This window comes from Lissotriton helveticus, chromosome 4_1, assembly GCF_964261635.1.
Source record: "Lissotriton helveticus chromosome 4_1, aLisHel1.1, whole genome shotgun sequence".
Lineage (NCBI taxonomy): Eukaryota > Metazoa > Chordata > Amphibia > Caudata > Salamandridae > Lissotriton > Lissotriton helveticus.
This window is the reverse complement of record NC_136063.1, coordinates 1,360,504,765-1,361,658,197: the sequence shown is the minus strand read 5'-3', so window position 1 is coordinate 1,361,658,197 and position 1,153,433 is coordinate 1,360,504,765. Positions and strand designations below refer to the sequence as shown.

General features: G+C 45.2%; 2 protein-coding genes and 1 long non-coding RNA gene across 3 annotated transcripts; all 3 read right to left on the bottom strand.

Moving 5' to 3' along the window:
* Positions 1 to 409,932: 409,932 nt before the first annotated feature.
* Positions 409,933 to 995,148, bottom strand: LOC144829109 (pyrimidine-specific ribonucleoside hydrolase RihA-like). The gene is made up of 6 exons (XM_078687916.1): positions 995,132 to 995,148; positions 570,787 to 571,021; positions 511,934 to 512,113; positions 479,458 to 479,569; positions 426,178 to 426,314; positions 409,933 to 410,693 (listed from the first exon to the last, which is right to left on the bottom strand). Exons 2-6 carry the CDS (start codon positions 570,979 to 570,981, stop codon positions 410,346 to 410,348), a joined length of 972 nt encoding a protein of 323 aa, XP_078544042.1. The 5' UTR covers positions 570,982 to 571,021; positions 995,132 to 995,148; the 3' UTR covers positions 409,933 to 410,345.
* On the bottom strand, positions 628,831 to 646,744 carry LOC144827516 (uncharacterized). The gene is made up of 3 exons (XR_013610227.1): positions 646,371 to 646,744; positions 630,933 to 631,003; positions 628,831 to 630,070 (listed from the first exon to the last, which is right to left on the bottom strand). It is a non-coding gene; the product is annotated as an uncharacterized LOC144827516 (long non-coding RNA).
* On the bottom strand, positions 892,017 to 995,161 carry LOC144829108 (pyrimidine-specific ribonucleoside hydrolase RihA-like). The gene is made up of 5 exons (XM_078687915.1): positions 994,898 to 995,161; positions 947,680 to 947,859; positions 921,596 to 921,707; positions 913,847 to 913,983; positions 892,017 to 892,815 (listed from the first exon to the last, which is right to left on the bottom strand). The coding sequence occupies exons 1-5, from the start codon at positions 995,117 to 995,119 to the stop codon at positions 892,468 to 892,470; spliced, it is 999 nt and encodes a 332-aa protein (XP_078544041.1). The 5' UTR covers positions 995,120 to 995,161; the 3' UTR covers positions 892,017 to 892,467.
* Positions 995,162 to 1,153,433: the final 158,272 nt, after the last annotated feature.

The window sequence follows — 1,153,433 nt, the reverse complement described above, 5'->3', positions numbered from 1 at the left end:
TTGTAAATGTGTAATTAAATTTAGGTTTGTGTTGTGGTGTTTATAAGTGTATATGGTGTGAAATCTGTCAATTAATTAATTAATTAATTAAAACATTTTTAAATTATCATTAATTAATTAGTAAATATTAAATGTAAATGTGTAATTATTTTTAGGTGTGTGGTGGATATTATAGTGTTAAATAATGTGTAAATATATATTTTTTTATTATCTTTGTTAATAATAAATTATTTAAATATATATATTAAGTATGTTTGTATTGGAAAATAAATGTAATAAAAAATTTGATAGTTTTTTTTTTATTGTTTTGGGTTCCAGCGCTTTCCCTACTGTTGTACCCTGTGGAGTGGGAATAGTAATTGTCACCCCTACGCTATCCAACGCTTTCCCTACTGTTGCACTCTCTGGAGTGGGAATAGTAATTTTTACCCCTAAGCTATCCAACGCTTTCCCTACTGTTGCACTCACTGGAGTGGGAATAGTAATTTTTACCCCTACGCTATCCAATGCTTTCCCTACTGTTTCACTCTTTGGAGTGGGAATAGTAATTTTTACCCCTACGGTATCCAACGCTTTCCCTACTGTTGCACCCTCTAGAGTGGAAATAGTAATTTTTACCTCTACGCTATCCAGCGCTTTCCCTACTGTTGCATTCACTGGAGTTGGAATAGTAATTTTTACCCCTACGCTATCCAACGCTTTCCCTACTGTTGCACCCTCTGGAGTGGGAATAGTAATTTTTACCCCTACGCTATCCAACGCTTTCCCTACTGTTGCACCCTTTGGAGTGGGAATAGTAATTTTTACCCCTACGCTATCCAACGCTTTCCCTACTGTTGCACCCTCTGGAGTGGGAATAGTAATTTTTAGCTCTACGCTATCCAGCGCTTTCCCTACTATTGCACTCACTGGAGTTGGAATAGTAATTTTTACCCCTATGCTATTCAACGCTTTCCCTACTGTTGCACCCTCTGGAGTGGGAATAGTAATTTTTACCCCTACGCTATCCAACGCTTTCCCTACTGTTGCACCCATTGGAGTGGGAATAGTAATTTTTACCCCTACGCTATCCAACGCTTTCCCTACTGTTGCATTCTTTGGAGTGGGAATTGAAATTTTTACCCCTACGCTATCCAACGCTTTCCCTACTGTTGCACTCTCTGGAGTGGGATTAGTAATTTTTACACCTACGCTATCCAATGCTTTCCCTACTGTTGCACGCTGTGGTGTGGGAATAGTAATTTTTACTCCTACGCTATCCAACGCTTTCCCTACTGTAGCACCCTCTGGAGTGGGAATAGTGATTTTTACCTCTACGCTATCCAGCGCTTTCCCTACTGTTGCACTCACTGGAGTGGGAATAGTACTTTTTACCCCTACGCTATCCAATGCTTTTTATACTGTTTCACTCTTTGGAGTGGGAATAATAATTTTTACCCCTAGGCTTTCCCTACTGTTGCACCCTCTGGAGTGGGAATAGTAATTTTTACCCCTACGCTATCCAGTGCTTTCCTTACTGTTGCACCCTTTGGAGTGGGAATAGTAATTTTTACCTCTACGCTATCCAGCGCTTTCCCTACTGTTGCACCCTCTGGTGTGGGAATAGTAATTTTTACCCCTACGCTATCCAACGCTTTTCCTACTGTTGCACCCTTTGGAGTGGGAATAGTAATTTTTACCCCTTCGCTATCAAATGTTTTAACTACTAATGTTTTAATTGTGTTATTAAATGTATGTATTATTATTTTTAAATACTTTTATGTGTTAATTAAATATAGAAAATGTTATTGTATTCAAAATGTTTTATATAAGTTTTTTATATATATTTATTAAAGTGTATTAATTAAATAAAGATAATAATAAAATGTATTTAAGAACATATATGTATATGTACACATTTATTAAGTTTATAATGATTAAATTAAGTTTATTTGTTATAAATAGTTAAAATATAAATGTAATGTAATTTTTTTTAAATAATATTAATAATATTTAATTATTTAAATTAAGTTATAATATTTTTAAAAGTCGATATTTTTACATCTATATTTTTCTACATCTATATTTTTGAGTCGATATTAATGTACTTACCTGTTTAAGTATAGGGAGTCGATATTTTTGTAATCGATATTTTTACATCTATATTTTTGTTAACTATATTTTTGTAATCGATATTTAAACATGGAACCCAAAGGGACAGCGTTTACAAACTTTTAATGGAATGAATTTACCAGAAATTAGTGCTTACTCTTTATGTTAAACACTGCAGATGCAAATCCAAAATATTTTACGGAAAATACAAAACTTTTTAACTTTTGTAACACAGAATATTTTATTAATGTGATAAAAAAAGAATATTTTATACACTGCACTTTATGGTTATGAAAAAAACAGATAAAGGACTTTTTTATTGACTGACTGACTTGGTGCTACATACAATTTACAATATAACCAAGCCTAATTGTAATTAATATATTTTTCATAATTTTAAATTGTATTTCTTGTGCACTAGCCTTTTGCATAAATGAATTTATGCTGAATAGGATATATATCATTTGTCTGGAAAAGCTCTTGTGGCCTCATGAAAGCGAGATTACCAGTCTGGAGGGCTTGAAAATATGCAAACAGTTTACGTTTCAACCTACCGTGCGGTGCAACAAATGGATAAGTATAATCATGCCAAATAACTCCAATGGAATAAGAACAAAAGAGTTTAATCAACAAAATACAAGCACAAGAGATAAGAATTTCACAAATACTGCCCCTTCACCAAAGCCATTTTAATTGCACAACTGTCAAACAAAACTTCCAGAAACCCTGTACATTCAACCCACAACACTCCATAATGCACCAAAGAGGTATCAGCCCACCCTATCCATGCCTTTGCAAACTCATATCCCAGAGGCCATATGCTCCTATAGACACATTGTGGCCAGGTGGATTTCTAGATAAAGCAAATCAGAACTACAAATCCAATGTAAACTTGCGAAATGCTTCAGTTTATCTTTCCTGAAGGATAGAGAAGAATTGGACATAAGATAGCAGGCCTTATATCCGAGCTCATCTGGAAAGGCCAACCAATGAGAAAAGAATAGCTCCAATCACATTTCCAATCGCCTGTCAGCTCTCATAGAACACACTGAAGAACAAGGCACACCAGCTACAAAACTGATGACTGCAATGAAATCAGAAAGAAGCAAAAACGGACCTTTCCCAGACAAGCCACTTTCAGGAAGGATAGTTTCCCCTTCTCCACAAAAAAAAGTTAAAGGCAGCCGAATGAACCAAGTTGCTAAAAAGTTCTTGAAAATAAAACTTGAGGGGAGGAAGAAATGAACTGGAATCCTTTATCAGTAATCAAAACTTGTGGAACACAATGTAAATGAAACATGTTGCAAATAAATCTGTTCTATCTCTTTAGCCATGGGCAAGCCATACAGTGATATAAAATACCCATCTTAGTCAAATGGTTTACAACCACTAGAATCATTGTAACAACCTTTACTCTTAGTAACTATAATAAAATCCCTCTACACCATTTACCAAGGTCTAGAAGGAACACGTGAACGTGTCAACAACTCAACTGTTTTACTTTGTGAATTCTTGATTTGAGCTCAACTTGAACAAGCTTGTATCTGTATTTTAACATTAGAACACACAATTGACTACCAAATGTACCTTTGTACTGCTGTTAGTGTCTTAGCAATTCTTGGATGCCCTTCCACCTTTGAATCATAAAGGCAATGAACAGCACTTTCCCCGATACAAGAATCTATCTTTTTATGGTGATTTCATCTTTCTATTTTTCTGTAAGTATGTTGGTCAAAAATTAATACACGTTGATTATTGCAATGGAATGATCACACACATTCTTTGGAGATACAATTAAAGATGGACCTTCAGCCACTTGGTTTTCACTTGTCAACAGATGTGAAAAGGCACCGACCTTCCAACTTATTACAAAATGGTGAAGAAAAACAGAGTACTTCTGATTTGCCTAGGGATAAGTGCTGCAACTGATTTCAAGAACTGCACATTTCAGAAGACACTTTTAAAGTGCATTTGGCTCTAAGCAAATAGTGTCTCCCTTTGTCAAAAGATCTCCTCTTGTCAAAAGCAGCACATTTATAATGCGTTCAGAGGAGCTGCCATAGCAACAGCTCCTCTGAAGGCTCTGCTAGGCCAATGTTTTGATTAGATAGATGTTACTTAGTTTAACGCACCTCAGTGTATGCCCTGAATAAGTCTACATAACCTTTGTATTGATGGGGCTCACAGGACAGTTCAATCCATTTATGATCATTATCAGAATATTTTGTTATAAAAAGCCTTACAAAATTCTTGGTAGCCTTTGGGGCATAGAACTAGTACACCCAACTGCTGGCAAAATACACACTTTTGCAAATTGCTTAGAATAACAATTTTCTTTTGATGGACATGAACTCATAAAACTATTCTGGCTGTAATCATAATTTGATTTCACTGTACTGGTGGCATTTCTATGACTTCTTGTCCATCAAGTTTCTTATCATCTGTGGGTAAGGGTACTTGACTTGTCTCGCTCTTCTCTGCCTTCAACAAATTTACCAATAAATGAATTGTATTTAGTTCCACGTGAAGGCTATAATTCTCTGATATAACAAACTGACGTACTGTATTATTTAGTTATGACTTCCAAAATCTGAGACAGAGTAGTGTCAGAATCCATTGTTTAGATTGAATGATAATATGAGCTAGATAATGTGTCAGGTTGCGCTAACTGAACAAACAGGTGCAATTCCCTTTCCATCTTTTACCTTCCCTAACAATGACCACAGATGCAAGGATATTAATGTCAATGGAAAAAGTAGAGAAAGTGAAACAGGATAGAAGAGAAACAGAAATAGAGGACTCCACACTCTGCCTCGTCACATTCCGGGTCTAGGAGGTCTGTGGGTGGTGGGCTGTAGGGAATCCCTGCAAAATAAAGAATGATATTAGGTAACTTGGTATTCAGAATAGTAAGTATAATTGTAATGATGATTTGATCCTAGCATCTGTGTAACCAACTCTGTACTTTGAAACTGAAAATTCTTGAAACCTAAACAGATGTATAAATAAATATCTCAAAACATTGCACATTCACCTCTCTCTATGTTTTGAATATCAACCTTAAGCTTCATCACTATAGACTCTTTTGAGAAAGAAGAGTATGGTTTATACTTGATTTCTTTAGGATTAAAAATTATTTAATACTATTAACATCTTGTTGTTTTCTACACTTAGCGATAGTTAAACAGACTGGAAATCTAATAACCTGTACACAACATCCATAAATATATACACATGTGCAATTGTCCTCTTAAGAATATTTCTCGTTTCCTTTACAGGAACTTTTAGCAGAACACACAATGTAAGTCTTAAGTGTTCAGCTCATTTTAACCTAGTCTTATGGGTTCAAATAAATGTTCAATTAATAGATCAAATGTTTGCTTTCAACAACACATCTTCAGGGTACTTCTCTGTAAACCGGAATGTTAATTGAGGAACCTTTTAGAACATAACAGGGCTTGGCAAATTACATCAGAGTTTCTTGCAGCGAGGTCACTGGCTGCAGCGACAATCTCACATGTTTATACAGCGAGGTCACTGGCTGCAGCGACAATCTAACATGTTTATACAGCGAGGTCACTGCCTGCAGCGACAATCTAACATGTTTATATAGCAAAGGACGTCATGAAGCATGAGAAGAGTTATACCTGATGATCCAAGATGGCTACTGTGTCTCTAGATACGTTATTGATGTGGTGAATGTGCTGCTTATAGTTGCTGGCAGTACCGTGCTGGCTATACCATCCCACACATTGCATGTTCAATGAAAAGCCACAGACAGTGCTAGCAGTTTGAGAGAGCGCAAGTTAAGAAAAACTGTAGAAGTGCACCATATTTACAAGCACGTCATATTAGTCTAGTAAACACGTTATAAGAGTGTCGATTTAAGAGAGTGAAAATACATAAGAGTGTTTAACTAAATGTAGAATGCATATATCTGTGTGAGAACTAATGTAGAATTGTGTAGAAATACTAGGATGATGTTGGAATCCTACGTTATGTGGCTGTTGTAAGGGAAAATGTAATTCTGCTAAACGTAGAAATGTGTAGGCCATATGGCAGTTCACATAGAGTACAGGATGCTGTTACATTTTCTTGTGAGATAGTGGATTTCATTGTTATTGTAATTCAAAGTAGTATTGATCATGGAACTGAAATATATTTTATAGAAGTGTTTTCCATATAATTAGAGTGTGTAGTAAGTTAGATTTCTGTTTGACAAAGAAATTTAATGTTTTACAGAGTGCATAGGCCCGTCTCATGGAGTCCTAACAGGCCTGAATAGATAAAGTCATTTCTTTTGATCTGCATGTGCTCGTTAGAGAAAAGTCGTGTTAGGCACAAACTGTAGAGCCTGTTCAAATGGTTTACGACTTCAAGATATGGTGGAGGCCGGAATTTGGGGCCCACAGAGAAAGTGTCTTTTGCAGGTGCGAGGGGGTCTAATCAGGAAAGTGATGAATAGACTTTTGTTCAAGAGAGCCTGGCACAGGCCTGGAGGAGTCTTCAGGAATTTCCTGGGGGTACCGTCCTGCCGGAGAGAAGCCTGGGAAGCAAGGTCAACGTTAACGATGGGCCTAGAAGGAGTACCAGCATGGAAGTTGCCGCCAGAACCAACACCACGTGAGGGGCGTCTCTAGGGGCATCTCTAGGGGCGTTTCTAATGTAAATGTGATTTTATATTAGGGACAGCACCCCTGGGTGGAGACAAGGCAGATGATCTGAGGAACCTAAGAGAGCGGATGGGTGGGCAGATAGGGAACTGCGAGACATCGACTTTGAAACAAAGACTAAGGGAAGTGTGTGATCTTCTTTGGAAGTCACCACTGCTGACACCTTTTTAGGTTAAGATCTTGCTAAGTAGGGATGTCACTTAGTCTAGAGTAGGGACAGACTAATCTGATTTTCTTCTTTTCTGTAAATGACTCATAAGCTACAGCTTGTGTTCATCCTCGTAACTTTGCTAATTCTAGAATTGGTTTTGGTGATATTCTTCTGCCGACTAAGAACATTTAGAAAATTCATGTTTGTATTGATACCCGTATATCTTTTGAATCTTATTTTGAGATGTTTGTATCTCCAGTTAAGTTTGGCTTTGTAATAAACTTTTAAAACTTTTAAGCTTCAGTGGTTCTTTAGAGTGGAGTAAGTCATAAACTGATTAACCTAGTAGTGGATTGCCTTTTACTCAATGACAGGTACCAACGGTTCAGTCGACCTGAGTTGGGATCTAGATCTATAACTATAGCTCAGAAATCCCGCGTTAACAGTTGGTAGCAGAGTGAGGATGGTTACCTTCTTGAGGAAGGTGATCTAGACTAGGTTAGTTTACCCCAAGGTCCCTAGAGCTCGAGAGGTGGCCTGCCGAAGAAGGTGCTGACGGCGCGAGAGAAAAGCAGCAGTATCGGACGAGAGTGAGTATAACAAGGGTCATGCGTGGATAGATTGCGGTGTTTTGTGTTGTATTTGTATTGTAATGTCATGCGGAGTTGAATGCCTGTAGTGTGATTGTGAGAAGGTTGTGAGCGCGCGCAACCTGGTAAAATCTTAAGTTCGGGGTAGAGCTTAAGTGGTTCGGGTGTATCGAACATCCAGAGTAATTGTCAAGGAGGTCATGAGGTACCATTGACCCCTGCAGGACCGAGATAGGGGGAATGCAAGAGTGCGTATGTGGGTAACGGACGCAGGTCGTAAGTTACCGTGTGCAAGTAACCTATCAGAGAAGGCGATTGTCTGGACGTACAAGAAAAGACATTTCGTCAGTCAAGGTGACAATTACAGTTAGACTGTGGACGTACAGTCAGAGAAAGGTGATTGCTTGGTCGGAAGTAATCATTTTTCAGAGTATGAATGGGACGCATGCATGACCGGGAGACGAGCGGAGAAAGGAGGAGAACTGCTGCAAAGGGGGACGAGTGACGTCAGCGAGAGCCGCGCTGAGATAGGTCGGTCAGTGTGAAGCTGCGCTGGGACGAGAAACGACGGCTAGAGCCGCGCAGTGATAGGGCGGTTGGTGTGACGTCAGCGAAGAGCCGCGCTGTGATAGGCCAGTTAGCGAAAACCGCGCTGAGATTGGTGGATTGTCATCAGGAAGTAAACGAACGCGGAGAAAATAGAAATTTGTAGATTTTGAACATGAAGTGTTTTAATTGTTTGAGAGGGATTTTTAAGAGAAAAAGAAGGGAATCTTATTGTGGGGAAGAGGCACCGCCAGAGGGTACACCAGCTTACTATATGGCAGCAAACGTTGGGTTGCATACTATACTGTGGCTCGATACTTGGAGTAAGATTACAGAAGGGAATGAGGAATTGACCTTTCCGAAATACGGAACTTTTAGGCTAGAAGTGTTACATCAGCTGAAAGCAGTCATGTCCTCACTGAGACCTTTGCCTAGACCAACACAGTTTGAGGCCCTTAATGCGTGGATTAGGGTGGCGTACGACAGGAATCAGAACAGACGCCAAGAGAGGGTAAGGCGATCAGTAAGGGCAGTACAAGATGCTAAATGGGATGAGGAAGCCAAGAAATGGAGGGTACGGACGATTGAAGTAGACAAGTTGTACCCCTTAAGAGAGGTTACAGGTGGAAAGAAACCCATGGAGGAAGATGATGAGAGCGAGTCGGAGGACGGCCTCATAAATAGGTTGTTGATAGATAGACCACCTCCAGACAATGGGGAGACAGAAGGTACGGGGCTCCCAAAAGAAGACAGGGTTGGCATAGAAGGGTATAGGTCACTCCCTATAGCGGATTCGGTACCTACCAAAGGTGAGGAGACACCTCAACAGGGTCCTGTACAGAGTGTGGTCGGAAGGTTTGTGGTGCAGAAGGTGCCAGAAACAGAGAGGGTTGAGTCTCATGGATTGCCAGATGCTCTTCAAGTACCTGTTACTAAGCATGAGCGCTAAATCCGCTCCGATCGCGGATTTTGCGAATTTTCGGTAAATTCGCGATCCGCGAACTCTCGCGAATTTGCCGAAAATTCGCAATCCGCGAGCGGCGGATTCCGGGGGCAAAAGTTCAACCATTCCTGGCCTGTTGTAACTAATTTACGATGGCGCCGGCAAGCTGCCAGCGCCATCCTAAGATAGTTACTAAATTAGCTTCAACAGGAAGCTCTAATAGATAAGATAAAGCAGGTCATCGAGCGCCTGCTTTATTTAATCTATTAGAGCTTCCTGTTGAAGCTAATTTTGTAACTATTTTAGGATGGCGCTGGCAGCTTGCCGGCGCCATCGTAAATTAGTTACAACAGACCAGGAATGGAATAATACCGATTAAGCATGTGCCCTAGTTGAAGCTTAAATTCAGTGACTCATTCAGCTGCCCAAAAACAATCGTGAGCGTTGTGGAGGCTGGCCAGGTGTGCCTTCTTCCCAAATATACCGGCGAAAATCAGCTGTGACGCTGGACAAAGGCCTTTGCATCTTTGACCTTCACGAGCGCAATCCCCGTGCTGTTATGTGACCAGGAGCTTCTGTCTCTACATCTGCTGCTCTGATCAGTCTCTGACCTTTTATACACACAAGAGCCATGTGCACTCGCATGGAAGCGCCGTCCGTTTGGCCCCGCCCACACACTTGCGGTGTGCACCGTCTTCCCGCCATTTACCCACTATGATGGGCAGATCACTCAAGGGACCACTGCGCCCTTCGGCGCAATTGCATAGTAACACACACCTGGTCGCTGTAGACAACTCTCTGGCACTTTAAGCAGCTGTAGTGTAGTAAAAGCACTATACATTTACCCAACGAGGTAGCACTTACTGATTATCCAGTAGAAAGTACTCCAGTTGAGTAGAGGTATGGCACAAAACGGTGGCTTCTTCTTGAATAAATATGAAGGGCAGGGTTCATTCTGGCACGATGGTCCTGGCACAAAAATTAAACCTCAACAGAAAGCACTTACAGATATCAATACAGCACGTGCCCTAGTTGAAGCTTAAATTCAGTGACTCATTCATCAGCCCAAAAACAATCGTGAGCGTTGTGGAGGCTGGGCAGGTGTGCCTTCTTCCCAAATATACCGGCGAAAATCAGCTGTGACGCTGGACAAAGGCCTTTGCATCTTTGACCTTCACGAGCGCAATCCCCGTGCTGTTATGTGACCAGGAGCTTCTGTCTCTACATCTGCTGCTCTGATCAGTCTCTGACCTTTTATACACACAAGAGCCATGTGCACTCGCATGGAAGCGCCGTCCGTTTGGCCCCGCCCACACACTCGCGGTGTGCACCGTCTTCCCGCCATTTACCCACTATGATGGGCAGATCACTCAAGGGACCCCTGCGCCCTTCGGCGCAATTGCATAGTAACACACACCTGGTCGCTGTAGACAACTCTCTGGCACTTTAGGCAGCTGTAGTGTAGTAAAAGCACTATACATCTACCCAGAGGACTGTATCTTTCATCTGCTGCTCTGATCGGTCTCTGACCTTTTATACACACAAGAGCCATGTGCACTCGCATGGAAGCCCCGCCCCAAATCCGCGGGTACGCAAATACGCAAAATCCGCGGATTTTGCGGATCCACGATCCGTGAATACGCAAATCCGCGAATCGTGGATCCGCAAAATCCGCCCATGCCTACCTGTTACCATAGGTCCTATACGGTCGATTTATAACCCAGAGAAAGGGAGAGAGGAAAACCAGGTACAGATAGACAGAGAAAGAGTTGAGATGGAACGAAGGAATAACGCGACCAATGCCTGGAGGCAATTGCCAGGACCAGTAACTTGGAGCACCCCATTGGATTCAGCAGTGGGTCCCGTGGTAGAACAGGGGGGTCAGAGAGGACCGATGGATCTGAGGGGACCACGGCCGAAATCTTACAAAGAGCTGAGGGCTGACTTGCGAGAATGGGATGCGTCGACAGAAGCACAGAGCAACAGGCCAAGAGCAGAAGCAGAATGGGGAAGTCGAGGCAATGGAACATTGTCTCACTGCGGGGCTAGCGCAAGCAGTCAGGAGTGGGATGGTAAAAGTCAGGAGAGTAGAGGAGTCATACGTCATACAGACAGAGGAAATGAGCAGGAGCAAAGAGGCAGAAGTATGGAGTGTGGGGAAACATCTTGTTTCATTCAAAGTGAGGGAGACCGAAGGACACAAGAATACAGGGATAGGTTTAGGTGCACTCACCATGCACCTAATGAAAAAATACAGCACTGGAGTCGTGGGAGCATAGGGAACAGTGAAGGATCTTGCCATGGGTCGAGAGATCAAAGACCACCGGCAAATGATGAAGAAATGGGGAATAACGGAATGTCTTACCATGCATCTAGGGAACCCATGCAGGATGGGACTTGTGGGACTATGAGAAATGGGAAAGTGTTTCACCATACACCCAGAGAGGATGGAACTGCATGGGACCTGGAGAGATGGGAACATGGGAGGACTCCCCACAACTCGCCTGAGCCTAGACGTAGGACTCAGAGCTGTGATGGGAGAGATGTAAATAGACTCTCTAGAGATGGCGTACTAAAAGCTGTGATAAAGGCCAAAAGACTTGACGTGTCCAGTTTAAGATCTGATCTGGAAGATATAATAGATGGTACATTGGCTTTAGAAAGGATTGAGATGTACGAACAGGATGAGTTGTTGTTTATAGCAAAGGACATCACCCGAAAGGCTAGAGCAACTCATGAGAAACTGTCCGAACTGGCAGACAAGTATATGGTAGATTTGTCCAGAACCAAGTCATTACAGGGTAACCACAGGTTGCAGTATTCAGATCAGGACTTAGATGAGAGGAGGACAACTGGATTAAAAACACACATAAGGGAACTGATCACAGGAATAAGAGCATGGAGAGATCTGGACAAATGGGAAGAGAGGTGGTCCAAAAAGGGAACTGTTAGGCGGAGTACGAATGTGATGTCCCCGGAGGGAAGGCTAATGCAGATGGAGGCATTCCCATTGCGGGAAATATCGAATGGGAATTATGTACATGTGCCCTGGAGTAGGGGAGATTTGGCTGCATTTACCAACTCATTTCCGAAATTAAGGGAGAACCCAGTTGAGTGGTACAAGCAGGTAGAGAGGTTTGTGAAGATCTCGAAAGTATTGTGGATTGATTTGAACACCTTGTTTGACATTGTGGTCCCAGGGGACTTGTGGATGACATGCAAGGTTAGTGTCGAGTGGCCAAATGCAGAACCAGAAAGGAATCCTCGTACTAATGGACCGTCAGAAACAGTAATGTTAAAATACGATAGGGTAATGACATGGCTGAAGGAAAAGGTGCCACCACAAGACATAGATTGGGTAAAAATAGACCGAACAAGACAAGAACCAAAGGAGACAGTCCATGAGTATTATGAGCGATTGCTGAAAGCATTCAAACAATACAGTGGACTAGATGTAATGGACCCCAAGGATATAGGACAATTTGTATCAAAGTTTGTTTTGGGGTTGAGACCTGATATTTGTCTGATGATTCAGCAGCATTTAATTTGTTGGCAAAACAAACCCTTGGATGAGATTTTGAGATACGCAAGATACTGTAGTGATGAGATAGAGTCCAAAGCAAAGAAATTAAAGGAAAAATTGATGGTAGTGCAGATGCAGTCAGCTGGAAAGGGTGGACAGCGCCAACAGGGAACAGGGACAATGGGACGAAAACCAAACGGACAGAATAGAGACAGCGAGGAAAACCCGAGACCTAGAATAGACCTTGCTACATTGAAGAAAACGACAAAGTGTCATCAGTGTCACCAGGTGGGACATTGGAGACGCGAGTGTCCCTATAACCCTGAAAATGGAGAAATAGAAGTAGAGGAGGAAGTTCAGGAAGTTCCAGTTCAAAGGGTGACAGTGTCAAGAAGTAGCGTGGCCAAACGGGGGACTTCGGCTCCACGAGCTCAGTTCCCTCAGCCACCAAAGATTACGACAGGAGGAAAGGTCTATAGACAATGCCTTTGTTCACAAGTAAAGAAGAGTGTTACTACGTTGATCCATTGACGGGACGACGTGTAAGTAGAGAGGAGGACTGCACCCTCGGGGCAGTTCTAGAAGTGGATCAAAGAGGACCGTTCGTTGAGGCAGAAGTGGCAGGGTGTCCTACAACATTTTTGGTGGATACTGGAGCTACTCGATCAACTTTGAGATCGGGAGTGGTTCCAGGTCTACCAATGTCGGGGGAAACGATTCAGGTGGTAGGAGTTGCAAATAAGAGAATGAATAGCCCTTTGACGGAACCAGTGTCAGTGAAAATAGGAAACTACTCGGATGAACATCAATTTGTGGTATGTGATTCTAGTCCTGTGTGTCTGTTAGGAAGGGACTTATTGTGCAAACTGAACTGCACCATATACTGCACACCTCAGGGAGTAGAGGTAGAGACGACAAATGATGACGCTACCTTCAAAGTTGTAAATTCGAGAACATGTATAGAACTGTATCCTACACTGACAGTGGAGGAGCTCCCATGGGATTTACGAGGTGCAGTGTCATCCGAGGTATGGGATTTTACTGGGGAAGAGATAGGACTGATCAAAGGAGTAGAGCCAGTGAAGATTATGGTTAAACCTAATGCGGAATATCCAAGAACGCCCCAATACAAACTGACCCCAGAGACGATTGCAGGAATAAAACCCGTAATCGACTCTATGATTCAACAGGGAATACTGAAGGAAATCGTGGGAAGTCAGTGCAACTCCCCGATTATGGGTTTGCAGAAACCTAGTGGGAAATTTAGAATAGTGCAGGATCTTCGAAAAATTAACAACATAGTTGTTTCGTGTTGTCCAGTGGTACCGAATCCATCAGTGATATTGTTTCAGATACCATTCCAAGCTGAGTGGTTCACAGTGATAGATCTTTGTCAGGCTTTCTTTTCCATCCCATTGGATGAAGAGAGCCAGTACCTTTTTGCTTTTAAAATGGAGAATCGCGTTTTAACATGGTGTCGTATCCCCCAAGGGTTTACAGACAGCCCATCAATATTCAACCAGCTGTTGAAGAAAAATCTTGAAAGTCTGGTACTGCCCCAGAACTCAGTTCTGGTCCAGTACATAGACGACCTACTTGTTGCGTCAGAAACAGAAGAGGCTTGTAAGACAGATACCATTGCCTTGCTGAACCATTTAGCTGAAAATGGACACAAGGTATCTCCGAGCAAATTGCAGTACTGTCTGACAGAAGTACAGTACTTGGGGCACCGGATAGAAAAAGGAAAGCGCAAAGTGTCACCAGATAGGATAGAGGCGATAATGAAAATGAACGCGCCTACGACACAGAGAGAAGTCAGGATGTTCCTAGGAATGGTTGGTTATTGCCGACAGTGGATAGCTAACTTTTCACTGAAAGCAAAACTCTTACAAAAACTGACGCACAAGGAGGTGAGTGATCCGGTACCATGGGACAATGATTGTTTGATGGCGTTCCTCCAGCTGAGAGAAGACTTGTGTCGTGCTCCGGCTTTGGGAATGCCAGATTATGAGAAACCATTTGCACTTTTCTGCTGTGAGAGGGAGGGTTGTGCTTTATCAGTTTTAGTGCAAATTCATGGAAATGCCCGTAGACCAGTTGCATATTTCTCGGCTACCTTAGATCCAGTAGCCGCAGCGTTGCCCGGATGTCTCAAATCCGTTGCTGCAACAGGTGTCAGCATTGAACAGTGTGAAAATATCGTAATGGGACACCAGTTAGTGGTGTATGTACCGCATTCTGTAGAATTGTTGATGACCAGGACCAAGACACAGCACATGACCAACAGTAGGCTCACGCGCTACGAGCAAGTGATTCTTGCTGCGGAGAACGTGACCCTTAAGAGGTGTTCTGTTTTGAATCCTGCTACTCTGATGCCACTTCCTAACGATATAGAAGGCGATGAATGTGAAGATCATGATTGCCTTGATGTGACTGAACTATGCACGAAACCAAGACCAGATATCGTGGATGAGCCATTGATCGACCCCGATGAAATTTTCTTTGTAGATGGCTCATGTTTAAGAGACGATACTGGTCGGTTGAGAGCAGCTTATGCTGTTTGCACCATTACTGGAGTTGTGGAAGCCGCTTGCCTGGAAGGAGTACACTCCGCTCAGGTAGCAGAAATCATTGCATTGACACGTGCCTGTATAGCAGGAAACAAAATTAGAGTCACCATCTATACGGATAGCCAATATGGTTTCGGTGTAGTTCATGATTTTGGGCAGTTGTGGTCTCAGAGAGGTTACATGACCTCCTCTGGTTCGCCTATTCGGAATGGAGAATTTGTGCGATTACTGTTAGAAGCATTACAAGGTCCAGCTGAAATCGCAATAGTTAAATGTGTAGCCCACACTAAGAATACTGATTTTGTGTCACAAGGTAATAGATATGCAGATGAAGTTGCCCGCTATTGTGCGGAGCAAGGATATTCTTTCACGGAGGTGGAAGTAGGTGGGGTTCAGGAAAAGACCGAATTAAACATGATGCTAGAAACAGTGGATACTTGGGAGGATTTGAAAAACATGCAAGAAAATGCACCTGATTCTGAGAAAAAGGCATGGGAAACAGCAGGATGTGTGAAAAGTGAAATGGATTTCTGGGTTTCAGCAGATGGAAGAGCAGTGTTACCTGAGGAATTAGTGAGTCCAATGGCACGACAGATACATGGTCCAGTACACCTAGGAAGAGATGCCATGCTGAGGGTATTCAGGCAGATTTGGTATTGCCCTAAGTTTAGGATTACAGCAGAAGCAGTGTGTAGGAGATGTGTCACATGTCAGCAACTGAACGTAGGGAAAAGAACACCGGTTACAATGAGTCACATTGGGAGGTCTGGGGGGCCTTTCAACAGAATGCAATTAGATTTTATTGAAATGCCAAAAAGCAACCACCTCAGGTATGTTCTGGTGGTTGTATGCATATTTTCCAGATGGGTCGAAGCATACCCTACACGCAGGTGCGACACACTCACAGTTGCAAAGTTGTTGCTTAGAGAGTTGATCCTGCGCTACGGGGTGCCAAACTCCCTGGAATCAATCAATCAATCAATCAGTACATTTATAGAGCGCACTACTCACCCGTAGGGTCTCAAGGCGCTAGGGGGGGGGTGCCGCTACTGCTCGAACAGCCAGGTCTTGAGCTTCTTCCTGAAGGAGAGGTGGTCTTGGGTCAGGCGCAGGTCGGTCGGGATGGAGTTCCAGGTCTTGGCGGCCAGGTAGGAGAAGGACCTTCCTCCTGTTGTCGCTCTTCGGATGCGTGGGACGGCGGCGAGGGCGTGGCTGGTTGATCTGAGGTGGCGCTTGGGAGCGTAGAAGTTGATTCTGTTGTTGAGGTAGCTCGGGCCTTGGTCGTGTAGGGCTTTGTGTGCGTGGGTGAGGAGACAGAAGGTGATTCTTTTGTTGACGGGGAGCCAGTGCAGGTCTCTCAGATGTCCGGAGATGTGGCTGTTTCGTGGGATGTCGAGGATGAGTCTGGCTGAGGCGTTCTGGATCCGCTGGAGTCTCTTCTGGAGCTTGGCGGTGGTTCCGGCGTAGAGGGCGTTGCCGTAGTCCAGTCGGCTGGTGACGAGGGCCTGGGTGACAGTCTTCCTGGTCTCGGTGGGGATCCACCAGAAGATCTTCCGTAGCATGCGTAGGATGTTGAAGCATGACGAGGAGACGGCGTTGACTTGTCTGGTCATGGAGATGGAGGAGTCCAGGATAAAGCCCAGGTTGCGTGCGTGGTCCGTCGGTTTGGGTGCGGTGCCCAGGGCGGGGGGCCACCAGGAGTCGTCCCAGGCGGAGGGCGAGGAGCCCAGGATGAGGACCTCCGTCTTGTCTGAGTTCAGTTTCAGGCGGCTGGTCGTCATCCACTCGGCTACATCTCTCATCCCTTCGTGCAGGCTGGCTCTGGCGGCGGCGGGGTCGTTGGTCAGGGAGAGGATCAGCTGGGTGTCGTCGGCGTAGGAGATTATGTTGAGGTTGTGTTGGCGTGCGATGGCAGTGAGGGGGCTCATGTAGACGTTGAAGAGGGTGGGACTCAACGAGGATCCTTGAGGTACGCCGCAGATGACTTCGGTGGCCTCTGATTTGTACGGTGGTAGGCGGACTCTCTGTGTTCTTCCGTCGAGGAAGGAGGTGATCCATTCCAGTGCCTTCTCCTGGATTCCGATGTTGCCGAGGTGCTGCACTAGGGTGCGGTGGCAGACAGTGTCGAATGCCGCGGAGAGGTCCAGGAGGATGAGGGCCGCTGTTTCTCCGTTGTCCATCAGGGTTCGGATATCATCGGTGGCAGCGATGAGGGCGGTCTCGGTGCTGTGGTTGGCTCGGAAGCCAGACTGTGAGGGGTCGAGGGATCCATTCGTCTCGAGGAAGGCGGCCAGCTGTTTGTTGACGGTCTTTTCGATGACTTTGGCCGGGAACGGGAGGAGCGAGATGGGACGGTAATTCTTGAGTTCGGTGGGGTCCGCTGTAGGTTTCTTGAGTAGAGCGCTGAGTTCTGCGTGCTTCCAGCTCTCCGGGAAGGTGGCGGTGTCGAAGGAGGTGTTGATAATGTCCTGCAGGTGGGGTGCGATGACAGCGTCGGCCTTGTTGAAGACGTGGTGAGGGCAGGGGTCGGTCGGAGATCCGGAGTGGACGGAGTTCATAGTGCGGATGGTTTCTTCGGTGCTGATTGGAGTCCAGGCGCGGAGGGTGGTGGTGGGTGGTGTTGCTGTGGTTGTGGCGTGCGTCGGTTGGATGCTGAAGCTGTTGTGTATGTCCGCGATCTTGTTGTGGAAGTAGGAGGCGAGGGAGTTGCAGAGGTCTTGCGACGGGGTGATGTCGTTGTTTCCGGCGTTGGGGTTGGAGAGCTCTTTCACGATGTTGAAGAGTTCCTTGCAGTTGTGTGCGTTGTTGTCCAGCCGGTCCTTGAATGCATTTTTCTTGGTGGCGCGGATCAGTTGGTGGTGTTTCCGGGTGGCGAGCTTGAGGGTGGTCATGTTGTCCATTGTAGGTTCCCTTCTCCATACTTTCTCGAGGGCTAAGCAGTTCTTCTTGGCGCTCTTGAGTTCGTCGGTGAACCATGGGGTTTTCCTGCTGCCGGGTCTGCTGGGCGGGGCCCTCAGAGGGGCGAGTTCGTCCGCGGAGTTGCTGATCCACTTCGTGAGGTTGTCGGCGGCCTGGCTGGGGTTCGCTGAGCCGGCAGGAGGGTGTTGGCTCAGGGAGGCGGTGAGCTGGTCGGCTGTGATCTTGTTCCAGCTTCTTCGGGCAACCTGTTGCTGGTGGTGGTGGATCGTCGTTCTTTTGAAGGTGAAGTGGACGCAGCTGTGGTCCGTCCAGTGGAGTCCTGTTGCGTGGCTGAAGGCGATGTCTTTGCTGGATGAGAAGACGGCGTCGAGTGTGTGTCCGGCGAGGTGGGTGGGGGTGGACACCAGCTGCTTGAGTCCGAGGTTGGCGAGGTTGTCGAGCAGGGTGATGGTGTTGTGGTCGCTGTTGTTCTCCAGGTGGAAGTTGAGGTCCCCCAGGAGGATGTAGTCGGCGGAGGGGAGGGCATGCGGGCTGATGAAGTCGGCGATGTCCTCGCTGAATCGTGTGCGTGGTCCCGGGGGTCGGTAGATCAGGGTGCCTCTGAGGGTGGTCTTCGGGTCGGTGTGGATCTGGAAGTGCAGGTGTTCGGCGGTTGTTAGGGTGTCGTCGGTGTTGGTCGTGATGCGGATGGTGTCTCTGTGGATGATGGCGATGCCTCCTCCCTTCTGGTTGGCGGTGCGGTCCCTCCGGGTGATCTTGTAGCCCTCTGGGATGGCGATGGCGATGTCGGGCGCTGAGGAGGCGTTCATCCAGGTCTCCGTGAGGAAGGCGATGTCAGGGGCTGTGGTGTCGAGGAGGTTCCAGAGTTCGATGGCGTGTCTGTGGACGGAGCGGGTGTTGAGCAGGATGCACTTGAGGTGGTTGCTGCTGGTGTTCGGCTTGGCGGGTGCTGGTGCAGGGTAGGTCCGGGTGCAGGTGAACTTGCAGGCGTGGCAGCTGAAGGGTCCGTGGGTGTGCTTCGGGGTGGCTCGGTGACATCCCGGGATGCCGCCGGCGTTGAGTGCGATGAGATCGGCGGCGTTGTAGGTTCGTCGGGTCGGCTTCCGTCGGTGGGGGCCAGGGGTCCTGGCACTGGGCGCGGTCCAGGCGCGGACGGGCGCAGACGGGCTTACCTTTGGCGCGCCTTCGGCGCACAATCGGCGCGCCCGGGGCGCGTTCGCACGGTCGCCATATATGGCCAAGTGCGCGGGGGGGCGGAGCAGCTGGGAGGCGGGAGCGGGGAGGGTACAGAAGGCAAAAGGGGTGGGGTTAGCGGCGGAGGCGGGAAGCGGGGAGGGAGGACGCGGGGCAGCTAAGCAACGGCAATACAAACAGGAAAATACACTAGACAGAAGAAACAGGCAATATAGAATGACAAAATAAGTTAAAAAAACGGCAAAGACAACAGGGGCCGGTCAGGCGAGCACGGACCACGCCGCTCGAAGGCAGGGGGCGTGGTCATGCGGCGGTAGCGAGGCAGGCAGGCAGGGTGGGCACACGCACCAGCTGGTGGCCGTGCGGCGCGGGGGTGTCCTAGAACTAGGTCACACTCACCTGCGTCGCACGGTCGCCATATATGGCCAAGTGCGCGGGGGGGCGGAGCAGCTGGGAGGCGGGAGCGGGGAGGGTACAGAAGGCAAAAGGGGCGGGGTTAGCGGCGAAGGCGGGAAGCGGGGAGGGAGGACGCGGGGCAGCTAAGCAACGGCAATACAAACAGGAAAATACACTAGACAGAAGAAACAGGCAATATAGAATGACAAAATAAGTTAAAAAAACAGCAAAGACAACAGGGGCCGGTCAGGCGAGCACGGACCACGCCGCTCGAAGGCAGGGGGCGTGGTCATGCGGCGGTAGCGAGGCAGGCAGGCAGGGTGGGCACACGCACCAGCTGGTGGCCGTGCGGCGCGGGGGTGTCCTAGAACTAGGTCACACTCACCTGCGTCGCACGGTCGCCATATATGGCCAAGTGCGCGGGGGGCGGAGCAGCTGGGAGGCGGGAGCGGGGAGGGTACAGAAGGCAAAAGGGGCGGGGTTAGCGGCGGAGGCGGGAAGCGGGGAGGGAGGACGCGGGGCAGCTAAGCAACGGCAATACAAACAGGAAAATACACTAGACAGAAAAAACAGGCAATATAGAATGACAAAATAAGTTAAAAAAACGGCAAAGACAACAGGGGCCGGTCAGGCGAGCACGGACCACGCCGCTCGAAGGCAGGGGGCGTGGTCACGCGGCGGTAGCGAGGCAGGCAGGCAGGGTGGGCACATGCACCAGCTGGTGGCCGTGCGGCGCGGGGGTGTCCCAGAACTAGGTCACCGAATCAGATCGAGGAACTCATTTTAACAGCGAAGTTGTGAAGATGCTTTGCTCTGCATTGAACATTGATCAGAAGTTGCACTGTAGCTATCGACCAGAGGCTTCAGGTATCGTGGAGCAGATTAACGGCACGTTGAAATCCCGAATAGCCAAAGTATGCTCATCGACTTCCTTAAGTTGGCCTGATGCTCTGCCCTTGGTACTCATGAGTATGCGTAGCACACCAGACAGGAGGACAGGCCTCTCTCCGCATGAGATCCTGACGGGGAGGGCAATGAGACTTCCAACTGTCCCAACCACTGCTTTGTTGAACATTACAGATGACCTAATCCTGGATTACTGCAAGGGACTGTCTGACGCCATTCATTCTGTGTCCCTCCAGGTGCAGGCTGCTGAGGTTCCATCTTCCAGAGACCTGTGTCATGATCTGTGCCCAGGAGATTGGGTGCTGTTGAAGAAGCATGTCCGGAAGAACTGCCTATACGTGCGCTGGAAGGGGCCCTACCAGGTCATCCTCACCATGAATACCGCTGTGAAGTGCGGAGGGCTGCCAAACTGGATCCATGCTTCCCATACTCAAAGAGTTCCAGCACCCCTAGAAGAAACAGCTCCTCTCACAGATGAAGATTCAGCTGTGGACGGTGAGCCACTAGAGAGGATCAGTCAAGCTGTGGGGGTGTCTGAGGAAGTTGGGAGCGCTACAGAACCAGAAGAAGAAGGACAGAACGGCAGTGAAACTGAAGTTGCCACAGAAGGAGAAAGCTGCTGTGAAAACAACTCAGACACAGAACAAGTCCAGAGTGATCAAGAACAGAGTGAATGGACAAGAAATAGGAGGACAAGGCGTGGAGCAGCTACTTGGCCTGAAAGAAAAAAGAGGTCAAGCTTGAAGCCAGCTCGAGAGGAAACTCTTGCTCCTATATCTGAAGACTCGGACCTGGACGAAGGTGTACAAGGTCAGGAACAGGAAGGTCCAGGGAGATCAAGGAGGGTGCGAGTGCCTTGCAGAAGATACTCTACTCCTGAGTGGACCTACCTCGCTACAGATGTCCGAAGCACGCAGAACTGGGAGGGTGAGGCAAGTGACCCTGACCAGAGTTGACCCCTCATAACAGTGGAAATAGAGTTGCTGATACCAGGATTGGAGGTTGAAGGATTGCTGACTCTCAATATTGTCTATCCTCCTCTCCTGAGTGGAATAAGAGACTTGGTCTTAAACACAGTAGAATTTCCGGTTTGTTGTTCAAGGAGTCCAATACTCGAGGAGCTCCTTCTTCATTTAGAAATATTAGAAGGAGTAATGAGAGTCGTTGGAACACGTATAATTCCAGATTGCTAAAGACTTTGTAAATAAATTAATGAAGAGATAACCTAGCGCCAAGTGAAAGAAGAAACTAGGGAACTTCCATTTAGTGGACGGAGAAGGGCTAGGGTTGTCTGTTACTATAGAAAACAAAGACTGATCTTGCGGAGAAGATTCCCAGCTTCCAGTTGTGGTTCGAAAAGAGACATTGTGCAAGGAAAGAGACCTTGTGCTGTGAACGAAAACCAGAATTGCACTGTTTTGAGATCATGGAGTCTGGCAACCCGAACCGCAGGGCCAAATGTATAATAGGCACACTTTTAGTGGGAGTGATTTTTCTTATAGCTTTAGTGGTTACAATATCATATGTAGTGGGACATGAAAATGAAGAGAAAGCAACAACAAAGACAAAAATTATATCGACACAGAAACCTATTATTGCTAGTAAAAAGGTGGACAATGTAGAGAAAGATAAAGCCTTACTAGCAGCAGAGACTCGTAGGTTACATATAGATGAATCGCAAGGGAACTTTAAATCGAATGCATATGCTAAATTGCTATACGAATATGTTGATGCTATGGAGGCCAAAAATTGCTACGTCTGTATGAGACTGCCAGCCTCTGTAGACAAAGGTATCAGATATCATCATTTTCCATTGACTTATGGAATCACATGTAGTTTGCTGCTGAGCATATTTTATGAAAGGGATGGGTTCAAATTCTATTTTTCGAACTTTGACTCAGTGTTACCAGAAGTTCCAAATTACAAACATTTAAATAAATGGGATTATTATAAGAGTGAGGACAGATTACAGAAATGTTTCCTTCCATGGAAAACTTTAGATACTTCACATGCCCGAAGAAATAATTTGACTTGTAAAGTGTCAGAAATTGAGAAAAAGTTTGTAGGGCAGGTGGATGATCGATACAGGAGACAAAAGATTTTAAAATCTTCAGGTCAATGGAAAACGGATTGGACCGAAGAAGAAAGGGCACATCAAAGAAAGGGTAGCAATGGTCCAATAGCTCTAGATAGAGAGAAAAGGGGGAAACTGTGCATACACAGAAGTGAAACTTATTACGAGAATGTGTTTGTGGGAAAAGTAAGTTGTGAACATGCTTTCCAATTAGAGTACTATTCTAAAGATTTTTTGAAGGAAATGCAGGTGATGCCAAATGTATATTTTGTCTGTGGGAGAAATGCATACGTGAAACTACCAGATAATTGGTATGGATCATGTTATTTGGCAATTGTCTTTCCCAAAATATACCATGCTGAGGATTTGAAATCATAGAGGGAGAAACACCAGTTAGAGGAAGAAGGGATGTAAGCGCTGAGGAGGTAGTTGGGGACGTATTTGGTGCTATGTTTCCTATTTTAGGGATAGCACTAAATGATGTCAAGATTAGAAGATTGGCAACAGTCGTAGATAGGTTGTCCGCCAGTACTGCTAGATCACTAATGCTGGTGGAAGGAGAGATGCAATCGATAAGGGCAATGGTTCTTCAGAACCGACTTGCTCTAGATGTCCTGTTAGCTAAAGAGGGAGGAGTCTGTAAGGCTTTGAAGGTCCAGGAATGTTGCACTTACATTCCAGACAATTCAAAACCGTTAGAGAAGTACATTCGAAACATTACTGAAATACACCATGAAATAGAGGATTTGACAAAGGTAACAGTGTGGGAAAAAGTAGGTCAAGGAATGGGTAAAGTTGGAGGTTGGTTTGCCAACCTAGGAAAGAATATCATTTGGTACATATTGAAATCCATCATCATAATAGTGATCTGTATAATCACTTTGTGGGGATTGGTGCGGTTGTATCAATGGTATAAATCAAACAGGTTGCAAAGAACCATGAGAAGGCAAGAGAGGAGATTGACTGCGATGCAGGATAATCAATACCGGAGTCTAAAGGCTCTAGAGACGATGAAACGAGGGGGAACTGAAACGACTTCAGTCTGACTCAGTCCATACCTCAGGGATGGTGTTTTGAGGGTGATGACTACTGAAAGTCATCAAAGGGGGATTGAGAGAGCGCAAGTTAAGAAAAACTGTAGAAGTGCACCATATTTACAAGCACGTCATATTAGTCTAGTAAACACGTTATAAGAGTGTCGATTTAAGAGAGTGAAAATACATAAGAGTGTTTAACTAAATGTAGAATGCATATATCTGTGTGAGAACTAATGTAGAATTGTGTAGAAATACTAAGATGATGTTGGAATCCTACGTTATGTGGCTGTTGTAAGGGAAAATGTAATTCTGCTAAACGTAGAAATGTGTAGGCCATATGGCAGTTCACATAGAGTACAGGATGCTGTTACATTTTCTTGTGAGATAGTGGATTTCATTGTTATTGTAATTCAAAGTAGTATTGATCATGGAACTGAAATATATTTTATAGAAGTGTTTTCCATATAATTAGAGTGTGTAGTAAGTTAGATTTCTGTTTGACAAAGAAATTTAATGTTTTACAGAGTGCATAGGCCCGTCTCATGGAGTCCTAACAGGCCTGAATAGATAAAGTCATTTCTTTTGATCTGCATGTGCTCGTTAGAGAAAAGTTGTGTTAGGCACAAACTGTAGAGCCTGTTCAAATGATTTACGACTTCAAGATATGGTGGAGGCCGGAATTTGGGGCCCACAGAGAAAGTGTCTTTTGCAGGTGCGAGGGGGTCTAATCAGGAAAGTGATGAATAGACTTTTGTTCAAGAGAGCCTGGCACAGGCCTGGAGGAGTCTTCAGGAATTTCCTGGGGGTACCGTCCTGCCGGAGAGAAGCCTGGGAAGCAAGGTCAACGCTAACGATGGGCCTAGAAGGAGTACCAGCATGGAAGTTGCCGCCAGAACCAACACCACGTGAGGGGCGTCTCTAGGGGCGTTTCTAATGTAAATGTGATTTTGTATTAGGGACAGCACCCCTGGGTGGAGACAAGGCAGATGATCTGAGGAACCTAAGAGAGCGGATGGGTGGGCAGATAGGGAACTGCGAGACATCGACTTTGAAACAAAGACTAAGGGAAGTGTGTGATCTTCTTTGGAAGTCACCACTGCTGACACCTTTCTAGGTTAAGATCTTGCTAAGTAGGCATGTCACTTAGTCTAGAGTAGGGACAGACTAATCTGATTTTCTTCTTTTCTGTAAATGACTCATAAGCTACAGCTTGTGTTCATCCTCGTAACTTTGCTAATTCTAGAATTGGTTTTGGTGATATTCTTCTGCCGACTAAGAACATTTAGAAAATTCATGTTTGTATTGATACCCGTATATCTTTTGAATCTTATTTTGAGATGTTTGTATCTCCAGTTAAGTTTGGCTTTGTAATAAACTTTTAAAACTTTTAAGCTTCAGTGGTTCTTTAGAGTGGAGTAAGTCATAAACTGATTAACCTAGTAGTAGATTGCATTTTACTCAATGACAGGTACCAACGGTTCAGTCGACCTGAGTTGGGATCTAGATCTATAACTATAGATCAGAAATCCCGCGTTAACAGTTTAAACATTAACTCTCCTGCTCCCCTTCTTGTAACACTTTTCCGTCTAAAATGAGACACATGATAATATGGTAATTATGTGGTTTTTTTTGCTTGACACACCACAGATTCTCACAACAGTGCTAGCAGCACAACTCTTTAAAGAGTACTATCATACTCTTAAAGATCTGCAAATGCCCACCATCCTCAAAAAAAGGATGCACCCCCTAAATGCAGTGTTAAATGTAATGCTGATGAATGTGATCAATATAGCCTTTGCAGTACAATTCCACAAGCAGGCGAGTTACTGCCACCCTCCAGTAACTATGACACTTCCTCCAAGAAGTAGTGGTTGAATTGTAGTGCAGGCTTATGTGACTAATGTAGCGTTTGGTGGAGAAATCCACATTTATGCCATCATCTTTTTCAAATGTCACTCACATTTTGTTTTCACCCACCACAGCATACAGTAAGAGTGAAATCCTCCACTCACTAATTCATTGGTTCTCTTACTCTGTGAGTGGTGGCATTTAGCAAGATCACATATGCAAAGTTGCAGAAAAGAGGCGCACTGCAGTGATGTGGCTGGTGTGCATGGGATGTTAAGCCATATCTTCTTTTTTATGTTTGTTCTATATTTGCCATATGTTGTACATGAGTCACACCTTTGTGAAAAAATGTGCGCTTGCAAGGGTTGGACCTATTGGTTTTGTCGGTGCTAGCTCTTCTTTGTAAGCAGGCATCAGGCCAGGTACCTGTTCTAGCTCAAGGTTTTAAAATTAACAATTTGAGCACCACATCATAATTTTGATATGCCTCAGCAGGCTGTCTGCATTACTACATATTACATTTGACATAAGAGTGGGTTCAATGCTTATTTTGTGTGCATGGTTGCCACTGCTCGACACCAGCACTTATTTCTAAATATACTGGTAACAGTTAATGTAAACCATCCAGAGTCCAACACTTTCCCTGCTTTTTCTTACATTGGAGTGGGAATAGAAAACGTAACCCCTCCAAAGTCCAAACTTTCCCTAGTGTTACTCAGATTGGATTTGTACTAGTGAATCTAACACCTCCAAAGTTAAATACATTCTCATATTTTACTTTTGTTGGAGTAGAAATATTAAAATTCACCGGTCCAATGTGCAACACGTTTCCTACTGTTGCTTAGAGGGGAGAGGGAGTAGTAAATCTAACCCCTTTAAAGTCCAACACTTTCCCTACTGTTGCTTAGATTGGAGTGGTGATGGCAAATGTAAACCCTCCAAAGTCCAACGTTTTCCCTGCTTTTGCTTACATTGGAGCATGGGGAGTTTGTGAAATCCCTCCAAAGGCCAACACTTTCCCAACCATTGTTCAGATTGGAGTTGGAATAGAAAATCTGACTACTTCAACGTCCAACACTTTCTCCAGTGTTGATTATTTTGGATTTTTTTTTATTGTTTTAATTGTTTTTTTGTTTTGTTAATTTTTAGACTATAAAATTTTTACTTTTTATGTAAATGTTATTTTTTTGGTTTTTATATTATTTTGTGTATTTAAATAACTTTGACATATGTTTTTGTTCGATATATGTTTGTTAATTTTACTTTTTTAAGGCATTGCTAATTTGTTTACATATTTGTAAAAAAAATGACTTGTTTTCTATTTCTAAATCTATATATATATTACATTCATATTTAAAAATATTAATTTTTAATTACCTTCATATTTTGTGGTTTAACGTTTTAAATAAATTACATATAATGTGATATATGTACATATGTATTTAAATATACTTACTTTTTGGACAATACTTTTGATACAATATTTAGCAAGTTTACATTCAAAGTATGTAAACTGGATATTTTAGTTGAGGATTTATTTTTGACATAGTATTTTTGCGGCACAATATTTTTCCCTGGGATATTCTTCATAGAAACACCAACAGTCCACCAGCACACTACACCAGCACATTTATGAGGATCTCAGTGTCATCAGCATACATGAAACTAATAGCTCCCAGCTAAATGAACTTGCCAGTAGGGCACAGTTTCAAATGTAAAAGGCTCAGGAGAGAGAAGATGGAAGGAGCATTCAGTATTGCAGAATTCTGAAGATAAAGGAAGAAGTGACACTGCATGAAACCGAATTGGCATATACTATTAATTCTAAAAGAGGACCCCAGTACCAATCAACAATGCCTATTTTTGACCTGCATTCTATCACAAATACACAAAACAGACCCTGGTGAAGATTTGTATCTATCTTAAAAATCACACATGCAGGCAGCCAATTAGGGCCTTTTTTGACCTAATTGCATTCATGACTTCGAGTTCAAATTATAAAACCAAACGTTCATAACGGTTTGGTTTTGAAGGTGTCAGTAATAGTTGCAGTAATCAGTGCCCCACTTTCCACGTCCTTCTTCCCAGAATCTCTGGCTTCTCCCGACTGTATGCATCAAAATGGGTCAAAATGGCGCCCATGTGATATCCCCTGATTTGAGTAACAAGGAGTAAAATAAAATGGATCCCACTTGGTGATGTGAATCGAGGAGCGAACATTAGCTAACCCCTTCAGACGTTGGTCCCCACTAATGAGGTCAGGCCTCAGTGGTTGTCCCATGGAACATCCTATATGCCCTGCAGCCATCTATAAATGCAAATCTATTCCACGACTGCGAATTTAAGGACATCTGACCTCAGTCCTGCTACTTGTGACACGCAGGCCTGTCATATGCAGGGCTGGTAAGATAAAGCATAACACTTTTAATTATCGACAAATGCACTAAGGACCTCGACCAAGATAAGCTAATGCAAGGATGTGGACTGAGATGTGATCTAATTGCGAGGATGCAGGCCATCTCCCGGGCAGATCCTACACGCTGCCCTGCAGAGAGGGTGTCACCACTGACAAGATTTATGTTAATGTCATTCTGGAAGTATTCAAATGGCTACCTGTAATGGAATGGCTGCTGAGAGAATTAGCATACTTGTCGTGTCAAGGAGCCTTTATCCTTCACGGTGAAGGGTCACTGAATAAAATATGTGCCGCTATCCACCTCCTCTACTGGCAGGTAGTAACTTTTTGCCTGGGTTACATTATGAAACAAAAACATCCCGTTTACATTTATAAAATATTTTTAAATTATTCATAGTTTAGTATTTGGCAAAAAGGGCATAAATTCTCCTGGAAATCTTACTCAACATTTGAACCTATGGTTGCATTCTTTTCGGATTACCAAATTGTGCAGAGATTGTCGGAGGCGTAACTTAATGGGGGGGTATTTAGCAGAAAATATATGTATTTTCTGCTAAATAGTTGGGTGCAGGTGCTCTCATTCGGGTATGGTGAGGTGTCAATCGGATTTCACCAGCTATTTTTACATACACAAGGAGAAAAATGCACACACATTCTAACTGGTTTGTTAATCCTCAAACATGTTGGTTATTTTACAAAATATTGTGTTTTATTTTAGTACTCCTACTAATCCGCATTCTTATCTCTTTCCTGCCTCTTAGGCCCCTCTCATGCCCTCTGATTGCCATATAATGTTATTAACCATTATATGCCAGCGTGATTGTTGGGCAATCTGAAGCGCACAACTCCCTCCCACCCAATCTTACTAACAAAGCTCCGCCCCTGACGATTGTCCACGCAATTAGGAGTTTTCTGGTTTAGGGCTTTCACCCAGAATGTACTCTGTTTCCTCTCACATATTCCACCTGCTGAAAGAAAGAGCTGGTGCGATTTGTCAGAGGAAACGAGAGCAGAATGTGGGAAAAGGATGAGGAAAGGGAGTGGTGCTGTGGAGCCGTTTTTAATTCCCCATTCTAGGTCTGAAATATGCCCTGCGAATGCAAGGAAAGGGAACCTCCTCTGGGAGGATTATTCAGGCCAGGGAGAAAGAGGGGAAACAACCATAAATACAATAAACAATAAAGCTCCCTCGCAACCAATATCTCTTTGTAAAATAGACTAAATCTAGTGATTATTATATGTAACTGCCAGTGCCGGACTGGCCGTAGTGGGCACCGGGTGTTTCCCCAGTGGGCTGCTAGGGTCGGGCCGGCTTTAGACCCCTGGGGGCCGTTTTGTTACAGGGGGGAATGGTTTTGCAGCGAAGCTACAATATCGGCCCCCTGCAACAAAAGCGAAAAGCGGCACAAAGCTTTCCACCAGCACCCTCCCCGCCCTCCTCCAGCCAATATATTTGCCAGGGCCGGTGGTGGTTCCCTGCCCGGCCCTGGTAACTGCTGAGAGAGCGCAAACTGACTTAAATGTATGAGTACATCACACTTATCTGTAGTAAGCACAAATCATGAGGAGAAATGCCATGAGTGCTAATAGTATCTGCAAATATATTCTAAATGTATAGCTAATATAGAGATTTGAGTAGAAGTGGAACTAATACAGAAATGTGTGACATTATATGATTTTAGTAGATGTGATCATTTCTGAATCCATGTCGTGTAGCTGTTAAAACATAAGATGGTATGCAGTTAAACGCAGAATGTGGTAGGCCTCAGGGCCAGAGCTGGAGCTAAAAGGGAAGGTGTTTCTTTTCACGACACAGATTGTATTAATGTTTGGTCATCGCATTAAATGGGCCATGATTTATAGAGATGTTTACTAAATAATAGAATAAGAGTATTAACATGCTTTAATTAATGAAGAAGTTGAATGCTATAATCATTATGAGAAATATTGTAGGCCTGAAATGTTTTAACGTTGATTTACACGTACATGTCTGGGCTGAGAAATGTTGCAAGCCTTTTTAGAAGTCTATGAGAGTTGGGTTCTTGGCTGCAGATATCTGTCTGCACAGGAAAAGGGGGGATCCAATTATAAATGAATGAATAGAGGTCTGTTCAGTAGACGGCCCAGACATGGAGGAGGGTTCTGGAATGTTTGAGGGGTATCAGCGGGCCGGAGAAGAGTCTGAGAAGCAAGGTCAACTCTAACGTATGAGGCCCAATGCAAAGCATCATGGAAAAAGCCAGAAGCTACACCACGTGAGGGGCGTCTCGCAAGGGGCGTCTCAAATGTTGTTGACTGTTTTGTATTAGGGACAGCACCCCTGGGTGGAGTTAGAGCAGATACCTGAGGACCCTTTAGAGAGCGGATGGGTAGGCAGAGAGGGGTCATGACTGGAGAACTATAGGTTTCACCAAGAGACTTAGAGTGGGTGACTTCCCTTGGGGGTCATTCACTGCTGACACCTTTGTTAGGTTGGGACTTGGTTAAGTAGGGATACCATCTAGAGCAGGGTAGGGACAGCCTAACCTGTGCGTTTTCCTCCAACCTAAATGAAGGAGAGATATGCGTCTATGCTGATAGCTTTATTATTCTTAGAACTTGTGTTAGTGATTTCCGTTGCTCGTTTGAGGGCTTTCCGAGAGCACATGTATGTAATTGGACCTGTGTATCTCGTGAATCTCATTCTGAGATGCCTGTATTTGCAGCTTATCATATCTTTACAATAAACTTTTGAAAGCTAGAAGTTGTTTGTGATCTTTGGGAGCAGAGTCCTTTATTGGGTGAACTAATTTGGAAATAGGTGCACTTTCTTTCCTCACAGACAGGCAACAAAGGTTCAGTCGACCAGAACGAGGTTTGGATCAATAGATATAAGGTATCGATCAAAATCTCGCCCTTTCAGTTGGTAGCTATAGAGGATGGTTGCCTTCTTGAGGACGGTGACCTAGGCCAGGTTAGCTTACCCCAAGGCCCCTAGAGATCGATGATCGGAAGAACAGCCCGCCGAAGAAGATCCGGATGACGTGAGACAGAAACAGCAGCAGTATCGGTCGAGAGTGAGTATAAAGGGTTATGCGTGTTAGATTGCGGTGTTTTGTATTGTATCTATGTTGTAATGTCTGGCGGAGTTGAATGTCTGTAGAGTGACTGTGGAACAGGTTGTGAGCGCGCGCAACCGGTGGAAATCTTAAGTTCAAGGAGAGCTTAAGTGGTTCGGGTGTATCGGACACCCAGAGTAATTGTCAACTAGTGTGAAGGGGGTCATGAGGTACCATTGATCACCCGAAGGACCGAGATAGGGGGACCGTAAGAGTGAGTGCGTGAGTAACGGACGCTGGTCGGAAGTTACTGTGTGTGTAAGCAACCTATCAAAGAGACGATAGACATTTCGTCAGTTGTGTTGACAATTACAGATAGACTGTGGACGTACAGTCGAGAGAAGTGACCGCTTGGTCGGAAGTAGTCATTTTTCGGTGTATGAATGGGACGCATGCATAACCGGGAGACGAGTTGAGAAAGGAGGGGTGCTGCTGCGAAGCGGAGAAAAGTGACGTCAGAAAGTGTCGCGACGTGATTGGCCGACCGGAGAAAGACCGCGCTGTGATAGGCCAGCTAGCAAAGACGTCAGACAGGGTCGCGACGTGATTGGCCGACCGGAGAAAGACCGCGCTGCGATAGGCCAAGCTAGCAAAGCCGCGACAGGATTGGTGGATTGTCATCAGGAAGTAAACAGAGTAGCGAGGCTGGATATTGTGCGCATAATTATGAAGTGTTTTAAATGGCTGAAAGCGGTGTTTAAAAAAGAGAAGCGGGGATCGTATGAAGGGGAAGAAGCCCCGCCGGAGGGTACGCCAGCTCGTTATATGGCAGTGAATGTTGGGCTGCATACGATCCTTTGGATATCAGAGTGGAGTAAGATTACTGAAGGAAATGAGGAACTGACGTTCCCGAAGTACGGGACGTTCAGATTAGAGGTGTTACATCGATTAAAATCAGTCATGACCTCAATGAGACCCTTGCCTAGACCAACCCAGTTTGAAGCTCTTGATGCATGGATTAGGGCAGCGCATGAAAAGAATATGAACAGACGACAAGAAAGGGTGAAACGATCGGTAAGGGCAGTACAGGATGCCAGGTGGGATGCGGATGCTAAAAGATGGAGAGTGCATAACATGGAAATAAATAAACTGTACCCAGTGTTAGAGGTGCCCGTAAATAAAAGTCCCCTGGAAGAAGATGATGAGAGCGAAACAGAGGACAGCCTGATAAACAGATTATTGACAGACAGGCCACCCCCGTATAATAGAGCAGGGGGAGAGGTCGAGCATACAGAAGGAGAAAAGGGGAGCAATGCAGGAGAGCATAGACCGCTTCCCAGTTCAGAGTGGGATCCTGAGGCAAAGAAAGAGCTGTCCCAGCCTAGTCAGGTGCAACAGGTAGTCGGGAGGTTTGTGGTACAAAGAGCGCCGGAAACGGAAAGCGCCACATCCTACCCATTACCAGATGCACTACAGGTACCTGTTACCATAGGTCCTATAATATCGATATATGACCAAGAGAGAGCAAGAGGGGAAGAACGGGTACGGAAGGACAGAGAAAGAGCAGAGAAGGCAAGAAGGAACGATACGACCAATTCCCCAAGTCAGATGCCGATACCCAGAGAGTGGAGCACCCCGATGCACACAGCAGGGGACCCAGGAGGAGATCCTGGGGGCCCTAGATGGCCAATGGATCTGAGGGGATCGGGACGAAAATCCTTTCAAGAGCTAAATGAGTACATGAAGCAGTGGGATGAGGCAGTGAAGGCTCAAAAGTGCATCATAGCTGCAGAAGCTGACAGGGAAAGTCAGGACAGCCGAGCTCGGACTCACTGCGGGGCTGGGGAGAGCAGCCCGGAGTGGGACTGTAGAGAGAGAGAGAGTAGGGGAGTCACCCATTGGGCCCGGAGAGGAGATAGAACAGACCTGGAAAACGGGGGCCCCGGGAGTGGAGGGGTGGCGCGCCCAATACTCAGCGAAGGGGAGAGGAGAGCGCAAGAGTACAGAAACAGCTTTAAGTGTCCACACTGTGTGCCCGGCACCAGAGAACAGAATGGGAGTTGTGAGAGGTCGCACCATAGTCCCTGTGATGACGGAAATGAGCGCAGCCCAGGGAATATGGGGAACCAGGAAGGATCGTATCAGATACTGAGCGATACTAGGCAAAGAGAGAGTAGAGAGCAGAGGGAAAATAATAGAGAGGTGTGCGGTGATAGGAGAGAAGAAGAAGAGAGTGGGCAGAGAAAGAGTGGGGGTAACAGGCCCGTGTTCCATCACCTTCCAAGATCGGATGGCCGAGCATGGGACCTGGAGAGATGGGAGCAAGGGAGGGCACCCATTAACTCTCCCGAGCCCAAACGTAGAGCTCGAAGTTGGGATGGTAGGGAGACCAGTGAGCCCCCTTCGAAAGACATATTGCGAGCTGAGATAAAAGCCAAGAGACTCGATGTCGCCAGTTTAAGGTCAGATCTGGATGACATGGTAGATGGTACCCTGCCTTTAGAAAGAATGGAAATGTATGAGCAGGATGAAATACTGTATATGGCAAAGGACATCACTCGAAAGGCGAGAGCAGTCCATGAGAAGTTAGTCGAACTAGCAGGCAAATATATGGTGGATCTGTCAAGAACTAAAGCATTACAGGGTAACCACAGGTTGCATTACACAGATCGAGACCTAGATGAGAGGAGAACGATTGGGCTGAAAACGCACATAAGGGAACTGATCGCTGGAATAAGGACATGGAGAGCACTAGATAAGTGGGAAGAGAGGTGGTCCAAGAAAGGGACCGGCAGGAGAAGCACGCTTGGTATGACACCAGGACTGCAGGGAATAGAAGCATACCCTTTGCGGGAAGTCGCAAATGGGAACTATGTGCATGTCCCTTGGAGTAGGGGAGATTTAGCTGCTTTTACCACCTCCTTCCCCAAATTGCGGGAAAACCCCGTGGAGTGGTACAAGCAAGTCGAGAGGTTTGTAAAAATCTCAAAGGTCCTATGGATTGATCTGAACACGCTGTTTGACATTGTAGTACCAGGAGATCTGTGGACAGCATGCAAGGTTAGCGCTGAATGGCCCACAACGGAGCCAGAGAGAGATGCTAAGACTAATGGGCCGTCCGAGATTGTGATGGCAAAATTCGAGAGAGTGATGACTTGGCTGAAAGAGAAAGTGCCAATGCAAGACATAGATTGGGTCAGAATAGACCGAACCAGACAAGAACCCAAAGAGACAGTCCACGAATATTATGAGAGATTGCTGAAGGCGTTTAAACAGTATAGCGGCTTGGATGTAATGGATCCAAAAGACATAGGGCAATTTGTGTCCAAGTTCGTCCTGGGACTGAGACCGGATATTAGTTTAATGATTCAGCAACACTCGATTTGTTGGCAAAGTAAACCCCTAGACGAAATACTGAGATATGCCAGGTATTGCTGTGATGAGATAGACTCTAAGGCTAAGAAACTAAAAGAAAAGTTGATGGTGGTACAGATGCAGGCAGCAGGAAAGGGGGGACCGCAGCAACAGCAGCAAGGAACAGGTACAGGAGGAAAGAAGCAGTACAGTCAGAACAAGGGCAATGAGGAGAGTTCTACCTTTAGACCCAGAATAGACATAGCTGCCTTGAAGAAAACGACTAGGTGCCACCAGTGTAACGAGGTGGGGCATTGGAAACGCGAGTGCCCCTACAATGTAGAGATAGGAGAGCAAGAGATAGAGGAGGAAGAGGTCCAGAGCGTGCCTACAAGAGGGGGAACGCCATACCAAGGAAAGGTGCTCAAAGGGGGGGGGGCTCCTCCCCGAGCCCAGTTCCCGCAACCTCCTCGAGTAGGGAGTATGGGTAAGACCTATAGACAAATGCCCCTGTTTGTGGAAGGGGAAGAGTGCTATTATGTGGACCCATTAACCGGACAGAGAGTGGAAAGAGAAGACTGCACCCTCGGGGCAGCCTTGGAGGTGGACCAGAGGGGACCCTATGTTGAAGCAGAAGTAGCAGGGTGCCCTACGACATTTCTGGTGGACACAGGAGCCACTAGATCCACGATCAGATCAGCTGCAGTTCCAGACCTGCCCATGTCTGGAGAGACCATACAGGTGGTAGGGGTCGCAAACAGGAGAATAACCAGCCAATTGACAGAACCGGTACAGGTGAAAATAGGGAAGTACAGCGATGAGCACCAGTTTGTGGTTTGCGATTCAAGTCCTGTGTGTCTGCTAGGGAGAGACCTGTTGTGTAAATTGAATTGTACTATATATTGTACACCTCAGGGAGTGGAGGTATTGACCAATGATGATGACGCCGATTTCAAAGTTGCAAACTCAAGAATATGCGTGGAGCTGTACCCTACTTTAACAGTAGATGAGCTCCCCTGGGACTTGAGAGAGACAGTGGCACCAGAAGTATGGGATTTCACTGGGGAAGAGATTGGATTGGTCAAAGGGGTGGACCCAGTGAAAATTGTAGTGAAACCGCATGCTGAGTTCCCAAGAACACCCCAATATAAATTGACTCCAGAAACGATTGCAGGCATAAAACCCGTGATCGAGTCCATGATTAAACAGGGAATACTGAAAGAAATCGTGGGTAGTCCATGCAACTCCCCGATTATGGGTCTCCAGAAACCAAATGGGAAATTTCGGATAGTGCAGGACCTTCGAAAGATTAATAACATAGTCGTTTCGTGTTGTCCAGTGGTACCGAATCCATCAGTGATACTGTTTCAGATTCCATTCCAAGCTGAGTGGTTCACTGTGATCGATCTTTGCCAGGCTTTCTTTTCGATCCCTCTGGACGAAGAAAGCCATTTTCTTTTCGCATTTAAGCTGGAAAATCGCGTCCTAACATGGTGTCGTATCCCTCAGGGGTATACAGAGAGCCCATCGATCTTTAATCAGCTTTTGAAGAAAAATCTTGAAAGTCTAGTGCTGCCCCAGAAGTCAGTTCTGGTCCAGTACATAGACGACCTCCTTGTGGCGTCAGAAACAGAAGAAGCTTGCAGGGAGGACTCCATTGCTTTGTTAAATCACCTAGCTGCCAATGGGCACAAGGTGTCCCCGGGAAAATTGCAGTACTGCTTGACAGAGGTGCAGTACTTGGGACACAGAATAGAGAAAGGCAAACGAAAGGTGTCACCAGACAGGATAGAGGCGATCATGAAAATGAATGCGCCTAAAACACAGAGAGAGGTCAGGATGTTCCTAGGGATGGTGGGTTATTGCCGACAGTGGATCGTGAACTTTTCACTGAAAGCAAAGCCCTTGCAAAAACTGACGCACAAAGAGGTGAGCGATCCGGTACCATGGGACAAAGACTGTTTGATGGCGTTCTTACAGCTGCGAGAGGACCTGTGTCGTGCTCCGGCATTGGGAATGCCTGATTACAATAAACAATTTTTTCTTTACTGTTGTGAGAGAGAAGGGTGCGCGTTGTCTGTGTTAGTCCAAATCCATGGGAATGCCCGTAGACCAGTTGCTTATTTCTCGGCTACTCTAGACCCAGTAGCCGCAGCGTTGCCCGGATGTCTCAAATCCGTTGCTGCAACGGGTGTCAGCATTGAGAGATGTGAAAATATCGTCATGGGGCACCCGTTAGAGGTGTGCGTGCCCCATTCTGTTGAACTGTTGATGACCAGGACCAAAACACAGCATCTGACCAACAGCAGGCTCACGCGCTATGAGCAAGTTATTCTTGCTGCAGAGAATGTGACCCTCAAGAGATGCTCTGTTTTGAACCCTGCCACCTTGATGCCACTTCCAAATGATATTGAAGATGATGATGAATGTACAGACCATGACTGTCTCGATGTGACTGAACTATGCACCAAACCCAGACCCGACATCGTAGATGAGCCACTGACTGACCCAGACGAAATTTTCTTTGTCGATGGTTCATGTGTAAGAGACGAAGTTGGGCAGTTGAGAGCAGCTTATGCTGTTTGTACAATTACTGGAGTTGTGGAAGCTGGGTGCCTGGAAGGAGTACACTCCGCTCAGGTAGCCGAGATTATTGCCCTGACACGTGCTTGCTTGGCAAGCAATCAAATTCGAGTCACCATATACACCGACAGCCAATATGGGTATGGGGTAGTTCATGATTACGGGCAGTTATGGTCTCAAAGAGGCTTCATGACCTCTTCAGGCTCTCCCATTCGCAATGGAGAGTTTGTGCGCCTGTTGTTAGAGGCATTGCAATGCCCAGCAAGTATCGCAGTTGTAAAGTGCACCGCACATACCAGAAATGAGGACTTTGTTTCGAAAGGCAATAGATATGCTGATGAAGTTGCGCGGTATTGCGCGGAACAAGGTTACTCTTTCACAGAGGTGGAAGTGGGTGGAATAAATGTAAGAACTGAATTAGCCATGATACTGGAAACTGTTGATACTTGGGATGAACTGTCAACCATGCAAGAAAACGCTCCTGATTCTGAAAAAGAAACATGGGAAAAGGCAGGATGTGTAATGGGTGAGACCCATTTTTGGGTCTCAGCAGACGGCAGAGCAGTGTTGCCCAATGAGATGGTGAGTCCAATGGCTAGACTCATACATGGTCCCGTACACTTAGGGAGAGATGCTATGCTGAGAGTGTTTAGACAAACTTGGTACAATCCTAAGTTTAGAATAGCAGCAGAAGCAGTGTGCCAGCGTTGTGTGACCTGCCAGCAGCTGAACGTAGGGAAAAGAACACCAGTTGCACTAAGTCACATAGGAAGGTCTGGAGGTCCATTCAATCGAATGCAGATAGATTTCATTGAAATGCCAAGGTGCAACCGCCTCCGCTATGTCCTGGTGGTTGTTTGTGTGTTCTCCAGATGGGTTGAGGCATACCCTACACGTAGGTGCGACACCCTCACAGTGGCCAAGTTACTGCTTAGGGAAATCATTCCGCGCTTCGGGGTGCCGGCCTTTTTGGAATCAGATAGGGGAACACATTTTAACAGCGAGCTTGTGAAGATGGTTTGTGTAGCGCTAAATATTGACCAGAAGTTGCATTGCAGTTACCGACCAGAAGCCTCAGGAATTGTGGAGCAGATCAATGGCACGATCAAGGCCAGAATAGCCAAAGTTTGTTCCTCAACGACCCTGAGTTGGCCTGACGCCCTGCCATTGGTTCTCATGAGCCTTCGTAGTACCCCAGACAGAAGGACAGGGTTGTCACCACATGAGGTGTTAATGGGGAGAGCAATGAGGCTGCCATCCGTCCCAGCTACTGCACTGTTAAATATCACAGATGATATGATCCTGGACTATTGTAAGGGGCTGTCTGACGCCATTCGTTCTGTGTCCCTTCAGGTGCAGGCTGCCGAGGTTCCAGCGTGCCAGGGCCCGTGCCATGACCTGTACCCTGGGGACTGGGTCCTGGTGAAAAAACATGTGAGAAGAAGCTGCTTGGATATTCGTTGGCGTGGGCCCTTCCAGATCATCCTGATCACGAACACAGCTGTGAAGGTGGGAGGCCTGCCCAATTGGATCCACGCGTCACATACGCGAAGGGTTCCAGCACCTCTGGAAGAAACAGCTCCTCTCTCGGATAGACGTCCAGCAGAGGACCGAGAAGCCATAGAGGGGGCTAGCCAAGCTGTAGAGGTGCCAGCGGAAGCAGGGAACGAGTCTGACCAAGCTGAGGACGGTCAGTACAACAGCGAAACAGAAGACGCTACAGAAGGAGAAAGTAGCTGGGAGTACGAGTCAGACCCTGACAGGTCTGAGAGAGAGCGAGAACAGACAAGAAGGAGAAGGAGTAGAAGGGCACGTGGAGAAGCTAATTGGCCGCAAAGAAGGAGCTCTAGCCTGAGGTCAACTCCAGAGTTAACCCTTCCTCCGATATCCGAAGACTCAGACCCAGAAGAAGGTGCTCAGGGCGCTGAAGCACCGGACCGAAGAAGGTCAAGAAGAGTGCGTGTGCCTAACAGAAGATACTCCACTCCTGAGTGGACATATCTGGCGACAAATGTCTGTGAAACCGGAGACAGGGAGGATCCGAGCGGTGGTGGTGTCCAGTTCTGAGCCCATTATCACCGTGGAAATACGACTGTTGGTACCCGGTGTCGAACAAGAAGGGTCACTAACATTCATGCTCCCCAGACCTCCCCGCCTCAGCAAGTTAAAACACATGTTCCTTTCAGAATTGCAATTCCCCGACTTTGGTACAACGATAACAGCACATGAAGAGCACAATCTTCGTTTGGAAATACTGAACTATGCTATTGAAGCTGCAACCACAAACCTGATAGTAGACTGTTAAAGGACTTTGTAAATAGAGCAAGCAGAGAAAGAAGATTACCTAGCGCCCAGGAAGCAGAGAATTTTAGGGAACTTCCCTTGAGTTGATGGAGAAGGGCTAGGGTTGTCTTTTTTGAACTGTTAAAGGACTTTTGCGAAGAAGGTTGTCAGCCTCCAGTTGTGTGGATTCGAAAGACAAAAGGATTAAAAGAGACTGTAAAGGAACGAGAGGAAAAGAACTTTTTGCTAAGATAAGAGAGAGCCATATTGTCTGACGAAATGGAGGCCGGCACCCAGAACCGCAGAGCTAAATGTATGATAGGTACACTAATAGTAGGAGTGATAATATTAATAGCTTTAGTGGTAACAATTTCTTATGTAAAGGGACATGAGGAAGAGGCAAAGGTAACTGATGTGAATTCTGTAGAAACGCTTACACCTACGGTTGCTGGTGAGAAAAGGGAAAACACTCAAGAGAAAGCGTTATTGGCTGCAGAAGCCCGCAGGTTACACGTAGATGAGTCCCAAGGAGACTTTAGGTCAAATGCTTATGCTAAACTCTTATATGAATACGTGGATGCCATGGAGGTTAAGGATTGTTATGTCTGCATGCAGTTGCCGGCATCTGTAGATGAAGGAATTCGATATCATCACCTCCCGCTGACATATGGCATTACATGTAGCTTATTGCTTAGTATATTTTATGAGAGAGATAGTTTTGAATACTATTTCTCCAATTATGATTCAGTGTTGCCAGAAGTCCCAAATTATAAGCAGATGAACAAATGGGACTACTGGAAGAGTGAAGACAGATTGGCCAAGTTCTTCATTCCTTGGATTACCTTAGATACTTCACATGCCCGTAGAAATAACCTGACATGTAAGGTGTCAGAAGTCGAGAAGAAGTTCATAGGGCAGGTGGATGATCGTTACAGGAGACACAAGATTTTGAAAAAATCAGGACAATGGAAAACAGATTGGACCGAGGAAGAGAAGGCACACAAGAGAAAGGGTAGTAGTGGTCCAATAGCTTTAGATAAGACGCAGAGAGGAAAGCTATGTCTTCACCGAGCCAAAACGTATTATGAAAATGTATACGTGGGTGAAGTTGACTGTGAACATGCTTTCAATCTAGAGTACTATACTAAGGATTTCCTAAAGGGAATGCAAGTGATTCCAAATGTGTATTTTGTATGTGGAAGAAATGCTTACGTGAGACTACCTGACAACTGGTATGGATCATGTTACCTAGCAATTGTCTTCCCCAAAATATATCATGCACAAGACTTAGTGATCATTGAGGGCAAGACATCTTCGAGGGGAAGGAGAGATGTAGGAGATGCAGAAATGGTTGGAGATGTCTTTGGAGCTATGTTCCCTCTTTTGGGAGTAATCCTTAATGATGTTAAAATTAGACGACTGGCAACAGTTGTCGACAGGTTGTCTGCCAGCACTGCTCAGTCCTTAATGCTGGTAGAAGGAGAGATGCAATCGATAAGGGCTATGGTTCTTCAAAACCGTCTTGCGTTAGATGTCCTATTAGCAAAAGAGGGCGGAGTCTGTAAGGCTTTGAAGGTCCAGGAATGCTGCACTTACATTCCAGACAATTCGAAGCCCCTTGAGAAAGTTATTAGGAACATAACTAATATTCACAAGGAGATCGAAGACTTGAGTAGAGAAAATGTCTGGGAAAAGGTGGGCCACGGAATGAGTACAGTTGGAGGGTGGTTTTCCACCTTGGGCAAAAGCTTTGTTTGGTATATCCTAAAGCCTATCATCATAGTATTGATCTGTGGGATTATATTGTGGGGATTGGTGAGGGTATTCAAATGGTACAGAGCAAGAAGGTCAGAAAGGGCCCAAAGAGAGCAGCTGCAGAGATTGGCTGCCATACAAGATAATCAGTACCGGAGCCTGAGGGCTCTGGAAGCGCAGAGAATGCCAGCAATAACTGCAGTCTAAATGTTAGTGATGACCCCGAGAGGTCATCAAAGGGGGGAACTGAGAGAGCGCAAACTGACTTAAATGTATGAGTACATCACACTTATCTGTAGTAAGCACAAATCATGAGGAGAAATGCCATGAGTGCTAATAGTATCTGCAAATATATTCTAAATGTATAGCTAATATAGAGATTTGAGTAGAAGTGGAACTAATACAGAAATGTGTGACATTATATGATTTTAGTAGATGTGATCATTTCTGAATCCATGTCGTGTAGCTGTTAAAACATAAGATGGTATGCGGTTAAACGCAGAATGTGGTAGGCCTCAGGGCCAGAGCTGGAGCTAAAAGGGAAGGTGTTTCTTTTCACGACACAGATTGTATTAATGTTTGGTCATCGCATTAAATGGGCCATGATTTATAGAGATGTTTACTAAATAATAGAATAAGAGTATTAACATGCTTTAATTAATGAAGAAGTTGAATGCTATAATCATTATGAGAAATATTGTAGGCCTGAAATGTTTTAACGTTGATTTACACGTACATGTCTGGGCTGAGAAATGTTGCAAGCCTTTTTAGAAGTCTATGAGAGTTGGGTTCTTGGCTGCAGATATCTGTCTGCACAGGAAAAGGGGGGATCCAATTATAAATGAATGAATAGAGGTCTGTTCAGTAGACGGCCCAGACATGGAGGAGGGTTCTGGAATGTTTGAGGGGTATCAGCGGGCCGGAGAAGAGTCTGAGAAGCAAGGTCAACTCTAACGTATGAGGCCCAATGCAAAGCATCATGGAAAAAGCCAGAAGCTACACCACGTGAGGGGCGTCTCGCAAGGGGCGTCTCAAATGTTGTTGACTGTTTTGTATTAGGGACAGCACCCCTGGGTGGAGTTAGAGCAGATACCTGAGGACCCTTTAGAGAGCGGATGGGTAGGCAGAGAGGGGTCATGACTGGAGAACTATAGGTTTCACCAAGAGACTTAGAGTGGGTGACTTCCCTTGGGGGTCATTCACTGCTGACACCTTTGTTAGGTTGGGACTTGGTTAAGTAGGGATACCATCTAGAGCAGGGTAGGGACAGCCTAACCTGTGCGTTTTCCTCCAACCTAAATGAAGGAGAGATATGCGTCTATGCTGATAGCTTTATTATTCTTAGAACTTGTGTTAGTGATTTCCGTTGCTCGTTTGAGGGCTTTCCGAGAGCACATGTATGTAATTGGACCTGTGTATCTCGTGAATCTCATTCTGAGATGCCTGTATTTGCAGCTTATCATATCTTTACAATAAACTTTTGAAAGCTAGAAGTTGTTTGTGATCTTTGGGAGCAGAGTCCTTTATTGGGTGAACTAATTTGGAAATAGGTGCACTTTCTTTCCTCACAGACAGGCAACAAAGGTTCAGTCGACCAGAACGAGGTTTGGATCAATAGATATAAGGTATCGATCAAAATCTCGCCCTTTCACTGCCCTGTACAGGGGCGAGAATACTGAAAAGAAATGGCAGTTCCAGGTCTCTTTACGGGGCAACTCGGAGTCAAGTGGTAATGGGGGAAACGAAAACTGCCCCTCAAAGTTACAACGTGATCCACAAGAAACAGTGGGCCTCATTTATGAAAAGTGACGTATCGCTGCGTGAAAACAGCGATGCGTCACTTTTCACTGCGCACTCCTCGTGACACAAATGATGCGTCATATTTACAGTATGACGCATCATGGCGCAAGGAGTTACAGATACGTCAGTATTTCTGACGTATCTGTATGGCGCAAACGTGACGCATTGCTGGAGTGTGTCACAAAAGTGACGCAACTCCAGCAATGTGTACTTTCACATGGGGCAAGCCCCATGTGAAAGAACCTGCGTGAGTCTTACGCCTGCTGTGAGGCAGGTGTAAGAAATTGACGCATTTGTGTCCTAGAAGTGGCGCAGTGAAATCTTATAGATTTCACTGCGTCACTTCTATGACCCTTTCTTGCGCCAGAACGCCCCCCCCTGCATACATTATACCTGGCGCAGGTATAATGTGGCGCAAGGGTTTACAAAGTGACGCATCTGCCTAGATGCGTCACTTTGTAAATATGGCGCAACAAGGCACATTTTTTACGCCACTGGTGCGTCACAAAAAGTGTCGCACCAGCGGCGTAGAAGTGACGCACAGCCTTATAAATGAGGCCCAGTGCTTTTTGGCACCTTCACTCATGTGTGGCAGTGCAAACAAAGAGAACTGCAAAAGCAATATCAGTAAATAAACGCATAGTTACTGCAAACTTAAAATAAATTGTGCGCAACTGACCCCAAACATCTACGCTGCACTCCCTAACCTGAATCACCCCCAGATCAGCTGTTTCACACTGGTGCCAAGTCATTGATGAAGGGCTTGGTGGGGATGTGGGGCAAACGGAGAAGGGGGAGAATGAAGGGGGTTGAGGGAGTGCAATACACGGGCGTCTGTATTGTAAGAAAAATCAATAGATTAAAAACAGATGAACTAGAACGCTGGAGCCGGTGGGGGGTGGGGGGAGACTGCTGCGTGCATGTCCTTAATGCAGGAAGCTTGGCGCTCCCCCTCAAGGTCAGCACACTAGACGTGCTCTGAGTCTCCCATACCGAAGGCTAGCCCTGCTTACAGAGATTTCATTCAGTAATTGAAAATCAAGGCAAAAACACCAAGGGGCTCCCCTAACCTGTTCCTTTCCCGCCATATCGTACTACTTAAATGCCATCATCACCCACCACCTTTGCCCTCATCCCTCTTCTCTCCACTCCTTTATAGAATCATATACTTTTTAGAAATTCTGCTCAAAGTTGTCCAAATCTTTTACTTTTCTCCATTCTCTTGCAGCATTACATTCACTGTTGTCAGATATAAGCCCATTGTGTACATTTCGACTCAGTACGGCGTCATCTTCCTTTTAAATGGTCCCCTTAGGGATGCCTTCACAGAGTTCATGCCCAGTTGGGGGAAATACTCTATCCTGTAAATGTGATGACTGGTGAAAGGATTGGTCGTCATCCAATTGCCCATAGGAAAGGCCATGAGTCCTGTCTCCCACTATTCCAGGGTTTAGCACGTAAAGCAATTGTGCCATCCTCACTCAGATCTTTGTGCTGTGGAGGTCACTGTTGCCTATTTCAGATAGCTCGTAAAGTGCCTCTGTACTGCCAGATAGTGGGTATTAATTTGTAACCAAAGGATGGGCGTCATAAAACATGCAGTTGGGGCCTGATTTAAAGTTCAATGGTACTGAATAAACCTGAAAAGGTTAGTATGAAAATATTAAATGCAGAAGAAATTGACAATTCTATTGACTGTATAATTAATTAAAATCGTTACAGTAAAGTCAGCAATGAAACAATTTCTTGTATATATAAAAAAATAGATAGTTAAAAAACTGAGTTTAAAAGCTAGTGCTAAAATCAGAACTGTAATTAGTTACATCTGTGATGTATTCCTATAGGTACTGTATCGATTCCCCTATTCCTGACCCTGATTTGGTTAATAATTAACTAGCAGCCATCCAACGGTGCAAAAACCGTTATCTGATTAAGCCACACCACGGCACAGAAGCACGTTATCTGATTAGGTCATAACGCATGCCATCTAATTAGACAAGCGATATTCCTCCAGCCCCTGATAAGGCATACGGAGTTCTCAAAACAAATCAAACCTACAGTGACCTGGGAAATTCCCATAGCCATTGTTTTGATTTCACCGAGAACTTCAGCAAAAGAATGTGCGAACGAGCCCGTTCATATGACATCCTTATTGACGTATATATGTCCATCCTTACGTCAATCTCGGCACCTTTCAGGTATAAATATTACCGACATTGCCTTAAGCAAACACATGCGGTGGTGACGAGATCGGAGCAGCGAGACGTGCTGAGGAGCCCAGCAGAGAGCAAAGCCCACAGACGCTGCCCCGCCTTCCTGACGCGCTGAGAACGAGACGCTGCCTTTCTCCTGCCGAGAAATCCAGCTCCGGCGCTTCCAAGCAGCCCTCGCAGGCAGCTGGAATATCAAGACCTGGGATAAGAGATACCAGCCCTCCATCATTCTAGATCTCAGGTACAGAACTGAATAACCCCTTGCAGAGAATTCTCGAATCAGTCCCTTGGCAAAACAAACTTAACTTAAACTGCTACTTATCTACTCCCGCCCACGTATTAGGCTTAGGTCAGGTACACTGGGGTAGGCGTGGTTAGAAGCACCAGTTGAGTATGATTAGTCAAATGTATATATGTATGTATCTATTTTATCCATTTTAAAGTATCATATGGCTCAGAAACCATATCAATGCTTTTACAGTATTATTTTATAATTCTGTCTCTACTGTATGCACTTTACTTAACTACAAGTATTGCAATAATAGCGATTCATTTCTCTTGTATGAGAAAAGAGACTGATCAATAAATAACATCTTTTATTGAACCACGCCCATCTCTTATTTCTCTACAAACTGGTGAAACTAAGAATGCACGTACTGACTGAGTAAAATAAGTTGTCTATTGTTTTCACACGACTCTAGAGATACACTCTTGATTAGGGGAGAGCAAAGTTGTCATGTTCTATGGTTGTCAGAAACTAAATCCCTTCTTGTCTATCCAGGGAGGTTAAAATCCTCCTTGCCTATTCGAGAAAGTTTCTAGTGAACTCTGAGCTAGCTGGCAAACACAAAACTTTAAGTCTAATATCGTCGGTAGAAGACCTAGTTAACCTCTGCCCTAGGTCTATACTATTGAAGATATTATTCCAATGCGCAGAGCCTATTGGGATAATAGGAACTACACTACACATCATTTACTAGCATTAAGTATTTTATTCGAATGACTGAGACCCACATGATTGTCCGTTCCCCAACTTATGTGCCTCGGAGTTAGCCTGTTGCAGGTGAGCGTATAAGCTACTATCGATGGTGCATTGAGTTTCTTACTAGGTGCGTTGTTTTCTTGGAAGGGGACGTGCAAATGGGACACTGACAATGGAGCTGCGTGAATGGATCCCGTCCGCTGTGGCCCACAGCTTTTAGGGCCAGCCTGATTTGGTGGATGAATTTCGCCAGTCTTGCCAGGATCATTGTGCTGGTATTAGACAGACATAGTGCTGATGCTTCACTACAAGACTTAATATTCATGCTGAGGCAAATTGGGCGCAGCAGTCGCTGTTGAGGTTTGGGCAGCAACAGAGAAGGTGCAGCCAGGATTCCTTCTTGTAGGTACACAATCTGCACGTTATGGATTCCCCATTTCGGGCCCAAACGGGATTGAAATCAGCTCTCCCCAGCATGGTCAGCCTCATGTATAAAATTATGCTTCAGGTCTGAATTGTGAGGGACTCACTTAGGTAGGGTTGTGCTGTTCCTGCCCTTTATGAGTCATTTAGTGGGGCCAAATGCGGGCTTCGGCGAAGTGATTTGTGGTCAAGGTCGAAGGAAGTTTCACGCACTTGTCTATTAATGGCTTTCCTCCATGCGCTCAGGGGGATGTCCTGCCTCGGCATGCTTTCTTCCTCGATCTTCAAGACTCGTATTGCCTTTCCCAGCCATGTGTGCCATTCCGAACCTGGCCGCTCGAAGATAGATCTCAGATGATATTTTAAAGAGTTGGACGGAGCCCTTAATATTCGTAAATATTGCTTTATAGTCTCACCCTGACATATCAGGTCTGGTCTTGCAAGGCCGAGCTCCAGTCTTAGCCTGGTTTTTCTTGCCAGCTTTGGAATTTGTAGCACCGATTTATATGCCTTGGCCTGAGCAAGATTGAGAAGAGTATCCAGTTTCCCGGGGAAGGCTAGGTGGCCATAGCTGATTGCTGGAAGAAGTTTTGCTCTAAGGGCTATCAGAATAGGGCTGGCGGAAGGGCTAGTCAGGTTCTGGCTGAGTTGTCTTAATGCGTGGATGACCTTATTGGCTTTAGAGCTCTGCTGGTTTATATGAATGTTCGCCTTGGCCCGTTCAGTGAGCCAGACCCCTAAGTAGTTATATGAGGCCACCAAACTAATTAGATCGTTCCCCAATTGCCACTGTGCTTTCTTTTTCCGTTGGTAGGGCCCAAAGAGAATGACCTTGGTTTTCCCTTGGTTAACTGTCAAGTTGTTTGCTATGTTGAAGCTGTTTAGAGCGTGTAATGCTCTTTGTAGTCCCACCTTCGTATGGTCCAGTATGACTGTATCATCGGCGTACTGGAGAACAGGAAGCCTCACGGTTCCTAATCTTGGAGCTATTAGGCTGGCGCATTTTAGTACCTCTCCCAGGTCCGCCGTATATAAGTTGAAGAGGGTGGGGGCCAGCACGCACCCTTGCTTCAGCCCGTTCTATATGCTTATTTTGGGGGAGACTGTACGGGCACTTGTTTTTACCCTCACCCAGGTGTCCTCATGTAATGACCTTATTGCCTTCAAAAGATTTGGAGGGATGCCCCACTTTTCTAGTTTCCACCATAGTCGTTTTCTGACTACTTTGTCGAAGGCGGTGCTGTAGTCCACGAAGCAGCAAAAGAGTGGGAGGTGGTTCTTCAATGTTGCCTGGGCTGAAATGTGTGCAAGCGCCATGACATTGTCCATTGTTGATGCCTGGTGCCTAAAGCCTGTCTGGTACATGGGTATTATGTTTCTCTCTTCTACCCATTTTTCTAGATCGTTCAATAGTAGGCAAGCGTAAGCCTTAGCTTCCAGATCTAACAGGGCGATGAGCCTGTAGTTTGTCGGCTTTAGGCAATCTCCTTTTTTGAAGATTGGGACTAGTATGGAGCCCCTCCAGGACTCAGGGATTGTTGCTATCGAAAAGGAGTAGTTGATGAGCGGAGTCAGGAGTTTGGCCCAGAATTCCGGTGCCTGTTTGAAGACCGGAGCTGGAATCCCGTTGGGCCCCGGGGCCCCGTCGTTCCTCATGCTCTTGATGGTTTTGATGACCTGTTGGGTGTTTACCCAAGTTGGTAGAGTATCATCTACGATGTCCGGGGATCTATTTCCCACCGGGGCCATGTCTGGGCACGGAATTGGATCTCCTGGTTTTGTGCCGCTCAGTTGCGCCGGCTCTGCAGACTCCGCTTTATCGCTTGGTGTGGAGGCCGTTACATATAGCTGCTTCACATGTTGTGTCCAGACCCTTTCTGCAATCCCATTTTCTCGTGATGGGCCTCAGTTGCTCAGCTGATTTATATATCTCCAGAGTTGTGCTGAGTTCTTTTGTTTAAGCAGGGAGAAGACCTTGAGCCACTTGCTTTCCGTGTCAGCTTTTTTGTGTTCCCAAACCTTCTTCCTGTGTGAAGTCCTCAGTGAGGCAATCGATGCTCCCTCGGTTTGGGGGCGTCCTCTTTTCTTGTCTGCAAGTGCTTTGCGCAACTGTCTTTTATGGTCACGTATGTCCTGTGGGAGGGTACTTCCTGGTCTGTGTGGCCGGTCTATTCTAGGGGTTTGGGGTTTGGGGTTCACAAGCTTGGATTGTAGATCCTCTATTATATTATCCCATCCTTTTATGAGTGAGGGCTCTCTCAATAAGCTACCTTCCTGTGCCTGGTCCAGCCAAATTTGAAGTGTACTGTTGATCTTTTCTGACCACTTGATCCTCCGCAGGACGGTGTGTTTCTCCTCCCCACTTGAGTTCCCGATGGATTGGTAGACGATGGCGGGCGGTACATCCAGCTGGAATGCTGCTCTTAGTGGCCGCTTTCCTTCCTGTCTTCCACTTCGAATTCATCCATTCTGGCCGCCAGCTCTTCGCTGATCATGATGTAGTCTATTCTTGAGACGTCCCGGAATGTGGGCATGGGCTGCAATCCGGTCGAGCGGGCTCTCTTCAGTTCGTTGGTGGATATCAGCTTGTGATTGTTTAGAAAATCGTGCAGGGAGGCTGCCCTGCCCAAGCCCCCAGGAGATGTTTCGGTTTTGTCCAGATTTTTCAAGTTGAAGTCCCCAGCGAGGATGACCTGAAAAGTTTTGTGCTTGTTTAGCAGATCTTCAAGTTTCTGTGCCAGAGCCTCCAATTGGACTTTCATTAAGGTCTGTGCAGGGTTGATGTAACAGTTTATTACCAGTAGGCTCATCGGCTGTTTATTGAGACTCAAGCCTCTTATCTGCACAGCTTGCAAACCGGGGAAGTTCAAGTTGATAGAGGTGACTGTGAGTGCACACTCATGTTTTGTAAAGACGGATAGACCGCCGGCTGGACGACCGAAGATATTCCTTTTTACGGCTGGTATTTGATGTTCGTAGTACCCTGCCAGAGGAGTGGTAGACAAGGCCCACGTTTCTTGGAAACAGATTATGTCTCCGCTTTCCAGAAACTGTTTCAGGTTTTTGTTTTTACCGATTTTGCTGATCCCTGCTATGTTCCAGGATATTATAGTTAAATTCGGCTTTAACGTTGATCTGGGCTCGGCGTCTCCTCTGACGGGCTGGCTTTTGTCCAGGTTAGGAATGCTGTGTACTCCTTCTTGCGTGTCCCATTTGGTCAGGGGGGGGGATATGGTGCAGATGACCCGTTGGTTGTTTTGGCAGGAAATTCTAATGCCCAATTGATCCCTTTTATCCGTCTGGTTTCTGTCTTTAGGGCCCGGACTGTTTATCCCATGCAGTGCCGACCAAGTGGCCTTTCTCCCTCTTTCGGGGGCCAGTACGTGTGGATATTTTGGATTCGGCAAGATCCAAACTTCAATGCCCCATTCCGCGAATTGGGTGGTGTTGTTCACTACAGCTTGTTGTATTGCTTTGTTCTTCAGGCCCATCACTGAGGAGTCACCATGAGTGTCCCCCTTCATGCTCTCGAATTTCACCCATTCTATGGCGCCAGTGCCCATCTTGTCTAGGGTGTCCAGATGTTTAAACAGGCGTAGGATGTTTCTCCGGTTCATGATGTCGTGGTTTCCCGTGCTCGGGAATCTAGGTGGGAAAACCACCTCGTAGACAACTTCGAGCGGAGCTGGCGTTTGTGCTCTTTCTTCCTTTTCTATAGCAGGCGCTGCTGAAGTTGGCTCTTTGTTTACACTTCCTTGATGGCTTGAGGGGGAGCTTCCTTGAGGCCTTACGTTTTGACCGCTGTTCATCCAGGTAGCAAGCTGGATCTGCATGTTTGGAATTAATTGGTTTAAGGTGATCCCTTGCTGCTTCTTTGTTGCCAGAGTTATCTGGGATGGCGGTTCTATAGTAAGTGGATGTTTTCCGACCGTTGAGTGGATATCAGTGAGATGGTTTTGCCTCTCTGGTGACTTTTGACCATTCGCTTTGGAGCTCCTTAAGGGGGTTGTTAATTTGAGTTGGGCTTCCGTTATCGAGGCGGCCGGGTAGGCCCTGTTACCCCAGTTTTTTTCTGTAAATATTGGATACAGCTGGGTTGCTTTTGTGCCCGGTTTTGGGGGCGGTTGATTGATTTTCAATAGCTGGGTTTGTCTCACTTTTAGCTTTGTTTTTTTCTGTGGTGCTTTAGCTTCTTTTTTGCTCTCCTTGATAGTGATATTTCTTGCGTATCTGTTGCACGTAAGCTATGCTCCTGCTGGACTGTTCCGGAAACATCACCGTCCCCGAAATTTGGGCTTTGTAGGTTTTTAGATGCTTTTAGGCTACTTTCTAGTATGTTATTTGTAGGCTCTTCGCTTTTGCCGTTGTCGGCGGTGTTCTGCTGTCCGAGTGGGACCACAGGGTGCTGTGTTTCCCTGCAGATGGAACTATTGTGCTTCTCCTCTTCTTCTTGCTTGTTATGGGTTGGAACCGCCTTGCTTCCTTTCACTATTTCCACTATATCTGCTAGCACCTCAGGAAGGCAGGCCCATTTCTCGATGAGCGTAGAGCAGGTTCAGGAGCAATCGCTCCGGTGGAAGGACGCAAGTTCGGAGATCCTGTCGTCAAGGGCCTCCACCTTGGAGCTTATGTCTGCTATGCGGCCTGCAATAGCTTGTAGGAGATCTATTTGCACTTCCATCTTCGTTGATTGCCATAGAAGAGCTTTATTGGTGGCACTATTAGTCTCCGTCAAGAATGATTTCTCTGGAGTCAAATCCGCACTGCTATTACAGGCGAGATAGAGCGATTTTGTGTTAGGGGCCCATGGGGATGTCAAAGGCCATGACAAGTTTGGGGTTAGGTCGAGGGTTTGTTCGATCTTTTGTTCCAGACTATGGAGAAGTGAAATTGTAGGATCGCCTGCCGCTACGGCCGAGCCGTCAGGCTGGGGGGACGTTGATTTAGAATGTTTGGGTTCATCTAGCGGTTCGCTTTTTCCCGTGGACTGAAGGTGAGGGCCGAAGTCATTGGTCTGGTGGATTTGAGCTGTTGTCCATACTGTGTGGCCTCCTGTGGGTGTTGCTGTTTTGATGGTTTTGCGGTTTGTAATGTTTGGCCCGTTGTCTTTGGGCGGAGATAGAGTTCCACCCCTGGGTTGATTTACAGATTGCGTTGGGTAGGGCTGTTCTTGGACTTCACTGGCCGTTTCCTGGTTAGTCCTATGTATTTCACCTGTGACAGTCTCGTCCTTAGATTTGCTGGAAGAGGGAGACAAAAGTCTACTGTTGTGGTTAGTGCCGTTTTCTCGGGCTGGGCGTGGAACATCAGGGGAAGCGCCCTGGTTAGTATTTTGGTTGCTGCTTAGGGGATCTATTTTCATGAGGAATTTTCTGATCGAACCCCTTTGATCTACCTCTTGCGGTTTTTCGTTTAGGCTGTCGGTAAGTGATTTGCTCCTTGTGACTCTGGTTGGTGGCGGATTGGTCGGCGGTTGCATCTTGGGGCTTTTTTCCGGGGTCATAAGTGATCGCCCCTTATTTTTGAGGCCCATGTGGCCAGGGACCTTCGGGGGTTTCGCTTCCCTCTGGCTGGCAGCAGCACTGAGTCAAGGACCCAGCCTCTGCTGTCCTCCGTAGACTGTTACTTTGTTGTCGGGCTCCCCGCTCTGTCCCTGTCCACTCTCTCCCCTCTTGCTTTGTGGCGGAAGAGGGGCCTATCAATTTTCCCTGTCCGTCGCTCTCACCAAGGTCGCAGCCTATGCACCCCTCGTGGCTGTTATCGCGTTTAGCGTCGCTCTCACCTGGGTCAGTTGGATGGCAGATCTACTTGGGGGTGGTGAGGGTGAGCGTGGCTCATGATACAAGGCACTGTTAGCACCCCGCCCTGACAATCCGGGCTTAGGCTGCCTCTTGCTGCTGGTTGCTTGTTGCTGTAGGCGCTGTGCTTGCTGCCAGAGCACCACTCGCGGCTGCTGCCTCGTCCTGCAAGGCTCTCCCAAAGCGCCACTCGCGTCCTGTAGGGGCTCGCGGCACCGGCCGCACCCAATGCGCCACTCGCGGCTGCTGCCGCGTCCAGCTCGCGGCTCCGGCCGCACCCAAAACGCCACTCGCGGCTGCTACCATGTCCGGCGGACGCTCGCGGCTCCGGCCATGGCCTGAGCACCCCTCGCGGCTGTTAACGCGTTTCAGCCGCGCCCGGAACACAGCTCAGGCTCCCACCGTGCCCGCGATGTTTTTCGGCAGGGGGATTGCCTCGGGGGGATTGCCTCAGCGTCTCGGTCCGGGCGCTTTGGTCGGCGTCCTCCTTTGCGTCTTCCTCATCTCCAGAAGAAATTACAACAGCAGAATTCCTCTACCATAGTCGCCCAGCCGCTGATTGTGTTGAATGTTCGCTGCTGAAACATGCAGTGATCAGCAGGTCATGAACCCCAATCTAAGCCATTCATTATTCAGAGTTCCGTGAATGGGTGCCATTTTATTTGGTTATGATAGCACATGCAATTTACTATTCTAAAAAAAAACCAGCAGAGGTCTGTTCTGAGGGCTGCGCAAAAAATAAGTTAATGCACACGTTATTATACCGTGCATACCAGATAGATTAGTGGTAATGAAGGTGACAAAAAATGGCAGCTATTACATATATTTGGCGGTGGGCGGAAGTGGCAATTTTACTCTGCTGGATTCCACAGTGTTACATGGAAAATCCACAAGATTCTGCGGAGTTCCACGAGCAGTGGAATTTTTGCATGTTGCACTGCTCGCATGGATATTTTGTGCCGGCAGTTTGTTCTGCGCTGTAAAAACATCACGAATGCCACCATGCGCCATGCCAGAGGGCGCTGCTTCCTTCTGCAGCTCGCAGCAGCTTTCTCAATTCAAACAGCAGCGACCTGCTGCGACCGCCGGCATCGAAAAGTTGCACTGGGACTCACCGTTGTGCTTGATTATCTAGCTTGAGCATGCCAACTTAAAGCTGGTGAGCTGCGTGGGAGAGAAAACTCTGCTGTGCGGTGGTTCGCTGAAGTTTTCAGGAACTCCATGCTCTGGGCAGAGTGGGCAAAACTCTGCCAATTCTGCCGGTGGAGCAGAGTTTACCATCCACTCCTACATAGAATCTAGGCAACAGACATTGACTCATGTTTCACATCATACATTAAGGGGTAAATTCACAAGAATGTGTAATAACTACCGCAAGAGTAGTGTAACGCAACTTTCAACATCGCAGCCGATCTCGGGAAAATAACCCTGCGTCAGCGTGGAATTCACAACAAGGCGGTAGAATGTGATGGACACCAGATAATGCGGCAAATGCCCACATGAAAATCAACACCACGCCGCAAAAATGCAATACGCGAACGCAAAAAAACATGCTTGAGGCCAACTGCGGGACAAAAAGTAGCGAAACCCAGCCACAGGCCTGCTAATCCCATGTGTCTGGGGGGACAATGCACCATAAAAACCTCATGAAAAATAGACCAGAAACAAGCCAAAGCACATAGCAACATGGGTGCACCCTAAGCCAGCTCAGAGACCTACTTGAACGCCACAACCCCCACAGACCACCAGCAAGGAACAACGGGGCCGGGGGAGGCCAAGGAGAAGATGGAGAGGAAGACGGGGTGCAGACCGCAGGAAAACAAGACCAGCGTCATGGAGGTGATAGAACACTACCAGGAACTGACCCGCAAGCAGACCACCTGGAATGCAGTTGGAGTATCGAGGAGGCCAAACCAGGAGGCCAATAGGCAACGGCATGACGTGACACCCTAAACCAGGCACCAACCTGCTGCCAACAGGAAGGCAGCAACGGTGACAGGAGGTGGCAGTCCAGTGCCACTGGAGGAGCTGGAGGAAACCCAGCCTGCAGTCATCAGTGTGGGAACGGTGCAATAAATAGGGAGTACGGACACAGTTTGAGAGGACCAGACACAACTCCAACAGGGAGTGCAACAAACAGGGCCTGGGGGGATGGGGAGAAATGGGCACAATGGCACACATGCACAATGAGGCGTAGCACACTGCACACCCACAAACACCCAGGATCATGTCCCAGATCCCCTTGGCACACTGCAGTAGACACACATAGCACGAATAGCACACCCACATTGATGACAACGTGGAACTACCCCCATTGCCGACACTGCAGAACAGTGGACACAACTGACTCCGCACAGACACAGAAACACGCCCACTACAGTGGCCAGAGTCGGTAACAGTAAAATGGTAATGTACGTGTACGACCTCACATTCGTCATGTAGTCCAAATGTACACATACCGGCAGACAAATCCAGCACCCCCAAACAGTCACAATGTACACTGCCATACAGTCCCCGATTTGGGGTCACTGCAATTCAGGAGCCAGGACACAGTCTAACATATGGGACCCCCTGGGCCACAGAGGTCACCAGTACAAATGCATAATGTGGGCCAGCGTCGGGGGGACAGCGGTGGTCTGAAAGGCTGGCTGGGTCACAGGCCTCGGTTTGGAGCTTACACTGGCACATGGTGGGCCCTCCATGACACATACCGGTGTTGGATGCTGATTAGTGTGGCCTGCCTGCGTAGGGTCAGGCCTGACGGGTTTGTGGTCCAGCGGGCCGGGGTATGGCAGGCGCACAGGATCTCAGGCAACTCCACTAACGAGGACGGCATCGGGCTTGTGGCGGGGTGGGAGGCACCGCCATGGCAGAGACATTGGGCTTTCCGGAAGAGGACAAAGCCCAGTGCTATGTGCTTTTTATTCAGACCCCTATACTGGCCTGGAGTACGCCGGCCCATCCCACTCTGCTTACACTTACGGGTGGGTCGTAACAGGCAACATTTCCGCAAGGACACCCCCTGGCTGGGGGGACATGTTTGCGTCCACTGTCCACTACACTCAATTCATCAGAGGTGTATGTCGCCGTGGATATGGGTGTGTTCTGCATACTGCGGTTGGTTCAGCACTTCACCGCCACTCTTGGCATTGTGTACTTTCCCAATCATGGTTCTACTGCATCCTTCACATATGCCTGGTTGCAGTGCTTAATTTGTGTCGGTGCTTTCCGGTGCTGAGCACCAGCACTTATTTCTTAGGGCCGGGTCTACACTCCATATTGCCTCACTTAAATTCACATGGGTCTTCCCGGTGAACGCCATAAAATATTTAAAATTCGATGCTGCTTGGGCGCATGCCTTATTATGAGGCACATTCCATCACTCTGGGAGCAAACAGCTGAGCAGTGCCTGCCAATGTTCCTGCCTAAGGCTGATGATGGAAAATACATTGTTTTCCGCGGCTGTTATCACGTCCCTGTCCCGCCTGCTTGAAAAGCTGCGCAGCCCCCAGAACAAGTCAGCCTTCTCGAAAAGGCACCTCCCCCACTCTCTAACTTCTGCCCGCCTCTCTGCTTCTGCTTCCTGCCCCTACAGTAATCCTGACGTCACTCTGATAGCCGAAAAAGGCGGACATTTCCCTTTCTAGAGGCAGCATTTGAAAATAAATAATTCAGTGACTCCCAGCATGCTCTTCTAGTCCTGAACCCTGTCTTCCACGGTGCCACCAGACTGCCCTTAGAAGCCCTGGGAGCAACCACTGTAAGAGGAGGGGCAAATGCAAGGTGCAGCAGCTTCTATATCATGTTTCATGTTTCAAGACTTGGCTGTAGCCGCCGGCACTCCTTCTATCACACAGGGTTGAGGGCTCCTGTGATCCGAGAATAGTGGGAGGCTGAGCAGTTGGCTGCTTCTCTGGGTGGCTTAGGGGCTCCTGGGCTCCCTCTGTGTGTCACTGTCTCCGTCACTGAGAGCAGCATGGCCCGCCACGAAGCACTCCACATTGCTGGTCGCTGCTCTTCCTGGCACTGGTGGGCCTCCAAGCTGAACATTCCCAAGGTACTGCTTCCCTACTCTGCCGTCTGTGGTACGAGAATGAGCTTCACGCTGAAGGTCATTGAGGGGTACTACTGATGGTGAGTGCTGAGGTTTCAGGGCAGGTGGGCACATGGTGAGGTAACAGAAAGTAGAGCATGCCTGCACTATGAAGCAGGAGCAACGGGTTTATCAAACTGATTCTAAATTTTCTTACATTATCTGTGAGATCAAGATGTTTATCAACTTTTGTAGCAGAAAACAACAAAATGGTAAAGTCGCCTATAAATTGTTTGATTTAAGCATGATTTTGAAGGTGATTTAAACGTGGTCAGCATGTTGCTAATGGTCTGCATCGGAGCTCTTAAAGGTTGGAACACAGATGAGCAAGAGGAAATACGAAATGTGACAATAGATGCTCGTACTATGTATGCTGTAAAAGGCACTCTGCATAGGCCAGGGAGAATAGAGGGGTCTTCAGGGCATTCCTTCTTTTAAAACACTTCTCCTAAAGAAGGCAACATTACACCCCTTGACTCAGCTGACCCATGAGGGTCTGTCCCTTACCATGGCAGTGTGCTTGATACTTTCTCGCTCCATGTCTCTCGTTGTTTGCAGTGATATTACTTAATTATTGTGCCCAGTAAGCACTGGACAACAGCACCGCGTTTTTCATCTTCAGTCGTGAAAATTATAGTGCCAGCCAGACATGCTGCACAGATGCCAAACAAGTTAATAGAGTAGACAGTCAGGGAGTAGTGGGGGTTAAAAACAACAGATCGGTTTGGTATGAGACAAACACAGAACATCTTGGGTAGCTTAGAAAAATGTCAGAATGTATGCAAGATCTGTGGGGTGTTGGAATGGTCCGGTAACTCCTGGGCGAAACTTATTGCAGAGCATATCTGGCTCCCTTGTTGAATTTTCCTCTCCTTCTCCTCACCACCCTACAAGGCTGGTTGCTTATATGTGTCATTTACTTAATTGTTTAACACTGTTTAAAAATTAAACCTTATGAGGTAACGGAGCCCTTTGTTCCACTGTCTGCTACCCTTTGACACTGCTAGTTCTAGCTGACTTTAAATCAGGTATTCTTAAAATATTGCGTGTGCAGTCCAAATATAGGAGTCTGCCTTGAGAAACCACATCAACTTTTCAGACAAGGTCAGGTGGTACAGAATCTTTCTGGAGAGAAATCATGTCAGCAGACATTTTTAAAAGCTTAACATCTGCAGAAGCTCATGCAGCAAAAATATCTTTAATAACCCTGAAAAGTTGGAGCTGCTTTATCGCCTGCATCGGCCTTAGGATTGCAATACGTGACTGGCCTAAAATTTGCCCACGAAAACACTAATTAATGTTGTGATAGGAAACACAAAAAATTACAAAATTAAACTAGGCAAGCTGTAAGAAACCTTTTGTTTGTGACATGGTATTTGCACAAGTGTATCTCTAATTAACTGTCTGGACTCCATCAAGGACCAGTGTCCCGTCTATGTCTAATAGTGGCTGAGAGGCATTTTTCACCCACTTCTGTTTTAGTTATGCAGTTCTGATACATTATATGGTATTTGTGGATTCAGGTGTGCAATTGTTATAGCCTAACAACACTGTCCGGTGTGGTAATTGCAGAATAGTCTGGTTAGTGGATTTCAGTAGCTTCTTATAAAATGGAGAGAGAGAAGTGCACCTGAGAAGGGCTAGGGGACATCCAGTCAGAAGCTGGGAATAGCTTGAGATTAAAAAGGAGAATGCTTTGTAATGTACACTGTGGTAGTGCTCAGGACAGAAAGGCGCATTGCTGATTTCATGTCAAGGGAAGAGGTTGTGGCATAATGGCCACTTTGGAACGGAGGAACCAGATCCAGCTTCGACCATCATGTAATCCACCCTTGCATAACAAACAAATGACTGTGGCCCAGTGTAACGTAACTGGTGCTCATGTAAACTGCTATAATAATCTGAAGAAAAAAGGGTGAAGACGAGATGGAGAGTAAAGATGCAGTGAGTATCCTGGGCCTCCCGTACCCTAATCCAGAGGAGAACATTACCTCCCAAGTAGTCAGCAGTGCCAGTTGAGGATGTGGTTGGAGCAACTAGAGTAAGTGGGTGGAACCACAGGTGGAAGTGGGTGTGGCCTCCCCCAAAAATGTGAGCACCTGCACTTCATATTTTACAAATTAATGCACTGCCTGGTTGACTCCTTTCCTAACATTCGTCTATTGTGTGGCTGAGGTGCCATGCCATAGATTGGTCATGTTCACGGCTTGCCCAGGTTACCATTGTGAGCTGTTCTATCGTGTCTGGTGGGTGGGCACGTTTGTTGTGGACTTGTGACGTGTGCTTTGCCAGAGTTGTGGATTGCATGGTTGTGGAGTTGAGGTGAGTGGGAAGTTGCCAAGGGGCTGTGCATTTCCCTTGGTGCCATACTGGGATGGCTGGTTGCTGTTGGACTGCTGGAGGGTGAAGGGATCACCCACACTGGCTGTTTATTTGGAGGCGACATTGGTGAAGGTCCCACGGTGTTTGGATGTTGCCTGCACATTGATGTGTGAAGTGTACTTCCTGTTGCGCCGATTGTGTGCTGTGTCACCGGGGGCACAGGTGGGACATGTGGGCAGTGGATTACCCTCTACACGTGCATGCATTCGGCTATGGCATATGGTCCCTGCTTGGCCTCCAGCGGTTCCTGTGCATTGTGTTAGCCGTACAGGGACTGGGGTGCCAGGATGATGGTGATGTCTAGGACAGGTGTGGGGGTCTTGGATGTGGATGGGCTGAGACTCCGCCGACTCTGGCGGGTGTTGTTTGTGGTGTGCCAGGGGCAAACAGGTGGTGCACAGCCAGCAGCTTGGTGTGGGGTGGGATGTTGGTTGTCCACTGTGTTGGTGCAGTTGGCCTGTTGGGCGATGACGGCCAGGAAGCATAGGATGGTTGTCCCTTTCAGCCTGTAGTGGACAGTGACATTGTCAGATGTTGGGCCTGTGCGGCAGGTGCGTTTCCTGGGGGGGGGATGTCTTTGTCTGCGCTGCCTCTGTGCTGGCCCGGGGGGGACGGTGTGCCGGGTGGGTGTTGTGGCCCTCTTGGGTGTCTGTGCTGCATGATGAGTGGCTGCATGGCATCTGTTGCCCTTCCGATGACGCCCAGGGCAGGGTTCCCTTTTGTGGTGCAGGCTGCCGTCCGACTTTACACCAGGTCAGAGCCGGTGGAAAATTACTCCTGCTAACGTGCCTTATCGTGTGTTTTGTGTTCTTATCGCCGATCTGTCTGGTCATTGTGAATGTTGCGGTGTGGTGTTGTCACTGCTTTTTACACGGGAACGCCTACTCTGCATCTCATTAGCGATAGTTGCAAGGGTCCTCTGTGGCGATGTTTTTTGCAAAACCAAATGGGATGATGGACAGAGTTTTGAGCATTGCAAGCACTCACCCCCAGTCAACTTATCTGGGTTTAATCCATCATCATTCTTTAGCTCACTCCGCCACCCCAGTTCAGACATGGCCATATGCAAATCAGTCTGACCCTGTGCCTCATGGGAACAGTCCACCCACACTGCCAAGCCATGTTTTCCCTGGACCGGAAACAAGCATCCTGGGACCGGTTTCTGGCTAATCACCCGTCAGCAGCCAGGCTAGCTTGAATCCAGTGGCAAAGTGAGCAAGGGACCCACGTCTGGACATACCCTGCCAACTTAGGGCGAACAAAGCAAAACCAAAGGGGATGATGGACAGAGTGTTGAACATTGCAAGCACTCACCCCCAGTCAACTGATCTGGGTTTAATCCATCATCATTATTTAGCTCACTCCGCCACCTCAATTCAGACAAGGCCATATGCAAATCAGTCTGACCCTATGCCTCATGGGAACAGTCCAGCCCGAACTGCCAAGCCATATCTTCCCTGGACCGGAAACAAGCATCCTGGGACCGGTTTCTGGCTAATCAGCTATCATCAGCCAGGCTAGCTTGAATCCAGTGGCAAAGTGAGCAAGGGACCCACGTCTGGGCATATCCTGCCAACTTAGGGAGAACAAAGCAAAACCAAAGGGGATGATGCACGGAGTGTTGAACATTGCAAGCACTCACCCCCAGTCAACTGATCTGGGTTTACTCTATCATCATTCTTTAGCTCACTCCGCCACCTCAATTCAGACAAGGCCATATGCAAATCAGTCTGACCGTAAGCCTCATGGGAACAGTCCAGCCGAACTGCCAAGCCATGTCTTCCCTGAAGCGGAAACAAGCATACCAGGAGCAGTTTCTGGCTAATCAGCCGTCATCAGGCAGGCTAACTTGAATCCAGTGGCAAAGTAAGCAAGGGACCTACGTCTGGGCATACCCTGCTAACTTAGGGCGAACAAAGCAAAACCATAGGGGATGATGGATGCAGTGTTGAACATTGCAAGCACTCACCCCCAGTCAACTGATCTGGGTTTAATCCATCATAATTCTTTAGCTCACTCCGCCACGCCAGTTCAGTTTTTTGCAGCTGCTATTGCGGGAAAACTGGTGCTGTGGGCTTGTGAATGGTGGGGTAAATTTATCACGACTTTGGCTGTGATAAAGTGCTGTTAAATTCGGCAATAGCTCCTTGTGAATATGCCCCTCAGTATTCCCACCACAATAAGATAATCTACAGTTGGCTCAGTTCCAAACTCATGTCTATACATGGAAACTGGGCTTTCACAGTCCAAGCAAGGACCTAGTTATCAGTAGTGCTGCAAGTGAAAAGAAGTGTAAGTGCCTCACTGAGCTCCAAACATGTCTTTACTACCCAACTTGGAGTCAAGGTGGCATGTTCCCTGTTTGCTTTAAAGCCCATAGTACACCTGGCCATGCCACTGGATCAAACGTCAGCAACTTCGTTAATAAACCACAGCCCCTCCCATGATTCGAAGCACTATGCAGAAATGCAAAATGTCAGTATTTTTTTAGGGGTATTTATTAAGCATGATGTCCACTCTCTAGGCATCACTTGCCACTTCCCCCATGGGAAAATATCTGAGCCTACCGAAGTTTCTGGGGATGTCCTCATCATCCTAAGGACTTAGGCTCCCACCATGTTCCCCTACACCGCATGGAGAAAAACTTTTGATTTCACTAAAATGATATGCTATGCTTGCTGATAGAGGCTGTCAGCCAGTCCTCTTCATCCACTAGTCTGTTGTCTCATTCAAATGTTTCTTCTTTCCACTGCAACATACAGAATGGGGCAGTGGGTCAGCCCACTTCAGCCACTGGATCACTTCACTGTGAGTAACGCATTCTTCTCTTTCTGAAGGAGCAGCTTCACACACAGAGTAGATCGCTTCAGTGCCAGGGACTGTCCTACCAATTTGTACCTTGGAGACCCGCAAATTATTTTTGCTTCTAACAAATGGTTTTTTTTCAGAATGGTAGGCATCTAACAGCTCCCCCTCCCATAATAACATGTTGCAAAAACTGTGAAAACAAGCATTGTCAACGTCAAAAGGCTGCCACCCAATACCAGTACTATTAGTTTTGCCAATTATGTTTTTCTCTTTTAGATGGAGAAAGGACCAATAAATATGACTGCAGCCTTTGTAATCTGTGAGATAACATCCGGGAAAAACGAATTATGCTGACTACTTGCTAAAGCGTGTACCGGGATCATGATTGTATAAGCACCTGAAAATGTGTTAGTTTCTCAATTGCCATTTTATAAACCCTGACAACCTGCGGGACTAAGGCAAACATTTGATGGAGGCAAAACGTTTACAATAGAATACAATTCTTGAATCAAGATGGATAAATGAATCTCCCTTGCAACAGGAAGTTTCCAAACCTCCATGAAGGCCTCTTGACTGCTCCATATTGTTCCATATGCTTCATGTATCGTATTCTATTTTTGTATTTATAAATTGTATATTTCATATTACTGTTTTCAATTTTCTGAATAGTTTATAGGTATACTTTTTTTTAATGCTTCTCAGTCATGCTTACAGTCTACTGCGCACCTCCAGTCGTTTTTCCTTTATTTCCCCCTTTTTTCTTTATGACTTCTACCAAACTTTATGTTTTTTTGCCATCAATGACATTATTGTATTTTCTTTCTTTTTATTTTTTTACTGTATTAGTGCTCGATCTTATGTAACATTTTTATTGGTTTATTGTGTTCATTTTGTCTGCAATTACTTTAATAAAAATTTTCTTGAACTGAAAAAAAAATATGGATAAATGAATAATTAAATTTAAATCACATTTGACGTAGCTGACTGGACTACAGCAACGTCTTTGTAAGGCAGCAGTCAGGCCTGCGCGTCCAAATAATCAGATAATATATGCTGTGAAAGCTGATAGAGGGGCATTGTTATCTGGGTAATAAATAACACGGCCTGTGAATTCTCTGCGAGACTCTGTTAACAATGTGCTCGTCTTCCAAGGAGCCTGACCACATCATGAAAGGTAAGACAATGTTTGGAAACGGCACATTATGCATCCTGGGAACGGGCCTCGGGCGTACTAAGCTCTCAATTTGAGACTGATTTACGGTGAATCAGCTCTATGTGAACTCGTGGAATTTTAATTCCCCGACCGCACCTGACATTTATATTGTCCGCCAGAAGCAAAAACAAACGGCGTTCGTTTTTTTAGGTTATGAAAAGGATTAGAATTTTGAGTCATAGATATGATGGGTACGGGTGTGACAGAAACGTGCAGTCGTTCCTTTTTTAAAGTCTTATATAGCGCTAACTGGACCCGAAGGTCATCAGAGTGCTTTACATGAGCACCAGTTAGTTGCGTTTCTGACAGATATACATATATTTTGTTAAGCACGAGGAGATAAGGTGATTTGCCCAGAATCACAGGATGTTGAGTGTCACTGACGAGCCTCGAACCCGGTTCTCCAGCTTCGAGGTCGACCGCTTCTCTAGCCTTTATTGAATGGAGATAACATGACCCGAGTCACAGAGACCATGTCCTGACCAAATCATACTTGTTTATTTCTTTGGAATGTATGCTAAGCAATGGACTTTGGAAAACAATCTAGGGGCCTCATTTATTAGGCTGTGCGTCACTTTTACGCCACCGGTGCGTCACTTTTTGTGACGCATCAGTGGCGTAAAAAATGCGCCTTGTTGCGCCATATTTACAAAGTGACGCATCTAGGTAGATGCGTCACTTTGTAAACCCCTGCGCCACATTATACCTGCACCAGATATAATGTATGCAAGGGGGGCGTTTTGACGCAAGAAAGGGTCATGGAAGTGACGCAGTGAAATCTATAGGATTTCACTGCGCCACTTCTAGGACACAAATGCGTCAATTTCTTACGTCTACCTCACAGCAGGCGTAAGAGTGACGTAGGCCCTTTCACATGGGACTTGCCCCATGTGAAAGGACACATTGCTGGAGTTGCGTCACTTTTGTGACACACTCCAGCAATGCGTCACTTTTGCGCCATACAGATACGTCAGAAATACTGACGTATCTGTAACTCCTTGCACCATGATGCGTCATACTGTAAATATGAAGCATCATTGGTCTCGCAAGGAGGGCAAGTGAAAAGTGACGCATTGCTGTTTTCACGCAGCGATGCGTCCCTTTTCATAAATGAGGCCCTAGGTGCTCAGTGAAACAGTATGAAGTTTGCACGCACCAGCATGTGGAAAAGTAATGTGGGGGAGGAGCACGAATTACTAAAATTGCCGATTTGCCCTATTACTTTATCGGGTGCTTAGTCCAGGTCTGCGACACCCTAGCCCTTGTTAGGTGCGTCACGCACACATGGGTACAATGCACCCAATTATGAAAAAAATTGTTTTCCCCAGTGCAAGAACAAACTCACCGCTGCACTGCAGACAGTGGCAAAGTCAGTGCTTCGTTTGTATGGTAGGGTGATCTACTGGCATAAGTGCAAATTCAGGGTGGTCAGTGTAAACATTCAGGAAAAAGGGTCAAAATTCAGGACAAAAATTCAGGACAGAAGGTCAAAATTCAGGACACAAAATTGGGACACAACATAGTTTTACAGACATATCAGAGGAGGTCGCACAATAGTATGTATGTAAGTAAATAGACAACCAAAATAAGAACAAGTCAAAATAAGTTTATATAAGGTTGAGACAATCGTGCACTTCACAGTTTTTCAGTATGCCTGCATCATTGCAAAGCGACATCAGGCCCTTTCTGCAATCAAGATTTGTGAAAATGTAACAATAAACATTAAATAGTATTTTTGTATTTGTATGTTTCAATCTTACTTTTAAATGTAAAGTGAAAACGCCTTTCGGGTTCCATGACATTAAGAAGCACTGCGCCGAATAGGCTATTGTATTCATTTTTACTCAGAATTCATTTACCCTGCACCTTATATTTATTAAGGGATAATATTTTCAGGGATATCAGAAACTGAACTGAATTCTATTTTAAAAGTGGTTATCACTTCTACCCTTCACAAATATCCACCTTGACAATGTGGTAAATGACCTATAGATGGAGGTTTTGCACAAATGATTGCTCTTCCTCCGACAGTTATTTTATTTGTATTTTCTCCAGCATGGAGCCAAGACAAAAGCAGAATGCCTTGCCCTAGTCTGATGCTGGAGAAGGCACACCACATGCTGTCACTACAATAGGGCCCATTGCCATTCTATATGTGATAATTAGCTGCAGTCTCAAAATGACAATGGGCCAGTCCACAGTCTGTGCGAGGTTCGGGAGGGGCTGTGCGAGAAGCCCCCTGTGAAAACTTTTAAACTCATGGGGCCTCTCGCAGGGGAACAGCATACCTTCTTGGAATTCCCCAATTTGTTTTTAGTATGATGTCTGTAAGGCGTCCGTAATTTGGGGACCCCAAATTACAGACGCCTTACAGACATCATACTAAAATAATGGATATTCCATGAAATTTACAGACGATTGGTCGCCCTATTGTATGGAGCTACCACACCCCAGCAAATGAGGAAACGCCCCTTCATATTTCGCTGTTGAAAAACGTGCACATGCACAATAGCCACTGTTCATAAAGGTACATTTCCTTTGTATACCTCCTCACATGCAGACCTACAACCGCACCTAGAACTAAATCTCCTCATGGGCCGAATTCATCATTGCCAATCGTAGAGTCACACCTAGATCTATGCTTTCAAGTCTCCAGTCTCTCAAATGAGCGAATGGAGACTCCTACAACCAAATTTGTGACTGAAAAGTTAATATTAGTTACTTTCCGCCTGTTTTGCGGAGATCACCGACTCTGGGTCGAGGATCACAGAAAATTTGTAGAAAATTAATTTTTATTAAAAAAATTAAAGATTCTGAATTCATTAAAAGAACTATCGAAATACATGTCGCTGTCTTCAATTTATCTTGGACTATTGCAGTATCAGACCTTTGCTAAAATTAACCGGTTCTTCAATTTTAACATAATTCTCTCTTTTCTCATATCAAATTAATCTATATTACGTTAAATTACATGTACATTTTTTCTTCCCTACCCTTACAATATCATTTGTGTTGAATGACTCACAATCTTTTTATTATTTTATTTGTGCTTTCATTAAAAAAAATAGCACACACAATATATTTTATGTACATGTTATCATGTACATTAAAAACATTAGCGTTCATTTTCGAATTACAAAAAGTATTTAATAATAAACCTAAAATAATTTAAAGTTTAAATTGAAATTTATTTAATTCAGTTGATATTATAGGTTTCCTTTTGTGGTAAAGGAGGTGTGTAGCTACCAGTGATGCAGCCGCAGCAGTGGTGCTTGGGCCCAGATAGCCAAGGCTCCCAACCTGCCCTGTGACAGCTGTTGTTTACCTAACTGGCTGAAAGCACAGTTTTTTCCCTTTACTTGCCTGCGGACAGGTTCTTTATTTATTCTATGGCAGGGAGATGGGCGCCATACCATAGGTACAGAAAGAGGAGAGAATGAAGCGATACAATGGGAGAAAATAAAGATAGATGATAAAATACAGAGATTATGGGGACACTGGACAGATAAAGGGGGGACAGACAATGAAGAATGGGGTGTTGCAGGGGAGAAAGGAAAGAGGAGGGTGGTGTGATAGAAGGGTGGAGAGATGTATGCACGATCTGAGATGCACAAAGATAAATAGATACAGGCAAGAGTGGTGAAGTGCAGGGGAGAGTGTAAAGAATTACAAATGAGAAGACAGAAGAGAGCAAAGAGATGAAAGGGAGAATAGAGAGATAGAGCAGAGAACAAATGAAAGGGAGGAGAAATACCGACAGTAAGCAAAAGAGAGCAGAGTTTAGAGATACAACGGAAAATGGTAAAGTACATGGGAGAGATTGATAGGGTAGGAAACTAAAGCTGGAGTGAGGTGATATGGTGAAAAAAGGATAAGGAAAAATGATTGAATAGAAAGAGAGAGGAGAGAATGTTAATAAGGGAAGAAGAGCGGAGCTATATCACATAGCATAGAAGGAGGGCAAACGGTGGAAAGTAGTAAGGTAAAATATGTGCACTACAAAGACTATCCTTTGATGTATGCCTACTTCAAATGCAGAAAGGATTATAAGAAATGGACCTGTAACCCCACATTTTTAGAACACTTCTGGATCAAGAGGAGAATGCCAAGAGGAAGAGCTGGAGAGCTGTCAGGAGAAGTACTGCCCCTTTGCTGTGTTGCTTTGCTGAATTGGCCTTCAATTGTCACTTCTGTCTTAGAGAGACTAAAGTACTGGTCTTTGGCTTTGGTTTCCTGCTTGATTCTCTGAAGGGCTTGTGTGTTCTTGCCTCCTGATAAGAAGTCTCAGGGGCATCAAAGACTTCACATGTAGCCCTTGAACTCCTCTGCTGGGAGTTCTGACCTAACAAATGGTGCCAATTCCAGTTCTGGGTGGCTTTGGCAGCAAGAAGAGCTGAAAATCCACGCATTGCACTTCAGCAGGATTTTCCTGCAGCAAGCTTTTAGTGCGTTTGAAAATCCAATGCATTGCCGCGGTGTGGCAGAAAAGATCGACGCAGCGCCTGTTTGTGGGCAGAAGAACCACTGCAGCCCGAACTAAGAGCACCGTGTCTCCGGTGTCCAAGACCACCACTCAGACTCCGATGCAGGTGCTGCTGGGCGGCTGAAGGATTCGATGCATCACCTGTTCGTAGCTGGAAGAATTGATGCGGCGGCTGTTTCGCTGCCGCATCAACTTCAGCACGTCAGGATTTTCCATGCATCACACCTGTGCACCAAGTCTACATCGACACTGGGCTTCAGAAAGTAACTGAGGCTGCGTGTCTAGAGGAATGATGCATCACCTCCCCGCGCAGTAAGAAACTGACTCATCACCTCCTCCCACAGTAAGGAACTGACGCATCACCTCCCCTGTGTAGAAGTAAGGAACCAACACTTCACTTCCTCTTGGAGCAAGGAACTGATGCACCTTCACTGCGTGTAAGGATCTGATGAATCAGTTTGCTTTCCTGCACTTCACCTCCCCTGCTCCTGGTTTCGTCTTGTGATTTTGACACTTCCCAGGTACTTTGTGCTGGATGTGATGCATCCATAGTTTTATATGGGCTGAACTGTTTTGAACCTTTTAAAAGTGATATTTTGATTTATGTATGTTGGATAATTGTTATTTTGGTCTTCTTTGGTTTAGAAGAAGATTGGTTATTTTCTAAACTGGTGTGGTGTCCTCTTGTAATGTTTTCACTGTTTTACTGTGTGTGTACAATGCTTTGCACATTGCCTCTAAGATAAGCCTGACAGCTCGTTCCAAGCTACCAAGGGGTGAGCATGGGTTATCTTGGGTGTGTATCTCCCTTACCCTGACTAGAAGGAAGGGTCCCTACTTCAACAGGGTGCACACCACTGTCAACTAGAGACCCCCTTTCTAACAGTGAGGGAGAGCTAAAGATGCAAAGCAGCTACGTAAAGATGGATGTCGAGATACAGGAAAAAGTGGATGAGAGTTACAGTTGCAGAACAGCTAGATTCTGATGGATACTGAGATACAGGGGATAGAAGAGGAGAGCGAAAGGGGGAAACAAGCTAGATAGGAGATAGAGAGGAGGGCCACAGATGTAAAGCAGCTAGACTCAGATGGGTTGAGACTGCAGCAGAGATTGGAGTGCGAAAAGTATAAAGTAGCTATACACAGATCGATGAAAAGATACAGGGGAGAGTGGAGGAAAGCAAAAGGTGTAAAACAGATAGATACAGGTGGATATAACATAGAGGGGCCAGTAGGGAAGAGTGAATGGTGTGAAGCAGCTAGGTACAGATGGATATCATGGTACAAGAGTGAGTGGAGGAGAGCAAAAGGTGTAAAGTAGCTAGATATTGATCGATATCAAGATACAAGTGAGAAGAGGGGAGTGGCTAACCACCGAAGATGGCGGATGCATAGGCTCCAGACCTGAGGCCCAATATCCCCTCCACATTGGCCTACTGCATGAGGCATCGACCTAGGCCCATAGAGCAGAGGGCTTATGCTATCACGAGAAGCCCACAACTTGATGTTCGTGACGATATTCGTCTAAAAAATGAAGAGTGCAACAGACATACAGCCTTGGCAAAATGACAAACCTCTACCAACACAGAGGTGACTGACAACTGAAGCAATGTATGATTACACTTGACTTCCACCCCGGATGCTAGAGCTCTCCCTCCACTGCCACTGCATAGGCTGGGACTCATAGACATCACAGAAATAAACTACGTTGCTTTGGATTGGTGGAGGGAAGGCCCGAAACAGCGCTCATTGGGCCGCAACACCCTGAAGTAGGGAGGCTGTGGCCTACTTAGGCCACAGCCGGCGCTTTCATCCGAAGTCCTCTACACATCAACATCAGTGCCCGCGATATAAGGGGCAAGCTTACCTGTACAAGGGAATCAGCTCATCACACCAAAGATGAACATCGGGAGGCCTCAATCTAAGACAGCGTTCTTGAATGACGGCCCTCTCTGCCCGTGCATGGGCGTATGACAGCTCCGGTGAGTCCGTGGTCTCTGAGCTGCAGCAAGAGAGGCAAAATAATTGGGCGGGAGGGCAACCGCTGCCTGGTAAGTTAGGTCCGGAACATAGCTCCCTCCAGAGCCATAGCTCATCCTCAGAGCTGAATGCTCGGGCCTTCTGAAGTACGGCTGTGTTTGCTGTCTCCGCCGCCCCGACAGGTGTATACTCCCCACACAAGCCGGAATGAGCCCGCCATGAAGAGGGGATTGTGTACTAGGCCTGGAGTCTGGCACCCAATTACAATGCATGCAGCGTCCAAGGGGCATGCCCGGGCAGTTTGTGAGGTGGGCTGTTTGTAACCCAAATCCCTCCTTGACGTATAATCTGGAGGCCGTATTTCCTGTTGTGAGGAACCCAACTGCCTCATCGAATATCCGTGGGGCTAGAAAGACTGTCATGGAGATTATTGATGACGTGTGTCCCCTGTACAGGCACAATTCACTTGCAGCATTTAGGGGACACAAGCAAAACTCCCCATATACCAGCACCAAAGGGAGTTTGGTTGGACCAGACAGTTATATGGGCTCTACCAAGCCCCTGCATACCACCAGACTGTGCTCCTGCCCTTCATCAAGAGTAGAATTAACCACAGCTCCACACAAATTACCCCTACCGGGCAACAGGGTGGTGAACAGTGACCACCCTGATCCATTGTGCCTGTTAGTGGATTGAGCTCAGCAAGCTACTGCCCATGCACCATCCTGGAAAGAAAGTGCACCCCTACACATTCAATACCCCCAAGACGATAAACCACAAGGGCAATCTTACTGACAAATTACAGATCCGTTTCAAGTAGAGCCACTAATTTCCAAAGAGACTATCATTGCAACATCTTATCAGATTAGAGGGCACATACTTCTGCTTTTCATCAGATCCAGGAAAGTGAAGCCGCAGAACAATGGGATGGACAAAAGGAAAGCAGCAAGACTCCGAAGGAATAACAAACATTGACATTAATGCACCTCCTGCAAGTGCAATAACAGATATGGCACACCCACTGCTAGCAGTGCACAGTCGGACAAATTGGATCTCATCCTGCAAGAAATAAGAGAATCTCGCACAGTAATGGAACAGCAACTTGGCTAGCTTGCTACCGAGGTCACCCTAATTAGAGCAGACAACAAGAAACGCACAGCAAAGTAAATACTAACACAGCCACATTACAAGACTTAGCCCCATGGCGGAAAGAACACTCTGGAATAGTGGAACATCTTCTGCACCAGGTCACAATACTACAAGAAAGGATGGAAGATGCAGAAGGGCATTCCCGCCGCAACAACATACACATAGTAGTTCTACTGGAGAACAGCGAAGGCCAAAATGGAACACTATTCATAGAGTCTTGGCTGCGAACAATAATGCCACCAGGAGGATTATCCGAAACTTTCTGTGTGGAAAGAGCTCACAGAGTCCCTACCAGGAGACGAGCACCCGGGATGCCACCTCAACGGAGACCGTGACCAGATCCTACATGTGGCACGTGAAAAAGCACCCATCCAACGCGACAATGAATGCATTTGAATCTTCGCAGACTCCACTCTACAGGTTCAGAAGAAGCGTGCATCATAACGCGGCACAAAGCAACACCTTCAATTACTAAATCTGAAATATGCCCTCCTCTATCCAGCTAACCTCAAGCTCATCCATGACCATAAAAGCAATTTCTTTACACTCCAGCTGAAGCTTGGGAGTGGATCAAGCACACCTATGCCGAGGTGCCCATACATGTGGCTCTACAACAGAATATGGCACTCAAAACCAGAAGATGCCAACCTCAGAGTCGGTGCCTGAAAGTACAGAGACAAGAAGAGGACCTGGACCCACACTGGCGCAAATGCTGGAGGGACAACGCTCAGCTCTACTATCCGCAGCCACATTCAGTGAAACAAGAACAATCACAGATGATGAATCCTTCAGTGGCGACACAGTCCAATTGGAATCGGACAACAGTCAGCCACTCTTCCCATCCATGATGCCACAGACCGCAAACAAACTTTTGAAGTGAGAATCAGTGCCACTGAAATATCACCATCACACAGATCAACTCAAGAATCAGCACCCTCACTCCTTCATGGGAACTAATCAACAACATAGGGGACATGCTAACACCACATGGTTTAAAGGACATTCAGGAGCAAGGTGAGAAGTCCAGAATAGAGTACCATATGAGGCGTTCACTGCTGATCGCCTAGGGTTCCCTTGGTAGGCAAAATAACTGTGAACCGTAACATGCTCCCTCCACCACGGAAGCCCACATAGACTAGGGGCTATGTAAGTCTATCACAGAGGGGCGTCTACTAGATGCTTACAGATGTTATTTTTTAATGCTATGTTGGGGGCAGGCTAGGCCCCGGGGTGGGAAGTCAGACCCCTTAAAGGAGACATACCTAGGAACGCCGCTATGACCCCTTTTGCAGCTGCTTGTTCTGCAACCAGTTGGTTAATTAGAATTGTACAAAATGTTTAGTCGAACAAAGTTCCACAGTTGGACCTAGTATTGGGTTGTTTAAGGGGAATACTGATGGGTGCTAGAACTTTTCCACCTAGAACTGACCGACACAGAGACACACCTACAGTATTATGCAAGAGAATCAAACATGGAGTCAAAACAGCATTATAACTGCATTACCTGGAACATACGAGGCATGGGCTCACCACACAAAAGGCACAGAATACATGCACAATTGCCAGGCATAAAGCACATATAGTGTTACTGCAAGAGACCCACCTAACGACAACAGAGGTCACTAAATTACAGAGAAAGTGGAGGGGACAATTGTATGCTACAACATACTCCACATTTGCACGAGGTGCTGCGATATGGATATGGTCAGCAATTCCTTTTATTGTAAAGGAGAAGCGTATTGATAAAGAAGGCAGGTATGTTTTGGTTCGTGGTACACTAGATGGTAGCCCAGTAGTGATAGGGAGCCTATACGCCCGCAATGTAGACCCGGACACATTTTAAGCTCAGGTTTGAAAGGTCCTCGTAGACTGGACCCTGTTCCCCTGGCTACTAGGGGGCGACTATAATGCAGTTTTAAATACCTCATGGACCGAGCCCATCCCCCTCTCCCTGGAGTGGCCTCTGTACGCCAAGCTAAGTCATTACAGAGCTGGTCACTAGGATGGTCCCTGAGGGAAATATGGCATAGCTACAATGAGGGTTTGCAAGAATACTCACCCACACATGAGCTACATACTCAAATAGATCACATATTTTGCAGTTCATTGCTCTTAATGCAAATCACCCACACAACATACATTGGTAAAACCATATCGGACCACAGTGGTTTAGAGACCACTATCTACTAGGGAGGCTAGACCCTCACATCCTGGAAGATGGGGCTTTCCGGGACACTATGGCATTCACCATTGCAAATTATTTCACTGAAAACTCTGGCACGGCCTCCTTGACAGGGGTGGAGTTGGAAGAGCTCAAGGTGGTGGTGTGCGGAACCGCAATTGGGTCTGCCATGGGTGCTCGCCAAACCATCAACACAGAATTTAAGCAGGCAGAAGACACCTTAGGCAGACTTGAACGCGAAGCAGTCCAAAACCCTGATGCCAAAATTGATCTTCAGGAAGCTCAAATAAAATAGCAGAACTGCTGGAGCAACTGTGAGTTATAGATTATCGTACATATACGCAAAAAGTTCATACATAAGCAGACAGACCAGGCACATTATTAGCACGTCTCGTTAGGAATGCGCCCCCTCCATGCCGTTAATAGAAATAATTACACCACAACAGACCTGTGCAACCACACAAGATGTAGTAAACAAAGCCTTCTACAATCACTACAATACACTGTACACCGCCCCACGGAAAGTAAACCCGCAAGAACTTAATACCTTCTTGGCCTCAGTTAGCCTACCTCAAATTACAATAGAGTCATGAAAGATACTAGCTGCCCCAATTATAACAGCTGCAATATGCAAAGCAATTAAATATCGCCCTAAAAATAAAACTCCTGGCATGGACGGCGTATCAGTGGAATTATACGCCACGCAAGCCCAACAGTTGCCCCCCGACTTAAGAAACTCTACCAAGAGGCGTAAAAAAATGGATCCTTACCCCCACTACAGTACAGGCCTTAATAATGTCACTGCCTAAGCCTGGTAGGGATCACACTAATATGACCGCTCTCTTTGTTGAATACAGAATACAAAATACTCATTACAATTTTAGCCATGGGGTCTTCAACCCCTTTTACCATGATTAATACATACTGACCAATGTAGATTCATACCAGCATGGAACACATCCCTCAATATACTTAGACTATGCAACAGTATGTTTGCCTGCACCGCTGAGATGCTCAAAGCGGGTTGTATATCACTTGACATCTGCCAAGCCTTTGATACTCTAAGCTGGGACTATATGCTAACCGCACTACAGAGATTTGGGGTTCCCCCAAATGTATACAATGGCTATATATACTCTACGATTCCTCAACAGCCAGGGTACGTACGGGGTTGCTCATATCACAAATATGTCAAATACAAACGGGCACGAGACAGGGATGTCCCTTCTCTCCCATGTTATTTGTGCTTGCACTTGAATCACAGGCCCACAGAGTGTGAGAGGTTTCCAATAGCTGGGGTATTACAATTAATCATACACTCCACGCAATATCCCTATTTGCAGATGATATTATACTGTATTCCAAAAACCTACAGGTCAGTCTACATGAGGTAGCACAAATCTTTACCCAGTTCGAATCCATAGCAGGCCTTGCCATCAATTACGAGAAATCGCATGCGTTCCCCTTTGGAAATGAGATCAACATGCAAACTATTCCCTAAGGAGGCTGAAACATAATGGTTGCCTCCACTACCTTCCGGTACCTAGGGGTACAAATATACAGAAACCCACAGGACCTCATCAAAGGGAATTTACAAAAAGCAATAGGCTCCTTGCGGGCTTAGATAACCTTCTGGACATCCCTACCCCTTTCAATCGCTGGTCGTCTGGCGATATCCAAAATGGTGATGCTCTTTATTACTTCACCAACCCGCCAGTGGTGATTCACAAAACCATCTTCAAAACACTGAACACGTTACTGACTGATTTAATATGGGGCACTAGTCACAGACGTATTAGTCTGGCGAAGTTGCAACTCCAGTCGGATGCCGGCGTCTGATTTTTATGCTTACTACTTAGCATGCCGAAATTTGCATGAAATAGCCTACACGATTCAGATGATTGCTCAGGGTACATTACAAACTTTGCTTTGCCCAGGTAGCACTGTCCCATCTTTAGCTTCAATGTTGCTCAGGAATGCACTCACTTACTGGAAGCAGGCACTAAAATACACAGCAATCTCTCCAGTGTATGCTCCTAATATACCACTTCTAGGTATTTCAACTGCTATGGACAAACCGTAGCCTATCCCCGTGGACACTGGCAGGAGTATCTGCAATAGGAGACCTGTTTGGTGACGGGATGCTATTGTCACATTCAGACTTCATAAACTAACAGGGTACTACGGGAGCACTATTTCTAATACATGCCACCTTGGTACGCTACGTTAAACGGCATTGGGCAACTCATTGGGCAACTCAAGGATCAGAACGTGCCACAAACAAACTGGTTCACCTAACATAGCTTATGGGAACGGGGAGACACATCATCCGGTGGTTTTATCGAGGGATCCGCACGGATCAACCATCCCCCTTGACTCAGTATGCCTCCAGTGGGAACTAGACATTGCTAGACCACTCTCAGATAAAGATTTTTATAAATTTTTTACACCAATTTTTCTGAAATGGCTGAACAGAATTAGAACAGATCACAAAAAGCAAATTTTCTGGATAAATACCCAGCCTTCTGCAAAATTTGGTGTAATTCTGTTCAGCTGTTTGTTTGCCAGTGTTTTCTGTACTGTTGCCTACTTCTTCCTATGGAAATTGAACGGGTAAAAAGCTATTTTCGGATCCCTCTTTCTCTCAGCCCCTCTTAGCGGATCACCCAAAACTCCAGGAAGCAGTTGAGGCGGAAGACCTTTTTTGGAAAGTTTCTTTCTAAGGGCGAGCACGTTATTAGCAAAGCAAAACACACTTTCTATGGGAACTCTGGCTCACAAACAACTACGCATTGGCAGTATTCTTAATTTCACAATATTTTGAGTGTCAATATTTTAGCTATGATATTGTTGTAGCACAATATTTGAAATAAGACAGTCTGGGCTGAGTCTGGTGATATATCTATTAGTGATAGACAGGAAGAGATCAACTTTCACCCAGTTGTGGCGCCACAGAAAAATCGATAGCTCTCTGTTCAGGAAAAGGAAACAATGCCAATGTGTATATGTTGTACTTGTGCGCAGTTTTCAAGAAACAAACCCTACTGTATCACCTTTAAATGACGTAACAAGAGCACTGAAGTATTTTATAGATTATGGCTGTTTTGGTCATACATCTGGGTTAATAGGTTGACACAGAGAACGTGGCTCACGTGACTTTGCAGCCAGTTTGTCAAAGAATGCTTCAAAGACTATGCACATTAATTTTAAGTGATATTATCTGAATCTGTTGCTCCTTGCCATCCACGGCATGTACCAGACGCATTTGACCATGTTTTATGCGCGCGAACTCCATTTGATCTTTTGATGGTTCATTATTTTCATGAAGATATTATCCTCCAGAGACATACTGATCATCCGTGCAGGGGCTGGCTCGCTGCGAGAAGAGACACTAAGTTTTATGGACACTGGAATCCAGTCTCTTACTCAGCAATCAATGACTTCTATATCAACATTTTGATTAGCCAGATTAAGACTTTATGAGAGTGAATGATGTAAATCACATGCACGAAAAATTTACTGATTTTCACATTTAATGCACTACAGCATCCAAATGAACACACAACTGCACAGACTCAGCAAATAGAATAAAACATGAATCCAAGATGTTGATCTTGGTAATTTTCATCACGCCACGTGCTCAGTTAGACACAATGTACAGCAGCAGGTTCAGCTCCTATGCTGTGGTGCTGAAAGAACACCTGCAGTGAATTAATACCACTATACCATGCACGTGGTATTGGCCTATACAATAATAATGCATCCATTATATTGATCTTACCACTAAGTTGCAAGGTAATTCCAAATAAATGGATGTGGATGTGAGAAAAACAATTATATACTTACCCTGACCATGTACTGGTAGGGGCTGTTGTTAATGCGATACTCGATGGAGGTTCAGGGACCTAAACCCATGTCTTAAGTATTATAATTAGCTGACTGAAGCTGGAAACCTTCTGTTGCAGCTGCCATTTCGTGGCATGGTACTTGGTGCACATGTTGTATTAAAACAAAAAAGAGATTACGGCAGGCATCCCTGAACGCTGAAACAAAACGATCGGGGGTCCGAGGGCTAGTTCAACGACCTCCACAAGGTACATGCCCCAATCCATGTAACTTATAACACCAAGAGTACCTGAAAGTCAAAATATATCTGTCACTCAACTGTTAGTCCGACACCAACACCCTACATGTGATAGTATAGTGGGCACAAACAAAATGATATAGCTAGGTGAAAGAAAAAGCCCAAGAGCAGAGGGAAATATTCCCATCAGAGGCCACACTGTACCGCCCTATTTAGCATCATTTGGGTGCCCCTTTGCTCACGAGGCAGAAAAAGTAGTCTCAGTAGTATCACTGTGACCAAATGTAAATGTGCTCAAGGTGCAGTACGAAGGAAAGTTATCAAAAATAAGTGTGCCTACTGAAAAAGCAGTGTAAAAGTATATGAGAAGTGAAAAAAACTAAAATTGAATAAACTGAGTAGATATCAGTAATTTATTATTATCTCCCAGTTTCCCAAGTCTAAAAACAAAGTGAAAGGCACAGATTTAACATAATATCTGTGGTTAGTAGTGGTCAACATGTTTCAGCATATCGGCGAAAAAATTTTCAATGCATTCTTCAGGACCCGACAGTTCGGATGACTGTTAGGAGACACCGACGGACAGAGCGGTGCTCCCCTTAGACCTGAGCTGCAGCCAGGTGGGGTGAGGCGCAATAACCACAACTAATGGTGTGTGGTTGAACGGACAACCTGACCTTTGCAGGTGATATCTTTTAATTCTCACATTGAAAAGCAGTAGTCAAATAACATCGGGTCCTGAAGAATGCATTGAAATTTTTTTCGCCGCTATGCCTCTGCTCTTGGGCTTTTTCTTTTACCTAGCTATATCATTTTGTTTGTGCCCACTATACTATCACATGTAGGGTGTTGGTGTCGGACTAACAGTTGAGTGACAGATATCCCTGAACGCTGGCCAATGAGGGTGGATGGGGAAAAAGGGACCAAAAAGTCCCAAAATGTATAAAAATACTAAATTTCATGCAGACTTTGTGGGCCTTACAGTGGGTTGGAGGACGCTGGCCTGATGCCAAAAATATATCACAAAAAACACGAGGACATAGGCCAGGCTCTGCAACTGTATGGGGAGTAGGGCAACCAACTCCAAATGAAGGTGACTAAGAGGCTGTCTACATGGGTGGGTGGGTACATAAACTGGCTAACCCGTCTGACCCTTCAGTCAGCTCCCATTGAATGTTGGAAAAGACCAGGTGCTGTGAGGTGTTGATATCCTGGCGAGCAGAGGGAGAAAGACCTGGCCAAAGGCCAAGCATTGCAGCCAACACCACAGTGCACACCCGCCCACCCTACACACTGCCAGCGGGGCACAGAAGAATTTGTCTGGGTTGATTTCACAGTTGTGCATAGGGCATGGTCGAAGGTCAAGACCTATTGCCAAATGCCACTCTGCATGCAAAAGGCCCTGCTTATTGGGGTTGGGCATCCAAATTCCTGGTGATGAAAAGTCATGTGCAGAGGGAGTTGGTGGCCCAGATGGCTGGGCTTGGCTGTAGACTAGGCCCTTTACTACCCCGCACTGTGCATGGCCAAATGCCATGTGCTGGAGGGCTTCCTTGTAAGGGCAGTTGATGCACAGGGCATGAATGTGGCCAACCCCCTTTGGGCATCCATGGGGAGGGGGGTCGACCACCAGTCTGGTTAGGTGACAAGGCCTGGTCAAAAACAAATGTCACTATTAACTGATTTGGGCAGTGATTTGAGAGCATATGCTGTAGTGTCTAGCTGAAAACTATGATCAAAGTATGTAATGACACATTATGATTCTGGTTTCTGTGGTAAACGCCATAGTAAATAAGTAATAAATAAACAGCAGTTGGGTGCATTGCCCTTTATAATTAGAAAAACGGAAACAAAACATACAGAAAGGATATTTTTGATCATTGGAGGGAGGAGAGAAACACATGAATAATTGAGAGTGGAGCTAGAGAACTTTGGGTAGACACAAAAATCAATGTGATACTTGCACTGCCTGTTGCGATGTCAAATTGTTGGATAATAAGATACTGTGGTTGTTAAAACTGGGGTTTTTGGTTGGCAAGGGTATGTTCCTAAGCCAAGCAGAACCCACCACTCTTGTCAGGGCAAGTCAGTTAAACACCAGAGATAATATGTGCTCTCCCTCTGGTAGCTTGGTGCAGAGCAGGCAGGTTTATCATCAGAGGCAATGTGTAAAGCGATCTCGCAACATACTCACACAGCAACACAATAAATACACCAAAAAAGAAACTCCACACAGAATTATATAAAATATATAATATATTATACAAAAAACAGACCAAAACAACAAGAATCATAAATACTTGGCACACTATGCAGTTATCCAGATAGTACTCGTTGTCCTGAACAAGGCAAGACTAAAGAAATCGACAATCATCATATCATTAGTGCATGTAATGCAAGTTAAGCTACAGAAAGCACATTTATATCACTATAAAACCATAGGGCACAGGGCGCCTGCACTCCTATTGAACTTTAGATGGTAATCAAGTGCAAAACGTAGGGCACAGAATTACCAACGTACCTATTACCTTTAATATGGTAACCCAAAGTTTTCTTAGGTCAAGCAAGTTCCTAGCAGATGTTCCACCACGTAATGCCCACAACCAATCCAGTGCCTCCAAGGTATGTCCCGAAGGAAGGAAGGCACAAACTGAAAATTGCATGGGGAGATCTCGCCTGGTTCCCCTTGTTCAGTGTACCCAAATGCAGCTGCCCAAAACTGAGCCATCAGTAAAGGAGTGTAGGAAGGATCCATAGGACCTTGGAGGTCTGATCACCCGCGCCCTGCACTCACACGCAGGGCATTGCAGATCCTCTGGTAATAGAGCCGCCCGCGAAGGAGCATGGGACATCGGTACCTCCCCGGTGACCCCCTCAGTACCCGCTCCCCTGTAAGTAGAGCCTGCTGCCACTGAGGAGAGCCTCTCACAGAGGCAGAGCCCCATGGCAGAGGTGCTCAGGACACAATCTTTAATGGCCCTGATATTTCAGTAACAGGGGACAAGCCAACAAGCCTTTGAGGAACACTTGGTGCACAAAGCGAGTAGCAGGCAAGTCAGCACATAAAGTTACTTTTGAGAGTGGTAGTCCCTCCAGCAGCCCAGCAGGCCAGCACATCAGAGCAAGTTGTCCAAATGGCAGTTCCTCCTAGTAGCACAGCAATCCTCTGGCAACGTGAAGTTTGTAGAGCCAGAAGCACATGGGTACAAGTCCCACGCAGTGTCTAAATACATGGGGTCAGAGCCCCAGCACTAATACTCTAGAATGTCTTTGATGAAGGGGTAACTTCAAAGGAACCATTAGATGTCTGCAACAATCCTGTTCAACCCAGCCCTGGCTCCAGACGATCAGTAGAGCGTAAATCAGCCCTTTGTGTGAAATCCGGAAGCCACCTTTTCAAATGTAAGTGTAAACCACCTCTCCATCTCCCATCCCAAGAAGATTATCAGTATGCAGATGAATGCTGATGTATCCCCTGTCACACCCAGCCCTTCCTGTGTTGTGACTGTCTAGAAAATATGCTCGAAGTGTAGCTATCACCTAGCGTGGACATGTATTGGAGTCAGGCTGCAAAGCACAAAGAGTCAGAACCACAGAGTAAGGCCCACTTTCTAAAATTGGCATTTCTAAAATAGTAATGTAAAATCCAATTACACCAGTAGGTAAGATTTATCACTACTATTCGAAACATACCAGGCATGGCAATGCCGCTCCTTTCTGATTAAGAATTACCACTTTAAAGCATATCAGGTAATCATACCTTGTTTAGAGGAGAAAGCACATGCACTTTAGCACTGATCAGCAGTGGTAAAGTGCCCAGATTCCTAAAGCTAGCAAAGAGAAGGTCAGAAAACCAGGTGGGGAAAGGAAAACAGTTTGGAGATAACCCTGCAAAAAGGTCCAGGTCCAACAGTGGTGCTCTCCCTTTCAAATGTAAGTTATGAAATGCCTGCAGTACCTTCTTAGATCCTGGAAGAGATGGTTAAGATACTGCTCTTCATTAGAGCTCGCACTAGCAGTCACCTCATCTTCCACAGATGTTACCTATTGTAGCAGTGATATAGACGTGGATAAAAACCTTTTTTTTCATGGGATCTTTTCCGATTTTCATCCTGAAAAGCAGTCTTGTGCTTGGTGTTGAGGGGCAGGCTCAATGAGAAAGTGGCAAACTGTACTTACTTACAGAGCCTCTACTGAGAGTTTGGTAACATAATAACCACATAACAAATCAGGCATTCAGTTTATACTCACTTTCCTGAATTGGAAATAAAATTCCATACACTGTATTCAAAGATATTTTTCAGTCTTCTCTTTTAATCCATTCTCCGTCATCCTTCTCAATAGAGTTAGGTTTCTCAGTGTCCAGTGGTGGGTGCTGCCATCTGAAATGGCCGTAGAATGTCTGTCGGCAAAATCTGATAGAAAAATTGAAAATGACTTGATCAAGTAATGTGGGATCCTCGCGCACTGAAACAGTAATGAGGTTTGCAATTGTGTGCAAAGAGAACAAGGACATTATTTAATAAACCAATGTAAAACTTCGCTTGATTATTTAAGGTTTCCGCAGCCTATTCCGGGGCTCACAAGAATGCAGAGGCAGAGAATGGCCTTCTTATTTTACAGGTACGCAGTTTTCCTGTTCCAGGCCTGTGAACACTAATCATAAAAATAACTATTTTTTTTAAACAAATCCATGGTTTAATATATTTGATGGGTAGCTGATGTCTAAAGTTATGTTGATGGTTTCACAGTATATTTATAGTGAATTTTTTTAAAAGTGCACTAAGCTTGCAGGCTTAAAACAGAAAACCTGTAAGTTTCAAATAATAAATCCCACTTTAAAGCATCATCTGCGACTTTGGAATGTCCTGATTAGGCCTGCAGATTTTCTCTTTCCAGGCCCAGCAAATTCCTGTTCCAGGCACCTGGAAAAGCTCTGAAAACCACAAGGGATCTCTTGTGTTAAATATATAAATGTTCTTCCATCCATAAATCAGTTCCTGTTTCATGGACAAAGATCCTCTCTTTTCTAAGGTGCTGACATTATTGTTTCCCCCTTTCCCGCCCAGTGGACCGATCTTGCCGCCACTGTCGTGCCCTTGTCCTCGAGTGGCGCTGTGAGGTTGACCGCCCCGTGCTTTAGTTATGGTGGACCAGATCGTTGCCTTGCAGAAGGCGACAGACTATTCCAGCTCCATCATGTTTTTTGGAATGGGCTGTGTGTAGTGTAACGCACCCTGCTGTAGGCTCGCCGCTATACTGACGCACGACATCCTACCACACCACATATAGATCAGATACCGCACATGTTGAAGGTTAATAAAAATGTAAAACGCAAGACGAATTGCCTTGTTCATGTTGAATATGCATACTGTCATTATGTTCAGATAACGATTACGAACCAATGTACGTAAAGTTTTCGTTTGCATTGCACCATCCTGATGATTGTACAGATAGCGGCCGGCCTCAGGGTTGTAGGCATGACGCTGTGTACCTTTGACAGTATTTAATAAACGTCTTGGGAAAAAAAAAAAAAAAAAAAAGATCCTCTCTTTGCAGTTGGACAATTATTCACCTGTGAAAAGGGAAATCTGCAATACCATATTGAAAAGAAAAAGAAGACTGTAGTGTGCCACCTGGCCTCTGCTATACATTGTTGCAACTGGCACCCTGAGGGCCGAGCTCAGCATGATGGTTATAAATAAATGGGCTAATAGTCTCTTGTTGCTACTGCTAATATATTTTTAGAGTGTATGTGCCACTTAATACAGCACATGTGTAGAGATCGGGAAACAACATTTTCAACACAACTTTTACAACGCACTACCATTACAACGAAACTTTTACAATGCAACATCCATTACATCGCATGCAATTACAACGAAACCATTACAACGCATGACACTACAATGCATAACACCACAACGCATGTCATTACAACGCATCCCATTACAACGCATAACATTACAATGCATAGTACCCTTACACTTTCCAACACTTACCCTACTGTTGCACCCCCTGGAGTTAGAATAGTAATTTATACCCCTACACTATCCAACACTTACCCTACTGTTGCACCCCCCTGGAGTTAGATACTTACTATACATGCAATGTAATGTTATGCGTTGTAATGGTATGCATTGTAAAGGTAGAATGCGTTGTAATGAAATGCGTTGTAAAGGTAGTTTCTAAAAAATCGTTGTAATGGCATGCGTTGTAATGGAATGCGTTAATGGATGTTGCGTTGTAAAAAATGCGTTGTAAAGGTATGCGTTGTAAAAGTATGCGTTGTAACGTCATACATCCGTAGAGATCTCCTGAAGACCTGCATCACACAGTGCTCAATGTAGGCGGCCCAGCTGGAGTGTGCCTGCCTACGACCTGGGTGAGCCCTGCTCGTGACCATGGGGTCGCTCTGAGCTGCCCCTCTTCAAGTGGTGGTGCACTGGAAAAGACTACCTGGCTGTTTGTGGTGGCGGCACGGTGAAGTCTGGGCCACACGGTGAAGTGCAGTTGCAGTGCCACCTACAACCGTACATCTTCACCCCCCCTCGTGGCTGGGGAACAGGTTGTGTGTACACGGTGGTGCAGCCTGCTGTGAAGGAGGAGACTGTCATAGGGGAGATGGCCCACATTATTAAAAGGGTGGCACTGAAAAAAAGAGATACTGGAATTTTGATGAGTAGAAAAGAGAGTAAACACCTGCCCGTGTATTTAAGGTATACCAGGAGAGTCTATTGAAGGCAAAAAAGAAAGAAACGATACAGTGAGATAAAGCCCATGAGTGCCGGGTATAGTGTATGAGGATCATTGGAGACATATAAGAATAGTGTGTTTTAAAACCTAGGAGTAACTTGCAGAGCGTGTGATAGTAATTGCAATAGCGCCACTGAGTTGGCCAAATCAAGTAGAAGTTAAGGGCAAGGTACAGGCCCAGAGTATCCAGGAGGGGAGTGAGTCATGTCCATTCGCTACTAGCGCCGGTCACGTGATGGATCAACTACCATCCGAAGCACTGCGGGCTCCAGCCCCATGTGCTCAGTCCTCAGTTGCAGCCCTGCCACCATTTAGTGAACTAGCTGAACCAGCCACGTCTGCACCCAGATGGCGCTCTTGGATCAGATGCCTACAACACAATTTTCGTGCCACCAGCTAAACTGATGGCGCAGCGAAGAGGTTTTTGCTGATACATTTTGGTGAGACAGAGATATAAGACTAATTTGATAACTTGCCTAACACGGGGAGACAATGATTTAGACAATGCCATAGTGACCCTGAACAGAAACTTTGACCCCCATCTCAACCCTGATTATGAGCATTTCAAACTATGCCTAGCCCAGCAGGCGGAAGAAGAATCTGTCAACTTGTTCTATGCAAGGCTCCGAAGACTGGCATGCATGTGCGTGAACATCAACCAACCTAAATAAATCCTTGCCCAGATAATCCAGGGCTCAGACACCTTAGGTTGAGGCAGCTAGGCATCTACCTGGACGACCTCCTTGTCCTAGCCCGTGTACATGAGCTGTCAAACAGTAGGGCAGATGGTATGGAGCTAGCCTTATGGAGGAGTTCTGGCTCAGGAGGGGCACCGAAAATGGGAAAGGTGAAGGAGGTAAGGGTTGATGCGATCCTGAGACACTAGCAGCCTTCCCACTTGCAAGGCAAGTTGAAGCAAGGAAATCACTGTGGCAGCTGCGGTCTGGAGCATTGGACACCAAAAGTCTGCCCTGCAAGAGGGCGAGCCTGCTCCAACTGCGGAAAAATTAATAATTTTGCCAAGGTATGTAGAGGCGAACGGCAAGGGACCCCAGGATGATCCCCGAGCAGGACATCCACAACTCTGCATGAACTGTCTTTTGATGAGAGGGGGGCAGAAGATACACACGATGTGGGTGCCCCATGGGGTCCCGTGGATGAGGAAGAGGACAATGACGTGTTTGTGGTGTCGTTCCCTGGGAAGGAGAGCAACAGAAAATGGCCCCGTCCCATGTGTACTGTGGAGATTGAGGCACTAAGAAACCAATCGACCACCAACCGAAGAAACACTTAGTGGTGAATCTGACAGATCAAGATTTGACAGCGGCACAAACCCGCATCTTGGGAAAAAGTTTGGGTTTTGTACCATCTGAAAAAACTTCACAAATTCAAACTTTGCAAGGAAATAAAAGAATTTATGTGGCAACTAAAACTCAGAGCCTTTTTCAGAACAGAGCGGAGGATGACACAGGCCTCAGAGTTAAATTATCTTCACACCACCAAATACTATCTTACCCGTAGAGCTACTCACTTTGAAAAAGCTGTGATGCAAGAAATAGGTAACATTGACCATGACACCAACCATATTTTTCATAACACGACAAGAGAGGAAAAACAAGCCATCAGAGAACTGGCTAATAACAACAATCTGATCAGAAAGCCAGTGGATAAAGGGGGTGCAATTGTGATCCAGACCTCAAAGGCATACGATCAGGACTGCCAATGACTATTGTGAATTAAAAATGTCTAAAAGCTGTACCACACAAAAGTTTTATTCAATGGTCAGCCAGACATGATTAAAAATATATGTGTCGGGAAATCTACCAAACAATGTTTTGGATATTCCCACTTAGAGTGGGGTTCACATTCTTTTCACACTATTGCCATGAAAAACCAGCTCCACACACCAGGGAGGCATTCGGCATCTCCTGGTGGGCCCGATGATGAAGCATGTCACCACCCAGGGTGGTGAGTGAGGGCTTCCTAAAGAAATCCCTAATGACTTCCAATGTGAATCAATTAGGTTTATTCTTCCTCCTCTGTTACTGTGCTTAAAACATTTGTTTCTCACAACACTCTTCTGTTGTTTGACATACAGGTCCTGATGAGAAGCCAGGGGGATGGCTTCGAAAAATGTAGACTAAGGAGGTAGTAGCCCATCATAGCACACATTCTCCGCTCCCCATTTTTAACAATACCAGCAAGTAGGAGTATTATATTTTAGTTTCCACATTAGCAAAGTATTTTTTAATCCCTTTTCATCTCACTGTGACCCCTCCACTCTCACATTACACATAGTATCACTCATTTCTAAGTGAGCCCACATCCCGGTCGGTTGTAGCACCCCCACCCCGCAACGGGGCGGAAGGAACCCGATGATAAAGCATGCCACCAAGGGACCTTTTGGTGTGTGAGGGTTATTTTGAAAAAAACATTGAAAAACATTGTGTTCCCCCATATATCCTTAGGGGACACGTAGTTTCCTACAAGTGTAGAACAGACCTAGGAAGGATAATTTGATTCTGTAAAACTACTGTGGATAATTTTTGGTTACTTAGGATACACAGAGGAGGGTGAGTCCACCACTTTCTGACCTCTTCACTCCCTCTCTTGTTGATAATTACGAGATTGGGGGTACTTCATAACTGCCTTAATAGACACTAATGCATCTGTAAACCTAATGGACTCTAGCTGCCACCAAGGCATGAATCTGCGCCTACGGGGCCACTGAGCCACTCACTCTGTAAGAAACCACGGTGGTTCACACTGTGAGCGAAGGCTGCTCCACCAGAGCACAGTTTCACTTCACGTAGGGAAACCATGTTGGGGTGCCACACTGCGGAAGACCTAGGACTGGAGTTCTGTGCAAAACAGGTGCACGGATCACATGCCTCGGATGTGATGTGAGTCTTTCCCCAACTAATCAGAGGCCTTGGTTAGCTCAAAAGCACCGATATCCACCTGCACATTTATGAAGCAATTCGACCCATAGCACCACAACATCAAAGGGTCCCATTTAACTTGAGGCAGCTGGTGGAAAAGGAACTCTGGGAACTGGAGCAAAAGATGGTCATTGAGAAAAGTCATAAGCCCCTCGCCCTGGGTGTCCCTGTTAGTCATTGAGCCTGCCTAATCAACTCAGAGCCATCAGACTTTGTGCTGATATGAGGCTCCAGAACCAAGCCATCCAGTGGTAGGCACACATTACGCTGACCATGGACAACATTGTTGCGGACCTGAATGACGCAATGGTTTTTGATTCTCGATTTAAATGTGGGCTATCACCAGCTGGAGTTGTAGCCTGCTAGCAGCTATATCACCATTGTTTCCATCCACATACGCCTCAGGAGGTAGTGGAGGCTCATTATCAGCATCTTGTCAGCCACAGAAATGCTCCAAAACACCATCCGGGAGGGGAAACATCCTTTACAACGCAACTTTTACCACGCAGTGCCTTTACGACGCAACTTTTACAACGCAAACCATTACAACGCATTGCGCTGGGGGGCGCTCTAGGATAGGGAATAAGTTTAATTTACTATCCAACACCTTCCCTAGTGTCCACGGGGACTGGAGTTGGAATAGTAAATTAAACTATTCACTATCCAGCAACCCAAAGCGCTATGCGTTGTAAAGGTTTGCGTTGTAAAAACTGCGTTGTAAAGGCATGCGATGTAAAAGCATGCGTTGTAATGTCATCCATCCATCAGGGAGACCCTCTCAGGGCTGGTTGGGGTGGTAAACATACGTGATGACATTCTGATCTTCTTTGAGAGCCTGGAATATCACCATGTGCGACTTCATGCTACGTTGCAGTGCTTGCAGAGTGTGGACCGACACTGCACCAGAAGAAGTGCTCATTCTACCTAAACTCCATCAAGTTCTTTAGTTACATCTTTTCAAGGGATGGCCTGAGAGTGGACCCGAGGAAGGTTGAGTTCATTTGGAATGCGGCCATTCCGCAGAATGTAACAGAAGTCAGGAGTTTTGTAGGCATGGCAATGTACTGCAGCAGGTTCTTCCCAAACCTGTCCACCCTATCAGAGCCACTGAAGGTCCTAACATGAGCAGACTCCCAGTGTGGATAGGGACAATAAGTGGACACATTCTTTAGGTATGTGAAAGAGGCAGTGCTTAAAGATGCCACAATGGTGTATTTTGATCCCCAGTGAAAAAGTGAGCGTGTGGTTGACGCAAGCGCAATTGGGCTGACAGCAGTGCTCCTACAAGAGAAAGCAGAAGGCTCATGGGCCCCCATCACCTACGCAAGCAGGAAGCTATCTGACACAGAGACACAATATGCCCAAATTGAGTGGGATGGGTTGGCTATCCGATGGCCATGTCGCCACTTCCACTTGTACCTGTGTGGGCATCAATTCAGAGTGGTCACAAACCACAAACCGTTGATCCTGTTGTTTGAGGCATTTCCCGGCTGGTGCCCCCTAGGATTGAGCAATGGGCTGTACAGCTCTATCCATACTCTTTTGAAGTGATCTAACGCCCAGGGGCAAACAGTCCCACAGATTACTTGTCCAGGCACCCATCTGCGCCAGAGGACCGAGAACAAGCAGATGATGATGAGGGTGCTGAGGACTTTGAGCAGATGGTAGTACACAAAGTATTCCCCAAAAATCTGTCCATACAGGAGATAGAGGAAGCAATAGCAATGGATTGGAGCCTCGAAATAGTGAAAAAGGCGCTTTCCAGGAAGCAATGGAAACACTTTCTCGAAAAAGCCAAAGCGCTTATGCAAGCTGAGCAGGAACCACCTTTGGCAAGTGCGGGATGAGCTAAGTACCAGTGAAGATGGCCTGCTTCTCCAGGGCCGGCAGATCATGAAGCCACAGAGCCTATGGGCCTGAGTGATCGACATAGGACACCAAGGTCACCAAGGTGTGGTCAAGACAAAGGCACGGGTGAGGGACAAGGTGTGATATCCCAGGATGGACACCCAAGTGGAAGAGAGGGTGCAAACTACCACTCCTATGTCATAACCAATTGGGACCCACTGCCGACTCCTGTGATTACAGAAGAACCATGCCTGAAGACATGGTGGAAGGTGAGCATGGACTTTGCACATTTTCCCGGAAGCCCGCCTAACAGCTGTGTTCATTGTCTCACATTCAAAATTCTGCATTTTCCAGAGTCACATCAATGTTGGAGAAAGTATTCACTCTGGTCGGTCTGTCAGAAGAGCTGAAAATGGACAATGGGCCCCTGCTTCAGGGACAAGAGTTCCAAAAGTATCTGGCCTCCCTAGCGATCTGACACTGGAAAGGGATGCCACAGTAGCCCCAAGTAAATGGAAAAGTCGAACAGTATATGAAGACCTTGAACTGGGTCCTCATGATTTGGGTAGAAGAAGGAGAAGATGCCAATTGTTGCGTGCATCAGTTCCTGAGGGCCTACAGGCAGACTCTGCATTGTCCCGCCAACTGCGTGCCAGATCCAGAGACCCCTAAGAGACAGGGTCCTGACGGGCCCAGAATGGCAACCTTCCATCTTGGCCATCCAGGCGATGCTGGAAAATAGGAGAGCAATTAACAAGAGTCTGGACAGAGGTGCCGGCATCCTGCAATCCCAAGTGGGGATCATGTCATCATGAACGACTGTCACCCAGGATGGAAATTCCAGACCCCAATTGAGACCAAAACATGGCAAGTAGTGAAGCTTTGCAGTACCATGGTCACAGTTTAGTGAGAACATCACACCACTGTCAGGAACATATCATGGTTCAAAAACATGACAAACCTGTCAATGGGTTTTGACAGGGAAGATGAGAATGGTTATGATGACAGTGTCAAACATTCATTTATGTCTCGTTCACCAGGGCGGGGTGTACCAACATGGTCCCAGAAAACAATCTCCTCCCCTTGCAGCTGGAGCTCAACACTCTTAATGGCTGATGCTCAAGTCTCAGTCCTGACTCAAGCAAACCTGGGCACCCTTGTTCAAGCCAATGGGAGTGAAGGAAGGGCAAGAAGTCAGAGGTACGTTCTTGGCCCTAACCTGGCACCCAGCTAGCAGCTGAGAGACTATGTCTGCCATGTTACGATGGGCAAGTGGCCAGGAATATCTCAGTAAACGCTGAAAGGGATGTAGAGTGCCATTCCTCTACTATACATTGTTGCAACCTGCCCCCAGAGGGCCGGGCTCGGCCTGAAGGTTATAAATATTATAAATAAACGGGATAGTGGTCACTTGTGGCCACTGCTGACATATTTTCAGCTTTTCACTTATTACTGCTTGGTGTCTGCGACTTAGGCCTTGACTTATGTCCGAGAGCCCGTGGACACGACAAAGACTATGGCTGAAGTTAATCAAGCTGAGGAGGATGAGGCAGAACAGGAGAATGCAAGCACAATTGAGGCCTCAATACCACAGCCACCTATTTCTGATGATCGTAACATTGAGGACAGTACAGAGAAAGATCAAGAGACAAAGGAGTCATATACATGAGAGTGTTTTACTATACCCACATCAAAAAAACTGAATGCTTACAAGAGTACATGCAAACTTGGGGGCTAATCCTGAGTTGGAGTAATTCTTGTCAGAGACTGCACTTAAAGAGGGTCTCTCTAGTTTCCTTTTTGATTGCCCGGGTGAATAATGACAACTCCAAGTACCCAGAGGGGCACCCTCCTTATGAAATATGCCATAGATATTCTTAAGAGGGTCCTATTACAGAGGAAATAGCCAAAAGTGCTTCAATGTCAGCACCATTGACAGTCTTAGTTGGTCTTAATAGTAGTTGCTAGGCATGGCAAAGGTTGATAAGCAAACATCAGACCATTCTGAATCAAACTTGGCTTCTCAGTTGTGAACAGAGAATCCATGTCCTCTTTTCCTAACTAGAGTGTGACCATAGGATGGCACCCAGCGCCAGATACACATGACCTTCAGAAAACCCAGAAATAGGGTAAGAAGTAAGAATGTGAGCTCATCTACTGATTAATGCATGCACAATAGACATCCCCTTATTTCCATTTTGTCATGTAACTGTGCAGGTGATCCTCCATCTTTTTGTAATATAATGGGTTTCCCATGCCTTTTGCTTCAGACAATTGCTAAAGAGCACTCTTCGCTCACGTGTAAAACAGATTTTAGGATGTAATTTTACACTGTATCTTGGAAGGCACACACAAATTTAAAATGAACAGCATACAACACTGAACCTGTGTGGTGAGGGTGCAATGCTGAACAAAAGGTGCATTAGTCATATTGTGGAGACTGAAGATAGACCATGGGTGTATGGACACAAAATGATTTTATGTCCCTTTTAATATGCCTATAGTTTTTTTTCCATAGGCATCTTCCACTGACAAAGTTTTGACCCAGGTGAGAGCACCAGGCCTCATATATATGCATGGAAAGCATGTGTAGTTAAGCAGGAATACACACACAGCCCTAAACAAGGTCCCAGATCCGATTGGACTCTTTGGGTAGGCCGAACATTTTGGCACTGAAAACAAGGGTGAAATGAGCAGTTACATTTCAATCAAAACCCTGTAATATATTTTAATCACACCCCCGGTACCCTACTAATAAATAATCTTTTTGGGTATACTGTGAGGTATTTTGTATCTCTTTTTCTATTTTCATCTAGATCCCTGCATTATCCATTCAGATATTATCTAAGAAGTAACACCTTCCTTTTGGTTGAGTCTACCCTAGTGGTATCACCCTACGATGGTGTGGATAGGCGCTGATGATGAAGAATTTCCTGATTAAGTGAGTGAGGCATCTACTCCTATATCTTTAGATACCCCAGTGGGACAGTGAAGTAGTGCCCTCATTTGACCCTGCCCCTTCTCCCCTTCTTTCGCCCAGTTGCTGGTATGTGAGATAGCACTTACCATGTACCTCATTTGAACAAAACTGTTCCAGTTAGCCAACTTTTTACATATTATTCTTACTTTGTAATATATATATGCTTCACCATAAGTTAGAATGTGCCTACAGCAGGAAGTGTAAGAACAGAGGTAAGATATGTCTGTCACTTAAGAAAAAAGCTTGGTCTAAGCAGGCAGTGGTAGTTTACAGAGGACGGCTTGTCCAGGTCCTTTTAGTAAAAGTGAAATGCTGAATCTCTTCTTATTTGTCCAAGGAATGGGTTGGCGCCGCATAACCATTACCATTGAAAGTGTTAGGTCAGTGCAGCTACTGATAGCACGAGGAGTGGACTCAGTCACAGCACTGTCCATTCAATAAGTGAACGTAACCAGGCATATACTCAGAGAGTCAACTCTACTCATGTAAGCATTATTAGTGCGAAGGAAGAATCATCCATACGCCATTACAAAGGAGAGGTAGGGGGCTCACACAAGTGCTGACAGGGTGTGGTGCATGCTCTGTCGGGGACAGTTAAGAATAGGGTGTGGCTCCGCCACTCATTGTGAGTCAGTTCATCAGAGGAAAGTGGGAGGAAGAGAAGCTTTACCACTCACTGAAAGTGTAGGGCAGGACAGGGGGTTCAGCTAGTCACCGAGTGTGTCAGATTAGTTATGGGAAAAAGGGGTAGTTACAGGTTCTGCCAGTAGGAGGATTTTGACTCAGGAGGGGAAAAGCCACTTCTATCCATATTCACAGGGGTGGAGCTATCAACTCCTCTGCTGCGCCTCTTTCATTAGTGCCCCTTCCGGAAGTGTAGGTTCAGTGGTGTGTTTGGGGTGTTACTCTCCCCCCATAAATGTCATTTCAAATGACTAGTTGGGTACAGGTGCTTTCAGTTGGGTATGGTGAGGTGTCTGTCGGATTTCACCTGGGATTTTTGCATACACATGCTGACAAAAACACATACACACACACTCTCTCATATCTGTTATTGAAATCTCTAAAAATGTTTATTTTACTAAGTATTGTGTTTCTCTCATCTAGTACTCCTATTAATGTGGATTCCTCTCTTTTTCCACTCCCTCTTAATCCTCTCTCATGCGCCCTGCTTGTCATATAATGTATTTTAACATTATGTGCCAGCACAATGGTCGGGAAATCTGATGCTCACACTGCCCCCCAATCCTACTGACCAAGCTACGCCCCTGCTATCTCTAGATGTGCAGGCTCCTTCCTAAGCATGCGTAGGCCAAAAACCCAGAGCCAATGCACCTCAACAGTAGCATAGCTACCACTGACAGAAGAGTCAGATCATTGTAATGTAATGGGAACCTGGGAGATGGTGTTTACAAGTGCATGTTTGGTATGAGGACACTTAGTAAATAGACATTTTAGGATTGTTCTGGTCATATACAGTAAAACCCAGTAACCAAAGCTGATGTGAAATGAAAGATTCCCCATAACATGATCAACAGCCAGTCTTTTTTAAAACATGTTTGGCTATTGCTATGTTTAAAATTGTCATTTTAGAGTACATATAACATGGTTATGTTAAAATAAGGGAATTCTACTGTAGTTATGCTGCGCTTAAGCAACTTTGCTCTTTGCGTTTTGAAGTGTACAGCGGGGCTAATATACAAGCTCCTTGCGCCGCTGGTATCTCACTTTTTCCCAAAATTTTTATATTTTGCGTAGCAGCACTACAGTGAGTAGACTGCCTGCGCAGTACCTGGTCTGTTTGCAAGGGAAGTTTGTATTTCATTTGCTTTATCTGTTGAAGCTTCCACTGATGCTGCTTCTGCTGCAATTGTGCTGTTTTTATAGGCGCCTACAGCAGTTCTGCCTGCGCTGCACTGTTGTCCTGTTTGAGGGGACGGATTGCGCTACTGAAGCCTGCATTGTTCCCCTTGTGTTTTTTCTGGAAATCTTACACTGATGCAGCCTGCCATGTATGTGGGCCTGATTCACAAAGGTAAACTTAGACTTTTGTGTAAGTTTAAATTTTTTAGTATTCACAAACAATGAGTTAATAGTAACTTTACAACCGCGGAGATTCTGCAGTAGGGGCGGTGAACTCCGTACATAAAAAGAAAGGAGAGGTCTATCTTTTTATGTACAGAGTTCTCAGCCCGTCTGAGGAGTCCCCGCAGTTGTAAACATATTATTAACTTGTAGTTTGCGAAAACCAAAAAAAGTAAACTTACACAAAAGTCTAAGTTTACATTTCTGAATGACGTCCATGTATCTAAATGTGTTTTGAGGCAATCTTGCATCACTGCTGGCTGTGTTGTATCTATCCTCCTCCAAATAGATGCATGTCCCTCTGCCTGCCTTGCAGTTAGCTTGCTTTTGAGAGGGTGCTGCTCTGCAGTTTGTGTTGTTCCTGCCTTTGTTTGTGAGAGAAGCCTGCATGGTGGCTTCTTTTCTTTCTGTGCCTGTTCTGCGTGGGAGCGAAGTTTGATTATCTGTTGCCCATGCAATGTCTATCTCATTGAGATTAAAATACATTTTCACCACTCAAAAGAACATACTATTCGCTTTACCAATGCTTCTTTTAAAAGAGATTGGGATCGCTGATTTATTATTCCAGCTGTGGTCTACATTTCAGAAACCGACAGCCTGGATGAAAATTGTGAGTGTGGTCTTTGTTCTGAAGAAAAAATGCACTAGATAGCATTTCTGTTCTTATCTCCGGCTATCAGAGCTGGGAGTCAGAGGTCATTCTGAGGCATTGATCACGTCACGTTCCTCAGCTGATGTGCTTTGCCTCACATTAAACTAAGAATAGGGTTCTGAACAGAAACTGGCTCTCTTTGTGTACTGTGCTGCACAACATGTGTGACTGATTAACTGTGTACACCATCTTTGTTATTCTTGATGGCAGTTGCTTGCTGTTATTGATCATAACATTACAAAGTACTGATAAGGACCGAGTGCAGAGGTCATGAACCTCAAAATGCACTAACTCCAGAGACGTGCTCTGTGGAAAGGGGTTCCCGCAGATGCATCAATGTTCGAACACATCCCAGACTTGTGCTAATTCCACCACTTGTATCAGTTTGACAAGTCAAATGTTTATTGGCTTTTCACGTACCATTTGTTTCCGGTTCAAAGGGCCATACCCTGAGAGGATTCGTGTCAGCACCAGGTGTTTGTTTATACGCCATTCATCACGACCATATCTATAGCTCATTTACTCAGTACGGACCTTTGCTGGATAACCTGTATTTGCTAGCTAGTTAAAACACTCCGAGCATAATGCAGCTTTAGAGGGAAAAATTAGAGAACAAAGTAATGTTTATATCTATCCTAATCTAGGCACAATCTTAAAAGAAAAAAAAATGGTCCAGGTGCTCTTCTAGAGAGGTTCTTGACGAATAACTCTTCCTTGTACTTCTGCACATGCTCAGTAAGAAAATAGGGAGTGTTTATGCCGATGAAGGGTTGAGATTTGAGAAATCTAAGGGAGCACAGTCTGTCAGCAGCAGAAGGACTCCACGGATGTGGGTGTGAGTCTTTTTATGGCCAGACTGGTTTATTTATTTATTTATTTTTATTTATTTATGCGTTTTTATATAGGGCGGACTTTACCCGAAGGTGTCAGAGCGCTTCACAAAAGGAACAGAACTGATACATGAGAACATTACAAGTGAGCAAAAAACAAAAGCAAACGTTACATTAAATGAAGCAAAAATGACAATCGTGAGCCAGCAAAATACAAGAGGTAGCAAACCGTGCAATGCAAAAGTGACAATCGTGAGCCAACAAAATACAAGAGGTAGCAAACGGTGCATTGCAGGAGGAAAAAGTGACGTGTGCAGGTTACAAAAGCATACAAAATAAACAGAGGTATAATACTGCAATATATGGAGGACACTCAAGCACAAGAACAAACGTTACATAGGCACTGGTGGCACTTGTGCAGGTATCGAAAAAACAAACAAAAGTAAGAGGTAGAAAACAGTGTGTTACAAGAGAAAGTGACGGGTGCATGTTACGCAAGAGTCCCAAACACAGGTAGAAGGATAATACTGCAATAAATGGCAGACTCTCAAACCACAAGAACACAATGGGAAGACACTTCCATAGACATGCAAAGTAGATTTTTCAATAATTGAAGGGCTCCTTCAGATAATAGAAAGGGCATGGATTACATTTGGAAGTGTCTTTGAAGGAGGAGAACTTTGAGGTCAGTTTTGAAGGCCTGGGAGGAGGTGGTGGTCCGGAGCTGAGGCGGAAGTGAGTTCCAGATTCCCACTGCGCTGCCTGAAAAGGATTGGGCCATCGATCTTTCCTTCTTGAAAGTGGGAGGTTCAAGCAGTAGATTTTCCGCATTTCGTGATGGTCTAGAGCCTCCAGACAGTTTCAGTTTATTCGCCAGGTAGCGCGGAGAGGAGAAGTGCAAGGCTTTGTGGGTGATGCAGGCAGTCTTGTAGATAGCTCTAGCCTCGATGGGAAGCCAGCGAAGGGAGGATAACATGGGAGTGATGTGGTCGCTTCTTTTGGCGCCATAAATGAAACGAGCTGCTGAATGTAGAACAGACTTAAGGGGGGATAGGTGGTAATTAGGGAGGCCAGTCAGAAGAGAATTGCAGTAGTCCAGTCTGGAGAGGGCCAGGGTTTTAAGGTCATGCTCCGGGAAGAAGCAACGAATCCCCCAAAGAAGGCGCAGTTGGTATCGGGCAGACTTTGCAATTGAGCTAATGTGGGAGAGTAGATTGAGTTTTGTGTCGAGTATGACACCAAGGGATTTTGCGCTGTCGACAGTGATGGGTTTATTGTTCAGCAGATTCATCTGGTCCATCCATGATTGAACCGGGGGAGGAGAAAGTGAGGAGGAGAGGAGTCGGAATTCAGTTTTGGAGGGGTTCAGAATCAGTTGATGTGTTGACATCCAGTTATGAATGGAGTCGAGGGTAGAGCTTAGGACAGAGAGATCGTGAGTGGAGGCTACCTTAAGGTAGATTTGAGTGTCGTCTGCGTAGAGATGATAGTTGACCCCAGATTCACTTAGGAGATTTCCCAGAGGTTCCAAATAGAGATTAAACAATGTGGGTGCAAGAATAGAGCCTTGGGGAACACCTTGACCCACCCCCAAAGGCGATGAAAGACTGTCCGCTATTTTGATCATTTGGGATCTATCAGAAAGGAAAGAAGCAAACCATTTAAGCACAGTGCCCTCAATGCCCAATCTCTGTTGAAGAGTGTTAAGGAGGGTGTTGAGATTAACAGTGTCAAAGGCTGCCGAAAGGTCAAGGAGAATTAGAAGACAAGACCCCCCCGAGTCTAGTATTCGCAGCGCGTCATCGATCACTTGCAGCAGGGCAGTTTCAGTGCTGCAGTTTTGGAGGAAGCCGGACTGAAAATTGTCAAGAAGATCATTGGTTTATCACAGCTGGCCTAATTTAAGTGTCACTTGAGCTGATTTACTCTAAAGCATTTTGCCATTTTCGATATATGCTAATCTTAGCTTTCATAAATTTCCCTTCCTTGCTCATGCCACATAAAAAGTTAGGGCCTCATTTACAAACTTTTGACGCAAGGCAGCGCAGCAGGTCTTCCTGCTGCACTGCCGTGCGTCAAAAGGAAAAGCAGGAATGTGCTGTATCTACAAGATACTGCCATTCCTGTCCTTCTCCCCTGCACAGGTGCACAAACAGCAGCCTTGTGCGAATGCAGACACCCTTGTGTCATGTTGCAAGGGTGCCTGCATTGTGGGGATTATTGTTTTTGTGCAGGAAGGGGCACCTTCTTGCACAAAAATAATAATTTATGGCATTTTCCTCTTTCTCAGTGTGCTGCAGAATGCATCACGCATAGAAAGAGGAAATAACGAGGAGAAGCAAAAGTATTTTTCCTCATTGCATCACTCCTACGCCTCCCTTGGGGAGGCGGAGGATTTTTACACATTCTCAGGTTTACAATTCCTTGTAAATCTGGGAATGCTTCAAATTCCATGGGTGTTGAGTGAGAACACCCATAGCAACACCCATAGAACAACAATTTCCTGCAGTGTTCTGCGTGATAGAGGCACATATTTAGAAGGCCATGAAAAGCCAAATGAAGTTGCTTTGTGTGGTCTTGTAAATATGCTGCAGCATAATGCACCACCAGAGCGTAAAAAAAGTGATGCTTCGGCTGTGCAAAAGTGCCGCTAGGGCCTCAAAAATGAGGCCCTTAGTATGGGGAAAACAGAGTCATAAGCTGCTGCAGCAGTCACATACCCCTGACAGAAAAGCAGTCATACACTCCTGACAGCTCTATCACAGGCCATCAGTCCACCACTCATACTCACTCACATTCTAGGCACACCACTGAGTTCACTCTCATGCCTCTCACACAGAAACAGTCACTCTACAGAAAGCACCATGACAATCTTCGTTCACTAGAAGTCTCACACTAACAGAACCCTCACAAACCTCCTCTTATACTAGCATTTCACAATAACAACGTCACTATCATACATCTCCTATTCTAACAATCTCACACTAACAACTGCACTCTCATTCACCTCCTATAACTAAAGTCTAACTCTACCGACATCGTTCTTACAAGCCTCCCATACTAGCAGTCTCTCTAACTGCAGCACCCGTCACTCCTCACAGACTAGCTGTCTCATTTTACCAACAGTACTCTCACATATTTCAAAGACAACCAGTAGCACTCTACAGAAAGGACTCTCACACCCTTAACAAAGTAGTAGTCGCACACTGCCGGAAGCACTCCTACTCCCCTAACTGACTAGTAGTCTGCCAACAGCACATTCATACCCAATAGAGTAGCACTAACACACTACAATAAGTACTCTTGCACCCATGATAGACTAGCAATTATGCAATACCATCAGCACTCTTACACCATCACAGACTAACACGAACACAATATCAGAACCACCCTTAGCTCACAGAGTAATAGGCACACAGTACTAAATTCATTCTTGCTCCCCTCACAGACTAGTGGACTCACACTACTGACTACGCTCTGATAGCTATCAGAGACCAGTGGTCACACACTACCGACAGTACTCTCACACCCTCACAAAATAGAAGTCTCACACTATCAATAGCAGTTTTACACCCCTCACAGACTATCAGTAACACTCCAACAACAGCCCTTGCACTTCCTTCATTATATAGGAGTCTCACATTACCAACAGCAATCTCACACTAAAATAAATACTGCTCCACCAGTCACAGACTAGCAGTCTAATTTTCCCACCAGCAGTCGGCAATAATCACAAAATAGGAGCCACACTATCAAAACCATATGAATACCTGTCACCTAATAACAATCACATCACACACTCACTCTCACACCTTTCAAAGAATAGAACGTTCACTCTATGGGCAACTCTCATACCCCTCACAGTATAGTAATCACAAAACAGACAATGCTCTCACAGCCCACACAAACTAACAATCACAATCCTAATGGGTCTATCCTTTTTGGAGAAAATAAGCTTGTGAAAGTACTTCTAATAGCATGCAACTACCTCTCTTTGGGCCTGATTCACAAAGGTAAACATATACCTTTGTGTAAGTTTACTCTTTTTCGGTATTCACAAACTATGATTTACTTCTAACTTTATGACTGCCGAGGCTCGTCGGGATGGAGAACTCCACAAATAAAAAGACAGGAAAGACATTTGAATAACTTTGAACCCTCCTGAGGCACAGCCGGGAGTAGCAAGAAAGACTGAGCATTCTTTTTGATTTAAAACTGTAAAATTTCACTTTGCTTTTAAAATCACTCACCTTCCCTGTCACACGATTACAGTGTGCAGGCACCCTTTCCTGCTGAAAAACGAGCGCTGGTAAGGGCGAAATCGCCGTTTTCCCGCCAACTCCATTCCCCTCGCCCTGACTGGGACACGCCCACTTCGAGGCCACGCCCCCTCTTCAAAGTTATAAAAGACGCGCTGAGTTACTAGTGCTTAGATAACTTTGAACCCTCCTGAGGCACAGCCGGGAGTAGCAAGAAAGACTGAGCATTCTTTTTGTTTTAAAACTGTAAAATTTCACTTTGCTTTTAAAATCACTCACCTTCCCTGTCACACGATTACAGTGTGCAGGCACCCTTTCCTGCTGAAAAACGAGCGCTGGTAAGGGCGAAATCGCCGTTTTCCCGCCAACTCCATTCCCCTCGCCCTGACTGGGACACGCCCACTTCGAGGCCACGCCCCCCTCTTCAAACTTATAAAAGACGCGCTGAGTTACTAGTGCTTAGATAACTTTGAACCCTCCTGAGGCACAGCCGGGAGTAGCAAGAAAGACTGAGCATTCTTCTTGTTTTGAAACTGTAAAATTTCACTTTGCTTTTAAAATCACTCACCTTCCCTGTCACACGATTACAGTGTGCAGGCACCCTTTCCTGCTGAAAAACGAGCGCTGGTAAGGGAGAAATCGCCGTTTTCCCGCCAACTTCATTCCCCTCGCCCTGACTGGGACACGCCCACTTCGAGGCCACGCCCCCCTCTTCAAAGTTATAAAAGACGCGCTGAGTTACTAGTGCTTAGATAACTTTGAACCCTCCTGAGGCACAGCCGGGAGTAGCAAGAAAGACTGAGCATTCTTTTTGTTTTAAAACTGTAAAATTTCACTTTGCTTTTAAAATCACTCACCTTCCCTGTCACACGATTCCAGTGTGCAGGCACCCTTTCCTGCTGAAGAACGAGCGCTGGTAAGGGCAAAATCGCCGTTTTCCCCGCCAACTCCATTCCCCTCGCCCTGACTGGGACACGCCCACTTCGAGGACACACCCCCCTCTTCAAAGTTATAAAAGACGCGCTGAGTTACTAGTGCTTAGATAACTTTGAACCCTCCTGAGGCACAGCCGGGAGTAGCAAGAAAGACTGAGCATTCTTCTTGTTTTAAAACTGTAAAATTTCACTTTGCTTTTAAAATCACTCACCTTCCCTGTCACACGATTACAGTGTGCAGGCACCCTTTCCTGCTGAAAAACGAGCGCTGGTAAGGGCGAAATCGCCGTTTTCCCGCCAACTCTATTCCCCTCGCCCTGACTGGGACACGACCACTTCGAGGCCACGCCCCCCTCTTCAAAGTTATAAAAGACGCGCTGAGTTACTAGTGCTTAGATAACTTTGAACCCTCCTGAGGCACAGCCGGGAGTAGCAAGAAAGACTGAGCATTCTATTTGTTTTAATACTGTAAAATTTCACTTTGCTTTTAAAATCACTCACCTTCCCTGTCACACGATTACAGTGTGCAGGCACCCTTTCCTGCTGAAAAACGAGGGCTGGTAAGGGCGAAATCGCCGTTTTCCCGCCAACTCCATTCCCCTCGCCCTGACTGGGACACGCCCACTTCGAGGCCACGCCCCCCTCTTCAAAGTTATAAAAGACGCGCTGAGTTACTAGTGCTTAGATAACTTTGAACCCTCCTGAGGCACAGCCGGGAGTAGCAAAAAAGACTGAGCATTCTTCTTGTTTTAAAACTGTAAAATTTCACCTTGCTTTTAAAATCACTCACCTTCCCTGTCACACGATTCCAGTGTGCAGGCCCCCTTTCCTGCTGAAAACGAGCGCTGGTAAGGGCGAAATCGCCGTTTTCCCGCCAACTCCATTCCCCTCGCCCTGACTGGGACACGCCCACTTCGAGGCCCCGCCCCCCTCTTCAAAGTTATAAAAGGCGCGCTGAGTTACTAGTGCTTAGATAACTTTGAACCCTCCAGAGGCACAGCCGGGAGTAGCAAGAAAGACTGAGCATTCTTTTTGTTTTAAAACTGTAAAATTTCACTTTGCTTTTAAAATCACTCACCTTCCCTGTCACACGATTACAGTGTGCAGGCACTCTTTCCTGCTGAAAAACGATTACTGGTAAGGGCGAAATCGCAGTTTTCCCACCAACTCCATTCCCTTTGCCCTGACTGGGACACGCCCACTTCGAGGCCACGCCCCCCTCTTCAAAGTTATAAAAGACGCGCTGAGTTACTAGTGCTGAGATAACTTTGAACCCTCCTGAGGCACAGCCGGGAGTAGCAAGAAAGACTGAGCATTCTTCTTGTTTTAAAACTGTAAAATTTCACTTTGCTTTTAAAATCACTCACCTTCCCTGTCACACGATTACAGTGTGCAGGCACCCTTTCCTGCTGAAAAACGAGCGCTGGTAAGGGCGAAATCGCCGTTTTCCCGCCAACTCCATTCCCCTCGCCCTGACTGGGACACGCCCACTTCGAGGCCACGCCCCCCTCTTCAAAGTTATAAAAGACGCGCTGAGTTACTAGTGCTGAGATAACTTTGAACCCTCCTGAGGCAAAGCCGGGAGTAGCAAGAAAGATTGAGCATTCTTCTTGTTTTAAAACTGTAAAATTTCACTTTGCTTTTAAAATCACTCACCTTCCCTGTCACACGATTACAGTGTGCAGGCACCCTTTCCTGCTGAAAAACAAGCGCTGGTAAGGGCGAACTCGCCATTTTACCGCCAACTCCATTCCCCTCGCCCTGACTGGGACACGCCCACTTCGAGGCCACCCCCCCCTCTTCAAAGTTATAAAAGACGCGCTGAGTTACTAGTGCTGAGATAACTTTGAACCCTCCTGAGGCACAGCCGGGAGTAGCAAGAAAGACTGAGTATTCTTCTTGTTTAAAAACTGTAAAATTTCACTTTGCTTTTAAAATCACTCACCTTCCCTGTCACACGATTACAGTGTGCAGGCACCCTTTCCTGCTGAAAAACGAGCGCTGGTAAGGGCGAAATCGCCGTTTTCCCGCCAACTCCATTCTCCTCGCCCTGACTGGGACACGCCCACTTCGAGGCCACGCCCCCCTCTTCAAAGTTATAAAAGACGCGCTGAGTTACTAGTGCTGAGATAACTTTGAACCCTCCTGAGGCACAGCCGGGAGTAGCAAGAAAGACTGAGCATTCTTCTTGTTTTAAAACTGTAAAATTTCACTTTGCTTTTAAAATCACTCACCTTCCCTGTCACACGATTACAGTGTGCAGGCACCCTTTCCTGCTGAAAAACGAGCGCTGGTAAGGGCGAAATCGCCGTTTTCCCGCCAACTCCATTCCCCTCGCCCTGACTGGGACACGCCCACTTCGAGGCCACGCCCCCTCTTCAAAGTTATAAAAGACGCGCTGAGTTACTAGTGCTGAGATAACTTTGAACCCTCCTGAGGCACAGCCGGGAGTAGCAAGAAAGACTGAGCATTCTTCTTGTTTTAAAACTGTAAAATTTCACTTTGCTTTTAAAATCACTCACCTTCCCTGTCACACGATTACAGTGTGCAGGCACCCTTTCCTGCTGAAAAACGAGCGCTGGTAAGGGCGAAATCGCCGTTTTCCCGCCAACTCCATTCCCCTCGCCCTGACTGTGACACGCCCACTTCGAGGCCACGCCCCTTACATTGTCCCCTCCCTATAAAAATGTGCATGTTCCGGAAGCGCAGCGGACGAGCGCAGCGGGCGCGACGATTGCGTGCCGAAGGCGCGCATAAGGCAAGCTCGTCTGCGCTCGTCCGCGCCGAGTCCCGGCCCTGGGCCACCTCCCCTGCATCTCAGCCATTAGAGCACAGATGCTACAACATGGAAACCCTCTATGGCCTTAGGCCTTCTGCCAGCCTTTGCACTCTGCATATTTTTCAAGCCGATGCTCTGCCACAAATCTGCCCCAACTGCCTTCTCCCCCTTAAGCCCAAACCTAGCTCTGAACCCACACACGACTTTCGCATGTTCCTACTTAACTGTCGCTCCCTGCCAAAGCACAGTGCTGAAATGGCACTTTTATTAGAGGAACACACTCCTGACATATTGTTCCTGACAGAAACCTGGCTTACCTCTGAGTCCGATCCTGCTGTAGTAGATGCTCTCCCGTCAGGTTTCCAAATCACACGGCAAGACCGACCTAAAGGGAGAGGAGGAGGCCTGGCCATCATTTATAAGGAACAATATCACTGCCGAGTCGCCTCTGAAACCATCCCGGACTGTGAGAGCCTTGGCTTTAACATCGAACTCTCGCCCAACAGTTGCTTCTCAGGTACTCTTATTTACCGCCCTCCCGGCCCCTCGAAGCAGTTCCATGAAAAACTACCCTCAAGTGTGGCCGATAGAGTCAGCACCACCTCTAATTTTACTCTGCTAGGCGACTTTATTCTTCATTTTGACTCCCCTTCTGACCACACAGCCGCCACCTTGGCAGACGATCTAGCAGCCCTGCAACTCACCCAGCGTGTCACTACCCCTACTCATGTTAAAGGCCACCTGCTGGACCCTGTCTTCAGCAACTGTCCCGATCTCGTAGCCGGCCCATTAATCCCTCTGCCTTGGACAGACCACTTCCTGGTCCCTATCAGCTGGACATCGCTCAAACCAGTGTCATCCGCCCCTACTTCTAGGCTCAGGCGAGCCTGGTCCCGTCTCGAGATTGATAACTGGTCTATGAAACTTGCCAGCTCTCAACCCCGTGATCAGGAGGATCCTGTCCTAGCAAATCAGGCCTATGTCAACTGGGTCACTCAAACCCTTGACGCAATTCTCCCAATGAGCAAGACTACGCTGAAGCGCTCCCACAAAACTGCCCCTTGGTACACGCAGGCTCTCAGGGACAAGAAACGTCTATGTAGAAGGTCGGAAAGACGCTGGCGTTTAGATGACTCGGCAGACAATAAAACCCGCTACCGAGAATCTGTCGTCGAGTACAAAGCTCAAATAAAAGCAGCCCAGGCCACCTATTTCTCCAATAGAATATTGCGGGCCAAGTCTAAACCTAAGGAGATTTTCCAGATCGTCAAAAAGCTAACGAATTCCCCCCCTGCGCTGCATGCCGAAAAATCCGTCACTCACTGCAATAACGTTGCTGAGTTCTTCTATCAGAAAGTAAACACCATTTACTCTGCCTTCCCCCCTAAAAAGATCAACTCCTCAATCCAACCGAACAACCCCCCGGCTCCCCCCCTATCTACCTCAACCCACCCTGACCCATTTTCCCCCACTAGATCCCACTACCCTTGAATCACTAGCGCACAGTGTCAAATCCGGCTCACCGGACGATCCTGCTCCACCTGACGTAATAATGGCTGCCTCCCAGATCACCTTGCCTATTATTAGGGAGGTACTAAATGCATCCATTAACTCCAGCACTGTTCCGACCGTCTGGAAACAGGCTATGGTCAGGTCGTTACTCAAGAAACCCAATTTAGACCCGTCTGACTTGGGTAACTACCGCCCCATCTCCCTACTCCCATGGGTGAGCAACGTCTTAGAAAAACATATCAATCAACAGCTAGTGAACTTCCTGGAAAATAATCACTTACTAGACCCCACCCAGACGGGCTTCAGACCGAGACACGGGACTGAGACCGCTCTCCTCATGGTCACCGAGGAAGCTAGAAAAATCCTGGATCAAGGAGGATCAGTGGCAGTGATCCTCCTTGACCTAAGCGCGGCATTTGACACGGTCAGTCATGACACCCTACTGGACCGTCTGTCCTGCGCCGGGATTATGGACAAATCCTGGTTGTGGTTTAAGTCCTTTCTGGAGGACAGATCCTTTAGAGTCTTTGAGGGTGAGTCCGTGTCCTCTAGCAGACCTTTAAAGTGCGGAGTTCCGCAGGGCTCCTCTCTGAGCCCCGCACTCTTCAACCTGTATATGAGGCCACTGGCTGAGGTCGTCCGCCCATTCGGGGTTAAGATCATCTCTTATGCAGACGACACGCAGCTGGTGGTCTCACTGGCGCAGGAGGCAAGCCGGCCTGCGCCAGGGGGGCTTAGAGAATGCCTAGAGGAGGTGAAGACTTGGATGTCCTCATCATCCCTCAAGTTGAATGGGGACAAAACGGAGCTGATGCTCCTAGGCCCCGCAGATCTTGGCCTCCCCCCTTCCTTGTGGCCTCCGTGCCTGGGTCCCCCTCCAGCCCCCAAAAACAATATCAAAAGCCTTGGAGTGTGGCTGGACAGATCTCTGTCCTTCAACGTTCAGGCCACAAATCTATCTGCCACCTGTTTTGGCATCATGAGGATGTAAAATAAAATCTTTCCCCTCCTTCCCATGGAAGCCAAACAGGTAGCTTTACAAGGTCTTATACACTCACGCCTTGATTTTAACAATGTGCTCTATCTCGGTGCCCCAGAGTACACCGTGCGCAGACTGCAGATAGTGCAGAACTGCGCAGCGCGTTTACTGCTCAAGATCCCTCGTAGACAATCAGTGAGGGCCGGACTGGTTAGCCTTCACTGGCTACCGGTTCGGCAGAGAGTTCTTTTTAAGGCAATGTGCATAGCCCACCAAGCTTTCTGGGACACAGGCCCCAGCATTACCCGCGACCTAGTTACTCACTACATTCCCAACAGAAGCCTTCGCTCCAGCCAGACCTTTCTAGCAGTGGCTCCGAGAATAAAAAGATCCAGATCAGGCGGCAGGACGTTCGCCCACAATGCGTCCAGAACTTGGAACATCCTGCCACTACATCTCAGAGCCAATCCCAACCTTTCTGTGTTTCGTAAACAATTAAAGACCTTCCTTTTCAATTCCCCCCTTTAACCCTAGGTTCCTCCGCCTCTGTTCTCTGGTAGGTTCTGGTTACTCTAGCGCTTGGACGCCTCCGGGCAGCAAATCGCGCTCTACAAATTTACAAATTTACAATTTATTTACATTTCTTTTTATAAGCGGAGTTCTCTGCCCTGACTTCAGAATCTCGGCAGTCATAAAGTTACTATTAAATCATAGTTTGTGAATACCGAAAAAGAGTACACTTACACAATAGTAGATTAGTATATATGTTTTACACCAATAAATGAATTGGAATACACTTACACTCACTGGATAATGTCATCAGTAATGTCATTTGAGATGTCATCAGTGATGTCACTGAACATGTCATGAGTGACTTAATATTTGAGGTCATAAGCAATGCAGTGCGGGGGCATAAGTTATGGTAAGGTGAGGTAAATATAACTGCTGAATTTCTATGGCTTTGTATGAGTGAAATCTGAGCCTAACTAACATCCCTGTAACCTTTGTTTTTCCAATGAATATGTGTGTCTTAGTGTGTGGTTGGGGTGTGTGTGTGGGTGTGTGTGCATGTGTATGTGCATGTGTTTTTTTTATTTTTATGGTTTAAGGTAAGGGGCTTGAATACAGTTTAAAGGACTACAAGAGCTAGACCAAAGTTAATTAGTTATTGAAAGAGAGTAGGCTTGAAGTTCACCTAATTTCCATTTAGAATTAGTTGCAGACGGTGAGTGCTAATAAATTAATCACCTAGAGCCATCTAGATGATTATACAAATGAATATTCAAATCACCTAATTAATGCTAATTATGTTTCACATTCTAAAATAGTACAATTTCACCTTTATTATCTCCCGTGTGGTTTATTGTTGCAGACAAAAAGATTGTAAGCAAAGTAGGATTCTAATGAAATTGTTCTCCACAGTAGCCTACTGGTGCGGTAGAGATAGAACTGCAGAGGCCTGCTGGTGACGCCTGCCTTTGGGACTCTTATATCAAAGCTCAGTGCTTAATAGTACAGCAGTCCCATGGCGTACATTTATTATCAGCTCCTACGAACTAGCCATCACACCCCTAATCGCCTGAACTGCGCAAAGAAGATACAAAAAAATCTAAATGAAGACGTAGGAAGCGACAGTAATTTGAATAGAATTAAATATGTTGTTTTCATATGCGCAAGGGAGACGATAATGAGGTGTTTCTATAACCCAGCCACATTAATCAAATCATCTCGCTGGCTGTGCTCCAATTAATCACCTTGTTGTAAATTATGACGGATTCAAAGCAGGACTTAACTCAGCATGGAGCCCATAATTTAGAGCTGTGGCATTTGACAAACAGACCCGACTGACATGTAAATAGGAAACCGACTCGTAGGAGAAGAGCAGACAAAGGCCTGCACGTGAAGTTCTTGGTATTGAAGGAAAGAAAGAGCGTCCCCTGTGACGCAAGCACGCCTAACTTCTGTACGGTCTGACAGCATTACACCTTCCAAACCGCAACTATAACGAATTTGCGTCCACTCTTGCTGACTTATTAAATATGGCACTAGTCTTTGCCCACAAAGTACTGGCGACCTTTAATGCTGTAACTGTGGTCTCCATAAATTTGCATATTTTTTATAGAAATTCTGAACTGCACGAATAGCGCAATGTAAACTAAAAGTAACTCTTCTTCCACACCGGACTCACTGACATACTTTATTCTTAACTCGATATGTCTAAATATGGCGAACGTTTGAAATTATGAACAGAGATGTGAGAGCAGCACGCTTTCTGGCACTCATTTGTTGTCGTCACAGAGCCAAGTCAAAATATGATCAGTTATCCCACGTGAGGAGTCAAATCAATGTTCTAGCATAACGTATTCCAGTGGAAAATGAAGCCATCGCTCATATTCAAATATAAAACTATCCTCAAGATAGTTGAAATGTTTACACCCTCCACAACATGTTTACACCCTCCACAACGCTGTGTTACAATGAAACCTGCACCATATTTGGATCATGTATTTGAACCACGTGCACCCCTACCAACATCTCTCATATAGAACATACTACATACAACATCGTGCTCATCACACTCCGAAAGTGCACCCAGGAATCCAATGTCAGTTGGAGAGAGCGCTTTGTGGCTTCATCAGCGGTATGGACTAGGCGTAGGCGTGACCTCCGCAGAGTTAGCAGAGTTTTCCGCACTCTGCACTCCGCTACGTGGAGGCAATTTTTTTTTCCTCGCTTGCGCTCGCCAACGTCAAGTTGGGTAGCATGAGTGACGAAAATTCAGCTCCCGGCAAGATATCTCAACACGGGCGGTGAGATTTCTCAAAGCAGACGGTCGCAGATGGTCGTGACCGCTGCCATTGAGAAACCTTCAGCTCCCATTGAGAAAGCTGCCGCTCGCGTAGAAAATCTACTCGAGCTGCAAGAAAATTAGCAGCACCCTCTTGTGCTGCGCATGGTGCCGTTCACGCTGATTTTACAGTCAGCGCTGAAAATCAATGCGAACGGCATGACCAAACCAAACACACTCCGCCGCTTGTGGAACTCCGCATATCGTGGCGGAGTGTTTTGGTCACTTACTCTGCGAACTCCGCCCAGGCCTAGTATGGACCTCCACACTGCACAGCAATATACAGATAGAAAGCTTCAATTAAACTATCTTTTCTATAGATGTTTACAACGTGCACATTATGTCTAAGCAATTGCGCAGACACAGAAAATGAATGGTAATGCACCAAGGAGTTTTTGTACTTTGCAAAAGTTAGAGCTATTGGCATTGTAAATGATAAAATCTTTATGTATGTGTTGGTTTTGAAAACAGATAAATAAATGACATTGTCATTTACAATGCCAATAGCTAAATCTCTCGCAAATGCGAGACCTATTGCAATTGCACCCACACACACACACACACAGACAGAGCCACACACACACACAGAGCCATACACACAGAGCCACACACACACAGAGCCACACACAGAGCCACACACAGAGCCATACACACACACAGAGCCACACACACACACACACACACACACACAGAGCCACACACACACACACGCAGAGCCACACACACACACACACACACACAGAGCCACACACACAAACACACACACAGAGCCACACACACACAGCCACACAGAGCCACACACACAGAGCCACACACACAATCACAGGGACTCCCCGGGACGTGGCACAGCTGAGGCTCTGGCGCAAGCAGCACATCTGCTTGTAGGATTTATACTATGGTGTAAAGTGGTGGCAAACGCTTGCGATATTTTGTAAGTTGCAAGAGGATGGGGGCGAGAATGATGTGATCTGGGTCAACAGCAGATACTGAAAACAAGATATTTTATTTTTTTGGTGCATACACTTAATGAAGCAGGTGTGGCTCTAAAGCCATGGCATACTTTTTCAATTCACCCTCCAAGCCCCAAAACGATGGTGATGGCCCTCTGATTGTTATTAATGCAATCACCGCCATCAAACCTCCACTCCCACCCATGACACAAAACAAGCAGCTGGTACTGAAGGAGGACCAATACTTCAGAGTTACCTCCCCACCACGCAGGTACCACAAACACTCATCTATTGTGGAGATGAAGGTGATGTTGAAGGCATCGTCGGAGAAGCAGAATAGCACGCAGGTCTGCCGTGAATGGGCTGGAGTGGAGGGAGGGCGGGGGAGCAGAGGAGCCTGAGTGCTGGGCAGCGGGGATGGGCAGTGCTGCTAATCCGCCGGGACCTCTCCCGGGACTGGCCGATTAGCTTTCATTGAGAAACCAATTAGAGCTGCCCTCGCCCCCCGGGGAGACAGTGAGATATTCCGGGAAGAGTCCACTGGAGCATGGAGCTGCCAGGCTGGGTCAGGGCAGCCCCCCACTTCCAACACGGGGCGCACGGGAGAGCTTTGTGACACTTTCAAACAATTAATACTGGAAATAGAAGCAATCAGCATGTGATCCCGGGCCAATTATGGTTATCCCAATTCATACAGTCATCTTTACACAGGAAGCATTCGCGCTGTGGCACTGATTAGCAGTGGCACAGCGCCCAGCGCATCTAAATCCAGCCAACATAAAAGATAGGAAGTGAAAAGAGGAAGGGAGGCCCACGCCAATGATGCCAGGCCTAAAACAATGTCTACCAAAATCCAGTTGTGGCATCAAATATTGGTATTAGCTTTGCCAAACATACCTTTCCTATTGCCCTATCGGCCCCTAATTTGCTGGTATTAGTGAACTTTAATGTCGGATTTTATGACTCATCCCTTGCAGCTTTCACCCTTTCTTCAGGAGAACATCCATGCAGTGTCCAGCCCCCATTCAAGCCCCTCTTGTGTGGTGTCCCAAATAGTTTGTTGCTCAGCCTCACCATTTTCAGTATTTATGTGACATCCCTAGCTCTACTTATCATGATACTCATATTATCATGCATCTTCATAAGGATGTCCCCATAGATACATAATGGCTGTGTCCTCTTGGAAGAATTCCAACAGCCTGGAACATAATTTGAATTTCACATTTGATAACAAGCTGCACTGCTCTTTTCAAATTGCAAAGACATATCTGACCTTTTTCTATCACCTAAAGATTCTTTAAAAAAAAACTTCCACTCTTACCTACAAGTGCTTCCTTTCCTGTCGTCGGAACTATCATTGACTCTTGTATTGATCACTGTAATGCTCTCTTCTAGGGCCTTCACCTCTTTCAATTCAAAAGACTCCAGCTTATCTAAAACAAGTTGGTGACACCCAGTGTATGACCATCATAAACTATTTAACAAGAAACACTGCATGTCCACCCTTTCAGACCAATTTTAAGTGGTGACTGGAGCACAAGGTATATTTTATTTATGCTAATCCTCTTATTCCTTTTATTATCAGTTTTCATTGGTTGGGATTTTAAGCTTACATTTAGGGCATCTTATTATCAGAGCAAACACAAGGAGATGATGGACAGAGTGCTGAAACTTTTCAGACACTCACCCCCAGTCACAGAGCCGGGTTGAATCCATCATCGTTCTTTACCTCACTTTGCCACCCCAGTTCTGACACTGCTATATGCAAATCAGTCTTGACCCTGTGCCTCATGGGAACAGTCCACTCCGAACTGCCAAGCCATGTCTTCCCTGGACCGGAAACAAGCATCTGGGACCGGTTTCGGGCTAACAGCCCTCATCGGCCAGGCTAGCTTGAATCCAGTGGCGAAGTGAGCAAGGGTCCCACGTCTGAGCATACCCTGCCAACTTAGGGCGAACAAAGAAAACACAAGGAGATGATGGACGGAGTGCTGAAACTTTCCAGACACTCACCCCCAGTCTTATTATCAATTCAGAATTTTGAGTTGGCCATTTAAAGGAGGGTTACCTACTCTTGTATTGCTATTTGGCCTACAATCACATAGGTTCTTGGTGAATGTGTGGAAAGAGCGTTACAGAGTGTACAGCAATTGAATTTGGGTGCAATTCTGGAGCTTAGCACTCTAGATCTTTGGTACTTCACTGAGCTTGTGCAATCCCTACATAAACTATTTAAAAGGAAATACTCCGCGTCTGTCAGAGGACTCTTGCAGCAGGTGGGCTGATGATGCAGAAAAGGAAAGCCAAAGGCAAGCTCCTCTATACCTGCCCACGTTACGTTCATGAGATTGGCACAGTATGTTGACCCTCTACTGTCAAGCATTTGAGAGGGTGAGCTAATTTATTCAAGTAATTCTTCATTGCCCTTTAACTGCAATAAATAAGAAGGAATATCCCTTTTTATACCATTATTTGGGAACTTGGGACAAATATCAGCAATAATGAGGGTACCTATGAGGCACAGCTCCCATACATATGGATCAAGAACCCAAAGCCGATGATACAGGAATCAGAGCAGCTTTATTAAAGGTCTGTTCTGTCCCAGAGATTTTGGTTCAGATTTTTGATCGGAAACATGGTTAAATGAGTCCTTGTGCCCTCACTTGCTGTTAGTGATTCGTGAAGGCTTTAAAATCTTGCAGGTAGATGAAGCAAGCTGTACAGGTGGTGGGGCAGCTTTTATTGTTAGATAAAATTTAAATAGCACTTTCATTGTTTCAGAACTGAGGGAGATTTTGAAATACTAGTTTGCAGATGTTTTTGGTCAGCAGAGCTCTCCTTATATTTTGTAATGCTTTATAATCCACCTAAATTAGAAGACTGTTCTTGGAATACAATCTTCAACATGATTGGTAATTTAGCACTCGTCTATCACAAAGTGATGGGAGACCTAAATATACATTTTGAATACTAAACGATCACAGAATACATCAGTTCTGAGAAATAGGTGCTATGTATGGAATATCTCAATATATCTTGTTTGCTGTTGACCTAAAGGATCTCTTCTTTATCACATTTGGGAATGCATTGGTCTTATCCACATCAATTCAAATTCCACCTTGCCATGAATGGCCAACGATCTGATTATTTTTTAATTTGGGGGATTTTTACCAGCCATCCTGCAGGCCTAGTCCAGAAAGATATGCCTGAGCTTAATGTAGGTTTAGTATCTGCAAAAATAGAAAATACATTAAGAGATGTCCTGAACTGCGAATCTGTTATGGAAGCATAGCTGGGATTATATGAGGAGGCCATAAATATTTAGAGAGAGAGTTAACTAAACAAGTGGTTAAAAATAGAGTCTCAGAAACGGTATTCTGATTCCTTAAGTCAGTCTACAGTCCATGTTAAACAAGCTGAGAGGGAATGGAGGATGACCTAATTATACAGTGTTAAAAGTTTATTTAAAAGATGCCTACTCAGTAAAACCTAATTACTGGTTTAATCCTGTTTTAGGGTCCCAAAATACTACTAGAGAACTGTTTTATACCCAAAAGTAATTTATTCAACCAAGCTGTACTACTGTAATTGCAGCACCTTCTGAGAAGTTTTGTAATGGTCTAGCCCACCATTTTTGGAGGGAAATCAAAATGATCTACAACAAGTATTGTGCTAAAAATCATAGTATGGTACTTTTTCCACCCACTCAAATTAATTGAGCTATTTTTAAACAGGTCGAGGAAGAAGGAATTTAAAGTGTTATTTTAAAGGTTAAGTCTGGTTCTACTGATGATTTAAATCCAGTGGCGTTTAAAAAAGATAAGTGCACACCAGCATTGGCTGCTTTTATTGCAATGATTGTTGGTCTTTCGTTCTGGACAGGATCACTTCCTCGCTATTGGAAGAAATGTATATTGAAACCTCTTTTGGTAAAAAGAAAAAAACAATTGAGATTTCTTTATTGTGGATGATTATAGACCCATAGGTTTACTAACTTTAATGAGTAAATCAACAAAAGATGTGTTGCTAAACAGCAGACCTCTCAATTAGAGGATAACAACTGGCTTGATGCTTGATTTTTGCCTGGGAAGAGGGGTGGAGAGTGTCCTAGCCCTTACCCTAGATGAACTGAAGAAGACTATGGGCACGGGCAATGTTGCTGCCCTGATTGTTTTGTTTTATCAGTCTTTCAAACAGTAGATCATGATATTCTAATTGAAAGCTGGTTAGTTTCATTTTTAAAACTCCTATTCTACTTAGTGATGTTTTCTCTGTATACTTTAATCAACAGGAAACGATGTGTTGGGTATTACAATGATCTTCCATGTCACCCATATCTACGTAGGACCTATATTCCTACTTGTCATAACATCTGGGTGTTCTGTTGTCTCTTATGCTGACAACACAGAACAGATTTTAAGATGATTGGACCAAACACTTCCTGTCTCTGTAGGCAAAATGAGTGAGTGATGATACAGCAGTACATTCGTGGGTGGCATAGAATTTTCAGCAGCTCAATTTCAGTAAGACTCAGCTCCTATTAGTGGGAAAAATGTGACCAGATAGAATAATGCCATCTTGTCTAGCTACCTACGTCCTGCTCCTAAGCCCCTGAGTAAAGTTAACTCTTTAGGGGTCCTTTGGAATGATCATCTCCAAATGACTTACCAGATTAAAGCTGTCTCATTAGCCTGCTTCTTCCAAATGAAGATACTTAGACAGATTCTCTCTTCGTACCAAAACATTTGCATTCACAAGTTTTCTCTGCAACTGTTAGGTCTAAAGTAGAGCATTGTAACCTATTTTATTTAGGTTTGCCGCAATTAATCAATCAATCAACAAATCTTTATTTGTATAAAAAATGTCCCTGAAAGAGCCACAAAGATAGAATTATACAACGATCATAATAAAACATTCACATTTAAAAATGGAAGAATAAAATTCATACAAGATGGTCTAAGGACATAGACAGATTTACTATACAAAACACAACACCATACACAGAGCTAGGAATCAACTCAGTAGCCAATGAGTGAGAAGCATCAGATAGAGGATAGTCAATTGACATATATTATCACTGTTAAGAGTATAATATCCTTGGCTACTCATTTTCATATCTTAAAACATACAGGTAAAGGAGCTGTTTCATTCCATTCTTTGGATGGCATAAGAAACATAAACAGAAACTCTATAGCATAAATTCATATTATCAAGGTTACTGATGAAATTAAAAGCATCTTTATGAGAATTATTTTTTTCTTTTAAAATCAATGGCCATAATATTTGTTTCCTCAGATCCCAAAATAAATTACAAAAAGGAATAAAATGCATTGTGTACTGATTGCACTTGCCATTGTATGGCCATTTGGGTAACATTTGGGAACAAAAGTCCATCTTTGAAGTCCATCTTTGCATAATCAACAAGACAGTGCACTGTGCCTATTCGCAGTCTAGTTAGGCAAGACCTATGTTGGATGTTTGGTACTAGGATAAAGTAGCTCTGGGAACTTGGTTGTATAGGACCTGAGAGGTACATTGACACAGTCGGTTTAAAACACTCTCTGTTTTCCCTTATCAACCATCTTTTTCCCAATCAGAATTATTTTGAACTCTTTCTTACTAAATTGTAACACTCCAAATGGATCCTCAATGCTCAATTTACCAACCATCTCCTTTAGGAGGCTGTTTACGTACACCAGTCATGTATTCTTGCTCTATGTTCCAAAGTCAGACAATCTGTTATCATCTGAATTTAGTGCCATCTTTACTTTGTATATTATACCGAAGTGTGGTGGGACTTGTCTGCAAGCTTCCCTCTAAATAGGGGACAGCTTATTCCTTGTGAGCAATATAAAAGGAGGTTGAACAGGGCACTTCTAATAATCTACATAGAAAAAGGTTTTCCTGGGTCTACAGTAATTTACAGTTTGTCAGGCCCACTGAGAGACTCCATAATTGACATTTTTGTATTTGGTCAGCAGCTCTCTAATGGGCTTGTTTCCAATTTTAAATGCAATACTGAAAAGGGCTTCTGAGGATCTTATGAATTTCAATGTTGCTGCTTCCACGTGTGTCCCCCATTGGCCATTGTGAGATAGATTTACACCGAAGTATGTAAAACAATTTGTTGAAGCAAGTGCTTCTCCTTTGATATGATGGGTTTTCTTTTTAACACTCCCTTTCCAGCATGTCATGGTGAATGATTTCTTTAAATTGATTATCATGTCCTTGTCCTACATATATATAGTGAAATCATTGAACAAAAGATGGAGGTCATTACCTGTTCTAATAATTTAGACCACATCATCTGCATATTGGAGGATCAGAGTTAGACATTGACCAACTTTTGGAGCGTCTGCATTGATCTTCTGCAAGAACTCATCTTCCCCATTAATACATAACAAAAATAAAAGAGGGACATGGATGCTGCCATAATCAATTCCTCAGATGATTTTAAAATATAGGGTGAACTCTCCTCTTGACCCATAGCATACCCTTGATGATAGCTGTGGATATAGTTGTGACAGATTAGTCACAATCTCAATGGGGGCACCTCAGCTTTGAGTGATTAACCAGATTAAATGCACTGATCAAATTAGCAAAACATAGGTAGATGTGACCCTCTTTTGACAGGGTATATTTCCTGATGAGCAGATGGAGATTGATACATTGTTCCATAATGCCCACATCCCTTCTTAAACCATAATAGGCATCTTTAAAAATCTGATTATCTACCATCCAGGATTCCAACCTCTCCAGTAGGACTCTGCCCATTAATTTAGCTGACGGGTCCAGGGGGGATATTGGGCGATAACACCTTGCCTCACCCCTGTCCCCTTTTTTAAAAAATCGGGACTATGATGCTTTCTGTCCAAGCTGCCACGTTGCACACCTGTGTCAGTATGGAGGCCCTTAGGTTAATGCATGATTTAAATGTGTCAACTGGGACCCCATCAGGGCCTGTTGCCTTCGCAGCAGCAAACTTTTCTATGGAGGTAGTAACTTGGGTTTAGATTTGATGGTCCTACATAGCATATTGCCCCATGGGTAATGCCCAGGCCATGATTTACTGGGTTAAAATTTCCTTCATAGTGGCTCAACTAATCAGCCTGTTGGACTCGCGCCTCTACCCTGGGGGCTGATGAATCTTTTAAAAAGGGCTGGTTAATTGTTTTCCAAAAAAGAGTAATGTCCCTTGTTTCGGCTGCCTGTTGCAAATGTGCCCATGCTTCCTCCTGCAGATCCGCCCTTCTTTTCCTTAGAGCTTGCTTATAAGCAAGTCTCAGGGTTGAAATCTCCTCACTATTTCCGACGAGGGTCTGGAGAGCTTTCTTTAGATTCTGGTTTGCACTCGAACAATCCCAGTTAAAACACCTAATGGGTTTATTATCGCACCTCCTGTTGGTTGATTTCATGTTACGAGCAATAGCTATTAATATGTTGCTGAAAGTGTCTATAATTTGGTGGGGCTTTAAATTTTGGTTGGTGCAAGTGGAAAATTCAATGGGTAGTCCTTAATAACTTTTTCTAGAAGGGCAATTCCATTGACGTCTGTCCATTTAAGACTAATACCATTTGTGCCTTGGGTTTCTATATGTTCAGCAAGTTGTGGTCCCTTGGTCCACTGTGATTTAATACTGAGTGACATCAGCAATGGGTGATGAATGCTAAGCATTCAGTAGAACCGGCCTTAAGAGGAGGGACGTTTTCCAGCACTACAACATAAGGGGCTGTTTTGGATGGCAGGTTAGGTATAAAAGTGTTTGACAAATGAAAACGTGTCACCCATCTGTAGAAAATTGGGTTGCCCCAGGATGAGCTGGATCCACGAAGGTGAAGCTTCAAAGGCCTGCTTCCTTTGTAAGATGTCCCTGCCTTTTGCTGCCCCCAGCAACTGACTCCCACCGGATCGGACCCCCACTTTGGGTGGAAGAATCGGCGGGAAAACCAAGTGTGAGGAAAGGTGTTTCCACCTTCTCCAACCACACCCCTAGCCCTACCGCCTGTCTGTAGTTTTCAGAGATCCTGCACCAAAGGTCAACTTGTCCTGCAGCCAGTGACCTCCAGAACCCCTGGGACGACTGACTGCCTTCTACAAAGACCGGATCTCCTGTGAACAGCAGCTCTGTTCAGAAGAAAACTCCAAAGACAAACTCTGAGCCTGCTGAGGACGAAGAAACTCAACACCTGGAACCACCACCTGCACCTGTCACCTACAGACTGAGTCCAGGTGTTCCACCGGTCCCAGAGAGGTCCCCCAGGGCTCTAGAGTCCGAGTCCACTGAGGGTTGATTCCTCCAGGACTTCCCGACGTCACTTGCAGCCTCTGCATGGAGACCCCCCAACCGTGAGTGGCCCAGTATGGTGAAATCCAACCTCAAAGGCACCCCTGCATCTGCCCCCCTGCACCCCGTAGAAGAGGGCCTGAGGTGCACCTACATCCCTGAGCCCTTCTACTTACCAGCCCAGCTGTTGGTTCCTCCCGGAAGACTTCCTGGACCGAGTCTGCAGCCAAAATCCAAAACGGGCAACCTCTATAGGATTGCATTCGGCTCCCATCCCCTCCTAAGCACCCTGTACCCGGCTGCCCCTGCCCTGCTGGTGTTGTGGACTTGGTGCAAACTTGGGACCACCTTTGCCCTGACCTTAACTCTAGGAGCTTGGCTCCAAGACCGAGGAGCCTGCCCATGAGCAGCCCCCAACCGAAGTGCCCCCTAGCCCCATTGACCAACATTGGGTCTCTGCACTGTTCACCCAGCCGCCCCAGTGTCGCTGGTGGTGCAATTTGAGTGCCTATCTAGACCTTGGGGAACCCTGGTCCTAAGCCCCAAAAACTATTCCTGTAGGTTGTTTACTTACCTGCAAACTGATAATCTTATTTTTGTCTGTAGAAACCACTGTTATGATTTTTGTTCCAAAAATGTGTTGACCAGACTTTTTGTATGAAATCCAAAGTAATCATCTTTGAACTAAAAACTGTCATACTTACCTGTATTTTGCAAGACCCACAGTGGGATATCTAGGCATATCATCCAAGTAGTAAAAGTAACTAAAAAGTAATCTAAAAGTACTCTGAAGTAATTTCTAAGTATTCTAAACTGTTTTAAAAGCAGATACAAACCTGCAACAATTCCAATTTCAACCACAACTGCATTTCCTTGTAAAGTTTTGCATTTGACAGCATATCCTACTTACCTGTGCCAAGGCCTGCTTGGTTCTAGAAATAAAACCTAAGTGTACCTTTTTTATCCTACCTAATTGGCCTGGATCCTGTCTCTGAGTGTGTGTAATCAGTCCTAGTTTGAGTGAATACAATAAATGCTTAACACACCCTCCTGATAAGCCTAACTGCTGGACCACACTACCACAAAAAGAGCTGTTACAGATTATCTAATTTAGCCTCTGCTATACCTATGGGGATCCCCTGGACTCTGTGCACACTATACCCTACTTTAGTGTCGTATATACAGAGCCAGCTTCCTACACCATCTAACACGCATAGTAGTTTGGGCCGCTTCTGACAGACCTTAAAGGGAGATATGTGACTGATTACAACCCCCAAGGTTCACCCCTGCCCCACAGCAGCAACAATAACAGTGTCTAAGGCTGGTGGGGGAATTGGGCAATCAAGCGCCATGAAGCACTGCAGAGCCGCTAGTGTAGTGCAGCAAACAGCAACCATGGTTATCCACTCACCTCTTCTCCCTGCTCTTGAGAGTCAGCCACCTCCACCACACACCCCAAGACCATGGGTTGTAGGGCAGAAGATGGCCCCGTAGTGGCATAAGTGACTGTAGCAGCTGAAAATGTAAAGGTCACTGACCCAGCACTAATAGCGTGTTTGTTCATAGCAAACGGCTGATTTGATTGGGCTTGGGGGTTGGGGCTGGCCTATCTGCTCTACCAACAGCCAATACTAAGGCCCCTCTGCAAGAAGAAGTGCAACAAGAAGATGCCGCAGTGAGCCCAAAGAGTACAGGGCAGCCCCATGCCATCACCATGCATTTGCAGCCGCTGCTCACACCTTGCCGTATGTTGTGTTTATGTATTTGTCTTGTGCATGACCTCACGGGATTCCAGTTCTTAGATCCTTGAACTGTGGTATCCTGTGGATGAGTCGTGTACAGGCAATGCTAGAAGAGGAGTTTCAAGCTGTCCTCCTCACTTAATTCTGGGTTCAAGATTAAACTACAACTTGGATTTACTCTACATGGCACAGTGTATATTTATTTAACACTGGCGACGAGCTTGAACGCAGCGAACCCACGTGTCTAGAGTCCTGTAAGGGATTTACAGTTGGTATCCAGCCTTTTAGCATCAGGGTTCCAGATTTTGCTGTATGAAAGAACCTACTTTGCCATCGGACCGCTTCTATGAAATTGCGTTTTTCTCCGAATTAAGGTCAGTTTCAGGCCTAAATTCTAGACTGGCGGTTGAGTGCACGTGCGGTTTGAAACTTACTGTGTTCTTCACCGTGGGACACTCCTGCCTCGCTCTCTTCCACGCGACACATCTTCTACAGCAACCTAGCAACAAGTGCATAACATGGCTTTAACGCACTTACGTTTTTTTTCAATGTGAAGTCTTCTCACAGTCTACGGAGGGCATTATTACCTACTACGGCGTCTGGGATCTTCCAGAACGACGCTGCTTCAGGCATACTTCCTTTCTGGTTTCCTCGCAACGTATTGGGCTACGTTATTATAGAGTCTGGAATCTTCCTGATCAACGCGATCGTAGCTATCTTCCACTTTCAACAAGTTCTTCGTTATTACAGGCATACAAGTTGTGGAAGTGCTCTACTCTTCGTTCCAGTTCCTATCTTCAGTTCTACGGTGACACACACACCATGGGGCCGATTCCGATTCGGGAAAAAACGCTCCGAATAGCCGTTCGGAGCGTTTTTCCTGTACGAATCGTACCCTGCAACGTCCCCTGTACGTACGACGAAGTACGATTCGTACCAGGAGCCGTACTCCGTACGAGTCGTACAGAGACCGTACGGCTCTAATCTCCGTACGATTCTCCCTCGGAACCTGCTGTACGCGACATCTGTACGGTTCGCGGCTGGTTTTTACGACCCAGCAAGTACGATACGTGTCGGGGACGCACCGTACGACCCTTTTTCTACCGGAGCTGAAAACAGCCGTAAAAGCAGAGTTCCCGCCGAAACAGGTACGGAACGGCCCCCCCGGGTACGGTGCATACCCCCCATGATCTCAGGGGTACGGTGCGCACCCCTGCGATCATGGGGTGTACGCACCGTACCCCATGTACAAGGGGTATACGCACCGTACCCCATGTACGATGGGTGTACGCACCGTACCCCATGTACGATGGGTACACCTATCGTACATGGGGTACGGTGCGTACACCCATCGTACATGGGGTACGGTGCGTACACCCATCATACATGGGGTACGGTGCGTACACCCATCGTACATGGGGTACTGTGCGTACACCCCATGATCGCAGGGGTACGCACTGTACCCCTGCGATCATGGGGGGTACGGACCGTACAGTGTGTATGTGTTTGTGTGCTTTTCCGTACGACTCACCCTTACCTGACGTGGACCGTACGAATCGCGTCCTCATACCCCGGTCCGGATCGTACTCGTCGGGTCGTACGGCTGTGTACGAGTCGTACGGCATGTGTACGAGTCGTACAGTTCACGGTTTCAGCCTTGCAATACGTACGGATGGACGGATTCACGGAATACGGATCGTACTACGCGACTCGGACGGACGGGTACGATTTGTACGGAGAGGGCTCCGGATACAAATCGTACGGACGTTTTTTTTCCCGAATCGGAATCGACCCCGTGTGCCAGCAAACTGGTGAATTTTTTTTCTTTTCTTTTCCTTTTTTTTTCTTTGACTATAACAATCTACATACTGAACAATTAGTCAATTGTTTTTATAATTGTTCATATTCTACCACGCTCTAGGTGTGCACCATATTATTTTACAATTATTTTGAACATGGCCACAATGAACATACCGGCACTTCAACCTTTTATGGTCAAGGATGGTCAAGTTTTCAGTTTACAGTGGGAGGAGTGGAAACATTATTTAATTAACTATTTGGATGCCTTTGAGAGTGAAGAGTTTTCTCCTATATAAAATACTATTACATTGTTTAGGCTCAGGAGGTTTACGTATTTACAACAGCATAGAAAAAATAAACAAGAGCTGGTGATGAAGGTGATGTTTTTTCACATGCTTTAGCAGACCTTGATGTATATTTTGCTCCTAATGTGTGTAAAGCTTTACATCGTTTTAATTGTTATCATCGCAAACAGGGTGCAGATAAAAAAGTTGGGGATTACATTGCTGCATTAAAAAATGTAGCTATTCCTTCTAAATTTGGGGTCATTGAAGAGTAATTGATTTGTGACCAATTAGTTATGCATTGTAACGATACACATTTACAGGACAACTTGTGGATTAAAGGGGACGCTAGTCTCAGAGAAATTACTGCCATTAACTCTAAAGCTGAGCTTACATCTAGATGTGCTAAAACTGTGGTTTCTTCATCTAAATGTGTTCAATGTGAAGAGGTTATTAAGATTGTAAGATCTCGTGTTCGTCCTGATGAACATGGAAAAAAAAGAATTGAGAGAGACATAAGTAAGGAGAAAATTTTTTTTAAGACTTTTCAGAATGACAGATTTACTGAATTGAGAGGTAAATGTTACAGATGCTGTAGTTCATCGCATTTTGCTCATGATAAAAGGTGTCCTGCATTGGGAAACAAATGTGCCAATTGCAAGGTTTTCGGGCACTATGCTAGTGTTTGTCAGAAAAAATCTAAATATGTCAAATGTGTAGTGGATGAACTTCGTGAAGAAGATTGCTCAGATTCTGAAACTGTAGAATCGAAAATCCTGTGTATAAATGAAGAATCATACGGGGATCGCAGTAAGATTAGAAAAAAAACCAGTTTGTAATATTATGACTGAATCAGGTTCCCCTTATTCCATCGTAAATCAGAATACATGGAGTGAAATATTTGAGGGAAAATGAAGAAGTTTTTTAGAAACTCCTGATATTCATCCAGTAAGTTATACAGAAGAACCCATTGATTTACTTGGGTTTCGGAAACTACCTTTTGAATTTAAGGGAATATAAGCTTTACATATCCAAATCAAGTCCTTGTGTTCTTGGGTGGTGGGATCAAGGTGAGTTATGGATTCTACTTGATCCTAATAGTTCAGATCCAGTTTTAAGCATCTCTGAAACCAAAGGCAATGAGTATAATATGATTATATCAAAATTTCCTAAAGTATTTTCAGGTTGTGTTGGGGAATTACAAAGTTTACCACATAAAATTATTCTGAAAAAATATGCTTGCCCCTGCATTCACATGGTTAGGAACATCCCTATGAGTGTCAAGGAAGAAGTTATCAAGGAATTACATAGGTTAGTGGACAATGGACTAATTGAACGGGTTGAATCATCTGATTGGGTTGCCCCCTTGGTGGTCGCTCATAAGGCCTACGGCCGTATCCGTCTCTGTGTAGAATTGCGAGAGCTCAACAAGAACTTCTTTGTAGACATCTTTCCTCTCCCAAGAACTTCAAAATTACTTTCAGCTACTAGGAATAAACATTGGTTTTCCACCATTGACTTAACCTCGGCTTACCACCAGGTTCCTCTTCATGTTTTTAGCAGACATCTTACAGCCTTTGTCACTCCAATTGGTCTTTTTCAATTAAAAAAAATTGGATTGGCATCGGTGGCAGCCATGTTGCAGAGGCTCATGCATCTTATTTTCAAAGATACTGAAAACATGGTGTTTTTTCAAGATGATATACTTGTTATGAGATCTGATAAAGCAGGGCATGATGAAACCTTGATTAAACTTCTTAAAGTCTTGGAGCAAAATGGTCTCACAGCTGAGGAATCGAAATGCAGGTTAGCAAGAAATAGCGTTACGTATCTGGGGCACAAAATTAATTCTGCTGGCAATTGTCCCAAATCTGAACTTGTCGATGCTATTAGGAAGGCACCTGTCCCTCAAAACAAGGATGAAGTCAGATCCTTTCTAGGGTTGGATGAGTTCTACACAAAATTTGTGCGCAACTTCTCGAGCAAAATGTACTTCATTAGACATGTTCTGCTCCTGCACTTAAAGGCTTTTCCTCACATCTTAAGAGCATCATCACCACCGATGCTAGAGTTAAAGGCCTTGGTGCTGTATTATCTCAAATTCAATAAGAAGGTAATGAATATGTAGTTGCATTTGCCTCCAGAGCTCTTACCAATACTGAGGAGAAATAGTCAGTAATTGAATGTGAAGCTCTAGGCTGTGTCTGGGCTCTTAAATATTTCAGGCAATACATATGGAGCACATGTGTTACTGTGAGGACTGATCATAAGCCCCTGACCAAAGTAATTACTTCCACAGGTCTCAGCAATGTTTCACCTAGAATTTCACGTATGTCTGATCAGCTAGGGGCGTGGCCTAACAAGATGGCCGGCTAGATGTGTTCGTGCTCAGCTCCTGCCCCAATGGTGAAATAATCCTACTTTATCCTGGCGTAGTGGTGTTGCCGTGCTCGATTCTGTGGTGGGCCCCCCCAACCCCCGTGGTCCTGGAGCTGTGATAGCGACACTGCCCGCAACCAGAGTACAACGTGCAGCCCCTGATGGACCCGCCGAAACCCGGACGTAGAAAATGGCGGCCTCCACGATGAGGAGCGGGTGAGGCGCGCCGCAGAGCCTGAAGCAGCATCGGAGCTGCTGTGAGCTGCTCCTACGGCGGACGTGACGTGGTGCGGGCCCCGCGGGGGAGTGCTGGTGATTTCAGGCGGCGGAGCACGGCCGGCTGGATGCCCGCTGTGGAACCAGTGGGAGGGTCCACGCGAGGCCGGTGCTGAGAGGCCTGCTCGTGCCCCGGTCACTGCTCCCAGAGGGCGGCGTGGAGGCCCGTTTTTTGAACAGTGCCAGTGGGGACCGGGCGGCCTGGGTGCTCTGGGCCCCCCCGCTGGAGGACGATGGTGCCCTTCAGCTCCTGGAGCTGCTGGAGGTGAGCCTGGGCGGGCCTCCTCTTGAGATCCTGGTGACGGGGGTACAGCTCGATTTCATCCCGGCGGTGGCTGCCTGGAGGCGCCGCAGGGGCCGGCGACCTAAACTTCTGGAGATACGCGACCTGCCAGACTGCCTGAAAATTCCCCCCTTCAGAGAACTGGTGTGCCTGGGCAGTCCCCGAGTCCATAGCGGGGTGGAGTGGTGGTGCACTGACGTGTGGTGGCCCAGTGGCTGAGATCCTGAGGCCTGGTGAAGAGGTCCACGCAGAGCAGGGGTGTTGCGGCCTACCATCGCTCCGGTGGTATCAGCCTGACAGTGACTTGAGGACCCACGGGGTGTCCCGTGCTCGGGGCAGCCTGGCTGAGGGGCTGCTGGTGTGTGGTGGCGCATAAGCATGGGCGTAAAATCCGTTCCGCTCGCGGATTTTGCGGATTTTCGGTAAATTCGCAATCCGCGAACTCCCGCGAACTTGCCGAAAATTCGTAAAATCCGTGCGAAGCGGATTTTTTGCTTGGTCGCACTTGCCAACTAGAATACTATACAATTTCGCGGGAGTAAACACTTGCGAACACGTAGATGCGGCGGGCAGCGACAATCTCGCAATTGCGAGATTGCAAAATTTGCAATTTCGCACAAGAAATCCACCAGCAGGCAGCATAAACCTTGAAAATTATGATTTTTATCAGAATAACTCCTCAGGTTGACATTTGCCTGCACTTTTTCTTTGCAAGGAGTCCATTTTGGGGGGTGGGGGTGGGAGGAAGGAAGTGCCCCACAGTCTCCAAATTCCTGTTCCTGTCCACCAGGCTCCTCCCAGTGCTTTCTTCATGTGCTGGTCACTTTGATTTGGATCTTGACCTGGAAGGATTACTTTTTGTGGATGCTGCTGGATATTTGGATTTTTGCAAAAATGAAAGCACTCAGCAGGTGCAAAAGTTCAATCTTATCATTAGTAACCATTCCCTGTAGTGCTTCCTGAGGGGCCCCTTCAGAGGTCATTTGCCTACTTGCAACTATTCTATGACCCTGCTCTGACCCTCACAGCAGGCTCAGAGAATAGCTACAAGTATACAACAAAGGTCCTGTTAAAAAAATTACACTGCAACAGAAAGCAAATACAGACCAAACTGAAAGCACTCAGCAGGTGCAAAAGTTCAATCTTATCATTAGTAACCATTCCCTGTAGTGCTTCCTGAGGGGCCCCTTCAGAGTTCAGTTGCCTACTTGCAACTATAGGCCACAAAGGTCCTGTGAAAAAAAAGTGCACTGCAACAGAAAGCAATTTACAGATAAGGAAGCAGGTGCCAGCCAGACTGGAAGTTTAAATTCAGTGACACATTAATCAACCCCAAATTAATTCATGTCAGTTGAAGCAGGGCAGGTGTGCTTGCTTTTTTTCACCCCCATAATCTACAGTGATAAACCAACCAGAGGGTGGCAGTGATGTACCTGAGGGTGGCATGGGTGTACCAGAGGGTGGCAGTGGTGAAACAGAGGGTGCTGTGAACCTGTGATGATGAACCAGATGTAGAAACAACATAGTCGCGGCCGTTGCGAGCCGACAAGTAAGTTCGCAATTGCGAACTGGTACAGAACCCTCGCGAACTGGTAGAAATCCTTGCGAACACAAAAAAAAAAAATCCGCTAATTCGCGAGAGTTCGCGGATTTTGCGGATTGCGAATCCGTAAATACGCAAGTTCGCGGATTGCCAATTCGCAAAATCCGCCCATGCTTAGTGGCGCAGCGGGGCCTGAAGAGACCCAGAGGTGGCATATGGATCGGCCTGGGCTCCACTGAAGAGACAGAGACATCATCACAGAGGCCGTAGCGCGTCTGACAGGGTCGTCCCGGCCTTGTTTTGGATTGGATGACAGTTGACCAGGTCGCGAAGGACGCCTAGGAGACCCGTGGGGTGGACGTTACACCCGGAACTCCCCCACCTACCGACAGCGCAATCCCCTGAAAAACTACCCTGGGACAACCGCGCTGGATATGGGGAAAGACCGGCCCACAAGAAGAGCCCAGTCAAATAAAATCATGCAATTTACTGTCCCAGGCCCGATGGCGGCGGAGCGCCTCGGAACTGATCGGGAGTTGGGGACCCGCCAGGATGCAGCAGCCCGGGACAAAGCCGATCTCTTGGATGGGATCCAGGACTCTAGGGTGGCGCTAGAAACCAAAATGGACGGGATGGCAATGGACATCAATCATTTGCGCCTGGACCTCAGGAAGGTGGTGGACAGGGTTACCACCATAGAGGGGGACCTGGGCGCACTGAACTCCGAGGTTCGCCAGTTGAAAGACACGGTGGCGGCGGGTGTAGAGGGTGGGTGGAGCTTTAGGGCGGGGTTCTGAGTCCTCTGGCCAGGATCGGGTTAGGAGAATGCAGTACTACCACCTGTGGGTGGGGGTTTTTGGGGTTTCTTGGGGTTTCTTGTTCTGGTTTTGTTTGGGTTGCTGCCGGGTCTCACTGTAGGTATATTACGAGACACACAAGATGTTTGCTTTTGCGGGGGTCACACTGCCTGGTTCTGGGGGGTCCCTTGTGTGATAGAAGGGTGCTGCAGTACCACCAACTACTAACAAATGGCGGGTGATACACAAAGGTATAAGTTGATAACATGGAACGTCAGGGGGCTCAATAATATGATTACGCGGATTAGGGTGGCCACTTACCTCAGGCGCTATGGGGTTAGCATAGCCTTGTTACAGGAGACACACCTTTGGGGAGACTGACTCAAATATGTCCAACGTAGATGGCGGGGGCAATTTTTTGCTACATCTTACTCGGGGTTTGCCCGAGGTGCACTGATTTGGGTGGCACCGGGAGTCCCCTTCAAGGCCATACACACTAAGCAGGATCCGGACGGGCGGTTTGTGATGGTGACGGGGACTCTGGATTGGCGTAGTTTATGCCTGGTAAATATTTATGTTCCGAGTTTAATTACGCATACATCTCCTTTACATCCCATTGTTGTTCCTCATATGTGCTGGGAAAGGATTGGTATTGATGTTTTTGGCCCAGTAAAAAACTCTCTAGGTACGTTGAAATACATTTTGGTTCTGGTGGATCACTTCTCAAAGTGGCCTGAATGCAAGATAGTTGATAAATCTGATTCAGAATCTGTTCATTTTTTTTTTTACGTGTTTGGACGTGAAGGTTTGCCTAAAGACATTATTTCTGAAAATGGAGGACAGTTTGTTAGTGAGGTTTTCAAGAAATGTATTAAAGAGTCTGGTATTAACCATAAAACAACTTCTGTGTACCACCCCGAGGGTAATGGTTGCGTGGAAGGCTTCAAAAGAGTAATCAAAGGCGTTATTGAACTTTCCTTTAGCAAATGTTTAGATTGGGAGGATTAATTAAGGAAAACTATTTGTGCATATAGAGTTACACAATGTGCATCATCAGGACATTCTCCTTTTGAGTTAATGAGGGGAAAGTCCCCCCGCACCAAGGATAATATGGGATGGTTATAAAGTACTAATCCTGTATCATGGTCTGCCAAAGAGGTTAGGGATTTTTAGAAGCTGGACAACTTAGGTACAAGGACAAATTTGATCAATCCCTTAACACAAAAAGTACATCTATGTGTAGGTGATACAGTCAAAGTTAAAAAAAGGTAGAATTACACGGAAAGGAGAAAGTAGGTTTTCAGTTCCCCTCAAAATTGTAAAAGTTATGTGTAATTCTGCTTTACTAAGTGATTGAAAGGTGTGGCATGCTAGTAGAATTGCCAAATTTTGAGGTGGAATTTTACCAAATTCCTTGGAAAAACGTCATGATTCTTGTTTTGGTTTTCACCCAATCAAATATGATTGGATACAAGATTGTTGCAATAATTTTTCTAATGTCACAGAAGGGGAAGGCGGTGATAGCAACAATGTTGATATTTTCAATTTTAATGTGAATGATCATAACAGAACCAGTGCAGGTAATTCTAAAACTTGCAATCCTAGTGCAGTTTATGTACCTAAGGAGGGCACAGTTTCAAATTGTTACGATTTAACCAGAGCTGGCAGAGTGTGTGTCAAACCTCTATATTTGAAAGATTATGTTACACGTTTGCCGCTCTTAATTTGTACCTGTGTTAGTTTCCGCATATATAAGTTATAGTTTTTGTTGTAACTATTTTTTATTTATTCTCTGCATATTTATACTTTTGTGGGAAAGAGGAAGATTTGTGTTTATGTATTTGTCTTGTGCATGACCTCACAGGATTCCAGTTCTTAGATCCTTGAACTGTGGAATTCTATGGATGAGTCGTGTACAGGCACCGCTGGAAGAGGAGTGACCAGGCTGTCCTCCTCACTTCATTCTGGGTTTAAGTTTAAACTACAACTTGGATTTACTCTACATGGCACAGTGTATATTTATTTAACACCATACACCAGTACCACTACCTACCCGCCTCCAGGAGCATGCCGGGTACAGTGATTGCAGCGGGAACAGCAGCAACGGCGTCGCCAGTTGGCAGTTGCTGTGTAAAGTGCTCACAGTAAGGGGCTCAGTTAATGGCTATCGCTTAAGACAAGATTCAGGGGGCAAGAATAAGCAAGCGGAGCATACCGCCAGCATGCACCCCCCTCAGTATGCATGCACAAGGAGAGCTCAGACCGTTCGTTAAGCTTCTTCAGAGCATAGCTATCCCTCCTGGCCCTCTCTCTGAAGACGTGCATGGTTTGTGGAGGGCACGAGCACAGCATCAGGGGGAGGGGCAATCATCTTTAACAGCTTTGTAGAGAATCTAGGACATGACGTTCAGACTGTTATGTGGGTCAACAAAATTGATTTGGCTTCCCGTTAAACCGAGGATTCAATTAAATTTGTTTAAAACTATTTGTTTAATGTTTAAAGTTTTCAATGGTCTGGGAAAATCTCCCTAAGCGGATCATTTTCAGCCCTATCACCCACAGAGAGATCTCAATTACTACCTGAGAGAGCGCAAATCAAGGAAAATTAGAAGTGCACCATATTTACAAGCACGTTGCATCCGCTTAGTAAAGATTTCATGAGAGTGTCGAATTTATAGAGTGAAAATATATAAGAGTGTTTAATTTAAATAGAATGCATGTATCAGTGTGAAAAGCTAATGTAGAAGTGTGCAGAGATGTTAGAATGATGTTGAAGTCCCATGTTATGTGGCTGTTGTAAAGGAGAATGTAATGCTGCTAAAAGTAGAAATGTGTAGGCCACGAGGCAGTTCACAGAGAATGAAAGGTGTTGTTACGCTCTCACATGATATGGATTTTTAATGTTGTTATAATTCAAAGTATTATTGATCATAAGACTGAAATATATATTTTATAGAAGTGTTTCATATAAACATTGTGTGTAATAAGTTAGAATACTGTTTAGACTAAGAAATTAAAGGTTTACAGAGTGCACAGGCCCGTTTCATGTAATTCTAATAGGCCTGAAAAGATAAGTTCGTTTCTTTTGATTTGCATGTGTTAGTTAGAGGAAGGTCATGTTAAGCATAAATTGCAGAGACTGTTCGATGGTTTACGACTTAGAAGATACGGTGGAGGCCGGAATTTGGGGCCCACTGTACAAGTGTCTGTTTGCAGGTGCGAGGAGGTTCCAATCAAGAGAGTGATGAATAGAGTTTTTTGTTCAGGGAGCCAGGCACAGGCTTGGAGGAGGCTTCAGGAATTTCCTGGGGGGTACCGTCCTGCCGGAGAAGAGCCTGAGAAGCAAGGTCAACGCTAACGATGGGCCCAGAGGAGTATCAGCATGGAAAATGCCAGAACCAACACCACGTGAGGGGCGTCTCTAAAGGGCGTTTCTATTGTACATGTGATTTTTGTATTAGGGACAGCACCCCTGGGTGGAGTTAGGGCAGATGGTCTGAGGAACCTAAGAGAGCGGATGGGTAGGCAGATAGGATAACTGCGAGACATCGATTTACAACGAAGACTAAGGGAAGTGAGTGATCTTCTTTGGAAGTCACCACGGCTGACACCTTTTTAGGTTAAGATTTCACTAAGTAGGGATGTCACTTAGTCTAGTGTAGGGACAGTCTAATCTGTATTTTCTTCCTTTCTGTAAATGACTCACAAGCTACAGCTTGTGTCTATTCTTGCAACTCTGATGAGTTTGGAATTGGTTTTGGTGATATTCTTCTGCCGACTAAGAGCATTTAGAAAATGTATGTTTGTATTGATACCAGTATATCTTTTGAACCTTATTTTGAGATGTTTGTATCTCCAGTTAACTTTGGCTTTGTAATAAACTTTTAAACTTATTCGTAGTAAGTGGTTCTTTAGAGTGGTGTAAGTCCTTATTGATTGACCTAGTAGTGAATTGCCTTTTACTCTATGACAGGTATCAACGGTTCAGTCGACCTGAGTTGGGATCTAGATCTATAGCAATAGATCCGAAATCCCGCCGTAACAGTTGGTAGCAGAGAAGGATGGTTACCTTCTAGAGGAAGGTGATCTAGACTAGGTTAAGATTACCCCAAGGTCCCTAGAGATCGAGAGATGAGCAGCGGAAGAATCGCCTGCCGAAGAAGGTGCTGACGGTGCGAGAGAAAAGCAGCAGGGTCGGACGAGAGTGAGTATAACAAGGGTCATGCATTGACAGATTGCGGTGTTTTGTGTTGTATCTGTATTGTAATGTCATGCAGAGTTGAATGCCTGTAGTGTGATTGAGAGAGGGTTGTGAGCGCGCGCAACCTGGCAAACTGTGAAAATCTTAAGTTCGGAGAAGAGCTTAAGTGGTTCGGGTGTATCGAACATCCAGAGTAGTTGTCGACCAGAGTAAAGGGGGTCATGAGGTACCATTGATCGCCCGCAGGACCGAGATAGGGGGAACGCAAGAGTGAGTGTGTGGGTAACGGACGCAGGTCGAAAGTTACCGTGTGTAAGTAACCTATCAGTTAAGGCGATTGTCTGGACGTACACGGAAAGACATTTCGTCAGCTAAGGTGACAATTACAGTTAGACTGTGGGCGTACAGTCAAGGAAAGTGATCGCTTGGTCGGAAGTAATCATTTTTCAGAGTATGAATGGGACGCATGCATGACCGGGAGACGAGCTGAGAAAGGAGGGGAACTGCTGCGAAGGGGAGACGAGTGACGTCAGCGAGAGCCGCGCTGTGATAGGCCGGTTGGTGTGAAGCCGCGCTGTGATAGGCCGGTTGGTGTGACGTCAGCGAGAGCCGCGCTGTGATAGGCCGGTTAGCGAGAACCGCGCTGAGATTGGTGGATTGTCATCAGGAAGTAAACGAACGCGGAAAAAATAGAAATTTTGTAGATTTTGAAAATGAAGTGTTTTAAATGTTTGAGAGCGATCTTTAAGAGAAAAAGAAGAGAATCTTATTACGGGGAAGAGGCACCGCCAGAGGGTACACCAGCTCACTATATGGCAACGAATGTTGGGTTGCATACTATACTGTGGCTTGATACTTGGATTAAGATTACAGAAGGGAATGAGGAACTGACTTTTCCGAAATACGGAACGTTTAGACTAGAAGTGTTGCATCAGCTGAAAGCAGTTATGTCCTCATTGAGACTTTTGCCTAGACCAACACAGTTTGAGGCCCTTAATGCGTGGATTAGGGCGGCGCACGACAGGAATCAGAACAGACGCCAGGAAAGGGTAAGGCGATCAGTAAGGGCAGTGCAAGATGCCAAATTGGATGCGGAAGCCAAGAAATGGAGGGTACAGACGATTGAAGTGGATAAGTTGTACCCAGTGAGAGAGGTTACAGGAGAAAAGAGACCCATAGAAGAGGATGACGAGAGCGAGTCGGAGGATGGCCTAATAAATAGGTTGTTGATAGATAGACCGCCTCTGGACAATAGGGAGATAGAAGGTACTGAGCTCCCAAGGGAAGATAGGGTTGACATAGAAGGGAATAGGCCACTCCCTATAACGAATTGGGTACCTACTAAAGGTGAGGAGACACCTCAACATAGTCCTGTACAGAGAGTAGTCGGAAGGGTTGTGGTGCAGAAGATGCCAGCAACAGAGAGGGTTGAGTCTTATGGATTGCCAGATGCTCTTCAAGTACCCGTTACCATAGGTCCTATAGTGTCGGTTTATCATCCAGAGAAAGGGAGAGAGGAAGAACAAGTACGGCTAGACAGAGAAAGAGTTGAGATAGAAAGAAGGAATAACACGACAAATGCCTGGAGGCAATTGCCAGGACCGATAACGTGGAGCACCCCATTGGATTCAGCAGTGGATCCCGTAACAGAACAGGGGGGTCAGAGAGGACCGATGGACCTGAGGGGACCAATGCCGAAATCCTATAAAGAGTTGAGGGCTGACTTGAAGGAATGGGATAGGTCCACAGAAACACCGAGCAACAGGTCAAGAGCAGAAGCTGAATGGGGAAGTCGAGGCAACGGGATATTATCTCACTGCGGGGCTAGCAAAAGGAGTCAGGAGTGGGACGGTAAAAGTCAGGAGAATAGAGGAGTTACACATCATATTGACGGCGGAAATGGGCAGGAGCAAAAAGACAGAAGTACGGAGCGTGGAGAGACGTCTCGTCTCATTCAAAGTGAGGGAGACCAAAGGACACAAGAGTACAGGGATAGGTTTAAGTGCACTCTCCACGCACCTGATGATAACGTACAACACTGGAATCGTGGGAACATGGGGAACCGCGAAGGATCTTGCCATGCGTCGAGTGATCAGAGATCACAGGCAAACTGCGAAGGCATGGGGAATAATGGAATGTCTTATCATGCACCTAGAGAAACAAGGCAGAATGGGAAATGTGGGACTATGGGAAATAGAGAAGTGTTTCACTATACACCCAGAGAGGATGGAACTGCATGGGACCTGGAGAGATGGGAGCATGGGAGGACTCCCCATAACACGCCTGAGCCCAGACGTAGGACTCAGAGCTGTGATGGGAGAGATGTAAATGGACTCTCTAGAGATAGCATACTGAAAGCTGTGATAAAAGCCAAAAGACTCGATGTGACCAGCTTAAAATCTGACCTGGACGATATAATAGATGGTGTGTTGCCTTTAGAAAGGGTTGACATGTATGAACAAGATGAGCTGCTGTTTATAGCAAAGGATATTACTCGAAAGGCAAGAGCAACTCATGAGAAACTGTCTGAACTGGCAGACAAGTATATGGTAGATTTGTCCAGAACAAAGGCATTGCAGGGTAACCATAGGTTGCATTATTCAGATCAGGACTTAGATGAGAGAAGGACAACTGGATTAAAAACACACATAAGGGAACTGATCACAGGAATAAGAGCATGGAGAGATCTGGACAAATGGGAAGAGAGGTGGTCCAAAAAGGGAACTGTTAGGCGGAGCGCGAATGTGATGTCTCCGGAGGGAAGGCTACTGCAGATGGAGGCATTCCCTTTGCGAGAAATAGCGAATGGGAGTTATGTACACGTGCCCTGGAGTAGGGGAGATTTGGCTGCATTTACCAACTCATTTCCGAAGTTAAGGGAAAATCCCGTAGAGTGGTACAAGCAGGTAGAGAGGTTTGTCAAGATTTCAAAAGTATTGTGGATCGATTTGAACACCTTATTCGACATTGTGGTCCCAGGAGACTTGTGGATAGCATGCAAAGTTAGTGTCGAATGGCCAACTGCAGAACCAGAAAGGGATGCTCGTACTAATGGACCGTCAGAAATAGTAATGTTAAAATATGAAAGGGTGATGACATGGTTGAAGGAGAAGGTGCCAGCACAAGATATAGATTGGGTAAAAATAGACCGAACAAGACAGGAACCCAAGGAGACAGTTCATGAGTTTTATGAGCGATTGCTGAAAACGTTCAAACAATACAGTGGATTAGATGTAATGGATCCCAAGGAGATAGGACAGTTTGTATCAAAGTTCGTTTTGGGGTTGAGACCTGATATTTGTTTGATGATTCAGCAACATTTAATTTGTTGGCAAAACAAACCATTGGATGAAATTTTGAGATACGCAAGGTATTGCAGTGATGAAATAGATTCCAAAGCAAAGAAACTAAAGGAGAAACTGATGATGGTGCAGATGCAGTCGGCTGGAAAGGGTGGACAGCAGCAACAGGGAACAGGGACAATGGGACGGAAATCAAATAGTCAGAATAAGGACAGCGAGGAAAACTCGAGACCTAGAATAGACATTGCTACATTGAAAAAAACGACAAAGTGTCACCAGTGTCACCGGGTGGGACATTGGAAACGCGCGTGTCCCTATAACCATGAAAACGGAAATGAAAATGAAGTAGAGGAGGAGGAAGTTCAAGAAGTTCCAGTTCAGGGGGTGACAGTGCCAAAGAGTAAGGTGGCCAAAGGGGGGACTTCGGCTCCACGAGCTCAGTTCCCGCAGCCACCAAAGATTACGACAGGGGAAAAGATCTATAGACAAATGCCTCTTTTTTTAGACGAAGAAGAGTGTTACTACGTTGATCCATTGACGGGACGACGTGTAAGTAGAGAGGAGGACTGTACCCTCGGGGCAGTTCTAGAGGTGGATCAAAGAGGACCGTTTGTTGAGGCTGAAGTGGCAGGGTGTCCTACAACATTCTTAGTAGATACCGGAGCTACTTGATCAACTTTGAGATCGTCAGTGGTTCCAGATCTACCAATGTCGGGGGAAACAATTCAAGTGGTAGGAGTCGCAAATAGGAGAATGACTAACCCTTTGACGGAACCAGTGCTAGTGAGAATAGGAAACTACACCGATGAACATCAGTTTGTAGTATGTGATTCTAGTCCTGTGTGTCTGTTAGGAAGAGACTTATTGTGCAAACTGAACTGCACAATATACTGCACACCTCAGGGAGTGGAGGTACAGACTACAGACGATGATGCTACCTTTAAAGTTGCAAACTCGAGAGTATGCGTAGAACTGTATCCTACCCTGACTGTGGAGGAGCTTCCTTGGGACTTACGAGATACAGTGTCATCAGAGGTATGGGATTTTACTGGAGAAGAGATAGGATTGATCAAAGGAGTAGAACCAGTGAAGATCATGGTAAAGCCAAATGTTGAATATCCAAGAACGCCTCAATACAAATTGACCCCGGAGACGATTGCAGGAATAAAACCCGTAATCGACTCTCTGATTCAACAGGGAATACTGAAGGAAATCGTGGGTAGTCCATGCAACTCCCCGATTATGGGTTTGCAGAAACCTAGTGGGAAATTTAGAATAGTACAGGATCTTCGAAAGATTAATAACATAGTTGTTTCATGTTGTACAGTGGTACCGAATCCATCAGTGATATTGTTTCAGATACCATTCCAAGCTGAGTGGTTCACAGTGATAGATCTTTGTCAAGCTTTCTTCTCAATTCCATTAGATGAGGAGAGCCAGTATCTTTTCGCTTTTAAGCTGGAAAATCGTGTCTTAACATGGTGTCGTATCCCACAGGGGTATACAGAAAGTCCATCAATTTTCAACCAGCTATTGAAGAAAAATCTTGAAAGTCTAGTACTGCCACAGAACTCGGTTCTGGTCCAGTACATAGACGACCTACTTGTTGCGTCAGGAACGGAAGAAGCTTGTAAGATAGATACCATCGCCTTGCTGAACCATTTAGCTGAAAATGGGCATAAGGTATCTCTGAGCAAATTGCAGTACTGTCTGACAGAAGTACAGTACTTGGGTCACCGGATAGAAAAAGGAAAGCGCAAGGTGTCACCAGATAGGATAGAGGCGATAATGAAGATGAACGCGCCTACGACACAGAGAGAAGTCAGGATGTTCCTAGGAATGGTTGGTTATTGCCGACAGTGGATAGCTAACTTTTCCCTGAAAGCAAAACCCTTACAAAAACTGACGCACAAGGAGGTGAGTGATCCGGTACCATGGGACAAGGATTGTTTGATGTCGTTCCTACAGCTGAGAGAGGACTTGTGCCGTGCTCCAGCTTTGGGGATGCCTGATTACGAAAAACCATTTTCACTTTACTGCTGCGAAAGAGAGGGTTGTGCTTTGTCAGTTTTAGTACAAACTCATGGAAATGCCCGTAGACCAGTTGCATATTTTTCGGCTACTTTAGATCCGGTAGCCGCAGCGTTGCCCGGATGTCTCAAATCCGTTGCTGCAACAGGTGTCAGCATTGAAAGGTGTGAAAATGTAGTCATGGAACACCAATTAGTGGTGTATGTACCTCATTCTGTAGAACTGTTAATGACCAGGACCAAGACACAGCACTTAACCAATAATAGGCTCACGCGCTACGAACAAGTTATTCTTGCTGCGGAGAACGTGACCCTTAAGAGGTGCTCTGTTTTGAATCCTGCTACATTGATGCCACTCCCTAATGATATAGAAGGCGAAGAATGTGAAGATCACGATTGCCTTGATGTGACTGAACTATGCACCAAGCCAAGGCCAGATATTGTGGATGAGCCGTTGACTGACCCTGATGAAATTTTCTTTGTTGATGGCTCATGTTTAAGAGAAAATACTGGTCGGTTGAGAGCAGCTTATGCTGTTTGCACCATTACTGGAGTTGTGGAAGCCGCTTGCCTGGAAGGAGTACACTCCGCTCAGGTAGCCGAGATCATTGCATTGACACGTGCCTGTTTAGCAGGTAGCAAAATTAGAGTCACCATTTATACCGATAGCCGAAATGGTTTCGGTGTAGTTCATGATTTTGGGCAATTGTGGTCTCAGAGAGGTTACATGACCTCCTCTGGTTCGCCTATTCGAAATGGGGAATTTGTGCGACTGTTGTTAGAAGCAATACAAGGTCCAGCAGCAATTGCGATTGTTAAATGTGTAGCCCACACCAAAAATACAGATTTTGTGTCGCAAGGTAATCGATATGCAGATGAAGTTGCGCGCTATTGCGCGGAGCAAGGATATTCTTTCACGGAAGTGGAAGTAGGTGGGACTCAGGAAAAGACAGAGTTAAACATGATGCTAGAAACAGTTGATACTTGGGAGGATTTAAAAGACATGCAAGAGAACGCACCTGATTCTGAGAAAAAGGCATGGGAAACAGCAGGTTGTGTGAAAAGTGAAATGGATTTGTGGGTTTCTGCAGATGGAAGGGCAGTATTACCTGATGAATTAGTGAGTCCAATGGCACGACAGATACATGGTCCAGTACACTTAGGAAGAGATGCCATGCTGAGGTTATTTAGGCAGACTTGGTACAATCCTAAATTTAGGATTGCAGCAGAAGCAGTGTGTCGAAGATGTGTCACATGTCAGCAATTGAATGTAGGGAAAAGAACACCAGTTACAATGAGTCACATTGGGAGGTCTGGGGGGCCTTTCAACCGAATGCAATTAGATTTTATTGAGATGCCAAAAATCAACCGCCTCAGGTATGTTCTGGTGGTTGTATGCATATTTTCAAGATGGGTCGAAGCATACCCTACACGCAGGTGCGACACACTCACAGTAGCAAAGTTGTTGCTTAGAGAGTTGATCCCGCGCTTTGGGGTGCCGACCTCCTTGGAATCAGATAGAGGAACTCATTTCAACAGTGAAGTTGTGAAGATGCTTTGCTCTGCATTAAACATTGATCAGAAGTTGCACTGTAGCTATCGACCAGAGGCTTCAGGTATCGTGGAGCAGATAAATGGAACTCTAAAGTCCCGAATAGCCAAAGTATGTTCATCGATGTCCTTAAGCTGGCCTGATGCTCTGCCCTTGGTACTCATGAGTATGCGTAGCACACCAGACAGGAGGACAGGTCTCTCTCCACATGAGGTTTTAATGGGAAGGGCAATGAGACTTCCGTCTGTTCCAACTACAGCTTTGTTGAATATTACAGATGACCTGATCCTGGATTGTTGCAAAGGACTTTCTGACGTCATTCATTCTGTGTCTCTTCAGGTGCAGGCTGCTGAAGTTCCATCTTCAAGAGACCTATGTCACGACTTGTGCCCTGGAGATTGGGTGCTTATTAAAAAACACGTCCGGAAGAACTGCCTAGATGTGCGTTGGAAGGGGCCCTACCAGATAATCCTGACAACGAACACTGCTGTAAAGTGTGGAGGGCCGCCAAACTGCATCCACGCTTCCCATACTCGAAGAGTTCCAGCACCCTTAGAAGAAACAGCTCCTCTCACAGATGAAAATCCAGCTGTGGACGGCGAACCACTAGAGGGGATCAGTCAAGCTGTGGGGGTGTCAGAAGAAGTTGGGAGTGCTACAGATCCAGAAGAAGAAAGACAGGACGACAGTGAAACTGAAGTTGCCACCGAAGGAGAAAGTTGCTGTGAATACGGCTCAGACACAGATCAAGACAAGAGTGATCAAGAACCGAGTGTGAGGACAAGAAATAGGAGAACAAGGCGTGGAGAAGCTAGTTGGCCTGAAAGAAAGAAAAGGCCGAGCTTGAAGACAACTCCAGAGAAAACTCTTGCTTCTATATCTGAAGACTCGGATCTGGACAAAGGTGCACAAAGACAGGAACAGGAAGGTCCGCGAAGAACGAGGAGGGTGCGAGTGCCCTGCAGAAGATACGCTACTCCTGAGTGGACCTACCTAGCAGCAGATGTCCAGTACAGAGAGATCCGGGAGGGTGAGGGAAGTGACATTGACCAGTACTGACCCAATCATAACATTGGAAGTAGTGTTGCTGATACCCGGAGTGGAGGTCGAAGGGTTGCTGACACTCACTATCCCTAATCCTCCTTATCTGAGCAGGATAAGAGAACTGGTTTTAAACAGAATAGAATTTCCGACTTTTTGTTCAATGAGGCCGACACATGAGGAGATCATTCTTCGTTTGGAAATATTAGAATATGTGATTAGAGCCGCTGGAACACATATCATTCCAGATTGCTAAAGACTTTGTAAATAAACAGATTGAAAGATAACCTAGCGCCAAGTGGAAGAAGAAGAAATTTAGGGATTTCCCATTTAGTGGACGGAGAAGGGCTAGGGTTGTCTGTTGCTATAGAACTCAAAGACTGATCTTGCAGAAGGGATTATCAGCTTCCAGGTGTGGTTCGGAAAGACTGAATAAGCAAAGAAAAGAGACTTTGTGTTGTGAAAGAAAACCAGAACTACACTGTCTTGAGATCATGGAGGCCGGCAACCCAAACCGCAGGACAAAATGCATAGTAGGCACACTTTTAGTGGGAGTAATTTTTCTTATAGTTTTAGCAGTTACTATATCATATGTAGTGGGACATGAAAATGAAGGGAAGGCAACAAAGGAAGAAAAAATTGTATCGATACAGAAACCTACTACTGCTGGTCAAAGGGGGACAATACAGAGAAAGATAAAGCTTTACTAGCAGCAGAGACTCGTAGGTTGCATGTGGATGAATCACAGGGAAATTTCAAATCAAATGCATATGCTAAATTGCTTTATGAATATATTGATGCTATGGAGGTAAAGAATTGCTATGTGTGCATGCAAATGCCAGCCTCTGTAGACGAAGGTATTAGATATCATCATCTTCCATTGACTTATGGAATCACATGTAGTTTGTTGCTTAGTATATTTTATGAACGTGATGGTTTTGAGTATTATTTTTCAAATTTTGATGCTGTTTTACCAGAAGTTCCAAACTACAAGCACATGAACAAGTGGGATTATTATAAGAGTGAAGATAGATTAAAGACATTTTTCATTCCTTGGAAAACGTTAGATACTTCACATGCCCGAAGAAATAATTTGACTTGTAAAGTGTGAGAAATTGAGAAAAGGTTTGTAGGACAGGTGGATGATCGGTACAGGAGACAGAATATCTTAAAGGCTTCAGGCCAATGGAAAACAGATTGGACGGAGGAAGAAAGGTCACACCAAAGAAAGGGTAGTAATGGTCCAATAGCTTTAGATCGAGAGAAAAAGGGGAAACTGTGTATATATAGGGGTAAAACCTATTATGAGAATGTGTTTGTGGGAGAAGTAAATTGTGAACATGCTTTCCAATTAGAATATTATACAAGGGATTTCTTGAAGGGAATGCAGGTGATCCCGAATGTATATTTTGTTTGTGGAAGAAATGCATACGTGAAACTACCGGATAATTGGTATGGATCATGTTATTTAGCAATTGTCTTCCCCAAAATATACCATGCTAAGGATCTGGAAATTATAGAGAGAGGAACTCAAGCTAGAGGAAGAAGGGATGTAAACTATGAGGAGGTAGTTGGAGACGTATTTGGTGCTATGTTTCCTCTTTTAGGGATAACACTGAATGATGTCAAGATTAGAAGATTGGCAACAGTTGTAGATAGGTTGTCCGCCAGTACTGCTAGATCATTAATGCTGGTGGAGGGAGAGATGCAATCGATAAGGGCAATGGTTCTTCAGAACCGACTTGCTCTAGACGTTCTGTTAGCCAAAGAGGGAGGAGTCTGTAAGGCTTTGAAGGTTCAGGAATGTTGTACTTACATTCCAGACAATTCAAAACCTCTAGAAAGGTATATACGGAACATCACTGAAATTCATCATGAGATTGAGGATTTGACACAGGTAAATGTGTGGGAAAAAGTAGGTCATGGAATGGGTAAAGTTGGAGATTGGTTTGCCAACCTAGGAAAGGGTTTCATTTGGTACATATTGAAACCTATCATTATAATAGTGATTTGTATAATCACCTTGTGGGGATTGGTGCAGCTGTACCAATGGTATAGATCAAATAGGTTGCAGAGATCCATTAAAGAGAAGGAGAGGAGATTAGCTATGATGCAGGACAATCAGTACAGGAGTCTGAGGGCTCTAGAGATGATGAAACGAGGGAGTACTGCAGCGAGTTCTGCTTGATTCAGTTCATACCTCAGGGATGGTTTTGTGATGGTGATGACTACTAAAAGTCATCAAAGGGGGGAACTGAGAGAGCGCAAATCAAGAAAAATTAGAAGTGCACCATATTTACAAGCACGTTGCATCAGCTTAGTAAAGATTTCATAAGAGTGTCGAATTTATAGAGTGAAAATATATAAGAGTGTTTAATTTAAATAGAATGCATATATCAGTGTGAAAAGCTAATGTAGAAGTGTGTAGAGATGTTAGAATGATGTTGAAGTCCCATGTTATGTGGCTGTTGTAAAGGAGAATGTAATGCTGCTAAACGTAGAAATGTGTAGGCCACATGGCAGTTCACAGAGAATGAAAGGTGTTGTTACGCTCTCACATGATATGGATTTTTAATGTTGTTATAATTCAAAGTATTATTGATCATAAGACTGAAATATATATTTTATAGAAGTGTTTCATATAAACATTGTGTGTAATAAGTTAGAATACTGTTTAGACTAAGAAATTAAAGGTTTACAGAGTGCACAGGCCCGTTTCATGTAATTCTAATAGGCCTGAATAGATAAGTTTGTTTCTTTTGATCTGCATGTGTTAGTTAGAGGAAGGTCATGTTAAGAATAAATTGCAGAGACTGTTCGATGGTTTACGACTTAGAAGATACGGTGGAGGCCGGAATTTGGGGCCCACTGTACAAGTGTCTGTTTGGAGGTGCGAGGAGGTTCCAATCAAGAGAGTGATGAATAGAGTTTTTTGTTCAGGGAGCCAGGCACAGGCCTGGAGGAGGCTTCAGGAATTTCCTGGGGGGTACCGTCCTGCCGGAGAAGAGCCTGAGAAGCAAGGTCAACGCTAACGATGGGCCCAGAGGAGTATCAGCATGGAAAATGCCAGAACCAACACCACGTGAGGGGCATCTCTAAAGGGCGTTTCTATTGTAAATGTGATTTTTGTATTAGGGGCAGCACCCCTGGGTGGAGTTAGGGCAGATGGTCTGAGGAACCTAAGAGAGCGGATGGGTAGGCAGATAGGATAACTGCGAGACATCGATTTACAACGAAGACTAAGGGAAGTGAGTGATCTTCTTTGGAAGTCACCACGGCTGACACCTTTTTAGGTTAAGATTTCACTAAGTAGGGATGTCACTTAGTCTAGTGTAGGGACAGTCTAATCTGTATTTTCTTCCTTTCTGTAAATGACTCACAAGCTACAGCTTGTGTCTATTCTTGCAACTCTGATGAGTTTGGAATTGGTTTTGGTGATATTCTTCTGCCGACTAAGAGCATTTAGAAAATTTATGTTTGTATTGATACCAGTATATCTTTTGAACCTTATTTTGAGAAGTTTGTATCTCCAGTTAACTTTGGCTTTGTAATAAACTTTTAAACTTATTCGTAGTAAGTGGTTCTTTAGAGTGGTGTAAGTCCTTATTGATTGACCTAGTAGTGGATTGCCTTTTACTCTATGACAGGTATCAATGGTTCAGTCGACCTGAGTTGGGATCTAGATCTATAGCAATAGATCCGAAATCCCGCCGTAACACTACCTATGGTACCAAGGATTAGAAAGACAGAAATGGGAGGCGGTGTTCTCCCCTACTTGGGACCTTTAATGTGCAATGAATTGTTAATCGGAATTAAAGCAACAGCTATTTTGAAAGTCCTTAAAAACATAGATCTTTACGTGGGCAAGGTAGTCTTTCCTGTGTATCCTCTTTCCTAGCTTCTATTGGTCTTTAGTATTTGATTTAAATGTTTGCATTCTATAAATGTTCCTCTATTCTATTCTATTCTATTCTATTCTATTCTATTCTATTCTATTCCACCATGATTCACTGTTCTCCCTTCTCAAAAGGCTGCATTGGCACTCAGTGGCTAAACACAGTCTATATCAACACCTGTGTCTCTGTCACAAAGCCATATATGGCCGTGTCACTGAGTTCATAATTAACAAATAAGAAAAACTCAGGCAACTAGTGATTCATGTCACTGGTCTTGAGGGACATACTAGGACAGTCAGTGAGACAGAAAATACATCAAATAGAAAAACATATTCTTATTTATTATTGTGATAAAACATGAAGATAACTATATATCTATAATATATTATTTGTGTACAGATACATACATATTGTTATTGATTACACAAACAACCCTTCATTCAGAAATCATAATTTCTCCACCTCACTTAGTCCTTTTGTAACACATCTCTCTTACACACTAGTGGGAACAACAATCATTGTAAATATATATTGTAAACCACACTGATTATTAAAGTAATTCTTACATAGTAGTGGCCTGACTTATATATTGTTCATTATTCACTGAGTCCAACATAATCCTTCCTTGTCAGCTGACATGGACCCTCCATTCGGTATCATCCATGTTGCTTGTGATTCCCAAGATTAAGAGCCTTTGCTTTGGAGGCCATGCCCACTCTTTGAATGTTGCCAAGTATCAGAATTCTCTTCCCCTAGAATGTCATCTCCATTCCTAACAATCAGGCTTTTAGGAAATGCCTAAAAACCTGGGGGCATATTACCAAGCAATAGCGATAATTATCGCTATTGCTTGGTTAGCGATAAAAATGTATCGCCGAGCTGCGACGATTTTTATCGCAGATAAACCTTGCTATTAGCAAGGTTTATCTCTGAAACGATAAAAATCGGCCGGAATGCATGAATATCGCTGTAAAGTCAGCGATATTCATGCATTACTGAGCGAATGCTCTTAGCCATGTTATCCACCTCCCATTGGATAACATGGCTAAGAACTGCTCAGGGCAGGTGTTAGCTTTTGGAGATATTCGCGCTTAGCGCGAATATCTCCAAAAGTTGGTAATAGGAGATAGCGATGTTAGCGACTGTTTCCAGTCGCTAACATCTTGGCACGCCCACTTTGCATGTCATTAGTGATAAATTTCTCTGACATGCAAAGCGGGGCCCAAGATGGTCGCTATCTCCTACTAGCTGTCGCTAACTGGTGTTGGCGACAGCTAGGTAATAGGGAGATCATTTTATCTCTGCTTTCTTGGCTTTTAAAGCCAAAAAAGCAGAGATAAATCCCTTGATAATATGCCCCTCGTTCTTCTATTGCTAGACTCATCCTCAGTTTCCTAGCTCTTCAACCATTTTACAGTGCCAAAATTCGCTCACTCATAATTGCACGCACTGAAAAATAAAAAATATATTCATACATAGATAGGGGCTATAGGCCAGTCCTGCACATTGATTGACCTGTTCAACAGTCATTTACATTTTGCTTACACACACCTTAGCAGAAAGCCTAGCGCAATGGTTCAGCTCTTCAGTCAGTGGTCCTCTTGCAGTGTGAGTGACAGCATTTTGCCCCATCACGTGCAAATCTGCCTCAAAAGAAATGTGCTAAAGGGCTAGGGCTGGATACTACTTTATTTTGCCAAAGCATTTTTCTTTCCATGCTTTAGCATTCTTTTAGTCATCTTTGTGTGTTTAAACTATATCTTCAGTTTATAGTAATTGATAAAACAATAGTGCCTTTTCTTTCTGTCATTGAAAATCATATTTCCCGGTAACATGGTTTAGATTTAAGTACACCTGCCTGCTCGAAAAAATGTAATGTCATTGTTATATATTTTCATCTAAAATTCATAGTGCATGCGCGTTTTCTGTTTATTAACTGTTTATTATAGTGGCAAATCTCTCGTGCTGTCATTTAGAGCTGTCCATGACCTAGGCCCCGGCTACCTGAGGAAGCGCTTCTCCTTCTACACTCCTTCTCGCTGTCTCAGGTCAGCCTCGATGGCCAAACTGACTCTTCCCCGCTATAAGCGGGCTAGGCTGGGCCGCCAATCTATTTCTGTGGTAACTGCGAAGGCTTGGAATGCTCTCCCTCTTCATTTGCGTACCGCCCAGTGTCTATCCAAGTTTAAAAAGGATCTCAAGACCCATCTGTTTGTTTGTCAGGCCTAGGTTGTCTCTCTGTGTTATGTCTGGTTACCTCCACAACGCGCCAGGATACTCTCCAGTAGCAGAGCGCGCTACAAGACTACCTATAACATAACATTATGCTTGAAAATGAAAATTAAAAAATAACCATCACACCAGCTTGCCAAAGTCAGACATATTGACTTTGCCTAAGCTTGTTCTTTGTTGGTTGTCTTTCAACAAGTATATGTAGTTGTTTTTGCAACTTTTCGTGCACATTTGTTTCTGCGTGGTTGCATTTACTGGACATGGCCTGCGCTAGAGTTTAGTTCTTTTCGAAAAAATGCCCAGGTATACACCATCAGGCTTCCCCCTGCCCTGAATAAGCGCACAGACACAGATACACTAATTTGCGTCTTCTTTTCATCATTATGCCCTCCTCTCTCCATGTTTCCTGCTGCTCTTCCGCCACTTTTCCTTGCATCATCACTCCACCCTGTTTCCTCTCTTCAGTCCTCCAATTTTTGTTAGTCCGGATTTCTCTTACACATCCTTTTTCTGGGTCGCAGAAAAAATCAAATACCCCCAAACACAGCAAAGTCATTTGAAAAATAATTTAAGTAAAAATAGAGTAACAAACGTTTGTGAGAACAGAAATGTTGAAAAAAGGTTTTATTAGCAGCCGTTTAAACTTGCGCTAAATGTCTAGAGCACCTTTTCTAATGCCAAAGATGCCCCTGGAGGGCTGAAACAGGCACACACACATTTAGCTTTCACATATCACCCTTACTAACATGGCCCGTGACATCAGTGATTAATCTGAGCCGGTGGATGGAGGTGAGGCCCACCGGCGTCTATTTTGCCTCATGATCCTTTGACTCAGAACAAGAGAGAGCCAAACACAAAAGGGGGAAAGAAAGGCGGAAACATAGTAACACGGGGAAAAGCAGGGACGAAAAAGAAAGCACAGGCCCGAGTTTGAGGAGCAGGGAAGTGCCTAGTCATGTAAAAGATGCATGAGGAGGAAGAAAGGCAAGGGGTATTGCACACCAGGGGCCTCATTTATGAAAAGTGACGCATCGCTGCGTGAAAACAGTGATGCGTCACTTTTCATTGCGCCCTCCTTGCGACACCAATGATGCGTCATATTTACAGTATGACGCATCATTGCGCAAGGAGTTACAGATACGTCAGTATTTCTGACGTATCTGTGTGGCGCAAAAGTGACGCATTACTGGAGTGTGTCACAAAAGTGACGCAACTCCAGCAATGCGTCATTTCACATGGGGCAAGCCCCATGTGAAAGGGCCTGTGTCAGTCTTACACCTGCTGTGAGGCAGGCGTAATGTTTTGACGCATTTGCATCCTAGAAGTGGCGCAGTGAAATCTTATAGATTTCACTGCGTCACTTCTACGACCCTTTCTTGCGTCAATACGCCCCCCTTGCATACATTATACCTGGCGCAGGTATAATGTGGCGCAGGGGTTTACAAAGAGACGCATCTATCTAGATGCGTCACTTTGTAAATATGGCGCAACAAGGCGCATTTTTACGCCACTGGTGCGTCACAAAAAGTGACGCAACGGCGGCTTAAAAGTGACTCATAAATGAGGCCCCACGAATTTATGCAAAGCCAGCGGCAAATTTTGAACAAAAGGTTTGGGCACCGCCTCTTGTTATGTTTCAAATTAAGCACTGCCTGCATGTGTTATATTTTACAGTTAAAGGATCAGAATAACATAATATAAAATCCAATAATGGTTCAGTACTCCCCATTAACCTGAATTTGGTATACGGTGCATAATAATTTATTTTGCATAGCCTTTGATTATAAAGCGGCATTAGGTAGGCTGCTGAACAGTGGCCAAGTCACTTCACAGGGCTGTGTTTGCACAGCATTTGAGTGTGATCTGATCAGTTCTTTGCGGTGTGTTATATACATATATATATATGTCAATTAGCCACATGAATAGAGTCTAACGGTATGATCAAACCTGCCTCAATAGTCATGTGACAGAATTCCTTCTATGAAATTCTCGTGACAAAATGAGAATGCAGAGATGGCAGCCTCCAAAGGACAGCAGACCTCCATCACTACAGTCAGAAGTGAAAACTGCTGGTATTGCAACCCTTGTCCTTGGTGGCGGGCAAAAAAGTGGTACAATGTTAAAGGGACATTGTGGCATCATTCAGTTGTACATGGGACCAGTATCTGCTCCCAAAAGATGCCCCCGCCGTCACTGCCACAGAGTTCGGTATACAGTCTTTACCAGTGGCTTGACAATTGCCCCCGCAACCCCTGTGGTGCGGGGGCCCCCCAAGCACCAGGAGATCCCCTCTGGCACTACAAGCAGGACACTGGCTTGGAAGCTCCTGACTGGGCCTGGAGCGTGGGGGCCCCCCTTCACGTACTTTGTAGCGGTGACCCCTCAAGTTTCATTACGCCACTGTTGTTTAAATTTGCAATTTTCCTGCCTTGCTCTTAGCATACACGCTTACTTTAGCATTTTGAGCGAGACACACCACAATGTTATTCTGTTTCCTTGGTATATAATCTCTGGGGGAACGGCAATACGAGTGTTTATTTAACCTTTAAGAAAGGTGTCAATTGGTTTCTATATCCCATGAGAAAAGTATTAACGGTTGAACAGGCTGGAGCGACAGCGCTCTCTAAATGGGTTCTAAGAACACCACCCCTCCCCCCCCCCCCTTTTTTTGCCGCATGTACGCTGAGGCGTGTGGGGCTTGTGATGATGGGGACATGCACACTAAGACAAACATGTTTTCTCTGTTTTACATGTTTTATAGAGCGGTGCTTCACTCTGCTCCTGAGCCACTGCCAGGTGGGGTGAGGCTTTCACGTCTCGCAGACTATGGTAAGATGTGATTTCTTTCCTTTCGGCATATAAATCTTATATCCTGATATTGATTATTTAACTATACCACTTTGGGGTATACCTTAGTCATTATGCTTGACTTGTCCTAAGGCTTAGACTATGATTACCTAGTACTTGTGTGAGTCATGGTGGGCACTAATCCGGTCGAATTTTTGACCCTTGTTTATTCTGACTTTACAGTGAAAGACACGAGCTGTGAGCTAGGACAAGACTTTTTTGCCTGGAGACTGCAGGTGATTTTAAGTATTTGTCCTTTTATATTCACTTTTGATTTATTCTTTGCAGTAGCAATTTATTGTTAAGAGGTCCTGAAGAAAGCAAGGATACTATGTCCATAAATTGCTGAAACATGTTGACCTGATTCCACCTCCAGACAGCGCATTTTTCAAACTGTCTCTACACAATAATTTTTAAACCTGGAAAGCGAACATCATCCTAATAAAATTTGTTATATGTTCCCTTATCCAATTTTAGACACCTTTTTCTAATTATTTCTCACGTTAATTTTGGTTTTTGCACTGCACTCCCTCAGTCATACCACACCTTCACCACTTATCAGTCTCAATAAGTGGTAAAACCATACTATTGCTACTCAGAAAGGGAGAACTATTAACCATCTAGTCTCCCTGTGCCTGTGCATTACCAACTTGCATTGATGGTTTCACAAAAAATCCCAAATGATGAAGGGCGATCTCGAGTGGTGACTGATGGGTACTTTTTGACCATCCACTGAGTTGTCATTGCGTACCCTTTAGTAGTCAGTCCATGGTCTTTTGTTTGATTAATCTCTGCTCACCGCTGACTCACTTCTTTTTCTCTCTAGACCCTCTGGAACCCTGTAGTTTGCTATATATTCTTGGGGACTGTTCACAGAGGTGGTCTTTGAACATTCCCCAGGGTCCTATCTCACCGTAGTGTTTATGTAGCCTCCAAAGGACAGCAGACCTCCATCACTACAGTCAGAAGTGAAAACTGCTGGTATTGCAACCCTTGTCCTTGGTGGCGGGCAAAAAAGTGGTACAATGTTAAAGGGACATTGTGGCATCATTCAGTTGTACATGGGACCAGTATCTGCTCCCAAAAGATGCCCCCGCCGTCACTGCCACAGAGTTCGGTATACAGTCTTTACCAGTGGCTTGACAATTGCCCCCGCAACCCCTGTGGTGCGGGGGCCCCCCAAGCACCAGGAGATCCCCTCTGGCACTACAAGCAGAACACTGGCTTGGAAGCTCCTGACTGGGCCTGGAGCGTGGGTGCCCCCCTTCACGTACTTTGTAGCGGTGACCCCTCAAGTTTCATTACGCCACTGTTGTTTAAATTTGCAATTGTTACTGATTGATAAGAAAAGTCGATAATCTTTCAGTACTTTTTGATCTTCAGATCAGATATTAGAATTAGGCCAAACTGTTCGTTCAAGAGCATATTGGGTGCTATAAACGTCCAGGCTAATGTGGCCATCCTGTGTTGTAATCATCAACCAAATATATAATACATAAAACAAATCCACATCAAATATGAAAAGGAAGAAAGGAAACAAGTGATGCATAGACAAGAAGGGATATAGGTTTCTGTAAGTTGAGCTAAAGCATCTATATTGCGGGACAAGGTCCAAGAATACAGAAAATCAAATCTCAGCAAGTAAAAACACGAACATTTCAATTGAAGTTTCACCAATGCTGTCATCAAATAATCTAATCCTGTTTTTACAGTGTGTTGAATCATTCACTCTTTTACTACAGTTACTTGTCTTTGATGTCAGGTTCAGATTTTGAGTAGTCGAGTAAATGCACAGCCCATAAGAAAAAAGCTGCAGCCCTTTGGCAGTGGATTTGGACCTCATGGCCACCAATATTAGCAGTAATATTTGGAAATGTTTTACTATCATCCTTCAACTTTATGAGGTTATACATTTGGGAATAAAAGAGTGGAAGCAAGCTTAGCCCATAGCACTATTGGCTGCCATTACAACAGTACTGAATAAAGTACTGAATTCCTTTGCTCAGCAAGGAGCGGCTAGTAGACGTCTGACGGGCACCACAGTAGGTCAAATCAGTTTAAGATCCAAATGAACTAAAAGCTGTATTGTCCAGGAGCGAATTCCCTGAAATCAATAGACCTATTTTTTAAAAGATACTCCATTTCTACCTTCCTTTCTAACATTTGTTTCATTATTTCCATTTGAAACACCACATCCTGACTGAACTCCTCATGAAACCATTTGCAGACCCAAATACAGTCTAGTTCTATGATGTACTGTTAAAATGTATCCCATCCCCCAACTTGCCCTGGTGCAAGTTTTTTTTATTTTTGCCCCTGTTATGCCAAAGAGGGAAGGTGTGTTTACTTTCATACCCATGGCCAAGGGTGGGTGGTGTATTTTTCTATTTTCCCAACCTTATCCAACGGCAAGGGTAGTGCATGTCTGGTCCCCCACCTTACCCAAGACGAGGGTTAAATTTAATTTACCTCCTAGTCCTAGGGCATGGGGACTTGTTTTCTAAATACTACTGTCTTAACCAAAGGAAGTGAAATTGTGTACCCCGTTTCCTGATCTTGCCCAAGGGATGAGGGTATATTTATTGTCTCCACTTTGCTGACAGCCTTGCCCAAAGGCAGGGACAGTGTCTACCATCTTCCCTCTGACATGCCCATTTGTAAGACTTTATTAAGAATTTCCCCACCTTGAATTTGGGCAGGTGTAGTGTGTGCAGTAAGGGATACTTTTGAAGGATAAAGTCAGTTGAAAATGTGAGAAATAGTAGCAATTATGGTTAAAGAAGGTAGAGATTGCCTATACTATAGGACAGGATTATTGCATTTTCCTCTGCTACAGGGGTGCCTACGGCTGGTCCACAAAAGACTAATGCATTCAAAATGTACACTAAATGCCCAAATGATGCATTTCCTTGACTACTGGATTAGAACTTAAAAGTCCAGCCTTATACTATTTCATAGAGATAATTTGCATCTTCCTTTCCATCTCTACATATATAGATCTATTTGTAGCATATAAACTGTTGGACTTGGCTCTTCTGGCAGGTTCACCCCTAATCTTTTTGCTTTTAATATGTGAACAGTGTTAGTGATTTTTGGGTCTCTGCGCACTTTTTACCTGTGTCCCAGGGTAAAGTGCGTGCGTGTAGTATGGCTGGCCTTCCCTCCCCTAGGAATGCATGGGGAATGTGTGTGTCCATGTTAGTTCCTGATGTGTGGGGAGTGCAGGCTCGAGTTTGGTATGTGCGAACTCGTGAGAGGGAATGCTGCGCAATGGTATGTGCGGCTTGTATGTGTCTAGTAGGAAAGTGCCACTTCTAGACATTGATGTGTGTGTGCAGTGAGGGTGCTGGAGCGTGATTGGCTGGAGCTGGCTGGCAAGCCTGGCTCCAGGAAGTCTGGATGGGTCTGCCCAGGAGTGAGTGGAGAGATCAGCATGAGTGATGTGTGGGAGGGCTGCACCTGGTTCCTGATGGGGCTGGGCTTTCCCCACACAATGCTGGCTCCGGCCCCTGTGGTGCGTCTAACGACCCTAGCCTCCCCAGTGAATGAAAGGGGTGGTTGGGCCATCAAGGGTGCTCCAAAACCAGCTGCAACTGGTTTCTCCCCCACCCTGCACCCTGAAACAAAGGATTTAGTAGTATAAGAAGGGGCTGTGTCCCCTTACAATTTGTTCTCTGTTCTGTTCCAGGATCCTGAGGGGGCTGCTGCTGTTGCTGGGGCCAGGAGGACCGCCACTTGGATTGTCTCCCTGCCTGGAGACCCAGTGAGCTGGCTCTGGGCCCAGCCTTGCCCCCCTGCCTGCCTAAAAGGACTTTGCTGAAGCCCTACTTGCTGATAGCGCCTGGGAGCGCCTTATTTTGCCTTCTAGCGCTGGAGGGCGCTTTTTCTTGACCTTCGGTGCTGGGAGCGCTTTATTTGCCCTAGCGCTCCAAGCGCTTTATTTTGACTCTAGCGGCTGCCCACGCCGCATTTGCCCGCTTTTCTTGCCAGTTAGTCCCCTGGCAGGTGCCCACCCCGCCAGGGACCTCGCTGCTATCTTTGTGGCCCACCCGGCATTTGCTTCTTTGTTTTCCCCCGCCGGGCCGCCGCGCTGCCTGCGACGACCCGGAAGTGTTGGGCTGGCCGGCCAATTGCGGCGCGGCCCCGAGACCAGCTGCAGGCCGGAAGTCCCGCCCTGCCGCCACAGAGCGAGAAGGAGCCCAGCGTCTGATCTTAGGCGAGGCTCTCACGAGGGAGAGAGCCCCGCCCGCTGTCCAGCAGTCGGAGAAGCCCAGCAGAGAATAGCCGATGCCACGAGGAGACGCCACCTCCCGAAGTATCTGGTGAGTGCGGGCGTGCCCCGGGTCGCGTCTCTGTCGGGGGCATCTTGTGCTCGAGTCCCCCGAGCGGGACTCCACCGTAACGGCCGAATTTCTGAAGAGCCCGGAGGCTCTTGGGGGGCATTTGTAGTTGTTCCTGAGTCCCCAGCAGCGGGACTCCAACGTCGCCCCGTAGGTGCTTGAGGCTCACAGCGCCCAGTATTTGCAGAGCCCCGAGAGGCTCAAAGCCCCGCATTTGTTGTCGAGCCCCGAGAGGCTCCAAGCCCCCAGTTGTATTTAGAGCCCAGAGAGGCTCTGGGGGCATTTCATTGTTTGAGAGCGCTGAAGCTCTTAAGGGCCATTTCCTTGCTTCATGAGCCCTGAGAGGCTCTTGGGGGGACACAGGTCGTTGGTCAGAGCCCTGTGGCTCCCACGCTGTGTTGCCCTCACCATTGTTCTTGAGCCCACAAGGCTCCAACATTGGCCATCAGTATTTACAACTGCCCAGCACTTTGTGGGCAGTTGCCACGTTTAGGCTTGTGTTCTGTGCTGCCTGCGCAGCTCGCCCTGACATTTTGGACTAAGGGCATTTCAGCCCTTGCGAGGCCAGTTGGCCTGGGGGACATTTCTAGTGTTGTGCCATGTGCACTTTGCGCAAATTATGGTTTACTTGATAATATGATTCCTGCACAAATGTTCTACCAGCACCTCTGAATGTGTTTTAATGCCTCATGTGCAATTGTTTATGTTTTATCCCCTTTGCTAAAAGTGACCTGCTTAGAGGATTGTTTATGTCCCATTACCTTTGCTAAATGTGACTTGCTTAGGTGATTATTTTATGTTCTTCCCCTTTGCTAGAAGTGACCTGCTTAGAGGATTGTTTATGTCCCATTACCTTTGCTAAATGTGACTTGCTTAGGTGATTATTTTATGTTCTTCCCCTTTGCTAAAAGTGACCTGCTTAGAGGATTGTTGATGTCCCATTACCTTTGCTAAATGTGACTTGATTAGGTGATTGTTTATGTCCTATAGGTCCTGATAATAAGGTTCTAGTTCCCTGTGTGATTTTCCTACAGTGTTTAGGGTTGCGTAGGAGGTATTTACCCTTTACCAGTAATTACTGGTTGTGTGCTACATTTACTATTTTTAATGATACAGTCATTATATGTTTATGTGCTAAATGTTATACCTACAAGTATTCTTTCTAAAAAGTGCATACCCCTGACAGCAGTCCAGGTGGCCCTGTCCTGTACATAATCCCTTGTAAATTCTGCCCGTGCCTGTTGGCACATTGTAAAATGTGTGGTGTTATCTACTGTGTTTTATTATAATACAAAGGCTATTTTTGATATAACCTTGTGTGGAGTTTCCTTTGTGGTGGGCCTTCGGTGTTGTTGCTGGGGGTGCGTGCGCAAACGCTTTACACATCGCCTCAGAGATTAGCCTTGCTGCTCGCGTCACGTTACCTAGAGGGTGAGCAGGGGTTATCTTGGTGTGTAACTCCCTTGCCCTGACCTTAGAAATGGTGATCCCTGACTGACTTTGGCGTGAGCCTTGGCCGGCCGGGGGTCCCGTTTCTAACATAAACCATTCTTAAATTATGGAGAATGTGACAGAAGCCAATGGTAGAAATCTGTCTGGATGACCCAACTAATCTAGCATTCATAGATGTGACACTACACTATCCTAGTCAAATTTAAAAGTTTGATGCTATTTAGAATTTCTTTGAGGAGTATTAAGCGTGGGCATCTGTTTTTAAGCTGACACTTCCTCTGTTATGTTCTAAGCAAAATTGGACCCTTTCCTTTTCTTTTGCACCCCTATGGCTATTATAGATTTAGGAGGGAAAGGACTAGTTCTGTTTGGAAATGTAAATTAAACTTTTGCAATATTTGGCTAACGTGAGAGTTATAATAATATCAGGGCTATTATTTGGTTTATTAGGTTAATTAGGTACTTAACTGGTTGCATTGGATTACAGACAATTGGCTCACTTTTAAATCTAAGTAATGTGCTTATAGTGAATTTCCTTTGCATTCCTCTTTTGCGTCAAATACAATTCATAAATTAAAAAAATACTGTATCTCTAAAATGATTCTAAATGGGAATCATCTATATAGTCAGTGTTTATCCTTAAACCCTGGCATCTATCAGGACTCAATTGACCAACGGTGAACAGCCCTGCTCTATATGCAGCTCACCTATGCATCCATCTCAAGTGTATAAAGGATGCCAAACATTGGTGCCCACCTGATAGCAAAACTAGAGCTGTTAAATTATGTAACTCCTTTACTAAGATCCTTCCACGTCCAATCCAGAAATCAAGTGAAGTCAATGTTATTGTTTTAATGGAGCAATACCTGGCAGTTCAGACAATGACATATTTAAAGACCAACATCAGTTCTCATGACTCCAATTGTGACTTTTGCTCGTTTACACAGGCTTTAACTATTGTCCTTAAAACATTATCTATGGACGGTTGGACATTAATGTTGCCAGACCACAATTGTTGAATGCCTTGCAACTGCACCTGTACTCTATCCCAGGTTTGGAAAAAGGCTCAAATTCCACTTTTTTGAGTGCCTATCCCAAAAGATTGCCATTGCAAATGTTTAAGCCAGGCAAAAAGACAAATTAGAGGTTTTTGAATTTGCAACTCTGTATGAAACATCAGTTCAAGACAAATCTGTCAGACATCATAATGCTTCAAAAATGTTAAAGAATATGAGCTAGAGCTTGAATTGCATTGCAGCAGAATGTATTACATAATTGTGGTTTCAGAGTCACCGGGCGAGGCATTGCCAACAAACCTAGCAGGCAAGCCTTATAATCCCCTGACGCCTCTGTTTCACAATGTTTTTTTACCGCATCTGAATGAGAGTGTTTGCCTGAGGTGTGCATTTTAAAATGGTTTCAAAAGAAAGCAAAAGTATTCACACATAATCCCTACTATCCCAGTAACTTGACAAGATTCCCACCTGTCCCTCCAAGGACTAAGAAATCCCCAAAGGTACCCTGTCAGCATAAAAAGGTGCTATTTCCTTCGTTCAGTTTCGAAAAGTGTAGAATTCCCTGATGTCGATTCAAACTTCTGATTTAAACTTTTCTGTAGGTTTACAATGAAATAATCAATTTGCCATGTACTAAAATGTCTTTATGCAGCACACAGAGTGTGTTGCCTTTTATTTACAATTACAACACTCAGAAATTCTTGCAAACAACCATATAAAAATAAATAAATAATTATTTAAGGTGGTATGCCAATTTAACATTTATTGTTTTTGTACATATTGGAACAAGCTGCTTCTTCAACAAACAAGAATTCCTCAAGTGTTCATCGCCGACATACATTTGATAATCCTCCAATGTAGAGTGATCTGAGAGCAGGTGGCTGTGTGAGTGCCATATTGTATGAAAAAGACAGAGCGACCATTTCCAATTTCTGACCCGGGGAAACCAGGCTTTATTAACTCCTTTGTTGCTTGGTTATTTTTGTACCCGGTGCCCAGACACTTTCCCAATGATTTATTGATTTTGTGTAAACAAGTCTGCATTGTATTCAATTATTACTTCTACCGATATTACTTTAACTGCCTGTTACTGACCCTGATAAGCTGTACTATAACCAGTGAGGCATGGGAAGCCCATTTCTCCATGATTTATGCAGCCCCAGTACAAGATGAAGATCTCTTAGAGCATAGGGCCGCCACTGGGATATTAATATCTGAAGTTGAGGAAGCCATCCAACAGAGCCTGGGTAACAAAGCCCCAGGTACCAATGGGTTACCCATTAATCTTATTAAGCACAAGCCTGATTTTTGACCACCACTTCTGTTAAATGTTTTTAATAATTTAACTAATGCTCCGCTACCAAACTCGTGGTCAACAAGTATTATTGTCCCGATTTATAAAAAGGGTGATCACTCCCAACCCAGCTGCTATTGACCGATCTCCTTGATAGATAACACCTTGAAAGTCTTAGGCAGAGTTTTATCTAGTAAGATTAAAACATGGACTGAGGAAAATCGCATTTTAGAATCATGTCAACTGGGGTTTAGGAGCAAAATAGGCACAAACGACCAATGCCTAAATCTTAATTTAATCATTGGGAAATATACCATAGCACAGCGAACCCTAATATACCTAGCCTTCATGGACCTGACCTCAGCTTTTGATTTTGTTAACTGGTCATGATTATGGTCCATTCTGTTAGAATACGGTTTAGATGAGGTCCTAGTACTTTTTTTGGCCTATTTACGTAAAGACCTGAAAGCTCAGGTTAGGATCAACAATGGTGGTGAGGTTTCCGACAACATCAAAGTTTGTAGAGGGGTGAGGCAAGGATGCCTCTTGGCCCCTCTCCTTTTTATCATAAATATTAATAATTTGCATAAATCATTGACCATGCTCACCAATGATGTTCCTAGAGTTAATGGCAATACATTCCCTGTGTTAATATACGCTGATGATGCGGTCTTAATGAGCCGCACACACAATGCTTTACACATCCTAGTGCGGGGTTTTGTTAATTTTACGGCCAGTCTAGACTTTTGCACTAATTAAAAAAAATCTTTTAGAATGTCTTGTGGGCAGAGAAAACATAATTCCTTAAACTGTATATCAGTGGGCCACCAAACGTTACAATGCACTAGCACTTTTCCCTATCTAGGGCTGGTCTTTGCTGCAAACAGCACCTGGTCTGATCATGTGGTGTTTTGTAAGAATAAGTTCATAAAGGCTAGTAATTCGATCCACAGTCTCTCGCGGCCTAAGAGGACAGGGGCCATTTTAGCAATTATTATTTTTTTTAAAATCTCAGTGCATACCTACAACTACTTATGGCGCAGAGGTCTGGGGCATCTCAAAAAGCTACAGCATCCAGTGCGAGGAAAACAGATTTTGCAGGAAACTATTGGGTGTACCGATCTCCACCTCTCATTATGTTTGCCATAGTAAATTGAAATGACACTACATTGAAGATTTTATAAAGGCGTGCCCTGCTCTATTTTGGTTAGCTATTTGGAAAAACAGAGCAGCGTCCCTGACAAGAGAGATAATAGGAGACTGCCTCAATTGTAAAAAGGGATGGATATTCCATGGTTTGCCGCGGTGAGCCAGAGTTTAAGTAGTGTTAATTATGGTTTGCTTTTTTCAAACCCAAACAAAATGCATACTGTACACAAAAAAGCCCTTAGGACGGTATTATACACACTTTATAGCAGGCAAGACTTGATAGTGAGTCTAGGAAACCTACTGTTGCAAATTTTATGACCACTGAGCACATCTCTTACTTGCCGCCTAGTTATCTAAAAAAAAACATATGTCGTTGGGAGCGGGGACTCCTCTTCCTTTTAAGGGCTGGTCCAGTAAAATTCTTGCTCTGCTTTCATCTTGGTACAACGCCAACCTAGACTCCTTGCCATGCCTGTGCGATGGTCAGAGTGGCCAAATGATATTACGCTTTTTATTCTTCTGTAAGTATGATATAAAATATGCAAAATGGCTTGCACTGGTTTTTAAATGGTTATTATGAACTGTAGGGGCTCCTTCTTGAAATTAGCTGTAAGCCTTTCTAAATATATTTTACACTTGTGACTAATGTTTTATTGAATTCGTTTTATCCTTGGCATGAAGTTGTGTATTTTTTATCTTTTGTAATATGATTGTGCTTTCATGGATATGGTCCTATCCGAATAAAGTAATTTGAACTTGAACTGCCTGTTACCTCCACCATGATCGTTACATCAACCTCGAGATGGCTCTAATTTTCCAATGATTAGCAGTATAGTTAAACATGTGCATCAGTCCAGCCTCAACAGTAACAGTTGTCTCTGCAATGACCAAGGTTTGGTAAGCTGAAGTAAAGGACAGAAGTAATAATCAAGTGGTGACATGTATCCTCTAGGACACTTACTTTTTAGGTTTCGCCTGCACATCGCTCACTGTGCTTGTGAAATATGTTGTATTTAATATACATTTTAAAAGGGGCTTACATCACACCATTACTTTTAATTTGTTCACGTGTTTGCCACTTACTTTTCCGCCATTTATATTGGTTGTAGCATACTTTTTCTGTTGCTCCTAATGTGCTCTTTCTGACCAGTGTCCCTTAGCCCAAGTACTCCTTTGTGGAACTTTTTGTTAATGGTTTTGCCTGCATCTTTTGTTTGTACTCTGCCCTTTACTTAATCTCCCTGTGGCTGCACGCATTTTAAGCATGGTTGTTGAGTTCAGTAGTTGTGGAAGGTATTCATCAATACCGTCGTGTCTCTCCAGAAGCTTCTTTTTTAGTGCTACATGTGGCTGCCTAGAGCCTTGCTAAATTGGCCGGTAAGCTTCTCTCAAAGCTCTTTCTGAGACCCGGACACATAAAACAGGACCTGGGCTAGAAAGGCAAGTTGCAGTGAAAGCAGTAGCCGGACCTGCGTACCTCCTGCCCTTTCCTCACTTGGGAGCCCATAAGGATGGCGGGTGGATCGCCACCGCCCGCCATTCTCCACCACCCGCCTAACAGTTACCGCCACTATAATACGATGGCGGTGGGGAGCCTGGCAGACGGAAAGATTGCCTACTGGGCAGAAAAGGCCAGCAATATGGCAGCGGTGCATTGCAGGCACCGCCATTCATATTAGGATGATGGCGGTGAATCGCCTTTCCATGGCGGAGAGTCCGCCATGGAAAGGCATGCGATCTTTTCTTTGGGGATGCCTTGTGGGCCCCCAGTGGGTTGGGGCGTGGGTGGCTGCACTTGGGGGCTACTCATGGTATCCCCTGACCTTTGCAAGAACAGCGAGGCAGGCACCGCGCAGTGCCTGTCACCTAAAGAACGGTGATGGATTAAACCCAGATCTTTTGACTGGGTGTGAGTGTTTGATTGATTCAGATGCTCCGTCCATCACCACCCCCTTTTGTACCGCTTTTGGCCGCCATAAGTGTGGCAGGGTATGCTCAGACGTGAGTCCCTTGCTCACTTTGCCACTGGATTCAAGCAAGCCGGGCTGAAGACGGCTGGAATGCCAGAAACCGGTCCTCGGAAGCTTGTTTCCGGTCCAGGGAAGACATGGCTTGGCAGTTCGGGCTGGATTGTTCCCATGAGGCACAGGGTCAGACTGATTTGCATATAGCCATGTCTGAACTGGGGTGGCAGAGTGGGCTAAAGAACGGTGATGGATTAAACCCAGATCTTTTGACTGGGTGTGAGTGTTTTATTGATTCAGATGCTCCGTCCATCACCACCCCCTTTTGTACCGCTTTTGGCTGCCATAAGTGTGGCAGGGTATGCTCAGACGTGAGTCCCTTGCTCACTTTGCCACTGGATTCAAGCAAGCCGGGTTGAAGACGGCTGGAATGCCAGAATCCGGTCCTCGGAAGCTTGTTTCCGGTCCAGGGAAGACATGGCTTGGCAGTTCGGGCTGGATTGTTCCATGAGGCACAGGGTCAGACTGATTTGCATATAGCCATGTCTGAACTGGGGTGGCAGAGTGGGCTAAAGAACGGTGATGGATTAAACCCAGATCTTTTGACTGGGTGTGAGTGTTTTATTGATTCAGATGCTCCGTCCATTACCACCCCCTTTTGTACCGCTTTTGGCTGCCATAAGTGTGGCAGGGTATGCTCAGACATGAGTCCCTTGCTCACTTTGCCACTGGATTCAAGCAAGCCGGGCTGAAGACAGCTGGAATGCCAGAAACCAGTCCTCGGAAGCTTGTTTCCGGTCCAGGGAAGACATGGCTTGGCAGTTCGGGCTGGATTGTTCCCATGAGGCACAGGGTGAGACTGATTTGCATATAGCCATGTCTGAACTGGGGTGGCAGAGTGGGCTAAAGAACGGTGATGGATTAAACCCAGATCTTTTGACTGGGTGTGAGTGTTTGATTGATTCAGATGCTCCGTCCATCACCACCCCCTTTTGTACCGTGCCTGTCACCTTGTGCATGAAAATGCACAAAGTGCATTCCCAGCATTGTTGCGGGCGGTGCTGTGTGCACTGCCCTCCACAATGCTGGGAATGGGGGATGCCACAGTGGCATCCTAATTGCAGGTTTGGGACCCCTGCCCCCCTGGCAGACGGTCCCGATTACCGTTACGGTAGCAGGCGGACTATGTCTGCCTGCCATCGTAATAGGACCCACTGTCTTTACAAGCTTCCAGTGAAGCTTATTAGAAACCAAGTTTCTTTCTCTTCCCGCTTCTTGCCACATCCTACTTCATCCGCTTCAGACCACCTGCTTTGCTTGTTTACATCCCAACCAGAGGCAACGAAAGTAAGTCCAATTTATTAGCTGGCATTTATTAGCCTTAAAACCCAGCTCCTTAAATGTTTGTAAGGCCCTTCTTATGCCTAGAACGATAAATTAATGTGACCTTGTTTTATTTGTAGTCTCGCTCTCCATCAGAGTACATGTGCTTGCAGGCCCTCGCTACCACTCCCTGTATCTCCAATGCTTTCCTGGGTTTATCTTTACACTTTTTTTTAGTGAGTATTAGTGCAGCATAAGTCATAGTGCTGTAGAACGAGAGTGGCCTGCTACAAGCATTTTTTCTTCCAGATAATGTTTTTATAGATGTTTTGAAAGCCTAGAAATATTCCATTAAACAAGGCAAGGTTTTTTGTACCTAAAAGCCCAATGACTCCGCCGTTGCGGGCTGTTATTCCATTTACGAAATCAAGAATTGCATTTTCCCAGCGGCAAGGCCAGCAGCAACCTTATCCCCCAATCTGGTGAGTTTTTGTTGCACTTTTTTATAGTAGCAATGGCCCTACAAAAATCTATGATTAATTCAGAAAATATGTATTCTGCTGTGTCTTGAGCGTATGTTTTATTAGATACGGCACATTAGTTTATAGGGAGTTGGACTTTGCAAAAATGCACTATTACAATTTCATATGCCTTGGAGGGGAAATCTACCTTTTTACTGTTTTCTTGACAAAAGTTGAGTCACCTGTTACTTGCCGTGATCTTTCGTGCTGGGAGATGATGTCTTATGACTGCTGGTGGAATTCACAGTATATTGTCAAATGTGTCATGGAGCCCCTCAGCCTTCACTTATGTGCTGCATGCTCGTTCATGCTAAGGAGCTGCTCTGAAAGATACTGAACTGGGCATTTTGAATAGCAGTGCTGTAAAGAGATTAAGCTGTAGACAGCCGTGATGAGATGTATGATGTGGCACTCAAAACATGGCCTAGAACATAGCATTTCTTACAGAGGAGCCTGGATGGGGGAGAGGATGTGGTGTTACACAGGGCACAAGTCCTAAAAAAAGAAGTGGGGGGACGCTGTCCCTGGAAGTGACGTCACGACAGAAAGTGACGTCACGAAAGGTGGCTTGCATCATGACAATAACATTCTGCCCCCACCCCAGGAAAAATTTCTGCCGACGCCAATGACTGCAGGATCAATATATAAAGGAGACGCAGGGTGAAGTGAGTGCCTGGACTGCAGGAACAATATATAAAGAAGAAGCCGCCGAGCTCCGCAGACTACACTGGATGCAGTGCTCTGGAAGGGTGTGGGGGGGGGGGGCTGTGAACGCCTCGGCGTATTTTTTACTCGCAGCGCAGTGTGGGTGGAAGAAACCTCCAATTTTAATTTGGATACTGCTTTGTGCACACTTCGAAAATGTTCCATGGTAGCAGCACTCTGCCCCCCACGAGAGTTTTTTACCCCAGACGGTCCGGCACAGATCTGAGTCCGCATTTCATTCACTCAGTAAAATGACTGATTTTTCCTGGCAGTGCAGCTGCAGTAACCAGGGGGCCACGGGGGCTTTAGTCCGTCTCACTGTCGTCCCAGAGAGGCCAAAGAGTGAAGTCCAGCTGTTAGGCATGGGGAACGGCGTCCACCCGGTAAAATAAGTGGGGGGACGCCGTCCACCCGCGTGGTACCCCGACTCGAGCCCTGGTGTTACAGCCAAGTCTGTCAACTTTGGTGCTGGGGAACCATGTTTCAGTGTTGGATCAACATTCTGTGATGCTGGGAACATCACTTAGGGCCAGATGTAGGTAGCCAAATACCGGTCGGTAACGGCCGAATTCGGCCGTTACCGACCGGTATTTGGCTATTGAGATGTAGGGGCACGGAAACAGGGCAAATCGGTAATTTTACCGATTCAGTAAATATACCGGTCGGTAAATTTACCGACCGGTATATTTACCGATTCGGTAAAATTGATATGTAGGTGGGACTCTTCTGAGTCCCACAAGGCCTACAAAATCGGTATTTTACCATCAAATTCAATTTGATGGTAAAATACCGATTCAGGTGTGCATGCACATGTGTGCATGCACACCTGTGCCATATGACAGGCAGACCTGCCCTTAGGGCAGGTATGCCTGCCACATGGCCCCCGAACCTTTTTTGGGGGTGCTAGAGGGTGTCAAAGTGACACCCCCTGCACCCTTGTCAAAATCGGTATTTACCGAATCGGTAAATACCGACCGGTAATGCCCCATTCATTCCTATGGGCTTCAGGAATGAATGGAGCTTTACCGGTCGGTATTTACCGATTCGGTAAATACCGATATTTACCGAATCGGTAAAAAACACATCTGGATGGACCTACATGTCCACCCTTCATATTTACCGATTCTTAATTACCGAATCGGTAAAATTCGGTAATTAAGAATCTGGAAATATGTTTTACCTACATCTGGCCCCTAGTCTCTCCAGTGCCTATTAAAAATGAATGTGTCCTTGTGTAATGTAACTGGTGCTCATGTAAAGCGCTCCAATATCTTCAAACTGAGTTTGTGCTACATAAAACTGCAAAAAAAGTCAAGCCCATATATCACTGCCATGTATGAAGTTAGTGCAGGTCTCCGAAGCACTGGAGCTCAGGCATGGGGAGGTACGTTGAGATTCTGCTTCTTAATTATAGAACTTCTTTAATTTCTGAGTGATTTAAATGTGCACACATACTATTACCAATGTGCCTTTACAACTTGCTTAACCCCTTGGCTGCTGGGGTCATTCCCCTGCCGTGCGGGGGGAGGGGGGCGCGCACAGCGCCCCGGTGTTCTGAGCCATGGTTCTCGTGTGCTCATGACGAGCTGAGCTTGTCATGAGCACACCCGTTTCATTAGAACACTCGCACAGCAGGGGAATTTGGCCAGCGTGCAAGCGTTCTAACGGTCATGACGAGCTCAGCTCGTCATGAGCACACGAGAACCGTGGCTCATGACGAGCTGAGCTCGTCATGAGCGTGGGAGGGGTTAAAAAAATAATTAAAATTAATGTATGTCTGCTTCTAACAAGATGGAGGATCACTATACAAGAGAAGGTCGCAATTAAAATAGTAACATAATTATACCACTTAAATTTATGTTTAGCCATGTTTTTAAAGATACAATTCAAGTTTTTAGATGCATATTTTCAAATTAATTTAGGTTTGACCTCACATATAATAATAAATATACAGACGTCCACTATTGTGTAAACAGTGTGCCATTATCCACTGAAGTGACTTCCCACAGAGTACCCACAGTTGAGCAAACAGCAGCATCTATCTGATTGACTTCGTGTTCCCAGGACCACCTATCTAAAAAACTGTTCCGCAGACTGAGACATTGATCCTCATCTGTGAAGGAAATAATGAAAACCAGTTCAAGTAATAAAGTAAGTTACATTTAAAATATTGATATAATATTTCAAAAGCTCAGTATTTTTTTAAACAAAGTAATATTTTTTCTTAAAAAAAGGTTGATTATGTTACTACAAGAACACAAGAAGGTGCTGGACACTGACTGAGACAGATTAACTATTCTCAACTCCGCCATGTGCCAACTCGAGGAAGGTAATGGACACTGGCTGGGGGCAGATTTACCATTCTCAACTCTATTGTGAATTAGTTCCCGGAAGGTGCTGGACTCTGGTGGGGGGCTGATTTACAATTCCCTACTCCGTCCTGTGCCAACTAGGGGAAGGAGCTGGATATTGGCTTGCGGGCAGATTAACTATTCCTTACTCCACCATATTCCGACTTGGTGAAGGTGCTGGACACTGGCTGGGAGCAGGTTTACTATTCCCAACCCAGCCCTCTGCCAAATCGGGAAAGGTGCTGGACACTGGATGGGAGGGGTGGGGCAGATTTATTATTCCCAACACCGCCCTGTGCAAATGTTTTGTGAAATGTGCTTGACACTGGACTGAGGGGGCAGATTTACTATTCCCAACTCCAGGCTTTTTCAACTAGGAGAAGGTGTTGTGAACTGGACTACATAAACTCATTTAGTAATTGCATTTGAAAAATATTAAGTTTTCTTTTTTAAATTATAAATCTATATCAAACCATCCAAAAAACACAGACAACTCAAGTTTTTAAAATAAACCAACCTGCACATCAAATTGCCAAACCATTAGGTCAAACAGTTCCAAAAAAGTTCAGCCACCTTTTGTTTGTACCAAATCATTATAGGTGGAAAACACTAAGAATTACTATCTAAAAGCAGAATAAAAAACTAAACATAAACTTCTCTGTTAAGAATTAACAATTATTTTCAGCCACACAACCAGATCTTCAATAACCATTTTTAACTCCCTTTTAAACAATAAACCTTAGCATGATAAACATATTCTAAACGTTGCAACCCTTCATAACAGAGTTACTCTAGAAAACAGTAACATTTTTACGATGGACAACACCTTTAAATAAACACCCCATCCCTTCACCCAATTTTACACATTACTTGCTAACATTAATCCCACTACTGCCACTAACTAATGGTTGACTCCCTGACAAGAAAACCTCGACCTAGAGTTGTCAAATCAAAAAATATAACTAAAAGTCCAAGGAAAATAATAAGTGATTTGAATTAAATCATTGTTAAACTGTACTCAAATCTCCAAATTAAAACATCTATTTTTATTTTCGCCAGACATATTGGAAACAAATTCAGAAAACATTCTTAGCGGAAGATTACGTGTCAAAAAGTAAATTACAATTCGAACTAAGAAAATTAACTGCTTTGTGATTTTTCACTTCCTGACTGAGTGGATGACTTCTACACATAAGAGTTTTTCCACAAAATGAGGAGAAATTGCCCTCACTTCCTTTTAAATTAATTTGAAGATACATGATTGGCCATCTAAGCAAGTCGGGTCATAGGAGGAAACCATGCTTTACAAATGAATCATGGAACCACTACTCGACCTGTTTAGAGGGAGGTGCAAAAACAAATAATGCCATTGGGGTTTGGCATAATTCCTTAAACAGTTGCATTGGGAAACAGCACCCAACACATATAATTTCCTGGGAATTTAAACAAAGGACCATATTTTTAAGGAAATGAGACAGGCACAATCTTTAGCAGGTAGTCTGAATCCTCAAGTATCTAAAAAAATGAAAGAAATATCTGAACGACTATTGGCCAATGAACAACAATTTTCTTTGTTGGGAGATTGAGACTACCTGGAAAACATTGCTTTCATCCTACACTATTGATCTTACTAACTACATCCTACACTATTGAGCTTACTAACTTTTAAAGTGCATTACTCTCCTGTTGTACACAATATTTTAATTAAGTTGGCTTTTGAAATTGTTCGAAAATGACATTTTTTAAAATGTTTTACTGCTGTAAGTTTTGTTTTTTAAACTCAGTGATATTTTTAACAAATCCTCACCGACAGTCTTTGGTAATTGCATAGAATAGAAATTCAAACCAAAACCATGAAACAAATGTAAATCTGAAATATCAGAAAACTACTTTTATTAATTCTTCATTTTTCCCCCGAAAAAACTGCCACTAAAATCAATTTAAACCCAATTATTATTTTTCAGAAGTGGTCTTTTAAAAGGCAAAGAAAATCCAAATTTCTAAAATGTTACCGATTCCTTTATCTTGATTGTTGTCCTCCTCGTCAAAATACTAATAAAAAGACACAACGTCAGAAATTCAAAAACAGTTTTTTATTATCTCTAAATTAATGACCCTTCTTTTTTGGTCTAAAATTAAAAAAAATAATGAGCATCCCAATGTGTGCATATGAACACAACCTGTAAGGAGATATAAAACTGGTAAAAAGTAACATTATATAAACATAAATAAAGTGCCTAAACTGTATTTGATTTTTTTTAATGAAAGGTCAGTCTTTCCTGACCACAGCACCTCCATGCATCTGATATTGACAGTGATGCTGAACTCTCTATAGAGACAGATGCACAAGCAAGAACCCCAGCCTCAAAAACAAAACGTATAAAGGATAATTTCTCCCATTTAAATCAATGTAGAACTGTGGGAAAAAATGTAATAAATGTTTTCTAAAAGTTCTATTATATATTTGCAATTTCTAATTTAATAAATACATTTGTTTTATAAAAAAAACATTTTATTTGTTTTTATTCGTTATTCTACTTTTAATAAAAATATTTTAATTACCTAAATAGTGTTTTTTATTCTAGTTTGAAGCATTTCTATAACTGTTTTATTTAATCATATAATTTGCTTTTAACATTGTTTTATATGTTTACATTATTTTGAGATTTTTTTTAAAGATTTCCGTATCAAAATGTATTTCATTTTAAATATTACTATTGGGGGCGGGCCAAGATGCCGGCAGCATAGCAGCTTGATTCTGGAGCTCTGCCGAGCGAAGCCCTTAACGGCGATGAATCCAGCTTCCCCAGTGCTGTAGCTGCTCTGGAAAAGCCTGTGAGATGTGCTGACTAATGGGGTCGACTGCTGGGTTAAGATTGTTGTGGTGTGAGGCTGCTGCAGGGATCACCGCAGCCCTGAGTGGAGGGCGCCTGATGGCGGATCGCAACCCGGCCTGAAGGGGAAGACGGCGGCTGGACTTGCTGAGCAGACCCCTGGTTCGGTGATGGATCATGGGCGTAGTGCAGAACCCTTGGAGCAGCAGATGAATGGGAGCGCAGAGGGTCTGCCCCCGCTGAGACCAACATTGCCCCCAGTGTGACCACTGAGCCTGGACTGGTGAGATGCATAGAGGCCGCTTCGGGGCCTCGAAAAAGAGGAGGCATTTCCCGGTGTGCGGTCGGTGGTGACTGGGAGCTCCAGTGAATTGGGGCAATGGCAAGCGGACAGTGAGGCCGCCCTGGAGACTTGATCCAAGTCAGAGTGACAAAGTCAGTCTTCCGAGCAGGTGAGGGACTTTGAAGGTGCACTGGGCCACCCAGGGATCCTGGAGTAATATGAATGCAAGAAGGTGTGCTTTTTGGAGCTGTCAGGGCCTCTCATGCCCATTTGTGAGACCTGGCCTGGGGAATTGTCAGGCGGGCCCAAGCAGAAGTGGAAAGGTCTGCTTTGGTGTGTGGCAGCCCGGGCAGAGGAGATCAATTGCGGAGAACATCCCGTGGCTCCGACTCACATGGACTCTATGTTCACCACTCTGAGCAGGTGAAGCGGTGCTCTGGTGGGGATCTCAACTGGCAGGCCTTGAACGCTTACTGTATGTTGTGTGCTGAGGTGAGGGTCCATGTTATGACCTGAAGCATGTGGGGCAAGCGTTTTCCCCCGGTACTGGTCGCAGCTGCCAGCCACTGACACCAATTGCCTTTGAATTAGTCACACGTAGGTAGTCTCTAGGACTTGTGCCAGCGACTGCCCCAGTTCTTCTCGGACCCCCCACACAATGGCCTTGGGTTGGGCGAAGAAGGATGCATCCACACAGGAGCTCTTGGGCAAATCCAGCATCATGTAAAATGAAGTATGTACTGACTCTCCACCTAGAGCATCTGCTAGTGCTCTGACCCCAAACTGCAGATATAGCTAATGCGGAGGAACCGCTAACTCACCAGTTTTTGGAACAGCTGTTTGGCACTCTGCGGGATAATTTCATGGCCCTGCGCCTGGAAGTTGCCATTGACATTAGAACCCTAAAAAAGGGTTTGTCTGAGCTGGGGGATAGGGTGGATGCCCTTGAAAGAATGGGGATGGCAGAGAGGGAGAACTCCAGGATCATGCTCATGAACTACTGGAGCTGAGGGACAGGAACAAGGAGCTGTGCTCCCGTCTGGAGGATTTGGAAAAAAGATCCAGATGCTCCAACATCCGAATCAAGCGGGTTCCACTTCAGGCAAATGCGGGGAGACTGGAGGACCTAGTGGTGTGGCTTGTTGAGCAGGTGGCACCAGAGTTACGAGATAAAGAATTCCCTCCAAACAGCACTCACAGGGCTGGGCATCCATCTGCAGGGCCGGAACGGCAACAGGACATTCGCAACTGTCTACATTCCTTCTCACCAAAGGAGAAGATCATGGCGGCGACACAAGACATGTCTGCTATATGCTTGAAGGCATGCAAGTTGGAATCTTCCAGGACCTCTCTTCACTTACACTCAAAAGATGCAGGGCTTTGAGGCTGGCCACTACCTTTCTGAGGGAGAATGGAGTTCACTATAAGTGGGGCCACTCTTTTTGGCTGACCTTCATATGGAATCAAGAAAAACATGTGGTCCACATTTTGGAGGAAGCGCAGTCTCTCTTGGGTTCCGACATAGCATCAGATGGTGAGTCCGACTGCACACAAAGGACACAGATAGCTCGGGCTGGGAGCAGAGGAGCAGATCACAACATCGGCGACAGACAGGCAAGGATCTTATGATGAACCCAATGGAGTCTGAAAGTACCAAGGAAAGGGAAGCGGTCCTACGGCAACTCCAGAAACGTGAGGAAGTGTCGAAGTTTGGGGGATCGTAGGCCCATGTTAGAACTTGTCTAGTGACTTTTTCCTCACTTCACCAGGGAGGGAAGTTGGAGGTCTCCATCTCTGTTGGCTTTGCCTGGCGGGGCCTCCATCTTTACCTCGAGCTCGAAACATGAAGTGGGCTGGACGCCGGGCTGAAGGACCCACCTTATCTGGTGATATCTTTTCTCAGTTATGGGCTTATTGTTATAAAAGTGGTTTATTTGTTAATGTTCTCCTTTATTTGGCTTCTTACTTCCTCCCCATCCAGCCTTTTGGAAGAACCGTTTCTGTATTCCTGGGGGGGCTATGATACAACGCTACAATACAGGCCTCCCACTGTTTGTAATGGTGGATGCAGAAGTGCACTCTATGGGAGTAATCTACCCAAACCAGGTTTCACTAACTTGCCCTTCTGTAGGATGGGAGTGTTCATCAGCGGGATTGGAGTTTGGTGTGCTCCCTCCACATAGGTTTCTGTTGGAGGCCCTTGCTTCTTTTTCAACTGCACCCACTGTGGATTGTGCTGTTAATTGGGTCGAAGTAGACCTTTTTTCCTTTGTTGACTCGATGGCCCCTTTCTTCTCTCATTAGGGTGCTCTTGCAGCCACACATTCAAGCTCTCTGCTCTGGGAGCATTTATTGCTCTACACACAGGCTACTCCTACTATATACATGCACGAACACCGTCTTAAGATATTGAGCCTCAATGCTAGAGGCCATAATGCCCCAGCAAAGTGGTTGGCCTTGCTTACATTTCTCAAGGAAACTAAATGCATCTACTGCACTCTGCCTGGAAGCACCTTAGATCACAGAGGTTTTTGTTTTTTGTTTTAACATTTTTATTGAAATCAAACTTGTCACTTTCAGAAGTATAGTTGCATATGTTTTGTTACAGATAAGGCATTTATACATCAACATTTATCACACACAGTATTTTAGGTCATCTGTACATGTTCACGGTCCCCCCTTTTTGGCATTTCCAATTCCACCGTTGGTGAAACACAAAAGTCCCTCTGAAATGCATTCCATCTGCCCCATTTTTGTCCCATTTTTTAGGACAGCCCCAGGACTTATAAACATCTTTTTCAGCAATCATACATTTGTCAATTTCTGCCACCCAGTCTATTGTCAATGGTCGATCTGCTGCCCCCTATTTCATAACGATTGCTCTCTTCACCAGTGTGTAGCCTAGGGTGGCTACTTGCTGCTCTATTTCTGTTAAGTCTGTGGCCTCCAAACTATTTAAAATCACCATTCGTGATGTTAGGATAATTTGTTTCCCCAACGTGTCCTGCAGCTTCTCCGTGGCTCTCTCCCTCAGGAGTCATATCTGGGGGCATTCCCATAGGATATGGTAAAATGTTGCCTCTTTGTTACATTGACGTAGACGGAGTGCGTCCTGCCTTGATCCTGATAATACCCGGTCCTCTAATGGAGATGACTCGGGCTGTGTTGTAAGTATGGGAGTGCTGTCCTGGCTGGAAGGGAAAATAGAGGTCTGGTCTAGACTTCCTGTCTCCCTGGCAGACCGCATCGCCATAGCTAAGATGATTGTGCTTCCTAAATTCTTATACCTCTTCATTAACATACCTCTACAGCTCACATAATCATTCTTGAAAACATTAAGTTCCTTGATGATCTCCCTCATTTGGGCCGGAAGGAAGCCTCGCATCTCGTGGGAAATACTTTCATTGCCATTAGCACAGAGCGGACTCGGAGCCCCAGATCTGGCGCTATACGCATATTGCACACAAGCGCAATTCCTACACTATTGGATGTTTCCCACCCCATTTCAACCACACACAGCTGTAGAGGCCAATATAGTTGCCCCATTACCACTGACAGTTGCCCTATATCAACCCCACAAACGATGCCAACTATTATACACAGGCCCGACACGCTCCGGTGGGCATTGAACCAACTCCAAATCCGAGTACATCAGTCAGTTCTATATGCTCCGTCAGTCCTATTGGCACAAAATCCACAGATTCCCAAAATGGAAGATAAAGGCAGCTCTGCTCATGCACGGGCCTTGGGTTGGGAAACACTGGGTGACCTATATCCAGGAGACTCTTTTTTGACTCCACCTACACCTTCGCCAGGCGGCACTACTAACTTCTCCAATATGCTATTATATTATTCAATAAGGGGCACATGCCGTACATGACACATTCCCAAACCCACCCACCCGGCTTCCAGCTCTAGAACTCATAATGACTAACACATCCCCGAACAAACTGATTACCAAACTTTACAGTAGTATGCAACATTCCTCACCAATCACACAGCCACACGCTTGGGCACGGTGGAATGATGATCTAGTTGACAGTTCACAGGTGATTTCCTGATTCCAGTATACAGTCATGTACACAACCGTCCAATGTATTGCTTCCTCCTGTATATTCGTAATGTTCGCAATTAGCTAGATGCCTCTGTCTTGGATTGTTGTGTTATTTAAATGTCATTGTTTATGCTATATTTCTGAGCCATCCTGATTTATACTTGTATAGTCTTTTTCAAAATACCAATTAACAAATTAATTTAAAAGAGTCTGGGAGTGCTGTCTTAAGAGCATGACTATCTCCAGATACCAAAATATCTCACACTGCGCTAGTTCGTATTATGTTTGTAGTTATTTGAATGTGAGAATCTGACCCTTATGTGAAAAGTCCAATGGTGTTCCATTTGTCAAAACCTCTATGGTAACAAAGCTACCCCAGCCGCTGAGAAGACCACAAGGGTGTGGCTTTCTTCATTACTCCTGTTCAGCTCAGACGCTTAGTTGCCTTGTGCCAAAGGGTGATTGTTTTAGCCATAGGGCCTCGATATCTCCCTTTCTGGTCCTTGGTGTAGAGGGCCCCAAGATACCCTTCACGTCCTGTCTGATATCTTTCTAGTCTGTATGTTAGGTTCGTAGCCATTGATTAATTGCCACCAGTTGTGATGACCAATAATAGAGCTGTATGTCGGGGAGTGTGATTCCTACGTCGTACCACCCGTTTGTTAATTTCCCCAGAGCTATTGTGGTGTACCTCCATCCCACAATGAAGTACGGACCTCCACCTCCATGCTATTAAAATATGAGTTGGGAACTCGGTAGGGGCAATTCTGAAGCAGATAAAGAAATTGCGGCAGAGCCAGCATTTTGAATAGGGCTGCTCGACCTAATAACGACAATGGCAACAACCTCCAATGTTTGACATCTTCACAAAATCTTTTTAAGGGGTCTGCTGAATTATTGTCCAAAAATATTTGAGGGTCAGGTGTAATGAAGATCCCTAGATATTGGAATCCTTCATAGGTCACTTCGAGGTCACATCCCCGGTGTAATATGGGTGTGGGGCCATGCAGAACAAATAACACTGACTCAGTCCAATTAATAGCGTATCCGGAATATTTGCCAAAATTTGTGAATATATTTAGCAATCTGTGTATGGGGGTGGCTTGGGATGCTAAGTAGATCAGGATGTCATCTGCATACTGTGAGATTCTGTCCTCATTATCCTCTTTCCAGTTAAGCTCCCGAAGAGCCACGTCTCGTCTCACCCAAGATGCCAGTGGCTATAGTACTAAGGTGAAAAGCAGGGGGGACAGGGGACAGCCCTGCCTAGTCCCTCAACCCAGCTGGAACGTTCGGGACGTGCCGTTGTTCACCCTAACCTGACCCGCAGCTCAGTGTAAAGCAGTCTTATGCACTGTAGAAATCACGGGCCAAACCCTAGACAAACCAGGACCTCAAAGAGATAGGGGCATTTTATAGAATCGAATGCCATAGAGGCATCTAGTGACAGTATAACGGCATCTTCTTCTATATATCGGCGAATATTTAATGCTGTGTTCCAAGGTTTTCGGATTACCACTATAGAGGCTAGTCTCTGGTCTTTGGTCAGAATTCCCTTCTCCAAGCTTTCTGCATACATATGTTTGAGATGGGGCACTACCCGCAAGACCATCGATTTGAGGAACTCAATAGGGGTCCCATTGGGCCCATTGCCTTCCCTGATTGTATGTTGAATATGGCTTTACAGATCTCGTCATCTGTTATATCTGCCTCCAGTTCGGCCCTTTCCGTATCTGACAGTGAGGGCAAAATCATGTCAGTCAACAGTTGACGGGAGTCTTCAGATGTGTACGTGGTGGAGGAGGAATACCCTGCCTCTAGATAATCCGCAAAGCCTCTGCTATCTCTTGGGGGTCAGAGATCCTAGTATTCTCGTTTTTGGATAGTTCATGCACTACCGTTCCCCTTGTTCCCTCTGTTCCAGCCATGCAAGCATTTTCCACACTCTATCTCCCAATTCGATAACCCTATGACTTGTGTGAAGTAGTTTCGCTCGGGTTTTGCCCCGCACCATATTTTTATATTCAAGTTATTTAATGGTTAAACGGTGTGTGGTGGCCTCGTTAAGTGAGGAGTTATTACTTGCCTCAACTATTTGCTGGTTATGCTGTCGCATATAGCCTGTAATGCCAGAGCATGCCCCTTCAGCACCACTTTATAAGCTTCCCAAATGGTTTGTGCTCAGTCCACTGAACCGAAATTTTCAGTGAAGTAGAAATCTGCCTGCTTAGTAAGATCCTCCTTTATGTCTGGAACCGTTAGGAGACATGGATTACTAATTATGGAGCTACGCTGTCTCGGTTGGTTAAAGGTGAGTTCAAGCCATACCGGGGAATTATTTGAAATACCCCTTGGGAGTCCACGAGGGTTTTGAAAGTGGCCAAGGTCTACTAGGTGCGTAAGGAAGAAATCAATACGGGACATACTGTTATGTGCGTTAGAGTAGTGAATGTAATACATCATGTTTGGTTGCAGTGAGCGTCATATTTCAGTCAGTCGCATGGCTTAAGTAAATTCCTCTATTTGGGTGCTATGCCTTGTTGGGGGTCATCGGGGGTATCCATCTAGTGCATAGTCCATGGTTATGTTAAATTCACCTCCATGGATTAATGTACCTTAGGAAAGATCAATCAGGATTTTGCCTAAATCACTAAGTGCTTCTTTCCCCAGCGCAGTTGGGAGATACACCGACAGCACATTTATCGGTTTTCCCTCCCAACTAGCCTCCATCACCGCGAATCTGCACTAGATCATGGTGGTTTTGTCATCAATACTTTCCATCCACGCTGGGGAAACAGGCAGGGGTGGCCATTCTGCTTGCAACACACTTTCCAGGGAGAGTTCTTTTGACTCAAGCTGAAGTCCCAAGCCAATTGCTATCCTTGCGAGTGGAGGTTGGGAATCAAACGTATACTATGGTTTCCATATATGCACCTAATGACTCACAAGAAACTTTCCTTAGGAATGCTCTGGGTGAGGTCTTGCCTCCCTGGATGATGAGTAATAGGTGGGGACTATAAGAAAGTACATGATCCTCAGATGGATCAATCGGCATCAAGTGTGGGAAGGACTTGGGCTTTCTTGGAATTCATGCAGAACTGGTTGACGGAAGTGGGACTGGTGGATATATGGTGCTTGCGTAATCCTTCTGCCAGAGAATACACATTTTCTCAGCAGTACACCAGATTTATGCTGGCTTAAACCTATTTCTGACATCCCCTTGCATCTCCCAGGCCACGGTAGCAGCAGAGATAGGAGTGGCGGCATAGTCAGACCACTCCCCTCTCACCCTCTCATTGAGATTGCCGAGAGCCCCGGCTCCTCAAAGGGGGTGGCAACTGAACCACAGGCTACTCACATACGACCCCAATGTTGTGGAGATACGGAAATCCATTCAGGATTTCCTGGAAATAAATGATGATGGCTCTACACCAGTTACATTATTATGGGATACATTAAAGGCAGTCCTCTGAGGGCAGTTACTGGCTATCGCAGCTGGACTAAACAAAGAAAAGAGGGCCAAGCAGGAACAACTAGAAGGTACGATTATAGAACTAGAGGATTTCTTCAATGCACAGGCTCTACTCAGGCAAGGCGTTAGCTTATGGTGGCCCGGACACAATTGAAGGCACTGGACATTTACCAGGCAGAATTTACTCTCCTGCGTACTAGACAAAAGTACTACAAAGGAGGAAATAAGGCAGGTAGATTGCTGGCACACAAACTGCAAGCATAGGTGGAGCAAAGTCGGATGGTGGAGGCCGGGGGTCTGGAGGAGAGAGGATTGCAGACTGATGACCTTATAACGGGTGGATTCGAATGCTTCTACTCTGCACTTCACACTGGGGAGACACTGGACAAGGTGGCGACCTTGAACTATGTTACGGGGGCCCCTGTGGCTCAACTCCCAGAACTAGAAGTGGTTAAAATCGTCGTCGATATTAGCCCCAAAGAGGTACTCCGGACCATCTGGAATCTTCCTACGAGCAAAGCTCCTAGAAAAGATGGCTTTACCACTGAATTTAATCAATTATTATGGCTTGCCCTTGCCCCTCTCCATTGCTTGCATCTACAACTCATTCAGTGAGACCGGGTGTCTTATGATGTCTATGCAGATGGCCTCCATTGTAGGTGTCCCGAAGCCGGGCAAGGCTCTGTGGAGATGTGCCTCTTACAGGACTTACTAAACGTTGACTTAACATTTTGTACCAGTGTGTTGGCTGCACACTTGCCAACTTATTGCACGGTCTCATTGACCCAGATCAGTCCAGGTTCATCACGGAGAGGGGTTGTAGTGTTGGAACCCAGAGACTTTGCCGCAACCTTGATAAATCACAGTACTCCCAGGTGCTAGCCTTGCTCCTGGTGGTGGAAGCTGAAAAAAGCCTTTGACAGGGTACACTGGCCCTATTTGCAGTCAGTACTTGCTACATTTTGGCTTGGGGAGAGATTTGAATGCTAGGTTAACTGCAACTATGCTTTCCCTGCGGCCAAGGGCAGAGTGAACGGAACCTTTACTGCCCCTTTAAGATTTCCCGGGGAACTCAACAAGGGTATCCTCTGACCGCTTTATTATTTACACTCTACATGGAGCCATTTGAAGAGTGTATTCACCACCATGCTGGTATCACTGGGATACACAGGGAACACAAAATATTGCTTAATGCAGACAATGTGCTATTAATCCTCGTGCAACCATTCACATCCCTGTCATTCCCCTTTTACAGGAAATGGCAGACTTTGGCAGAGTGTCAGGCTTTAAAGCTAACCTGCAGATAACGCAGGCCCTTAGCATGATGAACCTCAGGACAGACTGGTTAAGACCGTCGGACATGTTTCCCTTTGAGAGGGCCCCTGATAAGGTGTTATTCTTGGGCTTTCGGATCGTATCCACACCTGAGCGTACAGCACGAGAAATCTATGCTACTCTTCTTAACATGACGAAATCAGAACTCTCGAACTGGAATGCTGACACATTGTCCTGGCTCGGCGGCAGTTAAAATTATATACTCCCCCGGATTTTATATGTCATGCAGACTCTGCCCTTACAATCCAATCCCCCCCCCCCCCCGTCGGTGTTATTCAAATTAAAACATTTTATAAGCGATTCCATGTGGGATGGGAAGAAAGCTCGCCTGGCCCATAGTCTGACGTATCTTAAACAAAAATAAAGGGGGGTTGTGTTTTCCTCACTTGGAAAGATATTATCAGGCGGCCCAGCTCTGCTAAATGATAGAATGGTAAAGAACAACATCCGAGAAACATTGGTGTTTCATCGACCACTCGGTTGCTGGGATTCATATGTGGTAGGTGCCATTGCTTCCAAAGAAATTCTGACATATTGGAGTATATATCTCGCCCATAACTAGGCCTACAGTGGGGGCTTGGGATAAGGTGCAAGAAAAAAAACCTCTCCACACCGTCATCTCCTCGGACCCCTTTTATAGGTCAACCAGAATTCCCTCCGGTAGCGACTGTGGATGGCTGTATCAAGTGGCAAGAAGCCAACAACGAGAGAGCAGGAGACCTTTTTGATGAGAAGGGGGTGATGGACCTTAAAGAGCTTCGCTTCGGGTATGGACTACCCCCTGATACCCACTGGCAATACATCGCCCTGGGACATTGGGTTACACAGCCCCACATATGTCCATATGCTAGCCACCCACTGACAGAGTTTGAAAAATGGTTTGTCACCCACCATGCCGATAAACGACTGCCTTCAGATATATACTCCTTTCTCACTACACCCTCACACCACGCTAAATCACCAGTTCAGAGTAGGTGGCAGAATGAATGTGAGAGTGAATTCTCTATTAAGGAATGGCAGGACATTATACATAGAGCAAGGGCGTCCTCATGTAGTACTGCTGGTAAAGAAATGTTTCTCACAATTTCCCATTATTGGTATTATACCCTGGAGAGAGCTGCGCCATGGAGGACTGGCGGGGATACATAATGCTGAAGACAATGTGGGCAGGAAGGCACTTTAACACATTTATTGTGGGGTTGCTTGCAAATCCAACAGTTTTGGTCAGCTGTCCTATCGGACATTGATAATATTTATGAGACCGAGCTGCCTAGATTTCCAAGCTACATATATTTGGGTTTACCCAACGCTTTGACCTCCCCTATGGTCCTGCCATGGAAGAGCTTATGCTCTGGCTCTGAGAGCAGCCAAGCAGATTCTTCTGTCTATGTGGGACACAAGGGCAGTTCCGACCCACTTGGACTGGCTGCATAAAATGTGGGAACTTTTGTGTATGTAAAAGTTGACGAGAGGAGTCATGTGCATGCTCCCACCCTTTGATAGAACATGGGGCTCAACCATTAGATTACTAGCGAGTGAGTTTATCAAACTGACGTGTCCAGCATATCTACGCATGCTCCGCCTTACACAGGTGGTTCACTCGGAGGAGTGATTTGCTTAACTATGTTGAGTAGGACACAGTTGCAGATGTAATGCACACAAGTGGGGCGATTCCTATCTTTGGCTTTTGAGCTCTTTCTTTCCCTTTCCTGTCTTATGATTTGTCCCTCTTCTCTTATTCCCCTCTCTCACCTTTGAAACAGTTATTATACTCCACTGGCCTATGGATGTAGGTGATTCTCTGTTCTAAAAAATCAATTAAAAGATTTATACCATAAATATTATTATTAGACACAAATTAATACCCAAATATTAATAGTTTATTTCTGAGCAATAATAAACTTCCCCACCCAATATCTCTTGGACTCCACCCCTAAAACTATTTATGCATATTTTAAAATGTAATTATTACTTTTATGTATAATTTTATTTTTATTAATTAATGCCCAAGTATTAATCTGTAATACCACAGTATTAATACACTTCTCTGCCCAATACCTCTATATACTTTGCATCCCATCCCTAAAAAAAGTATATTTTAAAATGTTTTATAGATTAATCAACAATGTAATGACAGTTAACCGTTAATACCTGAGATGAATGCGCTTCCCCACCAATGTCCCTATATCCTTTGCATCCTGTCCCTAAAACCTATTATGCATATTTTACAATTTATGCAATTTTTACTTTTATTTATAATTTTATTTTTAGAAAGAAATGCCCAACTATTATTAGTTAATGTCTGATTAATAAAAAACTTCTGCACCCAATATTCAAGTATTATTAGTTAATGCCTGAGTATTAATACACTTCCCCACCTAATGCCCTATATCCCTTGCACCCTATCCCTAAATTGTAATATTCATATTTAAAAAATATGTAAACATATCTCATAATAAATATTCAATATATTTTCAAAATCCTAATTAATTATTCCTTAAGTTACTAGAATACCTTACCTATACTTATCAATAAGTGTGGTAAAGCAATATGTGGTAAAGGCATGCATGGTAAACACACATAGGTAGTAAAGGCTATATGCTAATGGCCTCTCATGGTAAAGGCTGTATCCCATTAGTGGAACCCCAGAATATGTCCCTGCACTAAGAAAAAATGTCAAAACACAAATGTGCATGTAGGCACGTTGAGAAACGACCAGGCATCTCCATACCTGTCCTCACATATTGGCTCTGGATGGCTTGCTAGTCTGAGCAGGAGAGCATTAGAGTTTGTGCAAGTTTAGAACTCCCACTTTTCCATTGTACCGTTAACATGAAGAAACAGATGTGAAGCAAACTGTGTTCTTCCCTGCTGAAGAATACATACATTGCATATATATTATGTCACTTACCATAAAATGCCTGTAATTGTTTTTTGTCTAACAGATCTATCAATACTTGAAGCTGTACTCAGTGCTTAATTTGAGCAGGGGGATGCCGGTGTTGGGCACCAGCACATATTTCTGGGGGCAGAGGCTTCTTTTCCATCATCAAACTTTCACCGAGAGACAAAATAAAAAAAGCAAAAAATGGAACAAATGAAAAATAGGAGACATTGAGAAATGGAATTAGCATTGGAAAAGCCAGGGGGTCTGGCCTAAACTGTGTCTTTTATATGGCAATTGTGTATATTTATAGAGATCATGTGTAATGGTGCTCGCACCAGTATTAGGTTTGACATGTAATGGTGCTTGCACCAATAACCAAACAATTGTATTCAATACATACTCTATACCAGTAGAAAGGTGCTTCAGGTCAGCCTTCTTCGGCTATTGGCAAAAGACATTTGTAAACACATCTTGGATAATCCCACAGTAGTATTTTATTCTGATGTCATTCTATCACCTTGAATATGTCTTTTTACTTTTTGTGGCATGCATGAGGAACTATTTTATATTTGAAAAGAACACTCTGTCATCCCAAATATAATTCTTTATGTTATTCGTGGATTGTTTATACAGAGCAACTTTTTGTTTTGCATTGCAGCAGAATTTTATTTTTGCTTTTTGCATTGGTGGACTAGGCAACATTGGTCTCTTCACAACCTAAAGATATAAAAGGCTGGTCCTCCTTTTTCCTGGAGGGCTATGAGGTTTCTACTGGCAATCAAGAAAGGACAATGAAAGCTGCAGATCTACTCACAGAAGAGTGCAATGGAGATGAAAAGCTGCAGTTGCACTAACAAATCACAGATGAGTACAATATAGATGGAAAACTTATACACCACTACTTGTCATGCCGAGGGCCACTCACCTGAATTCCCAGGACTTCTGCAGAAGCAACAATCTTCCACCACTTCCTCTTGAGGTTAATCCTTAGTTTCAGAAGAGATGACTGACACCGGTGAATAACCCTAAGGGGGAGGAGGGGTTGGAAAGAGAGAGAGCAATGATTCTAGTGTACCTTGGAGCTCCATGAAAAAGATAGCGAGGGGTGTTAATCCTTTTAATCAGGATGCCTCAAGTTCTAGTCGCAAGGTGCACCCTTTCAGTCATTATAGGTACTCTGCAACAGAAACACTTCATTTTAGATAACCCTTCTTGAAAGCTTTATATTCATCCTCAGATGTAAGTCCTTAATTAAATATACCAGGCAAGAATTACTACAAGTAATTCAAGTCCATATGAAAGGCACATGAGAAAACACTCCTACACTGAATCATGACAGTGTATCTTTAGCTTCTGCTCAGAAAAATCAGAAATCTTTAACTGTCCTTAATGCTGTGTTACGCCACACAATTAGTCCTTTTCGTTTAGCCAAGGCTTTCTTAATCAAACTCAAATTGCCAGGGTGAACTTGAAGATAAAAGGGTAAACCAGAAACTAGAAGCTCCTGGTTAGTGAAAAGATGGTCGTAGTAAAGGCCATGGGGGCTTGGCGGTGCTGGCTGATCGACCAGGTTCCAGGGTTTAACATTGTTGGAAGCTGTCTCGAAGGGACATAGTTATAAGAGATGTTATTTCTAGACAAAGATGTCCAGTTTATGCTTGTCTCCGGGTGGCAGGGCTCAGAAAACAAAGTCGGCACCAATGGGAGACACAGCTCTCTCTCAAGGCAAATCGACAAAGCCAAGCAGGTGATTGTGTTTGAGAGCTGCATTTATAGCCTGTCCTGCAAATATTTATCTGGAGCCTTCTAGATGATTACTGAGTGCTTTCTGTCAATTAGAAGGCTATCTCCAGTGAAAGACCAGGGCAGGGAATTGAATGTTGAGTAGACAAACACATTAAGCAGGGTAGTCTTCCGGAAGATTATTGATTTTTTTACTGTCAATTAGAAGGCAGTATCTGGCGGGAAACTTCGGCAGAGATTGGATGCCTATTATTAGATGGTATGGCAGCTCAACAAATAAACAATAGGCAAGCATACCAGATGACCTTGAAGTAGGCAGGAAGCAGAGGTGTTTAGCTAATTTGCTCCACCTGTTTGAACTAGCACTTAGGCAAATAGATCTTTAAACTTTACACTCAAACTAAAGTACATAGCATGCCTAAATAAAGTAGCAGAATACATGGCACTGGCCCACCTAGAAAACAACACCTGCCTTGCTAGAAAACAGTGAAAGTGCACAGCAGAAACTAGAAACTAGAAAACAGTGACAACAATGGAGACCAAACATCACAGACAGACAAAGTATGAAAATAGCAACAAAGGTCCTCACATAAGAGCACACTGGAGAATTAGTTGATAAGCTGCACTTGTGCTATACAGCTAACAGAGGTCCTCAAAGAAGAATGTAATGAAGGTAAAAATCTGCACTTACACAATACTACCAACAGAATAATACAATGTAGACGGAAAACATGTTGAACTCTGATAGAGGTCATCACAGAATAGTACAATGGAGATGAAAGCTGCAGTTGAACAATAGTAGCAACAGAGGTCCTCACGGAAAAGTGCAATGGGGATGGAAAGCTTTTTTTTAAAAGTATATTTTTATCAGATTTGCAAAATTATCAGCATTTTACATTATATTCACCACCATGCATCGGCAAGTAACATGCGTTACATCAGGTATGATTTAAGGATTACAGAATCACATCAGTATACATAGTAGGTGTTACTTAAATGTGATATGTAGTATTTATTCATGGTATACTGTCTTACCCTCGTGAGCGTAAGCAGACCACCTTTGACTGTGACGTTGTTGCATTATTTGTGATGCATAATGTCCAGAGGCATTTTGAGTGGGTATAGCTGATGAGCTTAGCTAGGACCTTGGAAACAAAGTAAAAAGGCGGGAACATTAAACAAACCCAGAGCACCTCACCCACCTCCCTATACAGATCTTGTTTATTTATCTTGTATCCATTGCCTGCACACTCATTCCCTGCGGTATCGTGTACATATGTATGTATGTACCCCTTGTGCGGTTACTTACCAAGTGTTACGGTTAATCTGGAACAGCGGTGTGTGCATGGACTTCTAGTCTACTGGGTTAGTCCTCAGGGGGTATCTCCTCCTGTTTCCCCTGTTCCCTGCTGCAGTTCCGCTAGGATTACATTCCAGCTTGTGGCAATGGGAACTTTTCATAGGCCTACTGTGTCTTCCCATCTAATAGCAATGCTTTCGGCTTTGGCCCACACGAGCATAGAGCAGCGCCATGCCCCTACATGCGGAGGGTCTGGTACTTTCCATCTCTTGGTGATTAACCTCTTGGCTGTCACTAGACCTAGATCTAGGAACCTGGAAGTTACTTTAGTGCTACGGGTTCTACAAAATTTGTGCAGGATGTCTACCGCCCATTCGAAGGGTATCACACATTCAGTAAAGGCAAACAGCACATCCGCCACCTCTCTCCAAAATGTGCCAAGGTGTGTACAGCTCCAGAGCATGTTTATCAGGTCAGTATCTGTGGTGGCACATCTTCGGTCGGCCAAGTCCATGTGATTAAAATATCTATTCATTTTGGCAGGTGTGAGATATGCTCAATGAGTGATATAATGTTGTATTTACCGATACCGCATGTTTCTGGGGATATGCACTGGGCTTTCAAGCACCTGAGCCCACTCTGCATCTGTAAATTGGCGGTTTACATCCTGCTCCCAGTTGCGCCTAAGCAGGTCTAAGCTAGTAGCTGCGTGTAATCTGAGCGAGGCCACGAACCACCGCGTGAGATGTCTCCCCCTGTCCCGTTACATGCAAGTATTGCATGGTGAGGTGTGTTTTAGGTTCAGTCGCAAAGTTGCCCCACTTAGCTGCGAGTGTAGCTACTAGTGATCGGTGTAGAAGGAATTGGCCCCGGGAGCCCTTCGCCCTCCACCAATGACATATACGGTATGAGCATCCCATCTCGGTACAGGTCTCCGAGGGATGCAATGCTCACCTCGTGCCAATCCAGAAGTTCTGCAACTGTGAGTACTGACTGGCCTCTGGGGGATCCCTTGTGGGGCATCACTGGTGCATAGGGTGTAATATGTTGAGTTATGTAGAGGTTCCAATGGAAGCATTTATATGCCACTCCAAGCATCAGGGGCTCTGTAGGCCTCGCCCTGGCCCCTGGATGAAAGAGCCCGATGAGCCATGATAAGGAGTAGGGCGGCCGTGCGGTTGCCGTGTCTTCACACGGTTGATCAGTCATCCACATAGCTATCCACTGCAATTGTACAGCCAATTAATAGTGCTCAAAGCATGGAGCTGCTAGAACCCCCTGATCCGTAGGCAAGTATAACTACTATAGTGCTACTCTGTGAAAGGCACTGCCCCATATGAAATTCCTGACCAATCTCTCCAGCATTGCAACTAGGGAAGCTGGAATATACAACGGTAGGTTCTTGACATAGTACAGAAGCCTTGGTGGACTACCATTTTTGTGAGCGCCACTCTACCTGTTATGGTGAGTGGAAGCGTGCTCCAGAACTGCATGTGGGACCTGTTGGCCGTTAATGCTCTGCCCAGATTTCTGTCTAATAGGTCCTTGGGCTGACGGTATATCCTCATACCCAAGTAACGGAATGTGTCTGCCTTCCACTGTACCCTTCCACCATTAAAGATGTGGCCCCGGTCACGGTTCCCCTCACCAAATGAGTATATGCAAGATTTATTTGCATTTACCCACAACCCGAGAGTGCTGCAGTGTCACGTAGGATATGCACCAATTGCCAAGACACATTTTCAATGTCTCTAAGCTATACTAAGAGGTCATCTGCATAGAGTGATACCCTGTGTGTGCCATCCCCCAGTAGGATACCATCACCCAGCTGAGTGTGTATTGTCTTCGCCAGTGGTTCAATTGCCAGCGCGAAAAGAAGGGGGGACAGAGGACATGCCTGCCTCGTCCCTCTCCGCACAGGGATTGCATCCGATTTGTAGGAGCCCAGTTTGACTCTGACGACCGGCTCAGTGTAGAGCCGGTGGGTCAGCTGCATGAAAGTGGGACCTTTGTTGTATTTCTCAAGCGCCGCAAACAGATAGTCCCACTCCAGGGAATCAAAAGCTTTTTCGAGATCTAATATGAGACAACCGGCCATCGGTCAGGCGTGCACAGAGTTTGTCACTATCCTGAAGAAACAGTGTAGGTTAAGTGAGGTATTGAGAGATGGCACACAGCCATTCTGATCCGTATAAATCAGCGTGGGGGCCACCTGGGCTAATCTATCTGCCAGAACCTTTGCTAGTATCTTGTACGAGCCTACTTCCATAGGGTCTTTATCTGGCTTTAGTAGTGACACCAATTGTGCCTCCTGTAAGGAGGAAGAGAGTTGTCGCCCTTCAGCTGCGGCCATATATAGGGCATGCAGTTACTGCGTGAGTGACCCCTGGTATGCCTTATAATATACTGTTGGAAGCCCTTCTGGTCCCGGTCTCTTTCCTGTGGCTAGAGACGCAATGGCCTCTTTGATCTCTTCTGATGAGATCTGCTCATTGAGTGTTTCCCTATGCGCTGTTGTTGCTGAGGGTAATTGTATAAGACTTAAAAACAGCTCCAGGCTCTCTTCGCTGTGTTGCAGCTGAGACTGGTACAGCTGAGTATAGTGCTGAGTCATGGCTGCATGAATTTCGTGTTGTGTATATAGTATGTGGCCTATGTCTGCACGTAATGCACCTATTGGCTCGTGGGTGTACTCTTGTCTTATTAACCAGAGGAGCATCCGTCCTGCCCGGTCTGCGGTGGCGTGTGTTTGTGCTGTGTGCGCTGCATAGTTATGGCATCGGAGGCATTCCAGCTTCTCTGCGTGCTCTGTGCGCAGGGCCTCCAGGCGCTGCGTGTCCTTGCCTGCCCCCTCCCCACTTTGTTTGTGCCGCCGCAGTTGCGCATCTGTCTTTTAAGGGAGTCTGACAGCAGCTTGCGTACATTCCAGGTGGCTCCAGGGCAATGCCCCCTCATCGTAACTCTTAACGCTTCCTATTCCACTAATGCATCACCTGTCGTGCCTTCATTAACTTCAAAGTATTTGAGGCTCACCGTCCCTAGGGATAAGCGGAATGGCCGACCTAGTTATTCTATCTTCCGCACCTGGGGGAGCAGAGCTTGCGAGCCCACCATATGGTCAAGTCTCACATGAAGTCCATGCACCACGGAATAGTGCGAGTAGACCCGCGCATCTGGGTTGAGGGTGCGCCATATGTCCAATAGGGACCAGTGAGCGAGCCAGTCCATCAGGGCCTGCGCATTAAAAGTAGACGTAGTTCTGGTGAGGAGTGGGAATCATCTGTCTTGGTCAATGTTCAGCACTGAGTTAAAGTCCCTCCCCCCCAGCAACCATGGGACCCCACTCCACTGGGTGAGCACCCCTATTAGGCTATTTAGAAAAGAGACGTGGTCCACATTTGGGGCATAAATGGAACCTACCTGCAACATCTGACCATTCAGCTCCCCTCTCACAAATGCATACCTGCCCTCAGCATCAACCGCTTCCTCCTCACTTATAAACGGGACTCCTGCCCTTATCCACATTAAGGCGCCACGCACGTGGGCCGAGTTGGAGGTGACATAAGCTTGGCCTCTCCATCTCCTACACAAGCGTCCCAGTTCAGGACATGCCATATGTGTTTCTTGCAGAAGAGCTATACCTGCAGACCTGTGCTGTAGATGAGAGTATATTGAGTATCTACGCGTCGGCATATGCATTTCGCATACATTCCATGTGACTATGTTTACTTGTGTCATGTCTGGGTGTTGCGCCGTGCAGGATGGCCTGGGCCAAAGGGTGCGTGGCAGTTCATGCGGTTCATGAGTGTGCTCCGGGATATACAGTGCTAAAAAACAAAGCATGTGTTTGAACAGTAACATGCATAACTATTAGGGGTGAATTCAATAGTGACATTCGTCCAAACTGGTATGCCCAACTGCTGCAACAACTATGCCAGTATAATGTCTAGTATGGGTGTGTGGCTAGTTAGGGTTTGGGAATCCCTCTGCATAGTAGTATTACTGTAGGCCTCCTCAGCCATCATGTGTTTGCCGGTATGTGTGAAGCTCACATGTCTCAGATAATGATGCTATACGCATACTACTCTTGCCAGTATTTAGGGTGTCCATATTGTTCATCATGTGTGCGAGCAACTAGGTGTCCTAGCAAAGTGCACCAGTGTAGCTGCTACTTGCATGTTTGTTTCCCCTCTCAGTTCTGCAGGCCCATTCTCAGTCGTATGATGTCATCAGCCATCTGTGGCGTGACATCTGGTAGCTGTGGATCATCAAGTTCATCTAACCCGGAGGTTGCCGAATCACTGGCTATCGTTGAGCCAGGGGGACTAGGGTCATGGTCTCCTCGGTGCTCCTTTGTTCACAGTCGGGAGCCGCAGAAACCGAGGCGGCCCCTTTGGGGCTGCCACACCTGCCTCAACATCGACCCCTCCTGCCTTGTGTCCTTGGAGCATCCTCTGTGTGTGGTCTGGGCCCTGTCCACAGTCCTGACTCCTCTAGCCAATCCCAGACCTCAGAAGAAGAGTCAAAGAAGCGGTCCACACCTTTCGCCACCATCCTTAGTCTGGCTGGGAATAGCAAGGAGCAACTCAGTTCTAGGTCGCAGAGATGACGCTTCACTGTGGTGTAAGTGCTCCTAAGGGGCTGCACCTGTGACATGTAGTCTCGACAAACCATAACCTGGTTACCATGGACTTTAATCTCTGCAAGCTTGCGAGGTTCACGTTACACCACATCTCTGTCCCTGTAGTTGAGTAATTTAAATAGAAATGGGCATGGGCGAACACCTGGGGGAGGGTTATGAGCTGGTACTCGGTGTGCCCTCTCAACTACAAAGTACAGTGACAGCACTCCAGCTGGCAGGAGATCTTTGAGCCAGCGCTCGACGTACTCCTCTGGATTGCGTCCCTTTTCTCCTTTCGGGAGACCCACCACCCAGACATTATTACGACGAGAGCATCCTTCCACGTCCTTGACTCTGTCTTCTAGAGCATTCATACTGTCCAGCAGGTCTTCTAGGGCTGCAGTGTGGCTTTTTGTAATGGGCTTCACCTCCGTGACAGATTGATCTTGCTGAGTGCACCTTTTCTGCCAGTTTATGGTGGTCGGCGAGTAGCAGGGTGAAGTCAGAGGTAACTTTACCGATTTTAGATTCCAGTGAGGACCTCGTCTAGTCTAGTGTGGCTCCGACCTTTTCCACTGCCGCCAGTCCCGAGTCTAGCTTAGTGGAGAGAGCTGCGTGTGGCAATACTCCGGCTTTGTCTCTCTCCATAGGTACTGAGTCTGAGCTGCCAGTGCGCGTGTTAGACTGTTGCGTGTTGGTGTGTAACCGGCCCATAACTAACTGTTGTGCTGAAGGTCTTCCCTGTAATTGTCTAATGGTCTCTCGAGCCACAGGGCAGTGTGTCGGTACTGCCTCTAGGTCCAGAAGGGCCTCAACTAATGACTGGCGAGGGCTCAGCTAGGTGTAACCAGGCTTTGGCATGCTGCGTGTGCTTTGTGTTGTGGCCCCACTAATCAATAAAGGGGTCTTCGGGGGTTCGATTGGTGTGCCAAGCACAAAATCACCATATTCCTCCTTAGTGATGGTTTTTGGGTGCTAGATGTCTGTCAACCACCAGTTCATGTTTGGCATGACCAGGGCACATCGCGGTCAGGGCTATCCCAGGGGTGCAATGTTTGTGGGGCTCACCAACCGTGACCCAACACCTCTCACAGTTATCATTCTTGTTACGCCCCTATCTCCTCATGTAAATATGGCTCTGTGATAAGGCCCCGAGAAGGATTTCTGGCTCCTGACTTGTTCTTGCAATGCCTTAAGATGTCGCCTTTGTGCACAGCTACCGTGGTCTGGGTCCGATCTGACCTGGAGACTCACAGAGCCGTGTCTCAGGCGGGAGCGGGAGCTGTGGCCGCTATTTGAATTTCCCACCGGCGTACCACTATGCACGTGTCTCACAGGCATGACACTAACCTGTCTTGTGGACCCACTTGCCCACTCAGTGCGGCGCAGCCCCCTGCAGGGCCCTTGCCGATCTCTTCCTCCGCTGCCATGACACTAGCGTCGCCTGGATTGTAATTCTGCCACTCCATGCTCCAGCAGCCCAGTTCAGGAGTCCCCTGTTGTCAGGTATGACTCGCTCTATCCACTCATGTGTCGCGTCAGGCCTGCACACCTTGTGCTCCACCGAGTCTTTGCCGGTCCAGCCGACAACAGCAGCGCTGGGTCCCTCTGCTCTGTGTGTGAGAGAGGCGCCTCCTTTTTGTCCTCCCCGTCGCCGCAGGGCCTATGCTTATGTTGCCTCCGTCCTCAGCAGGGGGGCAAGTTCTCACCCGCTCGTCTTCTCACCTAGCAGTGGCCTCGCGCTGCCTTATGGAGCTCTCCATCCCGCCTGAGGTTCAGGTTGCAGGAATCAGCGCATGTGTCCAGCCGATGCACAGGCCGAACCTTTTCACAGGGGGGGTTTCCAAGGGCAGCACGGCACGTCCGCGCCGGTCTCCAGGCCATTCCGTGCTTTCCCCCGGCAGGTGCTCCTTTCAGCTATGCGTCCCCCACTTGTGTACATGCTGAGGAGGCCTCAGGCTTCCATTCCACCTGTAATCCATGTTTTGACGGGCTCTTTGGGACATGATTAGCAGCTGCAGTTGTTCACCAGCCTGCTTCCTAAATTTATGTGCTGAGATGGCACGTGATTGCAGGAACTAGCAGCTCGTGTCCGCCATGTTGGCTTGCTATCCACGCCCCCCAAAGGAGATGGAAAGCTTGTTGCACTAAACTACCAACAGAGGTCTTCACTTAGGAGGAGCGCAGTATGCAAATGGCACCCAACGATGACATTTTGCCAGATCGTATTTGCCGTAGGCTGACTTGCATAGTTACACTTTTCCTTTCTTTTACGAACTAGATGGTACCTCCAAATGGAGAATGGCAACTGCACTATGATGACTTGATGACTCTAACATCCTAGTTTTGTTTTAGACAGTGGTAATGCCAAATCTCTCAATTTTGTAAAGGGGTAAAGGCATGACATACCGGGATACTGCAGGATTTTAAAAAATACCTGAATACTTGACGATAAGTCCTCTAATACTGTGTATCTCGTTTTCTTGGAAAATGTAGCTCTTTGCAGAAAAAACTGTAATCCAACTGACTATCCCCAATCGTAAAATTTAGCAGGAAATAATCATAAACTGTACTCGCTGCTACTAATTGGACCATAACATTAGCTAATGTGGCCTGATATTATGTCTGAAAATGCATCTAAAATGCAGGAATGCTAGCACCCCACCCTACCCCCCGAGGTTGTGTTGAGTTGTAGAGTAGACGTTTTTACCATGGGTTGTTTGTTGGATCTTATAAAACTTATAATGATTGTGTCTAATTCTTTCAAATAAACACTAGGGGCCAGATGTAGGTAATTTTAATTTACCACCTCTTAAATACCGATTCATACCGAATCGGTATTTAAGAGGTGGTAAAATTGAGGGGGGGAGATGTAGGTATTTCAGAATCGGTAAATACCGAATCGTTAAGATTCGGTATTTACCGATTCTGTAAATACCGATTCGGTATTGCCCATTGATTCCTATGGGCCTTGCAGCCCATAGGAATCAATGGGCAATACCGATTCTGTAATTACAGAATCGGTAAATACCGATTTTAGCAAGGGTGCAGGGGGTGTCACTTTGACACCCTCTGGCACCCCAAAAATAGGCATGTGCGCCATGTGGCACACAAGCATGCCCTAAGGGCATGTCTGTGTGTCACATGGCACAGGTGTGCATGCACACATGTGCATGCACACCTGGATTCGGTATTTTACCACCCAATTGGATTGGGTGATAAAATACCGATTCTTAAAGCCCTGTGGCACTCTGACTTGTGCCAGCTACATCTGCATTTACAGAATCGGTATTTTACCGAGCCTGTATTTACCGATTCGGTAATTTTACCGAATCGGTAAATACAGAATCGGTAAAATACCGATTCTGTAAATGCATGCCCTACATCTCAAAATCCAATTACCGGTCGGTAACGGCCGAATTCGGCCGTTACCGACCGGTAATTGGCCACCTACATCTGGCCCTAGGTATTTTTTAAAAACTATTAAATAAGAGAAAAAAAAACAAAGGAAGAATAGATATTTTGACTATAACAACCCTACCAATAAAAGACAAAGGTTAAGGGTTCATATTTCTAGCAGTTTCTTTTCTTGGTGAGCATTGCTGCATAATTTAGCAGAAATAATTGTGAAAAATTATTTAAGGCATGAATACCTAAGCAACTAATGGGCATTGCGCAATCAGCTGTAAACAGGTGGGAAGCTCAGAGCACAATGAATTAAACAGTAGGAATAATAATAATAATCTTTATTCAGCATATATAAAAAAATATGACCATAAAAGATACACATCCATCAGCACAGCAATACAGTATAATGATCATCATGGGCAACCAGGGCACAGCATCAGCATAAGAAGCAATACTCAAAAACATCTTAAGACATCATAAAAACATTAAAAAACGTTAAAAGGTGTACCACACACTATCCCCAGTAATGCACCAGGTGCTTGAAGGGCTCCTCCGTTTATGTTCCCCTCGTATTTCTTAACTTTACTGCAGATCTTAAAAAATGTGTGGCACGAAATAACGTAAAAACATCAGGGGACAGTTTCAAAAAAAGTAGGGCCACCCGGGCCTGCTTAAAATTATGTTTCCTTAAAAGCCCCTTAAGATGCACTCTTCTCGGGAATGAGTAATACAAACACAGGAGCACAAATGAAGGGTGTCCTGTGGAGATCTATTGTCGCAGCCACAGGGCCCTTTTTGTTCTGAGGGTGCTGTATACCCCGCCGGTACAGCCAGTAAGTGGTGTAACAAGTTCAGTCTAAACTGTGTGATTACAAATCTGTCATGGGCACTGGTAAGAATAGTTAAATAAGGTTCTATGCTTTGAGTCGACCTAACTAAAGTATGATTTCTGACCGAGGGCCTTTTCAGTTCTTTTTTTTGGCCCGATTAATTTAAAAAACTGATCTTTAATAAATGCTTTATCCCATGGGCTGACCATATCTGGGTGAGAGAACAACTCTGCCCTACTCAGTGTGGTAAAGGAATCCTTTACATATTTTAACCATGGGATTTATAAGACATGATCCAGGGAGAGACAGTCTTTAATTACTTTCCTATTAAAACCTGTCTCCTCATTGGACCACATGCTCACCCAGCACAGGAGGGGTTTCACCGCCACCACGTCAGAAATGTACTTAGACCCCAGCTCCTCATGAACAATAAATGAGGGGGTACTTTGGGAGACTCTCAGCAACCGCCTGAAGTACCTGTTTTCTTCACTCTGTATTTCTCTTGTCCCGGTAAAACCCCACACCTCACTTCCGTATAGAGTTTTGAGCTACAGTTTTAGGATTGTCCCCGTGACCACTTGCCTAACCTGTGAGCAAAAGATGTAATTGCTCCTGTGGTCTTTACCATACCTAGACAGTTACTCTCCACTAACTGTTTAACACTCAATTTTTCATCGAACAGGATGCCTAGGTATGAAAAGGCCGGCACCATTCCCAGTGTGTGTGTGCCAACTACATAAGAGTTTGCCTTCCTGCTCCTTTTCCCTAGTACCATTTGTAGGAAGTTGGGTGTCAAATCCAAATCATTCATAAATCCCAAAAACCCGTCTAGTAGAGTCTGCAAAGCCTTCAGTGTACGAGAAAGGAGGACTGCGTGGTCCGCGTAAAGTAAAACAGGGACCGGTCTTAAACATACTTTGGGGGAGTCAACTTGTAATGCGGTTAATGCCAGGTCACGACTATTAATATATAATGTAAATAAAAAAGGAGCTAAAATACATCCCTGTCTGACCCCACTTGAACATGTAAGAAACTGTGTAGTCTTCCCCTCTTGCGTGTATCTTACTGCAGAGGAGGTATTATAGGGTAGAGCCATGAGTACATTAATTAAGGCCGGTTCCACCCCCATTGATCCCATGAGCTTCCACTGTTTTGTATGATTTACACAGCCGAATGCTGCAGTGAGGTCCATAAATGCAAGATAGAGCCCCCGTCTTTGGCTACAGTATACTTCGCCTGGATCAGGTAGAGATTTAAACATTGTGCAACCGTGGATTTGCCCGTCCGGAACCCATATTGGACATCCGGTATTATTCCATGGGCCTCTGCCCACTTGGACAACCTATTCAGCACCACTCTGCCCAAAACCTTAGCGGTTACATCTATAAGGGATATTGGGTGGTAACAATGTGGGCTATTCCTATCCCCTTTCTTGTATATAGGGACAATGGTTGCCGTGGACCATGAGGGGGGCATTGCTGTTGCAACTGACGTGCTTATTACCCTCACCAATATTGGTGCCCATACCTCTGGATTGTTACAAAATAGGTCTGGGGGAATTCCGTCTGGTCCCGGGGCTTTATTGCACATGAGACAATCTATTCCTAATCTCACCTCATCTAGGGTAATAGAAATAACACCAGTTCTCTGGGCCTCGATCTGTAGCTGTGGCTCGTCTCCTCTCAGGGGCTGCCTATACAGACCCTCATAATGAGCCGACCATTGCTCAGGTAAAATATTATGGGTCATACATGTATTGTTTCAATCTTTAAAACAGGGGTTATTTATAACCTTCCAAATTCGTGTGGAATCCTTCAGCTTAGCGGCCTCTTTTAGATCTTCCCAAGCCTTCAGTTGTAGTTGGCATTTGTGTGTCCTAACGGCCTGTTTGTACATTTTGCTGCAGGTCGTAATCTACCCTTTATCCTCGGTGATTGTTTAAGTGCCGTCTTTAAAACTCTGAGGGCTTTTGAGCACTGCCCATAAAACCATCTTGGCATGTCCCTGAGGTGTGTAGGTGCAGGTGCTTTTAAAAGGCTTATGCGCGATAGCTGTATATGGCTGAATTAAATCCTATATCTGTGTAGCTAGGTCTAGACAGTTCTGTATGTCCTGCTGACCTCTCCTAAAAGGGGATTTATTAAAAGCAGCCGTATCAACCTGCGCCCAGCGCAGCCGTCTTCCTTGATCCGTTAGGGTAATAAACCCCCCCTTCAGACTGTGCGGGACCAGAGACTGTCATGGAGCAACAAGTGACACCGTTACTGGATTATGGTCACTGAATATACTATACCTAATATTAAAACTAGTAATAAATCTCCTCTCTGTATAAGAGACAAAAATTAAATCAATAAATGATGCACAGCCTCTACCCTTATACGTGGAGGCACAGGTGTATCTGGGTGCCCGGCAATCAAATCCATTGTGTGGGTCAGTCCAAAGGTATTTAAAAGCATGCTCAGCTCCCTTCCTGACTTAGTGTGCTCCATGTGAGGCACTTTGCTTAGTATACATGTCTGCCAATCACATTCAATCACCCTCAAGTTAGGACACAGGTGGCAAGTAAAGTCTCCCACTACTAATAGATGGGCTTGGGCACGTCCTTCTGCTTGTAGTTTCCCTAAGCAAAGGCTTAGTTCCTCAAAGGGTTTTGAGCCTTGCAAGTTTGGCTGAACGTTATAATAATTAAGTAATGCTAAATGGTCGTTTTTGCTCACAAATGTTAGACCCTGTACTACTTCTGACTCCCATGGGATCGAGTTCCACTTCCCCAGTATCTTTATATCTACAAACATTATCCGACCCCCGCAGGCTCTTCCTGCACTAGACCTTCTTGCTGGGCAAAAGAACGTTTTGTACCCTGCTGAAAAGAAATGTATTTACTGGTTCCCAAGTTTCCTGGATAGCTATTACGTCAAACTTTCTGATATAATGGAGCCACTGTTCGTCCTGAAACATACTCGCCAAACCTGCCACGTTCCACCAGATAAGTTTTAAATCATCCCGATTTCGCCTAACCTGGTGACCTGAGGCATCGCTCTCATCCCCATCTATGCTGGGAGACCTGCATTCCCTAAGGTCCCTATATCCTTCAACATGGGTGTCAGTAAGTCCCCCAACGTCATCAGCCACCTCACTCCCCCTTGGGCCTTGGTATGTGTTGCCTCTTTACCTTTCAGTCTTGTCGCACTCACTCCCTCTACAAGTCAATCTATATCGTTCAGTTCACTCAATGGAGCGAATGCATTCCTTAGCTGCAATGGACCCCCTCTCCAACTCGCACCCGCTTCCTGTGTAGCCACACCGTGGGGGAATAAAGATTTAGGTGGGGGTTTATAAAAGAATCCCAATGGTACTGGTTTAATCCCGGAGTCTAGCATAAATGTTTGAAAGGACGAGAACAAAATCTTCTGGGCCATTGAAGGGTACCTCAGCGTGACAATCACGCAATCCCCTTCGAATATTTTCTTGAGCCTGCCAATCCACACAACCCTTCTTACCATCAGGACATGTCTGTGGTCTGAGCTATTAAAGCCAAAAAATTTCTTAGCCAGTAGGTAGCCTTATTTATCAACTGGTGACTAGACTCTTCCTGTGAGCTATCAAGTCCTGGTACCCCCATTAATACCACCGTGTGCGGGAAAAAAACAGGTGGGAGATCTATTACTGGCAAATTCCGTGTGTTGTGGGCTAGTTGAGCAGCACCACTAGCTCGCTGCCCCCGGTGGTGAGCACCCTCCTGATTACCTCTTTCATTCGGATCCCTGCTGTGTTGGATCGGCTGGCCCGCCCACAACAAACCCCCTGTTCCCCTGTCCCTCATTCCCTGTTTTATCTGTGGCCACTGACGGGATCTGGGGCTCAGAGCCTATCTCTGCGTGTGGCATAACATTCAAGCCTATTTGTTGCTGGGAGGTGTGAGTAGACACATCATCCTGCCTGGGCTCAACAGCCGGTGGCAACACTTTCTCAATATTCAACAGAGATACCTTAATGTCGGTGACCGTGTTTGATAGTTTACTTAAGAAATCCTTAAAGAGGCCAGTCACCAATGACACTATTTTTCCCCTGAGAGACCCCCAAAGTTCTTCTACATTGTTGCCCAACCCCATTCCACTAGCGTCCAAGTCTTTAAGATTATCCTTTGCCGCCTTGGGCGCAAATTTCCTCTGCACCTTGCACTGTCTCTTGGGGCTGGCGGACCACTCTGCTCCATACATCGACTAGCGGAGAGTGCGGCCCTGCTCCGTTTGATCTGCTCCACTACTTGGGTATTCAAGCTGCTACTGGTACTAGGCCTCTCATTTGCATTGCAGGTCTCTTCACCTTCCTCTCTCTACCTCTGGCTGAGGGTAGTACCTGCTCCATCTCAATCCATGTATCCAGCTACTAGTGCCGGGTCCTCTTCTAATGTCAGCACTGATGAACCAGTCCTACCCAGCGAGAGCTGTCTCTCTGCTTTTTCAATTTCTTTAGTGATTGCACCCACTGCCTTTATTAGGAAGGAATCAATAGTGCCCTTGGGTGTGTTCGGGGATAAACCCATAGGGGGTCCTTCCTCTTCCCCATAACCTGCTCAAAAGTTCTCCCAAGCGAACCTCACACAACAACTGCTAGCGCAGCACAGGACACAGGGCACAGAGCAGTTGCAGGGTCTTGATGCCACTACACAGCACTTCAAGCACTACTGATAGCAATTACCGGCTCAATCCCGCCCGGGCTATGCAGGAGAAGACCGGCGTTTTTCAGCGCACCACAGCAGCAGCAGCGCGCTCCTCCCTCCAGGGAGAGCATGAAGACCTGGGACCTGGAGTCTCCTTGAGGCTGGACAGGCTGGTTAAACAGTAGGAGCTCTGTTTTTGCTTATGTTTGTAGCCCCCTATTCGTGTGAAGCCATTATTTTCATCAAGGGCATTCTGGATGTTTGAACTATTTGCCCTCAAATTTAAAATCGTATTGTCAATAAATAACTTAATTTTTGCCATCTTTTCTATGGGTGCCACAATCAATGGATTATTGCGGATCTTGGTGGCTAGAGGTTCAATATGAAAAGTAAAAAGAATCGGGGATAGAGGGCATCCTTGATGAGTGCATTGGTTTATCTTTACAGTCCAAGCCTCCTGTGAATTAATAATAATCCTAGTCTCAGCCCCATTGTAGAACTTCTTGAAACTGTTTATTATTAGGGACAGAAAGTCAAATTTATCCAAACTAAAAAATACAACGCTTTCCAGTTAACAAGGTTGAATGCCTTTTCTGTGTCCATCATTAAATTGCCTCCTTGTTAACTGTAAAATCCATCAATGGCTTGGATCAGAAAATAGGTCTCAGAAGCCATCGATCTTTTGTGCAAAAACCCAGTCTGATCCTGATGGATCAGTGATTGATCATGCAGTGCAATCCAATCCACCCAGATTTTCATAAATAATTTATAATCAACATTTAATAAACGTATTGGGTGTGATGAATTAGGACCTCTAGTGTCTTTATATTTTTGGAGGAAACTCACTATCACAGATTGTTTGAAGTTTTTGGGAATTTCCTCCCAATCCTTGATATAATTAAAAAGGACTATATCAAAAGGAAGAAGCTCATTTAAGAAAGCTTTATAGCTGTATATACTTCAATAGGGATCCCTTCATTCCCACTGGCTTTAGCATTTGCCATATTTTTTAGGTCAGTAGCTACATCAAGGGGCTCTATTTTCCGAATCAATGCTTTTTTTTGGGCAGAAGAAATTTTCAGTAGCTACAATGTAGCAAACTACTGTTCTAACTCTTGCTTCATGGCCAAAACTCAGTTTCTTAATGCATATGCCTAAAGTGGTGATAAAAAACCTCAGCTACCCCCTTGCTTTTGACCTCAATTGCCCCTCTGGCAGAATTTCTGATTTTCTTAATTAACTATCTATACCTCTAAGTTTTAGTCAACCGGGCCAACAATTTCCCTACCTACTGACTCTCCTCGTGGAGCTTCTGCTGAAAGGCTCTACTACTTGCAATTTCTTCTAGCAGAAAGAAACCTCTGAGCTCCTGTTTTGCCCTTCCTATCTGGTTCTGTATTTACTGATGGTCTTTTAAGGAAAAAGGGCCTCCCATTCACCCTGTGAGTGGGCTCCTAGCACTATCTACGGCTGCTTGAAGATTCTGAATTCTGCTAGAGCGGCCCTAGTTAACTTAGTTTTATAAGATATCACCTACCCCCTAAAAGAAGCCTTGAACCCTTCTCATATTATAAACAGGGGAGCAGTGTTAGTATGCATCTAAAAAACTCCTGGATAAAGTGCCTCATTTCATTTAGCCAAATTTGATCTGTAAGTAAAGATTTGTCAAACTGCCATCTTGGTCTCTTTCTCTGTATCACTTCTAAAATCAACACCAGAGAAACTATTGAGAGATCTGAGAAGGGGTTAGCCATCATCTTGATTGTGCCTCTCTTTAATACATTCGTCATGAGAAAAAATCTAATCGTGAAGCTGACCCAAAACAAGGAGAATAATATGTGTATCATTTAAAATTGGGATAGTCTAGGCACCAAGATTCCACCAGGGTAAGATCTTGCTGAATTATTTTTAAAAACTTAGCTGTTTTTGGCTTTACTTGCCTCCTGACCCTATTGGAAGTATGAAGACTCAGATCTTGTATAAAATTAAAATCCCCCTATCACTAGTGATCCGTCTTCCTATCTTGCAATATTATAAACTTGCTCAAAATTCTCTGTTTCATCTAGTTGCGCGCAATAATAATTTGGAAAATGTGAAACATTGACTTCTATGCAGACCTTTATTCAAATCCACCTGCCCTTGCTATCCCTTAGTACCCACTTTAGTTGCCCATCCAAAGAGTTAGATTGTGACTTCCCCCGCATCCCTTCCGCTGCCAAGGCTAAGTATGTCTGTAAATATTTCCCCGGGATACACATTTTGGGGGTATTGCTCTTAAGGTGAGTTTCCTAGAGGAAAATCGCCTCAGGTTTAAATGATGCTAACCTCTTCAGCAAGGCACCACACTTTTGCTTATTTATCAAACAATTCGCATTACAGGTAATAACGTTTATATGCTGAACCATTATCAACAAAATGATATAAGGTTCCTCACGTCAAGGCCCATATACATCAACCTCGCTATTGCATAATTCCCCTTAAACACCCAGGGAGAGCTCAAAGTAACCTCCTGCTGCATTTCAGTCATGATTTTCGTTAGACAGAAACTTAAAAAGAACTTACTTTCTTCTTTCACCCTGCTCATTTTTACTGCACATGACCCCTCCATAACGCCTACCAAACCCACTCCTAGCCTGCCCTCAATCCGTGGACTGTCCACCTTCCCCCCGTGAGCCACCCCTTCGACAGAGAGTGCCTTGACCAAGCACCCGGTGTCCCTCATGCGACTCCTCGATTTGCAATTGAGCAAGAAAAAATAGCCAACCGAGGGAAAACCCACCCCAGATCAAGAAAGAAACCCTTTACCTAACCCTAGTGGCCAAACAGAGCTGCTCCCTTCCTCTTACACTTTTCACATCCGTGATAAAATAGAGCATCAATGAGGACCTTCAGTTTAAACTGTTGTGCCAGAGAGGCTTGACCCTCCATGAGGTTTTTTCTCTTCTGGTTTGCCCAGTGAAGATGTAGTGCTTATATACACAAAAGGTACCCTCAGGATTCCTACCTAGAAGTGTACTCTGGGCATGTCGGACAAGAATGACGATAGAGGGGGCCCTTATACAGAGTTATTATGCAGAAGAGTGCAATCTTGCTGTGATACTGGGAATCCTCATGCATAATACATGAGGCTAGTTTAAGAAGAAAGCCATACAACAGTCATGTAGCACCTAACTAGATGAAAGGTCAGCGTCAATCCTGTTATGTAGAATAATGGTAGGACAGATGTAGGTAAAAGATCGTGTAATTGCCTAGGCCTATATTGAGGTACATTGGGGTTCATAACACTGCCAATTTTTAATGATGCTGCTGCAGACTGCTGAGCCTCATGTACACCCTGCCAGGTCCCTCGGGCAGAGCTCCCTCCCAAGACTCTGCACAACTGGCGCTCTCCTACCTTGTGACCCCCGACTAAGCCATCCACTTCTGAACCGCTTCCTGCACCTTCTAGCCTCCGGCATCTTAGCCTATTCCTTCCCCATACACGACTGCTTCACTCTCAGACTGCATATTTTCTGGATACGGTATTAAGCACGTGGTTAAGCGCCCATGTCGCCTAGAGCACACTGGCATCTCCAGACTCATTGCCCCTAGGTCTCCTGAAGAGCTGGTCCACAACTAACTTAGTCCACCAGGCATAAAGGGCAGTACTCAGACGGTGAATTCAGCGGTTGGCAAAAAATGTCAAACTCAGGGTTCTTCTTCATGTAGGAAATGTACACCATGAGTTTCAGGAAAAGGTGGTTGCTGTGCTACAGTGCCTGACAATTAGTAAACTTGCCTTTTCTTAGTTAGGAAATTAATAAGACTGCTGAAAAGATATAAATTGTTCAAGGCTCACCATTACCTTCTCCATTGCAAGTCACAGTTAGGGAGGAGATTTGTGATCTTTTGATATTGCTGACATTGTTGCCTTTCCCAATTATTCTGTATTTTCTTTCCTTGGTATACAAGAGCACTATATTTGCCATCACAGTTTGATCATATTATAAACCTCGAAGGTTATCAATCACAGAGTGAAGAGATAAAGGATTTTACATCAAATTTTAGATAGCTAATATTTAATTATGCATTTTCTCAAGTTTTTCCTAAGCTTAACCTTTGTCCAGTTCATCATGGGGAATATGTTTACACTGTACCACTCAACTCTGGCACTATTGGTTCTTTTGGATATGTTTAAGCCTTAACTTAGAAAGAGAAGGGGATACTGAGGGATTATTTACAAGAGAATCCTTATCGCCTTTGTTTTTCGTACCGTAGAAAGGAGAAGCTCTGTGATCTTTTATTGATTATAGAGGTTTAAACGAGATTATGATCAACAATAATACCATGACCACTACTATTACTACTACTACTACCACCGCTACTACCACCACTACTACTACTACTACTACTACTAATACTACTACTACTACTACTACGACTACTCTACTACTACATGTATCACTCATGTTTGCATCTATTATTTGGAACTGCTACTGGATCTATTTCTGTATTCTCTTGCTAGGTGTTTTCTGTTTTCTGATGTTAAGGGGTTTGGAGTCTTTCTAATAACTTCAGAATTATTCTTCACCTTGAATTGAAAGCTACAAGATTACCAAGGAGGAATTCAACCCTTTGTGCCTTTTTTCTTCAATTTGGCACCTTCCTAAGGAGACAATGGACACAATTCACATGTATTATTCAGTGCAGGGTGGCATCATGACTATTGGGAGAAGGCACCCTCAACAGACCTTCTCAGTCTCCAGTCTTCTACACCAGCCAAATGGAACCGTCATTCTTATGATACAGCCAAAACTGATGAGCACATTGGTATATTTCCCTCAATTAAATTTAGTAAAAGAAGCAGTACATAGCATCTAGACTTTCAATTATTTTTTTACATCTGCTGGATGCAACAGATGTTGGTAAATTTATAATTGAGAAGAAAACGGGCAGATTATTATGAAAACTGTAATTAATTTGGTTCCATACTTCAAACAGATTTGATGCGTCTGTGGTCAGGAAAAGAGAATATGAAAGAGATCCGCTGAGGGCGACTTACACAACCAACAATCAGGAGAAATGGTGGAATCAATTTTGTTTAAAGACATAGGTGTCAAGAGAAGTCTACTATGGATAAAAAATATTAGAATAGTATTTGCTGCTCTAGGTGATTTAAGAATTTTTGTCAAAATTGTATTCCATAGGTGTGTTGACCATGAAATATTAAAAATAAATTCCATTGGAGTTCAAATTTAGTCTTATCTCTTGAACCATTGGATGCATTGAGGGCTCGGCAAATAATGGATACAGAGGATGAGGATGTTATGAGGTGTGTAGAAGAAGCATCCGACCTACCTGTGGGAGTGGAGGTCAGTAATACTTTTGAAATGACCTCTGTTAAGATGGAATATTTCTTAGCATAAGAATCTGGTAAATGAAAGCAAGATTGGGCCTGTTGAAAGGAACTATAATGACCATTACTGACAAATTGTTTAGATGCACATGAGTCCCTTAGCTCCCCAAGAGTTTCAAAAACTGGCTTCACCCTAATTTTAATCAGTGTAATATACCACAAAGGCACAAAATATTGCGTCTGGTATTCATGACTAGACGCAATATTTCCTGAGAGGCTTTAAGAAAAGGGTGAATAGACAGGGTGGTTTAGAAGAAAAAGTAAAAAAAAACTTCAAGTGGAAAAATGGTGTAATGTTTGAGAGTTTGAGTTCTGTTCACAAAGCAGGAAGAGCTCTAATGTTTCCTGTAATCAAATATTTGGATTTATTTAGAAAAAAGTGATGTGATACAATAGACAATTTGGAAAATGTACACCACCTAACTCTTTCAGCAGTCTAGAAAGAAACATCAGAGGTTTCTTGTTACTTCATAAAAAGTTTAAGAGACTATATATGGATTTAAAATAATGTACAGTTTGAGGTACTTCTCCTAAAAAACCCAGAGGTGTTATTTTTCTTTTTTTGGATTATACTGATCTTCCCAAAATTCTCAAGGCTGCCAAAAGTAAAGGTCAGGTCGATTTGTCTGTAAACAATGTATAGTTTTCTAAGGATGTAGCTAAATCAACAGCAGATCAAAGGAAGAGAATCCTAGCAATGTGGTATACTTCACGCTCCATAGACACTAGATTTGGACACATTCATCCGTGTTTGTGTAAAGTAACGTATAAAAATAAAACCACAACTTATGAAGATCCTGACCTACGACAGAAATTAATTCTTAGACACTTGCAAAGAAGAACGGATAGCTACATCAAGACTTTCTTCTTCTTGAAGTGGTCTCTCTTTAACTCATACAACAGTGTTGTGTTTGACTTATTAACATGCTCGATATTTTATGTTTTCAATTATAGCTTGTAATATAAATATTTTAGAGACATAACCAAACCTTAACCATATTCTCTTTTTCTTCCCTTAGGTTGTTCCATGTTCTATTGATGTCATTTGCGTCCTTCTCATTGACACATCCCCCTTCTCTGACCTGCCTTGGACTCTGAGCGTGTCCTCTTCTCCTTATTGATCCTTCGCCCCTGCATATTTGTTTGTCAATATGTATGTCTTGTTTGTTTCTTTGGTTTTTGCATTTTTATTGTTTCATTGTACCTTATTATTCTGTTTCTCTTTTCATATTATCTTCTCTTTTTTTCTTATCTCTTCATGTCAATATTCTTCTATTTTTTTATATATTTCTTTTTATTAAAACAAGGCATCAAAAAGAAATACAAGACATGGAGAAGGTACTCCCCCCTATCACACACCATCACAGAAGGGGAGGGGGAATGAGGGAACATGATACATAATTATAAAACAATCACGGAGAGGCGGGAATATCAATGGGAGAATCAACAGGTGGCACACAGATGTCTCCTCTATAGCTGTTCCATAGCCCCCACACAGATGCCCACTTACGGGGGCGGCCTCTAGCCGTATAAACAGTATTTTTGCGGAACATACACCAATCCATGTTCTATTTCCATTCTTCGATGGTCGGTAGCCACTCGGATCCCCACCGCTGTGCTATATTCCGTTTCGCTATCATATCACCTAGAATTACCCATTTGGTCTGTGGGGTATTAAGATCAGTGGGTTCCCATATATTTAAGAGGCATCTCCTCGCCTCCGGTAACACAGCCATAACCTCCTGCATGACGACATCGATCCCACTCCAATACTCGGCTACAAAGCGACACTCCCAAATGATATGGAGGAATGTACCCATCAGACCACACCCCCGTCTGCACAAATCCGAGTCTGACAACCCCATCCCGACCAGGCGAGGTCCCGTGACATAAACTCTGTGCAGCACCTTCAACTGAACAAGCCTCAACCGCGCTGGGATCGCAACTACCTTCGGCGAAGATACAGCAGACTGCCAGTCCTCATCATCTAATTCAATTCCATTATGCGACCATTTTTCCCTCAATTCAACCAGTAGATCAGCCCTATTATTAACCAATTTTTTGTAAATCAGGGAAATAGTTTTTTCGGGTAAATGGCCATCTAAGATTCTGTCTTCAAGAGGTGACGCCTCGGGCGGGTCCGCCACCGCAGGCAGCGCTGCCATCAACGCATGCCCAACGTTTTAATCCTCCCCTTAACCCTAACGTCGCCAATAGTCGAAATCCCAATCAGGTCCCATTTGTCGAAACCTTTCGTATTCAAAAGCTTGCCCAACTTTTCGGAATCGAACAGTGGGGTAACCAGGGTCGGCCCGTCAAATTTTTCCCGGCTGACCTAGCATATAGTGCCCTATTGTAGTTGCCTCCAGAAAGAAGCCGCCTGTCCATCGCATATTCAGGATCAGAGGGGGGCCCACAAGTACCGAGGTTGATAGCAGCCAATTGAGAGGCCCAATAATATCGCCTGATATCGGGAAGTGGGATCCCGCCGACATACCATCGGAGCGTCAGTTTGGCCAATGCAATCCGGGGTCTACCATCCCATAACAGACTACATTGTAACCCTTCAACCTCACGAAAGTAACTAGCTGGCACAACTTCTAATGTATTTTGAAGGGCATAAAGAAAACGAGGTAAAGACATCATTTTAAAAAGTGTTTCACGCCCCAGCAGGGAGAGAGGGAGCCTCTTTCATCCGGCCACATCACTTCTAAGTCTGACCAAGGGGGGAAGGAGATTCCTAGCATAACGGACTGTGGGGTCCAATGAAACAAATATCCCCAAATACTTAAATCCGTCTTCAGCTATTTGAATCGGGCAATTTCGCGGGAGAAGCGGAGTTTCCCCAGTAAGAAGGAATAAGAGCGATTTCCCCCAATTTATAGATAACCCTGAGTTTCTACCAAAGGAAGCCAACACATCACAAACAGCATCCAGGGATTTCGTAGGCGAGGCCAAATAAAGTAACATTTCATCCGCATACAGAGAGATCCTGTCCTCCCACTGTGGTGACCACCTGAGACCCCGAATAGAGGGCTCCCAGCGGATGCAGGCAGCCAGCGGTTCCATAGCCAATGAGAACAAAAGGGAGAAAGTGGGCAACCCTGTCGGGTGCCCCGTCCAAAACAAAATGGCGACGAGACCCGGCCATTCACCACTACCTGGGCAAGGGGTTCAGTATATACGGATAAAATCTGAGCCAAAGCCGAATTTAGCCAGGACGGCCCACAAATAAGGCCATTCTACCGTATCAAAGGCCATCGTCGCATCAAGCGATGCTATTACGGTGGGCTCCAAAAAGCACAGTTGATGGACAGAATGTAGAACAATGTCATACATTCACCCCAGTACAAGGATCTGGGCCTAAATCCATTGTTTTTTTGCACTCCACACCACCCTGGGTTAGACACTGGCTATATGCAAATCAGCTCTGACCCTGTGCCTCATGGGAACAGTCCAGTCCGAACTACCAAGCCATGTCTTTCCCAGACCGGAATCAAGCATCCAAGGACCGGTTTCTGGCTATCAGCCTTCATTCAGCCTGGATAGCTTGACTCCAGTGGTGTGGAGAGCCTGGGACTCACGTCTGAGCATACCCAGCCCACTCGGGGTGAAAATTGCAAAAAACACAGTTGATGGGCAGAATGTAGAACAATGTCATACATTCACCCCAGTACAAGGATCTGGGCCTAAATCCATCGTTTTTTTGCACTCCACACCACCCTGGGTTAGACACTGGCTATATGCAAATCACCTCCTTCTTTCAGGAAAAGATTTCCAAACTTATAGAAAGTATGGAGGACGCCCCGCCCCCCTCCATAGTGCAGCATCAAAGCAGCATGGAGAATGAAAAGAGGGATGAGGAAATGGAAGAACGCATGAAACCAGGGGCTATCCTGGATACATTCGATACCCCCGCAGAACAAGAGTTCGCGCAATTAGCCCTTAAGGTAACATCTGGATCCCCATTGGATCCTCTACCCCATAAAATAGCAAAAGAATTGGGGGCTGAATTCTTTCCTGTACTGCGCCAGCTATGTGCCCAATCCTTCGGCACAGGTACTGTGCCGAGGGAGTGGAAGCAGGCAGTGGTCACACCCCTGTTAAAGAAATCCAATCTGGACCCCAATTGCCATAAAAACTACCGGCCTATTTCTCTCCTGCCGTACCCAGTTAAGATCATGGAACGGATGGTCAGTAGGTCTCTGTCCCTCTTCCTGGAAACTAATAACATCCTTGAGGAGGAGCAATTTGGGTTCAGACCAGCCCATGGAACCGAGTCAGCATTACTGATGGTCCTGGATGACCTAAGAATGAGGGCGGACATGGGAGAGTCAGCAATTTTGATTCTGCTTGACCTGTCCGCCGCATTCGACACGGTGAGCCACGACATCTTGCTGACTAGGTTGAAAACCACTGGAGTAGAGGGTACGGCACTTGAGTGGCTCCGCTCGTACCTGTCAGATAGATGGCAGGCAGTGGCATTGCCCCCGTATCAGTCTGAGTTTGCTATGGTCCCACATGGGGTTCCTCAGGGGTCTGCGATCAGCCCGATCCTTTTTAACGTCTATATGCAGCCCCTGATGGCCATCATCAAGGCTCACGGCATTAGCGTGATCAACTATGCGGATGACACGCAGCTGATGATTTCCCTTGATGGTGCCCATGCAGAATCTCTTGAGACCTTCCACACCTGCATAATGAAAATGGCAACCTGGCTAAAAAAAAATTCACTACAGTTTAATAGCAGCAAAACTGAGATAATGCAATGCAAAGTGGGAAGAATAGCCAGAAACCTGCCTGTTGGCCCCTGGACTCATGTGAGCCATTGGCACCAGTAAAAACAGTGCGGAATTTGGGGGTCAGTCTCAATGACAAACTGAGTCTTGAGTCCAACGTCAACAGACAGGTGAGCAGCTGCTTCGCTCTAATGCGGGGCCTTCGAAAACTGCTGCCCTTACTTCCGGCATACACCAGAGCAACCGTGGTCAGAAGTACCATCCTCAGCCGCCTGGATTACTGCAATGCTCTGTTACTGGAATCTCCTGCTTATCTGATTTCCAGACTCCAGAGCATCCAGGCGCAGCTGCAAAGATGGTGCTTTCTCGAGGACGTCGGTCTTCTACCGCCCTTGCTCTGGCTGAGTTGCATTGGCTGCCCGTTCATCAGAGGATCTGGTTCAAATCCCTGTGTACCGTTTTTAGGGCTCGGCTGAAACGCGCGGAAGCGCGTCTCCGCCGAGAACTTATTGTGGCCGTGTCTCCTTTCCAGGAGACATTCCTGGGCGCGCGCATCGCCTTGGAGGCGATTCGAAATGAGCACGCGCACGCGAACGCGCTAGCTGCATTCTTTTAGAATCACACACAAGCGCCCATGCACGCACATACAGGCCCCCCCACGCTGCATTCTCTCACACACACACAAGCGCCCATGCACGCACATACAGGCCCCCCCCACACACATACACACGCGCACGCACACAGACACACGAGTGCCCACATCGCAGCGTTTTATTTTTTCAAAGGATTCTCTGCGCCGCATGTAGTCTGGTAGCCGGAAAGAAGCAACAAGTCTTTTCCCTGGAGCATTGTGTAATTGCCTGTACCGGTTTATTGTCCCATGACTGTAGATCTTTTGTTCAGCTCAAAGTGCTGGCCGCGGTTTAAAAGTCCAGTTTTGGAAACATGCCCCGTTTTCATACATTGTATTGGCATCGAGGTAAAGGGACACCCCCCAGGTGATCTCCCCGTTCCTGAGCACTTCTGGAGAAATCCATGTTGTGGTCAAGCACATCACCCCAAACTAGTATGAAGAAGCGTGCTTACCAAACTGGGTAGCGCCCAATTCAACTGACCTTATGTACTGTGTGCGCACACGGTAATTAACAAGCCTATCCTGTGTTTTTTTTTTTTTTATTTATTTTTTTTATTTGTCCTGCCTTGCCCCGGGCGATCCGATGTAGGCGTTTGCGCAAACTCTAACTTCCTACTCCGGTGTTAACATTTAAAGACGTGCTTCTTATTCAACTGTTGTCTACCTGTGAGTTTCACTCTAGGTTCTCTTAACACACGTCTTTAACAGACATTTTTTTTTTGTCACCCCCGCCCATACACCTAGGAAACTGAAAACCAGAATGCGCTTTATAACAAGTCTCCCGTGGAACATTTACTTCTTGTTAATGAGCTTGATTTCATAGCCCAACTCCCGCTTATCCATTGACTTGGACTCGGTTCTCTTGCTCTTGACGTCCAGTTAATTGTTAACACCTGCGATATTGGACTTTCCTTACTCTCGGATTTAACTCCCCGGATTGTAGCTTCCCTAGATCCCTTGTTTCAGGGATTTAGTGATGTGCGTTAGCAAGATCTTTTTGATTTTACTCCAGCATACAATTACACACACTTATAGGGACTTGACGCCATTGGCGTTTTCTTCTGTCCACTACAGCGAGCAGCCTGGGGAGGTGGATCAGCCCACATTAGTCATTGGTTCACATCACTCTGCGAGCATCTAGTTCTTTCAAAAGACACACAACGTGCACAGTGCTGTGGACTACAATTTTAACCCAGATGTTGCTTCTAGCCACTTGTTTTTGGTCTAGCGTTAACCAAGTCTCTTGATTATATTAAAATGAGATATAAAATAACGTAATTAATTAGTTGTACATGCATAGTCACTTGGAAATCAGTCTCTTAAAAAGGCCGTGGCAATATCCTGGACCTCTATCCAGGGCTGTGGTGTCCGAGACATTACTTTTTTCCTGTGTATTTGTCTAGCCAGCTTAAATTCAAAGGATTCCTTTCCAGCAATGCCATTTCCACGTGTATCCAATATATGAGTATCTCCGTAAACATTACAAGAATATTCTAAATTGAGTAGGGTGTTAATTTTAGAGATCTGTAAGCCCTATCCTCGATATGAACAGTGGCACCAAGCATTACATGTCTCCTGATTTCTTAAACTAGCTCAGGATAGTCCAGGCCGTGTAGGTTTTGCAATGTAGACAGAATATTTCCAGATAACTAACATCGCAAAATTTTAAAATGATTTGAAACCATTTTACTATTGTGCACATTATCTTTTTTTTTATTTCAAAATATTTGTATTCAATTTTTCAGGGAAGTACATAAGCTTTACAGTTACGGGGCACCAGCCAAGCTTGGTTGGTGATGCCTCTTTCCTTAATCTGTCCTAATCTTCTAGCAAGACATTGTAAAGGGATGCAGTCAAACATGTGCACAGCATTATCAATTTTTAGGGCTCGGCTAGAAACGCGCGAAGCGTGTTATCGCCAGAGAACTATAGCGATCGTTTCAGCTGAGAAACTCTGACAAAACGAGACAAGAGCTGTGCACTCGCGCAGCGTTGTGAATGGGAGAGGAAGCGACAAGAGCTGGCCACGCACAGATTTGGTCGGGCGCACACTCACGGCGCCAGCGTTTCCGCCGCGCGCCAATAACTGCTCTCTTCCTGGCCGGCTTCACGGAAGGCAGCATGGCGTGCGGTGCCACTCTGAAGCGGCCCATGGAGTTCGAGGCCCTGCTTAGCCCCCAGTCCCCTAAGCGCAGGAGGTGCGCCCCGCTGCCTGGGTCCCCTGGGGAAATTCCCGCAGCGGTGCGGTCTGATGTCTCACGACGAGGAACAGCCTCATGGAACACCACCGCCTCTGCCTTTTGTTGGGGAGCGACGCCTCACCCCAGGTAACTGCAGAGGAGGCTCAGGCCGGGTGGCACAGGGAAAGCGACGACATGTGATATCCGGGGACAGCGATCTGGTCAACGTGATTGATGGTGGTCTATCAAACTGGGAGTAGAAAACAAGGTCAATAGTAATTTATAGAAATTACCATCAACGCAGAAGAAGCTCGAAATTCAATGTGTCTGTCTTCTAAATGAGCAATGCTGTTTTGTGGGGTGTGAGTGCAGGGCTTCACTGTTGGTTAATAATTTGGTGTGGGTAGGTGCACAGTTACGTTTCTGGGTGTAAGTTTCGGCTGCAGTCGCTCGGCACGGGGCTGACGCAGTTATTCACACAGCTCTGATGCACCTAGGTCACGGGGCTGATGCAATTATTCACACAGCTCTGAGGATGCACCTCGGGCACGGGGCTGATGCAGTTATTCACACAGCTCTGATGATGCACCTCGGGCACGGGGCTGACGCAGTTATTCACACAGCTCTGAGGATGCACCTCGGGCACGGGGGCTGACGCAGTTATTCACACAGCGCTGATGATGCACCTCGGGCACAGGGCTGACGTAGTTGTTCACACAGCTCTGATGATGCACCTCGGGCACGGGGCTGACTTAGTTATTCACACAGGTCTGATGATGCGGCTCGGGCTGACGCAGTTATTCACACAGCTCTGATGATGCACCTCGGGCACGGGGCTGACGTAGTTATTCACACAGCTCTGATGCGGCACGGGGATGACTCAGTTATTCACACAGATCTGATGATGCACCTCGGGCACGGGGCTGACGCAGTTATTCACACAGCTCTGATGATGCACCTCGGGCACGGGGCTGACGCAGTTATTCATACAGCTCTGATGATGCACCTCAGGCACGGGCTCACAGCTGTTATTCACACAGCTCTGTTGCGTGCTCTAATACTCTTTACTAATAACTCTTCTACTCACTATCGACTTCTCACTCTACTACTTACTGTGTGTGGTTGCTAATGCCATAGGTCTCGCATATGCACTTGAAGCTATTGGCAATGTGAATGACAATGCAATTTATTTATGATTTTAAAAAAAAGAGCAATGCCAATAGCTCTACCTTAATGCTGCCGAGACCATTGCATTGTAAATGCTTGTTAAGGCAGCACATGGTTTAGGTCCTAAACCCCTTCAGGCCAAATTCAAGTGGTATGAACCTACACGGACCCTCCGCTCCTCATCCACTAATCTCCTTAGTATACCTAGGATTAGGAAAGATACTCATGGTGGCAGAGCTTTTAGCATAGCGGCAGCCCACCTCTGGAATAGCCTTCCTTTGGCAATTAGGAAAACCAACGAACTGCTGCTCTTCCGCAAAAGGATAAAGACTTGGCTTTTCCCTAACATCACACCTCCCTAGAGCTTTTCCACTCACTTGCCCTTTACTGTTCAGCTCTTTAGTTGCACTTTCCAGCGCCAGGATGCCCGTAGGGTTGCAGCGCGCTTTAGAAATGATATAAATAAATAAAATAAATAAGCTCTGACCCTGTGCCTCATGGGAACAGTCCAGTCCGAACTACCAAGCCATGTCTTTCCCAGACCGGAATCAAGCATCCAAGGACCGGTTTCTGGCTATCAGCCTTCATTCAGCCTGGATAGCTTGACTCCAGTGGTGTGGAGAGCCTGGGACTCACGTCTGAGCATACCCAGCCCACTCAGGGTGAAAATTGCAAAAAACACAGTTGATGGACAGAATGTAGAACAATGTCATACATTCACCCCAGTACAAGGATCTGGGCCTAAATCCATCGTGTTTTTGCACTCCACACCACCCTGGGTTAGACACTGGCTATATGCAAATCAGCTCTGACCCTGTGCCTCATGGGAACAGTCCAGTCCGAACTACCAAGCCATGTCTTTCCCAGACCGGAATCAAGCATCCAAGGACCGGTTTCTGGCTATCAGCCTTCATTCAGCCTGGATAGCTTGACTCCAGTGGTGTGGAGAGCCTGGGACTCACGTCTGAGCATACCCAGCCCACTCGGGGTGAAAATTGCAAAAAACACAGTTGATGGACAGAATGTAGAACAATGTCATACATTCACCCCAGTACAAGGATCTGGGCCTAAATCCATCGTTTTTTTGCACTCCACACCACCCTGGGTTAGACACTGGCTATATGCAAATCAGCTCTGACCCTGTGCCTCATGGGAACAGTCCAGTCCGAACTACCAAGCCATTTCTTTCCCAGACCGGAATCAAGCATCCAAGGACCTGTTTCTGGCTATCAGCCTTCATTCAGCCTGGATAGCTTGACTCCAGTGGTGTGGAGAGCCTGGGACTCACGTCTGAGCATACCCAGCCCACTCGGGGTGAAAATTGCAAAAAACACAGTTGATGGACAGAATGTGTTTCTGGGAAAGACATGGCTTGGTAGTTCGGACTGGACTGTTCCAATGAGGCACAGGGTCAGAGCTGATTTGCATATAGCCAGTGTCTAACCCAGGGTGGTGTGGAGTGCAAAAAAACGATGGATTTAGGCCCAGATCCTTGTACTGGGTGAATGTATGACATTGTTCTACATTCTGTCCATCAACTGTGTTTTTTGCAATTTTCTCCCCGAGTGGGCTGGGTATGCTCAGACGTGAGTCCCAGGCTTTCCACACCAAAGGAGTCAAGCTATCCAGGCTGATGAAGGCTGATAGCCAGAAACCGGTCCTTGGATGCTTGATTCCGGTCTGGGAAAGACATGGCTTGGTAGTTCGGACTGGACTGTTCCAATGAGGCACAGGGTCAGAGCTGATTTGCATATAGCCAGTGTCTAACCCAGGGTGGTGTGGAGTGCAAAAAAACGATGGATTTAGTCCCTCATCCTTGTACTGGGTGAATGTATGACATTGTTCTACATTCTGTCCATCAACTGTGTTTTTTGCAATTACGGTGGGCTCCAGCAGGGTGTGGGCCCTAGCAATCACACCATGCAACCTACGCAGATTGAGAGCCGTATTCCTATGAGGGATAAAACCCGATTGATCGGGGTGTATCAATCCGCTGATCACCTTAAGCAATCTAGTGGAAAGGATCTTAGCAAGGATCTTGGGCTCAGCGTTTACTAACGAGAAAGGCCTATATGAGGCACAAGTAGATTTGGGCGTGCCCTCGTTATGAATAACCACTATAGAAGCTACTCTATGATTAAAGGGCAGTATCCCCCTCTCCCTGGCTTCCATGAACATACGTCTCAGGTAGGGAGCAATCTTATCAGGTTGAAGCTTGTACAGCTCAATTAGGATCCCATTGGGCCCCAAACGCCTTACCCGAATTCAATGAGCGCACCACCTGGGCTACCTCATCTACTGTGAGGGCACTGTCCATAAACTCACGGTCCTCCCTGGTCAAACACGGGAGCTGCAAGTCTCGCAGCATCAACCGGGAGTCCTCCTCCGGGAGGTCCGAGACTGAAGTGTATACAGTGTGAAAGTAACCCGCAAAGCTATCTACAATATTCTGGGGGTCTGTGAGGTGCAGTCCGCTCTCCGTCACAATCTCTGGGACAACCCGATCCGCCCTGTCCTTCTTGTCCAACCAAGCGATAAGCTTTCCTGCTTTATCCCCGACGTCATACAGCCGTCCCTGCTGCTCTCTACTCAAGTCTTTAGCACTATCTGTGACTAGCGATCTATACTCATGCTGTTTAAGATTAAGGACATGTAGCTTAGCACAAGTCACCTTCCGCTCCAATTCCGCCTCCAGGTCCCCTATCTCAGCCTCCACATCAACAATTTCCTTATTGCGATCTCTCTCAGCTCCTGCAATCAACGAGAGAGCCTGACCCCTAATAACAGTCTTAAATGCTTCCCAGAGTGTGATTCACGAGGACACCGACCCTTCATTTTCTGAGAAATAGTGATCTAGCGCCTTGATCAGGTCCCCTCTAATTTTGGGATTACGCACATGCCAGGGATTGATGGGGGCCACCCTACCCCCAGACCGCAAGACAACACCGAAATGGAACCAGAGCAGCAAATGGTCAGAGATACCCCTAGCGAGATGTGTCGCCTCCACTACATAAGACGTGTGAGCTGCAGGCACAAGACAGTAGTCTAACCTAGACAGACTACCATGAGCCCCCGAATGGAAGGTGTACTGTTTTTGGTCCTGATGGAGCAGTCTCCAGCCATCAATCAAACCCATGGCTTCAAAGAAGTCAGGCAACCATCTTTGAACCTGTCCCATATCCCGCGGAGGGTGCCTATCCATAACTACAGAGACCACCGCGTTAAAGTCACCTCCCAAAATCAATAGGCCACGCGGGAGATCTAGTAGAGCCTTACCCAATTCGGCGAAAGTGAGAGCTTGCATACCCGGAGGCACATAAACCGACAACAAAGAGAGAACATGTCCCTCCCAGCGACCTGTCACTACAACATACCTGCCCCTGTCATCCTCGGAGACAGAGTCAACTACAAAAGGAAGCGCCTTGCGTGCAAGGATTCCCACCCCCCTGGAGCCTGAAGTAAAGCCTGCATGCGCCACCAATCTGTATCCCATTCTATGCATCGACTTACACGTATTCCCAACCAGATGAGTTTCCTGTAACAAAGCAACATCAGGAGCATATCGTCTAAGATACTGAAGAACCACACTACGTTTGATTTTGTCACCCAACCCATTGACATTCCAACTCAAGACCTTTAGTTCCCTACCCCCATCGTCAAAGATGCAGAAGAAGCGGCTGTCCCCAACCATTGACCACTCTCCAATTCGATGCCTTGATATACAATAAAAATCAATACAAAAAAACAACAAAATACACCACCCCAATCAAACCCCACACACCACACCCCTCCCTGCACCCCTACTCACGGTATTCATCCACCCCCAACTCGCAGTGTGCCTGTCGCTTCATAATCTAACTACTGAACTGTCAAAAAGTAACTCGTGAGGAGGAGTACGACCCCCGATTCCCCGCTTAACCCCAAAATTACTATCAGACCTGTATAAGCCATTTCTACAGCTGACTTAAATGCGTATTCTGTTCAGCCAGACCCCACCCCCAACCCGGCCCAACACCACCCGCAGCAATGCTAGTTCTTATTCTTGCTCTTGCGCGCCTTCATCTTCATCTCCGCTCCGTCGCCGCTGCTCATCCCGAGAGAAGAGAGTCTCCAACCAGTCCGAGGCAATTTCGGGATTGTCAAAGAAAAACGCCTTGCCCGCATGTTCGACTCGCAACTTGGCAGGATACATCATAGCGTACTTCAGCCCTTTATCCCGAAGTTTCCTTTTGACACCCATGAAGGTTTGCCATTGTCTCTGCACCACCTGCGTAAAGTCCGGAAAAAAACTTAGAGTAGAGTTTACATACTGCAGAGGACCCCCGGTTCTAGAGGCCTGCAGAATAGCGTCTCTGTCCCTGAAGTTAAGCACCCTCGCAATCATCGGCCGGGGTGGTGCCCCTGTACGCGGTCTCTCTCCCGGTATCCTGTGCGCTCTTTCCACTGTAAAAAAAATTCCCAGGCCTCTGGGTTTCAAATGATTGAGAATGATGTCCTCAACAAAAAGGTCAGAGGCCTGTCCCTCAGCCTTTTCAGGCACACCAATAATACGCACATTGTTTCTACGGGCCCTCCCTTCATATTCGTCCGACTTGCGACATCACTGGCGGTTTCAAGATCACAAACTTCTTGTTGCAACAAAGCCACATCATCAGTGAGACTGGGCGTTTTGATATCTAGTGACTTTACCTTTTCACTAGTCTTGGTGAGGTCCGCACGGATTAAGTTAACCTCAATCGTGACCGTGTCAAGCTTATGATCTAAAGACTCCATCTTCTTACCAAGGGAAGTTTTCACCCCATCGATCGCTGCCATCACATCCTGCAGCGTAGGCTCTGTTGTACGGCCGACGCCTCCGTGTTAGGGCCTGTGCACAGCAAAGGGCTTGTCCTCTCTCATTGAAGTAATGTCTCCTTTAAATGCTCATTATGTGCTTTGCTTTGTACCCTAACATTGATATATGCCCACTATATTCATTATGTTAACTATTGCCAGGAATACTAGAACTTGCTTTTGCCAAGGCTTCTTGTTTTCTTTTCTTTCTTTTGGCCACGTGTTGTTTCCTATCGTTATGCCGCGTGTTTAACATTTACATATAAACAGAAGCGATGCACGTCTTTCATGAGACACGTGCAGCGCTGGTGAACCACACCCAGTACTGGCTATAAAAGGAAGCCCTGAGCGCTATTGTGTGCTTGTGCTCGTCTTTCCTCCCGCTAACCTGATGTCCTGATCCTCGACTCCGCCTTCCTGCATACCTGAAGAACCGTATCTTCTTCTCCACGTCCCCTCGGTTTCCAGCACTGACAGTCCTCTCTCTTCTTCGGAGCTGCATCCTCTTGGAGGGGCTGTACTGGCTTCGATTCCCTTCTTCCTGTTTCCGGCACATCTTGATTCCGGTCCCCCAGCAAAGCGTACTCGACCTGCAGTAAAGAGAAAAAGGACAAGGTTAGACAAATACATTAACCCCTGCCTGGCAAGTAAGTGCATCGAGATGCCTAACTCTCCCAAGTCTTGTTTTTTTTGCTTATGCTCCAAGAATCTTGTTACAGACTTTAGAGAGAAAGAATCGAACATTGTTTACAAGAATTCATTGTTGGAACATTGTGATTCAAACTAAAAAACCTGCAAGACTTGTATGTAAACAGAGTCACATACAAACAGAGACCCTTACAAATTACACCTGCTATGTTTTGACGAAAGAATACAGCACAGGAGCCATAAAGACTTTGTGGGCAAGTGAAAGTGAATTATAAACAAGCATTGAAAATGCAATAGGTCTCGCAATAGAAGAGTTTGAAATTTTTCATTTTGCAAATGGATGAGTGGCGTTGCGTGGATGAGTGGCGTTGCGTGGATGAGTGGCGTTGCGTGGATGAGTGGCGTTGCGTGGATGAGTGGCGTGTGTGAGTGGCGTTGCGTGTGTGAGTGGTGTTGCGTGTGTGAGTGGTGTTGCGTGTGTGAGTGGCGTTGCGTGTGTGAGTGGCGTTGCGTGTGTGAGTGGCGTGCGTGTGTGAGTGGCGTTGCGTGTGTGAGTGGTGTTGCGTGTGTGAGTGGCGTTGCGTGTGTGAGTGGCGTTGCGTGTGTGAGTGGCGTTGCGTGTGTGAGTGGCGTTGCGTGTGTGAGTGGCGTTGCGTGTGTGAGTGGCGTTGCGTGTGTGAGTGGCGTTGCGTGTGTGAGTGGCGTTGCGTGGATGAGTGGGGTTGGAATGCAATAGGTCTCGCATTAGAAAAGTTGTAGTTATTGGTCTTGTAAATGACATAATTTATTTATTTTTTCGTTGTTAAAATTGCTAAATTGATGGCTTTGTCATTTACAATGCCAATAGTTATAACTTTCGCGAATGTGACACCTATAGCATTTGGAATGCAACATGTTTTGTATTTACGTGACTTATATGGCAGCTCTGGTCGTTATGCTACATCTCTAGATAGTTTTATCTTTCGCAAATGTGACACCTATTGTAACACAATATGTGTTGTGAGGGTGAGTGAGGGTGAGGGGTTGAGGGTGAGGGGTTGAGGGTGAGTGAGGGTGAGTGAGGGTGAGTGAGAGTGAGGGTGAGTGAGGGGTTGAGGGTGAGGGGTTGAGGGTGAGTGAGGGTGAGTGAGGGTGAGTGAGAGTGAGGGTGAGTGAGGGGTTGAGGGTGAGGGGTTGAGGGTGAGTGAGGGTGAGGGTGAGGGGTTGATGGTGAGTGAGAGTGAGGGGTTGAGGGTGAGTGAGGGTGAGGGTGGGTGAGGGTGAGTGAGGGTGAGTGAGGGTGAGGGGTTGAGGGTGAGTGAGGGTGAGTGAGGGTGAGTGAGGGTGAGGGGTTGAGGGTGAGTGAGGGTGAGGGGTTGAGGGTGAGTGAGGGTGAGGGGTTGAGGGTGAGTGAGGGTGAGTGAGGGTGAGTGAGGGTGAGGGGTTGAGGGTGAGTGAGGGTGAGGGGTTGAGGGTGAGTGAGGGTGAGGGTGAGGGGTTGAGGGTGAGTGAGGGTGAGGGTGAGGGTGGGTGAGGGTGGGTGAGGGGTTGAGCGTGAGTGAGGGTGAGGGTGAGTGAGGGTGAGGGTGAGGGGTTGAGGGTGAGTGAGGGGTTGAGGGTGAGTGAGGGTGAGTGAGGGTGAGTGAGGGTGAGTGAGGGTGAGGGTGAGTGAGAGTGAGTGAGGGTGAGTGAGGGTGAGTGAGGGTGAGTGAGGGTGAGTGAGGGTGAGTGAGGGTGAGGGTGAGTGAGGGTGAGTGAGGGTGAGTGAGGGTGAGTGAGGGTGAGGGGTTGAGGGTGAGTGAGGGTGAGGGTGAGTGAGGGTGAGGGTGAGTGAGGGTGAGGGTGAGTGAGGGTGAGGGGTTGAGGGTGAGTGAGGGTGAGGGGTTGAGGGTGAGTGAGGGTGAGTGAGGGTGAGGGGTTGAGGGTGAGTGAGGGTGAGGGGTTTAGCAATGGCAGCTGTTTTAGATGTTGCTAATTTGTTGTAGTAAATAAGTATGCAAAACAATGTATAATTTGTATATTAAATTTTAATGTTTAATACAGCATTTTTGAAAAAGTTGTTCTTTGTATGTAATAAAGTATTGTGAGAGTACTTGGTGCTTGGTGATGTGAGAGTGCTTAAAGGGTGGTGAACTGAGAGTGCTTGGAACATGAGTATGTGACAGTGCTTGAAGGCTGGTAATGTGAGAGTGCTACGAGAGGGCAAAAAGTTTTTTTTTTTATTGGGGGTTGTGCGCCTCTCGAAAGAGGTGCAGTAACCCTATGTTTCTGCAAAGTTATTTTGGTGAATGCTCCTTTTAAAGCGTTGTTGTTTTAAATGTAATGCATGAGAAGTAAAGGGGGTAGCAAGTACATGAGCTACAGCTTCATTATAGTGGTATGCTTTTCCACGTAAAATGGGATGTACTTAAAAGTTGAAGTTTTTTTTCATATTTTTCTTTTGTATTTTTTGGCAGTAGGGAATGTGAGAATGCGTGGACGCTGTGAATGTGAGACTAATTTAATATTGGTGATGTCAGAGTGCTTGTAGCCTGGTGATGTGAAAGTGGAAAAAGTGTGGAAGCGGACAGTGGTTAGAGTAAGGCGATATGATAGTGCATGAAGCATGGTGATGTGGCATTGTTTGGAGGCTGGTGATGTGAGACAGGTTGGAGCCTGTTGATGTAAGAGTGCTGTCCGCATATTTGCTATTTGGAAAAGCATGTTGCAAAACGCAAGGGGTGTTAGACGCCTGTCGACAAAGAGGGGTTTCCGGATTTTTTTAACCGATTTCATTGAAGTAAAAAGCAATTTCTGGGGCCGGCGAGATGCCACTTTACATCAGCTTGGAGCAAACGTATTTGGCATGCACCTCTTATTGAAAAAAGCGATTACATTCACTCCGCATGCACGCCCTTGAATTGTTTAAACGTAGAGTGCAAAAAACGACACGGGAGGCCTAAAAGTCTTTGTTGTATTGGGGAATGTGGCCCTCTGGAGAAAGAGGTGCAGTAAACCGGGCAAAAGCGAGACGGCAGTTTACCGACAGTCAGACGCCACTTCATTGCAGGTCACGGCGGGAGTGCTAAGGGAGACTGATTACTTTGAAAAATAAAGACGTGTGCACGGCCTGGGCCTACTTGTGACTATCTTTGCGTAAAAGCAATTTCTGGAGCCGGCGAGATGCCACTTTACATCAGCTTGTAGCAAACGTATTTAGCATGCAAAAGGCGATTACATTCACTCGCATGCACGCTTTAGAAATGTTTAAACGTCTTATTGTAACAAGCTTCTGTGATCTGCGACACGGCGGGCAGGGGAGGGGGTGGAGCGGGGAGAGGGGAGAGGTGCGACACGGCAGGCAGGGGAGGAGAGTAGGAGGAGGAGGGGGGAGGAGAGTAGGGGAGGCACGGCCTCGCGGCCGTGCGCTTCAAAGTAGATAAACAAGCTTATGTGATCTGCGACACGGCGGGCAGGGGAGGGGGCGGAGCGGGGAGAGGGTGTGAAAACAGCAGGGGCCTGGAGTGCGGCTGAGGGAACTGATGTGCACGCGCTTTTAAGCTCAATGCACATGCGCATTGAGCTTAAAAGTCACGGGCACTGCAAGGAATCGCCACGATTCCTTGCAAGTTAGTTAAAGAGTGGTTAAGCCGCAATAGTCTCGCAAGCTCGATGCGCATGCGCATCGACAGGCGAGACCTAAAAAGCAAAAGTGATTTTACTGTTTATTTATGAACAATTGTAAACTTGACTGTGGTTTATTTTATCATCCTAGTACAGCATCAAGCCTTGTAGAGAATTACACCATTGTAGAAAGCCCAGCCTGGAAGCAGAAGACCAGGAACAGAGAGGTACTTAGTAGAGTTAAGACATCTGATGGTTGGTTAAAGAAGTCAGGTACTAGTGTAGGGATAGATTGTACTTACCTGTTCTTTGTTTATGTTTTATTAGGTAAGAGCGCTCACATCCAACCTGACTGAACCACAGTTTACAGCTAATCAACAGTCGTGGGTGAACACAGGAGCAGTGTTATCTCTCTTTTATTATTTTATCCACTTCCCTCTTCCCTGGAGCTTCTTATCTTTGCACATTGTATACAATTAGTGTGCTGGAACAAGAGGTTTCAGGGTGGGTACGAACTGTCTTCTGAATCCAACAGAACTGTCGAGACTCAGGTGAGTCGGAGTGTGACATCCGTAAAACCCATCTTGTGATTTCCCGAGCCCTGTCGGGGACCCTCTGGGTTGCGTGTAATGGTCACAACTTGTTGGCTTGAGTGTATCTGGCCCCTCAAGCCATCTTAGCTTGTTGTTTTTCCGAGTCAGGTCTCGTTGCCATTTTGAAAACCGCTGAGAGTGGCTCAAGCAGCCGCAGCGATCCCACGACAAAGCGCTAGACACTGGTCACAGCTGCATGGGCTATACTGTATTTGCTCCTGTTCAGATAGCGCTGTCTATCATCCGCTGCATGAACCCAAGTTCCAGGGGGATAGGAATCGCCCAAGCCGCACCCGTCACCCAATATACAGCGCCGACATGCAGTACCCAGCGCAATGGCCAGGCAGCAGAATGCACTCTCCTGACCCGGCTTCTGTGGTTGATTCTGGCCCTGGTCCAGCCCCCGGCCCGGCCTCTGCTGTTGATCCCGGCCCCTGCTCGGGCCCTGACCCGGCCCCTGCTGTCAATTCCGGCACCGGTATGGGCCCTGACCTGACTTCTGCTGTCGACGCTGGCCCCAGATTGGGCACTGATCTGGCCTCCGCTGCTGATCCCTGCCCGGCGTCTGTTGCTGGTTTTGTCCAGGACGCTGACCGAGGCTCTGACCTGGGGTCTGTGTCGTCTTGTGGTGCTGCTGAGTCTGCGCCTGATTCTGATCGCCTTTCTGTTGACTTTGGCCTTGATTTGGACCCCCTTTTTTCTGCTGGGTTTGGTTCATTCTGACCAGGCCTCTACAGGTGCCGGCCCGGCCCCCGCGGCCACCGGCTCTGTCCTGGCTAATTTTGCCGTGAAGCGGTAGGAGTCTGAGCGGTGTTTCCCTGCAGCACACTAGGAGATCAGGTCGGCCTCGCCCCCCCGTCCGACCGGGGACAGGGCATGCCCGCCCGGCTGAGATGCAGGAGATTGAACTGGCTTGCCCGGCTGAGCGGCAGTAGAGTGGGCAGACCTTGGAGGTTTGTGGTGTTGTTCGGCGACCGTCCAGGCTTTCCAGGTGTCCGACCTGGTATATTTGCAGCTTATTCTGTAGTAGGAGTCTGGCCCGACTTCTGCGCACCACCAGGGGTTGATGCTGTGGCTGGGTCCTGAGGAGTGGACGCCGCTGATCCCAGGGTGCCTGGCCCAGCAGCGGCGTTACTCGATTTTGTCGCGGCAGAAGTGGCCACAATGGTGTGATCAGCAGACTTAACGGGGGTGGTATCGGCCGCAGAACCCACAAGGGTAATTGAAGCCTGTGATGGCTTAGCTGGGGCCGCAGCGGGTAACGGCTTAGGAGGATTAGGTGCCGGCTTGTTGGCGATCAGCGATATCTGTGGCCTCGGAGGGGCTTACCCAACCCCGTTAGCTGCGGCTTGGGCTCCGGTCCATATAGGGGCTGCGCCTATCCCCACGCCTATCCCCACGCCACCACGGTGCTCGCGTGCCGCTATCCCTGCGCCCAATCTCGAAATACCGTGGGGGGCAGTGAGGAGGAGGCAGTCCAACAGGTGCAGGGAACGAGGCCGGGACTTCCACGGGGCCGAGCCGGGGACTTCCGAATTCGGTCCCCATGTTGACGAACTGCGGCCGGGGCTCGATTACAACTTGAGGCCCCGGCTTCTGGGCACGCAGGCCTCAATCTTCTCCGACCCCTTCCTCCGGAGCTCGGCGGCCGATTGGGACGTAAATTGCAGCACCCGGCACCGCTTTCCCATGCAACCAAATCTCACGGTCTAGGACAGGATGAATGACAGGATACGCCCCAGGGCAGCGGGGGTCTCTGGAGCCCTAAGCTCACGTGGCCATTTTGGACGCGCTCATAGCTCCTCCTCCCATGTCAATATTCTTTATTTACATAGCATGTTTAATATTAAACAGTTACAGGGTGGTGCTACATATTGTTCCTTAAGACACTCTTTTACCTATTAGTGTTCTGTAAGACAATGTTTTGTCTACTATTGTTCTGATAGATATAATATTATTACCATTATTGTGAATGTATGTTAATGGTTTTACAAGTAACATCTTGGAAAGTTGAGGGGCTAGGTTGACCTATCAAAAGGCAAGAGTTTTATCTCATTTGGCTACATTAGCTACGGATATGACCAGAGAATTTTGAGTAGATGGTCTTTAAGGGCCTTCTAGGAAATTGTACAATAAGTATCTAGTTTAACATTAGCATTTCATATAAGACCTGTCCTTGAAAAAAATATTAGAGGATACCTCTCTTTCTGAAATGAGGAACCTCAACTTCAGCAGTGTTTTTTTCTGTCCAATAACAGCTCAGAGTTAATTGCCAAACCCTTCTTATTCCGCAGTTATCTCAATAAGGCAATACTTATTTTAGCCAGGCTGTCCTGTAGCTTAAATCAAAAACATGGTCTGTTCCATAAACCAAATCCCAGGCAGAAGGGCGTTATGCAGGAAAAGAGAACCACTGTAGTTCAAAAGGCAGAAGTAAAATAGAGAAAAAGTTGCTAAATTGTCTGGGCTTATGTAGAGTTGAAGGAGAAAGGACTGGGGTAGACAGAGCAGGGGCATCACCATTCTACGAGATCCTCAGTTGCATTGGCTAAGCCTTTAGGTTTGATAATAGAAACAGTGAGGGTCAGGGGCTGGTAATCTGGGTTTTGGGCAGGAGAGAGGGATGGAGCGGAGCATAGAGTATTAAAAGAATAAAGAGATGTTTGGGAACCTACGGACCTTGGTGCGTATGGGAAGCAGTGGGTGACCCTGGCATGTATGATTGCTAAGTGTAACATTGCTCAGCTATGGGGAGCCAGTCAGGCGCCCCGGATTGAGAGGTGGATGGAGGACCTGGACTGGTGCATGTACAGAGAGAGGTCGGTATATGTTGCTAGGGGCTGCCCCGCGAAGTGGGGGAAGGTTTGGGGAGCCTGGAATGTTTACAGGGGAGACATATGTGTCCCTCTAGTTGTTCGAGATGTAACTGTAGCGTTGGAATCCCCATGATCTCTAAATGTTATTCTATTTTTATCATCTTGTAGTACGAAATGTATAAATGGCAAATGTGGAAGCTCTGTATTGCACCTGATGCTTTTTCCTTTGATTTTGTTAATAAAAAGATATTTTTTTTAAAAAAGAATAAAGAGAAAGTCGGCATCTAGCTAAAAAGTAATTATTTCTATGAAATTGTGCTCTGTTCCTACATAAGGGTTTGTTTTTATGAGTTCTTGTACTGTATTATTTATTATTTTGTTGTTTTCTATTTGGAGATAAAACAGAGGTATGGATAATAAAAGGGTGTCATAGTCGCAAAAAAATAATACTTGGGGCAAAAGTGCCTTTAGTGAGTACACACTGATGTTGTATGCATAGGTAATAATGTGCGTGATGTACAATGACTAGTAGATTTCCTGAAAGTCTAATGTAAAAAAAGTATGGGTCACCCCTACAATGGCTTACTGTTACTTTTTGTGCTGTTTATAGACCCAGTGAGGAAACCCAATCAATCAGTCTGGAAAGGTGATTGAAATTACTCACCTTCCACTGCCATATATCATGGAGGAGACATTAGTGTCTCTTTAAATCTGAAGGTTAATAAGGCTTTCATGGCCGAATGAAAGAATATAATACTCACAGTCAATTTTATCATCATACACTAGTAGTTCGTATGAACACCTTTTGCCTTTATAATGTTTGGTGAGAGGCTAATCCTCAAAAAATAATATTTATCTTCTACTCCATCTTTCACCCAACTTTTTTTTTATGGATTTCCTTTAACTCTACATCAACATTGGGTCACTGTCACAGTAATATCCACCCATATCTGGTATCAGATATGGCAAAATCGTTTACTAATATCTTGTCTTTCAGTGTTTTACTACTGTTCCAACGTGATATTTTACTTTAAGTAAAGGTATATAGCTAGGTCAGTAAAACAATTGACATAAGCAGTTCTAGTTCTAGTGGTAACATGTGACACCCCACCAGGTTAGCAAAACTCGTCACCCATAGACCAAAATTATCACACATGAATATTAGAAACTATTTTCATTTTATTAATTAATGTCTTTTTGGGTTATAGGTTTGTTGTGGGTCATATATCACTATTTCAACCTCACAATGTACATTTCAGTGCAAAATTGATATCAAAAATAGTATTCGTGTTCACATTCATATATACATTTCAAAAATATTTTTCATATTAAAAACAACACAAATAACCATAGACAAATGTTGATGGAGGCAATGCGGTAGATGGGAACTACGCGCGTTTCGGCATTGTGGCCTTCATCAGGTAACCGTCTATTGCACTGAAACTGGTTGGAGATATAGCTGATCCAAATGGGTTGTCCTAATGTAATGGCAGTTGTAGACACACAGAAGAGAATGGGCCACCGGGAGGAATAGATGGTCCACTAATTGCGAGAAGGTCTCATCATAGGAGGTAGAAGGTTTCCCAAGGGCGATGGAATTATATAAAATATTGAGCAGAAAATGTCTTAAAAATTCGCATGGACGTGAGTGGCAATAGCCTGGTTAGACGAAGATCCAAGAAGTCTGATAAATTAACAAGATAGCGAGGGGTTGATGCCCTGAACAAGGAAAAACAACCTTTCCACATATGGTTATGCTCAGCATATACCGTGGCCGCCAAGATTAGCCGCGCCACTTTGTCAGGAGAATGAGGGATGAGATACCTGAGTGATGAAAAAGCAGTACAGTCACTGGGGATTCTGATACACGCCTGCCTTATGCGTGTTATCGGGTGACCGCCAAAGTGATATTTTAGCCAGAAATGTTTGACTTAATTGTGTTTTAAGGATATGAATAGTTCTGAAATAGAAACTTATTTTTAGAGTACTGCTATAACAGTGTTTTGGGCTTAATTCAAACAAGTGGTGAGAGAACTGTGTAGGTTTTACAATTGGCAAAGCCAGGCAGCCAGGAAAAAGGTGGTAAAGTTTGGGTACTATTTAACAATGCTTCAGAATCTGCATGCTCAGAGGGTTGTCAATGGTCACAGCTAAGAGAAAAATGTACTTGAGCAATTCAACTACCAAATGAAACCAACAACCAATTAGTGTAGAATATGTTCTACGATGTTTGAAAATAGACAGTTTTCGAGAAAAAAAAGATTTGTAACTTTTCAAACTTAAGAAGCAGCAGTTCAGAAAAATATATTAAAGAGAAAATGTCATTGGGGGAGCACTTGTGAAGGAGCAATTAACATTAGCCAGGTATTTGTTCAGGTGTACAAGCCCCTCTTTACTGATGAACTGAGATGTTCAATTTCCGAAAAATAGACCTCTCTTTATCAGTTTAACTTTGTTTGTGTTGCTGAAGACCAAAAATCTACATCTACACATGTTCTCCCTTCAGGAACTAATAGATCTTAATATGAATCTGTTAGTGAAATGAATATGGGGAATATTGAATTCTTATTGAATTATATAATTGAATGTTTTTAAATGACTTAAGCCAGCGTTTCTTGACATTAATATCACAATGTTTAAAGCTCTAAATGGTCCCTCCCTTTGTTGTCAGGCAAAGCTAACATTACAGTTTTCTTTTAGAAAGAGAAAATACCAAATCATCTGTCTCAGTATAGAATGCAGATTGGAAGATTTGTTCAGAATTTATGATGTACCAAGTTGCCCCACTTGTTACCTTACCAGTTGTAATTGAGCATCATAACTTTATACAGGCCAAAATACAATTGAAGAACAATTTGTTGTTTGTTGCTCTTACTGACGTAAATCAGTATTTTATCACAGATAAGGCTTTCAAAGGCAAATGTTGGCAATGTCTATTAGTGGCGATCTTAACACCTTCCATGCTGGTGACGGAACCGTTCCATCACCAGCCTCGGTCGCGCTGTGCTAGTGTCGGAGCAGTTCCGTCACGGCCCGCTTGCTCCGTCACGAGCATGGGAGCGCCGCGCGATCCCCCCTCCCCTCTAGCGCTGCGGCGGAATTACCGCCGCAGCAAAGGTGTTAAAGCTTGGATTTCTTATTGAAATGCTATTCGCTGCCCAAATATTCTTCAACAAGCATGTTGCATTGCTTTGTGTCAATCAGGGCTATTCCTGGTTCAGAGAAGTACTACTCCAGGAGTGCTTACATTGTCCTGCTTTATCAGCCTTATACATGGAACCCTTGATAGCAATAATTCAATACTCACTTGAGGTTATACCTTTTCAACTTTAAGAACAGGATTTTGAGGCATGTTTTCGTTGATGACATCATGATTATTACAGAAAATCAATTTTGAATTCTGTCTACTGCATCTTGTTTAACAGACCAATTTCATTTCTAATTTTGTTATTCTCTTATTAAAGATAAATGAACTGTGCAGACGTTAACTTATCTAACATTACATCAGACTATTTACATAAGAAAAAACCTGCTTCCACACTGTCTCTTCGTGTTCCACTGTGACAAAGTCTTGTATATGATATTATGATTAAGAATGCAGTCACTTGCTGGATGTAATAGGTATTAATGCTTCTTGTATACTGAGCAACAGTTTAATAAAAATATCTTCTTTTTTTAGAGAAAGCTACCTAGATGATGAACTTCATTAAAATTGTCATGAGACAAGGCATATCAATTCTGAACCACTTCTACTCAGCACCATTTCGAAATTAAAGAAATGGCATCTATTTTCATTATGATTAGCAGAATAGCCATGATTAACCTTTTGAATGCTATGGGGATTTTTCCCCTGTGCTGGAAATTCATGAACCCCATTATTCATGACGAGCTGGGCTCGTCATGAGCGTAGCAGGAGGCTACTGCATGACGAGCCCAGCTCGTCATGAGCGTCGAAGGGGTTAAAAGGATCTTTGCCCCTTATCTTCTATATTTCTCTCCTGCCGTTCCATGCTACAAACCTATCTATTTGATCAATACACTGCAATGCACCAGTTAAGGGTTCATTTGGAAGACAGAACCAGCTGAGAGAGCCAGTACATTATTAAGATCTAAACCTATCCAGGGTGGGCTTTTCATTCCAGAATTTTTTGTCATTATTGGTCATTAATTGGTTTTTGTGTAGTGCATAAAATGACCTCTGATGAAATTGATTATTTACCTAATTCGATTAGGCCGGTGTTTTAAGATATCACATTTTGTCACAATTTTCAGTTTTAATTTAGGAAACTGTCATCCTATTAGCAGGCACAATGTAAGACTATCTTCAGTCTTGAATTGCTAATGGGATTGTAAGCTTTCAACGCTTCAAATGGGAATAATAATTTGTTCAGTGAGCCTGTAAATGTTGTTAGTCAATATTGAGAGAGGCAGAGAATTTGTATAACATACCACTCTGGTAAAAATCATACTACCACAAAGTTTGAGACTGTTGAGAGGCGACCAAATACCCCAAGACTTAGTATTTCAAAATATCGATAGTGTGTGTGTGGCAAAATTGATAGAGTCTTAGTTATCTTTGTCCATCATCAGGATTACAAGTTCTGGACAGGGTGAACTATTGATAGGAATTAGTAAAGCAGCAGGAAAGCATCCTGTAATAATCCAGCATGATTTCATAGCTGGTGTCTATTATTATTAAGAATACTCTGAAAACAGAGTTTTTATTATCTGAAAAAGATCCATTATCTGCCAACTTCAGCAACATCGGCTAATACAAAAGCTCAAGCTTGCATCGAAAAATGTATTTATAAATAACAGCTCACTGGTACATTTTCTGAGATGTGGTGAAGCAAATGTCAATCTGGTTCATGATATGCTATCCTCCCAACATTTAATTGGATGTTTCATGTAAAATCAAGGATATCTGCTAGTCTGATATCTCTCTCACCAATAGGTCATTCTACTGGGGATACTGAATGAAACAGAGATGACTAAGAAAGAAGGAATTTTTGTTTCTCAACTCTTAGCAAAGGATGGTTAGGGAACACTCATGCTCTGCTTTAGTGCTAGAAGAGGCAATGTGGGCAGGCTGGAACAGAAGTAAATGCACAAATGTTTATCTCTAAGTGAGTCATTAACTTCTATTGGCACTTGAGTAGATCTGTTGTTTGCCTATTAATGAAATTATTTATATCATGTTTTGTTATCCCAATTTATAAGCTATCACTTATCAAATAAAATAAAAGTGTAAAATAACTAGATAATAGAACATGATGCATACATAATTTGAATTTAATATCATTATATTTTACATAATTTGCCTGTCTTTGTCACATCATTTTTCTGTCCTTGTCTCATAATTCAGTGAACCCTGACTCATAAATAGGCACTCCACTGTTGCATACTTTCAGAGGCCTACAATAAGTGTTTATAAACAATCAAAAGGCTATGAATAATTGCCACTACTCTGCGCCTTTGTGTTTGCCCAGAGGGAAGATCCTCAACGTTTTGGTGGTGCATCTTAAAATGAAGCATGTAACCTCACTAGAAGCCTCATATGGAGTTGAAACGTTGGTTTGCTTGCTGGTGATACGACTGGCTGGATTAAATATGTAACTTCTGCACTATCTAGATGGAAATTCAAAAAACAAGAAACAGGGTTTTATTAATATACAGGATTTAAGGTTCTTCTGGGCCTGACTAAGACATATGCTTAGCATCTAGAACCTGAAACAGTCTTGTGATAAAGTTAACTGTTAGACTTAATTAACTTGATTGCTAATATGAATTTGTGCAGCCTAGAAACAAATAATTCTCTTTAGTGATATTAATATATAGGCAAGTAAGCAACATCTGAAGACTGAATGGTTTGCTAAGGCGTAATTGGTGTATTTAACAACAAGGGGTGGTGATGGACAGAGTTTCTGAATTAAGCAGAATACTCTCACCCAGTCAAGAGATCAGGGCTAGATCCAACACCGTTTTTAGCTCACTGCACCATCCCAGTTCAGACCTGGCTATATGCAAATTAGTCTGTTCCTGTCCCAGTGCATGATGGGAACAGGGCAAACCAAACTACCAAGCCAATTCTTACACTGGGAAGGAAACAAGCTTCCGGGGACCGGTTTCTGGCATTTCAGCCGTTGTCGGCCCGGCTTGCTTGAATCCTGATGGTGCAATGAGCAAGGGACTCACATCTGAGTATACCCTTCCACGCTTAGGGTGGACAAAATATTTAACAACAAGGGGTGGTGATGGACAGAGTTTCTGAATTAAGCAGAATACTCTCACCCAGTCAAGAGATCAGGGCTAGATCCAACACCGTTTTTTAGCTCACTGCACCATCCCAGTTCAGAACCTGGCTATATGCAAATTAGTCTGTTCCTGTCCCAGTGCATGATGGGAACAGGGCAAACCAAACTACCAAGCCAATTCTTACACTGGGAAGGAAACAAGCTTCCGGGGACCGGTTTCTGGCATTTCAGCCGTCGTCGGCCCGGCTTGCTTGAATCCTGATGGTGCAATGAGCAAGGGACTCACATCTGAGTATACCCTTCCACGCTTAGGGTGGACAAAATATTTAACAACAAGGGGTGGTGATGGACAGAGTTTCTGAATTAAGCAGAATACTCTCACCCAGTCAAGAGATCAGGGCTAGATCCAACACCGTTTTTTAGCTCACTGCACCATCCCAGTTCAGAACCTGGCTATATGCAAATCAGTCTGTTCCTGTCCCAGTGCATGATGGGAACAGGGCAAACCAAACTACCAAGCCAATTCTTACACTGGGAAGGAAACAAGCTTCCGGGGACCGGTTTCTGGCATTTCAGCCGTCGTCGGCCCGGCTTGCTTGAATCCTGATGGTGCAATGAGCAAGGGACTCACATCTGAGTATACCCTTCCACGCTTAGGGTGGACAAAATATTTAACAACAAGGGGTGGTGATGGACAAAGTTTCTGAATTAAGCAGAATACTCTCACCCAGTCAAGAGATCAGGGCTAGATCCAACACCGTTTTTTTTGTTTTTTTTTTATTGGTGGCAAAATTCATTGAGCTCTATGCACAAAGATTTAACAACAAAAAAGTGTGATTTGCTTGATGGTTATTCCTGGCTTACTCAAACATTCTGCGAGTATTTGTCAAATACTCATGCCTTGTTCCTGCAATTTAGGGAAAAGGCAGAATTACTACAAGAGTAAACTACTCCTACTCAAACCAAACTTTTTGTGAATCGGACCCATAGTGTTGAACTGGAGCAGACAGTGAGACAAACGGGGGTATAGGTGTTGGCAGGATAGGTAATCTCTAACTTGAAGCCTTCCAATATTGCACATCACAAAGCCTCAGCTTTAACGCACTAACAAAGAGTTGGACACTAGTCTTTTGTGCTCCCAGACAAGCTGGGTCGAGGGGCAGGGTGGGCTTGAAATTTGAAACATCTCTGTGGGTGGAAACCTCCAGAACCTACTCTTACTTCAAAGCTGGCTCCAGGTATATATGTTGGACCCTCAGACCTAACTCTTCAGTACACCTCTGGACCTTTGGGAGACTCAGAAGGACCGATGTGATGTTTGTCTACAAGACGAACAACTACTCTGCTGCTCTGCCGCCCTATTGCTTGAGTGAAAAGGACTGGACCTGCTTCTTGATTCCGGACCCCAAGAGTAACTCCAAGGACTAGTTGGTTGGCATCCTGATCAGTGCCTCAGGGACAGAAAAGTCTCCAACATCCTTGAAGCGATCCACTGGACTCTATCTAATGTGAGTCTTGCCTCCCAAGTGGTGCCACCCAGTCCAGGAACCTTGGAAGTGGGCCTGAAGCTGTTCTGCCAGTCCAGCGGTGGTCCAAGCACAACTAACGCAGTTAACGCAGTAGTAGTGTTAAATAGTGAAAGAATAGTGAAAGTGGCAAAAATAAGCCATGTGTATCTTTTTGCAGCACACACGGTAAGGTGTGCTGTGCTTGCAGTGGTTAGACTGTACTTACAGGCCCACTGCTAGGATAAAACTCTTGCTACGTGATTCTCGTAGCTATTCAAATCCTGAGAGGAGCGTACACCTTTAGTCACACATTCGTCAAGGTAGAGTGCCCGCTGCCACACCTACTCCGGTCTCCCTGAAGAAAACCTCCACAATTTTTACACAGGCTGAAACATGGCGACCAGTAAGATAATGAAGACCAATTATTAATTCTCTTTTATATCCCTGTCTTTTTTAATATATCCTGGGCCGCTGGGAATAAAAAAATTGGTCAGTAGGAATCCCAGAGATATTTTTAATGTCACCACTTCACAACACACCACCAAAAATATCTTGCTCTGCTGTAATCAGGCATTGTAGCACAGCTGGGTAGCTTTCGGCTACCCAGTTGGGAACCCGAAGATGAAGCATGCCACCAACTAGGTTGGTGGGCGACGGTTCTTCTTACAAAGCTAAGTGTTGCCCGGCACTATAGGTGTTACAGAGTCGTCTGCAGTGGGTTCGTCCACGTTGTTCATAAAATAAGCATTCAGGGATAAGGACGTTCCCAGTATCTGGTCCTTGCTTTCTCTTGTGTTTTCTACATACGATTTCTGCTTCTAGACATTATTTTTTTACCTAAATGTTTAAAGATGCATATCTTCGGTCTACTAATTGGATTTTTGCCGTTTTGATGTCAAATAATTTATTAAACTTTTTTTCTGTTTTCTTAAACTGGTGTGGAATTATTTCTTGTGTAGTGTTTTCACATTATAACTGTTAGAAGTGCTGCATAAATACTTTTCACATTGTCTCTAAATTAAGCCTGACTGCTTTTGTGCCAAGCTACGAGAGAGTTAAGCAAGCACAGATTAATTTGGGGTTGCTTGAGACTTCACCCTGGCACGATTTGTGGTTGTTACTTGAGTAGGGTTTCACCCCTTCTGTCAGCCAGGGACCCAATTTCCTACAATCTGTATCTTGAGTTTTAATGAAAAAGTAAGTAACGTGTACAAAAGAAAACAAAAACAAATCAATTTCCAAAGCTGATGGCAATACCTGTGCAACCATAAAAAAAAAAAATTACTTTGGTTACTGTATTTCAAGGACAGAACTCTTCCTTTCTCAGGCAGAGACGCTGTCCTTTGTGCTGCAGTCAACTGATAAAATGTCGTGGGAAATGTAGATAATGTTTAGTAATTATGGGCTTTATAACAAAGTGTTTCGAACAATGCAATCAAAGAGGAGTGGACACAAAGAACTTGCACCAGGACGCACTGCTAGATTTAGAAAAACTAATAACACGAAGGAAACTGCTTCTTTCCTACTATGTAATTAACAAAACGGACTCCCTCCATTTTATGCTTAAACTGCACATTGAAGTTCAGTGCACTAAGATGGGGGCAGTCCTGCAATCAAATTAGCCGATTCACCGGGCCACTTCCCATAGCTTCAGCGAGGCCTTTTCTCGCCCTCTGATAGCGTAAAAAGTGGGCGGGCCGACTCAGTCAATGCGATAATTACATATCGTGCGTGCGAGGGCACGAGGATAACAAATGAAGACTAGAGAATCGTTTTGTGCTTTAATTCATCCTCTCTGTTGCTGCCGAAAAGAATGGATGAGCCCTGGCGGTGCATTTTCCTGTCTGACAAGCGATATGTAACAAATTGGAACTGCTTTCTAATTAAGATATTGTTTAATCTCTTTAGTTGGCGGATTTCAACATGCTAATTACAAAGCTTAAGCAATCATTGTTCATCTAATAAACAATTAGGGTGATTTGCGATGTAGTTTTGAGAACCCGGAGCAAATCCCACAGCTGACTGTCTGAATTTCCCCCAGGCGTTTTACAGTAAGGCACAACATCTGTGAATGCAGATAGGTTCAGGGGCGTGAGTGAGAATTGGTAAAGAAAAACACAGAATGCCTCTACTGATAGCAGCTAGCTACCAGAGACATGGTCTACATACATTCACCAGCGTACATGAAGTCAATGGTGGCTGTATTAAAGGCAATCAAATATTGAATTATTAATATGAACTAAAGCCGGCTCAATTTCCGTTGCATTATTCATCAAAAACCCATCTCATATAAAGCTTGCTATGCAAAAAGTGGCACAAAGCCCCTGAAATGCATTTGACCATCAAGTTAACCAATAAAACGAGAGCACTTAGGGCCATATGTATGAACACATTTTCCCAAAGAGACAGAATGGGTAAAACCCTTTGATACATCTGGCCCTTAGCATTTTGTTATCCACATCTTCACTGTGCATCGACGCCCTAGTGAGCAAAAAAACAGAAGGTGGAAAGAAGACAGACTTTGTGCTGTTTTTTCTTGAAATTTTAAACATGCTTTTTTCTCTACCCATGACTGCTTAATTTTACCTCCTGGTTTGTGTGTTTTGTGCTTTAAAACAGCTTTTTTACCTGCCCATGACTGCTTAAATTTACATCTTGGTTTGTGGCCTTTGTACTTTAAAACTGCTGTTTTACCAGCCAGTGACTGCTTAAATTTACCTCTTTGTTTGTGAGCTTTGCACTTTAAAACTGATGGTTTTTACCGGTCTGTGATTGCTTGAATTTCTCTCCTAGTTTTCCCATGTACTGTGCTAAGGCATGTTTGAAGGCAAGTGACCTCCAGCTCCCATTTGTCTTATCAAGGGAAAATGCCAAATACACCTCAGAGGCTAAGCAAAGGGTACTTTGAGACTGCTTAAATCTGCTCTTAGGGATTAAACTGTTTTTGGAAAGTTTATGTAGCACTCATTTTTCGCTCGAATAGTGAGTTGTTGATTAACTGTGCGAAAAGCAGTATTGTTAGTGACATAATTTGACCCTTACTTGCAGAGATTTCAAGGGTAGTTACCTGTGGGGGCCTCGGGCCAGAAATACTGTGGATTTTTCCATTCACCTTCAACAACTATAACCCAGCCACATCCACAAACATATTAAAACACTCACATTAAATGCACTCTGCTCATTTACTACAAACAAACCCTAACCACTTTTCATTGTCTCAACAACCAATACAATACACCACAAACCACATGTATGCACCCTTCTACCCCATCTACCACACAATGGCAACATCACTTTCACACAAAACACCACTCTGACCTATACCACACATCACCAACACCACACAAAGCCATACTACAGTTAACTTTAATCCATCCAAACACACACTTCCTGTTCATACCTCCGCCAAACCTATTCTCAGCCCTTCATCATTTCATCCATCCTCCTCTTTTGACCAAAAAACACAACCAAACAACAGCCGCGGCCCGTGGAGGGTGTTTCGGTGGGCCAGAGAGGCGGGGTGGGGGAGGGACAGGGTGGGGGGGGGGGCTAAAACCGCTCTGCTCATTTACTACAAACAAACCCTAACCACTTTTCATTGTCTCAACAACCAATACAATACACCACAAACCACATGTATGCACCCTTCTACCCCATCTACCACACAATGGCAACATCACTTTCACACAAAACACCACTCTGACCTATACCACACATCACCAACACCACACAAAGCCATACTACAGTTAACTTTAATCCATCCAAACACACACTTCCTGTTCATACCTCCGCCAAACCTATTCTCAGCCCTTCATCATTTCATCCATCCTCCTCTTTTGACCAAAAAACACAACCAAACAACAGCCGCGGCCCGTGGAGGGTGTTTCGGTGGGCCAGAGAGGCGGGGTAAGGGAGGGGCAGGGTGGGGGGGGGCTAAAAACCGGAGTATGGATAATTGAAGGTAAGTAAACAATGTAATTAATAAAACGAATTTTGTAGTGCACCCTGCATCACATTTTGCGATGGAGGGAGCGCTACGAAATTAGTTTTATTAATTAAATTGTTTACTTACCTTCAATTATCCATACTCCGGCTTTTAGCACCCCCCACCCTGCCCCTCCCCCGACCCGCCTTTCCGACCCACCGAAACTCCCTCCACGGGCCGTGGCTGCCAAACAATCCATACACTACACTACACCACACATATTACCTCTTCCAGCTATCAAATCTCACACAAACACTCATAACTCGTGTCGTTTCCTCTCACACTCTGCCTACGCTCTTTTCCAAAACACATTACCATCTCTTTTAACATTCAACTTTTACTCACCAACAGTACCTTACATACAAATCCTTCTCAGAAATCCACTACATCATTGTCTCCTCTCACTACTCCTCAAAAACAAAACATAACACACACACTAGCGCACTGAAATCTCACACACTAGTTCATAATGCACTCCATCACAAAAAATACACATACTCCCACCCTCCTGACTACAGAAATAATATACATCCTAAACCACCTAACACAAATACACCAACACAACGCCGCTCATTCAAACGCCTCTCATCCATTGCACAACATAACCCACATGCTGCACCATCACCCCTAACTCATACACCTTCCACCATAAACAGACACAAACAAAATAAACAACATTCCACTCTTCACAAATTCGCATCTCCATGTCTATTAATCAACAAGGCTACTCTACAAAAACAACACAGCTCACCAACTCACTCTCAACCACCATCTCTAAACATACCAACCTATCAAATGCTTTCCAGGCCTGCTGAATGAGGAATACAATATAGAAAAGCAGCACTTTTGCTCTCCACATACAGATAATACCAGCCCTAATGACAAACCTGCTACAAGTGAAAGAAATACTGCTCACTCTTCTACAAAACAAAGTCACAGTGAAGACAGCTGGCTCTCTATATAGTGTACTGAAATGAAGTATACTCTCCAGAGAGTCCAGTGGGTTCCAGATTGGTATAGAGAGGCAAAAGTAGATAATACTAATGTCCTAGATGTGGTAGTGTGGGCGCGCAGTTAAGCTTATCAGAGGGTAGTGCTACTCATTTGTTGTACTCACAGAGGCAATACATGAGACAAATACTCAAGAATAAAGCTGAGACTAATTTACAATAATAACACAGAGTTTTATACAATTTTCTAGACCAAGAATTTTGTTCACAGGTAAATAATTTTTAAGTTATGAAATTTCAAAGTTTGCAAAATACCTCACAGTTGTGGCAATAACGCACAATGGATGTGTATGGAGAAAAGTAGAAAATTGTACAGTTGGTTCTCTGGGATCACCTTCGCGATTGAGGGAAATAGCAAGGCCAGGTCTAAGGTTCCACCAGAGGATCATTGGGAGCATCCCGTATTTGGCCGGAAATAGAGTGCTGAGTTCATTGGTAACTGGTGTGCTAAGAAAAAGGGGGCCACCTACAAACATGCTGCACAGTAGGAGTTACAGGTAAGTCCAGGTGGCCCCAAATGAGGGAGCAGGCTGCAAGGGCCTCAGGACCACAGGAGCACAGCTGGTTCATCAGAACCAGGATCAAATAAAAAAAAGGAGGGGGAGTAGAAGAAGCAATGCTCCATTCAGCTTCCTGTCAGTCATTCATAATCAATAGGGAATGGATCAATTGTACCTGCTACCAGGGTCCAGATAGCTCTGTCCGTTAGGACTTGTGAAGTACTTAAAAAACCCTCATTCACGTATACAAGTCGGTTGTTGCATGTACGGTCCCAAGAATGGTCCCATTGGTGGTGGTCCGGCATTGTATGGGTTCATCCATCTATGATAGTTCGGTGTAAAGGGTTGGAAGGGGGGCGGGTGTTGGTCACCATATTGTGGATTACGCCAGGTGTTTGGTCTGCGGCGTTGTTGACGTCTGTTCATCCCTCATTTCTCCTTGGTTGTCTAGTCTCTTCATAGCTCCAGTCTGAGTTGTCCGTTGAGTTGCCACGGGTATCATTGTCTGTTAGGTTATCTGGGGCTTCGTAGTCATCCTTACTGTATGGGTGCATCTTTTCGATTGAAAGGTGTTTCAGATCTTTACCTATTATCTGTATTTTGTTTTGGGTTATGTATTCTTTTGTTTCATTCATATCTTTATTTCTACTAGTCTTTTTTTGTAGGCTGATATGTGTACCATATTTTTCAGTTTTGCCTCACTCAGTTGTATCTTTATTGTTAGTGCCTCAGTGAGTCTCGTTGCTGTCTTTATAATGAGAACTAGGTAGTCTCTGGTGCATTTCCAGAAGATAGCTGACCAGTCTTTCCGGAAGGCTAAGTCTTTGAGAAAGATTTGTGGTGCATTATGTACCCAGAGACCCCTGGGTGCTGCATTCGCGCGGAGATACTCGGTCATGATTACACCATGAATAGCAGTTCTAACTTGTTCTCTTTTGGTTTCAGACAGGTCTTCCCAGTCGGTATTCTGTTTAAGTGTTTGGGATAGATCACTATCCTGTAGTAGTGATGGTAGGGAAAGAATTGCATTTATCTCATCTGTTGAATAACGCAGACCTAGGTTCTCTGCCATTGTTGAACCTCTTCTCTGTCAGTCCTGATTTGGTGGCTTGTCTGGTAGTATTACCAGTTGAAGTATCAGGATTCCAATTTAGGAAAAAGGCTCCCACAGCTGTACGCTGCTAATAATGATCAAATAAAACAAGCACTGGCGTTGCCAATAGGTCTCGCAGTAGGAAAGTTGGAGCTATTGGTTTTCTAAATGACATTTTATTTTTTTGTTTTGTGATTTACAATGCCAATACTTTTAACTTTAGCATATGTGACACTTTTAGTATTTATAATGTCACATGTTTTGTATTGACTTGACTTAGATGTATTGATATTACAATTAACATTGGCTTTTAATTTTTCTAAATAATTAATACTTAAATAAAAGTGATTGTAATTCTTAATGGCAATAGCTTAAACTTTTGTAAATAACTGTTGTGAAGATTATGTTCAGTGACTAAAATCCAAGAACAGAAGTGAAATATGAACATTGTTTTGTGACATTTGCATTAAAGCTTCAAACATTGAGAGAACATATTTAAACTAGTGATGCTGTGGTGGTGCTGAGTGATGCGGTGGTTGCACTGAGTGATGCTGTGGTTGCGCTAAGTGATGCAGTGGTTGCGCTGAGTGATGTTGTGGTTGCGCTGAGTGATGCTGTCGCTGAGCTGAGTGGTGCTGTGGTGGTGCTGAGTGATGCTGTGTTGGTGCTGAGGGATGCTGTGTTGGTGCTGATTGATGCTGTGGTGGTGCTGAGTGATGCTGTGGTGGTGTTGAGTGATGCTGTGGTGGTGATGAGTGATGCTTGGTGGTGCTGAATGAAGCTGTGGTGGTGCTGAGTGATGCTGTGGTGGTGCTGAGTGATGCTGTGGTGGTGCTGAGTGATGCTGTGGTGGTGTTGAGTGATGCTGTGGTGGTGCTGAATGAAGCTGTGGTGGTGCTGAGTGATGCTGTGGGGGTGCTGAGTGATGTTGTGGTGGTGCTGAGTGATGCTGTGTTGGTGCTGAGTGGTGCTGTGGTGGTGCTGAGTGGTGCTGTGGTGGTGCTGAGTGGTGCTGTGGTGGTGCTGAGTGGTGGTGTGGTGGTGTTGAGTGGTGCTGTTGAGTGGTGGTGTGGTGGTGTTGAATGGTGCTGTGGCGGTGCAGAGTGGTGCTGTGGTGGCGCCGAGTTTTTTTTTGCGACAAGTGATGCAGTGGCGTTCAGTGTTGCTGTTGTAGCGCATAGTGATGTTGTTGTGCCCCTGAGTGATGCTGTGGTGGTGCTGAGTGATGATATGGTGATTGAATAGATAGAGTGAGTGAGATAGATAGATAGAGGGAGGGTGAATCATAGAGGGAGGGCGATAGAGGGTGAGCAATAGAGGGAGGGCGATAGAGGGAGGGCGATAGAGGGAGGGAGTGCGATAGATGGATTGAGGGGGATCGAGTGATGGAGGGCGGTAGAGTGATGTTGTGCGTTAGAGTGATGTAGGGCGATAGAGTGAGGGAGTACGATAGAGTGAGGGAGGGCGATAGAGTGTGTGAGGGCGGTAGAGTGATTTAGGGCGTTAGAGTGATGGAGGGCAGTAGAGTGATGGAGGCCGATAGAGTGATGTAGGGCGATAGAGTGAGTATGGGTGATAGAGTAATTGAGGGCGATAGAGTGTGTGAGTGCGATTGAGTTATTGAGGGCGCTACAGTGAGTGAGGGCGGCAGAGTGTTTGAGGGCGTTAGAGTGAGGGCGGTAGAATGATGGTGTTAGAGTGAGGTTTGTAGAGTGAGTGCGTATGAGTGAGTGCGGTTGAGTGAGGGCGGTAGCGTGTTAGGATGAGGGCGGTAGAGTGGTAGAGTGAGTGCGGTAGAGTGAGTGCGTTCGAGTGGTAGGGTGATGGTGGTTGAGTGTCAGAGTGAAGGCGGTAGAGTGAGGGTGGTAGAGTGTTAGAGCGAGGGTCGTAGAGTGGTAGAGTGAGGGTGTCATAGTTGTAGAGTGAGGGCAGTAGAGTGTTAGAGTTAGGAAGGTAGAGTGAAGGCGTGAGGGTGGTAGAGTGATTGCGTTAGAGTTGTAGAGTGATGTAAGTAGAGTGTGCGCCTGATTTTTTTTTTTTTCCGAGTATTATCTCTCCCGTACATTGAACTACAAGTTAGTGTTATTTTTTCCCATATATCTGTATAAATATATATATTTTGCAAACATGCGGGTGAATATTCATTCCTGTTTGTCCGCCTAGTGTAATAATAAAATACATTTAGTGTGCGTCTTTTATAAGTACAAAGTGATGTTGTGATTTGTGCCGATTTTTTTTTTTTCTTATTTAAGCATTATTATTGTTGAGTGTTGCAAGTGTTGTGCTGAGCGATGCAAGTGTTGTGCATAGTTTTGTGTTGTGTTGAGTGTTGCATGTGTTGAGATGAGTGTTGCATGTGTTGGGATGAATGATGTTGTTGTTGTACTTAGTGATGCATGTGTTGTGTGTTTTGATGCTGTGGTGTTGTAGATTTGTGTGTTGTTGGAGCCTTTGATGTATAGTGATGCTGTATTTTTGTTGAGTGGTATTTATTTATTTTTTTTAAAACCTTTATTGACATCAAAAGGAGAGACAAATCAAGGCCTACAACCAAGCCGGCCGGCCGCTATGTGCAAAACAATCAGGAGTCGCAAGGCAAATATTACATAATCAAGCAATACAAAGCAGAGGCCGTACAATCGTAAAAGGGGGAAGAGATACAGGCATCAAAGGGCTGAAACACAGGAGTAAATAAGGCTTAATTTTATAATATGGGAAGAAGACACATGACAGGCTCACTTTCAATACGGAGGCATCCGACATCCCGTAACCAACCTCAACATTAATAAGGGGGCATGGGGCCAAAATATCGGGGGGACAATACAATGTATGCAAGAAAATCAGGATATGTGAGACACAATCGGCCCCTGAGAATTAACTTCGTAACACGTCCGCCACCCAAATCACAACCGAACCAGAACAGAGGGATCGGAAAGACAATGCATCAAAACCAGCCCGTCATAGTAACCTCTGGGACACAGGGAGGAAAAAGGGGGGGGGGGGAACGAATAGGGAAGGGGAAGAGGAAAGGAAAGGAAAAAGGAGGGAAGACAAAATAAAACAATAAAAAGGGATTGAGGAAATGTGAAAAACGAAAGGGAGAAGACACGCCGACACAGGCCCCGCGTGGCGGGAAGACAGGAGACAAAAGGAATAGCGGCCCAAGTGGGGTTATGGCGATCGGGGAGAAAGACAGCCAAAACATAGCAGGAGGATTAATGACGCCACACTCCCCACCCGTAACACACCAGAGGAGGTCGGGACAGACGCGGCCTCACGAAAAAGAGATACAAAAGGGCCATAGAACTAGAAGACAAACAAAAAGTAGAACCCAAACCACCCGTCCCACCCTGCACCCCTGTAGAAGGCTATGGCCTACCCTTCAAACAGCGTGCCTGTCGCCCTAAACCAGAACCCGAAATATAGCGAGAAGTAAGAAAGAGAACGAGACAAAAAAGACAAAAAAAGAAGACAGGAGGGAGGAGAAGAATAACTATAATCAAAACGGTCGGCCGCAGCCCTCCGCCCAACCAGACAAGCACAGTCAAAAACAGACCAGGACGACACCCCATCACGAGCCACAAAACATTATGAGAAGGGGACCTCCCACCTTTCCACGATTAGAAACAAGTGTGCTACTAAATCGTATACCGGGAATCAAACATAAGTCGTACAGTTCACCCCCAACCCTTTCGAGCGACAAACCCCACCCACCACATGGCAATGTATAACCACATACTAAATACGAGATCAGCATATAATCGAGTGGAATGGTGACTAGCATAGCTACGTGGGGGGTAGACAGATCCGCAAGGGAGCCGAAGCTCAAACGGAAAGTAGAGATGCATCAACAATCGCAGCACGAGCAATGAAAAACAGGAGTTCAGGTGCGCCACTGGAGCGGACGAGGTGGTCCCGAATATAGACACGTACAAAGTCATCGAAGCAGGCACAGGAGGCAGTCCACCAATAGTTCCAGGCAACAATGTCAAACAGGATTGTGGTACAGCATCCAAGTCCCCGGGGTCCGAACTTTGAAAAGCAGGGCGCCCCAAAGTCACCGGCACACTACACGATCTTCGATCAGTGGTGGAGACACTCAAGTCAATCGAGGGGGGCGAGGCAATGGATTCATCGAAACAAGAGGGCGACAAGAGGAAATGGCCGCCCAAAATGGCGGCAGATCGTGGCGGACCCACCGAGACGCTCAGGGCCAGGGATGCGTGCAGGGATCTCAGGGCTTCCAGGATATCTCTGACCGTCGGCCCACGCTCACCATACCCGATCCCCACACAATTAGGCAACACGGGCCCGCCGCCACAGGGTGATTCTCGTTCCAGAGGGCCGGCCGCCATTTCGTGAATCAGCCCAATCGCCGCCCACCAAGACCCCCGGAAAGAACAGTTCACAAATGTAGGACTTTACAAGCTCCGGGGGTCCCAGCAAGGGCGGCCTCGATGCCAAAAGGATATCCGCCCAAGACGGGTCTCCGCCAGCACCAGCACCGGTGCCCCAAACACGCGGAGTCCGGGCACCGAGGGCCAGGGCCGCCGGACAAAGCAGCGGCGGGGGGAGACCCCTTCACAGAGTCAGGTCCCGGGGCCTCTCACCCACATCGGCCGCGCGGCCACCAGGGCAGGCCCGGGTCAGGATCGCCGGGATCTTCGCACATCGGCTCCCAACACTGGTTCTCGCTCTCGGCCGGGGCCGAGAGCCGTCGGATCCCACCGGCCAGGTCCCGGTCCAAGTCTCGCAGAGGCCCCGATCTCTCGAAGGACAGAACTCCGGAGCCGCTGCACACCGAGACCCCGGGGTCAGATGGTAAGTACAAACAAGCCGTTATGTTTCCAATTCCCCAAAAATGTGTCGTCCCCGGACAGGATAGAAGACAGGATAGGCAATCAGGACGGAGGGCTGCGGGAGCCGAGCTAAAGGGCGACCATTACGGCCGCGAGCTAGGCTCCTCCCCCTTGTTGAGTGGTATTGTGTTGTTGTTTAGTTGTGTTGTGGTGTTTGTTATTGATGCTTTGCTGGTGCTGTATGAGTGTATTTTAGTGTTGCTATGTTTAGTGTGTGATGTGTATATTTGTAGATGTGATGTTGTGTAAGTGTTTTTTAGCATTATGTAATAAATGTAATGTGTATATAACTTTTTTTGTATTTTTTGTGTTTATTAAGATGTTGACTGCCTTTTTTGATGCTTATGTATGTATTTAAAAAAAAAAATGGCGGACGCATTGCGTCCCCTTGACGCAACCTACGTTTAGTAGGTCAGCGGTCTAGTTTTTTTTTGTTTTCCTCTTGCAAGTGTACCATTTTTGATTGACGTTTTATTTCAGCCAATCGGAGCGCTACGTTTTTGACGTTGCGTTTCGATTGGCATGCGTCAACGGTGGAATTCCCCAGAAGATCGAGAATCGCGGGGCGCGGAAGGCGTGTTCTCGTTCCTGTGCTGTTGTTGCATCGTTTGACAGGTAAGACTTTATTTCTAACTGTTTTATTTATTTAATAGAATGTACTATTGATAGTATGTATAAATTAAGTAAAGAATATGATTTTTTTGTATAAAAATTTAAATCTTTTGTTCCCGACTGTATTACTTTTTTGTTATTTACTTAAAATATAGTTAATTAACTGTTTATAAAGTTGATATATAATGTCTGTTTGTGACAATTTTAATGTATTTATTGGTTGTCTTCGTATTTTTACGTACATGATCTGTATTTTAACTTAGAAGGGGTATGTACTTAGACTCTATTTATGTAATAATTGGATGTGCTAAGTTTTAATGATTTAAATTGTTTATCTTTACAATGACAATGTTTGAAAATTATAGGAGGCACAGTGTTTAATTGAATGTGTGTAAATGTATACTTTTGCGAATGTCATTTATGTTTTTAATCTTTATTAACGAAATATGCGAATAATGTAAGGCAACTGCAAATGTGGATGTTTCTTTGTGTTTTAATTTGCAAATGTATGTTGACGTTATTTCCATTAATCCTTCTTTTATCTGTGTTGATTGTTTAGCTTTTCAATTTTTAGTTTTGTGAGTGTTACCTAAAGGTGTTAATAATGTACATATTATGCTGCGTTAGTTATGTGATTGTTAGCTAGTGTCGTTTTTATTTACTTGGTGCGTAACAGATCTTGTGCATTTTTTTGTTATTTAGAATTTTTTTTTTTGCATTTTCGTTTTGTTGTTTGGCCTTAGTTTTGTAGTTGTTTGTCTAGGTCTAAAAAGGATAGCGTAGATTCTTTTTTTTTAAGTAGTTGATGCGAAACTTTAATAATAGTGTGTAAAAAACTTGCTGTATAGTACTCGAAGAAAAAGAGCAAGCTAGTTTAATAATGAGCTGAATTTTCTAAACGCCGGAAGTTGTCTGTAGGTGTTAATTGGAGGTGAAGATAGTTCCAGACAATGGACCCTTCAGAGTGAAGGTATCTTCTTTTAGCAAAACATTATTGGTAGGTTGATAAGTTGGCAGAAACCTTTTAGATGTTTCCTATTTGTGGGTAAGCTGACATTTTCAGAAGGTTCTGAATCCATGATCTGCGGGACTCCTGTGTAGTGCCTTGTGGACGATGCAACGATCCACAGTCTGAGCATGTGGTCTAAAGGGTGCTACCTGTAGCTTGGTTGTTTGATGATGAACAAGTTGTGTGTGATAGTAATGTCATAATCCAGTCTAGGAAGGTTCACCGCAGGAGCAGGGTGCCTCTGTGGGGGAGAACAAGAATTTTCAAGAGTCCCCAAAGTAAGCTTAGGTGATAAAAGACACAATTGATTACGTCCTTGACATTAGGAATGAAAGTGAAGCATAATATTAGAATGTTTATATTCAAAGCTGAAGTTATTGTGTGTGCCACGTTGAAACATGTGGTGAAAGCGTGCACTGACGGCCGGTGGTGTGTATGCCTGGTGAAAGCGTGCACTGATGGCTGTTGGTGTGTGTGTATGCCTGGTGAAAGCGTGCACTGATGGCTGTTGGTGTGTGTGTATGCCTGGTGAAAGCGTGCAGTGATGGCTGTTGGTGTGTGTGCCTGGTGAAAGCGTGCACTGATGGCTGGTGGTGTGTTTGTGTGCCTGGTGAAATGTATTGTAAAACTGTGCACTGAGTTCACTTGACACACCACTATAAATGGTGCAATGCTGCTGACTGTATTCTGTATTGTAGGGAAGCTTGCAATGGTGTTGTGTGCACTCTATATACGAAAGAAGCTTGCAATAGTGCTGAGTTTTTCTGTGTAATTTTAGACTGGTGGTGAGTGGTGCCTATTGTCAATATGTCGCTTGTGAATGATGTTGTGTTGGTGCAAAGTGATGCTGTGGTGGTGTTGTTGAGTGGTGCTTGTGGTGGTGCAGAGTGCTGCTGTGTCGGTGCAGAGTGATATTGTGGTGGTGCTGAATGATGCTGTTGTGGTGGTGTGGAGTGATGCTGGTGTGTTGCAGAGTGATGTTAGTGTGGTGCTGAGTAATGCTGTTGTGGTGATGAGTGGTGCTGTGGTGGTGATGAGTGCTGCTGTGTTGGTGTCCACTGATTACCACCACAGCATAACTCAGCACCACAACAGTAGCACTTATCACAAAAACTGCATCACTGAGCCCCACCAATGCACCACGCAGCAACACCACAGTATCACTCAGCACCCCCACGGTACCACTGAGCACCAACACAGCATCACTGTGCACCACCACAGCCGTACTTAGCACAACAACAGCCTCATTCATCAACACTACTGCACTACTCAACAGCAACAATGTTGTTGACGTGTGCGTGTTGCCGTGCGTGAATGGGAGAGAGTTTGTGCCGTGCGTGAATGGGAGAGAGAGAGTCTGTGGGCTGTTTGTGTTTGGCGCGCGTGAATGGGAGGGAGAGAGTCTGTGGGCTGTTTGTGTTTGGTGTGCGTGTTGCCATGCGTGAATGGTAGAGAGAGAGTCCGTGGGCTGTTTGTGTTTGGCATGCGTGTTGCCGTGCCACTACTCAACAGCAACAAAGCATGCTTTTATACCTGTTATTGTGTGTGCCACGTTGAAACATGTTGTGAAAGCGTGCACTTACGGCCAGTGGTGTGTATGCCTGGTGAAAGCGTGCACTGATGGCTGTTGGTGTGTGTGTATGCCTGGTGAAAGCGTGCACTGATGGCTGTTGGTGTGTGTGTATGCCTGGTGAAAGCGTGCAGTGATGGCTGTTGGTGTGTGTGCCTGGTGAAAGCGTGCACTGATGGCTGGTGGTGTGTGTGTGCCTGGTGAAATGTATTGTAAAACTGTGCACTGAGCTCACTTGACACACCACTCTAAATGGTGCAATGCTGCTGACTGTATTCTGTATTGTAGGGAAGCTTGCAATGGTGTTGTGTGCCCTCTATATACGAAAGAACCTTGCAATAGTGCTGAGTTGTTCTGTGTAATTTTTGACTGGTGGTGAGTGGTGCCTATTGTCAATATGTCGCTTGTGAATGATGTTGTGTTGGTGCAAAGTGATGCTGTGGTGGTGTTGTTGAGTGGTGCTTGTGGTGGTGCAGAGTGCTGCTGTGTCGGTGCAGAGTGATATTGTGGTGGTGCTGAATGATGCTGTTGTGGTGGTGTGGAGTGATGCTGGTGTGTTGCCGAGTGATGTTAGTGTGGTGCTGAGTAATGCTGTTGTGGTGATGAGTGGTGCTGTGGTGGTGATGAGTGCTGCTGTGTTGGTGTTCACTGATTACCACCACAGCATAACTCTGCACCACAACAGTAGCATTTATCACAACAACTGCATCACTGAGCCACACCAATGCACCATGCAGCAACACCACAGTATCACTCAGCACCCCCACAGTACCACTGAGTACCAACACAGCATAACTCTGCACCACCACAGCCGTACTTAGCACAACAACAGCCTCATTCATCAACACTACTGCACTACTCAACAGCAACAAAGCATGCTTTTATACCTGTCATTGTGTGTGCCACGTTGAAACATGTGGTGAAAGCGTGCACTGACGGCCGGTGGTGTGTAGGCCTGGTGAAAGCGTGCACTGATGGCTGTTGGTGTGTGTGTATGCCTGGTGAAAGCGTGCACTGATGGCTGTTGGTGTGTGTGTATGCCTGGTGAAAGCGTGCAGTGATGGCTGTTGGTGTGTGTGCCTGGTGAAAGCGTGCACTGATGGCTGGTGGTGTGTGTGTGTGTGCCTGGTGAAATGTATTGTAAAACTGTGCACTGAGCTCACTTGACACACCACTATAAATGGTGCAATGCTGCTGACTGTATTCTGTATTGTAGGGAAGCTTGCAATGGTGTTGTGTGCACTCTATATACGAAAGAAGCTTGCAATAGTGCTGAGTTTTTCTGTGTAATTTTAGACTGGTGGTGAGTGGTGCCTATTGTCAATATGTCGCTTGTGAATGATGTTGTGTTGGTGCAAAGTGATGCTGTGGTGGTGTTGTTGAGTGGTGCTTGTGGTGGTGCAGAGTGCTGCTGTGTCGGTGCAGATTGATATTGTGGTGGTGCTGAATGATGCTGTTGTGGTGGTGTGGAGTGATGCTGGTGTGTTGCAGAGTGATGTTAGTGTGGTGCTGAGTAATGCTGTTGTGGTGATGAGTGGTGCTGTGTTGGTGATGAGTGCTGCTGTGTTGGTGTTCACTGATTACCACCACAGCATAACTCTGCACCACAACAGTAGCATTTATCACAACAACTGCATCACTGAGCCCCACCAATGCACCACGCAGCAACACCACAGTATCACTCAGCACCCCCACAGTACCACTGAGCACCAACACAGCATCACTCTGCACCACCACAGCCGTACTTAGCACAACAACAGCCTCATTCATCAACACTACTGCACTACTCAACAGCAACAATGTTGTTGACGTGTGCGTGTTGCCGTGCGTGAATGGGAGAGAGAGTTTGTGCCGTGCGTGAATGGGAGAGAGAGAGTCTGTGGGCTGTTTGTGTTTGGCGCGCGTGAATGGGAGAGAGAGAGTCTGTGGGCTGTTTGTGTTTGGTGTGCGTGTTGCCGTGCGTGAATGGTAGAGAGAGAGTCTGTGGGCTGTTTGTGTTTGGTGTGCGTGTTGCCGTGCGTGAATGGGAGAGAGTTTGTGCCGTGCGTGAATGGGAGAGAGAGAGTCTGTGGGCTGTTTGTGTTTGGTGTGAGTGTTGCTTTGCGTGAATGGAAGAGAGAGAGCACTGATTGAGGGCTGTGTGCACTGTGAGTTAGGGCTGTGTGCACTGAGTGTGTGCTGTATGCACTGAGTGAGGCCTGTGTGCAGTGTGAGTGAGGCCTGTGTGCAGTGTGAGTGAGGCCTTTGTGCAGTGTGAGTGAGGCCTGTGTGCAGTGTGAGTGCTGTGTGCACTGTGAGTTAGGGCAGTGTGCACTGAGTGTGTGCAGTATGCACTGAGTGCAGACTGTATGCAGTGTGATTGAGGGCTGTGTGCACTGAGTGAGGCCTGTGTGCAGTCTGAGTGAAGCCTGTGTGCAGTGTGAGTTAGGGCTGTGTGCACTGAGTGACGGCTGTATGCAGTGCGATCAAAGACTTTGTGCAGTGTGAGTGAGGCCTGTGTGCAGTGTGAGCAAGGCCTGTGTGCAGTGTGAGTGAGGCCTGTGTGCAGTGTGAGTGAGGCCTGTGTGCAGTGTGAGTGATGTCTGTGTGCAGTGTGAGTGAGGGCTGTATGCACTGTGAGTGAGGCCTGTGTGCAGTGTGAGTGAGGCCTGTGTGCAGTGTGAGTGAGGCCTGTGTGCAGTGTGAGTGAGGGCTGTGTGCACTGTGAGTGCGGCCTGTATGCAGTGTGAGTGAGGGCTGTGTGCACTGAGTGAGGGTTGTTTGCACTGAGTAACGCCTGTGTGCAGTGTGAGTGATCCCTGTGTGCAGTGTGAGTGATCCCTGTGTGCAGTGCGAGTGAGAGCTGTGTGCACTGAGTGAGTGCTGTGTGCACTGAGTGAGTGCTGTGTGCACTGTGAGTTAGGGCACTGTGCACTGAGTGTGTGCCGTATGCACTGAGTGCGGACTGTATGCAGTGTGATTGAAGGCTGAGTGCACTGAGTGAGGCCTGTGTTGCAGTGTGAGTGAAGCCTGTGTGCAGTGTGAGTTAGAGATGTGTGCACTGAGTGACGGCTGTATGCACTGAGTGAGGCCTGTATGCAGTGTGAGTGAGGGCTGAATGCACTGTGAGTGAGGCCTGTGTGGAGTGTTGAGGGAGGCCTGTGTGCAGTGTGAGTGAGGCCTGTGTGCAGTGTGAGTGAGGGCTGTGTGCACTGTGAGTGCGGCCTGTATGCAGTGTGAGTCAGGGCTGTGTGCACTAAGTGAGGGCTGTTTGCACTGAGTTACGCTTGTGTGCAGTGTGAGTGATCCCTGTGTGCAGTGCGAGTGAGAGCTGTGTGCACTGAGTGAGAGCTGTGTGCACTGAGTGAGTGCTGTGTGCACTGAGTGAGTGCTGTGTGCACTGTGAGTTAGGGCAGTGTGCACGGAGTGTGTGCAGTATGCACTGAGTGCGGACTGTATGCAGTGTGATTGAAGGCTGAGTGCACTGAGTGAGGCCTGTGTGCAGTGTGAGTGAAGCCTGTGTGCAGTGTGGGTTAGGGATGTGTGCACTGAGTGAGGGCTGTATGCACTGAGTGAGGCCTGTATGCAGTGCGATCGAAGACTTTGTGCAGTGGGAGTGAGGGCTGTGTATAGTTCCACAATATTTGCACTTTGTGTTCACGATTGAGGTTTGCAAAACATGGCGATAAAAACTGTGAGCAAGTGTTAAAGCAGCACTCGCAACACAATTATACAAATACAAAAGTGTTTCGCGTAATCCTAGTACTCATTACGTAAAATGTCTCGGCATTTGCAGTGTTGATGTGTGTGCATGGCCTAAGCAGGCACTTACGACTGGTGCTATGCGTGTTTGGTGTGTAACTTTGCACTAACAAACGTAAGAATAACAAAATACCATTTTACCTGTATGTAATAGTATGTGTAAAACAACGTGGTGCTTTCCACAGTGTTTCTAAAGTTGCTTCCCTTGTATTTTATGGTATTCGGTGAGAAGGCGAGTTTCGCTCCCTTTAGTTTATATGTGCATTTCTCAGCGGATGGCCGACAACAGATTAGAATCTTTACGACTGTGATTAAAGCACTCCAGTCTCCTGGGGTGGTTAGGCCCCAGACGTTTTGCTCTCGCCCCCTCCCCACCTTAAAGAGGGTAGAAGGAAGAAGCAGATGGTGTGCGTGAATGTGAAAGAGTCTGGGGACTGTTGGTTGTGTTTTAAAATGTTTTGAGAGAAAAGCGGGCATAAAAGTAGAAGGGGGGGTGGGAGAACGTGCAGATGAATGAGAGAGAAGCTATGGTGTGCGTGTTGCCGTGCGTGAATGGGAGAGCGTCTGGGAGGGGGGGGAAACGTGCAGATGAATGAGAGAGAAGCTATGGTGTTTTTGTGCGTGTTGCCGTGCGTGAATGGGAGAGAGACTGAGAGTGTGGGGGGGTGGGAAAGAGAGTCTGTGGGCTGATTGTGTTTGGTGTGCGTATTTCCACGAGTGAAAGGCAGGAACGTGCAGATGCTAAGGCAGGGGGGGTATGCTTGGAAAGAGTGCACGTCTGAATGTTGTCGACGTGTGCGTGTTGCCGTGCGTGAATGGGAGAGAGTCTGTGTTCTGTGTGAGCTGTTTGTGTTTTTGTGCGTGTTGCCGTGCGTGAATGGGAGAGAGTTTGTGCCGTGCGTGAATGGGAGAGAGAGAGAGTCTGTGGGCTGTTTGTGTTTGGTGTGCGTGTTGCCGTGACTTTGGTGTGCGTGTTGCCGTGCACGAATGGGAGAGAGTTTGTGCCGTGCGTGAATGGGAGAGAGAGAGAGTCTGTGGGCTGTTTGTGTTTGGTGTGCGTGTTGCCGTGCGTGAATGAGAGAGAGAGAGAGTCTGTGGGCTGTTTGTGTTTGGTGTGCGTGGTGCCGTGCGTGAATGGGAGAGAGAGAGAGTCTGTGGGCTGTTTGTGTTTGGTCTGCGTGTTGCCGCGCGTGAATGGGAGAGAGAGAGAGTCTGTGGGCTGTTTGTGTTTGGTGTGCGTGTTGCCGTGCGTGAATGGGGGAGAGAGAGAGTCTGTGGGCTGTTTGTTTATGGTGTGCGTGTTGCCGTGCGTGAATGGGAGAGAGAGAGAGTCTGTGGGCTGTGCGTGTTTCCGCAAGTGAAAGGCAGGGTGGTATGCTTGGAAAGAGTGCACGTCTGAATGTTGTCAAGCTACGGTGAGATAAGCAAGAGGCGCGCGCAGGACAGAGAGAAGGTGGGCGGAGGGAGCAGCTTCAATGAGGCGTGGACAAAGTGAAGAGCCAATGAAAAACAACAAAAGCTTGTGAAAAAAAAGTTTATGGCACAAAAGCGCGTGCCTGTGGCCACGTGAACTCGAAGAAAACCGCACAGAAAAAAGCCTTAGTTTGACGAGTATTTTGAGCACTAGAATTCTCTCCATTTTCCATTCCTGCGGAATGGAAAAGGCGAGACCTAAAAAAGAGGGGGGGAGTTAGAAGAAGCGATAATCCATTCAGCTTCCTGTCAGTCATTCATAATCAATAGGGAATGGATCACTTGTACCTGCTACAAGGGTCCAGATCGTTCTGTCCGTCAGTACTTGTGAAGCACTTAAAAAACCCTCATTCACGTATACAGGTGGTGTGGCGGTATATTTTGATTTTCCGCCTGTTATCTCATACGTGACAGCATCATCATTGGGTCGCTTTTTGGTATGCTTCCTCCACCAGGAGGGAACCACTGGTTTATACAGTAGTGACCAGTTATAGGTGACACGTGAAAAAGTGCTCAAGTGAAGTTAAAAATGAATCCTCATACTGCCTAGGAATAAACTTCATTCTGTTAGGTGTATTGGGAGGCTATTAAAATGGTGAAGGTGTGCAGAGTGGGACCAGTTATGAGTCCACTGCACCTTAGTGCTCTGGTTTGGTGGTCGACATGTTTCAGCCCTTTTTGTTGCCCCTAGGGGGTCATGGGGCTTTCTTCAGGACCTAGAATAGGGCAAGAACAATTAGGTCTTGTCCCTGGTGAGTGACTAAGTGTTGTGCACTCCTATTTGAGGTCAGCAGTACCTGAAAGTAAAAGACAGAGACAAACAAAAAGTGCTAGTTGTAAAACAGTGCAGGTGAGAATAAAAACAACTTAATAAGACCAAGCTTAGGTCTTATGATGATGTGTACCATTGTTCAACTTGAACACGAGATAAGTGACAATGAAAAAATGGCGATTCTTTTGAACTGTTACATCTGGGTGAAACTCGTTCTCTACCATCTAGTTCTTAGTTTCCTGCAAGCCCACTACAATGAAGAAAACCCCTAAACAGGGTGCGCAGGTGTGTGAGATCATGCCTCAGTGCGTTTTGAAATCTTTAGCATCTTTTATGTCCTTAGTGCCCGTGACTGAAAAAAAGTTCCCGCGTGGAACATGTAATAATAAGGTTATATTTGTACTCTTTTATATAGCAGGCGTATTTAAGGTGGTTGCGTCTGAGCGTATAAAGTATCTACGGAGGCCTATACTCAGAGCGTGCTGGGTGCAGGGTGTCGAGCCTCATACCGCTCTCAACCATGGTATTCGCGCTCGTATGTGCATACCTCGTTAAACCCTAATGAGGGCTTGAGCGGGCGTCTGGCAGCGCAGAGTCATGCTGTAAAGTAAAGCAATATTAGTCATACATCGTTCAAATGTACGTTACGTGTCTTGCAAGTGCGCAACCAGCGGCGGTCGTACCTTGTCTGCAGGTAGCACGGCTAGTGCTGGCACTGTGTGTACTGGGGATGCTCAGACGTGAGTCCCAGGCACTCCACACCACTGGAGTCAAGCTAGCCGGGCTGATGAGAGGTGTTACCTCGAAACCGGGCCGGTCCTCGGATGCTTGATTCCGTTCTGGGAAGGACATGGCTTTTGTAGTTCGGACTGGACTGTTCCCATGGGGCACAGGGTCAGCGCTGATTTGCATATCGCCATTGTCTAACCCAGGGTGGTGTGGAGTGGAAAAACGATGGATTTGGGCCCAGATCTTTGGACTGGGGTGAATGTGTGACATTGATCCACATTCTGTCCATCACTGTTGTGTTTGCAATTACCGCTCTAAGTGTACTGGGGATGCTCAGACGTGAGTCCCAGGCACTCCACACCACTGGAGTCAAGCTAGCCGGGCTGATGAGAGGTGTTACCTCGAAACCGGGCCGGTCCTCGGATGCTTGATTCCGTTCTGGGAAGGACATGGCTTTTGTAGTTCGGACTGGACTGTTCCCATGGGGCACAGGGTCAGCGCTGATTTGCATATCGCCATTGTCTAACCCAGGGTGGTGTGGAGTGGAAAAACGATGGATTTGGGCCCAGATCTTTGGACTGGGGTGAATGTGTGACATTGATCCACATTCTGTCCATCACTGTTGTGTTTGCAATTACCGCTCTAAGTGTACTGGGGATGCTCAGACGTGAGTCCCAGGCACTCCACACCACTGGAGTCAAGCTAGCCGGGCTGATGAGAGATGTTACCTCGAAACCGGGCCGGTCCTCGGATGCTTGATTCCGTTCTGGGAAGGACATGGCTTTTGTAGTTCGGACTGGACTGTTCCCATGGGGCACAGGGTCAGCGCTGATTTGCATATCGCCATTGTCTAACCCAGGGTGGTGTGGAGTGGAAAAACGATGGATTTGGGCCCAGATCTTTGGACTGGGGTGAATGTGTGACATTGATCCACATTCTGTCCATCACTGTTGTGTTTGCAATTACCGCTCTAAGTGTACTGGGGATGCTCAGACGTGAGTCCCAGGCACTCCACACCACTGGAGTCAAGCTAGCCGGGCTGATGAGAGGTGTTACCTCGAAACCGGGCCGGTCCTCGGATGCTTGATTCCGTTCTGGGAAGGACATGGCTTTTGTAGTTCGGACTGGACTGTTCCCATGGGGCATAGGGTCAGCACTGATTTGCATATCGCCATTGTCTAACCCAGGGTGGTGTGGAGTGGAAAAACGATGGATTTGGGCCCAGATCTTTGGACTGGGGTGAATGTGTGACATTGATCCACATTCTGTCCATCACTGTTGTGTTTGCAATTACCGCTCTAAGTGTACTGGGGATGCTCAGACGTGAGTCCCAGGCACTCCACACCACTGGAGTCAAGCTAGCCGGGCTGATGAGAGGTGTTACCTCGAAACCGGGCCGGTCCTCGGATGCTTTATTCCGTTCTGGGAAGGACATGGCTTTTGTAGTTCGGGCTGGACTGTTCCCATGGGGCACAGGGTCAGCGCTGATTTGCATATCGCCATTGTCTAACCCAGGGTGGTGTGGAGTGGAAAAACGATGGATTTGGGCCCAGATCTTTGGACTGGGGTGAATGTGTGACATTGATCCACATTCTGTCCATCACTGTTGTGTTTGCAATTACGGCACTGTCTCCAGGGTCCCGGTTGGAGGGCGAGCTCCTGGGAGGGCATGATATGGAACTTCCTTGTTGCAAGTGAAGAAAGACCATGGCGCGGACATAAAGAGAGCCTGTCATGTTTTTAGGGAGATATGTCAATCGGTCTGAGATGGCATTATCTATGTGTAAAAAAGCCAGTATGATGTTAAGAGATATAAATCTCTTATTATTTTGGGCACAAATGACAGATGATAAGGGGGGAACCTCCCCTCTTAGTCAGTCGTTAAGGTATACCTGTCTTGGTTTTAGGAGCAATATTCACAAGACCAAACAGAAAGGTCACCATTGTTCCTTATAGTCTGAATGGTAGGATGAGTAGGGAATTGTCCATATCTCTGGAGTCGAAAACAGGGATAGGAATGTATTAGGTCAAAGTGCTGCTATTTGATACTGAGCCAAGGAATGCTATCATTCACACCTGATGATTCTGGTTTTAGACAGTGTACCCACCTCTGTTCCTTTTCAAAGAGGATCTTCTCTGCATTTAGGGGGGACCCTGTTAATGTCTCAAGGATCACCCACCTTAGAACATTGGTAGAATGTTTTTGTTCAATGTAGTGTCTGCTCATTTTTGTTGTTTCACGTTTGCATTTGACAATACTTTTGTGCTTACTGATCATCTGCTTTATCTTGCGGCAAGTCATTCCGATGTACCTGAGTTGGCAGGGACAGGTGATCATGTAAATGACATGTGTAGAGTTACAGTTAGTGTGTTCTCCTATTGTCCAAACTCAGTTCTGGTGTTAGTTGAATTGTCTTGGTGGCGGTGGTTAATATGCAAACTGAGCACTACCCACATGGATAATGGCCTGTTACTGGTTGCATATTCCAAAAGGTATTGGTAATCTTGTTCGCTTGTTGTTTCTGTGGTCGTGTATGCACAAGGATGTCTTTAATATTCGTCGTCCTTCTATTTGCAAACCTAGGTTTTGGCCATTTTAGAGATCCCGATGTTACTATGCGCAAGTTCTTATTCATGATGTTTTTCACTGCATTGCTGGCTATGCTGTAGGTGGTCACACATGTCAGGGTGTTCTCTTCTGAGGTGTTTATGTCTCTTCAAGAAGGCTTTCTCATGGTTGATTCATGGCTCTCTTTTGGCATCTGGCTATTGTTCTTGCTGGGTAGTCTCTCCTCTGAACTTTGCTGCACAGATCTTTGGCTTGTGTCTTGTACTCTGTTAGCTCACTACAGTTCCTTTTGAGGCGTAAAAATTGACTGTAGGGTAGATTGTCTCTGAGTGGGCGTGGGTGGAAGCTGTTGTAAGATAAAAGACTGTTTTTCGCGGTTGGTTTGAAGAAGGTCTTTGTTTTGATTACTTTGTCTTCAGCATAGACTGTCAGGTCCAGGAAATCCAGTTGTTATAGGCAGTGTAGGTCCAGAACTAGGGCCAAACTGGCTACCGGGCGTTTTGGAATGCTGCCGAGCTATGGGGGCTGATTTCTTGATGGGGACCTGCATGTGCAGAACGAAATTAGTTTTGCTTTGTTTATTTTGAAGCACACGCAGGCCTCCATCAATGAAATTAGCCCCCACCGCAGTGACATCAGTCCCCAGCTCGGCAGCATGCCAAACGCCCCGTAGCCAGTCCGGCCATGATCAGAACCACGAGCGGGCGGGCTGGGTGCAGAGCAGATAGGTCAGCCGGATCTGTGCTTCAAGATGATCTTCGCGGTCAAGGGCAGGCAGGTTGCAGGGACGATTTCGGGACAGCTGGGCCACTCACAAAGTGGGACCCAGGGTTCTTGATGTCCTTCGATATGTGCTTGCTTCTTGGGCAGTTGGAGCCCAGATTGGATTCTCTGTTTCAGTGTCAGTTGCAGGAGGTTCAGCACCTCAGGTATTGCTTCGACACAGCTCCAATACATCCTGGTATCCTCTCACTCGATGGGGGGGGACAGATATGACCCTCTGGAACTGGTGTACCTCTTCTTGCTTGGGTGCTGCATCGAAGTTGCCGGGGTGCAGCAAGTTGGTAAACCGGACTCTGCGCAATCAGTGCCTGCGGACTGGATGGGAGTAGTTCTACTTCTCCAAAGGAGTTCTCTGGTAATTGGTGAAGGGCTGGATCTATTCCAGGGTTCTTGGAGGCCTCACAGAAGCGGGACAAGACAGCATACCTTGATGGTCGAGTCCCTGAGGCAGCAGACAGGGTTTTACTCCATTATTTCTGCAGCAGGTACTCTGTTCTCTGGTCAGCAGCTCTTCTTTGTCCGTTGTCTTCTTAGGCCCCTTGAATCTCAAAATCAGGGTCAAGGGTTGTCACCTAAATACTAAATTTAGGGGCGTTACAGGGGGAGACAAGAAGTAGCCAATGGGCTACCTATCTTTAGGGTGCCTACACCCTCTATGTGACCACTTCCTTTAGTGAGTGGGCACATCTAATTGGCTAGTTACCTCTCAAATAGGATGGAGGAAACTGAAAGTTGGGGTCCACACCATCTGGTGGTACTTGCTGAATGTGGATCCACCACCTAATCTAATTCCTTTTCCCACATGTCCTACTGCCAAATGTGGAGCAGGACCAGAGGGTTGGCATCCTGCAATATCTGGAGATGCCTGTGTTGCATTATAAAGGCGGCATCGGCTTTGAAGATTCCCACCTTGAGATGCCATTCTGGCCTGGAGGAGGTGTGAAGCACCTCCGCTCAAAGCAGGCAATGTTTCTGGCCTCTGAGAGCAAAGGCTCACACCTCATGAAGTCAGATGTCTGGTGGTAGCAGGCTGGCTAAGACTAGTCAGAGACCACACCAGTCTTTGGTAGGTTTTAGGGGACCCTCTAAGGTGTCCCCTGTGTGCATTTATTAATAAATCAAACACTCCCATCATTGTGAATTTATTAAGACAACTCGTATTGATGGGCTTCCAGCCCATGTACTCTATGGCTTCCACGTGCACTTGCAATATTCAAGAATGGCTTTAGATATTGTAGGGTTATATCTGCTCATGCAGATATGTCCACATATGGGATATAGTGCGCCCTGCCTTGGGGCTGTAAGGCCTGCAGTAGAGGTGACTTACCTAAACCTCATGCGGTGTCTGTGAGTGCAAAAACAACAGTTGGGAACTGGGGTGTTGGAGTGAGCTAAAGAATGATTATGGATTAAACCCAGATCAGTTGACTGGGGGTGAGTGTTTGATTTTCTCCAACGCTCCGTCCATCATCCCCTTTGATATCGCTTTGTTCGCCCTAAGTTGGCAGGGTACGCCCAGACGTGGGTCCCTTGCTCACTTTGCCACTGGATTCAAGCTAGCCTAGCTGATGACGGCTGATTAGCCAGAAACCGGTCCCAGGATGCTTGTTTCCGGTCCGGGGAAGACATGGATTGGCAGTTCGGGCTGGACTGTTCCCATGAGGCACAGGATCAGACTGATTTGCATATGGCAATGTCTGAACTGGGGTGGTGGAGTGAGCTAAAGAATGATGACGGATTAAACCCAGATCAGTTGACTGGGGGTGAGTGTTTGATTTGCTCCAACGCTCCGTCCATCATCGCCTTTGGTATCGCTTTGTTCACCCTAAGTTGGCAGGGTATGCCCAGACATAAGTCTCTTGCTCACTTTGCCACTGGATTCAAGCTAGCCTGGCTGATGATGGCTGAAAAGCCAGAAACCGGTCCCAGGATGCTTGTTTCGGGTCCCGGGAAGACGTGGCTTGACAGTTCGGGCTGGACTGTTCCCATGAGGCACAGGGTCAGACTGATTTGCATATGGCCATGTCTGAACTGGGGTGGTGGAGTGAGCTAAAGAATGATGATGGATTAAACCCAGATCAGTTGACTGGGGGTGAGTGTTTGATTTGCTCCAACGCTCCGTCCGTCATCCCATTTGGTATCGCTTTGTTTGCCCTAAGTTTGCAAGGTATGCCCAGACGTGGGTCCCTTGCTCACTTTGCCACTGGATTCAAGCTAGCCTGGCTGATGACGGCTGATTAGCCAAAAACCGGTCCCAGGATGCTTGTTTCCGGTCCAGGAAAGACATGGCTTGACAGTTCGGGCTGGACTGTTCCCATGAGGCACAGGGTCACACTGATTTGCAAATGGTCATGTCTGAACTGGGGTGGTGGAGTGAGCTAAAGAATGGTGATGGATTAAACCCAGATCATGTTGACGGGGGCTGAGTGTTTATTTTGCTCCAACGCTCTGTCCATCATCCCCTTTGGTATCGCTGTGTCTGTGAGCATGGCACACGTACATACCCAAGTGGCTTAACGCCGTCTTGTGAATAAGGCGAGGCCCATATTGCTACAAAAATGTCTAAAAATGTGACGTTCCTGTGGAGATAGGGGGATGTAAATATGCCCCTAAGTGTCCTTAGTTATTGTTGGTATTAAGGACTAGTCGTGTGCACTCAATTAAAGAATTCCATCCATTCACTCAAGTTTTTTTGTGGTAGATTTAATTAATAGGAGGTAAGTGTGATCTTTATGTTTGATCAAAACATAACTATGACATTCAACTCTAAAATAGAAGTCTAATTGGTGCTATAGGCGAATGTCCACTGCTAGACTTATCATTTAATGACAGGAGGAAGGGAGCGAGAGAGAGTGAATAAAACGTGCATGGGTACATGTTAGTTATTTATACATTGTGTATATATATATATGTATATATATATATATATATATATATATATATATATATATATATATATATCCACAGAATCCTCTCGTTCCAAACAAGGATGACAAGCCACACCATCAGGTACTTTGAAAGTTGTTTATTTGGGCATAAACAAACGACGCGTTTCGAGCTCACGGGCTCTTGGTCACATATATATATATTCACTGAAAAAACCATGGGTTATAGACCATATATAGTTAGGAATTAGCATTTACAAAACCTTATTTTACTCACACAAAACCATTGAAATTCCATATATAGTTAGTTGCACTAACTATATATCGCGCACCCGCAATCCACTGCTGATGATGTCACATATTACATCATTCATGACATGGTCAGTGACATCACTGATGACATCACTGATGACATCTCAAATGACATCACTGATGACATCACTGATGACATCTCAAATGACATCACTGATGACATCACTGATGACATCTCAAATGACATCACTGATAACATCTCAAATGGTTTAGAACTATTGTTTTTCCCAAATGATGAAAGCCCCCTTCCTTTTTTCTCACTCTGACTTTCAACTTTGTGAGAGGAAGACCTATTTTACTTAATAAGAAATGGCTTCATTAGTAGCTGCAGCTGGTGCACCCCCACCACCACCACCACCACCTCCTAGGAAGAGAGGACCACCTCCTCAGGTGGTGGTTGAGCAAGAGGTGGAAGAAGAGGAACAAGAGGAAGAGGAAGAAGAGAGGCCCTTTTTGCCAGAAGAGCCTAGGAGGTCCCGAGTGAAAGAGAATTTTATTTGGCAATTTTTAAAATATCCCCGGGGCCAAAAAAAAGTGAATGCCCGCTACGTAACTTGCCTGATATGTAAAAATGATCTGTCCAGAGGGACAGATAAAAAATATAGCTATGGAAATTATACGATGCATCGCCATATGGAGAGGAAGCACCCTATCAACTACAGTGCTGCGCAAGTACGTGACCTACACGATAACCCTCCTCCTGTGGCCAGAAGATCAAATGTACAGGCAGTGACGGGACCAGAGGCGAGGGAGACGGTCCCAAATATACAGATGAACTTTGGGGAAATAAAGCAAGTGTGTGTATATTGCGGCCAAATAATTTGCTACAGAGAAAGTAGCATTAATTTAATCAATTTAGCTATTGGGAATCATAATTGTTCAAAACGTCCCAGAAATTAAATTATCTTTTTTTTTGTTGCTCCTGTTGAGCCCTTTACAATGAATCATTTTCGTTTCTCCCACCCCCCAAAAAAAACAAAAAAAATATAAAACCGTTCAAAAAATACAAAAAAAGTAAAAAAATGTTCAGAAAAAAAATAAAAAAAATATAAAACAACAAAAACAATTTAAAAACATGTTCTTTTCAGAACTACCTCCCATTTGTAAAAATTGCTAGAATGTTTAGCACTCTTGCAACCTCTATTTCTTTTGGTTCGCTTCCCGGTTCGCTCGCCGGTACGCGAACCGGAAGCGAACTAAAACATTTTTTTTTAAAAAGGAGTAAGTATAAGGGAAGGAAACAGAGAGTAATGTTAAAAGAAAGACAGCTATAGGGAGTAACACAGAGATACTGTTTAATAGATCTATTTACCAAAGAAAAGATGGAAGAGCGTATAATTGTGAAAAACAAAATAGATAAGGAAGTGAAAGAAAAAAAGGAGAGTAGAAGAATAATAAACAAGAGTTTCTTAGAGAATGTGAGTGAATGTTCAAAATAAGATTAAAACATGTGGAATAACAGAGAAAATAACAGAAAGCAGAAAAGAAGAAGTAACAGAAAAGGAATGATTGAAACAGCAAAGAAATGTAAATAACATAGGGGCATATTATCAACATAGGCGATAAAATTATCGCTGCTTTTATCGGCAGAAATCTGCCGCTAAAGCTGCTTTTGCGGCAGTTTTCTGCCGATAAAAGCAGCGATAATTTTATTGCCTGTGTTGATAATATGCCCCTTAGTATGCTTGAACTACAGGGAGAAAGCATAATGAACAAGTAGTGAAAGAGTGATCAGTCAGAGACAGTGAGAGTAATAGAGACGGAGTGAGTGAACAAGAGTGAGTAACTATGAGAACAGAGGGACTGAGAAAAGGAGTGGAAGGAGTAGAGTAAGTAAGTAATAGAAAAATGAATGAGGTAAGTAGCAAAGGCAGAAAACTGAGGGTTAAAGAAATGAAGCAGTGGAACTAATAGAAGTTAAATGTGATAGAAACGTAACGAAAAGAGTACAAAACATTTACCTTATAATTGTCGTTAACTTAGTCACTTGTTATTTTTATACTTTCAATCTGTGAAAGAAAGAACAAAAATTTGAAAAATATTAAAACGTATTTAAAAATTAGAAAAGAGAAGGGAAACGATTGACAATCATCCAATTTTACAAAGAAATAAAGTTAGAGGCCTCCGCTTCTCCATGCCCCCTACACAGTCCTAAATATATACATTTTAAACTGACGGTATCTTGTTGAAGATGAAGTGAGGCCTATCTTGCAACATGGTGCATCTTTTGCACTGCTGCTGCGTCACAAAAGTTTCTAGATGCTGATAAGGTGTGGCCTATCCACAGATTTGTTTCAGGTGAGTCCAACTCAGAGTTACAGATGAAATGTAAGTTATTGAAGAGTACAGAGGAGATAATACATGAGCAGGCCTACCAACGAAGTGAGTCATGTCCACTGCACTCTTGAACAAACGTCAGACCGCCTCTATCTCCTTGAACAGGCCTAAATCTCATCTACACAATGTGATTCGTAATGTTATGAAACACAGGTAATGTAATTGAAAAACGTGCAATTTTTTTTGCTCATTCCACAATCACATCACTTGTGTTTTTCCTTTGCTTAGGTATCTCATTGTACAGATGTAGTCTAGCATATGAAAGACTACGCAAAAGGTGAGCACTCTATGCAACAACTTTGACACTTACAGAAGCCTCAGCTTCTCCATGCCCCCTACACAGTCCTAAATATATACATTTTAAACTGACGGTATCTTGTTGCAGATGAAGTGAAGCCCATGTTGCAACATGGTGCATCTTTTGCACTGCTGCTACGTCACAAAAGTGACGCAACGGTGGCGCAAAAGAGGCGCACGGCCATCATAAATCTGCTCCTAACATTTTAAATGATTGATTCAGGATGATGATAAGGTGTGGCTTATCCAGAAGTTTTTTTGAGGTGAGGCCTACTCAGGGTTGCAGATGAAATTTAGGCGTGTTGAAGAGTACAGAGGAGATAATACATGTGCAGACCTACCAATGAAGTGAGTCATGTCCACTGCACTCTTGAACAAAGGCCAGACCTCTTCTGTGTCCCTGAACACGCCTAAACCTCATCTGCACAATGTGATTCGTAATGTTAGGAAACACAGGTGATATAATTGAAAAACAATTATATACCTACATTCATGGGGAAGTGACTTAAAATGCCCTAACACACATGAAAGCTTTTTTTTAAGGCCCTTGCACCTTTTTTTCCATCACTTTTAACATGGCTATATAACTCAAAGAATCAAAATATAAATTAGCCAAGCACACATGGGGGCGTATTTACAAGGACCTTGCACCACGGGGAAATGTCTAAAATTAAAATGGGAAAAATAACATCAAAGGGACTCAAAGACCTTGTAAATATACCCCAAGCAACCTATCAAACTCTAGCAGTACATATCAAGAAACCTAATTGATTTTAAAAAACGTTTTTAAACCTATCATATAAAACAATTATATACCTACATTCATGGGGACATGACTTAAAATGCCCTAACACACAAGAAAGCGTTTTTTTAAGGCCCTTGCACCTTTTTTTCCATCACTTTTAACATGGCTATGTAACTCAAACAATCAAAATCTAAATTTGCCAAGCACACATGGGGGCGTTTTTACAAGGACCTTGCACCACGGGGAAATGTCTAAAATTAAAATGGGAAAAATAACATCAAAGGGACTCAAAGACCTTATAAATATGCCCCAAGCAACCTATCAAACTCTAGCAGTACATATCAAGAAACCTAATTGATTTTAAAAAACGTTTTTAAACCTATCATGTAAAACAATTATATACCTACATTCATTGGGACGTGACTTAAAATGCCCTAACACACAAGAAAGCGTTTTTTTAAGGCCCTTGCACCTTTTTTCCATCACTTTTAACATGGCTATGTAACTCAAACAATCAAAATCTAAATTTGCCAAGCACACATGGGGGCGTATTTACAAGGACCTAGCACCACGGGGAAATGTCTAAAATTAAAATGGGAAAAATAACATCAAAGGGACTCAAAGACCTTGTAAATATGCCCCAAGCAACCTATCAAACTCTAGCAGTACATATCAAGAAACCTAATTGATTTCAAAAAACGTTTTTAAACACATCAAGTAAATCACTTATTTACCCACATTCATGGGGAAGTGACTTAAAATGCCCTAACACACGAAAGCGTTCTTTTAAGGCCCTTGCACCTTTTTTTACATCACTTTTAACATGGCTATGTAACTCAAAGAATCAAAATCTATTTGTAAAACACTTAGCAAAGCAACATTTTAAATACACAACTTTCTTCTTAATTTTCTCCCTAAAGCATACTATTCTCTATTTAAATTAAATGAATCTTTTCTCACCTTAGCAAATACTTTTTGAGTTTCAAAACAGTCTCAGACACACACCAATTTGTCTTCAGCAGAACAAAGGGTATGCACTCCAGAGGCTGCAGCCAAAAAAGCACAGAAATGCTGTAATTCATCACACATATCTCTCATGTCACCCAATCAAAACTCTTCCCTCAATTTTTTCAAATCAACACCCTTCCCCCTCTGCCCTTTCTGCCTTTTTTGCATAGCAACCACCTCCTGAAAGACCTCTCATGTTTGCAACTTCACACAACAATGTTTCAATTGAACTCTGAACTCTGAGTGCACCTGCGTATCCTGTGCAATCTTTCATAAAATGATTTTTTCTTAACCATTCAAATTACATCTTTCAAAGAACTCATCCATGCACCCTAACTTTCTGTTTTCAGCAATCAAAATCCACCAATCACTGCTACTGATTAATTACCACAGAAACTCCACAGTTTTGTTCATTACAAACTCCTACTGTTTGAACTGCCATTTCATTACCACACTTCATCTGACTGCAGCAGAACCTCCTCTCACCATGTTTTCTGTCTGGATTGTTGGACATAGTTACATTCACTGGGCTCAAAGGTATGCTGATAACAGAAATTTACCTAACCTCAATTTACAAAACGTGGAAATCAAGTGGATTGGCCACAGAGGATTAAGATGTCACCAATTGATACCATTGGTGAAAACCTTTTTGCATTTGCCAAAACCTAACCTGTTAATTGTGCACTGTGGAGGAAATGACTTGGGCACTTTGACTGGGGTAGGTCTGGAAATGCTTTTAAAGGACACCTTTGAGCAATTGATGGCACTTTTTCCTCAAACTGCCTTGGTATATTCCAATATATGCCAAAGACAGAAATGGAAGTGGTCCAACGAATTTTGTCCACAAATTGAGAAATCGAGGAAGCATGTAAATAAGTCTGTTTCAGCTTACATGAGAGACCATGGAATGGGCTGCATCTACAACAATAACTTGCGTTACTACATGCAAGATATCTACAGAGGAGATGGAGTTCACTTCTCAGATGAGGGGAACAGAGTTTTCATCCTGAATTTAAGACTATGTATTGGTACCTACTTATAAGTACCTAAATGTACCACAGACCCAAAAGCTCTTCTCAGAGCTACCCTAACTATTATCGCTATAAACAAATTTTAAATGTAACTTTTTTTTACTAATTTTCACAATTTACGCTTTCCGGAGCGCTACCCGGTACGCGCACCGGACGCAAACCGCGCGAAAATTTGTAAAACAATGTTTTTTTTCGCACACATGGGCCTCCTCAGCCACCCTCAGAAAACCTAGGGGGTCAGGATACGTCTACCGTGCCCCCTTCTACCCATTTTGAACATTATTTGCCGTCCATCTTGTATCTCAATTCTACCGAAACACAAAATGGAGGACTCCCGTAACGCTGCCCGTTCGCGTACCGGGGCACGCACTGGGAAGCGCCCGCTCAAAAAAGGTGGGAAAGTAATTTACAGAAAAACGACTGGAGACACTTTCACCAAATAAAGATTAGCTCATACTACATACCAATCCCTACCATTTTCACAAATTTGGTTGGAATTCCATTTAGCCATTTAGCCTGTAGACCTCTCTAAATACCCTGAGGTAAATTACTTCACAAAACACATCTGAAGTGTTGGAATTGACAACCAATTAAAATGTTACTTTCATTTTCTTTTTTTTTTACCTGACATTTGATTGGTTATGTACCTGAATATATATAAAGAAAGAGAGGGAAACACAGCCATTTTCACTACTACTTCCTGAAGTACATTTCAAGAGCATTTTCACCTCTCTGTAAAGTAAATTGATAATTTGTAAGGGGCACTTTAAATTAATTTGTAAAAACGTTTTTTGATAATTATTTACTGTCCCCCTGCTATAGTTATAGATACAGATAGGCTCCTCTGTTATATTTATTGATTGACTTAGGCTTCTCTGCTATAATTATGAATTTACTTACTTTAACTTCACTGTTAAAAAAACAGAACTACCTGTCTGAACTTAAACCCAACAGTGCCCTAACTCTTCTGATATAATTATTTTTTTTATGCAATTTACAGCAAAAAATGGAAGGGGAGCACGAAAATATCAATGTTTCCTTCGACATTACATCTGAGGAGATTTTAAATGAAGAATTTCTAGATGAAGATTTTATGGATCAGTCTTTTGATGAACAATTTATTGGGAGATTCCAGATGATGTAATGCTGGAAGTTTTATTGAACTATGAAAATTCTGACCAATAAATTTTTATTTAATAATTAAAAATTGTTTGAGACATTATTCATTTTTATATCTAATTCATGAAGTACAACCAAAATAAATAAATAAATTAAAAAACCCCCAAAAAAAACAACAAAACGAACAATCAATAAACATACAATATTAGAAAAGTCTATCATTCTTTTTTCCTCATAGTACGCTCCCCGGACCGCTTTCCGGTGCGCGTACCGGGCGCACCCCACGCAAAAAAATGAATTTTTTTTTATTTTATTTTTGCCCCACGGGGCCCTTTTAAAGCCTCCACATCAAACCTAGGGGGTCAGGGAGGATCTACTATGCCCCCTTATGGTCATTTCCCCCTTTGTTTTGGCCTCCTCTTGTCTCTCGATCCTACCGAGAGACAAGATGGTGGCCGCTCCGCACTGTTTAGAATGTTGACAGACACCGGAGAGCCCATCAGCTTCGCTTCGCGAAGTTCCGTTAAGCGTCAGGTACGCGAACCGGAGCGCTACCCGGAGCTGGTTTTTTTTAAACGTTAATTTATCAAAATCCACTGGAGCACATATATTGAGACCTAGCAAAGGCACATCGGGCTACCAGTCCCTACAATTTTGCCAAGTTTCGTGCAAATCCATTCAGTCGTTCGGGCTAAAAGTGAGGCCAACCGCCCTATGGAAATTAACATGGGAAAAACGCGTTTTGGGACCCCCCTTTTTTCTCGGCCCCCCTTGACAAACCCCCCCCCCCAAATTTTCAGGGGCTGCTCAGAAACAAAATGTTCCATTTTCCTGAAAATTTCAGCCAATTCCGTCCACAAACGCCAAAGTTATTAGACATAGAATTTTCAAAAATCCCATAGAGAAAAAATCCTAACTATATATACCTACTGGCGACCGCCAGTAGGTAATATATATATATATATATATATATATATATATATATTCACTGAAAAAAACGTAGGTTTCACACACGTTATAGTTAGGAATTAGCATTTAAAAAACCTTAGAAATTCACTGAAAAAACCATAGGTTTTACACACGTTATAGTTAGCTGGACATTTCACTCTTACAAAACCTTTGAAATTCCACCGTTATAGTTAGTTCAGCTAACTATAACTTGCGCAACCGCAATGCACTGCTGATGACGTCACATATTACATCACTCATGACATGGTCAGTGACATCACTCATGACATCACCCATGACATCTCAAATGACATCACTGATGACATCACTGATGACATCATCCAGTGAATGTGTGTCTTTCTGAAAATTAAATATATTTTTATATGTATATCTAAAGGTCGATTGAAGAATGAATGGGTATATAGGTATCTAAATGGATGTTTTTTTGGTAAAATTGATGGTATAACTGACTTATTAGGTGTATCTTAGTGAATACATGTATTAGCGAGTAATCTGTAAATATTTAAATATCTGTATCAGTGTCTCACATTATGTATAAGTGGCTGCATGGGTTGGTGAGTAGCTACATGAGTTTGTATATGGGTTCTTAGTTGGTTTTTTGAGTATCAGTATGTGTGTCTGTATGGTTCGGTGGGGGATATTAGTTAGCGCATAGATGCATGAATGAGTGAGTCACTGTTTGTATGTGTTTTGAAGACAGCATGTGTGCAGGACTGTATGAGTGAATGAGTGTGTGTATGGGTGTGTTCGTGAGTGAATGACTGTCTCAATAGTGTCTTTATGAGTAAGTTTGTTTTAAACTAGTATATGTGAGTATTGATGTATATAAGTAAGTATATGTGAGAGTGAGAGATTGGAAGAGTACCTGTATAAATTAGTGTGTGTTTTTATAATTGATTGTTTAAGAGAGTAAGTATGTGTACGTTTCTGTAGAAGTAAGTGTAGTGGTGTGTGTATAGCTGTATATACAAACAAATGGATGTTTGATAGTTTATTTGCATGTGTGAATATGTATGTGAGTAACTATATGGATGAGTATTAGTGTGTAACAGGATGTATAGGTGTAAGAGTGCATATAATCAGTGAGTACATGTATGAGTGACTATATAGAACTGTTGGTGAATGAGTGGATCTGTATGTAGATGTTAGAATTACCTAATAGGTTGTTGTAAGTGGTATTGGTATCTCTATTTTTTTTTAAATTGTAGTTTCCATTTTTGAACGTGTGTATCTAAGATTATATTAGGGTGAGAGGAAGTCTGCCACTCTTTCACAAGGATGATGTCATCAGAGATGTCATTTGAGATGTCATCAGTGATGTCATAAGTGATGTCACTGACCATGTCATGAGTGATGTAATATGTGACGTCATCAGCAGTGCATTGCGGTAGCGCGAGTTATAGTTAGCTGAACTAACTATAACGGTGGAATTTCAAAGGTTTTGTATGAGTGAAATGTCCAGCTAACTATAACGTGTGTAAAACCTATGGTTTTTTCAGTGAATTTCTAAGGTTTTTTAACTGCTAATTCCTAACTATAACGTGTGTGAAACCTATGGTTTTTTCAGTGAATTTGGAAGGTTTTTTAAATGCTAATTCCTAACTAAATGCTAAATCCCCACTACGGCCCCTCGCGGCGGGATGCCTGGCTTTCACCTTGTGGATACCCTGCCGGGGTATCTCACAGGGGAATACCAGGACGGGTTCCCTAAGCAAGCGCCTTGATACCTTCGGGTGATACGTGCGCTATATAAGTCGCAATATATATAACGTGGGTGAAACCTATGTTTTTTTTCAGTGAATTTGCAAGGTTTTTTAAACGCTAATTTCTAACTATATCTGGTCTGAAACATATGGTTTTTCGATAAATTTCAAAAGTTTTTAACATGCTCATTATTGTATCAATTTTTATATTTTTTATATATTTATTTTTCACAAACTGCCTTTGTATATTTTAATGGATTGACTGTATCCAGTAATATGCAATGGCACAGCACATTTTTATGTTTTGGTTAAAGTTGAACAGTATAGTCTACATCTTCAATCAACAATAACTACTCAAATTTGTTATTTACATTTTTTTGTGATTTTATTCACCGTGCGCGCACCTGCAATTTTTTATTTGAAAAAAAATGTTTTTTTTGCTCTTTGGGGTCCTTCAGGGACCCCCTGAGAAAGCCTAGGGGGTCAGGGAGTCTCTTCCCTGCCTTCTTTTTACGTTTTGAAACTTTTTCGAAAATCGGGCAAAAACGCCATTTTGAAGCGACGTTCGCGCACCGTGCGCGCACCTGTGCGAGCACCCGTGCGCGCGCGTCAAGTCATGTGACTCAAAAACAACACTTTTGATTGGTTTATAGTAGTTACTGTTCCAGAATCTTCAAAAACCCCACCCACTTCCCTCACTATCTGTTTCACTCTCTTGGGGGAAGGACCTTTCCAGCTATCTTCAAGGATTGTTCCAGAGATTTCAAAAGATGGTAGAAAGAATGGATTCCTCTTCGGAATCAGATGTCCAGGAACATCAGACAGCTGCAAAGAAGACCAAACAATCATTCATTTGGCAATTTTTTATATTTCCACAGGGGCAGAAAAAAGGAAATGCCCCAAAGATGACATGCACCATTTGTGGATCTGTTCTCTCGAGGGGAAACCCTCAAAAGAAGTATTCCTTCTCATTTTATACTATGATAAGGCACGTGAGGAATGTGCCCCCTGCACAGTACGCACAGGCTTCAACCAGAGCCTCCGCGTCTCAACTACCATCTGCTGTGCCCAGCACATCAACAGGAGCACCTTATGCCTTACCATCTACATCAGCATTGGATAAACGCCCGTTCCTGAGCAGAGTGAACATGAGGTGCAATATGTGCAATGAGATACTCTGCTAAGGGGAGCAGAGCCTCAACTTAATCGAAATTAAAATTGTGCAGCCAAAGAGTGACTGAACCAAGGGGACTGAGGGTAGGGGAGTGAGGTAAGGTGAGTGAAAGAGTAAGGGAATGGCAGTAAGGAAAGGCAAGTGAGGTAGGGGGAGTGAGAAAAGGGGAGCAGGGGACGTACACAGGGTAGGGGAGTAAGAGACAGATAGGGAGAAGTAGACCAGGGTAAAGGGAGTGAAGGTAAGAGAAGTGGAGTGATGGTGGTAGAAGGGGTATAAGGATGAGAAAAGTGGGGTAAGTGAAAGTGAGAGGTAGAGAATGAGGAGAGAGAAGTGGAGTGAGGGGATGAAGGGAGTTAGGAAAGCAGAGTGAGGGAAGGGGAGTCAGGATTTCAATGAGGAATGGAGAGTGAAGGCGAGTGAGGGTAAGAGACTGGAAAAGACGATGGGTGTGAGATACAGACAGGAGGTAGTGTAGTTGGGTAAAGGGAGTGACGGTGAGTGAAGGACAGTGACACTTATGGAAGGTGTATGAGGGTGAGGGAAGGGAAATGAGAGAGAAGGAAGGAGAATAAAAGAGAGGAAAGGGGAGTGAGAGATGAAGTAGGAGTGAAGGAAAAAGAAAGGGAGAGACAGGAAGGGTGAGGGAGAGAAAGAGAGAGAGAGTAAGAGAGAAAGAGAGGGAGAAGAAGTGACTGACAGGGAATAAGGTGGTTACACTGAGTGAGAGAGAGGAACAGAGAGAGAGAGAAATGGAGTAAAGGAGAGTGGGGAACTAAAGGAACTTCATCATCTGACTCAAATGTGCAGTTTTTTGAAGAGCAGCCACGTGGTAATAAGACCCAGGAGTTCTTTATCTGGAAGTTTTTCACCTTTTCAGAGGGGCACAAGGAAGTAAATGCACCAAAGTTCACCTGCAAAATGTGTGGTAGGGAGCTATCTAGAGCATACCGAAAGAAACACTTGTCTTTTAGTATACATACATTGATTAGACACATAAAACATGTATAAATGTACATTCTAACAACTATGCAAGGGCATCTACCCAAACCCTTGCAGCAAACCCTCCAGTTGCTGTTCCCAGCACTTCATCTGCAGGAGCATCTCCTTCATCGACTGCTCTGAATATCTGACCACTTTTCGCCAATGTCAACCTCCGATGTTACTTCTGCAATGAGATTCTTTGTTATCTCTTAACTGAATAGGAGTAAAGCAGAGTGAGTGAGATAGAGGTAGAGAGGGAGAGAAACAAGGATAAAAAAAAGAGTGAGGGAGTAAACAAAGGGGAATAAGTAAGATGGAGTGAGGGTGTGATGAAAGAGGAATAAAGAAAGGAAACTGAGGGAAGGGGAGTGACAGAAGCAGAGTGAGGGGGACTGAGGAAGAAGGAGTGGGAAAAGTGAAGTGGTGAAAAATACAGATAGGATGAAGTGCAGACGGAGAAAGTGAATGATAGTGAGTGAACAACAGTGATAGTTAGGGAAGTAGTAAGTGGAAAGATGAGTGAGGGAGAAGGAACAAAATTAAGACACAGGGAAAGTGAGTGAGGAATAGAAGAGGAGTGATAGAAAGAGAGAGAATAGGAGTTTAATGGTAAAGGAAAGAGAAGATTTTAACACAGCAACAACAATAGCGCAGACTACAGATTGGGACACTCTCACTGAGAAAAAGCGAAACAGGATACGCACTATTTTGCATGGCGTTATCCTCGCACAATACCTGAGGACCAACACAGCGCCTAAAGGCTTACTGGTCACCAACGCTCCCAGAATATTCCTTGATGATGTCACCTTTAGGAAAGACTGGGCTCAGATAGCCTGGCACTGCACCAGGGACTGGCTCATCTTGATAATAAAAACTGCCAAACGCCTTTCAGACGCAGTTATAATAGAGATCCAGGCAACTGAGACCCACTTCAAAACCACTCTGACAGGATACAAAAAGAAATTGGAAGATCAAAATCGGGAGATGAACGATTACAAAGAATACCTAACCCAAACCAAGATAAAGAAATTCGAGAAGGATCTAAAAAACTTCAGCTATCTAAAAACTTATCCCTATGCTGACGACACGTATACTGCACCCACAAGAGGCCAGAACACGGACAGCTCAGGAGATACTAGTTCCATTTCCAGTGGCTCCAGTAATGGATCCCACAAAGCCAGAGGGAGAGGCCGTGGAGGGAAACAACAAGCACAACCTTGGCAAGGCCCCCCGCAATTCCAGAACTTCGGCCCTCCTCCATTTGGCCCAATGCCTCCTTATTATGGATATCCACCTTTATATCCGCCTGGCCAGGTACCATACTACCAGAACAACCCAAATCAACGATATCCTTTTTTAGGCCAAGGCCGCAGACCCCGTGGCAAGAGAAGGAATCCACCACAGCAAGTGCAGTGGGCGCCTCAACCAGCACAGTGGTCCACAGAAGAGGATCCGGTCAGTGCCAACACGAGGAACAAAGCCAAAGAGCAAGCGGGCCCCAGCAAATAGCTGAACCAACCAATACCGGCACCCTGGTATTCAACCTCTCCGACGTACCCCTCACCAATGAAGAAACCAATGTCCTGAACAAAGGACTGTCATTTGTCCCGACCATCAGACTAGATACTTTCAAACTCCATGTCGAACTGGCCGAGTTTTTTAGAAAACTCAAGCTAAAAGCGTTTTTCGAAAACAAGGAGAAACCTCTTGACTCAGAAACCACTAATGAGACTGGGTTGAAACTCAAATCCAACTTCACTCCACCACCTGCCACCGTGCCAGTGGAGATCAGTACCTTCGAGTTGGCAGTATACTCAGAAGTCGAGAAATTGCAACCCCAAAACCATTTCAACAATCTGTCTTTTCAAGATAGGGAGATCATCAAAAAACTCCAAAATGACCCTACCCGCATCATCAAACCAGCAGATAAAGGTGGAGGGATAGTCATCATGAACAAAATCGACTACGACACCGAATGCCGCAGACTATTAAGCGACACTCGTAACTATAGAAAATTACTGAGAGACCCATCCAAAGATCTACAAAAAAAGATCACAGAACTAGTACAGGAGGCTTCTGACGCAGAATACATCTCAAAGCAAGAAGCTGAGTATCTCAACACACGTGATGCAAAAGTACCCTACTTTTACATCATGCCCAAGGTGCATAAAGGGGTCACCCCACCACCGGGCAGACCCATAGTGTCAGGGATAAAGTCCCTCCTAGAACCGTTATCACGGTTCTGCGATCACTACCTCAACCCATTGGTTCAGAAAACTCCATCCTACGTCAAAGACACGAAGCACCTCCTTAACATCATCAAGGATGTCAGTTTCGATAGAGACAAACACCTCCTGGTGGGATTGGACGTGGAGAGCCTATATACGAGCCTCCCTCAGGATGCCACACTGAAGGTACTCCATGATGTCTTGATGGAGATTGACTGGCAACATCGTACACCCCGTCACTTCATCTTGGATTGCGCCACGCTGGCATTAAAAGAGAACTATTTCCAATACGAAGATACATTCTTCTTACAAACGAATGGTACCTCGATGGGCAGTGTCTTTGCGCCGAGCGTGGCGGGGCTATATGTCCACCACTTTGAGCAGACAAATATCGAAGCCCCCACGAACCCCTACTCAGCAAATATAACAATTTGGCGTCGATATATTGACGATATCCTCATTGTCTGGGAAGGCAATGAGGAGACATTGAAAGATTTTCTCACCTGGATCAATAGCCTTGATCCCTTTCTAAAGTTCACCTGCACTAGCAGTTCTACTGAACTGGCGTTTCTGGACCTCAACATAAAAGCTGATCAGGGGGGTCTGACCACAACGACTCATTACAAACCGACTTCCAGGAACTCGTTGTTGCGCTTTGATAGTTTCCACCCCAGACCTTTGAGAGAGAACCTGCCATTTGGACAGTTCCTGCGCATTCGCCGGAACTGCAGCAACCTCCATGACTTCAAACACCAGTCCAAAGCCTTGGTCCACAAGTTGGGAGACCGTGGCTACCCATCCAGAATCATCACAAAATCCTGTAAACGAGCACGCAACCAAAACAGGGAGGCCCTTCTTGAGACCGTGGTCAGACCACCAGAAACACCCATCATGACGTGTGTCACCACCTATAACACCGCCTCCAATCAGGTCTCCAGCATAATTCGCAAAAATTGGAAGATCATCAATTCAGGCGCGAGGAACTGGGACCTCCCCCGCTTTGCTTACAAAAGAGCACAAAATCTGAAGGATCAGCTGGTAACCACGAGACCCAGAAAAACACAGCAAACCGGCCATACAATTTTAAACACTTGGGGCCTACCAGAACTAACAGGCCACCAACCATGTTACAACTGTAGCGTCTGCCACCTGACTACCCCTTCCAAAACATTGTCGTTGGAAGATGGTAAAACCTGGACACAACGACAATTCACGAACTGTAATTCATCTAACCTAGTATACCTAATCACCTGTCGCTGTGGCTTGAGATACATAGGCATGACGACCAGGAAGGTTAGAACCAGGATGACTGAACACAGGAGCACCATGCGCTGTGGTAAAAACATCAGCAAACTGACCCAGCACTTCATCGTGCAAAATCACACCCCGAATGATTTCACCTGGACGGTCATCGAACAATTCGCACTTTCAGCTTGTGATGAGAAGACTCTGCTCACCAAAGAGCAACGCTGGATTTATCGCCTTTCTACCCATATAGAGGGGCTCAATGATTCCATCCCGTGGAATGCTCTGGCGAGATAAACACTCCTATGTAAAGTATTGGTCAGTATCCCTGTCTGCGCTCAGACTCGTGATCTGTCCCTACTCTGTAATTGCCTTCTTTGCCTATATACCTTGCAATCGCTGTTGTTGCTTTTTAAACCTTAAAAGACCCACACGGGCTTCTTTTCCTTTTTTTGCCCCAGTTGCGCACGCACTCGCGCGCACATGCCACTACCAATGCTAACCTAGTCCTGGTACCATGGCGCATGCGCGAATGGATAGCGCTCGCACACACCTCTACCACGCATGCGCTGGAAACCTCACATCGCGCATGCGCAACGCGCAGACCGCTAGCTCCCAGCGCCCGCGCTCTAAAAAGGAAACGCGACCGCGCCCTCTCCCCTCTCCAGGTGATAACAATCAAACCGGCTATTTAAGCCCATACCTGACTCTGGCAAAGCTCATTCGGGACACTGGAGCAGGACGATAGGTCGCAGGAACCGCTGATCGGAAATACCGTGAGTAAGCTTGATCTCTGCACAACGCTCTGGGTAAGCAACAATTTCTCTCCACAGGTACTATCCTAACTGTAATCCTCTACAAACATTTAGGATCTTCTTTCCCTCCCTGCCAAGTGACCCATGAGGCTTTAACAGCAAGTAGCAAGTGTGAGGAATTATGTACCATACTTACCTGTACCTCACGCTATGCCTGTTTCGCTGTGTAGCCCACCACTGCCACTGCGTTTAATATTTAACCGCCATAGTTCACCTTAGCCATGGCACACTCATGGCATTGTTACTTGCCGCTCTAGGTCGCTCACGCACACCAGAAGCCGGCTATTTGTTGTGTTTTGGTTAATACCATTCTCAATGACTCTTTTTGTATGTCTGTACTGTCTTTGTGTTTTATGTACAGTAAAGCAGAGGGAATCCCCCTCTTACACGTACGGCACCTTAGCGAGTGCAACACTTTTTTACCACACACTTTCACTTAATATAGTTTATTTTCACCCACACATACTCATTTGGTCCTGAGGAAAGCCAGTTTTAATCAAAAGGCCTGGCTGAAACATGTAGACCACAAGGACGTAGGAGCCCCTAATATACTCCACATCGTCCACAGCCTTTTTATCTTGCTAACAGGGGCCCAGGTATTAAATTTACCTCTTACCCTCGGGAACTGGGACCACCTGTATAGCTTTTAAAACCTTTCATCTTCATTCTCACCAACACTGCACACTCAGTAAGAATACCAGCTCCTCAGTAATCTGGAGTCGCAGCACACCCGGGACACATTCGGTGTCACTGTGGTGGGCCCGATGATGAAGCATGACACCAACTAGGTTGGTGTGTGAGGGCTTCATGACCAAACCTAAGGGTTTGCCTACAGATATACCTTCTGAGTTTCCTCTAACACAACATAGCTAGTCCTATATTGATATCTCTACATATAACCAGGGGACCCGGACTGGCTTACCTAGTCCTCTCTCTCCCTTTTGATTTGCTGATAATTGGCAGCGCGCAGCTGCGAGAGACACCTGACTGATACAAGATGGCACAAAACACAGGCCTAACATTCACCGAGGATGACGTCACTGAAATCCTCGATGACCCCACACTCTTGGCAGATTTTAACACAGCAACAACAATAGCGCAGACTACAGATTGGGACACTCTCACTGAGAAAAAGCGAAACAGGATACGCACTATTTTGCATGGCGTTATCCTCGCACAATACCTGAGGACCAACACAGCGCCTAAAGGCTTACTGGTCACCAACGCTCCCAGAATATTCCTTGATGATGTCACCTTTAGGAAAGACTGGGCTCAGATAGCCTGGCACTGCACCAGGGACTGGCTCATCTTGATAATAAAAACTGCCAAACGCCTTTCAGACGCAGTTATAATAGAGATCCAGGCAACTGAGACCCACTTCAAAACCACTCTGACAGGATACAAAAAGAAATTGGAAGATCAAAATCGGGAGATGAACGATTACAAAGAATACCTAACCCAAACCAAGATAAAGAAATTCGAGAAGGATCTAAAAAACTTCAGCTATCTAAAAACTTATCCCTATGCTGACGACACGTATACTGCACCCACAAGAGGCCAGAACACGGACAGCTCAGGAGATACTAGTTCCATTTCCAGTGGCTCCAGTAATGGATCCCACAAAGCCAGAGGGAGAGGCCGTGGAGGGAAACAACAAGCACAACCTTGGCAAGGCCCCCCGCAATTCCAGAACTTCGGCCCTCCTCCATTTGGCCCAATGCCTCCTTATTATGGATATCCACCTTTATATCCGCCTGGCCAGGTACCATACTACCAGAACAACCCAAATCAACGATATCCTTTTTTAGGCCAAGGCCGCAGACCCCGTGGCAAGAGAAGGAATCCACCACAGCAAGTGCAGTGGGCGCCTCAACCAGCACAGTGGTCCACAGAAGAGGATCCGGTCAGTGCCAACACGAGGAACAAAGCCAAAGAGCAAGCGGGCCCCAGCAAATAGCTGAACCAACCAATACCGGCACCCTGGTATTCAACCTCTCCGACGTACCCCTCACCAATGAAGAAACCAATGTCCTGAACAAAGGACTGTCATTTGTCCCGACCATCAGACTAGATACTTTCAAACTCCATGTCGAACTGGCCGAGTTTTTTAGAAAACTCAAGCTAAAAGCGTTTTTCGAAAACAAGGAGAAACCTCTTGACTCAGAAACCACTAATGAGACTGGGTTGAAACTCAAATCCAACTTCACTCCACCACCTGCCACCGTGCCAGTGGAGATCAGTACCTTCGAGTTGGCAGTATACTCAGAAGTCGAGAAATTGCAACCCCAAAACCATTTCAACAATCTGTCTTTTCAAGATAGGGAGATCATCAAAAAACTCCAAAATGACCCTACCCGCATCATCAAACCAGCAGATAAAGGTGGAGGGATAGTCATCATGAACAAAATCGACTACGACACCGAATGCCGCAGACTATTAAGCGACACTCGTAACTATAGAAAATTACTGAGAGACCCATCCAAAGATCTACAAAAAAAGATCACAGAACTAGTACAGGAGGCTTCTGACGCAGAATACATCTCAAAGCAAGAAGCTGAGTATCTCAACACACGTGATGCAAAAGTACCCTACTTTTACATCATGCCCAAGGTGCATAAAGGGGTCACCCCACCACCGGGCAGACCCATAGTGTCAGGGATAAAGTCCCTCCTAGAACCGTTATCACGGTTCTGCGATCACTACCTCAACCCATTGGTTCAGAAAACTCCATCCTACGTCAAAGACACGAAGCACCTCCTTAACATCATCAAGGATGTCAGTTTCGATAGAGACAAACACCTCCTGGTGGGATTGGACGTGGAGAGCCTATATACGAGCCTCCCTCAGGATGCCACACTGAAGGTACTCCATGATGTCTTGATGGAGATTGACTGGCAACATCGTACACCCCGTCACTTCATCTTGGATTGCGCCACGCTGGCATTAAAAGAGAACTATTTCCAATACGAAGATACATTCTTCTTACAAACGAATGGTACCTCGATGGGCAGTGTCTTTGCGCCGAGCGTGGCGGGGCTATATGTCCACCACTTTGAGCAGACAAATATCGAAGCCCCCACGAACCCCTACTCAGCAAATATAACAATTTGGCGTCGATATATTGACGATATCCTCATTGTCTGGGAAGGCAATGAGGAGACATTGAAAGATTTTCTCACCTGGATCAATAGCCTTGATCCCTTTCTAAAGTTCACCTGCACTAGCAGTTCTACTGAACTGGCGTTTCTGGACCTCAACATAAAAGCTGATCAGGGGGGTCTGACCACAACGACTCATTACAAACCGACTTCCAGGAACTCGTTGTTGCGCTTTGATAGTTTCCACCCCAGACCTTTGAGAGAGAACCTGCCATTTGGACAGTTCCTGCGCATTCGCCGGAACTGCAGCAACCTCCATGACTTCAAACACCAGTCCAAAGCCTTGGTCCACAAGTTGGGAGACCGTGGCTACCCATCCAGAATCATCACAAAATCCTGTAAACGAGCACGCAACCAAAACAGGGAGGCCCTTCTTGAGACCGTGGTCAGACCACCAGAAACACCCATCATGACGTGTGTCACCACCTATAACACCGCCTCCAATCAGGTCTCCAGCATAATTCGCAAAAATTGGAAGATCATCAATTCAGGCGCGAGGAACTGGGACCTCCCCCGCTTTGCTTACAAAAGAGCACAAAATCTGAAGGATCAGCTGGTAACCACGAGACCCAGAAAAACACAGCAAACCGGCCATACAATTTTAAACACTTGGGGCCTACCAGAACTAACAGGCCACCAACCATGTTACAACTGTAGCGTCTGCCACCTGACTACCCCTTCCAAAACATTGTCGTTGGAAGATGGTAAAACCTGGACACAACGACAATTCACGAACTGTAATTCATCTAACCTAGTATACCTAATCACCTGTCGCTGTGGCTTGAGATACATAGGCATGACGACCAGGAAGGTTAGAACCAGGATGACTGAACACAGGAGCACCATGCGCTGTGGTAAAAACATCAGCAAACTGACCCAGCACTTCATCGTGCAAAATCACACCCCGAATGATTTCACCTGGACGGTCATCGAACAATTCGCACTTTCAGCTTGTGATGAGAAGACTCTGCTCACCAAAGAGCAACGCTGGATTTATCGCCTTTCTACCCATATAGAGGGGCTCAATGATTCCATCCCGTGGAATGCTCTGGCGAGATAAACACTCCTATGTAAAGTATTGGTCAGTATCCCTGTCTGCGCTCAGACTCGTGATCTGTCCCTACTCTGTAATTGCCTTCTTTGCCTATATACCTTGCAATCGCTGTTGTTGCTTTTTAAACCTTAAAAGACCCACACGGGCTTCTTTTCCTTTTTTTGCCCCAGTTGCGCACGCACTCGCGCGCACATGCCACTACCAATGCTAACCTAGTCCTGGTACCATGGCGCATGCGCGAATGGATAGCGCTCGCACACACCTCTACCACGCATGCGCTGGAAACCTCACATCGCGCATGCGCAACGCGCAGACCGCTAGCTCCCAGCGCCCGCGCTCTAAAAAGGAAACGCGACCGCGCCCTCTCCCCTCTCCAGGTGATAACAATCAAACCGGCTATTTAAGCCCATACCTGACTCTGGCAAAGCTCATTCGGGACACTGGAGCAGGACGATAGGTCGCAGGAACCGCTGATCGGAAATACCGTGAGTAAGCTTGATCTCTGCACAACGCTCTGGGTAAGCAACAATTTCTCTCCACAGGTACTATCCTAACTGTAATCCTCTACAAACATTTAGGATCTTCTTTCCCTCCCTGCCAAGTGACCCATGAGGCTTTAACAGCAAGTAGCAAGTGTGAGGAATTATGTACCATACTTACCTGTACCTCACGCTATGCCTGTTTCGCTGTGTAGCCCACCACTGCCACTGCGTTTAATATTTAACCGCCATAGTTCACCTTAGCCATGGCACACTCATGGCATTGTTACTTGCCGCTCTAGGTCGCTCACGCACACCAGAAGCCGGCTATTTGTTGTGTTTTGGTTAATACCATTCTCAATGACTCTTTTTGTATGTCTGTACTGTCTTTGTGTTTTATGTACAGTAAAGCAGAGGGAATCCCCCTCTTACACGTACGGCACCTTAGCGAGTGCAACACTTTTTTACCACACACTTTCACTTAATATAGTTTATTTTCACCCACACATACTCATTTGGTCCTGAGGAAAGCCAGTTTTAATCAAAAGGCCTGGCTGAAACATGTAGACCACAAGGACGTAGGAGCCCCTAATATACTCCACATCGTCCACAGCCTTTTTATCTTGCTAACAGGGGCCCAGGTATTAAATTTACCTCTTACCCTCGGGAACTGGGACCACCTGTATAGCTTTTAAAACCTTTCATCTTCATTCTCACCAACACTGCACACTCAGTAAGAATACCAGCTCCTCAGTAATCTGGAGTCGCAGCACACCCGGGACACATTCGGTGTCACTGTGGTGGGCCCGATGATGAAGCATGACACCAACTAGGTTGGTGTGTGAGGGCTTCATGACCAAACCTAAGGGTTTGCCTACAGATATACCTTCTGAGTTTCCTCTAACACAACATAGCTAGTCCTATATTGATATCTCTAAAGGAAAGAGAAGGACAGAGTGAGAGACAGGGAGAGGGAGAGCAAAGAACTGAGAAGCAGTGAGCCAGTGAGACTGAGTGACACAAACGGAAACAGGGAGAGAAAAATGGATGAAAAAAAAGTGAGGGAAGGAATAAGTAAAGGGGAGTAAGTAAGATGGAGAGAGGGAGTGAGGAAAGGGGAGGGAGGGAAAGTGACTGAGAGAAAAGTACTAAGGGTGAGTGAAAGGCATTAACACTGAGAAAAGTGGTATTAGGAATACGAAAGGGAATGAGAAAGAACAAAGGAGATTAAAGGAGAGGAAAGAGGACTGAGGGAAAAAGTAGAAGTCAAGGAAACAGAAAGAGAAAAACAGAAAGAGTGAGGGAGAGAGAGAGAGAGAGAGGGAGAGAAAAAGAGAGGGAGAGTAAGTGACTGAGATGGAGTAAAGTGGTTACACTCAGTGAGACAGAAAAAGAGACGGAGAGAGAAATGGAGTGAAGGAGAGTGGGGGAGTAAAGAAACTTCATCATCTGACTCAGATGTGGAGTTTGTTGAAGAGCAGACACGTAGTAAGAAGACCAAGGTGTCCTTTATCTGGAAGTTTTTCTCCTTTCCACAGGGACACAAGAAAGTATATGCAACAAAGTTCACCTGCAAAATCTGTGGTAGTGTGCTATCTAGAGCACACCAAAAGAAACACTAGTCTTTTAGCATACACACATTGATTACACACGTAAAAAATGTAAAAATGTACATTCTAACTATTATGCAAGGGCATCTACCCAAACCCTTGCAGTGAACCCTCCAGTTGCTGTTCCCAGCACTTCATCTGCAGGAGCATCTCCTTCATCGACTGCTCTAAATATCGGGCCACTTTTCACCAATAGGTAGAGTCGTGCTTGAGCATCTCCAGTCGTGGGCCGAGGACGGGCAGGTCCTCTCTGACCTCCAATTCGGTTTTAGGGAGGACTTTGGCACAATAGAACAGGCTTTAAACCTTTCCATGATGCTGGAGAAATATGTTCAGGCAAAGCAGGGCAAGCTATATATGGTTTATGTAGACTTGTCCGCCGCGTTTGACTGTGTCTCCCACGCAAGGATTTGGACTGTCCTGGGACAAATAGGAGTAGATGCTCCCCTCGTAGATTTTCTGAGGGAGCTATATTCCAAGGCCTCCGCAAGGGTACGTTTCGGCACAAAGGGCGAGCTATCGGCGTCGTTTGGAGTGGAGCATGGCGTTCGTCAAGGGTGTGTCCTGGCCCCCTTTTTGTTCTCCCTCGATACAAATGGCCTAGAGGCGGAGATGCTGAGGGGGGCTCAGGACCTACCCCAAGTGCGAAAGCCCCCGATCCCTGCTCTGCTATATGCAGACGACGCCGTGATACTGGCTCGTACCCCACACAAACTGCAGAAGGCCTTGGATAGGTACGAACACTTTATGGGGACCCTTGATTTACACATAAATACAAAAAAGACATATGTAATGACAGCAGGAACAGGGGAAAAACGGGTGAAAGACATTTTCCTCAGCAATCAGAAACTTGCATCAACGGCCCATTACCCCAACTTGGGCATTTTAATAGACCAGAAATTGAATTGGAAAGCCGCAGTTGAGGCAAGGAAACATCTTTTTATGAGAGCTAACACCGCTCTCATAAATTTCTCACAAAGGTTGGGAAAAAGGCCTCCCGTGGAACTACTAAAAATCTATTCTGCTAAATGCCAGTCAATAGCCCTATAGGGGGCTGGAGTGTGGGGGCACGTCAACATTAGCTCCTTACAGGTGGCAGAAAACACTTTTTTAAGGTTTCTTTTAGCGGCACCCAAACGTATCTCCACATTAGCGTGTCACTTGAAATTAGGGATACCATACTTGGGGGATTTGGTAAAAATCCAGCCACTTTTACTTTGGCGGCGAATATGGATTTCTGAAAATAACCTAATAACAAAGGAAATTATGGCAGATTGCATGGAATTAGATTACTCACTGAATATTAGTTGGCTGTTCTATGTGAAAAACTTTCTTACTGACTTAGGGCTCGAGTCTTATTATATAACACCTGAGAAGATTTGTGACATCTCGAAAAAGGACCTGAAAGCAAGGGCACTGAGTCATCTGGAAGGCCTAAGGCTTGCTAGTGAAGCAATGAAACCTTCTGCCCAACATGTAATTGCTGTTCAGATTACCCTGTCTATTCAGCCCTATCTAACACATGAGTTTAAAGTATTTGAGCGACTTCTTTTGACGAGATTTAGACTAAATCTCTTCAACCGTTTAGTTACATTCCCAACTAGAAATAGCTGGGACTCAATTCTTATGCCCTGCCCCTGCGATGATACATCAGAGCAGACGACGATACACACTGTTCTGTTCTTCAAATTTTATCATGTTCATCGGAGACTTTGGTTGTTACCTTTGTTAAAACAGTGGGGTTTTTGGCAATGTCGCCCAGCGATGTTGCGATTACAGTTTTTAGAGTCTGAATGTATTTGTTATTACGTCATCAACTTTCTGAAATGTATTTTTAAACACAGAATTAACCTATAGAGTATTTTTACAATTTATGAACTGGATAACCTTTATCAATCTCCAAATAATGATTTTCAATGCTAGTGTGGAACGATTACCTTTTAAATTGTAATGATTGTGTATTAATTGTTAAAAAAAATTCTTTTTTATCTGATTACAACACTGCTTTTATGGTTTTCTATTTTGTAAAACCGAATAAAGAAATATTTACTTACTTTTCACCAATGTCCACCTCCAATGCAACTTCTGAGATGATATTCTTTGTTATCTGTAAACTAAGAAGCAGTAAAGCAGTTACAGTAAGTAAGACAGAGGTAGACAGAGAGAAAAAAAAAGAATAAAAAAAGTGAGTGAGGGAGTAAACGAAGGTGAGTTAGTGAGATAGAGGGAGGGTGTGATGAAAGAGGAGTAAAGGAAGAAAAGTGAGGGAAGGGGAGTGAGAGAAGCAGAGTGAGGGGGAGTGACAAAAAAGAAGCTGGGTAGTAAAGTGGTGAAAAATACAGATAGGATGAAGTGCAGAGAGAGAAAGTGAATGATAGTGAGTGAACAACAGTGATAGTTAGGGAAGTAGTATTAGGAAGAGATAAGATGAGTGAGGGAGAAGGAACAAAATTAAGAGACAGGGAAAGTGAGTGAAGAATAGAAGAACAGTGATAGAAAGAGAGAGGAGAAGAGTTTAAGGGTGAAGGAGAGAGAAGGACAGAGTGAGAGAGAGGGAGAGCTAAGAACTGAGAAGGAATGAGCCAGTGAGACTGAATGACACAGAGACAAACAGGGAGAGAAAAATGGATGAAAGAAAAAGTGAGGGAAGGAATAAGTGAAGGGGAGTAAGTAAGATTGAGTGAGGGAGTGAGGAAAGGGGAGTGAAGCAAGGTGACTGAGGGAGAAGTACTGAGGGTGAGTGAAAGGCAGTAGCACTGAGGAAAGGGGTATGATGGTGATGAAAGAGAATGAGAGAGAAGGAACAAGACTAAGAGAGAGGAAAGAGGACTGAGGGATAAAGTAGGAGTGAAGGAAACAGAAACAGAACGACAGGAAGGATGAGAGAGAGAAAGAGAGAGAGAGTAAGATAGAAAGAGAGGGAGAGCAAGTAACTGAGAGGGAGTAAGGCGGTTAGACTGAGTGAGATACAGGGAGAGAGGGAGAGAGAAAAGGACTGAAAGAAAGTGTGGGACTAAAGGAATGGGAGTAAGCAAAAGTGAATGAGGAAAGAGGAGTAAGAGAAAGGGACTGACAGACAGTGAGGTAAAGAAAGTGAGGGGAGTGCGAAAAGTGGAGTGAATGGAAGAGACTGAGGCATGATATGAAGAAGAATCAGTAAGGAGAGGGAACAAATAAAGGAAGAGAATTGAGCAAAAGGGAGTGAGGGAGTGAGAGAAATGGAGTGAGTGAAGGTCAGTGAGGGTTAATGTTATGGAAAGAGAGTAAGGAGGTAGTGAGAAGAGACTAAATGATACAGTAACACAAAGGTAGTGATGTAGGAACACGGGAAAGAGAAGTGAGAGACAGACATGGAAAAGAGGGAGTTGGACAAGGTGAGTGACGGAAAAGAGAGAGTACTGATAGTCACAGAAAGACTATAAAAGTGAATGAAGGGCAATAATGAGAATAAGAAAAGGAGAGTAAAATGAGTAGAGGAAGAAGAGTAAGGAGAGATTAAAGAATATGAAAGAAAGAAACACAAGTAAGAGAGTGAAGAAAAAGTATTTTCTGTTTGTCATACTTTCCTTTTTTTTTACGTTTTATTTTTTTATTGCAAGCAAGTCAGATACAGAATTCATGCATTATAGAAAATAGACAGAAAACCAAAACAGAAAAAAGAGGAACAGGTCATTGTAGGTGCTCATAGCATAACACAGAATCTTATTAGTACACGTTTGATGTATATCATCATCTAACCCCCCAATTTTCCCTGGATCCATTGCTGGATTGGAGCCCATATTTTTCGGCCCGCTAATCTTCTAGCACGACCTTTTACAGCATAGATAGCATGTTCTAAATTAAACTTAGCTAACAGCCGAGCCCTCCAAGAGTGAAATAATGGCAGATCTGGGCTTATCCATTCCTGAGTAACACAGTCAGGAAAAACAGACATACATATAAATATCAACTTTTTTTTATCCTCAGAATGTTATCGGAGGTTGTACCTAACAAAACCATCTCTGCTGTTATGGTAACAGTGCAGCCAAGCATTGATGTAAAAAAAGTCTGTATTTCAGTAAGTACTATTGATAAATGCGGACATAGAAAAAACATGTGGATTGCATCCGCAGCTTCTAGCAAACATCTCTTACAAGTGGTGTCTGAAAATGAACCCCATTTAGAATTTTTCCCCGGAGTATGATGAAGATCAAAAAGGACCATATAGTGCTGAGTACGAGATCGACCCGTTAATAAAATGGAGTTAGCCATTGAAATAGAATCTTCTATCAATACATTTGCCTTCCCCAACTTTGTTACCCATCGCTCTTGTACTAATGATAGATCATCTGACTAAGACGAAATCAATAAATTATAGAAAAAAACAATCCTTCTTTTAAAATATAGAGATTCAATCAAAGGTACTTTCAAGAGCCCTAAACGTTGATCAGGTGATAAAGTATTAAAATAACTATGTAATTGGAAATATTTAAAATAATCCAAAGTTGAGATATTAAACTTAGTCTGAAGAGACTGAAAAGAGATAATTTCATCATTACTCCATAAATCACCAATACAGTTAATTCCTTGTTTACTCCATGTTATCACAGTATGGTCCCTACAAATAGCAGGGAGAATGTACTTAGATGACAGGGGGGTATATCTCAAACTTTTTGGAATCCTCATATGTCGTTTGATAATCTTCCATGCTCGATATGCTGCAATTACAATCTTAAATTTAATTTTCTTGTAATAGCTCGGTTCTATATTTTTTTAGAAAACATCCACGAGCCTCTACCCCTTAAGAAAATTCATGAATGGAGGGGGAATGTGCTTCATAAATTGGGGCTTTGATACCAATAATTAAAGGATTGATAAACTGCAGTATTGATGCTAAGTAATAAAGCAAAAAATGTGGTGTACTCCATCCTCCTCTATCCTTTGGGAGAGTCAGCTTTTTGAAAGCTCTGCAGTGGCGTTTGTATCCCCATAAAAAATGTCCAGCCCTTCTCTCAAGTTGTTTAAAAAATTCTAGTGGGAATTCAAGTTGTATGGTACGAAAAAGATACAGAAATCGCGGAACTATAAGCATTTTTAGTACATTATTTCTACAGTATAAAGACAAATGTAAGTGGTTAATGTGTTCCAAAGTAGAGTTTGCTTTCTTAAGTATAGGGATAAAATTAAGTTTGGGAATATCAGAAATCGGGGTTGTAATCTTGATTCCCAAATATGTTGCTGTAGAGACTATATTCAGATGTGTGGGTGGGTTTTGACCTACAAATTGGATTTGAGTTTTTGAAGAGTTTAATTTATAACCTGAGAAGGCACCAAACTCCTCCGCTACCCCTTCAATCTTTGGCATTGCCCTTGTAATATCTGTGGTGACAACCACCACATCTCAGCGTACGCCAATGCCCTATATGGAACCCCCGCAAGCTCCACCGGGTTTATTTCCTCCTCTCGATTTAGTTGATTTAGATAAATATCTATATATATAGAGAAGAGAAGTGGAGATGACGGGTACCCCGAAAGATAGAAAACGGACTAGAGTTGCTGTATCCAAGTTTGACACATGACGTTGGTGATTGATATAAAGCTTTCAGTGCAACAATCATTTTTGGTCCAAAGCCTTTCAAAGCCAAGACATCCCAAAGATAAGGCCATGCCACCCTGTCGAATGCCTTCTCGGCATCCAACAGGGTGATTCCAATGGATGTATTAGTAGCCTGCGCCCAATCCATCATAGCAATAACTCTTCGGACATGATCCACAGTGTCCCTGTTAGGTATAAACCCGTGTTGCCATCGTGAGACGATAGAGGATATTACTGTTGACATGCGGGTAGCAAGTATTTTTGAAAAGCCCTTACTATCAGCATTTATCAAGGATATTGGTCTGAATGACGCCGGATTTAGAGGGGGCTTATCCTTTTTAAGAAACGCCATCAGTATAGATTGACTCCAAGATACTGGTGGGAACCCTCTCTGAGCTTCCTGGAATGTGATTAGTAAGTCTTCTTTCATAACATTTCTAAAAATCCTGAAAAGAGAGGGATACCATCAGGACCCATGGCTTTCCCCGTAGCCAGTGAAAGCAAAGCTGATTCAATCTCCTCCCAAGTAATATCAGCTTCCAGGGAATATGATTGTAAATCATTCAGTTTTGTAAAATTATTTTCTCCAACGAAGTTTAACAGCATATCCGAAGAATAAGCCTCGTTATCATTTTTATAAAGCTGGGAATAGAATTGCCGAAATACCTCAAAAATTTGGTTTGGCTGACTGTGGACCTGACCTGCCTCATCTTGTATCTCATTTATAGAGTTTAGAGTTTCTTTCTCTCTAGTTCTTTTTGCTAATATCTTTCCTGAATTTTCTCCCATTTCATAGAACTCAGATCTATATGTCGCAAGTTGTTCCGCTAGTTTAACTGCAAATGTCTCATAGAGCTTAGCCTTGTGGATATCCAATGTAGTCTTGATTTGTTCAGTATCTTGATGTTTAGAGGTAGCTGTAGCTAATTTTTCCTCCCATTCTCGTACTAAATTAAAATTATGATCTGTTTTTTCTTTAATATTTTTTTGTTTCTTAATTGAGTAGGAAAGTGTTTCCCCCGGATCCTAGCTTTAAAAGCATCCCACACACTTTGAATGGATGTAGTACTTCTATTAAAGAGAAAAACTCTTTAATTCATTTCTTCATGGTTTCTATATACAGAGGGTCTGCTAGTAATTTCCGATCAAATGACTAGGTTCTTAGCAATGGGGCAGAGCCGTTTTCTGTCGCTACCTCTATTACTATTGGGTTGTGGTCAGAGATTATACGGGGAAAGATATCAAATACGATAATGTTAATTAATCCGGAATTCACAAAAAAATAATCTAGTCGTACAAATTTCTGATGGGGATTTGAAAAAAAAGTAAAACCGGGTAAAAGAGGGTTTTTTGCATACCCCACATCTCTTAAACCATATTCAGTTACTAAACCTTTAACTGCATTGTATGTCTTCTTTTTTAAACCTGGATATATAGTGTCACTGGATATATCTATTCCCCCTTCAAGATGCATGTTCAGATCTCCACAGAGAACAACAGAGGACGGCCAATCCGCTAATTCTAAACTTAAGTAATTCATAATCTCTGGGTCATCTGAGTTTGGAGCATAGACTGCACATATTGTCCATAGCTTAGCATCTATCTGAAGCTCAATTATTGCCCATCTTCCATATTGATCAACCTTAGTGCGTTTTAAACATCCCCATCCATGACTCATAAGAATAGCCACACCTTTTGTGGTGGTACCTTGTCGAGTACAGGCTAATAACTGCAAACCTAGGGGCATATTATCAAGGGGGTTTATCTCCGCTTTTTTGGCTTTAAAAGCCAAGAAAGCGGAGATAAAATTATCTCCCTATTACCAAGCTGTCGCTAACACCAGTTAGTGACAGCTAATAGGAGATAGCGACCATCTTGGGCCCCGCTTTGCATGTCAGTGATATTTATCACTAATGACATGCAAAGTGGGCGTGCCAAGATGTTAGCGACTGGAAACAGTCGCTAACATCGCTATCTCCTATTACCAACTTTTGGAGATATTCGCGCTAAGCGCGAATATCTCCAAAAGCTAACACCTGCCCTGAGCAGTTCTTCACCATGTTATCCAATGGGAGGTGGATAACATGGCTAAGAGCATTTGCTCGATAATGCATGAATATCGCTGACTTTTCAGCGATATTCATGCATTGCGGCCGTTTTTTATCGCATTTGCGATAAACCTTGCTAATAGCAAGGTTTATCTGCGATAAAAATCGCCGATGTGCGGCGATAATTTTTGTCTCTAAACAAGTTAGAGACAAAAATTATCGCTAGTTGTTGGTAATATGCCCCCTAGATCTTTAAACATCTGTCTATCGCTCCATCTGATATGTGTTTCTTGAAGACACACAATATCTAATTTCATACTCTGCATAATCTGGTTACAGATCCCCCTTTTTTTTCTGTTATTTAAACCACAGACGTTCCAAGAGCAGATTCGGAGTTTACCCATCATCAATAATTATACAGTTTCTCCATCTATCCACATTCATACATCCTTGATAATTAGCACATTTGATATTTACATAAAAAATCATAATTCCATTTTCGTCCCTTTTAGTCAGGAAAGCCAAAAACTTTAATAGAGCACCAATCAAACAATTGTTCATTTTTTTCTGATTTTGCTTGCACCCCCACCCACCCTTGTGACCCCCCCACCTCCCCTCCCCCTTCCCCTTGACCCCAACCCTGGTCGGGCATAAGGACTGGTAGTCCCTAGTATGGATGACATGAGAAGCATCTGGTGTCTCACTGCCTTCTCCCTCCATAATTGGTCTGTTGCCAAGCAACCACTATGAATCCTCTTTTAAGTCTAGTTCAGGTAAGCAAAGCAAATTTGTTTTAATCATCAGGTACCAGATCTCACCAAATCTTAATAAACCATTTGTACCCCGATAACACGTGAAGGGAAGAGCTATCAGAATGAGGCCAAGAGCTCTTTAGCTGCAGCCTCTAAAAGTCAGAAAATACGATTTCTCTCTAAAGATTACTTTAAGTTTAGAGGGGTTCAGGAGAAAGGCCTGAGCTCCTTTAGCCTGAAAAGCAGGGATAAGCTGTTGAAACTGCCAGCGTTGCTCCACTGTGGCGTGACAGTAGTCAGGCCGAACGAAGAATTCCACGCCTTTCCCCCTTCTTTTCCGATCTGGCCTAGCCAGATCATAAAGAGCCTCTCTTGCCAGAAAATTGTTTAGACAAATTAAGATTGCCCTAGGTTTAACAATAGTATTCTGTGTGGTGTTTTTTTGAAATGGGAATCTGTGTACCCGTTGAAGTTCCATATCCCATTTCCAATGCACGAGCTCTGGAAAGGCTTCCGAGAAAAGTTCGATTACAAATTGTCTTATATTCCCGCCTTCACTACCCTCTGGAATACCTAAAATTCGTAAGTTATTCCGGCGAGACCTGTTCTCCAAGTCCACCAGTTTCCAATTTATCTCATCTCGCAGCCCTACAAGTGATGATATTCGGGTTTGTTGGTTTGTCACTGTATCTTCGATCGCTGAAATTCGACCCTCAGCCTCTGTCACTCTGGCGGACGTTTCATTACAAGATTTAGCAACCTTTCTGAGGTTATTTTGAAGCCGGCGAATTGCTCCATGCGTGCGAAGATTTTCTACCCTTGTCTCCTCCCGATGCTGAATCATGAGCTGACAGAGTGTATCTAGGGTAGTGGCAGTTGGTTGCATATTGTCCTGAGTCCGTGGTTCCTGTGGTGTACCTGAGATTGACAAATTAAGGAGAGTATCTCCAGATAATGTAAGTACTGTATTATCCTCAGCACCACGTTCCGAACTATGTTGAGGGACATCCTCGTCCTCCTCCTCGTCCTCCTCATCCTCCTCCTGTCCCCCTGAGCCAAGCAATTCATGTTGTGAGCCTAGGCTCTTGCTGCTTAGGTCGTCTCTCCATCCCCCGTCAGCCTCGAGAGTTTCAGAGTCTAGAGCCGCCGATAGGTCAGTCATGGAGCAAAAGTTACCCGCAGAATCAATTGACTCAGCATCCTCCAGAATTAATAATGTCTCTGGTGCTTCCTGTATGTCATACTTTCCTTATAAATAATGACAACTTAATATAATTCTTTTGTTATAAATATAGTATCTGTTGAAGACAAAAAAAAAATGAGTTACAATATATTTTTCATAATACATAAGAAAGTAGAAGTGAAAAAAAACAGAAAGGGAAAGAAAGGAAGGGTGAGGGAGAAACACAGAGGAAGAGAGCAACTGAGTAATGGACTGAAAGGAGTAAGAGACTAAAGGAATGAGAGTTACTAAAACGGATTGAGGAAACAAGATTAATGGAAGGGAATTGATGGAATAGGTGCTGGAGAAATGGAATGAGAGTTATACTGACTGATACTGAAGAACAGACTTAGACACAAATGGAGAAAAGGGCATTCAGCGAAAGGGAGTGAGGAAGTAAAAGAAGTGGAGTGAGTGAAGGTCACTCAGTGATCATATGAAGGAAAGAGAGTAAGGGGGCAGTGACAAGAGACTGATCGATACAGCAAGACAAGGGTAGTGATGGAGGAAGATAGGAAAGAGAAGTAAGGAACAGACAGAGGAAAGAGGGGGTTGGACAAGATGAGTGAGGGTGAAGGAAGAGTACTAATGGTGAGAGAAGCAGAGTAAAGGTGAATGAAGGGGAGTAAGTAGAATGAGGGAAGAGGAGTAAGATGAGGGAAAGTAAAAAAGTAAGAGAGACAGTAAAGAAAGGATAGAGAGAAATAGAAGTAAGAAAGTAATGAAAAAGTATTTTTGTTTGTTGTACTTACCTAAGTATAATATCTGTGGAAGAGAAGAAACAATTGAGTTATAATATATTTTTCCCAATACAAAATACAAAATAATTTGTACAATATATTATATATTTTATTTTGCTGTTCTCAGAATATATTGAATTTCACTAAAAACAGTGAGTTCAATACAACTCAGGTTCAGGTTTTAATGTCTTTATTTAGATGATAAAATCATAAAAGACAGAGTTAAAAAACATTGCATTACAATACAACTCATCATATGACAGCGGGCAAAAAAAAACACAATCAAAAAGATTTTGTTTAAAAAAACCATTCAACATTTTCATTGACAATGTAACAATTAGATAAAAACATATCTTAAATGTCTTTTTCAAACAGCAATTTCTGACGTAAGTAAAGAATGTGAAAAACATTCACAAAGTAAAAAAACAATACTACTTCTTTCTTATACACTCTAAATAAAGTAATGTCCAAACATATGCTAATAACATTTACTCGAAATAGTCATTTGTTTTTGATACTATTCCTCATGGCCAAATAGTGTCTGCAAAATCCTTAGTTTGGAAGTTACTTAATAGTACTCTTAAGCATCCGTATCCCGACCTTCTGAAACAAAAGCACCCATATCTTTTGGACCATCTAACAATGGTTACACCTCCACCGGATAGTATTTATCATGAACATAGAACCCTAAACAAATAGCATGCTATCAAAACCTCAACATCATCTGGTATGCCGATGACACTTTGTTCATCCTTTATTTCACCAAGGAGCTGTATACCACAAAAAGAAACCTCTACAAGGGAATAAAAAATGTCACCAACATCTCCAACCACTACAACAAATCTAAAACACCACTGCCTCACTCATGATCAACATTTCCTGTAATACTCATATCACTCACTATATGATACACTTACACTACCTCTATGACAAGTTTAAGTTTTTTTTTATCTTGATCACCCTGACTAACAAAGTAATTCTCAGCAGCAGATTAACCTTTTTTTACAGCACTAATCTTCCTAGGCCAATTGTTTTCCCTAAAATTTGGGTTCTAAAAACACTAGGTAAGAATTTGGTAAGTCAAAAGGCAAACGTTGTTTAAAAGTTAATTGAGTGTCATTACAATGAGTCCAGCCTTTTGCACATTTTAAGTAATCTGTATAATGTCCTGATGTTGTAGAAGAACCATCATGGAAAATAATTGCTACAGTTACAAAAGTTCTTCCTGAAATTGATATTTGAGAAGCCACAAACTTTTTAATTAAAGTTGTCAATTTTGTTCCATCAGGTCTGCATCGTTGGAGCATTAAAATTATACACTGTCGATATCTTTGTATAAATAATGTTGATAACATTTCTGAGTTACATTGGGTACAAACCATGTTTTGATTTGCTTCTCTAACTAGATTATTAAAAGTCACTGATTTGCAGTCTGGTAATGTCAAATATATAAATCTTTCTGTGTCAATTTGAGTACTACTTGAAAACGAACAATTATCACAGTCATGTTGCCATTTATAAGATACACCGAATATATTTTCAATATCTATATCTTCATCTTGCAATAGAACAATCATATACATAAGAAATTCCTGACACTCTTGCTGAATATTCTGTGAACATTGATTTACTCCAGAACATATGTCTAAAACATTTCGAATATCAGAAACACTTTCTATTTTTGTTTTATCACTGCTACATTTCCCAAAGACAGAATTCAACAAACAAAATCTTTGATCCTGATTATCAACAATCTGTTGCTGTAAAGTTTGAAGAAAAAAAACAACATTAACCACTACATTAGCATAGCAGTTGACACCAGTACTCTTTTCAAACTGAAATCCAAGAACCTCTTCAATACTATCCTTTTTCTTTTTCCTTGCAATTACTGGTTCGTCTAGTTTTTTTCTTTTCTCTACAACCTCACTACAATTTTTCTCCAATCTTCTTTTTCGACGTACCACAACCTTTTCAAATAAAAGATATTGAGGTAAATTTGGAGCATATTCTCTTCTTAACCTATTATACTCTTTCACACAATTCAGATCTGCACTAATCTTTGTCTCATCAAAATCAATCAAGTATAATCCAGATAAAGTTCTGACTCGAGATAAAGCAACATATGCCATACCCTCTTTGAAGTGAAGAATTTGAGAAGTCCCAAAACATTCAACTATTAAGATACCCTTTAGTGTATTGCCCTAGTAACTCACAATGCCGACTTAATAGAAAAGTATACAAAATTACTCAGTTTTTAACGTATAGTGAAAACATCAAAATACCAAAGATCATAAAAAAACATGTGTATTGTATTAAAAAAGCTATTTATTACAAATCAATGGAATCAATGTTATATAACATCAGTACAGTGCCATACAAACAAATTAAAATACAGTTTTTGTTAAAAAAGTGTTGCCGTTACAATTTCAAAGATAAAAATCACATAAAAATCACAGTTGTTAGGGTTGTCGACGCAGCGTTTCGGTGTGTAACGATACCACCTTCATCAGGACAAACAATTCTGTGAGAAATTATTATTCCTCTCTTGTTAATTGGAGATAGTTAGATCGATGTCCCTCAACTGATAGAGGATCTGGTGTATTATTTCCAGTGTGACATTGTTCTTTCAATATCAGGAACTCAAAGATGAAGAGGATATCGCTGGAGGGGGGCCACCGTGTTATTTAAAGAATATCACCTTAAAGCAGGGTTATGTGGCCCTCAGTGCAGCGTCACTGGATTCTTTTAAATCTGCTACCAGCGCTGGGTATCTTTACACAGTGTCTATTTTCAATTTGACCTTGTGTTTACAAATCGGCCTCCCTGCTCCCCTCACAGCTCCTCTCGTTCTCGATCCGGATTGTTTGTATGGCACTGTACTGATGTTATATAACATTGATTCTAATGATTTGTAATAAATTGCTTTTTTAATACAATACACATTTTTTTTAATGATTTTTGGTATTTTGATGTTTTCACTATACGTTCAAAACTGAGTAATTTTGTATACTTTTCTATTAAGTCGGCATTGTTAGTTACTACGGCAATACACTAAAGGGTATCTTAATAGTTGAATTTTTTGGGACTTCTCAAATTCTTCACTTCTATTCTCCTTGTCCCGATTGAATTAGAAAGGGGACCTCCCTTACTTTTTACTTATTTATACCCTCTTTGAACACAGTGCTTCTAATATTCACCAAAGCACTATCTACACTCAAACCTTGTGATTTATGAATTGTCACCGCATATGCCAAACAAACAGGAAACTGTTTTCGGTGGACATATAAATCTTTTACTAGCAAAAATCGAGTCGAACAACGACTCAATTGTTGTACTTCTTCAATATCATCAAATTTGATTTTCAAAAATTCAATCTCATTTCTATTTGGGTAATTCACAAAACCAACAACATGTCCCATTGCTCCATTTACTAAACCTCTTTCCACATGTAAATTACGTCGTAAAATTATCCGACAATTTAAACATACATATAGATTATTTTCTAAACCAGCTGTTTTAGATATTGATTTGTCTAAAGAATCCAATTTTGACTTTAACTTTTCTGACAAAATAATAGTAGCTCCTTCATGCTCTATTCTATCAATAGCTTCCAATTTTATAATTTCTTCATTTTCTAACTTCAACATTTTTTCATTGAAGATTGCACATTCTTGCAGAGTTGGCATTAAGCATATCACTGATTTATTTTCAGCAATTTTTCTATATATATTCTCTGCACCAACATTTTCCTTTGGAAACAAATTTGAAAGTAATCGTGCCTGTAAAGCTTCTTTGCCATGTTCACTCACTTTTCCAATTCTGATATCTTCAAGAATACTTGTATAATCAGCATCCTTTGCCTGTCGCATATTTTGAGTTAGTTCTGTATATTTGAAATATAACCATATATTAACATTTCCAATGCTTCCCAGGCACTTTCTGGTATCTTCATGTGTAACGGTTTTAAACACTGGTTGTCCTTTTACAGGAGTTAGCTGTAGTAGATCTCCAAAAACGATGATATGTTTGCCTCCAAATAACACATCATACTCTGTTTTAAGAATTTGTTGCATTCTTGAATGCACAAAGGCAAGCATTAAATTTGATACCATGCTTACCTCATCAATAATGAGAAGTTTCATTTTTTTCAATACTCTGGAAACTTCACAACAAGCGTTTCCAGATAGCTTGTGGTATTCTAATTTATTTTCGTGCTCTACTGGCAGCATCAATAAACGATGTAAAGTAATCCCTTTAATGTTATGTGCTGCCAACCCAGTTGGAGCGGTAACAACACAAGACAGTGACGATTCAGTTCTTTTTTGTAGATAAGTTGTAATTACTTTAATTAGAAAACTTTTTTCAGTTCCTGCTTCTCCACTCACGTACAGTCGGACAGGTTTAAATAACGTACATGAGCACTCTTTTCAATCATGACATAAACCATGCTCAATCTGCTCTGTCACTTCATTGTATATTTGTTTTTGCTCAACATTTAATTGTTTTTCCAATTCTTCTAAGTTTATTACATCCACCTGAGCTTGTTCCATTGCTCTTTCCACCTCATCCATGGCAGTGGCTGCTTCATTTTGGATAATTGGTCCTCCTAGTGGATCCTGACTCAACGAAGCTTAACTTTGACTGTCTTGAGAACTGTCTCTAGCAATCTCTGCTGCAATTGTAGCTTCTTGCTGTATTTCCTCGTTCAACATTTGGAGATAATTAGTAAAAACAGGACATTCTATAGTATTTTTGATTGCGTTGAATGAATCTTCATAACTGAGAAAATCTCCAAGTAGTTCCTCTTCCGTACGCCATGGCTTAAAGAGTTGCAAAAGAGCTAAATAGTAAAATTCCCTTTTGTCAGGAGTTTCGCAACTCAGTTTTTGATGATTAATCAAATGTCCTTTTCTTTGTTTCACCAGATATACTTCAGATCCAATCACAGCATATACTCCTTTATTGATATCTTCTGTAATGTTCTTCTTAAGAGTATAGCTTTGCAGTACTTCATAGAGACAAACATTCTCAAGATGATTACTTCTAATTGGATAGTATGTATCCAACATATTTGTCTTCAAAATATCTGTACTTTTTGGTCCTCTCTCTGCTAAATACTCAGTTTCTTGTACAGATTTCAAAACTCGATTTCATGTTCTTGCAAGACCTAAACTCACTCAAATGATTGTTCTAGATTTGGCATATAGACTTGCAGATGATAAGCGATCTGAACATTCATATGCTCCGATTTCTCGATGAGACAACATCTTCAAACTGTAGCTGTACAATTTCTTGCTTAGGCTCTTTTCACGAGAAATTTCTTCCCACATTTCCTTTAGTTCTGTCTTTTCAGATTTCGTAATGTAAGAAGTTACATATCGAGCCACAGCAATGGAGTTGTCTGCAACATGTTGAATATCCATGTTTGCATTCCATATGGACAAAATGACTGGGTTATAGTCATTTATATATTTTGACTCTTCATTTCTTCTTAAGTTATAGGTATTTTTCAGTGATTTTCGTGTCACAGTATGTCGCAAAGATGACATAAAATTGTTCACTCTTCCTTTTGATGTTACTGGTCGTGGAACTCCAAAACGACATTTTGTGTAGAACTTGTCCTTTGATTTGTACTTTTGACGACAGAATTTTCCACAACGATGGGTTTGAAACCGCAAGACTTGATGTTTTAAATTCTTTTGTTCTGTGTTTTTAGGAACAGCTCATGTAGAATACTGTTCAATAAAACTCATCACTGTGTCATCCGAATCTGTTTCAAATTTGGGGGCATCTTTGATCCATAGCAGCATATGTATGCGAGGAGCACCTCTTGCTTGATACTCCTTTCTCCAAAAGAAATCCAGAACCTCTCCAAGAGGAGGATTTTTTTTACATCATAGCTTCAAATCTATGATTAAAACACCTGCATACATTAACTGGATCCAAAGAGCACAATTCTCCAGGTGTCTTGTATTCTATATTTTCTATGTTTGCATTTGCCTCTCGAAGAAATTGAAGTAAATCATCCCAAGCATACTCAGCACAGCTTAGAGTAAGGAACCATGTAGGAGTTCCTAAGTTTCTTAGCATACATTTCAATTCCCCATGACGACGGTACCAATACTCGTTAGTACCACGCTGACATGCCATGAGATTAATTAGCTGAGATTCCAAAACAGTGTCATTCTGTTGGACTTTATTCATAAAGGCCCTTCCAAAAACATTCTGCAGATGTACTCCACTTTTTAGTATGTGGTTCACTGCATAAGAAAGTCCAGACAAGTCACTCTCAAACAGAAGATGAAACAAATATGGAATACATTGACGAAACCTTGGATCTTCTGCATATAATCTTGATGTCCGGTATTCAGATGCTGGTATCTGCACAGGTCGCTCATCATATCGTCCACCTTGACCTGTTGGAAATAACTGAGGAAAACAACGAGCTTCCAAGCTTTCTTCCCATACACTAATGGGACTTCCTTTTGCTTCTTTCATTTGAAATAACTCAATAGCATTCCCTATTACTTCTTTGGAATGCAATGGATGAACACTGTAATGTTCGTATATTTGTTCACTTCTGGACACATCCACTTTTGCAATTTATCCAGCTGACAAACCACTGTCCTCTTCTACAGTTATTTCCTCTTCTCCTACATATACATTTTTGCAGTATTGATTGTTGTTTTACCAAATACAACGTTGCCTTTCTCACTTTCCTAACATCCACTAATTCTTGCCAGATTTTCTTGCTCTTCGTAGGTACTCCATTAACTAGAATAACTAGAGGTTCCTCTTCCACATTTTCAACACCAATTGTTTCAATATTTTTCTTTAAATCTAGAGGCAACTCTTCCCTTTAATCCTCTCTGTAAATCAGAAGGAGGCAATTTCCCTGTCTTAGGCTCCATACGAACAATAGCCTGAAATGGATGCACACATTGAATCAGAATAGACTCATAAATATTTAAATCCATCAGTTCAGAAAGAATATTTACCAACTCTATATAATTATGTACAGCTCTAGCTGGCATTTTGTTTTCATTTAATTTATTATAACAATATTTACAAACACGTTGATCAGAACCCAAATCAAAACAATTCTCTACCAACAAATGAGTAGCAAATTCCTCCCACTCATTATTATTCTCCTTTTCACTTAATAAATATAGATCAAATAACCTGGTCTGATTTTTATAATGAATTCTTCTACAACAAATACAAGAAAAATTGGGCCTTTCTCCTGAAATGACCTTAAACCTTGTAATTTCTTGGTCAAAATTTTCTGTACTAAAACTTTGTACATTTTCTTCCATATTTCCTTCTATTACTGTATCAGCTTATGCACTGCCCTCTTTTTCACAAAAGTAACTAACCTCAATTTCTTCACAAATGTTCTTTACATCTAATACAGATCCATGTAAAAGAGCCCTTTTTAACTGTTTTAGCTTAAGTGCTGGACTTTTTGCATAATACATCCTTCTGACTAATTTCCTCACTTCAGTATGATGCAAAACACTCTGGCATACATTTCATTAAACTTTATTCGGCTTCAAAAAATGAAAACCATAAAAGTTACATTTTCACAAATGAACAAGCATATTTAAAAAAGGGCATCACAAATCAGGTTACAAAGGGTCGAATAGGGTCATTACACATTAAATAAAAATATAAAAGGCAGAATGTGGCATACTTTTTTAGAAAGACAAGCCAGAGAATGACCTTGCAAACCGGTTTTTTCTCTCACTTGGCAGGGGTCTAATTCTTGCAACTTCTTAATCTTCTGTTTAATACTTTTCTTAGAATACTTACGTAAGAAATTGCGGAAAAAATCAATTGAATCCTGCCGTACACTACAAATACTACTACAATTCCAAGTGTACACTGGAGCCTTAGAACGTCTCCCTAAAACTTCATCAGATAACACCTCTTCTGCATTTCTTGGGACAATTTTCTCTTTTTCAATCACACAACCGTCCTTCACCTCATATGCTCGACCACTAGTGTCAACTGCATGCAACAAATCATTAGTCTGAAAGTAAGTCTCTTCATTAAAAAATGGCTCAGAGCTTGAACTATGCTTCCATTCTCCAGAATAAACATTACAAAAATTAGTTCTATTAATTAGTCTTTTCCACTTACTTTTCGCTTTCAAAAGATAAATTGCCTTGTCTAGTGTACGAAGTCTATTGATTACTAAAATATATAATTTCTTTTTTAATTCAAACGCTTCATCCAGGGTACCTTAAATTTTTTTTTTTGCTTATAAAAAGCTGTTTTCCTTTTAGAAGTCTTTCCAGTTTTCAACAAATTTAATACAATTCTGTTTTAAATCATTCTCTTGCGAATTTCAACAAACATATTTTTTCTTCTATTACTGTAGATACTTTGATCGCCACACATTTTTCCAAATTTTTTTTTAACTCCTTTTTTTTGTTCTTAGAGATGATTTTCTGATCTTTTCCACATTATCCATATTTTTTATTCATTCAGTTAATTTCCTTATAAAATCCTTTGTTGTCTTACCAGAAGCAATCTTCTCTTTCTCTGTACAATGTTGTTTAGATACATCTTGTAATTGTGTTGTCTTGGAAAAGTAAGCCTGTTAATATTTTCTTCTTTTAAAATCCTTAGTAGGCTTCTTGATGTTCTTTCTGTAGATAATAACAATCTATTGTGAAGAAAAGAAAACATGTTATACACCACTACTAACATACTGCATAGCAATTTCAACAACTACATGATGTAAACACTGATTCACTTCATGAGTAAGTTGAAGGTACAGCAACAGTGTCTGAGCAGAGAAGGAAATCATACAGTCACTGCTGTTCTCAGTTTATGGAAGTGCAGTGGTGTTTCAACATTATAGGGGAATTTCCTTAGAATGGGGTTTCAAGGTTCTGAACAGTGCAGTGGTGTTTAGACAGTGTAGGAAGTCATGGCGAGATTCATATTTCTGACTTTAGAGCAATACAATTGTGCTTGGGCAGTGTATAGTATCATGCAAGGGCTAGGAGTATAAAGCACTGCATGTCTTAAACTCTAACTCACTCCATGAGTACATGCATTCCCATGTCTTAAAACACATACACAGAGGAAGAGAAATTATTACTACATGCTACAGAGAGACTTGCTATGGCATTTCTACAGCACGGCCAGGATCTTCAGTACACAGCATGGAGACTATTTCCAAATTAAGAGGCCTGACACACATACTGCATAGCAGTTTCTAGTACTACATACCCTAAACCCTAACACACTTCATCAGAACATGTATTCCCATATTTTTTAAACACATCAACAGACTAAATGATTACAATACTACAAAAAGACTCACTCGAATAATTTTTAATTATAAATTATAAATGTATTCATCAAACATTTCTTATTCCCCTAAAACCTCCAACATCACTTCGTCCGGTAATTCATTTTGATTTTCCTCAAATTCAAAATTTTGATCTTCAAATTCAAAATCTTCCACCGCTTCCAGTAATTCACTGTCCAAAGTCTCATCAAAGAAATCTGCATTTTCTTTATTAATTTCCTCTGCAAAAGGTCCATCTATTAGGTCCTCTATTAGTTTGTCTGACATGTCAAAATTTAAAGCAAAGTTCTCCTGATGCTCTTCCATTGCACCAATATGATAATGTTGTTGCACCTTGCAAAAAAATATAAACACTCAATTATATCATTTTCTCTAATAGATAATAAAAAACTACCTTTATCAATTTTATAAGTACATGTATTCCCGTATTTTTAAACACACTAACTACGCAAATTATTCTGCCACCTTCCTCTTAAATGAAAACAGACTCTCACTGTGATCTTACACACATAACACTATCCTTCCAATTCAGTAAAATAATTACTACAATCAAAGGGAGTCTTCCTGGGAATATTCTTTCAGGCTTTACAAAACTGCAGTTGTGTTGCAAGAGTTTTGAATATTTTTCTAGGAATGGAGTTTCAGGGTTCAGGACAATGAAGTAAACTTAAAGCAGTGTATTGTCTCCCTGTCTACAGCCTTCCACCATCTATCCTCTGTGTGTACCATGTCTGTGTCTGCTTGCACTATCTGTGTCTCCGCTTGAACCATCTCACCCTCTATCTCCACCATCTTTTCTGTGACTGCATAATCTGTCCCTCTGCCTACAGCCCTACACCATCTATCCTCTGTATGTACCATGTCTGTGTCTGCTTGCACCATCTGTCCCTCTGCCTACAGCCCTCCACCATCTATCCACTGTGTGTACCATATCTGTGTCTGCTTGCACTGTCTGTGTCTCTGCTTAACCCATCTCACCCTCCCTCTGCACCATCTGTCCCTCTGCCTGCAGCCCTACACCATCTATCCTCTGTGTGTACCATGTCTGTGTCTGCTTGCACTATCTGTGTCTCTGCCTACAGCCCTCCACCATCTATCCTCTGTGTGTACCATGTTTGTGTCTGTGAGCACTATCTGTGTCTCTGCTTGAACTATCTCACCCTCTCTCTGCACCATCTCTTCTGTGACTGCACCATCTGTCCCTCTGCCTGCAGCCCTACACCATCTATCCTCTGATGGTACCATGTCTGTGTCTGCATGCACTATCTGTGTCTCTGCTTGAACCATCTCACCCTCTCTCTGCATCATCTTTTCTGTGACTGCACCATCTGTCCCTCTGCCTGCAGCCCTACACCATCTATCCTCTGTGTGTACCATGTCTGTGTCTGCTTGCACTATCCGTCCCTCTGCCTATAGCCCTCCACCATGTATCCTCTGTGTGTACCATGTCTGTGTCTGCTTGCACTATCTGTGTCTCTGCTTGAACCATTTCACCCTCTCTATGCACCATCTTTTCTGTGACTGCACCATCTGTCCCTCTGCCTGCAGCCCTACACCATCTATCCTCTGTGTGTACCATGTCTGTGTCTGCTTGCACTATCTGTGTCTCCGCTTGAACCATCTCACCCTCCCTCTGCACCATCTTTTCGGTGACTGCACCATATGTCCCTCTACCTACAGCCCTACACCATCTATCCTCTGTGTGTACCATGTCTGTGTCTGCTTCCACTATCTATATCTTTGCTTGAACCATCTCACCCTCTCTCTGCACCATCTTTTCTGTGACTACACCATCTGTCCCTCTGCCTGCAGCCCTACACCATCTATACTCTGTATGTACCATGTCTGTGTCTGCTTGCACTATCTATCCCTCTGCCTACAGCCCTCCACCATCTATCCTCTGTGTGTACCATATCTGTGTCTGCTTGCACTGTCTGTGTCTCTGCTTGAACCATCTCACCCTCTCTCTGCACCATCTTTTCTGTGACTGCACCATCTGTCCCTGTGCCTGCAGCCCTACACCATCTATCCTCTGTGTGTACCATGTCTGTGTCTGCTTGCACTATATGTGTCTCTGCTTGAACCATCTCACCCTCTCTCTGCACCATCTTTTCTGTGACTGCACCATCTGTCCCTCTGCCTGTATCCCTACACCATCTATCCTCTGTGTGTACCATGGCTGTGTCTGCTTGCACTATTTGTCCCTCTGCCTACAGCCCTCCACCATCTATCCTCTGTGTGTACCATGTCTACGTCTGCTTGCACTATCTGTGTCTCCGCTTGAACCATCTCGCCCTGTCTCTGCACCATCTTTTCTGTGTCTGCACCATCTGTCCCTCTGCCTGTATCCCTACACCATCTATCCTCTGTGTGTACCATGTCTGTGTCTGCTTGCACTATTTGTCCCTCTGCCTGCAGCCCTACACCATCTATCCTCTGTATGTACCATGTCTCTGTCTGCTTGCACTATCTGTCCCCCTGCCTACAGCCCTCCACCATCTATCCTCTGTGTGTACCATACCTGTGTCTGCTTGCACTGTCTGTGTCTCTGCTTGAACCATCTCACCCTCTCTCTGCACCATCTTTACTGTGACTGTACCATCTGTCCCTCTGCCTGCAGCCCTACACCATCTATCCTCTGTGTGTATCATGTCTGTGTCTGCGTGCACTATCTGTGTCTCTGCTTGAACCATCTCACCCTCTCTCTGCACCATCTTTTCCAATTTTCAGCACTATTTCTATACCAGCATTTAATCAAAACACTACAGTTGTGTTGCAAGAGTTTTCTATATTTTTCTAGGAATGGAGTTTCAGGGTTTAGGACAATGAAGTGAACTTAAACCAGTGTAGTGAGTTAAGGTGGGACTGAGAATGTACAAATCAAATTCACTGAAATGATTACTACATGCTACAGACACAGTTGCTTTAGCATTTCAACAGCACATCCAGCATCTAAATTGCACAGCATAAACACAATTTGAAAATGAAGAGGCCTGAAACACATACTGCATAGGACTTTCTACAACTACATCACCTAAACCATGACTCAGGTCATGATTTAGGTGATTTAGCACACAGAGGGAGACAAATTAGAAACAGAGACAAAATGGTACACACAGAGGGTGCGAGACTACAGGCAGAGAAGGAAAAGATTTAACATGTAAGGCTGTCTATCACACACCAGCAGCCATATCATAATAGGCCTTTGCAGATGCACATGAAAGGGTGCAGGCAGGGGGAGAGGGTTGGTGCAGACAGAAAATGAGATACTGCAGGCAGAGAGTAAACTGGTACAATCAGAGGATAGATGATGCAGGGCTACAGGCAGAGGAAGAGATGGTGCAGTCAGAGAAAAGGTGGTGCAGAGAAAGGGTGAGATTGTTCAAGCAGAAACACAGATAGTGCAAGCAGACACAGACATGGTACACACAGAGGATAAAATGGTACAACCGAGAAGAAATACTGGAAACAGTGAAAGAAATGTTACATGCAGAGACTAATTGGAGCACAGAGAGGGGGAGATAGTGAAGACAGAGATAAAATGATACACACAGAGGGTGCGAGACTACAGGCAGAGAAGGAAAAGATTTAAAATGTAAGCGCTGTCTAACACACACCAGCAGCCATATCATAATAGGCCTCTGCAGATGCACATCAGAGGATGAAGGCAGTGGGAGAGGGTTGGTGCAGACAGAAAATGAGATAAGCAGAGAGAGGTAGACTGTGAGGAGAGAGAGGGGAGATTATAGAAAAAGGTGCAAATATAATTCTTTAATTTACACAGACACTCAGTGTGATCTTAGTCCAAAATGTTAAAACCATAGATTTCACCAAAACGCATATACCACAGAAAAACCTTTAGGAGACAGAACACTATTCCTTCCAATTCAGTAAAATGAGTACTACAATGAAAGGGAGTCTTACTGGGAATATTCTTTTAGGATTTACAACTCTGCAGTTGTGTTGCAAGAGTTTAGAATATTTTTCTAGGAATGGAGTTTCAGGATTTAGGACAATGAAGTGAACTTAAACCAGTGTGGTGAGTTAAGGTGGGACTGAGAACGTACAAATCAAATTCAATGAAATGATTACTACATGCTACCGACACAGTTGCTTTAGCATTTCAACAACACACCCAGCATCTAAACTGTACAGCATAAACACAATTTGAAAATTAAGAGTCCTGAAACATATACTGCATAGGACTTTCTACAACTACATCACTTAAACCATGACTCAGTTCATGATTTAGGTGATTTAGCACACAGAGGGAGACAAAGTACAAACATAGACAAAATGGTACACACAGAGGGTGCGAGACTACAGGCAGAGAAGGAAAAGATTTAACATGTAAGCGCTGTCTAACACACATCAGCAGCCATACCATAATAGGCCTCTGCAGATGCACATGAAAGGGTGCAGGCAGTGGGAGAGGGTTGGTGCAGACACAAAATTAGATACTACAGGCAAAGAGTAAACTGGTACAATCAGAGGATAGATGATGCAGGGCTACAGGCAGAGGAGGAGATGCTGCAGTCAGAGAAAAGGTGGTACAGAGAAAGGGTGAGATGGTTCAAGCAGAAACACAGATAGTGCAAGCAGACACAGACATGGTACACACAGAGGATAAAATAGTACAACAGAGAAAAAATACTGGAAACAGTGAGATAAATGTTACATGCAGAGACTAATTGGAGCACAGAGAGGGAGAGATAGTGAAGACAGAGATAAAATGATACACACAGAGAGTGCAAGACTACAGGGAGAGAAGGAACAGATTTAACATGTAAGCGCTGTCTAACACACACCAGTAGCCAGATCATAATAGGCCTCTGCAGATGCACATAAGAGAATGCAGGCAGTGGAAGATGGTTGGTACAGACAGAAAATGAGATAAGCAGAGAGAGGTAGACTGTGAGGAGAGACACTGGAGATTATAGAAAAGGTGCAAATATAATTCTTTATTTTACACAGACACTCAGTGTGATCCTGGACAAAAAGTTTAAAACCATACATTTTACCAAAACACATTTACTACACGAAAAAGTTTAAGAGACAGAAAACAACCTATTTATTTCAGAACTACAATACAGTGCAGAAACCTGAGTCATTTTCAAAATACATTTCCAATTTACAGCATTACTTTTTTGCCAACATTACATCCAAACATGAGGCACAATATCAGAAGAAAGAACACAGTATAAGCAGAGAGAGGTACACTGTGAGGAGAGACAGAGGAGATTATACAAAAAGGTGCAAATATATTTCTTTAATTTACACAGACACTCAGTGTGATCCAGGACAAAAACTTTAAAACCACACATTTTACCAAAACACATATACCACACTAAAACGATTAAGAGACTACATTACAATGCAGAAACCTGAGTCATTTTCAAAATACATTTCCAATTTGCAGCATTAGTTTTTTTCCAGCATTACATCCAAACATGAGACTCACACTGAGACCTTAGACACATAACAGAAATCCTAGCAATTCAGTCAAATGATTACTACAGTGAAAGGGGTGGAAGAGGGGACCTTGCTAGTAGTGATGTATAAAGAGAGCAAGCGTAAGGGAAGCAGAAAGAGAGAGAAAATGAGAGTGAAAAAAGAAACAAAAAAAAATCAGAAGGAGAGAGGGAGTTAGAAAACAGGAGTGAAGAAAAGGAATAATGACAGTGAGGAAAAAGATATGAGGGTAAGAAAAGGAGAGTGGGAGAAAAAAGCCATATTAAGAAAAAGGAAAAAGGTGTAAGGAAAGCAGAAGGATTTATAGAGAAACTGAAGAAGGAAAAAGAACAGGGTTGGAGAGAAAGGAAGACAGTGAGGGAGAGTGAAATAGAGAGACAATGAGGAACATCCGCATTGCAACTCATTTTTATTATTAACTTAAAATGCACAACATATATCCCCTCACAAATTAATAACTCACCTTTAAAAATGCTTTTGAAGATTTCTAACAGTGTCAATCACACACCAGATTTTCTTAAGCAGAATCTCTGAAATGTACCTCAGACACTGAAACCACAAATGGCCCTTATTCCCTCTCATTTTTCACACATATTCCAGTACATAACCAATGAAATTTCTTCCCACACGAATTCAAAACCAAACTAACATTTTAATTAGTTGTACATTTCAACACTTTCAAACTCACATAATGTTTAACCTTCCCCCACTGCTCTCTCTGCCTGTTACCATAGTAACTCTCTATAGAACACCTAACCACACTCAAAAGGTGAAAAGTTCATCTCTCAATGTTGCAAACCAAAGCAGCAAGTGTGTTTGACTTCTCAATATTCCAGCTTATCCTGTGCAATGTTCTTTTCAATGACTTTTTCTAAACCAATAGTATTATTCCTTTTAAAAAACAGTAGTATGCACCCTAGTTTTCAATGTTAAATTATCAGAAACCACCAATCATTTCTTGTTTTTCAAATGCACTGACTCAACAACATTTTTTTCCAAACTCCAAGTTTTCAAACTGCCATTTCATTTCCAGAGACTATCTGAGTACAACCAGATCTGCCTTCAAGATGCTTAGAGTCTGGATTGTAGGACATAGCTATATTTTCTGGAGTGAAAGGTATGCAGCAAATAGATGTTTTCTCAACCTTGATTTACCAAATGTGGATATTACATGGATTGGCCAGAGAGAATTGAGATGTCACCAATTGATGCCATTGGTAAAATCCTTTATGCATCTCCCACACCCTGACCTCATAATTGTGCACTGTGGTGGCAATGACCTGTGCACTTTGACTGGGGTAGATCTGGAAATGCTTTTAAAGGACACCTTTGGCCAATTGACGTCACTTTTTCCACAAACTGCCTTTGTATATTCTAATATATGCCAAAGGCAAAAATGGAACTGGTCCAACCAATATTGTCCACATATTGAGAAAGCAAGGAAACATGTGAATAAGTCTGTTTCTGCTTTCCTCTGAGACAATGGTATGGGTTCTATATACCACAACAACTTGCGTTACAACATGCAAGGCATCTATAGGAGAGATGGTGTACATTTTACAGATGAGGGGAATAGAGTCTTCCTTTTAAACTTTAGACTCTGCATCGGTACTTACTTGTAGGTACAAAAAACACTTAATGAACACAACGGCTCTTTTTAGAGCCAACCAACATCTAAACACTCTAACTTGTTATTTAACTGTATTTTTTTTAGGGTTTTTTTCTGACGTGCGCGCACCGTGCGAGCACCGTAAGCACACGTTAAGATCTTTGTGCGCTTACCCCCGAAAGTTTTATAATCTTACAAACTTAATATCTACGTATTTATTCTAAATTTTAAAGGTAGACATTATCTTGGATAATGAAGAAAATGTTTTTTAAACTTTTATGAACCGTATATTACTTTTAAAAGTAATTTCAACTCTCGCGAGGGTACGTCACAAGTAAACGCACCGTGAGAGCACTGTAAGCACACCGTAAAACCTTTGTGCGCTTACCCCCGTAAGTTTTATAATCTTAAATACGTTATATCTACGGATTTATTATAGATTTTAAAGGTAGACATTATTTGGGCTAATGAAGATATACTTTTTAAAAACCTTTTAAGAACCGTATATTACTTTTTTATGTAATTACGAATCTCGCGAGGGTACATCGCACGTAAATGCAGCGTAAGCGCATCGTAAGAATACGTAAGCGCTCCGTAAGCGCTCCGTAAGCGCACCGTAAGATTACCTCCAACCATGTGACTTTAAAACAAGAGATTCTATTGGTTTATAATACTTCCTACTCCAATTGCTGAAAGACCCCTCCCATTTTAATCATTCTTCTTTGACTTTCACAGAAGAACCATCTTTTTTCTTCAGCTCCTGAGCTTTAGATAAAGACTTTAAAATGGCTGGACTTCCAGAAGAACCTTCTGATCATTCTTCATCTGAAGAATTTGTGGAAGAAGACCCACGGCCCAAAAAAAAGAAAGAAGCCATTGTATGGAAATTTTTTACCTTCCTTGAAGGTGAAAAAAAAGTTAACGCCCCACTAGTCACATGCAAAATATGTGACACTGTTTTATCAAGGGGTAATGCCAATAACAAATATTCTTTTGGCACAGCAAGCATGGAACGCCATGTTAAAAACCTTCATCCTAACAATTGGGCAAGAGCAGTTGTCAGAAGATCAGAGGAGGAGCAGGGCTCTGCTCCAAGCACTTCAAGGGCACCACCACCACCAACACCATCAAGTATGATTCCTTCTTTGCAGCCAGAGTTCTTTGTTCCTGTTGAACACTTGTTTCATTTACAAAGTTCATTTTTCCTCCTTTTTTGAAGCAAAAACAAAAAAAGTTCTTTTCAGAACTACCTCTACCAGTCAAACAAAAAGAACTATATTTGTATGTTTGTATGGTTTAGTTTGTCATAGTGAATGTCTAGTTCATAAATGAATGAATGAATATGAAAGTGCAAAACTATAAGGATGTGGTACAGTATAAATCTATAGGGTGTTTACCTATAGTATACTGTAGTACTTCCAGAACACTAAAATGTAACATATGTATATAAATATGTTACAACTCTATGCTTCAATTTGCACTATTAATAAAAATGTGCGGATGAATTTATATGTATTAAGGGCAGTTTTATAATCCCCTTGTGTCACTTTTTTTTGCCAACGCACACGCACCGTCCTCGTACGGGTGCGTGCACCGTGCGCGCACCTCGCGATTTTTTCAACAAGAAAAATTGTTTTTTTTGGCCTTTGGGGTTCTTCGGGGACCCCCTGAGAAGGCCTAGGGAGTCAGGGGGTCTCTACCATGCCCCCTTTTCGTGTTTTCCACTTTTGTTTTGGGCTCTCCTGTGCCTCAGTTCTCCCGAGAGACAAGATGGCGGCCAACACTTCCTGGTTTGGACAGTTTGGAATGTTGACAGACGACTGACAGCCAATCACAATTTCGCTCGTGCACTCCAGGGTCCGCGTACGGTGCGAGGACCGTGCGCGTACGGTGCGCGGCTCTAGATATATACATTTTTAAAAACTTGATTTTCTTAACAACTACTGGACGAATTACACCATTTAAACAAAAGGGCGATCTGCGAATAAGACTCATTTTGCCAAATTTCATGTAATTCCATTCAGCCGTTCGGGCTGTAGCCGTGTCTAATCTTCCTATGCAAAATTGCATGGGGAAAACACGTTTTGGGACCCCCCTTTTTTCTCAGCCCCCACTTGACGAATCCCCCCAAAACTTTCAGGGAAGGAGCGGAGCGGAGCAGGCCATCTTCTTTGAGGAATTCGCGAAGATTCATCAACCGGCACTAAAGTTATTCCCAATAGAATGTTGCGGGTTTCCTATGGAAACTAGGTCCTAACTATAACTACCTACTGGCGACCGCCAGTAGGTAATAAATATATAAATAAATATATATATATATATATATATATATATATATATATATATATATATTCATTCACGTACAAAACCATAGGTTTCAGAGACGTTATACTTAGAAATTAGCATTTAAAAAACCTTAGAAATTCACAGAAAAAAACATAGGTTTCAGGGGTGTTATGGTTAGCTGGACATTTCACTCGTACAAAACCAAAGAAATGCCTCCGTTATAGTTAGTTCTGCTAACTATAACTCTCGCACCCGCAATGCACTGCTGATGTCTCATATTACATCATTCATGACACGGTCAGTGACATCGCTGATGACATCTCAAATTATATCACTGATGGCATCACTGATGACATCATCCAGTGAATGTGGTTTAGTTTGAAATTTAAATATGTATTATATATATATATACACCAATCTGTATTGAAGATTGAATGGAAATATAACTGTCTAGATGGAGAATTTAGTAGCTGTCTGACTGTCTGTTTAAGTGAGTAGTTCAAAGTGGCTCATTTAATACATGGATTAATAACTAAACTATGTGAACGTGTGCATCACTGTTTCTGTTGTTGTATAACATGCTGCATCAGTTGGTCACTAACTACATGAATGTGTATATTAGTAATTGATTAGTTGGGTGACGTGCGCGGGCCAAAGGCGGCCCGTCCTTGCCCGTCACAGCCCGGAAGAGGCTGGGCTGGGCCCTGTCCCTTGGCTTCCTGCTTCCCGACTTTCTCCTGCCCGATTGCTGGGACTGCACATATTGATTGGTAAAAAGTCATTATACGATAAATAAAACTGGCTGCCTGTGCAGAGATTAAGTATATATGTTTTTAAGATCACAACTTAGTATCAATGGGAAAGAGGAAATTAAATAGGCCGGATCCGGGCCGACTGACAAATAAGTCAAAAACTGAATCCATGTCATTAATGAATTATCTGACAGGGGTGGTAGGGGCTATCAAAAAACAAATTTCTTGCTTTGAAGACGCTTTGAGTAAGGACAAGGAGGCAATAAATTTTGCGGAATTGAGTGGGACTTTTAACTGCCCTGGTGTGCCACCCACTGGGATAAATAATACAACTAACACTTGTAAAAAGTCCACTGAATTATCAAATGGCTGTATCATTATAGGAGGTGACGACATTTCACTGGACGAATTAGATTCGGCTACTCCCCCACCTTCCAAGAGATCCTGCAATAAGAAAAAGAGTGTGCCGCCTATTAGTTTGCCTTCCTTGATACATAAGACTGCCGCTTCACTTAAAACCCCCACCCCTGCCCCAACTTCTAGAATGACTAAGGAATCCATAGGGCCAAATAAAGTTAAAAAACGGGCAAACCATGTGATGAATAGTATTAACAATAAGGGCAACCATACAAGGTATTTAAATAATGCCCTCGCAGAAATTAAGTGCTCTGTTACTGAATTAATCTTGACTTTAAAGTCGTTTTTTGGCCCATTAGAAACCCGGTTGAAACAGATTGAAGCTGGACAAGCATTAATTATGGAAAAACTGAGTAAAAAAACTACAGGACCCCAAGTGTTAAATGAGAACGAGAGTAGGGAAAAAAACGACTCACAGAACCCTGCTCAGAAGGCTAATGGAGGAAATGATTCCAGTAATATGCTAATAACTGCTAGAAAGTGGGTGATAGATAACCAGGGGCAGCTACTCCACACCAAGGCCGATCAACAGCAGAAGTGCCCGGGTATTGTTGGGGAAGAGGTCCTTACTGATCCTATTACTTTAAATCTCCCGCCCGCAGCAGCCCCATACACCATTATCCAGGCAAATGTCCCACCTTCATCTGAGAGGGAGGAACGAAACTGGGTAAAGTTGCAAAATAAGACAATCCACCATAGTATTAGGACAGGCTTGACGAAAGAGATGTTCGACGCATTTAAGATGGTGCGACGCGTCTCTTGGGTTGGCAACTGTAAGAGGGTTTTGGTGGGAGACTGTGTGGTTTTAACTCTTGGTTCTCCGGCTCTAGTCCGAAAAATTCTTACTCGTGCGGGGTCTGAAAAACTAAGGGAAGAAGGAATAAACATCCTCCCTTTGGGCTTCTTCTACCGCCCGGAAGGAGATCGACCCCCATTCTTTGGCCTTCATCGTCCTATTAACAAGTTGTCCCACAGAGTAGAATTAAAAAACAGGTGTGACTCGCTACAGTACCTCAAGGATGTAGATTGACAGAAGGATATTTACCTCAATAAGGGGTCGTCAGCGAAAGAATGGAACACAGTAAATTTAAATATAGATCATACTAATGACCAGCTGCGACAGAATCTTGAAAAGGTTTATGGCGAGATTTCGCAAATCGAGCGTAGCCCCTTATTACAGACGGGGAACATCTCCATTCATAAAGATCAAGGCTATGAGTTTCCCCCTCAAATTACACCAAGTCCCGGGGTAGTGAGGATCGTCTCGTGGAATATCTGCAGCCTTGAGTCTAAAGTTACGAACAAAGTATGGGTCGAGTTTATACGCGACCACAACATTCTGTGTCTCCAAGAAATGTGGCTATTAAATGCGATACATCTGGATGGCTTTAAAACCTTCCATACCCCAGCAGTTCATTCAACTCATGGGAGACATAAAGGGGGACTATGTGTATATATATCTAATATAATGAGGGTTACGGAAATCAAGATGTCAACAAGTACAGAACACTATCAAATGGTATCTATATCTTTGTCTTCACCGGTAAAATTGTTGGTTGTCAACTTTTATAACAATATTGATAAAGCTAAAGTGCTTGAAGTGTTAACAACCCTCGAAGGGGATCTGAAGGGTCAAAACATTGCTAAAAGAAAGGATGTAATATTGTTATGGGTTGGGGACTTTAATACAAGTGTTTGTGGCTCGAATGTGTGTGGCCTTGAGGAAAACTATCAGGATGATTATGGACACTCGGATCATTTTGTACATTCAGTCAGTGGGGATAAGCTTAATGAAATCATGGCCACGCTCGATCTTGGGTTTGCCAATATATTGTCCATCCCAATAGTGTATTTTGATCCAACTTTTATAGGCAGAGGATTTAAGTCCGTGATTGATTTTATCATGATCCCCTCCCGTTATGCTGACCGGGTGGAAAAATTCACGATTCTCCCTAATGGTTTGAGTGACCATTTGCCACTATCTATACACTTAATGGTGTCCGATAATAGTGTTCTTTCAACCGTAGGGAGTTTGGCATGGTCCCAGGAGATTACATTGGTCCGTCAGAACATTTATGCACTAAGGTGAGGGAAAAAAGATCCAATCAGAATGAGCAAGGATATTATATCAAGGGCGTTAACCCCGATCTTAGCCTGTTTAAATGAAGACATTGATCATGTGGACCTCTTACATGCTTTTACGCAGATCACCCAAGTTATTCAATCTACTCTATCCACTTCTAATAAAAAGTGCATAAATAGGAGCAAAGGGTGGTTTGACAGTCAGTGCACCAAAGCGTACTCACTCCTTAAGGCCGCCCTTTCTAATCCTACGAAAGATGCTGAGAATATTAGAGCCTGTAGGAAGGGTTACACTATAGCTAGGAACAACCGAAAAAAGGAAATAAAGGATCAGGCGTGGGAGAATCTCTATGATGCGTCACAACTCAGAGATTCATATTCATTTTGGAAAGCGGTCAAGGCTTCTTTTTTGCCAACAGAGAGGCGGCGAGGATAGAAGTAGCAATTGACGAGAAAACCTGGATAAACTTTTTTTCCACGGTATATAGCAGCGAGGACTATGAACCAGCAGGCCATCTAGAGACTAGTGAAGTAGTTGGGGGTCAATCAGCTCATTTACCTATTATCCTCGAGTTTTCTCTCGAGGAAGTTCTGATGGCCATCAATAAAAGTAAAGGAAATAATCCCCAGGTCCTGATGGGATACCCATCAATTTAAATAAACTGACCACTGACCTTTGGGCTCCACTCCTGAAACGAGTTCTAGAAGCATGCTGCTCAACGGGGTTCATAAAAACGTGGTCTGAATCCGTTATAATACCTGTTTACAAGAAAGGGGATCGGGATAACCCTTCTAGTTACAGACCAATATCGCTGCTGGATTCATTCTGGGCTGAGGACAATAACATACTGAGCCCGGTCCAGTATGGTTTCAGGGAGGGGATGGGCACTACCGAGCAGGTTTAAAATTTTGTTTTACTCCAAGGGAAATACACCCAAGCTAAAACAGGGCATTTTTATGCAATATTCGCTGATTTCAGCCGCCTTTGACTGTGTGGACCACAGTAAGCTTTGGGAAACACTGGTGGATTTGAAAGTAGAACCCCCACTAGTACAGTTTTTACGTCAACTGTATGCAGGTGCCACAGCAAGGGTGAGACATGGCCTTAAAGGGGAATGCACTAAGTCATTCCGTGTGGAGAGGGGAGTCAGGCAAGGCTGCGTCTTGGCCCCGTTCCTCTTCTCCATTTATACCAACACTTTGGAGAGGGAACTGGGGGCAAGCGTAAGTGACCCGCCGACATATAACAACAATTGGATTGTCTCCCTTCTCTACGCGGATGACGCGGTGCTAATGGCCAGAACTAAGATGGGCCTACAGAGAGCATTATCCACATATACGGAGTTCATGGCCGATAGGGGTCTAAAATTAACGCAAAGAAAACGTTTGTGATGACGTGTGGAAATGGGAGGTCTAGACTTAAGCACTTAGCTGCAGGTGGGACCAAAATTGATAACACCAGAACATTTTCCTACCTTGGGGTACTTCTTAGCGACACAGGTTCTGGTGACCCAGCAGTTAAAAGTAGGACTCTCCTATTTAAACGCTCTATTATGGCCCTAATGAATTTTGCACTAAAACTTGGTAAAAGACCACCAGAGATCTTATTGAAAATTTATACTGCGAAATGTAGAAGTATAGCATTGTACGGGCGGGCATTTGGGGCTTTTACAACGTATCCTCCATTCAAAAAGTAGAAAATGCATTTCTTAGGTACCTTTTAGCTGTTCCGCAGAGTACTTCAGTTTTTAATTGCCACGCCGAGTTAGGCATTGAGTTTATCACTGACCTTATGAGAATGCAACCGATTCTGTTGTGGCACAGAGTCTGGTCTGAGTCTGCATTGGTCTTAAATCGAGAAATTATTAAGGACACAATGTCTCTGGATTACGCCAGCAAGATTCCATGGTTAAAATATGTTAGAAACTTTATGAAGGATTTAATTAGACCAGAATTTTACAACAGGCCGGAAATGATAGTCTCTGTATCTAAAAAAGAATTGAAGACATTGTGTATGAATCATTTGGAATAACTCAGATTGTCGCGGAAAATTATAAAAACCTCTGAGTATCATCACCAAATGATCCTGACCTGTTATACCATCCAGCCTTATCTGCGTATCTGTCTAAAAGGCTTTGATAGATACGTTCTGACCAGGTTCAGGCTTGAGACCTTTCACCGGCTGGTATATTTCCCAAATAAAAATGACTGGTCAAGGAAGTTAATACTCTGTCCCTGTGACAATTTGGCTTTACAATCTACTATTCACGTGGTTTTATTTTGTAAATATTACACTGGAGAACGTGCAAGATGGATTAAGCTGTATTTGAAGCAGGACGACTGGCGGCAATGCCGACCAGCCTTCTTATTTTTACAATTACTGAATGATTAATACTGTGTTGGAATCATGACTGGCCTTTTAAAAAGTATTTTAAAGAAGCGGAACAGTATAATGGGATAGATACTTTGTGTCAATGCACTACTTCTTCATGAAATAACTGTTTTTTAATTATGAAATTGTATGAACTTGATTATTTATTGTAATTTTTATTGTTGCTTTTATGATTTTATTCTTTGCTAAAATCGAATAAAGCATTATATTGATTGATAGTTGGGTGAGGATTTGTATGGGACACTGAGTTTTTGTGTGGTTGGATGGGGTGTGTGTAACTCTATGCATAGATGTGTGAATGGTTGATTGACTATGTGTATAGGTTTAAGAGTGCATGTGGAAACAGTTGTTTGGGTGACTGAGTGTATTTATTTGTGTGTTGGTGAGAGAATATATGTTTTAGTTGTACATCTTCAAAAAAGTAAAAAAATAAAAGGCATTTTTTGTGAGAGTTGGTGTATATAAATAAGTATATGTAAGAGTCAGTGATTGTCAGAGTAACTATATGAATGAGTGTATAAATGTAATGGGGATTTCTTAACATATTAACTTTGAGTTACTATGTGTTTGAATAAAGGAGGTGTTGTGTGTATAATTGTGGAAGTGAGTAAATGTAAGTGTGATTAATTTTTTTCATGAGTGAGTAGGATGACTGCATAACCGACTCAGATGGATGCTGATGTGTCAAGTCTATATATGTGTATAAGTGCATTTGATAGTGTTCTATTAATTAGTGACTTCATGTATAAGTGATTCTGTTTTTGAATGGGTAGTTGTGCGTGTAGACTTAGGAATCATTGAGTGGGTATGTAGTAACTGGTATTGGTGTGTCAATGGTTTCAAATATGGTACTCTGTATTTTACAGTGAGTGATGAAAGGTTATACTAGTGTATGATGAGGTGTATCAGATTGTCACGTGGATGATGTCACCAGTGATGTCATTTGAGATGTCATCAGTGATGTTATCAGTGATGTCACTGACCATGTCATGAATGATGTAATATGTGACATCATCAGTAGTACAATGCGGGTGCGCGAGTTATAGTTAGCAGAACTAACTATAACAGAGGAATTTCTATGGTTTTGTATGTGTGAAATGTCCAGCTAACTATAACACCCCTGAAACCTATGATTTTTTCTGTGAATTTCTAAGGTTTTCTAAAATGCAAATTTTTAACTATAACGTCTCTGAAACCTATGGTTTTTTCAGTGAATTTCAAAGGTTTTTTAAATGCAAATTTTTAAGTGCAATAGTAGTTATACCTATTTTTTTTACTGATTTGCTACAGTTTTTTAACTGTTTATTTATAAATATTTTATTCATTATATATTTTTCAGAAAATTGCAAAAAAAAGATTATTTTAAAATTCAAACTGAAATATTGTTGAATTTTTCTATTTTTTTTATTTTAATATTTGTATATAATTTTCCAATTTTTTTTTCGGAGTCGCACAACCAAAGCGTACACATCACGGTGGGTGCGCGGATTCTAGCCGCCATTTTAGAAAAGTCGTGAAGGTTCCGCATACTGTGTACGACAGCTGAGTTTTTCAGTTACATCATATACATTTAATATTACGTGATGTGCGCAATTGGTATGCGACCAGTCAGAGACCCCCTCTACCGCGCATTCGCGACAAATGCGCATTACGGTATGCGACGCATGCGTGGTGGCGGGTCATCGTGATGTCATATACGTGCTGGGGCGCGCGACTCTCGCAAAAAAGTTTTATGTTCTAAAATGATATGTATGTGTCTTTAATATTCACATTAAGGCAAGAGATTATCTAAGATATTAATAAAAATAATATATTTGTACTTAAAATAAAAGTATAATATTTTTAAATACATTTTCGCGAAGTCGATTTAGTTGCATGCTTCATGAGCGCAGAGTGCACAGATCCCATGTGACCTAAAAAAAAGAGATTTCTTTGGTTTATGACATTTCCCACTGTAACTATTGAAGGACCACACCCATTTTAATCATTCTTGTTGGAGCATCTTTTGAGAGATATCTCTTTTCCTACAAGAACCCTATTTGCTTCCTTTTTTGATGTTTTTCAACAAATATCAAACAACATGGCATCTGGACAGCAGCAGCAGCAGGAGGAAGTATCTTCTGAAGAAGAATTCTTGCATAAGGCACCACGTCCACAGAGGCCCGGAATCTGTCGCGTGGAAATTCTTCACTTTTCCACTTGGAGAGAAGAAAGTAAATGCGAGAAAGTTTGTGACCGAGTTCTGTCAAGAGGCAGTGAAAAAAGAATACTCTTGTGGCACTGCTTCTATGTACAACCATCTGCGGACCACACATCCTCTCTATCTTGCTAAGGAGGAAATGAGGCGAGCTGCTTTGAACCCCTCACCTGCTGTGGCAAGTACGTCTGGAGCGTCCTTAGGAACACCTGCAATGGACATTAGGCCAGAATTCGCCTTTCTCGAGCAACACTGCATGAAGTGTAAGAAACGTATATGCTTCGGTGAGCAGTCTGTGAATGCAGTTTGTGCTGTGCAACACAACCATCATTGTTAATTTTTTGTTGTTGTTGTTTTTGGAATGATAAGTAATTCCAAAAGTTGGGGGCGGAGCTTGCTCGCGACCAAGATGGCCACTTGAGCCCTGAGCTCCTTTTCGTTGTTCATTTATACTGCAATTATCGGACAGTATCATAATAATTATATGCCTCCCGCCTGAGAATCGGACATCGGAAAGCGAGAGCGAGCAGCAGCCCTGAATTTTACCGGCATCCACCCAGCCACGCCGGAGTAATCGCTGTGGGAGGCAGAGTGACACGTAGGCCGGCAATCCCGGGCTCGAGTGAAGAGAGGTCTTCCACGGTCCTGCGGTCACTGGGGACGACCGTGCTCCCAGTAGGGATCATCATTTGCTGCAAATTCTATGGCCCGGGTGCTGCGCAGGAAAGAACGTCACTGCGGAGAACGGGAGAGGTGGTGAGGCAATGGAGGAGGCCCCGCCGGAGAGACCGGACATTGCAAACACCACCGGCTGTGCAAAATACTGGCACAGTTGGCGGCATTGCGGGGCACGCGGACACTGCAGAGGTTGCAGTGCTGGACAAAGCAAATATAAGTGAGTCTGCCCACAACTGTACTCTTGGTGATTGGACGCGTGATGCATTTTGAAAGACCTCAAATGAGGAACCGCCATTTTAATGCTGGGAGGCTGGGAGAGCGGAACTGCCTGTATGGAATGATTGATGCTGCAGCGGCTAGAGGCGAGTGTCGATATCCTGCCCGGAGATAAAGCGGCGGTGTGTCTCTCATGGTGAGCAGCCATACCTGATTAGGCTGATCACCCAGGAAGCTCAGGGACTGTAGCAGTGACCATGAGGCAAGTGAATGGGCCGACTTGAATCCCCTGAGAAGACCTCAGTCACTCACGTGGTAACATCTGGTGCCAACGCGGTGGTGAGTTCACTGGAGAGCGTTAACCCCACATTCCCCCTGAGTGCTGGGGGTACATGAGAGCATGGAGGAGCTGTTCCTGTGACTGGGGTGGACGCTGTAAATACCTGCAAGGCTGAGGAGACAAGAAACCTGCGAGAGGTGCGAGGCAGCAGCCCCTCCCCTAGAGACCTTTAAAACTCAGATCGGGCCAACGCGTCGCGTGACGCTGTAAATACCTGCAAGGCTGAGGAGACAAGAAACCTGCTGTGCCCTGGATTGATCTGCTGCCTGTTGCTCTTTCCGTTGCTGGGGGACTGTTTGCCTGCCGAGGGTGCTCAACTGCCAAAACCCGCCTCAAACCATCCGCGGACCGCGCGCTGCCTGACTACAACGTCCAGCAGGCAGCGCGGTCTCGCGAGAGGTGCGAGGCAGCAGCCCCTGCCCTAGGGACCTTTAAAACTCAGATCGGGCCAAGGCATTGCGGGACGCGCGCGGGCTCGCCCAGTGCGGGCCCGTCCTTGCCCGTCAGTGGCCGGAGGAGGCCGGGCCGGGCCCAGTCTATTGGTCCTGTCTCCTTTTATAGATATCATTACTAACATAAACTAGGTTTAAAAAACTGGTCTGAACTCTACTGCGACTAACGGAGAGGGTAAGTCCTTTGCTGCTACCATCACCCAGCCATCCTCCACTGTGAAGAATGGGAAAAAGAAAACTATCTAGCCCCAAGGGCATAAGATCACTGACAGAAAAACAGCAAACCCTATTAAGTTATTTAACTGGGGCGGTGGACGTCTTGGACAAACAGATTCTCTCAGTGGAGGAATCGATTGCCGGTTCCTCATCTAGTATAAGTCATGTACCACCCCTGAGTGATGAATTTGTCAAAACGAATCCAGGGAAAGAGAATACTATTCCAGCAAATGGTTGTATTCAAACATCTATTGATGAGATTCCCTCAGTAGGTAGTGACTCGCCAACCCAACCCCCACAGAAAAAGCAACGCAAACCGAGACCAAGAGCCTCCAATTCTTGTATCTCTCAAAAAGCTTCCGATCTAATTACAGTCCACCCGGTCCAGTTGATACAAGAACTCAACTAAACTCCTCACCTTTAAGGAAACACGTAGTTTCTACTAAACAACACATTAAACAAAAAACGAGTAGGCAGGATAATTTATTTGGTCAATCACGTTCAGACATTCAGAAGCTGACAGCACTAGTGGAACGACTTGACTCATTCCTTAGAGTCAGGCTCGATCAATTAACTACCAGGGTAACCAGCATTGAAACTTTTTTACACACTAAACCCAGCGTATCGAGGATGGTGCAGGTACAGCAGTTACACCATAAGACCAATAGGGTCCTTGAAACATGGAGCATGGTGCAGTTACACCATATGACCAAAAGATGTTCCTGTTGCATGGAGCATGGTGCAGTTTCACCTTGCCAGAATAGATGTCCCCATAGCTCAGGGCATTGTGCAGTTACAGAATAAGAGCAATAGATATACCAGTAGCACGGAGCATGGTGTAATTTCACTATATGACCCACAGATGTCCTCTGGGAATGGAGAATGGTGAAGTTACACCATGCCAGCAATAGATGTCCCAATAGCACGGCGCATAATGCAGTTACATATTTAAGCCAACAGATGTCACTGTTACACTGAGGATGATGCAGTTACATCATATGACCAATAGATGTCCCCGTAGCAAGAAGCATGGTGCAGTTACACCAAGTGATCAATAGATGTCCCAGGAGCACAGTGCATCATGCAGCTACACCATATGACCAATATATTTCCAGGTAGGATGGAGCAAGGTGCACTTACACTATATGATCAATAGATGTCCCCATAGCATGGATAAATGTGCAGTTACACCATATGATTAAGAGATATCCCCGTAGCAGGGAGCATGGTTCATGTACACCATATGATGAATTGATGTTCTCACAGCACAGATTATGATGGTGCAGTTACACAATATGACCAAGAGAGGCCTGGGCATGGTTTGCGGAGTTTTGCTACGCGGAACTCCGCGAAGTTACAAAAAAAATCAGCGAAGTTCCGCGAGTGGCAGAGTGCAGTGCAAACTGCCGTTTGTGCTGGTATTCCTTGAGCTCGGGTAGAAATTCTACCCAAGCAGCAGCTTGCGATCGCAAACTTACCTTTCACGATTGCGAGCGGGGAAAAAACTCTGCTGCACATTACGAAGCGGAGTTGTCTGCACTCCGCGAGCTCCGAGTAGTGCACCAAGCTCGCAAACTCTGTGAACCAAGTGAAGTTCACCGCCCAGGCCTAAAGTCCCCATGGCATTGATGTAGCATGGTGCAGTTTCATCTTGCCAAAAGTAGATGTTCTCATAGAATGGAGCATTGTGCAGTTACACTTTGCCACCAAAAGATGTAACTGTACCACAGAGCATGGTGCAGTAACACCTTAACACTAATAGATGTCCCTGTCACATGCAGCACGGTGCAGTTACACATTTACACCTAAGTATGTCCATGTAGCACAGAGCATGGCACAATTCCGCCATCAGACTAATTGATGTCCCTGTTGCGCAGAGCATAGTGCATCACCGCCACATTACCAAAAAAGGTCTCCACAGAACAGAGTCTGGCACAGGCAAACGATGCATGGTGCAGTTACACCAAGTGTTCAATAGATGTTCCCGGAGCATGGTGCATCTGCAGTTACAATTCAATAACACAAATAGAAGGAGTGTTCCCAGGACAGGAGGTCCTAGCACAGAGAACGAGGATTGTGAAAAAAGAAAGTTCTTTCTTTTTAAGCAAACCCCTCACTCACCGACCTGGTCGGTGACATGCTTCATCATCGGGGTCCACCTGAGTGACCGAGTGCCACTCAGGTGTGCTTTGATGCTGCAACTGCAGCGGAGCTGGTTTTTTGTGAAATGAGTGAAGTGGTGAAGATTAAAAAGTGTGCTACGTGTCCTCCCTATAAACTTTATTGTGGAGTCAGTATGACACTAATAAAAACAGGTGGGATACTACTGTTGGTGTAATTTGACCAAGAAGTATCAAACTTTGAGTGAAAAGATGGTCAACATGTTTCAACCGTGTGTGAATTGTCGGTTTTCGTCAGGACCAAAGAGAAATGAGCCGGGGGGTCTGAATGCGCTAAGGTACACCCGTCCCTGAGTCACCAATGTGCTAGACCGTGTACTTACCGTTTAGCTTTATTACAAACTTCCGTGTAAGCGTAATCTGAAACAATAAAACAAAGCATAGTGATGGTGCAAAGGTATACAAATGTGGTACAGTTTTGCTCCATGCTGTATGCTCAACGTCTCCGTGATGTTTCAATGTTTCATGCAAAAAATATACTCAAATATGCATGTTATGTCACACCTTTTCTTGATGTGCCACGTTGTGACCCAGCTGGGTGTTTGTCTTGAGTTTACGTATATACCCCACTGTGGATTCACATTCAATCAGTGGGTGTCTAGCGTACAACGTAGTGATTTTTGCGGACGCTTATCTGACTGTATTCAGTCAAAGTGCGCATAAAGTCAACAGACATATATACACTCAATCTTGCAAAATAGGGCGAGGTGGCCGAGGTATCTTTCACTAATGTATTTTCAAGTGTGGTTTTAGAGTACACTCAACGGCGGACTTACTAGTTACTATTAGTAAAGGAACCCCATGGATGTCAGTCGGGGGCCGCCTATGGGCGTTCTGTGGACAGAAAGACAAAGTAATCATGCGTTTTAGGTAGGCGTGGTCATAAAAGCCCTTGAGCGTTATTTATGCATGGTCATGACAGCATTCTCAGATCTCGGTGCCTGGGCAGAGTTTACCCGGCATCTCCCCCCGAAACTTACTTGTCAAAAGGCAGTGGCCCGTCATATACCTATCCATACCGTACGACATCACGAGGATAGTGCAAGCTGCACTTCCGTGTGTTTTAAAGGGTGTCATGCTATTTGATCAGCGCTGGCCAATCAGAGCGCGTAGTTCTTAGTCAGGTGATCGTGACTCAGATGGCGTGTGCGCAGCGTTTCTTAGGGATCGAGCCTCAACTAACTGGTTGTTTTTAACAGCAAGGGGATCTCTAGAAAGTGTAGTACACAGCGTTTCTTAGGGATCGAGTCTCAATTAACTGGTTGTTTTTAACAGTAAGGGGATCTGTAGAAAGTGTAGTCACATTTCAAACTTTATTGATCGATCTTTTTAGGTGACGTGGTATTAATCCTTGTGTAGCAGCCTAGGTACGAGCTAATATACATTGTAAAGCAGAGGGACCAGGCATGATTACCCCATCTCTGACAGCGAAAAAAATATATATTCCAGATGTTTTCAGAGATTTTCGGAATGCCAGAAGATTGGGCTGTGCATGAATATCGGGAGGGAGAGAGTTCCACAATTTAGAGGCGTTGTAGGAGAAACGCCGACCTCCCGACCAGCCCCCCCAGCCTTCTTGCACAACTATCTTTTCAGGTGAGAGCTCCAATGCTTTCTGCCCTCACTGCCCATTTAAATTCACTTCAGTAATGAAAAGTCAAGCCCCCCGGACAATCATTAAGATGGCCTTGTTAAATTGCAGATCCCTGCCCAAACAAAGTCATGAAATCCATATGCTTCTGGAAGAAGAGCAATATGAGATCCTGTTTCTCACTGAGACATGGCTCACCCCAGATTCAGACTATGATGTGGTTCAGGCGCTACCTCAGGGCTACCTCGTGCAACACCTGGACCGAGTGAAGGGAAAGGGAGGAGGGATAGCTATTATCCATAAGGAACAACTTTCATGCAGATTTCATGACAGTCCCTTATTGGACTGCGAAAATGTACATTTTAGCATCCAACTGTCCCCATGTAACTCACTCTCAGGAGTCCTCATCTACCGCCCACCAGGAGCTACGGGTCAATTCTGTAGCTCCCTCATGGAATTTTCCACCGCCATCACGAGTACTCTGCCTAATTTACTAATCTTAGGGGACCTTAATATCCATTTCGATAATAGGGACGATAATATCGCTTCTGAGTTGCTCCTATACCTTGCTACCCATCATCTTCATCTTCAGAGCGACCAACCCACGCACAATCTTGGACACTTACTCGATCCTATTCTTTGTAACATCGGTGCCCTGAAAACTAATGCCCCGATCCCTCTACCTTGGTCAGACCATATGCTTATCCCCTTCAGATGGGAGATTCCGACCACTTCTCCTCCCATCCAACCTCCTGGTAGACCGGCTCGTCCTTGGGCAAAACTAGATTCCAAAAAATGGGAGCAGGTCTTGGACTCCTCCAAGCCTAGCCATACAACTGACCCCATAATAGCGGACACGGATCGAAAGCTCCCTTAACACCATCCTCCCCAAAAAAACGTATCGGACATCCCGTAAAAAAAACTTCCTCCCCATGGTTTACCCAGGAAACCCGCCTTCTGAAAAAGTTATGTAAAAGGGCTGAAAGAACGTGGCAGAAAGACTTCAATCCTAATAGCAAGAAGGATTATAGGTTGGCCATTCTCAACTATAAAAAAGCCTTGAAAAATACCCAAACTGTCTTTTTCCAGGAGAAAATTAATGCGGCATCTTGCTCGTCTAGGGAGACATTCCAAATTGTAAAACTACTTTTGAAAACCCCAGAGCCCACACGTTCGACTAACCCCGCAGATAACCACTGTGATAAGCTGGCCATGTTTTTTGATCAAAAGATTCAAAACATCATCCAGCAACTCCCGTCAATCACCTCTTTGGATTCACCATCTACGCCTCTAGCGCAGGCCCAGAACCTTAACACGAGACTTGAGACATTCACTCCCATAAGTAGGGATACCTTGTCCCCCATCTTCCAATCTCTTAAAAGTGGCTCACCGTCTGACCCTGCCCCAGTTAAAATCTTAAAGCTGGCAGCACCCACTATCCTTGCACCTATAGTAAATTTAATCAATGCCTCCTTAGCAGACGGAGTGGTGCCCCCTAGCTGGAAGAAGGTGAAGGTTAGAGCCCTACTTAAAAAACCTAACCTAGACCCCCTTAATCTAGCCAACTTCAGGCCCATATCTCTCCTCCCCTGCATCAGTAAGATGACAGAAAAATTTATAAATGCCCAGCTGTCAAATTATCTCGAAACTAATGAATTACTCAAACCCTCACAGACAGGTTTTCGCCCTGGCCAGGGCACTGAAACAGCGATGGTGACGGTGGTCGAGGAGCCCAGGAAGATCATGGACGCAGGAGGATCAGTGGCAGTGATCCTCCTGGACCTGAGCGCGGCCTTCGACACGGTCAAGCACCAAATCCTGGTCCAGCGACTCAGAGATCTTGGAATTACAGATACTGCCCTGGCCTGGTTGAAATCGTTTCTCCATGACCGTTCATTTCAGGTGATTGAGGGTAGTTGCACATCCAGGGAGACCCCTATACGTTGCGGAGTGCCACAGGGCTCTTCTTTGAGCCCCACGCTCTTCAACGTATATATGTCTCCTCTGGAAAAAATAGTTACCCCTCATGGCATCAAACTGCTAATGTATGCAGACGACACCCAGGTGGTTGTCTCTCTCTCTCAGGAGGAAAATCCTACCATCGATCTTTGCTCCTGCTTGAGAGACATAGTCAGCTGGATGGACAGATCTCACTTGAAGCTCAATAGCGACAAGATGGAGATACTAGTAATGGGCAATCAGTCTTACTTTCGTCCGGACTCTCTATGGCCCCCATGTATGGGTAAGTCCCCAACCCCCAAATCCGAGATTAAAAGCCTCGGACTATGGCTGGACCAAAATCTTACCATGCACACCCAAGCTAGGAAAACGGCCGGAGTCTGCTGTGGGCTCTTGCGATCCGCCCGGAAAATTCTACCACTGCTCCCTTTTACATCAAGAAAACTCCTGATCCAGAGCCTCATTCTGTCATGGCTGGATTATGGAAACGCACTGTTTCTGGGCGCCCCGCGGAAAGTAACCACTAAACTATAGGTGGTGCAGAACGCGGCCGCACGGATCCTTACCAATACCAAAAGTCGGTGCTCGGCAAAACCAGCCATTAGAGCGCTTCATTGGCTGCCCATGGTGGAAAGAGTGCAATTTAAGGCGCTCTGTCTAACGCACAAAATTCTCAACGGGAAAGCCCCTCCCATCTTCAGAGACCTGGTAACTCCTTATACCACCGCCAGACCTCTCCGATCCTCTAACGCCCACTTAACTTTGCCACCTAAGATCAAGAGAACACGATTGGGAGGTGACACATGTGAGAGGTGGCTGTTTGACCTCAAACAGCCACCTCTCACATGTGTCACCACTTTTAACACATTATCAAACAAAATGACGATATGCATCAAAAAAATGGGAAAATACTGAACACTGGGAATCTTCACTGGGAAAAACCATTGTTCTCATTCAAACGAGCAAGAAGTATAAGAGACACACTTGTACACACCCGTCGTTACCAGGTAGGGCAATTAAGGAAACCACAGTACTCACCGCTTGGGGCCTACCTAAAGTCACTGGGTATTACCCATGTGGCAATTGCAGTGTGTGTCACTTGACCACTGCCACAAAAACCCTACAATTAGAAACAGGTAAAGTCTGGACACAGCGGACCCATACCAATTGCAATAGTCAAAATGCGGCCTACCTAGTGACCTGCCCTTGTGGCCTACGATATGTGGGCATGACAGGGAGAAAAGTGAAACAACGCATCTGTGAACATAGGAGCACAATCAGGTGCAAAAAGGCGACCACCAAATTAACAGAACACTTCCTGGCGATGAACCACACCACGAATGACATGAGGTGGACCATAATTGAACTTGTCCAACCAGGCGGAAACACCACAGAGCGTCTGTTCGAAAAAGAACAAAGATGGATCTATGGACTTTCCACCAACACATCTGGTTTGAACGATAATATACCCTGGAACGCGGTTAGACAGAGATGATCCATCCATTGGCCAGTATGTATAATCTTGGGACTAAAGAACACAGTATGTGGCCTCTTACACCATGCCCTTCCAAGTAATACACATCTGTATGAATCCCATAGGCATAGAATATTACCCAGAACATTGAACAGCAATTATTCGCCCCCAACAATATCCGCCCGTGAGAAATCCCATGGAGAGACCATTTGCACCTGGGACATCTGGAATATATATTTTTTTCGCGGTCAGAGATGGGGTAATCATGCCTGGTCCCTCTGCTTTACAATGTATATTAGCTCGTACCTAGGCTGCCACACAAGGATTAATACTACGTCACCTAAAAAGATCGATCAACAAAGTATGAAATGTGACTAACACTACACTTTTTACAGATCCCCTTACTGTTAAAAACAACCAGTTATTTGAGACTCGATCCCTAAGAAACGCTGTGCACACGCCATCTGAGTCGCGGTCACCTCACTAAGAACTACACGCTCTGATTGGCCAGTGCTGATCAAATAGCATGACACCCTTTAAAACACACGGAAGTACAGCTTGCACTATCCTTGGGATGTCGTACGGTATGGATAGGTATCTGACGGGCCACTGCCTTTTGACAAGTACGTTTCGGGGGGAGATGCCGGGGAAACTAGGCCCAGGCACCGAGATCTGAGAATGCTGTCATGACCACGCATACATAACACTCGAGTGCTTTTATGACCACGCATACCTAAAACGCATGATTACTTTGTCTTTCTGTCCACAGAACGCCCATAGGCGGCCCCCGACTGACATCCATGGGGTTCCTTCACTAATAGTAACTAGTAAGTCCGCCGTTGAGTGTACTAAAAAAACCACACTTGAAATTACATTAGTGATAGATACCTCGGCCACCTCGCCCTATTTTGCATGATTGTGTGTATATATGCCTTTTGACTTTATGCGCACTTTGACTGAATGCAGTCAGATAAGCGTCCGCAAAAATCACTACGTTGTACGCTAGACACCCACTGATTGAATGTGAATGCACAGTGGGGTATATACGTAAACTCAAGACAAACACCCAGCTGGGTCACAACGTGGCACATGAAGAAAAGGTGTGACATAGCATGCAAATTTGAGTATATTTTTTGCATGAAAAATTGAAACATCATGGAGACGTTGAGCATACATCATGGAGTAAAACTGTACCACAATTGTTTTCCTTTGCACCATCACTATGCTTTGTTTTATTGTTTCAGATTACGCTTACACGGATGTTCGTAATAAAGCTAAACCGTAAGTACACAGTCTAGCACATTGGTGAGTCAGGGACGGGTGCACCTTAGTGCATGCAGACCCCCGGCTCATTTCTCTTGGTCCTGACGAAAACTGACAATTCACACACGGTTGAAACATGTTGACCATCTTTTCACTCAAAGTTTGATACTCCTAGGTCAAATTACACCAACAGTAGTATCCCACCTGTTTTTATTAGTGTCATACTGACTCCACAATAAAGTTTATAGGGAGGACACGTAGCACACTTTTTAATCTTCACCACTTCACTCATTTCACAAAAAAACAGCTCCGCTGCATTTGCAGGCCTCGAAGCACACCTGAGTGGCACTCGGTCACTCGGGTCGACCCCGATGATGAAGCATGTCACCGACCAGGTTGGTGAGTGAGGGGTTTACTAAAAAAGAAAGAACTTTCTTTTTTCACAATCCTCGTTCTCCGTGCTAGGACCTCCTGTCCTGGGAACACTTCTTCTATTTGATGTTATTGAATTGATTCTAGGGAATAAGGAGTGGAACCCCTTTACAAAAAACCCTCACTGTCTCTTTGTTTATCTCGCATCTGCAGTTACACCAGATGACCAATAGATGTCCAAGTAGGAGGGAGCATGGTGCACTTACACTATATGACCAATAGATGTCCCCATAGCATGGATAATGGTGCAGTTACAGCATATGATTAAGGGATGTCCCTGTAGCAAGGACCACGGTGCATGTACACCCTATGGCCAATTGATGTTCCTGCAGCACAGAGCATGGTACAGTTATACAATATGACCAACAGATGTCCCCGTAGCATTGCTGTAGGGAAGGAGAAGTGTGGCTCACTGGTTAGAGGAGGCAGATCCTGAAGCAGAGGTCAGACCCGGGACCAGGGTTCAATTCCCGACGCGGCAGGGTCTTGAGCCCAAATATGCACGGACTCGATAATTCTCGTTTCGGTGCCTACTCGAATCATGGGTTCACACTCTGCAGCTCTGGGCATTAGCCTGCTTAATCTCCACTACGGCCCCCCCGCGGCGGGATGCCTGGCTTTCACCTTGGGGGAAGCCAGGACGGGTTCCCAAAGCAAGCGCCAAGATGCCTACGGGTAATCGAGCGCTATATAAGAACGCATAATAATAATTGCTGTAGCATGGTGCAGTTTCATCTTGCATAAAGTAGATGTTCTCATAGATTGGAGCATGGTGCAGTTACACCACAACACCAATAGATGTCCCTGTCACATGCAGCATGGCGCAGATACACCTTGCCACCTAGAGCAGAGTATGTAGCACAGAGCATGGCACAATTCAGCCAGTTGACTAATAGATGTCCCTGTAGCAAAAAGCATGATGCAGGACCACCGAATGACTACAAATTGTCCCTACAGAACAGAGTATGGTGCAATTCCACCATATGACCAATAGATGCACCATGCTAAGTGCTACATGAACACAGATTGGTGGCAAGGTGTCACTGCACCATGCTATGTGATACAGGGACATCTATTCGTAACATGGTGTAACTGTACCATGCTATGCGCTGAATAAATTTCCAGTGGTGGCTAGGTGTAACTGCTCCATGATATGTGGATATCTATTGCTCATCTGGCATATCTGCACCATGCTTTGTGCTACAAGATCGTCTATTTGTCATAATGTGTAACTGCACTATGGTTTGTGCTGCAGGAACATCTATTAGTGGCAAGTTGTAACTGCACCAAGCTATCTTCTGCAGGAACAACTATTGGTTATATGGTGTAGGTGCATCATGCTAAAGTGCTAAAGGGACATCCATTGGTCACATAGTGTAACTGAAGCATGCTAAGTGCTACAGGAAAATCTATTAGGGGTAAGGTGTAACTGTGCCATGCACTGTGGACAAAGCATGGCACAGTTACACCTTACCCCTAATAGATTTTCCTGTAGCAGGGAGATTAAGTGATTTGCCCAGAATCACAGGAGGTTTTGGCGTCGTTACCGAGACTCGAACCCAGATCCCCAGGTCTGAGGTCGAGCGCCCTAGCCGTTAGGCCAACTCCTTGTATCCATGATTCATATACAACTGGTAAGATATGTGTACACAGCAAAAAAACTTTTCAAAAAAGCTCTCTAAGCAGAAGGGGTGTGTCTCATCAAACGCTGTAGAGAGAATGACTAAAATGGGTGGGGTCCTCCAACTGTTACAATGGGAAATGTTGTGAATGTAATCAAATGCTTTTTTTTAAGGTCACATGGCAATCGCGCATCGAGTGCGCAAGGAGGCCGCACCCAACGCGATTTTGAGTAAATATATTTTTCATAATATAAGTTTATTACAGTTAGAAATATATAAATGTTTAACATATTTTAGATTATCGCTTGCTCTCATATACACTTTAAAGTTATTGAGATATAGTTTAGAGACATAAAAAAAAATGAGGGAATGGCGTACCCGGCGCGACGCCATACGTCTATGATGTAGCACAGGGCCTGTCAGCGTGCACTCGTCACATACGCAACACGAAGCGGGCGCGTCCTCATACGTACATGACGTAATGCTTGGCTTTGTACTGCATACCAGTCGGATACCAAAGTAGCAGCTGGCGCGACTTCATACGTATATGATGTTACGCGGGACTCGGTGCCACAAACCCGTCAGATACAAAACGCGCATCATTTACGCGTTTAGCAATATGGCGGATAGGATTCATGTGGTGATGGAGCTTGGTACACTACTGGTGCGGGACTGCAGTTTTCTCAACAAAAAAAAATATATATATTTTTGGGGGGAAGATATAAAACATTACAGAATTTTTAAAGTAAAAAAAAAAGGATAATAGAGTTCCAAAATATTACAAAAAAAATTAGAAAACATAGGTTTTATAAATATGAAAATATGAAATTAACATTTAAAAAACCTTCGAAATTCACTGAAAAAAACATAGGTTTTACAGACATTATTGTTAGTAATTAGCATTTAAAAAACCTTTGAAATTCACTAAAAAAACATAGGTTTCAGGGATGTTATAGTTAGTTGGACATTTGATTCATAGAAAACCAGAGAAATTCGCCTGTTATAGATAGTTGAGGTAACTATAACTTGCGCGCCCGCAATGCACTGCTAATGATGGCACCTATTACATCACTCATGACATGGTCAGTGACATCACTGATGACATCTCAAATTACATCACTGATGACATCACTGATGGCATCATCCACGGGATAATCTGATGCACATACTGATGCCCTATTATATACTTTGATATACCCATTCTAAAATGCAGACTACTATTTTTAAAAACAATACACACAACAATGCCATATACTACATACCACTCACTATTTCCAGGGTCTACACACACATCTGGTCACTTATACATGTAGTTACGCATCAATACAGAACTATAATATGCACTCATACATCTATACATGCAGTCACACTCCACCACTCATCCATAGAGTTACTCACACACCTAGTCAGTAATGCAAATAATCAATCACATACCCATTTACTCACGTATACAGTTATACACACCAACTCCGTTATTTATAGCCACATCACTTATTTATACAGATACTAACACATATTTACTGTCATACAATTACTGATAGACGTAGACACTCATTTATACACCCACTCTTCAAATAACTTACTCTCACTTATAGTCATTTATATATCCCAACACTCACATATAGTGCCTTAAAACATATTTAGATAGTCACAGATATACCACTGAGACATTCATTCACTCACCAACACACCCATACACACACTAACTCACCCATACAGCCCTTCCCAGATGTACTTTTGAATCCGTACAACCAGTGAATCGCCCACTTAGACATCTATGCACAGAGTCATACACCCCTCCCACCCTCCCACACAGACACTCAGGTACCCATACAGATACTCAGACAACAAATCAATAACCAATATAGACACTCATGTAGCTATTCACCAACCCATGCAGTTGCTTTCACACCAACTAAGAGACTAATACAGACTTTCACACAGTTTAGTCACTAACCAATGCATTCAGTAAGACATGTTCAATCACTCACTTATCTAGTCAGTCACGCACCTACTAAATAATCCTTACAGGCACTTGTAAATCCAATATACCTTGGCATAGATATATATGAAAAATATTGAAACTTTACAGAAACACACATTCACTGGATGATGTCATCTGTGATGTCATCAGTGATGTCATTTGAGATGTCATCAGTGATGTCATTAGTGATGTCACTGACCAGGTCTAGAGAGAGGTAATATGTGACATCATCAGCAGTGCATTGTGGGCGCACGAGTTATAGTTAGCTCAACTAACTATAACAGGCGAATTTCTCTGGTTTTTTATGAGTCAAATGTCCAACTAACTATAACGTCCCTGAAACCTTTGTTTTTTTTAGTGAATTTCAAAGGTTTTTTAAATGTTAATTCCTAGCTATAATGTCTGTAAAACCTATGTTTTTGTTAGTGAATATATATACGCGTCAGGCGGAGGAATTGACTGTCATAAGTAAGCGGAGAACAGAAGTCCCTCCATACCCGGATTAAAGGCTTACCACCTTATGTTTGTGGCCGTGTGCTGACTCACCGAGTGGGAACTGGTAGTTTGGAGCATAGAATATTGGGCGGCTACCCAGCCGCCGAGTCGCGCACTGCCCCAGAACAGGAGGGACACACAGCCAGGAATATTCCATGCTGAAATGTGGGCCACAGACAAGGGATTGAGGAGAGACACTGCTCGCCGCGGCCCATCCGCGGGCTTGAAAGGAAGACAGGAATTAGTGCTACCATCGAGGGATGCAAATGCCGGGACCTCAGTTCCCATAATGCAGCAGTAAATAGACTGGCCAATTGAGGGCGTAATTATAGCATTAAAGGGGCTGTAACCGGATGCACGCATTCAATTCTGAGAAGCCTCTGAAGAAGAAAGAGTGGACTTTCGAAACGCGTCAGGCGGAGGAATTGACTGTCATAAGTAAGCGGAGTGGAGTTCTGGACTTTTTGGTTCCGTCCAGAGGTGTCAGGGATAACACCCGAAGACCCCGGAGTTCCACCTGTCTCGGTGCACAAAACAAACAGAAACACGGGCTTCTCGATGGTGGCGTCAAAGACCAAAGGTTTATTACTGCAGGGACACAGAAGTCACAGAAACTACACATGGGCAGTATCTAGGAGCCTGTTCAATTTGTACAAAGAGGGTTGCTCCTTATATACTAAATATTGGGCTTCAGGCAAATTCTTTACATGTTACCACAGTTCTAAACATTCGTGTCTTAAACAATAAATATTTGGCGTTGCACAGGAATCGTCAACAGTATCTGATGTCAAAACATTACGAATGAGGGGTTCCCACTAGTCCATCATAATCCCATGCCAATTCTTCATTCAAGACCCGGACCGCCTCATCGTAAATTTCGTTACCTCCCCCTAATAAAGGCCCAGAAGGAAAGGAGCAGAGCCAGGTGCAGAAGATAGAAAGACAGGATAAGAAATGTTTGTGGGTCGTAAATGGGCACGGTTACCAGCTTCGGCCGCCTAATCATGATCAGGCCAACGAACACAAGAACCAGTATAGCAGGACTGGCCTCAGGCTGGGGAGGCAGTTCTTGCCGAGTCATGCTGCCACAGCGTTGCTGGCCTAAGGTGCATGTGTCACTAGCAAGGTGAATCGCCGGTTAAGGCCTACGTGTCCTTAAATAAGAAGAAGTCATTGCGTGTCCATTGACTATGTGAGGGCAAGGAATACAAAATGGCTTCCGTGTTCTAAGATGGATGCCATGGGTAAATCACAAATGTGTTGGTAACAGGAGTGCTCTTGCTCGTAGCATAGCGAAAACACCAGGATATACTAAATGGATCATTTGCGGTTCACTGATACCAAAATTATGTATTTACGACAATGTTAAAAACACGAATAAAATCGTCACGGAACCTCAGACCCTCCTTTTGCCCTTACATAGGCAATTACTCAGTCTATATCAGAGTCAGAGTCTAATTCTATGCTCATTAGGTCAGTGACATGTTGTTGTATCATCATCCTGTCTCGTGCCTTTTCTCCTAATGCAGGTGGTTTTCTGAAACAGGTTGCAGCACAGAGGCTACACAGAGCGGGACCGCATTGGATAATAAGACAGCACGAGAACAGAAATACTAGGATGACACCAATAACCATCAGAACCTTCCATCCCCACGCTGATACCAGAGTCCAAAACCACTCCATGAAGGACCAGTTTCCCTTATCTACGTGTATAGAGTCGGAAATCTTATGTAGCTTAGAGATTGCTTCATAGACTGTTGGAGCATTATTTGGAATAAAGACACAGCAGCTCGATTGGATCATTCTGCATACCCCACCTCGATCTGCAAGTATTACGTCTAGAACCATACGGTTCTGCAACGTCATGAGACGATCCGCCTGAAGCTCAGCTGTTAAGTTACTAAGGGCACCTGCAGTTTCTGTAATAGTAGATTCAACTACCCGTGTTAGTTGACGAAGATTTCTACTATTGGCCATAGGCCCCCAAAACGGAAGGAAACCTTTGAAAAAGTCTCCAGCTTCTTGACCAGCGGTATCTTCCTTGCTGAAGACACCTCTTGCTACTCTGGTTTTGTGATAATCTGAAGAAGCAGTGTATGTCGGGGGTAACAATCGAGCAATATAACATGAACCTGAAAAGTCAGCAGGCAGCCATGTATATGCTCTGTCCTGACAAATGAAGTAGGTACCCCTAGCAGTCAGAAAGGCAGGGGAGGAGTTAGACGGAAATACGTAAGTCTCAACGCACTCACTCCTCCCTAGCTGAGCTCTCGGATTTCTCCCATTTCCTTGCAAACAGACCTGCCCTTGGTGAGGCACGACCCAAACTGAAGTGGAGCTTTTACGCTTGCTTTCTCCCAAACTAAGGCGATACTCTGTAGAGTTCCAACTCAAATACACCAGTAATTCATCTCTAGGATAAGATGGAGTATTATTGACGTCTTTAATCATGTCAATAATTCCCTGGACTAAAGCTTTGTTGGCTGAGTTGTATTTAGTGGACCGTGGTGGACGCGGAGGATAGGTTTCAAGGGCATATGAAAAAATGGTCTGAAAGGCCTGAAATGATCCATTATAGCTGAAAGGCAAGACTAGATAGGGAATGCCTTTATCCATAGTGTGGGGTATCAAGCCACACACCCAGCAGTCTGTAGTATTAACTATCAGTTGGTGTTGATGCAAGAGCTGTACAAATGTATTGTTAATAAATTCTGAGCGTCGAGCTTGTTCGTGTTCAGGAAATGAGTGAAAAGAATGCATAGAAGAAACCGTAGAAGTAGTAGGATCAAGGGGAGGTACTGTAGTTACTGGCATAAAAATCAAATGTACACCAAAGATGATTCCACCCACCAACGTTATCAAAACAATTAAAAATGTAACTGCACATTGCATTAGAAAGCATCTGCTGTGGAGTATTCTGTACAGTCTATTTCTGCGAACATAAATTACATTTTCTCGTTGTAGCTCAGGAAGCTCCATCTTCTACGACCGTTCGCGACCACTGATGATGTGTACGTAGATGAAAATGCCTCTATCAGCCCTGGGAGTTCCCAGAACTAACAGAAAGATCGACCTTGTGTCTGACCCCCGCAGATTCAACTAGGCACACAGCCACGACCCTACGGCTACCCAGACGGCAAGGCAATTTTAAAACAAAAAGAAACAATACAAAGTATTAGCAAACTTCCTGGCTGGAGGCAATGTATAGCAAATTCAAATCTGAAAATAGGCAGTTTCCTGCTTTATTTGTCCATATTGCGAGAACGTAAGTTGTATCTCAGTTTTGCAGGAGCTGTCTGATCTGGAAACAATGTATTTTCAGCTGACGTTGCAATGTTCACGTTCGCCGATGGCAAATGTTCTTTTGGTGCAGATGGCAAATGTTCATTGGGTGTGGATGACAAATGTTCAGGGTTCAAAAGAGCAGTTTCAGGAGGAGAGTCAGAATTTGGTGAATTCGTGATTAGTTCTGCATCGCTGAAAGGTATGAACCTGGGGACTTGTTCCGTTTCAGAGGCACCGATTCCTTTCTTTACCCAGTTGTCGTAAGGAAGTGGCAGAGGCACACGTTTAGCATGTGTCGTATGGATCCAATTTTTCCTTCCGGCCACACGAATAGCAGTTCTCGTTGCTAGCAGGACTTGGAAAGGGCCAATGAATCTGGGCTGAAGATTTTTTGTTCTTGCAAAATTTCTGATGACCACCTGATCACCCGGTTTCAGCTGATGGCCTGGACTCTCCGGTGGCTTTGGCAATGCATCGAAAACCTGTTGGTGAATAAGACTCAATTTAGCAGTCAAGTCGAAAAGGTAATCAATTAACATTGGGTATTCCAGCTGCTTAAATTCTTTCGGTCTAGGTACCCCCCAAACATTTGCAGGACGACCAAAAACTATTTCATAAGGACTAAGCCCTACTCTAGAATGTACAGTTGCTCTTGTTGATAGCAAAGCCAAAGGCAATGCGTCTGGCCAGGACAAACCCGTGGATGCTTGTATCTTAGCAAGTTTCAGTTTAAGGGTACCATTGTAACCCTCGACTAAACCCGCGGACTGGGGATGATTCGCACTATGAAACTTCTGTCTAATCCCTAGGCCGGCACACACACTCTGCATAACTTTCCCTACGAACTCACTTCCGTTGTCTGACCATACAATCCGTGGCATTCCGTATCTGGGGAAGTATTCTTTAAGAAGAATTTTGGCAGTGGATAAGGCAGTATTGTCCTTCAGTGGGTATGCTTCGATCCATCTGGAGAAAGCACAAACTACCACTAGGACGTATTTCAGATTATTGCAACGATCCATGTGAATGAAGTCTAGCTGGATCACCTCAAAGGGGCAGGAAGGAGGAGCGAAGTGACCTGCAGGTGTGGGGATTCCCTTGCCAGGATTATGCATCAAGCATACCATACAATTCCTCACCACTCTCTCTGCACACTTACTAATCCCGTCATTCTTCCAGACCGGAGCCAACATCTTACAAATCCCTTTTGAACTGATGTGCGCTGTTCCATGTGCCATCGTCACTACTGCAAGCACATACGCATCAGGCAACATCCAACGCTGTTGTTCCGACAAATCAATCCAACACCCACTCGAGTCCAATTTACCCGTGCTCTCTCTCCATGCAAGTTTTTCCTCCTCAGTCGCCTCTTTCTGAATTTCCTTCACGCTTTCCACTGTGTTCTCACACATTCCAGACTCAGAAATCCATCTTGCAGACGTTGCAACATACATTCTACTCATCATATTTCTAGCTGTCTGTTTTGCAATCTCATCAGCAAAAGCATTCCCACGACCAACATCATCCGTGATTGCTTTATGAGCACTGCATTTCACAATCGCAACTTCAGTCGGCCAGGTTAGAGATTCCAACAGGTCATTAACTAGTTGACCATGTTGAATCTTAGTCCCATGGGACGTAATGAAACCTCTTTCTTTCCACAAACGGCCAAAACTATGGGCCACGCCGAACGCGTACTGACTATCTGTGAACACATTCACTCTCTTTCCCTTAGCTAAAACGCACGCTCTTGTTAGCGCGATCAATTCTGCAGCCTGGGCAGAATTCTGACTCACTCTTGCAGTCTCCACAATCGTACTCAAAGTTGTTACTGCATAAGCAGCAGTCACATCACCATTCTCCAATTTGAAGCAAGACCCATCAACATACAACGTGCCATCTGGATCTGATAACGGAGTGTCTTTTAGATCGATTCGTCCTTTTGTTTCTTCCTCAGTTTTGAAACAACAGTCGTGTGGTTCGGAATCACTCGACTCTTGGCTAGTCGGCAACAATGTTGCTGGATTCAATACATTGCATCTTTTGATCTGAATATGACTAGCTAACAGTGTCAGTTCATAACCTGATAATCTAGCACTGGTAAGGTGTTGCGTCTTGGTTCGGTTCATGAGTGTATCCACAGCATGAGGAACCATAACTACTAGCATGTTGTTCATTACTAAACCAGCAGATTGTCGAATGGAAGCTGCAGCTGCGGCTGTAGCTCTCAAGCAACTAGGCAACGCTCTAGCTACTGGATCTAATGTTGATGAAAAATACGCACAAGGGCGTTGTTTATCACCAAATTTCTGCGTCAAAACACTCAATGCACAACCTTCTCTCTCGTGGACATAGAGCGTGAATGGCTTACTGTAGTCGGGTGTACCCAATACAGGTGCTGAACACAGTGCATTTCGTAACTCAGAAAAACTCTGCTGACATTCAGCAGACCATGGTACCGGACTCGGAACACCTTTCCCAGTCAAGGCTACCAATGGTTTTGCTAGAAGAGAAAAATTTGGGATCCATTGCCTACAATATGAGGTAATACCTAAAAAGGCACGTACTTCTCTCTGCGTGCTAGGAACATTCATCTGTGTAATTGCTTTTATTCTCTCTGGGGTCAACTTCCTTCCCTCCTTTGACAAGAGATGACCTAGGTAGGTCACTTCTTGGCAGCAGTATTGCATTTTTGAAGGTGACACCTTGTGATTCAAATCTGACAAGTGATGCAATAAAGAAATCGTAGCTGTTTTGCAAGTTTCCTTGTCATCGGCAGCCACTAGAAGATCATCGACATACTGTACTAAAGCAGAACCACGAGGAAGTACGAAGGAATCTAACTGGCTTTTTAATGCTTGACTGTAAATGGATGCGCTTTCACAATAACCTTGTGGAGCGCGTTTAAATCTGAAACTTCGTCCTCCTAGAGAGAAACCGAAGATATCTCTGCTTTCCTCGGCTATCGGAATGCTGAAAAAGGCATTTTTCAAGTCGACAACTGAAAACCATGCTGCTGTAGCAGGAATCAACGTTAACAATGCAGTAATGTCTGGTACCACAGGAAACTGTGGGATCACAATTTTATTAACCTCTCTAAGATCAATTACGAACCTATATACTGGAGGCTTTGTTGGGTCAGTTCGTTTCAAAATAGGCAGTACAGGACTATTACAGACATTACCTCTAGTTTCTTCTATAACGTCTTTCTTGATCAGGTCTTGTACTATCAGTAGGAGCGCACGCTCACCTTCACTAGAGATTCTGTATTGAGGAATTCGTGGAAGTTTGACATTTGCTTTCAAAGTTACTACATAGGGTGGAATTTTTAATAGACCTACATCATTAGGACCAGTCGCCCAAAGAGTATCAGGGAGTGAACGCAGCTCTGGTGGGAGCGCATCCATCGACAAGTACATCGGGGAGATTATTCTTTTACCCAACGTAAGCTGTACTCCTGCTGGAGAACAGTACAATGTCGCGTACAGGCGTTTTAACAAGTCTAAACCAAGCAGATTTTTGTTACAACCTGTCGTCAAAATCAGGGGTGCTTTCAATTGACGGGGTCCAACAGAAATAGACAAAGGACCAGAAACAGGGTTGTGAACAGGGGCGCCCGAAAAACCTACTGAAACGTTTGTTGAGCCAGACAAAGGTGCGCCAGGGAGTTTCGCATGTATGATAGAACTTTTTGCTGCACCAGTATCCAACAGAAACGGTTCGACTATACCTGACGTTGCTACTGCGACATAAGGCCCACTCTGATCTACTGGTACTGATACTACTCCCTCTCTTTGTCCATGGCTGTCCTAGTATTCACTTTGCTGAACTTCCTCACTAGTTTCATAATAGTCTTCGACATGATACTGTGGAGACCTATTCTGTTGGGCAGATTGTCCATTTCGCTGGTCGAAATAATTAGTGGGGCGATCACTTGTCTGTGGAGGCATAGCACCTCGTCCTCGACCTCTAGAGTTTTGCATAGAACTACCACGACCTCTCTGAGCTGCCGCAGCATTATTTTGCGTTCGAACTGGACACTCACTTTTGTAATGACCTTCCTTTTTGCAATAAGCACATTGATTCCATTGGTATTGTGGCCTTTGAAAATTATAATCCGTTCTTTGATATGACCCTTGCTGCATATTAGTTTGATTCATGCGAGGCGGATAAGCTTGTTGTAAAAGTACTTTAGTTTTTAAATCTTTCGTCTTTTTATCTGATTTTTCCTTCTCTTCTTTATCCCTATTTTCATAGTACTGAGCAGTCGCAAGTATTTGCGCAGTCGTAGAGACAGCCCACGCACTTTCAGAATTCTTTAATTTACTACTAAGTTCTGGCAACAGATTGTGCACAAATTTATCAACAAATAATCTCTGGCCTCCTTCTGTGCTCATATCCTGACCACTATGATCCACGAAAGTCTCCTCGAATCTTGTGAAAAAGTCGGAGACGCTTTCGTCTTTCTTTTGTTTGCACGCGGACAATTTGTCCCAGTTAACGCGCAATGCTGGCATCAAGGTTTTCATTAAATCGATTATTCTACCAGGCAAGTTAGCAATTAAAGGTTCAGGTTTGGAACCACCTATTTGTTGACCATCCGCTGCAATTATAGCTGCCCAGTCACCACCTAGGGCAACTGGATGATTCTCTTTACGAATTTTAGCCCAAATTGGTTGCGGTACTACATTACCAAATAGCAGATCTATGTCAGCCAAATTCAATACACAAGCGTCAACTGTCTGAGCCAACTCTTTGTAGTACCCTGCAGGATTTTTACGCGGATCTGGCAAGGCCTGTTTTACTGCTAACACTTCAGCTCGCTTCCATGGAATATGTATCCATACTCTCTGGAATTGGGCCGGAGCGGCTGCAATACCAAGGTTTACATTAGCTTGCACAGCTTCACGCCAAATTGGTGGAACCTCTCTCATTGGATATTGACGATTTTGTTTCGTACTACGTTTCTCTAATTCTCTTGGTGAACGAAGGGCTGGGTCATTCCTATAACTTAAAATCAGTTCCATCACTTCTTTTATATTTTGTCCAACTATCATACCTGCAGCAAACTCTTTCTGAACATTAATTAATTCTCCTAGATTTGATTCAGGGTCATCCTCTTCCAATTCCTCACGTAGAAGGAAACACATTTCATCGAACACATATCGTTGTGTCGGTTCGTTCCATTGCATAAATGTATCTAATACATCTTGTACATTATATCTTCCAACTTTCGAAACCCATCTAAGAGCAGTGGAATCTAATATTCCTCTTTCTTCAGTACTGGGAAGCTGACTACGTCTCTGCACAGAGTCAGAGGTAGGAGTCTTAATCAGAGTTTTATAGAAGGGAGATAGAATATTAGAGACAGAATCAGTGATTCTTCGACGAACAGAAAGCGGAGTCATAATATTAGCAGAGGCAGTGAATAGAGTAGCAGTTGGAACAGATAGATCAGGAACAGTAGGAGTAGCAGGCAAAATAGCTTGTGAAGTAGCAGGTGTGAGCGACACAGGCATAGGTAAAGAAGCCGGCAACCCTAGAAGAGGGGTTGTCGAAGGAACATTAATATTGACTACAGGAGGTACAGGAACTTGATTCAGGGGAGCGGGAACAGGGACACCAGGTTGTCCAGCAACCGGTAATTGAACATTCGGTATAGGTGGAGCCGTAGCACCCTGTGCATACGGTGGGGGTGATCGTAACAAGTAAGACAACAGGGGATCCTTTTCAGGGTCCTCTACTATCTTAGCCGTACTCGATGGCAAAGCAGGATAGCACTTGTCTATCGCTAAATTACGCTCTCTATCGGCCACCTCCATCGCTTTCTCAGACTCGTTGAGTTGCAGCTGCCTAGCAGACTGTTCTAAAGTCAACTCTTGCTCTTTCTGTTCTTTCTTCAACTTTTTAATTTCTCTCTGTTTAGATTCTTTTCGCCAATAACGGAAAGAATCAAACATTGCCGGCCGGGCTTTCTTCTTAAACAACCTTCTTTCTAGATTATCGAGAACTTCAGGTTCAAAACTACCATGTAGTGGCCAACTAAGGACACCATCTTTCTCTGTGTAGTGGATCCATATCTCGTTATAAGAGATAGGGCCCACACCAAACTTGCAATAAAGATCATAAAGGGGAGTTCCAATCGGAGGAACCAAACACGAGTCCTCCAACTGGGAATCACTGTTGCAACTAAAACAAGACAACATACAATTTTTCCGACTTACCATTTTATAATCCGGAACACAAAACAAACAAGACACAAACAGAAAAGATGCGCACTCGAACCAAGAACTTAGGCCTACCAGAGCTGACAAATGTACTCCGCCACCTTCCCTGAGAGCTGGAAGCACGCCGAAATCAGCGCTCTCCTCAAGAAACCCACAGCAGACCCCACCGACCTCAAGAACTACCGTCCCATCTCGCTCCTCCCGTTCCCGGCCAAAGTCATCGAGAAGACCGTCAACAAACAGCTGGCCGCCTTCCTCGAGACGAATGGATCCCTCGACCCCTCACAGTCTGGCTTCCGAGCGAACCACAGCACCGAGACCGCTCTCATCGCCGCCACCGACGACCTTCGAACTCTGATGGACAACGGAGAAACAGCGGCCCTCATCCTCCTGGACCTCTCCGCGGCCTTCGACACTGTCTGCCACCGCACCCTAGCACAGCGCCTCAGCAACATCGGAATCCAGGAGAAGGCACTGGAATGGATCACCTCCTTCCTCGACGGAAGAACACAAAGAGTCCGCCTACCACCGTACAAGTCAGAGGCCACCAAAGTCATCTGCGGCGTACCCCAAGGATCCTCGCTGAGCCCAACCCTCTTCAACGTCTACATGAGCCCCCTCGCGGCCATCGCACGCCAACACAACCTGAACATCATCTCCTACGCCGACGACACCCAGCTGATCCTCTCCCTGACCAACGACCCCGCCACCGCCAGAGCCAACCTGCACGAAGGGATGAGAGACGTAGCCGAATGGATGACGACCAGCCGCCTGAAACTGAACTCAGACAAGACGGAGGTCCTCATCCTGGGATCCACGCCCTCCGCCTGGGACGACTCCTGGTGGCCCCCCGCCCTGGGCACCGCACCCAAACCGACGGACCACGCACGCAACCTGGGCTTCATCCTGGACTCCTCCCTCTCCATGACCAGACAAGTCAACGCCGTCTCCTCGTCATGCTTCAACATCCTGCGCATGCTACGTAAGATCTTCCGGTGGATCCCCACCGAGACGAGGAAGACGGTCACCCAAGCCCTCGTCACCAGCCGACTGGACTACGGCAACGCCCTCTACGCCGGAACCACGGCCAAACTCCAGAAGAGACTCCAGCGGATCCAGAACGCCTCGGCGAGACTCATCCTCGACATCCCCCGACGCAGCCACATCACCGGACACCTGAGAGATCTGCACTGGCTCCCGGTCAACAAAAGAATCACCTTCCGGCTCCTCACCCACGCGCACAAAGCCCTACACGACCAAGGCCCGAGCTACCTCAACAACCGGATCAACTTCTACACTCCCAAGCGCCTCCTCAGATCAACCAACCACGCCCTCGCCGCCGTCCCCCGCATCCGAAGAGCGACAACAGGAGGAAGATCCTTCTCCTACCTGGCCGCCAAGACCTGGAACTCACTTCCGACCAATCTGCGCCTGACCCAAGACCACCTCTCCTTCAGGAAGAAGCTCAAGACCTGGCTGTTCGAGCAGTAGCGGCACCCCCCCCTCCCAGCGCCTTGAGACCCTACGGGTGAGTAGTGCGCTCTACAAATGACCTGATTGATTGATTGATTGATGTATCGATACCTGAACTGAACAGAATGATTATCGTAACCAGAATAACCAGTGATAACCTTACAGAACTGAACTGAACTGAGAACTAAAAGGATTATCCAAATAGGAGCAACCCTTACAAAATAACCAACTAGCAACCACTGAATACTTAACTGAGGCACTGAAGACGTCACCAAAGAGAAACCCGTCACGTTTCGCCGTACTGAGGACTGCACCTCGGGTCCAAGACAGGGCGACGGTCAAGGCAACGGACCACTGCAGCCGTCTGAACGGGAACCCTCGTGGAAGAGAACGTCGGGGCCACTTTTGCGATATGCCGGGATTGATGAAGTGGGGCGCCTCCCTCTGAAATCTTCACACGAAGCTCCTCGAACTCTTCAGGCTTTTGGACCGGTACCGAATGACGTCGCCCCACGTTGGGCGCCAATTGGAGTTCTGGACTTTTTGGTTCCGTCCAGAGGTGTCAGGGATAACACCCGAAGACCCCGGAGTTCCACCTGTCTCGGTGCACAAAACAAACAGAAACACGGGCTTCTCGATGGTGGCGTCAAAGACCAAAGGTTTATTACTGCAGGGACACAGAAGTCACAGAAACTACACATGGGCAGTATCTAGGAGCCTGTTCAATTTGTACAAAGAGGGTTGCTCCTTATATACTAAATATTGGGCTTCAGGCAAATTCTTTACATGTTACCACAGTTCTAAACATTCGTGTCTTAAACAATAAATATTTGGCGTTGCACAGGAATCGTCAACAGTATCTGATGTCAAAACATTACGAATGAGGGGTTCCCACTAGTCCATCATAATCCCATGTCAATTCTTCATTCAAGACCCGGACCGCCTCATCGTAAATTTCGTTACCTCCCCCTAATAAAGGCCCAGAAGGAAAGGAGCAGAGCCAGGTGCAGAAGATAGAAAGACAGGATAAGAAATGTTTGTGGGTCGTAAATGGGCACGGTTACCAGCTTCGGCCGCCTAATCATGATCAGGCCAACGAACACAAGAACCAGTATAGCAGGACTGGCCTCAGGCTGGGGAGGCAGTTCTTGCCGAGTCATGCTGCCACAGCGTTGCTGGCCTAAGGTGCATGTGTCACTAGCAAGGTGAATCGCCGGTTAAGGCCTACGTGTCCTTAAATAAGAAGAAGTCATTGCGTGTCCATTGACTATGTGAGGGCAAGGAATACAAAATGGCTTCCGTGTTCTAAGATGGATGCCATGGGTAAATCACAAATGTGTTGGTAACAGGAGTGCTCTTGCTCGTAGCATAGCGAAAACACCAGGATATACTAAATGGATCATTTGCGGTTCACTGATACCAAAATTATGTATTTACGACAATGTTAAAAACACGAATAAAATCGTCACGGAACCTCAGGAGAACAGAAGTCCCTCCATACCCGGATTAAAGGCTTACCACCTTATGTTTGTGGCCGTGTGCTGACTCACCGAGTGGGAACTGGTAGTTGGGAGCATAGAATATTGGGCGGCTGCCCAGCCGCCGAGTCGCGCACTGCCCCAGAACAGGAGGGACACACAGCCAGGAATATTCCATGCTGAAATGTGGGCCACAGACAAGGGATTGAGGAGAGACACTGCTCGCCGCGGCCCATCCGCGGGCTTGAAAGGAAGACAGGAATTAGTGCTACCATCGAGGGATGCAAATGCCGGGACCTCAGTTCCCATAATGCAGCAGTAAATAGACTGGCCAATTGAGGGCGTAATTATAGCATTAAAGGGGCTGTAACCGGATGCACGCATTCAATTCTGAGAAGCCTCTGAAGAAGAAAGAGTGGACTTTCGAAACGCGTCAGGCAGAGGAATTGACTGTCATAAGTAAGCAGAGAACAGAAGTCCCTCCATACCCGGATTAAAGGCTTACCACCTTATGTTTGTGGCCGTGTGCTGACTCACCGAGTGGGAACTGGTAGTTTGGAGCATAGAATATTGGGCGGCTGCCCAGCCGCCGAGTCGCGCACTGCCCCGGAACAGGAGGGACACACAGCCAGGAATATTCCATGCTGAAATGTGGGCCACAGACAAGGGATTGAGGAGAGACACTGCTCGCCGCGGCCCATCCGCGGGCTTGAAAGGAAGACAGGAATTAGTGCTACCATCGAGGGATGCAAATGCCGGGACCTCAGTTCCCATAATGCAGCAGTAAATAGACTGGCCAATTGAGGGCGTAATTATAGCATTAAAGGGGCTGTAACCGGATGCACGCATTCAATTCTGAGAAGCCTCTGAAGAAGAAAGAGTGGACTTTCGAAACGGGTCAGGCGGAGGAATTGACTGTCATAAGTAAGCGGAGAACAGAAGTCCCACCATACCCGGATTAAAGGCTTACCACCTTATGTTTGTGGCCGTGTGCTGACTCACCGAGTGGGAACTGGTAGTTTGGAGCATAGAATATTGGGCGGCTGCCCAGCCGCCGAGTCGCGCACTGCCCCGGAACAGGAGGGACACACAGCCAGGAATATTCCATGCTGAAATGTGGGCCACAGACAAGGGATTGAGGAGAGACACTGCTCGCCGCGGCCCATCCGCGGGCTTGAAAGGAAGACAGGAATTAGTGCTACCATCGAGGGATGCAAATGCCGGGACCTCAGTTCCCATAATGCAGCAGTAAATAGACTGGCCAATTGAGGGCGTAATTATAGCATTAAAGGGGCTGTAACCGGATGCACGCATTCAATTCTGAGAAGCCTCTGAAGAAGAAAGAGTGGACTTTCGAAACGGGTCAGGCGGAGGAATTGACTGTCATAAGTAAGCGGAGAACAGAAGTCCCACCATACCCGGATTAAAGGCTTACCACCTTATGTTTGTGGCCGTGTGCTGACTCACCGAGTGGGAACTGGTAGTTTGGAGCATAGAATATTGGGCGGCTGCCCAGCCGCCGAGTCGCGCACTGCCCCAGAACAGGAGGGACACACAGCCAGGAATATTCCATGCTGAAAGGTGGGCCACAGACAAGGGATTGAGGAGAGACACTGCTCGCCGCGGCCCATCCGCGGGCTTGAAAGGAAGACAGGAATTAGTGCTACCATCGAGGGATGCAAATGCCGGGACCTCAGTTCCCATAATGCAGCAGTAAATAGACTGGCCAATTGAGGGCGTAATTATAGCATTAAAGGGGCTGTAACCGGATGCACGCATTCAATTCTGAGAAGCCTCTGAAGAAGAAAGAGTGGACTTTCGAAACGCGTCAGGCGGAGGAATTGACTGTCATAAGTAAGCGGAGAACAGAAGTCCCTCCATACCCGGATTAAAGGCTTACCACCTTATGTTTGTAGCCGTGTGCTGACTCACCGAGTGGGAACTGGTAGTTTGGAGCATAGAATATTGGGCGGCTACCCAGCCGCCGAGTCGCGCACTGCCCCAGAACAGGAGGGACACACAGCCAGGAATATTCCATGCTGAAATGTGGGCCACAGACAAGGGATTGAGGAGAGACACTGCTCGCCGCGGCCCATCCGCGGGCTTGAAAGGAAGACAGGAATTAGTGCTACCATCGAGGGATGCAAATGCCGGGACCTCAGTTCCCATAATGCAGCAGTAAATAGACTGGCCAATTGAGGGCGTAATTATAGCATTAAAGGGGCTGTAACCGGATGCACGCATTCAATTCTGAGAAGCCTCTGAAGAAGAAAGAGTGGACTTTCGAAACGCGTCAGGCGGAGGAATTGACTGTCATAAGTAAGCGGAGAACAGAAGTCCCTCCATACCCGGATTAAAGGCTTACCACCTTATGTTTGTGGCCGTGTGCTGACTCACCGAGTGGGAACTGGTAGTTGGGAGCATAGAATATTGGGCGGCTGCCCAGCCGCCGAGTCGCGCACTGCCCCAGAACAGGAGGGACACACAGCCAGGAATATTCCATGCTGAAATGTGGGCCACAGACAAGGGATTGAGGAGAGACACTGCTCGCCGCGGCCCATCCGCGGGCTTGAAAGGAAGACAGGAATTAGTGCTACCATCGAGGGATGCAAATGCCGGGACCTCAGTTCCCATAATGCAGCAGTAAATAGACTGGCCAATTGAGGGCGTAATTATAGCATTAAAGGGGCTGTAACCGGATGCACGCATTCAATTCTGAGAAGCCTCTGAAGAAGAAAGAGTGGACTTTCGAAACGCGTCAGGCGGAGGAATTGACTGTCATAAGTAAGCGGAGAACAGAAGTCCCTCCATACCCGGATTAAAGGCTTACCACCTTATGTTTGTGGCCGTGTTCTGACTCACCGAGTGGGAACTGGTAGTTTGGAGCATCGAATATTGGGCAGCTGCCCAGCCGCCGAGTCGCGCACTGCCCCAGAACAGGAGGGACACACAGCCAGGAACATTCCATGCTGAAATGTGGGCCACAGACAAGGGATTGAGGAGAGACACTGCTCGCCGCGGCCCATCCGCGGGCTTGAAAGGAAGACAGGAATTAGTGCTACCATCGAGGGATGCAAATGCCGGGACCTCAGTTCTCATAATGCAGCAGTAAATAGACTGGCCAATTGAGGGCGTAATTATAGCATTAAAGGGGCTGTAACCGGATGCACGCATTCAATTCTGAGAAGCCTCTGAAGAAGAAAGAGTGGACTTTCGAAACGCGTCAGGCAGAGGAATTGACTGTCATAAGTAAGCAGAGAACAGAAGTCCCTCCATACCCGGATTAAAGGCTTACCACCTTATGTTTGTGGCCGTGTGCTGACTCACCGAGTGGGAACTGGTAGTTTGGAGCATAGAATATTGGGCGGCTGCCCAGCCGCCGAGTCGCGCACTGCCCCGGAACAGGAGGGACACACAGCCAGGAATATTCCATGCTGAAATGTGGGCCACAGACAAGGGATTGAGGAGAGACACTGCTCGCCGCGGCCCATCCGCGGGCTTGAAAGGAAGACAGGAATTAGTGCTACCATCGAGGGATGCAAATGCCGGGACCTCAGTTCCCATAATGCAGCAGTAAATAGACTGGCCAATTGAGGGCGTAAATATAGCATTAAAGGGGCTGTAACCGGATGCACGCATTCAATTCTGAGAAGCCTCTGAAGAAGAAAGAGTGGACTTTCGAAACGCGTCAGGCGGAGGAATTGACTGTCATAAGTAAGCGGAGAACAGAAGTCCCACCATACCCGGATTAAAGGCTTACCACCTTATGTTTGTGGCCGTGTGCTGACTCACCGAGTGGGAACTGGTAGTTTGGAGCATAGAATATTGGGCGGCTGCCCAGCCGCCGAGTCGCGCACTGCCCCAGAACAGGAGGGACACACAGCCAGGAATATTCCATGCTGAAATGTGGGCCACAGACAAGGGATTGAGGAGAGACACTGCTCGCCGCGGCCCATCCGCGGGCTTGAAAGGAAGACAGGAATTAGTGCTACCATCGAGGGATGCAAATGCCGGGACCTCAGTTCCCATAATGCAGCAGTAAATAGACTGGCCAATTGAGGGCGTAATTATAGCATTAAAGGGGCTGTAACCGGATGCACGCATTCAATTCTGAGAAGCCTCTGAAGAAGAAAGAGTGGACTTTCGAAACGCGTCAGGCGGAGTAATTGACTGTCATAAGTAAGCAGAGAACAGAAGTCCCTCCATACCCGGATTAAAGGCTTACCACCTTATGTTTGTGGCCGTGTGCTGACTCACCGAGTGGGAACTGGTAGTTTGGAGCATAGAATATTGGGCGGCTGCCCAGCCGCCGAGTCGCGCACTGCCCCAGAACACGAGGGACACACAGCCAGGAATATTCCATGCTGAAATGTGGTCCACAGACAAGGGATTGAGGAGAGACACTGCTCGCCGCGGCCCATCCGCGGGCTTGAAAGGAAGACAGGAATTAGTGCTACCATCGAGGGATGCAAATGCCGGGACCTCAGTTCCCATAATGCAGCAGTAAATAGACTGGCCAATTGAGGGCGTAATTATAGCATTAAAGGGGCTGTAACCGGATGCACGCATTGAATTCTGAGAAGCCTCTGAAGAAGAAAGAGTGGACTTTCGAAACGCGTCAGGCGGAGGAATTGACTGTCATAAGTAAGCGGAGAACAGAAGTCCCTCCATACCCGGATTAAAGGCTTACCACCTTATGTTTGTGGCCGTGTGCTGACTCACCGAGTGGGAACTGGTAGTTTGGAGCATAGAATATTGGGCGGCTGCCCAGCCGCCAAGTCGCGCACTGCCCCAGAACAGGAGGGACACACAGCCAGGAATATTCCATGCTGAAATGTGGGCCACAGACAAGGGATTGAGGAGAGACACTGCTCGCCGCGGCCCATCCGCGGGCTTGAAAGGAAGACAGGAATTAGTGCTACCATCGAGGGATGCAAATGCCGGGACCTCAGTTCCCATAATGCAGCAGTAAATAGACTGGCCAATTGAGGGCGTAATTATAGCATTAAAGGGGCTGTAACCGGATGCACGCATTCAATTCTGAGAAGCCTCTGAAGAAGAAAGAGTGGACTTTCGAAACGCGTCAGGCGGAGGAATTGACTGTCATAAGTAAGCGGAGAACAGAAGTCCCTCCATACCCGGATTAAAGGCTTACCACCTTATGTTTGTGGCCGTGTGCTGACTCACCGAGTGGGAACTGGTAGTTTGGAGCATAGAATATTGGGCGGTTGCCCAGCCGCCGAGTCGCGCACGGCCCCAGAACAGGAGGGACACACAGCCAGGAATATTCCATGCTGAAATGTGGGCCACAGACAAGGGATTGAGGAGAGACACTGCTCGCCGCGGCTCATCCGCGGGCTTGAAAGGAAGACAGGAATTAGTGCTACCATCGAGGGATGCAAATGCCGGGACCTCAGTTCCCATAATGCAGCAGTAAATAGACTGGCCAATTGAGGGCGTAATTATAGCAATAAAGGGGCTGTAACCGGATGCACGCATTCAATTCTGAGAAGCCTCTGAAGAAGAAAGAGTGGACTTTCGAAACGCGTCAGGCGGAGGAATTGACTGTCATAAGTAAGCGGAGAACAGAAGTCCCTCCATACCCGGATTAAAGGCTTGCCACCTTATGTTTGTGGCCGTGTGCTGACTCACCGAGTGGGAACTGGTAGTTTGGAGCATAGAATATTGGGCGGCTGCCCAGCCGCCGAGTCGCGCACTGCCCCAGAACAGGAGGGACACACAGCCAGGAATATTCCATGCTGAAATGTGGGCCACAGACAAGGGATTGAGGAGAGACACTGCTCGCAGCGGCCCATCCGCGGGCTTGAAAGGAAGAGAGGAATTAGTGCTACCATCGAGGGATGCAAATGCCGGGACCTCAGTTCCCATAATGCAGCAGTAAATAGACTGGCCAATTGAGAGCGTAATTATAGCATTAAAGGGGCTGTAACCGGATGCACGCATTCAATTCTGAGAAGCCTCTGAAGAAGAAAGAGTGGACTTTCGAAACGCGTCAGGCGGAGGAATTGACTGTCATAAGTAAGCGGAGAACAGAAGTCCCTCCATACCCGGATTAAAGGCTTACCACCTTATGTTTGTGGCCGTGTGCTGACTCACCGAGTGGGAACTGGTAGTTTGGAGCATAGAATATTGGGCGGCTGCCCAGCCGCCGAGTCGCGCACTGCCCCTGAACAGGAGGGACACACAGCCAGGAATATTCCATGCTGAAATGTGGGCCACAGACAAGGGATTGAGGAGAGACAATGCTCGCCGCGGCCCATCCGCGGGCTTGAAAGGAAGACAGGAATTAGTGCTACCATCGAGGGATGCAAATGCCGGGACCTCAGTTCCCATAATGCAGCAGTAAATAGACTGGCCAATTGAGGGCGTAATTATAGCATTAAAGGGACTGTAACCGGATGCACGCATTCAATTCTGAGAAGCCTCTGAAGAAGAAAGAGTGGACTTTCGAAACGCGTCAGGCGGAGGAATTGACTGTCATAAGTAAGCGGAGAACAGAAGTCCCTCCATACCCGGATTAAAGGCTTACCACCTTATGTTTGTGGCCGTTTGCTGACTCACCGAGTGGGAACGGGTAGTTTGGAGCATAGAATATTGGGCGGCTGCCCAGCCGCCGAGTCGCGCACTGCCCCAGAACAGGAGGGACACACAGCCAGGAATATTCCATGCTGAAATGTGGGCCACAGACAAGGGATTGAGGAGAGACACTGCTCGCCGCGGCCCATCCGCGGGCTTGAAAGGAAGACAGGAATTAGTGCTACCATCGAGGGATGCAAATGCCGGGACCTCAGTTCCCATAATGCAGCAGTAAATAGACTGGCCAATTGAGGGCGTAATTATAGCATTAAAGGGGCTGTAACCGGATGCACGCATTCAATTCTGAAAAGCCTCTGAAGAAGAAAGAGTGGACTTTCGAAACGCGTCAGGCGGAGGAATTGACTGTCATAAGTAAGCGGAGAACAGAAGTCCCTCCATACCCGGATTAAAGGCTTGCCACCTTATGTTTGTGGCCGTGTGCTGACTCACCGAGTGGGAACTGGTAGTTTGGAGCATAGAATATTGGGCGGCTGCCCAGCCGCCGAGTCGCGCACTGCCCCAGAACAGGAGGGACACACAGCCAGGAATATTCCATGCGGAAATGTGGGCCACAGACAAGGGATTGAGGAGAGACACTGCTCGCCGCGGCCCATCCGCGGGCTTGAAAGGAAGACAGGAATTAGTGCTACCATCGAGGGATGCAAATGCCGGGACCTCAGTTCCCATAATGCAGCAGTAAATAGACTGGCCAATTGAGAGCGTAATTATAGCATTAAAGGGGCTGTAACCGGATGCACGCATTCAATTCTGAGAAGTCTCTGAAGAAGAAAGAGTGGACTTTCGAAACGCGTCAGGCGGAGGAATTGACTGTCATAAGTAAGCGGAGAACAGAAGTCCCTCCATACCCGGATTAAAGGCTTACCACCTTATGTTTGTGGCCGTGTGCTGACTCACCGAGTGGGAACTGGTAGTTTGGAGCATAGAATATTGGGCGGCTGCCCAGCCGCCGAGTCGCGCACTGCCCCAGAACAGGAGGGACACACAGCCAGGAATATTCCATGCTGAAATGTGGGCCACAGACAAGGGATTGAGGAGAGACACTGCTCGCCGCGGCCCATCCGCGGGCTTGAAAGGAAGACAGGAATTAGTGCTACCATCGAGGGATGCAAATGCCGGGACCTCAGTTCCCATAATGCAGCAGTAAATAGACTGGCCAATTGAGGGCGTAATTATAGCATTAAAGGGGCTGTAACCGGATGCACGCATTCAATTCTGAGAAGCCTCTGAAGAAGAAAGAGTGGACTTTCGAAACGCGTCAGGCGGAGGAATTGACTGTCATAAGTAAGCGGAGAACAGAAGTCCCTCCATACCCGGATTAAAGGCTTACCACCTTATGTTTGTGGCCGTTTGCTGACTCACCGAGTGGGAACTGGTAGTTTGGAGCATAGAATATTGGGCGGCTGCCCAGCCGCCGAGTCGCGCACTGCCCCAGAACAGGAGGGACACACAGCCAGGAATATTCCATGCTGAAATGTGGGCCACAGACAAGGGATTGAGGAGAGACACTGCTCGCCGCGGCCCATCCGCGGGCTTGAAAGGAAGACAGGAATTAGTGCTACCATCGAGGGATGCAAATGCCGGGACCTCAGTTCCCATAATGCAGCAGTAAATAGACTGGCCAATTGAGGGCGTAATTATAGCATTAAAGGGGCTGTAACCGGATGCACGCATTCAATTCTGAGAAGCCTCTGAAGAAGAAAGAGTGGACTTTCGAAACGCGTCAGGCGGAGGAATTGACTGTCATAAGTAAGCGGAGAACAGAAGTCCCTCCATACCCGGATTAAAGGCTTACCACCTTATGTTTGTGGCCGTGTGCTGACTCACCGAGTGGGAACTGGTAGTTTGGAGCATAGAATATTGGGCGGCTGCCCAGCCGCCGAGTCGCGCACTGCCCCAGAACAGGAGGGACACACAGCCAGGAATATTCCATGCTGAAATGTGGGCCACAGACAAGGGATTGAGGAGAGACACTGCTCGCCGCGGCCCATCCGCGGGCTTGAAAGGAAAACAGAAATTAGTGCTACCATCGAGGGATGCAAATGCCGGGACCTCAGTTCCCATAATGCAGCAGTAAATAGACTGGCCAATTGAGGGCGTAATTATAGCATTAAAGGGGCTGTAACCGGATGCACGCATTCAATTCTGAGAAGCCTCTGAAGAAGAAAGAGTGGACTTTCGAAACGCGTCAGGCGGAGGAATTGACTGTCATAAGTAAGCGGAGAACAGAAGTCCCTCCATACCCGGATTAAAGGCTTACCACCTTATGTTTGTGGCCGTGTGCTGACTCACCGAGTGGGAACTGGTAGTTTGGAGCATAGAATATTGGGCGGCTGCCCAGCCGCCGAGTCGCGCACTGCCCCAGAACAGGAGGGACACACAGCCAGGAATATTCCATGCTGAAATGTGGGCCACAGACAAGGGATTGAGGAGAGACACTGCTCGCCGCGGCCCATCCGCGGGCTTGAAAGGAAGACAGGAATTAGTGCTACCATCGAGGGATGCAAATGCCGGGACCTCAGTTCCCATAATGCAGCAGTAAATAGACTGGCCAATTGAGGGCGTAATTATAGCATTAAAGGGGCTGTAACCGGATGCACGCATTCAATTCTGAGAAGCCTCTGAAGAAGAAAGAGTGGACTTTCGAAACGCGTCAGGCGGAGGAATTGACTGTCATAAGTAAGCAGAGAACAGAAGTCCCTCCATACCCGGATTAAAGGCTTACCACCTTATGTTTGTGGCCGTGTGCTGACTCACCGAGTGGGAACTGGTAGTTTGGAGCATAGAATATTTGGCGGCTGCCCAGCCGCCGAGTCGCGCACTGCCCCGGAACAGGAGGGACACACAGCCAGGAATATTCCATGCTGAAATGTGGGCCACAGACAAGGGATTGAGGAGAGACACTGCTCGCCGCGGCCCATCCGCGGGCTTGAAAGGAAGACAGGAATTAGTGCTACCATCGAGGGACGCAAATGCCGGGACCTCAGTTCCCATAATGCAGCAGTAAATAGACTGGCCAATTGAGGGCGTAATTATAGCATTAAAGGGGCTGTAACCGGATGCACGCATTCAATTCTGAGAAGCCTCTGAAGAAGAAAGAGTGCACTTTCGAAATGCGTCAGGCGGAGGAATTGACTGTCATAAGTAAGCGGAGAACAGAAGTCCCTCCATACCCGGATTAAAGGCTTACCACCTTATGTTTGTGGCCGTGTGCTGACTCACCGAGTGGGAACTGGTAGTTTGGAGCATAGCATATTGGGCGGCTGCCCAGCCGACGAGTCGCGCACTGCCCCAGAACAGGCGGGACACACAGCCAGGAATATTCCATGCTGAAATGTGGGCCACAGACAAGGGATTGAGGAGAGACACTGCTCGCCGCGGCCCATCGGCGGGCTTGAAAGGAAGACAGGAATTAGTGCTACCATCGAGGGATGCAAATGCCGGGACCTCAGTTCCCATAATGCAGCAGTAAATAGACTGGCCAATTGAGGGCGTAATTATAGCATTAAAGGGGCTGTAACCGGATGCACGCATTCAATTCTGAGAAGCCTCTGAAGAAGAAAGAGTGGACTTTCGAAACGCGTCAGGCGGAGGAATTGACTGTCATAAGTAAGCGGAGAACAGAAGTCCCTCCATACCCGGATTAAAGGCTTACCACCTTATGTTTGTGGCCGTGTGCTGACTCACCGAGTGGGAACTGGTAGTTTGGAGCATAGAATATTGGGCGGCAGCCCAGCCGCCGAGTCGCGCACTGCCCCAGAACAGGAGGGACACACAGCCAGGAATATTCCATGCTGAAATGTGGGCCACAGACAAGGGATTGAGGAGAGACACTGCTCGCCGCGGCCCATCCGCGGGCTTGAAAGGAAGACAGGAATTAGTGCTACCATCGAGGGATGCAAATGCCGGGACCTCAGTTCCCATAATGCAGCAGTAAATAGACTGGCAAATTGAGGGCGTAATTATAGCATTAAAGGGGCTGTAACCGGATGCACGCATTCAATTCTGAGAAGTCTCTGAAGAAGAAAGAGTGGACTTTCGAAACGCGTCAGGCGGAGTAATTGACTGTCATAAGTAAGCAGAGAACAGAAGTCCCTCCATACCCGGATTAAAGGCTTACCACCTTATGTTTGTGGCCGTGTGCTGACTCACCGAGTGGGAACTGGTAGTTTGGAGCATAGAATATTGGGCGGCTGCCCAGCCGCCGAGCCGCGCACTGCCCCAGAACAGGAGGGACACACAGCCAGGAATATTCCATGCTGAAATGTGGGCCACAGACAAGGGATTGAGGAGAGACACTGCTCGCCGCGGCCCATCCGCGGGCTTGAAAGGAAGACAGGAATTAGTGCTACCATCGAGGGATGCAAATGCCGGGACCTCAGTTCCCATAATGCAGCAGTAAATAGACTGGCCAATTGAGGGCGTAATTATAGCATTAAAGGGTCTGTAACCGGATGCACGCATTCAATTCTGAGAAGCCTCTGAAGAAGAAAGAGTGGACTTTCGAAACGCGTCAGGCGGAGGAATTGACTGTCATAAGTAAGCGGAGAACAGAAGTCCCTCCATACCCGGATTAAAGGCTTGCCACCTTATGTTTGTGGCCGTGTGCTGACTCACCGAGTGGGAACTGGTAGTTTGGAGCATAGAATATTGGGCGGCTGCCCAGCCGCCGAGCCGCGCACTGCCCCAGAACAGGAGGGACACACAGCCAGGAATATTCCATGCTGAAATGTGGGCCACAGACAAGGGATTGAGGAGAGACACTGCTCGCCGCGGCCCATCCGCGGGCTTGAAAGGAAGACAGGAATTAGTGCTACCATCGAGGGATGCAAATGCCGGGACCTCAGTTCCCATAATGCAGCAGTAAATAGACTGGCCAATTGAGAGCGTAATTATAGCATTAAAGGGGCTGTAACCGGATGCACGCATTCAATTCTGAGAAGCCTCTGAAGAAGAAAGAGTGGACTTTCGAAACGCGTCAGGCGGAGGAATTGACTGTCATAAGTAAGCGGAGAACAGAAGTCCCTCCATACCCGGATTAAAGGCTTACCACCTTATGTTTGTGGCCGTGTGCTGACTCACCGAGTGGGAACTGGTAGTTTGGAGCATAGAATATTGGGCGGCTGCCCAGCCGCCGAGTCGCGCACTGCCCCTGAACAGGAGGGACACACAGCCAGGAATATTCCATGCTGAAATGTGGGCCACAGACAAGGGATTGAGGAGAGACAATGCTCGCCGCGGCCCATCCGCGGGCTTGAAAGGAAGACAGGAATTAGTGCTACCATCGAGGGATGCAAATGCCGGGACCTCAGTTCCCATAATGCAGCAGTAAATAGACTGGCCAATTGAGGGCGTAATTATAGCATTAAAGGGACTGTAACCGGATGCACGCATTCAATTCTGAGAAGCCTCTGAAGAAGAAAGAGTGGACTTTCGAAACGCGTCAGGCGGAGGAATTGACTGTCATAAGTAAGCGGAGAACAGAAGTCCCTCCATACCCGGATTAAAGGCTTACCACCTTATGTTTGTGGCCGTTTGCTGACTCACCGAGTGGGAACGGGTAGTTTGGAGCATAGAATATTGGGCGGCTGCCCAGCCGCCGAGTCGCGCACTGCCCCAGAACAGGAGGGACACACAGCCAGGAATATTCCATGCTGAAATGTGGGCCACAGACAAGGGATTGAGGAGAGACACTGCTCGCCGCGGCCCATCCGCGGGCTTGAAAGGAAGACAGGAATTAGTGCTACCATCGAGGGATGCAAATGCCGGGACCTCAGTTCCCATAATGCAGCAGTAAATAGACTGGCCAATTGAGGGCGTAATTATAGCATTAAAGGGGCTGTAACCGGATGCACGCATTCAATTCTGAAAAGCCTCTGAAGAAGAAAGAGTGGACTTTCGAAACGCGTCAGGCGGAGGAATTGACTGTCATAAGTAAGCGGAGAACAGAAGTCCCTCCATACCCGGATTAAAGGCTTGCCACCTTATGTTTGTGGCCGTGTGCTGACTCACCGAGTGGGAACTGGTAGTTTGGAGCATAGAATATTGGGCGGCTGCCCAGCCGCCGAGTCGCGCACTGCCCCAGAACAGGAGGGACACACAGCCAGGAATATTCCATGCGGAAATGTGGGCCACAGACAAGGGATTGAGGAGAGACACTGCTCGCCGCGGCCCATCCGCGGGCTTGAAAGGAAGACAGGAATTAGTGCTACCATCGAGGGATGCAAATGCCGGGACCTCAGTTCCCATAATGCAGCAGTAAATAGACTGGCCAATTGAGAGCGTAATTATAGCATTAAAGGGGCTGTAACCGGATGCACGCATTCAATTCTGAGAAGTCTCTGAAGAAGAAAGAGTGGACTTTCGAAACGCGTCAGGCGGAGGAATTGACTGTCATAAGTAAGCGGAGAACAGAAGTCCCTCCATACCCGGATTAAAGGCTTACCACCTTATGTTTGTGGCCGTGTGCTGACTCACCGAGTGGGAACTGGTAGTTTGGAGCATAGAATATTGGGCGGCTGCCCAGCCGCCGAGTCGCGCACTGCCCCAGAACAGGAGGGACACACAGCCAGGAATATTCCATGCTGAAATGTGGGCCACAGACAAGGGATTGAGGAGAGACACTGCTCGCCGCGGCCCATCCGCGGGCTTGAAAGGAAGACAGGAATTAGTGCTACCATCGAGGGATGCAAATGCCGGGACCTCAGTTCCCATAATGCAGCAGTAAATAGACTGGCCAATTGAGGGCGTAATTATAGCATTAAAGGGGCTGTAACCGGATGCACGCATTCAATTCTGAGAAGCCTCTGAAGAAGAAAGAGTGGACTTTCGAAACGCGTCAGGCGGAGGAATTGACTGTCATAAGTAAGCGGAGAACAGAAGTCCCTCCATACCCGGATTAAAGGCTTACCACCTTATGTTTGTGGCCGTTTGCTGACTCACCGAGTGGGAACTGGTAGTTTGGAGCATAGAATATTGGGCGGCTGCCCAGCCGCCGAGTCGCGCACTGCCCCAGAACAGGAGGGACACACAGCCAGGAATATTCCATGCTGAAATGTGGACCACAGACAAGGGATTGAGGAGAGACACTGCTCGCCGCGGCCCATCCGCGGGCTTGAAAGGAAGACAGGAATTAGTGCTACCATCGAGGGATGCAAATGCCGGGACCTCAGTTCCCATAATGCAGCAGTAAATAGACTGGCCAATTGAGGGCGTAATTATAGCATTAAAGGGGCTGTAACCGGATGCACGCATTCAATTCTGAGAAGCCTCTGAAGAAGAAAGAGTGGACTTTCGAAACGCGTCAGGCGGAGGAATTGACTGTCATAAGTAAGCGGAGAACAGAAGTCCCTCCATACCCGGATTAAAGGCTTACCACCTTATGTTTGTGGCCGTGTGCTGACTCACCGAGTGGGAACTGGTAGTTTGGAGCATAGAATATTGGGCGGCTGCCCAGCCGCCGAGTCGCGCACTGCCCCAGAACAGGAGGGACACACAGCCAGGAATATTCCATGCTGAAATGTGGGCCACAGACAAGGGATTGAGGAGAGACACTGCTCGCCGCGGCCCATCCGCGGGCTTGAAAGGAAAACAGGAATTAGTGCTACCATCGAGGGATGCAAATGCCGGGACCTCAGTTCCCATAATGCAGCAGTAAATAGACTGGCCAATTGAGGGCGTAATTATAGCATTAAAGGGGCTGTAACCGGATGCACGCATTCAATTCTGAGAAGCCTCTGAAGAAGAAAGAGTGGACTTTCGAAACGCGTCAGGCGGAGGAATTGACTGTCATAAGTAAGCGGAGAACAGAAGTCCCTCCATACCCGGATTAAAGGCTTACCACCTTATGTTTGTGGCCGTGTGCTGACTCACCGAGTGGGAACTGGTAGTTTGGAGCATAGAATATTGGGCGGCTGCCCAGCCGCCGAGTCGCGCACTGCCCCAGAACAGGAGGGACACACAGCCAGGAATATTCCATGCTGAAAGGTGGGCCACAGACAAGGGATTGAGGAGAGACACTGCTCGCCGCGGCCCATCCGCGGGCTTGAAAGGAAGACAGGAATTAGTGCTACCATCGAGGGATGCAAATGCCGGGACCTCAGTTCCCATAATGCAGCAGTAAATAGACTGGCCAATTGAGGGCGTAATTATAGCATTAAAGGGGCTGTAACCGGATGCACGCATTCAATTCTGAGAAGCCTCTGAAGAAGAAAGAGTGGACTTTCGAAACGCGTCAGGCGGAGGAATTGACTGTCATAAGTAAGCGGAGAACAGAAGTCCCTCCATACCCGGATTAAAGGCTTACCACCTTATGTTTGTGGCCGTGTGCTGACTCACCGAGTGGGAACTGGTAGTTTGGAGCATAGAATATTGGGCGGCTGCCCAGCCGCCGAGTCGCGCACTGCCCCAGAACAGGAGGGACACACAGCCAGGAATATTCCATGCTGAAATGTGGGCCACAGACAAGGGATTGAGGAGAGACACTGCTCGCCGCGGCCCATCCGCGGGCTTGAAAGGAAGACAGGAATTAGTGCTACCATCGAGGGATGCAAATGCCGGGACCTCAGTTCCCATAATGCAGCAGTAAATAGACTGGCCAATTGAGGGCGTAATTATAGCATTAAAGGGGCTGTAACCGGATGCACGCATTCAATTCTGAGAAGCCTCTGAAGAAGAAAGAGTGGACTTTCGAAACGCGTCAGGCGGAGGAATTGACTGTCATAAGTAAGCAGAGAACAGAAGTCCCTCCATACCCGGATTAAAGGCTTACCACCTTATGTTTGTGGCCGTGTGCTGACTCACCGAGTGGGAACTGGTAGTTTGGAGCATAGAATATTTGGCGGCTGCCCAGCCGCCGAGTCGCGCACTGCCCCGGAACAGGAGGGACACACAGCCAGGAATATTCCATGCTGAAATGTGGGCCACAGACAAGGGATTGAGGAGAGACACTGCTCGCCGCGGCCCATCCGCGGGCTTGAAAGGAAGACAGGAATTAGTGCTACCATCGAGGGACGCAAATGCCGGGACCTCAGTTCCCATAATGCAGCAGTAAATAGACTGGCCAATTGAGGGCGTAATTATAGCATTAAAGGGGCTGTAACCGGATGCACGCATTCAATTCTGAGAAGCCTCTGAAGAAGAAAGAGTGCACTTTCGAAATGCGTCAGGCGGAGGAATTGACTGTCATAAGTAAGCGGAGAACAGAAGTCCCTCCATACCCGGATTAAAGGCTTACCACCTTATGTTTGTGGCCGTGTGCTGACTCACCGAGTGGGAACTGGTAGTTTGGAGCATAGCATATTGGGCGGCTGCCCAGCCGACGAGTCGCGCACTGCCCCAGAACAGGCGGGACACACAGCCAGGAATATTCCATGCTGAAATGTGGGCCACAGACAAGGGATTGAGGAGAGACACTGCTCGCCGCGGCCCATCGGCGGGCTTGAAAGGAAGACAGGAATTAGTGCTACCATCGAGGGATGCAAATGCCGGGACCTCAGTTCCCATAATGCAGCAGTAAATAGACTGGCCAATTGAGGGCGTAATTATAGCATTAAAGGGGCTGTAACCGGATGCACGCATTCAATTCTGAGAAGCCTCTGAAGAAGAAAGAGTGGACTTTCGAAACGCGTCAGGCGGAGGAATTGACTGTCATAAGTAAGCGGAGAACAGAAGTCCCTCCATACCCGGATTAAAGGCTTACCACCTTATGTTTGTGGCCGTGTGCTGACTCACCGAGTGGGAACTGGTAGTTTGGAGCATAGAATATTGGGCGGCAGCCCAGCCGCCGAGTCGCGCACTGCCCCAGAACAGGAGGGACACACAGCCAGGAATATTCCATGCTGAAATGTGGGCCACAGACAAGGGATTGAGGAGAGACACTGCTCGCCGCGGCCCATCCGCGGGCTTGAAAGGAAGACAGGAATTAGTGCTACCATCGAGGGATGCAAATGCCGGGACCTCAGTTCCCATAATGCAGCAGTAAATAGACTGGCAAATTGAGGGCGTAATTATAGCATTAAAGGGGCTGTAACCGGATGCACGCATTCAATTCTGAGAAGTCTCTGAAGAAGAAAGAGTGGACTTTCGAAACGCGTCAGGCGGAGTAATTGACTGTCATAAGTAAGCAGAGAACAGAAGTCCCTCCATACCCGGATTAAAGGCTTACCACCTTATGTTTGTGGCCGTGTGCTGACTCACCGAGTGGGAACTGGTAGTTTGGAGCATAGAATATTGGGCGGCTGCCCAGCCGCCGAGCCGCGCACTGCCCCAGAACAGGAGGGACACACAGCCAGGAATATTCCATGCTGAAATGTGGGCCACAGACAAGGGATTGAGGAGAGACACTGCTCGCCGCGGCCCATCCGCGGGCTTGAAAGGAAGACAGGAATTAGTGCTACCATCGAGGGATGCAAATGCCGGGACCTCAGTTCCCATAATGCAGCAGTAAATAGACTGGCCAATTGAGGGCGTAATTATAGCATTAAAGGGTCTGTAACCGGATGCACGCATTCAATTCTGAGAAGCCTCTGAAGAAGAAAGAGTGGACTTTCGAAACGCGTCAGGCGGAGGAATTGACTGTCATAAGTAAGCGGAGAACAGAAGTCCCTCCATACCCGGATTAAAGGCTTGCCACCTTATGTTTGTGGCCGTGTGCTGACTCACCGAGTGGGAACTGGTAGTTTGGAGCATAGAATATTGGGCGGCTGCCCAGCCGCCGAGCCGCGCACTGCCCCAGAACAGGAGGGACACACAGCCAGGAATATTCCATGCTGAAATGTGGGCCACAGACAAGGGATTGAGGAGAGACACTGCTCGCCGCGGCCCATCCGCGGGCTTGAAAGGAAGACAGGAATTAGTGCTACCATCGAGGGATGCAAATGCCGGGACCTCAGTTCCCATAATGCAGCAGTAAATAGACTGGCAAATTGAGGGCGTAATTATAGCATTAAAGGGGCTGTAACCGGATGCACGCATTCAATTCTGAGAAGTCTCTGAAGAAGAAAGAGTGGACTTTCGAAACGCGTCAGGCGGAGTAATTGACTGTCATAAGTAAGCAGAGAACAGAAGTCCCTCCATACCCGGATTAAAGGCTTACCACCTTATGTTTGTGGCCGTGTGCTGACTCACCGAGTGGGAACTGGTAGTTTGGAGCATAGAATATTGGGCGGCTGCCCAGCCGCCGAGCCGCGCACTGCCCCAGAACAGGAGGGACACACAGCCAGGAATATTCCATGCTGAAATGTGGGCCACAGACAAGGGATTGAGGAGAGACACTGCTCGCCGCGGCCCATCCGCGGGCTTGAAAGGAAGACAGGAATTAGTGCTACCATCGAGGGATGCAAATGCCGGGACCTCAGTTCCCATAATGCAGCAGTAAATAGACTGGCCAATTGAGGGCGTAATTATAGCATTAAAGGGTCTGTAACCGGATGCACGCATTCAATTCTGAGAAGCCTCTGAAGAAGAAAGAGTGGACTTTCGAAACGCGTCAGGCGGAGGAATTGACTGTCATAAGTAAGCGGAGAACAGAAGTCCCTCCATACCCGGATTAAAGGCTTGCCACCTTATGTTTGTGGCCGTGTGCTGACTCACCGAGTGGGAACTGGTAGTTTGGAGCATAGAATATTGGGCGGCTGCCCAGCCGCCGAGTCGCGCACTGCCCCAGAACAGGAGGGACACACAGCCAGGAATATTCCATGCTGAAATGTGGGCCACAGACAAGGGATTGAGGAGAGACACTGCTCGCCGCGGCCCATCTGCGGGCTTGAAAGGAAGACAGGAATTAGTGCTACCATCGAGGGATGCAAATGCCGGGACCTCAGTTCCCATAATGCAGCAGTAAATAGACTGGCCAATTGAGGGCGTAATTATTGCATTAAAGGGGCTGTAACCGGATGCACGCATTCAATTCTGAGAAGCCTCTGAAGAAGAAAGAGTGGACTTTCGAAACGCGTCAGGCGGAGGAATTGACTGTCATAAGTAAGCGGAGAACAGAAGTCCCTCCATACCCGGATTAAAGGCTTACCACCTTATGTTTGTGGCCGTGTGCTGACTCACCGAGTGGGAACTGGTAGTTTGGAGCATAGAATATTGGGCGGCTGCCCAGCCGCCGAGTCGCGCACTGCCCCAGAACAGGAGGGACACACAGCCAGGAATATTCCATGCTGAAATGTGGGCCACAGACAAGGGATTGAGGAGAGACACTGCTCGCCGCGGCCCATCCGCGGGCTTGAAAGGAAGACAGGAATTAGTGCTACCATCGAGGGATGCAAATGCCGGGACCTCAGTTCCCATAATGCAGCAGTAAATAGACTGGCCAATTGAGGGCGTAATTATAGCATTAAAGGGGCTGTAACCGGATGCACGCATTCAATTCTGAGAAGCCTCTGAAGAAGAAAGAGTGGATTTTCGAAACGCGTCAGGCGGAGGAATTGACTGTCATAAGTAAGCGGAGAACAGAAGTCCCTTCATACCCGGATTAAAGGCTTACCACCTTATGTTTGTGGCCGTGTGCTGACTCACCGAGTGGGAACTGGTAGTTTGGAGCATAGAATATTGGGCGGCTGCCCAGCCGCCGAGTCGCGCACTGCCCCAGAACAGGAGGGACACACAGCCAGGAATATTCCATGCTGAAATGTGGGCCACAGACAAGGGATTGAGGAGAGACACTGCTCACCGCGGCCCATCCGCGGGCTTGAAAGGAAGACAGGAATTAGTGCTACCATCGAGGGATGCAAATGCCAGGACCTCAGTTCCCATAATGCAGCAGTAAATAGACTGGCCAATTGAGGGCGTAATTATAGCATTAAAGGGGCTGTAACCGGATGCACGCATTGTATTCTGAGAAGCCTCTGAAGAAGAAAGAGTGGACTTTCGAAACGCGTCAGGCGGAGGAATTGACTGTCATAAGTAAGCGGAGAACAGAAGTCCCTCCATACCCGGATTAAAGGCTTACCACCTTATGTTTGTGGCCGTGTGCTGACTCACCGAGTGGGAACTGGTAGTTTGGAGCATAGAATATTGGGCGGCTGCCCAGCCGCCGAGTCGCGCACTGCCCCAGAACAGGAGGGACACACAGCCAGGAATATTCCATGCTGAAATGTGGGCCACAGACAAGGGATTGAGGAGAGACACGGCTCGCCGCGGCCCATCCACGGGCTTGAAAGGAAGACAGGAATTAGTGCTACCATCGAGGGATGCAAATGCCGGGACCTCAGTTCCCATAATGCAGCAGTAAATAGACTGGCCAATTGAGGGCGTAATTATAGCATTAAAGGGGCTGTAACCGGATGCACGCATTCAATTCTGAGAAGCCTCTGAAGAAGAAAGAGTGGACTTTCGAAACGCGTCAGGCGGAGGAATTGACTGTCATAAGTAAGCGGAGAACAGAAGTCCCTCCATACCCGGATTAAAGGCTTACCACCTTATGTTTGTGGCCGTGTGCTGACTCACCGAGTGGGAACTGGTAGTTTGGAGCATAGAATATTGGGCGGCTGCCCAGCCGCCGAGTCGCGCACTGCCCTAGAACAGGAGGGACACACAGCCAGGAATATTCCATGCTGAAATGTGGGCCACAGACAAGGGATTGAGGAGAGACACTGCTAGCCGCGGCCCATCCGCGGGCTTGAAAGGAAGACAGGAATTAGTGCTACCATCGAGGGATGCAAATGCCGGGACCTCAGTTCCCATAATGCAGCAGTAAATAGACTGGCCAATTGAGGGCGTAATTATAGCATTAAAGGGGCTGTAACCGGATGCACGCATTCAATTCTGAGAAGCCTCTGAAGAAGAAAGAGTGGACTTTCGAAACGCGTCAGGCGGAGGAATTGACTGTCATAAGTAAGCGGAGAACAGAAGTCCCTCCATACCCGGATTAAAGGCTTACCACCTTATGTTTGTGGCCGTGTGCTGACTCACCGAGTGGGAACTGGTAGTTTGGAGCATAGAATATTGGGCGGCTGCCCAGCCGCCGAGTCGCGCACTGCCCCAGAACAGGAGGGACACACAGCCAGGAATATTCCATGCTGAAATGTGGGCCACAGACAAGGGATTGAGGAGAGACACTGCTCGCCGCGGCCCATCCGCGGGCTTGAAAGGAAGACAGGAATTAGTGCTACCATCGAGGGATGCAAATGCCGGGACCTCAGTTCCCATAATGCAGCAGTAAATAGACTGGCCAATTGAGGGCGTAATTATAGCATTAAAGGGGCTGTAACCGGATGCACGCATTCAATTCTGAGAAGCCTCTGAAGAAGAAAGAGTGGACTTTCGAAACGCGTCAGGCGGAGGAATTGACTGTCATAAGTAAGCGGAGAACAGAAGTCCCTCCATACCCGGATTAAAGGCTTACCACCTTATGTTTGTGGCCGTGTGCTTTCTCACCGAGTGGGAACTGGTAGTTTGGAGCATAGAATATTGGGCGGCTGCCCAGCCGCCGAGTCGCGCACTGCCCCAGAACAGGAGGGAAACACAGCCAGGAATATTCCATGCTGAAATGTGGGCCACAGACAAGGGATTGAGGAGAGACACTGCTCGCCGCGGCCCATCCGCAGGCTTGAAAGGAAGACAGGAATTAGTGCTACCATCGAGGGATGCAAATGCCGGGACCTCAGTTCCCATAATGCAGCAGTAAATAGACTGGCCAATTGAGGGCGTAATTATAGCATTAAAGGGGCTGTAACCGGATGCACGCATTCAATTCTGAGAAGCCTCTGAAGAAGAAAGAGTGGACTTTCCAAACGCGTCAGGCGGAGGAATTGACTGTCATAAGTAAGCGGAGAACAGAAGTCCCTCCATACCCGGATTAAAGGCTTACCACCTTATGTTTGTGGCCATGTGCTGACTCACCGAGTGGGAACTGGTAGTTTGGAGCATAGAATATTGGGCGGCTGCCCAGCCGCCGAGTCGCGCACTGCCCCAGAACAGGAGGGACACACAGCCAGGAATATTCCATGCTGAAATGTGGGCCACAGACAAGGGATTGAGGAGAGACACTGCTCGCCGCGGCCCATCCGCGGGCATGAAAGGAAGACAGGAATTAGTGCTTCCATCGAGGGATGCAAATGCCGGGACCTCAGTTCCCATAATGCAGCAGTAAATAGACTGGCCAATTGAGGGCGTAATTATAGCATTAAAGGGGCTGTAACCGGATGCACGCATTCAATTCTGAGAAGCCTCTGAAGAAGAAAGAGTGGACTTTCGAAACACGTCAGGCGGAGGAATTGACTGTCATAAGTAAGCGGGAGAACAGAAGTCCCTCCATACCCGGATTAAAGGCTTACCACCTTATGTTTGTGGCCGTGTGCTTTCTCACCGAGTGGGAACTGGTAGTTTGGAGCATAGAATATTGGGCGGCTGCCCAGCCGCCGAGTCGCGCACTGCCCCAGAACAGGAGGGACACACAGCCAGGAATATTCCATGCTGAAATGTGGGCCACAGACAAGGGATTGAGGAGAGACACTGCTCGCCGCGGCCCATCCGCGGGCTTGAAAGGAAGACAGGAATTAGTGCTACCATCGAGGGATGCAAATGCCGGGACCTCAGTTCCCATAATGCAGCAGTAAATAGACTGGCCAATTGACGGCGTAATTATAGCATTAAAGGGGCTGTAACCGGATGCACGCATTCAATTCTGAGAAGCCTCTGAAGAAGAAAGAGTGGACTTTCGAAACGCGTCAGGCGGAGGAATTGACTGTCATAAGTAAGCGGAGAACAGAAGTCCCTCCATACCCGGATTAAAGGCTTACCACCTTAAGTTTGTGGCCGTGTGCTGACTCACCGAGTGGGAACTGGTAGTTTGGAGCATAGAATATTGGGCGGCTGCCCAGCCACCGAGTCGCGCACTGCCCCAGAACAGGAGGGACACACAGCCAGGAATATTCCATGCTGAAATGTGGGCCACAGACAAGGGATTGAGGAGAGACACTGCTCGCCGCGGCCCATCCGCGGGCTTGAAAGGAAGACAGGATTTAGTGCTACCATCGAGGGATGCAAATGCCGGGACCTCAGTTCCCATAATGCAGCAGTAAATAGACTGGCCAATTGAGGGCGTAATTATAGCATTAAAGGGGCTGTAACCGGATGCCCGCATTCAATTCTGAGAAGCCTCTGAAGAAGAAAGAGTGGACTTTCGAAACGTGTCAGGCGGAGGAATTGACTGTCATAAGTAAGCGGAGAACAGAAGTCCCTCCATACCCGGATTAAAGGCTTACCACCTTATGTTTGTGGCCGTGTGCTGACTCACCGAGTGGGAACTGGTAGTTTGGAGCATAGAATATTGGGCGGCTGCCCAGCCGCCGAGTCGCGCACTGCCCCAGAACAGGAGGGACACACAGCCAGGAATATTCCATGCTGAAATGTGGGCCACAGACAAGGGATTGAGGAGAGACACTGCTCGCCGCGGCCCATCCACGGGCTTGAAAGGAAGACAGGAATTAGTGCTACCATCGAGGGATGCAAATGCCGGGACCTCAGTTCCCATAATGCAGCAGTAAATAGACTGGCCAATTGAGGGCGTAATTATAGCATTAAAGGGGCTGTAACCGGATGCACGCATTCAATTCTGAGAAGCCTCTGAAGAAGAAAGAGTGGACTTTCGAAACACGTCAGGCGGAGGAATTGACTGTCATAAGTAAGCGGAGAACAGAAGTCCCTCCATACCCGGATTAAAGGCTTACCACCTTATGTTTGTGGCCGTGTGCTGACTCACCGAGTGGGATTTGGTAGTTTGGAGCATAGAATATTGGGCGGCTGCCCAGCCGCCGAGTCGCGCACTGCCCCAGAACAGGAGGGACACACAGCCAGGAATATTCCATGCTGAAATGTGGGCCACAGACAAGGGATTGAGGAGAGACACTGCTCGCCGCGGCCCATCCGCGGGCTTGAAAGGAAGACAGGAATTAGTGCTACCATCGAGGGATGCAAATGCCGGGGTTCTCAGTTCCCATAATGCAGCAGTAAATAGACTGGCCAATTGAGGGCGTAATTATAGCATTAAAGGGGCTGTAACCGGATGCACGCATTCAATTCTGAGAAGCCTCTGAAGAAGAAAGAGTGGACTTTCGAAATGAGTCAGGCGGAGGAATTGACTGTCATAAGTAAGCGGAGAACAGAAGTACCTCCATACCCGGATTAAAGGCTTACCACCTTATGTTTGTGGCCGTGTGCTGACTCACCGAGTGGGAACTGGTAGTTTGGAGCATAGAATATTGGGCGGCTGCCCAGCCGCCGAGTCGCGCACTGCCCCAGAACAGGAGGGACACACAGCCAGGAATATTCCATGCTGAAATGTGGGCCACAGACAAGGGATTGAGGAGAGACACTGCTCGCCGCGGCCCATCCGCGGGCTTGAAAGGAAGACAGGAATTAGTGCTACCATCGAGGGATGCAAATGCCGGGACCTCAGTTCCCATAATGCAGCAGTAAATAGACTTGCCAATTGAGGGCGTAATTATAGCATTAATGGGGCTGTAACCGGCTGCACGCATTCAATTCTGAGAAGCCTCTGAAGAAGAAAGAGTGGACTTTCGAAACGCGTCAGGCGGAGGAATTGACTGTCATAAGTAAGCGGAGAACAGAAGTCCCTCCATACCCGGATTAAAGGCTTTCCACCTTATGTTTTTGGCCGTGTGCTGACTCACCGAGTGGGAACTGGTAGTTTGGAGCATAGAATATTGGGCGGCTGCCCAGCCGCCGAGTCGCGCACTGCCCCAGAACAGGAGGGACACACAGCCAGGAATATTCCATGCTGAAATGTGGGCCACAGACAAGGGATTGAGGAGAGACACTGCTCGCCGCGGCCCATCCACGGGCTTGAAAGGAAGACAGGAATTAGTGCTACCATCGAGGGATGCAAATGCCGGGACCTCAGTTCCCATAATGCAGCAGTAAATAGACTGGCCAATTGAGGGCATAATTATAGCATTAAAGGGGCTGTAACCGGATGCACGCATTCAATTCTGAGAAGCCTCTGAAGAAGAAAGAGTGGACTTTCGAAACACGTCAGGCGGAGGAATTGACTGTCATAAGTAAGCGGAGAACAGAAGTCCCTCCATACCCGGATTAAAGGCTTACCACCTTATGTTTGTGGCCGTGTGCTGACTCACCGAGTGGGATTTGGTAGTTTGGAGCATAGAATATTGGGCGGCTGCCCAGCCGCCGAGTCGCGCACTGCCCCAGAACAGGAGGGACACACAGCCAGGAATATTCCATGCTGAAATGTGGGCCACAGACAAGGGATTGAGGAGAGACACTGCTCGCCGCGGCCCATCCGCGGGCTTGAAAGGAAGACAGGAATTAGTGCTACCATCGAGGGATGCAAATGCCGGGGTCCTCAGTTCCCATAATGCAGCAGTAAATAGACTGGCCAATTGAGGGCGTAATTATAGCATTAAAGGGGCTGTAACCGGATGCACGCATTCAATTCTGAGAAGCCTCTGAAGAAGAAAGAGTGGACTTTCGAAATGAGTCAGGCGGAGGAATTGACTGTCATAAGTAAGCGGAGAACAGAAGTACCTCCATACCCGGATTAAAGGCTTACCACCTTATGTTTGTGGCCGTGTGCTGACTCACCGAGTGGGAACTGGTAGTTTGGAGCATAGAATATTGGGCGGCTGCCCAGCCGCCGAGTCGCGCACTGCCCCAGAACAGGAGGGACACACAGCCAGGAATATTCCATGCTGAAATGTGGGCCACAGACAAGGGATTGAGGAGAGACACTGCTCGCCGCGGCCCATCCGCGGGCTTGAAAGGAAGACAGGAATTAGTGCTACCATCGAGGGATGCAAATGCCGGGACCTCAGTTCCCATAATGCAGCAGTAAATAGACTTGCCAATTGAGGGCGTAATTATAGCATTAATGGGGCTGTAACCGGCTGCACGCATTCAATTCTGAGAAGCCTCTGAAGAAGAAAGAGTGGACTTTCGAAACGCGTCAGGCGGAGGAATTGACTGTCATAAGTAAGCGGAGAACAGAAGTCCCTCCATACCCGGATTAAAGGCTTTCCACCTTATGTTTGTGGCCGTGTGCTGACTCACCGAGTGGGAACTGGTAGTTTGGAGCATAGAATATTGGGCGGCTGCCCAGCCGCCGAGTCGCGCACTGCCCCAGAACAGGAGGGACACACAGCCAGGAATATTCCATGCTGAAATGTGGGCCACAGACAAGGGATTGAGGAGAGACACTGCTCGCCGCGGCCCATCCGCGGGCTTGAAAGGAAGACAGGAATTAGTGCTACCATCGAGGGATGCAAATGCCGGGACCTCAGTTCCCATAATGCAGCAGTAAATAGACTGGCCAATTGAGGGCGTAATTATAGCATTAAAGGGGCTGTAACCGGATGCACGCATTCAATTCTGAGAAGCCTCTGAAGAAGAAAGAGTGGACTTTCGAAACGCGTCAGGCGGAGGGATTGACTGTCATAAGTAAGCGGAGAACAGAAGTCCCTCCATACCCGGATTAAAGGCTTACCACCTTATGTTTGTGGCCGTGTGCTGACTCACCGAGTGGGAACTGGTAGTTTGGAGCATAGAATATTGGGCGGCTGCCCAGCCGCCGAGTCGCGCACTGCCCCAGAACAGGAGGGACACACAGCCAGGAATATTCCATGCTGAAATGTGGGCCACAGACAAGGGATTGAGGAGAGACACTGCTCGCCGCGGCCCATCCGCGGGCTTGAAAGGAAGACAGGAATTAGTGCTACCATCGAGGGATGCAAATGCCGGGACCTCAGTTCCCTTAATGCAGCAGTAGATAGACTGGCCAATTGAGGGCGTAATTATAGCATTAAAGGGGCTGTAACCGGATGCACGCATTCAATTCTGAGAAGCCTCTGAAGAAGAAAGAGTGGACTTTCGAAACGCGTCAGGCGGAGGAATTGACTGTCATAAGTAAGCGGAGAACAGAAGTCCCTCCATACCCGGATTAAAGGCTTACCACCTTATGTTTGTGGCCATGTGCTTTCTCACCGAGTGGGAACTGGTAGTTTGGAGCATAGAATATTGGGCGGCTGCCCAGCCGCCGAGTCGCGCACTGCCCCAGAACAGGAGGGACACACAGCCAGGAATATTCCATGCTGAAATGTGGGCCACAGACAAGGGATTGAGGAGAGACACTGCTCGCCGCGGCCCATCCGCGGGCTTGAAAGGAAGACAGGAATTAGTGCTACCATCGAGGGATGCAAATGCCGGGACCTCAGTTCCCATAATGCAGCAGTAAATAGACTGGCCAATTGAGGGCGTAATTATAGCATTAAAGGGGCTGTAACCGGATGCACGCATTCAATTCTGAGAAGCCTCTGAAGAAGAAAGAGTGGACTTTCGAAACGCGTCAGGCGGAGGAATTGACTGTCATAAGTAAGCGGAGAACAGAAGTCCCTCCATCCCCCGGATTAAAGGCTTACCACCTTATGTTTGTGGCCGTGTGCTGACTCACCGAGTGGGAACTGGTAGTTTGGAGCATAGAATATTGGGCGGCTGCCCAGCCGCCGAGTCGCGCACTGCCCCAGAACAGGAGGGACACACAGCCAGGAATATTCCATGCTGAAATGTGGGCCACAGACAAGGGATTGAGGAGAGACACTGCTCGCCGCGGCCCATCCGCGGGCTTGAAAGGAAGACAGGAATTAGGGCTACCATCGAGGGATGCAAATGCCGGGACCTCAGTTCCCATAATGCAGCAGTAAATAGACTGGCCAATTGAGGGCGTAATTATAGCATTAAAGGGGCTGTAACCGGATGCACGCATTCAATTCTGAGAAGCCTCTGAAGAAGAAAGAGTGGACTTTCGAAACGCGTCAGGCGGAGGAATTGACTGTCATAAGTAAGCGGAGAACAGAAGTCCCTCCATACCCGGATTAAAGGCTTACCACCTTATGTTTGTGGCCGTGTGCTGACTCACCGAGTGGGAACTGGTAGTTTGGAGCATAGAATATTGGGCGGCTGCCCAGCCGCCGAGTCGCGCACTGCCCCAGAACAGGAGGGACACACAGCCAGAAATATTCCATGCTGAAATGTGGGCCACAGACAAGGGATTGAGGAGAGACACTGCTCGCCGCGGCCCATCCGCGGGCTTGAAAGGAAGACAGGAATTAGTGCTACCATCGAGGGATGCAAATGCCGGGACCTCAGTTCCCATAATGCAGCAGTAAATAGACTGGCCAATTGAGGGCGTAATTATAGCATTAAAGGGGCTGTAACCGGATGCACGCATTCAATTCTGAGAAGCCTCTGAAGAAGAAAGAGTGGACTTTCGAAACGCGTCAGGCGGAGGAATTGACTGTCATAAGTAAGCGGAGAACAGAAGTCCCTCCATACCCGGATTAAAGGCTTACCACCTTATGTTTGTGGCCGTGTGCTGACTCACCGAGTGGGAACTGGTAGTTTGGAGCATAGAATATTGGGCGGCTGCCCAGCCGCCGAGTCGCGCACTGCCCCAGAACAGGAGGGACACACAGCCAGGAATATTCCATGCTGAAATGTGGGCCACAGACAAGGGATTGAGGAGAGACACTGCTCGCCACGGCCCATCCGCGGGCTTGAAAGGAAGACAGGAATTAGTGCTACCATCGAGGGATGCAAATGCCGGGACCTCAGTTCCCATAATGCAGCAGTAAATAGACTGGCCAATTGAGGGCGTAATTATAGCATTAAAGGGGCTGTAACCGGATGCACGCATTCAATTCTGAGAAGCCTCTGAAGAAGAAAGGGTGGACTTTCGAAACGCGTCAGGCGGAGGAATTGACTGTCATAAGTAAGCGGAGAACAGAAGTCCCTCCATACCCGGATTAAAGGCTTACCACCTTATGTTTGTGGCCGTGTGCTGACTCACCGAGTGGGAACTGGTAGTTTGGAGCATAGAATATTGGGCGGCTGCCCAGCCGCCGAGTCGCGCACTGCCCCAGAACAGGAGGGACATACAGCCAGGAATATTCCATGCTGAAATGTGGGCCACAGACAAGGGATTGAGGAGAGATACTGCTCGCCGCGGCCAATCCGCGGGCTTGAAAGGAAGACAGGAATTTGTGCTACCATCGAGGGATGCAAATGCCGGGACCTCAGTTCCCATAATGCAGCAGTAAATAGACTTGCCAATTGAGGGCGTAATTATAGCATTAAAGGGGCTGTAACCGGATGCACGCATTCAATTCTGAGAAGCCTCTGAAGAAGAAAGAGTGGACTTTCGAAACGTGTCAGGCGGAGGAATTGACTGTCATAAGTAAGCGGAGAACAGAAGTCCCTCCATACCCGGATTAAAGGCTTACCACCTTATGTTTGTGGCCGTGTGCTGACTCACCGAGTGGGAACTGGTAGTTTGGAGCATAGAATATTGGGCGGCTGCCCAGCCGCCGAGTCGCGCACTGCCCCAGAACAGGAGGGACACACAGCCAGGAATATTCCATGCTGAAATGTGGGCCACAGACAAGGGATTGAGGAGAGACACTGCTCGCCGCGGCCCATCCGCGGGCTTGAAAGGAAGACAGGAATTAGTGCTACCATCGAGGGATGCAAATGCCGGGACCTCAGTTCCCATAATGCAGCAGTAAATAGACTGGCCCATTGAGGGCGTAATTATAGCATTAAAGGGGCTGTAACCGGATGCACGCATTCAATTCTGAGAAGCCTCTGAAGAAGAAAGAGTGGACTTTCGAAACGCGTCAGGCGGAGGAATTGACTGTCATAAGTAAGCGGAGAACAGAAGTCCCTCCATACCCGGATTAAAGGCTTACCACCTTATGTTTGTGGCCGTGTGCTGACTCACCGAGTGGGAACTGGTAGTTTGGAGCATAGAATATTGGGCGGCTGCCCAGCCGCCGAGTCGCGCACTGCCCCAGAACAGGAGGGACACACAGCCAGGAATATTCCATGCTGAAATGTGGGCCACAGACAAGGGATTGAGGAGAGACACTGCTCGCCGCGGCCCATCCGCGGGCTTGAAAGGAAGACAGGAATTAGTGCTACCATCGAGGGATGCAAATGCCGGGACCTCAGTTCCCATAATGCAGCAGTAAATAGACTGGCCAATTGAGGGCGTAATTATAGCATTAAAGGGGCTGTAACCGGATGCACGCATTCAATTCTGAGAAGCCTCTGAAGAAGAAAGAGTGGACTTTCGAAACGCGTCAGGCGGAGGAATTGACTGTCATAAGTAAGCGGAGAACAGAAGTCCCTCCATACCCGGATTAAAGGCTTACCACCTTATGTTTGTGGCCGTGTGCTGACTCACCGAGTGGGAACTGGTAGTTTGGAGCATAGAATATTGGGCGGCTGCCCAGCCGCCGAGTCGCGCACTGCCCCAGAACAGGAGGGACACACAGCCAGGAATATTCCATGCTGAAAGGTGGGCCACAGACAAGGGATTGAGGAGAGACACTGCTCGCCGCGGCCCATCCGCGGGCTTGAAAGGAAGACAGGAATTAGTGCTACCATCGAGGGATGCAAATGCCGGGACCTCAGTTCCCATAATGCAGCAGTAAATAGACTGGCCAATTGAGGGCGTAATTATAGCATTAAAGGGGCTGTAACCGGATGCACGCATTCAATTCTGAGAAGCCTCTGAAGAAGAAAGAGTGGACTTTCGAAACGCGTCAGGCGGAGGAATTGACTGTCATAAGTAAGCGGAGAACAGAAGTCCCTCCATACCCGGATTAAAGGCTTACCACCTTATGTTTGTGGCCGTGTGCTGACTCACCGAGTGGGAACAGGTAGTTTGGAGCATAGAATATTGGGCGGCTGCCCAGCCGCCGAGTCGCGCACTGCCCCAGAACAGGAGGGACACACAGCCAGGAATATTCCATGCTGAAATGTGGGCCACAGACAAGGGATTGAGGAGAGACACTGCTCGCCGCGGCCCATCCGCGGGCTTGAAAGGAAGACAGGAATTAGTGCTACCATCGAGGGATGCAAATGCCGGGACCTCAGTTCCCATAATGCAGCAGTAAATAGACTGGCCAATTGAGGGCGTAATTATAGCATTAAAGGGGCTGTAACCGGATGCACGCATTCAATTCTGAGAAGCCTCTGAAGAAGAAAGAGTGGACTTTCGAAACGCGTCAGGCGGAGGAATTGACTGTCATAAGTAAGCGGAGAACAGAAGTCCCTTCATACCCGGATTAAAGGCTTACCACCTTATGTTTGTGGCCGTGTGCTGACTCACCGAGTGGGAACTGGTAGTTTGGAGCATAGAATATTGGGCGGCTGCCCAGCCGCCGAGTCGCGCACTGCCCCAGAACAGGAGGGACACACAGCCAGGAATATTCCATGCTGAAATGTGGGCCACAGACAAGGGATTGAGGAGAGACACTGCTCGCCGCGGCCCATCCGCGGGCTTGAAAGGAAGACAGGAATTAGTGCTACCATCGAGGGATGCAAATGCCGGGACCTCAGTTCCCATAATGCAGCAGTAAATAGACTGGCCAATTGAGGGCGTAATTATAGCATTAAAGGGGCTGTGACCGGATGCACGCATTCAATTCTGAGAAGCCTCTGAAGAAGAAAGAGTGGACTTTCGAAACGCGTCAGGCGGAGGAATTGACTGTCATAAGTAAGCAGAGAACAGAAGTCCCTCCATACCCGGATTAAAGGCTTACCACCTTATGTTTGTGGCCGTGTGCTGACTCACCGAGTGGGAACTGGTAGTTTGGAGCATAGAATATTGGGCGGCTGCCCAGCCGCTGAGTCGCGCACTGCCCCGCAACAGGAGGGACACACAGCCAGGAATATTCCATGCTGAAATGTGGGCCACAGACAAGGGATTGAGGAGAGACACTGCTCGCCGCGGCCCATCCGCGGGCTTGAAAGGAAGACAGGAATTAGTGCTACCATCGAGGGACGCAAATGCCGGGACCTCAGTTCCCATAATGCAGCAGTAAATAGACTGGCCAATTGAGGGCGTAATTATAGCATTAAAGGGGCTGTAACCGGATGCACGCATTCAATTCTGAGAAGCCTCTGAAGAAGAAAGAGTGGACTTTCGAAACGCGTCAGGCGGAGGAATTGACTGTCATAAGTAAGCGGAGAACAGAAGTCCCTCCATACCCGGATTAAAGGCTTACCACCTTATGTTTGTGGCCGTGTGCTGACTCACCGAGTGGGAACTGGTAGTTTGGAGCATAGCATATTGGGCGGCTGCCCAGCCGCCGAGTCGCGCACTGCCCCAGAACAGGCGGGACACACAGCCAGGAATATTCCATGCTGAAATGTGGGCCACAGACAAGGGATTGAGGAGAGACACTGCTCGCCGCGGCCCATCCGCGGGCTTGAAAGGAAGACAGGAATTAGTGCTACCATCGAGGGATGCAAATGCCGGGACCTCAGTTCCCATAATGCAGCAGTAAATAGACTGGCCAATTGAGGGCGTAATTATAGCATTAAAGGGGCTGTAACCGGATGCACGCATTCAATTCTGAGAAGCCTCTGAAGAAGAAAGAGTGGACTTTCGAAACGCGTCAGGCGGAGGAATTGACTGTCATAAGTAAGCGGAGAACAGAAGTCCCTCCATACCCGGATTAAAGGCTTACCACCTTATGTTTGTGGCCGTGTGCTGACTCACCGAGTGGCTACTGGTAGTTTGGAGCATAGAATATTGGGCGGCTGCCCAGCCGCCGAGTCGCGCACTGCCCCAGAACAGGAGGGACACACAGCCAGGAATATTCCATGCTGAAATGTGGGCCACAGACAAGGGATTGAGGAGAGACACTGCTCGCCGCGGCCCATCCGCGGGCTTGAAAGGAAGACAGGAATTAGTGCAACCATCGAGGGATGCAAATGCCGGGACCTCAGTTCCCATAATGCAGCAGTAAATAGACTGGCCAATTGAGGGCGTAATTATAGCATTAAAGGGGCTGTAACCGGATGCACGCATTCAATTCTGAGAAGCCTCTGAAGAAGAAAGAGTGGACTTTCGAAACGCGTCAGGCGGAGTAATTGACTGTCATAAGTAAGCAGAGAACAGAAGTCCCTCCATACCTGGATTAAAGGCTTACCACCTTATGTTTGTGGCCGTGTGCTGACTCACCGAGTGGGAACTGGTAGTTTGGAGCATAGAATATTGGGCGGCTGCCCAGCCGCCAAGTCGCGCACTGCCCCAGAACAGGAGGGACACACAGCCAGGAATATTCCATGCTGAAATGTGGGCCACAGACAAGGGATTGAGGAGAGACACTGCTCGCCGCGGCCCATCCGCGGGCTTGAAAGGAAGACAGGAATTAGTGCTACCATCGAGGGATGCAAATGCCGGGACCTCAGTTCCCATAATGAAGCAGTAAATAGACTGGCCAATTGAGGGCGTAATTATAGCATTAAAGGGGCTGTAACCGGATGCACGCATTCAATTCTGAGAAGCCTCTGAAGAAGAAAGAGTGGACTTTCGAAACGCGTCAGGCGGAGGAATTGACTGTCATAAGTAAGCGGAGAACAGAAGTCCCTCCATACCCGGATTAAAGGCTTACCACCTTATGTTTGTGGCCGTGTGCTGACTCACCGAGTGGGAACTGGTAGTTTGGAGCATAGAATATTGGGCGGCTGCCCAGCCGCCGAGTCGCGCACTGCCCCAGAACAGGAGGGACACACAGCCAGGAATATTCCATGCTGAAATGTGGGCCACAGACAAGGGATTGAGGAGAGACACTGCTCGCCGCGGCCCATCCGCGGGCTTGAAAGGAAGACAGGAATTAGTGCTACCATCGAGGGATGCAAATGCCGGGACCTCAGTTCCCATAATGAAGCAGTAAATAGACTGGCCAATTGAGGGCGTAATTATAGCATTAAAGGGGCTGTAACCGGATGCACGCATTCAATTCTGAGAAGCCTCTGAAGAAGAAAGAGTGGACTTTCGAAACGCGTCAGGCGGAGGAATTGACTGTCATAAGTAAGCGGAGAACAGAAGTCCCTCCATACCCGGATTAAAGGCTTACCACCTTATGTTTGTGGCCGTGTGCTGACTCACCGAGTGGGAACTGGTAGTTTGGAGCATAGAATATTGGGCGGCTGCCCAGCCGCCGAGTCGCGCACTGCCCCAGAACAGGAGGGACACACAGCCAGGAATATTCCATGCTGAAATGTGGGCCACAGACAAGGGATTGAGGAGAGACACTGCTCGCCGCGGCCCATCCGCGGGCTTGAAAGGAAGACAGGAATTAGTGCTACCATCGAGGGATGCAAATGCCGGGACCTCAGTTCCCATAATGCAGCAGTAAATAGACTGGCCAATTGAGGGCGTAATTATAGCATTAAAGGGGCTGTAACCGGATGCACGCATTCAATTCTGAGAAGCCTCTGAAGAAGAAAGAGTGGACTTTCGAAACGCGTCAGGCGGAGGAATTGACTGTCATAAGTAAGCAGAGAACAGAAGTCCCTCCATACCCGGATTAAAGGCTTACCACCTTATGTTTGTGGCCGTGTGCTGACTCACCGAGTGGGAACTGGTAGTTTGGAGCATAGAATATTGGGCGGCTGCCCAGCCGCTGAGTCGCGCACTGCCCCGTAACAGGAGGGACACACAGCCAGGAATATTCCATGCTGAAATGTGGGCCACAGACAAGGGATTGAGGAGAGACACTGCTCGCCGCGGCCCTTCCGCGGGCTTGAAAGGAAGACAGGAATTAGTGCTACCATCGAGGGACGCAAATGCCGGGACCTCAGTTCCCATAATGCAGCAGTAAATAGACTGGCCAATTGAGGGCGTAATTATAGCATTAAAGGGGCTGTAACCGGATGCACGCATTCAATTCTGAGAAGCCTCTGAAGAAGAAAGAGTGGACTTTCGAAACGCGTCAGGCGGAGGAATTGACTGTCATAAGTAAGCGGAGAACAGAAGTCCCTCCATACCCGGATTAAAGGCTTACCACCTTATGTTTGTGGCCGTGTGCTGACTCACCGAGTGGGAACTGGTAGTTTGGAGCATAGCATATTGGGCGGCTGCCCAGCCGCTGAGTCGCGCACTGCCCCAGAACAGGCGGGACACACAGCCAGGAATATTCCATGCTGAAATGTGGGCCACAGACAAGGGATTGAGGAGAGACACTGCTCGCCGCGGCCCATCCGCGGGCTTGAAAGGAAGACAGGAATTAGTGCTACCATCGAGGGATGCAAATGCCGGGACCTCAGTTCCCATAATGCAGCAGTAAATAGACTGGCCAATTGAGGGCGTAATTATAGCATTAAAGGGGCTGTAACCGGATGCACGCATTCAATTCTGAGAAGCCTCTGAAGAAGAAAGAGTGGACTTTCGAAACGCGTCAGGCGGAGGAATTGACTGTCATAAGTAAGCGGAGAACAGAAGTCCCTCCATACCCGGATTAAAGGCTTACCACCTTATGTTTGTGGCCGTGTGCTGACTCACCGAGTGGCTACTGGTAGTTTGGAGCATAGAATATTGGGCGGCTGCCCAGCCGCCGAGTCGCGCACTGCCCCAGAACAGGAGGGACACACAGCCAGGAATATTCCATGCTGAAATGTGGGCCACAGACAAGGGATTGAGGAGAGACACTGCTCGCCGCGGCCCATCCGCGGGCTTGAAAGGAAGACAGGAATTAGTGCTACCATCGAGGGATGCAAATGCCGGGACCTCAGTTCCCATAATGCAGCAGTAAATAGACTGGCCAATTGAGGGCGTAATTATAGCATTAAAGGGGCTGTAACCGGATGCACGCATTCAATTCTGAGAAGCCTCTGAAGAAGAAAGAGTGGACTTTCGAAACGCGTCAGGCGGAGGAATTGACTGTCATAAGTAAGCGGAGAACAGAAGTCCCTCCATACCCGGATTAAAGGCTTACCACCTTATGTTTGTGGCCGTGTGCTGACTCACCGAGTGGGAACTGGTAGTTTGGAGCATAGAATATTGGGCGGCTGCCCAGCCGCCGAGTCGCGCACTGCCCCAGAACAGGAGGAACACACAGCCAGGAATATTCCATGCTGAAATGTGGGCCACAGACAAGGGATTGAGGAGAGACACTGCTCGCCGCGGCCCATCCGCGGGCTTGAAAGGAAGACAGGAATTAGTGCTACCATCGAGGGATGCAAATGCCGGGACCTCAGTTCCCATAATGCAGCAGTAAATAGACTGGCCAATTGAGGGCGTAATTATAGCATTAAAGGGGCTGTAACCGGATGCACGCATTCAATTCTGAGAAGCCTCTGAAGAAGAAAGAGTGGACTTTCGAAACGCGTCAGGCGGAGGAATTGACTGTCATAAGTAAGCGGAGAACAGAAGTCCCTCCATACCCGGATTAAAGGCTTACCACCTTATGTTTTTGGCCGTGTGCTGACTCACCGAGTGGGAACTGGTAGTTTGGAGCATAGAATATTGGGCGGCTGCCCAGCCGCCGAGTCGCGCACTGCCCCAGAACAGGAGGGACACACAGCCAGGAATATTCCATGCTGAAATGTGGGCCACAGACAAGGGATTGAGGAGAGACACGGCTCGCCGCGGCCCATCCACGGGCTTGAAAGGAAGACAGGAATTAGTGCTACCATCGAGGGATGCAAATGCCGGGACCTCAGTTCCCATAATGCAGCAGTAAATAGACTGGCCAATTGAGGGCGTAATTATAGCATTAAAGGGGCTGTAACCGGATGCACGCATTCAATTCTGAGAAGCCTCTGAAGAAGAAAGAGTGGACTTTCGAAACGCGTCAGGCGGAGGAATTGACTGTCATAAGTAAGCGGAGAACAGAAGTCCCTCCATACCCGGATTAAAGGCTTACCACCTTATGTTTGTGGCCGTGTGCTGACTCACCGAGTGGGAACTGGTAGTTTGGAGCATAGAATATTGGGCGGCTGCCCAGCCGCCGAGTCACGCACTGCCCTAGAACAGGAGGGACACACAGCCAGGAATATTCCATGCTGAAATGTGGGCCACAGACAAGGGATTGAGGAGAGACACTGCTAGCCGCGGCCCATCCGCGGGCTTGAAAGGAAGACAGGAATTAGTGCTACCATCGAGGGATGCAAATGCCGGGACCTCAGTTCCCATAATGCAGCAGTAAATAGACTGGCCAATTGAGGGCGTAATTATAGCATTAAAGGGGCTGTAACCGGATGCACGCATTCAATTCTGAGAAGCCTCTGAAGAAGAAAGAGTGGACTTTCGAAACGCGTCAGGCGGAGGAATTGACTGTCATAAGTAAGCGGAGAACAGAAGTCCCTCCATACCCTGATTAAAGGCTTACCACCTTATGTTTGTGGCCGTGTGCTGACTCACCGAGTGGGAACTGGTAGTTTGGAGCATAGAATATTGGGCGGCTGCCCAGCCGCCGAGTCGCGCACTGCCCCAGAACAGGAGGGACACACAGCCAGGAATATTCCATGCTGAAATGTGGGCCACAGACAAGGGATTGAGGAGAGACACTGCTCGCCGCGGCCCATCCGCGGGATTTGAAAGGAAGACAGGAATTAGTGCTACCATCGAGGGATGCAAATGCCGGGACCTCAGTTCCCATAATGCAGCAGTAAATAGACTGGCCAATTGAGGGCGTAATTATAGCATTAAAGGGGCTGTAACCGGATGCACGCATTCAATTCTGAGAAGCCTCTGAAGAGGAAAGAGTGGACTTTCGAAACGCGTCAGGCGGAGGAATTGACTGTCATAAGTAAGCGGAGAACAGAAGTCCCTCCATACCCTGATTAAAGGCTTACCACCTTATGTTTGTGGCCGTGTGCTGACTCACCGAGTGGGAACTGGTAGTTTGGAGCATAGAATATTGGGCGGCTGCCCAGCCGCCGAGTCGCGCACTGCCCCAGAACAGGAGGGACACACAGCCAGGAATATTCCATGCTGAAATGTGGGCCACAGACAAGGGATTGAGGAGAGACACTGCTCGCCGCGGCCCATCCGCGGGCTTGAAAGGAAGACAGGAATTAGTGCTACCATCGAGGGATGCAAATGCCGGGACCTCAGTTCCCATAATGCAGCAGTAAATAGACTGGCCAATTGAGGGCGTAATTATAGCATTAAAGGGGCTGTAACCGGATGCACGCATTCAATTCTGAGAAGCCTCTGAAGAAGAAAGAGTGGACTTTCGAAACGCGCCAGGCGGAGGAATTGACTGTCATAAGTAAGCGGAGAACAGAAGTCCCTCCATACCCGGATTAAAGGCTTACCACCTTATGTTTGTGGCCGTGTGCTTTATCACCGAGTGGGAACTGGTAGTTTGGAGCATAGAATATTGGGCGGCTGCCCAGCCGCCGAGTCGCGCACTGCCCCAGAACAGGAGGGAAACACAGCCAGGAATATTCCATGCTGAAATGTGGGCCACAGACAAGGGATTGAGGAGAGACACTGCTCGCCGCGGCCCATCCGCAGGCTTGAAAGGAAGACAGGAATTAGTGCTACCATCGAGGGATGCAAATGCCGGGACCTCAGTTCCCATAATGCAGCAGTAAATAGACTGGCCAATTGAGGGCGTAATTATAGCATTAAAGGGGCTGTAACCGGATGCACGCATTCAATTCTGAGAAGCCTCTGAAGAAGAAAGAGTGGACTTTCGAAACGCGTCAGGCGGAGGAATTGACTGTCATAAGTAAGCGGAGAACAGAAGTCCCTCCATACCCGGATTAAAGGCTTACCACCTTATGTTTGTGGCCGTGTGCTGACTCACCGAGTGGGAACTGGTAGTTTGGAGCATAGAATATTGGGCGGCTGCCCAGCCGCCGAGTCGCGCACTGCCCCAGAACAGGAGGGACACACAGCCAGGAATATTCCATGCTGAAATGTGGGCCACAGACAAGGGATTGAGGAGAGACACTACTCGCCGCGGCCCATCCGCGGGCATGAAAGGAAGACAGGAATTAGTGCTACCATCGAGGGATGCAAATGCCGGGACCTCAGTTCCCATAATGCAGCAGTAAATAGACTGGCCAATTGAGGGCGTAATTATAGCATTAAAGGGGCTGTAACCGGATGCACGCATTCAATTCTGAGAAGCCTCTGAAGAAGAAAGAGTGGACTTTCGAAACGCGTCAGGCGGAGGAATTGACTGTCATAAGTAAGCGGGAGAACAGAAGTCCCTCCATACCCGGATTAAAGGCTTACCACCTTATGTTTGTGGCCGTGTGCTTTCTCACCGAGTGGGAACTGGTAGTTTGGAGCATAGAATATTGGGCGGCTGCCCAGCCGCCGAGTCGCGCACTGCCCCAGAACAGGAGGGACACACAGCCAGGAATATTCCATGCTGAAATGTGGGCCACAGACAAGGGATTGAGGAGAGACACTGCTCGCCGCGGCCCATCCGCGGGCTTGAAAGGAAGACAGGAATTAGTGCTACCATCGATGGATGCAAATGCCGGGACCTCAGTTCCCATAATGCAGCAGTAAATAGACTGGCCAATTGACGGCGTAATTATAGCATTAAAGGGGCTGTAACCGGATGCACGCATTCAATTCTGAGAAGCCTCTGAAGAAGAAAGAGTGGACTTTCGAAACGCGTCAGGCGGAGGAATTGACTGTCATAAGTAAGCGGAGAACAGAAGTCCCTCCATACCCGGATTAAAGGCTTACCACCTTAAGTTTGTGGCCGTGTGCTGACTCACCGAGTGGGAACTGGTAGTTTGGAGCATAGAATATTGGGCGGCTGCCCAGCCGCCGAGTCGCGCACTGCCCCAGAACAGGAGGGACACACAGCCAGGAATATTCCATGCTGAAATGTGGGCCACAGACAAGGGATTGAGGAGAGACACTGCTCGCCGCGGCCCATCCGCGGGCTTGAAAGGAAGACAGGAATTAGTGCTACCATCGAGGGATGCAAATGCCGGGACCTCAGTTCCCATAATGCAGCAGTAAATAGACTGGCCAATTGAGGGCGTAATTATAGCATTAAAGGGGCTGTAACCGGATGCCCGCATTCAATTCTGAGAAGCCTCTGAAGAAGAAAGAGTGGACTTTCGAAACGCGTCAGGCGGAGGAATTGACTGTCATAAGTAAGCGGAGAACAGAAGTCCCTCCATACCCGGATTAAAGGCTTACCACCTTATGTTTGTGGCCGTGTGCTGACTCACCGAGTGGGAACTGGTAGTTTGGAGCATAGAATATTGGGCGGCTACCCAGCCACCGAGTCGCGCACTGCCCCAGAACAGGAGGGACACACAGCCAGGAATATTCCATGCTGAAATGTGGGCCACAGACAAGGGATTGAGGAGAGACACTGCTCGCCGCGGCCCATCCGCGGGCTTGAAAGGAAGACAGGAATTAGTGCTACCATCGAGGGATGCAAATGCCGGGGTCCTCAGTTCCCATAATGCAGCAGTAAATAGACTGGCCAATTGAGGGCGTAATTATAGCATTAAAGGGGCTGTAACCGGATACACGCATTCAATTCTGAGAAGCCTCTGAAGAAGAAAGAGTGGACTTTCGAAATGCGTCAGGCGGAGGAATTGACTGTCATAAGTAAGCGGAGAACAGAAGTCCCTCCATACCCGGATTAAAGGCTTACCACCTTATGTTTGTGGCCGTGTGCTGACTCACCGAGTGGGAACTGGTAGTTTGGAGCATAGAATATTGGGCGGCTGCCCAGCCGCCGAGTCGCGCACTGCCCCAGAACAGGAGGGACACACAGCCAGGAATATTCCATGCTGAAATGTGGGCCACAGACAAGGGATTGAGGAGAGACACTGCTCGCCGCGGCCCATCCGCGGGCTTGAAAGGAAGACAGGAATTAGTGCTACCATCGAGGGATGCAAATGCCGGGACCTCAGTTCCCATAATGCAGCAGTAAATAGACTTGCCAATTGAGGGCGTAATTATAGCATTAAAGGGGCTGTAACCGGCTGCACGCATTCAATTCTGAGAAGCCTCTGAAGAAGAAAGAGTGGACTTTCGAAACGCGTCAGGCGGAGGAATTGACTGTCATAAGTAAGCGGAGAACAGAAGTCCCTCCATACCCGGATTAAAGGCTTACCACCTTATGTTTGTGGCCGTGTGCTGACTCACCGAGTGGGAACTGGTAGTTTGGAGCATAGAATATTGGGCGGCTGCCCAGCCGCCGAGTCGCGCACTGCCCCAGAACAGGAGGGACACACAGCCAGGAATATTCCATGCTGAAATGTGGGCCACAGACAAGGGATTGAGGAGAGACACTGCTCGCCGCGGCCCATCCGCGGGATTTGAAAGGAAGACAGGAATTAGTGCTACCATCGAGGGATGCAAATGCCGGGACCTCAGTTCCCATAATGCAGCAGTAAATAGACTGGCCAATTGAGGGCGTAATTATAGCATTAAAGGGGCTGTAACCGGATGCACGCATTCAATTCTGAGAAGCCTCTGAAGAGGAAAGAGTGGACTTTCGAAACGCGTCAGGCGGAGGAATTGACTGTCATAAGTAAGCGGAGAACAGAAGTCCCTCCATACCCTGATTAAAGGCTTACCACCTTATGTTTGTGGCCGTGTGCTGACTCACCGAGTGGGAACTGGTAGTTTGGAGCATAGAATATTGGGCGGCTGCCCAGCCGCCGAGTCGCGCACTGCCCCAGAACAGGAGGGACACACAGCCAGGAATATTCCATGCTGAAATGTGGGCCACAGACAAGGGATTGAGGAGAGACACTGCTCGCCGCGGCCCATCCGCGGGCTTGAAAGGAAGACAGGAATTAGTGCTACCATCGAGGGATGCAAATGCCGGGACCTCAGTTCCCATAATGCAGCAGTAAATAGACTGGCCAATTGAGGGCGTAATTATAGCATTAAAGGGGCTGTAACCGGATGCACGCATTCAATTCTGAGAAGCCTCTGAAGAAGAAAGAGTGGACTTTCGAAACGCGCCAGGCGGAGGAATTGACTGTCATAAGTAAGCGGAGAACAGAAGTCCCTCCATACCCGGATTAAAGGCTTACCACCTTATGTTTGTGGCCGTGTGCTTTATCACCGAGTGGGAACTGGTAGTTTGGAGCATAGAATATTGGGCGGCTGCCCAGCCGCCGAGTCGCGCACTGCCCCAGAACAGGAGGGAAACACAGCCAGGAATATTCCATGCTGAAATGTGGGCCACAGACAAGGGATTGAGGAGAGACACTGCTCGCCGCGGCCCATCCGCAGGCTTGAAAGGAAGACAGGAATTAGTGCTACCATCGAGGGATGCAAATGCCGGGACCTCAGTTCCCATAATGCAGCAGTAAATAGACTGGCCAATTGAGGGCGTAATTATAGCATTAAAGGGGCTGTAACCGGATGCACGCATTCAATTCTGAGAAGCCTCTGAAGAAGAAAGAGTGGACTTTCGAAACGCGTCAGGCGGAGGAATTGACTGTCATAAGTAAGCGGAGAACAGAAGTCCCTCCATACCCGGATTAAAGGCTTACCACCTTATGTTTGTGGCCGTGTGCTGACTCACCGAGTGGGAACTGGTAGTTTGGAGCATAGAATATTGGGCGGCTGCCCAGCCGCTGAGTCGCGCACTGCCCCAGAACAGGAGGGACACACAGCCAGGAATATTCCATGCTGAAATGTGGGCCACAGACAAGGGATTGAGGAGAGACACTACTCGCCGCGGCCCATCCGCGGGCATGAAAGGAAGACAGGAATTAGTGCTACCATCGAGGGATGCAAATGCCGGGACCTCAGTTCCCATAATGCAGCAGTAAATAGACTGGCCAATTGAGGGCGTAATTATAGCATTAAAGGGGCTGTAACCGGATGCACGCATTCAATTCTGAGAAGCCTCTGAAGAAGAAAGAGTGGACTTTCGAAACGCGTCAGGCGGAGGAATTGACTGTCATAAGTAAGCGGGAGAACAGAAGTCCCTCCATACCCGGATTAAAGGCTTACCACCTTATGTTTGTGGCCGTGTGCTTTCTCACCGAGTGGGAACTGGTAGTTTGGAGCATAGAATATTGGGCGGCTGCCCAGCCGCCGAGTCGCGCACTGCCCCAGAACAGGAGGGACACACAGCCAGGAATATTCCATGCTGAAATGTGGGCCACAGACAAGGGATTGAGGAGAGACACTGCTCGCCGCGGCCCATCCGCGGGCTTGAAAGGAAGACAGGAATTAGTGCTACCATCGATGGATGCAAATGCCGGGACCTCAGTTCCCATAATGCAGCAGTAAATAGACTGGCCAATTGACGGCGTAATTATAGCATTAAAGGGGCTGTAACCGGATGCACGCATTCAATTCTGAGAAGCCTCTGAAGAAGAAAGAGTGGACTTTCGAAACGCGTCAGGCGGAGGAATTGACTGTCATAAGTAAGCGGAGAACAGAAGTCCCTCCATACCCGGATTAAAGGCTTACCACCTTAAGTTTGTGGCCGTGTGCTGACTCACCGAGTGGGAACTGGTAGTTTGGAGCATAGAATATTGGGCGGCTGCCCAGCCGCCGAGTCGCGCACTGCCCCAGAACAGGAGGGACACACAGCCAGGAATATTCCATGCTGAAATGTGGGCCACAGACAAGGGATTGAGGAGAGACACTGCTCGCCGCGGCCCATCCGCGGGCTTGAAAGGAAGACAGGAATTAGTGCTACCATCGAGGGATGCAAATGCCGGGACCTCAGTTCCCATAATGCAGCAGTAAATAGACTGGCCAATTGAGGGCGTAATTATAGCATTAAAGGGGCTGTAACCGGATGCCCGCATTCAATTCTGAGAAGCCTCTGAAGAAGAAAGAGTGGACTTTCGAAACGCGTCAGGCGGAGGAATTGACTGTCATAAGTAAGCGGAGAACAGAAGTCCCTCCATACCCGGATTAAAGGCTTACCACCTTATGTTTGTGGCCGTGTGCTGACTCACCGAGTGGGAACTGGTAGTTTGGAGCATAGAATATTGGGCGGCTACCCAGCCACCGAGTCGCGCACTGCCCCAGAACAGGAGGGACACACAGCCAGGAATATTCCATGCTGAAATGTGGGCCACAGACAAGGGATTGAGGAGAGACACTGCTCGCCGCGGCCCATCCGCGGGCTTGAAAGGAAGACAGGAATTAGTGCTACCATCGAGGGATGCAAATGCTGGGGTCCTCAGTTCCCATAATGCAGCAGTAAATAGACTGGCCAATTGAGGGCGTAATTATAGCATTAAAGGGGCTGTAACCGGATACACGCATTCAATTCTGAGAAGCCTCTGAAGAAGAAAGAGTGGACTTTCGAAATGCGTCAGGCGGAGGAATTGACTGTCATAAGTAAGCGGAGAACAGAAGTCCCTCCATACCCGGATTAAAGGCTTACCACCTTATGTTTGTGGCCGTGTGCTGACTCACCGAGTGGGAACTGGTAGTTTGGAGCATAGAATATTGGGCGGCTGCCCAGCCGCCGAGTCGCGCACTGCCCCAGAACAGGAGGGACACACAGCCAGGAATATTCCATGCTGAAATGTGGGCCACAGACAAGGGATTGAGGAGAGACACTGCTCGCCGCGGCCCATCCGCGGGCTTGAAAGGAAGACAGGAATTAGTGCTACCATCGAGGGATGCAAATGCCGGGACCTCAGTTCCCATAATGCAGCAGTAAATAGACTTGCCAATTGAGGGCGTAATTATAGCATTAAAGGGGCTGTAACCGGCTGCACGCATTCAATTCTGAGAAGCCTCTGAAGAAGAAAGAGTGGACTTTCGAAACGCGTCAGGCGGAGGAATTGACTGTCATAAGTAAGCGGAGAACAGAAGTCCCTCCATACCCGGATTAAAGGCTTACCACCTTATGTTTGTGGCCGTGTGCTGACTCACCGAGTGGGAACTGGTAGTTTGGAGCATAGAATATTGGGCGGCTGCCCAGCCGCCGAGTCGCGCACTGCCCCAGAACAGGAGGGACACACAGCCAGGAATATTCCATGCTGAAATGTGGGCCACAGACAAGGGATTGAGGAGAGACACTGCTCGCCGCGGCCCATCCGCGGGCTTGAAAGGAAGACAGGAATTAGTGCTACCATCGAGGGATGCAAATGCCGGGACCTCAGTTCCCATAATGCAGCAGTAAATAGACTGGCCAATTGAGGGCGTAATTATAGCATTAAAGGGGCTGTAACCGGATGCACGCATTCAATTCTGAGAAGCCTCTGAAGAAGAAAGAGTGGACTTTCGAAACGCGTCAGGCGGAGGGATTGACTGTCATAAGTAAGCGGAGAACAGAAGTCCCTCCATACCCGGATTAAAGGCTTACCACCTTATGTTTGTGGCCGTGTGCTGACTCACCGAGTGGGAACTGGTAGTTTGGAGCATAGAATATTGGGCGGCTGCCCAGCCGCCGAGTCGCGCACTGCCCCAGAACAGGAGGGACACACAGCCAGGAATATTCCATGCTGAAATGTGGGCCACAGACAAGGGATTGAGGAGAGACACTGCTCGCCGCGGCCCATCCGCGGGCTTGAAAGGAAGACAGGAATTAGTGCTACCATCGAGGGATGCAAATGCCGGGACCTCAGTTCCCATAATGCAGCAGTAAATAGACTGGCCAATTGAGGGCGTAATTATAGCATTAAAGGGGCTGTAACCGGATGCACGCATTCAATTCTGAGAAGCCTCTGAAGAAGAAAGAGTGGACTTTCGAAACGCGTCAGGCGGAGGAATTGACTGTCATAAGTAAGCGGAGAACAGAAGTCCCTTCATACCCGGATTAAAGGCTTACCACCTTATGTTTGTGGCCGTGTGCTTTCTCCCCGAGTGGGAACTGGTAGTTTGGAGCATAGAATATTGGGCGGCTGCCCAGCCGCCGAGTCGCGCACTGCCCCAGAACAGGAGGGACACACAGCCAGGAATATTCCATGCTGAAATGTGGGCCACAGACAAGGGATTGAGGAGAGACACTGCTCGCCGCGGCCCATCCGCGGGCTTGAAAGGAAGACAGGAATTAGTGCTACCATCGAGGGATGCAAATGCCGGGACCTCAGTTCCCATAATGCAGCAGTAAATAGACTGGCCAATTGAGGGCGTAATTATAGCATTAAAGGGGCTGTAACCGGATGCACGCATTCAATTCTGAGAAGCCTCTGAAGAAGAAAGAGTGGACTTTCGAAACGCGTCAGGCGGAGGAATTGACTGTCATAAGTAAGCAGAGAATAGAAGTCCCTCCATACCCGGATTAAAGGCTTACCACCTTATGTTTGTGGCCGTGTGCTGACTCACCGAGTGGGAACTGGTAGTTTGGAGCATAGAATATTGGGCGGCTGCCCAGCCGCCGAGTCGCGCACTGCCCCAGAACAGGAGGGACACACAGCCAGAAATATTCCATGCTGAAATGTGGGCCACAGACAAGGGATTGAGGAGAGACACTGCTCGCCGCGGCCCATCCGCGGGCTTGAAAGGAAGACAGGAATTAGTGCTACCATCGAGGGATGCAAATGCCGGGACCTCAGTTCCCATAATGCAGCAGTAAATAGACTTGCCAATTGAGGGCGTAATTATAGCATTAAAGGGGCTGTAACCGGATGCACGCATTCAATTCTGAGAAGCCTCTGAAGAAGAAAGAGTGGACTTTCGAAACGCGTCAGGCGGAGGAATTGACTGTCATAAGTAAGCGGAGAACAGAAGTCCCTCCATACCCGGATTAAAGGCTTACCACCTTATGTTTGTGGCCGTGTGCTGACTCACCGAGTGGGAACTGGTAGTTTGGAGCATAGAATATTGGGCGGCTGCCCAGCCGCCGAGTCGCGCACTGCCCCAGAACAGGAGGGACACACAGCCAGGAATATTCCATGCTGAAATGTGGGCCACAGACAAGGGATTGAGGAGAGACACTGCTCGCCGCGGCCCATCAGCGGGCTTGAAAGGAAGACAGGAATTTGTGCTACCATCGAGGGATGCAAATGCCGGGACCTCAGTTCCCATAATCCAGCAGTAAATAGACTTGCCAATTGAGGGCATAATTATAGCATTAAAGGGGCTGTAACCGGATGCACGCATTCAATTCTGAGAAGCCTCTGAAGAAGAAAGAGTGGACTTTCGAAACGCGTCAGGCGGAGGAATTGACTGTCATAAGTAAGCGGAGAACAGAAGTCCCTCCATACCCGGATTAAAGGCTTACCACCTTATGTTTGTGGCCGTGTGCTGACTCACCGAGTGGGAACTGGTAGTTTGGAGCATAGAATATTGGGCGGCTGCCCAGCCGCCGAGTCGCGCACTGCCCCAGAACAGGAGGGACACACAGCCAGGAATATTCCATGCTGAAATGTGGGCCACAGACAAGGGATTGAGGAGAGACACTGCTCGCCGCGGCCCATCCGCGGGCTTGAAAGGAAGACAGGAATTAGTGCTACCATCGAGGGATGCAAATGCCGGGACCTCAGTTCCCATAATGCAGCAGTGAATAGACTGGCCAATTGAGGGCGTAATTATAGCATTAAAGGGGCTGTAACCGGATGCACGCATTCAATTCTGAGAAGCCTCTGAAGAAGAAAGAGTGGACTTTCGAAACGCGTCAGGCGGAGGAATTGACTGTCATAAGTAAGCGGAGAACAGAAGTCCCTCCATACCCGGATTAAAGGCTTACCACCTTATGTTTGTGGCCGTGTGCTGACTCACCGAGTGGGAACTGGTAGTTTGGAGCATAGAATATTGGGCGGCTGCCCAGCCGCCGAGTCGCGCACTGCCCCAGAACAGGAGGGACACACAGCCAGGAATATTCCATGCTGAAATGTGGGCCACAGACAAGGGATTGAGGAGAGACACTGCTCGCCACGGCCCATCCGCGGGCTTGAAAGGAAGACAGGAATTAGTGCTACCATCGAGGGATGCAAATGCCGGGACCTCAGTTCCCATAATGCAGCAGTAAATAGACTGGCCAATTGAGGGCGTAATTATAGCATTAAAGGGGCTGTAACCGGATGCACGCATTCAATTCTGAGAAGCCTCTGAAGAAGAAAGAGGGGACTTTCGAAACGTGTCAGGCGGAGGAATTGACTGTCATAAGTAAGCGGAGAACAGAAGTCCCTCCATACCCGGATTAAAGGCTTACCACCTTATGTTTGTGGCCGTGTGCTGACTCACCGAGTGGGAACTGGTAGTTTGGAGCATAGAATATATATATATATATATATATATATATATATATATATATATATATATATAGATATATATATAGATATAAATATAAATATATTCCTCCAACCGCTAAGCAAAACTAAGCGTGGCGCACACTCTCTGGATGTATTCAAATTATTTTATTCTGCTCCCATCGGCAGACAAACACATTTCGGCCATGCTGGCGTTCGTAACAAAAAAAAAATATATATATATATATATATATATATATTACCTACTGGCGGTCGCCAGTAGGTAGTTATAGTTAGGACCTAGTTTCCATAGGAAATGCGCAACATTCTATTGGGAATAACTTTGGCGTTGATGGACGGAATTGGCTGAATTTCTCCAAGAAAATGGCCAGCTCCGCTCCGCCCCTTCTCTGAAAGTTTGGGGGGGATTCGTCATGCGGGGGCCGAGATAAAAGGGGGGTCCCAAAACGTGTTTTCCCAATGTTAATTTTCATAGGGGGGTTGGACTCACTTTTAGCCAGAACGGCTGAATGGATTTCCACCAAACTTGGCAAAATTGTAGGGAATGGTAGCCCGATGTGCTTTTGCTATGTCTCAAGATATGTGCTCCAGTGGATTTTGAGTAATTTAGGTTCAAAAAAATATATATATCTATAAGCGCGCCCCGGTACGCGCACCGGGCGCGTACCAGCACGCTACGCGAGTATGCGAGCGGAAAGATGATTGGCTCTCGGGTGTTTGTCAACATTCTAAACAGTCCGGAGCGGCCGCCATCTTGTGTGTCGGTAGGATCGAGACACAAGAGGTGGCAAAAACAAAGGGGGAAATGACTAAAAGGGGGCAGGGTAGACCCCCCCTGACCCCATAGGTTTGATGTGGGGGCCATAAAAGTGCTTCGCGGGGCAACATTTTATTTTTTATTTTTTCCAGTTTTTGGCGGGGGAGCGCCCGGTACGCGCACCGGGGAGCGTACCATGGAGAAAAAAGGATGACAGAGTTTCCAAAAAATGTAGCATTTTTTTATAAATTAGAGGTAGTTCAGAAAAGAACTGTTTTTTTTATTCTTTTTGTTGTTTTATATTTTTTTAATAGTTTTTTTTAACATTTTTTACTTTTTTTGGCTTTTCTGAACAGTTTTATATTTTTTTTGTATTTTTTATGGGGAGAAACAAAAAACAGGGAATTGTAAATGGCTCAACTGGACCAAAAAAAAAACAGGAAAAAATTAATGTTTCTTCGGGCACTTGTGGTGATCCCAAGCACGGGTGATAAGTGTAATGCTTTGCTCACCATAGCATATTGTCACTCCACAAAATATGCAAACGATTTTAAAATTGGAAAATTTGGATTGAATGCAAGGGATCATATCCCTTGCCTCTGGACCCGATGGGGTGGGTTGATTACTTTGGGAGGTGCTGGCAGAAAATTGGGCAGGGTTTTTGGCCAGTTCCCTGACCTCTGCCCTTGCATAGTTATTAGGGTGCCGGTGTTGCATGTGCCGAATCATGATGTTGTTGCCAAAAGAGTATTTTTTGTTAGGGTTCCCCCTTGAAAGTTGAAAGCCACAGATTAAACAAGTCACCTTTGGCGCATTAACTTTCTTCTTGTCCTTTGGGATGGAAAAAAACTGCAAGATAAAGTGCTCCTTTGGCTTATATGGGGTAGTATCTTCTGATAGGAAACTCCCCTCGTCCTCCTCCTCCTCCTGCTCCTCCTCTTCTTGTTCTCCACCACTGTGGTGTTGTGGTGGTCCTTGTGGTGGTGGTGGTGGTGGTGGTGGTGGTGGTGGTGGTGCAGATGCTCCTGCAGCTGCTCCTACTGTAGCCATTTTTCAGACAAATAGGTACAGAGAGGTCTTTCAGCAGGTCTTCCTCACTCAAAGTACAAAGTGAGAATGAGGAAAATAGGTGGGGGCTTTCATCATTTGGAAAACAAAACTGTCCTGAACCAATGAAAAGTGTTACTTTCAGGTCACATGACTGTGGCCTTCATCATTTGGAAACCATAATTGATCTGAACCAATAATAAGTGTTATTTTCAGGTCACATGACCCGACGCGCTTACGCTACGCGCCCCGGGGCGCGCCCGGGGGCGCGTAGCGTAAGCGAGTCAGGACGCGCCCGGCGGCGCTTACGTTGCGCGATCGTATACGTTCAGGCGCTTCCGGGTGCGTTTACGGCGTGCGTCATAAGACGCATCACGCGGCTACGCGATACGTCACGATGATGTTTTCGTTCGCTGCAATAGCGCTAACGGGACGCTCCCCAGTACGCGCACCGGGCGCGCCGTAACACTGCACTCACCGGTGAGCGCATCGGTACGTGCCCCGGGAGCGCTCCAGGGCAAAAAAAAAAAACATAAAAAAATTGTATTACATTATACAATATAAAATTCATTATAAAAAATATTACATTTCATACCTATAGAGATTTGCTATTAAAAAAACCTATGAAATTCACTGAAAAAACCATAGGTTTCACACCAGTTATAGTTAGCTGGAAATTTTACTCACATAAAACCATTGAAATTCCCACGTTATAGTTAGTTGGACTCACTATAACTTGCGCCTGCAATGCACTGCTGATGACGTCACATATTGCATCACTCATGACATCACTGATGACACCATCCTTTTGACAGAGTGAAAGACCTCCTTTCACTGTAATGTAACCCTTGAAACACATATTCAATAATAGAAACTAAAATTTTCAAAAAAATTGAGATACCCATACCAGTTACAACAACCAATTCAATAATTCCACCAGCTATATACACATCCACTCATTCACCAACAGTTCTATATAGTCCACTCATACATATACTCACTCATCATATGTAGTGATACACCTATGCATCCTGTTACACACCGACAGTCATCTAAAAGATACTCTGACACATACTCACACATGCAAATAAACTATTAAACATCAATTTATTTGCATATACAGCTATACACACACTAGCAATTTACTTCTAAAGAAACATACACATACTTACTCTCTTAAACAATCACCTATAGAAACACATACTAATTTAAACAGGAACTCTTACAATCTCTTACCCTCACATATACTCATATACATCAATATTCACATATACTAGATTAAAACATATGTAGTTACTGATAAAGACACTAGTGAGACAGTCATTCACTCACTAACACACACATATACACACTCATCCACCCATACAGTCCTGCACATATGCTGTCTTTAAAACACATACAAAGAGAGAGTGCTAGGTAATACCCCCACCAAACCATACAAACACTCATACTGATTCTAAGAAAAACATCTAATAACCCATATACATACACATGTAGCTACTCACCAACCCATGCAGCCACTTATACACAAAGTGAAACACTAATACATATATTTAAATATTTAAACATTACTCACTTATATATGTATTCACTAAGATACACTTAATAAGCCAGTTAACTAATCATTTTTTTATTAAATCCATGTAAACACTTATTTAAACATTTATTCTTCCATCAACTTTTACATATACATATATATCACACATTTATTTTTCAGAAAGACACACATTCACTGGATGGTGTCATCAGTGATGTCATGAGTGATGTCACTGAGCATGTCATGAGTGATGTAATATGTGACGTCATCAGCAGTGCATTGCACGCGCAAGTTATAGTGAGTCCAACTAACTATAACGTGGGAATTTCAATGGTTTTATGCGAGTAAAATTTCCAGCTAACTATAACTGGTGTGAAACCTATGTTTTTTTCAGTGAATATATATATATATATATATATATATATATATATGCCATGGTGTATTGAAGAATGAGTGGGTGTCTAAGTGTCTGAATGGATGGTTGGTAGGAATCTGCTGGCTCACTATGGATAGTTGGAGATGTGTTTGTCTATACATGAGGATACGTATTGTTCATTGACTTCAGATGAGGGGGTGGCACTGACACTCTACAGGCATGCTACAACACTCATAATCACCACCAACTTGGTTGTGCATGATGTTGATGTTAATTATCTGACACCTAGACAAGAGAATCTTACAATTGCCAATGTGGGTAGATGTAATTGTTTCCATTTGTAATGTAAGTTTTGGGTTGATAGTAATATGTTATTGATTTATTTTGATACAGAGGTCCCTGAGGAAGGGACCAATGCCACAAAACGCATAGGGCAATCCAAGAACAAAGTGGAATCCACAGGTCAAGAATCATTGTATTTTATTTGTTTTGATATTAATCAAGGTTGTTAATAACTTGTGTTCTGATTTTGAATATGCACCTAAACTTTGAACATTATAACTTATGAAGAATATTTTTGAAAAGCCATTCAAGGTGTATGTGTATACATTGTCAAAAACTGATTGTTAATTCCTACCCAATTATTTCACCCAAGGTGCAACTTAGTTGTGCATGATGCTGATGTTAATTAGCTGATTCAGAAAAGGGGGTGGTGATGAACAGAGTGCCTGAATTAAGCAGACCACTCTTACCCAGTCCAAAGATCAGGGCTTGATCCATCACCGTTTTTTAGCTCACTGCACCATCCCAGCTCAGAACTTGGCTATATGCAAATTAGTCTGTTCCTGTCCCAGTGCATGATGGGAACAGGGCAAACCAAACTACCAAGCCAATTCTTATACTGGGAAGGAAACAAGCTTCCGGGGACCGGTTTCTGCCATTTCAGGCGTCGTCGGCCCGGCTTGCTTGAATCCTGATGGTGCAATGAGCAAGGGACTCACATCTGAGTATACCCTTCCACGCTTATGGTGGACAAAATGATTCAGAAAAGGGGGTGGTGATGAACAGAGTGCCTGAATTAAGCAGACCACTCTTACCCAGTCCAAAGATCAGGGCTTGATCCATCACCGTTTTTTAGCTCACTGCACCATCCCAGCTCAGAACTTGGCTATATGCAAATTAGTTTGTTCCTGTCCCAGTGCATGATGGGAACAGGGCAAACCAAACTACCAAGCCAATTCTTATACTGGGAAGGAAACAAGCTTCCGGGGACCGGTTTCTGCCATTTCAGGCGTCGTCGGCCCGGCTTGCTTGAATCCTGATGGTGCAATGAGCAAGGGACTCACATCTGACTTCAGGCGGTTGCTGAGAGACTCCCAAAGTACCCCCTTGTTTATTGTTCATGAGGAGTTGGGGTCTAAGTACATTTTTGACATGGTGGCGGTGAAACCCCTCCTGTGCTGGGTGAGCATGTGGTCCAATGAGGAGACAGATTTTAATAGGAAAATAATTAAAGACTGTCTCTCCCTGGATCATGCCTTATAAATCCCATGGTTAAAATATGTAAAGGATTCCTTTACCACACTGAGTAAGGAAGAGTTGTTCTCTCACCCAGATAAGGTCAGCCCATGGGATAAAGCTCTTATTAAAGATCAGTTTTTTAAATTGATTGGGGCCTAATTTGCATACAGCCAGGTTCTGAAACTGGGATGGTGCAATGAGCTAAAAAACGGTGTTGGATCTAGCCCAGATCTCTTGACTGGGTGAGAGTATTCTGCTTAATTCAGAGACTCTGTCCCTCACCACCCCTTGTTGTAAAGATGTTAATTAGCTGACACCTGGACAAGAGAATCATACAATTGCAAGTGCTTGCGTTGAGAAATCTGATTGTCCGCGTTGAGAAATCTCACCAGTAGGTAGATTTTTTTCATTCGCGCTCGTCAACTTGACGTTGGCGATTAAGAAAAAAACTCTGCTCCACTATGTGGAGCTGAGTTATTCAGAATTTTGCGTTTTGCGCAGAGCTCAGGGTGTGGAAAACTCTGCAAACTCCACAAACTGAGTGTAGTTCACCGCCCAGGCAGAGTATAAAGGAGATTCTCCTCCCATTTCCATTCTCCCTTTGCCCCCTGGCTTTGTGTGATTTCTGCAATGCTGGGTCCCAGTCAGATAAGATAGGTGGGTCTACATAGTGGGTCTTTGCACTCTTTTGGTGGATTTTTCTGTCATACCCACACTCCCCCAGACGTGCCTGCTCTTTAACTGTGGGGTTTTGGATGCTTGTCAGGACAGGTTCTCCTCTCTGTTTATTCAACAAGGGAGGCCGCTTGAGTGCCACACCATGTCTCCCAGTTCAATCCCCTAGACTGTCTACTTCTTATTGGTCCCTGTATCCCCTCTGGTTTGGGCAGATATTCATTGTGCACCTGCTCTCTATGGTATTGACTGTTCATTGTTCTGTTATAACGAATTGTATTTTATTGATACACGTTACACTCATTCATGATCGACATGCTTACACCAATGCAGGAATCCATTCTTAGGGCCATCCATGCATTGACACCCTCAGACACCGCACAATAGCAACCAAAAACATAATTACTTGGAATGTGAGAGGTATCCACACACCATCTCGTACATACACAGTGTACTCCTACTTGCACCGCAGACAAACGCACATTGCCTACTTGCAAGAGTCCCACATTACAAATCTGAAGGGGTTGCAACTACAGAAAAAATGGCAAAAAGGTGTTCTCCACCAGTTACTCAGCCTATGCCTGAGGGGTCCTAATTTGGATCAGGGCAGGAATCCCTTTTGCTGCTAAACAAATGATAGTAGATCTGGAAGGTTGATACATGTTTGTAGAAGGCTATTTACATGGTAAGAGTCTGCTCCTTGAAGCGATATAAGCAACTAATGTAGACCAGGCCCCTTTTCTTCACTTCCACTCCACTACTCTGGCCCACTGCAGTGATATCCCCAGGGTTTTTGGAGGGGATTTCAATAGTGTCCTAGACATTGGGTTGGATTACTCCTTCCTTCCACTCCCTCATACTGTGGCTACTACTAACGTGCATAAGCCTAACACATGACTTATTAATAGGGGATTGATAGAAGTGTGGTCCCACCATAACACCCGTAACAAAGTGTATTTCCATTACTCACATGCACACAACCTACACAGCTGTATCAACAGGTTTGCCTGCACCTGTGATGTTGCTCTGCATATTACATACACAGTCTACCTTGGTCACACACACTCTGATCACAATTCACTCTAATTACAACTTAGCTGGGAACACGTCCATCTGCCTATAGCCCCTTTGGCGACTACAGGTAACCACAATGGAAGACTCCCCATTTCGTGCTTCCATTGATGACAATATCACAGAGAATTGTGATGCGAATTCAGGCTCAACCTCCTCTCCATTAGTAGAGTGTGATCCCTTTAAATTGACCATTTGGGGACACTGTATGGGCAACACACTTAGGATGCATCGTCACCTCTCTGCTGATATTTCTCTATTGGAGGGTAGACTTTTGGGCCTAGAGGAACTAGTTCAGGATTCCAGCACCAATTGTGAACACTTACACCGATTCTGACAGGAACATCTTACCCAATTGGAAAGGCTGTGCTGCCTTAATTATGCAGAACACACTAAACGTACGCATAGTAATGATGACCTGGCAAGGTACACTATGGGTGTGGTTGATACGTCAGGACATAGACCAGCACCGTATTCTGTCGCTTCGTACTGATGGGGGACACTTACTCCAGACACAGAGGGATATACACTCTGCCTTTACGCATCACCATTCACAGCTGTGTGCCTCAGTATCTACCACACCTTTAGTCATTGTGGGTGACTTTCTGGCTAAAGTAATCTCACCACAGATCTCACCAGAAGATAGAAAGACCTCTTTAAAGAGATATCTCAGCTGTGAGATATTAGAGGCGATCTGTGCCCTTGCCAACAGCAAATCCAAGGGCCCGGCTGGCCTACCAGCTGAGTTCTAAAATATGTATGCAACATTGCTAGCGCCTCACCTCAAAGCAATATATGATGCCTCACTCACCACAGTATCGTTATCACCAACCTTGAAGGATACCCTACTCATTTCCTTGCCCAAACTGGGTAGGGACATGCTTGATCCAGAATCCTAGGGACCTTTTGCGGTATTAAACACAGACTATAAGATCTTGGCTAAAATCCTGTTGCCTGGTCCCCCCTGATACCACAACTCATCCACTCAGACCAAAACTGTTTTATGCCAGCCAGAATTAAGTACCTCATTGAACCTTCAGCGTTGTTTCCGTATATTATTGCATGCCCCGATACGTTATCCTCACTCAAGTTGCTTAGTGTTAGATCTTCATAAAGCCTTTGACTCCCTTGAGGGGTCCTTTTAGCTTGAAGTACTTCAACGGTACGATTTGGGACCCTTTTCCTTTCGCCTGGTCAAAATATTGTACACCGACCCCACAGCTAGAGTCAAAATTAGTTGTCATATTTCATACCCTTTTGCAATACAGTGGGGCACCCGCCAGCGCTGCCCACTGTCTCACCTGTTGGTTTCTCTGGCACTGGAACCATTGATGTATAATCTATGTTTTCATGGCCTGCACTGGGGGGATCTCCTAGGAAGATGATACACACTTGGTATCAACTCTATGCCGCCTACAATCACAGATCTTGTGACCAAATTGCCACCATATCCGACCTTCAAGTTAGCTGGCACAAGTTGTGCCTCTTCTCTTTTAATATTGATACACTAGACCCACTGAATATGGTGAACGACGTCACCCTTACGTGGTAACCGCCCACTATTCGTTACTCCGGTATACACATTTTTATTGCACCCATAGATCTTCTGGAGGGCAATTTAGTCTGTGCTGACACAGCACTATGGGAAAAAGTGTCTTTTTGGCAGACTTTACCACTGTTGAAAGCAGGGAGAGTAGTGCTTACAAAAATGGCGGTTTTACTTTGGTTATTGTACTATTTCACCAACCTCCCTCTATTTTTGAACTATCCCTTTTTCTGTACCCTAGAGCACATGTAAGGAGATCCTATCTGGCAAAATACACATCGAAGAGTAGCGCTACTGAAGCTTTGCCTCACCACAGATCGCGGTGGACTCAGTGTTCCCAACTTCTAACAATATTATCTGGCCCCCTAGCTCCAATGTGTGTCACCTTGGTGTACAGGCACCAACCTGGTGGATACTGTTATGTTTCTGCCTTCTTGGGACTAGGAGATCGTTCTTGCCTTGTACCACCCTCTTGCCAGGGATCCAACACTGTACATCCACCTGCTTCTAACCGTTTTTCGATGTTATCATATGCCCCAACACGGTACATCCACCTCCTCAAACTTGCCCTATGCCTCAGCCCTGCTGCTACTTTGGAGGCCACGTGGGAGTGTGCGGTGACACGCAGCAGGCTAACACTCCTTAGGCATCCAAATCAAGTTGGGACACTCCTCTCCATAGAGGCTTTACTGGCTGGCTCGGAACTCCTGCCTGATCAATTCCACCTACATGCGTCCTTTCTTGGGGTACTAAACCAATCCTGGGGAGTGATACATCAGGGACCCCCACAACATCTTGTCATCCAATAGCTACATGTCTTGGGCAAGGGGTACATTAGACCAGTTGGTTGGCTGATGCCATGCACGTGCACTGACAGTGAATGGTGACTCCTGCTGCCTATACCTCGTTAGTGTCCATAAACACCCTTTTCAAATTAATTCCATTTTACACCCTGTGCGTTGCTTTCCTAACCCCATAAAATAAATTGTTATTGAAAGCACAATGATGCTGCATTCCCCTATTTCTTGACGCATGAAGTGGAACTGGTGCACGTGCATTGGTCTTGCGCATTGCTTGCTGGCTAATGGGACATCATCTGCACAGGATCTGTTCTAACAAATGCTTGGGAGATGTGCATCCTGCGACTCTACCATAGCATTAAAAAGTACAGGGTGGTAGCACTGTTTGCAGACCTCACCCTTTTATTAGCGAAAAAAATGATTAGCCACAAGTGGAGAGTAGCAAGCCCTCTGCCGTCCTCCGTGAGGGTCCTTTCCATGCTAGTGTGGGCTTAGGCAGAGAGTGCGTTACTGCACAAGGTAAATGTCCAATCTCAGATATGTGGAATGCCCTTGCAAACTTCGCAAGAGAGCTCCAGAGCTCCCGCACTTCACCCAATGATTCCTGTGGCACTCACCCTTTCTACTCCCCCTCTTTATCTTCCCCTGTCCCTGTATTGACTGCGATGCAGGAGTCTTAATTGTTATTTGCCATTATTATGCTCATCCCCATCTGTCCCTCTTGGATTAATTATTTCTGTGTTATATTACATTGTACTTACAAGCGAGTGTAGTTCCTATTTGAATTCTTCATATGTTTGTTGCTTACTTGCTTATTCAAATTATTCTTAGAATTGGTTTCCATACATTGCTTGCAATTTATTAGAATGTTGACGTCTTTACCTTCCAGCAGGCCCCATCTATATGAACTTTGTATCATTGTTTGATACTTTACTTGCTGCTACTTCTGTAGCTTAGCTGGAAGCCTATGCATGAATTACTACTCTGTGTTTTTAGTATTGCTGCATATTGTTGTGCTATATGCACCTGTTCTTTTTGACATGTCACTCATCTGCACATTTTGCTGTAACTTGACATGTGTTCTGTCCTGGAACTGTGTTGGTGTGCAAATACGAGAAATTAAAAACTCCACATAAATATTTGTGAACACATTAGTGTTGCAGCACTCATGTGCTAGACAATCATATTCAATGCACGAGCTTTCTTTTAGCATACATTACGTTCAAACTCAAATGAGGATCTCATTCATAGTATGGAATATGTGGATTGAAGGTGAGACAAAGATATAAAAGTTCATCCATATATCAATATCAATTGAAAAATCACACAGCTGTAGTCTCCTACTATGTATTGACTTGTGAGCACTGCACCCAAGAGTGCATCTTGGCAGAACACATGCACTCATTACAAATTAGTATGCCTATCATTGTGTCTAGTTTGTGACAACTGCCCTTGTGAATTGATTGCAAGTAATCTGTTTCAATACAAGGAAGGAAAACAGTATGTTTAATTCTACTTGTAAAACCCTACAAGTTTCAATCATGATCAAAGATGCTAACCACTTGGGGCCTCATTTAACTGAAATGACGCATCGCTGCGTGAAAGCAGCGATGCGTCCCTTCTCAGTGCACACTCCTTGCAACATTCCTGATGCGTCATATTTAATGTATGACGCATCATGTCACAAGGAGTTACAGATACGTCAGTATTTCTGACGTATCTGTAAGCGCAAAAGTGACTCATTGCTGTAGTGTGTCACAAAAGGGACACAACTCCAGCAATGCGTCCTTTCACATTGGGCAAGCCCCATGTGAAAGAGCCTGTGTCAGTCTTACGCCTGCTGTGAGGCAGGCACAAGATTGTGACGCAACGGCGTTCTAAAAGTGACTCAGTGAAATCTCATAGATTTCACTGCGTCACTTCTACGACCCTTCCTTGCATCAATACACCCCCCTTGCATACATTACACCTGGTGCAGGTATAATGTGGCGCAGAGGTTTACAAAGTGACGCATCTACCTAGATACTTCACTTTGTAAATATGGCGCAACGAGGCACATTTTTTACACCACTGGTGAGTCACAAAAAGTGACGCACCAGCGGTGTAAAACTGGCACACAGCCTCATAAATGAGGCCCTTGGTTTTGTTGGCATACTTGACTTACCGCAACTCTGACATAACAAGGAGCCTTAACAAATTGAGCATTCTGTTTCAGGACAACTTGAGTTGAGTTCACACGTCACATGACCGCTGTTGCATAACACGTGAGATGGTTAAACAGGAACGGACTGAAAACTCTGGTAATCTACAATTTGCAGGTGGGTACCCATGATGAAGTAAATTGGTGAGACAATTGGCTTTTGCTCTTGAATTTCGAGACATGAACGAACTGGTAACTTTAACTAATGCCCTAGCTATGCACTGCCAATTACCTTACATCTTACATCACTCATGACTTTCTCTATGACATAATTGATAAAAGCACTGCAATATTTGAAATCACATCATTGATGACAACACTGTGCATGGTGGAGGCACGAGACATAGTTAGTTTAGGGCTTGCGCTATAGTTACTTGAGATAACTATAAGTGGTGTATAAGTGGTTTAGTTTGTTCAAAACATTATGGGGGATATTCTCAAGAACATGCGATAATCATCGGCAAAATCGGTTAACGCAATCTTTCATATCGCCGTCTATCGTGGGAAAATAACTGTGTCAACGTCGTATTCTCAACACGGTGGTAACATGCGAATAATATCTTGTCAACGCATCAAATAAAAGCTATAAAAGTCCCTGGACGGCGATAAAAATCTGAACCCCACAACGTGAAAAAACCTGCGATGGGCACAACTGCAATAAAAGTCCAGCGAGCAGCAGCACCAGCCTGCAAGTCAGGCGGCCAAAATCACACTGATAGAGGCAACCAAAAACACAAACAAGACCCAAACAACTGCGAAGCACCACGGAGGTAGCCGGAGCAAGTACAGAGTACAACCAGAACCCCACAAGCCCCACGGAGGACCAGCATGGGCCCATCATTGGGGAGACGGTGGCAGGAGTTGTGGGACCGGACACTGCACAACATGACCTGAGCCAACAGCAACAGGGTGAGTAACGAGCAGGGACTGGGAGTACGGGGGAGATGGGCACATTGGCACACATGCACAAGTAAGTATAGCATATCTCCAGACAAACCATGTCCGAGAGTCACAACTCCGACCAAGAGTCCAATTTACTCAAGTCTGCAACATCTCAGCACTCTATAAGCACAGAAGTGAAAGGCACACCGCATGAAAGGGATAAGAAGCAGCCAAATCAGAGCCGAAGGGGCAACTCAGCCACAATGCGGCACACACACACAAGATGTAGAGAACCCCAGCATTGACAACAATGTGGTACAAACTGCAACACTTTCATAACAGAACAGAGGACACAACTGCTGCCGCTTGTGTGTAGAAAATGGCCATTCGCATTTGGCATAGCAGGAAACTGTGAGATAACAATGTGCAAGTACAACCTCACATCCCTGAAGGTGTAGAAATGTCAAGTGTCCCGCTTCAAATAAGAGTCTCCTCATAAACTGTCACAATGTACATTGCCATGCAGTCTGACAGTAAACTTGAACAATGTGTGAACATACATGTGAACACAATGTAAATCTGCATTTCCCCTTCACATTACAGAGGGAGAATGAACACCTCCTGCAGAGCAGACCCAACAACACAGCACTGATGATGAAGAGGACCTCCCCAACATCTACACCGACGCACTCCAACAGCTCAGGGACAGCTCCAGCACACCACCTCCAGGACCAGGTCAGCCCAGCTGCATCCATGAGACCACACCCCATGCACAGACCACACAGCAGGAAGCACCCACCACCAAGGCGGTCTCCCAGGACCCCCAAGACCAACACATGGCCTTCCAACGCCGTGTGCTAGGGTGCCAGGAGGAGATGTATAACCAGCTGCGGGTGGGGTTCAACCTCAAGGCAGCCAAACTAGATGACCTTTGTGGATGTCTAAGTCCCATCAGGGACCACTCACAGTGCCTAAAGGGCACCCACTGTCCACTCCTTACTCTACAACAAGCCATGTCTGACATCACTGGAGTCATGACTCTGTGCCAAGAACAACTGCCTAGTCAGAGTGGCCCCAGCGATGCCACCCGGGAGTTGGGACACATGCAGAGGATCATGGAGCGGATGCAGGTGGAAAGAATGTTTGCCACAGCTACACACCAGTGATATGTAGCTGTGATCTTCCATTCCCTGCAGATCCTCGTCATGGTATTGCCACCACAAGACCTGGTGCGGATGGATGCTGATACTACTACTACATCCGCATCTCCTCTCCCTGAAGTGTCAGTTCCACACAGCGCAGCAGACATTCCACCTACGGACCCTGATGTGTCACTGCCATACAGGGATGTCGACAAAAACCACCACCTGCATGTGAGGCACCTGACACATCAGAGGACCAAGATAATGATGAATCTGGCTTTGTGGTAAGAATGAAGTGGTAGCATTCATCTCTGCCATATGGCCGGGTTCAGCTTAGTTCTGCCCTCTGCATCATGCCCTGGAATAACACCTCCCACTGTCCCCCTGTACACTGAGCGACACTTACCTTGGACCTCGACATGGACTGCCATATTTGGTTTGGTTACCAATGACACAGCAATCACACTGTGGACTGTAGTCTTCCACTCCCTATGAACTTGTCAATCCCGAAAGGACTCTGGCTGGCCCTCCATGGGCTAACAATGTAAAGTGGGGTTTGCATGGCCCTGTACTGGTCCAGCTTCAACACTCCAATGAATGTGAATAAAACTTTCCAAATCACACAGATGTGTCATGGCCATGATCAATCAAGAATGAAAGTATGGGTGAATGTAGGGACAGTGATTCCACAAGAAGGTACTCCCTGGGTAATGCTATCAATGCGCATGTATGGCCGTGACCCAGATAGGCATTGAGACACACATTGTCATTCAAATCAACACTCATCACAGTTGAATACAAGTGAAGGTGCGTAGACTTTATTAGCATATGCATGTCAGTATGGGCAAGATAAGTGCCGCAACATGCAGACCAATGCAGCAGTATGTCAGAATGAGGAACATTGCCAAGTGCCGCTGTCCACTTTGGGGGAGTGCCTCACCTTTCACAGGTGTGTGTTAAGCCACGTTGTTGTCCAGGCGAATGCGGCCATGTCCACTGTTGTCGTGGGATATATGACCAGATCTCCAAGATGCAACAAGGTGTCGGCAGGTACATAGTTACTCGTCCATGAAAGCTATTGCAGCTTTGTAGGCTAATATTTCCAACATGAGGTCGTTGTCGACTTCACCAAACAGGACGGTGAGTCCATCCATTAGCAGGTCCGGACAGATGGGCTGCGTCCATCCCCTTTCACCAATTTGCACTACAGCCCAATAGGGGAGCAGTTCGATGTGGTCACTGCACACAATGATTTGTGCAATCTCCCAGGCCCAGCTGTCAGCATGTATGCCAAGTATCAAGGCATCCCATAAATGGGTATCACAGTGACTCCTGGTCGTGGGCCAACAGGGGGCTCACACACATTTCCAGTTGAGCTACCGTCCTGTTGGATAGGCATACATCCATGCACCACTCGAATATGCACAATCGACAATGCAACGCAGGCTGAACGCAGGTGACGTTGGCAAGGCGGAAGCTCAGCCGGTAAGTGATCCGCATCACTGCCAATGGTAGTGCCGCCAGTAAATGCAGCATACGTGCAAGGTACAGTTCCACGTGACAGGGGTTGTGCATATGTCCGGGATGTTCTGCCATTGCGTCAGTGGCACTGGTTGAAGCGGCACTATTCTGACCTGCGCCAGTTCTGTAGATGAAATGCCACATCTCGGATCAATGAGTTGTTTTAGTGTGCAACGGTTGTGCGCCTGGGATTGTGTGGAAGTGTGAAGGCCATTCCATGCAAGAAAACTTTGAGCAAGGACTTCTGTCTGTCGGGTGTTAATACGTTGTTCTTTCGTCAGGCTGTGCGTAGTGTGAGAGTCGTCATCAGCTGCTATCTGTGAGGGGGTGCAGGGCACATGCAATTCCGAGGTGCAGATGTACTTCTGCCTGATAGTTCAAACAAAAAAGCTTTCATCCCTAATGTTAGTTTGTCATTTGCTTGCATTCAGGAAATGTAATGTGGCTTGTTGGGGGTAGGGTTTTGGATGTGGGCAACTTTGGGATTCATGTTTGACATGTCTTGGATGTGGCAGAGGAGCAGCATCACTGTGTGTTACGTTGCTTCACAGCTGCTCCTCCCTCCCCCGAACCCATTTACTTATGTGCGCTGCACAATTGCATCACTTGCACTCCTAAAGGCACAATTTTGTCATGCCTGTCGGCATATGTCCACATGCCTGACAAAAACAGTGATGTTGGCCGTTGAAGGTGGTGAGCCACGTGAGTATAGGCCTATGGTAAGGATAGGGCAGGCACAGATGTAGAGTACATGCCGGGCTGAAATGGCGCTGCTAATGTGGCTAGGCATTTAGCTAATGCTGCGGCAACACAGATACACACAACACTTGGCATGTATGATCCTGGACAGCGAGCGGTCTTGCGCTCCTTCATTACTCTGTTCGTGCGAGCCAGCCCTCCGGGTGCATGCTACATTGCAACATTGTTGCTTACAGGGGGGACGACTTAGCTACATGTCCAAGCTCTTACCCACTGCCTGTGGTGACATGGTTGCATCTGCTGTCCACAGCACAATGTAATGTGGTAGTGCCCGGGGCCATCATTCATACATAATGACCCCACGGACACACTTGAATAGGTAGTGGAACTGGCTACGGGCACATGCGTCGTGGCCCCTCTTTATTACCAGGATCACATATCCAGTGATGCCTGTGCTGGATGGGTGTGTGGTGAGTGTGAGCCAGCCCTCAGGGAGTGGTTGGTGTGGGCGACAACTTGAACAGTGATCACTATTAAAGCAGAAATAGAAAACACCAGCATAACACAAACAACTGCGAAGCACCATGAAGGTAGTCAGTGCAAGTACGGAGGTCACCCAATATTCAATCAGAAGGGGCCATGACTTGTGGTGCACTGAGGTAGGGGCACCATAGCTGAACGTGCTCATGTGAAGAAATTGTCAAGGATTTTGTCCCTTTGGGATATTCCTGCTGCAGCTGCAGTGGGGTGTGTTACACCTGCCTCATATTCCTCATCATCATCCCAGGTCTTCCACACTGCTTGAGGTGACATTGTTGCATTCGCAGTACGTAACTAAATCATAAAGGGTCCATGGTTTGTGGTGCACAGAGTTAGTGGCACCTTAAGTGCTCAGGGGGTGCGCAGCCAGCGATGATGCGTATTCCGTGAAGGTCAGGAATGGATTGGATGTGTGTGATCCCTGCTGACCACAGTGTAGGCTGGAGGCAGAGGTCAGCACGTCCCACAGCCAAGTGGCGTTGACTTGTTGTGCACAGAGTTAGTGGCACCTGAAGCGCTCAGGGGGTGCAGCCAGCGATAATGCATCGTCCGGGCGGGTCGTACTGGTAGCAATGTCTGTTGCCTACTGGACTGCGTCATCTACAATTGCGACTCAATCTGAATTGTGAGCCCTGTTGACTGCAGTGTAGGTCGAAGGCAGTAGTCAGCACAGACATACCTCTGCAGTGCTGTGCCGCTGGGTTCGCTGGGGACCTGTGTTGAGGAGGCTGGCGGTCACGGTGGCGGCCTCATGGCAGGGTGCGGGGCGATGCCCTGGCAGATGCATTGGCCATCCCGAACGTGACCCATGCCCAGGGCCCGGCCTATTTATTCACACTCCTATGCTGGACTGGCGTTTGCTGGACCAGCCCACTCCGCTTATGTTTACAGGGGACGACGACACAGCTACAAGACCGAGGTCTTCCCCACTGCCTGAGGTAACATGGTTGCATCCACTGTCCACAACAGTACCAGCACCAGCAGTATATGTTTTTGGATCGCATCGCAGATCTGGCTGGTCGTTGAGAAAATCGCAAAGTGGTATTTTCATATGTTTTTGCACAGGAATGCCTACTCTGCATATCATTAGTTGTCACTCTCATCAGTGGCAATGTTTTTTGAGGAAGCTATCGCTGGAAAACTGGCAATATCTGCAGTTTGCACCAGCTTGAGAATGGGACAATAATTCTTTCGCCACTTTCCTGCACTAAAGTGCCGATAACTCGGCGATAAGTCCTTGAGAATATGCCCCTATGTTTTAACTGACATTTTCATTGAACTGTAACTACTGTCTTTTTCCGTGAATTTCTTAGGTTGTTTTAATGTAAACTAAAAAATGTATTTCAATTCCTAACTATGTCAATTTAGCCTTAGTTTTGAAGAGACCATGTATGTATATACACTGAAAAAACAATTGTTAAAGAGGAGTTATAGGTAGGTCTTCCAATAATAAAAAAAAACTGCCATTATAAATCAAAAAACTACAGAAATGTAATAGTTATATCTAACTGACAAAAGTATAACTTGCACCACCATAGATTTCAGATCTCATCAATGACGTTATGGGAGGTCATAAGCAGTGCATTTTTGTGGTATACGTTATATTTATATCAGTTAGGTATAACTGGTGAAATTCAGTGTTTATTTGGTTTTAAAACAGTAGTTTTTATTTATTGTTAGAAGACCTATGTATAACTTCACTTTAACTGTTGGATTTTTCTGTGAATGTCTAAGGTTTTGTTATGTAAGTTTAAATCTTACTACCTTACTTGCATATAGCTTCTCTTCAACCTTTGTTTTTTTCAGTGAATTTCTTTGTGTTTTATAATGTAAAGTGAAATCTTATTTTGATGTCTGCAGCCAATCCTCCTCCGTGCATTGGCCTTCAGCCTGTGGCCAGGCCCTGTTACCAAGCCTGCTGATGGCCAACCACAGGGCCACAACATTTTTCATCAGCTTGTGGCTAGCTAATCACATTGCTCACTCCCACCAATCAGAATGCTTTACTCGTTGTTATTCCTGTGGGAGTTCTGCAGGAGTCTTGTTGCAACAGATATTGCTATTTATTTAAAACTTTAATACCACTGGAACGTCTGAAAAATTGCACATCAAATCACAAATCATGCAGATTCGGAGTAAAGATCCTAATTTCTGCCAAAATTGGTGTACTTCTAATTAGCTATTTTCTCTGCATCGCTGTTGAATTTTCCCTATGGAAATTGCATGTGGAAAAACAGTGTTTTGGAAAGCCCCTTTTTCCCAACCCTTTAACAGATCACCCCGAAACTTTCCATGAAGGTGATGAACTTAACAATATATTCTTACCTTGTAAATATTTTTGTCCTTCATATTTTGTCAATAATAATACAGTAACACGATATTCTGTAAACAAAGTTTTGTGAAGTACCGGGAAGAGCCAGTTGTAGTGTGCAGTCAATGTATATTTTTTGTTATTTAGTGTCCATTAAATCTGCCTGAAAACATGTAACTGTTGTGCTAAATTTGCTGAATATTGTGCTGTAAAAAGTATCTTATGACCGTTTATTTTCACCTACGTAGAGTTACACTCACATTTTTGCTTGCTCTGGGCCATCAGGAATAGGGTTCAAAGTTTTTGCTGTTTTTATTGTATATTTCATGTTTAACCGATTCTGTAAGTTTTCTTCTAGAAAACTTGCTATTGTGAAAAAGTGATATGTTTGAGTTCATCATGGCAGTTAGCATCCTTTCGAGATTGTGATTTCTGCACAAATGTAACTACACATCGTATATTTTTTATAGTACGCTTTTTATTGTATACTATTGTAATCTTCTGTTATACTTTAAATGACATTTTAAAACTTGTATGTTTTTCTGTATTTTTCCAGATATTTACATGATTACAAATATTTAGCACCTGCTTCAGGTTTACTTGGAATTTATTATGAACCATGCATTCCATTGGAAAACCAACGTTGAAATGTATCTCACATTAGCATTGTTATAACTAAAGATCACTTGACTTTGCATTATTTCAAGCATTGGAAAAACTGTTTAACATGTCATAAAAGAATATAACTCTTACAGAAAATATTTTTAATATCAGTATAAACATTTTCTACAGTTAAAGTAAGGGTAATTTAACTGAAAAGTTGCATTTCACTAAAGGAACAAGTCTTCATGTGAACACAGTAGGGAATTGTTTATTTGACAGAATTTTCCATAAGAACCTTAAATTTTTCCAGATCACATCCGTTCATGACAAAAGCTTTGTTAGGTCTTTTAAGCTCGTCGATCAGATCCAGCACCATCATCCCTCTTGTAAATTTACCATTGAGCTCCACTGTTACCACAGTTTCTATGGACGATGTCATTGTGCTCTTATCTATGGCAGCTGCCATAGCATATGCATCGCAGGACACAAATCCAGCTCCATCCACCATTTCTTTGACCTCTTTTTCACTCCTGGACGTCTTCATGCTGACAGCATATATATTCTTAATGAAAGAAGCTTTTGCAGTGCCCATGTTCACCCATTGATCATACCATTCCTGCAAGCAAACAACAAAAAACATTACAGAAACAAGAGATAGAGGGACGATAGCCAACCACAAATTCTATTCTTTCACTTTTGTTTCTGCTGTTAGTTTTCAAAATAAGTGCTACCCTGGGTAACTGCAAAGACTTCAGAACCAGAAGTGGGTGGCAGGGATAGAGTTAGCACAAACTCCACTAAAAGTGTTCATGTTAGCCTTATAAAGTACAAGCTCAAAGGAAAGGCAGCCACACCAATGTCCTCCACACCCAGTAAACCCCTAAATGACAGTCGTTATCCTTGAATGCACACTGAAGAACACAAAGGGTCTTATTTACAAGGCCTTATGCCGCCGTTGCAATGCCCTACACTGCGCCATATTTACAAAGTGACACATTTAGGCAGATGCATCACTTTGTAAACCTCTGCGCTATATTATTCCTGTGTCAGGTATATTGTATGCGTGTGCCGCTGGGTGCCTGCCTTTAAGCTCCGTCCCAGGATTATTGTGAATGCACGCCACGGACCACTACAGCTGGGAGCTGTGGCCGCTGCGAGTCCGCCTGTGATACCGCGGCTTCCTTGTGAGGCTGTGTGCCATCCCCCTTTAAATCTCAGGTACATTGTGCACCACCGGGTCGCATGGACCCCGGCCTCAAACTAAGTCCGTTCCACACCCTTTTCATGTGCCAAGCCGTGTTTTCATTCACAGCTGCCCAGCAAGTAGGGGGCAACTGCAACGTTTAGGGTATCATTCCTTTAGGGGCATTGTGAGAGATAGGAGTGAGATGCACTCATCTGCCCCAGCGCACTGGCGATCTTTGGATTCTGCTGCATTGGCAGCGCGCCCTGACATTTTGGACACAGGGCATTTAAGCCCCTGGGAGAAGGCCAATTCTCCAGGGGGACTGTTAGGTTTATAGGGCGCCAGGCCCTAATGTGATTTATGTGGTGCTAGGAAATGTGATGCATGTATTATAATTTATGCACCCTGATTTATGCCTCTAATGTGGTTGTATGGTTATGAGGTTAGCGCAGAATGTATTTCATGCCTAAATGTGAAAATGTGCATAATATGGTTTGTGTTACAGGATGAGGCTGAGTACAGTGTTAGCCAATAATTACTGGTTGTGTTCTACGTCTATTACAGGTTCTACATTTACTATTTTTACTAAGTGATGGTTCATACAGTGGCCCAAGTTTTCACCGTGGTATTGTGCAAACGCAAGTCCTATCCTCACCGCTGACCACCAATGTTAGAAATAGGATTTCTGGTTGGCTAAGTCTTGCGCAAAGCCAGGCAGAAACCACCACTCTAGTCAGGGCACGGGAGTTACACACCAAATATAACCCCTGCTTACCCCCTCGGTAGCTTGGCACGAGCAGTCAGGCTTATCCCGGAGGCAATGTGTAAAGCATTCATGTCATGTGTATATAATCCCCTTAAAATATTGCCCAGTACCAGGTGACACAGTGTATATTGTGTGATTATTGTTCTAATGTGTTTTATGATAATACAAAGGCTATTTTTGATATAACCTTGTGAAGAGTTCCTTTTGCGGTGTGCCTAGTATGTTGTGCAAATGCTTTACACAAGGACCAATGACATCTGGATGGCCTAGGGCCTGGTCCTGGCCAACTAGGGAGTACCTGTGGGGTAGCCTAGTTGGGCCTGAGACTCTCTTTTTTTTCCCCAGAGGGAACCACGTGGGTTCAGAGTGGTGTAGAACCAGAAGGTGTCCCTGCTGTGCGGGCCGGCGTCTGTGTTCTATCGCCCGAAGCAGGGAAGCCCATCAAGGTAGTGATTGGTCAACCCTGTGTTTTGGCTGGAAGGGGGTTGTGCTGCACTTGGCCTTGTTTTGCAGGTTCACCCCTAAACTTTTTTGCATTTCTCCCAGCCTTTTTCTCTGTGTAGTGTTAGTGCGTTTAGGCCTTTGGGCACTTTAGCACTGTGGTTCAGTGTAAAGTGTTTGCGCTCTATGTTACATTTAGTGAGAGTGGCCTGCCCTCCCATAGGCATGCATGGGGGATTCCCTGCTCAGAGTGTGTCAGTGGTAATTCCGGTTATGAGAGGAGCAGTATGGTAAAGTCTGGTATGTATGAAATTGTGAGGAGAAGTGCTGCGCAATGATGTGTGCAGATTTATTATGACTATGTGGGAAATGCCACTTTTAGAAGTTGGCATTTCTGTGTGCCATGTGTCTGCCTGCCTGATGTGTATTGGCGGTCTGATTTTGGAGGGACAGTACAGGCTGAGCATGACCTGGAGTGAATAGGGAGATCTGCAGTTGGAGTATGAGGAGGGGTGACCCTTTGATCTGAGCAGGGCTGTGCCTGGCAAAGTAAAGGATGGCTCCACCTCCCACTGTGCGTCTGATGGCAAATCCCCTCTTCCTGAAAGGCAGGATGCAGCCTTGTAAACAAAGTGCTCCAGGACGACACCAAACTGGTTCTGCCTGGGGTCAGTGACTTGTGACTTTTGAGAACAAAGACTTTTGTTGATATAAATATAGGGGCTGTGACCCCATGAGGTTGTTCATTTTTTGGGCAAGAATCCTGCCAGGGCGTGCTGCTGTTGGGGCCCAGGGGGGCTGCCATGAGGGCTTGCCTCCCTGGGCCCTGCATTGTCCCTTCCTCTCTAAAGGCTTTTTGGGACCTTTTACTTTGCATGTGTTACTTCTGGATGTCAAGACGAACCTCTGTCCATGTAACTAGAGGGAAAGGACTCTGAAACGGTCATCCTTCTTGCTGAAGCAACTACCCAAGGGCCTGATTTAAGCTTGCCTCCTGCCAAAGTCTCAGGGACATTAGACTTCACCCATCAGCCGTCCGGATTTCTGTTTGAGGGGGATTCTCCTTGCAGGTGAGGCCTCTGTTGAGAATTCCAGAGCCTAAGGTTCTACTGCAGGGAACACTGGCTGAAAGTCATCGCATCCCTATTGTGGGCCGCTGCAGCTGAGGAGCTGTGACCGTTGAGTGCCCGCATTTGCCTGTGCTACCAAAGTCATCGTTATCACTATTGTGGGCCACTGCAGCTGAGGAGCTGTGCCCGCTGAGTGCCCGCATTTGCTTGTACTTCCAAAGTAATTGTTATCGCTATTGTGGGGCACTGCAGCTGAGGAGCTGCGGTGCTGAGTGCCCGTATTTGCCATCCTATGAGAATCATCGCTATCGCTATTGTGGGCTGCAGCAGCTGAGGAGCTGCGCTGGTGAGTGCCCGCATTTGTCACCACTTCGAGAATCTTGTTATCACCTGCGTGTGCCGCTGGGTGCCTGCCTTTAAACCCGGTCCCAGGAATATTGTGAGTGCATGCCACGGACCGCTACAGCTGGGAGCTGTGGCCGCTGAGAGTCTGCCTGGGATACCGCAGCTTCCTTGTGAGGCTGCGTGCCGTCCCCCTTTAAATCTCAGGTACATTGTGCACCACCGGGTCGCAGGGACCCCGGCCTTAAACTAAGTCCGTTCCACACCCTTTTCGTGTGCCAAGCCTTGTTTTCATTCACAGCAAGTAGGGGGCAGCTGCAACGTTTAGGCCATCATTCCTTTGGGGGTATTGTGAGAGATAGGAGTGAGATAAACTCCTCTGCCCCAGAGCACTGGCGCACTTTGGATTCTGCTGCATTGGCAGCGCGCCCTGACATTTTGGACACAGGGCATTTGAGCCCCTGTGAGAAGGCCAGTTGTCCAGGGGGACTGTTAGGTTTATAGGGCGCCAGGCCCTAATGTGATTTATGTGGTGCTAGGAAATGTGATGTATATATTATGATCTACGCACCCTGATTTATGCTTCTAATCTGGTTTTATGGTTATGAGGTTGGCGCAGAATGTATTTCATGCCTAAATGTGATACTGTGCATAATATGGTTTGTGTTACAGGATGATGCTAAGTACAGTGTTTGCCAATAATTACTGGTTGTGTTCAACGTCTATTATATGTTCTACATTTACTATCTTTACTAAGTAATGGTTCAGACAGTGGCCCAAGTGGCCCTGTCATGTGTATATCATCCCCTGTAAATATTGCCCAGTGCCAGGTGGCACGGTGTATATTGTGTGATTACTATTCTATTGTGTTTTATGATAATACAAAGGCTATGTGTGATATAACCTTGTGAAGAGTGTTTTTTGTAGTGTGCCTAGTATGTTGTTGCTGTGTGTTGCGCAAACGCTTTACACATTGCCTCCGGGATAAGCCTTACTGCTCGTGCCAAGCTACCAAGGGGGTGAGAGGGTTATCTTTGGTGTGTAACTCCCTTGCCCTGACTAGAGTTGTGGTTTCTGCCTAGCTTTGGCGTAATACTTAGCCAACCAGAAATCCCATTTCTAACATTTGTGGTCAGCAGGGAGGATAGGACTTGCGTTTGCGCAATACCACAGTGACAACGGGTTGCACTACAAGCTCTGCATTTAGATAGTAACATGTTTGGGATTATTGTTTCTGATTTTGTTTAAGTATCATTCCTTTGAAATCTGTTTTCTTGTTGCACTAGGAGTTGGGTCCTGCCAAGGACAGAAACCAGAGAATCTGGAGGAGTGACTGCCCTTGTGCCGACTGCTATTTTCTAGGGTTGGCCTACAGTGGTAACTTAATTGGCATGGAGTAACTGACTCGCGAGGGTAGATTATGCCCTAAGTGCAGTTTTAGTTTTCTGGTTTTCCCAGTAGGGTGGGATCCATTGGTTGCAGCAATATGTAGTTCAGTGCAGGAAGTCTCATTCCCAGTTCCCAGAGTATGGTACCTCGTTCCGGGTTAAGAGGGGAACAGGTTGAGATACAGGGGCAGTAAGATGCTGTCTCACCAGACTTGTGGCTGGAGTGTGAATGAGTGTTGTGATGCACTGGACGTTTGAGTGATTGGTTAGCACGGTAAATGGTGTTAAAGGGCTGTTCAAAAAGTTGTCAGACCGAACATGCCCCGTAATTGTTTTCCGGAGAGGCGCCAACACCTGTTGGAGTGTGTAAGTTCTTTGGTTAATAGGGAACTTGCATTGGGGAGGGATACTAGAAGAATTGTGCAGGTGTCGTCCAACCCAGAGTGGTGGAAGTGGTTCAGAGTAGCCCAATTGGTGACCTTGTAATGAGGAGGTTGCAAGACCTTACATCCGGTCTCGCAGGGGAAGGTGTGAGACTGGGCCGTATTCCGAACCTCAACCTCAGTCTCCAGTACTGGTTGGTTCTTGGAGGGAACACTAGTTAGGGAGCCTAGTCTGTCCTGTGGCCTGTTCTTCGAGGTGGATCTCCCTTGTTAGGTGAGCTGGGAGTGTCTGTAATCAGTCCTCCATCCGATTCGGTGTCTGGCAGTGCCACTCTTTAGTGGAGGGTGCAGAAGTCCAGATTGAGGGGTGAGAGGGGGAAAGAGTCCTCAGTGGAAGAACCATTGGGTCAGGGGCCAGCCAGAATTGCTGAGCCACCAATGAAATATATATATATATATTCACAGAAAAAACCATAGGTTATAGACCATATATAGTTAGGAATTAGCATTTACAAAACCTTGAAAATTCACTGAAAAAACCATAGGTTATAGACCATATATAGTTAGGAATTAGCATTTAGAAAAACTTATTTTACTCACACAAAACCATTGAAATTCCATATATAGTTAGTTGCACTAACTATATATCGCGCACCCGCAATCCACTGCTGATGATGTCACATATTACATCATTCATGACATGGTCAGTGACATCACTGATGACATCACTGATGACATCTCAAATGACATCACTGATGACATCACTGATGACATCTCAAATGACATCACTGATGACATCATGACACACCAATACCAGTTACTACATACGCACTCACTGATTCCTACGTCTACACACACACACATTCACTCATTCACCCATACAATCACTCATACATACAGTCACTCATTATTACAACACTATCATATGCACTCATACACCTATGCAGACAGTCACACACTGCCACTCATCCATGGAGTTACTCACACACCAAGTCAGTCCTGTAAAGAATCAATCACACTTCCATTTCTTCATCTATACAGTTAAACACAGAACACCATACTTCAGTGACATCACTGATGACATCACTAATGACATCTGAAATGACATCACTGATGACATCTCAAATGACATCACTGATGACATCATGACACACCAATACCAGTTACTACATACGCACTCACTGATTCGTACGTCTACACACACATTCACTCATTCACCCATACAATTACTCATACATACAGTCAGTTATTATTAGAACACTATCATATGCACTCATACACCTAGTCAGTCCTGTGAAGAATCAATCACACTTCGATTTCCTCATCTATAGTTAAACACAGAACACCATACTTTTCACACATATACTAACACATACTTACTCTCTTATACAATCACTGATACAAGTACACATTGATATGCACAGAGTCACACACCTCCCAGCCAGCCACACACACACACTCAGTCTTCCATACATCCACTCATTCTTCAATATGTAAAACGTATTTAAACTTTACAAAAACACACAGACACTAGATGATGTCATCAGTGATGTCATTTGAGATGTCATCAGTGATGTCATCAGTGATGTCACTGACCAAGTCATGAATGATGTAATATGTGACATCATCAGCAGTGGATTGCGGGTGCGCGATATATAGTTAGTGCAACTAACTATATATGGAATTTCAATGGTTTTGTGTGAGTAAAATAAGGTTTTCTAAATGCTAATTCCTAACTATATATGGTCTATAACCTATGGTTTTTTCAGTGAATTTTCAAGGTTTTGTAAATGCTAATTCCTAACTATATATGGTCTATAACCTATGGTTTTTTCTGTGAATTTCATTGGTTTTTTAACAGCTAATATCTGTAGCTGTAAAATGTATTCTTCTTTAAATCCAAAAATATATTTTATATGTTTATGAATAATTTATTTTTTAAATATTTTTTTTTCTTCGTTCCCGCTTCGCGAATCGGGAAGCTTCCCGTTAGCTGACCTTGATGCCGCGAAATAGACCGCGAGCCGGTAAACGTTTCTTTACCGCAAGTGCCGCGTTAGAAAACATCGTGACGCCTCCCGTCCGCATGACGTTTCACGTTCTCGCGTGATACGTCATATGACGTGCTACGTTAGCGAACTGGTACGCGAAGCGAGTCGCAAAGCGCAGGTTTCTGGAAGCAAACCGGGAGGCCCTGCAAAGCGCTTAACGTAAACACAGCAAGTCATGTGACTTGGTAATAACACTTTTCATTGGTTCATTTCACTTTTGGTTTCCTAATGATGTAAGACTAGGTCATATAATCTAAAATGAACACTTTTGATTGGTTGAGAACTCTTGTTTTTCCCAAATGATGAAAATCCCTCCTTCTTTCCTCACTCTGACTTTCATCATTGTGAGAGAAAGACCCTTTGTGATCACTGAGCAATGGCTTCTTTAGTAGCTTCAGCTGGTGCTTCCCCACCACCTCCACCACATCCAAGGAAGAGTGGACCACCTGCTCAAGTTATAATTCAACAAGAAGAGGAAGAAGAGGAACAGGACGACGAGCACGAAGAGAGGCAGTTTTTGCCTGAGCAGCCCAGGACGTCTCACCGGAAAGAAAACTTCATTTGGCAATTTTTTAAAATTCCCAAAGGTCAGAAAAAAGTAAATGCAAGATACGTAACTTGCCTTATATGTCAAGATAGACTGTCCAGAGGAACCGAGAAAAAATACAGTTTCGGAAACTACACAATGCATCGCCATATGACTAGGTGGCATCCTAACAACTACAGTGCTGCACAGTTTCGGAACGACCTAGATAATCTCCCTATTATGGCCAGAAGATCTGTTGTACCGGAAGTAACGGGACCAGAGGGCAGGGAGATGGTGCCAAATATACAAATGAAATTTGGTGAAGTAAAACACATCTGCGTATTTTGCGATGGATTCATTTCCTACGGAGAAAGAAGCATCACTCTGATCAACAGAGCTATTGACTATCATATGCAAGTTTGTACGAAACGCCCAAAATAATAAATACTTCTTTTTTTGTTTTGTTGCTCCTGTTGAGCCCTTTACAATGAATCGTTTTCATTGCCCCCTCCAAGAAAAACCCAAAAAAATATAAAACTGTTCAGAAAAATTCAAAAAAAGTAAAAAAATGTTCCGAAAAATAAAAAAAATATAAAACAACAAAAACAATAAAAAAAAAAGTTCTTTTCAGAACTACCTCCCCGTTATTAAAAAATTGGTACAATATTTGGAACTGTGCCAACCTCTATTTCTCTTAGTTCGCTTCCCAGTTCGCTCGCCGGTACGCGAACCGGAAGCGAACCAAAAACAGTAAGTATAAGGGAAGGAAACAGACACTTATGTTAAAAGAAAGACAGCTATAGGGGAGTAAACTAGAGATACTATTACCCGTAATCCACTGCTGATGATGTCACATATTACATCATTCATGACATGCTCAGTGACATCATCAGCAGAGGATTGCGGGTTTTTTGGCAACATGCCTTATCCACGGTTTAATAACGCTGCCTTTTGCTTTATATAAGTTTTCAAATTGTATGAAATATATACCAATAGGTCGTTATGAACCTTTAGGTAGTGCTTTTCTTCATGAGGTCTGGTCGCTTCCATACACATACAGATGTTTCAAAGATGATCAAGAAGTTTATCTGAATGGAGAGGAATGCACTGAGACGCCAGATCATTCACTAATGTGTAGGCACATACAGTTACACGGTTCATGCAACAAACACCGACCAAATATGGCTTGCGTGTTGCAAGGCACGCTAGTTCCTGCTATCATCCCCACGTTCAAGTTGTTGGAAAATGGTAGTTATTTGATGCTCAATAATGAAGATTGTTCTGAGTTAATTAAAAGTATTCCTTTTATCGTAACAGTAAGTGAACGGGTTATTTGCTGCAGAAATGTTCTATTTCCTCCCACACATGAACATAGGGAGTTTTCAATCTGGCCACAAATACCAACCTTGGGACAGATTTCAACGGCATGGCAAGAATAAGAGCTCTTTTGTCTCAGAGAGAGGTGGCCTTGAGTTCGGCCCGTGAAACTTTCGTGCTTCACATAGCGAACACCCGTACACAGGTGCAGACCCTTTTCAATTCAGATTTGCCTTTCAATTTCAGCAAGATGGTTCCGACTATCTTTAACGCATCCTCCACAAAGGCCCTGGCGCACTTTTTTAAAGTTGTTACCAGTGGTCTCGTGACTTCATTTGAGAAAATCTTTGGAGTCATCCCTGCTTCCTTTCATTCTATTTTCTCCACTCTGGTTCGTGGATTGGCATTTTTACTTGCATTACCAGCGGACGCTCTTGTGCTTTTTTACATTTTTAAATATGGATGTCCCTCCTATGCAACCTCCCACCCTGCAGCTGCTGACACTGTTCCGCAATCGCATGCTAGAATATTATGGCACAATGCCGTTGGCGATATTAAGCACGGCATATGGATTATCTTTTCGATTCTCCTACTTCACCTGTGTCCAGCCTGTATTTCACTGCCTGACCTGTGATTTCGATTGGGCCATTGATTTGTGTCTCTGCGGACCGGTTTCTCCTGACGTCGACTTTAATCAGCTGATGACTCCTATCATTACTCACGAGTTGGTTTGTCCTGGCGAAAGGATTATGGCTGTGGCATTGATGCATGGACTACTTGGTCCCTGGAATTTACTGGCGGCAGCACAGTCTTTCTTGGAACAGAGCTTTCTTGAAAACCCACCGAGCTGTCCTCTGATGGTGATAGAGGATCCGGTGCTGGGAGAGCACTTATGTTCTTTTCCGCTTTTAAATTGGATGGCTGAACTCTTTTCGGATGAAGACGGTGACTTCCTATTGGAGGCTGTTGCAGCTTATTTTGCATACACAGTTATGTCATAGACCTTTTTCATGTTTGATATGCTGAGTACTAGCATTTCATTGACAATTCATTGACTTATTTGTCAAGTTTTTATTATTTACCTTGCCTATTGGCTTAAGACTCGATAAAGTACTTGGCTGTTTTATTTTTCTTTAGCATTAAATTTTCCTAGTTTTTAATGCTTTACCTTGCGGACCGTCCACATATAAACTTGCAATCTGCTCTCATGAGATGGCACTTCTATTATCTTATTCAGTTCGTTTCCGGATCATGGGGAGGTGTCATCTAGGTCCTGGATATCTTTACACCGTGTTAAGTTAGCATGGGCTCATTACCGGTTTAAACGCCATTTTTCCTTTTTTGCAACTTCTGCACACAACACTTAGTTGTTGCTTTAGCTTTCCACCTAGTAGTTCATCGTGGTTTACATGAGAATAATATGTTATTGCTCTACTATCTGCTTTGCTTGTTAAACTATATCTGTACAGCGAGTGCTAAAGTTTCAAGAACAACACGATACAGAATTGTTATGAGGTCTGATCTCCACGACTTCATACTCATAACATAAGTGCAACTTCTGCCAATTCTGGGCATGAGGCGGGTTTTATATTGCTTTGCCGAACACACATACACAACAGTTGATGCGGTTCACATGAAGAGAGAGCTGGTGTATGCTGATGTGATTCCTTCAAATCTAAGACACTAAAGTATGGGCACGCCCTAAACCAACACAAAGAGACCTTCTTAGCAAATAATATAATATGTGTATTAGGGAGGGTGAGATATAAGCAGCCGCGGGCCGTGGAGGGAGTTACGGTGAGGCAGGGAGGCGGGGAGGGGGAGAAGCAGGGTGGAGCCCTCTCTACCTTGCCCCTCCCCCTCCCCGCCTCCCTGCCCCACCGTAACTCCCTCCACGGCCCGCGGCTGCTTATAAGTGTTGCTAACTCTTATTCATTTACAGCATGTTAACATACTGTCACCATTCGCTTTTTATGTACTAGTAACTATGCTGGTAATTTTGCTACTGATAATATGTGTACTTGTATTCTCCACCCTGCTTCTCCCCCTCCCCGCCTCCCTGCCTCACCGTAACTCCCTCCACGGCCCGCGGCTGCTTATAAGTGTTGCTAACTCTTATTCATTTACAGCATGTTAACATACTATCACCATTCGCTTTTTATGTACTAGTAACTATGCTGGTAATTTTGCTACTGATAATATCTGTACTTGTATTATCTAAGATACTACGCCTGAGAAGACGGCATTAGTAAATAAACATTTCAAATACACATGTGTTCTTCTTAACTCCATGTTCTGGTTTCTAAGAAATATATAACGACCGACTGTTCATGAGTTCCACGTATCCTGAGGTACTATAAGTTCATATTCTGGATTGTCTAAACATTGAGAGTTTGTTATATCCAATGTGACACTGTACCTAGCTTGCTAAGGAGTTTTTGATTACTAACGTGAGTTTTGGGACACCCTAATTCGCCGAGGTTCCAATCCTCTGTCCACAGTTCTGTGTGAGAACAGAAACCCTGCGACAGGGGCACCCCCGACCCTTGCTGGAGCTTCATCACACTTGCGATACAACTCCAGCAATGCGCCACCTTTACGGCACAGATACATCACGCATCTGTGCTGTTTTTGCCCCATGATGCGCCGCATTGTAAATGCAGCACACCATAGGTGACGGAACAGCGGCACAGAATGACTAACACATCCCTGGTGATGCGCCAGTCATCATAAATGTATCCCTATGCTTCTTATCTTGTTAGAGATGAACCGCCATATGTATCATCAAAGTTTTTTGCATTTCCTAAATAGCGAACTTTAAGGAATAAATAGCGATTCTTTACCATTCCTAGTTTGCGATTAGCTATTTGCTAATTACAAATTACCCATTCATTTCCTTCATTTCCATAGGGCGGTTGGACTCACTTTTAGCTCGAACGGCTGAATGGATTTCCACGAAACTTGGCAAAATTGTAGGGACTGGTAGCCCGATGTGCCTTTGCTATGTCTCAAGATACATGCTCCAGTGGTTTTTACGAAAATTAACTTTGAAAAATATATATTGGGCTACATTGGCCTATATATATGTTGGAGCCCAAATGTAGCCCAATGTAGCCCAATGAAGCCCAATGTAGCCCAATGTAGCCCAAAGATGGCCGCCAGACACACAAAAAAACAAATGTAGCCCAAATATCAGCCAGATGTAGCCCAACTATAGCCCAGTGACAGAATGACCAATCAGCTTCGCAAACCTCCGTTACGCGAAGCGGAGCGCTGTTACAGATATATATCTTTTTTTGAACGTTAATTTCTCAAAATCCACTGGAGCACATATATTGAGACCTAGCAAAGGCACATCGGGCTACCAGTCCCTAATATTTTGCCAAGTTTCGTGCAAATCCATTCAGCCGTTCGATTATTATTATTATTTTTTTTTGCCCCGCGGGGCCCTTTTAAAACCTCCACATCAAACCTAGGGGGTCAGCGAGGATCTACTATGCCCCCTTATAGTTATTTCCCCCTTTGTTTTGACCTCCTCTTGTCTCTCGATCCTACCGAGAGACAAGATGGCGGCCGCTACGGACTTTTTGGAATGTTGACAGACGCCGGAGAACCAATCAGCTTCGCTTCACAAAGCTCCGTTGCGCGAAAAGTACGCGTCCTGGGACGCTGCCAGGTCCGCTGTTACAGATATATATCTTTTTTTAAACGTTAATTTCTCAAAATCCACTGGAGCACATATATTGAGACCTACAAAAGGCACATCGGGCTACCAGTCCCTAGAATTTTGCCAAGTTTCGTGCAAATCCATTCAGCCGTTCGGGCTAAAAGTGAGGCCAACCGCCCTATGGAAAACTCAATGTTAAAAACACGTTTTGGGACCCCCCTTTTTTCTCGGCCCCCCCCTTGACGAACCCCCCCCCAAATTTTCAAGGGCTGCTCAGAAACAAAATGTGCAATTTTCCTGAACATTTCAGCCAATTCCGTCCACAAACGCCAAAGTTATTAGACATAGAATTTTCAAAAATCCCATAGAGAAAAAATCCTAACTATATATACCTACTGGCGACCGCCAGTAGGTAATATATATATATATATTTGTTGTCAATGAGCACATTTGTGGAGTTAGGCATAGAAAATCTATACTTACGTACCTTTCAATATTTTGTCCATGATATGCAGTACCATCGAGATTTCTACCTCGATATTCTGGGGGCACATCCCTGTGGGCGGGTTTTTTCAATAGGCTCCGACACTATGTGAACTCATATTTGGCAGTAGTGGGTCAGTATTTTCACATCAGCTATCAATCAGAGCACATACGTTTGATGAAATGCATAGTTCAGTCAGTTCTCATGTGCAGACCACACGTGAAAATAAATAAAAACAGTGACAATATAGGACTACGCTAAATACAATGCCGGTTGAATAAAGACACATATTCCTGGGCACTAACGTTCGTTCTTAAAAGCCACACATTATAAATGTACTGACAATAGTGCAGGTAAATGATGAAGGCATGTTAAATACAGACATTTTGGAAGGACATAGAGCCTCATTTCCAATATTTTGACGCGAAGCAAGCCTTCCTGCTGCATTGCCATGCGTAAAAATAAAAGTGCAGGAATACACCGTATCTGCAAGATATTGCGCATTCCTGTCCTTCTCCCCAGCGCTGGCGCACAAATAGCAGCCGTGTACCAGAACATACACCACTGTTTAGGGCAGGATGGGACACCTTCCTGCATAAAAACAATCATGAAAGGCATTTCCCTCTTTCTATGCATCCTGCAGAATGATCGTGAGGTTCCGCCACGACTCGCAAGGACCCCCATTGAGGACCTGCGCCCATCTCATACCCGCACATCACCGACATCATAACTTTGGAACTACTGTGCCTTGGATATTGCAAGTCGCCATTGTGCATTTTGCAAATGCAGAGCTTATATGGATTCCTCCGGTGTGGGTCTTAGATATATAAACGTCCATTAGGTAATCCATTGTTGTCCTGAGGATGAACCTTGTATTATAAATGGGTTCGAAACGTCGACCTGAATACACTAAATGCATCACTACTTTGCGATTTCATGCTTGCATATGTGTATAATGTGTACTGTCTGTGTATGATTAATGATATTCAGACCACCACAACTTGCCTAAAATCCCCCTGTTCGTCTTCCCGTGAGCGTGTTAGTCGGGCATCGGCTGGTGTCCCACTTGTATCACACTGATCCTTACCTGTACCCTATCCATTGGAAATTAAAACTGTCCGGCTGGACATAAGATATAGAACTATCTAGTCTATATTTATTTGATTCCATTGCTTTTCTGTTTAGGGACCACTGTCTCTGTTAAAACGTAACTACCCAAGGTCCCTAGCTTACAGCACCTTTGGGTTCCCTTGTGCTGTATATATGATCCTGCAGAATGCAGCACACATAAAGAGATGGGAAAACGAGGAGAAATACAAGTATTTCTCCTTGTTGTGCTTTCTTAAGCCTCTCCTGGAGAGGGGTGAGATACGGATGCATTCCCAGGTTTACAAAATGCGTCAAGTTCCATGGATGTTGCGTGGGAGAAGCCACAGCAACATCCATTGACACCCCTATCATGCAGAGTTATGCGTGAATGGGAAACATATTTACAAGGCCATGAAAAGTCACGCAGGTTGACTTTACATAGCCTTGTATATATGGGCAAGCCCATTGTGCTGCCGTGTGCCTATAAAAGTGACGCATCGACGGTGCAATGGGCTTGTAAATAATCCCATATATCGGTTTTGCACAGCGCAAGTACACCCATTTTAAATAGATTCTTCAGATGATAAAGTATAGAAAACAGCGGGCCTTGATCAGCATTCAGTTGTAAATGTGCTTCTTTGAGAAATGATTAAAAAGAATGACACTTTTTGATTTTGGGTAAACTCACCACATAAAGGCAGACTTATTGATGTTGGCAGGTGTGTTTAGAGGTTGAGCACTTGAACACGGATGTGTAAAAAAACCTCACAAAGGTAGTATATATGCTTGCACATCTTTTAATGTCCAGATAAGCTATAAAATACGCAGACATTTATTTTGTGAAATAGAGCACGTGGGATTGTGTTAAAGAGAAAATGCCTTCCTTCTAGAGAAACGAAGGTGTTGTGATACTCTTCAGGTCGATCAATTCTAAAATGTGGAAATTGCGCTTTTTGCAAGAATTCCATTTTGGCTGTTTGCTTCTCCTAAGAAAGGTTTGGGAAAGAAGTTGCTCACTTGCTCAATACACTAACAGTTGGCATTGTGGGCTGTGTTTACCATGTCTATTTAGCTCAGATGTATTTTGGCTTATTGTCTGCTAAGTGATTATACCATGACTAAGCACTCTTTTTAAAACTTCAGTTTATCTTCAAACATTTGTTTAGTTTGACCATTGCCCAAAATAGTCGACTGTGCATCTTTTATTCATTTGTCAACGTCAAGTTCCCATATTGTGTTGGCTTAGGCTTTGCTAGTTTGGGCCCACCATGTTATCGTGAACAACCAGGACCTTTACACTTCCTCAAGAAGATGCCTACTCACCAGATGGTTAGCAGTGCAAAGGAGAAGCTTGCCCTGCCAGATATTGACCACACTAGGCAGTACTTACCCATGATAATTTGCTCCGGCATGAATGCTCCCATGTTGCAATATATGTAGGACAAGTGAAATCTCTCAGCACCATGTATGCTGCTTCTGGATCAGCCACAAAGTTGAACTCTCCACATACAGTTGTGTTGCCTCTTGCTAAAAAAATACAAAGGAAATATTGCATTTTATAAATCACAAAATTAAGAGCAGAGTTGAATATTTTTTTTAAACAACTAAGCTACTTTTCACCTACACAAATTGCAAGGTTTTTATACCACATTTACGTTTTTTGCTCTATCCTTTATGAAGAAATGGTAGGTGTTTCAGTACCTAAGGGAATGCATTTACCAGTTTTGTGTGAGACGTTCCTTCGAATCAGCAGAACTCCATGCCTTCCTCCTGTCCACTCCCTTCCAAAATCACCACTGTTGCCGTGATATCTGGAACATAGGCTCTCTATGCCCTGCAGAGGAGGCGGTAAGTGGATGGAATGCAGACAGGATCCCACTGGAGTCAACCCAGACTAGAACACAGAGTGCAAAACAATAATGCATGAACTCTTCCTGAGGCTCCTGCCCAGAGGCAGGCAGCTGCAAAATGGCAGGCTATTGCTAACCCATTCTGTCCAGCCACTTCTGAGAGAGATGATATGCAATGGGACCCTGGGACTGCCAGGCACCTGCTGAAGCCATTGGGCAGGAACGATCCTCAAGTCACTTTGCAAAGAGGTAGACGTCAATACTAGGTGACCAATTCCTGTTCCCTAGAATTTCAGGATCTTGATATAAATAAGCGTTTGCCATAATTTTTAAATATTTAAAATTATTCAGCCTTTTGCTAAGTATCATTGCCACTAGCTTCTTTATTCTTTGTATTTGTTACTATACCTACTATGTACACTAAGATATGATTTTAGTTTTCATAAATGTTGCAAATATACTCCTGCTTTCCAAGCTTTTTTGAGTGTGCCTATTCGTGATGAAAGAGGGTTAGGTACCACTAACTATTCTTGTGAGAGCTCACAGGATTGATTGTTTCCTACAACGCACCTTACTCAAGTATGCTCAATGAGTTGTGGAGTGGTTCCAGTCCGCTGTTTTTTCTGTCTCAGGGTAGCATATTGACTACATTCTTATTGCCAGTGTGTCAGGAAAACTCATTTCCAGGCTGTGTTTAGGAAAGTAATCCAGAAAGCATGTAAAGATGCCAGCCATTAATGATTTCCTTATCCAGGAATATCAGCCTTCTTCCACATCACCCACTGCACTGTAGTAAACCAGCTGTGACTCAATGCATTCATCTTGCAGCCAGATGCTAACATACAAGACTGCAAAAATGATTCTGTCCTTTTTGTCCCCAGTCTGTAACGCTCCCTTCATGCCAAAGCTAGGACTGTCAGAGGGTTAAGTAAGGAATTGGCTTCCCCCCTGAGATGTCTAAGGATTATTTTATCAGTTGTTGACGATAGGTACCACATAAATACAAAAGCTTTAATTTTCTAATAAGGAGTTTTTGTTTTTTTAAACCTGCAGATTAATTTTGGTTTAAACGTGTCTTACCTCAATAAATTTAAAAGTGAAGACTTGATTTCGCAGCCCCTTAGGAATATTTTAACATTACTTCGTTGTGGGCCAAATGTATGACGCGCAAAATAGCGCCTTGCAAATTTCAAATCTTTTGCAACTCGCATTTTGCGAGGTGCTATTTTGCGTGTACAACAGTGTGTTTAACACTGTTTGTGATTCCCAATGGGGTCTCAAATTGCGAGGCTCATGAATATCAATGAGCCTCTCGTAATTTGCGAGTCTATTGGGAATGGCAGGCTCTCCCAGGTATGGGGGCCTGCTGGGCTTAGCAGACCACCATGTCTGGGACTGCTTTTAAGCACAGCAGTTTTTTTTTGTTTTTTTTGGAATGCTGCCAGTTTTCCTTAAAAGAAAACGGGATACATGTAAACAAAAAAATGAAACTTTTTCGTTTCATTTTTTAAGGGCAGGTAGTGGTCCCTGGGACCACTGCCTGCCCTTAAAAATATTTTCAGAGCCTGTCACAAAGGGGAAGGTGTCCCCTGCAGACCCCTTTCCGTTTGCGACTCCATTGCCACCCTCTTGAAGAGGGTGGTAATTTCTGAGTATTTTGCAACCGCAATTGCGGTTGCAAACCATTCGTAAATGGGTCACAGTCTCTATTTGGCATTCCAATTTTAGCATACGCAAACAGGTCGCTAAACTGTTTGCGCATGCTAAAATTGGTCGTACATCTGGCCCTTAATGTTTTGTTTACATTTTGAAAACATTTAGCTTTTGAACACTCAGCCATTTCTCACCTTTTAATCTATCCTTAAAGGTAAGGCATTGTTGTCTCAGAGCTGTTCCGTTCATCACTTCAGTATCTAATGGCTTTTGAACTCTGTACTCTGAGGCTTTGCTCTCCAGGCCTCACTGTATGTGTTCTGACCCATGGTAAAATTGGCTAACTGTTGATTGGCCTTATTAACTTCTTAGGAAGGCCATGGTATATGGTGCATGAAATACACTGATGACATAGAAAAGGTTAGCATCACCTGTGGACTGCAAAACATGTTGTGCCATCCACTAGACTCACACATGAAACATAGTTCCAGGTCTACCTCGGTAGCCTGAGTCTTGAAGCTTTTAAACCTGCAAGCGAACCTGAAAAAATAACCCTTTTTTGACAGTAAGAACCCTAATAATAAATATTACATAAGTCACCCTGTTATAATTATCTTTTTTATTCCTTTACGGTATCCCTATTTTTTAATTACAAATGTCAGATTTTTTCATATAATTGATATATATGAAATTCAAATGTATTCATGTCACTACTCATTGCTGAGAGATAATCAAGTCTGCATGAATGTATTCATGTTATTCTATCAGAATGGAGTTGTGTGTTCCATTAATTGTTTTGAAATTATGAATGACGTTTCCTTTTTTTTATAATTGAACAGAATTACGGATCAATTATATGTAAAAAAACATGCCATACCAATATTGTACATGAGATCACGTGATATTAACGAGATCATATAAAATTAAAGGGACCATCACATAGTTTAGGTATATCGATGAATTAAAAACAGTAATGCTAAGATGTATTGTAGCAAACACAGTGACTGCATGCCTATTTACATCTCCGTCTCTAAAATTGCTTTGTTCGTCTGATGATATAAATAATTGTACAATACATCAATGCCCGCAGCCATCAATAAAGTGCCATTGAGCTACGTTAAACCCCCACCTCCTTTATAAATACTTCGGGCATATTATCAAGAACGGAGTTAAGACTATCGCCGCTGTAGCGGCAGGAAACTACCGCTAAAGCGGCGATATTGGGATTGATAATATGCCGTTGAGAATTCCAATAGAAGCCCAGGTTAACACCAGAACATTGGCTTCTATGGGAATTCACAAGGGCATATTATCAAGCCCATTATCGCCGCTTTAGCAGCAGTTTCCTGCTGCTAAAGTGGCAATAATTTTAACACAGTTTCTTGATAAAATGACCAGTCATCCCTTCAACAGTAAACACAAAGGGGCATATTATCAAGGACCGATGTTGAAATTATCGCCGTTTTATCGGCAGGAAATTGCTGATAAAACGGCGATAATGGGCTTGATAGTACGCCCTTGTTAATTCCCATAGAAGCCCATGTTAACACAAGAACATGTGCTTCTATGGAAATTAACAAGGACGTATTATCAAGTCCATTATCGACCTTTTATCGGCAGTTTCCTGCCGATAAAACGGCGATAATTTTAACACCGGTCCTAGATAATATGCCCCAAAGTGTATATTATAGTCGCACTAATGGAAATCAGCACAAAAAAGCAAGCTGCACAGGCCATCTAGATCCTAAATATCCCTGTTGTGAGCAAACAAACATCCTTACCTCTTATGGCACATCCTTAAACCAGTAATCCAAATAACACACCTGACATATGTACGAGAATTGAAAATCTCCAATATATTCAGGTAGCCCTCATGGAGCAAACAGTGGCACAGCTACTACGTTGAGGCCCAACTCTTCTAGCGTATCCATAAACTGCCATGAGGCATTAAATAGTTTTGACACCCCCCACATGGCTCGCATACACCTCCTCAAATCTTTTCATCCTAAGCATTTCATTAAACCGCTCTTGATGTACTGGAACCCTAGGTGAATTTCAGTTTAAGGTCAATGAGCAGGCACTTGAAAAGGCAATCGATACAACACCTGTCCCCACTTGCCAATAATAGAGCACTGATTCTGCCTAACAAAGCCAAACAGTGCCACACCCGCCTCTGGATCTAAATATATTTGCACATGGGCTAATGCCAATCCCCCTGAATAATATATAAGAGGAGTAAAGACACTTTTACCCTAGAAGCCTTCTTGTTCCACACAAAGTGCCTGAAAAGTACTTCCACCTCCATAAAATGGCTTTTATTGAATTTTATAGGGTCATTTAAAAAAAGAAACAGCAGCAGATCTAGAACAGACATTTTGATAAGAGCTACACTACCCACTAATGAAAGGGGAAGGAGTGCTCATCTATCCAACAATACTTTGATCTTCTTGAGCATAACCAGATAGTTCAATTGAAAAAGCTGGGAGTAGTTATTCTTTATTAAGCTCCCCAGATATTGACTCAGCTTTTGCAAGCAGGCCTACTGCTGGAAGCAAGGAGGGAGATCGCTAGCTAAAGCAATCAAAAAGAAGCAATTCAATTTTAATCTGATTAATTTTATACCCCCAATCCTTTTAAACTGCTCAAACTCGTTCTGCATCCCTTGGATAATCTATTTCTCGGGGCTGAGACATAAAATATTATCAACTGCAAACATGTTCTACTTATGCATCCCAGGGGGCCTTAAGTCCCTCATTCTCCCTAATCCTAGCTGCCACGGGCTCTATGAAAAAAGTGAATACAATTGGGGACAGAACACACCCCTGGCACGTTTCCCTATTTATATTTACTATACCAGCAAGATTAGAATTTACAAAAACCTTCACTTTTGCCCCTTGATACAGATTCTCCAGCATTGAAATAAATAGGGCTAGAAAGCCAAATCTCACCAGGTCATAAAAAAGCGCATCCCCGTTAATCAGGTCAAATGCTTTGTCTGCATCAACCATTATTACAGCTGCACAAGTCTGGTTGACAGTAAAGTATTCCAGAGCATGTATTAAGAAACCAGTGTTTGGAGACTTAACTAGACCCGCTACAAACCCTGTTGGATCATTATTATGTATTAAAACCTGGGCTTCTGGGGTAATAGGAATGCCAATATTTTCATTAAAAGCTCACGACCCGTGTCCAATAATTGGTTAGTAGAAATTAACATCCTTTGGATTCTTATCCTTCTTCAAAAAGCTAACAACCATGAACTCCATAGAAGACAAGGGAACTTCCCCACCGTCTTTCACAAAATTGAACAACTCCCTCAAAAAGAGTATAAGTTCACTTGCAAATATTTAAAAACCTCAAGCGGAAATCCATAATTGGCACAAGCCTGCAAACTAGGCATTGTGGCAATAGCTGCCTGGACCTCTACCACAGATATATTAGCGGCATTCGTTCACCCTGGGAAATTGCCAGCTACAGAAGCCTGATGGACTGAAAATATTCAGATATATTGGCCTGCGAGATTGTATATTTACTTCAGGACCTTATAATTTAACTTGGGACACTCATACCATATCAAGGACCAGCTACCCAGTATCTGTCTTCTGTATCTGGCTAACATATGCAGCATCACGCTTAACACACATTGACCATGACTGAAATTTCCCAATCATCTGGCTTTCCTTACATAATCGCTGTTGAAAGTGCCACAAGCTTTTGATTTTCTCCATAATTACAAACTCCCCCAATCCAAGCTTTGCTTTGCCCAGATGGCCCTCTATGTGGGATTGTCGGTCCTGAGACCTATTCTTCACCTGAAGAGCAGTATTTACTGTGGATTGAAGCTCAGCTATGTGGTCTGCCAGCAATTTCAAATGCTGTGCCTTATGAGCAATACTATGCCCCTGAACTGTAGGCTTAAAGACTTCCCTAATTGAGAACAATTATGCCGTACCTGAATTCAGAGTAAAAGAAATCTTGAATGAAAGTTCTCATATCTTTCTGCCACTCTTGATTACTAAGAAGGTTTCCGGAAAGCTAATGATGTATCTTCTTGTTTATAATTATTAAACTATGCACATGGTTTCACTGAATAAATGTAAGTGAGAGGTAGCCAAAACCTTATCTGCAAATTTCTTATTTTAAAAATTAAACAAAAATTATCAGATACTTTACAAAAGCTATGAACAGAGCATTAAAGGTAGAAAGAAATTTCATGCCAGAGGCCAGATACTGATATTATACTGAACACTGCGTCTTTGTTTGGAGAAAGTAAGTGTGTACCATTATTGAAACTCGAATTAGGTAGAGGTGGGCGGAAGTCATGGAGTTTCACTCCACGACATTCCACGGAGTTACAGAAAAGCTCAGTAAGATTCTGCGGTGGGTGGAAAATATGAAGCTCATCCTGCAATTTAGCACAGGTAGCGTAAGCAGCACAGAAAATCAGCACGAACGGCGCCAAGCGTTGCACAAGAGCGCATGACCATTTGAGTTGATTTTGCTGCCCCTTGAGTAGAAAATCGGCTCAAGCAGCAGCAAATCTACTCAAACGGCAGCCCTCTGACCACAACCCCTTATGAACACTGGTGATCACCCACATTAGAAAATCACGCCTGGGGATGCCAAATCACACTCACAATAGCTAGCTTGCATATTTCAGAGCCTCACAGGAGAAATATTTTATCATGTTGGGATTGGCAGAATTTAGCCAAAAGTCTGTGTTAAACAGTAATGCAGAGTGGCCAGAATTACATCAGTTCCGTGGGCAGAATGAAAAATTCAGCCCACTCCTATAAGTAGGCCTTTACTTTTGTGCTGAGAGCAGTTTAGTTAGCCAACAACATGAGGATGGGATAGTAAATATTGACATAAAGAAAATCGTTATGATTTTAACAGTATCTTACAGTAATATTTATTTTATACTTCTAGTGAATTTTATTGATGCTATATTGTTTATGTTCATAATAGATATGATTTATATTGTGTACACTAGGATAGGGTTTTGGTCATTTTAAAAATAAATGTTTTAAATGTACCCATTTTTTTCTAGTGCTCTAGTGTGTCTTTCCATAATGAACAAGAGTTTGAGTTCCAATATTTATCCCTGTGAAATCTCATAGGATTGATCAGTATCTGAAATGTATCTCACTTAGATGTTGCTCAGAGCGTTGCGCAGTGGTTGCAGACCAGCTAACTTTCTGCCTCGTTTTGGCACTTTGACAAAGTCCTTAGTGCCATTGGGTCTAGAAAGCCTTTTTTGGGGTCTTATTCTAGAATATTGACCAAGTATCAACCCTACGTAGTCTGTGTATTCCACAAGGTAGGTAGTTTACCAAGTTTTGCCTAGTCCCTGTTAGGCTTGTAGTGCATAATTCCGGCAAAACTCCTCCAGCAGTGGCATGGTTGTTTCGACTGTTCATAGTGAGAAAGCTGCTGCTTGAGTAGAAAATCGACTAGAGTAACAGCAAATTCAGTTTGAGAATCCGTGCCCTCTGGCACACCATGTTCGCTGATTTTTCAGCGTGTCACAAGCTCCCAGCACTAAACATCTGCTCAATGTGCTGATTTCTGCCCGTTTGCATAACTCAGTACATTCTCAAAGATTTTTCATGTTCTTCCGCAGAATTCCAAGGAGTCAAACTCCGTGAGTTCCACCCAGCGCCAAAGGTAGGGTGCCAAATGCTTAAACGTGGTGCATTCAGGAATTTAATTATGACATGCACCTGCAGCTTGAAAGCAATTTTCACTGTAAAAGGCTGTAGTTGACCTATGAAAAAATGTAAAGCTCACAATAAAATCATAAGTCTGCTTACTTTAGATTGGGATAAACTATAGAGGCAATGTACAACGATTTTTAATATTGGTAAAAATCTGATTAAAGAAGTCTGGTTTTTAGAAAATTAAAATAGTGACTTTAAAAAAGTTCAACTTTACCTGCCTGAGCATCCAGTTGGCTAATTAGCATTATTCTGCTGGACGATGGCCCTGCTATTGCTCCCCCTAATGAGGTGTATAAACTGCTCCCGGAGTACGAACAATGGCTTGGGCCTTTTCACATGAAGACCTGGGCATGGGGTACGTGGCCGATAGTAGCCTAGGTCAGCTGGAAAGGTCCAGGATCTTTATTAACTTGAAGGGACAAGGGTGAAGAAAGGTGTCAGATTTTGAAGTGACTATGCTGTGTATGCTGAAAAACACGAGGTAGGGGAGGGTCAAAGAGGGCAATAATTTAATGACCCAGGCTACTAAAGCCCTAACAATAGCAAAACAAAGAAAAGAAGCCTGGTCAAAATCACTGTGAGTGTGCCATGTACAGTCTGAGACCATGAGTCCATTAATGACACTGTAGTGATATCACTGGGCTATAAAAATTCCCATCAGCCCACCCATCTGGTGGAGTATCGTCACGTGGGAGATGTATCATAAATCCAAATCTTCAAGCAACTGTGACTGCTGCAAAGAAGGATTTTGAGGATTTCAAAAGACCACAGTGATTCACTAGTGATGTCTAATGGGGTGCAGTGCGCGTGAAAAGGTGAAAAGTGTGTAGTAAAATTGACTCAAAAGGACCAAAAAATTCACTTTATTCAGTATGGTACTCTTGGTCAAAACTAAAAACAGTACCTCAATAGTTTTAAATAATAACTAGCCCGAGGCATAGTGCATGGTGGTCGACATGTTTCAGCTAGATGGACAAATGGTCCTAGCTTTCTTCAGGACCTAGTGAAATACTGCGACTGCAAATTTACATATTAAATACAATATCAAAAGTGTTGAATTTGTACAACAATAATGGATTAATCCTACCAGTTGTTCTGAGCCCAGATGTCTACTGGTGGCAATCCAAACATAGCGTCTATCCTACAGCAAGATAGAAAGTTGTACAACTCAATTAGCGTAAAAAATAGTCTCAAGGACCAACAGACACACAACAGACAAACTCACAGTGCGGTGGAGAACTTCCCGCCGCGACACAGTAGTTATTTAAAGTCCTACTGGAAAGGTGTAAAACAATCACCATGAATTAGTAAAATAACTGAAACTCACCCAGCATTATGTGGAATGACACCTCACCTCACCCGGTCACCCACTCGGGAAAAGGGAGGCCCCGCTCTGTCAGAGAGGAAAAATCAAGAAACCTCAGAAAAATATCAGGGGTACTTGTGTGCAAATAGTCACTATTCACCTATATTCTACTGACAAAACCTAGTCATTAAAAAAGGGATTCAACCCCAACAAAACCTGGCAGTGGCTATGCAGGGCGGTTATGATGAACTCAAAGAGATAATGGATCTCTAGCGCAGTTCAAAAACAGAATAATATTATTGCATGAAAAAGTTCTGCTGGCAAAGTCAGAGCTAACCCAAGGAAAAAGGTTAATTCATCAACAGGGGCGTCTCTGACCTAGTACAAGTACAATACCATAGTGTAGAATTGCTATTTCTATTAAAAAGAAGAAGTATTTGTATTTAAAAAGGATACTTCTGGTCAAAAAGTCTAGAATGACCCCAAAAACTGATATTGATGGTGCAAATACAATGCCATAGCATAGAGTAACTGGCTAGAGTCCTACCCCAAGCAACTGACCTGTCCGTCGGTACCTAAGTGTAGGCTTCCGAGAGGGAGTGGAGGGAAAAGACTGACAGGCAGGCTCGTCTATAAATAGCAGCGTTAATTGAAATCAGCTGAATTAAGCGTGCTAGACCTCGCGTTATTAGGATGCACTACACACCCTGCACATGCGCGGTGTATCATAGGCATGCGCGCTACATACTGTGCCCATGCGCAGTTGGAGAAACATTCAACTACTGGCCTCGCGTATGGCGCCTGCGCAATGCGGAGACACTACTCCGCAACGCATGCGCAATAGTCACTACACTCCTGGTCTCAGGCGTGATTGGCGCTTCGCGCATGCGCAATGCAGAGACACAACTCTGCAGCGCATGCGCGGGCCAACTCTGTGTGTTTGTGACCCGAGTTCAGACACCACACATGCGCAGAGGATAGCGCAAGGGTGTTGCATATACCGGGCTTACCTAAAGGTAGAAGACAAGCATCTGGCAAGTAGTGACAAGTCGTCATACACATATTTTGTCATACACATATTATGCTGATGGTCAAATGGAAATGTATGTTGTACCAATACAGTCTTCTACTCGTGCTAATAAATCTGATGATGGAGGAACAGTGTCTATATCCTGAGATACATAAGATTGTTCACCCAAAGAGATGTATACATGAATCAACCAATGTGATTGGGCAACATAATTGCTTAAACAGAGGTCCTACACAGAGTCACTTTAGGAGCTCGTACAAACCTATCAAATGTTCAATAGACTGTTAATGCACTACAGTGAACAGAAAAATGAACATGTTCTCACTCACAATTAGATGATATAGTTATCAGATGGACACAGACAGATATCCGAACATAGATAGTTATAATGATGTCCACGGAATATAAAGTGACTCTGTGTAGGACCTCTGTTTAAGCAATTATGTTGCCCAATCACATTGGTTGATTCATCTGAATATATTGTTAAATAACACTACCCCTCCCCCCTGCCCAAATGTAGTGACTATTGCGCATGCGTTGCGGAGTAGTGTCTCCGCATTGCGCAGGCGCCATACGCGAGGCCAGTAGTTGAATGTTTCTCCAACTGCGCATGGGCACAGTATGTAGCGCGCATGCCTATGATACACCGCGCATGTGCAGGGTGTGTAGTGCATCCTAATAACGCGAGGTCTAGCACGCTTAATTCAGCTGATTTCAATTAACGCTGCTATTTATAGACGAGCCTGCCTGTCAGTCTTTTCCCTCCACTCCCTCTCGGAAGCCTACACTGAGGTACCGACGGACAGGTCAGTTGCTTGGGGTAGGACTCTAGCCAGTTACTCTATGCTATGGCATTGTATTTGCACCATCAATATCAGTTTTTGGGGTCATTCTAGACTTTTTGACCAGAAGTATCCTTTTTAAATACAAATACTTCTTCTTTTTAATAGAAATAGCAATTCTACACTATGGTATTGTACTTGTACTAGGTCAGAGACGCCCCTGTTGATGAATTAACCTTTTTCCTTGGGTTAGCTCTGACTTTGCCAGCAGAACTTTTTCATGCAATAATATTATTCTGTTTTTGAACTGCGCTAGAGATCCATTATCTCTTTGAGTTCATCATAACCGCCCTGCATAGCCACTGCCAGGTTTTGTTGGGGTTGAATCCCTTTTTTAATGACTAGGTTTTGTCAGTAGAATATAGGTGAATAGTGACTATTTGCACACAAGTACCCCTGATATTTTTCTGAGGTTTCTTGATTTTTCCTCTCTGACAGAGCGGGGCCTCCCTTTTCCCCGAGTGGGTGACCGGGTGAGGTGAGGTGTCATTCCACATAATGCTGGGTGAGTTTCAGTTATTTTAATAATTCATGGTGATTGTTTTACACCTTTCCAGTAGGACTTTAAATAACTACTGTGTCGCGGCGGGAAGTTCTCCACCGCACTGTGAGTTTGTCTGTTGTGTGTCTGTTGGTCCTTGAGACTATTTTTTACACTAATTGAGTTGTACAACTTTCTATCTTGCTGTAGGATAGACGCTATGTTTGGATTGCCACCAGTAGACATCTGGGCTCAGAACAACTGGTAGGATTAATCCATTATTGTTGTACAAATTCAACACTTTTGATATTGTATTTAATATGTAAATTTGCAGTCGCAGTATTTCACTAGGTCCTGAAGAAAGCTAGGACCATTTGTCCATTTAGCTGAAACATGTCGACCACCATGCACTATGCCTCGGGCTAGTTATTATTTAAAACTATTGAGGTACTGTTTTTAGTTTTGACCAAGAGTACCATACTGAATAAAGTGAATTTTTTGGTCCTTTTGAGTCAATTTTACTACACACTTTTCACCTTTTCACGCGCACTGCACCCCATTAGACATCACTAGTGAATCACTGTGGTCTTTTGAAATCCTCAAAATCCTTCTTTGCAGCAGTCACAGTTGCTTGAAGATTTGGATTTATGATACATCTCCCACGTGACGATACTCCACCAGATGGGTGGGCTGATGGGAATTTTTATAGCCCAGTGATATCACTACAGTGTCATTAATGGACTCATGGTCTCAGACTGTACATGGCACACTCACAGTGATTTTGACCAGGCTTCTTTTCTTTGTTTTGCTATGCTGTGTATGCTTCAGTCTTGCCTCACTGGAGGATGTTGAGCTCTTTTAAAAGGTCTAAGTCCAAAGGTATGAATGGGATTTCTGGTTGGCTTGGGCATGTGCCTAAGCCAGACAGAAACCACCACTTTAGTGGGAGTTACAAGGGAGTTACAGACTAAAGATAACCCGTGCTCACCCCATTGGTAGCTTGGCAGAGCAGCCAGGCTTATTCCAGAGGCAATGTGTAAAGCATTTGTGCAACACACTCACACAGCAGCGACACACTAGGCACACCACAAAAGAAACTGCACACAAGGTTATATAAAAATAGCCTTTGTATTATCCATAACATCACGTTTATACACTGACACCTACCACTTTTCATGACTTTACAGGGATTATATAAATCATTAGGCCAATCAGGCCACGGTCATAAACATTTAGCGTCATCAGTAAATACTGGCAGGATTTCACTTAGTTCAACCTTATGCATAAGCATCCACAACAGTGCACCAAAGTAACCACTTGCAGTACACAAATCATGAGTACCTCTTAGGCATAAACATAACAACAGTACTTAGTATAGCCCAATATGTGTACAATCATCAGTGCACCTTAATGCACTTTCAGCTGGGCACACATGATAAATACATCACCAGCATGCGCATTAGCACATTACTTTGCACCAAATTGCCCCCACTAGCGAGAGACAGCTGACCACCACTTGTGATGCAGCTGCCATGGCAACTGAGGAGGGGGACCATTCTGGACTTACCCCGTGATGCCCACAGGAACAAAAAGAGACCCCTAACAGGGCACCCAACTGGCAGCTGTCACAACTCTCCAAGGCGCAGATGCTGGTGCCACATATGCTGGAGACCTCTCCCGGTCTGGTGTCTAAGGTCGGGGTAATCCCCACAATGCCACCAACAGGCAGCGCAATGCCCCCGAGGGGGGGGGGGGGCAGGGGGAGACCTCACTTGGTTACCCCCCACCTCCTGCGAAGACAACAAAATGGCTAAAGTGGCCACCCGCTACACTGTGGTGCGGCTGCCCTTGTGTAAAATGAGGGTTGGTGATTTCCCTTGGGCCGGCTCTTCCCTGAGGTACTCACCTCCCCGCCAGGCTCTTGCAGGAGGCGTTGCTTCTTACCGGCCGAGCGCCGGCACACAATCTTTTTGGGCAGTAAGTCTCTGGGAGGTCAAGGCCATCCGCCTTGACTCTCAGAATGGTGTCAGCCCACTCCTATGCTGTATAGCTGCTCTGCTGCGGGGTCACAAAGGGGCAGGACATGGGGCGAAGGCTCTGTCCGCACCGGTGTCTCCTGCTTCCGCTTTGAGCGTGGACCCACCCACAACCAGGCTTGGCCTCTGCCTGGCTTCTGGCGGCTCTCCCATTGCTACGGCAACCGGAAGAGGAGAGGAAATAGAAGCTGTGTCTCACCAGAGCTTCCCCAGCATTTTTCCATCCACCACTGAGGAAAGAGACATGGCGCTCTTTCAGCTCTTCGTGTCATCAGGGGGACAGAACCCAAAGTACTCCTGGCTGTGAAGCTCTCACCACGCACTATGGCAACACGAGCCCATGCCAGTGGCTCAAGCACACAGGGCAAAGAAATCCTGCAGCACTGAAAGCCCAGGTCCAGAGCTACAGGACGAGTACAACATTAAGTGCTCAGCCTGTCTCCCATGTCAAGACACAACCAGGGAGCAGGCAGTGCTCCTCTCCAGGAATCCACAAGGCAGAGCTGGGCACAGGCGGCCAGCATGCAGGACCTCCCAGCAGGTGGTACCTGATTCCCACTGTGGTTCCTCCTGGCAGAGTGTTCCTCAGATCCATTTCCCAAGTAAGCTCAGTTCCAAAGACATGGGGTCCCAGCCCCATTACTTTTAGCACTACAGTCTTTGTTCCCCCCCCCCCCCAGTCCAAACCAGTTCTGGGCGGCACTTTGCAGGTGCCCAACAACCTCCACTGAAGGTGTAAAGCTTGGCTCCAGACACACCGCAGGGGGGCAAAGCAATCATTGTGGAAGGCAGGCACAGCCCTATTCAGGTGCAGGTGCTACACCTCTCACCACTCCAAATGCAGACCAGGCCTATTCAGCCTAGTGCGGACACATCCTGACTCTCTCGAGCCACTCACCACCCCAGACCCTGTCAGTCAAAAGCCAGATAGACAATACGCAACTTTATATGCAGCAGTAAACAGCCCGCGCAGGCCTTGCAGTGGCAGAGGCCTAAGACAGGTTCGAAAGGCTTCTTTGGTGTGTGGCGCAAGTAGCACTGCAAGCCCAATATTAGCATTTAATTTACTGGCCCTGGGTATATGTGATACCACTGTACAACGTCCTGACAGGTACATTAAATATGCCAAACAGGTGTAGACCAATCTTGCCAAGTTTACCATAGAGAGAACATGCACTTTAGCACTGAACAGCACTGATAAAGTGACCAGAGTCCTAAAACCACCAACAACATGTTACAACAAATACAGGAGGATGGCAAAGAATTATGGGATAACCCTGCAAATAGGGCCAAGTCAAACAATTCTTGATCGGGCAAACGTTTGAAAAGTATCCTAACACGAGAAAATCAACCTCCTGGTCAAAGGTGGCCATCTGTGATAGCTCGTGGCTGCAGCTATTATATGCCAGGCATCCTTGACATATGATTTAGGCACAAGGGCATGCACAACAGATTCTGTTCTTGTGGGCCAGTAAATCATTTCAGTACTTGAGAAAAACGGCAAACTGGTATTTCAGGAACCAAACCTGTGGATCTATAAATGGCAATCTGTTGTTTGAGTAACAGCAATTACATTTTGAGATATAAAACCTTTTGTTGTAGAGAATTGAATGTATTTGGCCAAAACAAAATGCTTCTATCAGATTTCAATATTTTTTCTTTCCCTTATATATCCAGCTAAAGCGCTTGGATTTCCTATTGGGTTATTAGCCTCACTTTATATATCTTGATTGAATGTCTAGGTACAAAAATATTCTCTATTGTATAGCCCACTATATGATTTGTAGAGGCTAGCACTACTTTCCATTCTGCTTTTATAATGGGCATTTTCACCATATGGAGAGACGTGCACCCTCTCCATCCAGCATCTCCAAAAACGTACTGATGACCCTTGGAAACACTTTGTTAAATATGTTAGGAGTGAGGTGCCACCTGTCTGCACATCTCTCCAAAATTGTTTCCGAGTATTCCTTATCACCTTCGTACCCAAATCGTGTTCCCACCTAAATGTATATTTCCATACCTCTTTCCCTGGGGTAGAAGTAAAGAATTTGTAATGGTCAGTTCCCCATTACTCTGTATTTTAATAAGACATGAGCAATAGTTTAACCTGTGTCAGTGGCCATCAATAAAACCTTTTATGACATGATCAAGTGAACTGCGATGTGAAGCCAGGGCCTGCTAGGTTTGTGTAATCGTAGAGATAGATCTGCTGTCTGAGCCCAAAATGTATTTATTACTTAAGTAGTGACATTGTTTTCTGGGCCTGGTGATCTGTCTAATGTCAGGATAGCCTTGTTATCCTCTGAGTCATCCTAGCTGTTCAGCATCACCAACTGCAGCCTCCAAGATAGTACTTGGTTGAATATTTACTTGAACGCGACAAGGAGGGAAAATGGAAGGAGATGGGAGGCAGAAATGGATGAAAAATGGTATAGGTCCATCTAAACAAAATTCAAAGGCAATGTGAAATGAAATACCAGATCTTTTTAGCTATGACATTGTAAGAGACCTTTTGGGAAATTGGACTTAAACCTGCTCCATGTTGCTGACGTGTTATTTTGGATAATGGTGCCAACATAAAATCCTCTGGACTGGATGATACCTGTTTGGCCCGCCATACAAGTATTTTCAAATTTCATGAGCCCTTTTCAGAATTGCCTGCAAACTCATTGAAATTGTTAACCAACAAATTAAAAGATTCTGCTGCAAAATTGACAATGTACACCGTTTTTCCAACATGTTATTTGATGGAATAACTTCATAAATTTCTTTAGGGGCATACAGGAACCTATAGGTGTTTTATTTCATGGGTTTCTATGCAGAACTTCCTGGAAATCTTTTAGATTCATAGATATTTTCCTGGCAAATTTAGAAGCGAAACACACTATTTGGCCCAATTGGTCCAAAGGTTTGCTCTGGGGCATAACCAAACATTGCTGTGGAGTATTGCACTACCTCTTTTACTCAGTTGGTAGGTGCCATTCCAGACATGGTTGAAGTTAGGGAAATTTTACTTGAGTGACTACTCCCTGGAGGAGGAACAGCTCTGGAGTGTCTCATCAGAAAAACATCGGTCAGAAGCAGTTCAAATGTATAAAATAGGTACAGTATCCGCAGCAGGTGTAGAAGTTCCTCTACTGAATGATGAAAGTGTTCAAGCAAACAGAGCACCATAGGTGTGCTTGAATATGCTTCTTCATCAAAAGATCACATATATGCTTCTGAATCTTCTTGCAAAAAGGTTATTAAATGCAGGAAAAGTTAAATAAACCACGGCTGAATGAACATATTCAGGAAGCTCTTGTGTGTGTGGATCCCACTTTCATAATGTTAACATTTTCATTCTGTGCCAGTCTCATTCCGAGTAACTCAGGAATACAGATGCAGTATTCCCATACCTGGAATCACCAATATGATTTTATTCCAGAATGGAGTCATTCTTTAATATGTGTTGTACGTCTTGCATGTCGACCTCATTTTCTGTAAACGTCTGTAGACACCAGATGCACTCTACCATGTGCCATTAGAGAGGATTACATTGACTCCTCCTTTGTTCTTCTTGTTTTCTCTTATCTACTCCTAGGTTGCAACAGGAGCGGCCATTCAATAAAGTCATTGCCACCTTGTAGTTGCACACAGGTTGGATCGCTCTGATTTATTAGAGTTCTAGACCCAACCACTTCCACTCGCTTTTTTATTCAAGCTATTTGGTCCTGAAGAAGCGCCAGGGATCGTTCTGACCACCTAGATAGCACAAAACATGTCGACCTCTAATTACTAAGGCACATTACGCCCTATCAGTAACTCACGACCTACAGGTTTTTTAACCTGACAAGGGAACTTATACATTAAATTTTACTCACTCTGGTATCCCCTAGCCAGTTTTACCATTCACTCACCCACTCACTGTTCACTTAGAACCCTTCTTACTCACACCCACACGCATCATACGGCTGTACAAACAACAGATCTCTGCTAAAGGGATCATTCGGGGCACCCATAGTCCATTGCAGTGCTGGCTGACGAGGAGCAAATGCCCGATGATGAAGCATGAACATCCCTCGGGTGTGTGATGGGCATCAAGAGATAAAACTTGCGCTTGCTTCTAGTATGTGAGATTTAGACCTAGGATCTTACTCTCTTCCTCCTTTCCCTTCCTTCCCTTGTTTGTGGGTGACTATTTGCGCCCATACCTGAAACACTTACTCTTTGTTTAGTTTGTGATTAGCATAGGGAGCACAGGTACTAGACTACAACAAGCTACTAGTCCCCCCTCTTGTTTTTGGTGCAAAACCTGGTCTTAAACAGGTGAAACGAAGAGACATGCTGTATTCCTCCTTGTTTATGCTGTTTCCATGTGTGCTGCGTTATGCAGCACCCTTAGAAACAGCACATTTCCTATGATTGTTTATTTGCAGGAAGGGCCTCTTTCTGCACACAAATAATAATTTTAAAAAAAATGATGTTTTGCATCTTCTATGCGTGCTGCAAGCAGCACACATAGAAGTGAAAAAATTGCATTTAAAGATTTTTTAGGTGCAGGAAGGGAGACATTCCTGCACATAAACAATCTTCCCCTCAACACAGGCACCCTTGCACTATGGTGCAAGGAAGCCTGCATTGGCGCTAGGCAGCTAAAGTTAGCACCAGCGCAAAGGGAAATGCAGGGCTGCATTATATTCTAGTAATATGGTGGAGCCCTGGGTTTCGAAAGTGACGAAGCGTGTCAGCCTTCTTGGCTTAATGACATGCTTCACCACTTTATTGTAAATATGCCCTTTTGAGTGATAGTAAATGTACATTTCATAGTAATTCGCAAACATTGCTAATCTCTGCTCTTTTCTGTGTTATGTGGAAATTTATTATTCAGTGTCTAGAGAGTGTTTCAGTGCAAGTATAGTAACACATGGTTTTATATATTCAATATTCAGCTATAAAGCTATTCGCTCACAGTGTCATTGCCATTGATGTTCTGTGCATTATTGTTAGGTCCTGTGAAGCGACGCAGTCCAGCCAGCGGTGTTAAATCTAAGATGATAATTGTTGTAGAAAATAAGAACAGCATGTAAAATGTCTGAAGCCGGCTCAGGAGATCAGCACCAACTGACTCAAGAGTTGTCTCTTCAGATTCTAATCATCACATTGTGTGCATTCTAAACTACACCCTATAATACAAGCGTAACAATATTCTCCTAGTATAAGCCGTCCTACCTTCATTCTGAATATGAATGCCAAACACCACACATCTCTCCCCTTTACACAACCAAAAAAAAGCACATAATAAAATACACATATTATGAGTTGCACCTATTATGACATGCAATATTAATCATACATGCATGGTATTTTTTAATCTTCTACTTTTCCATAACATCTATTTGTTTTGGTCTCCCAAGTGTTCATCCCCATTTAATCCGCTGTTGTTTTCGCTTATTTTTTTTACCAAACAAGCCATGTTCCACCACTGCTCATTGTTGGCTTCCAATGCCGGTCCTTTTATTTCAATGATACAAGTTGGCTACCTACATTTGGATTTTCCTTTTTTCTAACAACTATGGATTTTTGACACGAACAAACTCACCCACTGCAAAATTCACAAAACGTTTCTTTCTTTGCAACTTCATTTTTTCACATCTCTCCTTACTGAACTTATAACTGGTACTCTTGGGCCTGTATGCCTCACTCAATACACCAGTCCCACTGCACAGGTTATAAGATTTTCAGAATGGGTTCAATGTAACTCAAATGATCGCTCCAGTAACCAAGCGTGCCAGTCGCTGTTGACAGGTAAAACCCAATACGCTTAAAATGTCACTTCTTAGCAGGTCTTGTCTTTAGAAAAAATTGAGCTCTTTGAATTTTGAATACCGTGCCAATCACTGTCTACCCGTGAACAAGGGATACAACCTTAAAATTATCCAAGCATGTCCATTGCTGTTGACACATGTAAGTAGCAGTAACGCAGTTAGCCACCAGGGGCCCTCCTAGAAACATCCATGAGAAAGAGAAACTTGAAATTATTTCGGTGGATTTATGCAGCAGAACGGAGGCGCAGGTAAGCCAAAGTTCTAATTTCAACTTTATATTTTAAGTTTAACCAAATTCTTGCTGTTCAAGGAGCGTTAGTATTTTCCAATTGTTGCAACAGCTCCAAAACATTAGAGTGCGATTCTCTCACTCGCTGCACACATACGAGTACATTAACCAAGGCACACCACCCTGTTATCACTAGTAATAAAAATCAAGCTCCTTTCTGCGTCACCCCCCTAGGTGCATTTTATCAAAAACGGTGTTAAAAATTATCGCCAGTTTAGCGGCAGAAAACTGCCCTTGAGAATTCCAATAGAAGTCCATGTTGTGGTGTGAACATGGGCTTCTATTGGAATTCTCCAGGGCATATTATCAAGCCCATTATCGCCGCTTTAGATTTCTGCCGCTAAACCGGCGATAATTTTAACGCCGTCCTTGATAATATGCCCCAGAGTGTCAAAAGACTCCAAAGCTATGGTGCGCAGTGACTGAATATAGTGGTGTGCCACAGGCGCTAACACTTCGCGCGCCAGGAGAAAGCTGTTCTGCGATTTCAAAAGAGGCGCCATGACTGAATATAGGGGAATGTCAATCACGCATTAACATTTTGCACAGCAGGACAATTCTACTTCGCCATTGACCTGAATCGAATGCGAGCCCTCTCCAAAATAGAATATTATTCATGAAAATGTGCCAGAAAAAAGCTGTGACATATTCCTCCACTACAAATGATCTCTGGGCCCCAAATAAAGCTAAAACAGTACCTTTCAAAGTTCATAGACAAAATCCACATCTAAAGATTTCCCAGTGAAAAAATGAATACATTTCTAGAGTAAAATCTCATGCCATATTTTGTAGAGTGGCAAAGTCCAGCCAGCAATGTTAAATCAAAGAAGATATTTATTGTAGAAAATAAGAACAGCATGTAATATTTCTGAAGGGTGCAGGAGATCAGCTCCAACTGAATCAAGGGATGTATCTCCACATCATCAGATTCTAATCATCGCACCATGTACATTCTAAAGTACATCTTATAAGATAACAATATTCTCCTAGTACGTACCTTTCTTCATGCTTACTATAAATGCTAAAACATTACAGGTCCTCAGACCATATTGACTATTTTGAGTCTAGAAAACTAACATGGTCAGACCATCAAATTTAGTGAGGACTGTCTGCCCAATGATCATCTCTATACATTGAAGAAAACAGCCATCATGGAGGTTCCCGATCGATGTACTAAAAGTTTGGTGGGTGGCCGCTGTCAGTTTTGACTGCTGTTCACCAACTTTTTACATTGCTGTTTTTCAAAAACAAACTCCCAAAGAAGGTGTTTAATGCAACAGTGACGAAACAAAGCATTTCCACAATAATGATTATGGAAAAGCCTTGAATTCCCTGAGTTTTTAGGTTGATTTTCTACTTTTAAGGAATAGCTGTGAGGATATTAATGATGTGACACCCGTTGCTTTACTGGCAGAAATGCACATACAGCCATTGATCATGTTCTGCTCTCTGCATCTGCAAGTGATTTGGTCTGCACTATTAACCCCTTTAGTGCTGCAAACGTTCAGCGGACGTCGCGTGCACTACCTCGGTAGTGCTGCGCACGTCCGCTGAACGTCGCGGCCCCGCCCGCTTAATAGAACGTCCTGCACTGGGGCGGAACGTTCGGCGCAGCCTAGGGGTTAATGTCATACCGACTGCTGTGAGTGATCACAATTCAGCAGTTTGAACTTTAGCAATCCAGGCCCACAGCACTAAAAGCATTGCATGTATCTCTAATATCACCCCTATCAAGCCTATTAGCGTTAGGATTAAATGGGCTGGGACCATGTGAGGTACTACGGGTTTTACTAATAATGACCCCCGATGAATTTAGTTATTGTTTGGACAACGAGGTAGATCATGAGGGGCTCTAAAATGCCTTGGTAAAATCGCCAGATCCCTCAATTCATTACTGTTAAGACCTCTTAGATCTGGTATTCCAGGGAAACGAGGGTTGTTTTATCATTCGTGCGCCCAAGCAGCTAAACTCTTAAGGGACACCTTTCATAGTCTCTCCAGGGATTTTCCATAAAGTAAGCAATTGTGCAAGAACTATAAGCATGTTTTTGCAGCCGGGAAAAGGGTTTTACAAGAGGAAGCATAGGCAAACCTAGCAAAGGAAACAGACAAAGGATTTTGTCCTTTTTTTAGAATATAACGAACGCCCTTTTTTTAAAAGATGACTCAATACCTGAAATTGACTTCCTAGTCCCCTGTGAAGCATGGGTATTTTGGATTCATCTATGATGGGGTCACCTCTAGAAAGTGGCAGGGGAAAACTTAAATCTGAGCTTCACCTGCCCATTACTTTAGAGGAGGTTCTCCTTGCTATTGATACGAGTGCAGGGGGAAAAGCACCAGGCCCAGATGGAGTGCCAGAAGACGCATTTAGAGCTATGAGGGAGTAACGAGGCCTCATTTTGACCAAGGAACTGAATGCAGCTGTTGAGGGCACATCTCCCCTGTCTTGGGTCATGTCAATCATAATCCCTATTACTCATTGGAAAATATATTAAAGCTAAGCTAGGATGCCTTTATCTCTGTTTTGCTGACCTCAAGTGTGCATTTGATTTGGTTGACCACACATTACTCTGGACCATATTGATCATTAAGGGTGCCCCAAGGAAGTTACTTAGCTTTTTAGCACAGGTACAGAGAAATCTATTTGGTATAGGGAGGTGTGGCCCCGATGGGGAATGTCCCCCCTCATTTAAAATCAAGAGGGGTATCAGACAGGGGTGCGTACTAGCGACCTGTTTATTAATGGAGTGGAAGGCTCCCTGCAGACCGTGCAGTCTAATGCCCCGGTCGTTGGTAGGCGTCCAGTGCCAATTCTATTGTATGCCAGCAATGCGGTCCTATTATCTAGTACACCTGTTGGCTTACAAAAAATAATGGAGTCTTTTGGGCGCTTCGTGGATTGCAGAAAAATTAAAATTAATAAGGCAAAAACCTTAACAATGGTGTGTGGGAAAGTACAAACATGTATGACTTTTTACATAGAGGGAGCCACCATTGTTAATGTTAATTCCTTTTGCTATCTACAGGTTTTATTTATAAGCAGTGGATCTTGGGCACAGCATGTTCCAAGTACACAGCTGAAATTTATACGGGGGAGTGTTGAGATTTTCTCATAAGATTGGCAGTCGCCCAATCAAGACAATGGTTGAAATTTATAAAGGAAAGTGTCTTACAACTGCTTCTTTTGTGGTAGGCCTGTGGTGGTAATGCTTACAGTCACCACCATCAGGTGGAACAGACCCGCTTCCTTAAATGCTGGTTATGTGCATCCAGATCTGCATCATCCTTTATAGTATAGGAGGCTGGGTTACACTTTCTAGAGGATACATTAGCTTTAAAACCCCTATTGCTTTAGCAGTCTGTATAGACAAAACAAGAAACACATTTCACCAAGTCAATTATATCTGACTGCCTACCTCACAACCATATTCTTGAAAATACCTTGGTTCTTAAATAAATGTTTTTTTTTTTAATTGCTGTTTAATTCACCCATCTTGATCAACCCCTCAAGTTGCTCTTCTTTGGAGAAAAGCGTAATTTTGGGTACCTTTTTGAATCACAGAACATAGTTTAGAATGCTTGAAAAATCTAAGAAGCACATTATTGTTTATTATATATGCAAAGATCAGTTGAAGGGTTGTCAACATTACCTAATTTGGGTGACTCACGTGCAGCATCACTTTGTGTTAACTAGATTATCACTTGGTATTGTCCACCACCTTGTCGCTTTTCCTGGAATTAAAAAGCACCCTCCAGCCACTATACTCTGTCCTTGTGATGGTGTGTTAGTCCAGAGCACACAGCACTTTATTTTATTCTGCAGTTTTTATGAGGGTTTGAGGAGATATTACTCAAAACCACTTTTCCTTGATGGCAATAATAGGGACTATAGAGATGCTTCAAAATGTATATTTGCACTAGAGAATCCCTTGGTTTGCGTTAGAACTGCACTCTATATATGGGTTGCTATACATTTGAGGGAAAGTATTGTATTGTAATGTATTTTCATGGGGGGGGGGGTAATTTTTTTTTATTTTTATCATTGTTTTTTAATACTAGTGTATTTATTACGTTTAGCTCCAAACATCAAAAATAACGCTAGTTCTCTCTGGACCTTTAGTCTATGACAGTACAGTTAAAAAAAGTTAGAACAAGTCTGGTGGAAAAACTATTACAAAGCCGATAAACGGAAATATTTGAATCTAATGTGTAAATATAAATATGTGATTACAGCCAAACAAAATTGTCTAGTCTCTGAAAAGTTTAAAGGTAGAAATTTATAACATTATTTTGGAACTGGCAAACCAGGAAGAATCTAAGGCAGAGATATCTCAGTCACAATAATTAGTTGATGAATAATCATCTGTCTCAGAAAAGATCTAAAAGAGAATAGCCAATTTATCCAACATGCTAGCATTAGGTTAAGAGATTAACTACAGAGAGGCTACATTGGGGGAAAAAAAAAAAAGGAATTTGGTTTTCTCTTTGCCTGGGCAAAATCTAAATTATATTGGAATAATTAGTGCAATTTCAGGAATTTCATGTTACACTTACTAGCCAAAATGTCCAAAATTACACCATTAAGCCACTTCACATAATTGTGTCCTATTCACTGTAAACTTTTGCTACAAAATCTGGCAATCAAAAGAAACATGTATTGCAAATATACAGAAACAGCATAATGCAAGCTGATGTTGTTTGCGATGCTTTTTTTTAAATGCGTTCTCATAGCATAAATTGATGTGAGGTGGCATTTCACTCTGTAATACAGAACAAAATTATAGATTTGTATTTTGCGTAATTATTCAGGATTTCTTGTAATTTTGTGAAATGTCACATTATTGTGCAAAAGCAAACTAAGCGGATTTCATACACTCCCTTTTTTCCCCGTTTCTATCGAAACCTACAAAGTAGCATAGTCAAGTCAAGCTTTCATGGTCTCCCATTTTTAATTCTGCAACTCAGTCTATCTTGGGTTCCGTAAGAGGGGCACACAGAAGTTACAATTGATCCAAAATGCCTCCATAAGACTAACTTTCAAAATAAAAAAGTTCGATAGGTATTTATTCCATCTGAACTAATTACACTAGCTAATGAGTCAATTACTTACCGGTAATCTTCATTACTCTGAATACCCTTCTTCCCGTACCAACACTTACTATATGAGGTGTTTTAGTCTCTCCCAGGCATCACATGATGTAGATAAAGCCAATCTATCTGAAAGATATCTAGTAAAGAAACAGGTTTCTCCAAATACCCCTCCTACCATAATGGTAATAAAAGGGGACGAAGCCCACAACACTTCCTGCAAATCCCCAAGCTAAATGAAGCGAAACAGGTTGTGAATGAGAATGGAAGGGAGGGTCGTAAGTATTGGTGCGAGAAAAAGGGTATTTGGAGTAAACGAGATTAACGGTACGTAGTTGAAACATTACCTCAACCATCTTCTCGTACCACTATATGAGAATATACCAGAGCTATCAGCACAACCTAATTACCGGATATACCACAAGTACTTCTAAGTGATGCAACCCAAACATTTGATGCAAACTTAGGAGACACAATTCTTTAGAGAATAGCCGCTTCCAAAACCCTAGTACCAAAATTCATAGATTCAGACTCTGAACATCCAGTCTATAAGGAAAAATAAAAGTAGATGGTGGAGCCCAGGTAGCAGCCCTGCAGATTTCCAAAACAGAAGCCCTACCCTCCTCAGCCCACCCCTGGGACCTATCCACCTGCTCAAAGTTTGGGTAGAAGTCTTTGTCCCTGATGGAAACCAGTAAAGTTCACAAACAAATTAGCTATATAGCTGGGATCTAGACAAATACATGTTTACAATTGTTAACACATCCAAACTATGTAAGGCTTTTTCTTCTGGAGTCGAAGGAGCTGAAAAGAAAGAAACCAAAATTATCTCCTCATCCTGATGAAAGGGAGGCAAAACACTGGACTCAACTTAAAGAACAACCGGTCAGAAAATATTCTCAAATAAGGGGGCCTGATGGACAATGGACCCAACTCCCGCAGCCCAGATGCAGCTGTAATAGCCACTAAAACACACTTTAAAAAGACAAATGTTTCAAACTCACTTCTTCCAGAGGTTTAAATGGAGGAAGTGCTCTGATGACTAAAGGAAGATCACAAGAAGGGTGAAAGATTTTAACATTTGGTTTCATTAATGAAAACCCCTTAAGCTTGCTTCAATAGAATCCATTTTGGGAACACCTCAAGGACCTTTGACTGCCATGCCCTTCAACAGCCATACCATTTGGCGCATTCTCTTGTATGCGTTTAGGGACAGGAGGGGAGAACAAAGAGAAGTCTGATCCAGCTGAATGACCTACTCCGGAGCTATTGCCATTAATTGCAACAATGGGAATCACCCCATCCTTGGTCAAAAAGCGACCAGGTATACATTTTTCGTCCACAGTCTAACAAGTAGTTTGAGTATCAATAGAAATGGGGAAAGGCGTAACATAGAACCTGATGCCATTGACAGATCCGTTAGACCTATCCCCCTACAACCTTCTTCTCGGAACCGGGACAGAAAGGAAGGAAGAAGGACATTGCCTATGGTGGCAAAGAGGTCTAGCTGTGGAGGATCACACCCAGTAGCAGCTCCTGGAGGGAGTGCTGCGGGGCGGTGGGTGGAGCGTGGGAGAAGCAGGGTGGAGGGTAGTAAACTCCGGCATAAGGATGAACGGAGGTAAGTACATAAATAAATAAATTAAATGAATTACATTGTGCACGCTGCACAGTGGAATTAGTTTTATTTATTTATGTACTTACTTCTGTTCATCCGTATGCCGAAGTTTACTAACCCCCACCCTGCCTCTCCCCCACCCCACAGCACTCCCTCCAGGAGCCGCTAATGATCACACCTTTGGCACAATTGCTCGAAAACACGTGGAGCTAGACAAAAGTCATGGGAGGAAGGGAATACCCTGCTGAACTTATCTGATAGAAATTGTACTTCCCTCAAATGTAGGTTGATGTGAGAGACAATAGATGGGTCTCAGCCCAGCACCCTTTCTGAAATTGCCAGGCCTGCTGAACTGTGTGATTCCCGTCCCAGACTGTTTGGTTATATAAGATTTCGAAACTGTATAGTCTGTCCTGACCGTAACTACCTGATTTTGTAACTTGGGGAAAAATGGAAGAGAAAGTGAAATACAGCCCTCATTTCTTTCCAGTTGGAAGAATGGCATTCCTCCTCCAAAAACCACTTCCTCTGAATTGACTGACTGCTGAGTGTAGCTCCCCAACCTAACCCGCTTGCACCTCTTGTTAGAATACATGGTAGTGGGCTGGACAAGGCAATCTCCTTGAGGAGGTGTGCCGGATCCAACCACCACTGCATTTGCACCCAAACATCACGTGGCACAGGTACCATTTGGTCAAGGCTGAATGACTCTGGATTCCAGTGTGCCAGGAGATGATAAACCAATGGTCCCAGAAGAAGGCACGCCCACAGAACAACAAAGACACATGCTGCCTAAGAGAAAAATGAAAAGATAGACATGAATATCCTGAAACACATGAACATCAACGTTGAAAATAGCTCTTAATAACCAATACCTTGCCATGTGACCCTGGAGGCGCAGCCACTCTATTGCAGACATCTCTGACCGATGTCCCACGAAATGGATAAGACCCTAGATAATTAGGGCTCCAGTCAGAGGCAGATTGACAATTCCCAGGTTGGTCTGAAAATGTGCACCAATGAACTCCAGATCCTGAGTTGGAGAGAGCTGAGATTTATCCACCTATATCAGAAGACAAAAGTCACTCAAAATCTCGCATACTAACTTGATATGATCCTGAAGAACTGTCTTTGATGGAGAATGGACCACCAATCGTCCAGATACGGGTGAACCAGAACTCCCTGGCTGTGAAGATTGTTCACAATGGGTGCCAGAACCTTTGTGAAGACTCGTATGGATGACATCAGCCAAAAGGAAGGACTTTGAACTACCAGTGCTGACCCCCCACACAGATTCTGAGGTATTTCTGGTGAGGAGGAAAAATAGGGATGTGGAGATAAGCATCCCTCAAGTTTAGGGCTGCCAACCACTACCTTTTGGACACCAGAGGAATTATCCTCTGCAGAGTTTCCATTTTTACACGTGTTTTACTTAGAAAAAAGTAACATTTTCATAAGTTGATAATCAGTTTGCATTTTCCAAAGATATCTGCAGAATAAAAAAAAATCCTTGTTGATTGTACAGGAAGAAACATTTTGCATTTTTTAAAACATGTTCTGTCATCTCCTTAATCAAGGTCAACAACTTGTCCAGATTTCTTGACCCTGAAATCTGGACCAAGCCTGTGTCTGCGGGAAAGTTTACGAATTCCAGCATATAACCCTTTTCCACAATCTGTTAAATCAGGAATGCTTTCTGGCCTGTGGAGGAGGAATTAGGGGTTTTGAGGTTTGAATCTGCCCAGAATAAGGTTGCGTTGACCTGTAAATGTTGATAGGAAAATTAAAGCGAAAACCTTTTTGCCGTCTTCCTCTCATAGGTCTTTTAAAAAGATCAGGCTTAATCTGGACTCTAAACTGAGCATGTGCCGCTTTTTTTAAAGCCCTTTTTAGGCAGTCCTCCAATTGATCTCCAAACATCTTGTTGCCTAAAAGAGGTATATATGTTACAGTCAAAGTGTGAAATCTCACATTCTATAGAATGCCTAGGTAATGTATAGAATGCCTGAAAATCGAACGTCAAAGTATGAAATGATTGATATTTTATACATTGCCTAGGCATTGTATACTTTGCCGGATTCTCTGCCGGCAAAGTATATAATCCGCCTAATCCCGTCATTTTATTCCTGCCTGGCAATGTGTGAAATCCAGCATTCTATAGAATGGCTAGGTAATGTATAGAATGCCTGAAAATCGAACGTCAAAGTATGAAATGATTGATATTTTATACATTGCCTAGGCATTGTGTACTTTGCCTGATTGTCTGCCAGCAAAGTATATAATACACTTAATCCCAGAGATCTCAGTCCACAGGAAGCGGCCAAGGATTCGTCAGGTGTATGTGCAAGACGAAATGCCAAAATATGAGGTGCCATTGTGTGAAAAAGAAAATTAAGTGCAATTCAAAATGTCACTCTAGCCTTCCCTGCTGCAACAAATAGGTCATGCCAGTTCTTCTTTGTGTTTTACCTGTAAAAATATTCTGTTTGCATTCTTCTTTAAGTCGTGAAATGTATGTACAAAAACAGAAGGTGTTTTTGTGCTGCAACAAGTAGGTCATGCCAGTTCTGCTTTGTGTTTTACCAGTAAGAATATTCTGTTTGCATTCTGTAGGTCATGCCAGTTCTGCTTTGTGTTTTACCGGTAACAATATTCTGTTCGCATTCTTCTTTAAGTCGTGAAATGTATGTACTAGATCAAAGTGCCAAAATATAAGGTGTTTTTGTGTGAAGAATAAAAGTGAGTACAATTCCACGTATTACTCCGGCCTTTTAGTGTAACAAGCACTTCAATCTCAGTTCTGCTTTCTTTGTTTTCCGGTAAGAATATCCTGTGCTTTATTTCGTAGTTTTGTTCTTTCAGTTTCAAATGCGTATTAGTTAATAAAGGCTTCTCATCGTGTGCCCTTTTAACACTTTGCATAAATGGTACTGGTCATTCTGTATAATGCCTAGGAATTGTATAGAATGCCTAGGAAAAGTATGTATCATTTTCACAAAAAAACGTATATTTCATAGTTTGCCAAAAACCATCAGGCATTCTATATATTACCTAGGCATTCTATACAATACCGGGATTTCACACTTTGACTGTAACATCTACATTAAACCAACCTTCTGTGCACCATCTGCCTTCGTATCCCTTAAGTATATCTGCCATCTACCAGCAACATTTGAAGCAATAGATTAATCAGAAACCTTAAGAATATCATGAGAAACGTTTGTAAGAAATGTTGCCTGCAGTAGCGGCCAGCATTGCTCTAGGGTTGGGGGGCCGGGCGCGAGGGGCCGTTGGGTGTCGCAGGGGGAATCGCGGGAGTGTCACAAGGAAATAAAAAAATAAAAGAAATAAAATGACTTACCTTTTCGCCGGGTCCCGCATCTTCTCTGCTCCTGCTCTCCTGCCTCCGACAGGAACAGGCAGCTAGGCTCCTTCCCCTAAGCCAAACATTACGTCATAATGCAATGATGTGATTTTTCGGGATGGCGCCCAGCCAGGGGCTAGTGGGATGTGCATCTTCTCCAGGCAGGCACAGCCTGCCTGGAGAAGGGCAGAGTGCGAATTACTGTTTTGGGCGGGCTGAGAGGGCAGACCAAACAGTCTTTACGTACTCAGGGGTGTGCAAACCACTCCTCTCTTGCCCTTCTCAAAGAGCAGATCTGCCCACTCGTCTGTCCGCAATGCACAAAGCAAACATAAAATGGCAATAACTTAAAGTTATTACCATTTTATGTTTTGGCTTTCATGCACTGAGAGAAAGCAGTGGGGCGACTCCTCTGCCCTAGTGGAGAAGGCGCCCCTGGGTCACTTGCCTGTAATTCCATGCTGGAGAATAAATCTTTACAATCCACCCTCCTTGAATGGCCGTAGTGATGGATTGAAAATCGTTAACCAAAGGCTGAAAGTCAGACTGTATAGATCGCAGCCCTCAAGGACAAACTAAGACCCGAAAAAGCATTTTTTTTTTTACAAAGGCTCCAGAAAAAGGCACAGAAGGAGGACTGTCCTGTATATGTCTTTCCCCATGGCCGTCATCACCCTTTTCCCTTATCCCTGAGCAGTGATGGCGAATGCAAGAGTGTTTTCTATACTCCATTATAAAGGACACCAAACTGAACAAGAGTATATAAGGGACCTGAAGGACCCACTGTGGCTAAATGAATGCCTACCTGAGAGAACAAACATTTTATTCAATAGAAAAAAGACAAATTAATAACCGAAAACTAGGAGCGCAATGAATTATTATCCTTTAATAAGAATAATGGTGTCAATGAAATTCCTATTTTCGACACAAGAGGGCAGAATTGTTAAACTTATTGTCAAATAAAGGACTAGCAAACTTCTCACATACAGAATGGATCGAATTTAAAGCATACAGAACCAATGAAACTTCAAGAATCAAATCAAAATGTTTCCGTAGTAAAATACCAAGATTAGAACCGCTGAACTTCCGAAAACGCAAACCGCCACGGCTTGAAGTGGGAGATAAAAACAGGCACCAAAGCTGTAAAAAAAAACAAAAAACAGCAACATATTCAGCCAGGCTCCAAAACCACAGAGGAATGGTGTAGATGGCAAGCTTCTCCATAAAGCCAGACGCTGCTGGGCGCTGAAGAAAATCCTAAACATAGCAGGAGAAGAACAAGCATTGGCAAAGCCAATAGGATTCACCTTTGCCAGACCTATTGGCATTGTCAAATTCAATAGGGTGACCAACCCTCCGTAAATTTCACGGACAGTCGGTTAAATGGAAGTCACGTACGTTGTCCGTGATGATCCCTCTTACTGGTGTCTTTGTCCATAATTTAGGGTGGTTGCAGCGACATGCACTCTTGACCTTTGAGATCCTTCAGTCTTCTGAGAACTCCTTGCTGGGGCCGTCTCGCACTCCTCTGTGCTCAAGGGCAGCCCCTCCCCAGCCTCTCACAGACTGTGATGGACACATTGTCATTCTGTATGCTGGTTGATTGTCCATACGGAATGTCAATGGGCCAGTCTGCTCAGTTCAGGCATGTGGTGGGCCGCAAGGAAGAAACAAATGTAACAGTAGATGGAAGTAACATTGTCTAGTTACTTTTAAATACCATGTTTTGTATTTTTTTAATTTGAAGTGGTGTTATTATATTGTCATTTGTATGACCTCGCCGCACTGGAGAACCAGAAAATGGGAAATAGTTATGAGGGAGGGGAGACAAGAGTAACATGCGGTGTGAAAAAAAAGTAACAACATCCTAGAAAAAGCAAACCCTTATAGGGAATGCAAGATTAAGTAAAGCATGGGGAATGTTAGCAGAGCAATGTGAACATCTTTATAATTATTATTTAGAAATTGATGAGGGGGCGTGGCTTGGACGGCAATGTGGACGGTCGTCTGAGTCCGTCGGCTCCGCAACCCTGAGGACAAACCAACCCGCCAAACGAGCCAAAACAGCCTGTTCCCACCTCAAAAGCACAGAAACAGGTGGGGGAAGACCCGGGCAACAAGAAACAAGACGAGCAAGAGAGGGGAGGAGCCGCAACACGGAGATATCGGCCCCACCGTCAGTCGCTGACCAGCAGCAACAGGGAAACAAGATGGCGCCCTGAGACCCTGGGGGCCTTGGAGACCCTAGGAGCGATCCGGAACAGAGAGTGAACCAAGACGCACCACCTTTCGTGCTCCGCCTGGTGTTGGAAGGCGGTGGCCGGAACAAAACTGCACCAAGCGACGAGTCACCCAACAACCCAGGAAAGGGATGCGGTAGAGCGGACTACCCAGGCGAACGGGCGGATCTACAGCGAGCACAGCGAGCGACAGGCAGCGACAGGAAGAGCCGCTCAGCCGCAAGCCTACCGAAAGGAAGACCCGCCAACCGAGTAAGAGGAAACCGGAAGTTGCCGCTGGGAAGAACGCCATTACCGGAAGTCTTCACCGACCCAAGCGGAAGTGACGGACCGGAAGCAGAAGGACGTGGCCACCGCAAGCTCCGCCAGAGGAGCTCCACCGAGAAGTAAGCAACGGAGCCAGAAGCGTGGGCCGTACTCCCGACCCAGACGAGGCACAAGAAGCAATAGCGGAGGAGAAGCCCGGCCCGAACAGCATCCCACCCGACTGTCTTCAGAGAGGCAGGGGGCCTGCGAGGCACACCACGCACAGATACCAAAAGGAACAGCGCGGAGAGGGGGGGGGCCAAACCGCCCGCATAAGCCGCGGTGCAACCAGAGATAGCCGATCACACTGAGAGCCGGCACCAGACCCTGCCCTACGAAGGTCAAAGCCCACACAAGATGGCACGGTCTCCGAGAGGGGGATGTGAGGAGACACAATCAGGAAAAGGAAGCTAATAGCCCAATCGTGCTACTCGGCCCGCAAGGCGCACTACGCACGCTCAGCAAACCGGCCCACGAGAATCCCCCACTGCCACCACGGAGAGCCGCGGTCCCGCCAGCGGAAATGAACCAGCCCTAAGGAGCCGCAAAAAACACATTAAGCACCGCAGATGAAAGTAAAGGGAAAGAAGCGGAATTAAGGGGCAAAAGCACTAACAGAAGGCACGGGATCACAAAGTAAGCGTTAACGCAGTGCAAGGGCGAGGGGGAAACACTGGGGTGCGGAGCGCCAGCGGAAAAGGCAAGGCGAGCACAGAGCTCCAGGCAAGAGGCGCACCGAAAAGAGAGCCTAACACACCAACCAGTGCTCGTTAAGACCCCCACCTAATCATGCCAAAACACCCCATCAAAGTGAGACGCAGAACAAAGAGCGTCGAAGAACGCAGGCGGCCGAACAGCCGCGAACGAGACAAAACACACGCTGGCAGGGCCAAAGGCAAGGACCAGAACAAGGCACATCAGAGAGCCCAGCAGATATAGAGGCCAAGGCACTCATACACCGGCGTCAAAAGAAACAAACCCACCAAAGGTGGCCCAAGCAGAGGGGCGGCTAGGCAACATCCTATCTAGAAGGGGCATCGGGACAATGTCAGGAAACGAAGGGAAGACGGTGGGCGACCAGAAAAAGCCCAAAATGGACAATCAAGCATCCCCACTAAAAAACAGAGGCGAAACAGTCACCCTTGAGACCATCCTAAGGAAAATAAACAAAGGCAATGAAGTGGCGAAGGAGACGAAACAAAGTGGAGAACATGCAGCTCGAGCTGGCAGCTATAAGAGCGGACCTCCACAACACAAACACAAGAATGGAGGCAGCAGAGAGCCGAATAGGCTCAGTGGAGGACGATACAAGTGGAAACACCAAGGCCATAGCAGAGCTGCAGAAAGCCACTAAGAACATACAAAAACAGCTAGCTGAGAAGGACGATAGGGCAAGAAGAGGCAACGTAAGGATCCTGGGCGTACCAGAAGGGGCAGAAGACAAAGCGGGCTCATGTGCGGCCATGCTAGAGGAGATGATCCCCCTGCTCACAGGCATTACTTTTGAGAGAGGTTTCGAAGTGCAAAAAGCCTACAGAGTACCAGCAGGAAAACCAACGACAGGCAAGGGGCCAAGGGCAATAATATGCAACCCGCTCAGACTAAGCCAAACAGATGCCATCTTTGCCTTTGCCAGGAAAAACCAAAACCTTACGTGGGCAGGGAGAAAGATCGTGCTGACCCAGGACTACTCAAAGCCAACTGTAGAGTTAAGAAAAGTATTTCTGGCCCTCAGAGAAGCCCTGCGCAGAAGAGGCGCCGCCTTCAGCTTCGTTGCACCCACCAGGTTTAAAGTAACAGACAAATGGAAAACAATGTTTTTCGAGTGTCCAGGAGACCTAAGGAACTACCTGCAAGGACCACTGGTAGAAGAGATGGAGCAAACAAAGAACCCTGGAGCGGCGAAAAGAAGTGCCTCACCAGACGTGAACGGCCATTTGGAGTAAGGCGCATTATGGACCAAAATTACAAGACAACGTAAATACCTCACCAGGCCTCTACACCACCACACGAAAAAACCATTGGTGATACAACAGAGACAGATGATGACTGTTTTTTTATTCTCAACTACCTCAAATGCTACACCCAAGAAGAACAAACTCTACCTCAGGGATGATGCGGGGCAGAGGAACTTTGTCGTCGCACACCCAATCAGCAATATATGGGAGGGAGGGGGGAGGGAAGGGAGGGTGGGGAGGGGGGTGAGGGAGCAGGGGGTGCGGGGTGCATGTACATGGGTCTACTTACTATCACTTTCTCTTTTTTCATTACCTTTCTCTCTATACACTCACATCCTGGAGCAGCAAATGCGAACGCAAGCGTAGGGACACAGATCCACACACAACACGTAACCGAGAAGCGCACAGAGAAGGGACACACAAGCCGCGAAACACAGAGATGCAGAAATGACAAACAACAACAACGAGAGCAGCATCACGGCTGACATTAAGATAGTGTCCCTAAACGTCAAAGGTCTCAACAGCCCAGTGAAAAGGAGGAAGGTACTCGAACACCTTAGGAAACAAAAAAGCGACATATATGTGCTCCAAGAAACGAGACTAGAAGCAGCAGACATCAGGCACATAAGTGCAAACTGGATAGGTGAGGTAGTGGGATCACCTGCGCAGAATAAGAAGAATGGGGTGGTAACAATCATCAGCAGAAACTCCAACATAGCAGTGGTAGACTCACAGGCAGATACCCAAGGAAGAACACTTGTGACCACACTTAGAAGAGCAGGAGAGACATTCCATGTAGCAAACATATACGGCCCCAACTGCGAGGACAAACCATTTTGGGAAGGGGTAGGTGCACAACTACACTCCCTACCGTTAGACGATCTGCTGATCGTTGCAGGAGATATGAACCAAGTTCTCGATCCATCGATCGACAAACACCCGCACAGACCCAGCCAATCAACAAACAACCCTAACATCCTAAAGAATCTGTATGCCAAATTAAGACTGAGAGACCCATGGCGACTAAGCAACCCGGATGCCAGAGAATACACGTTCTTTTCCAACCCACACAACTCATACAGCCGGATAGACTATATCCTAATGTCAGGAACACACACCCACCTCATAGACCACACGGAGATAGGCCCCAGATCAGTATCAGATCACTCGCACATAAGCCTAACCCTATCAGGCAAGCACAACGAAAAGCCAACCCGCAGATGGCGTTTCGATGATAGCCTTCTCCAACACACCTCAGCGAAGACGGAGATAGAGGAGGCAATAAAGGAATACCTGCTAATAAATGACACACCAGAGACACACAGGGAAGTACTATGGGACGCCCTAAAAGCCACCATCAGGGGTACTGTAATGACCATTAAGGGCAGGATGAACAGAGGAAGAAACAAGAGAATTGAAGACCTAGAGAAAGAGATCAAAGAGCTGGAGAGCAGCCACATAGCCAGAATGGAAGATAGCAACACACTCACGAACCTCACCAGACGGAAGTACGAACTTAACAGGATACTGAGTGAGAGAGCAGGGACCTGGATTAACAAATACAAGTCGATCAACCTCTGTACTGCAAACAAAGCGGGCAAAAACCTAGCGTCCTACCTAAAAGGGAAACAGAAACAGCACACGATAGAAGCAATCAAAGACAAACACAGCAAGTCCCAGACTGCAAACAAAGACATCCTGGAGGTCTTCAGAGACTTCTATGAGGGACTGTACACCAAAGATGACACACTCAAGAAGGACGGGGGTAAGGAGCTGCTAGGCAACATAACCACACCTACACTATCAGACCAAGAACGCGACATCTTAGAGCTGCCCATAACAGAGGATGAGATAGAGAAAGCCACGGCAAGCCTCAAGGACAATAAAGCACCGGGGCCGGATGGCTTCACAGCCGCCTTTTACAAGCAATACACGCTCACCCTCAAACAGACACTGAAACAAGTATTCACGGAATGTGTCCAGACTGGACACATGACACCCTCAATGGCCGAAGCAAACATAATCGTTATACCTAAAGAAGGGAGGGACACAAATGAGGCGAAGAATTTCAGACCGATCTCCCTAATAAATGTGGACGGCAAGATCTACGCAAAGATACTAGCCAATAGACTCAATGCGTACCTACCCAAACTGATACACAACTCTCAAGTGGGCTACATCAAAAACCGTATGTGCCATGACAACACGAGGCTACTATGCCATATAATCAGCCACTCCTCCAGAAGCAGCAACGCAGCCGTCATGATAGCCCTGGACGCTGAGAAAGCGTTCGACAGGGTTTCATGGCCCTTTTTAGACCAATGCATGGGGAAATTCGGGCTAGGGCCAAACTACAGTAGGATGGTGATGGCTCTATACAACAACCCCAAAGCACGGGTGGTGGTCAACGGAGGCACATCAGACATACTACACCTAGGCAGGGGAACAAGACAAGGCTGCCCACTCTCACCAGCCCTCTTTCTGTTAGCCATAGAACCGCTCCTCACAATGATCAGAACGAATGAGGACATAGCGGGGATACCAATAGGAGGAGAAACATTCAAGCTAGCAGCATACGCTGATGACGTACTAATAGTCACAGAAGATCCAGAAAGATCCATCAAAGCACTGACTGACACCATCGGGATATACGCGCAAGTATCAGGGTACAAACTCAATACAGACAAATCGGAGTGCAAACCTTTAAACATCCACACGACGAGAACAGTACTAGGAACGTCCGGACTAACCTGGCAACAGTGGCCCATAAAATACTTAGGCATCCTCTTTGAGAGAGACCTAAGAACTACACTGGAACATAATGAACAAGCAACAATCCAGAACATCAAGGATAAAGTAGAAGGGTGGTCCCCCAGATTCACAACATGGTGGGGAAGGGTAGAAGCGATAAAAATGATGCTCACACCGATGGTCAACTACATGCTAACCATGCTCCCACTTACCAGCACAGAAGACTTCCACAAGAGACTAGACAAAATACTGAACAACTTCTTGTGGAGAGGGAAGAAACCTAGAGTAAGCCTACACAAGCTTAGACTCTCAAAAGATCAGGGTGGGCTAAACATAGCTAATTTCAAACGATTCCAGGTAGCCTGCATAGCCAGACAGGGGCTACACTGGCTAGACCCAAGACAGGAATACACCCCAGCTTGGCTCATACTCGAGCGAGGACTACTAAAAGGCATGAACCCCATCGCCCTCCTCACCGCCACCCGACACCCAGCAACCAAAGACAACCCAGTCCTAAAGAACACGAAATTAGCTCTCCTAAGTGTTGACAAACTCCTGACAACAAGCATCAAGGGAGGCCAATTAGAATCCATCTGGTACAACCCCAAGCTAAGATACAGGGATAGGGTTCTAGACATGCACGAATGGTACAAACACAGCATCTCCACTGCCCACGACCTTCAAAAGCAGGGCGAATACACAACATTTGACACCCTCAAGGAAGATCACAATTTACAAAGCATAGAGCTCTACAACTTCCTGAAAATCAAAGTGGCAATCAGGAAGGCGAACCTCAACAACCGGTCACCCTCACTCATACAACTTGCAGCCAGTCTCAACACACTAGGACACCAAGTAGCACACCTGTACAAAACACTCCGCCCCAAAAAGACCAAACTCAACGATAAGGTCACAAATTTCTGGGGAGGTGTAGCAGGAAAGGAACTAAGTGAGACCGAGAAAGCAGAACTGTGGAGATCGACTTCTAGGAAAAAAATAACTGCAACGCTAAACCAGACCAAATACTGGCTAGTACACAAGGCGTACTGGACACCAGCCCGCCTGGCCTCCTTGGGGATCCGAGAAAGTGATGCATGCTGGAACTGTGACAGAGAGAAGGGAGACTTAGAACACCTGCTTCTCAGCTGCCCTAAGATCAGGGGATTCTGGGACAGAATTGGGACACTTATCAAAGAGATCACGGGAATAGCCATACACATAGATTTCCCAAGTCTAGTCCTAGGTTTTGCATCCCCGGCCATCACAACGAAAGAGGAACGCGACCTCATTGACCTACTGCTGACGGCTGCAGTCAAAATAGTCCTAAGTAACTGGAAGGACACCTCAAAGGCTGCGCCCAAGGCATGGCTAAACTGGGTCACGTTCCTAAGGGGGGCAGACAACATTACAGCGAAACACACGCCGAAAACTCATAGGCAGTCGAACATGTGGGAACCCCTTGACCTCTACCTATCCTCGCAGAAACCCCCATAGGCACAGATTCTAGACCATCGCAGAGGGTCGCACCCTGCGGATCCACGCGCCAACAAGAGGAAACCAATACGAAAGGCTCCTCCACTCTTTCTTTCTCGACTTCTATTCTCTGCTATCCTCGCTCTCGTCCGGGGCGTGGGTCAAGGACACCAACCGAGCCATGCAAAGGGGGCTGCAGAAGATGATAAGCTGGACTTTGAAACGGACACTCGAACAAAGCCACGGGAACGACGGTGGCCGACACCCCCCCTCTTACCCCCCCCCCGGCGCCTCTCTCTTTCTCTTGTCTTTTTCTTTTCCTCCCTTTTTCCTCCACTCATGTATATTCCGTGCTCCATGTAAATATATATTTTTTTTACACAATAAAAAATTACAGAAATAAAAAAAAAGAAATTGATGAGTGGTTTTGCCTCAAAAGTTAAGTACATGACTACAGGGCCGGAGAAGAGAGTATAGGGACCAGCTTGCAACTCTAAAAGCCAACAAAAGCTAATCATGCCTATAACGAGAAGTGAGTGTGAGAAAAGCAACAAATGAGATGAAACCTATGCAATGATACCTCTGGCTACACTACTTTACTTTAAAACTTTAAAAGAAACAAACATAGTAGACAAGCGAGGCATCAAATCTTGCCATACCCTGACTGTGTTTCCTGTCCTTTCATCTCGATGCCGGCTCTGTACTCCGAAACCAGGCTCACCTGATGAAAAAAGGTGTGTTTCTAAAATTTACATTAATGGCAATCAGTTTGCCACCCTCGAAAGGATGAAAGCGCGAGTTGGCCCTACTTGTGCCCTGCAGATCACAGTAGTTGTGAGCATTGAGCATTTAATGCCTGTAGACCTCTTGCATGTGATAGAGACTAGAGTTAAGATCTGTTTCCACCTCTCCTGTGGACAGTTTCACTGGCTATTTACATGGCGACTGGAGACTGGGTGTAGGAGGTGGCAGTGGTGTAGTTCCCATACAAGATCTGTGTAAACTTGTGCCAGATTGGAATATTTCCTACATGTATCATTAGGGTCCTTTAAAAAATCCAACAATTTTCACCCAACATATTTAGAACATTTTGCTGCACAATAAAAAGTTGACCCCGTTAAAAAAAATATCTTGGTGGTGTAGGTTCCACCTTCTGTCCCAAACCCTTTCATGATGGGCCAAGCTTGCTTATAAGCTCTGTACAATATGGGGCTTGTTCCAGCACAACCTTTGGCTGCTTTTCGCACTTTGATAAGGTGGCCTGAAGCTCAAACACGGTAGAAGAACTACAATATCTATTCCTCATCTGTTGCTGATTAAAGGCCAGAGTATGGAATGGTGCAAGATGGTTTTTGCGTTCCAAGCAAAATAGGATTCTGCTTTGGCGTGCTCACTCTGCTGAAAAAATAAGGCTGTTTTCAGGCCTTTAATTGTTTTCGGTGTAACGCAGTGGCAGTGTTTAAAGGATCCGGTCTTACCTAGCTTATGAAGTGCTGGCCCTGCCTCCTGGGTCCATATTTCCATTCCTGGTCTTTTAATTTGCAAACCATTGATATCTGTTGTGTTAGTCTAAATAGGTCAATGTAAACAATAGTTATTAGTAAAAGCAATCCCAAACCAACATGTGTTTTAAAACCTTAGTTTCTATATTTCGCCAGGCCACACACTCTTAAAATATAATACCTATCAATATGGATGACATTTGACTCTTACACCTTGTAGCCCTCATTGCCTTAAGTAACATTTCCTATACATCCAAAAAGGCACGAAGCACACATGTTACAGTTACTATCATCCAAAGATTGTCTCTATAATCACGCAAATATCTTGTTGCTAATTAAAGTCCCAACAAATGACAGTACAAATATCTTGTTAATGGCAGGAACACTTCTGAATGGTCATACATGCAGCAGCCGACACATGTTTCGTCCACCTGGACTTTTTTAAGGCTGATCAAAGTCACCAAAACACAATCACTTTTAAGTCTCTGATAAGCAAAACACCCACCATTCTAGAATGATGTTCCCATAGAACATAGTAGCACCCTAATAGGGTATAGTGAAGCTTTTCTTTAACTTATGTAGTGGTTTGGCAAGTGTCCACTTAATCCGACTTCTTGTATGCCCAGAATACAGAAAAGTTCAAAGTCACAGGGCCTTGATAAGTCTGTGATAACCCTGGAGACACCATCCAACACATGAAGTTTCAAAGTACCTATCAATACGGATGACATCTGGCTCTTACACCTTGTAACCCTCATTGTCTAAAGTAACATTTCCTGTACACTGACTTACACATTTATATGAGTTATTGTCTCTATATAATATGTGTGATTTAACTCACCCCAACAACCTGCCCTACATACTTGGCATGAATAGCACTATAAAAGAAATTAAATACGCATGAGAGAGGGTCTAGGTGAAGGTGAGGGACACTATTGGCGGATGAACCATACCAGGCATCAGGATTTTCCCCGGGAGTCTGGAAAGGTAGGGGACTGGGGGGGATATTCTCAAGAATGTGTGATAACTACCTCAAAATTAGCTTAACGCAACTCTTCACATCACAGTCTATTGCGGGAAAATAATGCAGTGTTAACGTGTTATTCCCAACACAGCGGTACCATGCAATAGTCTCACGATAACGCGTCAAATGAACGTGTTAAAATCAACACGATGCCGCAAATACGTGAAACAACCGTGCAAATAGTAGCATTGACGCCAATCTCGATACAAAAATCACCGTAAACCAGCCACTGGCCTGCAATTCCCACGCGTCATGCGGGAAAATGCACTATAAAAGTAGAAAAAAAAATAAAAACAAAAGCCAAAAAACAGCAAAGCAAAATGGAGGTAGCCAGAGCAAGTAAAGAGGACAACCAGAACCCCACAAGCCGTGTGGAGGACCAGCCTGGGACCTCGGGGTCAGGGAAAGGGAAGGACAAGAAGAGTAGGAAGAAGCGGTTCAGTCCTCAGGAAAACAGGATGCTCATAACGGAGGTCGTGGAACACCATCAACTACTGTTCATCACCTCCACTGTGTCACTGCCAGCTAAAAACGAATATGGCAGACCATCGTGGACAAGGTGAATGCAGTCGGAGTGCTGAAGAGGACAATGGTGCTGGAATTATGTGAAGCGCAAAACCAAGCAGAAACTCGCAAACAACTGGAAGGCAGCACTGCAGATTGGAGGTGGGAGTCCAGCACCACAGGAGGAGCAGGACGAGATGGAGGAAATGGTGTCCACAGTCATCAGTGGTGAGACAGTGGCAGGAGTTGGGGGCCCGGACACTGCTCAACATGACGGAAATAACAGCAATAGGGTGAGTATTGACCAGGGCCTGGAGGGATGTGAGGAGATTGGCACAATGGCACACATGCACAATTAAGCATAGGACATCTGCGGACAAACCATGCCCCAGACCCCTAACCCCCACCAAGATACGAATGCACCCAAGTATGCACCATCTCAGCACTGTATGAGCACAGAAGCCAGAGGCACACCGCATGTAAGGGATAAGGGGCAGCTAAATCAGAGCTGCAGGGGTGACTCCCGCAAAATGCGGCAAACACAATTCATGCAGAGCACATCAATATTGACAACGATGTGGTACAAACCACAACACGTCCACAACAGAACAGAGGACACAACTGGTGCCACATGTGCATAGAAACTGGCCAATCACATTTGACATTGCAGGGTGAGTGGACAGTGTACAAGTACAAACAAACATCTGTGATGTTGTTGTAATGTCCACTGTACCGCATCAAATAGGCAACTCCCCCAAACAGTCACAATGTACATTGTCATGCAGTCTGAATGTAAACATGTACAATGTGTCAACATACATTTGAACACAATATTAAACTGCATCTCCCCATCACATTGCAGGGGGAAATCCAACACCTCCTGCAGAGCAGGCCGAATCTCTCTTCTCTGATGACAAAGAGGACCAACACACCTTCGACTACGACACCCTCCAACAGCTTGTGGAGAGCCTCCGCAGCCCACTTCCAGGAGCAGGGCAGCCCAGCTACTATGAGGAGAACCCACCCCCTACACAGGACACACAGCAGGCAGCACCCACCACCACAGCTGCCTTCCAGGACCCCCACGATGAACACATGGCCTTCCAACGCCGTGTGTTGGGGTGCCGGGAGAAGCTGGCTGAACAGGTACAGGTGGGGGTCGCATAGCAGCCAAACTAGATGCCATACATGGGTGTCTAAGCCCCATCACGGACCACTCACAGTCCCTAACAGACACCCACAGTCCGCTCCATGCTCTCCAACGAACCATGGCTGACATCGTTAGAGTCCTGACTCTGCAACAAGAAAGACTGTCTAGTCAGAATGCCTCCAGCGATCTCGCCCGGGAGGTGGGACACATGCAGAGGATCATGGAGCGGCCTCAGGCGAAGAGCGGCTGCACACGAGCGAGAGGTAGCTGGGTCCCTCAAACACCCTAAAGACCCTCCTCATGGCATTGCTGCCACAAGCCCTGGCCCTGATGCATGCTCCTTCTACCACCCCATCCACATCTCCGGGCCCTGATGTATCAGTGCGACACAGTGTGGTATACATACCACCTCCGGCCCCTGAGGTGTCACTGCCACACAGTGCTGGAGACAGAACACCACCACCCACATGTGAGGCACATGCAACAGCAGAGGACGAAGATGCAGATTAATCTGCCTTTGTGGTCAGAAGAACGCAGAAACATTCATCTCCGCCATGTGGCCTGTTTCTGCTTGGTTCTGCCCTCTGCATCATCACCTTTCACTGTCCCCAATGCACTTTGCAACACTCACTTTGGACCTCGACATGGACTGCCATATTCTGTTTGGTCACAGCTATCAGACTGCAGACTGAACTCCTCCTCTTTTAATGTACTTGTCATTCCCTGAAGGACTCTGGCTGGCCCTCAACAGGCCAACAATGTAAAGTGGGGATTGCATGGCCCTGTACTGCTCCAGCTGCAACACTTAACTGAATGTGCAATAAACATTCATATTCACACAGATGTGTCACGTCTATGATCTTAAGTGTGGAAGTATAGATAAATGTAGGGTCAGTGATTCCCCCTTATGTCCATGTTGCTCATGTTGTGGGTCTTGGCCGATTGCGATCCGGGTGGTGCCGACACTACTATGGAGACACATTCATTAGTTACTTCCTTGTCCAGCCCCGGACGGAACCACGCCCAGAGCCCCAGGGTCATTGTTCACACCCTTACACTGAACTGGCATACGCCAGGCCATCCCACTCTGTTTACGCTCACAGGGGGGGCGGGGGAGGGGGGACACTACAACGCTACATGTTGCAGGTCTTCCCTGCAGGGATCAGCTGCTCACAGGTCTAGTTGTCAGCATGCCACAGCCACTCTCTCACGGCTGGTTTACACCCACACCACACCCATCCAGCACAGGCGTCACCGGACATGTGACCCTGCCAATAAAAAGGGCCTGGTGCACGTGCTGGACGCCATTTCCACTCTCTAACTGGGTGTCTCCGTGTGGTTATCATTTATGCATGAGGGCCTATGGCCCTGCCACCTCACATTGCCCAGTGCTGGGGTTGACATGATGGCGTCTGCACCACAGGACTCAATCATAAAGGGTCCATGGCTAGCGGTGCACAGACTTGGTGGCACCGGATACACCGTGGCAGGCACAGGCACACACCACGGGACGGTGTCTTGCGGTGCACTGAGGTAGGGGCTCCTAAAGTGCTGAGCGGGTGTACAGCCTGCGATGATGCACCGTTCTGGCAGTCGGGACAGGCAAGGATCAGTGTGAGCCCTGCTGGACCACAGTGTAGGCCTGAGCCGCGGGCAGTGCGGGCCTCCCGCCACGTGGCGTTGCCTCGCGGTTCACAGAGTTATGGCACCTCAAGAGCTGAGCGTGTGTGCAGCCTGCGATGATGCCATGTGCACTGATACGGTCTCTGCCATTCCTAAGTCAAGACCCAGAATCAAGTGTGTAACCTGGTGGCCCGTGGTGCGGGGCTGCATGGTGTGGAGGGTCATGGTCGAGGGCCCCGGGCTTGGAGCTCCCACCGGCACGTGGTGGGCCCTCTTGGAGAAACGCCGGTGTGGAAGGTGAGCAGTGAGTCTTGGTTGCGCAGGGGCAGGAAATCACCGCTGTGCGGCGGGAGGGGATGAGGTGCTGCAGCCTGTGTGCGCAGGGGCAGGCAAGTGCTGATAGCATGTGCAACTGTATGGACTCTTGTCATTCATGTCTCTGGAAACTGTTTCAGATAAGGGACCTGGGGGACTGCAGTGTATACTGGCACATGATTGGAAACACACCGGTGGCAGCAGGTGAGCAGTGAGGCCTGGGTCTGCAGTGTCGGCACTCTCTCTCCCTCTTACTCTCTCTCTCTCTCTCTCTCTCTCTCCCCATCTCCCTTTTTCTCTCTTTCTCTCTCTCTCTCTCTCACTCTCTCTCTCTCTCTCTCACTCTCTCTCTCTCTCTCCCTTTCTCTCCCTCTCTTTCTCTCCTTATCTCTATCTCTCTCTCTCTTTCGCTCTCTCTCCCTCTCTCTCTCTCTCCTTATCGCTATCTCTCTTTCGCTGTCTCTCTCTCCCTTTCTCTCCCGCTCTCTCTCCTTATCTCTATCTCTCTCTCTTTCAATCTCTCTCTCTATACATTGATGAGCGCATGACACAACCCTCTTATATAGATTTCTGTCTTGCAGGCTGTGACTTACAGAATCTGCCGCCATGACTCTTCAGAAGTGTTATTTTGAGTGTATTCTGTAATAAACATATTATTTGGATATTATGAGATGAATGTATGATTATCCTTTTTCTGACCACACATGTATGTTAGGTGTTGTGACTTCAGGCCAAATGTTTGGTTCTTGATTTCGTAGAGTTGATGTGCAATATCTTTGTCCAAGGGGGGGGGTGTCCGGGGTAGGGCGCGGGGAGGTGGGAGGTGGGAGGGGGGGTCCTGGGGGTGGTGGTGGATGTTGTTGCACTGTTGTGGCTCCAGACTGCATGATCAGTTGCTCTAGGGCATCTATTGTTCTTCATGTGTGGCTACGGGCTGTGCTGTCTTGTCTGGTGCCGGTTGTCGTCCAACTTTACACCAGGTAAGAGCAGGTGTTAAAATCCTGCTACTAACATGCCTTATCGCATGTTTTGTGATCTTATCGCCAATCTGGCTGGTCGTTGAGAATGCTGAGGAGTGGTGTTGTCATGGCGTTTTGCATGGGAACGCCTACTCTGCATATCATTAGCGTTAGTTGCCGGAGACATCGGTGGCGATGTTTTTTGCGACTGCTATCGCAGGTAAACTGGTAATATGGGCTGTTAGCACCAGCTTGTAAATGGGACGATACATTAATTGCGACTTTGGCTGCGATAAAGTGCTGATAATTCAGTGATAGATCTTTGAGAATATGCCCCTGGATGTGTTTCTGAGGGCCTGTTTTGTGGCAGTGCAGCAGTTTTAAAAGCACTGCAAAGTTCCTTGTATAGCCAGCAGTTTCGTACAACAATAAAAGTGTCACAATAACTCTGGTGAGTAATGTACCTGCTTACGAGAGATGGGAGTTTTGTCTAGTGGCAGTTTTGATTGATCTATAGTAGTGCAGAGGGTTAATATGCCTGCTGCAAAGAATGTTTCCCATGCATATCAAAGAACAGTATTTCATGTACACAGCTCAGTGAGTTACTGCTTTTGTCACAGAGATTTTTTTGTTACTTTGCAGTTCATAAATTGCAATCATAATCTAGCACAGTGAGCTATGAACTGCCATCAAAGAGCTGAATGCACGCTACATGGTACAGGTTAGAAAGTTATGTCTTCTTCCCAGTCTTTCTTTTGCATGATGTTGCTAAAAAAAGTGTATGTTTGTGTAGAAGTAAATTTGTTTAAATAAAGTCAACCCTACCCAGGGTGTTCTGTTCTGGATCCTGAATTTGTGCTTCTTTAGGGCAAAAACTCTGAAAAAATGCCTAACGGTATGGGTGACGTGCATCCTACACCTTCTAGTCCCTTTTGCCTTATGTAACATTTTATATTCACTGATTTCCACATGTATGATTCATTGTCTATGTGTGTGTGATGTAAAGTGCTCCAACACCTTATACTGGTATGAGAAGGGCCATAAAGCAAATGATATACATGTCAGAGAGGGACTACGAAGAGTTGAGAGGAACTGTTGGTAATAGGGAGGGATTCGTCGAAGAGCCCCAGCAAAGATTGTCATATCCTGGTCTACAGTAAGGTTATCATTTACTCTATAGAGTCTTTAATGTAAAGGTTTTCTTTCTTTGAGTTGATTGATTGTTTTCTATCTTTTGGAAACAATATTTAAGAAAGCTTGATTGTAATTTTCTTTCAAGATCAAATCAATATTAATTTGATCAGTTGTCGCCTAAACCTTAAAAGGAATGAGGCCCACAGGCCGGTGCCTAATTTGCCTATTTGGTAATCTGGAACTGCTGCCCATTTTGCACATCATCTCTTCTCAATGAAGAACGCCATTCCTCTCAAGGAAATTGTTAGTGAAGAAGACGAGCATGGAGTGCAAAGCAAAGCCACATCTCAGACAGTTTAAACTTATATTGTTCAGTACTTTTCCTGCATCAAGTGTGAAAGGAAAAAAAAACATTGTTTGTACAAATATGTTACTGACACTTGGGCGTTGCCTTTCCTGTAAATATGAGAATTTGGTAGCTGGGAGCAAAGTGAGGGAGGAGTGTGGCGGTTGGGAAACAAAGCACCATGGGGGAAAAACGAACTAAGACCACAAGCGAAAGGGGATACCCCTAATTGAATGAACGGTGGTTCAATGGAAAAGAAAGCCCAGTTATCTTCACTAAAAATCAGGCCACATGCACAAGGTATTTTTTTAAGTTCATAAAAGCCGCATGCATGTCTTGCACAGGAGTGCCTTGCAGTTACTGCTTGAATTTGCACAGATATCAAATTAATAAAGCAGACAATTATTGTATATTTTCTATTTTACAGTTTCATATAGCACAAACACGAACCAATGGCTGGCACTGGAGCACTTAACATGAGCAAAAATTAATTTACACAAGGACATATTCATTTTCTGTTATAAGCAATGGAAAATGACGTGATGTGTAGGGAATCACAGGTCCCCCCAGTTCTAAAGTCAGTGGCTATGCCTATTATGCTACATTGTCTCCTCTCAATTAATTCTGCCATTCCTCTCAGGTAAATTGTTTGTCAAGAAGATGAAGACGGAGTGTAAAGCAACGCTATATCTCTGACGGTTTTCATTTATATTGTGTGGTTCATTTCCTGCATCAAGTGTGAACTGGAAAGGGAGTGGGTTGTGAACAGCGGGGAATAACAGACAGCAAACACAATTGAAAGGGAGCAGGATCAATGAGAGGAGGGTGGTGGTGAAGGAGAGGGTCTCATTCAAAAAGAAAAGCAGATCTACGCAAATAACATGCATTCACCAAACACGCTTGCTCACAAAGGAAAAAGTAGGTCAAAGAAAGTGGATGAAAAGAAGTACTTGGGCCAAACTCCACTGTTTAGAAAAGAATCAGAAATAGCATGCTACAACCGGCAGAAACTGAAGAAAACAAAGTGCGAAGCAGATGAACTAATGAAAGTAAGGATGTGCTGTAAGCCCCTTTTAAGATGTATATTGATTACAAGAGATTTAACAAACACAGCGCAAGCTCTGTGCAGGCAAAACCTGAAAATGTGCAAAACCGTACGTCTTTTGTACACATAATAATAAACACAGTATTTTACCGAGGGCAAGGCCCCCAGAGTGACTGCATATGGCAAAGCCAGATCAACTTTCACGGCCAACATATACAAAGCCCAGCATTGCATCACTTACCAAGGAATGGAAAGAAAAAATGTCTGGAACGTATCCCCAGAAGTCCCAACCTCCCAGGGCATACCTTAAATGTTACTATAGGCACCTTCTACTTCTGTGGTGTTGAAGAGCAGACAAAAAAACAGGAAGGGTTGTGGACTCCGTTCCCTTTTATTTCCAATATGGTTGGAGGGGTATATTTTTTGCTGGATATCTTTTTGGTTGGCTTTAGCTCAATGTGATGCCTGGGGAGGCTAAAACACCTAGGGCCAGATGTAGGTAAATACTATTTACCTATTCTTAAATACCGAATCATACCGATTCGGTATAGTATGTAGGTCATTTTTCGGTAAATTTTACAGAATCTGTAAAATTTGGTATTTACCGAAGGTATTTACCGATTCGGTAATTGCCATTTATTCCTATGGGCCGGGAGGCCCTTAGGAATGAATGTCAATTACCGAATCTGTAAATACTGATTCGGTAAAAGGGGGAAAACATTGAAGGGTGGCAGGGTGTCCCTGTTGCACCCCTCAATTGTGTATGGGTGCACATGTTGCAGACATACATGCCCTTTCTGCAACATGGCACTTTTGGAAAAGCAAAAAAAAAAAATGCTTTTTCAAAGGTTTTCATTATTTACCACCAACTTGTAGTTGGTGATAAATGACGAATCCTTAACTGAGGAATGCACTAACTTGAGTGCTCCCTACATCCTGGATCCGGTAATTTACCGAATCGGTATGTTAAGAATTCGGTATTTTACCGAATCCTTAAATTACTGATTCGGTAAAATACCGAATCCAACAAAAATGCCACCTACATCTAAAAAGCCCAATACCGGTCGGTAACGGCCGCAATTTGGTAATTTCGGGCGCTACCGACCAGTATTGGGCGACCTACATCTGGCCCCTAATCTTGTAAGTATTGATATGAGAGAAGGGTTGAGGAGGTAATGTTAAATAAACTAATTCTGTGTACATATGCTTGTATTGCTTACAGAAGTTTCTAAAAATACAGACTCACCTTAGAATCAATAACAGTGCCTTTGTGTGCTATTTCATAATATAAAGTAAATTGAACAAAAGGCAGCACTTTAAAGATACTGGTATCTGAGTTACGGTACAAAACTCCTCTCTTTATCTTACAGGAGTCAACAATTCACAATTTCGGAAAGAAACTAAATATGTGGCTCTCTTTAGTTTTGCAAAGTAGCATTGTTCCCCCTGTGGCCTAACTTGAGCTAACAGATATCCAGTGGCACATTTATCATAAAGACACACTAAGCAACAGAGCAAGACAACTTGCTGCGCTGCACTGTGTGACAGGGAGAGAGCAGGAATTCACCATATTTACTAAGATATGATACATTCTTGCTCTTTCCATTGGCTGATGCACTGAATGCTGCCTAACACCACTGCAGGCCACCTTGTGCAATGGTCATGGTTGCCTTGGTTACAGGCAGGATTGTTTTGTGAAGGTAAGGACACCTTCTTGCAGAAAAACAATCTTTTGAGACATTTTACTTGTTCTACGTGTGCTGCAGAATGCTGCACATGTAGAAAGAGGAAGTAATGAAGAGAGATAAAGATATTTGTATTCATTATGCCTCTCTTAGATTTTGACGCTTTATCAGGTTTACTAGTCTTTGTAAATCTGGGATGCACCAAAATCCATGGGTAGATATAAGGGGATGCCCATGCTCCAACCATGACATGCCTTCCAAATGCAAAGTAACGCAAGGCTGCCATTTGCACTACCTTGCATTGCTCTGGATGTACTTAGCCACTCAGAACCATTCATGGTGTCTTTGAGTGGCTTAGTAAATCTCAATAAAGATGTTGCATTGCCTTGCATTACTTTTTGTGAATCACGGGCAATGCAAGGGCTTTGTCAATCTGGCCCCCTGTATTTAGCACCGTGGCTCCTTAAGAGTGTACATTGCGCTTTATAAAAACAATTACCATAACATAACATTGTCTTCCCCAACATATAACTTGGTTTTATTTAGCACTTCAAACTCCATTTATAAAAATTTCTGAGCACTGTAAAAACCATCGGTTACTATCATCTCATTTTATATTACTCAAAGAAAGCATGTCATTTTACATTGCTGATCACTGGATATATTTTTGAGAACATGGCAAAACGTAAAAAAAAAAAAAACATTTTCTGGGTGCCTTTGGTAATATAGTTCAACCCTCAAAATATTCTGTCATTCCGCTTAACAAGGCAATAGCATTCTACAAACTGAGGGTCTTATTTCCAAGCACCTTGTCCCGCTTGGGTATTACTTTTTATATGATAAAAAGTGATGCACCAGTTGTGCAAGGGGCTTGTAAATAGGCCCTCTAGTGCCTGATTCACAAAGTTAAACTTACACTTTAGTGAAGTCTTCTTGCTGCCCTGCGCCAATGTAAAGAGGCAGGAAGACACCGTATTTATGAAATATGGTGCATTCCTTTCCTTTCCCCCTGCACTGGTGCACAAATTGGTGCCTAGCGCAAATATAGGCACCCTTGCACAATCATGCCCGGGTGCCTCCATTGCAGGTAGGATTGCTTTTGTGCCTGAAGGGGTAACTTCCAGCACAAAAACAATCCTGGGAGGTGTTTTCCTCTTTCTATGTGTGCTACGGAATACGGCACTCATGGAAAGAGGAAAAAACAAGGAGAAATACAAATATTTGTCCTCAATTCGCCAGCTCTGGGGAGGCGTAAGGATTTAGCGCTGCCCCAGGTTTACATGATTAAGTAAATCTGGGGCAGCATCAAAATCCATGGGTATAGTGTGGGAGAACCTACTGCAACACCCATGGAATGCCGCTTTGGCCCAGAATAAGGCAACACAGTGACTTGCTCTGCTTTGTCTTACTTGACATCTATGAGGCCGTGCACAGCCATGCACAGTGGCTTTGGGTAGCCTCATAGGCATGATTAATAGGCTTGCGCCACCGGAGCATCAAAAAAAGTGATGCACCGGTGACGCAAGCCTCTCATAAATAAATAAACCCCTAGGATTTCGTTATTGTTGGTGAGATGGTCTGTTTCTGCATTGGTAAGTATTGTGAAAGGATGTACCTTAGGGAGTATAAAGTGATTTGGAAAAGACAAATCGTAGGAGATAGATTTAGCCATATTTGCTTGTTGTAGCCTTAGGGTGTGTGAAGTGAATAGGAAAATGCACATCATAACGGTCAGATCTACAGTATATGTGAATGATTATGGAGAAGTACATACATATTCTATAATGGGGTTGCATGAACAAACAAGCCAGGTTTGCAAGTGTTGGTTTGGAACGTCTGGCAAAGAGCTGCTATTGGAGTACATTAGTGTTACAAAGCCGTCATGATGGAAAGCTTTTAGAATGTGAAGCGTTTATTACGCGAAAATAGGATATATTATTGTCAGTTTAAATAATATCTCTAATGTTTTGAATTACATACCATGTGAGGCATCAGTTTTTTGTATGAAGAATGGATTTGGAAGGATAGGTGTGGTTTAAGATTGTGGTTCAGTGGATTTGGAGAACTATAATGCATATATCATTGTGTTACTCACCACTAAGTTGGTACTTATTTAAGATTGATTTAGGTAACTGACTTGAAATAAATAATCATCTTACAATAATAAAGCTACAAACTGAGCAGGCCTACTGTAAGTTGGATTCAATTAACTTAGTAGCTGAAAAGAAAAAAAAACATATTGATAATAGAGGAATGATAAATTTAGTGGATATAACCAAGAGGAAAATATGGCTATACCATGATGAGATTTACATTAATTATCATCATGAACGATTTAAATGAATTGCAGAATTGGGAAGCACGGAATTGTCAGAACAAGGGGAATGTGCTTACATGTTTGTTGATTTGAATTATACCTTTTTGAACGCTAAGAGCTATTGAAATTGTATGTTTTCTTGTCTAATTACCAGACTAATACCTCAATACCTCAACTGTGAACAAAAGGAGCATTTAACATGGAAAATCCTATGATGTTGTCCTTTATGGTGTCCATATGATTGACAGACAAATTTGACATCATGAAATGTACAAGCATATCTAATTTTGAAATCTATTAGGAATGCAGAATTATCTAATATTTGGGGTTTTAACTAGATGGTATTTTAAATAGTTTTTTGACTTGTGCTTGGGAATGTATGGGACGGAATGACTAGAAAAGCCTGTTCTACCGTCATTGGGCGCAGATACGAATAGAGGATAGAGAACTATATTATGAATCAATGGTTGCTATTAGTTGGATGATTATGATTTCTATTTAACAAAAAGTGTAGGTGCAATTTTGAAGTTACCAAATATTTATTTTATTTATGTTTGAACTTGCTTTTTACCCAGGGAAAGCAGCAAGTGTTGCAAAACATCTGTTGGCAAATGGCAATTATTATATTTGAATATATACAGAACATGAAATATAAATACAATAACTGAATCATCCTTATATATGTTTATGACATGGACATTTTTAAGAAAATGTTTCCAAGAATGGAATTATAAGAAGTGAAGTATTTGGATTTTGTAACGCAATGATGAACTTTAACGAAATTTGAATTCAACTACACGAGGAAACCGGTTTTAAATTCATCGCTGAAAGCTATACGATTGAGATCAATTTGGAGGTTCCCCGATTAAAAGAAATGTGAAACTCTTGTGAGCATGTGTACACATGTGTGGCGAGGAAGAGGATACAGAAGGCTGTTGAGTTACAGGTATGGTTTGCGTGTATACATAAACAAAACTTAATAGCTATGCATCTTTACTGCTTTACCATCCATGTGGAAAGGGAAACTTCAGCAGTTTGAAGTTCTATTGATATCACATTTACTATACAAATATTTCAAAACATAAAAATAACTTGAAGGATGTTCCGAGTCGAAAGCAGAATTAGCAATATTGGTAACCAAGTACACAGATTCTAAGAAATTGGGGGAGACCTGGTCATGTTGGCATTAGTGAGCGTCACCTCTGACCACTTACAATAGAGTTACGTACAGTTATCAAAGGTACTTACATTCCATATTTCCTCCCATAATATATAAATCTTTAAGTTTGCTTGGAAAGGATGGATCCATTCTCACTGCCATAGCCAGATTAGTCAATGGCCCAGTAGCAATCAGAGTCAGCTGTACAAAACAATAACAACCAGTCATTAATACTTTTGTGCATGAATAATGTATTTGCAACAAGGGCAAATTACATGGAATTCTAGAATTTTCACATAGTTAAAAGAATTTCCAGTGTACATTAAAATCCAATAGAAAGGCGCTCAATTTGCCATAATGCACAGTTCTGCAACACTTGCTGTTTAAGTAGTTCTAAATGGCACACTTCACTCTTTACTTATTACTCAGCATGGTGTTAATTATTGAAATTAACAAACATCACAAAGGCACATGTGTGTGATGGCTACTCAGACTTTATACATGTAATATGGAGATTTGTATGTTGACCTTTTCATTGACCAGATAAAAAACATCATTATGGAACCAACAGTTATTAGTAACAGTTCAATTTTCTCATTGATTACGGGTGATCTTTGATCCAAATAATTCAGGGGTGCCCAACATGGATTCAGGTAGTCCAGATCCATGCCAGATGTGTTTGATATATACACACTCGCTGATGTCTCATAATTATTAGGCTATAAAGTCAACTGGGACAAGAGTCAGGGACTGTCCCATGTCACAAAGAAATCCAGCATTGTGGATTATAGGATGCAGTGGAAATCTTAGTACTTAAGTACCCAGGGGTTTACATAACCAGACGCCTTAAAAGAATGATATGGGAAAATCTGGACTCACTCCTATTCAGAACTAATGTGGATTATGCAAAATGATCACAGTTGAATCTATCATTATAGGGCAGAATAAGATGGTGGTGGTGCCTTCATTTAACTATGTGCTATGTATGTTGCTACTACCAGTCAAAATGTCACTCTTGCGATCCAATTATAAGGGAATTAAGGACGTTGTATGGGGTAACATGAAACCAAAGCTGATAGTCTTGTGAAAGATAGCACATACGAAATGTGGAGGACTGAGCATGCCTTATGTGGTCACCGTTCATTGGCACCAACCCATAAGGTATACAGGGAAAACTCATAGATTTGGGGCTTTTATAAATGACAGGCCTCTCAGCACATCAGCCACCCTGCTAACTTGATCAAGATCATGAGCCATTTCCATCGGCTAATTCTATTGTCCCTACCTCCTTTTCCCATCTTTATGCCGCCCTCATTTCAGAAAAGAATATTATACTGGTGAGATATTGCACTCTAACTAGAGACAGGTATTTGTTTGGACTGAACATATCTCTCCTCCTCATCCCTCCCCTCTTCTTCCTTCATTTCCAGCTCACTAGGTCATGTTTCAATTGGCAATGTCAAAGTATCTTTAGCCATGTTTTTGTGACTATAAATTCACCTTTTTACATATATCATTTTTTGTATCTATTCGAAATCTATTTATGAAATGTATATTTTTACTGAATTGTATTGCGATACATAACAAACATCAAATATATACTACGATAACCTATGTTGTATCGTTAATGAATGTTTAAACCAGATTCCAAATAAAGATCAAAATAAAAATATATTTTTGAATAAAATATCTTTTGATGATATGTTCCTTCACACCTTCTATTGCTTAACCACAGTCAGTAACTTTTGTTGTCAGTAACTTTTGTCGTCAGTCCTTTTTATTTAAAACCCTTGTTCCTAAATAATCGTTCTTTCAAACATTCAGTTATCCCAATTTAGGATCTCTAGTTGGGGATACCTCCTTTTCTCACACCCATGTTTCAATTGGCAACATAGCACATTCTTATATTCCGGGACTTTTCTGACAGCACCCTTTTCTGTAATCAGCATGGCTTAACATACCCAGTCAAGTGCCATATTACTTACTGTTTGTATCTTGATAATGATTTTTCCGTTGGCTGGAAACTATGGTGACACAAGATATGCCAAGGCATAATGGCAACCATTTCATCCTTTTGTGCACGGATATGTTTTTTTGATGGAGCACATAATACATATGGTTTGTAATGTTCTGTAATATTTTGTAGCAACATGACAAAGGATACTATATCTTCTTTGTTGATTGTCCATAAATCGTAAATGTATAAAAAATGAATTTGTTAAATGATCTTGTAAAGTACACGTAAGTCTTGACATTGATTTCCCATCATCCATCTGCACAGGAAGTGACATCACTAGATATCCCATCATCTATGTTCACATATACCCCCCTCTAAGGACCTTTGCATCAAGTATTTTTCAGAAGCAGGATCTCCAGCATCTATGACAACTTCATGCCAAATTATACCATTCCACTCTTGCAGTCCTAGTGCCCATCTCAACCAACACTTAGAGGACCACCTGGCCAACCATTACCAAACAAGAAACTAAAAATGACCATGCAGTCCATACACTCTAGAGAACCTTCAGACCCCAGCCATCACCAGGTCTTCTTTAATGGACTGGACCTGATCAGCATGGCCCTCACCCTGTTTGCGAATGACTTACAGCCACCTACCCAGACACCTGAAAACATGTCACAGTACTCCTCCATCACAAGAGACCCTCAGCTGATTGAAAGACACTAGCCAACTATAGGCCTATCTCCCTGCTACCCTACCCGTCACATTTCATGGAAAAAATGATAAACAGTAACATAGCCACCCACCTCATTGACAGCCACCTCTTCAAGACCACACAATCCGGATTGAAGCCCAACCACATGCTGAATCTTGGTGAAATTTGCAAAACCAGTTCAGCGCTTACTTCAGCTGCTGTCTGGAAAGTGTCAGGTGATACGTCAAGTGGGGGCCGAGAAAAAGGAGGGATCCCAAAACTAGTTTTCCCTATGTCAATTTCCATAGGAAATTGTGAAACAAGGCTATAGCCCGAACTGCTGATCAAATTTACACCTAATTTGGCAGAAAGGTAGCTGTTGATGCATTTTTTCAAATGGTGTAAATACGATCAGTAGTTATTTAAAGAAATTTCCAGTAGTATATATAGGGAGGGGATGAATCCGCGACACCTCCCGATCTCATGCTGAGATCTGATTGGCTGCAGCACTTCAAACCAGGAACTGTTGACAGCCATCTTGTGACTCGGTTAAACTAATAACTGATCTAAATACGAACCAGTTGGTGAGGCTGGAATTCTTCCACAGAAATGGAGAAGATTATCATTGTGGTATTGAGTGGTGTTGACCCCTGAACCGAGACCAGGCAAACTCATTGCCATAGAAACATCACTGTTATCGTCCTTGATGACCATTGAATGGTGATAGACAAGGGAGATTCATCGGCATTAGGACAACTTGACTTGTCTGCTGCACTAGACATTGTCTCACATACGATCCTTTCATCCAGACTGTCAGAGGCTGGGATCTGTCGGTCAATATGCCATGATGTGATATTATCTGAAGAGTAGATGAGGCAGTTTACCTCCCTCCTTTTATCAGAATTCAAGGCACGGAACCATGGAGTGCCTCAGGGGTCGGCATAGAGTCCCACTCTTCTCAACATCTACATCTATTTATAGGTGAAATCATTACATTTTAATTGTATGTATTATATGGATAATACATAGCTAATTATAGCCATGGACAGGTCAGCATTGGACCTCCTTGAGACTTTTCACCCGTGCATGTCAGCTGTTGCTACCTGAATGAAATATAACGCCCTGAAACTTAATTTCAACAAAACGTATGAGTAATGGTTAACCATACTCAATCTATTTGACTTTTCCCTTCCATCTTTTGACCCCGGATGGACGGACCCTCTCAGCCCTAGTAAGATGGTGAAAACTCTGGGCTTTCATTTAGGCTTCTTTTGCTTTGAGTTCTGAGGGAAATTTACCACACCTTCCACCCTCGGTCTGTCGGGTGGTGGTCAATGCTACCATTCTGAGTCACCAGGACTATTGTATTCATCCTGTTCGATTTGGCCCTTTTGGCAGGTTCACCCCGAAACGTTTTGCATTCTCCTAGCCTTTTTCTATAACCTGGAATTGGTGATTTTAGGCCTTTGAGCACTTTAGCACTGTGGTCCAGTGTTACATTGGTAAGGCTGGCCTGCCCTCCCATAGGAATGCATGGGGGATTCCCTGATAAGGTGTGTCAATGGTAATCCCCGTTATGAGAGTAGCAGTGTGGTCAAGTCTAGTATGTATGAAATGGTGAGAATAAATGCTGTGCAATGGTGTGCACAGATTTATTATAACTATGGGAGAAATGCCACTTTTAGAAGTTGGCATTTCTGTGTGCTATGTGTCTGCCTGCCTGATGTGAATTGCATGTCTGGCTTGTGAGTGACCGGGGAGGTGTGTTTGGCTTCAGGAGGGGCAGGGTGAGTGAGCACTAGGTTGAATGGAACATCTGTGCTGGGAGTAGTGGGAGGGGTAATCCCCTGACTCTGAATAGGATTTTGCCTGCCTTTTACAATCCTGGCTCCGCCCCCTGTGGTGTGTCTGATCCTCTAGCCCCCCACCTGACAAAGGGGAGGAGGAGCTTGCAAAACAAAGTGCTCCAAATCCCCCCTGAACCAGATGCATCTGGTTCCCCCATGCCCTGCACTACAGACAAAGGATTAGGTGGTATAAGTAGAGGGGCTGTGACCCCATGAATGTGTTCAGTTCTGTGATGGTGTGCTGTTCCTAACTTGGGGCTTGCTGCTGCTGGGGCCCAGGAGGAACCGCCCTGGGGGGCTACCTCCCTGGGCCCAGCTATGCCCCTTGAACTTGGGAGAATTTTCTGCAGGACCCAGGACCTTTGCTGCACTTTGCGCCCTGTGAGCGCTGTACTGGTTTTCTTTTTATTTGCCAGGAAGAGGAGCGGAGCATGCATGCTATGTAGTGCTGGGCTGCCAGAGCATCTGGAGGGAATCCCAGCAATGGGATTCGCCTACACAGCGTGGGAATCAAGCGGGAACCTACCCTGCGTTTTACTGAACTAAGCAGGTGCTCACCCCGCTTTTTGGGTGCTCTAGCGGGTGCCCACCAAGCATTTATGCCGATTTGGGTGGCGGGAGCCCACCCCTCATATAGACGGTGAAAGCAGGTGCCCACCCCGCTATTGTGGTTATCTTTGATGCGGGTGCCCCCCCCTGCGTTGCTGCCCTAGAGGGAGCTCACGCCACATTCTACTTTCAAGAAAATAACCGCCGCTGGCCCGAGCAGGACGTCGGGCCGCGTGATGCCTGATGTGGGGCAGGACTGCCGCCTCCCTGAGGGAAGCCCCGCGCCCACAGAGTCGCTGGAGAAAATGAGAAGTGCTGCAGCAGTTCGGTGGGGCTCCCGTGGCGAAGGGAGAGCCCCGCATGGTGCCACGCTGACCAGAGGAGCTTGCAGCCCGTGGTGATGGAGGTGGAGGGGGCTCGAGGCACATTGTCAGTGCCTGCGCCCACCTCAAGAGTGAAATCCCCGCACATCTGGCTGGAGGAAGCCTCCCCCGAGAGGAGCAGAGCCCTGAGCAGCCCCGGTGAGTGGGGCGTTACTTACATATTGTGGGTGCCTCCTCCCCCTTGCTAAAGGGAGCACCCGAATGACCGGTGCAGAAGGAGATTAGACGCCCAGAGAGACTCTCGGTGATTGGGGGCTCCAGCTGCGCCTTGGTGTTGCCATTCTGAGGCACATTGTCAGTTCCTGGGCGGTCCCGCCAGATAGCGGGCCGCTGCAATGGGGGGGGGGGGGGGGGGACACATTGTTGGCTGAGGGCCAAGAGGGGCCTGTGGTCTCCCCGATTTGGCCAGTTTACAGCTGCCCCTCTTGCTAGAGGGGAGTTGCACTGATGGGGCAATGTGTTTAGAGATCCAGAGAGGGGCTCAGGTGGTACATTGGTGCCAGGGCTAATTTGTACACAGCTGCCCCACTGGACAGTTGGCAGCTGCCACGTTTGACGCATATCTGAATCAGAGTCCCTGAGTGGGACAGGACAGGGCACAGTGGTGCCCAGGCCTACAATTCATCCCAGCTGCACAGCAATTAGTGGGCAGCTGCAACGTTTAGGCCAGAGTGTATTGAGGAGTCCCAGAGGGGGACCCAGGATGTACAGTGGTGCCAGCGCATTGCACACTTTTTGCTTTAGCTGCAAGTGGCAGCTTAGCACCCTGGCATTCTGGACAGAGGGCATTTGAGCCCTGGAGAAGGGCAGTTGGTCTGGGGGGTAATTTCAGTGTTTAGGATCCTGAGGGTTAGGATAATGTGTTTATGCCTAATGCGATATTGTGTAATGTGTTTATGCTAAGGAGGTTTGGGGCCTAACGTGTTACTGCCTAATGTCATGTTATGATGTTTGGGGGAGTACCAATTTGCGTAAGGTGTTTATGCTTATGAGGTTATTGCATAAGGTGTTTATGCTGGTGAGGCCCATTGCGTAATGTGTTTATGCTGATGAGGTTTGGGCCTAATGTGGGTTTATATCTAGGGCTAATAGGATAATGCTTAGGTACCGGTAGTTACTGGTTGTGTTTTATATTTGCATTTACTTACTTGCTCTGATGGTTCTGACCGTGGCCCAATTGGCCTGGTCCTGTATATAATCCCCTGTGAATATTGCCCATGCCAGTTGGCACAGTGTAAATGTGTGATTGTGTTTCTAATGTGTTTATGACAATACAAAGGCTATTATTTATATAACCTTGTGTGGAGTTTCTTTTGTGGTGTACCTAGTTTGTGGCTGCTGTGTGTGTGTGTGTGTGTTGAGCATACTCTTTACACATTGCCTCCGGGATAAGCCTGACTGCTCGTGCCAAGCTACCAAGGGGGTGAACAGGGCTCATCTTTGGCGTGTAACTCCCTTGCCCTGACTAGAGTGGTGGTCTCTGCCTGGCTTTGGCGCAAGCCTTAGCCAACCAGAGATCCCATTTCTAACACCTCTCTTCCTGAGAGCCTCTTTAGAGCGGTTGTAAAGGCAACTACACATTTAAAATGATGCAGCAAAACTGGCACTTTGCTTACATAGATATGCATAGCATCTGCCTCATTGAATAAACTTAATTGGCTCCAAGTATTTTAAAGGATTACATTTAAATCCCTTTGCCATGATCACAGAACTCTATATCACACTGGGCCTCCCCAACCTTGGAAAATAGTTCACTCAGTGTGTTCCCACACATATTCTTCACTCAATTAATAAACCCCTACTGGCATAGCAAGGTTTAATCGGGTTCATAACAGAGGTAGATCCTTTTTGATATAAGTTGCCAAATTGTGGAATACTCTTCCAGGCATGTAAACTACTGCACCTTTGATAGGCCTTGAAAACCAGGTTAATTGGGCAATAGAGTTCAATCTGCTCCTTCTGATTTCAGTTTTATATTCCCCTCAGCACCACTACACCAATGTAGGTGTTAGCATGAATATTAAAACTAATAACATTAACATCAACCGAGCCATTGTCTTCGTTGCCGTGGTGCTGAGGCAGGGATGGAGACTATGTCCGTGTGTATGAGTGAGTGGCAGTGTGCAAACACATCTATGTGCAACTCTGACTAAGGGCCTGATCTCGGGGGTTGGGTTACCTTGTCACAACAGCGACAGATATCCCATCCACTGAAATATAAATCCCATAGGATATAATGGGATTTATCTTTCAGCAGACAGGATATTCGTCACCAATGTGACAGAGTAACCCGTCCGCCAGGATCTAAATCAAGCCCTACGTCACAGTGCCTTTGACTTAATTTGTATATCACTGAGTCAATAACATTGAGCATATTCAGATCCCTTATTGAACCCCTGATTGTGTGCCTAACGGTAGAGTTGTCAGTCATGTCTGTATTGAGACATTTCGCAAAATGAAGTGGGCTTCGGCTACATTAAATGTTGACTCCTTGAGACAGTCCCATTTGGGAAAATATAAAAATGTGCCTAACAGAAGTCTAAATGCCAGAGATCTACAAAAGTATCAACCATTTCAAGTGCGTTTGGCAGCTTTTTAAAAACGTAGTATCTCTTAATCTACTGGACAGATTTACATTGAACCACGCTTTCTGAGAAAAGTGCTACTATCATGCCAGGTTTGGTGTTACTCTAATTAGCGGTTTGAGATGTGAGCGAAATTTCCTATGGTGCTAAAATTACCTTCTTTTTTGACTTCCTTTAAGTTTTTTATTCATGCAAAGAACTGCATGTAAATTGGCATGCCAGACCTTAAGCTAAATGATTTTTCAAACTTAAATCAGATTCATCTACATTTTCAAAGTTATTGATTGATTGATTGATGCTTTATTTCGATATGCACATATCATAAAAGCAGTACAAAAAGATAAAAACAGCATGTCGAAATAAGTAAGACTGTACAAATAGAATGGTAATTAAAACACAATATGTCAGAATAAATTAGCTAAAAAAGAATTAAATTGATATGGACAGTCTTCTAAGTCTTATCAACCAAGCCCATTTTAAAAATTTTGCAACAGCACAGACAATAGGAGGGGCTGTGTTCGTTAAAAGAATCCGAAGGGCAACAGAGTGCTGACGAGTCCCCAGTTCTCTGCAAATGGGGGCAAGCCAACGTGATCTGGGGCGACCATAGTCCGGGCATTCGAAAAGGAAGTGTGGCACCGTCTCTGATTTGTCCGGACAAAAAGCACAAAAGCGTGATGTGTGCTGGGCTTTATTCCACCTTGAACAGAGATCCGCTAAGGGCAAGGTTCCTAGCCAAAATTTTATATACAAGGACCTATCCATGGCAACTGTTATAATATCCATATATGGCTCATACAGGGCAACGTCTTTAAACAACAGGAAAGCTGCGGTGGTTTTACAATGCTGCTGGCTACTAGAGCGCTTCACGTCAACCCACTCCCAGAAGAGTTTTTTTAAAATCCTCTTTGGTGGAGCGGAGTGACTATGCCAGCAGGAGGCCAGACCCAGTTCCCCTAGAAGATGTTTTGTGTCCTTCAGCCATTTGATGCTACTCCAACCATCGGCATGCATCACTTCTGCCAGCCCATTGGCGTAAGATTGTAGCTCCGGGACCCTCCACAAGCGTGCCCAGAGCAGAAGCGGACGAAGCCGAGCCTGGTCCCTTATGGCTTTACAGCCAGTGTCCAAAAGCATTGGGATGGTCGGGCTGCTCGATGGGATAGCAAGAAGGTCCTTGATGAATTTATTTTCGGCCTTACTCAGTGCATCGACCTTGCCCAAGCCCCACAGTTCCGATCCATATAGAGAAGCAGGGACTGCACGGGCCTTATAAATCTCAAGTATGGGTGCAACACAATGTTTTGAGGAGTTGTTGTATTCCTTCAGAAGGGCGCCCCCCACCCTTTTGTGAGCCAGAGTCATTTTATCAATATGGGCAGTCCAACTCATTGCATCATTCAGACGGATCCCCAGATAATCAAATTCCGCCACTCTTTCTAGGGGTATAGAGTTCAGAATTGGAGGGCGACCAAGTTTGCGGGGTGGGTGCATGACTAGGTACTTGGTCTTATCTATGTTTATGACGAGGCCTTTAGTGGTACAGAAATCCTGGAAGCGGTTCAGTAAAGACTGTAGACCTTGGGGGGTTTTGGAGATGAGGAGGGTGTCGTCGGCGAACAACAGAGTTGGAATTTTTACTCCACCCAGGCTAGGAGCGTCTGATGGTTCGCCCAATAGATGATCTACCACCCCGTTAATATAGAGGGAGAATAAGGTGGGGGCCAAGACACAGCCCTGCCTTACTCCCCTCTCGACCCTGATTTTATCGGTCTTTTCCCCATTCAACCCCCATCTAACCTGGGCATAGGTGTTAGTGTGCAGGTTAATGAGGAGGTTCAGTAGGTACGGGGGCATCCCTAAACCATCAAGCACCCTCCAAAGTTCCTCCCTAGGTACCAGGTCAAAGGCAGTCTTAAGGTCGATAAAGGCCAGATAGAGACTGCCTTTGCCCAGCACCACCACCTTCCAGTGTAACAACAAGAGCCTAAAGGCCTGTTCAATAGTTCCTGTACCCGAACGGAACCCAGCCTGCATGTCAGACAGAATGTGATTGTCGTCCACCCATTGAGTAATTCTCCCCAAGATGGTTTTCCCGGCCAATTTCTGACTGGAATCTATTAGGCTTATAGGCCTATAGTTCCCTGGTGAGTCCCGACTGCCCTTTTTGAAAATGGGCACCACCTCCGCGCCTCTCCAGGAGTCAGGCACAAGCCCTCCCCCCATGATTGCATTGAGGAGTGCACAGATTAAAGCCCCCCATTCTTCCGGATAGGCACGGAGAATGTCCCCCGGTAGGCCGTCCGGGCCAGCTGCTTTCAAGGGGACCAAGGTTTTGATTTGCTTTATTACATCGAGGGGGGAAAACAATTCCAGGTCTCGGTCTAGATTAAAGGATGGAATTTTAAAGGGATCATTAAGTGGGCCTTCAACAACAGAGTAAAGATTTTGGAAATGGGAAAACCAAGTCTGGGCATTAATCGCGCAAGTCCTCCGGGAATCGTCAGGACGATTCCTTTTGCCCACCATGTCCCAAAAACCTTTAGCATCTTTCCCACAACTGGCAGCCAGGAGGTCCTGCCAGAAATTATCCTCCCATTCCATCCTTGCATTTTTCTGACAGAGTGTGTAGTGTCTCCTGGCCTCCCTAGTCCTGAGCGGTAATTTGGACTTGACTTCCTCGATAAGAAGTGACTTCGCCTCCCTACACTTTTGGTTGTACCAGCCTTGACCCGGTCGTAGGTTGGGTTTCCTTCCGCTCGGGTGGGCTGGGACTACAAAGAGATCACCAATGGCCTTAATTATGGCACAAAACCTAGGTGCCACCTCCATCTGCCCTTCCTCTTGGCAGTCAAGATTGGCCAGGGCTGAAACCAGAAGCTGCCTAATCGCAGAGGTTTTCTCCTCCGAAAGAGCTAGCTTCGCCCACTTTAGCCTACGCCCACAATTCGTGACCACTAACAGGTCTGGAGCGGGGTTACAAGAAGACCCACTCACGGTACTGTTGACGCACCTGTGGGACAGGGTGAGGGACAGTAGATTGTGGTCACTCTCCACAGAAGGTAAAACTACCATGTCCTCCACCATGCCCCACAGATGTATGTCAAGGAGGAAATAATCGATCCGTGACGTGTGTCCTGGCCTATTGTAGGTGTGCGCCCCTACTTTATCGGACCTGGTCCTGCCATTGGCAGCTCTAAGCCCAAACTCCATAACTATGGAGTTAATCTGGAGGGCCACTTCTGTCCACTTTTTGACAGGGCCAAGCTCCAGGGGAGGAATCCCCCACCCATTATCAAGATCCTCTTGATCAGCTAGGATGTCCAGATCAAGAGGCTCGAAAGTGCAATTCAGGTCACCTGCCAACAGTGTGCAAGACCTGTATGGAGATGAGCGGAGTTGCGCTTCCAAGCAAGCTATAACTGGGGATTCTCTTCCCCCCTTAGTGCCGCGGGCATAGATGTTAAAAATGTTTAAGATGACTCTGCCCTGGGAATTTCTAAGCAAAATATTTAGGAGGTCAGGGCAGTTAGTGTCCTTCTCCTCCACCCTACAGTTAAGTTCGGTGGCTACCCAGATTAACAGACCGCCAGAGGGGCGGCCCCTACCAGTTGCACTTTCTGCTGCCGGCAAAAAATGGGTGGAATACCCCGCCTTATGGAGGGGCACCCGGCTCCATGTTTCCTGGAACAGGCATATGGAGTATTGCTCCACACGCTCGTTCCAGTCCGGCAACGCCAACTTCCTCTCGAGGCCCGCAACATTCCAGCTGAAAACCCTAATCGGGGGGTCCGTCACAGCTGCAATGCTACAATCCTCGACAGGGGGTGACAAGTCCGCAAAACCCTCATCAGGGGGACCAGGCGGAGAAATATGGGGAGCCCCGGTCTCCCCCTTCCCCTCTACAGACTCGACCGTAGCCAGAGTCTGCAGTGGGGAGGAGGAGCCAATGGATTTGGGGTATGACGTTGACTCAGCGACAGAGCCTGGGGCCACAACGTCCTCCCCCGGATCATAACTGAGTCAACAACTCCCAGGTCCCCAATTTGGTGTCACTGAAGCTGGGCATGGCTGCTGGGAAGGAACTCCCGGGGTCAAAAGGCCGTGGGCAGTGTTTTCCACCAAAAATTGGCCCCCCAGGCTGCCAATGAAGGAGGGTTGACCAAGATGGATGGAGGGGGTGGTCGAGGTAGACCGTGGATAAAAGAATGTCAAATCGACTATGTCGATACCCGAACCAGCCGTGGGTTGACCTTGAGAGCATATAAATTGGGCAACCCTAGCATCTTGGAAATTTACAACCACACAATCCCCTTCAAGCGATTTTTTCCCGTGTCCAATCCAACCCACCCTGCGTACACCAAGAATAATTCCATCCACTCCCGCGGGCAAGGGCCTGTTGGCTTTCAGCCAGTGGATGACCTTATTCTTTAGTGCCTGATGGTTTTCACGCTGGGTACTCCCAAGAGGGGGGACTTTCGAAAGGATAACGACATACGGGTGGCACTCAGGGGGGAGGTTGACTGGGGGGCACTTGCGTCTACTGATCTGAGGAGAACCCAAAGGGGGCCGATTCGTGGGTGGGACGGGAATAGATACAACCTTAGGAGTTGGAACAACACCACCAGTTGCATCAGATACGGCAACCCCAGGTTGCGAAATAGGGCCCGTCCCTCCCTTCTTGTGTTGCCTTGGGGCCTGGATAGCCACCGGGGATATTAATGCTGGGGGAAGGGTAGCATGCGCGTGGGCAACACAAGTAGGAACCTTCGATTTTGTCTGTCCAGGACCACCCTTAGGAGCAGCCAAAATCGTATTCCCAGGTGCAGGGTACTTGGGCGGCTGCATCAACTGGTCTCCCAGGGGGGGTCTCACTGGGGCCTCTATCCTATTGGACTCCTCTAACCTATCTGTCCTAACCTCACTGGGCTTGGGCTGGTGCTTGAGAAGGGTCTTCAGGGCATAAAAATTGTCCCTAGTAGCCTGCTCAAAACAGTCAAGCCTTTCCCCCAACCTCTTGACCTGGTCTATAAGTGGCAACACAAGAGACTTGACCATCTTCTCAAACGCCTCCATAGAGTAACCCACGTTATCCTGAACAGGCGTTGGTGGGGCCGATAAGAAAGGTGGCACTATGTCAGTAACAGCTGGAGCGCAAATGGCTGACCCTGAGGATACCGGTCCTACAGTGCTCTGGGGGGAAGGACCCCTCAAGGGCGGGTACCTGAGATGGTTAGTAGTCTTGGATGGGCAACCCTTCCGAGTGTGATTTGCCCTTTTCCCCTTCCTTTTAATAGGCTCCTGGACGGGTTGCTTCTTGTACGGGGCTTGTGGGGCGAGAGCAGGAACCTCAGGGCAGTATAGGGACTGAGTGCCAGGTGAGCCTACTAAGGAGAGCTCATTGCAAGGATCTGTGAGCACGGCACATGGGCTGGTACCGTGGACACCAATCGATGCGCTTAACCCCTCTAAACCACCCATTGGAGGTGCAATAAGGGAATCCCCAGGTAAATCTCCAAGCAAGAGTGCAGGGGAAGTAGGATTTGAAGGGGACACCACTATTGCTGGCGATGGACTCTTAACAGGAGGGAAATCAAGTGAAAGGCGCCGTTCAGATATGGCAAGTTCATTGTCTATGACGGCCGCCACCCTTGTCAGGAATTTGTCCATTGAGCCAAACATAGCACCGCTGGGGGCACTCTCCCCGCAACCCCTCAAGGCCTTACCGGAGCGTGTTGACATGCTGAGATGCGGCACCTCAAGTTGAAACCGGTACAGTAGAAGGAAATGGGGTGGCCCTGCCCTGCCTCCTCCTGCCCCGGACGGCCACAGACGGTCCCGCCCTTGTCCCGGGCTTCTCCCGGCGCGCTCCCGCGCGCGACTCGCGGGGCGAGGGGGGTGTCAGCGTTTTGCTGGCGCCTCCTGGCGCTTCTGGCGCGTCACGGGCGCGCTGGCGCCCCAGGGGCTGCTGGGAGGTGTGGTCCGGTGGCTCCGGTTTCCCGCTACCGCCGTTTCCCTCACGGCTTGGCCCGTTGGCCTGGCGAGGCTGTTCACAAGTCCCCCAGTAAGTGCTCAGGTGTTCCCCCAGGTCTCGCGGGGGTCAGCGTTTTGCTGGCGCCTCCTGGCGCTTCTGGCGCGTCACGGGCGCGCTGGCGCCCCAGGGGCTGCTGGGAGGTGTGGTCCGGTGGCTCCGGTTTCCCGCTACCGCCGTTTCCCTCACGGCTTGGCCCGTTGGCCTGGCGAGGCTGTTCACAAGTCCCCCAGTAAGTGCTCAGGTGTTCCCCCAGGTCTCGCGGGGGTCAGCGTTTTGCTGGCGCCTCCTGGCGCTTCTGGCGCGTCACGGGCGCGCTGGCGCCCCAGGGGCTGCTGGGAGGTGTGGTCCGGTGGCTCCGGTTTCCCGCTACCGCCGTTTCCCTCACGGCTTGGCCCGTTGGCCTGGCGAGGCTGTTCACAAGTCCCCCAGTAAGTGCTCAGGTGTTCCCCCAGGTCTCGCGGGGGTCAGCGTTTTGCTGGCGCCTCCTGGCGCTTCTGGCGCGTCACGGGCGCGCTGGCGCCCCAGGGGCTGCTGGGAGGTGTGGTCCGGTGGCTCCGGTTTCCTGCTACCGCCGTTTCCCTCACGGCTTGGCCCGTTGGCCTGGCGAGGCTGTCCCCCAGTAAGTGAGACAGTCCCATTTGGGAAAATATAAAAATGTGCCTAACAGAAGTCTAAATGCCAGAGATCTACAAAAGTATCAACCATTTCAAGTGCGTTTGGCAGCTTTTTAAAAACGTAGTATCTCTTAATCTACTGGACAGATTTACATTGAACCACGCTTTCTGAGAAAAGTGCTACTATCATGCCAGGTTTGGTGTTACTCTAATTAGCGGTTTGAGATGTGAGCGAAATTTCCTATGGTGCTAAAATTACCTTCTTTTTTGACTTCCTTTAAGTTTTTTATTCATGCAAAGAACTGCATGTAAATTGGCATGCCAGACCTTAAGCTAAATGATTTTTCAAACTTAAATCAGATTCATCTACATTTTCAAAGTTATTAGCAAATCAAAAATGCATTGTCCATGAAAATGTGACTGAAAAATAACTATAAAGTGGTGACGGTTACGTATTTTTTTTTTTAATATCAAATGTTTATCTTTTTTCAAAGTGTAGCTAACAGACACTTTAATGGAAGTATACTGTGTGTGATAAAGAAAACCTTAGGGCCTGAAGTTCCACTTTATTGCCTATTTATTCTCACAGAATTTTATAGGTCGCCAATTTTAGTGGTTGAGATTTCGTTGGTGTAGCACCTTATTTACATCTGAAAGTCATCAGGGAATGCTGAACTGTTCAACAGCTGTTGAAATATCAACCAATACAATTTATGACTTCTGAGCTTGTATTAATCCGTGATGTCATCAATGCTGTAATTGAACATGCATGAATGATGTAATATGGGAGGCCATAATGAGTGCTAGTCATGATTAAAATGTCATGGTCACCTAACTATAACATACATTTAACCTTTCATAGAATGTCTGAGTTTAACATAAATTGCGATATTATTACTATACCTAACTCATTTCAATCTTTATTTCGGTCACTTGGACCCTTAAAGATATACATCAAAATATTTAAAACATCACAGTGCTACATGATTAAAATTCAAGATCTTAAAAACATTTCTAGTTAACAATGTACTAAAAGTGCTAGTGCAAAGTGCAAATTAGACAATTAGATAACAGAAAAGACACAGTCTGCGTACTTAATGATCTTAGTTGCAGTCCATTCGAATATCTGATTGACAATGCAGTAGATTTTTAGAATACCTGTGCCAACTCGTTGTCAGGGTTCGCGATGTAGCGGGAGCACTTATGCCACATCGCAGTCAGGAATTTGGCTACCGCAAATACAATCAGAGGAGATAAGTCCTTCTTGAGTAATCTGAAGGCTGAGCTACATCGCCTACAGCCTAGATTTTTTAAAAGGGGGACAAGCCAATACTTTCTGGGTTTATGGTACGCATTGCAAAAAAAACAGGACATGTATATCATTTTCCAGTTGGTAGGAGCATGCAGGGCATTGCTTGTTGCAGGGGGACTGTGACCAGGCACTTGTAAATGCTCTTAGAGGGAGGGTGCCATACCTCCACTGCAAGAACAACTTCCTGGTCAGAGTGGGGCAAATTCCGTCTAAGACCTGTTCCAGATAGTAAGCGTCTTTAAATTGGGTAAAGGAGTTATTTAGGGACCCCATGCGTTCATTCCCTAACAATATGTTTAGTTTATAGGTGTAATAATCCTTTGTTAAGTCTTTGCGTGAGATCTTGCAGCATGCATTTTCTGGGTCTGACCATAAATCGGATTTTCCTAGACTTGCAAATGACTTTTTATATAGTTGAGCCAGGGGATTTTCCCGGAATTTGGTAGACTTAAAATCTCTAACAGTTCCAACCTATAACTCCTAAGCTCTGGGGTGGTCCAGAGTCGGCGCCAGAATGTGAATGGTTTTAAACCCAGTTCTTCACCAATCGATCTGAGGCCCAGGTCGAGTCTGAGGGGTAAAAGCGGGGTGCTAGGAGGCAAAGCTACCATTTGTCTAATAAACCTATTTTCTGTAATTACTAGGTTATGGGCAGCAGTGTGTCCCCACAGTTCCCCACCATATGTAACTGCCCCCCTCGCTTGCATTTTATAGAATTTGAGCAGGGGCGCTAGGGGTTTGAGGGTTGACCTTTTTATTACCCTGGAGATACCACCCGTTAACTGAACCAATTTAAGATTGGCCTTCATCTGGTGTGAATCCCAGGTCATTTTCTGATTAAATGTCACCCCCAAATCCTCGAATGTGAAAACCCTCTCAAGGCTCAATGGACCTATTGTTGGGTTCGGGCGCGTCATGGGTGGGGGGCTGAATATCATGAATTTGGTCTTAAGAGCATTGATCTCCAGCCCCCTTTTCCCACAAAACGCCACAAAGCCATCCAGCACACCTTGTATCCCCATGGGAGATTTAGATAGCAGCAGGGTGTCATCTGCAAACATGATTGCTGGCACCCTGCTGCCGTTGAGCTTTGGGGCATCTATGTCCTTGATTTTAGTCAGGTGATCGATTACCCCGTTGACAAAGAGACAAAACAGGGTCGGCGCAAGCACGCAGCCCTGTCTTACCCCTCTGGCAACGGGGAATCTTGCCGTAAGAAGCCCATTCTTTCCGCATCTGACGCGTGCAAAATTGTCGTGGTAGAGTCTCATCAGTATATTTAGAAGGTCAGATGGAATGCCCAGCTCTCCTAGCACGGTCCACAACTTGTCTCGGGGTACCAAATCGAAGGCGGCACGCAAGTCCACGAAGACCGTGTATAGACTTCTGCCCTCGATTGTTACGGTTTTCCAGAAAAGTAGATTAAAACAGAGAATCTGGTCCGTTGTAGAGGTCTTCCTTCTGAAGCCCGCCTGGTAAGGGCTCAGGATGGAGAACGCCTCAATCCAATCCTGGAGGCGGTCCAGGATCAGCCTCCCGAATAGCTTTTGCGCCACATCGATTAGGCCGATTGGCCGGTAGTTGGCTGGGAGCAGAGGTGAACCCTTCTTGAATATGGGGACAATCTCTGCGCCCAGCCAAGTACCGGAAACCTCCATGCCCCTCAAGACGGCATTAAAGATCGTCAGAAGATACGGGGCCCACACGTCTGGCTCTTGCTTGTAAAGATCGCCCGGGAGGCCATCCAGTCCTGGGGCCTTGCCCGAAGCCAGCCTGGATATAGCGACCCGCACCTCTTCCTCAGTAAAAAGGTCCCCTTCTGTCTGTATGGATATTTCTGAGAATGAATCAACCCCCCCCGCCCTTGTCCGGAGTGACTGCCGAATATAGAGCCTGAAAGTGTTCTTCCCAAACCTCGGCTGAGATATTTGGTTCAGTAGCCGGTAGAGACTCTTCAGAGCCCGTGTTTACAATTTTCCAGAATTTGCGGGGGTCCCTGACTGCCAATGCAGTGCCAAGTCTTTCCCATTTGTCTTGTTCCCATTCCCTCTTCGCATGGATTCTCAGCTGCTTGTAATCCCTTCTCCTCGCCTTTATGATGGCTATACCATCGCCTTGCTTTATAGATGTGAACAAGTCTGCTTTAGCCTTTCGACAGGCTGCATTATACCATGACGGACAATGGTTCGGGGTAGCCTTAACTTTCCCTGTATCAATAGGACTTCAGCCGCAGTCTTGATGAGGTCCTCATGAATGGACCCAAGGTTAGTATACATGTCGGGTGCCTGGGGATGCTCCACTAATGCGCTAACTTTTTCCAGTGTGGGGATGACAGAGTAATATAACTTAGAAACCAAATCCGGATTAGTAACTAATTTCTCCCACCTCACTCTACGTCTGTTATTGGCTAATATCAGCCTTGAGCCGGGAACATCCGTGCCAGCCCCATTTTTGTTAACCGGAGCCGGCAGCAGATATTCCAGTTCCAGCGCATTGTGGTCGCTATAAACCCTATCTATCACCCTAAAGTCCTTGATGTTGGACCAAGATGACATTTGGACTAATATGTAGTCTAGTCTAGACTCTCTCCCCAGAGTGTTGAATGTGCACTTAGGTGGAATGTCAGAATTCCAGCAGCCATTGCATACCCTAATGGCATGATTGAGAGTTGGTGCTGTAATCTGCACTGCCAGCGGTGTCCAGGCTCTAGGGGGAGGAACCGCCGTGGGAGGTACCGACCACCTCAAGTCCTCATCAGTTGTTATTTCATCTAGCAGTCCTATGAGTGGCTCAAAGTGGCAGTTCAAGTCGCCCCCGACCACGAAGGGTGTACATTTGTCGATAACATCGAGGAAGGAGGAGAGTTTAGTCGATGGTATTAGATTCCCTGGTTATATTCACTGGCCTAGAGTATACATTTACCACTGCCAATTTGGTCGAGTTAGGCCACTCCAGCAGAACGCATTGGACGTCCTCGGATTCAGTGGTTTGGGATGTGGCTTTGCAGCCCAAGTGGGCTGCGACCCATATTGCTAAGCCTCCAGATGGACGCCCTTTGCCCCCCCACCGAGCGGGGATAGAAAATGTTGCAAAACCTGGGCGGATGATCACCTCCCTCGCCCAGGTTTCCTGGAACATACAGATTTCTTGGGAGTCTATAAAAGAAGACCAGTCTGGACAGTCAAGCTTGTTGTCCAGACCAGTCAGGTTCCAAGACAAGATCTTTAATAGGGCTGGCTTAGATTTAGAGACAGTGCTTGGTGTAGCCCCCTGGTCTGCTAGGCTATCCGGCAATGTTATATTAGTATTCTGGTCTCTATGTGTACCTATAGATGATGCGATTATAGATGGGAGTCCAACTGTGCCCTGATAACATTCCTTGTCGCAGTCTAGCACTGCACATGACGGAGGCCCGGGTATGTCACCAGTGCCACGGGCTGCAGAAACGCAGGGTTCAACTTGCCCGCCCCTGGTCCGGTCGTGGGCCTACCACCTTTTCGGCAGGAAATGTCAATCATTCATTTCCAGCCCACTAAACATGTTATGTGTCGTAAGATAAATACAGCGATAGTCAGTAGGACGATGGGAGACCCCTCTCTCCCTACTTCCCCAGCCTCTCCCTCGGATGGGCACTCTATCCAACCCTCCTCCTCCTGTCTCGTGCACCTAGGCGGGTAGAAAAATGACAGTGGTAGGGACTGGATGGAAGTCCCTTGATCATGGTACGGCCACCCGCATATGTGGGCATTAGTCCTGAGATCCCTAAAATTAATCAGGACACAATCGCCACTAATCGACTTTCTTGTTGGTCCTATCCATGGTACTCTTCTAACCGTGAGAACCTCGCTCACTATTCTCACAGGGAGGGGTCTAAATCGTGTGAGCCAATCCACCACCTTATTTTTTTAAGGAGGCTTCAGATTCCTTGCTTTGTGGATTAAGCTCTGGTATGCCCGTTAGGATAACTACATAGGGGCTAGCCTCGGGAGGGAGGTGTGCTGGCAGGATCTTAGTTATTCTATCTCCCTTTCCCTGGTTATGATTGATGTTAGGATCGGGGAGAATATTGACAGCTACCCCTTGATTGGGACGTGGAACTGCTGGCCCGGTAATGGGTCGCTGCGGTGGTGTAGTAATTGGGAGTGTTCTTGCATTATTAGTAGTTGATGCATTATTGCCCCTCTTGTTAATGTTAGTGTTGGGTTTCACCCCTCCCCCTCCACCACTGCCCTTATTGTCCACTTTGCCGCCATTATTTGATTGGGCCTGTGATTTTTCGATGCGTGACAATCTGGCTTCTATCTTATCTAGGCGGACTTCTATAGGGCTAAGCAGTGAGCTCATGAGTGCTCCGATTTTGTCCAAAGTGATACCACCTCCCTCCTGTACCATGGGGCTGGGATTTGCCTGGTCCATAGGTCGGACTGGGGAGGTAGCTAAAGGTGTTAATATCTGATCAGTGGGGGTGCAAGTGGGGTGAAACTAGGTGCAGATTTATTGGCCTCCACTAGGGTGTTGTGCTTAGGTATTTTTGCCTTGCGTCCCCCTGCTTTCTGGGGCCCTCTTTTCCTTTTGGGTACTGCTCCTTCCCTAACTCCTCGTTTTTGGCGAATAGCTCTGGTGCTAGGAGTTTCGCTGATGGAGTGAGTTACAGATAGGGATGGTGAGCTACATAATGTTAGGACCGAGGTGAGGGCAAAAACTGTGATTCCGCGCCTGAGACATCATTTTCTCTGCAGTGGGGAGATACATTGGAGAAGTTAGGGAGAACCATCGCATCACTGTCCCGTGAGTCAGACTCAGTAGTAGCCAGTCCTTTGGCGGGGCTTCTGACGTGTGCTAAAGTTCCCAAAGAGGACCTTTTTACCCATTCTATTTCTTGGGAGATTCGCCTCTCCAAATTCGTAATTTCATCAATTAGGAGGGAGCCAGCTTTCACAAAGTAATTGTCCAGAGTACCTGGTTTTTGGCCTCCTCCCAGCGTTGATTTGCTCCTGGTTTCTCTTGCAGCCATGATCCCCTCGTCCGAGATAGGTGGTTTTGGTGATGCTGGGAATGTAAAGCCAAATGGGGTGGTCCGGTCCGGTCTCACCTGTGCTCAAACGGGCTCAAACGGGCCCGGGCTTCGCCCGTCGGCCGCCCGCACGCGTCCCGCGTGCGGAGTTAAATAGTAGGAGGCGGGGCGGGAAGAGGCTCCAGCTGCGGCTAGTGGCAGGCCGCTCGGGCTGCTGGGTCTCGCAGTCCTGCACCCGTCCTCTCCCTCTGCAAACAGGTCCCAGTTGTGGCAAGTAGATAGGAAGTCTAGTGCACCGGTCAGGATCCTCCTCGAAGAGCACGGCTAGCGAGCGGCTCCCGCGGAGCGGGGGCCGCGGCCGTAATGAGCTGTTGGGAGGCGGAGCAGGAAGAGGCTCCAGCTGCGGCTAGGGGCAGGCTGCTCGGGCGGCTAGGTCTCGCTGTCCCGCATCCGTCCTCTCCCTCTGCAAACAGGTCACAGTTGTGGCAAGTAGATAGGAAGTCTAGTGCACCGGTCAGGATCCTCCTCGAAGAGCACGGCTAGCGAGCGGTACCTAACTATAATATGAGTTTGTCCTTTAGGTTTAAGTGAATTACTAAGGTTGTTAGGTGAAGTAAAACCCAATTTTCAAGGTTAACCATAATGTTAATTATGCCTTTAGAATTTATGGTGAGTTTTCAATAAGATGCGTTAATGTTAAAAATATGTAACTAACTGTAATATTTTCCCCCACTTTCCATGGTTTTGCGGTACTCCTGAGGTACTCCCATGGGCCCTGTACAACCAATGGGACTGTGGGTTTAACTTCCTGTTCCGGATCCCTCAACAGGTTTTTTTTTTAAAGTTTGAGCCTAAAGCTTTTTTAACTGGGTAAGTTAATAACTAGCCCTTAAGTGTTTTTGGGAATTTGGCTCATTTTTGGGTATTGTGGTCCAGCAGGAGTATCACAGGAGTACCAACGCAGCTATGACACACACTCTAAAAGGCATCTAATTGGTGAATTCACTGTATTTATATGGAGACACGCCAGTGCTTAATTTGTGCTGGTGGTTTCCGGTGCTCGGCACCAGCACTAAATTGTCAGCACGGGCTCTAGTGATAGTCCCACCACATGGTGGGACTGTTTGAGATGAGCACAATATAGGTTCTTAAGACAATATACATTGTATATGAACGATACCAGCCTCTCACGACATTATTATAGCTTTGTGTGACCTAAAATAGTCTGAATTGTTGTACTAGTAGGAGTGAGATAGTTAGCTGTTATGTTGGTAATGTCATTGGCAGTGCTGGCAGGGGCAATGTGTGGTGCAGCTGCAGTGGTCTTACAAATTAAGCCCTGGAGACACCTCTGTTTCATCCTCTTTCAGGAGTAGTACTTCGGCGTACTAACATCTTGTGTTGGGCTCTTTAGCTTTCATTGCAATTTTCTGGTGGGTTCAAGGATGGTTTCAGGTATAGAGAGAGAGAGAGAGAGGATGATGTATGGAAGCAGGATTGGAGGCTCCTAATGCTACCAAGGTGTCTTTGGTATCAATTTTATGAAATACCAGCAGGGGTAAAGATAGTGTTCTCAAAATGTGTTGTGTGCAAGTTCTGCAGCAAGCAGTTCTTCCGTGGGACTTCCAAAAATGTTCACATGGAACTTCAAACATGTGTAAGCACATGTCATCCAAGCAACCCACTCGGCTGGTGAGAGTTGAGCACCAGATGAATGTACAGGAGGTGTCCAATTCAACATTGGGACCCTTCATTGAACCTGATGGTTGAGTGCCACACCGAGGCAGGGGCAGTCAGAATACAATTCTGCTTAGCAGGAGACAGCTACTCATTGCTGCAGTAGGTGTAAGTGGGAATATTTCTGCAGGAGAGCAGATCAGTAATAGAAAAGTGGGTGTCGAAAGACCAGTGTCCGAAGGACAAAAACATTTTTCAAGTTCTTAAGCCCTGTTTTTGCTTTTGAGTTCAACCCCACAAAAATACAAAGAAATATAACAGCTCTTTTTTTTAATGTTCAGAACCAATTTTTCTGTACAGAAAAACCATTTACATGACAAACTTTTTAAAAATATTTTTTGGTAGCACTGTAGAGTACCTGCTAAATAAGTTCTTTTTACAGTATTTAAGCGGTGCCACAGGAGTGCCAGTTAAATGCAGTAAAAAGGCTACAAATATCGTAAAAAAATACGTTTGCATGTAAAATATATATAAATATCTATATATTATCTACTGGCCATAGCCAGTAGGTATATATATTAACTTAACCCAGTCCTGAGGCGGAAGCCGGGGCTGGCGGTACTTTTAACTATTTGGGCACGATTTTTTTATATTGCATTTTCTCTTGTGTGGTGTCACGTACTGTGTTTTTAAACACGGCTGGCATCTCCTCGGAAACTCTCACCTGTAGTGCACAGCAGATTGACAAGCTGTCGCGCTTTCTTCACTCCCCTAAAGCGGCCGCCATCAGAGCAGGCGTGCGCGCTGACCACGCCCCCGTTCAGGCCACGCCCCCTCCGCTGACTACATAACCGCTGATTAAGAGCGGTGGACAGATTAACTTAACCCAGTCCTGAGGCGGAAGCCGGGGCTGGCGGTACTTTTAACTATTTGGGCACGATTTTTTTATATTGCATTTTCTCTTGTGTGGTGTCACGTACTGTGTTTTTAAACACGGCTGGCATCTCCTCGGAAACTCTCACCTGTAGTGCACAGCAGATTGACAAGCTGTCGCGCTTTCTTCACTCCCCTAAAGCGGCCGCCATCAGAGCAGGCGTGCGCGCTGACCACGCCCCCGTTCAGGCCACGCCCCCTCCGCTGACTACATAACCGCTGATTAAGAGCGGTGGACAGATTAACTTAACCCAGTCCTGAGGCGGAAGCCGGGGCTGGCGGTACTTTTAACTATTTGGGCACGATTTTTTTATATTGCATTTTCTCTTGTGTGGTGTCACGTACTGTGTTTTTAAAACACGGCTGGCATCTCCTCGGAAACTCTCACCTGTAGTGCACAGCAGATTGACAAGCTGTCGCGCTTTCTTCACTCCCCTAAAGCGGCCGCCATCAGAGCAGGCGTGCGCGCTGACCACGCCCCCGTTCAGGCCACACCCCCTTACTCTACCATAAATGTGCATCTGGAGGAAGCGCAGCGGGAGCGCCGTTTGCGCGCCGAAGGCGCGCCTAAGGCAAGCCCGTCTGCGCCCGTTATCGCCAAGACATCGCCTCTCGCCAGACCCCCTGCACAAAATCCCCAGCCTAGAGTCTGTTATGACAGAGACCATCTTTTCGCACTAAATACCAGCATCAGATGCGACAGGCTTGGAGGTTGTATCGGACAAACAGCACTTCACTGTGAGTCCTGTAAATTTACTACACCTAAACCTAGCCTAGCTAACGACCTAGTGACGACATCTCAACTTTCCCCCCTCCGGGTTCTTCAATTAAATGTCAGGTCTCTCATGAAGCACCATGCGGAGGTCCACACCCTTATACTCGACGAAAACCCTGACATCCTGTTTATATGCGAAACCTGGCTTCATGACGACCAGACTAGCATTTTAAACCTCACATTGCCTAACGGGTTTTCCATTAAACTGGTTAACAGAGACTCTAGGGGCGGGGGTATAGCCGTTATATATCGAACTATATATAACTGCTCCTTCACGAAGGAAGACATATGGGGCTGCGAATGTGCTCGATTTAAGATCTCCATTTGCCCCCAATTCTCCCTCTCTGGTCTGTACATCTACCGACCACCTGGCCCATCTGCCAGATTCATTGACGAACTTCTTGAAACATCCCACACGTTGGCAGTCTCCTCCCCCAATTTCACCATATTGGGAGATCTTAATCTCCACTTTGACTCCGTGACTGAAACGACCATTAAAAATCTGTTGGCCGACCTTACGGCCCTGCAACTAAACTCCCTGGTCCATTCCCCCACTCACACTGCTGGGCACATACTACATCCCATTTTTTCCAACATTTTGGAAGCTAGTGCCGAGTCCCCTGAACCTATGGGTTGGACCGATCATTTTCTCGTCAAACTTATCATTATGGCAAAAAAACTGTCCACCAAAGTTGCAGCTAATCCCTGCCACAAACGACCATGGCACAAACTTTCTTCTGTAGACCTCATTAAAAAGCTAGGAGATTTCCATCCCCCTGACGACAACAGAGACATTAATACAGCTTACGCTGCTTTTCAGGACTGGATTGTTACAGGGCTTGATGCCTTAATCCCGGCCAAGTGGACTAAAACTCGCAGCTCCCCCACCAATCCGTGGTACAATGAAACGCTCAAAACCTTACGGAAGGATTGCAAGAAAGCTGAGCGCAAATGGAGAAAAAACTACCTAGACAGTGACAAAGCCCTTTACTTGTCTAAACTCCGCACATATCACAGGGCAATACGTACCACCCGTGCCTCCTTTTATGCAAAGGAAATTAAACTAAGCACCAACCCCACCAAAACGATCTTTAAATTAGTTCAAAACCTACAAAAGGCCTCCAACCCGGTCTCCTGTATTACCTCCTCGAAACAGTGCGATGACCTTGCCACCTTTTTCACTGAGAAAGTGAGGAAAATTTATACGTCCTTCCCCCAAGATGAGCCTGTGCCCATTAACACTTCCAAATCTGTGACGTACACGTCGAAACTGTCAAAAATACCTGACATACCCCTCGACGACCTTGCTAAACTTTGCAGGCAGGTTAAGTCTGGTTCCCCCATTGACCCCATGAGACCAGCTAAATTCTTGGATGCACTGGACTTTTTCCTTCCCTCGCTTTCTAACCTACTCAATCTCTCCTTTTCCACAGCTGTGGTCCCCACCTGCTGGAAATCAGCTTGGGTTTCCCCCATTATTAAAAAACCCACACTAGATCCCACTAAACCAGAAAATTACAGACCCATCTCGCTGCTCCCCTGGACGTCCAAATTGGCTGAAGCCCACGTTAACAAAGTGCTATCCCACCACATGTTGTTAAATCACGTCCTGGACCCCTCTCAAAATGGCTTCAGGCCAGGACACAGCACTGAGTCAGCCCTGCTGACCACCACGGAACACCTTCGAGGCATCCTGGACGCTGGTCAAAGTGCCGCGCTGATCCTGCTGGATCTCAGCGCGGCCTTTGACACGGTCTCACACAACATCTTGCTGAATCGACTTGAGGCCATAGGGATTAACGAACTCGCCCTTGACTGGTTCCGGTCCTTTCTTAAGGACAGATCCTTTCAAGTTTCAGCCCCTCCCCACATCTCCCAACCCCATCCCATCGACCAAGGAGTCCCTCAGGGATCGGCGCTTAGCCCATCTCTTTTTAATCTGTACGTCCAGCCTCTTGCTGCAGTGGCTAGAGAGTGGGACCTTACGCTTGTGTCGTACGCCGACGACACACAGCTGGTCATCTCACTCACTGAAGGCCCTTCTACCTCGGCCACCAAATTCAGGAATGGGCTAGCGGCAGTTGCACAGTGGATGACACGCAACTGCCTGCAGCTGAACGCCGGGAAAACGGAGGTGCTTTTCCTTGGCAAGAATACCAGCTACTGGAGCGATCACTGGTGGCCCTCCTCGCTTGGCCCTACCCCTGTGCCAAAAGAGGTCGTGAAGAACCTAGGTGTCTGGCTTGACTCTTCTCTCAACTATCAGTCCCACACAAAGAAATTGGCAGCAACGTGTGTGGGTCTAATGAGGAGTCTTAACCCGATACTCGGGTTCTTCGACCCCAGTACCCGCCAACTCATTATCCAAGCCATGATACTTGCCCGGCTGGACTATGCCAATGTGCTATTCCTGGGGGCAAATAAAGCAGAATTAGCGCGGCTGCAACGCATTCAGAACTCGGCCGCCAGAGCGGTGGTTGGCCTCCCACGAAGGTGCTCTGCCAGAGCTACCATCCGTAACCTGCATTGGCTCCCAATTGAATCTCGAATTCACTTTAAAACTCTTACCACCGCATTTAAAATTCTGAATTCTGACTGCCCTGAACTCCTACGCCCGCTCCTTGTACCCTACACCCCTCAGCGTAACTTACGCTCACTGGGACAACACCTCGTGTCGATCCCACGATTCAAGCTCTGTAGAATGGGTGGTCGTTCCTTCAAAGTCTTGGGGGCTAGACTTTGGAACTCATTACCCCTACATATCCGCACTTTAACCAACTTGACTGCCTTTCGGAAATCACTAAAAACTCATCTCTTTTCCCTCATCTAGTTCTCTGTGGCCATCCCCCTCTCCCCTCAGGTACTGGTTAGGTCAGCGCCGGGACGCTCCGTTGCTGGGGCAGCTGTTTGCGCTTTAACAATCATATAACATAACATAACATATAGTTAGGACCTAGTTACCATAGGAAATGGCGAACATTCTATTGGGAATAACTTTGGCGCCGATTGAGGGATCTGCCTGTAATTGTCCTCCAACTTGCCTCGCTGCGCTCTGCTCCTTCCCTGAAAGTTTCGGGGGGATTCGTCAAGTGGGGGCCGAGATAAAAGGGGGTCCCAAAACGTGTTTTCCCCATGTTAATTTCCATAGGGACATTCTGACAAGGCTACAGTTCGAACGGCTGAACGGAATTACACAAAACATGGCAAAATTGCAAAAGAAAAAAGCGAACAGGGATAGAGAAAAAGAACAATAAACGACTTGAAGAAAGAAATAAATGTCAAATAGGGAAAAAACATGTAAAACAAATAAAGCAATGCAATACATATACATCATAAACGTGAGAAAGAGGAGAATGAAGAGAGGAAATGAAGAATGCGCTCCTTCAGTAAGAATTGAACAGAATATAAAAAGAAAAAAAGGAACAAAGAGAAGGAAGAGGATTAGAGGGGAAAACGTTTATTTTTTTTTATTATTATTATTATTTATTGCCTTAACTTTTATTGCCTCTATGATTTTCTTTTTCTCTCTTTCTTTCTCCACTTTGCTTTCTCCCCCTTTCTCTCTTTCTTCTCCCACTCTTTCCCTTTAAAATTACATAAAGTGCTTTCTTGTGCTATGAGTTTGACATTAGGAATGTTATGCTTTTTACTTTCCCATATATTTTGTATCTCCCTTCCTTTTGTCAGTTGTTACCTTTTATTATATTAATAAAGCTCTTCAAACATAAAAAAACATGGCAAAATGGTAGAGCCTGGTATGGAGCAGTGCCTTTTGTATGTTTGGTGTAAATTCATTCAGTAGTTTGAGAAAATTGAATGTGAAATCGAGTCCTATGCAATTTTGCATTGGACCTTTAGACACAGCTACAACCCGAACGGCTGAATGGAATTACTGCAAACTCGGTAAAATTGTAAAGACTGATATGCAATAATTTATTTTGTATATTTGGTAAAAATCCCTCCAGTAATTATTGAGAAAATCGACTTTTTTCAAATTATATATCTATAGGCGGGACACGGTGCGCACACGGGCGCGCACCGTCCTTGCACATGCGCGGAACTTAGCGTGCGCGGAATTCTGATTGGCTGTGGACGTCTGTCAACATTCCAAAACAGAAATTGTTGGCAGCCATCTTGTGCCTCGGTAGACTGAAGCACAGGAAAGCAGAAAAACAAACATGTAGAACCCAAAAAGGGGGCAGGGTAGAACCACCCTGACCCCCTAGGCCTGCTCAGGGGGTCCCACAAGGCCCCCCCCCCCCCCCAGGCCCAAAAACAAAATATTTTGTTTTCGGAAAATCGCGGGGGTACAGAGTACAGTAAGCTTACAGTAAGCTTACTGTACTCTGTACGGTGCGCGTACCTTCGCCATTTTTCGAAAATAAATGTTGTTTTTTGGCCTGGGGGGTCCTTGTGGGGCCCCCTGAGCAGGCCTAGGGGGTCAGGGTGCTTCTACCCTGCCCACTTTGCGTGTTTTGCACCTTTGTTTCACTGCTTTCTTGTGTCTTGGTTCTACCGAGGCACAAGATGGCTGCCAACACTTCCTGGTTTGGAGTGGGTGACAGACAGTGGCAGCCAATCAGCATGCATTTCACAGGAAAGCAGCATGCTCATTGGCTGTCAACACTTCTAACCAGGAAGTGTTGGCATTCATCTTGTGCTAGGTAGACCGAGACACAAAAGAAGCAGAGCTCTCACAGCCCACACAGCCCACACAGCTCTGGCAAAGACAATACCGGCAGCAAACAAACACTGGCAAAGACAATAACGGCAGCAAAGAAACACTGGCAAAGACCATAACGGCAGCAAAGAAACTCAGGCAAAGGCAATACCAGCATCGAACAAACACTGGCAAAGATAATACAATCAGGGGGGCAGGGGCACGAAAAACGGCACAATCAGGGGACAGAAGGCCCGACAAACGGCACAATCAGGGGGCAGAAGGCAAGAAAAAACGGCACAATTAGTGGGCAGAAGGCAAGAAATACGGCACAATCAGGGAGCAGAAGGCAAGAAATACGGCACAATTAGGGTGCAGAAGCAAGAAATAAGGCGCAATCAGGGGGCAGAAGGCAAGAAATACGGCACAATCAGAGAGCATCTTGCTCCGGTCCAAAAATTGGATCCCTAGGGCTGCTCAGGTGGTCCCACAAGGATATTAACATATTTAAACGTTATCCGCTAATAGAATTAGCATTAAAAAAAATGGATTTTTCAGTGAATTTGCAATTTTGCAAAATTCACTGAAAAATCCATAGGTTTCAGGCCTTATATAGTTAGGAATTAGCATTTAAAAAACCATTGAAATTGCTCCTATATAGTTAGTTATACTAACTATATTTCGCGCACCCGCAATCCACTGCTGATATGATGTCACATATTACATCATTCATGACATGGTCAGTGACATCACTGATGACATCACTGATGACATCATCCAGTGACTGTGTGTTTCTGTAAAGTTTAAATATGTTTTACATATTGAAGAATGAGTGGATGTATTAGTGTCTGGATGAAAGATTTAGTAGGTACATGACTGAATGTATGAGTGGGTGATTAAATGTGTCTTACTGAATGCATGTGTTAGTGACTAAATTGTCTGAATGTGTGCATCAGTATGTCTGTTGTGTAAGCAACTGCATGTGTTGATCAGTAGCTATATGAGTGGATATATGTGTTATTGATTGTTTGCCCAAGTATTTGTATGGGAGACTGAGTGTGTGTGTGTGTGTGGGTAGCTGGCATATATAAATGACTCTACATAAGAGCCACTGATTGTGCGAGTGGCTGTTTGGATCATTGTGTACTTGTATCAGTAATTGTATAACAAAGTAAGTATGTGTTAGTATATGTTTGAATAAGTAAGGTGTTGTGTGTATAACTGTATAGTTAAGGAAATGAAAGTGTGATTGATTCTTTGCATGACTGACTAGATGTGTGAGTAACTCCATGGATGAGTGGCAGAGTGTGAGTGTCTGTATAGGTGTTTGAGTGCAGATGATAGTGTTGTATTGATGAGTGACTGTATGTATGAGTGATTCTATGGGTAAATGATTGGATGTATGTATAGACCTAGCAATCAGTGTGTGCGTATGTAGTAACTGGTATTGGTGTGTCAATGGTTTCAAGAATGGTAGTCTGTGTTTAACACTGGGTGTATCAAAGGTTATAGTAGAGTGTGAAGAAGTGCATCGTATTATCACATGAATGATATCATCAGTGATGTCATTTGAGATGTCAGTGATGTCACTGACCATGTCATGAATGATGTAAAATGGGACATCATCAGCAGTGGATTGCGGGTGCGTGAAATATAGTTAGTACAACTAACTATATAGGAGCAATTTCAATGGTTTTTTAAATGCTAATTCCTAACTATATATGACCTGAAACCTATGGTTTTTTCAGTGAATATATATATATATATTGCACAACAACCGGTAAGCTTCAGCCAACTTCACTGTCTATAGAGATTGGCCTGCCCGTAGCATAAGTAGTTATGGACGGAGCAAAACCTAAGCAGTTGCTTCCCACTCAAATTTGATTGATTGCCCACAAAAGATTGGCTACTCGCAAAGTGTTCAAGGCTGTGCGGAATTGGAGCATGGCCACCTAAAGGGTGTCTGGATAGAGTGGACTCTCCATGAAGAATTCTAAATAAGGCAAAAAGTGTCTATTGTAGGGTCTTGCGCACTTAATGGGCTTGAGTGTCTGTAGGGTGTGGGCTTGCCCTCATTTTCGCCCACAAGTGTTCCTTTTTTTTTTTTTTACTCATTGACGAATCAACCTTAAACTTTCCAGGAAGGAGCTGAGGTGAATTAACTTTTTTGAGGATTTCGTGAAGTTTCGTAAACATCCTTCAAAGGGCACCAAAGTTATTAGCGAAACAAAAAACGCTCTTCCTATGGAACGTCTGACCTATCTATAAGTCTATCTATCTGTTTGGCTGTCTGTCTATCTATCTCCATATCTACACACACAGACACACATCCAATCACTTACACACAAACAATCACACATACACATCATAAATCCATTTGCATCATCACACCCTAACAAAAAGAATAGTATGTAGCGGTTTAGCTCCAAGGAGCTTAGTCATAAAATTCAATTGGTTCAAAACATTGCAATGTCTTGTGAAAGGAGTAGGGAGACCTGATCATCTCTCATCAGCCCAATGGAATCTACATTAGCCCATGATGCACCAAATGATCAGTTTGAGGTTCTGTGTCGAGCCGACTGAGCTTTAAACTAGGAAGGACCTTCATTCTTCTCTGAAAATTGATACCTTGTGTCTTAAAAAATACACTAGCACAAAGGTGAGATCCTCTTTCTAGAACTGATTCACTTTATTAAAAATTGAGCACATGGCCAAATCTTCTCCCTATAGTTGCTCACACTGTGGATCTACTCGCCGGAAATCGTTCATTGTGGTTTAGATAACCCATTAAGAATTGGCTTTTCCATGAATTAAAGTTTTTTGTCACAATGTAATGCATTAATCCCTACTGCCACGATGTATAATGGAAATTGTTCACTTGAGAAAAGGACATATAAAAATAAAAACAATCCATAACGCCTAGCTGATGAAAAGCCCTGGTAATGAGTAGAAGAGTAGTTGCTGGAGAAGCAAATGGGAGCATTTAGTGAATGACACTGGCTTCCATATTCCTGTGCTAATGCCAATATTGAGATTGTATATGTTAATAAAACTTTTAAAGTCTCCAATAATTCCTAATGTTATGTTTCTTTGGCTTTCTGATGATTATCAATAACTAGTTCAATGTTTAAAACATGACAATGCATGAGGTTGCTTGTATCGTAATCTGTGGCTTCCAGTGCAAGCTCCCAGCTTATGCTGACACAGCAGAATACTGTCTGGGGGGCTTTTGAGGGAAAGAGGCAGTAATACCACTTTGACATTCATGCAATAGTAAATGTCAAATACTATCTTTAGGTGACCTTATTTGGTCTTGGCACAATGATTTTGCTGAAGATTGATAAGGTTTTTTTGATTCTGATCATCTCTACAGTCCATAATGTTTAAACAGCAGCAGTTTTGTCATGTAGTGTTCAATTCCTATCTGCATACATTTGAAGATCCATTACTCAGACACCACGACTGACCAACTAACCAACTAACAGAATAGATTTAAAAAAACGAAATACCAATGATTTCATGAGTTACCTGTCCAGCGTGTTTGGTGGCCAGTTTGAGCATGATATCTACTGCATGTTCTTTCTGGATGTTTTCAATTCCAGGGGCATCTGGATCTGGAACGTCACCCAGGCCATCCTTTCCATGGAAATAAGATGCATGGATACGATCTCCAAGTATCGGTGTGTCCGCTCCCCGATACACAGGAATCTGTAAAATACAGTTTGGGAAAGTCAACATATTGATCCTAAATTTGTCTATAGGAGATCACTACATTTTCCAGTTTATTTATACACACACTTATTTCTAATTACAATCAGTAAAAATTGAAGTTTCAACTATTAGCATTTATAAAGTGAAAATGTATCAGCTTCTTGATCCTGAAGTCTGTTAGAACACTCAAGTGGGCCTCTTAGTAACTGGTGAATTTTTATTGATGCGCGGTGTGTAACAGGAGGAGATTTAGGGGGAAGAGACATTTTTCTATTTTTCCAGAAAGCAAAATGATCTTAGATGCCATGGAGGGAGAGATGGATCTGAAGAATAGAAATCTCCTGGAGGATTTGTTGAAACAGAGTACTGTGAGCATGGCTACTACTTTTGATCAAGAGCACAAAAAAGATAATATTTACTTAACTCTCTGTTGCTGACAGAAGCAATTCCTGACTACAGAAAATTGCTTCATGGTATTTCATTCAGGTCTACACAGATTGTTTTGGAAGTTTTGGGGGAGATTCTTATACTGTTGGTCAGGTGATAAACAATGTTGCAGTGGGGCATTTTTTTCACTTTGATCCAGGAGAGTTTAAAGTGATTGAGCCACCTCCTGAGGTTTATCCCTGTAATGCACCTGCCCCAGATATGTGATAGATTTCGTGGGTGTTCCTAATCTTCAGTTTAACTTGAGTGTTGTCGGCATAAGGCACCCTATTGCATATTGATGGTTTTATACTTCTGCACCTTGGAAAATGGCGAAAGGCGGTTGTTGTTCTGTGATTGTTTAAATATCTAGTTTTGGATTCTTGTGAATTAGGATTTGGGAGTATTTCAAAGGTAAATTTGGTGTGATAAATGTTGTTGGTGGTTGGTATTGTGGTAAATCTTGGGAGAGGGAGCAAAATACTTAGATTACTGGGGTAACCATGTTGTCAGACGGCAGCCTGGTTTGGAATATTCCTAAAATATGTAGGATGGACTACATGGGTTTGGCTGAAGGGTGTCTTGGTGAGAGACTTGTGAGTTCACTTGAGGTTGCATCTCGTTGTTGGCTAAAAATATATATTTAGAATAAAGTAGGTGTGGTGTCATATTATCATTAGTGTGAAGTTTCAGATATAAACTCCTAGAGCTGGAAAAGGGCAGCCTTGAGGTGTTCTGCTTTTGGGTCTAAAATGGTTTAGGGTAGGTGTGTGTGTCTCGTGGAGGTGGATGTATGAACTGAGATAGAGGTATTAGACAGGATTGCAGTTTGGCTTTGGAAGATGACAACAAAAAGCAAGAAAGGAAGGGATTGGTTTAAAGGGAAACAAAACTGCTTCTTGGGCAGTAAAAGGAAATGTATTACTGCTATGACCCTTCACGGGAAACCAGTAGAGAGCATGTACTCAAGGTCTGGCACAAGCAAATCTGAGTTACTCACCACATGGAGTTTTATTAATTGAAAGGTTTTAAGTAGTTGCCCAGTAGGAGATGATTTTAACAACTGACACAGTCTACGTCTGAGCCAACATGTTGTTCTCAAGTTGCGTATACAAAACATGCTTATGGAAACTGAGCAACTGTGGAAACTTGAGCAGATAGACTAAAACCTGGCTTTAATTGAATTCTCAAGGAACACAGAGACTTGACTATTGAATGGTAGAGGCAACTTAATTAGGCCAAAAGATGACAATTGATGGAAGAGGAGAAGTCTTGACTTGCAGGAATTCAGTTTTACTGTCATTTAAATTTGTTCAGGGGCTGCTATTCACTCCCGGGCCTAGCTGAGGCACAATTTGAAAGCATTAGCTTAAGACTCATTGGTATTCAGATTGGTCATAAATTGAGTGTTCTCAGAATACATAAAATGCAGATGAGTGGATTACATCAGCCGCATATAAATCTTGAATAAATATGGAGACCGGCAGATCCTTGGGACAGTATGTGTAGGTTGGCAGGGTTCAGAAATTAAGGAGAAAAGCACCCATGATTGTGAGTAGTTTGGTATAAAATAACTGAACCGATTCCAGGATACATCAGCCACCCAGATGGCCAACAGCTGCCCAAGGATGAGGGGACCATTGAAGGCACTGAAAGCATTGAACATCTCTGCTAAGCCTATAAGAATCAAGTTGAGCAATACCTACATCACCATACGCTTTGAGGTCACAACACAGCCAAAAGATATAATTCACTTCCATGGTACTGCATGTCGCTGTAAGAAATTGGATTCAAAACAACAATCTCGCTGTATTTCAATCACCTGCCTCTCTAGAAGCTTGGAAAGAGTATTGCTCAGTGTGGGATGTTGGAGATCAACTAAAGAGTGAACAGTGAAACTTACTCTCTAGCTAGGTACTTGAAACATGATCCAGTTGACGCAAACAGGTTAGGTGAAGGCTCATTATTAATTACAAAATCTATTTTTTTTAAAAGGTGGTGTTGTTCAATCCATTGGGTGGATTTCAAGGTCATCTAGAAGAATCACAGTGGACCTAGCATAACCAACCAATTATCCCCAGAATTGAGGTGGGTCACTAATCTAATTTGTCATATCCAGGACAGAGCAATATAAAATGATGATTGGGTGATTAACAGAAGTCAGACAGACAATTCAAGAAGGTTTTCAATAAATGAAGTCAGAGGACCAGGTGGACCCTAGAGTATATATATATCAATAGAGAATAAACAGGAGGCGAGTGCTTCATAAGTTAAAGCTCAGAATAGAACAGAGTAATCTTATGGACCAAGACGTGCAAATAATCAGCACCACACCATCACAGGATAGAAGACAGGATATGCAGTGGCTACAAGTGCTCAAGTAATGTACCAGAAAAAGGGAAATTAAGATTTCTGAGAAAGTGTTTATCACTCCTTTCTCCTGGTGTAGTGGTTATGAGAGTTTAGGTGTGTGAAGAGGCTTTGGGAAGGTAAGGTGGGTGCGAGCAATTGCAAGGGTGAGAGAGTAATATAGGTTGTTTGCAGTTTGTGCTGAGATTCTCACCATGACGTGGGAAGGATAGAAGGAAAGTTTAAGGATTCATTGTGCCGGTTTGCCGAGGATATAGGGAAGTGGCCAGATGGGTGCAGATAGGGATGTCTTTGATGTAATTTAAATAGAAACTTACAGAAAAGAACCCCTTTTTGTCATTAATAGTAGATAATTACTGTACAATTAAACACAGCCTGATCGTGGTTCTGATGGTGAATTATTTACACAATAAACAATTGTAAAGAAATAAATTAACAAGACAGAGGGCCTCATTCACAAAGGTAAACTTAGACCAAATGTCTACAGTCAGGCCAAAAGTCTAACTTTCCTACTTTTCGGTATTCCCAATGGTAAGTTTCGAGTATCATCTTCCAACACTCAGGTGGAGTTTCTGGTGTGGAATCTCCGCCTTTCCTCCCCGAGGATGGAAATCGCCACATTTCTGCCCTGAGTGTGAAGATTCTGCCTGAGTGCAGGAACTCCACCCCAGTGTAGAAATTCCACATTCGTAAGGATACTACTTGTAACTTACCTATGTGAACACCCAAAAGTAGTAAAGTTAGACTGTTGGTCTAACTTTACCTTTCTTGAATCGGGCCCAAAGTGTGTTTTGTACTATATTTTGATACATGTGAGCATGATAGCATTATATTTTGGTTTTAAAACAAAATTGTATGCACAGTAATAAAATTAATCTTGAATACAAATTGAATTCACTATCCTTTACCATGAGAATAAAGGAGTACAAGTTAGTGCACACAAGTTGCAAAAGTAAAAATGCTGCGATAATTAGAAAACTGGTTTTAATTGTTGTTGGGACGGAAAAGTCCAATGCATGGCAATGAATATGCACCCCTTCGCTCTGAATGCCCAAGCTGCAGCGATCTCTGGATCCTTGGTACCGATTTTATTGTCATTGGCAAACAAAGATCATGTGTGTCTCATGGACTATTGTATTGGTAGACCATTCAAAGAATCACCTTTGTAATGGTAAAGGGCACTACTCTTACCTAGAGTTATGTAGCATGAGTATGGTGGTAGCAGTATACTGTTTTTTAAGACCGTGAACAATAAAGTGGACAGACCTTTTTACCAGTGTCGCTCTAATAAGGCCTACTTGCTCACCCAAGTAAAGTTCTGCTACTGTGTAGATACCCTTGGCCTACATCATGTTAGTATGTAGCAATGTACAGCGTGTGTTTGATTGTGTTTGCATTTTCTGATGTATGTGTGCCTGTGTATTGTACAGTACATGGAGGCTTGTGGGTTCTATATTGGAAGCCTAGCGCCTCAGAGCCATGAGGAGTTGGAAGAGCCATGCCAGACGGCAGCCGCGGCCGGCAGTGGGAGTACCTGCAGGGCGGTGACGTGGGGGATGGGGAGGGGCAGGGTGGGGGGTAGTAATGTATGGATTACGGAGTTTTATAGGTAAGTAAACATTTAAATAAATAAAACGAATTTCGTTGTGCGCACTGCATCGCATTTTGTCTTGCAATGCACTCAACGAAATTCGTTTTATTTATTTAAATGTTTACTTACCTGGGAAGCTCTGTAATCCATACATTACTACCCCCCCACCCTGCCCCTCCTCCTCCCCACATCACTGCCCTGCAGGTACTCCCACTGCCGGCCGTGGCTGCCAGACAGACTTGAAGATTGCCTGCATTCCCGAGAGCTGGGTGGAGCAAACACTTGAGAACGGACAGTCTGGCTCTCTTGAGCACTTCAAAATTGTTCTTTGGTCCTGTAAAGGCCTTTTGTCAGCAGGGCCAGGGTACATCCCAGGAAGGAGATGTTTCTGATAACAGAATCATAAAGAATAGAGCTGGGTGTCTGGGTAACTTTAATAGGCATACATCAGTGGGGTTGACATCCAGATGGGATCTTCTAGCAACATTTAAGGCCTCTTTGTAGGGCTATCAAATCTGGAATCTCTCCTGCTGTGAGAGCACATCCTGGATAAACGACAGGACAGAAGAATGGGTATTTCAGAGGGGCGCCCCCCACATCATAAACTTCAAAGACTTAGCATCTGTGTCTGGAAATGAATTATAAAATGGGAGTTTGAGCTTCCCAAAATTGTTAAACTGGACTGTACATCAGCATGGAAAAGCTAAGAAAGGCATCTTGTTGTGACCAGGACTGTGGACTGAGATATGCCAATCTCCCATCTGGGTGAGGGGGGACATTGCCCAGCAGAATCAGGGCCACTTGCAAGCACCAGCATTTGCCTACCTGCTCAGGCCCTGTGAGGTGCGGGAGAGAGGGTGGAATGAGAGTGGTCCAGTGGGGATCCTGTTGAGTGGATCCCAAAGCAGAGTATGAGATTCAGGGTGCTATTTGACAACCATTGCACTGATTGGGCCGCCTGCCTGAGGGCTGCTGTATGCGGCCCCCATTGACAGGCGGAGGCTATGGTGAATCTATGGGTCATCGCCCTGGTGCAGTGCTGTGGCAAATAGTGAATCACAGCTCATGCAGTGAGCTGAGGGGGCAAAAGTCCAGAATGCACTACTTGGGACCCCCATATGCCAGGTAGGGGCTGAGGTTAAGATAAGGGTTGCCACATGGTACAGCTCTGTGACAAGGAAGAGGACTATCGCCCATGTGCATTGTTGTGATACGAAGGGGCCATCACTTGGTATCTGCGCATTTAAGCTACCCTTGTTGATATGATGGGGCCATAATGAAGAAAGGGGCTGTCGCACTAGACCAGCACACGCCAGAGCAGCATAGTAGGTTGTGATCTGCAAGAGAGGTGCATCAACTCCAACTCCTAAACACAGAACCATTCAAGACTCAGGAAGACTTACCTAATGATCGGAGGAGTGTCGTGGGTGCCGGTCGCCTCGCTGCAGCATTGTGACTACTGCTTACTGCCAGGTAGCTGATGCACGCCTGAGCCTGCTGAACCAGAACTCCAAGTAAGAACAGGTAAGACTAATTGCCGGGCCTTTGAGGGAACTTGCTCTGATTAAAAAAATGTACTGTGCAGGAACACTTTGAGTTGTAAGAAACCATTGTGGGACTTCTAAGACTTGTACTATCTAGTGGGGCCTAATGTAAATAATCTCCTCACATGAATAGGGAATAACCACCGTCCTTAGTTAAGTGAGTGGGACTCCGGGACATACCCAAATAACGCTAGAGGACTGGCCTCACGATTACTGTGTTCATTATTTGTTGTGTGCTGTATTTGAATTTGTGTTCGTATATAAATATAACTCTTTGCATAAAAGAAATTTTCTGTCTGGGCATTAATGTATTGGGGTTGCTGAGCATGTTTTAAGTGGGTGGTCTGTCTACACCTTGCACACACCTCTTCCTGGAGAAGTCTTGGACTGCTCGACCTGTACTTCCGCTGAGAGTCAAGTGCTCAAGCGGTATACTTGGCCCAGTTACTCAGGACTCATAGTATTTCGGGCCCCGGGACATCAGGAGTAAAAGGCAACAACCTCAAAGGTTGGGCCCAGTAACTCCTACTTGCCCTGTAGCCCTCTGAAAGCGGTTCTGACAGCTATGAAAAGGGGACAACGGATTATTTGATTAAAATGGATGAAATCATAGTACAGGTCTACTTGCTTGAAGGTCACCATTTGCTTCAAGGTCACTTAAGGGTTACTGTCCATATCTCGTAGTTTCTGCTCCCCACGTCCAGTTGGTGTCATACTTCTGTACTGTATGAGGGGCCAATAGTGATCCGCGTACATGAACAGGTAGTGAGTTCCAGATGCGTACCTGGGAATGCCTTCCTTTGGTTTCCATTAGGTGAGGCATTGTTCGTGGTCTGAACCTACAGTCGTTCTCAATGAATGACTATGTGTGATGTCAGAGTTAAAGCAGCTGATGGGAGGTGCAGAGCGCTTAGGAGTCTGGCATACATTCTCAATTAAGCGGCTTTGACTGCACTGGTAGATTCCTTGTGTGAGACTGCTATGTGTGGGTTGCTGCGCGCAGTGCTTAATTTGAGCCGGTGCTTTACACCGGCACTTAATTGGTTTCTGGTGCTCGGCACCGGCACCTAATTGTCAACAACTCGCCTTTGGCAGCCTGCCACAAGGTGGTGCTGCTCATGTAATTTAGAGATAAGCAGTATAACAGTTGTTCAGGAAAACAATATACATTTAAAAATTGCTAATACCCGTCTACCCAGCCATTTTTTAGCTTTGGGGACATGGAATAATCTGAACTGTCGCATTCACATGCGAGAGAGATGGTTAGTAGTTGTTTTGAAAGCAATGACAAGGGCGATGAGTGGTGCAAGCTGCAGTGGCCTCCTGGTCAGAGCCCTGGCACTTAATATTTTACAAATTAAGCACTGGCTGCACCTAAAGTGTGTTCATATGCAGTAATAATAATGTCAGTGTCTTTGGCTATCTTTCCTTGAAGACAGGGGACTGGTGACTGCAGATTGTCATATTTAGTAGACAATATTGCCTATTTCTTCCACTTTATAGAGATTGTGTTGGTATACTGAGTGTCAAAATCTGTGTTGCTTCTAATTGGAGGAGACGTCTTTCCATATCACCTGCTCTGCGACTGGCTTTTGGTTGTTCTAACATGGGGAATCTTATATCTCGTACTGTATTTTTTTTAGTTTTAAAATGGTCAACTAATGGTGCATTTAGAGTTTTACCCTGTATCCTGGATTTGGGATGCATTATTCTATTTTTGAATTTTGGATGTGTTTTTCCAATTCATGCCGGGTTACACACACATTTGATGACATAAGGCAGAGGCTGTGTGTTACAGTTGGTAAATTCTTTATGTATGTGCAGCTTCCATCTTCAATTGCCTGATATTGTCTGATAGCATAGCCTATACAATCCGCATTTTTGGAGACCTGTGATTGGTGGTAAGCACCAAATGGCTGGCAGAATCGTTTCATTTTTAGGTCGAGCCTGCAAGAGCACGCACTAGCGCACGTGCTCTCGCTTGCGAGACTCGTGTCTATTAATGGGCTTGAAACCCACAGCTTACCATTCACTGGATTCATTTTCGCTCTTTTTTGCTGCCTTTTCATTGGGCAGTGCTTGTCACGCGTCACTTCCTTCTCTTTACATGGCACGGCCAAGTACAGATTAATTAGCTTTATTAGTGTCCCTCCGCTGGTCATCCACTGCTCGCACTGTGATTGAGGTATTATTTCCCCTTTTTCTCATACAATTCGTTATGCCATGTTCAAACCTCTGCAGTCGCATTTTTAAGCCTATTACATACCCGTATTTTGATTTCATCATCGGTTAATCTTTCGACACTACTGCCTATTTAATAACTCAGTTTTTGACTTGGTTCAAATGTGCATTTCTTTTCAGGTATGCACATTACATTTTTTTCCCCAACATCTTTTTGTTTTGATGTCGATCACCAATTTCCATCATTTTAATGTACAAATAGTCGGGTTCTACTTTGCCACTGCTGTATGCGGGCCTTGTCCCAGACTTTGCAATACACAGACACACAGGAATAGCATGGAATTATTTTGCTTCTCACACGTTTCCTGTTTTTTTTTTGTTACAACTGCCTATTAATTCATATTTTGTTTGGAGTTTTGTTGTTTCAGTGCATGTTGACTCCTTTGATTTCCTTGGTGTGGCCTATAATCAAAAGCTGTGTTATTTTGCTGTCCTTTTGTGCAAGGCTGATGATAATCAAAGCCTGCCGAGCGGCCCAGCCCCAAACAAAACGCAGCACAGTAGAATTTCAGAACAAAGGTGTGGGGGCAGATTCCAGGCCTCTCCCCAACGACCCGCTCTCGTCTAAAATGTCAAATATGCCACACTTCAAAATACGCCTGAGACTGCACGGATTCACCAGACAGTCGGATATCATTGCCCATTCCGTGCTCGATTCTCCATCAAGGCCAAGCGGACTACAGCGTGGTCATTTCATTTTCGGCGAAATGGGCTAAATGTTCTCTCTAGCACAAGTCTGCAGATAGTTCGGTGATCTATTTAAAGAGGAATTCCTTTATTATGGGATTTCATTTATATTTTCCCCTAGCTCTAAATTAAAATCACTTTTATGTTTATTTTTGCATCTTAAGCAAAACTATTAAAATCGGAAATGTTTCTGGAAATTTAAGATCTCAGAGAAATTTTAATTTTGAAAACGTTGAAACCGCTTGAATTCAGTGTGATGAGTGAGGTGCATGGGATTTTTACCCTGCAGGGCTTGCTACATTATCGACCGATCGGCGCCATCTTGGTCTGTATTTAGCAAACTTATGTTTCTGTTGTTGCAACTCTTCGAGGTAGATTCTTGGGCGTCTGAAGGGCAACAAATAAGCAAACAGCAAAATAGCAACGCAAACTGTGGGCCTCATTTCTGAGGAATTGGCATAGGGCATATTTCTTCTTGCTGCACTACCCTACGCCAATGTGAAAGGACAGAATGCACCGTATTTATGAAATACAGTGCATTCCTCTCCTTTACCCCTGAGCTTGTACACAATTTGCTGCCTCGAGCCATCTTAGGCACCCTTGGACCATGGTGCAAAGGTGCCTCCGTTGAGGGCAAGATTGTTTTTGTGCAGCAAGGGGCATCTTCCTGCACAAAAACAATCCTGAGAGGCATTTTCCTCTTTACGTGTGCACCAGAATGCAGCACACATGAAAAGAGGAAAAAACGAAAAATAAAAATATTTCTCCTTTTTACGTCTGCTCTGGGGAGATGTAAGGTTTTGGTGCTGCCCCAGGTTTACGTGATTGAGTTAATTTGAGGCAGCATCAAAATCCATGGGTGGTGCGTTGGAAAACCCACCGCAATGCCCATGGAAAGCTTCCTTGACGCAAAGCAAGGCAAGGCAGCAACTTGCTCTGCTTTGTCTTACTCCATATCTATCAGGCCTTGTAAAGCCAGGGAATGTGGCTTTGCGTTGCCTCATACATAGGATTAGGAGGCTTGCATCATAAAAGCATCAAAAAAGTGACGCTCCTGCAGCAGAAGCCTCTCATAATTAAGTCCCTTAATAATTAAGACCTTGTTCCACAGGCTCTAGGTCACATTTGCAATATTAATGAATGTCATTTGTTTAATATTGTTTTTATATAGTGCTTGTTACACTTATATTGTATTTGGATGCAGAAAATAACAACAGGTATTACTATGACCCAATTTATTTTTTATCAATTTGCCCACCTCAGGATGGAAGGACATCCTTGCAGTCACACACTAGTGAAATTCACACAGACTTTAGACCCCTCATAACCCGCCTACCGTCAGAGACTACATTTTGATGCAGATAATTAATAACATACACAACAAGCATTTGCAATGCAATAGGTCTCGCATTAGGAAAGTTTGAGCTATTGGTATTGTAAATTAATTTTTTTTTATTCATGTTTTGTTTTTGAAAATAGCTAAATTAATATCTGTCATTTACAATGCCAACAGTTATAACTTTCGCAAATGTGACACCTATAGCATTTGTAATGCAATATGTGTTGTATTTACGTGACTTACATGTATTGTAGTGTAGTTCCTATCTTCCCAATAGGCTCTGCGCATTGGAATAATACCTACAGCAGTAAAGGCCTAGGCCAGACGTTAACTAGGTCTACTACTGTCGATACTAGACTTAAAGTTTTGGGTTTGCCAGCTTAGCTCAGAGTTCACTAGAAACTTTCTCGAATGTTCAAGGAGGAATTAACTTCCCTGATTAGACAAGAAGGGATTTAGTTTCTGACAACCATAGAACATGACAACTTTGCTCTCCCCTAATCATGAGTCAATCTCGAGAGTCGTGTGAACAAAAGGCAAATTATTTTACTCAGTCAGTACGTGCATTCTTAGTCTCATCAGAATGTAGAGAAAAGGAAGAGACGGGCGTGTTCAATAAAAAGGTGTTATTTATTGATCAGTCTCTTTTCTCATACAAGAGAAATGGATCGATATTATTGCAATACTTATAGTTAAGTAAAGTGCATACATTAAAAGCAATAGTATAAAATAATACTGTAAAAACATTGATATGGTTTCTAAGCCATAAGATGTTTTAAAATGAATAAAATATATTACATACACATATACATTTGACTAAACGTACTCAACTGGTGTTTCTAGATACGCCTACCCCGTGTACCTGACCTAAGTCTAATACGTGGGCGGGAATAGATAGTTACAGTTTAAGTTAAGTTTGTTTTTGCCAAGTGAATAACTAAAGAATTCTCTGTGAGGGGTTATTCAGTTCTGTACCTGGAAGTTAGGATGAATGAGGAATGGTATCTCTCTCTCTGGTCTCGATATTCCAGGCTGCCTGCGAGGGCTGCCCAGAAACGCCGGTGCTGGATTCTCGGCAGGAGAAAGCAGCGCGCCTCTCAGCGCGTCAGAAAGGCGGGGCTGCTGCCAGCGGGGTCTGCTCTGCTCTTCGCTTCGGCAAGTATGGCTGCTCCGTCTCGTCACCACGCGTGTGTTTGCATATGGCAAGATCGGTAATATTTATACCTTTAAGGTGCTGAGATTGACGTAAGGATGGACATAGATACGTCAATAAAGATGTCATACGACTTGCTCGTTAGCACATTCTTTTACTAAAGTTCTCGGTGAAATCAAAACAATGGCCGCAGGGTTTTGCCCAGGTTGTCATAGGTTTGATTTGTTATGAGAACTCCGTATGCCTTATCAGGGGCTGGAGGAATATCGCTTGTCTAATTAGATCGCAAGCGTTATGACCTAATCAGATAACACGTTCCTGTGCCGTAGTGTGACTGCGTCAGATAACGGTATCTGCATCATGGGGGTTTTCTGCCTCATGGGCTGACTGCTAGTTAACTTGTTGGTTTGTTTAACTAGAATAGGGTCAGGAATAGGGGGATCGATTCAGAACCTATAGGAATACATGACACCCACTCCACGCTAACTATGGACATATTTACTAATCTAGGCATAGTATAACATAGTACAACATACTATAGAGTAGTGTGTATACCTTACCACCCCAAAATACATAAATGCATTTTGAAATTTTCAAATATACTGAAAAATTGCAGACATATATATGGTATGCACTCAAGCTGTAGAAAAATGCCAAAGTAATCGCATTTGTATACATTGCTTATTTGGTATATGAGAATTACACATGAAATGGTTTCTTAAATACAGAAAAAAGTTTCGAGACCATTCCATCACAGAATAAAATATCTATGAACATGCCAGCGGGCAGCTAATGTCTATAAGTTATCTAAAATTTAGAAACCTTAGTTCTCTAAGAATAGTTCTTACTTTAAGCAGAAGATAGTGTCCCGAAAAATATGCAAAAATATTTGGGGCTGCTGGAAAAACTGCTGTCCGTGAACTGGAGCGAAAATGTTCATGTGACTTTATTTTTAAAGTTGAAGGCCGAATTCAGGGAACGCCGTGTGCGGGCTTGTTCAAAAGTCTCTATTTCTGTTCGGGTGAGAACATCATATCATTTAGGCTTTCGAAGAAACTGTCAACAGCTTCCTGGGAAAGTTCCACTAACTCGGAAATAGGTGTAATCATGCATTCTTGCGCATGATTGTCTCCATTGACATTCTGATTTGCATTACTGACAGAAGGTCGTACCTGTTCGATGCTGCTTTCATCTTGAACTTCACTACCCATCAATCGTAGTGGTGAAGCTTCCACGAATGCCGTCATTAGGATTGGTAGCCTTTGAGGGCAGCACAAAGCATGAACCTTGATCGGGCTCAACAATGTTTCTGCATCCATCAGCGCATCAGATTGTAGCGTCAGACAGGTGTCTAACACGCATTCTTCTCCGCATAGCAGACACCTCAATACAGGTAAAACACATCTTTGCCACATTGGTCGAAATGATAGAAACCAAGTCATGTTCAGGTCTCTAAGCCGGGAGAGTCCCAGGATTTTTGATATCCGGTCCCGGTATCCAATGGCTAGGATTGTTTCTTCCCTTGTCGCAAGAGTTTTGTCTGTGACATGGGTTGCCATAACGAAAAATAAGGACTAAGAATAGGATTCCTGCAATTAGTCCCAGGATCAGGGGAAGTCCGCCAAAAATCGAATGGACGAAATCTGGAAAAATACCCAGTATGGCTTTGAATGGTGTTAATGCCATCGAAAATACTGTCTTAAATACCTTTGAGACCCCATTGGTATCAGAAATATTTAAGATTTCATTCAGGATTTCCGCGAAATGTACGGGGGAATTAGTTGATAATAATGTATGTATCTCTGCAGTCGTCCTTGCGACTTGTAGATCATACGTTTCTTTTGATGACGAGAGCCTGGTAGGCGTCTGAAGAAGGACTGTTTTCATTCTGCTTAAAGTATCTATTCGAATAGAAGTAATTTTCAAATCGGGCCATGCCCTTGCCTCCCTGTCTGGGAAGGAGCTGGGGAACAATGAGCGTCCACAGCACTTGACCTTCGCAGTCGTAGTTACTAGATAAGGAGTCCCGGGCATAAGACTACAACATCTGCGGTCTACAATAAGAATGTAACTCCCATTATAGAGTCTTTGAAAGAATGTTTCTATTTCTGTTGCAGGTGCGCCTTGCTGGTGACATGAAAGGTTGTATGAATTCCCTTCACAGGCTCCATGCAAACTAATTCCGTTACACAGAAGTGTGCCACTTAGTGACATCGCACAATTGTTGCCACTAAGAAACACTTTCTGTCCTTTATTACTGACACATGCATGTGAATAGGGCAGGTTCCATGTTGTTTTAAGGTACCCCTTTCCCAATTTCTCGTACATGCCAGCCTGTATATATTTTTGGCAGTATTGAAACCTGAAGGTTGAGATTGGAATATTTATTATCCCATGTATTATCCATTCACTGACAGGTCGTTCTGACATTGTCATTGGTAATCTTTCTAGTTTTTCAATGCTCAAGATTGTATAATCAGCACCCTTTTGCGCCATACTGATTTGTCTATCAGTAAGGTTAAAGATTTGGAATAGTGACGTTGTGTTGATTAAACGCCAAGGCACATAGCCTGAACGCAGATTTTGCAACGTCCAGCCAAGCTGTACAATAGAACGCAATTGTGACTGACCGTGTTGTAATAACAGTAAGTCTTGCGATAATATATCGATTGCTGACGACACAATGCTGTCCAAAGAAAAAATTCTGGAGGACAGAGTCATTAACCCATTGTCCACTACAGAAAGTGATTTTTCCAAATTAATACGGTCAATTTCCCGTATTCTCTCTGCTGTTTCAATTTGAGTAACCTTCCAGGCCTCATTGTATGCTGCATATACAGAGGCTGCTATGAAACGCTTTTGATGCTGTTTGCGTGGTCCCAAAGTGAAATCACGCAAGTCAGCACCATCAGTAAGTAAAGTTAGGTGTTGCTTAATTTCTGCCAGTGTGGAAGTTTGTAGCCATTGAAGGCATAATTTGCCCACACTGTAGGTTGTTATTATCCCTGGGTGATGTCTTTGAGGATATCTAGGGTCTGGCCTGGTCATTTTGAACCCCTGTGTTTTGTTCAGGAATCTGTCTTGACAGTTATTAGTATCTGTGGGCCAGATCAACCACTGTTTCCAATCAGGATGTGTTCTGTTTTGGTTTAATATATGGTTTACGTCTATCTCTTCATCTGTATCAGAGTTATTGCTAAACATTGTTGGCTTTGGAATAGACGGTTTATTTAAATCTTTGATTTTGGCTAGGCCAAGACAGGTGGATTGTTGAACAGTGTCATTTAAAAATATCATTTGTTCTGGGATCATGCAGGCTCTAAACAAAGCTTCTATACCCTGTACTTGCCATTCTTTTGTACCCCAAACACTTTTCAATTCAACATTTTTGTCCCAATAATCAAATCCAAAAGTATTCATTTGTTCAAAAAATTAGTCTGAATATAACAATTTTGTGTTGGTTATCATGGTCTTGGTCCCTGTTTTGTTTGACAATTTAAAATAAAATGTTTCAGCATTACTTGTGTTAAAACCTGAAAAATATGAATATTTGTCGTAAACGGTTCTTGAGCTCCCTTTTGGAGGTGTTGCACAATGTTCCCATTGATTATAATTTAAAACATTTCTAGGTTGTGCAGATCTATGTGAGGTTCCGTGACAATTTTAAGTGATGTTTTCGACTCGCACGAATATGGTCGAGTCTGGTATCTAAGAACCGCAAATGACGAGTTTAGTAAGTGTGCGCAGTTTCGCCGTGCTAACTTAAACCGTTCATTTGATATGTGAGTTTTTCATCTGTACCCACGGGTTCCATCTTAGATACGGCATCCATTTTGTCTCTTGCCCTCAAGTAGCCAGCGAACGGACACTGTCCGCTTGGTCACCCTGGGACTCTCAGGATATTTGTGGAAGACACATGTACTTTGTAAATATCTTTTACGATGAGGGGGATGATACTGTAAGGCAGATGGCCCCGCTCGAGGCTCATCTTGCCGTCCGGTTTATTGTCTCAGCCGTGCATCTCATTAGGCACGTCCCTTTGATGCCTGTATCTCGTGTTTCCCGATACCTCCCCTTTTACACCCTTTTCGATTTCCCCACTGTCTCCATCTCCCTCTGCACCTGTCTTTGTCCCTATTTCGATCTGTTTTTACTGCCGATTGGAATTCACTAATGTTGGGAAGATGGGTTTTTACAGTTGGGAACCGCCAAATGTTTCCGCACTTATGTTCCGGACCTTATGTGTACCAAAGTGACCAAAGCGACCCCTCTGGGGGATAATTATGGGAACCAGGTTGTAAACTTTTGTGTACCATGTTGTCCTATGAGTTAATTTTGTATAAAAGGAGCGATCCACAGAACCAATTTGAAGCAGTCTCCCCAAGTTGCACGTGTTGTACTTGTCGTGACTTCTGTGTTCCCTGCAGTAATAAACCTTGAATCTCTGACGCCGAAGGAAGTGTCCCGTGTCTCTGTAGTTTGTGCGCCGAAACAGGTATCCCATGAAGGTTATAGGTGTTGTTCCCTGGCACCGCTGGTACTGTTAAAAAGTCCAGTCCTTCAGTTGGCGCCCAACGTGGGGCGACTTCAGCGGTACCGGTTCGGTCCAAAGCCTGATGATCGTGAGGAACTTCGTGTGAAATCTCCGAGGGAAGGTGCACCCCGCTTCATCGATCCTGTTGTCGAAATAAGTGGCCCGAAGTTTTTCCCTGCGAAGATTCCCGCCTCCTGACGGCTGCGACGGACCGATGCCCTGACTGTCGACCTGTCTTCGACGCCCGGCGTAGACCTTATGTACAAGCGAGACGATAGACGGGCCTTCCTGGTGACGCCATTGAAGTTCTGAGTTAAGTATTTGTGGGTCGCTCCCAGTCCTTAGTGGTTGTTCTAGCTTTTTGAAAGCTTTGTGGTTAGTCTTTAAGGCTTTGTGGTAATAGCTCTCCGAGCTTTGTAATAGCCTTAAGGCTTTGTTGTATTGCATGGTTCCATTGCATTTGTGGTTCTTAGTATTGGTTCTTAGTATTATTTGACAGTTGCAATTGCCAAAAACCGAGGGTTTTGACTTACACGAGGTTTTATTGCTTCGGTAATCCTTGAAGTTTGATACTAGGTTAGTGTGCACGATGCCTAGCCATAGTGGTTTGTTTCGTATTTTCAAATGTTGCGCAATGGATTCCCGGTTGGAGGACTCATGTCCGATACCTCCAGTTGGAACTCCTATTCATGATCTTTATAGTCGACACGGTGTGGGTCCCATAATCTATAATGATTACTGGATCCGCTATACAAGGAAAGACGGTGACCTTAGATGGCCACCACACGGAACTTTTGAACTTTCGATTTTAGATAATCTTGAGGCTAAATTATTTTTAAAGAAAGCTAGGCCAGCTATGTTTGATTCCTTTCGGATATGGCGTAAAGAGGCCAAACAGAAAGAAATCAAACAACTTAAAAAGGATAAAAAGCAAGAGTTTGTTCCGATAATGCAAGCTATAAAAGAATGTAGACAAGACAAAGAAGAAAAAGATATGGAAATCGCTACTAGATTGCATCACATGAAAATAGATAAATGTTACCCAGTCTTACCGAATAATCTAGAAAAGAAAGAAGAAGATTTAAAGGAGGATTCCTTGCTATCATACTTGATGAAATCACCACCTCCTTATGTACAGGGTGCTACTGCTCCTGTAGCTCCTCCTATAGCTCCTCCTGTTGTTCCTCTTGTTGCTCCAGCGGCTGCGGGCCAGCCCGCTGTTAACCCTACGTTTGTTCCACCACCTGTCCTCGTTCCTACTGCTCCTGTACCTGTACCTTTGCAGACTGTTGTTTCTGCTACTCCGACTATCTTGTCCGTTCCTACTATGCCTTCCTTCACCTCTAGTGTTGTTGCTCCTGTTTTTCTTTCCCCATCTGTTCGTAAGCGTGTACCTAACTCTGTTGCTACCCTTTATTCACCTCTTCCTGGTCCGTTATTTTCGTCGGATTCATCTGATACTCCTCAGAGACGGAGTCAGATCCCTAGTGGTAGGGAGAAAGAGACGTTAGTAACAATGGCACATAGGTGGATAAGACATCCTGCTAATTACACTTCGCGTGTAGTATTTGATACGTTTTCTCAGTTTAATGAGCCAACGCAGAGATTCGTATTTGAGGAGATGTGTAACTTTTTGAGAGAAGAATGGTACAATAATGATGTAGATGATGTACCGTCCGACATAATTGAACTCCAGAGTCACTTTTCGAACGGTATGATTATAGGAGACGATGTACGACGTGCTGTGGAACGCTTATTAGCATTCAGACCCACAGCACATTCTCGGGTGTCATCAGATGATACCACTGAGAATTGGAAAGCGGTTCCTGGTCAGTATCCTATGAGAGAGGTTCCGCCGCTATGGGTACCTGGTGACCCCGGTGCAAACCCTCCGGTTTTACCACATTTTCGAAGGGTGTGGATACATCTTCCATGGAAACGATCGGAAGTGTTGCAAGTGAAGCAATCCTTACCCGATCCGCGTAAAAATCCGGCTGGTTATTATAAGGAGTTATCACAACTGATAGAAGCTTCTATTATGAATATTGCCGACATCGACATGTTGTTTGGCAATGTTGTACCGCAACCAGTTTGGGCTAAAATTCGTCAAGCCAATCACGCAGCTGAATTAGGGGGTGATTGGGCTGCACTGCTAGCAGCTGATGCATTACAAGTTGGTGGGGCTAAACCTGAACAGTTGATCTTGGATTTGCCTCAGAAAATCATTACGCTCATGAAAACTCTCATGCCAGCGATGAAGGTGAACTGGGATAAGTTATCAGCTTGTAAGCAAAAGAAAGACGAGAGTGTCTCAGATTTCTTTACTAGGTTTGAGGAAGCGTTTGTTGACCACAGCGGCCAGGACATGGGCGCTGAGGGAGGTCAGCGGTTATTCGTTGACAAATTTGTGTCAAATTTGCTGCCTGAGCTATGCAACAAATTAAAGAATTCAGAAAGTGCGTGGGCAGTTTCAACCCCTGCGCAAATATTAGCAACGGCTCAGTATTATGAGAATAGGGAAAAGGAAGAAAGTGATCGTGTAGAAAAGAAAACTAAGGAGCTCAAAACGAAGGTTTTGTTGCAGCAAGCATACCCTCCACGATCAAACCAAAATGATGCACAACAGCAGTATCGACCACGAGCACAGCTTGATAGAACACAGCCGCGCTCTGACAACTTTGATCCCAGATCTTCACTTGGGTATAATCAGTGCGCATATTGTAGGAAAGAGGGACACCTAAAATATGATTGTCTTGCTTTACGGGACCGTCTGAATGGTGTGTCGACACGAGGAAATCGTGGCGGTGGTCCTCAGCAGGCACCACGTGGTAGAGGTCGTGGTTCATCCCACAATCAGATTGATCGTCATCAAAATCAATCGGATGCAAATAATTATTTCGACCAGCGAAATGCGGGGTCAATTCGATCTGCACAGTATAATGTTGATGACTATTATATAGACCACGAGACTGTTGTAAATGACCACTACTAGGACAGCCAACGACAAAGAGAGGGAGTAGTGTCAGTTCCGGTCGATCAGAGTGGGCCTTACGTTGCAGTGACTACATCGGGTGTAGTTGAGCCTTTTCTGTTAGACACTGGTGCGACGAAAAGTTCCATCATGCATTCAAAACTCCCTGGCGCACCTTTGTCTGGCTTAACGAATGTTTCCGTTGGATTCTCTGGCGCCCCTGTTAGTAACCCAGTCTCTAACCCTTTGCCTCTTATGATTGGACCACGTGAGCTAACGGCTCCACTGATTCTATCTACAGGTTGTGGTGAAAATCTTTTGGGCCTGGATTTGTTGAAACGATTATATGCAACATTGTATTGTTCCCCCGAAGGAGTGGAGCTTACATTGGGAAGGAGAGTGATCTCTCCCATGTATTTATCGGTTGATAAATTCCCACCGGAATTGAATTCCCTCCCTGCGTCCTTATGGGCCACAGGTCCCAATGACGTGGGCCTGTTAGACATTCCACCCTATGTGATTCAATTGAAACCAAATGCGCGATTACCGCGTTTACCTCAATATCGTATTTCTCTTGAGGGCGAACGAGCGCTGTTAGAAATCGTTCACGATCTCATTGGAAAAGGTGTTGTTGAAGAAACTCGTGGAAACGTGTGCAATAGCCCTGTATTGCCAATTCTGAAACGAACTGACCCAACTAAATCTCCTGTGTATCGTTTTGTTATAGATTTGAGAGAGGTAAACAAAATAGTGGTTCCGCAATTTCCTGTGGTCCCTGACATTACGGCTTTGTTAACAATGATTCCGGCATCTGCCTCCTGGTTCACAGTGATCGATCTAAAGAATGCTTTCTTTAGCATTCCGATTGCAGAGGAAAGCAGAGACCTGTTCGGATTCTCATTAGGAGGTCGCAGTTTTAGGCTAAAACGCGCTCCACAGGGTTACTGTGAGAGTCCATCAATCTACAGCCAAGCACTTAAAGGTCAGCTTGATGCCTTTGTATTGCCTAAAGGTGCAGCTTTGATTCAATACGTTGACGATCTTTTAGTGGCAGCTGATACAGAAGCTATTTGCAAAACGGCTACAGTATCATTATTGCACTATCTACATGACTTGCACCACAAGGTATCACCTTCAAAGCTACAGTATTGTTGCCAAGAAGTTACCTATTTAGGTCACTTATTGTCAAGAGAAGGGAGAAGGTTGACCCCAGAGAGAATTGCAGCGATTTCCCGAATGACTGTGCCAAAAACCCAGAGAGATGTTCGTGCCTTTTTAGGTATTACGTCCTACTGCAGACAATGGATTCCAAATTTTTCATTGTTGGCGAAACCATTGATAGCCCTTACGTGCAAGGATGTTTCATCCCCAGTACCTTGGTCTGAAGAATGTCAGAAAAGTTTTTCTGAATTGCGTGATGCGCTGTGTTCGGCTCCTGTGTTGGGTACCCCTGACTACAGTAAGCCGTTTACACTATACGTTCACGAGAGGGATGGTTGCGCGTTGAGTGTTTTGACACAATCTTTTGGTGGTAAGCAACGCCCATGTGCCTACTTTTCTTCTGAGGTTCCGTGACAATTTTAAGTGATGTTTTCGACTCGCACGAATATGGTCGAGTCTGGTATCTAAGAACCGCAAATGACGAGTTTAGTAAGTGTGCGCAGTTTCGCCGTGCTAACTTAAACCGTTCATTTGATATGTGAGTTTTTCATCTGTACCCACGGGTTCCATCTTAGATACGGCATCCATTTTGTCTCTTGCCCTCAAGTAGCCAGCGAACGGACACTGTCCGCTTGGTCACCCTGGGACTCTCAGGATATTTGTGGAAGACACATGTACTTTGTAAATATCTTTTACGATGAGGGGGATGATACTGTAAGGCAGATGGCCCCGCTCGAGGCTCATCTTGCCGTCCGGTTTATTGTCTCAGCCGTGCATCTCATTAGGCACGTCCCTTTGATGCCTGTATCTCGTGTTTCCCGATACCTCCCCTTTTACACCCTTTTCGATTTCCCCACTGTCTCCATCTCCCTCTGCACCTGTCTTTGTCCCTATTTCGATCTGTTTTTACTGCCGATTGGAATTCACTAATGTTGGGAAGATGGGTTTTTACAGTTGGGAACCGCCAAATGTTTCCGCACTTATGTTCCGGACCTTATGTGTACCAAAGTGACCAAAGCGACCCCTCTGGGGGATAATTATGGGAACCAGGTTGTAAACTTTTGTGTACCATGTTGTCCTATGAGTTAATTTTGTATAAAAGGAGCGATCCACAGAACCAATTTGAAGCAGTCTCCCCAAGTTGCACGTGTTGTACTTGTCGTGACTTCTGTGTTCCCTGCAGTAATAAACCTTGAATCTCTGACGCCGAAGGAAGTGTCCCGTGTCTCTGTAGTTTGTGCGCCGAAACAGGTATCCCATGAAGGTTATAGGTGTTGTTCCCTGGCACCGCTGGTACTGTTAAAAAGTCCAGTCCTTCATATGTAAAAAATGGTTACCATAGTGGTTATAACAGTACATACTATCATAATTTGTAGAACCCTGCAAATAATCATGTTTGGTAAATTTAGCAGACATTACCAAGTCAGACATCATATTATTAATGCTTTCGAAGTCCCAATCATCAGCAAATGAGTTTGGTTTTGCAAAGTCACTCAATGAGATCTTAATTTGGTGTGGATATTTCAGGATCTCGACCGGACCATAAATTTCATAGTCAGTGTTGTCCCAGGCTACCCCACCAGGTATCGGATTGGCTGTGAAGTTGGCTGAAGAAAGTTCTCTTTTCTCGACGTGTGAAGATGTGTGTGGTTTGAGGATCAAGTTGATTTTCTGACTTGCTGTGTCCATTTTAGCATATTTTCCCTCAATGAAGCGTCCCAAAGTAAGTACCATGATGAGCCAAAGTATGAGAATAAATGCACCAAAACCCACCCAAAATTCAATCCATGGGGAAATCAGATATGTTTCTTTCAGTTGTCTCAAAAGTTCCTTAGCTTTGTCTTTAAAGGTTTTTGATGATGGCTGTGTCTTTGATTCGCTGAAGCCCTCAGAGGAATCATCGAAGTTAATGAAGTAGCCGGATGCAGTTCTGTCAATTGTTCCAATTGGTTCAGGATTTCTGTTTCTTGCATTTTCACTTGGTACTTCATTATAGATTGGTGTATCTCTGCTAAATGTTTTTATTTGGGTTTTCAGAGGTCTTAGTTCTATTGCATTGTTGCATAGTCCTTGTTGTTCTTCTGTAGGCGTTTCGAATGTGATGAGCCTCTTCGTTAGGACCTATGTACTGGTAGCAAACCTTGGTGTTCTGCTACTTATTGGGAGTCCACTTGGCCTACTGTTTGTTATCGGCCACATGTTGTGGTTTTACCAGGTCGATTGATACAACTCGGTTCTCCTTTTTTCCAGCAAGTGGCGGTAGTACAACTGATCTTGTCCCGTTGACAGACAAGACAGGAACTGCTTTTCTGTAAGAAGGCCCAAATTCCTTCTTTACCGCGATCTTTTCCCTGACTAGATCCCCGACTTTTGGAATCCAGACAGGTCTTGCTGGGACAGGTGGTGGTTCTTCAGTGGTTGTTGGCTGTTGTTTCAACTTTGTTGCTCAGGTCTTTTCTTGTTTTGTTTAAGTCCTGCAAAATAGCCAAACGGTCTTTGATATCAAAGGTTTTTTCTTTCACCACTGAAGTCTGACTATCAATGTCAGCGATCATCATCCTAGTTCCAAATAATAATTCGTACGCACTGAATCCCTCCAGAGAATTTCTTGGCAAGTTATTGAGACTACGTTGGACACTTATTAGATGTTTGACCCACCCAGCTCCCGAACCTAATATCCTTTCCGTTATAGATTGCTTTATGCCTTGGTTTTTTCTTTACACCGTCCCGTACCCTCAGGAAGGAAGTGAGAAGATTCCCGCTGGACTATGCTCATTTGGCCATGTTTCCCCCCAGGCTTGAGGGCTAGAGTGGAGACAATGGTCAAACATAGCATGCTCTTAGCGTATATGCCATTTAGACCCGCAAATCTTTGTATAACAGTCCGAACGTCAGCCGAGTGCTGGTGATCTACATTATAAGTGGAACTAGCCTGTATAAGTTAATCGCAACCCTTCCTTTTTACTCCTGATTTTTTCTGGAGTAGAACGACGAGGTATTAAACTGTTTCTCTCCCCACTGCGATCTCTGTTGCAGTTTGGGCAGTTTTTTTACAAACATGGTGTGACGCAGGCTCATGCCTGGCCACCAGTACCGTGATTGTAATTCTTCCAGAGAATCTTTTAGTTTAAGGTGTCTGAGACCCTCACCCATATGTGCGTCTGCGATTAACAAGTTTCTCCCGTCCATGTTTGGAATCACCCTATCCCCCACTCCAGGGATTCGAGCAAAAGGGACGGAGTTTGCATCGATTATGTATGTATAATTGAGTGGATAGTTGATCGGTACCGCTGAGCAGTCGCCTTTTGATGACGTTTTCACTGCCAGCACTGTTTCACCGTCAATGTATTTTAATGTACGCTTTTTTTGAACTACGGGAGGCGATTTAGTGGCTGCCGCTGTGGCTGTTTCGGCCAATGAATTCCCTGCAACGTGAACGCCATCACGCTGATGACTCAGTGAGTGTGTCACGTGAGTCTTTGGTAGCTCTTTCTGTAAAAGAGCTATTTGTTCCCAGAGCAGTTTTTGCTTTATTGGTGCATCTGTATCATCTTTGTAACCGTTTTGAATCCATGTCTGCAAATCGCTGTTATATGATTTGACGCAGTAATATGAATCTGACACTATAAGTGTCGGGAATTCGCGATCCGCATTATCTAGCGCCATTTTCAAAGCTAATATTTCAGTTTGTTTTTCTGAATTAGTTTCTACTGAGTGTGATTTTGTTAATAGAGGTTTTAGTTTACCTCCGCGCCACACTTCTTTTGTAATCTCACATGTGGGGTTGTATGCTTGTTCTCCCCAAACGGACGGTTGAGCATGTCCGTCTGTATAGATTACACAGGCGTAATGTCGTAAAGGCAGAATGTCGATTGGCAGAGGATATGTTTCTTCATATTCTAGATTTTTTAATTCTTCTAGTTCTGGATCAAAGTAGTAGTACACTTTGTCCGTTGTGATTTAATTCACCCATTGTATCCATTCCGGATTCAATGCTGTTGTTGGTAAATTACACGGTGTTGTTAGTGCCTCAAAGGCTGATTTTGCTGTTCTGACTGTGATATGTCTACCGTCCGCTTGATCTTTTTCTCTAGCTATTGCGGTTTGAACTGCATGAACAATTTTTTCTTTGTTGCTGAATTTCTGTTCAGCTTCTGTGTACAAGTGTGATTTGAATGCAATTGGTACCTTTTCCCCCTCATTAGAGGTCAGGTATGTGAATGCGCATCTCCCTGGGATGACTCGAATCACAAGATTGCGTGTGTTATCACGTGTTTCTAATTTTGTTTTAATTAGCATGTCTGTTTGTAAGGATCTCAAAATTTCTGTGTGTATTTGAGTCCAATTGGATCTTTTAAATCTGGTTTAATTAGATCATAAAGGGGTTTGACCCTTTCTGCGTAATTTGCAATGTATGTTCTTCCGAAATTTAGGAAGCCTAGAATCGACTGTAGGTTTTTTAGTGTTCTAGGTGCTTGGAGTACGGCACATTTCTCTAGGAAATTGTCAGCCAGGCTTTTGCCTTCGCTTGATAATTCATATCCTAAGAACAGGACTGTCAGATGGGCAATTCTGGATTTTTTAAAGTTGAATTTGTAACCCTCTGCAGCGAACCCAAGTATTATGGTGTTCACTCTTTTCAAGTGAGTCTCCAAGTCATCATCTGTTAAGTAAATGTCATCGACATAAGATAATGCTTCATCATATAGTTGAAGTAATTCTGTTACTCTCGCTGAGAATACCCCCGGGCTGTTCTTGTACCCCTGGGCTAACCGACAGAATTGTTTTTGAGTGCCATTTACTGAGAATGCAGTTAAATATCTGCTCTCTGGTGCTATATTTTGACAAAAGAATCCATTAGAGATGTCTAAGGTTGTTTTGTATTTTTTGCGCACTATGTTATTCATTAGTGCAGCACTGTGTGAGTTTTGCACTGCAAAAGTTTTGCAACATGTGTTAAGGTGTCGGTAATCCAAAACTAGACGATATGAATTGTCTGGTTTGGAGACCGGAAACAAAGGATTGTTCATTTGTGAGGTGCAAGTTTCAATCACCCCCTGGTATTCTAGCTGATCTAGTATTTCATTTACCTGTTTTTTAGCTTCTTGCTTAATTGGGTACTGCCTTTGTGCAGTAGGTTGTGATTTTAACTGGATTTTGTGAGGAGGAGAATCCTCATCCCATCCCACGTGATTTTTATATAAAGCAGGTGCTAGAGCCACTGCCCACTTTCTAGCAAGTGTGTATTTTTTATGAATTGGAATTTGATTTGAGAAGGCAGGCATAATTACTTCTTCGCCATGAGGGCACTCCCTGACAAACTCTGGTGGCCAGTCTTTTTCAGCTAGAAGGATGTCATAGCCCTTGGAGAGATTATCCCAAAATAGTCCCCTTATTTTCCTAGTCTTATCCCCCTCTATACGCAATGTTATTTCGTATATTTTGTGAGGTTTGCTAACTCTGGTGTCCGCAGTTTCCACTTGAAGATATTCATTCGTGTCCACTGTCTCCAGATGATTCATAAGGACTTTGCGAGCTATGCTCACTTCTGCTGCGCTGTCTAGCATTGTCTGAGCCCACTCTCCGTTTTTCAGTTGTGTCCTCAGTATTCTCGGCATTGTTAACTACCTTGATACTGGCTACCTTCTTTTTTGGAAATTGTAATTTCTTTTTTAGTTGAGCAGGTTCCTTGTCTTTGGACTTGGCGTGCTCTGCTCTTTGTTCTGATCGTCCTCTTCTTTCCGATTTCTGCGAGGAAGTCTGAAAAGATTGAGAGGGACGCGTATCAATGTCTTGATATCTATCAGTTTTTTTTATATTATCCCTATTTCTAAGGTTATATCTTTTCCCAGAGGGGTCACTTTGAGGTGACCTGTGTCTTTGGTTCGGAGATTTTTCTCTTCGCCTAGGAGACCTTCCTCGGGACTGGAATTTCTTTTCTTTGGGATTGGATTGTTTGTTTCCATCCCAGTTCTTTTTTGGTGAATTATTATTAAAAAAAAAATTTTCTGGACTTTCAGTCAGTTGTGGTTTTACTGGTATTCCACCTAAACTGTCTCTACCTAGTTCCTCATAGGATTTTTCTATGATTCTGGCAATTTCAGCTGGTTGGTCTGCTATATCTGTCTCTTTTAACCTCTGGCGGATCGCCAAGTTTGCTGCTTCACCTTTTATGTTGGCTAATAATATAGCCGAGACCTGCTTGAAGTCTTTCAGTAATTTCATACCAAGAGTTAAAGCGGGTTCAGGACCATATTCATCTTGAATTTGTTTTAGCACATCTGGTATTACCGAAATGGATGGAACACCGTGCGTTTTTGTGTAGATGGAAGCAAAGACTGTACCCCAAGTGTCACAGTCCTCTATGTGTGGTGCGATTCCCATTGGGAGACAGATAGTCAGAATCCTGTGCTTTTCTAGCGGGGTGGTGTCAGGAAACACCGCCTCAATTTGGGTAATTTTCTGTGCCAACCAGAATGGTATTTGTTCCCGTTTAGCCGGTACTTTACCTAGGCAGGATTGGATGTTCTGTGGTGTAATTTTATTTGTGTTCCCCTGATGAGGGGTCAGCTGTGGAAGTTTAATCGCTGGCTGAATTGTTGAAGTCCGCATCACATACTGAACTAATTGTCTATGAATTTTTATTAATTGTTTTAGCTGTGTTAACAGCTCTGCTGCAGACATCCCATTGATGTCTGGATGTGGTGTGTATCCGGCTAGGACCGGCCACGTTGCTCCTGGTCTACCTAAAGGACCGAGCCTGGTGATGTGATTATTATGTTTTAGGGCGCCATCAAATAAGAGCAAATGCTCTTGGAATTTGAGTGGTACTTCCACCTCCTCGAAAGGAGTGTACTCATTAGGAGGTTCCTCTATTTTGTAATAGTGGAAGTACTTTGTTACAGCATTTGCTGCTGGAAAATGTATCCATGAATAGTATACCTCTGTCTGCCGACATTCGTGTGCCTCAATTACGAATATGACTGTGCCACCTCTAGGTGTCAGTCCATTTTCTATAAGTTTAAGGGTTATAGATCTCCTTTTGATGACTGGGATGAGTATTATATCCCCGTCTGCATCTAGTGCTGCAGCATCAGCCGCTGCGAGTTCAGCTGCTAATCTAACTGCCTCTCTTTCTTCTTCATTTTCTGACATTTTACTGTCCTGAAGGTTATTTTGTTTGTTTGCAGATCAGGTTTCTTATGGAAACAAAGATTAGATGCACAATATTTTGGAACTGTTTATCCTTCAACGTTGACTATACCAAGAACCATACATAGGAGTTCCCTCCTGCGAGGTCTGGCGGATATAACCTTTCACCCACTCCAGACGTCTTTGGAGTATTTGGGAAAAGGGCTCTGAGTGAGAAAGCACGACTGAGTTACTCTAAATGTCTTACGTTAGTTTTATCGCCCTTTCCAAACGCGTTGGGCGCCATGTAGTGTAGTTCCTATCTTCCCAATAGGCTCTGCGCATAGGAATAATACCTACAGCAGTAAAGGCCTAGGCCAGACGTTAACTAGGTCTACTACTGTCGATACTAGACTTAAAGTTTTGGGTTTGCCAGCTTAGCTCAGAGTTCACTAGAAACTTTCTCGAATGTTCAAGGAGGAATTAACTTCCCTGATTAGACAAGAAGGGATTTAGTTTCTGACAACCATAGAACATGACAACTTTGCTCTCCCCTAATCAAGAGTCAATCTCGAGAGTCGTGTGAACAAAAGGCAAATTATTTTACTCAGTCAGTACGTGCATTCTTAGTCTCATCAGAATGTAGAGAAAAGGAAGAGACGGGCGTGTTCAATAAAAAGGTGTTATTTATTGATCAGTCTCGTTTCTCATACAAGAGAAATGGATAGATATTATTGCAATACTTATAGTTAAGTAAAGTGCATACATTAAAAGCAATAGTATAAAATAATACTGTAAAAACATTGATATGGTTTCTAAGCCATAAGATGTTTTAAAATGAATAAAATATATTACATACACATATACATTTGACTAAACGTACTCAACTGGTGTTTCTAGATACGCCTACCCCGTGTACCTGACCTAAGTCTAATACGTGGGCGGGAATAGATAGTTACAGTTTAAGTTAAGTTTGTTTTTGCCAAGTGAATAACTAAAGAATTCTCTGTGAGGGGTTATTCAGTTCTGTACCTGGAAGTTAGGATGAATGAGGAATGGTATCTCTCTCTGGTCTCGATATTCCAGGCTGCCTGCGAGGGCTGCCCAGAAACGCCGGTGCTGGATTCTCGGCAGGAGAAAGCAGCGCGTCTCTCAGCGCGTCAGAAAGGCGGGGCTGCTGCCAGCGGGGTCTGCTCTGCTCTTCGCTTCGGCAAGTATGGCTGCTCCGTCTCGTCACCACGCGTGTGTTTGCATATGGCAAGATCGGTAATATTTATACCTTTAAGGTGCCGAGATTGACGTAAGGATGGACATAGATATGTCAATAAAGATGTCATACGACTTGCTCGTTAGCACATTCTTTTACTAAAGTTCTCGGTGAAATCAAAACAATGGCCGCAGGGTTTTGCCCAGGTTGTCATAGGTTTGATTTGTTATGAGAACTCCGTATGCCTTATCAGGGGCTGGAGGAATATCGCTTGTCTAATTAGATCGCAAGCGTTATGACCTAATCAGATAACACGTTCCTGTGCCGTAGTGTGACTGCGTCAGATAACGGTATCTGCATCATGGGGGTTTTCTGCCTCATGGGCTGACTGCTAGTTAACTTGTTGGTTTGTTTAACTAGAATAGGGTCAGGAATAGGGGGATCGATTCAGAACCTATAGGAATACATGACAGTATTGATATTACAAATAATAATGGCTTTTAATTTGTTGTTTATTAATACTTAAATAAAGGTTATTGTAATTTATAATGGCAATAGCTTAAACTTTTGTAAATAACTTTTGTGAAGATTATGTTCAGTGTATTTTATTGTGACGAAAATCCAAGAACAGAAGTAAAATATTAACATCTTTTTGTTACATTTGTAATAAAGCTTGAAACATTGAGAAAACATATTTGAACCAGGTGTTGTTGAATGGTCGAACAGATTGATGCTGTGGTGGCGCTGAGTGATGTTGTGATGGCGAACGAGTGATGCTGTGGCGTTCAGTGATGCTGTGGTAGCGCATAGTGATGTTGTGTTGCCCCTGAGTGATGCTGTGGTGCTGAGTGAAGCTGTATGCTATGCTATGTTTTGTTTTGCTATCCTATGCTTTCATTTGCTACGCTATGTTATGTTTTGTTTTGCTATGCTATGTTTTGTTGTGTTTGGTATGCTATGTTTTGCTATGCTATTATATGTTTTGTTTCGCTATCCTATGCTTTGTTTTGCTATGCTTAGTTTTCCTATCCTATGCTTTGTTTTGTTATGCTATGCTATGCTATGTTGTGTTGTGTTTTGCTATGCTATGTTATGCTATACTATGTTTTGTTATGTTATGCTATGTTTTGTTGTGTTTGGTATGCTATGTTTTGCTATGCTATTATATGTTTTGTTTCGCTATCCTATGCTTTGTTTTGTTATGCTATGCTTAGTTTTCCTATCCTATGCTGTGTTTTGCTATGCTATGCTTTGTTATGCTAAGCTATGTTTTGTTATGCTAAGCTATGTTTTGTTACGCTAAGCTATGTTTTGTTATGCTAAGCTATGTTTTGTTATGCTAAGCTATGTTTTGTTATGCTAAGCTTTGTTATGCTATGTTTTTTATGCTTTGCTATGTTGTCTTTTGTTATGCTTTGCTATGTTTTGTTGTGTTTTGTTATGCTATGCTATGTTTTGCTATGTTTTGTTATGCTATGTTATGTTTTGTTATACTATGCTATGTTTTGTTTTGGTATGCTTTGGTATGTTATGTTATGCTATGCTTTGTTATGCTATGCTTTGTTATGCTATGTTTTGTTTTGCTATGCTATGTTGTGTTTTGCTATGCTATGTTTTGTTGTGCTATGTTTTGTTTTGCTATCCTGTTTTATTTTGCTATCCTATGCTTTGTTTTTTATGCTATGCTATGTTTTGCTATCCTATGCTTTCATTGTTTTGCTATGCTGTGTTTTGTTATGCTATGTTATGCTTTGCTGGTGAGGGTGTGTGATGGTGAGGGTGTGAGGGAGGGGTGTGAGGTTGTGAGGGGTGTGAGGTTGTGAGGGGGTGTGAGGTTGTGAGGGGGTGTGAGGTTGTGAGGGGGTGTGAGGTTGTGAGGTTGTGAGGGGGTGTGAGGGGGTGTGAGGTTGTGAGGGGGGTGAAGGTGAGGGGGGTGAAGGTGAGGGGTGTAAGGGTGAGGGGGTGTAAGGGTGAGGGGGTGTAAGGGTGAGGGGGTGTAAGGGTGAGGGGGTGTAAGGGTGTAAGGGTGAGGGGGTGTAAGGGTGAGGGTGAGGGTGTGTGAGAGGGTGAGGGGGTGTGTGAGGGTGAGGGGGTGTGTGAGGGTGAGGGGGTGTGTGTGAGGGTGAGGGGGTGTGTGTGAGGGGGTGTGTGTGAGGGTGAGGGGGTGTGAGGGTGTGGGGTTGTGAGGGTGTGGGGTTGTGAGGGGGGTGAAGGTGAGGGGGGTGAAGGTGAGGGGTGTAAGGGTGAGGGGGTGTAAGGGTGAGGGGGTGTAAGGGTGAGGGGGTGTAAGGGTGAGGGGGTGTAAGGGTGAGGGTGAGGGTGTGTGAGAGGGTGAGGGGGTGTGTGAGGGTGAGGGGGTGTGTGAGGGTGAGGGGGTGTGTGAGGGTGAGGGGGTGTGTGTGAGGGTGAGGGGGTGTGTGTGAGGGTGTGGGGTTGTGAGGGTGTGGGGTTGTGAGGGTGTGGGGTTGTGCGGGTAAGGGTGTGGGGTTGTGCGGGTAAGGGGGTGTGAGGGTGTGAGGGTGAGAGGGTGAGGGGATGTGAGGGTGGGGGTGTGCAAGGGTGAGGGGGTGTGAGGGTGAGGAGATGTGGGGTGTGAGTGAGTGAGGGGATGTAAGGGTGAGGAGGTGTGTGAGGGTGAGGGTGGGTGAGGGTGTGTGACAGTGAGGGTGTGAGGGTTATTGAGGGAGGGTGAGGGGTGAGGTTGTGAGGGGGTGTGAGGGTGAGGGGGTGTGAGGGTGAGGGGGTGTAAGGGTGAGGGGGTGTAAGGGTGAGGGGGTGTAAGGGTGAGGGGGTGTAAGGGTGAGGGTGTGTGTGAGGGTGAGGGTGTGTGTGAGGGTGAGGGTGTGTGTGAGGGTGAGGGTGAGGGTGTGTGTGAGGGTGTGGGGTTGGGGTTGTGAGGGTGAGGGGTGAGGGTGTGGGGATGTGAGGGTGAAGGGGTGTGAGGGTGAGGAGGTGTGTGAGGGTGTGTGAGGGTGTGTGAGGGTGAGGGTGTGTGAGGGTGAGGGTTATTGAGGGAGGGTGAGGGGTGTGAGGGTGTGAGGTTGTGAGGGGGTGAGGGGGCGGTATTGTTGGGGTTGTGAGGGTGAGGGTGGGGATGTGAGGGTGAGGGGGTGAGGGGGTGAGGGGGTGAGGGGGTGAGGGGGTGAGGGGGTGAGAGGTTGTGAGGTTGTGAGGGTGAGGGTTGTGAGGGTGTGGGGGTGTGGGGGTGTAAGGGTGAGGGTGTGGGTGAGGGGGTGTAGAGTTGTTGGGGTTGTGAGGGTGTGGGGATGTGAGGGTGTGGGTGTGAGGGTGAGGGGGTGAGGGTGAGGGGGTGAGAGGGTAGGGGGTGTGCGAAGGTGAGGGTGTGTGAGGGTGAGGGGATGTGGGGGTGTGAGTGGGTGAGGGGGTGTGAGGGAGTGTGAAGGTGAGCCGGCGAGACCTAAAATCAACAAGTATTCAGAAAAACAACAAATTATCTACATGTGGACAGACACACCTTTGCAGGAAGCAGTGAAGGCAGGTCTAGTTACAAAGAATGCGTGTGCATACAGTGCGCTGCCAAATGGGATTCAAGCCATATGATGCAGGAAAAAATGCACACTACTTCCACACTGCATCTCCTCTCATATCTGAGCTGCGCACCTTTACACACACACTTCTTTTAGATGATCCCTAGCTCAGCAAGACAAAGAGCTTTGTGCGACACCAGCCCAAACAGCTTCCCACCCCCAGTTTCATCTCTGGGTTTGATGTGGGGTGATGTCTCATGGCCACAGAGTAAGCCACGGACGCGCACGGTGTGTCATGGAACAGGTAACCTTGCTCCTGGTCCCTAGCACAGCAAGCCAAAGGCGTCCACTGCCACAGAGCTGCAATCTGCACCAGGGACGGCATGATAAAAAAGTCTGCTGTAGTGTGACTTTCTGTGACACTCCAAACACTTGAGAAACAAACCAGCCCAGGCAAATTGATGGTAAACAAGGCAACTGAGAAAGATAAGAATCTATTCCTCTGCAGCATCTGTGTGATGCAAATTAATCACAGCAGGATACTAAAGTCATTAAGGCAACAAAGGTGAACGCTAAAAAAAAACTAGACATGGCAACCTGCCTGCTGACTTGCACGGTCTAGGGGCAGAGCTATGGGAGGGAATAAACGGTGTTTGAATGCCCTGCACATCTCCTGCAAAGTCAGACAACACCTCTGCAAGGATGGCTGCCAGCAAAAGTTATCGGGCTGCTGGCGGCTGCAAATTTCGCAGACGCTGACATACTTAATATGGGCACCAGATAATCTTACGAGCAATTTTACAGCGCGCAGGCTTTTCTACTAGTAAAACGAGACCCCTCTTCTTTTCCAGAGTAAGGTAGAATGCTTTGATGCCGAAATACCTCATTAAAGCAATCCGTAATTTGTAAATGCTTAATGCTTGTAAACACCACTCTCTGGGCCAGATGTACAAAGACACTGTTTGGAAGAAGTGATTGGAAATTTCCCATTGACTTTTGCAACGTGTATCAGATTTCTCACACACCTATGCATTATTACGATTTGCAAAATCATAATTCGCAAGAAGTCACAGAGCAACCTGCTTAATGAACAGCAGATTCCAAATGGAAAACATTTTTTGAAAGCACTACATGTGCCTTACAAGAACCGGTGCTGCTGTAAAAAAAACAAAAAAAAACAGCACGATCCCTGCCCCATGCCTCGGAGCGAAAGGAAAAAATCTGGTGCAGGAAGCAATAAACTGTGGGGTGAAGTGTGCACTGATACAGCACGTTTGTGTGAATCTGGCGTATCCACTTAGGTGAACCTATGTCCAAATGAAAAATGGGAACTCGGATGCGCTCTCACAAAGGCACTGAGACGCGCAAGGATAAGGAGCACATACACAGATTCTGGCCCCTCAAAAATACATAAGTTCACTTGATGCACACCCAGAACACGCTAATAGAGTCAACAAAAACTGACATATACACAAAGCACACGGACGGGGTCTGACGGGCAGATATGTCACAGTGCGTCCGCAGTGGCAGCTACTGATACACATGTGGAGCAAACGCACGCACTCAGAGTGCTTTGAAGAATGTGCTTTATGTATATGGATTTTTTTTAAACTCCCTCATAGCGCTGTACAAAACCTTTAAGTTACCCTAATCACCAAAACACCACAACACGTCACACAACATATAGAAGGCAGGGCATCTCTACCAGGCTGTGTGTTGCACGGGGATAGCAGCCAGCCTGCAGACATCGAATGTAGAAATATCAAGGGACAGCCGGTGACCGGGATGAGGAGCTACGATGACGCCAGGAGGAGCCTCGAGCAGCCGAGTATAGTGGAGATGAGCTAACCCATATGGGACTGGCGGCCCGGGGGGTGATTAAAACTGAGGAGCGCAGTATCTTCCCCATGTCCCACTCATAAAGCTCTGCGGTGAGGGAGCAGTTGCTCGCTTCCTTCAGCAGCAATAAAAACAAGTACGTAAATGAAATAAATAAAACTGTGGAGCACGCAGTTGAGGTTGTTGTTTTCCTGTATTTGGCGCACGTCGGCCTGGAGCGCAGAAGAGACGCGAGAGGGCAGGAGCGTGACGCCGTGAGCGTGCACGTTGGCATTCCCTGAGGCTCGTGACAGTGGCGGCGCCTGCAGTCTTCGCCCACTGTACTTGAGGAGTGCTGTGAGGCTGTGGGACGGGGAAGAGTATAGCAGACCCGGTGAGGGGGGGCCTCGGGGCACATTGACGGTGCCCGCCCCCCCCCCCAGTGATGGAAGCCCTGCGTGTGCCCGGTGAGCGGGGTTGGGAGTGTGTGTGTGTGCGCGTTTGTGTGTGTATGTAAGCGGGGGCAGCGGGTGCACTTGTAGGTGCCTGCGTGTGTTGTACCTGTGTGTGTGCCTGCCTGTGTGTACGTGTGCCTGTGTGCAGGGGTGTGGGGGCTGGCTTTGTGCGCACAGGAATGTAAGGCACAAGAGGGGCACGGCGCCGTGCGCGCTCACGAGGTCAAATCTGAGCAAATCTGCGCTCGTGCACCCTCTCGTGTCCACATTCCCAAATACGGGTAACCTTAGTTGTCTTGCTGACAGCATTCAATGCTTTTGCATTGAATGCTAGGTCAGCTCGACCTAAAAATAGTAAGTGGGGGAAGAGTTAAATAAAAATAAACTACAAATGTTTACTAAGAGGCTCTACAACATAAGTGAGTGCCTCTATTTAGCCGTATTTATCTATATAAATACCATAGGTCCGGAATTGCAGGCAGGATTGTAGTCATGCAGGAAGAGGCACCTTCCTGCACAAACAAAAACGATTTAAAGAGGCTTTTTCCTCTGTGTGTGCTGCACAATGTAGCACATATAGAAATAGGAGAAATACAAATATTTCTCCTATTACACTTGCTCTGGGGAGGCTGAGGTTTTGGTGCTGCCCCATGTTTACATGATTAAGTCAATCTGGGGCAGTATTAAAATCCATGGGTATTGCATGGGAAAACCCACTGCAATGCCCATGGAATACCTCCTTGACGCAGAGTAATGCGAGGCAGCGACTTGTGCTGCTTTGTCTCGACTTCGTATCTAAAAGGCCATGCAAAGCCACACAGAGTGGCTTTGGGTGACCTCATAGATATAATTGAGCAGCTTGTGGTAGGGGAACCACCATCAAAGTGGTGCCAGATTCCCTGCCGTACAGTTGGTGGTCTGCCAGCCAAAGTAACAATGTTGGAGGTCTGTTGAAGGGTAGACCGCTGGAGTACCGCTGACACCGCCAGTCATTCGTAGACCGCTGCAACAGCAGGAGAGGGAAAGCGCTGTCAGAGGGCAGTACAGACAAATTCACTTTTATATGAATTATGAGCGGTCTTTCTGTCAAGCCACTGTGGCAGGAAGAGTGCCTGCTTCGAAGTCGGCGTAATCAAAGGAATTGGGGAGCATACTCACTCATTTCCTTTTCATCCCTTTAGTCTGCCATGGGGAGCCCTTCCTCCAGGGCACCCCTTCACAGCAGCATCATGACCCTGAAAAAAAACAGCCCTGTTTGTGCCGAAATCCAGGTAGGTCCATTTTGCACAATTTACTCATTGACTAGCCTGGGCACAGACGGTGTAGACTCCAGCAATAAGTACTCGCAGCAGGTAATTTTTCACGTGTCATGCATATGTGAACATTTAACACGTATGCAGTCAAAATATACACACCTGCATCAAAACATATGAAAAAATATTCCCCATCAAAAAAACTGCCGCCGGACCAACAGTGACATTGTAATATGGCAGACTGGTGACCACGGCCACCACTGTCTTCTTAGGACTGCCCCTGCAGCAGTATAGGGGTAAGACCACCAAACTCATAATCAGACCTTAAGACATTGTTCCACAGGCTCTGCATCTCATTTGTTTACGTTTGCCATAATAATGAATGTTATTTATTTACTAATGTTTTAGATAGTGCTTGTTACACTTCTATTGTATTTGGTTGCAACATTAGGAGGGTTTACTGAGCTTGCAAATTTATGAGGCATGGCAGTCGGATCTTTATGGACAGCCATCAAACGTATACGCTAGGGTCAATGTATTTACGAGGTGGGGGAATTGAGCTACAAATGTACTAACCACACCTTTCGCAAAAGATAACGCCCATCATGTGTGGATTGATATCTTTGAAAAAGATTTCCATTTTAATAGAATTGTTTTTAGAGCAATCAAGAGATAGGGAATAGTTCTTAGTGAATAGTTGTTAGTCTGATAACTGTAGTTCGTTCAGCTCATCAATCACAGAAGCCCACAGACATAAATACGCCAGGTTAACTGAGGCACTCACTTGTAGTCTTTTTTTTTTACAATATTTTTTTATGGCAAACCAGTAGTCTTGCAGCAAAGTCCCTATACTGAAAGTCAAATTCCAGAGGAGAGCAATCGTGAACTTGAATGTGGGGGCCCATCTTTGAACTCTAGTATATCAAGGCATTTACTCAGGGGAATCAAGCTTCACAAAGGCCATTTTTGTTTGCTGGCATCTCACTCAGTTTGAAAACTAAATTGTACTAGGATAATCTCTGTAAAAATCCTCTTCGTGGTATCAGCTGAATTTCTTCAGTCAAACTGATTTTTGTTGGGAGTGCTGTCTCACGACTGATTTGATTAAGCTAACAGAATGTTTTTGCCTCCAGAGTTGCAATCTGTTTTTTCTAAAATGGTGAACTATCTACTGGTTTGTTTTTTGGAACGTATAAACAGCATTGAACATCATTCAATGTTATTCACAGTAGGGGAGGCATTCTTTTCTGCATGCATAAATCATCACACTTCAGACTACATTTCATAATATATGTTGCTGGTGAACCATTTGTATCCATAAGAATATTTAGCTGCACAGTGTTACATAACTCTAAAAAGCATTTCATACTCCATATGATGGATAGCGTGTAAAAGTTCTTTTCAGAAGACATACGGATAAAAAAAGCCACCCTGCATGGCTTTTCCTGTCCTTGTAAATATGGCCCCTTTACACGCAGCACTTGCGTGAAAGGGGTGTTCCATGGGTGTTGCTGTGGTTGTTCCCACACAACACCCATAGAACCGGACACTTTTCCAGATTTATGAGGAATCAGAAACCTGGGGTGGCGTAGCCAGGCGCAACTAGGAGAAATGTTTTTATGTGTGAGGGTGAGGGTGTGTGTGAGGGTGTGGGGTTGGGGTTGTGAGGGTGAGGGGTGAGGGTGTGGGGATGTGAGGGTGAAGGGGTGTGAGGGTGAGGAGGTGTGTGAGGGTGTGTGAGGGTGAGGGTGTGTGAGGGTGTGTGAGGGTGAGGGTGTGTGAGGGTGAGGGTTATTGAGGGAGGGTGAGGGTGTGAGGGTGTGAGGTTGTGAGGGGGTGGTATTGTTGGGGTTGTGAGGGTGAGGTGTGGGGATGTGAGGGTGAGGGGGTGAGGGGGTGAGGGGGTGAGGGGGTGAGGGGGTAAGAGGGTGAGAGGGTGAGAGGTTGTGAGGGTGAGGGTTGTGAGGGTGAGGGTTGTGAGGGTGTGGGGGTGTAAGGGTGAGGGTGTGTGTGAGGGTGAGGGGGTGTGAGGGTGCAGAGTTGTTGGGGTTGTGAGGGTGTGGGGATGTGAGGGTGTGGGTGTGAGGGTGAGGGGGTGAGAGGGTGAGGGGATGCGAGGGTAGGGGGTGTGCGAAGGTGAGGGTGTGTGAGGGTGAGGGGATGTGGGGGTGTGAGTGGGTGAGGGGGTGTGAGGGTGAGGGAGTGTGAAGGTGAGCCGGCGAGACCTAAAATCAACAAGTATTCAGAAAAACAACAAATTATCTACATGTGGACAGACACACCTTTGCAGGAAGCAGTGAAGGCAGGTCTAGTTACAAAGAATGCGTGTGCATACAGTGCGCTGCCAAATGGGATTCAAGCCATATGATGCAGGAAAAAATGCACACTACTTCCACACTGCATCTCCTCTCATATCTGAGCTGCGCACCTTTACACACACACTTCTTTTAGATGATCCCTAGCTCAGCAAGACAAAGAGCTTTGTGCGACACCAGCCCAAACAGCTTCCCACCCCCAGTTTCATCTCTGGGTTTGATGTGGGGTGATGTCTCATGGCCACAGAGTAAGCCACGGACGCGCGCGGTGTGTCATGAAACAGGTAACCTTGCTCCTGGTCCTTAGCACAGCAAGCCAAAGGCGTCCACTGCCACAGAGCTGCAATCTGCACCAGGGACCGCATGATAAAAAAGTCTGCTGTAGTGTGACTTTCTGTGACACTCCAAACACTTGAGAAACAAACCAGCCCAGGCAAATTGATGGTAAACAAGGCAACTGAGAAAGATAAGAATCTATTCCTCTGCAGCATCTGTGTGATGCAAATTAATCACAGCAGGATACTAAAGTCATTAAGGCAACAAAGGTGAACGCTAAAAAAAACTAGACATGGCAACCTGCCTGCTGACTTGCACGGTCTAGGGGCAGAGCTATGGGAGGGAATAAACGGTGTTTGAATGCCCTGCACATCTCCTGCAAAGTCAGACAACACCTCTGCAAGGATGGCTGCCAGCAAAAGTTATCGGGCTGCTGGCGGCTGCAAATTTCGCAGACGCTGACATACTTAATATGGGCACCAGATAATCTTACGAGCAATTTTACAGCGCGCAGGCTTTTCTACTAGTAAAACGAGACCCCTCTTCTTTTCCAGAGTAAGGTAGAATGCTTTGATGCCGAAATACCTCATTAAAGCAATCCGTAATTTGTAAATGCTTAATGCTTGTAAACACCACTCTCTGGGCCAGATGTACAAAGACACTGTTTGGAAGAAGTGATTGGAAATTTCCCATTGACTTTTGCAACGTGTATCAGATTTCTCACACACCTATGCATTATTACGATTTGCAAAATCATAATTCGCAGGAAGTCACAGAGCAACCTGCTTAATGAACAGCAGATTCCAAATGGAAAACATTTTTTGAAAGCACTACATGTGCCTTACAAGAACCGGTGCTGCTGTAAAAAAAACAAAAAAAAACAGCACGATCCCTGCCCCATGCCTCGGAGCGAAAGGAAAAAATCTGGTGCAGGAAGCAATAAACTGTGGGGTGAAGTGTGCACTGATACAGCACGTTTGTGTGAATCTGGCATATCCACTTAGGTGAACCTATGTCCAAATGAAAAATGGGAACTCGGATGCGCTCTCACAAAGGCACTGAGACGCGCAAGGATAAGGAGCACATACACAGATTCTGGCCCCTCAAAAATACATAAGTTCACTTGATGCACACCCAGAACACGCTAATAGAGTCAACAAAAACTGACATATACACAAAGCACACGGACGGGGTCTGACGGGCAGATATGTCACAGTGCGTCCGCAGTGGCAGCTACTGATACACATGTGGAGCAAACGCACGCACTCAGAGTGCTTTGAAGAATGTGCTTTATGTATATGGATTTTTTTTAAACTCCCTCATAGCGCTGTACAAAACCTTTAAGTTACCCTGATCACCAAAACACCACAACACGTCACACAACATATAGAAGGCAGGGCATCTCTACCAGGCTGTGTGTTGCACGGGGATAGCAGCCAGCCTGCAGACATCGAATGTAGAAATATCAAGGGACAGCCGGTGACCGGGATGAGGAGCTACGATGACGCCAGGAGGAGCCTCGAGCAGCCGAGTATAGTGGAGATGAGCTAACCCATATGGGACTGGCGGCCCGGGGGGTGATTAAAACTGAGGAGCGCAGTATCTTCCCCATGTCCCACTCATAAAGCTCTGCGGTGAGGGAGCAGTTGCTCGCTTCCTTCAGCAGCAATAAAAACAAGTACGTAAATGAAATAAATAAAACTGTGGAGCACGCAGTTGAGGTTGTTGTTTTCCTGTATTTGGCGCACATCGGCCTGGAGCGCAGAAGAGACGCGAGAGGGCAGGAGCGTGACGCCGTGAGCGTGCACGTTGGCATTCCCTGAGGCTCGTGACAGTGGCGGCGCCTGCAGTCTTCGCCCACTGTACTTGAGGAGTGCTGTGAGGCTGTGGGACGGGGAAGAGTATAGCAGACCCGGTGAGGGGGGCCTCGGGGCACATTGACGGTGCCCGCCCCCCCCCCAGTGATGGAAGCCCTGCGTGTGCCCGGTGAGCGGGGTTGGGAGTGTGTGTGTGTGCGCGTTTGTGTGTGTATGTAAGCGGGGGCGGCGGGTGCACTTGTAGGTGCCTGCGTGTGTTGTACCTGTGTGTGTGCCTGCCTGTGTGTACTTGTGCCTGTGTGCAGGGGTGTGGGGGCTGGCTTTGTGCGCACAGGAATGTAAGGCACAAGAGCGGCACGGCGCCGTGCGCGCTCACGAGGTCAAATCTGAGCAAATCTGCGCTCGTGCACCCTCTCGTGTCCACATTCCCAAATACGGGTAACCTTAGTTGTCTTGCTGACAGCATTCAATGCTTTTGCATTGAATGCTAGGTCAGCTCGACCTAAAAATAGTAAGTGGGGGAAGAGTTAAATAAAAATAAACTACAAATGTTTACTAAGAGGCTCTACAACATAAGTGAGTGCCTCTATTTAGCCGTATTTATCTATATAAATACCATAGGTCCGGAATTGCAGGCAGGATTGTAGTCATGCAGGAAGAGGCACCTTCCTGCACAAACAAAAACGATTTAAAGAGGCTTTTTCCTCTGTGTGTGCTGCACAATGTAGCACATATAGAAATAGGAGAAATACAAATATTTCTCCTATTACACTTGCTCTGGGGAGGCTGAGGTTTTGGTGCTGCCCCATGTTTACATGATTAAGTCAATCTGGGGCAGTATTAAAATCCATGGGTATTGCATGGGAAAACCCACTGCAATGCCCATGGAATACCTCCTTGACGCAGAGTAATGCGAGGCAGCGACTTGTGCTGCTTTGTCTCGACTTCGTATCTAAAAGGCCATGCAAAGCCACACAGAGTGGCTTTGGGTGACCTCATAGATATAATTGAGCAGCTTGTGGTAGGGGAACCACCATCAAAGTGGTGCCAGATTCCCTGCCGTACAGTTGGTGGTCTGCCAGCCAAAGTAACAATGTTGGAGGTCTGTTGAAGGGTAGACCGCTGGAGTACCGCTGACACCGCCAGTCATTCGTAGACCGCTGCAACAGCAGGAGAGGGAAAGCGCTGTCAGAGGGCAGTACAGACAAATTCACTTTTATATGAATTATGAGCGGTCTTTCTGTCAAGCCACTGTGGCAGGAAGAGTGCCTGCTTCGAAGTCGGCGTAATCGAAGGAATTGGGGAGCATACTCACTCATTTCCTTTTCATCCCTTTAGTCTGCCATGGGGAGCCCTTCCTCCAGGGCACCCCTTCACAGCAGCATCATGACCCTGAAAAAAAACAGCCCGGTTTGTGCCGAAATCCAGGTAGGTCCATTTTGCACAATTTACTCATTGACTAGCCTGGGCACAGACGGTGTAGACTCCAGCAATAAGTACTCGCAGCAGGTAATTTTTCACGTGTCATGCATATGTGAACATTTAACACGTATGCAGTCAAAATATACACACCTGCATCAAAACATATGAAAAAATATTCCCCGTCATCAAAAAAACTGCCGCCGGACCAACAGTGACATTGTAATATGGCAGACTGGTGACCACGGCCACCACTGTCTTCTTAGGACTGCCCCTGCAGCAGTATAGGGGTAAGACCACCAAACTCATAATCAGACCTTAAGACATTGTTCCACAGGCTCTGCATCTCATTTGTTTACGTTTGCCATAATAATGAATGTTATTTATTTACTAATGTTTTAGATAGTGCTTGTTACACTTCTATTGTATTTGGTTGCAACATTAGGAGGGTTTACTGAGCTTGCAAATTTATGAGGCATGGCAGTCGGATCTTTATGGACAGCCATCAAACGTATACGCTAGGGTCAATGTATTTACGAGGTGGGGGAATTGAGCTACAAATGTACTAACCACACCTTTCGCAAAAGATAACAACGCCCATCATGTGTGGATTGATATCTTTGAAAAAGATTTCCATTTTAATAGAATTGTTTTTAGAGCAATCAAGAGATAGGGAATAGTTCTTAGTGAATAGTTGTTAGTCTGATAACTGTAGTTCGTTCAGCTCATCAATCACAGAAGCCCACAGACATAAATACGCCAGGTTAACTGAGGCACTCACTTGTAGTCTTTTTTTTTTACAATATTTTTTTATGGCAAACCAGTAGTCTTGCAGCAAAGTCCCTATACTGAAAGTCAAATTCCAGAGGAGAGCAATCGTGAACTTGAATGTGGGGGCCCATCTTTGAACTCTAGTATATCAAGGCATTTACTCAGGGGAATCAAGCTTCACAAAGGCCATTTTTGTTTGCTGGCATCTCACTCAGTTTGAAAACTGAATTGTACTAGGATAATCTCTGTAAAAATCCTCTTCGTGGTATCAGCTGAATTTCTTCAGTCAAACTGATTTTTGTTGGGAGTGCTGTCTCACGACTGATTTGATTAAGCTAACAGAATGTTTTTGCCTCCAGAGTTGCAATCTGTTTTTTCTAAAATGGTGAACTATCTACTGGTTTGTTTTTTGGAACGTATAAACAGCATTGAACATCATTCAATGTTATTCACAGTAGGGGAGGCATTCTTTTCTGCATGCATAAATCATCACACTTCAGACTACATTTCATAATATATGTTGCTGGTGAACCATTTGTATCCATAAGAATATTTAGCTGCACAGTGTTACATAACTCTAAAAAGCATTTCATACTCCATATGATGGATAGCGTGTAAAAGTTCTTTTCAGAAGACATACGGATAAAAAAAGCCACCCTGCATGGCTTTTCCTGTCCTTGTAAATATGGCCCCTTTACACGCAGCACTTGCGTGAAAGGGGTGTTCCATGGGTGTTGCTGTGGTTGTTCCCACGCAACACCCATAGAACCGGACACTTTTCCAGATTTATGAGGAATCAGAAACCTGGGGTGGCGTAGCCAGGCGCAACTAGGAGAAATATTTTTATTTTCTCCTTGTTTTGTCCTCCTTCAATGCGTGCTGCATTCTACAGCACACCTCGAGTAGTGGTCTGACTTTGCCATGTTTCCAGCCATCTGGAAATGTTGCGGTGGTGATAGAGGTCTTGAGCAGGGTGGTAAATTCATGGCCAATCCTTTGGTTTTTGAGGTTGAAGGCTACAGGAAATAAATGTCAAACATGAAGGGATTACCTGTTCCCATTTGGAACATACACTTAAAAAAATGTAATAAGGCAACTTCCCTGATGTCCTATGGGAGACGTAGGAAGTGCAGTACTGAAAAATGAATTTTAGAGTTTTTCACTAAAGGAACTTGTAAAACTTAAATGTCCATAACCACATTTTTAAATGCACTGCACCCTGCACTCTGGGTTGTCCAGAATCTACCCTAAGGGGGCTTAAATGTAATTAAACGGATGGTTTGGGCCTATCAAAGAGTTTATTTTGCTAGGTCAACATGGCAGTTTAAAACTGCACGCACAGGCTCTGGCAAGCCTGAGATATATTTCAAGTGCTCCTTAAGTGGGTGGCACAATCAGTGCCACAGACCCACTAATAGCATTTAAATTACAGGCCCTGGGCACGTGTGGTGCCTCTTTACTAGGGACATACAAGTAAGTTAAGTATGCCAATTGGGTATAAACCAATATTACCATGTTATAAGAAAAGAGCACAAGACCTTTAGTCCTGATTAGCAGTGGTAAATTACACAGAGTATTAAGGCCAACAAAAACTAATTCTGCAAAAAAGAAATGGGAGGAGTGAAGGCAAAATGTTTGGGGATGACCCTGCAGAAAGGACGAAGTTCAACACTGATGAGTATCAGTTTTATTGTTTTAAAACAATAGTTTTTATAATATTACTAAACCTAGCTAAAGCATCACATAAACCTTTGTCTTTTTTAGTGAATTTCTAAGATTTTTTAACATAACTTTAGATATTATTACTTACATAGCTATAAAGTCACTTTTGTGCTTTTCAGTAAATATAGATATACATAAACACACATACCAATTTTTTCTATGTTTGCTTAACATATTTAAATGATTCTGTGTAAATATTATAACTATGTATATTAGTTAGAAACATATAGACACAAACATTCAAAATTATATTTACACAATTTAAGTAAATATGCAGGCTCATGTATTCCCTCAAACAATAGCTGTAATGCTGAAAGATAGCTAGGCATATATTAATGTGTGTCCCAGCATGCAGTGTTTGGTTTCTGTGCCAGAAGCAAAAAGGGGTTTATGACTTAAGTTTACATTAATTAATTATAAGAGCATATCTGTGCATCCATCTACATTTCATATTATTTTATAGATCTCTGATGTAAAAATTAAAACAACAAGCATTTGCAATGCAATAGGTCTCGCATTAATTAAGTTTGAGGGAAACAGGAGTATAACCCATAGACCAAAGCAGGACTGGGTAGTTAAGGTATAATTGTCAAACAGTGTCCTGTAAGGTAAAAGTTAGTAGGCAATTTTCAGTAGCATGTACATAGCATTACTAGGGTGGGCAGGAAGGAGATTACTCAATTGTTTCAAATGAGAAAATAGTTATTCATTTTTATGTTGTAACGTTCATTTCATGGTTGGACATATACAGTTAGGTACAGCACTGCATAATTTGTGAGGACAACCACATAGGACTTGGTGCAGCAAACGTGAATAAATAGTGCAAGTGGCGACGCAAGTGAGGGAGAACAGCGTGAGCGGCGCACTGTGAGCAAGGTGCAACTTATATACAGTGAGTGGCTAGAGGCGGTATATGTGACATAATATATTCACAATAAGCACAGTTAATTAGTTAAATTAGGAGCCACTGGAGAACATGCGCCTATTGGTTAGGCTGTTGGGTCGACGGCGTTTCGATCCTAATAATTTCGGATCATCTTCAGGGCTGGTTGTCAATTTTGGAAAGGTGCTGCGAAAAAGAGGGGAAGGGTTATTTACAAGGGGAAGTGAAAGAGGGGAAAAGGGAAAGGGCGGATGCAGGTTGTGGGTTACCTGGATGGATCCATTGGTTTGGAGTCATTCTGACCAACCGGGGTCCCGCAGGGATTGTCAATGGAGTCTTGAGGAATCTGGTAGCTCAATGAAGTAGCTGGTAGCTAAAGGGGGAGGGCGTGAGAGGGTGAGTGGCAGGACATTAAAGAAGTGCCTGGTTAAAGCGCTAGCCCGAGGCTACACGCGTACCTTGATGAAAGAATTAAACAGTATGTCGGGATATGGAGGGCCCGTAAAGGGTGCCTTCGTATTTGGGCCGGCCACGTCAATCTGCCATGCTCGAAGGGTGCTAAAAATTAAAGCAGGGCAAGTTGTACGTTAAAAGTACTCCTGTATGGGTCAAGGTAGCGCATTGGTACTACAGGGGAGTTGGCAAACAAGGAGTATTTACCTGATTGAATCGGCGCGTCCGTCTCTCAATGGTAGACGAGGGTTGTGCTGCCGGTGTTGTCGAAGGACGGGATTATGCTTCCGCCTTGGGGCGGAGCCAAGGGCGGTCCGAGACCGAGCGTCAGCGGGGGTGTGTGAGGAGTTAGCGCTGGGATAGGAAGGCTGGTCTGACGCTTGGGCGAGTTCCGTAGCTGTAGCAACCGGACTCGTCGGGTCTTTGACAGATTGGAAATTAAAAAAGGGGAGGGCTAGTGAACATCAATGAAGGTCTATCTCGCCTGAAAAGTGCCGGTGATAGTGGGGTTGACGGAGACTTAGGAACGTGGGAGGGGGAATGAAAGGGGGGGGGTTTCGGGCGGGCGTCTGGTTGGGGGGGGGTTTACCAGATGAGTGGTAATTTGGGGGTACGTGAGAGGGAGGGCGAGGGAAGCAGGGAACCAGAAAGGCACCGGCAAGTACGGTGTACAGTTGAAATGGATTGAAATCCTTGGTGCATCATACAGTCACTTTGATATGTATATGTAAAGCCCAATCAGGATAACATACATTTCTGTTCTCAGTTAAGGGGTATCACCCTAGGCAGAGGGGCTCCTATACAATGCATGAAAGTCAATCAAAATATATGTCGCTATTACATCAGAAAGTAATTATAGTTTAGTGCACACTGTCTGGTCTGGCCTGTGCATCAGGAGAAATGTATGTTCAACAAGCACTGGTAGTGTCACATCCAGTTACAGGAGCCGAAGAGGGGATGCGGGGGGGGGGGGAAGGGGGAAAGGAGGGACAGGGGGGTAAGGTAAACTGGAGGGAAAATAGCGCAGCTATCTGAACAGTATTGTAGGAGAGTCAAGATGGAATCAGATAGTGACAGTACTGTTCCATTAATCAATGGAGTTGAGGCCATTGTGGCAGAAACCGGTCCTGGGAAGCTTGATTCCGGTCCAGGGAAGACATGGCTTGGCAGTTCGGGCTGGACTGTTCCCATGAGGCACAGGGTCAGACTGATTTGCATATGGCCATGTCTGAACTGGGGTGGCGGAGTGAGCTAAAGAACGGTGATGGATTAAACCCAGATCAGTTGACTGGGGGTGAGTGTATTGTCAACGCTCCGTTCATCACCACCTTTGGTTTTTCTTCGCCATTGTGGACGGAGTCACAGATCGTCATCCATTTGCATTCTGCCCTGTTGAGGAGGGTTTTTATATCCCCCCCACGGATGGGCAGTGTGGGTTTTTCAATCACTTGCCATTGTATGTCTACATCCAGGTGGTTATTCTGTAGGAAATGTGAGACCAATGGGGCTGACACAGTTTTGCAATTGATGCGACTCTTGTGCTGGATGATGCGTTGTTTGATCATTTGTGTTGTTTGTCCAATGTAGATCAAATTACATGGGCATCGGATGGCGTAGATTTCATTCTGTGATCTGCAGTTCGTATGTTTTTTGAGGTTGTAGGTTTGACCGTTGGCAATGAATTCCTTGGTGTTGATGATTAGACAGCACACACTGCAGGATTGGCATTTGTAATGTCCTATTACAGGGTCGAGACCCCAGGCAGCTGTGATAGTGTTTCTGTCTTGTTGGGTTTGTGGCCAGGTTATGGCATGTACCAAATGGTTGGCGAGATTGTTGCCCCGTTGGTATGAGAATAACGGTTCTTCCTTGAATTGTTCTTGTGATCGTAGCAGAGACCAATTCTTTCTGATAATTTTGTTTATTTTATTGCTGTGAGGGTTGAATTTTGAAACAAAGGGGATCCTTGACATTGGTTTCTTAGGTTGGGTGGTGAGGAGATGGTCCCTATGGCAGAACCATGCTCTTTTTTTGGCTCTGGTGACCAAACGTTTGGGATAGCCACGATGTAGTAGTTTTTCGGTGAGGACTTCCGCTTCCCTGAAATAATCTCTCTTCCATTTACAGTTGCTGCGGATTCTGAGGAACTGTCCATAGGGTAAGTCATCCCGCAGTACCCTTGGATGATAGCTTGAATACAGTAGCAGCGTGTTCTTTTCTGTTGGCTTACGGTATAGAGAGGTGCCTAAAACCCCTTCTTCAGCATGGATGGTGACATCCAAGAAGGGCAGGTCATTCTGCTTGCACTCGCTGGTGAATTTGAGGTGTTCCTGGGCACAGTTTAGCCATTCAATAAAGGGCTGCAATGTGTCAGTCGTTCCTGTCCATAGTAATAGAACATCGTCTATATACCTGCGCCACAGGTTGATGTTATTGAAGAATGGGTTAACTGGCGTTAAGATCAATGTTTTTTCTAGTTCATGGACGAACAGGATGGCAAAATTTGGGGCAAAACATGCGCCCATGGAAACTCCTTTTATTTGTAAAAAGAAAGTGTCCCGATACAAAAAGTAATTGTTCTTTAGAGCAATCCGTAAGAGGTCCATGATAAATTCTGTTGGAATGCGTGTGGGCTGTGGTCTTGAAATGAGTATGTTATGTTATCTTTATTTGTTATGCGCACAGCTGCCCCAGCTAAGGAGCGTCCTGGCGCAGTGACAAGGTAGGACAATAACACAACAGGAACAGAAAAAGGCATTTAAAATAACTGGATTTAAAACAAAAAGGTTTTAATAGCTCTCCTAATAAGCATCAGGTCCTCCATCAGGCGGATATCTGCCGGAAGAGAGTTCCAGATGGAAGCCACTTTGACGCGGAAGGAGCGCCCTCCCGAATGACTAAGCCTGAATCTGGGGACCACAGCGAGAGCCTGACCTTGGGAACGGAGGGCACGCGTGGGTACATAAAAGGATAGAAAGCTGGACATAATTTGGGGGCCAATACCTTTCAGAATTTTAAAGGTTAAGCAGAGAACCTTAAAATGAATTCGCTTCCTCATTGGAAGCCAGTGAAGGGCAGAGAACCTTAAAATGAATTCGCTTCCTCATTGGAAGCCAGTGAAGGGAGCGAAGGACATTAGACACAGAGCAAAATCTGGGCAAGCCAACAATCGCTCTAGCTGCAGCATTTTGTACACGTTGTAGATGGGTAATTTCCGCCTGATTAGCTCCAACCAGGAGAGAACTGGCATAATCCAGGCGCGAGATGACAGTGGCCTGGATCACCAGCTGCCTGGTAGGGGCGTCAAAGTATTTGAGGACGGGTCGTAATCCTCGCAACAGGCCGAAACAGCAGGCGGCTGTTTTTTTGGTGTGGCCAACAAAGGTGAGGCCGGCATCCAACCAGACTCCCAGGTTTTTCAGTTCAGACACCGGGGTCGGAGTTGGTCCCAGTTCCGGCGGCCACCATTGGTCACCCCATAAGTCCACTCTCTTCCCGACAACCATAACCTCTGTCTTGGTGGCATTAAGCTGGAGACAGTTAGCTGTCAACCAGCTGGCCACCGCCTTCAGTCCGTTCTGAAACCTGGGTGCATCTTGCTCCGCATCCCCGCTGAGAGTAACCGCCAGCTGAGTGTCGTCGGCATAGGAGACCAAAGTCAGGCCCCACTGCCTGGCGACCTCAGCCAGCGGTCTCACGTATAGATTGAATAACGTGGGACTCAGCGAGGATTCCTGCGGAACCCCCATGGCCAGCGGCTGGAAATTGGACTTAAAGGAGGAATGGCCAAACAGAAGGAGCGGTCGTCAAGGAAGGAGCGGAACCACTGCAGAGCCTGGCCGCCAACGCCAATCTCCTCGAGCCGGTGCAAGAGGATATATGGGAGACCGTGTCGAAGGCGGCGCTGAGATCTAATAATATCAGCGCCGCCGTCTGACCGGCATCCAGCACCGCTCGAAGATGCTCTACCATCACAAGAAGGGCGGTCTCCGTGCTGTGTCCAGCACGGAAGCCATTTTGTGTGGGATCAAGGACATTGGTCCGGGCGAGATGTTCCGACAAGGCGAGTAGGTTGTGAATCACTCGTAAGCCTTCATCATGGGGGATATTGGTGTAAAGGGACTCGATGTCTAAGCCCGCCATCACTTGTCGGTTGGTGTCAAAAGGTAAATCATCAATAGTGTTGATGAGGTCCATCATGTCTCTGATGTAGGTATCTGTTTCGGGAACAAAGGGTTTGATGATAGAGTCTATATATTTCCCAAGGGGCTCCAGGATTGAGCCCTCCATATCCCGACATACTGTTTAATTCTTTCATCAAGGTACGTGTGTAGCCTCGGGCTAGCGCTTTAACCAGGCACTTCTTTAATGTCCTGCCACTCACCCTCTCACGCCCTCCCCCTTTAGCTACCAGCTACTTCATTGAGCTACCAGATTCCTCAAGACTCCATTGACAATCCCTGCGGGACCCCGGTTGGTCAGAATGACTCCAAACTAATGGATCCATCCAGGTAACCCACAACCTGTATCCACCCTTTCCCTTTTCCCCTCTTTCACTTCCCCTTGTAAATAACCCTTCCCCTCTTTTTCACAGCACCTTTCCAAAATTGACAACCAGTCCTGAAGATGATCCGAAATTATTAGGATCGAAACGCCGTCGACCCAACAGCCTAACCAATAGGCGCATGTTCTCCAGTGGCTCCTAATTTAACTAATTAACTGTGCTTATTGTGAATATATTATGTCACATATACCGCCTCTAGCCACTCACTGTATATAAGTTGCACCTTGCTCACAGTGCGCCGCTCACGCTGTTCTCCCTCACTTGCGTCGCCACTTGCACTATTTATTCACGTTTGCTGCACCAAGTCCTATGTGGTTGTCCTCACAAATTATGCAGTGCTGTACCTAACTGTATATGTCCAACCATGAAATGAACGTTACAACGTAAAAATGAATAACTATTTTCTCATTTGAAACAATTGAGTAATCTCCTTCCTGCCCACCCTAGTAATGCTATGTACATGCTACTGAAAATTGCCTACTAACTTTTACCTTACAGGACACTGTTTGACAATTATAACAATTGATGTGGGCACTGATGGCTGGTGGTGTGTGTGCCTGTAGAAATTGTGCACTGATGGCTGGTGGTGTGTGTGCCTGGTGGAAGTGTGCACTGCAGGCTGGTGGTGTGTGTGCCTGGTGGAAGCGTACACTGACAGCTGGTGGTGTGTGTGCCTGGTGGAAGCGTGCACTGATGGCTGGTGGTGTGTGCCTGGTGAAAGCGTGCACTGGACACACTTTACCGGACCACCTGGTTGCCACCCCAAAAGAACTCCGGTGGGTTACTGAACACCAAACCTACAACAAGACAACAGCAACAACCCACCCCATATCAGAAACGAAAATATGTGTGGACCCCAACGCTCCCACCGCCCTTACTCCCGTCCTGCCCCCGGGACCGACCACGTGAGGGCAGCTATCCAACCAGTCCCTAAAGAAGAGGCTTGACCACGCTGCCAGGTCCATACACCACTACAACACACCTAGCCCCAATAGAACAAGCCCCACCTCCAAGTCAGACAGAATGCCTTCTACCACGCCAACCCACGCCAACTCCCTCACACCGAACTATTTAAAACCGCATGTCTCCAACTCCTTCGATACGTTTCCCCTCAACCTCTCACCCAAAGCGAAAAAGAACCTCAAACACAAACTGTTCAGACAATACCCAGAATCACTATTTGCTGACATGTATTACTGCTCTTCCAAACGCCAAGTAAAACTAGATCTATTTTTTCACACGGAAAGACCCGAAAAGTGGAATTCCGTCCTCAGACCACATCTCAACATTACCAAAACTAACAATACTCCCCACAGTTGCAAACTATCATTCTCTATCCCCAACCACATGACGCGGAGATGGAACACCTCTGTGACCATCTACTCCAACGGCACAGTCCTGATACAAGCTAACAACAACTTTGAGGTATTTGACTCCCTCTTCCCCTCACTTCAGACTGCCTCCTCTCACTCACATCTCCCCCGCCCAACCCACCCCTTCCTCCCGGTCAACCGGACCCCCCAGCTGAGCACACACACCATTCCTGCACCCTCTATCATAAACTCCTACCCCCTCCAAGAGACACCACCCGCACCGCTGGCACCAAGAAAATGCGCACAACCTCCCCCAAAGAACACCAATTGACCATAATACACAGTCTAAGACCTCCAACCACCATACTACGCCCACCTGCAAAAGAACGCAGATGACGCAACATGACCCTCCGCACCCCACCTCCCACCCCTCCCACCCGAAAGCCCTCACAGACAACACAATAACTACTAGACGACAACACAACAGCATCAGGTCTTCTCCCCCTCGGGAGGACCCCGCTCAGAACCCACCCACCCCAACCCCGGAAGAGACAGGGCAACATCTTTCCCTGCTTGAAAGCAAACTAGCTACTATAATACAGGGTTTTAACGAAATCCTAACCAACCCTGCTACACTTCGCAAGCCCCTTAAAACCCCATCTGTACTCCCGTCGCCTCCAACCCCCCACGCCAAAGGCTCGCCAAGACCACACGACACAGTTGGATCCCATTCCCCCTCTCGAGTCACACTATGAGACCCAATAGAACCACGGAGGCTATGTCTGCGGATGAAGCTGCAGAGCTAGCCTCCTCGTACGAAACCCCCTCTATGGGTATCCCTCAATCCATGATCAGGTGATCACCGGACTCAAAAGAGACCACGCCACTCCGAAACCCCGTAGACCCTCTACCTCCCTCACCAACATCCCCATGGCCCCCCTAAGTATGAAACCTAAAAAAGAAACACCCCCTACCAACTGCATGTTCATAAACTGCAGATCAGCCACCAAACGTGCCAAAGAGATAGCAGAATCCATCCTAGCCCATAGCATAGACATAGTCTTCTTCACCGAGACTAGGCCTGGGAGGTAAATTCCGTTCTGCTCGCGGAAATTGAGTGAATTTTGCATTCCGTGGAGAACGTGAAATTGCCCAAAATTCTGCGTTCCGCGGCTTCGCCAATTTTTTTGCTTGTTTGCGTTCTCAAATGCGTGTTTTTGCGAGATATTTTCCCCAAGCACGTAAACAGCAATTGCAAACAGTAAAAAAGCATCGCGAACAAGCAATTCAGTGTGTTCGCGGACTTTCCACGTGTTTGTGGAGATTTTTTACTGTTTCGCGGAGATTTGCGTAAGGCGATTACCCAAATTCCGCCCACCCCTAACCGAGACGTGGCTAAACGACTGCTCACCTCCAATCATGGATACTCTCGTACCCCCAGGCTTTACAATCCTTAACAAAGACCCGTAAAGACCAAGGAGACAGGGGCTTAGCGATCATTCACAACAACAACATATAAGTGACAGAAATAGATACCTTCAACTATGACACCTTTGAATGCCTAACCGCCAACATTAACTCAAGCGACAACAAGACACTACACTGCCACCTCTTATAGCATCCCCCAGGCAGCACCACCACTTTCACGGAGCACCTGCCAGACCTGGTTGCTCACTCCGAGACACTGACAACCTAATTCTGGGTGACCTCAACCTACACTGGAACGTAATACACAGCTCACTAATTCAAAACCTAAATGAGCTATTACACAGCAACAACCTCACAAAGCACTGCTCAGAAGAAACCCATAACAAAGGATCAATCCTGGATGCCATCATCACCCAACACAACGCAATCACAATAGATCATATCATACCGGTGGACTGGTCAGACCACCACCTAATCCTATACCACATCACGCAACGGATCATGTACCAACCTCACATCCAAGACCCCCCACATGGACAATAAACCTAACACAGATCAACATGGGCGACTTAGAAGAAAAGATAAACACGCTCCTGCCCATCTCCTCAGATGGTTTCTCTGCAACAGATCTCATGTCCCACTACAACACAACTATGGTGTCCATCCTAGACCAACTAGCCCCCTTGAAACTAAAAAAACCCAGAAGCACCCCTTCCAGATCCTGGTTCAACACAGACATTGACGATGAAATGAGGTAGCTTAGAGCTACAGAGCCTCTATGGATGAACAATCCCTCTATGAGCCTTCACGATCAACTCACAGCAGCACGAAGGAAATACAAAAAGCACATCATTAACGAAAAACCCACCTTTTTCTGCACTGTTCTGGAGAACGCAAAAAACAGACCCAAGGAACTCTTTAACATCATCAAGCAACTAACTTCCGAAACATCCGCAGCCCCAATCCAGGCCTCCAAAGACCTGTTTGACAAATTCATCAACTTCTTCAACGAAAAAGTCACCGAGATTGAGCTATCACGAGACATCAACATCTATCCCTCCTGCAAAAACCCAATGGCAACAATCAAAACCAACTCACACAAGCTCCCCACGGAAGCCTGGAAATCCTTCGACCCCGTACATGGAGATGAGATTCTCAAACTGATCTCTTCCTCCAAGTCTGCATCCCACGTTCTCGTTCCTGCTCCCACCCAACTGACCAAAGAGATGAAACTCTCATTCGCCCCTCTCTGGTGCAAAATCATAAACAGCTCCTTGAAAACCGAAGTCATACCAGACTGCCTCAAAGTCCGCCAAGTCACACCTCTATTGAAAAAGCCAGGCCTAGACCCCAACGATCTAAACAACTTCAGACCGGTTTACAATCTCCCCTTTCTATCCAAAATCCTTGAAAATGCGTTCTTGATCAACTGACCCAACACATGGACAACATCAACCTGCTAGATCCCCACCAATCGGGCTAAAAGGCTGCAGCACCGAAACCGCAATCCATAACATCGTGGATTACATCCACAAGTCCCTAGACACCAACCAAAGTTGCCTACTCATCCTCCTGGACCTATCGGCAGCCTTTGACATGGTTGACCAAAATCTACCCATCAAGGTTCTCCGAAATAGAGTAGGTGCGGATGGGGTGGTCCTAAAATGGTTCTCCTCCTTCTTACACAACCACTCCCAAAGAGTAAAAATCAAAACCTTTACATCCGACCTACACCCCATCAGCAGAGGTATCCCCCAAGGCACAGTGCTCTCCACTCAACTGTTCAACGTAAACAAGGAACCCCTCACCACCCTTCTCAAAAAAGCCAACATTCCCTTCCATCTATATGCAGATGACACCCATATCTACTTGGAAAGCTCCTTCATTAACGACTTTCTAAGCCTAAATAACACCCTTTGAGAAATTCAACACTGGCTATCAACAAACCACCTTAAACTCAATCAAGACAAACCGAAATTCCTCCTCATCTCAAAGAAAGAAGAAAACCCACAAATCGTAGAGTGACTTAAAGCAATTGATGCCCTCAACGGTAATCTCACTCTGGCTAAATCAGTTAAATCTCTAGGAATCACCATAGACCCTAAACTGAACATGAACAATCACATTAAGATCTCCACGAAGAGTGCCTTCTTCAATCTGAAGCTCCTCAACAAAATCAAGCCCTTCATTCTGCCCAAGGACCCCAAACAAGCCACCCAATCACTGGTGCTATCCAGACTCGACTACGGGAACACAATCCTCACCGGTACAGCTCGATCCCACCTAGCCACCCTCAAAACAACTCTCAATGCAGCTGCCAGAATGGTCACCGGAGTTAAGAAATATGACCACCTATCACCCGCACTCAGAGAACTAAAATGGATCGCGGTCGAAATGAGGGCCAGATTTCGGTCTGCATGCCTCACACAAAAAACCTTGCACACAGGGAAACCGGAATACCTGACTTCCAAACTCAAGAAAGCCGGCCAGACAAGAAACCTCAGGAGCTCCAATACCATGCTACTCATCCCCATGAAAACACGCAAACAAAACTGCTGCACGATCTTTTGCGGGAAACGCATCAAAAATCTTAAACTTCATCTCAGCCGATATCAGGACTATCACTTCCTTTATAACATTCAAAAGACTCCTAAAAGACCTCTACCTCAACCGTGCCTTCCCAAACCAAGAGCCGCCGCGGAAACGCACAAGCTCGCACTCCGCAGCCCCATGACAATGTTCCACTACTACCTACCTCTTCCTACAATCTGCAGCCACTCAATGCTCCACCTCAACCTACCTCTTCAGGCATCTTACAGCCCCTCGACAATGCTCCACCTCTACCTACCTCTTCCACCCTCCCCGATCCCCCCCTCGTTACCTCCTCCTGTAATGAGGTTGAGCCCAGGTCAATGTGCGCTCATCGAGGCTATCTCAGGACTTCCTCACATCAATGACGCTCAGCTTCAGATTCATTTCTGTTGTAAAGCGCTACAATACCCTCGGGTCTGGCCAGCGCTATATAAAACTTCTAAATAAATAGACGTGTTGTGCTGAGGAGACACTGAAATTAGTGTTTGGGTCGAAATGTCAACATAGTGTAAAAAGGTAGGGCCAAATTCGACCAAGAACCCTTCAGTATTTGCCCGGCGTTAGCTGCCTCTCATACCATTCGAGATTACCAAACTAAGAGGCAGGCGCTGGAGACAGAAGGCAGGAAACAGGAGTTTATTCCGACGGAGCAGAACACGTCAAATCAGACAACAGGGTATCTTCTCGAGGTGCTCTAACCGCATCTCTGGGGCCTGGCCTCTTATACACAAGTTTATGGCTTTATTACATTTATGACATCAGTAATGTTTCTTTGAAGGACAGAAAAGACATCCTCGGAATCCCCGGGCCAGGCCCGTTCCCACACATATCTACAGTAGAGTTCCCACCCCGATCTCAGCATGTGGTGGTTATCGCGCAGCTGGACATTCCGCTGGGAACGGGGATGTGTGTGATCAGTCGGATCTTCGGGGTGCGAAAGCATTGATTAATCCCCGCTCCTTTGATGCGAGGCGAAGTCCTACTGTAGGGGGCAATAAACTGCATCTGTTGGGCTAGGTGATGGCCTGGGATCAGGCCGGACAATTGGGCAGGGAGGAAGAGGTTATCAAAAGGGCCTGTTCTTTGAATGAGATGAAAGAGTGAGGGGGTTCAGCACGGGATGTGGCTCGGAGACAGGGTTGCGTTAGAGGTGCGCTTATGGCCCATGCAGGAGAGACCGGGGGCTGTCGGGGCGCGGGGGAATGTTTGCGAGGCCGGGGAGTGAGGGGGGAGAGACGCGCAGGCTGTTGGCAGTGGGCAAAGAGGCCACGACACACAAAATGGCAGCCACTTACGCGCATGATGGGGCCTAAAAGGGACAAGATGGCGTGGCCACTGTTTCACGATTCTCACTTTACTTTCAACAGTGGCTGTGGTGAACATGAATGAACGCCGCTTATATATACCTAATTTTGGTCATTTTCCACAATAGTTTCAGGGATTGTCCATGATTGACTAAATCTACACACGAGGAACTGAAAAATATGTTGGACTGTGTATACTGGAGAAATAGGGGACATCCCACTTGATTGTATATATACACATCATATTTTATTGTTCATACAACTGCTCCTGTGAGCACTGCGCCACCTGCTCCATTGTATGTTACACCATTAACCAAAACGATTTAAATGAATACAATATTTTCTTCCTGAAAGGCTGTGTTTATTTTCTGTCCCTAATACGAATATTAATCACGTGTTCATTGACTGGATTAGACCTGCACTGCTGTATAAGTAAGACCCATGGTTAATGGTCTGTGGTGGCGGAAGCATAATTAAAAGAGATGACTGAAGGACATAAGTAGTGCACAGCTGACACAGGGCACCCTGTCCTGCTGCACAAACAGTAACTTTTGAAATGATGACTGAAAGCATTCGCCGATTATGTACAGGGGCTGTATCATGGAAAGTGCCCCGGGGGCACAGAGGGTGTTTGCATCTGCTTTGCTCGTCCCTGGTGCATTTTGATATTACAGAAGGGGCCACAGACACTTGTGCAACCCCTCCTGTAATACCGATAGCGCTGGCGGACTAAAAGCGCCAGCGCTATCTGCAGGGGGCGTTCCCTCATTTGCTTGGGGTCATGCTCCATGCAAATGAGGGCATCCCTTTGCCTCTGCACCCACGCCTTATTACAGACGTGGGCACAGAGGCAAAGAAGCCCTTAGGAGGCGCACTGATAGTGTGCCACCTCAAAGATGGCACACTGTCAGTGCCCCCCCCTGATGGCAGCCCACTGGAGGGGGGAAAGGGGGTCCCATGAACCCCTCACACATCCCACTGCAGGTGGGTGCAGTCAGTGACTGCACATACCTGCAAGGGGATCTCTAATCTCCTTCAAAAGTGCAGGCAAGTTGCCACCTGCACTGTGAAACACGGAGCAGCAATAAAGCAGCTTTTCCATTTTACACCTAATGCGTTGCCTTGGGGGCAGCATCATAATAGGGCGCATTTTCATTATTTACGCCAAGCATTCCATTTTAAAGATGCGCCTGGTGTTAGCAATGATAATTCGCTTGTTGAGTAATATGGCCCCAGGTGTGTAAGTGGCTCGTAAACTCTGAAAATGTTTTTTGCAATCTAAAAATTGTATAAATTATAAATACAGCGTTCTTACATTATCTGCTCATGCAGAATCGGAAACACTGCATAAACTAATAATGTGATGAAAAGATGAGGCCAACTTATCAAATTTAAATATGGTGTCAGTAGTTATGGTAAGGGTAAGTGACTAGCAGAGGTTCGTCACAGAATCTGAGTGTAAGATTCATCCCTTCCATAGCCAGGAATGTTTCTTTTTTATCTTTTTGCACTTTAATGCTCTCCCAGGTTTGTCTTCCATCCTCACCTTCAGGTAGTGCAAGAAAATAGCTATTCATATCCCTGGTATGTCACTTATTATTGAGCCTGATCCAGGACAGCTGCAGTGAATATCCTGAATCTTTCCCGGTGCAAATTGCCAGAAGATGGGCACATTAGGCTGTACCGTTTGTTGCCTGTCTGGTTTCTGTTTGAAGCAGCAACCAGCAGATGGCATAGGCGGTTTCTTATGTTCACCTCCAACTTGACTCAACACAAAGGCCTCACATAAAAGTCACCCGCCCTCCTGTTGCTGGAGTCTCATCCCGGCTGAAAGCTATCTGGGGCCCCATTATGTAAAGGGGCACTTTCCCTGTTTGAGCACGGTGCACCTTAAACCCTGTGTGCCAGGTACTAACAGGGAAAATGCGCCCCATTACATGATTACAGGAGCACCCGTGGACCCGTGGATTAAGGAGCGCCCGTGGACTGTCGAAATTGCCCACCAGTGGGCCCATCCCACTTACCGGGGACATGACGGTTAAGTGAAAGTCCTGCCCTGTATGCTTCCATACATTAATGAACCTCGTTTTAGCATCCCTGCAGGTTAAAAAAAGCGAAATTGAGATGGATTCGTATTTAACCTGCAAATTGCATCTATACTTTCTGCAGCAGGTGTATTGACTGTTGTAAGCAGGACAGAGTGATACGTGTGCACATTGTATTATCAAATTAGTGTGTATATAGCGCATATATGCCTAAACACTACTAGTCTCTCAAAACATCAGTCGCTATTTTATCGAGTTAATCTGAAAGATGGAAGGCTGAGCTGGCCCTACCTGCTTTATGCCACTCATAAATTCTCACAGTCGTACAGGTTGGAAGTGGTGAGACTGAACTAAATATAACAGCCCCACCTCCCCGTCTAACGGAAGCTCTGTACTCACGTCAGATCTATTGCAGACTTTCAGCACCCGCAGCACGTTCTTACAGACGTTGTCCAGCGGGGTGTTGCCCCCGACACATGTGACGGCCAGCACCTTCACATGAGGGGCCGCCAGGGCCATCATGATAGCCTGGGCATCGTCCGTCCCGCAGTCCACGTCGATGAGGAACTTTTGCTTCTTCGGGGCGTGGGACATCGTGCAGGCGGGGGACGAGGAAGCTTATTGAACAGGAAGAGACAAGAGCAGAGTGAGGCCAGGGTCTGGGCTCGCGGGGTATTTATTGAGACGAGCTGCAGCCTGGGGACAAGAGAACCCCGCCCCTCACATGATGTTATCGAGACAGACACGCAGGTCAGCGCCTCAGCCTGAAGGCAAGAGCGCAGAGTATCTCAGCTGGAACCCATCCCCTACCCAGACGAAACCCACAGAACCGGTTCTAAAGAAGCACGCACGCCGCTTCTACAGCCCCTTCCCTCTGCCGCACCCTTCACACAAACTATGTATTTTTGCACGTTTACAAAAGGTGCTGAATTTTCTCAGACCCTAATACAGGAACGACGGACAGCGCTAGTGTAATCAGCACACATATTTGTTTTTTTATTTTAAGGGTATGTATAATATTTTTTTTACGAAGATGTTCCTAACACAAACGGAATTCGATGTATTTTGTTCATCTATTTTGGGTAATCGTACAGATTATTTTTTTAAACTTATTTTGTAAAGCATTATATTTGCCGGTTATTAAGCCAGCATAAGCGAGCGACTCGTGATGTAACAATACTCGACCACAGAGACCTTCACTCTGCATGAAGGAAGTTGGGGCTTGTAGGCCCAAGCAGTGTGGTGTTTATGTGTGGAAGCAGTTTTCAAAACATCTCTTGCTTCACAGAGGCCGTGTTTCCGTGCTTGGGGCGTGTCCCAACTTCCCTTATGGCTTCTGGGAAGGAATGCATGTTATTTATGCCACCTTAATGTTATGGGGCATTTGTACAAACGCGGGCTACTCCAAGGAGTGTCCCGCGCTAAGGAAAAAAGAAAAGAGACCCTGGAAAGAGCACCACCAATAATTCACGCTCCTACCCAGATCCCATTATTGCTGAAACCGCCAGGTCTTAATTTGGCGTCTGAAGCTCAAGAGCTCAGTTTCTTTTCTCAAGGGTAAAGGTAGCGAGTTCAATAGGCTACTCACTACCACCTGGAAGGAGCACCCCCCCTTCCTTACCCTACAGAATTTAGGTATTAACAACAAATGTTGGGTAGATGACCTCAAGATCCTAGCTGGAATGTAAGGAATAATTATTTTTCTGATGTACTGTGCCCCACTGTTGTGGAACGCCTTAAAAGCTAACACCAGATATTTGAACTCAACTCTGTGTTTTACTGATAGCCAGTGAAGTGATCTCAAGTGGCTCGTCATGTGTGTTCTAGGCCCGACCATAGAAATTGCTCTGGCGGCCGAATTCTGGACAACCTGAAGTCGGTTCAATAAGTACTTTGGGATTCCTAAATAAAGCACATTCCTGTAGTCCAGCGTCGACATTATCAAGGCTTGGACCACGGTCTTTCTATGGGCCAGTGGCAGTAATGGGAGGAAATTTCTCATCATTTTTAACAGCCTGAAGCATGTACCAGCCACAGCCTGCACCTGTGACTTCATAGAAAGATCAGAATCTAGCATAACTCCAAGATTTTTAACAGTAGTGACAGGGCTGGAAGGGGCTGGTTGGTCCTGAAGCCACCACTTCCGCCATTCATCATCCAGGCTATGTCCGAAAAACATAATTTTGGTCTTGGCGGAGTTGCAAGATAATTGATTCTGCCAAAACCAGTCAAACACAGTCCTCAGACATAAATATATCTGGCCTTCATTAAACGGCACATCTTTTTCGTAAGTAAACCTTAGACGAATGCCAGGAGATGGGCATCTAAGAAACACAAGCATCAGCAAAGCCAATAGATCTCACCCATGCAAGAGCTATTGGCTTTGCCAATATGTTTTAGCCATGATGTACACCAGCTTGGCTGCTATTCAGCATGGCCACAAGTTAGTGGGGTACAGTAGAGTGGCGTGGATTTGTAGAGTAGAGTGGCACAGAGAGGAATACATTGTTGTAGAGTGGAGTGGCATAGAGTGAAGTGGTGTAGAGTAGAATCGGGTAGTTTGTCGTAGAATAGAGTGGAGTAAAATGGCATGGAGTGACAGAAGCCTCGTTGAGAGGAGAAGAATTGGAGAGTGGCAGAGAGCGGTGTAGAGTACAGTAGAGCTGAGTGGCATAGAGGGGAGTAGACTAGAGTTTAATGGAGTGGAGCATAATAGAGTTATGTATTGTAGTGTCGTAGAGTGGCCTGGAGTGAAGTGGCGTTAAGTAGAGTGGTGTAGAATAGCATAGAGTGCAGGGGCGTAGAGTGCATTGGTCTTAAGTAAAGTGATGCAGAGTGAATGACATAGAGAGGTAGAGTGCAGTTGCTTAGAATAGATTGGTTCAGAGTAGATTGCAGTGGCAGAGTGTAGATTCTTTCAGGGTAGAGTTAAGTGGTGTAGAGTGGAGCGGTGCGAAGTAAAGTGCAGCGGTGTGATGTAGAATTGTACATAGCGCAGGAGTAAAGTGATGCAGAATAGAGTAGAGTGGCTTGCAGTGTAGCGGCAAAGAGTGCATTGGCAGAGACTTCAGTAGAGTGACATAGAGTTGAGTGAAGCAGAGAGGAGTGCAGTGGCATACAGTGCCGTGGCATAGAGTAGAGTGGCGTAGAGTATAGTTGTGCAGAGTAGAATAGAGAGGCATAGAGTGCAGTGATGTAGAGCACAATGATGTGGAGTGGCACAGTGTGCAGTGGCATAGAATGCAGTGGTGCAGAGTAGAGTGGCATTGAGTTTAATAGCGAGAGTGGCAGAGTAGAGTGGCATTGAGTGTAGTGACTGGGAGTGCAGTGGCTGAGAGTGCAGTGGCACAGTGTAGAGTGGTGCAGCTAGCAGTGACCTAGAGTACAGTGGTGCAGAGTAGAGCAGTGGTGGCTCCTCTACTAATGCGCATTTGTTTTGATCGTATTAATATATTTGTTTCCACCACACTTCAGAATTACCACAAACTGTGCTTCATTTGTGCTTTTCAAATTCTGATATATTATGAAATATCTGCACAGTTCATTTACATACATTAAAATGTTGTGTGCTAGATATAAGAGTAACATCATATAACCTTACTCAAGCACACCCCCAGATGCCAGCATGATTGTCACATGAATCCTCTCAAGTTGAAGTCAGAGAAGGAAAAGTAAACACCAAGCTCCCTGGAAGACTGAGCCTGAAACTTGACCTCTGTCTCTGAATCCATAGCAAATGTGACAAGATAAGAACAAGATTTAAAGGCATGTTTATGGAAATCCAGTGCTGGTAAAATAATACATTAAATATTGTTTTGGCATCTGAATGGACAAACTCAAGCTAGACAGCCTAAACAAATAAACACAGCAAATAGAAAGCAAGCAAATGTGAGTTACAAACCACAAAAACAATGGTAATCAAAGGGTGGAATGCCATCCCAGGTGTTCGGTTTTAGGACATGCAGTGGGATTAGGGTTCTTTTCCTTCCCATTTTCCCTCCATTGGCCACATACCTGATCGGGTGCACTTACGAGTGTTAAGCTGTCCGGCGGCGGGTATTTAAGTTCCTGCCTTATTGACGACGTGCTTGCTTTCGCTTCCGGTTCTGTTCACCGGAAGGTCTACGCCGGCTGTTCTCCTGGGACGCCCTTGAATTCCTTGGATGTTCCCCTTGCCATGGATTCGTGCCACGGGAATTGGACTCGTTTTTTCCCTTGGACCCGTGCTGGGAAACTCTTTGTGCCCTCTTCTCCCTTCCTTATTTTTGAGTTTTGTCGGGCTTCGCTAGAGAGGGGACTGTATGGGTGAAGTAACGCGGCTGCGTTCCTGTCTACCCTTCATTTCCTGTATTTTTGTAAACTGCTACATATTGTTATGGGCAATTTGGACATTTTCACTGAACAGTTCTAGTCGGCAGTCAATGGACTCTCCTTTTTTATTTAATCCTCGTTTTATATTTTTTGGGCTCATGTTGCCTTTTTCCCCCTTTTTGGTTTATTTTTGAATTGGAGTCGGTGTTGTTTTGGGGGTTCGGGGAGATTGGACAGTTCTCAAATTGAATGCTTTTTTTTCTTGTGGAATTCTTGCACAGCTTCCCTAATATTTGAATAACGAGTTGAAATTGGTCCCACATGGATTCTCTCTCACCATTTGACCATCAGGATGGGGTAAGAGAATAACGCTTGAACCAGCATTGAAGTGCACCTGGTCATGTATGTTTGCTAATTGTGCATTGCACACTGTTACATTATATGTCTTCTTTTCTCTCTTCACTAGGCTGACTGTTCATTTATTCTCATTCCATCACTGGTCGTGCAGAAACAGAGGGAAGTTCTGCCTGATTGTTTGTTTTTTCTTCTCCCTGTTTTCCCCCACCATCTCCCGGTGCCGTTGTTAGCAGTCACCTATGTATATATCTTACGTGTGGCAGCGACTACCCATGGCGTGGGTAGCGAATTGGGATATTCTTCACTCCTGTAGGTTTGGGCATTTAGCAAAGTGGTGACGGAACACCAGGGAAGCTTTCCCAATGTCCCAAAGTTGTCATCAGCAAACCAGACAGCCATGCTGTCTGTTAGACTTCGACCAAAAAATTAACAAAAAGTGCTGCAACAACAGAATTATCTCCAGCGCCATATGAACCTTGTTGAACAGTCTTTGTCCCCATGTTTGTACTCTCAAGATGTCTCAAATGTTTCTAGAGCTTTTAAACTCCTCCACCCAAGATGTAGAATATGAAAATCACATCTTATATAAAGACCTTGTTTTTTTTCCCTACGACACATTGATTGAGTCTTAAATACCTTCTGACGTTAGAGCGGTAACAACTCGAGCATGTGTGCAATTGGGTATTAAAAACGAAGGGTCCCAGAACTAGTGTTAGAGTCTTTTACTATAACACAGCAAGAAGTGTTGATGGGTGTGAAGTTGGGCAGTGGAGGCAGATGGCCTGTGTGTGTTGGTCATTTTGGATAGCTTGGTGTGCAAGGCTGTGTGCATACATACTCTAGTGCTGAGACCGAGACACATTAGTAATGTGGAGTGGTTTATCTAAGGAAATGGTGCATCTGAAGGCAACTGCGCGGGAGGAAAACTGGGGAAGGGCTGCATGTTGAGGGGATCTTGATAGAATGTGTAGAGATTGGGGTACTCTTCATTGGAGATATGCCTATTTCCTGTTGGTAGGAAGTCTCTTACAGAGGTACAGCATGGTGGAACTAGGAGCTGCGTCTGGAGGTGGTCCGAAGACAGGATTTCAGGGGTGACACTTCTTGTTGTTGAGGTATCTATTTTTATGAGTTTGCATCTTACAGTGGTACAATGCAGTGGTACCAGGGGGCTGTGTGTGGAGATGGTATGGAGACAGACTATGAAGCCTGCCTAGTTTGCGAGGTACCCATTCCTACGTTGGAAGGGAGTCTCTTAAAAATGTAGAATAGGGTGGTACTTAAGGCTGTGGAGGTGGTCTAGAGAGGGCGTGGGAACACTTCTACCTGATGAGATCTTTTACCTATGTTGGTAATGAACCCCTTAGAGACATAGAGTGAGGTGATGAGGGTCACTTAGTGATGTAGGTCATGGGTATGGCAAGGGGTTGGGTGTGGGGGTGTTCTGTGTGTACGAGGGGTCACGGAGAACTCCTACCTACGTGTGACATTGACACAGTGACGTTGCCTGCCTTGGGCTCATTTTAAATGATCAGATCAGTGGTGTTCCTACAGGTAGCATTGAAGACCTTTTCCTTAAAAGTACAGCCCCCTCAGGCCACCAGCACAATCCACAATGCGACAACGCCCTCCTCTCCTTTCCCTGGGTGATATGGCCAGGCAGTGGCCTCCGGCACATAAAACTCCTTGTCTGCAGCGCAGCCCTCCAGGGCCTCGGGGGCACCCCACAATGGTCCTCGTGAAATACTGGAGCCTGACCAGGCTTGAGTGAAGGGAAGCAGCAAGCAGAGTACAAGGTAGCCAATCGTGGGAGGAAAAATGTGTTTAGCTCTGACATGCATGCACCTATTAGCCAGTTGTAAAATAAAACCGCACAAGCTGTAGTACACAAACACACCATGCTCTCTGTAGTAAAACGTTTTGGGGCATATTAGCAAGAACCTCATTAAAATTATCGTTGTTTTAGCGGCAGGAAACTGCCGCTAAAACGGCGATAATGGGCTTGCTAATATTCATTAGAGAATTCCAATAGAAGCCCAGGTTAGATGTCCTGCACATCTAACCCGGGCTTCTATTGGAATTCTATAACACATATTAGCAAGCCCAATATCGCCGTTTTAGCAGCAGTTTCCTGCCTCTAAAACGGCGATAATTTTAATGAGGTTCTTGCTAATATGCCCCTTGATTTGTCCAATCTTCGCAGCTCTGAACTGTATTTTTAAGTGGCTGTTGCCAGCTATACATTACATATTTGAAGAAACAGATAAAAAAAGACAGGTGAGTTAAATGTATTGAATGTAACATTAAAGGAAACTAAACAGAGACATCTACATGGAGAATGAGATAGAAATGAAAGTGTAAAATACGTGTGAAAGGAACATGAGAGCAATTAACTTGAAACTACTAAAGAATGAGGGACTGAAATTGGGTAACTCACTTAAGCAGCAATAACATACTTGACATATTGGTAATACTTAAAAAGACTACTATTAGCCAAATAAAGGAAGTGGGCACAGAATGCGACTACTTAGTACAATTGCTATGTCCCTTGGAAACAAGCCTGAGACATGCTTGCATTGCCAGTAGCCCAAAACAAAACCAACACCACATACAGCAAATAAGTTGTTAAAAAATATACACTGGACGGATGGAAGAGATCAAAACCAGTCGAGCACAACAGGTGCAGGTAAAAACATGCACATTCAGCTTTAAAGTACAAATTAAAACAAGCTGGGGCCATGCAGACAAAAAGTAAGGTGCACGGTTTCCCGAAGCAGCCACCGTGCTGAAAGATAAAGCACGGTGGATGTGAAGCAGGTGTTGCGCTGATCAGGAAAAATGAAAACGCTTGTGTGAAGTGCTCTTTCAGAATTAATAAAATAGTTTCTGAGCCAGTAACTAAAATAGGACAAGTAGACTGCTACAAGTAATGCTACTCTGTGGCAGTGAATATTTGATGAAAAGGAGGGACAAATAGGAAAGTTTAACCACTTGGAAGCATGAATTTTTAAAGGACACTGAAATAAACAAATGAAAAGCAATGGGCGGGATGCAAGCCCTCAAAATACTTATAACATGCCTTTAAGAGACTCAACCTAAAAAATCATTTCTTTCATGGGTGAAAGCTAAAGGATTTTTTTGCTTGTTTCACTACCTTTCATGTGTGAAAGTAATGGGTTTTATGATGGGCCAGCTCTGCTAACTTCCAGAGATTAGGATGCTTGTTTCCGGTCCAGGGAAGACTTGGCCTGGTAGTTCGGGCTGGACTGTTCCCATGAGGAACAGGGAAATGTTGGGATCGTTTTTTGATAACATGCATTATTGGCCTAATATATTGAATATAATCTCGTGATTATGATAATCAGGTATTTAGAGTTCATTATGGTCACTTATAGACCGACGATTCACTTTTTCTTTATTTGCCCTATTGGTATAGCCAGAGCCATTTTGTTTTGTTTCTCTATGTGCAAACGCTGTTTCCCAGAAATCACGTGATTATGCCTTCTGCTCGAAACCACGGTGGCAGCCAAAACTGCCTACGATAGTTGTTAGCTGGTAGCTCAAGGAAAACTCAAGGTCACACCTGCCCTTCTTGTGGGATGCGCACATTCTAGCAGAGCCCGTTCCTGTACTCCCCGGGCTCCAGATAGACAGGGAGGCACCTTACTGACCTGCCCCCGGAATAGCTTAGGCCTAGGCTACTAGCAAATCAATTGTGCCTTATATGGGTATTCCTCTTGGCTTACTGACAAGTTGTGTTTTTCCTTGTAGGGTGTCATCTTGAACACATGAAACGTATATATGCTTTGTATTTTGAACATGTAATCAGTCTCCTCTGTGCACCTCCGAGGGTCGTGTAGACTGAGGCTCCCCTGTCAGGGCTTGCATTTACAGAATAAATGATTGAACCTTCTCCATTGCCGGCTGAATTATTATAATGTGTATTGGTATATGGGCTATTGGTAAGTATAGCCTGATAGATTTATTTTGAATCCTTCAGTTGGCGACTCCGCGATAGGGTCGTCCCCTCCTGTAAACAGGGGTAACGGGACAAGGAGGAGTTGTGGCCGAGTGGGTGGACAGAAAGAGGATCCTGATTTGAGACACCCGTTTGTGGTATGAAAACAAGCCGTTCCACTCTCGAACCCAGTATCCCTCTGTTAGACCTGTCTGCTTCTGGGAAGACTCTAACCATCATGATTTATTTTTGTCCCCCTTAGCCTCCCAGAGTTTCTATTTTTATTTTTACATATGTCCATCAGGAATTTTTTAATGCTGTCAGGGGGCTAGGTGTTCCTTGGCGATGACGCCATTTTTCCCTCATAACCTGTGAGGCCTAGTCAGCCCCCTTGAAAATCTAGGAATCTCCAGAAACCTAAGATGGTGTCCACCAACTGCCATAACAGACACAACTGGAGGACAGGTCCATAGGATAACATTAGGGAACTTTCTGGAATTGACTAGAGACTTCTGCAGGTCTCAGGCCACCCTATATAAGGCCAGTGACCAGCAGCCATTTTGTGCTGACCCCAGAGTAGAGGAGTGAGGCAGTGGTGAGAGGAGGTGGACACACTGAGAGCAGCTAGTTTGTCTCTAAGGCTGACAGTTACTTCAGAGGATTGTTCCCCCTTCAGCCCTTGACCGATCCCTCTCTCCAGACAACAACTACTGATAAAGAAATCGAGCTATTTGAGAAGAAAGACCCTTCTAAGACTTGCCCCCATTGATCCCTAGTGGAACGCTCTGCTAGGAGACCTAACTTTCCTGGATAAGACTTCCACCTACCAGCGCTGAGTAGGGAGTGGATTCCAGTCAGGTGTGGACTCTGTGGTGCTCCTGAGGCTTGGTGGAGGAGGCAGGCGGCAGCGGAGCCTGTTGGGACCCTGAAGATAGAGTGTCCCGCTCTGTGCAGCGTTTTTCCTTGGAGCCAAGTGAGGGGAGGATCAGTGGCCAAAAGAGTGGTGACAGCGCGGCGCCAAGCGGGAACACTGGTCCCTCGCACCCGCGCTGCCTTAATCGGTCTCTGTGAGGCGAAGTGAGTCGGCCCCTGAAGAGACGCTTCCAGCGTCGGGCTCGCGCATGCCCCGTGAGCTGTGGATGTCCCCGGAAGGAGGGGCAATAAGGTGAGCAGGCCCAGAGCAGTGCGCGTCGCTGAGGAGGCGGGAGCGGAGGCGGAGTCGTCGAGGAGCGCTTCCGCGCATGACCGGAGGTTCAGCGCGACGGTCGGAGTGACTGAAGAGGCGCCGGAAGGATTCCCGGAGCGCCGTGTCAGTTACCTCGATCCCCCCACGCTCGAGCGCTAGCTGAAGGAGCCAGCGCGAGCGAGGGAAAAGAAGGCCCAGGCGTGTTGCTCCGTTTTGCCTTCCCCGCTCGAGTGTCAAAGTGTGAAGCAGACACGAGCAGGGAGGGGAGAGTTGGGGACCCCAATCGATTCAACGCCAGACCCCCCAGTCCGGCAGGCGCCCTGAGGCAACAGTGACGCGTGGGGACTGGGACATCATCGTCCCCACGCTAAAGTAAGGAGCAGGGAAGAGGGGCCACTAAAGAGTCTGATAGCTGGGAACTGCTAGTGAAAATCCTAAGTTGTGAATAGAAGAAATAATAGTTCATGGTAGAAACCAGGGTTGATCAAAGCTGGGAGTTAGCTTGATACACCAGAGTAATTATAGAATTGGTTACCGGGTAGTGATACTAGGGTCTTGAAAATTACTACTGAAGCAGGCCAATAACCCTGAAGAGCACTCTGAAACTGTTAGGAAATGTACATGCCAGTTAGGTGATGTAAGTGTGTAACCCTGCATAGTGTAAATCTAACAGGTTTCTTGTAATTTCAAAAGAGTGTCACTTCCTCATTACTGAACTCTTGCCAAGTGAATGTGTTTTACTGCCCTTTTTCCACAGCAGGAAGAGTGAAAAGTAATTTCTCAAAGCAAAAGTGTAATGTTTACTCCTGAAAGAAATTGATGTTGTATCCTGTATGATTTGAATCTAAAGAGACATATTATTTTTATAAAAGGTAACGGTATTTTTCCAAACAGTGGTGTTGTGTCTTTATTTTAGTGGTTCAACACTGAGTTACTGTGAGTGAGACTTGTAAGTACTTAGCCAACGCCTTGAGTTAGCTGTAGACCACTACTGTGCCAAGCTACCATATGTAGGCTTGGGTAATCTAGGTCCAACATAATTGGTGTTTCAGCGGTGGGATCACGGATTTGTACTTACACTCACTTATTAGTAACGCAGTGCCAACCACAAGACCTCACCTGGAGTTTTCTCCCTGCGGCCCTCCTAATTTACATTTTTGATTTTTCTAAATTTACTTCTGGTGGTGGGTGGAGGTTAACCTCAGGTCACTTCGTGGTTTTCTCCTGTGAGTAATTTTATACCATGGCAAAGCTGGAGGTGAATCTTAAAGAGCTGGAAGCCAATACTGTGGCCCAACTCAGGGATTGGTGTCAGCAGAACGGGGTATTTTTTAATAAAGGTGCCAAGAAAGGAGAGTTGCTGACAAGCATAAGGGCATGGTTAGAAGCTCGTCTAAGGGAGGAACCAGAAACGGAAGTGGGTGATGGGGACACTGTTACTGAGGCTGTATTGCTGAACCAAATGGGGAGAGGGAATCTTCTGACAGGTCCCAGGATACCTTCAAGGGCAAGCAGCAGCGTTTCAGACAGGGGCTTAACCGAAGCCGAGCTGGAAGATAGGAGGGAGGAGAGGAGGTTGAAAATAGAACTAGCCAGGATGGACATGGAAAGGGAGGATAGGAGGTTGGCGCATGAGCGAACTATCAAAGAGATGGATTTACAAGCCCTAAACCGAGGATCCCCCAAATCAGAGAATGGTGGCAGCGATATCCAGACCAACACCAGGGAACCTAGACCGTACCTACCAAAAGATATTATGGCTTGTTATGTACCCAGTGACGACATTGCTAAGTGGCTAGCCGCCTACGAGGTCTCGCTAAGGGCCCATGGGATTCTGGAAGTCCACTGGGGAGGTGGGTTATACAAATACATGCCCCCCACTGGCAGGGATACTTTGTTGGCTCTTGACCAGAGTGAACAGACCTACTATCCGGCTATGAAATCAGCGCTGCTCAAGAAGTTTGGGTTGACCCCTGAGAAATATAGGCAAAAGTTCCGGGGCAGCTACAAGCTGGGCACGCAAAACTGGGTAGATTTCTTGGACTACTCCAGGAAGGCCCTGGAGGGTTGGGAAGAGGCAGCGAAGTAGGAGACTATGAGGGACTATATGACCTCATACTCAAGGAACACCTACTCGAGAAGTGTCTTCCCGAACTAAGACAGCATCTGGTGGACAGCAAGCTGACCAGCCCCAGGAAGCTTGCTGAGGAGGCGGACATCTGGGTTAGTACCCGGGTGTCGACTAAGGGGACTGGAGGGAATTCCCAGAAGCAAGGACAGGGCGCCCCCCAGAGGAAAGAGGGAGGGGAAACTAAGAGGGAGTTCTCAAAAGGGCCACAAAATACTTCGCAAGGAAGGGGCAGAGGATTCATCCCCAAGAGTAACCCCCCTCGCAACCCTACCCCTGGCCAAAGCCAGCAGCCAAGGGTTGTTCATTGTTTTGAGTGTGGTGGTGTGGGACACTATAAAGGAGATGTGAGATGCCCAAAAAGACCACCCCCTCCCACTGGAGGAAAAGCCCCGGGAATCACTAGTGTAGTGCTCGGGGAGGAGATGCCTTTGGTTAATGGAGGGGAGCGGGCGGGTGTCACCTTAGTGTCCCTGGGAGATAAGGAGATGGTTCCCAAGACCCAGCTGCCCTCTAATACTACTAAGTATGAGCAGTGGGTCACCATCAATGGCCGTAGAGGGGAGGCTCTGAGAGACACAGGAGCCAGCATGACTATGGTAAGGAGTCAGCTGGTGTCTCCAGAGCAGGTCATCCCAGATGTACTCCATCCCGCCGTAATGGCTGACGGCAGATTGGGCCACTACCCTGTGGCTGAGGTTCCCTTTGAGTGGGGAGGGGTTGCAGGTCCACTTCGAGTTGCCGTAAGCCCTGCCGTGCCTGTTGACTGCCTGTTAGGGAATGATATGGAGCACAATGCTTGGAGGAGGGTGGAGTACCAGACTCACTCTGAGATGCTGGGACCCCCTGACTGGACTTGTGTCAGCACAAGGTCCGCGACTGCCCGAAGGGGGAGTTCACTGACGCTGGAGCCTGGAACAATGGCCCAGCCGGCTGCCAGAGAGGAGAAGGACAGGAGGCCGGAGGACCCTGCCTCGACATCTCCACCTCGTGAGACAGCTGGACCACCTGCGGAGGTGGATCTGGAGTCCACCGGGGAGAATGTTGCTTCCCTGGAAAACCTACCCATCCCAACTGAATGGCATGTGGAGGGAGGTCCTTCCCGGGAAGAGTTCTGCAAAGCTCAGAAAGAGTGTCCTACTCTCGAGGGGCTGCGGCAACAGGCCAACGCCCAGGCAGCGGGAAACATTGAAGGGAGCTACCGGATTTACTGGGAGGATGGACTCCTCTACAGTGAGCCCAAGACACCTGGCCACGGTTCAGCCAGAGCCTTGGTGGTCCCTCAATGCTTTAGAGCCTTTCTACTGGAACTGGCTCATGAGATACCATTGGCAGGACATCTAGGACAGGACAAGACCTTTGCCCGGCTTGTCCCCCACTTCTACTGGCCTCGAATGAAAGTGGCGTCGGATACATATTGTCGGACGTGTGTGTCTTGCCAAGCCAGTGGGAAAACTGGGGTGAAGCTAAAAGCTCCCCTGGAACCACTACCTGTCGTTAGCACCCCCTTTGAGAGGGTGGGCATCGACATTGTAGGGCCATTGGATCCACCAACTTCAGCTGGACACCGGTTCATACTGGTTTTGGTGGATCATGCCACACGGTACCCAGAGGCAATACCTCTGAGGACCATCACTGCACCTGCAGTGGCAAGGGCCCTGATGGGGATCTTCACCAGAGTGGGTTTCCCCAAGGAGGTCGTTTCCGACAGGGGGACTAACTTCCTTTCAGCATACATGCGGGCTATGTGGAAAGAGTGCGGCGTTACCTATCGGTTTACCACTCCCTATCACCCACAAACCAATGGTCTTGTGGAAAGGTTTAACAAAACCTTGAAAGGTATGATCCGGAGTCTACCTGAGAGCCTACGGAGGAAATGGGACATCCTCCTACCCTGTCTCTTGTTTTCCTACAGGGAAGTGCCACAGAAGGGAGTGGGCTTCAGCCCCTTCGAACTTTTGTATGGGCACCCTGTAAGGGGACCTCTCAGCCTGGTGAAAGACGGATGGGAACAGACTCCCAGGAAGCTTCCCCAGGACGTGGTGAGCTACATGCTGGCCTTCCGGAGCCAAATGGCTAAGTTGTGGAAGCAGGCTTCAGACAACTTGGAGGCCAGCCAAGCAGTTATGAAAGAGTGGTATGACCACAACGCTCACCCAGTGGAACTGGAGCCTGGACAGAAAGTGTGGGTAATGGAACCTGGAGAGCTAAATGCCCTCCAGGACCGTTGGACAGGCCCCTTTGAGGTTTTGGAGAAAAAGGGGAAGTCCACCTATTTGGTGGATCTTAAGACCCCGAGGCAGCCCCTCAGGGTGCTGCATGCCAATCGTCTCAAGCCACATCATGAGAGGCCCGAGGTTGTCTTAATGCTGGTAACCGATGGAGCAGAGGAAGAAGAAAGTGAACCTCTCCCTGATCTTCTCTCGTACAAAGAAAAAGATGGGTCAGTGGAGGGAGTGATTTTCTCGCCATCCCTGACTTCTGAACAGCAAAGTGATTGCCGTCAGATCCTGGAACAATTTTCTCCCCTGTTCTCCCTTGTCCCAGGTAGGACCCACCTGTGTACCCATGACGTGGACACAGGAGACAGCCCACCTGTGAAATCTAAAATCTACCGGCTGTCGGACAAGGTGAAGGCCAACATCAAAAGTGAAGTCGCCAAGATGCTGGAGTTGGGGGTGATTGAACCTTCTGGTAGCCCTTGGTCTAGCCCGGTGGTTTTGGTACCAAAAGCTGCCCCACCAGGCACCACACCTGAATTGAGATTCTGTGTGGACTACCGAGGCTTGAATTCAGTAACCAAAACTGATGCACATCCTATCCCACGGGCGGATGAGCTTATTGACCGGCTGGGAGCTGCTCAATACTTAAGTACCTTTGACCTAACTTCAGGGTACTGGCAGATTTCCCTTACCGAGGAGGCGAAGGAAAGGTCAGCCTTCTCTACACCTGAGGGACACTACCAATTTCGTGTGATGCCCTTTGGGCTCAAGAATGCCCCTGCCACTTTTCAGCGGCTGGTGAACAGGGTCCTTTCGGGAATGGAAGCTTTTTCTGCTGCATACCTGGACGACATTGCTGTCTTCAGTAGCAGCTGGGAGGACCATTTGCAGCACCTGCAAGCTGTTCTTCATGCCCTGCAACAGGCTGGCTTGACCATCAAGGCCAGCAAGTGTCAGATCGGACAGGGGTCGGTGGTGTACCTAGGTCACTTGGTGGGCAGAGGGACGGTGCAGCCCCTCCAGGCAAAGATTGAGACCATCATCGCCTGGGAGCCCCCCAAGACTCAAACAGAGGTCCGAGCCTTCCTGGGCCTCACTGGATACTACCGTCGCTTCGTGAAGGGGTATGGCACTATTGTGGCACCCCTCACTGAACTTACTTCCAAGAAGCAACCCCGACGGGTAGTCTGGACGGAGGCTTGCCAGCGAGCCTTCATGACCTTGAAACAAGCATTGTGTTCCACTCCCATTCTCAAGGCCCCTGATTTTGCTAGAGAATTCATTGTCCAAACAGATGCGTCAGAACATGGCATTGGGGCAGTGTTATCGCAGCTAAATGATGAGGGCTTGGATCAACCCGTGGTCTTCCTGTCCAGGAGACTACTCCCCAGGGAAAGGAGGTGGAGTACAATTGAGAGAGAAGCCTTTGCGGTGGTTTGGGCTCTGAAGAAGCTGCGACCATACCTGTTTGGTTCGCACTTCCTAGTTCAGACTGACCATCGCCCCCTTCGTTGGCTGATGCAAATGAAGGGGGAGAATCCCAAGTTACTAAGGTGGTCCATCTCCCTACAGGGAATGGACTTTAGGGTGGAACACCGACCTGGGGCGGACCATGCCAACGCAGACGGTCTATCCAGGTATTTCCGCCTTAGTGATGAGGACTCCCAAGGGGTTGGGTAGTTCTCCCCACTTTCAGCTGGGGGGGACGCGTGTTAGACCTGTCTGCTTCTGGGAAGACTCTAACCATCATGATTTATTTTTGTCCCCCTTAGCCTCCCAGAGTTTCTATTTTTATTTTTACATATGTCCATCAGGAATTTTTTAATGCTGTCAGGGGGCTAGGTGTTCCTTGGCGATGACGCCATTTTTCCCTCATAACCTGTGAGGCCTAGTCAGCCCCCTTGAAAATCTAGGAATCTCCAGAAACCTAAGATGGTGTCCACCAACTGCCATAACGGACACAACTGGAGGACAGGTCCATAGGATAACATTAGGGAACTTTCTGGAATTGACTAGAGACTTCTGCAGGTCTCAGGCCACCCTATATAAGGCCAGTGACCAGCAGCCATTTTGTGCTGACCCCAGAGTAGAGGAGTGAGGCAGTGGTGAGAGGAGGTGGACACACTGAGAGCAGCTAGTTTGTCTCTGAGGCTGACAGTTACTTCAGAGGATTGTTCCCCCTTCAGCCCTTGACCGATCCCTCTCTCCAGACAACAACTACTGATAAAGAAATCGAGCTATTTGAGAAGAAAGACCCTTCTAAGACTTGCCCCCATTGATCCCTAGTGGAACGCTCTGCTAGGAGACCTAACTTTCCTGGATAAGACTTCCACCTACCAGCGCTGAGTAGGGAGTGGATTCCAGTCAGGTGTGGACTCTGTGGTGCTCCTGAGGCTTGGTGGAGGAGGCAGGCGGCAGCGGAGCCTGTTGGGACCCTGAAGATAGAGCGTCCCGCTCTGTGCAGCGTTTTTCCTTGGAGCCAAGTGAGGGGAGGATCAGTGGCCAAAAGAGTGGTGACAGCGCGGCGCCAAGCGGGAACACTGGTCCCTCGCACCCGCGCTGCCTTAATCGGTCTCTGTGAGGCGAAGTGAGTCGGCCCCTGAAGAGACGCTTCCAGCGTCGGGCTCGCGCATGCCCCGTGAGCTGTGGATGTCCCCGGAAGGAGGGGCAATAAGGTGAGCAGGCCCAGAGCAATGCGCGTCGCTGAGGAGGCGGGAGCGGAGGCGGAGTCGTCGAGGAGCGCTTCCGCGCATGACCGGAGGTTCAGCGCGACGGTCGGAGTGACTGAAGAGGCGCCGGAAGGATTCCCGGAGCGCCGTGTCAGTTACCTCGATCCCCCCACGCTCGAGCGCTAGCTGAAGAAGCCAGCGCGAGCGAGGGAAAAGAAGGCCCAGGCGTGTTGCTCCGTTTTGCCTTCCCCGCTCGAGTGTCAAAGCGTGAAGCAGACACGAGCAGGGAGGGGAGAGTTGGGGACCCCAATCGATTCACCGCCAGACCCCCCAGTCCGGCAGGCGCCCTGAGGCAACAGTGACGCGTGGGGACTGGGACATCATCGTCCCCACGCTAAAGTAAGGAGCAGGGAAGAGGGGCCACTAAAGAGTCTGATAGCTGGGAACTGCTAGTGAAAATCCTAAGTTGTGAATAGAAGAAATAATAGTTCATGGTAGAAACCAGGGTTGATCAAAGCTGGGAGTTAGCTTGATACACCAGAGTAATTATAGAATTGGTTACCGGGTAGTGATACTAGGGTCTTGAAAATTACTACTGAAGCAGGCCAATAACCCTGAAGAGCACTCTGAAACTGTTAGGAAATGTACATGCCAGTTAGGTGATGTAAGTGTGTAACCCTGCATAGTGTAAATCTAACAGGTTTCTTGTAATTTCAAAAGAGTGTCACTTCCTCATTACTGAACTCTTGCCAAGTGAATGTGTTTTACTGCCCTTTTTCCACAGCAGGAAGAGTGAAAAGTAATTTCTCAAAGCAAAAGTGTAATGTTTACTCCTGAAAGAAATTGATGTTGTATCCTGTATGATTTGAATCTAAAGAGACATATTATTTTTATAAAAGGTAACGGTATTTTTCCAAACAGTGGTGTTGTGTCTTTATTTTAGTGGTTCAACACTGAGTTACTGTGAGTGAGACTTGTAAGTACTTAGCCAACGCCTTGAGTTAGCTGTAGACCACTACTGTGCCAAGCTACCATATGTAGGCTTGGGTAATCTAGGTCCAACACCCTCCCAGCTATTGAAGACCCTACGCCGGAGTCCTATGGGCCTAGCCCGAGAGAAGAACAGACTGTGCCTGTCTGTTTAGCTGTCAGCAGTGGAGAACTCGCAATCGACCTGAGTGCACCAGGTGAGTGATATTTGTGATTGAATTGGATAAGGATCACTCAGAGGGAGTGTTTCCCCTTTTTTGAATAACAGTTAACTGTCTTTGTTTGAAGGTGGCCGGAGAAGCCGGACCACGAGGGAATCTGGGGATCTACCGTTGCGGCGAAGGGACTGCCCGAGTAGAGACCCCACGGACTTGTTTGGTGAATAATTGAGGGGACATCTGATGCCTTAGCAGAGTACGGCATTGCTTGCTCGGCCGAATTATCTCCGGGAAAGCCCTGGGAGCAACTGGGTAAGCTAGGGTTCTGGAGGTACGCGCCCAGACGCCCGGCCCAACCAGAACAGGACCATGGGATGTCCTGTGAGAGAGTTCGTGGTTCATCTATCAGGTGTTCCTAGAACAGTCTGACGACTGTTCCCTTTTGATGAAATTTTGTTGGTCTGGAATTCTTGTGAATCGGTTCCCCGAATTTATTTATTTATTTATTTTATTTTATTTATTTTATATTCTTCTATAGCGCAAGAATAAACCCCCGGAGGGGTATCTCCGCGCTTTGCCAGTGAATAAGTTCTCAGATGTTAATTAGGGAGGACAATGGAGCATATAGAGAGAGAGATCAGTTACTGGGAAATAGATATGTTTTCAAGATCTTACGAAAGGTCAGATGATTGGTTAGAGTCCTTATCTCAAAAGGCAGAGAATTCCAGAGCTTTGGTCCCAGGTGGGCCAGGGCTCGCCCCCCTTGTCTGGCCTTTTTTATTCTGGGCACCTGCAGAAGCTGTTGGTTCACTGAGCGCAAAATGCGCCCAGGGGCATAAGGTAGGAAGATGTTGGCCAGATATTTAGGGCCTTTACCTATCACACTCTTGTAAATTGTGCATAGGGTCTTGAAGTGCACTCGTTTCTTTACTGGTAACCAATGAAGTTTGGTTAGCAGGGGAAGGGAGGGAGTCCTGGGAGGGGCGTTGAGGACTATCCTAGCTGCCGTATTTTGGATTACTTGCAGTTTTTTTAACTGCCCTTCATTTGCTCCCAAAAGAAGGCCGTTGCAGTAATCTACTCTGCTGATAATTAATGCCTGCACTAGAGTTTTTCTATGGCAGTCTGGCAGGTAGGGAAACACTCTCCTTAGCATGCCGATGGCTCGAAAACAGGTGCTTGCCACCTGGTTAACGTGGTCCTTGTAGGTAAGTGTTTGATCTATTAACACTCCTAAGTTTCTCACTGTGTTTTTGGGGCTAGGAACGGGGCCTAGTTCCAGGGGCCACCAGTCCGGTGTCCAGTGCGTTATTGCTTGCCCAAACAACATGACCTCCGTTTTTCCTATATTGCATTGGAGGCAATTTGCTGACATCCAAGCAGATATTGCTCTCATTCCCTCTGCGAAAGATTTTTTTATCGCAGGTGTCAGATCTTTAAAGGGGAAGAGGAGTTGGGTGTCGTCAGCGTACGACACTGGTGTAAACCCAAATGATCTTGCTAGGTTGGCTAGGGGAGCCACATACACGTTGAAAAGTGTAGGGCTTAAACAAGAGCCCTGTGGCACTCCCTTATTGAGCTCCCTATGGATGGATTTGTGGGAGCCCAGCCTAACCTCTTGAGAGCGTCCTGACAGAAAGCTTTCCATCCATGCCAATGCCGTACCCTCCAAACCTACGTCTTTTAGTCGCTCAAGAAGCACTTTGTGAGACACCGTATCAAAAGCGGCGGAGAGATCCAACAGCACCAGAATCATGGAATTGCCCCCATCCAGTGCCATTCTGATGTTATTGGTCACTGTTAGGAGGGCAGATTCGGTGCTGTGGTTTGGCCTGTACCCAGATTGAGAATAGTCCAGGCCCTCCGTCGCTTCTAGATGTTGTGACAGATAGGTGTTCACATGCTTCTCAGCTATCTTACTGATGTATGGCAAGAGTGAAATGGGACGCAGGTTGGAAAGGTCGGTCCATGGGGAAGCAGCTTTCTTGCGTATTGGGTTTACTACCGCCCTCTTCCACTCTGCTGGGACTTGTCCTTTCGTAAGAGATGTATTAATGACAACCTGTATAAAGGGGCCCAGGAGAGGGAGCAGGGGAGGAACCATCTTAGCTGGGAGAAGGTCATTTGGAGACCCTGATTTGATGTGGGTGATGAGATGAGAGAGATCTGCACTTTCAATAAAGGGGAAGTGTGATATAAAACTTCCACTGTCTTTATCTTTGGGCGGGTCTAGAGGTATAGTCCTGCTAGCTACATTCGTACTGTTATTGGCAGCCACTATTTTCTCGTATATAATATCAATTTTACTCTCAAAGAAGGACGATATATCGTCACATAAAGTCTGTGAGAACTCCTCTGAGCTTTCACATGCGGCAGGGTTTACAAAGTTTTGGAGAATTTTGAAAAGCTCCTTGGGACAGTTTGTGGCTTCTTCTAATTGTTGCAGAAGACGATTTTTCCTAGCCTGTCTGATGTTTTTATAGTACTGGGATTGAACATGATGAAAGACCGCTCTTGTTTCCTCGGTCTTATGTTTCCTCCATTTTTTTTCGGCTTGCCTACATTTTTGTTTTTCCTCCCTTAACTCCTTAGTGTACCAACTTTCTTGTTTGGAGGCAGGGTGTTCTTTATATAGTTTTAAGGGGGCCAAGGTGTCGATGGCTTGTTTGATTGAGCCTGTAAGCTTAGCCAATGCTGCATCTACTGTATCTTCTACTGATATGGTGGGTATTACCCACGTTTCCTGTAGATTGCTTAGGGAAATTTTGTGCCATTGACGGCGCCAGGAGGGAAGGGAGGGTCCTTTATTTGTCGGTCTTTTGGGAGTTGAGAGTATAAATTCTAGAAGAAAGTGATCTGTCCATAATATCTCTCTGGCTGGAAAACAGATGACCTTAGGACCATTAGAGAGAACAAGGTCTAATGTGTGGCCACCATTATGCGTGGGTCCAGTGTTTTTGATCTCTAGACCTACGTTTAGCAAATCAGTAGTTAGGGTATGAGATTCAGGTAAATTTGGTAAGTCTACATGAATGTTGAAGTCTCCAAGAAGAATGAAGTCTTCATTTGATTTAAGTTGGGGGGCTAATAGTTCTTGGAGAAGGAGAGAAAAATCAGGGTTTGGTCCTGGTGGGCGGTAAACAAGGGCTCCTTTCCAAAAAGTGTGGCTAGGAAGAGCAATTTTAAAAAACATAACTTCTAATTGCAGACTTTGATATTGTGAGAGTATAGTGACCTTTAAATCATCCTTATGTATGATTGCTAGGCCACCGCCTGTCTTCCCTTCTCTGTCTAGGTGTTTCAATTTGTATCCGGTTGGGATCCCTATTGTTACAGCTGTGATGGTGTGGGGTTTCATCCAAGTTTCAGTGAGGAAACATATGTCTGGTTGGATAGAGTTAACCAGGTCCCATACCTCATGCTGGTGTTTAGGCAGGGATCTTACATTTAGGAGAAAAGCCTTCAGCCCGGTAACAAGGGCTCCTACCTTGGGCGGGGCGTTGTTACCAAGTAATCGATGATGACATTGGAAACATGAGAATGCTCCCACTACGGTGTGCCATGGTATTTTAGAACTACATGCTGTGTATGGTTTTAAATCTAGTAGAGCCTGAGTAGTATAGGTAATACGATGTGGACACATACCTGAACATAAAAAGATGATGAGGGCAGTGTCCCGAACAGGAGTCGACGGGCTCTGTTCGTATTTGAAGACGTCATTTGCATTGAATAGGTTCTGAGAAGTATTTGCCTTGCACTGTTTTACAGCACTTTACTGTGACAATTGAATGACGAACGTATGAGTGACTGGTGAGAAAGGACGCGTCCGAATGGGTGTGTGTGTGTTGTGATTTTGTATCGATAGAATGAGTAAAACAAAAAGCATAATGTCTTGTTTTAGTAAAATATGTTTTGGGTGCTGCTGTCGGCGAGGTACACGGCTTGAAGAAAGACAGCCGGCCCCTCCTGAGGGCAGCCCCAGTTACGATATGTATGTCAAACATGGTCTAGAACTGATTTTGTTCAATACCCTTTGGAACAAGTATACAAAGAATAATGCGAGTTTACAATGGCCTCTTACGGGGTCTTTTGATGAGCAGAAGATTATTTATATACAGAATAAATTATTTATGAAGAAAAGCTTTAAGTCAATGTTTGATTCCTTGAACCTATGGTTGAAGGAGGCAAAGAGACGACGGATCAGAGAAGAGAAGTTGGGAAGGCTGAAGAGTGGGTAGACGATTACTCAGAAAGCAGTGGCATACGATAAGGGAAAGGTGGAAGAGAACATTGAAAGAATGGATAGACAGTTTCGATTAGAGACAAATAAAAGCTATGTGGCTAGACCAGAGACAGGAGATGAATTAGAAGAATTACTGGAAGCCCGTCCACCTCCCCCTATGCCCCACAAGGCTTGTATCCAGCCGTGCCTGTGTTACGAGCTGACCAGACTAGAGCCGTTCCGGCCGCCAAACCACAGACTGGGGTGGTCGCCACGGCCCCCGCTGGCGGATCGGGACTTGATGCCCAGGTCTCCCCTCCTTCTCTTCGATTAACTACCTCACCTCTAATATCCCTTCGGCCGGACGTGGCTGTCCCTGCTCCCTTGCACCCTGTGTTCATCTCCCCTCCGACTCAGACTACCTCAGATCTCCGGAATACAATTAGTCCAGGTACTACGCCCAAACGACTGATGTCAGACTTGAGTGATCAGCGAGCTTTCACTCGGTCGCTGTTGGGACAGGAGGAGAGGAGAGCTAATATAGTTCAGGCATCCCAGTGGATGCGGAATCCTATTTATACTTTAGAAGATATTTGGAGTACTATGAAGGATTTTGAACCTGTTGCACTGTGGTTCTGAAAATTCTGGACTTGTGTAATCATTCTGGACTCGAGAATAAAAACTTCATCATAACATGACGAATTTAGTATCAAAAGACCGAGAATGACGAGTACACCATGTACAAGCATTTTCAGCATATTCGAGTGACGATTTCACCTCAAAATCGTCAATATCGTTCAGAACCCTCGGCTTCCATTTTAAGTATGGAAGCCATTTTGTAAGTTGCCCTTTACATAGGCTTATAATCCAGCTGAATTTGATTCCACAAGGACACGTACACCTTAATCGACTTTCCTATGACCTGTGCAAGTTGGAACCATTGCCCCAGGCCGAACTCGTTAGGTCAGTTCCCCTCCCAGTGGCCGAACAAGATAGCATCAAGGCTCAACAAGCCATAAAACCATTCCAGCGCACCCACACCTGCCGTATCTTGCTCGCATCTGTCTCTGCTCTTTTTGCTTCACTTGCTTTATGGTGGGGAGGTGCCCGTTTTTATTGGGGGTCCACCGATATCTGATGAAATGTTGGGCCTTGCCGGGTGATTTGTTGTAGGCAGCACGAAGTGAAATATGGACATGTCATCATGACTCTGCTTTTTCTTTGTATTGAAAATATGTCAATGATCTACTGTAAAACCAAGAATGTTTGCCTGAAGCTTAAAAATCTGTATAAGAAGAGAAGCCTGACTTTGTAAATTCGAGCAGTCTCCTGAGAATATACTTCCCGTGTGTTGTACTTCTAGGACACTTGTTACCTTGGTTGCAGCCAATAAAATCGATCCTTGACTTCACCTAGAAGACTCTGAGTTTCTGTGGTCTGAATCAGGAAGGACTCGAGGTCTCTGGGTGTACCCTGACACCGCTGGGTTGCCGGTTCTGTGCCGGTTCTTAAAAACCCAGTACCTCAGTTGGCGCCCAACGTTTGGGGCGATTCCAGCGGTACCAGCCCAGCCAGAGGTTCGTGAGGAGCTTCGTGTGAAAATTCCGGAGGACGGCCAACCACTTCATCGACCCCTGCATGTCGACGTGGTCCGAAGGTCTTTGCTGCGAGGTTCCCCGCTTCCCGATGGCTACGAAGGACTGCTGCCCTGGCTATCGCCCTGATTTGGACCCCTGAAGTTTGGTAGAGCGAAACACTAAGACGAGTCTTCTGGTGACGTCATCGATATTTCAGTTAAGTATAAGTGGAGCGTCTCCCAGTCCTTAGTTGGCTTTGATTTGGAGCTTGCAAGCGCCAAAGCCGAAGGACTTGTGTATTCACGAGAAATATCGTAATCGATAATCCTTTGAAGTTTGGAGCTAGACTAGAGAGCGAAGATGCCTGGTCTTAGACTTGGAAATTTGTTTTGTCTTGGTTGTAATATTAGGGACTCCCGATTGGAGGACTCATGTCCGGTTGCTCCGGTTGGAACTCCAACCTACGAGTTATATGTCAAACACGGAGTAGGGCCCATCACATACAATGAAGTGTGAATCAAATACACCAGAAAAGATGGTGTTTTAAAATGGCCCCAATACGGTAGCTTTGATACCGAAATCCTAGATAACCTCGAAGTTAAACTTTTCAAAAAGAAAGCCCGGCCGGCGATGTTCGACTCTTTTCGCCTATGGCGTAAAGAGGCCAAACAGTAGGAAATTAAATTAGAGAAGAAAAATAAGAGAGAAAGGGGTATTTCAGTAATGCAAGCTGCTATGCAGTTTAAAGACAATGAAGAAGAGCAGATGAGTGAGCAGTTGCACAGGCAACGTAAAATGGCAATAGATAAATGCTATCCAGTTTTGCCGTCTCTTCAGCAAGAGGCAGCAAAAGAGCGTGAAAAAGATCCGTTAATGTCGCATTTATTAAACTCGCCACCCCCCTATGCGCAAAATGCCACGGCACCTCCGCAACCTTTAGTTGTGCAACCTGTGCCTCATGTTCCTCCACCACACCCACCAGCTGTTCTTCAGCTGGCTCCTGTTCCTATGGTGCAGCCTCCTCAAGGCCCACCGATCACATCTGTTTCACCTGTGCTTTCTACGACTTTGCCTAGTACACCTTCTATTTCTCCTGATGCTTCCTCTGCTATTGTCTCTGCCCCAGCCTTATCTTACCCCGTTTTTCCACCCGTTCTTCCTTCAGTTTCACCTTCCGTTCGGCAGAAAATGGCCAACACTGTTACTAACCTTCTCTCACCTCTTTTCGGGTCGCCTACTACGACCCCTAACACAGGACGAAGACAGTTGAGAAGTCGACTGCCTGACTATCAAGAGAGAGATTTATTGAATCGTTTAGCGCGTAAATGGGTTATGGATACTGTAAAGTATGATGTAGAGTCTGTCATGGAAGTCTTCCGTCAATGGGAAGCACTGACGCAGAGATATGTTTTTGAACAAATGTGTGTTTTCCTTTGTGAGGATTTGGAAGACAATGATCTGGAATGCAACCCGCAAGAGTTGTGTCGTGTACGGTTCAAGTTTGGAGAGGGCATGATCGTAGGTCCCGGTGTCGAGAAAGCAGTTGAGATATTGTTATCATATCGGAGTAAGGGGAGCAGTTCTGGGTCACAATCTGAGCCTGGTACATCTAGTAGGAAAAAGGCGCAACAATACCCCATGAGAGAAGTTCCCCCACAATGGAGAGAGGGCGACACAACTGTTGACCCCCCTATTCTGCCACACTTTCAGTGCGTATGGGTACATGTCCCATGGAAGCGAGGTGAAGTTTTAGCCCTCAAACAGACATTACCTGATCCCCGTAAAAATCCTGCAGGGTATTACAAAGAGTTGTCACAAACTGCTGGATCATGTATAATCAATTTAGCCGATATCGACATGTTATTTGGGAATGTTGTTCCACAGCCTTTATGGGGTAAGATTCGTCATACAGATCACGATCAGGAATGAGGTGACTCATGGGCTAATATTGCTGCTGCAGATGCCCGACAAGTTGGTGGTGCTAAAGCTGAGCCTTTAATAGCAGAGCTTCCTGGTAAAATAGTTGATTACATGAAAACGATAATGCCCGCAGTACGTGTAAATTGGGATAAGTTGTCTGCATGTAAGTGGAAGAAAGATGAGACGGTCTCAGATTTCTTCACCAGGTTTGAAGAAACATTTGTCGACCACAGCGGTCAAGATATGACCACAGAAGGTGGTCAGAGATTGTTCGTCGATAAATTTGTGCACAATCTGCTTCCAGAATTGTGTAAAAAGTTAAAGGATTCGGAAAGTACTTGGGCAGTTTCGTCTTCAGCACAGATATTAGCTACAGCACAATATTACGAAAATAGGGACAAAGACGAGAAAGATAGAGCAGAAAAGAAAACTAAGGAGTTGAAAACGAAGGTTTTGTTACAGCAAGCATATCCGCCACGTGGTGGTGGCAGCCAGAATAATGGTGGCCAAAATAACTATCAGAATAATTTTCAGCAGCCTCAACAGTATCAGAGGAACTCGCAAAGAGTCGAGTACACTCAGCCACGTGTCCCTGTAGGCCCCAACCAATGTTCATATTGCAAGGAAGAGGGTCATTTCAAGTATAATTGCCCTATTTTGTTGCAGCGCGCGAATAGTCGTTCAAACACAAGAGGTCGTGGTGTTCAGCAAGCGCCTAGAGGTAGAGGACGTGGAAACGTCCCCCAGAACGCACGTCCCCTTCCACCTCAAAATTCTATGAATAGGTTCGACCAGCAGAACAACACATCTGACAGAACCGCTCAATACTATGTTGATGATTATTATACAGAAGATGAGTATTTGGGAGGTAATGATTGCTAGGACAGCCATAGACAAAGAGAGGGAGTTGTTTCAGTTCCAGTAGATCAGAGTGGACCATACGTTGAGGTGATTACATCAGGTGTGTCAGAACCTTTTCTGTTGGATACTGGTGCTACAAAGAGTTCTATTATGCACTCCAAACTCCCTGGCGCACCTTTGTCTGGCGAAATGAACGTTTCTGTAGGTTTTTCTGGCGCCCCAGTTAGGAATCCGATTTCTGACCCTTTGTCTCTTTCTGTTGGTCCTTGCGAATTCGAAGCACCCCTTATTCTGACAACAGGTTGTGGTGAAAACTTGCTAGGATTGGATTTGTTAAAAAGATTGTATGCGACTTTGTACTGTTCTCCTTCAGGAGTACAACTTACTTTAGGTAAGAAAGTGGTTTCTCCCATGTATCTGTCAAGAGATAAACTTCCAGCAGAATTGTCGCTTCTTCCAGATATTGTTTGGGCTGCTGGTCCTAATGATGTGGGTCTTTTAGAAATACCACCATATGTTGTAACATTGAAAGCCAATGTTCAAATGCCACGAATTCCCCAATATAGAATTTCTAGTGAAGGTGAAAAAGCCTTGCTTGCGATCGTTTACGAGCTAATTGCAAAAGATGTGATTGAAGAAACACGAGGCAACGTGTGCAATAGTCCTGTTCTGCCTGTTTTAAAACGAACTGATCCCTCTCAGCCACCTGTGTACAGATTTGTGATTGATCTTAGAGAGGTCAATAAAATAGTTGTGCCACAATTTCCAGTTGTCCCCGACATTACTACATTATTGACTATGATCCCAGCTTCTGCCACTTGGTTTTCGGTGATTGACCTGAAGAATACTTTCTTCAGCATCCCGATTGCTGAGGAAAGCAGGGATATTTTTGCCTTCAGTTTAGGAGGTCGCAGCTCCGCTTTAAACGCGCTCCTCAGGGCTACTGTGAAAGTCCATCAATATATAGTCAAGCTCTAAAAACACAGCTTGATATGATTGTTTTACCTGAAGGTGCTACTCTTGTACAGTACGTTGACGATTTGCTCATTGCTGCAGATACTGAGGAAATATGTAAGAAAGCAACTTTTGTCATTGTTGCGTCATTTGTGCGATTTCCATCATAAGGTGTCACTTTCCAAATTACAATACTGCAGACAAGAGGTGACCTAAGTAGGTCACCTCTTGTCGGCACCTGGAAGAAGTGTGGCTCACTGGTTAGAGGCGGCAGATCCGTAAGCAGAGAACGGCCCGGGACCAGGGTTCGATTCCCGACGCGGCAGGGTCGTGGACCAGGGTCAGCGGACTCGATAATTCTCGCCTCGGTGCCTACTCTAGTCAGAAACCACACTCGGCAACTCTGGGCATCAGCTTGCCTCATCTTCACAACGGCCCCCCCAGACCGCCGGGGATGCTTGGTCGCACCTTAGAGATACCCATCAGGGACCATCTCTCAGGGTGAGCCAGGACGGGTTCCCCAGCGGTTGAAGCGTGGAGATACTCCTCCGGGAGTCGATTCCTAGCGCTATATAAACCCACAATTAATTATCGAAGGAGGGAAGGAAACTGACCCCAGAAAGAATTCAGGCAATAGCGAAATTGAGTGTGCCAGAAAAACAAAGAGAAGTGCGTGCTTTCTTGGGCATTACATCGTACTGTAGACAGTGGATTCCAAATTTTTCGTTATTAGCCAAACCTTTGGTGGCATTAACGTGTAAAGATACACCCAATCCTATTCCTTGGTCTGAAGAGTGTCAGAAAAGTTTTTCTGAATTGCGCACAGCATTATGTTCGACTCCTGTGTTAGGTACCCCCAACTACAGTAAGCCCTTTACATTATATGTTCATGAAAAGGAAGGTTGTGCATTGTCAGTTCTGACTCAGTTATTTGGGGACAAACGGCGTCCATGTGCATATTTTTCGTCGACTTTGGATCCAGTGGCTAGAGCGTTGCCAAGTTGTTTAAGAGCCACAGCGGCAGCAGCTGTTTCTATTCGACAGTCTGCTGGTCTAGTAATGAATAATACACTAGTCGTGATGGTCCCACATGCAGTAGACACGTTGTTAAATAGAACCAAGACACAGCACTTAACTAGTGCTCGATTGTCAGGTTACGAATTAACATTGTTAGCGAGTCATGTGCACATAAAAAGGTGCAGTACTCTAAACCTAGCTACGTTGTTGCCAATTGTAGAGGAATCAGATGCTTCAGAACAGCATGATTGTTTTCTTAGAACAGAGGAAGAGACGAAAGGAAGAGTTGATCTTTACGACACTCCTCTTGCTGAATGTGATGGTACATTATGGGTGGATGGTTCCTGCTTCAAGCTCCCGAATGGTGACACGACTGCAGCATATGCTGTTACGACTTTGCATACAATTGTTGAAGCTGCACGTGTCCCACATAATTTAGCTCAGGCAGCAGAATTAATTGCACTTACGAGAGCATGCGTGTTGTCAAAAGGAATGAAAGTGAGTGTCTATACCGACAGTCAGTATGCATTTGGAGTGGCTCACAGTTTTGGACGATTGTGGAGAGAACGTGGGTTTCTGACTTCACATGGAGCTAAGATTCAGCATGGTCAGTTGGTGAATGAGCTTCTTGAATCGCTGACCATGCCTCTGCAAGTGGCGATTGTGAAATGTAGTGCTCACAAGAAGGTGACTGATGATGTTGGTCGTGGAAATGCATTCGCTGACAAAATCGCGAAAGAAACTGCAAGGAATGTGGTGAGCCAAATGTATGTTGCAAGCCCTGCAAGGGGGACTGGTGATGTTGGGATGTGTGAAGACACTATAGAGAGTGTGAAGTCCATCCAAGCTGAGGCCACAGAGAAAGAGTTGAGCACGTGGAGAGAAAGTACGGGTAGAATGGATGCAAATGGTTGCTGGATTGAATTGTCAGAGCATCAGAGATGGTTGTTACCCGACGCATACGTGCTTGCAGTGGTTACAATGGCTCATGGAATGGCTCATATCAGCGGGAAAGGGATTTGCGAGTTGTTGGCTCCAGTATGGCAAAATTCAGGAATTCCCAAGTGTGCAGAGAATGTCATCAAGAATTGCATGGTGTGTCTGAAACACAATCCTGGTAGGGGAACCCCAACTCCAGCTGGTCATTTTGCACGTCCTACGTATCCGTTCGAGGTTTTGCAGCTAGATTTCATTCACATGGAGAGGTGCAACAATTTAAAATACGTACTCGTTGTTGTTTGTGCCTTCTCAAGATGGGTAGAAGCCTATCCCCTGAAAGACAACACTGCCTTATCCACAGCAAAAGCCCTTGTGAAAGAGTACTTCCCCAGGTTTGGAATGCCTAGAATGGTCTGGTCTGATAATGGAAGTGAATTTGTGGGTCGTGTGATGAAGAGAGTGTGTGAAGGGCTAGGTATTCGGCAGAACTTCCACGCTGCAAATCACCCCCAATCAGCTGGATTAGTAGAATGCTACAACAGCACTTTAAAACTTAAACTGGCCAAAATCCAAGCGAGCACAGGTCTTAAATGGCCTGATGCTCTACCCCTAGCACTCCTGTCCACCAGAATGACTGTGCATTCACGAGTGAAACTTAGCCCCTATGAAATCGTTTTCGGCCGTCCGGCCAACATATGGGGAGTGCCTAGACCCACTAAGTTCAGCAAGCTTGAACACCCTGTTTTGCTTGATTATCTGTATGAATTGACGGCTAAATTGCGTGTTTTGCATCAACAGGTTCACGACACCCTGACTCCGGTCTCTGAGACTCCAGGTCACTCCATCGACCCTGGCTCCTGGGTCCTTGTTAAGAATTTCCAGAGAACGAAAAACGACCAGCCCAGGTGGACCGGACCGCACCTCGTCCTTCTTTCCACAAGATCGGCTGTTCGAGTGGAGGGGAAGGCCAACTGGATCCACGCGGTCCACTGCAAAAGAATCCCTTCACCTCTGCCATATGACCAGTGGGTCCAGAAGGGTGTCGCTGACCCAGAACCTAAAACCGTGCCACGTGTCATACCTTTCAGTGATGCACGTGTAAAAGGAACTAACTTTGAACGTGAAAACGAGGACATTTTGCACGAGGCTGTGCCACCATCCAAGCGATTGAACACTACAGAGCCTGAACTCTTGTTCCAGGATCAAACAGTACCCGGAAGAGAACGTTACAATTTGAGGCCGAGACCTATGGACAAATAAAAGATATTTCTTTTTCCCTTCCAAGTACTATTTTTTTTAGTGCAGCTCTCCCATCTGAAGAAAACTTGCTTATTTTTGTTTTTCGAACCGCCATCCGGGTTCCGCTGCTAGGGCCGCGATTGCTTAAAGTCTTTGGAGTGCAGCTGACGATGTTAGGTCGGTAGTTCTGGTTGGTCCAAGGGAGTTGCCCTAGATTGACAGAAGCATTTCTTAGCAGAATCAACCTCCCGTCGCGGGCAGCACTTTAGAGAGGATGGAGTTTTCCGAGATGGAGAGACCTGCCAAACCAACGAACTTCAAACACAAATTATGTAAAGTGATGACAAAGAAAAGTTTTTTAATATTGTGCATTTGTATGTTATTCAGTATGATGATATTTTTAATAAGTTACGTTTTATTCTCTTTTCGTGTAAAATTTGCACCCACTGCATCACCCATACCTCCTCCTACTGTTTCCTCTCATTCTTTCCACCCTCTTCCTGACCATGAATCCAATAGGAGATTGGAGTTCATTAATAACTCCTTTGTTCAGCTGTTGCACCAACACCAACTTGTAATGAACGCGACTAACTGTTGGGTGTGTGGTCTTATGCCTCACACAACAGATAAAGGTATCCCTTATCTGGTCTGCCATTCAGCCACAATGGTTCTGTGTGGGCATACAGAACAATGTTCATATACGCACGTGAAGTCCAACCCCTATGTTCTGTAAAAGACAACCCCAAGACTAGCGCCCTAGTCAAAGGTATAGTTGACATGATTAAGGGAGGAATCTCTTATGAAAATACCCCGGACGATGAGATATTTGCATATATAAATTGGAACTGGACCGGATATGAAGCTACTCTGAGTGAGAAACAGCAAGCTAAGAGATCCTCCCCGATTTGGATTGTACCCCATCAGGGTCACCTGTGTCTGCAAGGTACTGGCAAGAATCCCAGAGCTCAGTTAGGGAAGAGTGTCTGTACTGAAACGTATGTTTTTGGGTCTCAGACTTCCCCTGCGTTTTTAGCAGCTAAGGGTACTTATTTCATCTGCCATGATAGAGCCTATACATGGTTGCCCCCTGACTTTTCGGGCTCATGTTTTGTTTCATTCCTGTTGCCTCCCACCTACACAGCAGCGGCAGATTACCACAGGACAAGGATAGTTAGAGGTGTCTTGAGTAAAGAAGACACTGCAGGTCAAGAATTTGGGGACTTTGCAAAGGGTTTTCTGCCGTTCTGGGGATCCATGGCTAACAGCAGGAACATAAGGCAATTGACAAGGGTAGTTGAATCCACCGTGATTGAAACTGCTGGTGCCCTTAGTAACTTGACTGCTGAGCTCCAGTCGGATCGACTTATGACCCTTCAGAACAGGGTTGCGTTAGATGTCATACTTGCAGACCGAGGTGGGGTATGTAGATTGATCCAATCGAGTTGCTGTGTTTTCATCCCAGATAACGCTCCAACAGTGTACCAGGCCATCTCCAAACTACATAAGATTTCCGAATCTATTCATGTGGATAAAGGAGATTGGTTGTTGATGGGATGGTTCTGGGAACTGATATCCGCCTGGGGATGGAAAATTCTGATGGTCATTGGGATGGTCTTAGCCATTCTTTTCCTGTTCTGTCTATGCATACAGTGTGCTCCTGCAAAATGTGGCCTGTGTGTCACATCATGTGTAAGGAAGCCTGTATCAAGAGATGACCTAAGTACTAGAATGATGTTACAGCAACATCTCAATGACTTTAGGAATATAGATCTGGACTCAGATTAGCATGAGGATAGATTAATTGCCTATGTAAGGGCAAAAGGAGGGTTTGTGGTTCTGAAAATTCTGGACTTGTGTAATCATTCCGGACTCGAGAATAAAAACTTCATCATAACATGACGAATTTAGTATCAAAAGACCAAGAATGACGAGTACACCATGTACAAGCATTTTCATCATATTCGAGTGACGATTTCACCTCGAAATCGTCAATATCGTTCAGAACCCTTGGCTTCCATTTTAAGTATGGAAGCCATTTTGTAAGTTGCCCTTTACATAGGCTTATAATCCAGTCGAATTCGATTCCACAAGGACACGTACACCTTAATCGACTTTCCTATGACCTGTGCAAGTTGGAACCATTGCCCCTGGCCGAACTCGTTAGGTCAGTTCCCCTCCCAGTGGCCGAACAAGATAGCATCAAGGCTCAACAAGCCATAAAACCATTTCAGCGCACCCACACCTGCCGTATCTTGCTCGCATCTGTCTCTGCTCTTTTTGCTTCACTTGCTTTATGGTGGGGAGGTGCCCATTTTTATTGGGGGTCCACCGATATCTGATGAAATGTTGGGCCTTGCCGGGTGATTTGTTGTAGGCAGCACGAAGTGAAATATGGACATGTCATCATGACTCTGCTTTTTCTTTGTATTGAAAATATGTCAATGATCTACTGTAAAACCAAGAATGTTTGCCTGAAGCTTAAAAATCTGTATAAGAAGAGAAGCCTGACTTTGTAAATTCGAGCAGTCTCCTGAGAATATACTTCCCGTGTGTTGTACTTCTAGGACACTTGTTACCTTGGTTGCAGCCAATAAAATCGATCCTTGACTCCACCTAGAAGACTCTGAGTTTCTGTGGTCTGAATCAGGAAGGACTCGAGGTCTCTGGGTGTACCCTGACACCGCTGGGTTGCCGGTTCTGTGCCGGTTCTTAAAAACCCAGTACCTCAGCACAACAGCTGGCTTTAGAAAGCATGGCAATTCGGATGATTTCCTTATGGGAACAGCATTTTGAGGAAGGACTTCCGCCGCAAATATTGCGTGATATACGGGACCATGCTCATAAATTCCATCTCGCAATTGAGGAGGTCTATCAGAATGTGACAACGCTGTTGAATTATCGGGAAAGGGTGCACCGAAAGAGTGCCGAATGGGGAGCTCAACACCCCATGAGAGAGGTGCATCCTCTCTTTTTCCCGGAAGTTCCCGAGATAAGAGACAATGGGGGGCTGTCACTAGAGCACGTGTGGACGCTAGGCTTCAGGAACAATGGGTTTACACCCCTTGGAAATGAAGCGAGGTCCTTACGCTAAAAGCCCAGCTCCCTGACCCCCGTAAAAATCCTACAGCTTATTACAAAGAATTGACCAAAGCAGCCAATTCCGCCAACATGACTATAGCTGATATCGAGCTATTTTTGGTCTCCTGATTCCAGTGGATATCTGGAGACAGATACATGATACGGACCATGCACCCGAATTAGGAGGAACCTGGGACCAACTAAAGAATTGGGATAAGGAACGAAAGCCAGGAGAAAAACCCCGGGATGAAATATTAGCAGTACCGGATAAAATTGTTACATACATGAAGACCCTTCTCCCTCCGCGGAAAGTAGACTGGGATAAATTAACAGCGTGTAAACAGAAAAAGGAAGAAAGTGTGTCTGATTTCTTCACTCGGTTTGAGAAAGTTTTCAGAGATTTTAGTGGCCAAGATCTCTCTACAGAGGGAGGAATTCGATTATTTGTGAATAGATTTGTCACAAATTTGCTCCCGGAGGTTATGTCCCGTCTCCAATCGGCTGAGAGCACATGGACTACGGCTGCGCCGTCTGTCATCCTTAGTATGGCTCAATATTATGAACACCGTGAGAATGAGAGTAAGGAGAGATCAGAGAAAAAGACTAAGGACCTAAAGACCACAGTACTACTACAGCAAGTCAGTAGAGGGCAAAATTCAGGACGGGGAGTGCGAGGTTCGTTCCAAAGAGGTCTAGACGACAGGGAGAGGCAGAGGAGGCCCTCCGAATATTGGGATAAACCAATGTTCCTATTTTAAGGAGGAAGGACATTGGAGGGTGGATTGCCCTCTGTTGCAAGGAAGGAACGGACCCAGTAGAGGACGAGGAAGGGGTCGAGGAAACATAGATCGAAATAGAATAAGAAGGGAGCAATCACAGCATTAGGGTTCTCGTAAGAATCCTTTTGATGACCCTCAGAATAGACAATACTACAATGAGACTTATCAGGAGGACAGGTATGATGAACGAGATTATACATGAGACAGCCAAGGACAGAGCGGGGGCCATATTACAGTACCAGTTGACCAAGAGGGACCTTATGTAAAAGGAGAACTGTTGGGTACATCGGGAAAGTTTTTAATGGATACTGGGGCGATGAGTAGTTCAGTCGCCCATACACTGGTCCCAGGGACAGCTCTGTCTGGCCAAAATAATGTATCAGTAGGATTCTCTGGAATACCGGTAGTGAGCCCCGTTTCAAAACCTCTGCCTTTTACGATCGGTCCCATCTCCATGCACACACCCTTCCTTCTCACTTCTAATTGTGGTGAAAACCTGTTAGGGTTGGATATCTTGAAAAGATTACATGCGCAAATTTATTGTTCCCCTGATGGTGTTTTTCTAACAATGCAGAAGCCACCTGTAGAAATGTCCCAATATTTCGCTAAGAATGAGACCTTGCCTCCCGAATTCTCTACTATTCCTCAGACGTTATGGGCGACAGGGGACACCGATGTTGGTCTGTTAAGAATAGCCACTGTGTCAATAACTGTGAAACCAAATGCACAGATGCCCCGCATTCCACAGTATAAAATTTCACCAGAAGGTGAACAAGCCTTGTTTCATATCATTCGTGACCTAATTGACAAGGGGGTAGTGGAAGAAACAGCTGCTAATGTCTGTGATAGTCCAATTTGATTATAAGTCCGCATATCGTTTTGTGATTGACCTTCGAGCGGTCAATAAAATAGTAATCCCTCAATACCCAGTGGTACCAGATATTACGGCAATTCTTACAATGATTCCCCCTACTGCACAATATTTTTCTGTAATAGATTTAAAGAACGCCTTCTTTAGCATCCCAATTCACCCTGATAGCAGACATATCTTCAGATTCTCATTAGGAGGCCGAAGCTTTAGATTTACGCGTGCACCCCAAGGCTATACAGAAAGTCCTAGCATATATAGCCAGGCTTTGAAGGCAGTCCTGGATGAATTAATTTTGCCTGCCGGTAAGCGATCATTCAATATGTGGATGATATTTTGGTGGCCTCCGATACAGAGGAAGGCTGCAAGGAAGCGACTGTGAAATTGTTACATCATTTGGCTGATAAAGGAAATAAAGTCTCCCTCTCCAAATGTCTTTTGGAATTTTGTTTATTGTACAGTTAATAAAAACTCACAATATTACACAATATTACACAATAGGTAAAAAGTCATTGACTGTTTAAAAAAGGTTTTACAAAAAGGTGTTACACATTGTTAAAATCACAGGGGGTCCATAGTAAATTAATGAGTCTTTCCTATTAGTCTTGGCCTTAATAATTGTTGTTCTTTTGGTTGTAAGGCCGTAGCTTCACCCAGCTGTCTTTTCTATTAGTTTTGTGAGTGATTTCATATTTTATTCTGATTGCTGTGGCTTAATTACTTATGGCTCTTTTACTTTTAAGGCCGTTAAGGGACTCTACTGTTCTCCTGGTGCGGTAGGGTTGTCCCGCCCAAGTGTAATTTCATTTAGTTTTTTGGCCACTAGATCAAAGTATTTGACTGTTCTACAGTTTAACTGAGTCTCTTCGGGGTTGAAGCAGAGCATCACTGCTTGCCTGCAGGTTTTTACGCCCTTCTGATTCCATAGAGGCCGAAGCATGGAGCGCCTTATATCCATAAGAGCTTTACAAATACAAATGATGTGTATAAGATCCTCCTTCGCAGATTGGCAAAGGCGACAGGCATTTGATGGATTTGGCCTTTTCCATGGTGCCAGATGACGTGCTATGGGTATGTTGCCTAAGCGCATGTTTAGGAACTTATTTTTTGTTTTTTGTGTGAGGCCCGTTGATAGGTATTCTTGTGGCTTTGTGGTTCTGTACCCTTCAAGCACTACCCATCCGTGCGCTCTCTTGGTTAGGGTGGCTCTGTCCTCAAGTGGGGAGACCAGTTTGACGATTTTCGACACTGCTTTTTTAAAGGTCCCAAAATCCGTTCTTGTTTCCCAAAGCGTTTTTAGACCTAGGCTCTCCAATGAGTTTGTTAGGTAGGCCCTTGCAGGTGAGTTTTCTTTGGCGTTGAGCTCAATCCATAGGTTGGCGTTTAGCGATCCTTCCTCAGCGTCTTTAATTTTGCGCCAGCTCTTTATATATTGGCCTTTCCTCTCCACAGTTTGTTTCTGCAGTCCAAATTCGAGACGAATTTGAGCGGGCGAGGAGTTTTTAGGGAGGTGGAAAATTGCCCTATATGCGCGACTGATAGTATTGTCCAAAGTGCTTGCATCTTTGCCTCGCATTGATTCGCTGCCGTAGGAGAGCATAGGCTGTAGGCGGGCTTTTATTACCTGTAGAAGTGGCGCTAATGTCCTGTAAGGGAGAGCTTTCTGCAGGGGCCTTGTTGATAATTGGAAAGTCATGCCCTTCCGGCGAATGGCCTCTAGTTGTTGTTTGAAGGAGCCGTTGCCCTCCTGTATGACTCCTAGATATTTATATGAGGTCACCAGTTCTAATCTTTGGTTGTCCAGGTACCATGCGGGTTTCCGTTTTTTGTTGTGGTTCATTGGCATGACTTTGGTTTTGTTCAAATTGATTGTTAGGGAATTTGCTTTCGAAAAAGCATTAGTTCTATCCAGAAGGTTTTGGAGGCCAATAGGAGACTGGCTAATGAGGACCAGATCATCTGCATAAAGCAGATTTGAGAGCGTGATGTTTCCTAACCGAGGTGCGTGTGATGTAACTGTCTTTAGCTCTTCGGGCAGGTCTGCGAGGAAGAGATTGAACAGCGTTGGGGCTAGGACACAGCCCTGTTTTAGTCCTTTGCTGGTCTTTATTTTTCTCGATAGGTGTGTGCCAGATCCCAGTTTTATTTGGACCCAGGTATCGGTATGTAACATAACCAGCTGCTGTAGCAGGGGGCCAGGGATTCCCCATGAGCTCAGCTTCCGCCATAGTTTGCGCTGATCTACGTGGTCGAATGCGGCGCTGTAATCGATGAAGCACACGAACAGGGAACTTTTTGCTGTTTTTGCTGCGTCGAACAATAGGGTTAACGCCATGATGTTTGTTAGGGTACCCTGGCCCTTCCGGAAGCCCGTCTGTGTAGCTGGGATGATGTTCTTTTTTGTTGCCCATGTTGTTAGGTCCTTCAAGATGAGGCCTGCATAGTACTTTGCCTCTACGTCTATCAGGGCAATCAGACGGTAGCTGCTTGGATCGATCCTCGCACCTTTTTTGTATATTAGGCTTAGTATTGAGCCGCTCCAAGATGTTGGTATTATTCCTGTTTCCCTTACTTCATTGAATACTGGGGTCAAAATAGTGCTCCAAAAAGCTGGATCCTGTCTGTATAATATTGGGGGGATCCCGTTTGGTCCTGGAGCCCCCTAAAGTTTTCCCTTAGAAATTTCTTTAAGAATAATATCTGTTGTTTCCTGAGTTGATAATTCCTTTTCGCTTTTTCTAGGCTCAACTATCATTGGACTAGCTTCTGCCTTTGTTGGACTGTGGGGCCCGGTTATTTTCTTCTTGAGCGCTTGGTTTGCTATTTTGGTGTGTGTAACAGGTTTGTCCAATTGTTGGAGAGCTCCCTCTTCCAAATCAACCCCTACGGCTTCCTTCATTGCAGGGTCACTTGTATTAAAGTGAATTGTTAAATAGTTGGCCCAGACGGATTCCGGTATTTCTGAGTTGATACCGTTGTGTTCTGGCCGTTGAAGCCTATGGATGGTCTTCCAAAAGCTAGAGCTATTCTTCTGCTTTGAATTATGTAGAATTTTAGCCCAGAGTTCTTCATTCAATTGCCTTTTCCTTTCCCAAGTTTTCTTTTGTAGCAATGCTTTTGACCTCCGAAGCTGTAATTGAATTTCCATGTTGTTTGGATCTTGGCGGAGTTGCCTGAGGGTCTTTTTTTACTTCAACCTTGATGTTTTTTGTTTCTGCTGTTGTTACTTTGCCAAGCGTGAACCTTGTGGTATTCCCTTTTTGAGTTTTCTTCGCTATGGCATGTTTTACTCCTAGTGCCGCTGTAAAATCTTCCCAGAGGACAAGGGGGTTGTTGGTTCTATAGGATAATTGCTGTATTGTTGTTTTTGCACTGATTGCTAGTGTTTCCATATCCGTGACCTTACATCTTAATCGCTTGTAGTTAGCGGTATGTTCTGTACACATACTTCTTGTTTCTGTTGCTTCGGTCTTACAGGTCAGAGCTAGGTGAGCTTCTAGTGGCAAATGGTCGCTCTGAGCTCTATCTCCTATCTTAAATGATTGTAGTTTGTCGTACAACGGGAGTGTAACTAGCATGAAATCTAGGTAGGATGAGGCAATTGACGAGTGTATGTTGGTGCTGGAGGAATATCCTCTTTAAATCGTCCATTAAGAACGCGCAGGTTCAGTTGCTCTAGAGCTTTTACTAGCTGTGAAGCGGTAATGCTATGTTTGTATCTGGAGGGGGTTGATTGTGTTGGTATTTTCCATACTGTGTCCATTTCCTGTGTCATGTCGTCAGTTGCCGGGTCACCAAATAGATGGAGATTGAAGTCGCCGGCCAGTAGTATGTTGTCCGTTTCCTCATCCTCTATGAGTCTTGTTAATTCTTGAACTAGTTCATTTGACCCAGTCAGCTTATTCTTTGGATGGATGTATGTATTTACTACAAGTAACTGATGACTTCCTTGGTTATTATCGGTTATGAGTGATATTGCCTGTATTGCGTTCGGTGGGGTGATGTTTATGCTTGTCGGTTTGATTTCTCCTATAACTGATATTGACGCAAAGATTACCAGGCCACCGGAGCAGCGGCCGTACTGTGATTCTTTACGGGCCGGATGTGTCCAAGCTGTATATCCTTGTAGGGCTATGTCGTTGGGCTCCCATGTTTCCTGGAGGAGAATCACGTCAAAGGTTTGCAAGTAGCTCAGTGTTTCGGGGTCCTCTAATTTGTCGGCTAGTCCGTTGATATTCCAACTACAAATACTGAGTTTGTTTTTGTTATTGAAGGAAGCCACAGTTTTGGTGGCTGAAGTTGACTTTGTTTGTCAGTTGGTGTCGCTCCCTGTTATTGTACGAGTTATTATTTCTTTACTATGGGCTGTTTGTTGAAAGTGGGCGTCGCTCCCTGTTATTGTACGAGTTATTATTTCTTTACAAGGGGCTGTGTGTTGAAACATTGGGTTTTGCGGTTTTGCCAGGTGTTTATCCCGTCCTGGGGAATAGCTTCGTGCCCCTTTGAGTATTGACTTAACCGGTGGGGGTCGTTCTTCCTTCCGTCCTTCGAGTAGCGGGGTAGGGTAAGCTGGATTTATTTCTGGTTCGAGCTGGATTCCCCACTGGGAGAAACTGGAAGCATTCTCCATGATTGATTTTGCTACCTCCCTGGTTTTCCATGTGGCCCTTGTTATCTCGTTCCCTTGTGGGTGTGTTGCTGGGTGGAATTCAATTAAAAGCAAGTCCGAGGTATTTATGGATTTTAGGTTGTCTATTAAGTTGATTAACTTTAGTATATTGCCCCTGTTTAAGATGTCTACTCTTCCCTACGATTTGTATTCGGGAATGAAGAAGATTGTTTCTGTATCTATTTCCCTTAGGGGCAACGTTTTCTGATGGGGCTGTTCCTTAGTTTCGTGTGTTCCCTCTGAGAGTTTGGTGTTATGGTCGTATGCTTTGCGCTCTGAAATAACCCACTGAGATTGTTCGCTAGAATGCTTGTCTCCTGTGATTTCAAGGCATGGAGTCTGAAGATTTGCTTTGCTAGATGTCATCATCATCTTCTTGCAGGTACTCCATGTTGTAGAATTATTCAGTGTCAAGTTGTCTTTGGTGTGTTTTGGGTCATCTCTATCTTCTGTTTCTTCCTCCGAGTTTTTGTTCTTTGCCCTTGAGTGGCCGTCCGATTGCCCAAGTGCCGGCTCTGTTCGGAGTTGGCCAGTTGACTCATTTCTGCTTACTGTCTGTTTTCTCTCTGGTTGGTTTATTGGACCCGCGCTGGAGGTAAGGGTTCCTAGTCCATCTATATGCGGTCCCGTTGAGGGCAATGGGGTTTCTGGTTTCAGTGGAAGGAGATTGTCATTTCTTTGAAGCTCACCAGTTGCTGGTGGCCTCATGCCTTCCGGTGTTGTGGGTTTCCAGTTTTCTCCTTTGCAGCCCTCGTTGACCTTTCTGTTTCGCCCCTTCCTTTTTTGCTTTCGACGAGCCCGTGCGTTCTGTGGGCTCCCTAGTTCATTGGTTTGTCCTGTTGTGAGAGTGTTTTGGGTGGTCTTTTCTGCTGTGGGGGTGACATTCTGGTTTTGACCCCCTGGCTAATTGAGTTTTTGCATATTGACAATTTTTTCTAGAGGTCCTGCCTTTGTTGGAGATGGCTGCTCCACGTTTGATTTTAGGTCGGGCCTCTCCAACCTGACTTCCGCTTGGGGGAGTTTTATGATGTTTAGTTTTACTTCATCCAAAAGTTACTCAGCATCGTGGGTAATGATGATAACTTATCGATTATTAACGAGCAGGTACAGCTAGTTCTGTCGATTTTGATTAGTTTGACTGACTCTTGTCCTATGTCTATGTCTATGTATTTGTTTTTGTATAGCGCATAATTCACCGTTCGGTCTCAGAGCGCTAGCGAAAGACTGAGCTATAGAGGGCTGGCGTGGGATTTAATATCAGTTGAAAAGCCAAGTTTTAAGGTTTTTACGAAAAGTTTTGTGGTTTGGGTCCATTCTAAGAAGTAAAGGAAGGGTGTTCCAGGTGGAAGGGCCTATTTTAGAAAAACTTCTGTCCCCATTTCTGACTGTCCTAACCTTAGGGACCTTTAAATAGCGTTTGTTTGAGGAACGCAAGGTTCTCCCTGGGCAGTAGTCTTGGAGCTTTCTCTGCAGGTATTTAGGTCCGAGGCCATTGATGGACTTGTGCACCAAAAACATATTTTGAATGAGATTCGTTTTCTTATTGGGAGCCAGTGAAGAGCCTTCAGGCATGGAGCTGAGGGGGTGCGAGGTGGAAGATCAAGTGTAAGCCTTGCAGCAGAATTTTGTAAGGTCTGGAGTTTAGTTAGAGCGCTATCGTTAACATCAGCCAATAGCGCATTACCATAATCCAGGCGGCTGATTATGAGACCCTGAATGAGAGGTTTGCGGGAGGCAAGTGGGAGCCACTTGAAGATCTTCCTAAGGCTTCTCATTAGCCCTATACTGGAGTGGACAACCTTATTTATGTGTGGGGACAGAGATAGTTTGTCATCAATGATGACTCCCAGATTTCTGACTGAGTTTTTTGGGGTTGGGCATAAGCCTAGAGATATTGGCCACCATTCATCTGTCCAGATTTTATTTGCCATGCCAAACAGCATGATTTCCGTCTTTTCTGCATTTAACATTAAATAATTGTTAGTCATCCAATCTTGGATAGCAATCATGCACTGTTGGAATCTCAGTTTGGCATCGGCTGGATTGGGGCCTAGAGTTATCAGAATCTGGGTGTCGTCGGCGTAGGATATCGTATCAAAGCCATATGTTTTGATCACCTTCGCCAGTGGGGATAAGTATATATTAAATAATGTGGGGCTCAATATAGAGCCCTGTGGGACACCTTTGTCGTTATCCACATAGGAAGAGGAGAATGCTCCAATCTTGACCTGTGACCGTCTCCCTGATAGGTAGCTTTGAATCCATCTGTGTGGAAAAGTCCTCTTTTTATGAGTCCATTCAGGTCTGCCAATTTCCTGTCTATCCCCATTGTGGCCTCTGCTAAGCTTTGCAGGACAGTTAGTTGTAGGTCCATCTTATCAGATTGATACTGTAGAGCCGTTGAAGATAGCTGTATTGTATTAAGAAGAGTAATCCAAAAAGTATTGACTGGGTCCGTGATCCTCTCTGGAGGCGGATGTGAACTTTCTTCACTGGTATTATTTGTGGGTTGTCTGCCGTTATAGGCTGTCTCTAGGTCAATCCATTCTTCCGAGGTCAGGAAAGTCATATCCTTAGTTGGTGAGGAAGTCGATATGGAAATTTCATGATCTGGTTTTTGCTCTAGGAAGTCGGAAGTCCTTTTGTTGCTGTGAAACTTTGATTCTATAGTTACGTGGGTGTTTTGTACTTGGTGGTCTTCGATTTCTCGGATTTTTTCCTCCTCTGGTACTGCATCTTGAATGGGTAGGGAGTGGGTTGTTGTTGCAAACTGGTGATGCGGGTTGCTTCTTGGAGACCCTAAGTTCCCGTCCTCCCCTTTTGCTTGGTTGTTCGATATGTCGGGTGACTGTAGTGAACTTGTTAGTCGAATTTCCTCTGGGCATCCCGCTTGTGGGAGTGCCTGGCTAGTGCCGTCTTCTTTTGACAGTGTTCTAGTGTGTTGCTGTGCTAGGTGGCCCCTGTTGTCTGCTCCATGTTCGGTTTTATTCGTTGGTTCTTTTGGCATTGGTGCAGTGTGAATTTCCGCTGTAGTGTGGCTTGTAGTTGCGGGGCAGGCGTTGGGCTCGCTGGCCGGTTGCAGAGGGGATTTGAGGCCAGTAATGGAATCATTTGAAGAGTAGTTTGCATTCCCTGGGTTTTTTAGGAAATTGAACTTGGTATAGATTTTTGGCTGAAAGTTGTATTTTGTATCACTTTGGTGTCCTGGCAGTTTAATTAATTTTTGATTACTTTTCCTTTTGTGACTTCTGCGCCTCCCTTGTTTTGGGGATGGGTTATTTTTTATTTTATTGTCTCCGGTCTTTTCAGGTGTTGAGGCGGGAGTGTCCTCTGTTCCTAGTTTTAGTCCTTCTGCTTGATCATCAAGTTGGCTGGTGTTGGGTCCTTTGTCGGTTCCATCCAGCAAGCTTTCGTACCCTATTGTATTTTCGGGTACCTTTGTTCCGCAGGGGGTCAGCTTGGTCAGCTTGGTCGTGCCGGGTGGCGCTGGGCTTGTGGATGTACTTGTGTTATTCCGTTTCCGTTTGTTAGGCTGTGTCACTGGAGGTTTTCTCTCCCTTCCAGACCTCATGGCGGACCGCTTGCGCCCCGTTCCCTCCGCCGTCAGCTTTCCGGCGGGCCGACACCGACCCTTCGCTAGCCTCACAAGATGGAACTGGTGAGGAGATGCTCCGCCGGCAGGCTGGCAAGGCTGGCAGGGCTGGCAAGGCAGATAGTACACCTCCTGCACTCAGCGGTCTCACCACGTCACCTCTCAACCGCTCTTCAGATTGATGAGGTGTTAGTATTAGTGTTAGGGTTGGTGGCTCCTGCCGCGTCGGTGCTCACGTGCACTCACCAAGGGTGTGGATGAATATTGGCAGTTCCCAGCGGGATGGCGGAATGGCAGAATGGCAGCACAGGCGGTACAGGCGGTACAGGCAGCTCTGGCAGCGCTGGTGGCACCCGCCGACGTGCTAGCTAGGATGCCGAGCTTCTGTGACCCCCCGCTGCAAACGCTAAGACTACTGGGATGCAGCTAGACGCTGCTGCTGCAGGAGAATGCAGGAGATGGCTACCGTGGGGGGGGAGCGAGGAGCAGGTTTGTCCGTGGTGCGTGGTGCGGCAGCGGGGGTGGCGGGAGCGGGAGCTAGCGGCCGCAGCGGCAGAAGAGGGGCTCGAATTGCAGCCCTCTGTAGGACGCCGCCCTTTTGCCGTCCTTACCGCATCACTTGCTTGCTTGCCGCTCTTCACGGTAACTACCGCCGGCCCATTTGCACCGTGTTTCCGCCTTTCCGCAGCTCCCCCCGCTGCTCTCCCCGACACTTCAGCGTTCAGCCCCTCGGGCTCGAAAAACTGCAAAACCTCGGTCTGCCGACCTCTGTGTCCGCCCGCCCGCCTGGAAAGATTGGGGCGGACTGGAAATGCCGGCGTCTTCGTCTACGTCTCACAAGCGCCACCTGGAGCCAAAACAACAGGGAAACCATTCAGGAAGACACTTGTCGACAGGAAGTGACCTATCTTGGCCACTTACTGTCGAACGCGGGGAGACGACTAACTCCAGAACGAATATCTGTAATTACTAACATGTCTGTACCTCATACTCAACGTGATGTCCGTGCTTTTCATGACATAACCTCTTACTGTCGCCAATGGATTCCTAACTATTCACTCCTCTCTAAACCCTTGTTGTACTTGACTACCAAAGATGTGCATGAACCCCTACCCTGGACGGATGAATGTCAAGAAGCCTTTGACTCTTTGAAATCTGCTTTGTGTTCTGCACCTGTCTTAGGTACCCCGGATTACCGGAAGCCTTTTTCACTTTATGTGCACGAGGTGGACGGTTGTTCCCTTTCAGTGTTAACACAGGGTTTTGGCGGAAAACAGAGACTCTGTGCCTTCTTTTCAACAGTGTTAGACATGGTCGCACAAGCCCTTCCCAGTTGTCTGAGGGCCACGGCGGCGGTAGCGGTGGCCATCCGACAATGAGAAGGTATAGTTTTGAATACAGATCTCACAGTAATGCGGTACGCATGCTGTGGATATTCTGTTAAATAGAACTAAGACCCAGCACCTTACGAGTGCTCGATTAACAGGATACGAACTGACATTGTTTGCACCCCACATTACGATTAAAAGATGTGCTACATTGAATCCAGCAACACTTTTGCCTCTCCCTTCCAATGATAAAACGGACGATATCCATGATTGCATATTTAGAACTGAAGAGGAAACAAAAGGGCGTGTAGATCTTACCGACACCCCTTTACCAGAACCCCAAGGAGAGTTGTATGTTGATGGTTCCTGCTTTAAATTACCAGACGGAACTGCAACAGCTGCATATGCTATTACGACCCTAAAAACGGTGATGGAAACTGCCAGGATTTCACATCACTCAGCCCAGGCAGCTGAACTAATAGCTTTGTTACGAGCATGTGAAATCAGTAAAGGCCTTAGAGTAAATATTTATACAGACAGCCAGTACGCCTTCGGCGTTGCCCATAGTTTTGGGAGGCTGTGGAGGGAAAGGGGTTTCTTTACCACACATGGCCCTTTAATTGACCGATTGTTACTTGCCCTGACACTACCAGATAAAGTTGCCATCATCAAATGCAGTGCTCATAAGAAAGTCATTGATTCCACAGGAAAGGGAAATGCATATGCTGACTCAGTAGCCAAGGAAACAGCACAAACTAAAATGACTCCTATGTTTCCTAGTGCTTCAGCCCGGTGGGTGGCGGAAACATCTGTGTTCGACAGTACCATTGACAGTGTAAAAGAGTTACAGAAAGAAGCTACCATAGACGAAGCACAAAGATGGGAACAGGAAGTGGGACAGTTGGATAAGAATGAATGTTGGATAGATCGAACTGAGAAGCAGCGTTGGTTACTTCCTAATGCATTGGTATATGCTGTAGTGACCATGGCTCATGGTCCAGCACACATAGGAGCAAAAGGTATTTGTGCAGTGTTAGACCCAGTCTGGAATAACCCAAATATTCCCAAAACTGCAGTACATGTGGTCAAATATTGTCCTGTGTGTTTGCGTTATAACTCAGGGGGTAGAGAATCTGTCCTGAGTGGAAATTTTGCTCCTCCATCTTTGCCATTTGAAGTTAAACAAATCGATTATATACAAATGGAGAGAGTGAACAACTTGAAATACGTCTTGGTGGTGGTTTGTGCTTTCAGTAAATGGGTTGAAGCCTACCCCACCAAGGAAGCCACTGCAGTTGCAACTGCCAAAGCTTTGGTGAAGGAATATTTCCCCAGATATTGTGTGCCCGGGATTATCTGGTCTGATAACAGGACGCATTTCAATTCCTTATTGGTTCGGAGTGTTTGTGATGGTTTACAAATTAGGCAGAAATTTCATGCAGCCAGACATCCCCAGTCAGTTGGTCTAGTGGAAAAATATAATGGTATATTAAAACTAAAGATGACCAAGATTTGTGCTAGTACAGGATTAAAATGGCCCGATGCCCTCCCTTTAGCATTATTGTCTCTAAGAACGACACCACACACAAGAACGGGGTTGTCGCCTTATGAGGTGATTTTTGGTCGTCCTGCTAATGTCCCTAGGCCCACGTCCTTTAGAGATATTGATTATCCTTTGATGACAGACTACTTGTATGCCTTGACTAAAGATCTGCGTTCTATTCATCAACAGGTATCCGAAACATTGCAGCCGCTACCAGAGGGTCCTGGACATCGACTGGAACCAGGCCAGTGGGTTTTGGTGAAGAACTATCAACGGAAATCGAGTTTGGAACCGAAGTGGTCTGAACCCTACCAGATCATACTAGCCATAAGGTCGGCCGTGAAGGTGCATGGGCGCAAACATTGGATCCATGCGAGCCATCTGAAGCGCCTCCCGCTCCCTTTGCCCTTTGATTTGCAAAACCACGAAGGAATTCCAAGCCAAGAAGGAAAGTCGCTTCAGAGCTTTGTACCTTTTTCCGAAGCCCGAGAATAGGGGCAGACAAGTGAAGCGGTGCCCCCAGTTGACAGGTCGTCGGCTCAATCAGCGGAGGCCAGTGTTTCTGGTGCATCACAGGGTTCGAATGCACCTGATGCCCGTGCAACTGAGTTATTTTCTGATCAAGAGCGACCTGGTCGCTGTAACTACGACCTGCGGCCCCGAAAACAGCGCGGTACCACATATTCTCATGGTAGGAATTAGGGAAAGACTTTAGTTGAGAAACATCGGATAGACGCACTGGGGTACTGAGCGAGACACTGGACTGAACCCGTTGAGAGCTTGGAACACTTTGCTAAATAGCTCTGTTCAGAAAGAAAGATTGAGGTGGGGGCTGCGGTTGTACCACGGGACGGAGAAAGTTGTGTGCCGTCTCTTTTCTCTTTGATGGATGACAAGAGTCTGCCTGTGAGGCTCTTAACAGACACAGGAAGAAGAACCCCTCTGGTGGCGCGCGTGCTTTGTGGATACAAAGATAGTTTTTTGGACTTATAGAGAGGGACCGAGTTAGACCTGGACTTATAGAGAGCATGTTTCCTTTTGCTCTATTTGCTATGGAGGATGAAAGGCCACTAGCACCTCGGCGATATGTGGATAGTATGCATTTATTTTCCGGATGGTCCACCAGAGTGAAGGTGGCATTCGTTGCTTTTATCGTTATTATTACAATGATTATGATGTGTGTATTTGTATACTTAGAGTTTCAGCATCCTGTACAGAAGCTGTTAGGAACTACTGTTGCCCCGGAAGAGCATATCTTCTATTCTTTGCCCCCTCACAAAGCAAGACATCGGGAAACGTATATGAAAAATGCTTTTATTGAAATGTTGCATCAGACTCACAGCACCACAAACAAAACAAATTGTTGGATATGTGGGTTACTTCCCTCGGTCATGCATCAGCATGAGCTGTTCATTTCTCTGCCAATGTCTTATTTAGCTAGCTGTGAAGCCTGGTTCCAATTATTGTCTCTGATATATTCACATTATGTAGCCGAACCAAAAATGTATACTGAAAGGGATTATGAGGCCATTTCAAAATATATAGAACAACATCAAGGATTTGACGCAGCAGGAAATGGTGGAGAGGGCTCTTTGGACCCCAATGCCTGCATGAATGTATATACAGATTATAAGAATATTACATGGTTGATGGAGGAAATGCAGGATTTTGAACTTTTTAATGACACATTGTATTTCCAGCATTTTAAAGACCGAAATGTTACAAATGACAAAGCGCTGCCAATCCCCATTATCAATACTACCTCTCCTTTCTGTATACAGGGACGAGGCCATGTTAAGGTAGGAAAGAGCAGATGTAATTATACCTACACTCTACAGGTATATAGTACCCCACCTATGATTACTCAACCGGATGTATATTTCGTCTGTGGTGAGAATGCATATACGTGGCTCCCACGGGGTTGGGCAGGAAGCTGCTATCTCTCATTCCTCTACCCTCCTGTGTATATTGCTCCACCCGATTATCATCGAACTCATCAGCTAGTTCAGAAAGGGGCTGTGGTTAGCAGAAATATTAGGAGCTTTGACACCGATAGTACTGATCAGACAGACACTTCCCTGCAGCAGTTCGAGGATTTTGCCAAAGGTCTCACCCCCTTTTGGGGACCTATATTCAATAGCCGCAGTATACGACGCTTGTCCCGAATAGTTGAGAACGTGGTTCAGACTACCACTGGGATCTTAACTAACATTACCGTAGAGCTTCAGGCGACAAGGCTTGTTTCGCTTCAGAACTGGATGGTTCTTGACGTCATCCTCGCCGATAGGGGAGGAGCCTGTCATGTGATCGGCAGCTCTTGCTGCGTGTTTATTCCTGACTCAGCCCCTACCATTCACCTGGCCATTCAAAAACTACATAGATTAGCCAGCGAAGCACATGTAGATAACGGCACCTGGTCCCTTAGCAGTTGGTTTTGGGGTCTTTTAGCTACTTGGGGTTGGAAGATATTTTTGGTACTAGCTGGAGCTTTTGGAGTAATATTTACTTGTTGTCTGTGTCTCCAATGTGGCCCAGCCTGCTGCTCATTCTGTGCAGCAAGGATCACATCTGCTTTGAATTTTTCTCGTCAAGCAAAGGCCGAGAAGCAGATGATTCAAAAGGAGGTGTCAGACCTCATGCAGATCGATGAAGGGGTTTTCGTAGAATAATTTTAGTTATATTGGCTATAGTAGGCCAAAAGGGCCGTCTGTTGGGATCGAATTTTGATAACATGCATTATTGGCCTAATATATTCAATATAATCTCGTGATTATGATAATCAGGTATTTAGAGTTCATTATGGTCACTTATAGACCGACGATTCACTTTTTCTTTATTTGCCCTATTGGTATAGCCAGAGCCATTTTGTTTCGTTTCTCTATGTGCAAACGCTGTTTCCCAGAAATCACGTGATTATGCCTTCTGCTCGAAACCACGGTGGCAGCCAAAACTGCCTATGATAGTTGTTAGCTGGTAGCTCAAGGAAAACTCAAGGTCACACCTGCCCTTCTTGTGGGATGCGCACATTCTAGCAGAGCCCGTTCCTGTACTCCCCGGGCTCCAGATAGACAGGGAGGCACCTTACTGACCTGCCCCCGGAATAGCTTAGGCCTAGGCTACTAGCAAATCAATTGTGCCTTATATGGGTATTCCTCTTGGCTTACTGACAAGTTGTGTTTTTCCTTGTAGGGTGTCATCTTGAACACATGAAAAGTATATATGCTTTGTATTTTGAACATGTAATCAGTCTCCTCTGCGCACCTCCGAGGGTCGTGTAGACTGAGGCTCCCCTGTCAGGGCTTGCATTTACAGAATAAATGATTGAGCCTTCTCCATTGCTGGCTGAATTATTATAATGTGTATTGGTATATGGGCTATTGGTAAGTATAGCCCAATAGATTTATTTTGAATCCTTCAGACAAGACTGATTTGCATGAGGCTGGGTCACAATGGGGTGGCATAGTGAGTAAAACAACAATGAATCTGTCAGTGGGGGTGTTTTATTGAAATGTTTTAGCACTCCGTTCATCATCTTATGTTTGATATAGAATCAGCCACCTCATCCTCCATGAACACCACTGACAAAAGGTACGAGGAAAGTGTTTATTTGCGTGGGTGTGGCCCCCCAGGTTTATCATGCAGAGGGAGGCATAATCTGTAGAAAATCAATTCATAATATACACCAGCAGATTCCCAGATGAGTCGCGGATTGTGTGGGTTTCTCCCTGATTTAGTTGGGTGGCCAAAAGTTTACCCATATTTTTCCCATGCTCATTCTGCTGCTGTCACACCCTAACTAGAGTCTTCTCTGCTGCATTGGAAAAGTACAAATTCTGTTCTGTCTCAGCAAGCTCCATTTTCTTCTAGAGTGTTGGCTAAGGGGCTACCAAGTATTGTGCTTCTGAGTATGAACACTGGTTTATAGAAGATGGTGAAATCAACTGGTTCTTGCATTTGGCCTGCACTGAATCAGCCATCATATTGTCTCATAAAGTTGCCTTACTGGCTGTCCGTAACACACTAAGCAAATCTACCTATCCTGCATTATCAGCATACTAAGACTGAATGTGGGTACACATCTGATCTTTGCTCTTGTGCTGCTGGTAGACAAATGCTTTCATTCGCAACTGGCAGGGGGTGGTGCCGCTTGCCCTACGCCAATGCCCAGTAGAACTGGGCTGTAGTCATCAAGTCCTATTTCTAGAATTTTACAATGGGTGACGTGGGGTATTTGTTGTTCATGGAACAGGTAGTAGTCTATTTGAGATTGTGTCTCATGGTGTAGAGTAGAAAGTGTTATTTTTGTTGCTAGCTGGAGTAGGCCCCAGACTTTCACCAATGCATTTTTCACCAGATCACAGAGCTGGGCCTTGTCATTTTGATTATTCTGCATCCACATGCCCAATCATGTCTAGGATCGGGTTGGGTGCCAAAGTTCTAGTACCAGCTCAACAGCACAGGCGTCTTGCTAAGGTGAGACAAGAGTCTGGAAAGTCACGCCAGAAAGCACGTTTTGTCAGCGGTGGGTGCATATTTGGAGCCCACAATGCAAGTTTTGTCCCGGGATCCAGAGCTTGGCCAGTAACCAGTGGCCCCCCTCAGGAGGCCTTTCCCTATAATGATCTCCACTCTGCATTTTTACGAGCAACTGGTCGAGGGGAAGACCTTACCTTGGTCGCTAACAAATCTGCTACTGCTGAATACTGTTCCCATCCACTCCTATCTGAGCTTTGACAACTGGACCTGCTACAGGTGGGTCTCCTACGGTTGTACGGCATTACAACGCGGGCTTTTATCCCGCATGCCATTACAACACAGTTTTAACAACGCAAGTCATTACAACGACTTGCGTTGGGGGGAACTGGATAGTGGAATAGTTTAATTTTCTATTCCAACTCCAGCCCACGTTGACAGTAGGGAAGGTGTTGGATAGAAAATTAAACTATTTCCTATCCTACAGCGCCCTCCTGCGCAAGTCGTTGTAACGACTTGCGTTGTAATAGCAGCGTTGTAATAGCAGTGCGGGGTAATGCCCGCGTTGTTATGGATGTTTCCCATCTTCTACAGCAAGGCTATATCAATATGACTGATGCCGAGGTACTGTAGGATCTTCTTGCATTAGAAGGAGTGGGATATGCCTCTGATGTTAATTGAGACTAGTGGTGTGAACGACATGTGAAATTGTGCTGCAAATCTGGTATCTGGATACAGGACGGTTGAGGCAGAGGGGACAGGGCACACATTGGGGATCAGAGGGGGAGAGGACACTTAGTCAGATTACGATGTTGTTCATTCTTTAGTCCGTCCGACATCGTTTAGGAACTGGGACCGAATGCCCGCCTGTTGTTGGTCCAAACCCAGCAATTAGGATGCGACTGAACACTGTTCAGTCGCATTCCTATTCTTTACAATGAGAGCATGCATTCCAACCTGAGGTGCAGTTTATCCCTGCACTCCATGGCAGGCACCTCAAGGACCCTGCCACCGGGTGCAGGGATCAACAGGGGGGCACCATAGGTGCGCCCTGGGCCACCATCATGAGGCCTTGCACCCATGGGGGCCCTGCTGCGGGCCCCCAAAGTCAGCTTACTACAGCCTTCCTGTGTCGTAAAGACCAGCACAGAAAGGCTGCTGGAATCTGCCATTGTAAACCCTTGGGTGGAAAGAGCCACCTGAGGGCTTTCTGAATGGCATACGGGCTCTCCGAGACGGTAGGAGGCCATTCGATATATTCGGTCCGGATTCCTTTCCGACCGACCCCATCAAAATGGGTCGGCCGGATAGGTATCAGAATGGGACATTTTGATGCGGTCGGAAAGGCTCCGACCTCGGTGAATAAATGAGTGAATGACAAAGTGAATGGATAATATTGGATATTGCGTGCATTGATGTATGGACGAATGATTCAATGTGTAATTGAGTGAGCAGGTGCAGGGTTTCTTGCAGACATGTTATATCAATCGTACAGACTAAGGGCTCAGAAAACAATTGTGATGTTATTATTAAGACAGCCCTGATTTACCAGTATTATGCAAGCTTTTAACAGGGCAGGGCCCAAACGCCCCTAGGATGGTGATGGGTAAGGGGTCATGTGTCCACCAATTACATAATTTGGCCTTTGTTGGTGACACTTTCTATTTACCCATGGCATAATAGTGGCCCATCTTTCTGCCCTGGATTGCATCCTTCATACCTGGCCTGGGGTGACTGGCATGTTCATGCTTACTATAACATGGAGTGGTATGGATGTGTGGATGAGATACTTAGCCAGTATAACTAACAGATTGCATTATCTAACAATTTCGCTGAAGAGAGATTGAGCTGTATTTGTGAATGCTCCGCTATTTGGCTAAGATATGAGAAGTGTCAGAGGTGATACAAACAGGTGAACAAAGAGCCAAATTAGAAAATAAAAAAATGCCATGTAAATAAACTATCTCCTCAGAAAGAAAGAGCTTGTGAGATGGTACAGGGAGAGTGCCTAAGATGCTAATATGTACAATGCATACCTGTATAAATAGATTCCCACCAGGAACCAGAGGCCATCATTTGCCTTGACTCAAAGATAAAGAGATGCCAGAAAGTGCTCAGGATGTGAAACGATCGCCACCTAGGCAGGCGCAAAAGTAATGCTCTAACTCTAGGTCTAAAATACATTCCCTTTGGGATAATTGAGTTGAATACCATTACAATATCATACCACACAATACAATCCACTATCACCGGGTTAATATGACAGTCCCCAAGAAATCCAATATGAAAATCTGTATTTATTTGATTGAAAACTGTCTTCTTTGTTGTTGATTTTGTTTGTGAGAATATTTTTACATTCCAACTGGATTCACAATCTAAAAACATGTATATAGAAAAATATACAAAGCAATAAAATCAAAAATTAAAAAACAATCATGAACAGCAATTCAACATTTTAAAGAAAGAACTAGAATACATTTGTTACCATAGATATAAATCAATGAAAGAATGCTTAACAAGGGCAAAACAAGCCAGGCACAAACTCTTGAGCAGAAGCAACATCTTGAACCTCACGTATGTCATTCCAGACCACGAAGGGTATGGACTGGGTGGAATTCCTACCCAACTGTGTCATCTTAAGGATGTTTGTGGCCCTAGGCGAGACACATTTTGACACCCCCTGTTCGTAACAACTTCGAATTTTATGAATCATTATCTGCTAATTGAAGTCCGCATGATGCCAAAAAAGCTTTCAGAAGAGGGGTTCACACAAAAACAGCTAATATATGTCTTTCCAGGAGACCCACAACTCGTCAACATCATACTGGACAGAGAGAGATAGAGTTACAGGTAGAGGGAAGGTAGGCTGAGAGAAGGGAAGAGGATGAGTTATATAAATAGACCAAGCAAAGGAAAGATTGCTTTCCCGGGGGACCCTTGGAAGATGGGGGCCTTGGGCAATTGCCCACTTTGCCCTAACCTTATAATATCTCTGCTACTGAAGAAGCACGGACATCTGTAGGACTTGTCTCTACAACATAGATCAAGATAGCACTAGTACTAACTGTACTTGGACAAGCAGTTACCTTCCAATATTTGGGGGTAAGGATTTCAATGCAGGAAATGTATCCAGAAATCTTGTCTCTAAGTGCTGAACGCCCCCTGGCACAGAGCAGAACTCCGAGCATAATAGCATATAAGTTATTGTGGGGACCCAGCTCAAATCATGCTGAAAATACTGCAAACATACAAGGGAAGTTTGATCGCATAGGGTCAATGGCGCATATGTTGACATCAAAGCATGTGGACAAAGCCTCCCACAAAAAAAATCATTGGTATGGGTTTTTGCAACAGTAACAAGCAAATGTAACAAAATCAAATAGTATGTGCAAAGTAAGGCTATTCTATCTCTATAAATCAACCTCTAATGTAGACGGCTGGCGCCAAATAATGAGTTCTAATACCTCTGGCATGCATTACAAGTCACATGAGGAGTACGGGTTAGGATATGTAAACTCAATTGTTAGCTAAAGGTATTATAGAAGTGCATGGGGATTACCTGAGGCAGACATTTCCCTGAAGTGTACAACTAGAAGTTGGAAGCAGCAATCAATAATGGGTGCTGGGTGCTGCAATAAGTCTGTGAGCACTTAATGTCTGTACAGGATCTGATTCACCAGCTTGATCTATATATAGGTCCAGCAACAGTTCTACTAGTATTGCTTACATAGTCATAAATATGGAAGTCTGGTAAGCAGCGTATGACAAGAAAGTGGAACTAAGCATTGACAGTGGCCATGTCTCTGATAACCCTCATGCAATGTCACAACTAAGCAGGTAGACAAATATGTTGGGCTGCCTTCTAGCAATAGGCAACATCATTGTTTCCGAGCAAAAGAAACAACAGAACCCTGCCGACGCTAGATCAGAATAGGTCCCATAAAGGGATCCTTTAATTTTTAGAGGGCAACAATAAGCAGTTTCAAAGCCAAAACAACACTAGGTAGTCTTGAAATTTAATGTTGATTTATCATTTCATTCATGTTTTTTTGATATAATATAGCATTCCATGATTTTCGAAGTTTTGTGAAAGACATTACACATTTTAAAATCTATAAAAAATTCAGATAAATACACCTAATAAGGTCCCACACATTCCACGCACATCACTCACTCAAAACCACAATCATATCCATTGAATTATCTATCATTCACACAATCTTTCATATCATCATACAAAAACAGATACATCAGTGCCTCTACGTGAAGTTAAGATGGTCAACAATTCATAAACAAAGAGGGGTGCTGGGCAGATGGAAGATTGGATACAAACTTACTTTGGAAGGTCTTGCAGCAGACAAGAATGCCAGATTGGATGATTGAGGTACTGCGAGCTCATCATGAAAGTACAACTGAAAGGGCTAGGTTCGGAAGAGCTGGCAAATGTACAAATTGAGCTTTTAGTATTTACTGGGATTTGGGGTGACCGGAACTTGCGGAAAATTACTCAGTGGAATTCCTTGGAGTTACCTAAAAACTCAGTGAGATTCTGCGGAGTTCCACAAACTGCAGAATTCCGGTCTGTTGCCTGCTTGCGCTATTCTTTATTGCTGGGAGATTGTCCCACACTGTAAAATTAGCATGATTGACACCGTGTGGTGCCATAGAGGGCGCTGCTTCTTTCTACTACTCAAGAAGATTTTCTACTCGAGTGGCAACTTTCTCAACATAAGCAGCAGTGACCTGCTGCGAAACGGCCGCATTGAGAAATCTCGCCGTGAGGTGGTCTACCAGTCTTTTTTCTTGCTCGTACTCAGCAATTTAACATTGGCGAACTGTGTACAAGATAAATCTTCACCACATGGAAGTTGGCAGAATTTTTGTTGAACACCGCCTTCCAAGTGTAGCGCAAAATGGGTAAAACTATGCGAATTCCGCAAGCAGAGCGGAGTTTAACGCCTACTCCAAACTGGGAAACCTGACGTCAGTGATGTGTAATAGCAACCCTATTGTGCATATACATAAGTTGCCTGGGAACGTACCAAGCTGGATTCAATTTAAATTCACCCAAAACAGGAGGTGATAAGAGAGCAGCCCTTGTGTTTGCTGATGATGCTGTACTTTCAACACTAACAGAAATCACTATGCATTGCCTATTGAGATGCTTTAAGTGTTACTTTTACTATAAAAATGCAGCTTGAGCATTCTGTCAGAATGCATGAGCTGTTGACAATGAAAGTAAAGATTACCCCATAAAGGCTGTTGCAGAGGCTGCTCGTGGAGCAGAATTGTGTGGTCTCAGCATTGCCAGAAATTGAGAACTGGCTGTTGAGAGCGATACTGCGGCAAAGCCTAGGAACCCCGCTAACCCAATTAGGAAAGGAATTGGGTCTAACTAGTTGTCTACTTTAGGCTTAGTTTGTATAGTAATGCCTGTAGGGATACCAATGCTAGTGTATTTACAGATCACTGCACGAAGTTATGACTAAGGACAACCTCAAATAGTGCCCAAGGCTAGGGCATGTGGCGACCATATTAGAAACAAGCATTTGCAATGCAATAGGTCTTGCATTTACAAGAGTTTGATCTATTGGCAATGCAATAGCCTAAACTCTCGGAAATGCAAGACCTAATGCAAATATTTGTTTACTAGCGCCGATGTGGCACTTTCACATTACTACAGAAATGACCTGGGGGCATAATATCAAGGACCGGTGTTAAAATTATCGCCGTTTTATCATCAGAAACTGCAGATAAAACATCGATAATAAGCTTGATAATACGCTCTTGTTAATTCCCATAGAAGCCCATGTTAACACCAGAACATGGGCTTCTATGGGAATTAACAAGAGCGTATTATCAAGCCCATTATCGCCGTTTTATCGGCAGTTTCCTGACGATAAAACGGCGTCAATTTTAACACCGGTCCTTGATAATATGCCCCTAGGCTTTCTTAATAAAGGAGGCCAGCGCTTAAATAGTTCCTAATCCCCTTCCAGGGAGAAGCCCTGTTTGGAAAGATGATTTTACTGTGCAGCCCTGAGGGGAGTTGCTGTGGAAACCTGTCCAATTGAGGGAAAGAGCAAACGCTGCTGCTTCATTTCTCTTTAAATTTGACAGCACATGGAGCTGCAGAGTGCAGACCATGGAGGAGGTGAGTGGTGGTAACAGACAGTTTCCCAGCACCCAAGAAAAGCGCGGGAAGGGGGTGAGAGTTGTGAAGTCAGTCTGGAACAAAGTCCAGACAAAAGGAGAGATTAAACGTGTCTTCGGTCAGAGCCTCACAATTAATTGAAGGCACACAACCACTTCTGGCTCCACACCTTCTCACCAACCCTTATCAGTGTCAAGGCCTTTAGGAAACAGCACCCAAGTAAAATTAGCCGGCAGAAGCACCCAGTCCAAACAGGGTGGAAATACACATTTTGTGAAGCGTTCTTGTTTCCCGAACAAGTGAGGTATGTTTGTTTCTAAAGAGGGAAGGGCATTCAAACTCATCAAGAGTAAATGCCAAGTAGTGGCTTGTGCGAACGAAGCATAAATGTCTACAGGCATAGCAGCCATCGGATTTTACAGGCATAGCAGCCATTGGAATTATGCAGTAAGGCACGCAGGGAAATCTTTAATCAACAACACTGTACTGCACATACATGCTTTCATGCAATACTAGACGTGGAAAAAATACTCTGGGATCGCACAAACTGGGAGCAGCAGGCATGGGTGTCACAAAGTGCGAAGCACGGCGAAGTCCTGCACTCATTGAGGGATCAAAGTGCACTTAAAAATAAAAAAATTAATGAAAAGCAGCGGGCGGAATGGGTAACTTAACAAAAACTTCCCCTGCCAAATGATAACAAACTGAGAGGCGGGAGGTAATGGCAGCATGCACATTATTAAATGCTCTCACCCAATGTGGAGAAACCAGGAACACATCAGGGCCAGGATGTTGCTGCCGCCTGCAGGGTGCTGATACTTAATGGGAGTAGGAGGAGGCCACGTGACCGGAGCAGCTGGTGTCTGCAACAGTGGCGGCTGGTGACATTTGAAAGTGGTGAGCCGTAAATTATTTGCCGTACTGCACTGTGGCGAGCGAGCGCAGCTAGTGAGCCCGAACAACCTACGGGGGTTCTCCCCCGAGAATTTCTTTTTAAAAGAGCGGACAAATGGTGCATTTTTAAGCAAATTTGAGGTTACAGAAACCCCTCTTGACTAATTTACAAATGTCCACTTTCACCTAGCCAATGTTAATACCAATGAGTGGCTGAACAAAGTGCTGCGCCTGGCCTGCACAATGACACGGTCAGACTAGGCACCCTTTCTTCCGTGGTTTTACTGCCCCCATAAGAACAACATTTCAAGTGCTCAATGACAAAGGCCTGCCAGAAATGCTCCATCTTCTTCAGATGGGTGTCTCATAAAGTAATCAGACAAACTCCACCTTGTGACTATCATAACTGAACATGTTGGTATTGTTACTAATTGCAATCGAACCACACAGTCCAGTGTTTCACAAGCTGTTTTCAATAAACATTATTCTGCGGAAGACACGTACTTTATTAAAGCACCTGAAATAAACGTGTATTATAACAAATACAAAAAGCTGTCTTTGTGTACTTTGTCACCAGAACCCCTACCGTGATGGAGCATACATATCACTGAAAAAATATTATTTTATCTCTCCACACTCTCTCTCTCACACACGCAAACACACACACCACACGCGCGCACACACACCATAAATAATACAATAATTTGTTCTATTGAGGCCGGTATTTCTCTTCCTTTTGTGGTTCAAGCCCACTGTACTAGAAGCGTACCCACTTCTTGGGCAGCTTTCAAAGAAGCTACCTTAGAGGACATTTGCGCAGCTGCAACCTGGGCCTCTTCAACTACCTTTATTACTCATTATAAGCTATGACTACAGTTTTAACTTCTGTTCAAAATTCCTAATTCTTTTTTATTTCACCGAATTCTATAGTTTTTGTTATCAATGAATCACACCGTGGTGTAGCATTTCAAAAATGACATTTTTACTCTGTGTTATTATTTTTTTAACTTTTTGCTTGTGTATATGCTCATTTGTAAGGGCTGTGATGAGTAGGCAGATGATGAGGTAATGCCAGAATTATTTAACAATAATCTTCATCACTCAGAGTCATAGTCCTCCTTGTTGTATGTCTACCTTTCCTGCCTTATGCCTCAAAGTTCAGAGAAGAGCGAAAGGAAAAAAAAGATAGTATGTTAATATTTGTTGAGACTAATGACATGATGAGGAAAAGTGCTAGTGCGCACAGTGAGATATTACAAATAGTATCAACACTCAATATGGCAACCAACTTCCCTGGCGCTGCACTTCTTGCTGTCCACCGTTAAGGCACTAAAACTAAAATTTAAACCAAAGTAGAAGGAGCGACAAAGAAAAAAATAATATCTAGCATGTTAAAGTACTGCAGTCCATAAAGAATCAAAGTTCCACGCAAGCCTCCTTGTAACTCGTATTCCGTTCTTTTATTGTAGTAAGGTGATATTTTCATTCAACCAGTCTTTCTTGATGAAAATATTCAAAACGAAGATATTCAAAACAATTGTACAAATATAACACTCCACAGCCTACGTGTTTCGTCCCATAAAGGACATCATCAGGGCTGTAAAGAGAAAAAACATAACAATCTATATTGATGATTCAAACTGTACAACAACATTTCTTCCTACCATGGAAGCCTGCCTATATACCATTCTACACAAGAACCTATGGAATTCACAAACCTGCCCATATAACAATCTGAATATTATAAAATTTAAATTGAAGATAATTTGGACAATGGTGGTCAAGGAATCATGAACATAATTGATCTCCAAGTATCAAAGTTTTACTAGGCATCCCACCAAATTATCGACATTATGAACCTCACAGTCTCAAAATGTTACTAAGCATCCCCCTAAGAAGGATTTGACAGCAATGACCCTATTTATTATCTCTTGATACCCTCCCACTCTTTAGAATCCTGAGAGTACCCTATAGACCTGTTTAGTAATGATTTGCTAATGTTTTAATTACAATTAAGGCAGGGGGGACTCACTATTATCCCCCATCATTCTTGCCTGATGTAACAAATAAAACCCTCTCATCTCTATTTTGATCATCGTAGTGATCTAATGGGCAATGTTGCTCCTTGGCTCTTAGTACTATCTTAATCCATGTACATGTTATCAATGCCTAGTATATATGAAAAAAGCCTGAATTTAGTGATTTTACCCCTTATTGCCAGTCGGAATATTGCATGATTCTCAAATAATTTAAATTGACTCACCTACTGTCTGGCTATAAATCATATTCCGCCATGTGAGGTTCTTAAAACTTCCACACATTCTCAATTCCAAGGTTTTATAAAAAAAGGTCTCCTATTTTCAAAAAGAGGAACCAACTGTCAAACCTAATCCTGATCCTAAATCCGCAATGTGCCCATTATTTATATTAAAATCCCACTCACAATATAGTTCTCTCACCTCCTATTTCTCCTGATCAACAAAGACCCATCATCGGTCTTCCAATGTCCCAGTATAACTGCAGTGATTGCCTGAAATCAACAAAGAAACATCTATTCAGGTCCTCTTCCACATATAACTTAAGTAACATTACATTCTTTTAATTCCTATAGCCCAAAGAAACACGGTGTTCCACTAAAACCCCTGGATTCCTCCACTTCAACTATCCTACAATGCTCAAGATCTCACCTTATTTCTCATTAACTCCTGCTGGACATCTTAACTCCGCGACAGCTAGGCCAGATAAATCCCACCGTGAATTGCCAGTCGAAAACAGAGCTATTTAAACTCCCTGGTGACCAATCCACTATCGCCAATATGAGGTTCTAATTAACACTAAAGCTCCACCCTTGTTCTCAATGCAGACCGCACCTCCTGTTTTCCTACACCCGAACACTCAACACCGAAAAACTATACTCATATCTGGTTTGAGTGTATGGCCAATCACCACTAGGCCTGGTCCACTCCGCTTTGCGGTCCCTTTCTAAGTATTACAAACACTTCGCATCTGCGGCCGGAAAGAAATCAAAGATATCCGGTCTGTACTTTTTAACAGGAAAAGAAAGTGTGCCATGTTGGGGGTGTTGAATCAGGTGGCTTTCAGTTTTGAGCTCGGAGAGGTCTGTGCCTTTGTCTGTCTCAGGTTCACTTCTAAGGGCTGCAACGAGGAGGACAGGGACTTGTAGTGATAAAGATTTCCACAGTAAGTAGCCGCACCTGTTATGCCAATGAATGTACAATTGGCCTGCTACACTTATTCTTGCAGACGTTATAGAGAGCGGAAAACATTCAAGGTTTCGAAATTAAGACTTTTCATAATTGCAAGTAACGTAACAAGGACAAGCCAAAAGCCGCAGCCAGGCTGTGTTTTGAAGGTGGCGGTAGGATCAGTCACGTGCAGCTGAGATATGCACAAGGAACGGGCAAACGGATGCACCTTGTAAAGTAAACATCATCCCTCCATTATCCTTAGGCATCTCCAAGGTCATACCCTCTCGCCTTTGACCTAAAGTGAGGCTCTTGAAACTCTACACCTAGATTTATTGACCCGGAGCAGCGAGTGCGATCAGAGAGCACACTGCTACAAGGGTGCACCCATGGTCTGTGACCTCACAGCGGCTATCGAAGGGCAGTCGGACCTGGTCCAAATGGTCCTGCCTGCTGGGGATTGCTGCCTACCTAACTCCTAGGCCTGCAAGAGACGTGCTCAAAGGGGAGGCCAAGAACGGATTGAGATATGTGTCGATGCCTGCTGAGGCGAACAGTGCTTGAGATGAGCACGGTCCCAAAACTACAAGAAAGTGCATCCCGGGCCTTGGAGCCTGTAATTGATAGTCTGGCACCAGCTGGAGTTCGGCGGTACTGGACGGGGTCCTGATCTGTTAAGCCTGTGCAGCTTGGACGCACATGAGCTCCACAAAGCACTTAGCATAAACTCTGCCCCATTGGACAATTGAAGGTCCTTACCTGGTAAAAAGCCTGCCGACTCCTTCACATACGGGGTCTTGCTCACAAGCTGGCAGCACTGCAGTAAATCATTCTTGTATCCGACTGTGTGAACACTACAGACACACACGTACTACTGGTAAAATGGCGTCCAACTCCACAATGAACAAGCTTGTGCAGGAAGCACACAAGTCGTATATGCGCAGACTCGATTTTTGGTCTTCCCGCCGGCCACACCTTTACCAACTCGTCACAGGGTGTGGTCCCACCCACACCCTGTGACGAGTTAGGGGAGGGAGGGGTGACAATGCTCTCTATTTCCTGAATGACATGGAGGCTAAGCGAAACCAGGCTTGTTTATAAATCGCCCGGGGCCAACTTTACCTGCACGTCATCGGGCTGTGGAGACTGGACCTTAATGCTCGGTCTTTGCCGAGCTGATGACCTCACAGGCCTCAGGGCTGAGAGATCGTCAGCCCGGCAAATACCTGCCTGCCCAGGGGATCAAGTAGTTAAAGGGCTGAGCCTGTCACCTGTCCGCATTGTTGTGGAGCACAGCAACAACGCCGATGTCTGTGAGCAGGGCAGACAGTGCCCCCCATTCTAGAAACATACATGAAAAACGTATTTTAACCATTGCTTTGATTACTTCACTTGTCCGTGAATGTAAAGGGGGTAAGAACAAACTCGATGTAAATTTTTTTAATAAATGAAAAGAAGCATGATGGCAAAATTAGATAAAACTGGTGTCCAGCAGCATGGCGTACATTGAAAGAAAAGTACTGTAGAACAAAAGATGAAGAAATTGAGCGTAAGGAGACTGTGCTTGGACGGTGCTCCTTAGCTTTGACCGGAAGTGATGGATCGCTGTGTGGACAACTTAGGAGGCAGGAAAGAAGAAAGACGAAGGAGGGAACAAATGGTAAGTGGCGGGTGGGAATAAAGTGGTTTTATTTACACAACAGGTCTTGCAGACAGCACATGTGCTCTGACGCGCAACCAAAAAATAGGGCCCAGGGTTGGACTGGCTACCGGCTACCGGGCGTTTTGACATGCTGCCGAGCTGAGGGCTGATATCACTGCGGTGGGGGCTAGTTTTGTTGATGGAGACCTGCATGTGCTTCGAAATAAACAAAGCAAAACGAATTTCGTTCAGCACACGCAGGTCCCCATCAGCGAAATCAGCCCCCAGCTGGGCAGTATGCCAAAATGCCCGGCAGCCAGTCCGGCCCTGATAGGACCCCCCTATTTCTGGACCAATCCTGCGCAAATTAATGAGTCAGAAAACAGGCTTATCATGAAAAAATGCTGGCAACACAACACAGATTTGACTAATGTTAGGCAAGAAATCCTATCAGCCAGCTAGCCATTGAACCAGTTGCAACACTGTCGGCCTTCAAGGGGCAGCACTTGCTCTATGTGTTGCACTTCTTCAGCGCAGGGCACTTCACAGAAGTACCATCAACATCGTAACAGGTTCAACACTGAGGATGTATTCACGAATAGCAGCAAGAGGACAAGTCTAACTGCTGTTTCTCACATTGTTCTGTTAAATGACCTCTTTTGTAGGTTTTCTAAGTAGTGTTAATGTTAACCCATGACTATTTAGATGCTGGCATTGCATTTGGAGAGGCTATCTCTGCCTGTCCACCCACTAGGCTGTTTAACCTCTGATTGCCTGCAGGAAAAGAAGTGGAAAGACAGGAACTACATTTTCTTTTGCATCTTAAAACTCTGCATTTTGGTGCTAAACATATGAGAACACCTTCTGCTTTTTTTGTTCATTCAACATTTTGCATTGTGGGGCCTGTAGTATTCATCATGGACTCAGTCATCATGGACTCAGAACCCGGCATACAATGCACTGTTGGCTAAAATGCCAGAACAGACCACTTGACAGCTATTTTTTAAAATTTTACAAAGTTGTTTTGTGAGCTATGTCTTAAATGTGAATCATTATTATCTAATGTGTAGTGAAAGTTTTATTATACCGAGGTTCACAAGACAATAAAGATGCAACTTTTTTTGATGTAGCACAACCTTCTGTAAGACAAGTAATAGTCAGTCAGTCAGTCAAAATATCTTACAGCCATGAAAGAAAACATTTAAAACATGAGTTAAGCTGGAGGCTAAGATGGCTTCCGGCTGTCCGGCCGAGTAAGCGCTTCATCCACTCCTCCCAGCTTGATTACAAACACAAGATGCATAGCCAGAGACAGAAAATGCATTTCTACAAAAAATAAGGAACCTTAAACAAAGACAGAGTCAAGTGAATACTCACATCGTTCTGGAGCATTTTTTTTTAATGCTGTGGAGGTCGTGGCAGTGGTTATGGGGAGTTCCACTCCCGAGCCGTTTGGCGTCTCGATTGTGCGTCCCAACAGCAGTCTTTCTCTGTGGCGCCCCAGCCGCGGTGCACCTTTGATGGTACGGAGGAGATGCCACCGAAGACTGGTAACAGAGGAATCCGGGGGCGCGGAGGACAGAATGGCTCCGAGAATGTAGGAGACATAATGAAGAGCGCCTCTGCTCCAGTCAGTTCCATGGATGCAGGATTAGACGGTCGGCATGGAGGAGAAGAACGCGATGTTGGCGAACAGCAAAAAAAACAGAAGAATGGAGCTGCTACACAGGGTAAGTGTAATGTCTGCTGTCTAGTCTTTTCCCCACACGCACCCCTACATCCGCAGGCTAGGCGTGGCCTGCGGGGAGTAAATAAAAGGAAGGCGAACGCTCGGGTCGTCACTTCCGACAGGGCATCTAGTGTCGACCCCGTCCTTTCAGCGCTGCGCATGCCTGCCCCAGCGCAATAGTGTCGGACTGGCCTACCACGGCCTAAGCAGTCCCGACGCCACACTGGCGACGAGGGTGGGGGCCCAACCCTCGCCCGTGCACCGCTGTGCTCCTGTGTGCACCCACATTAGGAACGCGGTTGCACCGCGATCAACACCCGTCTGTTTCCTTCCCACCGGCACCGCCGCAGACCCGCGGTAATTTGATGTGGCCCCTGCAACGCTGCTAACACGGCGTCTGGTCGAGCCGGCTGCTGCCTCCAGAGAGCGTGTGGAGCTCCTACAATGTCGCGCCTCGTGTGTGAGGCACCCAGAAGGCCTGCGAGTCGGCCGTGTCTCTCCACTGCCTCCCGCGCAAAGGGGGAAGGGAAGGTGCCTCATCTGAAGTGCCAGAACTCCAGCATCACACAGCCTGGCTGCCCTCTGTTTGCTGCTGAGCTGAGGAGCATCGCCCCAGGTGTCACTCCCTCAGCACTGCCTTTGGACTGTAGTGTGACTGTGCACCGGCCACCCTGAGCTGTTTGGACATAGAAAAAAAACTAAGCACTGGCAAAAAGAAGGGAATAACGACAGAAGTGAGCCGGAGAAAAGCCCGCGAGAGGCACGACGCAAAGGAAAGAGGCCCATCAAGTGCACAGTAAGAAGTGGGGAAGAGAGAGGAAAAGACCTACTCGCCACGGGGTAGCCCAAGGGCAAAGAAAAACGCCGCCACAACACCATAAATGTCACATGGCACAAGGCCTATCCCCAAAGACTGTCCTGCCAGTTTTGACGTGCCCCAGCCAGGCAACATGGGAGATGACGACGCCGAGGCCGCGCTCATCCGCATCCCATTCCAGCACGCGGCATCAGGGGTCCTACCCCCATTCAGCAAATTGGAAGACCCAGCGACTTCCTCCCCAGATGGAAGATATGGATTAAACGCCTAGACAACTACTTTTCGCCACCCGAGAAACCGACAAGGCAGTTAAAAGGTCCCTGCTACTCCACTATGCCGGAGACGAGATATTCAAGTTGTTCAAGCATCTACCTAACACCGGGGCGGTAGACGATTACGACGCGGCCATGTCTGCGCTCAACAGCCATTTTGACCCTCAGCTGAACCCGGATTTCGAGGTCTTCAAGCTAGGACAAGCACGCCAGAGGGATGGAGAGTCCATGGACTTGTCCTAAGTCCGCATCTGAGAACTAGCCAGCACCTGCACGGACAAAGATCAACCCAAAGCAATCCGGAGACAACTCATTTAAGGGTGCCGCGACAAGACGCTGCGTGGCCTCAAACTGCGGAAGCCAGGGATCACGTTGGAGGATATCCTGATACTAGCCAGGTCGCATGACCTGTCCGTAGCGAGAGCAACGGCGATGGATCAGGCACTGACCAAGTCCCAAGGGAACGTGGAAGCCGCCAAGACAGAGCGGGCAGATGCAGTACGAACGAAACCAAGAGGAGACCAACCCAGAGGACCCCGAGGAGATGCACCCAGAACGAGGTGTGGGTACTGTGGACACGAACCCCATGCCGCCAAGGACTGTCCGGCTCAAGGGAAGACCTGCACCAACTGTGGCATCCCCATTCCTTTTGCATCCGTCTGCAGACGACGCAGCAATACCCGGAACTCCCAAGGGCAGAGACCTCCAATGAGAGCAGTCCGACAGCTGTCGGTAACTGACACAGCACGACCTGACCATGCCCAGAAGAAGCCTGCGAGACATCTACCAACCATGGAAGACTCGTCAGACGGCGAAGACGAAGAAGCATACATAGTGTCGTTCGCAAAAGAACTAAAACAGCGTCGCAGACCTCAACCCACGTTCGTAGTCCAAGTGGCAGGGACAGATGTCAAAGCGGTCATCGACACGGGAGCTAAAGTCAACGTCATGTGCTTACAGCAATACCGCAAGTTGCGTTCTCGTCCTCCTGTAGTTCCCTCCAAGACCCGGATATATGCGTATGGGTGTGACACACCCCTGCCGTTAAAAGGGAAAATGCTAGTGCCGATTAAAGCGGATGGCCTCGAGGTAACAGCCACAATCGATGTTATCGATAGAGAAGCAGCCCCCTCCTGAGCAGCCACACCGCCGAGGATCTGAAATTGATCGCATTTGCCAAGACGATCCCGACGCACCAGGTAGAAGAACTCCTGGCACAGTTCCCTGAGCTGTTCGAAGGCCTCGGATGCATCAAATGCAAGCCCATCTAGTTGCACATCGATAAATCGGTGGCCCCAGCTGTCCTGCGGCATCGACAGGTTCCTTTCCACCTGGAACCACTTGTAGAGCGGGAGTTAGAAAAGTTGGAAGAGCAAGGGGTCATCGAGAAGGTGTCCGACCGACCCGGTGGGTGTCCCCGATGGTCATCGCGGAGAAACCCAAGCAGCCAGGAGCCATCCATCTATGCATCGACATGCGCCTGCCTAACAAGTCGATAAAGAGGGAACGCCACATAACAGGGTCGAAGTGGTTTTCGAAGATTGACCTGAACGCGGGGTATCACCAACTACCCCTGGTGGAGGAGAGTCGTTTCATCACAACTTTCAGCACTCACCTAGGGCTCCGGAGGTACAAACGATTAAACTTCAGAATATCATCGGCGGCTGAAGTGTTCCAGAACACCATAAGGGAACTACTGTCGGGATTACCAGGAGTGTTAAACGTGAGTGAAACATCCTCATCCACTCCACAACAGCCGCGGATCACCACAAACACCTCAGTGAAACCCTGAAATGCCTTAGCGCCCATGGAGCAACCCTCCATCGAGAAAAATGCCAGTTCTTCCAACCTTCACTGGAGTTCAAGACGGCATTCAAGTAGACCCGAGAAAATCACAGGCCATCAAGAACACCCCCGCCCCGACCACACCGACAGAAGTGAGGAGCTTCCTGGGTATGGCCACTTACTGTGGGCGTTTCATACCAGGCCTTGCCACCAGAAGCAAACCTCTACGAGCCCTCACCAAGGGGGATACAGACTGGCACAGGGGTCTGAAAGAAGAAGAAGCATTCCAGGGGATCAAGGACGCTCTCCTAGGTGAGGCCACGTTGAAATACTTCGACCCTACAAAACCGACAGAAGTATTGGTGGACGCGAGCCCCGTCGGGCTCGGAGCTGTACTAGCTCAGGAACGTGCACCAGGTCAGTGGGCTGCCCTAGCGTTCGCCAGCAAGGCCCTCACCCTAACAGAAGCCAGGTACGCGCAGATCGAGCGTGATGCGCTCGCCATCAAGTGGTCCTGCAACCATTTCCACCTCAATCTTCGAGGGCAACCGTTCACCCTAGTGACCGACCATCAACCGCTGGTCCCCCTTTTCAAAGGAACTGCGCCCCGTCCGCCGCCACAAATTGAACGATGGGCCGTCCAACTACAACCCTACGAGATGGAAGTCGTATACCGCCCGGTATCCAAAAACGCTGCCGACTTTCTCTCTAGACACCCCGCGCATGGGGACCAGCCCAAAGAGGATGACGACAGCGAAGAATTCGCCCACTGGGTGGCCCTCACGTCGTGCCCCCAGAGCATGTCACTGGAGGAGGTAAAAGAAGCAGCAATCACCGATGCAGTATACACCAAGACCCTGGGAGCGGTACAAGAGGGTTCCTGGACTGACTATCTGCGTCAAGCTAACTCCTGGACCCCAGAAGACCAGGAGCTTCTCACGAAGATGTGGCGAGTCCGCCACGAACTAAGTGCCACTGGAGATGGCGTCCTGATGCGAGGGCCCCGGCTAGTCATTCCCCAGAGCCTCAAGCACCGGGCTGTCCAGCTGGCCCATGGAGGGCACCAAGGTATCACCAAAATGAAGTCGCGGATGAGGGAAAAAGTATGGTTCCCGGAGCTCGAAGATATGGTAGAGGAGTATGTCAGGCGATGCGCATCATGCTAGCTGACGTGTGACCCGGAGAAGCCCCTCCCGGTTATCACCGAAGATGCCTGCACGGTACCATGGTCCAAGATAAGCGTGGATTTCGGAAGTTTCCCAGGAGGACGACACACACTGGTCATCGTGGATGCTTACTCGAAATACCCCGTCGTCGAGCTGGTTGGGTTAACGGCGTTCAGTCATGTAGGACCTGTCCTGGAAAAGGTCTTCGCGATGTTCGGCTTCCCGCAGGAGGTTCGCAGCTGAGTTTGCCACTTTCCTTCAACAACGCGGATCACCCCACGTAGAGCGTTTCATGCGCACGCTGAATAAAGTGTTTCACACATCCGTTGTAGAACAGGCAGACCACGAGTTCCTGATAGAATATCGGAGCACCCCGCACTGCACGACCCAGCGGAGCCCGTGGGCCCTCATGCTTCAAGGACCCCGGAGAGACCTCCTACCAACTTCCCCAGGATGGTCATCACCTCCCCTGGATATGGAAGAGACGCAAGACAAAATCAGGAAGCCAGTGTTCGTCGCTGAGCCACCCCCAGGAGGCTCCGACAAGGGGCGACAGTCATCCTGCGAAACCGACGTCAAGGAGGAAAATTCCAGACGCGATACAAACCTGGCACCTGGACAGTCACGGCAAATCATGGCACGATGGTCACGGCCCGCCAAGGAACGGAAGAAGTGTCCCAGAATGCTTTGTGGTTCAAAGAGATCCCACCGGAACACCACAGAGAGGCCTCAAGTGACCGGCCAAGCCTCCGGGCCACCGCCGCAGCCAAAGATGATGCCGGGGAACCAGCCAGTAGCCAGCCCGGCGAGGCCCCGGAAGTCCTGCCCTCCCCTCCCCGGGAGGTAGACTCCGGAAGCCCCAGTCCAAACAGCAGAGGAGGGCGCCCTGGTTCCCAACGGTACAGTCTGCGGCCAAATCCACCCCCGAGCCAGAGGTTGAGAGACTACGCCTGTCCATAAGATCTAAGGTACATTTGGTAACTTTGGAGATGTAGGAACAAGAAAGGACAAAACAAAGGACAAAGTTGGATAGGGATGCAATGTCTGCTGTCTAGTCTTTTTTTTCCCACACGCGCCTCTACATCCGCAGGCCAGGCGTGGCCTGCGGGGAGTAAATAAAAAGAAGGCGGCCGCTCTGGGTCGTCACTTCTGACAGGGCATCTAGTGTCGACCCCGTCCTTTCCGCGCTGCGCACGCCTGCCCCAGCGCACTAGTGTCGTACCGGCTTACCACGGCCTAAGCAGTCCCGACGCCACAGTAAGCAGTCGGTGCCCGCAATGTTTAAGACACAAGTGCCAAAAAATAAAGCAGTCTCTAACCCCACTGGCAACAAGGTCATAACGCCCCCAGCTACAAAAAAAATCTCTTGTTCCTCGGGGGACAAGGGTGGAGTGTCCTCTGAGAAAATAAGAGCTTCAGGGACTAAACCGGATGGAGATATTGAATCTGCAGCTGAGGGGGCCTTTGCAGGGTCTGATTCAAGTGGGGAAAACGTAACGAAAAGCAGCTTGGTGGCAAATGAAATCTCAGACATAGTGGCAGGGAACTTTTCCTTTAATGGCAATGCAGTAAGCCCAAGTTCTCTGCCAAAAGACGGTTCCACAATTTTGCCAGAGCTTCCCCATTGCATTGTGGGAGATGGAGGCTCAATCCTTGAGAATCTTGCTGGTAAACTTGCTACTACATGTAAGGAAACCTGGGGTAACCCTGCTAGTCTGGATAGTGACAAGGAATCTATACTACTATTATAAAGAGAGAACTCTCACCGTTGAGCCAGGTAAACTCGGGAACCAAAGCGCCAATCTACACACCCGATACATCCTTGAAAATGTCAGGGTGTGTAGATGGACATAGGCTACATAAAATTTTAAAAAAACGTAAATTAAAAAAAATTAACTTTAAAAACAAAGTAGTCCCCTGAAAGAAGCACCGGCCGCGATGTAGCGCTGGCCGCGATGCACTGCCCGCGATGTGTGTGATGACGGGACATGGAGCGGCGGTGATGTGAGGAGCAGCGGATCAGGTAAGGCATTTACAAACACGGAAAATGTTGGGGCGGGAGCAGGGGCGGGAGGGGGGCGGGAGGGGGGCGGGAGGTGGTCCGTGTCCGTGATTGTGTCCGTGAACGTGTCCGTGTTCTGACGGCAAGAAGGAGAAGGAGGAGTCCCGTCAGCTGCAGCAATTCGAGCATAGGGGAGCGGAGCAGAGCTGACCGGCTGAGGGCTGAGGGCGGCCGAGAACGGAGCGGAGCAGGGTGGAGGAGCAATCTGCCAGCGCAGGGGGTCGGGGCTGCGCGGGTCGTGAGGTACATCACACCTACCTCTGCTCGCTCCACCTCATGCTGCCCCCAGCCCCCTTCTGCCTCGGCCAAAAAATGCAGCCCCCAGCCCCCTTCTGCCCCAGGCAACGCTGGGGCGGGCTGCTAGTATAATCATAGAGAAGAAGAAAGTGCAGACAGATTTTTTGCCCTTTCAGACCACTCTAATTCATCTGAGGACGAATCGCAAGATAAAGACTGGGGTGGAGATGGGAGTTACACAAGCTGCCTTCATTGGGAGGAGGAGGGTGATCAGCTCGTTCTTCAGTTTGGCCCTGTGAAAAAGGTTCCCTCTCTTCCTGCTTTTGTCAATGATACTGAGACGGCCCCTGGCAGTATGACCTGGGACTATTCTCTCTCGCCTAGTCTAGAGGAGAACAGTAACACTGCGGTGAAAAGTGGTAATCTGGGCGAGCCACTTATAGGCACCGATGGTACCGAAGAATTTACTCTCTCAATGATCTACCAAGTAATTATGGCACATCGCGCTGAAACATGGGCAGAGAGCTCTCGTACACAGGGGGCGTGCAGAAAGTTACAAAATACGGTGAGGAAAGTTTCTAAAACCTGTGCTGATTTCGCTACCAGGATTGGAGAAGGGGAGGTCAGAATCTCCCAGCTTGAGGATGAATTCAGTGCGCAGAGGAAAAAGACAGAGGCAGTGCAAGCAATGAGGGACGACACCTCCATGGAGCTAACTGATTTGGAAAATCGCGCAAGACGCAATAACCTGCGTATTCTAGGTGTGCCGGAGGGGAAGGATCTGATATCCGGCAGTTTGTAATTGATCTCTTCGGGCAAGGCTTTCCTGACCTACCTCAATGGGACTGGAATACCCAGATCCAACGTGCTCATCGCTTCCCCTTCAACAAGCGGAAAACTGGGGGGCAATCGGATAATCGACCTCGTGCCATATTGATATCATTAAATAACTTTCTGGCAAGGGAATCTCTGTACGACCTGGCCGGACCAGATAAGAAAAGAAAGATCAGGGAAGGGCTGTGAGTTTTTTGTCCGTCCAGACTTTTGCCAAAAGACAGTAGAACAACGGTGACTCCTTCGGCAATTGATCTCTGGTTTCCAATCCAAAGGAGCTCAGGCCTATCTTATCAACTCAGCTAAGTTGAAGGTGGTTTATCAAGGTCGTACACAGTACTGTCAATCAGAGGTCCAGGCCAAAGAGTATCTGTCAGCACTGAACCAAATCTAAATTTCTGGATCTCGGTTACTCCTCACTTTCTGAGACGATAAGGGGTAGGGGCAGAAAAAAGAGGGGAAGAGAAGCCCTTTCTCTGATCCAGCGAGGGGCTAAAAAAAAAAATCAAAAAAGTGTATGTGAAGGGCCTAATTTCTTATATATGCAGTAATGTATTCTGTATATTTTCTTGTTGTGAGTGTCCACATTTGGTTCTGTATCAGCAGCCGGTAGTTGCGACCAAGCACGCAGGAGGGGTGGTGGGTTATCATCATTGCCAGGGACAGATGGTCCCTATGCCTTGGTTGATGGGTGGCAGGGGGCTAGGGAAGGGTGGGGGGATCAGGATTGAGTGGGGTTTGGGGTGGGTGGGGGGTTGCGAGGGGTGGTCACACTAGCAATGATTTGTCTTTATAGTTATGACAAAAATATCAAATCTACGGCAGCTCAAAAGTCTGTAAATTATTTCTTTTTCTGGAAGGTTTGGTGAGATCTTATTATGGTACTGGGTCGAAGTAACCAACCACTGTCATGCTAGAGTAGAGTGAATATGTTAAAATATGTTCTATAAATTGCTGTGGCCTAAATGATAAGAAAAAGAGGCACATTTTTCCTAGCTTATTAGACATATGAAAATTCATGTGCTCTGTCTTCAGGAAACACATATCTGCTGGAATAATAGGGGATGGCTGAAGGATCTTGGGTTAGATATTTTAGCATGCACTTGTCAGGCTACTAACACTCGGGGGGTAGCAATTATGGCTAAACACGGCTTAATTAGCTGTAACCGGATCAAGGAAAACAAGCTAGGTCGGTGGGTGATCCTACAAGCGGTTATTAGTGGAGCTCTATATACTATTTGCTCCTTCTATGGATCAAATTTGGACGATCCCGCTAGTATTGATTTTTTAAATATCGAGCTTGCATTGTGACTCCCCCGGTTAATCTTGTGTGGGGATTTTAACATTCATTTAAATGCTAATTTCAGCCTGCTTAATAATACCCCCTATCTTGGTAGGAAGGTTAAGGTTTTTAGGTCCTTGCAGGGCTATGTTTGGAACACGGTTTGATTGACACTTGGTAGATTCAGAGGTCGATTGATGATGGATATACATTTTACTCTGCACCTCATAGACGACATGCATGGCTGGACTATTTCTTTGTGTCCAATTCAATAACTGAGGTAATCAATTGCGAGCTTTCACCTAGAATAATTTCGGATCATAGACCTCTGTCAATTATACTCCAAATCGGAAACTTGCCTCAAACGCTGGCAACGTGGTCATTTGACAGGAAACTGTTGCTTGATTCGGAATATTGCACATTTATGTCAAATTGGATCAGGGAGTTCTTTGGGAAGAACAAGGATACGGCTTCAGAGATAATTGTCTGGGATGCTTTTAAAGCAGCAGTAAAGGGGGAGACCCTCAGTTTTTCACTATACCAGCAAACGAAAGTGAACGATATGATCAATAATTGGGTGGAACAACTCCGGGGGGCAGAGGAAGAGCTTATTCATGTGGTTGGCGATTCACAGAAAAGAGAGGAATGTCAAAAGAAGATCGCTATAATTAGAACAAAGATATATCAGCATTTTGTAGATGGATTGGCCATTAAAATTAAATACCAGCAACATCAGGAAGATACTTATGAATTTGGGGAGGATACAGGCAGATTGCTTGCTAAGAGGGTGCAGCAGAAGGCGGTTATGAATCGAATCCACTGAATAGAAGATCAAAGGGTACAGATCCAAGATCTTCCCAGCAAGGTTTTAGAAGTTTTTCAGGAGTGTTATCAAGGGTTGTATTCTTCTGAACAGGTTGGGGCAATGACATCCGGGGAGGATTTCCTTTCGGATTATGTAACATCTCAGATAACCGTTGAGCAGAGGGAGTTATTATCAAACCCAATCTCGCCGGAAGAAATTGAGTCCGCCATAATTTCTCTAGCACCTAGCAAGGCAGCTGGCCCAGATGGGATCCCGCTGGAATTCTTTCGCACCTTAAGACATATTCTAAGAGGAGAGCTGGAGTCCTTATTTTTGGGAGCACAAAAGGGGCAGACTCTTCCTTCATGGCATAAAACCACTATTGTGGTATTAAAAAAAAAAAAGATAAGCCGGAACTTATACCGTCTTCTTATCGCCCTATTTCTTTAATTTGTGCGTATAGCAAAATCTATTCTAAGATAATAGCTCTAAGACTCGGAAAGATAATCCCCCCATTAGTATCAATCCGCCAACCCGGCTTTATTCCGGGGCGCGATACAACCGACTATGGGGCCTATTAGGATGGCGGACGGACCTGCATCCGTCCGCCACTCCAGAGGTGGAGGGACCGTCCGCAGGGGCAGCGGCGGTCCCTCCGTGCGAATTAGGATGTGACCGCCACCCTGGCGGTCACATCCTGTATTTTTAACATTGCGGCGGGTGCTTCTTGAAGCAGCACCCGCCGCAATGTTAAAACTGCATGCAGTGCATTTGCATGCACAAAGCGGCAGGCACCGCGCGGTGCCTGCCGCTATGTACATGCAAATGCACCCACACCCCCCTTCACCCTGGGGGCCCGCAACGGGCCCCCAAAGAAAAGACCGTATGCCTTTTTGTGGCGGCATTGCCGCCGCGGAAAAGCATATCCCAAGGTTAATCCTAATATGGCTGGCGGTGTCTGATAGACACCGCCACCATATTAGAGCTTTTCCGCCGCGATCTGAAGGCGACTGCGGCGGAAAAGCGGCGGACGGTCTCCCCGTCCATCGATGACCCCCCAGCCATCATAATATGGCGGGGGGTCTTTACAAACGCCGCAGCGGTGAATCCGCATCCGCCGGGCCGACGGTGGCTTCCGCCGGCCCGGACCAAAAATAACATACTCATCATCAAACATGACAAGTTTATCAGAAATTTGATTCCAAAACATATTATCAGCAGCAAACGGTGCAACCCGTGCATAAACATTAAACAGTACTGAGGATATTTGATCAATAAGTAATTTAACAGTCACCCAGCGACCTTCAAGATCATTCTCCTGATGAGTGATTGAAAATTGGTGTTTTTATGACATAGTATGGATAAGCCATTTTTCTTTCCTAAGGTGGGGGAAGAAAAAACGTGTCCAATCCAACCTCTTTTTAGTTGCTTGAATAAAAGCAATATCAACATTCAATCTAGCTAAATGTGTTAACACGCGTTGTCTTTTTATAGGGTTATTAACTCCTTTCACATTCCAAGTTAAAACTCTAAATGAAAATTATTTAAAAGGAACATGCACAGTTATTACAAAAGTGTCAAAGTGGTAACTGTCAAGTAGAACACGAAAAATGTTCATAAGAAAACGAACAGTATAAAAATTCAAAGATCTATTGTTATCAAGAAAATGTAAAATTCTAATAAAAACAATTAAAAAGAAACTGTCAAGTATAAGGTAAATAACGAACATGCAAGCAACATCATTTCGCGAAATCACATTACTTAGGAGAAAGAAAAAAGAAGAAGAGAGTCAAAGAGATTCAGGATTAAGAAAAAAGATAAGAAATGGGTAAAAGGTTAATGACAAATAGAGCATTATAAGATGAAGATAGAGAGGAATAGTAAGAGGGAAAGGGGAAGGACAAAAGAGAAAGGAAAAGGAACAGAGGGAGAAGGAAGAGAAGACGAGATTAGAAAATGGAAACAGAGAAAAAAGGACAGGAATGAAAAGAGCACAAAACAAAGATATACAATATAACAAACAACATATGATAATGCATAAAAAAGTCTAAAAGACATACCACCAAAGGACAATGTAAGTGGGGATGGAGGAACCACATAAGGAAAACAGCACACTGAACGGAGTACTCCAAGAGGACGCAGCAAAGGGAGAACAACCTCCAGGCATAAGACGAAAGGGTCATAAATCAAAGGGATCATAGAATCGCACCTGATAAAAAATTTTAAAAAGGAAAGAAAAGACGTTAGGAGGGCATTTCAGGATATACACACTACACCAAAAGGGAAAATAAATACAAGTCAAGTCAAGTCAAAAACCACTTTATTCGATTTAGTTAAAAATCATAAAAGCATACTACAGTCAATAGAAAAGGACAATTTGATATCATAAAAATTACATATAGAATTATCATTTATGTACACGGTTTAAAACAATTTAAAAACAGCTAAAAAGAGAAGGTAATTTTTAGCCAAAATTGCAGATACAAGGAACATATTTCATCTTCCAAAGAATACCCCCAAGTTACATTCTCAATCGCCTCCTCCTAGTCCTAACTGCAGCAACAAGATAGCTTGCCACGCTAAACATGACCAAAGGTGAATCCAACAGTTGGAGATATAGGAGGGCTGGTTTTGCCTGGAGAAAAGCTTTATCCTTCAATAAGGGTACCAGGTACTTCTGTCTGGGCGTGTTATAAAAATAGCAAAACAGCATTAGATGCATGTTATCCTGCCGCGAAAAATTATCACAATTACATACAGGTGCATCTTCCTGCTTAAACCAACCGTGACTGTCGCACAGAACCATGTAAATCTGGTTGAACCGAAATTTTACTAGAAGCCACCTATGAAAAGGGGTATTCACTGTAGCAAGGTACGGCTGCATATCTAAGCAGGTGATAGTTAGGTAATGAGCTCTAACCATGGGCTTAATGAGTTGCTGATCCTCTCTCCCCAGGGTCTTCAATTTCAAGAAATTGAGTTTGACCCAATTTAAATCAGATTTCTTCAGACCCGTGGGAGCAGTAAATATCTCTGGGCGTCCTAATTCCAAAGAACACCTATGGATATATGACAGCCAAGCAATGTTATTGGATTTCTCCAATTTTAGACAGTCCAACAGTATTTTATGGTTTAAGCCTAGGTTATTATTAATCCAGGTCCTAATCCATAGGAGAATAGGTGCCATTAAAAGGATGTCGGTGATATACCCTAAACCTAACTCCTGGTGAACTGAAAATGTAGCTGTCGATTGAGGGAGTCCTAATAAGGCCCGAAGGAACTTATTTTCCTCCCTTTGAATGATTTCGGTATTCACATAGCCCCACAAACCTGCGCCATACCTGGCTATTGCCAGAGTTTTTGCCCTATACAAGCTTAGTAAAGCACCGCTCGGCTTTCCTCCCAGTCTCCTAGAAAAACTTAAAATAGCATTTGTCGAACTCCTCACCGCTTTGGTCTTGGCTGTAATTTGAGGTAACCAACTACCCTTTGTATCGAAAATCACACCAAGATAAGTAAAAATTTTGACATTAGTGATCGCTTCACCATTACAATAAAACGATTTGGAATTGTTTTTAACAGCCCCGAAAGCCATAACATGGGATTTTGAATTGTTTACCACTAAGTCAAGTGAGGACATGAACTCACTAAATGCATTTAAAAGTCTCTGCAGGCCTAAATGTGTCCGAGCTATTAGTGCAGCATCGTCTGCGTACAGGAGAACGGGGATGCGAGTATCCCCTGCACGCGGTGTATCCAAGGTAGCAGTTAAAAGGTTTTTCTCCAATGAGTTTATATATAGAGTGAACAACATGGGGGCAAGGATGCAGCCCTGCCATACACCCCTGCTCGATTTGAACCAGCCTGTGCGATTACCTTCTTGGTCCATTCTGATCGATGCCTTTAGGTCTTTGTGAAGTTCAGGCAGAAAATGTACAAGAGGGGGATCAAGGCCCAATTTCAACAGCATAGTCCACAGCCGCGCTCTGTTCACTAAATCAAAGGCCGTGGACAGGTCCATAAATGCAACAAAAATTGACCCCTTTGATACCGTAGAAAATGTAGAAATTATCAGATGGAGATTTAAGCACTGGTCCTCTATGCCTCTTCCTGAGCGGAACCCATACTGGGCATCCGATAAGATGTCATTTTTCAGAGACCAATTGTTGATTCTTGCCAATAAAACTTTGCCCAGAACCTTCATAGAAGAATCCAACAAGGATATGGGTCGGTAGCATTTGGGATCGCTTCTTTGACCTTTTTTAAAAATAGGGACAATGATTGAACAAGCCCAAGTTTTTTGCAAACCCCCCTCAAGTACACATTTGCTAGTAGCTCTGCCCACATAGCTGGGTTTAGCTTATAAAGATCCAGAGGAACCCCATCTGGGCCGGGGGCTTTGTTTGCAGCTGAACCCTTTAAAGCAACCTCCACTTCAGTTTTAGTGAAACATAGCTTTGGAGGAGAAGTTGAGAAACAAGACATACTAAATGTCTCGACCATTTCATTTGACCCATAGATATTAGAAAATTGTTTGAGCCACTCTGCTTCAGCTATGTTTACTTCTATATCTGAATTGTTTGATTGAGCAAATAAAGGGTTATTGATTATAGACCAAAATTTGGAGCTTTGCCTAAGGATAGCAGAATCCATCAAGGAATCCCAGGCTTCCTCTTTAATAGCCTTTTTTCTGATCTTTATTGCCACTGCATATTTCTTCCTCAAATGTGCCACCAATGACCTATCTCTAGGGGATTGTTTAAGCGCTTCCAACAGAGCAGAATGTGCCTTGGAGCAAGTATGGTCAAACCAACCAAAAGCTGGGATAGGTCCCCTCTTTGGTCTAGCTATAAGCTCTTTTTCTACTCTAGCGCAAATATCCTCAAAAGCGCAAACTACCCCCCTCACCCCCATATCTGAATCCCTGCATATCCCAAATTCCGCTGCCATATTTTGCTCAATTACGGCAAGGAAATCCTCAGGGCAAACTTTGCACCATTTAAGGCGCCTTCCCTGGTCTATGCTCCTCACATCCTTCACAGCGGTGGACCTCAAAGCCCCTTTGCGTAGACCAATGGAAGCATCTAAGACTAGCGACACTGGGTTATGGTCACTGAACCCACTTACTATGGCATTATAAAACAATACATAGCGGAGCAAACCTGGGGACATGAAAATATAGTCGATAATCGATTCACTTCCCCTCGCGTTGTATGTAGCCACACGCTCCTTTAAGTCTAAGAACCCTGGTTCAAATAAATCATTAGAGGAAAGCAAATCCTCCATTGCCATACCCTTCAGGCTATGCTCAAAATGTGGCAGAGTCGTATATTCTGGGCCAGTATCAACCTCAATCTGGCAATGTAGCCCACACAAATGAACATTAAAATCTCCCATCAGTATGAGTTGAACAAAAGTGGTTTGTTTTGACATGTAATTGATTAAAAAAGAAGACAACTCTTCTAAAACAAAATTAAGAGGACCCCCCTGCACAGAGTTATAACAGTTTATTACCACTATCTTGTTATTGTCTTTTTGCAGAATTTCCACCAGCTGAAAATAATATGAGGAGCTGGGGATTTCCTTAATAGTGCCTGTTACGTTAACTGAGACTAAAAGCAACACGCCCCCCCTATCCCTTCCCGCCGTGGAACTCTGTGCTTTGACAAAAAAAGATGTATAACCATCCACCCTCAAAGCATTTTCTCGTGCCCAAGTTTCCTGTAAGGCCACTATGTCGTGTTCTTTTATCTTATTTAGCCAAATCGGGTCATCCTGCTTAGAACGTAATCCCGCAATATTCCAGGAAAGTAGCCTGATGTTCCCCCTACCCAAAGCTAATGGGTCATTTACGGCAGTGATTGTGTTACATGACAAATCAATAGAAACGTTTTCATTACAAGAGACATTCAGACTATTATGACTATGCTCTAGTCAATCAATATCTAAATTATTTGCCAGAGCCGAGAATCTATTCGACAATAATAAGTCATTGGTTGGTCACCCATCGGTTCGCTTGTAAAGGTGGAATAGGTTTGTCTTCAACCCATACATTGTTAATAAGATGTGACATAGTGTTCTCTCCACCACCTAACCTACTAACTGGGGGATAAAAAAAGCCAAGGGGCATCGCCTGAACACCTTTGCCTACTGAATCCAGTGGGGAAGCATCCCAAAAGAGACGGCTGGAGACGTTTCTTGATTTAAAATTTACAATTACGCAGTCTCCAGCTACACTTTTCCTAGTTGTGCCCACCCAGTCAACCCTTCTTCCTGTCAAGATATTATCTGCGATGTTACTTGCACCCGTGCAATTCGCATTGCACCAATTTTTAGTATGCTTCAAAAGTGTTTCATGGTGTTCAACCTCCCCCACAGCAAGTTTCGGTACGTTAACCAGTATAGCTACAAATGGTGTTGCATCAGGAGGTAAATTAACTGGGGGTACCATACTCCCCCGGCCCCCCTGTGTAGCTCTAGGCCTTACTATTGGGGTTTCACTAGATGCGACTTCTAACAAAGGTGCAGATAAACCCTTTTTAACCTCCCCTTTGTTTTGAGCAGGGTTCTCAGGAGTCACTTTAGTAGCCACACTAGCAACAGTAGTGGATGGGCCACCAGGCTTGGGTGCAGGAACCTGTACCGCTGTTGAGCAAGGCGCCTCTTGTATAGTAGTTGAAAGAGCCCGTGTGTTTAAGATGTCATTGATGCGCTCGCATTTCACCAGAAGCTCCTTGACACAATCCTTCAATGTTTCAGTGATGTCAGTGGCAATCTGGATAAGGGCGGATTCCAGCCTATCCGAGAAGAGTTTTTCAAGTAGAGCTGAGATACCCTCTTCAGTAACACACAATGCGCGCTGAGCCCCAGGCTGGCTACAAGCTATGCTTCCTGAATCATATGTAGACGCCGTAATAGATGGTCTCACTATTTCCGGCAGTACCGGGGTCGGGAGAACCGTGGGAGATTGTGGCTGAGTTGGCCTACATGACTCAATAATAACCCTGGGTTCCAACGGGATATAGTTAATGGTGGAGGTGTTTAATGAGTCCGCGCCTACCGTAGTAGTTTCCAACCCCAATTCACGCTCTGTCTCTGCAATCTGGGTTGATAGTTCAGACACTTTCGTAGTCAAATACGTGATGATGCTAGTGGTGCACTTAGGGACCTTAGCTTTGGCCTCGCCAACTGGCGCTGTCAAGAGTTTGCGCTTACCCATGATGTTAGAGATGTGGCCCGTCCCGTCCCTGTTCGTCCTCGGACGGCCTTAGACGGCCCGCCCTCTGCCCGGGCGCGTCCCGCGACGCGGAGGGAGCGTCTGCTCTATGTAGCGCCTCCGGGCGCGAAGAGTGCGGGAGGCAGGAAGTGCCCGCAAAGCTCGCTGGGAGCTGTAGTCTCCAGCCGCGGTGTTGTTGCTGTGGCGGCGAGACTACAGCGTTCCCCACCCAGGAGCTGGCACTGGAGCTGCTTGCGGTGTGGAGGTGTGCTGTCCGGTAAGCTCCTCGCTGGAAAATACAAATAACAGCAAACAGACATCTAATAGAACAATCAAGAATCCAATAAAACAATTATAATCAGGGATTGTCTATGGAGTCATCTCTGCAGGAATTGAGGAATTGTTGAAGTAGTGCAGGGTCTTCATAATTTGTTGTTTTATTATTGTAAGTCACTTTGAAGAGAAAAGGATGAAACAATCCATAATGTGCATTCAGGGAACGGAGAGCAGGTCTCATGTCCAAAAACTATTTGCGACGATCTGTGGTAGCTTTAGCGTAGTCTTGGGCAAAGAAAAGATTGGCGCCATTCCAGATGAGTTTCCCCTTCTGTTTAGCAGTCTGAATAACGTTATTCAAATCTGTATACTCTAGAAAGTATAAGATAACTCCTCTAGGTTTCGTTGGAGAGGATGCAAAATTGGTTGAGATAGTGGACCTAATCGGTGTGCATGCTGAATATTTAATGGAGGAGAAGTTGGAAGACCAAGAAGTGTTGGCAGGAAGGATTGAAAGAAATATATAGAATTGGGACCTTCAAGACCTTCCGCAAGACCATAAATATGTATTACGTCTGTTGCGGTTTTCCACATTTTCAATCTGTTGCTTAAGTGATTGTATTTCTCCATGCATTCCTGGGACCTTGTCAGAGATTGCCTGGACAGAGGACATTTTCCCTCTCAAGATCTGCAACTTGTTGCTCAGTATGTGACTAATTATCCTCAAGGCTCTTAGGGAAAGGATGGTTTTTAGGTTGTCAGAGAGCGGGCGCTCAGCCAGGGTAGAAGCACTATAGAACCAATGTAGTGTGGTGCAACTGGGTGAGTGGATAACCATATAACCACCCAAGGAGAAGCGAGCAAGCTCACTAATCCACAGTAACATAAAATGGCGAACCCTATGCACACACTTGACAAGTAGAAAGCGGATACAATGTCCTAATGTAAGAATTTCAAAACGCAGAGAAACAACAGTGATATGCAACTTAAAAGTATGAGGAATTCAATATCAATACAAAAAGTCTTGGTCTCCTTGTTTATTCCAACACAGCATGTGAACAACCAGCCGACACGTGTTTCATCGCATCTTGCGAATCTTCAGGGCTGGAAATAATACAGAAAACAAGGAGCTATACTTGGGGATATATACATTTGTATGTGTGATCCTGAATAACACTTCAGGTCAGCCCGTGAGACAAGCATCATTTTGGATTTTCTCATGCATAAGTTTCTGCCCCTGAGATGGTTGTTGGAAAGCATCCTTAAGTGTGCTATTGTGCTCAATATATGCTCATGCATACCATGCAATTGGGGTAAAACGTTGTGCACTTCGGCACCCTGATCGACGGAGTGAATTCACACATGTGTATCATCTATTGTGGTAACCAAAGTTGTGCATGGTGCCGTGCTGCACTACTGTCTATATCAAGTGTAAGGTATCATGCGTGTATTGTGTGCTCGGTGACATAGAAAAATAAAATTACGACACATACCTCCATTGGTTGTGAATTAGACCATAAGGCCTATCATGATCGATAAATACGAGTGGATTTTAAGAAACAAGAGAGGGAAGACAACGGGAAAGAAGGGGGGATAGAAAGAAAGAGAGGTCGAAAAGTTAGATCTATGGAGATATCCATTATTGAAGACTGCTCACTCGACTAAGCACTTATTGAGATTAGTTCTAGTGGCTCACTCTATCGTTATGTTATATCCGCGTTTATCCCAATTTCAGGATGTGCATTTAGTAGTGACAACATAAAATTTATATTAAGAAAACGGAAAGCTCACCGCTCTTCCGGTGATACTTCCGACCCGGAAGGGCCCAAGACCATCCAAACGCGGTTGCAGATTGTGGTATAGTTACTGTAATAAAGTTAGAGAATATGAGATTATATATGTCCTCTTATTTAGAGAGGGGAGTTATAAAAGATGAATATGATTCTCGTTAAGGCTAGTGACTTGTTAGGTACTATGTTTGTCTGGCTGCCCTCTAAACCGAGGAACAAAACCGTACCAATATTATTCCTGTTAAACAACATTGTAACTTCTCCTGACGTGTTGATATGTCAGTACCCTGATCACCATAAGTTAATGCTACTGACAAATTTAAAATGCTTTTACTGTGGCTTCACGTAGTATATTTCAACTTGCTTAGAGTTCTGTGTCTGTCGACTCCTGCTAATATTATAAAGACGATCAAAATACATAAGGCATATTTAAATTACCTTATAAGCGAAGTGCGCTTGTTCTGGGTTGCCCGGGGGAAGATGTATTACTCGATCGATTTGGGTCTGAAAAGTGATACACATATAGGGTATTAAACTGACTTGAAGGTGATTCAGCACCAAGCCTGTTACTCGACATTCTATTCGAGTTCTGATTCAGACAGCCTACCTGAAAAGACGGGGTGTCTTGATTATTGCGGGTAATTTTGAAGCCTGTTCCGGACTTGGTGTCTGTAAGACAAATAATCCGGACAGGCAGGTTAGGAAACCTCCAAGCTGTCATACTTGGTAAGACATACTTCGCAAGACATAACATCTCGCCGGCTAGAAGCCATACGGTGGCATTACCTGTAAGCGTCTTGCCGCTTCTCTCTTCTCTCCCGGGTCTCCTTGTTCGAAGTGCGAACACGTGACCCGGAAGTGAACTCGGATTAAATACCGTCCCGCCCACTGATGGCGAAACGTCATCCGTGTTAGTTTCATTTAAAGTGATAGACGTCGCAAGAGGGAAACTGCTAAGAATCAGACTTTCGCATTTGCTTGGAAATTAAATAAAGTTCTCCATATAGAGAAAAGAAAAAGAATTGGGTGTCAATCCGCAATTTGTCGTAGGTGATATTTATCCGATATATAGTGCTGGTGAATAACATGCTCAGTGCACTAATCAATAGCGGTTGCTCCAAAATTTTGTGAACACGGTTGTGAAGATGTTACAACTACATCGCATGTACTCGCAGCGGTGGTAGAGAAACGTGAGATGTTCTCCTCTCAACCTCTCTTACAATCTACAAGTGTCACTAGTATTTATGATTGTAAGTGTTATATCATCCAAATGCATCTTATGGAATATACAGTGGTTATGCCTATTGTTTACATATTTGTATAATGCATAGAAAAAACCTGTGTTGAACTAGAAACCTAGTCGATACTACTATGACAAACAGCAAATTATGTTAATACAGTAGAATAATCCATCTGTTATTATCTGAAATATTATGATACGTGGTAAATTCACTATGACAATGACACATCCAGTATGAGTACAATAGCTCCATATGTTTCATCCATTGTGTCATAGTTATTGCATTACGTAAATTAACAATTCCTCTGTTTTACCTTATATCACGTTAGGAATTCAGTCCCCTAAGAAGAATTGAAGCTCTGAATCATAGTTTAGGCCTAAGCCGACTGCGTACATTTTCATGATCCACATGGCCTCTGTACGTCGTAGTTTTAGTTCCCTGTTGCCTCCTCTGATCCCTAGGTTTACTACATCAATACCAAAGAAGGAGACACACTTCTCATTCTCAGAGTTCTGGCAACTAGCCACGTGCAATGCTACAGGGTATCTGGGATCTTGTTTAATTATGGCCCTCATATGTTCCGAGATCCTGTCTTTGAGGGCACGTATGGTGCTTCCAACGTACTGTTTACCACATTTACATTGTATTATGTACACCACATATTCAGTTAGACAGTTGATGTTGGTGTTTATGGAGAAACATTCACCTTTGGGATTAAAGAATTGTGTTGTCTTATGTTTGGCCCACCTACACATGGCACAGAATCCACATTTGTAAAAACCCTTATTTTTGGAGGAGAGCCAATCTGTTGCCTGTAGACCATGGGGTACAGTGGGACTCAATCTATTTCTGAGGGTGTTACCTCTCCTGTAGCAAATCTGGGGCCTATCTGTGATGAATGGGATTAGGGAGTTCTCATTCTTGAGTATATCCCAGTGTTTCGTCATGCTTTTTCTCAAAGTGTGGTGGAGAGAATTAAATTCAGTGATCAACCTGATTGAGTTGTTTGTGAGCTGAGGTTGTGTTCTAGGTTGTAGCAAGTCTTTTCTTACGGTTTTGTTGATTCTCCTTTCTGCTTGTCGGATCACATTATTAGTGTAACCTCTTTTGGAGAACCTGTTTTTCATGTCGTCTACGCAGTCTTTGAATTGGGATTCTTCACTGCAGAGCCTTCTGGCTCTAAGGAATTCACCATACGGTATAGACTTTACCTGGTGCGGAGGATGAGAACTGTCAGCATGTAATATAGAGTTACATGAGGTGGATTTTCTAAAGAGCTTACTGTGTAGGGTGTTGTCTACCACATATAGTTCTATATCTAAAAATTCAATTCTAGTTTGACTATGTGTCATGGTGAATTTGATTTCCCAAGTGTTGTTATTCAAGTAATTGAAGAATTCCATAAGTAGTACTTCTGTGCCTGACCATAGGAGAATGCAGTCATCTATGTAGCGTCCCCAGAAAATTATGAAGTCAATGTATTGGGAGCCCTTGTCACCCCAGATAAGATCCGATTCCAGGTTGCCCATGAAAAGGTTAGCAAACGATGGGGAAAATTTCGATCCCATCGCTACTCCCTTCTTTTGGCGATACCATTTCTTATCAAACATGAAAAAGTTATTATTCAACACAAGTTCCATCATTTCTGATAGCATCGCAGTATGTTGGTACAGTGAAGCTGGTCTGTTCCCCAAACATCTATTCAAAGCCAGTAGCCCCAAATCAATATTAATGCTCGTGTAAAGGGACACAACGTCCATAGTTACAAGAAATGTGTCCGGTTGCCACTGGATATCTGACAGAATGCTCAGAATGTGTCTGGAATCTTGTATATATGAAGGCAGATTGTGTACTAGGGGTCCTAGAAAGAGATCAATGTATTCTGCCATCCTCTCGGTAGGACCCCCTATGCCCGAGACTATTGGTCTACCCGGAGGGAAGGGCTGGTTCTTATGTACCTTGGGGAGTGTGTAAAGCCATGGGTATGTTGGTCGGAAAATTTTTAGATAAAGGTATTCCTGATCATTTAGTAGACCCGATTGTTTCCATAGCAATAGTTTCTCGTTAATCTTAATTGTCAAGGGACCTATTGGATTAGATGATATTGATTCATAGCAAGTGGCGTCCGCTAGTTGACTATGAATTTCTCCCTCGTAATCTGCTTTATCCATTATTACAACGTTACCGCCTTTATCGGCCTCTTTGATAACAATATGTGCATTGCTACTAAGAGAAGTTAAGGCGGCTCGTTCTCCGATAGTCAGGTTGTCTAGATACTTGAATGATTTTGCTGCATTGCAGGTGTTAATTCGTTCAATGTCCTCTAGTACTCTTTTGTGAAACTGATCTATTACATTGCCCCCTGAAAGTGTAGGTACCCATCTGGATTTGCTTTTCAAGCCACTCGATACACTATAATCTGGGTCTATGTCGAGCTCCATTAAAAGTCTATCCATGTCGTATGGTGAATCCTCCATATCAGTAATAGACAAGAGTAAGTGTGTAGCTTGTACATCCTTTATTGACAAAAATTCTTCTGTATTGGCAAGGACAGGAATATTCTTTTTACCCACATCAGTATTGGTTTTGTCAGAAAAATGTTTCTTTAACTTAAGGTTTCTAATAAACTTAAATAAATCTATTTTAAGTTTACAGAGATCGCCAGTGGCAAAAGGATTAAAACTCAAACCTTTGCTTAACAGTGATATCATGTTGGGTGTCAGTTCTAGTGAGGAGAGGTTGATTACTTGTACTTCTGTATGACTATTTGTGTTTAGTTCCTGTTCGTGCCTGATCTTAACTTGTCTCTGTACCCTGTCCTTTGATCTCCTGCCCCTACGGGTTTTGGATCGGGTGGATCTCTCTGGACTGGGAACCGGTTGCCTCTCCTGATTCTCTGGACCTCCTGGGAAAAAGTCGCCACACTGCCTGCGGCTACGGTTTCTGGTTCCTCACTGCTAAGTCCCGCACTGCTGATAGAGGCATTGCTGGACGAGACTGAACTAGCTCCAGTTGTGGATGGAATGTTCACATTTCTGGTCTGATTGTTGGGAATAAGTGGATCATATTTACTGGCGTAGGTGAATACCCTGCCCTGTTGGTAGTCATTTTCATCTCGTGGCTAGTTGCCAGAACTCTGAGAATGAGAAGTGTGTCTCCTTCTTTGGTATTGATGTAGTAAACCTAGGGATCAGAGGAGGCAACAGGGAACTAAAACTACGACGTACAGAGGCCATGTGGATCATGAAAATGTACGCAGTCGGCTTAGGCCTAAACTATGATTCAGAGCTTCAATTCTTCTTAGGGGACTGAATTCCTAACGTGATATAAGGTAAAACAGAGGAATTGTTAATTTACGTAATGCAATAACTATGACACAATGGATGAAACATATGGAGCTATTGTACTCATACTGGATGTGTCATTGTCATAGTGAATTTACCACGTATCATAATATTTCAGATAATAACAGATGGATTATTCTACTGTATTAACATAATTTGCTGTTTGTCATAGTAGTATCGACTAGGTTTCTAGTTCAACACAGGTTTTTTCTATGCATTATACAAATATGTAAACAATAGGCATAACCACTGTATATTCCATAAGATGCATTTGGATGATATAACACTTACAATCATAAATACTAGTGACACTTGTAGATTGTAAGAGAGGTTGAGAGGAGAACATCTCACGTTTCTCTACCACCGCTGCGAGTACATGCGATGTAGTTGTAACATCTTCACAACCGTGTTCACAAAATTTTGGAGCAACCGCTATTGATTAGTGCACTGAGCATGTTATTCACCAGCACTATATATCGGATAAATATCACCTACGACAAATTGCGGATTGACACCCAATTCTTTTTCTTTTCTCTATATGGAGAACTTTATTTAATTTCCAAGCAAATGCGAAAGTCTGATTCTTAGCAGTTTCCCTCTTGCGACGTCTATCACTTTAAATGAAACTAACACGGATGACGTTTCGCCATCAGTGGGCGGGACGGTATTTAATCCGAGTTCACTTCCGGGTCACGTGTTCGCACTTCGAACAAGGAGACCCGGGAGAGAAGAGAGAAGCGGCAAGACGCTTACAGGTAATGCCACCGTATGGCTTCTAGCCGGCGAGATGTTATGTCTTGCGAAGTATGTCTTACCAAGTATGACAGCTTGGAGGTTTCCTAACCTGCCTGTCCGGATTATTTGTCTTACAGACACCAAGTCCGGAACAGGCTTCAAAATTACCCGCAATAATCAAGACACCCCGTCTTTTCAGGTAGGCTGTCTGAATCAGAACTCGAATAGAATGTCGAGTAACAGGCTTGGTGCTGAATCACCTTCAAGTCAGTTTAATACCCTATATGTGTATCACTTTTCAGACCCAAATCGATCGAGTAATACATCTTCCCCCGGGCAACCCAGAACAAGCGCACTTCGCTTATAAGGTAATTTAAATATGCCTTATGTATTTTGATCGTCTTTATAATATTAGCAGGAGTCGACAGACACAGAACTCTAAGCAAGTTGAAATATACTACGTGAAGCCACAGTAAAAGCATTTTAAATTTGTCAGTAGCATTAACTTATGGTGATCAGGGTACTGACATATCAACACGTCAGGAGAAGTTACAATGTTGTTTAACAGGAATAATATTGGTACGGTTTTGTTCCTCGGTTTAGAGGGCAGCCAGACAAACATAGTACCTAACAAGTCACTAGCCTTAACGAGAATCATATTCATCTTTTATAACTCCCCTCTCTAAATAAGAGGACATATATAATCTCATATTCTCTAACTTTATTACAGTAACTATACCACAATCTGCAACCGCGTTTGGATGGTCTTGGGCCCTTCCGGGTCGGAAGTATCACCGGAAGAGCGGTGAGCTTTCCGTTTTCTTAATATAAATTTTATGTTGTCACTACTAAATGCACATCCTGAAATTGGGATAAACGCGGATATAACATAACGATAGAGTGAGCCACTAGAACTAATCTCAATAAGTGCTTAGTCGAGTGAGCAGTCTTCAATAATGGATATCTCCATAGATCTAACTTTTCGACCTCTCTTTCTTTCTATCCCCCCTTCTTTCCCGTTGTCTTCCCTCTCTTGTTTCTTAAAATCCACTCGTATTTATCGATCATGATAGGCCTTATGGTCTAATTCACAACCAATGGAGGTATGTGTCGTAATTTTATTTTTCTATGTCACCGAGCACACAATACACGCATGATACCTTACACTTGATATAGACAGTAGTGCAGCACGGCACCATGCACAACTTTGGTTACCACAATAGATGATACACATGTGTGAATTCACTCCGTCGATCAGGGTGCCGAAGTGCACAACGTTTTACCCCAATTGCATGGTATGCATGAGCATATATTGAGCACAATAGCACACTTAAGGATGCTTTCCAACAACCATCTCAGGGGCAGAAACTTATGCATGAGAAAATCCAAAATGATGCTTGTCTCACGGGCTGACCTGAAGTGTTATTCAGGATCACACATACAAATGTATATATCCCCAAGTATAGCTCCTTGTTTTCTGTATTATTTCCAGCCCTGAAGATTCGCAAGATGCGATGAAACACGTGTCGGCTGGTTGTTCACATGCTGTGTTGGAATAAACAAGGAGACCAAGACTTTTTGTATTGATATTGAATTCCTCATACTTTTAAGTTGCATATCACTGTTGTTTCTCTGCGTTTTGAAATTCTTACATTAGGACATTGTATCCGCTTTCTACTTGTCAAGTGTGTGCATAGGGTTCGCCATTTTATGTTACTGTGGATTAGTGAGCTTGCTCGCTTCTCCTTGGGTGGTTATATGGTTATCCACTCACCCAGTTGCACCACACTACATTGGTTCTATAGTGCTTCTACCCTGGCTGAGCGCCCGCTCTCTGACAACCTAAAAACCATCCTTTCCTTAAAGTCATTAGTCAGTTTAGGGTTGCCGCCTAGCACTCTTAAACAACAACACCAGAGTTGTTTACCTTTAGTAGATCCATAATTGATTCAGCTCACATGGATCGCAGCAAAGCTGCAGAGGAACTTTTCGATAATCTAGCCAAAGGCATGTCCACTACAACTGCCACCACCAGTACGAACCCTCCGCGGAAGGAAGGCCTTAGAGACAAGTTTATAAAACTTGAACGTCTTAAGAAACAGGAGAATGCGAAGTGGTGGGACGGCACCACTCTCAAACAATACTTGAGATTAAAAAGAATACCCAGGGGCCTCAGAGGTCAAATCTTTCCCACTTATGACAACTTAGATGCAGACCTGATGTCCAAGTGGGAAGACTCGCTCACAGCAAACTCAATGACCCTTATAGATATTTTAATAGAAAGTTCGGACCGCAAAGTCACTAAGTTACAAGCAGATATTGCTGTGGTCGAACAAGAAATCAAGGACTTAAATATCCCTGAAGCAACAATAAAGAACTATGATATCCTGGATGATATTCTTCTCAAACAGCAAAATGACATCAAAAATAGGAAAGCTAGACAGATTAAACGAGATGAAAATGACTACCAACAGGGCAGGGTATTCACCTACGCCAGTAAATATGATCCACTTATTCCCAACAATCAGACCAGAAATGTGAACATTCCATCCACAACTGGAGCTAGTTCAGTCTCGTCCAGCAATGCCTCTATCAGCAGTGCGGGACTTAGCAGTGAGGAACCAGAAACCGTAGCCGCAGGCAGTGTGGCGACTTTTTCCCAGGAGGTCCAGAGAATCAGGAGAGGCAACCGGTTCCCAGTCCAGAGAGATCCACCCGATCCAAAACCCGTAGGGGCAGGAGATCAAAGGACAGGGTACAGAGACAAGTTAAGATCAGGCACGAACAGGAACTAAACACAAATAGTCATACAGAAGTACAAGTAATCAACCTCTCCTCACTAGAACTGACACCCAACATGATATCACTGTTAAGCAAAGGTTTGAGTTTTAATCCTTTTGCCACTGGCGATCTCTGTAAACTTAAAATAGATTTATTTAAGTTTATTAGAAACCTTAAGTTAAAGAAACATTTTTCTGACAAAACCAATACTGATGTGGGTAAAAAGAATATTCCTGTCCTTGCCAATACAGAAGAATTTTTGTCAATAAAGGATGTACAAGCTACACACTTACTCTTGTCTATTACTGATATGGAGGATTCACCATACGACATGGATAGACTTTTAATGGAGCTCGACATAGACCCAGATTATAGTGTATCGAGTGGCTTGAAAAGCAAATCCAGATGGGTACCTACACTTTCAGGGGGCAATGTAATAGATCAGTTTCACAAAAGAGTACTAGAGGACATTGAACGAATTAACACCTGCAATGCAGCAAAATCATTCAAGTATCTAGACAACCTGACTATCGGAGAACGAGCCGCCTTAACTTCTCTTAGTAGCAATGCACATATTGTTATCAAAGAGGCCGATAAAGGCGGTAACGTTGTAATAATGGATAAAGCAGATTACGAGGGAGAAATTCATAGTCAACTAGCGGACGCCACTTGCTATGAATCAATATCATCTAATCCAATAGGTCCCTTGACAATTAAGATTAACGAGAAACTATTGCTATGGAAACAATCGGGTCTACTAAATGATCAGGAATACCTTTATCTAAAAATTTTCCGACCAACATACCCATGGCTTTACACACTCCCCAAGGTACATAAGAACCAGCCCTTCCCTCCGGGTAGACCAATAGTCTCGGGCATAGGGGGTCCTACCGAGAGGATGGCAGAATACATTGATCTCTTTCTAGGACCCCTAGTACACAATCTGCCTTCATATATACAAGATTCCAGACACATTCTGAGCATTCTGTCAGATATCCAGTGGCAACCGGACACATTTCTTGTAACTATGGACGTTGTGTCCCTTTACACGAGCATTAATATTGATTTGGGGCTACTGGCTTTGAATAGATGTTTGGGGAACAGACCAGCTTCACTGTACCAACATACTGCGATGCTATCAGAAATGATGGAACTTGTGTTGAATAATAACTTTTTCATGTTTGATAAGAAATGGTATCGCCAAAAGAAGGGAGTAGCGATGGGATCGAAATTTTCCCCATCGTTTGCTAACCTTTTCATGGGCAACCTGGAATCGGATCTTATCTGGGGTGACAAGGGCTCCCAATACATTGACTTCATAATTTTCTGGGGACGCTACATAGATGACTGCATTCTCCTATGGTCAGGCACAGAAGTACTACTTATGGAATTCTTCAATTACTTGAATAACAACACTTGGGAAATCAAATTCACCATGACACATAGTCAAACTAGAATTGAATTTTTAGATATAGAACTATATGTGGTAGACAACACCCTACACAGTAAGCTCTTTAGAAAATCCACCTCATGTAACTCTATATTACATGCTGACAGTTCTCATCCTCCGCACCAGGTAAAGTCTATACCGTATGGTGAATTCCTTAGAGCCAGAAGGCTCTGCAGTGAAGAATCCCAATTCAAAGACTGCGTAGACGACATGAAAAACAGGTTCTCCAAAAGAGGTTACACTAATAATGTGATCCGACAAGCAGAAAGGAGAATCAACAAAACCGTAAGAAAAGACTTGCTACAACCTAGAACACAACCTCAGCTCACAAACAACTCAATCAGGTTGATCACTGAATTTAATTCTCTCCACCACACTTTGAGAAAAAGCATGACGAAACACTGGGATATACTCAAGAATGAGAACTCCCTAATCCCATTCATCACAGATAGGCCCCAGATTTGCTACAGGAGAGGTAACACCCTCAGAAATAGATTGAGTCCCACTGTACCCCATGGTCTACAGGCAACAGATTGGCTCTCCTCCAAAAATAAGGGTTTTTACAAATGTGGATTCTGTGCCATGTGTAGGTGGGCCAAACATAAGACAACACAATTCTTTAATCCCAAAGGTGAATGTTTCTCCATAAACACCAACATCAACTGTCTAACTAAATATGTGGTGTACATAATACAATGTAAATGTGGTAAACAGTACGTTGGAAGCACCATACGTGCCCTCAAAGACAGGATCTCGGAACATATGAGGGCCATAATTAAACAAGATCCCAGATACCCTGTAGCATTGCACGTGGCTAGTTGCCAGAACTCTGAGAATGAGAAGTGTGTCTCCTTCTTTGGTATTGATGTAGTAAACCTAGGGATCAGAGGAGGCAACAGGGAACTAAAACTACGACGTACAGAGGCCATGTGGATCATGAAAATGTACGCAGTCGGCTTAGGCCTAAACTATGATTCAGAGCTTCAATTCTTCTTAGGGGACTGAATTCCTAACGTGATATAAGGTAAAACAGAGGAATTGTTAATTTACGTAATGCAATAACTATGACACAATGGATGAAACATATGGAGCTATTGTACTCATACTGGATGTGTCATTGTCATAGTGAATTTACCACGTATCATAATATTTCAGATAATAACAGATGGATTATTCTACTGTATTAACATAATTTGCTGTTTGTCATAGTAGTATCGACTAGGTTTCTAGTTCAACACAGGTTTTTTCTATGCATTATACAAATATGTAAACAATAGGCATAACCACTGTATATTCCATAAGATGCATTTGGATGATATAACACTTACAATCATAAATACTAGTGACACTTGTAGATTGTAAGAGAGGTTGAGAGGAGAACATCTCACGTTTCTCTACCACCGCTGCGAGTACATGCGATGTAGTTGTAACATCTTCACAACCGTGTTCACAAAATTTTGGAGCAACCGCTATTGATTAGTGCACTGAGCATGTTATTCACCAGCACTATATATCGGATAAATATCACCTACGACAAATTGCGGATTGACACCCAATTCTTTTTCTTTTCTCTATATGGAGAACTTTATTTAATTTCCAAGCAAATGCGAAAGTCTGATTCTTAGCAGTTTCCCTCTTGCGACGTCTATCACTTTAAATGAAACTAACACGGATGACGTTTCGCCATCAGTGGGCGGGACGGTATTTAATCCGAGTTCACTTCCGGGTCACGTGTTCGCACTTCGAACAAGGAGACCCGGGAGAGAAGAGAGAAGCGGCAAGACGCTTACAGGTAATGCCACCGTATGGCTTCTAGCCGGCGAGATGTTATGTCTTGCGAAGTATGTCTTACCAAGTATGACAGCTTGGAGGTTTCCTAACCTGCCTGTCCGGATTATTTGTCTTACAGACACCAAGTCCGGAACAGGCTTCAAAATTACCCGCAATAATCAAGACACCCCGTCTTTTCAGGTAGGCTGTCTGAATCAGAACTCGAATAGAATGTCGAGTAACAGGCTTGGTGCTGAATCACCTTCAAGTCAGTTTAATACCCTATATGTGTATCACTTTTCAGACCCAAATCGATCGAGTAATACATCTTCCCCCGGGCAACCCAGAACAAGCGCACTTCGCTTATAAGGTAATTTAAATATGCCTTATGTATTTTGATCGTCTTTATAATATTAGCAGGAGTCGACAGACACAGAACTCTAAGCAAGTTGAAATATACTACGTGAAGCCACAGTAAAAGCATTTTAAATTTGTCAGTAGCATTAACTTATGGTGATCAGGGTACTGACATATCAACACGTCAGGAGAAGTTACAATGTTGTTTAACAGGAATAATATTGGTACGGTTTTGTTCCTCGGTTTAGAGGGCAGCCAGACAAACATAGTACCTAACAAGTCACTAGCCTTAACGAGAATCATATTCATCTTTTATAACTCCCCTCTCTAAATAAGAGGACATATATAATCTCATATTCTCTAACTTTATTACAGTAACTATACCACAATCTGCAACCGCGTTTGGATGGTCTTGGGCCCTTCCGGGTCGGAAGTATCACCGGAAGAGCGGTGAGCTTTCCGTTTTCTTAATATAAATTTTATGTTGTCACTACTAAATGCACATCCTGAAATTGGGATAAACGCGGATATAACATAACGATAGAGTGAGCCACTAGAACTAATCTCAATAAGTGCTTAGTCGAGTGAGCAGTCTTCAATAATGGATATCTCCATAGATCTAACTTTTCGACCTCTCTTTCTTTCTATCCCCCCTTCTTTCCCGTTGTCTTCCCTCTCTTGTTTCTTAAAATCCACTCGTATTTATCGATCATGATAGGCCTTATGGTCTAATTCACAACCAATGGAGGTATGTGTCGTAATTTTATTTTTCTATGTCACCGAGCACACAATACACGCATGATACCTTACACTTGATATAGACAGTAGTGCAGCACGGCACCATGCACAACTTTGGTTACCACAATAGATGATACACATGTGTGAATTCACTCCGTCGATCAGGGTGCCGAAGTGCACAACGTTTTATCCTCAAGGCTCTGAAGGCGAACATTCGTTTCAGCCATGTACGGTTTAAGTTAGCCTATTTCTTCGAGAAGAAGCTCCATGGAGATGGAAGTAGATGTGTTTGTGGGAGCAGTGGGATTTGCCTTCACTTGTTTTCCTGTTGCAGAAGGTAGTTTAGAGTTGGTTTTAGCGCCTGGTCGAGAACAATTAAAAGAAGAGGGGCCCTTGGAACCAATAGAATCGGAAGTTGTATCATCCATGTTATTTTGCAACACGCTGAATGGATTATTATCCTCTAGCGGCACGCAGGAAATGTTAGTATGTTGAGCGTTATTACGATTAGAACGGGCCATTGTGGAGTGAAGAAAATAATAGGAGAATAATCACAAGGATCTACAATGGCGTGGCAGAGATTATTTGGAAGTATTGAGAAAAAGGCGAAACTTCAGTTAATACATGTGTAGATAAAGCATTCAACCATAAAAACATACATTAAGACAAGTAAGGAAGCACCTTGTTGTATGTTAGCGAGCACAGAAAAGGGCAACCAAATGTTGAATCCAAAAATGACGTCCAGGAAAGTAATTATCACTGCTGTGAAGAGAAGAAAAAACTGACCCCAGTCGTCAAAAGTAAATCAGATGCCATGGAAATTGATAGGTGATGTGATGGTCAGTCAGAGAACATCCCAAAACATGTGAAGGAAAAGCAGAATTTCAGCCAGCATATGTTGAATCAAAGCTTTATCCACATGAAAAGCCACAAAGTCTTCCAGGGAGAAAACAAGGAACCACATCAAGTTCAACTTCATTCCATAGAGCAGAGTAGAGAATGAAAGGCTATCATGCTCAAAATCAAAATGGTGGCTAGGAAACAATATTACTGCTGAAGAGAGAGCAAAAAATTGACTCTAGTCACCAAGAATGGCCCAAATGCAATGAAAAGCAATATGAGGTGTAGAATAAGTAATGATTTCTGGTTAAAGCCCTTCAAAATGTTGGCAGAGTAAGTGCAGGACGTGACATCCTAGGAAACAGCATTGCGGGACGCACAGGGAGCCGCAAGTACACAAAATGGCGGCCACAACTCAGGAGCGAGCCGCGGTCGGCACACAGCGCCGGGGAAACAGCTCGCAAGCTCACCCCGCGTCTCCGCATTCGCGTCCAGACATGCAGAAGGCACTACGCCATCAGAAAACACGGCTACACGATCCGCCAGAAGTCAGGTGAGCGCCCGGTGGAAACTCGGACCTCTACGGTCTTCCGGAGCCTCCAAGAGTGGCGTCCATTCCCCTCGGCGCCTAAGCCACGCCATAAAAAGCTATTTTAAAAGTTCACACTTAGAAACTTTTCAACAGAAACCTGGCAATGTTATCCAAAGGTGAAAATTCAGGTTGCAGGTAAAGTACGATCTTGTTACTTTTGTAATCCAGTACTGGGCTCCTGGGGCCAGCACTGGGGTCTCAACTTAAAACAGGTAAGTAATTACGTTTCAGTATTTCGTATGATTTTTAAAGAATATTTCTAATTTTCAAAAGTAGACACTTAGAAGAAATTTCATAGAAAAGCAGACAATGGATTCCTAAGGAGAAAATAAAAGTTACTAGAAAACCCGCTAGGTATTACTTTTGCGGTTCAGTACTGGGCTACACGGTACAGTACTGGCACCTCTCCTGATCACAGGTGAGTATTTCGGAATTCGGATGATTTTATATGAATAGTTTACGTTTTCAAAAGTAGACAAACCAGTCAATATTATTCAATGGCAGGTAAGTGAGTGCTCCTGGTGAGTACTCAACTGGTGAAGCTGTGGTTCTGGGCATAGACTCAGGGGTCCCCCCAGTGTCAGGTAGGTACAGTTGGTTCACTCTCAGCAGCGCAGGTGCGGCTGGGTGCAGAGGTAGTTAGCACAATGTTATCATCCAATGGGGGACAGGGGGCCTCCGGTTGGTGGCTGCTGGCTAGCAGGCCACGCGGCTGTGGGAGCTGGGCTCCTGGTCACTTGCTTAGGACAAAAGGGGGAATCAGGATAGGACAAAGGTGGCACAGTCAGCGGCACTCGGGCGGCTGGGTGCAGGGTGCTTTTGAGCCGTCGGGCGCTCAATGTTATCCAATGGAAAAGGTAAAGAAGGAACAAAGGCTGCAGGCTCAGGGGCGGAGACTCTCCAGGGGCGACCAGCATGTCGAGAGGTAAGTTGGAATCTTGGAGCACAGGTAGGTACCCCAAAGGGAGGCACAGGGGGCTGTAGGGCGCCGGGAACAGGGGTGTTTTTGGGTGTCGGAAAAGCTTACCCTCAGCTGGTTGCGGTTGGGGGGGCCCCTGGTTCTGAGTCTGCAGGCGTCGTCTGGTTCGTCGAGGAGGCTCTTTGGGCACTGGACTTTGGGTCCCAGCCGCCGGGAGATGTCCTCGTGGTCTTGGATCACTCGGGCATGGGCCGGGCTCGGCGGGTGCAAAGTAGGCTGGTCCGGAGCTTCCTGGCTCGCACCAGGGGGGGGGGGTGTTGCAGCAGAGCCTCTGCTGATGGGAGTCCCAGTCTTTAAGAGGGTCAAGGCAGGCAGGTCCTCTGGGTGTCCCAAGGTTGCTGTCCGCAGGAGTCACGGGATTTAGACAGGAGCAGGTTCCAGGATCGACAGGCCGGTAGGGCTGGGGACAACTCAGTTGTTGTCGTCCTGTTGTTAGCAGCTACTCGGCGGGTCTTCTTCTTCTTGATCTTCTTTCTTCTTTTGGTATTGGGATCTGAGGAGGGAAGGTTCAGTGAGCCCCTAAATACTGAATTTAGGGGCGTTACAGGTAGGGCAACGGCAGGGACCAATAGGTCCCTGTCCTGGGGTGGGTACACCACCTAGCCTGCTCCTCTCCTGTGGGTGGGGGGCAGGAACCTAGCTGTGATTGGGCAGGGCTCCCCATCTTCAAGATGGCCGGAGCCCAGGGCCGTGCTTCACCTCGTCTCCCCCACCTGAGGGATGGGGTTGGCATAGGCTAACACCCGCCCATCCTGACATAGTTTTTTCCGCCAGTCTTCCCGCCAGAGTGAACTGATGGGGGCCAGTTGTTGGGTACAGCAAGTGGTCTGGAGAAGCTCACAGAGGTGGCATGGCTTTGAAGCTTCCCCCTGCCCATCCTGGGGGAGGAGACGAGCTCCTCGCCCAGGATGTGCATTGTTGCAGGCCCAGGAGAACGGGGGTCTCCACCCAGGGGTCCAGCAACATGTCTGCTGTGTGGCAGCCTCTGCAGCCTCTCAGCCCAGGTGTGGATTGTAGGTTAGGTTTTCAGGGGGCATCTCTAAGAAGCCCTCTGGTACGGTTTACATTAAATCCCACACTGGTATCAGTGCAGGTTTAATGTGCTGAGAAGTTTGGTACCAAATTTGTCAGTCTTCAGTGTAGGCATTATGGTGCTGTGGAGTTCGTAAAGACAACCTCCCAACACCATATACCTTCAATGGCATCACTGCACTTACAGTGTCCAGGAATGGCCCTGGGTACTGTAGGGGCATAGGGCTCATGCACCTATGCCCATATCTCTGGCATAGGGCAACCAGCTAGAGGGGTGACTGAAGTATGCCAGGGCAGTGGGTTCTGTGGGCATGGCACACAGGGATGTGTGCCATGTCGCCTCTTTGTTTAGTTCTGTACTTCGACACTCAGCCTGCAAAGGCAGTGTGTGGGTGTCAAGGTGCAGGGCCCCTGAGGGTGGCACAATAAGTGCTGCAGTCCTCAGGGGTCTTCTTTTGTCACCATGCCCTGGGTACCTAGGGTACCATTTACTAGGGGCTGATAGGTGGCCAGAGATGCCAATTGGGTATTAGTTTCAAGACAGTTTTAGGGAAGGAACACAGGCCCTGGGTACCTGGTTGGCAGGAACCCAGGGCACACTGAGTCAAAGCACATCAGCAGTTCAGAAAAAAGTGGGGGCATACCAAGGCAAGAAAGATGTCACTTTCTTACACAACTCCACCCCCCAAACGAAAGGTGATGAGACTAACCTTGTCCCAGGGAGTCTTCGTTGTCTTAGAGGAAGAACCTTGAAAGTCCATCTGTATTGGCATGGGCGGTCCCTGGTCGGTGTTCCACTTCAAAGTCCATACCCTGTAGGGAGATGGACCTTCTCAATAGTTTTGGATTTTCCCCTTTCATCTGCATTAGCCATCTGAGAGGTCTGTGGTCAGTTCGAACCAGGAAGTGAGTTCCAAACAAGTAGGGCCTCAGCTTCTTCAGGACCAAACCACAGCAAAGGCCTCCCTCTCAATGGCACTCCAACGCTGCTCTCTGGGGAGTATCCTCCTGCTTATAAAAGCAACAGGTTGGTCTTGCCCTTCCTCATTGATCTGGGAGAGGACTGCTCCTATCCCCAGCTCTGAGGTATCAGTCTGTACTATGAACTGCTTGGGGTAGTCTGGTGCTTTTAGAATGGGTGCAGAGCACATTGCTTTTGCTTCTTTCACGGTGTCGAAAGCCTTTTGGCAGCTAACCGTCCAGTTTACTTTCTTGGGCATTTTATTGGATGTGAGTTTCGTGAGGGGAGTCACAATGGACCCATATCCTTTCACAAACTTCCTGTAGTATCCAGTCAAGCCAAGGAATGTCCTGACTTGGGTCTGGGTGGTTGGAGCTGCCCAGTCCAGGATGCTCTGGATCTTGGCCTGTAAAGGTTGGACCTGGCCTCCACCAACAAGGTGGTCCAAGTACACCACAGTGCCCTGCCCTATCTGGCATTTGGATGCCTTGATAGTCAGTCTTCAGATTGCAGGGCTTGTAGAACCTTCCCAAGGTGGATCAGGTGATCCTGCAAGGTGGAGTTAAAGACAGCAATATCATCAAGATAAGCTGTACTAAAGGACTCCAATCCAGTCAGGACTTGGTTCACAAACCTCTGGAAGGTGGCAGGGGCATTCTTTAACCCAAAAGGCATTACAGTGAACTGATAGTGTGTTATGGTCTCGCGCTCTGCGCTCCCTGCGCGAGGACAATGATCTGTGTTAGCCTCGCGCCGCCTGTGTGCGTGCGACAGGCGTAATGAGTGTCCATTAGGTTTGACAGTTAGAATCCCCATCTTGATGCTGTGTGAGGCTTCGGCTCAGCTCCAGTGGGAACTTAATAAACAATTACTATATAACTTTGCTGGTATTCATCTCGAGTTATTACACTCGATATTGGCGACAAGCACCTGAGTTCCCACAAAGAACCCACGAATAACCACAAACTGAGGAAAGATATCAAACGAAAATGAAAGATAATCGGAACACTCACAGATTCGGAGTGTCGGAGAAAGAAGTCTGTTGTGCCGGGGACAAGTGCGTAGCCACGCTGGAGGTCAGTGGGATTCCGTGTAGTGGTGGGGCGGCGCTGTTCCGCTGTTTACCTGTGCTGTGAGGAGATCTCCCCGCCCCCTTCTGACGAGAGCTTAGTGGGCTGGATTCCGAGCTGGAAGGAACCGCCCCTGCCTGTCATCTTGTCTCAAGGCTTAACCCTTAGTGGTAAACAAGAAACGAATTCCATGAGAAGTCGATTTATATTTATGGGGAATTGTACAGGAGTGAGAGCTTTTGTTTGAAAAAAAAAACAACACAGCTTAAAATAACAAGGTGATTATCCTTACTCAGCACAGTCTGTGGTGGGTCAAGGGAAACACGGTGACACGCACACCTTGGAATAAATATATTTAAAACGTGTTTTCATAGCAGAGTTAATAAAAACTTTAGTAGAGGGAAAAACTTCAATGTAAACTCTGAGTGACATTATAGCTATTGAGATAATCAAAAACAACATTGTCCAGTGTCACTATACTGAGAATCTGCTGGTTATCTGTTGTTTAATATCATTTTCTCCTTATCAACATGCAATCTGTCCATCCTCCACCCCCCTTTCTAGACACGCCAGGAGAACCACCGATAGTGTGGAAAAAATTGTTTGATGCATTCGAGAACTACTTTGGGGCAATTGGAGCACATAGATTCAGACCACAACGGAAAAAGTTTCTATTGCTACACTCCCTAGGGTTCGAAGGAAGAGACACCCTCAAACATCTCCCAGAAGCAGAAAATGAGGAACTAGATGAATACCAAAAAACAGTGAAAAAATTAGAGAAAAGATATGACAAACAGCCCATTGTAGTAGTGCTGAGACACAATTTTTTTAAAAGAGCACAAAAAATGGAGAAGGATGTTGACACATATATAACGGTGTTCAGTAAAATGGTAGCTGAGTGTGAATTTGAGAACTTCAGTGAACAACTGGTTCGTGATCAGTTTATAAGCTGATGTAGTGACAAATCTATTAGACAAAAGCTACTTTCTCTTGAAAATCCTTCTCTGGATGAATCCATTCGTATTGCTAAGAGCATAGAAACTTCGCAGTCATCCATCAAAGAGCTAGAAAGTAAAAATACAGAACTGGTCACACCCGTACGTCTTTCAAATCTAAAGAAAAAGAAAGATTTTCACCCAAACAATTTCTTCAAAAGAACCGATATATGCTTCAGGTGTGGTTATCCTTTTCATACTAAAAATGGAAAACCTTGTCCTGCAAGAAATGCAGTATGTCGCTCTTGTGGCAAAGCTGGGAATTTTGACAAAGTGTGTCAGACACAGAAAAAAGGGAATGTTTGTGTTGGGTGTGTAAAAGACTCAAGCGACAGTGATGATGATAACACTCTTGATGAATTGAAGGACATGGTGCTTGTGGTGAACGACCGAGATGTCAAAAGAGAAGATCCCAGTGAATGTGTTGATCCATATGTTGTGATTGAGGTTGGTGACAAAAGTTTGAGGCTCCTAGTGGACTCTGGTGCACGAATTACTATGATTACAGAATCTCTATTTAGGAAGATGTGGGGGGAAAGACCCCTTCAACCACCGGATCGTGAACCAGTATCTTACGAAGGACGCACAATTGACTTGTTAGGATACTTTGAGGAAGTCATGGCATTTAAAAATAGGCACATACATGGCAAAATATATGTGGCAGTACATGGCCTTAACAGATTGGGCTGGTTTTATCAAGGTCTGTTTAGCATGATGTCATGTCCTTGTGCCAGAGAACAAGTCTTAGCGGTACGTGATCACGACCATGTGGAAGACTTACTCAATAAATATCCTAAAGTATTCTCAGGTGAACTGGGAAAAATCAAAGGATTCAGACACAAAATAAAAGTAAGAGATGATGCTGTGCCAGTTAAACACATAATCAGGAGTGTGCCCTTCAGTGTAAGGGAAGGTTTGGAAAAAGAACTTATGTCCATGCAAAGAAGAGGTGTCATCGAACCAATAGGGTCCTCGGATTGGGCTTCATCTTTAGTGGTCAAAAGAAAGAAAAATAACGAATTGAGAATCTCATTGACCTGCGCAGTCTTAACAAGGTGTTTTGGGTGGACTCGCACCCCTTACCTAATATTACTGAAATGCTGGGAGTTGTAGCAGGGGCAAAAGTTTTCACTAAGTTAGACTTAGCCTCTGCGTACCACCAAATAGAGCTGGATAAGGAATCACGTCATCTTACTGCCTAAAACTCACCTGCAGGTATGTTCCAATTCTGTCGTATGCCATTTGGCTTGGCTTCGGCAGCCTCTGTTTTCCAAAGAGTCATGGTCAACTTACTCAAAGGCATAGAAAATGTAGCGATCTTTCAGGATGATGTGCTAATGTTTGCTAAAGATCAAACTGAACATGATGTGATCTTGAGTAAAATACTCTCCCTCTTACAAGAGCACGGTGTTGTCCTCAAACGTGAAAAATGTGTGTTCTCTAAAGACAAAGTGGAATACTTGGGTCATACCATCTCCATTGCGGGTGTCACACCAAAGCCTAGTATGGTACAAGCCATCCTGGAAGCTTCTGCTCCAAAAGACAATGTTGGTGTCAAATCCTTGCTCGGTGTGACGGAGTACTATGCCCGCTTCATTCAGGATTATGCCACAAGAGTACGGCCCATCTCTAAATTGCTGAAGGAAAGTAATGAGTTCATGTGGGACAGTGACTGTGAACAAGCTTTTGCAAGGCTTAAAGAACAACTTAGTTCTGAACCCGTTTGAACCTTCAATTCCATGCACGTTGACTGTGGATGCTAGTAGCTATGGGCTGGGGATGTATGTCGTTACAACGCATGCTTTTTCCACGCATGCCTTTACATCGCAGGTTTTACAACGCAAGTCGTTACAACGACTTGCGTTGGGGGGCGCTGGATAGTGAATAGTCTAGTTTACTATTCCAACTCCCGTCCCCGTGGATAGTAGGGAAGGTTTTGGATAGTAATTAAACTATTCCCTATCCTCCAGCGCCCTCCAGCGCAAGTCATTGTAACGACTTGCGTTGTAATTCCTGCGTTGTTAAGGTACTGCATGGAAAAAGTTTTGTTGTAAAGGATGTTTAATATGGGTTGGGCAGTCTTGACACAGGATATGGGAAATCTGGAACATACAATTGGTTTTGCATCGAGGGTTCTGAGGGACCCTGAAACACATTACTCGGTCATTGAAAAAGAACTTTTAGCATGATGGTGGGGCATTTAAAAATTCAAGAACTACCTGTGGGGAAAGAAATTCACGTTACAAACTGACCATAAACCATTGGCTGCCATTTTGGGCAACACCAACAATCGCAATGCTACACCACGTATTGCTCGTCTTGCGTCAAAACTGTTACAATACAATTTTAATATCATTCACATTGCAGGAGGGAAAAATGTCTGGGCAGATGCTCTGTCACGCTTACTTCCAGCATCTAGAGATTCAACACATTGTGATGATGACATTTAGTTTGATGAAAAAGAAGATTGCATAATAGCATGTATAGAGTTAAAGAATGTGTGTTCTGTGGTGGAAGAAAGTTGGTTTGCAGCCATGGACAATGATGTAATCTTGAAAGATGTTGTGAAATACATAAGTCTGGGTTGGCATAAAGAAAGGATTGTTGATGTGGAGTTACAACCGTTTGTAAAGATCAGTGAAGAACTTTCATTAGAAGATGGTCTAGTCTTTAGATTAGACAAATTGATACCCCCGGCAAGCATCAGAAACATTATCCTTACTAAAGCTCATGAGGGACACTTGGGAGCCACACTCACCAAACGTAGAGTGCGGGAATATTTTTGGTGGCCACAAATGGATAGGGACGTTGATACCCTTGTGCTGGAATGCCCCATTTGTGCCGGTAGCGATAAGTGCCTGCACACGTCAGTTCCTCCTCTCTCTCCCATACCTCTTCCTGATGCCCCATGGGAGAAAATAGGCATTGATATTTTAGGACCGTTCAATAGCTTACCCCATCAATGCAAATTTGCTATTGTAATGATGGATTACTACACGAATTGCCCTGAAGTTGGGTTTGTTTCTAAAGTTGAATCTAAAGAGATTGTTGACTTTTTGAAAGAGATTTTCATGAGAGAGGGCTTCCCTAAGTCTATTGTTTCTGATAATGGGGTGCAATTTGTGTCTTCTGAGGTTGAAGAATTCCTTAAAGAATCTTCTATCAACCATCTCAGATGTTCCCTTTATCATCCCCAAACTAATGGGCTGGTTGAAAGACTTAATAGAGTCATGGGAGATTGTGTAAAATGGGCCATTGAACATCATAAGGAGGTACCCCCTACGGTAAGAACCATGTTATGGTTCTACAGCACAACACCACACTCATCTACAGGTATTTCTCCTTTTGAACTATTGAGAGGCAGGAAACCATGCACGGAATTTAGACCTGCATGGATGTCCAAATGGTTTAAATCCAACAGCACTCCTCAAGAAATGGACAAATGAGGGCAGACGCAAAGTTGGTGAAGTTCAGCTAAAGCAAAAAGAATACTTTGATGAAAGGAAGAGGGTCTCAAGAAGGGAGGTCGCTGTGGGTGACTTTGTTAAAATTAAGAAACATGGCTTTGTGAAAAAGGGTGAGTCAAAGTTCAGCAAACCTGTTGTAGTAGACAAAGTATGTGGCAGTGCTGTTCGTGTCAATGGACGCAATTGGTGGAACATGAATAAGATTGTAAAAACCAAAGTTATTGACTCACAAACTGTAAGAGGCGATTCTGATGTTTCATTCAACTCTGTTCCTAGTGAGGGAATGGGTGTAGATTCAGGTAATCCTCAAGTTGTTCAAAGGAGGAGCGCTAGAATGGTCCGCATGCCGGCCATATACAGATGTTAGAGTATTTCTGTTCTTTCGTTCTTGCTGTGTCCCTACTTCTCATCTCCTGGTTCTTCTTGCCCTTGCTTCTCCTCTTTTCCATCTTTCCTGTCTCCTTTCCTCTCTTCTAGGAAAAGGAGATATGTTATGGTCTCGCGCTCTGCGCTCCCTGCGCGAGGACAATGATCTGTGTTAGCCTTGCTCCGCCTGTGTGCGTGCGACAGGCGTAATGAGTGCCCGTTAGGTTTGACAGTTAGAATCCCCATCTTGATGCTGTGTGAGGCTTCGGCTAGGCTCCAGTGGGAACTTAATAAACAATTACTATATAACTTTGCTGGTATTCGTCTCGAGGTATTACATAGTGCCCATCAGGGGTGGAGTGTGGAAAAGTAAATTTTGCCATGTTCTGTGTCCCTACGAGTCCTCCATCATATGTTATCTGTGCATGATTAATATGCATATGTTATTCCCCATGTTTGATTACAGACGCAATTATAGTTGTGTCCACCTTTAGTATGTCAGTTTCCAGTTCTCGTGAATACTACGAATATCAGGCCTATGTAAAGCTACGTTGCCACGTTTCTCAGTGTGCACGTTATTCCATTGTAAAGTCCCCGTTTCTAGGCCTCAAAAGGGCCCGGACACCAGTTTTCAGCTCCTGTCTCCTGAGCCCTCGCTGAGGAGCGATACAGCCCCCACCTGTATCCTCGACCCTTCACTTACTTCCTGCCTCGCAGTGCCCGGCTCAGCTTGGCTCTGCCTCTGAGTCTGCCAAGAGTATGTTATGATTCTAGTTATCAGTACAGCCCTCCTTCTCTGCATTCCTAAAGCTACTGAATCGCATCAATAGTTTCCGTCATTGTCTAGCCTTCACGTCTCCACGTTAGAGAAATACTGTATTAATGATCATTTAATATTCTTCATCACGCACTACATGTAGAATAATGCATGCTCCAGTCTTAGAGTCTGTTCGCCTTTATTCCAATAACATTTGGATTCTATCAACATGTTCTCTAAACATCAGATACTAGATACTGCTTAGGTACATGTCGCCCTGACTCTCCAGACTTCAGTCTCTGCTCCTAGCACAGAGTTCGAAGCCCCCAGCTTCTCCTAGTAACACGTCATTGCCAGTTTGCGCGCACCATTAGGTTAGAGGTCCCGGCTCCTTAGGTAGCCCCCTCCATGTTTCCGCCCCATTTATGACATAATCTGTTACGTTTGCATCACATGTCTATGTATACGCCCTGTTACACCTCTTTTCACCCTTATCTTTCGCGACTGCTACGCGTCACGCCTATTGCTCCACCCACTGCTACGCCTATCGTATGTATTGTAATGCAACTGTTTTAGTATATATAATCGTGTATTGTTATTAAATGATTAGCGCGCTCATCCCAGATCCAGCCCCAGCAGCTGCTGGGCCCTGCCATCCTATTCCTATGCAGGTTGTCCTGTTCCTGTCCTTTATGCTGTAATTAACCTGCAAAACTCCTACTACCTCGAATCTTGACTCTTATTTATTGAGCTATCTGTTATTCATTTATTCATTCAAAAATAGATCCGGTATTATTTATTTATATACCACATAATGGCGCCCGAACAGGGACTTGCCCTTTCCCCACGCGCCGGTGAAGCCACGCCGGCCCCCTGACCCTCTGCAGCCGTGACGGAACCATACCGTGCACGTGCAGATATTTCTGCTTCAAGTATCCCTCAGGCTCACGGAGGAGACGGAGGAGGCGGTCCAGCATCCAGACGAGGCGGTGGAGGAACGCGGCGAGTCCCGACCAGAGCCCAAGCTGAGAGTCCAAGGTCCGAGGTATCCGGAGGTCCACCCGTAACTGAAGTCCGAAGTTCGTCGTCCGTCGTCGAAGCAGTCCAGTCTAGTCTGAGGCCTTCCGTTCTTACTGCCCGGTGAGTACCATTACTGGGGTAGTATCTAGACAGGGTCAATCTAATTGACTCTGGTCCGTGGGTTGGTGGTACACAAGCCCACAAACGAAGTGTCCACTTCGGTGGATGCGGGTCCTGACGTGTCTCTTTATGAGACCGGTAAGTTTCGTACTGTTTCAGCAGTGCATCTAGTTCCTGTTCTAGTCAGTTCTGTTCTCGAGAGAATTCATGTATTCTGTTTTCCGTATTCCAGGTAGTATTCTGTTCGAACTGTTATTCTGAATGTTCTTCATGTATCTTGATGTCGTGGAATGAGTGTGAAGTAGTTATCGTGTTTATTGTGTATCGTATTGTGTCCAGATTATAGTTCAGTCATGCCGCTCTTTTCAAAACTGCGTCAGTTGAGAACTAGAAAAGGTCTGCTGGAAGCAGCAGTTCCTGTCCCGCCTAGGGACAGTCCAGGTCATTTTATGTATCAGAAGCATGGCATAAGCGCCATATTGTATCTAGACTTATGGGTCGAGTATACCAAACAGTTAGAGGAAAAGTATAGATGGCCTGTATCAGGCACATGGGATGCCGAGTGCATCATGCGAGTAGAAGAAGCATTATGGAAAAAGAAAGCCAGACAGTCACAGAAAGATGCCATCGAGTTATGGCGCAAAGAATCTCATAAAAGAACCGAAAAAGAAATCAGAAAGTCAGAATTAAGTAGAGAATCCTTAGAACGAGCACAAGAAAAGGAATTAATCGAGATTGGTGAACGAGTTAAAACCGAACAGTCAGACAGACAGAGGCATGCCCTTATTAAGGGTATGTATCCTCTTCTTGCCGAGGGCGTGCCAAAAGCGACCCCAGAGGCATCCTGTAATTTCCCGCCACCATTAGTTCCGACCAAGCTACGTCACAAACAGACCGCAGCTGATATTTTCATTTCGTCCTATTTGGACGACACAGTCCCAGAATATGCAAATCCTGTTCGCGCTCCGCCAATCCCTGTAAATCAGGCACTTCCCGCTCCTCCAGACACCGGAGTACCTGTTACGGTACCCCCGGTCCAGCCCGCCATACAAGTCCAGCCTGCATTTCCATTTCCCACTCTGCCAGGACGAAGAGGATCAGTCGATGATTCTAGTTTAGGGGCCGCAGGAGGAGGTCCTCCTCAGACCCCGCCGCCACATAAGCGTTTAACGTCAGCCGAATTACATGCACAAGCGTCACAGCGTACGCCCAGACATCAGTCTGTAGCAGAAATAAGAAAAGCCCTTAATGAATGCGGCTATGATCCAGTCCCAGGCGAGGATAATATGGTTTTATATTCATTACGTGTAAGAAAGGTGGCCGAGTATCTAGTCACCCTACCGAATATGAAAGAAGATCTAGACAGAATATATCGGTTCATCCGTACAGGGGATGATCCAGAAAGCATTGGCGAAGTCATGTCTCAAAGAAAAGCCGAGATCCAGCTCATGATACTAAAGTTTTTGATTAATTGTTTAATAAGAGAACAAGATTACCCGTCCAAAGATCAAGCCGAAATGAGAACCCTGACAAAGTGGAGTGATAATATAGCCGAGGGTAAGCACAGGACCATCAGTGCTATGTAAAGTATGTACAAGAAAATCCGTAAAGAAATAATAAGGTTACACGATCAACGTAAAGCAGCACAAGTAAGCGAGAAAGAAAATGACTCTTCTACAGAAGAGGTAGAGGACGAGAATCCCGACAGAATAGCGTATGTAGGAAAATCTAGATTTCCAGATCGCCATTTACGCCTAGAACACAAGTCAACTTTCCATCATCCAGCACCAGAACAAGGTTCTCTAGAACAAGTGTTTCAAGCTACCGATCACATTCTGAAATCACGAATCGGTTATAGTGAGTTAAGTACTATGCATGAACAAGAACTAGCCCGATCAGCAGTCCGATGGACTACTGACTCTACCACTTTTCCAGACGAAATAGTGGCACAAATGTTTCTGAAAATGCCCCCAGCCGAGCAACGACTGGCGGGTATGTATATGATTCAGCACCTCATTACATTGTATGAGGGTCAGCACTCTGATCCAGGCCCGTTACATGATATCCTGAACGAGTTACTCCAGTATAGATGGAAAGGTTTAGGTACCGATTTAATTAGTGTCATTCTAGAACAGCGTCATAAATATAGAACGTTTTTGAACCCGCATTTTGTTCATGTCTCACCCCCAGAAAGTAAACCAGTTTACATGGAGAGACAGAATCCGTTACGAGAAGTCCACCCAGTTAGAGGAACGGGTGGCGAACTAGAACGAGTGTTTGTTTACACCCCGATCACAAAGATGGAACTCTTAGAGATGAAAAAATTAATCCCCTGTCATGATAAAGATCCAGCAGGGTTCCATCGAGAATTAAAAGACATGCTCCGTATGGGAGAATACACGTATCCAGATATAATTAAAATGTTAAAGGTTCTGCTGCCCGCAGGGGTGTATGAAAAGCTCAAGGAAAAAGATTGGGAGGTGGGAGAGAAAAAGATCGATTGGGCAGTTCTAGAAGCTGAAGACAAGGCACGAGTACCAGGTACCGGCCTTGGAGCGAAATGTAAAGAATTACCTGAATTATTGATTCAAGTTTTACCCAGATTATTGACAACTAGAAAAGAAGACTGGGATGCAATCTCAGCCTGTAAACAGAAACAAGACGAAGACATTAGTGATTTTTATTCTAGATTTGAGAAATGTTTTAGCATCAATAGTGGCCTCAAGACAAGTAGTGAGTCATACCCTCATCTTTTTGTTACTAAATTAGTCGAGAATTCAAGTCCACAAATTAAAAATCGAGTGTTGAAAGTCGAAAGTACCTGGCAAGCTAATACCCCGTCCCAGATGTTACAGATGCTCCAATACCACCAGAATAGAATTAGAGAAGAGCAAGAACACGAGAGAAAACGTATGAAAGACACGAAAATGAAAGTACTAGTTGCACAATCTGTTCCTCAAGACAGTCAGAAGAGGGGTCCAAATCAAGCCAGTCATCCCGCAGCTCCCGTTAAAGGGAACTGCAATTATTGTAAACAGCCAGGTCATTTTATAAACGAGTGTGCAATTCTGAAACACAACATAGCTACTGGTAAGACTAAAGAAAGACCACGTCCGCCTAGACAAGAACAAGTTTCACAGATTCCTCAGCCACAGAATGCACCACAGACAGTTACAGCACCGCAGCCCATCGCTGCAACACAGCACGTTACACAGCAGATGTACCAGTATGCACAGTCTGAGTATCCAGAGTATCAGCCATATTCATGAAACAGCCTAGAGAGGGAGGTAGGCTTGCCTCTCATCGAGATACCTGTAGATCAAGAAGGTCCCTATGTTCACAGTCAAGTACTAGGGAAAGATAGAAAGTTTCTGATTGATACAGGGGCAAGTAGGACCACTATAAGTCACGCCGAAGTTCCAGGGGCTCCGCTCTCAGGCTCAAGAAATGTTTCCCTTGGATTTTCAGGAAAACCCATTGTAAATGAAAAATCAAAGCCAGTTACTCTAGAAGTAGGTCCATTGTCCCGCACTACTGATCTGTTACTTACTAAGTCATGTCCAGAAAATCTATTAGGTATTAAAACACTGAAAGAGTTAGGCGCAGTTATATGCTGTTCCCCAGAGGGAATACGATTGTTCCTGCGTGACTTTAAGGGTCACTATGTATTACGAGATTTTGATCCCAGATTGTCCAATGTCCCGCAGCATCTATGGGCGCAAGGTCCAACTGATGTTGGTTATATGCAAATCACACCCCATCGTGTGACTCTCAAGCCAGGTGTAGTGTTACCACGAATCAGACAGTACAGATTGCCACCTGAGGCTGTAGCAGCCTTATCCAAAATTATTGACGAGCTCATGGCTCAAGGAGTAGTTGTAGAAACTGACTCCAATGTATGCAATTCTCCGATCATTCCAGTCATGAAACGTACTGATCCAAATGCACCCCCAGTATATCGATTAGTGATTGATCTCCGAGAGCTTAATAAATGTATTATTCCCCAGTATCCAGTTGTCCCAGATATCTCTTCCCTATTAACAGCCATTGATTCCGAAGCTTCATTTTTCACTGTCATAGACCTCAAGAATGCATTTTTCAGTGTCCCCATTCATCCAGACAGCCAGTTCCTTTTCGGATTTTGTTTAAATGGAAGGAGCTATATGTTCACACGAGCTCCTCAAGGTTTCACAGAAAGTCCTAGTATTTACAGTCAAGCACTTAAGAGACAACTAGACAACATTCACATGCCAACTGACACTGCCCTGCTCCAGTATGTCGATGACCTCCTGATCACAGCCCGTTCTGAACGTGCTTGCGAGCGAGCATCACTCACAGTTCTGTATTTCCTAGCCGAGATGGGACACAAGGTGTCCCCTTCGAAGCTTCAATTCTGTGTCCAGCAAGTGGTCTACTTAGGACACTTACTGTCCAAGAGGGGTAGGCAGTTGACACCAGACCGTATCCAGTTAATAGCGAGTCTTCCTCAGCCCAAGACCCAGAAGGAGGTACGTGCTTTTATCGGCCTTACTTCTTATTGCCGACAATGGATTCCTCAGTATGCATTTCTAGCCAAACCACTGATACAGTTAACGACACAGGAGGCAGCCGTATCGACTGTCCTCCCTTGGTCATCTGAACATACACTCAGTTTCAATGAGTTAAAGAAAGCCCTATGTCAAGCTCCAGTTCTAGCTACACCGAACTACAGTAAGCCTTTTACACTTTTCGTCACAGAACGTGAAGGTACGGCATTATCTGTTCTCACACAAGATCAAGCAGGACAGTACAAGCCTTGTGCTTATTTTTCGAGCACATTAGATCCTGTAGCCCAGGCGCTGCCTGCGTGCCTCAAGTCAGTTGCAGCCACAGCACTAGCTATCAGACAAAGTGATTCCATAGTATTAGGACACTCCCTGACAGTACAAGTTCCACACTCTGTGGAAGTTCTTTTAAACCGAACACAAACTCAGCACTTGACAATTGCACGTTTGACAGGTTATGAATTGACACTGTTTCAGCCACACATAGAAATCAGACGCTGCAACATCCTGAACCCTGCTACACTGTTACCGTCAGTTACTTTAAGTCCGGACACACACGACTGTGTGGAAGTAGTTAATATTACGACAAAGCCAAGACAAGATCTGACAGATATTCCGTTACCAGATCCTGACCTAACACTTTATGTGGATGGTTCATGTATGAGAACAAATACAGGAGAACTAGTCGCCGCGTATGCAGTGACTACCGACACCGAAGTTATTGAAACACACCGTATTGACACCCTGTCCGCTCAAGCAGCAGAGCTAGTTGCTCTGACTCAAGCCTGCATACACGCCAAGAACCTGAAAGTTAATGTTTACACAGATTCGCGCTACGCATTTGGAGTCGTACACGACTTTGGAGTGCTATGGCAGGAGAGAGGTTTCATGACTTCTCATGGAACCAAGATTCAGCATGGTCTCCTTATTCAAGCTCTGTTAGATGCAATACATTTACCGACATCCATTGCTATCATGAAATGCAAAGCACACACGAAAGTTACTGACATTATTTCCCAGGGTAACGATCTAGCAGATCGCACAGCCAAGCTTACAGCACAGACTCCAGACATTCCAGTTAACATGACACACCCTCCAGATCCGACTACATGTATGACAGTTAAGGACCCGACTCAAGATGTCATAGATATCCAGTTACATGCTACTCCCGAAGAAATCAAGAAATGGTCCGAACAAGGAGGGGTCCAGACAGATCAAGGATGGTTAACGAAAGGAAAAGCCACTTGGTTTCTCCCCGACTCTATGGTTCAAGTCATTATCAATACCGCACATAGTCCAGCACATTTAGGAGAAAAAGCTATGTTAGACAGTATCCAGAACATTTGGTTCAACAAGCATTTACGAGCTGCAGCCAAACAGAAAGTCCGTACCTGTATGATATGTTGCCAGTTTAATCCAGGTAAAAGTGTCCCGGTGGAACAAGGGGGATTCCAACCTCCTGACCACCCTTTTGAAGTCCTCCAGATGGATTATATTCAGATGGAGCGATGTCGAGGTTTCAAGTATGTCCTTGTAGTTGTATGCGCTTTGTCCAGGTGGACAGAAGCATATCCAGTCCCAGATTACACAGCCGCGACCACTGCCAAGCAGTTGGTTCGTGAGTTCTTCCCCCGTTATGGACTCCCTAGAGTCGTATATTCTGATAACGGCCAGCCATTCTCCTCAGAGTTAATGAAGCATGTTTCCCTTTTGTTAGGGTACCAGTGGAAGTTCCATTGTGTACGCCATCCTGAAGCAGCCGGTCTCGTAGAGAGACATAACCAGACTTTGAAAATCCGTATCGCAAAAGTTTGTCAAGAGAAAGGTGTAGACTGGCTAGTAGCTCTGCCAGTTGCTCTGTTCTACATGCGCATGGTCGCACATTCCAGATCAGGTCTGTCCCCGTATGAGGTCGTTTTCGGCCGCCCCCCTAACATGTGGGGTACACCCAGACCCCGAAGTATTACCGATGTCTCAAGTAATATGCTGACAGATTACCTAGCTTCCTTGATGTCTGCCCTCAACTCTTGTCGTTCACAGGTTGCCGCCGCATTTCCAGACAACACCGAGGTGGCACCGCATGAAATCGTTCCAGGATCCATGGTCCTTGTCCGGAATTTTGACCGCTCAAGTCCGCTGGAGCCTCGCTGGAAGGAGCCCCGACAGGTCCTCCTCGCCACCCGTACAGCCGTGAAGTTGGAGGGACGCAAAGGCTGGGTGCACCTTTCACATATAAAGAAGTTTTATGGACTGAAACCAGTCTCAAAGAACATTTCCCAGGATTCAAAGGACTGCCAAAGTACTATTTTTAAGGACTGTCCCGCAAAAGACATTGCTACGAACCCTTCCCAGTTAGAGAAAACTCCGCAACAGGAGTATAAACTCAAACTCCGGTCTAGTAAAATAAGTCAGCCAGTTTGATTGTCTAAGTCCTCCCCTAGGTGAAACGGTTAGACTGTTTCTGACATGTATAAAATAGACCCCCATAGTGAGAGAGTTAGTCAAAACTCAATCCGATGTATCGTTTTTCTATGTTTCATATTATTTCTCAGTATTATGATTTCCTGCACCAGTTATGCGTTTTACCTGTATTTTCCAGTTTCTCATGTAAATACGTCTTCTAATGTTACGGTAGAACACACGTTTAGTGATCTGCCTCCTCATGAACTCTCTTACCGCCTCGCTATGCGAAATAATTCTTTCATCCGCATGCTACATTATTCACACCAGACCAGCAATGCCACTAATTGTTGGGTGTGTGGTCGACTCCCCCCTTTCCAGACACCGAAGGGAGTTCTGCCACTTTTTCCTTATCCTTTTTCACATAATGGTTCGTGTGGAGCATGGTCCACGTTAACGTCATCCTCAACAGATATGTCTTTTCTTAACAGTACGTGTTTTCCAGACAAGCAAGGTCTCCCCCACAGAACCGGGTTAGATCTAGAAAATGAAGTGTATAATTTAGGTAATTATTCTTCGAATTTCATGGTCCTGAATGTTCAGTCTGATTCCACTCCAGATTTACCTGCTATTACAGTACTACCAGTCAAAGGCGAATTATGTGTCCGAAATAATGGTTCCGTACATGTAGGACATAGTGATTGTACTACTATTGTCAAGTATAGTGACAGTGGGAAATCTATTTTCAAAGCTTCACGTCATTCTTATTTTATTTGTGGTCAGACCGCATATGTTCGTCTGCCCCTCGATTGGGAGGGAACCTGTTACATTGCCTTCCTACTGCCACCAGTTTTCCTAGCCCCACCTGATTATCATAGAAACACACATCTAGTACACATTAGACATAGAAGGGAGATCGAGTCCCCAATTGTCGATTATACTGAAACTGCTCTAGAACAGTATACAGATTTCAATAGAGGTTTCTTCTTCTTTATAGGACCTATCCAGAATAGTAAGCTAATCCGTAGGTTAACAAGAACCCTTGAAGTAGTTGTCAATGAGACTGCCTCTGCTCTAGGTAACTTAACCGAAGAGCAATCTGCTATGAGATTTGTCGTTTTACAGAATCGTCTCGTCCTTGACGTCATATTGGCCGATAGGGGCGGGGCCTGTAGAGTCATCGGATCTAGTTGCTGCATTTTCATTCCAAATAACGCGCCGTCTGTTTATTTAGCTATAACCAGACTCCATTAAATTGCCCATCTGTTACACCAAAATCCAGGCACCTGGACATGGTCCGGTTGGTTCTGGGATATAATTTCCGCTTGGGGATGGAAAGTCTTGTCCTTTCTAGGTATTGCAATAGCGATCATATTTAGCTGCTGCCTCTGTATACAATGTGGCCCTGCGATTTGCGGCATTTGTGCTACATCTTGTATTCCTAGTCCCAAGCCCCGTTCTAAAACACGTTCCCAGAAAATTCGTGATGAGCAAATGATACTGTATGAAATGATAGATGGTATCATGAATATTGATGTTTCCTGAAGGAAACGTAGTGACAAGGAGGGAATGTGGAAAAGTAAATTTTGCCATGTTCTGTGTCCCTACGAGTCCTCCATCATATGTTATCTGTGCATGATTAATATGCATATGTTATTCCCCATGTTTGATTACAGACGCAATTATAGTTGTGTCCACCTTTAGTATGTCAGTTTCCAGTTCTCGTGAATACTACGAATATCAGGCCTATGTAAAGCTACGTTGCCACGTTTCTCAGTGTGCACGTTATTCCATTGTAAAGTCCCCGTTTCTAGGCCTCAAAAGGGCCCGGACACCAGTTTTCAGCTCCTGTCTCCTGAGCCCTCGCTGAGGAGCGATACAGCCCCCACCTGTATCCTCGACCCTTCACTTACTTCCTGCCTCGCAGTGCCCGGCTCAGCTTGGCTCTGCCTCTGAGTCTGCCAAGAGTATGTTATGATTCTAGTTATCAGTACAGCCCTCCTTCTCTGCATTCCTAAAGCTACTGAATCGCATCAATAGTTTCCGTCATTGTCTAGCCTTCACGTCTCCACGTTAGAGAAATACTGTATTAATGATCATTTAATATTCTTCATCACGCACTACATGTAGAATAATGCATGCTCCAGTCTTAGAGTCTGTTCGCCTTTATTCCAATAACATTTGGATTCTATCAACATGTTCTCTAAACATCAGATACTAGATACTGCTTAGGTACATGTCGCCCTGACTCTCCAGACTTCAGTCTCTGCTCCTAGCACAGAGTTCGAAGCCCCCAGCTTCTCCTAGTAACACGTCATTGCCAGTTTGCGCGCACCATTAGGTTAGAGGTCCCGGCTCCTTAGGTAGCCCCCTCCATGTTTCCGCCCCATTTATGACATAATCTGTTACGTTTGCATCACATGTCTATGTATACGCCCTGTTACACCTCTTTTCACCCTTATCTTTCGCGACTGCTACGCGTCACGCCTATTGCTCCACCCACTGCTACGCCTATCGTATGTATTGTAATGCAACTGTTTTAGTATATATAATCGTGTATTGTTATTAAATGATTAGCGCGCTCATCCCAGATCCAGCCCCAGCAGCTGCTGGGCCCTGCCATCCTATTCCTATGCAGGTTGTCCTGTTCCTGTCCTTTATGCTGTAATAAACCTGCAAAACTCCTACTACCTCGAATCTTGACTCTTATTTATTGAGCTATCTGTTATTCATTTATTCATTCAAAAATAGATCCGGTATTATTTATTTATATACCACAGGAGAATGCAGCCTTTTCTTTGGCTCCTGGGGCCATGCCAATCTGCCAGTACCCTGCAGTTAAGTCAAAGGTATTAAGGAATTTGGCTTCCCCTAGCTTGTCTATAAACTCAACTGCTCCTGGAATGGGGTGAGCATCTGTCTTGGTGACAGAGTTGAGCCCTCTATAGTCCACACAGAACCTCAGCTCTCTCTTTCCACCCTGTTGATGAGGTTTGGGGACCAGAACTACTGGGCTAACCCAGGGGCTCTCAGAGGGTTCAATCACCCCTAGCTCCAGCATCTTGCTGACTTCAGCTTCGATGCTTTCCTTGACTTGGTCTGATTGTCGATAGATTTTGTTTTTGACAGGGTTACTGTCACCAGTGTCCAAATCATGGGTACACCAGCTGGTCAGAGCAGGGGTCAAGGAAAAGATGCTAGCAAAATTTTGCAAGACTTGCTTGCAGTCAGTCTGCTGTTGGGGAGAGAGGGTATCTGAAAAGACCACTCCATCCACTGACCCATCTTTTGGGCTGGAAGAGAGGAGGTCAGGAAGAGGTTCACTCTCTGCTTCCTGTTCCTCATCAGTCACCATCAGCATGGTGAGGTCAGCCCTGTCATTGTAGAGTTTGCTCGGAGACACCACTGATGAACTATGGTTCCAAGAATACTCCTGAAATGAAGTTGTGACTGCTCCCAAGGATGATGAAAGCAAAAAGGATGTAAAAATCCACTGTGAAAGAAGAATTACTTCGAGAAGGCGGAATCCCAAGCCCCCAAAAAACAGCCTTGGCTAACTCCAATCGATATTAAGGATACAAGGTGGCAGTCAATGGAACAGACGTGTAACGATCCGAGTATATCACCCTCACAGAAGAAGAAATAATAACCAAAAAGTGAACGAAGCAAACCAAAGAACGTAAGATTACACCGTGGTCTAAGCCCTGATGATAATCCACTAAGGCAGAGGGGGATTGGAAACACGTCGGCACGTCCATATTCACCTGCGAGGGACCTACATCTATTGGGACATATAGAATGGACAAAATTTCGAATAGACAGAATATAGACAACAAAAATATAGAATGGACAGAATATAGACAACAAAAATATCGAATTTGAGGTAAGTAAGTTAATATTTATTTTTTAATAATATGTAAGTGTTTTTTATGTTAGTATATGTGTTAAAAGTGTATTTTTATTTTATAATCTATTTTAAATAATTAATGTTATGGTATTTAATTTTTGAGTAATATAATTCCGGAGCGGGTTGTGGGTTTATAGGGAAATATGGTGAGAAGTAATTTAAATATAATTAATTAAATATTTTAATTTATTTATTGGTATTTATTTGAATTAATTGTTAATTAATGTTTAATTGGTAATTAATTAAAATATCATTGGTAATTAATTTTAATTAATTGATTATTTGATAATTATGTTAATTTTATTAATTTATTTTCTGTAGTGGGTTGTGGGTTCATAGGGGAATAGGGTGGGAAGTAATTTAATTATAATTAATTACATGTTTTAATTTATTGACTGGTATTTATTTAGAATTAATTGGTAATTAATTTTTAATTGGTAATTAATTGAAATATAATTGGTAATTCATTTGAATTAATTGATTAATTGATAATTATGTTAATTTTAATAATTTATTTTCTGTTTTGGGTTGTGGGTTTATAGGGGAATAGGGTGGGAAGTAATTTAATTGTAATTAATTAAGTATTTTAATTTGTTTATTGGTTTTTTGTTGTAATTTTTTATTTATTTTTTATTATTTTTTAATTGTTAATAATTACTTTTTAATTGGAAAATAATTTGAATTAATAGGTAACACTTTTTAATAATTAATTTTTATTTGTATTTTTAATTGATTAATTATTATATTATATAAAATTGTTATTTACTTTTAATTAATTTGTAATTGATATTAATATATACTTTTTTTTATTCATCTATGAGTATTTACTTTCCCTACTGTTGCACTCTTTGGATTGTGAATAGTAATTTTTACCCTCCCGCTATCCAACGCTTTCCCTACTGTTGCACTCATTTGAGTGGGAATAGTAATTTTTACCCCTATGCTATCCAACGCTTTCCCTACTGTTGCACTCTCTGGAGTGGGAATAGTAATTTTCACCCCTACGCTATCCAATGTTTTTCCTACTGTTGCACTCTCTGGAGTGGGAATAGTAATTTCTACCCTCTTGCTATCCAACGCCTTCCCTACTGTTGCACTCTCTGGAGTGGGAATAGTAATTTTTACCCCTACGCTATCTAACGCTTTCCCTACTGTTGCACTCATTGGAGTGGGAATAGTAATTTTTACCCCTACGCTATCCAACGCTTTCTCTACTGTTGCACTCTCTGGAGTGGGAATAGTAATTTTTACCCCTACGCTATCTAACGCTTTCCCTACTGTTGCACTCTTTAGAGTGGGAATAGTAATTTTTACCCCTATGCTATCCAACGCTTTCCCTACTGTTGCACTCACTGGAGTGGGAATAGTAATTTTTACCCTTTTGCTATCCAACGCCTTCTCTACTGTTGCATTCTCTGGAGTGGGAATAGTCATTTTTACCCCTACGCGAACCAACGCTTTCCCTACTGTTGCACTCTCTGGAGTGGGAATAGTAATGTTTACCCCTATACTATCCAACGCTTTCCCTACTGTTGCACTCTCTGGAGTGGGAATAGTTATTTTTACCCCTACGCTATCCAACGCTTTCCCTACTGTTGCACTCACTGGAGTGGGAATAGTAATTTTTACCCTTTTGCTATCCAACGCCTTCCCTACTGTTGCACTCTCTGGGGTGGGAATAGTAATTTTTACCCCTACACTATCCAACGCTTTCCCTACTGTTGCACTCTCTGGAGTGGGAATAGTTATTTTTACCCCTACGCTATCCAACGCTTTCCCTACTGTTGCACTCACTGGAGTGGGAATAATAATTTTTACCCTTTTGCTATGCAACGCCTTCCCTACTGTTGCACTCTCTGGGGTGGGAATAGTAATTTTTACCCCTACGCTATCCAACGCTTTCCTTACCTTTGCACTCTCTGGAGTGGGAATAGTAATTTTGACCTCTACGCTATCCAACGCTTTCCCTACTGTTGCACTCTCTGGAGTAGGAATAGTAATTTTTACCCCCTACGCTATCCAACGCTTTCCCTACTGTTGTACTTACTGGAGTGGCAATAGTAATTTTTACCCGTCTGATATCCAAAGCCTTCCCTACTGTTGCACTGTCTGGAGTGGGAATAGTAATTTTTAACCCTATGCTATCCAACGCTTTCCCTACTGTTGCACTCGCTGGAGTGGGAATAGTAATTTTTCCCCTATGCTATCCAACGCTTTCTCTATTGTTGCACTCTCTGGAGTGGGCATAGTACTTTTTACCCCTACGCTAGCCAATGCTTTCCCTACTGTTGCACTTACTGGAGTGGGAATAGTAATTTTTACCCCTACGCTATCCAATGCTTTCCCTACTGTTGCACTTTCTGGAGTGGGAATAGTAATTGTTACCTGCCCGCTATCCAACGCTTTCCCTACTGTTGCAATAACTGGAGTGGGAATAGTAATTTTTACCCCTACGCTATCCAACACTTACCCTATTGTTGCACTTCCTGGAGTGGGAATAGTAATTCTTACCCCTACGCTATCCAACGCTTTCCCTACTGTTGCACTCTCTGGAGTGGGAACAGTAATTTTTCCCCCTACGCTATCCAACGCTTTCCCTACTGTTGCACTTTCTGGAGTGGGAATAGTAATTTTTACCCCTACGCTATCCAACGCTTTCTCTACTGTTACACTCTCTGGAGTGGGAATAGTAATTTTTTATTTTCCCCTATCCAACGCTTTCCCTACTGTTGCATTCACTGGTGTGAGAATAGTAATTTTTATCCCTACGCTATCCACCGCTTTCCCTACTGTTGCACTCTTTGGAGTGGGAATAGTAATTTTTACCTTCCCGGTATCCAACGCTTTCCCTAGTGTTGCACTCACTGGAGTGGGAATAGTAATTTTTACACCTACGCTATCTAACGCTTTCTCTACTGTTGCACTCAGTGGAGTGGTAATAGTAAATTTTACTCTCCTGCTAACCTACGGTAAAAATATTGTATATTTTTCATTAATATTATGTTTATATATATATATGTACGTATTTAAAAATGAAATTGTATGTTTATTTATTTTTAACTCAAATTAATTATTTATTAATTTGAAGGTTATTTAAGTATTTTAAGTATGTTTAAGTTAATTATATTTATTATTTTATTATTTTTTAATTAATTTTAATACATTTAAAAAATTCGATATTTTGACTATCTATATTTTTGCACTTACCTGTTTGGTGATAGGAGTTCGATATTTTTGTATTCTATATTTTTAGGAAACCCTACCCTGGTGATGACACCCAGGAGGGCCTTCGCTACTGCATGAGCTGTAGTAACCCTAAGGGCAATTGCTTCAGGTTACCTAGTAGCATGATCCACTACTACTAGAATTAATTTGTTCCCTGAGGCTGTGGTAGGCTCAAGTAGACCCACAATGTCCACACCTACCCTTTCAAAGGGTACCCCCACCACTGGTAGTGTTATCAGGGGGGCTTTTGGTTTGCCATCTGTCTTGCCACTGGCCTGACAGGTAACACAGGAGCTCACAAACTCCTTCACTTTTTGGTTCATCTGGGGCCAATAGAAGTGGCTAACTAGCCTTTCCCAGGTTTTGATCTGCCCCAGATGTCCAGCTAGGGGGATGTCATGAGCTAACGTTAGGAGGAACTCCCTGTACTTCTGTGGCACTACCCCCTCCTGGTGGCTCCAGGCTTGGGGTCTCTTGCCTCTACATACAGTAATCCCTCTTCCCAATAAGCTCTGTGGGTACCACTGACATCTCCCTGTGCTTCTGAAACAGCTTACGGCATCAGGCTTTCAAGAGTGGGGCAGGCTCGCTGACCCTGGCACAGCTCTTTCCTAGTGGGTCCCCCTGGACCCAGGAGTCCAACCTGGTAAGGTTCAAGCACCATGGGCTCAGTTCCCTCTAGAGGTTCCAAGTCCTCTCCCTGAGGAGAGGGGTCCTGAGAGGCTTGCTGTGTAGAAGCTGGCTCCCCAGTCTTCTTACTTTTTCTCTTGGTTGGTTGGGCCATACTTTCAGGCTCCAAACCTACTTGTTCACCCTTCTTTTTGCTCTGTGCTCTGGTTTGCACACACACCAATTTAGGGATACCCGGCATGGCTGCATGGGTTACTTGCTCAACCTCAGCCCAGGCTGAGGTTTCCAGGTCATTTCCAAGCAGACAGTCAGCTGGCAGTTGTGGAGAGACCACTACTAGTTTCAGGCCAGTAATATCCCCCCAACCTAATGTCACCATAGCCAGAGGGCGTTGGGTGGTAATGCTGTCAGCATTGGTGACTGGGTAAGTTTTCCCAACTAAGTATTGCTCTGGGGAAACCAGCCTTTCCTTTACCATAGTGATGCTGGCACCTGTATCCCTCAGGGTTGCTACTCTAGTTTCATTAATGGAGGGGTATTGCAGATACTTGTTACAGTTGGGTGGCCAACCAGCTACATTGGCAACCTCCATTTCCCCCAAGGAGACTAGACTAGCTTGAGTGTATTGTCAGATTTGCTCTGGGCACTCCTCTGATCTCATCTGTAGATTTACTGTCCCTGGAGTAGCTGTATTGGGTGCCTTAGGGGCTTTATTGTAGGGGCAGTTTTTGTCTACAGTTGAATGTCCCAACTTTTTACAGTTGTTACAATAGGCCTTGTTAGGATCAAAGTTCTTCTCCCTATAGGGCTGAGGCACATAGGGAGTAGTTTGGGACCCACCCACCTGGACAGGTTTTTGGGGCCCTTGGGAAGACTCAGACTTTTTATCTTGGAGATTCTCACCACCTTATCCCTGGGGAGGTTTTGTAACAACCTTCTTTTGATAACCCCCAGTGGCTGTCCTTGTCACCCTAGTCTTGACCCAATGGTCTGCCTTCTTTCCATATTCTTGGGGAGAAATTAGACCTAGGTCTACTAAATGCCGATGTAACTTTTCATTTGTGCAATTACTCAAAATGTGTTCCTTCATAAACAAATTATAAATTCCAGTAAAATCAAGCACATTGTGTCCAGTTAACCAACCATCCAGTGTCTTTACTGAGTAGTCTACAAAATCTATCCACGATTGGGTCTGGGTTTTGTGAGCCCCCATGAACCAAATTCTGTACTCCTCAGTAGTGAGTCCAAATCCCTCAATCAGAGTTTTCTTCATGAGTTTATAAGACCCTGCATCTGGCCCGGAGAGGGTCAGTAGCCTGTCTCTGCAGTTACCAACGAATAGTTCCCACAGGAGTGCCCCCCATAGATGTTTCTTCACTCTTCTCATATCACAAGCCCTCTCAAAGGCTGTGAACCACTTGGTGATATCATCACCTTCCTCAAATTTAGGGACAATCCCTTTGGGGATTTTAGGATCATAAGATTCCTCTCTATCCTTGTTATTGGTATTGCTGCCACCAGAGATAGGGGCTAAGCCCATTTCTTTCCTTTCTTTTTCTAGAGCCAGGAGCCTGGACTCTAGATCTAATCTCTTGGCCAACTTGGCTAACAAGCTGTCCTCTTCACTGGAACTATTCCCAATGTTTGCTCTGGGCCCTGGCCCACCTGTGTCGGTCCTAGGGTCTCAGAGGGTGATTCTTGGAGTTAAGGGTACAGGGCCCCTCCTCTCCCTACAGATGAATGGGGGTGGAAAAGTATCCTCCTCCTCTAACACCTCTTCTTCCTCTGACTTGTCATCACCCTGTTCAGAGGGGTGGCCTTTAGCATACTCAGCCAGGAGCTCCTGGAGCCCTACTTTGGTTGGATGCAGGCCCACTGGTATATTTTTCAGTTTGCATAAGGACCTTACTTCTCTGAAATTTAAGTGTAAGTAAGGTGTGAGGTTGAGCTCCTCCACCAGGTCCTGTGCAATATTATCCTCACTAATAGTTGGGGGTTGTTGAGACATTCTAACCTGATCGTTCTAACCCTCTAACCTGACTATAGTGACTTTTATTTTTCTAAAATTTGAAAGGGACTTAAGCAAGGCCCTGACAAGACTTTTAGTATTTTGGAAAGCCCAATTTCAGAATTCTATAGGCACTTTATGAGTTCTGTCTTGTGATCAGATGGTAACCAAGTAGTCCAACAAATGCAAGTTTGTATCCCACCGCTGATCCACCAATGTGAAAAAGTGGCTCTATATACACTGGACCAGAATAAGGTACAGTGTGTATAGAGACCACGGAGCACCACAGGGAAGGATCGAGGCAAATACTCTGCAGCGGTAACTGACCGCATGAAAACCTTTTGATGCTGGCTCATGGGGCACGCTAGATTTCGCATGCCAAGACCATAATAGGTCATCCATTTTTTGCTTTTCAACAAGGGCCGACTCAAGCCCTGGAGCAAAATAAAGTAGCCTATTTATGCTGCTTCATTTTAGGACAATAGGCATACTATTTAGAGAGGTATTTGAGTATAAACAGTAGGGACCAACAGAGGTCCTGAGGAGTAAGCAGTAGGGGACTGCTTATGAAACATGTCGAACTGGTAGAACATATCAAAGCTCTACTATAACCCCTTTTTTAATGTTCCCAGCCAGAGAAGCCAATAAATCATTTTTTTCTACTAGCCAGGGAATTTTTAATTTTTAATTAACAGTCACATATTTAGGTCCCTACACTTCACCTTCACTGCTTTCACACCACACATAGCCTATTGTCACACAACAAAGTGCTCCTGCGTAGCTCGTAGCACGCCCCGCCCCGTAGAGGGATGGGAAGACCCCCATGATGAAGCATGACACTAAGGGATTCTTTTTTTTTTTTTTTTTTGAAAACCTTTATTAATGTAAGCAAGCCTACAACCACAGGGGCCGGCCGCAAAATCAGGAGATCAAAAACAGCGCAGGGTAGACGTGTACGATAAAATCAAAGTACATTAGAGCCATAAGATGTGGTCGTAGCACAGGAAGGCACAAGGATAAAAGAGGTTTAATTTTATAATATTAAGAGGAGGCAGTGGCTATATCAACAAAGGCGTCATACAACACAATCAGGTAAAAGGAGACGGGAGGGGTATATCCCTCCATACATTCAGAAAGCAATAATAAGTAACGGGGCCAAATACACCCTACGCCCGCCAAAGGTGGGCCAAAGGTAAAGGTCAAACAATAGCAAGCAAATCAACAGGATGTCGTGTAGAAAGCCCACCCGTACCAGACAGTAAGAAAGGCAAGTGCAGACACCGGCTAAATAAAGGAGAGAAAAGGAAGACATAGCGAACCCCCTAGAAAAGGGAGAAAAAGGGACCATAGAACAAAACAAAGTAAAATAACAAACCCCCCCAACACCCGCCACCCTACATCACCGTAATGGCTATGGCCTACCCCACTAACAGCGTGTCTGTCGCCCCAGAGTCACCCGAAAATAAGGAAATAAAAGAAAAGAAGAGAAATGTAACGAAAAGGAGAGTGAGGAGAGGAGCCGGCGATGTAAACACCCGCCCCCCCCATCCCCGCAGCTAAAAGCTTAAAGATCGAGGCCCGAAAAATACAGAGCAAAGCCCAACGCACAGGATGCAATCAATAACAGTCCACAAGACGTGTCCCAGAGTCACCATTAACTAAGAGGAAGTCCTGCCGGGACCTAAGCAAGGTCACCCCTGGCCACTTCTATGAATAGTAGAACTGCCAAACATCCGTGCAGCCAGGAGACAGTACGATACAAAAAGTCCATACCAGGCAGGTGAGGCAGGCAGCATCTTCGCACAACACTGTCCCAGCCACCAAGAAGTAGCTGACGACACACGGCGGGAGCCAGAATGCAACCGCACGCCCATCATCAACGCAACCAAGTCCAAAAACAGGTCTGCCCAACACGGGTCGGAGAACACAAGATGCGGAAAACAGTGCAGCACAGGCGCCGGATCCACTTGGTCCCTCAAAATCGTAGATTCATCCGGGGACCTCGGCTCAGCAACCGGAGGAGAGTTAACGGCACCAACTCGGGGGGAAGGCACTACGCCACAAAATGGCGGGTCAACAATGGCAGCGATCCGTAACTCCAAGTCCCAGGACTTCCTGAGTAGATCGGTCTGCAGAGTAACCAGAGCAAACAGCACATTACTACGCGTAAGCGCCGCCTCATGTAACCGCGGCCCGGGGGTCTCAAATGCAACCGTGTCTCCGTCTCCGGGAGGGATACACTTCAGGGGGTCATCCGCCATCTTGAGCACTTCGTTCTCCGCCATTATCCCCTCCACCTCCAAGTCCATGACGACCGCCCGAGGCAACAGGACTCACAGCCGATCAGCGGCGGTCGGCGCTCGGCGAAGAAAGGAGAGTCACCAGAAGACCGGGTGTGCTCCCAGCAGCTCTCCGGGAGCCAGGCACCGGTTCCCGGACGGGGATAGTAACATGAGCGGGCGCCAAACCCAAGGGGACCACGGCTACTCTCCGGCTCACCAACAGTTCGGGCATACGGGGTGACCCACTATTGGGAGTGGGTCAGCTCCATCTCTCCCGGCTCGCGGCTCCCAAGCTCCCACCAACAGGCTTCTCATCCGGACCAGGGCCACCAACACTCCGAACACCGCCGGGCAGGCGCTGCACTCGAGGCCCCGGCGTCAGGGCTGGGAAGGCCAGCAAGCAGACAAGGGCAGATCGCAGGAACCACTGCACGTTGGAGCCCCAAAATCAAACGGTAAGTGTGCGATTTTCTCTAACAGCTGAAATCGGAAGGCCTCGATCAGGATTGTCGACAGGATAGGCAAGCGGGGAGGAAGGGACCTCAGAGCGAAGCGTTCATGCGACTGTTCCGATCGCCATCTTGGCTCCTCCGGCCCACTAAGAGATTCTTAGTGTGTGAGGGGTATTTTAAAAACACATAGTGCTTGCCTTTGCTACCAGCAAAGGGAGCCGTCCTCACAACTCCAGATAAATATTACAAAATCAAAATAAAAACTATTTCCTAGTGCACATTGATAGAATCCTTTTGTTTATGTATAGAGTCCACAAACCCCAGAGGTATAACAAAGGTTAAAGCCAGGTATGACTTTTACTCTCTAAAGTGGTAGCTTGGTCGAGCATTAAGGCAGTACCAGAGGACAGTGTAAAGCATTTGTTGCACACACTCAGTCAGCTAAAGGTTTCACACATTCAAAGATTGAACTTCAGGCCAGTTGTTTTTATATCAAGAGATATAGTTGTTTTATTTCTAGAACCAACAGATATCAAAATGTACTGTTCTCCATATGAGAGGTCTCAGATGAGTACTTTGCAGAAAGGCTATTAACTTTGTAAATACAATAGGTACAGGGGTTGCAGTAGGCAACACAATTCTACACACAAGTTAGCATTGAGCTCAATGGATTTCCTTATATAACCACAGTTGATTACTTTGTAGATTACTTTGGTAATTCCAGGACTGGCTCCTAGGTTCAGTCCTGGGGTCTAAGCTGAAAACAGTTTAGCAAAAACGTTTTAGGTATTGTAGTGATTTTTCAGGAATAAAAAGCTATTTTAAAAGTTCACACTTAGAAACATTTCAACAGAAACCTGGCAATGTTATCCAATGGGAGAAAATTCAGGTTGCAGGTAAAGTACGATCACGTTACTTTTGTAATCCAGTACTGGGCTCCTGGGGCCAGCACTGGGGTCTCAACTCAAAACAGGTAAGTAATTACATTTCAGTATTTCATATGATTTTTAAAGAATATTCCTAGTTTTCAAAAGTAGAGAGAAGAAATTTCATAGAAAAGCAGACAATGGATTTCTATGGAGAAAATACAAGTTACTAGTAAACCCGCTAGGGATTACTTTTGCAGTACAGTACTGGGCTACAGGGTACAGTTCTGACACCTCTCCTGATCACAGATGGGTATTTCAGAATTCAGGATTCGGATGATTTTATATGAATATTTTACGTTTTCAAAAGTAGACAGAAGATTTTTCGAGTCAAACCAGTCAATGTTATTCAATGGCAGGTAAGTGAAGTACCGGTTTCCTGGTGAGTACTCGACTGGTAAAGTTGTGGTTCTGGGCATCGACTCAGGGGTCCCCCAGTGTCAAGTAGGTACAGTTGGTTCACCCTCAGCGGCGCAGGAGCGGCCGGGTGCAGAGGTAGTTAGGCCAATGTTGTCCAAAGGGGGACAGGGGGCCTCCGGTTGGTGGCTGCTGGCTAGCAGGCCACGCGGCTGTGGGAGCTGGGCTACTGGTCACTTGCTTAGAACAAAGGGGTAAGCAGGATAGGACAAAGGTGGCACAGCCAGCAGCACTCAGGCGGCTGGGCGCAGGGTGCTTCTGAGCCGTTGGGCGCTCAATGTTACCCAATGGAAAAGGTAAAGAAGGAACAAAGGCTGCAGGCTCAGGGGCGGAGACTCTCCAGGGGCTACCAGCACGTTGACAGGTAAGTTAGTTGGGATCTTGGAGCACAAAGGGAGGCACAAGGGGCAGTAGGGCGCCGGGTGCAGGGGTGTCTTTGGGTGTCGGTGGCCAGAGATGCCAATTGGGGTTTAGTTTCAACACAGTTTTAGGGAAGGAACACAGGCCCTGGGTTCCTGGTTGGCAGGAACCCAGGGCGCACTCAGTCAAAGCACATCAGCAGTTCAGAAAAAAGTGGGTGCACAGCAAGGCAAGAAAGATGGCACTTTCTCACAGAGAAATAATGCACTGCGTACAGCTACAATCATGTACTGCACAATGAAGGAATAATGCAATGTGTCAAACCCCAATCCCATACTTTGCAAAGAAGAAATCATGCAATGCATGCTGCTACAATCATGTACTTTGTAATTAAGGAATAATGCACTGCGTAGCTACAATCATGTACTTTGCAATGAAGAAATAAGGCAATGGGGGCCGCTGCAATCCTGTACTTTTCAAGGGAGAAATAATGCAATGCGTAGCGCTACAATCCTGTAATGGGTAGGCAGAAAAAATGTCATGCGTTATAAGACCATCCAGCAGTTCGTTAGCAGCAATATTGGCAAAATGTATCACAACAATCAGCCACGTATCCACAATGACATAAAGTTCCGCTTTTCACTGGCCCCAGTACTGCCACTCCTTTGGTTAGTACGGGCCCCAATTTGAGCTGAATCAAAGGCTCACGTCGCCAGAAGGACTGAGAGGCTGAGAGAATGTCCCTCAGAGCCCACACCTCGCCCAGGTAGTGATCCATGTTACCTGGGGGGCGCGACCCCACTCTCCTCTCATCCTCCGTGGCTCAGGGTCCGGGCTGCGACTGTTAGGAAGGTCTCAGGCGGCCGCAGGGCACACGTACCCCATGCCCTTGAGATTACGTTACTCAGGGTGCACGTTCACCACAGCACCCTCCGGGTCTCTTCTCGCACGAAGCCACACACACAACGCTTATGGAATTTCACGTCGACTCCGAGTGCACGTTCACAAGGCACTCCTTCCTGAGGTCTCAGTTGGCACCAAGACCCGCATACCACGCTGCAGAGACGCACAGTTTTTCCGGTGCACATGATGATCAGTCGATCACCTCCACAGTCCCAGGTTGCACCAAAGCACACATACTGTTTCACTGAGACTTACTCCTTCCAGTGCCCTGACATCCAAGCGCTCTTCACTAGCACCTTCGGCTGTTCAGGCTCACAGTGTCCAAGCCTCACTTCTCCTCTGGTGCACTCGATGACCAGGGCTCTTCACCAACGCCTACGGTGCACCTCGACACACACCCTGCACGTCCGAAATTCACTCCATTTCCGATCCACACGTTGACCAGGCGCTCCTCACCAACACCTCCTGTGCACCACGACACGTGCCTTGCGCGTCCAAGACTCTCTTCACAGCTGATGCAAACGCCGACCAGGCATTCCTCACCTGCGCCTGCGGTGCACCACGGCACGCACCCTGCATGTCCGAGTCTCACTTCACCTTCAATGCACACGCTGACCAGGTGCTCTTCACCAACACCTGAGGTGCACCACGACACGGTGCCAGCTCATCCAAGACTTGCTTCACCTTCGATGCACATGTTGACCAGGCGCTCTTCACCAATGTCTCCTGTGCACCACGACACGCTCTCAGCGCGTCCGAGTCTCACTTCTCCTCTGTGTGTCCAAGATCACAGGGCACACCTTCCGAGGGTCTCAAGCTGCCACAACATGCGCCCACCGCATTGCATGAAACTTCTCCGGAAACTTTTATGTCCCTGTGTTTCCAAACAGGGAGCCAGCTCACCTCGGGCCCTTGGGTTACAAGACACAGCACAAAGCTCAGTCTTCTTCAAGCAGGGGGACGCAGCGGACACAGCACAGTCCTAACAGCCTCTTCCTTGGTTAATACTGCAAACTGAATACCAGCCCCAGATCACTAAGCAATGGTCAGTCCTTCCCAGCAGTCTCTTTAGTTGTTCTTTACTTAGCAGATGTTCCTCTTGACCACAAAATGGGTCTAAGACTTTTCAGTCTCAATCCATTTCTATTCCAAAGTTCAGGGGCCTCGGCTCTCATAGTTATTATACCCTTAAATGTCTTTGAAGTACATTGTGCTCAGGGGTCCCTGACCCCTGCCTAAATCAGTTCTGTGTGTCTCCCTCCCAGTGTCACCTTTCTCCCTTTGATTCTGGGGGTCTGGATCCTAAATCACTCATCAGGAGATGGGTCAATTGGTTTATAGCACCAGCCCAGGCCTTTACACCTCCCAGGCTTCTCCTCCCCCTACTCTCCAGATGCAGGGCAGCCTGGTGCATTTAAACCCCTCCCTTGGTCAAGATCTCTCCCAGCTTCTCTCACCTCTCAGATCCAGACAGTCAATCCACATTCAGCAGAGACACACAGAAATGCTTAAAGAACAAAACTCAGCCACTCTCTAAAAGAGTGGTTTCTGAACACACAGTGACAAAACCACTTTCATAGAAAGATGTGTTGTGACAGAGTTTATACATACTAAACTTGACCTCTCCATTTTAATCTAATGGGAAACTAGGCTAACAAACACAACACCTAGCCTCCCCCATTCTGTCCTATGGGCAGGGTGGCCTTTCAGCAGTGAAACATGAAATGGAGTGTTTTTCACTGTCAGGACATAACACACACCTGAGTATATGTCCTGCCTTTACTTACATTGCACCCTGCCCAGGGGTTACCCGGGACCTACCATAGGGGTGCCCACGGTGTACGCAAAAGGGAAAGTAAGACCTGACAAGTGGTTGCATTTCTCAGGACAACATGCTAACTTATCAAACTGCACGCAGGCCCTACACTGCAGGCCTGAGTTACCTTCTACGCGCACCTTTGCATTACTAGCTCTGGCATACACAGTGCCCATCACTAGGGACTTTACCAGTAAGGTAAACATATCAATCATGGCCAACCAATTACGATTACACTTTACACAGGGAACACTTGTACTTTAACACTGATCAGCATTGGCAAAGTACCCAAAGCATCTAAATTGGCAACTCTATGTCAGGAAAACGGTCTGGGTGAAAGCAAAATGTTTAGGGAACTTTAGCCAAAAAAGCCAAGTCCTACAGGATATATTAAGAATAATTCAATAAATAATATTTCTATGAAATAGCAGCATAAACTAAAAACAGTGTGGAATAAACTTCATGAGGAACGTCTGTCCCCTACGGCGTAAAATCCAGAAATAAATCATTCAGACAGGATAAAGAAGATCATTTCCGAACAACATTTTGTAAACGAATAGCTGCAGAAATGTATCTATAAATCTTAAACAAATAAATTAATCAAATAAAAGCTGAAGATGATATAAAGCTAACCAGCACTTCCTAATATTTAAAAACTTTAGAAGAGGAATGATAAAATCATGCCTTGGCATGATATAGAGTTGGTAGAAGAACAAAAAATGAAGCGTACTCTGTGTGGACTTGGAGTCACAAGGGCACAGACCCACTTTAGCATCACAATAGGCTTTACGGGGATAAGATAAAACAATTTAGTGTGGCTGAAGTAAAAAGAGAGCTACGGCTCAACACCTGGAGAACACACTAGGAGCGAGTGTTCTAAGACTCTCTTTTTTACCATCTCTAGGTGCTCACTGGATACTTTAGACAAGTCAGGTGATCCTTTTTCAATTTAGTTTTTGGGGTCTTAGCAATATTAGCTGGATTATAAAAACTGTCCACCAGCCCCAAAGTCTCTAACTGTTTTTTTATGTAGTCGAACCATGGTATCTTCAACAAATAGCCAAGTCTAAAACAGTCTAAAATAATGGCGCGGTTAAAAGCTGGCTCTTCCTTCGCCCAAATTGAGTGCCACAGTAAAATTGGTGAGGAAAAAGGGGGGGTTGGGCCCAGTGGGAAAGAGGGTAGGTCGGGCCTCAATGAACAATGTAACTGGGGAGTTTACCTATGCCTCTATTGTAGATTAAACAATAAATGTTTCTTGAGGACAAACTTTTTTTATTTATATGTTTATCCTGGCATTAAATTCTGCCCATTTCTTTCAAATGAATTTTTGATTTTTTATACATACGTAGACTAGACAAAAAATGTCATCAACTTCATGTGTTACCATATACCAACATTTTGCACAATTGAAAAAATCAAAAATATTTACAATGAAAAGACCACATTAGTGAACATATAATACAATAGACAATTACTGTGTGCTCACAATTTCAATAAAACATGGAACTTATTATTCATTATTGGAATCTCAGTACTTGATACAAAACCAACAGTTAGAGAGTAATCTTGAACAATGTATCAATCCGATACAATATCAATCTGCTTATTTGCAGGTCACAATAATGTAAGCTAATGAGTCGCTGGCATTAAATGTCATTGATAAGAAAATGCCGACGCGTTTCGAGTCCTGTTCTATGGTTGCAAAGGACTCTCATCAGGGCAGTATAAGTCTGGTCCATGGAGACTATTTACAAAAAAAAAAAAAAAAAGAACAAAAGAGGAATTTTTACTTAAGGGTCCTCAATCCATTTTGCTATTTACAATAATTGCATCATGGTGTAGCCTACCTGGTTACTTCATGTCCAAGGCTGCACTTGTTATTAAATGCGATCTCTGCCGTGGGGGCACGCTGCAATAGAGTGACTGGTTTTAGAAAATTGTTCTAGGAGCTTGTTCTGAGAACAAGTGCTCATAGAAGGGGTCTTTACCTTTAATCGTTTTGTTCCAGCGGCGTGTTTGCCGTCGCGCTGGAGATTTATTATCACTTGTCTGGGATCACATTTCTACAAAAAAACATGTGGACATGTATTGAGGATGTTGTTTGTTTGAATTCGACAATAATTCTGCAGTAAGTTAAGGGCTTAATAACTCACTCATTTCTCGGGCCTTGAAGTGCGGAAATAACCGCCGCTCCTTCTCTTTCTTGAATGTTTTTTTTTTTGAGAGATCTGCAGAAACAGGAATGGAAGCGTGTAAAAACCATTTCACATTTCTTGTGGTGATCAGTTACTTAAATCTGTCCTTCATGTATCTGGGCATACCTGAGTTTTCACAATTGGACGCGTGTCTCACTCCTACACGGACGCGGAGGGTATCTGCTTGCGATGATTCCGATCGTCACAGCGAGTTTGAAAGACGATCATGTGATATTCATGTAGCCTATCAGGGCAGTGGGGACCAGAGAACCCTAGTGGTGTCTTGTGGGACTGGTAGTTGTTATGCTCTGTTAATTTCACTTAGACAGTTGAGACCTTTATTCACACTGTCAAATTTCATGATTAGGTAAGCCTCCTTTTGAAGTAGAGCTGTTTCCACATTGGTATAATGTTTTGGGTCAATCCAAAACAATACAGTCCATTTGAAATCATTTTCATTATGATTGCTGGTCACGAAATGTTCCACCATTGGTGCAGTTAAAACCCTTTTCTTTATCCGTGAACGGTGTTGTGTGATTCTGGTATTGACAGCTTGAGTCGTCTTTCCAATGTACACTCTATTGCATTTGCATACCACAGCGTAGACCACATTTTTAGTTCGGCAATTTGTAAATACATCATGTTTCCATATTACATCATCATGGGAAAACACATTTCCTTCCAAAGTCGCTGCACAAGAAACACAATTACCGCATTTGTGGTGCCCACATATGGGTTTTAAATTCCACTGTGTAATGAGATCACTTTTCTGCTTTGGAATATAGCTATCTGCTTTTATGAGCTGTTGTCCTATACTTGTATTTTTTCGCATGGCGAAAATTGGTTTTTGAAAAGGAGGTTCTATGGTTTCCAACAAATGCCAATTACTAAGGATGATCCTCTTAAATTGGTTTGTGTGCTGACCAAAGGTCGTCACACAGACCAATTTTTCAAGTTTTTCCTTCCTTTTCACTTGTAAAAGAGTCTCCCTAGGGATGAATCTAACTCTTTTTTTGGAGTGAGATAGCAATTTTTTTGGGTAACCTCTTTTGCCCATTTCCTTGCAGAATGATGTGGCCTGAATCTCAAAATCAGAAGTATTCGTGCAGTTGCGCCTTATCCTTAACAGTTGCCCGTAAGGCAAATTTTCTTTTAGAGATTGTGGATGTGAGCTCGTGTAATGCAGAATTGTGTTCCTGTCTGTTTCTTTTTTATGTATAGTTGTGGATAGCATTCCACCACTACTGTCTACTGTGACGTCTAGAAAAGTCATTTTCTGTGGGCTGGAATTCAAAGTGAATTTTATATCATTGTGACGGGAATTTAACCATGCATAAAATTGATTGAGCTCCGTCTGGCTCCCCTGCCACAGGAGCCAGACGTCGTCGATGTATCGTAACCATTGGTTTATGTGGCCAGAAAATGGATTATTTTTGTAGATGAATCGTTCTTCATATTGGGCCATGTAGAGCACTGCCAGCTCCGGCGCATAAGGACAGCCCATGGCCGTCCCCTTGATTTGTATGAAGAAATCGTTTTCAAATTTGAAATAATTGCTCCGTAAAGTAATTTCTGCTAATGACACAATAAATGAAGTCGGTACCTGTTGGGGTCTGTCACGTTGATCGAGGTATACTTCTATAACCTCAAGTGCCTCATCCTGAGGAATTTGGGTATATAATGAGGCGACATCCAATGTCACCATCAGTTGTGTTTCTTTGTTAAATGTTTGCCCCTCTGACGGAATGGGATTCCCAGGTACAAGAAAGTTGGGACATAGGATAACTTTTCATTTTTGATTCATCATGATTTTAAAATGGTGGGGGATTTACCAACCACCACGGTGAAAGATTTCGCTATGTTAGTCCCTAAACCCAGTTCGTTCATAAGATCATTAAACCTGGTCACTAACTTTTATAGGCCCACACTGGTTCTAGACATTAGGACACAGACATCGGCATAAAGTAATGCCGGAAGATTTCTGGTTCCTATCTTGGGGAATCCACATTCCCATGGTTAATATAGCTTTCTAAATCATTGATATACAGACAAACTGAAAAGGGGGCAAGGACATAGCCTTGACGCACCCCACAATTCTTTTTGATGGGAGCAGAGAGTTCCCCACCCACATCGCCCAGTCACATCTTGATGCATTTTGGCTAAGATGTGGACTAATGATGGTTCAATGCCCAGATACAGCATTTTTCCCATAATCCCCCTCTCTGCAACCAGTCAAAAGCTGAAGAAAGGCCCATAAACCCGAGATAAAGAGATCTGGGTTTGGCTATTGTGTACTTGATTATGACCAGGTGCAGTTTAAGCCATTGTTCAATGGTTCCCAGGCCCCTCCTGAAACCATATTGTACATCTGAGAACTTCCTGCTTTCGGATACCCAGGCCTCCAACCGTTCTAATATACCCCTACTCATTAATTTACAAGTACAGTCAATTAATGAGCTTGAGAAGGTAACGGCTGCTATTAGGGGGCTTCTTTATGCCATTTTGCACCTTGCACAGTATTTAAGAGCTTCGCTCATTTTATAGCGGACCTGCAGCTTGTTTTTAAGTTGCTTGTCAAATCTTTTTTTTAATCTGTGGGCTTACCTACTGTTTGTGTGTTCCGCTCCGCCCTGTTCCACCGCAGCTCTTCTGGGCTGTTTGAGTGGAGGGTGGACCAGCTAGGTTCAAGCGCTCTCCCGCCTGGCCATTCATAGCAGCCACTTCAGGGGGTGGACGCTCTAGTTGCTCAAACCGGCGCTCCTCCCCTTTCGCATTTAATCAGGTGATGGCGCTGACATGCAGCGGACGCGCGCAGCGGACAAGCGCAGGGGACGCTGGCGCACTGCTGGCACCGAAGGCGTGCCTAGGGCATGCACCAACTTTCCCATTGTAGTGGAGGAACCATGTTCGGTTTCCTGGTCCGACCACTTTATAACACATTTCACTTGGAAAGTCACTAATTGTGAAACAATAGTACGCACTTATGTTAAGCCAGCCTTTGGTAAAATCAACCCTCTAGAGCTGAGCCAAGCCCTGGAAGTCTTTAGGCCCTCCCTCACGGGAAATCTCCAGGGTCGACTTGCGGATTTCACTAACTGGGTTTGCAGAGCTGTGGATTTGCTTGCTCCGCCACCTTGTCCTAGACTTTCCAGGGACTCTCCATCTAAGCCCTGGTTCACCCCAGATCTTAAAGTGTTGAAACACAAGTGTAAAATTCAGGAGCGGGCTTGGCGCCACAGTAAATACTGTTTGAGGAACAAGAAGAGGCTTCGCTCTCAACAAAAAATCTATTTTGATGCAATAAACCAGGCAAAAAGGGAATTCTCCACCTCTCGCATTGAATTAGCAAAAAACAACGCTAAAGAAATATTTTCCATTGTACAGAGCTTTACATCCCCTGCTGCTCTTTCTAGGGAGTCCAAGTCTATGGACACTTGGTGTGAGAGCCTTTCTAATTTCTCTTAGGAATAAAATCTTTACTATCCAGGCGGCGTTTGCCCCCTGCAATATGGACACCAGGACAATGTTGGTGTCACTACCAGCTGATCCAGAGTATTCTCTGTACACCTTCAGGCCCGTGGTCCTTTCTGAGTTCCTTAAAATTCTCAAGGGCCGGAAGTCAGGCTCCCCTCCGGATCCCTGCCCGGCCGGATTGCTAGCAGCTGCTGCCGAGACCATTAATAACAAGAACAATGGCATTATCAATCTATCTCTTGTGGATGCCTGCGTACCAGAGGCCTGGAAGCAGGCCAATATTCTGCCCCTTTTAAAAAAGTCTTCCCATGATCCCCTCATCCTAACGAACTACCGACCCATCTCCCTGCTACATGGCTTAGCCAAGGTATGCCAAAAGGTGGTGAATAGACAACTCACGGAGTTTGTGGAGAGAGAGGGTCTGCTACACCCAGCCAAGTCAGGGTTTAGAGCCTCCCACAGCACTGAGTCTGCCCTGGTGGAGGTTGTGGAGTCAATTAGGGAGTGTTTGGATGCCGGAGGGAAAGCAGCGCTGGTTCTGTTTGACCTGTCGGCGGCGTTCGACACTGTCCCTCACTCCCTCACTGGTGCTTGTAATCTACGCCTACCCCGGTGTACCTGACCTAAGCCTAATACGTGGGAAGGAGTAAGTAAGTTGCAGTTTAAGTTAAGTTGGTTTTGCCAAGGATCTGAATCAAGAATTCTCCTAAGGGTTTAGTCAGCTCCGTACCTTGGTAATAGAATGAAGGAGGTCTTGTATCTCTCTCTCAGGACTCAATATCCCAGCAACCCGCAAGGTTGACTGGAAACACCGGAGCTGGATTTTCTCGGCTGGAGAAAAAGACAGCGTCTTTCTCAGTGCGTCAAAAGGGAGGGGCGGCTCCCTTCGGCTCCTCGCATCAGCTGGGCTTCCGGGCAAGTAGATAGCCGCTCTGCTCCAAACCACTGTGTCTTTGCTTAAGGCAACGTTGGTATATTTATACCTGAAAGGTGCCGGGTTTGACGTAAGGTTGGACATAAGACGTCACCAAGAACTAACAGTTCTTTCTGACTCTAGGAGTTCTTGTGCAAATGGTTTGTTTAAAGAATGCTTTGTACTTTCTAGGAGTCTAGGGGAGTAGCCCAGTGGCGGACCGTCCATTGGGGGCGTTGGGGCGTTGCCCCCCCACCCGCACCCGCAGCTCCGTCCCTCGGAGTCTTTGAACTGAAGTAAACTTAAGTTCAAAGACGCCGAGGGACAATGCCTGTCAGTCAGCATGATGCAGGACCGCCCCCCCCCCCTTCAGAGTCTGAAGGGGGTGGGCGGTCATGTGTCATGTTGACTGATAGGCATAAGGCATTGTCTGGGGAAGGCAGCAGCACACAGGTGCGCATGAGTGGGGACGGAGGCACATTTTTCAGCCTTGCCCACGCATGCGCACTTGTGCCTGCGCATGCCCATTAGAAGAGCGCAACCTCGCTCTCCTAATGGGCAGGCGGGCAGAAAGCAACCATGCCCTGTGTCAATCCTGGCGCTGCTCCAGCGCCAGGATTGGCTGAGGATGGAGGGCGGGGTTTCCGCTCCAGTGAAGGCGCCAAGGACAGGTCCCGGAACATGCGGCGCTGACCAGCGGTCAGGTAAGTTTTCTTAAATTCTTCTCTTCCTTCTTTATTTTAATTCCCCGGCGGTACAGTGTGTATTGGGGGGGGGGGGGGTCTCACGCTTCGTATCACTGGCCTGGTTCGTAGAGATGCTGGCCTGTAAGCAGAGGGGTGGTGGTCTCAAGAGTGTTTCCTTTTCTTGATGCTCTCGGGGAGTCTCCGGCTGGTTATCACTCGCCACTTATGTGATCCCCGGCTCCTCTTGGCGCAGCGGCATCGTGAGGCGTGGAGGAGGGTAAACTCAGTCCAGCTACCGGTGACAAGGGATAGGCCGCTGCAGGCTAGATGTAAAGATGGATGAGGTGATAGCGCTGGGATGTGTCTGTGGTCACAAAGCTGGCAGAGAGCACAGCAGCTCTAGGAGCCACTGACAGCGGTGCGGTCGCGATAATAAAGTGGTTTATTGCTACAACTGAGCATCCCACTGGAACGGGCTACAGAAGCCTGAGGGTCTTTAGGAGAGATACAAATAAGGGTCTTTAAATTGAACCAGATATATCGTAGAGGAATCCGATTGCGCTGCATTTTCTTTTACTTCGCGTTTCTTATAGTTAAGCAGCTGAGTACTTAATTAATATACTTAACTAATTGTCTCATAAGTGACAATTTGAAGTTGTGCATTGACGATAGTCTATCCTTTGAGCACGTTCTGCACGTGAGAAACTCCACTCCCTTCACAATAAAATGCAGAGCTGTCAGTCGTGCCCTGCTTTGAACACCCATCCACAACCTGTTGTCACGCAGACACCTAGAGGCCACTCCTGCGCAATTAAGATCGACTGTTGCGTGAAAAACAGTGCTATGGAAACGCACTCTGGGAAAAGGAAATAAGCAACATGCTCATCGCTTGGTAAAATTTGTTTTATATATTGCACTTTTGCCATCTCCCGAGTGTGTGAGGGATTTGTCTCCTCAGTGCGCCTAGGGCTGTCACAGTGGCCCCTTTTGTTAGTGTGCATGGGGTCAGTCAGTGACTGTCCTTACTGTATGTGTTGCTCAGCTGTAGGTGGACGATTAAGGCTGGATTGTACAGACTCAGAGGTATGTGAATGTGTGTTTATGAATAGGTGTGATTTATGTATAAGTGAGTGTGTTTATGAATACGTGTGAGTTAGCTTGGTCGGGTGTGTGCATGTGACTTTTATTAATTGGTTGTGTGTAGGCATGTGCATGATTGTTTTATGACTCGGAGGGTATGTGGGACTGGTGGGAGATTATCAGCAAGACAGTGAAACCTTCTTAAAGCTATCTGTGGGAAAATACACATATGTGCAAGTTGTCTAATTAGGTTCGAGGGTGTTTACAGGTGCTTTGTGACAAGTGAAGGGACCATGGTATCAGTGGAAACAAAGCCAGCAAGTAGAGAATTGGGTGATGTTTACTCATGTTATGCATGAGGCAGGCCTTAAATGTGATAACTGCTAATGGAGGCCTGGGTAACTCAAATGTGTTGTAAAATGCACCAACTGGCACTTATTTTGAAATTTGCGTTTCCTCAAAAGCGAGAACACTCCTGGATCCTCTGAAAGTAAGGTGACTTGCACTTTTGCTCGGTCTAATTTGAGGAAGAAAATTACGCCTCACCTCTTTCAAAGTTCAGCAGCCGCCACTGGAGTAGCCATGCCGTATTTGGACTGCATGGGTTATTACTAAATATGGATATGATTCTTATGCCTTTATAAGGATATTATTTATTATAGCCATATAAGGGCATAAATCGGGAATATCGAATTAGGGTCCTAGATAGAAACACAACAGTTGTAAGTCTACTAGGTCTGGATTCTCCAGTTTGGTGCAGCTATGTCACTTATTTCAACATTTATGTTCTGCCTTTGTTAACATGTCAGACCTACATTCAAATGTATGTGGATGAGCTACAAGGTGGTTTACTGGTCTTTCCCAATCACAGGTTTATAGACAGGAGGGCCGAGCAACAAACCCTATCTATCTTTTATATTAACATGCTTTGGTGCTTGAATATTTCCCCTATGGGTTCAGGCGTCTACCCTAGGAATATAGGTATCTCACATCAAATGCTCTGAAACAGTCCCTGCTTCATAGGGCATTTCATCAGCCTCTAATGGGGGGAAGCCACTGGTTTGATTGGCCAAAATTCCTCCGACTCTACTACTTGAAGAGGTCTTGCAACATGCGTTTGGCAAAGCTGTCAGCATATGCAGCATGTTTTACAGCATGAGTCACTGTAATCATAGCCTGCGCTATAAAACAAGCCATGCCCTCACTGGGAAGTCATACCTGCAGCTGACTGGGTGTGGGAAGCGAGAGTTCATAAGTCTCGAGATTGTGAACCACACACCTAACACCAAAGCATCAATTGCTTACTTACCAGTGCCAATAGGGCAGTTGTAGAGACGCAGTGATGGCTGGGTCTCATAATTCTGAGTAGATCTGTGTTTGTTGCATCCTGCCTGGAAAAGCAACATGGTGGAGATTGGAGAGAACAGCTCCTGGCTCATCCAGACCTACTGCCCTACTGCAAGTGTCGCTGACTGCCACTTTATTTACAGCGGGGGTACAAACCTGCATTGTTTTACTTTAGCACCTTAGATTATATCACTGAACTCAGTAAACGGTATTAGAATTAGTTAACGAAAAATCGCGCTGCTGTGATGGTTGTATTGAGTGAAAAGACAGGTCATCATTTGTCTTTTTTCTCACGTATATTACTTTATTTTTAAAGATGGAACAACATTATGGTCTTTTACACCATGAACAACAGAGATTGTTTTACAGCGTTCATTATGAAGTGCATTTTTGAAGGTGCTCTCAGATGTGTTGACCATGGGAACGGACTGGACTGTTCCCATGGGGCACAGGGTCAGCGCTGATTTGCATATCGCCATTGTCTAACCCAGGGTGGTGTGGAGTGGAAAAACGATGGATTTGGGCCCAGATCTTTGGACTGGGGTGAATGTGTGACATTGATCCACATTCTGTCCATCACTGTTGTGTTTGCAACGACCATGGGAACGGAAGCACAGGGTGCAAGATAAATGGCCAAGGTTCACATTGGGAAGCAGTGATTGAAACCAGGGTCTCTGGATCAGGGCCCATCAGTGGTGTTTGGCCTTGGTCCTGGTCATGTTATGCCTTTGCATTCAAAATATCCATTGTATTTTTATTTGATGGGGTAACAGAATTGGAAACACCCCTCTTCTTAGAACAGGTACATCTTGAGCGCATGTTTCCCAACTTCAAAGGACAGATACAGCTAAGGCAGGATCAGCACATGCCTTTCACATCACAGCACAGGTACAAACCAGAAAGCAGCAGTGCAAGTTTTACTTCCTTACAGAACCAGGACAATATGACAGTAGCAAAGCAATCTTCCCTCTCTCACAGAAGGCAATACATGCATTCCTCCATTTCCCACTGAACAGATCTGACAGGGCAGACTAATGCTAGCTCTCACTTCTCACATAAAATGTCCATTTGAGGCACAAGTGACATGGAGGTTGCAGACAGACCTCTGAAGTGGGTAATGTATTAACTGTGGTGAATGTATAGGTGGATGAGTTAGTTAATATGTGAGTTCTGACACCATTCTTGATTAGTGATATCTCAAGTCAATTTCCTGAAAGTCCTGTTTTTGTCATTTGGAGATCTGCTGTTTGTGTTCTTTGGTGTTCTAAGTATTAAGAAGTACCCGTCACCTAGTGGGTCCTTGTTATTTGGAGCCACAGCGTAACTAACTGTGCTGTAGAGAGGCAGACAGGTTCCAACCTCTACAAAAAGGTTTGGAGTGCACGCACATCAGGCGCTCTGCCATCCCAGGCTCGGTGCTGCACCTGTGCAAAATGTTGAGGGCGGCCAGTGAGGAGCAATAAGGGTTTGAAACATACCTCAAAAAATATGGCGAGACTTGTGTGAGGTATGTTGCGTTTCGGCTTGGGAAACTTCTTGTACAAGCCCATACTGCAAAGTGGTACCAACATGTTTTTTTTTATTTAAAAAGGTTTTATATAGCGCTGGCTAGACCCGGATGTATCATGTATCAGAGCGCTTTACATGGGTATCAGAACAATAAATTGCAGGTTACAGCTTTACAAAGGTTACCCAGTTATTAGAGCAAAGGAGGGGAAGTGTTGCCTTTGCGGTTATGCATTTGATGAAATTGAAACTTTTACTTCACATAGTGCTTAATGCTTATATGGTCTGTCCTATTGGGACATGTGTTTGTGGGTGCTTCAAACTGCTTTGGTTGGGCTTTATTTCACACCCAGCATGCTGGCTTGGAATACTTACTCACAGAGGCAATCTCTACAACGGATGTGCATCAACCCGTACAGCAATGCCAAGAATTTGTCATAATTACAGATGGGCCTATAATTGCAAGTTGGTTCGCATTTCTCACCGGTTTCTAAATGTAAACTGTTTCCTGTTCGTGCACGTTTGTACTCCCATGGGCACTCCTCTTTGATTAAGTTGACAAGACATTATATTGTTGTAAAGAAAATAGCGTATTTTAGTATTGTAGAGAACTGCTTAGTTAAGTTAAAGGAGATACAAGTCGCAAGTGTAGTTTTAAATAGCAATCCGCCTTTCACACTGTAACAGTCTTTCAGGCAGAGCTGTCCAGCTTGTCTCACTGTTTGAAACCCGAACTCAGGAGCCAAAAAATGTGTCCATGTTGGGCACTCGCCCAGTAACTCAGGGCTCTCAGAACACTCGGGTGAACTGCCAGTCTTAGAGTTAGAGGACTTAGCCTCATTTTTCCTTTTCCTTTTCTTTTTTACTCACCTTTATAATGCGTGCAAGAATGGCAGGGTTGGAGTTTGGAGCCTAAACCTCCTGTGCAGCTTCTGTTCCTAGTTCCCCGCTCGCAGATATACCAGGTGACTCTAAAGGGCACAGGGAAGCCAGTTCCTCTTTCCAGTATGTCACCAAATTGCACGTCGTTGAAGGGTTTTTTGTGCGTAGGGCTCTCTTTTCCAGTACTTACATGCCTATAATGCAACTTAAATAAGAAGGGGAAACGTGCTCAGGTGCAATGGCATGAATAGCAAGAAACAACAGGGTAGAGGGGCAACTGGTAGAGATTCTTTACCATCTTCAAAAAATAAATTGTGCTACATGTGAATAGGTCCAACACACACCAGTAATTAGAAGGTAGTATACTGCCTGTGAGGAAGAGAGGATGTAGTATGAATATTGTAAATTGATGACAAGCCAATCCGATGGCCCGCCTATCTCTACCCTCTCTTTCACTCTACCCGCTTTCTCTGACCTCTCTATGCAAAAAATAAATATAGATAAGTAGACAGGAATGGCCCAAAAATTAGATGCCAAGAAACCTTGAGGCCTACTCCTCCTTCACAACAAGTAAGCAACAAGACGCTTCATTCATATTAGTAGACATACAACTGTGTGTTATTGTAGACCTGGCTTTTCGCACTGCCCTAATCCAACTCCGCTCTCCCCGCCCTACAGCGCCAAGACGACTCGGCATAAGAGCGCTCTAAAAATAATACAGTCAGTCATTGTCTTTTACTGCCAAATGAACAGAGGAATTCAGATCATAAGACTTAGACACATGTTGGTTGATGAGATAATTAATATTTCCATCTGATAATAGTTCAAAATCTTGTGATCTAACAGAAGAGTACAACTGATCCTCTGTTGGATTATATTTTGATTTTTGCTCCGCATTGAAGCATATGTGAAACGAACACTTGGGTCCCGATTCACGTTTTGCAGTATATAAACTAGTACTACATTATTACAATATTATTTAATTCATAAACCTACATCCGGACAACTACGCCTCTCCTATCTATCTTTACTGAGATCTCCACAACAGTCACAGATTTCATTCTATACATTGCTAAGCGGTTCTATTACAATGTGGGAGGGACCTGGGGTAGTCATGAAAAATGAGAAACAATTACTACAAAAGGAGTGATTTTTTGGAAATTTCTGGAGAGGTTTGGGTGGTGAATGACAACACGAAAAACACACCCACGAAAGAGTATGACCTTTGCATTTCCCTAGTTACTGTAGCCCTGAAAGTTTCAAAACAGGTTCACATGTGTACCCCAAGCAAGTCTCAAAGCACCACTCATGGCCATCCACTGATACTGCAACACAATCTCATAGAAAACAATGGAGGTAGGGTATTAAAATAACACCCCATAACAACTAATGTTAAATTAATTTCATTATTGCGTCTTTTAAATTATGGGCAACATTGCATAGTGGAAACAGGACCGCCCAACAAGGAGTCGGCGGTCCGCTGCCCGCTGCCCTTATTAAAATGGGACCACCTTCACGGCGTTCACAAAGTGTATATATACTGCGGGTTGCAGCACAAGCCGCAATAGAAAATGTACCCTTTAAAAGCATCCCTCCATCGTGTGGTAGGTACCATACAGTGCCTGCCACACAGTGCAGGGATATTTAAGGGAGCAGGATAGGTGCCCCTCAGGCCACATTGCGGAGGGGCAGGGGGAAAGTGGGCCCTGCTAGGGGCCTCCAATATCACTTTGTGACAGCCTTTCCAAGTCAGAAAGGCCAACATGGAATGGTGGTCGCCAACCAACTTATTATTCTGAAATCTGTGATGATTAATAAATAGGTTTTTTATGATATTAATTATGAGCTGAAATAACTGTATTTTTAAATTAAATATTTGATAAATCAAATTATTGACACGTTACAATATTCCCATTGAATTTGAAATGTCATTGGTTCAGCATGCATATTACAGTGGCTGAAGACAGACCACCAAACACAGGAACACAGTTGTCTGTCTTTGTTCATCTGTGTGTATGTGTTTTTCCCCATGGTTAAGCAGCATATTGTTAACTTGAAAAATGCTTATACCCGAAGTGTCACCAATAAAATAAGAATTAGTTCCATCTATGTGACCTACAAGTCTTTCTAAACCTGAATTCAGACTATGCAAAATGTTCATAGTAATACGAATTCGAGCTTGGGAGATCTAAACCTCCATCCTCCATGTCTCTATGTAAAGTACTTCGTGCTGGTTTCGAGCTTCAATCGTGCCATAAAAAGGATGCAATCATCAAATCAAAATATTAAAAAAATACAAGTCTACTATACATGGCACAGCTGGAAAAAAAAGAATACCAGAATGAAGGATATCACAATGAAAACACTGCATAGAGAGGGGCAGAAGGACAGGCTAGAGGTGACGTGGGGTGTAGGATAAGTTTGAAGTGGGTGACTGCGGCGATGTCGGAGGTAGTAGAAGGGATTGAGGCACTGGAAAATTACAGACAACAATCCAGCTTTAGGGTTTTGGGATTTTATGCTGGAGGGTCTGTGATAGAAATGATAGCAACAATTTTTTCTGAGTAAATTTTCCTCCCTGTGTACTCTGATCAAGAAAGTGTACAGACTCCCCTCTGGGTGAGGGGCTTCCCCTAAGAAAGTGGTGGCAGCTCTGTCATTGTGTTCCATTGTGACCTGGACGTTCATGATTTTTTATTAAAAAGGTGTTGCTTCTGATTAATGCTTTGCAAATGGAAGGTCCAAGATGTCAGCTAGGCGCTAAATGCCAATACAAAGGAACTCCAGACTATGACACTTAACTGCTTGCTTAGGGGTCACATGCTTCTTAATGTGAGTGGGAAGAATGAGGTTTATTAACAAAGACAGAGAACATCGAGAAAAGTACTGGAGTGGTGAACTCAGGCTCCTATTTTGCAGTAGAGGTCCTGCTATTGAGTTAGACAATGCCACGTTATTTACCGTATGTGCATATGAGGCTAATAGGGGAGGGATGTGGGTTCATGGCACTGATAAATTGGTAATACATTGATGTGGTTTCTCCGTCCTTTTACACTCCCTGAATGACCAATCCTTATATTCCTTCTTTTCAGCATTTTCCCCTATTCTCTTGGATTTTATGTTCTCTCTTCCTCCCTTTTCTTGCCTTTTGTTCCCGTTCCAGCATGTCTTGGTGGGCATTTTGGTAATGGGGTCGCCACGTTGAACACTATGCAATTATTCACCTGCTTTAGTGCTGGGTTTGTTAAAAACTGAACTGCTGTGCCAGGCTACGTGACAGGTATATCTGGGGCACACGTTAGTGATTGCTGTATATTGTCTTGTTGTATTCTAACTTCAAATAAAAATTCCTTGACACTAAAAATCTTTGCTGCAGTGCTTCACCTCTCCTTCGAGTTGGCTTGACACTGTATATAATGCATAACATAAAAGATAGAGCTTGAATTTCAAGATAGTCAAATCTATGCAGCGTGTCCATTAACCCCCCAAATGCCATTTATGTTATTGTAATCTATGACCTGTACATTAGTTACAGATTACACAGCAGCAGACCTCCTAAACGTCTTCATTGAGACAGGTGTTTGTATAGTTAATGTGAAGGTTTCCAAGGAATTTGTTAGACATTTATTGAAAAGATGCATTTCTCTCTTTTTGCAACACAGTGACTTCTTTAGACAGATACAAAAGGGCTTCCACAATGTTTTTGTTAAAAAAGAAAAGTTTCATAGTTTCTTCCTGCCACTCACTGATAGCACCCCACCCCTCACCCTCCAAACCATTCCTTTCCCGCAAAAACAGCTCCTCGTGCACCATACAGACTATTGGTTGCATTATACAACAATGCTAGTTTAGAATTATTCTTGCATTTGCATTTTCCCTCAAGTGTAACTGACTCACATTCTCATTACTTTCTGTGAGCGTTCTGTCCAGAGATCACAATTAGGAGAGGCTACAGCCCAACTTTATTCCGACTTCCATAAATTACTGCTGCCATGGTCAAGAAAAATAAGATAATAAGACAACCCAACTAGCACTAGCACAGCGCTCCACAGCTTCACTGTGCCTCTGCCTTCTCCCTGTACTTTTGAGGGAGGCGAGGACTGTGAGCTGAATGCAACTAGCACAGAGCCCAGATGAACAGAGCTCCTCACCCTTATTGCCTGAGGGATGGCGTGGCGCCATGGTGTCTGGCAGTCATTGCAACATTATAGCAATGGACACCACAGGCAGGAATCGCTCTCTAGAAAGAAAGATGAAATTTAAGCAGCAAACATGCACCTATTTAAATCCCATAAAGACTTATTCAACACCATTCTGGCCTCAGATTTTGGGGGCTGGGCAGAAATATAGGGGCGCTGGGACCCCTGGGGGCCCAGTGGCTACGGCCCTGGAAGCAGCTGTTCTTTGTTCAGGTTATCATTTAATCTAAATAAAACAAGCATTGGAAAAGCAATAGGTCACGCATTTTTTTGAGTAAGAACTATTGGCATTGTAAATGGCAATGTCTTTTACCTATGCCTTATGGAGTGTATGTATGTATGTGGCGTGTAGTGGAATTATGTGTGTTAAATTGAATTAGCTGTGTAATTGTGTGGTGTGGAGTGGATTTGTGTAGTGGAATTATGTGGCATGGTGTGCTGTTTAATTTTATGGATAGCTAATATGTGGTATTGAGTGCACTGGAATTATGTGGAGTGGGATTGTGTGTAATGGAGTGTAATTAAGTGGAATGTTATTTTGTCTTGTGGAGTGGTATGAAGTGGAGTTTAATCATTATGTTGTGTGTTGTTGAATTTTGTAGCATGATGTGGAAATGTGTGGTGTGGATTGGATTTATGTGGTGTGTTGTGTAATTGTGTTATTGAGTTATTGAGTTGTAGTATGTGATTTAGTGTTGAAGTAAGTGGTGTGGCCTGCATGTGGAGTTGAATTGTGTGGTGTGAAACTCTGCTTAGCTTAGCCTTTTTCTTCATGAAAAATAACTAATAAGTAGGTGCTAAGCTCCAGATGTGTGTGTTTGGTTGTTAGAAAAAGAGTTAGAGCTATTGGTGTTGTAAATGTAAATGTCTCTTACGTATGTGCTGTGGAGTGGATGTATGTGGTGTGTAGTGGAATTATGTTGGTTGGATTGGAATTGTTAGCTGTGGCATTGAACTGTGTGGTGTTTTGTGGATTTTGTGGGGGAATTATGTGGTATGGTGTGCAGTGGTGTTATGTGGATAGTAATTATGTGTTTTCAGTGTATTGCACAGTACTGACAGATAAACAGGCCATTGATAGTTTTGGCATGTCACCGGTAAACAAGTCTGTCCTGCCACTATAATCAGCCAAGTAAGTTCACAGTAGTGATATTCTGTAAAAGAGGGTGCATGTGGTTTCCCTCTAAAGACCACAGAGAGCCATATATTGCATTTCATGTCACAGTGTGCACTTGAGCATACAAGCATGACTGTTGTGCAAGCGGAAGTCAAATGTGTAAAAAACATCAGAACTTTCATGGGGAAAGGCAGTCAAGTATATATTTAAGATCTTGTATTACATAATTGAATGGAGTTTACCACCACAGTTGTCTGGCATCGTTCTTGGGAGGCAGGTGTAGTAACTACATGTTAAAACGAAGAACTACTTATAAACTATTCTTCTGATTTTGCTCTGTTGAAACAACCAGTATTTGCATTCTTACCTTTGCCCCTGCAGCAAACTGCACATAGACTGTCAAGTATAAAATGGCGATGTTGCGAACACTTGCAAGCAAACGAAATGCTTGGGTATTGCTGGTAGATTATTTTTGCCAATGTTTACCTTATTAATGCAAGCGCAAGTCTAGATCTGAGGTTCAATTACAGGCTAACTTAGGATATACACTCACATTATTCTGTTGATGCCTTAAACGTATCAAAGTTATACTGCAAATTTTATAAATCACAGTCCTGAACTTACTGTTCAAAGTTGAGGTGTGAATAGGCTCTAACTGATCAAAGGTATATTTAAAGTTATAAAAATAGTAGACATGCAGTGACAGGGATCTTTATGGTTTCAAGACAACTCTCATAGCCGAACTAAAGGAGGAGCCCACGGACAGCGTCACAGGTGTGTAGTAGAGCACTAACACTTTGTGCCTGCATCACAGGGGTATCTCTTTTGATTGACAGGCCTTAACAGACCTGTCAAAGCACCAGAACCAGTTTTAACGATTCCTTTGCTCTTCAGTCGTGCACCTAATGGCATGAAATAAATGTGGATTTTCTAACCCTAGTAGACTGGATTTAAAGCTTGGAAGCAGAATCTACATAATGAATATTATAAATAGGTAAAAAGACGTGATACTTACTATAATATCTCCTGTCATAACAGTCATGCTCCTTTTTTACCTGTTATGGGGCAGTAACTTCTTTTTACTTTGTGTGGGAGTATAAAGTGGAAGTATACTTTGAAGGCATACCTCTGTTGATCAGAGTTTGAGTGAAAAGTTAATATTGAAGCAACACAAGGGCTTTTACATGTAGAGTTAAAAGGCAAAAACACAGAGTATATTAGAAAGTTAAACAAACAAGCAGAGCTCAAGAGTCCTTGCAATGACACACAGAAACCATTAGACTGGCGGCATAACACAAATGATGGAATGTCACTGCAAAATGTGATAAGGGCACCATATCCTTCCATATCTCACTGACATACGTTGGTTTTAGAGTAAATGGGGCCAGCGAACCCGGAAGGGCAGACCGCCCTTGTGCTACAGAGGGTGCCGAGTCCTGCATTATGCCCCTGCATGAGACAAGCAGCATTAGCTACAGGCTTCATTTAAAATGCTGATGGAGAAACCTTAAAAGTGAATTCTAGATAAAGGCACTTGATAAGCGATGTTGTGCATTGGTACTAAGGTGATAAAGGTACTAGGTGAAAGTGCAAGACGCAATAGCAGGACGACATTTGGGCCTGGGGGAAATGAGACTAATAGGTCTGGTTGGGAAATTACTGGCTGAATCAACTCGGCGGAGTTACAGGCTGGCTTTGTCCGAGTTTGGAGAGCTTTTGGGTCCTTGAGTGGCGTCACAGAATATCACTCGTCAAGAGGCGGAACAGGGAGTCCTGAGTTTTGTGTTACGTTGCATTGATAGGGTGCTTTCGCAGACGACCATAGCTGGGAAGCTGGCAGGGATATCCTTCTACAGTATAATTGCATCTGGGTTTTGATCCTGCAAAAGATGAAACGCTGAGCAGGATGTTTAAAGGTTGGGGGCGGGAGCGGGTGATTGTGAGGGGAGCCATTACTTTTGAGTTCTTGAGGGTGTAGTTGGGGGTCTTACTGGTTTGCTGTTATGATGCAGTTGATGTGCACATATTCAGGATGTGCATGATCTGGAGGTTTTTCTGAGCTTTACGAGTGTCAGAACTGTTGGGTTCACCACGGCGGGCTGGTTTGTCGCATGGCGAGGTAAACCTGGATCACGGGAACCTGAGAATTTGGTTGAGGCAATCAAAAACGGATCAGTCAGGGAGGGATAGATGGGTCTGGTTGAGGGAAAGTGGATGCAGCGAAGCGCACCCGGTGCGTGAATGGCAGGGTTACGAATTGAAGGGAAAACGAGATGGGGCAGAGATAATCTGCCTTGTCTCTGGGGAAAGAGTCCCAGCTTTTCAATTAATGGCAGTGTTACGCAGGACCCTTTGAAGGGTGGGTTGGGAGCCGGATGATTATGGGACACATTCCTTCAGAATAGGCGTGGATACATCAGCCGCACGCCTGGGGTGGTCATGCGGTCAGATTCGCCAGATAGGACGTTGGCGCTCACGTTGTTGTGAGAGATATGTGAGGAAGAAAGTAGGGTTGCGAGGGTAGCCACACGGGGGAAGAAAAGGGGGGTCTGAAGAAAGGCTGGTCTCCAGAGGATAATTCTAATTTCTTTATGTCACAGGCTGTGTGAAAGGACCGGGGACCAAGACGGTCAACTGGACCGTGTTACACTCGTTATTTCACTGGACACTCGAGTATTCGGACCAGCAGCTATACGGACAAAATCAGGGCATGAGGAGCTGTCATCATGAAGTTAGCTATTGGGGTAAAGTGCGCTGCTGCCTTGGCTAACTAAGATGGTAACTCAGAGGGGCTGCCAAGATATGTTAGTCTGCACCTGGGGGAGCACAACTTGATGTGAATGTCAGGCCTGGCATTGCTGCAGGACATGCAAAGGGACTTGGAGGTTCTGAAGAAAAATCTGGCGGGGACATGTCCAGTATGGACCGAACTAGTGCAGAGGAGGATTTGGCGGGGAGCTGCCAATCATGCAGCTATTGATACTGCTCGAATGAAATTGAATAGATAAATGAGAGTTTATTGCCAGCCAAGTCACATTAAGTTTCATTGCTCACGGGGGTGTGAGGATGGAAGAGCCTGTCTTATTCAGGGATGATGGGGTGCACCTTTTGAGAATGGGTAATGCATATTATGTGATGAGGTGGGGACACCATCAGCAAATTCTGGAATGGGACCATCTGGTGCCACAGGGGTGAGTGGGGTGCGAAAGGTGCACAATGCAGATTGGGGCAGGTAACCGCCTAAGGGGGTTCCCTGGGTGGTGTAACTTTGGAGGAGTGTTGAGTCACGGACCAGTAGAGCCACCCCTTGGGGGGGAGGTACACAGGTGAATGAGGGCAGAGCGCAGGATACAAGGTGCAGCAGAAGAAAGGCAATAGAGGATGTTTAAGAGGGCTGTGGAGGTGAGAAGGGATGTATGGAGAAGTTTAGAGCAGGAATGGGGAGGAGTGAAAATGGTGAGACGGTTGAAGAATGGATGAGGGGTATGGGTTGTTTGTTGTTGAATAAAGTTATAGAGTCGAAATGTTATGCTTTAATCAATGTTGGGAGTTATGATAACCTTGTTCTAATAAATGGCCTTTTACGCTTCAAGCCAGCGTGGAGTGGAGTTATTGCGCTATGTGGGCCCCCGGGGGAAGCAGGGTCGCAGATCAGTCTTCTTCCCCCGGGGAGCTTCACACTGCCCGGAAGGACAAGGTGGGGGGAGCTCACTGGGGTGGGTTTATGGGCAGGCCGGTGGTGCCTTTAATGGTATTGGGGAGGGGGGTGCCGGCCTCTTTCCTAACACCTCTCACCACCAGCTTAGGGAGGTTTGTAAATTGATCCACCCACCCACCCTGCAGTTAAAGGGAGAGTTATGATTGCCAGTTTAGGATGGGTTACACGACTCCAGGGTTGCAGAACTTTGGAGGGGTGGTGAGTCACGGACGGGCGGAGCTACCCCTCGGGGGGAAGGTACACAGGTGAATGAGAGTGGAGAGCAGGATGCAAGGTGCAGCAGAAGAAAGGCAAGAGAGGATGTTTAAGAGGGCTGTGAAGGTGTGAAGAGGTGAATGGAGAAGTTTACAGCAAGAGTGGGGAGGAGTGAAAATGGTGTGATGGTTGGAGAATGGATGAGGGGTATGGGTTGTTTATTGTTGAATAAAGTTATAGAGTTGAAGTCTTATGTTTTAATAAATGTTGGGAGTTATGATAACCTTGTCCTAATAAATGGCCTATTATGCTTCAAGCCAGCATATATAGAGTATAGTTATTGCGTGAAGAGCAGAGGCAGGCAAGAGAGTGCACGCCAGCCGTTGTAGTGTAGTTCCTATTATCCCAATAGGCTCTGCGCATTGGAATAATACCTTCAGCAGTAAAGGCCCAGACCAGACGTTAACTAGGTCTACTACTGTCGATATTAGACTTAAAGTTTTGGGTTTTGCCAGCTAGCTCAGAGTTCACTAGAAACTTTCTCGAATGTTCAGGAAGGACTTAACTTCCCTGATTAGACAAGAAGGGATTTAGTTTCTGACAACCATAGAACATGACAACTTTGCTCTCCCCTAATCAAGAGTATATCTCGAGAGTCGTGTGAACAAAAGGCAATTTATTTTACTCAGTCAGTACGTGCATTCTTAGTCTCATCAGATTGTAGAGAAAAGGAAGAGACGGGCGTGTTCAATAAAAAGGTGTTATTTATTGATCAGTCTCTTTTCTCATACAAGAGAAATGGATCGATATTATTGCGATACTTATAGCTAAGTAAAGTGCATACATTAAAAGCAATAGTATAAAGTAATACTGTAAAAACATTGATATGGTTTCTAAGCCATAAGATGTTTTAAAATGAATAAAATATATTACATACACATATACATTTGACTAAACGTACTCAACTGGTGTTTCTAAATACGCCTACCCCGTGTACCTGACCTAAGTCTAATACGTGGGCGGGAATAGAAAGTTACAGTTTAAGTTAAGTTTGTTTTTGCCAAGTGAATAACTAAGGAATTCTCTGTGAGGGGTTATTCAGTTCTGTACCTGGAATCTAGGTTGAATGAGGGATGGTATCTCTCGTCTCTGGTCTCGATATTCCAGGCTGCCTGCGAGGGCTACCCAGAAACGCCGGTGCTGGATTTCTCGGCAGGAGAAAGCAGCTTCTCTCAGCGCGTCAGGAAGGCGGGGCTGCGCCAGCGGGGTCTGCTCTGCTCTTCGCTTCGGCAAGTATGGCTGCTCCGTCTCGTCACCACCGCGTGTGTTTGCATAGGGCAATATCGGTAATATTTATACCTTTAAGGTGCCGAGATTGACGTAAGGATGGACATAGATACGTCAATAAGGATGTCATACGACTTGCTCGTTAGCACATTCTTTTGCTGAAGTTCTCGGTGAAATCAAAACAATGGCCGCAGGGTTTTGCCCAGGTTGTCATAGGTTTGATTTGTTATGAGAACTCCGTATGCCTTATCAGGGGCTGGAGGAATATCGCTTGTCTAATTAGATCGCAAGCGTTATGACCTAATCAGATAACACGTTCCTGTACCGTAGTGTGACTGCGTCCGATAACGGTATCTGCATCATGGGGGTTTTATGCCTCATGGGCTGACTGCTAGTTAACTTGTTGGTTTGTTTAACCAGAATAGGGTCAGGAATAGGGGGATCGATTCAGAACCTATAGGAATACATCACACCCACTCCACGCTAACTATGGTCATATTTACTAATCTATGCATAGTAAAACATAGTACAACATACTATAGAGTATTGTGTATACCTTACCACCCCAAAATACATAAATGCATTTTGAAATTTTTCAAATATACTGAAAAATGGCAGACATGTGTATTGTATGCACTCAAGCTGTAGAATAATGCCAAAGTAATCGCATTAGTATACATTATTGCTATTTGGTATATGAGAATTACACATGAAATGGCTCTTGATACAGAAAAAAAGTTTGAGACCATTTCATCACAGAATATAATAACAATGAACATACCAGCGGGCAGCTAATGACTATAAGCTATTTAATTTTTAGAAACCTTAGTTCTCTAAGAATAGTTCTTACTTTAAGCAGAAGATAGTGTCCCGAAAAATATGCAAAAATATTTTGGGGCTGCTGAAAAATTGCTGTCCGTGAACTGGAGGGAAAATTGTTCATGTGACTTTATTTTTAAAGTTGAAGGCCGAATTCAGGGAACGCCGTGTGCGAGTTTGCTCAAAAGTTGCTATTTCTGCTCTGGTGAGAACATCATATCATTTAGGCTTTCGAAAAAACTGTCAACAGCTTCCTGGGAAAGTTCCACTAACTCGGAAATAGGTGTAACCATGCATTCGTGCGCATGATTGTCTCCATTGACATTCTGATTCGCATTGCTGACAGAAGGTCGTACCTGATCGATGCTGCTTTCATCTTGAACTTCACTACCCATCAATCGTAGTGGTGAAGCTTCCACGAATGCCGTCATCAGGATTGGTAGCCTTTGAGGGCAGTACAAAGCGTGAACCTTGATCGGGCTCAACAATGTTTCTGCATCCATTGGCGCATCCGATTGTAGCGTCAGACAGGTGTCTAACACGCATTCTTCTCCGCATAGCAGACACCTTAATACAGGTAAAAAACATCTTTGCCACATTGGTCGAAATGATAGAAACCAAGTCATGTTCAGGTCTCTAAGCCGGGAGAGTCCCAGGATTTTTGATATCCGGTCCCGGTATCCAATGGCTAGGATTGTTTCTTCCCTTGTCGCAAGAGTTTTGTCTGTGACATGGGTTGCCATAACGAAAAATAAGGACTAAGAATAGGATTCCTGCAATTAGTCCCAAGATCAGGGGAAGTCCGCCAAAAATCGAATGGACGAAATCTGGAAAAATGCCCAGTATGGCTTTGAATGGTGTTAATGCCATCGAAAATACTGTCTTAAATACCTTTGAGACCCCATTGGTATCAGAAATATTTAAGATTTCATTCAGGATTTCTGCGAAATGTATGGGGGAATTAGTTGATAACAATGAATGTATCTCTGCAGTCGTCCTTGCGACTTGTAGATCATACGTTTCTTTTGATGACGTGAGCCTTGTAGGCGTCTGAAGAAGCACTGTTTTCATTCTGCTTAAAGTATCTATTCGAATAGAAGTAATTTTCAAATTGGGCCATGCCCTTGCCTCCCTGTCTGGAAAGGAGCTGGGGAACAATGAGCGTCCACAGCACTTGACCTTCGCAGTCGTAGTTACTAGATAAGGAGTCCCGGGCATAAGACTACAACATCTGCGGTCTACAATTAGAATGTAACTCCCATTATAGAATCTTTGAAAGAATGGTTCTATTTCTGTTGCAGGTGCGCCTTGCTGGTGACATGAAAGGTTGTATGAATTCCCTTCACAGGCTCCATGCAAACTAATTCCGTTACACAGAAGCGTGCCGCTTAGTGATATTGCACAATTATTGCCACTAAGAAACACTTTCTGTCCTTTATTACTGACACATGCATGTGAATAGGGCAGGTTCCATGTTGTTTTAATGTACCCCTTTCCCAATTTCTCGTACATGCCAGCCTGTATATATTTTTGGCAGTATTGAAACCTGAAGGTTGAGATTGGAATATTTATTATCCCATGTATTATCCATTCACTGACAGGTCGTTCTGACATTGTCACTGGTAATCTTTCGAGTTTTTCAATGCTCAAGATTGTATAATCAGCACCCTTTTGTGCCATACTGATTTGTCTATCAGTAAGGTTAAAGATTTGGAATAGTGACGTTGTGTTGATTAAACGCCAAGGCACATAGCCTGAACGCAGATTTTGTAACGTCCAGCCAAGCTGTACAATAGAACGCAATTGTGACTGACCGTGTTGTAACAATAGTAAGTCTTGCGATAATATGTCGATTGCTGAAGACACAATGCTGTCCAAAGAAATAATTCTGGAGGACAGAGTCATTAACCCATTGTCCACTACAGAAAGTGATTTTTCCAAATTAATACGGTCAATTTCCCGTATTCTCTCTGCTGTTTCAATTTGAGTAACCTTCCAGGCCTCATTGTATGCTGCATATACAGAGGCTGCTATGAAACGTTTTTGACGCTGTTTGCGTGGTCCCATAGTGAAATCACGCAAGTCAGCACCATCAGTAAGTAAAGTTAGGTGTTGCTTAATTTCTGCCAGTGTGGAAGTTTGTAGCCATTGAAGGCATCATTTGCCCACACTGTAGGTGGTTATTATCCCTGGGTGATGTCTTTGAGGATATCTAGGGTCTGGCCTGGTCATTTTGAACCCCTGTGTTTTGTTCAGGAATCTGTCTTGACAGTTATTAGTATCTGTGGGCCAGATCAACCACTGTTTCCAATCAGGATGTGTTCTGTTTTGGTTTAATACATAATTTACGTCTTTCTCTTCATCTGTAGAGCTATTGCTGAACATTGTTGGCTTTGGAATAGACGGTTTATTTAAGTCTTTGATTTTGGCTAGGCCAAGACAGGTAGTTTGTTGAACAGTGTCATTTAAAAATATCATTTGTTCTGGGATCATGCAGGCTCTAAACAAAGATTCTATACCCTGCACTTGCCATTCTTTTGTACCCCAAACACTTTTCAATTCAACATTTTTGTCCCAATAATCAAAACCAAAAGTATTCATTTGTTCAAAAAATGAGTCTGAATATATCAATTTTGTGTTGGTTATCATGGTCTTAGTTCCTGTCTTGTTTGACAATTTAAAATAAAATGCTTCAGCATTACTTGTGTTAAAACCTGAAAAGTATGAATATTTGTCATAGAAGGTTCTTGAGCTTCCTTTTGGAGGGGTTGCACAATGTTCCCATTGATTATAATTTAAAACATTTCTAGGTTGTGCAGATCTATGTAAAAAATGGTTACCATAGTGGTTATAACAGTACATACTATCATAATTTGTAGAACCCTGCAAATAATCATGTTTGGTAAATTTAGCAGACATTGCTAAGTCAGACATCATATTATTAATGCTTTCGAAGTCCCAATCATCAGCAAATGAGCTTGGTTTTGCAAAGTCACTCAATGAGATCTTAATTTGGTGTGGATATTTCAGGATTTCGACCGGACCATAAATTTCATAGTCAGTGTTGTCCCATGCTACCCCACCCGGTATAGGATTGGCTGTGAAGTTGGCTGAAGAAAGTTCTCTTTTCTCGACGTGTGAAGATGTGTGTGGTTTGAGGATCAAGTTGATTTTCTGACTTGCTGTGTCCATTTTAGCATATTTTCCCTCAATGAAGCGTCCCAAAGTTAGTACCATGATGAGCCAAAGTATGAGGATAAATGCACCAAAACCCACCCAAAATTCGATCCATGGAGAAATCAGATATGTTTCTTTTAGTTGTTTCAAAAGTTCTTTAGCTTTTTCTTTAAAGGTTTTTGATGATGGCTGTGTCTTTGATTCACTGAAGCCTTCAGAGGAATCATCGAAGTTTATGAAGTAGCCGGATGTAGTTCTGTCAATTGTTCCAATTGCTTCAGGATTTCTGTTTCTTGCATTTTCACTTGGTACTTCATTATAGATTGGTGTGTCTCTGCTAAATGTTTTTATTTGGGTTTTCAGAGGTCTGAGTTCTATTGCATTGTTGCATAGTCCTTGTTGTTCTTCTGTAGGCGTTTCGAATGTGATGAGCCTCTTCGTTAGGACCTCTGTACTGGTAGCAAACCTTGGTGTTCTGCTACTTATTGGGAGTCCACTTGGCCTACTGTTTGTTATCGGCCACATGATTGTGGTTTTACCAGGTCGATGGATACAACTCGGTTCTCCTTTTTACCAGCAAGTGGCGGTAGTACAACTGATCTTGTCCCGTTGACAGACAAGACAGGAACTGCTTTTCTGTAAGAAGGCCCAAATTCCTTCTTTACCGCAATCTTTTCCCTGACTAGATCCCCGACTTTTGGAATCCAGACAGGTCTTGCTGGGACAGGTGGTGGTTCTTCAGTGGTTGTTGGCTGTTGTTTCAACTTTATGTTGCTCAGGTCTTTTCTTGTTTTGTTTAAGACCTGCAAAATAGCCAAACGGTCTTTGATATCAAAGCTTTTTTCTTTCACCACTGAAGTCTGACTTTCAATGTCAGAGATCAACATCCTAGTTCCAAATAATAATTCGTACGCACTGAATCCCTTCAGAGAATTTCTTGGCAAGTTATTTAGACTACGTTGGACACTTATTAGATGTTTGACCCACCCAGCTCCCGAACCTAATACCTTTGCCATTATAGATTGCTTTATGTCACGGTTTTTTCTTTCAACAATTCCGTTACCCTCAGGGTGAAATGGACAAGAGTACTGCAATGCCACGCCCATGCTGACCATGGCCTCCTTATAAGCTCTAGAGCTAAAAGCAGGACCGTGGTCCGAATGCAGCATGCCAATTGCGTATGTGCCGATAAAGACTCGCAAATCTTTTATAACAGTTCTGGCGTCAGCCGTTCGCTGGGGCCACATCCATATGAATCTCGTGCATGAATCCACTGCGACCAAGATATATTTATAGTTACCGTCCCTTTGTAAGGGACCGCAGTGATCTAGATAAACACAGGCTAATGGTTTATCCGAGATTAGAAGGGGCGTCTGAGCTGGACGTCTCACCGTTGATACTTTCATTTTTTGACATATTTCACATTCTAGAACATAGTTCCTTGTTTGTCTTCTCATTTGTGGCCACCAGTATCTCTGTTTTAATAATCATACTGTGGCTGAGACGCCAGCATGGATAGAAGCCAGCCCTTCGTGTGCCGCTATTATTAGTCCTAACCTATGTTCCATGTTTGGAATTGCCCTATCCCCCACTCCAGGGATTCGAGCAAAAGGAACATTGTTTGCATCAGTTATGTATGAGTATTTTACTGGAAAGCCTTTCTGGAGTGTTTCTATCGAATCCTTTTCTGAAGCGCTGACAGCTTGTAATATTTCGCTGTCTATTTTTGTTTTTGACCGGGTGATGGCAGCTACGGAAGCCGTTTGCACAGCTGCCTTCGCGGCCTTATCAGCCAATGAATTCCCTGCAACGTGAACGCCATCACGTTGATGACTCAGCGTATGTATCACGTGAGTCTTTGGTAGTTCTTTTTGTAAAAGAACTACTTGTTCCCAGAGCATTTTATGCTTGATTGTGCCACCTTTCGCATCCTTGAAACCATTTTGAAGCCAGATCTGCAAGTATTCATTGTAAGACTGAACGCAATAATACGAATCGCACACTATGAGTGTGGGGAATTCTCGATCGGTATTTTCAAGCGCCATCTTGAACGCCAGTAGTTCAGCTCGCTGAGCTGTACAATCTCCTAAAGATTGTGTTTTAGTGATTGCTGGTTTAAATTTTCCTTCGTGCCAGCGACCTTTAACGATCACGCACGCAGCACTGTAAGCTTGCTTACCCCCCACTGCGGGTTGTGCTGATCCGTCTGTATATATTATACAGCCGTAGTGTTCTAGAGGTAGAATTTCGGTCGGCGGAGGACATTCAAATTCATATTGGAGAAATTCTTGAGTTTTTAAGTAAGGATCAAATTCGTACGCCACGTCTGTTGCAGCAAGAGAATTAGCCCATTGTATCCATCTCGGATGGAGCGCTTTAGCATTTGGAATGCTTGCTTTTGTTACAGCCTCTAGGGCTGGTATCGGTGTCACGATTATTATTCGTTTACCTTGAGCCAGGGCTCGTTCTTTTGCTATAGCAGTCTGTGTTGCAGTAAGAATTTTCTCCGTTGGGCTGAATTTCATTTCAGCCTTAGTGTACAAGTGTGATTTGAATGCAATTGGTACCTTTTCTCCCTCATTAGAGGTCAGGTATGTGAATCCGCATCTTCCTGGGATGACTCGAATCACAAGATTGCGTGTGTTATCACGTGTTTCTAATTTTGTTTTAATTAGCATGTCTGTTTGTAGGGATCTCAAAATTTCTGTGTGTATTTGAGTCCAATTGGATCTTTTAAAATCTGGTTTTATCAGATCATAAAGGGGTTTGACCCTTTCTGCGTAATTTGCAATGTATGTTCTTCAGAAATTTAGGAAGCCTAGAATTGACTGTAGGTTTTTTAGTGTTCTAGGTTGTAATAAGATGATCTGTAGCCGAGTGGTATTGATAGATGATAGTTTATTGTTGTATTTCAAGGTTAGATCATATAATCATTTAAGTATCATTCAAGTCTCTTCTAAACTTCTTCAAAGCCTCTTCTAAGCTCCACCAGGAGTAGCTCTCTTGCCACTCAGCCCTCTTTTCCAACTGTCATACATCCACACACCACATTCTATATTTCCTCATTCACTCAACATTCTACCATTCACTCAGATAGGGCTGAGCAGCAAGATAGGATAATAATAAAGGTGGTGGTTTCTAAACTAGTATACTACATCACCTTCCTTCTTATAAATGAATAAACAAAAGAATAGCGTAAAGTATAAGAATGGTCATTCTAAAATTGGATCTTATATTGTAGAATAGGAATTATGAATAAATACATAAAATTTTCTATAACGACCACCCCTTCCCCTTTACACATAAAACAGGAATAGATTGATAATATATATTTTCGCATTGAATTTCACAAGATGTAAGTGAAATTAATTTTTCGTAACCCACACAACATGCCAGTTGGCCAGACCAGCAAAGTGAAAGAAACGGAAAATCAACAATTAATATATGCGAACGAGTAAATCACCAAAAAGTGCTTAATTAAATTATATTTCTATAAAGTGACGTGTGCACAACGTACACTAAATAGGAATATGTAGGTTTTAAACATTAAAGTCATATGTAATGTATGTAATTTCTATAAAATAATTATATAGTAGTTACGTGCATAGGATAGAAATAATTACAAACTTGTATGAACACATTTTTGACAGTCATGACCATATATGCTAACGTGTAGCATTTAACTATAAATATTATACATGTGTATAGTATTTAACTTACTATACAAAACAGCAAATTAACTTCAGAATGCTATTTTTTTTTTTAATTCATGTAATAATATTCTAGAATAGCAAATTAACTTTAGTATGCTATATTTATAACTTTCTAGGATAGCAAATTAACTTTAGTATGCTATATTTATAACTTCTGGAATAGCAAATTAACTTTAGTATGCTATTCTTTAAACTCATGAAAATAACCTACAGTGGAACACAGGCTAGTACTTGAATATATATTAGCAAATCAATTACCTATCAACTGCTACTCTCTTACTCCTTATAAATTGTTAATCACATGACTAATTTGGTATAAAAACATTTAGCTACTTAATGCTGTAGATATATAGAAGAGTCCAAATACAGACCCTTTATAAAAATTAAGCTAAAAATAAAGTAGATACCATTGTCGTGATGAAGGACTGAGAAAACAGGAGACAATTCAATTCCATGTAAATAATGTAGGTTATTAAATTGAGGTGGAACTTATCCATAACTGTGGAATCACTAACTAGAAGATGTTGCTCACCGTATACCAGATGGAGGAAATCGGGTAACTACAACCTCGAGCAGCCTAAAAATTAATGTATACAACTAGTTGGAATCTTGACGCGCTGAAATGAAGAGAGTTATAATTAATTGATTATAGAATAGCGTGCGCGTCGCTGAAGTAAAACGCGCTGTATTTAAATAATCAATAATCAGCGTGTGCGTTGTTGTATTGTGATGTACCACATCAGAAAGTAGATTGTGAGAAATTAACAAGTTTTTCCCACGTCGGAAAGTGAAGGTTAGTTCTTTAAACAAGATAGAACCTGCATGTCTCACCCTTCCGTGTTAGTTCCTCTGTACATGTTAAAAAAATTGTTCTTAATCTTCTTCATGCTTGGGAGTTACTTCAGAACCATGGCGTATAAATCCTCCTTCTGCCAGTGTCAGATGACAATACCTCACGCTGTATGGCTCAATGACAGCATGACATTCCCAAAATGGAGGCACGTAGGGTGACGCCGCGCCGGATGGCTCTCGGCGTCACCAAGCTGAAATGCAAGAGGGAGCAAAAGGATACGCACGTAAGGGTGCGTGTGATGAAATCAGCTTGTGACAAAGGCGGAAAAGAAGAGGCAGGTAACGACCAACTGTCACCACTTTTAACTAAATAAACTGCCAATGTAATGAAAAATTCCTGAATTGTCCCAATACAATGTACAAAAAGTGTCAGCCGAAAACGAGTACAAAATCATGTTTCCTTTTAAATCTTTCTTCACGAAGATGTAGACAACAAAAGTCAAATAATCACCCACCAGGTGGCAGTACATAACCACTAGTTTCCGTGAAGGTTTGATCTCCGGTTTCACTAAAATAGAAATGAATGAACTGGAAAACAATCCTTTTATCGCTTTCAATTTCCTTCTCCTGTTTTTACTCAGTAACGTTTGAAGGAAGATAGCAAAGGCGGGGTAGAGATAGCAAAAGACTTTGATGTTCTGTGCAGTAGGGCTGGTATACTTAAATCGTATGAAAGTGAGGCAAGGCTGGTACTGAGAATAAGCAGGACTGTAAGAATCAGTTGCCCTCGACATTCTTGAACATAGGCACACTAAATTCAGATGCGGGTAGTGACTGAGACAGTAAGGTGGTAATGTCCAAAAACATGAAGATGAGACCCAAATAAAGTTAAAAGAGTCCTGAGGTTGCGTCTACTTCACACGCATGTGCTGTAAATATGAAGGTTTGAAAAATGAAGTCTGGTACACTTAAATTGTATACTGGTAAAAACTGGCACATGAATTTTGATAGTCCCTGATGCTCTTCTGAATTAACCAAGAAATGCTCACAATTAACAAGTAGGAGCTGGCAAGAAGAAGCGTTGTACAGGGGATGGTACACTTAAATTGTATGCTGGCAGTAACTGGGCAAAGCAGAAATAATGAAAGTCCTTGACGCTCTTCTGTATTAACCAGGCTGCGTTCTCAATAACAAATAGGAGCAGACAAGAAGAAGTGTTGTACTGGGACTGGCACACTTGAGTTGTATGTAGGCTTAGACTGGCACATCCAATTTGGAGGGCGACCGGTGGTAGGTCACTGGTGGGGCTAACTAAGGGGTGCCAGTAAAGTTCAATTAGCTTTAAATAAATTATTTTCTCTTACTTGATGCTTTAAATCTTTGTTTCTTGATGATCCTTGAAGTTGCAAGTCGTGTAGGTAAGTCCAAACGTCGCCAGATGTTTACATACTACATCACCTTCCCCCTTTTGAACGGAAACAAAAAATGATGCAAGTACAATAATAATACGAATACATAGTAAGTCTGAAAATTGATAACATTGCATCTGAAGGGGAAAAGCCAAGTTAAAATTTATAAAAATATTGTAAGGCAATTCTGATCCTCATTAACCAAGCAAATGAAAGAGAGAAAGCAAAAGATGGAAAAAAGAGAAGAACAGAAGAAATCATTCATAAGAAATGTGAAAAGCATCTGAAAGGGGAAAAGACAAGTTAAAATTCATAGGAAACAATGCAAGGCAATTTTGATCCTTATTAATCAAGCAAATGAAAGAGAAAAAGTTAAAGATGGAAAAAGAGAAGAACAGGAGAAACCACTCATAAGAAATGAGAATAGAGTGTAATAAATAGATTAAGATAGGTGAAGATTGTATCTTGTTAAACTTTAAAATAATTCCAACATTTCATAAACAGATTGCAGATTCAACACGTTGAATAAAATTCCAGTAACGTAAATTAACAGAAGAAGTAGACATCTAAATTGTGATATCTGTGTATCCTAGAGGATATCATGAAGTCAGAAGACTTATAACTGTCCACGTAAATGTGAAAACCATCATATCATGAATAAAATAACCCTTTTTAAGAAAAACGATGAACCATGCACATCAATAGATGAGAATTCCACTTGTCGGTGGAAGACCCATAGCCGAAGCCTATTTCAGTCCTAATCTGAAGAAGAATTGAGTGAATAGTGTATTTAAATATGAAGGTTGTAGAACCTAAGAATTTTATACTAAATGGGTACTTTATTATGATGGTTACTCAGCCCCTTGTGCATCTCTTAAAATAAATATGGATACACTGACCAAAATGAAGGGTACTTAGCTCATTGCGCATTTTTAAAAACAAATATGGGTAAACTGTCCCCAAGAAAATGGGTATTTAACCCGATGCGCTAAAATTAAAGTGGGTACATTGCCCTATGTGCAATAAAATTAGTATACATTTTATTTTGCACATGACCAGTTAAAATATGTAAAAACGCTCTATTGTCCATTAAATCTTTTGTACTTAAAACCAAAACGCAGCCCATTGTGCATTAATCAATTTGTAATTTAAAATAAAGATGGACTACATATCATTGAGCATTTCTTAAAAAGTATGGTTACACAGGCCTCTTAATTTATTAAAATGAGGTCATTGCGTCAAATCCATATATATTACTATACATTGTGAAATTAAACTTCAAGCAAACCACCATCCATATAGCTAAACAAAGTAAGACTAGGATGTTAATGCTAGACACAAAATAAACCAAGAAGGGTAGAATCAGTGTATAGGGTGTGCACTACCCACACTGTAGATTACCAGAATGTGAAGAGACCGGCTCCAACACAAAAATACCCTAAATGAATCAAATAATGCCTAGAACCCTCAGTAACGGGAATCTAAACTAATAAATAAAAATTTTCGTTATGTGGTTGTAATATGAGTAATTTCGCCAGGTAAGTATGTAATAGTATGTATAACATTTACTCAATGTACTAAACAGATCGAATAAAAGCTGTAAAATGTGAGTAAAAGCAGTAAAGTACTCTAACTTAAATCGACTGAACTCAGTAATGCAGATAAAGTAATGTCATATGATTTCCAATGAAACATATAACTACATTAAAATATGGTAAAATATCGAAGTAATGTGAAACTAAAATTCCTTAACCAAGTAATGTTTTTCATGGTGATCGGTGTCTCACCCGATCTCGAACAGAGTTAGAGAATTTCCAAAATGAATCTTGTGAGCACTTTTAGTTCATATGAAGATACGAACCAAAGTTGGAGGACTCAATCTGCCAATAGAAACCAGAGTCTGTGGAAGATTATTTCTACCGAGCAGGAAACTTGAAAGTTGGCAGCAAAATGTAACTTGAAGCGGTAAAGTACTGTGTATGGCTCGAGAATAAATCCAAAATGGTGGTACGCTTGCTGACGGCATGCCGGGTGGCTCGCTGTACGCCAGAGCAGCAAAACGTCCTATTGGCAGCACCTGTAACGTCACTAAGGAGTAAGAAGAACGTATCCTCGGAACAGAGGTGAGTGCGTGCCTGAGTTTGTGGCGTATTTTCAAAACCAAAATTGGCAGTTGACAATAAATGTGCGCAACAGGTTCTAAGGTTAAAACCACATTTTTGGAGAAAAATTAAAAGAAGTCTTACTTGAATTAGTCTTTCGGTACGAAGCATACACAGAGAGCCAAAACTGATTAAAATATTGGGAATTGGTCGAGTATGGTTAGTTTCCCTCACAAGACCAACTTATTCAGCAGATTGTACTCTCTCCACTGTACACCCATCAGGAAATCGGTGGTTGTTGCGCAGCAAAATTAGTTTTTCTCCAATGGAACGAAATTGTGCAGACTCCTCGAGCAAAAGAAATTGAGTAGTTTTACTGCTCGAATTAGTTTAAAGCACAAATAAAAATTCCTTTTTCATCCAGAAGGTGGCAGCAACCTTTCATTCATTCCCACTTTACGAATAATTTATCCAACTCTGACCTGAATGTTGAGATCGATCTCGATCGAGTCAGATTTCTTTACCGGTCACTTAAACTCTCGTTAATATTCCGTTGTTCTCCGGACTTTTTTTTTTTTTTCAGAAATGATCCTCTCAGGTCTTTGTAGGAAATTCGACAGGTAATCTTTCAACTGAAGAAAATTAGACCAATGTCTTTTCTTTTTAAAAATCAATAAACAGCGAACTGTCACATGGAAATCCCCGAGTCCTGACACTCCAGCGGGCGACAGATGAAGGTCACTGGTGGGGTCTCGGTGTCAGGGTCTTGAAGACGATTACGTTTCATGAAGGAGCTTTACCTTAATTAATTCTGTTTTCCGTTTGACCATCTTTTAAGGCAGCTGTAAGGCAGGTTCTTCCGGATCGTCGCCAAATGTTATATGATGATTTTATGAAGAATTGGAAGATGACGAGGTGTAGAGGTTGTAGGTCTCTTTATTGAGTAGATGGTAAGTATATAGATGAGAACCCCACCAGGAGCAGCCCACTTGCTGCTCAGCCCGCTCACAACTGAAGCTCACGCTCACACACTCAAACACAGCATTCTAATAGTTTATTGTTGTATTTCAAGGTTAGATCATATAATCATTTAAGTATCATTCAAGTCTCTTCTAAACTTCTTCAAAGCCTCTTCTAAGCTCCACCAGGAGTAGCTCTCTTGCCACTCAGCCCTCTTTTCCAACTGTCATACATCCACACACCACATTCTATATTTCCTCATTCACTCAACATTCTACCATTCACTCAGATAGGGCTGAGCAGCAAGATAGGATAATAATAAAGGTGGTCGTTTCTAAACTAGTATACTACATAGGTGCTTGGAGTACGGCACATTTCTCTAGGAAATTGTCAGCCAGGCTTTTGCCTTCACTTGATAATTCATATCCTAAGAACAGGACTGTCAGATGGGCAATTCTGGACTTTTTAAAGTTGAATTTGTAACCCTCTGCTGCGAACCCAAGTATTATGGTGTTCACTCTTTTCAAGTGAGTATCCAAGTCATCATCTGTTAAGTAAATGTCGTCGACATAAGATAATGCTTCATCATCATATATTTGTAGTAATTCTGTTACTCTCGCTGAGAATACTCCCGGGCTGTTCTTGTACCCCTGGGCTAACCGACAGAATTGTTTTTGTATGCCATTTATTGAGAACGCAGACAAATATCTGCTCTCTGGTGCTATGTTTTGACAAAAGAATCCATTAGAGATGTCTAATGTTGTTTTGTATTTTTTGCGCACTATGTTATTCATTAGTGCAGCACTATGTGAGTTTTGCACTGCAAAAGTTTTGCAACATGTGTTAAGGTGTCGGTAATCCAAAACTAGACGATATGAATTGTCTGGTTTGGAGACCGGAAACAAAGGGTTGTTCATTTGTGAGGTGCAAGTTTCAATCACCCCCTGGTATTCTAGCTGATCTAGTATTTCATTTACCTGTTTTTTAGCTTATTGCTTAATTGGGTACTGCCTTTGTGCAGTAGGTTGTGATTTTAACTGGATTTTGTGAGGAGGAGAGTCCTCATCCCATCCCACGTGATTTTTATATAAAGCAGGAGCTAGAGCCACTGCCCACTTTCTAGCAAGTGTGTATTTTTTATGAATTGGAATTTGATTTGAGAAGGCAGGCATAATTATTTCTTCGCCATGAGGGCAATCCCTGACAAACTCTGGTGGCCAGTCTTTTTCAGCTAGAAGGATATCATAGCCCTTGGAGAGATTATCCCAAAATAGTCCCCTTATTTTTCTAGTCTTATCCCCCTCTATACGTAATGTTATTTCGTATATTTTGTGAGGTTTGCTAACTATATTGTCCGCAGTTTCCACTTGAAGATATTCATTCGTGTCCACTGTCTCCAGATGATTCATAAGGACTTTGCGAGCTATGCTCACTTCTGCTGCGCTGTCTAGCATTGTCTGAGCCCATTCTCCGTTTTTCAGTTGTGTCCTCAGTATTCTCGGCATTGTTAACTATTTTAATGCTGGCTACCTTCTTCTTTGGAAATTGTAATTTCTTTTTTAGCTGAGCAGGTTCCTTGTCTTTGGACTTGGCGTGCTCTTCTCTTTGTTCTGATCGTCTTCTTCTTTCCGATTTCTGCGAGGAAGTCTGAAAAGATTGAGAGGGACGTGTATCAATGTCTTGATATCTATCAGTTTTTTTTATATTATCCCTATTTCTAAGGTTATATCTTTTCCCAGAGGGGTCACTCTGAGGAGACCTGTGTCTTTGGTTCGGAGATTTCTCTCTTCGCCTAGGAGACCTTCCTCGGGACTGGAATTTCTTTTCTTTAGGATTGGATTGTTTGTTTCCATCCCAGTTCTTTTTTGGTGATGTAGAATTATTATTAAAAAATATTTTTTCAGGAATTTCAATTAGTTGCGGTTTTACTGGTATTCCACCTAAACTATCTCTACCTAGTTCCTCATAGGATTTTTCTATGATTCTGGCAATTTCAGCTGGTTGGTCTGCTATATCTGTCTCTTTTAACCTCTGGCGGATCGCCACGTTCGCTGCTTCACCTTTTATGTTGGCTAATAATATAGCCGAGACCTGCTTGAAGTCTTTTAGTAATTTCATACCAAGAGTTAAAGCGGGTTCTGGACCGTATTCGTCTTGAATTTGTTTTAGCACATCTGGTATTACCGAAATGGATGGAACACCGTGCGTTTTTGTGTAGATGGAAGCAAAGACTGTACCCCAAGTGTCACAGTCCTCAATGTGTGGTGCGATTCCCATTGGAAGACAGATAGTCAGAATCCTGTGCTTTTCTAGCGGGGTGGTGTCTGGAAACACCGCCTCTATTTGGGTGATTTTCTGCGCTAGCCAGAATGGTATTTGTTCCCGTTTAGCCGGTACTTTACCTAGGCAGGACTGGATGTTCTGTGGTGTAATTTTATTTGTGTTCCCCTGGTGAGGGGTCAGCTGTGGGAGTTTAATCGCTGGCTGAATTGTTGAAGTCCGCATCACATACTGGACTAATTGTCTATGTATTTTTATTAATTGTTTTAGCTGTGTTAACAGGTGTGGTGCAGACATCCCATCGATGTCTGGATGTGGTGTGTATCCGGCTAGGACCGGCCACGTTGCTCCTGGTCTACCTAAAGGACTGAGCCTGGTGATGTGATTATTGTGTATTAGGGCGCCATTAAATAAGAGCAAATGCTCTTGAAATTTAAGTGGTACTTCCACTTCCTCGAAAGGAGTGTACATTTCAGGAGGTTCCTCTATTTTGTAATAGTGGAAGTACTTTGTTACAGGATTTGCTGCTGGAAAATTTATCCATGAATAGTATACCTCTGTCTGCCGATATTCGTGTGCCTCAATTACGAATATGACTGTACCACCTCTAGGTGTCAGTCCATTTTCTATAAGTTTTATGGTTATAGATTTCCTTTTGATGACCGGAATGAGTATTATATTCGGGTCTGCTTCCTGCATGGTAGCATCAGCTTCTGCGAGTTCAGTTGCTAATCTAACTGCCTCTCTTTCTTCATCACTGTCTACCATTTTACCGACAGGATGGTTATTTTGTTTGTTTGCAGATCAGGTTTCTTATGGAAACAAAGATTAGATGTACAATATTTTGGAACGGTTTATCCTTCAACGTTGACTATACCAAGTACCATACATAGGAGTTCCCTCCTGCGAGGTCTGGCGGATATTTACCTTTCACCCACTCCAGACGTCTTTGGAGTATTATGGGGAAAAAGGGGTCTGAGTGAGAAAGCACGACTGAGTTACTCTAAATGTCTTATGTTAGTTTTATCGCCCTTTCCAAACGCGTTGGGCGCCATGTAGTGTAGTTCCTATTATCCCAATAGGCTCTGCGCATTGGAAGAATACCTTCAGCAGTAAAGGCCCAGACCAGACGTTAACTAGGTCTACTACTGTCGATATTAGACTTAAAGTTTTGGGTTTTGCCAGCTAGCTCAGAGTTCACTAGAAACTTTCTCGAATGTTCAGGAAGGACTTAACTTCCCTGATTAGAAAAGAAGGGATTTAGTTTCTGACAACCATAGAACATGACAACTTTGCTCTCCCCTAATCAAGAGTATATCTCGAGAGTCGTGTGAACAAAAGGCAATTTATTTTACTCAGTCAGTACGTGCATTCTTAGTCTCATCAGATTGTAGAGAAAAGGAAGAGACGGGCGTGTTCAATAAAAAGGTGTTATTTATTGATCAGTCTCTTTTCTCATACAAGAGAAATGGATCGATATTATTGCAATACTTATAGCTAAGTAAAGTGCATACATTAAAAGCAATAGTATAAAGTAATACTGTAAAAACATTGATATGGTTTCTAAGCCATAAGATGTTTTAAAATGAATAAAATATATTACCTACACATATACATTTGACTAAACGTACTCAACTGGTGTTTCTAAATACGCCTACCCCGTGTACCTGACCTAAGTCTAATACGTGGGCGGGAATAGAAAGTTACAGTTTAAGTTAAGTTTGTTTTTGCCAAGTGAATAACTAAGGAATTCTCTGTGAGGGGTTATTCAGTTCTGTACCTGGAATCTAGGTTGAATGAGGGATGGTATCTCTCATCTCTGGTCTCGATATTCCAGGCTGCCTGCGAGGGCTACCCAGAAACGCCGGTGCTGGATTTCTCGGCAGGAGAAAGCAGCTTCTCTCAGCGCGTCAGGAAGGCGGGGCTGCGCCAGCGGGGTCTGCTCTGCTCTTCGCTTCGGCAAGTATGGCTGCTCCGTCTCGTCACCACCGCGTGTGTTTGCATAGGGCAATATCGGTAATATTTATACCTTTAAGGTGCCGAGATTGACGTAAGGATGGACATAGATACGTCAATAAGGATGTCATACGACTTGCTCGTTAGCACATTCTTTTGCTGAAGTTCTCGGTGAAATCAAAACAATGGCCGCAGGGTTTTTGCCCAGGTTGTCATAGGTTTGATTTGTTATGAGAACTCCGTATGCCTTATCAGGGGCTGGAGGAATATCGCTTGTCTAATTAGATCGCAAGCGTTATGACCTAATCAGATAACACGTTCCTGTGCCGTAGTGTGACTGCGTCAGATAACGGTATCTGCATCATGGGGGTTTTCCGCCTCATGGGCTGACTGCTAGTTAACTTGTTGGTTTGTTTAACCAGAATAGGGTCAGGAATAGGGGGATCGATTCAGAACCTATAGGAATACATCACACCGTGAGGGAGCAGAGAGACCGAAACCTCTATTTCAGTGGATGGGTTTGATTGAAGAGAGCGCCATCCACGGAAAGTGACATTTGTGGAAAGGCGGGATTGTCCAAATTGGAAGGAAGCGATCCATTGTCTGTGGCAAATGAAACATAAAGAACCACAATATCCGCTCTGCGAGCGACTTTGTTGCACAAAAGACGGCCGAGCTGTCCAGCCGTGCCAGCAGTGAAAATACAAACACACATAGCCGAAACCTGAAGAAAGCAATACAAAAGTGCATTTACCGTTTGCAGGAAAGGGAGGGGAAAGTAACAACATTAATGTAGTCCCCAAAGGAACACAAAGCCACCTACAGCGCAAAGAAACTGTAGCTGGCCGGTGCTTCTGATGGAAAAAACTGAAGTGATTTATGGGAATGCCAACCAATCAGTAGCCAGCAAAGACGAGCAATGGACGAGTCAGCCTATGGTAAGAAGCAGGCAGGATTTCACCACTCATAATAATTGCAGCAGGTTTTGCAGACATCGCATGCGCTGACTCTTGACCTAATAAAATGTGAACGAGGACCAAGACAAGTTTGCAATTGAGAACAGGACACTGGGTCAATGCTGAGCAGCTATTGTCGTCCTTGTCCTACAAAATGTTGTGGCATGAATCACCTTATGTAATTCCATTTTCAAACATGGCTCAAAGACAGTTGATATCTATCCTTTCACCATCATTCTCTCAGGGAGAGCCAGGACAGATTACAACTGTCCTGGTGCCTTGTTCCCAGATTAGAATATTATTGTGGCAGCTAGAAGCAGCACTGAGTTCTACCCAGGAAAATCAATAACCTTGGCATTGGGCAAGAAATGAGGGGGTGGGGGAATGCAAGCAACCCACCCACCCATTGGAAAAGACTGACAAGGGTGCATGATATCTGTGTACGGATGATTGACATTATTGCAGACTTTAAATATATCATTAACAAATGATGGAAAATAATTTGTGAAATGTTTAGGGGGTTCAACTACTCAACGAGCAATTGCATTTTCAAGTACTAAAATAAATGGTTTGAAATATGTATTTATTTGTGTACTGAGCTACCCCACTTTTGCAAACGCCAGTGTAGTTTGGCACAGGTTAAAAAATGCAAACTAAACTCATTTTCTTTGAGTGCTTGTGCATCTATGGCTCTGAGTCTGAGGGAATTCCCATAAAATAATTCTGAAAACGTCTTTATCAGTATTTCTTTACAGACTACTTTGCTAGGGCACACTGCAGGTAAATGCACTGCACCACTGCTGGGATGATCTATCATCCTGACTTCTCCACTCACTTTGTCCAAGGGTGGAAGGGAGAAGTTTTAGATTTTTACCTGATGTACTGCGACTGTTTCGCTACATCACGTGCCAAAGTGCTGGATGATGACGGGTTCACCTGAGTGCTAGCCAATGCTCTCTGCATTCCATCATTCAGCAAGATAACTTCATGACCCGCCAAACAAGTTAGGGCGCTACATATGTTCCTCCAAAAACAAATTATTACACAATACACATTACCCTTGAGGGACGCAATGGCAGACTATGGGTTCCATTAAACTGCTCATAAAGGAGGGGCTTCTCGCACCATAGCAGACGCAGGGATAGGGAAAATGACTTCTTACAATATTTCAGACTCTGTGGTGGGGGAATACTGCTGCACTATGGAAGATCCAGAAAGTGGCATGAACTCCTCAAACATAATGACAGCTATCGGGTGGTACATCCTTATGTAGGGGTGTTAACCCAAAGAGGGCGGGCTTACTCTAAATGTTGTTGGGCATCCGCCATAAAATGTCTGCCCATCAATCAAAATAGATATAGGATTATTCTATTGATGAAGTTTCTATTCGTTCTCCTGAGCCATTAGTGAAGATGGTAAATCAGTTTCCTGGAAAAACGAATCAGAAACAAGCATATTAATCTTTCGAGCAATTTAATCTACATTGTGAGCTCATGGAGTTATAAAGCCTGTTTAACAACTTGTAAAATGGAAATGGTATAGGCACAGCCAGAATCAGTCCTTTAAAATGTTTGGCAAATTATAATTGGACTAGTAGTTGGCGGTTCCATCCGACCAGTTTGGATGGGACCTCCCATGAGGCGGTCGTAAACATCCATTTTTCTAATGCGGCTTGTGCAGCAGGCGGAAAAGGTCTGCGACCCGCATTAGGGAAATGGATGTTTACAAACATCCATTCACAATGAGCCAGGCACCATGTGGATCCATGTTTGGGGTGGCGGCACCACAGGTAACATCCAGGCCGAGGAGAGACAGGGCCCTTAAAGTCCGTGTCCATTAGCCTTTCAATAGCGATCGGACCGCCATTGAAAGTCTGCCTGAAACGTTCATCATAATCCCTATCAGCAGGCACTACCTCATTGTAGTTGATTATGTTCTGCCCGCCGTCCCGACGGGCTCCTTGAGCCCTTCGGCTAGGTATGGTCAGTCCCTCCTCCCCCTGCCTCTGATCGCCGCATAATAATGTGGCAGTCGGACTGCATGTAAAGACATTGGTTGGATCACAAAGGACAGGCTGCCGGTTGCGATCTGGCCAACATCGTAATCAGCCCATAAGTACTCATACCTTTTGACATGGAGGGGAAGTAGATGAGAGCTTCCTATTGAAAAAATAAAGGAAAAATAAAAAAGTTTAATAATTATTTAAAAAATTGAAAATAAATATTATTAACATGCAAGAAAGGAAAGAAAATGTTGCAAGATATTAACACATTAAACTAATGTTTACTAAATAATGAAATAAACAAAACATATTAATTGAAAGTAAACATATTATTATTTAAAAAAGGTATTACAAATGTACCCTCAGTAGTCTCGTTATATTCAAATATCATTTAGTAAATATTCACTGAAAATAACATAGGTTTCAGGGTTATCAGTTAGAAATTAGCATTTAGAAACCTTAGAAATTCACTTAAAAAACCACAGGTTTCAGGGACGTTAATAGTTAGTTGGACATTTCACTGATACAAAACCAGAGAAATTCGGCCGTTTTAGTTAGTTGAGCTAACTATAACTCTCGCCCCCGAAATGCATTGCTGATGACGTCACATATTACATGACTCATGACATGGTTAATGACATCACTCATGACATCTCAAATGACATCACTCATGACATCATCCAGTGACTGTGTGTTTCTGTAAAGTTTAAATATGTTTTTTATGTATATAAGCAAGGTTGTATTGAAGAATGAGTGGGTGTGTGACTGTCTGAATGGATGATTTAGTAGCTGCGTGACTGACTGTATAAGTGAGTGAGTAAACGTGTCTTACTGAATGCATGGGTTAATGACTGAACTGTGTGAATGTCTGTATCAAACACCAAGAGATGATGGACGGAGCGCTGAAACTTTTCAGATACTCACCCCCAGTCACAGATCTGAGTTGAATCCATCATCCTTCTGTAGCTCACTTCGCCACCTCAGTTCAGACCCAGCTATATGCAAATCAGCCTTGACCCTGTGCCTCATGGGAACAGTCCAGCCTGCATTGCCAAGCCACGTCTTCCCTGAACTGGAAACAAGCCCCCTGGGACTGGTTTCTGGGTAACACCCTTCATCAGCCAGGCTCGCTTGAATCCAGTGGCAAAGTGAGCCAGTGTCCCCCGTTTGGGCATACCCTGCCAACCTAGGGTGAACAAGGCAAACACAATGAGATGATGGGCGGTTGCATCAGTCTATCAATTGGTGTGTAAGCGGCTGGATGAGTTGGTGAGTAGCTACATGAGTGTCTATATGGGTTATTGATTGGTTGTCTGAGTATCTGTATGTGGGCCTGGGTATCTGTGTGGTTGGGTGTGACTTGCATAGATGTGTGAGTGGGTTATTCACTGGGTGTATGGGTTCAAGAGTGCTTCTGTGAATGGCTGTATGGGTGGGAGACTGTGTGTATGGGTGTGTTGATGAGTGAATGGATGTCTCAGTGGTACATGTGTGAGTAGCTACATATGTGAAAGGAAGCATATGTGTGTGTTGGCCTATATACATGACTATATGTGAGAGTGAGTGATTGTGAGAATGGCTGTATGGATGAGTGTGTGCTTTTTTAAGTGATTGTATAAGAGAGTAAGTATGTTTTAGTATCTGTATGAATAAGTGAGGTGGTGTGTGTATAACTGTATAGGTGAGTAAGTGGGAGTCTGATTGATTATTTGCATGACTGACTAGGTGTGTGAGTAACTCCATGGGTGAGTGGTGGTGTGTGGCTCTCTGTATAGGTGTATGAGTGTATATATCAGTGGATATATTGATGAGTGACTAAGTATATGAGTGACTGTATGGGTGAGTAGATATGTGTGTAGACATAGTAATCAGTGAGTGGGCATTTGCTAACTGGTATAGGTGTGTCTATGGTTTTGAGAATGGTAGTCTGTATTTTGGAGGGATTGTATCAAAGGTTATATTAGGGTGTGAGGAGGAGTATCAGATGGTCACGTGGATGATGTCATCAGTGATATCATTTGAGATGTCATCAGTGATGTCATCAGTGATCTCACTGACCATGTCATAAGTGATGTAATATGTGACATCATCGCCAGTACATTGCGTGGGCGCGAGTTATAGTTGGCTCAACTAAATATAACAGCCAAATTTCTCTGGTTTTGTACGAGTGAAATGTCCAACTAACTATAACGTAACTGAAACCTGTGGTTTTTTTAGTGAATTTCTAAGGTGTTTTAAATGCTAATTTCTAACTATAACATCCTTGAAACCTTTGGTTTGTTAGTGAATTTCAAAGTTTTTTAAAATGCTAATTTCTAACTATAAAATCCTCGAAACCTATGGTTTTTTCAGTGAATTTCTACGATTTTTTACATGCTAATTTCTAACTATGCCTACAGATGTAGGGCATGTGCAGAAAGAGGAAGAAAGGCACAGACAGAAGCAAGAGAAATGCAGAAAGAGCTAACAGAAGTCCAGAAAGAGGAAGAAAGGTGCAGAAAGAACCAACAGAGGTGCAGAAAGAGGACTTGTTGCAAAGTCATCCTGTGCCTTGGGAACCCCTCAACTTTTTGCTGACTGGTACTGGTGGTAACTGTCTCTGTCTCTGACTGACCCTGGGCTCTGCCAAACCAGGCCTGAAGCCAGTACTATGCTGAAAGACACTTAGAATACAGTGAGAACACCTACACACACTAGGGTACACTATGGGTTGGGGTACCTCTATTGGCATGACCTCCCTGTAAGGCCCTAGTACACAATGGGTTTAGAAAAAACAATGGTTCAGAAGGGGCCCTAAGGGTCCATGAATGTACTTGGTGCTCCCAAAGGGGGGACACTATCGGGAAAAACTTTTTCAATGATATTTAATCACGTAGGGAATATCTAATGATGTACTGGGGCAGAAATGTCTTGTAAGGTAAGGTATTTATTACCAAAATACAGTTCAAAATACTTAAATAATATTAAGGTGCTCACATATAAGTGGAAAAAGCGTGAAGTTACAAAGTGAGGGTGAGTTAAAATCTTGACTTCACATTGACAACAAGAAAAATGGAACTCCACACAATTTAACAAAATGTAACAAATTCCTGTTGTATGGGGTTGACGCCGTTTGTCAATGCGATGTCAAGATTTTAACTCACCTTCACTTTGTCACTTCTTGCTTTTTCACTTATATGTGAGCACCTGAATACTATTTACGTTCACATATCGGGGTACCCTTGTTTTCCATACCCCTAGTACATAATAGGGCAGGGGGATTAAAACTACCTCTAAGGGCATGGCGGTTTAGAAGCCAGAAGCCTTTTCCTGCACTTGCATTTGTGCACTGCTGAGCCTAAGGTCAGTTTAAAAGTAGCCCTGTGTGTGCAGAAAGAGGCAAGAGAGGTGCAGAAAGAGAGAAGGAGGGTGTAGAAAGAGGCAAGAGAGGTGTAGAAAGAAGCAAGAGAGGTGCAGAAAGAAGCAAGAGAAGTACAGAATGAAGCAACAGAGTTGCAGAAAGAGGGAAGAGAAGTGCAGAAAGACGCAAGAGAGGTGCAGAAAATGGCAAGAGAACTGCAGAAAGAGGCAAGAGGGATGCAAAAAAGGGAAGAGAGATGCAGAAAGAAGCAAGAGAAATACAGAAAGAAGCAAGAGAGGAGCAGAAAGAGGGAAGATGAGCGCAGAGACAACAGGGGTGCAGAAAGAAGCAAGAGAGGTGCAGAAAGAGGCAAAAGAAGTGCAGAAAAAAGCAACAGGGGTGCAGAGGCAGCAAGAGAACTGTAGAAAGAGGCACGAAAGTTGCAGAAACAGGCAAAAGAGGTGCAGAAATAGGGAACAGGGATGCAGACAGAGGCAAGAGAGGTGCAGAAAGTAGCAAGAAGGGTGCAGAAAGTGGGAAGAGGGGTGCAGAAAGAGGCAAGAGGGATGCAGAAATTTGCAAGAGAGGTGTCGAAAGAAGCAAGAGCAGAGTGCAAAGTGGTGGAGAAAGGGGGGCATGGCCTCCGAAGACCTCTTAGCAATCCCACTGTATGGGACTTACTGGAGGAAACAGGAGAGGTAGTTGGCTCCCCAGGGCAACCATGGGGGCAAACTACCCCATCTATTACCTCCAGTAAGTCCCACACAGCAGCATTGTTAAATTCTCATAGCAGGTCACTGCCCCTTTGCCCACCAGTCTGAAAATGCACTCCCTTGCGTGCTCTTTCATGGGGATTAAAGTCCCCTTATTTGCTGGGGGTGGTTAGGGGCCAACTAGCCTACCTGTTACCTCCAGTAAGCCCCACAAAGTGGGATTGCTGAGAGGTGGACAAAGGCCACGCCCCCTTTGTCCACCACTCTGCAAACACACGTCCTGGCACACTCTTGGTTGGGGGATGAAGTCCCCTTGCCTCCTGAGGGTCCCTGGGGGCCAACTAGCGAACCTGTTACCTCCAGTAAGCCCCACACAGCTGGATGTTGAGAGTGGTATAAGGCCATGCCCCCTTTTTACACCACTCTGCAAACACACCGCCTGGTGCACTGCTGCTCGGGGGACGAAGTCAACTTCAGTCCTGAGATCTTCAGGACACAAGAGAACCACATCACCCCAGCAGCAGTGCTCCAAAAGGAGCATTTGCTGAGTGGTGTAAAAAGGGCCATGGCCTTGGACCACCTCTAGGCAATCCCACTGTGTGGGGCTTGCTGGAGGTACCTGGTGGGCTAGTTGGCTTAATTCCCCAATCCAGAACGTGCATAGTGGTGTAGGGAGGGGGCAAGGCTTCCAGCGAGATGCCGGCTTCTAATTGTTTTTTCTTTATTAGAAGGGGGGCTGTGCGGCCCCCATCTCTTAATACTTTGCGGGCCCTGGGGACCCCATCCCCCAGGGCCTGACCCATTTTTAACCCCTTCCATGCTCATGACGAGCTCAGCTCGTCATGCAGTACACTGCTCGTGTGCTCATGACGAGCTGAGCTCGTCGTGAACAATGGGAAAAAATGAGAGCCAGCGCTCAGGGAAAATTGCTGTAGCATTGATGGTGTTAAACAAAAATAAAAATCGGGAAGGAGATCTTTTTTAGCCCGGGGACCCCATCCCCTGGGGCTGTGTCTCGTTTTTTAAAATGTTATTACAGGAGGGGGCCGTGTGGCCCCCCTCCTCTGGCCAATTTTGGCACCAGGGACCCCATCCCCCTGGTCCTGGCTTTATTGTTTATTAAAAACATATTTAATTAATAGAGGAAGGGGGACTGCGTGGCCCCGATGCCCCCATGGTCCCAACCGGCTCCCTGCCTCCTGCGGGAGCCGGCATTGCTTTTGGACGAGGGGAGCTGCAAACATGCTCCTGTCATTGCAAACTGCAATGTCCCAGGAGTGGGCACCCCGGGACATTGCAGAAGCCGGCCCTGGGTGGGTGGCGGTACCCAGGGCTGTAGAGGGTTCCACAAGAGGGGTCGCGCGGACTCCCTCCCATCATATGCACAGCCCCAAGAAGGTGGTGGTCCCCGGGGGTCCGCAATGGACTCCTGTATTTAAACAATTTGTGCCCTGGAAGGGGGTGGTCCCCAAGGAAGAGTGGGGGGCTCAAACACCCCCATACTCACTATTTCTTATAGCCCCGGGTACGTGGTGGTCCCTGGGGCTTGTGGGGGCACGCAAACCCCCCCCAATTTCTGAATGCCCCACGGAGGAGGCAGTGTGGGGAGGTAGGATTCCCCCCATGCATTTTATTAAAAGCCCCGGGGAGGTGGCGGTCCCCAGGGCTGCCGGGGGGCTGTGTGCCCCATTCATTATCAGAAATTCCCCAGGAAGGCGGCTGTCCCCGGGGCTGCGGGGCTCCCATGGGCCCCCACACAACAATAAAACATTGTCCTGGGACCTGACCCACCCGGGGCATTATAGAAACTGAAGCGCGATTCCCCGGACGTAAATTCTTTTTCCAGCCGGTTTCACACACCCAGCACACAATTGGACGATTTAAAAAAGAAAATGCTTTTTGAGGCCCTGGGGGTCCCTGTGGGACACACTGAGCAGGCCCAGGGGGTCAGGGGGGTTCTACCCTGTCCCCTTTTCTTGTTTTTTAATGTTTTGTCTCCTTTTTCTTGTGACTCAGTTACCGAGTCACAAGATGGCTGCTACCACATTCTGGTTTGGAGCTTGACAGCCAATCAAAATGAAGCTCGTTCTCGGGGAGGGTTTGCAAACCCTCCTCGGCCCGCAGATATATACATTTTATTTTTTTTAATTTCTCAGCAACTACTGAACAGATTTACAACATTTAATAAAAAGGTCGCTTTTTGAACCAAGAGCTACCTTTATGCCAAATTAGGTGTAATTCCATTCAGCAGTTCGGGCTGTACCCGTGTGTAAAGTTCCTATAGAAATTAACATGGGGAAAATGCGTTTTGGGACCCCCTTTATTCTCGATTCCTGCTTGACGAATCACCCCGAAACGTTCAAGAAAGGAGCTGACCTGAGTGAACCTTTAGTTTTTAAAATTTCGCAAAGATTCCTCAAATGGCGCCAAAGATATTGCCAGAAGAGAAACGCTTTTTGAATAGAAACAAGGTCCTAACTATAACTACCTACTGGCGACTGCCAGTTGGTAATATATAACATTATTTATAATTAAGTATTATTATATTTCTTTGCCTCTGTTGTGTTCTATGGGAGTATGTTGCAGTACCCGTGAGATGCTATCTGTTATTCTTGGCTTCCTCCAAGTTGTGCTTGAGTATATGTCCTATTTTCAGGTCATTTTGTTTTCTGTTGTAACTTTAGAAGTGCAGTTTGTGAATAGCAATGGACATACTTTTTTTGGGTATATGTTTGTTTTTGCATGTCCCTATCTAAACCATTCCTTACTCCTACTTAAGCTTCTCCTTACCCCAACCCAATTCCTTCCCATTTAGTAGTAAGTATTCCCTATTTTCCATATTCCCCCAGGCTCCTTCCACATATACCACTAACATATATATCTATATATCTAGGTTTATGGAGAGCTCTGCAAATGGTACTGAAACCTCTGCACAGAAATATATATGGGGCAGTGCTCTAAGCGTAGGTTTGTGAATAGCATTATATAATTGAATCATAGTATTGCAATACTACTAGGCCTGGGCGGAGAACTTTGCTCTGTTCGCAGTGTTTGCGGAGTTTTCTGCACTCTGCGGAGCTCACGAAGTACAGAAAACTCAGCTTCGCGATATGCAGCAGAGTTTTTCCCCCCTCGCAATTGCGAACGATATGTTTGCGATTGCAAAGGGTAAGTTCGTGAGCGTGAACTGCCGCTCATGTAGAATTTCTACCCGAGTGGCAGGAATACCAGCACAAACTGCAGTTCGCACTGCACTCCACCACTCGCTGAACTTCGCAGAGTTTTTTTGTAACATCGCGAAGTTCCGCGTAGCAAAACTCCAAGAACTACCCCCAGGCCTGAATACTATTAAACTTTCTACAAAGTTCCGTTTGTGACTAGGCCCCAAGGTGTACACGTTTGCTCTTTAACCAGACACCATTTGCATAATCATTTTCTATAAAAAAAGCAATATGAAAGGCCTGAAAGCCCATGAGGGAAACCTGTTGGAGTGCAATCCGATCAAATTTTAAGTGCTACTAATTCATCATAAAAGCTGGAATTGTGAAACAAGTGTATTAAGCAGCCTTTCACACACCTATACCCTGACACGAAGAGCTATATAAATACAAAATAAAATAGCAAGTTCGGTAGCGGGCAAGGGTTCAGCTACAAATACCAATTAACAAAAAAACATTTTAAAATTGTAAACAATAGCTCCAGTGTTACCTGCTGGATAATTTCAAATTAAATGAGTGAAGGATGGAAATAATCCTTTGTTTATAAAATTCAAATCTATCACACATTTCACAGGCACATGATTTAGCACTACTGATCCTGGTTTCCTGTTTTACAGATTTTTACAGATGAATGCAAACAGAAATATAACTCATCGCCTGTGTTTATAAAGACAAAATTCTGCGGCAATAAAACAGAGAAAGGATTTCCCAATGAAGCTGAAACTGCTACAGAAGTAAGTATTTTTGTGCTACAGTGACAGGCTTTCATGTTATTGTGCAAATCTATATGGTACTTGCTGGAAATCTGGTTGTGCACAGTTCTGCACAGCTAGAGTAGGAGGCTGTGGGAGGGCTGCACGCTTGTGCACCCATGTGTCGACTGAGCAAATGGGGTTACCATCCATCTCAGCATAGGTAACAAGGTTAGGTAGCCTGCACAGAAGGGGCCCTTAGAGGACTGGTGCTGACATGTGCATGCCTTATAATGTGAGTGGAAATTCATAGTCTAAGTTAGTAATGCTTCACACAACAGGGTTATGATTTCCTGAATTGTTCAATATGGGTGAAATCTGCACCAAAGTAGAATTTTTACATAGTTCAGCCTAGAGACCTGCTTAGTGCACCACTGTTGTCTGGGCCCGGACGGGTTCCCATTGACCTGTATAAAGCTGAATTATCTTTATGGTCGCCCTTATTAACCATTGTTTTAAACTGTGCAAACTCTTCTGGTTTTCTTTCTACTTGGCCGGAAGCGGTTGTTGTACCTATTTTTAAAAAGGGGAACAGGAATAACCCTGTCTGTTTTCGACCCATATCGCTTTTAGATGCCTTAATGAAAGTGGCGGGTAGAATTGTTCTTAATAGATTAGAGGTTTGGGCTGAGGATAACAACATTATTTCCAATTTCCAATATGGATTCCGCAGCAGAAAAGGTACAATAGAACAGGTCCTAAACTTGGCACTGTTGTCTGCCAAGTATACACAAGCCAAACGGGAAAAACTTTGTATTACATTCGTGGACCTTATTTCCGCGTTTGACTGTGTGGACCATTCTATGCTATGGAAAACGCTTGAAGACATGGGTGTAGAGCAGGAGCTTCTTTCATTTATTAAAGAATTATATAGGGATGCGGGGGCCAGAGTACGCTACGGGAGAGGGGGGGCATGTTCCAATAAATTTGGAGTTTGGACCAGTTTGAGAATTCTGAGGTGACTTTCCAATTATTGAGGCGATATTATCTCTGACAATGCTAGTGAGTCTAGTGTTTGGGTACACACCAATATATTTAAGACAGCTGGTTTGCAAGGCAAACTGTGAAGTTCCTAAGGATGCCTTGGTTGTCCTACTAGCCAGTGGCATGGCTTCGCATTTGTACCAATTTATCTTGTAGCCTATAGAATTAACAGAAAGACTATATAATGTTCCTGAGAGCTGGCATAAAGTTTGATGGGTCAGACATTGTAACCAAGATGTCATCTGCATAATAAAAGGTTTTTTGATCCCCTGCTGCAGTTAACACCCCATGTATAGCGTGCATGTTTCATATTACTACTGCCAGTGGTTTCAGTGCTAACAGGAATAATAGGTGGGACAGAGGACATGCCTGTTTCATCTCATGACCTATTTCAAAGAAATGGGAGAAGAAGCCTTTACATGTGACTGAGGTGGTGAGGGAGAAGTACAACCTTTGGGCTTTTTGAATAAATGGAGTTCCCAGGCCTACATGCTCCATGACTCTAAATCAACATGGCCACTCCATGCAGTAGAATGCCTTTTGGGCGTCATGTGAGATGAGAATCTTTTCATCCCTGTCATGTCTGACTTGTCAGAAGATGTGGGAGAGCAACCCCTGGTGATTTTCTGATTTGTGACCAGGCACAAACTCAACCTATGAGGGGTGCATTAAGGGAAATGTAGGATGTGAGCTGTGCGGCCAAGACTTTTGCCAGGATCTTCATATCTGAATTTATTAGAGACATGGGCCTGCAGTTGGTGCATCAGAGTGGGTCTTTGCCAGGCTTAGGTATCAATGAGATCCTATATCTGTTAAATGTGGGTAAAGGTGTAGTGTCAGCTGAAAGTTCCCAGAATAATTTGCCCAAAAGCAGCACTACTAATGATATGGTAATTTTGTAAAATTTGGTGGGGAACCCGTTGACTCCTGGCTCCTTCATTGTTGCCATTGCATCGATGACTTGGGCTATTTCATCATTTCTAATATCACACCCAAGGGTGACTGCATGTTCTCGAGTAAGCGCTGGGAGTTTAAGTTTGCTCAGGAACTCCACTACAGCTTTAGAGGTGTCATGCATGAATCACCCATAAAAATTAGTGAACTCCCGAAATATGTCATGAGGGTCGGTGAGGAGCACATTCTGGATTGTTTTAATAACAGGGATGGTACAGTGTGAGTAAGCCTTTTTGAATTGTGACTCCCAGCCTTTTCCCTCCTCTCATAGGGCCCGATGTAGGTAGGCATTTACCGGTCGGTAACGATCGAATTCGGCCGTTACCGACCGGTAAATGCCTTTTCCAATGTAGGGGGCATGTATTTACAGATTCGGTATTTGTACCGAATCTGTATTTACCGAATCGGTAAAATTACCGAATTGGTAAATACAGACTCGGTAAAAATACCGAATCTGTAAATGCAGATGTAGGTGGCGCTTTAAACAGTGCCACAGGCCCCTCAGAATTCGTTATTTACCATGTAATACTATTGCATGGTAAATAACGAATTCAGGTGTACATGCACATCTGTGCATGTACACCTATGCCATGTGACACACAGATATGCCCTTAGGGCATGTATGTGTGTCACATGGCACACAAGCCTGACATTGGGGTGCTACAGGGTGTCAAAGTGACACCCCGTTCCCCCTGGCAGGATTCGGTATTTACCGATTTGGTAATTACCGAATCGGTATTTGCCATTGATTCCTATGGGCTTCAAGGCCCATAGGAATCAATGGCAAATACTGATTCGGTATTTACCGAATCGGTAAATACCGAATCATACAGATTCGGTAATTTAAAAAGAAAATTTAATCGGTATGATTCGGTATTTAAGAGTAGGTAAATCGAAATTACCTACATCGGGTCCATAGTGTCTTTGTTTGAGCCTGAAAAGTGCTGATTCCGCCTGTAAAGTGTATATGGTATTTGAGTCATATTTCACCCTGAAGAGTTATCGAAGAAGTGACAATGCTACATTCGAGTTCTATGCCATAATAAGCCACAGTGTAAAAGTTGTCAGTCTATGGTGGTCGGCCTCACAACACTTCTTGGAGTCTGCAGAATCTCCCATCAAGTTGCCCCATAAGCAGGCATTCCCAGCTGCCCGCAGAGTCTGAGCCAAAGAGACCATATCCATGTTCTCATCTAAGGCCTTCAAAACTGACCTCAAAGTTCTCCTCCTTCAAAGACACTTCCACATATAATTCTCGCCCTTTCTATTATCTGAATGAAGACCTTCCATTATAGGAAATTCTATTCTCCATGACTATTGAAGTGCCTTCCCAGTGTGTTCTTGTGGTTTGAGTGGTGTTGAGTGGTCTGCCATTTATTGAAGTATTATCCTCCTACCTGTGTCTGGTACTCTTTTGTAACATGCAGACGTCACTTTTCTCTTATAACACACTGTTTGCTACCTCCTTCATTTTGTTTGCTTTAGATACTTGCACAAGTGCCACCATTGCCTACGTAACGTTTGTTCTTGTGTTTGAGTGTCTGCTATTTATTGAAGTATTATCCTTCTACCTGTGTTTGGTACTCCTTTGTAACATGAACACGTCACTTTTCTCTTGTAACACACTGTTTGCTACCTCCTTCATTTTGTTTGCTTTAGAAACTTGCACAAGGGCCACCATTGCCTACGTAAAGTTTGTTCTTGTGTTTGAGTGTCTGCCATTTATTGCAGTATTATACCTCTACCTTTACTCTGTACGCCGTTTTAACTTGCACACATGTCACTTTTTTCCTCCTGTTAAGTACCGTTTGCTACCTCTTGTATTTTGTTTGCTCACAATTGTCACTTTTATCTCATGTAACTTAACGTTTGCTTTTGTAATTTGTTCACTTGAAATGTTCTCCTCATGTATCATTAACGTTCCTATTGTGAAGCGCTCTGACACCTTCGGGTAAAGCCCGCGCTATATATAAACGCATAAAATAAGTAAATAAAAATAAAAAGTTTTGACGCAGGTAGGAATGGGGGGACTATCCGCTGGGCCTCTAGAATGGGATACATTCATGCGCAGCATGCCATGGGGGGTTTCAATAGGTTACGGTCCAGTTTAATCATGTCATGGTCGGATGTACTATTCGGAATTATAGCGGTTACACCGGGATGCAGGATAGCACCGCCGAAATCAAGAAGAAGTCTGTGGTAGTTGGCATCATGTACACAAGGCCTGAAAGTGCAGTCCTTATCTCGAGCGTGAATCAGGCACCTTAGTTGCTCCATGGCGTGCTCGTGGATGATATCTGAGCATATGAATCTATTTCAGGGTTGTCGAACATCGGGGTTCCCAGATTTATCTAGCTGAGGATCAAGCGGCAAGTTCCAGACGCCCACCATTACAAGTTTGTTTTTTCCAAATGAGTGGAGGACCCTGGATAAGGTGCTAAGAAGGTGAGATCTCTCACCTACCGGTGCATATATCGAGCCAATGCTCATTGTCTCATGGTATACTTTAAGTTTAGCAAAGACATATCGGCCGGGTGGTTCTTTCCATGTCCAAAGTGAGTTAGCAGCTAGGGATTTATGAAGGAGAATAGCGACACCGCCCTTCCTATGGCTAGGGGGCTGGTGGGATGCAAGATGTCATACACCTGTATGCTAGCATGTATCACTGTGCCCACATATTCCCTTCTGAGCGTGGTGTGTTCTATATCTATCAAGTGTGTTTCCGGGACGAATGCCACATCATGGAGGTGCGATACACTTTCGGGTAAAGTCCGCGCTATATAAAAACCGCATAAAATAAAATAAATAAATAAAAGGGAGAAACAGGGAGGATCCCTGACAAATGGCAGTTACTAAAACAGTTAGGGCCTCATTTATGAAAAGTGACGCATCGCTGCGTGAAAACAGCGATGCGTCACTTTTCAATGCGCCCTCCTTGCGACACCAATGATGCGTCATATTTACAGTATGACGCATCATTGCGCAAGGAAATACAGATACGTCAGTATTTCTGATGTATCTGTATGGCGCAAAAGTGACGCATTGCTGGAGTGTGTCACAAAAGTGACGCAACTCCAGCAATGTGTCCTTTCACATGGGATAGGGCCTGCATCAGTCTGACGCCTGCTGTGAGGCAGGCGTAAGAAATTGACGCATTTGCGTCCTAGAAGTGGCGCAGTGAAATCTTATAGATTTCACTGCGTCACTTCTATGACCCTTTCTTGTGCCAGAACGCCCCTCTGCATACATTACACCTGGCGCAGGCATAATGTAGCGGCGAGGTTTACAAAGTGACGTATCTACCTAGATGCGTCACTTTGTAAATATGGTGCAACAAGGCACATTTTTTACGCTGCTGGTGCGTCACAAAAAGTGACGCACTGGCGGCATAAAAGTGACGCAAGGGCTCATAAATGAGGCCCTTAGAGAGTGAATGTTTGGATAAAGAACAAAACCTCTGCGGGTCTGGAGTCAGCGTATGGAATTAACTGACTCCTTCCCAGCTCAGAAGAGAAGGGAAAACTATCTGTAGAACTAGGGCGAGAGCTAGTCCGCCTATCTCTGTCCGGGTCCCCAGCCATTTGTTACCTACATGATAATTATAGCCCGTAAAGTGCTGAACTATGTTCCTTCAGTGACCGCAAGGCTTTTTGGTAAATGTGAATCTTGGCAAGCAGCAAATGACGAACTATGTACTCAGTAAGTCATAACTTGTAAAACAAAAAATATGGAAAAATAAGTTACAAATGCAGGAGTTGGCAACGTCTTCCGTCCAAGTGTCCAGGAGGACAGTTCTCGGCCCTGTACGTGTAGATCACAGTGGGGGGAGAAGTGCTCATAAGCAATTATTCAGAGGCAAAAGCTGCAGCGAGTCCATCTCAAGTAGTTAGTATGGGATAGGAGGGCCAGCCGCAGGAGTGTTCAAGCTTCCCATCGAGGTTTCAGAGGGGAACAAGATTTGTCCCTCTGTGTTCCTTGTCCTTTTGTGGCATGTATCCTCCTCTCATTGCCCCATTTATCCTGGCCATCGGTTGGCCAGTCCAATGTCAGCCGTTCTGCAGTCACTCTGGACATCTCATGAGCGGTACAGAAATCGTGAGTGTCCATGCCTGATTTGTCTAAAGAATCCAAAACTTTTTCCAATCCCCCAGCTCCTGCTATAGTATTGACAGTTAAGCATCACAGCCGGCTCTATAAGACCATGGCATATATCCCATTTCTGGAGACAGAGACAGAAACTATTTCCATGTATGGTTCATGTCCTAACAGAAGTCTACTAACAGGAAGATTTGGTGGTTATTAAGTTGGTAGGGGTCAGGTCCCTTGCGTCTAAGATAATCGGTCTTGCCTGTTGATGCCATGGGAGGCATGCGCAAGATAGGTTGGGGTGCCTGAGAGGTGAAGCAGGCACGAGATTTGACCCTGTGGGCTCTCAATATCTCCAGCTGTGAGACAAATGTCAGTTCCAAGAATCGCGGTAGGAAAGTACTTAGGAATGTAATAATGCTGGTCCCTTCTATTCTTCCTGGAACACAAGTGATATGGATAAAGTCTCACCTACCATTGAACTCTAAATCTGTTACTTGCATTTCAGGGCCCATATCTCTGGTGACCATCCTGGTAATATATCCAGATGGGAATCCATGTCTCTCAGCTTCGTTTCAGTATCTTCCAGTCTGTGGTGGAAGGAAAGGATGTCAGACCATAAAGATTGCACCTGCAAAGCTGTTATTGAACCCATGAAAGTTTAGCTGTCTGGTAATCTACGGAGCAGTGTGTCCATGGCTGTAGAAGAGATGGGTGGTGCTTTTTTTGCTGTGTCTTCCTGGAGCTGGAGACAGCTTCAGAGAAGAGCAACTAATGTGTGTCCTCAAGTTTAGGCATGTGCGAAGGACTGTCACTGAAATGGAATACTGGCAAGTTGTGGAGGTGGTGGTCTGTGCATGTAACAAGCCCTACAAGGACGGACACCCCAGTTGTTCCGCTCAGCACATTTGAGGTTGGTACTGAGATAGTTGGAGAAGGCAAGAGGTTAAAGAACCTTCCAGGGAGGGTCCATTACCATACAAATGGACACCAGTCAGAAAGGTGTTCCTGTCCTGGGAGGACCTGGCTTGGCAGTTCGGGCTGGACTGTTCCCATGAGGCACAGGGTCAAGACTGATTTGCATATGGCCAGGTCTAAACTGGGATGGCATGGTGAGTAAAAGAATGATGGATTTAACCCTGATCTCTTGACTGGGGTGAATGTTTTGATTTGTTCTGCATTCCGTCCATCAATTGTGTGTCTTTTGCTTTCTCGCCCTAAGTGCGCCAGGTATGCCAAGAAGTGGTTCCTGGGATCACTGTGCCACTGGAATCACGCTATTCTCCTTGAAGAGGGGTGAAACCCCGAAACCGGGCCTAGGATGCTTGTTTCCGGTCCAGGGAGGACCTGGCTTGGTATTTCGGGCTGGACTGTTCCCATGAGGCACAAGGTCAAGACTGATTTGCATATGGCCAGGTATAAACTGGGGTGGCATGGTGAGTAAAAGAATGATGGATTTAACCCTGATCTCTTGACTGGGGTGAATGTTTTGATTTGTTCTGCATTCCGTCCATCAATTGTGTGTCTTTTGCTTTCTCGCCCTAAGCGCGCCAGGTATGCCCAGAAGTGGGTCCTGGTCTCACTGTGCCACTGGAATCAAGCTATCCCGGCTGAAGATGGGTGAAACCCCGAAACCGGTCCTAAGATGCTTGTTTCCGGTCCAGGGAGGTCCTGGCTTGGCAGTTCGGGCTGGACTGTTCCCATGAGACACAGGGTCAAGACTGATTTGCTTATGGGCAGGTCTAAACTGGGGTGGCATGGTGAGCAAAAGAATGATGGATTTAATCCAGATCTCTTGACTGGGGGTGAATGTTTTGATTTGTTATTTGTTCTGCATTCTGTCCATCAGTTGTGTGTCTTTTACTGTCTTCAACCCAGCCATGAAACTCGGGTTGGAGACAACTCAATGCGCATGTCGGTTTGGATTGTCGTAAGACGGATGTCTGAACCAACATGCGCACTTGCAGCATGTGCCCACCATGCCTTCTTCTTGGCTGTCATCACATCCCCCCCCCTCCCCAAGACTGGGCCCTCTGAAGAAAAATAAAATGATTATAAACTTGTTTTATTTTCATTTTATTTTGCTAGTTTTGCATCTGCATGCGGGGTGGAGAGGTGACGCTCCTCCACCATAACAGAGGAGCCGCCGCTGGAATAGGAACCTTTTTTATTAAAGCTTTAGGGCTGCTTTGCAGCATGTGTCAAAGTAGGAAAAATATTTATGCACATGGTGTATCGAAATGCTTTATTGACAATGATAAAGTTAGGAGTAAACTATTACATGTATTTGTGATTGTCAAAAAAAGAATAACAATTCTGAGTGATTTTAATGCTATTGCATTGGATTATTATGCATACTTCTGCTCTTGTTAATGTGGTGAAATCCTGTCAGCCTGACAGCTGATGAATACCCCACATTATATTATGTCAAGCATATGTGGGAGGATATTGTGGTTTTAGGATTCAGGGCTTTCTAGGCATGTGAACTGTTTAGAGGGTGTCACTATATGTATTTTCATTTGTAATCTTGTATATATCCGTGAATTAGTTCATTATAGTGACAAGCTTGTGCACAGTAAAGTATTCCTTTTTATTGGTAAAAGCACTGATTGGACAATGATATATTGGGTGTTCTTTGTTGTGTGCCGGTGGACTCTGGTACTAGTCCATACCACTTCTCCTGAGAAGGCCTTGGACTGTTCTGCCTCTATACCCTAAGAGAGTCAAGTGCTAAAATGGGGTACTAGGGGCCAGATGTAGGAGCCAAAATACCGGTCGGTAACGGCCGATTTCGACCGTTACCGACCGGTATTTAAGAATTGGCATGTAGGGGCATAATTTTACAGAATCAGTAAATTTACCGATTCGGTAAATTTACCGATTCTGTAAAATACCGAATCGGTATTGTTACCAATTCGGTAAATCCCAGATGTAGGTGGGACTCTTCTGAGTCCCAAAGGCCCTACAAATTCGGTATTTTACCACCCAATCCAATTGGGTGTTAAAATACCGAATCCAGGTGTGCATGCACATGTGTGCATGCACACCTAGCCATGTGACAGACAGACATGCCCTTAGGGCATGTCTGTGTGCCACATGGCGCACATGCCTATTTTTGGGGTGCCAGAGGGTGTCAAAGTGACACCCCCTGCACCCTTACTGGAATCGATATTTACCGATTCGGTAATTACCGAATCGGTATTTCCCATTGATTCCTATGGGCTTCATAGCCCATAGGAATCAATAGGAAATACCGATTCGGTATTTACCGAATCGGTAAATACCGAATATTAACGATTCGGTATTTCAACATCTGGAAATACCTACATCTCCCCCCTTCATATTTACCGATTCATAAATACCGAATCGGTAAAATTCGGTATTTATGAATCGGTAAACAACATTTACCTACATCTAGCCCTTGGTCTCCTGTGCACAGAAGGTTGAAAACTAAAAACTTGGGATGGACTCTCATCCTCCCAAACTAATAAATCATTAGGCATTGCAGTATAAGTGTACATTTATAACTTAAAATATCTGGAAACATACTAGTGACGTATCCATTTTTATTTGCAAAATCCAAAATAAATATGGGCAAGCACACACAAATATAAGTAAAACATAAATATGGAGAAATACAGACATGAATCGCAAAAAATAAATATCTAAACTTGAGCCCTACTTATCTTCCACAAGTTAGTAAAAAGAAGCTTCTTTTTTATATTAGTGATATTCACACATTAGTAGTGATATTATATTATATCATATAGTAGACGCACTGCTGTGTGTTATTTAAGGGTGGGCGTAATGGGCGTAGTGGGGCTTCGTGAAGCTACGCAAAGTGGGCAAAACACTACGCCCACCCACGCACTTCGCGTAGCCCCACTACGCGCCACCCGCCTCCCTCCCGCCCTCCCTAAATGCTTACAATAATTTATGAAATAATTATAAAACCACTTACCTTGTCCTGCCGCGTCCCCGGGGCTCCCGCTCGTCATTGCGCCGCCGGCGCGCGCGTCCTGGATGCTAATGCGCATGCGCGGCCACCCGCGCATGCGCATTAGCATCCAGGACGCGCGCGCCGGCGGCGCAATGACGAGCGGGAGCCCCGGGGACGCGGCAGGACAAGGTAAGTGGTTTTATAGTTATTTCATAAATTATTGTAAGCATTTAGGGAGGGCGAGAGGGAGGCGGGTGGCGGGCAACTTCGCTACGCCCACAAAGTGGGCATAGTGTTGCCTGCTTCGCCTACTTTGCAAAGGGCGAAGTAGGCAACACTACGCCCACTTTGTGGGCGTAGCAAAGTTGCCCGCCCACCCTTAGTGTTATTGTCTTCTACTACCAAATGAACTGAGTCATTCACATAATAAGACTTAGACACATGCTGGGTGATGAGATAATGAACATTTCCAACTGATTATAATGTATGAATCTTATGACCCTGAGAAAACCGTACAATTGGTTTTCTGTCAGATTACATTTTAATCTCTGCTCTGCATTGAAGCGTATCTGAAATTGAACTCAAATAGCCTGATTCACAAACTGCATTTTGTAGCATGTACATTAGTACCACATTAGTACTACTTACGTACTACAAAATGAAATTCACAAGCCTGCAACTGAAGACCTCTGCCTCTTCTATTTTTTTGTACTGAAGTCTCCACAACAGTTGTGAGATCTCCCTACCCATAGCTATACAATTCTGCTTTAATGTGGAGGGACCAGGAGGGAGTGATGGGAAAATGAGGAATAATTACTTCAAAATTAGAGTGATTTAGTCCAATTTAAAAAGGGGTTTGGGTGGGTCATGCTAATATGAAACACACATCCACAAAAGAGAAAGACCATTGCATTTCCATGGGTACTGTAGCTCTGAAAGTTTTAAAACAGGCTCACGTGTGTACCAGTTTACACCACAGATAACCAAGTAAAATGGGGTTCTGTTGACAACACAAACCTTGAGGCAGAATGGTTTGTAAATGTCACTGGTGCACCAAGATGTCATTAGAGGACTATATTACATTTATTACTTGTTATGTATTTTTATACTGCATGTTAATTTTGGGCTAATCACCTTGGAAATTGCAACTATCAATGGGCACAGATTCGAATTAGAATATTTAGCTTTACCTTTAATGAATACATTGTTGATAAAAATAATTTAAGGTACTGAGGGCTAGAGGAGATAAGCATTTGTGTATAATATGCAGCCCCACAAACAGTCTGAAAATTAAATTGCATAGGTCGAAATTCTATACTTAGGCAGCCATCATTGCAAATATTAGATGTGCGTCAATGTAGAGGATCAGTTTAATCCTAATACGTACTTTAGGGCCACATAGTATCGAACCGGAAGATAAATGCACTCTATGTGGGTTTGATTTCTGAAAAATTTACTTTTTTAATTAGAGTTTTAAAAGCATTTATTTATTGTATTTATTCCATGGATTTATAAAGCGCGCAGCAACCCAACAGGGTTTCTCGTCACTGAAAGCTGGACAAACAAGAGTGGAGCTCAGTTGGCATTAGGCCTGACTAAACAGAAAGGTCTTTAACTTTTTTTGGAAAGCGAGGATATATTGACAATTCCTGAGATCTAGCGGAAGGGAAAATGAGCGGCCTCCCATGCGAGTCAGACTTACTCTGGGGTCTGGGAAAAGAGAGAGTTTGGCCAATCTTAGGTTGCTAGAGGGTCGATAAGGCTTGACAAGATTGAGTATGTGCACGGGGCCAGGCCGGGCTGAGCTCTAAACATGTAGCAGAGGGCCTTAAACTCGATATACTTACTGATCATGAGCCAGTGAATTTGATGGAACAGAGGGTAAGCGGAGGCGTATCGAGGCAACCTAAAAAGTAGGTGGGCTGCTGCATTCTGAATGAGCTGGAGACGATGTACAGAGGTCTTGTCCGCACCCAGATACAGTACATTACCGTAATCAAGCCTGGAGATTACCAGGGCCTGCAGGACAGTCCTCTGAGCAGCTGGTGGAATTAACCAAATAATTTTCTTTAACCACCTGAGGACCGCAAAGCTGGCCGAGGTGACTCCTGAGATCTAGGCAGGGAGAGAAAACTTGCTATCGATGGAAAAACCCAGGTTCTTAACCCAAAGAGACAGGCCAATGGCTGGCTCCCCATTTAATAGGACTGCCATGAAGTATTTCATATCAATTCTACTTACAGATAACAGGCATCGGGGGATGGTATCAGAGTCCAAGCGATATATGCATGTTTTCTACAGGGCTGTAATATATGATAAATACATAGTTGTTTTATGATGTTTATAATGGGGAGGAGATAAATGAGTTTAGAACACAAATAATTGATACATAAAATTATTGATGGGGCCAGAGGAACTTGTGCAGTTTCACTCCCTGGATTTCTAAAGAGGTACCTAAAATCGCTGAGAAATTCTACGAAGTTCTGCGAGTGGTGGAGTTCGGGTAGGTCAGGCTGATTGATTTTTAAAGCCCTGAGCTTGTCTTGTGCTGTAAAATCAGTGGGAACTGCACTACGTGGTGACCAGAGGGCGCTGTTTCTTTCTGCTGCTTGAGCAGTGTTGGATTCATTTAAAAACAAGCATTTGCAATGCAATAGGTCTCGCATTATGAAAGTTTGAGCTATTGGTCTTGTAAATGACAATTTTTTTATTTAGGTGTTGATTTTGAAAATAGCTAAATTAATAGCTTTGTCATTTTCAATGCCAATAGTTATAACTTTCGCACATGTGACAACTATAGCATTTGTAATGCAACATGTTTTGTATTTACGTGACTTAGATGTATTGATATTACAAATAGCAACGGCTTTTAATTTTTTAAAATAATTAATACTTAAATAAAAGTGATTGTAATTTATATTGGCAATAGCTTAAACTTTTGTAAATAACGTTTGTGAAGATTATGTTCAGTGTATTTAATTGTGATGAAAATCCAAGAACAGAAGTGAAATAACATCTTTTTGTGACATTTGTAATAAAGCTTGAAACATTGAGAGAACATAATTGAACCAGTTGTTGTTGAATGGTTGCACAGATTGATGCTGTGATGTCGCGGAGTGATGCTGTGGTGCTGCTGAGTGATGCTGGGATTGCGCTGAGTGGTGCTGTGGTGGTGCTGAGTGATGCTGGGATTGTGCTGTGTGGTGCTGTGGTGGTGCTGAGTGATGCTGTGGTGGTGCTGAGTGATGCTGTGGTGGTGCTGAGTGATGCTGTGGTGGTGCTGAGTGATGCTGTGGTGGTGCTGAGTGATGCTGTGGTGCTGCTGAGTGATGCTGTGGTGCTGCTGAGTGATGCTGTGGTGGTGCTGCTGAGTTCTCTCTGCAACTGCACTCTGCAACTGCACTCTGAATCTGCACTCTGCACTCTGAATCTGCACTCTGAATCTGCACTCTGAATCTGCACTCTGCACTCTGCACTCTGCACTCTGAATCTGCACTCTGAATCTGCACTCTGAATCTGCACTCTGCACTCTGCACTCTGAATCTGCACTCTGAATCTGCACTCTGAATCTGCACTCTGCACTCTGCACTCTGCACTCTGAATCTGCACTCTGAATCTGCACTCTGAATCTGCACTCTGCACTCTGCCCTCTGAATCTGCACTCTGCACTCTGAATCTGCACTCTGAATCTGCACTCTGCACTCTGAATCTGCACTCTGAATCTGCACTCTGCACTCTGAATCTGCACTCTGCACTCTGAATCTGCACTCTGAATCTGCACTCTGCACTCTGAATCTGCACTCTGCACTCTGAATCTGCACTCTGCACTCTGAATCTGCACTCTGAATCTGCACTCTGCACTCTGAATCAGCACTCCGCACTCTGCACTCTGAATCTGCACTCTGCACTCTGCACTCTGAATCTGCACTCTGCACTCTGAATCTGCACTCTGCACTCTGAATCTGCACTCTGAATCTGCACTCTGCACTCTGAATCTGCACTCTGCACTCTGCACTCTGAATCTGCACTCTGCACTCTGCACTCTGAATCTGCACTCTGCACTCTGAATCTGCACTCTGCACTCTGAATCTGCACTCTGCATTCTGAATCTGCACTCTGAATCTGCACTCTGCACTCTGAATCTGCACTCTGCACTCTGAATCTGCACTCTGAATCTGCACTCTGAATCTGCACTCTGCACTCTGCACTCTGCACTCTGAATCTGCACTCTGAATCTGCACTCTGAATCTGCACTCTGCACTCTGAATCTGCACTCTGCACTCACACTCTGCACTCACACTCTGCACTCTCACTCTGCACTCACACTCTGCACTCACACTCTGCACTCTGAATCTGCACTCTGAATCTGCACTCACAATCTGCACTCTGAATCTGCACTCTGAATCTGCACTCTGAATCTGCACTCTGCACTCTGAATCTGCACTCTGAATCTGCACTCTGCACTCTGAATCTGCACTCTGCACTCTGAATCTTCACTCTGAATCTGCACTCTGAATCTTCACTCTGCACTCTGAATCTGCACTCTGCACTCTGCACTCTGAATCTGCACTCTGCACTCTGAATCTGCACTCTGAATCTGCACTCTGCACTCTGAATCTGCACTCTGAATCTGCACTCTGCACTCTGAATCTGCACTCTGCACTCTGAATCTGCACTCTGAATCTGCACTCTGAATCTGCACTCTGCACTCTGCACTCTGAATCTGCACTCTGAATCTGCACTCTGCACTCTGAATCAGCACTCCGCACTCTGCACTCTGAATCTGCACTCTGCACTCTGAATCTGCACTCTGCACTCTGAATCTGCACTCTGAATCTGCACTCTGCACTCTGAATCTGCACTCTGCACTCTGCACTCTGAATCTGCACTCTGCACTCTGCACTCTGAATCTGCACTCTGCACTCTGAATCTGCACTCTGCACTCTGAATCTGCACTCTGCACTCTGAATCTGCACTCTGAATCTGCACTCTGCACTCTGAATCTGCACTCTGAATATGCACTCTGCACTCTGAATCTGCACTCTGCACTCTGAAACTGCACTCTGAATCTGCACTCTGCACTCTGAATCTGCACTCTGCACTCTGAATCTGCACTCTGCACTCTGAATCTGCACTCTGCACTCTGAATCTGCACTCTGAATCTGCACTCTGCACTCTGAATCTGCACTCTGCACTCTGAATCTGCACTCTGCACTCTGAATCTGCACTCTGCACTCTGAATCTGCACTCTGAATCTGCACTCTGCACTCTGAAACTGCACTCTGCACTCTGAATCTGCACTCTGAATCTGCACTCTGCACTCTGAATCTGCACTCTGCACTCTGAATCTGCACTCTGAATCTGCACTCTGAATCTGCACTCTGCACTCTGAATCTGCACTCTGCACTCTGAATCTGCACTCTGCACTCTGAATCTGCACTCTGAATCTGCACTCTGCACTCTGAATCTGCACTCTGCACTCTGAATCTGCACTCTGCACTCTGAATCTGCACTCTGCACTCTGAATCCGAATCTGCACTCTACACTCTGAATCTGCACTCTGCACTCTGAATTTGCACTCTGCACTCTGAATCTGCACTCTGCACTCTGAATCTGCACTCTGAATCTGCACTCTGCACTCTGAATCAGCACTCCGCACTCTGCACTCTGAATCTGCACTCTGCACTCTGCACTCTGAATCTGCACTCTGCACTCTGAATCTGCACTCTGCACTCTGAATCTGCACTCTGAATCTGCACTCTGCACTCTGAATCTGGACTCTGCACTCTGCACTCTGAATCTGCACTCTGCACTCTGCACTCTGAATATGCACTCTGCACTCTGAATCTGCACTCTGCACTCTGAATCTGCACTCTGCATTCTGAATCTGCACTCTGAATCTGCACTCTGCACTCTGAATCTGCACTCTGAATCTGCACTCTGCACTCTGAATCTGCACTCTGAATCTGCACTCTGAATCTGCACTCTGCACTCTGCACTCTGCACTCTGCACTCTGAATCTGCACTCTGAATCTGCACTCTGAATCTGCACTCTGCACTCTGCACTCTGAATCTGCACTCTGCACTCACACTCTGCACTCACACTCTGCACTCTCACTCTGCACTCACACTCTGCACTCACACTCTGCACTCTGAATCTGCACTCTGAATCTGCACTCTGAATCTGCACTCACAATCTGCACTCTGAATCTGCACTCTGAATCTGCATCTGAATCTGCACTCTGCACTCTGAATCTGCACTCTGCACTCTGAATCTGCACTCTGAATCTGCACTCTGCACTCTGAATCTGCACTCTGCACTCTGCACTCTGCACTCTGCACTCTGAATCTGCACTCTGAATCTTCACTCTGCACTCTGAATCTGCACTCTGCACTCTGCACTCTGAATCTGCACTCTGCACTCTGAATCTGCACTCTGAATCTGCACTCTGCACTCTGAATCTGCACTCTGAATCTGCACTCTGCACTCTGAATCTGCACTCTGCACTCTGAATCTGCACTCTGAATCTGCACTCTGCACTCTGAATCTGCACTCTGCACTCTGAATCTGCACTCTGAATCTGCACTCTGCACTCTGAATCAGCACTCCGCACTCTGCACTCTGAATCAGCACTCTGCACTCTGCACTCTGAATCTGCACTCTGCACTCTGAATCTGCACTCTGCACTCTGAATCTGCACTCTGAATCTGCACTCTGCACTCTGAATCTGCACTCTGCACTCTGCACTCTGAATCTGCACTCTGCACTCTGCACTCTGAATCTGCACTCTGCACTCTGAATCTGCACTCTGCACTCTGAATCTGCACTCTGCACTCTGAATCTGCACTCTGAATCTGCACTCTGCACTCTGAATCTGCACTCTGAATATGCACTCTGCACTCTGAATCTGCACTCTGCACTCTGAAACTGCACTCTGAATCTGCACTCTGCACTCTGAATCTGCACTCTGCACTCTGAATCTGCACTCTGCACTCTGAATCTGCACTCTGAATCTGCACTCTGCACTCTGAATCTGCACTCTGCACTCTGAATCTGCACTCTGCACTCTGAATCTGCACTCTGAATCTGCACTCTGCACTCTGAAACTGCACTCTGCACTCTGAATATGCACTCTGAATCTGCACTCTGCACTCTGAATCTGCACTCTGCACTCTGAATCTGCACTCTGAATCTGCACTCTGAATCTGCACTCTGCACTCTGAATCTGCACTCTGCACTCTGAATCTGCACTCTGCACTCTGAATCTGCACTCTGAATCTGCACTCTGCACTCTGAATCTGCACTCTGCACTCTGAATCTGCACTCTGAATCTGCACTCTGCACTCTGAATCTGCACTCTGCACTCTGAATCTGCACTCTGCACTCTGAATCTGCACTCTGCACTCTGAATCCGAATCTGCACTCTGCACTCTGAATCTGCACTCTGCACTCTGAATTTGCACTCTGCACTCTGAATCGGCACTCTGCACTCTGAATCTGCACTCTGAATCTGCACTCTGAATCTGCACTCTGAATCTGCACTCTGCACTCTGCAGTCTGCACTCTGAATCTGTACTCTGAATCCTGAATCTGCACTCTGCACTCTGAATCCTGAATCTGCACTCTAAACTCTGAATCCTGAATCTGCACTCTGCACTCTGAATCTGCACTCTGAATCTGCACTCTGAATCTGCACTCTGAATCTGCACTCTGAATCTGCACTCTGAATCTGCACTCTGCACTCTGCACTCTGAATCTGCACTCTGAATCTGCACTCTGAATCCTGAATCCTGAATCCTGAATCTGCACTCTGAATCTGCACTCTGAATCTGCACTCTGAATCTGCACTCTGAATCTGCCCTCTGAATCTGCACTCTGAATCTGCACTCTGCACTCACAACCTGCACTCACAACCTGCACTCACAACCTGCACTCACATCCTGCACTCACAACCTGCACTCTGAATCTGCACTCACAACCTGCACTCTGAATCTGCTCTCTGAATCTGCACTCTGAATCTGCACTCTGAACTCTGAATCTGCACTCTGAATCTGCACTCTGAATCTGCACTCTGAATCTGCACTCACAACCTGCACTCACAACCTGCACTCACAACCTGCACTCTGAATCTGCACTCTGAATCTGCACTCTGAATCTGTACTCTGAATCTGCACTCTGAATCTGCACTCTGCACTCTGAATCTGCACTCTGAATCTGCACTCTCCACTCTGAATCTGCACTCTGCACTCTGCACTCTGAATCTGCACTCTGAATCTGCACTCTGCACTCTGCACTCACAACCGGCACTCACAACCTGCACTCACAACCTGCACTCACAACCTGCACTCTGAATCTGCACTCTGAATCTGCACTCTGAATCTGCACTCTGCACTCTGAATCTGCACTCTGAATCTGCACTCTGCACTCTGAATCTGCACTCTGAATCTGCACTCTGCACTCTGAATCTGCACTCTGAATCTGCACTCTGCACTCTGCACTCTGAATCTGCACTCTGCACTCTGAATCTGCACTCTGAATCTGCACTCTGAATCTGCACTCTGAAACTGCACTCTGCACTCTGAATCTGCACTCTGAATCTGCACTCTGCACTCTGAATCTGCACTCTGCACTCTGCACTCTGCACTCTGAATCTGCACTCTGCACTCTGAATCTGCACTCTGCACTCTGAATCTGCACTCTGCACCTGCACTCTGAATCTGCACTCTGCACTCTGAATCTGCACTCTGAATCCTGAATCTGCACTCTGCACTCTGAATCTGCACTCTGAATCCTGAATCTGCACTCTGAATCCCGAATCTGCACTCTGCACTCTGAATCTGCACTCTGAATCCTGAATCTGCACTCTGCACTCTGAATCTACACTCTGAATCCTGAATCTGCACTCTGAATCTGCACTCTGAACCTGCACTCTGAATCCTGAATCTGCACTCTGCACTCTGAATCTGCACTCTGAATCTGCACTCTGCACTCTGAATCTGCACTCTGAATCTGCAATCTGCACTCTGAATTTGCACTCTGCACTCTGAATCTGCACTCTGCACTCTGAATCTGCACTCTGCACTCTGAATCTGCACTCTGAATCTGCACTCTGCACTCTGAATCTGCACTCTGCACTCTGCACTCTGAATCTGCACTCTGCACTCTGCACTCTGAATCTGCACTCTGCACTCTGAATCTGCACTCTGCACTCTGAATCTGCACTCTGCACTCTGAATCTGCACTCTGAATCTGCACTCTGCACTCTGAATCTGCACTCTGAATATGCACTCTGCACTCTGAATCTGCACTCTGCACTCTGAAACTGCACTCTGAATCTGCACTCTGCACTCTGAATCTGCACTCTGCACTCTGAATCTGCACTCTGCACTCTGAATCTGCACTCTGCACTCTGAATCTGCACTCTGCACTCTGAACCTGCACTCTGAATCTGCACTCTGCACTCTGAAACTGCACTCTGCACTCTGAATCTGCACTCTGAATCTGCACTCTGCACTCTGAATCTGCACTCTGCACTCTGAATCTGCACTCTGAATCTGCACTCTGAATCTGCACTCTGCACTCTGAATCTGCACTCTGCACTCTGAATCTGCACTCTGCACTCTGAATCTGCACTCTGCACTCTGAATCTGCACTCTGAATCTGCACTCTGCACTCTGAATCTGCACTCTGCACTCTGAATCTGCACTCTGCACTCTGAAACTGCACTCTGCACTCTGAATCCGAATCTGCACTCTGCACTCTGAATCTGCACTCTGCACTCTGAATTTGCACTCTGCACTCTGAATCTGCACTCTGCACTCTGAATCTGCACTCTGAATCTGCACTCTGAATCTGCACTCTGCACTCTGCAGTCTGCACTCTGAATCTGTACTCTGAATCCTGAATCTGCACTCTGCACTCTGAATCCTGAATCTGCACTCTAAACTCTGAATCCTGAATCTGCACTCTGCACTCTGAATCTGCACTCTGAATCTGCACTCTGAATCTGCACTCTGAATCTGCACTCTGCACTCTGCACTCTGAATCTGCACTCTGAATCTGCATTCTGAATCCTGAATCCTGAATCCTGAATCTGCACTCTGAATCTGCACTCTGAATCTGCACTCTGAATCTGCACTCTGAATCTGCCCTCTGAATCTGCACTCTGAATCTGCACTCTGCACTCACAACCTGCACTCACAACCTGCACTCACAACCTGCACTCACATCCTGCACTCACAACCTGCACTCTGAATCTGCACTCACAACCTGCACTCTGAATCTGCACTCTGAATCTGCACTCTGAATCTGCACTCTGAACTCTGAATTTGCACTCTGCACTCTGAATCTGCACTCTGCACTCTGAATCTGCACTCTGAATCTGCACTCACAACCTGCACTCACAACCTGCACTCACAACCTGCACTCTGAATCTGCACTCTGAATCTGCACTCTGAATCTGTACTCTGAATCTGCACTCTGAATCTGCACTCTGCACTCTGAATCTGCACTCTGAATCTGCACTCTCCACTCTGAATCTGCACTCTGAATCTGCACTCTGCACTCTGAATCTGCACTCTGAATCTGCACTCTGAATCTGCACTCTGCACTCACAACCGGCACTCACAACCTGCACTCACAACCTGCACTCACAACCTGCACTCTGAATCTGCACTCTGAATCTGCACTCTGAATCTGCACTCTGCACTCTGAATCTGCACTCTGAATCTGCACTCTGCACTCTGAATCTGCACTCTGAATCTGCACTCTGCACTCTGCACTCTGAATCTGCACTCTGCACTCTGAATCTGCACTCTGAACTCTGAATCTGCACTCTGCACTCTGCACTCTGCACTCTGAATCTGCACTCTGCACTCTGCACTCTGCACTCTGAATCTGCACTCTGCACTCTGAATCTGCACTCTGCACTCTGAATCTGCACTCTGCACCTGCACTCTGAATCTGCACTCTGCACTCTGAATCTGCACTCTGAATCCTGAATCTGCACTCTGCACTCTGAATCTGCACTCGGAATCCTGAATATGCACTCTGAATCCTGAATCTGCACTCTGCACTCTGAATCTGCACTCTGAATCCTGAATCTGCACTCTGCACTCTGAATCTACACTCTGAATCCTCAATCTGCACTCTGCACTCTGAATCTGCACTCTGAATCTGCACTCTGAATCCTGAATCTGCACTCTGCACTCTGAATCTGCACTCTGAATCTGCACTCTGAATCCTGAATCTGCACTCTGCACTCTGAATCCGCACTCTGAATCTGCACTCTGCACTCTGAATCTGCACTCTGCACTCTGAATCCGCACTCTGAATCTGCACTCTGCACTCTGAATCTGCACTCTGCACTCTGAATCTGCACTCTGCACTCTGAATCTGCACTCTGAATCTGCACTCTGAATCTGCACTCTGCACTCACAACCTGCACTCACAACCTGCACTCTGAATCTGCACTCTGAATCAGCACTCTGAATCCTGAATCTGCACTCTGCACTCTGAATCTGCACTCTGAATCTGCACTCTGCACTCTGAATCTGCACTCTGAATCCTGAATCTGCACTCTGCACTCTGAATCTGCACTCTGAATCTGCACTCTGAATCTGCACTCTGAATCTGCACTCTGCACTCTGAATCTGCACTCTGAATCTGCACTCTGCACTCTGAATCTGCACTCTGCACTCTGAATCTGCACTCTGAATCTGCACTCTGAATCTGCACTCTGAATCCTGCATCTGCACTCTGAATCTGCACTCTGAATCCTGAATCTGCACTCTGCACTCTGAATCTGCACTCTGAATCTGCACTCTGAATCCTGAATCTGCACTCTGCACTCTGAATCTGCACTCTGCACTCTGAATCTCCACTCTGAATCTGCACTCTGCACTCTGAATCTGCACTCTGCACTCTGAATCTGCACTCTGCACTCTGAATCTGCACTCTGAATCTGCACTCTGAATCCTGAATCTGCACTCTGAATCTGCACTCTGAATCCTGAATCTGCACTCTGCACTCTGAATCTGCACTCTGAATTCTGAATCTGCACTCTGCACTCTGAATCTGCACTCTGAATCTGCACTCTGCACTCTGAATCTGCACTCTGAATCTGCACTCTGCACTCTGAATCTGCACTCTGCACTCTGAATCTGCACTCTGCACTCTGAATCTGCACTCTGAATCTGCACTCTGAATCTGCACTCTGCACTCTGAATCTGCACTCTGCACTCTGAATCTGCACTCTGAATCCTGAATCTGCACTCTGCACTCTGAATCTGCACTCTGAATGCTGAATCTGCACTTTGCACTCTGAATCTGCACTCTGCACTCTGAATCTGCATTCTGAATCTGCACTCTGAACTCTGAATCTGCACTCTGAATCTGCACTCTGAATCTGCACTCTGAATCCTGAATCTGCACTCTGCACTCTGGATCTGCACTCTCAATCTGCACTCTGAATCCTGAATCTGCACTCTGAATCTGCACTCTGAATCCTGAATCTGCACTCTGCACTCTGAATCTGCACTCTGAATCCTGAATCTGCACTCTGCACTCTGAATCTGCACTCTGAATCCTGAATCTGCACTCTGAATCTGCACTCTGAACCTGCACTCTGAATCCTGAATCTGCACTCTGCACTCTGAATCTGCACTCTGAATCTGCACTCTGCACTCTGAATCTGCACTCTGAATCTGCAATCTGCACTCTGAATTTGCACTCTGCACTCTGAATCTGCACTCTGCACTCTGAATCTGCACTCTGCACTCTGAATCTGCACTCTGCACTCTGAATCTGCACTCTGAATCTGCACTCTGCACTCTGAATCTGCACTCTGAATCTGCACTCTGAATCCTGAATCTGCACTCTGCACTCTGAATCTGCACTCTGAATCCTGAATCTGCACTCTGAATCCTGAATCTGCACTCTGCACTCTGAATCCTGAATCTGCACTCTGCACTCTGAATCTGCACTCTGAATCTGCACTCTGAATCCTGAATCTGCACTCTGCACTATGAATCTGCACTCTGAATCTGCAGTCTGAATCCTGAATCTGCACTCTGAATCTGCACTCTGAATCTGCACCCTGAATCTGCACTCTACACTCACAACCTGCACTCACAACCTGCACTCACAACCTGCACTCTGAATCTGCACTCTGAATCTGCACTCTGAATCTGCACTCTGAATCTGCACTCTGCACTCTGAATCTGCACTCTGAATCTGCACTCTGCACTCTGCACTCTGCACTCTGCACTCTGAATCCTGAATCTGCACTCTGAATCCTGAATCTGCACTCTGCACTCTGAATCTGCACTCTGAATCTGCACGCTGAATCCTGAATCTGCACTCTGCCCTCTGAATCTGCACTCTGCACTCTGAATCTGCACTCTGAATCTGCACTCTGAATCTTCACTCTGAATCTGCACTCTGAATCTGCACTCTAAATCTGCACTCTGCACTCTGAATCTGCACTCTGCACTCTGAATCTGCACTCTGAATCTGCACTCTGAATCTGCACTCTGAATCTGCACTCTGAATCTGCACTCTGAATCCTGAATCTGCACTCTGCACTCTGAATCTGCACTCTGAATCCTGAATCTGCACTCTGAATCCTGAATCTGCACTCTGCACTCTGAATCCTGAATCTGCACTCTGCACTCTGAATCTGCACTCTGAATCTGCACTCTGAATCCTGAATCTGCACTCTGCACTATGAATCTGCACTCTGAATCTGCAGTCTGAATCCTGAATCTGCACTCTGAATCTGCACTCTGAATCTGCACTCTGAATCTGTACTCTGCACTCACAACCTGCACTCACAACCTGCACTCACAACCTGCACTCTGAATCTGCACTCTGAATCTGCACTCTGAATCTGCACTCTGAATCTGCACTCTGCACTCTGCACTCTGCACTCTGAATCTGCACTCTGAATCTGCACTCTGAATCTGCACTCTGCACTCTGAATCTGCACTCTGCACTCTGAATCTGCACTCTGAATCTGCACTCTGCACTCTGAATCAGCACTCCGCACTCTGCACTCTGAATCTGCACTCTGCACTCTGAATCTGCACTCTGCACTCTGAATCTGCACTCTGAATCTGCACTCTGCACTCTGAATCTGCACTCTGCACTCTGCACTCTGAATCTGCACTCTGCACTCTGCACTCTGAATCTGCACTCTGCACTCTGAATCTGCACTCTGCACTCTGAATCTGCACTCTGCACTCTGAATCTGCACTCTGAATCTGCACTCTGCACTCTGAATCTGCACTCTGAATATGCACTCTGCACTCTGAATCTGCACTCTGCACTCTGAAACTGCACTCTGAATCTGCACTCTGCACTCTGAATCTGCACTCTGCACTCTGAATCTGCACTCTGCACTCTGAATCTGCACTCTGCACTCTGAATCTGCACTCTGAATCTGCACTCTGCACTCTGAATCTGCACTCTGCACTCTGAATCTGCACTCTGCACTCTGAATCTGCACTCTGCACTCTGAATCTGCACTCTGAATCTGCACTCTGCACTCTGAAACTGCACTCTGCACTCTGAATCTGCACTCTGAATCTGCACTCTGCACTCTGAATCTGCACTCTGCACTCTGAATCTGCACTCTGAATCTGCACTCTGAATCTGCACTCTGCACTCTGAATCTGCACTCTGCACTCTGAATCTGCACTCTGCACTCTGAATCTGCACTCTGAATCTGCACTCTGCACTCTGAATCTGCACTCTGCACTCTGAATCTGCACTCTGCACTCTGAATCTGCACTCTGCACTCTGAATCCGAATCTGCACTCTGCACTCTGAATCTGCACTCTGCACTCTGAATTTGCACTCTGCACTCTGAATCTGCACTCTGCACTCTGCACTCTGCACTCTGAATCTGCACTCTGAATCTGCACTCTGCACTCTGAATCTGCACTCGGAATCCTGAATCTGCACTCTGAATCCTGAATCTGCACTCTGCACTCTGAATCCTGAATCTGCACTCTGCACTCTGAATCTGCACTCTGAATCCTGAATCTGCACTCTGCACTATGAATCTGCACTCTGAATCTGCAGTCTGAATCCTGAATCTGCACTCTGAATCTGCACTCTGAATCTGCACTCTGAATCTGCACTCTGAATCTGCACTCCAAATCTGCACTCTGAATCTGCACTCTGAACTCTGCACTCTGCACTCACAACCTGCACTCACAACCTGCACTCTGAATCTGCACTCTGAATCTGCACTCCAAATCTGCACTCTGAATCTGCACTCTGCACTCTGCACTCTGCACTCTGAATCTGCACTCTGAATCTGCACTCTGCACTCTGCACTCTGCACTCTGCACTCTGCACTCTGAATCCTGAATCTGCACTCTGAATCCTGAATCTGCACTCTGCACTCTGAATCTGCACTCTGAATCTGCACTCTGAATCCTGAATCTGCACTCTGCCCTCTGAATCTGCACTCTGCACTCTGAATCTGCACTCTGAATCTGCACTCTGAATCTTCACTCTGAATCTGCACTCTGAATCTGCACTCTGAATCTGCACTCTGCACTCTGAATCTGCACTCTGCACTCTGAATCTGCACTCTGAATCTGCACTCTGAATCTGCACTCTGAATCTGCACCCTGCACTCTGAATCTGCACTCTGCACTCTGAATCTGCTGAATCTGCACTCTGCACTCTGAATCTGCACTCTGCACTCTGAATCTGCACTCTGCACTCTGAATCTGCACTCTGAATCTGCACTCTGCACTCTGAATCTGCACTCTGCACTCTGAATCTGCACTCTGAATCTGCACTCTGAATCTGCACTCTGAATCTGCACTCTGCACTCTGAATCTGCACTCTGCACTCTGAATCTGCACTCTGAATCTGCACTCTGCACTCTGAATCTGCACTCTGAATCTGCACTCTGAATCTGCACTCTGAATCTGCACTCTGCACTCTGAATCTGCACTCTGCACTCTGAATCTGCTGAATCTGCACTCTGCACTCTGAATCTGCACTCTGCACTCTGAATCTGCACTCTGCACTCTGCACTCTGAATCTGCACTCTGCACTCTGAATCTGCACTCTGCACTCTGAATCTGCACTCTGAATCTGCACTCTGAATCTGCACTCTGCACTCTGAATCTGCACTCTGCACTCTGAATCTGCACTCTGCACTCTGAATCTGCACTCTGAATCTGCACTCTGAATCTGCACTCTGAATCTGCACTCTGAATCCTGAATCTGCACTCTGCACTCTGAATCTGCACTCTGAATGCTGAATCTGCACTTTGCACTCTGAATCTGCACTCTGCACTCTGAATCTGCACTCTGAATCTGCAATCTGAACTCTGAATCTGCACTCTGAATCTGCACTCTGAATCTGCACTCTGAATCCTGAATCTGCACTCTGCACTCTGGATCTGCACTCTGAATCTGCACTCTGAATCCTGAATCTGCACTCTGAATCTGCACTCTGAATCCTGAATCTGCACTCTGCACTCTGAATCTGCACTCTGAATCTGCACTCTGAATCCTGAATCTGCACTCTGCACTCTGAATCTGCACTCTGAATCCTGAATCTGCACTCAGAATCTGCACTCTGAACCTGCACTCTGAATCCTGAATCTGCACTCTGCTGCACTCTGCACTCTGAATCTGCACTCTGAATCTGCAATCTGCACTCTGAATTTGCACTCTGCACTCTGAATCTGCACTCTGCACTCTGAATCTGCACTCTGCACTCTGAATCTGCACTCTGCACTCTGAATCTGCACTCTGAATCTGCACTCTGCACTCTGAATCTGCACTCTGAATCCTGAATCTGCACTCTGCACTCTGAATCTGCACTCTGAATCCTGAATCTGCACTCTGAATCCTGAATCTGCACTCTGCACTCTGCACTCTGAATCCTGAATCTGCACTCTGCACTCTGAATCTGCACTCTGAATCTGCACTCTGCACTCTGCACTCTGCACTCTGAATCCTGAATCTGCACTCTGAATCCTGAATCTGCACTCTGCACTCTGAATCTGCACTCTGAATCCTGAATCTGAACTCTGCCCTCTGAATCTGCACTCTGCACTCTGAATCTGCACTCTGAATCTGCACTCTGAATCTTCACTCTGAATCTGCACTCTGAATCTGCACTCTGAATCTGCACTCTGCACTCTGAATCTGCACTCTGCACTCTGAATCTGCACTCTGAATCTGCACTCTGAATCTGCACTCTGAATCTGCACTCTGAATCTGCACTCTGCACTCTGAATCTGCACTCTGAATCTGCACTCTGAATCTGCTGAATCTGCACTCTGCACTCTGAATCTGCACTCTGCACTCTGAATCTGCACTCTGCACTCTGAATCTGCACTCTGAATCTGCACTCTGCACTCTGAATCTGCACTCTGCACTCTGAATCTGCACTCTGAATCTGAACTCTGAATCTGCACTCTGAATCCTGAATCTGCACTCTGAATCTGCACTCTGAATCCTGAATCTGCACTCTGCACTCTGAATCTGCACTCTGAATGCTGAATCTGCACTTTGCACTCTGAATCTGCACTCTGCACTCTGAATCTGCACTCTGAATCTGCACTCTGAACTCTGAATCTGCACTCTGAATCTGCACTCTGAATCTGCACTCTGAATCCTGAATCTGCACTCTGCACTCTGGATCTGCACTCTGAATCTGCACTCTGAATCCTGAATCTGCACTCTGAATCTGCACTCTGAATCCTGAATCTGCACTCTGCACTCTGAATCTGCACTCTGAATCTGCACTCTGAATCCTGAATCTGCACTCTGCACTCTGAATCTGCACTCTGAATCCTGAATCTGCACTCTGAATCTGCACTCTGAACCTGCACTCTGAATCCTGAATCTGCACTCTGCACTCTGAATCTGCACTCTGAATCTGCACTCTGAATCTGCACTCTGAATCTGCAATCTGCACTCTGAATTTGCACTCTGCACTCTGAATCTGCACTGTGCACTCTGAATCTGCACTCTGCACTCTGAATGTGCACTCTGCACTCTGAATCTGCACTCTGAATCTGCACTCTGCACTCTGAATCTGCACTCTGAATCTGCACTCTGAATCCTGAATCTGCACTCTGCACTCTGAATCTGCACTCTGCATTCTGAATCTGCACTCTGAATCTGCACTCTGCACTCTGAATCTGCACTCTGAATCTGCACTCTGCACTCTGAATCTGCACTCTGAATCTGCACTCTGAATCTGCACTCTGCACTCTGCACTCTGCACTCTGAATCTGCACTCTGAATCTGCACTCTGAATCTGCACTCTGCACTCTGAATCTGCACTCTGCACTCACACTCTGCACTCACACTCTGCACTCTCACTCTGCACTCACACTCTGCACTCACACTCTGCACTCTGAATCTGCACTCTGAATCTGCACTCACAATCTGCACTCTGAATCTGCACTCTGAATCTGCACTCTGAATCTGCACTCTGCACTCTGAATCTGCACTCTGAATCTGCACTCTGCACTCTGAATCTGCACTCTGCACTCTGAATCTTCACTCTGAATCTGCACTCTGAATCTTCACTCTGCACTCTGAATCTGCACTCTGCACTCTGCACTCTGAATCTGCACTCTGCACTCTGAATCTGCACTCTGAATCTGCACTCTGCACTCTGAATCTGCACTCTGAATCTGCACTCTGCACTCTGAATCTGCACTCCGCACTCTGAATCTGCACTCTGAATCTGCACTCTGCACTCTGAATCTGCACTCTGCACTCTGAATCTGCACTCTGAATCTGCACTCTGCACTCTGAATCTGCACTCTGCACTCTGAATCTGCACTCTGCACTCTGAATCTGCACTCTGAATCTGCACTCTGCACTCTGAATCTGCACTCTGCACTCTGAATCTGCACTCTGCACTCTGCACTCTGAATCTGCACTCTGCACTCTGAATCTGCACTTTGCACTCTGAATCTGCACTCTGCACTCTGAATCTGCACTCTGAATCTGCACTCTGCACTCTGAATCTGCACTCTGAATATGCACTCTGCACTCTGAATCTGCACTCTGCACTCTGAAACTGCACTCTGAATCTGCACTCTGCACTCTGAATCTGCACTCTGCACTCTGAATCTGCACTCTGCACTCTGAATCTGCACTCTGCACTCTGAATCTGCACTCTGAATCTGCACTCTGCACTCTGAATCTGCACTCTGCACTCTGAATCTGCACTCTGCACTCTGAATCTGCACTCTGCACTCTGAATCTGCACTCTGAATCTGCACTCTGCACTCTGAAACTGCACTCTGCACTCTGAATCTGCACTCTGAATCTGCACTCTGCACTCTGAATCTGCACTCTGCACTCTGAATCTGCACTCTGAATCTGCACTCTGAATCTGCACTCTGCACTCTGAATCTGCACTCTGCACTCTGAATCTGCACTCTGCACTCTGAATCTGCACTCTGAATCTGAACTCTGCACTCTGAATCTGCACTCTGCACTCTGAATCTGCACTCTGCACTCTGAATCTGCACTCTGCACTCTGAATCCGAATCTGCACTCTGCACTCTGAATCTGCACTCTGCACTCTGAATTTGCACTCTGCACTCTGAATCTGCACTCTGCACTCTGCACTCTGCACTCTGAATCTGCACTCTGAATCTGCACTCTGCACTCTGAATCAGCACTCCGCACTCTGCACTCTGAATCTGCACTCTGCACTCTGCACTCTGAATCTGCACTCTGCACTCTGAATCTGCACTCTGCACTCTGAATCTGCACTCTGAATCTGCACTCTGCACTCTGAATCTGCACTCTGCACTCTGCACTCTGAATCTGCACTCTGCACTCTGCACTCTGAATCTGCACTCTGCACTCTGAATCTGCACTCTGCACTCTGAATCTGCACTCTGCATTCTGAATCTGCACTCTGAATCTGCACTCTGCACTCTGAATCTGCACTCTGAATCTGCACTCTGCACTCTGAATCTGCACTCTGAATCTGCACTCTGAATCTGCACTCTGCACTCTGAATCTGCACTCTGAATCTGCACTCTGCACTCTGAATCTGCACTCTGAATCCTGAATCTGCACTCTGCACTCTGAATCTGCACTCTGAATCCTGAATCTGCACTCTGAATCCTGAATCTGCACTCTGCACTCTGCACTCTGAATCCTGAATCTGCACTCTGCACTCTGAATCTGCACTCTGAATCTGCACTCTGCACTCTGCACTCTGCACTCTGAATCCTGAATCTGCACTCTGAATCCTGAATCTGCACTCTGCACTCTGAATCTGCACTCTGAATCCTGAATCTGAACTCTGCCCTCTGAATCTGCACTCTGCACTCTGAATCTGCACTCTGAATCTGCACTCTGAATCTTCACTCTGAATCTGCACTCTGAATCTGCACTCTGAATCTGCACTCTGCACTCTGAATCTGCACTCTGCACTCTGAATCTGCACTCTGAATCTGCACTCTGAATCTGCACTCTGAATCTGCACTCTGAATCTGCACTCTGCACTCTGAATCTGCACTCTGAATCTGCACTCTGAATCTGCTGAATCTGCACTCTGCACTCTGAATCTGCACTCTGCACTCTGAATCTGCACTCTGCACTCTGAATCTGCACTCTGAATCTGCACTCTGCACTCTGAATCTGCACTCTGCACTCTGAATCTGCACTCTGAATCTGAACTCTGAATCTGCACTCTGAATCCTGAATCTGCACTCTGAATCTGCACTCTGAATCCTGAATCTGCACTCTGCACTCTGAATCTGCACTCTGAATGCTGAATCTGCACTTTGCACTCTGAATCTGCACTCTGCACTCTGAATCTGCACTCTGAATCTGCACTCTGAACTCTGAATCTGCACTCTGAATCTGCACTCTGAATCTGCACTCTGAATCCTGAATCTGCACTCTGCACTCTGGATCTGCACTCTGAATCTGCACTCTGAATCCTGAATCTGCACTCTGAATCTGCACTCTGAATCCTGAATCTGCACTCTGCACTCTGAATCTGCACTCTGAATCTGCACTCTGAATCCTGAATCTGCACTCTGCACTCTGAATCTGCACTCTGAATCCTGAATCTGCACTCTGAATCTGCACTCTGAACCTGCACTCTGAATCCTGAATCTGCACTCTGCACTCTGAATCTGCACTCTGAATCTGCACTCTGAATCTGCACTCTGAATCTGCAATCTGCACTCTGAATTTGCACTCTGCACTCTGAATCTGCACTGTGCACTCTGAATCTGCACTCTGCACTCTGAATGTGCACTCTGCACTCTGAATCTGCACTCTGAATCTGCACTCTGCACTCTGAATCTGCACTCTGAATCTGCACTCTGAATCCTGAATCTGCACTCTGCACTCTGAATCTGCACTCTGCATTCTGAATCTGCACTCTGAATCTGCACTCTGCACTCTGAATCTGCACTCTGAATCTGCACTCTGCACTCTGAATCTGCACTCTGAATCTGCACTCTGAATCTGCACTCTGCACTCTGCACTCTGCACTCTGAATCTGCACTCTGAATCTGCACTCTGAATCTGCACTCTGCACTCTGAATCTGCACTCTGCACTCACACTCTGCACTCACACTCTGCACTCTCACTCTGCACTCACACTCTGCACTCACACTCTGCACTCTGAATCTGCACTCTGAATCTGCACTCACAATCTGCACTCTGAATCTGCACTCTGAATCTGCACTCTGAATCTGCACTCTGCACTCTGAATCTGCACTCTGAATCTGCACTCTGCACTCTGAATCTGCACTCTGCACTCTGAATCTTCACTCTGAATCTGCACTCTGAATCTTCACTCTGCACTCTGAATCTGCACTCTGCACTCTGCACTCTGAATCTGCACTCTGCACTCTGAATCTGCACTCTGAATCTGCACTCTGCACTCTGAATCTGCACTCTGAATCTGCACTCTGCACTCTGAATCTGCACTCCGCACTCTGAATCTGCACTCTGAATCTGCACTCTGCACTCTGAATCTGCACTCTGCACTCTGAATCTGCACTCTGAATCTGCACTCTGCACTCTGAATCAGCACTCCGCACTCTGCACTCTGAATCTGCACTCTGCACTCTGAATCTGCACTCTGCACTCTGAATCTGCACTCTGAATCTGCACTCTGCACTCTGAATCTGCACTCTGCACTCTGCACTCTGAATCTGCACTCTGCACTCTGCACTCTGAATCTGCACTCTGCACTCTGAATCTGCACTCTGCACTCTGAATCTGCACTCTGCACTCTGAATCTGCACTCTGAATCTGCACTCTGCACTCTGAATCTGCACTCTGAATATGCACTCTGCACTCTGAATCTGCACTCTGCACTCTGAAACTGCACTCTGAATCTGCACTCTGCACTCTGAATCTGCACTCTGCACTCTGAATCTGCACTCTGCACTCTGAATCTGCACTCTGCACTCTGAATCTGCACTCTGAATCTGCACTCTGCACTCTGAATCTGCACTCTGCACTCTGAATCTGCACTCTGCACTCTGAATCTGCACTCTGCACTCTGAATCTGCACTCTGAATCTGCACTCTGCACTCTGAAACTGCACTCTGCACTCTGAATCTGCACTCTGAATCTGCACTCTGCACTCTGAATCTGCACTCTGCACTCTGAATCTGCACTCTGAATCTGCACTCTGAATCTGCACTCTGCACTCTGAATCTGCACTCTGCACTCTGAATCTGCACTCTGAATCTGCACTCTGAATCTGCACTCTGCACTCTGAATCTGCACTCTGCACTCTGAATCTGCACTCTGCACTCTGAATCTGCACTCTGCACTCTGAATCCGAATCTGCACTCTGCACTCTGAATCTGCACTCTGCACTCTGAATTTGCACTCTGCACTCTGAATCTGCACTCTGCACTCTGCACTCTGCACTCTGAATCTGCACTCTGAATCTGCACTCTGCACTCTGAATCAGCACTCCGCACTCTGCACTCTGAATCTGCACTCTGCACTCTGCACTCTGAATCTGCACTCTGCACTCTGAATCTGCACTCTGCACTCTGAATCTGCACTCTGAATCTGCACTCTGCACTCTGAATCTGCACTCTGCACTCTGCACTCTGAATCTGCACTCTGCACTCTGCACTCTGAATCTGCACTCTGCACTCTGAATCTGCACTCTGCACTCTGAATCTGCACTCTGCATTCTGAATCTGCACTCTGAATCTGCACTCTGCACTCTGAATCTGCACTCTGAATCTGCACTCTGCACTCTGAATCTGCACTCTGAATCTGCACTCTGAATCTGCACTCTGCACTCTGCACTCTGCACTCTGAATCTGCACTCTGAATCTGCACTCTGAATCTGCACTCTGCACTCTGAATCTGCACTCTGCACTCACACTCTGCACTCACACTCTGCACTCTCACTCTGCACTCACACTCTGCACTCACACTCTGCACTCTGAATCTGCACTCTGAATCTGCACTCTGAATCTGCACTCACAATCTGCACTCTGAATCTGCACTCTGAATCTGCACTCTGAATCTGCACTCTGCACTCTGAATCTGCACTCTGCACTCTGAATCTGCACTCTGAATCTGCACTCTGCACTCTGAATCTGCACTCTGCACTCTGCACTCTGCACTCTGAATCTTCACTCTGAATCTGCACTCTGAATCTTCACTCTGCACTCTGAATCTGCACTCTGCACTCTGCACTCTGAATCTGCACTCTGCACTCTGAATCTGCACTCTGAATCTGCACTCTGCACTCTGAATCTGCACTCTGCACTCTGAATCTGCACTCTGAATCTGCACTCTGCACTCTGAATCTGCACTCTGCACTCTGAATCTGCACTCTGAATCTGCACTCTGCACTCTGAATCAGCACTCCGCACTCTGCACTCTGAATCTGCACTCTGCACTCTGAATCTGCACTCTGCACTCTGAATCTGCACTCTGCACTCTGAATCTGCACTCTGAATCTGCACTCTGCACTCTGAATCTGCACTCTGCACTCTGCACTCTGAATCTGCACTCTGCACTCTGCACTCTGAATCTGCACTCTGCACTCTGAATCTGCACTCTGCACTCTGAATCTGCACTCTGCACTCTGAATCTGCACTCTGAATCTGCACTCTGCACTCTGAATCTGCACTCTGAATATGCACTCTGCACTCTGAATCTGCACTCTGCACTCTGAAACTGCACTCTGAATCTGCACTCTGCACTCTGAATCTGCACTCTGCACTCTGAATCTGCACTCTGCACTCTGAATCTGCACTCTGAATCTGCACTCTGCACTCTGAATCTGCACTCTGCACTCTGAATCTGCACTCTGCACTCTGAATCTGCACTCTGAATCTGCACTCTGCACTCTGAAACTGCACTCTGCACTCTGAATCTGCACTCTGAATCTGCACTCTGCACTCTGAATCTGCACTCTGCACTCTGAATCTGCACTCTGAATCTGCACTCTGAATCTGCACTCTGCACTCTGAATCTGCACTCTGCACTCTGAATCTGCACTCTGCACTCTGAATCTGCACTCTGAATCTGCACTCTGCACTCTGAATCTGCACTCTGCACTCTGAATCTGCACTCTGAATCTGCACTCTGCACTCTGAATCTGCACTCTGCACTCTGAATCTGCACTCTGCACTCTGAATCTGCACTCTGCACTCTGAATCCGAATCTGCACTCTGCACTCTGAATCTGCACTCTGCACTCTGAATTTGCACTCTGCACTCTGAATCTGCACTCTGCACTCTGAATCTGCACTCTGAATCTGCACTCTGAATCTGCACTCTGAATCTGCACTCTGCACTCTGCAGTCTGCACTCTGAATCTGTACTCTGAATCCTGAATCTGCACTCTGCACTCTGAATCCTGAATCTGCACTCTAAACTCTGAATCCTGAATCTGCACTCTGCACTCTGAATCTGCACTCTGAATCTGCACTCTGAATCTGCACTCTGAATCTGCACTCTGAATCTGCACTCTGAATCTGCACTCTGCACTCTGAATCTGCACTCTGAATCCTGAATCCTGAATCCTGAATCTGCACTCTGAATCTGCACTCTGAATCTGCACTCTGAATCTGCACTCTGAATCTGCCCTCTGAATCTGCACTCTGAATCTGCACTCTGCACTCACAACCTGCACTCACAACCTGCACTCACAACCTGCACTCACATCCTGCACTCACAACCTGCACTCTGAATCTGCACTCACAACCTGCACTCTGAATCTGCACTCTGAATCTGCACTCTGAATCTGCACTCTGAACTCTGAATCTGCACTCTGAATCTGCACTCTGAATCTGCACTCTGAATCTGCACTCACAACCTGCACTCACAACCTGCACTCACAACCTGCACTCTGAATCTGCACTCTGAATCTGCACTCTGAATCTGTACTCTGAATCTGCACTCTGAATCTGCACTCTGCACTCTGAATCTGCACTCTGAATCTGCACTCTCCACTCTGAATCTGCACTCTGAATCTGCACTCTGCACTCTGAATCTGCACTCTGAATCTGCACTCTGAATCTGCACTCTGCACTCACAACCGGCACTCACAACCTGCACTCACAACCTGCACTCACAACCTGCACTCTGAATCTGCACTCTGAATCTGCACTCTGAATCTGCACTCTGCACTCTGAATCTGCACTCTGAATCTGCACTCTGCACTCTGAATCTGCACTCTGAATCTGCACTCTGCACTCTGAATCTGCACTCTGAATCTGCACTCTGCACTCTGCACTCTGAATCTGCACTCTGCACTCTGAATCTGCACTCTGAATCTGCACTCTGAAACTGCACTCTGCACTCTGAATCTGCACTCTGAATCTGCACTCTGCACTCTGAATCTGCACTCTGCACTCTGCACTCTGCACTCTGAATCTGCACTCTGCACTCTGAATCTGCACTCTGCACTCTGAATCTGCACTCTGCACCTGCACTCTGAATCTGCACTCTGCACTCTGAATCTGCACTCTGAATCCTGAATCTGCACTCTGCACTCTGAATCTGCACTCTGAATCCTGAATCTGCACTCTGAATCCCGAATCTGCACTCTGCACTCTGAATCTGCACTCTGAATCCTGAATCTGCACTCTGCACTCTGAATCTACACTCTGAATCCTGAATCTGCACTCTGAATCTGCACTCTGAACCTGCACTCTGAATCCTGAATCTGCACTCTGCACTCTGAATCTGCACTCTGAATCTGCACTCTGCACTCTGAATCTGCACTCTGAATCTGCAATCTGCACTCTGAATTTGCACTCTGCACTCTGAATCTGCACTCTGCACTCTGAATCTGCACTCTGCACTCTGAATCTGCACTCTGAATCTGCACTCTGCACTCTGAATCTGCACTCTGCACTCTTCACTCTGAATCTGCACTCTGCACTCTGCACTCTGAATCTGCACTCTGCACTCTGAATCTGCACTCTGCACTCTGAATCTGCACTCTGCACTCTGAATCTGCACTCTGAATCTGCACTCTGCACTCTGAATCTGCACTCTGAATATGCACTCTGCACTCTGAATCTGCACTCTGCACTCTGAAACTGCACTCTGAATCTGCACTCTGCACTCTGAATCTGCACTCTGCACTCTGAATCTGCACTCTGCACTCTGAATCTGCACTCTGCACTCTGAACCTGCACTCTGAATCTGCACTCTGCACTCTGAAACTGCACTCTGCACTCTGAATCTGCACTCTGAATCTGCACTCTGCACTCTGAATCTGCACTCTGCACTCTGAATCTGCACTCTGAATCTGCACTCTGAATCTGCACTCTGCACTCTGAATCTGCACTCTGCACTCTGAATCTGCACTCTGCACTCTGAATCTGCACTCTGCACTCTGAATCTGCACTCTGAATCTGCACTCTGCACTCTGAATCTGCACTCTGCACTCTGAATCTGCACTCTGCACTCTGAATCTGCACTCTGCACTCTGAATCCGAATCTGCACTCTGCACTCTGAATCTGCACTCTGCACTCTGAATTTGCACTCTGCACTCTGAATCTGCACTCTGCACTCTGAATCTGCACTCTGAATCTGCACTCTGAATCTGCACTCTGCACTCTGCAGTCTGCACTCTGAATCTGTACTCTGAATCCTGAATCTGCACTCTGCACTCTGAATCCTGAATCTGCACTCTAAACTCTGAATCCTGAATCTGCACTCTGCACTCTGAATCTGCACTCTGAATCTGCACTCTGAATCTGCACTCTGAATCTGCACTCTGCACTCTGAATCTGCACTCTGAATCTGCATTCTGAATCCTGAATCCTGAATCCTGAATCTGCACTCTGAATCTGCACTCTGAATCTGCACTCTGAATCTGCACTCTGAATCTGCCCTCTGAATCTGCACTCTGAATCTGCACTCTGCACTCACAACCTGCACTCACAACCTGCACTCACAACCTGCACTCACATCCTGCACTCACAACCTGCACTCTGAATCTGCACTCACAACCTGCACTCTGAATCTGCACTCTGAATCTGCACTCTGAATCTGCACTCTGAACTCTGAATCTGCACTCTGCACTCTGAATCTGCACTCTGCACTCTGAATCTGCACTCTGAATCTGCACTCTGAATCTGCACTCTGAATCTGCACTCACAACCTGCACTCACAACCTGCACTCACAACCTGCACTCTGAATCTGCACTCTGAATCTGCACTCTGAATCTGTACTCTGAATCTGCACTCTGAATCTGCACTCTGAATCTGCACTCTGAATCTGCACTCTCCACTCTGAATCTGCACTCTGCACTCTGAATCTGCACTCTGCACTCTGAATCTGCACTCTGAATCTGCACTCTGCACTCTGAATCTGCACTCTGAATATGCACTCTGCACTCTGAATCTGCACTCTGCACTCTGAAACTGCACTCTGAATCTGCACTCTGCACTCTGAATCTGCACTCTGCACTCTGAATCTGCACTCTGCACTCTGAATCTGCACTCTGCACTCTGAATCTGCACTCTGCACTCTGAACCTGCACTCTGAATCTGCACTCTGCACTCTGAAACTGCACTCTGCACTCTGAATCTGCACTCTGAATCTGCACTCTGCACTCTGAATCTGCACTCTGCACTCTGAATCTGCACTCTGAATCTGCACTCTGAATCTGCACTCTGCACTCTGAATCTGCACTCTGCACTCTGAATCTGCACTCTGCACTCTGAATCTGCACTCTGCACTCTGAATCTGCACTCTGAATCTGCACTCTGCACTCTGAATCTGCACTCTGCACTCTGAATCTGCACTCTGCACTCTGAATCTGCACTCTGCACTCTGAATCCGAATCTGCACTCTGCACTCTGAATCTGCACTCTGCACTCTGAATTTGCACTCTGCACTCTGAATCTGCACTCTGCACTCTGAATCTGCACTCTGAATCTGCACTCTGAATCTGCACTCTGCACTCTGCAGTCTGCACTCTGAATCTGTACTCTGAATCCTGAATCTGCACTCTGCACTCTGAATCCTGAATCTGCACTCTAAACTCTGAATCCTGAATCTGCACTCTGCACTCTGAATCTGCACTCTGAATCTGCACTCTGAATCTGCACTCTGAATCTGCACTCTGCACTCTGAATCTGCACTCTGAATCTGCATTCTGAATCCTGAATCCTGAATCCTGAATCTGCACTCTGAATCTGCACTCTGAATCTGCACTCTGAATCTGCACTCTGAATCTGCCCTCTGAATCTGCACTCTGAATCTGCACTCTGCACTCACAACCTGCACTCACAACCTGCACTCACAACCTGCACTCACATCCTGCACTCACAACCTGCACTCTGAATCTGCACTCACAACCTGCACTCTGAATCTGCACTCTGAATCTGCACTCTGAATCTGCACTCTGAACTCTGAATCTGCACTCTGCACTCTGAATCTGCACTCTGCACTCTGAATCTGCACTCTGAATCTGCACTCTGAATCTGCACTCTGAATCTGCACTCACAACCTGCACTCACAACCTGCACTCACAACCTGCACTCTGAATCTGCACTCTGAATCTGCACTCTGAATCTGTACTCTGAATCTGCACTCTGAATCTGCACTCTGAATCTGCACTCTGAATCTGCACTCTCCACTCTGAATCTGCACTCTGAATCTGCACTCTGCACTCTGAATCTGCACTCTGAATCTGCACCCTGAATCTGCACTCTGCACTCACAACCGGCACTCACAACCTGCACTCACAACCTGCACTCACAACCTGCACTCTGAATCTGCACTCTGAATCTGCACTCTGCACTCTGAATCTGCACTCTGAATCTGCACTCTGCACTCTGAATCTGCACTCTGAATCTGCACTCTGCACTCTGAATCTGCACTCTGAATCTGCACTCTGCACTCTGCACTCTGAATCTGCACTCTGCACTCTGAATCTGCACTCTGAACTCTGAATCTGCACTCTGAAACTGCACTCTGCACTCTGAATCTGCACTCTGAATCTGCACTCTGCACTCTGAATCTGCACTCTGCACTCTGCACTCTGCACTCTGAATCTGCACTCTGCACTCTGAATCTGCACTCTGCACTCTGAATCTGCACTCTGCACCTGCACTCTGAATCTGCACTCTGCACTCTGAATCTGCACTCTGAATCCTGAATCTGCACTCTGCACTCTGAATCTGCACTCTGAATCCTGAATATGCACTCTGAATCCTGAATCTGCACTCTGCACTCTGAATCTGCACTCTGAATCCTGAATCTGCACTCTGCACTCTGAATCTACACTCTGAATCCTCAATCTGCACTCTGCACTCTGAATCTGCACTCTGAATCTGCACTCTGAATCCTGAATCTGCACTCTGCACTCTGAATCTGCACTCTGAATCTGCACTCTGAATCCTGAATCTGCACTCTGCACTCTGAATCCGCACTCTGAATCTGCACTCTGCACTCTGAATCTGCACTCTGCACTCTGAATCCGCACTCTGAATCTGCACTCTGCACTCTGAATCTGCACTCTGCACTCTGAATCTGCACTCTGCACTCTGAATCTGCACTCTGAATCTGCACTCTGAATCTGCACTCTGCACTCACAACCTGCACTCACAACCTGCACTCTGAATCTGCACTCTGAATCAGCACTCTGAATCCTGAATCTGCACTCTGCACTCTGAATCTGCACTCTGAATCTGCACTCTGCACTCTGAATCTGCACTCTGAATCTGCACTCTGAATCCTGAATCTGCACTCTGCACTCTGAATCTGCACTCTGAATCTGCACTCTGAATCTGCACTCTGAATCTGCACTCTGCACTCTGAATCTGCACTCTGAATCTGCACTCTGCACTCTGAATCTGCACTCTGCACTCTGAATCTGCACTCTGCACTCTGAATCTGCACTCTGAATCTGCACTCTGAATCTGCACTCTGAATCCTGCATCTGCACTCTGAATCTGCACTCTGAATCCTGAATCTGCACTCTGCACTCTGAATCTGCACTCTGAATCTGCACTCTGAATCCTGAATCTGCACTCTGCACTCTGAATCTGCACTCTGCACTCTGAATCTCCACTCTGAATCTGCACTCTGCACTCTGAATCTGCACTCTGCACTCTGAATCTGCACTCTGCACTCTGAATCTGCACTCTGAATCTGCACTCTGAATCTGCACTCTGAATCCTGAATCTGCACTCTGAATCTGCACTCTGAATCCTGAATCTGCACTCTGCACTCTGAATCTGCACTCTGAATTCTGAATCTGCACTCTGCACTCTGAATCTGCACTCTGAATCTGCACTCTGCACTCTGAATCTGCACTCTGAATCTGCACTCTGCACTCTGAATCTGCACTCTGCACTCTGAATCTGCACTCTGCACTCTGAATCTGCACTCTGAATCTGCACTCTGAATCTGCACTCTGCACTCTGAATCTGCACTCTGCACTCTGAATCTTCACTCTGCACTCTGAATCTGCACTCTGCACTCTGAATCTGCACTCTGAATCCTGAATCTGCACTCTGCACTCTGAATCTGCACTCTGAATGCTGAATCTGCACTTTGCACTCTGAATCTGCACTCTGCACTCTGAATCTGCATTCTGAATCTGCACTCTGAACTCTGAATCTGCACTCTGAATCTGCACTCTGAATCTGCACTCTGAATCCTGAATCTGCACTCTGCACTCTGAATCTGCACTCTGAATCTGCACTCTGAATCTGCCCTCTGAATCTGCACTCTGAATCTGCACTCTGCACTCACAACCTGCACTCACAACCTGCACTCACAACCTGCACTCACATCCTGCACTCACAACCTGCACTCTGAATCTGCACTCACAACCTGCACTCTGAATCTGCACTCTGAATCTGCACTCTGAACTCTGAATCTGCACTCTGAATCTGCACTCTGAATCTGCACTCTGAATCTGCACTCACAACCTGCACTCACAACCTGCACTCACAACCTGCACTCTGAATCTGCACTCTGAATCTGCACTCTGAATCTGTACTCTGAATCTGCACTCTGAATCTGCACTCTGCACTCTGAATCTGCACTCTGAATCTGCACTCTCCACTCTGAATCTGCACTCTGAATCTGCACTCTGCACTCTGAATCTGCACTCTGAATCTGCACTCTGCACTCACAACCGGCACTCACAACCTGCACTCACAACCTGCACTCACAACCTGCACTCTGAATCTGCACTCTGAATCTGCACTCTGAATCTGCACTCTGCACTCTGAATCTGCACTCTGAATCTGCACTCTGCACTCTGAATCTGCACTCTGAATCTGCACTCTGCACTCTGAATCTGCACTCTGAATCTGCACTCTGCACTCTGCACTCTGAATCTGCACTCTGCACTCTGAATCTGCACTCTGAATCTGCACTCTGAATCTGCACTCTGAAACTGCACTCTGCACTCTGAATCTGCACTCTGAATCTGCACTCTGCACTCTGAATCTGCACTCTGCACTCTGCACTCTGCACTCTGAATCTGCACTCTGCACTCTGAATCTGCACTCTGCACTCTGAATCTGCACTCTGCACCTGCACTCTGAATCTGCACTCTGCACTCTGAATCTGCACTCTGAATCCTGAATCTGCACTCTGCACTCTGAATCTGCACTCTGAATCCTGAATCTGCACTCTGAATCCCGAATCTGCACTCTGCACTCTGAATCTGCACTCTGAATCCTGAATCTGCACTCTGCACTCTGAATCTACACTCTGAATCCTGAATCTGCACTCTGAATCTGCACTCTGAACCTGCACTCTGAATCCTGAATCTGCACTCTGCACTCTGAATCTGCACTCTGAATCTGCACTCTGCACTCTGAATCTGCACTCTGAATCTGCAATCTGCACTCTGAATTTGCACTCTGCACTCTGAATCTGCACTCTGCACTCTGAATCTGCACTCTGCACTCTGAATCTGCACTCTGAATCTGCACTCTGCACTCTGAATCTGCACTCTGCACTCTGCACTCTGAATCTGCACTCTGCACTCTGCACTCTGAATCTGCACTCTGCACTCTGAATCTGCACTCTGCACTCTGAATCTGCACTCTGCACTCTGAATCTGCACTCTGAATCTGCACTCTGCACTCTGAATCTGCACTCTGAATATGCACTCTGCACTCTGAATCTGCACTCTGCACTCTGAAACTGCACTCTGAATCTGCACTCTGCACTCTGAATCTGCACTCTGCACTCTGAATCTGCACTCTGCACTCTGAATCTGCACTCTGCACTCTGAATCTGCACTCTGCACTCTGAACCTGCACTCTGAATCTGCACTCTGCACTCTGAAACTGCACTCTGCACTCTGAATCTGCACTCTGAATCTGCACTCTGCACTCTGAATCTGCACTCTGCACTCTGAATCTGCACTCTGAATCTGCACTCTGAATCTGCACTCTGCACTCTGAATCTGCACTCTGCACTCTGAATCTGCACTCTGCACTCTGAATCTGCACTCTGAATCTGCACTCTGCACTCTGAATCTGCACTCTGCACTCTGAATCTGCACTCTGCACTCTGAATCTTCACTCTGCACTCTGAATCCGAATCTGCACTCTGCACTCTGAATCTGCACTCTGCACTCTGAATTTGCACTCTGCACTCTGAATCTGCACTCTGCACTCTGAATCTGCACTCTGAATCTGCACTCTGAATCTGCACTCTGCACTCTGCAGTCTGCACTCTGAATCTGTACTCTGAATCCTGAATCTGCACTCTGCACTCTGAATCCTGAATCTGCACTCTAAACTCTGAATCCTGAATCTGCACTCTGCACTCTGAATCTGCACTCTGAATCTGCACTCTGAATCTGCACTCTGAATCTGCACTCTGCACTCTGAATCTGCACTCTGAATCTGCATTCTGAATCCTGAATCCTGAATCCTGAATCTGCACTCTGAATCTGCACTCTGAATCTGCACTCTGAATCTGCACTCTGAATCTGCCCTCTGAATCTGCACTCTGAATCTGCACTCTGCACTCACAACCTGCACTCACAACCTGCACTCACAACCTGCACTCACATCCTGCACTCACAACCTGCACTCTGAATCTGCACTCACAACCTGCACTCTGAATCTGCACTCTGAATCTGCACTCTGAATCTGCACTCTGAACTCTGAATCTGCACTCTGCACTCTGAATCTGCACTCTGCACTCTGAATCTGCACTCTGAATCTGCACTCTGAATCTGCACTCTGAATCTGCACTCACAACCTGCACTCACAACCTGCACTCACAACCTGCACTCTGAATCTGCACTCTGAATCTGCACTCTGAATCTGTACTCTGAATCTGCACTCTGAATCTGCACTCTGAATCTGCACTCTGAATCTGCACTCTCCACTCTGAATCTGCACTCTGAATCTGCACTCTGCACTCTGAATCTGCACTCTGAATCTGCACCCTGAATCTGCACTCTGCACTCACAACCGGCACTCACAACCTGCACTCACAACCTGCACTCACAACCTGCACTCTGAATCTGCACTCTGAATCTGCACTCTGCACTCTGAATCTGCACTCTGAATCTGCACTCTGCACTCTGAATCTGCACTCTGAATCTGCACTCTGCACTCTGAATCTGCACTCTGAATCTGCACTCTGCACTCTGCACTCTGAATCTGCACTCTGCACTCTGAATCTGCACTCTGAACTCTGAATCTGCACTCTGAAACTGCACTCTGCACTCTGAATCTGCACTCTGAATCTGCACTCTGCACTCTGAATCTGCACTCTGCACTCTGCACTCTGCACTCTGAATCTGCACTCTGCACTCTGAATCTGCACTCTGCACTCTGAATCTGCACTCTGCACCTGCACTCTGAATCTGCACTCTGCACTCTGAATCTGCACTCTGAATCCTGAATCTGCACTCTGCACTCTGAATCTGCACTCTGAATCCTGAATATGCACTCTGAATCCTGAATCTGCACTCTGCACTCTGAATCTGCACTCTGAATCCTGAATCTGCACTCTGCACTCTGAATCTACACTCTGAATCCTCAATCTGCACTCTGCACTCTGAATCTGCACTCTGAATCTGCACTCTGAATCCTGAATCTGCACTCTGCACTCTGAATCTGCACTCTGAATCTGCACTCTGAATCCTGAATCTGCACTCTGCACTCTGAATCCGCACTCTGAATCTGCACTCTGCACTCTGAATCTGCACTCTGCACTCTGAATCCGCACTCTGAATCTGCACTCTGCACTCTGAATCTGCACTCTGCACTCTGAATCTGCACTCTGCACTCTGAATCTGCACTCTGAATCTGCACTCTGAATCTGCACTCTGCACTCACAACCTGCACTCACAACCTGCACTCTGAATCTGCACTCTGAATCAGCACTCTGAATCCTGAATCTGCACTCTGCACTCTGAATCTGCACTCTGAATCTGCACTCTGCACTCTGAATCTGCACTCTGAATCTGCACTCTGAATCCTGAATCTGCACTCTGCACTCTGAATCTGCACTCTGAATCTGCACTCTGAATCTGCACTCTGAATCTGCACTCTGCACTCTGAATCTGCACTCTGAATCTGCACTCTGCACTCTGAATCTGCACTCTGCACTCTGAATCTGCACTCTGCACTCTGAATCTGCACTCTGAATCTGCACTCTGAATCTGCACTCTGAATCCTGCATCTGCACTCTGAATCTGCACTCTGAATCCTGAATCTGCACTCTGCACTCTGAATCTGCACTCTGAATCTGCACTCTGAATCCTGAATCTGCACTCTGCACTCTGAATCTGCACTCTGCACTCTGAATCTCCACTCTGAATCTGCACTCTGCACTCTGAATCTGCACTCTGCACTCTGAATCTGCACTCTGCACTCTGAATCTGCACTCTGAATCTGCACTCTGAATCTGCACTCTGAATCCTGAATCTGCACTCTGAATCTGCACTCTGAATCCTGAATCTGCACTCTGCACTCTGAATCTGCACTCTGAATTCTGAATCTGCACTCTGCACTCTGAATCTGCACTCTGAATCTGCACTCTGCACTCTGAATCTGCACTCTGAATCTGCACTCTGCACTCTGAATCTGCACTCTGCACTCTGAATCTGCACTCTGCACTCTGAATCTGCACTCTGAATCTGCACTCTGAATCTGCACTCTGCACTCTGAATCTGCACTCTGCACTCTGAATCTTCACTCTGCACTCTGAATCTGCACTCTGCACTCTGAATCTGCACTCTGAATCCTGAATCTGCACTCTGCACTCTGAATCTGCACTCTGAATGCTGAATCTGCACTTTGCACTCTGAATCTGCACTCTGCACTCTGAATCTGCATTCTGAATCTGCACTCTGAACTCTGAATCTGCACTCTGAATCTGCACTCTGAATCTGCACTCTGAATCCTGAATCTGCACTCTGCACTCTGGATCTGCACTCTCAATCTGCACTCTGAATCCTGAATCTGCACTCTGAATCTGCACTCTGAATCCTGAATCTGCACTCTGCACTCTGAATCTGCACTCTGAATCCTGAATCTGCACTCTGCACTCTGAATCTGCACTCTGAATCCTGAATCTGCACTCTGAATCTGCACTCTGAACCTGCACTCTGCACTCTGAATCTGCACTCTGCACTCTGAATCTGCACTCTGCACTCTGAATCTGCACTCTGCACCTGCACTCTGAATCTGCACTCTGCACTCTGAATCTGCACTCTGAATCCTGAATCTGCACTCTGCACTCTGAATCTGCACTCTGAATCCTGAATATGCACTCTGAATCCTGAATCTGCACTCTGCACTCTGAATCTGCACTCTGAATCCTGAATCTGCACTCTGCACTCTGAATCTACACTCTGAATCCTCAATCTGCACTCTGCACTCTGAATCTGCACTCTGAATCTGCACTCTGAATCCTGAATCTGCACTCTGCACTCTGAATCTGCACTCTGAATCTGCACTCTGAATCCTGAATCTGCACTCTGCACTCTGAATCCGCACTCTGAATCTGCACTCTGCACTCTGAATCTGCACTCTGCACTCTGAATCCGCACTCTGAATCTGCACTCTGCACTCTGAATCTGCACTCTGCACTCTGAATCTGCACTCTGCACTCTGAATCTGCACTCTGAATCTGCACTCTGAATCTGCACTCTGCACTCACAACCTGCACTCACAACCTGCACTCTGAATCTGCACTCTGAATCAGCACTCTGAATCCTGAATCTGCACTCTGCACTCTGAATCTGCACTCTGAATCTGCACTCTGCACTCTGAATCTGCACTCTGAATCCTGAATCTGCACTCTGCACTCTGAATCTGCACTCTGAATCTGCACTCTGAATCTGCACTCTGAATCTGCACTCTGCACTCTGAATCTGCACTCTGAATCTGCACTCTGCACTCTGAATCTGCACTCTGCACTCTGAATCTGCACTCTGCACTCTGAATCTGCACTCTGAATCTGCACTCTGAATCTGCACTCTGAATCCTGCATCTGCACTCTGAATCTGCACTCTGAATCCTGAATCTGCACTCTGCACTCTGAATCTGCACTCTGAATCTGCACTCTGAATCCTGAATCTGCACTCTGCACTCTGAATCTGCACTCTGCACTCTGAATCTCCACTCTGAATCTGCACTCTGCACTCTGAATCTGCACTCTGCACTCTGAATCTGCACTCTGCACTCTGAATCTGCACTCTGAATCTGCACTCTGAATCTGCACTCTGAATCCTGAATCTGCACTCTGAATCTGCACTCTGAATCCTGAATCTGCACTCTGCACTCTGAATCTGCACTCTGAATTCTGAATCTGCACTCTGCACTCTGAATCTGCACTCTGAATCTGCACTCTGCACTCTGAATCTGCACTCTGAATCTGCACTCTGCACTCTGAATCTGCACTCTGCACTCTGAATCTGCACTCTGAATCTGCACTCTGAATCCTGAATCTGCACTCTGCACTCTGAATCTGCACTCTGCACTCTGAATCTCCACTCTGAATCTGCACTCTGCACTCTGAATCTGCACTCTGCACTCTGAATCTGCACTCTGCACTCTGAATCTGCACTCTGAATCTGCACTCTGAATCTGCACTCTGAATCCTGAATCTGCACTCTGAATCTGCACTCTGAATCCTGAATCTGCACTCTGCACTCTGAATCTGCACTCTGAATTCTGAATCTGCACTCTGCACTCTGAATCTGCACTCTGAATCTGCACTCTGCACTCTGAATCTGCACTCTGAATCTGCACTCTGCACTCTGAATCTGCACTCTGCACTCTGAATCTGCACTCTGCACTCTGAATCTGCACTCTGAATCTGCACTCTGAATCTGCACTCTGCACTCTGAATCTGCACTCTGCACTCTGAATCTTCACTCTGCACTCTGAATCTGCACTCTGCACTCTGAATCTGCACTCTGAATCCTGAATCTGCACTCTGCACTCTGAATCTGCACTCTGAATGCTGAATCTGCACTTTGCACTCTGAATCTGCACTCTGCACTCTGAATCTGCATTCTGAATCTGCACTCTGAACTCTGAATCTGCACTCTGAATCTGCACTCTGAATCTGCACTCTGAATCCTGAATCTGCACTCTGCACTCTGGATCTGCACTCTCAATCTGCACTCTGAATCCTGAATCTGCACTCTGAATCTGCACTCTGAATCCTGAATCTGCACTCTGCACTCTGAATCTGCACTCTGAATCCTGAATCTGCACTCTGCACTCTGAATCTGCACTCTGAATCCTGAATCTGCACTCTGAATCTGCACTCTGAACCTGCACTCTGCACTCTGAATCTGCACTCTGCACTCTGAATCTGCACTCTGCACTCTGAATCTGCACTCTGCACCTGCACTCTGAATCTGCACTCTGCACTCTGAATCTGCACTCTGAATCCTGAATCTGCACTCTGCGCTCTGAATCTGCACTCTGAATCCTGAATATGCACTCTGAATCCTGAATCTGCACTCTGCACTCTGAATCTGCACTCTGAATCCTGAATCTGCACTCTGCACTCTGAATCTACACTCTGAATCCTCAATCTGCACTCTGCACTCTGAATCTGCACTCTGAATCTGCACTCTGAATCCTGAATCTGCACTCTGCACTCTGAATCTGCACTCTGAATCTGCACTCTGAATCCTGAATCTGCACTCTGCACTCTGAATCCGCACTCTGAATCTGCACTCTGCACTCTGAATCTGCACTCTGCACTCTGAATCCGCACTCTGAATCTGCACTCTGCACTCTGAATCTGCACTCTGCACTCTGAATCTGCACTCTGCACTCTGAATCTGCACTCTGAATCTGCACTCTGAATCTGCACTCTGCACTCACAACCTGCACTCACAACCTGCACTCTGAATCTGCACTCTGAATCAGCACTCTGAATCCTGAATCTGCACTCTGCACTCTGAATCTGCACTCTGAATCTGCACTCTGCACTCTGAATCTGCACTCTGAATCTGCACTCTGAATCCTGAATCTGCACTCTGCACTCTGAATCTGCACTCTGAATCTGCACTCTGAATCTGCACTCTGAATCTGCACTCTGCACTCTGAATCTGCACTCTGAATCTGCACTCTGCACTCTGAATCTGCACTCTGCACTCTGAATCTGCACTCTGCACTCTGAATCTGCACTCTGAATCTGCACTCTGAATCTGCACTCTGAATCCTGCATCTGCACTCTGAATCTGCACTCTGAATCCTGAATCTGCACTCTGCACTCTGAATCTGCACTCTGAATCTGCACTCTGAATCCTGAATCTGCACTCTGCACTCTGAATCTGCACTCTGCACTCTGAATCTCCACTCTGAATCTGCACTCTGCACTCTGAATCTGCACTCTGCACTCTGAATCTGCACTCTGCACTCTGAATCTGCACTCTGAATCTGCACTCTGAATCTGCACTCTGAATCCTGAATCTGCACTCTGAATCTGAACTCTGAATCCTGAATCTGCACTCTGCACTCTGAATCTGCACTCTGAATTCTGAATCTGCACTCTGCACTCTGAATCTGCACTCTGAATCTGCACTCTGCACTCTGAATCTGCACTCTGAATCTGCACTCTGCACTCTGAATCTGCACTCTGCACTCTGAATCTGCACTCTGCACTCTGAATCTGCACTCTGAATCTGCACTCTGCACTCTGAATCTGCACTCTGCACTCTGAATCTTCACTCTGCACTCTGAATCTGCACTCTGCACTCTGAATCTGCACTCTGAATCCTGAATCTGCACTCTGCACTCTGAATCTGCACTCTGAATGCTGAATCTGCACTTTGCACTCTGAATCTGCACTCTGCACTCTGAATCTGCATTCTGAATCTGCACTCTGAACTCTGAATCTGCACTCTGAATCTGCACTCTGAATCTGCACTCTGAATCCTGAATCTGCACTCTGCACTCTGGATCTGCACTCTCAATCTGCACTCTGAATCCTGAATCTGCACTCTGAATCTGCACTCTGAATCCTGAATCTGCACTCTGCACTCTGAATCTGCACTCTGAATCCTGAATCTGCACTCTGCACTCTGAATCTGCACTCTGAATCCTGAATCTGCACTCTGAATCTGCACTCTGAACCTGCACTCTGAATCCTGAATCTGCACTCTGCACTCTGAATCTGCACTCTGAATCTGCACTCTGCACTCTGAATCTGCACTCTGAATCTGCAATCTGCACTCTGAATTTGCACTCTGCACTCTGAATCTGCACTCTGCACTCTGAATCTGCACTCTGCACTCTGAATCTGCACTCTGCACTCTGAATCTGCACTCTGAATCTGCACTCTGCACTCTGAATCTGCACTCTGAATCTGCACTCTGAATCCTGAATCTGCACTCTGCACTCTGAATCTGCACTCTGAATCTGCACTCTGAATCCTGAATCTGCACTCTGCACTATGAATCTGCACTCTGAATCTGCAGTCTGAATCCTGAATCTGCACTCTGAATCTGCACTCTGAATCTGCACCCTGAATCTGCACTCTACACTCACAACCTGCACTCACAACCTGCACTCACAACCTGCACTCTGAATCTGCACTCTGAATCTGCACTCTGAATCTGCACTCTGAATCTGCACTCTGCACTCTGAATCTGCACTCTGAATCTGCACTCTGCACTCTGCACTCTGCACTCTGCACTCTGAATCCTGAATCTGCACTCTGAATCCTGAATCTGCACTCTGCACTCTGAATCTGCACTCTGAATCTGCACGCTGAATCCTGAATCTGCACTCTGCCCTCTGAATCTGCACTCTGCACTCTGAATCTGCACTCTGAATCTGCACTCTGAATCTTCACTCTGAATCTGCACTCTGAATCTGCACTCTAAATCTGCACTCTGCACTCTGAATCTGCACTCTGCACTCTGAATCTGCACTCTGAATCTGCACTCTGAATCTGCACTCTGAATCTGCACTCTGAATCCTGAATCTGCACTCTGCACTCTGAATCTGCACTCTGAATCCTGAATCTGCACTCTGAATCCTGAATCTGCACTCTGCACTCTGAATCCTGAATCTGCACTCTGCACTCTGAATCTGCACTCTGAATCTGCACTCTGAATCCTGAATCTGCACTCTGCACTATGAATCTGCACTCTGAATCTGCAGTCTGAATCCTGAATCTGCACTCTGAATCTGCACTCTGAATCTGCACTCTGAATCTGTACTCTGCACTCACAACCTGCACTCACAACCTGCACTCACAACCTGCACTCTGAATCTGCACTCTGAATCTGCACTCTGAATCTGCACTCTGAATCTGCACTCTGCACTCTGCACTCTGAATCTGCACTCTGAATCTGCACTCTGCACTCTGCACTCTGCACTCTGCACTCTGAATCCTGAATCTGCACTCTGAATCCTGAATCTGCACTCTGCACTCTGAATCTGCACTCTGAATCTGCACGCTGAATCCTGAATCTGCACTCTGCCCTCTGAATCTGCACTCTGCACTCTGAATCTGCACTCTGAATCTGCTGAATCTGCACTCTGCACTCTGAATCTGCACTCTGCACTCTGAATCTGCACTCTGCACTCTGAATCTGCACTCTGAATCTGCACTCTGAATCTGCACTCTGCACTCTGAATCTGCACTCTGCACTCTGAATCTGCACTCTGCACTCTGAATCTGCACTCTGAATCTGCACTCTGAATCCTGAACCTGCACTCTGCACTCTGAATCTGCACTCTGAATGCTGAATCTGCACTTTGCACTCTGAATCTGCACTCTGCACTCTGAATCTGCACTCTGAATCTGCAATCTGAACTCTGAATCTGCACTCTGAATCTGCACTCTGAATCTGCACTCTGAATCCTGAATCTGCACTCTGCACTCTGGATCTGCACTCTGAATCCTGAATCTGCACTCTGCTGCACTCTGCACTCTGAATCTGCACTCTGAATCTGCAATCTGCACTCTGAATCTGCACTCTGAACCTGCACTCTGAATCCTGAATCTGCACTCTGCTGCACTCTGCACTCTGAATCTGCAATCTGAATCTGCAATCTGCACTCTGAATTTGCACTCTGCACTCTGAATCTGCACTCTGCACTCTGAATCTGCACTCTGCACTCTGAATCTGCACTCTGAATCTGCACTCTGCACTCTGAATCTGCACTCTGAATCCTGAATCTGCACTCTGCACTCTGAATCTGCACTCTGAATCCTGAATCTGCACTCTGAATCCTGAATCTGCACTCTGCACTCTGAATCTTGAATCTGCACTCTGCACTCTGAATCTGCACTCTGAATCTGCACTCTGAATCCTGAATCTGCACTCTGCACTATGAATCTGCACTCTGAATCTGCAGTCTGAATCCTGAATCTGCACTCTGAATCTGCACTCTGAATCTGCACTCTGAATCTGTACTTTGCACTCACAACCTGCACTCACAACCTGCACTCACAACCTGCACTCTGAATCTGCACTCTGAATCTGCACTCTGAATCTGCACTCTGAATCTGCACTCTGCACTCTGAATCTGCACTCTGAATCTGCACTCTGCACTCTGCACTCTGCACTCTGAATCCTGAATCTGCACTCTGAATCTGCACTCTGAATCTGCACGCTGAATCCTGAATCTGCACTCTGCCCTCTGAATCTGCACTCTGCACTCTGAATCTGCACTCTGAATCTGCACTCTGAATCTTCACTCTGAATCTGCACTCTGAATCTGCACTCTAAATCTGCACTCTGCACTCTGAATCTGCACTCTGCACTCTGAATCTGCACTCTGAATCTGCACTCTGAATCTGCACTCTGCACTCTGAATCTGCACTCTGCACTCTGAATCTGCACTCTGAATCTGCTGAATCTGCACTCTGCACTCTGAATCTGCACTCTGCACTCTGAATCTGCACTCTGAATCTGCACTCTGAATCTGCACTCTGAATCCTGAATCTGCACTCTGAATCTGCACTCTGAATCCTGAATCTGCACTCTGCACTCTGAATCTGCACTCTGAATGCTGAATCTGCACTTTGCACTCTGGATCTGCACTCTGAATCCTGAATCTGCAATCTGAACTCTGAATCTGCACTCTGAATCTGCACTCTGAATCCTGAATCTGCACTCTGCACTCTGGATCTGCACTCTGAATCTGCACTCTGAATCCTGAATCTGCACTCTGAATCTGCACTCTGAATCCTGAATCTGCACTCTGCACTCTGAATCTGCACTCTGAATCCTGAATCTGCACTCTGAATCTGCACTCTGAACCTGCACTCTGAATCCTGAATCTGCACTCTGCTGCACTCTGCACTCTGAATCTGCACTCTGAATCTTTAATCTGCACTCTGAATTTGCACTCTGCACTCTGAATCTGCACTCTGCACTCTGAATCTGCACTCTGCACTCTGAATCTGCACTCTGCACTCTGAATCTGCACTCTGAATCTGCACTCTGCACTCTGAATCTGCACTCTGAATCCTGAATCTGCACTCTGCACTCTGAATCTGCACTCTGAATCCTGAATCTGCACTCTGAATCCTGAATCTGCACTCTGCACTCTGAATCCTGAATCTGCACTCTGCACTCTGAATCTGCACTCTGAATCTGCACTCTGCACTCTGCACTCTGCACTCTGAATCCTGAATCTGCACTCTGAATCCTGAATCTGCACTCTGCACTCTGAATCTGCACTCTGAATCTGCACTCTGAATCCTGAATCTGCACTCTGCCCTCTGAATCTGCACTCTGCACTCTGAATCTGCACTCTGAATCTGCACTCTGAATCTTCACTCTGAATCTGCACTCTGAATCTGCACTCTGAATCTGCACTCTGCACTCTGAATCTGCACTCTGCACTCTGAATCTGCACTCTGAATCTGCACTCTGAATCTGCACTCTGAATCTGCACTCTGCACTCTGAATCTGCACTCTGCACTCTGAATCTGCACTCTGAATCTGCTGAATCTGCACTCTGCACTCTGAATCTGCACTCTGCACTCTGAATCTGCACTCTGCACTCTGAATCTGCACTCTGAATCTGCACTCTGAATCTGCACTCTGCACTCTGAATCTGCACTCTGCACTCTGAATCTGCACTCTGCACTCTGAATCTGCACTCTGAATCTGCACTCTGAATCTGCACTCTGAATCCTGAATCTGCACTCTGAATCTGCACTCTGAATCCTGAATCTGCACTCTGCATTCTGAATCTGCACTCTGCACTCTGAATCCTGAATCTGCACTCTGCACTCTGAATCTGCACTCTGCACTCTGCACTCTGAATCTGCACTCTGCACTCTGCACTCTGAATCTGCACTCTGCACTCTGAATCTGCACTCTGCACTCTGAATCTGCACTCCGCACTCTGAATCTGCACTCTGAATCTGCACTCTGCACTCTGAATCTGCACTCTGAATATGCACTCTGCACTCTGAATCTGCACTCTGCACTCTGAAACTGCACTCTGAATCTGCACTCTGCACTCTGAATCTGCACTCTGCACTCTGAATCTGCACTCTGCACTCTGAATCTGCACTCTGAATCTGCACTCTGAATCTGCACTCTGCACTCTGAATCTGCACTCTGCACTCTGAATCTGCACTCTGCACTCTGAATCTGCACTCTGCACTCTGAATCTGCACTCTGAATCTGCACTCTGCACTCTGAAACTGCACTCTGCACTCTGAATCTGCACTCTGAATCTGCACTCTGCACTCTGAATCTGCACTCTGCACTCTGAATCTGCACTCTGAATCTGCACTCTGAATCTGCACTCTGCACTCTGAATCTGCACTCTGCACTCTGAATCTGCACTCTGCACTCTGAATCTGCACTCTGAATCTGCACTCTGCACTCTGAATCTGCACTCTGCACTCTGAATCTGCACTCTGCACTCTGAATCTGCACTCTGCACTCTGAATCCGAATCTGCACTCTGCACTCTGAATCTGCACTCTGCACTCTGAATTTGCACTCTGCACTCTGAATCTGCACTCTGCACTCTGCACTCTGCACTCTGAATCTGCACTCTGAATCTGCACTCTGCACTCTGAATCTGCACTCGGAATCCTGAATCTGCACTCTGAATCCTGAATCTGCACTCTGCACTCTGAATCCTGAATCTGCACTCTGCACTCTGAATCTGCACTCTGAATCCTGAATCTGCACTCTGCACTATGAATCTGCACTCTGAATCTGCAGTCTGAATCCTGAATCTGCACTCTGAATCTGCACTCTGAATCTGCACTCTGAATCTGCACTCTGAATCTGCACTCCAAATCTGCACTCTGAATCTGCACTCTGCACTCTGCACTCTGCACTCACAACCTGCACTCACAACCTGCACTCACAACCTGCACTCTGAATCTGCACTCTGAATCTGCACTCCAAATCTGCACTCTGAATCTGCACTCTGCACTCTGCACTCTGCACTCTGAATCTGCACTCTGAATCTGCACTCTGCACTCTGCACTCTGCACTCTGCACTCTGCACTCTGAATCCTGAATCTGCACTCTGAATCCTGAATCTGCACTCTGCACTCTGAATCTGCACTCTGAATCTGCACTCTGAATCCTGAATCTGCACTCTGCCCTCTGAATCTGCACTCTGCACTCTGAATCTGCACTCTGAATCTGCACTCTGAATCTTCACTCTGAATCTGCACTCTGAATCTGCACTCTGAATCTGCACTCTGCACTCTGAATCTGCACTCTGCACTCTGAATCTGCACTCTGAATCTGCACTCTGAATCTGCACTCTGAATCTGCACCCTGCACTCTGAATCTGCACTCTGCACTCTGAATCTGCTGAATCTGCACTCTGCACTCTGAATCTGCACTCTGCACTCTGAATCTGCACTCTGCACTCTGAATCTGCACTCTGAATCTGCACTCTGCACTCTGAATCTGCACTCTGCACTCTGAATCTGCACTCTGAATCTGCACTCTGAATCTGCACTCTGAATCTGCACTCTGCACTCTGAATCTGCACTCTGCACTCTGAATCTGCACTCTGAATCTGCACTCTGCACTCTGAATCTGCACTCTGAATCTGCACTCTGAATCTGCACTCTGAATCTGCACTCTGCACTCTGAATCTGCACTCTGCACTCTGAATCTGCTGAATCTGCACTCTGCACTCTGAATCTGCACTCTGCACTCTGAATCTGCACTCTGCACTCTGCACTCTGAATCTGCACTCTGCACTCTGAATCTGCACTCTGCACTCTGAATCTGCACTCTGAATCTGCACTCTGAATCTGCACTCTGCACTCTGAATCTGCACTCTGCACTCTGAATCTGCACTCTGCACTCTGAATCTGCACTCTGAATCTGCACTCTGAATCTGCACTCTGAATCCTGAATCTGCACTCTGAATCTGCACTCTGAATCCTGAATCTGCACTCTGCACTCTGAATCTGCACTCTGAATGCTGAATCTGCACTTTGCACTCTGAATCTGCACTCTGCACTCTGAATCTGCACTCTGAATCTGCAATCTGAACTCTGAATCTGCACTCTGAATCTGCACTCTGAATCCTGAATCTGCACTCTGCACTCTGGATCTGCACTCTGAATCTGCACTCTGAATCCTGAATCTGCACTCTGAATCTGCACTCTGAATCCTGAATCTGCACTCTGCACTCTGAATCTGCACTCTGAATCTGCACTCTGAATCCTGAATCTGCACTCTGCACTCTGAATCTGCACTCTGAATCCTGAATCTGCACTCAGAATCTGCACTCTGAACCTGCACTCTGAATCCTGAATCTGCACTCTGCTGCACTCTGCACTCTGAATCTGCACTCTGAATCTGCAATCTGCACTCTGAATTTGCACTCTGCACTCTGAATCTGCACTCTGCACTCTGAATCTGCACTCTGCACTCTGAATCTGCACTCTGCACTCTGAATCTGCACTCTGAATCTGCACTCTGCACTCTGAATCTGCACTCTGAATCCTGAATCTGCACTCTGCACTCTGAATCTGCACTCTGAATCCTGAATCTGCACTCTGAATCCTGAATCTGCACTCTGCACTCTGCACTCTGAATCCTGAATCTGCACTCTGCACTCTGAATCTGCACTCTGAATCTGCACTCTGCACTCTGCACTCTGCACTCTGAATCCTGAATCTGCACTCTGAATCCTGAATCTGCACTCTGCACTCTGAATCTGCACTCTGAATCTGCACTCTGAATCCTGAATCTGCATTCTGCCCTCTGAATCTGCACTCTGCACTCTGAATCTGCACTCTGAATCTGCACTCTGAATCTTCACTCTGAATCTGCACTCTGAATCTGCACTCTGAATCTGCACTCTGCACTCTGAATCTGCACTCTGCACTCTGAATCTGCACTCTGAATCTGCACTCTGAATCTGCACTCTGAATCTGCACTCTGCACTCTGAATCTGCACTCTGAATCTGCACTCTGAATCTGCTGAATCTGCACTCTGCACTCTGAATCTGCACTCTGCACTCTGAATCTGCACTCTGCACTCTGAATCTGCACTCTGAATCTGCACTCTGCACTCTGAATCTGCACTCTGCACTCTGAATCTGCACTCTGAATCTGCACTCTGAATCTGCACTCTGAATCCTGAATCTGCACTCTGAATCTGCACTCTGAATCCTGAATCTGCACTCTGCACTCTGAATCTGCACTCTGAATGCTGAATCTGCACTTTGCACTCTGAATCTGCACTCTGCACTCTGAATCTGCACTCTGAATCTGCACTCTGAACTCTGAATCTGCACTCTGAATCTGCACTCTGAATCTGCACTCTGAATCCTGAATCTGCACTCTGCACTCTGGATCTGCACTCTGAATCTGCACTCTGAATCCTGAATCTGCACTCTGAATCTGCACTCTGAATCCTGAATCTGCACTCTGCACTCTGAATCTGCACTCTGAATCTGCACTCTGAATCCTGAATCTGCACTCTGCACTCTGAATCTGCACTCTGAATCCTGAATCTGCACTCTGAATCTGCACTCTGAACCTGCACTCTGAATCCTGAATCTGCACTCTGCACTCTGAATCTGCACTCTGAATCTGCACTCTGCACTCTGAATCTGCACTCTGAATCTGCAATCTGCACTCTGAATTTGCACTCTGCACTCTGAATCTGCACTGTGCACTCTGAATCTGCACTCTGCACTCTGAATGTGCACTCTGCACTCTGAATCTGCACTCTGAATCTGCACTCTGCACTCTGAATCTGCACTCTGAATCTGCACTCTGAATCCTGAATCTGCACTCTGCACTCTGAATCTGCACTCTGCATTCTGAATCTGCACTCTGAATCTGCACTCTGCACTCTGAATCTGCACTCTGAATCTGCACTCTGCACTCTGAATCTGCACTCTGAATCTGCACTCTGAATCTGCACTCTGCACTCTGCACTCTGCACTCTGAATCTGCACTCTGAATCTGCACTCTGAATCTGCACTCTGCACTCTGAATCTGCACTCTGCACTCACACTCTGCACTCACACTCTGCACTCTCACTCTGCACTCACACTCTGCACTCACACTCTGCACTCTGAATCTGCACTCTGAATCTGCACTCACAATCTGCACTCTGAATCTGCACTCTGAATCTGCACTCTGAATCTGCACTCTGCACTCTGAATCTGCACTCTGAATCTGCACTCTGCACTCTGAATCTGCACTCTGCACTCTGCACTCTGAATCTGCACTCTGAATCTTCACTCTGCACTCTGAATCTGCACTCTGCACTCTGCACTCTGAATCTGCACTCTGCACTCTGAATCTGCACTCTGAATCTGCACTCTGCACTCTGAATCTGCACTCTGAATCTGCACTCTGCACTCTGAATCTGCACTCTGCACTCTGAATCTGCACTCTGAATCTGCACTCTGCACTCTGAATCTGCACTCTGCACTCTGAATCTGCACTCTGAATCTGCACTCTGCACTCTGAATCAGCACTCCGCACTCTGCACTCTGAATCTGCACTCTGCACTCTGAATCTGCACTCTGCACTCTGAATCTGCACTCTGAATCTGCACTCTGCACTCTGAATCTGCACTCTGCACTCTGCACTCTGAATCTGCACTCTGCACTCTGCACTCTGAATCTGCACTCTGCACTCTGAATCTGCACTCTGCACTCTGAATCTGCACTCTGCACTCTGAATCTGCACTCTGAATCTGCACTCTGCACTCTGAATCTGCACTCTGAATATGCACTCTGCACTCTGAATCTGCACTCTGCACTCTGAAACTGCACTCTGAATCTGCACTCTGCACTCTGAATCTGCACTCTGCACTCTGAATCTGCACTCTGCACTCTGAATCTGCACTCTGCACTCTGAATCTGCACTCTGAATCTGCACTCTGCACTCTGAATCTGCACTCTGCACTCTGAATCTGCACTCTGCACTCTGAATCTGCACTCTGAATCTGCACTCTGCACTCTGAAACTGCACTCTGCACTCTGAATCTGCACTCTGAATCTGCACTCTGCACTCTGAATCTGCACTCTGCACTCTGAATCTGCACTCTGAATCTGCACTCTGAATCTGCACTCTGCACTCTGAATCTGCACTCTGCACTCTGAATCTGCACTCTGCACTCTGAATCTGCACTCTGAATCTGCACTCTGCACTCTGCACTCTGCACTCTGAATCTGCACTCTGCACTCTGAATCTGCACTCTGCACTCTGAATCCGAATCTGCACTCTGCACTCTGAATCTGCACTCTGCACTCTGAATTTGCACTCTGCACTCTGAATCTGCACTCTGCACTCTGCACTCTGCACTCTGAATCTGCACTCTGAATCTGCACTCTGCACTCTGAATCAGCACTCCGCACTCTGCACTCTGAATCTGCACTCTGCACTCTGCACTCTGAATCTGCACTCTGCACTCTGAATCTGCACTCTGCACTCTGCACTCTGAATCTGCACTCTGAATCTGCACTCTGCACTCTGAATCTGCACTCTGCACTCTGCACTCTGAATCTGCACTCTGCACTCTGCACTCTGAATCTGCACTCTGCACTCTGAATCTGCACTCTGCACTCTGAATCTGCACTCTGCATTCTGAATCTGCACTCTGAATCTGCACTCTGCACTCTGAATCTGCACTCTGAATCTGCACTCTGCACTCTGAATCTGCACTCTGAATCTGCACTCTGAATCTGCACTCTGCACTCTGAATCTGCACTCTGAATCTGCACTCTGAATCTGCACTCTGCACTCTGCACTCTGAATCTGCACTCTGAATCTGCACTCTGCACTCTGAATCTGCACTCTGAATCTGCACTCTGCACTCTGAATCTGCACTCTGCACTCTGAATCTGCACTCTGCACTCTGAATCTGCACTCTGAATCTGCACTCTGAATCTGCACTCTGCACTCTGAATCTGCACTCTGCACTCTGAATCTTCACTCTGCACTCTGAATCTGCACTCTGCACTCTGAATCTGCACTCTGAATCCTGAATCTGCACTCTGCACTCTGAATCTGCACTCTGAATGCTGAATCTGCACTTTGCACTCTGAATCTGCACTCTGCACTCTGAATCTGCATTCTGAATCTGCACTCTGAACTCTGAATCTGCACTCTGAATCTGCACTCTGAATCTGCACTCTGAATCCTGAATCTGCACTCTGAATCTGCACTCTGAATCCTGAATCTGCACTCTGCACTCTGAATCTGCACTCTGAATCCTGAATCTGCACTCTGCACTCTGAATCTGCACTCTGAATCCTGAATCTGCACTCTGAATCTGCACTCTGAACCTGCACTCTGAATCCTGAATCTGCACTCTGCACTCTGAATCTGCACTCTGAATCTGCACTCTGCACTCTGAATCTGCACTCTGAATCTGCAATCTGCACTCTGAATTTGCACTCTGCACTCTGAATCTGCACTCTGCACTCTGAATCTGCACTCTGCACTCTGAATCTGCACTCTGCACTCTGAATCTGCACTCTGAATCTGCACTCTGCACTCTGAATCTGCACTCTGAATCTGCACTCTGAATCCTGAATCTGCACTCTGCACTCTGAATCTGCACTCTGAATCTGCACTCTGAATCCTGAATCTGCACTCTGCACTATGAATCTGCACTCTGAATCTGCAGTCTGAATCCTGAATCTGCACTCTGAATCTGCACTCTGAATCTGCACCCTGAATCTGCACTCTACACTCACAACCTGCACTCACAACCTGCACTCACAACCTGCACTCTGAATCTGCACTCTGAATCTGCACTCTGAATCTGCACTCTGAATCTGCACTCTGCACTCTGAATCTGCACTCTGAATCTGCACTCTGCACTCTGCACTCTGCACTCTGCACTCTGAATCCTGAATCTGCACTCTGAATCCTGAATCTGCACTCTGCACTCTGAATCTGCACTCTGAATCTGCACGCTGAATCCTGAATCTGCACTCTGCCCTCTGAATCTGCACTCTGCACTCTGAATCTGCACTCTGAATCTGCACTCTGAATCTTCACTCTGAATCTGCACTCTGAATCTGCACTCTAAATCTGCACTCTGCACTCTGAATCTGCACTCTGCACTCTGAATCTGCACTCTGAATCTGCACTCTGAATCTGCACTCTGAATCTGCACTCTGAATCCTGAATCTGCACTCTGCACTCTGAATCTGCACTCTGAATCCTGAATCTGCACTCTGAATCCTGAATCTGCACTCTGCACTCTGAATCCTGAATCTGCACTCTGCACTCTGAATCTGCACTCTGAATCTGCACTCTGAATCCTGAATCTGCACTCTGCACTATGAATCTGCACTCTGAATCTGCAGTCTGAATCCTGAATCTGCACTCTGAATCTGCACTCTGAATCTGCACTCTGAATCTGTACTCTGCACTCACAACCTGCACTCACAACCTGCACTCACAACCTGCACTCTGAATCTGCACTCTGAATCTGCACTCTGAATCTGCACTCTGAATCTGCACTCTGCACTCTGCACTCTGAATCTGCACTCTGAATCTGCACTCTGCACTCTGCACTCTGCACTCTGCACTCTGAATCCTGAATCTGCACTCTGAATCCTGAATCTGCACTCTGCACTCTGAATCTGCACTCTGAATCTGCACGCTGAATCCTGAATCTGCACTCTGCCCTCTGAATCTGCACTCTGCACTCTGAATCTGCACTCTGAATCTGCTGAATCTGCACTCTGCACTCTGAATCTGCACTCTGCACTCTGAATCTGCACTCTGCACTCTGAATCTGCACTCTGAATCTGCACTCTGAATCTGCACTCTGCACTCTGAATCTGCACTCTGCACTCTGAATCTGCACTCTGCACTCTGAATCTGCACTCTGAATCTGCACTCTGAATCCTGAACCTGCACTCTGCACTCTGAATCTGCACTCTGAATGCTGAATCTGCACTTTGCACTCTGAATCTGCACTCTGCACTCTGAATCTGCACTCTGAATCTGCAATCTGAACTCTGAATCTGCACTCTGAATCTGCACTCTGAATCTGCACTCTGAATCCTGAATCTGCACTCTGCACTCTGGATCTGCACTCTGAATCCTGAATCTGCACTCTGCTGCACTCTGCACTCTGAATCTGCACTCTGAATCTGCAATCTGCACTCTGAATCTGCACTCTGAACCTGCACTCTGAATCCTGAATCTGCACTCTGCTGCACTCTGCACTCTGAATCTGCAATCTGAATCTGCAATCTGCACTCTGAATTTGCACTCTGCACTCTGAATCTGCACTCTGCACTCTGAATCTGCACTCTGCACTCTGAATCTGCACTCTGAATCTGCACTCTGCACTCTGAATCTGCACTCTGAATCCTGAATCTGCACTCTGCACTCTGAATCTGCACTCTGAATCCTGAATCTGCACTCTGAATCCTGAATCTGCACTCTGCACTCTGAATCTTGAATCTGCACTCTGCACTCTGAATCTGCACTCTGAATCTGCACTCTGAATCCTGAATCTGCACTCTGCACTATGAATCTGCACTCTGAATCTGCAGTCTGAATCCTGAATCTGCACTCTGAATCTGCACTCTGAATCTGCACTCTGAATCTGTACTTTGCACTCACAACCTGCACTCACAACCTGCACTCACAACCTGCACTCTGAATCTGCACTCTGAATCTGCACTCTGAATCTGCACTCTGAATCTGCACTCTGCACTCTGAATCTGCACTCTGAATCTGCACTCTGCACTCTGCACTCTGCACTCTGAATCCTGAATCTGCACTCTGAATCCTGAATCTGCACTCTGAATCTGCACTCTGAATCTGCACGCTGAATCCTGAATCTGCACTCTGCCCTCTGAATCTGCACTCTGCACTCTGAATCTGCACTCTGAATCTGCACTCTGAATCTTCACTCTGAATCTGCACTCTGAATCTGCACTCTAAATCTGCACTCTGCACTCTGAATCTGCACTCTGCACTCTGAATCTGCACTCTGAATCTGCACTCTGAATCTGCACTCTGCACTCTGAATCTGCACTCTGAATCTGCTGAATCTGCACTCTGCACTCTGAATCTGCACTCTGCACTCTGAATCTGCACTCTGAATCTGCACTCTGAATCTGCACTCTGAATCCTGAATCTGCACTCTGAATCTGCACTCTGAATCCTGAATCTGCACTCTGCACTCTGAATCTGCACTCTGAATGCTGAATCTGCACTTTGCACTCTGGATCTGCACTCTGAATCCTGAATCTGCAATCTGAACTCTGAATCTGCACTCTGAATCTGCACTCTGAATCCTGAATCTGCACTCTGCACTCTGGATCTGCACTCTGAATCTGCACTCTGAATCCTGAATCTGCACTCTGAATCTGCACTCTGAATCCTGAATCTGCACTCTGCACTCTGAATCTGCACTCTGAATCCTGAATCTGCACTCTGAATCTGCACTCTGAACCTGCACTCTGAATCCTGAATCTGCACTCTGCTGCACTCTGCACTCTGAATCTGCACTCTGAATCTTTAATCTGCACTCTGAATTTGCACTCTGCACTCTGAATCTGCACTCTGCACTCTGAATCTGCACTCTGCACTCTGAATCTGCACTCTGCACTCTGAATCTGCACTCTGAATCTGCACTCTGCACTCTGAATCTGCACTCTGAATCCTGAATCTGCACTCTGCACTCTGAATCTGCACTCTGAATCCTGAATCTGCACTCTGAATCCTGAATCTGCACTCTGCACTCTGAATCCTGAATCTGCACTCTGCACTCTGAATCTGCACTCTGAATCTGCACTCTGCACTCTGCACTCTGCACTCTGAATCCTGAATCTGCACTCTGAATCCTGAATCTGCACTCTGCACTCTGAATCTGCACTCTGAATCTGCACTCTGAATCCTGAATCTGCACTCTGCCCTCTGAATCTGCACTCTGCTCTCTGAATCTGCACTCTGAATCTGCACTCTGAATCTTCACTCTTAATCTGCACTCTGAATCTGCACTCTGAATCTGCACTCTGCACTCTGAATCTGCACTCTGCACTCTGAATCTGCACTCTGAATCTGCACTCTGAATCTGCACTCTGAATCTGCACTCTGCACTCTGAATCTGCACTCTGCACTCTGAATCTGCACTCTGAATCTGCTGAATCTGCACTCTGCACTCTGAATCTGCACTCTGCACTCTGAATCTGCACTCTGCACTCTGAATCTGCACTCTGAATCTGCACTCTGAATCTGCACTCTGCACTCTGAATCTGCACTCTGCACTCTGAATCTGCACTCTGAATCTGCACTCTGAATCTGCACTCTGAATCCTGAATCTGCACTCTGAATCTGCACTCTGAATCCTGAATCTGCACTCTGCATTCTGAATCTGCACTCTGCACTCTGAATCCTGAATCTGCACTCTGCACTCTGAATCTGCACTCTGCACTCTGCACTCTGAATCTGCACTCTGCACTCTGCACTCTGAATCTGCACTCTGCACTCTGAATCTGCACTCTGCACTCTGAATCTGCACTCCGCACTCTGAATCTGCACTCTGAATCTGCACTCTGCACTCTGAATCTGCACTCTGAATATGCACTCTGCACTCTGAATCTGCACTCTGCACTCTGAAACTGCACTCTGAATCTGCACTCTGCACTCTGAATCTGCACTCTGCACTCTGAATCTGCACTCTGCACTCTGAATCTGCACTCTGCACTCTGAATCTGCACTCTGAATCTGCACTCTGCACTCTGAATCTGCACTCTGCACTCTGAATCTGCACTCTGCACTCTGAATCTGCACTCTGCACTCTGAATCTGCACTCTGAATCTGCACTCTGCACTCTGAAACTGCACTCTGCACTCTGAATCTGCACTCTGAATCTGCACTCTGCACTCTGAATCTGCACTCTGCACTCTGAATCTGCACTCTGAATCTGCACTCTGAATCTGCACTCTGCACTCTGAATCTGCACTCTGCACTCTGAATCTGCACTCTGCACTCTGAATCTGCACTCTGAATCTGCACTCTGCACTCTGAATCTGCACTCTGCACTCTGAATCTGCACTCTGCACTCTGAATCTGCACTCTGCACTCTGAATCCGAATCTGCACTCTGCACTCTGAATCTGCACTCTGCACTCTGAATTTGCACTCTGCACTCTGAATCTGCACTCTGCACTCTGCACTCTGCACTCTGAATCTGCACTCTGAATCTGCACTCTGCACTCTGAATCTGCACTCGGAATCCTGAATCTGCACTCTGAATCCTGAATCTGCACTCTGCACTCTGAATCCTGAATCTGCACTCTGCACTCTGAATCTGCACTCTGAATCCTGAATCTGCACTCTGCACTATGAATCTGCACTCTGAATCTGCAGTCTGAATCCTGAATCTGCACTCTGAATCTGCACTCTGAATCTGCACTCTGAATCTGCACTCTGAATCTGCACTCCAAATCTGCACTCTGAATCTGCACTCTGCACTCTGCACTCTGCACTCACAACCTGCACTCACAACCTGCACTCACAACCTGCACTCTGAATCTGCACTCTGAATCTGCACTCCAAATCTGCACTCTGAATCTGCACTCTGCACTCTGCACTCTGCACTCTGAATCTGCACTCTGAATCTGCACTCTGCACTCTGCACTCTGCACTCTGCACTCTGAATCCTGAATCTGCACTCTGAATCCTGAATCTGCACTCTGCACTCTGAATCTGCACTCTGAATCTGCACTCTGAATCCTGAATCTGCACTCTGCCCTCTGAATCTGCACTCTGCACTCTGAATCTGCACTCTGAATCTGCACTCTGAATCTTCACTCTGAATCTGCACTCTGAATCTGCACTCTGAATCTGCACTCTGCACTCTGAATCTGCACTCTGCACTCTGAATCTGCACTCTGAATCTGCACTCTGAATCTGCACTCTGAATCTGCACCCTGCACTCTGAATCTGCACTCTGCACTCTGAATCTGCTGAATCTGCACTCTGCACTCTGAATCTGCACTCTGCACTCTGAATCTGCACTCTGCACTCTGAATCTGCACTCTGAATCTGCACTCTGCACTCTGAATCTGCACTCTGCACTCTGAATCTGCACTCTGAATCTGCACTCTGAATCTGCACTCTGAATCTGCACTCTGCACTCTGAATCTGCACTCTGCACTCTGAATCTGCCCTCTGAATCTGCACTCTGCACTCTGAATCTGCACTCTGAATCTGCACTCTGAATCTTCACTCTGAATCTGCACTCTGAATCTGCACTCTAAATCTGCACTCTGCACTCTGAATCTGCACTCTGCACTCTGAATCTGCACTCTGAATCTGCACTCTGAATCTGCACTCTGAATCTGCACTCTGAATCCTGAATCTGCACTCTGCACTCTGAATCTGCACTCTGAATCCTGAATCTGCACTCTGAATCCTGAATCTGCACTCTGCACTCTGAATCCTGAATCTGCACTCTGCACTCTGAATCTGCACTCTGAATCTGCACTCTGAATCCTGAATCTGCACTCTGCACTATGAATCTGCACTCTGAATCTGCAGTCTGAATCCTGAATCTGCACTCTGAATCTGCACTCTGAATCTGCACTCTGAATCTGTACTCTGCACTCACAACCTGCACTCACAACCTGCACTCACAACCTGCACTCTGAATCTGCACTCTGAATCTGCACTCTGAATCTGCACTCTGAATCTGCACTCTGCACTCTGCACTCTGAATCTGCACTCTGAATCTGCACTCTGCACTCTGCACTCTGCACTCTGCACTCTGAATCCTGAATCTGCACTCTGAATCCTGAATCTGCACTCTGCACTCTGAATCTGCACTCTGAATCTGCACGCTGAATCCTGAATCTGCACTCTGCCCTCTGAATCTGCACTCTGCACTCTGAATCTGCACTCTGAATCTGCTGAATCTGCACTCTGCACTCTGAATCTGCACTCTGCACTCTGAATCTGCACTCTGCACTCTGAATCTGCACTCTGAATCTGCACTCTGAATCTGCACTCTGCACTCTGAATCTGCACTCTGCACTCTGAATCTGCACTCTGCACTCTGAATCTGCACTCTGAATCTGCACTCTGAATCCTGAACCTGCACTCTGCACTCTGAATCTGCACTCTGAATGCTGAATCTGCACTTTGCACTCTGAATCTGCACTCTGCACTCTGAATCTGCACTCTGAATCTGCAATCTGAACTCTGAATCTGCACTCTGAATCTGCACTCTGAATCTGCACTCTGAATCCTGAATCTGCACTCTGCACTCTGGATCTGCACTCTGAATCCTGAATCTGCACTCTGCTGCACTCTGCACTCTGAATCTGCACTCTGAATCTGCAATCTGCACTCTGAATCTGCACTCTGAACCTGCACTCTGAATCCTGAATCTGCACTCTGCTGCACTCTGCACTCTGAATCTGCAATCTGAATCTGCAATCTGCACTCTGAATTTGCACTCTGCACTCTGAATCTGCACTCTGCACTCTGAATCTGCACTCTGCACTCTGAATCTGCACTCTGAATCTGCACTCTGCACTCTGAATCTGCACTCTGAATCCTGAATCTGCACTCTGCACTCTGAATCTGCACTCTGAATCCTGAATCTGCACTCTGAATCCTGAATCTGCACTCTGCACTCTGAATCTTGAATCTGCACTCTGCACTCTGAATCTGCACTCTGAATCTGCACTCTGAATCCTGAATCTGCACTCTGCACTATGAATCTGCACTCTGAATCTGCAGTCTGAATCCTGAATCTGCACTCTGAATCTGCACTCTGAATCTGCACTCTGAATCTGTACTTTGCACTCACAACCTGCACTCACAACCTGCACTCACAACCTGCACTCTGAATCTGCACTCTGAATCTGCACTCTGAATCTGCACTCTGAATCTGCACTCTGCACTCTGAATCTGCACTCTGAATCTGCACTCTGCACTCTGCACTCTGCACTCTGAATCCTGAATCTGCACTCTGAATCCTGAATCTGCACTCTGAATCTGCACTCTGAATCTGCACGCTGAATCCTGAATCTGCACTCTGCCCTCTGAATCTGCACTCTGCACTCTGAATCTGCACTCTGAATCTGCACTCTGAATCTTCACTCTGAATCTGCACTCTGAATCTGCACTCTAAATCTGCACTCTGCACTCTGAATCTGCACTCTGCACTCTGAATCTGCACTCTGAATCTGCACTCTGAATCTGCACTCTGCACTCTGAATCTGCACTCTGAATCTGCTGAATCTGCACTCTGCACTCTGAATCTGCACTCTGCACTCTGAATCTGCACTCTGAATCTGCACTCTGAATCTGCACTCTGAATCCTGAATCTGCACTCTGAATCTGCACTCTGAATCCTGAATCTGCACTCTGCACTCTGAATCTGCACTCTGAATGCTGAATCTGCACTTTGCACTCTGGATCTGCACTCTGAATCCTGAATCTGCAATCTGAACTCTGAATCTGCACTCTGAATCTGCACTCTGAATCCTGAATCTGCACTCTGCACTCTGGATCTGCACTCTGAATCTGCACTCTGAATCCTGAATCTGCACTCTGAATCTGCACTCTGAATCCTGAATCTGCACTCTGCACTCTGAATCTGCACTCTGAATCCTGAATCTGCACTCTGAATCTGCACTCTGAACCTGCACCCTGAATCCTGAATCTGCACTCTGCTGCACTCTGCACTCTGAATCTGCACTCTGAATCTTTAATCTGCACTCTGAATTTGCACTCTGCACTCTGAATCTGCACTCTGCACTCTGAATCTGCACTCTGCACTCTGAATCTGCACTCTGCACTCTGAATCTGCACTCTGAATCTGCACTCTGCACTCTGAATCTGCACTCTGAATCCTGAATCTGCACTCTGCACTCTGAATCTGCACTCTGAATCCTGAATCTGCACTCTGAATCCTGAATCTGCACTCTGCACTCTGAATCCTGAATCTGCACTCTGCACTCTGAATCTGCACTCTGAATCTGCACTCTGCACTCTGCACTCTGCACTCTGAATCCTGAATCTGCACTCTGAATCCTGAATCTGCACTCTGCACTCTGAATCTGCACTCTGAATCTGCACTCTGAATCCTGAATCTGCACTCTGCCCTCTGAATCTGCACTCTGCACTCTGAATCTGCACTCTGAATCTGCACTCTGAATCTTCACTCTGAATCTGCACTCTGAATCTGCACTCTGAATCTGCACTCTGCACTCTGAATCTGCACTCTGCACTCTGAATCTGCACTCTGAATCTGCACTCTGAATCTGCACTCTGAATCTGCACTCTGCACTCTGAATCTGCACTCTGCACTCTGAATCTGCACTCTGAATCTGCTGAATCTGCACTCTGCACTCTGAATCTGCACTCTGCACTCTGAATCTGCACTCTGCACTCTGAATCTGCACTCTGAATCTGCACTCTGAATCTGCACTCTGCACTCTGAATCTGCACTCTGCACTCTGAATCTGCACTCTGCACTCTGAATCTGCACTCTGAATCTGCACTCTGAATCTGCACTCTGAATCCTGAATCTGCACTCTGAATCTGCACTCTGAATCCTGAATCTGCACTCTGCATTCTGAATCTGCACTCTGCACTCTGAATCCTGAATCTGCACTCTGCACTCTGAATCTGCACTCTGCACTCTGCACTCTGAATCTGCACTCTGCACTCTGCACTCTGAATCTGCACTCTGCACTCTGAATCTGCACTCTGCACTCTGAATCTGCACTCCGCACTCTGAATCTGCACTCTGAATCTGCACTCTGCACTCTGAATCTGCACTCTGAATATGCACTCTGCACTCTGAATCTGCACTCTGCACTCTGAAACTGCACTCTGAATCTGCACTCTGCACTCTGAATCTGCACTCTGCACTCTGAATCTGCACTCTGCACTCTGAATCTGCACTCTGCACTCTGAATCTGCACTCTGAATCTGCACTCTGCACTCTGAATCTGCACTCTGCACTCTGAATCTGCACTCTGCACTCTGAATCTGCACTCTGCACTCTGAATCTGCACTCTGAATCTGCACTCTGCACTCTGAAACTGCACTCTGCACTCTGAATCTGCACTCTGAATCTGCACTCTGCACTCTGAATCTGCACTCTGCACTCTGAATCTGCACTCTGAATCTGCACTCTGAATCTGCACTCTGCACTCTGAATCTGCACTCTGCACTCTGAATCTGCACTCTGCACTCTGAATCTGCACTCTGAATCTGCACTCTGCACTCTGAATCTGCACTCTGCACTCTGAATCTGCACTCTGCACTCTGAATCTGCACTCTGCACTCTGAATCCGAATCTGCACTCTGCACTCTGAATCTGCACTCTGCACTCTGAATTTGCACTCTGCACTCTGAATCTGCACTCTGCACTCTGCACTCTGCACTCTGAATCTGCACTCTGAATCTGCACTCTGCACTCTGAATCTGCACTCGGAATCCTGAATCTGCACTCTGAATCCTGAATCTGCACTCTGCACTCTGAATCCTGAATCTGCACTCTGCACTCTGAATCTGCACTCTGAATCCTGAATCTGCACTCTGCACTATGAATCTGCACTCTGAATCTGCAGTCTGAATCCTGAATCTGCACTCTGAATCTGCACTCTGAATCTGCACTCTGAATCTGCACTCTGAATCTGCACTCCAAATCTGCACTCTGAATCTGCACTCTGCACTCTGCACTCTGCACTCACAACCTGCACTCACAACCTGCACTCACAACCTGCACTCTGAATCTGCACTCTGAATCTGCACTCCAAATCTGCACTCTGAATCTGCACTCTGCACTCTGCACTCTGCACTCTGAATCTGCACTCTGAATCTGCACTCTGCACTCTGCACTCTGCACTCTGCACTCTGAATCCTGAATCTGCACTCTGAATCCTGAATCTGCACTCTGCACTCTGAATCTGCACTCTGAATCTGCACTCTGAATCCTGAATCTGCACTCTGCCCTCTGAATCTGCACTCTGCACTCTGAATCTGCACTCTGAATCTGCACTCTGAATCTTCACTCTGAATCTGCACTCTGAATCTGCACTCTGAATCTGCACTCTGCACTCTGAATCTGCACTCTGCACTCTGAATCTGCACTCTGAATCTGCACTCTGAATCTGCACTCTGAATCTGCACCCTGCACTCTGAATCTGCACTCTGCACTCTGAATCTGCTGAATCTGCACTCTGCACTCTGAATCTGCACTCTGCACTCTGAATCTGCACTCTGCACTCTGAATCTGCACTCTGAATCTGCACTCTGCACTCTGAATCTGCACTCTGCACTCTGAATCTGCACTCTGAATCTGCACTCTGAATCTGCACTCTGAATCTGCACTCTGCACTCTGAATCTGCACTCTGCACTCTGAATCTGCACTCTGAATCTGCACTCTGCACTCTGAATCTGCACTCTGAATCTGCACTCTGAATCTGCACTCTGAATCTGCACTCTGCACTCTGAATCTGCACTCTGCACTCTGAATCTGCTGAATCTGCACTCTGCACTCTGAATCTGCACTCTGCACTCTGAATCTGCACTCTGCACTCTGCACTCTGAATCTGCACTCTGCACTCTGAATCTGCACTCTGCACTCTGAATCTGCACTCTGAATCTGCACTCTGAATCTGCACTCTGCACTCTGAATCTGCACTCTGCACTCTGAATCTGCACTCTGCACTCTGAATCTGCACTCTGAATCTGCACTCTGAATCTGCACTCTGAATCCTGAATCTGCACTCTGAATCTGCACTCTGAATCCTGAATCTGCACTCTGCACTCTGAATCTGCACTCTGAATGCTGAATCTGCACTTTGCACTCTGAATCTGCACTCTGCACTCTGAATCTGCACTCTGAATCTGCAATCTGAACTCTGAATCTGCACTCTGAATCTGCACTCTGAATCCTGAATCTGCACTCTGCACTCTGGATCTGCACTCTGAATCTGCACTCTGAATCCTGAATCTGCACTCTGAATCTGCACTCTGAATCCTGAATCTGCACTCTGCACTCTGAATCTGCACTCTGAATCTGCACTCTGAATCCTGAATCTGCACTCTGCACTCTGAATCTGCACTCTGAATCCTGAATCTGCACTCAGAATCTGCACTCTGAACCTGCACTCTGAATCCTGAATCTGCACTCTGCTGCACTCTGCACTCTGAATCTGCACTCTGAATCTGCAATCTGCACTCTGAATTTGCACTCTGCACTCTGAATCTGCACTCTGCACTCTGAATCTGCACTCTGCACTCTGAATCTGCACTCTGCACTCTGAATCTGCACTCTGAATCTGCACTCTGCACTCTGAATCTGCACTCTGAATCCTGAATCTGCACTCTGCACTCTGAATCTGCACTCTGAATCCTGAATCTGCACTCTGAATCCTGAATCTGCACTCTGCACTCTGCACTCTGAATCCTGAATCTGCACTCTGCACTCTGAATCTGCACTCTGAATCTGCACTCTGCACTCTGCACTCTGCACTCTGAATCCTGAATCTGCACTCTGAATCCTGAATCTGCACTCTGCACTCTGAATCTGCACTCTGAATCTGCACTCTGAATCCTGAATCTGCATTCTGCCCTCTGAATCTGCACTCTGCACTCTGAATCTGCACTCTGAATCTGCACTCTGAATCTTCACTCTGAATCTGCACTCTGAATCTGCACTCTGAATCTGCACTCTGCACTCTGAATCTGCACTCTGCACTCTGAATCTGCACTCTGAATCTGCACTCTGAATCTGCACTCTGAATCTGCACTCTGCACTCTGAATCTGCACTCTGAATCTGCACTCTGAATCTGCTGAATCTGCACTCTGCACTCTGAATCTGCACTCTGCACTCTGAATCTGCACTCTGCACTCTGAATCTGCACTCTGAATCTGCACTCTGCACTCTGAATCTGCACTCTGCACTCTGAATCTGCACTCTGAATCTGCACTCTGAATCTGCACTCTGAATCCTGAATCTGCACTCTGAATCTGCACTCTGAATCCTGAATCTGCACTCTGCACTCTGAATCTGCACTCTGAATGCTGAATCTGCACTTTGCACTCTGAATCTGCACTCTGCACTCTGAATCTGCACTCTGAATCTGCACTCTGAACTCTGAATCTGCACTCTGAATCTGCACTCTGAATCTGCACTCTGAATCCTGAATCTGCACTCTGCACTCTGGATCTGCACTCTGAATCTGCACTCTGAATCCTGAATCTGCACTCTGAATCTGCACTCTGAATCCTGAATCTGCACTCTGCACTCTGAATCTGCACTCTGAATCTGCACTCTGAATCCTGAATCTGCACTCTGCACTCTGAATCTGCACTCTGAATCCTGAATCTGCACTCTGAATCTGCACTCTGAACCTGCACTCTGAATCCTGAATCTGCACTCTGCACTCTGAATCTGCACTCTGAATCTGCACTCTGCACTCTGAATCTGCACTCTGAATCTGCAATCTGCACTCTGAATTTGCACTCTGCACTCTGAATCTGCACTGTGCACTCTGAATCTGCACTCTGCACTCTGAATGTGCACTCTGCACTCTGAATCTGCACTCTGAATCTGCACTCTGCACTCTGAATCTGCACTCTGAATCTGCACTCTGAATCCTGAATCTGCACTCTGCACTCTGAATCTGCACTCTGCATTCTGAATCTGCACTCTGAATCTGCACTCTGCACTCTGAATCTGCACTCTGAATCTGCACTCTGCACTCTGAATCTGCACTCTGAATCTGCACTCTGAATCTGCACTCTGCACTCTGCACTCTGCACTCTGAATCTGCACTCTGAATCTGCACTCTGAATCTGCACTCTGCACTCTGAATCTGCACTCTGCACTCACACTCTGCACTCACACTCTGCACTCTCACTCTGCACTCACACTCTGCACTCACACTCTGCACTCTGAATCTGCACTCTGAATCTGCACTCACAATCTGCACTCTGAATCTGCACTCTGAATCTGCACTCTGAATCTGCACTCTGCACTCTGAATCTGCACTCTGAATCTGCACTCTGCACTCTGAATCTGCACTCTGCACTCTGCACTCTGAATCTGCACTCTGAATCTTCACTCTGCACTCTGAATCTGCACTCTGCACTCTGCACTCTGAATCTGCACTCTGCACTCTGAATCTGCACTCTGAATCTGCACTCTGCACTCTGAATCTGCACTCTGAATCTGCACTCTGCACTCTGAATCTGCACTCTGCACTCTGAATCTGCACTCTGAATCTGCACTCTGCACTCTGAATCTGCACTCTGCACTCTGAATCTGCACTCTGAATCTGCACTCTGCACTCTGAATCAGCACTCCGCACTCTGCACTCTGAATCTGCACTCTGCACTCTGAATCTGCACTCTGCACTCTGAATCTGCACTCTGAATATGCACTCTGCACTCTGAATCTGCACTCTGCACTCTGCACTCTGAATCTGCACTCTGCACTCTGCACTCTGAATCTGCACTCTGCACTCTGAATCTGCACTCTGCACTCTGAATCTGCACTCTGCACTCTGAATCTGCACTCTGAATCTGCACTCTGCACTCTGAATCTGCACTCTGAATATGCACTCTGCACTCTGAATCTGCACTCTGCACTCTGAAACTGCACTCTGAATCTGCACTCTGCACTCTGAATCTGCACTCTGCACTCTGAATCTGCACTCTGCACTCTGAATCTGCACTCTGCACTCTGAATCTGCACTCTGAATCTGCACTCTGCACTCTGAATCTGCACTCTGCACTCTGAATCTGCACTCTGCACTCTGAATCTGCACTCTGAATCTGCACTCTGCACTCTGAAACTGCACTCTGCACTCTGAATCTGCACTCTGAATCTGCACTCTGCACTCTGAATCTGCACTCTGCACTCTGAATCTGCACTCTGAATCTGCACTCTGAATCTGCACTCTGCACTCTGAATCTGCACTCTGCACTCTGAATCTGCACTCTGCACTCTGAATCTGCACTCTGAATCTGCACTCTGCACTCTGCACTCTGCACTCTGAATCTGCACTCTGCACTCTGAATCTGCACTCTGCACTCTGAATCCGAATCTGCACTCTGCACTCTGAATCTGCACTCTGCACTCTGAATTTGCACTCTGCACTCTGAATCTGCACTCTGCACTCTGCACTCTGCACTCTGAATCTGCACTCTGCACTCTGAATCAGCACTCCGCACTCTGCACTCTGAATCTGCACTCTGCACTCTGCACTCTGAATCTGCACTCTGCACTCTGAATCTGCACTCTGCACTCTGAATCTGCACTCTGAATCTGCACTCTGCACTCTGAATCTGCACTCTGCACTCTGCACTCTGAATCTGCACTCTGCACTCTGCACTCTGAATCTGCACTCTGCACTCTGAATCTGCACTCTGCACTCTGAATCTGCACTCTGCATTCTGAATCTGCACTCTGAATCTGCACTCTGCACTCTGAATCTGCACTCTGAATCTGCACTCTGCACTCTGAATCTGCACTCTGAATCTGCACTCTGAATCTGCACTCTGCACTCTGAATCTGCACTCTGAATCTGCACTCTGAATCTGCACTCTGCACTCTGCACTCTGAATCTGCACTCTGCACTCACACTCTGCACTCACACTCTGCACTCTCACTCTGCACTCACACTCTGCACTCACACTCTGCACTCTGAATCTGCACTCTGAATCTGCACTCTGAATCTGCACTCACAATCTGCACTCTGAATCTGCACTCTGAATCTGCACTCTGAATCTGCACTCTGCACTCTGAATCTGCACTCTGCACTCTGAATCTGCACTCTGAATCTGCACTCTGCACTCTGAATCTGCACTCTGCACTCTGCACTCTGCACTCTGAATCTTCACTCTGAATCTGCACTCTGAATCTTCACTCTGCACTCTGAATCTGCACTCTGCACTCTGCACTCTGAATCTGCACTCTGCACTCTGAATCTGCACTCTGAATCTGCACTCTGCACTCTGAATCTGCACTCTGAATCTGCACTCTGCACTCTGAATCTGCACTCTGCACTCTGAATCTGCACTCTGAATCTGCACTCTGCACTCTGAATCTGCACTCTGCACTCTGAATCTGCACTCTGAATCTGCACTCTGCACTCTGAATCAGCACTCCGCACTCTGCACTCTGAATCTGCACTCTGCACTCTGAATCTGCACTCTGCACTCTGAATCTGCACTCTGCACTCTGAATCTGCACTCTGAATCTGCACTCTGCACTCTGAATCTGCACTCTGCACTCTGCACTCTGAATCTGCACTCTGCACTCTGCACTCTGAATCTGCACTCTGCACTCTGAATCTGCACTCTGAATCTGCACTCTGCACTCTGAATCTGCACTCTGAATATGCACTCTGCACTCTGAATCTGCACTCTGCACTCTGAAACTGCACTCTGAATCTGCACTCTGCACTCTGAATCTGCACTCTGCACTCTGAATCTGCACTCTGCACTCTGAATCTGCACTCTGAATCTGCACTCTGCACTCTGAATCTGCACTCTGCACTCTGAATCTGCACTCTGCACTCTGAATCTGCACTCTGAATCTGCACTCTGCACTCTGAAACTGCACTCTGCACTCTGAATCTGCACTCTGAATCTGCACTCTGCACTCTGAATCTGCACTCTGCACTCTGAATCTGCACTCTGAATCTGCACTCTGAATCTGCACTCTGCACTCTGAATCTGCACTCTGCACTCTGAATCTGCACTCTGCACTCTGAATCTGCACTCTGAATCTGCACTCTGCACTCTGAATCTGCACTCTGCACTCTGAATCTGCACTCTGAATCTGCACTCTGCACTCTGAATCTGCACTCTGCACTCTGAATCTGCACTCTGCACTCTGAATCTGCACTCTGCACTCTGAATCCGAATCTGCACTCTGCACTCTGAATCTGCACTCTGCACTCTGAATCTGCACTCTGAATCTGCACTCTGAATCTGCACTCTGAATCTGCACTCTGCACTCTGCAGTCTGCACTCTGAATCTGTACTCTGAATCCTGAATCTGCACTCTGCACTCTGAATCCTGAATCTGCACTCTAAACTCTGAATCCTGAATCTGCACTCTGCACTCTGAATCTGCACTCTGAATCTGCACTCTGAATCTGCACTCTGAATCTGCACTCTGAATCTGCACTCTGAATCTGCACTCTGCACTCTGAATCTGCACTCTGAATCTGCACTCTGAATCCTGAATCCTGAATCCTGAATCTGCACTCTGAATCTGCACTCTGAATCTGCACTCTGAATCTGCACTCTGAATCTGCCCTCTGAATCTGCACTCTGAATCTGCACTCTGCACTCACAACCTGCACTCAAAACCTGCACTCACAACCTGCACTCACATCCTGCACTCACAACCTGCACTCTGAATCTGCACTCACAACCTGCACTCTGAATCTGCACTCTGAATCTGCACTCTGAATCTGCACTCTGAACTCTGAATCTGCACTCTGAATCTGCACTCTGAATCTGCACTCTGAATCTGCACTCACAACCTGCACTCACAACCTGCACTCACAACCTGCACTCTGAATCTGCACTCTGAATCTGCACTCTGAATCTGTACTCTGAATCTGCACTCTGAATCTGCACTCTGCACTCTGAATCTGCACTCTGAATCTGCACTCTCCACTCTGAATCTGCACTCTGAATCTGCACTCTGCACTCTGAATCTGCACTCTGAATCTGCACTCTGAATCTGCACTCTGCACTCACAACCGGCACTCACAACCTGCACTCACAACCTGCACTCACAACCTGCACTCTGAATCTGCACTCTGAATCTGCACTCTGAATCTGCACTCTGCACTCTGAATCTGCACTCTGAATCTGCACTCTGCACTCTGAATCTGCACTCTGAATCTGCACTCTGCACTCTGAATCTGCACTCTGAATCTGCACTCTGCACTCTGCACTCTGAATCTGCACTCTGCACTCTGAATCTGCACTCTGAATCTGCACTCTGAATCTGCACTCTGAAACTGCACTCTGCACTCTGAATCTGCACTCTGAATCTGCACTCTGCACTCTGAATCTGCACTCTGCACTCTGCACTCTGCACTCTGAATCTGCACTCTGCACTCTGAATCTGCACTCTGCACTCTGAATCTGCACTCTGCACCTGCACTCTGAATCTGCACTCTGCACTCTGAATCTGCACTCTGAATCCTGAATCTGCACTCTGCACTCTGAATCTGCACTCTGAATCCTGAATCTGCACTCTGAATCCCGAATCTGCACTCTGCACTCTGAATCTGCACTCTGAATCCTGAATCTGCACTCTGCACTCTGAATCTACACTCTGAATCCTGAATCTGCACTCTGAATCTGCACTCTGAACCTGCACTCTGAATCCTGAATCTGCACTCTGCACTCTGAATCTGCACTCTGAATCTGCACTCTGCACTCTGAATCTGCACTCTGAATCTGCAATCTGCACTCTGAATTTGCACTCTGCACTCTGAATCTGCACTCTGCACTCTGAATCTGCACTCTGCACTCTGAATCTGCACTCTGAATCTGCACTCTGCACTCTGAATCTGCACTCTGCACTCTGCACTCTGAATCTGCACTCTGCACTCTGCACTCTGAATCTGCACTCTGCACTCTGAATCTGCACTCTGCACTCTGCACTCTAAACTCTGAATCCTGAATCTGCACTCTGCACTCTGAATCTGCACTCTGAATCTGCACTCTGCACTCTGAATCTGCACTCTGCACTCTGCACTCTGAATCTGCACTCTGCACTCTGCACTCTGAATCTGCACTCTGCACTCTGAATCTGCACTCTGCACTCTGCACTCTAAACTCTGAATCCTGAATCTGCACTCTGCACTCTGAATCTGCACTCTGAATCTGCACTCTGAATCTGCACTCTGAATCTGCACTCTGCACTCTGAATCTGCACTCTGAATATGCACTCTGCAATCTGAATCTGCACTCTGCACTCTGAAACTGCACTCTGAATCTGCACTCTGCACTCTGAATCTGCACTCTGCACTCTGAATCTGCACTCTGCACTCTGAATCTGCACTCTGCACTCTGAATCTGCACTCTGCACTCTGAACCTGCACTCTGAATCTGCACTCTGCACTCTGAAACTGCACTCTGCACTCTGAATCTGCACTCTGAATCTGCACTCTGCACTCTGAATCTGCACTCTGCACTCTGAATCTGCACTCTGAATCTGCACTCTGAATCTGCACTCTGCACTCTGAATCTGCACTCTGCACTCTGAATCTGCACTCTGCACTCTGAATCTGCACTCTGAATCTGCACTCTGCACTCTGAATCTGCACTCTGCACTCTGAATCTGCACTCTGCACTCTGAATCTGCACTCTGCACTCTGAATCCGAATCTGCACTCTGCACTCTGAATCTGCACTCTGCACTCTGAATTTGCACTCTGCACTCTGAATCTGCACTCTGCACTCTGAATCTGCACTCTGAATCTGCACTCTGAATCTGCACTCTGCACTCTGCAGTCTGCACTCTGAATCTGTACTCTGAATCCTGAATCTGCACTCTGCACTCTGAATCCTGAATCTGCACTCTAAACTCTGAATCCTGAATCTGCACTCTGCACTCTGAATCTGCACTCTGAATCTGCACTCTGAATCTGCACTCTGAATCTGCACTCTGCACTCTGCACTCTGAATCTGCACTCTGAATCTGCATTCTGAATCCTGAATCCTGAATCCTGAATCTGCACTCTGAATCTGCACTCTGAATCTGCACTCTGAATCTGCACTCTGAATCTGCCCTCTGAATCTGCACTCTGAATCTGCACTCTGCACTCACAACCTGCACTCACAACCTGCACTCACAACCTGCACTCACATCCTGCACTCACAACCTGCACTCTGAATCTGCACTCACAACCTGCACTCTGAATCTGCACTCTGAATCTGCACTCTGAATCTGCACTCTGAACTCTGAATCTGCACTCTGCACTCTGAATCTGCACTCTGCACTCTGAATCTGCACTCTGAATCTGCATTCTGAATCTGCACTCTGAATCTGCACTCACAACCTGCACTCACAACCTGCACTCACAACCTGCACTCTGAATCTGCACTCTGAATCTGCACTCTGAATCTGTACTCTGAATCTGCACTCTGAATCTGCACTCTGCACTCTGAATCTGCACTCTGAATCTGCACTCTCCACTCTGAATCTGCACTCTGAATCTGCACTCTGCACTCTGAATCTGCACTCTGAATCTGCACTCTGAATCTGCACTCTGCACTCACAACCGGCACTCACAACCTGCACTCACAACCTGCACTCACAACCTGCACTCTGAATCTGCACTCTGAATCTGCACTCTGAATCTGCACTCTGCACTCTGAATCTGCACTCTGAATCTGCACTCTGCACTCTGAATCTGCACTCTGAATCTGCACTCTGCACTCTGAATCTGCACTCTGAATCTGCACTCTGCACTCTGCACTCTGAATCTGCACTCTGCACTCTGAATCTGCACTCTGAACTCTGAATCTGCACTCTGAAACTGCACTCTGCACTCTGAATCTGCACTCTGAATCTGCACTCTGCACTCTGAATCTGCACTCTGCACTCTGCACTCTGCACTCTGAATCTGCACTCTGCACTCTGAATCTGCACTCTGCACTCTGAATCTGCACTCTGCACCTGCACTCTGAATCTGCACTCTGCACTCTGAATCTGCACTCTGAATCCTGAATCTGCACTCTGCACTCTGAATCTGCACTCTGAATCCTGAATATGCACTCTGAATCCTGAATCTGCACTCTGCACTCTGAATCTGCACTCTGAATCCTGAATCTGCACTCTGCACTCTGAATCTACACTCTGAATCCTCAATCTGCACTCTGCACTCTGAATCTGCACTCTGAATCTGCACTCTGAATCCTGAATCTGCACTCTGCACTCTGAATCTGCACTCTGAATCTGCACTCTGAATCCTGAATCTGCACTCTGCACTCTGAATCCGCACTCTGAATCTGCACTCTGCACTCTGAATCTGCACTCTGCACTCTGAATCCGCACTCTGAATCTGCACTCTGCACTCTGAAACTGCACTCTGCACTCTGAATCTGCACTCTGCACTCTGAATCTGCACTCTGAATCTGCACTCTGAATCTGCACTCTGCACTCACAACCTGCACTCACAACCTGCACTCTGAATCTGCACTCTGAATCAGCACTCTGAATCCTGAATCTGCACTCTGCACTCTGAATCTGCACTCTGAATCTGCACTCTGCACTCTGAATCTGCACTCTGAATCTGCACTCTGAATCCTGAATCTGCACTCTGCACTCTGAATCTGCACTCTGAATCTGCACTCTGAATCTGCACTCTGAATCTGCACTCTGCACTCTGAATCTGCACTCTGAATCTGCACTCTGCACTCTGAATCTGCACTCTGCACTCTGAATCTGCACTCTGCACTCTGAATCTGCACTCTGAATCTGCACTCTGAATCTGCACTCTGAATCCTGCATCTGCACTCTGAATCTGCACTCTGAATCCTGAATCTGCACTCTGCACTCTGAATCTGCACTCTGAATCTGCACTCTGAATCCTGAATCTGCACTCTGCACTCTGAATCTGCACTCTGCACTCTGAATCTCCACTCTGAATCTGCACTCTGCACTCTGAATCTGCACTCTGCACTCTGAATCTGCACTCTGCACTCTGAATCTGCACTCTGAATCTGCACTCTGAATCTGCACTCTGAATCCTGAATCTGCACTCTGAATCTGCACTCTGAATCCTGAATCTGCACTCTGCACTCTGAATCTGCACTCTGAATTCTGAATCTGCACTCTGCACTCTGAATCTGCACTCTGAATCTGCACTCTGCACTCTGAATCTGCACTCTGAATCTGCACTCTGCACTCTGAATCTGCACTCTGCACTCTGAATCTGCACTCTGCACTCTGAATCTGCACTCTGAATCTGCACTCTGAATCTGCACTCTGCACTCTGAATCTGCACTCTGCACTCTGAATCTTCACTCTGCACTCTGAATCTGCACTCTGCACTCTGAATCTGCACTCTGAATCCTGAATCTGCACTCTGCATCTGCACTCTGAATGCTGAATCTGCACTTTGCACTCTGAATCTGCACTCTGCACTCTGAATCTGCATTCTGAATCTGCACTCTGAACTCTGAATCTGCACTCTGAATCTGCACTCTGAATCTGCACTCTGAATCCTGAATCTGCACTCTGCACTCTGAATCTGCACTCTGAATCCTGAATCTGCACTCTGCACTCTGAATCTGCACTCTGAATCCTGAATCTGCACTCTGAATCTGCACTCTGAACCTGCACTCTGAATCCTGAATCTGCACTCTGCACTCTGAATCTGCACTCTGAATCTGCACTCTGCACTCTGAATCTGCACTCTGAATCTGCAATCTGCACTCTGAATTTGCACTCTGCACTCTGAATCTGCACTCTGCACTCTGAATCTGCACTCTGCACTCTGAATCTGCACTCTGAATCTGCACTCTGAATCTGCACTCTGCACTCTGAATCTGCACTCTGAATCTGCACTCTGAATCCTGAATCTGCACTCTGCACTCTGAATCTGCACTCCGAATCCTGAATCTGCACTCTGAATCCTGAATCTGCACTCTGCACTCTGAATCCTGAATCTGCACTCTGCACTCTGAATCTGCACTCTGAATCTGCACTCTGAATCCTGAATCTGCACTCTGCACTATGAATCTGCACTCTGAATCTGCAGTCTGAATCCTGAATCTGCACTCTGAATCTGCACTCTGAATCTGCACCCTGAATCTGCACTCTACACTCACAACCTGCACTCACAACCTGCACTCACAACCTGCACTCTGAATCTGCACTCTGAATCTGCACTCTGAATCTGCACTCTGAATCTGCACTCTGCACTCTGAATCTGCACTCTGAATCTGCACTCTGCACTCTGCACTCTGCACTCTGCACTCTGAATCCTGAATCTGCACTCTGAATCCTGAATCTGCACTCTGCACTCTGAATCTGCACTCTGAATCTGCACGCTGAATCCTGAATCTGCACTCTGCCCTCTGAATCTGCACTCTGCACTCTGAATCTGCACTCTGAATCTGCACTCTGAATCTTCACTCTGAATCTGCACTCTGAATCTGCACTCTAAATCTGCACTCTGCACTCTGAATCTGCACTCTGCACTCTGAATCTGCACTCTGAATCTGCACTCTGAATCTGCACTCTGAATCTGCACTCTGAATCCTGAATCTGCACTCTGCACTCTGAATCTGCACTCTGAATCCTGAATCTGCACTCTGAATCCTGAATCTGCACTCTGCACTCTGAATCCTGAATCTGCACTCTGCACTCTGAATCTGCACTCTGAATCTGCACTCTGAATCCTGAATCTGCACTCTGCACTCTGCACTATGAATCTGCACTCTGAATCTGCAGTCTGAATCCTGAATCTGCACTCTGAATCTGCACTCTGAATCTGCACTCTGAATCTGTACTCTGCACTCACAACCTGCACTCACAACCTGCACTCACAACCTGCACTCTGAATCTGCACTCTGAATCTGCACTCTGAATCTGCACTCTGAATCTGCACTCTGCACTCTGCACTCTGAATCTGCACTCTGAATCTGCACTCTGCACTCTGCACTCTGCACTCTGCACTCTGAATCCTGAATCTGCACTCTGAATCCTGAATCTGCACTCTGCACTCTGAATCTGCACTCTGAATCTGCACGCTGAATCCTGAATCTGCACTCTGCCCTCTGAATCTGCACTCTGCACTCTGAATCTGCACTCTGAATCTGCTGAATCTGCACTCTGCACTCTGAATCTGCACTCTGCACTCTGAATCTGCACTCTGCACTCTGAATCTGCACTCTGAATCTGCACTCTGAATCTGCACTCTGCACTCTGAATCTGCACTCTGCACTCTGAATCTGCACTCTGCACTCTGAATCTGCACTCTGAATCTGCACTCTGAATCCTGAACCTGCACTCTGCACTCTGAATCTGCACTCTGAATGCTGAATCTGCACTTTGCACTCTGAATCTGCACTCTGCACTCTGAATCTGCACTCTGAATCTGCAATCTGAACTCTGAATCTGCACTCTGAATCTGCACTCTGAATCTGCACTCTGAATCCTGAATCTGCACTCTGCACTCTGGATCTGCACTCTGAATCCTGAATCTGCACTCTGCTGCACTCTGCACTCTGAATCTGCACTCTGAATCTGCAATCTGCACTCTGAATCTGCACTCTGAACCTGCACTCTGAATCCTGAATCTGCACTCTGCTGCACTCTGCACTCTGAATCTGCACTCTGAATCTGCAATCTGCACTCTGAATTTGCACTCTGCACTCTGAATCTGCACCCTGCACTCTGAATCTGCACTCTGCACTCTGAATCTGCACTCTGAATCTGCACTCTGCACTCTGAATCTGCACTCTGAATCCTGAATCTGCACTCTGCACTCTGAATCTGCACTCTGAATCCTGAATCTGCACTCTGAATCCTGAATCTGCACTCTGCACTCTGAATCTTGAATCTGCACTCTGCACTCTGAATCTGCACTCTGAATCTGCACTCTGAATCCTGAATCTGCACTCTGCACTATGAATCTGCACTCTGAATCTGCAGTCTGAATCCTGAATCTGCACTCTGAATCTGCACTCTGAATCTGCACTCTGAATCTGTACTCTGCACTCACAACCTGCACTCACAACCTGCACTCACAACCTGCACTCTGAATCTGCACTCTGAATCTGCACTCTGAATCTGCACTCTGAATCTGCACTCTGCACTCTGAATCTGCACTCTGAATCTGCACTCTGCACTCTGCACTCTGCACTCTGAATCCTGAATCTGCACTCTGAATCCTGAATCTGCACTCTGAATCTGCACTCTGAATCTGCACGCTGAATCCTGAATCTGCACTCTGCCCTCTGAATCTGCACTCTGCACTCTGAATCTGCACTCTGAATCTGCACTCTGAATCTTCACTCTGAATCTGCACTCTGAATCTGCACTCTAAATCTGCACTCTGCACTCTGAATCTGCACTCTGCACTCTGAATCTGCACTCTGAATCTGCACTCTGAATCTGCACTCTGCACTCTGAATCTGCACTCTGCACTCTGAATCTGCACTCTGAATCTGCTGAATCTGCACTCTGCACTCTGAATCTGCACTCTGCACTCTGAATCTGCACTCTGAATCTGCACTCTGAATCTGCACTCTGAATCCTGAATCTGCACTCTGAATCTGCACTCTGAATCCTGAATCTGCACTCTGCACTCTGAATCTGCACTCTGAATGCTGAATCTGCACTTTGCACTCTGGATCTGCACTCTGAATCCTGAATCTGCAATCTGAACTCTGAATCTGCACTCTGAATCTGCACTCTGAATCCTGAATCTGCACTCTGCACTCTGGATCTGCACTCTGAATCTGCACTCTGAATCCTGAATCTGCACTCTGAATCTGCACTCTGAATCCTGAATCTGCACTCTGCACTCTGAATCTGCACTCTGAATCTGCACTCTGAATCCTGAATCTGCACTCTGCACTCTGAATCTGCAGTCTGAATCCTGAATCTGCACTCTGAATCTGCACTCTGAACCTGCACTCTGAATCCTGAATCTGCACTCTGCTGCACTCTGCACTCTGAATCTGCACTCTGAATCTTTAATCTGCACTCTGAATTTGCACTCTGCACTCTGAATCTGCACTCTGCACTCTGAATCTGCACTCTGCACTCTGAATCTGCACTCTGCACTCTGAATCTGCACTCTGAATCTGCACTCTGCACTCTGAATCTGCACTCTGAATCCTGAATCTGCACTCTGCACTCTGAATCTGCACTCTGAATCCTGAATCTGCACTCTGAATCCTGAATCTGCACTCTGCACTCTGAATCCTGAATCTGCACTCTGCACTCTGAATCTGCACTCTGAATCTGCACTCTGCACTCTGCACTCTGAATCCTGAATCTGCACTCTGAATCCTGAATCTGCACTCTGCACTCTGAATCTGCACTCTGAATCTGCACTCTGAATCCTGAATCTGCACTCTGCCCTCTGAATCTGCACTCTGCACTCTGAATCTGCACTCTGAATCTGCACTCTGAATCTTCACTCTGAATCTGCACTCTGAATCTGCACTCTGAATCTGCACTCTGCACTCTGAATCTGCACTCTGCACTCTGAATCTGCACTCTGAATCTGCACTCTGAATCTGCACTCTGAATCTGCACTCTGCACTCTGAATCTGCACTCTGCACTCTGAATCTGCACTCTGAATCTGCTGAATCTGCACTCTGCACTCTGAATCTGCACTCTGCACTCTGAATCTGCACTCTGCACTCTGAATCTGCACTCTGAATCTGCACTCTGAATCTGCACTCTGCACTCTGAATCTGCACTCTGCACTCTGAATCTGCACTCTGCACTCTGAATCTGCACTCTGAATCTGCACTCTGAATCTGCACTCTGAATCCTGAATCTGCACTCTGAATCTGCACTCTGAATCCTGAATCTGCACTCTGCATTCTGAATCTGCACTCTGAATGCTGAATCTGCACTTTGCACTCTGAATCTGCACTCTGCACTCTGAATCTGCACTCTGAATCTGCACTCTGAACTCTGAATCTGCACTCTGAATCTGCACTCTGAATCCTGAATCTGCACTCTGCACTCTGGATCTGCACTCTGAATCTGCACTCTGAATCCTGAATCTGCACTCTGAATCTGCACTTTGAATCCTGAATCTGCACTCTGCACTCTGAATCTGCACTCTGAATCTGCACTCTGAATCCTGAATCTGCACTCTGCACTCTGAATCTGCACTCTGAATCCTGAATCTGCACTCTGAATCTGCACTCTGAACCTGCACTCTGAATCCTGAATCTGCACTCTGCACTCTGAATCTGCACTCTGAATCTGCACTCTGCACTCTGAATCTGCACTCTGAATCTGCAATCTGCACTCTGAATTTGCACTCTGCACTCTGAATCTGCACTGTGCACTCTGAATCTGCACTCTGCACTCTGAATCTGCACTCTGCACTCTGAATCTGCACTCTGAATCTGCACTCTGCACTCTGAATCTGCACTCTGAATCTGCACTCTGAATCCTGAATCTGCACTCTGCACTCTGAATCTGCACTCGGAATCCTGAATCTGCACTCTGAATCCTGAATCTGCACTCTGCACTCTGAATCCTGAATCTGCACTCTGCACTCTGAATCTGCACTCTGAATCCTGAATCTGCACTCTGCACTATGAATCTGCACTCTGAATCTGCAGTCTGAATCCTGAATCTGCACTCTGAATCTGCACTCTGAATCTGCACTCTGAATCTGCACTCTGAATCTGCACTCCAAATCTGCACTCTGAATCTGCACTCTGCACTCTGCACTCTGCACTCACAACCTGCACTCACAACCTGCACTCACAACCTGCACTCTGAATCTGCACTCTGAATCTGCACTCCAAATCTGCACTCTGAATCTGCACTCTGCACTCTGCACTCTGCACTCTGAATCTGCACTCTGAATCTGCACTCTGCACTCTGCACTCTGCACTCTGCACTCTGAATCCTGAATCTGCACTCTGAATCCTGAATCTGCACTCTGCACTCTGAATCTGCACTCTGAATCTGCACTCTGAATCCTGAATCTGCACTCTGCCCTCTGAATCTGCACTCTGCACTCTGAATCTGCACTCTGAATCTGCACTCTGAATCTTCACTCTGAATCTGCACTCTGAATCTGCACTCTGAATCTGCACTCTGCACTCTGAATCTGCACTCTGCACTCTGAATCTGCACTCTGAATCTGCACTCTGAATCTGCACTCTGAATCTGCACCCTGCACTCTGAATCTGCACTCTGCACTCTGAATCTGCTGAATCTGCACTCTGCACTCTGAATCTGCACTCTGCACTCTGAATCTGCACTCTGAATCTGCACTCTGAATCTTCACTCTGAATCTGCACTCTGAATCTGCACTCTAAATCTGCACTCTGCACTCTGAATCTGCACTCTGCACTCTGAATCTGCACTCTGAATCTGCACTCTGAATCTGCACTCTGCACTCTGAATCTGCACTCTGCACTCTGAATCTGCACTCTGAATCTGCTGAATCTGCACTCTGCACTCTGAATCTGCACTCTGCACTCTGAATCTGCACTCTGAATCTGCACTCTGAATCTGCACTCTGAATCCTGAATCTGCACTCTGAATCTGCACTCTGAATCCTGAATCTGCACTCTGCACTCTGAATCTGCACTCTGAATGCTGAATCTGCACTTTGCACTCTGGATCTGCACTCTGAATCCTGAATCTGCAATCTGAACTCTGAATCTGCACTCTGAATCTGCACTCTGAATCCTGAATCTGCACTCTGCACTCTGGATCTGCACTCTGAATCTGCACTCTGAATCCTGAATCTGCACTCTGAATCTGCACTCTGAATCCTGAATCTGCACTCTGCACTCTGAATCTGCACTCTGAATCTGCACTCTGAATCCTGAATCTGCACTCTGCACTCTGAATCTGCACTCTGAATCCTGAATCTGCACTCTGAATCTGCACTCTGAACCTGCACTCTGAATCCTGAATCTGCACTCTGCTGCACTCTGCACTCTGAATCTGCACTCTGAATCTTTAATCTGCACTCTGAATTTGCACTCTGCACTCTGAATCTGCACTCTGCACTCTGAATCTGCACTCTGCACTCTGAATCTGCACTCTGCACTCTGAATCTGCACTCTGAATCTGCACTCTGCACTCTGAATCTGCACTCTGAATCCTGAATCTGCACTCTGCACTCTGAATCTGCACTCTGAATCCTGAATCTGCACTCTGAATCCTGAATCTGCACTCTGCACTCTGAATCCTGAATCTGCACTCTGCACTCTGAATCTGCACTCTGAATCTGCACTCTGCACTCTGCACTCTGCACTCTGAATCCTGAATCTGCACTCTGAATCCTGAATCTGCACTCTGCACTCTGAATCTGCACTCTGAATCTGCACTCTGAATCCTGAATCTGCACTCTGCCCTCTGAATCTGCACTCTGCACTCTGAATCTGCACTCTGAATCTGCACTCTGAATCTTCACTCTGAATCTGCACTCTGAATCTGCACTCTGAATCTGCACTCTGCACTCTGAATCTGCACTCTGCACTCTGAATCTGCACTCTGAATCTGCACTCTGAATCTGCACTCTGAATCTGCACTCTGCACTCTGAATCTGCACTCTGCACTCTGAATCTGCACTCTGAATCTGCTGAATCTGCACTCTGCACTCTGAATCTGCACTCTGCACTCTGAATCTGCACTCTGCACTCTGAATCTGCACTCTGAATCTGCACTCTGAATCTGCACTCTGCACTCTGAATCTGCACTCTGCACTCTGAATCTGCACTCTGCACTCTGAATCTGCACTCTGAATCTGCACTCTGAATCTGCACTCTGAATCCTGAATCTGCACTCTGAATCTGCACTCTGAATCCTGAATCTGCACTCTGCATTCTGAATCTGCACTCTGAATGCTGAATCTGCACTTTGCACTCTGAATCTGCACTCTGCACTCTGAATCTGCACTCTGAATCTGCACTCTGAACTCTGAATCTGCACTCTGAATCTGCACTCTGAATCCTGAATCTGCACTCTGCACTCTGGATCTGCACTCTGAATCTGCACTCTGAATCCTGAATCTGCACTCTGAATCTGCACTTTGAATCCTGAATCTGCACTCTGCACTCTGAATCTGCACTCTGAATCTGCACTCTGAATCCTGAATCTGCACTCTGCACTCTGAATCTGCACTCTGAATCCTGAATCTGCACTCTGAATCTGCACTCTGAACCTGCACTCTGAATCCTGAATCTGCACTCTGCACTCTGAATCTGCACTCTGAATCTGCACTCCGCACTCTGAATCTGCACTCTGAATCTGCAATCTGCACTCTGAATTTGCACTCTGCACTCTGAATCTGCACTGTGCACTCTGAATCTGCACTCTGCACTCTGAATCTGCACTCTGCACTCTGAATCTGCACTCTGAATCTGCACTCTGCACTCTGAATCTGCACTCTGAATCTGCACTCTGAATCCTGAATCTGCACTCTGCACTCTGAATCTGCACTCGGAATCCTGAATCTGCACTCTGAATCCTGAATCTGCACTCTGCACTCTGAATCCTGAATCTGCACTCTGCACTCTGAATCTGCACTCTTAATCCTGAATCTGCACTCTGCACTATGAATCTGCACTCTGAATCTGCAGTCTGAATCCTGAATCTGCACTCTGAATCTGCACTCTGAATCTGCACTCTGAATCTGCACTCTGAATCTGCACTCCAAATCTGCACTCTGAATCTGCACTCTGCACTCTGCACTCTGCACTCACAACCTGCACTCACAACCTGCACTCACAACCTGCACTCTGAATCTGCACTCTGAATCTGCACTCCAAATCTGCACTCTGAATCTGCACTCTGCACTCTGCACTCTGCACTCCGAATCTGCACTCTGAATCTGCACTCTGCACTCTGCACTCTGCACTCTGCACTCTGCACTCTGAATCCTGAATCTGCACTCTGAATCCTGAATCTGCACTCTGCACTCTGAATCTGCACTCTGAATCTGCACTCTGAATCCTGAATCTGCACTCTGCCCTCTGAATCTGCACTCTGCACTCTGAATCTGCACTCTGAATCTGCACTCTGAATCTTCACTCTGAATCTGCACTCTGAATCTGCACTCTGAATCTGCACTCTGCACTCTGAATCTGCACTCTGCACTCTGAATCTGCACTCTGAATCTGCACTCTGAATCTGCACTCTGAATCTGCACCCTGCACTCTGAATCTGCACTCTGCACTCTGAATCTGCTGAATCTGCACTCTGCACTCTGAATCTGCACTCTGCACTCTGAATCTGCACTCTGCATTCTGAATCTGCACTCTGAATCTGCACTCTGCACTCTGAATCTGCACTCTGCACTCTGAATCTGCACTCTGAATCTGCACTCTGAATCTGCACTCTGAATCTGCACTCTGCACTCTGAATCTGCACTCTGCACTCTGAATCTGCACTCTGAATCTGCACTCTGCACTCTGAATCTGCACTCTGAATCTGCACTCTGAATCTGCACTCTGAATCTGCACTCTGCACTCTGAATCTGCACTCTGCACTCTGAATCTGCTGAATCTGCACTCTGCACTCTGAATCTGCACTCTGCACTCTGAATCTGCACTCTGCACTCTGAATCTGCACTCTGCACTCTGAATCTGCACTCTGCACTCTGAATCTGCACTCTGAATCTGCACTCTGAATCTGCACTCTGCACTCTGAATCTGCACTCTGCACTCTGAATCTGCACTCTGCACTCTGAATCTGCACTCTGAATCTGCACTCTGAATCTGCACTCTGAATCCTGAATCTGCACTCTGAATCTGCACTCTGAATCCTGAATCTGCACTCTGCACTCTGAATCTGCACTCTGAATGCTGAATCTGCACTTTGCACTCTGAATCTGCACTCTGCACTCTGAATCTGCACTCTGAATCTGCAATCTGAACTCTGAATCTGCACTCTGAATCTGCACTCTGAATCTGCACTCTGAATCCTGAATCTGCACTCTGCACTCTGGATCTGCACTCTGAATCTGCACTCTGAATCCTGAATCTGCACTCTGAATCTGCACTCTGAATCCTGAATCTGCACTCTGCACTCTGAATCTGCACTCTGAATCTGCACTCTGAATCCTGAATCTGCACTCTGCACTCTGAATCTGCACTCTGAATCCTGAATCTGCACTCAGATTCTGCACTCTGAACCTGCACTCTGAATCCTGAATCTGCACTCTGCTGCACTCTGCACTCTGAATCTGCACTCTGAATCTGCAATCTGCACTCTGAATTTGCATTCTGCACTCTGAATCTGCACTCTGCACTCTGAATCTGCACTCTGCACTCTGAATCTGCACTCTGCACTCTGAATCTGCACTCTGAATCTGCACTCTGCACTCTGAATCTGCACTCTGAATCCTGAATCTGCACTCTGCACTCTGAATCTGCACTCTGAATCCTGAATCTGCACTCTGAATCCTGAATCTGCACTCTGCACTCTGCACTCTGAATCCTGAATCTGCACTCTGCACTCTGAATCTGCACTCTGAATCTGCACTCTGCACTCTGCACTCTGCACTCTGAATCCTGAATCTGCACTCTGAATCCTGAATCTGCACTCTGCACTCTGAATCTGCACTCTGAATCTGCACTCTGAATCCTGAATCTGCACTCTGCCCTCTGAATCTGCACTCTGCACTCTGAATCTGCACTCTGAATCTGCACTCTGAATCTTCACTCTGAATCTGCACTCTGAATCTGCACTCTGAATCTGCACTCTGCACTCTGAATCTGCACTCTGCACTCTGAATCTGCACTCTGAATCTGCACTCTGAATCTGCACTCTGAATCTGCACTCTGCACTCTGAATCTGCACTCTGAATCTGCACTCTGAATCTGCTGAATCTGCACTCTGCACTCTGAATCTGCACTCTGCACTCTGAATCTGCACTCTGCACTCTGAATCTGCACTCTGAATCTGCACTCTGCACTCTGAATCTGCACTCTGCACTCTGAATCTGCACTCTGAATCTGCACTCTGAATCCTGAATCTGCACTCTGAATCTGCACTCTGAATCCTGAATCTGCACTCTGCACTCTGAATCTGCACTCTGAATGCTGAATCTGCACTTTGCACTCTGAATCTGCACTCTGCACTCTGAATCTGCACTCTGAATCTGCACTCTGAACTCTGAATCTGCACTCTGAATCTGCACTCTGAATCTGCACTCTGAATCCTGAATCTGCACTCTGCACTCTGGATCTGCACTCTGAATCTGCACTCTGAATCCTGAATCTGCACTCTGAATCTGCACTCTGAATCCTGAATCTGCACTCTGCACTCTGAATCTGCACTCTGAATCTGCACTCTGAATCCTGAATCTGCACTCTGCACTCTGAATCTGCACTCTGAATCCTGAATCTGCACTCTGAATCTGCACTCTGAACCTGCACTCTGAATCCTGAATCTGCACTCTGCACTCTGAATCTGCACTCTGAATCTGCACTCTGCACTCTGAATCTGCACTCTGAATCTGCAATCTGCACTCTGAATTTGCACTCTGCACTCTGAATCTGCACTGTGCACTCTGAATCTGCACTCTGCACTCTGAATCTGCACTCTGCACTCTGAATCTGCACTCTGAATCTGCACTCTGCACTCTGAATCTGCACTCTGAATCTGCACTCTGAATCCTGAATCTGCACTCTGCACTCTGAATCTGCACTCTGAATCCTGAATCTGCACTCTGAATCCTGAATCTGCACTCTGCACTCTGAATCCTGAATCTGCACTCTGCACTCTGAATCTGCACTCTGAATCCTGAATCTGCACTCTGCACTATGAATCTGCACTCTGAATCTGCAGTCTGAATCCTGAATCTGCACTCTGAATCTGCACTCTGAATCTGCACTCTGAATCTGCACTCTGCACTCACAACCTGCACTCACAACCTGCACTCACAACCTGCACTCTGAATCTGCACTCTGAATCTGCACTCCAAATCTGCACTCTGAATCTGCACTCTGCACTCTGCACTCTGCACTCTGAATCTGCACTCTGAATCTGCACTCTGCACTCTGCACTCTGCACTCTGCACTCTGCACTCTGAATCCTGAATCTGCACTCTGAATCCTGAATCTGCACTCTGCACTCTGAATCTGCACTCTGAATCTGCACTCTGAATCCTGAATCTGCACTCTGCCCTCTGAATCTGCACTCTGCACTCTGAATCTGCACTCTGAATCTGCACTCTGAATCTTCACTCTGAATCTGCACTCTGAATCTGCACTCTGAATCTGCACTCTGCACTCTGAATCTGCACTCTGCACTCTGAATCTGCACTCTGAATCTGCACTCTGAATCTGCACTCTGAATCTGCACCCTGCACTCTGAATCTGCACTCTGCACTCTGAATCTGCTGAATCTGCACTCTGCACTCTGAATCTGCACTCTGCACTCTGAATCTGCACTCTGCACTCTGAATCTGCACTCTGAATCTGCACTCTGCACTCTGAATCTACACTCTGCACTCTGAATCTGCACTCTGAATCTGCACTCTGAATCTGCACTCTGAATCTGCACTCTGCACTCTGAATCTGCACTCTGCACTCTGAATCTGCACTCTGAATCTGCACTCTGCACTCTGAATCTGCACTCTGAATCTGCACTCTGAATCTGCACTCTGCACTCTGAATCTGCACTCTGAATCTGCACTCTGCACTCTGCACTATGAATCTGCACTCTGCACTCTGAATCTGCACTCTGCACTCTGAATCTGCACTCTGCACTCTGAATCTGCACTCTGAATCTGCACTCTGCACTCTGAATCTGCACTCTGAATCTGCACTCTGAATCTGCACTCTGAATCTGCACTCTGAATCTGCACTCTGCACTCTGAATCTGCACTCTGAATCTGCACTCTGAATCTGCACTCTGAATCTGCACTCTGAATCTGCACTCTGCACTCTGAATCTGCACTCTGCACTCTGAATCTGCACTCTGCACTCTGCACTCTGCACTCTGAATCTGCACTCTGCACTCTGAATCTGCACTCTGCACTCTGAATCTGCACTCTGAATCTGCACTCTGCACTCTGAATCTGCACTCTGAATCTGCACTCTGCACTCTGAATCTGCACTCTGAACTCTGAATCTGCACTCTGAACTCTGAATCTGCACTCTGAACTCTGAATCTGCACTCTGCACTCACAACCTGCACTCTGCACTCACAATCTGCACTCTGCACTCACAATCTGCACTCACAATCTGCACTCTGCACTCACAATCTGCACTCTGCACTCACAATCTGCACTCTAAATCTGCACTCTAAATCTGCACTCTGCACTCTGAATCTGCACTCACAATCTGCACTCACAATCTGCACTCACAATCTGCACTCTGCACACTGCACTCTGAATCTGCACTCTGCACTCTACATATGGTATGTTATGCTTACATACGTTCCATATATTATCCATGTATATAGAATATATGTTCTGTTTAGTTACATTACTTTGTTTGTATACCCTTTTATGCTGCTCTAAAGTTATTTCAATGGGTGAAATGCGGAGCCTGGGTAGCAGGAAGGAGAAGATAAGAGAGTGCATCGAGTGCGGACTTGCGAGCAAGCGCCTTAAGCCATCAGGATGCTACTTCAAGGCACGTAGACAGGGTCGTAATACCCAATGATACTCGTAAAGGTAGCTACAAAAAATGGCGTTAGGTTGTGCACACACCCTGCAAAGATGCGTGTAGCGCCTGAAGTCACAAGTTGAACCTGGTGTTGTTCGCTACAATAGACGATAGTTATCAGTGAGGTTTGTTCCACCATGAAACGAAAGTTGGCTGCTGAGAGTAACAAGGCAGTGCTGGGAGGGGGGCTGCGCACCAACTGAAGTGCTCTGGTTGCACGGCCTGCGGCCGTGTGAAGTGATAAGCCTTAAACGGCCTGCGGACGCGTGAAGTGATAAGCCTTTGAAGTATGGGAGTGTGGGAGGAGTGCTGCTACGGCCTGGGGGAAGCTGGCTGGGGAGGGGGAGGAGAAATGAATGTAAGGCTGTGGGGAACAGAGTTTATGGCCCAAAAGCGCGTGCCTGTGGCCACGTGAACTTCAAGAAAACTGCAAGGAACAAAGCCCTTGGTTTGACGAGGATTTCGAGCACTTGAATTCTCGATCCCTCAATGCGCTTGTGCGCATTGTAGGTCACGAGACCTAAAGAACACAGAGGGAACCTTAGAGGTGCCCCCAGAAAACCTACTGAGCACTTCTGTGATCTCTGACTAGTCTTAGACAGCCGGCCACCATCAGACATGGGTCTGACCTCCTTCGGTGAGAGCCTTCACTCTCCAGGCCAGAAACAATGCCTGCTGTGGGCGGAGGTGCTTCACACAGACCCCAGGCCAGAATAGCATTCTAAGGCAGGAAGCTTCAAAGGCAATGACGCCTTTGAAATGCAACCAAGGTATCTCCATCTAGTGGAAGATGCCAACCACCCTGTTTTGCTCCACTTAGATTAGTAGGTGGGCCCACATCCAGCCAGCACCACCCCTTAGGTGGGGCAGGCAAAGTGGACCCCACTTTTCCAACTCCGCAATCTTGTCTTGTAGAGAATTAGTCAATCAGGGACAGGGTTATACAACTGAAATGGTCATACAAGGGTTTAGTCACCCTAAAGTTAGGTAGCTCATTGGCTACTGCCTGGCACTCCCTCTGACATCCCTAAATTCAGTATTTAGGTGGCACCCCTGTCTCAGATCTTTAGATCCTGCCGACCTGGTAGACAAAGGACATCGAAGAGCTGCAAAGAGCAAGTACAAAAGGACTTGTGACTGACCTAGCCCCAAACCTGCTGGCCTGCCTGAGGACTCCTATCCCTGCACCAAAGTCATCTCGTCCTGCAGCTGTTCACCAAGAACTCGGGAGGCCTGCTTGCCTTTGACAAAGAACCAAGAACTCCCTTTGATTTGAAGTTCTGAGCGAAACACTGCACTCCCGACGACCTCCAGCTCATGAGGTCCATTTGTTCGAACTTTGACACAACCAAGGATTGTTGGCAGCCAGTCTGGCCACTGACCCCTCCAGTCTTCATTTCAGTTCAGTATTAGAGCACGCTTTACAGAAACACACATTCACCGGATGATATCATCAGTGATGTCACTGAGCATGTCATGAGTGATGTAATATGTGACGTCATCAACAGTGCATTGCGGGGACGTGAGTTATAGTTAGGTATACTAACTATAATGGACGAATTTCTTTGGTTTTGTACGAGTAAAATCTTCAACTACCTATAACGTCCCTGAAACCTATGGTTTTTTCAGTGAATTTCCAAGGTTTTTTAAATGCTAATTTCTAACTATAACGTCACTGAAACCTATGGTTTTTTCCAGTGAATTTGGAAGGTTTTTTAAATGTTAATTTCTAACTATAACATCCCTGAATCCTATGGTTTTTTTCAGTGAATTTGTAAGGTTTTTTAAATATTAATTTCTACCTATGCATACAAAGGTAGGACATGTGAAGAAAAGCGCAGAGAGAAGCAGGACAAATGCAGAAAGAGGCAACAGAAGTCCAGAAAGATGAAGAAAAGTGCAGGAAGAAGAAGAGATGTGAAGAAAGAACCAACAGAGGAGCAAAAAGTCCTCCTGTGCCCCCAACATTTTGCTGATGGGTACTGGTGGAACAAACAAGCCTAGAGCCAGTGCTATGCTAAAAGACACTTAGAATACAGTGAAAACACTTACATACAATAGGGAACACTATGCGTTGGGGTACTCCTGTGATTAGCATGACCTCCTCTGTATTTGCCATGAGTTAATGCCTGGGTCATTGCATGAGTACATGAATAGTGACTGGATGATTAGAGTGCTACAAGGAGAGTGAATGGTGATTTTATAAGTGCTTGGGTTTTGGCCCAGTGAGTGGGTAAGCACATAGGATAGTCTGGGTGATTGGAGGACTGCATAGATAGTACCAGGGAGATTACTGGACTGCATAGGTAGTCCTCAAGATATTGCAGCAGTGCATGTGTTAGTGACTGGGTCATTGCATGAGTACGTGGGTACTGAGTGGATAATTAGAGTACTGCAAGGAGAGTGTGTGGTGAATTTATAAGTGCTTGGGTATTGGAGGAATGTTTCATTAGTACATGGTAGTGGCTGGGTGGCTGGAGGAGTGCACAGGGAGTGACAGTGTGATTGTGGGACTGCATGGGTACTACCTGGCGAATCGAAGGAGCAAATGAAAAGTGTGTAAGTGGGTCGAGGACAGCATGGTTGGGGCATATGGGATTGTAACAGTGATCAGTTAGTGCCTGGATCATTGCATGAGTACAGAGCTACTGATTGAAAGACTAGAATTCTGCATAGAGAGTGCCTAAGTGAATTTATAAGTGCTTGGGTATTGGCAGAGTGTTTGGATTAGTACTTAGTAGTGGCTGAGTGACATGAGGAGTGCACGAGGAGTGATAGGGTGATTGCTGGACTGCATGGGTACTACCAGGGAAATTAAAGGAGCGAATGAGAAGTGTGTAAGTGGTTAGAGGACTGCATGGGTAGTACACAGGGATTGTAGCAGTGCATGTGCTAGTGCATGGATCATTGCATGACTACATGGGTTGTGACTGGATGATTAGAGTACTGCGAGGAGAGTGCATGGTGAAATTATAAGTGCTTGGGTTTTGGCACAGTGATTGGATAAGGACATAGGACTGGCTGGGTGAGTGGAGGACTGCATAGGTAGTACCAGGTAGATTACTGGACTGCATAGGTAGTCCTCAATGGATTGCAGCAATGCATGTGTTAGTGACTGGGTCATTGCATGACTACATGGTTGTTGACTGGATGATTAGAGTGCTGCAAGGACAGTGCATGGTGATGTTATAACTGCTTGGGGTTTGGCAGAGTGATTGGATAAGTACATAGTGCTGGCTGGCTGATTGGAGGAGTGCATGGGTAGTGACAGAGGGATTTCTGGAATGCATGGGTTCTACCTGGGTAATTGGAGGAGTGAATCAGTAGTGTGTAGGTGATTAGAGATCTGCATTGGAAGTGCTTAGGGTATTGTAGCAGTGCATGTGTTAGTGCCTGGGCCATCCCATGAGTACATGGGTACTGACTGGAAGATTAGAGTACTGCAAGGAGAGTGCATGGTGAATTTATAAGTGCTTTGGTTTTGGTGGAGTGATTGGATAAGTAGACACGTCACATCAGTCCCGCCCCCTCCCCTCACCACTGTGCAAACGCGCCCCCTGGCAGGTTTTAAGTTGGGGGATTAATTCCCCTTGAATCCTGAGGGTCCCTGAGGGCCAACTAGCCCACCAGGTACGTCCAATAAGTGCCACAGAGTTGCTTTTCAGAGGGGTGTAAAAAGGGGCGTGGTCTCAGACCACTTCTCTACAACGCAGCTCTGTGGTGCTTACTGGAGGTAAGTCTTTCTGGACTTCTGTTGCCTCTTTCTGCATTTGTCTTGCTTCTCGATGCACTTTTCTTCCTCTTTCTTCACATGTCCTAACTTTGTAGGCATAGTTAGAAATTAGCATTTAAAAAACCATTGAAATTCACTGAAAAACCAAAGGTTTCAGGCACATTATAGTTATAAATTAGCATTTAAAAAACCTTAGAAATTCACTGAAAAACCCATAGGTTTCAGGGACGTTAGAGTTAGTTGGACATTTCACTCGTACAAAAAAACATGGAAATTCCCCCGTTATAGTTAGTTCAGCTAACTATGACTCGCGCCCCCTCAATGCACTGCTGATAATGTCACATATTACATCATTCAGGATATGGTCAGTGATATCACTGATGACATCTCAAATAACATTCCTGATGACATCACGGACGACATCATCCACGTCAAAATCTGATGCACCTCCTCACACTCTAATATAATTTGATACACCCACTCTAAAATACAGACTACCATTTTTGAAACTATCGACACACCAATGCCAGTTACTACATACACACTGACTGATTCCTAGGTATACACACACATCCATTCATTCACCCATAGTCACTCATACATGCAGTCGCTCATCAATACAGCACTATCATATGCACTCATACACCTATACAGACACTCACACACTGCCACTCATCCATAGAGTTATTCACACACTTAGCCAGTCATGTAAAGAATGGATAACACTGCCATTTACTCATCTATACAGTTATACATACACTACCCCACCTATTCATACAGATACTAACATATACTTACTCTCTTATACAATCACTGACACAAGCACACACTCATTCATACAGCCACTCTCACAATCACTCACTCTGACATATAGTCATTTATATACTCCTACACACACATAAACTGCCTTTTACATATGTAGTTATTCACACATATACCACTGAGACACATCCATTCACTCACCAACACACCCATACACACACTCATCCACCCATACAGCTATTTCCACATGCACTCTTGAACGCATACATCCAGTGAATCACCCACTTATACATCTATGCATAACATCACACCCCCAACCACCCACACAAACACTCAGGCCCCCATGCAGACACTCATGCAACCAATAAATAACCCATATAGCTACTCACCAACCCATGCAGCTTATATTAGGGTGTGAGGAGGTGCATAAAATTATCACATGGATGATGTCATCAGTGATGTCATTTGAGATGTCATCAGTGATGTCACTGACCATGTCATGAGTGATGTAATAATATGTGACATCATGAGCAGTGCATTGCGGAGGTGTGAGTGATAGTTAGCTTCATTAACTATAACAGCCACATTTCTATACTCCTACCTTCCTAGTTTACCAACCACCAATCATCCACTCCCCTACTCCCATATCCCTGTTATCCTAGGGACCAATAGAATCACTCCTCCCCCACTTCCCCCAGACCACCGCCCAACTCACGTTGATCCATTCTTGCCCACCCACCATTCGCAACCCCATACCACTTACATGTATGCTTGTCAACTGTCACTCTGCAGTCCAACATGCCACTGAAATTTCGGAAACTATCCTGAGTGAATCCATTGACATTGCATTCCTCACAGAAATCTGTCTCAATGACCACTCAACGAGCATACTTTACATACTCCTCCCCCTGGATACTCTATTCTTAGAAAAGATAGACCTGACAGAGTTGGGGGTGGTCTAGCCATCATCTTTAAAAATTAACTTCAAGTATCCCTTGTCAATAACTCTGGCTACTGCTCCTGCGAATACCTGGAAGCTGAATTGACAACTCAAAATTCCCACACAATTCGTCTACACAACATCTATCTCCCACCGGGAGCCAGTCAGCCCTTAATCAAGGACTTATCTGAGCTCCTGACACAATCCTCATTATCCAAGTCAAAAAATCTCTTTCTTGGTGATCTAAACCTCCATTGGAACGATACCGATCAACCCACTATCTCCCACCTCACTAATCTACTTGAGATCAATGAACTCAAATAACTATGCCTGTCCCCGACACACACCAAAGGAGCTATCCTTGACGCCATTTTTCCAACGAAGATCTGGCCTCCGTGACCAATATCGTCCCTATTGACTGGTCTGACCATCACCCTATACTGTTCACCATTGCTACCACTGCAAGTCTCCCCAATTAACAGACCTAAGAAAATGACCAGAAATCTAAAATGTATCTCCCAGAATGTTCTTGAGTCTGAACTCCAAACTCAACTTCTAATTCCCCCTCACAAAATGCTAATGAGCTCACTGAACACTTTAACAATACTGTCACCAGTATTCTTGACCAATTGGCCCTGCCTAAACTCAAAAACCAAAGAAACACCCCCTCAAATTCTTGGTTTAGGACCAAGCTTAATAACGAAAGACGGTCACTCAGACTGTCGGAAAGAACCTGGAGACACCATCCCTCTCCCTCCCATCTTGTACTCCTCAGACGTGCTAGATTGACGTAAAATAAACACATCTTCAAGGAAAAGGCATCCTTCTTCCGCACTCAACTTGATCGTGCCAAAAACAGACCTGGCGAACTCTTAAAATCATTTGAAACCAAACTTCCCCCGCACCTCCAAATCTGTGCCTCCTCAGCCAGATGTGAAGAAATTTCCCACTTCTTCTCTGAAAAAATTGCCAAAATTGATCAATCCTTCCTGCCCACACAGCTCCCCTCCAACTCCCAATGCAAACCAGTCCTCACCTCTAATGCCTACTCCACATCCCCTTGACCAGTTGACCCCCTCTCTCTTCCGCCCACTATCGTACCGCTCCCCAGCGACTCTCCTCTCCCACCTATTTCCTCACCCCACCAACCCCTCCCCACACCTATCCCCTACCACATCTCCGGAAACCAACTCCCCTAACTCACAATTAAAGAACAATGCCTCCTTGCTCAACTTCCTCCACGTGACTGTGCTAGAAGTCCTTAAAATAATTGGTAATCTTAAACCGTCCTTTCACACAAAAGAACCCATACCCTCTAACCTTGTCCCTGCCCTTAAACACATCATCACCCCATACTGGACCACAATCAACACCTCTCTCTCCACTGGCGGTGTCCCCACCTCCCTTCAACTTAGACAAATCTCTCCCATAATCAAAAATCCCAATGCTGACCCCAATTACCTAAACAATCTCTGCCCCATCACTACCCTCCCCTTCTCTCAAGGTCCTTGAAAAATGTGTCCTACTACAACTAGACAAACACATTAAAAACTTCAACCTACTCGACTCCTTTCAATCAGGTTTCAGAAAAGGCTGTAGCACCTAAACGGCAATGCTCAATGTCATCAATGACATCCACCACTCACTTGATAATGGTGAGACATGCCTTCTTAGCCTCCTTGATCTCTCCGCAGCGTTTGATACATTCAACCATTCAGCCCTACTTAATGTGCTTAGGACCCGTTTCGGCCTTAATGGTACTGCCTACAAATGGTTTGTCACCTACCTACAACACCGAACTCAGCAAATCAAAATTCAAAACTGTCTTTCTAACCCCCCTCCTGTCTTCCTTGGAGTCCCCCAAGGATCTATTCTCTCTCCCTCCCCCTTTAACCTCTTTATGGAACTCCTCACACTCATGCTGACATCTTACACCTGAACAACACCCTCACCAAGATCCAAACCTGGTTCCATTCCAATCATCTCAAACTTAACCCTAATAAAACCGAAATCATTCTCTTCTCCCCTAAAAAAGACCCTCTCCCCGTTCAATCCTGGATCTCTGACCTTAACGCGCTCAGCTGCTCACTCCCCCTGTCCAACTCCGTCAAATCTCTTGGTATTTCTATTGACAATTCCATAACCCACAGCTTTCTAAACTTTTCATGTTGGTGACACACTTTTTGGAGATGCATCATTCTGGGACACAGTAAGGCAGTGTAGCGAGCGAGGTTCATGGGGGTTCTCACTCACTCTGTTAGTCTCCCTACCTCTCTCTCCCTCTGTCTCCCTCCCTCTGTCTCCCTCTGTCTGTCTCCGTCTGTCTCCCTTTGTCTGTCTACCTCCCTCTGTCTCTCTCTGTCTGTCTCGCTCCCTCTGTCTCCCTTCCTCTGTCGCCCTCCTCCCTCTGTCTGTCTCCCTCTGTCTATCTCTGTCTGTCTCCATCCCTCTGTCTGTCTCCCTCTGTCTGTCGCCCTCTGTCTCCCGCTCTCTGTCTCCCTCTGTTTCTGTCCCTCTGTCTCCCTCCCTCTGTCTCCATTCCTCTGTCTCCCTCCCTCTGTCACTCTCCCTCTCCCTCTCCCTCTCTCTCTCCCTCTGTCTCCCTCTCCCTCTGTCTCCCTCTCCCTCTGTCTCCCTCTTTCTGTCTCCCTCCCTCTCTGTCTGTCTCCCTCCCTCTGTCTGTCTCCCTCTCCTTTCCTCTGTCTCCCCCTGACTGTCTCCCTCTGCCTCCCTCCCTCTGTCACCCTCTGTCACCCTCTGTCTCCCTCTCTCTCTCCCTCTGTCTCCCTCTCCTTCTCCGTCTCCCTCTCTGCCTCTCTGTCTCTGTCTGTCTCAGTCTCTGCCTCTGTCTGTCCCTGTCTCTGCCTCTATATGTCTGTCCGTCCCTGTCTGTCCCTGTCTCCCTCTCTCTGTCTCCCTCTCCGTCTCTGTCTGTCTGTCTGCTCCTGTCTCTGCCTCTATTTGTCTCTGTTTGTCCCTGGCTCTGTCTGTCTCTATCTCTATCTCTGTCTGTCTCTGTCTCCCTCCCTCTGTCTCTCTCTCTGTCTCCCTCCCTATCTCTCTGTCTCCCTCTCTCTGTCTCCCTCCCTCTGTCTCCCTCCCTCTCTCTCCCTCTGTCTGTCTCCATCTGTCTCCCTCTGTCTGTCTCCCTCCCACTGTCTGTCTCCCTCTGTCTGTCACCCTCTGTCTCCCTCTGTTTCCGTCCCTCTGCCTCCCTCCCCCTGTCTCCCTCCCTCTCACCAGAGCTTAATTTGAGCAGGTGCTTTCAGGTGCTCAGCACCGGCACTTCTTTCATAGGGACGGGGCTACAATTTCTGACCCTGCAGGTGGTGGTCTCAATATTAATTGTTCAAATTCAAAATAAAAAAGAATAACATACATTGCATGGTGACTGGCTGGTAAATGTTCATAGACAGGCCAGCATAAGCCTGTCCAGGCAGGCATGATTGTGTATCACCACGCCGATTACAAATCCAAGAAGTCATCGACAAACTATGTCTTACATTCTATTCCCAGCGTCTGCTGCACCCTGCCACTTTTTGGGTAAGACAAGCGGTACACGATTTCACATAGGAGCGTCGAACCACACAAACCCTAATTATCAAAGGGGACTAGAATCAGGATATTCGATTTCGAAAGGGATAGAGATCATCAATAATCATCCGCTTTTGCTTAGTAAGGATACACGTCTGGCCATTTTCAGAATCAGTGAGTTGGCCAGCAACATTGTGCTCCACGAATGATAGAGTGAGTGACGCCCTCTTTAATTAGCAGCCCTAACCAGAAGAATCTATCTTCACCTTACATCACCAGGCCGAAGGATCCTTTTAGATTCAGCTAAGCATCCTCCTGCTTGTACAATGATGCAGAGTATACAACACAATCCCAGTAAAGGAATGGGAAGCTTTTGATCCCAACTGCCCGAGAAGCATACGCTCAGGGTCATATTAGTACACAACGTTGCCATAGAAAGGTTTCCAATTTATTACATGTGTATTATTTTCTTATCTTATACAATTTGTTTTGAGTCTACAAAATTCTTTGTCTTGATAAAGATGACGATATAGGAGTCCATCGAAACGCGTCAACGCTTTACTGAAAAGGACACAATCTGTCAGGTGGCTAGACCAAAGAGTATTTTATTAATTGGACAATACCTGGCACTAGCCCTGCAAAGTCTTTTCTTACGGATGTGTACGCCACTGATGACATAGGGTAGTGTGTCTTGTGATATGTACTCTCCTTTTTGTTTTATTTTTTATTATTGGTTTTTATAAGATGTAATTAGGCCTGTCTTAATATTTTGACACAGTTGGATGTTAGATATAGATGATTGGATGCATAATTGTCTTTTAGACTATATGTATATTTTAACAAATTTGTGTCAATAAATGGATTTTGTACTTTTCTACATCTGATGTTGTTAGGATTATCTATTAGGAATATATGGACTCACTTCCAATGAATGCAGATGATATGAGTGACTAAGAATGAGTGGAACAGATTGATTGAATAGGTGATATTTTCTCCAAAGGAAATAACTTTTTGTGATACCTTGATATATTACCCTATTCATTTGAAGTTGAGGCAAGGAAGCTGCAAGAGCGCATTTGGAACTTGGGAGTGAGGGCTCTTGAGGAAGAATAAACAAAAATAAGTGTGGACTTTTCACTTGCTGTGTAGCCAGAGTAGCATATCCTGCAGCCCTGCATTGCTGCTATCCTCAACGTGCTCAATGAGGCTGTGGCCCAACACAACTTTTGTGTGCCATGGCGTCACCTGTAGAATCTGTGCGCTGCACCCCAACATGGTAATTGCTGAGCGTGCGTAAGTCAAGTATGCACCACAGCCATACTTACCGGCATTGGCAGCATTAGGGTCCCTTTTCATGCCTTAAATGCGGATTTCAGGCTATGGACTCTCATATTATTGCTGGACGGCCCACTTACAACATAGGCCCCCAGGGAGGCCTGAAAAGTTTTCTGTTGAATCTCAGATCTCTCCCTAAACATCATACACAACTATGGGATACTATCCATAGCACTCAACCAGAGATCTGCTTCCTAACGGAAACTTGGTTGAAACCTCATACTACCCCTACTATCACTCTGGGGATACCCACAGGATACAAAATTCTCCGTCTTAATCGACCTGTGAAAGTAGGAGGTGGAATTGCCATCATATACAGGGACACTCTGAATATCAGAGTCTTAGATCAAGTGATGCTACCTACCATGGAAGTGTTAATTTTTCATCTCACAATCAGCCCCAAGGTATACTGGCGAGGAGCACTAGTTTACCGTCCGCCTGGGTCTAATGCTGGGTTCTCTCTTGCCCTCACTGAACTGTTAGCTCCACATATGAAAGCTAATGGAGATTTTATCCTATTAGGAGATTTTAACTTTCATTTTGATATTAATGATCACCCGGATACTAAAGTCTTTCTCACGGACCTTGCTCTTTTAGGTCTACATCCAAGAAATAGTGAACCCACTCATTCAGGTGGTCACATCTTGGATTTGATTCTCACTTCCCATCCGAATGTTCACTGCTATTCCCCTAAGCACATTTTTTGGTCTGACCACAAACTGATAAACTTCTCTTTTACCCATTTAACTAATCCCTTGAACCGCCCGCACACTCAGCACATCAAACGCAGACCTTGGCATAAAATAACTTCTGCTAAGCTCAGGCAAACATGGGAACAGCCAATACTCTCCAACTCTGACAACATCGACACTGCTCTCTCCAAGTTTAACTCCACTCTGATGATAGCTATTGACACTCTTGCCCCTCAGAAAAATTAAAAAAACCTACCATGGCCAAAAGGGAAGCCTGGTACACCGAGGCCCTAAACACTGAAAAGCAGGGATGCAGAAAATTAGAGAAACTTTGGAGACGAACAGGTAAGGAGGAAGATAAGACTCGTTATCTGGAAGTAATGACCTCCTATTATAAAAATATAAAAAAGGCTAGGAAAGTAGGCCTTACAACCCAAATTGAAGAGGCAGGCAACTCTACAAGAGAGCTTTTTAAAATCATTCAGACCTTCACTAACCCTGAGGTGTGTGAGAGCCCAGACACTTTTACCCAGGTTTTGTGTGACGATATATCTCAGTTTTTTGAGGACAAAATAGAGGGGATATATAAAAAAATCACTGCAGTCTCAGATCCTTTGGGAAACGAGGTCCCTGAAATGTCCCCTATGCTGACCTCTGTAACGACTCTTCAGGTAATCCCAGAAATAACTATTGAGGACCTGACCATACTTATTAACCAAGTAAAGACTGGCTCCCCCACTGACTTGCTACCTGCCAAATTCATTTCCCCTCTAATTGACATAGTAGGACCTCCCATCCAGAAACTGCTTAATCTCTCCTATGCTGAGGGTTTGCTCCCATCAGCCTGGAAGGAAGCGGTGGTGAATCCCATACGCAAAAATTCCACCTTGCCCTGGTCTGAACTCTCCAACCTCCGTCCGATTTCACTCCTTCCTTACATCAGCAAACTGGCAGAGAAGCACGTAAACACCACTCTTTCCAGCTTTATCGAAGCGACAGGGGGCCTGGACCAATCACAATCTGGGTTCAGGCCCAACCACAGCACTGAATCAGCCCTTCTTTCTGTGACGGATCAGATCAAAATGTCACAGGATAGAGGTGGCTCCATGATTCTAGTGCTGCTGGACCTGTCTGCAGCCTTCGATACCGTGGCCCACAACATCCTTCTCAGCCGTTTGCAAGGAGTAGGAATCGGAGGTCTAGCACTATCATGGTTGGAGAGTTTCCTCTCCGGGAGATCACAATCTGTCAGCCTGGGCCCCTTCTGTTCCACCTCTAGGGGGCTCACGAAGGGGGTGCCACAGGGCTCATGTCTTAGCCCTACATTGTTCAATGTATATGTGGCCCCCTTGCTGAGATTGTGCGGAAGTATGGGTTCACACCGATCTCCTACGCTGATGACACCCAGCTCCTCTACCCTTTTAATTCCCTTGACACTAAAGTCAAAGAGAACTTCGCTGAGGGTATGAGGGCGGTGTCACGTTGGATGGCGACGAACTGCCTCCAATGCAATGTCACAAAAACTGAGGTCATGCTCTTTGGCAAAGCAAGTATTCTTTGGTCCCCTGATTGGGGGCCAATAGATCTCGGCCCTGCACCTACATCTAAACATCATGTAAAGAATCTTGGGGTGAAGTTGGACCAAAAGCTAACCCTGAAGGAACACACCAACTACATCGCAGGATTGTGCTTTCATACTATTGGCCTACTTAGACGTGTCTTTCCGTATCTTCCTGCCACCTACAGAAAGACACTTGTGCAGGCACTAGTGACCAGTCGTCTGGACTACTGCAACGGCCTGTTGACATTAGCAAATGCTGATGCAGTAGGTCGTTTGCAGGTGGTCCAGAACACGGCAGCAAGACTGGTCATGGGTGCACCAGCTAAGACCCCTTCTAAACCCTTACTGAGGGAATTACATTGGCTCCCTGTACGACAGCGCATCGATTTTAAGATCTGCTGCACGGTCCATAGATGCATTTATGGTGTAGGTCCTAAATACCTGTCTCAATCCCTGGTGCTATATCAGCCCAGTAGGTCCCTTCGTTCAAGCAATCAAGCCCTTTTAAAACCCCCGGCCACAAAGAAATCCAGACAAGGAGACCGGGCCTTCTCCTCAGTTGGACCTGCCTTATGGAACAAATTGCCCCCTGATGTTAGAACTACCACTAACTACCTATCTTTTAGGAAAATATTAAAAACCCTCCTTTATCAAGAAGCATTCCTGCCCACTTAATCCCCCTAGATGCACTGACTGAGAATCCTATAACTGGCTCAGCGCGGAGATACCCTTACGGGATTAATTCCAGCGCTATAGAAGAAATTAAAATAAAATAAAAATAAATAGGGCTGGGGACAATGCCTGTGCTGTAGCAGGTAGGGTCACAGCAAGCTGAGCTGTGGATGCCGAAGCCATCGCCATCCCTGGACCTACTAATTACAGGCAGCACTAGCAGTGACATCACATGCTGTGCTCGTGCAGCGACCTGTTCTGCAAATAAACCAGTTATACTGCACTGATTAATATATGCAAAAAAAACCATTTTCATTTGGTGTACATTTTGTTTTTGCACTCGGTGTAGGTAAGAAAGTAAAACATGTAATCAAGGTTTTGCTATCACAGGGTGGAAGCCATGCTCCCACCCTGTCATAGCAAACAGCAGTGTCCCGGGGGTGGACACCCAGGGACATTGCAGGACCAGGCCCTGGGGGGTGACGGTCCCCAGGGCCATCAAGTGCTCCAGGAGGGGGCCTGCACGTCCCCCCTCCCTCTATTTTCAAAGTTCCGGAGTGATGGTGGACCCGGGGCTGCGAGAGGGCCGTGTGCCCTCCCACACCTAAATTACGTAGCCCGATGAGGCGGCGGTATAATAATACAATTGTCCCTGGGACCTGGTCCACCTGGGACCTCATTTAAATGAAGTGGGGAACCCCCACTTCATTAAAAAAACAAAATGTTGTCCGGATTTGCGCACTCAGCGCGCATTGATACGTTAAAATAAAAATTTGGGGGGTCCTTGTGGGACCCCCTGAGCAGGCCTAGGGGGTTAGGGTGTTTCTACCCTGCCCCCTTTTCTTCATTTTTCTACCGAGTCAATAGATGGCTGCCAACACTTCCTGGTTTGGAATGTTGGCAGCCAATTAGAATGAAGCTCGTGGTCAGGAGGGTTCGCGAATCCACCGCGCCCCTTGATATTCATATTTTGATTTTTTTATTTTCACAGCAACTACAGAACGGATTTGACCCATTTTAAAAACGGTCGCTTTCTGAACCAAAAACGACCTTTTTGGCAACTTTGGTGTAATTCCGTTCAGCAGTTCGGGCTGAATCCTTGGCTAAATTTTACTATGGAAAATTTTACTTTTATTTTTAGAATTTCTTAGCAACTACTGAACGGATTTACACCATTTAAAAAAAAAAGGTTGCTTCATTTAAATGAGGTCCCCAGGTGTGCCAGGTCCCAGGGGCATTGTCAAATAAATATTTGCGGTGGCCCACTGGGGCTCCCGCAGCCGCGGGGACCACCACCTCCCCGGGGCTGTAAAAAAAAAAGCATGGGGGTCTCAATTCCCCCCACACTGCACCGCGGACCGTCACCCGACTCGAGGCCCACCCACACCCCCGGGCACCGCCACCTCCCAGGGGCTCCCAGGGGCTCCTTTTTTATTTAAAAAAATGGTGTTGGGGGCTCTAGGCCCCTCACATGTCCCGGGACCACCACCTCCCCGGGGCTTTTCAAATGTTGGTAGATGTCATCAGTGATGTCATCAGTTATGTCACTGACCATGTCATGAATGATGTAGTATGTGACGTCATCAGCAGTGCATTGCGGGGGCGCGAGTTATAGTTAGCTGAACTAACTATAGCGGCGGAATTTCTATGGTTTTGTAAGAGTGAAATGTCCAACAATCTATATATAGCTATATTACCTATTGGCGGTCGCCAGTAGGTAGTTATAGTTAGGACCTAGTTTCCATAGGAAATTCATTTTTTGTATTCCCAATAACTTTAGCGCCGGCTGACGAATCTTCGCAAAAATGTAAAAACTTGTGAGGTGCTCAGGTCAGCTCCTATCTTGAAAGTTTCAGGGTACTTCGGCAAGCGGGGTCCAAGAAAAAAGGCGGGTCCCAAAATGTGTTTTCTCCATGTTAATTCCCGTAGGAAACTTTAGACACGCTACAGCCCGAATGCTGAACAGAATTACACCACATTTGGCAAAAAGGTAGCCCTTGGTTCAGAAAGAGACCTTTTTTTTTAAATGGTGTAACCCCGTTCAGTAGTTCCTGAGAAATTGGCCAGGGAGGGGGACCACGCAGCCCCTCTCCCCATAATAAAATTAATTAATAAAAAAAACACGCAAAGGCCGGCTCCGGGGGATGAGGTCCCTGCGGCCATAAATGACCTGAGGAGGGGAGCCACACAGCCCCCCTCCAAATAAATTTGAAAAAAACACTGGCCATGCCATGGAGGATGGGGTCTCCGGGGCTGAATATGGACTCCGGAGGGGGGGCCGCGCGGCCCCCTTCCATTTAAAAATAAATAGGGGTCAGGCCCTGGAGGATGGAGTCCCCAGGGACCATAAAATAGAAAAGGAAGGGGGCTACACAGCTCCCTTTCTTAAAAATAAAAATAAATAAAAAAAGACCGTCATGGCAGAGGCCCCGCCCCCTCGCAGCAACACTCTGCAAATGCGTCCTGTGGCGCGTTTTAAGTAGGGGAATAATTCCACTTCAACACTGAGGGTCCCTGGGTGCCAACTAGCCCTCCAAGTACCTCCAGTAAGTGCCACAGGGCTGTGTTGCAGAGAGGTGGTCCAGGCCACGCTCCTTTTTACACCTCTCTGCAACACAGCTTTGTGGCGCTTACTGGAGGTACCTGGTGGGCTAGTGGGACCCCAGGGACCCTCAGGATTCAAGGGGACTTTATCCCCAATTTAAAATGCTCCACAGGGCACGTTTGCACAGCGGTGAAGGGCGGGGGCGGGGCCTGAGATGACATGTGTGCAAACACCCCTGTGGCACGTTTTAAGTTGGGGAATTAATTCCCCTTCAATCCTGAGGGCCCCTGGGGGTCAACTAGCCCACCAGATATCTCCAGTAAGCCCTACAGTCCTGCCGTGCAGAGAGGTGGTCCAGGCCACACCCCTTTGTACACCTCTCTGCATCGCAGCTCTGTGGCGCTTACTGGAGGTACCTGGTGGTCTAGTTGGACCCCAGGGACCCTTAGGATTCAAGGGGACTTAATGCCCCAACTTACAACGCCCCAGGGGGCGCATTTGCAGAGTGATGGAGAAAGGAGGCATGGCCTTTGTCTACCTCTCACCCATCCCACTGCGAGGGGCTTACGGGAGGTAAAAGGTAGGTTAGTTGGCCCCTAAATGACCCCAGCAGTGAAGGGGACTTCAATACCTAGGCGAAGTGGGCATGGCCTGGTACGAGTACTTACCAGTGCTGCTGTGTGGGACTGACTGGAGGTAATAGTTTGGGTAGTTGGCCTCCAAGGATGTCCTTGGGGGCCAACTACCCCTTTTGTTACCTCCAGTAAGTCCCACACAGTGGGATTGCTAAGAGGTTTTCGGAGGCCATGGCCCCCTTTCTCTACCACTCTGCAAACGTGTCTCGTGGCAGACTACAGGATGGGGATGGAGTTCAATTTAGTCCTGAGGGAGTTTTGGGGTCAAGAATCCCTTCTAGTACCTCCTATCAGTCCTACGCAGCCTGAGCGTTGGTTGGATGCCCAGCACCCTTTCTCTACCACTCTGCAAACACGACTAATAGTTAAAGTAGCATATTTCTGCACCTCTGACTTAGAGGTAGTTTTAACCCCCCGGCCCAATTATGTACTAGGGTCTTACAGAGGAGGTCATGCTAATCACAGGGGTACCCCAATGGATAGTGTTCCCTAGTGTATGTAGGTGTTTTCACTGTATTCTAAGTGTCTTTTAGCATAGCACTGGCTCTAGGCCTTGTTAGTCAGAGTCAGTTACCACCAGTACCAGTCTGAAAAAGTTGTGGGCACAGGATGATTTTGCAACAAGGCCTCTTTCTGTGAGTTTTTTCTTCTTTCCTCACATGTCCTACCTCTGTAGGTGTTGTTAGAAACTAGCATTTAAAACACCTTTGAAATTTATTTAAAAATCCATAGGTTTCAGGCACGTTATAGTTAGAAATTAGTATTTAAAAAACCTTTGAAATTCACTGAAAAAAATGTAGGTTTTAGGGAAAGTTGTAGTTAGTTGGAAATTTCACTCATACTAAACCATAGAAATTCCCCCATTATAGTTAGTTCAGCTAACTATAAATCACGCCCCCGCAATGCACTGCTGAGAATGGCAGTTTGTAATTTAGAGTGGTTGTATCGCAGGTTATATTAGGGTGTGAGAAGATGCATCAATTTATCACATGGATGATGTCCTCAGTGATGTCATTTGAGATGTCATCAGTGATGTCATCAGTGATGTCAAAGACCATGTCATGAGTGATGTAATATGTGACATCATCAGCAGTGCATTGCGGGCGCGCGAGTTATAGTTAGCTGAACTAACTATAATGGGGGAATTTCTATGGTTTTATACGAGTGAAATTTCCAACTTACTATAACTTTCCCTAAAACCCATGGGTTTTTTTTAGTGAAAAAAAAAAATATATATATATGCAAATCCAACCATCCAGATATAAATATATTTTGAACTTTCATTTCTCAAAAACTACTGAACAAGTTTTTACCCCATCAAAAACACGATTTCTAGGTTAAGATCTAGCTTTCTGCCAAAGTTGATGCTATTCTGTTCAGCAATGTGAGCTGTAGCACTGTTCAATGATCCCTAAAGTAATTGCAGGGGAAAACTGCATCTAGGTAACCCCCTTTTTTCCACTCCCGCCAAAGTGATCAAGGCTTTTCCCCGAAACTCATCAGGTCAGTCTGATGCTGATTTCTATATAGTAAACTTAGTGGCATCTATATAGGCTCAGGAGTTCGTTGCTCTAACGCTGTCATGCATTGAATTACAGAGCCTTACACTCTATGATGCACTTCTAATGATAAGGGCGGGAGCCAGTGTAGTCAGAGTTTCCATAGGAAGATCGTTTTTTTTGTTTTGCTGATAGCTTTAGTGCCGATTGATGAATCTTCACTAAACTAAAAAAAAAAAAAATCATCTAACTCAGCTCTTCCTGTAAAGTTGCAGGGTTACTCGTCAAATGGGGCAAAGTAAAATAAGGTTGTTAAACTCGCCTAATTTTCTTAGCATCATTTTCATCGAAAAGCATGCAAAATGCTACATATTTATGAGAAATTCATCTCTCAACTTGAAAATGCATTTTAGAGTTGATTTCCAGTTGCTCGTGTTCAAAACACTGCTGTTTGCCTTCGTTTTTGTATTTTTGTGCTTAGAAATTACTCAAACAGTCCACTTGGGTAAAATATGTACCTAAAAAATGTGTTGACCGCCCACATTAAGGGAACTGTCCTTCACATTCAAATCACTGCTGTTTAAATTTGTAGTTTCATGATCAAACATTATTCAGACTGTCTGCTCGGGTACAAAAACTACCTAAAATTCTGCTTGTGTAAAAAAGTATCCTGAACTCTAAGCCTCATGTTGAAACTTCCCCCGAATTGATGCAATGTGGCATAAAGGCAAAATCTGTGTAATTTTACTTACATGTGTTAACAAAAATACAGCAATTATGTAGGAGTAATTAAAATGTCTTCAAGGCCTACTCAAAACACGTTTTCCCATTCAATTTCCCATGGGACTTTCTGAAGCGATTCAGAAAAAAATGCTAAACATTATTACAGCTAATTTGGCAGTAAGCTGGATCTTTACTCAGAAAGCAAGCTCTGTTCAGTTGTTTTGAGTAATTAAGCTTCAAAATATAGTGATACTTGGATGGTTGGCAGTGTGGCAGCGCCGTGGTACTCCTGAAGTACCACTAATTCAAAGAAATAGGTGATTGGCTGAGAGGACTTGTGTTCTAATCTGCTCCTTCTGCACCACAGGAGTCTGATTGGCTTGCCCTAACATCAACAGACATGTTGCAGCTGCCATTTTTCGGACTCTAGAACTTATTCTCCCTGCCCTGAGTTTAAGAAAAAAAGATACAATGGTGCAGGGTAGGGAAAACCCGACCCCTGGATCTTGTGGAGGTACGCCCTCAAGGGACTCCCTCTTCGGACAAAATTTACAAAATGGTGTTGCAGGTGAAGTGGTATTTCTGTGGGACACGCAAGGACTCCAGTGAGGACCTACTAGGGTACTGTGGGATTCACCATGTCCCCCATGACTATGCAAGCTTTGAAAGGTGAAGCTTGCATTGTTCAACCATAACTTGCCACTTGTGCAAGCGCACTACGGTAGTACCTCAGTAATGAGATAAAAACAATTTAATAAGTGGAAAATGTTGGGTGGGTGTACGTAGAGCGTGGAGTGACTAGGATGTTGGCCAGGAATGGTGGGGTTGGCGGCCTGCTGGGGGTTGAGTGCAGGGCCTAGCCACAGTGCAGGGCCTACATCCAACCTTTACTGCACAAGGATAAAAGCTATACTAAGTTAATAAGTTGGATGGATATGATAAAAAAACATGAAATACAATGAAAAATAAAAAAGTTAATTGACGGTATAGTTAGGTAAGGAACTAAGGGGCATAATACCAACAACTAGCGATAATTATCGCTATGTTGGTTTAGCGGCAACATCAATATCGCCGAGCTCAGCCGATTTTGATCGCTTAGGAGCCTTGCTATTATCAAGGTTTATCTCCTAAGCGATAAAAATCGGCCGAAATGCATGAATATCGCTGTAAAGTCAGCGATATTCATGCATTACCGAGCAAATGCTCTTAGCCATGTAATCCACCTACCATTGGATTACATGGCTAAGAACAGCTCTGGGCAGGCTTTTGGAGATAATCGCGCTTAGCGCGATTATTTTCAAAAGTTGGTAATAGGAGATAGAGATATTAGCGACTGTTTCTAGTCGCTAACATCTTGGCACGCCCACTTTGCATGTCATTAGCAATAATTATCGCTGACATGCAAAGTGGGCACCTAAATGCCTGCTATCTCCTACTAGCTGTCGCTAACTGGTGTTAGCGACAGCTAGGTAATAGGGCGATACAATTATCGCAGCTTTAGCGGGAAAAAGTCCCGGTAAAGCGGCGATAATGCCCTTGGTAATATGCCCCTAAGATTTTAGCTTAGATCAAGATACCCCCTGAAATTCACTGAAAAAGCATACAACCTTAGAGCCATGCTTTCAACAACAATGAGAGATAAAACATCTCCAAATGGGATACCCCTACATTCTACAATATTGTCCTCACTACATACAATTTGACTATACCACTGTATTACAACTATTTAATATGGGCACATGCCTAAAGATCCACTGGTGGATAAGCTATTGTGAACACACATTGTTTGGGAACCGGCTTTGTCCTTAAGCTTTAATTCTTTTTGCAAACATACCTCCGTAACCCACATTAGTTGCACTCAGCCTTTATCATGTTTATGAGGGAGTAATACTTGCACCCCGAACTTAAATGATTTGTAAATGGTACACCACATAACTTTCAACATGCACAGTTTTACTTGCCTCTAGGTCTTACCCTGTTTCCATGCTATGATTCTTAACATGTACACTCAATACCTCTATGCTGTATATAACTATCGTGTTGTCAGCCATGTCATCAATGAGATTTCATCATTATTGACTTCAATTATGTTGTTTAATATGTCATGAGTGCCGTACTAAGTGAGGTCATAAGCAATGCATGGCAAGGGCGCTAGTTATAGTTAACTCAGTACATTATAACTGGTGGATTTCAGAAGTTTGTTTGTTTTAACAAATTCTTTTTTTCTTATTTTTAGGGGTGGGTGCGGTGGGCTCCACTCCTCCAGTGGAGTTCGCAAAGTTTTGCTCACGCAGCACTCCACGTATGGCGCGGAGTTCTGAAAAAATTCTGCGAAGCAGCACAATCTAAGTTTTTTCTCTTGCACGGCTCAACAACGTGAAGTTGGAGGGCGTAAGTTAGGAAAATCATACGCTAGACCACCTCCCTGGAGAGATTTCTCAACGTGAAAGGTCGCGGCGGGCCCCTATCGGTCACATTTAGAAACCTGCTGCTCGTATTGAGAAAGCTGCCTGTCTAGTAGAACATCTACTTGAGCAGCAGAAAGAAGCAGAGCCCTGAAGAACATGGTGCCATTTGTGCTGAGTTTACAGTGCAGGACATGCTCCCGGTGCTAAAAATCAGTGCGAGCAGTATGACTTAACAAAATTGCACTGCTTGCGGAACTCCGCAGAGGGCGGCAAAGTTATTTCGGCACTTCATGGAGTTCTGCATAGCAGAACTCTGCGAACTCTGCCCAGGCCCACTTATTTCAATACCTAATTATAACGTCACATTAAAATGTATTTTTTAAGTGAATTGTCAAGGTTTTTTTTTAATGTAAACTAAAATCTTATTACCCTCCACAACTATAACTTAACTTTAATCTTTAGTTTGTTTAGTGTGAAGTAAGATCTCATTACCATATCTAACTTTAATGCGATTTCTGCGTTTTTCATCATAGTCACCCAACTCCTCTACTGAGTACTAGGCCTGGGCAGAGTTTTAAGTAAACAAGCTGAATTGGAGAATGTTAGTGACTGTGCACTACTCTTGTAATGTGGAGTTCCTGACAAAATCGCTGTGTGGCTGAATTCTTTTGCCATGCAAGCAACATGATGACACCTTGAACAGCATGAACCTTCAGAATGTGAGGGTGAGCGAGATTTGATGCCCCATAGGGCGATTTCCATTTGCTAGGAGGACTTACAGCGAGATTTTGGAAAACAAGCAGTTGCGGTTTGAGGGCTGCTTCCTGAGTGGATTTTCTACTTGATCCGCAGCAAAATCAACTCAAAATTAGAGCGGTGCTGTTTGCACTTATTATTCAATGCAAAACGTTCTACCAGTGCTAAAATCGGAGTACGAGCAGTGGGATGTGCATTTTCTGCCTATCAGCAGAACTCAGTTGAATCTCACACAATTTTTAAATAACTCTGTGAAATTCTGCAGAGTGAATTTCAATGAGTTTTGGCCAGGCCTACTAAGTACAGCTTTTGGCCTTGTGCAGTGGAGAGTTTATGGATAGGCTCTCCTCCCAATTCGCCCTGAGCAGCCAACCACCAACTATGACTAAAGCCAGGCCTGTGACCAAACCCCTGTGGTCAGCCAACCCTCACCATGCATGGGCTTTGGCCATGAGTGACATGGGTTTGGACACAGGGCCAGGCTTAGAGTCAGGTCCTTCACTCAACCCCTGGCGGGTGGCCAATCCCCTGCCATTAATTTTGGCAATGTTATGCGTGGGGTTTGCAGTCCTTGTGTCCATCCCCACATGAGTGGACAACCCCCTTGACACGTGATCTATGGCAGTGCATGGCAGGGGTAGGCTGCAGGCCCAGGCCTCATCCAACCCCCTGCAGGCAGCTGAGTCACTGCCTTCAGCCATGAAGAGCATGGGGCTGGCCACAGGACCTGGCTAGGCTCTGTACCCAAGCCCACCTTGACAGCCAACAATCCATGGGTTGCCAACCTCTCACAGATCGCCAACCCCTGTCAAAACCACCCACATGTTTGCCATTTTGTAAAAAAATGTTTGGACTGCCACAGTACTTTTGAAGTACCGTGACCAAACATTGCCTCCATGGAACAGCTGGACCATGAAAGCTTCATCCAGTCCTACTGTGCAACCCCTGTGGGAGTACCATGGCACTACAGGAGAACATTGTTCTTGTTCCTACGGGAGCTAGAGGTATAAACATTTTTTTATTTTATTTTGGCCATAGGGTTGTTCCTCCTAGAAAAACCACCACGCAATATTTAGACAGTCAGAGTATCCTTACCCTGTACTCTTAGATTTTATTTTTTAAATACACTCATGACACAGAACCAATGTCCCTGAGTCCTTAGTGGGAGCCACAACCATTTTCTGTAGGTTGTGACCAGCCAATCAGATTGCTTGGTCCCACGGGACGAGGACTTAAAATATAGAGGGGAAAAAAGATCTCTTAACCAATTAGAACACTCATTTTTTAACATTGTGGTAGCTCAGGAGTCCTGCAGGACCAACAGGTCAGATATACTTCTTTATTTGTCCCCCTTCGTGAACAACCCATGCACCTCTTTAAATGCAAATTTCTCATAAATTGGCTGAATGGATGTACACAAAATAATGAAAAGCACACTTTGTGAGTAGATTTCTAATTTTCTGTCAAATTTGGTGTAATTCCGTTCAGCTGTTTTTTTCTGTTTTCACAAAATTTCCTTAGAAAATTAACATGTAAAAATGATGTTTTGGGACCCCGCTTTTTATCAGCCCCCGCTTGACGAATAACCCAGAAACTTTCCTGAAAGGAGCTTATGTGGGCGAACTTCAGTTTTATAACGTTTTTCAGAGCGCACCAAAGGTATTGGCAAAAGAAAGATGCCTTTTCTATAGAAACTCTGACCTTAATTTAACTATTCAGTGTAGTTGGCTGCATTTGCTGGCCTGTGATATCAGGCTCTAAACCCAAACCCCTCAGGCAGTCAACCCCTCACCACACATGGGCTTCTGCCTTGAGCAGTATGGGGTCAGCCGCAGGACCTGTCCAATGTGCCCTCAGTGGCAGTCCACAATGTGTACTCATAATTAGGTCAGTTTCTATACAAAGATCTTTTTTGTTTCAATAATAACTTTTCTGCCGTATGACAAATCTTCACAAATCTTTCGTAAAAAATCAAATAAAAAAAGTTCATCCACCTCAGATCCTTCTAGAAAAGTTTTGGGGTGGTGCATCAAGTGGGCACTGAGAAAAAAGGGGACCCCAAAACACATTTTCCCCATGCAAATTCTCATAGGAATTTTAAGAAGCTGTACAGGAAAAAAGAGATTAACAGAATTGCACCAAATCTGACAGAAAGCTAGCTCTTTACCCAGAAAGTATACTTTTTGTGAATTGGTGTAAATCTGTTTTTGAGAAATTAAGTTAAAAAAACATGGTGATATCTTAACAGGTGGTCACACAGGAGTCCAGCTGGAAGGTAATTTAAGAAAATGAGCCTTCTGATTGCCCCCCAAGAGCATATTTTCCTTTGGGCTTTTTGGTACGATGTGATCAAAAGAGGTCCCATTGCACCGATAGATTTGATTGGCTAACTTCATATTTTCTCAGAATGCTGTGGCAGCCCTTACAATCCTTCTGGACTTGATCCCCAAGTCCTGAATTGTTTTTGTAAAATTTCCTCAAGGGAGCACCGTGGTGAGTACACCCTGACTCACAGGGCCATGCAGAGAGGTCCTAAAGGAACCACCTCACTAGATTAGAAAGGTTAAAAACAAATAGATTAATGTTGGGTACCGCAATACCGTATATCAGTTAAAAAAAGTAATTTTCATACCTTCTGACAAGCAAGAAAATTATTTTATTAGCATTCTCCTAACCCCATTTGACAGCCATTTATGCTTTGAAGCAGATGGAGTTCCAGGTGAGCTCTTTAAGGACCTGAGAAACATGCTGACCCCACTTGGAAGAAGGATAAAGGCCTGAAGCTCTGAGAATGTCTTCCCATCTTGACCCTTGGAGGCTTAAAATGAAGACAAGAGATGCCTGTACGATGCAACACACCCAATGCCTTATGCCAGATTGAAAGTGTAAATCTCTTATTCCATGGCAGGTCTATGTTTAACGCTTGAAAAACATAAGGAGAGTGATTTTTTAAGTGCCGCACAAAGGAGCAGGTTATTTCTTGCAAATACAATTGAGCTACTGCTAAGTGATTCCACTTTTTGCTAATCTTTGCATTAGTTGATAGAATGAACCAAAAGATAATATGGCTCTGAATGTGTCCCCGGAGGAGCTAAGAAACCTAGGGGCATATCATCAAGGCGGGGAGATAAAATTATCGCTGATTTTGCATCCGTTTTCGGGCAAAAAGCGGCGATAATTTTATCTCACGATCAGCAAGATCGCGCTATTGTGTGAATCGACGCCTCAGCGCCTGTTTCCTTAACTTCCAGCATCTCAACGCTAATGAGATGCATAGTAGGTGTTCCTCACTAAAATTACGCAAGAAGTGTTGCTAACACGACTTTCTCGTATCATCAATGTAGCCGCTAACCCGCATAGCGATAATAAAAGTAGCGCTAACCGCGCTTATCGCAGGTTTCTTTATGCTGGTTTTGAATCTGACTTAGACATTATGGGCTAGATGTAGGTAATTTGTATTTACCGATTCATAGATACCGAATTTTACCGATTCGGTATTTATGAATCGGTAAATATGAAGGGGGAGATGTAGGTATTTCTAGAAATTGAAATACCGAATCTTTAATATTCGGTATTTACCGATTCGGTAAATACCGAATCGGTATTTCCCATTGATTCCTATGGGCTGTGAAGCCCATAGGAATCAATGGGAAATACTGATTCGGTAATTACCGAATCGGTAAATACCGATTCCTGCCAGGGTGCAGGGGGTGTCACTTTGACACCCTCTAGCACCCCAAATACAGGCATGTGTGCCATGTGGCACACAGACATGCCTTAAGGGCATGTCTGTCTGTCACATGGCATAGGTGTGCATGCACACATGTGCATGCACACCTTGATTCGGTATTTTACCACCCAATTGAATTGGGTGGTAAAATACCGAATCTGTAAGGCCTTTGGGACTCAGAGTCCCACCTACATTTGGAGTTACCGAATCGGTAAAATTACCGATTCGGTATTTTACAGAATCGGTAAATTTACCGATTCGGTAAATGTACCGATTCTGTAAAATAAATGCCCCTACATGCCAATTCTTAAATACCGGTCGGTAACAGTCGAAATCGGCCGTTACCGACCGGTATTTCGGCTCCTACATCCGGCCCTAGATCCTATAGAAGGTGGATTGTATGGCTAAGTCCAACCTGTCCTATCATCAAGGATTCGCCTATCGCTGTGCGATTATTGCTGGATTTCCAGTGATAATTGCACATTTAGCTGCTATCGCTGGATTTTATATCGTATTAGAGATAAGCGTTGATGCTAATGCATTATCTCTGCGATAAAATCCAGCGATAGCCGGCGATGATTATTCTCGTGCTAAGAGCGCATAGCGATAATTATCGCTGGCTGTTGCTGATATGCTCCTTAGTCTCTTCCCTTTGGCATTTCGGGTGAGTTGTACGTTCCTATTGCACTCCATAGCTTCATTGGTTGCCTGGGTAGGGGCAGAGCGCAAAGGGAATATAGTAGAGTGTGGAGTGTGGGACGGCCTCTTTTGCCGATTTGCAGATATTTAACTGCAAGCTAAACAATGACTTACTCATGACACCTGTGTTTGTCCTGCTTTCTTTTTTAAAGGGGGATGGCACCCATACCCCTGCTCCCCTTCCTAACCTGTTGACAAGCATTTCCTCACCTACAACTACAGTAGGGTTCAATTAGCTGCACCAGTACAGGGGCTGAAATCTCCGTTGGCAGGAACAACATGGCTTGAAGTCTGCATACCTTTTTGACCATCAGCACATCTTGGGGTAGGGTAGCTTTTTTGCGCACCACAATTTATTTATTTTCTATTTGTAAGGACTCATCCCCCTCTCACAAATACACCGTTTTTTCTTTCTCTTTCAGGGTAGTTTATGTTGGATCATTTTTGGTTGGTTTTGTTTTTTGAGCACGTACAATTGGGTATTACCTTTCAAGGTTTGTTTTAATGGGGCTGGTCTGTAATTTGTCTGTAATTTGTCATTTTTCTGCTGGTAGACAGGTTTAGTTTAGGTTAGATGGTGTCAACCGGACAATGGTTGTTATAGGGAGCTTACTGGGTGGGTGAGAACAGCTCAGTGAGGTTGGGGTTATGGTCAGAGAACAAGGGAATGGATTAGACAAAGGTGACAAAGGAGCGAAAGGCGAGTCTGACATCAGGCGGCGCATGCATAGTATGACAGGTTTGGGTATGTGAAGGGTAAAAGCTTAGAGGGAGGAGGGCACTAAGATTTTATGAACGGTGAGTTAATGGAGGAATTCATAAGGTGTTAGTGAGGTTAATATTAGCTTGCAAGACACTTTACCTAGGTAATTGGTTATTGTGTAGTTTTCAGACCTCTTATGTCACAGCAGTTTTTTATCCTTAAGTAGACATGAAGTGTCTTTTATTTGTGCCATCTTTCCCAAACGTGTTTCTATGGGTAATTACGGGCTTTGTATTTAATTACAAAGAGTTGGACCTGGCCCTTTTTACAGGGTCTCCCTCAGATGTTTGCCTTTTGTTGCTGAACCCGTTTTTGTTGGCATTAGAACTTTGTGCACTTTTTCCCAGCTAACCAGTGGTAAAATACTCCTCTTTCCTCCCCAAAACATAATATGATTGGCATACACCTGATTAGTACATTTACTTTACTTGTGTGTTCCTAATAAATGGTACTAATTGTACTCAAGGCCTGTAAGTTAAATGCTATTAGTGGGCTTGCAGCACTCATTGTGCCACCCCCTAAAGTAGCCTTTCTAAACTATGTCTCAGGCTTGCCATTGAAGCCTGTAGTGCAGTTTTAAACTGCTATTGTGACCTGAAAAAATAAAATAAACTTTTTGGCAGGTCTAATCCTTCCATTTTCATACAATTAAGACACCTCTTACTTCAGACCCTAAAGGCCAACAGGACAGGGTGCATTGTACTGAAAAAGTAGAACATGTGTTGTAAAGTTTTACATGTCCTGGTAGTCAAAAACTCCTAAATATTTTTTTCAGGTTTTGCCTGCACAATGCTTTTGCCGTGCTTGTGAAATTGATCATATTTAATAAAAATCTTAAAAGGGGCTTACATTTTCCCCTACTTTTCATTGGTTTGTGCGCTTGCCACTTACTTTTGCTCCATTTCTATTTCCTGTTGTTCGTCTGTGTTTCTCTTATCAGTGTCCCGTGACCCAAGTAATGTTTTCATCCACTTTTCTGGAACTGCTTTTAAGGGTGTCAGCATTTCTGCATGCTTTGTGGGAAGCCAAATCTCCGATCGCAACTTGCACTCACTAGTCCCCCAGGGACCCACTCTAGTACTCTGCATAGCTCTCTTAAGCAATATACTTTTCTCTTGTTCAGCTGTTTGCAACACACACTCACCAGTCCAGCGGCTACCAAGAGATGGTATTTTTATTCAGGGCATTTTATGTTTGTATCGCATGTGGGTGTGTAGATGTGGAGCACATGACTATTGGTTTGTCTGTCATTGAGGTGCTTGTAGGAGTTTTTGTTCGGAATATTTGCACTTAACCAAATACTCTGTTTTTGCTGTGAAAAGTGCCTTCTGTTGCTGCATCTCCATTTGTCATGCGCTTTCCTCATTTGGTGCTAGTCAAAAGTGGCATATTTGCCTTGGGGATGTGAAGTGAAGTATTAACCATGAATTAGGTATGATTTAGATGTGTGCTTTCTTGCAGTTCATGTGATTCAGATATTATTGCGTGTGAATGACAACATTTATTTTCTCCCTTGTCTTGTTTACCTTGTGGGAGCGGACATGGTCATGCAGAACTGCTTGACTTTGACTCCGAGCTGTATGTTCAATCAATGATCACCTTTCCATGCATGTTTGCTTGAAGTGATCTTGACACAGATTTCATATGCCACTTTATAACTGACTATTACAGACCCAATTATAGGGGCAGAGGTAAACACAGCAGCAAATATTTTGTGGCTGGCCCAACTTGCCTGGCTCATTTTGCACTTGTGGTAACACCGGACAATAATGAAAAATATGCAGGAAAATGCAAACGAGGCATGGAAACGTGTTTTATAATACAATTTCCCAGAAAAAGTGTAAACCGGAAGTAAAAACTTGGCGATCACCATGCACAAATGCAGTTGGCCCTGAGGAGTTTGCACACCTGAACTTACCACTTAAATCTAAACGAAAGCCTTGGTGTTACAAATACTCGAACAGATCTTGTCTTCATGTGTTTAGCTATACCTTTACATTTCCTGTTGATGTCAAGTGATGTATTTTGATGGATCTTTTTATGTTTTTTATGTTTGAGTTTACAAAATGTATATGTGATAGAAGGTTTCTATCTTGAAAGTGGTGAGATTTGTTTATATTTATTAAGGGGGTTCTCCTTCGAGTCACCATCCTCTCGATGTCACCTAAAAGTATGCTTCAAAACCATTTTTAAGAGGTTATAGTTTTTTAGATGTATCCATTGCAAAAATTGAGTTCTGTTCGTCATTCCACTGAGCATCAATGCTTAATTTGTGAAAGAATAAGCACAGGGCCCAAAGATTTGCTCAGATGCCTATGGCCAGCTCTATCAAAGGTCATGATGCATACCTCCAAGGCTGCGTAGTCTTGCTTCCACACCATGCCTCTTCCACTCATCACCTGACAGCACCTGTTTCTTTATCTCATTTTTACAGGTTTTTTCTCATCCCTGCTTTTTATCTTTCTCAAATTTTTTTCCGTTATTCACCTCGTTCTTTCCCCTTTTTTTGTCTTTCTTTCTCTTGATCTGGGTCACTCACCAGTTCCCCCGGACCGAATCACGGACCCACTCTAGCACTCTGCATGACTCTCTTAAGCAATATACTTCACTCTTGTTCAGCTGTTTGCATCGCGCACTCATCAGTCCCCCAGGACCTCAGCAGGGACCCACTCTAGTGCTATGCATGACTCTCTCAAGCAATATACTTTACTCTTATCTTAAATCCTTACTTATCTTCTAGCTTCCTTCCTCAGTCCATCCTTCCCTTGTACTTCCCTTAGTTGATTTTCTCCATTATTTACCCTTTTCTCTCTCCTCGTAACATAGTGACTTCTTTCCCTATTTCTCTTGTATTACACACACTCTGTTTTCCTGTCTTTTCCACTTGTTTATCTCCATCGTACTCTCTCCCCCTCTGCCCTGTCCTTCCTCCTAACACTCACTCACTTCCCATCTTCCCCCTACTTTTGTCTCATCATTCTCTCTATTTTCATTGTGCTAACCGGATATTCTCCTACAGTGTCCCACAGAGAATAAGGTATTATTATTTTCATTATATCTATTGGTAAGCATGTACATCTTTTTCATGTCATTCAGGTACCCCCTTTCAAATATTAGTTTACCATATCAGTTTTACACCTGATCACCAAGCTAACACTAACAACAAAACATGATTAATAATCACAGAAAACGAAACCTATTGTATTTAGCAATGCTTGGTTCTATTGTAATACCTATCCCTACCTTTGAATAACATTGTCTCACCTTATTTCATTTAATAAGTGCTAACTTTGGATTGGGCGTAGATAAGGATATCATGTTTGGACTCAAATGAAAAGTAATTTAAAATCCTCCTAAATGGTAAGGTGAGATTTTAATTCATGATTCTGAAAATTTCACTTTCACAGAGTTTGCATTTTCTCATCCTAACCATTTGGTCAATTCTGCCAGTGTGCTGAGTCACAAGGCAGAAAATGTCTCTGATGGTAGGGTTTGTGTATGCCTCCCAGACAATGACACATAACGGATTAGGTTTGGACTGAATGGGCCGGCCTGCCAGAGTGTCTGGGGGTGGAGGTGTTTCCTGCTCCACTTAAACGTCAAAGAGCTACCCTCCAGCACACAAAAAGAACCTACACTAGTCTTTTTCACCCCAGACTTCTTGGAGCATTCACAGGGGAAGGGAACAACTTTATAAAACTAGATGTGCGGGTAACATAGGGAATACCCCATTTCAAATGCTGATACCAGGTATAAATATTGGACCCAGAGAACACATTTTCAGTACTCTCCTGGACCTGTGGAAGACTTCAGAAAGACTGCCTGGACCCTGTGGACTGCCCTGCTACTACCAGAGCACTGCCCTGCTGCTTGAAGGCCTGCATTGCTGCTTGAAGGAGAACTTTATCCTCTCCTTAAATCCAAGACCAACAAAATTGACTCAAAGGCTAGTTGACTGGCCTCTTGTGTTCGCTACAAGGACATACCAAGTTCCAAAGATCTTGAACTCTGCACCTGGCTCCTGTTGGACTGAGTCTTTAATCCCACTCCCCAAGTGGTGTCTGCCAGGTCCTGGACTCTAGGAAGTGATGTTAGAGGTGCTGCTCCTACCTAACCTTAACATTTGGGACTTATAAACATATTCACCACAAAGTGTCTGGAGAATTGACAAAATACCAGGACCTACCTTCTAGTTGATCTGCGCAAGGTGCATTGGCAGTCGGCCTGATGTCTTGGTAGTTCCTGCTATGTTTACTCTGCAGAGGCAAATCCATTGAGCTCTCAGCGACAGGGTTCAACCTCTTTGAGCTCTCTTTGGGTACAGCCAGCAGGTTCTTCTCATTGGAGGATTTCAATTTCTAAAAAGTTGTCTACAGCAGAAGGTAAAACTCTTCACAGGCCTGAACAGAGTCCGGCTCAATACTAATGACCTCCTTAGCCTGGAAATGCAGGTATTCCCGCTCTGAACTGTTTCCCATCATCATTGGCAGCTTGGACTTTGTCCAGTGGCTCACTTAGCTTTCTGGTGAAGACTGTCCCTTGGACACAGCCAGCTGCCATCTGAAATTTACCTTCTCCTTCACATTTCTTCAAGAAAATATCTATGTCTGAAAGTAAGCTGAGACCAGGCCCAATACTACACTTATTTATGACCCACGCTCAATTGCAGTCAGCCTTTCCTTTTGACTTTGCCAAGGTCTTGCACGACAAGATACCAGCGGTTGGAGATTTAGATGCTATATTACTTTAAAGAAATCTTAACTCCGCTACTTCCGATAGGATTTAATTTGTTTTGGCCACCTTTTATTTATTAAAATGTTGTATTTGTTTCAAAATTGGTTTGGGATTTTTCTTGTGTTGTATTTTCTCTTTATTACTGTTTGACTGCTGCATAAATACTTTAGACAGCGCCTATAAGTAAGCCTGTCTCCTTTTGTGCCAAGCTACAAGATGGTAAAGCAAAGGTTGAATAAGTGACTTTTGTATTTCACCATGCCAAGGATTGTGGTTGTTGCTTGAGTAGGGTTTTCAGCTCCTCAAACAATAACCCAGTTTCTTAAACATACCTCTCATTGTCACTAGATATTTGAGGGAATGCACACTGCACATTAATAGTAAAATGCACTAATGCATAGCTCTTCCATTAGCATCACCTTTTAAATGCAGCCCACTGACAATATTAATATCACAAGTTAAATATCTTCATGTATATTTAGTGAGTATAAATAAATAATACCAACACTATTGTTCAAGAGATATATCAAGTAAAATAATGGCTGAAAATATATCATATCATCTGAATCAGTCATCAAATAGTTACATGTCATGTGTTTCTGTTAATAGTGCAGCTAAAATCCTGAATATATTTAACCCGTTCCGTGCTGCCATCGGCCATTGGCCAACGGCAGCACTACCTCCCCAGTGCTGCCGTCGGCCAATGGCCGACGCGGCCCGCCCATTTTGCGGAAGTGCCGCACTTCCGCAAAATCGCAGCCGTTGTTAAGGCGTTAAAGTCTGATATTTTCAGCAGTTTCTTTTTTAAATGTTTGCATATTTCTTTCCCACACTTTTATATTAAATTCTAGATCGATACTATGGATATATATGCTTTTTAAATACACCTTAACTGTTTATCTTATCACCATCCATATTCATCGGTTAATATATATATATATATTTTCTTTTTAAACCTTAAAATTATTTTCTTGGGGCACCTCTTATAAAAAGTTAGTAAAATTGGACAGCAGCAGAGAAGCAAAACACCTGAGAATATAGAAAGTATTTTTCTATTTAAACGTTGCCATGGGGTAGTACAACAGATTTCATTGTTTCCACAAATTTCTACTTTTTTGTTTGGGGCGAGGGTTCTGTTGAACAAACATATGCAGTAGCTAGGGTTTTTAATAGTTTTAAAAGTACTTTTTTGAGAAATGGTCCTGCAAAATAAACACATTTGGCTTTTAAAAACAAATATTGAGCGTAAACCAACCAAGCAAAACATACACCTTTAATTGTACTATTTCATCTTTCATAACCAGATTAGGGTTTGATTTAGAGTTAACCGACAGGCTACTTGCTCCAAACGTGACGGATTTCCCGTCCCCTGTATTACAAGTGCATTATAGCCAATGGCACTTGTAAAGCAGCGGAGGGTATTTCCACCATGTTTGTGAGGAGTAATTTGCCTGCCGAACTCTAAATCAGGTCCTTAGTTTTAATACTGTAACAGGTAGCAAGGAAGGAGTTAACTAAGTCTGTTATCTTAATTAGAATTTAAAGAAATGGATGTGTCTAGATGTCTACGGACTTAAAAAAAATACATTGGTTGATTTTGGACAGAAGTATATTGGTGTGAAATGTTCCATACAATCACTTCAAAAGATTAACATTTGCGGATATTTTCTCTCCAAAGGTCAAAGCAACGGAAAACGAAAAAATAGGACAACAGGTACAGGATCATCTTGACACCCAAACAGTTGCAAATACTAGAAGGGGAGTTTGAAGACAACCACTACATCATCATCATGAAGCAGAGGAGGTAAACCCTTAACCAAAAAACTCAACATGAATCGGTTGCAGATCCAGAACTGGTTACAGAACAAAAAGTCACTTAATAATAATGTGATGTGCCGTGTGGTTTTGCACCTACACTAAAGTCAAAACAGAAAAAGCTTATATTGCCCTGAATGTCATACCTAAGTAATTAGGGCTATCCTTTTCAGAAAGCACTGACCCTTACCTTCAGAGGTGGCATGCTTCAGCATCAGGTTGTGCTCCAATGTTGGGTGGCTGGTGCAATACCCAATGAGCCCCTCAGAGGAGGCTATTAAATGGATATCCTTTTTGACCTTATTTAGATGGAATAAGAATGTGGTGGTAGATAGGGCATTGTGGGTATATTGATTTTGCCTACAGGTAACTCCAAAGGAGAACTTTTTATTCTTGGGTTTTATCTTTATGGCAAGATTAACAATAGAGGTGGACCATTATAACATTAGTTATTTATTGATCCAGTTAGCAGTTGACATATTTCATGCATCTGTGTGTGGGGAGCGGGGGTAGATGACATTTCTTTAGAACCTATTAATAGAAACCCTAACATACACTTAAAGATGCTATCTAAGATGCATTACTTGTAGTTTACGTCTACTTAGGGGCTGATTCCGATCTCGCTCGGAAGGGCTCCGAACGTAATCCGGACGGAAAAAGTACAAGCTGTACGCATGTTCTTTGCCCAACTCGTACAGCTGTACGAGCGAGCAAGTACAATGCGAGCAAAGCGAAATTCAGCGACCAAATCATTTCTGGGTCCGAACGGCTCTGTATGTCTCGTCCGTAACAAAACCGTGCCGTGTAATGGACACGAGTTTCCGACCTAGCACGCGTTGGACAGCCGGATCGAGACGAATTTTACAGCTCGCAAAATGTCCGGGAAGCTGCATTTGGAGGTCTGCGTCGGACCCCGGCACCCGCAGCCTTAAGGCTCTGACACAGGGGAAGACCCAAGGGTCTCCCCTACAGAGGCATGTACGGTGCGGATAGCACCGACGGGTACCCACTGTAGGGGGCGCCCTTGTGCGAGTTGTACACGTTCAGTCAATGAGAGCCCATGTACGCGTCGTACAACCGGCTCCCATTGACATCTATGGGAGTCTGACCGAACCGAGTCCGGCAGCATGCGTCCGCATCGTACTCGCTCGGTCGGACTGCAGGAGTCCGGCTCGGTCGGAGAGCTTTCCGACCCAGATCGGAATCGGCCCCTTAGTGGTGAACAACACAGTCACTTACGTAAGTTAAGAATAAGTACGTAGGTAACTCGCTTATTATTTTGTGGATAAGAACCAAAGTTTAACCTTTGCATAGTTTGTCAGGGCTCTGTCGGATGTGAAGACGTGGGACCAGTTAGACCCAAGATTTCTTACCACATGTGCAAGTCTGTATGCCTACCTGTATGCCAATTAGGAGAACTGTATGCCTACCAATTCTCCTAATTGGCACATTTAACTTACCAATAGTCCCCAATAAATGGTACAAAGTGTACAGAGGGTCTTTTAGACATCATTAGTGGACTGGAGCACACATTGTTCGGCCACTATAGTGAAAGTGAAAAACATGACTGCAGGCCAGCCATCAGTAAACTGGTGGTGCAGGTTTAAACTGTAAATTTGGCCTGCCAAACTATTCTCTTTTGACATGCCTACAACCCTCCTTTTAAATATAAATGTTACCCTTCAGTAGGCTCTAATCCCCTATAAGGCGGAGTGTTTAAAAGTTGGACATGATAAAGTTTAGTGTAAACCATGTTACATTTATAGTTACAAGTCTCTGAAGGCTATTTTCACTGTTGACGGGGCTTAGCTGATCCATAGGAAAGCATTGGAAGTCTATATTAACATTTAGTATTGTTATCTCTGCCAAGAAAACTGCTGAAAAGTTCAATATTGGCTTTAAAAATATTTATTACAAATCCAATTCATTGGTCAGATCCGCACTAATATATTTTTAAAAAGGTACCTTTAAAAAGCCACTTCTTGCCTGCTTACAGCCTCTAGAAGGTGCAGAGCAGGAATATCGACGTAGAAGTATCGAGGGAGATAAATATCACTGCAAAAATATTGTGGAGAAGGAATATCGACAACCGAAATATCGTGGACAAGAACATCGACTGACAGGTAATTAATATTGCTACAAAAATATTGATGCATTAAATATCGTTTACAAAAATATAGTTAACAGAAATATTGGATCATTAATAATGTTATGTATTTTTGTGGTTTTAATAAGGATTTTTGTAGTTTTATTATATGTTTTCGAATTTTAGTAGTTATTAATTTATTTTAAGTTTCATTTAGCATTTTTAGTTCCTTAGAGGGTTGTGGGTTTATAGGGGAATAGGGTGGGAAGTAATTTAATTATATACCATTTATTGAATAATTAATCTGTTAATTAATTAATTATTAATAGTTTAATAAGTAGATGTTAATTTATTTCAATTAATCAATTAATAAATAAATATGTTAATTGTGTAATTAATTTTAGGTGTGTGTTGTGGTGTGTATATATGTAAATGCTGTGAAGGGTGGTGGGTATTTAATTGTTATTGATTAATTATTAAATATATATACATTAATTTTTATTAATTAATTAGTAATTATTAATTGTAATTGTGTAATTAATTTTTGTGTGGGTTGTAATAATATAGTGTTAATTAACGTATAATTAATGATTTTTTATTATCTTTTTTAATAATATATTTAATTTGATATATTTATCATGTTATTATTGGAAATTAAATGTAATAAAATGTTGTTTTTGATTTTTATTGATGTGGGATCCAGCACTTTCCCTACTGTTGCACTCACTGGAGTGGGAATAGTAATTTTTACCCCTACGCTATCCAACGTTTTCCCTACTGTTGCACTCACTAGAGTGGGAATAGTAATTTTTACCCCTTCGCTATCCAGCGCTTTCCCTACTGTTGCACTTACTGGAGTGGGAATAGTATGTTTTACCCCTATAAACGTAACTTACCTCTGAGTGTGAGCAGCATCGAATTTTTTTTAGCATTGTACAAGACTAACACAGCAGATAATTATTATACTCACCGAGCCCCTTAATTTGGATGCCTAGCAGATTGAGCAGCTCCTGATCACGGTCCAGAATGTCTGCCCAGCAGTTTGTCAGCTTTTGGGCAGTGGGCTGAACCTGGCTGGTGCGTTGTACGCATTGGCACACTATCCCACAGTGCCACCGAAGCTCCTGCAGGGGGTATCCGCTGCCTGCCCTGCCACCTGCTGCCAGCATAGAGGGGAAGTGGCGCTGCACGAAAGAAAACTAGTGCTGCCACCTACTCCTCTCCATAGATCGCCTGGGCTGCACACCTGGGCGGCAGAATGCCCCGCAAGGAAGTTGTCCCTCTGCCATTGTGCTGGGTGGGGTAGAAAGAAGAAGGAAAAGGAAAGGAAAGAAATAACGAAGTAAGGGAAATAAAGTCAAAAAGTCCCAAAAAACATGAAAATGTTTACCTAAAAAAATATAAACAAACAAACATAAAGACACACACTATTATAAAAAATTTAAATTAGGGGTAGATAAGTAATAAAGGAGGATTAGAGAGATAAAAGATAGATTAAGATTTACGGTCAGCATCAAAACAGAGAGCAGAAAAACAAGATGGCCGCACCCATGCGGACCATGTGGTGCCGTTTGCGCACAATTTAGAACACTATAACAAACTTGAGAACCGCATAATGCCATTCACATGTGATTTGGCATGCAAAGGCACCCTCCGCATTCCCATAGCCACTCAAACAGGCATGCCAGCAAACTCCGCCTGCTAGCAAAACGGCACATAGCACGACAGAGTTTTTTTTCATCCTGGTGCCAATATGTGACTGGTCTGGAAAGATTAGGCCCCATCTATACAAACATTGTATTTTTGTTTGATACTCTGCTTGTTGCTACTTCTGTAGCCTAGCTGGAGGCCTATGCATGGATGACTGCCCTGTGTTTTTAGTATTGTTGTATATTGTTGTCTATATACATCTATTCTTTTGGACATGTCACTCATCTGCACACTTGGCTGTGACTTGAAATATGTTCTGTCCTGGAACTGCAATGGTATGCAAATGAGAAAAATTCAATAAAAACCATTGAAAAACATAAATATTTGCGAACAAATTAGTGTTGCTGCACTCATGTGCTAGACAATCATATTCAGTATATGAGATTTATTTTAGCTTGCATTATGTTCAAACTCAAATGAGAAACTCCCTCATATTATGGTATCTGTGGGTCAAGAACTTCCGGCCCATCTCCCTGCTCCCGTTCCCGGCGAAAGTGACAGAGAAGATTGTCAACAAACAGCTCGACATACTCGACTCCACCCTCTCCATGACCAGGCAAGTCAACGCCGTCTCTGCATCCTGCTTCAACACCCTCCGAATGCTCCGCAGGATCTTCAAGTGGATCCCTCCCGACACGGGAAAAACCGTCACCCAGGCCCTCGTCACCAGCAGACTTGACTACGGCAACGCCCTCTACTCAGGAACAACAACCAAGCTCCTGAGATGACTACAACGAATCCAGAATGCCTCGGCACGTCTGATCCTCGACCTCCCCGACGCAGCCACATCACACCCCACCTGAGAGGCCTACACTGGCTCCCGTCAACAAGAGGATCACCTTCAAACTCCTCATCCATGCACACAAAGCACTGCACAACACCGGACCCACATACCTCAACAACCGTCTCAGCTTCCACATCCCCACCCGAAGCCTTCGCTCAGCCAACCTTGCCCTCGCCACAGTTCCCCATATCCGAAAAACCACCGCCGGCGGCAGATCCTTCTCCTACCTCGCCACCAAGACCTGGAACGCTCTTCCTACCAGCATACGACAGACTCAGGACCTGCTGGCCTTCAGAAGACTTCTCAAGACCTGGCTCTTCGATCAGTAGTGCCCCCCCCCCCCCCCAGCACATTGAGACCCTCACGGGTATGTAGCGCACTTTAGAAATGCAATGATTGATTGATTGAAGTTATGAAAGTTAATTCTTACATATATATCAATGCATAATTACTGCTGGGATCCCACACTATGTATTGGCTTGTGAGCACTGCACCTGAGAGTGTACATGTACATGCATTCATTCCAAATTATTAGTATGGCTATCATTGTGTCTGGTCTGTGAAGACCACCCGCGTGAACCAATTGCATGAAATCTTTAGCCTGCGTTTTCTTACATGTAAGGAAAACATTCGTATTTTTAATCCTACTTCTAAAATCCTACAAGTTTCAATCATGATCAAAGATTCTAACCACTTAGTTTTGTTTGTAACCCTGACTTACAGCAACTGTGACATAAACAACAAGGAGCGTTATCAAATTGAGCATTTTGTTGCTGGACTACATGACCTTGCGTCACACGACGGCTGTTGCTTAGAGCGTTTACAGACCGCGAGATGCTTAAACAGGAACGGACCAAAAACCTCTGCTCATATATCTAAGCTTAGAGACAATGAGTAGGTGAATTGCAGATGGAAGCCCTTCATGAAGTAAATTAGTTGGGCAATTGGCTTTTGCTCTTGTATTTCAAGACATGATGCGCCTTAATTAATTGCATGTCACTCAAGAAGCACAGCGCGGGAATGCATGACCTTCTGGTGGATAGTAAGATGGATATTCTGTTTATTACCGGCCCCCGAAATATTGGATGCTCTTCCTTCTGGATACGGGATATGCAGGGTGGATAGATCATGCGGAAGGGGGGGAGGGATCGCGGTGATACATAAAGACAATGTTAAATGCACTATGGAGCCACTTACTATATCTGATAGTGAAGCTGGTGCTTTCACCATAACAGTTTTGAATAATTATATAATTAAAGGCCTCCTCGTGTATAGACCTCCTGGTGGCAGCAAACAATTTTCTGCTAGCCTCATACATAATTTATTGTCTCCTGCCTTGCGATATGAGAAATTTATTTTGTTAGGGAATTTTCATTTGCACTTCAACGATGCCTCTAATACCATGGCCCAAGAGGTTCGTCAAGATTGGCTTACCCTGCAATTAGTACTAAAATCTGAGCAACCTACTCACTGGTTAGGACATTTGCTGGACCCTATCTTCTGCAATTGGGAAGCCCTTAAAATTGATTCCCCGAGCCGATGGTTTGGACGGACCATTTACTGGGGCCAGTCCTAATTAAGTTTACCACGGTAAGTACTCCTGGGAAAGTGGGAGGCATTAGGAAAAGGCAGAGAAAATGGGCGAAGTTCTCCTCGGAAAACTTCTGTACCAGTCTAGTGCAGGGTGGTCCACCAGAAGGGTTAGGCACAGCAATGGATGAGGCGTGTGAGGCCCTGGATCATCGTATTCAGCTTGCCTTGGATAAATACGCCCCCTGGTCTAGCATGGGACCCACGCGGCGAACAAAATCCGCGATGTGGTTTAATGCTGAACTAAGAGAGGCTAAGACAGCTTGCAAGCGTCTTGAAAGAATCTGGAAAAATGGTTATCTGCCGGACCCGGAGAGGGCGTACAAAATGAGCCTCAGAGGGTATCACGCCTTGATAAGAAAAACTCACTCGGCTTATTACACTGAGCGGATTGACAAGGCGGACTGCTCCACTAAGGAACTTTTTGTGGTTTATAAGGAGCTATCTTCATTGGCCTCTATTGGAGGACAGGAGGAGGGTTCCGCGCAATCCTGTAATCAGATAGCTGAATTCTTCTATAATAAAGTGAAGGATATTTATTCTACTTTCCCTAATGAGGCTAGGGCCTGCTCCGGTAGTAAGGAGCTACTGGTGGAGGGACCCTTAAGAGAGGATTGCCTGAGGGCGTTCATGGTCCCTGACGAGGATCGGTTGATTAAAGTAGCGAGAGGTGTGAAATCTGGTTCACCTAGAGACCCGGCTCCAGCCAAAATCTTAAGAGAAAATATTGACATGTTGGCACCGTACATTAGTCATCTGTTAACACTGTCATTTTGAATCAGGCAGGGTGCCGTCAATTTGGAAGCAAGCCGTGGTACTTCCACTTAAGAAAAAACCCCAGATTGGTATAACCCAATTGAGCAATCAGCGGCCCATTTCACTCCTTCCCTATTATGCAAAGATAGCTGAAAAATTGGTTAACCAACAACTTTCTACCCATATTGAAGCTCATAGGCTCCTTCATCCCTCCCAGGCTGGTTTTCGCGCCTGCCACTCTACGGAGTCTGCTTTACTCTTCTCCACGGAGACATGTGGACGAGGGTCAGACAGCGGCACTGATTCTTCTCGATCTCAGTGCTGCGTTCAACACTGTGGAGGCAGGCGTGCATTGTCTGAGAAAGGGCGGAGTGGTAGGGAAGGCAAGGCAATAGCTGGAATCTTTTCTCCGAGAGCGTAGCTTTCGTGTTGAGCAGGGACCCTACAGATCGGCGGCTTTTAACCTGAATCAAGGGGTTCCCTAGGGTTCCAGTCTTAGCCCTACCCTTTTCAATCTATATATGGCACCTGTGGCATTAATATCGGAGCAACATGGGGTGGAAGTTGTGACATATGCTGACAATACGCAGCGGGTTGTGGCTTTGACACAACCAGCTGAGCACGCAGCTAGTAGGTTTGCATCCTGTCTTCAAGACCTGGCTGGCTGGATGTCTGATAATTGTCTCAGATTAAACGGAGACAAAACAGAGGTGCTGGTCGTGGGCAAGTCTCCATCTGTCTTAGCTTCTGCCTGGTGGCCTAATATACTGGGCCCCGTACCTGTGCCTAAGGATCAGGTTAAGAACCTCGGCATCTGGATTGATTCGAAAATCTCTTATGAGTATCACACCAGTCGTGTGGCGGGTACTTGCTTTGGCATTCTACGTAATCTCAGAAAGAAGCTTGATCTGCTCCCTGTGTCAGCTAGGAGGGCCCTGGTCCATGTCTTGGTGACTTACAGGCTGGACCATGGGAATGTCCCCTATTTGGGAGCAAATGTGAGGTGTGTTCAGAGATTACAGCATATTCAGAATGCTGCCGCACGCCTGGTGTTGATGCTACCCATGAGAGCTCCTTCAAAAAAAGCCTTGGAGACTTTACACTGGCTGCCGATCAGGGAGCGCATTCAGTTAAAAGCTCTCTGTGTCAGCCATAGGATCGTGCAGGGGAAAGGCCCTCGCTTTCTGCTCAACTTGCTTACTCCGTATACCCCTACTCGGCTGTTGCGATCTCATGGTGCTGGTCTGTTGTACATACCTAAGACAAGAAGTGCCAGAATGGGAGGTAGATCCTTCCGCTTGCTGGCGGCCCGCAGATGAAATACTCTACCCCTAGGACTCCGTTTGGAGACTTCGGAGGTGGTTTTCCGGAAGAAATTAAAAACTTTTCTGTTCCCTAGGGATTAGCTCTGAGGTTGGGACCAGGATTGATGCGTTGGGGGGATGCTGATGCCACTAAAAGCGCGGGGACACACTGGTTAGTGTAACCAGGCGCTGTATAAGCTCAGAAATAATAATAAATAATAATAATAATAATGTATATACACTGAAAAAGGAATTGCTAAAGAGGAGATATATGTATACATAGGTCTTCCAATAATAAAAGAAACTGCCATTTTAAAACTGAAAATCTACTGAAATGCACCAGTTATATGTAACTGACAAAAGTATAACTTGTACCTGCATAGATTTCAGATCTCATCAATGATGTTATGTGAGGTTATAAACAGTGCATCATAATGGAGAAAGGTATATTTATAGCAGTTAGGTGAAACTGGTGAATTTCCGTGTCAATTTGGTTTTAAAACAGTATTTCTTTTATTGTTAGAAGGCTTCTGTATAAGTCCACTAAAACCTTTAGCTTTTCTGTGAATGTCTAAGGTTTTCTTATGCATATTTAAATCTTACTAACTTAACTTGTGTAGAACTCCACTTTAACCTTTGATTTTCTCAGTGAATTTCTTTGTTTTTTATAATGTAAAGTAAAATCTTATTGAGATGTCTGGAGCCAACCCTCTGCCACGCATTGGCCTTCGGCCTGTGGCCAGGCACTGTGACCAACCCCTGTCGGTGGCCAACCGACCCATTCACAACTTTTTTCTTTATTTTGTGGCCAGTCAATCAAATTGCTAAGTCCCACAGTTGTCTCATGTGTCTAGCCAATCAGAATGATTTGTTTGTTGTTTTCCTGCGGGAGTCCTGCAGGAGTCCAACTGTAACAGATATTGCTATTTTTTACCTTTCAACATCTCTGGAACGGCTGAAAAATCAAATCACAAAGCACACAGAATCTGAGAAAAATCTTAATTTTGCCAAATTAGATGACAGTCTAATTTGCAATTTTCTCTGTATTGCTGTTGAATTTTCCCTATGAAATTGCATGTGGAAAAAAGTGCTTTGGAATGCCCTTTTTTTTCAGCCCCTGTTTGACAGATCACCCCAAAACTTTCCAAGAAGGCGATGATGTGGATGAAATTACATATATATGGTTACCTTGTAAATATTTTTGTCCTTCATATTTTGACCATAATAATACAGTTCAACGATATTCTGTAAACAACATTTTGGTGAAATACTGGGAAGAGCCAATAGTGATGGGCAGCCAATATATTTTTATATTATATACTGTCCATTAAATCTACCTGAAACTTGTAACTATTGTGCTAGGTCTGCTGAATATAGTGCAATAAAATGCCCTGGATGACCCTTTATTTTCACCTAGGTATAGTTGCACTCTCTCACATAATTTGGTTGCTCTGTGCCATTAAGACTCAGGTTCAGAGATTTCGCTGTTTTTATAGTATATCTAATGTTTGATTGCTTCTGTCTGCTTTCTTCGACATAACTTGCTAATGTGAAAAGTGATCTGGTTTGAGCTCTTCAGCATGGTATTTAGCATCCTTCAGATGTTGTGATTTCTGCATAAATGTAACTACACATCGTGTATTTTGTATAGTGTACTTTTTATTGTATACTTCTGTCATCTCTGTTATACTTTAAATGACATTTTAAAAATTGTGCGCCTTTATGTATTTTTCCGGATCTTCACATAATTACAAACATTTAGCAATTACTTCAGGATTACATGGAAGATTTTACAAATCATGCATTCCTTAGGAAGACCAGCGCAGTAATTGCAACGATTTTAAGTGAGAAATAACATTAACATATACCTCACATTAGCATTATTATAAGTAAAGATCACCTAACTTTGCTTTATTTCAAGTATTGCAAATATTTTTTTAACATGTCATGAGAGGATATCATTCTTACACAAAATAACTATTTTATTATCAGTTTCAAAAAATTTCTACAGTTAAAGTAAGGGTGATTTAACTGAAAACTTGCATGTCACTAAAAGAAGAAATCGTCATCTGAAAACAGTAGGGAATGATTTATTTGACAGAATTTTCCATGAGAACCGTAAATTTCTTCAGATCACATCCGTTTATCACGAAAGCTTTGTTAGGTCTTTTAAGTTCGTCGATCAGATCCAGCACCATCATCCCTCTTGTAAATTTACCATTGAGCTCCACTGTTACTACAGTTTCTATGGACGATGTTATTGTGCTCTTATCTATGGCAGCTGCCATTGCATAAGCATCGCAGGACACAAATCCAGCTCCAGCCACCATTTCTTTTACATCTTTTTCACTTCTGGACGTCTTCATGCTGAGAGCATAGATTTTCTTAATGAAGGAAGCTTTTGCAGTGCCCATGTTCACCCATTGATCATACCATTCCTGTAAGCAAACAACAATAACTATAAAACATCACAGGAACAAGACATAGAGGGACAGAGAGTATTTACTTTTAAATAATGTATACTTTTTTTTGTAATTAGGAGCAGATGGATGATAGTCAACTACCAATGAGATTCTGTTACATTTGTTTCTGTTGTTAGTTTTCAAAATAAAGTGCACCCTGGGTAATTGCAAATACTTAGAAATCAGAAGTGGGTGGCAGGGATAGCGTTAGACCAAACTCTACCAAAAATGTACCAGTGTTCATGTTAGCCTTAAAAAGTGAAAGCTCATGGGAAGGGAAGCTCCACCAATTCCCTCCAAACCCTTGAAACTCGTAAATTACAGTTGTTATGCTTGAATGCACACTGAAGAACACAAAGTATCTTTGGCCAGATTCTTCTTTTAGTCTTGCATATAGTTCTTCTTCATACATTCCTAGCCAACACGTGTTTTTCCTGGCCTCTTCACCAGGACTTCATCAAGCTTAAAAAAAACAGAGGCAAAGCACCACATTTACTTAAGTCAAATATACATCAGGTGATCTTCTATCACCAAAGGGAGCAAGACCCCAGCCCTTGTAAAACCAAATAAGAAATAGTATGAGTGAACACACAAGAACATAGCCAAGAGAATGGGATTATATAAACAACCTATTGTCATTACCTGCTTCGATACAGAACCGATATATTAGCATTCATATTGTAACAAATCTTTACTATAAAATGAGTAATAACATACAAAATGCAAAAGAACAGCATGCTCATAATTTCACATATACAATCCATGACATTTATTACAAAGTCATGTGTATAAATCCGCATGTACAAATTCAGTGAGGCAAGACATGAGAAGTGAGTTACCCAGGTGAAGTAATATTAACAAATATATGTGAAAATCCCACCTTCGAAAACTGACATTGTAATCTTATATATTAATGTAAGGTGAATATAGAAAATAAGTCTCAGTCTGTAAGAAAAAGAGAGAACCGGAGACTCTTTCAAAATCATGGAGTACCCTAAGGGCTTGTTTCACAAAAGGCTTCCAACCTTGCGTTGGAGGCCCCTCATTCATTGGGAGTCTCCGCTTTTGAGGTGGAATCTCGACAATGAGAATCATTTTGGAGATTCCACCCAGAGTGCGCAGACTCCCCTCATGACTGCGTTCCTGCACCTTGAGTGCCGAGGCCAATTGGGAATTAGCCATTAATTGTGCAATCAGACTCACCAGGTAGTAGGGAACTGTTTATCCCACTATAAAAATGTTGTATAATCAAACTTAAAACATACTCATTCAACTCAAGCTAAGTCTCAGAAGTCAAAAAGAGTCATAAAAAGAGTAAAGAATGTTGTGTAAAATGTCACCATACACACAACGGAGTGTGAGAAATCATTTAGAATCAATACCACTAATGTAAATAGTATCAACCCACAAGACGTATGGTGAAAAATAGAGAACAACCTCAATTCTAGCCAAATAATGTCAAATTGACTATTAATTGACAAATACTAACATGAAATATGTGGACTAAATTTACTCCACGGTGAGCCAAAACTCACTAATCTCTCAGTCTCAAGTCTAATTGTCCAAAAGTCAATGTCAAATATAAACAATTAGGCGTTTGGTACACATCACAATAATTTACAGTTTATAACAACAGTATCCATCCACTTATTAAATTCACCAGTAGCAAAACTGAACAGAAAGTCCACCTCCTTTTTCTTGCTGTGCTACTCACCATTTATGAACAGAAAATTGTAACTGAACTGAACCACAAGCCTACAGATGCTCATTTGTATCTAAATTGGACTTTATGTCATCCACACCACTCTAACTTCAGCATCATCTACAGCAGTACACTCAGAATAAGACACATGTGTAGCAAAGAGGACATTTCTAAAGAACATCTACGGGAGCTTGCTAAATTATTTAAAATTTGAGGCTATTCTCTACATTTCAAACAGTAACAAATTGACAAGTCTTTGCAGTTGTCCATGAAAGCACGTATTTGGAATACCAACAGCAGAAACAAAAGTGACATAATCTTATTAATGGTTAACTATCATCCATTAGCTCCTAACTACAAAAACATAATGAGAAATACATTTCTCTTAATATTTACCTGTGAAAAATTGCATAAGGTTTTTTCAAAACCGCCTGTCATTGCTTAGCACAGAGCTCCCAAATTACAAGTTCTTACTGTGAGTGATGTCCTCAGCAAGCTACAACAAATAAGGGGTCTTTGCTGTGATTTTAAATGGTGCATCTCATATAAGCAACTTTCACAAGCATCATCAGTAACAAGTTCTGTTACAAAAGAACCTATGGCATAAGACAGCAATTTACATGTGGATCACCATGCATTACTTATGTGACTCAATGCCAACATCATAGATGTAAAAAAAATATGTAGGCCATACACTGAATGACCATCATACATAATTCAAGAATCAACAATAAATTAATAAGGACATTGACAATCCTTTAGCTAATCACTTTAAACTTGTGGACCATTTGCTATCAGATTTCATGATTTTCTTTTTGGAATATGTTTTAAAGGAAGAACGTCTGGACTCCAGAGAAAACTTGTGGATGTAAGTTTAAAATCATTACATCCTGATAGACTGAACATCACTGACAATAATACCTGATTAAATCATATCTCAAGAGATCTCATGACTGCACCGATTCCACATTCCTAATGGAATCTTAATTCGAGATACTTTGTGAAATTCCAGCAGAGTCAGCTGTGCGGCCAATGAGAAAACAATCCTGTACTACCTGGCAAAGGTGAAGCCAAAACGTTGTAGTGGAATATTTTTGTTCTTTGGTGAGTTCATCTGTTTGAGCCACTTCTTTGTTAGCCATATTCAAACTTTTGGTTTTGCCTGAATGTCCACTCATACATGGATGTACAAAATAAATTGTTAATGGATTCAGTACATAATCCTGACAAAAAGCATCTCTCTGGCCAGAGAGTTAGTTGGTTGCCTTTTTCCAGAAGTGTTTTGCTATACGTCATTGGTTACATAGTACATTAATATCTTCTCCCTGAGCTGTAACTTTAGTTTTGTTGACTGCTACATCAATAACTTTACTATCCCTTGCTCCTACTTAAAGATAGTTTGCAGTCTGTTTGAGCATGGAACAGTCTTCTGACTCAAATTGTTGTAGTCTCTGCTGTGAAATCCACATTAGATATCTCAGAGCCATAATTACTAGGGCCCAATAAAAAGAACATTTTAACTGCATCGTATAGTCTGAGATATCAGAGACTACTCGTGTCCTGGGTCTAAGCAGTGGTTTTCATATTCACATAATTTAATTAGTCTGGCCAACCAATTGCTAGAGAACAATATGCCAATTTAGTAGATGTTTGTTTGTGTTTCTATAAATCACTTTTTTAATTAAGATGCAGCAGCCCAATTTTCTAGTGAAGACTCATAAATCAAATCCATATTAGCCTCATCATCGAAGTCAAAAGTTACGGAATGTAAGCATGGGAAATTTTTAGTGACCTCTATACTTTTGGGGAAAACATCCCACTCTATCTATAAAAATAGATTATGGGTGAGATGCACGAATATGTTTGAGATGTTGCTAAAACAGTGATAGCACATTTTAGCAAACAGCAAAGGCTAGTGCTTTGAGATCCAGAATCAGAAGATTAGGTTGTAAAATAGCCATTCAACCAGAATAACCTGTAGTTCTAAGGAATCGCTAATTTGTGGTTCTGTACAAATTGCTATTTTGGTTCAGTTGCAGACATTTTTGTTAACTTTGGCTAGCATGTGGTCTTTGATGTGTGCAAAAGACAGAAGAATGGGTCAGAAATTGATAAGTGCTATAGCAAAATATTCATGATTTTGTACTGAAGAAATCATGTCAACTCATTTGAAGACTTCGGCCCACATTTACAGAACTTAGAAATTGTGATTTTCTAATTGTGATACTTTACGAATCGTAATTAGGAAGTCAGAATTCCTAATGAGCAAAAAGTATGCAAGTTGTAAATAGCGATTCCTAATGGGGTTGCAATAGAACTACCTCATGAATATTAATGAGGTCGGCCGCAATGTCTAACCCATTAGTAATTACAGCCATCATAGGGATGGTAGCCTTCTGAGGTTTGCAGACCACCATGTCTGTGATTGCTTTTTAATAAAGCAATCTTTCCTTTTTTGAAATGCAGCCTGTTTTCCATACAGGACCACTGCTTGCTCTTAATAAATATTTTTCTCACTGTTAACAAAGGGGAAGGCGCCCCATGGGGACCCCTTGACATTTGCGAATGTTCACCACCACCCTTGAGGTGTCGATAAAAAATACATGTTTTTCAACTGTAATTCGATTGCAAATCATTCATACATTGCACTGCAATTCTGTATTTGGAACAGACGTCCTAAACAGATCCCTTCCGAATACCGGAACACTAAACACACATTGCGATTCAGTAACATGTTACCAAATCGCAATTTGTGCTGTGTGCATATATTAAATCATTTTACTAGTCGGAAAGGACCTGATTCTGCAAATTGGCCATTTCCAACTGCAAAAATTATTTTGTACATATGGCCCTTCAATCAGCACGCACATAATGAGTAAGTTATTCTCCTAGCTGCCCTGGGAAGGATCATTTCTGAGGCTGGTCAACCACAGCACTAATAGTTGACATTAACTGTTAATGCTCTAGTAAGTTATTAGTTCATGAATTTGTAAAATCTTGGCAATTCAGCGCTAAAGGTTTTTCGTTTCCTTATAATGTTCAGCATTGTCGTACAGCTTGTACCTCATCAGTAAAACTGTGCGTTTGTCAGACAACATGAATGTCAGGATTGTGCCAGACTGATTCTGTGCACACTCACTGAGTATGTTGGCTTGTATCCCTGCTAGCCCACATGCACCATCTGCACCCCTAACTTTACAGGGTTGCAAATGTGTGTGCAACCTAAGAATGTGACAACCCTGATCTCCAAAGGAAGTTGTGGTAACAGATCTAGAATCTTTTTATTTGGACTCTTATCCATACCCAAAGAAATACACAAGAAATACTCAGCAAGGCGTTTCAACATTTATTGAAGCATTATGATTCTTGTATAAAATACGTGTGCTGCGATAAGCAATAGAATGGAACACATTAGCGTAATTAGCATTACCAGAATAGTGAAAAAGATGAACATTTCCACCATTGTGCTAAGACAGCGTATATATGCCGGCATATAAGTGCTGTACAGAGTGTACACCTCCCTAGCGCTCCCTAACCTGGCCTTGCCTAGGGTGGGTGAGGTGCTAAATCCCTGTACAGGCTGTCTAACTCCCCATTACCTGCAGGCAAGTGTGATCAGGCTGTCCGTCTTGGTGTAGAGCAAAACATCCCTCGTGTTGCTACACAGGAATCAGCTGAGCTGGAATTCCGGCATGTAGTGACCTCTCAGAGTCAACTGAGTGATCCTCTCCCTAAACAAGGAAGTTGTTCTGTGTATATATTAACAGCTCCCATGTGGCTATGTTGCAATCCCTTTCAGGCCACAATTGTTTATTCTAGTTGAAATGTAAGCAACGCAGATTCGGAGAATTTTATCCTTCATGCATGCAAATGTATGTCAAAAGCTATTGGTGGCCTACACTGACCCCGTGACAGCAGCTGGTATCGTTCAGTAAGTTGAATCACCTTTTACAGTGGACTGTGAAAAGCCTGCTGTTTGCAGGATTAGATCCAGAAACACATTAGGAAAAGCTCAGATGAGTGACTGCAAGTGAAGAGTTGGAGGCCGTTGGTGTCTGTGAGACCAGATTTACATGAAATGAGGTACTGTGGTATTTAAATATAAAACAGCAGCAGCATTGCACTGCGTGTGATTTATGAATGCAATATCAGGCCTATATTCTCCACTTCTTAACTCTTTTCACATTAATAATTCCGATTCTCATTCACCTCTTCTCACCTTTACTGTCCTTTCAAATTCATGGGCCTGAAAAGGATGATCACAGCACAACGTTTTGCATAGCGTTGTGACCGGCTTTCCCTTTGTGGTCTGAGGAATGCCTAAAGCCTTAACACTCCATCTGGAATAATAACGAGACAGGAGTAGGAATGCAACTCATTCAAAAACGTGTGAATACTAGGATAGAGGCCAGCACGGGACATCATAACTATTACCAAGGTGGGGAGTTCTTGCAAACAGTACTTCTGCACGTCGAGGACTTTAAGCAATGTTTACACTGGAAATGCGTAGGGTGGTCACACAGCAATGCAAAATATTGGATGACACATTTATGCTGAGATCCCACTAACATGTGTCACAACATATAACTCATTGTCCAATGCGGTTAGTAGGAGTATCTCCAAACACTGGAAGATTATAACCAGTAACAGACACAAGTGGGAGAAACCACTCTTTTCATATAAAAGAGCCACAAGCTTGAAAGACTCTTTAGTCCACACGCGCCCCAGGGACCTGACAACAAGTAAGCCAGCCGCCACTGTGTTGAATGCTTGGGGCCTACCAGCTGTCACTGGCCATTTCCCCTGTGGGAATTGCAACATATGTCACCTTACCACCCACACTAAATCATTGAATCTGACTAACGGGCAACGTTGGGACCAGCGTTGCCACACGAATTGTAACACGGCCAATGTTATTTATCTAATAACATGCCCCTGTGGTCTACAGTATATTGGCATGACGTCCAGGCGCATCAAATTGAGAATAGGAGAACATCGCAGCAATATTCGCTGCCGGAAATCGACAACCAAGATGACTGCCCACTTTGTGGAAAAACATCATAACCCGAACGACATGCGTTGGACAATTTTAGAACATCTGGCAACTGGACTTGAAGCGAAGTTGTTTGAAAAAGAGCAACGGTGGATTTATCATCTGTCCACCAATAAAATCGGACTTAATGATGATATCCCGTGGGGTTCAGTGTTGAGGCGCTGATGATACCAGCTGACATCACTACTACTAGTGAGTCTGTCCCTGCGGGTCCTGTTGTTCTAAATAGTATTCGGGTTATGACACTTTGATTTGCATCAATTGATCCACTTGGCCGAATATACTACTCCAGCACTTATTAAGGGCACTGAGATACCGGCTGTCTATCTAACTGTTTCAGTAAACACAACATAGCCTCCCATTAGTCAGACATCCCCATTCCAAGTAATATACTCGTCTAGGTTACTGATCAATGTTCTGGTTCATAATTTTAGACTCCTTCACTGGGATTCATTATATTAAGCTCCGGGTTGGCTTGTTTTCCCTTTTATGAGTTTTCACATCATCGAGGCGGAACGGGGTCTCGAACCGTTTCTCCGTCGGGGTCACATTAGGAGCTTTGTCTCTTTAAGGATTCACCTCCTGCTCCGAGCCTCGCATGGTGCCACGCCCCCTCACGTCCGGGCACGCTGGGGTCACAAGGCCGGAACAGTCCTGGTGATTAATAGAGCTCGCCTGGTGTTTTCCTTTACCTCCGGGCGGACGGCGGTCCTGAAGTGTAGGTCTTGGGCGGGGAGCCGCGAGTGAGAAAGTAAGTTCCTGAACCGCTTTTCCACCGTGCGGTTTTCTTTGGCTCCAAAGAACGTTTTGACTATGGAGGGAATGGTAACTTCTTGCTTTCCTCCTTGCATACTAGATTTCGCACCGCGTGAACAGTGCCCGCGCCGTCCTGACCCAGGAAGTAAATTTCCTTTCTTCTATCTGTAAGTGCGTTCAACCGCCTGCTGAGGCGCAAAACGATTCTTGTTTTTTCTAAAAGCATGTTGTCACCCGGGGATCCACATAGTGAGGCCCCCATTGCCGTTCATAAGTCTCTGCATTATTCTTCAAATAAACTTTTGTTTCCATACCCGGCTTAAGTACAAATTATGGAGGGGTAAGGAATTCTCAGCCTCTCTCTAAAGTTAAGCCTGGGATACGCTGATTTAAATAAATCTACTGCGTTCCAGGAACCTTGTTTCTTTGGTTCCACTATTCTAAAATGAACAGTCTTGTTTTGTACTCTGAAATAAGACAACCCTTTGTATTTAATTCCTAATCATAAAGGGACTATATCCCACCACTGCATCAGGGTGCTAAGGATACAGAGGCGATGCGATATCTCTCTCGTCGCCTCGCCACATGTTGCACAAATGGATTACATGTTGGTATGTATGTTTATGTGTCAGTGTGTTCCTTTCCTTCCTCTAAGGTAACTTTGGCTGCTGTGATCCACAGCGGGCCGGCATGGGCAATATCCGTGAGTAATTTCACTATATATATATTTTTTTCTCATTTTTCACACTAAGTGCCTCACGGTAGGGTGTGCCTTAGCGCGTACATACCACCGGAGTGCAATTTGTCTGTGGTCCTGACGAATGCTGTGCGATCCTGCATTTTCACAGCAGAAACATGTTGACCTTATATCTTAATTAAGGACACAGGTCTCCTAATTCAGAACCTAGTTTTGTCCGCCTTCCACGTTTTTAACCTCAATACAGGGTGGCCCACATTAAATATTTTGTTTGGGTATCAACCGTGTATTTTTTAATTCTGCACTCACTTATTCTGCACATTTTCTGAGTTATACCACTGTTACACTCACCACCAACCCGCTCCGCTGTAAATCAGGCATTGTAGCATGCTGGGGGGGCATTCGGCCACCCCAGCGGGGACCCAATGATGAAGCATGTCACCAACTAGTGGTGAGTGAGGGTCCTTTTAACATAGAGGTTTACTTGCCCTTCCCAGTTAGGCGTAATCACCCCAATTCTCTGGGTTGCTACCTCCTGGTTATTAAGATTGCAATTTCCGAAATCTTGTAGTTACCTTAATCGGGTAGGGGCCTCTGCATAACCTGACACACACATATATTTCTTTTTTGTTACACGTATTTTTATGTTCCACTGAGTCACTCCTTGGTTGTTTATGACACATTTATGACACAGGTTTGTGTCGCTCAAACCTTAAATCATTCTTTGGAAGCCACGCAAAGACTCTTTGCTTGGCTTTGAATGAATTCAAAAATATGGAGTAAGCAATGCAGCTCAAATTGCTGCGTTGCGTTACAGGGCCCTGTGAAGGCTTTCCATGGGCATTGCATGGGTGCTCGCAAGCAACTCCCATGCTCTTTGATGCATGCCCAGATTTACAAGGCGTTGTAAACCTGGCAATGCGCCAAAAAGACACGCCTCCTCAGGGGTAGTGCCACAAGGAACGATTATTTTATTTCGCCTCGCTTTTTCCTCTTTCTAAGTGTGCTGCATTGTGCAGAACACATATTGAGAAGAAAAAAGCTTCTCAGGATTGTTTTTGTGCAGAAAGGTGCGCCCTTCCTGCACAAAAATAATCCTGATTAGAATACAGGCACCCTTGCACCATAGTGCAAGGGTGCCTTAATTGGCTCTAGGTTGACAAAACGGCGCCAGCACAATGGAAAAGGAAAGGAATGGGCCATATTGGACCGCGCTATATGTCGCATGAATCTGATGCAGTGTAATTAGCCTTTCTAAGCCTTAATTTTTCGGTAATGTTCAATCCCGCTAACCTTTCCAGCAGTACATTGATTTCTTCTTTGACATTTGTTTTGTGATTTGATACCAGAAATCGATTGGACAAGTTTATTTTTTTTTAAACATTACATTTATTTCAGCAACCCATGTATGCTTTAACAGGAACTTAGCGCACATGGATAATTAATGCAGTTATATTTAGGCCCTTGTGAAATCTGAATAATGCTGTCATAATATAACATCATTTTAACAATTTCATGTTACGCTTGTACCACAAAATGCTTTTATGCTATGATGCGTAGTTAAGCGCAATTCAGAGCAAACATGCACAGCAATTACACAGGAAACACCCAAATGACCACAACGTGAGCGGATGCTGTGTAATGCTCTTGTGTTTTTTACTCTATTTTTAATGGGAAATGCATGGGAAATGCATTCTCATGTTCAACAAACATTGGCAATGCCAATAGGTCTAGCTTTAAAGGACTGTTGTATGGTAATGTGAAGCATTACAAGTAAATAGCATGGGAATCTGTATGTATTTGTGGGGGAGCAAAGAACAGTTGAATAACATTAGTGTAGGTTAGAAGGTCGGGCGACAGTTGCACTGTCAAGCCAGACCTAAAAATCCATGCTACTGCCAGAGAAAAACACTACAAAATTATATCGTTATCTAAGACACTTTAATAGCATTCTAGTGTCATATGTGTGACCATAAACATAAGGCAGATGTATAAATAAACAAAATAATCACAGCAGAGGAGTGCAAGCATTTTTTTGTGGAAGCACACAATGACTGCCAAATCAAAACATCTACTCCTGGCTCCCAACATCTGGGCAGAGTAAAAGACCCTCTATCGTGATGATCATATAAATGTATAGCCGAAGTAAGGGCCTAATTCACAAAGGTAAACTTATGTGTTTGTATAAGTTTAAGCTTTTTCACTATTCATAAAAGTGCACTTTAATAGTAAGTTTACAAGTGTGGAGACTCCGCGATCGGGGCGGAGTACTCTGCACAGAAAAAGATAGGCCTGTCCTATCTTTTAAGAGCGAAATTCTCAGCCCTGGCTGCGGAGTCTCAGCACTCATAAACCTATTATTTAAATGCAGTTTTGTAAATACTGAAAAAGCGTAAACTTACACAAACAAGAAAGCTTACCTTTGTTAATCAGGTCCTAAGTGTTTTATGCAATAGGGATCTAGCCATCCTCCTTTTAATTCCTTAACCTCGGCGAGGCATCTGAAGTCTGTCCACGCACACACTCTCTTATAACTTTCCTATATGTCATCTGTGGTCCCCATGTGTTGTTGTGCTTCTTAAGACACCCTTCACACACCAATGTTGTTACTTGCATACACAAGTCCATGTTAGAATGCCACCTTGCCAGTATTTGGCATTCAGAGGTACCCAAGGTACTCACTTTGCCTCTACGGGAAACCATCAACCCTAAATTGTATAATATGCAGTTAATTCATGTCAGGAAGCACAACATCCTAGAATCATGCCAACAACATTCATTTAGCTTCTGAGGTACATTCTGTTCAATGTTGAATGAGATAACCATTTACAATGTTTCAGAATGTCTTTATTTGATGGTAAAGCCACGTTGTATGAAAGAAGATGTCCACCTAGCCACATAATCTAAGGTAGGGCTCTATGTCTGATCTAAACATTACCTTTGACCTAGAGCACGTATGGTACATTCTGTGTAGGATGTAGATTTACGCTTCTTTAAAGCTCATTTACTTGACTATATCTAGAGGATGTTAATGCCTTTTCCCATTCTATGCCTTCTATTTCTCCCGATCTGCTGCTGTCCATTTGGATGTTTGACTACCAATGTGCCCAGGGTAGGGTGGATTAAAGTAGGGTTAGGTTTGTTAGCGAGCCCTCCTTACTTGACACGTCCTCCAACAGCGCTATGCTCCGGCAGGACACGGCGGGGGACGTGAGCGTAATGTTTGATTTAAACTCTTAACCATTTGCATGGTGAAGGTGAGAACCAGACTTTGTGAAAGGGACTAACGGTTGCCTGGGTTATACTGTGCAGGGATTGGTTTAGGAAAACGAAATGTAGTTTTTAGTTACTGCAAGCATACAGAGCTGTTTTAAACACATTCGCTTCACATCGGAACTCTTAGTGCACCCCCGCCCACCTCAGATGGCGGATGTGATCCGGTCAAGATCTGGACCCACGAGGGTGAAACATCCTGACAATCGCCTAAAAAGCATTGGGAATATCCCCAGACACCAATGTGAACTACCCGGACAACCCGACGCAGAGTGCAGCGGAGTCCGACCTGGAAAACAGCTGAATCAGACAGGACCAGGGGACCGCAAGCGGCCGCGGCTTATCTGAGCCGCGCACCAGAGACTGGGTTTCCTGCTGCTACATGAGGATCGGCGTTCCTGGACCCCGTGGAGCGGATCCCCACGGGCTGGTGACTGGTTGCGGCCTCCGGACACAGAGGGGCTGGAAATATCCAGGTGGACTCCGTGGGAAGACGAGACTGCAGAGCCCTGCGGCCTTGAGGTGAGTGCGGGGGCAGGCGCGGGGCCTGCGCAAGAGGGGGCCAATCCCTCCTTGCCCCTAGTGCCGCTGCGGTGATGCTTATTCACCCACCCTCCTGCTGAGGATATAGGTGCAGCGAGGGGCTAAATTACTGAGCCCTTGCAGCAGAGGCAACGCATTCCACCCGACCTGGAGACCTACTGGCAGACACGAACTCCCCCCACCTGGCACCGGCGGCGGCGCTGCCTCTGGTGCCGGAGCACACAGTCACTCTGAGCCCCAGGCTGTAGTACAGGCTCAGTACAGCGGGAGGCCTTGTACATCTAGTTAGTAACTGCCACCACAGCTCTCAGAGTCCCCTGTAATTACAGCGGAAGTGCGAGGAATACAGGCAGTGACTTGGGGCTTCACAGTTGTGTACCCAAAAATACTGAGTGAGAATAAAACCAAGAGGAGTATGGTCAGATCAGGACCAAAGGGAGATACCAAATGAGGCTAAAAACACCATGTAGCTAAACCCCACCACTCTGCCTGGTGCATGTACCCCTACATTCACCTTTCATTACCCATGGTACCTGGCCAGCACCCTCTCTCTTCTGCCCATTCCTGTGGCCTTCCTTTGACCTCCCTGTACCGCCCCTTCGCCTCTCATCTTACCGTATACATGGCTTTCCCATAACCCCCCTCCCCTCCCCCTCCACCTCTCGCCCTCCATTTCTACTTCTTAATTTTCTCCTCCTACGTATGATCTCTATTCTTCACCTCTGCTCAACACCAGTAAAAATATCACTGTAACTCCATCCTCTCCTTTCTACCACCATCTTTCCCCTCTCTGACCCTTGCATCACATCACTCTCCCCAGTCCCCCACAGCCCCCAGTCCTCCTTCGCCTACTTCACTTCCTCCCCCACCTCTGACCCTCGCACCCCAACACTCTCCCCGCTCCCCCACATCCCCCTGTCTTCCTTCGCCTAGTCCACTCCCTCCCTTAACCATTGAGCCACCCTTCATTCCGTGCTCAGCCCACCTCTCCATGGAAACTAAACTTGATTCTCTCATCTCTTCCATTTCCCAGCTTGAAGTGTCCATTTCACTCTTAAGTGCTAAGATATCCCCCTCCCCGAATAACCTCCAGAGGAGTTCCTTGCTCCCGCGCCCAAATAAAGCCAACCACAGTCTGCCCTCCACAGACATCACCAACTTACTAGCTAGCTACAAGACTACCAACATCAATTTACCTCCACTCTCCTCTCCTAACAATTCTACTCAATTCGCCATTCAGACCATCTCTTCCATCAAAACTTATCAGCCTCCCCCTCAAGGGGCACCCTCATTCAAGAATCTAATCCCTATCTCCCCTATCAGTCCAGACACTCACATATCCAAAACAGTTGCGTCTGAGCTACATTGTATGCTCCATAACTGCAGATCTGCAACCAAACACAAACTGGAAATCTCTGACACTATCACCCACCACAATCTCGACATGCTCTTTCTCACTGAGACCTGGTTTAATGACTCCTCTCACACTTTATTTGATCTTTTGATACCTACTGCCTACTCCTCTATCCTCAGAAATGACAGAACAGACAAGATCAGGGGAGCTGTTGCGATTATCTTCAGAAACTCCCTTCAAATCAAAGCCTTTCCCACCATCCTCTTCCGCACATTTGAATGCCTTTCCCTAGAACTCCAAGTTCATCACGGCTCACCCTTCAGGTTCCATGCCATCTACCACCCTCCCGTTAATTGCTCTTCCTTCATGGAGGAACTCATCGACTTCATTAGGACCAATATTCACAAAGCGACAAGTAGATCTTTCTAGGTGGTTTCAATCTAGACTGGGGCTCAGTGGAAGACTCGGCTTCCAACAAGCTTGCAACCTTTCTCTCAGCTAACAATCTTGTCCAACACTGCTCGGAAATTACACACGCCAAGGGCTCAATTCTGGACCTTGTTATTTCTAAATCAGACCAGCTTACCATTGCTCCCCCTATCCATGTAGACTGGTCAGACCATTTCCTCATTCCCTTCCATTTTCACCTCTCTCACATTATAACTTCGGCCAACCTAAAAGGGACTCTACTTGGTTACGCAACACAAAAACCATTGACCTGGAGACTCTATGTGATTCTGCTATGCGTTCACTTCCTAGTCTAGCCCCCTGTATGGATGTCAATGATCACACTCCCCATTGCCTTTCAATCCTTGCAGTCGAAATCGACAAGGTTGCTCCACACCAAAGCAAAAGGAAAAGATCCACCCCCTCAGCTCCTTGGGTCAATAAAGCTCTCTATGACGAAAGGAAAAACCTTAAAATCTTGGAGACACATTGGAGACAATCTCCATCCACCTCCAACCTCTCTCTTTTACGTTCAGCAAGATCCAAATACCACAAGCACATCTTCCAGGAAAAAACATCACATTTCAGACCCCTCCTTGATTCAGCTAAAAACAGACCCAAAAAACTTTTCGACCTCATCAAAAACCTAAACTGTTCTCCCCAAACCATCAATCCTGAGGATGCTTCAAAGAAAGCAACTGAGTTTGCTATATTCTTCGATCAAAAGGTGAAATCACTGGTGGAACAGGTCACCCACCCCACCCCCATTGAGGAGCGAAAATCCTTAGTCACTTGGCGGAACTTTGCTGCCATCTCGGAAGATGATCTCCTCAAATGCATCCTCGAAACCAAACCCTCCAACCATTCTTCTGACCCCATACCCAGTGTCATTGCCATTGATTTCTATACCAATACTCTCTCCTACTGGACCAGGCTAGTTAATCTCTTCCTTAGTCAAGGATCCCTCCCAGTTGTCCTCAAAACAGGACAGGTTACCCCCCTTCTAAAAAAACTCTCTGCAGATGCGAGCGACCTCAATAACTTCCGCCCTATCATCAATCTCCCTTTTCTTTCAAAGATCACAGAAAAATGTGTTGCAAAACCACTTTCCCAACACATTATGGACAATAATCTCCTTGACATGTTCCAGTCTGGCTTTATTCAAAATTGCAGGACCGAAACAGCCCTGCTGCGAGTGATCGATGATGCGCTGCATATACTCGATTCAGGGGAATCGTGCCTTCTGATTCTTGTTGACCTCTCTGCAACCTTTGACACTGTTAATCACAACACCCTCCTTAATATTCTTCAACAGAGAATGGGCGTGGAAGGCACAGTACTTAAATGGTTTGCCTCATTCCTCTCGGACAGATCCCAAATGATCAAGATTGCGAACAGTCTCACGTCTCCACTGGTGGTTGGTCAAGGCGTCCCTCAAGGTTCTATCCTTGCTCCCACTCTGTTTAATCTCTCTCTGGAACCATTAGGGAATCTCCTAAGCAAATCTGGAATCCTCTACCATCTCTATGCGGATGACACCCAAATCTACCTCAAGGAGTCTTCCTCTCGAGACCTCTCACTACTCAACTCTACTCTCAACTCTATTCACAACTGGATGTTAGTTCACCAACTCATTCTCAATCCCTCCAAAACTGAATTCCTCCTCCTATGTAGCTCTCTCTCCCCGCCTCCTGTTCACTCCTGGATGGAACAGTTGAATTTACTCAACAGAAAACCCATCATTGTCAACTGCGCTAAATCCCTAGGTGTCATCCTTGACAAAAGACTCAACCTAATCTCACACATCAACTCCACTGCCAAGAGCGCACGCTATCATCAGTGCCTTCTATGGGGGATTCATCGGTCCTTCCCGGAGAAAGACCTAAAAACCTTGGTCCAATCGCTAGTTCTCTCTAGACTGGATTATTGTAATTCTCTTCTGACTGACCTTCCCAAATCTCACCTCTCCCCCCTCAAATCCGTCCTCCATTCAGCAGCTCGCTTCATTTCAAGGTCCAAACAAAGTGACCCCAACACTCCTATCCTGTCAGCTCTAGCCTCGATGGGAAGCCATCGGAGAGAAATTTACAAAACGGCGTGCATCACCCACAAAGCTTTGCACTCTTCCTCCCCTCGCTATCTGGCGAACAAACTGAAATTGTCTGGAGGCTCAAAACCATCTCGGAATGCCGAAAAGTTCCTGCTTGAGCCCCCCTCCTTCAAAAGGGAAAAATTGATGGGTCAATGGTTCTCAGGTAATGCGGTGAGAATCTGGAACTCGCTTCCTCCTTTGCTCCGTGCCATCACCTCCATCCAGGTCTTCAAAGCGGACCTCAAATCTCTTCTATTCCAAAGACACTTTCAAAACTAATTCCTTCCTTCCCAGACCTCACCAGGAAGTTCTTTAGTCATTGTAAATTTGTTATATTTAATTTATATTTTTTTTCTGTACATTCTTTGCTTGCTGTATCTGATATTGTGTTCCTTTTGCCTGCGGTGTTTTGATTCTGTGGCCTGCTATTTTTGCATGTTCCATTTCTCTCATGTAACGTAACTGGTTCTATTGTACAGTGCTCTGACACCTTCGGGTAAAGTCAGCGCGTTATACAAATGCATTAAATAAATACAAAATTAAAAAATACAACCCCCAGACGGCTCTAAGTCCCGGTTCGTCTCCCAGAAGAAACCACGGGGCACATTATAGGACAGACCACATAGTCTCAACTTTGCTTTGTTTTAATAGCATAGGTGCTGAGGAGTAAAAGTAGGACAGTTTTATAGCCAAAACAACCATGCTCGAGTTCCTACGGTGAAGGGGCAACGAACAAGCCATTTAATGTTAGTTTTATCCTGTCACATTTGCTGTACATTTAATGACAGAAGTGAAATGTCAGGCTACTTCTGACACTGTAATGTTTATTCTTTGAACATGCAGTTTTACGTTTACTTTTCTTTGACGGCAAAGAGAGAGAATTTTGAAAAGTGAATGCATTTGGCAATCTTGCTGGTGTGAAAGGCTGTAGGTTTTTTTTCAGAAACACAACAAAATGTAAATACCTATACATGAACGTGTACATATGTTTAACATGTATTAGCAGTCATGAATCCACAAAACAGTCTGTTTTTACTTTAATTCCAAGTGTGATGCAAATAATGATTTTAATAGGATCAGCACAAATCGTCAATGACTTGGTGTTGCGCAAATGACAAATATTTGCTGTAACCCAATTCCAACGATTAGCATTTGTTCCCTATATAGTTTTATCAGTGAAATGTCTGCACGAATAAGCACCCATTTAAAAGGAGAAGTGCTGTCTATAAATGACAGTGTGCTGCAACACATTGCTTTAATAATATATGTGTAATAGTGTGATCCTAAACACACATCAAGTTACATAGTTGACCCATAACACTTTCTAGCTGAATAGACATGGCTCATTTTCTACACTTGGACTTTGTGTGACCAATGAATTGTTCACAATCTGCACGAGTTTAGTGATGTAATATTGATGGCAGCACCCCACTCTGAAAATTGTTCCAGCACCAATGTTTTAAAGTAGTTGTGTTTAACAGGAGAGCGAGCAAGACCATGGATGCCTTTTTTCTCCCATTACTCCTTTAATGATGTACATCAGCTGGAGTGTTTTGTCCATGTGGAAGATTGACCTACATACTTCAAACCTATTTCCTTTAGGATCCAATTATATTTCTGCTCTTTTTAAGCACTAAAAGTATACTTATGTAATTAATAAGTTGAAAATGAGAACAAAGAATAAAACCAAAAACTTCTTTCACTACCAGGTTTTTTGGACTGTAGAAACTGTCACTCACTTTTTTTGTAACACCAGAAATGCATATATCTCACTGTAGAAAGTGTTGGGACTTCATTTTTACCTCTCTAGACAGTTTCATATTTAATATTTATATTACTATTCTCCTTTATGGAGGAAAAATACCAAACATGCCATGGTTTCATCTTTTGTTTGATCAACTGCATTACTTTCCAGTCCAAATGTGTAAACATATGGCACAAATCAGAGGTAACACACTAGCCAAAACATGTTTATTGTTATTTCAGCTGTCCAGAAGGGAGGGGAGAGGGTAAGAGATTAAGGAAAGAAGAAGGATGAGAGGGAAAAACAGACAGGGCCAAATGGGGGAGTGTGATGGAGAAAAAGAGACAAATTGGAAGAGGCTTTACAGGTGAGAAAGGGGAACAGAAAAATGGAATAGAAAAGATGAATGGGAGATGAGGAGAGAGACAAATGTGTTATTGGAAGTGAGAGATTGGGCAAGACAAGCAGTGGAAGATTAGAGGAGAAGGGGTACTAGTAAATAGGAAGGGGATAAGCAGGAGAGAAGTAAAAAGAAAGGGAGGTTAAGAAAAGGAGGAGGGAAGAAGTACAAATGAAAGAGGCAAGTGAGAGAGAGAGAGAGAGGAGACAGGAAAGGGAGAGGAGAGGAGAGATGAAAAGGGGGATTAGAGGAAGGGATGCCAGACGAAGGGAGTGCAAAGAGAAAAGGTAGAAAATATGAAAGGATAACCCTTTTTTTTTCTTATTTCTTATTTTTTATTGAAATTTTGTCACATATAGCACAGCACAGCATATAATGTAAAAAGAATACACACATTGTTTAGTTATCCATACAAAATACATTATTTCCCCAAAAAAAGAAGATGATTTAGCATAATCAGTCATATACTCTATAAAGGAAAACATTTGCTCGCATATTCAAGTAGCACAACAAACGGGATCTACACGCATAACATTACTGGCACCCCTCCACTAAACCTCCACCCTATCCCCTTCCCACAGCATCAATGGTTTCCAAATCTTCTTCCCTAATGCCCTCCCCCTTTTACCTTTCCTTCCATATATCACTTTTTCAAGATTGTAGACCGCCAAAAGAGTTGCAAGCCAATGCTGCATAGCTGGGGGAGTCTTAGCCAGCCATGTCCTGGCGAGCATCAATCTTAAAACAGCCATAGCTAAGAATAGAAATTCTTTGTACATACTATTATATTCTGTTGCCACACCTAACAACATTAACTCTGTGGTAAGGATGATGTTGTCCCCTGTGACCTGTGATAAAAATTGCTCAATGCCTTTAACCAGCGTATACAGTTGCGGGCACGTAGAAAGGATATGTAGGATAACCCTTTTAGGGAGAAACTGGCTCACTTGCAGTACTTTTTGATGCGGATCCAAGTGAGGGGTATTTATTTTTTCTAGCTACTTCACTGTTCTGCTGGTCTCCTTTCTAAAACTTGTCTGCAAAATGGACAAAGGGTTTTATCCCACTTGGATTCCACATGTTCCAAAATATGAGATCCCAATCATATCCCAGCTATGAACCAACCAAACAATTGCAATACTGAATATCGAGGCTAGGAAAATTGTGATACACTAATATTATACACTGAATATGCAGTGACAAAATATCAAAAGATAAGCACATATAGAGGAAGTATAGATGTACTATTCTTAATTCCACATATGTGTGCCTTGAAAATATATCAATATGTTGTCAAGGTACACATACATGGAGTTACATATAGAAAATGTACACATAGGTAAATGTTGGTATTTTGCCCATATTGAGTCTACGTTATTTAGTGCCATTGAGATTCCTACCTTGATGTTCCGGGGGTACATTCTCGTGCGCGAATTTCTTTAATAGCCTCTCCCACTGTGGGAACTCATAGTTGGCAGTTTTGAGCCAGTATTTTGACCTCAGCTATCAATCAGAGCACACATTTTTGATGAAACGGATTGTTCTGTCAGTTTTGCTCGGTAAACATTGTTTACAACGAATGCAATACAATGCATTCCATTACAACGCAGTCATTACAACAACAGCATTGTTACATTGCATACCATTACAACTCAAGCCGTTACAACAACTTGCTGTAGGGGACAGAAGGTATTGGATTTGAAATTCAACTCCTTTCCTACTCTGAAGACTGTAGTTGGAATATTAAATTATACTTTTCCAAACTCCGGCGCCCCCTACAACAAGTCATTGTAACGACTTGTGTTTTAATGGTATGCGATGTAACAACACAATTGTTGTAATGACCACTTTGTAATGGCATGCTTTGTAAATGCATGCATTGTAACATGGCCTATTTGTTTTGCTCATGTACAACAGACAACATGAGGAAATAAAAAAAACTGCAAAACTTTACCTGTTGAATAAAGATACACGTTTCTAGGCACTAGCCTTTGATCTTGAAAGCTGCACATCATAAATGTAAGGACAATAGTGAAGGTAAATTAAGAAAGCATGTTAAACACTGTCTAGATATTTTGGCGGTGCATATATTGGTTTGGCACAGCAAAAGTAGATAGATTTTGTCACATGATAAAGTAAACAGAGGGCCTTGCTCAGCATTGAGTTGTAAATGTGCTCTTTGAGAAACTGATTCAAAAAATTTTACTTTTTGATTTTGGCAAAAGCTCATTTGATGAAAGCAGACTTAAAGTTGATGTTGACAGGTTTGCAAGGATATATAAAATAAACTCACAAATGTGCAAAGGGCATATATTTACTTCCTCATCTTTTAATGTCCAGATAACCTGTTAAACATGCGGAAATATTTAGTTTTTGTGAACCAAAGCACGTGTTATTGTGTTAGAGATACAATGTCTTCTTTTCAGATAAACAAATCGGTGTTGTGATATTCTTCACTTCAAATGCAAATTGCAAGTCGGATCAATTCTAAAACATGGAAATTATGCTTGATGCAAGAATTCCATTTTGACTACTTGCTTTTCTTAAGGAGGGTTTGGGTAAGAAGTTGATCACTTGCACAATATACTAACAGTTGGCATTATGTTTGTGTTGACCATATCTATTCAGCTCACATGTATTTTGGCTTCCTATCTACTAAGTGAGTATACCATGACTAAGCACTCTTTTTAAAAGTTCAATTAATCGTCAAACATTTGTTAAATATGATCATTTCCCAATATAGTCGGCTGTGCATGTCTTCTTCACTTGTGAAAGTCAAGTTCCCATTTGTTGTTGGCTCAGGCTATGCTAGTTTGGGCCCACCATGTTATTATGCACCATTCAGGACCTTCAGACTTCTTCAAGAAGATGCCTACTCACCAGTTGATTAGCAGTGCGAAGGAGAAGCTTGACCTACCGGATATTAACCACAATAGCAGTACTTACCCATGATAATTTGCTCCTGCATGTATATTCCCATGTGGCAATATATGTAGGACAAGTGAAATCTCTCAGCACCATGTATGCTGCTTCTGGATCAGCCACAAAGTTGAACTCTCCACATGCAGTTGTGTTGCCTCTTGCTACAAAAATGCAAAGGAAATATTGTCTTTTATAAATCAACAAACTAAAATCATAGTTGAGTATTTTAGTTTAAACAAATCAGTCACTTTTCAACTAACACAAAATGCAAGTTTTTTTTTGCCACATTTCCATTTTTTGTCTACAATTTAAGAAGAAATTGAAGATGTTTCAGTATATCAATGGATGTGTTTATAATTATGTGTGAGACTTCCCTTAGAATCAGCAGAGCTCCATGCCTTCCTCCTGTCTGTTCCCTTCCAAAATCACCACTGATGACGCCATATATGAAAAATAGGCTCTCTATGCCCTGTGGAGGATTAGATAAGTGGTTGTAATGCAGACAGGATCCCACTGGAATCAACCCAGACAAGAACAAAGAGTGCAGAACAATAATGCATAAACTCCTGTGGCTCCTGCGAAATGGCAAGCTATTGCTAACCCCTTCGGTCCAGCCACTTCTGAGAGAGATGGCATGCAATGGGACCCTGGGACAGCCATCCACCTGCTGAAGCCATAGAGAGGGAATGATCCTCGAGTCAATTTGCAAAGAGGTAAAAGACAATACTATGTGGCCAATTCCTGTTCCATGAATTTGCAGGATCTTGATATAAAGAAACTTTTACCATCATTTTATGATATTTTCAATGATTCAGCCTTTTGCTAAGTATTATTGCTAGTATCATCTTCATTTTTGTAGTTGTTACTCTTCGTACTATGTGCACTAAAATAGGATTTCAGTTTTAATAAATGTTGCAAATATGTTCCCGATGTCCAGGCTTTTTTGAGTGTGCCTATTCATGATGAACGAGGATTAAGTTCCACTAAGTATCACTGTGACATCCCATAGGATTGATTGTTACCTAGAATGCACCTTACTCAGGTATGCTCAGTGGATTCTGGAGTGGTTCTAATCCACAGTTTTTTCTGTCTCAGTTTGGCATATTGCCAACATTCTTATGGTCACTGTGTGTAGAAAACTAGTTTCTGGGCTGTGTTCTGTGAAGTAATCCAAAAAGCAAGTCAAGATTCCAGTTGTTTATGATTTTCTTATCCTGGATTGTTAGAGCTGGCACCTTGGCGTGGGTCTTCCTTCCATTTTTTTGCTGTTGCCTCATGTGTTTTTGCTGGTTATAGATGCTTTGGGCACTGTGCCACTGCTGTCCAGTGCCACAGTGCAAGTGCTCCCTATGGTAAATTGATGTATGGATTAGTGATTCAATGATTAGGTGGTTTGGCTTACTTGTCAGACCCTAGTACAGTGCACTGAGTGTGCCCAGGGCTTGTAAACCAAATGCTGCTGGTAGGCTTGCAGCACTGGTTGTGCCACCCAAAGAAGCAGCCTGTAAAAGGGTGTCTCAGGTCTGCCATTACAGAGCCTGTGTGCAGTCTGGTTCTGCCATGTTGACTGGGCAAGTGCACCCACTTGCCAGTCCCTAATCGTTCCCTTTTCTGCATCTTTTAGTGAAGTTGGTTTTAACATTCTGTGTTTGAAAATACCACTTTTAGAAAGTATGTTTTTTCTTGTCTAACCATGCAAGTCTGCCTCTGCTAGGTTGTGTATTCTTTGTCTGGAGTTTGAGTGACAGGGAATAGGGGATTCCAGGAGACAGGGTGAGTCAGCACAGGGCTGAATAGAGAGATCTGCATGCAGATGGGAGGGAGGAGTTGCACCTGGGACCTGAATAGCTCAGTGCCTTCCCTCCACAATGCTGGCTCCACCTCTTGTGGTTCGTCTGATGTCCCTGCCCTGCACTGTGAAAGGAAAGAAGGAGTCATGTAAACAGAGTGCTCCAGGACTGACCAGAACTGGTTTGGACTAGGCAAAGGCCTCTCTGCCTTCAGAGAACATAGTGAAACTGTGTATAAAAAGGGGGACCCAGACCCCAGAACTTTAGATCACTTTTGGGAAACAAAAGGAAACCTTTGCTGAGGAGAGGAACCAGGGGAACTGAGGAGGAGACTATTGCATCGTTGCCGAGCGCCTCGCATCACCGGAGAAGAGGATCAATGTCGCATCAGATGCCGCTGCATCCCCATGGCACAGCTCGGCGTTCATCTGCTGCCCGCCAGCCATCGCTACTGCCTCCCCATGCTAAATGCCCCCGAGAATGTGCTCAAGAGAACTACAAGACCTCCTCCAGGTATGAAAGTGCCTGTGCCACAACCAAAGGCTTGCCGTTACCGATGCCCCAGTGGTCCCGAAGCTACACGCCCGTCTCCATTCCACCCGCCTTTGTGACCGGTGAACCCTTTTTCTTGGTTGTGGGTACGGGTGAAACGACCAGCGGACTGCCTTTTATTGATGCCCCAGTGGTCCAGAGCCTGCACGCCTCTTATACCTTTCACCCACTTCTGTTTTTGGAACTGTGTCCCCCCCATTTTGTGACTTTGACTTTCCCTGCTCTTTCATCCTGCTCCCTGACTTTGCATACACAGACTGTTTAACTCTTTGAATTTTGCTTTGCCCGCCATTTTGTTACTGGCCCCCGTCGTTTCCCAGGACCCTGACCCACCATCTTGTTTTTGACCTCTGTCCTCTCCCCTTTGCCTCAATTCTCCCCCTGACGATCCTCTATCGTTTTTTCTCCCGCCTTCGAGTGACTGAATCATTATCTCTTTTCACCCGACTGCCTTTACTCATTCCCCCCTCAGATTCCCTTCTCCCCCACCTATTCTTTTAATCCTATTTCTGACCCCTTTCCCTCTTTGTCTCTTATGAGTTGTCACTTCCGTTATATTTTCTGTGAAAAATATTTATTTATTATTTGTGTTACTCGCGGTTGCTCTGTTTTCATTGACATCCTTGATGCCTTTTCTGTTTGGTTTCCCTCTCTCCTCCCTGCCCTTACCTGCTTCCCTCTCCCTTTCCTCTCTACGCTCCCCCTCTTTCTTCCCCTGCCCTCAGGCTGTGTCTTGCCGCCGCTTAAACCTATACTTTACTGTTATTCCTCTTGTTGCCTCTTCATCAGTCTTTTTTTTGCCATCCTCAAGTATTCCCAATTCCTTAACACATCCTTAATATTGTGTAAAGTTTTGTAACTTTGTCGTTCTGATATTCTGTAAAGCGCTCTGATACCTCCGGGTCTAGCCAGCGCTATATGAAACTCTTAATACATAAATAAATAAATCACCGGGAAGCGTGTCACAGGGTCTGTCGCAGCTCAGAAGAATCGTTGAGTCGCCGCACGGCCATCAGGTGTGCACGCATCGTGTCGAATCTAAGAGGAGACGCCATCTTTGTTTCATTGCACCGGATCTTCATCACATCACGGCGTTGCGGGCCGCATCGCCGCGGAAGCGCAGTAAGAAACCAACGCATCACCTCCCCTCGCAGAGAAGAACCGACGCATCTCCTACGCATGAGTAGGGACCCGACGCATCACCGTTCTTGCGTGTAAGGAACCTACGCAACACCTTCCCTGCAACATTTTCGTTGTATAGCATTACGCATCCTAAGGTACATTGAACTCAAAGTGTCGCATTTTACATCTTAAAAAAACTAAGCTAATTCTACCATTTTTGAGTTACAGTATTGTGGATTTTTTGTTGTTTGTGGTCTTGTGTTAAGTCTATATAAAAATACTTATTTTTATACTACAACTTGTGTGGTGTCCATCTGTAGTGTTGTCACTGGGTTACTGTATGTGTTCACAAATGCTTTACACACTGCCTCTTAGATAAGCCTGTCTGCTTGTGCCAAGCTACCAAGGTGGTGAGAAGGGGTTATTTTTAGGAGTGCACCCCCTTACATTGTCTAGACGCAAGGGTCCCTATTTGGTCAAAGGTACCTACCTCTGCCAACTAGAGACACCCAAATCAAACATGGATCCGATATCAGTCTTTTTCCACATCACCCACTGCACTGTAATAAACCAGTTGTTATTCAATGCATTCATTTTGCAGCCAGATGCCAACTTAAAAAACTAAAAGAATGATTCTGCATTTATTTGTCCACAGTCTATAACACTCCCTTCATGCCAAAGCTAGTACTCTCAGAGGGTTAAGCAAGGGATTGGCAATCCACCCTGAGATGTCTAACGGATTGTTTAGTGGGCTGTTGGGCTGTCAGGCTACCGTAGGTACATCGTGAATACAAAAGCTTTATTTGCCTATGAAGTAGATTTTTATAACTTTCAGATGGTTTTGAGTTAAACTTGTCTTTCCTCAATATGTCTAAAAGTGAAGATGTGATTTCCCAAACCCTAAGGAACATTTTAACATCACTTAGTTTAAAGTTTATATTTTGGCAACATTTGTCTTTTGGGCACTTAGTCATCCCTCATCTCGCAGACTTCCCTTATGCTAGCAACTTTGAACCATCGCTTTAGTATACAATGGATTTTGAACTGTGCACACTGAGGCGCTGCTGTCCAGGCCTCAGTGTATGTGTTCTGACCCACAAATCATGGTGAAATTGGCTTACTCCTAATTGGCCTAATTGACTTCTCAGTAGGGCCATAGTATATGGTGCAGGAAATACACTAATGGCATGGAAAAGGTAAGCATCACATGTGGACTGCAGAACATGGTGTGCCATTCACTAGACTCACAAAGGAAACATAGCTACAGGCTTACCTGTGTAGCCTGAGTACTGCAGCTTTTAAACCTGCAAGCAAACCTGCCAAAATAACCCTTTAAAACAGAAAGAACCCTACTAATAAATATTAAATAATTCACCCTGTTATAATTATATTTTGTATTCCTTTCAGGTATCCCCTTTATTTCTTACTTGTTAGGTATTTGCAGTGGCGGTTCACACAGGTAAAAGCGGTAGGACGGTGAGGCGGGGCAGGGTGGGGGGTGGTGGAAGTCAACAGGCGACGGGATAAGTAATATTAAATAAATAAATGAAACCACTTACCTTGTGCTCACCGAATCGCTGACTCAGGGATGATTACAAGAGGCTTTTTCCTCTTTTCATGTGTGTTTCAGATAATTCTACTTGTTGTGACTCCCTTACGCCTCCCCTGGGGAGGCATATATTTTTGGCACTGCCTCGGAGTTACAATTTCTTGTAAATCTGGAGCAATATCAAAAAGCTATGGATGTTGCTGTGAATGCCCATAGCAACACCCATTGCATGCCCCTTTAATGCAGAAAACTGCATTAAAGGGAACAATAGTTACAAGACAACATTATGCCAAAAAATTGGCTTAGTGCTGCCTGGTGAATATGCAGCAGGCTCCTCCACCACTGGAGCGTCACGAAAAGTGACGCACCGACGGCTCAAGGGGCTTATAAATAAGTCCCATAGTCTGCTACCAACAGAGTTACTTGCAGCTGTGATTCCACTTTGAAGGACCATGTGATCTAGTTTTTGAAAGAAGATTACTATTAATATGGCAGGAGAACACGTATGGCTAGATGGAGTGGAGACTCAGATTTTGCCTAGTTGAAGCATCTATTAAACAGCTAACTCTTAGGGGGACTGATGTTATCAATCCATCATGAATGTAGGCGCTCATTATACATTGTGCTTAACACACTAGGATTTTATTGTTGTTAGTTAGACGGCCCTATTCCGCTGAGTTACTTATCGTGTAAGGTTGCCTCTTATGGAGTATAAAGTGATTTTGAAAAGACACATGGTAGGCATATTTGCATGTTGTGGTCTTAGGGTGTCTGATGAGAATAGGAAAAGCATATCACAACCGTCAGATCTGCAGAATATCTGAATGATTATGAAGAAGTACATAAATATACTATCATGTGTTTACATGAACAAATAAGTGCAGGTTTGGAGCACCTGGCACAGAGCTGCTCTTGGAATACATTGGTGCTACAAAGCTGTCATGATGGAAAGCTTTCAGAATGTAAAGCGTTTAGTACGCTACAATGGGATATATTATTGTCAGTTGAAATGATGTCTCTAATTTGTTGAATTACCCTCCATGTGAGGCATCGATTTTAACTATCATGACATCTATTTAACAATAAATCTAGGTATAATGTTGAAGTTACCAAATATGTATTCTATGTTATTTATGTTTGTGCTTGGTTTAAGACTTGTGAAAGCAACAAGTGTTGCAAAACATGTTTTGGCAAGGGGTAATTATTATATTTTAATATAGCTACAAAATGAAATATAAATACAATATATTGAATACATTTAAGACATGGACATGTTTAAGAAAACGATTCCAAAAAGCCTGAATGGAATTATGAGGAGTGAAGTATATGGATTTTGTAACGCAAAGACAAACTTTAATAAAAGTTTAATTCAAACTACACAAGGAAACAGGTTTTTAATTTATTGCTAAAAGCTATATAATTAATATCAATTTCAAGGTTCTCCGATTGAGAGAATTCCGAAGCTCTTTTGAGAATGTGTGTGGTGAGGAATAGGTTTCAGTGGGCTGTTGGGATACAGGTATGAATGGATGCTCAGTATGCAGTTCTGCAGTTTTTGTGTATGCATAATATATAGTGGGAATTGTGTCTGATGTGTGTGGGGGTAGGCATATTGTCTTAGCTTAGTTGCGGTACCCTAATGTCATGGTTATGAGCTTACAGAGATAGTCACTGCCTTCATCTGCCCTTTCCTCAGAACATGTGGTGTAGATAGGGAAGCTTTCCCACTGAGGCAGGCAATACAGCTGGACTTTCTAGTTTATTTCAAGGTAGTGTTGGGAGGAAAATGTCTCTGAGCTTTGATTGGTTGCTACTGTTGTGAGCAATTAGTAATTAGAAGTGTTTACTATTTTAGAGGCTCGTTACAATATGATATATTTTGTACATCAAGGAAATTGAAGAGTTAGCCTGGAGAAAGATGTCCCTTAAAAAGCTCAGAGTAGACTGTAGGGTGAAAGGCCTCAAGGCAACTGATGTTGCAAAGACAAGTTCACTAAAGATAGCTCACACATATCATGTATAGCAGCATCCCTGGTTGGAGTACAGAGATCTCATTGGATCCGAAACTTTATAGGATATTAAAGCTTTCTGCAGATGTCTCTACCTGCACATCACATTTCTTTCTACAGAGCTAGTCATAAAGCAAATCAAACAGAACTGGATTTTGCTGATGTTAGCCTTTTTCTATCAGCATTGGTCCGTCACCTTCAATTTTCAATTACATCATACTCTTGCTGATCACTTGTTGATTTTCAAAGAGCTAGTCATCTTCCATTCCCTACATCAGATGTTCTTAATGTCATATCTTTCTAACATTGTGTTCTGTAGAATTGTGCTTGATTTTAAGCATGGTTCACAAACCATACTTAGTCATGCATCTTTATTACTGTATCATCACTGTGGAAAGGGATCTTCAGCACTTTGAAGTCCTAAATATATCATATTTACTATACAAATAATTCAAAACATAAAAAGAACTTGAAGGATTTTCTGCGAAGAAAGCAGAATTTAACAGTATTGCTAACTAAGTAGTCAGATTCTTGGAAATTGAGGAGGACTTGGTCTTATTGACATTAGTGAGCGTCACCTCTGATCACTTACAATAGAGTTACAAAAAGTATGAATGGTACTTACATTCCATTTTCCTCCCATGATGTACACATCTTTAGGTTTGCTTGGAAATGATGGATCCATTCTCATTGCCATCTATCATTTCCGATCATTTAGAGCAGAATTTGGTAAAACATAAATGTTACTTACATTCCATATTTCCTCCCATGATGTATAAATCTTTAAGTTTGCTTGGAAAGGATGGATCCATTCTCACTGCCATAGCCAGATTAGTCAGTGGCCCAGTAGCAATCAGAGTCAGCTGGACAAAACAATAACAACCAGTCATCAACACTGTTGTGCATTGCTGTGGTATTTGCAACAAGAACAAATTACATATAATTTTAGAATGGTTTAACCTAGTTTAAAAGAATTTCCAATGTACAAAAAAATTCAATACAAAAGTGGCTAATGTGCCACAATGCACAGGTCTGCTACACTTGCTATATAAGTAGTACTAAATAGCACACTTCTCTCTTTACTTATCATTCAGCACTATTCTTGTGTATTTATAGAAATTAGCAAACATCACAAATGTGCATACGTGTGATGGCTACCCAGACTTTAGACATGTAATATGGAGACTTGTATGTTGACCTTATCATTTAATAGATATAACAAACATAATTATGAAAGCAACAGTTATTGGTAACAGTTCAATTGATTAATTATGGATGATCTTTGATCAGTATAGCACACTATCACTTTCGGGCGTATCCTGGAAGTGATTTCAAAAAGGGGGTGGTGATGGACAAAGTATCTGAGTTAATCAGAACACTCCTACCCAGTCAACAGATCAGGGCTTGATCCATCACCGTTTTTTAGCTCACTGCACCATCCCAGTTCAGAACCTGGCTACATGCAAATTAGTCTGTCCCTGGCCCAGTGCATCATGGGAACAGGGCAGACCAAACTACCAAGCCAATTCTTTACTGGAAAGGAAACAAGCTGACCGGTTTCTGGCATTACAGCCGTCTTCGGCCCGGCTTGCTTGAATCCTGATGGTGCAGTGAGCAAGGGACTCACATCTGAGCATACCCTTCCACACTTATGGTGGCCAAAATAATTTCAAAAAGGGGGTGGTGATGGACAAAGTATCTGAGTTAATCAGAACACTCCTACCCAGTCAACAGATCAGGGCTTGATCCATCACCGTTTTTTAGCTCACTGCACCATCCCAGTTCAGAACCTGGCTACATGCAAATTAGTCTGTCCCTGGCCCAGTGCATCATGGGAACAGGGCAGACCAAACTACCAAGCCAATTCTTTACTGGAAAGGAAACAAGCTTCCGGGGACCGGTTTCTGGCATTACAGCCGTCTTCGGCCCGGCTTGCTTGAATCCTGATGGTGCAGTGAGCAAGGGACTCACATCTGAGCATACCCTTCCACACTTATGGTGGCCAAAATAATTTCAAAAAGGGGGTGGTGATGGACAAAGTATCTGAGTTAATCAGAACACTCCTACCCAGTCAACAGATCAGGGCTTGATCCATCACCGTTTTTTAGCTCACTGCACCATCCCAGTTCAGAACCTGGCTACATGCAAATTAGTCTGTCCCTGGCCCAGTGCATCATGGGAACAGGGCAGACCAAACTACCAAGCCAATTCTTTACTGGAAAGGAAACAAGCTGACCGGTTTCTGGCATTACAGCCGTCTTCGGCCCGGCTTGCTTGAATCCTGATGGTGCAGTGAGCAAGGGACTCACATCTGAGCATACCCTTCCACACTTATGGTGGCCAAAATAATTTCAAAAAGGGGGTGGTGATGGACAAAGTATCTGAGTTAATCAGAACACTCCTACCCAGTCAACAGATCAGGGCTTGATCCATCACCGTTTTTTAGCTCACTGCACCATCCCAGTTCAGAACCTGGCTACATGCAAATTAGTCTGTCCCTGGCCCAGTGCATCATGGGAACAGGGCAGACCAAACTACCAAGCCAATTCTTTACTGGAAAGGAAACAAGCTTCCGGGGACCGGTTTCTGGCATTACAGCCGTCTTCGGCCCGGCTTGCTTGAATCCTGATGGTGCAGTGAGCAAGGGACTCACATCTGAGCATACCCTTCCACACTTATGGTGGCCAAAATAATTTCAAAAAGGGGGTGGTGATGGACAAAGTATCTGAGTTAATCAGAACACTCCTACCCTGTGGTAAATAAATAAATAATACCTCTATTTTTGACTGGATATACAATAACAGATAGCTCAATAAATAAGAGTCAAGATTCGAGGTAGCTGGAGTTTGCAGGTTTAATACAGCATAAAGGACAGGAACAGGACAACCTGCACGGGAATAGGATGGCAGCGCTGCACGGGGGCAGGATCGGGACAACAGCAGCTAACAGCTAGCTTTTTAATAACAGTGCACAAATATATATAGTTAAACAAAATACATGATGTTCAATACAATAGGCGTAGCAGTGGGCAGGGCCTGTAGCAGTCGCGAAAGATAAGGCAGAAAGTAGGTGTAACAAGAGGCGTGAACAGGGCGTATACATAGACATGTGATGTAAACGTAACGGAATATGTCATAAATGGGGCGGAAACATGCAGGGGGCTACCGAAGGAGCCGGGACCTCTAACCTAGTGGTGCGCGCAAGCTGGCAATGACGTGTTACTAGGGAGAAGCTGGGGGCTATGACTTCTGAGCTAGAAGGAGAGACGAAAGTCTGGAGAGTCAGAGCGACATGTACCTAAACACTATCTAGTATCTGATGTTTAGAGAACATGTTGATAGAATCCAAAAGTTATCAGGGCAAAGGCTAACAGACACTAAGACTGGTGCATGCATTATTCTACATGTAGTGTGTGTTGAGGAATATTAAATGACCATAAATACAGTATTTCTCTTACATGGAGACGTAAAGGCTAGACGATGACTGAAACTATTGATGCGATTCAGTAGCTTAGGAATGCAGAGAAGGAGAGCTGGACTGATAACTAGAATCATAACATACTCTTGGCAGACTGGCAGGCAGAGCCAGGCCGAGCCGGGCACTGTGAGGCAGGAAGTAAGTGAAGGGTCAGGGATACAGGTGGGGGCTGTATCGCTCCTCAGCGAGGGTTCAGGAGACAGGAGCTGAATCTGGTGTCCGGGCCCTTTTGAGGCCTAGAAACGGAGACTTTTCAATGAATTAACGTGCACACTGTAAAACGTGGCAACATAACTTTACATAGGCCTAGTACTCGTAGCTTTAACGAGAACTGAAAACTGGCATACTAGAGATGGACACAACTGTAATTGCGTCTTTAATCGATCATGGGGAATACATATTGCATATTAATCATGCACACATAACATAAGATGGGGAACACGTAGGGACACAGAACATGGCAAAATTTACTTTTCCACATTCCCTCCTTGTCACTACGTTTCCATCAGGAAACATCAATATTCATGATACCATCTATCATTTCATACAGTATCATTTGCTCGTCTCGAAATTTCTTGGAACGGGATCTAGGACGGGACTTGGGACTAGGAATACAAGAGGTAGCACAAATGCCGCAAATCGCAGGGCCACATTGTATACAGAGGCAGCAACTGAATATGATCGCTACTGCAATACCTAGAAATGACAATACTTTCCATCCCCAGGCAGAAATTATACTCCAGAGCCAACCGGACCATGTCCAGGTGCCTGGATTCTGGTGTAACTGATGGGCAATTTTATGAAGTCTGGTTATAGCTGAATAAACAGACGGCGCGTTATTAGGAATGAAAATGCAGCAACTAGATCCGATGACTCTACATGCTCCTCCTCTATCGGCCAGTATGACGTCAAGAACGAGACGATTTTGGAGCACGTCAAATCTCATAGCAGATTGCTCTTCGGTTAAGTTACCTAGGGCAGAGGCAGTCTCATTCACTACTGCTTCAAGGGTTCTGGTTAACCTACGGATTAACTTACTATTCTGGATAGGTCCTATAAAGAAGAAGAAACCTTTATTGAAGTCTGTATACTGTTCTAGAGCAGTTTCAGTTTGATCGACAATCGGGGACTCAATCTCCCTTCTATGTCTAATGTGTACTAGATGTGTGTTTCTGTGATAATCAGATGGGGCTAGAAAAACTGGTGGCAGTAGGAAGGCAATGTAACATGTTCCATCCCAATCGAGGGGCAGACGAACATATGCGGTCTGACCACAAACAAAATAAGAATGACGTGAGGCTTTGAAAATAGATTTCCCACTGCCACTATACTTGACAATAGTAGTACAATCACTATGTCCTACATGTGCGGAACCATTTTTTCGGACACATAATTCGCCTTTGACTGGTAGTACTGAAATAGCAGGTAAGTCTGGAGTGTCATCAGACTGAACATTCAGAACCATGAAATTCGAAGAATAATTACCCAAATTATAAACTTCATTTTCTAGATCTAACCCTGTTCTGTGGGGAAGACCTTGCTTGTCTGGAAAACATGTACTGTTCAGAAGGGACATATCATTTGAAGATGACGTTAACGTGGACCAGGCTCCACACGAACCATTATGTGAAAACGGATAAGGAAACAGTGGCAGAACTCCCTTCGGTGTCTGGAAAGGGGGGAGTCGACCACACACCCAACAATTAGTGGCATTGCTGGTCTGGTGTGAATAATGTAACATACGGATAAATGTATTGTTGCGCATAGCAAGACGATAGGATAGTTCGTGAGGAGGCAGATCACTAAACGTGTGCTCTACTGTAGCATTAGAAAACTTATTTACATGAGAAATTGGAAAACATAAATAAAAGGCATAACTCGTGCAGGTAACCATCAAAGTTAAAAACAATATAAAACTTAGAAAAACGATACATCGGATAGAGTTTTGACTAACTCTCTCACTATGGAGGTCTATCTCATACATGTCAGATACCTGTCTAACCGTTTCACCCAGGGGGACTTAGACAATTAAACTGGCTGGCTTATTTTACTAGACCGAAGCTTCTGTTTATACTCCTGTTGCGGAGTTCTCTCTAACAGGGGAGGATTTGAGACAAAGTCATTAGCGGGACAGTCCTTGATAATAGTATCTTGGCAGTCTTTAAAATCTTGACAATCCTTGGAAATGTTCTTGGAAACAGTTTTTAGTCGGAGTCCGTGAAATTTCTTGACATGCGACAGGTGCACCCACCCCTTCCTGCCTTCCAACTTGACGGCAGTACGGGTGGTCAGAAGGACTAACTTCGGTTCCTTCCAGCGAGGCTCCAGCGGACTTGAACGATCGAAATTCCGGATTAAAACCAGGGAGCCAGGAAGGACCTCGTGTGGCTTGACTTCAGTATTGTCGGGAAATGCGGCGGCAACCTGTGAACGACAAGAGTGTAGGGCAGACATCAAGGAAGCTAGGTAATCTGTCAGCATATTACTGGAAACATCTGTAATACTTCGGGGTCTGGGTGTACCCCACATATTCGGGGGGCGGCCGAATACGACCTCATAAGGGGACAGACCTGATCTGGAGTGTGCGACCATGCGCATATAGAATAGAGCGACTGGCAAGGCAACTAACCAGTCTACACCTTTTTCTTGACAGACTTTCGCAATACGGATTTTCAATGTCTGATTATGTCTCTCTACGAGACCTGCTGCTTCAGGATGGCGTACACAATGAAACTTCCACTGGTACCCTAGTAAAAGGGAAACGTGCTTCATAAGTTCGGATGAGAATGGCTGGCCGTTATCTGAGTACACGACCCTAGGGAGTCCATAACGGGGGAAGAATTCACGAACCAGCTGCTTGGCAGTGGTCGCGGCTGTATAATCTGGGACTGGATATGCTTCTGTCCACCTGGACAAAGCGCATACAACTACAAGGACATACTTGAAACCTCGACATCGCTCCATCTGAATATAATCCATCTGGAGGACTTCAAAAGGGTGGTCAGGGGGTTGGAATCCCCCTTGTTCCACCGGGACACTTTTACCTGGATTGAACTGGCAACATATCATACAAGTACGGACTTTCTGCTTGGCTGCAGCTCGTAAATGCTTGTTAAACCAAATGTTCTGGATACTGTCTAACATGGCTTTTTCTCCTAAATGTGCAGGACTATGTGCGGTATTGATAATGACTTGAACCATAGAGTCGGGGAGAAACCATGTGGCCTTTCCCTTCGTCACCCATCCCTGATCTGTCTGGACCCCTCCGTGTTCGGACCATTTCTTAATTTCCTCGGGAGTAGCATGTAACTGGATATCTATGACATCTTGGGTAGGGTCCTTAACTGTCATACAAGTAGTCTGTTCTAGAGTGGATGTCGGTGTCTTGCTAACTGGAATGTCCGGAGTCTGGGCTGTAAACTTGGCTGTTCGATCTGCTAGATCGTTACCTTGGGAAATAATGTCAGTGACTTTCGTATGTGCTTTGCATTTCATGATGGCGATAGATGTCGGTAAATGTATTGCATCTAACAGAGCTTGAATAAGGAACCCATGCTGAATCTTGGTTCCATGAGAAGTCATGAAACCTCTCTCTTGCCAGAGCACTCCAAAGTCGTGTACGACTCCAAATGCGTAGCGTGAATCTGTGTAGATATTAGCTTTCAGGTTCTTGGCATGTATGCAGGCTTGAGTCAGAGCGACTAGCTCTGCTGCTTGAGCAGACAGGGTGTCAATACGGTGTGTTTCAATAACTTCAGTCTCAGTAGTCACTGCATACGCGGCTACTAGTTCTCCTGTACTTGTTCTCATACATGAACCATCCACATAAAGTGTCAGGTCTGGATCTGGTAATGGAATATCTGTCAGATCTTGTCTTGGCTTTGTCATAGTGTTAACAACTTCCACACAGTCATGTGTGGCAGGATTTGAAGTAACTGACGGTAACAGTGTAGCAGGATTTAGAACATTGCAGCGTCTGATTTCTATGTGTGGCTGGAATAGTGTCAATTCATAACCTGTTAAACGTGCAATTGTCAAGTGCTGAGTCTGTGTTCGGTTTAAAAGAACTTCCACGGAGTGTGGAACTTGTACTGTCAGGGAATGTCCTAATACTATGGAATCACTTTGTCTGATAGCTAGTGCTGTGGCTGCAACTGACTTGAGGCACGCAGGCAGGGCCTGGGCTACTGGATCTAGTGTGCTCGAAAAATAAGCACAAGGCTTGTATTGTCCTGCTTGATCTTGTGTGAGAACAGATAATGCTGTACCTTCACGTTCTGTGACAAAAAGTGTAAAAGGCTTACTGTAGTTCGGTGTAGCTAGAACAGGTGCTTGGCATAAAGCTTTCTTCAATTCATTAAAACTAAGTGTATGTTCAGATGTCCAAAGGAGGACAGTCGATACGGCTGCCTCCTGTGTCGTTAACTGTATCAGTGGCTTGGCTAGAAATGCATACTGAGGAATCCATTGTCAGCAATAAGAAGTGAGGCCGATAAAAGCACGTACCTCCTTCTGTGTCTTGGGCTGAGGAAGACTCGCTATTAACTGGATACGGTCAGGTGTCAACTGCCTACCCCACTTGGACAGTAAGTGGCCTAAGTAGATCACTTGCTGGACACAGAATTGAAGCTTCGAAGGGGACACCTTGTGCCCCATCTCGGCTAGGAAATACAGAACTGTAAGTGACGCTCGCTCGCAGTCACGTTCAGAACGGGCTGTGATCAGTAGATCATCGACATACTGGAGCAGGGCAGTGTCAGTTGGCATGTGAATATTGTCTAGTTGTCTCTTAAGTGCTTGACTGTAAATACTAGGACTTTCTGTGAAACCTTGAGGAGCTCGTGTGAATTTATAGCTCCTTCCATTTAAACAAAAACCGAAAAGGTACTGACTGTCTGGATGAATTGGAACACTGAAAAATGCATTCTTGAGGTCGATTACGGTGAAAAATGTAGCCTCAGAATCAATGGCTGTCAATAGGGAAGAAATATCTGGGACAACTGGGTACTGGGGAATGATACATTTATTAAGTTAAGGTCAATCACTAATCGATATACTGGAGGTGCATTTGGATCAGTACGTTTCATGACTGGAATGATATGAGAATTACATACATTGGAGTCAGTTTCTACAACTACTCCTTGAGCAATGAGCTCGTCAATAATTTTGGATAAGGCTGCTACAGCCTCAGGTGGCAATCTGTACTGTCTGATTCGTGGTAACACTACACCTGGTTTGAGAGTCACAGGATGGGGTGTGATTTGCATAAAACCAACATCAGTTGGACCTTGCGCCCATAGATGCTGCGGAACATTAGACAATCTTGGATCAAAATCTCGTAAAACATAGTGACCCTTAAAGTCACGCAAAAACAAACGTATTCCCTCTGGGGAACAACATATGACTGCACCTAATTCTTTCAATGTCTTAATGCCTAACAAATTTTCTGGACATGACTTCGTAAGTAATAGATCAGTAGTTCGGGACAATGGACCAACTTCTAGAGTAACTGGCTTTGATATCTCGTTTACAATTGGCTTTCCTGAAAATCCAAGGGAAACATTTCTAGAGCCTGAGAGCGGAGCCCCTGGAACCTCGTCATGACTAATAGTCGTCCTACTTGCCCCTGTATCAATCAAAAACTTTCTGTCTTTCCCTAATACTCGACTGTGAACATAGGGACCCTCTTGATCTACAGGAATCTCGATGAGAGGCAAGCCTACCTCCCTCTCTAGGCTGTTTCATGAATACGCTTGATACTCTGGATACTCTGTCTGTGCATACTGGTACATCTGCTGTGTAACATGCTGTGTTGCAGCAATAGGCTGCGGTGCTGTAACTGTCTGTTGTGCATTCTGTGGCTGAGAAGTCTGTGAAACTTGTTCTTGTCTAGGCGGACGTGGTCTTTCTTTAGTTTTACCAGTGGCTATATTGTGTTTCAGAACTGCACACTCGTTTATAAAATGGCCTGGCTGTTTACAATAATTGCATGTCCCTTTAACGGGAGCTGCAGGATGACTGGCTTGATTCGGACCCCTCTTCTGACTGTCTTGAGGAACAGATTGTGCAACTAGTACTTTCATTTTCGTGTCTTTCATACGTCTTCTCTCGTGTTCTTGCTCTTCTCTGATTCTATTCTGGTGTTACTGGAGCATCTGTAACATCTGGGACGGAGTACTAGCTTGCCATGTACTTTCGACTTTCAAAACTCGATTCTTAACTTGTGGACTTGAATTCTCGACTAATTTAGTAACAAAAAGATGAGGGTATGACTCACTACTCGTCTTCAAACCACTGTTTATGATAAAACATTTCTCAAATCTAGAATAAAAATCACTAGTGTCTTCGTCTTGTTTCTGTTTACAGGCTGAGATTGCATCCCAGTCTTCCTTTTTAGTGGCTAATAATCTAGGCAAAACTTGTATTAACAGTTCAGGTAATTCTTTACATTTATCTCCAAGACCGGTACCTGGTACTCGTATCTTATCTTCAGCTTCTAGAGCTGTCCAATCAATCTTTTTCTCTCCCACCTCCCAATCCTTTTCCTTGAGTTTTTCATATATGCCCGCAGGCAACAGGACTTTTAGCATTTTAATAATATCTGGATACGTGTATTCTCCCATACGGAGCATGTCTTTTAATTCTCGGTGGAACCCTGCTGGATCTTTGTCGTGACAGGGAATTAATTTCTTCATTTCTAAGAGTTCCATCTTGGTAACTGGGGTGTAAACAAATACTCGTTGCATTTCACCACCCGCTGTCCTAACTGGGTGTACTTCTCGTAGTGGATGCTGTCTATCTATGTAAAACGGTTTACTTTCTGGAGGTGAGACATGAACAAAATGCGGATTCAAAAACGTTCTATATTTGTGGCGCTGTTCTAGAATGACACTAATTAAATCGGTACCTAAACCTTTCCATCTATACTGGAGTAACTCGTTCAGGATATCATGTAACGGACCTGGATCAGAATGCTGACCCTCATACAATGTAATGAGGTGCTGGATCATATACATACCCACCAGTCGCTGCTCGGCTGGGGGCAGTTTCAGAAACATTTGTGCCACTATTTCGTCTGGAAAAGTGGTAGAATCAGTAATCCATCGGACTGCTGATCGGACTAGTTCTTGTTCATGCATGGTACTTAATTCACTATAACCGATTCGTGATTTCAGGATTTGATCGGTAGCTTGAAATACTTGTTCTAGAGAGCCTTGTTCTGGTGCTGGAAGATGAAAGACTTTCTTGTGTTCTAGGCGTGACTGTCGGTCTGGAAATCTAGATTTACCTACATACGCTATTCTGGCGGTATTCTCGTCTTCCACCTCTTCAGTAGAAGAGTCATTTTCTTTCTCGCTTCCTAGAGCTTCTTTGCGTTGTTCGTGTAACCTTATTATTTCTTTACGTATTTTCTTGTACATACTCTCTATACTATTGAGTGTCTTGTGCTTACCCTCGGCTATATTATCACTCCACCTTGTCAGAACTTTCATTTCGGTCGGATCTTTAGTCGGGGAATCTTGTTCCCGTATTAAACAATTGATCAGAAACTTTAATAACATGAACTGGATCTCAGCTTTCCTGAGAGACATGACTTCACCAATACTTTCTGGATCTTGTCCTGTACGGATGAAACGATACATTCTGTCTAGATCTTCTTTCATATTCGGTAGGGTGACCAAATACTCGGACACCTGCCTTATACGTACGGAATATATGACCATACTATCCTCGCCTGGGACTGGATCATAACAGCATTCAGTAAGAGCTCGCCTGATTTCTGCAATGGACTGATATTTAGGCGTACGCTGTAACGCACGTTCATGTAACTCGACTGCCCCTAGACGTCTATTTGGCGGCGGGGTACCAGGAGGACCTCCTCCCGCGGCCCCTGAACTGGAATCGTCGACTGATACTCTTCGTGCTGGCAGAGTGACTGATGTAGCGGGAACTTGTACTACGGGCTGGACTGGGGGTACCGTAACAGGTGCTGTAACAGGTGCCCCGGTGGCTGGAAGAACAGGAACTACATTATTTACAGGAGCTGGCGGAGCGGGATTTGCATATTCTGGAACTGTGTCGTCCAAATAGGACGAGAGAAAAATATCAGCTGCGGTCGGTTTGTGACGTCAGTGCGGTCGGTTCGGAACTAATGGCGGCGGGAAATTACATGGTGCTTCCGGGGTTGCCTTTGGCAAGCTCTCGGCAAGAAGAGGATACATACCCTTAATGAGGGCATTTCTCTGTCTGTCTGATTGTTCGGTTTTAACTCGTTCACCTATTTCGATTAGTTCCCTTTCTTGGGCTCTTTCTGAGGATTCTCTACTTAATTCTGACTTTCTGATTTCTTTTTCGGTTCTTTTATGAGATTCTTTGCGCCATAACTCGATGGCATCTTTCTGTGACTGTCTGGCTTTCTTTTTCCATAATGCTTCTTCTACTCGCATGATGCACTCGGCATCCCATGTACCCGATACGGGCCATCTATACTTTTCTTCTAACTGTTTGGTGTACTCCACCCACAAATCTAGATACAATATGGCACTTATGCCATGCTTTTGATACATAAAATGACCTGGACTGTCCCTAGGCGGGACAGGAACTGCTTCTTCTAACAGACCTTTTCTAGTTTTTAACTGACGCAATTTGGAAAACAATGGCATGACTGGGCTGGAGTCTAGACACAATACAATACACAATGAACACGATAATTACTGAAGAAACACCACTTTCATACCACGACATTGAAATACATGAATGACATTTAGGACAAAATACTACCTGGAATACTGAAAACAGAATACATGAATTTCTCGAGAACAGAACGGACTAGAACAGAAACTAGATGCACTGCTAAAACAGTACGAAACTTACCGGTCTCATAAAGAGACACGTCAGGACCCGCATCCACCTAAGTGGACACTTCGTGTTGGATCTGTGTACCCAAACCCACGGACCAGAGACAATGCAATTGACCCTGTCTAGATACTACCCCAGCAACGGTACTCACCGGGCAGCAAGAACGGAAGGCCTCGGACTGGACTGGACTGCTACGACGACGGACGGACGGACAAACTTCGGACTTCAGTTACGGGTGGGCCTCCGGATACCTCGGACCTTGGACTCTCGGCTTGGGCTCTGGTCGGGACTCACCGCGTTCCTCCACCGCCTCGTCTGAACGCTGGACCGCAACCTCCGTCTCCTCCGTGGGCCTGAGGGATACTTGAAGCAGAAATATCTGCACGTGCACGGTATGGTTCCGTCACGGCTGCAGAGGATCAGGGGGCTTGCGTGGCTTCACCGGCGCGTGGGGAAAGGGCAAGTCCCTATTCGGGCGCCATTTATGTGGTAAATAAATAAATAATACCTCTATTTTTGACTGGATATACAATAATAGATAGCTCAATAAATAAGAGTCAAGATTCGAGGTAGCTGGAGTTTGCAGGTTTAATACAGCATAAAGGACAGGAACAGGACAACCTGCACGGGAATAGGATGGCAGCGCTGCACGGGGGCAGGATCGGGACAACAGCAGCTAACAGCTAGCTTTTTAATAACAGTGCACAAATATATATAGTTAAACAAAATACATGATGTTCAATACAATAGGCGTAGCAGTGGGCAGGGCCTGTAGCAGTCGCGAAAGATAAGGCAGAAAGTAGGTGTAACAAGAGGCGTGAACAGGGCGTATACATAGACATGTGACGTAAACGTAACGGAATATGTCATAAATGGGGCGGAAACATGGAGGGGGCTACCGAAGGAGCCGGGACCTCTAACCTAGTGGTGCGCGCAAGCTGGCAATGACGTGTTACTAGGGAGAAGCTGGGGGCTATGACTTCTGAGCTAGAAGGAGAGACGAAAGTCTGGAGAGTCAGAGCGACATGTACCTAAACACTATCTAGTATCTGATGTTTAGAGAACATGTTGATAGAATCCAAAAGTTATCAGGGCAAAGGCTAACAGACACTAAGACTGGTGCATGCATTATTCTACATGTAGTGTGTGTTGAGGAATATTAAATGACCATAAATACAGTATTTCTCTTACATGGAGACGTAAAGGCTAGACGATGACTGAAACTATTGATGCGATTCAGTAGCTTAGGAATGCAGAGAAGGAGAGCTGGACTGATAACTAGAATCATAACATACTCTTGGCAGACTGGCAGGCAGAGCCAGGCCGAGCCGGGCACTGTGAGGCAGGAAGTAAGTGAAGGGTCAGGGATACAGGTGGGGGCTGTATCGCTCCTCAGCGAGGGTTCAGGAGACAGGAGCTGAATCTGGTGTCCGGGCCCTTTTGAGGCCTAGAAACGGAGACTTTTCAATGAATTAACGTGCACACTGTAAAACGTGGCAACATAACTTTACATAGGCCTAGTACTCGTAGCTTTAACGAGAACTGAAAACTGGCATACTAGAGATGGACACAACTGTAATTGCGTCTTTAATTGATCATGGGGAATACATATTGCATATTAATCATGCACACATAACATAAGATGGGGAACACGTAGGGACACAGAACATGGCAAAATTTACTTTTCCACAACCCAGTCAACAGATCAGGGCTTGATCCATCACCGTTTTTTAGCTCACTGCACCATCCCAGTTCAGAACCTGGCTACATGCAAATTAGTCTGTCCCTGGCCCAGTGCATCATGGGAACAGGGCAGACCAAACTACCAAGCCAATTCTTTACTGGAAAGGAAACAAGCTTCCGGGGACCGGTTTCTGGCATTACAGCCGTCTTCGGCCCGGCTTGCTTGAATCCTGATGGTGCAGTGAGCAAGGGACTCACATCTGAGCATACCCTTCCACACTTATGGTGGCCAAAATAATTTCAAAAAGGGGGTGGTGATGGACAAAGTATCTGAGTTAATCAGAACACTCCTACCCAGTCAACAGATCAGGGCTTGATCCATCACCGTTTTTTTAGCTCACTGCACCATCCCAGTTCAGAACCTGGCTACATGCAAATTAGTCTGTCCCTGGCCCAGTGCATCATGGGAACAGGGCAGACCAAACTACCAAGCCAATTCTTTACTGGAAAGGAAACAAGCTTCCGGGGACCGGTTTCTGGCATTACAGCCGTCTTCGGCCCGGCTTGCTTGAATCCTGATGGTGCAGTGAGCAAGGGACTCACATCTGAGCATACCCTTCCACACTTATGGTGGCCAAAATAATTTCAAAAAGGGGGTGGTGATGGACAAAGTATCTGAGTTAATCAGAACACTCCTACCCAGTCAACAGATCAGGGCTTGATCCATCACTGTTTTTTAGCTCACTGCACCATCCCAGTTCAGAACCTGGCTACATGCAAATTAGTCTGTCCCTGGCCCAGTGCATCATGGGAACAGGGCAGACCAAACTACCAAGCCAATTCTTTACTGGAAAGGAAACAAGCTTCCGGGGACCGGTTTCTGGCATTACAGCCGTCTTCGGCCCGGCTTGCTTGAATCCTGATGGTGCAGTGAGCAAGGGACTCACATCTGAGCATACCCTTCCACACTTATGGTGGCCAAAATAATTTCAAAAAGGGGGTGGTGATGGACAAAGTATCTGAGTTAATCAGAACACTCCTACCCAGTCAACAGATCAGGGCTTGATCCATCACCGTTTTTTAGCTCACTGCACCATCCCAGTTCAGAACCTGGCTACATGCAAATTAGTCTGTCCCTGGCCCAGTGCATCATGGGAACAGGGCAGACCAAACTACCAAGCCAATTCTTTACTGGAAAGGAAACAAGCTTCCGGGGACCGGTTTCTGGCATTACAGCCGTCTTCGGCCCGGCTTGCTTGAATCCTGATGGTGCAGTGAGCAAGGGACTCACATCTGAGCATACCCTTCCACACTTATGGTGGCCAAAATAATTTCAAAAAGGGGGTGGTGATGGACAAAGTATCTGAGTTAATCAGAACACTCCTACCCAGTCAACAGATCAGGGCTTGATCCATCACCGTTTTTTAGCTCACTGCGCCATCCCAGTTCAGAACCTGGCTACATGCAAATTAGTCTGTCCCTGGCCCAGTGCATCATGGGAACAGGGCAGACCAAACTACCAAGCCAATTCTTTACTGGAAAGGAAACAAGCTTCCGGGGACCGGTTTCTGGCATTACAGCCGTCTTCGGCCCGGCTTGCTTGAATCCTGATGGTGCAGTGAGCAAGGGACTCATCCTGGAAGTGAGCAGGTGTGTGTGCCAGGCCTGCTGCTCTGTGCAGCAACAATCCTTGAAAAACATGTTCATCATTTGATTTCTGATTTTTTAGAACAACACTAGATCCTGGAACCTGTATAGTTTGGGTTTTGAACAGCACTCAGAATGGAAACATCACTGTTATCGGTCCTTGATGACCTTAGAATCCTGGTAGACAAGGGGGATTCAGTGACATTAGTGCTACACAACTTGCCTGGCATATTCAATATTGTCTCATGTACCATTCTCAAATCCAGGCTGTCAGAGGCCGGGACTTGTGGGTCAACATGCCATGATGTGATATTATCTGAAACATAGATGTAAGGCAGTTTACCTCCTTCCTTTTTTTTCTGAATTTAAGGCACTGAACCAGGGAGTGCCTCAGGGGTCGGCATTGAGTCCGACTCTTTTTAACATCTACACCCATCCATTGGTGAAATTGGTGAAATCATTCAATCTTAATTTTATGTATTATTTGGATGCTACATAACTAATTATAGCCGTGGACAGGTCAGAGTTGGACCTCCTTGAGACGTTTTACCCGTGCATGTCAGCTGTAACCTAGCAATGTAATTTCAACAAAACTACGGTATAATGGTTAACCATACTCAATCTATGTGCCTTTCCCCTTCCATCTTATGACCCCGATTTGGTCTGACCCTCCCAGCCCTAGTAAGATGGTGAAAAATCTGGTCTTTTATTTGGGCTTGTTCTGCTTTGAGTTTTGAGGGAAACTCTCGGTCCATCGGGTGATTGTCCAGGCTACCATTCTGAGTCACCAGGACTATTGTGATTATTTCTTTCTGAGGCCTCTTTAGAGTTGTTGAAAAGGTAACTATGCATTTAAAATGCTGCAGCTAAACTGGCCCTTTGCTTCAGCCTCTGCTCAATTGAATGCACTTAATTGGCTCCCGGTGGCTAAAAGGATTACATTTAAATCCCCTTTGTAATTTTCACAGAGCTCTTCATCACACTGGGCCTCTGCACTTTAGGAAATTGTTCGCTCAGTATGCTCCCATGCGTACCCTACACTCCATTGATGTGCATCCACTGGTAATAGCAAAGTTTAATTGCATAAGCAATAGAGGTAGTACCATTTTAGTATAAGCTGCAAAATTGAGGACTGCACTCCCAGTGACATTCCACAGGATGTGTGAACTATTGCATTTTTTAAAGGCCTTGTTTAATGGTAAATAGAGTTTACTTTGCTACTTCCAAATCAAGTTGTATGTTTCCCTCAACACCAGTACACCTACATAGGTGTATCCATGAGTATTAATACTATTAGCCTTAACATTAACTGCACCATTGCCTTCATTGGTGTGTCACTGAGGCAGTGATGGTGACCATGTTCAGGCCCTCACTCTGCATGGCAGTGTGCGACCACATATCTCTGTGGGCAATACTGACGAAGTCACTGTGCCTTTGACTCCATTCATATATCACTGAGACAATAACATTAAGTATATTCAGATCTCTCATTGAACCCCAATTGTATGTCTAACTGCAAAACTGTCAGTTATATCTGAATTGGGACTCTTCACAAATGAAGTGGACTTATGCTACATGAAATGTTGGCTCTTCAAGCCAATCACATTTAAGAAAAAATGAAACTGTGAGTAACAGAAGTCTAAATGCCAGAGACATTCATACTTATTGTTGGCCCTGGCCCTTTTTTCAGGGTTATCCCTAAACCTTTTGCCTTATTCTTCCTATTTTTCTGACCAGTTGTTTGCGCTTTAGGACTCTGGGCACTTTACCACTGCTGATCAGTGCTAAAGTGCATATGCTCTCTGTCTTAATTGTGATTGTGATTGGTTATCCTTCATTGCATATTTGATATACTGGTAAGTCCCTAGTAAAGTGCACAGTGTGTGCCCAGGGCCTGTAATTCAAATGCTACTAGTGGGCCTGCAGCACTCCTTGTGCCACCCACATGAGTAGCCCTGCAACCATGTTTCAGACCTGCCACTGCAGTGTCTGTGGGAGCAGGTTTAAACTGCCATATCGTCCTGGCAAGTGCACCCACTTGCCAGGCCCAAACCTTCCTTTTTACTACATGTAAGGCACCCCCTGGGTAGGCCCAAGTTAGCCCCATGTGCAGGGTGCAGTATATTTAGAAGGCAGGACATGTACTGCTGTGTTTCACATGTCATAATAGTGAAATACTGCCAATTTTGTTCATCACTATTGCAAGGGCTATCCTTCCCATAGGTTATCGCTGGAGCTGCCTTGTAACCTCTTACAGGTTTAACTTTCAGTTAGGGAGAGTTAGAAATTTGGATTTTGGGGTCCCTGAACCCATAATTTAAAAATGCATCTTTTAGTTAAGTTGTTTTTTAAGTTGCGTGTTTGACCCTCGTGATGCCACTCCTTGTCATTGGGATCTTGATGCTCTGTCAAATGAATAGTCAATGTAAAAGGTGGCTACAAGGGAATTCATTCAATTTTCAATTTTCAATTTGTATATAGCGTCTTAGAGGTTCATTAAACAATTAAACCCTGTGTATCCATAGGATAACTCAAACTGATAATCAAAATATTTCTTTATGAGACAAACATTTGAATGTAAACGAGAAGAAGAAGCACACAGCAGTAAAGGTTCTGATATAAATCAATTGTATTGGTATAAATCACAACATGAATCAATGGGGACAAATAATAGAACAAAACTAATAAAAAGTCATGAAAAGCGATATGTTAACATCCCATCGACAATTCATCACATTTACATCAGCTCCATAAATTTGTAAGGAAAAACAGAATCATAAATGAATCCTGGTATCCTTCTGTACACAGAATAGCAGTGGAGTTGATGCTTTATGTCGACGTTTCGGTCTTGTAAGTTGTCATCCGTAAGACCATCATCAGGACTAAGTTTTCATCAGATAAAAACCCCTTGGGTATACACAAAGTGTAAGACCAATCTTGGTGATGGACACTTTATAAAGATGGATCTCCAGTGGGATCTGGTTGGGTTTCTCTGCTCAATCAGGACTTATATAGTGACACAATAAATGAGGTTGTTTTTAAATGTCGAACAAGCGGGAAACAGTTGAAGTACTTTGAAATGATCTGTATGGGAATCGCGCTCCGGTATTACTCGGTCAAGCCGTCTCAGGTTGCATGATTGGGTTTCCCCACGTCTTTTGATATTGCTCTGTCAAATGGGCAGGGGTTGAAATACCAGTGCTAGGCAGACTCTCACGCAACACATGAAGAATATGGGTAGGGATACTCCTCTGGAAGTCCTGGCTTGCCCGACACAGGCTCAGCCTGATGGTACAGACCTTGGGTTGGGAAGCAGTTGCAGGATAGCACCCCTGAACGGGTGGCAGCATTGTGTAGGATGGCTGACACAAGTGCCCTGACCGTTCTAGAGTCTGGGGATACCTCTCCTCAGTGGAAGATGCAGGACCCCAGAGGGGAGGATAGGGTATGGGGGAGCCTACCCCTGTCTCTTATCCAGCCTAAGGGTACAGACTCTGGGCTTGAGTACCAGTCTCAGGATACCACTCCTGAACTGATGGGAGGGAGTAGGCACTTTATCATAACTGATCAGCGCTAAATTGCATATGCTCTCTGTCTAAATTGTGATTGTGATTGGTTATCCATGATTGGCATATTTGATTTATTTGTAAGTCCCTAGTAAAGTGCACTGTGTGCGCGCAGGGCCTGTAATTAAAATGTTTCTAATAGGCCTGCAGCATTGATTGTGCCACACACATGGTTAGCACTGCAACCATGTCTCAAACCAGCCACTGCATTGTCTCTGTGGGCAGTTTTAAACTGCCATGTTAACCTGGTAAGTACACCCACTTGAAAGGCCCAAACCCTCCCTTTTAGTACATGTAAGGGACCCCTCAATTAGGCCCTAAGTAGCCCTGTGGGCAGGGTGCAGGGTATTCAAAAGAAAGGATATGTACTGGTGTGTTTCACAAGTCCTAATAGTGAAATACTGCCAATTTCATTTTTCACTGTTGCAAGGGCTATCTCTCCCATAGGATATCATTGGAGTTGCCTTGTAACCTCTTACGAGTGTAACTTCCAGTTGGGACGAGATAGTAATTTGGAGTTTGGGGCCATGAGCTCACAATCGAAAAATATATATTTGAGTAAAGTTGGGTTTTAACCGCATCGCTGCGGCGGCTTTTCCCGCTGTGCGCGGCACTTTTAAAATTACCATTTTACATGACAAGCTCAGCTCGTCATCAGCGTATGGCAGGTTACGCTTATGACGAGCTGAGCTAGTCATCAGCGTGGAAGGTGTTAAATTGTGTGTTTGAAAATGCCACTTTTAGCAAGACAAGAGAACAATTTGCAGCGTATCCATGAACAATTGGCCTTCTTTTTATGTATTGTTTACGTTTAAATTAATTTTTGTAGGTACGATATACGGAATAATGGGGAAAGGGTTTAAGTGGTGATAATGTGGCATCACAGTATTATCACGTTGTTTTCCGCAATTATATTGATGATTTAGCTTACACTTGCAAAGTACAGAGAAGGGAGGCAGAGATGGGGGACTTATTATTTTGACTGAGGGTATTTCAGTATTATGTGGCATCGGAGGGTGCATTGTGGGGCTAGTAGTTTGGGAGTAATTTTAGAATATCCTTGCGTAGCGCATGCGAACTGGTAACATGGTTAACAAGGGCGTTAGGATTGGGTGGAAGTAGATGACGAGGCGGATAAAATCTAACAGTTTGAACGGGCTATTTGACATAATGGGGAAGGTGGAGGAGGAGGTCAGGCCGCCTGCTGCGATTCCATCAAGGTATTCCACTATTATTCCACATGATGGGGAACCGAAATGTGGGGAGTGGGAGGGAGTCACAATGGGGGAGTAATCTAATTGTTTAAAAGTGGGTTCTGTTCATAGAAAATTGGGAATGACATTTCAGTTTTATTTGTTTGCTTTAGGCAGTTCAGTGAGAGAGGGCACGAATAGTTGGAAAGGCAAGGGAGGGGACTGTTTGTTGTTTGACCAGTCGGGTCGGTTATTGAGGGAATCACCGGATGCAGAAATGAATGGGAGGTAGTAGGTATGGGCACATAGCGTGCATTATGATTGCTTTTTATGATCTTGATTTAATAGTGAAGGTCAGCGGAGAACAACTAGCTGAATTGTCTTTTGTCTCCTTTAGAAACCCCTGACGAAGAGCCCATGAGGCTCGAAATGCATTGGGAACATAACGGGGTGAGCCTACTCTGTTTTTTTCACCTTTGATGTATAGAGTTGCTGTGAAAAGGCCTGGATGGGCACTCAGTAAACTTTTTAAGACGCTAAAATAAAGATTGTAGGTGAAAGGGCGCTGTCTCAGCTGCGTTTTGAAGACTGCAAAGTGTTTAAAAGCAATGATTAAGATGGATGTCTCAAGATGACATTGGATTACATTGGAAAACGTTTAAGAAATGGACACAAAAACAGGGGGAAGGTACCCCACGTGTGCAGTGTGGCAGGTGGGCGCACATTAGCGCCCCTGGATATGTTGGTTATAACTTTTAGCAAGTGGGCATTTTCTTGCTTTACCATTCTGTGTCTCTGCCTGCCTGTGAAATCCACGTCTGGCTTAGACTGACAGTTGAGCTGTTTCTGCATTCACTCTAGACAGTCACACAAAGGGGGCTGAGGTGTGCCCTGCATATCCTGATGGCCCATCACCAGACTGACAGTTCTTCCTGAAGTAGAGTGGTGGAAGGAGTTGTCACTGACACCTGAATAGGGATGTGCCTGTTCTCACACAAAGCTGCCTCCAGCCCCTGTAGTGTGTCTATAGCTGGGTCAGAGAAAGGCAGGGTCTTGTGCACTACAAAATTACTTTCCTCTGAAATTTGCCTACTTCAAACTCAGGAACTGGTATAAGTACTGAAGGTGTGACACCATAACTGTGGAACACTTCTTGACTAAGAGGACATTCTCCTATGAAGAAGAGCTGGAGAAGATATCAGGAGGGACTACCTCTTTGCTGTGTTCTTTGCTGTGATGGCCTGCTGCTTGCTGCTTCTTTCATAGGCAGTGAGGACTGGACTTTGCTTTCGACATCCTGCATGCTAATGTTCTCCAAGGACTTGTGTGTACTTGCCTCCTGTTAAGTAGTCTCAGGGCCATCAAAGACTTTATCTGCAGCCCCTGACCTCCCCTGCTAAGGGACTGACCTGCCAAGTGATGCCAATTCAGTTCTGAGCCCTTGGAGGTGGTTTGGCTGCTAATGAACCAAGAAAATCCATGTATCAACTAGCAGCACCTGTCTTTCGGACACAGAACTGCTGTGTGGTTGGCAAATCAACGCATTACCACGGTGCAGAAGAAGAATCAACGCTGTGGCCGAGTCCAGAGAGTTAGCACTACCAACGTCCGAGGTGCACGCTCCAAATCCGACATGGGCCCTCTTGTGCGGCAGAAGCAATCGAAGCATCACCTGCTTTGGGGCCCGGGAAATCGACGCAGTGCCAGTTATGCCGCCACCACATCAACACTGCATGTCCGGATTTTGGACGCATCGACCCTGTGCGCCAAGTTTTTCATCGATGTGGCCCAGCAGTAAAGAACCAAGGCAGTGTTTCCAGAAATCAATGCATTTCGCCTTACAGTAAAGAACAAATGCATCACCCCCCCCCCCCCCCCCCTGCACTGCAATGAGGAGCCGACGCATCACCTCCCCTGGCAGCAAGGAACTGATGCATCACCTCTCCTGGAAGTAAGGAACCGACTCAGTGCTTTTCTATTCTGGCTACTCCATCCCCTGTGCATATTTCCATCTTTGTTTTTTACGCATCCCTGGTACTATGTGATAAAAGTGATTTATCCATTGTTTGCTATAGACTGTACTGTTCTGAACCTTTTCAAAGTGATATCTTTACTTACGTATGTTGGATTTTTGTCGTTTTGGTCTTGTTTTATGCAGATAAATATTGGTTATTTTTCTAAAGTGGTGTGGTTTTCTTTTGTAGTGTTTTCACTGTGTTATTGTGTTTGTACAAATGATTAAACCATTGCCTTTGAGATAAGCCAGGCTGCTTGTGCCAAGCTACCAAAGGAGTGAGCAGAGGTTATCTTGAGTGTGTAACTCTCTTGCCCTGACTAGAATTAGGGTTTCCTAGTTGGACAGGGTGCAAACCACTGTCAACTAAAGACCCTCATTTCGAACAAGTATGAAACATTTCAAGGGTGTTTGGCAGCTTTTTAAACCCCTAATACCTCTTAAGCTACTGCACAGATTTACATCGGGCCATGCTTTCTGAGAAAAGTGCTACTATCATGCCAGGTTTTGTGTCACTCCATTTAGCAGTTTGAGATGTGAGTGTAATTTCCTATGGAGATAAAATTGGAAATAACTTCTTTCGACCTTCTGGAACTTTTTTTATCATGCAAAGATCTGCATGTAAATAAATTGGCATATCAGACCTTACCTAACTAAGCTAGTGAGTTTTCAAATTTCTGCCAAATTCTTCCACAGGTTTAAAAGTTATTAGCAAATCAAAAAATGCATTTTCAAAAGAAAATGTAACTGTTAAGTATTTTCTATATCACATGTTTATTTTCTTCAAAGTGCAGCTAGCAAGAGACACTACAAAGGAAGTATAGTGTTTGTGATAAAGAAAATGCTAGGGACCGAGGTTCCACAATATTGCCTACTTATGCTCATAGAATTGTATAGGTCATCAATTTTATTGGTTGAGATTTCTGTGTTCTCGCCCCTTATTTACAACTCAAAGTCCTCAGGGAATGTCCAACAGCTGTCTAAATGTCAACCAATACACAATTTATGACTTATGGAATTGTATTGATCAGTGATGTCATTGAACATGTCAAGAGTGATGTAATATGTGAGGTCATAATCAGTGCATGGTAGGGGTGCACATTATAGTTAGCTCACAGAACTATAACTGGCAAATTTCAGTGATTGCTTATATAGGTATGTATGTCATTGTCACCTAAGTATAACATCCCTTTAACCTTTCGTTTGTTTCAGAGAATTTCTGAGGTTTTTTGAAACGTTAAGTAAAATATTATCACTATACCTAACTATAGTGTGACTTTATCCTTTGTTTTTTAAGTGAATTACTAGGGTTTTTCAAGAAAAGAAAAACGTAATTTTCAACGTTAACCATTATGTTTGATGTTTTACATTGTTTTACTCTTTTAATAAAGCATTTTAAACTTTTAAAAAAACAGTAAAAATGTTCCTCTTCTTTCTTTCCTTTTTTCCTCTTCTTTCTTTCCTCCTTTTTCTTTCTTTCTTCTTTTTCTTTTATTCTCTTTTCTTTCTTCCTTTCTCTTCTTTTCTTCTTTATCAAAAATACCCTTTAAAATGCACTTGTATTAAGTATGGTTTTATTTCATAGGATTACTTTTCTCCCATTGTTCTTCATCATATTTTTAGTTGTCATAGTTTCCTACTGATATTGAACCTGTACTGATGCTTTACATTGTTTTACTCTTTTAATAAAGCATTTTAAACTTTAAAAGAAAAAACATTATGTTAATTTGTATAATTTTGTTCCCACTTTCCCTGATCTTGCCGTTCTCCTGAAGTACTCCCATGGGACCTGTACAACCAAGGACTAACCCTTATGGTAGTTTTGTGTAAGTTTTACTTTCTGTTTTGGGTCTGTCTGGAGTGTTGCCGTTTTTGTTAAGTTTGAGCCTAAAGCTTTACTAACTGGTTCAGTTAATGAGTAGCCCATGAGTGTTTTATGATTTTGGCTTTTAATTGGGTGTTGTTGCCCGGCAGGAGTAGCGACCAAGCTATGACACATACACTAAAAGGTAACTGATTGGTTGAACTCACTATCTTGCTGTATTTACATGGAGAACCTGCCATTTTTTTCTTGTTCGAGAGTAGTACTTAGGTGTACTAACATCATATGATGGGCGCTCAAGCTTTCATTGCAATTCTTGTAATTGTCCTATATTTTCAAGGATGGTTTCAGGTTCAGGGAGAGGAAGATTTATAAGATCAGGGATTTGAGAGTCCTAATGTCACCAAGGTGTCTTTGGTGTGACAATTGTTTTGAAATATCAGCAGGGATAAAGAAAGTGTCCTCAAAATATGTTGTTTGCAAGTTCTGCAACTAGCAGCTCTTCGAACTTCAACTATGTGTAAGCACTCCATTGGACTTGGTGATTGTGTGCCCGCTGAGGCAGGGGCAATCAGATGACAATCTGTTTACCAGGTTATGGTTACTTACTGCTGCAGCAGGTGCCATAAGAATATTTTTGCAGGAGAGCAGAGCAGATCTGTAAGGGATAAGTGGGTGTCGAAAGACTGGTGGCCCAAGGACAATTCATAGTTTTTCTTGAGTTTTTTCAAGCTCTAAAGCCCTGTGTTTGCTTTTGAATTCAACACCACAAAAACAAAAATACAAATAAATGTAAAAGCGCAATTAAAAAAAAAATCTTTGTAGTACCACCTTTTCTGGTAAAAATAAATATTTTTAAAACTACCTTTTCTGCTTTAAAAATAGAAAAACCCTTTACTTTTTTTGATTTTTTTTTTTAGCGCTGTAGAGTACCAGCTAAATAATCACATTTTACTGTATTTAGCTGGTTCCACTGTAGTACTGTGGGGCCAATTGAACATTTAAAAAATATATATATTGCACCACTACCTTTGCTTCAAAAGGACATATGAGAAACGATCAGGGCAAGGCATAGTGAGGGGTTCAATCCTAAAGGAGCTTCAGTAAGCTTCAGGAAGCTTTACTGTCTAAAGAGATTGGCCTGCCCATTAGGGGTATGTACAGAGCAAAATCTAAGCAGTGTCTTCCCACTCATGTCTGATTGATTGCCCACAAAAGATTGGCTACTCACAAAGTGTTCAGTGCAGCTCAAAGACTGAGCAGAATATGAGCTTGACCATCTAATGGGGCTTAGGTGTTTGAACAGAGTGGACTCTCCATGAAGACTTCTCTACAAGGCAACGTTTGTGTTTGTTGGGTCTTGCCCAACTAATGAACTTGAGTATCTGTAGGGAATGGGATCACCCTCATTTCTGCCCACATGAGTTAATTATTTTTAATTTATTGACGGATTTACCTGAAATATTCCAGGAAGGAGCTGTTTTTGAATTCGCTTTTTTTTGATTTTGTAAAGTTTCATAAACATTCTTCAAAGGGGGCCAAAGGTATTAGTGAAAAAAACATTCTTCCTAGGGAAAGTCTAACCTAACTATACGTGCAGCTACCTATTGATAGATAGATAGATATATAGATAGATGGATAGTTAGATAGATAGATAGATAGATAGATAGATAGATAGATAGATAGATAGATAGATAGATAGACAGATAGATAGACAGATAGATAGATTGTGTGAGGAGTAGGGTGGCATGATCATGTATCATCAGCCCAATGGAATCTACATTAGCCCATGATGCACCAAATGATCTGTGTAGAGCTGACTGAGCTTCGAACTAGAAAGGTCCTTCATTCCTCTCTGAAATTTGATTCCCTACAACATGAAAAATGCAGTTGCCCAAAACTGAGATCCTTTTTCTAGAACTGTCACACTGTATGAAAAAACTGAGCGCATGGCAAGGTCTTCCACATAAATTTACTAACACTGTGAATCTACTTGCTGGTAATCGCTTAAGAATCATCAGGGTTTAGAAGACTGCTAAAAACTGGCTTTTCAAAAAGTTTTTTGTCACACTTTAATGCCTTAATCCGTACTGCCAAGATGTCCCATGGAAATAGTTCACTTGAGAAAAGGAAATCTAAAAATAAAAATTCCCATAACTAGTTCAATGTTTAAAACATGAGAACATATGGGGTTGCTTGCACTGTAGTCTGTGGTTTCTTTTACAGGCTCCCAGCTGATGATGTCCCACAACAGAAAACTGATGAAGACTTTTGAGGGAGAGAGGCAGTAATATCACTTTAACATTCATGCAATAGTAAGTGTCAATTACTATCTTTATGTGCCCTTACCTGGTCTTGGGAGAATGAGTAAGCTGAAAACTGATAATGTTTGCTTGATACTAATCATCTTTACAGTCAATAATGTATAAACAGCATGAGTTTTGTCATTTAATGTTCAACTCCCATATACAGACATTTGAAGAACCATTTTACAGACAGCATGACTGATCAACTAACCAACTAACAGAATAGATTAAAAAAAGCTAAATACCAAGGATTTCATGTGTTACCTACCTGTCCAGCATGTTTGGTGGCCAGTTTGAGCATGATATCTACTGCATGCTCTTTCTGGATGTTTTCAATTCCAGGGGCATCTGGATCCGGGACGTCACCCAGACCATCCTTTCCATGGAAATCAGATGCATTGATTCGATCTCCAAGTATTGGCATGCCCAGTCCCCGATACACAGGAATCTGTAAAATACAGTTGGGTAAAGTCATTCATATTAATCCTAAATGTGTCTTTAGGAGATCACTTAATTTTCCAGTTTATTTACACTCCCACTCATTTTTATTTAAAATTAGCAAAAAAAACATTTCAAACTATGTTATGGTATTTAATATTTGTAAATGAAAAATATGTCATTTTAATAGCTTCTTTATCCTGAAGTCTGTTGGAAGACTCAAGTGGGCCTCTCAGTAACTGGCGAATTTCAGGATAAAATGCCTTGAGATGGGCTGTGTGTAATGAGAGGAGACTTAGGGGGAGGAGATAATCATTTTCATTTTACCAGAAAGGAAAATCATTTTAGGTGACATGGAGGCAGAGTAGGATCGAAAGAATTGCAATCTTCTGGAGCATGTGTTGAAAGGGAATACTGTGAGCATGGCTAGTACCTTTGATCCAAAGCACTAAAAACTGAATTTCTCCCTAACTCTCTGTTGCCTACAAATGCAGGTCTTGACCACAAACAATTGCTTCATGGTATTGCTTTCTTGTGTACACATTTTTTGTATGTTCTGGGGGAGGTTCTTCTAATGGTGGTCAGGTGATGGACAATGTTGCAATGTGGAATTATTTTCACTTTCATCCAGGAGAGCTTTAAGTGGTGAGCGGCATTCTGAGGTTTACCCCTGTAAACAACTGCCCAAGCTATGTGATAGATTTCTTGAGTGTTCCTAATCTTCAATTTAACTTGAGTGTTCTCAGCATAGTGCACCCTAGTGAACATTTATGGTTTTATACTTCTGCATCTTTAAAAATGATAAAAAGTAGTTATTGTTCTGTGATTGCTTAAATATCTTGTTTTGGCCTTTTGTCGGAAGAAGGATTTGGGAGTTTTTTAAGGGAGAATTTAGTATGATAAATGTTGGTGGTTGTTGGTGTTGTGGTAGATATTGGGAGAGGGAGCAGAACCTGTACATTACTTAGGTAACCATGTTGTCAGATGGCAGCCTGGTATGGATGCACAGTGTCTTGGAGAGGGTACTGTGAATATACCTGGGGTTGCATCTCGGTGTTGGCTAAACATTGCTTGAGTAAAATAGTTGTGGCGTCATATTACCATCAGTGTGAAGTTTCAGGTATAGACTCCGAATGCTGGAAAAGGGCAGCCTTGAGTTGTTTTGCTTTTGGCTCTAAACCGGTTAAGGTGTAGGTGGGTGTATTAAGTGGACGTGGAGGTATGAATTGAGATAGAGGTACTAGGCAGGGCTGGAGTTTGTCTTTGGCAGTCCAGTGATGTTAATGTTAATTCTAAAAAGCTCTGATAAAGCTCACATGTGCCCTGTATTTTCATAACACTACCAGTAAAGAGAGGAACAAAAAAGTGCAGACTCAATTAAAAGTAAACTACAAAAAAGCAGGATTTAAGGTGACAATGAAGAACAAGAAAGGAAGTGATCAGTTTAACGGGCAGCAGAGCAATATTACACAAAATGTAAGGCAAATTGGGGCACACATGGAATAATGTCTGCTAGCAATTTAAGATATTTTGGTCCACATAGCTGCTAACTATCAAAGGGTCTGACAGGAAATATCAGAACGTGGAAGCCATTTAATTAAAATAAAATAATTTCCATTTACTGCGTGTTTGGGAGGCAAGGAACTTTAACACTGCTGTGACCCTTTGAAGGAAATCAGTGGAGAGCAAGCCCTCAAGGTCTGGCACAAGCAAATCTGATAGAGTTACTCACCACAAGGTTTTTTATTTGTTGAAAGGTTTTAAGTAGATGTCCAGCAGGAGTTGATATTAACAACTGGAACAATCTACTTAGCCAACACATTTTTCTCAAGTTGCCATACAGAACACGCACATGGAAACTGTGCATCTGTGGAAACTTGTGCAGATAGACTAAGACCTGAGTTTAATTGAATTCTCAAGGTACACACAGACTTGACTGGTAGGAGCAATTTCCTTAGGCAAGAAGATGACAATCGATGGAAGAGTAGTCCTGACTTACAGGACTTTGTTTTCACTGTCAGTGAGTTTTAGTCAGGGGCTGCTCTCCACTCACAGACCAAGTTGAAGCATAATTTCAAAGCAATGGCTGAAGGCACATTGGCATTGAAGTTGATGATAAATTGAGTGTCCTTAGACTACATAAAATGCTGATAAGTGGATTAGATCAGCCTCATATAAATGCTGAATAAATATGGAGACTGGCTGATCCATGGGACAGTACATGTACATGGGCAGAATTCAGAAATTAAGGATGAGGTGACGATTGAAGGGGAAACATCCTTTACAACGCAACTTTTACCACGCAGTGCTTTTACATCGCAACTTTTACAACGCAAACCATTACAACGCATTGCGCTGGGGGGCGCTCTAGGATAGGGAATAGATTTAATTTACTATCCAACACCTTCCCTACTATCAACGGGGACTGGAGTTGGAATAGTAAATTAAACTATTCACTATCCAGCACCCCAAAGCGCTATGCGTTGTAACAGCATGCGTTGTAAAAACTGCGATGTAAAAGCATGCGATGTAAAAGCATGCGTTGTAATGTCATACATCCCGATTGAAGGCACGGAAGGCATTGAACATCTCTGTTAAGCCTACAAGAATCGGGTTGAGCACTACCAAGATCACCATCAGCTCTGAAGTCATTCAAACCGGGCAAAAGATCTAATTCACGTCCATGGTACTATCTAAACTAACTTCATGTGGGTGTAAGATATTGATTTCCAAACAAACATTACTCTGTATTTCAATCCCCTGCCCCTCTAGGAGCTTGGAAAAAGAGTATTGTTCAGTGTGAGATAGTGAAGACCAACCAAAGGGTGAACAGTGAGACTTACTATCTAGCTATGTAATAGAATCGTCCAGTTGACACAAACATATTAGATGAATGCTAAGAAGAAGGAGTCTCATTCTTAATTGCAAAACTAACAAAAAAAGTGTATCATATGCTATGTGCATTTTGTGCTGAAGTTCTCAACCTGAACTGGGAAGTATAGAAGGAAAGTTTGAGGATTTCTTATGCATGTATATAGAGGATAAAGGGAAGTGGCCAGATGGGTGCGGATAGGGATTTCTGTGATGTCATTTAAATAGTAACCTACAGGGAAAAAACATTTCTGCCATTCATTGTAGATAATTACTGTACAGGTAAATACAGCCTAATCATGGGTCTGATGGTGAAATATTTACACAATAATTGACAATTACAAAGAAAAAAATAACAAGAGTGCTTCTTGTACAATGGATTGATACATGAGATCATAATAGCTTATTATTTTTGTCATAAAACAAGGTTCTATGCACAGTAATAAAATTAATCTTGAATATAAATTGGAACTGCCACAATCCTCCACCATGAAAATAAAAGAGCACAAGTTAGTGAGCATAAGTTGCACAAGAAAACATTTGCTTGATCGGTATACATACATGTGGTTAAGATTGGTTTCTAGGCCTAGAGGGCATTGTGGGGTTGGAGTTGATGATTGTAATGGAATTTGCTAAGGGGCTACTGGACAAGGGGAACTTTTGTTGATAATGTCCTATCAGGTGATCCAAGGAGGGCACAGGGGTTATATATGTGATTGTCTATGATCCTCTTTTATGGCACTCAAGCATTCTTGAGCTAAAATGGATACTCCTGGGTAGAGAAGTCACCCATGGGGTGTATCCCAACCCTTGGGACTTCCATGGATATTCATAGGGCATGGTTCTAGAGTGTTATATGAATGCTTTCATCTCAGGTGAGTGGAAATGATGGGTGGAATAGCCTTGTAGTGACTGGTGACAAAAAGGATGGATAAATCACACACTCATTTCTGCTGTCACGTGTTGGGCACCTGTGGTGCAATAATAGAGCTTAGTCTGGTGCCATGGTACAAGTTTTATCAGGGGGTTGCAGCCTGGTCCCTAATAACCCTAATAACCCCTTGGGATCAGCCATATTCTAGGGAGCTCTTTAGATATGTTCATAATACTAACAGGGATTACAAATACTGAAATAAAAAATACCTAGGGGTCTCCCCGGTTTTCCTTTATTTTGGGTGCCACCTGTATGATTAAAATCAGTGTTAACTGGTGTGGTGAATTTAAGGGGAGGGTTACTACCCCGATAGTCTAATACTACAGCGACATGTTTCAGCCATTCTTCACAGCCCCAACGGGGTCGTGGGCTTTCGTCAGGACTGTTCTTTAGTAAACCCTGTTTTTTAGAAGCGGTAATGTCACTATTCAGTCTGCTGTGTAGGTCTGTCAGTTATCACATTAACAGACACAAAACAGACATTAGAAGGTGAGGCTGGCCTACTTGACTGTGCTCCGGATGGAGAGGCATGCCTTAGTGCCCATTTTTATCAAAACCATAAGGTGCAGGAAGACAAAAGAACATAAAAGAAATGAAATAGATAATCATTTGTTTCAATTCCCTATCTTAGAGGAAATGCACAGATTGTGTAACTATAGCCTGTTGTAATGGAGCATGCACTCACATATGTGTTGTCTAGCGGTTCTTTCCAGCAGAGTTGCGTGGTCCAAGAGAAATTTTCCCATGGGGGGCATTAGAAAAAGTTGTCCCCAATGGTTGTCTGCTATCCACAGGTGGTTCACATTGGTGGTGGCCGAGGTAAGGGTATGATTCCTCAGATGGAAGCTGTGGTGGTAGCCCTTGAGGACATAGAGGGGATAGATGGACAATGAGTGCCCTAATCCCCCAAGTGGCTATTGACTGACACTGAGGACATATGAGAGGGAGTAAAGGACTTCCTAGGTTCCCGGGAGGGGTTAGTGGTTGACTTTGATGGCAGCGCATAGTTGCTGACTGTCCGGGATAGTGAAGGATGTCATACTAGCAACTGTTTGATGACATCTAGGGTGGTGGTGGGAGTAACTTATGTAATTTGCTGTAGCATAATTAGGCAAAAATTCCTGCAGAATTACATTAGATTATACAGAATTACGTGAGGAGTAAAACCCAGTATTTAGCATTTTTTTATCACAAAATCCCCCTGTGCATCCAAAATGGAACAGAAGATGCATTTTGCGGTAAGAGAATAGTGCTAAATGTGGCTGAATAAGAACGTCAGTAGGCAGCAGCTGCTTGCCCTAAGTTCATTGTTCCTGTGCTTCTGTGGTAGGATTTTTATGCCAAATTACTCATAATAATGCAAACGGATGTAGTTGCGTAATTTTCTACATTTCAACGTTAAAAGAGTAACGCAAATCCCAAAATTACTCCGATTACTATAGCCTACTTAAAATTTTGCCCAAGCTTAATCCTTAGGTGGAGGATGTGATGATACCCAGCCTAGTGTCACCTCAGATAGGTCCTGGCGGATCAGACCTTATGGACAAGGAACGAAGGCCCATGACACAGTGAAGGTGCAGTAGGAGGGTGAGAGTGCAGTGATGGTGCCAGCTCCAGATGTGGAGGACTCTGCACATCAGTCTAGTGGGAGGAAACTTATTCTGTAGGGGATTGTCACCCTGAGCTGTCAGGTGGATGGGCTGTGGGGAACGCTGGTTTTAGCAGGCTGTACTTTTTGAGGAAAGTCAATCATTCTACAGTGTTGATTGTAGCTATAGATCCTAGTCTATATGCTGTAGGTAAGGGTTCAAGGTCCCTTGGGATGCCTGCATCTGCATTCTTAGGGTATAGTGATCTGGATGAGTGACGTTATTAGGGTTCTGCATTCTTCAGATGAAGAACAGTAGCGAGACAAGTGAGAGGTGATACCTGTAAGGTATGAAGGTATCAGTGCTAAGTCCTGGACCTTTGCCAAGAAGAGTGTAGTGGCCACAAGGTTGTGTGGCTCATGGCAAGTGTATGCCTAGACCTGCTCAGGCCATGTAGGCACGTCATGTCCTGGTGGCATCCAACCTAGAACTAGGAGGGTTCTTAGTGCAATCTAGGTTCCCTGTGAGGAGAGGTGTCCTAATAGTTGCATAAGGTGGTTGGTCTTTTGTGTAGGAAGGTCAGCTTAAGATATCTGTGGTGGTGGACAACAGCAAATGGTGTGTCTGGACAGAATGCATTGCCACTTGTTGTTTGGACTGGGAAACAGTAACCAGAGGCAATCTTTAGCTTTTACCCTAGTTTCAGCTGGCAGGGGTATATGTTGGAAAATGGTTCCGCTCATTTAATCCCTCTGGATTTTTCACTTCTGGACTACCTGGGTTTAAACATTTACTGTGTTTGAGATACACCAAAAAAGTCTCACTCACTGTAAATTCAGAGAAAATGGTCTGAGACAACTAGTGTCTGTCCTTCAAAATAAGACTTCTGCTGCCCAACTAGGGTAACAGGCTTTCATCTGATTACACATAAATACATGTGCATACGCACATGTGCGTTATGTATGTGTGAGAATACCTTCTTGTGCAGCCCTGTATCTGTGCATAGATAACCTGTTACAGAAGGAACTTTTGAAGGATTGGTGCTGAACTGAGTTAGTGTTTATAATGTGAGCGGGCATTCATAGTGTAGGCTTATAGTACTTTCTGAAAGTCTGTGGTGCTAAATTGAATTATACAATATAGGCAAAATCTTCACCAAAGTACAGTTTCACTCCACTGAGGCCTACAGGGTCCAATTAGGTATCAATATCAGGGTTAATTTGAATCCCCAGTACAGACACACAATCACTTTCCTCATATCGAGACTCCTTTAAGAATTGTCATATTTTCTTGGCTCAGCCATAATCAGGTTTGAGGACTTTATCCTCTCTACTGGGCAAAATTAATAAGTCGGCTGGCCAGCAGAAGGATGAAAGGCCTGCCTTAATATAGAGCCATTGCTTGACCCGGTTTCTGGCAAAGGACAAGGTGGTCAGGAAATATGCATCTATTAATTAACTTAACATCCTGCACCTGGGCTGGGAAAACCATATGCTCACAGAAACAGAGGAGGAAGACCAGACCTCTAGAGCCAAACACAGAAGAGGCTCCTCTTTGAAATGTTAGTGGAAATGATCAGCCAGATGTGTCCATTGAGAGCAGAGCTGAGGCTCTGTCCCTATAGACCACTTGGAGGCACCATTTTAAATGGCCCAGAATGGTGCACAGGAGGCTTGGGGCAGGGATGGAGTAATTATGTGACAGTCTGGGGCTGGTAATGGATTACTGGGTTCTAGACATTTTTCACTGCTATTTAAAAACCTCTGCAGGTTTTTGAGAAGACATTGGACCTGGGGCTGTGATGCTGGAATAATGACCAGCTAGAAGGAAGAAGATCACTGAACCTCTGCAAGGATGGACCTTAGGACTTTAAGTTCAACTGGCACCCAAGAGTAGGATGGGTTACTCCATGGCCAGTAGGGTTGCCCTCCTTATGCCAAAAGAGGAACAGATCAGGTAATGGACCTTCTGGGAGTCCCTGGCTGGTTCCCATGGGACGTCTGAGGACTGGACCTTCAGTACACTGACACTCAGGTGCCTGGGAAGTGCAGCACGGAGGGTGTTTATTGTTTATTTATTTATAACATTTATAGAGCGCACTGTTACCAAACGGCGTCCTGGCGCTGGAATGAAAGCTCCCCTCGCCTAAGCCTAAATTTTAATATGAGAAAAGCCATGTTTTCAAACTTTTGCGGAAGGCCATCAAATCTGTAATCTGTCTAAAAGCCAAGGGCAGAGCATTCCAAGCCCTTGCTGCCCCCAAGACAAAGCTCCTGCCTCCCCAGCGCGCTTTCCTTGTCCGAGGGGTCACGATCAGCCCCAAGTTAGATGACCTAAGATGTCTACCCGGCATGTACCATTGAAAGTACTGTTTTAGAAACGACAGGCCAAGACCTCGAAGGGCCTTGAAGATTATGCACAAGGTTTTGAAAGAGATCCGTTTCCGCACTGGGAGCCAGTGCAGCTTCACCAATTCCTGGGAAACTGATGCAGACTTTGGTAAGCCTGTGATGAGTCGAGCTGCTGCGTTTTGTAAGGCCTGTAATTTGTTAAGAAGCCCCTGTTGAGCATCAATAAATAGGCTGTTGCAATAATCAAGGCGAGATAAAACCAGGTCGGTCACCACTGTTTTCTTACACCCATCTGGTAAAAAAGGAAGGATCTTCCGGATTATTTTCAATGTAAAGTGAATGGATGACGTCATTGCATTAACTTGGGGCCTCAAGGTCAGCTTATTGTCGATCAGAACCCCTAGGTTCTTGACCTTCGTGACTGGAATGGGGGGAATACCCATCCCTTCAGGCCACCAGTTCGGACTCCAAAAGTTATCACTGGAGCCGAAAAGTAAAACTTCAGTTTTCGCCGAGTGTAACTTCAAACAGTTCCTGGCCATCCAGTTGCTAACCGCTGACATATACTCCTGGAATTTACTGGCTATGCCTTCCTCTCTACCTGGTAGCAGTGACACCACAATCTGCGTATCATCCGCGTAAGATGTAAGATCAAACCCATATGATCGAATAACTGGGGCCAGTGAGGAAACATAAACATTGAAAAGGGTGGGACTTAGGGAGGATCCCTGGGGAACCCCACAGGGTAGCACAAATGGTTTAGATTCGAACTCCCCCAGTGCCACAACCTGGACCCTATTAGTAAGGAAAGCTTTCAAGATGTTAAGGGGTTTCCCTAGTATCCCGCAGGCCTCCAAACGGTCCACCAAAATCATGTGGTGGACCGTGTTGAAGGCCGCCGACAGATCCAACAGGACCAGGGCTGCTCTACCCCCAACGTCCATCACTTTCCTGATCTCCTCCGTCGCTTTGATTAAGGCAGATTCGGTACTGTGACCTACTCTAAAACCATGTTGCGATGGATCAAGGGCTTGTGCGGCCCCTAAAAATGCGCTAAGCTGACTATTCATGGCTCTTTCTATTAGTTTGGCCGGTAGCGGTAGTCTGGCGATAGGACAGTAGTTATTAGGATCGGTAATGTCTAAATTAGGTTTTTTCAACAAAGGAAGGATCGAGGCCCATTTCCAGCTAGATGGAAATTCACCAGCCACAAACATGTTGTTAAACAGAGTGGCTAAGGTGGTGGCTATAGGAGCAGCGGCTAACTTCGCCACAGTAGCCGGGCAAGGGTCTTGGGGGAGCCCGACTTTTTACCTAATAGCAGTTTCTTAATCTCCTCCGTACTCACCGGGGAGAAGTTCCGAAGCTTGACCTCATTTGGATTGACTGTTGAGTTCCCCGACCTGGCCTCTGGCAAGTTATCCCTAACTTGACCTTCAAGGGAGTTGAAGATGTTCTCCACCTTGCTTAAGAAGAACTGAGCTAGATCCTCACACGGTTCCAGACTAGGAGGCGTAGTCGCCGGCTTTGGAGCGGCAAGACTCGACACTGTATGAAACAGTTCCTTAGGCGAACTCCTGGCACAATTAATACGGTTGGTGAAGTAACTTTGTTTTGCCTTCCCAATCATGTCTTTATATACCAACAGACTTGATTTGAGTCTTCTTTTGTCTGCCTCGTTGTAATTTTTCCGCCAAGCACCTTCCAGTTTCTTAGAGACTAGCTTATACTCTCTGAGCTCCACTGAGAACCAGGGGGCCAAAGGAATCACTCGAGTGGGGCGGCAGCTTTTAGGCGGGGCTAGAATGGTGCAAGCGTGATCAACCCAATTAGAATAGGTGACAGCCGCTTTATTTACATCTAATGGGAGCGTAGCCATGGATGATACCAAAAGATCCTCCAGGGAGGCTCCCTCTATCTTATTCCAGGCCCTGCAAGTCCTTGCTAATTTTCTAATCTTCCTTGCTCTATGGGATTTTGTAGCAGGGATATTAACAAGCATTTGCAATGCAATAGGTCTCGCATTTACGCGTTTGAGTTATTGACATTGCAAATGACAATTCCTTTTATTATTATTTTCGTTTTTAATACCTAAATAAAAGGCATTGTCTTTTACAATGCCAATAGCTTGAACTCGCGTAAATGCGAGACCTATTGCATTGCAAATGCTTGTTATATAGGTTAACACTACCTTAGCAAAGGCTTTAACTCATTAGTACCAGATTAGGACCCAAATACACAATAAGGGGACCAGTCAACTTTATCAAAGGTGCTTACACTGTTGGGCAACACGTCACTGCGTTTTAGTAACTTTTGATCATCCGTTCAAGTAAGAAATTTTTTTTTTGTTAAAATCTGCAGATTATGCAGTAAATTATGGATTATGTGGCACATGCAGCAAATTTACAATTATGCGGAAAACGTTGCAACTGCAAAATCATGCAATTCCAGTGGCCCACTCTAGACTGTCTTAGTTGGGGCAGATTACGAGGTGAGACCAAGACATGCAGTAAAGTTATGGCAATGGAACTTCCTACAGTTCACACGCCCTGGTCTACAGCATTCTGAACAGTCTTGTTAATAATGCCTAGGTGACAATTTTGCAAAGAATGTGTCTGCGTTACACATCTTATATTGATTTGTGGCTTTATGTCAGAGGCATGATGAATCGTGCACATTTGTTCAACAGTAACTGGTGTGTGAATTATGCAATGCCTGTTGTTCTAACAACTGTCTCCACTTATGGCACTCTGCCCACAGTGTTCCTGGTTTTTGTGACGGGTGTGCGCATGCGTGAGTGACGACGTGCGCGCTCACGAGGTCGAATCTCGGCCTGCAAATGCGCGTGGCACTTTGCTGTCCTCATTCCCTGAAAAGTAACAACATAAGTTGTCTCGCTAGACGCAAAAGCTTCGCTTTTGCTTACGTCTAGAGAGACCTAAAAAGCACTGCAGCATGGTCCGACCAGGTGACTGGGTAGATTTTTAAAACCTCAAGGTTAGGGTGGTTCGTAAAGATTCCATCCAGGGTATGACCAGCATTATGAGTAGGGCCTATGACAAATTGTTTTTGTTCGACACCATTCATCACCTCCATTAGGGCTGATGTGTCTGTGTCTGAACTATTCTCTAAGTGAAAATTGAAATCCCCTAAAACTGTAAAGGTCTTTGCACATAGGGCCTCCTCTAGAATATTTCCCACTGAGCCTATGAACGACGTCTTGGTGCCAGGCGGCCTATAAAGTAAACAACCCCTAAAGGATTGATGGTTGGAAAGAATAAAATTAAAAGCCAATGCTTCGCACATTTCGGAAGACACGGGTTGAAAACTACCCTTAATGGAGCTATGGTATATAACCCCCAGGCCACCTCCTCTTTTCTGAGGTCTATCCAGAATGAAACTAGGATAGTTTGGTGGAGTGGCCTCGACTATATCTGGCCCTGAGGCCGCGTCCGTCCAAGACTCAGTGATGAATGCAATTTTTATTTCCTTGTCCTGTAGCAGCTCGGCACAATCCAAGCTGTGTTTAACCAAGGATCTAGCGTTGAGCAGGAGGCAACTTACATTATTCATAGTGACCTCGACTGTCTCCTCACTTATATTAGAGATTGCCCGGACTGAAGTTAATAACATTTTCGGGATTGTCCTATTACAAGATGAGCATACCTCAACACCCGCCTGAGTCCCCTTGTTGAACTCCAAGCATAAACAACCAGATGTCCTCCCTCCTCCACCCAGGCTCAATAGTTCATCCCGGTCATAAACTATACTTTGCATCTTGCCTGGAGACCGCCGACCAGGGGTCATGGCGCTAGGCGCTAGGCTAGGCACCGACGGGCGCAGACAGGCTTGCCTTTGGAAAGGTAGTGGATGACATTTCCCCAAGAATGTTAGAGCAGTAGGAACTCAGGCAGGTCTTGTTCTGGGAGGCTGAAAATCACATTCACAGCTAAAATTACCCATTACAGGCCAGAAGGCTGAAGAAAGCACTTAAGGTGGCTAGTGTTGCCCACCAGGAGCAATACGTGTCCCAAATTAGCAAAATCATTTATAACGGGCCGAAAGTATCATAATTTAAAACTTGGTCTCCATGTGTGACTAAAGGCAAAAAAGAGTGAGTAGCGCTCAGCTACAAGAATGAAGAATGCCACATTGAGGGCATGTCCCCAGTTGTAGAATCATCTCCCTTTCTTCAATTTGCATAGGGAAGAACCATATGTGGGCCCCAATCCAAGATCATCCTTGGCCCCATGTACCACATCTCTGGGGCCCGACACAAGGCACAGTGTATTGGGACACAACAAGTGCTAAGCGGGCTGCCTGCCTCTGTGGCAGATGGTGTGCGCTAGCACAATGCCTCCTGCCTGCAGGCATTGCAGGCTGAAGAGGACAAAGTTGTTCCTGCCTCCAGAAAGGAGCTGAACACAGAGAGACCTTGAAGGTCATGCACAAGTTGGTGCTGGGTGTCTCATTGAAGGCACAGGTTCACCTGGCCTCAAAGAAAATAACAATTTGCCGCAAAGCTGTAGTGTAAAATGTAAGGCAACAAAATGAAAAGATGACCACTGTGTGATGCAGCTTCTTTAATTTTCAAGGGCAAAGGAGCACCTCATACGCCCTTGCAAGGGCTATAAAATCTGCATATATGTATTCATGTGGTGCCCTAGAATGGGCATAGGCCACTAACAAAGGGTTCCAAGTGCGTTGGAGGACTGCAGAAAGTCTAAAGCTTTTATATGTGTCAAAACACATAATAAGTTGAGATATGATACAATAGGAAACTCCTTCAATTTATACATTTTTTATATTTTTGTATGTTTAAATAGACACCACAATGACAAAAATCTGATGAAGGGAACACTAGTTATAATTCTTGCAAGGTTTTCATAAATCACTGCAGAGATGATAGCCTGTCTACCTACGCAAAGGAGCAGGCACGCTAAGGTGCGACATATTTGCCTATCAGAGGCGGAAGCCACTTTGAAGCTGGGGCTATCTGCGACCACACCCTTCTCGCCATCCTGTCAGGAGGAAGTCACACCTCCTCCCACCAGTAGGACTTTTGTTCCCCTTTCCTGAGACCAATTACACATCCTGGCAGGAAGGTAGTATGCTGTCTCAGGAGACAACTGCTTTGGTGAATCAGAAACAGCTACTAGATTTTTGGGGCAAGAAACTGCTGGCTTTCTGAAGTCACCTTTGTATTAACAGTTACTTTAAATACGACTTTATCATTAAGTTGAGTTCACAATAACATTTAAGCTGATACCTTGGAGTATTCTAAGTGGTGGTCCTCAATGGAAGTTAGCACTTAGTGGTTGGGCCAATGTAATCCCACATTAGTCAATGGGTTTACCAGGCTTGCTACAGTGAAAACAACAATTGCATGTTTTCACTGTCAGGATATGTAAAATATGAAAGAAACATGTCCTTCTTGGTACCGTATATAAAGAATTTATAGGTAAATTAAATATACAAATATGGGATCAGCAATTGCATATACACTTCGAGGGCTTGGATCACGTGCACTGGGGCCTGGTAAGCAGACTTCAATGCACTTCAGACTCAAAGAAAACTAGCAAGATTAGTCCAAAACTTTGGGGGTGATCATGTAAAAAGAGGCATCTTCTTACTGTATGGAATATTATTACTATCACCATTGATTTCAATGGTGGATTATAACACATTTTCTGCTTTTACTAATATGGCGATGCTCTGACAAACCAGCAGACCTGCCTTATTGATAATGACACCCCTCATATTGTGATATTGTATCTAGTGTAGTGAGGAGCTTTGTGGTTATAGGGTTCAGGACCCACTAGAGATGTCAAGTGTTATGAGGGTGTCACTAAAAGTAATTTTATCTACCTTACTCTACATATTGTAACTGATGTGTAGTGTTTAGTGGTTTGTGTGTTACAAAAGTACTTTTCATTTTTAGAAGAAAAAGCACTGACTGGACAATAGTTATTCACCTTTGTTGCATACCAGCGAGTTGGGGTTACTAGCCCACACCACCTCCCCAGAGTGGGCATTGGATTGCTCTGCGTCACTACCCTGAGAGAATTAGATGGTACAATGGAGTACTTAGTTCATAGTAAAGAGAAACGTGTGGACCTATTACTTGTGAAGGCTCACATCCTTCACATCTAATGATCCAAAACCTGTGATAACCTGTAATTAACATGGTATGTTGCGGAAGGTACTCATTTTGTAGCTTGGGCCAAAGCTCGTAAGTACTTCATTTGGAGCAAATATGTTTAAAGTATGCAATTTACACACATCATCTTTCTGCTTTCTGAATATAAACCATCTGTCTTTGTCATCAACCTCTGTTGATATAACGTTAAAGTTAGCTTTCTTTTCTACTAAGGTAATCACACTGTGTCTCTTTCCTTTGGCTAGAGAGAAGGTTACCTTATTGAAACAGAGAAATAGTTTCACTGGTTCCTACTTTTGCCTCCTGTAGACATCCTATAACGCTATTCATTAATTGCCATATTCCAAGATCATCCATCTTTTTACAGGTGGTTCAATCCTTTAGTGTGCATTTAATTATATCCTTAAAATCATTAGGTTATTTATCAGGTGTTCAGAGTGCAACTGTTTGCGTGAGCTTTTAAGAAGCTTTCTAGGATAAATTATGTCTTCAGTATAGGTTTGGACTGTACCTTGGTCCACATAAATGGCTCCTAAGTGTTGCAGAATGATCAGCCCCCATCTGAGAATGCACAACAGTAAACATCCCTAAATAAAGAGTCAAGGGAGCTAATCAGAACAAAAATTGAAAAGAAAAACCCTTTCTACCCCCACCCCATCTTTTCTCACTCCTGTTAATATGGAACTCTAAGAAATGGGGTTGTTGGTTGACTGGGGTGGGAGACCTGGTAAAGAAGCACCCACAATCCTTGACTTAATTAGAGGCAATGTGTAAATTTTTGCAAAACTCCAAACAGTACACATTAAAACTACACCCCAAAAGAACCACACACCAGGTTTTGAACACTAAAGTAATTTTTTTAAATGTCTAAAACAAGACCAAATGGACAAAAATCCAATTAGTAGAACCAGAGCTATTCAATTCAATTTCAAAGACTTTAGTAAAATAAGATAAAATCACAAAGCGCCAACTGTGGATATATGGTCATGTCAGAGCAGGACAATGTCACAAGTTCAGGCCGAGCATGGTGGAGCACGGGCTGGCTACAGGGACCCAGTTAGGCCCAATGAACAAAGTACCTTAAATTCCATCTGGAAAGCCTTGCAAGGATCTGCGTTGAAGATGTGTCACACAGTCGAAGTTATACATTGGTGCCGAGATGCGACGAGTCTGCGGTACAAGGTTCCGGCAGTCATTAAGGATCCCATCAATGAGGGCGTGTGATGCAAAAACTGGTGCAGAGGATGCGTTGCACAGGCGGTGCGATAAACCAATTCTGGAGAGCTGTGAGGCTGCCATGCTGATAAAGGCATCGTCATTGAGGCTGCTGTCGATGAGAGATACAAGGACCTACACAGAGGATGCGTCGCAAAGTCAGGGAGATGCATTACTTCCAAGGACTGTGCCAACTATGCGGTTCTTTGCGATGGAGAAGTGTTGGTTCTGCGCAGGGATCTGCTGCACAGCAGATGAGATACAGCAGTCCTGAGATTCGCAGAGGCTAACAAACATCTTAGGCCCACTTCCAAGTCCCCAGGACTGGGGTGGCACCACTTGGGCAGAATCACAGATGGCAGAGTCCAGGTGCGGGAGCAAGGTTGTTGGAAGTCTGTTGTGTCCCTAAGGTTTCAGATCAGGAGGCAAGCCAATTTGGAGTCACTCTGGGGTTCTGGTTTCAAATAATGCAGACCCAGCCCTTCTCACCCATGGAAGAGGGCAGCAGGTCAACACAGCAGGGCAGCAGTCCCTTCAGAGTAGTAGTCCAGCAGAGTGACAGTCCTTTCATCAGAACAGCAGTCCTTCTTTCTTGCAGAGTATCCACAGGTCCAGGAGTGTACTGAAGAGTTGGTGTCTGAGGTCCAATATGTATACCCAGTTGTGCCTTCTAGAGGTTTTCCCTTTGAAGTCCCCAGGCACCCTACCTCCTCCGTCCTGGCTTCAGACTAACTGCATGGGGTATGCAGACTTTTGTGTTAAGGCAGGACACAGCCTATTCAAGTGTAAGTTGGGCTAGCTCCTAGCTCCTCCCTCCCATCCTGCCTGTGATGGCCCATCCAGGCAAACCTAAGCTCTCTATTGTGTGTGGCTGTTGTGGAGGAATTAGCAAACCTCAACTGTCAGCTAAACACAGTCTTGTGGCCCAGGTACAGGCTACAGGCACTAAATGGCTAAGGCAGGAAAATGCCAACTTTCCAAAAAGTGGCATTTTATACAAATTGTGATGAAAAATCTGACTCCACAATAAGTTAGGATTTCTCAACCCAATTCCAAAGACCCCAAATATGAAGGGATTACCTGGCCTCATTTTGTACTTTCACATATAAATGTAATAACGCAACTCCAATGTTATCCTATATGAGAGGTTAGCCTTGTAGTGAAGAACAAACGTAGGAGTTCTGCACTATTAAAACATGTAAAACTTAAAAGTCCATATCCAACTTTTTAAATACAGTGCACCCTGCTTTCTGGGCTGACCAGGGCCTACCTGGGGGTGACATAAATATGGTAAAACGGAAGGTCTGGGCCTGGCAAAGGTTATTTTGCCAGGTCAACATGGCCGTTTAAAACTGCATGTGCTGGCTCTGCATTGGCAGGCCTGAGAGATATTTAAATTGCTACTTAAGTGAGTGGTACAATCAGTGATGGAGGCCGGCTAGTAGCATTTAAATTACAGGCCCTGGACACATGTATTGCCACTTTACTAGCAACTTACAAGTAAGTTAAATATGCCAGTTTGGTATAAGCCAATGTTGCCATGCTTTAAGCAGAGCAGAAGCTCTTTAGCACTGATTAGCAGTGGTTAAGTGCACAGAGTACTAAGACCAATAAAAATGAATTCTGCAGAAAGAGCCAATACCAACACTGATGAATTTTGTTTTTTAAAACAATAGTTTTTATAATGTTTCAAGACCTAACTATAACATCACTTTCACCTTTGTTTTTTGTGTGAATTTCTAGAGGTTGTTTCATGTAAAGTTAGATATTATTACTTGTGTAACTATCTAGTCACTTCAGCTTTTGTGTTTTTTCAGTGAATATAGATATACATATACATGCATATCAATTAATATGCCAGCTTAACATATTCAAATGACTATTTATTAATAATATCTATATTTGTATAGTTAGAAATATATAGACACAAACATTCAAAATTAAATTTAAACATTTTATGTAGAAATGGAGTCTCATGTATTCCCTCAAACAAGATAGGTAGGCATATTAATGTGTATCTGAGCACGCAGTATCTGGTTTCGGTGCCAGAAGCAAAATGGGGTTGCCCATCTAACTCCACGTAACCTGGGAGGTAAATACTCACAATAGAAGTGTGGTGTACTGTAGGGATAGATAATGTAAAAAACATATATGCTACAATGAAATAATTATTTTCCACCAGGAATTTGTCCTTATCATAAATTACTTTATCTTTCATTTCAAGAGCCTATCTGTGCATCAATCTACATTCCATATTTTTCTATAGCTCTCTGGTGTTAGAATTAAGACAAACACAAATTAAATTATGCCAGACAAAAAGAACACTTACAAATTCAACATATTACAAGTTCCCGCAAAAAAACGAGAGAGCTTATTGTCTATTTGTTCCTTTTTGCTTCCTTTATTAAAAAAAAAAAAGGTGATTGCATAATGAGTCCAACTTCCAATCCACCCGGAGTTGGTCACCAAGTCCCTGGGGCATCTGCCCCTTCCTTGCTCAGTGGCAGTACGTCCATTAGGGCGCTGGGGCCTTGACCCACAAGCCGCACCCGTCGACTCCCGAAGCATTTAGCAGACAGGCTGAGGCTCAGCTCCCTTAACGGCTCTGTCTGAAGGTGGTGGGCGGGGCAGCTAGCAGATTGACTCCCAGCATCATGTTGACTTAGTCTGACATGTCAGAATCAGAAAATGCTTTATTCGATTTTAGACATTTGATAAAATCATAAAAGCAGAAGATAAAAAGACAAATTCATACAAAACATACTTTTAAAAGTTCCATAGGTAAACGGCTGTCCCAGTTGTGCATGTATTACAAATTAAAAGAACTAACAAGTAATAGTTTTCCTTTTCCTCAGAATACTTTTTAAAAGGCCAGTCATGATACCAATATAATACACAATATCCAGTAATTGTAGAAATAGAAAAGCCGGACGACATTGCCGCCATGATCCCTGCTTCAAACGGGGCATAATCCATCTGACACGTTCCGTGGCATAGAATTTACAAAAAAGGATCACGTGCATTGTTGATTGTAATGATAGATTATCGCACGGGCAGTGACAAAGAACCCTGGACCAGTCATTTACAGCTGTAAATGTAACCAAGCAATGAAAACTATCAAACCTAAACCTTGTCAGAATGTATCTGTCATATCCCCCTATACACCAAACTAGGTATGGTTGAATAGAGTTGCTGGCCAGGGTCAATTGATGCTGAATCACAGAACTTTTATTAAGTTCCACTGCAATTCTGCGCGACTCAAAGTGGTTCAGACATAAACTTTCAGATTTTTTCTGGATATGGAGCACATGGAATCTGGCTTGACATAAAAATCTGGTCTGTTCAGTTCATTTAATAGTTTTCTTACATAGTTCAGCCAGGGAATTTTTCTAGCCTGGTCCAAACCCACTGAATCCTTAATAATTTCACGGTTCAACACTAGGCTGGGAGATGTCCAGACTCTGTGCCAGAGTAAAATTGGTTGCATTTTAATAACATCAGAAATGTGAGAAATTCCCAATTCACTATAGCAATTAAAAACAGATGAGCTCTGAGGAACTGCTAATATAAACCTTAAAAAAGCATTTTCTACCACCTGTATAGGGGAAACATCATGAAAACCCCAAACCCCCACCCCATATATAGCAATGCTTATACATTTTGCTTGATACATTTTAAGAAGGATCCCCAGGGGCCTTTTACCCAATTTGTTTGAAAAATTCATTACTGCCGCGGTCGACCTCTTGAACGAAAGGGTCCAACTCTTAACCGCTGGTCCCCAGGAGACTGTATCCTCAAGCAAAATGCCTAGATAGGAGAACGTTTTTGTAGAGTACATTTTACCACTCCCAGCTACTAATCTTCTACATCTGACATGTCAATGTCAGACAGTGACTCAGCAGGCCAGGGGGAGGCGGGGAACGCACAGCAGGCAGCAGTGCGCATGTTGGGTTTGGGTCGTAGAATTTTCCAACCAGCCCAGTCATGCGCACTATGAGAGCGAGGGTTGATCAATTGCCGCAGCCCTCGGTCTCCTAATGGGCGGCGAGTATCCCTGCTAAGCCAATCCTGCCGCTGCTTGAGCAGCATCTGTATTGGCTGAGAGGGGATGTCCTACTCGTGCCAGCGGCCTCTCGCAGTCTGACAACGAGTGATTGGGCCCTGGGCTGACATTGGCTGAGGGAGGCTGGTGGCTGGGAGAAGAGGCCTGGCTCTGCTGGCACCGATTGTGCCCACATGCAGTGAAGAAAGGAGAGGCACGTGGGCTGTGCTGCTGCTGCTGGAGAGAGCCGCTGCTGTTCCCAGAGCCTGCTGGAGCGCGCCTGCCCTCCCTCTTAATTTCAGCGTTTTCACATTACCCGCTCATGCAGAATCAGAAACACTGCATAAGCTGATAATGTAAGGAAGGGATGAGGCCAATCTTATCAAATTTAAATATGGGTGTCTGCATGGATTTCATTACAAGACCGGAGGCCAACATTATGCATAATTCTTTTAATGTGACTCCAAGCAGCCACTTAAAAGCATTACATAACAAAGTGAAAAGGTTCCAGAACAGAACATTAAAAACATACAATAGCCATGAGCACAGAACAGTATGCCTCTCTTAAATGCGGCTCCAAGCAGATAAGTTCAATTACTTATTATCCTCCATATTTAACTTACCCTGCTAAATTGCCATTAATTTTCTATAACAATTACTAATATTACCAATGACCTTCTGGACGGACTACTCCCCTCTCCTTTTACTTTAGATTACTACTGATCTCCAATTTACGGAGATCAGTTTCCTCCCCTTTCCTTTGGTTTCTTTAACTGAGTGAGTTTCCTTCCCTTTCCTTTGATTGCTCTAACCGTGTCGATCCCCCCCACCACCTCTCACCTCACCAGAGACTTCTTTCCTCTCTCTCTTCAATCGAATACTTTTTCCTCATTTCACTTGCGAGCGACCGTGTCTTCCCACCGCCCACAACAGAGTCAAGCCAATTGGCAAGGATACACTTGGGGCGAGCCCCATCGAGTGTGGGCGGCTCTCTCCCCTTTACCCCTTAAGCGTGACTTGGAATTGAGCTCCCTCTCCATTTTAGGAGCAGGGGAAGCCCGTTAGAGTAAAATACCTTGGCTACGAGGACGCAACGTCATCCCGTTGCCAAGGATCATTCCTCATAACAATGACTCCACGATCACTGTCTTACGAGGCTAAGACCTCGTTTCCATAGTCACTGACAGCTGCAGCTGCAAGGACCTTTGTCTCCATAGTTACCGGCAGCTGATCCCCAGAGCATTTACAGTGACAGTTTCTCTGCTTCATCGATCAGCTGCTGCCACATACACGAGCACTCTAACAGTCATTACTAGTGAAATTATTTATCAAACATCGCATTTTTGATTTACCCCATTTGAGGAGATAAAGAGCCAACCCTGTTTTTAAGGGTTTAACTAAGACCTGAGTCTAAGCAGATCTAAATATCTGACTGCCCTTTTACCTCCAATTAAATGACACACATAATTGGCCTTTCTCTTTCTCTGAAACAAATTAAATGTATTTAAAATAATTTTCCTAGCATTCAGAGAACCCTTTTGCTAACTAAGCCGTTTTATGACCTAATATCACTAAAAATGTCTGATATTGATTCTGTTGATGCGGTAGCCCCTATCCTTTAATATGAATAACAAGGCTTTCAAGAAAACTATTCACAGAGAGATGAGACTTTGTATGTTGGAAACTTTAAACCAAGGTATGTCATCCACAAGATCCCTCCCTACAGAGGAGTATGACGTTACAGAAAGCCCAAGCCCACAAGTCATTGATGATCTCACTGAAAATAGGGGGAAAAGACAAAAGAAGAATACAAATATTGAATACCCAAACCCCCTGAGCACGATGGGAGGTCCTAGCATCTCAAACAATACTGGAGGTCCAAGCACTTCAACTATTAATGGAGGTCCTCGCACCTCAAACTCCTCATGTGTCCTTAGCGGCAAAAATTATCCAGGTGTCCACAGCGCCAAAAAACATATGGGTGTCCGTAGCGGCACAAACCATCAAAGTGCTCACTACAACTTTACAGATAATGAATGAGAGGACGACAAAACTACTAAAATCTTTGATGAATATGTCCTTGATCTAGATGAAGACGATCACAAATTCAAAAGGCAACTTACTGAAGACGAACTTCCGTCCTCCTCCAAGGACAATATAGTTAACCCTTTGGGTGAAGAAATGTTCTCACCCTACAATAATAAACATCTGAGAAGCTCAGAATGGTGGCCACAAGATCATATACCCAGATATCTTAAGGAATGGCTCAGGAACCTACTTGAGAAAGATACCCGTAACATTCTCAGTGCTGAATGCTCAAGGCCCTCTATTCAAGAAAAAATCTGTCAGACCCCCAACCTCGATCCGGAACTAATTAAATTCTTCTTTAAACTTGGGAGAGACCCCAGGAAAGGGATGGAGAGGTCCCTTAAAGCCTGTCAAGACCGTCTACTCGACATCCTTGGTCCTGTGGCCAGGATCATTAATACAGCTGAAGAGAGCCATATTAATGGCACACCCCTAGATACGGAGCTGAACCAGCGGCTCACCAGCAACAGGTACTCCAATACCATTTACTCACTTGGGCCCATAAACACACCTACACACACACAGCCTGACAATAACCGCTGGAGTCAAAGTTAATGATTTTCTACCATTTCAAGATTAGTCACCTCTTATTCTCAACTAATCTTTCACTGATCAAAACGCTCTCTCCTCTTGTCAATGGACCATTAGTTGAACTAGTTGATGGTGAAATGACATAAAAGAATCTTCTTACATTCATGAAATGAACACAGACTCTGGAAATATTTTAAAACTTTATCTAAAATTAATTTTATGTGAACCACTTACGAAGTGCAGTACAGTCTCCGTCACTCATAGGAAGGAAGATTCTTAATCAATCATCAAACTCATACTTTATATCTTGCAATGACTTATGCTCAGAAAGGAGAGGATAGAGAGAAAAGAATATCTCCACATTCACAGAAATAATAATTACCTAGGATGGTGTGAAAACCAACCCACTGGCCAAGGAGCTGGGAAGGGTGCCCCGGGAAAGTTCAGGCGACAAAGGCTACAGGACAGGAATCAGTACAGGATAGATGACCTCTCTAATACCAACGCTTGCGTAGCATCCCTCTCTGACACTCTCTTCCTCCTCGAGATTCTTCCGCGATCTTCTTCTAAATCAATTAATTAGGATAAATGGTTTTGCATTTGATTCTTCATCAGCATCTCTCGTCACTCCGACAGCATCCCGAGCTCTGCAGCATTCAGCAAATCTCCGTCTAACTAACTAACAAAGACGACCTCAGTTATACTCTTCAATATTCATGTACCACCCATTAATGTTTCAATATCTTAAAAATACTAACTCTGGTGCTGATTCAGAGAACTAATCTGAGAAAAAATCCTAAACTTACTACTTTTGGTATTCACAGAAGGCATTTAGTAGTACTTACTACTTACTACTTTTGGTATTCACAGAAGGCATTTAGTAGTAGTAAAGAAAGTATTTTGTCTCAAGTTAGGATTTTGCCTTAAGTTAGGATTTTGTCTTAAGACCTACATTTAAGACAAAATCCTAACTTAAGACAAAATACTAACATAAGACAAAATACTAACTTTACTACTACTAAATGCCTTCTGTGAATACCAAAAGTAGTAAGTTTAGGATTTTGCTCTCTGATTAGTTGTGTGAATCGGCCCCTCTGATTGGACAGGCTAGGGAGGGAGTTCATCACACCATGCTAATTTTTCATCTTTCTCTATCAGTCTTTTGTTCAATAAATCCAACCCCTTCATTTTTATTCAAAATTTGTATTCCCACCTGTATTCACATTTTATTAGAAACAAAAGTTAAACTTTCCATGCATGTCTATTCATTCGGGAGTCTTTGATGCTAGTTCCCAGGGTATGTATCTTTTGTGTCCTTGGATGGTGTTCAAGAGTCTCGCTACTCTTCCAGCTCAATCTCACTAAGCATGCGCAGAGGTCAGGTGGTTAACAGACTCTGAACTCATAAGAAAGGCCCAAATATGCACTAATAAAAGAGTCAAAAAGACAAATGTTAATTTAAAAAATAAATGGTTTCAATGTAAACCACCCATCTCTACTCTAATCCCATTCATTTATTAATGCTTTCCCCTCATTATCATTAGTAAAATAGCTTGTGTTAGTTTCAGCAAAGCAGATGCCAAGCATGTGAGCTTCTAAGCCACTATCTTAATAGCGTCTGCTCATGCGCAAGAAATTTCATCCAAGCGACAGCTCGTCATACTGTGTAGATGCAGTTGGCAGATGTGCAATAAAGATTTCCCGTTAGCAGCCATTTTAGAATTTCGCTCAAGTTACTATTAGTAAACACGTAGGCAAGCTTCTCTGTCTTTTATGTTCAATGTGGTGCGTATTAGTTTTACAGAATACGTAATTAATACACTATTAGAAGGTTTGCTTCTGAGCAAGTCTCTTTTCTACGAGTCCATGCTCCATCAGAGCTAATCCGGGGATGGAGCCGGAGAGCAATGATCCTTCTGGGAAATGCTAACGCCACTCTCAACACCATAAGAAGAAGGGTAGTTCTTACACAAATAAACACCAAACTGAGCGATATGGCAGACAAGGAACCTTCCCAAAACCCTAAAAGTTTACTCTTCGGTGAAGACATGATCAAATCCCTTGTCAAAGATGTGTCAACCTTCATGGCACTGGACAAAGCACAACACAATATGAGAAGTGTGTTCAACCAAAACCTTTTTGGAAGGGCCCGAAGAAGGGGCCTCTCTTCCGGTCGCTTCAACCCAAGGCCCTATTCGAGGTTCAGAGGTTTTCGGAAGAGGTTTCCAATCATTCAACCCTCCCCAGTTCTACCTGCAGAGAGGGAGAGGTTTACGCAACAGAGTGTTCAGATCACGTGGAGTTTCCATGAACAACAACTTTCAGAGTGAGTACCTTACCCCCTCTTCTTTCTTCTTTCCCTCAAAAGCTGAGAGGCATACTCAAAGCCTTCAATCAGAATTGGAAAGTAATCACTCAAGACCCATGGGTATTAAATACTGCCAAAGGTTTCATGATAGATTTTGTAGAAATACCCACACAAACATCTCAGCTGAGAGACATCCCACTGACAAAGGAACAACAAAAAATAGTGGAGGAGGAAATAACCTCAGTGCTTCAGAAAGGGGCTATAATAGAAGTACCATGAGAGTAATCAGGTTTGTAAGTACACTCTTTCTCGTTCAGAAAAAGGACACAGGATGGAGACCCGTTATAAACCTCAGGAAACTAAACAAATTGCTAGTTTAAAGGCACTTTAAGATGGAGGCCATCCACCTCCTGAGGGACCTATTACTGGAAATGGACTGGTTAGTCAAACTACATTTAAAGGATGCATACTTTACCATCCTGATGGCCAAAGAACATCAACTCTTTGTTTAGTTTATTTGGAGCAACAATCTGTTCCAATTTGAAGCCCTCCCTTACGGGCTATATTCCACTAAGGTTATGAGGACAATTGCCTCACTCCTAAGAGAAAGAGGTATTCGACTAATTAAATACCTGGACAACATCCTCATCATGTCCCAGCACCACACACAAATAATTCAAGACCTGAAGGCAGTTGTGGATCTCATAGAAAGCTGAGGATTCATTAGAAACAAAGAGAAATCGATACTGACTCCATCTAGATCCTTGGAGTTCTTAGGGTTCACCGTAGACACAACAAAATGCCTCCTTTTACTACCCTCAAAGAAAATAACCAAAATCCAAAAGGAAATAAGGTTTGTTTTGAAACAAGAAAGCCTAACTCTAAGGGAATTAGCCAGACTCCTGGGCCTCCTTTCTTCATCTATTCAAGCCATCTTCCTGGGTCCTCTGAATTACCAAGCTCTTCAAAGGGTAAAAGCGAGAGCGCTAAGGTCTGGCCTTTGGTACGGAGTTTGGATAACCCTAGATCAGAACGCCAAATCAGAACTGACTTGGTGGCTAGATAATTTAGATGCTTGGAATGACAAAGCCATATTTGGGGCAACACCAGAATTCATCCTGGAATCAGATGCAAGCCTTCATGGTTGGGGAGCTTGTCTTCTCGATCAGAACACAGGTGTCATCTGGTCACAAGCAGAGTGTTCTCGTCACATAAACTACCTAGAACTGACTGATGGTTTATACGCACTTATGACCTTCAAACATTCCCTCCAAGGGGGCATGGCTTAGCACGACAGCATAGCGGACGAGGCTTAGAACAGCTCCGTCCTGCCGATCAGAGATCCTGCATTAATCCTTCCTTTACCCCATCCCCAAAAGCCCCTACGACAGGTCTCCTACTTGAGGGACTAGCGCAGTGCTCAACGGCAACTCTGAGGGGCTGGCGAGCGCTGAGAGCGGTGACCCGGAGATCCGCACGGCGCGGCCTATGTGATCCTTGGGAGCCGGGACCTCGACTTTGGCGGCCCCGGCGGATGTGAGGGCCCTGCGGAGGCGCTGCCTGGACTCGAGAGTGGCGCTGTCATCTGGCAAGAGAGAGGCGGACCCGGTGTATGGGAGCCCGGTGCGGTGTCGCGCGACCGGCCAGCTGAGTGCGACGACCCTGAGTGGAGCGGGGGCACTGGTATCTGGGCAGTGAGGCCCGTAAGACTGCAATAACCGGGTCCTGGATTTTGGCGCCCCGGTGGCCGGGTGAGGCCTTGTGGGAGTGCCGGCCCCTGGACGGGACGAGCTGAAGGGACATCTGGCGGGCGGGCTCGGGCGGGGCCCCTGGCCCGCTCTCGGCATCCTGCGGAGTCATCGTGGGAAACGGCTCCGTGAAGCGGCCTTTTGGCGCCCCGGGACCGGGGCCTCGCTGGGGACGCACGCCCGTAGATGAGCTGGGGCATCATACCGGAGTGACGCTCCCCCCCCACCTCTCCTCCTCTCCGGTGGAGTCATCATGAGACACTGTGTCTTGGTCGCAGCGGGACACGCAGCCTAAGGGGTGAGTGGGGAGCTGCTATCTGTTGCTGGTCCGGCGTGTGGATCCTCCCGGACTGTGGACCGCCATTGCCTTGCACCAGGCTGCGGGACGTCTGTGGGGCCCTTGACCACAGTGCATTGTGTCCTCAGCGGGGCTCCCGAAGGTTGGAGGGAGTAGCGCCTGGGTCGACGGTTGTGTCGGGCCGTGGTGGAGGATCAGGTGGCGGGGGGTCCTGAGTGTTGACGGTCCCCCTGTCCGTCCTCCCCCCCCCCGGCAGCCGGATCGGGCCGTGGAGATAACTGGAAGCAGGCAGGGGGCCCTCTCCTGTGGGGGTGGTCTGGTCCCCATTGGCCGACTGGGACTGTACAGAGGCGGCTGGCAACTGAGGTGCGCCGGACCCGGGGGTGAGCTGCAGCTGTAAGGGAAGCCTTTCACTGCCCATCAGTGGAGACTGGCTGTGTTGGCACTGGACCACTGGGATATGATATATTGGGACCGTGACGCCATTTTGTGACTGCGGCGGAGTGAATGCGTGGCACTGAAAGAGTGGCTGACTGGCATTGGCAAGGTACTTGTGGAGGCAGTGAGCCGTGGGTGTGACTTGAACGTCAGACTGCAGCCACCCTTGGAGCACACGAGCAACACGACAATCCAGGGACAAGCCCCCCTTCCGGCGACGCACCAGAGACCGAGCGACACGCCTGGTGAGACAGAGACTGATCATGACCAGAGGGGGTAATAGCGGCGGGAGATCAAAACAGGGGCCCATGGACAAATTTGCGGACCTGAGTGGGGGAGCGGGAGCCTCCGGGGGCCCCCCGACATCGGGGCCAGATAATGCGGCCCTCATGGCGGCGATCACACAGTTCAGAGACATGCTGGATGCAAAGATTGGGGCGGTGGGGGCGGACGTTACCCTCCTGCACCAGGATCTACGGAATGCGGTGACCCGCATTACTGAAGCCGAGTCCAGAATATCGGAGGTAGAAGATGGCGTGGCGACCTTAAAGAAAAAAGTGGCCTATATGGAGGGGATTCAAAAGGGCCTAGTGCTCCGAGCCGAAGATGCAGAAGGACGAGCTCGGCGCAACAACCTGCGATTTGTTGGCTTTCCGGAAGACTGCGAGAAAGACAACATGGAGGCCTTCCTGACCCAGTGGCTGGAGGGATGGCTGCCGGCGGACTCCCTCTCCCGCTGCTTCATAATCGAGTGAGCACATAGAGCGCTCCTCAAGAAGCCTCCGGTGGGCGCTCGCCCAAGACCTGTGATAGCTCGGCTACTCAACTACCATGACCGGGACGCTGTCCTGCGACGAGCACGTGCAAAAGAGCCCCTCCTGTTTGACAATCAAAAAATCCTTATATTTCCGGACTATACTAAACAAGTCCAACAGCAGCGGCAATCCTTTAGAGCGGCCAAGGCGCGTCTACGAGATCTGAAGATTCAATATGCCTTGCTCTTCCCGGCCCGCTTACGGGTGGTGTACTGATCTCGAACCCTTTTCTTCAACATGCCAGAGGAGGTGTTTACCTGGACCGACGAAACTGTGAGGGCCCGAGCGCACACACCACCGGGTCATGATTCAGATTCATCCTTGACGGCGACGTCGCAACAGTCTTCCCGGAGATCGCGGAGTGTGAGTAACTGGAGGTCCCGGCGCAAGAAAAGTCCTCCTCCTCAAGGGGGGGAGAAGAGGGGCCTGATACATCAATCATTCGGAAGCCAGATCCTTGAAGTACCGAGATGGACCTGAGGACACTATCTACAACAATTCGTATGTGGTAGGCGAGTGGCACTTCCTAGCTCCTACTGGTGACAATGGAACAATGGGGAAATAGCCAAATCCAATGCTGCGCTGTTTTGAATAAGCTGAGATGGGGTGGGAATGGGTATGGGGGGGCAATGATCTGGCTGGCGGACACGCTCCTCGAGTTCAGAGACGTTAATTGCCCCTAAAGGGTTAGTTGGGGGTTGAGTGTGTGGTTCAGGGGGATCCATTGGAGTGGGTGGCTTTCGGCCTCCCGTTGGGGGTCGGTGCGCTCCTACACCGCGACAGGTACTTCAACGTTGCTGAGGTATAGGAGTGGGGGGAGGCTGGAAGTTGGGGAATTGTTGGGTTGGGGATTGGTGGGGGGTGGGGGGTCAGGGAGAGGCAAGAGTTTGGGGAGGGTTGGGGCAGCTCTTTACAGCACGATGGTTCACCAGGTTCTACTATGGATATCTATGCAGCTACAATTCCCTACACCCGGGCAACTAGAGTTTCACCCGATAGATGGCGGCTAGAGGGCCCGAATCAGAGCTCCCCAGGGCAGCGCTATGAATAGTAAGCTGGAATGTAAGGGGCATGCTGGATAAAATTAAGAGGGGCGCTGTGCTGCGACAGGGGAAAAGAGAGAAGGCAGATGTCCTACTGTTGCAAGAGACACACCTCCTAGTTACCAAAACCCTTAGTTTGCAGCACTATGGATATCAACAGGTGTTCCACGCCGGTTTTGTCAGGGGCTCCCGGGGAGTGGCGGTAATGATTCACCGCAGGGTGTCTTACGTCCACTCCACGCAGTGGGTGGATGCTCAGGGCAGATACGTATTTGTCAAGGGAATGATTGGGGGTGAACCAGTGGTCTTTGGAAGTGTGTATGCTCCTCCCCCGCTGCAATGGTCACTTGTTGAGAAACTGTTCACCATCTGGGCTGAGATTCCAGACGCGATGGCTGTCATCGGGGGTGACTGGAATGATGTTATGAATGGTCAGATAGATCGCTGCAGACCCGGTGGTGGGCAGTCGGTGAGTGCCCCAACTAGATTGAATGACATGGTGAGGGGCATGGGCTGGATGGATGCATGGCGCTATCAACATACACATAGTCGGGAATACACATATGTTTCTGCAGTGCATAAATCCTTCTCAAGATTAGATTACCTGTTTGTCCCCTGCACTAGGATTGGGAGGGGGGAATCGACGGATATACTGCCGCGCGGGCTCTCTGACCATTCCCCCATTACGATTAATATACTTCTTGATAAGAGGCGGCAGCCATTTCGATGGCGCCTCTCTACCTGGCACCTGCAACAAGACGATTACCAGTCTCACATGCGAGAGGCCATAGCGCACTACTGGGAGGATAATGAGGGATCCGGGACAGACAATGTGACCCTCTGGGAGGCTCTGAAGCCCACACTCCGGGGAGTGGATATAGCCTGGTGTGCAAAGGCCCGTAGGGCGCGCAGGGAGGGTCTGGAGAGGGCGGCGGATCGGGTCCGCGCCCTGGAGGAGCGGTGCATGGCGACAGGGGAGGATTGGGACATACGAAGGCTGTTGCAGGCGCAGCGGGATTCTGCATCCCTACATCTTGAGGAGTCACGCCAGGTGTGGCTTGCTACGCAGAGCAGGATCTACCAATGGGGAGACAAGTCCAGCACGATGCTGTACAGACTCTGCCAGGGCACTTTTCAGGCACAGACACTGCCGGCTCTTCGAAATGAGGCTGGGGATTCTTTGAAAGCCCCCGAGGAGATTGCAGACAGCTTTGCGCGCTATTATGCGGCACAATATGCCCCTAGGGAATCCCTCCCAGCGGACGCTGTTGATAAATTTCTTGCGGATCTCCCACCACAGGTGATATCAGAAGAGGAGCACAATCGCCTCGAGCTTCCGCTGTCCGCAGAAGAATTAGGGAAGGTCCTCGGAGAATTGAACGCAGGGAAAGCCCCAGGACCCAACGGGTTCTCGTGCGAGTTCTTTCGGAAATACCACCTCCAGTTAGGGGCGCACTACAAGAAAGCATTAGATGCGGCTAGGGAGTCAGGCCGCCTACCGGCGGATTTGAGGCATGCCGAAATAGTGGTCTTTTGCAAGCCAGGGAGACCCCCCGAACGTCATGAATCATATAGACCTATCTCGCTTCTAAATGTTGAGGCGAAGATACTGGCCAAGGCCCTCGCCAATCGCCTCCTTCCGTTAATCACTACCTTGTTCCATCCGGACCAGGCGGGCTTTATGCCACATAGAGCAACAAGACACAACATTCGGCGGGCTCAGGTGGCATTGGAGATGATGCGGGCCCCGGGAACCCAGGCGGCGCTTATGCTGGCTGATATAGACAGAGCCTTTGACTCGTTGAGTTGGGTTTATTTACACGCACTCCTGCCTCGCCTGAATCTTGGACCCCAGTTTCTATCGCACATACGGTTGCTGTATACAGACTTGACGGCGTCTGTGAGAGTGGCGGGGGCTGTCTCGGGCACCTTTCCTATCGGACGGGGCACCCGACAGGGGTGCCCCCTCTCGCCGTATCTGTTCGCCCTCCCCATGGAACCTTTGGCGGCGTGGGTGCGCATAGACGCGCAGATGAAGGGCTTTGAATGGGAGGCCGGGCCATCTGACAGGATCGCGCTCTATGCTGATAACGTGCTTTTCTTCCTCACAGACCTCAATAGGTCAGGACCGAGGGTCCTTGAAATTATGCGGGTGTTTGGGGAGGTTTCGGGGCTCCATATAAATGTGCGGAAATCCACACTGTGGACTCTGGGGGACGGTATGGAACTGGGTACCTGGGCGTCGGCTCTGCAGGGGGCGAACGGGGGTCTTAAGTACCTCGGGGTGTTTCTAACCGATATTCGTGGAGTCTCGTGGGAGCGCAATGTCATTCCTGTTTGGGACCGTATGCCCCTGAATCTCTATGGACGCTCGGCCATTTTCAAGATGGTGGCCCTCCCTCGTTTGCTCTATCAACTGCAGAACCACCCCTACCCTATATCGCCGCAGTGGTTTCGCCAGGTCAATTCGGCACTGGGCCAGTTCCTCTGGGCCGGGGGTGCGGTGAGAGTGGCGCTCCGCACCTGTTTCCTCTCCACATATTGCGGCGGATTAGCATCATCGGATGTCCTGTCATATTATCAGGCATCTCACTTGTTAGTGTTGAATGAGTGTTGGTATGGAGATCGGGGTGACCCGGCTTAAGCCCTGGAGAGGTATTTGATGGAGCCAGACACTCTACATACGTTATTGTACTCGGCAGGGAAGAGGAAGAGGCTCCCAGTGGTCACACAGGTGGTCTTTCAGATCTGGCGACGGGCGCTTTGCCGCATGGGATGGTGGAACAGGCTGACCGAGGAGACCCCGTTGTGGCAGAATGGTCGCTTACCGGCTTTGGCGGCCTTGCAGGGGTTCCGTGGCTGGGACACAATAGGGATCTCGGCGTTGGGCCATGTAATGAAAGGCACGACCCTTAAATCATTCCAGGAACTGAGGGACGAATATGACATGCCCCAAACCCAGTTCTTCAAATACTTGCAGTTCCGCCATGCCATCTCCCCTGCCCTGGAGGGTCTAGACTCCTTACCTGAATTCAGCCCTCTGGAAGCTAAGTTATTTATGGGAGAATTAGAGGAAAAGAAAATATCCTGCATCTATCAATCGTTGGTTACCCATTGCTCCTCCTCTCTAGATAAATTGCGGACTACATGGGAGGGAGATGTGGGAGAGCTGGAAGAAGAAGATTGGAGGGAGGCTCTCGCTGCTCCTAGGGAGGCGGCCGTTGCCGTACGATCGCGCTTCATCCAATTTAAATATCTACATAGAGCTTACTACACTAGAGAGAGACTGTGGCGAGCCGGTTTGATTGCATCCCCCGACGGTCTGAGATGTGGCCGGGAGGTGGGCACTTTCCTACATACGGTATGGTCTTGTGGGGCACTGGAGAGATTCTGGACGAGTGTGTGGGACTGCTTAGATGAGGTATTGGGCTGGAAGCTCCCCCGTACATCGCAGCTGGGCCTTCTCCATGTAATGTAACAAGTGGGTGGCAACATCTACAAACGACATTTACTGCTCCTTGGCCTTACTGTGGCCAAGAGGGCGTGGCACGCGCCTGGAAGGACGCTAGGGCCCCCCCCGGTCGGAGTGTGGAAACAGGGATTAGATCACTGTATGGGACTAGAGTGTCCAGTTTTTGAGGCCCGAGGTTGCCCCAGGAAGCACTACAAAATATGGAAGAGATGGGCGGAGTACAGGGGATTGTGGCTGGAGCCGCCAGCACAGCGGGATGTCGCTGCTGAACAATTGTTTTGAGAACCAGGGTGAGGGAAAGTATGCATCATCAGTTTCGTAATGACTATTTTTCTTGGCGCTGTGAGGACATCGTGAAAGGGGCTAGGGTGGGATCCGGGTGGGGTAGTTATTGCGGGGTGGGGGGGGTGGGGGAATTCCAACAAGTATGTTTTATTTTGACTGCTGTATTGATTGCTACTCTTTGCATTTTGATCATATAGTCACAGCTCCTCCGGTGTTCGGAGTACTGTGGTTGAATTGCAATCTCACTCAAGAAAACAATAACATTTTGTTCTGAAGAAAAAAAACATTCCCTCCAAGGGAGATCAGTCATTCTGAAGATGGGCAATATGTCAACGGTGCCATATATAAATAGTCTAGGGGAGACAAAATCAGCAGATCTCTCGAACTTAGCCAAGAAACATTGGATGGTTTGCCTGGAGCACAAGATTGCTCTAAGAGCAGAATACCTCCCAGGGAAGATAAATGTATCTGCAGATTGGAACTCGAAATTCCTATTAGATCACAGTGATTGGAAACTCAAGGGCTCTCAACAAAATATAGGGCCCCTTAGAAATAGACCTGTTCACGAGCAGACTAAGCATCCAGTTAGAGAAATACTTCAGCTGGATGCCAGTCCCGGGTGATCTAGCAGTAAACGCCTTTCTCCAATCCTGGACAGAATTCCAAGCATACACATTTCCACCTTTCACCATGATTCAGTGAGTTCTACAGAAGGTGAGACAAGATCAGTGCTCTCTAGTACTCATAAACCCCTTTTGGCCATCTCAGGCATGTTTCACCACAACACTGGAATTGGCTTGTAACATTCCCTTTTCAGTTCCAGAGCTCCTCACAGACGTAGATGGGAAAGATCACCCCCTAGTACAGGCCGGGAGTTTGAACCTTCTTGCTCGGAAAGTGTCAGGAAATCAAATGAAGTGTCTGGACTTTCGTCAACAGCTGCAACTCTCCTCGGAGAGTCATGGGCCCCTGGCACACACTATAGGTATAACAACATTTGGAGAAAATGGATACGTTGGTACCTGGGGAGAAGCCTGGATTCCGTGGAGGATCCTATCGTACACATAGTAAACTTCCTTGTAGAACAATTTGAAAGGGGTCTCAGTTATAGAACGATTAATTGTTATAGATCAGCTATCTCTGCAGGTCACGCTCTAGTCAATGGAAAAATGGTAAATAAGAACATCATAGTTTTTAAAGTCCTTACCCCCTAAACCCAAATATGAGTCGCTGTGGGACCTAAAACTAATTTTAGACCTATTTACAAATTGACCGGATAACACACATTTAGATAGGAAAAGTCTATCCATTAAACTCACAACATTGTTGTGCTTAATCTCATGCCAAAGGGCTTCTGATGTCAAAGCTCTTGAAGTCACAAATAGATCTTACAATATGTTTAGTGTTAAATTTGAGTTAATTAGAAAAACTAAAACTATGTCAGATTACATTTTTTATCCACATTTTGACCTATGCAAAAAACTTTGTGTTGTAGACTGCATGAAAGAGTACGATTGCAGAATGAATGGTCTTCATGCTCACGGTGTAAACCAATTATTTATATCCTTTGTCAAACCTTTCAAAGCTATAACTTCTGCTTCTATAGCCAGATGGGTTAAATCCGCAATGAAACTAGTGGGCATTCACTTAAAGAAATTCCAAGCACACTCCCTCAGAGGTGCTATGGCCATTAAATCCTTCTGGACTTGAGGTAAGTTAGATGACATGCTTAAGGCGGCCGACTGGTCTAATGCAAACACATTTGCACATTACTGCAAACCAATTGATCATATGTCTGATGTAGACTTACAAAGCTAATAACATGCATAATGGTAGCCTCCGGTCTTGTAATGAAATTGCAATTCTCCTATTACCATGACAAGAGAATCTGGATTTCATTAAAGACACCGAGGCTAACATTATCCCTCCCATACCCTCCCATGGTGGTTAAGTCGTATTCTGTTTACTAGATGGTATATATTTCATATCCAAGTGTCTTCAATTGGTTTATTTAAATAACATTTTGATGTGTAGAATTGTATTGCTTGTCTTTGTCACCTTTTCTACCTCTCGTTCCAATGGAGTACTTATACCTCTCTTCATTTCAGGTAACTATTCATAATTGATTCACTATCCAAAGTTTGGATTTCCTGGATCTTCCTTGTTTTTTGTTCTTACTGGTTTTAAAGAAGAAGAGCAAAACATTTTAAAAAAGAGAAAAATAATTTTTGGGGGAACTATTTCCTATTTTTCCACATTTAAATGAGGCAGACTGTTCTGTGCTCATGGCTATTTTATGTTCTTAGTGTTCTATCTGGAACCTTTTCACTTTGTAATGTAATGCTTTCAACTAGCTGCTTGGAGTTACATTAAAAGAATTATGCATAACATTAGCCTCCGTGTCTTTAATGAAATCTAGATTCTCTTGTTATGGTAATAGGAAAATCGCAATTTCAATTCACTAAAATGTCTGTGGTAGCAGTAGAGACATCACCCACTTTGACATGCCTTTAATGACATCACAGGAAGTGATCTCATGACCGTTGACATTGGTTAACTTTCCAGGAAGTGATATATTTGAACTTGAAAGACATACAATAAAAGCAAGCTTCCATAATAACAGCAAATACACTAAAATAGATAACAAGATGCAAGTTTTCACCCATATCTAAAGGAGAATGCAGCATTGTATACCCAAGATACAACAGTGATCAGCAAAGGGGCACGCTATCACAGGTGGCCTCAAATGCCCAGCCGTAAAATGTAATGCCAAATTACATCATTATATGCCCAGCTGTGGGGGTCTCCACAAACAAAGGGTGGTGAGGCAGGTAGAGGGAGCATGGGGGGGTTAACACTAAAGGGAGGTGTTATGAATAATGTATTAAAAATAAAAATTACTTATCTGAAGCCACCAGCTGCCTCCTGTATCGTATTGTGCCTCCTCTCCTCTTCCTGGTCCCAGCAGGCCCTGGGACAGACTCCCTTCCAATCCCCGTTCTGTAGAGCAGTGCGGGGATTGGCCTGAATGATCTGGAAAGACGCTCCGCTCAGCCCAGGGTGTCTGTGGGGATTTATCCAGCTCAGCTGTTCAATGTAGCCCGGCTGGAGAAACCTAAGTGCGGATGTGTGTTTTGGTCGACCTGAGTTGGCCGGCCAAACACATTTGCACAGTTAGGGAGTCGCACATAACACTTTTCCTCCCATACCCCGCCCCTATCTCACAAGCTGGCTCAGAGCTGGCAAATGAAAAATAAAACGATGCTAGAACATCGTTTTATTTTCCAATTGCTGGCTCTGAGCCAGGCAGTGGGGCGATGTCCTCTGCCTTTGCGGAGGACCCTCCGCTGATGCCCAGGCAATACTTTCATAAGCTTAGCCAGAGCCCTCTGTTTCCCAAACACAAACTCTCTTGGACCAGGTATAGCCTAACATAAAGGTACAGGTACAACCTGATAAAAGTATATGTGCAGACTCCTCCTTGTTTCACAATCAGTCTGCACACAGACTGCATGGGTCCACACCATAGATACAATAATTGGCCTCTTTATGATTATTTTTATGATGATGATGATGATTATTAATATTACTATTATGATTATTATGATTATTATTATTATTATTATTATTATTATTATTATTATTGTTATTGGTTTGTATTTTTTATATTTTATTAATATTACTATGATTGTTATTATTATTAATAATACTAATGGTAATACTAATAAAAATACCAAAGACTATCTTCACGCATTATATATGTTTTCTGAATCGTTTGTATTTTCAGAGATTTTTTAGACAAGTGCAAGTAGAATATTTCTGGAAGCATATTTTTGTTTCCAGGTATGAAGCACTGTGTAAAAACAAGTTATTATTTTTATTATTATTACTTGTTTATATATAGTGCCCATATCCACACTTCTGCAAATTCTAAGCACTGTAAATTATCGATATTAGTATCATGAACTGATTGTAATAAAATGTTTACTCAGTTAATCCTTAAAATGCTGAATAGAGCTGACCAAAGATACCCACTGTGTTCTGGTATTTTTTTTAAGGGTGGTCCAGGTGTCATAACAATGCTTATCTCTTCATTTCAGCACTAAGTTGCAGATTTACCAATCTAAAGGCCCTTCCACAGCTGTTACTCTATATTTCTTTTATAACAAAGCATACAGTGCTTGACGGACCTGCTTGAAATCCGATCTGTCTTTTGCAGCAGCAGTGCTAGTGTGGCACTGCAATGCAAGTCTTAAACCCATTAGGCATTGGTCAGTTGCACTCAACCCTTTTCAGCATACACACCACCATGGGCTGAGAGCAATACGCAAATTAAATCACATTTTTCCCAGGATACGCACACACATATACTCAGAGGCCCATCCCTTTGGCGTCAGGCACTGAACCTCTGACCTGTCTGTTCATTACTTATAGCAACATTGGGGCAGATTTATGAAGGCCTTGCGCCGCCGGTGCGTCATTTTTAACATGGGAAAAAGTGACGCACCGGCGGCGCAAGGCCTTCATAAATCTGCCCCATTGTATTTAGACACTTACAAGTGGGTGAAAACAAAACTGAAAGCTAACGTAGTAAGCGTGTCAGTATCTGTAGCTTTGTTCAATGCTTCCAACACAAGCAGGTTGCACTACAGTGGAATTCTTGTTTTTCTTTTTCAGAAATAAAACATTACAGAGTGAGCCTTGTAAATCAGGGGTCACAGAGGGGCATATTATCAAGGGGGTTTATCTCCGCTTTTTTGGCTTTAAAAGCCAAGAAAGCGGAGATAAAATTATCTCCCTATTACCTAGCTGTCGCTAACACCAGTTAGCGACAGCTAGTAGGAGATAGCGACCATCTTGGGCCCCACTTTGCATGTCAGTGATATTTATCACTAATGACATGCAAAGTGGGCGTGCCAAGATGTTAGCGACTGGAAACAGTCGCTAACATCGCTATCTCCTATTACCAACTTTTGGAGATATTCGCGCTAAGCGTGAATATCTCCAAAAGCTAACACCTGCCCTGAGCAGTTCTTAGCCATGTTATCCAATGGGAGGTGGATAACATGGCTAAGAGCATTAGCTCGGTAATACATGAATATCGCTGACTTTACAGCGATATTCATGCATTGCGGCCGATTTTTATCGCATTTGCGATAAACCTTGCTGATACCAAGGTTTATCTGCGATAAAAATCGCCGTAGCTCAGCGGTAAATTTTTGTCTCTAACCAAGCAATAGCGATATTTATCTCTATTGCTTGGTAATATGCCCCAGGGACTCTGCCAGGGGTAGCAAAGCGCAAGCCAGGGGTCACAGCTGTGACCCATGGCGACTCCTATTTGACGTCCATGAGGGTATCAGTAGTTATGGTAAGGGAAAGTGACTAGCAGAGGTAGTTCACAGAATCTGAGCAAAGGAGTCAATCCTCCCATGGCCAGGAATATTTCTCTTTTATCGTTTTGCACTTTAACTATCACACATACTCACTCTCAGGTAGTGCAGGAAATGAGGCAGTCATATTCCAGATATGGCACATATTATTTTATTTATTTATTTTAAAGGTTTTATATAGCGCTGGCTAGACCCGGAGGTATCAGAGCGCTTTACATGAGCATCAGATCATAGTTACAGGTTACATCATTACAAAGGTTACACAGTTATTAGAGCATGGCAACATAGTTACTTGTAAGGTCGAGATAAACAATAAGCACAAATACGTAAGGGGGAAAGATAGAGGGGAGGGGGAAGGAGCTGGGGAAGTAGACAGGTAATCAAGGCGAGAAAGAGGAGGGGAGGGTGACGGACACCGCATGGAAAGAGAAGGGGGAAGGGCTACGGGGGCACAAACCGGTAGACGAGTCAAAGCAACATCCAAAGTCCAGTAAGCTGTGATTCCGGGGGAAGTGGTATCACTTCCCTATATCAGTTGCAGGAGGCTCCCTTTACGCAGTGGACTCTCTCAGAGGGGTCTCTGAGCTTCCAAGGTCTACAAACTGGATCCTACCCCAAAAAGGGGAGAGGGAGTGCTTTGGCAAGGGGTACCATACCATACCTCAGCTGTGAGTGGCTCCCTTGGCACAGTGGACTCTCTCAGCGGGTTCGCTGAGAATCCAGACTATAAATATTGGATCTTTCCCCAACAAGGGGAGAAGGAGTGCTTAGTCAAAGGGCACAAAGGACATGGGGCTAGGTAGACTAGCAAGCACGATGAGAGATTCAGGGGAGAGGGGATAGAAGCTCGGAGCTAGGGAGGTAGACAAAGAGAGAAAGAGTACTAAATGGGAACAAATTTAATTAATGAGTTATTATATAGCGCTGGCTAGACCCGAAGGAATCAGAGCGCCTTGCATGAGGAACAATAATGTTGCAATTTACATCCGTTAAAAGTTACATAAGTATCCAGAAAAGCATTAAAAGAATGTAGGGGACAATGTGAATGGAACAAGGAAGGGTAAGGATCTAGGATCCATGCATCTGCAGTGAATATCTTAAATCTTTCCCAGTGCAAATTGTCAACAGAAGGGCACATTAAGCTGCATCGCTTGTTGTCTGATATGGTTTCTGTTTGAAACAGCAACTTGCAGAAGGCGAAGGTGGCTTCTTATTTTCATCTCCATCTTGGCTCAATACAAAGGCCTCACTTAAAAGTCACCGGCCCTCCTGTTGCTGGAGTCTTATCTTGGCTAAGAGCTATCTGGACCCTATTGCCTAGATGCCAAATTCTTGGAGGGAACAACAGGCACTCAGCTTGTTATCAATTCACAAGTGATTAAGAGAGACTATAATTTAATCTTTGCCTTTATTTACCACTTTTGGAATAGACAAGCATGCACTGTACGAATGTAAGATATATCTACCTTAATATGTTTTCCATTATTCCATACAATTAACGATTTGAATAGTACTTGCTAATGTATTTTTATTTAAAAAAAAGTATAGCACTACCCATCCCTATGTAGAATGTCAGAGTGCTTTATATCTCTCACACACACACGCACCAACACACTATAAAAAGACAATGCAATGCATACACACACACACACACCCACACACACATACACACACACACACACACATTATACAGAGACAATTAATCAATCAAAACTGTAAATCAATGCACATACAAGGTTATGTAAGACAGTGTTACAAGGTTTAGGGGTTACTTTACATCAATACTGGCATAAACCCAAAGTCTTGATTTAAAATGTAACACAGAGGTTGGGTTTGTATGTACTAACTTTAATTACTACCCAAAGGAACTACTTACTACTTTTAGAAATGTTAGAATAATTAAATATCGAGAAAAATAACTTATGCCTTGCAGTTTATGTGCAACTCCTTGTTGTTGGTCCATACCTCACTGTGCTACAGTAGGATTGTAATTTATAATCTACAAGTAACAAAAGGATCGCTGTGACAATAGCAGAAACCCACTTAACTATCTACATAAAATACAAATCTGTGATCTGCCTGTTATACATTGTGCTTGCAGTAAGCACACTGTCCCTCTGTGCTACTTGATGAGACAAAAGTGTGATAAGATAAAATAAAGATCTCTCCATCAAGCACATTAACCACCAGTCATCTCCTCGTTATTATAATATTATGAAAATACATTTGTGGGTAGATCTATGCAGTAGGTGCCTTACTCTATAGGATATTTAACAAGCATTTGCAAAGCCAATAGGTTGCGCCTATACAAGAGATATTGGCTTTGGCATTGTGTTTTTCCCATGTTGTACACCAGTATGGCTGCTTTTCAGTATGGCTAAAAGTTAGTGGTATGGAGTGTGCTAGAGTGGAGTGGGGAAGTAGAATGTCGTACACTGGATTTATTAGAGTATAGTGTTGTAGAGTGGAGTAATGGATATAGAGTTGAGTTGTGGAAGTAGAGTTCAGTGGTTCAGGGTCATAGAGAGCAGTTTCATAAACTGTGGATTGATTTAGAGTGGAGTGCCATAGAGTGGAGTGGAGTGGGGTGGACTATGGTGGAGTGGGTTGGAGTGGATTTAGGTAGTGGGGTGGATTGGTGTTCATTGGATTGGGGTACAATGGGTTGGATTGAGTATAGTGGGGTGGATTGGAGTGGGTAGACTGGATTGGAGTGGGGTGGATTAAAATGGGATGAGGTGGCATTACTGGGGTGGATTTGAGTAGGTAGATTAGATTGGCATGGGGCTGATTGTATTGGATTGGGGTGGGTTGGATTAGAGTAGGGTGGTTTAGAGCGGGGTGAATTAAAGTGGAGTGGAAGGGGTGGATTGGACTGGACTGGAGGGGGTGGATTGGATCGGGGTGGATTGGAGTGGGGTTGATTGGAGTGGGGTGGATTGGAGTGTGGTGGGCTATATGGAATGGATTGAGTGAGATGGATGGACGGAACTTGAGTGTGGTGGATTGGATTGGGGTGGGTTGGAGTAGAGTGGAGTAGAGTGGACTAGATGGGGTGGATTAGAGTGGCGTGGGGTGGGATGGATAGAAATGGGGTGGAGTGGGACAGAATGGATTAGGGTGGGGTGGATTGGACTAGATTAGGGTGGGGTGGAGTGCAGTCGTGTGAATTTGATTGATTGGCATGGGGTGAGGTGGGTTGGAATGGAGTCGGCTGGACTGCAGTGCAGTGGACTGGATTGGAGTGAGGGGGATTCGAATTGAGTGGGGTGGAATGATTTGGGGTGGATTGTATTGAGATGGATGGGATTGGGGTGAGGTGAACTGGACTCAGGTGGGATGGGTGGCTTGAATAGAGGTGGATTGGGTTGGTGTGGGGTGGATTGGAGTTGGGTGGATTGCAGCAGGGTGGATTGCAGTGGGGTAGATTGCATTTGGCTGGATTTGATTGGATTGAGGTGAATTTTATTGGGGTGAGGTGGATTTAATTAGAGTAGGGTGGATTGGAGTGGGGGATTTGAGTTGGGAAGACTGTATTAGATTGGGTGGGGAAAAATGGAGTGGGGCAGATTGTTTTGGATTGGAGTGTGGTGGGGCAGACTGGAATGGCGCAGATTGTAGTGGAGCAGATTGTTTTGTACTGAAGCTGACTGGACTGGGCAGATTGGAGTGGGGGAAATTGTTTTGGTTTGGAGTGGGGCACATTGTTTTGGATTGAAGTGGGGCAGATTGAAGTGGGGCACATTGTTTTGCATTGAGTGGGACACATTGTTTTGGATTGGAGGGGGCAGATTGTTTTGGATTGATGTGGGGGAGATTGTTTTGGATTGAGTGTGACAGATTGTTTTGCATTGGAGTGGAACCCATTGTTTTTGATTGGAGGGGGACAGATTGTTTTGGATTGAAGTGGGGCAAATTGTTATGGATTGAGTGGGCAGATTATTTTGGATTAGAGTGGGGTGGATTGGGGAGGGAGTGGGGTGGATTGGATGGGGGTGAGGTGGATTGGATTGGAGTGGGGTAGATTGCATTAGGCTGGATTGGGATGGATTGGATTGGGGTGGTGTAGATTGGATTGGATTGGATTGGCTTGGAATGGGGTGTATTGTGGTGGATTGGAGCGGGGTGTATTGGGATGGAGAGGTTGTATTGGGGTGAAGTGGGCTGTATTGGAGTAGGGTGGGGCCAATTGGAGTGTGCCAGATTGGAGTGCTGCATGTTATTTTGGTTTGAAGTGGGGCAGATGGGAGTGGAGCAGATTGTTTTGGATTGGAGTGAGGCCAATTGTTTTGGATTGGAGTGGGGCATATTATTTTATATTGGAATGGGACAGACTGTTTTGGGATTGAAGGGAGCAGATTGGAGTGGGGCAGATTAAAGTGGGGCAGATTGTTTTAGATTTGTGTGGGGCAGATTGGAGTGGTGCTGATTGTTTTAGATTCGAGTGGGGCAGATTGGATTAGTGCAGATTATGTTGGACTGGGGTAGATTGTTTTAGACAGGAGTGGGGCAGAAGGGAGTGGGGCAGATTGCTTTGGAGCTGGGCAGATTATGATTGGAGTGTGAAAGATTGGAGTGGGCAGATTGTTTTGGATTGGATTGAGTGGGATGGACTTTAGTGTGGTGGACTGGATTGGAGTGATGGGGCTGAATTGAGTGTGGTGGATTGGGGTGGATTGTATTGAGGTGGATTGGATTGGAGTGAGGTGAAATGGACTGAGGTAGGGCGGATTAGATGGAGTGGATTGCAGTGGGGCAGATTGGATTTGGCTGGATTGGGGTGGATTGGATTGAAGTGGGGTGGATTAGATTGAATTGGGGTAGATTGCATTGGGGTAAAGTGGATTGGATTAGGGTAAAGTGAGGTGGATTGGATTGGAGTGGGATGGATTGGATTGGAGTGGGGCAGACTGTTTTGGTTTGGAGTGGGGCAGAATGGAGTGGGGCCCATTGGAGTAGGGACGATTGTTTTGGTTTGGAGTGGGGCACATTGTTTTTTATTTGAGTCGGGCAGATTGTTTTGGATTGGATTGGGGAAGATTGTTTTGGATTGAAATGGGGCAGGTTGTTTTGGATGGAGAGGGGCAGATTGTTTTAGATTGGAGTGGGATGCATTGTGGGGCAGATTGGAGTGGGCAGATTGTGTTTTATTGGAGCGGGGTGCACTATTGAGGGAGTGGGGTGGATTGTATTGGGGTGAGTTAGATTGGAGTGGGGTAGATTGGATTGGGGTCGATTGGAATGGGGTGGATTGTGGATGATTGGAATGGGGTGTATTGGGATGGAGAGGGTGTATTGAGTGGGGCAGATTGTTCTGGATTGGAGTGGGGTGTATTGTTTTGGATGGGTGTGGGGCATATTGGAGTGGGGTAAATTGTTTTAGATTGGAGTGGGGCTGAACTGTGGTGGTGAAATGAGGTAAAGAACGATGAGTGATTCAAACCAGATCTGTGACTGGTGGTGAGTGTCTGAAATGTTTAAGCACTCCGTTCATCATCTCCTTGTAATTACTTTAGATTTGAGTGGGACAAACTGTTTTGGAATTGGAGGTGGGCAGATTGGAGTGGGGCAGATTGAAGTGGGGTAGATTGTTTCACATTTGAGTTGGGAAGATTGGAGTGGTGTATATTGTTTTAGATTGGAGTGGGGCAGATTGGAGTAGTGCAGATTGTTTTGTATTGGAGTGTGGAGGATTGGGGTGGGCAGATTGTTTTGGATTGGAGTGGGGCAGAATGCAATGGGGCAGATTGTTTTGGATTGTGGCAGATTGTTTTGGATTTGAGTGGGATTGTTTTGGATTAGAGTGTAATGATTTACAGTTAGGCAGATAGGAGTGGGGAGGCTTGGAGTCTGATGGATTGGAGTGGATTGGACTGGGGTGAGTGGTTTGGACTGAAGTGGGCTGGATTGGATTGGTCTGGGTTGAATTGAATTGAGTGGGGCGGATTGATGTGGGGTGGATTGGCATGGATTGGAGTGGGGCAGATTGGAGTGGGGTGGATTGGGGTGGCCTGCATGATTATGTGTGAAAGCATAATTCCAGAAATTACATATAGGAAAGAAATAATAACCTGCATCTTTTGAGGACAGCTGAGGAAAAACAAAAAAATTATGAGTGCGAAATGAGAAAAGAAGACTTGGCAAAATAAAAGAAGCATAACTTTAGAAAATAAATATTTGCAATTGTGTTTGTCCTGCTGGGCATGTTCTTGCCAGTCACACATCTTCTGTTTGCATGGTAATAACCGTTTAACAGAACAAAATACTACCTCAATCATGTCAGGAGCAGTTGTTTAAATTTAATCAATCAGCACTTGGTCCCTGCACCACAAAGAGGAATGAAAATGACGTTAGGCCTGCCATGACAAATTACAAGGCTGTAAAGAAGAGTGCCACGAAGGCCTACAAATGGTGAGCAGCGGGCGGGCTCCAAACCCTTTTTGCATAAAACAGTGTCTCACAAAGTAGGCGCATGCTCTCACAGGGTTGAACCTAATAATCTGTTTTATTTTCACATTTGTCCTTGTCACCAATTTCTTCACAGACTTCACCAATCATGACATGATCCCCTTTCTGTTGCCAGAACATGGCCGACAATTCATGTGACTTCGGTGTATATTTTTCTATTTCAAGCAAAGCCCTCGGGTTTTCTCTCTCATGCCTCTTACCCCAACTTTACAGTGATTAAAAGCAGCCTCTTGGTGGAAATCTCACCAAGTGAAATCTTTGGAGCCTGCCTTTGAAAATTTACAGCTGAATGCACACTTGTAGTTGTCCGTATGGCATATCCCTTAGGATAGTGTGCAGGGGTGCAGCATGAATTTGTGCTGCAGTCGCAGAGTTACAGAGGTCCAGAGACCTGAGGGGCCCACTGAACCCTGATTATTGCTTTATTTCACAGCTAAAACAGGGGGCCAGATGCCCATTCCCCCCTAGCTCCAGGGGCAGCTCCTCCATTTGAGCGGAGGAGTGTCTCCCCACTTAAAAATCTCCCCAAAGCCTGAGATGAAGAATAAAATGGTAATTCATTGTCATTTTATTTTTATTTCTCCTGTCCTTAACAGAGCTTCAGGATGGGGGAAGGTCCGTTGCTGAATGACAGCAGAAGGGTGGGCTGTATGTGCACTTTTATAGCGCACAAGTCCCTTTGGCCGGCTGTCTTGAGATGAACAGCCAGACATGCGCACTTTGAAACGTCTAACCCAGTTGTCTTAAGACAGCTGGGTTAGAGCAAGTGCAGGCCTCCAGAGTTCTGGGGAGTGCCAAATGAGAGCAGCACCAGGATTGGTCTCGGGAGTTTCCTGGTGGCCGAGCTTCAGTTGCAAGAGGTCCGAAACAGGAGGATCTGTCCTATCGTAAGTTTACTTTTAATATATTTTAAGTGTATTAGTGCATGCGCACCCATTTATTTTTATGTTTTTTTATTTTATTTGAGCACATGTGCCCACCCTGTTGATGCCAGCCACCACTGCCTAGCACTAAGGTCAATGACACACTGGTTATGTCACTGGTAGAGCAGTAATGTTTCCACAAATTAATCACACACTTGTCTCTCTTGTCTGAACTTGCTGGATGTAATGAAATTTGACACAGGATACCAAATGCCCTCATATCACTGCATGGTTGTTTCTAAAACTATTTATTGGGCCAACCTATGGTATCAATGTGGTGCCACTAAAAGAGGTGCATTTTCAATGCATTTGCTTCATATCAGGGAGGCTAGCGGTCATGATGTTAACATTATATGTTCTGTTTGCTGTCACTTTTGTTGCCCTGCTGCCATTAACTTTCCTGGGCTGGACTAGGGAAGCAAGAGCAACTCTGGCAAAAATGCTCAAACTTGACCTGCACCCGTCGAACCCTCATGCAATCTCTTTTCATCCACCCATCTATTCTCTCTCTTTTTCTCTCATCTCTCTCTCTTCTCCCTTTCTGACCGCTTTCTCTCTACCTTCCTAATCTTTCCTCCTCCCTCTTTCTAGAACAGGGTTCTTGAAACTTTTCTGTAGTGGTAGCTACTTCTGATCAGTGAAAATCACTGTGAGCTACTGAAGGTAAACAACTAGTGCATTGTTACCAGACACCCCCCCACCCAGCTTCATTTACTCTGAGCCTAATGTCCAAAGAGTCAGAAACGATGGTTTAAGCAAAATACTTTGATTTGGGGCACTATGACAGGGCTGCCATGTGTGTCAGTGAGAGGGTGGTCTTTGGGGATGTATGAACATGTGTGCAGATGAAAGGGATATAGTTGTATGGGTGACTGAGAGCCTGTGTTGTATGTAATTGTAGAACAGGACATACCTTTCAATATATGTAACATGTATAACACAAACATAAAATCATTTTTAAAATGGGAAAAATTTTAAATGCAGATAAATGTTCTGCAAAAATAATAATACTGTGGAACATTTTTCGGCACTTTAAATGTATCTCATTTTCAAAATTGGTTGCATTTTTCTGTAATACTTATGGCAGTGTTTACTGTACACAGGGTGCAAGAGGTCTCTTGTTTGTAATACTTTGAAATGGGAGAACATTACAATGAAGAGTTAACTTAACCATTAAGGTAACTTTCCATTTACATTTTCTCCTATTTAAAAGCATTCCGAAACATAATTTTGTCACAGCTCTAATAACAAGTTAACAAGAGCATTTATTAAGAATTAAATACCTCAGTGCTCCAGTTGTTGCCCTTGGGTCATAAATCTGACTGAGCACTGCTCCTTCTCAGGCTCTGCTATCTGCAGCCTGATGATAATAATCTAAAATAAACACAGGCTTCCCTTAATTTCAAAGGAATGTATTACCTTGTGCCTATTTAAAAATGAACCCAAGGCTGTGAGCTACTCTGAATATGTCTGGGAGCTACTGGTAGCTCACTATCAGCTGGTTGGAGTCACCCGTTCTACAAGCCTCTCCATGCCTGCCGTAATTAACCTTGCGGAGTTGGAATAAGAGTCAGAGGCAACAGGAGCGCCCCTGGGCTTTCAAAACTGGCCTCCAAGGGCCCCATCCCACACACCAGGCAAATGCAGGTGGAATAAAACGCCTCTCCAGCCCAGCATACTTCAATACTGTAACTCATTTTAGTCACTCCACAGGATAAAAAGCTAAGCGTAGACTGATGATTTTTGAACCTGCAAATTGCACTTATAATTCTGCAGTAGTTGCACTGACCTGGTGTAAGCAGGTTAAATTGCTGATAAGTGTGCCCAGGGCACCACGTTCTATGCTTGGTGCTCTACACTTTACATTATCACATTAGAATGCATATAGCGCATAGATGACAAAAAACAATTTCTAATCTCCCAAAACATCAGTAGCTATATTACTGAGTTAATTGGCAGAATGGAAGGCTGAGTTGGCCCTACTAGCATGCTTTCGGTCGTACAGGATGGAAGGGGTGAGACTAAAGTAAAAGAAAACATCCCCACCTCACCAGCTAGAGAAAGCTCTGTACTCACGTCACATCTATTGCAGACTTTCAGCACCCGCAACACATTTTTGCAGACGTTGTCCAGCTTGGTGTTGCCCTCGACACATGTAATGGCCAGCACTTTCACATGAGAAGCTGCCAGAGCCATCATGATTGCTTGGGCATCATCTGTCCCACAGTCCACGTCGATGAGGAACTTTTTCTTCTCCGGTGCGTGGGGCATCATGCCGGCGGGGGATGTGGAAGCCATTCAACAGGAAAATTGCAGGAAGAGACAAGAGCAGAGTGAGACAAGGGACTGGGCTCGCGGGGTATTTATTGAGATGAGTGTTACAATGCTGCAGCCTGGGGCCCAGAGAACACCATCCCTGATATGATGTTATTGAGACAGATACACAAGCCCACGCCTCAGCCGGAAGGCTAGAACACAACAAACCCATTTCCAGGAAAGAACTCACAGAGCCAGTTCTAAAAAAACACGCGTAAAACATCCTACAACCCTTCTCTCCAGCCGCACCTGTCACACAAACTATGGGAAAGTCACACAGTGCAGAGCAACAAGTCATTGCACTGCATGACAGGCAAAGGGCAGAAATGCACTGGTTTTAAGGCAATACAGCGACATCTTCCTGCACAAAAACAATCCTGAGAGGCATAATCCTCTATGTGTGCTGCATAATTCAGCACACATAGAAAGAGGAAGTAACGAAGAGAAATGATTACATTTGTCCTTGTTACACCTCTCCTGGGAAGGCGTATCTTTTTGGCACATTCCCAAGTTTACCAGTACTGGTAAATCAGGGTATGTTTCAAAAACCATGGGAGTTGCATGGGAACACCCATGCAACACCCACTGAATGCTTTTCAGGGCATAGTAAGGCAACACAGTGATTTGCACTGCATTGCCTTGAGCCAAATTTATGGAGCCACTCAGGACCATGCAAAGTGGCCTTACGTGGCTTCATATATCTGACTTATGGTTTGTGTCGCTCTTGCACCACATTGTGTGGTGCAAGAGTGACTCACACCAGCCTGTAAATAGGCTCCTATTTATTTTCGGACGTTTACGAAAGGTGCTAAATTTTCTCAGGTCCTAATACAGAAATGACAGACAGTGCTAGAGTGATCAGCACGCATATCCCTGCTGTGTTTCTATTTTAAGAGTATGTAGAATATATTTTGTACGAAGATGTTCCTACCACAATCGGTATTTTGAATTTTGTACATTGATATTGGATAGTTGTACACTCATTTTTATCTATTTTGTGAAGAGTTATATGTGTTGAAAGTTAAGCTAATATAAATGAATTCTGACATAACAATACTCGAAGCACAGAGACCGTCACTCTGCTTGAAGGAAGTGCTTGTGAGCCCAAGCAGTGGGGTGGTGTGTGTGGAAGCAGTTTTTAAAATATCTTTTACTTCACAGAGACAGTGCTTGGGGGCATGTCCCATCTTCCCTTATGGTTTCTGGGAAGGAATGCAGGCTATTTAAGTGACTTTGGACGAATGCCAAGAGATGGACATCTAAGAAACGAAAATCATTTCTTTCTGAAGGCTAAACAATTTTTTTTGTCTGTACCTTTCAGATGTTCAAGTAATGGGTTTTATGATGAGCCAGCTCTACTAATTTCTAGAGACAGCCTAAGCACAGCTACGAAGGGGCCAGCATAATGTATCACACCATCAGCAATGCCAGCATTTGAAGACTGCAGCACATTCCATTGTTAGACATAGTTTTGGGCCACATTTATGGGGTTTTGACATAGGGCAGCACAGTGCAGCAAGTCACCTTGCCGCGCTTCCCCTTAGTCTGAGTGAAAGGGCAGGACAGCACCGTATTTACCTAATATGGTGCATTCCTGTCCTTTCCCACAGCGCTGGTACCATTTTGGTAGCCTAGTGCCAACGCAGGTACCCTTGTACCATGGTGCAAGTGTGCCTGTGTTGTAGGCTGGATTGTTTTTGCACAGGAATGGACACCTTCCAGCAACAAGCAGAAAGGAGCTGATTTTGCTTTAACTTTGGCACCGTTTGATGAATGTTCATGAAACTGTCCAAATACAAGTTCATCCACCTCAGCTCCTTCTCTGAAAGGTGCAAGGTGATCCATTTAGTGGGGGCCGAGAAAAAGTGGGGCCTATGTTATTTAAAATAGGACATTTCTAAAACTTTACAGCCAAAAAAGACGAAATGAATGATATCAAATTTGGAACAAAGCTAGATCTTTAGCCAGAAAGTGTGCATTTTGTAATTTGTCGTGCATTTGTTTTGTAGTTTTTGAGAAATTAAGGTAAACAATGTATGTATATCTTTTGCTGCAGGACTCCTGCAGGACCGGTAGATCAAAAGATAATAATCTGATTGACTGCTAATAATATCAGCAAATATGTTTGCCATCAATTTCAGAACTCAGGGACTCAGTCCCCATGATGAAGGAGGAAAAAAAGGTCCTAGAGGTTGGTGCATTTAAAAAAAATATTTGGGTATGGGGCATGCTTAGTGCAGTCTCTAGCGATATGCTATTAGTGAGGAATCATCATTAACTTTCTTTCAGTGATGATACATTCAGAAGAAAAACACAGCACACTGACATGCATACCAATGGAATGTTGCATCCATTTTGAATTCTACATGCATTGGTGTCATCTAGTATATACTGCTTTGTGTACATGGAGACACAGATCATGGCCATAGTGAGGGTGTTGGCAGCCCAAAGGGGGTTGGTGCAAGGCTTAGCAGAATGTCTGCACCAGCACCCAACGCCCTGCCTCGCACATCCAAAGGCCATATGCAGCGGGGGTTGACCACCCTTGGGGGGATTGTGTACCACTCCTGTCTGCAAACTAGACTGTGTGTCCAACTTCATGCTGTACACGCCTGCAGTGGGTTAGGTGCAGAGCCTGGCCACACTCCAAGCCCTGTTCTTAACTGCAGGATTTGCACACCTGTGGGGAGTCAGTACAGGGCCTGGCTACGGGCAAGGAGTTGTGCCAGACCCACACTGTGCACTCCTGCTGGGAATGGGTTGTGGCCAGAGCCTGTGCTTAGTGGCAAGCTGTGAATGGGTGAATGACTGCTGCAGTTATGAAAGGCCAACTCCTATTTAATAAGTGCTCGCTTTTGTCTTGGCCCAATTACTCTGGAGTGGGCTATAATGTGCTCCCTCCCTGAGCAAATAGTGGCACTGGGTACCCCATCTCCCAGGGCCAAAACATGTACTTATATATGGCCAGGGACTGTCGGAGGACCCCCCCTTCCGTTAACAAACTTTATTAAAAGGACATGAGAGGGATCTTTGGAAGCGGTGGTTGTACAACCCCCTGCCGTATTTATTAAAACATAAAAATAAATCAAAAATTAAAATAAACAATATTTACACAATTGCGCAGAAAAACGTTCTATGACATTTGATTACAATTGATATATACAGATATCAGATGGCTAACCTTAACATAATTCTAGTACAAGGTATTTCCTATCCGAATCTAACGTATCAATCATAGTTATACAAAAATTACTTTTCTGCGTATCCTATTTGGGCCTACGGCAAGGTCACTAACTGGTGTCATATTCTTATCACTTAAACCACGCCCTCCTGTCGGAGTGCGCATGTGCAGAGGGCCCGTTTACCGAGAGGGTACTTGCCCCTGCATTTACCCCCGTACCCCTTATTAACCACGCCCTTCCGCCGAAGTGCGCATGCGCAGAGGGCCCGTTTACCGTGAGGGTACTTCCCCCCGTGGTTACCCCTGTACGCTCCATTAACTCCATTAAAGGGGGCCCTTGCATCTCTGCGCCGTTTACTGGCATCATTGTGCATGTGCAGGGTGGCCAACCAGCCTAGAGAAAGTCTGACTCCCCCCTCCCCTGCACCCATGAAGCCAACAGGCTGTAACTGCCCCTGGAGTTCTAGGAGAGACCACTTGTCCCTCCCATTGGGCGACCCCATTCAAGAATGGCGCCGCCCCTATGGACCTTCAATTTACTGCTCACCAATCATGACCTTACCGCCTGACCAAGGAATTAGCTAGAAATATGACGATTGATGACCTGTAAACGGGATACGGTTTTAAGGAACAAAACATATTAGTACGATACACCTGTCATCTATATACATTTGAAACAAACCTGTGAAAACCTTCATAAAACAAAAACCAATCATCTGCTTCAGGGGATGGTGGGTGGGGAAAAAGAATTACAGCCTCCTTGAGGCTGAAGGGACAGGCCGTGGAGCGCGGAGTAAAAGAGGCAGACTCCCGCGCTCCCTGGTCTTTTAACCCCTCATTCAAAAGGCCGGATCCAACCGGCCTGTCCTTTGTTCGACAGTGACCCGGAAGTGATTCGATCACTTCCGGGTCACCGGGGACCCGGGGTCCAATCAATGTCGGGGTTTGCCCGCCGCATCACGGTGCCGCGATGGGGGCGCGTCCCACCACCGAGAGCGGGTAGCTGTTGTGAGCCGGTGCGCCCGCCATACTTACAGCGGTTCCAATGTCGGCCCTGCCTTTCTCGAAGTGAGGATATGAAGCCCACCTCCCCGAGACACTGAGAGCCCCCTGGGACACCATCCACTGGGGCATATATATTTCTTAGGGGAGCCAAGAGTGGTACCGGGGGACCCTTTGCCTGGGGGCCTTAGATTGGTGATCCAGTGCTCACCTGTGGCATCCAAAAAGTATGTTGGGGCCTGCGGCGGAGATCCAATACCCCTACGGCCCCACTTGTTACCCGCATGCACCTCTCCTATATGCATCAAGAGCCGGCTTTACTCCCCCCTGAGGGAGCAGCTGTTTTGCTTGTTTACTTCAGGCGGGAACAATTTTAGCCTTGCTGCCCACAAGAGCAGCTGGAGCATTTGTAAATCTCTTGTGTGGTGGAAGAATAGATGCCTTCCCACACACTCCTACAGCCAGAGACTAGCTGCAACTAGCAAGGAAAAGGCAGCACAGAGAGCAGCAGTAAGAGGGGTAGGCTGAACGTTGAGGATCAGAGCAGGGCACAGGGACCTCGAATAGTGGACAGCAGTGGGTGCCGGGGAAGGAGGCACTCAAGGCGGAGCTTCCTACAGGGAGAGCAATGTCCTGACCAGGAGGTCAGGGGTCTTACTCACCTTGGCGCACAGCGGCCACCATTAAGTAGTGGTCCGGGGGAGGGTGGGATCGGGCACACGCAGGAGGGGTAGGGTCCGCGGGGGCTGAAGCGCCGGGGAAATAGGAAGCGCAAAGGAGACAAAAAGGGAAAGAGGAGGAAAGGAAAAAAGGCAAATACAAAGTACAAATAAAAATAAAGAGGCAACTAGTAAGGAAAACCAAAAAGGCAGCACAGAGAGCAGCAGTAAGGGGGACAGGCTGAACGGCGAGGATCAGCGCGGGGCACAGGGGCCTCGAACAGCGGACAGCAGTGGGCGTCAAGGGAGGAGGCACTCAAGGTTGAGCTGTGTCCCGGGAGAGCAATGTCCACCATTAAGTAGGGGTCGGGGAGGGCGGGAGCGGGAACACGCACAAGGAGGGAGGGGCCGCGTGGGCAGCAGCAGCGGGGAAAAAAGGAAGTACAAATAAAAATAAAAATAAAGAGTCAACTAGGAATGAAAAGCAAAAAGGCAGCACAGAGAGCAGCAGTAAGGGGGACAGGCTGAATAGCGAGGATCAGAGTGGGGCACACAGGCCTCGAACAGTGGACAGTGGTGGGCACCGGGGAGGAGGCACTCAAGGTGGAGCTGCATGCAGGGAGAGCAAGGTCCTGACCAGAAGGTCAGGAGTCTAAAAACATTTAATACCGTGTCATGAGCCTTTATGGATGGAGTTCTTTATCGGGTTGGCATGAGGGAGGAGTTCTGTCATATGGTTCAGCTTCTCTACCACACAGGACCGGTACCGGTCTCTTGCATTTCCCAAGGAGGCGGGGCACCTGCCAGGGGTGCCCACTGTCCCCATTGCTTTTTGCATTGGCGATAGAGCATCTGGTGTGGCTGATACGCTTTGATGCTCAGATATTGCATTGGCAATGGGGCACTGGCCTCGAAGACCACGTGGAGCTATACGCAGATTACATTCTCCTGTTCTTGCGAGATCCGTAGCATTCAGAGCAATGATGCCTGACACTCCTTCGGCTGTACAGTGAGCCATCTGGGCTCCAGGTTAATGAAGACAAGTCCTGTTTAGTGGAGGTAAAGGGCGGTGCTCTAGGGCAAGTCTGGTGCCCCAACATTCTTACTCAGCATAACTCCTTTTAATATTTTGGGGTGCATGTGTCTCCCATTCCAGATCTGGCCTGCTCCCTCAATTTTTGGGGACTGGCCCAGCAGCTTGATCGGGATCTCGGCTGTTGGGCAACACTGACATTGAACCACTTTTTAAAACGGTGTTCCTCCCACACTATCTGTACGTGTTGGGTAATTATCCATATTGCATTCCCGTAAATAGTTTGACTCTGTGATGGCTAAAACTACTAACTTTGTGTGGGCTAGGGGTCAGTACCAGGTGGCATTTTACTCTCTGCGCAAATCTCCTTTTGACAGCGGCCTGGGATTAACAGATCCATACCTATATCACCGAGCAGGACACATGGTGCCAATTAATGGCTTGTTCACCGGGGAGTGAAATGATCCATCTTATCAGTTGAAAAGATATTCACTGGGTATAGCTTCCTTGCTCAATCTCTACTGTGGGGCATGTTTACTGGGTACATTGCCTTCTTGCACTGGTATCCTTCAACAGTTGCAGGGAGGCCTTTTGCCTTACTGGTTGGGGCTGCCACCTCACTGGCATGACCCCTCAGGGGCAAGGAACTTGGCTTGGTCAGCTTTGAATGCTGGAAGGTTTCCAGCCATGGGATCGCATTGCGATCTCGTTCCTGGGGGATGTCTACAGGGGCCGGAATATTATTCTTCCACCGCAAGATAGCAGACATCCACGACAGCTTCAACACCCAGACAGTCCCAACAGCCAGCAACACAACAGACCCTCTGCATACCATCGACCATGACCCCCTGCTAGCCTGGGCCAGTGTGAGCATCGATGACACCATCAAGACCATGCGTACAATCCACTCCGGCTCTCCGTCAGACCCATTCCCACACCATGTCTTCAGCAGTGCAAGCAGCTCCATCGCACCCCACCTGCGCAACGTCATCAATCTCTCCCTCGAGACCGTGACCTTCGCAGAGATCTGGAAACACGCCGAGATCAACGCCCTACTCAAAAAACATAAGGCAGACCCAAGAGACCTCAAGAACTTCCAGCCCATCTCTCTGCTCCCCTTCCTGGCCAAGGTCATCGAGAAAACCGTCAACAGACAGCTAACCAGATACCTCGAAGAAAACAGAATCCTGGACCCTTCCCAGTCAGGGTTCCGCAGCAACCACAGCACTGAGACTGCCCTCATCGCCGCCACCGACAACATCAGGACCCTGCTGGACAACGGCGAGACCGCAGCACTTATCCTCCTAGACCTCTCTGCCCCCTTCGACACCGTCTGCCACCGCACACTACGCGCACGCCTCCACGCCGCAGGGTTCCGAGACAAGGCTCTGGATTGGACCACCTCCTACCTCTCTGGCAGAACCCAGAGCATTCGCCTCCCCCATTCCGTTCCAAAGCCTCTGAGATCATCTGGGGCGTACCCCAGGGATCCTCCCTCAGTCAGACGCTCTTCCACATTTACATGGCCCCGCTCGCACACGTAGCCCGACAGCACGACCTCAATATAATCTCCTATGCCGACGACACTCAGCTGATCCTCTTCCTCACCAAGGACCCCATCACCGCCAAAGCCAACCTCCACGGAGGAATGAAGGCCGTCGCCGACTTAATGAAGACCAGCCGTCTGAAGCTGAACTCGGACAAGACAGAGGTCCTCATCCTCGGTTCCAACCATTCAGCCTGGGACAACTCCTGGTGGCCGACGGCACTGGGGGCAGCCCCGACACCACCGGCCATGCACGCAACCTGGGAATCATCCTCAACTCAACGCTCTCAATGACCAAGCAAGTCAACGCCGTCTCCTCCTCCTGCTTCAACACCCTCCGCATGCTCCGCAAGATCTACAGATGGATCCCGACAGATACAAGAAAGACAGTCACCCAGGCCCTCGTCAGCAGCAGACTCGACTACAGAAACGCCCTCTACGTGGGAGTCCCAACCAAGCTTATCAAATGACTACAACACATCCAAAACGCCTCGGCACGACTGATCCTCGATGTACCACGCCACGGCCATATCACGCCCCACCTGAGAAACCTGCACTGGCTCCCGGTCAACAAGAGGATATCCTTCAAGCTCCTCACCCACGCACACAAGGCAATCCACAAGACTGGCCCAGCCTACCTCAACAGACGGCGTTCCTTCTACATCCCCAACCACCAGCTACGCTACGCCAACCTCTCACTCGCCACCGCCCCGCGCATCCGAGGAACAACCACCGGTGGGTGATCCTTCTCCCACCTCGCTGCCAAGACATGGAACACTCCCCCACTGAGCCTACGACAGACCCAAGACCTGCTGACCTTCAGGAGGATACTCAAGACCTGGCTGTTCAATCAGTAGGGCCCCCCCCCCCCAGCGCCTTGAGATCCTCACGGGTATTTAGTGCGCTTTACAAATGATTGATTGATTGATTGAATATTATGTCATTGCAGAAATTAAAAGCTAAGTACTCACTGTACAATTTTCAGTTATTTTGGTACCTCCAACTGCGCCATGCCATGCTAGATCACAAACTCCAAATTGAGTCCCTACTGAAATGCAAACTGTGAAAGGCAATGCTCTTTTTAGGAGCGGCAAGGTAAAAGGGGCCACTTTGGTGGTTTATCTCTCCTTAGTAATCCACCCCCTGAACGGTCTTGAGAGGGTCAGGTAGAGGTGTGCAGCCTGGGTGGGAGATCTGAATAAAGATAGCTGGAGGGAGGCTTGCATGGTGCCTAGGCAGCTGGTGATCTCTGTGCTGCTGCGTATGGTACAGTTCAACTACTTGCACGTGACGTACCTCACCCAAGGTGCCTACAATATGTACACTCTGATGCTCGAGTGCTGTGCACGTGCTGCACACTTCTCGTGGTAGACTTTTTGTATGTTGCTAGGGAGTGTCCGGTGCTGAGGCCTTTTCGGGAGGAGGTTGGTCAAATACTATATGCTATCCTAGGCTGCCCCCGGGGTTGATACCCCATGTTGTGTTACTGGGGGCTTATGGAGGAGGTAGGGGCTCCTAGGACCGAGAGTACCTTTCTGGGGACAGCTTGCTTAAATGCCAAGCAGGAAGTGACCCCAGTCTGGAAACAACAAAATTCATCGGCTTGTAGGGGTAGACTGAGGTGATCAGGAGAAGTCAATTTCTGAGGCCCGTGGTTGTCCAAGAAACATGAACGTATTTGGGGGAATTGGCTAGGCATATTATAATTTAGCAATATGACAATGCACTGTTGTGCACTATTGATATCTGAGATTGCTGCCATGCCATACTGTGTTATACTGTCTTGCAGAAAAACATTAAATAAAAGTTGTTATATAAAAAAATGTATTCACAGAAAGCTAGATGTTGGTCCAGAAGCATGCCTTTTTTGATTATGTGTAAATCTGTTGAGAGGTTTCAGAGATATTTAAATTTTAAAAAATGTAGATCTCTGGGAGCCCAAAATCCCATTGAAACCCTACTGAAATTTGATTAGCTGCTAACACATCAATCAGGAAGTGTTGGCAGCGGTCTTGGGAGTACCCCCCAAAAATGAAAAGTAGAAACACCCTGGCCACCTAGGCCTCTGTGGGCGTCCCACTGGGAAACCACAGGGTCAAAAAAACTTTTTTTTATTTTCAGCAGATCCGTGGAGCCTGCTGAAATGTAAACTAGCAATAGGAAGCAAATCCTCTTGGCTTTGTTCATTGTTGGCCCCGGGTGGTCGAGGTCCTGGGGGCATTTGTAATTATGGGAGGGGGTATATGCCCCCCCAGTGTTTATTATGGCCCAGGGACCACCACCTCCCTGCGGTGTCTTTAAATAATAGTGCTAGGGATGCCCATATGGCCTCCCCTGCTGCCCCGGGGACCACCATCCCACCGGGCTTATTTCTTTTTAAATGGGGGCTCTTGTATCCCAGCCCGAAGACCACCACCTCACTGGAGAATTATTGTAAAATGATGCGGGCCACATGGACACCCCCTGCAGTCCCAGAGGCCTTAATTTTTTAAAAAGCACGGACCTCCGCAGCCCTGCGGACCGCCACCTCCCTGGGGCCTTTTTTAGAATTGAAAGCTATCCCTCGCAGCCCCGGGGCCACCACCTCCCTGAGGCAAAGAGAAACAAAGGAGGTGTGCTGCACGCCCTTGTCCTGGAGCCCTAGATCGCCCTGGGGAATGCCACCCCCAGGGCCCGCTCCTGCAATATCCTGGGGTGCCCACCCCACAGACATTGCAGTTTGCTTGGGCTTTGTGGGAGCACCGTTTCCACCAAGCCCCAGCAAACGCAGCTCTGCTTCTTACGAGTGAGAGCATGTAAAATACTCTTGTTTGCATGAAGCGGAGCAGAATTGCTTTAGGACGTTGGGATCTGCATGTTCAGCAGCTACCCCTGTGGAAGCTTTCAGGGTCCCTCTGAAGTCCCCAAAAAGGTGTTTGGGTGCTCAGGGTGGGACCAGGGCACACAGACTAGAGCCTAGGCCCCAAGGGATGAGGTCCCCCGGGCTGAAATTGGCCCGGGAGGGAACCGTGAGGTCCTCCCGCAAAATGGGGCAGGCCCTGGGCGATGGGGTCCCAACGGTCAAAATTGGCCCATGAGGGGGGCCTCATGGCCCACCTCCCAGTATTTCAAAATAAATAAAAAGGCAGGGCCCCAAGGGATGGGGTCCCCAGGCTCAAAATCGTCCAGGGAGGGGGGCCGCTCAGCCCCCATCCCTAGATTTTCTTTTTTTTAAGGATGGGCCCCGGGGGATGGTGTCCCCGGGGCCGAGATATGCACAGGGCAGGAGGGCTGCGGTCCCTCCTCACCCATTAAGAAAAGGCCTTGCCCCAGGGGATTGGGTCCCTGGGCAGACAATGGCGACACAGTGCCACTCCCTTAAAAAATGAAAAGAAAAAAACTCTAGGAAGTCACCTGAGGCCACGCACACCACTCTTCAAATGCACCTCCTGGCACACCAACGATTTAGGAATTAAGACCCCTTGGATCTAGAGCGTCCTCGGAGGCCAACAAGCTCTCCGGTTACCTTCAGTAAGTCCCACACAGCTGATTTGCTGGGAGTGAGTCCTGACCCCCCGGTGATGAAAATGGTACTTAAAGTGTCTCTTTTTTTTTTACAAACGCACCTCCTGGCACGTTGCTGGTTGGGGGATGAAGTCCCCTTGCCTCCTGAGTGCCTAACGACTAAAGTAGACTTCTTCCGCAAACCACTAGTGTGCCAGGAGGTGTGTTTGCAGAGTGGTGGAGAAAGGGTGTTTGGCGTCCAACAACCTCTCTCCCAAACCAGCTGTGTGGGACTTACAGGAGGAAACAGGAAGGGTAATTGGTCCCCAAGGATCCTCAGGAGTAAAGAAGACTTCATCCCCAATAAGTAGTGTGCCAGGAGGTTAATTTGCAGAGTGGTTGAAAAAGGGGGCGTGACCTCCAAAGACCTCTCAGCAAAACCGCTGTGTGGGACTCACTGGAGGTAACAAGAGTGGTAGTTGGCCCCTAAGGACCCTTTGGACCCAAGGGGACTTCATACCCCAGCTAGTAGCGCGATAAAAGTACATTTGCAGAGTGGTGGAGAAGGGTAGTGTATCCTCTGAAGACCTCTCAGCTATCTCGCTGTGTGGGCCTTACTGGAGGAAACAGGAGGGCTTGCTGGCCCCTAAGGACCCTCTGGAGCCAGGGGGACCTCATCCCCCCACCAGCAATGCCCCAGAGGCGCTTTTGCAGAGTGATGGAGAAAGGGGGCTTGGCCTCCAACGACTTCTAAGCAATCGCAAATGCAGTTGGTCGAAGACCACACCCCCTTTGTCCACCACTCTGCAAAAGCGCCTCCGGGGCACGGCTGGTGGGGGGATGAGGTCCCCTTGCCTCCTGAGGGCCTCAGGACTAACATGGACTTCTTCTCGCAACCAGTAGTATGCCAGGAGGTGCGTTTGCAGTTGATGGAGAAAGGGTGTGTGGCCTCTGATGACTTCTCAGAAATCTACCTGTGTGGGTCTTACTGGAGTTAACAGTGGGGCTAGTTGGACCCAAGGATCCTCAAGAGCCAACGGGACTTCAGCCCCCAACTAGTAGTGTACCAGGAGGCACGTTTGCAGAGTGGTGGAGAAAGGGGACGTGGCCTCAGAAAAACCTCTCAGCAAACCCACTGTGTTGGACTTGCTGGAGGTAACAGGAGGGGTAGTTGGCCCCCAAGTATGCTCAATAGCCAAGGGGACTTCACCCCCCACTAGTCATGTTCCAGCAGGCACATTTGTAGAGTGGTGGAGAAAGGGTGCTTGGCCTCCTGCTAGGTCTCAGCAATCCTGCTGTGTTCAAACTACTGGAAGTAATAGGCAGGGTAGTTGGGCCCCAATGACATCCTTGGGGCCAACTACCCCTCTTGTTACCTCCAATACGTCCCACACAGCGGGACTGATAAGAGGTCTTTGGAGGCCACGTCCCCTTTTTCCACCACTCTGCATACATGGCTCGTGCTGCACTATTGGTTGGGGGATGAATTTCACTTTACTCCTGAGGGACCTTGTGGCCAAGAAGCCCTCCTCTAAGTCCTACACAGCAGGGTTCCTGAGAGCTGGTTGGAGGCCCAGCCCCCTTTCCCTACCACTCTGCAAATGTGACTACTTGTACTCCTGTAAGTCCTACACAGCATGATTCCTGGGAGCTGGTTGAAAGCCCCCTTTCTTCACCACTCTGCAAATGCAACTACTAGTAAAAAACCCATGAAAGAATTACTGAAAAAACAATAAGTTACAGGGACGTTATAGTGAAGAATTATCATCTAAAAAACCTTAGAGATTCACTGGAAAAAACAAATGTTACAGGGATGTTATAGTTAAGAAATGGAATAAAGAAAAGTTAGATTTCACTGACAAAACCATAGCTTTCAGAAACGTTATAGTTATGCTCAGGTTTCACTCATACAAAACCAGAGAATTTCAGCTACAACTCGTGTCCCTAGCAGTGCACTGCTGATGACCTCACTGATGACATCTCAAATTACATCACTTATGACATCATCCACAGAATCTCTGCTGCACCCACTCACGCCCCAATATAACCTTTCATACACCCACTCCGACTTCCACACTACCATTCTCACAACCATTGACAAACCCATACCAGCACCCATTCACTAATTCACAGGTCTACACACACATCCACTTAGTTACCCATACAGACACTCAAACACCAACTTAATTACGAATACAGCCACTAATATAGCCACTCATATACCCTCACAACCACTGACACACTGTCAGTCACCCATAGAGCTAATCACGCATTTACTCACTCACACAAACAGTCAATCACACAGCCACTTACTCACCTATAGTTATACACACACCTACTCACTTATTCATACAGATACTAACACATACTCACTCACCTATATCATCACTGACACACACATACACTCACACATACAGCCACTCATATACTCCAACACTCCCCTATACTGCCTTTCACATATGCAGTTTCTCATCCATAAACCACTGACACACCCATTCACTCAATGGCATAGCCATACAAACATTCAGTCACCCATACAGCCCCTCACAGACATACTCACTAACCCATACAGCCACTGACTCTCCCAATCACTCATCCATGCAGGCAGTCACACACATCCTTACCCACACACACAGACACTCATAAATCCATACAGGTACTCAGACAACCAATCAATCACCCATACAGCCACTCACGTACCCACTCACCAACCCATAGAGCCACTTAGACACCAACTGTCAGACATGACTGATACAGACATTCACACAGCCTAGTCACTTTCCCATATATTCGATGAGATACCCAATTACTCACTTATACAGTCAGTCACACACCCACTGAGTCATTCATACAGGCACTCTGACACCCACCGATCCACCAATACACCTTGGTATATATATTTAACATTCAAACTTTTTTAAAGCACTCACATTCACTCGGTGGTGTCATCAGTGATGTAATTTGAGATGTCATCAGTGATGTAATCAGTGATGTCACTGACCATGTCATGAGTAATGTAATATGTGAGGTAAGCAATGCATTGCAGAGGCATGAGTCATAGTAAGCTCAGCTAACTATAACTGCTGAATTTCCCTTGTTTTGTACGAGTGAAACCTGTGCCTAACTATAACTTCTTGTAACCTTTGTTTTTTTCGGTGAATATATATATTTACATGCTGTGTCTGCCCTGTTCTTTATGTCGGGGCAGGCTTTTGGAGAAATATATATATATATATATATATATATATATATATATATATATATATATATATATATATATATATATATATATATATATATATATATATATATATATATATATATATATATATTATAGGGCAGCATAATACCACAGGGGGTGAGCAAGGGAGTGGAGGAAGGAGGGGATTGGGAGAAGGGTCCAAATGGGGTAAGGTCTAAGGGGGATATTAGGATGGGGGATAAGGTTGGTGTAAGAAATAGGATTTTTGATTGAGGGGTGAAGATCCTTCTCAAGCAACAATCACAGTCCTTGTCAGGTCTCACTCGAGGTCAGGTTTCAAGTTCTCATTAGCTTGGTATGTTCCTGTGCACACACAGGAGGCCAGCCAAATAGCCCTTTGAGTCACTCTGTTAGTCTTAGGATGAAGCAGCAAGGCAGGCCTCAAGCAGCAGGACAGTCCTCTGAGGGTACAAGGCAGGTTTAAAGCAGGAGGGCAGTTCTCTGATAGCAGCAGAGTAGTGCTCTGAGGTATGAAGCAGGCCTCAAGCTGCAGGGAAGTCCTCTGAAGTACAAGACAGTCTTTCTGGGGGTTATCCACAGGTCTAGAAGTGTACTTAAAAGTTGGTATATGTTCAATATTTATAACCAGTGCCATCCGTTGATGTGGGATACCCTTCTAGGCTCTCACCTCACCTGGTTCTGAAAATGTCCTTCTTTCCCCTGGCCAGCCTCCGAGCAGTCTAGATTGACAAAAGGCTGGTGCCAAGGTCTTTTGTGTGTGTGCAGGATGCAGAGCTTTGAAATATATGTGGGACAGGGAAAAGCTCCATTACACCCATCCTGGAAGGATGGCCCATCTTGCCAACATCAAGTCTCATTTATCTCCCTGCCTGGGAGGAATACTCAAAGGCCTACTACCATCTATTCACAGTCATGTGACCCAGGCAACAGGCACTAAATGGTTAGGACAAGAACATGCCAACTTTCTAAAAGTGAAATTTTCACAATTGTCCTCTCACACACGAGCAACTGCTTGATGACATTTCTAAGTGGAGAAGAAAAGACATTCCCTCCTTATGAGGAAGTTGGTATTCGTCTCTGCTGTATCCAAAGATATTGGAATAGATGCCTCACTCACTTATCATGACATGCTTCATCATCAGTGCCACCAGGGCGGACTCAACCATAAATGGAATGAGACTTCTTAGATATACTCAAACTGGGCATGCAGGGATCCAGAAGACTGATTAGTTAAAGCTACCTCTAGGTATAACCAAAGATTCTTCTTTATTTTCAGGTTATCCTGGGTATATATAAAATCATGAATTTTAGGGTTCTATTTAATATAATTGTTCAATTATACCCTTTTTGCCAACATTTTTCGGCCCACTCCAGGAGCCCGATCAGGTCTGGGGCCTTTGTCAGGGCTGCATTTTGTGTATCCATGCCCTCTCTCGTGCACGTACACCATGCACATTCGTTAGGCCTAATGCTCTCACCTGTCTTGATCTTTTTCTGGAGGATTTTCCTCTAGTTTTTTATTCCAAAGGTCATTGGGTTAAGCGGGTAGTACTGACTTGTAGTCACACATTCTTCAAAGATCGGACACTATGGGATTACCTCAGTACTTCGAACGCAGACCACCGCCGCCGGGAACAGATTTTCACAATTGTGACTAAAAATCGATTTTTATCATTTAAGAGGATGTTAAATTGCAATTATTTTGAGACCAAACATGATATTTCTACCTTTTTCCAATCAAAGGTTAGCAGTGGCACATATAATAAGATAATCCAAAATTATCCTATCGGAGAGGAAGGCCTCATAGTAATGAAATCAAATTTGTGAGTTTTTCACTACCAGGACATTTAAAACGTAAAAATGCATGTCTTACATTTTAATTATACAATGCACCATGCCCAATTGGCTGCTCAGGGCCTACCATTGGATTGACTTATACGTATTAAAAATGTAAGTTTAGGCCTGGCAAAAGGTTTATTTTGCCAGGTTGAACGTACAGTTTAATACTGCACAGAGGTTGCAATGGCAGGCCTGAGAAATGTTTTAAAGGCCTATTGAAGTAGGTGGCACAATAAGTGCAGCAGACTGACTAGTAACATTTATTTTACAGGCCCTCGTTACATGTAGTATCACTTTACTAGGGACTTTAATGTGACAGGTGGGTGTGAGGAAAGTTTACTATGATTAAAGGAGAGAGAGCACTGGTTAGGAGGGGCAAAGTACACAAAGTCTTAATGGCAGCTAAAACGAATTTCAGAAAACAGGAGGGGAGAAGGCAAAAGATGTGGGGAAGATTACACCAAACGCTGAACAGTTCAGGCATGTCTCTAGGAAATGAGGAAGATCATCAAGGACAGCAAAGTGATATAAGAAGGACAACCCTTCTGTGTTAAAAGGGGAGGGTAAAGATTGTGTAGCCTCAGATTGAGAAAGTCTTATCTATCATCAGGAATGGTCTCCACACAGCGTTGAAAAGTCCAATTTGTTGTTCAATTTGTATATGGTGTAATGAAGAAGAGCAACTTATTACATGTGGGTGTAGATGGCTGCCTCCAGTGTCTCAGAATGCATAGTTTGCCCATGGCAAGGGAGGTTGCCAATCATCTGTGCTCATAAATCATCAATTCTGGTAGGTCAAAGATATCATGTAGGAGCCTTAGGTTTGGGTCGTGGGTGATGTGTATTGGGCCATGAAGGTGATAGTGAGACCAGACTGCCATCCAGGAGCTGCAGAGTGTTGGGCAGGACTAGAGGATATGATATAGGTTGCAAAAATCCACTTTGCAAATCCAGTATAGTTCGTGCAATAGTAAAGGGGTCTTCTTAAGTTTCCATGGTGACCAGTACCAGCCATGGAGTACTTTAAAGTTGTGCAACTTCAGCCTTGAGTCCATGAGAACCCTTTCATGGTCTGCCAGTAGAGTTGCCCAATTCTCTGGTGAGTAGGCCTTGCCAAATTACAGTTGCAAAGTCAGTCTAGTTGAGTTGCTGCACAAGCCAGAACGTAAGGATTTTGATGAGCAATCCATATTGTTCGAAGATCACTCCCTGATACTGTCCCAGGGCATGGAGGTAATGTAGAATTGGCAAGACTGGTAACTCCACCAGGATTTTGCCAAGAACTGCTTGCAGGCAATGGAGCAGTTGGTGATGACACCACTGATTCATGGGCTGAAGTCCAAGGACTGGATTGGAAGCCACCACTCAGTTGGAGGTGGTCAAGTATGGTGGCAGAGAAGAACATGTAACATAGAGAGGATGTTGTTCGAAGTGAACCCAAAAGGGAGCTTCCTGTGAGGGGCCCAGGTGAGCTGCCTACTGTGATAAATGTAAGGCCAGACTGTAAGATGTCTTGTGGGGTAGTCACAGGCTCCCAGCTTTTGTGACTGCCCATAGATGGGACACCTGGAGCAGCGCTTTGCATCCACTCCAGATATATTAAAGCTGATGCCCGCCTCAATACTTGCTTGTAGTTTGAAAGATGTTTAAAGGGAATGCATACCAAAGAGATAGTAGAACCTGGGCCCCAGCGTCATTTTTATTGTCTGTATCTTCCTCCAAAGGAATGGGTTGGGTTGTGACCACCTTAGAAAATACTGATTTGTACAGTCTATCAGTGTGCATGAGAGAGACGTGTTATTTTGAACTCTTAGATAGCAGAGTCCTGTGGAGACTTATCTCATATCGTAGCCACATATACATTACACCGTAGTCGAGAGACAGAGTGAGTGCCTCACACTTTGACCAGTTAGTTTTGTAACCTGATAACCTCGAGGAGTGATCAGTAATGGATATCACTGCTAGTATTGTGGCATGGGAATCAGATAGGAGGAGGAGAATATTGTCTGCCTATAGGAGGCTCGTGACTGCCCCCATTGTAGTGGTGATACCTTTCACCTCCTTTGTCTGGTGAAGCCCTCCTGCAAGAGGTGGTAGGGCCAGTAGAAAAAGGAGCAGGGACAGAGGGCACTCCTGACAAGTGTCCCACCCAACCTGGAGTAGTTCTGCCAGGAAGACTCCACAGGAAACGTCTGCCATGGACATATCGTAGAGATGTACCTTGTCTATTAAGTGATCACCTATGCCCACAATTGACATGACCTGAAAGAGATAGTGCCAGTTTACGTGTTCAAATGCCTTCTCTGCAACCAGCAAGAGTGCTAGCATTGCAAATGGATCATCTTTCGATTGCCATAGAAGGTGATCCAACAGGGACATAGCCCACCTGATATTCATGGATAGCTTAGGGGATCACCTTACCCAGGTGCAAAACCAACACTTTGAGCATATTTGTCTGATCCATGTTTACTGAGGGGATCAGATGCTAACTAGGGCAATCTAATGTATTGTCTACAAGGAGTAGAATAAAAGTGGCTTTGGCAACAATGGCCACCAAAGAGCCCTCTGCCTCTGTCTCCTGGAAAGCTCAAATCAGGTGGGGTGCAAGGAGGTTCTTCGCTATCCTGAAGTATTCCCCCAGGAAACTGTTTTCCCCTAGAGGCTTCCATGTGGGGATGGCTAATAGAATCAGCCCCCTCCTCCTCCATGAACACCCCTGACAAAAAGAAGCAAGAAAGTGCTCATCTACGTGCGTGCTGTCCTAGGTCTGCCATGTGGAGGGAGGTGTAATATGAATAAAATTGATTCAAAATATATACTAGTAGATTCCCCGATGAGTCGCAGATTGCTGAAATAAGCCAGGTTGGTTTCTCTGTTATTTAGTTGGGGGGGCCAAAAGTCTACTTGGGTTTCCCTATGGTTATACAGCTACCGTCAATGCATAATTGGGGCCTTCTCAGCTGCCTTTTAAAAGTATGAATTTAGGCATGTCTTGGCAAGCTCCATTTGATCTGGAGGGCAGGGAAATGGGCTACAGTGTACTGTGATGTAAGAGTATGAATACTGGTTTCTAGAAGACGCTGATTGAAGTGGTGCTTGTATTTGGCCTGTGCTGAATCAGCCATCATATTGCCTCATCAAAATGCCCTACTGGCTATCCATAAATCCCTATGTGAGTCTACTGATCCTGTGTTATCAGCAAAGAAATGTGGCTACGCAGCTGATCTTTGTCCTTGTGCTGCCGGTAGACGAGCTCTTTCATTCGCCACTGGAGGGTATGGTGCCGCTTGCCCTATGCCAAGTCCCAGTAGAACTGGGCTGTGATCTTCAAGTCCTGCTTCTAGAATTTCACAATGGTTGATGTGAGGTAGAAGTTGTCCATGGACCAGGTAGTAGTCTATATGAGATTGGATCCCATGAGGGAAAAAGTAGAAAGTGCATTCTTTGTCGCTTGGCAGGAGTAGACCCAAGACGTTCACCAATACATGTTCATCCAGCAGATCACAGAGCCGGGCCTGGTCATTTTGATTATTCTGCATCCCCATGCCCAGTCCTGCTCAGGCTCGGGTGCCAAGTTCCAGACCCACCCAATAGGCAGGCGTCTTGCTAAGACAAGAGTCTGGGAAGTAGCACCAGAATGTAGGTTTTGTCTGTGGTGGGCACATATATGGAGCCCACAATAAACGTTTTTGCCCTGGATCAGTAGCTTGGCCAGTACCCAGTGCCACCCCTCAATCATCTAGGTTTTAATAGTTTTGCACTGGTGGTCTCTCCATAGAAGGGTTGCCACTGTGTATTTTTTTGAGCAACTGGTCGAGGAGGAGACCTTGCCCATTGACCAATCAACTACTACTGATAACTGTACCCTCCAACTCCCAATAGAGCTTAGACGACTCCATCTGTGACAGGTGGGTGTTCTGCAGCAGGGCTATATCAGAATGATTCGTGCAGAGGTACTGCAGGACCTTCTTGTGTTAGATGTGTTGGGATATGCCACTGAAGTTCATTAACACCAGTGGTGAGGGCAGGAGGGACTGCATACTCATTGGGGAGGAGGGGGAGGTAGACGCTTAGTAGGGTAAAGACCTCAAAGAACACCTATCTCTAAGCTTTGTGTCTGGACTCCATATGTGCCTGCGCAGTCAGGCACCACCCTCATCCGCATCCAGGGGAATATGTAGGAGCATGAATCAAGGGTACAGGGCAGGATAGGGCCCATGTTTAGGTGAACAGCAGCTCTTTTATATGGAGCACCCTACAATATATATATCTTTACTGAACAAGACAAATGGTAAAGTTGGGTATGGTTATAATTTGTAACTTTATATTACAAAAAACCTTCTAGAAATTCACATTAAAAAAATAAAGTTAAAGTGGCTTTTATAGTTAGGTGTTAATGCCAGCCACAACATCATGTTTTAAACCTGAATAACCTCTGAAAGTCATCATGTGCAGTTCATTAAGGTAACTATAATTTGTGCCACTGCTATGCACTCTTTATGACCTCAGATATTACATCAGTCATTACATGCTATATGTCATGGTTGATGTAATATGTGTATGCATTGATGACATCACTGATGATATCTCAAATGACATAATTAATTACTTTCTCTACCTATCATTGCTAGCTCTAATGTTCAGCTTGCTACCCCTGCCCCTCCACCTCAGGGACTTCCATTTTCCATCTGAACGCTCCTGCCCCCCCGCCTGCTCTCTGTGGTGAGATTACTGCGTCTGTCCATGCTCACTTCCTGTTCCTGCCCCCTGGATTGTATTTTGTTTTCTAAGGGAATGCCCTCCCTTCTTTTCTTTGTGGGCTATTGCGCTGCCTATGCTAATGTCAACCTGCCCTGAATGGACAGTTTGCTGTCTCTGCTCCTATTGCCTACTCTCTGCCTTCGGCAATCAGTTTGCTACCCATGCCAACCTGCCCTATGCGGTCAACTTGCTGCCCGAACCTCCTCCCCATCCCATCTGCCCCCCTTTCCCTGTCTACACATGCGTGCACCCTCATGCTTGCCCTCTGTGGTCAGCCTGTGGAAAAGTAAATTTTGCCATTTTATATGTGCCTACGTGTTCCCCATCCTATGTTATATGTGCATGATCGATATGCATGTATCCCCCTATGATCGATTAAAGACGCAATTACAGTTGTGTCCAACTCTAGTATGCCAGTTTCCAGTTCTCGTGAAAGCAACAAGTATTAGGTCTATGTTACCACGATTTACAGTGTACACGTTAATTCATTGAATTGTCCCCGTTTCTAGGCCTCAAAAGGGCCCGGACACCAGATTCAAGCTCCAGTCTCCTGAACTCACTCCGAGGAGCGATGCAGCCCCCACCTGCATCCCTGACCCTTCACTTACTTCCTTTCGCGCAGCGCGGTGCCCAGCTCTGCCTGCCAGTCTGCCAATGTTATGCTTCTAGTTATCAGTCCAGCCTCTCGTCTTTGCATTCTTAAGCTACCAAACCCGTATAAACAGCTTCAGCTATAGTCTAGTCTTTATGTCTCCATGCAAGAGAATTACTGTATTAATATTCATAGAAGATTCATAGCACACGCATTACACGAAGAATATATGCATGCGCCAGTCCTAGTGTCAAGTAGCCTCTGCCCTGATAACTTTTAGTTTCTATCAACATGTACTCCAAACACAAGATACCAGATATGCTATAGGTACATGTCGTCCTGACACCGCAGACTTTAGTCTCCTCTTCTAGTGCAGAAGTCATAGCCCCCAGTTCTCCCTGGTAACACGTCATTGCCCGTTGGCGCGCACTACTAGGTTAAAGGTCCCAGCTGCTCTCAGGTAGCCCCCTCCATGTTCCGCCCACTCATGACATTTCTGTGACGTTTCATACCACATGTCTATGTATACGCCCTGTACACGCCTTCTTCTTCCATCAATGTGTCCTTATCTTTCGCGACTGCTACGCCTACTGCTACGCCTATTGTATGCAATGAAATGTAATGTATGATACTATATATATGCTGCACTGTCGATGAGGCATTGCAGCTGCCATCCCGTGCCTTCGATGTCACTTTATTTCAGGCTGTCCTGATCCTGTCCCTTCCCTTATGCCTGATTAAAGCCTGATAACCTCAGATTCCTCGGATCTTGCCTCTTATTTATTGAGCTATCTGTTATTCTTAATGTATTCAAAAATAGTACCGGTAATTAATTATTTATTTACCACATAATGGCGCCCGAATAGGGACTTGCCCTTTCCCCACGCGCCGGCGAAGCCACGCAGGCCCCCTGACCCTCTGCAGCCGTGACGGAACCATACCGTGCACGTGCAGATATTTCTGCTTCAAGTATCCCTCAGGCCCACGGAGGAGACGGAGACTGCGGTCCAGCATCCAGACGAGGCGGTGAGGAATGCGGCGAGTCCCGACCAGAGCCCAAGCCGAGAGTACAAGGTCCGAGGTATCCGGAGGCCCACCTGTAACTGAAGTCCGAAGTTCGTAGTCCGACGTCGTAGCAGTCCAGTCCAGTCTGAGGCCTTCCGTTCGTGCTGCCCGGTGAGTACCGTTGCTGGGGTAGTATCTAGACAGGGTCAATTAATTTGTCTCTGGTCCGATGGGTTTGGGTACACAGATCCAGTCCGAAGTATTCACCTAGGTGGATACGGGTCCGACGTGTCTCTTTATGGGACCGGTATGTTCTGTACTGTTTTAGCAGTGCATCCAGTAATTCTAGTAAGTCTGTTCTCGAGAAATTCATGTGTTCCGTTTTAAATATACCAGGTAATATCCTGTTCGAACTGTTATAAATGTTATTTAATGTGTTTTCAATGTCGTGGTATGAGTGATTTGTTTTGCTATTCATTACTGTGTTTATCGTGTATTGTATTGTGTTTTGATTCAAGTCTAGAATGCCTCTGTTTTCCAAGTTACGTCAGATAGGAACCCGGAAAGGGTTACTCGAAGAATCAGTTCCTGTCCCGCCTAGGGACAGTCCAGGACATTTTATGTATCATAAGCATGGCTTAGGTGCCATATTATATCTAGACTTATGGGTCGACTATACCAAGGATCTAGAAGAGAAATATAGATGGCCTGTATCAGGTACATGGGATGCCGAGTGCATCATGCGAGTAGAAGAGGCATTATGGAAAAAGAAAGCCCGACAGTCCCAGAAAGATGCCATCGAGTTATGGCGCAAAGAATCTCATGGAAGAACCGAAAAAGAAATCAGAAAAACAGAGTTAAGTAGGGAATCCTTAGAGAGAGCCCAAGAAAGGGAACTTCTAGAAGAAGGTGAACGAGTTAGAGCAGAACAGTCAGACAGACAGAGAAATGCTCTTATTAAGGGTATGTATCCTCTTCTTGCCGAGGGCTTGCCAAAAGCAACCCCGGAAGCACCCTGTAATTTCCCGCCGCCATTGGTCCCGATTAAGCTACGTCATAAACCAACCGCAGCTGAAATTTTTCTCTCGTCCTATTTGGACGATACAGTTCCAGAATATACAAATCCCATTCCGCCTGCTCCCGTTAATAATGTAATTCCTGCTCCTCCAGTTGCTGGTTCCGTGGGTTCAGTTCATGTTACAGCACCCGTTACAGCACCCCCGGCCCAGCCCACAGTACATGTACCCGTTTCGTCAGTCACTCTACCAGCACGTACAGTACACACCGACGATTCTAGTTTAGGAGCCGCGGGGGGAGATTCTCCTGGTACCCCGCCTCAACACAGACGTATGACGCTACATGAACTAGCGTTACAGCGTACGCCAAAAGTGAATACATACGTAGATATCAAGCGAGCACTTACCGAATGTCGTTATGATCCAGTTCCAGGCGAAGGTCATATGGTCATATATTCATTACGTTTAAGACGGGTGACCGACTATTTGGACACCCTGCCCGATATGAGAGAACATCTAGACAGAATATATCGTTTTATCCGTACAGGAGCAAATCCAGAAAGTATTCACGAAGCCATGGTTCAAAGAAAAGTCGAGACTCAGCTCATGATTTTAAAGTTTCTAATTAACTGTTTAATTAGAGAGCAAGATTGTCCAGAAAAAGATCAAGAAGAAATGAAAGTCCTGACCAGGTGGAGTGACAATATAGCCGAGGGAAAACACAAGACACAAAACTGCATAGAGAGTATGTACAAGAAAATTCGTAGGGAAATAATAAAGTTACACGAGAAACGAGAAGCAAAACAAGCAACCGAGAAAGAAGACGACTCTTCTACTGAAGAGGTAGACGACGAGAATCCCTCCAGAATAGCGTATGTAGGTAGAACTAGACTTTCCAACCGACATTCACGCCTAGATCACAAGAAAGTTTTTTCCTCCTCCAGCACCAGAACAGTGTTCTCTTGAGCAAGTATTCCAAGCTACCGATTACATTCTGAAATCATGAATAGGTTATAGTGAGCTCAGTACCATGCATGAACAAGAACTAGCCCGATCAGCAGTCCGATGGATTAGTGATTCTACCACGTTTCCAGATGAAATCGTGGCACAAATGTTCCTGAAACTGCCCCCAGCCGAGCAGCGTCTGGTGGGTATGTATATGATTCAGCACCTCATTACGCTGTATGAGGAACAACATTCTGATCCAGGTCCTCTACATGATGTACTAAACGAGTTACTCCAGTACAGATGGAAAGGTCTAGGTACCGATTTAATTAGTGGCATTCTAGAACAGCGCCACAAATACCGAACGTTTCTGAATCCACATTTTGTTCACGTCTCAACCCCAGAAAGGAAATCATTCTACATAGACAGACAGAATCCGTTACGAGAAGTGCATCCAGTCAAGAAAGAGGGTGGGGGTCTGGAACGAGTATTTGTTTACACCCCCATCACGAAAATAGAACTTTTGGAGATGAAAAAGTTAATTCCCTGTCATGATAAAGATCCAGCAGGGTTCCACCGTGAATTAAAGGACATGCTCCGTATGGGAGAATACACGTATCCTGATATCATTAAAATGTTAAAGGTCCTGTTGCCTGCGGGCATATATGAAAAACTAAAAGAAAAAGAATGGGAGGTGGGAGAGAAAAAGATAGATTGGACAGCTCTAGAAGCTGAAGATAATACACGAGTACCAGGTACCGGTCTTGGGGATAAAGCTAAGGCTTTGCCCGAACTGTTAATACAAGTCTTGCCAAGATTACTAGCCACGAAAAAGGAAGACTGGGATGCCATCTCAGCCTGTAAACAGAAACAAGATGAAGATACTAGTGATTTTTATTCTAGATTCGAGAAATGTTTCATTATTAATAGTGGTCTGAAAACAAGTAGTGAATCGTACCCTCATCTTTTTGTTACCAAACTAGCGAGAATTCAAGTCCACAAGTTAAAAATCGAGTCCTGAAAGTCGAAAGTACCTGGCAAGCTAATACTCCGTCACAGATGCTTCAAATGCTCCAGTATCACCAGAACAGAATCAGGGAAGAGCAGGAACACGAAAGGAGACGTATGAAAGACACGAAAATGAAAGTATTAGTTGCACAATCTGTTCCACAAGACAGTCAGAAGAGGGGTCCGAATCAAGCCAGTCATCCTGCAGTTCCCGTTAAAGGGACATGCAATTACTGTAAACAGCCAGGTCATTTTACAAAAGAAAGTGCCGTTCTGAAACACAACATAGCTACTGGTAAGACTAAAGAAAGACCACGTCCGCCTAGACAAGAACAAGTTTTACAGACTTCCCAGCCACCACAGAATGTACAACAGACAGTTACAGCACCGCAGCCTATCGCTGCAACACAGCATGTTACACAACAGATGTACCAGTATGCACAGTCAGAGTATCCAGATTATCAGCCGTATTCATGAACTAGCCTAGAGAGGGAGTTAGGCTTGCCTCTCATCGAGATTCCTGTAGATCAAGAGGGTCCCTATGTACACAGTCAAGTATTAGGGAAAGAAAGAAAGTTTCTGATTGATACAGGGGCAAGTAGGACTACCATCAGTCATGACGAGGTTCCAGGGGCTCCGCTCTCAGGCTCAAGAAATGTTTCCCTTGGATTTTCAGGAAAGCCTATTGTTAATGAAATATCGAAACCAGTTACTCTAGAAGTTGGTCCACTGTCCCGAACTACAGATTTGTTACTTACGAAGTCTTGTCCAGAAAATTTGTTAGGCATTAAGACATTGAAAGAATTAGGAGCAGTCATTTGCTGCTCCCCAGAAGGGGTCCGCCTGTTCTTGCGAGATTTTAAAGGTCATTATGTATTACGTGATTTTGATCCAAGATTATTGAATGTACCACAGCATTTATGGGCGCAAGGTCCAACTGATGTAGGTTGTATGCATATCACACCCCATCGTGTGACTCTGAAGCAAGGTGTTGTTTTACCACGAATCAGACAGTACAAATTGCCACCTGAGGCTGTAGCAGCCTTATCCAAAATTATTAACGAACTTATTGCTCAAGGAGTGGTTGTAGAAACTGACTCCAATGTATGTAATTCTCCTATCATTCCAGTCCTGAAACGTACCGATCCAAATGCACCTCCAGTTTATCAATTAGTGATTGACCTTCGAGAACTTAATAAGTGTATCATACCCCAGTACCCAGTAGTCCCTGATATTTCATCACTCTTGACAGCCATTGATTCTGAAGCCACATTCTTTTCAGTTATTGATCTCAAGAACGCATTCTTTAGTGTTCCTATTCATCCAGACAGCCAGTTCCTTTTCGGATTCTGTTTAAATGGAAGAAGCTATAAATTCACACGAGCACCTCAAGGTTTCACAGAAAGTCCTAGCATTTACAGTCAAGCACTGAAAAGACAACTAGACAATATTCACATGCCAACTAACACTGCCCTGCTCCAGTATGTCGATGATCTGTTAATTACAGCCCGTTCTGAACGTGACTGCGAGCGTGCGTCACTTACAGTCCTGTATTTTCTGGCCGAGATGGGGCACAAGGTGTCCCATTCTAAATTACAATTCTGTGTCCAGCAAGTGATCTACTTGGGACACTTACTGTCCAAGAGGGGTAGGCAGTTGACACCTGACCGTATCCAGTTAATAGCGCATCTTCCACAACCCAAGACTCAGAAGGAGGTACGAGCTTTTATCGGCCTCACTTCTTACTGTAGACAATGGATTCCTCAGTATGCATTTCTAGCTAAGCCACTGATACAGTTAACGACACAGGAGGCAGCTGTATCGACTGTGCTCCCTTGGACCCAGGAACATACACTTGTTTTTAATGAGTTAAAGAAAGCCTTATGCCAAGCACCTGTTCTAGCAACACCGAACTACAGTAAGCCTTTTACACTTTTTGTCACAGAACGTGATGGTACTGCATTATCTGTTCTCACACAAGATCAAGCAGGACAATACAAGCCCTGTGCTTATTTTTCTAGCACATTAGATCCAGTGGCCCAGGCTCTGCCTGCGTGCCTCAAGTCAGTTGCAGCCACAGCGCTAGCTATCAGACAAAGTGATTCCATAGTGTTAGGACACTCCCTGACAGTACAAGTTCCACACTCTGTGGAAGTTCTTTTAAACCGAACACAGACTCAGCACTTGACAATTGCACGTTTAACAGGTTATGAACTGACATTATTTCAGCCACACATAGAAATCAGACGCTGCAACGTTTTAAATCCCGCTACACTGTTACCGTCAGTTACTTCAAATTCTGCCACACATGACTGTGTGGAAGTTGTTAACACCATGACAAAGCCAAGACAAGACTTGACAGACATTGCATTACCTGATCCCGACCTGACACTTTATGTGGATGGTTCATGTATGAGAACAAGAACAGGAGAACTAGTAGCCGCGTATGCAGTGACTACGGACACTGAAGTTATAGAAACACACCATATTGATACCCTGTCTGCTCAAGCAGCAGAGCTAGTCGCTCTGACCCAAGCCTGCATACGTGCCAAGAACCTGAAAGTTAACATATACACAGATTCACGTTATGCCTTCGGAGTCGTACACGACTTTGGAGTGCTCTGGCAAGAGAGAGGTTTCATGACTTCTCATGGAACCAAGATTCAGCATGGTCTCCTCATTCAAGCTCTGTTAGATGCAATACATTTACCGACAGCTATTGCCATTATGAAGTGCAAGGCACATACGAAAGTTACTGACATCATTTCCCAGGGTAACGACCTGGCAGATCGAACAGCCAAGCTTACAGCTCAGACCTCAGACATTCCAGTTAACACGACACCGACACTCATTCCAGATCAGACTACTTGTATGACAGTTAAGGACCCTACACAAGATGTAATAGATATACAGTCACATGCCACTCCAGATGAAATCAAGAAATGGTCCGAACAAGGAGGGGTCCAGACAGATCAAGGATGGTTGACGAAGGGAAAAGCCACATGGTTTCTCCCCGACTCAATGGTTCAAGTCATTATTAATACCGCACATAGTCCAGTACACCTAGGAGAAAAGGCCATGTTAGACAGTATCCAGAACATTTGGTTCAACAAGCATTTACGAGCAGCAGCCAAGCAGAAAGTACGTACCTGTATGATATGTTGTCAGTTCAATCCAGGTAAAAGTGTCCCGGTGGAACAAGGTGGATTCCAACCTCCTGACCACCCTTTTGACGTCCTCCAAATGGATTATATTCAGATGGAGCGATGTCGAGGTTTCAAGTATGTCCTCGTAGTTGTATGCGCTTTGTCCAGGTGGACAGAAGCATATCCAGTTCCAGATTACACTGCCGCGACCACTGCCAGGCAGTTGGTTCGTGAGTTTTTCCCCCGCTATGGTTTACCAAGGGTCGTGTATTCAGATAACGGCCAGCCATTCTCATCCGAGCTCATGAAACAAGTTTCCCTTCTGTTAGGGTACCAGTGGAAGTTCCATTGTGTACGCCATCCTGAAGCAGCCGGTCTCGTGGAGAGACATAACCAGACTTTGAAAATCCGCATTGCAAAAGTATGTACAGAAAAAGGTGTAGATTGGTTGGTAGCACTGCCAGTTGCCCTTTTTTATATGAGAATGGTTGCACACTCTAGATCAGGTTTGTCCCCGTACGAGGTCGTATTCGGCCGTCCTCCAAATATGTGGGGTACACCTATGCCCCGAAAGATTACAGACGTTTCCAGTAATATGCTGACAGATTACCTAGCTTCCTTGATGTCTGCCCTACACTCTTGTCGTTCACAGGTTGCCGCTGCTTTTCCAGACAACACTGAGGTGAAACCGCATGAAGTCGTTCCGGGGGATTTCGTCCTGGTGCGCAATTTTGATCGTTCAAGTCCGTTGGAGCCCCGTTGGAAGGAGCCCCAGCTGGTGTTATTGACAACAAGGACCGCCGTCAAGCTCGAGGGACGCAAAGGCTGGGTGCATACCAGCCATATCAAGAAATTCCATGGATTACGGCCAAAGACATTTATCAAAGACTGCCCCATTCTTAAGGACTGTCCAGACATAGACTCTAAACTTCCCCTGTTAGAGAAAACTCCGCAGCAGGAGTATAAAGCAAAACTCCGGTCTAGTAAAATAAGTCAGACAGTTTAATTGTCTAAGTCCCTCTCGGGTGAAGCGGTTAGACAGGTTCCTGACATGTATGAGATAGACCCACATAGTGAGAGAGTTAGTCAAAACTCTAAAAGATGTATTATCGTTCTATTCTTTTTATTGTTTCTGAGTCTTATGGTTACATGTATAAGTTATGCTTTTCATTTATGTTTTCCTATTTCACATGTACATATGTTTCCTAATGCTACAGTAGAGCACACATTTAGTGATCTGCCTCCTCACGAGTTATCCTATCGTCTTGCTATGCGTAATAACACATTTATCAGAATGTTACACTATTCACACCAGACCAGCAATGCCACTAATTGTTGGGTGTGTGGTCGACTCCCCCCTTTCCAGACACCGAAGGGAGTTCTGCCACTCTTTCCTTATCCGTTTTCACATAATGGTTCGTGTGGAGCATGGTCCACATTAACGTCATCCTCCACCGATATGTCCCTTCTGAATCGAACATGTTTCCCAGACAAGCAAGGTCTTTCCCATAGAACAGGGTTAGATCTAGAAAATGAAGTGTATGATTTAGGTAATTATTCCTCGAATTTCATGGTTTTGAATGTTCAGTCCGATACTACTCCAGATTTGCCTGCTATTTCAGTACTACCAGTAAAAGGCGAATTATGTGTCAGAAAGAATGGTTCCGCACATGTAGGACATAGTGATTGTACTACTGTGGTCGAGTATAGTGACAGTGGGAAATCTATTTTCAAAGCCTCACGTCATTCTTATTTTGTTTGTGGTCAGACCGCATATGTTCGTCTGCCCCTCGATTGGGATGGAACATGTTACATTGCCTTCCTACTGCCACCAGTTTTCCTAGCCCCATCTGATTATCACAGAAACACACATCTAGTACACGTTAGACATAGAAGGGAGATCGAGCCCCCAATTGTCGATCAAACTGAAACTACTCTAGAACAATATCAAGACTTCAATAAAGGTTTCTTTTTCTTTATAGGCCCTGTCCAGAATAGTAAGTTAATACGTAGGTTAACCAGAACCCTTGAAGCAGTAGTGAATGAGACTACTTCCGCTCTAGGTAACTTAACCGAAGAGCAATCTGCTATGCGTTTTGTTGTGCTCCAAAATCGTCTCGTTCTTGACGTCATATTGGCCGATAGAGGAGGAGCTTGTAGAGTCATCGGATCTAGTTGCTGCATTTTCATTCCTAATAACGCGCCGTCTGTTTATTCAGCTATGACCAGACTTCATAAAATTGCCCATCAGTTACACCAAGATCCAGGCACCTGGACATGGTCCGGTTGGCTCTGGAGTATCATATCTGCCTGGGGATGGAAAGTATTGTCATTCCTAGGTATAGCAGTAATGATCATATTCAGTTGCTGCCTCTGTTTACAATGTGGCCCTGCGATTTGCGGCTTGTGTGCTACATCCTGTATTCCTAGTCCTAAGTCCCGTTCCAAGACAATTCGAGACAAGCAAATGATGCTATATGAACAGATAGATGGTATCATGAATATTGATGTTTCCTGATGGAAACGTAGGGCACAAGGAGGGAATGTGGAAAAGTAAATTTTGCCATGTTATATGTGCCTACGTGTTCCCCATCCTATGTTATATGTGCATGATCGATATGCATGTATCCCCCTATGATCGATTAAAGACGCAATTACAGTTGTGTCCAACTCTAGTATGCCAGTTTCCAGTTCTCGTGAAAGCAACAAGTATTAGGTCTATGTTACCACGATTTACAGTGTACACGTTAATTCATTGAATTGTCCCCGTTTCTAGGCCTCAAAAGGGCCCGGACACCAGATTCAAGCTCCAGTCTCCTGAACTCACTCCGAGGAGCGATGCAGCCCCCACCTGCATCCCTGACCCTTCACTTACTTCCTTTCGCGCAGCGCGGTGCCCAGCTCTGCCTGCCAGTCTGCCAAGAGTATGTTATGCTTCTAGTTATCAGTCCAGCCTCTCGTCTTTGCATTCCTAAGCTACCAAACCCGTATAAACAGCTTCAGCTATAGTCTAGTCTTTATGTCTCCATGCAAGAGAATTACTGTATTAATATTCATAGAAGATTCATAGCACACGCATTACACGAAGAATATATGCATGCGCCAGTCCTAGTGTCAAGTAGCCTCTGCCCTGATAACTTTTAGTTTCTATCAACATGTACTCCAAACACAAGATACCAGATATGCTATAGGTACATGTCGTCCTGACACCGCAGACTTTAGTCTCCTCTTCTAGTGCAGAAGTCATAGCCCCCAGTTCTCCCTGGTAACACGTCATTGCCCGTTGGCGCGCACTACTAGGTTAAAGGTCCCAGCTGCTCTCAGGTAGCCCCCTCCATGTTCCGCCCACTCATGACATTTCTGTGACGTTTCATACCACATGTCTATGTATACGCCCTGTACACGCCTTCTTCTTCCATCAATGTGTCCTTATCTTTCGCGACTGCTACGCCTACTGCTACGCCTATTGTATGCAATGAAATGTAATGTATGATACTATATATATGCTGCACTGTCGATGAGGCATTGCAGCTGCCATCCCGTGCCTTCGATGTCACTTTATTTCAGGCTGTCCTGATCCTGTCCCTTCCCTTATGCCTGATTAAAGCCTGATAACCTCAGATTCCTCGGATCTTGCCTCTTATTTATTGAGCTATCTGTTATTCTTAATGTATTCAAAAATAGTACCGGTAATTAATTATTTATTTACCACAAGCCTACTACCAATGTCAGCCTGCCCTCCTTGGTCAGCATTATTAACTCCTTCCTTGAGTGTATCCCTTATGAAGACTGGAGGTCAGTCACCCTCATAAGGGATAATGTCATACACATCTGATAAATGTTGGCAAACATCACTTGAATTGTGATAAGTATATCCCCCTACAGTTTCTATTTTACAATTAGCCATATCCGTAGGGCTTAAATGACCATTCTGTGTATCAACCTTTACAAATGCATTGTTTAGCTTCACCACAAGAAGCTCTTGGAGAGTTTGGTGAACTCACTTCTGCTGCGTTGCCTATGTTATGTTAATTCGTTTTCTAAAGCACTTGATTACCTGAAGGTGTCCTGGTGCCGGCTATATGTGCAGTAGGAAGGAACCCTACTATAACTGAGACCATAAACACTGTTATACAACCAAGTCTTCAGGGCTTTCAGAAAGTCAATAAATTGGGCACAGCTTTAATATGCATGTGAAGCAAGTTACATGCTTTTGTTGCTCCCAACACAAAGCTTCAGCCTTCTCAAAGTACATGTTTAAATCTAGGCACTAGTGAAGATTTGGCAGATATGGATATTAAGGTCCAGCTTGGAATTGAAACTATTTTTTTCAGGAAATCAGGACCTAAATCATGTAATGCTTTATAAGCAATGCAAAAATACTTTAAAGATAACTCGTTGTTTAATGGGCAGCCAGTGAACTTTCCTAATACATTTGGATGCCACATTATGCTTTGGGATTATCAGCTGGAGACGAACCACAGCATTTTGCAAGGTTTGAATTCTGTTGAGGACAGATTGGTGTGCATTGAGATAAAGAGCATTAAAATATTCTAACTTAGACAGCCGAAGCAATGTGACTAATCTTTTATGGAGATTTTATGGAATAAAAGATAGATCTGAGGGTGTGAAAAGCTGCAGAAATGACAGCATTAACTTGGTCAGTATTTACCAATTTGTCATAGATAAGGACTCCCAGGTTACAGGTTTTGCTAACTGGAATGGGGAGTAAATCTAAATCTTTTGACCACCACACACGGGTCCAGAAAGAGGATTGGGCTCCAAAGAGCAGGACTTCAGTCTTTCCTGAATTGAGTTCCAAACAATTCTCAGACGTTCATACACTGACAACCTGTATACCACCACAGAATTTGGGCCCAATACCGGTGTCCTCACTGGCCAGGGAGATGCCAATTTGTGTGTCGACTGTGTAGGTGGTAAGAGAAAAAACAAAAGATTTTAACTGGGCTAAGGAAGTAACATAGACATAGACTGAGGGCCTGCACAAAGTAGAGAATAATACTATGAAAAATATTAGGCTAGTTGAACAGATTGTTCTCTGCTGTGGAGGAGAGAATCAAGCAGTTTCCAAGATGTTCCAGAAATCCCGATACTAGCTAAACAAGAATTCCTATTTTTAATCCCATTTCACAGGAGTATCCTAGCTCAACACCAATCTTGGACACTCTTGTGCCACCAGGCTTTGCAATCATCAACAAAGATCGAAAAGATCAAAAAGGCGGAGGTATAGCAATCATTCATAACAACAATAAATCTGTGACAGAAATTGACACCTTTAACTATAACATCTGTGAATGCCTTTCGGACGACATCAACACAAGTGACAACAAAACATTCCAGTGCCATCTCCTATATCATCCCCCAGGAAACGCCACTGCATTCACTGATAACCGGTCCAAAGTCATTGTTCATTGCTCACTCCGAGACGCCACCAACCTAATTCTAGGAGACCTGAACCTACACTGGAACGAAAGCAACAACCAGGTAATCCAGAACCTAAATGAGCTGTTACACAACAACAACCTTACCCAGCACTATTCAGAAGTTACCCACAACAAAGGAGCGATTGTGGATGCCATCATCTCCCAACAGGACACCTTCACAATCGATCAGATCCTACCCGTTGACTGGTCTGACCACCACCTTATCCTATTCCACATCACTCAACCAATCACACATCAACCCCCCACCCAAGACCCCCCTAAATGAACGAGAAATCTTAGACAGTTCTCCATGGCCGATTTCGAAAAAAGGGTAGGTTCACTCCTGTCTACCTCCACGGATGATCTCTCTACAACGGAACTCACCACTCACTATAACTCTACTATGACTTCCATCCTATATCAATTAGCCCCCCTGAAACAAAAAAAAACCAGGAACATTCCGTCCAGATCCTGGTTCAACTCAGACATCAATGCTGAAAGAAGACAACTAAGAGTCGCAGAACGACAATGGGGGAACAGCCCCTCTACAAGCCTCCACAAGCAACTCAAAGCAACAAACCGAAGGAAATACAAAAAGCACATTAACAACGAAAAAAACACCTTCTTCTGCACCGCCCTGGACAATGTGAAAAACAGACCCAAAGAACTATTCAACATCATCAGACATCAAACATCCAAGCCCTCCACTGCCCCAGGCCTCCAAAGACCTGTGTGACAACTTTGCCAACTTCTTCATATACAAAATCATCAAGATTGAGCTCTCACTAGACGCCAACCCCAACACCTCATGCACAATCCCACCCCCAGAAACCGAAGCCAATGCACGCAAGCACCCCATGAAAGTCTGGAAATCCTTCAATCCCATACCTGAAACTGTGATTCTCAAACTGATCGCCACCTCCAAACCCGCAGCTCATGCACTAGATCCTTTACCCACTCAATTGACTAGAAAGCTGAAATGCTCCATAGCTCCATACTGGTGCAAGATCATAAACACCTCCTTGAGGCCTCAAAGTCGGCCAAGTCACACCACTCTTGAAAAAACCTGGCCTTGACACCAACGATCTGAACAACTTCAGACCCGTTTCCAATCTCCCCCTCCTTGCCAAAATCCTTGAAAAGTGCCTTCTTTCACAACTTACTCAGCACATGGACAGCATCAACCTTCTAGATCCCACCAATCACAAATTAGAAAAGGCTGTGGCACTAAGACCGCGATCCTTAACATCATGGATGACATTCACAAATCTCTAGATACTGACAAATGCTGCCTACTCATCCTCCTGGACTTATCGACAGTCTTTGACATGGTGGATCACAATCTACTTATCAAGGCTCTCCAATACAGGGTAGGAGCAGACGAGGTGGACATACAATGGTTCTCCTCCTTCTTACACAACTGCTCCCAAAGAGTAAAAATTAAAACCTTCACGTCCGACTCACACCCCGTCAACAGTGGTATCCCCCAAGGATCAGTGCTCTCCCCTCAACTATTTAACATTTATATGGAACCCCTCACCTCCCTACTCAAAAAAGCGAACATCACATTTCATCTCTGTACAGACGGCACCCAGATCTATCTGGAAACCTCCCCCTTTGAAGATTTTCAGAGACTAAACAACACTCTTAAAGAAGTCCAACATTGGCTATCCATAAACCACCTCAAACTCAACCAAGACAAAACTGAAATTCTCCTAATTTCCAACAAAGAAGAAACCCCCCAAATTATGGAATGGCTTAAAGCAATCAATGCTCTCAACTGTAATTCCACTCCGGCTAACTCCATTAAATCATTGGGAATCACCCTAGACCCCAAACTTGACATGGTCAGTCACACCAAAAACTCCGTGAATAGTACCTTCCTCAATCTGAAGCTTCTCAACAAAATAAAACCCTTCATCCCGCCCAACGACCTCATACAAGCCACCCAATCCCTGGTGTTATCTAGACTCGACTATGGAAATGCTATACTCACCGGTACAGCGAAATCCCACTTAGCACCCCTCAAAAAAACTCTAAACGCAGCAGCCAGAATGGTCATCGGAGTCAGGAAATTTGAGCACATTGCACCCGCACTCAAAGATCTAAAATGGCTCCCAATAGAGATGCGTGGCAGCTTCAGAACTGCCTGCCTCACGCATAAAGCCCTCCACCCAGGGAAACCTGAATACTTGGCCTCCAAACTCAAACAGGCCGGCCAGACTAGGAACCTCAGGAGCTCCAACACCCTTCTGCTCATTCCTATGAAAACTCACAAACAAAAAACCGCTGCACGTTCTTTCACTGGAAACAACTTGTTAGAACTGGGGATCTCTAGTTGGCAGAGGTAAGTACCTTTGACCAAATAGGGACCCCTATTTCTAGTCAGAGTGAAGGGATACCCACTGTAGATAACCCCTGCTCACGCCCTAGGTAGCTTGGCACGAGCAGACAGGCTTATCCCCAAGGCAATGTGTAGGGTAGTTGTACTTAACACACACAATAATCCCAGAATGCACCACAAACTGACACCACACAGGTAAGTATATCAAAAATATCTTTATCTAGTTTAGGCAGTGAAAATCAATAGTAATGCAATCATAAAATCATTTGGTTCTTCTGTAGTTTTGCACTTCTGTAGTAGGGGATCTCTGTGTATAGTCATAATCTAGTGAATAGTCCCGCCCATGTGCGTGGACCCCGGAGCAATCAAAAATAATCTCTTACAGTGTCGAAAAATGCAGAACTGCACAGACACTTAAGAGAGAATTTAAAGACAGATAATGCAGCCTAAAAAGGCTACACTGTCCAGTACTTCAACTAGAAATTCCACCCCAAAAATCCACAAAACAGCAAAGCCTGTACAGATTTCCCTTGCTTTAACAGCAAAATCCCTCAGCAATGATAGAGAGAAGAACCTGGACAGACAAGCCCCATAGGCTGCCATTATGTGGCTCAGAACAGGATACTGTGCCTTCAAGATAACTTTCCAGAACTTCACAGTATCCCAGAATGCCCTGCAGGTCCCAGTTACTTTCAGTTCTTTTTTCCGGCTCCTGCAAGCAGGACCCTGGAGCATTGAGCTCTCCCTTTTCAAGGGTTTATTGGTGTTTTTTCACTATAAAATCGATTTGAGTACTTGCTAAGTACTTTTAGGCTTTTCTTCTTGGTGTTTTGCACTCTTTTGATGTCAAATATGCCTGCATTATTTGACAAATGCCCGGTGTGCTCCAGGAAGAAGGCAAAGTCAGACCCTCATGAGGTGTGTATCCTCTGCCTGCCCTCTTCCCATATTCCAGAGGAGTGTGAGATCTGTCAAGGCTTCTCTGGCAGGACCCTGAAGAACAGAATGAAGATCAGACTTCAGGGCCTCGAGGAAAGGAGGCTGAAGGCGCAAGGTGGGTCTGGAGGGGCTACATCTGCCCGTGCTGAGGCCTCTGTGGGGCTCCCCAGGGGCAGGAAGTCCAGCAAACGTCCACATTCTCCGTCTAGGTCGGTAGCATTGACCGCGACGTCGAGAGGGAGGTCCACGGTCAGCTCCCAGTCTCCCCAGGGCTCTGGGTCGAGAAAACGTCACCCGTCGGCCTCGAGGGACTTACACAGGCCGCCGTCGAACCCAGTGACGATTTCTTCGTCGTCGTCTTCGGCGTCGACGTCGAGTGATCGGCGTCGACGGGCCCGGTGTCGTCGCTCGCCGTACAGGCGACACCGGCGATCGCCGTCGACGGACAGGACATTGTCGTCGTCGAGGCCGCCGTCGAAATGGAAGAGGTCGCCGTCGAGGCAGAAGAGATCTCCGGCGAGGAAGAAGTCGCCGTCGAGGCGGTCGAGGTCGCCGTCGAGGCGGACAAGGTCGCCGTCAAGGCGTTCGAAGAGGTCGCCGTCGAGGCGGTCGAGGTCGCCGTCGAGGCACAAGAGATCGCCCTCGAGACATAAAGGATCGTCATCGAGATGGTCGGGCTCGACGTCGAGGCATGGAGGCCGTTCGACGCCGAAGCATAGAAGACGGTCGACGCCTAAGGGGCGCTCGACGTCGAGGGACCTACGTTCGACGCCTGGTCACCGTTCTTCGGCATCGAGGGGTCGTGCTGACAGGCCTAGGACTGTGGGGGGCTCCGCTCAGTCCGGAAAGGATGGCGGGTCACCGGGATCGGTGCACTCGGAGGTGTATGCCCCGAAGAAGGCTGTTCCACCTCCTCCTCCGTTGCCAGGAGGTCTACCTCCGAGGGCTCCAACCCCTCCTCCGTTGCCTCCTCTGCCTCCACTTCCAACAGGCCCTAGGACCCCTGTGCCGAGGTCGGTCTCGTTGCCCAGGTTTCCGACACCTCCCAAGAAGACTCCTAAGTCTAAGGAATCACCCAAGCCCAAGACGTCCGCCCCGGGGAAACCGGCTGAACGCCCCAGACCTAGGAGGTCAAGGTCGCGCTCCAGGCGGAGAGACGGGTCGAGGAGCAGACACAGGTCCTCCACCAGATCTAGACATCGCCACAGGAGGCATAGGTCCAGATCCTGTACAGCATCATCTAGGACCTATTCGCCTACTCTATCGGATTCTCCGGAGACTAGGGTGTCCCCGGTCGACGACATTGGCACATTCCAGGAGGTGTTCCTGCGGGGGGCTGTGAAGTTGGGTATCACGGTGACGGCTCCTACACCTACGACGTCCGTGATAGTCGAGACGCTTTGCAAGAAGCACCTGTCTCGCCCTCTTCTGCCGTTGGTCCCAGGACTGGTCGAACCGGCGGAAGCGCTGTTCCTTACACCGGCGGTGGTGAAGGCTGCCCCCTCAAGACTCCTGAAAGAGTACCGAGCTCCTGACTCGGACCCGGCCTTCCTACGTATGGACCCGATGCCCGACTCGGTGATAGTGACGGCGGCCAGGAAGTTGCATTCTACCTCCCCGTCCTCCACAGTGCCACCGGATAAAGAGAGCCGCTGGATTGATTCGGCTGGTAGGAAAGCCTGTGGGACTTCTTCCACCACTATGAAAGCTTCCAGCGATTCGGCTTTGCTAGGGCGGTACAACCGTGCGCTATGGGACTCCCTGGAACAGTTTGCGGACCTTGTGCCACGCGACAGGAGGGAGGACTTCCTGGAAATTGTCTCAGAAGGGATGCTGGTTTCCAACCAGGCCATCAGTGCCGCTGCGGACATAGCGCTGTTGGCCGCACATGGCTACTGTCACGGGGTCAACCAGCGCCGCCATGCTTGGCTCAGGCTTACGTCACTCAAGCCTGAGGCGCAACAGCGGGTGGCCAATCTGCCGTTTTCCGGTGAAACACTCTTCGGAAAACATGCCAACGACGAAATGGCCCGGATGAAGGCCGAGGCTGAAACCCTGACGGCTGTGGGTCTGGAGAAACCCAAGGACAAAAAGCCTTACCGCCAGTTCCAACGGCGGTTCGGCTCGCAGGGGAAAGGAAGACGACAGTCTTCTGGACAACAGCAGCAGCAACAACAGCAGCAGTTCCGAAGACCCTCCCAAAAACGTCAGAGAGGTAGAGGTGGACAGCAGTCCTCTACCGCGACCAAAGGCCCGGCCGGGTCTCGCCCCTGAGCGGTTACTTCCCCTTCATCTGTTACCCGCTCCGGTGGGGGGAAGCGTTCAATTTTTTCTGGCAGAGTGGAGAAAAATTACTCAGGACAAGTGGGTGCTGAATATTGTTTGCAATGGATACAGTCTTCGGTTCATCAGCCCTCCTCCATCGATTCCTCCGGTCAGCTCGCAGTATCAGCTGCGCGAGCTCCAGGCGGAGGCCGATATCCTGTTAAGGAAAAGGGTGATAGAAGATGTACCTCTGTCTCAAAGGGGAAGAGGTCTGTACTCCCGGTTCTTTCTGGTCCGCAAGAAGGACAAGAACGAGTTCAGGCCCATTCTGGACTTGCGACAGGCAAACAAGTGGATTCGCAGAGAAAAGTTTCGCATGCTGTCGTTGCATCAGATTTATCCTCAGTTGCAACGGGGAGACTGGCTATGTGCCATAGACCTACAGGATGCATACTTCCATGTGCCCATTGCACACAAACACAGGAAGTTCCTGCGATTTCAAGTCGGCGCCAATCACTATCAGTACACGGTACTTCCGTTCGGGCTGAAGTCTGCGCCCAGGACGTTCTCGAAGTGCATGGCAGTGGTAGCGGCACACCTGAGGAAGAACAAGGTGTTTGTCTACCCGTACCTGGACGATTGGTTGATCAAGGCCTCCTCCTTCTCGGAAGCTCAAGCACACTTCCAGAAGACGTGCGTTCTGTTGAACAAGCTGGGGTTGCACATCAACATGTCCAAGTCTGTTCCGACTCCGGTCCAGTGCATTCAGTACTTAGGAGCCTCCATCGATACGCTGTCAGCAAGCGTGTCTCCTTCGGAGGAGCGGCGATTATCACTCCTTCGGAAGGCTCAGGCTCTCATGTCCACTCCATCTACGACAGTAAGGACGGTATCTTCTCTACTGGGATCGATGGCCTCTTGTATCTTCCTGACGCCACATGCGCGGCTGCACATGAGACCGCTGCAGGAGTGCTTAGAAGATCAATGGGACCAGAGGAGAGGTTCTTGGGACGACAAAATACGACTGTCTCTGCATGCTCTTCAGTCTCTGAGGTGGTGGTGTTCAGCGGAGAATCTCCTCAGAGGGGTTCCCTTCCACAAGGACATTCCCACACAGACTATCGTGACGGATGCTTCTCTCCAGGGTTGGGGAGCGCACTCCGGAGACTTACAGATTCAAGGGACGTGGTCCCCGACGGAGTCCACGTACCACATCAATTTCCTGGAACTCAGAGCTGTTCACTTAGCGCTGAAGGCTTTTCACCCGTCCTTCCGGACCAACTCTCTGCTTGTACAGACGGACAATATGACTACGGTGTATTACCTCAACAAGCAGGGGGGCTCAAGATACCGCACTCTGTCGCAGGAGGCACAGGCGATCTGGCACTGGCTTCTGGCCCGAGGACTGTCGATAACGGCCACTCATCTGCCAGGTGTGCAGAATGTTCAGGCAGACGAGCTGAGCAGACTGATTCAGGAAAACCACGAATGGGTCATAAACGACGAAGTACTAGGAGAGGTCTTCGCAAGGTGGGGAACTCCAGATGTAGATCTGTTCGCCACCGCCGAAAACAGCAAATGCCGAGACTTCGCCTCCAGGTACTACCAGCCAGGGACGCTGGGGAACGCGTTATGGATCAACTGGTCGAACAGCTTTCTGTACGCTTTTCCACCCATTCCCCTGATCCCGACGGTTCTCATCAAGCTGTCCCAATCCAGGGCGAGGATGATTCTGATTGCCCCGGAATGGCCCAGACAGTGGTGGTTCACGGACCTGCTTCACCGGTCTCTCCTTCCTCACATGAAGCTGCCGTGCAGGCCGGACCTTCTCACGAAGTTAGGGGGCGAATGGTGCACCCCAACCTCTCGTCTTTGAGTTTGGCGGCATGGCTCCTGAAATAGTGCAATATGGCCATCTGAATCTCCCAGAGGATTGTATGGACATACTGAAGGAGGCTAAGCGACCTTCCACTAGGACTTCTTATGCTTACAAGTGGAAGAGGTTTTGCATCTGGTGCAAGTCTAAGAACTATGACCCTACGACATGCAAGGAGGATGTCATCCTTCCATATCTGCTACATCTGGCGCAGTCTGGCCTTAATGTCCATTCCATTAAGGTTCATCTGGCTGCTTTGACTGCCTACAGGAAATGCCCTTCACAGACTTCCTTCTTCCAGATCCCTGTGATCAAAGATTTTCTGGAAGGCTTGAAGAAAGTATTCCCTCCTGTCAGGCTTCCTTCGCCTTCATGGGACTTGAATGTGGTGCTGTCCAGGTTGATGAAGGAGCCTTTTGAACCTATTCATAAGGCTTCGTTGCAGCACCTGTCCTGGAAGGTGGCGTTCCTCGTGGCCATTACATCGGCCCGCAGGGTGAGTGAAATTCAGGCGTTGTGTTGCCAAGAACCTTATACTGTATTTCATGCTGCTAAGGTTGTTATGCGTACTCACCCTAAATTTCTTCCCAAGGTTATTTCTGATTTTCATATCAACCAGACTATAACTTTACCTACGTTCTTTCAGAATCCTTCATCTCCAGCGGAAAGGTCCTTGCATTCCCTGGATGTTAGGAGGGTGCTGAAATTTTATCTGGATAAAACCAAAGATATTCGTAGGTCAGACCAATTGTTCATCAATTATGGATCAGTCAATACGGGTCTTGCTACCTCTAAACAGTCCATCTCGAGGTGGATTGTGTCCTGCATACAATTGTGTTACCAACAAGCTAATAAGACCTTAGGGGGAAAACCTAAGGCTCATTCCACCAGGGGCAAAGCCGCCACGACGGCTTTGCTTCGTAACGTGCCAATTGCGGAAATCTGCCAGGCGGCCACTTGGAAGTCGGTCCATACCTTTGCTAAGCATTACTGCCTGGACTCTGATGCCAGGGCAGACGCTCAGGTTGGGCAGGCTTCGCTGCGAAATCTGTTCGCACAATAGTGGTGTTATTTCTCGTTTCTCCACCGCCGCTTTGGTGTGGGGATGGGCTTGCCATTCTATTCACTAGATTATGACTATACACAGAGATCCCCTACTACAGAAGGAGTAGTTTCTGTCCTGTAACTCCAGTTCTGTAGTAGGGGTATCTCTGTTATAGTCATAAGCGCCCGCCCTCCTCCTCGGTGGAGAGAGATAATCATGTACGGAATGCTACAGGTCTGGCGTGTTACGCCTTCAAAAAGAACTGAAAGTAACTGGGACCTGCAGGGCATTCTGGGATACTGTGAAGTTCTGGAAAGTTCTCTTAAAGGCACAGTATCCTGTTCTGAGCCACATAATGGCAGCCTATGGGGCTTGTCTGTCCAGGTTCTTCTCTCTATCATTCCTGAGGGATTTTGCTGTTAAAGCAAGGGAAATCTGTACAGGCTTTGCTGTTTTGTGGATTTTTGTGGTGGAATTTCTAGTTGAAGTACTGGACAGTGTAGCCTTTTTAGGCTGCATTATCTGTCTTTAAATTCTCTCTTAAGTGTCTGTGCAGTTCTGCATTTTTCGACACTGTAAGAGATTATTTTTGATTGCTCCGGGGTCTACGCACATGGGCGGGACTATTCACTAGATTATGACTATAACAGAGATACCCCTACTACAGAACTGGAGTTACAGGACAGAAACTACTCCTTATTCAGGAAGGTAATTCAGTCTCAGTCTCTAATAAACAAAAGGGTTTGAAAGCAAAGTGGTTGCAGGCTGTGAATACTTTAAAAGTGTCTCAATGTCGTTTTTAGCGCTGTTCTACTAAAGCGCCTCCGTGTTTACATAAAAGAAGTCTTCCCTCGCCGAGAGAGACCCTCACGCAGTCCCCGCCGATCCCGCTAGCTCTCAGCCTGCTCTCGACAATCCAACGAGCGGCTGGGAGCTGATTTACCTGCAAGCGGGCACAGGTGGTGACGAGCGATACACGCGGGTCACTCTGCAAGGACAGGGCGTTCTTCACACTCGAACGCAGCTCTTCTTCCTGCCCAGATCACCTTCGGTTATGGAGGGGGAAGCGTCACTCTAATTCGGCCCTCGGCACCTTCCAGCGTCGGCTCCTGGCGCAGTCCAATCCGTGCGCGAGTCCTCAGACGAGCCCCTCGTGACATCACAGCTCCTTCTTTCTGCCAGCCAATCCCAGTGCGAGCCTAAGGATGATGCTGCGGCCTGGGAACCAATCCCAGCGCGGCGTTTACTGAGGGGGCTCATCGCTCTGAGCCAATCAGGGCTCCGATCCTTCGGTTTCTCCTTCGGCGGCCCTGGCCAGGCACGGCAAGATTCTCAGGATGTTTCAGGCCCCGGGCAGCGGCGGTGAAAAGCGGCACGGTGGTTTTCAAGAGGCCAGAGGCGGGCAGAGTGCTCGTGAAGCCACCAACTCTTTTTATGGGATAAGTCATGAGGGGAGGCACAACGATCCTCCGGTCTTCTGCTCTGATGTGCCGATGAGCACACCGATCCTCTGGCACGGCCAATAGTTAAATACTCACGCACCAAGGAGTAACTGGAGCACGGTCTCCACAGCGTCTTGTTGTTTCTGGGGAACCTTTTGACCCTGGGTTCCAGGACAGGAGGCCAGCTCTTCTCAGGCCCTTGGAGATTCTTTTGCAGACACAGCACACAGCAAAGTCTTGAGGTCAAGCAGGCAGGGGTCACAGCACACAGCAAAGCCCCCTTCTTCTCTCCTTCAGTTGAGCAGCAAAACAGGTCAGCCCCAGAGCACACAGCAAGGGCAGTCTTCCTAGTTTCTTCAGCGGTTCTTCTTCTGGCAGAGGTTCCTCTTGATTGTAGAATCTGAAAATCTGTTGAATGGGGTCCTTCTCTTATACCCCTAAAAGTCTTTGAAGTCTTTGTGCAAGTGGGCCCTGAGCCCGGTCTAAACCAGTTCTGGGTGTTGCTGGACTACTTTGTTTTCCTGGCTTCTTCCTTCATTTCAGAGTGAGGGGCAGAGGCGCCAGCCGCCCAGCAGGAGGTGGAACCAGCATTGTGGCTGGCAGGCACAGCCGTATTCAATTCCAGGTGCTATCCCCTCCCACCACTCTAGTTGCAGATGCAGTCATTCAGGCTAAGGCTGACTCAGACAACCTCCTGGGGGCTCCCAAGCCCCTGTCACCCTCAAACCAGACAGTCAATCCACAAGCAGGTCCAGGCACACAGAAAGGACAGACAAGAGAACAGCCACTTTCTAAAAGTACTGTTTTCAAACATAGAATTTAAAAACAACTTTTCCTAAAAGATGTGTTATTAAATTCTGAGTTCAGGGATATCAATCACTTATGTCCTGTCTTGTTCCTATGGGAAGATAGGCTGGTAGCCATTGGGACCATACTCCCTATGTTAGTCTATGGAGCAAGATATCCTTGCAGCAGTGATCACACAAAATGGCTGCTGTTCACTACCAGAGCATGTCACCTGCACTAGTACATGCTCTACCTTTCATATACACTGCACCCTGCCCAAGGGGGTACCTTGAGCCTTCCATAGGGGTGACCAAGGTGCACAAAAAGGGAAGGGTTAGGCCTAGCCAGTGGGGACACTGTCCAGGAGGACAAGGCAGTTCACTGACTACACACAGGCACTGCGGTGGCAGGCCTGAGACACCATTTTAGGGCTACTCATGTGGGTGGCACAATCAGCGCTGCAGGTCCACTAGTAGCATCTGTCATCACCAGCCCTGGCACACCCAGTGCACTTTACTAGGGACTTCGTGGTGATACAAATATGCCAATCAGGTACATCCAATCAATATGATAATTTCCATAGGGAGCACTTACACTGGCACTGATCAGCAGTGGCAGAGTGTCCAAAGCATCTAAACCAGCAAATTCAAAATCCAGCACAGCATCAAAAATACAGGAGGCAGAGGCAAAAAGATAGGGGAAAAACCACGCCAAGGATGTCAGGTCTAACATGTGTCCCCTCCAACTGAAAGTGGGGAGAACTACCCACCCTCTTGTGAGTTCTCTTCACTAAGGCGGAAGAATCTGGACAGACCATCAGCGTTGGCGTGTTCTGTACCAGGGCGGTGTTCCACCGTAAAGTCCATTCCCTGTAGGGAGATGGACCACCTCAACAGTTTTTGGTTCTCACCCCTCATCTGCATTAACCATCTGAGGGGTCTGTGGTCGGTCTGAACACGGAAATGAGTTCCAAACTGGTAGGGCCTCAGCTTCTTCAGAGCCCAGACCACAGCAAAAGCTTCCCTTTCAATTGCACTCCACCTCTGTTCCCTGGGGAGTAGCCTCCTACTAATGAAAGCTACAGGTTGGTCTCTACCCTCGTCGTTGATCTGTGAGAGTTCTGCTCCCAGGCCTTGCTCTGAAGCGTCTGTCTGCACTATGAACTCACTGAAAAGTCAGGTGCCTTGAGCACTGGTGCTGTGCACATGGCAGTTTTCAGGGCATCAAAAGCAGTTTGACAGGCCTCGGTCCAATTCACTTTCTTGGGCTGATTTCTAGAGGTTAGTTCTGTCAAGGGGGCAACAATGGTGCCATATCCTTTGACGAACCGTCTGTAATACCCCCTGAGTCCTAGGAAGGCTCTCACCTCTGTCTGGGTCTTGGGGGTTCCCAAGCCAGAATGGTATCAATCTTTGCCTGTAGGGGCGCCACCTGGCCTCTCCCCACCTGGTGTTCCAAGTACACTACTGATCCCTGCCCTATCTGGCACTTGCTGGCCTTGATAGTGAGGCCTGCCTTTTGCAGAGCCTTCAACAATTCACAGAGGTGTTGCAGGTGTTCCTCCCAAGTAGAGCTGAACACAGCAATGTCATCCAGGTATGCGGCGCTGAATTGCTCCAGCCCGGCCAGTACCTGGTTGACCAGTCTCTGGAATGTGGCAGGGGCATTTTTCAACCCAAAGGGCATGACTCAGAACTGGAAGTGCCCCTCTGGCGTTGAAAATGCTGACCTCTCCTTGGCCCCCTCAGTTAAGGCAATCTGCCAGTACCCTGAATTCAAATCAAAGGTGCTGAGGTACTGGGCAGCTCCCAACCGATCCACGAGCTCATCAGCTCTGGGGGTGGGGTGTGCGTCAGTCTTGGTGACCGCATTGAGCCCACGGTAGTCCACGCAGAACCGGAGTTCTGGAGGGCCACCGGGCGTAGCAGCTTTCTTTGGCACTAAGACCACTGGGCTAGCCCAGGGGCTGCTGGAGGGCTCAATTACCCCTAGTGCCAACATCTTGGAAACTTCTTCCTTGATGCTGGCTCTGACCTTATCAGCCACCCTGTAAAATCTTTGCTTCACAGGCAGACTATCTCCAGTGTCCACATCGTGGACGCACCAGTTGGTGACACCTGGGGTCAGGGAGAACAGGGAGGCGAAGTGACCCAAGACCTGGCGACAGTCCCTCTGCTGCTCTGGGGTCAGGGTGGGCGAGAGGACCACACCATCCACTGACCCGTCCTGCTCCTTGGCAGCCAGAAGGTCAGGGAGAGGATCGCTATCCTCTTCCCCTCCAGCATCTGTAGCCATGAGCATAGTCACTTCAGACCTCTCAAAGTGGGGTTTGAGGCGGTTTACGTGCAAAACTCTCAGGGGCTGCCTGGGAGTCTTCATGTTAACCAGGTAGGTTACCTCGCTTTTGCGCTCCACCACCTCATATGGCCCGGTCTATTTGTCACGGAGCGCACAAGGCTCCACCGGCGCCATCACCCACACTTTCTGACCAGGTTGGAACTCAACCTGAGTGGTGTTCTGGTCGTACCATCTTTTCATTTCCTCCTGGCTAGCTTCCAGGTCCTCCTGAGCGAGCTTCCTGAAGCGTTTTGTCTGGTTGCGGATGGCCAGCACATAGCTGAAAACATCCTGGGGGGTTTTCCCACGGGATTTCTCCCACCCCTCCTTCACCAGTGTGAGAGGTCCTCTAACAGGGTGGCCATACAGCAATTCAAAGGGACTGAACCCTAAGGATTTCTGAGGCACCTTCCTGTAGGCAAACAACAGGCATGGTAACAAGACGTCCCACTTCCGTCTCATGGGTTCTTCTAGGCCCATAATCATACCTTTTAGGGTGCAGTTGAACCTTTCAACCAACCCATTTCCTTGAGGGTGGTAAGGAGTGGTGAACTTGTATGTCACCCCACACTCCTCCCACAGAGACTTCATGTACCTAGAGATGAAGTTGGTGCCCCGGTCGGAGACCACCTCTCTGGGGAACCCCACTCTGGAAAAGATCCCCATTAAGGCATGGCCCACCACGGGGGCTGTGACTGTCCTGAGAGGGACTGCTTCCGGGTACCGGGTGGCATGGTCCACCAAGACCAGGATAAACCTGTTGCCTAAGGCGGTCTTGGGGTCATGGGGCCCCACGATGTCGATGCCCACCCGCTCAAAAGGGGTGCTCACCAAAGGAAAGGGTTAAAGGGATGCCAGGCACTTCCCTCCTCTCTTGCCACTGGCCTGACATGTTTGGCAAGACCTACAAAAGGCACCGACGTGCTTCTTCATCTGGGGCCAGTAAAAGTGGGTGACAAGCCTGTGATAGGTCTTGCCTTGTCCCAGATGTCCTGCGAGAGGCACATCATGAGCCAGACCCATTAGGAAGTTCCTGTAGCGCTCGGGTACCACCAGCACACGGGCTGCACCGGGCTCAGCGAACTTAGGCTCACTATAAAGTAAGTCATCTTCCCAGTAAACAAAATGCTCCTTGGACCCTAGACCTGCTGCCTGATCTGCAGCCTGCTGCCGCACACCAATGAGGGAAGGGCATTCCTTCTGCGCCTGGCAGAACTCCTCCCTGGAGGGACCACCCTCTTGCTGCCAATGGGTGAGCTCAGGTAATTCCCCCAGTTCGGCCACCTGCTCCCCTGTAGGTTCCAGGGCATCCCCCTCAGGTTCTGCTCCTTCCTGGACCGTGGGAACGGCGGGGGCTGGTTTCCCACGCCCTCTGCCTCTTCCTCTCCTGGCAGGTCCCTCGGCCATTGTTCCAGGCTCCAGTTCTGCTGATTCACTCCTACTGGCTGCCATAGCACGTGTGGTCACACAGATCCACGCAGGCAAGCCCAACATCTCCAAATGAGTTCGGTGCTCTACATCCTTCCATGGAGAACTCTCCAGGTTGTTACCTAATAGACAGTCAACAGGCAAGGCATCACTGACGACAACTTCCAAAAGACCAGAGACTCCCCCCATTCAAAGGGAACACATGCCAACTTGCAGAGGTGCACTGTACTGTCAGCTGCCACTACAGGACGGAATACATTGGGAATGATCTGCTCTTCAGACACCCACTGACACCTCACAGATGTCACGCTGGCCCCTGTGTCTCTCAGAGCCTCTATCTCCTTCCCATTGATGGTCACCTTCTGCCCGTATTTCTTAGTGTTAGCGGGCAGCAAGGTTTCCTGGACTATCTCTTGGTCTCCTAAAGAGACATGGGTCATCACTGCTAATCCCTCTTCCCCACTGGAAATCAAATCACCTCCCAAAACTACACTGGCTAACCCTGGGGTTGGAGCACCAGCGGGTGCTGAGGGTTTGTTGGGACATTTGGGGGCAATGTGCCCCACTTCTCTACATGCATAACATGTAGGCTGAGCTCGGTTGTCCTGTCTGCCCTTAGGGGCCAAGACTTCTTAGGCTTGGGGGGTTGGGACTCTTTCTCCTGGGAACTATTTTGGGGCCCTTTAGAGAACTCCTTACGGTTACCCTTGTCCTCCCCACCCTTCTGCTGGGGACCCTGTCCACCCTTGGCTGGGGTACTTACCACCCCCTTGTGGACCCTGGTGCTAGTCCAGCGGTCCGCCTCCTTAGCAAGCTCACTGGGATCAGTTAACTTGCTATCTAAAAGATGCTGGCGCAGCTCTGGAACACATAGACTACTCAAGTGCTCCCAACTAATCAAGTGACACAACCCCACATAATCAGTTACTTTGCTGCCCTTTATCCAACCTTCCAGCGCACGCGTGTACATACTCACACACTCCACCCAGGTACTAGAATCAAGTTTCTTGAAGTTCCTAAACCTCTGGCGGTACTGTTCTGGAGTAAGCCCATACCTGAGGCATAAAGCCTCCTTCATAGCGGGGTAGGTCAAGGTACCTGCTGCTTCTAAGGGTGCTAAGACATCCCTCCCAGAGGCCTCAAAATGCTTCCACAAACCTGCCACCCAACTCTTCTCAGGCACTTCATTCATCTTCAAGGCAAGCTCATAGGATCTAAACCATGCATAGATATCCTCACCCCTCTGATAATTCTGCACCAAATCTTTGGGTATGTACACCTTACCCGCCTGCACTGGCTGTGCGCTGCCACCATTGGAACTGGACTCCGCTTGTTTAGATCTGAGATCCAGCTCCCTTAGACTCAACTCATGAGCCCACTGGAGTTTCTTTTCCTCCAAAGCGAGAGCGTTCCTGTTCTCCTCTGCCCTTTTCTCAGTGTCAAGGCGTAACTTTCTTTCCTCTGCTTGGGCCTTGAGTTTAAAGAGCTCTAACCCATGGGCCCTCTTCCTCTGATTCTCCTCCAGCTCCTCTGGAGAAAACCCCCTACTGGAATGGGCGCTGCCAGCCCTAGAAGCTGGCCTATTCACAGGTAAATCCTGGGATAAAAAACCATTCTCCTGTGCATCCCCCTCTCCAGTAGCATCCTCTGGCACAACTTGTTTGGCCTCCCACCAGGCCCTTAGACCTTTCTGTAGCTCTTCCTTGTTTGCGCTGCCCCTCATGGGACATCCAAGCTTCTTGCAGAATTGTTTCAAGTGCTCCTTCCTGTATGCGAGCAATTCCTGAATCTCAAATTCCAATTCTACTTCTTTAACTACTTCCTTCTGAGACATGATGCTTCCTAGGCTTTCCAAAAATAGGATAAAAAAAAAAAATAGGCGCAGTATATGGCTGCGACGTGGTCTGCGCTAAACTAGACTAGTGGTGTACACAAAATTACTGTAGGTCAAGTGCAAATACCAGTTCAAATCCTCACCGCTGTCCAACAATGTTAGAACTGGGGGTCTCTATTTGGCAGAGGTAAGTACCTTTGACCAAATAGGGACCCCTATTTCTAGTCAGGGTGAAGGGATACCCACTGTAGATAACCCCTGCTCACCCCCTAGGTAGCTTGGCACGAGCAGACAGGCTTATCCCCAAGGCAATGTGTAGGGTAATTGCACTTAACACACACAATAATCCCAGAATGCACCATAAACTGACACCACACAGGTAAGTATATCAAAAAATATCTTTATCTAGTTTAGGCAGTGAAAATCAATAGTAATGCAATCATAAAATCATTTGGTTCTTCTGTAGTTTTGCACTTATTCAGAAAGGGAGTTCAGTCTCAGTCTCTAATAAACAAAAGGGTTTGAAAGCAAAGTGGTTGCAGGCTGTGAATACTTTAAAAGTGGCTCAATGTCGTTTTTCGCGCTGTTCTACTAAAGCGCCTCCGTGTTTACATAAAAGAAGTCTTCCCTCGCGGAGAGAGACCGTCACGCAGTCCCCGCCGATCCCGCTAGCTCTCAGTCTGCTCTCGACAATCCAACGAGCGGCTGGGAGCTGATTTACCTGCAAGCGGGCACGGGTGGTGACGAGCGATACACGCGGGTCACTCTGCAAGGACAGGGCATTCTTCACACTCGAACGCAGCTCTTCTTCCTGCCCAGATCACCTTTGGTTGCGAAGGGGGAAGCGTCACTCTAATTCGGCTCTCGGCACCTTCCAGCGTCGGCTATTGGCGCTGTCCAATCCGTGCGCGGCTCCTCAGACGAGCCCCTCGTGACATCACGGCTCCTTCTTTCTGCCAGCCAAACCCAGCCTAAGGATGATGCTGCGGCCTGGGAACCAATCCCAGCGCGGCGTTTACTGAGGGGGCTTGTCGCTCTGAGCCAATCAGGGCTCCGCTCCTTCGGTTTCTCCTTCGGCGGCCCCGGCCAGGCATGGCGAGATTCTCAGGATGATTCAGGCCCCAGGCTGGGGCGGTGAAAAGCGGCACAATGGTTTTCAAGTGGCCAGAGGCGGGCAGAGTGCTCGTGAAGACACCAACTCTTTTTAAGGGATAAGTCACGAGGGGAGGCACAACGATCCTCCGGTCTTCTGCCCTGATGTGCCGATGAGCACACCGATCCTCTGGCACGGCCAACAGTTAAAAACTCACGCACCAAGGAGTAACTGGAGCACGGTCTCCACAGCGTCTTGTTGTTTCTGGGGAACCTTTTGACCCTGGGTTCCAGGACAGGAGGCCAGCTCTTCTCAGGCCCTTGGAGATTCTTTTGCAGACACAGCACACAGCAAAGTCTTGAGGTCAAGCAGGCAGGGGTCACAGCACACAGCAAAGCCCCCTTCTTCTCTCCTTCAGTTGAGCAGCAAAACAGGTCAGCCCCAGAGCACACAGCAAGGGCAGTCTTCCTAGTTTCTTCAGTGGTTCTTCTTCTGGCAGTGGTTCCTCTTGATTGTAGAATCTGAAAATCTGTTGTCGGGGGTCCTTCTCTTATACCCCTAAAAGTCTTTGAAGTGTTTGTGCAAGTGGGCACTGAGCCCGGTCTAAACCAGTTCTGGGTGTTGCTGGACTACTTTGTTTTCCTAGCTTCTTCCTTCTTTTCAGAGTGAGGGGCAGAGGCATCAGCCGCCCAGCAGGAGGTGGAGCCAGCATTGTGGCAGGCAGGCACAGCCCTATTCAATCCCAGGTGCTATCCCCTCCCACCACTCTAGTTGCAGATGATGTCATTCAGGCTAAGGCTGACTCAGACAACCTCCTGGGGGCTCCCCAGCCCCTGTCACCCTCAAACCAGACAGTCAATCCACATGCAGGTCCAGGCACACAGAAAGGTCAGACAAGAGAACAGCCACTTTCTAAAAGTACTGTTCTCAAACACAGAATTTAAAAACAACCTTTCCTAAAAGATGTGTTATTAAATTCTGAGTTCAGGGATATCAATCACTTAGGTCCTGTCTTGTTCCTATGGGAAGATAGGCTGGTAAATACAAAATATATCCCAATGTCTAAGAAGCAGAGAAAGATAGGGAATAGCTCAACAAAGCCCAAGATTCATAAGAAAAACATATGATTTATGTGAATGGATTCCCATCACTCACCATACCTGGTGATTAGCTTCATCATTTGGGTATCTTTTTGTAAAGGCTGACATTCTTGTTCCATTGATATCGGAGCTCTAGAGTGTCAAAAGGTATAGATGCAAAGATGAGCAGAATGTAAATTGTAGAGTGTATGGGACAAAAATAGAAGTGCAGTGCAGAAAAAGTGTGAAGTGAAGAATAAAATTGATGCGTACACAGACCGTGAATTTTAATGATGTCTGCTACGATCAAAAGTTAAAAACAGTGTTCAGGACCAGTTTTAAGAAATAGCCGTCCTTTACAAAAGCGGTCGACATGTTTCAGCACTTGGCGGTGGAGATAAACCTTGTGCTTTCATCAGGACTTCTATATACAACAAAGCTACTGCTATAAATGTAAGCTAAACAAAAGTGTATGCAAACACAAAAAAGGATACAATGTGAGTCAAAGTGCTCACAGTCCAGAATTCCTCATTGGCTCACAAGTAGTCCAGGAAAATAAATAGATAAAGTGATAAAATATACAACAGAATCTTAAGACAGAGCATTCCCATTCATTCTCTAATAACTGTGTGGTAACAGATTAAACCATCACACTCACGCCCAAAAATTGAGCTTTAACCACCATCTTACCTCGTGAGTATGGAGGAAAAGGCCTCACCCCACCTGGCAACAGCTCAGGGCAATGGAGGCACCGCTCTAGATGGAAAAGTACACTAAACTAAAATTTCTGCGATGTAACAAACAACCTTCACCGTTAAAAACAGATCAAATACCAAAGGTATATGGTAGAGCACTCCTGGCTCATGCAACTCCACACTCTCCCATGTGGAACAATATTATCCCTCTTTGAGGGTATTTAATGTATTGTCCATAAATAAAACATTTCTCCTCAAACAGTAATATAGCCACAAGCGTCGTATTGGTGACCATAAACCTTGTTACGGTGTTGTATGTGATCACAGCCTTCAGCTCGCAGCAACTCTGATAGTAATGGTATTGCGAGGAAACTCTAACCGTTAGGTCCGCCAACTCAGATAAATTAACAGAGAATATCGCGGTACTCAAATGACCAATGTAACTATTGGTAGATGTGTGTGCATCAATCATAGCCGAACTATAGCAGCCATAACTCCTTTACCAAAATTACGTTTGTCCCCTTATAGATACATCGTAGTTACATAGCTCAATACAGAATATCGCATTCATCGCAACTCGCGTTCAAGATCTCTAAAGTTAAAAACAAAGAAAAATGTCAGCGGGCAGTATCCTTTAGACGTGCTCACTCTTACCTATCCGTCGGTACCTCTGACGGTCTTCAGAACCGTCGGGGAGGTACCGAGCGGAAAAGAGATGCACAATAAATAGACCCCGCTTCACTTGGCAGCTTCCCAGTCGCTTCCGTGTTGTTTGCTGGCGTAGTCCCGGTAGTCGCGAGAGTTCATTCAAAGTCTCGTGGAACTACGCACACGACTACAAAAAGCCCCAGGGAAACATGGGATATGTAGTCTGCAATCTCTAGACTCCGTTAAAGAGATTCGCGGGTGATGAAAAAACCATGTAAACTTTGTCATAAGCTAACAACCATTACCACAAAGTCATTATGTGTATTGGTATAATGAAGGGCTAAGGTATAGTTGTAAAACAAACAAAGCTATTGACATAAGCTCCCAGATGATTATTAATGAGGCTAGTCGGACTATGAAATATAGTGCTTAGTCATGAACTCGAGGGTTTGGCAGTGAGCTATTTAAGTTATAAATACAGGTGGCCTTACTGGGTACAGACTACTCGGGGCCAGGTGATGTAATATGTCATCATAACCCTTACAACAACATAAGCATACCCCTCAGAGAGATGTAGAAATGAATGCAGATGCTAGGCAAAATACAATATGCAGTAATGCGAGATGTTTAGAGAGTAGACCAGGGGATAGAGTCATTCAGTCCTTGTGTATCACTCTTAAGTCTAAAGACCCACCGTTGTTCTCTTAGAAGTAGAAATTTTGAAACGTCAGTGACATGTTGTGGAATGAAAGGTTGTTCTAAAACATTCCACAACATGTCCTCTGGTTTATGATTCAGTTCCAAGTAATGGGCCGTTAGACCGGTGGCTTGTTTTTTGCACCTCACGGTGCTCATGTGCTCCATGATCCGTAATTTAACTTTACATGAGGTCATGCCCACATAGTTCAACTTGCAAGGGCATGAAATCAGGTACACGACCTTCTCGCTGTTACAGTTGGTAAACTTCTTCTGTATCCATAAGCGATCTGTACCTATGTCCACTGTTTTAGATTTTCTGGTCATGGGGCATACTTTGCAGGTACCACACGGAAAATGTCCCTGCAATGCACGTGTACCCCAAATGGTGTCCTGGGTAAGAGGTTCTGAGGCATGTGGTCTTGTGTGAACTAATTTGTCACGTAAGTTGCTACTTCTCTTAAATGCAAAAACAGGTTCTGGTATATTCTCACCCCCAATTTTGAGTATTTTCCAGTGCCGACGTATTGAGTTTTTCACCTCATTCGACACTGTACTTTAAGTATTGACAAACGTCAGTCTCGGGGTTGGCTCTCGTTTGGTGTTAATTTCCAGAAGACTCTCACGATTATTATTGCCAGCGCGTTTGGCCGCCTGACTAACCAATTTTCTGGGGTAATCTCTGTTCACCAGATTGGATGATAGGGTCTTAGCATGCCTGAGAAAACTGTCCTTCGTGGAACAGTTTCTGCGTATACGCAGGAACTGCCCATAGGGCAGAATGTCCTTGAGATCTACTGGGTGATGACTCTTGTAACTCAACAAGGAGTTTCTGGCCATGGGCTTGGTGTAGAGTTCTGTCTCAAGGCCAGCAGGGGAGGCAGTGATCAACAGATCTAAGGATGGCAACTTATACTTGTTCATCTCCACCGTGAATTTTAGGAAACTATTCCTACTATTAAGCCAGACCAAGAACTCTTTAACACTGGTGGTATCCCCTCTCCAAATAACTAAAATATCATCGATGTACCGCCTCCAAAGGCGGATGGAATCACGATGAGGGTTATTGGAATTAAGAACATGTTCCTGCTCAAAACCATGAACGTACAGATTAGCCATGCTTGGAGCGAAAATGCTTCCCATACTCGTACCAGATGTTTGGAGGTAGATGGTGTCCTCAAATTTAAAAAAAAATTGTTTCATGGCTAACTGTGCGCACGCCATGATGAAATGAGGCGGTGTTATGGAATCTAGGTTCCGCTGTGACAGCAATGAGTTGACAGAGTCAAGAGTTTCATCCTGTGGGATTGAAGTGTATAGGGACTCTATATCAAATGATACAAGAAGATCCGTATCGTGATTATATTCAATGTCAGGAATAAGTCTGAGAACGTCCTTGGTATCCTGAAGGAAGGTTGGCATTTCCTTCACCATCTGGTTCAAAAAGAAATCAACAAAAGTAGAAAGGGGTTCCAAAAGTGACCCAATCCCTGATATAATAGGGTGGCCCAAAGGTGGTCTATTAGGTTTGTGCACTTTTGGAAGGACGTAAAAGTAAGGCATGATAGGTTTTTTGGTCTGGAGGAAGTTGGCTTCATGTGCTGTTTTCCAACCCTCACTCTCAGCCTCTTCCACAATCGTGGATATGTTTTTCTTGACTCTTTCATTGGGGTCTTGTTTGAGTGGCACAAACCTAATAGACCACCTTTGGGCCGCCCTATTATATCAGGGATTGGGTCACTTTTGGAACCCCTTTCTACTTTTGTTGATTTCTTTTTGAACCCGATGGTGAAGGAAATGCCAACCTTCCTTCAGGATACCAAGGACGTTCTCAGACTTATTCCTGACATTGAATATAATCACGATACGGATCTTCTTGTATCGTTTGATGTAGAGTCCCTATACACTTCAATCCCACAGGATGAAACTCTTGACTCTGTCAACACATTGCTGTCACAGCGGAACCTAGATTCCATAACACCACCTCATTTCATCATGGCGTGCGCACAAATAGCCATGAAAGAATTTTTTTTTTTAATTTGAGGACACCATCTACCTCCAAACATCTGGTACGAGTATGGGAAGCATTTTCGCTCCAAGAATGGCTAATCTGTACGTTCATGGTTTCGAGCAGGAACATGTTCTTAATTCCAATAACCCTCATCGTGATTCCATCCGCCTTTGGAGGCGGTACATCGATGATATTTTAGTTATTTGGAGAGGGGATACCACCAGTGTTAAAGAGTTCTTGGTCTGGCTTAATAGTAGGAATAGTTTCCTAAAATTCACGGTGGAGATGAACAAGTGTAAGTTGCCATTCTTAGATCTGTTGATCACTGCCTCCCCTGCTGACCTTGAGACAGAACTCTACACCAAGCCCATGGCCAGAAACTCATTGTTGAGTTACAAGAGTCATCACCCAGTAGCTCTCAAGGACAATCTGCCCTATGGGCAGTTCCTGCATATACGCAGAAACTGTTCCACGAAGGACAGTTTTCTCAGGCATGCTAAGACTCTATCATCCAATCTGGTGAACAGAGATTACCCCAGAAAATTGGTTAGTCACGCGGCCAAACGCGCTGGCAATAATAATCGTGAGAGTCTTCTGGAAATTAACACCAAACGAGAGCCAACCCCGAGATTGACGTTTGTCAATACTTACAGTACAGTGTCGAATGAGGTGAAAAAATCAATAAGTCGGCACTGGAAAATACTCGAAATTGGGGGTGAGAATATACCAGAACCTCTTTTTGCCTTTAAGAGAAGTAGCAACTTACGTGACAAATTAGTGCACACAAGACCACATGCCTCAGAACCTCTTACCCAGGACACCATTTGGGGTACACCTGCATTGCAGGGGACATTTTTCGTGTGGTACCTGCAAAGTATGCCCCATGACCAGAAAATCTAAAACAGTGGACATAGGTACAGATCACCCATGGATACAGAAGAAGTTTACCAACTGTAACAGCGAGAAGGTGGTGTACCTGATTTCATGTCCTTGCAAGTTGAACTATGTGGGCATGACCTCACGTAAAGTTAAATTACGGATCATGGAACACATGAGCACCGTGAGGTGCAAAAAACAAGCCACCGGTCTAACGGCCCATTACTTGGAACTGAATCATAAACCAGAGGACATGTTGTGGACTGTTTTAGAACAACCTTTCATTCCACAACATTTCACTGACGTTTCAAAATTTCTACTTCTAAGAGAACAACGGTGGGTCTTTAGACTTAAGAGTGATACACAAGGACTGAATGACTCTATCCCCTGGTCTACTCTCTAAACATCTCGCATTACTGCATATTGTATTTTGCCTAGCATCTGCATTCATTTCTATATCTCTCTGAGGGGTATGATTATGTTGTTGTAAGGGTTATGATGACATATTATATCACCTGGCCCTGAGTAGTCTATACCCATAAAGGCCACCTGTATTTATAACTTAATTAGCTCACTGCCAAACCCTCGAGTTCATGACTAAGCACTATATTTCATAGTCCGACTAGCCTCATTAATAATCATCTAGGAGCTTATGTCAATAGCTTAGTTTGTTTTACATCTATACATTAGCTCTTCATTATACTAATACACATAATGACTTTGTGGTAATGGTTGTTAGCTTATGACAAAGTTTACATGGCTTTTTCATCACCCGCGAATCTCTTTAACGGAGTCTAGAGATTGCAGACTACATATCCCATGTTTCCCTGGGGCAATTTGTAGTCGTGTGCATAGTTCCGCGAGACTTTGAACGAACTCTCGCGACTACCGGGACTACGCCAGCAAACAACACGGAAGCGGCTGGGAAGCTGCCAAGTGAAGCGGGGTCTAGTTATTGTGCATCTCTTTTCCGCTCGGTACCTCCCCGACGGTTCTGAAGACCGTCAGAAGTACCGACAGATAGGTAAGAGTGAGCACGTCTAAAGGATACTTCCCGCTGACATTTTTAAAAAATTTTTTTTTTTTAACTTTAGAGATCTTTAACGCGTGTTGCGATGAATGCGATATTCTGTATTGAGCTATGTAACTACGATGTATCTATAAGGGGACAAACATAATTTTGGTAAAGGAGTTATGTCTGCTATAGTTGGGCTATGATTGATGCACACACATCTACCAAAAGTTACATTGGTCATTTGAGTACCGCGATATTCTCTGTTAATTTATCTGAGTTGGCGGACCTAACGGTTAGCGTTTCCTTGCAATACCATTACTATCAGAGTTGCTGCGAGCTGAAGGCTGTGATCACAAACGACCTTCTTATAATTACGACACCTTAACAAGGTTTATGGTCACCAATACAACGCTTGTGGCTATATTACTGTTTGAGGAGAAATGTTTTATTTATGGACAATACATTAAATACCCTCCAGGAGGGATAATGTTGCTCCACATGGGAGCGTGTGGAGTTGCATGAGCCAGGAGTGCTCTACCATATACCTTTGGTATTTGATCTGTTTTTAACGGTGAAGGTTGTTGTCACATTTCACTCACGGATGTTACACACAAGAGGAATGACTGGGAATGTAAGTTGAACTACATCGCCTAGAATGCTTAGGGGCGATGTCCATTCTCTCTGTCTACTCAATTTTCTTTCTTATACTCCTCCTCTTCCTTCGTCCGGTGCTTGTCACCTGAACCGAGGAGTCAGTAGTATGTACCAGCCTGAATCACCGAAAGACCAGCGGAAGCCTGCCGCGGTGATTTCCGACCCGTTTTCAGTTTCCTGTTTTCTTGTGGAGCCCAATTCTCTTTGCATCACGTCCTGAGTAGCACCGTGCGGCGCTTTTCCCGATCGCGCAATGAACGCGCTGGGAACAGGAGGAGCGCGGCACGGCTTTACACTGCAAACCGAGACACTCGTTAGTGCAAACTCCCGTAGGAGGTAAGGCGCCCGTGGCGCGACCCAGTATTCCTGAACTTCGTGATAGAGCAAAAGCTCTACTATTCATTGCCTCCAGGAAAGGATAGTATTGAAGTAATTTTGTTGGGGTCTTTTCAATGACAACAAATAAACCCTGTAGCAACGCTTGGTAAAGCTCAAGACTTTTTTTTGTTTGTACGTATGATTCAGGTGTATGACTATTAATACAGCTGAGAGACAGGAGACGTGCTATATATTATTACTTGCATTCTCTTTGAACTCAACAACAATTGCACAGGATTGCAGTGAGGTACTATCGTATATTGAAAATACTTTGGTCCATGTCTAGAAAACCTGATGCCAGTACCAGTGGATTCTTGTGACTATCTTTGCTCTATGAAATATCGAGTGGCATATAGACTTCAGGAACCCGCAAGTTGCTACTACTTGAAGGAATAGAGCCTTTTCTTTTATGGTTTATTTTTCTCTTCTTTCTGTTTTTTATGGAGCTCATGTGGCAGCTTAAAATTGTAAGTTACTCTACACACATAGGATATTGATCTATGCAATTAGTAAACGTGTATGTGTGAGTGACTTCCTCTCTCTCCTGCTACAGGGATTTCAGTCTGATACCAGTGAGGTTCAATCTTCATACACGTATCCGAAGGCAACTACCAGATTATTTGAGCTGCTGCAACTTTATTGTTTCCTCTGTCCCTTTTTCCCCTTCCCTGGTGGTGTTACACCCTGTGGAGTCTACTATATGCTCCTAGGTGGTGTCATTGCTAGAGGATAGGGAGAACTAGCACCATTCATCGCTCCCGCTGTACCTGGCTGAACAGGTTAGTGGTAACCTACATGAGATCACGACAGTTGTTTGTTACATCGCAGACATTTTAGTTTGGTGTACTTTTCCTTCTAGAGCGGTGCCTCCTTTGCCCTGAGCTGTTGCCAGGTGGGGTGAGGCCTTTTCCTCCATACTCATGAGGTAAGATGGTGGTTAAAGCTCAATTGTTGAGCGTGAGTGTGATGGTTTAATCTGTTACCACACAGTTAATAGAGAATGAATGGGAATGCTCTGTTTTAAGATTATGTTGTATATTTTATCACTTTATCTATTTATTTTCCCAGACTACTTGTGAGCCAACGAGGAATTCTGGATTGTGAGCACTTTGACTCACATTGTATACTTTTTTGTGTTTGCATACACTTTTGTTTAGCTTACACTTATAGCAGTAGCTTTGTTGTATATAGAGGTCCTGATTAAAGCACAAGGTTTATCTTCACCGCCAAGTGCTGAAACATGTCGACCGCTTTTGTAAAGGACGGCTATTTGTTAAAACCGGTCCTGAACACTGTTTTTAACTTTTGATCATAGCAGACATCATTAAAATTCACGGTCTGTCTATGCATCAATTTTATTCTTCTCTTCACACTTTTTCTGCACTGCACTTCTATTTTTGTCCCATACACTCTACAATTTACATTCTGCTCATCTTGGCGTCTATACCTTTTGACACTCTAGAGCTCCGATATCAATGGAGCAAGAATGTCAGCCTTTACAATAGGATACCCAAATGATGAAGCTAATCACCAGGTATGGTGAGTGATGGGAATCCATTCACATAAATCATATGTTTTTCTGATGAATCTTGGGCTTTGTTGAGCTATTCCCTATCTTTCTCTGCTTCTTAGACATTGGGATATATTTTGTATTTACAAGTTATTTTGGGGCTGCATATCCCGGTTAGTCTTTAAACTTTGGCCTCCGACCCTATTTAAAATTCTTTGTGTGCTTTGTTTAAGATAGGCTGGTAGCCATTGGGACCAGCCTCCCCCATGTTAGTCTATGGAGCAAGATAACCTTGCAGCAGTGATCACACAAAATGGCTGCTGTTCACTACCAGAGCATGTCACCTGCTCTAGTACATGCTCTACCTTTCATATACACTGTACCCTGCCCAAGGGGGTACCTTGAGCCTTCCATAGGGGTGACCAAGGTGCACAAAAAGGGAAGGGTTAGGCCTAGCCAGTGGGGACACTGACCAGGAGGACAAGGCAGTTCACTGACTGCACACAGGCACTGCGATGGCAGGCCTGAGACACCATTTTAGGGCTACTCATGTGGGTGGCACAATCAGCGCTGCAGGCCAACTAGTAGCATCTGTCATCACCAGCCCTGGCACACCCAGTGCACTTTACTAGGGACTTCGTGGTGATACAAATATGCCAATCAGGTACATTCAATCAATATGATAATTTCCATAGGGAGCACTTACACTCTGGCACTGATCAGCAGTGGCAGAGTGTCCAAAGCATCTAAACCAGCAAAAACGAAATCCAGCACAGCATCAAAAATACAGGAGGCAGAGGCAAAAAGATAGGGGAAAAACCACGCCAAGGATGTCAGGTCTAACAAAACTCAAAAGCTGGAACTCCATCCCAGCCGACATTAGGACTATCCCGTCCTTTGTAAAATTTTAAAAAACTCCTAAAAGACCTCTTCCTCAACCATGCGTTCCCGGACAGGTAACCAGTGCTGAAGGGCACATACCTGCATTCAGCAGCACCATGACACTTTGTCACCAAAATCTACCTCCTCCTAGCATCCTTTCGCCCCTTCCCGCTCCCCTCCTCCCTGAAAATGGTTCAGCACAAGACAATTGTGCACTCTGCGAGGCTCTCAGGACTGCCCTGCTTCAATGTTGCACTACACGCCGGGACTTCCGAACCAATATGTATAACTATGATTATTTGGGATTCCTGTATTGTAACTGTTGGAAAGCGCTCCGATACCCTCGGGTCTGGCCAGCGCTATATAAAACTCCTTAAATAAATAATAAAAAAATAAATAGTTTGCAGGCCATGTTCTTTAGTTAGGTCACCCATATTCTTCTGATATGAGTCCTAAAGTCAAGACCCTCTTCTTTTTTTACACTAACATCAGCTTCAAGTCCTGATTAATTCTTCTGCTTGGCATACTCGTCTATCTGCGATACTCAGTCTGTCAGTCCTTCCTGTCCTTTAACTGCCTGATTCCAATCCAATAATTCTATCATGGTCACTCAAACTGTAACCACCCCAGCTGGACTCCTGAGTTGACGGAGTTCAATCCTTTTTTTCTGTCTCAATCCCTCCTCTTGCTAGACTCTGGCACTGCTTTTTCCTTGCGATATCCATCAGTATCACTATTTGTATTGAGATGTGGTTTGGCGGCTCATGATCCTAAGACATCTCGGTTTGCAGATGCATATGATGAATAATATTATGAGTCAAGCTTAGCAAACCTACAGAAGACAAGGGCTTCCTATTTAACATGAAGGAGGTCACTAAAATCACAACAGAATTCCTTGTATATTTGTAATAAAATTGCATCATCTTAATCTATTGAAAGGTCCAAATAATCTGAGCCCCACTAAAACGCCAAAATTATGCAATATGGGGACCATTCTCGTGGCTGCAGGGATCAGATTTATAACCTCCTAGCGCAAGGACATAATCAATAGAAACAATAAAAGAGTAACACTGTAAAATAGTACTAAGTAAAAGGACATGAATTTTAAAATGTTTTTTTTTTTTTATTTTGAACGTAGAGCTTAAAATATGAATGGTAACCACACAGAATGCATAAACGAATACAACTAAACATGTTATGGACAGCGAGAATAGCAGGAACATTTCTGAAATGATTACTGGTTTATTAGCATCCAAACCCTCTTGGGCTATTTCTCAACTCTATGCTAATTCTAGCAAAAGCAGTAAAATGCAAGCCTTTACTTGAGTTTCTCAAGTTGGATCTCACAGCCTACATGTGCTTTTATTATAAAATAGCAGGTCAGCTATTTTCTTTCAAACTTATTTGGCGCTGCAAAATAAACAGTAACAGGTTGAAGGCCATTTTTTCTCATGGTGAATCTGACCTCAGACATGATTGCCATAGCACAAAGTCGGTCTATGACTGTGGTTCGATTCCTAATTTTCTATAGTCTTTAAGTGCTGATTTTTTCGTATATTATGAAAAAAAATGCAACACTTGCAGACTCTAAAGGGTCAATAAGACCAACAGACATGGTGAAAAATGTGTCATCTCGATTATCACATTGATTGTAGGCAGGGCCGGAATGGTAACCAAAACCGGCCCTGGCAAACTGCTCGCCCCCCACCCCCAAGGAAGGGGGGAGGGGGGGATGTGCCGCCGAGCTGTTTGCTAGGGTCGATTTCAGCCGATTTTCTTACAGTGGAGTGATATTGCCAACCCCGGTAACAAAAACGGCCTCCCAGGGGCCCAGAACGGCCACCCACCATTGTGGCCCACCGGGGAAACTCCCGGTGCCCCCATGGCCAGTCCGGCCCTGATTATAGGTAACCAGCATTATAAACAACAGAAACTGGGCACCTTAGACAGCAGGCGCACGTAAAGCAACATTTTTACCTGTGTCATTACATCTTCACTCTTTCTATAAAAGAGACAGAAGAGTCTGAAAATAGGCAGAAAATAGAATGAGTAGAGTCTGACAGTACCAAATAAGGGAAAACATAAAACCTAAAATTTGAACTGTCACTGTGTTCACCAGGCCCGGTTCCAGGAATTTTTATTTGGGTGGGCCAAGGGTGCATTCGGGTGGGCCACTGCGGGCTCGATTTGTCGCATATATGTCTAGGCAGGCCTGCTTCAGGGCCCTCCTTTATCTATTCTTAGTCTTATAAGGCCCAGTTATACATACTCTTTCCCAAATCTCTTTCTAAATGTAATCACTCTCAAAAAGAGTTTTTTCCATGTAATGTCCCTTTGATGGGAAGAGGAGGTTTCTGAGGTGGGAGTGATCCAGCGGCCTATAGGAAATATATCATAAACTACACTACCCAACTCCACAATATACACCATTAATCATAAATCAATCACAAGGCCTATAATCTAACATGACATATTTTGACCAACTGAATCATGTGACCTAATTAACCTATTCACAAATGATATACATTTATATACAACCGCGATAAATGAATTCATCACACTTTACAAACCCCAACAATTAATTAAGCCACTGTGGCGATAAGATCTTGCTAATGGTAACCTAAACTCATGAAATAACAAGACCAGCTTGTTTTGCAAAGTAAGATTTTTTTAGCTATTTATTTAGAAAATGCATTAGAAATCTTTATTAAAGCATTTTATTAGTTTCATTGCAAATGATATTGACGCTTTATGTAAAACAAAAATATTAATCAAATTGAAAATAACAGTTTGGCATTATCAAATCCTAAGTCCCTAACTACACTTGCTATATTAAAGAATAAAAGAGTAAAGTCTTTTAAGTTTCTCTTACGTGCTCCAAGGAATGTCTGTCTGCACGACACCCTCATCAAAGGTCAGCAAGAAGCAGCACTCTTTTCCCCGTGGAAAGAGTTTTTATACCTTTCTACGCTAAGCTAATCTAAGTAAAAGTATATTTTTTCTGCTGAAATCGGAGTCCCATTGGCCTGTCAAGTGACAGGCTATCGTTAACACATTTTTTAGAACATCAGTTCCGTCACTTTCTTAGAGTCCATTGTCTCTAGTTTTCGAACAACGAAGCTTCCTCCAGTTTGCAACATTAACCGAAAGAGAGTCACAGCTTCCTCGGATATGAAATTGTCACACACTCCGCTGCCGGTTCCTGGCCTTGGCCTTGCTCGACTAAAGAATAGTCAGCTCATCACGACAAAGTGTTTCAGCAGAAGGAATTCTTTCATCATGGACTCTTTCTTGCTCCGAGCTGAATTTTTAGCAAACACGAATGCACTAGTCCCAAAACCACTTTCGAAAACTATTATATAAACAAACACAAAAGAACAATTAATGCGAGAAATACAGTTTGTTCTGTTGCCACCCACCATTGCTAATGATTAACCCATTAGTCTAAATTACCTAGCTGTAGCACACAAATAAAGCAGCATGTATATCTATCATTCTTCATTTAATCCAGCAAGATTCTTTATGCACCTGTAAAGAGTAAAGTGACACCACGTAGACAAAAAGCAAAATAAGCACATGCCATTTATTTAAAACAGCTGCAATTAGTTATGACACAACAATAGACAAGATTAATTTATTATTTTCCACATACAGAAAGATGCAACATAATGCACGTTTATGAGCACAAATGTTAGTAACCCTCGTGTTTTTTCCGTGTATGCAACTTTTAAACTAAGTTGAATTAATACACACACAGCACAAATAGTTAGCATAATTATTTTGGTTATAGAAATGTGACTTCACGAGCTGAAATGAAAACATTTCTGAATCTCGCTCCATCAACTCCCTCATCTGGTGATTTCCAAATCACCACACCACACCCAAAATTTAGCAAATTTGATCTTAAACTAATATGGTTCGATTTCACTGTGTTAGTATTTCTAAAGACTTGTTTCAGCGAATTCTTTGCAACTATCATATTGAGCTCTGCGTAACTCCTCTAGCTCTACTTCCCTCTCCTGCTCCTTTCTGATTTTGTAAATTCTTCTCTTTTCCCTCATGTGCTTCTTCCTCTTGTGTAACATGCAACTGATCTTCGTCAAAACTATCACAAAAATCATTACAAACAAAGGTTTTAGAATCTTGCCAAGAACTGAACCACCGATCTCTTGAAACCAGGTTTTGATAGCTTGAAATCTTTTTGAAAGACGTTCTGAAAAATCATCCTCTTCTAAGGGAACTATTTCTGAATGCATTTCTGTGATGTTTCTAATGTACATTTCAATATTCTTGCTCTCATCTGGGATATAAGTACAGCAATGCTGCACATGTAAAATGCCACAGACTCCTCCCTCTTTTGCTAGGAGAATGTCCAGGGCAAGGCGATTCTGCATCACCATTGACCTAACCGCAATGACCTCGGTATCCACTAATTGGAAACCACCTGCTGTGTCCGTGGACAATCTGTCAACAATTGTGGACAATTTTCTAATTCTTCCTGCATTCAGGGTTATACCTACTAAAGGTATCACTGCCTCAAAAATGTCTCCCAAAATTTCTGAGAAACTTTCTCGTTTGAACCTGTTTACATGATTACTGATTTCAAATAAACCTTCTGTATTTCTGTCAACATGAAATATTTTTGGAAAAACAAGACCAACAAAACATGTCCCGTACCAATGGTCCGGGAGGTTATAATAAGCTTTGTCTCCACAGATAAAATAGATCCCAGGAAAAATTGGATCTCTGCCACCTTTAAATCCCCAACCCCCCATGATTTGGTAAGTGTCCTCACAATTACTAGCTCCTACAAAATAATTATCAAAAAGAGTATTATCTCTCCTAATGCAAAGCTTGCCACTAATTGGTTTGTCTATGTGAATTGCAACATTGTCAAATGACTTGCCATTAATCTTTTCATCCTCCCTCTGCCAGAATTTTGATTTAGTCTGTTTGACCATCTCATTTCTTTTGTAAATCGCTCTTCTTTCCTCAACTAAGTTCAGGAATGTCTTTTCCTCAGCTCTCAATTTGCAGGTTAGATTATTTCTGTAAGCATACTCATAGGTGAGTTCATTAGTAACTAAAAAGAATTCCCTCATCTGTTTAGCTTGCTTGTGTTTATTTAAAGCATTCTCAATTTTCAAGTTAGCAAAAATCTCATCATAGTTTGAATAATAATACTCTAAGCGACCAGTCTGGTAAAATAAGCTAGCTATCACACTGCAGGTTATGCCATAAGTAAGAGGAAGCATATTATTTGTCACTCCCTCAGAAACAGAAGCAGGCAACTTTACGCAGATATAGCAATCTTTGACACCCATAACCTTAACATACTCTCCCAAAAGCCTCGAAAATGTATTGCTTGAAAAATCACCAACAGACCTATCTTGATGTGCCTCTGGTCTGTGATCAATAACTTTGTTAGCTTTGTTTGTTGCACTATGTTTGTTTTGACTAACTGAAGCTTTGCTTGTCATATTGACCTTGTACATCTCCTTATCGATCCCGAAAGGAAAGATGACAGCTAAAACTAACCAGAGCAGAATTAATATGAGCATACATATCAGAGTCATCTTACAGCATTTTTTAAAGATGGAACATTTTGAAGTACCACGCGTCATAACAAAAGGCATTTTTTTTTTGTAGCCTTATTTACAAAAAGAGAAAACAAAAATTTTCAAAAATTTAAAAATATGTCTAATGTAAAGTCTAAAACCTAAATTTTTAAACACCCCCCTTATAATTTTTTTTTTTTTTTTATAACCCTCTAACAATTTTTCTTCGACCTTGCGTCACAAGTTATTCTCCAACTAAATACAGTTTCTTCGACCTTATGTCACCTAACACATTTTCTTCAGCCTTATGCCAAAAACAGAAACCTAAATTCTAACAGATTAGTACTTCAATCATTGTCACTATTGTCTTCGACTTCTTCCTGACTGCTACTATTTATCTCAATTACAGGTGGGATGATAATGTACGCCCACTCAGGAGATTTATACTTTTGATTTGGCTTCAAAACTCTCTTTGTTTTTCTAGAGATAACTTCTATTTTCTTTCCTTTCTCCACTTTCTTTTCAGGATCTTCCTGACTAGTGATTTCATTCACCTGCTCCTTTGATCTTTTTATTAATCTGACTCTCAACCCTCCGTTTTCACTTGGCCAGATTTCTCCTTTTCTCAAGATCTTTCTTTTCGGCTCAGTCACATTAGCTTCTGTTTTCCAAGATCTTTTTCTCACTCTTTCCCTTTGACAATTTTCATCACTTTCTCCAGAATCACTGTCAGAAATTTCAATTCTTGACTCAGGATCTTCTCTAATCGGCAGCTTCACTCCGTTAGGAACAGTACTTCTTCTCCCATCACTGGTACTTGGCAATTCGTCTTCCTCCGCTTCTTCAATTACCTTCAACTTCCCAGTTTCGGATTTCTTGTTCCTGCTTTCAGAGCTTGTTTTCTGCTTTTCGATACTTTCCTGGTCTTGCTTCTGGACTTGATCAGATTCTTCTGTTGTTTCTGCTCCCTTTTCTTTATCTTGATCAGGTTCTTTTGCTTCTTTCGCTTCTTTGTCAGTTTCTTCTGCTGATTCTTTTTCTAGCAGATTTTCCTCTTCTTCCGAATCTACTTCAATAATTTTCAAATCTTGTCCAATCAAATCTCCATTCACAGATGGTTTTTCCAGATGTCGACCTCTCTGTCGATCTTCAAAATCTGGATTTTCTTCAGCTTCTTCTTCAGAATCTGAATCATCTGTTGTATCACTCTCTTCATCAGAGTTTTCAGGTGTTGGTATCGGAATAGTATGACTGGGATGAATCCACCTTTTTATTCCTCTACACTTTACTGCATTCGTTGTCACGAGCATCACCTGTCTTGGCTTCTGCCACCTAGGAACCAGACAGTTTCTTCTTCGATGAACTTTTGTTCTGACCCAGTCTCCAGGTCTCAGATCATGCGTTTGCACTTTGTCTTTTGTTTGTACTTCAGTTCCCACCTGATTAGACACAGAAGTCACGACATCAGACAGCTTCTTACAATACTCCAAAATTGCACTGTCATTAATGCTCAACAGTTTTCCTACTGGTACAAATGCTTGTCTCATGACTCTGCCCATAAGAATCTCATGAGGACTCAGACCTGTCTTTTTATCTGGTGTACTTCTTAGAGTCATCAGAACAAGTGGAAGAGCATCTGTCCATTTTATGCCTGTGTCAAGACACATTTTCCCAATTCTGTTTTTCATTGTTCCATTAATCTGCTCAACAACTCCAGATGCCTCTGGTCTGTATGCACAGTGTAACTTCTGCTCAATGTGTAAGGCTTCACAGATCAATTTCAACAGCCTGTTATCAAAATGCCCTCTTCTATCACTCTCTATAGTCACAGGGAATCCGTACCTTGGAATAATCTCTCGTAGAAGCAACTTTGCTACAGTAATTGAATCACTGTGACGTGTGGGGAATGCTTCTACCCATCTTGAAAACAAACAGAGAATCACCAAAACATATTGCAGCCTGCCTATTGTGTTTGGGCATCTCAATGAAATCCATCTGTAATCTGGTAAAAGGACCACCCTCCCGTCCTATGATTCCCGTTCCCACAACTGATTTCCTGTTTGGGTTCATTTGTTGGCAGGTCAAACACCTTTGGCAGAGAGACTCTGCAATCGTTCTGAACTTGGTATTAAACCAAGTCTCCTTGAAAAGCCTAATCATAGAATCTCTTCCAATATGACCAGGGCCATGGTACATTCAGGCCCTGCCATCTTTGTAAGTCCAAACTCCATCCTCATCTCGCTGCCTACATTCTGCCTTCAACCATGTGTTTTTCTCCTCATCATCAGCTTCATTTTGCAAATCTCTGATTTCCTGCCATGTCTCAACAATTGATGTTAGCATCAGTGAACTCGAAACAAATTCTTTGTTTTTCTCCCGATTAAGTGCATAATTGTTCCTTGCGCAGTACTTTGCAATTTCATCTGCGTAAGCATTTCCTTTGGTGATAAAATCCTCACCTTTTCTGTGAGCTGCACATTTTACTACAGCAATTTCTTTTGGCAACTGTATGCCATCAATTAATATTTTGATAAACATTGCATTTCTGATTGGTGAGCCTGCTGATGTCATGTAGCCTCTCTGAGACCAAAGCTGTCCATAATCATGCACAACTCCATACCCATATTGGCTATCAGTAATTATGGTGATTCTCAAATCTTTTGCCAATTCACAAGCATGAATTAAAGCAATTAATTCAGCCACCTGTGCTGAACGAATTCCTTCAAGACATGATGCTTCTTCAACATCTGCCACTGTGCAGACTGAGTATGCTGCTCTCAAAATACCTCCCTCTGAACTTAGACAGGAGCCATCTACAAAGTAGACATAATCTGACTCAGGCAATGGTACATCTTTAATGTCCTGCCTTGGCTTGGTACAGTATTCCATAACGTCTAAGCACTCATGCTCCACATCATTTTCATCAATAATTTCAGTATCAGGTAACAGTGTGGAAGGATTTAAATTCACACACCTTGCTATTGACACATTGTCTGATCCCAGAATTATTTTTTCATATTTTGTCAACCTATTGCTTGTCAGGTGTTGCGTTTTGCTCCTTATAAGGAGAATCTCAGCTGAATGGGGAACATAGACTTTTACAGGAAATCCCATTATTATTCCTTCACTTTGCTCAAGACTAACACTTGTTGCTGCTACTGCTTTTAAGCAACCTGGTAAAGCTTTTGCAACTGGATCAAGAACTGCTGAGAAGTAGGCAATAGGTTTTCTCATGTTTCCATGTCTCTGAATTAACACAGACAATGCACATCCTTCCCTCTCACTGCAATACAGCTCAAAACCCTTCTCATAATCTGGCATGCCCAGAGCTGGAGCTTCACATAGGCTTCTTTTTAGCTTTTCAAAAGCTTCCAACTCAATGTCAGTAAGGACAATTGGATCTTTTATATCCGATTTTGTCAGTCTCTGCAGTGGCTTTGCAATTACTGAAAATCCACTGATCCATTGACGACAGTAACCAACCATTCCCAGAAACATTCTGACCTCTCTTTGTGTTTTTGGAGGATGCATTCCCTGAATCATTTTAATTCTCCCAATTATCACTTGTCTCATTCCTTTTGCAATTCTATGGCCAAGATATTTTACTTCCTGTTTACAAAACTGCAATTTTGCAGGAGACACTTTATGTCCCTCATCTGCCAGATGATTCAAAAGAGTTATCGTATCTGTCACACAATTGTCTCTTGTTTTGGCTGCTATCAACAGATCGTCAATGTACTGGACTAATGTCGATCTGCCAGGTAGATTTAAATCTTCCAAGGATTTCTTTAACAGCTCATTAAAGATAGAAGGACTCTCTGTATACCCTTGAGGAATTCTGCACCATGCGAGGGTCCTACTCTGGAATCTGAAAGCAAAGATTTCCTGGCTCTCTGGATGCAATGGAACAGTAAAGAATGCATTGCAAAGGTCAATGACAGTATACCATTCAGCATCATGCGGAATCTGGTAAAGAATGACTGCTGGGTTTGGAACAACTGCACAACAAGGAACAACAATGTGATTAACCTTTCTCAAATCTTGAACGATTCTGTACGTTCCATTTGGCTTTTTGATCCCCATAATCGGTGAGTTACAAGGACTGCTCACAATTTCTCTCAGAACACCTTGTTTAATGAACTTTTCAATCACAGGAATAACACCCTCAATAGTTTCAGCTTTCATTTTATACTGAGGAACGTTTGGAAATTCTATTTATTTATTTATTAGTATTTATAAAGCGCAGCATATACCCTAGGGTGTCTTGGCGCTGATAAATTTGCCAGCTTGATGTTGAGTAAGCTGCCATGCTCAGACCTCTGTTCTATACCTTGATCTTATTTATTGAACAGCCAGGTTTTCAGTTTTTTGCGGAATTGGAGTAGTGTGGGACTTGCTCTGATGTCCTGGGGTAGAGTATTCCAGAGCTTGGAAGCTGCTACCACAAACCGTCGGTCTCCCCACATCACTGTTCTGGTGCGAGGTACCGTTAGTTGGTTGCTGTTGGTAGAGCGCAACTGGCGTATAGGTTGGTAAGGACATAGGTGGTCTTGAAGAAACTGCGGGCCCTGTTTATTTAGTGCCTTGTAAACAATGCACTGTGATTTAAATCTGGCTCTGTTCTGAATCGTCAGCCAGTGTAGTTTTGGAATAGCATCAGAGAGTGGGGCAAACTTAGGAATTCCCAGAATAAGACGTGCTGCCGCATTCTGTATGGTCTGCAGTTTTCCTTGCTTCACTGTAATTTTAACTGGATCGACATGCTTCATCAGACCCATTTCATTACCTGTCAAATCCCAAATTTCAGCTTTGACTGTCTTTTTTAACTCTTCTGGTAAATTTTCTTTATCAAATGTAGGAAACAATCTTGTTTCTTCTGCCTCAACCATCAACATTGTTAGTCTGTACAACCCATCTTCCTCCATGGTTTGTAATTCAATTCCATCAGGTGAGCAATATATTCTGCAATTCATTTTGCACAATATATCTCTCCCCAGCAAGTTCACTGGACTGCTGTTGCACACCACAAACCTGTGTTTGTCTTTAAAATTGCCAATTTCCACCTTCACAGGCTCCGTTAGATCAGTTTTGATTTGCTGATTACTTACTCCGACTACTTGGATGGTATCCCCAGAGAGAGGTAGGTTTTCAATTTCCACTGATCTAACAGTAGAACGGGTAGCACCAGTGTCCACAAGAAAAGTAATTTCTACATCATTTACTTTTCCATTTACAAATGGACCAGATTGGTCAACCTCAAGAGTGGCTCAAATTACACACTCTTCCCCCTCTCTCGGGCACCGTCAGAAGCAGTCATCAGAATTGCTTCCTTGGTTTCCTGTTAACAAAAATTGTCCTGATGCATTTTGCACATTTTGCCTTTGAGCTCTTATTACCTGATCACCTCCGCTGAATCCAGTACCTGGATTATATTTTTGACCTCCCCCACAACTAGGAAAAGGAGGCAATGGAATCTGATTCTGCTGTTGTGTCAACTGTTGTTGAAGCTGTCGCTGAAGACTCAGGTCATTCAGTTGACGCTGTAGCTGTAGCTGTTGCTGCAGATCAACATCGTTCTGCATCTGTGGGTTTAATGATGTATTTTTAAAATGTCTGGGCGGGTTTTTACACTCGCGTTTCCAATGACCGATTTCGCCGCAATTAAAACAAGGCAATTTCTGTTTTAACTCTTCAATATTAACATTAAACTTTGGCTTGTTGAAATTATTTTTAAACTTTCCCTGACCCTGACTCTGATTCTGAACAAAATTTCCATTTTTATTGTCAAGGCTTGCAATCTGTTGCTCAGCCACCTTCACCTGTGCCCACATTGCCTTTTCTTTTAAATTCTTTTGTTTTGCTTCCAACTCATCACTGCAGTATTTTGCCTTTCTCAAAATATCGTCAACTGAATTTGATTGCCATCCGACAATATTATTCCTGATCATTTCTCCAATTTCTGGTCTAAGACCATAAACAAATCTGTAGATAAAGTGGCTCATGTCCTTTTCATCTAATTTTTCATAGCCACTGTACTGTTTAAAAACCAGTAATAACCTTTCATAAAATGAATTAACTGATTCTTTTGGTTCCTGATTTGTCCTGTCTATTTTTACCCAATCAACTTCTTTTGGTGCAATTTTCTTTTTCAACCAATAAATCACTTTGTTATATAGATCCATGACCTCTTGTGCCGGAGCACCTGTTTCCTTGATTCGTTCTGGTTCCACTTTTGGCCAACTCACAGCAATTTTACATTCTGTCCAAAGATCTGATGGGACAACAATGTCGAAAAATCCATCTAGATCAATCCACAGAACTTTTGAAACTTTAATGAACCTGTCTACCTGTCGATACCATTCCACAGGCTTCTCCCTCAGCCGAGGAAAATCATTTGTGAAAAGCAAAATATCCTGTCTTGTCCATGGGACATGAACATATCCTCCACCTGCAATTTCCCTCATTGGAAACTGTTTAGACAGTTTATCCAGTTTATCCAACCTTTCATCTTCCTTCTTTTTGGTCCATTTCACTCTCCATTTACTCAAGTCACCCAATCTTTTGATGTAGACAATCAATTCCTTTATGTGTGTAATTCTTCCCACTGTGTTAAAGTTCCCAATGTCCTTCTCTGTAAAGTCTAATCTGTAATGCTTTCCCAGATTTTTCTGCTTGCTCAGATCGATTTCTAATTCTGCAGCCAGTTCTTCCAACTGATCATATTTATTTTTTGTTTTCCATTGAATGCTTTTGCTGATAAACAGGAGTTCATCATCTCGATAGAATTTCAAACTGTCAGGACCAATTGTGCCAATTATTAACTCTTCCAAGTCTGCTTTTAGTTTTGCAACATCAAGTTTTGAACTTGACTCTGTTTTCTCAGGAGTCTCAGCATCTGACTCTGCACCCATTGGTGACTGGTTAAAAGAACCTTGATTAAAAGTTAGATCAGGCATTTTTGTTTTCTCACGATGAATTTCAGATAAATCTGAATAAAATTTTTCAGCTACTTTTTGAATTTCTGCATTTAATGGAATTGTCAAACCTGGCTGTTTATTTTCCTTTTGATCAAAAACAGGCTGAACAGGACCAATCGTTACTGGAACTGTCACTGCTTTCATACCCTTAGTTATCTGCCGAATTAATTCCTCTTTTGATCGTAAGTATTCTGAAGTATTTGCAACTTCCTCATCTCTGGCAGCTCTCATTAAATTTCTAGGGCCTCCCTTTTCCATTGGAAAATTTCTGCTTTCATTATAAACACTAGAATTAGTTCTCGTTTCAAGTCTTTCTGGAGTTCCAAAAGATTCAGAATTATCTGGGTACAATTTGGGTGATTCATTTAATAGAGGTGCACTTGGTGTGGTTCCTGTAGAAACCATTGGAGTGGACCATGAACAAGGCGGTCTCAATGGGGCATTCTTATTATTTGTCGTATAAATTTCTTCTAAGACTGCGTCTTCAGATTCACTCTCCGCAACAGCATTATTTTTCTTTTCAGTTCTCTTTTCACCTGGAGACCCTAAAACCATTTCCCTTATTAAATAGAGACCATCGCACATATCTGCCTGTCTCCACATACGCATTCTATCTTCATGCGTTTCCCGTCTGTAACTAGGTATTTTTGGAGGTCTTTTTATCCCACTCGCTTCTTTCTGAAGTTGAAACATCTCATCCTCCCATTCAACTAAAGCTTCAAATTGTGTTGGTCTAGGCCTTGGTACAAGAGCTGACATCTTTTCTCTCAAATTTCTTAAAACTTTCACATTAAATGAACCATCATTCGGCCAAACCAATACGCCGTCATCCTTTGTATAGTTTTTCCAAACATCAAACCACAGAACAGTATGATAACCATATTCGCCTTCCATATACGCTGCAGGTGTCTTGTACTTATGAAGTAATTTACCACCTCGCGTTTGTATTTTCTTGTCAGGTGAAATAAAAATTTAAAATTTTTGAAGCATTGTAGTCTTTTTCTCAACATGTTTGTAATAATAACTCATTTTTAAATCAAATCCGCTTAGTCAGAAATGATCGTAAATATTTCCTGGTTGTTCCGCAACACCAACCAATCCATGCGCGAATCACACCAACAAACCAATCAGGTTCGAGCTACGTCACCACCTTGCTCAACCAGTAAGAACAGAGCTTCCCACAAAAAACAATCAGTGTTTAGCTCAATAAAGTCACGTGAGCCAATCAGAGTACAGCTTGTGACGTATGTTACCCAATCACTACGTGGACTGTGTGACGTACACAGCCGCTGCGGTTTCTCGCGTCTCACTCTTCAGCGCTCACCCCTCCTTAACAATTTCTTTTCACAGCGCCATTTTAAGGATGCTTTTTCAATAAAATTCGATTAACAACGACAAAAAGAACAACCATTTGTCTGTTTCTCTAAAATAACGTGATAGTTTGTACAGACATACAAGAAATTCTTTTCATGGAATAGACGACGCTACTCTCACAGAATATACATTCGCCGATAAAGTAAACTTTTACTCTACCCTTCAAACAGGTAATAGTGAACGTGTTTCCCTCTGAATGCACATAAAGTAACAATTCAAAGTTTGACTCGAACGAAATTACAGAATCATTTACATACTATCAAACAGAAAGTATTCCTAACCATACACACATGAAATCTTGGCAGGACTCTAACCAGCCATGGATAACATGAATCATCAGTAAAATAAACGATGTTACCTCACCCTTCACTCAAGCTCGAATATATTCTATTACTTTTCCCACAATGAGTTTTAGAACGGGCTCATTGTCCCTATACTCAAAGCTTCGATTTCATAGACAATCCTTGCTATACATACATTCTATCTAACACACCTATATCCCTAACGCGTGTTGTACGACCACAACACTTGTGATATATCTTTAATACCACAATACTGAAACAGATCAAATGCACTGTGGGACTTCACTCTTGCACACCACTCTGTACCGGTACAACTAGGATTTTTCACACTGCAGGAAAAAAACCTTTTGACTAAACGTGACAAAAGTGAACAAACTCAACATATGTTAAACATCGATCCTATGCAACTACCATGTAGCATGTTGGTTACCATAGCAACCATCCTCTGCTACCAGGAAATTGATCCAGCGGCCCATAGGAAATATATCATAAACTACACTACCCAACTCCACAATATACACCATTAATCATAAATCAATCACAAGGCCCATAATCTAACATGACATATTTTGACCAACTGAATCATGTGACCTAATTAACCTATTCACAAATTATATACATTTATATACAACCGCGGTAAATGAATTCATCACACTTTACAAACCCTAACAATTAATTAAGCCACTATGGCGATAAGATCTTGCTAATGTTAACCTAAACTCATGAAATAACAAGACCAGCTTGTTTTCCAAAGTAAGATTTTATTAGCTATTTATTTAGAAAATGCATTAGAAATCTTTATTAAAGCATGTTATTAGTTTCATTGCAAATGATATTGACGGTTTATGTAAAACAAAAATATTAATCAAATTGAAAATAACAGTTTGGCATTATCAAATCCTAAGTCCCTAACTACACTTGCTATATTAAAGAATAAAAGAGTAAAGTCTTTTAAGTTTCTCTTACGTGCTCCAAGGAATGTCCGTCTGCACGACACCCTCATCAAAGGTCAGCAAGAAGCAGCACTCTTTTCCCCTTGGAAAGAGTTTTTATACCTTTCTACGCTAAGCTAATCTAAGTAAAAGTATATTTTTTCTGCTGAAATCAGAGTCCCATTGGCCTGTCAAGTGACAAGCTATCGTCACCACATTTTTTAGAACATCAGTTCCGTCACTTTCTTAGAGTCCATTGTCTCTAGTTTTCGAACAACGAAGCTTCCTCCAGTTTGCAACATTAACCGAAAGAGAGTCACAGCTTCCTCGAATATGAAATTGTCACACACTCCGCTGCCGGTTCCTGGCCTTGGCCTTGCTCGACTAAAGAATAGTCAGCTCATCACGACAAAGTGTTTCAGCAGAAGGAATTCTTTCATCATGGACTCTTTCTTGCTCCGGGCAGAATTTTTAGCAAACACGAATGCACTAGTCCCAAAACCACTTTCGAAAACTATTATATAAACAAACACAAAAGAATAATTAATGCGAGAAATACAGTTTGTTCTGTTGCCACCCACCATTGCTAATGATTAACCCATTAGTCTAAATTACCTAGCTGTAGCACACAAATAAAGCAGCATTTATATCTACCATTCTTCATTTAATCCAGCAAGATTCTTTATGCACCTGTAAAGAGTAAAGTGACACCACGTAGACAAAAAGCAAAATAAGCACATGCCATTTATTTAAAACAGCTGCAATTAGTTATGACACAACAATAGACAAGATTAATTTATTATTTTCCACATACAGAAAGATGCAACATAATGCACGTTTATGAGCACAAATGTTAGTAACCCTCGTGTTTTTTCCGTGTATGCAACTTTTAAACTAAGTTGAATTAATACACACACAGCACAAATAGTTAGCATAATTATTTTGGTTATAGAAGTGTGACTTCACGAGCTGAAATGAAAACATTTCTGAATCTCGCTCCATCAGGAGTATCAGGCAAGTGACACTTCTCGGGCTCCCTCGGTGCGAGCTTTCAGGGAGAATCCCTTTTCATTACTACCTCCACCTGACCACGGACTCTGCAGTGCACTCCCATACAGGCTTGAATATCCACTACTCCGCTCCAGTGCACCTTATCTCACAGATGACATTGGGCCCCAGCCCCATATCAGGCACCTTCGTGCTCCACTTTCATTTTTCCTGGTAAAAACATTATTAAAATCACCTTCAAACTTAAAACATTGAATATAGTAGTATATATAATTAGCATGCACTTTAAAGTATGTTCCACAGTAGCCCTTATGACCCAACTGCTAATTAAATAAACAAAAACAAAAAGGCTGTGCTGCTCCAATAACCTCTTTCTCCGTAAATACCTTTATTCCCCCTTCCGACAGTGCCCCTCATCTCCCAATTGCCCCCTCTATTGACCTCCTCCTCGGATTCCCTCACAGCCACATGCCACAAGAGCCCCTCATCTCCCCATAGCCCCTCCCCCTATTGACCTCCTCTTCGGATTCCCTCACTGCCACCCTCCACCAGTGCCCCTCCTCTCTTCCTAACTCCCTCCGCCACCCATGACCTCTTCCTCGGGTTCCCTCACTACCACCCTCCACCAGTGCCCCTCATCGCGCCATAGCCCCTACCACTACCGCCTCCTCGGATTCCCTCACTGCCACCCTCTAACAGTGCCCCTTACCTTTACGTAGCCCCTCTCTCATATGCATTTCATTTGTTGTATAGCACTACTCATATCAGTATAGTCAGTGTGTGTCAGTACTTTCCACAACGCACACATTATACTGAGACAATGAATCATTCAAGTGTGTAAATCAGTTTATAGGGAATGTCACATAAGTCACTGAGGATTACAAGGTGTATGAATCACTTGTCATCCATACTGGTGGGCAGGATATTTTAAGAGGATTTGGTCTGGGGGAAACACAACCTTAGGATTCAAAGAGTATTCCATGGGGGTCAGCTTTACTGATAAAAAATGTATATCTGCCCAAACATACTCATTTTAGCAACATTCGAATAATGAAAGAGTGGGGAAGTTCTAACTATATCACAAAACAAAAAAGCGAATTTCTAACTATACCATTCATGTTTGTATGCAGCTCTTTGATGACAGTTCATTGGTTACTGTCCTATGTAAGGATTGTAACTTCTGAACTGCAACTAACACAAGGATCTCTGTGACAAAGACAGTAACCCACTGAGCTATCCAGGGCTTAAAGTGGGCCGCGTCTCACTGGGTCTGAGCACCGGCAGTTTTTTTAAGGGGGCCTCATAAACGGGTCTCTATCGGGCTCTGTTTTGTTCGCTGGTACCAGGTAGTCAGTTTTTTTTCGAACTGCAGTGACAGGAGTCTGCTGTCACTGCAGTCCGGAAAAAGTGCCAGGGCACAAAACAGAGCCCTATAGAGACCCGTTTTGAGACAGCAGGCACATTGGTGTACCCTGCTCACACTACTCACAAGTGAAAAGTTACGGCATGACGTCATGCCAGGTGAGCAATGTAGGGGTAAGTGAAATCCTTTAAAGAGAGTCAATTTCTGACTGGATTTCCCTTCTCTTTTTGAAACTCAGGAGCAGCAACATTGTTGTGATGTCACCAGTGTTTTAAGTGGAAGCTTTTGCAATATTATATACAAGCCATAGTTTCTGGTATTTATCTTATGCAACTAAGAACCATTGACAAAGACAATAGTCCTGACTTGTAGGTATGATGTTACTTGTTGTATCATATACCTGGATGCACTGACAGAAACAGCAAAATACAAGTCGGGCCGCACACTGCTAAACACAGATTTTTAATGTACTGTTTTAAAGCCACGTCCTCAATTACATTGGCCACGCCCCTTTGAGAGACCCCCCAGTTTTTTCATCCCACTTAAAGTCCTGGATCTATCCACATAAAATACAGTTCATCAGCATTGAAAAACTACTAACAGACAAATGATTGCTCTCCGGCAGGATCATTAATCACCAGCGTTATCTGGGCATTTTGTATTGTTATTGTTGTCCTGCATCAGCTATGATAATGATAAAAACTGTTTAAATGAAGCACACATGAAGTATGTGTCCTGCTGGGCCTGTGCAGATTTTAAAAAGAAAACATTTTAGTAACGCATTCTCTTACCTCCTCTATTAGTCAAACTTTGTGTCACAGCCTGATGTGATAAGCCACTGCAGGGGTCAGGAAAGGTGAATAGAAATAAACAAACTTCTTTTCTCCTGTGCTACATAGAAAAAGAAATCTCCACGCAGCAGGACTGTAGGCAAAGGTTACCAAAGGTTACCATGGTCAAAGAAAGGATTTGTCGCCTTTCGCCATGCAGAGATGAAGGGGTGAAAAAATAAACAAAGCCTTGTTAATTTGTAAATGGTCTTGTAAAGACCTGTGAAGTACTCGGGTGCGGCTGCCATCATCTCTAAAACTGTCTGTCTGTGTGCGCCAAGGAAGCTGTGTCGGCCTGGGCTGTCACACATGATGGGGGAGGGTTGAAGCACTTTGATCCCAATGGCGTTGCCCGCCTGCCTTCAAGCCCTCACTGAGAGGGCCAAGGATCCTGTTTGAGTGGGCCAGGCTCATGTTTGGGTGGCCCTGGCCCACCCGCTAGAACCGGGCCTGGTGTTCACGACAAATCCTCGCCACCACCAGATCTGCAGGATTTTTAATGAATTCTTTGGAGGAAGGTCACATTCTGTCACAGAGAGTATATAGTTGTAATGTCCTTACAACCTGTGATATCCTGCAGGAAGAAAGGACCTAATTCAGCTCAGAAACTCAGCATATATTGCAGTCATTTAAGGAGAAGGGAATTAGTGATGGTATCAAATGCAGACAGGAGTTCGAACAGTTAAAGTTAAAAATTTCTTCTTACTTTGTGTATACAATTGCAAACTGACTTCTTTTATGTCAGACAGGGCTGTTGCTGTGCTCCAATGAAGCTTGAAATCTAACTGCAGATTTTCCTCCAAATCTGCTGGATGTGTAACTACATAATAATCCCCGTACCCAGAATGTTTACACACATGTCAGATGCCATCACTGTGTTGCTGTACGTCTTGTCTTATCTTTCACCACTTTCAAATTAAATAAGCCTTGGTAAAACAAAAATGAATTTTCCTATTTTCTAAGTATAAGTGCTTCCTTACTGTTTGGTCAGTTGGTATGTGAGCTGATGTGAATGAGTGAATGGATGATGGTAAGAGTAAATCAGTGATCCTAATAATGAGTGAATGCATACATGATGAATGAATGAGTGAATGACAAAGTGCATGGGCAAATATTGGATATTGTGTGCATTGATGGATGGACGAATTAGTGAATGCCCAATTGGGTGAGCATGTGTAGGGGGTTGCTTGCAGGCATGTTATATCAATATTACCAAGAGCACAGTAAACATTAGTGATAACATCATAGAAACATCCCAGAATTACCAGTAGTATGCTAATGCAAGCTTTTAACAGGACAGGGCACAAACATACCATGTATAATGATGGGTAAGGGTCATGTGTCTACCAATGACATAATATGGCCTTTGTTGGTGACATTCTATTTACCCTAAGCATACTAGTGGCCAATCCTTCTGATTTGGGCTTTGCATCCTGTCCAGCCTGGCCGGGGTGACTGGTATGTTCATGCTCACTACAGCATGGTTCTGCATGGGTGTGGGGATGAGAAATTTAGCCAGAATAACTGACAGATTTCCTTGTCTAACAATGTTGCTGAAGAGAGTTTAAGCTGAATTTGCAACTGGTCCACCATTTGGCTGAGACTTGATAAGTACAAGAGGTGATACAAACAGTGAACAAAGAGTCAAATTACAAAATAAAATAAAATTGATAAACATAAACAATCTCATCAGAAAGAAAAAGTATATGAGATGACAAAGGGAGAGTACCTACGATGCGTAGTAATAGGCACAATGCATACCTGTATAGATGGATTTTCAACAGGAACAAGAGGCCATCATTTGCTGTGACTCAAAGATAAAGAGGTGCCAGAAATTGCTCAGTATGTCAATCTCCTACTAGGGAGAAGTAATGATACTAGGGAGGCGTAAAAGTAAAGTTGTCGAAGAAAGAAATGGAATAGCTCTGTTACCAGACACAGACATAGAAATCAAGAAAGAATGCTTAAAGGTAAAAGCTAAAGCATGGGATATTAAAGAGGCCCATAAAAATAATATAGAGATTTTCACACCATTATACTCCTCACTAACCTGGCACAAAATCTTGAGCGGAAGCAACATCTTGAGCCTCATGTGGGCCATTCAAGACCACAAAGGATATGGAATCTGTGAAATTCCTACCCAACTGTGTAATCTTAAGGATTTTTGTGGTCCCGGGCAAGACATATTGTGGTCCCCCCATTCATAACAATTTTGAATTCCGCATGATGCCAAAGAAGCTTTCATTAAAGGGGTTCACACAAAATCCACTGAAATATGTCCTTCTGGGGGCCCCAAAATTGTTAACATCATACTGAGCAAAGAGAGACAGAGTCACAGGTAAAGGTAGGCTGGGGGAAGGGTAGAGGAGGAGTTATAGAAATAGACAGGTGCGCTAGAACAAAATAATTATTACTTTCCAACAGAGCCCCCTTGAAGATAGGGGAGATGGGCAATTGCCCACTTTGCCCTAGCCTCAAAACATGTCTGCTACCCAAGTAGCGTGGAAATCTGGAGGACTTGCCTTTGGCAACATGAATCAAGACAGCGCCAGCACATTTGTTTTAATTTAACAGCGATTAGATTAAGCATTAGCAGAATACATCTTAGTTCTAGCCGTTATCTTGCCATTTAGTGGACTCCATTTTGTATTTATGGCAGCCATTTTGTCTGCTACATGCTGCCTCGTGCCGACCATGTGCCTTGTCCTATCTTCCTGTTCACGGCGCTTGGAATCTGCCCGGCAACAAGTTATATTTAGCATCCCCCACTTTGCTCATGTCCGTTAGGGTCCACATCTGTTAGTGATTAGTTCCAGATAGGAATGTGTTTGTCAGCCTCCCAGACTGTTAGCTCCTCCCACTGATCGATTGTGCTTCTCGATATTACCTTATATGTACATAAGTTGTGCTCTTGTGTTTGTACCGCCTTCTTTTGAGCCCCTGTGCGGGTATAAATAAACCATGCTTTCTTAGCTCGTGGTGCTACTTCTTGCAATACCGAAGGGTACCGCCTGGAACCCAATCACCACTGAAGACACCATCCGCCTAATGAACTCCATCCATTCTGGTTCACCAACCGACCCCTGCCCCCACCACATCTTCAACAAAGCAGACTCCATCATCGCACCCCATCTCCGTGATATCATCAACTGTTCCTTCAACTCCGCTACCTTCCCAGAAAGCTGGAAACACACCGAACTCAGCGCCCTCCTGAAGAAACCCACAGCAGACCTCTCTGAACTTAAGAACTACCGCCCCATCTCCCTCCTCCCATTCCCTGCCAAAGTCATCAAGAAAGCCGTCAATAACCAGCTTGCCGCCTTCCTTGAATCCAACAACTCCCTCGACTCCTCTCAATCTGGCTTTCGTGCCAAACACAGCACCGAAACCGCCCTCATTGCAGCGACAGACGACATCCGAACACTACTGGACAATGGAGAAACAGCTGCCCTCATCCTACTAGACCTCTCCGCCGCCTTCGACACAGTCTGCCATAACACCCTCATACAACGCCTCAGTAACTCAGGCATACAAGGAAAAGCCTTGGACTGGATCATCTCGTTCCTCGCCGGGAGAACCCAGAGAGTCCGACTCCCCCCATTCAAATCAGAGGCCACCGAAGTCATCTGCGGAGTACCACAAGGTTCATCTCTCAGTCCCACCCTCTTTAACGTCTACATGAGTCCACTCGCATCCATCCCGCGACAACATAACCTTAACACCATCTCTTACGCTGACGACACCCAGCTGATCCTTTCCCTCACCAAAGACCCTAACACCGCCAAAACCAACCTTCACGAATGCATGAAAGAAGTATCCGAATGGATGAAAAACAGCCGACTAAAACTTAACTCAGACAAAACGGAAGTCCTCATCCTAGGATCATCTCCCTCCGCCTGGGATGATTCATGGTGGCCATCGGCCCTGGGCACAGCACCCATACCCACAGACCACGCACGTAACCTAGGTTTCATTCTAGACTCTTCACTCTTGATGACCAGACAAGTCAACGCCATCTCATCCTCTTGCTTCAACGTACTTTGCATGCTCAAAAAAATCTTCAGTTGGATCCCCTCCGAGACTAGAAAGACTATCACCCACGCACTGGTCACTAGCCGACTGGACTATGGAAACACCCTCTACGCCGGAATCACCGCCAAATTACAGAAAAAACTCCAGCGCATCCAAAACGCCTCAGCCAGACTCATTTTGGACATCCCTCGCCAAGATCACATTACCGGCCACCTGAGAGACCTCCACTGGCTCCCCATCAACAAGAGAATAACGTTCCGTCTCCTCACCCACGCACACAAGGCCCTCTACAAACTAGGACCCGAATGCCTCAACACACGACTGTCCTTCTACGCACCCAACCGCCAACTAAGATCCTCCAATCAAGCCCTCGCCGCAGTTCCACGCATCCATAGATCCACCATGGGAGGAAGATCCTTCTCCTACTTGGCGGCCAAGACTTGGAATTCTCTCCCCACCCACCTCCGCCTTACACAGAACCACATCTCCTTCAGAAAGGAACTTAAAACATGGCTATTCGATAAATAATGCACCCCCTCCCACAAGCGCCTTGAGACCCTCTGGGTGAGTAGTGCGCTATACAAATTCCTGAACTTGAACTTGAACTTGAACCGTAGCACCACCTCATGAGGTGTAATAAATGTTACTTTTTTCATTCCAGTTTTTGTGCCAACTTCTTCCTATTGGTCTGAGGACTTTTGTGCAGAGAAGGGCGAACCCCTTGCACTAGCGGGTCTGGCTGAGGCTTGCTACGACAAATTGGCGCCCGACACGTGAGGCTCATCGGCGACTCGGATACCCGAAGGATTAGTCGTGATGAAGGTTTGGAATCTCGCCGCAGATGTGATCACTGCCAGAAGAGACCCGAGTTTCGGCATCCAAGGCGTTTCTTCCCTTCTTTGTGATCTGACCATCCAGGTGACGCCGGTCCTCGACTGAGATCTCTTCTGTCGATTCGCTGTGCAGTGGCCATTTGGTCGAATTTAGAACTTGGCAGTTGGAATCTGGACACCCTATGATTGGTAAGAGCCGTTTTGCGGCACGTACTACGGGTTTTGGATGCCCTTGTATGGTAAGGTAGTTTTAGGAACACTTACTGTGGCATATTTGTATTTGGAAAAGACTAATCTAATTTGAATTTGGTATTTGGTAAATATATGTGTTGCAACTCATATAGGCAGGCAATGCGGAGATTTTTTCTTCAATGAGTCGAATTTGAACGGCGCAACGTACTAAAAGTATTTTAAGTGCTACTTTGTGTATAATACTGCATATTTTGCATTATTTTTGGCATACCTGTTTTTAGTGCACTTTGAAGGATGTGTTGCTTTTGTAATGGTACCAGACTGAGACTCAAAGAATCGCAACCGGCACCCCCAGAGGGGATGCCTAATAGGGATATGTATGTAAAATTTGGTCTTTCTCCCATAATGTACAGCACGTTATGGCATAAATACACTCGTAAGGATCCTGAATTACGTTGGCCTATGCATGGGTCATTTGATATACAAAAGATTGAGTATGTGGAGCAATATATGTTTGAGCGGAAGTCCAGACGTGATATGTTTGAATGCGTGCGTATGTGGGAGAAAGAAGTGGGTGAACGAGCGAAGCGTGAGCAAGCATTGATTGAGAAAGAGCAGCGGAAGAATGTGTATGAGAAAGCGTTGGAGTTGAGAAAGAAAGAAGTGAAAGAGTTGAAAGAGAGAGAGGAGAAAGAACACAGATTGTAGGTATCTGGCCAATACCCTGTCCGACAACCTCTCTATCCTGTCCTTAATAAACCAATAAACCACAAGATGATTTTTTGTTATTAGATCGACCTCCACCTCCGTATGCCGTTCCGTCCGCTCCGTCAGGAGGCGATGAGGATTCTGATGCGGATCAACGAAAGGCACTGGACACTCGTTCTATTCTGCCTACTCATCGAGCAAGCGATATCAGACAGGCTGCTCGTAAAGCATTACGTAGCACTGATTCTGCTTCCGATCTTTTAGCTAGTATACAGGGGTGATCGGAGAAAGAGCAGAAATATTTCACTGAAATGTTTGCGTCAGAAGTTGTTGAATTATTTCGGAGATTCTCTCCAGCTTTAGAACCTGATGATGTAGCAGCTGATTGTAAAAACATGCGTGATGATCTTTTTATTTTCTCTCAGGTGGCTGACACGATTAGACGGTTGGTTAAATAACAAACTGATGCGGTTCACTTGAAGGAGAAGAAAAAGCTTGCAGATGCAGCTGCGCAGAAATCTCAGGCCGGAGAGTCACAGTCTTCTATCTTCAGAACAGATAAGACAATGACAGTCGATATGAAGCCTATGCGGAAAGCTGCACCCTTGTATGTTCCTCCTAAAGGAGCAGGTGACAGTGATGATAAAAATTCTGTTGATGCTAGAGGTTATTTTATTTATAATTGGGTGTATACTCCTTGGAATAGGACAGATGTAATGGTGCATAAAGCAGCATTATCCGATCCACGTAAAAATCCAGCCGCTTTCTATGAGGAAGTTGAAGGCGCTATCAATTCTTGTACCATGACTTTGTGCGATATTGATTTATTTTTTGGATTAATATTACCACCGGATACGTGGAGGACCGTCGGTAAAATTAATGATCGCACTACTTTTGTTGCGGAATGGAAGGATCTAGAACAATTGGATGTGGAGAGGGAGCCCGCTCAAAAGCCACATAAGTTAATATTAGATCTTCCTGCAGCTATATTAACTAAGCTTAAAACAGTTATCCCCCCTAAAAAGATAGATTGGACTGTTTTAGCATTGTGTAAACAAAAGGTAGACAAATCGGTTTCTGATTTCTTTGCCCGCTTTGAAGAAGCATTTCACGATTTTAGCGGTCAGTCTTTGAATGATGATAGAGGCAGACATCTTTTTGTCGACAAATATGTTACGAATCTGTTACCAGGATAGCTAGCCGTTTGAAAGCCAGTGAAAGGTCTTGGACTACATCTTCTCCAGCATCTGTTTTAACGATGGCTCAATATTACGAGCGTCAAGAATTTGAAGCAAACGTAACGAAGAAAAGAAATCTAAAGATTTGAAAATAAAGGTTATGTTAGCCCAAGTTTATAGTCCGCCCTCTAGAGGCTATGATAGAGGTGGACGTGGATCTTTTAATCCCCCCTATACTCGTACGAATCTGTCTATTAATCAATGTGCGTATTATAAGAAATTTGGCCATTGGATGGCTGATTGCCCACTGTTGCTTGCCCAACAGAATTCACGAGGGCAGGGACAAATGAGAAATCGGTTTAGAAAAAGCACAAATGGTCGGGTTAAATGTAGACTGTACTGCAAAACTCTATGCGCTGACACTTCTAGACAAACAATGTATCAATCAATTTATTTAAAACATATTATTTTTATTGATTGTTTTTTTCTTTTTTCTTTTCTTTTATCAAAAATATAAATTTGTTATGATAATCATGAATAAAATTAGTACATTCTATATACACAATATTACATCTGTACCATATATTTCCGGTTAAACAGTGTTTTCCAGATCAGTAATTGTGTACATTATCACATTTTTAATACGAAATAAACATAGACAACATGATTGCTGGTAATGTAGAGAGTAATCAAAAGACACAAATCATCAAATCCGAGATACTAAATGAATAGAGTGTTGATACCGTCACTGGTAATGATGTGCAGACCAACGCGTTTCGGCCACTGCCTTCCTCAGGATTTCTGTTTTACCAGTCATTTTCTATAGAACAGAAATTGTGTATCAGTTATCTAGAGTGAGAGCACATAGATACAATAATGCATGTAGTGTCTACCAAAATAAGGGATACAAGTGGGACATCAATCTATAACCAAACCGAACCACCATCCACCATCTACTCGTGTCTGCAGAAGTCATCCTATGTACATTCTTCCATTATTTATATATATACAAAAAGTGTTTTTTATTGACTCAGAGATGTGTATAATCACTACATGCATTCTTCATTGTCTATATCACTGATGCTCTAAGCAATCAGAATTCTCTTAATAATCAGCATCCAAAGGGCTCTAGGTGAGCTATGTCATGTATGAAGAGTTAATACTGAATATTTACACCAAATATAGTTAGTTTAAATGTCTGAGGCCAACAAATATGGATCTACATTTACCTGTTGTGTCTAATCTTGTGGGTTTTCTAATGCGGGTCAAGAGTTCAGTTAATTTGTTCAAAAGTAACTGTCGGCTATAGATCAAAAAACATTCGTTGGTATCTCTTATAGATTAGCATATCTTTCTAACTAACATCTCCTCTAATTAGTTGGCCTTCATTAACCTAAACAGCTAGTACTGTTCCTGGACTGTTAGATCTAATTACAAGGGATCAGTCTATAATGCAGAAAATTGCGGGGATCTGTGTCCCAGGAATAGTTATATATACCTATTGCCTCATGTGACAACTACATTTTCTTATTTAGGGTCCAAATTTATTTTCAACATATAAGGACTAGTGAGCAAAGAAATCACCATCCATTAGTTATCTTAAGTGTACGATAATCTCTTTGCACACTTTTCATTAAATGCGTACCGATCTTAATGAATAGATGTAATACGAATGACACCAGTCTCTTTTTCGATCTAATGTGGAGATAATCTAATATATAGAAAATTACCTAGTGCTTTGTACTTCTGGGTAAGGTCCTATAAGTTTTCAGTTTTTTCTTTTATGGTCAGATGAAGGATTAGATTTCCCTCTGTCTCCTCTTCATGCGATATCTCTGTGATGTAACTGGAATTACATATGAGGGGTACATAAGTATTCCCATATTTGATACAGACTTTTCTATTTATAAAACCAACGACCCATGTACCTGAAATATGCTGGGCACCTTGTTCTTAGTCAATATGTATTAAAGCGGTTCATTTCTGGTTCTTCACGTTACTCTTTATGGTGCTATTGAAAAGAGGCAGTATAGAAATGAGAAATCGTTCAGGTTATTCAGGGCCTAGGGGAAATGCGAATGATCGTGCTCGATTTGATACTAATGTGCGAACACAGGATGGGTTTAACACCTTTGATAGACGAAATCAGTATCAAATGTCTGATTATGTTCAGCCTGACCTTTACGATTCTGTTCATGCATAGGATTGCCTAGGATGGGGTAAGGAATCAGTTGAAGTTCCAGTAGATCAGGAGTGTCCCTATGTTACAGCACATGTTTTGGGTTCTACTGATCGGTTTCTGGTTGATACAGGAGCTCGTAGCACTTTATCTAAACAATTGGTTCCAAGGGCTCCCCTGTCTGGCGTAACTATTACTTCGATAGGTTTCGATGGAACACCTTTCCTTAGCCCATTGTCACAACCACTTGAATTTCATGTTGATAAATTTAGTGCTCCATGTCCGTTTTTGCTTTCTCTAAACACACCAGACAATATTGTGGGTCTCGATATGCTCAAGTATTTCAGAGCCACAATACGATGTTCTCCTGAAGGAGTGCGTCTCATTTTGAATGATAAACACTCTGTGACTGAAAGAGCTTGTCTTGTTAAAGAGGATATTGCATTGGCCTCCCTCCCTAAAACATTGTGGGCTACCTCAGATACTGATGTGGGTCAAATGGTTATCCAATCGGTACATATTAGTGTCAAGGAGGGGGCTGTGTTGCCACATTTGCCTCAATATCGGATTTCACAGGAGGGTGAAGAAGCACTCATACAAATTGTACATGATCTCATTCAAGTTGGGGTTGTTGAGGAAGTTCCATTTAATGTTTGTAACAGCCCGATTCTTCTGATTTTGAAAAGAGATACTGACACTAGGGTTTATAGGTTTATCATAGAACGGAGAGAGGTAAACAAGATTGTTGTACCACAGTACCCTGTGGTTTCTGACATTACGACACTTCTTACTTTGGTTCCCCCGACTGCAACCACGTTCTCTGTTATAGATTTAAAGAACGCTTTCTTTTCGATCCCTATTCATCCTGATAGACGATATTTGTTCGGTTTCACTTTGAATAATCGATCGTATACATTTTGTAGAATTCCTCAAAGCTATACCAAGAGTCCGAGTATTTACAGTCAAGCATTGAAAAGACAACTTGATTCCTTTGTTTTGCCTGAAGGTGTGGCTCTCATACAATATATCGATGACATCTTGTTGGCAGCCGATACCCCAGAACAATGTGAAACGTGCACTCTGTCTTTGCTTTCTTTTCTTGCTTCACATCATCATAAAGTGTCACGAAGGAAATTGCAATATTGTAGACCAAAGGTAACCTACTTTGTCACCTTTTGTCTAAGGAGGGACAGTGACATCAGATCGTATACAAGCAATTTTAGATACTCCAGTACCTACTACACAGAAAGAAGTGCGTGCATTTCTTGGTCTTACTTCTTTTTGCAGGCAATGGATTTTGGGGTTTTCGTATATTGCTAAGACTTTGTTGGCAGTTAGCACTTTTGACAAAAGACACTCCAATACCCCTTCCATGGATAGATGAATGTGAAACTGCCTTTCAACAGTTACGACAAGCCCTTTGTTCAGCACCAGTGTTAGGTACACCAGATTACACGAAGCCTTTTACACTTTACATGCATGAGAAAGGTGGATGCGCATTGGCAGTTTTAGTCCAGTTACATGGTGATAAGAAACGTCCCTGTGCTTATTTTTCAGCAGTTCTTGATCCTGTTGCCCGAGCATTGCCTGTTTTTTTTTGCTCAGTTGCGTCAACGGGTGTGTCAATACGACAGAGTGAGGGAATAGTTTTGTCACATAAGCTGTTAGTGTTGGTACCCCATGCGGTTGATGCCCTTTTAAATCAAACAAAGACGCAGCACTTAACTAGTGCTCGTCTGACAGGATATACACTGACATTGCTAGCTCCTCACATTACATTGAGGAGATGTGCAACTTTAAACCCAGCTACTTTGTTGCCGTATCCGGCGATTCAGCCTCAGTCGCAAGAAACACATGATTGTATATTCTTGACTGAGGAACAGACAAAGGGTCGCATTGATTTGCAAGATACGCCCCTTCCAGATGTGGATGGTGAATTGTGGGTTGATAGGTCTTGTTTGAAATTACCAGATGGCACGACCTCAGCCGCATATGCAATCACCACGCTTGAAACAATAGTGGAGACAGCTCGCATACCACAGAAATCGGCTCAAGCAGCTGAATTGATAGCCTTGACACAAGCATGTGAGCTTAGTACTGGTTTATGTGTGAATATTTATACAGATAGCCGCTATGCTTTCGGAGTGGCGCATGACTTTGGCCTGCTCTGGAAAGAAAGAGGCTTTCTTACATCTCACGGGATGCTAATAATGCACGGAGACTTAGTACAAAATCTTTTGACTGCATTGACATACCCGAAGAAAATAGCTATTGTGAAGTGTAGTGCGCACAAGAAAGTGACAGATAAGATTGGACATGGTAATGCCTTTGCAGATCACGTGGCACGTGAGACTCTGACGCAAAGAAGCACTACTTCCATGTATGTAGTGAAGTCACAAGCTGAGCGTTGGCATGATGCTAGGCAAGAAGTACGAGAGATACAGAAATCTGCTTCTTTAAAGGAACGTGAACAATGGTCTGAAGAAGGAGAGTTGGATGATGAAGGTTGTTGGCGGAATAAGCAGATGGTTAGATGGAAGATGCCTATAACCTTTGTACAACCTATGGTTCAGATGGCACATGGGCTAGCACATGTTGGAGCTTCAGCAATAACGAGATTGCTTACGCAAGTTTGGGAGCATCCAGAAATTGCTAGCACAGCTAAGAGAGTAGTACACTCTTGCTTGATCTGTTTACAATATAATCCTGGAAAAGGGACACGAGTTCCAGCTGGAGGATTTGCTACACCAACTGCACCTTTCGAAGTCTTGCAAATGGATTATATCCAACTTGAGCGTTGTAACAACTTGAAGTATGTCTTAGTGGTGGTCTGTGCCTTCAGCAAATGGATTGAGGCGTACCCCATGAAGGACAATACTGCTATCACAACTGCAAAGGTGTTATTGAAGGAATTCTTCCTGAGGTTTGGTGTTTGCAGACTCCTATGGAATGATAACGGACCTCATTTTGTTGGGGACATTATTAAATATGTCCTGAAGGGATTAGGAATTAAACAGAAGTTCCATGCAGTGTTCCATCCACAATCAGCAGGATTGGTGGAAAGTTATAATGCTACTCTGAAGCTGAAGATAGCGAAAATTCAAGCTTCTACATCCTTGACTTGGCCAGATGCGCTGCCACTGGCATTGTTGTCTATTAGATCAGTACCACACTCTCGAACAGGTCTTACTCCTTATGAGGTTGCATTTGGGAGACCGATGAACATTTCGAGTTCTGTGTATGATGTACCTTGTGTCTTGATGAATGACTATTTGGCACAGTTAACTGACAGCTTGGTTTCTATTCATCAACAGGTTCGAGAAGCACTTCCCAACAGATCTACAGGTGATGGCCCTGCACTCGGACCTGGGGATTATGTTATGATAAAAGCATTCGAGAGGTCAATCAGCTTGGAGCCGAGGTGGCGTGGACCAGAACAGGTGCTCCATACCACGAGAACAGCAGTTCGAGTCACCAACAAGAAAAACTGGGTGCATAGTACCCATTGTCGAAAGGTATTGTCGACCTTGGTGGAATCTGCTGTGCTGACCGATCATCCAGAGATCCTGACTACGGAGAAAGGCCATGCTGTATCACCTGACAAATCTGCGGAGTTCTTCCCGGACCAGATGATCCCTGGAGCATCACGATACAACTTGAGACCGAGGAAAGAATCTACAGTTTTGAGAGAGACAGGTTGAGCAACTGCCCTGGGTAGTGGAAACGGAGTGCCGATATGACAAGGGGGGGGGGTCAGCCCTGCGTAGTGTAGTGACACCCGTCTTGATCTTCGGTGAAGAAAACAACGTCTACCCACGGGAGAAGAGCTCCTACGATTATTTTTTATTTTTGTTTTGCTTTTTGTTGCTGAAATGAATAAACAAAGGACAATATTAGGTGTTATAGGGGTTTTTGCTGTTTTGACAATTATAGCAGTAATCACTTGGTCTGTTGAAATGATGGCTTCTGCTCATGAGTTTTTTGTAGTTACTACTCCAGTCCCAGAGGAACACCAACATTTCACTCTTCCGTATCATGAGCAGAAACACCGTCAATCTTATCTCAATAACACATTTGTTCAGATGTTGCATCACACCCATAATGCCACGAACACTACTAACTGTTGGGTATGTGGAGTGCTTCCAGTGTATCAAAAGAAAGGAGGAACGCCTTTTATCCCACTTCCTTTCTCGCATAATGGTACACTCTTTTGTTTGGAACTTAAAAACCTGCAGTAGGTGGACTTCTTTTCCGTTTGATTAAGGAGTGTTATCAGGACAAAGATGGGTATCCTCAAGCAAATGGAACTAAATGGGAATGGGAGGAATACCGACAGGACAATATTTCTATGCCATATGTCTTCACCCACACAAGAGACTTTGCCACAAGTGAACAATCTGTGATTACTGTTACAAATACTAAAGCAGATTTATGTGTACAAAGTATTGGACGAATCCCAGTTGGAATAAGTGATTGTATTACAGTTTTAAATATAGATGGAATAAATAATAGTTCTTTCTTAGCTTCGCATAACACATATCTAGTATGTGGCAGTCATGGATATCATCGACTACCAGTTGGGTGGTCAGGTGTATGTTATGTATCTTTTTTGTTAGCTCCTGTTTTTCTGGCACCTGCATCATATCATCGAGATTTTAAACTGTTCAAGAATGTTTCATTAAATCGAAACAAAAGGACAATAAGTACTGATGAAGTAGACCAGACAGATACTAGTCTACAGCAATATGTTGATTTTAATTTGGGTCTGTTTTCTTTTGTGGGCACTGCATTAAATAGCAGGAAAGTGCGACGGTTAACTAGGGTTGTGGAAGCTGTTACTAATCAGACTTCTATAGCACTTGGAAACATCACTGAAGAATTACAAGTTGCCAGAATTGTAGCGCTCCAGAACAGAATGGTTTTAGACGTGATGCTAGCTGATAGAGGCGGTGCATGTAAAATTATCGGTAGTAGTTGTTGTGTTTTTATTCCCGATAATTCGCCCTCAGTATATGACACAATTTTTTAACTGCATAAGATAGCTACAGATATTCACACCAAAAATGGCACCCGGTCTTTTGCTATATGGTTTTGGGCTCTAGTCTCTGCTTGGGGTTGGAAATTACTGACTATTCTCTGTATTGTAATTGCAGTGATTTTCACCTATTGTATGTGTATCCATTGTGGCCCAATGCTATGTTCTATGTGCATTACTGCTTGCATACCAACCAGGAAGGATGCTGTAGAAATAAAAGCACAACACATGCTAAACAAGGAAGTAGCTGACATGATGCTTATAGATATACAGGATGAATATTTAGACTATCCCAGAAAAGCGAATGTCTTCAGCTAATGCTGAAAGGGTCGTCTGTTGTAATTTAACAGCGATTAGATTAAGCATTAGCAGAAGACATCTTAGTTCTAGCCGTTATCTTGACATTTAGTGGACTCCATTTTGTATTTACGGCAGCCATTTTGTCTGCTACATGCTGCCTCGTGCCGACCATGTGCCTTGTCCTATCTTCCTGTTCACGGTGCATGGAATCTGCCCAGCAACAAGTTATATTTAGCATCCCCCACTTTGCTCATGTCCATTAGGGTCCACATCTGTTAGTGATTAGTTCCAGATAGGAATGTGTTTGTCAGCCTCCCAGACTGTTAGCTGCTCCCACTGATCGATTGTGCTTCTCAAAATTACCTTATATGTACATAAGTTGTGCTCTTGTGTTTGTACCGCCTTCTTTTGAGCCCTTGTGCGGGTATAAATAAACCATGCTTTCTTAGCTCGTGGTGCTACTTCTTGCAATACAGAAGGGTCCTTCTGAACTGTAGCACCACCTCATGAGGTGTAATAAATGTTACTTTTTCTATTCCAGTTTCTGTGCCAACTTCTTCCTATTGGTCTGAGGACTTTTGTGTAGAGAAGGGCGAACCCCTTGAACTAGCGGGTCTGGCTGAGGCTTGCTACAACACATTCTCTACTGGGATAAGCAGATACCTTCCAATTGATATTTGGCTGTAAGGATTTTAACTTTAATGCAGGAAATGTATCCAGAAATCCTGGCTTTAAGTCCTGAACGCCCCCAGAGCAGGACTCCATACATAATAGCTAATAAGTTACTGTAGGGACCAAGCTCAAACTATGTTGAAAATATTGCAAACATACATGTGAAATTCGACCGCATAAGAAAAATGGAGAAAACTTTGACATCAAAAGATATGGACAAAGAAGCCTCCCAAACCCAAACATTAATTGTTATAGATTGCCGCAACATTAGCAAGCACATGTAACAGTATTACATAGGATCTTTAAAGTAAGGACCACCAAAACAGCAAGGGGCTATTATGTCTCGGTAAATCACCCTCTAATATAGGCAGCTCGTGACAACTAACAAGTTCTAATACCTTTGGTTTGCAATGCAAGTTAGATGAGGAGTACTGGGTAGGATATGTAAACCCAAACAAAATATGCTGCTTTCAAGAAACCTGACAACCAGTGGGGTACTGGAGATGGATTTATGGTGCATTCTGAACTGGCGATTAAAAGCAGCAAAATGAGAAAATTGAGATAAAAAATATTATCTTCTACAAGTTCCAACATGCGGCATATTGAGACTGAAGGTGAATGAATCATCATGGACCTTTTGTAATACAAATTCTTTGCCATGGAGGACAGGAGAAAGATCTCTAATGAAGAGGATTGTCAAGGAGGAAACTGGGGGATAGGAGTCCAGCATGCGACAAACGTCTAACGTTGGTGTTCGAGATTTCAGTGCCAGACTTGTGCAGGGAATGTTAGAGAAGGGTATTATAGAAGAAGAAAGTGCATGGGGTAACTTGCAGCAGACATTCCTGTGAAGTGTACAACTAGAAATTGGAAGCAACAATCAATAATAAGTGCAGCAGTAAGTCTCTGAGCACTTAATGTCTGTACAGGATCCGATTCACCAGCTTGGTCCATATATAGGGCCAGCAACATATCATTATCAATTACATGTTACTAAACATGGTAGCCTGGTGGGCAGCATATGACGAGAAAGTGGAAATACGAGTTAACAGTGACCATGTCTCTGATAACCCTCTTGCAGTACCACAACCAAGGAGGGCCAAAAATATGTTGGGCCCCATTTAACAACACGCAACCTCATTGTTTCCAGCAACCAAGGGGCTCTGAAATAGATACCTACAAATTATACCAAGCTGTCCCTACATACAATGCATCTAATGCAGTAACATGTAATGGTGAAGGCACAGACAACAAGATGGTAATAGATCAAAAAGTCGTACCTCGTATATTGAGCTTTTCAGGGGGCATATTATAAGGGGAAAAACACAATATATGTGTGATAGAACAAATAATGGTGCCACTCAGGGTAATTTACACCCTACCACCTGAGAAGTGTTTGTACAAAGGAACAAAGAAAACCTTTGTATTTAAAGGTTTGGAGAGATGTACCCCGGCACTCCACATTTACATATAACGTATGTTATTGATAATATTTCGTCTTTATAATGATAATTGTAATTATTTCCACAGGTGCAAACCAACAGAGTGAAGGAATTAATGCTCAGAAATAAAGAACAGTTTTTGTTGTAAACTGTATTTAACAATTTCTAGCAATTCAGTTTGTGAACAAGATACAATTGTTACGCGTTGTTGTTTTCCAATTCCGTTCAGAGTAAATATGTTCAGTGATGATAGAGAACAGCCTACACACGTTTCATCATAGGTGTGACTTTTTCAAGGCTGTGTAGAAATACAATAATTCAAATGTCAACCACAATTGTAAGCATCACTAGTAATTAGATTGGGAGATAGTTAATTTGGTGCCCAACCTAACGTAAGCATTAGCGTGGACAGTTCCACAACAAATAAAGACCCAAAAGAACAAAGAAGAAGTATTTTTTAAAAGAGAGTCCGTACTTTTTTTACTTTTTTTTTAGGACGAGTGCATGTTAAGGATAGTCTTTAATGACATGCAAGGAAGTGATGGCGAGACAATCTTCTATAAGTACATATCTGCTACGAATAGTAAAGTAGATGTGAGAAAAGATATTACACCAGCCATAAAAAATGATTAAGGGCCCGATGTAGGTAAATTAGATTTACTGATTCATAAATACCGAATTTTACTGATTTGGTATTCATGAATCGGTAAATCTAATGTAGGTAATTTTTCGGTAAAAAATACCAACTCGGTATGATTCGGTATTTACCGATTCTGTAATTACAGAATCGGTATTTGTCATTGATTCCTATGTGCCTTGAAGCCCATAGGATTGAATGGCAAATACCGATTCGGTAATTACAGAATCGGTAAAATTACCGAATTGCCAAGGGGGACAGGGTGTCACTTTGACACCCTGTTGCACCCCTGTTTGTGGCTTGTGTGCCATGTGACACACATACATGCCCTAAGGACACAGATGTGCATGTACACAGGTATTCGTTATTTACCATGCAATAGTATTACATGGTAAATAACAAATCGGTAAGGGCCTGTGGCACTGTTTTCAGTGCCACATACATATTGATTTACCGATTCGGTAAATTTACAGAATCTGTATTTTACCGAATCGGTAACTTTACCGATTCGGTAAATATACCGATTCTGTAAATTTTAAGGCCCCTACATCTCCATTTGCAAATACCGGTCTGTAACGGCCGAAATCGGCCGTTACCGACCGGTATTTGCCGACCTACATCTGGCCCCAAGTTCCCAAAATTCATCTACCTTCAAAACAGTGTTTTTGGCATAGAAAAGCATTGCCAATGTGGCTTGCAGCGTGGCAGGAAGATTGAAGTAGTCCAAAACACTTCTTGATAAAAGTTATTCCACTGTAGAAAACAAAAAATATTTCCGAATGCTAGGTTAAATGTAAGCCTTTACATTTTGAAGGTCATAATAGTGTAAAATGCCTTCCCAAAAATATTTTTTTATAAACTTACTTGAGTTCATGCAGAAATGTTATCTACAGAATTGTAAATCCTCTAAGTCATTCTGAAATGTAGTGAGTACCACACTCAATAAAAGTGGGAGCATGTCAGTTGCTGATACTATTTTACCTCTGTCGGCTAAAATGGGCAACTCCCAGGATGCACAAAAGTCTAGACCGGTGCAGCAAATATTGTGTAGCCAAAAAAAGGGAACTACACTAAGGCCTCAGAGTATGGCACACTAGGTAATATGGGAAGGAACTGCTTAAAACATACACATTTGAATATAAGACACTCTCAAACCCACAATAAAATATAGGCAACGCAGAGAGAAATAGACGCAGTGGTGCAAAACAAAGACAGTAAAATGTTTTGGAATTGGTGACACAGAGTCTAAAGGAAAATACAAACCTCTTTGAGATGGCAGTGGGAGCTAAAAAACTGAACAACTAGTATAGTAGCTTATTTTACCGGAGAAGCCAACACCTCTCGCCCAAGCAGTAGCACCTTGATATGAGTGACTCCAGAGATTACCACAGCAAAGAACTTCAAATTCAATTGAGAGAAAAAAGTATTAAAACCCCTATGCCGGGTATGGTCTCTGTTGATCTAGTCTGTGTGGACTACTAAACCTGGGCCCAAATACATTGTTTTCAATGCAGTTATCAAGAACGTATGTGTGGCGGGTTCCTCAATAATTATTTCTATCAAAATAAGTGAACCATGGAGACCCACCAAACTATCATCCAGTTTCATTCTTGGGTGGAGTATGAAATATCTACGGCCAAGTAGTGTCTAGTCATATTAAGGATTTGGTTGACAACAGTGTATTAAGTATTTCCCAAGATGGATTCAGGAGGGGCGCAAGTACAATCAAAAAGGCGATGAGGCGTATCTAATCTCCAGATGTCCAATTAAAGAAAGCACCTTTTTTTATTACATTCATTGACTTGAAGACAATATTGACTCTTTGGATACGAACTCACTCAGGAAGGTGTTGCCGCAAACAAGAATGCCAGAGTAGATGATTGTGGCCCTGCTAGCTGATGACGCTCTGGTCAGTTTCTTCCAATTTAGCTCTGGTCAATAGACCTTTGTAGTAGCCTGAGAGAAAAAGGGGTTAATGACAATATGAACCTTAATGTAAAGTGTAATTATTAAAACTATACAATAAAAGTTGGTATCTTGAAGTTAAACATTTTTATTATAAATTCAAAGCCAAGCTTATATATATATATATATATCTCAATCTCAAAGTACAGGATTACCAACGGAAGACCACAATGGCGTACAATGTTAGTCCTCAATAGCAGATAGCATATGCGTATTTCAGTAGCCGCTATACAAAAAAAATCTGGTGGTTCAAGAAATGGTTTTTATCGTTCTCCTTATACATGGGAAATATTTGCAACCTCTAATAAACCCTACACTATACTAGGATGGAATAACCCTATTAAGTGAAGCAAGCAAGAAAGGTGTCAGCATCAGGACCTCTGCAGAAGTCCTATGATTATAGAGTAATGTTTAGCATAAAGCCACACAATCAGAGATGTCAAAAGAGGCCTGCACCTCTCCAAGTCCAAAGAGAGTCTGACTAACCCCAAGGTGGATTCACTAATAAAACTTCACAAAGAACATTTGAGAAATATGACCTCACAATACTTTTCCAATTCTTAGAAATAAACTTGCACCTTGCGCAATACTCCCATATTCCGGTCTCTGCTTCTGAGGTGTCCTTGAGTTCCTCCCTCTGTCTGATAGTACCAAATGGTAACACTCTTTTTTCATTACAAACATTTTACCTTACCAGTTCTTCTTCCCCTCACTATCACAAGAATATAATGTGCTTTTTACTTACTAATGAATGCCTTTGGTCTGTACCTCCAAAGGAGAAAAAACTGTAAGCTTTTGGGCCACAGTCATTCTAACATAATATTTCTCTTTAATGCATATTTAATTCTACAACAGACATATAATCCAATAAATGAAATCTTTAACAAGGAGAGACAAGTTATATTATACTGTTTCTTATATAATGCACTATAACAAATACATGAATTATCAGATGAAAACAACAACTGGTCACAATTTATAAAGAAATATACACACACACGTATAATTCATTCTCTCTAGTCTCTGGCAAATGCACTGCCTTAATGCATTTTAGCGCACCACCTTACAAAATCTAAACCTATAGAAGACATTTCCGAAAAGGAAAACGTTAATATGCACACACACACACATATACACTGGATAATGCGCTTGTCATATTTTTTGTGCACTATATTCCATTAGTATTTTCAACACATTACATGAACACATGGGGCTGAATGTAAATATATTTGTGGCCTAATCAACTTAAAAGGGTGGAGCTAAAATGATGCTACTCCAGAGGACTCCATGGAAGTGCAACTGCAAGGGCTAAGTTTGGAAGAGCTGGCAAATGAATGAACGAGCTTTCAGTCTTTACTGGGATACCTGACTTCAGGGATGTGTAGCAACAGCACCTATTGTTCAGTCTATTCATAAGCTCACTGGGAACGTACCGAGCTGTCTTAAATTAAAATTCACCAAAAAAAGGAGGTGATAAGGGAACAGTCCTTGTGTTCACTGATGATGCTGTACTTTCAACTCAAATAGAAATCACAGAGCATTACCTATTGAGATGTGTTGAGTGTTACTGCCACTGTAAAAGTGCAGCTTGAACATTTGGTCAGAATGCGTGAGCTGCCCAGGATGCAAAGCAAAATTTACCCCACAAAGGCTGTTGCAAAAGCTGCTTCTGGAGCAGACTTGTGGGGTCCCAGCAACATCCCAGCATTGTCAGAAATTGAGAACCGGCTATTGATAGCTCTACAGCGAAAAGCCAAGGTAGCCCGGTAACCCAATTAAGAAAGGAATTGGAGCTAAATACTATATCGGATAAAATGTTGCTGCATGTTGTTTAGTCTAGTTTAGACTTAAGTTGTATAAGAATACCCATAGGGATACTGACGCCAGCATATTTACAGATCACTGCATGAAGTTTTGACTGTGAACAACCTCAAGAAGTGCCCATGGTTAGGTCACATGGAGACTATATTAGAAGGAATGGTGCCTAGCCAATTCTAGATCACTTTTATAAATGAGCTAGCAAGCAGGCTTATCACAAAGAGATGCTGGCACCACAAATTACAGGTAGTTTTGCCTTGTTTTAGACAAGGGATCCTCTCAGCAGGCCACACATTGGACAAGGTGCAACAATCTGGCAGCCATGGCGGGACAGCACCTGCAGTATGTGCTGAACTTCTTCAGCACAGGGCACTTCACAATATTATTGTAAGCGCACCATCAAAATCATTTCAGGTTCAACGCCGAGGAATAGCAGCAACAGGATATTATGTTGTGTTTCTGTGTGTCTCTAGACAAGTCTGAAAGGCTCTCCCTGCCCTCTCACCGCCTAGGCTGCTTAACCTCTGATTACCTGCATTTCACCAGCCTCTGATGGGGGACGTCACTAGTTTGACTTGGTACATTTCCTCCAGCCCAACTACTTGAAGAGGTCTTGCAACATGCTTTTGGTAAAGCTGTCAGCACATGCGGCATGTTTTACAGGGCGAGTCACTGTAATTATAGCCTGCACTATGAAGCAAGGAATGCTCGTGCTGCCAAGTCACACTCGCAGGTGACTGGGTGTGGGAAGTGGGAGTGCATAGGTCTTGAGATTGCGAACCACATGCTTAATATCAAAGCAACTAATGCCTCCCTACCAGTGCCAATAGGGCAGTTGTAGTGAAGCAATGATGGCTGGATGCCATAATTCTGAGTAGCTCCGTGTTTGCTGCATCCTGTCCGGTAAAAGCAGCACTGTGGAGTTTGATGAGAACGGATCCTTGCTCATCCTAAACCTACTGCCCTACTGCAAGTGTCACTGACTGCCACTTTTTTTTTTATAGCTGAGGTACAAACATTTAAAATAAAAAGTTTATTTTTCATTTTTTCACTTTGCACTTTAGATTAAATCGCTGAACTCAGTGGATTTTATCAGAATGAGTTAACCGAAACCTTGTTGCTGTGACAGTGTTAGTAACAACTGAAAAGGCAAGTCATTTGTCTTGTTTCACAATTTTCTTGGTTTTTGAGAACAAGAAAAAAACAGCAGCAAACAATACACAAATACAAGGGAGGATGGATTTGTGATACACGGTCCCGCAAAATTCCACACAGTGCACATGGCCCCTAAAATGAGATGCTTTTATTCCATCTGCCCCAACCATTTGCCCCAAACCTTGCGGTGTTTAGCTGGACACCCTCTTGCCTCAAACATCGGCCTTTTTTATTTATTTTTATTTATTTAGAAGGTTTTATAGAGCGTGAACAAGATCCTTGCGGATGTCAGAACGCTTTACAATTAACAAAGTTGATTATACCAAATGAATAGCAAGACACAATATAGAGAACGTGCATGGGATTAATAAAATAAAACACACAAAAAAGTTGTACAATTCCAAAGCATGGGATCATAGATGTTCCAAGCACAAAAGCAGCGAGTCTCGGATGAAAAAGGTTCTGGTCCGGGTGGAATGGTCAAGTAAATTTTGCCATGAGAATTGCTTTTACTTCCTTTCTGAAAGATACGAAAGAAGAATTCAATCTGGTTTCAGGGGGAAGAGTATTCCAAATCCTAGGTGCCATCCCAGAGAAGGTTTGTTTATATGTTTTTTTTATTGAATCTTTGAGGCTTCAGTAGAAGGTTATCTGCACCCCTAGAGGACCTTGAGCCACCAGAGATTGTCAATTTGTGTGCGAGATAAATGGGTATCTTGTGGTGTCAGGCCTTATGTGTCATGCAAGCAATTTTTAGCTGAATTCTTGCTTCGAATGGGAGCCAGTTCAGGGATTTTAGGTCAGGGGAGATGTGGGAACTTCTATTCGAACCGGTGATGAGTCTTGCTGCAGAGTTTATTGATGCTCTAAGGGGAGCTGTAGTTGCTTTTGGGAGGCCGCATAGAGAGACAATACCATAATCCACACGGGGGATAACTAGCGCTTGTACAGCCTGTTTGATGCCGTTGACTGGCAAGAATGGCTTCAGCTTCCTTAGAATGTTTAACTGGAAGTTTGCTCCCTTTGTAGGGTTGCTGACGTGTTTCTGCATGGTGAGATTGGTGTCCAGAGTTATTCCCAGTAATTTTGCTGAGTCCACAATAGTTGGTTGCACGTTGAGTGCAGTGAGATGTTGGATTAAGTTTTGCAACAAAGGGTTTTTCGCTGGGACTATAAGGAGGAATTCGGTCTTTAGAGCGTTCAGTTTGAGATGATTTTCTGCCAACCATATTTGTGTGTTCATGAGTGTAGAGTTAAGCTGTTTAATGTCTTCTAAGGTGTTAATCTTTAGATACAGTTGTGTATCATCAGCGTACATATGATATTGCACGTTAGTCGCGGCTCCATGAACAAGTTAAACAATGTCGGGAAAGTGAAGATCCTTGTGGGACGACCAGCCTTACTGGAACTGGCTTGGACAGAGTGTTGTTAATCTTGAATTATTGTGTTTGGTTATGTAGAAAGGAGGTAAACTAGTTTACCACTGGTCCAGAAAGACCCATCCTCAGTCTGAGCAGATCTAGCAAACTCTTGTGTTTGACCGTATCAAAAGCTGAGGATAGGTCCAGCAGGATGAGTAGGCATGAGCCGTTCTGGTCCAGGATTTGAAGTGCATCATCAATAATGTGAGTCATGGCTGATTCCGTGCTGTGCCCTGCTCTGAAGCCTGATTGGTGGTTGTCAAGGAGGTCAAAGTGAACGATATGTTTTGTTAGTTGGTGGTGCACGCATTTTTCAAGCAGTTTGGCCAGGGTAGGGATATTGGAAATAGGACGATAGTTGTTAAGATTCGTGGGGTCAGCTATTGGTTTCTTAAGGATGGGTGAGACTTGACCGACTTTGACGGTATCTGGAATGCAACCTTGTTGGAGTGAACTGTTGATGATTTTGGTCCATAGCGGAATTAGCCATGGGATTAGGTCTTTAACAGCGTTATCAGGGAGCAGATCGATGAGGTGGTTGGAAGGTTTCAAGGCATTTAGAATCTTACCCAAAGGCTCTTCCGAGTAGGTGTTAAATGACGACCAGGCGGCATTGTTCTTTGGGACACACTTTGAAGGGATTTGGTGTGTACTAGTTGGTGGTGACGAGGGAGTTTGTGAATGTGGCACAGAATAAAGTAATCAGTCCTTTAAGAGATCGTTCTCGATGTTGAGGGTCTTCTGAGTGTAGAAGGCGGAGAATTGTTCACAGTTGGGTTGAGTTTGGGCGGTATCTTGTAACCGTTGAGGGGCGTCCTTAGATTGAGTTTTGATTAGCTCAAATAGTTTTTTTGTGTGATTTCTAGCTTGGTCTAGTTGGTGTTTGAAAAAGTCTGCTTTGGTACGCTTAATCTTCTTGTAATAGGCGTTTCTCTTTTTCCTTAGTAATTTGAGGTGAATAGTCGACGGGACTGATCTCCAGTTGCGTTCAGCGACTCTGAGAGAGCGTCTGTCTTCGTTGAGTAGGCTATTGTACCAAGGTTTTGAGTCTTTATTGGAGACTCTCTTAAGTTGAAGAGGGGCTACCTCATTGATTATTGCGGCCATCGAGTTGAGGTAGTGGTTGGTGAGATCATGCACGTCTGTGGTGCCATCAGGAGGCAATAGAAGGTTGTAGCTTGAGAAAGGAAGTGAGTTTGTGTTGAGTTGTTTCAATTCTCCTGTCCAGATCTTTGGTTTTGTGGCCTGAACTGAGTTAAATTTGACTGTTTCTTTGATAAAAAAAGTAATGATGTGGTGGTCAGATCAGTCGCAGAGTTGTATCGATTCCAGTTGAATGACGTCAGTTTTGGAGATTATTAAATCCAGGGTTGAACCTTTCTCATGTGTAGGGCCATTGCAGGTTTGGGTCAGGGCTAGATCATCCAGGAAGCTTCTGAGGCAGTTGACAATTGTGTTGTTGTTGTCATTCCAGTGGAGATTGAAATCGCCGAGGAATATTTGGTTGTTTTGCATACCGTTGTTAGTTGAAATCATATCCATGAGTTGTTCTGAGAAAATGAGATTGTCACCTGGTGGATGATAGATGATGTGCAGTGAGAAAGCTTGTTTGCCGTTGCTGCTAAGGTCTAGGCAGAAGTATTCGCAGGACGTGAAGACCAGGGAAGTGGCTCTATTTACAGTGATGTCTCTACAATGAATACAGGCTATACCTCTACCTATCTTACAGATTCTGTCTAATCTGAGGATGTCGTAGTTCAGGGGAACTAGAAAGTCCATCAGTGGGGTGGAGGAATCAGTAAGCCAGGTTTCAGTTAACAATAGCAGGTCTAGTTCCTGTGAAATGATGAGCTCAGCTATGCCCGCAGCATGTCTGGAAGCTGATCTACAGTTAAGGAGTGTGCATTTAAGATGGGGAGTAAGGAGGGAACAGGAGGGGTCTTGGGTGAGAGGGACGTGTCTAAGGTTGCTCTCGACGATCCCTCTATTATTGTGTCTGGCAACTCTGTGGGTTAGGGTGGAGAGTAGGGATGGTCAACTGAGTTGCGGTAATGCAATTATTGGGAGAGGGTTCGTAGGATTGAAGAAGAGATAGTATATTGCTCTCGGAGAATGAATTGACGCTTCGCTTAGGACGCAAACGTGTATTGAGGAGGGGAACTGAATTTCGATTGAGTGGAATGAGTTTAGGGGTGTGAGTTAAGTGGTGTGATCGGTAGTTCAGGTTAGATGCTCTTGAAGAAAAATTACGCCAAGGTTGGTTGGATGTCAGATCCTTGCAAGATTGGAGTTCCTTTTTAATCTGGAGTAGAGCCAAGATTATTTCCTGAAATCTAAGTTCGGGGTCAGTTATAACCGTGGTAGAAGGCTGTGTTCTGCATGTGGGGGGCTGCAGAGGTGCGGGTAAGGTTAATGTTGGAGGTAGTATTGTGTGAGAGGGTGGATGAGTGGGGGCTGTAGAGGTCTGAGTTGAAGGGGTGGTTGGTTGTAAGGTTGGTGGGGAGGGGGACGTAGGGGGCTGGGGGTGTTCATCCAGTAGCGTATTGTCATTGCGGTAGTGTGCGGACAAAACCTGTGCCAAACTAAGACTACGGAGGGGGTGGATGTTGTGGGGAGAGTACGTGTGATGAGAATCATTATAGGGTAGAGGTGCTGAGACCGGCGGGATGTTGGAGAGTGTAGGTGGCTGAGAAGATGGGGTGGCTGGCTGTAATGTGGGAGTGGTGAGGGTAGATAAGAGCGTGGTGATCTCAGAAGATAATGCATGGTCGTTAAGTCCCTGTGAGGTCAGGACATGTGGCAAGGCATGGCTTCGCATGGGTAGGCTTAGATGGGGCGAGAGCTTGATAGGAGACGCAATAGAGTGCAAGGAAGTCGAGACAAGAGAGATGTTGGTGTTAGGGTGGGGGGTAGCTATCGTGTTGTCATGTAGGGGATCAGTAAGCGTTGATGCGACAAGTGCTGTAACGGTTGTGTCATAAGATCGAATGTGTGGGGTTATTGGGGTGTTGTGGGGTGTGAGGCTAGGGGGGTCATCTGGGTGTGCATAATAGTCAGATGCCACAGGTGGACGGGGAGGACATGTCAGAAGGGGGCGGGGGGTTGGGGGTCTAAGATGTCAGAGTGGTTGGGTGAGGTGACTCCATGTGTGATGGTGCTGGAAGGCGATAGAAATTGGGAACCCACATGAGGTTTGGACACTAGGTTTTTGATGGTACGGAGGATGTTATCCATGAGAGAAAGATTGTGGTCTGTGGCTTGGATAAGGATAATACCGTTATTGTAAATGGTGATGGTTGCTGTCGCCTGGAAGAGCTGGGAGGGCAAAACATATAAACTAATGCCATGCGCGGTTTTCCTCGAAGAAGAGATCAAGAGTCCACTTCAAGAGTCCAGGCGCACATGCCGCCGCCTCGAAAAGGCCTGGAGAAACACCAAATCCACAGAAGCCCACAACAACTTCAGAGCCGCCACCAACGCCCACCATCAACTCATCAGAGAAACGAGGAAAAAAGCGATTGAAGACAGAATCTCCACCCACGCACACAACAGCAAGGAACTCTTCAGCATCATCAAGGAGTTCGCCCAACCCACCAGCGAGTCTACCGACATCCCTCCCTCACAAGACTCTGCGACAAACTCAGCATCTTTTTCCACCACAAAATCAAGAGCATCTACGAAAACTTCGACGAAGACAACCAACACACTGAACCCTCACCAACCACCCCCGACATCCGGAAACCAGCGATTGATGACTGGACAGCCCTCACCACCGAAGACACACTGAAGACAATGAAGTCAATCCACTCAGGGGCCCCCACGGCCCCCTACCCCCACCACATCTTCAACAGAGCCGCCAACACCATCGCACCCATGCTCCGCCAAACCATCAACCGCTCCCTGGCGACCGCCTCATTCCCCGACGACTGGAAACACGCCGAGGTCAACCCCCTCCAAAAGAAACCCTCAGCGGACCCCACCGACCTCAAAAACTACAGACCCATCTCCCTGCTCCCGTTCCCAGCGAAAGTCATCGAGAAAGCCATCAACAGCCAACTTGCCACATTCATTGAAGAACACAACATCCTCGACTCCTCCCAATCAGGCTTCAGAAAAAAACACAGTACGGAAACCGCCCTCCTCGCCGCAACAGACGACATCCGCACCTTACTGGACAAAGGAGAAACAGTAGCCCTCATCCTCCTCGACCTATCAGCGGCGTTCGACACAGTCTCCCACCGCACCCTAATACACAGACTCTACGATGCAGGAATCCAGGACAAGGCCCTCGACTGGATCTGCTCCTTCCTCTCCAGCAGGACGCAGCGGGTCAGACTCCCTCCTTTCCTCTCGGACCCCACACCTATCACCTGCGGAGTCCCCCAGGGCTCCTCCCTCAGCCCGACGCTCTTCAACGTCTACATGGCTCCACTTGCCCCCATCGTCAGAACCTACGGACTCAACATCGTGTCATATGCAGACGACACCCAGCTCATCTCTCCCTATCCAACGAGCCCAACACCGCCAGACGCAACTTTCGAGAAGGCATGGAAGCCGTCGCCAAATCGATGAAAAACAGCTGCCTACAACTAAACACCAACAAAACAGAAGTACTCATCATGGGCCCAAACCCCGACGCCTGGAGTGACACCTGGTGGCCCACCGCCCTCTGAAATCCGCCAACCCCCACAGACCACGCACGCAACCTGGGAATCATCCTGGACTCCGAGCTCAAAATGGACCGCCAGATCAACTCTGTCTCATCTTCCTGCTTCCACACCCTCCGCCTCCTTCGTAAGACCTTCAAATGGATCCCCCTCGAACACCGAAAGACAGTCACTCACGCCCTGGTCACCAGCAGACTCGACTACGGCAACGCACTCTACGCCGGAATAAACAAAAACCTCATCCGCAAGCTACAGAACATCCAGAACGCCGCCGCAAGACTGGTCCTCAACCTGCCAAAACACTGCCACATCTCCCAGCACCTGCGCACACTCCACTGGCTCCCCGTCGAGGCGAGAATCACCTTCAAGATGCTCACCCACGCACACAAGGCCCTCCACGGCACCGGACCAGCATACCTGAACAGCCGACTCAAATTCCACGCACCCCAAAGGACCCTACGATCAGCCCAGCTTTCCTACGCTGTGGTCCCCCGCACCAGAAAGACCAGATCGGGAGGCCGCTCTTTCTCCTTCCTCGCGGCCAAAGCATGGAACACCCTTCCGCTCCACCTCAGACAGACAACATCGCTCCCCATCTTCGCAAGAAACCTCAAAACCCGGCTCTTCGACAGACCCCCTCCTTGATTGAATGGAACCTGCACCCCCCCAACTCCCCCCCCCCCACCCCTAGCGCCTTGAGACCCTTACGGGTGAGTAGTCGCGCTTTAACAAACTCCTGATTGATTGATTGAGAGTGAGGTGAGGAATGCTTTCCTCCATTGAGCTCTTCGTTTTGTGTGGAGAATGAGGTCTGTGGTTGTAATCCCATTGTGTGGAGAAAAATAAGGATCGGCAAAGAGTGTTTCAGGATGCCGTTTTATAAAATTATGTTTGAATCGTTTGGCTGATTTTTTTGTGAGGTCGGAGGGGTAAATGTTGTTGAAGGAGTGTGTGCCTGCGGGTTCCAATATAAGGGCAGCACAATAGGAGAGATGGTAAAAGTAGATATGTGAAGAGAGTGTGTGAGCCTCGTGGGGGAGCGCGGTATGAGGAGAGGGGTGGGAAGAGGAGAGTTGTGAGGAAGGGGGGAGCGCAGTTCCTGAGGAGGTGGTAGTGGATAGAGTCGCAGGGGTCCTGGTTGTGGACCAGGCTGCGGGATGTGGAGAACAGTCACTGAAGAGGAGATTGTGGGTAGGAAGTAGCGGGCTGGTTGGCGTGGTAGCGACAATTGCTGCGGAGGAGATTGTGGGTAGATAAAAGTGGGGTGGGTGGCGTGGTAGGCATGGGTAGCAAAGAACGTACACTGGATAATGGATAGGTAAGGAGGGGTGCTGAAGGAGGGTGGGAAAAGAAATCCTAATACATTTGGGCCATACTATACGAATCTACTGTTGTTCAGACAATCTGCTAAACCTGGCTAAAACAGGGATCTAGAAAAACCAGAAAATCTATAGAAATCTGCTAAACCTGGCTAAAACAGGAATCTAGAAAAACCAGGCTAACTCAGGAAACTAGGCGCTAAATTACTTCTGTGGTTATTTAGAGGGCTAGTTACGGAGTATATATAAACATATAAGTGGGTGCTTGAGAAAAAAAAACATTGCCCCAACTAAGATGGGTGCCATGAAGCTCCTAAACTGTGGAGTGGTCCTATAACTCTTTTATTGTCCCATGCTACTCTGTTGCGTAGTCCTCTGTCTATTTCTATTCACAAAACATAGATGACTTAATTAGAATTCTAAGTAAATGAAGAACTAGTAGTCCTGTCTCTATTTTCATTGTTCAGACATTTTGCGGGAAGTATCACGGTTCACCTATTGTCAATATCCAGAATTAAATGATCCAGTAGTACACCACTTGGATCGATGCAAATATATATCTCTCGGTCTTGGTGGGAAATAATGTTCACATATCCCACAGGACAACACTTCAAGTCAGCACTGTGACTCCTGGGCAGGAAGCCCTGGTGCTAGCAGACTCTGCCCATCCGCTCCAGCCTGCAAAGCTAAGGATCCGCCAACTCTCGCTGCTGACTTAAGGCTCGCCGACTTCCCGGGGCAGCCTTTCAAGTCAGCAGCATTCTCACACAACGACTCTCCCCAGTCATCTGCCCCCGCCGTGTGTGCCAGACTGAGTGTGCCCTTCTCCGATCGAATAGCGCTCTCGCTAACCCGTGGCCAGGGGAGGGCGAGGGGCAGAGATGCGCAGGTCTACCTGGCTATCTGACTATCCCTCATTGTTAGAGAAACAGGCCTCTTCTCCGTAGCTTCCACCTGATGCCTCTCACGCGCGAGATCTGCTGCTGTGCATGTAATCAGCCGTAAGCTCCTGGGCCCTCAGCGAAACTCCATGCAGTTTGAAACTCCTCTGTTTCAAAACAATTGGACATCACGACCTCTCGATAACACCGCAACCGCCAAACTGCAGAGTCCCACTCATCCTAGGTGTGGGGAGGAGTGCTACGCAATTCAAGGCCAGCCGGAAACACCAGTCGGTGACTCCCGCACATCGAGGTGTTCAGCAACAAGAGTCCAGCATCAAGAGAGGGCCGCCATGAACTGCAGTCTGGTGGGGGTCGTCCTTTGCCGCACTGCCGTCCCTGTCCTTAGGCGCCAAGATCTGTTGACGCGCCAGATGGAGATAGACTCTCGGTAAGTAAATGTTCCAGTTACTCTTGGCATAGTTTTCTATGTTTCCGATCAGTGAGGTGGGCCGATGGGGCTAAAATCCGGGGCATTTCAATAAAAAGGACCAGTAGCGCCATTTCATTAAGCTAGTTGGGACAGGACTTATCCAATTAGTAGCAATGTCCCACTTAGCCACCATCATGGCTGCGTTAAGGAAGTGTTTGTCGGATCTGGATCCATCTTGTCCATCCGTGATTCCCAGGAGCATATTCAATGGAGCATGTGGAACTTCCGAGCCCATACCACATGAAAAAAATCTGCTTGGTCATGTGTGTGGCATGTACATGACGCGGTTGGTTGCTGTGCTGTAAAGGTGTTTCGGTTAGGTAGGCAGCGAGTATATAGTATAATTGGACCAGATGGAGCCTGGCTGATGTGGTGACTGTTTTGGGAGCCATCAGTGCGTCCCTCCAGTCTTCCTCTTCAAGAGTCCCAATCCAAACCCTACTATTGGTCTCTAAGCTGGTCTAGCGTGTTCGGAGTGTTGTTGGTTAGGGAGCAGTATATACAAGAGATTCCTCCCTTTCACAGGTTGCCTGTCATAGTTTGCGTCTCAGTGGGGCTATATTCTGGTAGTGAGGTGCTGTTTGGTATGTGTATGTGGAGGGCATGGTGCAGGTGCAGGTACTTATAACATTATGAGGAGTGTAGGGAATATTGGGTCTGGAGATCCTGTAAGGTGTGTATGTGGTCTCCTGTCCACACATCGCCAAGCTGTGAAATGCCAATAAGGTTCCAGGCCCAGAAGCCTTCCAGGTTGCAGACCTCTCGGAGCAAGGTACCCTGCCAAAGTGGTGTATGTTGGGTCAGTTTGTTTGTCCATTGGGTATGTCGCAGGGACGCGTGCCAAGCCAGAAGGACCACCTGCGTCACTGTTGGTAAAGTTCTGGGGATAGGACCCCATACATCATCGCTTGGATCTTGGGCAGGCCCAAGTCGTTCAACTCTACTCTGTATGCTGGGTCAGACCCACCTCTGTTAAACCAGTCGTGCAATGTGAGCAGGCAAGTTGCTAGGTAGAACAGGTACAGATTGGTCATGCCCATGCCCCCATCGAAGAATAGAATCCAGCATTGGGACAGGGCCATACAAGGCCTCCACCCACTCCAAAGAAATTTAGTGGTCAGACTACCCAGCTCTCTAAACCAGGCCTGTGGGAAATTAAATGGGTTATTTTGGATCACATAAAGGAACCTGGGGAGTATCATCATTTTGAAGAGGGCAACTCTTCCAAGGGGTTAATCGGTAGTGTCTGCCACTTGTGAAGATCGTCTCACGCTCTTTTCACCAGTGGGGTAACGTTCAGTGATCAGGCGAGATCAGGGAGCAGGGCCACCCATATTCCACGATATTTGAACAATTGTCTTTTGATAGGTATCGTGGATTGCCAATCTATGCAATCTCTTGACATATGGAGAGGGACCAAGAAGGACTTACTGAGGTTTAGCTGCTACCAGAGATTTGTCTGAATCGTTGCAGTGCCCAGAGGCAGTGGGGGGCAGACTGGGCTGATTTGGCTAAAAAGAGCAAGACATCATATTCATAGAGGGCAAATTTGTCTACTTCAGAGCCTGACCATCCCCAGCCTTGAAAACGGTTATCAGAATGTATAAGGCATGCCAATGGCTTCATGGCCAAGGCGAACAGGAGCGGTGAGAGTGGGCACCCCTGCCTCGTTCCCTGTTTAATGGGAAATAGCTCCAAAAGCACCCCGTTGATCAGTACCGGGGTTGCGGTCCAGGGTATAATTCTTTAACCAGGTTGCGGAAGTGTTGGCCTATGCCCATCTCCACCAGTATGTCTTCCAGGTATTGCCTGTCTACGGAATCAAAGGCCTTCTCAAAATCAATGAGGAGAAGTGCTAGGTAGGGAGTTAGTGATTGGCGATTTGCTAAGGCTAGGTGGAGACCTCGGAGGCAGTGTCTGGTGCCACCAGATGGAATAAATCCACATTGGCCGGGGAGGATCAATTTTGTAGGATAGGGCCTCAATCGGCTCTCTAGGACCGAAGCAAATATTTTAACCTCCGTGTTTATGAGGGATATTGGGCGGTATTTGGCACCGTTTGGTGAGGGAGGCTGTGTTTTGGCAATCACCACAATGATGGCGGCGTCTGTCTCTGTGTCTGGAAACGAGGCATTCTCGACCGCTTCAGAGTATACGTCCGAGAAGTGCAGAACTAGTATATCACGGTATGCAGCATATTATTCCTACGGGAGGCCAACGGGGCCTGGGGTTTTGCCTGCCGTGGTGCGCGGTATGGAATAGTTGATTTCTTCCTGGGTAATAGGAAGATCAAGGTCAGCTTTTTCGGCTTTGTCGAGGTGAGGGAGATGGAGGTGTTCCTGTCTGATTAGATGTGAGAGGGAGAGTTCGGGGTGTCTTTCTGAGTAGAGTTTAGAATAATAAGAGGCAAAGGTCTGGGCCATCGTAGGGGGTGAGCAATAAATTGTACCCTCTGGGTCCTTGATATCTGGGGTTTTGTGATTAGCCATCGGGTATGTGACTAATCGGTGTAGGAGTTTCCCATTCCTATCCCCCCACCCATACACCCTAGCTACAGAGGATCTCCATAGTAGCTTAGCGGCCTCCTTGGAGATTTGCTTGATTTCGTCTCTTAAGTGCACGAGTTGTCTATCCTGTGCGTTTCCCTGTTGTCCGGGCACTCTGCTCTCAAGGAGGATTGCCTGGGCTTCCAAGAGAGTGATTTGGGCATCTGGGCTAGGCGTTTGATTTCGAGTTGACCTTTGGCAAAACAGTGAATAGTGGCTTTGCCTACCTCCCATAAGGTACCTGAGAAGACAGAGTCCTGGTTGGTGAGGAAGATTTGTTGAAGCTTTGTTCCCACAGCTTTCTTGAAGTCTGTGTCTTGGAGGAACCATGCAGTCATCCTCCATATTGGGCGAAGTATGGCAGGGGGATCTCCTATTCTCAAAAATACAGACTGAATGATCAGACAAACCTCTGGGAAGGATGGCAATATTTCTGATTCTTTGACAATCTTTTGCAGGCATAAAAGTGTGGTTGATTTGTGCTTGGGTTTGATGGGCTGTAGAGGCATGGGTGTATTGTTTGCTTTGGGGGTGCCACGTTGTCCAGGTGTTACAGATGCCTAGGGTGCTTGCCCAGTTTGTGAGGAGTTTAGCATGGGTACATCTGGTGAAGGATGGGGCACTGGTGGTTATCGAGGTCTGGGCGCATAACCATGTTCAATTCGCCTCCAACTACTGTCAATCCTGGAGGTAAAGAGGCGAGAAGTCCTGTTGTGCGCTTTAGGGCCGGGTGAGCAGTGATGGGGAGAGTATATGGAGACTAACTTGAGAGCGTTCCCTCCTATGGATCCTCTTAGGGCCAAGAAGCGTCCCCGGGGTCGCTAGTGTCCATTGTGAGTACAAAGGTAAGGTTGCGCTGCATGACGATTGCCACACCTCTTGAGACGCGGGTAAACCCAGAGTGCCAAACTCTGTTGTAGCCATGCCGTGCCAGGCAGGGGCAGTCTTTACCCATAAGGTGGGTTTCTTGAAGAAATATTATGTCAGCTGCTAGGCTTTGGCATATCACAGAACTGCTGTCCATTTAATTCTATCATATAGCTCATTGACATTCCGAGAGAGTATGCGGAGTGAGTCCCCATTGTTACCTGTGTTTGTGACGGTGGATAAGGGTGTAGACGGAAATGTGTAATACCTGAGCTGGGTGCGGGGCCTACAACATTACGTGCAAGTCGCGGGACCAGGGGCACATTCCCAAGTTGCGGGTAATGTGCAGGATTGTCCTGCTGTTTAGTGGAATCGCTGGTGTGGTGAACATAACACAGTAACTGAAACTCGGGACAATGGTTCCCCCTCCTGTCTCTCCCCCTGCCCCTGTACTTAGAGAACAGAAGCATCTGTCGGGCCAATGAAAAAAGTGAAAGAAACCAAACTAGAAAGCTTGGGTATAGAATTGCGAGGAAGAGGACTCCTATATAAGGATATGTATCGCTGCAAAGCGAGAGAACCATAAATTGCAGGGAGAAGTGTCAACTTGAAGATATCCCCTGCGGTGTGTCTCTGGGTGGTCTGCAGTGAGCCGAGGTGTTCATTCCAAAAGTGCTGGACTTCCAGAAAGGTCCGATTCCTCTGAGTCTATGTGAGGAGCTTTGGGCGACGTGTTTCCTAGTTCCAGGTGGGTCATGGAGCCAGATCTTTGGAGGGAGTCGGAGTCATTCAGCAGTGTTTGATCTCTAAGACGCAGTCCAGGGCTCGTAGGCAAGTGTGATCTGGCCCGGCACATTCCCCGTCCCTTGCAGGAGCGTGTGCGCCTTCCATTTGGTTTGGGCAATATTGCATGAGCGCCCCCCACCCGAGCCTGGGCCTTTGCTCTTAACGGTCGTTCTTCAGTCAACCATGTCCAGGCCACCACTGGGGAATCAAAGAAAAGAGTTTTGTTTTAGAATACCATACGAAGGTGAGCCAGGAAAAGCAACCTGTATTGGAGGTCCAGATTATGCAACTTTTGCTTCACCTCAATGAACGACCGTCTTTGGGTCTGGACCTCTCGTGTGTAGTCGGGGAAGATCATTATTGGTTGTCCTTGGTATGACGGAGATTTTTGGTCTCCATCTTTAAAATTAAGGAACCTGGCGATGATGGCTCCGTGTGGCACTCCAGGTGGTGGTCCTGGGGCTATGGAGCGGTGGGCCCGTTCAACTGTGAACCAATCAGAGAGAGAGTCTTTAGGCATCCAGGATTTTGTCCACTGCTAAATAAAGTTGCTCGTACGGCCTTGTTCTGAATCCCACTAGGCGGAGGTTGTTACGCCTCCATCGGTTTTCCGCATCTTCTGCCCTCTTGTGCAGCTCTTTGGAGTGGGTTTGCAGACTGGCGACCTGTTCCTTTAGCTGGTCAACTTCGTCTTCGACTGTAGAAATGCGGGACGCTGTCTCCATAATTTGGGCCATTGCGTTCCGGAGGTCTTGGCGAAGGAAAACCATGCCGACCCGGACCTCGCCAATTTTGTTTTCGACCGAGGTTTGTGAGGCACTGAGTGCATTAAAAAATTGTGTTGAGGTCAGCTCCAGCGAGGTTAGATTTTTCTGTGAGTGCGCCCGTAGCTCCTGGGTCGTTTGTCGTAAATTGGACCATTTTTATTGGGGGAGGTTTGGGTCCTCGGTCTTTCCCCATGGCAGCAGCGGGTTAACCAGTCCACCTGTTCCTGTGTCTGATACCTCAAGGCGTGGCTCGGGCGGCCAAAGAGGAGAGGAAAGGTGCCCCCCTGCAGCCTCAGACTTTGGGTGGAAGAGGGAAGCGGCATGCCTGTCGATCAGAAGCCCACCCCGCAGGGTCCAGCGGAAGGTGGCGCAGAGGCAAGGTGGTAAACGATTGTCCAGGTTCGGTTCTGTTTGAGGTTCAGCCCTATCAAGGGCCCCCGGGGGGTCCTGCTCCCTCAGCTGGGCCAACGGATCGCGCACCAGGCGCTACAGAGGTACAGAGTCAAAGGCAAGTTGGGCCTGGCTAGCGTCCATCGCGTGATCTTATGCAGGTGCGTAATGAGGCCTCCAGTCAGTGGCATGCTCTCTAGGATCAAATCAGCCCCACTGCACAGCCCCGGGTCAACTGCCAGTCCTTCCCATGGAAGGTATTAAGTCAGGGAGCGAGGGCCCGGGAGACATCTGCATCCACAGCAAGTCAGACGATTCAGGGGCTACAGCTTCAGGAAGGCCCATAGGGATGGACAATCCAGCTGATGGGCACCACGGGGGGAGTAAAGGGTCATTCCCCCCTGGCACCAACCCCTGTTCGACCGCTTACCGGGTCATCTGAGAGGGTGATGGGAGCTCAGCCTTCAACTGCTGGATCAGTCTCCTCCTTTCTTTAAATTGGGCCCCTGGTTGCCACCCGCTGGGATGCAATCAGACCCCCTGCTGCATCCGGTCCATGGGGCCCACTCTCCGGTGAGTTCTGGGCCCATGTCACTCACTTCCAGATCCACCCAGGAGACGGAGGTCGGGTCGTACCGGGCCGTCCGCGGCACCTCCCGGTTCACTCCAATGTGGGCCGCAACCAGGACTTCACCCCGGCTTCGGTCTATCATCAGTGCTGCGCTACAAAAGCCATGGCTAGCCTCAGGTCACTCTTTAGCTTCAGTGGTGCGTAACTCCAGCTTCGACTACATTGGATCAGGTCTCATCACGCGTCCAGTGTACAGGTCCCTCACGGGTAAGGAGGCCACAGTCCTAGCGGGTCTGGTATCCATGTACCTCAGGCGGCCACCTCACACACCACCAGTCAGGCCTCGGGATCTCAGCCAGCGGGCCTCACTGCTATCTTACCTAGGCAGCCGTGTCCGGACCTAAGACGGGGTTCCCGACTCCTCAGCGGTCTCACGTCCAGCTGGGTCGTCCTGCACCGGCTCCACAGGGTATCCCCAATCTTAGGGTTGCAGTAGGCGCAGCAATGGTTAAGGGTGGCTGAGTGGACAATGGAGGGGTCTGGAGCACTCTCAGAGTGCGACCACCATCCTGACACTCCAAGCCATGCCCCCATGCCTTTCATTTTATAGATATAACAGCAATTGTGTCTTCTATACCACACTCAAGAACGATTGATGTACAGTGTGCATTCTGAAGTGAATTATTTGAAGGTGCTCTCAGATGTGATGATCATAAAAATGGAGGCACAGGGAAGAAAATAAATTGCCTAGGTTCACATTGGGAAGCAGTGATTGAAGCCAGGGTCTCTGGGTCAGGGCCCATCAGTAGTGTTTGGCCTTGGTCCTGGGCATGTTATGCCAGTGAACTCAAAATATCCTTTGTATTTTATAAGATGGGTGACAGCATTGGAAACACCCCTATTCATATAATAGGTACATCTTGAGCAGAACTAGTGAAAACTTTCTAACTTCAAAGGACAGATACAGCTAAGGCAGCATCAGCACAAGCCTTTCACGTCACATCACAGGCACATATCAGAAAGCAGCAGTGCAAATTTGACTTCCTCTCAGAATCAGGACAAAATAACAGTAGCAAAGCAATCTTCCCTCTCTCATAGAAGGTAATGCACACATTCTAATATTTCCTACAGAACAGATCTGGCAGGGCAAACTAATACTAGCTTTAATTTCTCACAGAATATGTACAGGTAATGCACGAGTGACTTGGTTACAGGCAGATCTCTGAATTGGGTGCTTTATTCACTGTGGTGAATGTATAGGTGGCTGGGTTAGTAATATGTGAGTTCTGACACCTTTCTTGTTTAAGTGATGTTCTAAATCATCATTCTGAAAGTTCAGTTTTTGCCATTTGGACACCCTTTGTTTGTGTTGATTTTTTGCTGATCTAAATATTAAGAAGTAGCTGTCGCCTATTGGGGTCATTGTTATTTGGAGCCACAGCATAACTAACTGTGCTGTAGAGAGGCCGACAGGTTCCAACCTCTACGAAAAGGGTTGGAGTGCACGCACACCAGGCCCTGTGCCATCACAGGCTCGGTGCTGCACCTGTTCAACATTGTGAGGGCCGCCAGTGAGGTGCAATAAGGGTTCGAACGATACCTCGAAAGACTATGGCAAGAGACTTGGCGTGTGAGGTATGCTGAGTCCAGGCTTGGGAGACTTCCTGTACAAACATACACTGCAAAGTAGTACCAAAACGAGTACATGGGTTGCCTTTGCAGCTGCACATTTGGTAAAATTAAAACTTAAACTTCTCATACAAACACCCGTACAGCAATGCTGATAATTAGCATAATTACAGATGCGCTTGTAATAGCAAATTGGTTCACATTTCTCACAGGTTTCTACACGTAAACTGTTTCCAGTCCCTGCACGTTTGTACTCCCATGGGCACTGGTCTTGGGTTAAGGTGAAAATACATTATAGGGTACATGCATCAAGAAATGCTTTTGTGAGTCCTTAATTGCGATTATTAAGGAATCGCAATTAGGGACTCTCAAAGTCTATGCATGTAGAAATCTCTATTAAAATAGCGATTCCTAAACATTCCTTAATTGCGAGTCGCAAATTGTGAGTCGCAATTAGGGAATGGATTTCCATTCATTCCTATGGGTCTACAGGCCCATAGGAATGAATGTGAAGTTGCATGCGCAATTTCAAGGGTGCAAATGACACCCTGTTGCACCCCTGAAATTGTGATGTGCACCCATGTTGCGTACACACATGCCCCAAGGGCATGTGTGTGTGTAACCTGAAACCTTGAAAAATGCACTTTAGTGCATTTTTCAGTTTTTACAAAATACAGACCACAGTAATGTCTCTGTATTTTGCAGCCCCAAATAAAAAATTCGCTATTTCTGAGTGCTTCTAGCATTGCATTTAAGGAATCGCAAATTGTGAGTTCCTAACACTTTAATGCATTGCAAAAGGAGTTTTTGCGGGCGCAAACAGACGATTTTTGCAAATCGCTCGCAAAAAGCTTTGATGCATGAGCCTTGTTATTATTGCAAAGAAAAATGCGTATTTTAAGAAGGTTAGTGAACTGCTTGGTTAAGTTAATTGAGATGCAAATGGCAAGTGTAGTTTTAATAGCAATCCGACTTTCGCCCCTGAAATGTCCTAGTTCCCCCACTCGCAGTTAGACCAGGTGCCTCTAAAAGGCACAGGGAAGCCAGTTCCTCTTTCCAGTATGCTCCAAATTACTCGCTGTTGAAGGGTGTTTTTTGTGCTTTGGGCTCTCTTTACAAGTGCATGCATTTCAACATGCCAGCTTTAATAAGAGGGGGAAACGTGCTCAGCTGCAATGGCAGGAAACCACAGGGTGGAGAGGCAGCTGGAAGCTGGAAGAGATCCTTTCATCCTCTTAAAGAAATAAATTGTGTTACATGTGAATAGGTCCTACATACACTTTATGACAAGCCAATCTGATGGCTCGCTTCTCTCTACCCTCTCTTATACTCTGCCCTCTTTCTCTGATCTCTCTCTGCTCTTTTTTGTATACCTCACAGCCTCATGGCTCGGCGAGCAACGTTACCATTAACCTTTCGAGTGAATGGCTGAAATCTTTGAAACCCCCTCCCTGTCCGTCCCATGGAGCTTGGTCTATTGGACCTACAAGGGACTTTGCTTGTGTGGACTGTGCATTTAGTTTTGCTCCGGAGCCTTTGGCAACTGATTTGCTTGCCGATACACCTAGGTCAGGGAACATTAGTGCCTGCCTCATCAATGCCAGATCGGTGAAGAAGCACCATGTAGATGTTGCCGATCTGATCACTAACAACGGTTTGGACATATTGTTTGTTACTGAGACTTGGTTTGATGCCTTTTCGAACCCTATAGTGTCCTTGGCTACACCTGCTGGTTTTAAAGTTCACCGGGTGGACCGCCAGGTAGGCAGAGGTGGTGGCCTAGCCATCTGGTACAGGCAAGGCTGGACCCTCCAAAGTGAATTGTCCACCCTTTGGGGTGATTGTGAGGTCCTGAACTTTAGCTTACAACTTTCTGCCCACTTTACTTTGGGGGGGTCCCTGATCTATTGGCCACCTGGGCCAGCCAGGAGCTTTCTGGATACCGGTGGCGACGCGCGGGCCGAGCGTGCGTTGCAATTCTCGAAGTTTGTGGTTCTTGGAGATGTTAATATCCATCTCGACCACACTGAGGTGGCGGATTCTATAGTTCTTTTGGACGCCTTTCATTTGGCGAATCTCTCACAAAGAGTTTTGTTTCCCACCCACTTAGGAGGGCATACTTTAGACATCATCTGTGCTCATTTTCCTATATCGGTGAAGAGGCCGAGGCCGGTCACCTGGTCGGATCACTTTCCCATATTCTTCTCTTGGGCATTGAAGAATTCTCCTCGTCCGTCCTACTGCCATCCCCCCCCAGCCTCTAGGAAAATGGACCCAGGGCTGCTGAGTGCTTCCCTGGCAGCTTCCCGGCGCTCCCTTTCGGGGGATTTGGAGGATAATGTATCTCAGTTTGCTGATTGGATTACAAGTTCGGTGGTTACTCTGTCGGCACCATGTCAGCCAAGGTTGACTAGAGAGTCTCCCTCTAAACCGTGGTTTTCTTCCAAGTTGAGGACTCTGAAACATGCGTGCAAAATAGCAGAGAGAGCCTGGCGTGCCGGCGGTTACCGCGCAACTGACAAAAATGCTCTTAGAGCTAAACAAAAGTTCTATTATGCGGCGATAGGAGAGGCCAAAGGCCAGCACTACGCCACTCGCATTGAGCGGGCCAAAAACAACCCTAAATAAATCTTTAAATTCGTGCAGAGTTTTTTGACCACCAATGCCCAGATGGCGGCTACACCTGCCTCAGAAACTTGGTGTAACACCTTGGTGTCATTCTTTAGGGATAAAATAATCAGTATCCAAGAGACGCTCTCGATGTCTCCTAGGAATTCCGGTGCGGTGATGGCGCTGCCTATGATTAGGGCAGAACCGGCCTCCACCTTTGCTGAGTTTAGGCCTGTTGATTCTGCTAGCTCTCTCAGAATCCTCAAGGCCCTTAAGTACGGCTCACCTAACGATCCTTGCGCAGCCAGACTCTTGTCTGATTTGGCAGACACCATTAATATAGAAGTGAATCTTATGGTCAACAAATCACTGATTGATGCGTGTGTTCCTAAGGCATGGAAACATGCTTTGATTCTCCCACTACTTAAGAAGCCGTCACTTGACCCGTTGGTGCCTGAGAACTACCACATTATCTCGCTTCTGCCAAGTTTGGCTAAAGTATGTGAGAAGGTGGTTACTTTCCAACTCACCAGCTTTGTTGAGGGGGCAAGCCAGCTCCATCCGGCACAATCTGGCTTCCGTGCTTCTTATTGTACGGAGTCCGCATTGTTAGAGGTCACAGAGGTGATCCGGGAGTGTTTGGATGCCGGCGGGAGAGCAGCGTTGGTTATGCTAGATCTCTCGGCGGCATTCGATACTGTGTCTCATGCCATGCTCCTCAACCGCCTGTCAGAAATAGGCATCTCTGGCACGGCCTTGCAATGGATTAGTTCCTTCTTGGAAGGTCGGCGGCAGCAGGTCTGCCTCCCTCCGAGTGCCTCTGCGTCTACTCCTGTGACCACTGGAGTACCGCAGGGGTCATCACTAAGCGCTCTCCTTTTTAACATCTACGTGACTCCGCTGGTGTACCTTGCGGAGTCACTGGGGGCTAAAGTGATGGCATATGCTGACGACACCCAGCTGTTGTTTACTTGGAACAAGGAGGATGACTCGGTTGGGACAGCTCAACACTGTCTGTCCTCAGTCTTCCATTGGCTGGCAAATGCACAGCTGAAATGTAACAAAGGGAAGTCTGAGATGCTGCTGTTTGGCTCTTTACCGTCTGATTTTAGAGAGAGGCTCTGGCCTAAGTTTGGGTGTAAAATCCGTTCCGTTCGTGGAATTTGCGGATTTTTGGCAATTTCGCGGTCCGCGAATCTCGCAAATTTGACCAAAAATCCGCAAATTCGCAAGCTGGCGGATTTTTTTGCTTGGTCGCTCTTAAAAAATACAATATCGCGCGCGAGGCGTTGACTTACCGTGATTCTGCGTTCGCCGAGTTGTTTTTCTCCCAGTTTGCGTGTGCTGCGCCATTTTGGATCGTGCTGCGTGATCGCGAGAGAGTTTTTCGAACGCGATTACGTCATCGCGGCCTGCCATCTTGCACAGCGAGAGTTTGACAGCGCGAGTACGTCATAAGGGCCCGCGATCACGCATCGCGGGAGTAAACAATTGAGAACACGTAGATGCGGCGCGCAGCTGACTTCCGGCGGGAGATTTGAACAGCTCGCTTTCCCGAACTTGCAAAAATTGCAATCCACCGCAGGCAGCATAAACCTTCTGAAAATGTTGATTTTTATCAGAATAACTCTTCAGATTGACATTTGGCTGCACTTTTTGGTACAAGGAATCCATTTTTGGGGGGGGGGGGGGTGAGAGGAAGTAACTGCCCCAGAGTCTCTAACTTCCTGTTCCTGTCCAGCAGGCTACTCCCAGTGCTTTGTCCATGTCCTGGTCACTTTTGATTTGGATCTGGAGCTGGAAGGATTACTTTTTGTGACTGCTGCTGGATATTTGTATTTGAGGACTTTTTGGACTTTGGAGTTTGGATCACTTTTGGATTTGAGATTTTACAAGTAAGTTGGTGTTGTTTGTTTGGGGCATTGCAGTTGCTGCATCTACAATTTTAAAACTTTTTCGCAACTTAAAAAAAACATATTGTGGGTAGCCACAGTATCCAGTAGGCCCAGGGTTAGTCATGGGTGCATGATACAACTGTTTCTGTGAGTTTTTGTAACTTAAATCTCATTTATGTCATGGAATTTTAGCTCACTGTTATATGTAGATTTTTTTTTTAATTGTGGGGTGCCTGTAAAGCCTCACTAGCCAGTAGGCCCAAGGGTAGTGAGTGGTCCATGGACCAAGTCTTTCTGTGGGGTGCCTTGAATTTAAACATCATTGAGGGCATGGATGGCATTGGATTGTGGTGATTTTTGACTTTTTTGGGGTGGTGTTGGGGCCTGGCCATGTGGGTGGGGGCCATTTCGAGGCCTGGTCCAGGCAGGGCCTGGCCATGTGGTGGGGGTCAAGGGGCCATTTTGAAGCCAGGCAGTGTGCTCAGGCCTGCACCCAGTTTGCCTTGCTTTCAACCATTATGACCAGGAGTACTCAGTGGTCCATGGGCCTAGTCTTTCTGTGGAGTGTCTTGAATTTAAACATCATTGAGGGCATGGATGGTATTGGATTGTGGTGATTTTTGTGTGTTTTTCGACTTTTTGGGTGCGGTTGGGGCCTGACCATGTGGGTGGGGGCCATTTTGAGGCCTGGTCCAGGCAGGGCCTCGCCATGTGGTGGGGGTCAAGGGGCCATTTTGAAGCTAGGCAGTGTGCTCAGGCCTGCACCCAGTTTGCCTTGCTTTCAACCATTATGCCCAGGGGTACTAAGTGGTCCATGGACCTAGTCTTTCTTTGGGGTGTCTTGAATTTAAACATCATTGAGGGCATGGATGGCATTGGATTGTGGTGATTTTTCTGTGTTTTTCTACTTTTTGGGGTGGTGTTGGGGCCTGCCCATGTGGGTGGGGGCCATTTTGAGTCCTGGTCCAGGCAGGGCCTGGCCATGTGGTGGGGGTCAAGGGGCCATTTTGTAGCCAGGCAGTGTGCTCAGGCCTGCACCCAGTTTGCCTTGCTTTCAACCATTATGCCCAGGGGTACTCAGTGGTCAATGGACCTAGTCTTTCTGTGGGGTGTCTTAAATTTAAACATCATTGAGGGCATGGATGGCATTGGATTGTGGTAATTTGTGTGTGTTTTTCAACGTTTTGGGGTGGCGTTGGGGCCTGCCCATATAGGGTGGGGGCCATTTTGAGGCCCGGTCCAGGCAGGGCCTGGCCATTTGGGTGGGGGTCAAGGAGCCATTTTGAAGCCAGGCAGTGTGCTTAGGCCTGCACCCAGTTTGCCTTGATTTCATCCATTATGCCCAGGGGTACTCAGTGGTCCATGGACCTAGTCTCTCTGTGGGGTGTCTTGAATTTAAACATCATTGAGGGCATGGATGGCATTGGATTGTGGTGATTTTTGAGTGTTTTCTGACTTTTTGGGGTGTGTAACTGATGTTCCTCTGGCTTCCTTTGCTTTTAGGTGCACAAGAGAACCACCAGTGCCAGGAAGAAGTCCTGCAGCGGTGTGTGCAGCACAACGTCACGTGCCGTCACGTGTGGCCACAGACAACTCTGCGACTTGTGCAACTGCGGCCTGCTGTTCTGACATTTGAAGAAGATGGGCCCAAAGAAAGGTGGCCGTAGCGCCTCTACGAAAAAAGTTGCCAGTGCCACTGCCAGTAAGAAGGAGCAGAAAAAGCAAGTGGCACCACCTACCAAGGAGACTGGTGTGCCCACAGACACCTTTTTTGGGGCAAACAAACTACGACTGCAGCAGCAGCGGTGTCCGCCGGGGACCAAGTTGGGAGCAGCACCTCCGCTTCATTGGGCTCAGTGCCACCACGCCCAGTTAGGTCCAAGCACATGAGTGTTGCAGAAGCAGCCACTTTAATTGTTCAATTACCATCGACCAGTGATGTTGGCTCATCGCAAGAAGGTAGCATCAAATTAACGCCGGGTGTAACTCAGCTGACGACGAGTGCTCAACAACCACAGCCGCAACGACAACCACAGGTGCAACTAGTACAAGCGCAAGTACATGGGCAAGGAGAGGCGTAAGTACATGCGCAAGGAGAGGCGCAAGTAGAGGCGCATGGAGAGGCGCAAGTAGAGGCGCAAGTAGAGGCGCAAGGAGAGGCGCAAGGAGAATCGCATGGAGAGGCGCATGGAGAGGTGTTGTAGTGTAGTTCCTATTATCCCAATAGGCTCTGCGCATTGGAATAATACCTTCAATAGTATAGGCCTAGACCAGACGTTAACTAGGTCTTCTATTGTCGATATTAGACTTAAAGTTTTGGGTTTGCCAGCTAGCTCAGAGTTCACTAGAAACTTTCTCGAATAGGCAAGGAGGAGTTGAACCTCCCTGGATAGACAAGAAGGGATTTAGTTTCTGACAACCATAGAACATGACGACTTTGCTCTCCCCTAATCAAGAGTGTATCTCTAGAGTCGTGTGAAAACAAAAGACAACTTATTTTACTCAGTCAGTACGTGCATTCTTAGTCTCACCAGATTGTAGAGAAAAGGAAGAGACGGGCGTGTTCAATAAAAGATGGTATTTATTGATCAGTCTCTTTTCTCATACATGAGAAATGGATCGATATTATCGCAATACTTATGGTTAAGTAAAGTGCATACATTAAAAGCAGAAGTATAAAATAATACTGTAAAAACATTTATATGGTTTCTAAGCCATAAGGTGGTTTAAAATGGATAAAATAGATACATACACATATACATTTGACTAATCGTACTCAACTGGTGCTTCTAACTACGCCTACCCCAGTGTACCTGACCTAAGCCTAATACGTGGGCGGGAATAGAAAGTAGCAGTTTAAGTTAAGTTTGTTTTGCCAAGTGACTGACTCAAGAATTCTCTGCGCGGGGTTATTCAGTTCTGTACCTGGAATCTAGGATGAATGAGGGATGGTATCTCTCGTCTCTGGTCTCGATATTCCAGGCTGCCTGCGAGGGCTACCCGGAAGCGCCGGAGCTGGATTTCTCGGCAGGAGAAAGCAGCGTATCGTTCTCAGCGCGTCAGGAAGGCGGGGCTGCGCCAGCGGGGTCTGCTCTGCTCTGGGCTTCGGCAAGTCTGGCTGCTCCGATCTCGTCACCACCGCGTGTGTTTGCTTAAGGCAATACCGGTAATATTTATACCTGTAAGGTGCCGAGATTGACGTAAGGATGGACATAGATACGTCAATAAGGATGTCATACGACTTGGTCGTTAGCACATTCTTTTGCTGAAGTTCTCGGTGAAATCAAAACAATGGCCGCAGGGTTTTTCCCAGGTTGTCATAGGTTTGATTTGTTTTGAGAACTCCGTATGCCTTATCAGGGGCTGGAGGACTATCGCTTGTCTAATTAGATGGCAAGCGTTATGACCTAATCAGATAACACGTTCCTGTGCCGTAGTGTGGCTTCATCAGATAACGGTTTCTGCATCATGGGATGGCTGCTAGTTAACTTGTTAACCAGAACAGGGTCAGGAATAGGGGGATCGATACAGAACCTATAGGAATACATCACACGCACTCCACGCTAACTATGGCCATGTTTACAAATCTAGGCATAGTAAAACATACTGTAGAGTATCGTGTATACCTTACCACCCCAAAATACATAAAATGCATTTTGAAATTATCTAATATACGGAAATAACAGTCACATGTATTATATGCACTCAAGCTGCAGAATAATGCTAAAGTAATCACGCATATGTACACATTATTGCTAATTGGTATATGAGAATTTACACATGAAATGGCTCTTAATACAGAAGAAAAAAGTTCGAGACCATTTCATCACAGAATAAAAATAATTATGAACATACCAGCGGGCAGCTAATGTCTATAAAGTTTCTAAAAATAGAAATTTTAGTTCTCTAAGAATAGTTCTTACTTAAAGCAGAAGATTACTGTCCCGAAAAAATCGTAAAAAATATTTTGGGGCTGCTGAAAAAATTGCTGTCCGTGAACTGGAGGGGAAATTGTTCATGTTATTTTGCTATTCTAGTTGAAGGCCAAATTCAGGGAACGCCGTGTGCTAGCTTGCTCAAAAGTCTCTATTTCTGCTCTGGTGAGAACATCATATCATTTAGACTGTCGAAAAAGTAGTCAACAGCTTCCTGAGAGAGTTCCACTAACTCGGAAAAAGGTGTAACCATGCATTCGTGCGCATGATTGTCTCCTTTGACGTTTTGATTAGTATTGCTGACAGAAGGTCGTACCTGATCGATGCTGCTTTCATCTTGAACTTCACTACCCCTCAATCGTAGTGGTGAAGTTTCCACGAATGCCGTCATCAGGATTGGCAGCCGTTAAGGGCAGCACAAAGCATGGGCCGTTATCGGACCCAACAATGTTTCTGCATCCACAGGCGCATCCGATTGTAGCGTCAGACAGGTGTCCAACACGCATTCTTCTCCGCACAGCAAGCACCTTAATACAGGTAAAACACATCGATGCCACATTGGTCAAAATGAAAGAAACCAAGTCATGTTCAGGTCTCTAAGCCGGGATAGTCCCAGGATTTTTGATATCCGGTCCCGGTATCCAATGGCTCGGATTGTTTCTTCCCTTGTCGCAGGTGTTTTGTCTGTGACACGGTTTGCCATAACGAATTATAAGGACTAGGAATAGGATTCCTGCAATTAGTCCCAAAATGAGGGGAAGTCCGCCAAAAATCGAATGGACGAAATCTGGAAAAATACCCAGTATGGCTTTGAATGGTGTTAATGCCATCGAAAATACTGTCTTAAATACTTTTGAGACTCCACTGGTATCAGAAATATTTAAGATTTCATTCAGGATTTCTGCGAAATGTATGGGGGAATTAGTTGATAACAATGAGTGAATCTCTGCAGTCGTCCTTGCGACTAGGAGATCATACGTTTCTTTTGATGACGTGAGCCTGGTCGGCGTCTGAAGAAGCACTGTTTTCATTCTGCTTAAAGTATCTATTCGAATAGAAGTAATTTTCAAGTTAGGCCATGCCCTTGCCTCCCTGTCTGGAAAGGAGCTGGGGAACAATGAGTGTCCACAGCACATGACCTTCGCAGTCGTAGTTACGAGATAAGGAGTCCCGGGCATAAGACTACAACATCTGCGATCCACAATTAGAATGTAACTCCCATTATAGAGTCTTTGAACAAAATGGTTCTATCTCTGTTGCAGGTGTGCCTAGCTGGTGACATGAAAGGTTATTTGAGTTCCCTTCACAGGCTCCATGCAAACTAATTCCGTTACACAGAAGTGTACCGCTTAGTGACATCGCACAATTATTGCCACTAAGAAACACTTTCTGTCCTTTATTACTGACACATGCATGTGAATAGGGCAAGTTCCATGTTGTCTTAATGTACCCTTTTCCCAATTTTTCGTACATGCCAGCCTGTATATATTTTTGGCAGTATTGAAACCTGAAGGTTGATATTGGAATATTAATTATCCCATGTATTATCCATTCACTGACAGGTCGTTCTGACATTGTCACTGGTAATCTCTCGAGTTTCTCAATGCTCAGGATTGTATAATCAGCACCCTTTTGTGCCATACTGATTTGTTTATCAGTAAGGTTAAAGATATTGAATAGTGACGTTGTGTTGATTAAACGCCAAGGCACATAGCCTGAACGCAGATTTTGTAACGTCCAGCCAAGCTGTACAATAGAACGCAATTGAGACTGACCGTGTTGTAACAACAGTAAGTCTTGCGATATTATGTCGATTGCTGAAGACACAATGCTGTCCAAAGAAAAAATTCTGGAGGACAGAGTCATTAACCCATTGTCCACTACAGAAAGTGATTTTTCCAAATTAATACGGTCAATTTCCCGTATACTTTCTGCTGTCTCAATTTGAGTAACCTTCCAGGCCTCGTTGTAAGCTGCATATACAGAGGCTGCTATGAAGCGTTTTTGACGCTGTTTGCGCGGTCCCATAATGAAATCACGCAAGTCAGCACCATCAGTAAGTAAAGTTAGGTGTTGCTTAATTTCTGCCAGTGTGGAAGTTTGTAGCCATTGAAGGCAGAGTTTGCCCACACTGTAGGTGGTTATTATCCCTGGGTGTTGTCTTTGGGAATATCTAGGGTCTGGCCTGGTCAATTTGAACCCCTGTGTTTTGTTCAGGAATCTGTCTTGACAGTTATTAGTATCTGTGGGCCAGATCAACCATTGTTTCCAATCAGGATGTGTTCTTTTTTGGTTTAATATATAGTTTACGTCTATCTCTTCATCTGTAGAGCTATTGCTGTTCATAGTTGGCTTTGGAATAGACGGTTTATTTAAGTCTTTGATTTTGGCTAGGCCAAGACAGGTAGTTTGTTGAACAGCGTCATTCAAAAATATAATTTGTTCTGGGATCATGCAGGCTCTAAACAGTGATTCTATACCTTGTACTTGCCAGTATTTTGTACCCCAAACACTTTTTACTTCAACATTTTTGTCCCAATAATCAAAACCAAAAGTATTCATTTGTTCAAAAAATGAGTCTGAATATATCAATTTCGTGTTTGTTATCATGATCTTTGTCCCTGTCTTATTTGACAATTTGAAATAAAATGTTTCAGCATTACTTGTGTTGAACCCTGAAAAGTATGAATATTTGTCATAAAAGGTTCTTGAGCTTCCTTTTGGAGGGGTTACACAATGTTCCCATTGATTATAATTTAAAACATTTCTAGGTTGTGCTGATTTATGTAAAAAATGGTTACCATAGTGGTTGTAACAGTACATACTATCATAATTTGTCGAACCCTGCAAATAATCATGTTTGGTAAATTTAGCAGACATCACTAGGTCAGACATCATATTATTTATACTTTCAAAGTCCCAATCATCAGCAAATGAGCTTGGTTTTACAAAGTCACTCAACGAGATCTTGATTTGGTGTGGATATTTCAGGATTTCGACCGGACCATAAATTTCGTAGTCGGTATTGTCCCATGCTACCCCACCCGGTATAGGATTGGCTGTGAAGTTGACTGAAGAAAGTTCTCTTTTCTCGACGTGTGAAGATGTGTGTGGTTTGAGGATCAAGTTGATTTTCTGACTTGCTGTGTCCATTTTAGCATATTTTCCCTCAATGAAGCGTCCCAAAGTTAGTACCATGATGAGCCAAAGTATGAGGATAAATGCACCAAAGCCCACCCAAAATTCAATCCATGGAGAAATCAGATATGTTTCTTTCAGTTGTTTCAAAAGTTCTTTAGCTTTATCTTTAAAGGTTTTTGTTGATGGCTGTATCTTCGATTCACTGAGGTTTTCAGAGGAATCATCGAAGTTTATGAAGTAGCCGGATGCAGATCTGTCAATTGTTCCAATAGCTTCAGGATTACTGTTTCTTGCATATTCGTTTGTTACTTCATTGTAGGTTGGTGTGTCTCTACTAAATGTTTTTATTTGGGTTTTCAGAGGTTTAAGTTCCATTGCATTGTTGCATAGTCCTTGTTGTTGTTCTGTAGGCGTTTCGAATGTGATTAGCCTCTTAGTTAGGACCTCTGTATTGGTAGCAAACCTTGGTGTTCTACTACTTATCGGGAGTCCACTTGGCCTACTATTTGTTATCGGCCACATGATTGTGGTTTTACCAGTTCGATGGATACAACTCGGTTCTCCTTTTTACCAGCAAGCGGCGGTAGTACAACTGATCTTGTCCCGTTGAGAGACAAGACAGGAATTGCTTTTCTGTAAGAAGGCCCAAATTCCTTCTTTACCGCGATCTTTTCTCTGACTAGATCCCCGACTTTTGGAATCCAGACAGGTCTTGCTGGGACAGGTGGTGGTTCTTCAGTGGTTGTTGGCTGTTGTTTCAACTTTATGTTGCTCAAGTCTTTTCTTGTTTCGTTTAAGTCCTGCAAAATAGCCAAACGATCTTTGATATCAAAGCTTTTTTCCTTCACCACTGAAGTCTGACTGTCGAGATCTAAGACTAACATCCTAGTTCCAAACAATAATTCGTACGGACTGAATCCCTTCAGAGAATTTCTTGGCAGGTTATTTAGACTACGTTGGACACTTATTAGATGTTTGACCCACCCAGCTCCTGAACCTAATATCCTTTCCGTTATAGATAGCTTTATGCCTTGGTTTTTTCTTTACACCATCCCGTATCCCTCAGGAAGGAAGTGAGAAGAGTCCCGCTGTGCTATGCTCATTTGGCCATGTTTCCCCTCAGGCTGGAGGGCTAGAGTGAAAACAATGGTCAAACGTAGCATGCTCCTAGCGTATATGCCATTTAGACTCGCAAATCTTTGTATAACAGTCCAGACGTCAGCCGAGTGCTGGTGATCTACATTATAAGTGGAAACTAGCCTGTATATGTTAATCGGACGCTTTGCTTTTTACTGTTGATCTTTTCTGGAGTGAAACGCCACGGTAGTATACCGTTTCTCTCGCCACTGCGATCTCTGTTGCAGTCCGGGCATTTTTTTACAAAGATGTGATGCTGCAGGCTCATGCCTGGCCACCAGTACCTTGATTGTAATTCTTCCAGAGAATCTTTTAGTTTGAGGTGTCCGAGACCCTCACCCATATGTGCGTCTGCAATTAACAAAGTTCTCCTGTCCATGTTTGGAATTACTCTATCCCCCACTCCAGGGATTCGAGCAAAAGGGACGGAGTTTGCATCGATTATGTATGTATAATTGAGTGGATAGTTGATCGGTAGCGCTGAGCAGTCGCCTTTTGATGACGTTTTCACCGCCAGCACTGTTTCACCGTCAATGTACTTCATTGTACGCTTTTTTCTAGCTACGGAAGCCGATTTAGTTGCTACCGCTGTGGCTGTCTCAGCCAATGAATTCCCTGCAACGTGAACGCCATCACGCTGATGACTCAGTGTATGTATCACGTGAGTCTTTGGTAGTTCTTTTTGTAACAGAACTATTTGTTCCCAAACCAGTTTTTGCTTTATTGTTGCACCTGTGTCATCTTTGTAACCGTTTTGAATCCATGTCTGCAAATCCTTGTTATATGATTTGACGCAGTAATATGAATCGGACACTATAAGTGTCGGGAATTCGCGATCCGCATTATCTAGCGCCATTTTCAATGCTATTATTTCAGTCTGTTGTTCTGAATTAGTTTCTACTGAGTGTGTTTTTGTTAATAGAGGTCTTAGTTTACCTCCGCGCCACACTTCTTTTGTAATCCCACATGTCGGGTTTTATGCTTGTTCTCCCCAAACGGAGGGTTGAGCATGTCCGTCTGTACAGATTACAAAAGCGTATTGTCGTAAGGGCAGAATGTCGATTGGCAGAGGGAATGTTCTTTCATATTCTAGATTTTTTAGTTCCTCTAGTTCTGGATCAAAGTAGTAGTATACTTTGTCCGTTGTAATTGAATTCACCCATTGTATCCATTCCGGATTCAATGTTGTTGTTGGTAAATTACACGGTGTTGTTAATGCCTCAAAGGCTGATTCTGCTGTTCTGACTGTGATACGTCTACCGTCAGCTTTATCTTTTTCTCTAGCTATTGCGGTTTGAACTGCATGAACAATGTTTTCTTTAATGCTGAACTTCTTTTCAGCTTCTGTGTACAAGTGTGATTTGAATGCAATTGGTACCTTTTCTCCCTCATTAGAGGTCAGGTATGTGAATCCGCATCTTCCTGGGATGACTCGAATCACAAGATTGCGTGTGTTATCACGTGTTTCTAATTTTGTTTTAATTAACATGTCTGTTTGTAAGGATCTCAGAATTTCTGTGTGTATTTGAGTCCAATTGGTTCTTTTAAAATCTGGTTTTATTAGATCATAAAGGGGTTTGACCCTTTCTGCGTAATTTGCAATGTATGTTCTTCCGAAATTTAGGAAGCCTAGAATTGACTGTAGGTTTTTTAGTGTTCTAGGTGCTTGGAGTACGGCACATTTCTCTAGGAAATTGTCTGCCAGGCTTTTGCCTTCACTTGATAATTCATATCCTAAGAACAGGACTGTTAGATGGGTAATTCTGGATTTTTTAAAGTTGAATTTGTAACCCTCTGCTGCGAACCCAAGTATTATGGTGTTCACTCTCTTCAAGTGAGTATCCAAGTCATCATCTGTTAGGTATATGTCGTCGACATAAGATAATGCTTCGTCATCATATGTTTGTAGTAATTCTGTTACTCTCGCTGAGAATACTCCTGGGCTGTTCTTGTACCCCTGGGCTAACCGACAGAATTGTTTTTGAGTGCCATTTATTGAGAACGCAGACAAATATCTGCTCTCTGGTGCTATATTTTGACAAAAGAATCCATTAGAGATGTCTAATGTTGTTTTGTATTTTTTGTGCACTATGTTATTCATTAGTGCTGCACTATGCGAGTTTTGCACTGCAAAAGTTTTGCAACATGAGTTAAGGTGTCTGTAATCCAAAACTAGACGATATGAATTGTCTGGTTTGGAGACCGGAAACAAAGGGTTGTTCATTTGTGAGGTGCAAGTTTCAATCACCCCCTGGTATTCTAGTTGATCTAGGATTTCTTTTTCCTGTTTTTTAGCTTCTTGCTTAATTGGGTACTGTCTTTGTGCAGTAGGTTGTGATTTTAGCTGGATTTTGTGAGGAGGAGAGTCCTCATCCCATCCTACGTGATTTTTATATAAAGCAAGAGCTTGAGCTACTGCCCACTTTCTAGCAAGTGTGTATTTTTTATGAATTGGGATATGATTTGAGAAGGCAGGCATAATTATTTCTTCGCCATGAGGGCAGTCCCTGACAAACTCAGGTGGCCAGTCTTTTTCAGCTAGAAGGATGTCATAGCCCTTGGAGAGATTATCCCAAAATAGTCCCCTTATTTTTCTAGTCTTATCCCCTTCTATACATAAAGTTATTTCATATATTTTGTGAGGTTTGCTAACTCTGGTGTCTGCAGTTTCCACTTGAAGATATTCATTCGTATCCACTGTCTCCAGAAGATTCATAAGGACTTTGCGAGCTATGCTCACTTCTGCTGCGCTGTCTAGCATTGTCTGAGCCCATTCTCCGTTTTTCAGTTGTGTCCTCAGTATTCTCGGCATTGTTAACTACTTTAATACTGGCTACCTTCTTTTTTGGAAATTGTAATTTCTTTTTTAGATGAGCAGGTTCCTTTTCTTTGGACTTGGCGTGCTCTTCTCTTTGTTCTGATCGTCCTCTTCTTTCCGATTTCTGCGAGGAAGTCTGAAAAGATTGAGAGGGGCGTGTATCAAAATCTTGATATCTATCAGGTTTCTTTATATTATCCCTATTTCTAAGGTTATATCTTTCCCCAGAGGGATCACTTTGGGGAGACCTATGTCTTTGGTTTGGAGATTTTTCTCTTCGCCGAGGAGACCTTCCTCTGGACTGGAATTTCTTTTCTTTAGGATTGGATTGTTTGTTTCCATCCCAGCTTTTTTTTGTGATGTTAAGTTATTATTAAAAAATACTTTTTCAGGACTTTCAATCAGTTGTGGTTTTACTGGTATTCCACCTAAACTATCTCTGCCTAGTTCCTCATAGGATTTTTCTATGATTCTGGCAATTTCAGCTGGTTGGTCTGCTATATCTGTTTCTTTTAACCTCTGGCGGATCGCCACGTTTGCTGCTTCTCCCTTTATATTGGCTAGTAATATAGCCGAGACCTGCTTGAAGTCTTTTAGTAATTTCATACCAAGAGTTAAAGCGGGTTCTGGACCGTATTCATCTTGAATTTGTTTTAGCACATCTGGTATTACCGAGATGGATGGAACGCCATGAGTTTTTGTGTAAATGGAAGCAAAGACTGTACCCCAAGTGTCACAGTCCTCCACGTGTGGTGCGATTCCCATTGGAAGACAGATAGTCAGAATCCTGTGTTTTTCTAACGGGGTGGTGTCTGGAAACACCGCCTCTATTTGGGTGATTTTTTGTGCTAACCAGAATGGTATTTGTTCCCGTTTAGCTGGTACTTTACCCAGGCAGGATTGTATGTTCTGTGGTGTAATTTTATTTGTGTTCCCCTGATGAGGGGTCAGCTGTGGAATCTTAATTGCTGGTTGGATTGTTGAAGTCCGCATTACATATTGGACTAATTGTCTATGCAATTGTATTAATTGTTTTAGTTGTATTAAAAGATTTGCTGCAGACATCCCGTCGATGTCTGGATGTGGTGTGTATCCGGCTAGGACCGGCCACGTTGCTCCTGGTCTACCTAACGGACCGAGCCTGGTGTGGTGATTATTATGTTTTAGGGCGCCATTAAATAGGAGCAGGTGCTCTTGAAATTTAAGTGGTACTTCCACCTCCTCGAAAGGAGTGTACTCTTCAGGAGGTTCCTCTGTTTTGTAATAGTGGAAGACCTTTGTTACAGCATTAGCTGCTGGAAAGTTTATCCATGTATAGAATACCTCTGTCTGCCGATATTCGTGTGCCTCGATTACGAATATGATTGTGCCACCTCTATGTGTCAGTCCATTTTCTATAAGTTTTAAAGTTATAGATTTCCTTGTGTTGACCGGGATGATTATTATACCCGGGTCTGCTTCTTGCAGTGCATTATCAGCTGCTACTAGTTCAGCAGTTATTCTAGCTGCCTCTCTATCTCCTTCACTGTCTGACATTGTACTGTCTAGAAGGTTATTCCGTTTGTTTGCAGATCAGGTTTCTTGTGGAAACAAAGATTAGATGCACAGTATTTTGGAACAGTGTATCCTTCAACGTTGACTAAACCAAGAACCATACATAGGAGTTTCCTCCTGCGAGGTTTGGCGGACATGACCTTTCACCCACTCCAGACGTCTTTGGAGTATTATGGGAAAAAAGGGGTCTGAGTGAAAAAGCACGACTGAGTTACTCTAATGTCTTACGTTAGTTTTACCGCCTTTGCCAAACGCGTTGGGCGCCATGTAGTGTAGTTTCTATTATCCCAATAGGCTCTGCGCATTGGAATAATACCTTCAATAGTATAGACCTAGACCAGACGTTAACTAGGTCTTCTATTGTCGATATTAGACTTAAAGTTTTGGGTTTGCCAGCTAGCTCAGAGTTCACTAGAAACTTTCTCGAATAGGCAAAGAGGAGTTGAACCTCCCTGGATAGACAAGAAGGGATTTAGTTTCTGACAACCATAGAACATGACGACTTTGCTCTCCCCTAATCAAGAGTGTATCTCTAGAGTCGTGTGAAAACAAAAGACAACTTATTTTACTCAGTCAGTACGTGCATTCTTAGTCTCACCAGATTGTAGAGAAAAGGAAGAGACGGGCGTGTTCAATAAAAGATGGTATTTATTGATCAGTCTCTTTTCTCATACATGAGAAATGGATCGATATTATCGCAATACTTATGGTTAAGTAAAGTGCATACATTAAAAGCAGAAGTATAAAATAATACTGTAAAAACATTTATATGGTTTCTAAGCCATAAGGTGGTTTAAAATGGATAAAATAGATACATACACATATACATTTGACTAATCGTACTCAACTGGTGCTTCTAACTACGCCTACCCCAGTGTACCTGACCTAAGCCTAATACGTGGGCGGGAATAGAAAGTAGCAGTTTAAGTTAAGTTTGTTTTGCCAAGTGACTGACTCAAGAATTCTCTGCGAGGGGTTATTCAGTTCTGTACCTGGAATCTAGGATGAATGAGGGATGGTATCTCTCGTCTCTGGTCTCGATATTCCAGGCTGCCTGCGAGGGCTACCCGGAAGCGCCGGAGCTGGATTTCTCGGCAGGAGAAAGCAGCGTCTCGTTCTCAGCGCGTCAGGAAGGCGGGGCTGCGCCAGCGGGGTCTGCTCTGCTCTGGGCTTCGGCAAGTCTGGCTGCTCCGATCTCGTCACCACCGCGTGTGTTTGCTTAAGGCAATACCGGTAATATTTATACCTGTAAGGTGCCGAGATTGACGTAAGGATGGACATAGATGCGTCAATAAGGATGTCATACGACTTGGTCGTTAGCACATTCTTTTGCTGAAGTTCTCGGTGAAATCAAAACAATGGCCGCAGGGTTTTTCCCAGGTTGTCATAGGTTTGATTTGTTTTGAGAACTCCGTATGCCTTATCAGGGGCTGGAGGACTATCGCTTGTCTAATTAGATGGCAAGCGTTATGACCTAATCAGATAACACGTTCCTGTGCCGTAGTGTGGCTTCATCAGATAACGGTTTCTGCATCATGGGATGGCTGCTAGTTAACTTGTTAACCAGAACAGGGTCAGGAATAGGGGGATCGATACAGAACCTATAGGAATATATCACAGTGTAAGTAGAGGTGCAAGGAGAGGCGTAAGGAGAGGCACAAGGAGAGGCGCATGGAGAGGCACATTTAGAGGCGCATGGAGCGCCACAACTGCCCACAATGCTTGTTCCTCCAGAAGTAGGGGCACATCAGGAAATCGAGATTGAAGCGGAGGTATCATCCGAGGAAGCCACTCCTCCTGATGGTGATCCATATTCTTCCAGATCCCCAGCAAGAAAAAGTCAAGGAGGGCTACTACAAGTTCTTCTTCAAGCCCCATTCCTTCTGATGATCTTGATTGGAACCCACAAATGGAGTCTGAGAGGGAGGCACGCCATGAGCCGACAAAGGTAGCTCAGCCTAAAAGGAAGGTTCCCGCAAGGCTTTCAATTATGGGTGATGATGACGACGACCAAGAAGTGGTTTATGCTGCTGATGAACAGTCTGACGACGACCCAGTCATCACAGTCATCACTCCAGCCCCAGCGGGCATGCAGCAAGACATTTTGACCCTATCCCTAAATGCTGCTGGGCGGGATGTGGGCGGCGTTGCACTGGTACCACCACCAATGCAGTTAACTACTACACCAACACGACCTACAGCTTGCATATTTTCTCATCAGAAGGGCCGACAGGGACCTCCATCCAGCTCTCGACCTCCATTACCTCAAGTAGTGGTGCTGTAAGTGCACAACAGAGTCGAATTCAGCCACGCCCATCCTCCACTTCATCTGGCATTGAAACTGAAAGTAGCACCTCCACCACCAGCAGACATTTTCAGTCCCCAGTTTGGGACTTCTTTAGTGTTAGCAAAAAGGCGGAAACATGGTCGTTTGTTCGATTTGTAAAATAGTAGTTAGTCGGGGTAAGCTTGGTACCAACTATGATACCGGAGGCCAGAGAGGTCATCTACAAAAACACCACACTATCCAGTGGGAGGCGCACCTAAGGAATATCTGGGAAGCCAAAAGTAGAACTGATCCAAATGTATCCATTCACATTGCATCTGATGATGACGAGGGGCTGATCGTGCATGGGGGAAGTCAAGAACCGACCAACATTTTGTCTGGTACACCCAGAATCCCTGGAAGCAGCACTGCGGTGTTAGCGCCCACACCCTCTACCCCTGCAACATGTATGAGGCACACTAAGAGTCTAGGAAAGACACCAATGCGAAAAAGTACATAAATGAACCTAACTGACTTGAAGAAGTCTGCATCATCATCATCATCATCACGTAAAACTGTCCAGCCCACCATTAGAAGCATGTTTTGGTCGGATGCGCCATTTGAACGCAACCACCCAACGGCACGCCTGTATAATGTAAAGCTGGCTAAAATGCTAGCCCTGGACCTTCTCCCTTTTTCTTTCGTGGAAGGGGTGGGTTTTCTAGAATTTGTGGCAACAGTCTGCCCTAAATGGAAGGTTCCTAGCCGGTCCTATTTTGCCAGAGTTGCTGTTCAAGCACTACATCAAGATGTGCTGGAGGTGATTTGCGCAGCTATTCAGAAGAGTGCTGTTCACACTATCCACCTGACAACAGACATGTGGACCAGTTGACAAGCCCTTGATTACATGTGCATCACTGCACACTGGGTCTCTTTTGCAGGGGTTAAAGACAAGTTAAAAGCAGGTGTTGACACAGACACAGTTTTTCAAGCTACTCGGAAACATGCAACAGTAGCCATGTTTGCCATGGAGAAATCTCATACTGCACCTAACCTTTTGGAGGAGTTTGACAGGAAGGTCTATGAATGGCTGCATCTAAGAAATCACATGATTGGTTATGTTTCCACGGATAATGGCAGTAATATATTTAATGCCATGCAGCAAGGTGGCTATTTGAGAGTGCCGTGTTTGGCGCACAGTATTAACATTGTTGTGTAAGATTTCTTGAAAAAAGAAATCACAGTCAGCAAGTTACTGACCACCTGCCGAAGAATCTGCACACATTTCAGCCATTCTTTTAAGGCCCGGAAGAAGCCGAGGAGCATGCAACATGAACATAGACTGCCAGTCAAAGGACTCATCCAGGAGGTGGCAACACGTTGGAACTCAACCTTTTCCATGCTTGAGCGTCTGTCTGAGCAGTGGGGGTAATCAATGAGTATGTCTATGAACTGGGTTCTACTATGAAAGACATGAGGCTAGAGTTGGAGGAATGGAAGCTAGTTGCAAGCCTGACAGACATGCTTCGTCCTTTTGAGGTCTTCACGTGTGAAGTCAGCAGGGAGGACTGTTCTTTGGGCAAAGCTATCCCATTGTTGCGCATGCTAGAGCACCAACTGAAGGCGGTGGCTTCAACGTTCTGAGATGATGCTGAAAAGCAAGACGCATATCAGTTGGCGGAGAGGTTATTAAGCCGCCTAGTTGACAATGAAAGGCTTAAAAAAATACATACAGAACAACATTACATTTGTGCCACTATTCTTGATCCACTGTACAAAAAGGCTGTGGCCAGCAAAGCATTCATTCCTTTTAATGAAGCAGATATTTCAAAGTACAAACATTGGCTAGCTCTGTCAGCCACTCGGTTCGAAAAAGAGCGGCAGAACATTGAAGGAGCCGGCAGAAGTACTACTGAATCAGCAGGCCATCCAGAGTCAAGTTCCACTTCTGAATCTGTGGCCGAAGGGAGTCACTTACCCTCACAGCCGTTAACGACACCAGCAACCGTATCATCATCCTCACCTGCACCAGGCCCAGCCATAATATTGTCGGAAGCGGATTGGCTAACTCATCAAGGGTTTGCTCATTCCAGTGATGCAAAGGCCACAGATGGTACGCAAAGTGGAGCAACCCTGGAGAACCTTGAGTTGATGGTGCAGGCCTATCTAGATGACCCAACAGAGGTCTTTGTTAATCAGAACCCATTGCTGTATTGGTATAGGAAAGGCCTCTATGGCGACTGATCACCAACCTGGCTCTAAATTATTTGTCTTGCCCACTCGCAAGCGTGTCTTCTGAATGTGTTTTCAGTGCTGCTGGTGCCATTGTAACTTCAAAAAGGACCCGCCTCTTGCCCAAAAATTTGGAGAGGTTAACACTGATCAAGATGAATCAGCACTTCATACCACCAGATTACAAAATACGTGAATGCACGCAGGAAGAAGAGGACACCGACTTAGGTGACGGAAGTTCTTCTCTGTTAGCTGACCTACTCCTGTCTCAATTCATAGAGTTTGAGGACGACCTCTACTTCCCTGACACCAAGGCCCGAAAATGACTTTCTTTTTTTTTTCGTCCTTATTCACTTTTATTCCTGTGTGTCTTTCTTTGTTTTGCAACTTTTACCCCAACAAAACTCTAATCACCTAATCACAACAAGTCCATCAGCAGCACTGTCTTCATCTTATTTCCTTATTGATTTGAAGGTGCCGCAGTCTGCATTTCTGAGGTTCACAAGTTCACAACTCAATCATGCTCCTCTATCCTCCTCCTCCAGACTCCATTTCCCTCAAAGCAGATGGCTGGATTACGCAGAATAAAGAAACTTTGTCTTCGTGGACGAGTCCCCTCAAGTGGGACTGGAATTACTGACTACATGCTTGCTGATTGCTGACAGTTACTTCTGAAATTGACAGGAGAGGCTACCCTGTGTGCCCTCACTTTCAGAAGAAGATGCGGACAAAAAGTGGAACAGGTAATGAATAATGAGAAGAAGATGGCATGCAGTGGACAGCAATGGCTGTCTGGCTCTGATGAAATCAATTGCTGTTTGTTTGTTGTGCATGAAATGAATCATATGTCTTCTGTTATTATTTAACCTTTTACACACTAAATGTAACTCAAGTCTACTCTGCTTTTTTTTACCTTGTTTAATTCAAATTGTACTTCAACTGCAGGGGCCACTACGTTGCATTTTCCAAAATGCAAAATGTCCTTGGACTTACTGTTTGCCAATATACCATGATGATTGATTAAATAATATATCTTTTTTCTTTACAGTCACTCACTGGGATGGATGGATCATCAACGTCGGTTTACGGAAGAACTATGGACAATTCGTGAGGGGCAAAGAGGTAAACCAGTCTACAACAACTACTACAGCAGAACTACATGTCTGTCTAGTCGTGGTATGGAGTGGTCGAGTCAGTGTAGTGTTGTTATGCCAGGCAGAGTCCAGACAGCAGTTCATGTAAAATTGGGGCTATGTGGCTTGCTGCATACAATTAGATATGCTTTGTCTGTCTGTGACAAAGAGGCTAGGCATGCTACATCAGGTTGCTTCACTCAGTGGTGCCTGCCTTGACCGTCTGCATGGCCCTGCCACAAGCATGGGACAAAAATCTGTTACGCTCGCGAAATTTGCTGTTTTTCGGTGGCAAATTCGCAATCCGCGAATCTTGCGAAATTGCCGAATATTCGCAAATTCTTGAGCGTAAGGGTTTTTTGGCACATTCTTGCGGCAGGGCCATGCAGACGGTCAAGGCAGGCACCACTGAGTGAAGCAACCTGATGTAGCATACCTAGGCTCTTTGTCACAGACAGACAAAGCATATATAGGGTTTAGGGTTCAGTGCGGTTTACAAGGGTTTTTGGGTTTAATTTAGTAGGGTTCCCGCGGAGTCTAGGGCTCAGGGCCCAATACAGGCTCGTTCATAATGATGTTGGCAAGGTTTTAGGAGGGTTTGGGGTTATTTGGTCCAGAGTTGGCCGAAATTTTGCCGTTTTTGGTGTTTTGCGGGCGCGTGTGATTTGGGTGAAAGCTAGTCGTACACCTTCCAGTGGATCAACTCTGTTCTGCCTTGCTGAGATTCTTGGTAATCGCTGGAACAAGTGTCCTGGTAATTTTCAAGAGGATCGAAGTAGTGGAAGTGCTGAAAACAGCAATTTTTTGTTAACGCCGAGATTTGCCATGTTTTGGGGATACCGGTATTGCATGTTTTTGGGGGGCTGTTTAGGGGTGCTTTAGATTTTTGGGGGTGGGTTGAGGGGTCTGGGAGCACTGCTGGGGAGGTCTAATTTTGATTGCAAGTGGTTTGAAGAAAATCCATGGTGGGAAAGGGGGGTTTGGGCCTAGTTGCAGACAGCGTTTTGGCACGATTTTAAGTTAGGCCTAGCAGTATTGCATGTTTTGGGGGGCTGTTTGGGGGGGATATAGATGTTTGGGAGTGGGTGTATGGGCCTGGGAGCACTGCTGGGAAGGTCTAATTCTGATTGCAAGTGGTTTGAAGACAATCCATGGTGGGAAAGGGAGGTTTGGGCCTAGTTGCAGACAGCGTTTGGACACAATTTAAACTGAGGCCTAGCAGTATTGCATGTTTTTTGGGGGCTGCTTGGGGGTGTTCTAGATTTTTGGGGGTGGGTCGAGGGGTCTGGGAGCACTGCTGGGAAGGTCTAATTTTGATTGCATGTGGTTTGAAGAAAATCCACGGTGGAAAAGTTTTTTTTTTTTAGCAGTACTGCATGTTTTTGGGGGGCTGTTTGGGGGTTCTAGATTTTTGGGAGTGGCTTTATGGGTCTGGGAGAACTGCTGGGAAGGTCTAATTTTGATTGCCAGTGGTTGAAGAAAATCCATGGTGGAAAAGGGGGGTTTCGGCCTAGTTGCATACAGCGTTTTGGCACGATTTTAAGTTAGGCCTAGCAGTATTGCATGTTTTTGAGGGGCTGCTTGGGGGTGTTCTAGATTTTTGGGGGTGGGTTAAGGGGTCTGGGAGCACTGCTGGGAAGGTCTAATTTTAATTGCAAGTGGTTTGAAGAAAATCCATGGTGGGAAAGGGGGGTTTGGGCCTAGTTGCAGACAGCGTTTTGGCACGATTTTAAGTTAGGCCTAGCAGTATTGCATGTTTTTGGGGGGCTGCTTGGGGGTGTTCTAGATTTTTGGGGGTGGGTTGAGGGGTCTGGGAGCACTGCTGGGAAGGTCTAATTTTGATTGCAAGTGGTTTGAAGAAAATCCACGGTGGAATTCTTTTTTGTTTTTAGCAGTATTGCATGTTTTTGGGGGGCTGTTTAGGGGAGTTCTAGATTTTTGGGAGTGTGTTTATGGGTCTGGGAGCACTGCTGGAAAGGTCTAATTTTGATTGCAAGTGGTTTGAAGAAAATCCATGGTGGGAAAGGGGGGTTTGGGCCTAGTTGCAGAGAGCATTGTGGCAAGATCCGCAAAAATCGCCCATAGTTACTAATTACTATCCTTGAAAATGAGACTCAGAGTACGCACTTTCGAAATTATGATTATATGTAATACTGTCACCTCTGAAACTGAAAGTGTTGTTTTTGCACTACACAGCGTACCTTCTATTTTTTTCACTGTGGTGTTTTAATATCAGTTCCTGTTTTTCCATCAACAATCACAGGCCGGCTTTTACCCTGTGCCATGGAACAAACGATTAATTCAGGCTTACCATTAGGGATCCGCAATTCCGCATTAGGCAGGCAGTGGACAGTGTGTCTGGTCACCAAGATTGATCGACGGAGCGTCAGATGGAATGGAGCAGTACCGCGAATAAGAGGAATGGCTGGATGCATGCAAGTTCACAAATTCAACAGGACAACTACAACATACAGTTACAGTATCCTCAACTTCTCCTTATCTTTTAAATGTTATTGTTGTGAACTTGAACTTCTACGGGTGTGAATCTGTGCGTTTGTTTGCTCTCTGCTTCGAATTCATCCCTCCAGCTATTTGATAAGTTTCTTTGCTATTTTTAAAACTAATTTAATGTACTAATAACTATAAGTGTTTATTCTCTCTGAGGGCAGAGAGGCAAGTGAAATTGCGTAATTATAATTATTACTGCAGCCCTATACTGTCAAATTGTTTCTTCATAGTTACTAGTAAGTTGTAGTAAGTACTACTTTTCAGTAACCTAACCATCCATTTAGCAAACAACTTCATGCATGCAATAGTGCACTTCCTTTTTGTCCCTTAAAAGATTTATGGATATCTTCAAATCCAAAGAATTGTTTTTCTTCATTTGTTGTTTGCCATGCTGTGTTTTTTTCCCTCTCTCCACAAAACCTTCCCAAAAACCCCCATTCCCATCCAATTTTCAACCCCTAACCCTCTTCCCCTGGGCTGTGTGGTTTTTCATTGAGGTGTGACTAAATGACAACAATAAATTCCACACACTTGCTGGGGAGGATAACGTCAAAGCAACAGAAAAATCATTCTAATCAGAATTTCATGTGTACCATTGTGGATTGATCATCAACAACATCCTCCTCCTACACGTGACTAATCGAATGCTTAATGCTTACGTTGCTTTGTCCTTAGCCTTAATACTATTTCTTATAGTAGCCATACTCCACGCAACTAGTACTTAGTTATCTTTTGAATACTTTAGCACTGCTTAGGCTACGATTTATGGCACTGTTCTCTACCGTACTGTCTATCGTACTGTTTCTAATGCTACGCTCAGGCCACTCAATGTTTCATTTCCTTTTTTTTCATATGCTGCTACTGCCAGTGTGTACCACTACTACTACCAGCACAACGATGATATTTCAACAATCCAGGATTCAAGTCAACACACAACCTTAATCGCCATTTGCCATGCAGCCATCCCTGTGCCTAGCCCTATTCTCAAACACGAATCACAGGTAAGATAAGCATTTTGGGGAGGTAGAATAATGGGCTAGGACTCGGAGGAGAGGAGAGACTGACAGTTTCACAGTAGTACTAGTAAAGTACTAGTAGGGCAATTGAATTCACTAACTCTGTTAGTGGCACTTTTGTACATGTTTGAACATATAGATAATTCATGCTGGTAAGTTTGAAGAAAGCAAACGTACAGTAACTCCCACCCACCACCACACAAAATAATATTAACGCGTATACTATGTTTAAGTATGTAAAATAAATGGATATATTTCCCCTGACAAAAATAAATTAACCCAACCCACCCCCTCCCTAACCCCAACCAATGTCCAAATGTCCTTCAAGTCCCTTTCCCCAATGCCCAATTCCCACCCCCCCCAACAGTCTTTAACAAAGGGGTAAGGGACAGTCACTTCCTTCGGCGGTGTCCCCCTGTGGACAGGTCCCTCACCTCTTTGCGTAGGTCCCGGAGCTGGCGCTGTTGCTTCTCTGCCAATTGCTCCAGGTAGTCCACTCGCTTTCGGAGGCGGCGCAGACGTGCCATCCAGGCTCTGGGGGGGGCAGCTGTTGTTTTTGCTGCTGTGCGGCAGCGGCGGGAGGCTGTCGGGCCACGACGCCGTTTCGCTGGAGGCTGCTGGCTGGTGAACCCGGGGGCACTGGAGGAGGATGCAGTAGTTGCCGTCTCCTCCTGCTCCCGAGCCCACAGCCGCCGATATTCGGCGCAAATGGCCTCCAGCTAAAGTGCCCTGGCCCGGACAGCCATCTCCTTGCGGGTGAGCTTTTTTGGAGCATCTATATGAAGAAAGAAAGAAAAATAGTCTTTAACATTAAGTAAAAATAATTCAACAGAAAGTTGTCTCACAGTAACACTAGCAACTTGCAAGCACAGTATAACATTTTGGCATGTATCTTTCCGCAGTCTTTGTAGGCCTGTGACATTAGTGGGAGTTTCAGGAATTCTACTAGCAGCACTATGGACTCAGTGCTACTTAGTCAGAGAGTCAGAGACTACACCAGTCTTCTTCTTTTTTTCTCTTGTTTTGAAAAAGAAATTACTTGTACGTGAACTTGTGGTAGCAGGCATAATGCCAGCTCACTCAGCTTGCACCCAAGAAAAACAGACACAAGCCATGATATTATGTTATGTTAAAACTATATTTCTTGAGCGCACGGCTACCCAGAACGGGTGTCCCGGCGCTTTGGCAGAGTCCTAAACACAACCAAGAAAAACCCAGAGGCAGAAACACTGTAGACCCACTGGTTAGGCGGAAAAGAGGAACGTCTTGAGCTCCTTTCTAAAGGCCAGGAGATTGTTAGCCTTACGGAGTGACAGAGGGAGCTCATTCCACAGACTAGCCGCCATGCACTGGAAAGACCGGCCACCCATCCGCACGCGTTTGATCACTGGTACCTCCACTTTAGCCAGGTCAGCAGATCTCAGACTCCTCCGGGGAACGTAAAAAGCAATCCGCTTCCTAAGGTAAGCTGGGCCAATACAGTGGAGGGCTTTAAATGCCAACGTGAGGACCTTGAACCTAATTCTGCAAGCGATAGACAGCCAATGCAGCCTGCCGCGCAATAGAGAGGCACTAGCTCTCCGTGGAAGGCCAAAGATGGCTCTGGCCGCCGAGTTTTGGACAATTTGAAGTCTGGATACCAGATATTTAGGCAGACCTGAGAAAAGTGCGTTAGCGTAGTCTAAACGCGAACCCACGAGTGCTTGTACAATGTTCTTGCGATATTGAAGGGAAAGCAGTGGGAGAAATTTCCTCACCATCTTCAAAATGCCGAAACATTTCCCCGCCAAGCCCGTGATGCGGGGACGAAAAGAAAGACTGTCGTCGAACACCACACCCAGATTTTTGACTTGGGCAGAGGGTTTCTCAGGGGGGAACATGTCGGAAGGCCACCACGATTTCCAGCCAGGGTCCTCAGCGCAGCCAAAAAAGAGCAACTCGGACTTATCCGAGTTACATTTCAGGTTCTGGTGCTGAAACCATGCAAAAACAGCACTCAGGCAGTCTCTGATTCTGTCGCCATTAAAAACCTCTCCCTTCCTGCAAGTAAACAGGAGCTGGGTGTCATCAGCGTACGAGATGACCCGGGCTCCAAATGCCTCCGCGACCTTCGCCAAAGGGGCCATATAAATGTTAAATATGGTGGGGCTCAAGATAGATCCTTGAGGCACCCCCACCTCTAGCGAAGGCATTTCCGCGGAGAACGGTGGAGCCCAGATCACCTGTCGACGGTCGGCTAAGAAGGATTGAAACCAGTCCAACACCGTCCCCCGCAGTCCTACCTCCCTGAGTCTTAGGAGGAGGCCGGCGTGTGGGACGGTGTCGAATGCCGCCGACAGGTCCAGTAGGACCAACATAGCCTTTCCCCCAAGATCAAGCGTTTCCCTGATGGCGTCGGTCACCTCCACAGGAGCTGTCTCCGTACTGTAATTGGCACGGAAACCAGATTGGGAGTCATGCAGCAGTTTGTTATTCTCAATAAAGGTGGTAAGAGTATGCTGAACATGTTTCTCCGCCACCTTCGCCAGAGCAGGGAGGAGGGAGATTGGTCTATAGTTGGCCAACTGTAAAGGGTCAAGCAGAGGTTTCTTAATGAGCGGGAGAATAAGAGCATGCTTCCATTCTTTAGGGACCACTCCAGAACTCAGAGACATGTTGAGCAGGGGGTTCAGCAAGTTGTTAATAGCTGGCGCCACCGAGCTCAGGCATTTCGCCGGACACGCATCCAAGGGGGATCCAGATTTCAACCGGGAAAGCAGCTCCAGAGAGGAATCGCAGGATAGCGGGGGGAACGTCGAAAGCGTGGGCGTCAACTCGGCTGCAGCAGGTGGAAGGACCTTCAGATCACTTTCCACAGCTGCAGCCACTTCCGGGGACCCCACCCGATCGAATGAGTCCTGAATCCTACGGATCTTATCCACAAAGAAGTCAGCAAGCTGCTTGATCCACTCCTCTGTATGGGAGTGTACTCTAGCGGCCGCCACCGGCTCCACGAATTCCTTCACAATTCGGAATAGTTCCCGGCTCGTATTATCCGCCTGGTCTATTCTATGCTCGAAGTAGATCTTTTTAGCTTCGGCAATCTGTCTGTGATAAGATTTTATCGCGCCCCTGTACTTCAGTTTCTCCTCAGGCGCATATCTGCGCCGCCAGAGTCTTTCAGATCTTTTGCAGTCCTGGCGCGCTTTCCGTAGAGTAGCGGTGAACCAAGGAGCAGAGTCCTGGCAGGGGGCTGTCCTGACCGGTTTCCGGGGGGCAAGCTCCTCGAATCTTGTCCGAAGCCAGTCCTGGACTAGCGGCAGGTCGACTTCTAAGTTCCCAGTCGTAGTGCAAGGATGTGCATGGAGTGCGTCAGCGAGCATATCAGCTGACACCAGGTGAAAGGCTCTAGCTTGACGAGACCCGTCCTTATAAGATCTTTGACTAGTCTGATGCTCAGCTAACAACACGAAATTAATTAAATAATGGTCGGACCATAAAACCGGCAAAGGGGGAGACACCTTAATCGGTACAGAGGAGAAGATTAAATCCAGCGTATGCCCTTTCACGTGCGTTGGACTGTCGATGAAAGAGGCCAGCCCGAACATCTCGGTGATGTCCCGTAATTTAGACGCATCAGCGTCTGTTGTCGAGTCCATATGCAGATTTAAGTCGCCCAGCAGTACACAGTGTGCCGAACGCATACAGGGTACTGACAGTGCCACCTGTAGATCCTCGAAAAACGAGCCTATTGGCCCTGGAGGTCTATAGATCAAAATCCCTGTGCAGGTATGTGAAGCAGACAGCTGGAGAATAAAGCCCAAAGCTTCACAACCAGCGATGTTGTCTACAGGGTAGGAGGTGCATACAAGGGACTTGTCGACAACTAGGGCCACCCCACCGCCTCGGCCTCCCGTTCTGTCCCTCCTTAAGATGGTGAAGTTGGGGGGAAGGGCACTAGCGATGTCAGGTTCAGAGCCCGCCCCCAACCACGTCTCTGTCAAAAAAAGACAGGAGATTTTCGAGAGCGACAGGAAGTCCCAAATCTCCAAGGAATGACGCGCCAAGGATCTAGTATTTAACAAGGCACACTGACATTCCAGGGGGGGAGGGGAGGGCGCGAGGTGGAGAAGATACGGGACGCCAAGCACATCCAGGACACCCTTTTCCCAGGAGCCGACCACCAGGGAAAAGACATATACAACCGCTCCTGGGGGGGCGAAGCGCAATTAGAGCGGCCGCACTGTACCTAATCATCCTGGAAACCTACCCGAGATGACAGAGTCCCGCCTCGCCCGCCTCCGAGACGCTGACGAGCGCAGACGGGCTGACTCTGGCGTGACTCCGGCGCTGAGGAGGCGTGTCCGCAAACGCGACCGCTAGCGCGGAGAACGACCGTTTCCTTAAGTACAGGAGACTGGAGCGCTCTCACAGCTCTCGCCCCCTCACCCAATATGGCCGCCGTGGAATCTGTTTGCTCTGCACCTCGATCTTCAGCCCTAAAGTCGGCTGGGATCGTCAAAACAAGGCGAAAATGGTGCCAAGTGGGTGCCAGGTGTGCTGAGTGCAAGCAGTGTGAAAATGAACAATTTAGAAGTAAAATTCGGCGATTTTTAAAAGTACAAGAAACGTTGCACGCAGTAGCTCTAAATTGCTCCTAGCGTGTTCTGATGACAAACAAAGTGTTGGCAAGGCTCTAGAAACTTGCGCCTGCCTCCTAGGGGCTCCTTAAGTACAGGAGACTGGAGCGCTCTCACAGCTCTCGCCCCCTCACCCAATATGGCCGCCGTGGAATCTGTTTGCTCTGCACCTCGATCTTCAGCCCTAAAGTCGGCTGGGATCGTCAAAACAAGGCAAAAATGGTGCCAAGTGGGTGCCAGGTGTGCTGAGTGCAAGCAGTGTGAAAATGAACAATTTAGAAGTAAAATTCGGCGATTTTTAAAAGTACAAGAAACGTTGCACGCAGTAGCTCTAAATTGCTCCTAGCGTGTTCTGATGACAAACAAAGTGTTGGCAAGGCTCTAGAAACTTGCGCCTGCCTCCTAGGGGCTCCTTAAGTACAGGAGACTGGAGCGCTCTCACAGCTCTCGCCCCTCACCCAATATGGCCGCCGTGGAATCTGTTTGCTCTGCTGATGATGATGACGCAGACTCGCATTACTTTAAGCAGTATATGCAGGTGGGATAGGAAGCTCTTACTTTTCTGTAGGGGTGGCACTGGCCATACTCTGTTGCATCAAGGGCTACTGCTCAATGTAATTTATATTTCACACTGCCCCCCAGGCCTTGACTACTACAAAAGGAAAATTAAGATTATGCATTTCTGATCATATATCCTGCCGATCACAGGATCTTTGCTTATATGATGGATGACTTTAGGTGCTTTGTTTTGATAGATTGAGTGACCGACAGCAATAGTCCACCCATGACACAGCTGAAAGAAAATTATTAACATAGGGAGTGAGTGTGGTACCCATAATTGCCGGAGGAAGGGACGTGACTTGATATAATGTCAACTATATAATACATACACAATATATGCTGTGCTTGCAAAGTAAGCTACTGTACTGTTAGTCAAGGGAGTATTTAAATTTATATTTTCTGAACAATCACAACTTCGAGTATTTGGATTTCCTCAGCTTTGCTACTCTGGCACGGACATGCTGTTCAAAGTAACACTGTTCATCTGCTGAGCGTCTGCTCTACTACATACACCTCTGCTATCTATGAGGAAGAAGAAGATACCATCCAAGCTTCCAAAGTAAATGTCTATCATTCTTCTTAATGTCTCAACTTGTACCAAGCTTACTTTTTCTCAACAACCAACTAACACCCTTTTCGTTTTATTTGGTAAACCACCGTCTTGACTTGCATTTGAGTTTGACCCAAATGATATATTGCAATGCACACCACACATGCATTTTCTGATTCACCCACACAGGCAGTCATCTTTTCTTTCTCCTCCAACCATCCTTGCTTCCAGGCAGCCATGCATCTGATTCCTTCCTATCAGCCACCTCTGCCTGCATTCAAAAACACGTATCATTCTTTACTGTCATAAATGTTACGACTCGCTTGTCCTTCCTTTCACCCTTCTTTCCCTTTTCGTTCTTCACATCCCTCAAGATCATCTGATATGACTTGTCTTCACCATAAAAGTTTCCCAGCTGAGTTGAAGTCAAATAGAGGGGGCCATTGCTTACCCGAGAACTACCGCCGCTAATGCTATCACTAAGTCAAGGTTGACTGTCTTCTCCGTGATTGGCAAAAATGTAGTTCTAAATTAGTAACTGTTCTTAACAGTACAGTGTACTTGTACTAGTGTACTGTCTACTGTACAGTACATCATACACTTCTTTGCGAACCTACTCTAAAATGTCAATAAGTAAGGAGTATAATAACTTACCACCATCTGCCGCTGCTGAGCCATCCCCATCCCCCTCAGCTCCTCCTGGTGGCACTTGTGGCGCCGCCGCATCCACCCCTGGAGTGGACCCCTCCATGCTGCTGGCCCCGGCACTGGTGGTGGGAAGTGCCGCATCCGATGTTGTGACGCCTAGAAAAAACATGTCATATTTTTAAATGCCATACACCACCCCTTATTTCGTCTCGTAATGGAAGAGAAAATGTTGATACATATACAATTTTTAATTATTGGGACTGAAGAAAAGTCATGGTTTTGAGGAGGGTGTTAACTTATATGCTTAGCCATAACATGCAACACTTTTTGGCACAACTGATGAATGCTTGCTTTTTAACGTGCAACATTTTTCTAATTACAGGCAGAACCAACTACTCCTCATCACCACCACGAGGACTTGAAGTTCCAACAAGGTGAGGGCTCCGAGTCCCGCACAGTTACTTCTGACTGAGGTATGTGGAAAGTCGAACTGCACCTATCATCAACAATGTCCTATTTCTCGTGTCCATACTTCTGTATGTGCAGAATAGTTCCTGAAACACTAGCGGTATGGTATGTGCTACTATCAAATCAAAAAGCCAACTACTAGCTTATTCTTGGTTGACATTGACATTTTGTTGTTGAAAATTGTCAAAGCACTAACATTAAGAAGACTGGAATACACAGCAAGGGCAACCCAAAGGACTGCACTCAGTGCCTCTAGAGCTATTCCTGGATCAGAGTTTTGTTTAACACCGTTTGCCGACTGGGCAAACTTAGCTACCTACACAGACCCACTCATAATAATAGTAAATAGTAGTAGCACAGAGAGTGATGGTAGAGAGGCAGGATAAGAATGTAGAAACAGTCTACAAGAAGATCAAAGACTATTTTGTAAAAAATAGAATTAGGAAACAGTTTGGAATGAATAGGAGCTGTAAAAGTTAGGGAAGTATAATTATATTAACAACAGAACAACTTACTGGGGCCAGCAGAAGAGCCTGCAGAGGACCGTTCCTGCCCACTTTCTTCTGCCGGAGCCTGGGGTGTACTCTTCTTGCCCCTGGGAGGTGCTGAATGTGAACTAAACACAAACATGGATGATTGTTTTTTTGAAATATTTGATTTCTTTGACCACAATCTAAAATTATCTTGGGGAAACAAATTACCAACAATTGCACTACATGTATTGACCTATCTGATCTGGTCAGCTAGCAGGATACTAGTACAGTATTGCTGGATTCGCAGACCCTCTACTTGGAAAGTTATGTGAATCACTAACTAAACCAACAACAAAAGGGTTCTACTACGACTGCCAGCACTCAGCAGCACGCTACGTGACAGACACAGTCCGTCATCATGATTGCAGACCACTAAAAAATGTCCTACTACTAATAGCAAGTCATAATATACTCAACCTATCAATCCACCACTATCTCTTCTTCTTAGTGGCAGCAGGAGTACAAAGGAAGGACTAGACTTTAGTCCCTAGTCTCTCTAGCATTACGCAGTTCTGTAAAGTACTACACTCATACATATTCAGGCCAAATGAGCACAAAGTTGCAAACAAGTATGTATAGTAGCAACGCCACTGAGGAGGCGAGCCCCTGCAATCGCAGAAGCTACTTAAACATTATTTTACCTGCAATGTAATCGAATCGGCAGCATTCTTGCTCTTTGGGAAAAACATATATTAGCAATATAACACAGAGCAGAAGAAAACAAAGTAGTTATTAAATAGCTACTCACCAAGGCCAGGGATCTCCACGCCTAGCAGGTGGACCAGGTCCTGCTCCCGGTCAAGGACGTCTGCCCACCGGTGCGTCGCTTGGTCATAGGTGCGCCGGACCCCCGACTCCCTACGCATGGCCCGGCACACCTTATCCCACAGCTGGCAACGCTCCCGGAGGCCAAACCCTTGACCGGGCCTGCCCCCTTCTGCCACGGTCTTTGGGAGGTGGCGCTGAACATAAAATATAAGTGCGGCCACCTCCACCTCGCTGAAAACCTCCCTGGCCACTACATCCTACCCCCTCAATCACCTGCAAGGGAGCTGGGTACGGGGTGCGGGACCCTTCCCCTTGCTCTTCCCGGCTCCCTTTGCCCTGGTCCTGGACAGCTGAAAAAAAAATATAGGAAAGAATAGGGAAAAAGTAAAGAAAAGAAAAGAGTTAAAAAAAAGTAGCTTTAAAGTAACCAAAAGTAGAAAAAAAACACAAAATATAGATGTAGAAAAAGAGAGGGATAGATAATGAGTAAAAAAGATCCCAAAAAAGTTCAAAGAAAAAAAGGATTGCAAAGATTAGGGGAGGATTGAAAAAGCATGCCCAGAACCATAGCAATGAATTAAAAACAAGATGGCCGCGCCCATTGAGGACCGCGTGGGTAAGTTTGCGCGATATTTCCCCCGCGAGCACGCAAAAACACACGCGAACATGTAACCGTGCCCCACTCACAACGCGAGCTTGCAAATAGTGCCAGGAAACGGAAATACGCAATGCGGACAAGATGGCCGCGCCCATGTACAACCGCATGGGTAACTTCGCAGTCGATGCCCTGCTAGCGGCCCTCCAACACGCAAAAAGCCCCGCGAACACGCAAAAAAAGAAAAATCTGCAAATTCGCGGATTATGCAGAACGCGAATTAGCTTTCGCGTGAATTCACGTACCGCGAATTTGCGCACTTCGCCCATACTTACTCTGGCCTCCTGGCTACCCTCGCCCTTCCAAGAGGAAAGGCGCCGCCAAAAATCTTGGCGTCTGGTTTGATGAAAACCTGAACTTTGTGATGCAAGTAAAGAAAATGGCCGGCACTTGTTTTGGCATGCTGAAAAGCTTGAGGAAGTTCCTTCCCTGTTTTGCCTAGCACTGCCAGAGAAACCGTGGTCCGTGCATTGATTTTGTCACGCTTGGATTATGCCAATGCCCTCTTGGTCGGTTGCCTGGGTTTCCTTGTGAAGAAATTGCAAGTGGTGCAAAACTCGGCGGCCAAACTTCTCGTGGGTTTGTCATCCAGGCATTGCGTTCGGACTCATTTGCGTTCTCTGCACTGGCTTCCAGTTGAATCTCCCCTGAAATTTAAAATGCTGACAATTGCTCAATGGGCTCTTTATGGTCTAGGTCCCATCTATTTGCAAAAGAGATTTGCCTTTTATACACCAGGGAGACAGTTGCGCTCTTTCGCTCAGCTGTTGATGCAGACCCTGAAGTTTAAGCGCCAGCGACTTGGTGGAAATTCCTTTGTGGGCAGAGCAGGTCTGGCATGAAATATGTTGCCCCTGGCTGGCTGCTGTTCACGAAGAAACTAAAAAGGTTGCTCTTTTAACCGGATTAGTGTGCATTTCTTTCTTTTCTGAAGTAAGCGAAGGGACACTTTCGAGTAGCTGCGCGCTCTATAAATTAAATATAACATAACATAACATAACATTCCTGACTTTATTTATCATTATACAATATTTTCTCTTCTGGAATATGGACTTTTGTAGCTTCAATTGGAGTGAAAGGGTGACGAGCATTCTCATCACAGCTCTCTTCCTTTATTTAACATTCTGTACATTTGCAGGGTATGGCACAATCAAAACCAGTTTGTTGGAAAACTTCTTTTAAGAAATACGTGCCCACACCTAGGATGATTTTTTTCAGTTTTTTTTCGAATTTCTCGCCTGTTGAGTCTTGGTAGATTTTGCAGTTCAGATTTTTCCTTTGCATCCTAGAACTGGATTCCGGTGTATCAAATGCAACTTTATAAGCACCAGAACACAAAGAACAAAATGAATGTCAAGATCCTGTTTTATGGGATGAAAATTTCAGAGCGCTGAAGTGCTCATTTCTTGACAATAGGTTGGACATAGTGCACTGCTTCTAATTTTCTTTGGATTGAGTCCAGAACAGAGCAGGATAGGGGTTTATTCCTAGGGCAGCACCAGGCTCAGAAAGAGATGGTATACCGTTGACAAGTTGGGTCCTTTTTGTGTAAGTAATTTGACTATCTTATTCGTAACTCATTTTAGCTTGTGCTACCTGTCAAACTCTTTGGTCCTCAGAGGGATCATGTACTCTATTGAAAGGATCCGGCATATTCTGAGGAGGAGCAATTAGCCAGTAAGGACCAGAAATAAGATAAATGCTAACGTATAATTTTATGCATTTATCACTCAGACTCCCACATATTTAACTATGATAGAAACACAAGTCAAATGAGTTTACCCACAAGTAAATAATGAGTCAGAATCAGCAGAGTTTAGTTTAAAACTAACATTTTAGAGCTTCAAATGATTGGCATACAATCCTAAAGTAAATTAATTCAAGTTTTAATAAAGCAGACTCTGCAAGATCCAAGTATATAGGGATTGCTATACCTCAGCTGAGGGAGATTAGTTATTTAAGCAAAATTTGGTCAACAAGAAAAATCAGTTGTGTCTCATCCATACCCTTAGGAGAGTTCAGTGAGTTCCAAATGACCAGTTCCAGTATGTTAAAGACAGGTATACCTGTCTTAGTTCCTCAAAACTCCAGCAGTATTAATCGAACACTGTAGGGCCAAAAAAGTTCCACTACACTAGCATACCAGCCGGCAGCAGTTTGCAGCATTATGTCACAGTTTTCACCTTGTCTTTAGATATCCAAGCCGTCAGTCTCAATTGCTGCAAAATGGGTGAGCCAGCGAACGAAGCAAGCACACACACACAGTACAGTTCCAAAATCCGAGGAATTATAATTAATCAGTTCCGGGTTAACACCCCTAGACATCATCGAATTTGTCAGGCCACTCTACCTGATTGGTCGTCTTCGACAGGGTGAGATGATATAGTAGGTAATAGATATACAAATCCAGAAGAATTGAGTAATACATAACTAGTAATTTCCTTAGACTCCTTGTAGGTTTCAGTGATATGAGCAATGTTGCACTCATCTTTTGTCTACTAGTTCGCAAGCATCTGTTCTAGCATGTTGCGTTCTTTGTTGCAAATTTAATCAGACTGTGATACAAATGTCAAAGTAAGCAATTGAAAGTCAAAACACAAAAGGTAACTTTACAAAAAGTTCCCATAGGCTTCAGACTACTCAGTTTATACATTCATATTGAAAAGAAACAACGTTGAGGCCTTCATGAAATACAGCTCATGCATGATAAAATAGTGCTAAAATATGAATATCGCGTTGCATAGCATAATGTATTATTTTTGAATTAAATGTGTTAATATATATTTTCAATCATGTTGTAATTAATTCATGTAAGTATAGGGTACTCATCAAAATTTAAAAGGTCACTGTCACTCACATATATTTTTATACATTTCTTTTGCGCCAAATATGTTATTAAAGCATACATGTTTAAAGGCACATCAAAGGAAAGATTTACGAAAATGCAATTTTAGCTAAACTCATGTAACACTTACTTTTCTTTGGTCATTTTCAGTGCACAAGATACACATTTCTAATACGTGAAATGTTAAATTCTCACATATGACTTTCTCAGTTACTGTTATTATCACATTATCTAATCACAAGATACATTTTTTTATTTAAGTGTTAAAATTCACATCTTTTTAATTAAAAATAAAATGTAATTATAAACTCATTCTACCATTCTCCATGCTTTTACGATGGTGTATCTAAATCAGAACTTCATTTTGTCATTTCTAGAAACGTGAAACTTAACAAACGTTTTGTCATTTCCCATGTAAAATAGTATCACAAATCGTTTTCTTTGTAAATTGTCATAAATTAGTGAGAGGAAAAACTCTGTTTTACCGATTCCCCATTTGATGGTGATCAAGCCATCACACTTTTGTCTTCATCTTATTTGATGTCACATTTATACTGCTGATGTCTTCATATGTTTTAGCCTAGATTGTTCTAGGGCTATCAAATCATCATAATAACCACATTGTCTCTCCTTTAGTTAATTTCTGATTTCTTTCTCTTTAACTCTCTTGTCTCTTTCTCTGTTTTTATGTGTTTATTAAATCTGATAAACATTATTATTATTAGCATGCTTAGATAGCAATAGTTAGCGTAGGTGTTAGCATTTTGCCCACCTAACTAACTCCAAAGGTTGCAAACCACTTTCCCATACAAGTAAATCCTTTCCCAATTGATTCCTAAGCACCATCAGCTTCAAGTTCACAAAGTCTTTTCCTAAATGGGTAATGTTATTTGCTTTGGTCAGGGACTTACGTACAACACTGTTGAACTTTCAGCATCTGACAGACTCCGCCCCTTTTGCAAGTAGGACAACTAACACAAGTCTGTTTTGCAACAGCATAGATCTGATAGCAACCATTTCTGTATCTATGACAAGGAATACTCCTGCTGTATCAGTTGATAAACGATCAACTACAGTAGAAAGCTTTTGAATTTTGTGAGAATTTAGAATAACTCCAACTGATGGTATTATTGCACCAAAAACAGCCCAAATAATTTCAGCAGCACATACTCCCCTTCTCAAATGTGTATGTTTAAATTTGTTGGTTCCACCTGTTTGTCCCACATGATACATTTTTGGAAATACTATTCCCATATAGCAGCATCCATTCCAATGGCATTTTTCTCGCAGATGTAATATACTCCTGGAAATAAGGGATCCATTCGTCCAAGGTTCAAACCCTATCCTCCGACAATTTGGAAGATGAGTCGCATTTACTGGAGCCAACAAATGTAATATTAAATTCAGTACTGCGTCTTAATATGCATTGCTTTCCCTTATGTTGCAAATCCAGAGCCATTGTGGATTGTGCATCACACTTTTATATTTCACCCTCCCGCTATGCCCAAAATAGAATTTTTGGTTGTGTTGCAGCCTTTTCCTTTATTTTCCCACGTCTATCCTCAACTGAATTGAAAAAATCTTTCCCTACATTGTGTAAAAATCAGGTTAAATTATGTCTATGTGCATAAACCGTATCTATACTTTGTGTTGGTTTGGAAACTTCACCCTTAATTAGTACTTCTGAGAATACTAAATCATAATTTGAGTAATAATATTTAAATTGCCCTTTGCAATAAAATAAGCTAGTTATTGTACTTCATAAAATTCCATAAATAAGAGGCAGGTTATGGTAGGTCACCCCCTCTGAATCTGAGGTAGGTAGTTGCATGCACACATAACAATCTCGAGCATCCATAGT

What these genes read in the sequence shown, in the direction of transcription:
- LOC144829109 (XM_078687916.1), bottom strand. Translation starts at nt 570,981, where the DNA reads ATGTCCCACGCCCCGAAGAAGCAAAAGTTCCTCATCGACGTGGACTGC. An exon ending in AAGTCTGCAATAGATCTGAC is followed by an intron (nt 512,114 to 570,786) that starts GTGAGTACAGAG and finishes TGTATTTTACAG; the next exon opens with ATTCCTGTGTATCGGGGAGC. An exon ending in CCACCAAACACGCTGGACAG is followed by an intron (nt 479,570 to 511,933) that starts GTAACTCATGAA and finishes TGTTTTGTACAG; the next exon opens with CTGACTCTGATTGCTACTGG.
- LOC144829108 (XM_078687915.1), bottom strand. Translation starts at nt 995,119, where the DNA reads ATGGCTTCCACATCCCCCGCCGGCATGATGCCCCACGCACCGGAGAAG. An exon ending in AAGTCTGCAATAGATGTGAC is followed by an intron (nt 947,860 to 994,897) that starts GTGAGTACAGAG and finishes TGTATTTTACAG; the next exon opens with ATTCCTGTGTATCGGGGACT. An exon ending in CCACCAAACATGCTGGACAG is followed by an intron (nt 921,708 to 947,679) that starts GTAGGTAACACA and finishes TGTTTTGTCCAG; the next exon opens with CTGACTCTGATTGCTACTGG.